At 49.2% G+C, this 1,153,433-nt stretch overlaps 6 protein-coding genes, 2 long non-coding RNA genes and 1 other non-coding gene across 14 annotated transcripts; 4 read left to right on the top strand and 5 right to left on the bottom strand.

The window, feature by feature from the left end:
- Window positions 1-11,495: 11,495 nt before the first annotated feature.
- EN2 (engrailed homeobox 2) lies at window positions 11,496-17,663 on the bottom strand. The gene is made up of 2 exons (XM_055589627.1): window positions 17,006-17,663; window positions 11,496-14,010 (listed from the first exon to the last, which is right to left on the bottom strand). Exons 1-2 carry the CDS (start codon window positions 17,661-17,663, stop codon window positions 13,694-13,696), a joined length of 975 nt encoding a protein of 324 aa, XP_055445602.1. The 3' UTR covers window positions 11,496-13,693.
- An 83,450-nt stretch (window positions 17,664-101,113) lies between these two features.
- Window positions 101,114-113,923, bottom strand: INSIG1 (insulin induced gene 1). Of its 2 annotated transcripts, XM_055591356.1 has the most exons (6): window positions 113,789-113,923; window positions 112,719-113,150; window positions 110,493-110,617; window positions 109,161-109,327; window positions 108,521-108,620; window positions 101,114-103,037 (listed from the first exon to the last, which is right to left on the bottom strand). In XM_055591356.1, exons 2-6 carry the CDS (start codon window positions 113,125-113,127, stop codon window positions 103,008-103,010), a joined length of 831 nt encoding a protein of 276 aa, XP_055447331.1. In that variant the 5' UTR covers window positions 113,128-113,150; window positions 113,789-113,923; the 3' UTR covers window positions 101,114-103,007. The 2 variants fall into 2 exon arrangements, with proteins under 2 accessions (XP_055447331.1, XP_055447330.1); XM_055591355.1 differs by lacking the exon at window positions 101,114-103,037 and having other exon boundaries at window positions 107,838-108,620.
- Window positions 113,924-128,514: 14,591 nt separating this feature from the next.
- Window positions 128,515-128,587, top strand: TRNAR-CCU (transfer RNA arginine (anticodon CCU)). The gene has a single exon. It is a non-coding gene; the product is annotated as a tRNA-Arg (tRNA).
- Window positions 128,588-213,055: 84,468 nt separating this feature from the next.
- Window positions 213,056-277,114, top strand: LOC129659699 (uncharacterized). Of its 2 annotated transcripts, none has more exons than XR_008718188.1 (4): window positions 213,056-213,159; window positions 274,035-274,174; window positions 276,200-276,232; window positions 277,004-277,114. It is a non-coding gene; the product is annotated as an uncharacterized LOC129659699 (long non-coding RNA). The 2 variants fall into 2 exon arrangements; XR_008718189.1 differs by lacking the exon at window positions 277,004-277,114 and adding an exon at window positions 276,626-276,760.
- On the bottom strand, window positions 244,086-259,260 carry HTR5A (5-hydroxytryptamine receptor 5A). The gene is made up of 2 exons (XM_055591353.1): window positions 258,517-259,260; window positions 244,086-244,596 (listed from the first exon to the last, which is right to left on the bottom strand). Exons 1-2 carry the CDS (start codon window positions 259,258-259,260, stop codon window positions 244,264-244,266), a joined length of 1,077 nt encoding a protein of 358 aa, XP_055447328.1. The 3' UTR covers window positions 244,086-244,263.
- An 11,256-nt stretch (window positions 277,115-288,370) lies between the features above and the next one.
- On the top strand, window positions 288,371-328,874 carry PAXIP1 (PAX interacting protein 1). 4 transcript variants are annotated; one of them, XM_055591350.1, is made up of 21 exons: window positions 288,526-288,741; window positions 291,090-291,224; window positions 296,565-296,608; window positions 298,124-298,187; window positions 304,598-304,711; window positions 307,401-308,039; window positions 313,049-313,514; window positions 313,980-314,074; window positions 316,731-316,826; window positions 317,426-317,563; window positions 318,288-318,409; window positions 319,240-319,424; window positions 320,398-320,441; window positions 321,521-321,591; window positions 322,879-322,981; window positions 323,970-324,138; window positions 326,532-326,632; window positions 327,539-327,673; window positions 327,757-327,832; window positions 327,915-327,979; window positions 328,435-328,874. In XM_055591350.1, exons 1-21 carry the CDS (start codon window positions 288,661-288,663, stop codon window positions 328,444-328,446), a joined length of 2,955 nt encoding a protein of 984 aa, XP_055447325.1. In that variant the 5' UTR covers window positions 288,526-288,660; the 3' UTR covers window positions 328,447-328,874. The 4 variants fall into 4 exon arrangements, 3 of the variants coding, with proteins under 3 accessions (XP_055447325.1, XP_055447326.1, XP_055447327.1); XM_055591351.1 differs by lacking the exons at window positions 296,565-296,608; window positions 298,124-298,187; XM_055591352.1 differs by lacking the exons at window positions 288,526-288,741; window positions 291,090-291,224; window positions 296,565-296,608; window positions 298,124-298,187 and adding an exon at window positions 302,109-302,217.
- A 13,728-nt stretch (window positions 328,875-342,602) lies between these two features.
- On the bottom strand, window positions 342,603-1,128,047 carry DPP6 (dipeptidyl peptidase like 6). The gene is made up of 26 exons (XM_055591348.1): window positions 1,127,811-1,128,047; window positions 710,431-710,545; window positions 684,897-684,995; window positions 623,360-623,454; window positions 607,327-607,401; window positions 540,822-540,874; window positions 506,328-506,409; window positions 463,877-463,997; window positions 436,910-437,064; window positions 435,360-435,457; window positions 416,127-416,250; window positions 414,422-414,460; window positions 409,411-409,518; window positions 407,535-407,626; window positions 406,824-406,871; window positions 405,084-405,202; window positions 376,954-377,001; window positions 368,788-368,886; window positions 362,927-362,996; window positions 360,746-360,940; window positions 353,096-353,150; window positions 348,159-348,270; window positions 347,167-347,225; window positions 346,433-346,505; window positions 346,271-346,344; window positions 342,603-344,593 (listed from the first exon to the last, which is right to left on the bottom strand). Exons 1-26 carry the CDS (start codon window positions 1,128,045-1,128,047, stop codon window positions 344,447-344,449), a joined length of 2,592 nt encoding a protein of 863 aa, XP_055447323.1. The 3' UTR covers window positions 342,603-344,446.
- Window positions 425,837-428,443, bottom strand: LOC129659695 (uncharacterized). Its single transcript, XR_008718186.1, has 2 exons — window positions 428,380-428,443; window positions 425,837-428,230 (listed from the first exon to the last, which is right to left on the bottom strand). It is a non-coding gene; the product is annotated as an uncharacterized LOC129659695 (long non-coding RNA).
- Window positions 1,098,124-1,099,104, top strand: LOC129659694 (S-phase kinase-associated protein 1-like). The gene has a single exon (XM_055591349.1). The coding sequence runs from the start codon at window positions 1,098,228-1,098,230 to the stop codon at window positions 1,098,717-1,098,719; it is 492 nt and encodes a 163-aa protein (XP_055447324.1). The 5' UTR covers window positions 1,098,124-1,098,227; the 3' UTR covers window positions 1,098,720-1,099,104.
- Window positions 1,128,048-1,153,433: the final 25,386 nt, after the last annotated feature.

The following is a 1,153,433-nucleotide window of genomic DNA, read 5'->3' as shown; positions in this document are numbered from 1 at the left end:
CTTGCCTTGTTTATGTTGAGATAAACTTAAGGTGCTGGCACTCCTGTCTTGACCTGCAGGGATGATGTTTCCTTTACCTCTTCTTTTTCTGAGATCTCCTAGACTTTTCTACCAGGGTGCCACTGCTGTTTGCGAAGATCAGAGAACATTTCCCCCACTGAGTAGAAGCCTTGATGAGTGGGTGGCACCTTTTTGCAATTTAGAAAAAGGCACCCCTTTCTTGAGGTGGATGCAGCTCTATGCTAGGACAGAGAGCTTGGCAAACAGAATACAGGTTGAGTTTTAACCCCACCACCTCAGAGTCTGTCCTTGTGCAGTGAGCAACCTACTCAACTGTACATGGCACCCTGTGTCTGTACCACTCTTCTAGCTCTGCGCTAGCAAATAACACGAAATTACACATGTAGGTCAATGGATGCCCTCTGAAGAACAAGAAGGAAATGACCCCCATTGCTTTCCATATTCAATAGGGTGTATACACTTTATATTTTGGAGTGGGGGGCTCCTACGAGTTCACTCAAACTTTCTCTTCCTGAGATAGTAGAGATAAGAATGCAAATTTACTTGAGTTGGACAGTGTGACCCAGAGTGATCACAAAAGAGGGTTGGGAATAGCAATATTGACATTAGCCTTGAATATTTACTATACGAAGATTATAAGAATAGTGCCAATATCAATACATCTAAACGGTGTTACATGAGAACGTCCGATGACAGGGAGTGTGGCGTGGCTCAGCAGCTTTGAACCTAGTAGTAGATAAGCCTCTGTACCAGAGACGTTACATCACAATATCTTTAGCCTCATTCTTAGCTTTGCCTTCTCAGCTCTCCAAGTAGATGTCCATGTGGGCCGTCCTGCCCTTTCAGATCCTCCAGGGGATTTTCCTAACCCAGGGATTGGACCCAGGTCTCCTGCATCGCAGGCGGATCTTTACAGCTTGAGCCACCAGGGAAGCCCAAACTGTAGCTATTAAACAGTTAAAATGATGGACACTCATCCTTTAGCATCCTAGGGGCTGTCAAGGTTTGCACTGAAAGGAGCGGGAAAGGGTGAGGACCCAGAGGTGAAGGGTCACAGGCAGGGGGGCCGCCCCTGTTCTCAGCACTGGCCAGCCCCAGGCTCGGGAAGGATGGGCTGCCATCGCTGATCAGACACACAGGGTCTCCGTTCGGCCGCTGGCCTGTGCTGCTCTGACAGATTAGCTGCATGCCTCACTGTCCTGTTGGCCTAACTCTCTGGGTCCAAGGTGAGTGGGTGGGCTGTGATCCACGGTCATTCAGGGGTCCAGGTGGATGTGGGCTCGCTGCCCTGTGAGCTCACTGTCTATCCTGAGGTATCGAGAGCTGCAGAGATGGGAAAGGAAGGATGGGGGGGTCACAAGCCTTGGACCTGAAGTCCAAGTGGGTCACTTTGCCCCAGGACCATTGGCCAGAGCTGCTCCACTGTCCCTGACCTGCCCTCCAAGAGGCTGGGAGATGCGTGGGTGTGCATGGAGTGTTTGGGGAGCCGTCGCCCCACAGCCCCACCCCTGATAATCGTTCTGTGCCCTGGTGCCAGGCATCCACCGCCAAGGCTCCCTCCTTGGGAGCAGCCAGCCGTGCCTCTGCCTGCCCGGGACCCGCCTTAAAAACGCGATCACTGCTGGACCCGAAGCCTCAGCTCTGCTGTTGCCAACATGGGGGCTTTGGGAGGGTGACCTATGCCCTCCAGGCCTCACGGATGCCTTGCCAGGAACAGGACTGTGCTCCCGGGGCTGTGGGACAGGACTGCAGAGAGCTCCCAGGAATGTTCGTGCTGAGATAGACGGGTGGTCAGGCTCAGGGCTTGGCAGGTCCCGGGGCGGCCAGAGGGTGGACCCGGGTGAGCCGTGCCCAGGGAGGGCGCTCTGCCTGCCTTCATGGCTTCTCGTTGCACGGCCAGTCCTCCAAGAAAGTGCAGGACAAGGGGCCTCCATCTAAAGCTTCCCCCAAGGGTTCCCATCAAACAGGCGTCTATTCTCCGCTGGAAGCAGAATCTAGAGCACAGGGTGCTGGGCTTGTCACGTGACAGCAATGTGCCCCCTCCTTTCCTGCCCAGTGCTGGCGTTCTGCAGCCTCACCAACAGTGCCCGTGCTTCCGGTTTGAGAAGCTCAGTCCTGACCCCGTGGACCCAGCGCAGTGAACTAGACTCGCTCCCCAGGAGTCAGCAAGATGGTAGAAACATCAGCCGTAATAACAGCTCCATGTTAACCGGGGTCCTGGGCACCCAGCTAGACTCAGTGCCCGTGGATGCCCAGCGGGACCCAACACCTCAGGGTCCCCTGCAGGACCCCCTTGACATCTCCATCAGGACCCTGCATGTCATGCCCTCGCTCCAGGCAGCATCCTGAAGGCCTCCCGGGGCGGCCCAGGGGGGCCTCCTGAGAGCCCATAGGCAGCTTCTCTGCTTCCTTCCCTCCAGGTTTCAGAGGAGGAGACGGAGGCTGAGAGGGGAAAGGAACACTCTCAGCAGGATAACTGCGTGCTACGCCCTGGAGAAGGGGATGGAAACTCACTCCTGTGTTCCTGCCTGGAGAATCCCCTGGGCAGAGCAGCCCACAGTCTGTGGGGTCGCAGAGAGTCAGACATGACTGGGTGACTCAACAGCAGCGTAGTACAGTGCCCACAGGGGACTGAGAACCTCTGCACGGATGGTTCTACAAGAGGGACAGCGTCTCGCTGGGTCACACAGATTCTAAAGTCGGGGGGCTATGTCACGGATGCCACAGGCCAGCAGAGAAAGCTGAGGACCAGTGACTGGAGTACGAGGGCTCACCCAGAGCCACCTCGCGCTCGCCGCCAGGGAGAGCTCCACGACTCAGTCTCCTGGCCCTTCCATGGTGGGAAAAACGGAGTCCACTGCAGGGGCTTTACCAGGAGATGGTTTAAGAGAATCCACGTTCCTTGTGGAGTACTGGCTGGACTGGGCTGAAGAGTGTCCCCCAGAGTCACGTCCGTTCATGAACCTGTGAACATGACCTTATTTGAAAGTAGCACCTTTGCAGATGGACGTGAAGTTGAAGTCATGCTGAATTCGGGTGGGCCCTCAATCTGATGTCACTGGTGTCTTTGTAAAAGGGGGATCTGGACGCAGACTGGCACGTGGGGAGAAGGCCGCATGAGCACAGGGGCTGGGGCGATGCGCCCACAAGCCAAGGACACCAGGGGCTGATGTACTAAGGCTGGCAGAGGTGAGGGACAGACCTTCCTGGAGCCCCAGGAGGGAGCAGCCCTGCTGGCACCTGCCACCGACTCCTGACTTCCATTCTCCGGGACTGAGACAAAAACCCCCAGTTTGCGATGCTTGGTTGGGCAGCCGCAGGAAGCCAGGCCCTGACAGGGACCTCAGTAAGCACAAGGGCTTCCCTGGTGGCTCAGACGGTAAAGAACCCGCCTGCAATGCGGGAGATCCGGGTTGAATCCCTGGGTTGGGAAGACCCCCTGGAGGAGGGCCCAGCAACCCACTCCAGTATTCTTGCCTTAAGAATTCCATGGACAGAGGAGCCTGGCAGGTTACAGTCCATGTGGTCGCAAGAGTTGGACATGACTGAGCGACTAACACTTTCTTTCCAGCAACACTAGGTCCAGTCGTGATTTAAGACAGAAGGACACGATGGGCCAAAAGTCTAGGTCACCTGTCTGCTGCGATAGGAAACCCTGAGGAAGAGCTGGGCTGTCTCCTAAGGAAGCCACCGGCCGAAGGATATGCACACAGGAGCTGAGAGAGCCGGGAGGGGAGGTGCTTGGCAGGGTCTCCCGGGGAGCCCTGGCTGCTGGCTGTACATGAGGTGCTCTTCCCACCACATGCCAGCTGTGGGCTCATAGTAGCTGCAGTGCGGGCCACTCGCCTCCTAACCTGAAGGGGCCTTGAGAGAATCACCGTGGAAAGGGACATTCCTTAGTCCTGGAAACCAGGGGGCAGTTTGGGGGGTGGAGGCTACCCTTCCCCCAGTCGGCAGCCAGCCGCCTCCGCTGGGGTCCGGAGGGCCGAGGAAGGTCTTCCAAATGCAGGGCTGCAAGGCCAGCTCTGAGGCAGAGGGGATTCTAACACACACTGGAGCAGAAAGACAGAGCCTTGCAGATGGCTGCCACGGGCAATACCTGGCAGGCAGACTCCTTGGGGGAGTTTAACGTTCTGCGACCTCGTGGTGGGTTCGCCGGCGAGCGCTCAAGCTCTGTCTGTCTCACGCACGCAGTCAGAGGCACAGATACGCCTGCAATCATCTCCAAGTTTTGCCAGGAGGGTTTTATTTGAGGCGGCCCTACAGGCTGACACCCCTCCTTCTCACCCCACCGAACATCTTACACACGCACGCCTGCACAGCTCAGACGTCGAGCAGAAACTGGAACTTAGGCAGTCAGGAACCTGCAGCCTTGCTGCTAACCAGGGCAGTAGCGAATGTACAGTTGGAGCTCGGCAAATAATTAATAGTAATGAAAACTGACGTTGTAAAAATTAAAGGGAGAGGGCTGATGGAAAGGAATTGGTTTGGTTGTCAGACCCCAGGCCTAAAGGGAAACACATTGCTTTGGAGAATCTTTTAATTAATTCCAGAGTCTCCCCGTTCCTTCTCCATCAAATGAGCTGAGTTCCTTTCCTGGGCAGGAGGCTCTGGTGTGGACGCAGGGAGGGATGGGAGAGAGCCGAATGGTTATCAGGGATCATCCCACCTCCATCCGGGACCCTCCGGAATTTCCCCACCATCCCGGCAAAGAAAGCTCAAGGTGGGGGTGACCACGCAGTCTCGCCCGAAGAGGGGTTCGTTTTGTAAATGTACTTTTTACTACCTATGAATAAACCAGGAGGTCTACCTCATTCATAGCTAAAATAAAAATGGATCTCTACAGTCTGACCAAGTTCAGCCACTGAGCTGCAGCATTAACTTGTATTCTAACAAGATTAAAATATATTTGTCCTGGGGATTAGCATACTTAAGTCCCCTTTCCCCTTTGGAGCGGTGGCAGGGCACTTTGATCTGCCTTGCGTGGCGAGAGCGCGGCTTGGGCCCAGCTATCCGACTGCCAAGTGTGAAATCGGCCTGATGTCATCCTCAGTCTTCATCTTTTACATCTTCCACCAGTTTAATTATATTTCCGCCACAAAGCTCCGGCGCCTCATTGCATATTCAAGTTTGACTAGGAAGCATTTAAAAAAAAAAAAAAAAAGGTGCAAATGAAACGCCCCTGTAGGGGGAAGGGAGGGAGCCGCACCTCATGGTGCGGAGGCAGCCACCCGGCCAGGCCCTGGGCTTGCCCCGGCACCCTCACCTGCATGGAAATGTGCATCCACCCAGCCAGCTCTGAGCTGGGCTGGGCGCCCTCGTGGGGTTCCAGGCACAAAAGCCATTGTTACACCCACGCGTGGTGTCCGGGGCTCCTGGCTTGTGACTCTGTGGGTCTGTATTACATTCATTCTCCCCAGCTGGTTCTGTTCCCCTGGGGCTCGAAATCCACCTGGGGCGCTCCCTTTGCTGTGTAAAAGCCGCCTTCTTCTCAGCGAGCTGACATGTCACCCAGGAATCGCCTACTTTGAGGCCCTGTGCAACCACCAAAAAAAAAAAAAAATTCGAGGGCACTCTCAGTGCCCCAAAGGGCTGTGTCTGGCTGACCTCTGACCACCTCGAAGGAATCAGAATTGAACTCTGCATGCAGATGCTGAGTTCTGGCCCTCCAGCCCTTGGCAAATTCCCCGGAACTGCGGGGAAGGCCAGCCTGACCGCAGGACAGGCCTCAGGCCCCAGGGGGGCACCTCCTAATACCTCCACTCCAGGGCCACCAGGGCCTCCCAGGAGGCTTGTGGGGGGGCGGGCCGGGGGAGGGGAGCCTGGCCAGGCCTCGGTCCTGGGGCACCCCTGCGGGCACTCGTGTTGGGAGAGGAAGTGAACCCCCAGCAGGCTTGGCTGGCTTTTGACCTTCACCCCAGGCTGCCAGGCTCTGTTGACACCCCGCTGGACAGTGTCTCGGGGACCCTGCACTCTCCGGGGTCGCCAGTCTTTGGGTGTTTCTTCCCCAAGCCAGCTGGACAGAATAGAAATGCAGATGGGCTTCCTGAGCCTTTGAGAGCAGATTGGCCCTGGGCCACCTCTCCTCCTTGGACAGCCCCCTTTGTCCGAGGTCTCCCAGGGCACCCCCCCCCCCCGCCCTGCCCCCGAGTGGGGGTGCACGCAGGTACAAACCATAGGTAGACAGAGTTGAAACTCACTTTCTCCATGTGCAGAAAACCAAGAGGCAACCCTGATACTTTTTTTTAAAGGTCCAAATTTAGGACCATCTTTATTTTAAATCATCAGTCTTGTTGAAATGGGAGGTTAACAACATATCACTTCTTCAACTGAATGATATAATTATAAAATTATCTCCACATAATTAGCTCAGGATTATGTTTCATTCTGGTTAGCATGTAATCAAAGCCTGTTATGCTTTTAGCTATAGGAACAGCAATTAATTTCAAAGGGGGTACTTAGATCCTTCACTATTTAGACAAAACAGCTCATTGCACCAGGAGCAGGCGGCTGGCTCTGGGAGGAAGAGTGGTGGTCGGGGTGGCTGTGATGTGAGGGTGGGGTGGGGTGCAGGGGGGACTCCCAGGCCTTCTCCCAGCCCCTGCCGTCTCACTGGGCACCCACCTCCTAGGCACTGAGTCCACCCGTGTCTCCTGGTGACTGAGGCTCACTGCTCCATGCGGTAATTATCGATTGGAATGGAGAAGGGAGTGGTGTGTGAAGTTGCTGAGCCTCCGTAGGAACCCAAGGCACAGTATCTTGCTCATTTTGTAGGGAAAGCCTGGGGGAAAGAGCCTGATACGAATGGGACTGCCTATGCTTTTGAGCCCTGTGATCACAAAGGGCACACCTGGCTGTGTTTGGAGGGAGAAGGGGCTCCTGATTCTAGAAAGTGCTGACGGGACTCCTGCGGCTCTCTGGTAGGAGTGCTCCCATCACTGTTCCGCTTTTCACAGCCACGTGAATATGTCATCATCTCCCCCTTCCCCTCAGCCGTTATGTAGAGGCCGCCTGGCATGGCAGAAGTGCCGGAGGCGTTACCAAAGTCAGGCCCAGGGAGCTGAGTACGAGTTTCCCCTAAAGGAGGAGAGTGTGACTGCCCACCTAGCAAGCGCTGTTCTGTGCCACAGGCTTCTGTTCTTTTCCTCATAAACACCCCCTTGCAGGGAGCCTGTTAGGTAGCAGTTCTTTCTGCCTGAGACATGAATGATTGGGCTTCAGGGCACAGGACTGCCTGTTCACAAAACTCAGCCCTTTCCTTACCCCAAGTTTCTTTCAGTGAGAAGTGCTGTTGTATAAGTATTTGCATGAAAAAATATGGAACTTCATATGCTGAGCCTGCACACGTCGGGAAACTCAGCCTAATGCTTTCTTAGCAGGCTTCAGTCTTATGCCAAACAAATTTGCTGTTGCTCAGTAGCTAAGTCGTGTCTGACTCTTTGCCACTCCGTGGACTGTAGCCCGCGAGGCTCCTCTGTCCCTGGGATTCTCCAGGCAAGAATACTGGAGTGGGCTGCCATTTCCTTCTCCAGGAGATCTTCCTGACCCAGGGATCAAACCTGTGTCTATTGTGACTTCTGCACTGGCAGGCAGATTCTTTACCACTGAGCCACCAGGGAAGCCCTAACAAACAGGTGTTTGGAAATCAACATGTCAGTCGTTCCTCCTAGAGACTGAAATCTGCCCAATTTAACCCAGATGGTTTGGCACTGGGGGCGGGGCACAATCTGAGACTTAAAACTGACAGCCTCTGAGTTACTTATCTGGGTACCTTTCTCACAGTAGCAGAGGCATGGAACCGGCCTCCACAGGAGGAAATTCTGCAAAAGGCTGCTGACCCTGCCGTGTCCCCCCACTGCCTGAATCCAAACAAACGCAGCTTTCCGGATTCACATTTTGTTGGGGGGAAGTGTGAATCAAAATCCTCCGGAGAAAGTTGTGGCCTAAAGGGGAAACTCGGACGGACCCACCCCGGCGGCTCCATGAGGCCGGAGAGCCGGGGCCGGAGTCCTGGCGAAGTTAGAGGCAGCCGCGAGGGGCGGCAGACCCCCGAACCGGGCAGCAACTCCTCGAGGCGCGCCTGGCAGCTGGAGCCTGTGATTACCCATCCAGAGAGGAGAGAAAAGCAGGGAGGGGGGAGAAAGGGCAGTTAGCGGAGGGGGTAGGGCCGGGGGAGGCGGAGGGCAAAGCCCGGCGCAGAGCCTGACAGTCCTCTCGCAGACAAAGGACTTGGCGGGAGGAGCGAACCCCGAACGCGCCGGCTGAAAGGCTCGGGCCGCGCGCTCGGACCGCGCGGCCAAGTTTCTCAGCGCGACAGATGGGGCCGCGCGCCCGCCCGGCCCAGCCCTCCAGACGGTCCGCGCCCGCGGTGACCCCCACCCGCCCTCGGCCCCACGGAGGACCCCCGGGCGGGGGCTGGGGCGGGCCATTCCCGGCCGCGCTCCCCACTCGGGCCCCCTCTGCGGACGCGGTCCACTGAGGCCCCGTGCTCTTCTTCTCTCCCCAGGTGTCTCCGGGGAGACTGGGCTGGGGGTGGGGGCTCTCTGGGACGCCTTCCAGCCCGAGGAGGCGAAAAGGCGGCCGAGGAGGCAGGTCTCCACCACTCTTTGTTCTGGGCAAAGCTCTAGGCTCGGCCCTGGAAGGAGGGGTGGGGAGGGACCGCCAATGGGGCGAGGCTGGGGCTCTGGTCCTAGCGTTCCCTGGGATGCGGGGCGCCTAGGGGGTCTGGGGACTCCCTCCCTCCGCCCAGAGGCGCTGCCGGGGCCTGGCAAGGGCTGGGGCCCTGCTCGGCAGGGCAGCAAGCTGGGCCACACCTGTTCCAGAGACTCTTGGGGCTCCCCACTGCCCCTGGGCTGGCCTAAGATGACGAGGTAGTCAGTCACCCCGATGGCTAAGCAGGAGACTAACAACAACAATAACAACAATAATAATAACGTGGTCCTCGTCAGCCTCAGCAGCCAGGCCAGGCGTGCAGCGGACCACTCGATTAAATCTCATAATGAGGAGTCACTTTAATGACTATTATTACATTTCAGGCGATTTCAAGAATGGCTTTTTATTTGCTCTGGGCGGGGAGCATAAACAGAATGAACTATCCAAGATTAATAATGAAAGAATGAATGGTCTACTCGGGCTTGTGCAACCCGGCTCCCGTCGTGCGCCCTGGAGCTCAAGGCGCAGGCACCAAGCGCGCGCGGGTCTCCCCCGCAAAGAGCGGCCCACGGGGTCGCGGGACTCAGCGCAGCGCTAGGCCTGCCTTTGGCCGCCCTTCGCCCACCACCCAGCCCACCCCGCCCGCCTGCTCTTGAAGCCAGAGGCCTCGCCCTCGGCCCTGATAGGAGAGAGAAGCGAGCAGAAATGGGGTTCCCACCCCGAGGCCCGGCGCGGGGCTGCAGTGGGTGCCTGGAGGCGGCGCGGGGTGCCGGTTGGGGATCAGTCTCCCCCGAGGCCTTGGGCGCCAGTCGCTATTAATCTCCCTGGGCATGGCAGCCCGGCCTGGCGAGCGGCAGGTTTCGGCAGAGCCGGGCCCTTCCTGGGGGCTCTTGGGGAGCTTCCCAGGGCCGGCAGAGACCGGAGAGGTCGGATATTAAACCAGCGGGAGACAGAATGACTTTTAGCTGAGACGGAGCGAGCAAACACGGCCTCGCAGCCGGCCCCGCGCGGCCGGCAGGCGTATTTGCATATATAGTGTGTGATGTTTGCCGTATGCGTCACATGCCAGGGCACTCTTGTGCCAAGCGGTCCATAAACCCCAGCAATTTGCCCTTTTCAACCAAGGGAAAACAGGAACGATGAACCTTCTCGGAGATCAGACTGGTGGCGCACACTTTTGCCCCCTAAAGAAAGCCCTTGGCAGTCCACTTCCTGCGACCTTCGCTGGGCGGGTGTTGACCCTCAGATTCTGACTCCATCCTGAGGGTGGAGGCTCACTTTTTCGACCCCACTGGGCAGCTGGAGGAGGGGCTGTCTAAACACCAAGGAATCCCGCTGGGTGTCTGGTCCTCCACCTTTGGGGGAGCATGTTCCACTGGCCTGGGGGGCTGCGACCGTCCATGCTCAGCTCTCAGGCCTCAGCCTAGTCTCTGCGCAGCTAAGGAGGCCTGGGGACACAGCCAACCGGAGGGTGGGGGCTGTGCAGCTGCAAGCCGCAAGGACTTCCTTCCTAAAGGAACCCCGCCTGCTGTGGGGGTGACAGTCTGGTGGGGTCCAGGTGGGACGTCACCGGTACTGCAGTCTGGATCCAGATCCGAGCTGGGCAGAGCTGTGGGGGCCCAGGTGGAACTCAGTGGTGGCTGGACTTCACAAAGGGGCATCGCCTGCCCTGCAGCCTGACGCTGGTCTCCACTGTCTGTGCTCAGTCGCTCTGTTGTGTCCAACTCTCTGCGACCCCACGGACTGTAGCCCGCCAGGCTCCTCTGTCCATGGGATTCTCCAGGCAAGAATACTGGAGTGGGTAGCCATTCCCTTCTCCACGGGATCTTCCCCACCCAGGGATGGAACCTGTGTCTCTTGTCCTGCATTGGCAGGCAGATTCTTTACCACTGTGCAACCAGGGAAGCCCAGCTCCTAGTGAAAGTGGCTGGTGTGCACCGAAGTGGCTCTCCATGAGTTATGAGAGAATTCAAAAACATGTAATAAACATAGGAGCAAAACCAGAATCTCAGCGTTTGGAAGGTCTAAGAGTTCCTTCAGTCCAATTTCTTACTTGAAGGGGGGAAAAAGCAAAAGCAAAACCTTATGCCGCTGTAGGCCTAGTGTCTGCTTGCACACCTCTGAGGATGGGGAGCTCATCACCTTACAAAACCATACATCGCCCCTTAACAGCGCTATGATTTGCCAGTGGGATGAAAGACAAAAACTAAAAATGATTGCTGCATGTGGCTATGTGACCTTTTTATTAAAAGGAAGGAGAGGCCAATCAGGTAATAGAAGTTGGGCTAGTGTGGTTTTGTCTTTAGGAACCCCCAGCTCTGCGTAGGGGCAGAGTGGTGGCTCAGGAAGACATGGTCCCGCCCCGTTAATGCTCCTGGGACCAGGCAGTGGGACCAGGCTCTGGAGCCTCTGCAGCAAGACCCCAGAACGTGTCTTTGCAGAACCCGGGAGCAGCTCAGTTCCTGCCCGGAGGCCCAGCGTCCTTCCCCTTGAGAAGCCGGTGTGGAACGGAAATGCCTAAAAGGTCAGTCGCCTTGGGAACAGACGACCCTCTCTAGTCTCTGAGCTCCTTCTACTGGGAGAAGAAAACTGTAGCCAAGAGAGTTTGGAAATAGAACAGTGGGGTTCACAGGGCCATGTCGGCTGTCCTCTGAGGCCAGGTGAGTTGCAGTTCCCGAGGTCAAAACTCCCATCCACTTCCGGTCCTTTCCCTGCATCCGCCTTGGGATGCCGTCAGTCCGTGCTCTGGGTAAAAGACAACAACCCAACGTAAAGGAGAAGAGCCTCTTTGCCGCAGGTCAAGTGAGAGCTCCTCTCCCCAGGGGCTGAGCGCCTCTGTCCGGGAGCAGCCAGGGCCGGAGACCTGTTGTGTTCTGCAGGATTTTAAATATCTATTCAAAGAAAAAGCACCGGACTTTGGAACACTTCCTTCTGGTAAAGAAATGTGTACTTAAATTCCTTTGGTTGTTCTGTACTCATACAGGAGACATCCAAAGTGTCTTCATTATTAAAAAAAAAAATTATGCCTCTGGCTACAAAGGTAGGCATGTGCACGCCTGCCGTGGAGGGAAAGATCTGAGCATCTGAGCACCACGGCAGGTCAGCTGGGCTCAGAAACACACTTAAAAAAAAAAGACCTACTCATTCCATCTTGGACAACTGATATTTTACAATAAAGTGGTTTTTTTTTTTATTTAATGTAACTTTCAAGAATTTCAACACACAAAAATGCGGGGGAAATGTTCACAATTTTGAGAACCACAGTCGTAAATAGAAACATTCATTTCTTATAAGATTATAAATATTTGCTACTGGGACTGTAAAATGCACATGTGTAATAAACTAAAAAATAAAAAAAAAAAAATAAAAACCCCAAAACTTTGCTTCCTGCTAAAAAGGCATATCATTTCATTGAGTTTCCTAAGCAGCAGATGGTTATTCACAGAATTTTAAATTACAACTTTTGCTTTTATAGGTTTTTTTTTCTTAAAAAAAAAAAAAAGGTTTATGCTAGTATGTACAAAGTGAAATTATTATCGCAGTGAAATAAAGAGGTTTAAGGCAAAGAGAGAAGTTCACCCTCAGTCCTCAGGGCAGGGCCCGGGGGACCCCCCCTAGGCTGTCCCGGCACAGACGGACATTTGGACACAATTCTTTTTCCATACAATAAACAGAAGACAGTGTGGAGCTACAGATAAAGATATAGATAATGTGTTCGTTTATATATATGTACTTGGTGGGGATATATTGAATATATTTCATTTACACTGTACCACACTTCAAAAAATAAAATGTATATTTAAAAAAAAAAACAAGAAAAGACAAAAAGAGATAAGAAATGATTATTTACACATTTTCTTCTTTCCTCTAGATCCTGGAGAATTCTGAGTTCCTTTAAAAGTCAAGGTAGCCACATGTTCTAGAACTGCGGACTCTTACACGTGGACTCTTACACGTCTGTTTGTGTGTATATGAGCACACACACAGATATATGTACACATGCACACATATTTACCATGAAAGAATGCTCTCTATAGCAGAAGCGGCCACTTTAAAAACAGAAAAAAAGAAAAGAAAGTGAAGAAAAAGAAAAAGGAAAGAGGGGAACCGCCAGCTCCTTCTTCAGGACTCCGCAGCCCCCCGAGGCAAACCCAGCAGACCTTGGCTGCGTTTCTGGGCCCCCTGGGCATTGCCTGGGCAGCTGATGGAGCCGCAGGAGAGCTTCTGGGCCCAGGTCTGGAGGGACAGGACGCCCCGAAGCCTGTGAGCCTCCAGCCACTGGCGCCCTGAGCCTCGGAGCGGTGCCAGAGGTGGGACACTCTGGCGCTGGAGGCGGGCAGCTGGACAGGGGACAACGACGCAGATGCAGACGGAAGGATGCAGGGAGGCAGGGGTCAGGCCTCAGCGAGGAGGAGACAGGGAGAGAAGGCAGGAAGAGGGGAGGAGGGGAGCTGGCGCGGCCCGGCCCAGGCAGCCCCGGGGAGCAGGGCACCGGACCGAGGCCCAGCCGCCTGGGCATGTGGACCCTCCTGCCGGCCTCATCAAGCCCACACAAACAAAGTGGAAGAACTCAGGACCAAGTAGGAGCTATTTATTCGGTTCACAGTCGTGTGAAATGCAGCAATAAAAATCTTTGGACTTCAGCAAGTTGTTTTAATTTTTTCTTCTTTTGAAAAAAAAAAAAAAAAGTGTCCGATGTCCCATAATGGAACTTAGGGGATTAAAAAAGATGAAACCCTAAGTAGCCCCCTTTGCAAAAAACAAAAACAAAACCCAACATAAAGTTAGCATAATCTCATACACTTAAAAAAACTCAAAAAATATTTTATAGTCAGATATTTTGGATTTTACACCTCCTGTAAATTATATATACATAGAATATTGCAGAACCATAGCTAATACACGATATCTTCACTATTAATGCTGGTATAATCTTTATACACTGGCCCTTGATTTCTGATTTTAAATTATTGCATCATTTAGCCAGGGCGGGCTGGGACGTGGCGCCCGCCCGCCCGCCCTACTCGCTGTCCGACTTGCCCTCCTTGGCTGTGGTGGAGTGGTTGTACAGGCCCTGCGCCATGAGGTGCACGGCCAGCGTGTTCTTGCTGCCCGTGGCCTTCTTGATCTTGGCGCGCTTGTTCTGGAACCAGATCTTGATCTGTGACTCGTTGAGGCTGAGCTCCTGCGCCAGGCTCTGGCGCCGCTGCTCCGTCAGGTACCTGTTGGTCTGGAACTCCGCTTTGAGGCGCTGCAGCTGCTCTGCCGTGAAGGCCGTGCGGGGCCGCTTGTCTTCTTTGTTGGGGTTCTTCTTCTTTGGTTTGCGAGATCTGGGACCTGGGGGGGGCACGGTGGACACACAGAGCGCGGGTTAGGAGGGCTCCGGCCGGCCTGCACGCTGCAGGTGGGGGGGTTGCCACCCCGCACAGGAGGCTGCTCCAGCCAGTGGCGGCTGGAGGAAAGCAGGGCTGGGTTTGGGGTGGGCCAGGGCGGAGCTCTCGTGGAGGGGGAGGGGAGGGGGGCCAGGAAGTCTGCAGGAGCGGTGGGCTTGGGGGTAAAGGGCAGGCTTAACGGAAAAGTCAGGACAGCAAAACCCCCAAAACTCTGTGGCCAGGCTTCTTCAAGTCTTCCCTGAGGTTCTGTCCACAAATGGGGACAGGATGGGGTGGTTGCAGGGAGAGAGATGAGGGGGACAGACTGGAGGAGGGGTTGGGGCAGTCAGAGTAGCGGGAAGAGCCCCGCGGGTGCAGGGGGGTCTCCCCACTGGCCCGGGGCCATGGGAGCGAGCCTCAGGTGGGTACTGAGAACAGGAGGGGCCTGCCTCCCCCAGCCGGCCCTGTGGGCCCACGTCTATCCTTTCCTTTAAGGCGAAAGAGCAGGAGCTTCCCACCCTTCACCCCACCAGGTCTCCCCCCAGCCCCCTGTCCAGGAGAGGGGACACGCTGCTGCCAGCCCAGAAGCTGAGGAGGCCACGGGGGACCCTGCTGACCTTGGGCAGAAGGTTCACATTTCTCACCGACACACTCTTCCCAGGGCGGCCGCCCCACAGGACGTGAGGTTGGTGCAGGACGGTGGCGCTGGGGATCCTAGGGCCCCGGCAACAGAAAGGGCCTGAGAAAGGCAACCAAGTGTTGCCTTTTTCTGGGTTTCCAAAGGTCAGATGGGGCAAGGGGGTCAGAGAGGGAAGAGGCCTTTGCAGGAGGGGGTGGTGGCTGCAGGTCTGGGGGTCTTAATCTGTGAAGTGTGTGAAGTCATGCTGGGGGCCGGCTCACGCTTCTTCCGAGGAGCCCTGGCTGAGAGGCTGGAGAAGCCTAGAGCACCCAGGTCCCCACCCCTCGCCCTACCGGACTCTTCGGGATGAAGCCCGGGGGAGGGGGAGGTGGGGGTTGGGTAGGGGGCACTCTGACCAGGAGGGTGGATCATCACCCAGGCCTTCCCTAGCTAGGGATCTGGGGCGGTCCGCAGACCCAGGAGGCCTGGGGAACCCCCTCCTCAGCCCACCGAGCCTTGCGCTGTCTCCAGGAGCCACGATGGGAAAAGGAGGGCAGAGCCCGGTGGAGAGGGGGCACCGGACTGTTCGGCTCAAGCCCCGAGCCTTCAAGATTGGAAGCACACTCAGGCACACATCACCCGGGCGCATCGCGCCCCCCGCCCCCCACCGCGCCCACACTCCCTCACACGCCGAGGTGGCCGGCTCCTCGCCTGCTGCAGCCTGGCTTTTTCCCAGAGGGTGCGGATTCGGGGCGGCTGCCCGCGTCCCGGGGGCGCCGCGCGAGGCGGGCAGAGGGCGGCCCTGCGAGGCCTCTCCAGGCCCGGCGGAGGCCCCCACCGCGGCCTCGCGCGGCGCAGCCCGCCCGTTGTTCCCACCCCCAAACTCCCCCGTCCCGGGGCGCTTGCACACGCCAATCAGCCCACAAAAGGCCCGGGCCACTTTATGGAAAGGAAATCTCCCTAAAATCAGAGATTTTAGTTCCTTTTCCTTCTTGATTTTCGTTCAAAACGCAAACACTTAAAGAGTCTCGGAAAGACCAAACCTCCGCAAACAAAACAAAACAAAACAAAACTCTGCGTCGCTGCTTTCGTAAACGCCCGGAAACACATATCTTATCTTACGGGGCTTTTTTTTCTAAAGTCCAGGAAAACCAGCCACTGAGCCAGGCCCGACTGCCGGGCTTCCCCCGGCCTCTGGGGCCTGGCGCGGCCGCGACTCCCGCGCCGCACAAAGCCGGGCCTCGGCTCCTCGCCGGCCGTACTGTGAGCCTATATGTTAATTAAATATTAACAAAGGAGAGAGGCGAGAACAATGGAGCAAATTTCAGATCTAGCTGGAGAAATTGGGGTTTCATCAGAGATGCACACAGACCGTTTCTGCGGGCAGGCGACCAGGGGGGTGACTTAGTTGCGCTGTGAACTGTGTAAACGACCCCCGCAAAACAGTTGAGGGTTCGGGGGAAAAGGGGGGTCCGGTCTGCGCGGCCGGCTCGGGGACAAACGGAGTCTGCGCTTAATGGCGGTTCGCAGCCGCAGACCCTCATTTACTGCGGCTCATGCTTCTATAGGGACGTGGACTCAGCTTTTAAAAATCCCGGGTCTATGAAAAAGACGCCCAGAAGCTCTGCACACCCTCACCAGCTCCCCCGCGCACTTCCTCTGAAATCTGCTCCTTTCCTACCCAGGAAAGCTCGGTAAAGGTCCAGTCTATCTGGGAACAGCAGGCCTTCCTCCTCCAAGCTGTGTGCGCACCTCTTGGCAAATAAAACGAGGCACAGGGCGAAGGGCTCCTCTGTCTGCCTTCCTTCCCTCTGCGGATCCCTCCACCAGCCCCTGCTCAACCTCAGCTGAGTACGACCAGCCGAGCCTCGCTTTCTTCCCCGGACACCTCTGGGAAACTGGGGCGGCAGGATGAGTCTAGGTATCGGGGCGGGCTGGGCGTGGGTCCGGGTCTGGACCGAGTTGGAAGAACAAGCGAGGGTGTGCGCTTCCGGGCTTGTTTTCCAGCCATCCCCGTTCCCACCAAATAAACTCCGGCCAGGGCAGGGATACGCTAGGGGCTAGGAGAGGCCCCCAAAAGCAAGGGAGAACGGAGGTCCTGGTATTTTTCGCCGTTCTAGGAAATCTGTAGCCCCGAGTGAATCAACCCTGCCCCTCTCTCCGCCTGGCCGTGGCCCGGGTCAGCGTCGGCCGCACACAATGTCGCTGTGTGCGCGTCTTTGTGTTGGGGGCGAGGGATGCTCGTGTCTTCTTCCTCCCGGTAAGTTCCCGCCCCAGCATTGCCCCCGCAACCCCGCGGGCCTCCCCACGGCGGGCCGGGGCACGGGTCCCCAGGGCTCACCTGAAGAAGGTCGATCCGAGTAGCGCGTGCAGTATACCCAAGCCGGCCAGAGCATGGGCTGCGCGCCCAGGTTGGCGCTGGCCTGCGAACTGTCCGAGTCTGAGCTCACCGACAGGTCGCCTCCGCCCAAGCCGCGGGCCTTGAGCGCCCCGTCTAGGGGACCCCCGGGGTCTCCGCCTTTCTTGGCGCCGCTGTGCAGTGAGAGCGCCTTGGAGCCGCCTTCGCCGTCACCCGGAGAGTCGCTACCGCCACCGCCGGGCAGCGGCCCGCCCGCCCCAGGCGCCCCGGGCGCGTTCTGCCGGGGCTCCCGGCCCGACCCCAGGAGCTGCTCCGCGCCGCCCGCGCCGCCGCCTCCCTCCACGCCGCCTTCGCCGCCTGCCCCGGCGCCTCTGCCTCCTCCGGTTCCGGGACAGCACGTCCCCGCGTCCTTTCTACGGCCAAACTCGGGCCGCAGGATGTTGTCGATGAAGAAGTTGGTGATGCGGTGTGGGTGCTGGTGGTTGCCCGGCGCCTGCAGGACCGCAGGCAGCATCAGAGCCCGCCGGCGGCCAGTGTCCGGGTCGCCCGGGCTGCCGGCGCCGCCGCTGGGGCTGGATTCCGGCGGCCGCTGCCCCTCCGCCGCCGCCGCCTCGCTGGGCTTGGGGTCATTCTCCTCCATGCTGCTCGCAACAAATCCCGAGTCGGTTCTCCGGGGAGACCAGTCAGCCTTCCGTTCCTCCGCTCCGCACGCGGAGACTCCCGAGGCCGGCCGGTGTCCCTTCCCCGCCGACTCTCCCGAGGGCGAGCGCGGCGGCCGCAGCCAGGGCTGAGGTCCTACACGTCTCCAGCCGCGCTCAGAGCCGAAGCCACGTTCCGATCCACGAGTTGAGTTAGAAAATACCAAGAGTCGCCCCGCGCCCAGACGCCGGGAGATTCAAAACAGTGCGGTCCGAGTCTTCGCAGCGCACCCAGGAGCTAGACGGTCACAAAGGTCCGGCGCGGACCCGGGGCGCCTCGGTGCTCCGCGTGCCTTTCCACGGCCGGCTGCCTCCGGCTCCGGCGCCGCCGCCGCCCGGCCGCCCGGGGCTGGAGCTCCGCGCATGCAGGCAGCGCGCTCGCCTGCGCTCACGCCGGCCGGGGCCCGCTCGGGCCAACGCTGCCGCCGCCGCCGCCGCCCGGCCGCCCCCGCCCGCGCGCCCCAGCCGGCCCTCTAGGGTGCGGGGCGCGAGCGGTCAGCGCGCCCGCCGCCGCCAGCACGCACATGGAGGCCCACGGGCCCGCGATGCGCTTGGCCGGCCTCCGGGCTCCTGCGCGCGGCCACCGCCCCGCCGCGGGCCGGGGCGCCCCCGCCGAGCCCCGCCGAGCCCCGCGGCCCGAGTCGCATGGGTGAGCGGCGGGCCGGGCCGGGCCGGGCCGGACCGGGCTGGGCCGCCCGCGTTCCCTCGCCGTCCGCGCGCCCTCGCGCCTCGGCCTCCGCGCGGCCAGGAAATTTCCAGGCCACTCGGCGCAACCCGAGACACTCGGACTCTGGATTTTTGTTCTTATTTTTAACCGAGCCCCCTCGAGTGACGTCGCGGGCCGGTCTCCTGGACACGTGCCTCGGGCCAATGGTCGTAGCGCCGCGCGCCCACGTGACCAGCTCGGTGACAGCGGCCTCCCGCCGCCCCGCCCCCCCTTAAAGGGGCCGCGTCCCTGCGCTCCGGGTGCAGAGCCTGGACCCGCGAGACCGCCGCCGCGTCCTCTGCGCGCGCGCGCGCTCGCGTTTTCCCCACGGCTTCTCGGCAATCTGAGAAACGCCCGCGACAGCCCCGCCGGGTCGCCCACACGAGGACGGGGACAAGAGCTAGAAGGGTGCTTTTTTTTTTTTTTAACATTTCCATGTTGTTTACCGTGGGGGGGGAAATCCCACAATTCCTTGCACAAAATGCATAAATAACATTAAATGAGCTGCCGAAATACAAAGAGACTTCTGGTAGTCCGCCTTGCTGGAGTGGGGAATTGTCACTTACATTTGACTTTGGTAACCCGGGCAGCTTCCCGTCTTTAACGCAGAGCTGACGCGCAGGCCCCTTTCTGCAGACACTCACTGTAAGTGTGCGCGTGCGTGTGTGCGCGCGTGTGCAAGGAGCCGCGTGCATGCGGTCGGATCCCACCCCGGCCACGGATCCTCCTGAAACGTGCATGCAGACCCGGAAGAGCTCAGGAACGCGATGTGGAACTCCGTGTTGGGGAAAGAGAATAAAGGAGCACTGCGCATTATAACCGAATCTTCTTTCTGGAAGGAGAAGGGAAGGGGATGGTTCAGCCAAGCCTTCAAAACCACGTGGAACAAACTACTCCGCAGCGGCTGCCTCCTCCCAAGTCCCCCCTCTCATCTCCCACCCCCAGTTTTTACCCCACCAAAGGTCCGAGGGACTACAGGACAGTCACTTCTTTTTCTCGTCTTAAAATCTTTTAAATTAGTTTTTCTGGAGGGCCCATATGAAAGGGAAATTAGAAATCAAATGGGGTGGGGCCCCAATTTGTTTCCCTTCTCCTCTCCCCTCCTTCCAAGATCCTTTCTAAGCTCCCTTTCCAGCTGCTGTCAGAAAGTCCAACTGGAATTTCTGTTTCCTCTTCTCCCACCTCCTGCTTGTGGCTCCTTCGTCTTCACTCCTCTGTCCCTGCCCCCAGCTGCAGACACCCCACCAAACACCCGTTGTGACCCGAGACACGCTTGTCCATCATTTACAAGGCACTTTCATGGAAATTTTTAAAGTTCGAGAAACATCCGAAAGGGCAACTCACAGGGTGCTGGAGCACTGGCATGACAAAAGTACATTGGAGGGGGTATGGGAAGGATGGGGAGAAAGGGAGAGCCCATGTGGCTTCAGGGTGCCCAGCAACAGAGGCCTGCTTTCGGTGACCCTGGGCCTGGGCAGCCAGCAGGAGGCTGTCAGGCTGGGAGGATGGAGCAGGTCTGGTCCAGCAGCCTTCATGGTAATGTGACCGCCAGGCCACCTCGAGGCTTGAAGGCTTGACTTGCTTAGCTTTTCCTTTGGTCCCCACGAGGGTCCCATTGTCTCTCTACCCCAAATCGGTCCACCCACTGCAGGCTCCAGGGTGAGGCCTGGGTTGAACTAGAAGCAACAGTTACAAGGTGCTTCTGGGGGAATTTAACCCACGGAGGAGAGGCATGAAGTGGGTAGAAAGAGGTACTAGGCTGGGTCACCTGGCCGTTAAATGCAGGTAGTGGCTGGGTGTGGGCAGGCTCTGGAGGCAGGTGGGGAGGTTCATTGGTCCCCAATGAGACTCCGTCAGGATGGGGAAACCCTTTCCACTGGGGTGACTCACCTCTCTCTCCCTCCCCAGATTCAGTGGAGGGATCTTCACCAAATTACCTGGCTAGGCACACTCCTGCCAGTGGCCCTCCCTGTGTCTCAAAAAATGAAATCCATAGTCTGCCTGCTCCTGGGAAGATGAGGCTGGTGAAGTTATGGCAACACTCTATTTACACACGTTTAGGGTTGCAGGGGAGTTTTCCTGCAACTCTGGGGACCCTTAATCATCAGGGAATGTCCAATTATTTGGGGTCTCCTGATCACAGAATGGGTAGGGGGAGGGCCCAGGGCTGGCTGGTTCCTGCAAAGCCACCCCAGGTTAATTTCTCCACCTGTTTCCTGAAAAGCACTTAGGCTGGCTCCTGAGAAAAACTCCCTAATGTCATGGGCACTTTTGCCTCTGAGTGCCGTGGCATTAACTGAGCGGTGGTCCAGATGAAAACTGCTGGCGGCAGCATGAACTGTGCAAAAGCAGCACCATCTCCAGTCTAACCCCACTTATTGGGGGGGTGTGGAGAGGGGGGCAGCAACCTGCGGACACTGGTCTCCAGGCCGCAGGTGAGGCTGGTCTGAGGAAGCAGGACAATTCCTGAGTGATGGCCTGCTGCCCTCCTCCAGTGATTAGAGGGGAGGCCTGCAGGAGACCGAAAGAGGAGGGAAGGGAGAAGTCATTAGAGGGTATTGGGCCACACAAAGCCAGCCCAAACCTCAACATAATTCCACAAAAGAGCTCCCCTCGAGGGTGGACACCATGCAAAGGTACAGGTGGAGGATGGGAGAATCTGGGTGGAAGCTGCATAAAGTTAATTTGCTCAGGGCGGAGGGAATCCTAAATCTTACAAAAACCGCACAAGCCGTTTCTGAAAGCTCTAAGACATGCTTGAAGCCGGACAGGCCCCGCAGGATGTGGGACAACACCCGCCTCCCACCTCTCGCCGGGGGGCGCCCAGGCGGGGCAGAGGGGGAAGGCACATTTCCAAGTGTCCGCTCCCCGAGGTGCGGGCCCTGGGCCCAGCCCGCAATGCCGCTCGGCTTCTCCACCCACACGGCGGCCGCCCAGCAGCGGGAAGCTTCTCCGCGTGACCAGGCGACCCGGCGCTGGACATCTGCTTCTCCCCAACCTGGTGAGGCCGCGATCGGCCCGGGATCCCCGATCCTATCTCCTCCAGCCAGACCGAGAAGACGGTCGGCAGCACCTCCGCACCGCCCCCCCCCTCCCCCGCCTCCACCCCCGCTTCCGGAGAACCGGCCCCCTGCCCTCCCCAGGCTCGCGGCACAAAGGCGGACCTCGGAGCACATCAAGGGGAGACGCGGCTCCCGACCCGGTGTGTCCCCAGCTCCGACGCAAGCCGGACGAAATCTGCGGCCGCAGCAGATCCTGGGGACGCTGGCTGCAGATCGGAGCCTCCCGGTTTTTTCTTGAAACGACGCCAGAGGAGGCTGACTTTTCTGGCCTCTGTCCTGTCCCCTCACTCCCCACACTTCTCTGGGTGGGCGTGGGGACACTGAAAAAATAAATAATAACCAATGTAATATGAGCGGCGTTGGTTCTCAGGGTCCCTGTCGCTCGGTTGGTAGAGGTGCCCAACAATTCCGGAGAGCGAAATCTCACCCCCTTGCAGAATCAGGCCGGGGAGCCGCGCACCCGTGGCCGAGAGCCAGCTCCGCGCGGCCGATCCTGGCGCCTGGCCGGGAATTAGGGCCGATCCGGGAGAAAGGGCTCGACCTGGCGGAGAGCCCCCTTCGGCCCTCGGCTCCTGCAGCTGCAGCCGAGACCCCGGCCTGCAGACAAAGGCCTAAATGATGGGGCAGGCGGAGGAGAGGGGGTGGTCGGGCGGGGCCGGGGGAGGGGGGCGCAGAGGAAGCGCGGGTGCTTACCTCCCAGCCACACGCAGGCCTGCAGACGCTTGGGGCGAACTTGGGGGCCTGGGTAGGGACCTCGCCGAGGAGCCCTGGAAAGGGTTAAGCGTATCAGCCAGAGGGCCTGGAAGGGGCCTGCAGAGTCGTGAGGGATGGGACGCACCCGCTCCTGCGCTCCGGCTCCGGCGCCTCTCCCTGCCTGGGGCGGCAAGCTCCCGAGAGAGCCTGGTGGGTGGGTCGGCGCCCGCGGAGGCTTGGCTCAGGAAGGGGGTGGGCAGCCAGCCGCACTCCTTGTCTGGACCCTGACGCCAGAGCCGGAGAAGAAGCTGCTTGGGCTTGGCTAAAGGGCCCTGGGAGCTGGGGGCGAGAAGTGGGTGCCCTCCTGTCCAGGTCACAGGGAGAGGGCCTACTTCGGATGCTTAGCCTGAGTGCCAGCCTGCGAGAGCTGGGGAGACGGGCAGAAGGCTGCAGCGATGGGCAGAGGGCTGGGAAGATGGGCAGAGGGCTGGGGAGATAGGCGGAGGGCTGGGGCCTTGGGCAGAGGACTGCGGCAATGCATGGAAGGCTGGAGAGATGGGCGGAGAGCTAGGGAGACAGGCGGAGGGTGGGCAGTTCTGAGCTGGAGACTAAGGTGCAGAAATCACCCCTAACCTGACTTCTCAGGAAAAAGAAAGGCTTCTAAAGGGAAATTGTAGGATCGCCCTACTTGTGCTAGGAAACCCACACCCCAACTCATTCCTCTGCCTTGGCACATCCTCCACTGGCTTTCTCTAGGGCCAGGCAACTCTTCTCTAAAGACCGGCACTAGGATTGCTTGGGAATCACCGTGCACTCCAGGGGCCCCTTTCACCACTGTTCTCCATCCCAGTAAAAGGCAGATGCCTCTGGAAGCTGGGCCCACTTCCACTCACTTCCCTCACCAAGCCGACGGAGTAGTCTGTGCAGGGTCATGGCTGGGAGTCATACAGACTGCTCCCTTGATCTCAGGCCTCCATGGTAAAGAAAATGTCCCCTTGGAATTGCGGCAACCCAGAAGAAAGTGACACAGTCCAAATAATCCAGAGGTGAATAAGTGGGCTTGGTTGGGATTCAGAGAGCTGGCTAAGCACACAAAAGCGAGAAGTAAAGACATATAAACGGATAATGAGTCGTGAAGATAATCAGCCACCCTCTCCAATCTTACAATTATGTACAAATAGTGGAAGAAATTATAGTATCTACCCACTGTCTTCCTTTTGATCTTTGCAAGGAAAACAAGACCTTCAGAAGGCACTCTGGGAATAGCTGCCTCCTTCACGGAGCGAGAGAGGTTTCTTTTCTTCTTGTTCTTACCCTAAAAGCCACAGAAAGTCACAGAGAGTGTAAACTCACAGATGCTGACTTCACACTATTTTTGGAAGCAGGATTTGAGTGGCTAGAGAGTTCCAGAATTTTAGACAAATTTAGGTTTAACTTAAATGACCTGGATCCGGTCCAGCCAACCTACCGACAACTAGGGACACAAATAACTCATTAGTCCAGGTCTTATATCAGCAAGAAAATATCTAAACCATCATCTCCAAATGTCAGCTATTGAATAGAGCTTCCGGGGGAACCCTCCATGTGGAGAGTTATACACATATTGAGGAGATAGGTCTTTTTAAACCTATGTTCAAGTTAGTCATGAAATTATTTTGTTTTCCTTTATCAAATAGAAATATTAAAATTTATAGCTTGATGTAAAAGACTGAAACTAAAGTGTGAATGAACTGAAAACATTCCCTATATTGGATTCAATTACTGATCAATTCCACTGAGTTGAGCAAAGCTGGTCATTTCTCCTCACGGGGCCTGGGTCTCGCAAGGCTCTGCAATTGGGGGCCTCAGTCATGAAGTGAAGGCTTTCACTTCAGCAGAAAGTGCTAGAGCATGGAAGGTGTGTCCCCTGTACATTCCAGGACAGGAGAACACTCTTGGGGGGTTGGTGGCCTTTGAGGAGCACCAGGGCGTGGCCACCACCTGGTGGGTGCTCGCTGGCTCCCTCCCGGCAGCTGCAACTGTTCCGGTCAGGACCCAGGGCCAGGGAACTGCCCTCCGCAGGACCCTCAGCCTTTGTTTCTGCTTCTGTGCCTCCTTCCAGCCCACCTTGCCCACTCAAGCCAAAGCCCACCAAAGCAATATTTCAAAGTCAAGACACAGTAAGGAAGTGCTCTTTCTCCTCCCTCCCAAAACTCTTCTCTCCTCAATCCCTCTTTAAAAATCTCCTAGTTTTCTGCAGGCAGCTCTTCGTTGCATTTTCTGTTACGGAGTTGTCAGGGTTTTGTGTGTCTCCTATCAGTTAATCCCCTAAGACACAGCAGCCTCTGTGAAGGCGGCAAAGTTCAGGAACTCAGTCCCAGCTGGAGCATAAACACAGGCTGGTCGGAGAGGCAGACGTGCAGGCGAATTTCCCATGTGTGTAGCTAATGCCCCTACATTCCTGGGGATTTTCACCTCCCAAGCTACTGGGAGCCCGAGAGGCGAGCTGTCCTAATTAACTACCGGGCTCAGCTCTCTCTTCGCAGGGCCAGGGCTAACTGTGGCGGCCAGGGGCAGCCTCTGGATTTCAGATGTTGGGGCCCCGGGGGCGAGGATCTGAGGGGCCGGCGGGTAAAGCGCGGGCCGCCCGGAACAAACGACACCTTTAGGGCGACGCTTTTCTTTATTTTGCAGATGCAAGTTCAGCTGCAGCTCGTGCAAAGCAGCCGGGCAAAGCTCAGCCTTGAAGGTAGAATGTGAAAGCAAGACTCGACCGCTAGGAAGCCTCGATTCGGGGACATTCTCCGAAGTCGGAGGCCAGAATGGATTTCGGATGGAGAAGCAACCCAGAGGCGAGCAGCTGCCAGGCTCCATGAGCCTAGGCCGAAGGCCGGCCCCAGCCTTTCCGCTACGGCGGAAATCTCCTATCCTCGGGGCAAACCAACTCCTAGAAAGCACGAAGTCGAGCCAAGAGAAAGCCGCACGCCCGTCACAGCCTGGGCGCGAGCAGAGCCCCCTCCCTGGGAACCCAGGCGCCGCGGTCATCCGGGCCACCTTGCTGGACCCCCGGGTGGCGGGGCAGGAGCGCCCCCAGCATCCGTTGCGGTCCTCGCTGCTCCCCAGAGCGGGCCAGGGGGAGGGGCTCCGCGCTCTCCGCCCCACCCGGTATCGCGTAGACGGGTCTCGGCCAGCACCCAGCTTCTCCGCCCAGGGGGCCGTGGTTCCCCTCGCAAGCACGCCGAACTTTTCCTTTCGGGGGCGGTAGTCTGCTGTGCGGATCGGGGGCCGGGTGTGGCCTTTGCTCGCTCGGGTGTGACACGGTCTCCGGCTTCCAGAACTGGCAGCCTCTGCTGGGGGCGCGGTTCCACTCGTCTCCAACTCGCTTCCCTGTCTCACAGCGCCTTCGGGTTGGGTGAGGGGATTCCTCGCTGGAGTTTGGAGTGCAAGAGCCCCCTGGGGGCCCTGAGGGCGGTTTCCTCAGAGGGTCTCCCTCCCCCTGTACATCTGAGTAAGCTGCGAACCCGCTTAGGTTTAGGAGTGATTCCTAGAGACCTGCCGGGTGCCCCGCTGCGCCCCAAGAGGGAGAGAGGGGGCGCTGTGGCTCCGGCGCCAGGCCTGCCCGGGGACCTGGGACGGTCTACACGCGCGCTCTCGGGCTCCGAGCGGGTCCCTGGGGATGGATGTCCCTGAGCCTGGCTCCAACCTTCTGGCCAGGAGGGGACCCCGGGCCAGTCGACAGTCTGGGCTCCACCACCCAGCATCGAGGTCCCAGGAGTCCGAGCCCGGGCCCACGAGGAAGATTTCTAGGCCACGAACTTTCCACCGAGGTGACAGCCTGTACCTCCAGACTCGCAATTTCGAGCCTTTCGAGACCCAGCGCACGCAAGGAGGCGAAGGGCGCGCGGCTGGAGCGCGGCCCCCTCCGCGGCGCCCAGCTCTCCCGCAGTTCCGGGCCCCGGGTTGGGGCACCCCGAGGGCCGGCCCGGCGCGGATTTGTGAATGAACCGCAGAGCGCTTCGCAGCTCACAGATCAGAGGGCTGCGGTCACCCCACCGACGTGGTCCAGTGAGCCGCTGCAATAGTGCCTAGCGACAAAGCCGGCACGGCCGGGACTCGGCAGTCCCGCGCTGCGCTCGGCGGGGACGCGGGAGGGGCGAGCCAGGCAGCGACTTCAAAGCCGCTCGTCCGGACTCAGTGAAAGGGTGGCGCTCCAGGGTGGCAGGGTCTGAAATTGCGTTTCCCCCAGCCCGCCCACCCCCGAGACGCTCACAGGCAGCCCTGACCCGGGTGACCCGAGCTTCCGGCCGTCTCCAGCCCTCCCCGCGCGCACCCTTCGCGTCCCCCGGGGCCCCTGGGCGTCGTCTCGTCCCCAAACGGCCTCGCAGGTTTAGCCACACCCGCTTCCCTAAGCAGCTGTGTGGTTCGAAAGGTTTCTTCACTGCCTTCTCCCATCCAAAGTCTTCGGATGCCTCCCTCCGGTTCCCGCTGTTGGGGGCTGGGGGGCACCCGCGCGCGCGCCAGTGCCCTGCGGAGGAGCCGGGTCTCTCCGCTCGCGGGTGGAGGCGCCGGGGGAGAGCCTCCCGGAGAGGAAGCGGGGGGTAAAGCCGCCCGCCCCCCCGCGCCCTTTCCCAGCCGGCGGGCCCCGCTGCTCCGGGTGCGCGCGCCTTAAGGACGCGACATCTCCGCGTGCGCTGCCTGCCTCGAGGGTCCCAAATATGCGCGCTCTTTTTTTCTGGAGAGCAGTGAAGGGGGAGGGGAGGCTGGGGCATGGGGTGGGGGTACCAGGGAAGTTTGCTTAAAGGGAGGGAAAGGTCAGAGGTTAGGAGGGATTAAGCCTTGTGGTCCCGCTCACCCTCGGCGCCCAGAGAGGGACTGGCGGAAGCAGGGGATCCAGACATCTAAAAAAACGGGATCGGGGAGGAGGGCGTGGTCGCAATGAAGACCGAAAGGTCCGAAAAGGAAACGCGCAGGGGAGCCGGGATGTCGGGGTGCACAGCCGAGCAGGAAGAGAACCAGGAGACAAGAGGGGAGGGCTCACTCTCATGACTGTGCACTCCCCGCCCCCCCCGCCCCCCCCCCCGCACCGTGACAAGGCCCTCTGGGGAGTCTCTCTGCGTAGGGGCAGAGGGCACGTTCTCTATGCACCATGTCGGCCCTCTCCGCTTCCACCCGGGGAATGCAAGCTCCTCTATCAGGCCTGCCCCCGCCTGGGCCCTCTCGGTTACCTGCCTGGCCCATCTTGGTTACCTGCTCAGGAGGACCTCCAGAAGGCCCCCCTCTGCTTCCACCTGCCTCCCCAGATTCCCCAGAACAAATTCGCCCTGGGGTGAACTGCCCCCAGCCAGCAGAGGACCTTGACGTTTGGGAACTTCCCAAAGCTACCAGAGCCAAGTGTAAAGGGATATTTCCTTCCGCACTTAAGGTAGCATCATTCCTCTCCAGCTCTGAGCAAGAGACCGGGCACCTGACTGCCCCCTGGTCGCCTCCACCCCAGGTCTAATTGGCATTTCTGACTCAACCGTCCCCTCTGGTCCTCAGCTCCCGTGCCCCCCAACAGTTACCCGCCTCCACCTCTCTCTCTCCCTCGGTGGCCGCTTCTGCCCCTCCTGGAGAGCTGGTTGGTCTTCCAACTTCCCTTGGCCCCTCAGTCTCTTCTCTCTTCACACTTCATCCACACCAGTGGTTGCCAAGAATGCTGAGAATTAGACTCGATCCTGAAACACACCTCAGGGCCCTGTGTGACCTGCCCTGGCCACCTCCGTCGCCTGAGGTGATAAGGCTGGCCTCACTTGGCAAGCTCAGGCACCCTGACTCTGCCTGCCGCCAAGCCCTTCCTACCTCGGGGGGGTCCCTGCCCCCCCCCACCCACGTCCTTGGTCTCCCTTCTGTGGAAGTCCTTCCCAGACCCTTGGATACAGATGTCCTTAGCATGAAACCACGTGTCTACAGTAGCTCCTCCCCCAGGTATATTTTCCACAGCACACATGGCTACTTCCGGTCATGAGACCTTAGGAGCTGTATGTATTTGGGATGTGCCTGTTGGTAACTGATTCACGTATAATGACAATAAAACCCACTTTATGTATACTCAAATCATATATTTTAATGACTGCTTACTAAATTTCCTCAATGACTCCCCGATAGCTCAGACAGTAAGGAATCTGCCTGCAACGCAGGAGACAGGGTTTGATCCCTGGGTTGGGAAGATTCTCTGGAGGAGGGCATGGCAACCCACTCCAGTATTCTTGCGTGGAGAATCCCATAGACAGAGGAGCCTGGTGGGCTACAGTCCATGGAGTCACAAAGAGTCAGACACAACTGAGCGATATTTCCTCAAACAAAGCAAAATTAATCAGAAGAGTCGTGTTTCACATTTTTACGTACTTCTTTAATCTCTGGCTTGAGGGTTAAAGGTGGCTGGACCCTCATTTCTGCCGTGCAGTCCATTATTTTGGTTCAAGTGTATGAAGAAAATGCTTCTCAGAGACATGTAGCTGGGAATGGAGAAATGTTTTATTACCCTTGTCATATGACTGTGGATCTTCTTCCTAAATATTAGACAAAATTCAACAGGTAGACATTTCTGGAAGGTTAGTTGCAATATGGAATCTGAAACCGTATCAACCATTGCTTCATACTCTGTTACATTAAAATCCGTGGAGCTATCTTACGTGTTGAATGGATCTTTTATCCACATCATTTTTTAAATAGTGCTTCTCGGGGTTATGCTGTTCTCCCAAGGGTTGACAGATTTTCTTAAACAATATCACAAAATCACATTTGTTAATATCACCTCTGAGCTCATCAGAAAGGTCTTTAAATACCGGGAAGTTGTCTGGCTTACAGTATCAGACACATGTTTTCCTTTTCACTTGAAAACTCAAACTTTATCCCCGGCCACAACTATTTGTTTCCTTGTAGTTGTGACAGGCTCACTTCATTTACTTTTGAGAAAACATCTGAACAGCTATGGCGTGTCTGCCAGGTGTGTTTTGAGTAGGACAGAATCCCACGGCAGAGGGCTGGTTGGTCACAGCTCACCCACAGGGGCTCCCCTTAGCTCCCACCCTTGCGGGTGCAGCGCTGTGGACACAAGCCCTCGGTTCCTTCCCCTGGAACATTCAAAGGATAGGTACTCAGGGGCCGAGCTTTAACAAAGCTCATACCGTCTATGCTTCTTCAGGGACATTGTTCAGTGATACAGCCCTCTTTTAAGCCCAGCTCTGCGTGCGTGGCTGCTGGGGCCGTGGCCTGCATCGGGGGCGGGGGGACTCAGCCTCGTGGGCGCCCGTGCTTGTGTACCTCACGCCAGTGTCTGGGGAGGGGGGTGACGAAGAAAAATGATAGCTCAGCACAACTGTACGTGGCTGTGTGTGGACCCTCTGCCCGGGTCTTGGGGATCTGCAGACAACACTCTGAGAACTGCTGTGTGCCCAGGGGGGTTTTGTGAATGAGTGCTTTCGACTGGGGCTTCCAGAGGTGGATATACCTGATCCTGATCCAGAGCTCCTTTGACTTCGGAAGCTGACAGGGCGTGCGCAGCGTGTGTGACCTAGCCCCGTGGGTGCTGACGACTCCCATACTCGGACACACAACTGTCTCCACGGTGAGAGCGTCGCAGGAGTCAGGGCCGTGGGAGAGCAGCCGTGAGAAACCGCACGTCCGTTCAGATCGTGTTTTGCCACCAAATAAGTTGCACAAGTGACTTTTGGTTCTGGTTTTGGAGTTGGTGACCTCTGTCACTCTCTCCACTCATTGCGGGGCAGCCGGCACACAGAGGTTGGCCTGGGGTCCCCTGGGGACGGAGGAGTGGTTCTCGGATGGAGGCGCGGCCCCCACGCAGGGCTCAGATCACGGGCATCCAGGCCGGGGGCACTCAAGCCCCCTCTCTGCCTGGCCCTGGGCCTCTCCCGCCCACTCAGGCTGCATGTGTCCCGCACATGCTGCCCTGCAGCCGCTCAGGGCACTCTGAACACTCCAGACACTTTCCAGCTTGCAGACTTGTCTTCTTGCAGCCTCACCCACGAGAATCCAAGTTCCTCTAGGTCCTTGGCAGTGGACGGGGTGGTCAAGGTGACGATGGGGATGGTGAGGGGTGGGAGCCAGTTAGGGGGCTGGGGGCTATCCCCACCCTCTCCTCGGGGTCTCTTCGCCCTGTGCTCCAGCCCCCTGGGACCTCCGAGTCCTCAACCACGCTTATGGTCTCACCTTTAGAGATACCCCCTTGGTGTCTGCGTTGGGCCCACAGACCCTGGTATGGTGGCAGGAGTGTGGACCATCTCAGGGAGACATCCCCAAGGAGACAGACCATGACAGCTTGTCCCTGGCACATGGCAGTGGGGACAGGTCACGACTGTGGAGCAATTGCTGGGTCCTTGGGACTGTTCTAGAACCTTCCGTGGAATGATCTGTTGAAATGCCCAGTAGCCCCTGGGCTTCTGTACCCATCAGCTTCTGTACCCATCTCCAAAGAGAACGCACTAAGATGCTGGTTTGCAGACTGAGGCTGCCACATCCAGGATTCAGGGGGCTGCTGCAGGCTGGACGCTCGGGTGCGAGCAGAGGCCATGGTCTTCAGCAAGGTTCCTTTTCCTCCAGGAGACCTCCACCTTTGCTCTTGAGGCCTTGAGCTGGCCAGGTGAGGCCCACCTGCGTTATGGAGGGTCATCTCCTTCACTTAACGTCACGTGATTGTAGGTGGTGATCACCTCTACAACATGCCCCACCGTGCCCCCCCGAGGGGGCTGGTGTTTTCAGCCCAGGTCCTGGAGCCTCACAAAGTGACCCCCAAAACCCAGCATTCAGGCTCAGGGTGGTGTGATCAGATCTGCAGGAAGGGAATTGAAATGCAGGCTCCCGGATCCCAGCCTGAGCCCAACTTTCTGGGCAAGAGACCTGGAAACCTTCTTTAACAACAACAACAAACTTATTTATTTACTTTTGGTCGTGCTGGGTTTCCATTGCTGTGAGGGATTTTTCTCTAGTTGTGGCGAGCAGGGACTACTCTCTAGCTGCAGTGTGCAGGCTTCTTGCAGCAGCTTCTCTCACTGGGGGGGTCCCAGGCTCTAGGGCCAGAGAAGGCAATGGCAACCCACTCCAGTACTCTTGCCTGTCAAATCCCATGGACAGAGGAGCCTGGTAGGCTGCAGTCCATGGTGTCGCTAGGAGTCGGACACGACTGAGCAACTTCACTTTCGCTTTTCACTTTCCTGCATTGGAGAAGGGAATGGCAACCCACTCGAGTGGTCTTGCCTGGAGAACCCCAGGGACGGGGGAGCCTGGTGGGCTGCCGTCTCTGGGGTCACACAGAGTCGGACACGACTGAAGCAACTTAGCAGCAGCAGGCTCTAGGGCATGCAGGCTTCATAGTTGGGGCTCCCAGGCTCTAGAATACCAGCTCAGTAGTTCTGGAGCATGGGCTCAGTGGCTCCATGGCGTGTAGGATCTTCCTGGAACAGCAACTCATGGTCCCCTGCCCTGGGAGGCAGATTCTTTACCTCTGAGCCACCAGGAAGGGCTGGAAACCTTCATTTCAACTAAGGTCCCTGATGACGGAGGCCCACCGAGGTCTGGCTCCTCTGGCGAGGGTGAAGCTCCGGAAGGGTGGGCTGGGCGGTCTCTCCCTTGCAGTAGCGCATCATTAGCCACGAGCCCTCTGGTGCGTGACACGGACTGTGGCCCCGCGGTGGGCAGAGGATGAACGGGAAGGAGAACCAGCCGGCGAGTCCTCCCGGGTGACCACATGGGTGTGTGACGAAGAAAACAAGCATGCCCTGTGCGGCCCAGACGGGGCGACCCAGCCTACCCACTGGGGTGCTGGCCCTACCCACCCGAGACGAAACGGGGTGTTAGCGTTCACACTGGGGGTGCACAGCCTGCCCCTCCAGTGCCCCGGCCCTGCCCTCAGGGCTCCAGGTCCCGTGGACACCTCCCTGCCCCTCTCATCCTGGGCTAAGACGGTCTCCACTTGGTCAATGCCTACCCACTCCCCCTGCCCCACGGGCCTCGCGATTTCGCAGGGGAAGAGTTAACAGCTCCACACAAAGGACTGACTCATAGACACGAGGGTCCTAGGAAGGGAGGGCAGCACGCGGCTTGTGAACCTGGGGACCTTGGAAGGGTCCCTCAGCTCTGTCCCCATCTGCCCGATGCCTGCTGCTCGTCCCTAAGTGGGCAGAGGGGCTGACCACCTAGGAGGCCGGGTCAGTGAACTGTCCAAAGTCCATCCTGGCCGCTGTAATAAAACATCGAACACAGAGCGGCTGAAGCACCGTTTATCCTTCAGTCTGGAGGCTGGGCGTGTGAGATCCAGGGCCCAGCAGATTTCGGGTCTGGTGGGAACTTGCTTTCGGGCTCACAGACGGCCACTTCTTGCCATGTCCTCACTTGGGAAAGCAGCAGGGAGTTTCTGGGGTCTCTTATGAGGGCGCTGATCCCAGCCTGAGGGCCCCACCTCCTGACACCAGCACCTTGGCGGTTAGATTCCAGGTGAATCTGGAGGTTGGCGGGACAAACATTCAGTCTGTGACTGTAACACGTTCTCAGCTCCCGGGGATTTGGGGTGGACATCTTAGGGGGCCGTGCTGTCTAACGCAGCCAGTCTGAGGGGTCCAGCAGGGGTGTTCCGAGAACCACACGTCCTACCACGCGTCAGAGTGACAGGTTAGTATCGGAGCCACTCTGACGTCCCTGGATATTAGACTGGATTCTCTCTGGACTGGGGGGAGGGGAGGTTCCTACAATGCAAGATCTCCTGGGAGGTTCTCCACTGAGCAGAGCCTTGGTCTCATCGCGTCCTCCTGAGTCAGAAGCAGCTCTCTGCAGTCCAGGCTGTGACTCTGGAAGCTGCATTTTCAACCAGCTGGGTGGCTCCTCCCACACTCACTAAGATTTGCCTGTCTCGATCCAGACCAAATGAGGCATGGACCTGTCAACCAGGGAGCAGCGATGCCCAGTCCTCCCCTCCCCTCTGCGTTTACCTCAGGGGCATCAGTGGGCACCCTGTTTCCCTGGCCTCACGTCCCGTGTGTGTCTGTCTGCCCAACTGGACCGTGGGTTTCAGGAGAGCAGGGTCTGTTCGCATTGCCGGCTGCCGCAGAACCTGCAGGTACCCAGTGGAGGAGCCCAAGCCCCTGGGTGCCCTCTGTAATGTTGATCAGCCAGGGGGCATCCTCAATGCCCACGGCCCACTCACCCGAAGGATTTAGAATACAAAAACTGACCGTGGTGCGTATTCAGAACCTCCCGAAGATCGGAGGCAAAGGAGAAGTCATTTTTCTCAAGCTGCGCTTCCTAATCGTACATACTCCACGTGTAAGCTCTTGGACCCTGTGCTTCCCGGGGACTAGGGTCTGTGGGCGCTAGAAGGGCTGCCACTCTGACCGCCAGTCAGTGACCGAGCACTCTGGGCAAATCCCCACACCCCTAGTGCTCCCGAGACGAGGTTTGGGGAGAGTCCCTCTGGCACCGTGGTTCCGCCTGAGACAGCTCCCCTCCACAGGTGGCTGGGCAGAAGGGATAGTTTCTAGGCTAATTGAGCATTGCCCCCAATTCCACTCTCTCCAAGAAAAAGGCTCTTGATTATTCACGTATGAGAATGTGGCTTTAAATAGCACCTCAATTTGCTTCCTCACCCATCCAGGGGTCTCTGTGGAGAGCGGGTGCCCAGGGGAATGGGTCTGCCTCCTAGAAGATCTGGAGCCGGGGTGGGGGGGTTGCCGTCTCCCCACCAGGGAGGATACCTGCTCCCATCTCATTTCCATGGGGTAGAGCTTCTCTCGCTATGACAATTAAAAAGATGGAGAAACCATTTGCATTTTTCCTGGGTGTTAATGACCTTCCAAACCAGTGTTCAATTGTCTAGTTTAAAACAGCACGGCTTACGTTGCATGAATAATTCAACTGCCGCTGCGTTCTCCCACGCACAGGGCAAAAACCTCATTTTTGACCTAGTTCCTAAAGTCGAATCCATTCACGTAATCTTTTACACACACTTGCTTTTCTTTCTTTCTTTTTTTTTTTAAGGTATATGTTATTTTACTCACATCCTAAGTAAACTTAGTGCCAAGTTTTGGGGCCTTACACTGGCGATGTGGAGACCTAATTTGTTTTATATAACCCGAAGCCTTGAATTTAATTAATTTTCAGTCTTAGGCACAGAGGCACCCTCCGCCTCGCTGAGAACTGGCTCAAGCAGGCACTGTAGGGTTGGAGACAGAGGGAGGCATGGGAAGACCCAGCATTCAGGGAGGCCTCAAGGTGGTCAAAGGTACTCGGGCCGAGGGCCGGGGTCCAGGCCGGGGGTCAGGTAGACTGAGACCAGGGTGAGGCCGCAGCTCGCACCGGGGGCACTGCCTCCCTCCCCAGGAGCCTTCCACCATAGAGGGTCCTCTCACAGCACACAGCCTGCCAGAGTGCTTCCCCCCAAAGCGGAACTAGGGTCCTGCCCTCACCCTGAAGCTAGGAAAGCCACATTTCTGGGCTGGGCCTCGGGTTTCAAAGTTGCTCCCTGACTGTTGTTCATAGCGTCCTGAGACTGCTGTAACAAGGGCCACAGCTTGCTGCTGCTGTTTACGTAGCTCAGTGGTGTCCAGTTCTCTGTGACCCTGTGGCTTGTAGCACACCAGGCTCCCCTGTCCTCTACTATCTCCCAGAGCTTTCTCAAACTCAGGTCCATTGAGTCGGTGATGCCATCCAACCATCTCATCCTCTGTCGCCCCCTTCTCTTCCCACCTTCAATCTTTCCCAGCATCAAGGTCTTTTCCAGTGAGTCAGTTCCTTGCATCAGGTGGCCAAAGTATATTGGAGTTTCAGCTTCAGCATCAGTCCTTCCAGTGCGTATTCAGGGTTGATTTCCTTTAGGATGGACTGGTTTGATCATCGGACTCTGTAGCTTAGAATAACAGGAATGCACTGTCTCACAGCTCTGAGGGCTGCAGCTCTGAGATCCACAGTGATGGAACAGTCATAATGGCTGTTCCAATGATGCTCACGGAGCATTTAGTTGTGCTAGACAACAGCACCATCTTATGTAAAATGTTTAAGCCTTAGGGCCACTCTGCTGGTGTCCTGGATTTACAGACAAGGAGACGTAAATGACTCAGCTACTGTTACACAACCAGGGTCGTGCTTAGTCGCTCAGTCATGTCTGACTCTGTGCGACTCCCTGGACTGTAGCCCGCCAGGCTCCTCCGTCCATGGGATTCTCCAGGCAAGAATACTGGAGCGGGTAGCCATGCCCTCCTCCAGGGACTCTTCCCAACCCAGGGATCAAACCCAGGTCTCCTGCATTAATTGCAGATTCTTACCACCTGAGCCACCAGGGAACCAGGGAGTAGAAGTCAATGCAGGTCCTTCTTGCTCTGGAGCTCTGGGTTCCCATCCCTCTGTCTATCTCAAAACCCCCTGAAGCCTGAACGTAGCACAGATTCCCCTGCATCAAGAGAAGCGCATCTGCCTCAGTCTTCATCCTGCACTTTCCAGTCTGACTCCATCCTGTGTCCTGAAGTGACCTGAGATGCTAGGGACACATGGTGGGCGGTGGATCGGAGAAGGTCTGGCTGAGAAATGTTAGGACAAACCCCCACAGGCCAGGTGGCTTCCACACAACACAAGTTTCTCTCTCACGGCTCTGGAGGCTGGAGGCATGAGAGCGGGGTGCCACACGGCGGGGTCGGGGGAGGACCCTCTTCAGGGCCTCTCACCTGGTGGGAGGGGCGAAGGATCAGGGTCCCTTTTACAGAAACAGGTTCAGTTCCTCTGGGCTCCACCCTGGTCACTTCCCTAAGGCCCCCTGGTCTAACACCATCACCCTGGGCGTTAGGCTTCCCAGCGAGAGTACTGGTTTGGAACATAGTCAGTACTGGGGACACAGCATCTCAAACCAGAGCCAATGGGCTCAGAGACCCACAGAGAGGAGGTGTGGAGAATGCTGTGCTTTCTAGGGTTGGCGGAGTCCTGGGCAGAATGGGGACGGGGACCAGGGGCAGAGTCCCCTGGTCTGGGCACGGCCTGGCGGCCCCCTGGCCTAGAAGAGGACTGGGGAGGAAGGCCCCCCGTCAGGGACCTGAGATGAGCCTGGGCCGCTTGCTGTGCTCAATGTGAGACACGCCCTGAGAACACGCCAGAGAGGCACACGCGGGGGGCTCTGTGTGACCATGGACGTCCCTGACCTCAGTGAGGACGCCAGCAGCCGGGGGTCCCTGTGATCAGGGGTCCGCAGGGGCCCGGGGGATTCTCCCCCTCCCCTGGGAAGCCTCCAGCCTCCTGCGCCTTCGCTGAAACTGGAGGCGCCCTCCATCCGTGATGCTTTGCTTCTAAACCCCTCCGTGGCCTGTCTTCCGGTGGCTAATTCTCCCAAGCCTCTCCCAGCTTCTCGGAGCTCCCGTCTGCCCCCAGGAGCCCCAGAGCCCAGCGCTGATAAATCCATCCATCAAGCTCTCACAGCCGGGATTTTGGCCCCTTCTCAGAGGAGTAGCAGGTCCGTCACAAAGCCCTCAGCCCTGAGCCTGCTGTGCTTAAGGTAAGCCCTGGATATGTATTAAACTGGAGGCCTTATAGGGAAAAAAAATGCCTTTAAAAAAAATACAGTAGCATTTGCTGCAAAACATCCCCTGTCCTGGTTTGCTGCACTCCTAGAGACCCTGCTAAGGCGGCCGAGGCTGTCAGTCCATCTCGGCTTTTGGACTCCCTGCCAACCCCAGGCGTGAACCCTGGTCTCTCTGGAAAGCATGTGTGTTGAGTTGCTTTGCTTGTTTGGGTCTTGAGGATCTGAGCGTGTGTGTGCCCGTGGGTGTGTATGTGTGTGCATGTGTGTGAGCATATATCCATGGACATAAGAGCGAAGGGCCCTCGTGAGCCCCCTTGAGATGGTGAGGGTGAGGATCGGCTCCTGCTGGTCTATCAGCCCCAGCGGGATTGGGAGATGCGTCTCCTGGGGGACCCCTAGGGCACAGACCAACTGCCCCCTCCAATGCTCACGGAGCCGAGGCTGGCCTTTCACCGGGACGGGCCTACGGGCAGCATCCAAGCAGGGACTGTGCATCCCAGAGCCCAAGCCCGCGGAGCCCCTGGGCGGGCCCAGGCTGCTGGTAGAGGGGCGGCCATGTCAGATGGCCCCAGGGCCTTACCCGCGTCTCTCCCAGGCACAGGACATCTGGGATGGTCCCGGGGGTGACTCAGGCTCTGGAAGACAAGCCTGTCCTCCTCCACCGCAGGCCAGATGGCAGTGACCCTCGAGGACCACTGAGCCAATGCTGCCTGTTCAGAGGAGGAGACCCCCAAATGCCAACAGGTCAGAGGACTGGCCCCGTGGCTCATGGGCTCACAGGCAGAGCATGGAGAACAAAGCCTCGAGCCATTAGGTACTGGTTTGTAACACAGAGCACGTTCAACCTAAAATTCAGAGAAGTGAAAGTGAAGTCGCTCAGTTGTGTCTGACTCTTTGCGACCCCATGGACTGTAGCCCACCAGGATCCTCCATCCATGGGATTTTCCAGGCAAGAGTACTGGAGTGGGTTTCCATTTCCTTCTCCAGGGGATGTTCCTGACCCAGGGATGGAACCTAGGTCTCCCGCACTGCGGGCAGACACTCTACCGTCTGAGCCACCAGGGAAGCCCGATTCAGAGCAGCTTGCAAATCCTAGTGAAGACGAGGCGCTTACTACACATCTTCCAGGGCGGGGCGGGAGGAGGCGCCTGCAGGCCTCGAAGGGCCCTTGGGCGCCCGCTGACTCACCTCCTCTAGGGTCAGCCTCACCGCTCGCTCTTCCCCAGGGGGCTGCTGGTGGCACCAAAGCCCACGTGTGCACCTCTCACAGGCCCCAGAATCCCCCGCGGCACGGCCAGGCTCAGGCAGGCTGTGTCCGAGCTCTGCCTCTCTGTCCACCCCCTTCCCCAGGCTGGACGCTAAGAAGTGTCCGGCGCTGTAAGCTTCATCTCCACGCAGCCAGGGGCTGGGGCCGGGGCTGTAAGGACGAGGTCAGAACGATAGGGGCGAGGACTGGGGGCTGAGTGCAAAGGCGGAGGGGAATACGCCCAGGGGTGGGGGGAAAGGGTGGTTCTCGGGAGCAGCGGGGGGTTGGGGGGCAAGTCAGGACTGTGGGCCCTGGGCAGACCGAGGCACTGATTTCTAAGCAGAGCAGTGACAAGCAGGGGCTGGGCTGGGGGTTAAGGGAGGCTCCCTGTGTGGCTCAGATGGTCAAGAGCCTGCCTTCAACGCAGGAGGCCTGAGTTCGATCCCTGGGTGGGGAAGATCCCCTGGAGAAGGGGATGGCTACAGTCTAGTATTCTTGCCTGGAGAATCCCACGGACACAGGAGCCTGGCGGGCTACAGGCTTTTGTGGTCATAAAGAGTCGGACACGACTGACAACACTTAAACGCTTCCCAGAGGCAGTGGGAGCAACTCTAACCCTGACCCCCGGCAGCAGAGAGGGGCCCCACTGCTGGGCGCCCACCAGCCTCCCGAGCGGACTTTCTGACTCTGAGAAAAGTGATGATACGCGGCTTTTGGCCCAGCAGACTGACTGGCATCAGCTGAGAAGAGCCATTCTACACTTGCTGGTAGGAAGGAACTCACCTGAGCTTGTTAGGCGTGATAACGGGATAGTGATGTTGCTGAGATGTCTTTGCCCATTAGATGCATATGGATGCATCTGGGTATGATGCCTTGATGACTGAAATTTGTTCTAAATGTATTCCAACCACAAACATGGCAGGGGAGATGGACAGAATACAACCAGTGAAGACTGGAGGGTTGTTCAAGTTTTGTTGTTTTTCAGTTGTCGAGTCATGTCTGACTCTTTGTGACCCCATGGACTGCAGCACGCCAGGCTCCCTGCCCTTCACCATCTCCCAGAGTTTGCCCAAGTTCATGTCCATTGAATCGGCGATGCCATCCAACCGTCTCATCCTCCGATGGCATGGCTCATAGCTTCATTGAGTTATGCAAGCCCCTTTGACATGACAAAGCAGCACTCCATGAGGGGGTCGTTAAAGCTGGGGTGGGGGATGAGCATATTTTGATTCATTGTTCTATTCTCTGGACTTTGCCGTGTGTTTGAGATTTTCCTTAATGAGAATTTAAAAAGGATGGGGCAGAACCTCAAGCATGTCTGATGAGAATGTGGGGACCGGGTTCTCTTGGACAGTTCAGGGCAGGTGACTTGAGGTTTGGGGTAAGCTATCTGGCACCTTTAACAATAGATGTGAAAACACGTGTACCCGTGGAGGCTGCTAAGCTGCTAAGTCACGTCAGTCGGGTCCGACTCTGTGTGACCCCATAGACGGCAGCCCACCAGGCTCCCCGTCCCTGGGATACTTCAGGCAAGAACAGTGGAGTGGGTTGCCATTTCCTTCTCCAATGCATGAAAGTGAAAAGCGAAAGTGAAGTCGCTCAGTCGTGTCCGACTCTTCGCGACCCCATGGACTGTAGCAGGTCACTTCTGCGTAAACAGGAGCCAGTGCCTGCCGGCTCGACCACAAGGAGCTGGGCCGGGTGCTGCGTCTTGAGGCCCATACCAGGGCGGACACGGGTGAACTTGTGGCAGGTGTGGGCTGGGGTCTGGCCAGAGACCCAGCTGCTGTGGCCCCAAGCCAGACGTCTGAGCCCCAGAACCTCAGAATGTGACTGTACTTGGAAGGAAGGCCTTTAAAGGCATAACGAAGTTACAGTGAGGTCTTTGGGATGGGCCCGCATCCACGACGACTAGTGTCTTTATGCAAGAGATGAGGGCGCAGGCAGGCACGGAGGGACGGTGGTGTGAGGGGATGGGGAGGACCACGTCCCCGGGTCGAGGACAGAAGCCTCAGGAGGACGCAGCCCTGCTCACACCGAGATCTTGGACTTCCAGCTCCCAAGCCTGGGAGACAGCCCAGTACCTTGCCAGCCCTAGCAAACTGATCCACTAACCCCAGTTTTATAAAAATAAACAACAGCAGGAGCCCCTCTACATGTGCGTGCTGGTGGAGAGGCCCCTCATGTTCTGGGCGGGGGGGGTCAGGGAAAGTCAGCTCGCTTTTGCATTTTTTGCATTTCCTCACACCAACCTAACCTTTGCTATTGAAAAAAATAACAGTTGTGTTGTCAGAGAATTAAAAAAAGAGAGAGAGAGAGCCATAGAGAAAAAAGGTTCTGAAACATGAATCAGGAGACTGGATTCAATTGAGATTGTGAATTTCCAGAAATTCTGCATAAAACTGCATTTTAAAAAAGCCAGTTTAGTTGGATATGGGAAGTAGAAATTTGGGGAAAAAGGTCAGACGTCCCATTTCTTTTGTTGATGCTTCCTTCAGACCGAGTAAATCTGTGTTCATCGCGCTAGGATGGTGACACTGTGTTATTTATAAGGTGGCCATAAAATTACCATATTTTGCATTTCAGTAAAGAAGGACACTTCCCGGCAAATCCTCAGAGAATCTCAAAGTCGCAGGCTTGAAAGGAAGGCCGTTCTCGCCCCAAACCCTGGGACAGTTCTCATCCCCTTGGCCTTGACGCCCCGTGGACGTCTGGCTTCCTCTCCCACTGGAGTGACCCCAACCGTCCGTCCAGCCTGTCCAGAGGCGGCCCCCAGCCAGGGCGGGGCTGGCCCCTCCCTCACGTGGAGGAGCGGCAGTGCCCAGGGCAGACACGCTGGCCGTCTGGACGCCTGCCCCTCCTTCTTTGCTCACACACTCTAACAGCACCCGGACTCTTCATTACAAAGAGCATAACTTTGGAGATCATTTTAGGGCAGTTAAAGGCCCAGACGCAGGGCTTAGCTGGTGGGCTCAGTGGTAGAAAATCTGCCTGCCAGTGCAAGAGACATGGGTTCGATCCCTGAGTCAGGAAGATCCCACATGACGCGGAACAAGTGGACCTGTGCACTACGGCTACTGAGCCTGTGCTCCAGAGCCCACGAGCCGCAACTACCGAAACCCACGTGCCCTGGAGCCCGTGGTCCACGAGAGAGGCCACCGCAGTGAGAAATCCACGCTTCACAACTGCAGAGTAGCCCCCGCTTGCGATAAAGAAACAAAGCCCGCTCCCAGCAATGAAGACCCAGCACAGCCGAAAATAAATACATAAGTGAGTTGTTAAAAGGTCTTTACACAATGTAGAACCACCACGCAGTAAACACTGAAGTTAATTAAAATTTGAATTAGTGAAATCCGAAATGTTTCCATGTCTTCAGAAACACAAAGATTTTAGGTAGAAGTGGGTAAAGGAGGGGCAGAGAGGCTACATTTTTATTTATTTTTAAGTGTTCATTCCTAGGTTTGGACTCAGCCTCACCTGTGATTGGTTGTACCCTTCAGAACTAAGCAGGTAGTTAAGTTGGTCCCAGGTTTTTCACATCCCGCCCAGGCACTGATGAACCCGTGGCTGGGGTGGACAGGCAATGCTAGGAGAAGGCCGGTCGTCATCACCCATCGTCATCAGAGGAGGTGAGCTCCACTGGACTTGTGTCTTGCTTGCTGCTGCGTTCACCGTGCCCAGGACAGAGGAGGCCCCAAGGGACACCCGCCATGCGGATAAGTGAATGGAGGATGCATGCCAAGTGTGCCCACAGGACTCAGCTCTCACCGAGGGTGGATGTCTGTCGCTCACTGGTTCCACCTGCGAGGGCAGGCTGCACCCTGGCACCCAGCTTGGCACTGGCACAGGCGGGCGCCCCCGGAGCATCTGTGGAATGAATGAACCTCGTAAGTCGAAGCCATGATCCCCGAGCTCAGCCAGCTCCTAACCCCGGGGGACGTCCCCTGCGTCCTGAGAAAGACAGAGGTTCGAGGTGCCCAGATCACGCCTGCTTGGAGGATGCAGAGTGCCCAGAGGGACAAGTAACTTGGTCAAGCCCCATCCAGACCCATCTAGGTCCCAGGTCCTTGCCAGGGCAGAGCCTCGCCCGCTACAGACAGAGGGAGATGTGACCTTGGGGGAAGGTCACAGCGAGGCAGCGCTGCTGGCTTTGAAGACAGAGGCAGGGTCATGGCGCTGCAGGGCGTGGGGCCCTGTGGTTGGTGTTCAGTCGCTCGGTCGTGTCCGACTCTGTGACCTCATGGACTGCAGCACGCCAGGCTTCCTTGTCCTTCACTCTGTCCCGGAACTTGCTCGAACTCATGTCTGTTGAGTCGGTGATGCCATCCAACCATCTCATTATCTGTCGACCCCTTCTCCTCCCGCCTTCAATCTTTCCCAGCATCAGGGTCATTTCCAGTGACTTGGCTTCTTCCCATCAAGTGGCCAGAGTAGTGGAGCTTTAACATCAGTGTTGGAAGAGGCAGGACTTGGCTTCTCCCCGGAGCCTTCAGGAGGAACAAGATGGGCCCCACTGACCACCAGCCCAGTGAGACCCATGTTGAACGTGACCTGCAGAACTGTAAGATGAGAAATAAGTTGCTTCAGGCCACAAAGTCTGTGATAAGTCATTTGTTAGAGCAGGAACGAATGCAACGCGGAACGGCCCATAAAGCCCAGAATCGCCTCCTTCCTTCCTGCTGGTGGCCGAGGCCTGGAGGAGGAGGGGCTGCGTCACTGCTGAGGGCAGTCGCGAGAGGATGCAGATCAGGTGAGAAATTTCACCTCTTCCCAGGCGATGCAGCTTAGCAAGTGACGAGCCCCCCTCCGGAACGCGGGCACCAGTGGGTGGGCTGCCCAGGTCAGTGGCTCCAACCTCGGTTCCAGGTACAGGTTCGAGGGGAGATGCTGGCTGAGCAATCTCATCTGCACGTGCCCTGCTGGGACTCCTTGGGCAGGTGATGGGGCAGGGGAGGGTTGGTGCTTGGGGCCTTCCAGCAGTTCTCCCTGGGCACCCAGAATGAGAAGCAGCATCCCGAGTTCACATGGCTGTAAGGAGGCCCCAGTGTGGCCGAGGGCAGCTGCTGGGCCCCAGAGTGCCACTGGGCGTGTAGGGTGGAGCTCGGACATCAAAGCCTCTCGTCTCCAAGGGCACCCGTGTGCAGTCAAGGCTGAACGGATGCAGGTGAGGGACGTCTGAAAGTGCGGCAAATCAAACGGGCCTCATCCAGGCTGAGATTTAGAGAGATTCGGGGTCCCGGAGACCAGCTGAGCAGAGCAAATCTCAGTGGCCAGTTTCTCAGAAAGACCAGCTCCTCAGTCCATCAGGCTTATGAGATTCACCTAGGGGACAGGAAATCCTTGTTAGAGGAGGCTGGTCTGCAAGGCAAGGACTCAGCCACAGGCAGACAGGCTCACGAGTGCTCCCATGCGCCCTGAAGCCATCTAGAACTGCCAGGCTGCTGGGACCCACGCTCAAGAGCTGTGTGCAAACAGCAGAGCTGGCCTGGGTTTCTTTCTTAATCTTTTCAAATCCAGTACCTGCATCTTTAGGACTCTGATTTCCCCAAGGCTCCTGGGACCCTGGGTCAGGTGTGAGCACACCCACCTGGGGCAGAGTCCAGGGCGAGGCTTGTGGGGGAGGAGAGACGGGATGCAACAGGCTGCACAAACCCACGTGCACAACCGCAGGGACTCTGCATTTGTTGCTGTTCGGTCGTCGTGTTTGACTCTGCGACCCCGTGGACTGCAGTGCACCAGGCTTCCCTGTCCTTCCCTATCTCCCCAAGTTTGCTCAAACTCATGCCCATTTAGCGGGTGAGGCCATCCAACCATCTCATCCTCTGTCACGCCCTTCTCCTCCTGCCCTGAGTCTTTCCCAGCATCAGGGGCTTTTCCGACGAGTCAGTGCTTCGCATCAAGGACTTTGCACACGAACGCGTTCAGACACCGTGGCCAAGAGGAGGTGTTCTCTAGCAGGACACGGGCCCCGCGGCCTTCCCGGTCATGCTGACCCAGTGCACCCAGGCCATTTGGGGCTTGGCTGTCCTCAGTCGCAGCCAGGAGCAGCCCACCCCGGGCTCCGAGGGTGAGGAGGTGGGAAAGTCCTTCTCCTGTGCCATTTCCTCCTCTGGTGCTCCAGGGCCTGGAGTTTGGCGGCTGGAGGCTCACTCCTTTGGGACGGGCTTTCCTCTGCTCCCAGGAGCTGCAGCTGGTCCACAGCACCTCTGCTGAGGGCTGAGGGCTTTGGGACCTTGAGGAGAGCTGGGTCCAGGCTGGGGGAAGGCAAGGGGTCTGAGAGGAGACTGGGAAGCCCAAAGTCAACAGTCCAGCTCCAGACCCACCACCCCCACCCTCATGGAGCAGACCCTGAGTCATTCCCCTCAGGCTAGTGAGATCTCTGCTCAAAAGCAAAACACAGGCATTGTGGTAACACGTTCCTGTACAGGTATTTACAGGTTAGTCGCTCAGTCGTGTCTACTCCATGTGACCCCAAGGACTGTAACCCTCCAGGCTCCTCTGTCCATAGAATTCTCCAGGCAAGAATACTGGAGTGGATTGTCATTTCCTTCTCCAGGGGATCTTCCCAACTCAGGGATCAAGCCCAGGCCTCCTGCATTGTGGGCAGATTCTTTACCCTCTGAGCCACCAGGGAAGCACAGTTAGAAATGTTTTTAAAAATGAAGAATTATTTCTGTAACAAAGAACATCAGGTTAAAATGAGAGATTCTGGATCCAGACGGCTTGGATTTTAATCCATCTCCACTGGCTTTCAGCTCTGTGACCTCAAGAGTCTTCACCTTCCTGTGCCTCGCTTTCAAACGGGGATGGTAATAGTACATGACTCTAGGGGTTATTGGGAGGAGTCAATAAAATGAGTTCAGTTCAGTCCAGTCAGGTCAGTTGCTCAGTCCTGTCCGACTCTTTTCGACCCCATGAATCGCAGCACGCCAGGCCTCCCTGTCCATCACCAACTCCCGAAGTTCACTCAGACTCATGTCCATCGAGTCAGTGATGCCATCCAGCCATCTCATCCTCTGGCGTCCTCTTCTCCTCCTGCCCCCAATCCCTCCCAGCATCAGAGTCTTTTCCAATGAGTCAACTCTTTGCATGACGTGGCCAAAGTATTGGAGTTTCAGCTTTAGCATCATTCCTTCCAAAGAAATCCCAGGGCTGATCTCCTTCAGAATGGACTGGTTGGATCTCCTTGCAGTCCAAGGGACTCTCAAGAGTCTTCTCCAACACCACAGTTCAAAAGCATCAATTCTTCGGCGCTCGGCTTTCTTCACAGTCCAACTCTCACATCCATATATGACCACAGGACAAACCATAGCCTTGACTAGACGGACCTTTGTTGGCAAAGTAATGTCTCTGCTTTTGAATATGCTATCTAGGTTGGTCATAACTTTCCTTCCAAGGAGTAAGCGTCTTTTAATTTCATGGCTGCAGTCACCATCTATAGTGATTTTGGAGCCCCAAAAAATAAAGTCTGACACTGTTTCCCCATCTATTTCCCATGAAGTGATGGGACCAGATGCCATGATCTTAGTTTTCTGAATCTTGAGTTTTAAGCCAACATTTTCCACTCTCCTCTTTCACCTTCATCAAGAGGCTCTTTAGTTCCTCTTCACTTTCTGCCATAAGGGTGGTGTCATCTGCATATCTGAGGTTATTGATATTTCTCCTGGCAATCTTGATCCCAGCTTGTGCTTCTTTCAGTCCAGCGTTTCTCATGATGTACTCTGCATATAAGTTAAATAAGCAGGGTGACAATATACAGCCTTGACATACTCCTTTTCCTATTTGGAACCAGTCTGTTGTTCCATGTCCAGTTCTAACTGTTGCTTCCTGACCTGCATACAAATTTCTCAAGAGGCAGGTCAGGTGGTCTGGTATTCCCATCTCTTTCAGAATTTTCCACAGTTTATTGTGATCCACACAGTCAAAGATTTTGGCATAGTCAATAAAGCAGAAATAGATGTTTTTCTGGAACTCTCTTGCTTTTTTGATGATCCAGCGGATGTTGGCAATTTGATCTCTTGTTCCTCTGCCTTTTCTAAAACAGCTTGAACAACTGGAAGTTCACAGTTCACGTATTGCTGAAGCCTGGCTTGGAGAATTTGGGCATTACTTTATTAGCATGTGAGATGAGTGCAATTGTGCGGTAGTTTGAGCATTCTTTGGCATTGCCTGCCTTTGGGATTGGAAAGAAAACTAACCTTTTCCAGTCCTGTGGCCACTGCTGGGTTTTCCAAATTTGCTGGCATATTGAGTGCAGCACTTTCACGGCACCATCTTTCAGGATTTGAAATAGCTCAACTGGAATTCCATCACCTCCACTAGCTTTGTTCGTAGTGATGCTTTCTAAGGCCCACTTGACTTCACATTCCAGGATGTCTGGCTCTAGGTCAGTGATCACACCATCGTGATTATCTGGGTCATGAAGATCTTTTTTGTACAGTTCTTCTGTGTATTCTTGCCACCTCTTCTTAATATCTTTTGCTTCTGTTAGGTCCATATCATTTCTGTCCTTTATCGAGCCCATTTTTGCATGAAATGTTCCCTTGGTATCTCTAATTTTCTTGAAGAGATCTCTAGTCTTTCCCATTCTGTTGTTTTCCTCTATTTCTTTGCATTGATCGCTGAAGAAGGCTTTCTTATCTCTTCTTGCTATTCTTTGGAACGCTGCATTCAGATGTTTATATCTTTACTTTTCTCCTTTGCTTTTCACTTCTCTTCTTTTCACAGCTATTTGTAAGGCCTCCCCAGACAGTCATTTTGCTCTTTTGCATTTCTTTTCCATGGAGATGGTCTTGATCCCTGTCTCCTGTACAATGTCACGAACCTCCATCCATAGTTCATCAGGCACTCTATCTATCAGATCTAGGCCCTTAAATCTATTTCTCACTTCCACTGTATAATCATAAGGGATTTGATTTAGATCATACCTGAATGGTCTAGTGGTTTTCCCTACTTTCTTCAATTTAAGTCTGAATTTGGCAATAAGGAGTTCATGGACTGAGCCACAGTCAGCTCCTGGTCTTGTTTTTGTTGACTGTATAGAGCTTCTCTATCTTTGGCTGCAAAGAATATAATCAATCTGCTTTTGGTGTTGACTATCCGGTGATGTCCATGTGTAGAGTCTTCTCTTGTGTTGTTGGAAGAGTGTGTTTGCTATGACCAGTGCATTTTCTTGACAAAACTCTATTAGTCTTTGCCCTGCTTCATTCCATATTCCAAGGTCAAATTTGCCTGTTACTCCTTACTTTTGCATTCCAGTCCCCTATAATGAAAAGGACATCTTTTTTGGGTGTTAGTTCTAAAAAGTCTTGTAGGTCTTCATAGAACCGTTCAACTTTAGCTTCTTCAGTGTTACTGGTTGGGGCATAGACTTGGATTACTGTGATATTAAATGGTTTGCCTTGGAAACAAACAGAGGTCATTCTGTTGTTTTTGAGATTGCATCCAAGTACTGCATTTCGAACTCTTTTGTTGACCATGATGGCTACTCCATTTCTTCTGAGGGATTCCTGCCTGCAGTAGTAGGTATAATGGTCATCTGAGTTAAATTCACCCATTCCAGTCCATTTCAGTTCGCTGATTCCTAGAATGTCTTTGTAAATCACCCATCATAGCGCCTGGCACATGGTAAATACTACATACATATTTGTTGAACAAGATAAAGTGATTGCCAGTATCTGGACATACTCAACCTGATGCATCACACCCTGATCTTTGTTTCCGGTTCTGCAAGTGAGAGGGGGTGGGAACGCCAGCCTGAGCCCAGTACCTGCGGAGGACAAAGCTGGGGAGTGGAGGGGACAGAGGTAGACCAGAGGGTGTGCGTGCTGGCAGACAGTGTGAACACCCGCGAATCACACAGCAGAGCCCTGGCAGGACGCGGGCTGTCACGGTGCTAGGGCACACACACACCTGGCCCAGCCTCCCCACCCTCAGTCCTGGGTTTACCCTGACGGGCGGCCCCTGGCCCCGCTCCCAGGATGGGCGGGAGCACAGCCATGCTCCGGGTCTGGCCCCTCCCTGGGGGAGTTCTGGGCCTGTCTTCTCAGCTGCCTTCTCCCTGGTGCTGGGGGAACCCCGGAGGAGCGGGATGCACTGACAGGTGATGGCGCTGCAGTGTCTCAGCTGACGCTGGGCGCCCTGGGGAGGGACGTGCCGGGTGAGCCCCCAGGCATCAGGCCTGTCGTCCCACAGGGCCCAGCACCCCCTAGCCCTCCCTGCTCCTCTCCCTCTTCCCGTCTGCTCCACTCTCTCCCCTCTCCCCTCCCCTCCGTCCTCCCCTCCCCTCCCTCCTCCTCTCCCTCCCCCCTGTTCTCCCCCCCTCTGCTCACTCTCCTCCCCTCCATCCTCCCCTCCCTCTTCCCGTCTGCTTCGCTCTCCTCCCCTCTCCCCTCCCCTCCCTCCTCCTCTCCCTCCTCCCTGTTCTCCCCCCCTCTGCTCACTCTCCTCCCCTCCATCCTCCCCTCCCTCTTCCTGTCTGCTCCACTCTCCTCCCCTCCCCCTCCCCTTCCTCCTCCCCTCTGCTCACCCTCCTCCCCTCTGCTCACTCTCCTCCCCTCTATCCTCCCCTCCCTCTTCCTGTCTGCTCCACTCTCCTCCCCTCCCCCTCCCCTTCCTCCTCCCCTCTGCTCACCCTCCTCCCCTCTGCTCACTCTCCTCCCCTCTATCCTCCCCCCCTCCTCCCCTCCCTCCTCCCCTCTGCTCATTCTCCTCCCCTCCCTCCTCCCCTCTGCTCACTCTCCTCCCTTTCGTCCTCCCCTCCCTCCTCTCCCTCCTCCCTGCTCTCCCCTCCCTCCTCCCCTCCTTCCTCCCCTCCCTCCTCCCTCCTCTCTCCCTCCCTCCTCCCCTCTGCTCACTCTCCTCCCTTCCGTCCTCCCCTCCCTCCTCCTCTCCCTCCTGGCCACCCCGCCTCCCCGTCCTCCTCCTCCATGGGCCCCGCGCTGCGGTCTCCGGGAACTGTATGAAGTTATGTGCTTGAGGAGCTGACAGCAGCCTCCGGGCTCACCTATTGATCCGCCAGGATGCTGACCTCTTCAAACCGGAGCGGGCTTCCGGCTTGCTGTTCGCTTAGCTGGTCGTGGCAGCTCTCCTGCAGGGGTGTGGCCAGGGCGTCAGGGCCGGGTGTGCGTGCGTGAGGGGCCAGGATGGGCTGTCCGGGGCAGGGAGGTTTGGGGGCCTCCGAAGGTGGAGACAGCCCCCCGCCCCTCCTCAGAGCTGCTCTTCCCCAGGCCCCTGCCTTGCTGGGGGCCAGAGACTTGGCCTCAGAACGGGGGCGCCTATGGGCACGAGCGATGCTCGGGGCTCCTTAGGGACCTGCGTGGCTGGAGAGGGCCAGGCCCGTCACTCTGGGCAGGCATCAGGGTGTGTCCGCGATCAGGGCTGTCTCCTGTGTCCCTGCTAGTCCAGAGGAGGACGAGGACAGCCTCCCGCAGTCTGCTCGTCTTCTGAGTGAGGAGGGAAGACCCGCGGGGACAGACGTCAAGGTCTAGGTGTGGGCAGGGCCGGTTCCTCCTGAGGCCTGTCTCCTCCCCGTGTCCTTACGTGACTGTCCCTCTGTGTGTCTGTCCTGACCTCCTTTTCTTATAAGGACACCAGTCACATTGGATCCAGGCTGACTTTAATGACCTCAGGTTACCTTAATCACCTCTTTAAAGGTTCACGCCACACACAAGCACAGCTTGAGGTGCTGGGACCACGGGTTTAACATAGGAACAGGGGGACACAGTTCAACCCCTAAGACATCTGTCTTAAGTGCTTTGTCCCACCTGTAAAGGGCTTCTCAGGTGACTCAGAGGTAAAGAATTCACCTGCCCATGCAGGAGATGCGGGTTTGATCCTTGGCTTAGGAAGATCCCCTGGAGGAAGAAATGGCAGCCCACTCCAGTATTTCTTGCCTGGAGAATCCCACAGACAGAGGGGCCTGGTGGGCTGCAGTCCATGGGGCTGCAAAGAGTTGGACACGACTGAGCAACTAAACAACCCACCTGTAAAGACGACTGGGTCACGTCCACGGCACAGGTCAGGAGGAGACACAGAGGTGACCGATGTGTGATCTTTCTCTTTCAGGGACTTGCAATCTATTAGACAATAATGTCCGCCAGAACACGGACAGGAAGCCCCAGGAGAGGTAACAGCAGTGCCGTCTTGGGCTATGCCTGGGGGAGGGAGCAGCAAGCTGGGCTTGTGGCTGTGGGAACAAAAGGGCTTCTCGGAAGCAGGGGCACTGTTCTGGACCCTGAAGGGAGCAGGTGGGGGCACGACAGGGGTGGGGGAGGATGTTGTGGCTAAAGGGCATCGCTCGTGTGAGGGCGCAAGGTTTGAATACCTTCAGGTTGAGGGCAGGGAGCTGAGGGCAATGAGAGCTGGGTGGGGGTGCGGATTTTAGAGGACTCTGGGTGCCAGAGCAGAACTGTATTTTTAGGCCACACAGAGAAACTCAGGATTTAGCCACTTGCCATGTTGGGGCCTCAATTGCAGATCTGGGTCACTTAGAGAACATGCGTGCTAAGTCGCTTCAGTTGTGTCCAACTCTTTTTGACCCCATGGACTGTAGCCCGTCAGGCTCCTCTGTCCGTGGGATTCTCCAGACAAGAATACTGGAGTGAGTTGCCACGCCCTCCTCCAGGGGATCTTCCCCATCCAGGGATGAAACCCGCATCTCTTATGTCTCCTGCATTGGCAGGCGGGTTCTTTACCACTAGCGCCACCTGGGAAGCCTTAGACAATGTGAAAGTGGAAGTGTTAGTTTGCGACCCTATGGACTGTAGCCTGCCAGGCTCCTCAGTTCGTGGAATTCTCCAGGCAACAATACTGGAGTTGGGTTGCCATTCCTTCTCTGGGGGAAATCTTCCCGATCCAGGGATTGAACCCGAGTCTTCTGCCCTGCAGGCAGATTCTTTGCCAGCTGAACCACCAGGGAGGCCCCAGTGATCAATTGTCCTTCAAGGACTCTCGCCAAGCCTGGGCTGCAGGCTGGTGTCCCTGCCTGTGGATGGGCCCCCGCTGAGGCCCCAGTGGCTGGCAGGGGGTAGAAACGGCACAGGAGCTGGCTTGGATGGACGTAGCCATCGCTGTCAGCTTTAAAAATGTTCTGTATTTGAGGAAGAAAAGAAGGATGGATCAAGCCGAGGTGTCTGGACCTGATTCCGCCTGCAAAGGGGAAGAGCCAAACTCTTCTGAGCAGGAGGCTGTATCACGAGATTGCAAGGGAACCACGCTGCAGGCCTGCAGGCTGGACAGGATATGGGGGGTGGGGGGCTGGGGAGGCTGGGGCAGGAAGCAAACAGAGGAAGAAACACACTGGCCGCAGATTTTATTTCTCTTAAATTCAGTTGCATCCCATTTCTCCAAAGAATTTCCCTCTCTGGTTTTAATACTGTGCTTAAATGCCAAGTTAAATAATCCTCCCGCCCCGCAAAGCTGTCATTTTCGTCCAGGAGGGGCTGGGGTCCTAGGGAAGGCTGCAGAACTCCCCTCCACGCCCCCCACCCCATCTTGGGGTACCTTAATCTGGCTACCAGAGTGGGGCTGGCTTTTGTCATCCCCGCCTCCTCTCCCTCCGGGGAAAGCGAGGCCGGGTTTAGACTTCTGAAGTCAGGCAAAGAATTTCTGAGTGCGGGAGGCTACTCCAGGCTGGATTAAAAGCCCACTTTCATGCCAGCTGGGTTTCTGACAGAAATGCCACAAGCTGGCACCTGGCAGCGTAACCGAGCTGGCAGCGTCGGGGAACTTTGATTTCTTGCAGCGCGCTCAGCAGCGCCTTCAGCATTTCAGCAGCCCTCCCCTGTGACTTGCATTTCTGAGCAGGGCTGCTGTGGAAGCCGGCTCCGAGGATGAGGAGCAGACCGGGGCGATGTGCATTTCCAGGGAGGTTTGAAGTGTGCATCGCTGCTCCTTCTAAAGGTCTCAGCTCAAGTCTGGTCGAATCAGGCTGGTTTTCTGTAAATCGGTGAGTCGTGGTTATGTTGATTCTTACGGACAAAGCAAAGTGGAGGGAGGCGGGAGCCAGGGGTTGGCGCGGGGCCTGGGTTCAAACCCTGACTCTGAGGGATGCAAATTATGTGACTGTGAACAGACACAGCACTCTGCAGTGAGACTCACCAGGAAAATGGGAGGCGCTCAGCCTCCCTGGCGTCTGTGAGCCAGACGTAAAGGCCATGCATCTGCTGATGAGATGACTCTAAATGGGAAATGGGAAGTCCCTAGGGTGGGGGCTTGACTGGTGGCTCAGACGGTAAAGCATCTGCCTACAATGCTGGAGACCCGGGTTCAATCCCTGGGTCAGGAAGATCCCCTCGAGAAGGAAATGGCAACCCACTCTAGTATTCTTGCCTGGAGAATCCCACGGACAGAGGGGCCTGGTGGGCTGCAGTCCATGGAGTCGCAAAGAGTCGGACACAATTGAGCGACTTCCCTTTCTTTTCTTTCTTTCATGGTGGGGGGCACACGGAACCCCACCCTCCCACTCCCCTCATCCTGCGTTGCCCCCAGCCCGAAGCTTGCTTGCTTTCCAAATGATGACTCTCCCACGCTGACACCGGGGCCAAGTCCACGGACCGTGCTCCAGCACCCAGTTTTGTCCTTTCGGTATCAGAAGCTTGCCAGCGAGCGTCTGCTGGCCAGCCAACTAGAGAGAGGCTGCGGCCGGGAGGCTGGGGAGGGGGCACTGGGCCGCGGGAGGGGCAGGCGCCGTCGCCTCCGGAGCTCGCCCTCACCGAGGCGGCACCTCAGCCAGGACCCCCCGTCCCCGTCCCCCCACCTGGAGGATGTGTGCCACCAGGTGTGGACGAGAAGCCAGCACGTGGCACTTGGAGCCACAGGGCAGACGGGGCCTGGACGGGCTGGGCACAGCTGCTGCTCCCGAGGGCCCCCTTCCCTGGGTGGGGGCGGCTGGGGGTGGGAGCGGGTGGGCCCCGCCGGGGTGCCCAGCCCTGGACAAGCCTATGTCCTCAGGGAGCCCCACTTGTCCTGCGTTTCCCTGCCCCGTGAGTGCATGGTGCCCTGTGCTTTTGACCTTCTAGGATCTTTGCAAACATTAACCCTCTCCCCGTCACAGCAGCTGTGAGGGCAGCACTATCGTCAGCCCCACACACGAGGCAACAGCCGGGAGCCCTGAGCACGAGGCTGATCTTCACAAAGCTTCCATGTGGACTCAGGCTCCTTGTGGGGTGAAAAGCTATGACCAACCTAGACAGCACGTTAAAAAGCAGACACATTAGTTTGCTAACAAAAGTCCATCTAGTCAAGGCTATGGTTTTTCCAGTGGTCATGTATGGATGTGAGAGTTGGACTATAAAGCTGAGCGCAGAAGAATTGATGCTTTTGAACTGTGGTGTTGGAGAAGATTCTTGAGAGTCCCTTGGACTGCAAGGAGATCCAACCAGTCCACCCTGAAGAAAATCAGTCCTGAATATTCATTGGAAGGACTGATGCTGAAGCTGAAACTCCAATACTTTGGCCACCTGATGCGAAGAGCTGACTCACTGGAAAAGACCCTGATGCTGGGAAAGACTGAGGGCAGGAGGAGAAGGGGACGCCAGAGGATGAGATGGCTGGATGGCATCACCAACTCAGTGGACATGAGTTTGAGCAGGTTCTGGGAGAAGGTGAAGGACAGGGAGGCCTGGTGAGCTGCAGTCCATGGGGTTGCAAAGAGTTGGACACAACTGAGCCACTGAACTGACTGTAGCGCCCCCTTCAGGCGGCCGGGCCGCTGGGTGTGGCCAGTGTCAGACCCGGGGGAACGTGTCCGGGGTGGGGGTGGACCGGGAATCTCTGAGGGAGAGGAAGGTGCTCGCCAGCCTTCGGGCGTGTGGGTGCCCCTCTGGGACTTCCACCTTAGGGTGTGTCTCAGCCCTTGGTCTCTCCCACCTGAGCCTTCTCTGGTGGCCGCCTGGGCTTTCCCGGGTCACAGGGAAAGTGTTGGATGTCAGCAGGCAGTTGAAATCCGGTGGACAGAGAATAGACTGGAGAGAACTGTGGGAGGAAGGCGGTCACAGCATGGAGAAAGCATCCCGTTTATTTCTCCTTCGAGAACCCTAGAGCCTTCGGACCCACCTGCAGGGGGGCAGAGGGCCCAGGGTTGCTGGGCCTGCAGAGTGGGGGGCAGGGAGGGAGGGACAGCTGGCACCTGGCAGGCTTCTCCAGGCCGGCGGTGCTTGGCTTCCTCGGCTCGTAGACGCACCGATCCAGTCTCTGCCTTCATCATCACGCGGCCTTCTCCCTGTGCATCAGGGCCCAGGTTTCCCTCTTTTGAAAAGCACACCCGTCATTTTGGATTAAGAGTCCACCACTGCCAGGATGACCTGCTCTTAATCTCTCCCACAATGACTGTTTCTAAACAAGGTCACATTCTTGGGTGCTGGTGGTTAGGGCTGCAGTGTATCTTTCGGAGACACAACTCGACTCGTAAGACTCAGTTTCCTCAAATCTAAGCTGAGAAAAATATCATCGGCCTCACAGGGTTTGAAGAGGATGGAACGGTCAGTGGGCGCGCAGTCCTCTGGCACAGGGCCCGTGCTCATGCTAAACGAACGCTGCCTATCGGTGCGTGCTAAGTCACTTCAGTCGTGTCCGACTCTTGGCGACCCCATGGACTGTAGCCCACCAGGCTCCTCTGTCCACGGGATTCTCCAGGCAAAAACACTGGAACAGGCTGCCATTTCCTCCTCCAGGAATCTTCGCAACCCAGGGATCGAACCTGGGTGTCCTGCACTGGCAGGCGGATTCTTTATTGCTGAGCCCCTGGGGAAGCCCAGATGTGCCTGTATTTATACATGTGTAACTGAGTCACTTTGCTGCCCACCTGAAACACAACACCGTAAATCAACTGCGCTCCAGGATGAACTAAAACATTTTTAATAAAAATAAATAAGTTAAAAAAGACAGAAGACTGAACAAGGAGTGACAGAGAGATGCAGAGAAGAGAGCATCACCTGTGGGGTACCTCCCTACCGCCTGCACCCGCCTGGTTCCTAGCCCTGCAGCAGAGGGCGCCGCGGCATCTGTGTCTAGCCCCTCCCGGTCTTGGGAGTCCACCAGAGGCTGCGGGTGTGGGTGGAAAGAACCGCCCAGGCAATTCTGATGCAGCTCCCTTCTCCCTCCTCAGGTGAGACCCCTGCTTGGGCCACAGCTCTGAGACACAGGGCCCGGGGCTGTGGGGACAGAAAAGACAGTATCCAGAGCTCCGTCCTGCTCAGGGGACCAGCCCCCGGCAGGTGGGGCAGGTGGTCACGAAGAGTCAAGTGAGAAGAGCCGAGAAGGGGCGGCTGGTCCAGCTCCGGAGCCGTGGCCGAGAGCCCCCATCCTCTCACCACCCACCCCCTTTAACACACCTCCCCGGCGGTTTCCATTGCTGCAGCTGGGGCTCCCATGACAGACTGCATCCACTGAGTAGAAACGACTTCTCCCAGCTCCCGCGAGAGCCTCTGAGCAGCCCCGGGATGACCCGTGTCCCTCTCGCAAGTGGACGTCACTGTTGCCCACAGCCAGGATGCCGGCTGCTTGTGGGCCAGGCGGGCCTGCGGGAGCCCTGGGCGGGGAGCGCTGGCGGAGGGGCTCTGCGTGTGCAGGGTGGAGCCGGACCCACGGCCAGTCCTGATGGAGGCCCCGCAGTGTCTCCAGGGACAGAGGAACGGGTCCCAGAGGGAGTGGGTTGAGACACATCCCCTATGCCATTTGCTTTCAAATCCTTGGAAGCAAACCTGGAGGATTCCACACAGCACTGGGCTGGGAGCAGGAAGCTGCCTTCTGCTTTCGGCCCTTCATCTTCACGACAGACTCCTGGACAGAGGGCTACATTTGTCCGAGCCTCAGCAGTCGCATCTGTAAAATGGGTATAGAACACCGACACCCAGCCGATCCCACAGGGCTGCTGAGATGTGTCCCAAGGCGCAGTCCTTGGGACACCCCTGACCCTAACAGAAGTAGAAGCACCGCCTTGGCTCCCGGAGCCCCCGCAGCCGGGCTGGCATCCTCCCCCCTCCCCTCCGCCCAGGCCTGCCCCTCCTCCCGGTCCTTCCCACCCTCTGGGTGATTTGGCCTCCACCTCCGGCCACGCAGACATTCCTGGTGGAATTACAGGAATCACAGCATCCTCAAACAAAATGCCAACTGCATCACTTCCCTGATGGGAAGCCTGTCTGGTGCCCAGCTGCTCACAGAGATCCGGCCATGGCCCCCATCCCACCCACCCGCCCAAGCCCTGCGCACCCTCTGACCTCCCAGCTAGTCCTCTGACCAAGCGCCCCTCCTCACTGTGTCCACGCCTCCAAGCTCGGCTCACCCCTAAACACATGGCTGGAAGGTCAGCTCCTCTCCAGCGCTCCCTCCCGCCTCACCTCCCCCTCGGCATCACTGGCTCAGCCAGCGCTGGTCACCCTGCCTTGTCACCTGCCTGTCCTGATGTCCCTCCCGGATCCGTGAGCTCCTCTGGGGAGGAGTTCTCCACACACGGCCGCCAGCACCTCACAGGTGCTCAGCAAAGATGCAGAAAGAAGCTGAAACTTGTTCCAGGGATGATCTGAGTGGGCAGCGGTAAAACCACATGTGCTGAGCATGACCGTGAACTTGAGGGAGAGCCAGCATTTCGTCTAATCGCTACCACCGACCCTTGGGTCTAGCCTGATGTCACAAATAAGGACGGGGAGCTCAGAAAGATTTAAGTTGCCTCTGTCACAGCCAGTAAGCAGAGGACCCAGACGCAGTCTGTCTGACGCGAAGCCCATGCATATTCATCTGTCCTGGGCTGGTTTCACCTTGCCCGTGGCTCTCCTAGACACTGCTGGGTCCCGCCGCAGAGCAGCCTCCCCGGCTCAGAGAAAGCCGAAGCATGAAGCATGTAAGAGCCCTCATCACAGCTGATGTCCCTGTCCCCAGCAGCAAGACTGACTGGATGCATCACGAGGAGGACAGTGGTGGGCGCGTGGTGTGGGAAGGGCCGCCTAAGGGGTCCATTCCTCCCCTGCTCCTGCACGGGGTAGTGTTGCTAAGAGGCCCAGCGAGGACGTCACTTGGGGAGGGGTGTGGAGATAACCACCCCCAACCCCGGGCCCTTTGGCAGCCGGACGGCCTGCAGCTGGGGATGAAGCCGAGGAAGCCTTCAGAGTGCAACCCCAACACTCTTTTTCCGTGTTAAGACATATATTAAAAGCATAACCGCATTACGGCGGATATTAAAAGCACAGCCGAGCGGGACTCCCTTCCAGGAGGGTTTTCATCAAGCACGTGGGCCCCCAGGACCGCGGGGACCCTGAGTGGCTGCCCCAGGCCCTCCGCCTGGCCGCAGTCACCCTGGGCCCCTTGCTGCTCAATTACTCCCATCATGAGCTGCTCCTCAAGCAGGGGTCATTCCTCTCGTCGAGCTAAAATCAAATATCGTACGTTTGAAACAGCAGTCAGAGGAGCAAAGTGTTCAGAGAGGCGGCCGTGCGGTGTCTGGGGAGAAAGGAGAGACCGGGTGAGCAGCTACGTCCTCGGCGGGGCTGTGGGTCAGTCCTTGTGGTCCACACCCATGGACAAGCGCTCCTCGGGGCTGGCGCTCAGGGGTGGGGAGCATCAAGCCCTCATGCCCCGATTCGCCAGAGCAAAACACTCGCGATAGGAAAGGACGTTGTTGGGGGCAACGCCCGCTCCAGAACCTTCCTGTCTCCCCAGACCCCCATCCCAGTCCGCCACCGTGCCTGGAAGACGACTTGAGAAGGGCCGCAGTGTGGGGACTGCGAGGGTGGGCTTCCAGGCTGCGGGCAGAAGCAGGCCCCGCTGGTCCGGATGCCCTGGGCCTCGGTGGTCGTGGCCAGGCTCCATCACCAGGGCGGGGAGAGCCAGGCCGCCCCCTCCAGTCCTGCCGGGGTGTCCAGGGTGGAAAGAGCCACCGGGGGCTCCTTCAGGGCCGCAGTCTCGGCTCAGCCTGAGATCTTCTGAAGGTGAAGCCTGGCCTTTCCAAAAGCCAGCCTGGAGCAGGCGTTTCAAACCCAGCCTGTACAAAACCGCGGTTCCCTCCTCCTCCCAGGCTGGCTGCCCCGGAGGCCGCTGGTAACACGTGGAGAAGGCGGCCTGGAACTCTCCGAGGGTGGTGCCTGGGTTTGTGAGCAAAGCAGTTACCTTAACACGGAAGGAAAACGCGCTCTGGCGCAGCTAGGGCGATGGGCTCAGAATGGAGATTCTAGAGACAGCATCACTCATTTAAAATCGGATTTTCATTTTTCTTCCAGCCAAAGTCCAGCCTAATTCCTGAAGCCCAGTTCCTGAAGCCAAACCAAACAAAACCAAAAAACCCAAAACTGTTTTTTTGTTTTCATTCTTTCCACAGAAAACAAACGCATCTATTCTCAGTGGTGGACCGCTATTATTTTTTAAACATTTGTTGACTTTTTTTGCATATTTTTACAACTTCTTTCCAACATTTAGGATGAAAATGCCCCAAACCTCAACGAATTCCGCAGCGCTCCCATTTCGTGTTTCCGCAGCCCGCGATGCAGCAGCATCCTGCTCTGAGGGTCTCTTCGCCCTCAGGACCCCTGTCCCCTCCATCCCCTGCAGGTCCCCTGGCCTCTGTCCCGTGTCTTCATCCTCACCACCCGGGGGCACGCCAACGACCACACGGAGAAAGTGCCCCCTTCCCCAGGGGATGGGGTCCCAGTGGGACCAACTCAGCCATGATCCAGGGAAGGGTTTGGAGATGGGCCCTGTGGGCTCCCAGACGTTTCAGTCCCACAGCCGTCTGCCCCGAAGATGTGGAGATGGAGGCGCAGGCGCGCAGACACCTGGGTGCCTGGGTGACTCGCAGATTCCTGTCCCATCTGGCCTGTAAACGCCGACCCCAGGGTGCAGGCAGGCTGCTTCCTTGGGCCTCACCGGCTGCTTTTCTCTGGACACTGTGGGCAGCCTTGGAACCTGTGCCTGTGAGGAGCGTGCATTATTAATCCCGCAGCATCCGTCTCGGGCCCTGCATACTGAAAGTGGTTCTCTGACATCCTAAAGGCTCCGGCGGCCGAGGGTCCTCCCTGGTGGGGACGGGGAGCTCGCGGCCCTGCCAGCCTGAAGGTCGGCCCTCTGCCCTCGCACACAGGGGCTGTCACAGCCATTTCTTTTTTTTAAAATAAAACTGCAAAATACCTGCTTTCCTCTTTTCAATTCTGCCATGTTTTCCGAGAGCCACCATCCTGTGAGTCTGTATGGGTAATGCTTTTCCCCACTCACACAGGCACAATTTGGGAAGAGACTCTCCCTGTTTGCAAGAAATAACATTGGGTGTGTTTTGGTTTGGAGTTCACTCCTGTGGAGACGGACCCCAGGCCCCACCGCCTTGGTGCTGGGTCCCAGAGTGGGCTCCTGACCCGAGTGAGGCAGCCTGGCGTCTGTTCGTTCGTCAATCCACCCATCCTCGGCCTCTCTGTCCACATCACAGAGCCGGTGACCGCCGAGCGCCATGGGCTCCAGGACCGGATTCCTGAGTGTAAGCCAAGCATGTCTGTACGAGTCCCCTTCTCGTTCCGCAGGAGAAACACTTGGAAGGAGTTTCCCACGCGGGATTGGAGTCCGGGTCTCCCCGGCTCAGCTCAGAGCATCGGGTCCCCTTGGAGGCTGATGGTGGCAGGTGGGGGGTGGTGACTTCAGCATGACGACCCTCAGACATGCGTGCTGCCCCCACCCCGAGGGCACAGCAACACACTGAGCTTACCTCGGAGCTTCCCTGGCGCTGGTGGCAGGTGCCAGGCAGGGGCCCACCAGCCTGCCTCTCCACCAGCACCGGGGTGACCAGGGGGAAGAGGACAGTACCACGCACAGGGAAAGGGAGGGGGCACGCGGGCGACAAGCCCCCTCAGCCACAGGGGGTCCGGTTCCGGACTATTATCTTCGCATGAGTCACGGAAGGTTTGGGTTTGCAGAACGGTCACTCCCACAGCCAGTAAGTAAGTGATCCAGGACTTTCCTCCCTTTCCATGATGGGGGCTGAGGTGTGCAAAGTCTTCCCCATCACAGGGGCAGGGGTCGGGGGGCTGAGCATCGCGGCTCTCCCTGCCCTGCCCTGCACCCTCGCCCTCCTCCACCTGCTCTCAGCCCGGGACGGACATTCTGGACAGCCAGTGAGCTCCTCGCCCTGGGGTCTAGGTGGGCTCGGGCAGAGAGAGGGCCGGAAGCCAGAGGTGGAGGAGAGTGAGAGGTGTCTGCAGGATCCCCGAGGGCCACTGCCTTTTCCCCGCCCCACCCTCGAGGTTCGGGCTGCTGGTGGTGACGGCCCCCTGGCACACCATCTATACTGTCACCTGGGCTCCCCACACTGAACCCACGACTCAACACTCTTCTCCGTTTCCCCCTTAGGAAGGGGCTGGCACTTCCTGCCATCTGATGATTAACTCAAAGTCGTTCACAGACGTGTTATCTTTGGGGTGAAGCCCACCCTTTCACAGCTTCCCAGGTGGCGCTAATGGTCAAGAACCTGCCTGCCAATGCAGGACATATAAGAGATGTGAGTTTGATCCTTGGGTTGGGAAGATCTCCTGGAGGCGGGCATGGCAACCCATTCCAGTCTTCTTGCCTGGAGAATTCCATGGACAGAGAAGCCTGGAGGGCTATAGTCCATGGGGTCGCAAAGAGTCGGGCACAACTCAGCGACTTGGCACCCACCCCCCTTTCACAGGCCCTCTCCATGGGCGCCTCCCAAGCCACTGGTCCACGCTGACTTCAGCCAGGGTGCACCACCTCCAGGAGCACCCGCAGGTCATGCCCACTTCCTCTTGGCCTCCCTGAGGCTGCTCCTTGGCCGGAACTGGCCCGTATCTGCCTGATCACCCTGGTAGCACCTTTAATGACCTCTCTCCTGGTTCTCTTGTCCCTTCCTGCCAGAATCCTTCCCTGATCTCAGACCAAGTACTAAGCCAAGTGTCATGCTCACATTCCTGGAAGCAGCCTCCTTTCCACCTCCCCCCCCCCCAGCACAGACAGCTCAAGGTCCCCCTGCTGGGCGGGGGGACAGAGCTGACTGGCCTCTGGACCCTCCTGCATATGGGGGCTGGCTCCTTCTACTCAGGAGAAGGGCGTCACCACGAGCCTCCTTTGCCGGGGGCTGCACGTGGACCGAAGGTTGACTCGGCAGAATCACAGGAGCGTTGACAGGCTTTGGCCTCAAGACATTGGACTGAAATTCTGCCTCCACGACTTGCTGGCTGGGCACCTCGACCAGGACCTGACCTTCAGGCCTGGGATTCCTTGCATTGCTTTGGAGGGTTGTAAGAACGACCACCACCCCGCTCTTGCCTGACCCAGGGAGGAGGCGGCCTGGCTTGAGGCCCCTGCACCGGCCCTGCGACCTGGGCAGTCTGAGGTATCATGGGACCACTCAGAACCTCGGTTTCTTCTTTGAGAAACTGTGGCTTTGGAGGAGTGTCTGACCTTTCATCAGAGGGAGCAGCCCCTGGGGCTGGACCTCATGTTCCCCTCCAGTCTGAATTTCTCCCTCCTGGAGCTAATCGTCCTTTTTATCTTGTTCTGACTCACAGTTCAGATTGCCTCCCCCCAACACTCCTTTGTCCAACGGTCCCGTGGCCCCAGGAATCTTAGGCCAAAGGCTTTTCCATGACCATGACTGCATCCCCAGTAAGAATGCACCACTGGGACTTCCCTGGTGGCCAGTGGTTAAGACCCCACGCTTCCAATGCAGGGGCGAGGGTTCGATTCCCGGTCAGGGAACTCAGATTTCCCCATGCGTTGCCGCAAAAAAAGAAAAGAAAAAAATGCATTGCTTTTTAGACACAGGGGAACTGAAGGAAAGAGAACAGATGAAATGGAGTTTAATTGACCACCTTTAGCACAACAGCCCCACGGCACTCACACTCTCATGAGGGTATATCCACAACCCCATCTCCAAATTAAAAACGGCAAACAGTTTTTCCTACAAGAGACCTTGTGCTGTGGGCTAAGTCGCTTCAGTTGTGTCCAACTCTTTGTGATCCCATGGACTATAGCCTGCTAGTCTCCTCTGTCCATGGGGATTCTCCAGGCAAGAATAGTGGAGTGGATTGCCATGCCCTCCTCCAGGGGATCTTCCCAATCCAGGGAGCAAACCCAAGTCTCTTATGTCTCTTGCATTGCCAGGTGGGTTCTTTACCACTGGTGCCACCTGGGAAGCCCAAAAGAGCCCTTAAAGTAAGCCCTTGGACAGGCCAGAAAACTCAAAAGGCTTCAACAGGCTGAAACCCAGCGGTGTGACCCACAGACCAGCTCTGTCTTCCCCGCGCCGGGATGGAAGGCTGAGCGCTCTGGTCCAAGAAACCAGAACCTCTGCCCCAGGTCGTCCGCTCTTGGCTGAGGACGCCTCCCAGATGATACGCCGTGACTACGGCAAATGGCTGCCTTTGGACACTGCTTAACACTCTTCAAAGTCCCTTCCATTTTCCCGTTGAGGCACCTCACAACCCACGGAGCTGGCTTTCATAGCCTCGTTCTGTGATGACAGAACAGCCTGCCTGAGAGACCGCGTGAAGAGAGGAAACGCCCCTTCCATACCTGGACTCAGGCAAAGCAGCCCAGCCCTGGCCCCTTCTGGCACACTCCCCGAGCTCTGCAGAACGCCCTGTGCTGACCAGGTGGATCCGCCTTGACCCACCCACTCTGTGCAGACACTCCACCAGAGGAACTCCAGTGTCTGGTCTCAGACACGTGAGGAGGGGGCCGGGGTGGCCACTGAGTCAAGCTGAGAGGTCCGTCCAGACATCAAAGCCTGGGCAGTGGCTTGTGATAACCGTTCACTCCCAGCAGCAGAGCTGATGCTCCTGTAGGCACTGGCCTGGTGCCGTTTAACCCCCACACACCTGCCTCCCGCTCTAGAAAGTGGGGAGTGATGAAAATGCCACTGCCACAGACTTGCCAGGAGGACCGTGTGAGCTGATCCACGGAGTGTGTGTGGGACAGCGCTGGTCCCCAGTACCTGCTGCCTGAGCATCCGAGTGATGGTGGCAGCATCTCAGCTCTGGACAAGCACTCACTCAGAATTCTGCTGTGCGGGGACAAGCCTCACTGTCCCTACAATTCCACCTGTGCGCAAGATCGGGAAACGAAGGGCTGGCAGGGAAGAGCATCTGCTTCCTCCGCAGGCTGGAGGAAGCAGCAGGCTCTTTGGGAGGTGAAGGTGCTCCATCTGAGACCAGAACACTTCCTCGGCCTGAGGCATCAACCCATAGTTGGGGGCTGAGTCTCACGTTCACTCCAGCCACCGACCTCGTGTGTCATTTACCAGGGGTGCAGAAGTCCTGGCTACCGAGCCACAACAGCCATCTGGTCTACCTGATTGCCCTCTGCGACACCAGCCTGCTCAGGCAGGGTATGAACTCCAGCACACGCAGGCTGGAACCCTGAATTTTCTGGGTTGGGGACCGCTTGTCCAGGTTTTAATCCACTTCATCTCTTTCCGTATGGCAACAAGACTTTTATTCCCCTATATACCAGAGCTTAGGGTAGAAAAAGAAATGTTTGAATTTATGCTACCATAAGTCCTGTCTTCTTGGGACACAATTTCCAGGCAAAGGGGCTTAAATTAGTAAAATGTGCCTTCTATTCCCATGGAGAAAGAGGTGGTAGAGATGCTTCTGAAAGTGAAAGTCGCTCATTTGTGTCCGACTCTTTGCGACCCCATGGACTATACAGTCTGTGGAATTCTCCAGGCCAGAGTACTGGAGTGGGTAGCCTTTTCCTTCTCCAGGGAATCTTCCCAACCCAGGGATCGAACCCAGGTATCCCACATTGCAGGCAGATTCTTTACCAGCTGAGCCATCTGGGAAGCCCAGAGATGCTTGTACTTGAATTAGACAGCTACACATGCTTGCCTGTGAAAGGCTCTACCTGGGGATACAGGAGGAGCGAGGTTCGGTGTCAGGACCGCCTGGGAAACAGTACCACTGCACCCCGGGGTGCACGCCGCGACAGACCGTGGTCCTGGCGCTGTGGAGGCCCAGGGCGGGGCCCTTCCCAGCCTGGATGGGGAGCCGGTTGGGGAACAGTACCCGGAGGAGGTCTTCTCGGGGAGGTGTCTAGCTTTGGTAGTTTATGATACAGATTCCGAGAATCTGAACTGAAAGAGACCTCTGTGCTCAGGACGTTTTGACAGTTAAAGAAAACAAAGACAGTCTCTCTGGAAGCGAGAGCTGTGGCTCACAGGCGGCTCGCCTGGCCTGGGCCCCCCAGCCTGGCCCCACCAGGCGCACTCCCGCTCCCAGGGCTTTGAGCGAAGGTGGCTACCCGGGTCCTCCTGCCAGGGACTAGCTAGCAGGGGCAGGCTTAGGGGGAAGAGACCCCAAAGGTAAGTCAGAGGGTCTCCACCTTGGCACTGCTTAGAATCACCGGAAGGGCTTTAACATGCTCCCTGGGGGCTCCGCACGCAGCCAGAAGGTGCTGGAATCCAGAGGCCTGAGCTCGGAGCACAAAACCGGATATCCTGTGTCCAGGTTTATTTTAGGTTTTAACACTTTTTTTTTAAATTGAAGTCTAGTTGATTTACGACATTGTGTTAATTTCTGCCCTACAGCCAGGATTCAGTGACGGTGTATACATATTCATTCGCTTTACATTCTTTTCCACCTTGGTTATCACAGGATACTGAACACAGTTCCCTGTGCGCCACAGGAAGGCCTTGCTGCTCACTCCGGGGTCTTGTTTGGTGTGCACAGCCTGCTGGGTGTGTGGGACAGAGGATGGCTTTTCCATTTCCAGGAGGAGGCCGACCTGTGGGGGCCAAGGGGCCTGTCAAACATCACAGATGTGACGAGAGGCGTGGAGTAGAGTCCACGAGCTCAGTGCCTGACCCCTGTCGGCCAGAGGTCCTGGCTGTGAGTCTCCGGACTCAGTGGAGCCGCTGCCGAGGGCACAGCTGTGAGTTCCCAAGGACCCCTTGCTTTCAAGGGGGCCACAGGGCCCCACATCTCCCCGGGATGAGCTGTTTCATCACAGATGCCTCGTGTGGGCTGCAAGCCTGGGCTGCCATGCGTAGTCCCGGCACCCCCGGATGCCAGCTCTCAAGGGACGAGGGGCTGGGGCGATGGCTCCAGGGACAAAGGTGGCTGGAGCATCCTGGGTCTCCTGGAGGACAGTTGGCCAAGGAGGAGGCCGGCCTGCTCCCCGGGAGCTGCGAGGACCCCCACTCTGTGCTGCCAGGGCCTCATGGCCTTCTAGGACTCACGGTCCTCTCTCGGGGCCCCCGGGGCCACCCTCAGGCCCGAGAGGAGCAGAGCACAGAGGAGAAATGATTCTCGGAGGCTCAGCAGGAGAAGGCAGCCAGTTTGGGGGTGCTGTACCCACAGGCCGAGCAGCACTGGGGCCAGCGGCCACCACCAGGCCCTGGAAGAGGCTCTCAGACACCCAGCTCCAGAACTTCTTGTCTGTGGTTTCAAGTCATCCGGTTCACGAGGCTTTGTCATGGTCGCCCCAGGAAGCTATCAGAGATGGGTAAAGTGCTGCTGGACAGAACTGTGGGGAGGCCAGGGAAGACTGTGCAGGCCAGGTCTAGAAACCCCAACACTTGCAAGGAGGCTGTGCAGGGAGATGGATGGAGACGGGGGACCTTTTAGAGGTCCATAACCCCATGTGACAGCCAGGCACAGCCCAGCAAGGGCACCAGGGTAGAGAGGGCTGAGGCCAGAGCCCCCACCTGGGGGTCCTTCCTGGGAAGCAGGGTGGGTGTGAGCCCCCAGAAGATGACCCTTGCCCTCTTGGCCTCCCTAGCCTCCAGTGGGTGTCTAGGACACAGAAGAGGCTCAGAACAAGCCGATGGCCGTTTGTTGCCCCTGGACTGGCCACCACCCACGTGACCCCCGGCCCCCTTCACATCCCAGCCTGGAAACACTGAAGCATGAGAGGTTTGAGAACAGTGCCGGGGTACTCCCTCCCGAAATGAAATCAGCCGCTCAGCCAGACAGTGAGAGGGCCTCAGCCTCCGGGGTGGGGACGGGAGGAGCTTGGGACAAAGTATATCTTTATTTTCATGCGGCTGTACAACTGGCAGGCCCCGTCCGGCCCAGCCAGGACCACTCCACCGAGGGGATGGCCCCAGGACCCTACACTGGCCCTCTTGCCTCCCCTCCAGCCTGCGCCCACTCTCCCTGATTTGTTTCACTTGGAGAAAGACTTCTGTTTTGATTTAGCTACACTCCCGTCATCTCTTACACATGCGAGCGCCTCCCCCACCCCAGGTCATGCTAGGAGGTCCATCCCCCACGTGGATATCTAAGGCCTCTGGGGACTTTCCGGGACTCCACCAACCCGGCAATGGGGTTTAAGCAAAATGTTTGCACTAGTCTTTCCTGGCGGGTTGACTTTGCACAGAAAACAAAAGACTCCCGCCAGAAGCAACTTGCCAAGTGGCCACGCACTCAGGGTTTTCCCGGATGAGACCTGCTCAAGGTCACACCAAGAGTCACAGGGTCACACTCAGGGTCACGCTCAGGTGGTTGGTGACAGCCGGGCACCCCCAGGAACGGGTCCCTCCTGCCTGCTCATCTGCCCCTTTCTTTCTCCAGCTCCTTCATGGCCACCCCTGCCCCCTCCCACCAAGTCCCCAGCCCATCCTCCCACCCGCCCCCACCTCCCGGGCAGCTGTGCCTCCGCTGCCACCTCCAGGAAGCCCGCAGGCCTCTCTTTCCAGACCTACTGAGGAGGCTTTGGGATGAGAGCCTGAATCCAAGTAGGGTTGCAGGTGGGGGCGGGTGGTCTCGCTCGATGCATCCAGCCCCCAGCTCATCACAAAAAACTCAAGGCCCTGGTGAAGGAAGAGGGAAGACGGCCAGGCCCTGCCTCCTTGCTGCCCTGAGTCTCCCGCCTGCGGTTCCCGGTTCCCGCCGGCTCACCCGCGCTCCTAGGCGCCGGCGTGGTGGGCTGCGGGCTCCGGGGCGCGTCCCTGTCGTGACCCCGGCCCGGGTCTGTCCCATACACCCGCCTCGGCGGCCTTGGACATCCGACCGCGAGCCGGGACCAAGCAGTGTCCGGCGGGTGGTCCCCGGGCACGCTCGGGGCTGGGGCAGGGTGTCGGCCCCCACCCACCGTCCGCCCGGATCCGCCAGCAGGCACGGCCGCGGGCCAGGGCCGGAAAAGGAGGGTCGCCCCACACTCACCGCAGGCGCTCCTTCTGGAACCGGGGGTCTTCCTTCCCCTCTGAGAGCCGGTGTCCGAGTCAGCCTTCCCCGGGCTCGCCTCCCGCCCCTTGCACACACGCACACGTGCACACACACGCGCGCAGACACACAGGCCCACTTGCACACACGCCCCGCGCATCGCACTGGCTCTCAGAGGCCGGGTCCGGGGGAGGGGGCGGACCGCAGGCACCGGCCCTTGGGGTGCAGAGGAAGGATCCAGAGGCCTCCCCGCGCAGGGCCCCGGGAAGGGAGGGGCCGCGGCCGCAGAGAGCTCTGCCGCTCCACCTCCAATCCCGCGAGCGGGCAGAAGCCAACCCCGGAGCCTCGGCAGGGGACGAGAAAAGCCGGTGCCCGCGGAGACGAGGGGTCGTAGGACTGACCGAGGCTGGCCTCCGCCCGCGGGCGCGGGGCGGGGGTGGGGGCGCTGGAGCCCGCGCGCCGACGCCCCCTCCCTGCCTTGCCCTGGGCAGCGCAGTCCTGTCCGCCCGGCTTTGCCCAGATCCCCTGGAGGCGGAAGATGGAAGCTGGCTTTTGTCTGACCTGGTCAGACAGCCGTTTTGTGGGATAAAGGCTTAACGCTCGGTGAACACGCAGAAAAAGCTCAGCGCTGGCCCTCTGACAATCCCATTGTTTGGGGCCTGAGCCCAGCGGTTTGGTCTGAAAGCGCCAAGTTCATGACATTTCAAAGAGAAACGATACTGGGAGTCGGGGGTAGGAAGGGGGAGGGCGGGGTGGGCAGAAGAGACAAAATCCTAAAAGGAGATAACAAAATTTGACTCCTTGGCCCCCGGTCTTCCTCGGAGGCCCCCTTCAGAGCCCTTCAGACCAAGTCCCTTTCTCAAGACACATCTGCACTGGGAACCGAGCTGATGGAGTCAGCGTCGCCAGGGGCTGCAAGGTGAAGGTGTGAAAAGATGCTCTAATAAGCACTGTGGAAGCTTCCAGGACTATTAGCAAAGCCCGAATTCATTAGCACAAGCTCCCATTGTCTGCACCGCCTGGCAAGAGGAGATTTTTGTCAAGGTCTACGTGACATTTGTTACTTTAGGTGACAAAATGAGTTTATTTTAAAGAGCTAGAGTGCTATTGTTTTCCTCTCATTTTTATTATTATTACTATATCCTTTTAAACACACACACACTTTTCTGAGCCAGGGAGCAAAGGCGCTTCCATTTTTAGTGTTTAATTTGTTTAATGTGCCTCTGTGAAAGCAAATAATTGGGAGAGAAAGCGGAGGAGTCAGGAAATTGAATGTGTTTTGTCTCCAGCCAAGTTTCCCTTGAGTGATTTCGTTTGCTTTCTGTCTCGCTGAGCAGGCTCCGCTTTCCTACGTCCAGCCGGCTGGGCCTCCGCGCGGCCCTCCGCCCTCTGTCCGGGGAAGCTGTCCTCTGGAAGAACAAAACAGGCCTTCCAGAATGATGCTAACGCGAGGAGAAAATAGGATTAGGCAAAAGTATCAGCAAGGTAAGTCGGATTAACAGCAAGGTTCAATACATTTTGGCGTTCCTGTTCAGTTTTTAATTCTACAAAGGTGTATGTTTCCCTTCCCTGGTTTTATTTAAAGAGGCTGTTTGTTTGTGCCCAAGAGGTAGACGATGAGCGATAAGGCTCTGTGTGGAATTGGAAACATATAACCTTGCAAAATGACATTTCGCCCTGTAGAGTGTGACACGCTCGGCAGATAAAGGCAGAGTGCCGACGCCGGCTCTTTGTTAACGCCTTTTGCCCCCTGGCGTCGCTTTGATGGAAGGACACCCCCCTCGTGCTGCAGCAGAGCGTCTGCCTGCCGGCTCCATCCCCGCAGGCAACCGGGGAGATGCCTCCTGGCCCTGCCGCTTTTTAAATACCCCAAGTTGGTGTTTAAACACTTATAAACAGGCACTGGCGATCGCGAAGCCAGGGGAGCAGAGAGTTTGATGGCAAAGACTGGTTGTCTGTACTGCTGGAAAGACGGAGATGGCCCTGCACTTCGTCACGTGCAGATTTAGTCTTCATTTGTTAATCAGGCTCCTCCGTCTGTCCTAAATTAATGCAATTCTTTGGGGCAAGGCAAGGGGGCATTAATCATTGTTTCAGTTTGCAGATCGTTTAGCAATAAACTTGGCAGGGGGCTGTGGTTCCCTGGGTAGTCCCCCCAAGGAAGTTGCTGCCTCTGCCACTGTCTGGGGCATTTCTGAATGTCCTTTCCAAGACGAACTGCAGACAGAGAGCAAGAGGGGAAAGAGTCCACCCCAAAGGCTTTCAGAGTTCTGTCTGAGAGGGAAACGTGTTTGAGAAAGCTTAAGGAAGGCCAAAGGAAAAGAAAGTTCTGCTTGGTGAGCGTTTCCCACTTTGGAGGAGGCCGGGACAGTCACAGGATTTCTGTCTCCATTTCAGACTTGTCGTAGGCGGTAGGGCATGGTTTGGAAACGTGAATCTCCAGAGACAGAGCAGGGTCCCCAAGAGAACTAGGCAGGGCCGGAACTCTGGGCTCCTATCAGCTCTACAGAAGCGATGGAGAAGTTTGTTCTGTCTGAGCGCTGGCTCTGACCTGCCTTGTTACCTGCGGGCTTCCTGCAGCAAAGCTGGAAAATTCCTGATTTTGTGTTTCTATAGTGTTCTGTAGGTGATGCATTTAGTAAACCCAAGAAGTCTATAATTCCGTTTTGATTAGTGAAAAGTGAGTCTGGGTTTGTTTTGTTGTTTTTAAAAATTTCTGCCTCTTTTGGGGGTTGAATGCAGATATGTGTGTATATGAGAAGGAATGAACTTTTGCAAAGCCAGATCTTGCTGATTCCTTGTTTTAATGGCCCGGTCTGCTGATTCACGCACGAATGGCTCTTTTACAACTGATCAATAATCTAGCTCATTGCGGAGGCCGCCGAGGTCCAGGACCTGTAATTCTCTCTTAGGTGGGAATAAGACTCACCACCTTTGGAGTTCAAACTCTGCTCTGGTTACCCAGTACCTACACTTTTAAAGTTATTTATTTCCATTCGACGGCAGACGGTTCTAAAGGCCTGGAGAGTCTGGACCTTTTTGCCTCCTCCTCTCTCTCGTTATCTTTATGCTGTAGCATCTTTCAAGGGCTTTCCTTTCCCAGAGCCCATACCTGTAATGGAGGTTTCCGTTTTCCCAGCTGTCAGCTCCAGTACCCAGCCCAGAGGCTGCGGGAGGAGGTGTGGTCCACTCCCCTCCCTCCTCCTTCTGCCTTGTGGTGCTGGAGCCTTGAGCTTGTGGTTCCCAGACTGGAACATGTTGCACAAATGTCCCCCTAGAAGAGAAGGACAGAAGGAGAGTTCTAGAGCTGTTGTGTGCTGATGGATATGCAGGAAGCATCAGCGTGCACACTCGCTCGCACACCCGTCTTTGAGCTTGGGATTCAGATCCCTCTGCTGTTTCTCGGTGTCACCGAGCTGGTTTGTAACCAGCGGATGTATTTATTAGGGGGATATTGTCCTCCTTCTACTAGCAGCATTGTTGCTTTACCTGAAAATTAAAAGCAAAGATGCAGCATCCTCCAGGGAGAAAGAGGACAGTCCAGACTCCCTTCAGGACCTCGGCCTGCACCCCCTGCCTCTCCATCTCCAGCCCACAGACACTGCAAATAATAACCCCACCACCACCACCGCCGGAGAGGTGGGCAGGCTCTTGGCCTTTGTGCCCTTGTTGGCCTTGGGACTGGCCACCTCCAGCTCACTCTGCTTCCGGGCTCTGGGGGCTTGCTGACTGCAGGGCTGGGGGTTTCCGGTGCTGTAGCGGCTCTCCTTGGCAAAGGCCCTCGAGGAGCATGGCTGCCCAAGCCACGGTTCAGGCCTGAGCCTGAGCTTGGAGGGGTTTTGTTTTTGTTCGGAGAGGGGTTTTGGAGACATGACATGCTTGCAAAGCCTAGGGGAAATACGAAGAGAATGCTGGCAAGAATCCAGCCCCAGCACCAAGGAGGTCAGCGAAGCCAGGTTTTAGGAAGCCCTGGTCAGGTTTGTGGGTGCTAGAGAGAGACCACGTTGGGTCTGCAGGGTTGACACTTTGGGGTGGACCCCCACATTAGGAATCCCCTTCCTTTGCAAACCTGGAGGATGGGCTTCTCGCTGCAGGCCCACTTAGAGGAAACAAGTCCTTGCATAACCACAGATCCCTGTATCAGGTGGGGAACCCCAATCTGAAAGGGAGAGATGGAGAGCTTTGGAAACCTGCCACTCCAGTGATGAGAGATGGGGAAAGCAAATTCATTTCCACTGGACTGCTGTACAGTAGGTTTGAAGAGAACAAAGCAAAAACTATTAATGTGTGTAAGTATATATACTTACTTCGTATTAGTCTTGTCTAAATATAGCTTCATTGGGTGTCTTCACCCCCTGAATTGAGCAGAGTCCAAAAGCTGTCTCTTGGCCAAGTTCACACACATCAGCTCTCTCCCTGGGCATCTCCATGCATCTTATTTACCCTAAAGTTTATTCAAACTTATTTTTGAAGGCAGTTTTATTTGGCTTGTAAAGACTTTAACTCATCGGGTATGCACTGTAAAAGTTTTGAAGTCAAATGCCAGCCCAAATTCCAAATCGAGACGTTAAATATTTGTTTTTAATTTTCTGGCTCAAACATGTTAACTAACAGAAATGATTCTTTCTGCTCTAATATGCATGCATAAATGGACTTGTTATTAGAACCCTCCCTTAAAACAGCATTTGCTTCCTGCCCTGACACATTGTGCTTGAAAACTCCATTCTTAGAAGAAATTTTAATATGTACAAATGAAGAGCAAGTGCTTGACCTCAGGGTACTTTGGTCCAGGAGGCAGGACACAGAGGACACAGCATTCATGTTATTATTTGAGTAGCTTGATTATAGAGCAGTTTTAGTAAAAGAATGTATTTTGTGGGAAATTGTAAAAGGGCTTACTTCCCAGAAAATATTGGCACCAAAGTCCTCTTAACAGTTGTCCTTTTCAATATTATAATAGAAGATTGGAGAAGTAAATTTGGAATTTTGTAAAGAATTTCAGGGTTTAATTTGCCAAATATTTTAGCTGTGTTGCATTTTTTTCATTTACCTATTTATACATGTCACTTTCTTGAATTAGCAAATCGCTCTTCACTGAGTGTAACTAACTGACAGAGAATATGAATAAGTTTGGAAATAACCTCACACCTGACCTGGACATCGTTGGGAATGGAACCACAGAGAACTGTCTTCTCTGCGGAGGGGTGTTTTCAGGCTAATCAAACTGCAGACAGTTTAAAAATCCTTCTCAAACTAACATCCATGTCTGATGAAAGAGGTGCCGTCTGACCGTAAACCAAGGCAGGACCTATCATTAAGAATCAGTGTTCCCACATCTTCATATCTGACTTTTTTTAAAGGGCCCTTTTGGGAAACATGCATCTAATGCTTAGGGAGATGAGTGTTAGGCACACACCAGTCACGTAGTAACAGCCTTGATCGGGGAGCTATTTACTTGGTCTCTGCTTTATCCTCCAATTCTTAAGGAAACAAAGATGCCGCCTGCCCACCTCTTCGAGGGGAAACTCGTTTTCCTTTCTTGTGGAACACACACTAAGGGCCCTCTCTTGCCCTAGACCAGGTTTTAACTCTCCTGATTAATGCCCGCTGCACCTCCTGGAGTGACCTGAACTGCCTACCTCTCTTTTCGGCCAAGCAGGGTTCACATGGAGTCTGCCCTTTACGGCATCCACGTGTCCCCTGCATGACACACAGGTGGAGAAGGTGGCCATGTATAACCAGAGCTACGTAGGTTCTAGCTGGTCTGTGGTCTCCTGGCAGCTTGAGTCCACGAAGCCCCCTCCACCCCAGAGCGGAAAGGAAAGGGAGACACGGCTTTCAGGTTTCCGAGGTGCACAGGGATGGCAGGGCTTCTAGGGGTCGTTTCTTTTCACCAAACTCAGGGATTTAGCAGGTCATCAGGTAATTCGTTCAAGAACGTACTCTGTAGCCAACACCATTTTAAATGTACCAAGAGAAGCTTCCCTCTCGCTGAGATCTAGGACCGCCTTGGGGGAGTCCTTGCTGGCACACAGCGAAGAAGGCAGACTTCCCCTTCCCGGGATCTTACGGGAGACTCATCGAGTGCTGTGCGCGCCCACTCCTGGCTCGCTCCTGTCCTGGTGGGGCTGGTGATGGAAAGGGGTGGCAAAGGAAGGGACAAGGGGCTATCTCCCTTTCACTTTTGCTTGATGCTGCCTGTTAAACACAGCAGGGCGGGGGTAGACAGAGAACTCCCCTATTAGCGCTCCATCCCCGCTGCCTTCGCCTCAGCTAAGAGCTGCCCCTCTACTGTAAAAAGCGACCCCGTTCCCTACACTGCTAGAAACGCGGCTGTGAGATTTGGCTGAATCAAGCTGCATTGGCTGCCAGCACGTGGGTCCGGGCGTGGGCGCGTTGTGCGTGCACGGGGACGCGTGTGCACGGGGACGCATGTGCACGGGCACCGTGCGAGGCGTCCGCGGTTCAGACCGGCTCCTCCAGGCGCAGCAGCCGCGGGCTGCGTTTGAAAGGCGGACGAGGGTGCAAGAGGTCGAAGGGGCAGCGGGTCCAGGGGAAAGAAGAGAGACAATTAGGACCTGTCGGGGTGCCTGCACTCTCCCGCCTTCTCTAAGTGACCTTTACGCCCGTGGCGGCGAGGAAGTAAACAATATTGATCAGGTTCTTCCTTGGGTTCCACGGGGCCGCGCTCCGCTGTGCAAAATGAACCATTAGCGGACGCTATTGACCGAGCGCGCTGGCGGCCTCTCTCCCATTCACCCGTCCTCGAGTAATGAATTCGTCCATTTAGAAACATTACAAGGAATATTGGAGATTGACTGCCAGAGGAAGTGACACTTGACCCTTGCATCCTGCGCCCTGGAGGGGACAGCAGCCCGGTTTCAAAATAGCAGTCCCCGAGCAGCGCCGCGCGGCGGTGACCGGCCGCCGCCCTCCGGAGCCTCTCCGGGTCCCCTCGCCCGCCCCTCCCGCCCGTCAACCCGCGTTCCCCGCTCGACGAACCTTCCCGCAGCCGCGTTTCAATCAAACTCACTGGGATGGCACCGAGCAGGCGCCAGGGACAAGAAACACCGCGCGGGGCTACAACGCGCGAACATGCCGAGCCGCGCGCTCCGGCGCCCTCGACCACGCGCGCTCCGCTCGCCGCGACCCCACCCGGCCCGCGCCGATCGCCGAAGGAGCTGGGGTCCGCGGGGTCGCCCCCTGCATCCCGGCCCCCGCTCCCGCGCCCCTCGCTTCAGTCTCCGTAGCGAACCCGGCGGGCACTTGCGCTTGGCGAGTCCCAGGCTGGGGTGCGGGGAGGGGGGGAAAGGGACGTCGCCCCCCAATAGCCGCGCTCCCAGTTCGCTTCCTGTGGGAACCCGCGGGAAGAACAGACCAAGACGCAGAGAGAAAGGAGAGAGAGAGAGGCGACGAGGGAGGGGAGAAGGGCCTTGGGGTGCGTCCCGCCCTTGGGCCTCCGCGCCCCAAACGCCCCGTGCTTCGGGGGGTTGGGGAGGCTCTGAGATCGCGGGGTTGCGGATTTGGGACGCGTAGGCTATTCACAAACACAATCGGGTGCCGAATTTGGATTCTTCGTTTCGAAGTCGGGGAGGACCGGTGTGGCTGGGAGCGCGCGAGCTCCGCGCTCCGAGCGCTCAGCTCTGTCTGCCGCAGGCCGCGCGGACCCGCCGAGGTTGCTCCGCCCGAAAGTCCGGCCGCGCCTTTTGTTGTGGCCGGTGGCCGTAATTTAACATAAAATGCCTATCAGAATTACTGCTGCTGCTACACGACTTTCCCCTTGTTTTGCCACCAACTAACAGGATTAGCCAACATGAGCGAGATTTCAAATTAACCATAAAAATTACAAATTGCAATTCATTTAGCTGTCCATTTACTACATTAAAAAAACATAAATAAATGAATCTGTGTTCGGAGGGTTGAAAGGGCTGCAAGGAAGCCTGAGCATCTGGACTCGGGCCTCGAGTCAGTTCTCCGCGCCGGGAGGCCGGCGGCGGAGAGATTTTCAGCGTCCTCCAAGACCAGACAGAGGCCATGTGCGCCCCAGGGTTCTTCCAGGGGACTTAGGACCCGGAAGGAGGCCCCTGAATGCAAGCATTCCGAGCAGAGTATTCCCTGGAAGGGCCTGGGGGGCGGGGGGGCGTGGGCACAGAGGAGAGGTCTAGGGGACAGGCTCTCCAGAAGAAACACCAGGGAATGCAGCAAACATGATTTGCAAAACTCGAGTGGTGGCAGCGATTCTCCTTTGCTGCCTGGAGTGTAAGGAGTGACACGATGGTGAAATCTTTGCTGCCTTGGGCTGTGGATGGGTCCCAGGCAAGTCACGCATTCCAGTCGGTTTGCTTGAGCAGCCCGGCCCTTTTTAGGGAGCAGGCCGTTGGTGTGGCCGAGGTTTGGAGGTGAGGTGGCCTTTGAAACCCAGCTTCTGCTTTCCAATTTATTGAAGTTTCACACTTCACAGATGCCCTGAGTCCTAAAGTCTTGTCTGAGCAGTAGACTGAGTGGGAGGCCTGCTTTATGGGGGACGCGATGGGTGAGGTGGGTCAGCACAAGAGGATTCCAGCTTTGCTGGGGGAGGTGGGCTGGGCAGGAGTTCTGTTCCCCCTGGCCAAACGTTTTCCCCGTGGCCCATCAACACTTAAGGGGAAACACTGGCTGTGCTTCACTCCCACCTGGTTGGTTTTTTGTTTTTCTTAGTTCAGGAGATTTTGTTCCAAAACTAAATAGTCTTTGGTAACAGATGCACTTTCCTCCTCTCTGCAGCTGGAATCAGGCCTCCCCAGGGCAGGTGGCGATGCCCCCACTGTGTGCGATCAGCCTCCAGCCCCACTGGTCACCCTTGGGGTAGGGAGCCTCCAGCTTCTCTCCCACAAGTTGGCCTGGTCTGGGGGTGGGGGTGCTTCTGCCAACCTCACGGGCACCTGGTGGGTCACTTCCCGTAGATTTGGGAGAGGGAGTGCTCACCCCAGTGGGGAAGGTGGGCTGGCTGGAGTAGTGGGCAGGACCTGGGAGTCGGCACCGAGCTGGTGATGCACGCGGGGCAGCGCAGCTCCCTCGCCCTGCTGTCCCAGGATGTGAAGAAAATGTGCTAGGCCTAGGGCCCCACCAAGACACGCACCGTGGATCTTTTTAGACACACATTCTGTGGCACTCACACATCCCTACCGCCACTCCTTACATAAACTCTCAGGCCAAATCTAGAGGAGGATCTGCGGCCTCTCTAGAATGCTTAGGAATAAATCCGAACCGAACAGCTAGCCCGATTCCCCGGAGCCTGGGCCTCCACGGTAAAGCAGGAGGAAGTCAGGTTGGGAGCGGGAGGAAGATGGGAGGCCGGGTACTCTGGGCACCCACGGGCTCCTGCGTGGCCTGGCGCCACTGTCCCACCCAGCCTGACCTTTCCTGTCCTCCTGAACCTGCTCAAAAGTTGGGCAGGCCCCCCAGAGAGGGCGCCTTCAGCTTGGGGAGGCCTGAACGCAGGCAGGGGCGCAGATTTTCCAGAACCTCGAGGGGGGAACCACGGAGCCTTTGACGAGGCCGTGGCGCCTTTGATGGCTCCCCGCAAAGGGTGGGCTGGGTGCCCAGGTGGCGCTCCCCGAACGTGGGGAGTGTCGCACCCCAGGTCCCCGGCTGAGACACCGGCTACCCCCGCCGCAGGCCTCGGTGGGTCAGGGGCGCGGACCGCGCGCGCAGCCCGCACTCGCGCAGTGCCTTCCGCGAATAAGCGGCGAGGGGAGGAGGGGGGTGGTTTTCCTGTTCTGCCGTCTCGCTCTATCATCCACGATCACGCAGCCAGAAGACGCCAAGGGGAGTTTGTTCAACTCTCCGCCAACAACCGCCGTTCGGGTTACGACTCATTTACTCCTCGCAACTCTGCGTTCCCGGGTGCACAGGAGCGGAGAAGCCTTTGTTCGTCTGACAAAGACCTGGACGCCCGCCTGCCAAGAGCGTCCAGGACGAGTGGAGTCCCCGCACCCCTCTGCAGGTTTAGGAGCTGCTGGGTTAGGGACACCTCCGCGGATCCCGACGTAGTTCGTTTGGGGCCCCAAACTGTTCTCTTGAGCCTGCCAGAGCCCTTGCAGAACCCTGGCAAAAAGAACCTGGCCTGCCCAAAACAGGGCCATCCGCGGTGCTTGGGGGTGTGCGCATTCTTCCGGGACTGTGGGGAAAGGGGAGCCGATTTATTTTATTAAAGTTTTCCAGACACTCACTGAGGTGGGTACTTGACTGTCTCTCCTGCACCTCTGAGGAACTCAGGCCGTGCAGCTAGGGGCTGAATTTGAGCAAGACTTGGCCTCCAGAATTGCTCCTCTGCTGACGCCCTCAGGGACCCCTCACATGCCGGCCTGGGACATGACGATGACCTGTCCACCCTGCTGACTTCATCGTGGAGTGAAGCCCAGACTCTGCAGAAGCAGAACCATCCTAGCCTATGAGGTTCGCCCGGGGTGGGTCAGACAGGATGTGGGTGAGTGCAGTGGTCCTGACCTTCCCCCTTGGAGCAGTGGGGGGCCCTCCCCAAGACAGCACTTTGCACCTTGATAGCTTTCAATTATTGACATCATCAGAGAATCTCCGTTGGGGAGTCTCAGAGCTGGGGTGGTTAGAGGGAGGGTGAGCTGGGGTCTTGTGGGCGAAGCCATCTGGACCCCCGGGTTTCTGGTGTCCGCGACCAATAGGTTTTATTAAGTTCCCGCCATGGGTCCAGTATTACACTTGGCACACTGCGGAGGGGGGTGCAGGGTGTTGGGGGGTGCAGGGTGATGGGGGAAGCCCCCATGCTTGTTCCAGCCTCTGTGTTCCCAGAGGAGGTGCCCCCCACCCCACGAGCCTCCTAGTCACAACTGGACATGAACAGCCCCCACAATCTATCCGGAACCGCCCTGACAGGCCTGCTTGCGTCTCGCATCTGCGGCTTCTTCTCACCTTCGTGTCTGGTCCGGGGAAGCGGCAGCTGTCCGGCTGCAGTGTTTCCTGCGCGTACCTGTGAGTGAGGGACTAGTAAGGGGCCAGTGTTTCTGGGAGATGTGCGAGCCGTGTGCACAGAGCAATCACTCTGCCGCCTTCCCGGGAACACAGACCCGGTCCATCCCCACGGGATCTGAGCTTAGCGCCACCCGGGATCTGAGCTTAGCGCCACCCGGAGCAGTCTCTCCAGGGAGTGAGTCCTGCCTCTCTAGGGAGAGAGCCCTAGGGCAGATTTACCTCCCCTCCCCCACCCACTCCGCAGAGAAGTCCTGACCCTTGGGGACTGCGTCCCTGGACCTGCAGAGCCTGTGTCGGGCCTGGGAGACAAGCGTGTCCCCACTCCCACCGCTCCAGGTACACAGGTGCGCCCTCCGTGGATGGAGAACGCCGGAGGTGGCCATGGAAAATCGGGCAGTGGAGTGGAGGTGGAGGTCCAGGGCTGCCAGGGCTTTGCCTTGGGCAGAAGCAAGGGTCCACCCATCTCCATCTTACAAATGGAGAGACGGGGTCCTGGAAAGAGGAAGTGAGCGACTCTTAGGAGGCCAGTGAGGGCCTGGAGGAGCGGAGCCCCACCATAACGCTGACTGGTGGCCGGATGGCTCCCTTATGCACCTCATCCTCCTTGCACTTATGGGTGCAGCCCCCAGCGAGCCCGGGAGAGAGGGCCTGTGCTCATTCTTCCCATTTTACAGGCAAGGAAAACGAGGCACCACCAGGTCTGTTGACTTGCCCCAGAGCCCCCCTGCCTGGTAAATGGTGGAACCTAGGTTTGTGCCCAGCTTGGCCCTGTGCAGGGTCACCTCTTGCCAGGTGACCCCTGTTCCCAGGAGGAGCTCCACCTCCATCGGTGAGCAGGGGCAGCAGAAGGGGGCAGGAGAAGTTAGGGGCACGCGCCCCTGGCCACCTGGAGCCAGCCTGTCACCCTCAGAGCCTCCCAATGCTGTCCAGGAGGGCGGATGCCTCGAGTCTTCCCAGACAAAGGGACACAGCTGGCCGCAAAGCCCGGTCACCCCTGCCGGGAGGGGTTCCATACGCCGACCCCGGCTCCCGCTCCCTCTCTTCCTCAGCTTTGATCTGATGAGTCTTAATCCCCGCTGATGACCTGGCCTCTGTCCATCTGTTTCCGTCCACTCTCCAGGGAGCAGCGCTGGCCTCTTTGGGATTCTCTGGCCCGAACACCTGTTCCCACCGGCAACTCTCGTTCCCCAAACCTCCCACCTTACCACCCTTCCACAGGGTGGCCCAGACCCCGCCTCCCCAAGTAAATGTCCCTTAAACTGTCAAGAAAAAGTCAAGCATATTTAATACACAGCAGAGAGGAGCCAGGCAGTGTGTTTAATAACAGATTGGATGATTTCCTCTGAAGTGAGTAAAATAATATTAAAAGTTAGGCGCTTTTTTATGAGACTCTTGGAGAAGGAAATGGCAACCCACTCCAGTATCCTTGCCTGGCAAATCCCGTGGACGGAGGGACCTGGCAGGCTCCATCCATAGGGTCACAAAGAGTCGGACACAACTGAGCGACTTCACTCACTCACTCACTCTAGAAAACTTAGGTCCCCGAGAAAACAAAGCGTTTTGCTCTAGTTCATTTCAAGGCTTTCAACCCCAAAGTTGAAAATACCAGTGAAGACTTAGGAGTCTTCCAGGACAGTGGCTCCCTGCATAGCTCTGGGGCCTGGCAGATGTGGTTTAGAGACCTGCCCTGCTACTCACTAGCTGTGTGGCCTTGCCTGAGTCTCTCACCCTCTTGAGTCTTATCTCAGCAGTTAAGTGGGGCAGAAGCAGTGATCAGGGGTTGCTGCGAAAGGCTTGGGGCTTGATGCCTGTCATCACCGCTTTCCTCTTGGCCACTCTTTAAAAAAAAAAAAAATAGTTTTTACTTATATTCGGCTGCACCAGGTCTTAGTGGAGGCATGTGGGATCTAGTTCCCTGACCAGGGATCGAACTCGGGACCCTGCCATGGGAGCACAGGGTCTCGGCTACTGGACCACCAGGGAAGCCCTCTGCCAGTCCTTGTGATCCAGCAGGCCCGGATGCCAGGGCCTGGCGCAGGCAGGGGAGGAGAGGCTGGAGGGAGAGGTGGGCCTGGGCGGAGCGGGGGCGGGCGGAGGACGCACGATGGGCCCCTTTACCTGCTGGCGGGACAGCTGCACCCCATTTGCCTGGAAAACAAAACCGCACTTCTATTCAGATTCCAGGTTTCAAAGTCAGAGGCTGCCCGAGATGGAAAGAACCTTGGTGAGTCCCGGGAAGAGGACCTATTGCTAGCGAGTTCTCCTTCAGCCCGCTCCACGAAGGTGGAGGAGCCCTCCTGTGTCTGAAACCGCCCGGCCGGAATCCGGACCTCTGATTGGAGGGGAATCTGGCCGGCTCCGATTTCCCCTTCGTGGCCTTTTTCTGGAAGCCCAGGAGGAGGCGCTGGTGAGCAGCACAGCATGTGGGGCGCAGCCGGCCGGGCGCGGGGGAGGGCCCAAGGAACAGCTCCCACGGCCCTGCTCCCGCCTCTGGAGCCTGTGTCTTCTCTTTCGTGTAAAAGAAATGAAAACCCTCGGTCACGTTCACCAAGCCTCCCACGACCTTTGCTGGAAAAAACAAACAAACCCTGAGGACAGCAACTGCACCCAGATGGGAAATAACAGTTAAATTAAAAGGGGCCCGGCTCTCGCTGTGCAGAGGAGGCTGTGCGGGGCTGGGGGTTGGGACGGGGTAGAGGGGGAGCCTTTGAAGTTGGGGGCTGAGCACTTGTGCACCTTGCAGGTGGACAAATGGATTGTCATTCAGACAAAATCAAATCCCTCGAGAGGGTGCCCAGCGTGAGAAGCTGGGCAGACACTGACGTCTGGCCGTCGGGGGCAGGAGGACTGCTTCCCAGGGGCAGTGTTGCCCCTGCCCCACGAACACAGCCTGAGCCCCGAAGTGCCCCGCCCCTCTGCCCTCTCCCCCACGGATGTCCCCGCAGCAGGAGCCCTCGGCACTGCTTCAGCATCCCACGAGGCTGTTGAAACCCAAACATGGTCTATTCACGCAGAGTGTCTCTTGAGGTCTCAGAGGGTGCCTGGGGGTCCCCACGGCACCTGGGAGGTTCCCACACGCAGCCGCCACACTTCCAACAATGCCTGGGAAATTGTGCTTCCTGAGGGCAGGGCCCCCCTCAGTCTTGTCCGACGATGGGCCGACAAGGCATGAAGCTCCTACGTCCCTGGAGAAGCACCGGTTTCCTGTCAGACCCGTGCCGTCTGCACGTGGAGTGCTTGTTTGTAACCGGTGGCGACAGCTCGGGTAGATGCAGTCTTAGCTGGAGACTCTCACGCCTTCTCTTGTTTCAGCATCTGGAGCTTCTGAAGGGCTGTGGGGGCGCATCTGCAGGACTCTCCTCGCCTACTGGAGACCTTGACAGTGAACACCCACGTCTGCTGATGTAGGTGCTGAATCCGTTCCAAGGCGCTCAGAGAAAATAGACCGTGAGGGTGAACCAAAAAGACCAGAAGAGAGACAGGCGGGGGAGAAATGGGTCATCTGCTGGCCTCCCTGGTTCCAGAAGCTGGTGGCCTCTTTCTCCTGCAATGCTGCTATGGGCGTAGGGGTGGGTGCTGCCGGCTGTGGGGTAATTCCATCCTGTCGGGAGTCCAGTGAGTGGACGCCAGGCAGCTTTGTCACAGTGTCCGTGAACAGTTGTGATCCAGTGGGGCCCTGGCCCCTGGAGGTTGGGAGGCACCGGGGGAGGACCACCAGACTCCCTGCAGTGGCTGGCTCACTCCCCTCCTGCTGTGTCTTCATTCTGCAAACACCTACCGGCTGGAGCTGAACTGCTGGCCACACCCAGAGACTAGAAATGCATCCGAGGTGGAGGATCACAGAGGAGGGATGAGCACTGGGAGGGGACCAGCTTGGGGTGCTGGGACGGGCTCGGGGTGCTGGGACGGGCTCGGGGCGCTGGGGATGGGCTTGGCGGTGCTGAGCATGGGCTTGGGGGTGCTGGTGACAGGCTCAGGGTGCTGGGACAGGCTCGGGGGTGCTGGGGACAGGCTCGGGGTGCTGGGGACGGGCTCGGGGTGCTGGGGACGGGATCAGGGTGCTGGGGACGGGCTTGGGGGTGCTGGGCACGGGCTTGGGGGTGCTGGTGACAGGCTCAGGGTGCTGGGACAAGCTCAGGGTGCTGGGGACGGGCTCGGGGTGCTGGGGACGGGCTTGGGGTGCTGAGGACAGGCTCGGGGGTGCTGGGACGGGCTAGGGGTGCTGGGACGGGCTCAGGGTGCTGGGACGGGCTCAGGGTGCTGGGGACAGGCTCGGGGGTGTTGGGATGGGCCCTGGGTGCTGGGACAGGCTCGGGGTTCTGGGGCAGGCTTGGGGTGCCAGGAGGGAAGGCAGCCCACACCATGAGCCTGCACTGGCCCAGGGCCAGGCGTGGGTTTTGCCCATGCCCTGGCACAGCCAACCTTATGAGTCCGGGCAGGCTGGCAGTTTCTGAGACCTGGCCGCCCGCCTCCCCTGGGTGGTGCCGTGGGAACCTGGGGCCTGAGGGAGTGGAGAGGTTCTCTCTCTCTGCAGCTTTCCCTTTTCTGGAAGCCCAAGGGGAGAGCGGCCCTGCTTTGCCCCACTCTGTGGCTTCTCACCATGCCTCCCAGGCAGGAGCCAGCGACGACTCCTGATGGGCTGGGGGGCTTGACCTGAACGTGCTTTTCCTGGGGTAAGTGGTATGTCCCCCCAGTCACGTCCTGCCCCGAACCTCAGAGGTGACCTCACTTGGAAGGAGAGCCTTTGCAGATGCCACTTGGTAGGTGCGCCCTAAATATACTAACTTGTGCCCTTACAAGAAGAAGAGAGGACCCAGGGAGACCCCCAGAGGACGCAGCCTCTGGGCACTGTGCGGGCAGAGACTGGGGCAGCTCATCCAAGCTGAGGAAGCCAACGACGTGGCACCCCCAGGAGCTGGATGAGGCCTGCAGGTTTCAGGGCATGTAGCCCTCCCACACCTTGGCCCTGCACTTCTAGCCTGCAGCCGTGGAGAGCACGTTATTGCTGTTTCAGGCGCCCAGCCTGTGGGGCTTTGCTACAGGAAACCCCGTGTGAGGCTGAAACGCCCTGCAGGAGAGGACGAGGTGGGTGGCTGGTGGGCGGCCGCGAGGCCAGGGGCTCGGGGTCCCTCTCACTGGCTGTGACGGCACTGTGGTCTGGTGCCCACTGATGCCCTGTGCGCCCGTGACGGGTGAGCCAGGCCCTCGGGGGAAAGCCCTCTGCCTTTTCCTTCGGGCCTCCCCCAGGCCCCAGCTGAAGCTCCCGCCCGGCCTGCCCTGGTGTCCCTGGCTATGTCGTGGTGTGGCAGAGCCCGCAGGAGACATGACATTGCTGCCCACTGCCCACCAGGCCCCAGCGTCCCATGGGCTTTTGCTTAGAGCAGGCAGGAGCTGGGGCCATGTGACCTTGAAAGGGGACACAGCTTTGTGACATGCCAGGCGCCCTTCTGGGGAGCAGGTGGGATCTGGCCGCACGTCTGTTAGGAAATATGTGGACAAGACCACGTAATGTCCAGGCAGAAAAGAGGGCCTGGTACCCCACTGCTGCGCTGCGGGGGTCGGGACACGAGGGCCAGGGGAAGGGTGGGCCTGTGTACAAGCCCAGGATACGTTCAGGATGGCCCACCGCTCCGGCCACGCCCCTCAGCCTCCTTCCTTCCTTCCTCCCCCGTGTCACGACTGGCTGCCTGCTTCCTTTTTTTCCCCGAAGCATGCACGTCTTTGTCTGCCGTGTGGCTCCGGGCCTGCAGCGTCTCCATCAAAATGATTGAAACTGTCACTCAGAGCCGATGTTCACTTAGGCCTCCCTGTGCCCAATTACCCTCGCAGTGAGGCGCCTCCTCGGGGTCCCTGGGAACTTCCTGCAGAGAACGGACTTCTGTGTCAGTGTTTCCCAAACAGTGTCCCTCGGAACACCAGTTTCTCCAGGGGTTGATGCTATTTGTCCTGAAGAAGGGAAGGGGGAGGTTTCTGAGGAAGAAGCAGTCAGGGTCTCCTCCTGTACGCATAGTAAAGGCTCTGAGAAGGCTGGAGGTGAACACGCCCGTGTGGTTTTATGTAAACAGACAGGCATCTTCCCCGGTATCCTTCCCCAGGGAGCAATACTGAAACCTCCGCGTCTGCAACTGTCTGGGAGAATCCTGTTTCACAACGTGGATGGGAAATGGTCTGAGCAAATCAGACGGGCATATCATCTCTGTTTTGTGACCTTGTAACCGAGCAGCTGTGCCCACCGGGAGGTTTGGAGGGCTGTCGTCTGGGCCGATCCCAGGGGAAATAATGGAGCAGAGTTGGTTTGTCTCCACTGCCTGTGGGCTTCACTCTTTGTCCACTTCTTCCCTGTCGGTGTCCGCACTCCTCGACCTGCTCATATCCCCTGTGTTGTGATTCTGCCCATCTTTCCGCTCTCTAAAATCACCTTTCATGACCAGAATGGAAAGCTTGTTTATACTAATGTGTAAATGACTAGCCCACTGATAGTGCTTAACTTTGGTGTGGGCAGGCGGCTTTGTGCACACCACCCACAGGCCCCGGGCTGTTTGCCTCGCAACAGAGGACCATCTCCTGTTTTCCCCTTCCCTGCCCCCCTGTGCCTTGGGGCCACCAAAGATTGTCCGGCCCAACCCAGCAGTACCACCTGGGTCTCAGCCACATGCCACAGCCGTTGGAGGAGGGGTGAGGGGGTGGGGCTCTAGTGTGTCCACCTACAAGCTTCCCTCCCTCTCCCCAGCTGCCCTTGGGGTCTCCAAGGCAGCTTCCCGAGCCCACTGTCTGGCGTTTGGGAGCAGGAAGGCCTTTCCTTCCTGAGTCACAAGTTCAAGTGCAGATGGGCCTTTGTCTTTCTTTCCTCAGCTGTTTCCCATGGTGTGGCAATCACCCAGCGGCCCGTGCACGTTCTTACTCGGTGTAGCGGAGACAGGGACTGTCTCCCTGCACACAGCCTCTCTCCCTTGGACGGTGGACTCGCTGTCCTGTTTGTCGGGGGCTCAGCTGCTCACAGGGCCCGGCTCTGGTCCCCCCTCAGGTGGGCGAGGGCAGGAGGCCGTGTGGCAGGTGGGCAGTAGGTATGCCCTACCCTCTTCCCACCCTCCTGTGGCTGGTGTGTGCCTTGTGCACTGGGGGTGGCGGTGACCCTAGGATGTAGCAGGGTGGCACCTGCTGTGGGCACCTCGAGGGGCAGAACCACCAGCCCCTCACCCCCGCGCCCCACCACCACACTTGGGAGACAAACAGTCTCCAGCTAAACCCTCAGGAGAGCATCCAGGGAATGCTCCCCTGAATCAGCGTGGCTGACATCCTGGTTATCTGTCCTGGGTGTCTGTCACACCTTGGTGGGGGGCTCAGGGTTGCCAGCTGGGGGCAAAATGAAGTGTAAACAGTGGTGTTTGCAGGGGGAGGGTGATGGTGCACGAAAGATGGGGGCAGGAGCGGTGCCTTCCGCAGGTGTCCCTAAATTCGGGTGGCGTGTCTTTGCGTCTGTGCCTCTGTGGCAGAAGATGGTGGATAAAGGGGGTGTCGGAGGCCTGCCTTCCCAGTAGGAGAGGAAGCTGGAGGGTGCCCTGGGTTCCAGCCTGGGCACCCAGACAGCAGCAAGTGACCCTCTGTGGTTCCTGCCCTTCTGTTCTGCTCTCGTTACCGACCCTCCTGAGCCGGTGCCCAGCCCAGGGTCTCCTGCCCGGTGTCATTAGAGCCAGGAGAACGAGACGGAGCTCAATCAGCAGCGGAGGAGAGCTCCGTCCTCTGATGGAAGGGCCGGAGGTGCCAGTCCGGCTCCAGGGCACTCACTCTCCCGCCAGGGAGCGGACAGGCGGCCTTATCGGGTCTGCTCAGGGCTCCCCTGGGGGCTCAGACGGTCAAGTATCTATGTGCTTGTAATGCAGCAGACCTGGGTTCAATCCCTGGGTCGGGAAGATGCCATGGAAAAGGGAGTAGCAACCCACTCCAGCATTCTTGCCTGGAGAATCCCGTGGACAGAGGACCCTGGTGGGCTACAGTCCGTGGAGTCGCAAAGCTGAGCGACTAACACTTTCACTTTCAGGGGCAGGGGGCGGGGCTCTCGGGGGCGGGGCTCTCGGGGCGGGGCTCTCGGGGGCGGGGCTCTCGGGGGCGGGGCTCTCGGGGCGGGGCTCTCGGGGGCGGGGCTCCTGCTCCAGATGGCAGCGCCGCGCCCAGCGCCTCTGCACACGGCCCTCTGCCGCCGCCATCTTGGGTCGTGGTGCCGTGTGCAGTGTCTGCACACGGCCCTGAGTGGGGTGCCCGACCGCAGCCATTTCTTAACAGAAACTCTCATCTGAAGGGTGGGGTGCGGGGCAAGGCCTCTGCATGCGGCCCGCTGTGAGCAAGTGGAATCACAGGAAACACCAGGAAGAAAATTGTGTTTATATATAAACACACATATATGTAAAAAAAAAAAAGATTTCTTTTTATTACCCAGATTCTATATTTATCTCTCAGGCATTGATAATGGGCTCTGCTGGTGAAGCAGCTGCAAGGGTGCAAGACGAAGCTTATGAGGGAGGCTGTGTGTACAGGCCTGTGTGTGTTCATGTGGGCACACGCGCGTGTGTGTACACGTGCATGTGTTCTGGCTGGGCCTTCCTGCATCAGCAGAGAGAAGCTTAGTTCCCCAAGAGAAGCTGTGGATTCGGCGGGGCTGCAAAGAGGCTCTCTTACAAAGTCTGGGTTGGTTTGTGGATGTTGGCAGAGCTGGGTGGGCGGGTGGACCGGGCCGGAGGGATGGGAGTAATTGGCCACATGAAAGACGCTAGTCATTGGCTCTCCCTGTGCGGAGCGGCCGCAAACGCCCTGTGGATTATTATATGGAGGGAATGAATTTTAAAAATTTATGCTTCCCGTGTTCTTCTCTTCATCACGTAGTCCTTTAAATATATCCTCAGCAGGCAATCTGAAATATTTAAGAGGATCATTCTTGATTAAAATCCAATAAAAGGTGGGGGTCGCCTTCCACATACAACAGGCACTGCCTCACCCGAGGCGGGAGTTGGGGGCTCCCACGTGGGCCTCCCTTGTGCTCCTCTCTTCGATGCAGCCCACCCCCCAGGTCCATCCCTTGAGTCAGGACTCCTGGCGTGCCCCTTCACTTGGGAGGTCTGTACTGGGCCCCAGGACAGGGTCCCGTTTCCCGGGATCCCCCTCTGTCTGCTCTGTGAGCGGCTGGCGCGATCAGGCCACCAGGCGGTTTGGGTGGTGGTCTCTGGGGTCCACTGTGCCCAGCCCGCCTGCGGTCTACTGCCTGGACCCAACGCACAGGCACCTTGGACGCCCGGGGCCCTTTCCGAAGGTCAGCACTCAGACCTGCACCTGGACACCCAGCATCTGTAGGCGAGACTGCCCATGTGCCAGGGAAAATCGTTTTTGTCGCTTCCTTTGAGACGGGACCTGCGTTTACATGAAGCACTCTTTTAAGTAACATCCTGTAGTGTCTTGTCCAGCGGCTGCACTGCGCTGACGTCTTGGTGGTGGGAGGCTCTGCTATTTTGCTGCTTTGAAATTGTGAAAAGCACTTGAACTGACTGGTACCTCCCAGGGCCCAGGAGAGCCCTTGCAGCCTGAAAAATGGAATAGAGACAAATTAAATGATAATATCGCACCTGCTCCGATCTGCAATTTAGACTCTTAATGAGAAAACAATGAATGGCTTCGCCTTTCTGCTGTGTTGGAAGCGCTCATTGCAGTTGTTCAGGTTAGAGGGAAAACCCCTCTCCTCCCCCAGCCTTTGCGGTGTGGGCCCAGCGTAGACAGTTCTCCCATCCCCAGGGTCAGGGCGCTCCTTGGGTCTGGCGGGGCATCTGAGTCCCTGCAGAGAACAGCAGAGGAGCCGCCTCCTGGAAATACTGGCCCAGAAGCTTGGTGTCCACCCGCGAGCCCCGGAGAGCTCTCAGCGTCCACTCCATGGCAGGCGATCTGGAGAGTGAGGCTGTCTGCAGTGTGCCCCAGGTGCAGCCCATGTTCTAGAAGATTCTAAGAGGAGGAAAGGCCTCTGGGGGCAGGGAGTGATCTCTGCCACAGCCCCTGAGGAGCTGCTACTGTCCAACAGCCGCTCCTGAGGGGACGTCCCCCCAGCTCAGTCACACCCCAACACCAGGCTTTGCTGAGCTTCCCTCGGACCAGGGTCCCATCGGAAAGGGCTGAAGGGAGCTTGTCCCTGCCCATGGGCAACCCTTTGCCGGAGAGGCACCCAGGACAGGTTCCTGGGGCCTGTAGACAGCGTTTGGGGACCCTGTGCCTTTCCCAGAGAGCTCTCTCTGTGTTCTCAGGGGCTTCCATGGACCCTAGTGGCTGAGAGCCACCGTTACCCGTCAGGCTTGGCCAGGTCCCGTCATCCCCCTGCTCCGGGTCTGTCCTTGGCTGCAAAGGGCAAAGCTGTGCAGTGACACGGCAGCGACGTGAGCAGAAAGCCAAGCTGGAGTCTGGGGGGACCGGCCAGGCATCATGAGCCCCTCCCCTCCGGCACTGCGGGAGCCCCTCCCCAGTCGTTGGTGTGCAGGAAGAATTCCCAGCCTTTTCTCTGTGTTTTCCCCTTACTAATATGATCTCCAGCTGTTTGCTTCCATGAACGAAAAACAAGTTCATTTTCCTTCATTAATGTGCCTGCTTCCAGAGCGACTCATTTAGGATTCATTCTGGCAGAGGCTGCAGCATCTGTTACCGTTTTTACCTGGGCCCCACGGGCAAAGGTTCTTACCTTGCCGGCTTCAGAGGGTCGTGCACAAGCGTCTACTCTCTCCTCCCCGGTTGTCGGCAGCAGGCAGGAGCCGCTGGGAATTAACGGAGGCCCCCTTCCCCCGCCAGGTCAAACAGCCAGATTTGGCAGCCCGAGACACCTGAAGGCAGGTGTGCCGGCCTGGCGGGGGCCCTGGTACCCCTTCCCTTCGTTACTGAATCCTGACGATGCCCACTGCACTGATTCCTCCCAACTGAGTCCTCAACGCGGGGCTTAGGTGAGAATCCGCTTTCCTCCTGGGACTTGGGGGTGCCCAGGCGCTCCTGCAGACCCTGGTAACCCATTGAAGGGAGTCAGTTTGCAGCATGGCTCGGCAGCTGGTTAAAACCAGGCAGGCTGTGAGGTGGCCCGATTGCAGTCTGGGTGGATCCGGTGTTTCTTTCCACTGCATAAAGAACTTGACTTTCTGCTGGTTTATGTTTTGGCCGCTGAAGTGTCATCCCTTTCTCAAACTCTCATTTTCAACAATCTGGCAAGCCAAGCTCCAGCCCCAGCCCCTGTAACCTCAGTGAATAAATTGCCAAGAGCTCCATCCAGGTTGTGTGCAGATTAAGACACAGAATGGGATACATACATTTTTTTTTTTTTAGCATCAAATTCCCGTTGAGATTTGCCTTTAAAAAAGTACCTCTAAGCCTCCAGTTGGTCTTTGATGAGGAGTGGGCTGGGTCGGGGGTGCGGGGATGCGGAGGAGAACGCAGGTGCCGCAGTGGCCACTAGGGGGCCCTGGCGCGGCTCAGCGGGAATCTCCACGTTATCCGGAATGAGCCCTGCGCCTCCACCCGGGGCCTTGCAGCCAGCGACCCGGGGTCAGCAGGGATCCTGGGGGATGTGTCTGTGGAGGTGACCGGGTTCCAGGCGGGGTGCAGGGGTGTGAAGTGATGGAGGCGGTCTTGGACAGGAACCCCTTTCTCCTCAAATGCAGCCCCCCAGGGGTCCGGGAAAGCCCACGCTCCACGGAGCTCGCTGACCACGGACAAAACAGGGTCACTCCTGGGGTCAGCCACGGGCAGGTCTGAGAAGCAGAGGCGGGCCCTGCCCAGACGGGCCTATAGCAGTGGGAAGTAATTTCCCGGGAGGTGGGTCCTGGGACATCAGAAATCTATGTTGGCTTGGTAGGAGACAGGGGGGAAGGGTGGATCTTTCTGGAACACGGGGTCTGAGGAAGCAGGGTCCCCTTCTCTTCCCCAGGTGTGTGCTGGGGGGCAGGCAGGGGGGTCCTAGGGTTCGGGCACTGGTGTGGGGTCGGCGCTGCCGGGCACACAGGTGGCGGATCTGTGCTTCCGTCCCTGAGGCTGTACCCCTGGGGACACTGGGCACATCTGGGGACATTCTTCATTGGAAAGGAGGAGCTAGGCAGAGGCCTGAGATGCTTGCCAATACCCTGCAGGGCCCAGGGCGGCCCACGGCTAACGGGTCCCTGGGGCCCCTGTCTAGTGCTGAGGCTGGGGAGCCCCGATCCAGGGGGGATGTCCTGACGTTGGGTCCCCAGGGCTGGGCGGGCACTGGGGCTGCGTTCCAGACACCTCTCGTCTGGGCAGGGGGCACAGTGCCCTCACCCTTCGGCTCTGGGCACTGGATTTGCCCCTTTAAGGCAATGGCACCCCACTCCAGTACTCTTGCCTGGAACATCCCATGGACAGAGGAGCCTGGTAGGCTGCAGTCCATGGGGTCGCTAAGAGTCGGACACGACTGAGCAACTTCACTTTCACTTTTCACTTTCATGCACTGGGGAAGGAAATGGCAACCCACTCCAGGGTTCTTGCCTGGAGAATCCCAGGGATAGGGGAGCCTGGTGGGCTACCGTCTATGGGGTGGCACAGAGTCAGACACGACTGAGGCGACTTAGCAGCAGCAGCAGCAGCACCACCTGGACCCCTCCCTGCCTTCGCCCCTCAGGTACCTATGGGCACCTGCTCTGTGCCAGGCTGGGCGAGAGGAGTGCCCACTGGGTCCTTGTCAGGAAACGAGGCATTCTACACAATTGGGCCGTTGGACACAGACCTCCGGAGGGAAGGTCCCTCCATCTCGGAGACCCTCTGGGTCTGTGATCCCGGGCCCTCATGCAGGACCTGGGACAAAGCTGGTCAAATGGATCAGCCGCAGGCCCCTCTGTGTGGCCGCCGGGCTGGGGGAGCTGGCCCGAGGCACCCTGGACGGGCGTCTCTGCCTCAGCACTCTCTGGGAAGTGAGCAGGGTTCCAAGTTGGAGCCTAAGAAGTAGGTTTGAGACAGGGTCTGGCTGAGCCTCTGTCCCCACGGCCTGGAAACGGGTCAGAACCTCGTGGTCACTGTGCCTGTCTCTCCCCTCGCCTTGCTCTGTCTCTCCACTGCACACCCCCTCACTAAGCCCTGTCTTGCCCTCCCCTGCAGCGGAAAGGGCTACAGGCTATTCCCTGTCTGGGGACGAGCACTCCCAGCAGACTCCACATCTTTGGGACAGCCCCCCTCTGGCCCACCATGTGGCCCCTGAACTGGTTGAAGTCATTGGGCCTAAAGCGAAGAACTAAAGAGCCTCTTGATGAAAGTGAAAGAGGAGAGTGAAAAAGTTGGCTTAAAGCTCAAAATTCAGAAAACTAAGATCATGGCATCCGGTGAGACTTCATGGCAAGCAGATGGGAAAACAGTGGAAACAGTGACAGACTATTATTTTGGGCTCCAAAATCACTGCAGATGGGACTGCAGCCATGAAATTAAAAGACACTTGCTCCTTGGAAGAAAAGTTATGACCAATCTAAACAGCATGTTAAAAAGCAGAGACGTTACTTTGCCAACAAAGGTCTGTCTAGTCAAAGCTATAGTTTTTCCAGTAGTCATGTGTGGATGTGATAGTTGGACTATAAAGAAAACTGAGCACAGAAAAATTGATGCTTTTGAACTGTGGTGTTGGAAAAGACTCTTGAGAGTCCCTTGGACTGCAAGGAGATCCAGCCAGTCCATCCTAAAAGAAATCAGTCCTGAATATTCATTGGAAGGACTGATACTGAAGCTGAAATTCCAATCCTTTGGCCACCTGATGCAAAGAACTGACTCATTTGAAAAGACCCTGATGCTGGGAAAGATTGAGGGCAGGGGGAGAAGGGGACGACAGAGGATGAGATGGCTGGATGGCATCACCGACTTCATGGACATGAGTTTGAGCAAGCTCCAGGAGCCAGTGATGGACAGGGAGGCCTGGCGTGCTGCAGTCCATGGGGTTGCAAAGAGTCGAGACACGACTGAGCGACTGAACTGAACTGAACTGCTGGTGCAGGGACCAGGGCCGAGGGGCTGCGTGTGAGCTGTAGGGCAGCGTTGGGAGCCTGGTTGTGTGGGTTCTCAGCTGTAGGTCCTGAACAGTGGGTGGGGCTCTCTTGAGCTGGGGCAGCCTGTCCCCAGAGGTCTGAGCGCTGATCACCCAGGCTGGCTGGCCCCACTGCTGGCCCTGCTCTGTGGGATGGAGCCCGGCCAGCGGCAGTGGGGGCTGGAGACAGCCCCCTGGGTCAGCGGGCAGAGGGGGGGTCTTGCTCTCCCTTTGGAAGAAGCCCCCCTTTCTCGGCCTGAAGCCCGTTGGAACCAACACATCTCCGCTGCTACAGGAGAGAGCGGTCCTCTGCCCTCCCAATGTGCTCGGCCCCTCCTCCCCTGCACTGGGGAGGCTGGGGCTCTCTCCAGAGGGTACCCCATAAAGCACGGTCCACTCAGGGGAGGACACAGAACTGGCTTCCTGGTCTACCTCTGTCACTATTTGTTGGAAAACCGTAATGAAAATTGCATGCAGAAATACAATCAAGGTGACTTTTTTCATTTAACTTATGTGGAGCGCAAACATCAGAGCGATTAATGACCAGGCTGGCACGAGTGATTTTCAGCGCTTGATCTGGATATTCCTGAATATGTCGGCTATCTCCCGCGTGGCATAACGTTGATTGTTCTCAATCAATGTCTTGATTTGGTTGCTATCAACTTCAGCTGGTTTACCCGCTCCTGGAGCATTGTCCAGCGAGACGTCTCCAGCACGAAGCTTTGCAAACCGCTTTTGACGTGTTCCACCAGTCACAGCGCCTTCTCCATACACTGCACAGAGCTGCTTTTTCTGCATTTCAGTTGCGTTTTTACCTTTAGTGAAATAATAAAGCATAATATGCTGAAAATGTTGCTTTTTTCCTTCCGTCTTTAAATTAAAATGGCCACACAAAAATTCACCACTTCTGATAGGTTTTTTAAATGCTGATACGGCAGCTGTCGCAATACAATCTAACAAAATTGTTTCGGACGAAGTTAAAGACAACCAAGGGCTGCTGGAGTCGCCTTACGGAAGAACCCAAATGAGCGTTTGGTCAACCCCAGTACCTTAAAAACAAACAAAGCAAAAAACCCCAAACCACGCCTGGGTATAATTCTGAATGAACCAACGATTATGGGGTTGACTTCAGTCACTGACTGTAGTCAAGTAGCTGGAAATACCAGCCCCCGCCCTGGACGGCCAGAGGGCACCACGTGAGCAGCTGACAGCGTGTGTTCCTGAGTCTCACACTTTTTCTCCCTTAATATAAGTGGTTAAGTTGGCCAGGCATTCGATCTTGATTACTGGTCCCTGAGCTCTAGGGCTTAAGGACTCCTTGACGTAGGTTGGCCTGGGTTCTGAAGACTGTTTTAAAGTTAATGTGACTGAGCAGATGCGGTCTGTAGAGGCGTTTCCATGAACCGGGCTGTGCGTCAGTCCTTTCAAGCTTGAAGTCCAGGTGCTCGCTGTGTTCTTCGTTCTGTCTGCTCTTGGCTCCCAGGTTTTCATCTACGCTCAGAATCTGTTGAGCTGCTCTCACTGCTCTCCTTTGGACCTGTGGTCACCACTTAGACTGTCGGGATTCTAACCCCGGCTCTGCCCTTTGCTGTGCTTCCTTAGGCAAGTTACCTGTCTGCCCCGTGCCCTGTTTCCTAATCTTGAAATGCGACCAGGCTCCACTTTATCAGGTGTGCTGTTCAGTCACTCAGGCATGTCCGATTCTTTGTGACCCCGTGGACTGCAGCACGCCAGGCTTCCCTGTCCTTCACCATCTCCCAGAGCTTGCTCACACTCATATCCAGTGAGTTGGTGATGCCATCCCACCATCTCATCCTCTGTCGTCCCCTTCTCCCCCTGCCCTCAATCTTTCCCAGCATCAGGGTTTTTTCTAATGAGTCGGCTCTTTGCATCCGGTGGCCAAAGGATTGGAGTTTCAGCCTCAGCATCAGTCCTTCCAATGTATATACAGGACTGATTTCCTCTAGGATGGACTGGTTGGATCTCCTTGCTGTCCAAGTTTCTCTCTAGAGTCTTCTCCAATGCCACAGTTCAAAAGCATCAGGTTATTGTGAGGGTTGAACGAGATGATACAGACTGAGTGCTAACAGTGACCGGCACACATCCAGGCCCCAGTAGATCCTCTATGAGTGTGCTGGTCATTATGACCTCTGTGCTGGCCACTCCATGGTCACTTGGAGTGACCCATGGCTTTAGGTGAGGGCTTCATCATCAGCATGAGTGTGCAGATCTGTCAGGCTCCAGAGCAAACACCCGTGTGTCCCTGGGTGCTCAGTGGTGAGGAGGCCCTGGCTCCCCACCCACCAAGCTTTTCATGCACTTTGTGGCTTCTCCGCTTTCTCTGAGATTGTTGATTGCATAACAGAGCGTGTGGCTGGTAGCATGGTCCCAGGCAGGTTCTGTTCTTCACAACGCTTAGGAGGAGGGGAGGTTAGAGGTGCTTCATTCTGCTTCGTCCAGAGCCCTTGGTTTAGATCTGATTTTTCTTTGGTCTGTTCCCACTGTTTGACTTTCAGCTAAAGAGGTAACAGAAACACCCTACTGCTTGATTCCTCCGTCCATTTGCTCATTGATTCTGCAGACGTAGACTGATTATCTATGCTAAGTAGTGTAATAGTGTATTATATTTATATCACTGAAGGGTCTGTCCTGGTGATTTTTCTTAAAACTAAGAGCTGCTCCAAAGAAGAACTGAAATGTTTACCTCCAGTGACAGACAGCTTCATCAGCTTATAGACAATCTACTGCGTATTAATACTCAGCCTTTGTACATAAGACTTGGGAACTCAGAGAGAGACATACAGAACTGGGACTCAGACACTTCAGGGCATGAAGGGAGAGATACTAGCAATTACGCTGAGAAAACAGGCAGGAGCTGGGACTGTCCCAGGAAGCCAGAACATACAGTCCCCTGAACAGAAAGACAGAGTGAGCATCTTAATACACAAGCAGGCCCTACAAGTGAGAAATAGTCACAACTAAAGAACACACGAAGATCCTCCGGAGGAGGGCAGGCAACCCACTCCAGTATTTTTGCCTGGAGAATCCCCAGGGACAGAGGAGCCTGGCGGGCTACAGTCCACGGGGTCGCAGCAGACGTGACTGAGTGAGCACAAAGATCAAACAACTGGGGAAAGCGGGTGGCACGGTGGTAAAGAACCCGCCTGCCCATGCAGGAGACCCAGGAGACTCGGGTTCAGTCCCTGGGTTGAGAAGGTCCCGGGGATCTTGGCTAGACAGGCTCGGCTTGCCCAGTCTCCTGTTGAGCAGTCACCTCCTCAGCTGTGATGAGGAAGTGGGGAAGGGGAGGGTGTGGGCGGTTCCTGAGATAATCCCCTCGACTGTGATCATGTGCCCAGTAATAAAAGAGCATTCCAGCCCTGTGTCCCCATGGTCGGGCGGAACGTCTGTGGGTCCCTGGGCAGCTGTGGGGCAGGAGGAGAGGGATTGGCTGCCAAGTCTGGACTGAGCCCGGGCTGAGGGCCCCCAGGGGAGGGAGCCCTGGCCTCTGTTTTCCCCATTTTACTTGTTCAAGTCAGCTGCCTAAGGACCAGTTGCACAGAGGAGATTAACTGAGCTTCTCAGCAGGAGAATTCAACCCTGGGTGTTGAAATCCTACCTGGTTAGTGCTGATTTTAATCTCAACCAATTAAGTTTTCAAAGCCCAGCAAACTCTTCCTTGTTGACTAAGTACAGCCTCTTAGTTCCACTTGGTTTACCGGGTGGCATTCTCCCACCTGGCTCTCTTCCCTCCCTGAGAAATAAAGTGGGCCCACACAAGAGAGACTTCCAAATAAGAAATCTGGCAGAGTCAACTCTGTGGCAAATACTTCTGCTGTGTTCAGCTGTCTGTAGTGCAGCCTGGATAGCCCACCTTAGGGCGGGGTGGATGGCTCGAATCAGATTTCAACATGGTGGGGGTTGGTGGTTTAGTCGCTCAGTCGTGTCCGACTCTTTGTGAACCTAAGGACCATAGCCCGCCAGGCTCCTCTGTCCATGGGATTCTCCAGGCAAGGATACTGGAATGCATTGCTATTTCCTTCTCCGGGGTATCTTCCTGACCCAGGATTGAACCCGTGTCTCCTGTATTGCAGGCGGATTCTTCACCGCTGAGCCACAAGAGACTCCCAGATTTCAACAAAGTGTACAGAAAAAGAAGCTCTCCAAGTTCAGTGAAATGATTGAATACATAGGACATCCATTTATGCCTCTGGAGAAGTAAGAGCTGTAGAAAACCAAAGAAAATGGCAGAGATTTGTTGTTTCCGGTTCTGGAGGCCGAGATCTCATGTCCAGGTGTAGGACCACCCTCCCTCTGAAGGCCCAGGGCTCCTGTGCTTGGGACAGCCTCCGGCGTTCCTCGGGGCCAATCCTTTGTCCTCAGAGGAGTCCTCCCTGCCCCCTCCACCTGGTCTGTGTCCACCGTCCCCAGCCAGGGCTTGACCCTGGGGCCCAGCCATGAAAGCGCCCAGTCCCAGCCGCTGGACCACCAGGGAAGTCCCCCACAGCTCCCCTCATCCCGCTGGGTCAGCTTAAATCCTCAAAGGCTCTTCCCAAGTAAGGTCCCATCCGAGGTTGGGGGTAGACCTCCCATGACACACAGGGTGAAGGATGGCAAGACCCTTGGAGTCTGTGAGGAAGCAGCCTTTGGGTTGAAAACAGGAGGCAACACTATTTCAAAAAAGAAAGCTTTTCCTGACTTTTCTTCTTGCTCAGTGGAGAGCCAAGGTCCTCCAATGCCTTTATCCAACAGCCATGTGCTAGGTCCAGATGCTGGATTTAAAACTTTGGGCTATTTTAAGTTAAAAGTTGGTTTCATGATGACCGGCAGCTGAGTGTTTGACACCCTACCTACCTACCGGCCTTCCTCCTTCCCAGATTCCTTTCACAAACCTGTTTCGGAGAAGGATTAGGGTTGCTAAGCAGAAACAGGGTCCCCAAAGATCTTTGTGTCTCTGGAAGCATAAACTGGGCCTCCTGGGTGAAGAGCTGGACCATGGCGTCAGGGCAGGAATCTGACCCGCCCCCAGCGCACACGCTGTACCTGGCTGGCGCACGTCGATCGAGGGTTCAGGAACATTTTATCTGTTTCTCGACGACCATTTAAAACGGGTGCAAAGAGCTGTCTGTGGATGTTGGGAAACAAGGGTTTCCTTTGTGAGAAGCCCCCGGACAGGGCTTCCCCGTGCACCCCAGGTTTCTGAGAGGACCCGAGGTCCGTTTCTGATCCCGTGAAGGCAGTGAAGTGCACACTCCCACCTCGGACCCAGGGAGCTTGGAAATGATCTTTCCAGGGGTCTGTTGGCATGTTGCCCTTCCATCGGTGGGCACCCCCTGCCGCGGAACCGGCCGACAGTTGGTCACCTGGTGGGCTGGAGGTCTGCCCGCACATGCTTTGGCTGCAGAGCAGATCGTTAGGGATAGGTTGGAGGGGCTCCTGTCAAGCCGCCCCCTCATCTCAGACTCCATCAGAGCTTATCTGCTCACGCCCACCCCACTGCCACTGCCCTGTCCTAGTTGGGTCCTTTTGCAACTAACAAGATTGAATTAGGGGAAAGGGTGATCCCAGCGGTTCCTACTGGCACGGTCACAGGGCCCCAGGCAGGAAGGAGGGTCACGATAGGCCTGGGAGCCGTCGGATGGCACATGAGACGCAGTCTGAAGGGCGGCAGGACGGCAGTTACGTGACCCAGCACACGAGGAGGACAGCAAGCAGCTGGGGCGCCCTGGGCCCAGGGACAGTCTCCACGCGCCCTTCACGGCCCTGGGCAACGTCACGACAATTCCTAAAGTAAACACGGAGCTTGAACCTCTTGACTTGCATGATTTCGTGGGGTTTTCTGGGTCAAGTGAATAGCGAACCGTTTTTAGAGGCCTCGAAATTAAAAGACGCTTGCTCCTTGGAAGAAAAGCTATGACCAACCTAGACAGCATATTAAAAAGCAGAGACATTACTTTGCGAACAAAGGTCCATCTAGTCAAGGCTATGGTTTTTCCAGTGGTCATGTATGGATGTGAGAGTTGGACTATAAAGAAAGTGGAGCACCAAAGAATTGATGCTTTTGAACTGTGGTGTTGGAGAAGACGCTTGAGAGACCCTTGGACTGCAAGGAGATCAAACCAGTCCATCCTAAAGGAAATCAGTGTTCATTGGAAGGACTGATGCTGAAGTTGAAACTCCAATCCTTTCACCACCTGATGTGAAAAACTGACTCATTTGAAAAGACCCTGATGCTGGGAAAGATCGAAGGCGGGAGGACAAGGGGACGACAGAGGGTAAGATGGTTGGATGGCATCACCCACTCAACGGACATGAATTTGAGTAAACTCCAGGAGTTTGTGATGGACAAGGAGGCCTGGTGTGCTGCAGTCCATGGGGTTGCAAAGAGTTGGACATGACTGAGCGACGGAACTGAACTGAGGCCACTTTCCACCAAAGCTAAACTCTGAGATTTTCAATAGAGAACCTACCTGAGAGAAGACAGAAAAAACACAAGGAGCTAGATTCTGATGAGAAAATTAGTGAACTTTCAACTTATCGCCCTTGACTGTCTTATACCCTGAACTGCAGGAGGCATATCACAGGGGACAACATGGTCTCTCTTATGTAGAGAATTCATTAGACGGAGCCGAAGCACTGGAAAAATGGTGGCTGATGAATGAAAATGTGGTAACTGCCTTTCACATGCCACCGTCTTTAAGTCACAGACCTAGGCAGGAACCCCCACACCCAGGACACCGTCTCAGCAGTCTGTTCTTCCCAGAGCCAGCAGCCTTGAGCCAGACACTCGGTGTTAAAATTGTTCGGGACGAGATTCTTCCCATTAGCGTCTCTGAAGATTTATACAGAAAACCGACAGAGGACCAAGCGGGTCCTATGACTTGGAGCGCATCTCGCGCATCCTTCTCTGCACAGTTTGGCTGTGTTCAGGGATCAATGTGCGATTCCCACTGTGGCCAGCTTGTTGTTAGTCTGCTGCCTCTTCAAGAGTCAGCAAGAAGTAACTGGGATCCAGTAAGTAGGTAACTGGGTAGTTGGCCAGCTTCTGTGTAAGATATGATGTATTAGAGTTGAGTTTGAGTATCTTTATTAATACTTTATGATATTGGCCACATGGTGCAAAGAGCCAGCCCATTGGAAAAGACCCAGCCCATTGAAAAAGACCTTGATGCTGGGAAAGATTGAGGGTAGGAGAAGAAGGGGGCAACAGAGTTTGAGATGGTTGGATGGCATCAGTGACTCAATGGATACGTATTTGAGCAAACTCTGGAGATAATGAAGGACAGGGAAGCCTGGCGTGCTGCAGTCTGGGTCACAGAGTTGGACATGACTTAGTGACTGAACAACAATATTAATACTTTTCAAAGGTATATTCCAACTCTAAGACTTTATCTGCTAGTTATAGTTTACAAAGAGATCATCTGAAACTCTCAGAAAGTGAATTTTCTTAGCAAAAGGTCTATTTTTAAACATGGAGTAGAGAAGGCAAGCTTAGATTTAAATTGGCTCCTTTCCCTCCTGCCTTTTCACCACCAAGATAAAGGCATTGTCTATAATCTACATGACTTGATTATGTCTAATCCTGTTCTTTAGATGAACTTCCAGAAGCACTCCCTGGGTAGGATCTCAGGAGACTCAGGAAACTGGCTAAACAAACACAATACCTGTATCCCCATCGTGAGCTCCTGTTTGCTCAGCCGTGCATCTGCAGCTGTAGAGACAGGACACGGAAATCCTTGCTGACTTTGGTGAACTGAGGTAATTCAACCACCTGCTCACAGACCAGAAATTCCAGAACATTTCACTCTCCAAACTTTACTCTGAAACACAGGGTTAGACTAGTTCAGAGCAGGCATCACAGAAAGTCCCCTACATACGAACCTTTAAGTGCAAATTTTCAAAGATGCGAACGCTCTTCTTGTTCACTTGACACCGGCTGCAGTACTGTCCGCGCACGCTGGCGCGTCAACCGTTTCCAAGTCTTTGCAACCCCATGGACCGTAGCCCAGCAGGCTCCTCTGTCCATGGGATTCTCCAGGCAAGAACACTGGAGGGGGTGGCTGTGCCGTCCTCCAGGGCATCTTCCCGACCCAGGGATTGAACTCGAGTCTCTTGCATCTCCTGCATTGGCAGGTGGCTTCTTTACCACCAGCGCTACCCGGGAAGCCCCCGATGGACTGTACTGGTAGAACTTTTCAAGGTATCGTAAGGTTTAAAATGTTTTACTTTTTGTTTTTTTTATGTCTTATTTGAGTGGAAAGCATTACAAACCTATTACAGTACTGCACAGTTGACCGTGTTAGCTGGGTACCTAGGCTAGCTCTGTTGGACTTCAGAACAAATTGGCCTTCACAAACTCGCTCTTGGAACACCACTTGCTGTTGGGTAGGGGGCTTGCTGTTCTGTGCTTGGAGTCTCACAGCGAAAGTGAAAGGGACCCGACTTGGTCGTTTCCATCACACCCACCTTCCTCCCCAGCCTGGCCCAGGGGTCTGTGTTTCTCACCCTGGGATGAGAGCCTGTGAGGCCAGTTCTGATTCTTGTCCAACCAGCACCCAGCCCTGGCAGCGTGGGTGTTCACACCAGGCGGTGTGTATGCACGCAGCACATCTGCGACAACTTCGTCACCTGGGGTGACCCCGTCCAGCGGGAGCCAGGGACAGCAGACCTCTGCCATGTGGGCCCTTGCTCGGGGCCCCTGGACACACTGGCTGTCAACAGCCTGGAGGCTCCCTCTGCCCTTTTCCTGGGTGCCCAGACACCCCGTGTCCTAGGACGAGGAGAAGGGCCCTCTCACTTCAAGACGGAGGACGGCATTCCTGGGGGCGGGCAGGCCGGAGAAGATGTCCCAATTCCCAGAATCAGTGGGTGGCACGGGAGGTTAAACACCTCTGTTTCCACCATGAGGAAAAAATATTTTTCCCAAGAGATTGTGTGGCAACTTAGTAAATTTTGGAAAGCTATAAAATATTCTTCCATTTCAAATGTGACTATCCTACAGAGGAAATTCCCCCTCCTCCCTTTAAAAGAAAAACCCATAAATCCAATGCTTGGTTTTGAACCTTTAATAAAAGTAAAAAAATGAATTCAAAAGAACACAATGCTGAAAACTTAGTATGAATGTGAATCTCACTAGATGTTCCAATCTGGTATAGTGCAAATTTTGCTCATACTATTTAACATTTTCACAAACTCAAATGACTTTGGTTCACATACTTGCTAGAAAATATTGGCAACGAAATTCTTCAGATTCACATCTTTTGGCTATACTGCTTCTAACAGACATAGATTTATTTCCAGTTTAAGAGAGAAAAATACTCATTGTGCATGATCAAGTATATTGGAAAGATTCAATGACTGCTTTCATCTAATAACTTCTGGTTTTTTCACAAAAACGCTGACATCTTCATTGAAAAATCTTTTCACATAGCTGATGGTTTTCGTTTTCAGAAAATGTCATAAGGGGGTCATTGCAAAGTTCAGAATGGTCCTATTTTCTTTTAAACAAAATTCCTCTAAAACAAAGTCGCTACAGTAACCTAAAATTTACTCCAGGATATCCTCCTTAAAACAAAAGCAAACTGAGACAGGGACCATCGGGTGGGAGGAGCCGGGGACTCGCAGAGTCCACCACTGCCAGCAGGGGCTCCCGTGTCCCCAGCCCCCCGACTGCCAGCTGCCAGAGGAATCTTTTTTTTTTTTTTTGCCAGAGGAATCTTAGCATCAAGCCACATTCACAGGATTCAAAACAACCGAAATGTTTTAAATTGCAAAATACAGAAAGGGTGAATTTGTAAGTAAAAATTACAAGTTTACTAAACCCCCAAAACTGGGAGTATTTCAAAGGACCGGGGCTCAGCGGGAGGGCACAACAAAGTAACTTCACAACTGAAAAGAAATTATTGCTGAATTTTGCCTCCATGCAGCACTGAAATGGAGAACCCTCTTTAACATCTCATACGTTTAAAAAAATAATAATAAATATTTAAAGAGAATACAAGGCTCAGATTGGTTTTCCTATACATTGCACTTGAAGTCGAAGGCCCAGGACCTGCACACCGGGCCCAACGTGGGCTGTGCCGTTGAGGGAGTACGCTGTGCTCACCGCGTCCTTTGAGGGTTTAGAGACACCGAATGTGTGATGCAGTGACATGCGCACTCTTCTTTTTACAAGGCAATCACAGATTGCAGATCCCATAGGGCTGTGGGGAAAAAGCCGTCTCTTCTTCCCGAGTATCAAAGAAAACGCAAGGTTTGGGCCAAGACGGAGACGTGTGGCCGACGGGCGCCCCATTCGAGATGGCGCGGATTCCAGGCAATCTCTGTGAACACTGGGGTGGAAAGTCCAACCCATCGCAGCGCAGAGCCACGACCTCCCACTCACTGCCTCCTCTGCAGGATTGTCTGCGCAGCGCCCTACACGGGCACCGAGGGCACGCTGTGCCCGCCTGCCCGGCACGGCCGCCCTGCACTTGCTGCCACCCCTGCCTTCTCTTTTTTCACAACACAGCCCTATTTTTAAAATCTTTTGGATGAGTGATATTCCTATCTCACCACACTTCATCTTTGTAAGCACCACCAAGCCGTCCCCGGGGCGCTGACACGGAACCAGAGCTGGCAGTCAGGCTGTAGTTCGAGGCTAGCAAATATGGCAACCTGGCATTTAATAACACGGGAAACTGAGTCCTCGGGGCCCGGTGCCCGGCCGGCCTGCTCGTGGTGCCCCCCGGGGGTCGCGGGCCGGGACCCCGTCCCACAAGGTGCCGTCCCAACGCCAGTGGCTCGGCTGCTCTGAAACAGGTGACGTGCTTTCCAGGAGTCACTGGCGCACTCAGCCCCCTCTGAAGAGATTACTGAGGAAAAGAGATCGTCTGCGTCACTACCCAGTATCACGGACTTTCTTCCCAAACCTTGCCACTCTTCAGGATCCGTGGGTCTGAGGATTCAATCACTGTGTGGCTTTTCGGGGACACCCTATGTGGAGAAAGAGAGAAAAAAAGGATGTTAGTGCTGGATGTGTGCGTGTTTTAGTTAGCCATTTAAGCGGACCCTACAAAGTGAGGGATGAAGAATCCCTTTGCGCCAGAGGCGAAGATGGAGACCAGAATCGCGGAGCAGCAGACAGGCTGCCCCGGCCCCACGGCGATGCCCTCGGGGCCCTGAGCTGGGAGCCGACGTCTCAGCAGACCCGGTCTGTCCCGCTCAGGCAGGGCGGGGGGCGTAGCAGGCAGGACAGGAGGTGGTACTGCTGCCCAGAAGCTGTGTCTACGCACGTCTCGTCGCCGAACAGCACAGACACCCAGGGAGGGCACCCCGCACTTGTGGCCGGTGTCTGGGCCCGGCCCAGTGGCCCTCAACCAAGGATGGACACTCCACTGGGGCAGCAGGTCCGAGACCAGAGGCTGACCTTCCTGAGGTCACGGGGCTGTGTGAGGAGAGCCCCCTGCCTCCTGCCAGAGCCGGGGTCCCTGCGTGTCCACCCTGACCCCTGCTGAGAGGCCGAGCGAGCCACAAGGGCCAGCCCGCTCTGCACCAGATGCCAGGCGCTCAGCCTCCTGGGCTCCGACCCCCATCTCCAAAGCGGGCTGGCAGTCCTGCCCCCATACTGCCACTGCAGGACTCGACCAGGTGCCAACGGACGTCAGCCCCTGACGACACCACGGCCATGACGGCCAGGAGCCGCCGCACCGCAGATGGGAGAGGCATGCTGGAGACGCGGCGTCCGTGGCCTGGGCTCTGGGAACAGGGCCACACGGCTCATGCGGCAGTGCGAAGCCTTACTTTTTCTGAGAAGAGACTTTCATTTGCAAACAACAGACATGAACTCGATAAAATGATGCTACAGACTCCCGTTTAAACCTACAGGCAGACGACACATACCATACAGAAAAAGCTACGTGAACCATTGAACACTCAAGCAAAGCCAGCCTGTGGCTCTGGGGCACGCCTGCCCGGGCCAGGAAGCACGTTTAAGGGCAGAACTGAGCAGACGGGAGGGGGCGGGCTGTAGGCACATCACACGGGACACTCTGGCCCCGAGCCGACTGATGGGCGCCCACCTCGGGTCGACGGTTGCAGCCCTTTGTCTTCGGCGCTCAAATCACGTTCCACTACAAAGCCTCACCGGGAGACGTTTCAAACCAGAAATTCATCCTGAAACGCTGCCGCTAGAATACGCCTCAGAAGTGTCCTCTGTCCGAGGGCCGCAGGGAGGCTGCTCTGAAAGCGAGGACAGTGGCCACGGACGTGCAAACAGGACCATCAGCCAGGTGCCAAGCGACCCCATTTCTAAGGCCCCGAGTCCTTTCCAATTCCAAGGGATGAGTAAGCTCACCTTCACATAGCAGCTGCTAGCTTTTTCCCTTTCTTCGAAGAAAGAAATTAAAAACCTGGCTAAAGTATTCGAACTCTTTCTTTAAAAAAAATGTTTAACTTGCTCAAGGGAGTCTAGCAAGGTGCCGCGCTGTCCAGGCTGAGCTCTGAGACCCCACAGAGACACAAACCCAAGCCATCAGGGTGCACACCCCAGAGTGCTGGGGGGCACGAGCCTCCGTGCCCGGCCCTGGGCACTTCTCCGGGGGACCGGGACTGGGTGGGTGGTCAGGCAGGAGCAGAGGGCAGAGGCCACGCCCCTACTCCAGCCCATCACAGCCATTGGCTGCTGGGTGGTGGGGAAGAGCAGAAGGTCCTTCCGGCAGGGACGGTCAAGTCATGGGTGGTTACGGGTTTCTAAGACAAACCTTATTATAAATATATTTTTCGTTCTTCAGCCCTGATGCAATTTGAAGCAAATATAACTTCCTACACTTCCAATTCTAGTCTCATGAAAAATACAATTTTGGCTTCACACACTTATCTTTTTGCTCCTGCAACAACAGCGCTTTGTGGAAAGGCGGCCTGCCATCCCACGGAGACGGCAGCAAAGGCTGAAGTGGATGGAGGGTTTGTGAAGAGGAGGGGTCAGTGTCAGGTTCAGAGGTCAACTGATACGCCGTGAAGGCTGTGTAATTCCTGCCGGACAAAGGGGGGCTTTTGAAGATTCCCTACTGCTTTCAGGAGAGAGTCATTTAAGAGGGGCTTCCCTCATAGCTCAGATGGTAAAGAATCAGCCTGCAATGCAGAAGACCCTGGTTCGATTCCTGGGTTGGGAAGATCCCTTGGAGAAGGGATAGGTTACCCACTCCAGTATTGTTGGGCTTCCCTTGTGGCTCAGCTGGTAAAGAATCCATCTGCAATGCGGAAGACCTGGGTTTGATCCCTGGCTTGGGAAGATCCCCTGGAGAAGGGAAAGGCAGCCCACTCCAGTATTCTGGCCTGGAGAATTCCATGGACCGTATGGTCCATGGGTTCACAAAGAGTTGGACATAACTGAGCAACGTTCATGTCACTTTATTTCATTTACGATGCCCTGAAGGATGGAAGAGACAAACAGAAAGGCAGGGACCAGGCAGGACAGACTGAAGGAGGGGAGGCCGGGGTGGGGATGAGGGTCTGGGGGCTTTGCAGGGGGGGGGACCGATTCTCTGCCTTCCTGTCACCCACAACCCAGGGCCAAGGCTCTGCTCCCAATGCACAGACAGCGCTGTGTGAGGGCAGAGGGCCACGGTCCTGCGGTGGCTGCGCCGTGGACGACCTCCGCGGGACACAGCGGACGGGCCTGCCGCCTCCCGACAGGTCTGCCCACTGTAGAGCCCACGGCCACGGGCTCCTGCACACACGCCACTGCTGCAGACACAAGTGCAGCTGCCCCGAACAAGGCTTCAAGAGCAAGGTGTCACTGAGGCGCATCTTTGAACACGGTCCCTAGTTGGCTGCATCCGTCAATACCGGATTCATCCAATACACTCAGGTTTTCAACTTCTAGGAGGGTTGGTGCCCCTAATCCACCTGTTCTTCAAGGGTCAACTGCAGAACAATGGTAAACTTTAAAACTGCAAAAGAGAAAAGAACAACCCCAACCACCTACTTGTCAGAAGTGGCCACTTCTTTCCTGCAGAGCGCTCCCCTGCCCGCCCCCACCAATACGGCTCCTTACTACTGCATGCCTCTGCAAGTCTGACTGGCTGACCCCTTAAGACCATCTGAACCCCGTGCCTCACTCTTGGGCCCCGAGTAGCTGTAACAGAAGCAACCCTCCCTCATCCTCTCCCCAACTCTGCCAGAAACACAGCTGTGACCCAAGCTGTGACCGCCCTGCCTGTGATCAAGCGGACCGTGTCCTCTGCTCGGGTCTGGGGACTCGGGCAAAGGGGCTTTGCTCTTGCCGTCCTTCGAGCGGCCGGCAGCAAAGGGGGCATCTGTAAAATCAGCTCTGACTGCCCCTCTGGCTTCACACGTCTGAGGAGTCTACCGGTCTCCCCGTCAGCAGCTCACCCTGCTGGGGCCGGGGTCCAGGCCCTGGTTGGGGACTAACATACACAAGCCGTGAGGCGTGGCCAAACACACACACAAATAAATGTGCATGGATGGAAAGACAGCGGGAGGGCTGGGCTCAGAGGCCGGGGCGGGGCTCTTTCCCTTTGATGACTGCAATGCTCGTCAGCCTCTTCCAGTTTCAAGACACAACAGTAACATCCAAAGATAAGACTGTCCCCAATTTTGAAGAGTAAAAAGGAAGCAACACCTTTAAGAAAGGGGAATTACAATTATGCCAGTTATCCTAAGTTCTGTTTAAAACTTTCACTCATCTTTTCAAAAAAAAATGAAAGTGTCTATGACAAACCAGTCCATCCTAAAGGAAATCTACCCTGGATATTAATTGGAAGGACTGATGCTGAAGCTGAGGCTCCTGATGCAAAGAGCCAACTCACTGGAGAAGACCCTGATGCTGGCAAAGACTGAAGGTAGCAGGAGAAGGGGGTGACAGAGGATGAGACGGTTGGATGGCATCACTGATTCAATGGACCTGAGTCTAAGCAAGCTCTGGGAGATGGTGAAGGACAGGGAAACCTGGTGTGCTGCAGTCCATGGGGTCGCAAAGAGTTGGACATGACTGAGCGACTGAACAGTAGCAGCAAGGTAAGAACGGAAAGACAGCTGCTAAAAGCACCTTCGCTTAGTGCTGCTGCCAAAGGCGTGGCCGTGCGGCTCCTGAGTCGTCTCCAACCATTCCTGGCGCTACAAGCCTGTGCCTGGCGTGCAGCGTCTACCTCTATGGAAAGGACGCTTCTTTACAAACTTTGTTCAGAAGGCCTTCATCATAAACGTATGACAGCATCCACCCCTCCTCCCGAAGTAATAACCAGTTGGCTGAATGGTGTCAACTTTAACTCCATGAAGAGTCATAGGAGCTGAAGACAACCTCATCTCAAAAGCCTTATTAAGAATCCTAACTAAATACTACCGAAATGAACATCTCAAGGCAGACAGCGAGCATGCAGCTGCCTCATTCTCCCCGGAATCACCCAGGGCCGGGGGGATCAGCACAGGGGTGTCGCGAGGCTGTGGTCACAGGGCAGGGCCGCGCGCATGCTCACAAGGGGTCCAGAGACAAACCGTAATCAGTTTTTGTTTTGGCGGCGGGTCCAGACCATCACAAGGGTCGGGGTGGGGGAAGGATGGCGTGGACTCAGGAGCCAGTGGGACACATCACAAATTCCCCTTTCTAAATTACTTCCATTCTTGTCAAACAGCCAAGCAGGTGGCTCCCAAGCCAGGCTCAGTGGGCACAAATAAATGTCCTCTTTTTAAAATAAAAGTATGAGGGACCAATACAAGTTTCTAAGGAAGTCCCAGAGTGTGTCTCTGAGAGAAATGGCCCTTACAAGACTCTAGTTTCCTTGTCTTTTTAAAATTCATTTTATTTAAGCCTTCGAGTTGAAGTCCATTCAAAACAGTTAAATGTCCATGTTGCACGCTCCTTCATCAAAGTGCTCAAGTGTCGCGATCTTTCACTCCCAAACAGAATTGCCAAGGTATCCTGACTGTGTCTGCCTTTCTGGGTCTTGGGAAACGGCTCTGTCTGGGACTCAGTATCTCTCCCTTTAGTCCTTAGACAAGGTCCAGGCCGGAGTCCACCCACCCAGGGACACTCAGCGGCCCCCCAGCCCCGCTCGCGCTCTCATGGGCCTGGCGTGGCTCCCTTCCCCTAGCACGGCGTTGTCTGTACACGCGCCGTGAAGCCAGGGAGGAAACTCATCATAAATCATTCAGTTAGCCATTTCTGTAACTCATCTCTGCCAGTTATTACAGGAGAAGCAGTTCAGAAAAGCCGCTGACAGCATCCGTCATGTGAGGGGAGCTCTGGTTCCTCAGCAGCTCTCATTGTGAGCTTACAAATCCCTGAACCTTTACAAGTTAGCAAAGAATGACCTGGGGATGTGCCTTTTTTAAAGTGTATGCTTATCTGAATAACTGTTGCCCGACTATACATTTATTGACACAAATGATAAGGTCCTAGGCAAACCAAGCTGATCCAGCTGAAAGCTAGCATCAGGCGCCCATGTGACTTTACGCACCATGGCCAGCTGTCGTCCTATGTTTCCCACGGTCACGCCTCCCGAGAAGAAGATGCAGGGCAGCCAGGAGCGGATGTAGAGGAAGTCTGGGGACGTGTACCTGCAGGGAGAGGGAGGCATGAGCCCTGCGTAGCGGGCAGGCACACAGCACACCAGCCACGCGAGCACGTGACACCCACGCTCGCCGCCCACCGTGTCCGCCTGGCGCGGAAAGCCAACGCTTTGGAAAAGACCCTGATGCTGGGAAAGACTGAGGGCATGAGGCAAAGGGGGCTGCAGAGGATGAGATGGCTGGATGGCATCAGCAACTTGACGCACATGAGTTTGAGCAAGCTCCGGGAGATGCTGGAGGACAAGGAAGCCTGGTGTGCTGCAGCCCAGCATGGGTCACAAGGACCTGGACACAGCTTAAGAGACTGAAGGACAATGCAAAGCTCTCCACCATGGCTTGGCTTTCCTTAAATTACAGATGGTGCATTTTTATGTGAATCAACAATAAGAAGTGCTTTTAAAGATTTCACGTCTAAGCTCATGCCGTGTAATTACAAACAGAACACGGCATCTCAGCTTCGTGGGTATTGTGAGTAAAACTGGAGAGACAGCTTCCGGGCAGAGGTGACACTTGAGAACACGTGCTTACTGATAGACTCCGTTGTACACCAGCAGCTGCGTGATCAGGGTGGCGAGGAAGGCGATGGTGATGCCCAGCCCCAGGCCACTTCTTGAACGGTCAAATGTCCACCAGAGGCCCAGAGACAGCGCTGCCAATGTCAAGGAGAGCTGAACGTTATTGGCAAAATCCAGTTTCTGGTGACGCCAAGTTAAGGAAAAGTGCAACAATTTCTAACACGGTCAAAGACACACAAGCGAGCCCCGGGGCCTACACGTGTGCACCACCTAATTCTCCAGCCACAGATGCTGCCCAGTGAGCTGCAGCGAGCATGTGCTGGATACAAGGCTACTTGATCAGGATAACCTGGGGCATCTCTGGGATCCCTGCGTCGAAAACTTGACTTTACCAGTCAATGTATTAAAAACTATGCATAAAACCTGGCTTGGATTCATTTCAACCACAAAACAACTATATTCTAGTAAGTCATCCACAGTCCCACTTTTATTTCCGTTCTTATTAGCAGTTTGAACTGAGCAAGCACAGTCTTTACTCTGTGTCTGCAAGGAGACACCTCATCGGAACGGCATTTAACACGACACGGTCATAGCTGATGGGGACACAGCTGGCCTCCTTCACAACACCACTTTACCAACTGGGGACAAAACAAATGTGTCAGAGCCAGGCTCTCTTGTAATACCTTTTCTTGACATTCTTATCATTAAAATCAGGGTAGAGCAGATTTAAGCAGCAGAAACTCTAAAAACAGCTTTCTCCAGAATTTAAAAATATAATCTCACTGTCAGAAAGAAACTATAAATGTCTTGACACCTGGTAAACTATGGCCTGTCTTCCTGAAAACTGCACTGTGTTTTGCCAGGCAGCCCACTGGTGGATGCCAGAACCTCAACTTGAACCCTATTCCTGAGGCCACCTCCTCTGATTAGCGCTGGGCCTTCCCTGGTCATGACCGGGGAGGGCGGAGAAGCAGACGGGCTCCTGCTCTGCCTTCTGGAAGGGTCGGCCAAGAAGAGTGAAGCTCCCACAGCGTCTCACTGCACCGCAGGAAGCAGGTCTGCGCTGTGGGAGGATGGGAGGCAGAAACGGACGGGGAATTCACCAAACCAACTCCGAGGATCCAACAGGTAGTGACCAAGAAAGGGACAGACTAAAGATATCCACTCGGTCCCCAGGGTCATTTTAACTGTCCCCTGAAATGAACTGAAAGGACTTTTCAGGACCATTTCGAAAGCTCTGCTGAGAGGAAACTGAGCAACGTGGTTTGAAATCATGCTTGTAAGAGGACGGCTCAACTGACCCAGGATGTGACAGACACCCGTTAACAGTAACGTCTTAGGATACAGCACTAGCGTGGTTGATGCCAACGAAGACGGCCACGCAGCGCATCACGCTGGCCCACTCCCGCTTGAACTTGTGCGGCTCTCCAAGGTGACTGTCGATGCAGGGGTACAGCAGGCCGACCACAGCTGCAGGGAAAGGACAAGACGGCAGGGTCTGAGCACACGCGACTGCTACGTGGGGATCATTAACGCGATATTCAAACCATTCCCTTTCCTAGATTTACCAGCCATCAGATATTTAAACTAACTTTACATCTTTTTATTTTTAAATTAATGTTACATCTTTGTTCTCCTTGAATACAAACCAAAAAATCCACGTCATTTTGTACAATTTTAAATAAAACTGCAGCTGTTTGGCTTGACCTACAGAAGGAATGGAGCAAGGGAGTTTAATTACCCACATGGGAAGCAGCCCCGCACTTCTGCTGGTGGGTGGCTGGGAGGCAGGCCAGGTGGAGCCAGCCAGGTACTGAGGCTCGAGAGTCATGCACGGCGCCCCTGGTGTCCCACGAGAAGGGCCCAGTTCAGGTCCCAAACAGAGGAACAAGCAACACACTCTCAGGCCAAGAGTCAATGAAATAGTTTCAATTTCATAATACATTTTATCCAGTTCTGATTTTGGACTTTTTTTTTGAGGTGGGTGGGGACCCACATGGCATAGCTTGTGGGATCTTAGTTCCCTGACCAGGGATTGAACCTGGACAACCACGGTGAAAGCATTGAATCCTAACCACTAGAGCGCGGGAATTCCCATAATTCTGGAGTCTTGAAAAATGGAACCCAAACAGTTCTATCACTTAAGTCACTATATCTTAATCTTAGCCTTTCAGATTCAAGGAGATGAAAATGTACTATGGAATTTTCCCTTTATGCTCCTGACTGATGGCTTAAAAAAAGCAGCTAGGGTACCAGACATCATGTATCAGATATCCCTGGAATTCCTTGAAGCTTCTGTTACAAATAAAGCCTAAACCAAATGGTTCGACGGTTTTGAGATCAACTGTTCCAGTCAAAAAAACTACTGTTATCACATGAGAATAAAAAGATGGAAGTGGGCACCCGAGTCTAGTGCCCAAAAGGGTATACTGACGGAGCTTAGAAAATAGAGCAGGAGCCTAACTTCCTGAGAATGAGGGGAGCCTTCTCCCCACAGCACCCCTCCCCTGAGGGTCCCCACTCCAGCCTGGGGCCTGCCCCTGCTCTAAGGGAGGCTGCTGACGAGGCGCCACGTTCCCAGTGCAGCCACACCCAGCTATGGACAGCAGGCCTGCCACTCGGCGTGGCCCCTTGTGGTTCCCACGGCTGTGAAATGGAGCTGCAGCAGAGTCTCGTAAGGACCAGGGGAAGCAAAGCATATCAAACAGTCCATAAACGCCAACCACGGAGCAGAGAGGAGCCGGCCTGGTCACCCAGGTCCACACCTGTCCTGCCCCCCAGCCCAGGACGCCCACCAGGGGCAGGCTGCTCACTGCACTTCAACCGCCGGCAGACCTTAGGCCACAGCGAACGCTGGGTGATCAGAGAAGTCCTAAGCGCCCTACTGGGCTGAGATCAATTCAGCATTTTTACCTAAAACCAGCCAGACGACCAAGAAATTTTACTCAGAGATATAGTCCATCTGTCTAGTCTGTTAAGACTGCAGACTGCGGGTCAGGTTTTGTGGCTGGCCAGGTACACTAAAAGCTAACCTCTGAATAAGACATTTGTTTTCCTTCATCCAGGGGCCCCGGCTTTTTTTGGGGGGGGCAGGGGAAAGGCCTGGCTTTGGCACGTTCACGGGGCCATCCTGAAAAAGGAAGTGCGAGAGGCCACTGGGCCAGCTCTGCCCACTCGCCCACGTGATGGTTTGTTTTCGGTTGCCCGGCGGGTAGCATGTTCCCAGGGCCAGCCAATCACGCGGCAGTTCCTCGGCTCACCAGTTCTGCCGGTGGCCAATGGCGCGGCTCGCTCGGGGTGACAGCTGTGGGCCCCTCAACACTGTCCTCAGGGCCAGATCAGAAAGAGGGAAGGACCTCGGTCAGCCTGGCACGGGCGAGGAACCGCCAATCACTGCCCCGCCTGGTCCCCATGACCGGCATCTGGGCTCCTGCCTCTCGCCCCTTCTCCTTTAGATACGCTCACTGGAGAGGCACACCGCCCCTCTGTGGATGGTTCCATTCTCAAATAAACAGTTCTCAGAGGCTGAACACACTTCCTAACCCAACAGACATCTCCTGTGTCTACTCACCCGCTGCTGTCCCGCAGCACGGAGGAACCCACCAGGCAGAGGAGAAGATGGTGGCGATGACCTCATCCGGGAACAGGGTGACGTTCCTCTGGACCTGCAGGAGGTTGAGCACCAAGGCCAGGACCACCCCCACTGAGAACAGCACCAGGCTCCTCTGCACCAAGTGGTGATGCCAGCTGTTGACGTGGCCGCTGCTGCCCTGGCCCCCCACACCAGCGCTCTGAGGCCCGTGAGCGGCATCAGTGCCCAGGGCGCCATGGGCTGCCAGCAGAGAGGGGCCTGACCCCGAGGAGTTGATCATCTCTCCCGCTTTGGCCACCAGCCCTCTGGCGCTGGCCCTCGGGTGGCTTCTGTGCTTCGTGCCGTTGGCACAGGGACCTCTCCAGAGGTGGTCGTCCAGTCTGGGCATGAGCCACCAGCCTGCAGGCTTTCCTAGAATGAAAAGGGGGCGTGGAGGTGGAACCCAGATCAAGTTCACTTCCAAAGGAGGTCAGGTCCAGGGAAGCCCACTCAAGGAGGGCTCTGCTCTGGTTCACCACAAGCAGGTCCAGGAAAACCCCCAAGGCCCTCCGGGACTTAGTCACACCGGGCAGGTGCCCTGGGGTGGGGAGCAGCTTCAAGGATCCTGCCCACAGCCCTGGCCAGGCAGATGCAGACTGCTTTCCGAGGCAGGCAGGTTAGGTGCATCTGAGCGTTGCGCTCCCGCCACGACGCCCCTCCACAGAAGCCCTGAAGTTCTGGCCCGTCCAGTCCAGAAGTTTTCCAGACCCCCGTCCGTCTGCAGGAGATGGACTCAGCCAGGCAGGACCTGGGGCAGGTTGTCCCAGGACAAGTTGCTGGGGTCCTCCCGATCCGGGAGGCGCACCGGCAGAGCGCACCTGGGGGTTGGGGGTGCTGGCCCCCCGCGCAGGGACCGGGGCTGGGGTCAGGGCTGGGGCCCAGGCCCGAGGGTCCCCCAAAGCAAGGCGGCCTAGAGGGGAGGCTCTGGAGTGGAGGGGTCGGCACCCGGACATCCCAGCCCGGCCCGCCCCGGAGCCCCAACCCCGCCGCCCTCGCCGCGCCCCGCGTACCTGGCCGAGGGGCGCCCGCCTGCGGGCTCGCCGAGGGAGGAGGGATGCGGAGGGGTGTACCGGCCCAGACCACCAGAAGTCGGGCCCGCGGCGGTCCGCGCGCCGCGCCGCTTATAAGGCGGGCGGCGGGGCCCCCGGGTCACGTGGCCGCGCCCGGCCGGCTGCCGGGCTCACCGCCCGGGGGCGTGGCCTCCGCGCGCTCCGCCCCGCCCGCGTGCCCGGCCGCTCGGGGTCTGGTGAGGCGGCCGCGGCCAATCGCGGGCAGGCGGCCCATATGACGTCATTACACGCCACCACCGCCCCGCGCCGGGCGCGCTGGCTCGGGAGCGCGGACGGACGGACGGCGGGCTGAGCGCGCCCGGGGGCCGGACGCTAGCTGGGGGCGGGGGTAGGGGATGACGGGGGTGACGTGGGACGGCCTGGCCGACCGGCTCGAGGGGAGGGGGCGGGCTGCCGACGGACAGAGCTGCGAGAGGACGGCAGGCGGGGGGACCTACGGACTGAGCAGAGGATGGAGCGGGGGAGGGGGGCTGGCTAACGGACGGCCCGCAGGACCGGCCGAGGGGAGGGAGCACTGACTGACTGACTGACGGACAGACGGGCCGATGGACCGGCCGAGGGGAGGGAGCACTGACTGGCGGACGGACCGATAGACCGGCCGAGGGGAAGGATCGCTGACTGACGGACGGACGGACGGACGGACGGGGTTGGCCTAGAGCGCCTGGGGCCTCGGGTGGACGGCGGCCGCGGGAGGGCGGTTTCCCAGCAGTTGGCAGCCGCGGGCCTGGCGTGGTGGTGGAAGACCTTAGTCTTCGGACTCTGTCCCAGGCATGACCCGTTCAAAAGCCTCCCCTCCAGATGGTCACTCTCTGCCCCGGCGTGTCACGTGGTGATGCTCTGACTTGCGTTCAGTGCCCTGCTGTCTGAGGCTCCTGACCGGCCACCACACCTGCTGATGTATATAAAGTGGGTTAGTGCCTGCAGTGACCACAAGCTGCTGGCACGTCTGAGGGCTCAGCCGTGTTTCCCAGGCACCAGAGTGGTTCAGAAAACTTTTCTGACACGAGCCCCTTTATGAAAAGGTAAAGGATGAAATCTTCACTCATAAAATAGTTTCTTGTAGTTTCTAACTGTCTCTCAGTGGAAAACAAACCATCAAAACCACTTGGGATAAAAATAAGATTATTTTATCTTGTTGATGTCATATATTTATATCCTGTTTGCCACATAAGTCTGGCCATCTAAACAGGAGGGCAGGCCCCATGCCAACTGAAAACCCACATCTCGTTGAGCAAGATTGTATTATTTAAGATGTCCTTGAACAACAGTAGAAAAACTCCGGCCTTTTCCCACTGTCTGCGGGTGAGCAGAGATTGAGAGGAAGTTTGTGCTCTAAATAGCAAATCCGCTCACAGCCAAGAGACCCTACAGGCTTAGGCAGTGTGAAATGCCATATTGTGTGATCTCTTCAACACTGGGGTTTCTGACTTAATGCCAGAAGATTAAAAAAGCCTTCCTGAGGCACCAACATTTCTCAAACTTCATTTTGGGGGTGGAGGTGAGGATGGGATTCACACGAACGATAATCCAGAGACTTCAGGGAAAAGTAATGCTTTCAGGGGGTGTGTTTACTCTCCTAGCCCATAAGGATGTTTCACTAGGTAACTTGAGAAGTGCTCAGTAGACATTTCCTGTTATCCCAGGGTCAGAACTGGTTTCTCTAAATCTCTTCCGCCTGACTGGCTAGACACAGCCTGGTTGTGTGGATGTCATACACCGCCACCTCCCCCCTTACTCCCCCCCCACCCCGGTCCAAGGTGCCAACCTGGCATGAACCTCACCTAATCTACTTCTATAAAAGCGTAAAAGACTGTTGACACTGGATTATAACCAAAACTGCTTTTGAATGCTTATGTTCAATCAAGACAGCATTTGCTAATAATGTGACTTATTTTCCATTGCTTGAGCCTGGCCCAGCCAAAGCACGAGTGTGTGCAGAAGAGTCTTCCATCTTCTGCTCTGCCTGTTGGGTGGGCAGGACAGGTTTTCCCCTCTCTGCCTTGGTCACCACTATGTACTTTGTTCCCAAAAGTTCAAAGCTTTTTTGACTTAAGGGAATTGGGGTCCTGGCCATTCTTTCCATTTCTTGCATAAGTCCATGGAGATATGTTTCTCTGTAGGTATATATACATATATTAATACATGTTTTATATATATATATGTATATATCAGTTCAGTTTGGTTCAGTTGCTCAGTCGTGTCTGACTCTTTGCGATCCCATGAATTGCAGCACGCCAGGCCTCCCTGTCCATCACCAACTCCTAGAGTTCACGCAAACTCAGGTCCATCAAGTTGGTGATGCCATCCAGCCATCTCATCCTCTGTCGTCCCCTTTTCCTCCTGCCCCCAATCCCTCCCAGCATCAGAGTCTTTTCCATCAGTCAACTCTTCGCAGGAGGTGGCCAAAGTACTGGAGCTTCAGCTTTAGCATCATTCCCTCCGAAGAACACCCAGGGCTGATCTCCTTCAGAATGGACTGGTTGGATCTCCTTGCAGTCCAAGGGACTCTCAGGAGTCTTTTCCAACACCACAGTTCAAAAGCATCAATTCTTTGGCACTCAGCTTTCTTCAAAGTCCAACTCTCACATCCATACATGACCACTGGAAAAACCATAGCCTTGACTAGACGGACCTTTGTTGGCAAAGTAACGTCTCTGCTTTTCGATATGCTGTCTAGGTTGGTCATAACTTTCCTTCCAAGGAGTAAGCGTCTTTTAATTTCATGGCTGCAGTCACCATCTGCAGTGATTTTGGAGCCTCAAAAAATAAAGTCTGACACTGTTTCCACTGTTAACTCATTTCCCATGAAGTGATGGGACCAGATGCCATGATCTTTGTTTTTTGAATGTTGAGCTTTAAGCCAACTTTTTCACTCTCCTCTTTCACTTTGATCAAGAGGCTTTTTAGTTCCTCTTCACTTTCTGCCATAAGGGTGGTGTCATCTGCATATCTGAGGTTATTGATATTTCTCCCAGCAATCTTGATTCCAGCTTGTGCTTCTTCCAGCCCAGCGTCTCATGATGTACTCTGCATAAAAGTTAAATAAGCAGGGTGACAATATACAGCCTTGATGTACTCCTTTTCCTATTTGGAACCAGTCTGTTGTTCCATGTCCAGTTCTAACTGTTGCTTCCTGACCTGCATATAGGTTTCTCAAGAGGCAGGTCAGGTGGTCTGGTATTCCCATCTCTTTCAGAATTTTCCAGTTTATTGTGATCCACACAGTCAAAGGCTTTGGCATAGTCAATAAAACAGAAATAGATGTTTTTCTGGAACTCTCTTGCTTTTTCCATGATCCAGCGGATGTTGGCAATTTGATCTCTGGTTCCTCTGCCTTTTCTAAAACCAGCTTGAACATCTGGAAGTTCATGGTTCACGTATTGCTGAAGCCTGGCTTGGAGAATTTTGAGCATTACTTTACTAATGTGTGAGATGAGTGCAATTGTGCGGTAGTTTGAGCATTCTTTGGCATTGCCTTTCTTTGGGATTGGAATGAAAACTGACCTTTTCCAGTCCTGTGGCCACTGCTGAGTTTTCCAAATTTGCTGGTGTATTGAGTGCAGCACTTTCACAGTATCATCTTTCAGGATTTGAAATAGCTCAACTGGAATTCCATCACCTCCACTAGCTTTGTTTGTAGTGATGCTTTCTAAGGCCCACTTCACATTCCAGGATGTCTGGCTCTAGGTGAGTGAGTGATCATACCATCGTGTATGCTCAGTCAGTTCAGTCATGTCTGACTCTTTGCGACACCATGGACTGTAGCCTGCCAGGCCCCTCAGTCATGGGATTCTCCAGGCAAGAATACTGAAGTGGGTTGCCATGCCTTCCTCCAGGGGGTCTTCCCAACCCAGGCATTGAACTTGTGTCTCCTGCGTTGAAGGAGGATTTTTTTACTGCTGAGCCACTACACACACATATAATATATATTATCATATGACAAATAGATGGGGGAAAAAGTGGAAACAGTGACAGATTTTATTTTCTTGGGCTCCAAAATCACTGTGGACAGTGACTGCAGGCATGAAATTAGAAGATGCTCCTTGGAACGGAAGCTATGACAAACGTAGACAGCATATTAAAAGGCAGAGACGTCACTTTGCCAATAAAGGGATGTATAGTCAAAGCTATGGTTTTTCCAGTAGTCATGTATGGATATGAGAATTGGACTATAGAGAAGACTGAGCGCCGAAGAACTGATGCTTTCGAACTGTGGTGCTGGAGCAGACTTTTGAGAGTCCCTTGGACTGCAAGGAGGTCAAACCAGTCAATCCTAAAGGAAATCAATCCTGAATATTCATTGGAAAGACTGATGCTGAAGCTCCAATACTTTAGCCACCTGATGCAAAGAGCTGACTCATTGGAAAAGACCCTGATGCTGGGGAAGATTGAAGGCAGGAGGAGGATGAGGTGACAGAGGATGAAGTGGTTGGATGGCATCACCGACTCAATGGGCATGAGTTTGACCAAGCTCTGGCAGATAGTGAAGAACAGAGAAGCCTGGCGTGCTACAGTCTATGTGGTTGCAAAGAGTCAGACACAACTTAGTGACTGAACAACAGTCAGTTGTTTTTCATAACAACAAGGATGTCTGTGGGCCTCCCAGGTGGCTCAGTGGTAAAGAATCCTCCTGCTAATGCAGGAGACTCAAGTTCGATCCCTGGATCAGGAAGATCCCCTGGAAAACGCAACAGCCACCTGCTTCAGTATTCTTGCCTGGGAAATCCCATGGACAGAGGATCCTGGTGGGCTACACCCCATGGGGTCACAAAGAGTACGTGTATATATACACACATATGCATGTAATATATATATGTATATATGCATGTAATATATATATATATATATATTTATACACATACACACACATACATACCATTACGGTAACATTGGGACCCACAAAGTTCCGAAAAGCTGGCCCAGTTATCAGCTGACGGGAACTGGCTCGATAAGTGATGGCACACTAATATGATGGGATGCTGTGTAACTGAGAGTCATTCCTTCTTCAACCATCAGAAGCCTATGCTGGTTTCCCCTACTCCACCGTCAGGCTCAAGTCCCATGCACATAGGTCAGGAAGCACTGATATAAATCAAGCTCTTAACCTCAGGGAGACGAGTGTGCCTCACGGCCATGACTCTGAAATGTAGGCGTGCCATGGATTCAACTGGGAAACCCCAGAAAATGCAGGAAGCTTCTCTTTCGCACGTCCGCTTTCAAAACCTGGGATTTTCAGATGTGTGAGGCTTAAGACAACGAGGCCACAGGTCAGTATTTAGCTACCGAGTTGCTGTTCACAGGCATCCCCGACAGCGCAGATTGCAGTGTACCTGTCTTTCGGGATCTGGGATTGTTTTCTTCATCTTGCTTCCCTCTGCCATTCTGCCTGGATCCCAGTATCTTTGTTTTAATACCAGTGCACGCCTTATAAACATGGTATGGGCGCCTGCACCGTCTGTCTGCCGTCTGGGAGAGTACTGTCACTTCTGCTAGGTAATTGGCGTATCAAGGTCTGTTCACTCAGTTGCCTTCCTCTCTCCACCCAAGCCGATGTTGATACAGCCCTTGCTCTGCCTTTCCATCCCCTCTCCCATGTGACACTCTGAACCAGGGTCCTCCTGGAGTCACACAGAGACCCTTCAGATATGGGAGAAGGCAGGAGGGATGCCCGTGGGCTGTGTTCTGCCAGATCTTGCTAGGGCTGTCCGGAGAAGGCAATGGCAACCCACTCCAGTACTCTTGCCTGGAAAATCCCGTGGATGGAGGAGCCTGGTAGGCTGTAGTCCGTGGGGTCGCTGAGAGTTGGACACGACTGAACGCCTTAGCAGCAGCAGCAGCAGCTAGGGCTGTCAGTGTGGCCTCGCCTTCACCTGGTATTCGTCACTGCACCCCCAGCTGTGTGGTTTGCCTAAATGCCTGTGGAGTCTGGGCCCATGAATGGAGAAGTCAGTCCAGGGAATGACAATGGAAGGAGCTGAGTTTACTGCCTTGGAGACTGGAGCCTCGCTACCAGAAACCATATCCAGGTATTTTGATGGTTTGAAATGCCGTCACCTGCATGAGGCTGTTACCGATGGAGTCTTTCTGTTGAGCATAATGGGATCTGTTCTCTCCAGCCCCAGCCAGTGACTCGGAGTTGAGTATCTGAGGAAATGTGCTCATGAGGGTACCAATTATTACAGTTCTCAATTACAGATGTGCTGTTACACAAGGGGAGTTTACCCTTGCTTACGAACTAAGCCCAGTGCTGTGCTGTCTCCCCAGATCAGCCACTGAGGGCATGATGCTGAGTAGGTCTTCTGGACACAGACAAATCGTGGGATCATGGGGGTGTGTACTGGGGGGGCAGGGGGACGTGTTCTAAGGACTTTGAGATGTTGTGTATGCAGTGAGCAATCTATGGACTTTAGTCTCTATTCGTGATATACTTTTGATAACATTAATAGCCATTTAAAAATAACCTATTTAAATAATCTATTTTTTAAAATAGGGTAGATGATTAAGTATAGTATTTTTCAATAGAGATTACGTGCCTATTATAAAACATACAGAAAGTAAATGAAAATATATATTTAAATCCATAATGCCATCACCTAGAGATACTCACTGTAACTTCTTGGGGGTATTTCCAGATATTTTTCCTATGCATGTATGTGTGTTTAAAACAAAACACAAGGAGAATAATACTTCATATAGAGTGGAATTCGTCCTTTGGAGCTTGTGAGTATCTTTGACTCGGCATTGACTACATCATCACTCTTTAACAGCTTTATTGAGATAAAATTCACAAACCATGTAATCCACCCATTTAAACTGTACAATTCAATAGCATTTAGTAAATCCACAGAATTGTGAAACCATCACCACAGTCAGTTTGAGAAGAAAGTGAAAGTCGTTCAGTTGTGTCCAGCTTTTTGTGACCTCATGGACTGTAGCCCACCAGACTCCTCTGTCCATGGGAGTCTCCAGGCAAGAATACTGGAGTGTGTAGCCATTCCCTTCTCCAGGGGATCTTCCTGACCCAGGGATCAAACCCGGTCTCTTGCATTGCAGGCAGATTCTTTACCATCTGAGCCACCAGGGAAACCCCAGTCAATTTGAGAACATTTCATCAACCCAAAAAGAAACTGCGCCTAGACATCATTCCCTTTATCCTTCTTCACCCCACCCTGCCAGCCTCCACTCCCCAGCCCTCAGTTCAGTTCAGTTCAGTCACTTGCGTCTGACTCTCTGTGACCCCATGGACTGCAGCACGCCAGACTTCCCTGTCCATCACCAGCTCCTGGAGCTTACCCAAACTCATATCCATCGAGTCAGTGATGCCATCCAGCCGTCTCATCCTCTGTCTTCCCCTTCTCCTCCTGCCTTCAGTCTTTCCAGCCTCAGGGACTTTTCCAGTGAGTCAGTGCTTCACATCAGGTGGCCAAAGTACTGGAGCCTCAGGTTCAGCATCAGTCCTTCCAATGAGTATTCAGGACTGATTTCCTTTAGGATGGACTGGTTGGATCTCCTTGCAGTCCAAGGGACTCTCAGGAGTCTTCTCCAACACCACAGTTCAAAAGCATCAATTCTTTGGCGCTCCGCTTTCTTTATAGTCCAGCTCTCACATCCATACTTTACTACTGGACAAACCATAGCTTTGACTAGATAGACCTTTATTGGTAAAGTAATATCTTTGCTTTTTAATATGTTGTCTAGGTTTGTCATAGCTTTTCTCCCAAGGAGCAAGCATCTTTTATTTTCATGGGTGCAGTCACCATCTGCAGTGATTTTTGGAGCCCAAGAAAAACCCATCCCCTGGGCTTGTCATGCCAACAATGTCACCCATATGGGTTATGGAGAAACATGTTTTGCAAGAAAGAAACATGTTTTTGGAGAAAAGAAAGAGTATCTTTTAGCCTTCTGACTCCCTTCTCTGGCTGGTCACCTTTTCCTCTCAGTCACTGTGTCCTCTGCTGTCCTGACTGGTACTCAACCCCCCCGTGTGTCCACTGGGCAGCCAGGGTCCATGCCAACAGTGAGCACAGCTCAGTTTCGGCAGTGGTGGGAGGGGGCCAGGGCTGCTGCTGTACGTCCAGGCAGGTCAGAGTCACTCAGAAAGGGAACAGAAGATTCAGGAGAGATGCCGGAAGCCCTTTACCTCAGACTGGGACTTGAACCCGTGAGCATGTGTGCTAAGTTGCTCAGTCGTGTCCGACTCTGCGATCCTATGGACAGTAGCCCACCAGGCTCCTCTGTCCATGGGATTCTCCAGGCAAGAATACTGGAGTGGGTTGCCATGCCCTCCTCCAGGGGATCTTCTGACCCAGGGTTGGAACCCGAGTCTCTTAGTCTCCTTCACTGGCAGGCTGGTTCTTTACCACTAGTGCCACCCGGGAAACCCTGAACCCATGTTCCAGGACTCAAGCTGAGCCAAAACTATGGCCTTCCGCCTGAGATCACAGACGTGGTCCAGGTTCTGGGTGTCTCATCTCAGAGAGAATTCAGCGAGAAACACAGTGAGAGGTAAGAAGTGGGTTTATTCGGAGAGAAACCCACTCCACAGACACAGTGTGAGCCATCACAGAGGGCGGGTACTTCTCAAAATGTGCTGTCGTTAGCTTTTATGGGCTGGGTGATTTCATAGGCTAATGAGCAGGAAGATTATTCCAACTATTAATAATTTGGGCATGGGGTCACAAAGAGTTGGACCTGACTTAGCAACTGAACAAGAGCAGCAATATTTTGGGAATGGGGTGGAGTTTTCCAGGAATTGGGCCACCACCCCCCTTTTGATCTCTGATGGTTGACCTTGGAACTGTCATGGCGTCCCTGGGTGTGTCGTTTAGCTTGCTGATGTGTTACAAGGAGCTTATACTGAGGATCAAGGTCTAGTCGACTTGTCTGCCATCTTGGACGGACTTGATTCTAATCAGTTTCTGTTGTGGCCTCGGACTGTGTCATTCCTTCAAAAGTTGTGCCCTGCCCCCTGCCTTCCTGTTTCAAATGGCTTTGATGTGGAAAGCTGTTGGTGAGTCTCACTGAGACCACTGCCTACGGTGACTGGAGCCACTGGCGAGGAGGGCCAAGGCAGAGCACGTGGGATGAAGGATGAACACACGACGGCCTGGGGGTGGAGAGGAGGCCAAGATGTGGCAGAGGGCAGTGGGGTGGAAGGTCCCACAGCAGGAAGAAAGGATGGTTGAGAAAGCCAGGGAGGCGCTCCCTTTGGCAGCATGCCCACTAACCTGGGAGGATGTAGAGATCAGCGCAGCCCCTGAGCAAGGATTACACGCTAACTTTATAGACATCTCTTCCATGTTAAAAAAAAAAAAAAAAAAAAGAAATCCAAGGAGGTGTGTTCCAGGAAGGGGAGTCAGCAGGGACAAAGGCTCGCTCCTGGCGAAATGATGCAGCGACGTGGGCTGGGGGCACGGCAAAGAGTCGCGCTGGTGCTTCATGAGGAGGCAGGTGTGGACGAGGAGGGGAGAACCAGGCTGGAGCAGACCGTGGTCTGGAGAGAGACAGGTTTTTCAGCGCTGATGGAAGATTCCAGTAGACAAAGGGAGAAAGAAAGAGGAGAAAGTGTGGGCAATTCCCCCAGGGAGCCTGCAGAGGCTGGACAGAGGTTGGGTGAGAATGTTTGCTGTCCCCAAGAGGGTGCCCTAAAGGGAGGCCTGGGGCCAGGTGGGTGGGCCACCGGGTGGGCCTGCCCGCCAGGGTTTCAGGCGTGTGGGAGGTGTTGGGGAGGAAGGAGGAGCTGCTGGACTGAGAGCGTCTGCGTTTCAGCCTGGGGGCCTCCTCAGCCTTTTAGGACGTGACTCCACAAGGTCTGCAGGGTGGTGAGGTGAGTCCATTGTGCCAGCATCCCAGGCTTGAGAAGCTGCGCTTTTCTGGGAGGAACAAAGGAAGAACCCCAGGGCTGGAAGGGTGGCACATTGAGGAGTGGTTCGTGGCGCTCTCAGAGTCCAAACAGGGCCAGGAGGAAGCTGAGAGTGGACTCGGGGAGGGACAGTGACCACCCCCCTGCCCTTCCAGGACGGGGGGTCAGGCAGAGAACTCGGTGTTCCCTCCTCCGTGCGGGGATCTGTGCTCTGTCCACTGGCATGACCCGGCCCCTACACACACGTTACTGGATAGAGAGTCTGGAGGAGGAGAGACTCCAGGCAGACAGGAAGATTCAGAGGGACAGCAGCTGCAGACGGTAACAAGTCACAGAGCGGCCCTGGGGTTGGGAGGCAGCCGTGGTGCAGAGGAGTCACCCGGACCACGGGGTCAGGGGTTAGAGAGGCGGAGGCCGGGCGGGTCGGCTCCTCTGAGATGGACTTGCTTAGGCCAGAGGGTCTGTGCAGGAGGCCTGGGCCCACCCTCGAGGCCCCGTGACTTGGGGGGTGGTGGGCTTGTAGCTGACACCCGGGCCAGAGTGTCCCCCCACATTCAGGTTCTTCCTGGGACCTCGGAAGACAAATACAGGGTTTCTTTGGAAACTGGGTCACTGCAGCTGTGATTAGTCATGATGAGGTCATCCCGGAGCAGGGCTGGCCCTTAACCCAGCACGATAGTGTCCTCATAAGAGGGGAAGAGCCACAGAGAGAGGAGATGCCTGGGAAGGCCAGGCCGTGATGGAAGAGAGCAGAGGGAGGGTGCGGCTGTGAGCCCAGGAAGCCGAGGGCGGCCTTGGGCCCCTGCAGCTGGAGGGGGCAAGACGGACCCTCCCCCAGGGCCTCCAGAGGGAGCACGATTTGATGCACCTCAAGTTCAGACTTCTGCCCTCCAGAACTGTGAGAGGATAGGTATCTGTTGCTGTTCAGTTGCTCAGTCGTGTCTGACTCTCTAACCCCATGGACTGCAGCACGCCAGGCTTCCCTGTCCTTCACCATCTCCCAGAGCTTGCTCAAACTCATGTCCATTGAGTGGGTGATGCCATCCCACCATCTCATCCTCTGTCGTCCCCTTCTCCTCCCGCCCTCAGTCTTTCCCAGCATCGGGTCTTTTCCAATGAGTCTGATCTTTGCATCATGTGGCCAAAGTATTGGAGCTTCAGCTTCACCATCATTCCTTCCAGTGAATATTCAGGACTGATCTCCTTTAGAATGGACTGGTTGGAAATCCTTGCAGTCCAAGGGACCCTCAAGGGGCTTCTCCAGCACCACAGTTCGGAAGCACCAATTCTTCGGCGCTCAGGTTTCTTTATAGTCCAACTCTCACATCCATACATGACTACTGGAAAAACCATACCTTTGACTATATAGACCTTTGTCAGAAAAGTGATGTCTCTGGTCTTTAATATGCTGTCTAGGTTTGTCTTTGCTCCAGAGGCCCCAGGAAACAACAGCAGACAGGCACACCTATAGGTTAGGGTTACCTATAAGCCACGCCAGGGCCTGAGGTGCTCTGGACTGGATACAACGAGTGGTGCCACTGCCATGCCCCTCACGGTGCTGTGCCCACGTGTGCCTGGACATGGCACTGCAGGTGTGGCCCGCACCTGACGGTCTGGCTGAGCAGAGGTGCCCCTGTCAACCTGTTTGGTAAATGTTAGCAGAAACGAATTTGTTTGGAGACACTTGCTGCAGCCCTAGGGTGCCTGCCACTCCAGAAGTGGGGTGTCCCGTGAGCTCGGGGCCGGGGTGGGGAGGTCACGCTCACATTGTCTGCTCCAGGAGACGATCAGACTGGAGACCTGGATGGGCCCAGACCAGGTGCAGCAGTAGCTGTGTGGGGAGACGAGCCACAGCACGGCGCTGGCTCACATGGTGGGGTGGAGGGGAGCCTGGGGCAGCATGTGGGGTTTGCTGTGTACTTCCTCCCCTCCAGGCCCCGGATCCCCGGGGTGCAGCTGGTCGAGGCTGTGGCCCGTCCGCGTGAGCCACCTGCTGGAAGGTCTCAGGGAGCATGGAGCCCATGACTCCTGCTACGTGGCCTTTCAGTCCATTGTCTGTGAGGGAGGAGGGGGCATCGTGTCTCATGTTTGGCCTCGGCCAGGAGACGAGGTGGGGCAGAGACCCCGGGCCTCAGGGCCAAAGATGCAAAGGCCTGAGCGGCAGTTATAGCCTGGGGACAGTGCCTCTAGTGTTTGGGCTTGCTTTGCTTGTTGCTTTTAATCCCTCATCACTTTCCGGCAACAAAATCTTTAAACAAAAAAAAGGGCATTCATATGTGCCCTTGTTCAAGATGAACAAGAAAGAGAAAAAAAGAAAAATTACCTCGTGTTTTCCAGCCAGGCTTGGGGTGAGCTGGGAGGACAGGAGACATGGAGCTCAGGGGACAAAGTGGGTGATGGTAGAAACGTGGGGAGGACAGAGGCTGCCCGGCGCCTAACTGGAAGGTTTCCTGGAATTTCCTGGGGACGCAAAGGCTCCCCGTGGGTCCGGGTGGCAGTGCCTCCATCCGGCTCGTGCCCCTGGATCCTGGAGAAGAAGGAGCTCAGGCTGTGGGGTAGGGGACGGGGAGAGGAGTGGGTTTATTGTCAAACATGAACGTCTAGGGGGCCGTGGGCAGTAAGGGGCTGACGGTGGGAAGGCAGTTGGATACGTGAGGTTCTGGACCCAAGCAGATTTCAACAGGATTGTGTATACAAGATGGAGGGAGCAAAGGAGACACACCATTGGCCAACGAGCCCACGAAAACAGGCTCAGCATCACTAATCACCAGGGAAGCACAAGTCAACCCCATCGTGACATGCCAGCTCACGCCCACGAGGTTGGCTATTATTAAAAACAACCACAGAGAACCGGTGTTGGCGAGGATGTGGAGACTTGGAACCCTGTGCCTTGGTGGTGGTAACGTACAGGGGTACCATCGTCATGGAAAACACAAGAGTGACTTGTCAAAAATTAAATACGGAATTACCATACAATTCAGCGATTCCACTTCCGGATTTATATCTGAAAAAGAGGGAAAGCAGGAGTTGGAACAGGTGTCTGCTCTCTGTGCTCATGGCAGCGCTCTTCACAATAGCAAGGGGTGGAAGCGACATCCGTGCCCATCGATGGATGAGATTCACTTATATGAGGTCCCAGGAGGAGTCACATTTGTGGAAAGCAGGTGGTGGTTGGGCTTCCCAGGGGCCTCAGTGGTAAATAATCTGTCTGCCAATGCAGGAGACACGGGTTCCATCCCTGGGTGGGGAAGCTCCCCTGGAGAAGGGCATGGCAACGTACTCCAGTGTTCTTGCCTGGGCAATGCCATGGACAGAGGAGCCTGGAGGGCTGCAGTCCGCAGGGTCACAGAGAGCCGGACACCACTGAGTGACTAAGCACACTTAAGATGGCGGTTACCAGGGGCTGGTGTTTAATGGAGACAGGGTTACAATTTAGGAAGGTTCTGGAGAGGGATGGTGGTGATGGTTACGGAACAACATAAATGTACTTCATACTGCTGAACAGTGCACTTAAAAGCGGTTGAAATGGTAAATTTTATATATGTTTGACCGCAATCGTTTAAATGTGGGCAAAAAGAAGAAGAAGGCACACCTGGCCGTGACCTGGTTTTCCGTTCTGTGTCTGGTGACTGCAGAGTCTGCCTGCCGGGGCCCCTGGTTACAGCGACGAGAGAGACCGAGGGGCCCTCCTCCCCGCTCCTCAGCTGCCGTGCTCAGCACCACCTGTGGGGCTGCAAGGCCCTTGCTACGAGTCATCTGCCCTTTAAGCTTCTTTTTCTTTCCTTCGTCCTCGATGACCTCTCTTCCTTGCTCTCCCGGTGCTTGACTTCTGAATATCAACGGTCTTTGCACACCAAACGCCAGCATTGGCCGAAAGGCCAGCTGGGTTACGAGAGTGCTCTTGGGTCCCTGGGGGTCGCCCCTGGCTGGGTCCTCTCGGGATGCTCCCCTGAGTCCCTCATCCCCAGCGCCGTCCACCTGCTCTCAGCCCGCAGATGGGTCTGCCCTGCAGGCTGCCTCTCCCTGAGCCCCCCGCCCTTGCTGGCTGCCTGGGGTGGGCTCTGGCCAGTGGGAGGTGCTGGCCAGAGATGGGAGGGTGGGCGGCATGAGGCTGGGGTGCCCTGTTCCTGCTCCCTTCTTGCCCATGACCATGCGTGCCCCCCGGTAGCCCCTCCAGCTCCACCAGCTCTGGGGTGGGAACGGCCACCCTCAACGGCTGGTCTGCGGACGCCCACCCTCCCCTGTTTGTTCTCTTCACCCTGGCCTCCCCTCCAGGGAGTATTTTCAGCAAAGCTTCTTTCTTTAAACGACCCAGGAGACCTGAGTCCTACTAGGTCTCTGTGGGACCACCACCACCTCTTCTCCCAGCAAGAGGCTTCCAGAAGTCTCTGCAAGACCGCTAGCCCTCGCCTCAGGTTACCAGCAAAGACACTGCCGCTTCTGAAAACCATCTTCAAGGCCCCACCAGGTGCTGTGGGGCTTCCAGCTTCCAGGAGAATGAGGGACACGGCCCCTTCTCCCAGATCCCGAGTTAGGGCGATTAGGATCACAGGAGGAGAGCTATCCCGTAATATCAGGAAAGCCCCAAGCAGGGTCAAATTTGTGCTTGTCTTTTCACTGGGCTTGGTTACTAGGTACAGTAAGGTTATGGAGAGTAGGTTATATTCCTGTAGGAAACTCAGAAGTAAAAACTGGAACACAGAAATCACCTATAATCCCCAAACCCAGGGATAGTCATGGATAGCATCTTATATGCACAAGTACACATGTAAGTTTACAGACAAGATCTTATAACTATGGTACTTCCCTGGTGGTCCAGTGGTTAAGACTCTGCACTCCTAATGGAGGGGGCCCTGGTTTGATCCCAGATCAGGGAGCTAGATCTCACATGCCGAACAGCATGGCCAAAAAGAAAAAGATTTTACTATTAGAACTCTACAGGATGTGATATTCTGTCTTGTTTCTCAACTTAGCCCCACCTCCAACAATCCAGGGTAAACATCATTCAGGGTAAGAAATACACATTTTTCAGCAACAAGTTTCCTGCTGCATAGATGTGTGTGTGTGTGATTTCTTATCATGTCTTATCACTGGACATTTATAGAGAGCCTCATACATTTTCGTATCATAAACAAAGCTTCAATAGTATCTTCATAGCAGTGGTGGTTTAGTCTCTAAGCCGTGTCCAACTCTTGCGACCCCATGCACTGTAGCCTGCCAGGCTCCTCCACCCATGGCATCTCCCCAGACAAGAATACCAGACTGGGTTGTCATTTCTTTCTCCAGGGGATCTTCCTGACCCAGGGGTTGAACCTGAGTCCCCTGCACTGCAGGCAAATTCTTTACTCACTGAGGCACCAGGGAGCCCAGTATCTCCATAGCTGAATACCTAGGTGCATCTTCATCCTTGTTTCCTCAGGATACATTCCAACACTTATCCATAAAATAATGGACCTGCACACCCTGCTGAATGTGTGCCATTCCTGGTCGCGTGTTGCCAGCCAGTCTGGTTTCTGAGCGTGGGATTGACATTCCTCCCGCTCTCCTCTCTGGTGCAGCGCTGCTGTGGCTTCTCAGGTGGAAGCAAAAAATAATGAGTGATAATCTCACCTCTCCTCTTCACCTTCCATCAGTCCCTCCCGGGACAAATGTTCTGCTTTTCATTCGCAGTGACTTCCTGGTTCCCTGTTATTCTTATTATTTTTTTAACCAGAGCTGAACTGTGGTTTAATAGGAACTCCTCCCACTGCTTACACTTTTAGACATTGGGTTGCTGTTTTAAAATGAGTGTATAGGACTTGTGGCTATCCATGAACAAGGCAGGCACACTTCACTGGGGCTAGATTTAGTTTGTTCTCGTTACATGTTTAATTTTGCTGGAAAGCAATTTAATCTGCTAGTGGACTTCTTCCCTTTGCAATAAGTCAAGTTTGAGTGAATGACTGAAAGTTGCTCAGTTGTGTCTGACTCTTTGCAACCCCATGGACTGTATAGTGGGTTGCCGTTCCCTTCTCTAAGGGATCTTCCCATCCCAGGGATCGAACCCAGGTCTCCTGAATTGCACGTGGATTCTTTATCAGCTGAGCCACCAGGGAAGCCCAAGAATACTGGAGTGTGTAGCCATTCCCTTCTGCAGGAGACCTTCCCAACCCAGGAATCAAACTGGGGTCTCCTGCATTGCAGGCAGATTCTTTACCAGTTGAGCTACCAGGGAATCCCAGGTAAAGTTTGGGGAAATTGTAATTCAGTGATTATCACTGAGTATTGGACTTGTTTCCTGGGTGTAAACTTTCTCTGTATTCCGAGCTGAGAAAAGAGGTGAGTCCCCGCCTTCCCACACTCAGGGGCATTGCTATGCTCTGATCAGAGGGTCGCCCCAAGCGGGACCAGCCAGGAGGAGTCCGGGTGTGTGGACGCCCTGTGACCTCACCTAGGGAACAGATGACCTCCACCTCAGAGGGAGATGGGACCACCTCCAGAGCGGCCCCCTGACACGCCCAGGGTCGGTGTCAGCTTACCTAGTCACCCATCAGCAGCTGGAAACAACATGCCTCTTGCAGCCAAACTCACCACCAAGAAGCCCCCTGCAGGCAGCGAGGAGCAGGGGACTCCCGGCTGCCCGCATTCACCTGATAGCGTCGGGAGCTCTCGGCTCCGGAGGGGAGGAGTTTTCTCTTGATCGGTAGGTGGTTTGTGCAGAGCGCGCCTGGGGCTGCTGGCCTGGGGCCTGTGTCTGTATGCTGACCCACACGCATGCAGGCTCCCTGGGCCTCTGTCCGCCTCTCCCTTCCGTCTGTCCAGTCTTGCCACATGTAGCTCGAAGCTCTGTTATGAAGCGCATACACCTTTGTGTCTGTTAGGACTTTGTGACAAATTGACCCTTTTGTTATCAGGAAATGCCCCTCTTTATTCCTGGGGACACTCTGTCTTCAGGTGTCTTTGATCTGATGTTGACATAGTTACTGACGGTACGTGCCTTTCCCCACCCTGTACTTTCAGCTTATCTGTGTATTAAAAGTACGTCTCTTATAAACAGCGTATCAACTAGGTCTCGCTTCTTAAAATGCACTCTGAATATCTCTGTCTTTTCTTTGGAGAGTCTGATCCTCTACGTTTATTGTAATTAGTGATGTGATATGATGTCCATCATTTTGCTATTTGTAGCCTGATTGTCCTTGTTTAAAAGGTGGTTGAGTTTTAGAATTCCCTTTAAATGTATCTATTATCCTTGCTTGCATTTTCTTAGTGGTTGCTTCGCTGGTAGCTCAGTGTTAAAAGAATCCACCTGCCAGTGTAGGAGACCCGGGTTCAATCTCTGATCCAGGAAGATCCCCTGGAGGAGGGCATGGCAACCCACTCCAGTATTCTTGCCTGGAGAATCCCATGGATAGAGGAGCCTGGTGGGCTACAGTCCATAGGGTCACAAAGAGTCACAAAGTGACTGAACAAGTGTTGCTTGAGGGGTTATAATGTACATTCCCTGGTGGTCCCTCTCTCTTTAGAGTTAATGTTGTATTATTTCACATAAATGTAAAAAATTGCAACTGTATAAAAAGGCTGCTTTCCCACCCTACTTACACACAGCTGGTGTATGTGTTGCATGTACACTGGTATAAACCCCACGATGTTGAGGTTGTTTATTTGCACACATGATAAAGAGGACGTGGCAGGATCGGGGAGCTGCACAAAGCCCTTTTCTGGGTCATGTCGGCTCCTGGCGCCGTGGTCTCCGGCCCCTCACATATTTACTCAGTAACGGGGGGCACAGTGGTAAAGAATCTTCCAGCCAGTGCGGGAAACGCAAGACACCCAGGTTTGATCCCTGGATCAGGAGATCCCTTGGAGGAGGAAATGGCAACCCACTCCAGTATTCTTGCCTGGGAAATCCCATGTGCAAAGGAGCCTGGAGGGCTACAGTCCATGGGGTCTCATAGAGTCGGACAAGACTTGGCAGGCACGCTCAGTCTTTGTAACGGGCACCCTGCGAGCATAGGCAGGGCTATGGGGTCTCTTACAGACCTGTGACAACCACATGGCTGAACACAGTCCAGAGCAGAGGGGGTCTGCTCCCTTCATGCCGCGTTGGTGAAACTTGTCTCCACAAGTCATGTGGTTGATCCAAACTGGCTCTGAGGGTGTGCGGTAAGAAAGGCACTTGAGATGGAGCCTTGTATATAAGGATTTTATTATATTCCTGCAGTCAGCATGTGTTACCCTTAAACCAGGGCTACACACGCCTTTGCTGGACCAGCAAGCTGCTGAGGGTGCGGCACACGTGTCCCAGGACTTCTGCCAGAAAACAGAACCCAACAACCCGCAAGCGAGCGCACAGATGAGACTATTAGAGGCACCCGAACAGCAGGCCAGGCCCCGGGAAGGTCGTCAATAATGCAGCAGATGGTGAGGGTGTTTTTCTCAACAAAGAGAATATCATAGCTGCGTTTACTCTGAGCGGGGAGCAACCTGCCCAGCAGAGGGTGCCCCCCTGGGTCGCTCAGCCGAGCTGCTTTGAGGCCCTGCTGCATAAAACATGGGTTTTCATCGCAGGGCAAAGCCGTCTGCTCTCCCAGCTCTCATCTCCAGGAGGCAGAGCAGTGCCGGGAGAAGCCTGCCCACGGAGGGCCTCTCTGCTTCCCTCAGCCCCACTGCTGGGCTGTGCCCCCGCCCGCGCCCTCCACCCTCAGCCTGGTAGAGTCTGTGGAATTAACGGCAGACTCTACCGTGACGGCAGCTGTGTCCCGTTTCCCGGGCAGATGAGCTCAGCCTCGACTTGATCTCATGGAGGCTGCCTGACATCCGGGCTGGCCTCAGTTTTCTTACTTCCCCACTCAGCTCTGTCCACACCCTTGTTCTATGCTCAGAGGCCCCCAGTCACCCCTCTCTCCCTGCTGCTTTCTAAATTTCAGATTTCCCTTAAATAAATTTGGTGTAGGCTTCTGTCTTCAAAACAGATGACAACCTGCTCCAGTATTCTTGCCTGGAAAATCCCATGGACAGAGGAGCCTTGCAGGCTACAGTCCATGGGGTCGCAAGGAGTCAGACATGACTGAACGACTTCACTTTCACTTCACTTTTCTGTCTTCAAGGGCTTCCCTGGTGACTCAGATAGTAAAGAATCTGCCTGCCAGGAGACCGGGGTTCAATCCCTGGGTCGGGAAGATCCCCTGGAGGAGGAAATGGCAACCCAATCCAGTATTCTTGCCTGGAGAATCCCATGGACAGAGGAGCCTGGTGGGCTACAGTCCTTGGGGTCACAAAGAGTTGAACAGAGTGAGCGACTCTGTCTGTCTTCAAGAGACTTTTCAAAATCTCCCTGTCATGGTGTAAAAAAGTGGCCAGTTGCTAGTTAATTTAAATCAGTCTATTTAGAAAGGGTGAGTCAAGTTCCTCTTTTGTTTTTAAATGCCCACTTATGAAGATCATGGCATCCGGTCCTATCACTTCATGGAAAATAGATGGGGAAACAGTGTCAGATTTTATTTTTTTGGGCTCCAAAATCATTGCAGATGGTGACTGCAGCCATGAAATTAAAAGACACTTACTCCTTGGAAGGAAAGTTATGACCAACCTAGATAGCATATTCAAAAGCAGAGACATTACTTTGCCAACAAATGTTCATCTAGTCAAGACTATGGTTTTTCTTGTGGTCATGTATGGATGTGAGAGTTGGACTGTGAAGAAGGCTGAGCGCCGAAGAATTGATGCTTTTGAACTGTGGTGTTGGAGAAGACTCTTGAGAGTCCCCTGGACTGCAAGGAGATCCAACCAGTCCATTCTGAAGGAGATCAGCCCTGGGATTTCTTTGGAAGGAATGATGCTAAAGCTGAAACTCCAGTCCTTTGACCACCTCATGCGAAGAGTTGACTCATTGGAAAAGACTCTGCTGCTGGGAGGGATTGGGGGCAGGAGGAGAAGGGGACGCCAGAGGATGAGATGGCTGGATGGCATCACTGACTCGATGGACCTGAGTCTGAGTGAACTTCGGGAGTTGGTGATGGACAGGGAGGCCTGGCGTGCTGTAATTCATGGGGTCGCAAAGAGTCGGACACGACTGAGCGACTGAACTGAACTGAACAGTGCCGTACTTACAGAAGGCATTTAAGAACTGCGCGATATTGCTGCTGTGGATATTGCTGCTGAGCCTCTTTTGACACAGTTGGCCTTTCATTGCACAAGAAGGTGAAGGACTAGGAAATCCAGCATGCCTCCAAGTACTTAACCACGTCTCATCGAATACATTGCTCTCGAGGTCTAATGTGAATGCAGATTCCTTGAGGATCCTGTTAAAATGCAGATTCTGGTGCCGGGGTGGTGGTGGGGCCTGAGACTCTGCATTCCTTGTAGACCCCAGGACATGTGGACCCAGGAGTACCTTGCTGCAACCTGGGGCCAGGCATCCAGTCACTGGAGCATTAAACCACTCCCTGTCTACTTGGGAACACAGAACTCTCCCAGTGTGTTTTGCTTGTTTGTTTCGTTTAGGGTTTGCTTATTTATTTTTGGCTGTGCTGGGTCTTCACTGCGTTGTGCGGGCTTCCTCTGGTTGTGGTGAGCAGGGCTTCTCTTCACTGCCGTGTGCAGGTTCCTCCTTGTGGTGAGTTCTTTTGTTGTGGAGCGCAGACTCTAGGTGTTCGGGCTTCAGTAGTTGTGGCTCGCTGGCTTAGCGACTCCGAGGCATGTGGGATCTTCCCAGACCAGGGATCGAACCCGTGTCCCCTGCACTGGCAGGCAAATTCTTAACACTGGGCCACCAGGGAAGGCCCACTGGTTTTTATTGTTGTTGTGTTTATTTGAGTCTTAATTTTCAGCTCTTGATTATGGAGTGAGGCAACATTTCATGACAGTTTTTGTTGTTTATTTCATTTTCAATACATAATTCTGATGCTAGCGGAGCATGTTAGTAGAAAATTATTTCTGGTTAATGTTGTTACTAACAATTCAACCACTGACCTGGGTAACAACGATCTTAACCAGAGAGAAGCCTGTGGTTTTCGTGGGAGTAAAAACAGTTGATTATAAACGCCAGTGAAAGGGCACCATCAGACCGCAGGGAACATGAATCGAAGTCTGGCGGAGCTGTGCCGTCTCAGACCCACCTTACACAGAAACCTCATCCTGTATCGGGCCAGACGTTCTCAAAGCCTGGAGCGGAACACTGACGGAGAAAGTGGGGGACTTGTGAAAATGCAGGTCTCTGGGTCCCTCTCACCCTCAACTAGTCCCATGGTAGGATGGGGCCCTGGCACTTGCATTTCTGTAAATCCCCGGAAGAAGCTGACATGCTCGCCTGGGACCTGGGACCTCACTTTGAGAACCAATCATTCAGGATGTTACTGTGCGTGGCACTTGGCAGGCATCCTCTGTAGTCTCCTGCCCTCGGCTGTATTTTCAACGGTAAGCATTGTTTTCTGGTTTTTATTGCTAGTTTATTTAAAATATTCCTATTTCCAAAGCATTTCTTGGAAAACTCTAAATAGTTTTGTTAATGGGCTTCAGACATCAGATTCTTGCCGAGGAAATAGAATAATGTTTAATTTAGACTACCTCTCCTTTGCCCCTTTACCAGAGAAGAACATAAGAAGGGCAACACTTCTCTCTGCTCAGTTCTTCCTGTGACTCTGTCCAAGAGTCATCTCTAGTGTGTGGTTTTTATTGCTAGAACTTTCTGTAGGTCCATAACTATGGATGTGTCTGTGTGGTGTGATGTGTGTAGTGTGTGTGTGTGTGATGTGTGTGCGTGTGTATGTGATGTGTGTGTGGTGTGTGTGTGTGTGTGATGTGTGTGTGGTGTGGTGTCTATGTGTGTGGTGTTTGTGTGTGTGGTGTGTGGGGTGTGTGTGTGTTTGGTATATGTGTGCGTGGTGTGTGTGTGTGGTGTGTGTGTGTGGTGTGTGGGGTGTGTGTGTGTTTGGTATATGTGTGCGTGGTGTGTGTGTGTGGTGTGTGGGGTGTGTGTGTGTTTGGTATATGTGTGTGTGTGGTATATGTGTGTGGTGTGCGCGGTGTGTGTATGTGTGTGTGTGGTGTGTATGTCGTGTGTGTGTGTGGTATATGTGTGTGGTGTGTGCGTGTGGTGTGTGTGTGGGGTGTGGGGTGTGTGTGTGTTTGGTATATGTGTGTGTGGTGTGTGTGTGGTGTGCGCCGTGTGTGTGTGTGTGCCGTGAGTGTGGGGGAAGTCCAGCCTGTGAATCAGAGACTCTGAGTTCTGACTCTGACTCAGCTACACACCATGTGATGCCCTGGAATGAGTTACAGACTTCTTTGAACTTCAGTTTCCTCAAACATCAGGAGATGACCCAGAAATCACCAGATGAGACTGGAGCCATTTCCAGCTCTAAGAGTCCATCCTTTAGGCTTTTTTTTTTTTAATAAACTCTCAGAAAGAAGAGAAGAATATGTGTGTGTGCGTTTATAATTAAAATACTGAAAGTTCTGAGCCGGGTTAGAAGCGCCCTTCTGCTGTGCTTGAGCGGCCAGCACCCGGCAGCCCCGAGCTGGGCCCGGCCCCGCGCCCCGCAGCCCCTCAGCCCCTCGCCGCCCCGCACCCTGGACGAATTCCTTTCACCCCGATACACAGACGCGCCTGCACCGCCTGGCTCCCACGCTGTCCGGCGCGTACCGTCTGGCGGCCACAACCTTCTCCTGAGAGCCCATCCCTAAGCAGTCCTGTGCCCACGGAGGGTGTTCAGAACATGCAGCTGCCGGGGGGTGCTGGTAACAGCTCAGGACACCCCGCAACCCCCTGCCAGCCTGCTGCCGCCCCCGCCCCGACTCTAGGGTCCCTCAGAGTAAAAACATGGCGGTAAAAACGAAAGCTCCTCTAATGCAACGAAGCAGTTTTACTATATGAAACGCGACTGGCTCTGGGGCACTCGGCGGTTTGAGAGAGACGGGAGGATGGGTGTCCCCTGGAGCGTGTCTGGCAGGCGGTTCGCTTCCTGGCCTCCCCAGCGATGACCTCCAGGGGTTATGTTGGAGCGTTCGTTTGGCTCAGCATTATGGATTGAACCTGCGGTGGCCCTTTCCCAAGCTGAGCGGTCTCGACACAGCACAGTCAAGGGAGGGTGCTGTCCAGGGAGTGGTCAGGAGGCCCCTTCCCGGTGAGCCCAGGGTGGTGTCCAGGGAGTGGTCAGGAGGCCCCTTCCCGGTGAGCCCAGTGTGGTGTCCAGGGAGTGGTCAGGAGGCCCCTTCCCGGTGAGCCCAGTGTGGTGTCCAGGGAGTGGTCAGGAGGCCCCTTCCCGGTGAGCCCAGTGTGGTGTCCAGGGAGTGGTCAGGAGGCCCCTCCCGGTGAGCCCAGTGTGGTGCTGGGGGATGAATGAAGAGAGGCCGCGGGTGTCTGCATTTGTCACAGTGGCTGCTTTTCTAAAACAGCGGGTTCTGATTTCAGGGTTCTTTCACATCGCCCGGGCACCTGTCAGCCTGCAGCGCTCACTGTGCAGGGCTGGGTGGGCTCAGCGCCTCCATCCTAAGCGAGTCCCAGTCAGCACTGCGGCTGGTGGTCCGTGGACCGCACTTTGAGGAGCAAGGCTTCGGGAGAAACTGATGATAATTCCTTGTGATTTCTTTTGCATTGTCTTCTGGTGTGTGAACTTGAGCACTCTTTTGGCAAGCATAAACTCCTGAATAAAAATATTCATCCAAAAATACACATTACGCTGTTCTCCCTCAGCCTTATCTTTTCCTGCAGTTTTTCCCCTTCAGATCCTAGCAAATCAAGTTGGGAGAGAATTAAAAAAAAAAAAATCCTTCTCTCTCATGTATTTCCTTGTGAATTAGGAAGTCAAGATTGCCCATGAGTTTCTATATTGCACGTAGCGCTTACATAATGAATGTCATCAGATAATCAATCAACAGTCTGTGGGGACCCCTTCCGGCTACATTCTGTGCTGGGTGTTGAGGCCCCACCCTTGGTGGGATCACAGTAGGAAGCGGATAGGTCTCACTCAGTGTTAACTATTAGGACACACATATACGCCCAGTTTGTTCCATGCTATAACATCTTACAAGGCAAAAACGAAGATTAATTTGTAATTATTGACGTTGTGTCCCAGAACTGGGAGAATGTTTCAAGGCTCCACTTGGCTTCCCACCGGGCCCCCCTTGGGAGGAGAGGATGCCCCTCCTCGCTGTCTGACCACACTGCTGAGTCTTAACCCCTTACTAATCAGTGCTGGTGGTGTGTGGGTGCTTTCTGTTAAACCATAAACCCTGTGAACCTGAGGTCTGTGTCTGAGCCTCTGTGGTTCCCCACAGTACTTGTCACAAAGAGATGTTCAGAAAGCCCCGTTGGATGGTGCCCATGCGCCCTGGAGCTTGGCGTTGCTCTGCTCTGGACCAGCGTTAGAGGGACCAGCTGGACCACAGGAAGGGGGAGAAGGCTTCCCTCCTTCCCTTTCCCTGTATTCGCAGACCCAGGGCTGTGGAACTAGAAAGACGCCTCCAAACTAAACGCCTCTTGGTGGAGAGGTCTGTGGCTTAGGGGGTGTGGCAGACGGGGGACGTGTTGGCCGATTCTCAGGGTGGAAACGTGTGGGGGCCGCTGGGTGACGTTTGATGTCAGTGGCTGAGTTGCAACACGGATGTTATTGACATCTGAAAGACGTGCACTGTGTCCCTAACCTTAATTGAGAAAAACAAAATATCGATTGCTTTCTGGAAGCTTTTGGCTGTTTCACCACACACTTGTTGGCACGGGGTCAGCTTCTGCAGTCCCGATTCAGCATGAACATCCACACACTTAAAAGCCTGTTTTCTCTTAGAAGAGAGGAGAGGAAACCAGAGGGAAAACACCCACTGTTAAACTTGAACGAAGCCCGTTAGGGAGGGAAATTTTTAAAAGTTTTCTCAAACTTCACAGTGCTTTTATCTCTTCTCCTTCTTCCAGTCGACTTGAGGCTTTTCCCAGGACCAAATCCATTCATTCCCCTGGAGAAATATCTTAACCAAGGGTTTTGACTTTTGTAAAAGTACATTTTGCAAACCTTCTTTTCAGTGAACTACTACACCATGCCTGTGATCCCAGGAACCCCAATATCCACAGCTTCTCCAGCCTGTGTCATCAATTTCCTTACTTGGCGAAATAACATAATAAATGCAGGGCCTTTAGGACAGCAGCGTTAAAGCATCCACCTGCCAACGCAGGAGACGCAGAAGACGTGGGTTCCATCCCTGGGTTGGGATGATCCTTTGGAAAAGAAAATGGCAGCCCACTCCAGTATTCTTTTTTTTTAAATAATTTTATTGACTTGTTTCCGAGCGTGCTGGGTCTTTGTTGCCGCGCGGGCTCTTCTCCCAGTTACGGTGAGTGGGGGCGACTCTCCAGCCATGGCGCGTGTTGGGATCTCACTGCGGTGGTGTCTCTTCTTGCAGACTGCGGGCTCTAGGTGCACGGGCTTCCCTAGTCGTGGCGCGTGGACTCAGTAGCTGTGGCTCCCCAGCTCCAGAGCACATGTTCAATAGCTGTGGCAGAGGGGCTTTGTCCCTCCAGGGCAGGTGGGATCCTCCTGGACCAGGGATCGAACCGATGTCCCCTGCATTGGCAGGCAGATTCTTTACCACTGAGCCACCAGGGAAGCCCCCCACTCCAGCATTCTTGCCTGAAGAATCCCATGGACAGAGGAGCCTGGTTGGCCACAGTCCACAGGGTCGCAAAGAGTCGGAACATGACTGAGCAGCCAAGTATCCTATGACGGCAGGAGGGGTGGCCTTTTACCAGGGTCCCTGCCCTGCATAATTCCGTCCCTACCCCAGGAAGCCACCCCTCTTCTAGGACCTCCCTGGCTGGGGCCTGTCACCTTAGCAGTGCCTGTCGCTGAGGCCCAAGCCATCTGGCTGTTGTCCCAGCACACATGCCCACCCTCCCCTCGTCGCCCCAGATGCCACCGACTGGGGCTGAGAGGGACCCGGCATCTTTCTGGAGGCTGACGGGGAAGCCGCCCACCTGCCAGCTTCATCTCCATGTGCACTCACGCGTGCAGGGCCGGCCCGCGGGGTCCCTCTGTTGAGACCCTCACATCTGGCCTCTCATCTCTGACAGTCCCCTCACCAGCATCCTCCATGCCCCCTGTTGTCCTCCTCTTTAGTAGACCGCCTATACAAAGAGCTTTACTTGCGTTTTCTCATAGTTTTAAAATTAATTAACTTGACCCCGCCAGGTCCGAGTTGTGGAATGCGCATCTTTAGTTGTGGTGTGTGGGGCCTAGTCCCCCAACCAGGGACTGAACCCAGGCCCCCTGTGTTGGGACCACGGAGTCTTAGCCACTGGACTGCCCGGAAAGTCCCCAAAATAGCCTTATTTCTTTTTTGCTCATTTTAATTAACTAAACCGACAGTGCTGGGTCTGAGCTGCGGTGTGTGGGATCTTCAGATGCGGCCTGCAGGGCTGACTTCCCTGACCCAGGGACCAACCCCGTGCTCCCCGCCTGGGGAGTGCAGCCTCAGCCACGCACAGCCAGGGAAATTCCCACAATAGCTTTATGGCTTGTAAATGTATCTCCACGCCCTGATAGGCTGTCCCCTTGGGAAGCCCATCTTATTATCCTGTTGGTGGATTAGCTGGGAGTGCGTTCAGTGGCAGGTGTGAGCAAACCACACTCGAGTGATCGAGATCACAACAGTTTGCTTGTTCATCCCGTGGCGTGAGGTCTGCGGGCAGATGGTGCGGGATCGGCCCAGGGCTCAGCAACACTGTGGGGGCCCAGCTCTATTCTTTCTGAGCTGCCCCCAGGGTCTCCACAAAAAAAAAAAATAATAAAAGAAAGCTAAAGAAGATGGCACTCTCAGTGGGCGAGGAGACTGAAACAAGGCCTGATCTCCTGCACAAAGGGTGGGAAGGGCTTGGGGAACCCATCACAGGTGCAGAAGCAGGCGTTCCTACCTCCAGCCTGGTGGGGAGAGGCAGGGGCTCTAAGCCGAACGTGGAGAGGTTTGCAGCTGTGGCAGCAACGACTGGAGGGCCGTTGGAAAGGAGCTGCAGCTTCCAGAAGAGGAACACAGCCAAGGGGCAGCAAGAAATTAACCTGGCTTTCTGCCCCCCTCCACTCTCCCAGGGGTGCCTCTCAACTTCCTCTTTGAATAACCCAACTGAAAGCCAGAGGGTAAGGAAGCCCTGAGCCGTCCAATACAAGCCAGCATCTTAGGGCGCTGCGCTGAGTGGAGGTGAGTGGACAGTGAGTCTGGAGGAGCAGTGGAGTACAGCCAGCCCTCTGCCATCCGTACAGTGTGAGCTTTCTGTCTGACACTTGTCGGTCACCTCATGGTTTCAAGAGGGCTGCAGAACTCCAGGCATCGTGCACATGTTCCAGCTGTGATAACTGGGAAAAGGAAGGAGTTGGAGGCTTACATGAACTGTGTTTGTCCCTTTGTGAAGATTCCCTGGAAGCCCCACCAGCAGACTTTCACTTGTATCTCAGGGGCCAGAGATGCATCCACAGTTTTCCACGTAAAGCTATAAATGAGAGGCCATCAGTTCCCAGAGAAGTTCCCTCCCCAGTGTCAGGCCACCCATCAAGGGCCTAAGAACTGGAAGATCCATCAAGCCTGCTTGGAGGAATAATTTATATTTAATAATGTATAAATAAATGATAAATCAATGAATACACACAAGAAACAGTGCTTGTGGTTACTGTATTAGATGCTGCAAAGATCTGCAAAGTGAAAGCAGAAGCAATTCATGATCTTTACCAATGGAGGCTGGATGATATTAAGAGGACATTGTAATACATCATCCTTATTATTCCATATAATCTGGAGGAAAGACCATTTGCATTCAGCATCTACTGAAAGGGCTATTTTAAAACATGTATTTATTTGACTGCACTGGCTTTTAGGCACTACACTCAGAATGTTGCTTGTGCTCTGAGATATCTTTAGTTGCAGCTTCTGGGATTTAGCTCCCTGCCCAGGGACAGGACCCAGGCCCCATCCATTGGGAGCTCAGAGTCTTAGCCATCCAACCACCAGGGAAATCACAAGGACCATTTTTATTGCCATATATTTTTCCAAAAGTACCATTTTTATTAAAGCAGGACTTCAGGTGGCCCCACGTGAAGGTTTCACTGTAGAGCAGGACTTGGAGCAGACCCCATGCGCAGCCTCTAGCTCTCCTTGGCGGCTGAGCCAGCGTGGTTTGTGCTGCGCGGGTGCCTCGGGGGAGGGCGGGAGCTCCCCCCTTGTGGGTCTGCAGCAGCCCGAGCCTATGCCTGAGTGTGCAGAGCCAGGGAGGGGTGGCGAGCTGTGCCCAGGGGTCCCTGAGCAGGAGTTGGGCAAAGAGAGCAGAGAGGGCACGGGCATTGAGGAGGACTCGGGGGCGATGGGACCGCAGCAGGGTGAATCGGCGGTGAGGGGACACCTGCCCATCACTGCGGTTCCTCAGTAGGATCTTCAACCACCTCTTCCTGGGTGACCACAGCCCTCCGGTCATGTGGCGGGTGTGGGGCGGTGGGGGTCTGATGTCTTGATTCCCCTCTCTGCCTCGTTTAAACGCATTGTCTTTCCCCCAGATGAGCTACTTCTCTGATGAAGCGACCACCTCGTGCATCTGCAGTGTGTCCTCAGGGCTGGGTGTGTGCACATGTAAGCGTGATTATGTGTGTCCACATAGGTTGTGAGTGTGTTTGCGTGTGTGTGCGTGTGCAGTGTACACGTGTGTTGGGTGTCTGCGTGTAAGTACACTGTGTTTGTGTAGGTGCCCACATCTGTGCATATATGGGTATGGGTGCCCACACGTATGTTGCGCGAGTATACACAGCGTGTGTTTGCGAGTTTACACATGTTCACACATGTGTGCATGTGTGTATGTATACATGCTCACAGATGCATAAGTCCATGCATATGCGTATAGTACGTCCACACGTAGATAAGTGTATACACACATCTGTGCATTGCACATGCATGCATATATGTGAGGGCATGAGTGTACATGTGAATACACACATACGGGACACATGTATATGTATGTGTGTGGGGGCGCAACATGCGTGTGAGTGTACATGTCCCTGGACCAAGGCTCTGGGTCAGGAATTTCACCTGAGCACTAGTGACTAGAAATGGTGATTTCTAGATTTCCACACTCCCCTGACCAGAACTGGCTCCATCCAGGGCAGCAGGCAGCCTCCCCTCGCTCCCCTGCACCCGGCACCACCGCTGTGTTGGAGGCGGCTTCTCTGTCTTCCCATCCTCACTGAGACCCGCCTCTTCCCCTGTTGCACAGTCCTCAGCCCCGGTGGCCAGGTCTCTCGAGGAAGATCAGGCAGTGCCTTTCTTGAGTCACTCAAGTGTACCAAGCACAGGGCTCAGCCCTTTGAGCCAGCTCTCCCAAACTCACACTGACCCTCGGAAAGACGCAGATCTAGCTGAAAAGGCGGGTACAGAAAGGTTGAGTGTCTTGCCCAGGGTCACACAGAGCGGCTTGCATGGAGATACTCTGGCTCCAGGTTCCAAGCTCCCTCCCTTCCAAGCTGCGAGTTCTGCTGACCTTGGTCCTGAGCGCGACGTTGGGAGAGCTTGGCTGCCTCCACGTGTGGTGAGGCAGGCCTGGCTCCGTCTGGAGCACAGCAAACGGAGGCCCGCAGAGGCCAGCTTCTGGCCCAAAGACCCCTCGTGCTCTGTGGTGGAACACTGAGCGTGGGCTGACGGTCATGCTTGGATAAAAGATGGTGATTTTGATTTGGGTTCTGGTCGAGAGGCCACATCCTTGGGATTTATCTTCTGCAGACACAGGCCTTTGAGATGCAGGATGGAAGGAGAATGGGAGGACGGACAGATGGCTGACATCTGGCCTCGGTGTGTGTATGTTGATTGGGAGAAGTGACCTTGTTGATGAGGAAGGGGCGGGGTGCTTCCGTCTCACATGACAACTCCTGGGGCTGTGGTCCAGGCTGCGGGCCGGGGCGTGGCCTGCCCAGTTTCCTCCCAGCCACCCGTCTGCCAGTTGAAATGCCAGGGTGCTCCACGGGGGCCATGCTGGGCCTTGGCTGCACCGCAGTCCCTGATGGGCAGGTCTGAGGTCCTAGGAGTTTGGGGGGACGACTCTCGGCCCCACTGGCCATGCCCTGAATCAGAGGGGAGCAGCTGCCAGCCCGCAGCATCACACGGAGGGCCACCGGCTCCCCCACCCCCACCCCTATGGCAGGAGCCATGGTCCATGATGATGCCTGGGTTGGTGAGGGCCTTGCTCTGAGAAGCAGGGACAAGTCCTTATTTCTGCCGCACAAGCATGGTCCTGATGCATACGCGAATGGCAGGGGTTTGGGCTGGAAGGATGAGGGGGAGAATTCGGGGGCCCAGAGTGGGCTGGGCCTTTGGACTGCTGGGTGGCTCCATTCAGCCTAAACATATTCAGTGCTACTTCCTTTATGTGGTCCCCCAGAGCCAGGGAAAGCTCGCGTGGGTGAGTCTCCAGTAGAACTGGGGTAGTTGGTTTTGACACAAGGAACCCAAACAAAGAGATGAAGGACAGAGGAGCCGCAGGCCTCACTGCCCATCCAGGCAATTCCAAAGGGCTCCAGGGGGCAGAACTCTTGGTTTCGCGCTCCAAGACTAGTGGCGTGGGAACAGATGCCACGTATCCCTGAGAAAAGATCGTCATCATACTCCTGAGGCCCAGGTCCATATGCATCACCACGTGAGAGCGCTGTCTGTTCTGTGTGTGTGTGTGCACACATGTGTGCATGTGTGTGTGCATGCATGTGTGTGCATGTGCGTGTGTGCACATGCGTGCACGTGTGTGTGCACGTGTGTGTGCACATGTGTGTGCACGTGTGTGTGTGTGGAGCGCTGCACACCTGCTGTCACCATGTGACCCCTTGGGCAACAGCAGGACATGTGTCCCCAGCTGTCCCCGCCCGTCCCTCTGTCTCCAGCACATGTATGAAGCTGCTCTGCATTGACGTAGGAAAGGAAAATCAAACGGTGACCTGGAAAATTAGAGCTTGGAATAGTTTCCTTATTGCAATTTGCATGCGTGTGTGCTAAGTTGCTTCAGTCCTGTCTGACTCTTTGCAACGCCAGGGACTGTAGCCCGCCAGGCTCCTCTGTCCATGGGATTCTCCAGGCAAGAATCCTGGAGCGGGTTGCCATGCCCTTCTCCAGGGGATCTTCCCAACCCAGGGATTGAACCCAGATCTCCTGCATTGCAAGCGGATTCTTTCCTGCTGAACCCCGGGGAAGCTCTATTGCAATTATACATTATATAGCTGTATATACCTCTGTCTCTATCTACGTGTGATCTGTAAATGTGTGCTAGAAGAGCTAGAAGAATGCTGATGTAAACTTAGGCTGTATTTCTTGAAGGTGATTTTTTTTCTTGGCTGTGCCCCTCAGGATGTGGGATCTTACAACCCTTGCTCCCTGCTTTGGAAGCTCAGAGTCTTAACCATTGGACCACCAAGGAAGTCCCTCTTAGAGGTGAATTTAAACAACACTTCCACAAAAAAGTTTTTGAACAATGCTACTGCATTACTTTTGTAACCAGTAAAAAGTAATTATGGTACAAACAGAAGTTTAAGGTAAAATAGTCCATGAAATTGACATGAATATTTCTCAACACGAATTATCCAAAGTGTTTACTCAACTGTACTCAAGGCAGGGCTAGTGTTAAACTGTGGCTTACGAGAACCCAAGGAGCCTCCTCATTCTAAGAGAGACCCTTCCGCTGGGCCTGTTGCATGTGTGAAACGCACAGCATTAGGGGCCACCCTCTGCATCAAAGAGTAGTGTCTCTGAAAGATCCCCATGAGAAAGCGTGACTCCTGCCTCCTGGGAAGGACGGCTCCTGAGGGGGTCTTTAGGGACACGCAGAGTGACGAGGTTGGACCCGGGGGGCGGGTGGAGCAGGAGAGAAGGCCTGGAGACAGCCCCGGAAGCCTCCAAAGGCCGTGCATCCTCAGACAGAGAGAGGATGCCTCCAAAGGAGACTTAGGAAGGAGGGGAGGAGGGGTAGCTGGACACACTCCCTGTGCTACAGGGGTCGGCCAGTCCCAGGGCGGTGAGCACGCGTTGGGTCACGGGGCTGGACCTCCGGGCCGAGTCTGTGCAGTTGCTGGATTGCTGCTGGATGGACCTTTGGGGGCAGGTGGTCCGTCCTGACCTGCTTTTCTTGAACAGCACTGTTCTGTGACTGTGCGGCCTCCAGAGACCTGGACTTTCTCCTCTAGCCTCACCCTGACCCTGTGGCCAGATTATTTTCCTATGGTTTAGCCTCCTGGCAGCGGTTCCTGGCCGGCTCTCAGATCAGAGCGGCTGTCCCTTGCTCCATAGTTGGCCATTTCTCCACGAGACCTTTCCCACTGTTCACAATGTTTTTTTTCTCTTCTAAACTTGCCCTTGTCTACTCTGTTCAGAGAGGCTTATGCACGCTTCCCCCAAAGATTCAGAGTCGGTTTAAGTCTTATCAGGGTGTTAGGGGTGAGCACGGTTGCACGTTTCACTCCAATGCCATTGCCAAGTTCACCATCTCCCGTGCCAGCTGCGAGTGTTAGATATTTCAGATTGTGCTTGGACTAATCCCAGTGTCCTATCCTTTTACCTAAGGACTTTTCCTGGTACCTTGACCTTGCCAGGCATTTCTAATCCTTTTGGCTAATCATTTTCTAACTTGTTTCTGGCTCTGAAGCATGGGGGTCCCTTCATGTGCCTTAACTTGACCCATAGGAGCCACCAGTATGGTGGCTGATAACTTGAGGCAATTTTTTTCTTTTCTTTCTTTAATTCTATAGATTTCCCTTTGTACTCTCAAAATCCTGACCCTGAGGAAGTTTGGGACTTTTCTGTCACTTCAGTTCAGTTCAGTCGCTCAGTCATGTCCGACTCTTTGTGACCCCATGAACCACAGCACGCCAGGCCTCCCTGTCCATCACCAACTCCAGGAGTTCACCCAAACCCATGTCCATCGAGTCGGTGATGCCATCCAACCATCTTGCCCTCTGTTATCCCCTTCTCCTCCTGCCTTCAATCTTTCCCAGCATCAGGGTCTTTTCCAGAGTTGGCTCTTCACATCACTGTATTGGAGTTTCAGGTTCAGCATGAATCCTTCCAACAAATATTCAGGGTTGATTTCCTTTAGGATGGACTGGTTGGATCTCTTAGGTCTCTTTGGTCACTGTGGTTAGAACTCAGCAATTTAAGCACGCTTCCAAGACCTTGCACCTTTATTTTTTTTCTTTATTCTTTTATGTTTTATCAGTAGGAAAAGGTAGCATATGAAAACACATGGAACAAACCAGCATGTGGACCCAGGCACAACTTGGAACAACCGGTAGAGAGAAGTCCCCCCAGTGCAGCCTCAGACACCAGGACAATCTTTGCCTTGGGTGTGGTTCTTGTTCGTGTCCGTAGCTGATCTTTCAACAGCAAACCCATCTGCCCTTCTAGGCTGTCAGCAGTGAGTAGCAGCAGAAGCATCGGGCTCCTGCTGCCTGATCCAGACATGATCATGTTCCTGTCTGGATTCACAGTTCTTGTTTCCATCTCTTAGTTACTCGTTTGTGGTTCTCTTGTTGCTTTCTCCCCAAACATGCAGTGGCTTAGACCATAAAACAAGTCATCGTAGTAAAATGGGGCAATTATCCTCCTGTCTGCTCCCTGAACAGCAAGCCTCATGAACTGAGAAGCTGGGACCCGTTCTCTGAGCAGCGGCTTCTGGTGCAGTATGTGTGTGGGGTGGGGGGTGCCGAGGCTCCAGGAGCCTCAGCCCAGCTCCCCATCACTCCTGCTGCTTTCTGTGCCATCGCTCCAGAGAGAGGCCTGTTTGACGAGCCAGTTGTGGGAGGTTTCGTCCCGTAGCTGCAGCACCTCAGTCTGCTCTGGCTGCCCTAGGAGAACAGCACAGGCTGGCTGGCTTAGGAAACACATGTCTGTTTCTCAAGGTTCTGGAGACTGGGAGCCCTAGATCAGGGTACCAGCCTAGTTGGGTTCTAGGGAGAACTTTCTTCCTGGCCTGCACGTGGCCACCTTCTCACTGGGTCCCTCCATGCGAGAGAGGGAGAGGCAGGGAGAGGACTCACGAGTGTCTCTGGCGTCTTTTCTAGTAAGGGTGGTAACCTCATTATGGTGCTCCACCCTCAGGACCCGTGCTAAACATCAGTGTAGCTTATGTGAGTTCGAAGGTGGGTTTGATCCCTGGAAAAAGGAAATGGCAACCCACTCCAGAATTCTTGCCTGGGAAATCCCAAGGACAGAGGAGCCTGGCAGGCGGTAGTCCATGGGGTCACAAACAGGCAGACAGGACTGGGCAACAAATTAACAATAACAGGGTTAGGGCTTCGACATGAGAATTTACAGAGACACAAACATTCAATCCATAACAGCCAATCCAAGAGACTAGAGACGCTTGTCTATTATGGCAGCCACGAGCCACAAGAGGCTCTGGGGCACTTGACATTTGCTAGTCAAAACTGTGATGGCTGGAGAGTGTAAAATACACCTTGGATGTGAAAAGCTTACATTAAGAAAAAAAGCTCAAAAGATCCTGTTATTGTCGCTGTTTGGTAGCTAAGTTGGGTCTGACTCTTTGCAACCTCATGGACTGCAGCACGCCAAGCTTCCCTGTCCTTCACCATCTCCCAGAGCTTGCTCAAACTCATGTTTATTGAGTCAGTGATGCCATTCAACCATCTCATCCTCTGCTGTCCTCTTCTCCTCTTGCCCTCAGTCTTTCCCAGCATTAGGATCTTTTCTAAAGAGCTGACTCTTAGCATCAGGTGGCCAAAGTGTTGGAGCTTCAGAGTACCCTGTGCATAATCCGCACATGTAATTTTTTATTACACGACGAGATAAAAATATTTTGGATGTATTGGGTTAAACAACACGTTATACTAAAATGGACTTCATGTTTCTTGGAAACATTTTACAGATGTCTAAGAGAAAACTGAGCCTCACACATGTGGGCTGGTCTGGGAAGGTGGAAGAGGGAAATGGATGCAGAGGAAGGGACCAGGGTGGGAGGTGTGGGCTCGCCCTGTGACCAGCTCTGGGGGCAGTGGTGGGCGCAGCGGGACCGGGAAGGGCAGGTGGGGTGCTGTGGGCCTGCTGCTGCTGCTCAGAAACACACACAGTCCTTTTAGGCACAGAATTCTCTGTCAATGAACAGAAGCTTCCTATATACACGGTACGGCGGAAACGCAGGAAAGGAGGTGGAAGTCAAAGTGACCAGTGTGACCAGCCCTGGATTTGTGCTCATGCTGTGGACTGCCAGACTCTCGTCCAGTGGTCTCCGAGCCTTCGCTGTGGCTGCCTTGTACACACAGGCTGCAGAAAATTCCACCCGGGTCAGGAGCCCGGGGCCCCAGGCAAGGAACTGGAACCTTGTCTGTCTGCCGAGCCAGTTTTGTCACCTTTGTATCAGCGGGAACGCAGAGGGTTCCAGAGCTCCTTGCTCCACCCTGCTCCGCCCTGCTCGGCCCTCTCCTCTTCCCCCACCTCCTCCGAGATGAAAGGTGAAGGTGACGTCGCTCTGTTGTGTCGGCGACCCCGTGGACTGCAGCCCACCAGGCTCCTCCATCCATGGGATTTTCCAGGCAAGAGTATTTCCTTCTCCAGGGGATCTTCCTGAACCAGGGGTCAAACCTGGGTCTCCTGCACTGCAGGCAGACGCTTTACCCTCTGAGCCACCAGGGAGAAGATCAGGAAGGTGAGAAAAGGAATAAAAAGTGGTTAGGCAGAGAGAAATTGCAACCCACTCCAGTGTGCTTGCCTGGAGAATCCCAGGGATGGGGGAGCCTGGTGGGCTGCCGTCTATGGGGTCACACAGAGTCAGACACGACTGAAGCGATTTAGCAGCAGCAGCAGGCAGAGAGAATTCCAAATAGAAATGAGATGGTATGGAAAACATTCTTACAATCCTTATTTCACCGTAAGCTCAGATTCAGTTTAATAAATGAGGCGGGGATAAAAACCATTTGAGGCATTATTTCTCATGGGTTGAATACAACAACAAAACACGAAACAAAACACATCCTTGGCCAGAGTTCTTCATCACCTGCCTTTGGAGTGGAAGGGGAACCCATGGGGCTGAGGACCTGCTGGGTGCAGCCAGTGTGGGGAGCTCGGGGCTGGGGCTCAGGCCGGGGATGGTTGCTGTCCTTAGGTCAGAAGGAGGAAAGCAGAGTGGGAGGACCCGCAGCCTGGGAGGACCCGCAGCCGGGTGAGGCCACACTGCTGCTGCGGGAGGGCAAGATTCCTCCCAACTCTGCCCCCTGTCCAGACCTCCACCTCCCCTGTCAGCTGCCTGGAAGCTGCTGTTTTGCTCTTGCGATGAGGTTGCAACATAATTGCAAGTAAACAGAAACGGAGGGGTAAATAAGCCAAACCCAAGCTGCAGGCCGCCCCCCTCCCCCCGAGGCCGAGAGAGACTCCCATTCCAGGTAGGTCTGTAGCCAGGACTGGGTGGGGCGGGTGAGGGGCCTCGGGATGGAGCAGCAGACAAGGCGCGGGCGGAAGCAGCAGGTGTGACCGGGGTCACGTGGAGGCTGCAGGGGCTGCTGCCAGGCAATCGGGGAGGTTTGCAGGACCTGGAGGCAGTGTGTAGGAGGCGGCGGAGAGCCCCCGAGGGTCTTGGGGATGGTGGTAAATGCGAACAGAGCAGACAGTTTGGAGATTAAGTCAGGATGCAGTGTGTGGACCCCAAGGATCATCTGACCGGACCCCCACAAGTCTCCAGCAGAGAAACCCAGAGGTGAAATGGTCGCTTGAGGTCACATGCCAGCAAGGGCTGAGGGTTGCAGGCTGCCCTGTTCCTAGAACAGGAGCATCTTTTTTGGCCCGGCGGGTGCGGTGGCCACAGCTACACATTAACTACATGAATTGCAAAGGACAATCCAACTCCCAAATCACCCTGGCCACACTTCAGCTGCTCGAGCCTCGTGTGGCCCGGGGCTGCCATGCTGGACCCCGTAGATCTAGAACATTCCCCATTATTTCCAGAAGATCCACTGGATGGGCCCCCCTCTCCTGGGGCTCCCCCCACCACCGGCGTGTGGCTCACTGTCTGCACGCAGCACTGGGCTCCCGGCCCCGTGTCCAGCTTGGGGACCACGTCCAGTGAACACTCTGGCTGGGCATCCTGGACAGAGGCCCTTCTAGGTCCGAGGCGGTTTCAGGTTCTCCTTGATTCCCTTCCTGTCTGTTCCCTGAGGTTTCCTGTGCCCTTAGCAACTGCCCCACCCCCAGTTCTGGCCAGAGATCACGGAGGCTGGCGGCTGGAGGAGGACTCAGACCTGAGCTGATGGTGGCGCCACTTGGCCTGGAATGTTCCTCCCGGTGGGGCCGGGACAACATGCAGACGGAGCCCGGAGCAGGCAGGAGTGGCCTTGTCTGGAATGACCGAAGTTGTTTCGTGGTGACTTGCCGGAGGCTCGGACCTCCTCGGAAGGGTCTGGGACGCTTGTCTCCGGCTTCCTCCTCCATTGTCCCAATAAGAGTGATGTTGCGAGCGTTTCGGATGCTGTCGGGAGGAGAGGCCACCCCTCCTGCTCACTTAGCTGTGTCCCGTCCCTTATTTGTCTGATTCTTTTTGCTCAGCCGTTTTGTCGTCGCCTGCATTTATTAATGGTGACACATTAATCACGCAAATTAGAATATTATTAATGAAGAGCAGTTCATGTCGTTCCTGTGTCTGGGTCTGCTACAACGGCTTAGCTAGCTGCCCGTAGCCTCTGCAGAGTGAAGGACTGCAATGGGGTAGAGGCTGGGGACATGGGAGGGGGCCCTTCCATTGCGGGGTTGGTGTGAAAAGAGTGCATTTATGTGAAAGGGCACGTTTTTAGGAGTTGCAAACCCCTGGCACCCCCCCGCCCCGTGTTAACATGTGTCATGGGTGGTGGGGGGATTGGCCGTATCTCGCTGTCTCCCACGGAATTCGAGCAGCAAATTCCAGCCCACGGACCTTGCAGGGTCCCCGAGTCCCAGCACCTTGTTTTCTGAACACCGTTTGCAGAGCTGGTGTGGTGACCCCTTCACTCCCTGCAAGTACCCTTCAGCCTCAGGATGCTTGACCCCGCCGGGCAGGTCCAGGTTCTGGCCGAGGGCGTTTGCCTTCGTGATGCTGGAGCCCCCGGAGAAGCCGAGGTGCCCGGTGCCCATTTCCCCTGGCCCCTGGTGTCTGCCCTGGTTTCCCACAGCGGCCTGTGTGCCAGGAGCCATCTGCGTGCCCCTATCTCCTCCCAGTTGTGCAAGCTTCCCTGGCCCGGCAGAGCCAAGTGTGGAAACTGTTCTTGGAAACTTGGCCGTCGTCCAGCGCGGCGGGGGTGGTGGTGCCAGTCCGGAGTACTTAGCGAGTCACGCCACCTTGGGTCATGAGACGTGGCCGGCTGGGGGCTGGAGACGGTTGGCTCTGCCCTCTCCCCACCCTGCCCTGCAATCCTGATTCCACGGTGAGCCCAGGACCCAGACCGGAGCGGGCGTGGCAGGGGAGGGGCCTTCTTGGAGCCCAGGTGTCAGCCGGCTGGGGCTGGCTGCCAGCCGCAGCACAGGATTACTGTGCCAGCTTCTCTGCGCCTCCCCGGGCACGTTCCCCGTGGCTCCGCCTGGAGGCCGCCGCTGCTCTGACTGCCCCTCTGCTGGCCGGGACACCGCCCTCTCCCCTGCCTGCACGCCTCGTCACCGCTGTTGCCGTCCTTCCCCTCAAGGTGTCCAGACCCTGGTCTTCACCTGGTGACATCCCACCTGTGTAGATTCTGACGATCCTTTCTGCCCCACCTGCCCAGCCTTCAAACCTAGACCCTAGTGGGGTGGGTGGTGGGGGGTGAGATTTCTCCAGCCTCTTTGATCTAATCACAAATGAGACCCCTGACCCCAGACCTGGGAAGCTTGACAAGGGAGCTGCACAGGTTGCTAGGGCCACTGAAACACGAAGTCCCGCAAAGGCGTGGCTTAAACCTGAAGCATGCTTGTCTCCCAGCCTTGGGGCTGGGGCGTGGCAGGGGCTCCTTCTGAAACTGAGCGGGGGAACCTCTCCCGGGCCTCCCTCTGGGCTCCTGGCGGCCTCGGGACACCATGGGGGTGCGTGGCTGGTGGGGGCCAGTTCCCTGCATCCCCCAGGCTGTCTTCCCTCTGTGCACACCTCCCTCTTCACAGGACAGTCTTTCTACAAGCAACGATCACAGTGGGCCAGGAGCCACCCTCCAGTATAACCTTGTCTTGACTAATCACATCTTCAGTGACTCTATTTCTGAGGTTCTGGGAGTTTGGACTTAACCATATGAATGCTGCAGAGGGGGACAGAATTCAACCCATAACTGGAGCAAAAACCACACTTGAGTGAGAAAAGCCTGCTGCTGGGAGCTCAGAGTCTAACCATGACTGTCCACGACCTAGCCCATAGCAGACAGCCTGGAAGCTGTGTAACAGCTTAGCTCAAAAGGCCTGAAGACATTTAGTCCACCTCTGGCCACAGCTGGTTGGCTAAGTTCCAGCTGGCCAGCTGGGAGAACCTCAAGTCAAGTCTAACCCCAACCCCTGGATATGGGTCATGTGCCCAGATCCCACGCTTCTCAAGACAACCCCGTTCCTGCTGGAGAACCTCATGGTCATCAGGGTCCTGGGAGACGTTGTAGGTAGGTCTCTGCCCTTCTGCAGCTTGGCTGACCTGGGCCAGGGGCAGCTTCGAGGAATGCCAGAGACCCTGAAGGGCGCGGAGAGATGTCACACCATGACGAAGAGTCATGCCACGGTCATTTCACTTACGGCTGGACTTGGGAGCCCTCCTTTGGCGTGAATAAAAGAAAAGTCAATGCAAATAATGTTGATAGGAGGGGTAATTCCGTGGAACAGTCGTGTGATTCCAGGAGATGAGGGGGACGGCCATCTTCCGGGGCCACGGGAGCTCCCCTCACCTGCGTCTCTGCCCCTGTCTACGTGTCGCCTTGTCTGGGCCGGGCCTCCCAGCTGCCTTCTCTACAGGGAGGAGACCTCTACAGGGAGGGCCGCTTCCCATCCCCGAGTCGCCACGACGGAGGGGCCCAGACTGGCTCTCAGAGTTCTGAGACTTGGGGCGGGGGCTGTCTTTGGTCCAGCTGTGTCCTGCCAACCCTGGACCAGTGACCTGTTCCTGGGGGTGAGGTTCTACAGCTGGCCAACTGGACCTGAGATGACGCTCAGCCTGGGCCAAGCAGCTTGGCAGAGGTGGACTGGGGGTCCTCGAGGTCTTTTGAGCCAAAAGCAGAGGCTGTGCTTCGGGAGAGGGGCCAGCACCCACCACTATGCACCCCCAGAGGAATGGGATGCCCCCAGCTTCCCTTTTGTCTTCTCCTTAGCGCCTTTCAAGGCTCTGAACCCAGGGAGCCAGGAGCACGTCACTGAGCAGGTTTGGGGTTTCTGCCAGGATGTGGTCTGTGGGTGCTGTGGGTTCGGCGGGGAGATGTGTCTTTGGGACTCCTGGATCGGTTACTTGTGGCCGTGGGAATCGGGGCATGGGAGAATTCGACGCCAGGGTTTCAGGGCAGATTAAAATGATTTAACACCTGTTGTGGGCAGAGTTGTGTCCACCCCCCGACTCACAGGGCTTCCTTTGTGGCTCAGCCGGTAAAGAATCCGCCTGCAATGCAGGAGACCTGGGTTCCATCCCTGGGTCGGAGAAATCCGCTGGAGAAGGGATAGGCTACCCACTCCAGTATTCTTGGACTTCTCTGTGACTCAGCTGATAAAGAATCCGCCTGCAATGCAGGAGACCTGGGTTCCATCCTTGGGTTGGGAAGATCCCTTGGAGAAGGGAAAGACTAACCACTCCAGTATTCTGGCCTGGAGAATTCCATGGACTGTATAGTCCATGGGGTCACGAAGAGTCGGACACAACTGAGCAACTTCCACTTTTGCGTCCCTGCTCACAAATTCACAGGCTGGAGTCCTAACCCCTAGGACCTCAGAATGGGACTGCATTTGGAGATGGGGGTCCTTAAGGAGGCAATTATGGTTAAATGAAGCCATAGGGGTGGGCCCTGATGCAGTCAGACTGGTGTCCTGAAAGGAACATGGGACACAGATACATAGAGAAAAGACCGGGAGAGGACACAGAGGGGAGGATGCTGTCTGGGGGCCAGGGAGAGAGGCCCCAGGGGAAAGCAGCCCCCCAGCACCTGGGCCTGGGACTCCCCGTCCCCAGGAAGGAGAGAAGGCGTCTGGGGCTCGAGGGGGCCGCCCCGGCGCCAGCGCAGAGCAGGAGCTCAGTGTGGGGCAGACCTGGGACTTGAGCCTGGGCCTCCAGCAGCGCCTGCTGGTGGACCGCCCACCTGCTCCCGCTCCGCCTCGGGGGAGCGTGTGTTCACACTCGCAGGTCTCAGTGTGCGTGTCTGTGTGACGCCACCTCTGACTTCTTTGAGTCAAACGCACAGGACCAGAGACTCTGAATGGGAAAGCGACAAGTCAGCCGTTTCCCTGGGTCAGTTAAGAAACTAAAGGGGTGCCTCGGTGGCCCCCGCTGAGCCAGGGCCGATCGCGAGCACAGCCTCAGCCCTTCACCGCTGGGCCTCCCCAGCTGCCCCCCGCCCCTCCATCCCAGTCCCGCTGAACCTCCCCGAGGGCAGTTTGCAGTCCTCCTGGCTCCGCCTGCGGTCAGTCTGCAGTCTCCTGGCACGCTTCGTCTCTCCTCCGCGGGTTAAAAACCTCAAGTGTGATTTTTGACCGGATCCAAACCCTGTTTCTCTGCGTTTCCAGCCACCTCGGCCCCCTCTTCCGCCCCTCGGCGCTGGCCCACCGTGACGACCCCAGGCCCTCTTCCGAGGCTGTGCACGCACCTCTCCGTCCTCTCTTCCTTGACCACCCGGCCAGTGGCTGGGCGCCCCTCACTGGAGCCCAGGGGGCTTCTGCCACTTCTCATGTGCCAGACGCAGTCCTGATTCCCCGGATCTGTGCCTTCCCTCAGTTTACACATCCGTCTCAGTGCCTCTGGAGCCCAGTTCTTTGCCCTGCTTCCAGGGTGACCTTTCCAAGCATGGGTCGGATCCTGACACTGGCCCTCCCTGAGCCCCTTGGCGTTCTGGAGGCAGGATGAGTCCAGAGCCTCTCAGACACCACCCGAGGGGGCTGGGGTGAGCTTCCTTCCTGCCCCCGGACGCAACGACCCGGATGCTGTTTAAGCGGCATCTCCGTACCCAGTCCCCCTCCGGCCTCTGGACCCATTTCTTCCCATTACTGCATCCTGGCTCAGACGTCTCTTCCTCCGAGAGGCTCCTCCCCCATCTCTACTCACTCACCTGGCTTTTTTTTTTTTTAAATGTTGATTTGTATTTATTTATTTATTTGGCTGTGCCCAGCCTTAGTTGCGACATTCGTTGCAGGATTTTTAGTTGCGGCATGCGAACTCTCAGTTGTGGCATTTAGAAGCTAGTTCCCTGACCAGGGATGGAACCTGGGCCCCCTGTGTTGGGAGCACGGTGTCTTAACCACTGGAACACCAGGGAAGCCCCCCTCACCTGGCTTTATCTTCCTTTCATGTCCCTGGTTACCACCTGCAAGTGTCCTGTGTGATTAACTACGCTCAAGGTAATTGTCTTCCTCCATGAATGCAAACTCTGGAAAAACAAGGGCACTGTCTCCACCGCCGTGTTTTCCCCGGTTCCTACAAGGGTGCTCGGGACATAGATGCACGCGGCGGACAATTGCAGAAGGAACGAGGGCCATCTCCCTTCACGGAGGCACCAGTAACCCCACGAGTCAGGAGGCTGCCCTCTGCGTTCTCAGCCCCTAGCACTGACCGTGGGCGTGGCAAGTGCTCGTTACATGCCGCGAACATGTCAGTAACGTCTTTCACATTTAAAGTTTCTCAAAAGAGCGCTACCCAGAGATCTTTTAAGTTAGATTCTTCTTGTCCCAGCTGCCACCTTTGGCTTTGTAAATAAATGTGCTTTCTTAACACTCATGATCAGGATTGCTTTTAAGTTTTAATAAGAGCACCCTGGGTCCCTGAAGCTAATAAATTTCTTTGGTGTCATCTGAGAAAGATCCATACTCCTGAGGAAGTGCCTGCACGGCCCCTCTGTGGCCCCGAGGTTTGCCATGCTGGTCTGGAACTCACCGAGCAGGAGGACAGGAAGGCTGGAGAGTGGCTGCCAGAACATCTGCACCCCCTCAGCACTTTAACCGGTGGGTGTTGTGTCCTTTCCAGGTGCTAGGAAGTTGACCGAGGAGGCCAGGACCTGGGCCAGACTGGCCTACTCACCTCGGGGAGGATGGTGGGGAGCTCTGGGGGTGCTTTGGGGACCGATGCTGAGCAGGTGCTGGATGTAGATGTGGGGGCAGCGAGGTGCCCTCAGGGTGCAGACAGCGGCGAATGGGCAGAGAAGCAGGAGGACTGGAAGCAGGAAATCACAGACGACTGTGCGGCAAACGGACCTAGGGAAGCCGCTCCGGAGAGTGGCTCGGAGGCTCCGAGTGGTCTGGGTGAGGGGAGACGCAGACCGCCTCACGGGTGGAGGGTGCGGCACCCGGGACCGGCTGGGTGTGGGTGAGGCTTGCATCCCCGACCCCTGGCTCGGGCGGGCAGGAGCGCAGTGGTGCCGTCCAGTGGGTCAGAAATGTAGGCAGGGAGCAAGGCTGGGGCAAGAGACGAGCTGAGGGTTTTGTTTTCAGTGGTGATAGGTTACACTCACACCTAGCATCTAGCAGCCCAGCCACTCCCAAGCGCAGGGCTCTGTGGTTTGACGTGCGGCCGCTCTGTTGTGGGATTCTCACCGCCGCTCGTGTCCAGACTTGGTCATTTTCCTCACCTGAAGCTGTCCCTGTGCGACTCTAACTCCTCCTCCCCCAGCCCTCGGCCCCCAGCATCTGTCTTCTGTCTCTGTGAATCTGACTGTGCTAGGGCCCTCGCATCCCTATTACTAATCACACAGTATTAGTCCTTTTATAACTGTCTTGTGTCACTAAGCGTCCTATCCTCTAAGTCCATCCATGCTGTGTGTGTGCGCGTGCGCGTGCTAAGTCGCTTCAGTCGTGTCTGACTTTGCAACCCCATGGAATTCCCGCCAGGCTCCTCTCTCCATGGGATTCTCCAGGCAAGAATAGTGGAGTGGTTTGCCATGCCCTCCTCCAGGGGATCTTTTCAACTCAGGGATCGAACCCAGGTCTCTTACATTTTTCTTCACTGGCAGGTGGTAGCAGGTGTCAGAATGTCCTTCCTTTCAAAGACTGCATGAGTATTCCACAGTCTGGATGGGCCACATTTCGCTTATCCATTTGTTCATCTGTGGACACTGGTTGTTTCCCTCTTTTGGCTGTTGTGAATAAAGAGTATGACTCACAGATATCTCCTTGAGACCCTGCTTTCAGTTCCTTTAGGAGTAAACCCAGACATGGGATGCTGGACCATAATTTTTTGAGGAACGCTACGCAGTGAGATGTCGGGGTGGAGGGGACTGAGCTGGGAGTTGGGATGGGGGCCACTGGGACGCGGGGCCGCAGGCCCACTGGGGCCTGTAAACAGGTTGCTCTGCGGAGGCAGAAGTCAGAGTTGATGACTTCAGGGGAGGGGCGGTTCATGGCGATGACGGGCCTGGGTGGACCACAGAAGCCAGGCCTGTCACAGACCCGGCTGCAGTCTGGCATCGCTGGAGGGGGCAGAAGTAGATGCTGGAGACTGTTGGCTTCACTAGTGAGGCCTCTCACGCTCCCCACAGTGGCGGGGTGATGCAGAAGCTGTGGGAGCCCCGTGAGGAGCACAGGCCGCTTTCTGGGCGCTGGGTTCCTCACCCATTGTGGGTTCAAAGCCACGGCCGCGTCCCCTGCAGAGAGCCACTGGAAGAATTGGATGAGAGATTTTGAAAAAGCTTTATGTTCATTAAGTGCTTTTGTCTCAAGTTATCACATTTATATTAAAGACACCTATTAAGTGTTGAATCAAGTCAAAAGGAAAAAAAGAAGGGATTCTGTGCAGATCGTCCCCCCTCACCACCCCTGTATGTCCCGGTATCCTCAGCATTACAGAACCTCAATTTTCAAGAATCTGCCTGCAATTTAGGGGCCTCGGGAGACATGGGTTCAATCCCTGGGTCAGAAAGATCCCCTGGAGGAGGGAATAGCAACCCACTCCTGTATTCTTCCCTGGGGAATCCCATGGACAGAGGAGCCTGGTGGGCTACAGTCCATGGGGTCACAAAGGCTGAAGCGACTTAGCACACCCCAACATTGATTGAGACAGGAGGAAAAAGGCAAAATTCTAAATCTGTTAGATTAGCTATGCAGTCACGTAAAGGAGAACGCCAACTAATAACAGCATGAACAAGATAGACGGTTCTCTCATAGTCAAGAAGCCGGAAGCATAGTGTCCATGGCTAGACGAGTGTCTCTCAGTTCAGGGAACTCCATTCCTTCTAAGCCTACTCTTCCAGTCCCAAGTTTACTCTATGGCCCAAGAGAGCTGCCAGAGCACCAGCTATCAGGTTCATGTTCCAGCCAGAAGGAAGAGAGGGCGAGGAAGGTGTTACCTTTAAGTACATTTCCTGGAAGATCTGCAGGGCAAGTCTATCTCCATCTCACTGACCTGACCTTGGACACGGACACAATTCACGCTTGAGAACCTGAGAGATGGACTCTTTCTTCTAAGTGGCCCCAGAGAGGGCCAAGAATCGGGTGTTCCCTTACGGAGGCAGACAGAATGCATACTGTGGCCCAAGAGAACTGGAAGAATGGTGTCTTAGAATGATAAGGGATGACTAAAATTTGCTGTTGCTTGAAATGCTTTTTGAAAACAGAGTGGGTGATAATAATAATAATAATAATAAAAAGATGCTGATGAACCTTGACCCTTGAAAGAATGAGTCTATCTGAGCCAGTACTGGAAAATAATTCCCAGGCGTGGGAAAGAAGGATGGCACTCTGATGTCCGGTCTGTGTTTCAATGCACGGCTGACCATAAACCCTGTTCTGATGTTTATGACGGGCATGAGTCAGAATCCTGACGGGGTGGCCAGCGCCGTTCCTCCAGTGACGCTCCAGAGAACGCGTCCCTGAGTGTGGGCTGCCTCCATGTGACCTCGCACCCCGCTGGCTCACCCCAGTCCCCGCATAAATTGCTCTCCCAGCGTGGTTACTAAGCACGGCACTTTTGCTCTCCAGAGAGTGCTGGTGTGGACAGTGACCACCTGCACCAGCAGCGTCTGGGAGTCTTACAGGAAATGAAGGTTTCTGGGTTCCAGCTCAGATCTAGGCTTCCCCGGTGGCTCAGCTGGTAAAGAATCTGCCTGCAGTGCAGGAGACCCGGGTTCAATCCCTGGGTTGGGAAGATCCCCTGCAGGAGGGAATGGCAACCCACTCCAGTGTTCTTGCCTGGAGAATCCCATGGACAGAGGAGCCTGGTGAGCCACAGTCCATGGGGTCGCCGAGAGTTGGACACGACTGAGCAACTACACAACAAAACCAACAGTGACTATAGCTCAGCTCCAACCAGCAGAACCTCTGGGTGCAGGGTCTGGAATGTCGTATTTGAAACAGGCAGGCAGTAAAGTCTGAGAAAGAACCATGTCCCACAGCCACATCTGCTGTAGACAGACAGGGATCTGATGACTGGAAGTGGAGTCCAGTGGTTGAGACCGAACTGATGCTCCCTGCCAGTTTCTCTAGGTTTCCTCCTCACACTTCCGCTGCTGGAAAGGTGCAGGGTTGAGCCCAGGTCCCTGGTCCACAGGTGCTCTCAGGTGGAACAGGGGGTGTCCACGCCACGGTGACCTCGGGGTCACTGCAGAAGTCAGACGAGGCGCCGGATGCCCAAGTCGGCGCTTTGCTAAGACGCAGTCCAGGCGAGGGCTCATTTCCCAGGGTTGTCATTTCAGTGTTTTGAGTGGGGCTGTGCTTCCTCCTGTCTGCATTTTCTTGGATGATCTAGTTTGCGACAAGGAGATAGTGAGGTGCCCTGGTGGGAGCGTGGGGGCACTGCGTTGGGCTGAACGTGCAATTCTCTAATGAGTAAGAGGTTGAGCATCTGACCCAGGCTGAGGCCTGGCACTCCAAGTAAACAACTGGTGGAGAGGTTACCGAGGCCGCCGAGAAACCAGTTCCCCCACACTCAGCCTTCCTGGCCTCATTCCTGGGAGGGTAGTTCCCTCCAGCTCCCTGTGACCCGGCACCGCCCATATTCCTTGAGGAAGCCCAGCCCGCACTGACAGGGCCTGCTGTTTGCTAAACTTCAGCTGGGGTTCTGCCTGTAGGCCCTGCCTTCCTTGCCTGACCCACGACCCTGGCTGACATCTCTATTTTCTTGGTCCTTGGTAAGAGCATATGAATACCATCAGCGGGTAAGTCGCTGGACGGCAATACCAGTGACAGGCCCCAGCAGAAGCCAACAAGCTAGGGGTTGACCAGTGTCAAGTCCAAAGTTACCTGAAGAAACCTTTTTTTTTTTATTTTTGCAATTGGTGAAATATCAGATAAGTGTTTGCTTAACAGGCTAAAACATTCTAGTAGGAAAGAACTTGCATTCAATTGCTGCAAAGTCCTTCAGGCCAGAACATCCCAGATAATTCTTCTGGAAACATGGCTGGAATGATCTTTATTACACTGGACCAGGTTCAGAATTTGTGATAATTCAGATACCAATACCTCTGGCTTCCCAGGTGGCCTAGTGGTACTGAGCCTACCTGCCAAGCAGGGGACGCTGGAGACATGGGTTCAATTCCTGGGTTGCGAAGATTCCTCTGGAGAAGGAAATAGCAACCCACCCCAGTATTCTTGCCTGGAAAATTCCATGGAGAGAAGAGCCTGGGGACTACTGTCCATGGGGTCGTAAAGAGTCAGACAGGATGGAAGTGACACAGGACGAGATGCCAGTTGGTCTGCAGGTGGCTTCATCACTGTCAATGGTCTAAGATTTGCCAGCAAATATCTGAATTATTCAGCAATGTGTTTTCAAGTCCTTTACAAGCAGTTTTTCAATGTCTGACCTGAAATGCTAGTTGATTAGAGGCCCAAGGCCATGGCTAAGGCACGACTAAGAGTGAGAATTGAGTCTGGGAGGTGTCTCTTGCTGGCCCTCTGCCCTTGATCCCTTGGAGCTGTTTACTCACCTGTCAGATGGGAGGGTAGCTACTTCAAAGGCGTTCTCAGCCCTGAACAGCATAAAGGCTCCGTAATAAACTTTTCAAGCTACCGCCTCTGCTTCGACTCCACCACCCAGAACACTGTTTGTCTACTTTGGGGAAACACGCAAAGAGCATTGGCAATTTCTGCTGTCAGTGATATTAATGGTGTTATTGTGCTGCGTTGATACAAAGCCAGCAAGAAACACACAGACGGCCAAGCGTAGGGATGAAGAGAAAACAGCCCAGCGTTAGGCAGGAAAGTGGGTCGGACCCACTGGGTACAGCCTCCTGCCCCTGCCATCACTTCTCTGCCCCTTAGTAACACGGTCCTGGGGTGAGCAAGGGGGCTCTGTGAGTTTTACTGCCTTAACAAATTATCACAAATCCCACGGCGTCAAACAACATAAACGAATTATCTCACAGTTCCGTCGTTCACAAGTCCAGCATGGTCTCGTCGGAGAGCTGGCTGCTGGTGGAAACTTTAGAGGAAAACTGCCTCCTGGCTTTCTTCAGCTTCTAGGGCCCGCCGCCCACATTCCTTGGCTCGTGGTGCCTTCCATGTTCAGAGCAGCGGCAGCTCCTGCCCCAGCTCCTGCCGCAGGGTCTCTCTCTGACTTTCCTTCTGCTTCCCTTCTCCCCTCCTCAGGGCCCTGGAGACTCTCCCTACTTAAGATCATCTGAATGGCACCATGAATTCATCTGCATCTTTAGTTTTCTTTTCCCATGCAACCTCAGATACAGGTTCTGGGGAGCAGGACAGGAACCCTTTGAGGGTCGTTATTCAGCCAACCATGGGGTGGACCAAACGGGTGATACTGTTTGGGTTTCTGCTGGTTAAGATGCAAAGACCACTTGGCTTTGCCAAAGCAGCCGCGGTGGCCAGCCAGGAACGACTGTGTCCACCCCTCACTTCTGGGCTTTGGCCAAGCAGTTAATTCCTCACTCTGGACTTGTCCCCATGACTTGCTGTGTGTTATGCTGTGCTCAGTTGCTCAGAGATGTCTGACTCTTTGATCCTATGGACTGTAGCCGGCTAGGCTCCTCTGTTCATGGAATTTTCTAGGCAAGAATATTGGAGCTGGTTGTCATTTTCTACTCCAGGGGAATCTTCCCGACCCAGGGATCAAACCTGCGTCTCCTGCACTGGCAGGCGGAGTCTTTACCACTGAGCCACCTGATAAGCGCTGTCCCCATGGCTTGCTTCTTGTTAAATCTTGAGGAATCCAGTGCTTTGCAGTGGCTGAGGCCCGTTCATCTTCACTCTGGCCTTCATCGGAGCCAATGCCCTCAGTCCCATGGTAGAGACCCAGAGCCAGGGTGTTGTTCCTCCAGAAGACAGATTCCGGGTGCAGAAACACATGCAGACGGAGTGGCATCCAGGCTGCAGCTGGGGGCATCCTGTTAAATCTTTGGCAGTGCCCTGCGGTGTGCACAGGCCCCAGCGACTGAATCCCCAGGGGTGCTGGGTTAACAGGCAAAGCCCTGCCCCCTGCCCGCCCCCAGCCCTGCAGAGTCAGGGCCGGTGCTCCATGAGGCTGGGAAGATGCAGCCTGCCACCTCTCTGTGTGATTCTTATGCACAAGGGGGTTTAGGAGCCTCAGCATATGGACAGAGCCCCCCGGCAAGGTAGCCAGGCGGACAGCACAGTTGAACATGAGCAGAGGAAGCCCAGGAGGCTGTACTGGGCCATGTCCTTCCAAAGAGACGTTCAACGTGCTGTTTTATCCACTTCTGCTAGCATAACAGGGGGCAGGGTGAGGGTTTTTCTCATGCAGTTGCTAAGTCGTGTCTGACTCTTTGTGACCCCACGGACTGCAGCACACCAGGCCTCCCTGTCCTTCACCATCTCTTGGAATTTGCTCAAACTCATGTCCATCAAGTCGGTGATGCCACCTAACCATCTCATCCTCTGTCATCCCCTTCTCCTGCCCTCAATCTTTCCCAGCATCAGGGTCTTTTCCAATGAGTTAGCTCTTCTCATCAGGTGGCCAAAGGGTTGGAGCTTCTGCTTCAACATCTGTCCTTCCAATGAATATTCAGTGTAGATTTCCTTTGGAATTGACTGTTTGGATCTCCTTGCTGTCCAAGGGACTCCCAGGAGTCTTCTCTAGTGCCACAGCTCGAAAGTATCAATTCTTCGGTGCTCAGCTTTCCTTCTAGTCCAACTCTCACACCCATACATGACTACTGGAAAAACCACAGCCTTGACTAGATGGCCTTTGTCAGGAAAGGGTGAGGGTGGCACGTCACGAGTTCCTGAGCCTTGGATGGAGGTTAATCTGGAGCCAGTTTAAGAAGCAAGGGTGTGTGGCGATCCATGGCGTGTTGCAGGAAATGGACCGTTCATGCGGTTTTATCATGAGGGTTTGGGGTGGAATTAGTCATTTTTGGAGTCATGAAGGAATTGGCCACATGCAAGAGCTTCCTCCAACCCGAATATTTTTGTGGTATCAATGTGTTTCTTTCTTTTGTTTGTAGAGACAATTTTTTCTAAGCTTTTTCACATTTAGATTTATGGGCATTGCCACGGCCACTAAAAACCCGCCCTGAACATAATTCATAAGGACTGCAGACTGTGCCACTGTATGAATGAGTCACCATTGGCCCAAACTGCCTTTTGTTAGGTCTTTAGTTGAGTGACATATTCTTCCTGACCAAGGCTTTTGCTGACACACGCGGACGTGACTGTTGGTGGTGGATCTTGCCGGCTTACCTAACAGGGGATCCGTCCCCTTTTGTCTAGACTGATGCTGTTTAAGGTATGTCATGCAGAATTGCCAAGATAACCAGAATTTAGACGTTTTCATGAACATCAATCACGTTGGCCCCACAAAGGATGCCTCTGTGGGTACAGGATCAGGCAGTTCATTGGCCAGACATCCCCCACCCCAGCCAATCACCACGCGGTGTGCTGGAGAAGTTGGTGAGTGGACATCAGTCCTGGGGAGGTGGCATTCCGGAGTCTGAAGCCGCACGGCAGGAGGTGGGGTGGGGGGACCAGATGGCCAGTATTTTAGGCTTTTCTCTGCTTTTTCATCTGACCGGGATCAGAGCTCAGAGCTGGCTGGCGCCTTGAGCTTCAGCCCCGCTTCACTTCCCCAGGAGATCAGTGTTTGAGTGTGTGATGCTCACTGTTCCTCTCCTTCTTCTTCAAATTAAAAAAATTTCAGTTTGAGATACACTTGACATACAAAGTTGTGTCCATCTCTAGTGTACAGGGTGAGTTGAGTTGAGATTTGTCTGTATTGTGAAATGATCACCAGGATAAGTCTAGTTGACACCATCTCCTCACAGATACAGATTCTGTTTTCCTTGTGATGAGGCCTTTAAGACCTACACTCTTCAGTTCAGTTCAGTCACTCAGTCATGTTTGACTCTTTGCAACCCCACGAACCGCGGCACGCCGGGCCTCCCTGTTCATCACCAACTCCTGGAGTCCACCCAAACCCATGTCCATCGAATTGGTGATGCCATCCAACAATTTCATCCTGTTGTCCCCTTCTCCTCCCGCCTTCAATCTTTCCCAGCATCAGGGTCTTTTCTAATGAGTCAGCTCTTCGCATGAGGTGGCCAAAGTATTGGAGTTTCAGCTTTAGCATCAGTCCTTCCAATGAATATTCAGGACTGATTTCCTTTAGGAGGGACTGGTTGGATCTCCTTGCAGTCCAAGGGACTCTCGAGAGTCTTCTCCAGCACCACAGTTCAAAAGCATCAATTCTTTGGCGCTCAGCTTTCTTTATAGTCCAATTCTCACATCCATACATGACTACTGGAAAAACCATAGCCTTGACTAGACAGACCTTTGTTGGTAAAATAATGGCTCTGCTTTTTAATATGCTGTCTAGGTTGTCCTACTCTCTTAGCAGCTTTTGAATATGCAGCTCCGTGTCTGAACTGTGGTTGCCATGCTGTACACACATCTCAGGATGTGTGCACCTCACAACTGGGACCTAGACCCCCTCCCCAGCTGTGTCCCTGCTGTTCTTGGTCACAGCATGTCTGGCACCAGGCCAGAGGCTCCTGGGGCCGAGGTGAGAGAGACACACACCCTGGCTCCCACTCGAGTGCCCCCCCTTCCCAGAGTCTTATCCCCCACACCCCCCACCCCCACACACAGAGTGCCCGCCGTGGCCGTGACCCTGACCTGCATCCACCCGCCTGTACCCAGAACGGGCCCCCTTCATCTCAACGCGAATGGTTTCTGCAGTTTGGCCCTTCACCTTGAACCGGGACCTTTGGCTAAAATGAAGCCACTCCCTTCCTGAGAGCTTGGGTGACTCCGTGCCAGGGAAAGGGCCTCAGGGACAGGGGTGGTAGGCACTGCCGTTCCCCAGGGGCCTGGGAACCACAGAAGCCGTAGCAGCCTCCACGCCCCTCAGTACCCAGCCCTCCCCTCCTCCTCTCCCTGCCTGGGTTCTCTCCTCGCCTCTGTCTCTCTCTCCCTGTCTCTCTGTCTCTGCTTCCCTCTGTTTCTCTGACTCCTTGGGCACTCTGCATGCCTGCTTCCTCTGGTCAGCAGCCCCCTGCCCCCTGGGGCTTCCCCATGGGGTCTTCACAGCCTGAACCTGCCCTGACCTTCCCCCTCCCCACCCCCCGGATGGTTTCCAAGAGGTGCCTGGCCTGCCCAGGTGTCCGCCCCGGGCCGCTCAGTGGCCTGGCTGGCGTGGCTCCTGGCACCCACTCAGCAGATGGCTGAGGTCACCCTCTGCGGCCCTTGGTGACGGTCAGAGCCCTCCCCTGCTTCTGTGTGCTGTGCCTTCCTCTCCGTCCCTGGGTCTGGCTGCTCGCAGGGCCTTAGTGGCTCATGCATTAAAAGGCGTGGAGATTCTCCAACCCTGTTCGCTTGCCCAGCGCTCACGCTCTCCTGTGCAGACAGGACCAGGGGGTCTTTGTAGCCCACCAGGCTCCCCTGTCTGTGAAATTTTCCAGGCAAGAATACTGGAGTGGGTTCCCATTTCCTACTCCAGGGGATTTTCCTGACTCAGGGATTGAATCTGCGTCTCTTGCCTCTCTGGCATTAGCAGAGAGGCAAAAAAAAAAAAAAGAGCAGACTTTTTACCGCCACCTGGGAAGCCCCTTATGTATATAAAACTCCGGATAAATACAGGGTGGGCCGCAGAGGCCCCTCTGCTGGTGCCTTCAGTTTATCGCTGCAGAAAAGCAGAAAGTAGCGCCTCTCACTGGATTCGGACAGCAGACCAGGTGTGTCGCTGGCTTTCAAGGGTTCACTCCTCCCCAGGTAGCATGTGCCCCACGACTTGGGCAAGGCACCACCAGGCAAGCAGGGGCTTCTGCTTCTCTCCCGGCTGGCCCTGCCCTCCCCGAGGCACTTCTGTGTTTGCCTTCCTGAACATCCTTCCAGAGGTGGGATGAGGGCGTCCAAACCCTCTCAGGTGATGTTTATTCATGGCACGCTCAATTCCCCCCGGGCTCTTCTCTGCAAACCTTTCCAGGGTTGTTACAGAGCATCTAAAAGGCTGCGGCCCTCAGCTTTGATCTGACTGCTTAATTGCCTTTACTAATCACACTGACATCAAGTAGATAAAAATAGCCTCCAGGGTCGGGGGTGAGCGAGTCACCCTCATGTGGGGTCGGGGGGCAGCCGTGCTGAGAGCTCACGTTCTCCTGGTGGCCAGCCTCCTGAAATCATGGCTCTGATTAAGTAAGCCAGCCATGACCGCTAGAGCTGTACTAACATCCTGACCTCAGGTTTTGAAGTATTTACTTATGGAGAAGCAGAGCAAAAGTGGGGAGGTGCTTCCTGGAAAAGATTTCTAGTTTATTTTCTTGGGTTCCAAAATCACTGCAGATGGTGACTGCCGCCATGAAATTAAAAGATGCATGCTCCTTGGAAGAAAAGTTACGACCAAACTAGAGAGCATATTAAAAAGCAAGCAGAGATGTTACTTTGCCAACAAAGGTCCATCTAGTCAAAGCTATGGTGTTTCCAGTAGTCATGTATGGATGTGAGAGGTGGACTATAAAGAAAGCTGAGCACAGAAGAACTGATGCTTTTGAACTGTGGTGTTGGAGAAGACTCTTGAGAGTCCCTTGGACTGCAAGGAGTTCTAACCAGTCCATCCTAAAGGAAATCAGTCCTGAATATTCATTGGAAGGACTGATGCTGAAGCTCCAATTATTTGTCCACCTGATGCAAAGAACTGACTCAATGGAAAAGACCCTGATGCTGGGAAAGATTGAAGGTGGGAAGAGAAGGGGGCGACAGAGGATGAGATGGTTGCATGGTATCGCTGATTCAGTGGACATGAGTTTGAGCAAACTCTGGGAGTTGGTGATGGACAGGGAGGCCTGGCGTGCTGCAGTCCAAGGGGTCGCAGAGTCGGACATGACTCAGCAACTGAACTGAACTGAACTTAATTTATGGAGAAGTAGAGTGAAAACCGGGATGTGCTTCCTGGAAAAGATTCCTAACTGGACGTGCTCCCTTCCCAAAGTGGAAAGGCCCGCTGGCCCCGCCCCCTGCCTCTCCCATCTCTGTCTTGTCTCTCTCCCTCCCACCTCCCCATTCCCAGGGCTTTCTCAGAGTTTTCTCTTAAAGCAAAACTTCTGAATCATGGGCTTCTGGTTTTGAGCCCAGGTCAGTGCTTCCTCTCACCTGGGGGTGTTCATCCCCGCCTCCTCATCTGAGCAGCGGCCCCTGCCTGTGGCTCTAACCAGCTAACCCAGAAAGTCTGCTGGCCACTTACAGATGACGCTGCAGAGGGAAAGATGCTGGACCAAGAAAGAGAGGCAAGTGCCCGGAGGCCAGCTGCTTCCCCAGGAGGCGAGGAAGGGCTCCGCCCACAAGGACAAGCATCTGACCGTCATCTGAGGCTTTCAATAAGGTGAGAATCTCACAGTCAGGTGTCGGGTGCCTCCAAGAGGTGATTAAGGTAAATGAGGTCTTATGGGTGGGTCCTGATCCGATCTCACCGGTGTCCTGATAAGAAGAGGACACCGTGTCACACGGAGGGACAGCCACTGGAGGACAGGGGAGGAGATGGCGTCTACGCAGCAAGGAGAGACACCTTGGGAGGAATCAGCTCTGCCCACACCTTGTTCTTGGACTTCTAACCTCTAGAAATGTGAGAAAACACATTTCTGTGAGTAAGCCAGTCAGTCATCTTGTGTTACAGAGCCCTAGCAAACTCACACACTCACATACACACATACACAGACACACACACATACACACAACCCCCCCACACTTACACACATACACACTCACATACACACAAACCCCACACACACTCTCACACACATACACACTCACATACACACATACACGCAAACCCCACACACACACTCACACACACTCACACACACTCACATACACACACATACACAAACCCCCACACACACTCACACACACACACTCACTCATACACACACACTCACACACACAAACCCCACACACTCACATACACACACACACATACTCACACACATACACACTCACTCACACATATACTCACACACACATACACACAAACCACACACACATACAAACAAATGACACACATATACACACACAAATTCCCACACACACACATACACACTCATACATACATACACACATACTCACAGACACACATAGACACATACACTCACTCAGACATACACATCATACTACACATACTCACACACACATACACACAAACCCCACACACACACTCTCACAGTCACACACACATACACACTCACACATACACACACACACTCACATACACACACACACACTCACACACACACACCCCACGCACACACTCACAGACACATACACACTTACACGTGCACACTCACACATACATACACTCACACACACACATACACATAAACCCCCCACATACTCACATACACACATAATTACTTACACACACACACACTCACACTCACACACATACACTCACACACACGTACCCCTCACTCACACACACACACACATACTTATTCATACTCACACACACACTCACATACACACAGACACACACTCACTCACACATGCTCACTCACACACACACACACACACACACATATGCCAGGCCTCTATAAGCCACGAGGACGGTAACGTCTGTGAGTGGAAGCCACTGGGCCAGGCCATCGCAGACTGTTCTTAAACGGCACGCGTGGCTCAGAGCAGATGTGGCCCGGGGGGGTCGCAGCACTCACTGTGGTCCTTTTGCTGTGCGAGCAGCACAGCCCGTAGGCTGAGCCTGGACTCTGCAGCCCCCCTGCCTGGATGGGACCCTGACCCCGTCCCTTGGCAGCTGCGTGCCAAGCAGCAAGTGTCCTGAACTCCTCTGTAAGCAGGGCTGATAACAATGCTGGCCTCTTGGCATTATGAAAAGTCAGTTAATATTTGCAAAGGACTTAGAAGAGCGCCTGGAGAGTGGGGAGCGGGGTGAGTGTACCTCCCTCGCCTCACCTGAGAGGCTCAGGTGACAGGGACACAGGATGCTGGTGTGCTGGGGGGTGCGCTGCGGAGCAGGGTCCTCAGCCCGGTCCTCAAGCGCCTGGTCTCGGGACGTCTTCACACTCAGAAGTGCCCGAGGGCCCCAGAGGGCACCCATGTATGTGAGTGGTATCCTGTGATATTTATCATATTAAAAACTACCAATCAGAGTTTCACCATATTACAAAATTAAACTGAGAACATTTTAAACATTTCTTCATTTATTTAAAAATAAAAATCATAAACCTTTTATATTTTAACATAAATATTTTATGACGAACAGCAACAGTTACAGTTTTGCAAATATCTTTCCCGTCTGGCTTTAATAGAAGAGGCTGGGCTCTTTCCTGCCTGCTTCTGCAGTCTGTCCGCCCTGATGTGTTGCTTTGGTTGGAGAAGGTGCAGATCTTGGCTGCGGACACCCACCGGGCTCGAGAAGGGCTGCGGGCCCCCGGGGTCAGGGTCGAGTTCCAAGGTGCTCCGCAGAGCCTGAGGGGTGAGGCCGCAGGGGGTGGGGCGGGGCAGGGAGGGGAGCGGGGGCAGGGGCGGGGGGGGGGGGGGTGGGGGGGGGTTGGTGGTGGGGAGCTCTCCGCCCTGCAGTCCAAACAGCTCCGTTGCTGGCAGGCTCCCCACTCAGTCTCCTGAGTCGTCTGATCGGGGGCATGGGGCTGTTCTGGGAGGTTCCACCAGGGAACCCACTGGGGCCCGGGGAGGGGAGGGCTAGAGGCCTCCAGGTGTGCGCAGGAGGGCAAGACAAGGCAGCTGTGTGTGCTGGCGGAGCGCTGCGCCACCTGGGGCGCCCCCACCGGACCTAGGGAAACACCACGGGCAGCCTCGCAGAGGACGGTGGGGCAGAGGTGGGGGCCACGGGCTGCTCCAGGGTGGCCCCAGAACCTCCGAGCACACCCTCCCCTGGCCCCCCATGTCCCCAGAGCACCCCCTCCCTGAGCCCCCATGTCTCCAGAGCACCCCCTCCCTGAGCCCCCACAGAGCTCACCCTCCCTGAGCCCCATGTCTGCAGAGCACCCCCTCCCCTGGGCCCCCGTGTCCCCAGAGCACCCACTCCCTGAGCCCCCCCAGAGCTCATCCTCCCTGAGCTCCCCCAGAACTCACCCTCCCCTGAGCCCCATGTCCCCAGAGCTCCCCCTCCCTGAGCCCCCTCAAGTTTCCCCTCCCTGGGCCCCCCCAGAGCTCCCCCTTGCTGAGCACCCCCAGAGCTCCCCCTCCCTGAGCCCCGTGTCCCCAGAGCACCCCCTCCCTGAGCCTCCACAGAGCTCACCCTCCCTGAGCCCCGTGTCCCCAGAGCTCCCCTTCTCTGAGCCCCCCCAGAGCTCCCCCTCCCGGTAGCTGGCCCCACAACAGGCTCCCAGCTGTCCAGAGCGAACAGTGATTCGGCCTGGTGACCTGACCCCACCCCTGGCTCCCCCCAGGCACCTCCCCATGGCAAGTCCCTCAGTGCCCCGGCAGCGGCAGCAGCGTGCTGAGACCCCACTGGCTTGTGCGAGCAGGGCCACAGGTGGGCCTGGCCTTCTTGCCGTGTCCAGGCCGGAGGCTCAGTCCGTGCTGAGGCTGAGAGCCCCTGTGTGAAGCCTGCTGTCCATGTGCGCTCCCCGGAGGTGGCCAGCGTCCCGGGGTCCCGGGCTCACGCTGACCGGCGCCTTCGGTGGCCAGGCGGTCATTGTCGCATCCTTGCCGAGCGGGGTCAGGAGGCCGTGGAAGCTGCGAGCTTCAGAGTGATGAGCCCAGCGGGGAGCCGGATCCTCCCTAGAGGACCAGTAGCAAAGATCAACGTGCAGGTTTATGCCTTCATGGTAAGGAACTGGCTCCCATGACTGCAGAGGCTGTGGGGTTCCCCCGATCGGCCGTCTGAGAGGGGCATGCGGGTGTGAGACACAGTGTGGGTGCAGAGGGGAACCCAGGTCCCCGCTGCAAATAGACGCAGGGAGGGGGGTCTCCCACCCCACTTTTGCTCTGTCCCGGCCTCCAGCAGTTTGGATGAGGCCTCCTCACAACATGGGGAGGACTGTCTGCGGCAGTCAGGCTACAGATTCAAGTGTTCACCCAGGAACACCCTCACCAACACACCCAGCATACCGTCCAAGTGTCTGGGGGCCCGTGGTCCAGTCGAGCTCAAGTGTGAATCAACCACCTCCCTCGGTGGAGGCGGCCCCGTCTCAGTCAGCGGCGGGGCCTGGGCCAGCCTGCCTGCCAGCCCCCTTCCCGACCCCGGGAGCAGGACGGCACTGCCCTGACCACTAACTGGCTCCTTCCGGCCAAGAGGCAGGCCCTCGCGCTCCGTTTGTACCACCTGTGGCAACCAGAATCCTCCCATCCACGTTCCCAGTTTCCAGGGCATCTGCTTCTTTTGGTAACTTCCCCCAGAAATTTGCTTCCAAGAAGCCCTAGCTGAAATCAGTGCAGACATCTCTATAGTCCATCCGAACGGAGAACCGGGCTTCCGTTTCCAGGCTTTGCCACTCACTCGGGAAACAGCCTACTAACTGCAACGAGGCACCCACATGCCAGGGGAAGAGCCCCCCACCAGCCACCAGGGGATGGGCCCGGAGAAGTGAAGGCAGAGGCCTGGTCTTTCCATCCAAGCCACCCCCCTCTCCCCACTGGCTGCTTGATGAAAGGTCGGGAAGCAGAACAAACTCTCAGCAGATATCATCGTCAATTGAGATAAGCATCAAGTTTATTGACCTAAGAGGTAGATATGACGGCGCTTAAATACCACATCAATCTTCACCTCTAGGGGCAACCCAGCCTGAAACTGCAGCTGGGCTTCTTGTGCTTAAACCCACCCAAAAATCCCCCACGTCCACAGCAGGCCTGCGGGCCATTCCCGCAGCCCCAGAAAACCTGAAAACGTGGTGCTGGTCCGTTTCTGGAGGCAGTAGACCCTAGTGCCTGCGGGAGCCCTAAGTCACGAGGGAGCACTGACTACTGACCCCTGCAGCCGGGGTCCGAGGCGACACACCCGGAGCAAAGCAGAGACCGACTGGCACGTTTTGGGAGAGGTTCACCCAAGAGGAGATGACGGTTCCCCGCAGAAACGCACCAAGGACCTGCCCGCCAGCCTGGCCCTGTGGCCGGCACCCGCGTGGCATGTCATCGCTGGGCATGCCCCCCTCTCCCAGCTTCTCAGCTCCGGGGGTGCATCCTCCGCTCCGGACAGGAGTGGTGTGGACTGTTGGCTTCTAAAGAGAAGCCGTGGCAGGTGTAGATGATTATGAAAAGATGATCCAGGAAAGAAGCCATGCGTTCAGGTTGGGTGACTCTACCTGTTAATGACCCCGCCCCCAGCTGTGCTTTGGGGGAAAGGTTGACATCGGTGCATTCTGAAGGGGGTGGTCCTGAGCCTGCCTGTCCACGCCGCCCGTCCTGGAAGTGTGTCTGCCCACCCAGCTCCATCCCCCCCCACCCTTGACCAGACAGAGAACCATCCAGAGGGCCAGAAGGTCCCTGTCTTCAAGGTCACAGTTTCCTGCTCCAAGCCCGGCAGGTTTTCACCCAGAGCTGCCACCCCCAGGCTACACATCTGCTGCTGACCACTTGCCACCAAGGCCCTCGTCCCAGGAGGGGCCCTGTCCCCCGAGATCTCGCCCCTCCTGAGGGCAGCCCGGTGCCGCTTGCCCACTGGAGGCCCTGGCTGGGTCCTTTTCCTTCCCGGGGCCCCCCAGCATCTGTCTGAGCCCAGGTTTCCTCATTGGTGAGTGAATTCTGGCACATTCTGCCTTTGAGAGTTCATTATAAAGAGGCAGAAAGTGAAAGTAAAGTCGCTCAGTCGTGTCCGACTCTATGTGACCCCAGGGACTGTAGCTCACCACGTTCCTCTGTCCATGGGATTCTCCAGGCAAGAATACTGGTGTGGGTTACCATGCTCTCCTCCAGGGGATCTTCCCGACATAGGGATCGAACCCAGGTCTCCCGCACTGTAGGCAGATGCTTTTACCGTCTGAGCCACCAGGGAAGTCAAAAGAGGTAGAAGACTCTGTATCAATAACTGAGGCATGAGGCTTGTTCAGAGCGGCTGCCCCGGAGACGAGTGGTGGAAGGTGTGGTCACTACGGCCATCCTGGCACGTCGGAGGCCTCCCCCAGGACCGGCTCGTGTCCCCAGGCCCCAGCTGTGCCCGGGGCTCGGGTGTGACTGCACAGCGGAGGCCCTTGGAGCTGCCGCGTCCAGACGCTAGGCCCCTGCCCACCGAGCCTGAGTCTCCAGCTGCAGCTCGGCTTCTGAGCCACCTGTGAGCGACGACTGTCAGGGCCCCAGGCGGGAGGCCCCCCGAGCTCCTGATGGCCGACCCCATGGCCCCAGGCTCCCTTCTGCTCTGTAAGGCCTCCCGCCTCCCCATGAGGCTCCTTCTGCTGACCAGCCCAGCCTCTCCAGGCTTCTTCTTCACCTCCATCCTCTTAATTTAAAAAGCCTGTGGAGTAAATGAACATATCTCACTGTACAAAAATTCGTAAAATACACTCAAGAAAAAATAAAAGCCCTTCTTCCATGCCTTCCGTCTGCTCTCCTCCCCAGCGTGGCCACCGTGAACGATGGCCAGTTTTCCCAGCAGACATTTTGCCGTGAAGACCTGCCTGTATCATTATAGCTAAATAAATCACCATTATGGTTTTTCTGATTTTATATAAATGGTGTCAGGCCATAGACAGGGGTCTATAGTTCAGTTGGATTCAGTCTCTCAGTCGTGTCTGACTTTGTGAACCCATGGACTGCAGCACGCCAGGCTTCCCTGTCCGTCACCAACTCCCGGAGTTTGCTCAAACTCATGTCCATCATGTCAGTGATGCCATCCAACCATCTTATCCTCTATTGTCCCCTTGTCCTCCTGCCTTCAATATTTCCCAGCATCAGGATCTTTTCCAGTGAGTCAGCTCTTCGCATGAGGTGGCCAAAGTACTGGAGCTTCAGCTTCAGCATCAGTCCTTCCAATGAATATTCAGTACCGATTTCCTTTAGGATGGACTGGTTGGATCTCCTTGCAGTCCAAGGGACTCTCAAGAGTCTTCTCCAGCACCACAGTTCAAAAGCATCAGTTTTTCGGTGCTCAGCTTTCTTCACAGTGCAACTCTCACATCCATACATGACCACTGGAAAAACCAGAGCTTTGACTAGAGGTCTGCAATCTCATCTCGTGTAATGGGATGACAGGAGAGCTTCCAGATTAATGAAGCAGAGCAATCTGCCCAATCTGCCCGTCGTTGCTGCAGAAGATTCCATGGCTGCACTTCTCAAACTTTTAGTCTCGGGACCTCGGGTCACCCTTAAACACCACTGAGGACCCCAGATAAATATAGTTGACGTGGATGACGCTGCTTTTATTTTTCATAATGGAAGCTAAAACTGGGAAACGAAAATACATTCATCCATTTAAAAATAAAATCAGACACATGACACATTCATGTAAATAACACATTTGTAGGAAAACGAACTGTATTCCAAAACAAACTCAGCAAGGCAAATGGTATTGTTTTATATTGCAAATCACCCTCGTGTCCGCGTTCTCGTATCTTCCCTGCGTTCCATCTGCCGGGACTTTGCACACTGTGGCGGTGCCGGGAAGCTCCACTGGACGCTCAGGAGCAAACGAGCATGGAGAGGACATGTAACATCTTTGTCTCACGACAGTGGCTTTGACCTCACGGGTCCCGAGGAGACCTGGAAGCCCCTGGGTCCCGACTGCACAGTAAGGATGTCCCAGGCATCGAGTGAGAATTCTCTGTATCAATTCTGTGTTGCTTGGCTCATAAGGAACCTACCTGACCCGCAATTTTGAGCTCCGACTTCATCCCTGGCATCAGGGCGCAGGGCTGACGGCAGTGTGCACCCAGAGCTTTCCTCTGGGAGTGGGTGACAAAGCGGACCCACAATGTGACTTCAGGAGGGGACAGAGCCGGTAGAGGATGACTCTGTCACAGCGACAGGAGAAAGGTTTCAATCAGCGGTGAGGAGGGGCTGCGTGGGGATGTCGGGAGGTCAGCTGTGGGAAGAGGCTGCGGGCAGCGGGGGGAACAGGGAGCAGGAATGAGCCAGCCAGCGTGAGGACCACAAGGACCATCCTGGAATACAGGATGGTGGTGTGACAGGAGCTGGGGAGGGGGGCTGCAGAACAGCCTGTGGATCCACTCCAGGTGAGACGGACACTGTCTCAGCTCAGGCCATGGAGCAAAATACCCCAGACTGGTGGTTTGAGGGCTTCCCCAGTGGTTCGGTCGATAAGGAATCCGTCTGCAGTGCAGGAGATCCAGGTTCGAGCCCTGGGCCGGGAAGATCCCCTGGAGAAGGGAATGGCAACCCACTCCAGTATTCTTGCCTGGAGAATCCCATGGACAGAAGAGCCTGGTGGGCTACAGTCCATGGGGTTGCAAAGAGTCAGACACGACTGAAGCGACTGAGCATGCCTGCACGGGCCATTTGAACAGTAGAAAAGTATCTTCTCCCAGTCCTGGAGTATGGAGTTCAAAATCGGGGTCCTGGCTGGTTCGGTTTCTGGTGAGGACCCTCCCCTTGGCTTGCAGATTGGCACCTTCTCACGTTTCCCATCTGCGGGCTCTGAAGGGCGGTCTGGAGCCTGTGCTGTGGAGTAGCACGCCAGGCTGGGGACTCCAAGTTCAGAAGGGGCGACTGAGCGGCATCACCGGCAATGGTGCTGGCTGCCTGCGGCGCAGCCTCCTGGGCCCCAGCGCACGCCTGCAGCCTGTGGCTCGCTGGCCTGTGGGGACCCCAGGGTCCTAGCCGAGCAGGGGACGTGATGCCTAAACGCTTGAGCTGTTTCCTCCTGTTGCGTTTTCGTGTCTTTGGGGACAGGGTGAGCTGAGCCATGTGAGTAGCCGAGGCTCACACACCTAGATGCTAATCTGGAAGCACAACCACCATGGAGACGCCCTAAGCCTGCAGCCCGCCAGGAGGACAGAAAGCCTCCCTGGGCAGTACAGACAGAGGTGGTCATCGGTTGCCAGAGCTCTGCGTAATCACCCCTGAAGAATGGGGGAAGATCCGGAGGCCGCTCTTGGGGACCACCCCACCGGATCTGGAGATGTAGGTCTCTCCAGGCTGCAGGGAGACCTGGGCGCAGTGCCCTGGAGGTTCTTGGCTCAGGGTGGGTTTCTGCAACCTCAACCCTCACAGCAGGCCTGTGGGGTCAGTGTTCTCATCTCATCCTGTTGCAGACTCGAGAAATCAAGCACCACACTTGGAGAGTTGGAGAGCTCAGGCTTATTAGGCCGGTGGGCCCAGAGGAGTTAACATGCCAAGCTCTGAGCCCCGAGTTTTTATTACATGGACAGGCATGATGAAGTGGGTTTGCAGGTTTGCAGGGGCTGGGTGATTGCAAGGAGCAGGACAAGGGTGAGTGAGATAAGTTCCAGGTCCTAGTATTGTGAGTCCCCGTTTTCTGAGACCAACGTGATGCAGACTTGGCAAGGATTAGGCTGAGTTGCAGAGGCCGAAGGAGCGGGAGGTGATGTAAAATTTTAGCTTTTCCTCTTCGATACTTGGTGGATGGGAAAACCGACACAGCTCTTCCCTTGAATGTTTGTTCATCCGTGCGAGCCCCCCTGGAGCCTGGGAATCTGAGCGTGTGGATGCACGGCCCCAGCCTCAGCACTGCTGCAAGTCTGCACCGGGTGGGTCTGTCCTGGGCCGCCTGCGCACAGCTGGGTGTGAACAGCTGGCCTCTCAACGCTGTTCATAGCAAACTGCCCTCCAGCAGTCACAACGTCCCCAGGATTGTGGAATGTCCCCGGGGGCACGTTCACCCCGGGTCAAGAAGTCTCCTCCTGGGAGCAGAGCAAGGCGTAAGGGTCAGGCAGCCATCTATAACTCCCCCGCCCCACACTGCCCTACCTGGAGACCCAGCCACGGCGGGGCTGAGGTCAAGGCCATTCCCGGTCCTGTAACAGCTTTTGGGGGAAGGCTGGGGGGGAGGGGGGAATCCCCAGGCTGCCGGGGCCGCGCTGGGAAAGGACTTGGTGGAGGCGGGCTTTGGGAAGAGAAGTGACTTCAGTTCGCGTCCACTGCCCTGCTCTGGGCACAGGTGGAACACGACCAGCTTCCCACACTCGTGAGAGGAGATAAACATGTAACTGGCACGTTCGGGGCAGCCTTATCTGACAAAAAGTTACCGGGTTCAGCCGGGAAAGATAACCTGGAAATAGTGATCTGAAGAAAAGCTATGGAGCAGAGAGCCACCGCCCAGCCAGCAGCGCCGTGCGTCCTGGTGTGGGCGAGGTGCCCCCACGTCCTCTTCTGCAAAGTGGGTGGGCTGATGGAGGCCCGCCTCTCTGTGTCTGCTGTCTTCCTGACGTCTTCCCTACGTCTTCCCCAGGGAGGGATGTGGGCCTGGAACCGCAGGGAGCTCTGAGTTAGAATCACCGTTGGCATTGAAGGGACTCTGAGGGGCTGGAAGGGCTGACAGTCAGGCTGACGACGCCCTGCCAGTCTCATCGGGTGACTGGCAACAAAGATCAAAGGGCATTCGTGTATTCGTTTTTTTCCCCTAACCCACAGTTTCCTCTTCTCTAGCTCAGTCCAGTAAGAGAAGAATGGAATACTGGGTATCATGTACTCCTTTTCAGCTTCCTTCTTGCAAACCACTTTTCTGCCTAAGAAAGAGGCAGGGGTTTGAGACCTTGAAAGATCAGTACCCGTCTTGCTCCTGCCGCTGTGAGCCCTCTCAGGGTAAAGTGGTCCAGTCCCAGAGGGAACTGCCGGGGTGATCTCACGGAGAGGCGGGGCCAACGCCAGAAAGGTCCGCATCCGCTCCTACGCCCAACCCATCGGCATCAGGACCAGGGCAGCATCAGGTGCCAGCCGGGGCGGGGTTCCGGCCCCACCCAGGCAGTCATGGGGCCTCGTAGGGCCTCAGGGTCTCACCCGTAAGTGGGATAAATACAGGAATCGAGATGCTAACAGCCGCTGTGCCGGGACTCTTGTAAGAGTCAGCGCAGTAACTGTGGCAAGCAAGCACTTAGAGCCCAGGGGTCATCCGACGTGTGTCCCTTTGTGGGTCTACTTTTTCTCCTTTTTTTCTTTGATTAGGAACTAACCAGCTTTTTACATTTATTCATAAATTCATCTGTTATTCTATAAATCATTTTTTTTTTCTGTTATCCTTACTGAGTCTTTTTCTACTTTGCTTCGGTGTATTTTATTCTTCTTCCAACTTTCTAAGTGAGATGATGGATTGACTCAAAAAGAAAGAGTACTTTCTTTTTACCAATGTGAATATTCAAGTCTATGAATATGCTCTATTTATGGTCCATACATTCCATCTAGTATTTTCATTGTTCTGTTTCCCAGAAATTCTGCAATTTCACTTCGCATTTCCCTCTGACACAAACATTGATTAATAGGGATTTTTAAAATTTCTGGGTGAAGGCTTGTTTTGGTTTTGTGATTTTTGTCAACCTCTAGTTTTATTTCACTAAAAAACATTTTCTGCACTATTTCTCCCTTTTGAAATTAATTAAAATTATATTGTGGCTTATAACTTTCCCAATTTTGTGAATAATAAAACCTGGGACACCATGATAGGCTCTTTCCCTCCTCTTAAATTGTTTAAAATGCGTGTGACTCTTGAAGGCAAGATTATGACATCTTCCGGGTTTATGAACTCGAGCCGGGATACACACGACAACCGAAACGTAGCGGGCGAGGGGAAAGGACACTGAAGGGTTGGGAGGCTTCTGCGGTTGACAGAGGTGATAAACATTACCCTTTCGGGTGTGAGATGTTAGGGAAGTGTATTGCAACTGCTGATAGAACAATGCAAAAAGAGGTAAGAAGACGTTAGAGCACCTAAAATGAAACACTAAAAAACAAATCGGAGAACTCAAAGGAAGCAGGCAAAGGGGAACACAGCCGGGAGAAACAAGCAAAAGCTGCTGCAAGTCCTGTTTCCGCCTATTTTCCTTGTGTCTTCGGCAATGGCTGCTCTTTAAAAGCTTTACAGTATTTAGGGTAAGAATATTCACAACTGCTATACCTTTATTATAAATCATGATGCTCACGGGCTCAAAGTGCCTTTGCTTGACCTCACTGCACGTGTTTTGGCTGAAAAACTACCTTGTCCCACATTAAGACTGAGGCTGCAGCCTTTTGGGTGGAGGCGGGGTATGCCTTTGCCTCAAGACCTGGGTGAACTTTGGGTGAATCTCTCGATGGCACCCGCAGAGGCGGGCCTGCTTCCTGACCCACCTGCACGGCCAGCCTCCGCCAGGGCTCCTAAGCCCCTAGGCCCGGCGGCCTTCCTCCCTTGTGGGATCCCCTCCTGCATTGGCCGGAGCTGCCCTGTGACCAGCAGATGGAGCTGCCCTGTGACCAGCAGATGGTGGTGGGGAGCGCGGGTGCAAACGGGGACATGCACTGAAGTGAGGAAGCCTGGCTTTCCTTCCCTTGTCTTCTGTCTGGATGTCTACAGCACTTTCCCTTGGCATGAAACCCCACAGGGCACATTATCCTCGCAGGCGCCAGCCTGGTCAGGGGGCAGCTCCTTCTAACCCCCAGCTGGGCATGTCCTGTTCCTCCTGGGACTCCAGCCAAAGCAAGAGGAATTTGGGATTTGGGGGAAAAAACACCTGGGGTTCCAACCCCAGCTCTGCTAGTACTGGGCAGTCAGGCAGCCTCTCTGAGCTGCATCTGTAGAGTGCGTTCAATAACATCTCTGCCTGCCTCGTCCACGGGTTTTAGGCTTGATCAGACTGGCTGGTGCAGGTGACACGTGGGGTAGAGCCCACACCATGTCAGAGAGCGTGGGTGCATTATACAGCTGTGCCTGCAGCCCCAGCTTGGCTTTCTGCTAAATTGGCCAGTTTATAGGTGAGGGGTCAGGAAAGTGACCCCAGGAGCTTTGTTGAGGCAAGTCTAGAGGGGTTCTGCACCCACACAGAGAACTCACGTTTGTCCCTGCACATCTCCACCTTCGGGGACTCCACCTGGTTGAGGCTTCTCTCCAAGCTTTGTTCAACTTGACAATTTCATTTACTTTGTTACCAAATCTTTGTCCAGCTTACAGATGAGATTCTGGCCACATCAGGGCCCCGGACAGAGTTCTGAGTGACAGGGCCTTCCATCTGGCCTGACAGCCGTCACTTACCTGAGCTGGTTATCCTACCTCTCCTGGGCTGCAAGGATCCACCCCATCGCGAGTGGCCTGGTCGACTCTGGTGCTGTCTGCACCGACCTGCTGGTCCGTCTTGCCGGTTGACTTCCACTAATGGGATGCTCTCTAAGCATGCGGCCAAGAGGTTGATTAAGGTCTGACTGTGCTGTCTGCTCCCAGGGGCGTGCGTGTGATCAGCTATGTTAACAGCAGGGGAGCACCCTGCAGCCGGCTTTCTCAGTGGACGTGCCTCCCCACCTGTCTTGTCGCTGAGCCCAGATCCTCAGTCATCTGGGGCTGCACCTGCATCTAACTTGCTCTGATGGTGGATCGGGGCCTCAGACTCTGTTACATGACTTGTTAAGTTGTGGATTTTTTAAATCAGTAGAGATGCAAATGATATCTATCTACCTATCTGTCTATCTAGAGAGGAAGAGATGGAGAAAGAGAGACAGTCACCAGAAAGTGCTCACCTGAAGCCTGAAGCAACCGGTGTTGGCTCTTGATTTCCTGGATGTCCAGGTGATATGATGGTGAATTCCATGTGTCAGCTTGGCTCAGCCACAGTGCCAGATAATTGGTTAAACACCAGTTCAGATGTTGCTGTGAAAGTGTATTTTAAATGTGGTTGTTGTTCAGTCTCTAAGTCATGTCTGACTCTTTTGAGATCCTGTGGACTATAGCCCACCAGGCTCCTGTCTCCAAGGGGTTCTCCAGGTAAGAATAATGGAGTGGGTTGCCATTTTCTTCCCTAGGGGATCTTCCCAACCCAGGGATCAAATCCACCCCTTCTGCACTGACAGGTGGATTCTTTACCACTGAGCCACCTGGGAAGCCCATTTTAGATGAGGTTAACATTTAAATCAGTAGATTTTTGAGTAAAGCAGCTTGCCGTCCATAATGTGGATGGGCCTCATCCAATCAGCTGAAGGTCTAAAAAGGAAAAGAATGAGGTTCCCTAAGAGGGGGAAGTTCTGCTTCCTGACAGCCTTTAGACTCGAGCTGCAGTATCAGCTCTTTCCTGGGTTTCCAGCCTCCAGATTTCAGAATTGCCAGCTCCACAATCGTGTGAGCCAATTCCTTAAGACAAATCTCTCTGCCTCTCTGTCTTTCCATCTCTCTCTGTATATATATATACACACATATATATGTACATATACGTGTGTGTGTATATATATATATATATATATATATAATCTATAGATATTTAGAGACAGGGTTGGGCAAAAAGTTCATTTGGGTTTTTCTAAAACATCTTACAGAATGTATGATTTCCCAGACAGGGCATATCACCCCAAGTTGAGTCTCCACCTGGGGATCGGGCTTTGCTGCCACCCACAGCCCGCTCCCCAGGGTCCCGGGCACCCCCAGGTCTGGCTCCCACAGAAATTCAGTGTGGGCTACACATATAATTTGAATGAGCTGGTAACCGTACGGAAGGAATCACAAGAAACAGGGGAAATAACCAACATTTTATGTAATCCAGGGCTTCCCTGTGGTTCAGTGGATAAAGAATCTGCCTGCAGTGCAGGACATCTGGGTTCGATCGCTGGATTGGGAAGATCCCCTGGAGGAGGAAATGGCAACCCAGTCCAGTATTCTTGCTTAGAGGATTTTATGGCCAGAGGAGACTGGCGGGCTCCTCTGTTCACAGGGTCGTGAAGAGTCGTACATGACTGAGCAGCTAACACTTTCACTTTCTTTCACTATGTAATCCAGTGTAACCAAATATCCTTTAGTCAATACAAAAATGAACCAACACGAGTTCACATATTTTGGGCCTTAAGTCTTCGTAATTGGTATGTGTTTTACGACTACAGCACATCTCAATTCCAATACTAAATTTTCAACCGTTAAAGAGAAATGCAGTCCCACCAGAACAATAGAGGTGCATTAAATAAAAAATAACTCGTGCTGTTTCCATCTTTCAAGCTGAGTTGATGAAAAGAAGAACCGGCTTCCGCCTTGCTGGCCTCGGTGCAGGCTGGCTCTCAGAGCGCGAGCCGCGTGTGGGGTGCCCCCCAGTGGCCACGCCTGGGATTGGACACCATCCTGAGCGCCTGCTGTGATTTTGCGGCTTGAATTCCTACGCACACACTTCTGAGAGTACGAGGGCGCGGGGTGTGTGGAGAAGTTTGAGGGAAAGTAGTGATGTGTGTCCATGGGACTTTCCAAGCCAGAATGCTGGTGTGGGTTGCCATTTCCACCTCCAGGGGATCTTCCTGGATCACTTCTGGTTCCCAGATCGCCATGGTGACTGCAGGCCACGTGTGCACTCTCATCCGTGTCCTTAAGCGCCTGCCGTGCTGACTGTGATGAGCTGAGCTCCTGGAAGGCGGTGAAGCTGTCCAAGCCGGAGAGCAGGGCTGCAGAGGTTGTGGCCCCTCAGTCAGCTCAGGTGGCCAGCACAAAGGACCTCAGACAGCTGCGAGGCTGGCAGCCCGAGACCAAGATGCCGTCAGGGGGGGTCCCGGTGAACCCTCTGTCTTGCATAGCATTTCCTCATGGTCTGTGCCCTCGGCCTTTCCTTTGCGAGCACTCAGAGAATGTTGCCTTTGTTTAATTACTATGTCGTGTCCGACTAGTTGTGACCCCGTGGACTGTAGCCCACCAGGCTCCTCTGTCCATGGAATGCTCAGGAGTGGGCTGCCATTTCCTTCTCCAGGCAAATCTTAGCAGTCCAGGGATCAAACCCCCGTCTCTTGCATCTCCTGCATTGATTGGCAGGAGGATCCGTTACCGCTGGCGCCACCTGGGAAGCCTCTTGCATTCAGAGAATGCTCTGGTGTTTGTTATTTCTTACCAGTGTCCCTCCTTTAACCCAAAGGCTTCATCTCCCAACACAGTCACACTGGAGGTTACAGCTTCCACACGGGGATTTTGGAGAACATAACAGTGGCCGTGCCCCACTTCAGAGCGGCCGAGGTCAAGACTGCTTGAGCTCACACAGAGCCAGGAATCGCCGGTTGTCTAGCTCCCACGCTCCCCTTCTCCATGAGTGTGATTGGCTTCTTTGCCTCTAACTCCATCCACAAAAGATAGATAAAAACAAAAATAACCAATGGTCAATCTAACAAAAAATGGAAAATTTTGTTAGCAGGAATCAAAGGCTTCTAGACCGGCTGTCCCACTGGTCTGCTCTGGTCCAGGGCATGGCTCCTCTTGTCATCTCTTCCATGCCTGGAGTTGGACGATCACAGTCACTGACCTTTTAGAATGATGTATTTGATCAATCGTTTTAGTCCCTCAGTCATGTCCGACTCTTTGCGACCCCATGGACTGTAACCCACCAGGCTCCTCTGTCCATGGGATTCTCCAGGCAAGAATACTGGAGTGAGTTGCCATTTCTTCCTTCAGGGGATCTTCCTAACCCAGGGATAGAACCTGGGTCTCCTGCATTGCAAGCAGATTCTTTATTGTCTGAGCTACCAGGGAAGTCCTTAAGTTGCCTAAACATTATTAATTCTACTTGAGGCTCAGTCACACATTTGGTAATGCAAGAAAGGTGAAACAGACAGACTACAAGTAACATAGCTAGTAACACTAATGAAGTCATGAATACCATTTAAGCTGAGAACCTCCATGAGGTGTGCCAGTGTCTCCCCAGGTCACCTGACCAGTCTGTTCTCTTTCAGGGAAGCGATGTATCGACTTTGCACATAAAGTTCACCAAAGCTGTCTGCATGTTCAAGGTGAGCGGTGGGTCATTATGACCCCTTACAGGACTGAGAAAGGAATGTTACCTTCTGGCACCAGAAGAAGATAACTTGGTCTTTACGGTTGGGCAGGTATTTCTGGTTAAAACATGAGGTAGATGCACAGTGCATCCTGGGGAAACTGGAGTGGGGAAAGGAGGCGCAGGCAGGCAGGCAGAAAAAAGGTTTGCATTCAAGTTTTCCTTGTCTTGTCCTAATATATGAATTTTTATTTCATCACCCCCACACGTGTTTCTCCGAATCAGTACCTGCCCCTCTCCTTTCAAGCTTGGGTTTCTTGTCCCTCAGATTAGGGAGCAGAACATCAAGTTCAATACTGGCTTTTTTTAAATGGGTATGCTATTATATTAACATTTAAATTTCACCGAGAGTGCAAGTATATGCTAGCCTCATATTTTTTATTTTTTTTCTTTGTGTTTTTCATTTTTGCAATGAAGATGAAATAGACAAACAGCTTTAAGGGTTCAATGTGTTTAACACTGCACACTATATTCACAGCTGGACAATCTAGGGGGTTGGGTAACTGTACACTTCGGAGTACAAGTGTGGGGCCAAGCTCTGGAACTGGGAGGAAAAAAAAGTCCACCATTCAGGACTGTGCAGAGGCCCTTGGTTGCTGATTGACTTCAGGCTTGAGATGAGCCGAGGGAGTCTGCCAGTGCACCAGAAACCCACTGAATTCAGGAGAAACAGCGACAGGTAGATTGGCCCACACCTGATTGGACTGTGGGGCCTAGACAGAAGCGAGCAGGTAGGCTGGAGGCTGGAACTGTTTCAGCGGAAATCACAGAATCTGTAGATGAGAGTGGCTATCTTCTAAAAATTCTACGATTTCCAAAAAAAGTCCCTAAGATGCTTTTTGCAAACAGGGCATTCATGACTTTTATTAGTCCTGCCTTTTACAAACCCAGTTTGTGTCCACAGTTAGATTATAGAGGAAGGCAACAGTAAGAGTAGAGAAGGCAATGGCACCCCACTCCAGTACTCCTGCCTGGAAAATCCCATGGATGGAGGAGCCTGGAAGGCTGCAGTCCATGGGGTCACTGAGGGTCGGACATGACTGAGTGACTTCCCTTTCACTTTTCACTTTCATGCATTGGAGAAGGAAATGGCAACCCACTCCAGTGTTCTTGCATGGAGAATCCCAAGACAGGGGAGCCTGGTGAGCTGCCGTCTATGGGGTCACACAGAGTTGGACACGACTGAAGTGACTTAGCAGCAGCAGCAACAGTAAGTGGCTTACATACCACTTCTAATTACCTGCCTTGAATGAATCCTAGAAGAGTCAGAGCAAAACTCATTCAAAATGCAAATATTCAGACTCCATCCACCCCAGAACTGCCAAGTCAGAACCTCGAGGCAGGGCAGTAATCATATCTGAACAAGCCTGACGGGGACTGACGCTGGGGAACACTCAAGTTTGCAACCTGGCTCCCCAGTGGTCAGACCTGTCCCTGCAGCTGAACTGCCCTGGGGTCTTGACCTTCACTGGGGCCTCTGGTGGGGAGGCGTAGCTGGAGGCTTAGGCATAGGTGAGGAAAGTCCTGTGGCCTCCTGTTTCAGGCTGCAGGGCTGCAAAGTCAGGACAGCATGGAACCAATGGGCGGGCCTCCTGGCAAGCCCTTGACTCCTTGGGAAACTGGTTAGACCTGGAGCATGGCGTGTCCAGAAATACGGGTAGTGGTGTGTCCCTAGACACAACTCACATCAGCCAAACATCGGCGACTGATGTATAAAACCAAATGCCAGTGGTTATATTATGTTAAAGTGAGAAACAAGTCTGTATAAAAACCAGCTGGCCCTAAAGGCAGGCCCCAACCATCATCAGAAAGTTGTCGACCGCAGCTGGAGTCAGAACTTGGGAGTTCTGAGAACTGAAGGTCTAGTGGCATCAAGCATTCGTGCTCAGGGTAGGGGCTCCCTCCCAGCAGGCGGAGGCTGGTGAGCAGAGACTCACCTGGCACAAGGGAGTGAGCGTCTCACTCAGGGTCACACAGCAGGCGGCAGGTCCAGGTCATACTCTGGCTGCCCCCCCAGAACTTGGGTTGTCAGCCACCATCCTGAACCCTGAGCTCAGGTCACGTGGAGCCCTGCTGTGGCGCACCTCTGTACTTCTCCTCTGCTTCCCATGTGTGTGTGTGTGCCTTTGCACCTGCTTGTGCTTTCGTGAGCCTCCCTGTCCCGCCCGCCTGGGCTTCAGCCCTCACTGTGCATCCCCTCCTAATGAGCGTTTCCAGCCTCTGAGCCCCTCCCCATCCCCCACGCCATCCCCCGAAGCAGAGACAGGGCCTTCTGTACCTTCCAAGCCCAGGCCTCTCAGTGCCCAGTACAAAGGAGAGAGAAGGAGGAAACCACCCCAGACCAGCAGGAAAACAGTTGCTTATGCTGTTAAATTGCTTAATGCTCGGTACCACACAGAGCTCTTTCTGGTTAACCTGCTAGAACAATCTGGTACCTTGCTGTTCATCCACGAACGCTCATCCCACCCCCTGGAGCACGTGACTGTCATCCTCATCTATCTGATTAAAAATCTACAGGCCCTGGAAGTGCTGAGACTTTACAGGCCTGTGGGGTTAGGTTACCCTGAACACACTGGTTAGTTGCCATTTCGTAGCTCTGGACAGAAGACAGCCACAGAGCATCCTTAGACCCTGCGGGATGTTACCCGGTCAGCCCCTCTGGAGCATCTCTCCAGGCATCCCTTTCTGGGATGACTGTGAATCTCTGGCCCTTAAGTACCACCTGGACCAGCTCTTCTGCCTTCCTGCTTATTCTCTCTTGACAGTGGGAAACTTTTTTTTTTTTGACTCATGCTAACAGAATTTATTTGAGAATTTTGAATTAATTGTTGTTTAGTCGCTAAGTTGTCTGACTGTTTGTGATCTGACTCTTTGCAACCCACAGACTGCAACACGCCAGGCTTCCTTGTCCATCACCAACTCCCAGAGCCTACTCAAACTTGTGCCCATTGAGTCAGTGATGCCATCCAACCATCTCATCCTCTGTTGTCCCCTTCTCCTCCAGCCTTCATTCTTTCCCAGCATCAGGATTTTTTCCAATGAGTCGGCTCTTCGCATTAGGTAGCCAAAGTATTGGAGCTTCACAGCAATCCTCTAATTCCTGTTTGTTAGATGTATGACTGAAACGTGAATGAATGTGTTCTTTTGGGTGGCTTGGTTATCATCAGCCTCCAGGAAAACCTAAAATAGTGATGAGGCCGCAGTGACTCATCACCAGAATGAGTCACTCTGTGATGTCCAAAGGGACATCTCTGTGCTGCAGAAAACTGTGATGGCCAGTTTCCTTCCTAAATCCTGGACAGAAGATGCAGCTGCTGAAAAGAGGGGTGACTGTCACGAGATGCCATGAACCCAGGCTTTCCAAGGCGACCCCTGTGTCCCTCAGCCCCGCCTGACACTGTGCTGGGGGGCGGGGCTTTGAGTGTGTCAGGCACAGGTAGGACCTCACCCCGTTCTCACATCGGCCTCCTCGGCAGATGCGGGACATTCAGGCCCTCTGCCTTCACCAGGGAGGCTAGTCTTGCATCAGGACTGCACATCCATGACCCCCAACTTGCTTCTTGGTCCCCGACTGACCCATCCTGGGGTTCCTCTCCCTAAGAGGGAAGGGAAGACTTATGGACGACACCTTCCCACCAGACACCCACTCCTGCCTGGCTCCTGGGGGATCACTGATTGAATACACACACACACGCCTCCCAAGAGCAAAGGATAAATTTCAGGGACAATGTGCTGTAAACGCAGTGTTTTTTGTTTTTTTTTTAAATAAAGAAACATTTTCCAGAAGGAAAGAAGCATTTTCCCAAATGAAACGGTCTTCAGAGACGTGAATAGGCCCATAGCACAGACTTGCATAGTTACAGAGCCGTTTTGGCAATTCCTTCATAGGAAATTTATTTCTGGAGGGAAAAAAAGATCAGTAAACTTGTTTTCCCAAATGAGACGTCTAGACACAAAGATAAAGACTCCATGTCTGGGTTGAAAAAAAAGTACTTGTACCTATGTAACATGGTGATATTCAACCGGCTCGCCCGCCGTCGTTAGCTGTCAACATGCCAGCGGCAGTTGCCGCCGGACCGGCCTCAGCCAGCCCACGACATGCAATAGCTTTAATGAACGTAATCCGTGTGTCTCCACCTCTGTTTGGGCGCTGAAAAGACACAGCCCTTTCCTTGGCAGAGCAAATACAAAACACAACAATTACAGTTAAGGGAGGGCCCAGCCTAGGAGGAGCTGGGTTCTCACAGCAGCACGTGAAGCAGAGATTACATGCATGTTAAAAAATTAAGATAAGAAAAGAAATAGAATCTGTAGCTCACTAAATGGTTAAAGGAAGCAGAGGAAATAAAGCAAGCATGGTTCTCCCCTCCCTCCTGTAAAAAAAGGGAAGGAAAAGAAAACCAGAAACATCCGCCCTGCCAAGGGGATGTCTGTGCCTCCCCAGAATCCATGTGCTGAAACGTTATGGCCAGCGTGATGGGGCTAGGAGGCGGGGCCTTTGGAAGGTGATGGGTCACGGGGGTGGAGCCCCCTGAGTGGAAGAGTGTCCGTGTGGAAGAGCCCCGACAGAGCTCCCGGGCACCTTCCGACCTGTGTTACTGTTGCTGTTGCTGTTCAGTCGCTCAGTCGTGTCCGACTCTTTGCAACCCCATGAATCTCAGCACGCCAGGCCTCCCTGTCCTTCACCATCTCCCAGAGTTTGCTCAAACCCATGTCCATCGAGTCGGTGATGCCATCCAACCATCTCATCCTCTGTCGTCCCCTTCTCCTCCTGCCCTCAATCTTTCCCAGCATCAGGGTCTTTTCCAACGAGTTGGTTTTTCTCATCAGGTGGTCAAAATACTGGAGCTTCAGCTTCAGCCTCAGTCCTCCCTGTGAATATTCAGGGTTGATTTTCTTTAGGGTTGACTAGGTTGATCTCCTTGCAGTCTGAGGAACTCTCAAGAGACTCTCACTCTGTCCTGTGAAGCTGGAGCAAAAGACAGCCATCTAGGAAGTGAGCTCTCATCAGATACGAAATCTGCCAGCACCTTATCTTGGGCGTCCCAACCTCCAGAAGAGTGAGAAAGAAATTCCTGTTGCTTATAGCCCACCAAGTCTCTGGTACTTCATGATAGCACCCTGCACAGACTATGACCCCCTAGAAAACTTGTCCCATCTTGTCCAAGAGGTGGAGTGTCTCCTTTAGGTCCACCCAAGCTGCGTTTACTGCCCTGCAGTGACCAGGGGGTATTTAAACAGCCCCTGCGGGTAAGTTTTGTTCTCAGAATTTAGCCAGGGTTTCCCTTAGGAGGGCCTGCACAGAAGAACTTTCGTGTGTTCTCCAGCCATTCCTACTAGAAAGCCAGCGCCACCTACGGAGAAGAGCCTCAGTTAGCAGAGCCTCCATTCACTGATGTGTGCAGATGGGGAGGTTCCCTGTGACTCAGTTTAATGGATCTGCTACAGGCCGGGACTTGAACATGCATTTTTAGCTCACCTACACCATTATTCTTCAGCTCCGAGGGCCCCGCTGGCCTGTGTGTGTGACGGGGGCCCAGCTTGTGTGACGACGGCGCTTTAGCAGAGTCTTCTGGTTCCCCCAGGTGACAGCTGGCACAGGTCCCCCGGGGCCAAGGCCTCTGAACCCCCGGCCGTGTGCGTGTCTCTGTGCCCATCCTCGGGTCTGAGGGCTGGCACCCTCCCCCAGGACTGGACTGGGGAATGGCGGCCCTCTGACCCTCCAACCCTGTCCCATCCTTCGTCCATCCCTGACGTCACCCTGCCACCACACCCGCCATGCAGCTGGGCCCCGAGGGGTGACAGAGAACCTTGTCGAGCGCATCTGGAGAAGGAGAGGATCCGGCATCGGTGCCAGCTGAGGGTGGTGGCACCCGGCAAGCGTCTGGTGGTCCTTCCCGGGGCCAGTGGTCCCTGAAGTCCCCTGACAGTGCGACCTGCAGCTGCTCTAACAAAGGACCACAAACTAGGGGGCGGGTGGGGGGGCTTCAAGCACAACGCTTACTCTCCCTCACTTCCAGATCCAGAAGTTCAGGGTCAAGGTGTCGGCAGGGCCGGGCCCCTCTGGAGGCTGGAGTGGCGGCAGGGAGTCTGTCTGGGCCCCTCTCCTGGCTTCTGATGGATCTGGCAGGCTTGGTGCTCACTGATCTGGAGACGCGCTGCCCAGGGCTCCGCCTCCACAGTCACAGGACTGTCCTTCCTGTGCGTGTGCCCTATTCTCTCCTCCGTCAGGACACCCCCTGCCCTCCACGCCAGGATGATCTCATCTCGAGAGCCTTAACTGAATTACATCTGCCAAGACCCTTTTTCCGATTAGGGTCCCATTTGTAGATTCCCAGCAGATGTGTATTCTGGGAGACAGCTCTCCACCCACAGCACCCGGTCAGCACAAGCGGTGGCACGGTGAACCTCTTGCCCGGGGCTACAGTGTCCTTAAACACCGTGCTGCAATGACAAAACTTAATTTTTCCTGCTTCCAGGCCTGCAGTTGGACTGGCCCCACAAGCCCTCCGGGCTGTGTGTTGGGCTCAGGTCTGCCCCACGTGATGGTGGATGGTTGGAGCTCAAGAGGTGAAGACAGAACACTCAGGCACATCTGAGGTCTCTGCTGCTATCCTGTCCCTCACACCTGCCACCTGGATGAGCCAGGGTGGACGGAGTGGGGTATGCACGCCTCCGCTTGATGGGGAGTGGTGAGGTGACAGGGTGTGAATATGCAATCCCACTGCAGGGGGAGAAACGGGACCAGGCGCCCTGCTTTCCAGAGGGTGCACTTAGGAGTGTCACGGCGGGGTCACAGGGCGTGCAGACCCCACTTGATCAAGCAATGCCAGGTGACCCCCAGTCCCGCGTCCACCAGGGCTGCAGGGGGCCCTACATTGCCATGGGCCAGCCGACGCTTGGCACCTCCAGATCTCCAGCTTGTGCCAATCAAATGGGTATGAGATGATATCACGATGTTTTAATTTGTGTTTATCTGATGAGCTGTGGCATGAACGTTTCCTTATTTGCTTAATGTCTCTTTGGATTTCCTTTATGTAATTAGCCTAAGACTCTTCATCCATCTTTCTGTTGTCATCTTTTCCTAGTTGGCGCAAGAATGCTTTTTTATTGTTTGTCTGTTTTGGACATTACACTGTCTTCCTCCAGCCCTGCTGTCTATTCCTCATAGTGTTTTTCTTTTTCTGGTATTTTATTTTAAATTTATATGTAATTTCCTTTTATCATGCCTCATAGTTCTTTATTTAGAAGTTTCATTTAAGAAGTCCTTCTCTACTTTCAAGGTCACAGAGACATTTATCTGAATTTTCTACCATGAACATTATAGTTTCATCTCTCAATTGAGGTTTTTCTTTTACCCAAGTCCATCTTCTTGTGTAGGGTCTTGTAGGGATCCAGTTTTAATTTTCTTTTCTCCAGGAGAATCAATTTTAATTCATGAAGTTACTTACACTTTAATTTCTCAATTTATTCCTAAGGAGAGTTTTTTTTCCCCTTCTAATAGATGCAGTTATCGTTTTTCTCCTGGAAAAAGACTGGTAAGATTTGTACAGAAAATCAGAGCTCTCATAGCTGGTAGCTACAATTTCTTGTGAAAATACAGAGTGTCTACTGGTGACCTAGCTGTGGCACCATAAATGAGTTTTAAAAATTGATTTCTAGCTTAGCAGTTGGAGGAATCATTAAACTTGACATTTTGTTTGAAGTTGGAGCCCTTATAAGAACTAAAAATAATTCCAATTTATCCTGTGTCCTGGAAGGGTGATTTCATGGCCTATATACTAAACATAATGAGAGTGAGGCATTTCCAACTCTAATTGCAAAAACTTAATTTCATCACAATAGTGACTGGGGATGTAGTCACTGCTTTCTTTTTGTGTCCTGGTTTTGTTGCTTTCAGTAAAAATGCTGATTTCTTATCCCCCACCCCCCGCCTTTCTCTGTTTTCTTTTGGATTCACACACCAACTTCCTCCTTTTTTCTCTTTTAATTTGTAGTTTATTAGGAAAATTAAGAAATGTGAGTAAGCAAATATCTGAGTAAATTCACCTTTCTCCTTTTTCTTTACTGACTTTAGTTGAAATATAACCATATACAGAAAAATGCACAAGCCATAAATTTCACAAAGTGAAATGAAAAGCTATGAATTTCACAAAGTGCACACATAACATAACCACCTGGATCAAGAAACAGAAATTACTGCTCAAGACCTGCCTTGGTGCTTTTCAGTAGTTACCCGCCCCCGCCAGGGGTGGCGCTGTTCTGACTTGTGCATGCGTGTGCGCGCGCGTGCGCGTGTGTGTGCGTGCGCGCGTGCGCGTGTGCACTCAGTCCTGTCTGACTCTGCAAACCCAAGGACTGTAGCCCACCAGGCTCCTCTATCCATGTGGAGTCTCCAGGCAAGAATACTGGAGTGGGTAGCTGTGCCCTCCTCCAGGGGATCTTCCCAACCCAGGGATTGAACCCAGGTCTCCTGCATTGGCAGGTAGGTTCTTTCCCACTAAGCCGCCTTCAGCAGAAAGATTTTGTGAAACTCACCCACATTGTGTTGCGGGTCAGGACGTCACCCATTTGCATTCCTGTGTGGTAGTCCATTGCTCAGATGTACCACAATTTATTTATCCACGTAATGCCTGCAATGTCTGCTACTGTTACCGACATTCATTTATTTCTGCTTGGGCTCGTGGGGGATGCTGCCGCTGTGACCGTTTTACTTGTGTCTTTTGGTGTAAGAGTGAGCTTCCCTGTTGGGTATATACTCTGGGAGTGAAACTTCTGGGAGACAGGATGTGTGTGTATATCCTGCCAGACAATTTTCTGAAGTGACTGTACCAGTTCACACCCACTAATGTGCGTGCGTGCATGCTAAGTCGCTTCAGTCATGTACGACTCTTTGCGACTCTGTCCATGGGATTCTCCAGGCAAAACTCCTGGACTGGGTCGCCATGAGTGCGTATTCTGAAGTCTTCATATCGGTGCTAACGCTTGTCCTGTCTTTTTCATTGTGTCCTCCTTTTGGGTGGGGATTTAATTGGTGTGGTTTTCATTTGTTCTTCTTTGATGACTAACAAAGTGGAGCACTTTTTCATGTATGTTGGCCATTCACCCTCTTTTGTAAAGTTCCTATTTTTCTATTATTTATTGGTTTGGCTGTCATTTCCTTATTGATTTATGAATTGCTAAAAAAATATGTTTTCATAATATCAGTTCTTTATGCATTACATACATCTCCCTCACTTTATGGCTTGCCTTTTTCTTCTCTCTTAATAGTATCTTTTTATGACTATTATAGAAGTTTCTAGTTATGATACAGTTCAGTTTGTTGTCTTTCTTCTTTATGATTAGTACTCTGTGGGTCTTGTTTAAGAAAAACATGCCTGTTTCAAAAGCTTGAAGGTATCCTCCTAGGTTTTCTTCTGAAAAACCTTATTTTTTTTTCATATTTTGATCCGCATCACTCCTGGAACTGATTTCTCCGAGTGAGTCGTTTGTAACATAGGTATCAAGATGCATTTTGCTTTGTATTTGGATATTTATCAATATTTAACTAGCATCATTTATTGAAAAGACTATCCTGGTTAGCATCAGTGACTCAATGGAAGTGAATTTGAGCAAACTCCACGAGACAGTGGAGAACAGAGGAGCCTGGTGTGCTGCCGTCCATGGGGTCACAAAGAGCCGGACACCACTTAACTACTGCACAATAACGACGATCCTTTCCCCTCTGTGTAGTGGGGTCGCTTTGGCTCAAAGAGGTGAGCACATCTGCATGTGCAATGGCAGACACTTCATCCAGCAAGAGGGGGAGCCTGTGTCCCTGCTTCCCACCCCTTGACTCCGAGCAGGCCTTGTGCCCCATCCTGACAAGAAAATATGGTGGGCCCAGCTGTGCCAGTTGTGGGCTCAGCCCCAAGACACCTGGCACATCTACCCTCATGCCTGGGGAGGCCAGCTGCTGTGTAAAGAGTCTGACTGCTGGAAGAGCGCTCAAGCGAGCCACTCGGAGACCACAGTGGGGGAATGGATGCCCATGGCCAAGGGTCAGAGCTCAGGCCTGGCTAGATGGCCATGGCCAGCTGTTCTGGCCAGTTCCATGGAGTCTGGGTTGCTCCAGCTGAGCCCTAGTCATTGTGGGGCAGAGTGAGCCGCTCGCTGTGCTCTGGCTAAAATTCCTGACAACGACCTCTGGGCAGCTTGCCACACAGTGACGGACCTATGAAGTAGCTCTGCGTCCTGGTCTGTGGGTCTAGTTTCCCCCTGTGACAGCACCTCAGCATCTTAGTTACTGCCATTCCACATCAGGCCTAGAATCTGCTTACATGGGTCCTCCAGCGTTCTTCTTCAAGACTGCCTCGGCCATTTCTGGTCTTCTACATTTTACAATATATTTTAGAATTAGTTTGTCAACGTCAAGAAACCCACTGCTAGGGTTTTATTGACACCTCGTTGAATTTCAATCCATATTGGGAGCTGTTTGTAATATTGAGTCTTCCATTCTATGAACATGAAGTGTGTCTCTAGTCATTAGGTCTTATTTCATTTCAGTGATGTCGGACAGTTTTCAGAGCAGATGGTTAGATTTATTCACAGGTATTTGAAGTTTCTGATGCGTGTGTGTGTGTGTTTTACATTTATTCACTACTTTTTGCTAGTATATAAAAATACAATTAAATTTTGTACATTAACCTTGTATTTAGTGACCTTGAAAATTTTGATTGTTGATTCTAATAGATGAGATTCTTTTGAGTCTTCTGCATATAAAATCATATTATTTGTGAATAATAATATTGTATTTCTTGTGCTCCATGTGTATGCTTTTTATTACGTCTTCTTGCCTATTGCTGGCAAGAACCTCCAGCAGAATGTTAATACGAATGGTGATGGCAAGCAGTGGATGTCTTTACCTAGTCTCTGATTTCTGAGGGAAAGCTCTCATACTTTTTCACAAGTATTTTGTAGCTATTCTTTATCAGATTAAGGACATTCTCTTTTTTTTCTAATTATAAGAGGTTTTATTTTTAATCATGAAAGGATATTGAATTGGACATTTTGCCATGTTCAAACAGCTTTTGATCAGGGTAAGTTTATACTAGAGAGATACAAGCCAGTAATTATCATTAAAGGTGGGTGTTGGGGACCAACAGGAAAGTTGGGGATCAGGAAAGCCCAACAGGCTGGGACTAACAGGATGTCCCACGATTTCAACAGGTGTGTTTCATTTACTCATCCCTTCAAAAAGTGTCATTGAAGGTCTACTGGTTGCTGGTTACTGGGATGGGCTTCCCTGGTGGCTCAATGGTAAAGAATCCACCTGCCAACGCAGGAGATACAAGAGACATGGGTTTGATTCCTGGGTCAGGAAGATCCCCTGGAAGAAGGCATGGTAACCCACTCCAGTATTCTTGCCTGGAGAATCCCATGGACAGAGGAGCCTGGCAGACTATGGTCTATGGGGTCACAAAAGAGTCAGACATGACTTAGTGGCTAAAAACCACAAAACAAGTTACTGGGGTATGATAGCGCATGGTAAGGAATTGACACTTGTCCAAAACAGGTCACTGGATTCCTGGTGGCTCAGTCAGGTCATTGCCCTTGGCACCTTGTGCAGGGGTCCAGCCCCGGCTGATCCAGGGTATTCGAAGCGGGGACGGTGTCAGCGAATACACTGGCTTTAATTAAATATTAATTAGAGATGTAAAGAGTAATAGCATGAGGATAGCTCAGTAGGAAAATTCAGTGGAGAAAAGAGGCTGAGTAGCTTGGTTTACGCGGGAGACCAATAAAACTTCAAGACAAGAAGTTTGCACCACTTACGTAGGCTGCAGGCGTCCTTCCGTTCTCCTGAAGGAGAGGAGACACTGAGGCTTCCCCGGTCGGATCTTAGAAGCCCAGGCAAAATTAGTAAGCTTGGTGGGTTCCGTGCTCCAGATGGAGACTCAGCCAGAGTTTGAGAGAGAGAGCGACATGGGGAGACCAGTCTTTCAAGGAACTGATCCCAATTCTTTATTTTCCAGAGTCTGTTTTTATACACTGAGATGTTATACAAAAGTCACGTGGGGACAGCAGTCCTGACTTTTGCTTCATACAAATGTATACAGAGGTCTTGGGGTGTTACATCATCTTCTCCAGGGGGGCCTGCTGACAATTTATGACCCTCTCCTTGTGACAGCGGTCAGTCAACCAGAACACTTTTTTCTCCAAGGGTGATTATTCTTAAAACAGACGCCACCCAAATAAAGTTAAATTCCTATAGGGTGAGGGTGTAGTGGGTTTTAGTTAAGGAAAGAATTTACTTAGCCTAAGATCTAACGTGATTTATATCAAAGGTTAATACTTATTTCTTCTATATATTCATTAATGTGTATAAGGGCAGGGGATGTGGAGACTTAGCAGTAAGCATTGGCTCAACAAATGAAAAACCCTTCACCAATACAATTTCTAATCAGCCCACTATAATTATACTAATAATTTTCTAACTTCTCTAAAGAACCTGTTTTTAGAAGGTTTAAAGCATCTCGTGCCTCTCACGGTTGGGAGGCTGTGAGCAATCACATGTGGCCGGACAAGACTGTCAGGCAGGCTAGAGAAACTTCAGAGGAGTTTGTAGGTTGAAACACTCCTATCACGCCCAGGAATTATTATTAACTGGAGCTCTAAGTTAACTCCTTCTCTGAAAGAGGTGGTGGGGGACAGCCCCCCGTAAAGTCAGAGGTGTAGGTGAGAGCACAAAGCAGTAAAGTAGGCAGGCTCTGGTTATGGGGGTAGATGCTTGAGGATTTCCAGGGGGACTCTTGAGGCTCGATCCCGCCTTTGCGTATGTCGAGCCTCCTTCCTCATGACCTTTGCCACAGGCAGAGTGTCTCACGCTGGCCCCCAACAGCCTGGGGTGTAGTCTCAGAGCCCCTAGAACGTCCTGCCTGCTAGGAGCACCTGTTTGCCTGGGACCTTGGTCACACTGGACAGTCTGACAACGTCCTTAGATGGGGGTTTGGCCGAGTAGAGGTGGTAGATCCCCACGGAGATTGGCGACTGAAATTAGCCATGTGGTCAATAAAGTCATCCACGTGGCTCAGTCAGTAAAGAATCCGCCTGCCAGTGCAAGAGATACAGCTTCAATCCCTGGGTGGGAAAGATCCCCTGGAGAAGGGAATGGCAACCCACTCCAGTATTCTTGTCTGGAGAATCCCATGGGCAGTAGAGACCCTGCCAGGCTACAGTCCATGGGGTCATAAGAGCTGGACACGACCTAGCGACTAATGCACCGCCATGTGACGGAGCCCCGTGAAAGCTCTGAAGCTGGGCATGGCTGGCTTCCCTGGTGGCTGTGTTCCATGAACTCTGCTGCCTGCTGATGCTGTGAGGGTCACCCTGTCCTGGCTTCACGGGGAGAGAACGGTGGATGCTCTGCGTTTGGGCCCCTCCTGGACTTTTCCTTGGTTGATTTTTATCTGCAGCTTCTCCCTGTAACACATGGTAACTGTGGGTATAACAGCTTTTATGAGTTCTCTGAGTCCTTCTAGCAAGTTATTACATTTGTGGGTGATTTGGGGAACCTCAAAGTTTACAACTGATGTCAGAAGCGAGGTGTCTTCTGTGGATTGTTCTAACTGATCAGTTGGCTAACTCTTCACCAACAGTGAGAGTATGCGAGTTCCTGCCCTCAGCAGTAGATGGTCTAGCGGGGACACTTATCCTTCAGGGTCACACTCCCCAAACTGTGTCCAGATGAGGGCCAACGAAACAAGATTCGAAGGTCAGGTAAATTAACACATCCCTCATCTTCCACTTGAAGAATCATACCAGTGGTTTCAAACCAAAGCCCCTGAAAAATAGGTGTTAGAGAAGCTGGTTGATATTTTTAGCTAGCTTTCCCAAACGTGTCTTTATCTCATGGCATTCTTTATCTTTCTTGATCTGATGCCTGGTAATTTATTGGGGAACAATGTGCTTTGGAAAATGCTGCCCCAGGAGACGATGACAGGTAGTGTGTACTGGGAGCTTCCCAGCTGGCTCAGTGGTAAAGCATCTGCCTGCAAATGTGGGAGACCCAGTTCCATCCCTGGGTTGGGAAGACTCCTGGAGGAGGGTATGGCAAGCCACTCCAGTATTCTTGCCTGGAGAATCCCATGGACAGAGGAGCCTGGCGGGCTGCAGTCCATGGGGTTGCAGAGAGTAAGACACAACTGAAGCGAGCAATCAGCAGCTGCAGCAGTGTGTATCAGAGCTCTTCCCGTGTGCTGCATGCCTTGCAGAATGACCTCATTTAATCTTTACTACATCCCTGAAAGCACGTTCCACCCCTGTTTGACAAATAAGGAAACCAAGCTGCAGCAAGAACAAATATTTCCTACAGAACCGCAGTTTGAAAGGTGGGGCTCAGGTTGGCCTGCCCCTGGAGCCCTCTCCTCCATACAGGAGGATGGCTGGCTCTCCAGGTGTCCTTGGGGTGGGGAGGAGGAGAGTTTTGTAGGTAGAGGGCCCACAGCTTTATGCAGACATCCTAAATCTTCCATCCTGAGAATCTTGTAAGATGGAAAGCTACAGCCATGAGGGTGTGAGGTGCACTTCTGCAAATGGACATTTTGCGATCGGGGGCAGTATTTTTCCGATTGATAGGATGCGTCCTTTTCAGGGACACTTCTAAAGAGGAGCCAGCACTTTTACTACCTTCCTTCCCCCTGAGCACAGAGCAAATGGTCAGCCTGTGCGACGTCCAGGGCTGAGCGGTGTGGACCCGGCCCCGGGCGTGGGAGGATGTGGAGGTCAGGGTTTGGGGTGGACAGTCCCCAAGGACTGTTCTTGTCAGCAAGGGCTCGGGAGGGGGAGCAGCGCAGGGGCGTTTGCACGGGCGGAGGCAGGGCGAGAAGCCTTGCGGGGGGTTTTCCGCGTGTCTGCTTCACACACAGCTTCCGGTGATTCAGTCCTTTGCCCCCAGGGGAGTCCACTCCAAGGGAGGACCCCTGAGCCCTGCAGCACACGTGGCTGCTATGGGACACACACCTTAAGCTCTTCTCTCATCCATCCTCTCAACCGCTTTCTGAAGAAAAAACTGCTGTTGCTAATATTTTCCAGGTGAAGACCTAGCCTCGGAGGGGACAAACGGCTTGCTCAAGGTCACCCGGACGGTGAGGGGACGTCTGGGGTTGGAAGCAGGCTGCCTCCGGTCTGCTGATGAACGAGCCGGAGGCCCTGGGGCCCCAGGAGGGTCGCGTCATTCTCTGGAATCCCTGGAGTCAGGTTCTGTTTCTCCTTTTTCCATCTGTTGGCTCCAGCAGCTTTGGCCATATGGTGACGTCAACTCCCGGGCAGGTTCATTTTCTTCTCAGGAAGGGGCGCTAAGATGCCGGGTGTTGCAAACCGCAGAGGCAAAGGGGAGGGAGACACCTGGGGCGATGCTGCGTCGACACAGAAGCTCAGAGGAGGGGCATGCTGGGCATCTTGGTGGGCACGTGGTGTGCCACAAAGAAGCGACATCCAAGCACTTCCCACATGGTCCAGTTGTTAAGACTCCACGTGTCCACTGCAGGGGCAAGCGTTCGATCCTGCATGCCACTGTGTGGCATGACCGAAAAAAGAGAACAAAACCCTGTCAATTCAGGGACATCTAGGATGAGATGGTGAAGCAGGACTCTGACCGAACTAAGGACCCAGGCTCACGAATCTTTATACAGAGTTCTTTTCACTAGACACTGGTGCGATCTGCAGGACCAGGACTCAGAGAACCCCAAGCACCTGTGTAGAGTGAGACCCCCTTCCCTGCAAAGGAGCAGCACACTCGTCAGCCATGCTCTTAATTTAATAGAAAACCGGAGCCCTTCTCGCTGCCCAGCGCCGGCAGCCCTAGGTCACCATCAGCCCGAGTACATTTTTCATACCTTTGAATCCACCTTCCAGGACTCTGGAGGCTGGGAGTCCAAAGGTGTGGGGTGTTCTTACTTGGAAAATTGCCATTTTTAATGATTTGTTTGAATCTTATGAAATGGCCGTTTTGTAGGTCAGCTTGGCCGCATGTCAAAACTTCACTCGGGTCCAGCGAATAATGAGAGCGTGAATGGTGGAAGGACCTCTGTGACGTGCAAGAGGGCTGGTGGAGAGTGGACGAGCAGGGGGCTGGAGGGGCAGCTGCTCTCCGCGGGCGGAGGGGCTGCTGGAGTGGGTGCTTCCAGGCACGGTGGGGAGCTGCGGAGCTGGCGCTGGGGCTTCAGATAGCGGGTGCCGGCCATGGAGGCCAGGGGGCCTGGCTGAGAGCGGCGGATCCCGGAGCAAGGGCGGCAGAGGTGGTCCTGGCTCTCAGGGCTGGGGCTCTGGTCGTTCTTAGACGGGCACGAGGCGGGCGCCGTCAGCACTCCCATCCTCCTGAGGCCAGAAGCGTTTACGGATATTTAAGGCACTTGTGTATGTGGACAAGTGCGTGTGTGTGCATGCTAAGTCGCTTCAGTCATTTCCGACTCTTTGCCATCCTATGGGCTGTAGCCCACCAGGCTCCTCTGTCCATGGGATTTTCCAGGCAAGAATACTGGAGTGGGTTGCCATGCCCTCCTCTAGGGGATCTTCCCGGCCCGGGGATGGAACCCGTATCTCTTGTGTCTCCTGCATTGGTGCTCGGGTTCTTTACCACTAGTGCCGCTTGGGAAGCCCGAGCATAAGCTAATGTTACTTTCAAACTGCTGTCAACAAGTCATTTCTACCTTTCCACATTCTATGTTTCCTTCACATTCTGACTCTTTCAACAAGACTCGACCCCTGAGGGTGCCCTGGCGCTGACCCTTCCTTGACTCGAACTGGAAACATTGAGGTAAATAGAGATACTTTCTATTGTCTGCTTCAGCCTCTCTCTAGGGTCGCTGGCTTGTTCTCGCCTGCTCATTTCCCACCATAGTCAGGGCAGGACTGAGCTCCCGCCAAGTGCAGCGTTAATCTAGGACATCACTGGCGCTGAGAACATGAGGCCAAGCTTGACCCAGAGGAACGAGCTAGATTCAGGCCACACTGGAGTCCACCCAGACCTCTGGGGTCCTGAGTAAAGACTGGAAGGAGCTAGGAGCATCCCAGCACAGAGAAAGTGATGCTGGAGGGCTCCTCAGACCTGCGTGCAATGGGGCACTGGTATCCACTGTGTGAATCCGAGAGAGGCTCTGTGTCTCTATTGGGCAGGGATGGGGCAGGGGAGGTACGGACTTGAAAAGAGACATCACCATCATCACTGATGGCTGCCTCCAGGCCGGCCGGCACGCCCCCTCCTGAGTCTCTGGTACGTGCTGAGCCTTTCAGGAGCCTTGGTTCTGAGGGACCTCAGCATTCCATGGGCATCAGGAGCTTTGGGGGGCAAGCGTGTGGGTCTCATGATGTTTTTACTTCAAGCCGCAGGTCGGGGAGCAGACAGGATGAGTTTAGGGAAAATGAAGCGTGGGAAGGTGGCAGCCTAAACTTGACTCCACCCCGGGAAAGGGGTCCTCGCAGGGACTCCCTCCTCCGTTTCCATGGCTACGCAGCATCCTGAAGGAGGCCCTTTCTCAGTAAAGAACTCTTGCTCAACAGTGTCATTTTGTGTAAAGATGTTCCAGAATGCCAGTTAGAAAGTCAGTTGCAAGAATCACACGGTCTGGGGTCCCAAGTAGTTTCCCTGACCTGCCGGTCACCCCTCCCAGGGACCCTCTGCCTCTGTGACGCATTGAGACGCTGTCCACACTGGTCCCACCTCCTCCCAGCGAACCCTGAACCGACCTTGGGGGGAATCTCAGCTCTGCATCACCTGGCTTCTCTGCAGAGGCTGCCACTCCTCCCAAAGTTCAGTTTTGCAAACTTGTAATGTATTTTACAGAATAATGGCTCTGGATCTCAAATTCTTCCTTTCTGTAACATAAAACATCATTTTGTTATACTTTGAGGATAAATGTTATGTTTATTCAACTGTTCGAAAAGATATGTATGTACATGTGTGTGCATGGGTGCTGAGTTGTCTCAATCATATCCGACTCTCTGTGACCCCATGGATTGTAGCCTGCCAGGCTCCTCTGTCCATGGGATCCTCCAGGCAAGAATACTGGAGTGGGTTGCCGTACCCTCCTCCAGGGGATCTTCCTGACCCAGGGATCAAACCCACGCCTCTTGCATCTCCTGCCTTGGCAGGCGGGTTCTTTATCATCGGTGCCACCTGGGAAACCCATGCATGTATACACTAAATATCAATGTAAGTTGCCATTAAATTATAAAAATCAGTGATTTATTTATCAGTTGCTCATTATATTTTGTAAAGAGAACATATTTAGAATCTTTAATAGCACTTTGTTACTGTTCATCTTTGAAATATCCATACATTTTTCACAATTTTGAAACTAAAATGGTACCAGCATAGATGCTGCAACTCACTCTCCTCCCTTCTCTACCTCCTCACCTCCCAGCCACTGCCAGTCCACTTATTTTTCCCTCTGGGTTTTCTTCATGAGTCTCCTTGGTGGGGACCTCCTTGTCTTTGTCAATAAAGCTTTATTGGAACACAGGTGGCCCACCTGTTCACATTTGTCCTGCAGTCCACAGAATTCCAGCCTCAGGCACCATCCGGCTGGCTGACTCCTTGCCTATATTAGTTTTGCTGGTGATTACCTTAGGTCTTTTGAAGCTGCTCTTGTTCATGTTTGTTTTATTCAACATTTTATTCATTTATTTTTGAGATTTTGTGGTTTTCTCAAGACTGTATTTTTAAACTTTTTCTTTTCTTTTTTTTTAATGACTGATGTGATTTGACCTCTGCTCTGCATTCTGCTATATGAACCGTTTAGGGGAAAGCATCTATCTTACTAAGGCAAGCAGGGATCGAGAGTCCTGCCTCGTGTGCCGTGAGGTCAGCCCACCTTTCTGGCTAACTGGCCGTTTGCAGCACCTTCTCTTACTTGGTCCTTCTGCGTGACAGCGGGTGTTGATTTTCCCTCCTCCCCCTGGCTACTTCTCACCTTTTCTGGGAATGACACAGTTTCTTGAGTGTATTTCCTGCTTAAACAGAAGGAAACAAGTAGACACTCATGCTTCATAAGCTGACAGATAAAATTAATAGAAGAGACAAAACATCCGAACAAGCAAATGTGTTCTGCTCACTAGTATCAATAAAGACTTACGACCTACACCCCAAGGTAGCACCGCTTCCGTTGCTCTGCACCACTTTGCCATGGGGTGCGTCTCTAAGTCACTATAGCTAACCCACATTTCTGTCCGTTGTCTTATTTACTATGTGCTTTCCCTGAGCTAGATGGCAGCTCACCCATCTCCCGCAGGCCAGGGGTGGTAAGTGGCACAGCACTGGGGTCTGTAAGTATTTCTCGCCCAAGTCAGTGAATGGGAGAGTCTCGGTGGGGTCCTGGGGAGGTCTAACTGTGTTCTAGGGAGCTTGCAGGCATAGGGGCGGAGCCTGGAGGTGCATGAACTTGGGAGCCTGGGGCGACGGCTCTCTTAGGTTCACAGGTTACCGGTGTGCCTTGGGACCTTCAGGACACCCTCGCCTAGGCCAGGCCCCAGACACAGAGCAAGGGGAGGATGGTCGTGACAAGTGAAGGCAAACGGGGATTGGGGGCAGGTCTCAGGCTGGGGAGGTGGCTCTCCTGCCACGTGGAAATTCTGAGTCCCTGAAACTGAGGGAAATGTGCACGACCCCCACCTCCCACCCCTGAAAGAGTGTTCAGGTTAAGGTCTACCGCGGCTCTGGCAAGCCAGGCTGGCTCTTCCCAACCTCTGCCCTCCCTTCTTCTGGGCTGAAGCCAGCCTGAGCCCTGCTGGGCCCCAAGGGCCTGGCTTCACCCTCAGCCGTGCCTGTTTCACCTGGGCCTGCCCGGGACTCTGGGACCGATGCCCAGGAGCCGGACCTCTGCTGTCTCCTCTGTGACATGCCTCTAGGGGAGTCCAGTGGGCACCTCTGCTTATAATCACCTGCCTTAATTACAGGGGGCCTCTACCTGTGCCGGCGGCTGCCGCGTGCGCAATGCACCAGAGTTGAAAGCACAGGGAAAGGAGAGGTCTTACAGGCGGGAGGGGAAGTCCAGACGGGGCTGCAAGCATCCGTCACCCACCCGTCGTCCACCCACCGCGGCTGCCTGGAAGTGGGTGTAATTATTGTGCATTAGATTATAACCTGCAGGGATTTGTGGGCAGTTCAGAGAGAGGCACCCCAAATGACACCCCGTCTAATCAATTCTTTTGAGTTTCTGTTATTTCAAATTGGGCTCTGGTTCCAAATCTTGATATGACCCACGGGCAGGAATTACAACTCCACACCCCTTCACGGCAGCCGAGCCCGATGTCAACACATAATTGCCTGCCTTTGGCCCATTATTTCCAACAGTCAGTCGAGGGCCCGTGGCTCTCCAGCCTGGATATGTTTTGATGATGTCAGGGCTGCCTGGGAGTTGATGACTTAATTTTCTCTGAAACTGCGACATCATCTGTCACTGCCCAAGACAATGAACATCACAGCGGGGGTGCAGTCACTTCTGATTTGGGGAAGGCGGGTGAGGATGGACACGTCCGGCTCGGTCTGGATCAGCGGAAGGGGAGGGGAGCTGTTTAACATCCTGGTGAAAATTCTCCTGGTTGGAACGTGGCAAAAAAACCCCACAGTAATTTCCCCGGGAGGAGCAAGAGCCCTGCTGGCCTTCTCGTGCTTTAGGAAGACAATGTTGATCCTTTCACGTCTATTTCTCTCCCTGAAACGCACACGCTGGAGAGCTGGGTCACAAAGGCTTGGGACCACGGAGGATGAATCCTCATAGGACTGCACTGCAGCCACTGAATCAGGAGGAGAAATCCCAGCAGACAGCGAGGCCTCGACCAGGAGAGCCGTGAGCCCCGCTCCCGTGGCGGTGATGGTGGGGCTGGCGTCCGGCAGGTGTGGGGACACACGCTTACATGATGTCACAGACACTTCTTGTCGTCTCTGGGCCCTCCTTGTCACAGCTTCATTCTCAGGTGGATGTGCTCCACAGGGCAGGAAAGCCGACCACCGGCAGAGCCAGTGGATTCCCACCAGGAGACACTTCGGAATCCCGCCAGGAGACAGTCCCTCTTCCTACGAGGAGCACGCCCAGACTGCAGGCAAGGCTCCGCTGGCCCTGGTGGGGTCGCTTGCTACCCGGAGCCAGTTACACAATGGGGGGTTGGTGGCGCCAGCCTGAGTCATGTGGGTAGAGGGCACCGTGATTGTGTTCTCCCAGGACCATCTTGAGTGGAAAAGCAGTGACACCCGTGTCCCTGAGGTCCCAGCTAGAGCAACAGCACAGAAGAAAATGTAACGCATGCACTCCACAAAAACAAGAGCCAAAGGGGAGGGTGAAATTCCCCTAGGATGGGCAACAGCAGGAAGCGGTTCCACCTGCAGGCCTCCAAGGGGATGGAGTGGTGTCCGAACTGCCCAGGATGGAGGCTGGCCCGGCCCAGCCCAGGCGCCAACAATGCCACCCGCTGACGGCCGCCCACAGCGACGCACAGGGGAAGCAGCCGATTGCCATCCACTCACTCGCTGTCGGGTACAGTCAGCCTCCCGGAGTCTCTGTGGTTTGGGGAGCAGAGGGCGGAGGATGGACTGGGGTAAGTGGAGACAGTCCACAGAGCACCCCAAGAGAGGCGGTGCTGGGAGGACGAGCTGTTCCCCGCAGCTGCAGAGAGGCCGTCTGCAAGGCTGCAGTCATCTCATCACACCTAGCTCCTCACTTGATCATCATCCCCATCTCATCTAATTAACAGGACGTGGATTGTGCCAAGATGACCCAATGAGTGTGAAAGACCCATGAAGACTGGGGAACTGCAAGAAAGGAGACGAGAGGGGCTTGCTCTGCAGCCCAGGGCAGTCCTAGTGGACAGAGAGTGGGAAATCCCGCATGAAGTCCAGGCGTCGGGGGTTCCTGCAGTGTCAGCCGCTCAGCAGCTGTCTGAACGCGGTTGTGGGGGTGTTCAGTCTCCCCCGCCGGCTGTCCCTGCAGCCAGCACAGCATCTCCATGGCCTCGCGTCACTGGTGACTAGCTGCCGTGTGCTCCTCGGACACCGTGTGCTCCGGCCTCGGCCTGACTGTATGTGCCCTTCCCTCCCACACTAACTGATTAGCAGAACTGAGCAGACCAAAGGACTGAACGGCAATCACATAAGAGCTTCCTGGAGGCGAGCAGTGGGCAGGAGGTTCTGGGTCCCTGGAGTAAAGCCTCCCCTCAGTTCCCCCCGCCCATCCCTCCCTCCTTGGGGCACACAGGGCCTTACTGCCTTAGCTGAGACAGACCTACATACAAGGATGCACGCTACCTGGGCCAAGCCTTTTACCTGTTTCCAGTTAACTTTCAATTTATCTGCTCCTTTCCTGGCACATTAGACCCCAAGAGAGGGCATGCTTCTGAGATGGCCCTGTACCCAGCCATTGTACAGTCAGATTTTTTAAATTAACACTGATTGAGCCCTTTGTACCAGGCTGTGGGCTAGGCATCTAGCATGAAGGTGAATGAAACACTGCTATGCCTCCAGGTGGGGACCCAGACGGATAAAGAGCAACTGCAACATCAGGGCACAGCTCTGCACAGGGGAACTGTGCATGTGTGACTGTGGACACATATGTGAGCAGGTGCAAGCATGTGCACATGCGTGAACAGGTGCAAGCCTGTACACGTTTGTGAGCGTGTGTGAGCAAGTGCATGTGTGTGAACAGGTGTGAGCATTTGCACATGTGAACAGGTGAAAGCGTGTCTATGTGTGTGAATGGGTGTGAGTGTGTGCATGTGTGAGTAGGTATAAGCATGCACATGTGTGAACAGGTGTGAGCATGTGCACTGTGTGAAGAGGCATGATCCTATACACGTTTGTGAGCGAGTGCACGTGTGTGTGAGCCAGAAGCCCACCCAGGGGGATTACGTCTGCACTGAGCTCTCAAGGAAAACTAAGGCTTACACGCAAAGGAAGGGGTATCACAGGGACAAGCAGAACGGCTATGAAGACCTGACGAGCGAAAGGAAACGGCGCTCTGGCGGGAGTCACCCTGCCGCTGCTGCTAAGTCGCTTCAGTCGTCTCCGACTCTGTGCAGACGGCAGCCCACCAGGCTCCCCCGTCCCTGGGATTCTCCAGGCAAGAACACTGGAGTGGGTTGCCATTTCCTTCTCTAATGCATGAAAATGAAAACTGAAAGTGAAGTCACTCAGTCGTGTCCGTAGTGAGAGAGTCATTTCCTAGGCAGGTTGATAGGAAATCTAGGGGTCCCCAAGGAGAGAGGGGTCTCCAAATGGAGGAAATAGCCTGCAAGTGTCAGACATTTTTATCTCTCTTAAGCGGCAGGAGGAAACAAACTAGCAATATTTTTTTCCTTCTCTATACAAATTTAAAGGGAGGTTTCTCTTAAAATACTGTGTTGCCATAATGACACCTGGTTTCGCCTGAAGTTAGCTATTCTTGAGCCTAGAGATAACCAATGCCTTTTTCTTATGGAAATGTTTGTCTTAAGCTATGCTAATGTACTATGCCTTTACCCCAAACTCTGTCTCCATGTCAGTTCTGCCTCTTGGCCCAGAACCTACTTGACAAACCAGTATGTTATACTCAGATATTGTTCCCCTAATCTATGTAAATGAAACTATTTGTATGGTGGTCTGCCCTTCTTTAAGATTCAAGTTAATCATTTTATGGCTCAGGATAAGCCATTTGGTGCCAAGATTATCCCAAAATGCATCTTATGGGTGAGGGGCCTGGTGCCATTCTGAATTTTAAGACATTCCTTTCTTTCCTTAACAGACTGCTAGTGACTATATAACATCCAGCTGAAGACTAGCAGGGGGGTACTCTTTCTGCCCCCTTCTGATGCCTATGTCAGAAGCTTTCTCTATCTCCTTTATACTTTAATAAAACTTTATTACACAAAAGCTCTGAGCGATCAAGCCTCGTCTCTGGCCCTGGATTGAATTCGTCTCCTCCGGGGGCCAAGAATCCCGGTGTATTCGCGTGATTCAACAACAACCTTTCATCTTGGGGGCTCATCCGGGATCCTTCAGGACAAGGTAAGGATGCTTGGAGCTTTAGTTCTTTGTTCTCTTAGCGAACACATTTTCTGCTGTGCTTTGCTAACTCTACTGTGTGCTTGTGTGAATGAATGGCATGCCCCGAGTGAAGCAAGTAAGGGGCCCTGCTCTGCGGTTTCACGGTGATCTCATACGGCTTATGGCAAAAACCTGTTGGGACTTTATACCGACCTGCCAATGCCAAGAGGCACCCAATCTCTCCTTCGGGAACCGACCAGAAATGGGCAAAGCGTGTGGACCGAACTCTCCTTTCTCGGTCAAACCTTTCGGTCTCTTTGACCATTTCATAACTCCTTGGGAATTAGAAGTACTAACCTAATCTATCGGATCATAGACTTTCAAGAGACTTGTGATCTATACTGTTACTGTGTACTGTGGCTTAGGTCCCAAACTTGGATTGGTAGTCAAGAAAGTGTCTAGCCTTGCTAGGAATCAAAAGTTCAGAAGCTAGATGGAGCTCTAGCTCCCAGAACATCTCTGAGGTTAAAGGTTACTCAGATTGGAACTGCAATGGGTTTTTTCCTTTGGTAATGCCGGCTCTTAGTGGATCAGAGGAGGCTGTTATACTGGTGTGGTGATGCTTGGAAAGAACATCTCAGTTTTATGTTTGCGTTGGTCTTATTGTGGTCAGGAAATACTCAGGGTCGTGCACAGGCACTCAGGTGACAAATGTTTCCCACAGCGGTCTTAGCTTGGGAGACATTCCGGAAGGTTACTCTGATTCACCCCGGGTGACATCAGAGGCAAGCAAGGTTGAGGGTGAAGAGCTGGACGTCAAGTAGGGATGCTACCAAGTCTACCCCTGGTACATCCCCACCCCATCTCGGTGGTAGAACCGGGAGGGACGAGTACGGTGCCTGCGTCGGTAAGGGACAGACTAAGTCCGACCAGGAAGGAAAAGCTTTTGGTGTAACGTCTGTCTATACCCCCATCTAGAGCAGGGAGGGACGCCTCCAGCAGAAAAAATGGCACTGGTCGCTTTTTTTTCTCATCTTACAGATGGGAGCTAACAATTCCAGCCTCACTCCTTTGAACTGTATCCTGAAAAACTGGGATAGATTTGATCCCCAGGGCTTAAAGAAGACACACCTGGTCTTCCTATGTGATACTGCATGGCCACGGTATCCATTGGAGGATGGCGAACAGTGGCCAGTTGGAGGGTCTTTTAAGTATAATACTGTTCTACAATTAGACCGGTTCTGTAAGGAACAAGGGAAATGGGTAGAAGTAGCATATGTGTTGCCCGTTTTCTCTCTGCGAAATATGCCAGACTTATGTCCTAAGGGTACAGATTTGGGCGTGAAATCTTTAGCTCCCTCCTGTCCTCTTACTTTGCCCCCGTACTGGGGACTCCAAACTGGGATTCAAACTGCCCACATGGAGGTCCAAACTACTCCTGTCTCAGTACGACTTCAGACTACTCTGGTTTCAGTAGAAACTCAGACCATCGAAGTAAGAGATGAGATGGAGGACAGGAGACAAAGAGAAGAGGAAAAACAGGTTTCTCCAATCTATCCCTGGGATCATATGCGCAGAGCAGCCAGAGAGACTGAGGAACAGCCACACAAGCTGTTGCCTCTTTATGAAACACCCACCGGGAGAAATAGTCTGTGAGAGTTAATAAGCCTTTTTCTTATCAAGAAATACAAAGAATCAAGGAGGATCTGGGAGACTATTTAGAGGACCCAGAAAAATATATTAGCGCTTTTAAAGGTGTTACTCTGCTTTATGACCTCACTTGGAAGGATGTGATGTATATCTTGGGACAAACGCTGACTCCTGAGTCAAAGACTCGAGTTTTGGGAAAAGCGGTTGCTTATGGAGATGAGTGGCTTGGTAATAAATCAGTAGGGAAGAGGGAGAACGAGATAGCGGCCCTCCCCACTGGGAATCAGGCGGTCCCAACTACAGAACCAGACTGGGACTACAACACAGCTAAAGGAAGATGGGATCAGAGTCATTTTGTTAGATGGATTCTTGAGGGACTTAGGCAGGCGTGTTCTAAGCCTTTAAACTATGGCAAATTGGCAGATATAGAACAGGAGGAGAAAGAAGCTCCTGGTAAATTCCTAGATAGACTGAGAGAAGGCCTTCGCAGATTCACTGAGATTGATCCCGAAAGTGAAGAGGGAAAAGTGATCTTAAAGGATAGATTTCTCACTCAGTCGGCTCCAGATATCCGCCGCAAGCTATTAAAACAGGCATATGGACCAAATCAGTCTTTAGATACTCTGTTACAACTGGCTCAGACAGTCTATTATGGTAGGGAATATGAGGAAAAGAAAGAAAGGCAAAAAAAAGACAAAGGAAAAGGCGGAAGCCTTCGCCATGGCTATGAAAGACGTTCTTAAACAGCCTGAGAAAAATGCCCAGAGGGGCCCAGGTGAAAAGGGATGGGATTGCTACTACCGTGGAAAGGAGGGGCACCTCAAGCGGGATTGCCCTCAGGCATCTAAGCCGCCCCCGGGTCCATGTCCGGTCTGCAAAGGACCACACTGGAAGAGAGACTGCCCCCAGAGGCGTAGGTCTCCCAGGTCGGACTCTCAAGACAATCAGGACTGAAGGTGCCCGGGGGTCCCCACACAAGCTCCTGTCCTAATTACACCTGAGAAACCCCGGGTATTAATAGTTGTGGGGGGCCAATCCGTCGATTTCCTTTTAGATACTGGGGCAACTTATTCTGTGCCTACTGAAGCCCCTGGCCCACTTTCTTCCCGATCCACTTCCGTAATGGGACTGTCTGGATGAGCCAAAAGGTATTATTTCAGTTATTCTTTATCTTGCAATTGGGATTCTGTGCTGTTTTCACACGAGTTTCTGATTGTGCCAGAATCTCCCTCACCCCTTTTGGGAAGAGATATACTGAACAAGGTCCATGCTTCTGTTTTCATGAATATGGAAACCTCCCTTTCTCTCCCTTTAGTTGAACAAAATGTAAATCCTAGAGTATGGGCTGATGGAAAATCTGTGGGTCGAGCACAAAATGCTATTCCTGTAGTTGTTAAGCTCAAAGACCCACACGTATTTCCACATAAGAAGCAGTATCCACTGAAACCTGAAGTTAAGGAAGGGTTAAAACCCATCATCAAAAAATTTAAAGGAGCAGGGACTATTAATTCCCTGTAACAGTCCTTGCAACACTCCTATTTTGGGTATAAAGAAATCGAATGGTAAATGGAGACTAGTTCAAGATTTACGAATAATAAATGAAACTATTTGTATGGTGGTCTGCCCTTCTTTAAGATTCAAGTTAATCATCTTATGGCCCAGGATAAACCATTTGGTGCCAAGATTATCCCAAAATGCATCTTATGGGTGAGGGGCCTGGTGCCATTCTGAATTTTAAGACATTCCTTTCTTTCCTTAACAGACTGCTAGTGACTATATAACATCCAGCTGAAGACTAGCAGGGGGGTACTCTTTCTGCCCCCTTCTGATGCCTACGTCAGAAGCTTTCTCTATCTCCTTTATACTTTAATAAAACTTTATTACACAAAAGCTCTGAGCGATCAAGCCTCGTCTCTGGCCCTGGATTGAATTCTTCTCCTCCGGGGGCCAAGAATCCCGGTGTACTCGCGTGATTCAACAACAACCTTTCAGTAGCAACCCCATGGACTGCAGCCCACCAGGCTCCTCCGTCCATGGGATTTTCCAGGCAAGAGTACTGGAGTGGGGTGCCATTGCCTTCTCCGGGGAGTCACCTGGAGCTCCGCAAATCTGGAGATTCACCTTGACACCAAGGGCAGCCCACTTACCCTGTGGACCTGGGACTTGCTTCAATACTGACCTGTAACCTGCCTTCACCCACCAAGCTCGCTTTAATTATCTTTACAAACACGTGCCTGCCCTCCAAGCCTTAAGAAGTCCAAACAGGTGGATGTCTGTCCCCGCCATTTCTCAGCACCTTAGGGTCAGCCGAGTGCACCATGAGTTCTGACTGGTTGAGACAGGTTGGGACCCCCATCCTCCCCTGACCCTCTCACTGGGCATGCGCGGTCCTGCCCCCTGACGTCACGGCCGGAAGTTCCGCTGGAAGGCCAGGGCGCCGCCATTTCCAAAGACCGCCTGCTAAGGACCTGGAGTTCGGGGTCGCCAGCAGAGAACGACGATTCGCTGGGTTCGTTCCTCTTTCCAGTCACATTTCGTGGCCCCACAGCCTCCCGCCACCCTGTTTGTCTGTCCCGAAAACATCCCGGCCCCTGCCGTTCCCCAGGAGGCCTATTCTCTGGGCTTCCTTCCTCGGGCAAACCTCGGTTTCAAAAGGGGTCCCGCAGTGTGTGGCGCAGAAGGGTTGGTCACCTCTGTGCTGTGCCGCCTGGGGACGCCCAGGTCCCTCCAGGTAGGGGGCCGGCCTGCCGCACGTAGACGGAGCTGCGAGTCCAGAGAGACGGAAGCTGAGGCCCTGGCGAGGTAGTGTTGTAGGGGAGGGCGACGCGCTGGGGTCCTGAGAGAAGGCGCGGGAGCAGGCGTGTGTGCGTGTGTGTGTGGTGGGGGTGGGGTGGGGGGAAGCTCGCCTGGACGCTCACGGGTGTGTGTGTGTGGGGGGAGACGCTCACCTGGACACTCACGTGTGTGTGTGTGTGGGGGGGGCGCTCGCCTGGATATTCACAGATGTGTGTGGAGGGGGGAGGAACGCTCATCTGGACACTCACGTATGTGGGGGGCGTCGCTTGCCTGGACACTCTCGTGTGTGTATGTGTGTGTACGCTCGCCTGGACATTCACAGGTGTGTGTGTGGCAGGAGGAACGCTCACCTGGACACTCACTGGTGTGTGTGTGTGTGTATGCTCGCCGGGACACTAATGGGTGTGGGTGTGGACACTCACAGGTATATGTTGGGGGGAGGAACGCTCACCTGGACGCTCACTGGTGTGTGTGTGTGTGTGTGTGTGTGTATGCTCGCCGGGACGCTAATGGGTGTGGGTGTGGACACTCGCCTGGACACTCACGGGTGTGGGTGTGGGTGTGGACACTCACCTGGACATTCACGGGTATGTGTGTGTAGGGGAACGCTCACCGGGACACTCATGGGTGTGGGTGTGAACGCTTGCCTGGACATTCACGGATGTGTGTGTGCAGGGCGGGATGCTCGCCTGGACACTCAACGTGTGTGTGTGTGGGGGCACTTGCCTTGACACTCGTGTGTGTGTGTGTGTACGCTCTCCTGGACACTCACAGGTGTGTGTGTGGGGGGAGGGGCGCTCACCTGGACACTCACGGCGTGGGGGTGGGGGGGGTGGTGTGTGTGTGTGTGTGGATGCTGGCCTGGACACTCATGGGTGTGGGTGTAGGGGGAGACACTTGCCTGGACATTCACGTGTGTGTGTGGGGGGGGGACTTGCATCGACACCCTCGTGTGTGTGTGTGTGTGGAGGGAGGGACGCTCACCTGGACCGTCACGAGTGTGTGTGTGGGTGGGTGGATGCTCCCCTGGGCACTCAACAGGTTGTGTGTGTGTGTGTGTGGACGCTCACCTGGACACTCACGGATGTGTGTGTGTGGGGTGTGAATGCTCGCCTGGACACTCACGGGTGTTGGTGGGGGGACGCTTGCCTGAACACTCACTGGTGTGTGGGTGGGGGATGCTCACCTGGATACTCATGGGTGTGTGTGGGTGTGGACACTCGCCTGGACATTCACGGGTGTGTGTGTGTGTGTAGGGGGGACGCTCGCCTGCACAGTCTCGTGTGTGTGTGGCGGCACTCGCTTTGACACTCACAGGTGTGTGTGTGTGGTGGGGACGCTTGCCTGGATACTCACAGGTGGGTGTGTGGGTGTGGGTGGGTGGATGCTTGCTTGGACACTCACAGGTGTGTGTTGGGGGGTGGACGCTTGCTTGGATACTCATGGGTGTGTGTGGGTGGGGGAAGCTCACCTGGACACTCATGGGTGTGTGTGTTTGGGTGGACGCTTGTCTGGACACTCAGAGGTGTGTGTGTATGTGGGTGGACACTCACCTGGACACCCACAGGTGTGTGTGTAGGGGGGACGCTGGCGTGCTGGTGTGTGTGTGTTTGTGTGTGTGTGTGGTGGGGACGCTCATGTGCTGGCCTGGACGTGGCGCGGTGGGAGGAGGAAAGGCCCAGGGGAAGTGAACCTCAGGGAAGCAGGAGGAGGGGTAGCGGTAAGGAGAGGGTGAAGGTGGGAGAGGAACCCGGAGCCACTCCTGCGGGAGCCCAGGACAGATTCCGAGCTCGGGGAGGCCCTCCCTGCCCCTGTCCCCACCATCTGCCGGTCCCTCAGCTTCCTCTCGTGCTCACCTGCGTCTCTGTCCTCTGCAGCTTCCCCTGCACTTGCTAGAAGGAGGCCGGATTCCTTTTGCCACTTAGCAGGACTTTTCTGTTGAAACGAGGTGTTCCTTTGTTCGTTCTCTCCTTGGCTGCGATCAGGCAGGGCTACCATCAAAATCATTTTGACCATTGGTGGGCACGTGGCCCAAATAGGCCAACAGGATGCTTATCGTGCAGTTTGCAGCGGGAACACAGTGAGAACAGAGTGACCGAAACACAGTTGGTGTTGATGTGTACACTGCAGCATGGAGACCCTGGGACACCTATTCACCCGCTGCGCCCGGGGGCGTTCCTCCTCCCCACCTGGCTCTCTAGAATTGCCCTCAATTCTGCATCCTCTCTAGGTGCTTCCCATAAGTGTCTTCCTGCCTAACGTGCCTGGTTTCACTGTTTTATTTTGTTGGCTTTGCTGTGAGGCTTGCAGGATTTTGTTCCCCAACCAGGCCTTGAACCCAGGCCAGGAACCCAGGCCACATCTGTGAAAGCCGGAGTCCTCACCACTAGATCTCTGGGGAACTCCCAGGGACCCACTGTTAATTGCTGAAGGGGCAACAGGAACCTTGACTGAGTCCTGACCAGTTTGGGAACACCTCCCCACCCCTTCCATCTCTTTCTCTTTGCTCCCCTTCACCTTGCATTTCTAACTGTAAACTTGTTCTGAAATGAAGAGAGTCCTCTGAGAGCAGGCCCAAGAGCTTGTTCTGGGTCATGTGGGGACCCCCTCCTCAAAGTGAGGGCTTGTCTCATTCCCCCAGCAGGAAGAGCTGCCCTAGAACAGACACTGGGCCATGCTTCAGGCCTGGGTGTGCAACTTTTATGAACCCTGACCCCAGGCGTTGGGGTGCCCCAAGCCTCTACCTCTAGGGCAGGCACCCCCAGCACCTGCTGCCTGGCATCTTGATGTGCTTCCCATGGACAGAGCAGCTTTCTCATGCTTGCCCCATGCAAAGGTCACCAGCAGGAGCAGTGCTCCTCTTCTGCCACTGGCACCCGACCTGGGTGGGGCCCAGCCCCACCCAGCACACCATTCTTGGGGAGCACATTGAAGGAGGAGGCCGTTGCTGACAGTCTTTGGTTTTCACTTTCCCAGTGAAGATTAATTTCTCACCCTATTCTGTGAGACACACTGGAGTCCACTCTGAAGCCCGAGGCTTCACTACCCTTGTTTTCAGATGCTGTTCCAGCATGGTTCTTGCTGTCCTTTGTCTTAAAAGTGTCTTGGTTTGGACGGTAAGTTACAGCCATTCCACTCAAAAGGGGCACAACACAGATGAGACAATGCCCTGCTGGAATTCCCTCATGGTTCCCAGTGCAAACGTGCTGCATTAAATCTCATCTATGTGCGCGAGTCCAGTGCTAACTTAACAGTTACCTCTAAAAATGTAACAGTGATAGCAGTTCTGTTGAGTTAGACATGTGAGAATGTCATTTCTAAAAAGTGCTGCCTGCCACCTGGACTTGAGCGTTTACAGAAGCAAAATCACCCTGCAGCATTTGCATCGTGGTAGAAGGCTAGGATTGTGATCGGGTGCCCCTGACCTTGTATGTTGAGGGTGGCAGTTTATCTCACTTCTTCCCACACCTACAAGCAGGGCAGGAATGGGGTGAATATTGTAGTTGTTTTTAAAGAGAACTAGGGATGCACTGAAGACTGCCCTCTACCGAAGGGCGAAGGGAACAGTCAACAGAGTGAAAATACAACCTGCGGAGTGGCAGAAAATATCTGTGCATCATATGTCTGTTAAGGGGTCACTTTCCAAAACATGAAAGGAACTCCTACAGCTCAACACTAGAGAAACTGACAGCCTGATTTTAAAAAGGAGAAGACTTGAGTAGACATTTCTCCAAAGAAGACATGAAAAAGGCCAACTGGTAATATGGAAAAGGGCAGGATGTCTCTAGGCATCAGAGAAGTGCAAATCAAAGCCATAATGAGATACCACCTCGTACCTGTCAGGATACCTGTTATCAAAAAAGTAAAAAGTGTCAGCAAGGATGTGGAGAAAATGAAACCATTAGACACTGTTGGTGGGAATGTAAAATGGTGCCACTACTATGAAAAACAGTATGGAGATTCCCCAAGAAGTTGAAAATGAAACTTCCATATGATGCAGCAGTTCCACTTCTGGGTATTCATCCAAAAGAATCAAAACCAGGATATCAAGAGACACTTGTACATTCGTGTTCATGGAGGCACCATTCCCAAGTGGAAGCACCCAAATATCATAGGGAATTTCTGCATCAGTGCAAACCAGTGAGTGAACACACTGCTGACCCAGGGGAATTCCCCATTGGTGCAGACCAGTGAGTGATCATGCTGCTGACCCAGCGGGATTCCCACATAGCGCAAACCAGCGAGTGAACACACTGCTGACCCAGGGCTCTTCTCCAGAGGGCACACTGAACACACTGACTTGCTAGGTAGATATCACTTGAAAACAAAGATTTCTGATCATTCCCTGTCCTAAGGGAAACATCGGCTAAACTCTGTGGGTAAAAAACACCATTCATGTTCATCAGTAGGTGCTGTTCAAACACCAGGTGGTCATAGCAGGTCTGTAAAAGCTGCAGCCTTGGAACTTCTCCAGTGTTAGTGATCATCTTTTGCTTCTTGGTGGAAGCACTTCATACCTTGAAAGTATATTCTGGCCTTTCTCACTAATCAAGGATTGAAGAAAGGATCAATGATGGTTGGCTGGGTTGGTGGATGTCCCCAGCATCTGTACCCTTTTCATGCAGCTGGGGCCTATCTATGAACCAGGAGTTACCTGCCACCTCCACAGAGATGGCTGAGGCCACATCTCCTTCCCTTCACCAGGAAGACCCCGTGCCTCAGTGGCAGAACCAGGCTTAGAACCTAGTTGTCAGGCCCCCTTTATTTCCTACATTGTGTTGTTTTGAGATGATCTCTGGTGCAGTGAATCAGAAGTCCTGAATTAAAAATCACTTATGGGTATCTTTGAGAAGATTTAGGGTAAGGCTAAAAAAAGCAGTAAAGCACAGTTCTGGATATATTTTCTAAGAAGTCATCAAGGGATGATTCTTTAACCTGACAAAAATAGGTTCATCTCAACCACAGAACCAGTATAAACTTGGTTATTATTTTAGGTTCTATAACTGAAAAATCCAAGACAAGAATCCAAGCCCCAAACCAAAAAACTTAATGAGAAATAAGCTTAAAGAATTGACAAAATCCATGCAAGGGGTGTTTTTAAATACTCCTGAGGGATACAAAAGACAGTTCAGCAGACTGAAAGTTGTGCCATGGTCTTGGGTAGAAAGACCCAATGTCTGTGTGCATCCAGCCCAGATCTCCCTCTCAGGACTAAGGCACTTACTTCTTGAGCTTCTAGGAGTGTTGTCCTCAGAAGCTGCCCTTGGCCTCACCCGAGAGTAGCTCTCTCCTTGAGGACAGCTGTCCTTGCCAGTGAGTGGCTGATCTCGGGTATAAGGGCTAAGCCATGCTTGCCTCATTCGAGCGTGTCTCTGAAGGGCTATCCCAGCTTCAGAGCTTGCCGTGGGATGGCTGAGCTCTCTGCAGCAGTTCAGCTGTCTTTGTGCAGTCTGTTCTATCTGTTGATCTGAGAGGAGTCCATCACTCTCTCAAAGATGCTGATCCAAAGAACAGAACAGTTCAGTCGCTCAGTTGTGTCCGACTCCCCACGACCCCATGAACCACAGCACGCCAGGCCTCCCTGTCCCTCACCAACTCCCAGATTTCACCCAAACTCATGTCCATCGAGTTGATGATACCATCCAGCCACCTCATCCTCTGTCGTCCCCTTCTCCTCCTGCCCCCAATCTCTCCCAGCATCAGGATCTTTTCCAATGAGTCAACTCTTCGCATGAAGTGGCCAAAGTATTGGAGTTTCAACTTCAACATAAGTCCTTCCAATGAACATCCAGGACTGATGTCCTTTAGGATGGACTGGTTGGATCTCCTTGCAGTCTAAGGGACTCAAGAGTCTTCTCCAACACCACAGTTCAAAAGCATCAATTCTTTGGCGCTCAGCTTTCTTCACAGTCCAACTCTCATATCCATACATGACCACTGGAAAAACCATAGCCTCGACTAGACGGACCTTTGTTGGCAAAGTAATGTCTCTGCTTTTCAATATGCTATCTAGGTTGGTCATAACTTTTCTTCCAAGGAGTAAGCATCTTTTAATTTCATGGCTGCAATCACCATCTGCAGTGATTTTGGAGCCCAAGTAAATAAAGTCTGTCACTGTTTCCATTGTTTCCCCACCTATTTGCCATGAAGTGATGGGACCAGATGCCATGATCTTCGTTTTCTGAATGTTGAGCTTTAAGCCAACTTTTTCACTCTCCTCTTTCACTGTCATCAAGAGGCTTTTTAGTTCCTCTTCACTTTCTGCCATAAGGGTGGTGTCATCTGCCTATCTGAGGTTATTGATATTTCTCCCTTCAAACTTGATTCCAGCTTTTGCTTCTTCCAGCCCAGTGTTTCTCATAACGTACTCTGCATATAAGTTAAATAAGCAGGGTGACAATATGCAGCTTTGGCATACTCCTTTTCCTGTTTGGAACCAGTCTGTTGCTCCATGTCCAGTTGTAACTGTTGCTTCCTGACCTGCATATAGGTTTCTCAAGAGGCAGGTCAGGTGGTCTGGTATTCCCCTCTCTTTCAGAATTTCCCACAGTTTATGGTGATCCACACAGTCAAAGGCTTTGGCATGGTCAATAAAGCAGAAATAGATGTTTTTCTGGAACTCTCTTGCTTTTTCCATGATCCAACAGATGTTGGCAATTTGATCTCTGGTTCCTCTGCCTTTTCTAAAACCAGCTTGAACATCTGGAAGTTCACGGTTCACATATTGCTGAAGCCTGTCTTGGAGAATTTTAAGCATTACTTTACTAGCGTGTGAGATGAGTGCAATTGTGCGGTAGTTTGAGCATTCTTTTGCATTGCCTTTCTGTGGGATTGGAATGAAAACTAACCTTTTCCAGTCCTGTGGCCACTGCTGTTTTCCAAATTTGCTGGCATATGGAGTGCAGCATTTTCACAGCATCATCTTTCAGGATTTGAAATAGCTCAACTGGAATTCCATCACCTCCACTACCCTGAAATTTTTTCCCATTCAGATCTTCATCTCAGAATGTTCCCTGGGGAAACTGGATTACACAATGTCGTCTGGTTTTATGTAATTTCTCCCTAACAATTTATAAAGTAATCACAGTAATCATAATTTTGAGATTAATGAAAGATGGTTGCAAGAAGTGTCCTATGCCAAACTTAAAGGTTATGCCAAACCCTTTTATGGTTAAATTAGACCAATGGAATCGATCAATAGAGCATAAGGGAAAATTCAGACTAGACCCACATTCATTCATATAGAAACTTAGTGTAAAAAAAATGCCATCTCAAATTAGCGGGGAGAGTAGATTGTTCAATAAATGGTGTGTTATATGTGTTAGCTTTCTGTTGCTGCAGAGCAGCTCATCCCTGAAGTTTGTGTCTTAAAACATCATGGTACATGGGCAGTAAGTATCTCGCATGAATTCTTGGGTCAAGAATTCGCTGGTGACTCAGCTGAGTGGTTCTGGCTTAATGTCTCCTCTGAGGCTCAGTGCAGCTCTTGGCTGGGGCTTCAACTGAAGGCTGGGGCTGGGACATTTGTTTCCATGGTGCTTGTCCACACGTGTGTGTGTTGAATGCTGGCCATCAACCGGAGACCTCAGTTCCTCCCCATGTGACTTCTCCACAAGGCTGCTTGAGTGTCCTCACAGCGTGGCATCTTGTGCCCCCAGAGCAATACCCAAGAGAGAGCTATGCAGAAGCTGCAGTCTCCTCCATGACCTGGTCTCAGAGGCCATAAACCTTCACTTCTGCCACATTATCTTACTTAAAAGTGAGTCTTTAAGTCTGACCTTCACTCAAGGTGAAAGAAATTAGCCTCACCCTTTGAAGGGAGGAGGGTCAAAGAATTTAAAACAACCACAGTGGCTGCAGCGGCGCACATAGCGTGGCCAAGAGGAGCTACCCACCGCCGCCCCGAGAGGAGCTACCCCCCCGCCAAGGCCAGGGGCGGCGGTCTGGAGGAGCTACTCCACGCCTGAGGCCAGGGGCGGCGGCCAGGAGGAGCTACCCCATGTCCAAGGAGCAGTGGCTGCGTGGGCGCAGGAGGGCCTAGAGGAGCTATTCCACATTCAAGGTCAGGAGGGGTGGTGGTGAGGAGCTAGCCCTCATCCAAGGTAAGGAGCAGCAGCTGCGCTTTGCTGGAGCAGCCGTGAAGAGATACCCCACGTCCAAGGTAAGAGAAACCCAAGTAAGACGGTAGGTGTTGCAAGAGGGCATCAGAGGGCAGACACACTGAAACCATACTCACAGAAAACTAGTTAATCTAATCACACTAGGACCACAGCCTTGTCTAATTCAATGAAACTAAGCCATGCCCGTGGGGCCACCTAAGACAGGCGGGTCATGGTGGAGAGGTCTGACAGAATGTGGTCCATTGGAGAAGGGAATGGCAAACCACTTCAGTATTCTTGCCTTGAGAACCCCATGAACAGTATGAAAAGGCAAAATGATAGCATATTGAAAGAGGAACTCCCCAGGTCAGTAGGTGTCCAATATGCTACTGGAGATCAGTGGAGAAATAACTCCAGAAAGAATGAAGGGATGGAGCCAAAGCAAAAACAATACCCAGTTGTGGATGTGACTGGTGATAGAAGCAAGGTCCAATGCTGTAAAGAGCAATATTGCATAGGAACCTGGAATGTCAGGTCCATGAATCAAGGCAAATTGGAAGTGGTCAAACAGAAGATGGCAAGAGTGAACATCGACCTTCTAGGAATCAGCGAACTAAAATGGACTGGAATGGGTGAATTTAACTCAGATGACCATTATATCTACTACTGCGGGCAGGAATCCCTTAGAAGAAATGGAGTAGCCATCATGGTCAACAAAAGAGTCCAAAATGCAGTACTTGGATGCAATCTCAAAAATGACAGAATGATCTCTGTTCATTTCCAAGACAAACCATTCAATATTACAGTAATCCAAGTCTGTTCCCCAACCAATAATGCTGAAGAAGCTGAAGTTGAACAGTTCTATGAAGACCTACAAGACCTTTTAGAACTAACACCCAAAAAAGATGTCCTTTTCATTATAGGGGACTAGAATGCAAAAGTAGGAAGTCAAGAAACACCTGGAGTAACAGGCAAATTTGACCTTGGAATACAGAATGAAGCAGGGCAAAGACTAATAGAGTTTTGTCAAGAAAATGCACTGGTCATAGCAAACACACTCTTCCAACAACACAAGAGAAGACTCTACACGTGGACATCGCCAGATGGTCAACACCGAAAGCAGATTGATTATATTCTTTGCAGCCAAAGATGGAGAAGCTCTATACAGTCAACAAAAACAAGACCAGGAGCTGACTGTGGCTCAGATCATGAACTCCTTATTGCCAAATTCAGACTTGAATTGAAGAAAGTAGGGAAAACCACTAGACCATTCAGGTATGACCTAAATCAAATCCCTTATGATTATACAGTGGAAGTGAGAAATAGATTTAAGGGACTAGATCTGATAGATAGAGTGCCTGATGAACTATGGAATGAGGTTCGTGACTGTATAGGAGACAGGGATCAAGACCATCCCCATGGAAAAGAAATGCAAAAACGCAAAATGTCTGGCTGAGGAGGGCTTACAAATAGTTGTGAGGAGAAGAGAAGTGAAAAGCAAGGGAGAAAAAGAAAGATATAAGCATCTGAATGCAGAGTTCCAAAGAATAGCAAGAAGAGATAAGAAAGCCTTCTTCAGTGATCAATGCACAGAAATAGAGGCAAACAACAGAATGGGAAAGACTAGAGATCTCTTCAAGAAAATTAGAGATACCAAGGGGACATTTCATGCAAAGATGGGCTCGATAAAGGACAGAAATGGTATGGACCTAACAGAAGCAGAAGATATTAAGAGGTGGCAGGAATACACAGAAGAACTGTACAAAAAAAGATCTTCATGACCCAGATAACCATGATGGTGTGATCACTCACCTAGAGCCAGACATCCTGGAATGTGAAGTTAAGTGGGGCTTAGAAAGCATCACTACGAACAAAGCTAGTGGAGGTGATCGAATTCCAGTTGAGCTATTTCAAATCCTGAAAGATGATGCTGTGAAAGTGCTGCACTCAATATGCCAGCAAATTTGGAAAACTCAGCAGTGGCCACAGGACTGGAAAAGGTTAGTTTTCTTTCCAATCCGAAAGGCAGGCAATGCCAAAGAATGCTCAAACTACCACACAATTGCACTCATCTCACACGCTAGTAAAGTAATGCTTAAAATTCTCCAAGACAGGCTTCAGCAATATGTGAACCGTGAACTTCCAGATGTTCAAGCTGGTTTTAGAAAAGGCAGAGGAACCAGAGATCAAATTGCCAACATCTGTTGGATCATGGAAAAAGCAAGAGAGTTCCAGAAAAACATCTATTTCTGCTTTATTGACCATGCCAAAGCCTTTGACTGTGTGGATCACCATAAACTGTGGGAAATTCTGAAAGAGAGGGGAATACCAGACCACCTGACCTGCCTCTTGAGAAACCTATATGCAGGTCAGGAAGCAACAGTTACAACTGGACATGGAGCAACAGACTGGTTCCAAACAGGAAAAGGAGTATGCCAAAGCTGCATATTGTCACCCTGCTTATTTAACTTATATGCAGAGTACATCATGAGAAACACTGGGCTGGAAGAAGCACAAGCTGGAATCAAGATTGCCGGGAGAAATATCAATAACCTCAGATATGCAGATGACACCACCCTTATGGCAGAAAGTAAAGAGGAATTAAAAAGCCTCTTGATGAAAGTGAAAGTGGAGAATGAAAAAGTTGGCTTAAAGCTCAACATTCAGAAAACGAAGATCATGGCATCTGGTCCCATCACTTCATGGCAAATAGGTGGGGAAACAACGGAAACAGTGTCAGACTTTATTTTTTGGGCTCCAAAATCACTGCAGATGGTGACTGCAGCTGTGAAATTAAAAGACGCTTACTCCTTGGAAAGTTATGACCAACCTAGACAGCATATTAAAAAGCAGAGACAATACTTTGTCAACAAAGATCCATCTAGTCAAGGCTATGGTTTTTCCAGTGGTCGTGTATAGATGTGAGAGTTGGACTGTGAAGAAGGCTGAGCGCCAAAGAATTGATGCTTTTGAACTGTGGTGTTGGATAAGACTCCTGAGAGTCCCTTGGACTGCAAGGAGATCCAACCAGTCCATTCTGAAGGAGATCAGCCCTGGGATTTCTTTGGAAGGAATGCTAAAGCTGAAACTCCAGTACTTTGGCCACCTCATGCGAAGAGTTGACTCATTGGAAAAGACTCTGATGCTGGGAGGGATTGGGGGCAGGGGCAGAAGGGTATGACAGAGGATGAGCTGGCTGGATGGCATCACTGACTCGATGGACGTGAGTTTGAGTGAACTCCGGGAGTTGGTGGTGGACAGGGAGGCCTGGCGTGCTGTGATTCATGGGGTCACAAATAGTCGGACACGACTGAGCAACTGAACTGAACTGACAGTGGGAAAATGGATCAATAGCTGTTGAACAATTGACACCAGGATAAATTCCAAATGGATTAGAAACCTAGAGGCAAGAATGATAGACCCCCTAAGTACCAGGAGAATCAGCGGGAGAGTTCTTTCCTGGTCTGAAGTTGCAAGGCCTAAGAACATAAAACATAGAAGCTGTGAAATTAATATGACCGCTTATGGTGCTTTTGCCATACAGAAATTTGTGTATTTGTATACAGTCAAAGTATCAGGTGGGAAGAGCACTTGGCTAATAACATCCCAGAAAAGGGGTTGATTTTCATAGTATATGAAGAGTGTCCACATGTCGCTGTAAAGACTCATGTCTCTACAGGAAAGTGAGAAAATGAGGAAATAAAGAAGGCTCATAAAATTGGAAAACATGCTCAACTTAAGACAGCAAATGCAAATAGAACTATTTTCTGATTCCATTTTTTACCCTCAATATTGGCACAGATTTGAATATTTGATAACATTGATTAAAGTAGGGAAAGAGGTGCCTGCTTGTCATCTGTAAATAGATACAGCTGTGGAGGTCAAGCTAGTAATGCTTATTAAAACTCATACTCCTTGACCAAATAATTCTCCTAGGAATTGTAGATGATTTATTGTATATATGGGCTTCCCTGGTGGCACAGGCAGTAGAGAACCTGCCTGCAATGTGGGAGACCTGGGTTCGATCTCTGGGTCAGGAAGATCCCCTGGAGAAGGAAATGGCAACCCACTCCAGTATTCTTGCCTGGAGAAGTCCATGGACTATACAGTCCATGGGGTCACAAAGAGTTGGACACGACTGAGTGACTTGCACTATTGTATAAATATCCACCAGAAGAATGAATGACATGTAATACAGAGCCCCTGCACCCCCCCTCCACCCCCAGTGCATGCATGTGTGCATTGCTCACACACACACACACAGATGGAATTCCTCTCATGCTGATGTGGAAAGAACACCACAATATATTAAAAAGGGGAGAAAGGTAGATGTCAGTATAAATTTACCATTTTTGTTGTGTATGTGTAAAGGATATTTTTACCTGCTAAGAGTGTGAAATTCTAGGTATGTGTTCACTTACCAAGTCAGCCTGATTATATTGAGACATATCCCTGTCCACTTCTCATGTGTAAATCACCATTCATATTCTGTGTCGCCTGTGTTTCTGGACAAGTAGATTGTCATAAGAATTGTTTAAGAGGCATTACCCCTCCCACTTGAGGCCCACAAAACTCACTTCAGGACAAAGATTTAATTAAGAAATGTGTTTTTATCTGTATCATTAATGTTCAGACGTTGCTACAGTGCCAGATGCAGCAGTGGGCTCCATAGAAGCCAGCTAGATGGTATTTAAAAAGAGCAGATGCTCCTGAACAGAGGAAAGGGCAGAAAATGAAAAAGCAGTGATGCAGGTGGCTCCTGAATTGTGCCTGGGGAGTTTGCATGAGCCATCGGGCAAAAAACAAAAGCCCCAGCAGGTGCTGCTGTCTGCCCAAGCTTGGGCTCCTGGAACCTGGACAGATGTGTGCAAACTTCACAGATGCTGGAACGGGAGCCATGATTCTCTCCCTCGTTTTCCTGGCAGGGCTAATATTCAGCCTCATGTCGTTATTGGACCCAGATAAAACATCTCTCGTCTGAACCCTGAGAACGGTGGCCCAGGCTCAGAACTGTCCTGAAAGTTGGGAAGAGGCATTTGCTCTGGAGCGTACCATTGGAGACTGATGTTGGTTAGTCCTGAAAAGCTGGCCTGGGGGCTTTCTCTCCCCTGTGTTGTGATGGAGCACAGGTTGACTCAGAGAAAGGCTGAGACTCAGTAGAGGCCAGCAGAGGATGAGGGGGGTCCCTGGTGCCACAGCTGGAGCTCTCTGGGGACAGACTCTGCGATGGAGGTGACCGTGCAGGGCAGTCCCTGGGATGTGCCCTTGGGTGCATCCTTGCAGGGGAGCAAGGGAAGCAGGGCTGGGCAGAGGGACAAGGGGACCTAAAGGCGGTCCCCACAGAGGTTCAGCAAAAAAAAAAAAAAGCCTTGCCCTGGAGTCGGTAGCGTTTCCACAGAGCTCACACTCATGAAGTTGGAGAATTGCCAGTGAAGTCTGTTGAGTTGAGCTACCGGAGCAGGTCCCGAGACATGTGCGTCCTCCTTGCCCTCACTGTGATGGAGGATGGCACCTTTCCTTAAGAGAAAGGGAGCTAGCTTTTGTCAGTTTTGCCAGCACCAGGAGGATGCCCCTCTGGAATTTTAATTGCTCCCTCAGGAGTGAGCAGCAGCTCCCAGAAATGTCACTGAGTCCTAAATGGCCACAGGAATAACTGATATTGTCAATTTCCCTTCCAGTGGTGAGAGAAGCCCTTTATTCTTTAGGAGAAAGCAAAAATAGACTGGTTTCACAGACTGAGCCCAGAGAGAAGGCACACCGAAGACTGAATAATTATAAATGCAGTCGTCAGTCCCTCACTAAACGTGGCACTGGATTAAGAATTTGTACCGTGAATCCAGAGCTCTGGTTACTGTGGTAGTATAAACACCAGCAGACTGGACGGGTTGATAGTCGCACTGAATTGGGCATCAGGTTGTGCATGATTAGAGGACGAGGTGGTCAGTGTGGAATCTCACAGCTACAAACAAACAGAACCTTCTAGACTGAGTCTCTGTATGCACGCAGAAATAAGGTGATCACTCCATGAAAAGGTCACAAAGATAACCCGAGGTACCAGGTGCTGCCCACCTGCCCCCTCCCCCACGCTGGTTTTGCAGGGCGCAGCTTCCTGGGTGTGGAGGTGTGCCCCTGCTCTTTCAGCCTGATGTCCAGGTGCTCACCTTCCTCCACGTCTAGCCGCTGCTTGGATCAGTGGCTCCTCTGGCTCCAGAGCTATTTCCCAGCTTCCTCTGCGTCTCCGCGGTCACAGAGCAGCAGCCCAGCCCAGATCTCCCATGCTCACTGCCCTGTTTCCTTTCTGCAGGGTGGAGCCAGATCCCACCACGCCTGCCTCATAATTCTGAAATGAGAGCCTGCAGGGGAACTGTAACGTATTTTGCAATTGTAAAGCAATGTTAATGTCATGTCATCGTCTTATAAATCAGTTCTTCGCAAATTCAGGCTGGGGACTTGGAACCTGGGCAGCGAACTCGTTTGTAGGGAATTGGAGGAAACCCATCTGGATGGCGCAACTCACATACTGTGACCAGAGAAAAGCATGTGACACGAGACAGTGGCCCAGGTCAGTAGCCTTGCCCTCAGGTCTAATGAAGGAGTTGTTCAGTGATGACAGCTTCAGAACCTGCAGGAGCCGCAGCCAAACCCATGCTCGTTGCCTCAAGGGAAAAATGTGTTTGTGCTGAAAGCAGACAGCGCCCCTGAGTCTTCCATGCTTGACTCCAGAGGCCTGATTCCACAGGCATTGGGCATGAACAGGTTGTCTTTGCCAGAACTTTAGCACGAAACTGTCCCACCCCAAGACTAGAAAAATTTTTCCATGATGGGGATGGGGTTGGGGGAGACTACAAATGTATGGGGTAGAAATGGAAGGAATTTACCTGTCAGGTTCCTGCTAAGCCCCGAGTGGGGGCACACAGCAGGCCTGTTAGTGGTCAGGGGTGCGTCCGTCTGGCTGCAAGCGAGAACTTCCTGGGAGCAGCTTTATAAGAGTGAGTATACAAGCTGTTGGACATACGCACATGATGGCATGTCCATATGCAAAAATAAGCTCAATGGTACCTCATATGATATAAAAAAACAACTAAAAATAGATCAAAAACCTAAATATAAGAGCTGGAATTATGAAAATCAGAATAAAATGGTTTTATCTTTATGACCTTAAATTTCTCGATGGATTCTTAGATATGACACAGAAGAACAAATGATGGAAGCAAAAATAGATAAATTGGACTTCATTAACATTAAAAGCTTTTGTGTAGCAAATGACGTTATCAAGGAAGTGAAAAGACAACCAGCAGATTGGGAGGAAATATTTGCAGATCATATGTCTGAAAAGGGTCAAGTGTATAGAATTTATAAACAACTGTTACATCTCACAATAAAAAGACCGTTTTCCCATTGAACAGACATTTCTCCAAAGAAGATGTGCAGGTGGCCAGTAAGCAAGTGGAAGGATGCCCCACGCCCTGAGGCATTAGAGAAATGTTAGTCAAAACCACAGTGGGTGTGAGGTTCCATTTTGCATCTACTGGGTTGGCAAGAATAACAAGAAACAAAACAGAAAGTACTGGTAAGGATGTGGAGAAACAGGAGCCCTTACATGTGGCTACTGAGACTGTAAACCAGTCCATCCTTATAGAAATGGTTTAGCTGTTTCTCAGGAAGTTAAACAAGATTACCATATGATTCAGCAGTTCCACTGCTGTGTATATACTCCAAAGAACTGGAAACGGGGACTCCAACAAATACCTGTTACTGGATGTTCAAAGCAACACTATTCCCAGTGCCCAAAAGATGGAAACAACCCAAGTGGCCATCAGCAGACAAATGGATGAACAAATTACGGTGTCCACAGACGCTGGAATATTATTCAGCCACACGAAGAATGAAGTATGGATACATGGTCCAACGGGGATGAACCTCAAAAACCTTATGCTGAAAGTGAAAGAAGCTAGGCAAAAGAGTCAAAGTCATATACTGTATAATTCCGTTTGTAAGGAATGTGCAGAACAGGTAAATCCATAGAAGCCAAAAGCAGGTTGGCTGCTGTGGGGAGGGAAAATGGCAGTTCACCACTTGATGAGTACAGGGTTTTATTTTGGGGAGATGAAAATGTTTTAAAATTATATGAGGGTGATTCTTACACTCGGTGTTGCTAAGTTGTTTGCTTTAGCTAATTTTGTGTTATGTGAATTTCATCTCAATAAAAACAAGTTCACCCTCAAGACCAGTTGAACTCAGAGGAACAGGGTCAGGCATCAGTATTTTTGTTTTTTTTTTAAGTTCTCCAGGCAACAAGAACTTGTAGTTGCGGCTGAGACCTGCAGATCTAGATGGAAACAAATGTTGCTGCCCACATTCCAGGGATGCCACCAGAGGGGGAAGGGCTGCTGCACTCCCAGGGCACGCTGTCTCACTGATCACCACGGGGAACCTGGCTGCAGCCACCCTGGCAGGCTCCTTCCCCTTCTTATGCGCTGGCTAAGATTCTAGAGTTGCACTGTAGCTTGGCAGTCGAAGGGCGCCACCCACCTAGAGGAAAAAGGAATTTAACTGCAATGAAAGTGATAATTTGAGCAAGCTCAAGTTTGTGGGTTGACCTTAAGTGCTGTATGTCCTTGTACGTTTTATTTCTACACACGCTTCCTTACACTGTAAGGTTCTGCAGGGTGTTGCAGAGGGGAATGGAAGTCAGCTGCCATTCAGTTAACATGTGTATTGAGCGTCTACTGAATACTGGACAGATACTGTTCCAAACACGAGTTAAAACAGCTCGCAGATGATCGCCTTTTTACACTCTAGTGGGCACGCGCCTGGGACCTTTGTCCGTATTCTGATTGCCTGCAGCCCATGTGACCACTGTGTGTTTAGTTGAAGGAGTCTCTGTCCTACCTTTGGTTTCCCTCTGGTAGATGAGATAACCTCAAGGTTACTGTTTAATTGCCCTGCCAGCCTTTAACCATCTTGTGACACTTTTGTGTAATAATCTCTAAAACAGCCCTCCAGAGTAAGGTTGGCAAACTTTTGCTAAAGAGCCAGATTAGTAAATATTAAAGCCTTCATGGATAGAGAGGCAAAACTGAGGGTATTGGGGTGGTACTTAGAGGATCCTGTAAAATGTGAACATTTACAAATGTAAAAGCCATTGTTGGCTCATAGCCCTGTGACAAGCAATGGGCTCTGGAGGGTCTTCTTGCCAGAAAGTGGATGTGGCAGCTTAAATAACAGCCTCCAGCCCTACTCTAACCTTTGTCTTAGAACAAGTTTGGGGTCCTTGTAGCGGGCCTGGCTGCCGCAGGAAAGCGGTTAGTAATTCTTTGCTGGGAAGGGTGGGGCTGCACGTGTTACCAGCCTCCCTGGACTCTGCCCACTAGATGTCAGTAGAGCGCCCCTTCCCCCACCAGCCCCCACTGTTAACAACAACCAGACCTGTCTCCAGGCACCCCACAAATTCCCTAGGGCAGAATTCCCTCATGGAGTCATAGAGATTCAGAGTGCAGGCTTCTGTAGGTTTTTTCCAGAAAGTATTACTCAGTAGTTCTTAAAACTTACTTGGTTGTAGATACGGAGCACATATGTTCACATAGTAGCTATTAACATCCCTTGGAATTAGCGTTTTATGAAACACCTTGAAAAGGGCTTCTTGGGCTTTCCTGGTGGCGCAGTTGGTAAAGAGTCTGCTTGCAATGCAGGAGACCCAAGTTCGATCCCTGCGTTGGGAAGATCCCCTGGAGAAGGAAATGGCAACCCACTCCAGTATTCTTGCCTGGAGAATCCCATGGACAGAGGAGCCTGGTGGGCTACAGTCCTTGGGGTCGCAGGAGTCGGACATGACTGAGCAACTAAACCTACCTACCTATCCCCATCCATAAGGGTTATGGCGGAGGGCCATATGGCTGGTGCACAATACTGCCAAGTGTTACTTGGAGAGAAGGCAGCAGAGGACTTTCCTGAAGCAGGTGCACTGAGGGGCATGGCTCATCTCCCCAAGCTTGCTTGCCTTCAGACCTGGGAATTCTCTACTCCTGCGGGTGAGTGTGAAAGAGTAGGTGTGTCCGGAGACTGGGCACGTTGATGTTGGGATGGTTTTCATTCTCTTCCCGAGGTGGAAGACTGTAGGAGGAAGTCCTGTCTGTGTCCTCCTGGGACCCCCATCCCCCATGCAGCACCCAGATGCTCTCCCCTAACCGCAAACCCCTTGGGAACACTTTTCTTTTCCTTTTTCTACTTCTGAGGCTTCAGCTGGTGTCTTAGAGGCCATATTTCACTGTAGAAAAATGTGGGGTGATTCCCCTTCCCATCCCAAATGCCAAGAACAGCCTCGAATCTGCTAAGCGGAACACGGCTGAAGGTGTTTGTTAGCAGCATCTTATCCCAGTGAAAGCCTGCACATGGACTCACATGCCCACGTGTCTCAGCTGGACTTCATGTGAAGTGTCAGAACCTGCTTTTCTGCTGTAGATCTTGGGCCCAGGCAGGAAGAGCTGTGGGGTTGACAAGTTGTTTTACTCCATACAAATGTACTGTTTCTGCCCTACACAGGGCATCAGAGAAACCAGATGTATCCCCTTGAATATTTATGGTCGCACAGCTTCTTCCATGAATAATTCATCCCGCACAGCACTGTCTACCCATCAGCAAGGCTGCCCAGGCGAGGAGCAGGAACAGAAAGGCTCACTCCTCCCCTCCCTGGAAGTCCCAACGCCCGAAGCAGACAGATGGGGAGCCACACGCCTTGCTTGGATCACCCTGTGACAGATAATAAAACACACTTTGTTGGAATTTTCTACAACAAGCCTTTATTACTTTAATAAATCACGGAGGGCAATCATCAGGAAAAGAGCTGTGCTTTTCCAGCCAGACTTCTAAGAGGAACATTTGGCTTCTTTTGTTACTATGGGGCCAAATATTGTTGCTAAATTAGTCTGTTTTGAATACTAAGGAAGCTTTCTCCCTCCTAGAAGTGAGCTCTGTCTCTGGCTGAAAAGCTCTCAAAATTACACCTTTGTTTTTAATTTGAATTATAATCACTGCTGGAGTGTTAGAAGATATTTTAAAAGTTAGGATAAAAAAGTCACTGGTAATCCTAACACCTGGAGGAAAAATATCCTTTATGTCTTGCTCTATGACTTTCTAGGATGTACAACCTTACATATATAAATGTGTACTTAAAAGTAGTGTTAATATTATATTGTTGATTCTTATAAATATCGTTCAGTAGAAATATATTGTCCTCACTTCCTGTAATTTACACAGACACAGTATAGGGACTCCATGGCCTTCCATTGTATATATTTTTCTGTGAGATTTTGTCAGATTCCCTGCTGATTAATAGTCATGTTGGTCCTAGTGTTTTCCTATTGTTAAAATGTTGCCATGTCTTGTGAGGACTTCCTTTCGTCCCCTACCCCATCGTGATAGGGGAATGTCTGTGTCCACAGATGTAACCTTGTCCCGCTTCACTCCAGTGAATGTGGACCAGCAGGTTATGGTGTTTTGATCACTACACCTGAATTTTGTAGTTTTCCCCCCACTGGGAGACCCAGAAGCAGAAGCAGTAAGAAGGACCACAGGATAACCAGGCCCAGGCCAACTCCCTGTGGGCTTGGTGTCCTGTTCAAAGAAGTGGTTGGGAAATTAGTCACATGATCACTCTGGGGAGCTCAGCCTCTGTGATGGGATTTTTTGAACTGCGGATGTGAGCACTTTGGATCCTAACCTACAAATACTGGATTTTGATGGTGTAATACGTTTTCCTGGTGTTGAGGGCTTTCCAGATTGTCTTCTTAATGACTTACAACGAAGAGTGTCAGAGCTTTCAGTAACAGACGTGAGTGGAACAGGGCCACAGGCCAGGAGAGGCCTCTGAGCGTGAACCCCACTGGCAGTCCCGCTGTCCTGACTGCTGCTTCCTGCTGCTGCTCTGCGTCCCCTGCTGCCCCCAGCGCGTGCTGACCTCCTGGGTGCCTCAAGGCCAAACCCCCTCCAGCGCGGGCTCATCAAGACTCTTGGAAGACACTGCTTCCCTCCAGTGTTACTGAACTCAGGTCCAGCTGCTTGCCACTCAGAAGCCCATGCTTGAGAGGCAAGTGCTAGTGGAAAGGAAAGGTTGCTTTATTTCAGAGGCTGGCAACTGGAGGAGAAGGCAGACTTGTGTCCGAAGACCAGCTCCCCACTTACAAGCAGTAGGCAAAAGCTGTTAAAAAAAAAAAAAAAAAAAAAAATATATATATATATATATATATATATATATAAAATTTGGCTGTGTCGAGTCTTAGTTGCAGCACCCGGATCTTTGGGCTTCTGTCTAGTTGTTGCATTTGGGCTCCAGCATGCACAGACTCGGAAGCCTTGTGGCATGTGGGATCTTAGTTCTGGGACCAGGGATCAAACCTGTGTCCCCTGCATTGGAAGGTGGAGTCCCAAGGGCAAAAACTTTTAAAGGGGAGTTTTAGGGGTGCGCAAGTGGAGGGATGGGGCTACATATGGAAACAGCACAGGCAGCTTTGATAGTCATCTTGAAATTGATCATAGTGGTTTGATCAATGTCATCTTGATTAAATAGTTAATCTTCATTTTCGGGTTGGTTGGTTCCCATTTCTTTGAGTCCATTTCTCAGGACTGTGGCAGCTTATGTCATGGCTATAGTCTGCTCATCATGTGGTTAGCCTCTCCCACTTTGAGGGGTTTCAGTATCTACCAAATAGCTCAGAAGATACAGCTCAGAATATTATGTATAGCCTTGAGGAGGAACTAAAGGTCCTTGACTGTGTTTAATGACCATTATTAGTTGGTCTTGTTTGACTGATTTCCTTTGTTTTTGTATTTTCCCATTTCTCTGCTTACGTTTATTTCTCAACTAAATCTTTTCTGCACTCAAAAGGCAGGCAGAGGACATGAGGATGTGAGAGAGGCCTCACAGCTCCAATTCACCAGTGTAATTCTCTTGAAAATTAGCTCACATCACTGCTTCTAGAGTGTGCTGGCAGTGTGCCTTCAGACGTGGGACTCCCGATGGAGACAAACCCCAACTTGTTTTCACACTTTAGAGGCTTGATCATAAAATAGGCATCTCAGTCAGCAAGTCTCGTCCACCCCTTCCATTCTTTCCCAAAGACTCAACCAAAGACTCTTTCCAGAGAAAATATCCCCTTCCCTAAGCAAAATTCATTTTCATTTTCCAGAAATACTGCAGACAAATGAAAGGGGAAACCAAGAAATAACTTCCTGAGGAGGTCAGTACTTCTGGGTCAGATTCTCAGCTGGACTTAAGAGCAGTTACTCAAGCACAAGCACCACTTTCTCTGAAATGTCTTCTTTTCGGAATAGAAAGCTTTTCATTGCTTCCTGGGAACTCATCTCCAATGTGGCAGTGGGAAGAACAAGTAGAATATACACATTTTCAAGCATTTCTTAAATATTCAAGCATTTGTTAAATAGAATATTCAAGCATTTGTTGAATAAAACCAAATGGACCTTCAAAAATACTGAGGCAATTTTTCACCCTCACCAACTGGGAATGAGGGTTCTTATAACCATCCCAGCACTGAGCATGGCTCAAAGATGTTACCATTCTTTCAACTTGCTGATTCTTTTATTGGAGTTTCTCTCGTGGCTCAGATGGTAAAGAATCTGCCTGCAGTGCAAGAGATCCGGGTTCGATCCCTGGGTCAGGAAGATCCCCTGGAGGAGGGCATGGCTAGAGACTCCAGTATTCTTACCTGAAGAATTCCATGGATGGAGTTTAGTATATTGAATACTATTTAACAATATGTTTACTATTTTTAGTATACAACATAGTATTGGTGATATGTACCTTTTTTGAGTTACCTCCTTATATTCTCAGCTCAGTTTTCTATTCCGATGTTTCTCTGGTATAAGACACTTAGCTAATGCAAAACCATGACTATCTAATGTCATTATATATATAATGTAATTATATATAATTAAATGAGAAGATAAGGTCAGTTCAGTTCAGTTCAGTCGCTCAGTCATGTCCGACTCTTTGCCACCCCATGAATCGCAGCATGCCAGGCCTCCCTGTCCATCACCAACTCCCAGAGTTCACCCAGACTCACGTCCATCAAATCAGTGATGCCATCCAGCCATCTCATCCTCTGTCGTCCCCTTCTGCTCCTGCCCCCAATCCCTCCCAGCATCAGAGTCTTTTCCAATGAGTCAACTCTTCGCATGAGGTGGCCAAAGGACTGGAGTTTCAGCTTCAGCATCATTCCCTCCAAAGAAATCCCAGGGCTGATCTCCTTCAGAATGGACTGGTTGGATCTCCTTGCAGTCCAAGGGACTCTCAAGAGTCTTCTCCAACACCACAGTTCAAAAGCATCAATTCTTTGGTGCTCAGCCTTCTTCACAGTCCAACTCTCACATCCATACATGACCACTGGAAAAACCATAGCCTTGACTAGATGAACCTTTGTTGGCAAAGTAATGCCTCTGCTTTTGAAAATGCTATCTAGGTTGGTCATAACTTTCCTTCCAAGGAGAAAGCGTCTTCTAATTTCATGGCTGCAGTCACCATCTGCAGTGATTTTGGAGCCCAGAAAAATAAAGTCTGACACTCTTTCCACTGTTTCCCCATCTATTTCCCATGAAGTGATGGGACCGGATGCCATGATCTTTGTTTTCTGAATGTTGAGCTTTAAGCCAACTTTTTCACTCTCTTCTTTCACTTTCATCAAGAGGCTTTTTAGTTTCTCTTCACTTTCTGCCATAAGGGTGGTGTCATCTGCATATCTGAGGTTATTGGTATTTCTCCTGGCAATCTTGATTCCAGCTTGTGTTTCTTCCAGTCCAGCATTTCTCATGATGTACTCTGCATATAAGTTAAATAAGCAGGTTGATAATATATAGCCTTGACGTACTCCTTTTCCTATTTGGGACCAGTCTGTTGTTCCGTGTCCAGTTCTAACTGTTGCTTCCTGACCTGCATACGGATTTCTCAAGAGGCAGGACAGGTGGTCTGGTATTCCATCTCTTTCAGAATTTCCCACAGTTAATTGTGATCCACACAGTCAAAGGCTTTGGCATAGTCACCATGAGTCAAAAACAAACTCAACAAAAGCATTAAGGCATGAAGTGAGCACTGATCAAACGCAGAAAAGCTACAGAAGAAAAAAACAAAATTCCAAAAGTGAATACTAAATTACAGAAATAAACAATGGAAATGATATAGAACCAAAAGCACAATAAGGAACATAATGGAGAAACATAAGAAATGCCAAGGAGAAAAAAATGATCAGAGAGTTCATGGTACTGAATACTAGCAAAGAGCATCCCACATACAAATGAGTTCCCTAGAAAAATAAAACAGTGGAAGACATTATTTAGAATTTAATTCAAGGAAGGTTTTCTGAGAAAAAAAAAAGGTGAACTGAATATACACATTGAAACGTCCTACTACTGTATAGCTGGGAAAATTGAAATATAACCTAGTGAAACATACGTTGAAGATGATCCCTAGGCCTCCTGGCCAAAAGGAGAATAAAGAAAATGAGTTTGGCATCAGACTCCCAACAGCAGCATACATAGGAAGGAAGAGTAGTGTAACATTTCTTGAAAGTTAAAGACAAAATGCAAGCTTTTATTCAAAGGTTACAATGGAACAATTGAGATGACTGTTCTTTGGGAAGCAAGACATTTAAAGACTTAAAAGATGAATAGTGTAGAAAGTTCATCTGTGGCCCAAATTTGTCACCTACTCTTGTGTGATACACTGGTTAACTGTTCTTTTTTTTTTTTTTTTAGCATGGTTGGAAAAATATGAAAATAATACTTTATGAAACTATATGAAATCCAGAGTCCAATGTCTGTAAGTCAAGTGTTGTTAGAACACGGCCGCTCTTACTGACCTCCGTGTAGTGTATGACTGCCCTGGTGCCACAGTGGCAGAGCTAATAGTTACGGCAGGGACTGCATGGTCTGCAGAGCCTGAAACGTGCGCTTTCTGGCTCTTTATAGAGAAAGTTTACCAGCACTTGATGTAGAATGATGACGGTTCAGTCTGAGTCCAGTGTTGCTCTGAGATTCCTCGCTGCACCGTCTTTCAGAAGGTCTGCAGAAGCTGAGGGCCATGGGCAGCGAGCTTGGACTCGCTGTTTGGAACCATTGTTGGGACGGCATGGACTTAGAGGATTAGGGAGGAGCGAGCTGCCTCACGGGTTGGGGCGCCATCTAGTCCTGTGCATGTTTTGCAGTGTGCGGTCCACTTAAACTTACGTGTCTTCCACAGTATATTGAGTACTTGTTTGGGTGACTCAGCCTCTTGAGATACATGTCCATGGTCTCAGCACATGTTCCTCTCACCCTCTACTCCACGAAACAAGGCATTCCTGGTGAGGGATGAGCTCACAGTCTAGGCTGTAGCGTCTGGATCCACAGTTGTGTTGGTTCTGAAATAGCTAGTCAGGCTTTCTTCCTGGATCATTGACCTCTGACTTGAGATGGTCCCATCTTTCCTCTCGAGATTACGTGCTGAAACCTGGCGCTAACCCTTGGGCCTGCCATCTCAGCCGTTTACCTCTTAGTTTATGACCCCCACCTGTGGCCTCTATCAGTTCATCATCTTTCTGGACACCTGTGTGTTGTCTCAAAACAGCACAACAGGCTGTCCCACCCATCCAGCCACGACTCGGTTACTCTTCACTAGTATCATTATGGAAGAGAATTCATGCATCACTTCTCTGTGGGCACCAAGTCTCTGTCACTCTGGCTCCACGTTGGACCTAAGGCTGAGCTCATACCTGATGCTCCAGTGCAAAGATACCAAGGACACTGCTTCCTCAGTCCCCCACATGTTAGCCAAATCTTTCTAAAGCATCTCAGAAAGGACTGAGAAGTGAGGGCTGTGGTGCTTCACCTCACTGCATTATGTCCAAGTCCACTCTTCATAATTCCTCCAGTGGGAAAGGCAGGGTTTACACTTTGACTTTCATTCAAAAAACATTTGAGAGCTTACTATTGTTCCAGCACTGATACATCACTAACATTGTTATGGAAGAGAATCCATAATAATGCATCTCTTCTCTGTGGGCACCAAGTCTCATACCTTAGCAGCTGTAGACAGGAGAGTTAGCCTCTGGGCTCATGAATTTTATGCAGCATTGGTTCCCTGATATTTGGCTAAATATTATTCTCAGTGTTTCTGAAGGTTTTTTTTTAATTAATTTTTTAAATTAATTTTTATTTGAGTATAGTTGATTTGCAATGTTGTATTAGTTTCTGCTGTATAGCAAACAATCAATTATATATATATACATACCACTCTTTTTTAGATTCTTTTCTCATATAGATTATTACAGAGTGTTGAATAGAGTCCCCTGTGTTATAAGCAGGTTCTTATCTGGTTTACATACAGTAGTGTGTGTATGTCAGCTCCAGTCTCCCAACTCATCCCTTTTACCTCCCTGGCTTGGTAGCCATAAGTTTGTTTTCTACATCAGTGACTCTATTTCTGTGTTGTAAATAAGTTCATTTCTACCATTTTTTCAGGTTCTACATACATGCCCTATCATATGATATTTGTCTTTCTCTGTCTGACTGACTTCCCTCAGTATGACAATCTAGGTCCATCTGTGTCACTCCAAATAGCCTTATTGCATTCTTTTTATGGCCAAGTAATATTTCATTATATGTATGTACCACACCTTCTTTATCCATTCATCCATCGATGGACATTTAGTTTGTTTTTGTGTCCTGGCTATTGTGCAGGTATTTTTTAAGAAGAGACAACATTTGAATCAGTAGACTTGGCATAAAACAGATTACCCTCCATAATATAGGTGGGCCTCATCCAGTCAGTTAAAGGCCTTAGGAGGGAAAGACTGAGATGCCCTGAGGTCAGAAGGCCCTTGGGTCCCAGCTGCAAATCAACTGTTTCCTGGGTCTCCAGCCTGCCAGCCGATGCTGTAGATTCTAGATTCTAGACTTGCCAGCCTCCACAATCACCTGAGCAATTCCTTAAACACCCTTTCTCTCCCTTCCTCTTCCTCCCTCTTCCTCTCTCTCTGTCACTACACATGTATACACCCTTCTGTGGATTTCGTTTCTCTGGAGAACCCTGACTAACATAAACTCTCTACACAAACCTAATTCTAATACCTAGAAAATCTGTTCCTCTCAGAGTTTTCAGGACCAATGTTGTCTTCTCAGAACGCCTATGCAAAGCTGGATGGATCTACCCAGTCCTTCTGTAACAGCTTTAATTTATAGTCCTGGTGGATTGGATACCTGTCATGACCAGGGAGAAGTCTTATTTGCCTAGAAATGTATGAGAACAAGGCATGTGAATATTTTCTTTAAAAAGTATACCAGTTCCTCCTGCATTTTCATTTTGAGCAAGTGACACTGGTGGAATTAGCTCAGGCTACCATAGCAAATACCATAGACTGAGTGGGTCATACAACAGAAATGTGTTTTCTCACAGTCCTGAAGGACTCCTGGGGAGGCCAAAGTCCAAGATCAGTGTTCCAGCCGATTGCGTGTCTGGTAAGAGCTCTCTTCCTGGCCTGCAGATGGTTGCCTTCCCACTGTGTTCACATGGTCTCTTCTTTGTGTGCATGGAGAGAGAGAGGGCAAGCTCTCTGGTGTGTCTTCTGATGAGGGCACTAATCCCATCATGGGGCCCCACCCTCGTGACCTCATCTAAACCTAATCACCTCCCATCTCCCAGTACCATCATGCTGGAGTCAGGGCTTCAGTGTTTGAATTTATGTGTGTGGGGGGGACATTCAGTCCGTAATGGGTTTGCACCTTAGGAGAAAAGTTTGAAAACAAAATTTGCATAGACTAGAAGTTTTAGATAATAGATGAAATCAAGGGAAGGGTTTAGTTGGGTGAAGTTTGATTCCGTCTTTCCTTGGCATCAGCTCCAGTGACCACTATGGAGACTGGTTTTCAATTTGTTGTTGAAATATCAGAGAGTGTTTCTTTTCCTTCACTTTTTGAAAAGTCCTTATTCCAAAGACCCATGTGCAAATGTGACTAGCTGAAAACAACAAGCCCATCATTTATAAAGCAAAGATTCTATGTGGCTGAGTCCCATTATTTCTGCAAGCTCTATGAATAGGGCCACTGGTAAGTGGTTTGTTCAAACAGGATCTGTAAACTGCATTCTGTCATTAGGGCCTCAGCTAGCAAGGGCGCCTTCCATTTTTGGAGACAGTTATCTAAGGTCCAGTGCTTTGGACATAAACCTGACTTAAAGTCTACTGATCGTTGCCCGTGGAGCTGCAGGAGGACCCTCAGAACACAGGAGAATCTGGCTCTGGTGACTCCCGAGGAGGAGGAGGTTAGCTCGTTTATCTACACCAGGGCTGGAGACTGCATCCGTCGTCACAAGGAATATAGAATTAGACATTAAGACCAAAATGAATGTCTCAGAGGCATTCACACCAGTGTGGGCTCAGTCTGGGTGCCAACATCTCCATGTTATTAACAATGTAAAGGGCAGCACCCACAAAATAACGAGGTCAGAGGGGTTTGGGCTGTGTATAGGGTTTGCTTTATGCCTCTAACTTTATTCTGTTTGTGTTTGGTGGGCTGGGGGTGAGTTATCAGGCTTCTTGGGATTTATGGAGAGAAGCAATTGAAGGTGAACTCTTTTTATACTTCCAGAAAACCAATTTCTCCCCGTTGGCATTCTGCTAAGTCTTCTGAAGAGCTTACAGGTTTTATTAGAACAATTATTTTATTGTCTGGTTTTATTATAAGCTGCCTCAGAATGTTCCAGGGACCAAGGAGGGAGATAGTGATTTTTTTTTTTTTGCTAACTTAACACTTCAATTAGAGCACAGAAGCATAGCTTGGAAGTGGTGAATGAAATATGTGTATTATTTATGTCATTGGTTTTCACCAGGGAGAAGATACTAGTTCAGGCTAGTTCTTCTCTTCCCAAGATGTTCATATCTGAAACCTACTTTATTGTGTATCTGGAGAGAGGAAATATGTGATTTTTAGAACCCCATCACCTCAGAGAGGTCTCCATTGGGATTTTAGCCACACAGACCAAAGAACAAGTGCAGTGTTAGTGAGGCAGTAACTGAATCAGCCTGCTGTGCAGCTCCTTGTCATCCGGTGAAGGGAGAAGGACGAAACTGCCTGAACCACACAGCATCTAGTTTCTTCTGTGAGGAGTCTCCCAGAGAATGCATGCACTTGATGAAAGGGTCCTGTTGCTAAATCAGCTTGAAAGCCGGTCACTTGAGCATCTCTGCCCCGCAGCATCACACAGAGCCATCTGGGAAATAAAAGCTACCTGCCCTGGGGTGGGAGCCCCCTGCCCCCTGATCCTCCCCTCCACATCTCACCCAGCCTGGGCTTTAAGGAAAGATGGGATGGAGCCCTGTGGTCAGAAAGAACTTAATTATAATCATCACTTCTTGCTCCTTTCTGACCATAGGGTACAACTGTAGAGGGTCTTCTTTTAAATGGCTTTTCCTTTCCATGTATGTAAACGGGCACCACTCTGCTCCCATTCCCAGCCTGAGCCTCTCTAAGCGTCAAGGCTCATGTATCTTCCAAGGCCGGGCTCCAGATGTTTTCCAGTGATCCCGCAAGAATGAAGTCTTGACACCCCTTGCTTCTCTTCCCCTGCCAGGGACTTCAGGCCCAGTCCCAGGCGGGGTCCCTGCAGCGTGGCCCTGATTGGTGGGGGCGGGGCATGCATAGGGTGGTGATGTGGATATCGTTACTCATGCGGTGGGAGATGCGACTCCCAGGCCTCCCCTACAGGAATTGCCCTCCTGATTTCTAAATAAATTCAGTCTGGGCCACGCGTCAATTCCTACTATCTACTGCTGCCGTGGAACTTGGTGCTGACTGAGGCGTCAGAGCCATCCTTGCAGTGAATGCAAAACCAAACTTCAAACCAAGACCACAAGTGCACATCAGTTCAGTCGCTCAGTCGTGTCTGACTCTTTGCGACCCCATGGACTGCAGCACACCAGGCCTCCCTGTCCTTCACCAACTCCCAGAGCTTACTCAAACTCATGTCCATTGAGGCGGTGATGCCATCCAGCCATCTCATCCTCTGTCGTCCCCTTCTCCTCCCACCTTCAATCTTTCCCAGCATCGGTGTTTTTTCTAGTGAGTCACTTCTTTGCATCAGGTGGCCAAAGTATTGGAGTTTCAGCTTCAGCATCAGTCCTTCCAATGAATAGTCAGGACTGATTTCTTTAGGACTGACTGGTTGGATCTCCTTGTAGTCCAAGGGACTCTCAAGAGTCTTCCCCAACACCACAGTTCAAAAGCATCAATTCTTCAGTGCTCAGCTTTCTTTATAATCCAGCTCTCACATCCATACATGACTACTGGAGAAACCATAGCCTTGACTAGAGGGACCTTTGTTGGCAAAGTAATGTCTGCTTTTTAATATGCTGTCTAGCTTGATCATAGCTTTCCTTCTAAGGAGCAAATGTTAAAACAAATGGACATAGATTTCCTATTTTTAATATGTTAATTAATATGATTTAGTATGTACAAAATAATACATATAACAATATATCTGTACTGTAATAATTCAGACATATAATTTTTAAATGCATGCATTCAGAGAATCAGGGACATAGCAAACCACAGGCTGTTTTATTGTCCAAGACCTTTTTAAAGTTTTGTTTGATCACATAAACACCACATCATGACTTAATTGTCTTGCCTCACCAGTTACATTGACGTGTTCACTAAAGTGTTACCACTTTTCTGCTTTCGTCGTTGCCAGTATCGGTCTCACAGTGGGTGTGTACATACCAGTGCACAGCAGCAGCTAACAGATCAATCACCCATCACCCTAAAGTGCCCCTGGTTGGTGAATAAGCCTTCATAGCCCTTAGTGATGAAACTATGTTTAAGAAGTCAACAATGTTGTGACAGTTTTGTTATTCTAAACTCATGATCCGAGGCTAGAAATCTTTGTTTGGCAACATTTGAATAAATTCTATACAAATGGAACCCATAGTAATAAGCAAATTTGACAGATTCTACGGAGCTAGTAGGTATCTCTGTGTTGTGGACAGTTGATTCAAAACGGAAGGCAGTATTTGATTTGACTTTCAGTTCCAGTTCCAAGCTCTTGGGTTGCATTTTAGAATAAAGTGGCCAGTGGGAACACTTGCCTCTTCCATAGGTTCGGTGTGCACGTGTGTGGGGCCATATTGACTGGTCTTGCAGATGTGCTTGTGTACTTTGATATGTTCAGAGAGAATGTTTCGTGAGCAAATATTGGGACATGGTAAGTACTAGGGTGAACTTTCTGGAACCACGGAATGGAGCCCTGGAAGTGGGGACTGTTCTGGGAAACTCGAAGTTGTGGTTTCCTTCCCCCTAGATGTCCCCGTTATGACTCCTTGCTCATCACTGCCTGTCTGTCCTCATCCTGCCTGGACTGATCTGTTTCCTCCCTCCCCTCTGGCTGGTTTGACTTTTCTGGGATGACGCTAAACCATGCTGCGGTGGACTTTGGAGAGGAAAGGGCACTTGGTGGGCCAAGTCCGTGGCTGTTCAGTGTGAAGTGAGGACAAGCAGATAAATGGGATAAAATGAGGTCCCGGGAACTGCCCGTGGAGACTCGCCTTCCTGCCGGGAGTGCGGCAGTGAGCCACTTGGCTCTGGGGGCCACCCTGGGGACCTCGAAGGCCTGTCTCTGGCAGGTGGTTGCCAGGTGGGGATGGGGAGATGGGCGAGTACCCCATGCCTTGCCAGCCTCACGCTCAGTGGTGCCTAGAGAAGAAGTTCTTGAAGGCGCTGTTGTAGTTCTTGTTGAAGGCCGTGTAGATGAGGGGGTTGAAGAAGGAGTTGGAGTAGCCAAGCCACAGGAAGACACTCTTCCAGGTGGCGGGGACATCGCAGGCGCACAGGGGCCTGAGGAGCTCGGCGGTGAAGAACGGGATCCAGCAGAGCACAAACACCCCGATGAGGATGCCCACCATGAGGGCGGCGCGCTGCTCCTTCTGCTCGCGCCACGTGTCCCCATCGGCCTGGAAGGTGACTGTGGCGCGGCGTGCGGCGAGGACCATCTCAGGCCGCTGAGCCGCGCCCTTCCCCTGGAGAAGGCAAACAGAAGCATCAGGAGGAGCCGCCCCCATCTCACGCCAGGGGCGGGCTGACCTGAGACACCGGTGGGCCTGGTTTCCCGCATGTGCATTTCAAGAGAAAGCTTTTACTTGTCCGTCGCAGGGACCCTCTAGGGTCCTCCCACCCCGGGGCCGACAGAGCTGGGTGTTTGCTCACATTTTGACATCTTACATCTTTGTGATCTCCTTCTGGTTTATCCCCTGCCCTGACTTTTATGGAAAACAAGAGGTGCTAAACTCAGATTCCCTCCACCTCAGCTTGCCCAAGTCCCCTCGAAGGCAGTTTCTCCAACTTCACTACCCTTCTCTAAGGAGGTGGAATTCCTAGGAAAGGAGGCTCTTTCCTCCATTCCAGCTTTTTAATTTTTTTTTTCTCCATATCTTTGGAGAACTGGAATAAGATGTGTCTGATGACGAGGCCCCTGAAACAGGAGGAAATGACGATGGGCTGATGTGCTAAATGAGCAAGTTAGTTGACCCCGTCACAATGTGGGGCAGTTTCTGGGCCGATCCATCATTCACTAGTGGAGAGACTACCCTGACATCAAACTCTGTGCTCTGCAACTCCAGCCTTCTGTGATCCCAGGACACTCGACCTGGAGAGGTACCCACTCACGCCCCAGGAGCGCACAACCTTCTAGGCAGTGGGCTAGGTCACAGGGTCTGTCCCTCTAACCCACGTAACCAGTTCATGGCTGCATCTACAAATTGTAGTCAAGAGGAACTATTTATAACTTATCATATAGAATAATGGAGCTGAAAATAGGAACACTGTAGTTAAGGGAATGTTAGTTCATGTGTGAATTACTAAATTTATACGATAACCTTCCTGTCATCTATTTGAAAGACAGCGAAACCCCAGCGTTATACAGTTAAACATGAGACTCATAAATATTGAAGCAAGTAGTTCACTATTCTTCAGCTCTTAGAAGCGTGTATGAAATAAGTGGCACTGCCACTTTGACCTGTGTCTTTCCAGAGCCGCACCCCTGGGTGGAGCCAGTCATCGTTCTTCTTTTATTAGTGTCGATCATGGGCTGCATTTCAGGAGCTAACTGATAGAAATGCAAGCACAGGATTCAGTTTCATTTTTCAGCATAAAGAAAATAGGAAAAGTCACTAATTCCCTTAGTAAAACTCAACCTCAGAATGTCATCAAGGAAGCCATTTCCCCCCATTTCCCCGAGGTGGCAATGAAACAGTAATTCCAGTCCTGACTCTTGAGTCCTTGAGAAGTTCTGTTTCCTTTCAGACTTTTTCATGGGCGACGCTGGCCACTCAGGGTTTTGAGGCCATTGTGACCAACCCTTAACTCTCTGTAGCACATTTAGTGTAAAGGTGGAGCGTGTAACCAGACTCCACGCTCTGGGGTAACGGCAGAAATGAATACAGCAACACACAGCTGGACACTGTAGCTTCTGAACCACGGCCCCCTCTCGGGAACCTCTGCACCCCCACCCCATCCCCACTCACTGCCTGCCTGCCCCGTGGTGGTCACTGCCGCCCCAGGTCAACTCCAGAAGACCATCTTAGCCCTTCAGATACTCAGATTCCAGTTGTGAGACGCTGTGAGCCCTACAGTAAGACTGCCTCCGTGAGGCCAGCCTTTGGTGAGGGATGAGATACACTCCCAGTGCTCTGCTTTTTATCTGTGGGAGTTTTCTACTGCATAATGGGAAGAGTTACACAGCTTCCATTCTGAGGACCCACCTTCTATCCTATTGACTGAGACTCTGCTGGGACATTCAGACCCAGTCCTGACCTGTATCCAAATGGAATCTGCATCAGAATACAACACAGTACTTCTTTGTTCATCTGAGAGACGAGGGATCACAGGGCTGTTTGTTGTCCAGGTGTGTGCCATACATTCAGGTGTAGGGTATGGGTATGTCTATAAAAGGTGAGCATCAGGGAAGGAGACCCAAGTGTCATAAGACAGTTTCATGGCAGCCCATCCCTTCAGGTCGTCGTCCTCATGGAGAAACATTAAATGCCACATACGGGCCTGCTTGCGCAGGTGTCTGGCAGTTGTACTACAAAACCCTGAATGTTCTGGCCACCGGATGCAAAGAGCCGACTCCTTAGCAAAGACCCTGGTGCTGGGAAAGATTGAGGCAGGAGGAGAAGGGGGCGACAGAGGATGAGGTGCTTGGATGGCATCATCAACTCAATGGACATAAGTTGAGCAAGCTCTGGGAGACGGTGAAGGACGGGGAAGCCTGGCGTGCTGCGGTCCATGCGGTCGCAAAGAGACACTACCGAGCAGCTGAACAACAACTATAAAGTCCTAGATTCTTCCAGCATACTGTACCTAGGTTCTTTTGAATTTGAACTGTTCCCATGCACAGCATATGTTCATTGAATTTGTGAGAATTCCCCACTGTATGAGAATTGATGTGCAAGTGTCTCTTAAAGGTTTCCCAGTTTTTTATTCCTAAGCTTGTCTTCAGGAGGGTTTCTCTTGTCACTAGGACCCACAGATCCATGCTCGCTTTCTCTGAGTTATTAGCATAGCAGGTGGGGAGCACATTCGTGGGGCCCCTTTACAGCAGAGAACCTAAATTCATTTTTAACAATTCTTTTCCTATTCCATGCAGTCTTCTCCCACTTCTTAGAATTCTAGTTTGAATTCAAGTTAAACTTTTTTTCCTAAATACATTGTTTTTATGGTTTGTTTTGAGTCGGAAATTTTTATAGGTTAGAGAACTCCTTGTTTCTGAGAAAAGCATGCTCTCTACGGCTTTGATGAGAGATGTGGATCATTTTGAGAGTCATTCAACACCAGCTCCCCTGGTGAGCATGCCATTGGTCTATAATGGCTCCGCTGGAGGAGGGGCTTTGCTGTTGGGGAGTTTCAGCTCCTGGTGTTAGCAGATGGTTGACTTGGTTGCTTACCCTGTGGCTTTCTGACTAAAGGACTCCTTAGCTCTGCTTGTCAATGATCGCAATAAAGTACTTAATCACGTCTGGTGTATAGACTCTATTGATTACTCTGTCAGTTACTCAGCATGGTTGTTAGTAGATTCACAGAAAGAGAGGTAATGGGGCAAAAATAAGTGAGTGCATTCGAGCCAAGCTTCACTTTCCCGTTTATCTTTGTGGTGTTGGATCATTTCTAAAGCACAAGCCTCACAAGTTAAAACTCCCATGGAAAAAATGTTCTAAGTGAACAGTTGGCCTTGTATCTCCAAACAAATGAATTATTCGGGGGACATGTGCCTATGATTTAGACTTCCCATTCTTCCAAAACGGTTATGTGTTCAACAGTGACCTCCTATATAGCACATGGGGCTCTGCTGAATGTTACGTGGCAGCCTGGATGTGTGTGTTGCGGGGAGATTTGGGGGGAGAATGGATACATGTATACGTGTATGACTGAGTCCCTTATTGTTCACCTGAACTATCGCAACATTGCTAATTGACTACACCCCAGTACAAAATTAAAAGTTTTTTAAAAACTGAAACTTAAAAAAAATGAAGATGGTTATGTGTTAAGATAACTTGTTGCTATCTAAACCAGTCAATCCTAAAGGAAATCAGTTCTGAATATTCAATGGAAGGATTGATGCTGAAGCTGAAACTCCAACCAACTCATTGGAAAAGATGCTGATGCTGGGAAAGATTGAATACAGGAGGAGAAGGGGATGACAGAGGATGAGATGGTTGGTTGGCATCACCGACTCGATGGACATGAGTTTGAGCAGGCTCTGGGAGTTGGTGATGGACAGGGAGGCCTGGCGTGCTGCAGACCACGGGGTCGAAAAGAGTTGGACACGACTGAGCGACTGAACTGAAGTTGTTGTTTAGTCACTAAGTTGTGTCCAACTCTGTTGCAACCCCAAGGACTGTAGCCTACCAGGCTCTTCTGTCCATGGGGTTTCCCAGGCTCAAATAATAAAGTAGGTTGTCATTTTCTTCTCCAGGGGATCTTTCTGACCCAGGGATCAAACCCTTATCTCCTGCATTGCAGGCGGATTCTTTACCACTGAGCCACCTGGGAAGCCTAGTTAAATAACAATTCACTAGTTAATCATAAATCTAGCGTGTCCTTTTACTTCCTCAAACTATTCTGCTTCACCTCCCTATTAATATCACAGATAATCAATAGAGTATCATCAATAGTGGGTATTGCAATTAAGGGATGAAGGCTCTCACCTGGGAAGTGTGGCTTCGGGTGATTGCAGGTGAGACCAGACCATTATCACATGCAGGATGTACCAGTGAGTCAGGATGTTTCATCTGGGAATGATCCTACCCATCTAGGGAGGGCTTTACAAGGGGCAGAATAAGAACATTTCCACAAGCTTAGGAAAAGACCGTCTGTCCTGTAGTTGTGGTAACACAGAGCCTTGCTGCTTGTTTAAACCCCTCCAGTGAACCCAGGATGGTCCAGCTCTGTGAACAGGCATTGGCAGACCAGCTGGTCAGTGTCGGCCCTCACATCTGACAGCCAGCTGGGGCGAGGTGGGCCCTAGTGCTGCGTCCCCGAGCAGCAGTGAACCAACAGTGGCCTCACTGAGTCACCCCCTGTGTGGGGGAAGTCTGCTCGGTGTCCCTCTCAACGCCCTCCCACCCCCGAGCTCAACACTGTCTCCATCGATGATGGGTGTTCTGCTCTGCTCCGGGAGATGGTGCCAGACAAGCGTAGCTTTCTCTCAATCTGTAGCAAACCGTGTTTTTATTTCAGGTGCTATGTGGTGGTTGTACCATCTTCGGGCCGTTCTAGAGGTTTCTTGGATATCGTTTTGAGGACCCTCGACAGGATACTTGGACTACAGGTGCATTCATAGAGCCCTGGACCCCAGCTGCCTTTGGATCTGCAGACGCACACCAGTCTCAATGAGCTGAGTGCCAGCCTGCTCCACTGGGCTCTTCTCACTCTGTTTTGTATCCAAGGCTTTGCAACCAAGTGTGTCTTTGAATGGGCTTCCCCGATGGCTGAGAGTGTAAAGAATCTGCCTGCGATGCAGGAGACACAGGTGATGCGGGTTCAATTCTTGGGTCAGGAAGATTCCCTGGAGAAGGGAATGGCAAGCCACTCCAGTATTCTTTCTAAAAAATCCCATGAACAGAGGAACCTGGCAGGCTACAGTCCATGGGCTCACAAAGAGTCAGACATGACCAAGTGACTAAGCATGCACGCACACATGTGTATTTGAATAAGTTCATTCAGCTTAGGTCTTCCTATCAAATAACTGGACCTTTGTTAGAAAGGTGCACCATCTGGAAGTTGACTTGCATCTTATAAAGCTGTTAGGTCTCTTGCTGGAGGTATACCATTGAGCAAAAATGTCATGCCATAACCTACTTATTATATTGCTGTTTTCTTTTTTTGGCTGTTGTTTGTCTAAATATGCAAACTCTTATTTTCATAGATTTTTTTGGTTTATTTTTTGTCCTGGAATACCTTTTATTTTTCTGTTGAATATAAAAAGGATTGTTCTATAAGGTGCTGGCTTTATAAGCTTCTAATCTTTTCCAAGCCAGACCTGAGGGCTAATGATTTGCAGACCATTAGACTTAATAACCAATTTGTCAGAAAGCAATTGATCAGACTTTGCTTCAAGTTTTTCACAAAACTTAAGTGAGGGCATTCCCTATCTTGTCAGTTTATGGAATAAATATCACCTTGTGTAGTTGGCATTCCAGCTCATTGATGATTGGGTTGGTCATCATATGGCCCCTTCTTGGCCTTTGGTCAAGGATCTGAGAAACCATTCACAAGCACAGACTGTTGGCCAACCCTGGCAGCCTTTTTCTTGTGTGTCGTGCTTTGTTTTAGAGTCTCAGCCTTATTCTTTGTGAACTTCTATTTTAAACTGCACTATAATCCTAACTCTCACTCTTTTCTTGATAAATGTGAAAAAAAGTTTTTCACGTAATAATCTCTGAAAGTCAAAATCAATAAATTAACATTTTTAAGTTAGAAGACAAACACTAAACAGTTGAGAATCAGCTTTTTTAGTTGTTCTGCTATGGCCTTAAAGTCTAACTCTGAGTTGGTCCTAAAGATTTTGTAACTTTCCAAAACCTCCCCTGGACAGGAGACTGTTGGATCCTACCAAAAAAAGATACCCCACATCCAAGGGCAAAGGAGAAGCCCCAACAAGATAGGTAGGAGGGGCAAAATTGTGTTTAGAATCAAACCCCTACCCATCTGAGATGCTTGGAGGGCTCAAACAAAACCTTGTGCACACCAGGACCCAGGGACCCCACAGAGACTGAGCCAGACCTGCCTTTGAATGTCTGAGTGTCTCCTGCAGAGGCTGGGTCAGTGGTGACCTGTGCGGGGACAGGAACTCTGGCTGCAGCAGACCTGGGAGGTGCGGCGTGTGGCATAAGCCCTCCTGGAGGAGGTCACCACTAGCCCTACCATAGAGCCACTGAGCAGATGACCCACAGACTGGAGAACAATTATACCAAAGACATTCTTGCACTGTTGCAAAAGTTCTAGGACCCACAACAGAATTCCCAACCTGGAGATCCGGCAAAGGGACTGAGAACCCAGGGAATTTGACTTTGAAGTCCAGTGGTATTTGCTACAGAACTTCCACAGAAAACGGGCACTTGGAGGGCACAAACAAAACCTTGTGCACACCAGGACCCAGGAGAAAGGGCAGGAACCCGAGAGACTGAGCCAGACTTGCCAGTGAGTGTTTGGGAGTCTGGTGGAGGTGTGGGTCGACAGTGGCCTGCCGCAGGGTCAGGGGCACTGGAGACAACAGTCCTGGCATGAGTCCTTTTGAGGGAGATGCCATTGCCCCTACCATATTTTGGCCTCAGGCCAAACTACGGGGAGGGAACATAGCCCCACCCAAAACCAGAAAATTGGATTAAAGATTCGCTGAGCATGGCCCCACCCATCAAAGCAAGACCCAGATTCCCCCACAGCCAGTCCTTCCCATCAGGAAGCTTCCACAAGCCTCTTATCCTCCATCAGAGGGCAGACAGATTGAAAGCCACAATCACAGAGAACTAACAAAACTGATCCCATGGACCACAGCCTTGTCTAACTCAGTGAAACTATGAGCCATGCTGTGTAGGGCCACCTGAGATAGACGGGTCATGGTGGAGAGTTCTGACAAAACGTGGCCCCCTGGAGAAGGGAACAGCAAACCACTTCAGTATTCTTGCCTTGAGAACCCCATGAACAGTCAGTTCAGTTGCTCAGTCATGTCCGACTCCTTGTACAGGGGGCGGTGATCAAAACCATCCCCAAGTAGAAGAAATACAAAAAGGCAAAATGGTTGTCTGAGGAGGCCTTACAAATAGCTGATAAAAGAAGAGAAGCTAAAGGCAAAGGAGAAAAGGAAAGATATACCCGTCTGAATACAGAGTTCCAAAGAAAAGCAAGGAAAGAAAAGAAAGCCTTCCTCAGTGATCAGTGCAAAGAAATAGAAGAAAACAGTAGAATGGGAAAGCCTAGACATCTCTTCAAGAAAATTAGAGATTCCAAGGGAACATTTCATGCAAAGATGAGCACAATAAAGGTCAGAAATGGTATGGGCCTAACAGAAGCAGAAGATATTAAGAAGAGGTGGCAAGAATACACAGAACTATACAAAAGAGATCTTAATGACCCAGATAACCACGATGGTGTGATCACTCACCTAGAGCCAGACATCCTGGAGTGCAAAGTCAGGTTGGCTTTAGGAAGCACTGAACAAAGCTAGTGGAGGTGGTGGAATTCCAGTTGAGCTATTTCAAGTCCTAAAAGATGATGCTGTTAAAGTGCTGCACTCAGTATGCCAGCAAATTTGGAAAACTCAGCAGTGGCCACAGGACTGGAAAAGGTCAGTTTTCATTTCAATCCCAAAGAAAGGCAAGGCCAAATAATGTTCAAATTACTGAACAATTGCACTCATCTCACACACTAGCAAGGTAATGCTCAAAATTCTCCAAGTGAGGCTTCAACAGTATGTGAACCGAGAACTTCCAGATGTGCAAGCTGGATTTAGAAAAGGCCGAGGAACCAGAGATCAAATTGCCAACATCCACTGGATCATAGAAAAAGCAAGAGAATTCCAGGAAAACATCTACTTCTACTTTATTGACTACACCAAAGCCTTTGACTGTGTGGATCAAAATTCAGTTCAGTTCAGTTGCTTAGTCGTGTCCGACTCTTTGCAACCCTATGGACTGCAGCACACCAGGCCTCCCTGTCCATCACCAAAATAAACCATGGAAAATTCTTAAAGAAATGGGAATACCAGACCACCTTACCTACCTCCTGAGAAATCTGTATGAAGGTCAAGAAGCAACAGTTAGAACCAGACATGGAACAATGGACTGGTTCCAAATCGAGAAAGGAGTATGTCAAGGCTGTATATTGTCACCCTGCTTACTTAACTTCTCTGCAGAGTACATCCTGTGAAATGTCAGGCTGGAGGAAGCACAGGCTGGAATCAAGATTGCCAGGAGAAATATCACAACCTCAGATGATGCCACCCTCATGGCAGAAAATGAAGAGGAACTAAAGAGCCTCTTGATGAAGGTGAAAGAGGAGAGTGAAAAAGCTGTCTTAAAACTCAGCATTCAAAACATGAAGACCATGGCATCTGGTCCCATCACTTCATGGCAAATAGATGAGGAAACAATGGAAACAGTGCCAGACTTTATTTTCTTGGGTTTCAAAGTCACTGCAGATGGTGACTGCAGACATGAAATTAAAAGACGCTTGCTCCTTGGAATAAAATCTATGACCAACCCAGACAACGTATTAAAAAGCAGACATTACTTTGCTGACAAAGGTCCATCTAGTCAAAGCTATGGTTTTTCCAGTAGTCATGTATAGATGTGAGAGTTGGGCCATAAAGAAAGCTGAGCACCAAAGAATTGATGCTTTTGAAGTGTGGTGTTAGAGAAGACTCTTGAGAGTCCCTTGGACTGCCAGGAGATCAAACCAGTCAATCCTAAAGGAAATCAACCCTGAATTTCCATTGGAAGGACTGATGCTGAAGCTGAAACTCCAATACTTTGGCCACCTGATGCTAAAAACTGACTCATTGGAAATGACCCTGATGCTGGGAAAGATTGAAGGCAGGAGGAGAAGGGGACAACAGAGGATGAGATGGTTGGATGGCATCACCGACTCAATGGGCATGAGTTTGAGCAAGCTCTGGGAGTTGCTGATGGAATGAAAAGCATGATGTGCTGCAGTCCATGGGGTCACAAAGAGTTGGACAAGACTGAGCGACTGAACTGACTGAAAACCTCCCACCTTACACATCCACACCCCCCATATTTCTACTCAGCTTTTCCTAACTTCCTAAATGAACTATCTTTTCTGCAGGGGGTTCCTCAGTAAAACAAAATCACATTGTAAAATTGCCAAGCAAGAAGTCAAACTTACAGAATGTCAGTTAAAACTTTGATCGAGAGCTGAGATACAGGCTATACGGAAGAATTTTTCTAAAGTGAAAGCCACTCAATCATGTCCGACTTTTTGTAATCCCATGGACTGTAGCCCGCAAGGCCCCTCTGTCCATGGGGATTCTCCAGGCAAGAATACTGGAGTGGGTAGCCATTCTCTTTTCCAAGGGATCTTTCCAACCCAGGTCTCGCACATTGCTGGTGGATTCTTTACCATCTGAGCCACCAGGGAGGCTGCTAAACTTCAGGGAGAAGGGCAAAAAACTGTTGTAGAATTTAGAATTTTTAAAGAGTACTGAACAAAATCCTTATTGTCCTAGACTGCAGATCAGCAGCACCTAGTGAAATTAATTAAAATTTCCCTTAGATGAGGAAAAATATTTATAACTAGAAGGATAGAAGAGAGAAGAGCTATATAACATGGCTATGCAAATTTAAAATGTAAACTAAAACAATTTCAGAAGCCATTTTTTTAGAGAAGATTGATTGAGGATTCAAAATTGTAAACTATATAGAAAATTTAAAAGCAGCATTCTGATATAAACCTAACAGCTGACGTATGGTCTTGTCCTAAATGGGCTCAAACCTGAATTAGGGAACTTAATAAGAAAAAAATAAATTTAAATATGAAATTGCCAATTTAGAAAATACCCAGTATGGGGCTAGACACTTCCAGAACGTAGATAATAAGGGGTCGGAGAGGGTGGGAGGTTGGAGAGAGGTTCAGGAGGGAGCGGACGTGTGTAAACCTATGGCTGATTCACGTTGATGCATGGTAGAAACCAACCCAACGTTGTAAAACAATTATCCTCAGCTAAAAATAAATTAAAAAAGAAAGTAGATAATTGATACAAGATATGGCTCTCTAGATAAAACATCAAGAAGCACGTCCGTTTTAAAAGATCTGGGTGCCTAGATAAGACTCACAGTAAATGTAAACAGCAGAAGTAACCTTGAAAGCAGCAATATCCCCTTTTGGCTAAAAAAACGACAACCATCTAAAATCTGCCCAGTGAAGTCATCCCAAGGGAGATATTATCACCCAACAACTTCCTGTCCTTCCAAACTTCTAGGGGGAATTGCCTTTAATTGTGGATGTACAACAGTACAGCTTTCTTGTTTATGGTGTGGCTATTGAAAAGGCTTGAGGGAAAAAACCTAAGTTAATGGAAGAATTCAGTGAGAATCTTGAATAATCCTGTGTGCCAACTTGTAGCTGGTATTTCAGGATCCTTATGAGAATCCTTTCATTTCGGTACCACAACTACACATTTACTAAGTAGAATGTGCCTCCAGATAAAATATACTGCTGTCCTTCAACATTCTCAGATTATAACCGGTCTGTTTGTGAGAGTATCTGCACTGTGCGTAATTCAGGACATCACTGGAGAAATAGCAGTGGTCCTAGGGTTCTTGCAGAGAAGAGACACCACAGACAGACTGATGAGAGCAGAACCGAGCATGAGACCTCCCTGGTTTGTCATGATTTTGCCACTTTGTCCCAATGTGAACGTGCTGGGGCACACTCCAGGTGGGCTAATCCAGCCACATGACACCTGTCTAAGAACTATTGCCTGTTGAAGCCCACCCCTCGATTCAGTGATCAAGGCTTTGCCTGTGTGCCTGGGAGATATTACTCGTATCAATTAAACTAGTCAACACATCTTCAGAAGGTTTTTTTTTTTTTTTTTAATTAAACCTTTAAACCTTATATTACCACGTGCAGTAAATCCCCATTGCTAACTGAGACCGCCCAGCATTTTTCTGCTGGTTGGTTAACCTGGTTTAGTGTCCGTCATCCAGAGCTTTGACTGCTGCTGCCCAGCGCTGTGCTGACAAGTGACTGAGCACATCGATCGATGTGCAGTCTGAACATCAGCTCTCCATGGATGAAACTTCAAGGAGAACCAGCAACAGAGCTGAGAAGCTGAGAAACGGTCTTTCTGGAGTGAGGACCAAGAACTGGAGGGTGAGAACCATGTGCTCCTCGAACTTGGGGCGAGTCCACGTGTTCTGAGGCCCGGAGCCAGCTTTCGATGTACTGTCAGTCAAGGACATTTCGTCTTGGTGGGCTCGGTTTTACAAGCCCTCCTGCCGTGTCAGCCCCTCACTTCTGGAAGTTAAGCAGCCAGGCCTGGATTCACTCCAGTAACGCCCGACCAGCAGAGCTGCTCATACAGCTGATGTCAACCCGCTGAGAACCCGGAAAGCCCCCCAGGCCCTTACAGGTGGGAAATCCAGCTGTGTCTTCACGTCAGAGCCTCAGTTGCGGTTTCATCAGACTGTGTCAAGGGCAAGGCCTCTCTCTCTCGTATGTTTCCGGCTTTCATCTCCGTGCCTGACAGCATTTAGGCTTTCAGTGCGCATCTGAGGCAAACTCAGAAGGTAAAGAAGCAGGGAAGAAGTGTTGTGTTTCCCTAGGCAACAGGGCTTGTTGGCGGTAGAACTGTATTTAGAAACTTCGGCACCTGCTACCACCAAGAAATCAGGAAGCCTGACTTTTAATCCACCCTCCACGGTAATGTGAGAACAAGGCCAGCTCCACATGGATTGCTTAGAGGCCTTGCAAAGCCATGGGACCCATTTTTGAAAGTTACCCGGCAGAGAAAGAACATGAAGTGGTGCTTTGCTTCTGCTGTCTCCAGACCTGAGTAGTGATAGCCCCTTTTCCTTCTGCTCCAAGCCCTCCAGGACACAAGGACAGTTGCTGTTCCCTTTTAAAGCCGTTTGGTATTGATCACAAATTGTGTTTACCTGGGTGAGCATCCTGGCAGAAGAGGATCCGTGTAAGGAGGGCTGTGGTAGGCCGTCTGCCAGGCCCCTTGTTCCTGACCTGGAACTGCGGGGGTGCACACACATGGACACTCCAGGTAGTTTGGAGGCACGCCTACTTGTCGGCATTCCTTGTCCAGTTTAGAAGTCTCATGGGCCAGGGTTTCCCAGATTTGTCCCTGTTGACATTAATTTGTCACTAATTGTTTGTTGTTCTGGCTGTGCTGTGCATCCCACCGCACTTGGCATCCCAGGCTCTGCATGCCAGGTGCAACAGCACCCTGTCCCACGTGTGGATAGTCAGAAACAGTATCAGATAACCAGATATTCCGAATGTTTCCTGGGGTAGGTGAGGGTCATTTGGGTGAGACTGTTGTTGTAGATAAAAGGACAGAGGGCCTCTCACCCCTTTTTCCTTCTTTCTTCTAGAATGATGCCCTTCCCCTTCTCCCCTGCCTTCACCTCTGGCTCCTGTAAGCTTGATTGACTGGTTATGCTTGGAATTAGCTGCTGACTCTTGAAAAACACAATCATATCACAGTGCTCACAACACATGCCTCTCTGCCTGTGTCAGACTCTTCCTAGGCAAAGATGATGTCTTTATCATCCTCTTACCTCCAGCAGCCAGCCCGTAGTACTCACTCAGTGTGCTCATTGAATTGATTTTGTTGTCCCAGAGCCGGTAACAGAGATGGGTGCTGCGTGGATTTCTGGTCTAACTTACACATGTGAATTAGGTTCAAAGGGTCACCCCTGGCAATAAGTGGGAGGGGTTGAACTCTGGTGGTTCCTGAATCTTGCATCACAGGGTCAGATTACTAAGAGTTAACAAAAAGCAGGAAAGTGTGAGTGGAGAGAAGATGGGGACTGAGCCCTCCCGGGTGCTGGAGCAGTTGCTGGGCCTTAAATGCTCCTTGCACGGAGCTGGGGAATTGTCTGCCTTAGGTTTTAATTTCCTCCCTCAGCTTTCCTCCTGTGCCAGGAGGGAAGCCAGTGGTCCCCAGCATGTGTGGTCTGACTGGGGATGGGGCTGAGGGTCTGAGGGGTAGCCCCAGAAAGCAGCACCATGGCCCATGGGAGCAGATCACAGATGCAGGCTCTGAGACAGGCGTGTGAGCAACATCTCTGATCTTGCATCAGGAGAGGAGGATGCTGAGAATGACGGTAATCCATGAGATACCACACTTTTGCAAAATTAATTGCTATAATTTGCAAAGAAAAAATTAGATGGGGTTGAAACACTAATGTGCTTTGCCTGGTATATTCCTGCCAAGTCTTCCTGCCAAGTCAGATTACCGCCCCCCTTCCCACCCTGTCAAACACCCCCTCTTAAGCACAGGAGTCTGCACGTTTATCATTTATCTGGTGCAGCCCTGGACACCAGCTTCTTCAGACATTCTAAAGGCGGTTACAGATCCACAGAATTTTCAAGCCTAGTGGAACCCTGTAGAAGTCTATAGTTCAGACCCTCATGCTGCTGCTGCTGCTAAGTCGCTTCAGTCGTGATATGAGGAAATTAATAATGCATGAGCGATGGCATGCTCTGTGAGCAGAGCAAGTCAGAGCAGAGTGGGTGATGCTTTCTCTCTCCCACTTGACCCCCTTCCCTCCCTCCCCTCCCTCCCCTCCCTTGCCCCAAAATACTAAAAATTTTCCACTTCCTACAAACGTGGGGGAAGGTGTGCCAGAGAAGAGGCCTGTGCAAATGCAAGCAAAGTGTTTTTTAAGGGTCCCTTTAACACCCACCTGCACGGTTTCGGATATGGGTGAGACGCTGTTGGTCTTCCGGGGGCCCACGCGGAGCTTTGCGGCCTTGTAGATCTTCCAGTACACAAAGAGCACCACGCCGAGCGGCAGGTAGAAGGCGCCCACGGTGGAGAACACGGTGTAGGAGGGCTCGCGGCTCACCTGGCACTCCTCGCTGCCCTCTGAGTAGGTCTCCCCCCAGCCGAAAAGCAGCGGGGCCAAGGAGATGACAGCGGAGAGCGCCCAGGTGAGCGCGATCATGACGTTGGAGACGCGCCTGCGGGCGCGGAGTGTGTATTCCAGGTGACGGGTGATGGACCAGTAGCGGTCCAGCGCGATGGCCGTCACGTTCCAGATGCTGGCGGTGCAGCAGAGCACATCGCACGCGATCCACAGCTGGCACAGCCGCCGGCCCAGCCGCCAGCGGCGCCCGGACAGCTCGTGCACCAGGCTCAGCGGCATGACCAGAGCGGCTACCAGCACGTCCGAGATGGCCATGGAGGCCATCAGATTGTGCGGAACGCGGTGAAACGTGCGCACGCGGAGAATGGTCGCCAGCACCAGCAGGTTCCAGGCGAATGTGGCCGCCACCAGGAAGCCCAGCAAGGTCAGGACAAGCACCCCGAAGACGGAGAGCAGGGGCAGTCTGGGGCGCGGGTCTGCTGCGTCGAAGCTGCTGCGGTTGGCCTCTCCAGGGGCGGGGGTGGAGAGGGTGAAGTAGCTGAGGTTCGCAGGCGGGTCCATCTCTGGGTCAGGAGGCCGGCTCCGTGGTGTGTAGGAAAGGGGCGCTCAGGAGAACGCACGGTGGCCACTGTGCTGGAAGCCACTCCCGAGGCTTGTCCCCTCTGGCCAGTGGCAGGGTTTCTGGGGAGCGATTATGAAACGGGCCGATCTCCTGCATCCGTGGGAGACGGTGTGGCAGAGGGGCGGGCGCTGGGCTGCAAGCCGGCGGCAGATCTGAAGTCCTCGGAGGCTGAGGGCTGCGTCTCTTAGCCAGGGCCCGCCTAAGGGTCGCACGCCCAAGGCGCTTCGCCTAGGCGGAGACACAGCAGTTTGTTTGCCTAGAGTCGAGCGTCCCCCAAGTGTCGGGGACAAGCTGCGCGGCCCCGGGGCGTGTGGCCGCCGAGAGGGCTGGTGCGTCAGCGCAGTAGTTCTCGCCGCGTGGCCTCCCCGCTCGCCCCTTTCTCTCCGCAGCGGCGGCGGGCTGCAGCCGCAACTCCGCGATGGGGGAAGCCCGGCAGGGACCTGCCTTCTGCTCGGTCCTGGCCCCTTCCCGCCCCGTGTGGGGCCGCGGCCCCGCAGAGCCAGGGCTGGCGCGCCCACCGGACCCGCCTTATCAAACTAGGGAGCCAGCCTACGTAAAGCATCAGCTGATGAGGCCGCCTCTCGGCCCTGAGCGCGCCGCGCTGGCGCTGTCCCGGGTGCTGCCGGCTGTCCCCTCCCCGGCCCGCGCGCGCGGAGCTTGCTGCTGTCCATGGTGCTGCCCCTTCTCCCCGAAATGAGCGCCCCTCGTGGAGTTTACCAAAGAACTTTCCTTGAAATATTCCCCTAAGCACTCCACACCCATGACCTTTCTAGGGGTGGTCTCGATACCTTGAAAGGGTTCTTCGCTTTCCACAGGTCTTACTTTTAATACCTGTCTTTCGAGTTAAGCTTCCGAGTAAAAAGCTTCCCTGGCGGCTCACACAGTAAAGCGTCTGCTTGCAATGCGGGAGACCCGGGTTCAATCCCTGGGTCGGGAAGATCCGCTGGAGAAGGAAATGGCAACCCACCCCAGTACTCTTACCTGGAAAATTGCATGGACAGGGGAACCTGGAGGGATGCAGTCCATGGGGTCGCAAGGAGTCCAACATGACTGAGCGACCTCACTTTCCGAGTTAAGGGTCTAATGTGATTTCACTGGCTTTTCGGCTCTGAGAGGTTTCAGTGCCTGATCGCATGCTTCTTACACAACACCTGGCACTTCCCTTAGAAGGTTGTTTTCCTTTAAGGAGGAAGAGCAGGAAAGCCGTTGGCTGCTGTCCTAGAGGTGCTGAGGGATTGGAGGTTGCATGTTTAGACCATTTTCTCCAAGTCATAGAGAAGTTGCACAGTCTCCAGTGAGCTCTACCACATTTGCTTCTTGTGAAGGGGAAAAACGGATGCAAGTTGTTATAAAAGCTCCATCTCACTCACAAAAAGGAAGAGGGCACTTTTAACTCTTTCCCCACACTCACATAGCCACACACACAAACCCACAGTGAGAAAATATCGAAGTTCCTATACAGAAGTCATGACTTAAAGCACTCACAGATAGATACATGATATAGCAAGATAAAATAACTTAAAATCAGGAAAGTGAGATGACAGAAAAGTAAGATGGCATGAAGCTTTCTGTTTTTATAAAGTGCATACAATGGGTGTCATTGAAACCTATTCATTCACAAGTGGTTGTCCACAAATGTGGTTGGAAACTTTTTAGCTATTTGAAAATGAGAAAAAGATAGGCTTCCCAGGTGGCACTACTGGTAAAGAACTTGCCTGCTAATGCAGGAGACATAAGAGACACAGTTTTGATCCCTGGGTGGGGAAGATCCCCTGGAGGAGGGTATGGCAACCCATTCCAGTATTCTTGCCTGGAGAATCCCATGGACAGAGGAGCCTGGCGGGCTACAGTCCATGGGGTTGCAGAGAGTCAGACATGACTGAAGTGACTGAGCACACACACACACACACCAGATTCTGCTTCTAAGGGAGTGAAACAAGTCCCAGGAGACTGCTCTGAGAAGAGAGAAGTCCCCTCTCCCCGTGAGCTCAGAGGAGAGGACACAGCTAGGGAATGCTGATGAGAATGTTGTTCATTAAATAAAGGTTATTTGCAGAGCTGCTTCCCCAAATGTCTCCTAGAAACAGCTGATGGTGGCTGCCTTGCGCACCGCTACTCTGCATGGCTCTAGTCATGGGGCAGACGTGGTTGTTTAGAGAACATCATGTTTTTGGAGTCACAGAGCTAGTTAGAAGGAGATGTAGACAGTCTCCTTCTTTGGAAAAAAAAAGTGCTCTGAACAGTTCTGCCTTCTGTTTCAGGGGTCCATGGCTGGGTGGAATGGCTGAGCTGTACTTATGGTTAAGGAAGGCCTGGATAATGATATCTGTCAGAATAGATGTGGAAGACATCATGTGTGCTCAGTCACGGCAGTCCTGTCTCTTTGTGACCCTATGGACTGTAGCCCAGCAGTCTCCTCTGTCCTTGGGATTCTCCAGGTAAGAATACTGGAGTGGGTTGTCATGCCCTCCTCCAGGGGATCTTCCCAACCTGTATCTCCTGTATTTACAGGCAGGTTCTTTAGCGTTAGTGCTACTGGGGAAGCTCTTGGAAGACATCACGGGCTTGAAATGATACCCCACCCCACCCCCACACCCCCCCAGTCCTGCCTGGCACAGCTGTCTGTACTGATCATTAAGTGAGCAGCTGTCCAATAAGGGACATTTTGTGCAAATGGAGCATCATAAACTTGAGAATTGATGAGAATGCTCTAAGAAAGAGGAGATCCAATGGAATATTTCCAGAGGAGCCAATTTCTGTTGAGAAATCCTGTTTTATTTTTTTACACAGACACAAAGGAAAGATCAGAACGTTTCAGCTTTTTAATCTTAAAGCATGGCCACAGGTTTAGCTTGAAAAAAATGCAAACAGGTGTAAAGCTCTCATCTGCCATAAAGCACATCAGAAATGCCAGTTTTGGGGAATAGAATTTTCTTGTTTACTGCATGTAGTCTGTATCTCCTCTCTCCTAAACCCTCATTTTGAAGTCCTGATCTCTAGTACCTCTGAATGTGACTGTATTTGGAAATAGGGTCTTGAGAGATAAGATTAAGTTAGAGTGGGGCTGTTAGAGTGGGCCCTCATTGAATCTGACTTGCATTCTTATAGGAAGAGGAAGCCAGACACACAGCACACCAGGGCTGCTGGCGTACCGAGGAAAGACAGCAAAGACCCAGCAAAGAGGAAGCCATGTAAAGCCCAGGTGAGGCCTCAGAGAAGCCACACCTGGTGATGCCTTGCTTTGGGGCTTCCAGCCTGCAGAACCGTAAAACATAAAGTAAATTCCTGTTTCTTAGGTTGCTGTGTGCTGTTTTGATACGGCCCTCTGGCAAATGGATACACCATCAACAAAAGCTACTTGCTGAAAAGATGCAACCAGATAACGAACTAGGGTGATAGGCTGTGTGGTGGTTTATAGACACATCAACCAATTGTAGGACAGCTACCAAAACATGTCTTTATAGAATGTAATTTGTGGCCATTCTAGCAATAATTAGATTGCAGGCTCAGTTGTCTATTGAAGTTGCTTACAGTTTGTGATTAAGCCAAAGAAGCATATAGAAGACTGCTCATTTCACATTTTCTTATTTTCTTAGTGGGAAAGTATGCATCTGTTTCATTCAAGTAGGAGCTGATTCTTAACTGAAAGTTTGAAAGTAAGAAAAATTTGGAAATGCAGAATAGAACCTAATTCTGCTCCACTTGCAAGGATCTGATGGGTAAGATTTTTTCCTACCCTCCATAAGTACCACAATTTTATGAAATCAATGATTCATTAACAGATAATCCTTCTTACAGAAAATCTGTATTATATATCAGACATTAAATGATATCCCCATGTGATCATACATCAGAAATTTCTATCGGGAATTCCCTCAATGGTTATTTCTCCAATTCCCAAGTGCATGATTGGAATACACTTAATGGCAGTGGGCAGACCCCCTGGTTCCTTGACCTGGGTGGGTAGAAGCTGTTGTAATAAGGAAGGCCAAGAGAAAGTCTCCAAAACATCTCCTCCGACCTGGCAGGCAAGACAGCAGAAAGAGCAGTACACGGCTGAGGGGAGTCCACGTGTGCTTTGGTCCTTGGTCCCGGCAGCCCCAGTGGGGTCCTGTTGGGAGACAAGGGTCAGACCTATGCTCGGTTGTGCAGGACTGCTGGACCGCATCTCAGCTAGCGTGGGTGGGCACAGCCTTCAGCGTCTGGTGGGCAGCCACTGATCCAGCTCCATTCCTATCACTCTGGAGAAACAGAGTGGCTCCGACTCCCTTGGAACAGCCAACGGCAACCAGGACGAAGTTCCTGCACCAGGGCGAGGTTAACTTTCCCTCCCACTGCCTTCAAATGGTCTGAAGGGCCCTGGGTCATCTAGACTGGTGGTTTTCAAAGTGTGGTTCCTAATCCCTTCCAGTGGGTCTGCAAGGTCCAAACTGTTTTCACAATAACAGAAAGATATCGTTGGCTTTTCTCATGGTGTTGACATTTCATCAAGGGCGTGGGTGGATGGGGAGGAGACCTGCCCAGCGCAGAGTGGCCGTGTGAAGCGGCAGCAGTCAGCACGGGCCTTCCTCGCTGCTGTGCTCTCACAGGAAAAGGGGACTCTACAGCATTCACTTATAGGTGTCCTAGGGAAGTGGAGACATTACTTTGCCAACAAAGATCCATCTAGTCAAAGCTATGGTTTTTCCAGTAGTCATGTACAGATGTGAGAGTTGGACTATAAAGAAGGCTGAGCACTGAAGAATTGATGCTTTTGAACTGTGGTGTTGGAGAAGACTCTCGAGAGTCCCTTGGACTGCAAGGAGATCCGAGCAGTCCATCCTAAAGGAAATCAGTCCTGAATATTCATTGGAAGGCCTGATACTGAAGCTGAAGCTCCAATACTTTGGTTACCTGATGCAAAGAGCTGACTCATTGGAAAAGACCCTGATGCTGGGAAAGATTGAAGGAGGGAGAAGAAGGGGACGACAGAGGATGAGATGGTTGGATGGCATCACTGACTCAATGGACATGGGTTTGGGTAAACTCCAGGAGTTGGCGATGGACAGGGAAGCCTGGTGTGCTGCAGTCCATGGGGTTGCAAAGAGGCGGACGTGACTGAGCGACTGAACAACAACATCAACGCTGTTAGCTACTCTCACAGGGCTTGGCGAGTGCAAACAGAAGCCCCGGAGAGCCAGGTTTCTGGAGAAGAAAGACCTTGGTACTTACTATCTTTTATTCTGCTGGCTGAAGTTACTCACTAGCCTAAAACAAATGAGCTATTGACGGTGATGAGACTTTTGAACTAGTGTATGCTAGAAGAAGAGGACAATTCTTACGTGTTTCAGCCTTGAAATGTCTTATGTTCTGAGGGGACTGAGCTTGAATGCTCAAATTACCGTTACATTGGTAAAGTTAAATTGCCACCTTGGGAGGGCTCTAATGCAATGAGTAACTTCACCTCCTGTAAATACGCAAGTGTACTTTACTTCTGGAACAGGTGCAGAGGCCACAGACATTCCTAGTGTGCCTCCCCCAGCCCCTGTTTTCTCCCTCAAGTGTCTGGATGAAAGGGAAAGAAAACAGGACCGCTCAGGGAGAGGGGGGATCAGGCGGCCTCCTGTCTCCGTGCCTGGAACAGGCGGTTTCCAGCTTCCCTGGCTGGCCAGGCATACTTCAGGAAGCTGTCATTTTCTCTGCTTGGCAGTGGGGCAAGCAGCAGCGACCACGGCATTTGGTGAGGTCAAGTCTGTTTTCAGTTACCGGAGTCGTCTGGCTCTTTGAAGAATGGCTGAGGGCACTGTTGGGGGAAATCTATGCCTCCTTTGCACATAGAAGGATGTCGGGACTTCCCTGGTGGTCCAGTGGTTGAGACTCTGCACTTCCAATGCAAGGGTTGTGGCTTCGATCCCTGGGCCGGGAACTAAGATCACAGGTGGTGAAGAACGTGGCCAAAAATATAAGAGAAGAAAAGAACATGGGTTCTTGAGAATCCATGAAGCCCAGAGCTCACAGACTGGCCCTTTCTCAAGCCAGTCTCTGAGTTGCCCACACCTCCCTCCCTGACGTGGGGTGGGGGCGGGGATTGCACAGATCTTGGCTTCTCCCTCGCTTCTCATCCTGGTTACGTCCTGGGTCAGGGAGTTGATGTGGATATTCTGCAGCCTGTAGGTTTTCTGCTCTGACTGAGCACTCAGGAACTGTCTGCATACTCACCGGACACCCCCCGCCCTTGCACTGGGGCTCAGAGTCTCTCATTTGGCCTCTGTAACCCTCTGGCTGGGGGACCACAATGGAACGCGGATGCCCGAGGATTCACATCAACAAGGATACAGTTTCTTATCTGAGTCGCTCCCCATCAAAGCTGAGATGGAGACCTGGGTAATTTGGGGGGAGTTGACCTCAGAGAGCAGGAGTGGAGGAGCAGGGAGAGGGGACAGGAAGCCAGGGAGAGTGGTGCAGAGCTCCTTACAGAGCTGACACCCCAGACATCCAGCTTCCAGTCACCTGGAGATGAGGCATGCCCTTAAAGCTGGACTCACCTTAGCATGGGAGTCAAACATTCGTCCATGGACTTCTCAGTGCGTTTTTGGAATTGCCCCAGGGCTGTCAGCCTCACCACTTTCCTCCTTCTGGACCAGCTATTGCGTGCAGGCCAGCTCAGTCCCCCAGCAGTAAAAAAGCCCCAGGACAGCATTGTCCAGCACACGGAGCTCCATTCAAGAGTGGCAGCCTGGATGAGGGAGGCGTTTGAGGGAGCATAGAGACCTGTATGTGTGTAGCTGAGTCCATTCGATGTTTCGCCTAAAAGCTACCACAGCGTTGCTCATCGCCTATACCCCAATACAAAACAAAAAGCTTAAAGTTTGAAAAAAAAAAAGGAAGAAAGCCCCTGGACAGGAGAGTGGGGAGCCCAAAGGAGCGTGCCATCAGCGTCCTTGTGTGCAGCTGTGTCCACCCGTCCACAGCTGAGGTCAGAGCGGACCCAGCCAGGCCAGCGCTTCCTGTAAAGTCACAGGCCCCTCTGAAGAGGCCTGAAGACAGTTTATAGAATACATGTGTGGCCACGCTGCAGAGATTCTCCACAGGGGCCCAGCCTGCTCCTTGGTCAGCAGGCACTGGTCTGTAATCAGACCTAGGTCTGGGAACTGGGTCAGGGAGCCTGCAGCGTCACCACGGAAGCTGGACCTGGATCTCTGCCTACCAGACCTGGACTTTTGTCTGACTAAAGTAGCCCCTCATTGGATTGAGCCTGTGGTTTACGCCATGCCTGGGTAGCTACCGTGTGGGATCCTGTGGGTCAGGAAACTTTGATGAGCTTTCTGTCCTCAAGGTCTGGTAGACAAATGTGGTCAACCGTGTCTCTGACAAATGTTTCCTTTCTGGGATCCCAATTTTTCAGTTTGAAACAGGGAGCTTATTTCAAGATGCCATTTTCCTTTTGTCCTCTCTCTCTTAGAACTTCCTGAAGATGTCTGTGCTTCCTTTAACAGTGTACTTCTGAAAACTTACTCTATTGTGAAAAGTTTCAATCATACATGAACCGGACTGAAGCGTTTAGAGTGACAACCTCCCGCACCCCCTCACTTAACTCCAGCACACAGTTCATGGCCAGTCTCGCTCCACCCTGGGTGCTTTCTCTCCTGAGCTGTTTTGAAGCAAACCTCATCATATTATTACATCCGTAATTATGTGAGCATATATCTCTACGACAGACTGTGTTAAACAACATAATCACGTGCATTATCACACATAAAAAGAGTAACACCAGTTCCTTAGTATCAAATCTCCAGGTGGTGTTCAAATTTGGAAACTTTTTAAAGTTGTTGAAATCAGGATCCAAACAGGGTCCACACTTTATATTTGGTGTATATGTCTGAAATCTTTTAAAGCTGTATCTCTTTAAACCTACCACCTTTTTAAAATTCTTACAATACATTTATTGAAAAGGCTTGACCATTTGTTGTGTACATCGGTGCATCTCAAAATTTAAAGTTTAGGCAAATCACCTAGGGATCTTTTGAAAACACAGTTTCTGGCCTTCCTTGGTGGCTCAGTGATAAAGAATCCACCTGCCAACGCAGGAGATGCGGGTTCAATCCCTGATCCAGAAGATCCCATGTGCCACAGAGCAGCTAAGCACGTGTGCTGTGCCAGAACTCCTGAGCCTGTGCTCTGGAGCCCGGGAGCCACAGCCAATGAGCCCTCGCACTGCACCTACCGAGGTCCACACACCCTAGAGCCTGAGCATCCCAACAGGAGAAGCCTCCACAAGCAGAAGCCCACACACCGCCACTAGAGAAAAGCCCACGCTGCAACGGAGACCCAGCACAGCCAAAAATATATGAAGACAATTCTAAAAATGCCGTTTCTGGTGGAGTAGGTCTGGCAGTGGACCTAAACATCAGCATTTCCAGCAAGCTCCCTTGGGATGTCCCGGCTACTAGTCCACTGATCAAACTTAAGTACTCCTTTTTTCCTGCAGTTTCAGTGACATGTAGTTAACAGGTTTAAAATGTACAGCATAATGACTTAACATATGTCATGGAATGGTGTCCTCAATAAGTTTAGTGACCATCCATCATCTCACATAGGTACCAAAGAGAAGAAAAAGAAAAAAACTTCTTTGCTTGTGATGAGAACTCTTAGGATTTACGTCAGGACTTTGATACGTAACACACAGCAGTGTTCGCTGCATTCATCACGTTGCACAGTACATTCCTAGGATGTACATACTTTGTAATGGGAGTTTATACCTTTTGACCTCTTCCAGACAGTTCCCTTCCCCCTGTGCCCACCTCTGATAACCACAAATATAATCTCTTTTTCTTTCCTTCTTTTTTTTTTTTTTTGCTGCACCATGAGGTGTGTGAGATCTTAGTTCCCCAACCAGGGATTGAACCCCAAGCCCACAGCAGTGAATGTGTCTAGTTCTAACCATTGGACTTCTAGGGAATTCCCTAATCTCTTTTTCTATGAGTTTGTTATTGAAGTATTATTGACCTACAACACTATGTTAGTTCCTGGTGTACAACATAGAGACTCAGGGTTTTCATAATTTCAAAGTGATCACCACAATAAGTCGTTTCCATCTATTACCATGTAGATATCTATATCTATCTATATCTATATCTATATACACACACATCACATCTTCTTTATCCATTGTCTATCAGTGGGCACTTCCACATTCTGGCTATTGTTAATAATGCTGCAGTGAACGTTGGAGTACATATATCTTTCTGAATTAGCATTTTCATTTTCTTCAAATAAATGCCCAGGAGCGGAGTTGCTGGGCCACACAGTAGTTCCTCTGTTCACTTTTTAAGGCTCCTCCACCTGTTTTCCACAGTGGCTGTACTAATCTACCCTCCCATCAGCGTGAAGGTTCTCTTTTCTCCACATCCCCGGTAATGCTTGTTGTTTGCTGGCTTTTTGATAATGCCTATTCTGGCTTGTGTGAGGCATTATCATGCTGTGGTTTTGAATTGCTTTCTCTGATGCTGAGTGATGTTTGTCTTCCCATGTACTTGTTGGCAGTCTGTTTGTCTTCTTTGAAAAATGTTTATTCAGGCCTTCTGCCCATTTTTTTAAAACTGTGTTGTTTATTTTTTGATGTTGAGTTGTATGAGTATGATATATACAAGTATATTCTTTGCGTATTAACCTGAATTGGACATATTATTTACAAATACCTTCTCTCATTCAGTAGGCAGCCTTTTTGTTTTGTCCATAGTTTCCTTCACCGTACAGAAGCTCTTCAGTTTGATGTAGAACTGTTTGTTAATTTTGTTCTTGCTTCCCTTGCCTGATGATACATATCCAAAAAAATTTACTAAGATCAATGTCAAAGGGCATACTGCCTGGTTCCCTTGTGCTGCAGTGGCTGAGATTCCGCACTTCCAATGCAGGCAGGCTGGGTTCAATCCCTGGCCAGGGAACTAGGTCTCACAAGCCGCAACTGAACAGTCTGCATGCTGCAACGTAGATCAAAAATCTTGTGTGCTGCAACTAAGACCCTGCTGCTGCTAAGTCGCTTCAGTCGTGTCCAACTCCGTACGAGCCCACCAGGCTCCCCCATCCCTGGGATTCTCCAGGCAAGAACACTGGAGTGGGTTGCCATTTCCTTCTCCAGTGCGTGAAAGTGAAAAGTGAAAGTGAAGTCGCTCAGTCGTGTCCGACTCTTAGCGACCCCATGGACTGCAGCCTACCAGGCTCCTCCATCCATGGGATTTTCCAGGCAAGAGTACTGGAGTGGGGTGCCATTGCCTTCTCCTAACTAAGACCCTGCAGAGCCAAAAAAAAAAAAAAAAAAAGAACATACGGCCTATGTTTTCTTCCAGAAGTTTTACGAGTTTTACATCTCAGTCTTTAATCCCTTTTGAATTTATTTTCGTTCGTGGTGTGAGAAAGTGGCCCCATCTGATTCTTTTGTGTGTTGCTGTCCAGCTTCCCCACCACTGTTTATTGAAGACACTGTCTTTTCCTCCTTGTGTATTCTTGCCTCTTTTGTCGTAGGGTAATTGCCCAGATAAGTGTAGGTTCATTTTTGGGCTCTCGACTCTGTTTCATTGGTCTATGATCCTGTTTTTGAGTCAGTACCATACGTTTCAATTACTGTAGATTTGAAATCAGAGAACATATCGAATACCTCCAGCATTTTTCTTCTTTCTTAAGGTTGTTTTGGCTATTCAGCATCTTTGGTGCCTTCTTACAAATTTTAGAATTATTTGATCTAGTTTTTTAAAAACTCTCATGATCTTTTGATAGAGATTGTATAGAATCTGTAGATTGTCTTAGGTGGTATGATCATTTTAACAATATTAATTCTTCCAGTCCATGAACTAGCTGTATCTTTCCCTCTGTGTCATCCTCTGTTTCTTGCATCAGTGTCTGCTATTTTACCGAGTACAGGCGTTTTACAGTCTTAGTTAGATTTATCCCTAGGTATTTTGTTCTTTTTGATGCAATCATAAATGGAGTTGTTTTCTTAATTTCTCTTTCTGATAGTTCATTGTTGTGTATAGAAATGCAACAGATTTCTGCCTATTGATTTGGTGTTCTGAACTTTACTGAATTCATTGATGAGCTCTAGTTTTTTGGTGGCATATGGAGGGATTTTTATGCATCATGTCATCTATAAATAATGACAGTTTTACTTCTTTCTTTCCAGTTTGAGCTCCTTTTACTTCTTTTTCCTGATTGCTGTGACTGGGACTGCCAATACTATGTTGAATAAAAGTGGCAAGAGTGGGCATTCACTTGTTCGTAATCTTAGAGGAAATGCTTTCACCTTTTCACTGTTGAGAATGATATTAGCTGTGGCCTGGTTGTATATCACCTTTATTGTGTTGAGGTATATTCCCTCTATGCCCACTTTGTTGAGAATTTTTCATAAATGGATATTAAATTTTGTCACAAGCTTTCTCTGCATCTATTGAGCTGAGCATAGGCTCTTTACTCTTAGATTTGTTAATGTGCTGTATCACATCCATTGATTTGTTGATATTGAACCATCCTTGCATCCCTGGGATAAATCCCATTTGATCACTCTCTTTTTTTCTCGATGAGGCTGGCTCAGAGTTTATCAATTTTTTTATAGCCTTTGGAAAACCAACTCTTAGTTTCATTGATCTCTTCTGTTGTTTTTTAAGCCTCTATTTATTTCTGCTCTGATCTTTATTATTTGTTTCCTTTTACTATTAATAGTTTGGGGTTTTTCTTGTTCTTTTTGTACTTCCTTTAGGTGTAAGGTTAGGTTGTTTGTGTGAGATTCTTCTCGTTTCCAGAGGTAGGCATGTATTGCTATAAACTTCCCTCTTGGGACTGTTTTTACTGTGTCCCATAGATTTTGAATCACTGTGTTTTTATCTTCATTTATCTCCAGATATTTTTAAAATTTATTCTTTGATATCTTCAGTGATTCATTGGTTGTTTAGTAGCATATTGTTTAGCCGACATGTATTTGTGGGGTTTTTGGTGAGAGTACTTTCTGGATCATGTTATAAGAGACACATAATAAATGGTGATAAGATTAATCAGGGTTCAGGTGAGGTCAAGCAGATCAATCCATTATAATGGTCCCCTTCAGCTTTTCACTTATCAGTTTTTTCCATTTATCTCACTTTAGGTTGCAACGTGGTGATATTCTGTAATTTCTTCTTCAATTAGTAGCTGGAATTTTTGTATAAAAAATGTTTATGAACGATTTATTTATTGAATGCCTTGACATCGGTAGAGTAAGTGATGTATTCTCCCTCTTTATTTCTGGCTGTTGAACACTTGAAGTGTGGCTAGCCCTAATTAGGATGTGCTACCAAGTGTAAAATGCACACCAGATTTCAGACTTACTGTGAAAAATGAATGCAAAATATCCCATTAATTATTTTTTATTCTGACTAGAAGTTGAAGTAATAGTATTTTGGATATATTAATTTAATTTCACCTCTGTCTTTGTACTTTTCTAAAAAAATGTAGCTACTAGAAAGACATTTTGATTCCACAGTGGCTTACTTTGGTGTTCACACACTATTTCAGTTGGACATCTTGGTGCCAGGGTAAGACAGGGAGTGTCCAGCGTCCCCGCCTCACTGATGCTGGCTGAGGGATCCAGGTCCAGGCGCCATTCCCCGTGGTTCTGAGTCCTGAGCCCCGGGACAGGACATCTGCATCAACAAAGTCACCCCAACCCACTCGTGGATTTTGTCTTTCTTAGTCTGGCGCCTGGAGTACATTTCCACAAATCTTGTCTTGAAAAGTGAAAGTTAAAGTCACTCAGTCATGTCCAACTTTTTGCGACCCCATGTACTGTACCCTGTCAGGCTCCTCTGTCCATGGAATTCTCCAGGCCATAGTACTGGAGTGGGTAGCCTTTCTCTTCTCCAGGGGATCTTCCCAACCCAGGGATTGAACCCAGGTTTCCTACATTGCAAGTGGATTCTTTACTGTCTGAGCCCCCAGGGAAGCCCAAGAATACTGGAATGGGTAGTCTAATCCCTTCTCCAGGGGATTTTCCTGACTCAGGAATCAAATTAGGGTCTCCTGCATTGCAGGTGGATTATTTACCAGCTGAGCTATGAGGGAATCTTGTCTTGGTTTCCACCAATTCAAATTATTTAGATCTTGAAATTCTTCCCCATAAAGGTGTTTTCTCCAAAAGCCAAACTGGAGTTCTATGTAAGACCTTGTTTTAAAAATAACTGAACCTCAGGGGACTTCCTTGGCAGTTCAGTGGTTAAGACTCCAAGCTTCCACTGAAGGGGCATGAGGTTGATCCCTGGTCTGGGAACTAAGATCCCTCATGCCACATGGTGTGGCAAAAAAAAAAAAAAAAAAGTATTAAAAAAAAGTAAAAAGAATTGAACACCATTTTCTTTGATCATCTCTTGGGTGCCTCCTGACTCAAAGTCCTCCAGTTCCTTTAAGTTCACCTCATTAGGGTCAACCATCCCACACCATGCTTGCTGGCAGGGGCCACAGTTGGTTGTTGTGCTGACAAGCTCAGGAAGATGGTTCTGCAAAACCGAAGACTGAGTCAAAGCCATGGGCACAGTTTTGCCGCACGTGCCAAATACAGGTGGTCCTAGGACTTGCTCTTTTGAATCGGTTGGAAAATCTAACTAAAACCAGAAAGAAAATACGCATAGTCCGTGTCGCGGCTGCCCCAGGCAATGTCTGAAATGTTCGCCCCGCCAGGACTTGGCCCACACGCAGGCAGGAGGGGCACTGGACCTCGTCTAGTGGAGGGTCTCTCGGCAGGTGACTCATACCCTTGTCTGATGAAAAGCCTCGGGTCCGTGTCTCTCGTCCTCATCTGGGTGCGCGTGCCTGCCGCCTTCCTCAGTAAACGGACGGTGGGGAGTTTCCGGCTCCCGTGGGGTCTGTGTTGAGTGATCGGATGTTAATTTTGCCTCTTTTAATCTTGCGCCATCTTCTCCCTGCCCCATGGAGGCTCCCACGCTCTGATTCAGAACAAGAACTGCACGCAGTCCCAATGCCCCCTTGTCTTCAGCCCCGCAAGGTCGCCCTTCCTTCCAGCTCTTGCGGGAGGAAGAGAGCTGTGAGCACGTTCTTTGAGGGGCTGATGCTCATCTGAGTAGAAAAGGAAGTGAAATCGTGAAAATGGGTCAAGATCTTACATGCTATGCATGCGCCTTACTAGAATTCCCCCAAGCTTAAGCTCAGACATTCCAAGAAAGGATCTATTGGTACAGCTGAGTAAATGGTGTGTATGTGTTGAATATATCCACATATATACATAGCGTGTGTAAATATGCATAAAATATTTAAGAAATTAGACTTTGAAGTGTTTGAGTTCAAATTCCCCAAAGCCTTCAAAACCAATGTATGTCTCGCTGACATTAGTATTCAAAAAAATCACTTTTTGCCGAGAAAACATTTGAGGTTTCCATAGTTCAGAATTTAATGTGTTCAGTACTTCACTTGGAAAAAAAAAATCTGTGTAAATCAAAGAGATGGTTCTAACCATTCAGAACATGATGTCTCAATATTTTCAGTTCCAAACGCTTTGTTTTTCTTACCAGTTTTATACTGCACTTAATTGTAAAAGGGGGAAATACTTTGCATAGAAAGTATAAATTTTCAACAAAACACTTATATTTGATCAGAAATCAGTAAAGAGAAACCTGAAACTAACTTTTAACAACTTTAACCAAAATGATGTGCTGGGGATAACAGTTCTGAAACAAGTACTGGTATATTTGCCTTCTAGGTAATTGAGGCTGAGCATCCCAGAGTCCCAGAGTGGACGGGGGCGTTCGGAGAAAGTCTGTCGGTCGTAGGAAGGATTCCGCAGAAGCTGGAGAGCCTGGGACTGCGGTGGCCACGGACGGGACTCCCAGGAAGTAGCAGGTTAGAAACGAGGGAGGACGGGTCTCACGCCTGCGCTCAGAAGCTGTAGGAGGGGGGAGTTTTACAACATGAGCAAGAATACAGCAGACACGGGGACTTCCCTGGTGGTCCAGTGGTAGTTAAAACTCCACGCTACAAATGCAGGAGGTCCGGAAACTAAGATGCTGCATGCCTTGTGGTGAGGGCAAAACGTTAAACACACACACACACACACACACACAGATACTTCATATGTGAAAATGGCCAAATGTCCGGTAAGAAAGTCCTCAACCTTATTAATCAAAGAAATGAAAACCATACTGCACCACCACCACTCACCCAGCAGGACGGCCAGAATGAAAGAGACAGCGCCACCTCTGGCAGGAATGAAACGGTGCAGCCACTTGGGAAAATGTTTTGGCAGTATCTGTTAAACCCTACGTACGCGGTTCCTCCAACCCGGCAATTCCACGGCCAGACTATGTGTATCCAGCATAACGCGTGCATCTATCCACCAAATGGCATGTGTGGAAATGCTCGTCGTGGCACGTTCGCAGTAACGAGAAGCTGAAAACTGCTCGAATGCCCAAGGATCGCTGTGTGGATAAACCACTGTAGAGCACTTGCCAGGGACTGCGGTACAGCAATATGGATGGAGAACCCGAAATGACGTGCAGGAATATGAATGGCTCTCACAGACTATAATTTTGAGCCAAAGACAAGACACAAAATATGTGAATCTATTTATATAGACTTAGTAACGGAAAAATGGCTCTAAGATATCAGAAGTCAGGACAGGAAGCTGTGGTTTGCAATGGAGTGTAATATAGGCAATACTGTGTCTCTAGCTGGTTACACAGGTGTATCCACCTCGTCAGGGTCTTTGAGCTCTCCGAGTAGGGCTTGTGCACATTATTGTATATATAGTAATGTAATATATATAATGTAATGTTATACATATATAATGTAATATTATATATGTATAATGCTTTATATTATGCTTTAATAAAAACTTTAACAGCAGGAGCAGCTCATATCTTCCAGTTTAAAATGGTCTGTTTCAGGTGAATTACCTGCCTCCAGTACTACTTCCTGCAGTAGGATGGAGCCCGTGTGACTGTCATGAACCCATTTACTTAAAACTATCATGAACCCATTTACTTAAAACTATCAAGAATGTTACACATTGCATTCTTCATAGCAATATGAAGCTTTATCCTACTTCACTAGTCATAATAACCAAATTTTAAAGTCATAATGCTGTGTGCCTATGACAACCGCCTGCCGCTTTGTATTATTTTGCAGTCATGTCTTAAAGCCACTGTAAAGAGCCAAGAGTGCCATTGGAGCACTAGACAGAGCCAAGGACAGAAGGATGGAGGAAGGGACATAAGGAGAACCTTCCCTGGCTTCCCTGGGGGCTTAGATGGTAAAGAATCCGCCTGCAATGTGGGGGACCCGGGCTCGATCCCTGGGTCAGGAAGCTCCCCTGGAGGAGGGCATGGCAACCCACTCCAGTATTCTTGCCTGGAGAATCCCATACAGAGTAGCCTGGTGGGCTACAGTCCATGCAGTCCCAAAGAGTCAGACGTGCCTGAGTGATTAACGCACAGAGAAAGGATTCATGAAGCTTCTTTCTCAGATTCTAATGAACATGTTGTAGATAAGTGGGATAAAATGCATCAGTCACAAAGCCCAAGATAAAATGGAAAGTTTCCATTTATGATCATACTATACACATATTCTCCAATACATTGAAATTTTTCTATAGGAGTGAAACACAGGACTCAATTCTACTTGCAAAACCCTCTGCTTTTTTTTTTTTAATATATGCGTTTATGCAAGTTCTCAGAGCTGCCAGACATAGGCAAATAGATTGAATAAATCCTCCCACTTAGAAATGTATTAGAATTATCCAGGACTCTTATTAAATCATTTAATCCTTGAAATGGCTGGCTGGGAAAAAGGTTGTAAATATAAATGGCTTTTGTGCTCAGTGAGGTGGTTCTTTCCTCTCCATAGTCTGATTTTTCTTTCTCCGCACAGGTTTGGAGCAGATTCTTTGTTCTACATGAGCAGGTGAGTAACAGAAGCAGAAGGATCACCAATATCCCTAACGTTCACCCCTTAGAATTTTCTTACATGATACCTGAACTAGAAGAGACTCTGACATCAGGGAGAACACTCTGGGGCTTCCTCTCCTCTGGTTTTCTGTTCAGCTCATCCTATGGCCTTCTGTCCCTGACCACTAACATCCTAAGCCTTGTCTTCATCTTTCTAAGGAATAGTTTGTTTTAAGTGAGGGAAATGACTGGTTTACAGCAGGAAGGAATTACTATGAGCCCAAGTCAGGAAATCGAATGTGGTATTAGAACTGCTGTGTAGCTGTGTTTTAATATCTCAAAAAATTATCTTCAGAGTTGGCTGGGAATTGAACGTTAATAAACAAAGAATGACACTTTTAATTCACAGCCCCTAAATTATATCAACCTCAGATATACAGATGATACCACACCCTAATGGCAGAAAATGAAGAGGAACTAAAGAGCTTCTTGATGCAAGTGAAAGAGGAGAGTGAAAAAGCTGGCTTGAAACTAAACATTCAAAACACTAAGCTCATGGCATCCAGTCCCGTTGCTTCATAGCAAACAGAAGGGGAAAATGTGGAAGCTGTGACAGATTTTATTTTCTTGGGCTTCAAAATCATCGCGGATGGTGACTGTAGCCGTGAAATTCAAAGATGCTTGCTCCTTGGAAGGAAAGCTATGACTAACCTAGACAGTGTATTAAAAAGTGAAGACATTACTTTGCTGACAAAGGTCTGTATAGTCAAAGCTATGGTTTTTCCAGCAGGTACGTACAGATGTGAGAATTGGACCATAAAGAAGGCTGAGCACCAAAGAACTGATGCTTTTGAATTATGCTGGAGAAGACTCTTGAGAGTCCCTTGGACTGCAAGGAGATCCAACCAGTCAATCTTAAAGGAAACCAACCTTGAATATTTATTGGAAGGACTGATCCTGAAGCTGAAACTCCAATACTTTGGCCACCTGATAAAGAAGAGCTGACTCATTGGAAAAGACCCTGATGCTGGGAAAGATTGAAGGCGGGAGGAGAAGGGGACGACAGAGGATAAGATGGTTAGCTAACATCACTAATTCAGTAGACATAAATTTGAGCAAACTCCAGGAGATGGTGAAGGACAGGGAAGCCTGGAGTTCCGCAATCCATGGGATCGGACACGACTTAGTGACTGAACAACAACAAAAATGTGTTACAAGCTTAAAGTTTAAGATTCTTGGTCTTGTTATTCTGTGATTGTTTTCTTTTTGTGAATAAATGTTCATAAGAATGGCTGTCTCATGTTGAAATGTCTGCCTTTATCGCAGTAAAATGATTTTTATTATCTTTGGACGATGTTCCTAAAACACCTGAATTTATCTTGATAGACACTGAAGTATCTTCATTTTAGATTCATGTAATTTCTTTTCCCCATGCACATCACTACACAGTAGGCATGTACACTGGGTACATTCTGAGTAAATTTCACTGTCTTTATTCATTTTCACCTGTGCTGTGCTAATAAGTCTCAAATTAAACAGCTCCATCAAGTCTCAGCAGCTGGCACTGTGCCCCGCTGTGGATCGCAGACTGAGAAAGGACTATTTGGGGAAGCTTCATAATTATCCTAAGATGAAAATGTTGGCAGCCAGGAGATACATATTTTTCAAGATTTGAGAGAAAATTTAATGAAAGTGCCACATGCATATTACTTAGGATGATCGTTTGCAGTTAATATGAGGCTGTTTCCTCTCCGGACTTCAAAGTTTGGACTAATTAATTAGCCCTAATTCCCCTGTCTTCCTGATGGTCAAGCACTCAGACAGACCTCCGGAGACCGCAGAGTTGGCGCAGCCAAGTAGAGGAAGTGCCGGCTGGGGCTCCAGGGACCTGCGAGTTAGTTCACACCTGTTGGGTGTTGTCTTTGGGATGGAGTCTGTGAGCCTGTGACCTTGGATGCCCCAGCCCACAGTCAGCAAGCCGAGGCCCACGGGCTCAAGCTGGCCGGCCGCCCACCTTCGAGGAAGGGGTGCCACTGAGCCAGCCCCGGCCATCGGCACATGTGTTCCTCTACAGCTGCCGTCTAGCTGCAGTGGCGGGGTTAAGGAGTCAGAACGGGTGTCCTGGACCACAATGCCCGCAGTGTCTTCTGTCTCGCCCATCACAGGACAGGCTGGCTGGCCCCTGGCCTAACCTCTCTGGACCTTGTCTCCCCATCTGTAAAGAAAAGCACAGGCGTCAGTGACAGTGGAGCAACTTCCAGTCGAAGAAGGAACTTTCAATTTTGCACAGCTCTGACTGTGTTTGGTGGTGCCTTAACACCAAGGTGGAAAACCCCCAGCAGTGATGTTAGCTCATTCGAAACGCACCCATCTACTCCCTCAGTATCTATCCATCATCCACTTGGCATCGGGCACCATCCTGAGAAGCTGGGGACATACTTGTTCAGAGCAGTAAAACCATTAGCAGTGGCAGGATTATGTGGGAGTTGGGTGGGGGTACTGTGTGAGATGGGCAAGTATTTTAAAATCAAGTCTTTTGGAATTTTAAATAGAAGCACTGGGAGGAAGGCAAGCGCCATTTTAGGTCCCCTGCCTTGAAAACAGATGCGTTGGGCAGCCATGCCACGGAGTGGAGATGAACTCTCTCACAACTTGGTTGGCTTTAGTCAGCCTTGATCCGTCCAGAGAACCCCCAGTTTATGACTTCTTTACCATCGGGAACAGAAGGGACCAAAGCAGTTCTGTCTCAAGGCATCAAAGATGTTTTGCGAAAGGGGACGTTTGTGCATGGACACAGCAGAGGTGTGGCCGGCTCAGCTGTGCATGTGTGCAGCCGTTTCAGGTCGGGGGGGGGTGCGGGGTCTGCACGAAGCCAGGGGGCAGGGGTGTGTGGTGGGTGTGTTTGAGGGGGTTTGAGCAGCCGGTTGGTGGGAAGAGGCATGTATGCAGTGGGGTGGAGGAGGCAGGCTGGGGTGCTGGGTTCTGGAGTGTGTAGTGGGCGTTTGGGGGAGGTCACAGGAGGTCATGGGGGCACAGCCGGCAGGCTGGTGGGACTGAACCTCCTCCGCCAGCCGTGGGAGCTGCTGGAGAGCTGGGCAAGGACAGGAAGCGCTGTCTGGCTGGTGCTGTTCTGAATGCTGCCCTGCCCCACACTGAACACGAGTAGGTATTTTCCAAATGGGAACAAATGAGAGACAGCGTCCTGTGCCTCCATTTCAGCCTCTACATTTGGGGATGAGGATCTGTAGTAGATTCCACGCTGTGAGCCACGTGGGCGGTATTCTGTCTTCCTGCATGGTTTCTCCCTGACGGCCTTCAGCCTACTTCTTTGTAGTGGCTCCCCTGCGACGTCCCCTGCTCCGGGGTCTGGCCTGGTCCTGCCGCCCCACGTTCCCTCCAGGCCCAGGCCTCTGCTCAGGCTGCTTCTCCAAGTGGCCGTTGGTCCCCTCCTTCCGTCATCCTTCAGAGCCCTCTCAAAACTCACCTCCTCCAAGAAGCCCTCCGTGTTCATCCCAGTCCCCATGGTAGCTCCCTGCTTTGAACTCCGTCACCTTTTACTACTCGTGTTGGCATGGAACACATTGTTTCTAGACCGGAGTTCAGGCCTCCCATGGGTGCATGTTGCTGGGCCTTGCTTCTTAAGCCAGGCCCATCTGCAATGCACCTAAAGTCCCTGTGCTTTCTCAGCTGAAGTGAACTTCCTAGAATCAGACTGCTTCACTTTACTACTACATTAGGTCTGAGTTCAAAACTGTGCCCCCGCCCAAGCCTTCTCGTGGGGTTCTCAGTGGAGCTGGGGAACAGTGGTGTTGAGGACCAGTGGGGGTACGCGGTGTGGTGCAGAGCCCGTGTGCCCAGTGGCTCAGACCCGCACCAGGAGTGCTTCTTGGTGGGAAAAAGAACAACTGAGATATATCGTGGATACAGCCTCATTTTCTCTAAAAAGCAGTTATTTCATCTTTTTTGGGGTATTGCTACATTAAAACATCAGTTCAGTTCAGTTCAGTTGCTCAGTCGTGTCTGACTCTTTGTGACCCCATGAATCGCAGCATGCCAGGCCTCCCTGTCCATCACCAGCTCCTGGAGTTCACTCAGACTCATGTCCATCGAGTCAGTGATGCCATCCAGCCATCTCATCCTCTGGCGTCCCCTTCTCCTCCTGCCCCCAATCCCTCCCAGCATCAGAGTCTTTTCCAATGAGTCAACTCTTTGCATGAGGTGGCCAAAGTACTGGAGTTTCAGCTTTGGCATCATTCCTTCCAAAGAAATCCCAGGGCTGATCTCCTTCAGAATGGACTGGTTGGATCTCCTTGCAGTCCAAGGGACGCTCAAGAGTCTTCTCCAACACCACAGTCCAAAAGCATCAATTCTTCGTTGCTCAGCCTTCTTCACAGTCCAACTCTCACATCCATACATGACCACTGGAAAAACCATAGCCTTGACTAGACGGACCTTTGTTGGCAAAGTAATGTCTCTGCTTTTAGTTATCCACAAATTGTTGATATTTCTACATATATAAACATGAAAGAACAAGGCCTATTTGATTTCCATGTCATGCAGTTTTAAGGCTTAAGATTTTACTGTGACCTACCAAAATGTTTTCCTTTCAGTCCACTGACAAGTCTGAGGAAAAACGATCTTTTAATATGCTGTTCAGAGAAGGCAATGGCACCCCACTCCAGTACTCTTGCCAGGAATATCCCATGGATGGAGGAGCCTGGTAGGCTGCAGTCCATGGGGTCGCTAAGAGTCAGACACGACTGAGCAACTTCACTTTCACTTTTCACTTTCATGCATTGGAGAAGGAAATGGCAACCCACTCCAGCGTTCTTGCCTGGAGAATCCCAGGGACGGGGAAGCCTGGTGGGCTGCCGTCTATAGGGTCGCAGAGTCGGACGCGACTGAAGTGACTTAGCAGTAGCAGCAGCAATATGCCGTTAGACCGGGTGGTAACTTCAGAGACTCTCCTTTTCATTAGCATTACTTAGCAGTATTCGGTGATTCATGGCTGTCTTATGTCTATAACTAAAATCACGTGGTTGGGCTATTTCTCACAACATCCTATGTTCTAGGATATTTTGACCTTACATAAAGGATATATCTGTTGAGTTTTAATTCAGCAGAAATTACTGAATCCCAGCTCATGTTTTCACCTGTACCGTGTTTCAGAACAAGTGGGAAGTATCTGGGAAGTTTGCAAGTATCTGGTATCTCGCCTAAAATTCCCTCCAATCTGGCCTGTCCTGCCACTGATCGTAAAGCAATAAGTGTAGAACTCGGCAGTATTCCCTCTTGCCACAGCTTTCCAATTATTGAAAATGAAGTAACTCCCTATAGAGGAGAAATCATTAAATATATAGTAAATAATGAGGTTAATTAATTTAACCCCTTCTAATTAGGAAACTAATTAAATCAGAAAATTAAAACTGACACAAGACATTATAAGAGGGAAATTCTGAACTTAGAGCTAACAATCATCTCTTCATCTTCAATCAATTCCAAGAGAGGACTGAATACGTATTAGCTGCAAAAATATAAATCAGTGGACTATTTTCAACTTCTATCAAGGTATACCTTCCACACCACTAATACTTTGTTTTTTTCTACTTCTATTATATTGAAATTAAATCGTTTGTTTTTTTAAAAGAATGAATTTGAGTAAATATAATATAAAAAGGTGGATTTAGCCCAAAATCTGCTAGCAATTCTCATCATCATCGAGTCACTTAAACTCTCTGAGCCTGTTTCCTCATCCTCAGGATATTCTATTAAAAAGTGAGGCTGACTCACAACATCTTGCAGACGGAAGCACATCTGAGATGGAAGTATATCTAAACAGAAGGATTGGGTCAGAAGCTCGAGTGGGAGAAGACTGTCAAATCCTTGTCAGTGTTTTATGATACGGAACCAGGTCCTAGTCTAGGATTTACTGGTGAACAATCTGAGATGAGACTAAGGATACATTTTCAAAGAAGCCCAACTCTGTCCATGACGGGAAACCATCACGCCCATCAGCGTTACCTCTGGGAATAGCTTCCAACGGCCAGGAAAAGCCTCAGAGCAACCACAGAACTAGACTAAGGTCGTGGTGCTCAGTGCCACTGGCCACGGTGTCTCTACGGTGAAGAGCGTCTGAGCAGGCCCTGCTAGATGCCTGTGGACCCTCTGTCCTCTTTACATTGTCTCATTCTCCATGCAGTTGACAAGCACATGGAGCACTGTGGTCCAGGGCCTTTCTGGGGGTCCCCTCTGGGCATGGTGGCGGGAGTGAGTCCATGTGGATGCCCCAAAGCCGTAACGAGTGTGTTCTAATTCCTGGCCATGTCAGTGCTACCGGGTGCTTCCCATCAGATGGCCGGTACAATTCATAATGACAATTTCTGTTTATGCACTTTACAGGCTGAAAATGAAGCAAGAGTTAATTCTATAGCCAGCCTGCCGCAAAGTAGTTCACCTTCAGTAGCTAGTAAGCTGTTTTTTTTTTCCTGTTAGGACAGCTACAGGTTTATTCTACACCTCAAATTCAACAGCCTGCTCTGGTGGGACTTCAGGACCTTCATATACTTGGCATTTATTTCGTATTATTGCCTATTTGCCCCTTGTATCAAATAACCAATTACTATCTAAAACGTCCAACTTTTCTGTTATCCGCTCCATCTGAGAAGTTTGTCCCATCGATCCTGGCACACAAGGAGCGCTTCTCTAAAGCTCTGCTGCATTTATTAATTCCACCACTGTCAGGCTTGTGTACCCAAGTATTTGTTAGCTTTTCGAGGGCAGGCATAACATTTATCTGGAAGAAAAGACTTCTCAATGTTCCATCAGGTCTCCATGTCTGTTATGTAACTCAGATCACGGCTGAAGCAGCCTACTCACATTAGCATCACCTGAGAACGCGGATTTATAAAGGGATGGCTACAAAGGTGGAGGCAGACGTGTGGGTGGCGGGGGAACCAAGGGTCAAAGGAATGAGGAAGGAAAGGAGAGCGGGGCCTCAGAGGAGGCAGCTGCATAGGTCACGTGACCTTGCCAGCTGCAGGCAGCCTGCCCAGAGGTCCAAGAAACAAACACAGCATCTCCCTCCTTCCTGCCCTCTCAGCTGTGCCGGCGCCTTGTTCAGCAGATTCAACTGGGAGCCTGTACGGTCACCCAGCGAGGTAGGCATCCTGGGTAGGGAACAAGGCCGCGGATGGGGTGCAGACCTGCGGGAGGAGGGGCGCTGGAGGCTGCTGCAGGCCTCCGACCAACGCCTGAGGCTAAGAGGACACCCACCGACCCCCCAACTCAGCATGTGTCTACCAAGTGGCTAGGTGCAAGCATGGCTTTTTAAAATTATCTTTAATAAATTTTTTAAATGTTTTATTGTATCCTATTAGTATGATCTTAGTTTGTTAGAACTGTTTTGAAACTAAAGATGGCAGAAATTGGCAGAGTGCCATCAATCCCATCTCCTTTTCCTGGATACCAGGAAGACTCCGTTTCCCAGCCTCCCCTGCAGGGTAGGCTGGGGTTACAAGACCTGGTTCTGGCCAGTGGAAGTGGGTGGACTGGGCGGTAGGCGGCTCTCTGCAGGCCTGGTGGCCAGGGAGCCTCCGGAGCGATGTTTTGCTTGCTTCCTCCCCTCTGGAGAGCAGGCAGGAAGTGGCTCCCACACAGCAGCCCCGAGGAACGCCAACTGAGCAAGCCCCCAAGCCGTGTCAGAAGCGTTCCGTGTCCTGATCGGGTGGAGGCTGCACGTACTGCCTGTCCTCCAGCTACGCCCCGACAGCGGCACCCTGGGCCCTGTGCACAGGGCGGTCGTTGTGTGGGCTGCCCTGGGCGTCCAGGCCTCTGTCCCTGGAGGCCAGCTATTCTCCTCCCCTCCAGCCAAGATGCCTCCAGGGGCACCACCGCCCGAGCCAGAACCAATGACAGAGTCCTGGTGATGAACACTCACTCTGTGCTCTGCACTCGGTCCTCGAGCAGGGAGGCGGGTGGCGCTAGTCCCTGACCTCGGAGCATGGAAGGAAGAGTGTAGGACCCTGCGCATGGGCTAACTGTGCGATGAGTTTACAGCCCTGAAACCGTCAAACTGGAAACAAAGGCATTCACAGAGTTGGTTATGTAAGTTATCAGATCAGATCAGATCAGTCGCTCAGTCGTGTCCGACTCTTTGCGACCCCATGAATCGCAGCACGCCAGGCCTCCCTGTCCATCACCAACTCCTGGAGTTCACCCAGACTCACATCCATTGAGTCAGTGATGCCATCCAGCCATCTCATCCTCTGGCGTCCCCTTCTCCTCCTGCCCCCAGTCCCTCCCAGCATCAGTCTTTTCCAATGAGTCAACTCTTTGCATGAGGTGGCCAAAGTACTGGAGTTTCAGCTTTGGCATCATTCCTTCCAAAGAAATCCCAGGGCTGATCTCCTTGCAGTCCAAGGGACTCTCAAGAGTCTTCTCCAACACCACAGTCCAAAAGCATCAATTCTTCGTTGCTCAGCCTTCTTCACAGTCCAACTCTCACATCCATACATGACCACAGGAAAAACCATAGCCTTGACTAGACGAACCTTTGTTGGCAAAGTAATGCCTCTGCTTTTGAAAATGCTATCTAGGTTGGTCATAACTTTCCTTCCAAGGAGCAAGGGTCTTCTAATTTCATGGCTGCAGTCACTATCTGCAGTGATTTTGGAGCCCAGAAAAATAAAGTCTGACACTGTTTCCACTGTTTCCCCATCTATTTCCCATGAAGTGATGGGACTGGATGCCATGATCTTCATTTTCTGAGTGTTGAGCTTTAAGCCAACCTTTTCACTCTCCTCTTTCACTTTCATCAAGAGGCTTTTGAGTTCCTCTTCACTTTCTGCCATAAGGGTGGTGTCATCTGCATATCTGAGGTTATTGATATTTCTCCCGGCAATCTTGATTCCAGCTTGTGTTTCTTACAGTCCAGCGTTTCTCATGATGTACTCTGCATATAAGTTAAATAAACAGGGTGACAATATACAGCCTTGACGTACTCCTTTTCCTATTTGGTATGTAAGTTAAGGTACATTTAAAAATGGAGCATTATGTATCCATTAAACGATGCAGATCTTTTATCTACTGACCTGGAAGGACCTTCTTGTTTCTGTTGTTTTTAGGCCAGCAACATAATTTTTTTTCAGGCAAAAATGTATTTGTGTGAGACAGTGTCTGGAAGGATTTCAGTAACACTGCTTCCAGGATAGGATTTGAGATAATTTACTTTTTTCCCTGACTCATGTTCCCTAGTTTTTCTACACTGAACACATGACTTTTGGTGGAAACTGTGCCCTGTGGGTCCGCTGACTGACCGCTCCCATAAAGAAACACATGTTTTTTGGCTCCCAGGTTCTCCTGTGAGAAAATGCTGGCTTGCTGATGCCTCTAACTTAAGTATTCCCTTTCATGAAAAGGTCAAATGTTGTAGTCTATAAACCCCAACTAGAGGTTTACTAAAAATTAATAGTACCTAACTTTAAGGGGTTTGTGACTAGCTGAACTGAACATGAGACCAAGACTGAGACTGCTGCATAGAATAGAAAGATATGCATTAAAAAAAATTTGTAAATACTTAAATAACGGCCTCAAGTTCCTGCCAGTAAGTACAATTTGAGTTAAATATTCTCTACTTTCCATTTCCTAATTTCACACTTTTTTCTGCTAGCTTCAAGATACCCAATTTTGCAAAATAAAACATGAGAAATGTGTATTACCCTATTTATCAAATTAGTATTAAACAGGCTGTTTGTTCTCTGAAGGTTGATTACTAACAAAATGATCATGCTTTGAACTTAGTTGGGAGAAGCTGTAAATATATTAATGCTCAATGTCGCATTTGGGGTCATACATGTACCGAAGTTAAAGAAGTACAAAGCTTTTGTTAAAAGCACTGATACTTCCTCAGAACATGCCTTATCCAGGTGAAGTCAGAATTCATCTAAAGAAGTTTCTTTTATAACTGGCAAAGCAGCAGTGTGCTACATACACCCTACTGAATGTTTTCTCTGTGGGCCACTGACCTGGACCCTCTTGATGTTGGTGAGATAAGGCCCAACGTGTACAACAGTGACCTTGCACAGTTTAATGTTTAACAATCTCTTGACAGGTTGATGAGATTTTAAATAACAGATTTCTTAGTTCCATAATTTGCCTTCTTGACTATCAGAAATCACAGTAGGGTAAAGTTGCCCTGCTGAATGTTACAAGTTCTTTTTTTAACTTACAAAATAAAATACCTGGCTGAGATATGCTTTAAGTCTTTTATTATAAAAATACATGCTTAGTTCCTGTTTAATGAAGGAAGAAAAAAGCTAGCAAGTTCTCTCACACAGGTCAATAAAAGGGGATGCCAATTTTGATTTGATATTTAGAACTAATTTATCCCTCCTACATTTTCTTAACAAAGAAGGTAAAATGTTACAATGCTGCTGCTAAGTCACTTCAGTCGTGCCAGACTCTGTGCGACCCCATAGAGGGCAGCCCACCAGGCTCCCTCGTCCCTGGGATTCTCCAGGCAAGAACACTGGAGTGGGTTGCCATTTCCTTCTCCAGTGCATGAAAGTGAAAAGTGAAAGGGAAGTCGCTCAGTCATGTCCGACCCTTCGCGACCCCATGGACCGCAGCCTACCAGGCTCCTCCGTCCATGGGATTTTCCAGGCAAAAGTACTGGAGTGGGTTGCCATTGCCTTCTCCGAAATGTTACAATGGCCAATATCAAACTTATGCTTGGGTAGTCAAAAGAACAGTATATTCTTACTCATTCAGGCAAGTACCCAATGTTTTTATTATTTGTGAAAACAAAAAAAGTTAGCATCAGAACAGCGTTGTTTCAGACTATTCAGAAGACAGATGAAAAAAGAGAAAACATCAAAATGATAAAACATAAGGATATTTAAAAGGCTTGGGCTTCCCAGGTGGCACAGCGGTGAAGACTCCGCCTGCCAATGCAGGAGACGCAGATTCCATCCCTGTGTCGGGAAGATCCTCTGGAGGAGGCATGGCAACCCACTCCAGTATTCTTGTCTGGAGAATTGCACGGACAGGGGAGCCTGGCGGGCTACAGTCCACGGGGTGGCAAAGAGGCGGACATGACTGAGCCATTAACACACAATGTGCTTACTTCCTGCCCATACAAAAACCACTTATTACACACATAACGAGTGCACAGACAATCAAAGGCGTGTCTGCTGATTAAACAGAGCCAGTGTCCTGGGTACTGCGTCCTGGTCAATGAACTAACCACAACTCACTTTCAGAACTTGTGTCTGATCGCAGACTAAAAAGTGATAGCCTCAGAAATGAGGCTGCCACAGTCATTCTGAAAAGTTTTTTTTTTTTTCCCCGACCAATTCCATTAACATTTACTTCACGATAGAGAACGAGATGGCTGGATGGCATCACCCACTCGATGGATATGAGTTTGAGTAAACTTCGGGAGTTGGTGATGGACAGGGAGGCCTGGCGTGCTGCGGTCCATGGGGTCGCAGGGTCGGACACGACTGAGCGACTGAACCGAACGGCTTTCCGCTTAGCAGGGAGCACCAGCGGGCCTCCCTCACGTGCCTTTCCACCCCCAGGCCCCGGCCGCGGCGTAAGCCCCGGGGGACGCGGGGGTCCCGCCGGCCGCCCCACTCCGCTCCCACCCTGCGCAGGTACGCCCGAGCGCTGCTCTCCGGGCGCCGCCCGATTACGTCACAGCGCGGGCGCGCGTCGCGCCAGGTGTCGTCAGCGGCGCCCGGAGTGAGGAGAGCGGGGCTGGTTCCGACCTCACAGGGTCCCCGGGCAGGAGCCGGCTCGGGCGATGGGGAGAAGCTCAGTGCCCGCGCCCGCGGGACCGGCGCGCCTCCAGCAGCCCGCTGCGCTCGGTCCCCGCCCTCCAGCCCGGGCCTCCCCCTCCCCCACCTCCACTCCGCTCCAGACCGTCACCTCAAGTCCCCGCTGGGCGGCCGCCGGCGGCGCTGCGCTCGCCCGGGCCCCGCCCCCGGCGCGCGCATGCGCAGCGCGTGCGGCCGCGCGGGCCGACGGGAGGGCCCGCCGCGCTGCCGTCCTCCCCGGGGCCGGCCCACTGCAACCCGCCGGGGGGGGCGCGTCTCCCCACGACCCCCGAGCTCCCCCAGGGGCTGCGGCCGCCCTGCGTCCTGCGCTCCGCGGCGGGTGGCCCGCCGCGCTGAGCGCCCCCCGACCCGGGGGCCGCGGCGGAGAGCTCCGGGCGGCGCCGGCCGAGCGGCCCCCGGCCCTCGGCTCCCCCTCGACGGCCGGCGGGATGGTGCGGCCCACGGGACGCGCGCGGCTCCCGCGCTCCAGCGGCGCCGAGGGCGGGGGCGCCGAGGGTCCGACTTGTAGTGCCGGAGCCGGAGCCGCGCGCCTGCTGCGCCGTTGGGGAGCGGGCCCCGCGGGGCCGGGCGGGAGCCGCCTCTGCGGAGCCTCGGGGCTGCCGCGACCATGTCGGGCCAGGTGCCCCGCGTCCCCGAGGAGATGTTCAAGGAGGTCAAGTACTACGCGGTGGGCGACCTCGACCCGCAGGTACTCCGCCTCCACCCCTCCGAGTCCCCGCGCCCCCCGCGCGCGCGTCCGAGTCCCGGGGAGCCCGCGAGTCCGGCTGTGCGGAGAGCAAGGCCGGAGGGGACGGAGCGGGCACCGGAGTCTGCAGCCCCCGCGGGAGGGCACCAGGGGCTTGGGGGGACCCCAGGAGGGGACGTGGGGCGCGTCTGCGGCGTCCCGCGGCGGGCGCTCGGTGGGGGGCCCGTGCCCAGACTCGGAGGAAAGTGGGCACGTGGATAGGTTCTTCGCGGAGAGCCCAGCGCCGGGTATCCCCGTCCCCTCTCCGTGGGGCGACCCCCCTGCCTGCGGTCGCGCGGCGCCTCGCCGGCTTCCCCCCACCCCACCCCCTCTCTCCGCTCCTTCGTGGGCGGAGTCCGGACTGGGACACCCTCCCGCGGCAGCCCGGGCTGACGGGTGGGTCCGGGGTGGGACCTTCGACAGGGTGAAGCCAGTAGGGGCGCGGGTCCCGGGGTGCTCAGGGGACAGTTAGCCGCCCCCGGGTGGCAGCCCCCCGCCCCTCAGCTCGCAGGTCTGCAGCTCGGTCCTCTCCTGTCCTCTCCTAAAGTATTGCATCTGTTTGAATGTCCGCATTTTATGCTTCCACTGTAGGAATGGACTGTAGTTGGGTCTCCAGGTGTTCTCTTCCCTAAAGTTGTGTCTGTACAGTTACATCGCCTGGGTGTCGCCTTGGCTGTGAGTGCTGAGCGTGGAGAACTGAGGCCTGGGCCTCCCGAGTAGAGAGGGGGACTTAATAGATAAACTGGAGGCAGAAGAGCTGCGGCAGGCTGATGGGTCTTGGCCTTCTTAGAGGCTTGTGAGTTGGTGTTCTAGTAACTAAATGCTTGGCAGCCCCCAAGGTGGATCCTTTCTCCCCTCTAACTCTGAAGTAGAGGCTTTGACTTGGATAAACAGGTGGTGAACTCAAAGAGGTGAAAGTAAGTGCCTGTAGCAGGGTGGAGGCTTCTCCCTTCCAGCTTGGGTGCTCTTTCCTCACTGCCTGCTGTCCCTCTCCCCTCTGCCGCCTATCCTCTGGTTCATTTTAAGACTGACCAGAACTGAAGCAAATATTACTTAAAACCTGGAGGAAGCTGAACTGGAGCCATGCTTACTCAACTGTGAATCAAGTCTAAGGGCTTAAAAATGTCCTTGCAACCACTGAGGTCTGAAACTGTTTTCTGAAAGATGGTTGATTCTCTGAATCTTAAAATGTGGATTCCAGGAGTTCACTTGTGTCAGATGAACTTCTAGTTCACGACCACACATGGGTGCTCTCACCACCTGGAGCTTGCGGTGTGCTGCTCAGACCTGACCAGCGGCCTCCACCTGCCCTCCAGCCTCTGCGCCCACCCGGCCTCCGTTTCCGCCCCCCTGTGCTCTGGGATCTTGCTGGCTCAGAGCTTTGCCCCCATCTCTGTCTACACAGATGGCTTTACTCGGGTGGGACCCTGCTGTCCTCGATGCGCTGTGTGTCCTCCTAAATCGTACAGTGGCACCAGAGGAAGCCGTGCCCTAAACTAAAACTTTCTTTCCCCCGTCAGCTCGTAGTGGTGCTTGGGAGCTGTGCTGTGGTGTCGCAGTTTCTTGCACACGCCCCCTCAGTCACCAAGTCTTGCCAATTCCCTTGCATCATTTTCCTGTCCAGTTCGGTAACCTGCCTCTTTCACCTGAGTTATCGCAGGTGCTTCTTAATGCCTGTCCTGCCTTCACTCCCGCAGTGTAGACCTGTCCTTCCACTGGCGGCGGTCTTCCTGTCGTGTCTGATCATGGTCTTCCCTGCTGACCGCCTGCCCCTCAGCCTCTCTTTCAGAAGACACTCTATTTTATTTTGGGGTAAAATACAAAGGCGCAGCATCTGTGCCACACTGTCAATGGTCTGGTCTGTGTTCTGCCCGGCGTGTCGCATGCCGCCCTCTCCGCACGCTGACTGTGTTTCTGCGTGGCCGACGCCTTTAAGCTCCTTGAGATGCGGCTCCTACAGCGCCTCTTGCGGAACTTCTCCATTTATCAGAACTGCCTGTCCCCGCGCCTTTCTGTTGAGACGCTGTGTGTCGGTTGTTCGCCCTTCGTGCTCACCTTGTCTGTCAGTCCTTCTGTCTTCAAGAGGGACACTGTCCACTACCTCGGTCACAGGAGCTCTGTGCTTCCCTGTCAGTGAGTCAAGACTTGCTGCGTTTTGTCGTCCCTGTAGGTTTCCTTGCAGATGACTTGGTGGCAGGTATTAATCCTCTGTGGAGAACGTGGTGGATGTTTATTAGGATTTTCATGGTTCATGATCACTGGTATGCATTGAAATGCGGCGTGTTCCATTGTAACTCGTGTGCTTTTTGTAGGTTATTCAGCTTCTGAAAGCCGGGAAAGCGAAGGAAGTGTCGTACAACGCGCTCGCTTCGCACATCATCTCGGAAGATGGGGACAATCCAGAGGTGGGAGAGGCCCGCGAGGTCTTTGACTTGCCTGTCGTCAAGGTGGGTGGTAAATCTGCCCCGTTTTACACCCTTGGTCGTGTGTCTTGAAAGCGGCGCGCTGAAGCTTCTGTGCGGCTCTTCTCAGGCTGTTGGCTCAGGCTCCCGTCTGGGTGGGGAGCACTTGCAGCACTTGGACGCCTCCGAGGCGTCAGCCGGCAGAAGGCCCGGGCCTCCTCGCTGCAGCTCGTGCAGCTGCTACCGTGAGCCCGTTTGCCATGGGCTGGAAGTTCTCTAAGTCAAGAGAGCATGTTGAAGGCAGTGGATGTGCTGTCTTGACGCAGATGACGCTGGTGAATTCTGCTCGGAAGCTGGATTGACTCCCCAAGACACACCTGGAGCAGGGCTCCCTCGCACCCACAGCGGCCAGGGGCCCTGGTGTCCAGGCAGGCAGGTCTGCTGTTCGCTGTTTTCCGACAAGGGTCACGGTGGCCACTGGTCTCATTGTCCCCCGGTAGCATCTGGTTGTTCCCTGTAGCTCTCGCTTCCACTGCCCAGCTTGAGAGCTGTGGGCCGTTCGCTCTAGAAAGCGGAGCGTGTGCCGGTGGCCGAAAGCTTGGAGCTTGTTGATCTGCGTCCTGTTGCTCTGTTGCTGCTGAGGGTCGAACCAACTGCTGTTAAATGTGGGTTTTTGAAATTTAGGTTCGTAATTTTGATCCTTCAGTTTCATATTAGGCATTTGTTTTGAAATGGTTTTATTCCACTTTTTTTGTTTTTCTCTTTTTCACGCTGTTGCATGTGTTATCTTAAAATCACTGCGGAGGTTGCTGTAGCTTAATACCGAGAGCCTGGCAGTTGGGGGCGAGTGCTGTGGCGGGCAGCCTGCAGGCCGGCTTGCGCTGCGGCCGTCTGCCTCACCAGCATGCAGGCCCTGAACGCTGCCTCGCAGGCGCAGAAGCCCGACTTGGGAGAGTGGGCCTGCAGGCAGGTCTGTCTCACAGGAGGGTCCTTGCCCGCCAGGCCCTCCCGCAGCTGCTGCGTGTCAGAACCACACGCGGTTGCTTTGCGGTGTTGAAGCACAGCAGTCGTTCTGGCTGGCCGCGTCTTTCTGCCTGGCCAGCGGGCTCACTCCACCTGGTCCTTCGTGAAGACTGATGTCACAGGTGTCTTGCCCGCTTCCCCTGTGCCGCCTTGGAATAGTGGACCTGCCTCCGGCACCAGGCGCCCTGGGGCCCTGCTCTGCGTCCATCCTTCCATGGCTGTGGGGACCGAACCTCATCTCCCCCATAGTAGCCTGCAGCCTGTTGTCAATGGTGGCTCCAGGTAGACTGTGTGGACTCTTCATGACCCTTCAAAGGGCAACCCCTTGGTAACAAATTTGGGGTGCCAGGGTCCTTTTCCCCAGCCCAGTTACAGCAGTGCTTAAGTCTGGCGACCCCATCAAGCCCCTTTTGTAGCAAATATTTTGTAGTACCCCGTTTATTACCCTGAAATGAAATTGTTATGTAAGATAATATGTATTGTAAATATACATATTATTATTTATATACAAACGGCCCAAACAGGAATGTAAACAAAAAAAGGGAGGCAGATGGCAGTAAGTCCGCATTTCAGCACAGAGACCCTGGGGGGTTGGGGGGTGGATCCTGGGGGACCTGGTCCTCTGTCCCGCCCACCAGCACCAGCTCTGAGGGGAGTGCGGGCTGGTGACTGGGCGCTGCTGAATTCCTGAGCCCATCAGCACATCCCTCCCGGAGGTCGCTTTCCCAGGAAGGGTGTCCACCACGCGGCTGCCCAGAAGTAGCCATCACGCAGTCGCAGCGCGGCCATCGTGTCCCAGTCGGCTGACCATGGCCCCGCGTCTCATCCCCTCTGCTGCCGGGCACGCTGCTCACTCTCCCTCTCAGTGCGCCAGCCTGCCTTTACCTCGTGGTGCACTGCGCTATCCAGGGCTGCAGTGTGGGGACAGGGTGGAGGAGTCTTCCAGAGCAGTGCAGTGGTCTGCGCTCACTCCAGGACAGCGCGGTAGGCTCAGTCCTCGTCTGACCCGCTTGGTGCGCTGCCAGGCTGCTGGCTGCACTCAGCTGAACGTGGGGCCTGGTGCCCGGGGCTCTAGAGCAGAGGCTCAGGAGTCGTGGCTCTGGGCTTAGTAATCATGGCTCTGAACTTTAGAGCAGAGGCTCAGTAGTCGTGGCTCTGGGCTCTGGAGCAGAGGTTCAGTAGTCGTGGCTCTGGGCTCTAGAACAGAGGCTTAGTAGCCGTGGCTTTGGGTTCAGTAGTCGTGGCTCTGGGCTCAGTAGTCGTGGCTCTTGAGCTTTAGAGCGGAGGCTCAGGAGCTGTGGCCCTGGGCTCTAGAGCGGAGGCTCGGTGGTTGTGGCTCTGGGCTCTAGAGCGGAGGCTCGGTGGTCGTGGCTCTGGGCTCTAGAGCGGAGGCTCGGTGGTCGTGGCTTTGGGCTCTAGAGCAGAGGCTCAGTAATCGTGGCCCTGGGCTCTAGAGCGGGGGGTTTGGTGGTTGTGGCTCTGGGCTCTGTAGAGCGGAGGCTCGGTGGTCATGGCTCTGGACTCTAGAACAGAGGCTCAGTAGTCGTGGCTCTGGAGCGGAGGCTCAGTGGTTGTGGCTCTGGGCTCTGGAGCAGAGGCTCAGTGGTTGTGGCTCTGGGCTCTGGAGCGGAGGCTCGGTGGTCATGGCTCTGGGCTCTGGAGTGGAAGCTTGGTGGTCGTGGCTCTGGGCTCTGGAGTGGAGGCTCGATGGTTGTGGCTCTTGGCTCTGGAGCAGAGGCTTAGTGGTCATGGCTCTGGGCTCAGTAGTCGTGGCTCTCGGCTCTGGAGCAGAGGCTTAGTGGTCATGGCTCTGGGCTCAGTAGTCGTGGCTCCTGGGCTCTAGAGCGGAGGCTCGGTGGTCGTGGCTCTGGAGCGGAGGCTCAGTAGTCATGGTTCTGGGCTCTGGAGTAGAGGTTCAGTAGTCATGGCTCTGGCTCAGTAGTCATGGCTCTGGGCTCTGGAGCGGAGGTTCAGTAGTCGTGGCTCTGGGCTTAGTAATCATGGCTCTGAACTTTAGAGCAGAGGCTCAGTAGTTGTGGCTCTGGGCTCTGGAGCGGAGGTTCAGTAGTCGTGGCTCTGGGCTCTAGAACAGAGGCTTAGTAGCTGTGGCTCTGGGTTCAGTAGTCGTGGCTCTGGGCTCAGTAGCCGTGGCTCCTGGGTTCTAGAACGGACGCTCAGTAGTCATGGCTCTTGGGCTTTAGAGCGGAGGCTCAGGAGCCTTGGCTCCTGGGCTCTAGAATGGAGCCTCAGCAGCCGTGGCTCTGGGCTCAGTAGTTGTGGCTCTGCTCAGTAGCCGTGGCTCCTGGGCTCTAAAGCGGAGTCTCAGTAGTCGTGGTGCAGAGCCTTAGGTGCTCTGCAACATGTGGGATTGTCCTGGACCAGGGATCGAACCCATGTTTCCTGTGTTGGCAGGCAGATGCTTCACCACTGAGCCACCAGGGAAGCCTGGCACCAAGAGTTTTTAAACCTTTTGTTTTGTGGAAATGCTTTCCCCAGTGGCCTTGGAGGCCTCGTTGGAAGCGTTAATTCTGCTGACTTGCAGTGGCTTTATTTTGTATATTGTTGCTTGCTTTGGGGATAAACAGCTCCCTGTTACTGTGCTTTTCTAGCTCCACTTGTGCTTTGGTACGAGTGTGTTCTCCTCCTTAGCTGCAGTGTCTTATCTAGACTTACCTGGATGAGGGGTTGGGGTGAGTCTGTTTATGATGACTTTGAAGCAGCCAGCCCAGCAGTTTTTCAGTGCACCTGTCCTTTCCCCTCCTGCAGCCGCCAGGGGCAGCTTTCGGTGTGACTGCTGCGGGCAGAGTGGTAAGGTGCCAGTCCCCGGTGCCAGCTCCTCTGGCCCGCCCATGTGAGTCACGTGTCAGGGTGTTGACCTGGTCTTCTGCCGTATCCTCCTGCTGTGGACCCAGGGCGGCTGGGGAACTGGTCTCAGGAAGGACACCTGGCGCACCACACGTGTTGGCTGCTGAGGGCTTTGGGGTCGCAGCTGAGATGCCGAATGGAGCGGGAGGCGGAGCCTTTTGGGGGTTCCTGGGAGGCCGGCTCCCTCCCATCACTGGAGTCTCCCCAGGACCAGAGTCACGGACGACGTTACACACCCCTTCCTGCTTGGTGGCTCAGCCACAGAGCCACAACTTTGGTGAAGTGGTGAAATCAGTGTGAAGTGACTCACATCACAGATGTCACACATATGTAGACTTATGCTGAGGAATTGCTGATGTTACCTGGCGTAGAAGGAGAGGGCACTCGGATTTCTGAGGTTCTCTCAAGGTGTCTGTGGTATATTAGACGTGAGTGTCGTACAAGCAGCTGAGGTTTCTGAAGTCAGCCGGCTGCTGTGTGTTTTTTCACAGTAATTCTGTGAAGCAGACCTACCAGAATAATGGTTAATGTGATTTTCAGAATTAAATGTCAAAGTAAGATGATTATTCAAAAATATAATTTACCCAAAAAGGTAGTAAGTAATGTGTTTTGTGGTTCATAGAAAGATCAGCAGACAGAAAGGCCTCATGTGATTTACAAACATTGTATCTCCTTGACCTCCTGAAGAAAAACCCCAAAACTCCCACCTTTAGACCAGCCAGGACTCCGGACTCCAGAGGAGACTTGGAGGGGCCATGTGTGCCTGGCACGTGGGTAGGGTAAGGCTCCAGTTGTGAAGACAGCTTCTAGCTGGACGAGAGGCTTACGCAGCAGCCCAGAGAGTCGGACACACCTGGAGCGACTGAGCAAGCGTGGAAGCCTGGAATAGAAGCTTCTGTATATATAAGCTTTTTTTTTTTTTTTTTAATTTTTTTTGCCATTTTATTTTTTATTTTTATTTTTTTAAATTTAATTTTATTTTTTAAACTTTACATAATTGTATTAGTTTTGCCAAATATCAAAATGAATCCGCCACAGGTATACATGTGTTCCCCATCCTGAACCCTCCTCCCTCCTCCCTCCCCACACCACACCAATACAGTATACTAACGCATATATATGGAATTTAGAAAGATGGTAACAATAACCCTGTGTACGAGACAGCAAAAGAGACACTGATGTATAGAACAGTCTTATGGACTCTGAGAGAGAGGGAGAGGGTGGGAAGATTTGGGAGAATGGCATTGAAACATGTAAAATATCATGTATATAAGCTTTTAAAGAGCCGGTAGCATTTCATTGCACAGGTGGGCTTTTCCCCTTGGGGACTAATAGCTAATATTTGACCCTGATGCTTGAGAGCTGGGACTGCAGTCTGGATGCTGTACCACTGGTGATAACACAGCCTTTCATTTCCAGGAGCAGCACTGGGCGCATGGTGCGTTTTGAATGGGAACCGGAACTGTGTTTTGATTTGCACTTTGTGTTCTTTTTCAGCCTTCTTGGGTGATCTTGTCCGTTCAGTGTGGAGCTCTTCTCCCGTATCCTTTTTGGGGAAGGAGGGAGGGAGGGGGTGACTCTGGGTCCAAGACTCAAGCGCGCCTCACTTCTGCGCTGACGTGTGAGTCGGGAGGTCGTGTGTGTCCTGCTCTGTCCCTCCTGTATCCAGGCGTCTGTTCGGATCCTTGTCGTTCCCCCTGGGGGCGGGGGGCCAGCTGTGTGGAGGCAGCTGTAGCCTGGGCCTGAGGCACAAGTTCTCGTCCCACAAATTGGCTTTAGGACCCAGGCAGTCTAGACCTCAGTTCTGTTGTCTTTGGAACAGCTGGCTTCTGTGGTGTCTGGTTAGATGGACTGTTGCTAAAATTCTCAGTCTCTATGAACCCAGTCACGAACTATTTGAAGAGTAGATGGGCAAAGCGAACATCAGGACAGCTTTAGTTTTATATCATGCGGTGTTGTTCTTTTTATTACGTTGGATGGAAGTATATTAATCCATTTCTACATTAATTCCACCCTTAATGTGGAGGGTCTGCTCGGGGCCTAGTTCTGCAGACAGGACTGCCAGGCCCGCGTTCCTGCCCCAGGGGGCTGCCCTGCACTGCGTGTTTCCCTAGTGTGACTGGAACACACACACGCCGCCTCCCACACGTGCACACACAGCAGGCAGAGGGTTGCCAGGACTGCATTTCTGCACCCAGGAAGCTGCCCCTGCGTTGCGCGCTGGCTCAGCACGCAGAAGTAACGCTGTAACCCATTCGAGGTCCAGACACTCCAGATTCCTTAAAAAGTCATGTTAGCTTTGAACAGACTGTGAAGTTCAGGCCCTGGAGGTCATGTCTGCTGACAGAGAGGCCTGTGCCCGGGGCTGCATGCTGTGAGCGCTCAAAGAATATGTTGATGGAGGGTTTTTTTTTTTAATATTTATTTATTTATTTGGCTGTGCTGGGTCTTTGTTCCAGCACACAGGATCTTTAGCTGTGGCGTGTGGGATCCAGTTCCCTGACCAGGGATCGAACCCGGGGCCCCCTGCATTGAGAATGCGGAGTCTCAGCCACTGGACCACCAGGGAAGTCCCAGTTGATGGAGTTTTAAGAGCCAGAGCTTCAGAATTGGGACAGACCTTGGGAATTACATACATATTCTAATCCTTGTTTTAGTGAAGGGAAAGCTGAAGCTCAGTTGTCTTGCCCAAGTTCACAGAGTATGATGGTGCTAAAACTAGACCTTGGGTTCCTCTGAAAGATTCTTCTAGGCAACAGGAGTAATCATGCTAAAATAGCTCAAGACTTCCAGCGTTCTTTTGGGATAATGCCGGGCCACATGTGGCTGTGTGTGTGTGTGTGTGTGTGTGTGTGTCTCTGTCTGTGTGTAGTTGGGTGCTTCTCCCGCCTGCCCTGCGCTCTTCTTCGGCCAGCTTAAGTCTGCCTCTTTGCTAACGGGATTGAGTGGGAAGCAGAAGGTGGGTGGTGTCCGCACGGGCAGGTCGGAGCTGTCTCTTGGTGGAGTAGAGGTTGCACTGGTGTCATTTCATTGGACTCTTAATATGTGTGCAACAGAGTAAATGGTTTTTCTCCAGAGTCGTGTCAGATTTTTTTTGGAATCACAGCCTGCCTCTCTCAGGTAAGTGTGGCACAGTTCCTCTTGTGTTATTTACGTAACAGTTCTGAATTTTTATATGATTGGACATATGTTGTATTTGTAAACCAGTGTTGCTTAACTAAACTCCATATTCAGTATGAGCTTACAACAATTATTTAAACATTCATACCCAGTCTTAAGATTCAAAGCTTTAATGGGTGAAAATGGTCTTTCTAATCTAAAGAATTACAGAGATTTAAAACTTGAGTATGAAAACATGTTAAAAGTGAAATTAAAAGGTGACAAGGAGACTCCATTCAGAAATAAAAGCAGAGTTTTTTCTCGTAAGAGGCTCATGCAGACCAGTGAAACGTTTCTATGAAGAGGAATTTCAGATAAGTACAGCAAAACATTTGATACACTTTGTGTGCCCGTTAATAGCACTGAGATAAGATTGTCTGCGTCGCAAATGTGTGACAGTGTATTCAGTGCTGGCCGAGCTGTAGCCAGGCTTCCCCGCCCCCCACAGGAGTGCAGATCGGTGAGCAGTTTTCTAGAAAAGTCAGGCCATGTCAGAGCCAGAGGAGACTCAGTTGTTTTCCTTGCAGGTCTCGTGTGTTTAGACGTTTATCCCAAATTGATAGAGATAACGGCAGATTGATGCATAAAGGCAGCATTATTTATGAGAGGGTAAAATTGGAAATAAGCAGATCATCCACGATTTGGAAATGTTTAAGAAACTATTCTGGTCCATTATTAATACATAATAATCCAGCTATCTAGCCAGTTTTGAATTTTGTTTTATAAACGTATGCAGACACATGGGTAATTTTTTAAATGGGGGACAAAGCAGGATATAACATAGTTATGTACAGTATTACATCAACCAAATAAAATATGTAAGAAATATCCGGGAAAAAAGAAACATCTGAAGGGGGACCAAGACGTTGGCATTGATGGATTTTGGAGCGGTGCACGTTCAGCGTCGTTCCGTCCCGGTCTGTCCTCTCAGTCCCCAGCCGGAAACCCTCAGTCTGTAAACAGCTTTTATGAAAGGTCAGGCTGGTGGTGGTCGAGCTTCCTTGGGGTCAGGCGCAGCCACTGGGCAGGAGGAGGCTTGGTTAGCCCGATCTGTTTCTGTAGCCTGAGGACCTCATTCCGTCTGAGGCTCTTATGTTGACACTTTGGGTCTCGCCATCTCTGAGGAGGTCTTCGAGAACAGGGTGTCCAGGATGTTAGGTGAGACTGAAAGGACTTTGGTTAGAATTGTGCCTTCTTACAGCTTTGTAACAGAAGCCTGTGGAGCCGGGCGGCATCAGTTTAGTGCGTTGATTGTCAGCCAGACCCAAGCTTTTGTACAGGTGGTGCCTCCACGGCCCCTTCTCTGCCCAGGCAGTATGTCGACTGATTCTGTGTTTTTTTGTAAATTCTGGAAGTTCTTTAAAATTATAAAATCCTCTCTTTTTTGTTTTTGCTATATCGATTTAATAGAGATCCTTGAAAAGTTGGCTTTTTTCCTTAAGAATAGAAAGTTTGTTGGTATTTGTGTTTTTCAGTGTTTTTCACATCTTTGTAATAAATGTAAATTTATATGATGATGATTTTTAAAATCGGCTAAAATGAAAACCTTTTTACAATGGGTACTGTGGTTGCATGCAGTTTTTATTGTTTTCTTTATACTTCTCTGTATGTTCCAAATTTATAACAAGCATCAGGAAAGTTTTTAAAATGAAAACATTTTATTACTGTTACTCCTCATGCGTAAACAAAATATACTGTGGCTAAAATGTAAAATTTGTATTTAATTATATTTGTACTGATTGGATCTCTGGGTTCATGATTCAGAGCCCACTGTCCAGACAAGAGAGGAAGAGGCCGAGGCAGGGAGTCCTGTGGCTGTTTTCAAGGGTCAAGGTCATAGTGACATGGTCTTTAGCAGACCTGACTTGGAAAAATAAATAAGATTATTCATTGATTAGAATATGAGCACTGTGAATATGAGGCGATGACAGGGTTTTAAATCAGGGATCTGAGTTTGACACTGGAGAGCCTTCTAGTCTTGGGGAAATAGAAACGCAGTTACGTTTGACAAAGGTTTTGGCATATGCAGCGGGTTATACGTAGTCAGTACACTCGGTGTGTGAGGGTCGGTGCACGTGGCTGGGCCGCAGGGGTCACCTGTGAGCTTAGAGAAGGCGGGGCCGTGTGGATGGCAGGGTCCGGACAGCCCGGGTGGATGTGGTGAGGTCTGCGAGGCCACGGCACAGTGGGTGGAGCAGGTGGAGCTGGAGGGGAGAGCAGAGGGGAGGTGGGGGCTCCGAGCACTGTGAGGGCGCCGGCCTCAGAGGCCTCAGAGCGGGGCTGCCTGCTGGGGTGGAGAGGAGAGCTCGGAGACACAGGGGGCGGAAACCTGGGTGCGGGAGGGAGCTCCATGAGGTGCCTGCTTCCCTCCTTAGTTTCTTACGTATTGAGTCTTGATTGCAGATGTTTACATGAGGACATTTGGAAAACACAGGAAGAAAGCAAACAAGTTAAAAATCACTTGCATTCCTGTAGGTGAAACTGATCTGAGAGCCCTGAGCAGGAACAGTGGGCGGGGTGGGGATGGGGTGAGACGGGCACTGGAACCCAGGTTAGCACCGTGTCCCTGAAGACAGCACAGACCTGAGGAGTGGGTGGACGGGAGTTGGAGGGTCTGCGTAAGGAAAGGTGGGGGCACAAAGGAAGAGGAGCCGATGCTCACAGTGGGCCTCTGGTGGGTGTTCCACAGAAGGGCACGGCCGGGTGACTTCCTTTCCCAAGTTAGGAGCATCGCTGGGCCTGGGCTGCAGAGGGGAAGAGATGAAGTCAGCCTGAAACCCAGTACTGTCCAAGCGCAGGGACCTGGGACTTGCGTGAAGGCTGAGAAGTGCATCCTTGCAGAGGAGGGTGGAGGGAGGCGCAGGCTCAGGAAGACACCCTTGAGTGGGGAGACAGGAGGCTTCAGAGTGAGCAGAGACACTAGCGGAGGCGGGCGGGCGGGCGGGGCAGCTCTAGGAGCCAGGGGGTCAGGCCCCGCATGGTTTCATCGCTGGGGCCAGTAGGGGGACACATGGAGTGTCAGCTTGAGTCCCTCTGCCCGGCTCAGTGCTGCGGGCAGGGGGCTGGCTGCGGCTGCATGCGGGCTTGGGGGTCTGTGTGCACCTCCAGCTCTGGGTTGAGAAAGCTACAGGTGAGGTCAGCATGGGGGAGACCGGGGACCCCAGGAAGAACCTGAGAGGCATCTGGGGTCGACGGGCGGGTGTCAGGGAGGTGGCCCGGCTGGGGGGCTTGTCCAGGTGTGCACTTCACTGTGGGGGGTGGCTGGGGCCCTGGTGGACAAAACAGCGGATTTAGCGAGATGGCTGACAAGGGTTTTATGGCCCTGAAGCAGATTGATCAGGTGTGCCGTTCAGACCCCAGACCCTTCGTGTGAGCGTCACTGTGATGGAGCTGGTTTTTGTGGGTCCATCGCTCGCTGCACTTACTCTCACCGTCCGCCATTTGTGGCCAAGGCAGCTGTGCTTCGTCGGAGTCGATGGCTCAGCCAAGAGTGAGGAAACTCAGAGCACGCTGGGGACGCTAACTCTGGCTGCTGACACTCGCTCACTCAGTTGTGAGATGGATAACACGTGTCTGTCCAGCGTGCAGCTGCAGGCCCCGCCCACCACGCCTGTGCGGGTGCTTTGTGAAGCGGGAGGCAGGTTCCCCTCAGGTGGGGGCGCAGGGTGTGGGTGGCACCGGGGATGGGGTCAGCACGGGTAACCTGCCCCGAGCAGCCTCTGCAGCACGGGCACACGCACACGCAGGCAGGCAGGCAGGCAGGCGGGGCTCCACCGCCGCGGAGGGACTGTTGTTGGCGGTTCTCAGTGACCTTCTGTCTTTTCCCGTCAGGGTGTTGAGACGCTGGAGCTCTTGTTGGAGTCTTCCAGAGCGCTCCAGGGAGAGGTAGGGAAGGGCGCTTGTGCCGGCAGAAGTTGGGAAGCACAGACATCACCCGCCTTCTCCCGAGCCAGTGTTGACGCAGGCTGCGGCCGCGGTTGTCGTGTGCTGGGTAGGTGGTGGGCAGGTCCCTGTGTGTGAGAGCCTGCCAGGGCCTGACTGCACTCTGGGAGGCCCTTTCCATCTGTATCTCAATCAACAAAGAATTTCTTGACTGCCTACCCTGTGCCTCGCACTGTACTAGGCCCCAGCCGAGGTTCTGAGGTCAGGACAGGCCTCGCACCCGAGGCGCTCCTCCCTGGTCGGCGGGCTGAGAGCTCGTGCGCAAGAGGGACGAAGAGGGGCTCATGGAGCTGCACCCCAGGAGTGTCTGGGCGGGAGACCTGGAGAGGGGGCCGTCCTGGTGCAGAGGGAGGCCCTTTCCCACGGGGGCGCGGCGAGGAGCACCCTCTGCTCAGGGTGGAGGGGGCTCAGTGCCCCTTGAGGGCAGCTTGCTGTGGGAGTGCAGGGGCCAGGGGTGCTGAGCTGAGAGAGTAGTGGCCCAGGGTCAGGGCCAGCCGCCTGGGCGGGGGCACAGTGAGGGGGCAGCCGTGCACAGGTCGGGGTGGAGGGGGGTTGCCCGAGACACTCTGGAAGCGCTCAGATCTGAGCCCGATGGGTCAAGGAGACGTCCAGGCTCTTTTAGCTGAGCTGATAGATTAGTTTAGGAAGATTGCTGTTTTAAAAAAGAAGAGCATTTTTTTCCCCAGTTATAAATGCTTTTGAAAATTTGGAAAATACAGAAAAGTATAAAAATGAAAATTAAAATGTCCCCATGACCCCGTCACCACCAGGTAGCTATTGTTAGCAGTTTCGTGTGGAAAGAGCATTCTCCATCACACTGTTAGAGATTCACTGGATGAGCTGGTGCAAATACGTTCAAGTCACTTAATGCAAACACAGGTTGATGAAGACTCTGATTCCAGGAAGTTTTCCAAGTGGATACAAGTTAGAGTTTGGGGGCTTGGTCCATGCAGGGCCTTGCCTCCCCCATGCAGTGTTCTTTCCACAGCAGCTTGCTATGCTCTGTTGAAACCCAGCCAGGGTCCAGGCCGTAGGGTGGAGGACTAGTCAGTGAACTAAAAATAATAAAGCCACGTCTAGATTGCGGTTTTTATTTCATTTGTAATAAAGATTACATAACGATTTATTAGAGTTGTATGTTTTATCATGTAATTAAATCTCACCACCAAATGCTGCAGGATATGTTTTTGTGGAAGTCACTATTAAAAATAACACCTTCTGATCAAGTCTCCTGAAATGTGTCACTGACTAAAGACATACAAAATAATGATTTTAAGGTGACTTTGTAAAATTAATGTGTTCTTGTTAGTATTCACAGAGTAGTATGGAATGCAAAATAATTTCTAGAAATATTTGTAAAATAGAGAGTAGATACAGGATGTTAGATTTTCGGCAATCTGAATAATGACAGTTAAAAAGAAAAATTTTGTTAAACTTAAAAAAAATTAGCTTGAGACAAAGTTCAGAATTCTTAACTATAATTCACAATTTATAGTAAGTTACCTAAAATTGACTTCAGTGATTATCTTAGAATTAACACCTTTGTTTTCCTTAAATGTTTCTTTTGACTTTCAGATGATAAAGTTTTATTTTTTAGAAATTGTTTTTAGTAGGACCTGCCCTTAGCGAAGCAGTCTAGAGCAGTGGGAAGCACAGTTTGGAGTCAGGCCTGGGCTTAGGCAGACCTAGGTTTTACAATGATCAGCTTTGACTTCTGTGAGTTCGTGCGTCCTCTGCTGGGTCGCAGGGACGAGGAGCCCCTGGCACAGTTCCTGGCACATAGTAGGCAGGCAATAAATGGAGCTGTTGGTTCTGGAGTGAAAGCCTCTGTCACAGCATAAGCCATCGCATCTGCGTCTCAGCTTCATCACTTGCGTGCGCAAGCATAGGAATTACGCCTTTTATGCTTGCCTCATTTTCTGTGTGCTTGGTAATTATGTTTTCCCCTGAGCTTATACGCCACTGTATTTTTGTCTTTTATTTTTAATTCATTTCATAATAAGCATTTATTTGTTATCCATTAATTCTTAAGGAATCCCTTGAATATGATCTTTATACTACTGTATTGAAACATTTTAAAAAATGACAGAGTTGGAAGATGGAGTGTGGGGTACTAGTTCTGTGTCCCTGTCATTTCGGTATGTAATGAAGTAATCCTCCACTCAGCCCCTAGAGTGTAGACGTAAGTATTTTTTAGTTTTACTTGGTGACAAGGCAAAAAAGGTGATGTTTATAAAACTTAAGATAGAAGTAAAAGTTTACTGTAACAAGCACATAGGTGAAAGCTCATCGCTTTTTCCCACTAATATGCTTAGGTTAATTTCATTTAAGAAGGAAAAAAGTAGATGAGCACAGTGGTTATGATGTCACATAGCGTGGGCAGGCAAGTCGGTGAGTGTGATGGAAGTATGATTTCTGGTTCCTGCCAGGTGTCGCCTGAGGACCGAAGCGCCCTGTGGGCGATGCTCACCTTCCACGGGGGCGGCTGCCAGCTGAACCTCAACAGGAAGTGCACGCACCTGGTTGTTCCCGAGCCAAAGGGGGTAAGCGACCCATGTACGTTCTCCTTTTAAATGTCTTCTAAGCATTTCCAGTCATCGCATGTCTTCTTTGAACTTCTTTTAAATTAACTGGATTCTGTTTGCAAAAGCTGATAATGTGAGTTTATGTCACTTGTAAAACAGCTTCATTCCACAAAGGATGGGAGATGACGAATTTTACTTTGAACCGGATGTAACTTTTAAATACAAAGATTGGACAGATTTTTTAATCTTTAGGTTTCCTTTCACATCGACTAAAACTTCAATTTTGTGAAAATGTGTGTTAGTGCTCTTTACAATTTTTACAAAGGGTCATACTGAGTATAATTATAAACATGCATTTGGAGCAGTTCTCAGTGTACTGTCCTTCTTAATAACCTGAAATATTTAAGCGGTGTTGATCTGCTCGAGCCCAGGGCTCTTCTCTAAGCACGGGTGGGGCTGTGGGGATTGAGGTTCCCAAGTGGGGTGCAGGTCAGCAGCGCAGCCCCGCAGGACGTGTTAGGGCTGCAGGCTGGCCTCCCGCGCGCCCCAGACCGAGTGAAACAGGACCTGCTGGGGTGGGGAACCCGGGGTTTCTGCCGCAGCCTCATGAGGTGCGAGCACCGCTCTCGCGTGGAGGCCGAGCTTTTCTCCTCCCATGGACAGTTATTTAGCACTTTGAGAATGAAGTATAGTGTGTTCATAGTAGGAAGGTCTTTTGACAAGTTACTGTTCCCGTGTCAGTCGTTACCTCCATATTTTTTATTGCCCTCAGTCTGAATCAACACCACGTGTGTCTTACCCGAGTGCACTAACTCACTGAGTGGGAGGTGGGCGTGCGGGTCTGGGGTGAGGGGGCGTGGAAGCAGAGAGACCCACCTGCCAGGAGGGTCCCTTTCCCTGGGCCCCGGGAAGCAGGGCAGCCCGTGGATGTGTACCGTTCAGAGTGCTCATTCTCTGACGAGAAAGTGAGCTGTGAGCTGGTGAGTGTGCTTTAACGTAGTAAGCCACATAATCCAAGGAGAAGCTCTGAAAATTTGGGGCTAATCTTAAAGTCTACTTAAGTAAAAAGTTGTATCTTATATGACAATTTAAGAGATAAGTAGTATGCTTTGATTAGAGTATAGGGTTTTTTTTATTTTCTATGAACTGGTTTATAGCTGAAAATAAATCCTTTGATTTTAGGTAGCTAGTTTAAGGGGAATGAAATGTTTATAAGTTTTAAAACTACGAGAGAATACTTGTAAAAGGTCACATTACAGTTGGAGGCAGTATATGAATCGAGTGGATTTGTCAGACCAGCTGAAAGTGAAAGTCGCTCAGTTGTGTCCATGGAATCCTCCAGGCCAGAATACTGGACTGGGTAGCCTTTCCCTTCTCCAGGGTATCTTCTCAACCCAGGGACCAAACCCAGGTCTCCTGCATTGCAGGTGGATTCTTTACCAGCTGAGCCACAAGGGAAGCGGAAGAATACTGGAGTGGGTAGCCTATGCATTCTCCAGGGGATCTTCCCGACCCAGGAATCGAACCGGGGTCTCCTGCATTGCAGGTGGATTCTTTACCAACTGAGCTAGCTGACTATATACACAAAACTAAATGGCACTTTTAATTTTTTTCATTTTTGATCAATTTATGGAGAAAATACATAAATGGCATGATGAAACTGTTTTCTGTATTCTTGGATTTTTAAAATGTATTAAATTGAGACAAATGGAGGAATTTAATAACGGCCAAAACACAGGGAATGTTGCTCAGTGTTCGGCGGAGGGAGCTGGTTTCCGGGTGTACATGCTCCACTCCACTGAAGGCGGAAGGCGGAGCTGGGGAGGGTCCTCGGGTCCTCCAGCCCGCCCCTGGCCCTGGCGTGCAGCCGGAAGTGGGTGTAGTTTATGGCCCCAAATAACGTGTTTTCCCGAGAATGGCTGTTAGCCGAGGCTTTAGCACAGGCGGGTCGGACTCGGTCGGTTCACCGAGCCACGTTTACGAACGGGTTCACTTAAAGCTGCTCTATCACATTGCTCTCGCGTAGCGTTTCCTTCGTCTCTCTTCCCTCGGGCGTGCCTTCCGCTTTGCCCTGTCCCCTAGGAGCGTCCTCCTGCCAGGCGCCCCCGCTCGCTGCCCACAGACCCCGCCGGGCCTCCCTGCCCGCGGCCCACGCGGCTTGGCGCTGGCTTCCGTCATAGTCCCGTCGCCTGTTTGACTTCTGTGCAGAGCTCAGTCGGAAGCCTCGTGGGGTCAGAATCATTGCGGCTTTGTGTTTATAGCGGAACGAGCTTGGTGCACGCCGGTGCCTGGTGGAGCGGTGTCCTCACGCCCCGTGACTGCCTGTGGTCCTGGGCGCTCTGCCCACCGCAGCACGGCTCCGAGCGGCTCTTGGTGATTACCACGCTGGACGGCAGACACGCCTTTCACTCTTGAGCGTCTCACGGGAGTCCTGGCGCTGCGTGTTGTCAGAAGTTGCGTTTGTAAACAAGAATTGAAGCACAGTCTTTTCAGACTGCTGTTGGCACATGCGACGGCGTCCTGTGACCCCTGATACGTGGTTCTTCTTGTCTCCTGTCTGAAGGGGTCTGAGTGGTTCCTGTGGGTGAAGTGGCCACAACAGGAGTTGACTTTTGTCTTCCTAGAGTTCTTGCTTTGCGTCCGTGATTCTAGGAGATCTGATAAACCCCGCAGCTTGTTTCTGTGTGTGTCTGTGCTTCACCCACAGGAGAAATACGAGTGTGCTTTGAGGAGAGCCAGTATTAAGATTGTGACCCCCGACTGGGTCCTGGATTGCATCTCCGAGAAGACCAGGAAGGACGAAGCCCTTTATCACCCCCGCCTCATCGTCTACGAGGAGGAGGAGGAGGAAGAGGAAGAGGAGGAAGGGGCGGGCAATGAGGAGCCGGACTCCCCGAACGAGGGCAGCACTGACGGGAAGTCCAGCCCGGCCAGCTCTCAGGAGGGCTCCCCCTCCGGCGAGCCGCCGTTCTCACCCAAGTCGAGCGCTGAGAAGTCCAAAGGGGAGCTGATGTTCGACGACTCCTCTGACTCCTCGCCGGAGAAGCAAGAGAGGAACTTAAACTGGACCCCAGCGGAGGTCCCCCAGCTGGCGGGGGTGAAGCGCCGGCTGCCCCCCGGCAAGGAGCCCGGGCTGATTAACCTGTGTGCCAACGTGCCACCTGTCCCTGGGGGCATCCTGCCGCCCGAGGTCCGTGGAAGCTTGCTGGCTCCGGGACAGAGCCTGCAGGGCCCCGAGAGGCCCGAGGTGATGGCCGCCTGGAGTCCGGCCATGCGGACGCTGAGGAACATCACGAACAACGCCGACATCCAGCAGATGTCCAGCCGCCCCTCCAACGTGGCGCACGTAAGTCACTCTTAGAGACAGAAATGTAAATGTCCGATTTCAGTCATCTTAGGATATCCGATTATTTTCTGCTTCTTCAGAACAGTTAACATACAAGCAGGGTTTCTTTGCCCGAGGGCGTGTTCTGCAGTCTTTGTGTCTGCACACGCGTGTGTTCAGTGTTGCGGACTCCCAACGAGAACAGTGACAGGCCCTGACCCCGCTGAGCGGCATATGCCCCGCGGCCAGGCTGCCCCGACGGTGGCACCAGAGGAAAGCCTGAGGCTGCCCGCTGTGCCTTGGTGTTTACCACGAGCTGTGGGTCAATAGAGGGCATGGCATGGTTTGCTCATTGATTGAAGAAGCCTCAGTTTTACTTGACAGTTTTGTGATGGGAGTCTGCTGTACAGAATGGACCTTAAACACTTTAGTAGCTGTTTTTCCATTCAGGACAAAAAGAAGGCAGTTGAGATGTATGTGTGTCCCTATGTGTGTGTATGGGGGTCCCTGTGTGTGTGTGTCCCTGTGTATGTGGGTCCCCCTGTGTGTGTGTGGGGGGGGGCGGTCCCTGTGTGTGGGGGGGTCCCTGTGTGTGTGGCGGGGGGGGGTCCCTGGAGAAAAGGTGGTGAGTGAGGACGAGGAGCCCAGCCCCTCTCAGGTGCAGAAGACAGGCAGGGCGAAGACAGGTCTGAGCAGAAGGGCTCCCCACGATGTGGGTGTCTGGACGGTGGTGCCAGGTCTTGTACCAGCCGCTGGCTGGGGAGGCTCCTTAGGTCAGGCACTTAACCCCAGGTGGCCCTGGCAGAGCTGAAAGCGAGTTCTGGGTGGGGGGCAGCCCTCAGACCCCGAGCAGACTGACTCGGCCGTGTCCTGAGGACTGGAGGGGCCTGGCAGGCGGGGCCTTGGCTTCTGTGGTGGGGAGGCCACGGGGGGATAGTTTGAGAGTCCTGTTGGTTAAAAGTGTGTAAGAAGTGTCCCTCCCTGCCTCCTTGTCTTGGGGTAAACAGTGACAAGTGGATAGTACCTGGTCCTTGAGACGCTGGAGGGGTGGCCCCGGCCAGGCTTAGGGGTAGTGTGGGGGGGACATGGGGTCAGGGACTTGGCCGAGTGTCCCGACATGGATGCGAGGTTCCGGACACGTGCTGGAGCTGGTTAGGAGCCAGGGTGAGGGGGCACCCTACCCTGGGGTGTTGGCAGAGTGTGCGCGGTGGGCGGTGGGGTGTGGCCCACGGTGAGGACCTGGAAATGCTCAGTTCATGGCGGGGCACACGTCTGCCTTCCCGCCAGTCGTCCTGCAGGTACGACCTCCAAGGAAGACAGTCTCGCTCCGCCCGCGGTGTGGGTGGGGTAGGGATCCATGCTCACCAGGGCAGGGCTGTGATACTGGCCGGAAGCCTTTGGAGACCTTCGCAGAGCTCTTAGTGTCGGAGCATTGGGACATCGCACTGCTAGATGTGGAGAAAAGGAATCTTTGAAAGTTAGAAGATTTAGTTTAAAATTAGATCAGGAGGTTGGGAAAGACAGCAGCCATCAGACTCCTGCTGAACTTGCGCGTTTCTGGTGGTTGGGAGCTGTGCGTGTGTATGTCAAATGTGGCGCTCAGCGTCAGGAACTTAAATAAGGACGGTGACAGCACAGAGCGGCGTCCAGACTTGGCGTGCCCCGAAAACTGCAGTCTGCAGTGCGGCACGCCACACGCTCGCTCAGGTGGACTCAGGCGGGTTTCCAGCCAGACGCAGATTGGAAAGCTGGACACAACGTCTGGTGGCCGGGGACGGCACTCCCGGGCCTCTCGGTGGCGGGCGGGCAGGTGCAGGCCCTCCGGGCGGCGCCCACCTCAGGCCGGCTGGGCCCTCGCCTGCCTCTCCGCCTGCCCCAGGCGCGCCGGCTCCTTCAGATGCCGCCCTCGGGAGCCCCTCGGGAGCCCTGTTGCTGACGGCAGACGGGCAGGCTGTCGGGTCCGCGCGGGCTGCTGCTGCTGAGGGGAAGCAATGCATGCACACAGGTTACATTCTAACGGTGGTGGTGGTGTAGTCGCTAACTCGTGCCTGACTCTTGCGACCCCGTGAACAGAAGAGCCTGGCAGGCTGCAGTCCATGGGATTCTCCAGGCAAGAATACCATAGTGGGTAGCCTATCCCTTCACCAGGGGATCTTCCTGACCCAGGAACCGAACCAGGGTCTCCTGCATTGCAGGCGGATTCTTTACTAACTGAGCTAGCTACAAGGGACGCCCATTCTAATGGTCCCCAAGGCTGTAAAGTGGTAATAACCTCCCTGAAGCCCCCCCTGCCCCCCAGGTACGGGACCAGCGTGTGTCCTCTGTGTGGGCTCCTGGCCCCCGCCCACTCCTGCCTGCTTCTCTGCAGGGTCAGCATCCCAAGTGCTTTTCTCTGCTCGGCTGGGTCTGTGGTGGGCTTCATTTCTGTCCCACTTGACTGGGTATTTTTTAATACTTGCGTAGAGAAAAGAGTTATCCTGTTACTTAAAAATGTATTTAAATCTGCTTTTTCTGCTCAGAGCTCAACTGCGAAGTTTTCAGAGTGCCCGGAGATTCTCCTCTTACCTGTAGGGTGATTTTTAAGACAGATGTACTCAAACTCTTGAGTTTAACTTATTTCAGTTTTAATTTGTTTCATCACTGAATCCAAGGCCTGTTACTCTTGCAAATTACATAATGTTTATGTTTTGGAGTCTGTTTAAGTGAAAGATGTATGTTAAAAACATATTTGAGATTTTTTTATAACTTTGGTTTATGTTAAAGTTGAATTTCCAGAGTTTTACTTAAATGACAGGGATACAAAAATAGGGATTGGTTGTATTGGTTGACTTTTCAGTTTAGTTCAGTCGCTCAGTCGTGTCCGACTCTTTGCAACCCCATGGTCTGCAGCACGCCAGGCTTCCCTGTCCATCACCTACTCCCGAAGCTAGCTCAAACTCATGTCCACTGAGTTAGTAATGCTACCTAACCATCTTATCCTCTGTTGTTCCCTTCTCCTTTTGCCCTCAATCTTTCCCAGCATCAGGGTGTTTCCCAGTGAGTCAGTTCTTCAGTCAGGTGGCCAAAGTATTGGAGCTTCAGCTTCAGCATCAGTCCTTCCAATGAATATTCAGTACCAATTTCCTTTAGGATGGACTGGTTGGATCGCCTTGCAGTCCAAGAGTCTTCTCCAACACCACAGTTCAAAAGCAACAGTTTTTTGGCCCTCACCTTTCTTTATAGTCCAACTTTTACAAACATACATGACTACTGGAAAAACCATAGCTTTGGCTATACGGGCCTTTGTCAGTAAAGTAGTTTCTCTGCTTTTTAATACACTGTCTAGGCTTTTTGTAGCTTTTCTTCCAAGGAGCAAGCATCTTTTGATTTCATGGCTGCAGTCACCATCTGCAGTGATTTTGGAGCCAAAAAAGTAGTCTGTCAGTGTTTCCACTGTTTCCCCATCTATTTCCCATGAAGTGATGGGACCGGATGCCATGATCTTCGTTTTCTGAATGTTGAGCTTTGAGCCAACTTTTTCACTCTCCTTCACTTTCATCAAGAGGCTTTTTAGTTCCTCTTCACTTTCTGCCATAAGGGTGGTGTCATCTGCATATCTGAGGTTATTGATATTTCTCCCGGCAATCTTGATTTCAGCTTGTGCTTCATCCAGCCCAGCGTTTCTCATGATGTACTCTGCATATAAGTTAAATAAGCAGGGTGCCAATATACAGCTTTGACATACTCCTTTTCCTATTTGGAACCAGTCTATTCTTCCATGTCCAGTTCTAACTGTTGCTTCCTGACCTGCATATAGGTTTCTCAGGAGGCAGGTCAGGTGGTCTGGTGTTCCCATCTCTTTAAGAATTTTCCAGTTTGTTGTGATCACACAGTCAGAGGTTTTGGCCTAGTCTATAAAGCAGAAGTAGATGTTTTTCTGGAATTCTCTTGCTTTTTCTATGATCCATCGGATGTTGGCAGTTTGATGTCTGGTTCTTCTGCCTTCAGCTTTAACATCTGGAAGTTCTCAGTTCATGTACTGTTGAAGCCTGGCTTGGAGAATTTTGAGCACTCTTTTGCTAGCGTGTGAGATGCGTGCAAGTGTGTGGTAGTTTGAACATTCTTTGGCATTGCCTTTTAGTAAAATCTGTTTGTTACTGTTTTTCTTGACCATAGGAAGTTGGCTTCCAATTTCTTTTGAGCATGTAGGGAAACTTCATTGTAAGACAGGTTTCTTTCGTCACGTCCGGCGCTGAGCAGGTAGTAAAGTAACATGGGATGTGACGCTCTGCGAGGTGATATCCCTGGTTCCTGAAGCTTGTTGGGTGCTTGTCGGGTGCTTGGCCGACGCCTGTCCTGAGGAGGGGGCGAGCCCAGGGGATGCTGTGGCCGGCGGGGGCTCCAGCCTGAGGCCTTCTGTCCAGTGTGTGTGCACGGGCTGTGAGCTGGGGAGGGCTGCCCGCATGCACACACCTGGGGCTGGGCCTCTCCTGTCCCTCGTGTGTGTGGCGGAGCAGGGCGGCCGCGGACGGGGCGGGCTGGCGGCTGCTGTCTGGGGCTGCAGCGTCCCATGCCTTCATGCAGGTGGGGTCTTGGTGTCCTCTGGACCCTTTGTTTGTTGGGAAACGGCAGCTGTGGGAGGGAGGCTTGGTCAGGCTGTGTGGCCCGGAGGAGGTGGGGTGTGGCGGGGTATCGTGCTCGCAGCAGGACTGTGGGGTCAGCGGGACAGAACAGCCCCCCACCAGCAGCCCCAGTCCTTCTGCTCTGGAGCGAGTCAGCCACTCTAGGGAGTGTATCTGCCCACATCCGTTCTGTAGCCTCTCCCGTTTTACTTACTCCGTTCCACGTTTTGGTGAAGAGGTCTCAAGTACGAGCATGTCCACCTCACTGAGCTGGCAGTGTGTATGCACGGGAGAGAGGCGGGTGAGTTTGAAGCCTCCTGCTGGTGGGGGTTAGCCCATGGCGTGTCGGGTGTGTGCTCCGCTCTCTGAGGGGCCTGTGAGGTGAGGGCAGCAGCTGTTGACGCGCCCTTGCCTGACCTCTGCTTCCAGATCCTGCAGTCCCTCTCGGCGCCGACGAAGACGCTGGAGCAGCAGGTGAACCACAGCCAGCAGGGCCCCGCGAGCGCGGTGCTGCTCGGCCAAGTGAAGGTGGCCCCGGAGCCGGCCCCGGCACCGCAGCCCATCCTGCACCTGCAGCCGCAGCAGCTCCTGCAGCTCCAGCAGCAGCATCTGGCGCAGCAGCCCTACCCCCCGCCCCCACCGCACCCGTTCCCTCCGCCACCGGCCCACCCGCACCAGTTCCCCCAGCAGCCCCTGCAGCGCCCCCAGCCACCCCTGCAGCAGCAGCAGCTCGCCCACCTGCAGCAGCAGCACCTCCAGCACCTGCAGCGCCTGCAGCAGATGCAGCCGACGCCGACGGCCCAGCCGCCCGGCCCGCCAGCCCAGGCCCTGCAGCCCCCGCCGCCCCAGGCGCAGGCGCAGCCCCCGCTGTTCGGACACGACCCGGCGGTGGAGAGTTAGTAACATGCATCCTTCTTTCCCTCTCCCGAAACCCTTGTGCCTGCTCTGAGAGCGTTTGAGGTCAGGCTAAGGATTCGCCTCGAGAAATAGTTAGAAAATGGGGACCATAGTTCGGAATTGTTAGGTTTCTCGGCTCTGGGCCTCCGTCCCCACCCTGAAGTGAACACTGGTGTCCTTGTAACAGCGGGCTGCCGCAAGGAGCGCTCGGTGCCCAGACGTACTCCGTGGTGGTGCCCGGGTTTGAGTCACGTGATGGGGGCGATCGAGTAGCTCCATTTGTAGCAGCTGCTGCTTTTGAGGGCCTTCTGCAGAGGTCCTCGACTGGTGGAGACGTCATGGGCAGGCGTGACTAACTTCATAGATTCACGTCGAGCTCTGCAGAGTGCGCCTTCTCATGTTCCATGCACACGTTCACAGCACGCAGGCTCTGATTCATTTTCCTTGTGTGATTCTGTTCTAGTCCCAGAAGAAGGCTTCCTACTGGGGTGTGTGTTTGCAATCGCAGATTATCCAGAACAGATGTCTGACAAGCAGCTGCTGGCCACCTGGAAAAGGGTGAGGTCACTGAGATACACACACCTGCGTGCGCACACACACACACACACACACACACACACGTGTACCTATGCCTATACTCACACTGGGTTGGCCAAGAAGGTTGTTGGTTTTTTCTGTAAGACGGCTCTAATAGCGCTTAACTGACTTGAAGTTCATGCAGAACAATTTTGTTAGATTGTTCTGTGACAGCTGTCTTATCAGCTTGTATTCTTTTAAAAAGTTATCAAAATTGGTGAATTTCTGTGTAGCCATTTTAATATTGAAGATGAAAGAAACAAAGGAATATTCTTCGCATATTATGCTTAATTATTTCAAGAAAGGTAAAAACACAACTGAAAAGGAATAAAAGAGAGCTTTGTACAGTGTATGGAGAAGGTGCAGTGACTGATCAAATGTGCCAGAAGTGGTTTGCAGAGTTTCCTGCTGGAGGTTTCTTGTGGACGGTGCCCCATGGCTGGGTAGACCAGTTGAAGTTGATAGTGAGCAAATTGAGACGTTAGCTGAGAGCAGTCAACGTTATACCACATGTGAGGCAGCCGGCACACTAAGGACATCCAGATCCAGCACTGAGAGAGTTGCACCAGCTTGCCTGTGTTCATTACTTTGATGTTTGGGTTCCACACAAGTGAAGCGAAAAAAGCCTTCTTGATCTTTTTTTCACATGCAGTTCTGTACTGAAATGTAACAAAAAACGTTTTGTTTTTAAAACAAACTGTGACCAGTGATGAAAAGATACTGTACAATAGTGAACAGAAGAGATTTGGGGGCAAGTGAAACGAACAACCACCAACCACACCAGAGAATGTGCTGTGTGTATGGAGGGGGTGGAAGGGAGTCCTCTGTTGTGGCTCCATCTGGAAGACCAAAGGGTTAATTCCAACAAGCACTCCTCCCGATTAGACCAGCCGAAAGCAGCACTGTGTGAAGAGCACCCGGAATTAATCAACAGAAAACTCAAACGCTTCCATCAAGATAACTCAGACCTCATGTTTCTCTGATGTGTGATGACCAGGCAAAAACTGTGAGAGCTTGTCTGGGATGTTCCGATTCATCCACCATATTCACCAAACATGGCACCTTCGAATTTCCATTTATTTCGGTCTTTACAAAATTCTCTTATTGGAAAAAAATTTTTCCTTTGAAGACTGTAAAAAGGCACCTGGAACAACAGTTCTTTGCTCAAAATGATAGAAAGTTTTGGGAACATGGAATTATGAAGCTGCCTGGAAAGTGGCAGCGGGTAGTGGGACAAAATGGTGAACACATTGTTCAGTCAAGCTCTTGGGCCGCATTAAAAATACGCCTTTTAGTTAAAAAAATCAAAGGAACTTTTTGGCCAACCCACGAAAGTTCTCGCCCTTTTGGTAACAGCCTTCCCCTCAGTGCCACACGACCATGCAACCATTGCGATTGGGATACAAGACAGTATGAAAAAATTCAGAAATTCAGAAACTAAATTTAACTTCGTGTTGCTTTGCTTTCTTTTTTTCTCTTTAGAATGAAGTTTCTTTTTTTTTTACTATATTTATTTTTTTTTAATTTTATTTTATTTTTAAACTTTACAATATTGTATTGGTTCTGCCATATATCGAAATGAATCTGCCACAGGCATACACGTGTTCCCCATCCTGAACCCTCCTCCCACCTCCCTCCCCATACCATCCCTCTGGGTCGTCCCAGTGCACCAGCCCCAAGCATCCAGTATCGTGCATCGAACCTGGACTGGTGACTTGTTTCATATATGATATTACACATATTTCAATGCCATTCTCCCAAATCATCTCACCCTCTCCCTCTCCCACAGAGTCCAAAAGACTGTTCTATACATCAGTGTCTCTTTTGCTGTCTCGTACACAGGGTTATTGTTACCATCTTTCTAAATTCCATATATATGCGTTAGTATACTGTATTGGTGTTTTTCTTTCTGGCTTACTTCACTCTGTATAATAGGCTCCAGTTTCATCTACCTCATTAGAACTGATTCAAATGTATTCTTTTTAATGGCTGAGTAATACTCCATCGTGTATATGTACCACAGCTTTCTTATGCATTCATCTGCTGATGGACATCTAGGTTGCTTCCATGTCCTGGCTATTATAAACAGTGCTGCGATGAACATTGGGGTACACGTGTCTCTTTCAGTTCTGGTTTCCTCAGTGTATATGCCCAGCAGTGGGATTGCTGGATCATAAGGCAGTTCTATTTCCAGTTTTTTAAGGAATCTCTACACTGTTCTTAAAGGCAGCGCTTCTGGCCCCAGGGACCAGTTGGCACTGTCTGAAACTTTTCTCGCTGTCCCAGAGAGGGAAGTGCCCTTGGCACCTGGGTTGGGGGTCGGGGTGCAGCCAGCCCCCTGAGACGTGGGATGCCCCACAATGCAGAACAGCTGGTTTATCTAAGACATCCACAGCACCCTGTCTTAGAAAGAGCATCTCACTCTTCCTCCGGAAGTTCAGATGAAACAGGGCTTAGAGTTCGTCTTTGCTGTGTAGTGCTGGCTGAGAAAGCCGGTGAAAAAACTGATGGTTAGTTCTCACTTTGGGAAATACACTGTGTGCATACGTCGTGGGTCTCGTGAACTCTCCCTTTGGAGATCGCAAGGCCCTTCCCCGGGTGCGGGAGCTGACTGACCATGGGTCTCATGTGTGTGCAGATCATCCAGGCGCACGGAGGAGCCGTGGACCCCACGTTCTCAAGCCGCTGCACCCACCTGCTCTGCGAGAGTCAGGTCAGCGGGCTGTTCACACAGGTGAGGGCTCGGCTCTGCTGGGATCAGGGGGGCTCTGAGTGGTGCTGGGACAGTCGTGCTTGGAGAGGACTTTCTCCCACCTCTGAAGACAGGACACTGCTGCTCGCTCATTTCCATCTGCCTTTGGCGTGTGGACACCTCTGTGGCCCCCGGCTTCTCTGCCCGTGAGGACCGGGGCGGAAAGGCAGTTTTCCCAGTGGGGGCGAGGTGGACACCGTCCGCCCCGGCAGGGCCCCATCCTGCGGTTAACTTCAGGAGCAGTTACGTTTTTGGAACTTGCTGTGGTCTCACGGGGGAATCTAATTCTGCTGATTGGGAGTGTCCTCTCCTTCTGTGACTGAATTAACTTCCTGGGCTGTCAGCTTTCCCCCCCGCGGTTGGCTCTTACTCCTGTGTAAACGGTAACCGTTTTGGGTTGTGTTCAAGTTAACCGGTGACGCTGTTGCAGTTTATTAGTGTAGTGCGTTGGGCGCTAAGCTCCTGAAACTCCTGTATTGATAGGACTTCCAGCAGAAGTGACCTTGTAGTTCACAGCCTCACAGCTGTGTGTCGCCTGCGGTAAAGCCCCCAGCGACCGGCCCGCACTGTTGTGTTTGCAGGCGATGAAGGAGAGGAAGAGGTGCATCACGGCACACTGGCTCAACACGGTCCTGAAGAAGAAGAAGCTGGTGCCGCCCCATCGGGCCCTGCACTTCCCCGTGGCCTTCCCCCCGGGGGGCAAGCCGTGCTCCCAGCACGTAAGGCTCCCCCCGCCTCCCTGGACGGAATAAGCATCTTGTTTCCTTCTCTGTCCCCTGTAACAGTCCCAGCTTCCTGACATTTAACGGGTTCTCCCGAGTCTCGGACACTGTTTAATAAATGCCTACTCCCTGGTGGCTCCGATGGTAAAGCGTCTGCCCACAATGCGGGAGACCCAGGTTCGATCCCTGGGTTGGGAAGATCCCCTGGAGAAGGAAATGGCAACCCACTCCAGTATTCTTTTCTGGAAAATCCCATGGACGGAGGAGCCTGGAGGGCTACAGTCTGTGGGGTCTCAAAGAGTCAGACACGACTGAGCAACTTCACTTTCACTTTACAATTAAGTGTGTTACACCAGGAGTGGCCACAGCCGGCCAGACGTGCTCTCCTATTGGTTCTCCTGGTCAGATGAGCCCAAAACCAGGGTCAGTAAGAAGAGCTGACCAGTATTCCTAGGTAGCTCTGTTACCGCGATCGGAAGAGTGTCGCGCTGACACAGGGAGGCGTTCCCCCTTTGGTGTGTTTGCTTTTCGTGCCCCCGGCTGGCTCGTGTGCAGCGTCGTCGCCAGTAACGGCGTTGTCAGAGGTGGTGTCCCGACATGCCCATCAGCGCTGGAGGAGGGACGGAAACACGTGTCTGCAGCACAACTAATGGAGAAGAGTCATATTAAGCGGGTTAAGTCGTCGTTCCGTCTTGACCTCACTGGGCCTTTTCCCCCTCAGATTATCTCTGTGACGGGGTTTGTCGACAATGACAGGGACGACCTGAAGCTGATGGCGTACCTGGCGGGTGCCAAGTACACGGGCTACCTGTGCCGTAGCAACACCGTCCTCATCTGCAGAGAGTAAGCGCAGCGCCACCACGGCCGTCCTCAGCCCGCCCGGTGCCGCCCGGGTTCCTCGGTCAGCCGGGGCTCCGTCTCTCCCCACATGGCCCTGCCCCGGGTCCCCCTGTGCAGCCGGGGCTCCGTCTCTCCCTGCATGCCCCACCCCGGGTCCCTCGGTCAGCCGGGGTTCCGTATCTCCCCGCATGTCCCGCCCTGGGTCCCTCGGTCAGCCGGGGCTCCGTCTGGGTCCACACGCCCCACCCCGGGTCCCTCTGTCAGCCGGGGCTCCGTCTCTCCCTGCCTGGCGCCGCCCAGGTCCCTCGGTCAGCCAGGGCTCTGTCTCTCCCCGCACGCTTCACCCTGGGTCCCTCTGTCAGCCGGGGCCCCGTCTCTCCCCGCACACCCCGCCCCGGGTCCCTCGATCTGCCGGGGCTCCGTCTGGGCCCGCACGCCCCGCCCCAGGTCCCTCTGTCAGCCGGGGCTCCGTCTCTCCCCGCACGCCCCGCCCGGGCCCCTCGGTCTGTCCGAGGTCTGGGGTGGACGTCAGAGTCTGTTGACAGAGCGGCAGTGACGGTGGTGGTGATGCTGGCAGTGGAATGAAACGGGATGATTAAGGGGCTGTGGCCAAACTAGGTGGCGGTGCTGAGCTGACCGCAGGCCGGGCGATGGCCTCACGTCACGGGGACACCTCCTCACAGCCCCGTCAGCTCTGCAGACCCGTCCCTGCCACTCCCGTGTGAGCAAGTGTCGCCTGGCTTGTGTTAACAGAAGTACAAGTGTGAACACCGGTAACGCTAATGAATGTGTTTTCTCTCCTCTCCTCCACGCCGCCCCCCACACCAAAAAAGACCGACTGGTTTAAAGTACGAGAAGGCCAAAGAGTGGCGGATCCCGTGCGTGAACGCCCAGTGGCTGGGGGACATCCTGCTGGGGAACTTCGAGGCCCTGCGGCAGACGCAGTACGGCCGCTACACCGCCTTCGGCCTGCAGGACCCCTTCGCCCCGACCCCGCAGCTGGTGTTGAACCTTCTGGGTAAGCGGGTGGCTCCCCGTGGTCGTGGGCTGGTGCTCCAGGCGCCACTCTTGGCTTCAGGGTGGTGTCGGTTTTTGTCTCATCTCCCGCTTCCCCTCGGTGCTGCCTTCTCTGCGCCGCCCTGACTGTGCTCCAGACGGCGCTCAGCCCGTTCACGCACCTGAGCGCCCCTCCAGGGAGTGGTCACTCCCAGCTGCTGGAACATGCGCTCCCGTGACGGAGCCCTTCCAGCTCTGGTCCTAATGGACTCAGTCGCAAGAAAGCCCTCCCTGGTTTTGATCCACCGTCTGCCTGCTTCCTGGGGACAGACCTGGGTGTGACGTCCGCTCTGAAGCCATGGTGCAGGCGCCAGGCCCTTCCTCGGTGACACTTGTCCTCGAGGGCCCGGCCAGGCCGCCGCCGCCACGCGCTGTGCTCCTTACAGACGGTTTCTCGGACGCCAGAGCACGGGGCTCCCAGGATTGTCCGGGGTGCAGCCCACGCGGGCGGGCGGTGCCTGCACTTGGCTGCGGGCGGGTGGTTTGCTTGGCTTTGTCTCACACAGAACCCTCGGCCCCTGCCAGGCTTCCCTGTGAACTCAGGAGTAGTCCTCACGGCTCACTTCCTGGAGGCTGTCACCCGAGCCTCTGCGTGTCCAGGATGACCCGCGCCTGGAGAGGCGTCTCATTTCTGTTGTTACTGATACACCTCTATTTTTAATTGTTTTTCTATTGAATATGGTTGATTTACAATGTTGTGCTAGATTCAAGGGTGCAGCAAAGTGAATCAGTCATATTTGTACATACATCTGTTTTTTTAGGTTCTTTTCCCATGCAGCTATTATAGAGTATTGATTCGAGTTCCCTGTGCTGTATGGCAGGTCCTTATTGTTAACTTGTTTTATATATAATAGTGTGTAGGGGTCCTGAAAAGGCTTTTATATTGATTACGGGTCCTTTACACAGTATTTCTGAAAAGTAACCTGTCTTTTCAGATGCTTGGAGAGTTCCGTTGAAAGTGTCATCAGAGTTGTTGATGGTATGTCAAATTAGTCACCGTGCTGTGGCGTTAACTGTGTTACGAAGAAGTAGGGGTGTGTCTGCATCTGTGCCCTTGTAGTAACCGGCTGTCATGGCAACTGAGGGCTGACTCCTCGCCTGGTGGAGCTGTTCAGTGCGCCCTTTTCCCTCTTTGTTGATGGTACTGGGAGTTCCTCATTCACACGACACCCGTTAGCCCCATGACTTCTTCAGAGGGCTGCGAAGGTCTGCAGAGCAGAAGAGAGGGAGGCCGAGTGTCTCTGTGGGGCTCGGGAGGCGGAGACTGGGGCACCAGTGTGTCAGCCCAGACCGCGGCTCCTCACTGTGGCGGTGGGCTTCTAGCCCGTGGGCTGGGGTCTCTGGTGGGCTGCCTTCGGGTGGGCCGTTCTGCACTGGAGTGCCAGGGGTTGGTTGGTAGGAATGAGTAGGGGCTGCCCTTCACTCGGGGCAGCGGGGTCACCGCCACCCTCACCTCCGGTGGAGAGGCGGTTGCTTCCGACAGTAGATAAATGAGTGTGGTGTGGGAGAAGGTCTGCGTTAGAGGCCAGGGTGAGGCTGGCTGTGGGCGCCTCAGGCACCGGCTCCCCTCTGGGCTCGGCATCTCCGCAGGTCAGGGCCTCCAGATGGCGTTAGGAGCGCGGGCACTGTGCCCGGGTCTTGGAGTGGCTGTCAGAGGCCTGCCCTCGTCTCCAGAGTGCTGTGACCCAACCGTCCTGCACCCTCAGAGGGGAACCTCCGTCTTTCTGGAGGGGTGTAATTGCAATCATTATGTTTTGCAAATTCCATTGGGACACAAAAAACAAAATGTTTGTAGTAAAAAGTGTTTTGAAAAGTTCAGGGTTGAGGATTAAATCTGTCACGGGCGCTGAGGGGGTGAAGACGCCTTAAAGCACCGTTGGGTCAGGTGAACAGGGAGGGTGGCCAGCGCCAGGGCCTCCCTGGGCAGCTCGCGGCCCGTGGTCTCTGCCGGTTGTGCAGTGGGGAGCATTTGTGTGTGAGGTGAGGTGGGTGGAAAGCGCTCAGAAACTGCTGTGTTATTGGGGAGGCTGACTAAGGTAAATCATCCTTTAATTACAGGGTGTAAGACTACCTCCCAAAGCGAAGCAGAATGAAGTGACTAATGTCCAGCCTTCTTCCAAAAGAGCCAGGTAGGAAGCGTCGCCTTGTTTTTTCATGGCTGATGATCTTGCACAGTATGGTCCAGGAAGTGGTGCAGTGGGGTTTTCCCTTGGAAGAGTTTCCCCGGTGACACGGGTGCTGGGGAAGCCGCCGCTGACGCAGCTGACAGAAGGGCTGGCTCAGTCCCTGGGTCGGAGGAGCCCCTGCAGGAGGGCGTGGCACACGCGCCAGTACTCCTGCCTGGAGACTCCCATGGGCACAGGAGTCTGGTGGGCTGCAGACCATGGGGTCACAGAGAGGCAGACACGACTGAGCAGCTGAACCACCAGGACTTGGAAGGATCTGCTGCTTGCTCGCATCGCAGCTGTATCGTGACAGCCTTGGATTCACTGCTGGAGACAAATGGGGAATAGCCAGTGTCTTTTCCTTTCTTATTTAAAAAAAAAAAACCAGTCCAATCTTTTTTTTATCTTTTTTCTATCTTACCGGAACCCCCGTTCTGTGAAATGAGCTGCTGTGGTGGGCCGGGCGGGGGCACTGGAGCCCAGCCCCAGGCTTCCTCGGCGTGGGCCTGGGAGCCCGCGTCGACCCCTGGCCCGGGTCGGGAGGGGGAGGAGCCCGTCTGTGGGGCTGGGGTGGGCTGTGCCCAGACTTGTCCTGGTCTCCTCTGCTGAAGCTAAGCCGGTGGTGTACCTAGAACCCAGAGACCCCTGGGCCATGTTGAGTGAGGGTCTTTGTCTCCTCAGTCCCCTCCTTGCAGTCCCCACAGCCACCCAGGCTGGGGATCGTTGGATTCTCTAATAAAAGCCTAATTATGTGACTATATCCATCGTTAAAATGCTACAGGTTTTTTAATTTAATAGATTGTCTCAAATATAACCTAAAAATAAGATTTGAAAAAATTTAAGGAAAGGGGAAAAACTTTAATATAAAGCGTGTGCTTGAGTCAACCAGCTTTGTCTTGCGTCAGAGCTTCTGGGGTGAGATGGGGCCTGTGGGAGACAGTAGGGAGCCGGGACCACAGGGACCCCTGGGAGCCCCCGCTCCCGCCCTCAAGACCCCCAGGGCCAGTGCAGGCTGGGGGTGGGGGTGGTGCCTGATGGGCCCCTCTCCTGGGGGTGCCAGGCGAGAGCCCTTTGGGGTGACTGTGTAAATGGTGGGGAAGAGCGAGCAGATGAGCTACGGCGCTTTCCCTTTACGGAAAGAGAACCACACAGGTACAGCTCTCAGAGCCTCTTAAAGCTGTTGAAACCCCTCGTTTGGTAAAGAACACATCAGGGAAGCAATAGCCGTTCTCTTCTCTGTGTGTTTCATAGAATCGAAGATATTCCACCTCCCACCAAGAAGTTAACCCCGGAACTGACCCCTTTTGTGCTTTTCACTGGATTTGAGCCTGTTCAAGTTCAGCAGTACATAAAGGTGAACTTTGCTTCTGTTTTGCGTAAGGACTTTTAGGAATGTCGCTTTCTGTGTATTTGCTTTAGGCTAGCCGTCTCTTTAAGGTAACGTAGTCAGGAACACCGTGCTGCAGCGGTGCTCACGGTGTGCGTTTACTGTCGCCGTGACACTGTCGCCTTCCCGCCTCGTCTTGCTGCGGCTTCCTCCTTAGACGCTTGCTTTCTTGTTAGGACGACTCAGGTGAGGAGGCCAAGAGCAGCCTGGTAATCACACATTAGCAAAGCCACGCAAATCCCATTTTCATAAGGACTTCAGCTTACGAGAGTAGCTGTGCTCCTCAGGTTTCCTGAATGAACCCACCATCTTCTCGAGACTTGTTCTCTTGAGTGTGGCGGGCCCAGGGCTCAGCGATGTATTTGTATTTATTTACATAAACGCACTTCTGGAAGTAAAACTGGGAGGGATTGTGGGCTTGTGTTTTGTTATGTGGCTGGGGAGGGGATGGTTAAAGTTAGTTGACCTGTATCACAGGGATTCAAACATTTCCCTTTATTTTTTTAAGGAAGAGAAACAATTATAAATGCTACTATAAAATTCTTTTACTTTTAAGATTCAGTGTAAAGAGATCAGCTCTTGTGTGTCTATGTCTTAGGTTGATTTTTGTGTCGTCACTTCTTAGAGACTGTGTCTTAATATGCCTTACCAACGCTCACGTGGGCGTAGGCAGCCTGGGGGGTCTGCAGAGCCTCCTGCTTCTTCCCAGGGGTGCCCTCCGGGTGTCGGGTGGAGGGCCCGCTTTCCTCTTGGCTTGTGCGGCACTGATGAGGGAAATGTTCGTTGCCACTCCCAGCTTCCACCTTGCTCGTGCGGTGGAGTACGTCTGGCTTCACCGCTTTCACCATTTTCCGCGGCCCAGAGCCCCATTCACGGTCTAGACAGGTCCCAGCTGCGGGTGGGCGGCTCTGCAGATAGGATGGTCTCACGTCTGCTCTGTGTTCCCGGCCTGCAGAAGCTGTACATCCTGGGCGGGGAGGTCGCCGAGTCAGCACAGAAGTGCACCCACCTCATCGCCAGCAAGGTCACGCGGACGGTCAAGTTCCTGACGGCCATTTCCGTGGTGAAGCACATCGTCACGCCTGAGTGGCTGGAGGAGTGCTTCAAGTGCCAGAAGTTCATCGGTGAGGGGCCGCGCCGCGCCTCGCGGACTGGGCACCCAGTTAGGAGGGGTTTGCCTTGAATCTGTCCCCGTTTTCATCCCAGCAAAGGCCGAGTTCATTTTTTAAGTCTGTGAATTTAAATGGATAAGTAACAGATTACCTCATGTCACAGCGTGTCATTTGGTGCCTCTGTATCTTGCTGTGAAATAGGAAGGCTGTGGTGATGGGGGAGGTGCCAGGGAAGAGCTCTGTGCCCCTGCCCTGCTGCTTCCTGATGGTTCGTCCTCTGCTGTGCTGGCTGTCGAGTGGGGTTCCAGGCATGGGACTGTGGACGGAGCAGGGCCAGGGTGCCCAGGAGTGTCCTGGGAACACGGGGCGGGTGGCCTGGGGGTCAGTGTGGGGCACCCACCCCAGGGCAGGCAGGGCATCTGCGGTGGGACCATCACTCCGCTGCTGTGTGCCCCCCGCCCCTCCCCCTCATGCCTCCTGCCGGGGGCTGCACAGGGCGGACCTGTGCTTGGGTGGTATCCACGGTGGTCCCCTCTCTGCCCCGCCTGCTCTCGAGTCATCTGTGGGGAGCACTTTGAAGTCTGCACTTGCCGCTGCCCCACAGCGTTTATCCTGTTTATCCCGTTTCCTCACGTCTCCTTGCCGTCTCCTTGCCGTTCCCACACCGCCTGCTGTGACCAGTGGCCGCTGGCCGGGCTGGCCTTGGTGCCCTCTCCGCTTTTGCTGCCAGTCGTGGCCTCCTGGTAGCTTTTGGCGAAACAGAGCATCCTGGGCTCGTCTTAGGCTCTTCTGCCCCGAGGCCAGTGCCAGCATGTCCCAGGGACCCCCACCACCCCCGGTTCCTCAGGGCAGACCGGGGAGCTGACGGCGCTCGGGCCCGTGGGCTCTGGCTACGCTGAGCCGACTCCCACGGTGCGCCTCATGCCCGTCCGTGCGGTGCAGGCCCGCAGCACAGGCCTCATGCACACCTCCCCCTCCCTGCGCCTGTGCTCCAGCAGCGAGGCGCCTGCGCCCCATGTCCTAAACTCACTCGCTCCCGGGACGAGTCCCCTGTGTGGAGGCAGCCCCTGATGGCCGCCCGTGCACCCCCAACCCTGCAGCACGGCCCCCGCCTGGGCTCTGACAGCTTTAACACTGGGCGCTTCCAGCCATGGGGGCAGGCGTTTTGACACTTTGTATTTGTGTTTACATAGTCTGAGACGCCAGTTGTGCAGGTTCTTTCTTTCTGGGGTGCACATGCCCTTTGCGCTGCTGTGGCAAGTTTGATTTTCAAGTCGACTCTTGCCACAACTCCGACCAAGTTAATGTCACTCAGCCGCTCCTCTTAGAAACCCAGGGTTGTCGTAGCCACTGTGTTCCTTTCAGAGTCCTCTCTCTCCTTACGCACGGACTGCTTCCTCTCCTCCGTCACAGCTCTTCAGCAGGCCCAGCAACCTTCATCCTGCTGTAGACACTAAGATTTCAGATAAATCCCTTCGTTCAAGTATATCACTTCATGCATGACAGTACTTCTTTGTTCATTTTTTAACTTCATTTTTAAGACATTCTTCTCTTCTTTCACTGAGTGTACTGCCTTTTTCTGCTGCTGGCTGGTGGACTTGCATTTCTAGCAGTTGTTAAATCTCAGTGTCTCCCGAGTGACGTGATGGAGTCAGCAACTGTGGTCTCTGAGCTGAGAACGGTTTCCTCATTTTTAAGGTGTTGTTTTAGGAAGAGAAGGGCGAGGGACAGACTCAGCATGTGGCCCGTCAGCCCTGCAGCGTGTCTTCTGACTCAGCCCAACCCTGGACTGTTTGGTTACGATGATGAAATGAAACGCTTTTCTGAATGAGATGTATTCATAAGATTAAAACATTTTGTGATCTTTTTTGACAGATTAGGTATTATTTAACAATTTTAGATTCTCAAGATCTGGTAAAACCATTTTTTGTAAATTGCTGTATGTGTTCGTGTATAAAAGGAGCTTGTTTCTGGTACACCTGTAAACTGTGACTATTGACTCTCAGCCGGAGTCCAGTGGCTCTGAACTCACTGATCCCTGCAAGCACACGCCGGCTGTGAAGCTGGTTCCCGGGCTGTCCCTCCGCACAGGCGCCCTTCACCTGGGTCTGGGTTGGGGCGCTGTGGCCCCCCAACAGTGTGAAGTTACAGCTGAGGGGGTGGGGAGCCGCCCATGGATGAGAGGAGGGTCCACGGCTTTCTGGACATTTGTTCCTAAAAGCTAAGAAACCCTGGTCCAGGAGGAAGAGTGTCTTTGGCCTGGCTGTTTTTGGGAGGAAAGGAACTGAAGTACAGTCAGGGAGACTTACTCATCCACAGGTTTCTCCTGGGGTGCCTGGAGCCGGTCGCCCGTGGTGCACCCCAGTGCCAGGCCCTTTCTGAGGCCGTGCTGTCTTCCTTTTCAGACGAGCAGAACTACCTCCTCCGAGACGCGGAGGCCGAAGTGCTTTTCTCCTTCAGTCTGGAGGAGTCCTTGAGGAGGGCCCACGCTTCTCCGCTCTTCAAGGTACGCCTGGACGGGAGCTCAGCTCAGCTGCTGCGGCCGCACGGCCACAACAGAGCGGGCGGCTTGCCCTGAGAGCCGGGCGCTCCCCTCTCCCCTGCGCGGTCGGGCCTCCTCCAGGGTGTGTTCCAGGGCTCAGAGAATTGATACGGAGAGAGATGCATTACACATAACCTGGGTTCAAAGAGTATGTTATGAATAATTTGTAAGAGATTAAAAACTTTTTTTTTGCTTTTAACAATTCTATTCTCATAAAACGTTTATTCAGCTGGAAAATGGAGACCATTCTTGAGAAAATATTAACTGAATATGTGTCTAATAATTCTAGACTATGGTGTTTAAATGTTTCTAAGATAGAACAGTTTGGAAAATTTTTTTTGTATCTAACAGTGGCTTAGTAGATTAATAAGGTAATCAGTTTTTTTTTTAACTCTTAAGGAGCCAACTTAGGAATCAAAAGAGATTTGTAGTATTGAGTTAAGAGTACATTACCTAAAATAGTCTGTTTTATGTTTGAGGAGTTTAAAACAAAATGGTACTTTTGGTACAGTTAAGAGTAAGGGTGTTAGAAAATTTTAACCATAAAAGTCATTTTGTACTCCATCTTAGCTTTAGAATTTGTGAAAAATGTTCTTATTCTTGCTCTTACCACAGAATACTTCATGTCTTATAGGAATTAAAGTCCCAGTCACTTTTTAATAATAGGTCACATGTAGCATATGAGGGTGCTTATTTCTGAAATGCCATGTCTGGGTTATGCCAGGCCCACTTCATGTGGGGCACTAAGGGGGCTCTAGGGCCATTTAGCTCCGTGAATTTAGGCATTTTTGTCAAAATTTTTAGGTAGAATGAGAAATTACGCACGCTGAGAATTCAGTTTGAAACCAGTACACGTATTTTCATTTTTAGGCGAAGTACTTTTACATCACTCCTGGGATCTGCCCGAGTCTGTCCACCATGAAAGCGATTGTGGAGTGTGCAGGAGGCAAAGTGTTGTCTAAACAGCCATCTTTCCGGAAACTCATGGAACATAAGCAGAATAAGGTACACTAAAGTGAAACCCTGTTGAGTGCATCAGTGTCGTGTGTGAGGCTCAGTAACCAAGAAGCTGCTCTTCTTTTCCTTAGAGTTTGTCAGAAATAGTTTTAATATCCTGTGAAAATGACCTTCACTTGTGTCGAGAGTATTTTGCCAGAGGAATAGGTACGTTCATTGCTCTGCTGTGTGTTGGCGAGGGTGCAGGCAGGTGCGTCTGTTTGATGGGTTTTGTCTTTGTTCCTGGCAGATGTTCACAACGCCGAGTTTGTTCTCACTGGAGTGCTCACTCAGACACTGGACTACGAGTCATATCCTTGGGAAGGCGGTGGGTGGGCCCCTCTCAGCGCTCAGGAGCCCCCCGGCTAGGGCACCCTGCCAGGGCTAGCGGTGGGGCCGCTGGGAGGCTCGCTGGATCCCGTGGGCTGTCCTGTAGAGTAGGCGCTCTCACATCCCTCCAGGCTCTCCCCCGTCTCCTCCATGTTTCCGTCCGAAAGTCCGTGCTGCGCTGCTGTTCCTTGCGGAAGGAAGACTCGGCGTAAAGCTCACCCGAGCCACCTGTGGGTGGCCCCTCGGGCCTCTCGGCGCCTGCAGCCTGAGAGCAGCTGCGTCCTGCTGCTGCAGGCGGGGGCCTGGGCTGCAGGGGAAGGTGGGGCCCGGTTTCCGGAAGCGGGGCTTACGGCATCCAGGGTTCTGTCTGCACGCGGCCGTGCTGGGTGTGGGCCTGGTCTGCACTGCTGTGGGTTGTTTTCCTTAACATGCCTACATATAAATTCAACTGACGCCCCTGTGCTGCAGCCAGGAGCCGCGGCCTGCCCCTGGCCGTGCCCGCAGACGCCCTTGTTTTCCAGCTGCTTTCTTCGGGACAAGCGTTTTTAAAGCAGGAAGACAAATATATTAAATATGTTGCATCTTATTTAAGATGTGTAATTTTATTCTGAGGAAACATAAATTATGTTTTGTATTATATGACTTTTAAGAGCCCACATTAGGTTTTATGATTCATTTGCTGGGTTTTTAAATGTTTTCACAACACTGTTAATGGAACTTTAGCTGCAAATAGAAATGATGTAAATAAAGATCTTGCTGTCTCTAAATTATGGATGTTAAAGATTTGAAATGTTTTGTACTTTTATTTTTATTTCTTATACTCTTTTCTTTTATATTGAAATCTTGCCCACATTTTAAATAAATGTACTTTTGAACTTTACTTAGAATTGAGTGATCCTTTCTTATGACACATTTTTTTGGTATAGTTTATAGGGTTTGCATGAAGGTGGATCACATTTTAAGTAATTTCAAGGCAAAGTATTTTCTGGTAGGATTTTCTCTCGTGGAAGTAATTTTCTGTCAAGGTGAGACACGAACTCCTGAGCAGAGGTGTGTTCACAGCATTAGCAGTTTCGACAGCACAGGCATCCACCGGCCAGACTCATTACCACCACAGGAGCCCACATCCCTCCTGCTTCTGTTCCAGATACGGTTCTAATACACTTCCTGTCGGGCTGGAGGTAGAAAAAGGCGAGTGGAGACCATCGTCTAACCAGCGACTACTGACGTTCGAGCGTGCTGAATATACTACAGGTATCCGTATGCTCCGGTCCAGCTGCCAGAGGCTCGGCCCTGCCCCCGTGTCACCGCCCATCCGCGTGCTCCTCAGATGCTGTGCTTGCCTCCACGGCAGTTGCTGAGGTGTCTTCCCAGGACGAGCTGGAATTGGCTCCAGTCTGTCCTCCTGTCGTGCAGTCCCTACTGTTTAATTCCCACAGTGGAGGGGAGCACGTGCATTCAGCACATCGGGACTTCCACGTCACAGGAGTGGTCAGCCCTGCTGCAAGGCTCGGGCGTTGCTGAGGACGTGGGACGTCCTCCCGGCTCTGCCGTGGAGCCACGTGGGGTCAGTCCTGCGCTTCACCACGCCGCGTCACAGTGAAGTGAGGCTCCACACCTGCGACCTGACCTGTGGCGACTTCACTGTGACCCGTCTCTTGCCGTGCGGGTACCGTTAAGTCTCTCAGCACTTGTGCGTGACACACCGATGGTCTACTGGAAACAGTAATATATCAAGCTCTTTGAAACACACCCCGTTGGCACTTGCATCTGTAACAGAGTATCTCACAGTGTGTGTCCATTGTGGTTCCTACTTTTGTACCTAAGCAAACAAACTTACTGTAGAACTGACTCTTCTCATGAGCCGCAGGTGGAACGAATGTTGATGTGAAAGAATGGAGAATCTGTAAGGTTCTGGAAGTACGGCAGGAGTTCCATGAGTTGGCACAAATGTTGATTGCTCGGTATTCAGAGTATGGGCCTGCTTCTTACACCCTTGAAGGAAAGTGAACGTGACCATGGCATAAAAGCCTCTGGGTAGAGTCTGTGCATCTGTTCAGTCTTCAGTGAAGACGGGGTTTGTTTAAGCAACTTGCAAGTCTGACTGATTTGATTAACCTTTCAATGAGTGTTTTTTCAAAAGCTGCCAAGAAATACTCCTTAAACACTCCAGGAGCTGTCTACAGCCAACTGGCCCGCACAGCTGCTGAGCGCTGACTTGGAGGCTCAGAGGAAATTACATATGAAGATTTAAGAAAAAGATAAATCAACTTATTCGGTTGATTGGGTTATAAAGTTATTTCTCATAAGAAAGGAAGTCTCTCACTCCTGTTGTTTGGTCTGACTCAAGATTTAGCAGAAGTATAATGTAGATCACATATGTAATTCTAAAGTTTCTAGTGGCCACAATAAAAAACCTTTTAGATTTTAGTTTCTACAGTTTAATATATCTGAAGTGTTACTTCATTTATAAGTAATATTTTTAAAATTTTTAAAAATACTTCAGATCTCAGACCACTTACAGTTCTAAAAGTAGATTTGCATACCCAAGTTACTCTAAGTGAAGGTTTTTTTAAAGTTAGTTAACGGTAAGATTGACAGTTGAGCCCTCCTCTCACACCAGGCATATGTCCAGTGCGTGGTGAGCTGGTGTGGTTGGTCTGCACCGTCTCACTTTGCAAATGGGTGGGAGAAACACAGATACGACTGAAGACGGCCCACTCGGTATCCGAACAAGCCTCCAGGGTTATCTCAAACCTCTGCGTAGACGAGTACATGACTTTGAATCCAGATGGCAGAACAGAAGGACGTGGACCTCACCTGCCACAAATACATCTACATACGGAACAGTTCTCCCATTACCTCCTGGCGGGAAAGCTCAGGCACCGAGGAGCACAGGAAAGATCTCCAGGTAACCCAGGGGGATGAAAGGCGGTGGTGGGGGGGGGAGGGAAGAAGAACCAGGCCTGCGCCCTGGGAGGAAGCTCTGATAGGGGGACAGGTTCCGGCCCCCAGAAAGGCCCTCACCCAAGGGGGGGACCAGCCGGGGCAGAGAGGGGGTCAGAGACTCAGAGGAGCACGTAGCAGGCAGGGCAGAGAGCCCGGCAGAGAGGCTCTGTGCTGCCTGCACGCAGCCGGCCTCCAGCGGAGAGCGTGCCAGCTGGTTTATGCAGGACGGGCCTGGGCCAGGACCACGGTTGGCTGCGTGAGCAGCCTGAGGGGTGCAGTGTGGCGCCGCTGCAACTGGGGTGGCATGGAAGATGCCCCAGCCATTGTGGAAGCAAAGCACCGATGTGAAGGAGCATGTGAAGGGCAGAGTGGGCCCCCAGCAGCCTCCACACTCCCCAGCGCAGCCCCCCACCACAAGCCCCAGGAGCACTCGAGGGACACCAGCGGGGCCCTCGCCTGCGGAGCCGTGGCCGAGCCATGGGCCGGTCTCTGGCTCTGTCCTCACGGCGCCTGCAGGGCACACGAGTGGACAGCGGCGGCTCCCTGGCTGGGGCAGGTTCAGCCCAGGCAGCCGTGGGTTTGTGGGTGCACCTGGTGGCCGGGCCAGGCCTGAGCTGCTCCGCAGCTCCCACTCCAGGCCTGGGTGCACAACTGCTGCTTCCAGAGGATCTGCACTGGTGGCTGTGAACGCAGCACCAAGGGCCGCCTGCCTGCACCCCAGAGGCTGGGGTCCCAAGCAGACCCACACCAAGACAGAGGGTCATGGAAATGTCAGAAGTGAAAGGGGTCTAAAGCAAGCATTCAGGTGCCTGAAGGATTCATTACAAAAGAACCCCCACAAGGCTGCCAGCGGACTCCTCCAGAAACACTGCAAGTTAGGAGGGCATGGCCAGGTAAGTTCAGAGGCCTGAAAGGGAAAACCGTGCCGCCTAGGATACTCTACCCAGGAGGACTGTCATTTAGCATGGAAGGAGAGGAAATTTCTCAGATGTGATGCCACAAGATGAGCCCCCCAGGTCAGAAGGTGTCCAATACGCCACTGGGGACGAGCAGAGGGCAATTATGAATAAATCCAGAAAAATGAAGCGACTGGGCCAAAGTGGAAATGATGCTCCATTAACGATGTGTCTGGTGGTGACAGTGAGGTCCGATGCTGTGGAGAACAGCCGTGCCTGGGATCCTGGAATGTCAGGTCCATGGCTCGAGGAAAATTAGAAGTGGTCAAGCACGAAGATGGCAAGAGTGAACATTGACATCTTAGGAATCAATGAACTAAAATGGACGGGAATGGGTGAAATTTAATTCAGATGACCATTATATCTACTGCTGTGGGCAAGAATTCCTTAGAAGAAATGGAGTAGCCATCATAGTCAACAAAAGAGTCCGAAATGTTGTAGTCTCAAAAATGATAGAATGATCTGTTTCCAAAGCAAACCATTCAATATCACAGTAGTCCAAGCGACCACTAATGCTGAAGAAGCTGAAGTTGAACGGTTCTATGAGAACCTACAAGACCTTCTAGAACTAACACCCAAAAAAGATGTCCTTTTCATCACAGGGGACTGGAATGCAAAAGTAGGAAGTCAAGATATCTGGAGTAACAGGTTGACCTTGGAGTACAAAATGAAGCAGGGCAAAGGCTAACAGTTTTGCCAAAAGAATGCACTGGTCATAGCAAACACCCTCTTCCAACAACACAAGAGATAACTCTACACGTGGACATCACCAGATGGTCAGTATCAAGATCAGATTGATTATATTCTTGGCAGCCGAAGATGGAGAGGCTCTATACAGTCGGCAAGAACAACTGTGGCTCATTTCATGAGCTCCTATTCCAAATTCCCACTTCAGTTGGAGAAAGTAGGGGAGAAGAACTAGACCATTCAGGTATGACCTAAATCAAATCCCTAACGATTATACAGTGGAAGTGACAAATAGATTCAAGGAATGAGATCTGATAGACAGAGTGCCTGATGAACTATGGATGGAGGTTCGTGACATTGTGCAGGAGGCAGTGACCAAAGTGATCCCCAAGGAAAAGGAATGTAAAAAGGTGAAATGGTTGTCTGAGGACGCCTTACAAATAGCTGAGAAAAGAGAAGCAAAAGGCTAAGGAGAAAAGGAAAGATAGACCCCTCTGAATGCAGAGTTCCAAAGAAAAGCAAAGAGAGGTAAGAAAGCCTTCCTTAGCGATCAATGCAAAGAAACAGAGGAAAATAATAGAATAGGAAAGACTAGAGATCTCTTCAAGAAAATTAGAGATACCAAGGGAACATTTCATGCAAATATGTGCTCAATAAAGGACAGAAATGGTATGGACCTAACAGAAGCAGAAGGTATTAAGAAGAGGGAGCAAAAATACACAGAAGAACTGTACAAAAAAGATCTTCATGACCCAGATAATCATGATGGTGTGATCACTCACCTAGAGCATCCTGCAATATGCAGTCAAGTGGACCTTAGGAAGCATCACTACAAAGGTAGTGGAGGTGATGGAATTCCAGCTGAGCTATTTCAAATCCTAAAAGATGATACTGTGAAAGTGCTGCACGCAATATGCCAGCAAATTTGGAAAACTCAGCAGTGGCCACAAGACCAGAAAAGGTCAGTTTTCATTCCAATCCCAAAGGCAGGCAATGCCAAAGAATGTTCAAACTACCACACAGTTGCACTCATCTCACACACTAGCAAAGGAATGCTCAAAATTCTCCAAGCCAGGCTTCAACAGTATGTGAACAACTTCCAGATGTTCAATCTGAATTTAGAAAAGGCAGAGGAACCAGTGATCAAATTGCCAACATCCACTGGGATCATAGAAAAAGCGAGAGAGTTCCAGAAAAACATCTGCTTCTGCTTCTTCATTGACTACACTAAAGCTTTTTGACTTTTGACTTTGACTGTGGATCACAACAAACTGTGGGAAATTCTTAAAGAGATGGGAATACCAGACCACCTAACCTGCCTCCTGAGAAATCTGTATGCATGTCAAGAAACAATAGTTAGACCTGAACATGTAAAAATGGACTGGTTCCAAATTGGAAAGGAGCACAACAAGGCTGTGTATTGTCACCCTGCTTATTTACCTTCTGTGCAGAGGACATCATGAGAAACGCTGGGCTGGAGGAAGCACAAGCTGGAATCAAGATTGCCGGGAGAAATATCAGTAACCTCAGATATGCAGATGACACCACCCTTATGGCAGAAAGTGAAGAGGAACTCAAAAGCCTCTTGATGAAAGTGAAAGAGGAGAGTGAAAAAGGTGTCTTAAAACTCAACATTCAGAAAACTAAGATCATGGCAGCTAGCCCCATCACTTCATGGCAAATAGATGGGGAAACAATGGAAACTGAGAAACTTTATTTTTTTAGGCTCCAAAATCACTGCAGATGGTGACTGCAGCCATGAAATTAAAAGACACTTGCTCCTTGGAAGAAAAGTTATGACCAACCTAGACAGCATATTAAAAAGCAGAGATGTTACTTTGCCAACAAAGGTCCATCTAGTCAAAGCTCTAGTTTTCCCAGTAGTCATGTATGGATGTGAGAGTTGGACTATAAAGAAAGCTGAGCACCAAAGAATTGATGCTTTTGAACTGGGGTGTTGGAGAAGACTCTTGAGAGTCCCTTGGACAGCAAGGAGATCCAACCAGTCCATCCTAAAGATCAGTCCTGAATGTTCATTGGAAGGACTGATGCTGAAGCTGAAACTCCAGTAATTTGGCCACCTGATGTGAAGAACTGACTCATTGGAAAAGACCCTGATGCTGAGAAAGATAAAAGGAGGAGAAGGGAATGACAAAGGATGAGATGGTTGGATGGCGTCACCAACTTGATGGACATGAGTTTGAGCAAGCTCTGGGAGCTGGTGATGGACAAGGAAGCCTGATGTGCTGCAGTCCATGTGGTCTCAAAGAGTAGGCCATGACTGAGCGACTGAAGTGATCTGACAATTGAAGTGCATGTGTGTGCTCAGTCGCTCAGTCGTGTCTATGACTCTGCAACCCCATGGACTGTAGCCCACCAGGCTCCTCTCTTCTGTTCATGGGATGTCCCAGGCAAGAATACTGGAGTGGGGTACCATTTCCTACTCCAGGGCATCTTCCTGACCCAGGGATCATACACATGTCTTGTCTCTCTTGCATTGGCAGGCGGATTCTTTACCACTGAACCACCTGGGAAGCCCAGAAGTGAAATAGAATCTGCAAATTAAAAAACAAAAGACTCCCTACAACAAACCAAAGTCCAGGACCTGATGACTTCACATGGGAATTCTACCAAACAAGCAAAGAACTTACACCGATTCTACTCAAACTCTTCCAAAAGACTGAAGTGGAGGGAACACTCCTAAAGACACTCTATGAAGCCACCGTCACCCTGATAGCAAAATCAGACACTGCAAAGAAAACTGTAGGCCAATATCTTTGATGAATACGTTGTTGTTTGATTCATCTTTGACAAATATAGATGCAAAAATTCTCAACAAATTAGCAAGCCAAATCCAACAAGACATAAAAAGGATCATACACAATGACCAAGTCAGATAAATCCCAGCACTGCGAGGATGGCTCAACATATGCAAAATTAATGTCGTACACCACAGCAACAAAAGCAAAGACAAAACCCAAGATCACATGATCCTCTCAGTCGATTCAAAAAACGCCTCTGCAAAAATTCAGCATCCATTCATGATTTTAAAAAAACTTGCGATATAGAGGGACTGTATCTCAACATAATAAAAACTATTTATGGCAAAACCACAGATAGTATAATACTCAACAGTGAAAAGCTGAAAGTCTTCCCCCTAAAATCTGTAACAAAGATAGAACTCACCACTTCTATTCGACATAGTATTGCAAGTCCTAGCCACAATAAAAAGACAAGAAATAAGGGTATTTAAATTGGAGGGAAGCGGTGAAACTGTCATGATATGCAGAGGACAGGATACTATACCGATATATAGAAAACCCCGCAGACTCCACAGAAAAACTCCTAGAATGGAGAAATGAGCTCAGTAAGGCAGCAGGATACAAGATTAACATACAGAAATTGGTTGCATTTCTTACATTAAAAATGAAATATCAAAAAGGGAATGTTTAAGAAAAAACAAACTCCCTTTTAAAATTGCATCCCCCACCCAAAATAAAGTACTTAGGAATAAACCTGATCAAGGAAGTGAAAGAATTACACACTGAGAATTAATATAAAACATTAATAAAGGATCCCTCTGTTTTTCACTTCAAACTATCACCAACATTGTTAATCAGCTATATCCCAATATAAAATAAAAGGTTTAAAACAATAAAAGGACTAAAAAATGTTAATAAAGGAAACTGAAGATGGCTGAAAGAAAGTGGGAAGATATCCCGTGCTCTTGGATTGAAAGAACGAATGTTAAAATGGCCATACCACTCAAAGCAACCTACAGATTGGATGCGGTCTGTAGCAAATTGCGCATGACATTTTTCGCAGCTAGATAATCCTAAGACCTATGTAGAAACATAAAGACCCAGAACTGCTAAAACCATCTTGAAGAAAAAGAACAAAGCGACTCACTCCAGTACTCCTGCCTGGGAAATCCCATGGATAGAGGAGCCTGATGGGCTACAGTCCATGGGGTTTGAAGGAATCAGACTCAACTCAGCAGCTAAACAACAAACTATCCTCTATAGATAACTTTCTTCGGAAAAGGACATTATTCTAAGAAGGATAAATACTACTGCCCGTAAGCCGAGGCTTGGGTCTCCTTCGTTTTAGCGTCTAACGGTACCAGGTGGTAGCGATGACAACCATCATAATTTCCCGCTGAAGACGGTTACAGCAGCGGGTCTCAGCACACGCCCGTCAACCGCTCAGGCGTCCAGGTGGCACAGTGGCAAAGAGTCCGCCTGCTAATCCAGGAGACGCGGGAGATGCGGGTCCCGTCCCTGTGTGGGGAAGATCCCCTGGAGAAGGAACTGGAACCCACTCCAGTACTCTTGCCTGGAGAATCCCATGGACAGAGGAGCCTGGCGGGCTACAGTCCACGGGTCACAAAGAGCCCGACATGACTTAATCGACCAAACAACAACAGTCCACTGCTCAGTTCACGGCCCTGGTCAGATTCCCGGAGAAGAAGCTCCTGTAAGAACACGGCCTGTCCACAAAGAAGAACCAGACACGCAGCAGGAACCAGGCGTGCCAAGGACCAGCTCGGAGCAGCGGTGAGGCCTGGGGGAGGACACAGCCCTCAGGAAGGGCTGCAGGGCCCCCCCCGGACGCCCCCAAGGCCTGGGAATGCAGGTGGCACTCACCGAGAAGCCCAAATGGGGCAGTTCTGCCTGAAGCCGACCTTACCTGGTGTCTCCAAAATGGCAAGCCTGTGGAGACAGCGGGAGTCAGTGGTCCTGAGTGCCGGGTCCCAGGGGAGGCTGTGCAGCCGGTCCCCAACCCGTTCCTCCTGGCGGCTGCTCAGCCGAATGCAGAGGCCCCAGAGCTTGCTCACAAGGCGGCCGAGCAGGAGACAGGAACAAATCAAGTCTGCCTCCCAGAAGGCCTGGGGCTGGGGCATTTACAGGATGAGGAATTAGGAAACCGCACGTGGGGAGCACGGGGAAAGGTGATTGGGAAAAGGTGTGGACTGGTCCTTTCACACGGGCTCACAGGGCCTCAGGCCGCCCCACGTGCCAAAGGCCCCGGGCACTCGTGCAGGCCCAGCTGGAAGGGCCCTGGTCCCATCTGGCCACAACCAGCTCAGCACCAACTGGGCACAGCTGACCCCCCAGTTCCTAGGAAACAGCCACACAAAGGCAAGCACATTCCTGTGGAGGCGCCAAGCTGCCTGCAGGATGCACGGGTCCCCACCGCCCTGAGGGGTGCAGGCAGGGGAAGGGGCTTCAGAGTCCAGTGCCTGAGCCACAGCGTCCCGGGGGCGGCCGTGCTGCGGCCTTGGGGGGCCTGGGCATCCCCCGCACACGAGGCCCGGGCCAGCCGCTGGTCCCCAGGGTTCTCCGGGACCCTGGGCGCTCCCCGGCCCGTCTGGACACGGACTGCAGGCACAGCTGCCCCGGGGCAGAGGGTGACGCTGCCCTGTTGGGGTTTCGAGTTCTCCTGCGTCCTTGGCTGCTTCCTCGCCCCAGCAAGCCTGTGACAGGGACCCGACCAGACAACCGGGGCACGCCGGGGGTCCCCGAGTGAGGCCTCTCCCGCCCCGGCCTCTGTGGGCTTCAGGCCACAGCGTCAGCTCCCCAGCAGGTGGGGGCGGTGAGTGGGTGTTCCCTGGGTGGGGGGCTCCCTTTGCTGGCTGCAGCTCTTGACTCAGGCCTGGTGGGGGGCCCTCCCCCAGGGCGCAGGCTCCGCCCGCCGCTCCCCCGGCCCGGTGTCTGCAAGGCCTGGGGCAGCCCCACTGTGACCCTGGCCCGTGGTCCCCCGCGGAGTACCGCCCCCCACTGCCCCACTTCTTGGACCCGTGCCCTGGGGGACCCTCAGCCCACCCAGCACTCCCCCACGGTCTAGAGCCCGCCCACCTCCTGCCCAGAAACCTGTTTCCTAGAGGTTCTTCAGGTTGCAGTTTTAAGAAACTCAGAATGCAAACTGTCAGAAATCCTTCCAGCTCTTTGGGTGAGACGAGGCTCCCAGGCATCCTGAATCACATGCCACCCACGTCCTCGTCCCCTCTGAGCTGGCCTCTGCTTCCTGAGGTGGGGCGGGGGCCCAGAGAGGCCAGGACACCTGCCCAGGACACACAGCAGCCGGCAGGCAGGTGGAGGGCGGCCCTCTGAGTGTGGAGCCTGCGGCCAGCAGGCTGCACCCCGCCTGTCTGCCCTCACGGCCTCTTGGGGAGGCCAGGGGACCGGACGCTGGTCGGGGGCCAGCCCATCCTTGCTGGGTGGGTTTATACCCCGCCTCTCGCTGACCGTCAGAAGGGCCTCTGTCCACTCCATCCTGGGAGATGGGATGGGGTGTCCCTACGGGGCAGCAAGCCCGCCCGACCCTCTCCCGGGTGTCTGCCTAGGAAATCTCCCCCTGCGCCTGGCGGGGTATTCTGGTAGAAACCACGATGCCAGGGGCAAAGATGGCTCCCTCAGGCCCAACTGCCGTGGGACCCGGGTTCCCAGGCCATGCCTGACGTCCAGTGAGGCCGAACAGAACCTGGAGCAGACAGAGGTTTCCGGCCGGGGCCAGGAAGGAGGGTGGGCGGGCGGCCCGCACTCAGGAAGCCCGAAGCCCTGGTGGGAAGGCATCTATAGGCAAGACTGGGGCGGGCAGGAGGGCTATACCTCCCGAGGGTCAGTAAGCTGCTTTGGGGATTTTCTAGAATTGAAAGGCCTTCAGTTGCCCGTGGGAAGCCCTGGCAGGCCCAGGAGCACGTGCCTGGGGTGGGGGGTCAGGCCCCTCAGTCCTGCTCCTGCGGGCCTTCCCGTGTGGGTGTGGCTGCGGGGCCCACAGCCTTTCCCTGAGCCGTGAGCTGCCGGCAGGGCTATGGATGGCTCCCGGCTCCACCGAGGTGCACATTGGGAGAATCCAGACGGGAGTCCGGAGGAAGTGGGGAGCCCTGCAGGGTCCAGGGAGCTGTGGCTGCCCCTTCCCAGAAGCGCACAGATCCCTCCAGGGGCAGCCTGTCTGCTGGAGTGGCCTCTCCCTGCAGGGGTCGAGGTGGGAGGACAGCCCGGCTCACGGACCCCCAGGCCTGCCGCCACCTCGGGTCCTGGTCACCCCTTCTTCCTCCACACCCAAGCTGTCCTTGGCAGGAAACCCTGCATTAGGGGCTCAGTTGTGTCACTGCCCCCAGCCCCCACCCCATAGTAATTTACCCGCAGGGCCTTTGAATGGATGGGACCTTCTCCAGGGGTCTTTGCTCCACCATCACAGATGAACAAGTGTAGATATGGCCGGCAGGGTGGCTCCTGACCATGGGAGAGGTATCCTCATGGAACAGGGAAACGTGGACACGGGCAGGCTAGGCAAGGCCGTCTGAAGGTCAGACGTCTTCCACCCCAAGGAAGGGACCCCCAGAAGCCGGGAGGGGGCCCACGCCCCAACACCTCTGTCAGGGGAAGCATGCTGACTGAAACCGCCCTCCCTGGCCAGGCACCATGGTAACCATTTTCATGAGTTGTTTTTAGGACAGGAGGTCCTGGTAAGGAACACGGTGGAGGCTGACGTGTGACCCACTCAGGGTGCTCTGCTTCCAAACCCTCAGGGGCTTCAGACCCTGGCCTGGGACACAGATACAGCGTCTACTGCTTCCTAGGCTGATCCACTGAGATCCCAGGAAAGAGGGCTGAACAGAAGGGGACTGGAGGCATCCATGGATCGGTCGTTTGCTCGGAACAGAGACCATGACACCCATTTCCAGAAAACCTGGCTCTGGACTGGGGGCTGGGCTTGCCTCCCACACACACCCAGAGAATTGTGCTAGACCCTGGAGGGGGGCCTGGGCATCACTCCTCAAGAAAGAAACGATGAATGTGCTGCCTTAGGGCTGCAGCTGCCTTGCTGTGTGACTTTGGGCAACTCCCTTGCCTTCTCTGGTCTTCTGATCCCCTATCTATGTAGTGAGTGACAGGATTCAGACGGTGGTTGGCTTCTTTGAGCCTGTGGTTTGCAGAAGGGAGCCCAGGTATCTCAGGGCCAGCGCCCGGTGGCCCGCCTGTCCTGATGCTCTGAGAAGCTCCCCTCGGGAGGCCGTGTCCTGGAGGCTGGTTCCTCCTCCAGCCCCAGGGTCCCTGCTTCTGCTCAGCAGCTCTCCTGAAACCTTTCTCTCAGGGATGCCAGGTGAAGATGAGAACCTTGGCTTTGGATGGAACGTACGTGTCTCCCTCCCGCCCCAACTTCACCTGTTGAAGCTCTAACGCTAACAGGATGGTTCTTGGAGACAGACCTTTGGGAGGTGGCTGGGTACAGATGAGGCCCCACGATGGGACTGGTGGTGGTGGTTTAGTTGCTAAGTCGTGTCTGACTCTTGTGACCCCCATGGACTGTGGCCCGCCAGGCTCCGCTGTCCATGGGGATTCTTCAGGCAAGAAAACTGGAGTGGATTGCCACTTCCTCCTCCAGTATGGTGGGGTTAGGGGCTTTATAAGACAAGGAAAGTCCTGAGCTCTCCCTGTCTCTCTTGGGTGCAGACACAGCCAGAGGATTCATCTGTGAACCAGGAAGAGGGTTCTCCCTGGGAACCTAACTTGCAGCACCCTGACTGTCAGCTTCCAGCCTCCAGAGCTCTGAGAACTCGGCTCCTATTGTCCAAGTCGCTAGCGGACTGATACCCACCCACAGCAGAGCCTGCAGAGGCGGCTTCCTCAGGGCTCCCAGAGCCGGGGGTCAGCTGCCCTTGCGTGTGCTCGGTGGATGCAAGAGGCAGGCGGGGAGCAGGACAGCTCTGTCGTGGGAGGGGGCTTAGGGGTGCCGTGGCGGGGGCTGGGGCAAGGCTGCAGGTGGGGCTCCCTGCCGAGGGACTGCCGAGGGGAACGTGTTAGGCTCTCCCCAGCCGGTCCTACGTTGGAAGTGGGGACAGATTTCGGCCTGTACACACGGCCTGGACGTCCTCAGCGTCCACACTGGGCGCTAACAGGCTTCCTGCTCTTTCCTCCTGTGACTGGCCCAGGAGCGCACAGCCAAGAGCTGCCGGAGGAGGGCCAAGGGCCTCCCTGAGAGGCCCCTGCAGCCTCTCCTGGGACCCTGAGGTTTCTAATGGGTTTGGGGGAGGTGACCGATCCTTCGTGAGATCATTTTTCTGGGACTACAGGTCAGGCAAGAGAGGAAGGGGCTTGCTTCCAGGCCAGGGGCACACATGGCCCCCTGCCCACCTCCATGGCACCTCTGTGAACGGGGCAGCCTCGCCCCAGGAGATGCCGTGGGGGAGAAGCGCCCCAGGGTCAGGGCTGTGCTCCCTGCGCAGGGCTCCGGAGCACCACAGCTCTGTGGTCGCACCCCAACATTTTAAAGCCAATTGAAACCTGAAATAAGCAGCCACTCAGGTGCGTCACACAAGCCGCCTCAAACACACAGGGCAGGCGCTGGGTCCAGGCCTCCTTTGAGGCCTTCTCCTCCCTCCCTGGGGGGAAGTCAAGGGCATTCGAGTGGAGCTGGGGTGGTCCCACCCGGGGGTCAAGGTCAGAGTCTGCTCTCAGGGCCCGTCTTATCACCCTACACCCAGTGTTTCCAAAAGAGGGGAACATGCGATCTTCTGCAAAACCATCAAGGCCCACCCGACAGGGAGGCGGTGTCCTTCCTGGGAAGGGGGCAGAGGCCGTGGGCACCAGGGTGAGCACGCCCGGCTGGGATGCGCCCAGCTGTGTCTCACCCCTTGGTTGGGAGGGGTGCTGGCATCCAGCGGGGGTGACCAGACGGGTGGCCGGTTTCTCTGGGGCAGCGGGGGCTCGATGGTTTGGACGGTTCAGTTAATCAAGCTCTCTGCTTCCAGGCTGGGCTACATCAGACTTACTGACTTAAAAACAATGACAAAGTGAATGAGTTTCTAGCAGATGCGGGTTTGCTGACGCCTTCTAGCGAGCAATGCGGGGGCCTCAACGGAGAGCCAGTTTTACTGCTAGTGCTGGGCAGGGGCTCTGTGTCTTCCCCTTGAAACTTAAGACACGAAACTCAAATTCACGTCCCTGGGTGATCTGGGACTTTGATGGACTTAACCGGTCCCGCCCTTTCTACCATCAGGGCTACTGCTGCTGTGGACACAGGTTTTAGGAGCTGCACGCAGGCCCCTGAGAACACATCAGACCTGGTCAGGGCCCAGCGAGGACCGCGAAGACTTCTTCAATGTCGGCACGCTTTTGGAGGTGAAGGGGGGTGGAGGATAAGCAAGAAAAGAGCTCTCGAGTGGTAAAATAATGTTTTATTCCATGGATGAACAAACACTACCATGCCACACTTCACTCCCTCCTGCCAGACCTCATGGCCAGAGCCGGCCTCCCCTTTCAGACTGAGTTGGCTGTGCAGTTGGTCAGGCCCCCTGACAAGACAAAAAGCACGGCCAGGTGGCACTCGGAACGGTCCTGCGGGCGGCACCTTCATCCTTTTCCCAAACGCTGATGTATCACCTGAAACAATCCCATGACGGAGATCTTCCAGCCGGACCAACTGCAACTGACATTCAAAGCTCGTGGAGATGAAACGCAAACCCCCGAACACCAAAGAGCGACACGGACCTGTCTTCTCTGCAGACAAGGATGTCAGGGACCCCCCGCTCCCCAGCGGGAGCGGGACCTGGAGACATCGGGACTGACGTTCAGGCTGTCAACAGGCTCCAGAGGCGATGACGATCTTCGGTGCATTTCGAACTGGCACTCGTAGAGACAGCAGCTTGGCCAGGCTGCGGGCATGCAGGCGAAACATGACGAGGGCTTGGCAGAGGGTGGGGGCAGCGGCGATGGCTGACCGCAGTCCTGTCTCTATATACAACGGAGTGAGATACACGCGGACGCTGGCTGTGCCTCTGAGCAGAGGACGCCTCACGAGGCCAGGCTGGAACGTCGCCGAGGCTGCTTGCGTGCAGGGGGTGGGGCGGGGGCGATGCTGGCGCGGCCCCCGCTTCCCTCACCCGAGCACACGTGACGGGCCTGGAGGTGGAGCCAACGCTTGGTCTTTTCATGTTCTTTAACCAAATGTCATCTGAAAAGACGACCTACCCAGGAGGAAAAGGATGGGCTTCAGGACGCGTGGAAACGGACGGTACGAATCTGAGCCAGACCCTAACGCACTTGGTGGGAGGTGGGTTTTTATTTACGACCCTTTAGTGAACAGTGCTGGATGTCGTTTGCAGTATTTTTGAAATGTCCCCACAGAGTCTAGAGATGACCTTGAGGAGAAAGCGTTACTTCTGATCTGGTTTTTTTTAATCCAAACAAGTGCAAAGCCTACATACTGACTGAACAAAACCAAGCAAAACAAAGCAAAGCAAAAAAACAAAAAAAAGCGCACAGCAAAACAACCCCGTGACCAGAGACAGTGTCAGGTAAAAACCATAGAAAAATACAAACAAATTCCAGAAGGTTAACCATTAGCATCAGCTACAGTGTCACTTTGTACAGCCCCTTAAAACGCGGGATCTCCTCATTACAGAAAGGAGCGGCCAATCGAGGGAGAGGTACTGAGAAAGTAATTGTGCTCTGGTTGGTCCATGGCGCGGTGACCGTCACGAGGGGGTGATGCTCCCGGGTGGGCACGGGACTCTGGGGGAGGCCGGGTCCCACGCTGCCGCTCGCCAGCTCCAGTTCCAGGGCCAGCTTCTGCTCTGCCGTCCAGGCTCCGCTTTGTTCCTTGGGGAGGGTCATGGGGAGGCCCAGGTCACGCTGTGGCGGGGAGGAGGTGGTGGTTCCAGGCTCCGAGGAAGCCCCTCATGAGCGGCGACGCACCTCCACCCGGCAAGGAGCTTGTTTCTGGAGCAGAAATGCCTTCGGACCCGAGACACACATGCGATGAAGGAGGCGCCCCCACCTCTGCGGGACAGGCCGCGGGGTGCCCGGGGCAGCGTGCCCTGTCCCAGGAGGGGCCAGGCGGTGCTTCGTGGGGCTCAGTCCTCCTCCTCCTCCTCTCTCGCTGTGACTGCGGGGAGCTTGTCCTGGATCCTGAAGCACTCCACAAAGAAGCCCAGGATGGAGCGGTACAGGTGCTGCTGGAGGGCGGCGCTGCTGAAGTAGTGACTCTCGTCCGGGTAGATCTGAAAGGGGCAGAGAACTCAGCCACACGGCCGCCCCCATGGCGGCCGGGTGCCCGGGAGACACGGAGACCCCCGACCGCCCGCGCGGCCAGACTCGTAGCTCCGACGGCACAGGGCATCCTCAGAGTATCAGGGAAGGAATCGGACGACACTCTGTTTAGTAGACTCGGCGCATCTGGCTCTGCTTGTTCGGATCCGCTACATGGATCCAGGCTCAGGGACCACAGAGGCCGTGGCTGGGCCTGCAGGGGTCAGGACTCCCAGAGAACTGGGGGGAACCGCGTCTCTGCGACCCCAGTGAGTGCAGGAAGCTCCCGGTTCACCAAGCACAGGGGCTTTCCTGGACCTCAGTGTCCAGAGGTGTCCAATGGAGACGAGCATCATCATCAGATCTAACTCATTAAGCTTGGTGAGGATTAAAAGACATAAAATTTCCGTGAAAGGCTCAGAACAAGGCCTGGGACACAAAATGTTGTGTTCAATCGTGTCTGATGGTTTGTGACCCTGTGGACTGTAGCCCACCAGGCTCCTCTGTCCATGGGATTCCCCAGACAAGAATACTGGAGTGGGTTGCCATTTCCTTCTCCAGAGGACCTTCCCGACCCAGGGATGGACCCCAGGTGTCTGGCATGGCAGGTGCCCTAGGATACCACGGGGCTGAAAAGATGGCAGCTGATCATCCCGTCCCCAAGTGTGATGACCCCAGGCACCCCGGGCACCACCTGGCTTCCCCATGAAGGGCCCGGTCCCAGCAGAGAGAGAGAGCCAAGTCTCACTGGCCCCAAAGCCTGCGGTCCGGCCAGGAATCCGGCCTGCCTCTTGCACATGCACCCCGTCCTTCTCCTGTGTCTTTGGCGCCTTTGTGACGCCCACCTTGGTCTCAAGCCCGTCCTTTTCCTGTGTCTTTGGCGCCTTTGTGACGCCTACCTTGGTCTCAGTATTTAGGAAGGTGGTCCTTAAGCTAGTGCCTGTGCCTTAAACCTCAAACAGCTCTGAGGGTGCAGAGCAGGAGGCACGTGTCCCCCTTGCTGGGTGCTGGGCCCTGGAGCCCTCAGCTGGCCCTGTCGCCGTTGCAGGCTTGAGCATGGCAGCCGCTCTGTACCTGCAGCAGCACCCGGGGCCGGGCCCCGCCTGTATCTGCGGCGTGCTCCACGCCGGCGCTCAGAGCTCGGCCGCTGGGCCTGCTGGGGCTGCGACGTGCACACGAGGCAGTTGGCCTTGTAGTGTGACCTGAGCGCGTTCAGCGGAGCTCAGATGGCTTGTGAACTACGCAGGACTCTGTCCTGCAGGGAAGCGCTCCCCCGGCGGTGTGGGGCGGGGGTAAGGGGTGTTCTAAAGGGGTCCGAACGCAGCCCCAGAAGAGAACCGAGCTGCCATCTGTTGCTGTTGTTCAGTCGCTCGGTCGCGTCCGGCTCTGCAGCCCCATGGACGGCAGCACTCCAGGTTTTCCTGCCCTTCACTATCTTCAGAGCTTGCGCAAACGAACAGCCCCGAGTCAGCGACACCATCCAACCATCTTGTCCCCCGTCGCCCCCTCAAGCCCTGCTCATCCCACCCGATGTGTCCCCAACCGCCTCCCAGGACCGGGCCCAGCAGCGTGTCCCTGCAGAGTGGCAAGACTGGGTGTGTGGCCCTCCTCCGTTGGGGGGCAGGGGGTGTCTCGGGCCAGCCCCGTACCTGTAAGCTGTAATTAGCCTTTCCCTTAATGAGCTGTGTGATGAGCTCTGCCGTGTGCTGGAAATGGATTTTTTCTGTTGAAAGGAAGAGGACAGGGTCTGTCAGAGCCCGTGGCAGCGCACAGGGCGACGATCCCCGCAGCCCCCAGGGTCAGGCGCTCACCATCCGCGGTTGCGTGGATGACCAGGAACTGCTGCCCTTCCAGTGCGGACACCCGGTGTGCCACCTTGGCCATCTGCAGGCGGGGAGGGGGGTCAGCATGAGGCCTGGCCGGGCAGTGCAGTGGGCGCTCTCTCCCTGCCCTGGTGGCCTCACCCGTTCAAGAAGAGGACGGGGCAGGAGATGAGGGGTGGGGGGGAAGGGGGGGGCAGGAGATGAGGGGTGGGGGGGAAGGGGGGGCAGGAGACAGGGTCCCCTCCCCTGCAGGAAGCCTGGGGCTGCCATCCCGCCGGAAGTGACACGCTAGCCAGAACAATGTCCGTGTGTGGCTTTCAGCCCCGAAGCCTCAGCGGCCTCCGGGGCCCCAGGTGAGGAGAGGCCTGGGTGACCTCCGCTCTCAGCTGCTGCGCAGGGACTTGGGGGGTCAGAGGCACGTCCTGCCCACTCCCTCTCATCCAGGGCTCACTCTTTCCCGGAGAAGAAGCAGCCTTGGGGGCAGAGCCCATGCATATGCCAGCCTATGGACCCCAAGACAGACTCCCCCACCCAAACCTTCCCCGCTTCCTCCTCTGCCCTCCGGCTCCAGACGGACAACCAGATGCACCTGGGAGAGGGCTCGGTCACCCATATCCTCAGGGGTGGGGCCGGGGGCTTTCTCAGAGCGAGCTGTGCTGGGACATGGGCCGGCAGGGGGCTAACAGGGGACCGTCCCAAGCAGCGGCCATGCCCAGACATACCTCGTATGCTCGGTTGTCAAGTCCGTGGAGGCCCAGGTACCTCTCGGAAAATGCGGACGCTGGACGGAAGCAGAGGGGAGAGTTAGCCCTCGGCCTCGGCCCCTTGGACTGTGAAATAGCTGGAGTAAAGCCCCCAGAGAGCCTTGCTGAATTTGAAAACACAGAGTATGTCGCATGTATTCCATGGGGGCGATCATTCTAGGCTATTAAAATCTGGAATTAGGCGAGTTCCTGTATGGTTTTCAGCTGAAATGTGCACGAATCACTTCCCAAAGATGAAAGCGTCAGCCGTGAGCCTCCAGGCCCCCAGCCCCTGCTGCTGTGTCCCTGTGTGCAGCTGGGGCTGATGGCCGAGCCTCCCTGCGGCCCTGACCCGAGTGCCGGCTCTCAGAGCCCGCAGAGAAGGCCTCTCCCACACTTAAACCAGCGGTGATGTCACAGAACCATTCGCATTCGGGGAAAAGAGGCTGGGTGACCAAAGGGTGGGGACGCCAGGAGCCTCGGGCCCGTATCAATGACCGGACAGCCAGGTCCAGGTGGGTGGGGGCTGGCCCCCACACCTGGGGTCGGACGGTGGAGGGGGGCCGCAGGTATGGGGAGCAGGGAGGGGCGGACCTCCGGGACCCTTGGCTGTGAACAGCCCCCAGGCTGAGAGAGACACGGCTCGGGCCCCGCTAGCCGACCCCAGGGCACAAGCTGGCACTGGGGGTGGCGTGCAGGGAGCCCCCTTCCCTCGGCTCCCACGATGCCCATGCTGCAGGTGGACCTCTTGTTGGGTTTCAGCTCCTGGTCTCACGTCGGGGAGGACGGTTCAGGGACGTGGGTGGGTCAACCCCTTTCAGAATAAGCAGCTTGGCACCCCCTCACCCCGCACTCCCAACCCAGGCTGTCTGCCAGGCGTCACCGCTGCCCACACCTCCCCAAGGGGTATCAGACGGGGCCCTGGGGGGCGGCGCGGGGAGGGCGTGTGCCCGCCTTCTCAGGACCCTCACCGTAGAGCTTGAAATCCGTGATGGGGGAGAGCGCGGAGCCGCAGCTGAAGACTGGAGCCTGGCCGTCGCCCTTGGCCGGGAGGAGGTAGGTGCTCAGGTACCCGCCGTAGTCCTGGGGGCGGGGCCAGACAGGGGGCGGGGCCAGACAGGGGGAGGGGCCAGACAGGGGCGGGGCCAGACAGGGGGCGGGGCTCAGCAGCGCTGCCACGTGGCCCTTTCTTACACCCGTGGCGGATTCATGTCAGGTCGATGTATGGCAAAGCCAATACAGTATTGTAAAGTAATTAGCCTCCGATTAAAATAAATAAATTTATATATAAAAAAAAGTCGACCTTAAACATCTCCAAGGGACGTAAAAAGAGGGAAAGCAAACACCTCTCAAGCTAAACGCACCGTGAGGCGAGCACCCTTCTGGGGCCTCGTGTTCACGCGCCATGAAGGCGGAGTCTGATGGTCACGTGGAGTGTGACCGTGCGCTAGAGAACCCTTGTGAGTGTGCACGACTGCCACGTCCGTTCAGTCCGGCGCCTCCAGCGTACCACTGCTTGCTGCCTTCCCTGTCTACAGAGAGTCCACCTATTTTCTCTGAATTTTTTTTGGCTATACCAGGTCTTAGCTGTGACCTGCGGGATCTAGTGCCCTGGCTACGGATCAAACCCGGGCCCCCTGCACTGGGAGTGTGGAGTCTTAGCCACTGGACCACCAGGGAAATCCCCATTTTCTGTGCTTCTGAGGAGGGGCCCACGAGGAGTCAACGTCAGAGGGCTCGGGCATGGGCCGCCACAACGCTCTGCTCAGGGCCCACTCAGGACAGATGTCCACATGTGTCCTGTACATGGCCAGTCCTCCGTATCCTGTGTGGCCCTCGTTCTGGGGTTGACATGGAAGACCACAGCGTGAGCCTCCCGGGGAGAGTGAGCATGACACCAGGCCTGCCGTGGGTGCGGCTTGGCCCAGAGGTCTTCCTGTTTCTCAGAAGGCCCAGAGGGAAGGGGGCACACAAAGGGGGGCAGGTGTCAAGGGTGTGGATGTGTGTGCAGGGGTGTGTGCTGGCGCGGGAGGGTGGTGTGACATCTATGCCAAGCTCACTGTAGAATTAACGGGTTTTGATGTAAGTTTAAGTGTGTTATAACAACACTCCTTCAGTAAAACAGGGCTATAAGAGTCTTTTCGGTTTCTTGCAAATAATATTCATGGTCAATGAAATCGCCAAGTCTTACAGGTCATTTTGCAGCTTTTTTTTTTTTTAAACGTTTACTGACCACACCAGAGGCTGGTGAGCACGCGCAGCACTGGAACTCTGCTGGGAACCCACTTGCTGCTGGTGGGGATGCCGAGTGTTACAGACTCTGTGGAAGACAGCGTGGTGGATTCCTTCAAAACTGAGCATTCCCTTATCATATGACCATACACTCCTTGGTATTTAAGAAGCTGAAAACTTAGATGTCCACAAAAACCTGCACAGGGATGACGTTTTATTCGTCACTGCCCTTCAGTAGGTGAGTGGATAAAGCATAGTGTATTCAGACAGTGATTGTTTGGTACTAGAAAGAAATGACCTGTGAAGCTAAAAAGAGACATGGAGGAAACTTGAATGCATATCGCCAAGTGAGAGAAGGCAATCTGACAAGGGCCCACACTGTACGATTCCAGTGCTATGACAAGCCGGAGAAAGCAAGCCGCTGTCCAGTTGGTCAGTCGTGTCTGACTGTTTGCGACCCCATGGACTGCAGCACGCCAGGCTTCCCTGTCCTTCACCATCTCCTGAAGCTTGCTCAAACTCATGTCCATTGAGTCGGTGATGCCATCCAACCATCTCATCCTCTGCTACCTCCTTCTCCTCCTGCCCTCAATCTTTCCCAGCGTCAGGGTCTTTTCCAATGAGTCAGCTCTTCCCATCTGGGGGCCAAAGCACTGGTTTCAACATCAGGCCTTCCAATGAACACTCAGAACTGATTTCCTTTAGGATGGACTGGTTGGATCTCCTTGCAGTCCAAGGGACTCTCAAGAGTCTTCTCCGACACCACAGTTCAAAAGCATCGATGCTTCTGTGCTCAGCCTTCTTTATGGTCCAACTCTCACATCTGTACATGACGACTGGAAAAACCATAGCTTTGACTAGACAGACTTTTGTTGGCAAAGTGATGTCTCTGCTTTTTAATACACTGGAGAAGGCAATGGCACCACACTCCAGTACTCTTGCCTGGGAAATCCCATGGACAGGGGAGCCCAGTGGGCTGCAGTCCATGGGGTTGCAAAGCGTCGGACACGACTGAGGGACTGAGCGCAGTACACAGTACAGCTTTATCACAGCTTCTCTTCCAAGGAGCAGGCATCAGGGAAGGGGAGAGGCGTGAGCAGGTGGAGCACAGGGACCCTGAGGGCAGTGAAGCTGCCTGGGCGGCCCTATGGTCATGGACACATGCCATCGTACGTGTGTCCGAACCTGCAGATGGTGCAGCCCTGGGAGTGAGCCCTGTGTGAACTGCGGGTTCTGGGTGATCGCGGTCCGTCAGTGCAGCTTCACCAAGTGTAAAAAGAAAGGTGCCAAATGGCGGCGATGGTGATGGCGGAGGAGCTGTGCAGCTTGCGAGGGAACCGCTCAAGTTTGCTGTGGACCTGAAACTGCTTTAAACAAAGTCTTTTGCGAAAAAAAAAAAGTGTGGAACACATCTTTCCCAGAGGACTTGGGGCCTTCTAGGATCTCAGCGAGCGTGTTCTGGGCCCCGGCACCACGCTGTCCTTGGGGGTGAGCTGCAGTCCACAGGCAGGGCTGCAGGACGCAGCCGGGCCGGATACCTGCAGCTCCGCCGGGCCCGGCCCGGCTCTGGGAGCTCCTGGGCTTCATGACAAGGGGGACATGGAGCCGGGGCAGGGCCCAGACTCACATAGGTGGGCCCGAGAAGGGAATCAAGGGACTTCCCTAGTGCGCCAGCAGGTACGAATTCGCCTTGCAAATGCAGGGGTCACGGGTTCCGTCAGCAGCCTTTAGTGGGTAACTAAGATCCTACATGCCCTGGAGCAGCTAAAGCCCAAACTGCAATTCCCGAGCCCTACAGCTGTAACTGGAGTCCATGGGCCGCGACACAAGGTCCCGCACGCTGCAACTAAGAGCTGATGCAGCCCAATTAAAAAAAATTATACAAAAAAGGAAGAAAGAGAGGAGCATGCCCACCAGCTACAGGGATCAACAGTCTGTTCCTCTGAAGAGACGCAGTCACTGAGTCCATGAGCCTCTGTCTGAGGCACTATTTAGGCCAGGGACCCACTGGGCACAGTGGCTGAGGAAGGCGCAGGGGCCGGGGCTGGGTCCAGGTGCCCGCCGTGGGGAGGGGCCAGGGGATGCAGGCCAGGCTTCCGGCAGCGGGGGGAATGCTGGGGGGAGATTCCCAGGCTGGACAGAGGCTGAGCCCAGCCCAGAGCCTGGCCTTGAGCTGAGGCCAGTCTGCTGGGCAGGAACGTCTCCGTGGGGGCGGTTGGTAGGGCCATCACGGCAAGGTCTGCTGTGGTTAATTCAGCCTCCTCGGAGCCTCACAGGCTGGGAGCGGGCTTCCACTAGGACGGACTGACCTGAGGACTCTGTCCAGACTGGGGTCTGGCCCTGAGGCGGGTCCTTTACCACCACACCTCCTGGGGCGCACAGCACGCATTCTGGGACCCTCCACGGGGCGGTGTTGCGTCTCTGATGTGTGAGGCTCCCGGGCAGTGCTGGGCTCAGAGGTGATGACCCAAGAGGTTGCCCTCTGGTTACCTGTTCAAACCCCCACCTGCTGTGAGGCCACCCCAGGCCCCTGCAGGGCTGTTCTCTCAGCGGGAGGACGGTTCTTCCTGTCCCTCTGTGCTCCTGCCGTGAACCCAAGAGCCCACGGTCCAGGCAGCCTAACCATGGCAGGGAGGGCACCACGGTGATAGGAGGTGGTCCTCTGGGGACCTGAGGCCCAGTCACGGGCCCCACACCCGGCTCCGGCCCGCAGATGTGGGGCACCCGTGGAAGCGTCTCTGGTTTGACAGCTCAGGGTGTGAGTCGCCCCACCCACTCCCTTCCATGTAAGGGAACCTAGTCAATGAGCATGAAAGAGGAAAAGTGAAAGTGACGTCACTCAGGTGTGTCTGACCCTTTGCGACCCCAGGGACTGTAGCCCGCCAGGCTCCTCTGTCCATGGACTCTGCCAGGCAAGGACACTGGAGTGGGGTGCCATTTCCTTCTCCAGGGGATCTTCCTGACTCAGGGATCGAACCCAGATCTCCCACACTGCAGATGAAACTCTTTACCGTCTGAGCCACCAGGGAAGCCCTTCCAAAATGAGCATGGCCCCTGCACATAAGGACTTCCCAGGGGGCAGTAGTGGTGAAGAATCTGCCTACTAACGCAGGAGACGCAAGAGACCTGGTTTGGTCCCTGGGTCAAGAAAATCCCCTGGAGGAGGGCATGGCAACCCACTCCAGTATTCCTGCTGGAGAATCCATGGACAGAGGGGCCTGGTGGGCTACAGTCCACGGGGTGGCAAAGAGTCGGACATGACTGAGCGCACACGCAGATTCAGTGCTGCACGCTGCAGGTGGATTCTTTCCCTGGCCGTCAGGGAAGCCAGTACTGCTCATCAACACAGAAAGAGAGACCCCCGCCTCCCCGTGTTCTGGGGCGCCACCCTGAAAACCCAGCAGGCTAGTCCTGAAAGCAGTCAGGAGCCTCACGGAGCACGCCCCAGGGATCTGCTTCTTACTGCCTTCCCTTCCAGATGATGTGAGAAGCTCCCGAGGCTGCTCAGATGAAGACCCCCCACCCCCTACCCCCGCACCAGGCTGAACATCCAAACTCTTTTTAAACAAGAACCGCTCGCCCGTGGCGGGACCAGGGACACACCCTACGCATCAGGGTTTGGCCGGGTGACGGGGCGGGCGGGGGCGGGGGGTGTGGACCCCAGCCGGCAGCTCACCTTCCCGAACACGGCCACGCGCGTCTTGTCGATGTACGACTCCTTCAGCATCACCCTGCAAGGCCAGGCAGAGAGGGAGGGGTCAGTGTGGCCTGGAACCCAACCTGGGGGCTGGAGCCGGGCTTTCCCACCTTTTTCAAAGATGAAAGCCCCCTCTTAGAGGAAGTACTGAGGCTCTAACTGTTGGCTGCGCTTACTCAGCGCACTGGACGCCCACGTGAAGCACTCGGGGCTCCCGTGCGTCACCGTGAGGTGGCCGGGCGTGCAGAGCTCGCAGGTTGAGAACCAGGGACTCACAGCAGCACAGGCCATGCTGGAGACTCGTGGGCCCGTCTCCACCATCGTCAACCCTCGCTTGGACCACGCAAGCCTCAGGCTCGAGGACGGAGCTCTGAGGTCCGCAGGGGTGACTTGGCTGTGAGTTGGGGCACCGGGCCCTCCACCTGGGCGCCCTTGCCCCCAGCTCCTGGGCGGGTCCGTCATGGGCCTGTTGGGGGCAGCATCTTCCTGCCTTGAGCCTCCTGGCAGGGCTCCGTCGGGACGTGCCCAGCTCGGCGCCGGGGGTTGCTGCCTGGGTCCTGCCTCGTCCTCTCACTGTGGTCCCTCAGGGCCCCTCATTTCCCCCACGAAGTGGCTGGAATTGTCCTGCTTTCTGGACCCTCGTTCAGCAGCAGGAGTCCCGCCAGGAGTCTATCTGCTGCTTCTGTGCCCTTGCCGCCACTGCGAGGCCTCCCTCCCCTGCTTCCCATCACCCCTTTCCGGGTATCGCCCAGCGGTCATTTTCTTGTCTGCTGGCTGGAGCTGCCCCATCACTTCTGACCGCCCTTCTCAGTCTGGGGGAGTCAAACTCCCGAGCCTGGGCCCCAAGAGTGTGCGGTCCTTCTCCAGTCGGCTCTCCAAGGGTCCCAAGCCCTGGACCCGGCCAGCCCTTCATGGTTAGAGCCGCGCTTCTACGGTGATGCCGGAGGCCCACGGACCCCCAGTTCCTGGGGCTGGGCGGGCCGGTCCAGAGGAGCAGCAACTGCTCTGACTTCTTGCCATGAAACAAATTCAGGCGGCTTCTGTGCCCTTGGTACAGTCAGCCCTCTGCACTCGTGGGTTTCACATGCACAGATTCAACCAAATGCTTATTGAAAATATTAAGGAAGAAACCCAGAGAGTTCCAAAAAGCAAAACTTGAATTTGCCACACTCTGACAACTATCTGTACAGCATTTACATTGTATTGAAAACCCCTCCCCCCAAAAAAAAACCCATAAAAATTCAGGAATCCAGAGGGAACAGAGATAACACAGTAAACAGAGGAAAACCGTCACTAACACATCTAGAAAGAAGAACTACTGAACCAACAAGACAAGAAGACCTTGCTCTTGGGTGAAGAGAGAAGGTTACAGATTTTGAAGTGTCATGCCTGCCAATAAACATTAAGAGAAAGGCTGGAAAATAGGAGATAAAGGGATGTTGAGAATAAACTCAGAAGCACCAAAACCAGCACAATAGAAGCTCCAGAAAGAAACAACAGAGAGGAGAAGTCAGTGGCGCTCTATGGTGAACTTTACGAGGATGAAGAACCGTTAGTCTCCGGGCTGAAAAGTCCACACCAAGGGCGGACGTCTCAGCATGCCAAGAGCGAAGAGGTCCTTCTCCCCTAAGGGAGCAATAGGCCGTCTACAAGGATTAAAATAGGAAGATCAGCAGATGCTTCTCACTAGCAACCCCGGAGGGTGGACGATTCCAGGGCCTTCTAAGACAGAGATTACTATCTGCAGATTTTACATTAGATAAGCAATAACCTCAAATGTGGGAATAGAATAAAGACATTTTGTAATGTTTTCTAGATTCACGAAGGACAAAGTAAATAAAAAGGGGGATATATATCCGTCATTCTTTGGCAAGAGACTCAGGGTGCGTGCAAAGCACATGACCTGGGGAAGGTGTGACAGGGCAACAAGGGTGACCCTGCAGACACCTGGTCCAGGTGGAGCAGGAGAAGGGGCTGCAGCTTGAGAGAAGAATGCGGGAATCAACACTATTAGCAGGCGTGGTGAACTGATGCTTTCAAACTGTGGTGCTGGAGAAGACTGAAACCAGTCAATCCTAAAGGAAATCAACCTTGAACATTCACTGGAAGGACAGATGCTGAAGCTCCAATACTCTGGCCACCTGATGCGAAGAGCTGACTCATTGGAAAAGACCCTGATGCCAGGAAAGATTGAAGGCAGGAGGAGAAGGGGACGACAGAGGATGAGATAGCTGGATGGCATCACTGACTCAATGGACATGAGTTTGGGTGAACTCCAGGAGATGGTGAAGGTATCCAAGTGAAAGACAAAGCTACAGTCCAGGAAAAATTAAATGATGTGGCAGAAAGTAGGGCATGAGAGCCCACGGGGTCTGCAGTCAGCACCATTTACGCAGTGATCCTGCACCTCCGACGGCTGATCTAACCAGGCAGCTGATGGTTACACTCCTGGGAGAATGATGGTACTGAACAGCTACTCCTCACCTGTAACGATCGGAAGTCAAGTGATGAGCAATCGTGACGGGATGACAGCCGTGTTCAGAAAGGTGGAAGCAAACGCTTGATGAAGGTGGTGAGGGGGTCGAGGGTGGCTGCCTCTGCGAAGCAGGGCTGGTGGGAGGGTCGGGTGAAGGGCAAGGGAACTGGTGTGGTTGATTTATGCATTTGTTATGGGTCGAATTCTGCAAAATATGTTGGATTTCTAACCCCGCAAAGCTCAGTGTGGGACCACACCTGTCAATAGGGCCCACTGCCGATGTAATGAGTAAGTTAGGATGAGGTCACACTAGAGTGGTGTCCTTCTAAGAGGAGAAGAGACACAGAGACCTCAGGAGGACACAGCCCGTGAAGACACAGGATCACAGGGATGGATCTACAAGCTGAAGATTGCCAGCCTCCACGGGAGCGGGAAGAGCAGGCGGGACCCTCCCCGGCAGGCGTTAGAGGGAACGCAGCCCTGCCCACACCCGATCCCAGTTTCCAGCCCTAGGAGACGCAACACTTAACACCTGGGCTTGTTTAAAACATGGTTCAGGTACCATAGGCAGCCTGGCAGACTTCAGGTCTCACACACACACACACACACAGCCTCGGTCGACCTGCAAAGCACGGTGGCCACGCCCACACAATGGAACCACTGAAGACACCTCTCCAAGTTTCTGAATTCTCTCCTCGTGACCCCAATCCCTGATACACTGACGGGGCTCGAGGACCGTCTGGTGAAAGGGCCCACCCGGTCCCAGCGGGGTTCTGCTGCACAGCCGGATGTCCAGACCGCAGGGGCTGGGACCGTGTCTGCGGAGACCACGGTGTCCACCCCAAGGGGCCTTGCTGCTGGGGTCTTGGCTCCACTCCAGTTCATAAACTATCTCGGACTTTTGCTCGAAGCCCTGTGTGCACATCCACAGGCAGCCTCTGATCTCTGGCAGCCGGCCCTGCAGCGGCTTTACCTGGAGGGTCACTTCCTAAGCTGGAACCACGCGTCACGGTCACGACCCTCACCTGTAAAGTGCTTGGGAAGCTTCTGGGGAAAACAGTGTTTTCCGATATCAAATATTTTTATGATCTTGCTGCTACGTGTGCTCAGTTGCTCAGTTGTGTCCGACTCTGCGACCCCATGGACTGTAGCCCGCCAGCCTCCTCCGACTGTGGGATTCTCCAGGCAAGAAAAGTGGAGTGGGCTGTCATTTCCTTCTCCAGGGGATCTTCCCCACCTGGGGATTGAACCTGTGTCTCTTGCGTCTTCTGCATTGGCAGGCAGATACTTGACCACTGCACCACGACTAGGTCCACTACCTACCAGGCAGTTCCACGTGCTGCCCTTTCCGGGGCAGCAGTGGAGCCTCCAGACGGGGGAGCGCGGTGTGGGCTCTGGGAGTGCGTCTCGCCTCCCGGACGCTCTCGGGTGCAGTACAGGGCAGGGCGTCCGTCTCGAGGGAGCAGGCGCAGCGCTCAGCTCCACCCTGGGGTCTGCAGAGGCCCCGTGTGAGCAGGGAGAGACTCTGGCCTCCAGAGCACGTCTGGGGGTGGCAGGCTGACACCCTGGAGCGGCAGTGCTCTCACCTTCCAGCCTTCCCTGTGCCGCGCCATCTCAGTGGCCGGGGTGGGGCCCCCGCTGGCCCCCGTCAGCCTGGCAGAGACGCTCAGGGTCCAGATGCCCCTGGAAGCCGATTCCTCCCTCTGTCTGTCCTTCCCCGAGTCAGACCCCCCGGTTGGAGGGCTCTGCCCCACTGTGCTCCAGCCTGTGTTCTGCACAAACACGCCTCCTGCACGTCCGAGCGTGTGCAGGCACCGCTTCCCGGGGACCCACGCTGACACAGGTGTCACGGATCACAGAGCTGCTCCCAGCACTTTTGGAGCTGGGGAACCTCACAGCCAGAGACTGGATGAGACATGAACGCGGGGCCGGCGGGAGAGAGGTGTCACTAAGATTGTCCTTCCCTGCATGTGTGTGTGGCAGCAGAACATTGGGAGGGACACAGGACGCATGGCCCAGCCCACTTCCCCTATGTGCCCATGTCTGTCTCCCTGTTCCTCATCATCTCGCAGAGTTTGCCCAAGTTCATGTCCATTGAATCGGTGATGCTATCTAACCATCTCATCCCCTGTCACTCCTTTCCCCTTTTGCCCTCAATTTTCCCAGCATCAGGGTTTGTGCCAATGAGTCGGCTCTTTGCGTCAAGTGGCCAAAATATTGGGGCTTCAGCTTCAGCATCAGTCCTTCCAATGGATATTTAGGACTGATCTCCTGTAGGATGGACTGGTTGGATCTCCTTGTAGTCCAAGGGACTCTCAAGAGCCTTCTGCAGCACCACAGTTTGAAAGCATCAATTACTCTAGCGCTCAGCCTTCTTTATGGTCCAACTCTCCTATCTGTACACGACTCCTGGAAAGACCATTTGACCTTTGTTGGCAAAATGATGTGTCTGCTTTTTAATATGCTGTCTGGGTTTGTCATGGCTTTCAGTTATTCCTCTCTCCTTAAAGCTCCCTGTTTGAATGTTTCCTGCCAAGACTCTCTCCCAGAAAACTCGCTACACTGCTACCAGGATCTTGGTTCCGAAGATGAAGGTGACTTTGCCACCTCCTGGCTGAAAACCCCCTGTGGGGATGCTGCTGCTTAGAGAGCAGGCAGCAGCTCGGAGGATGGGAGGGGAGGCGCCCAGTCCAGCCGCCCATCCCTCCCCGCGTCCCCAGCCTTCACGTGGCATGGTATTTACAGCTGGGGGGCCTGAGCTGCCTGCACCCCTGCATCACCGCAACCTTCACTCACGGTATTTTCCGTGTGGAACGTGCTCCTCTCATTTCCTGCAGACACATCCTTATTATTAATCCTTTGAGGTGAGCTCCTGGCCGGAAGCCATCTCCTTGCAGGAGCCCCTCCGGGCAAGGCTGTGCTTCCCCCCTGATGCCCCGAGTGCCTGGTCACATGCCCGGCTCCTCCTCCATCGAAGGGGAGACCCGCTGGGCTCCCAGACCAGGGCTGGGGAGCCCCGGGGAGTGAGAGTGGGGGGCTGGCCTCATGGTTTCTTAAACTGAGAAAACCGGGCTATGTCTTTCTAATGAGAATACAGACCCAGATCCTAAGAGAGCTGAGTAAAGTTTCCAAGGCTCCAGGCACGTGGGGAGCAGCCTCCCAAGGTCCGTGTGGCTGGCGTGGCTTGTGCTCCTGACCCCAGAAGCCTCAGTGGCTTAAGAGTTGGCCAATTTTTCTATTTTACTATTATTTTCCTGGAACTGGTTCTGTCCTGTTTTTGAACAGATGGCCAATCAATCCCTTATTTTTGGAAACACCATGGGTGTGAAACAGCCATGCACCCTCTGTCTGTGCTCAGAGAGGGGTGGCCAGCCTGGCCGGCGGGGTGCAGGAAGGACGCCGCGTCCTCCGCCGGGGCCTCTGGGCTTTGGGGGGGGTCAGACCAGGGAAGGTGAGGGTAGGGGGCAGTGGCAGGTGGGGAAGGACAAGAAAAGGGGGGCTTGGGGAGGGGGCTCCGCCGTCACCCGGTCACACCCTTCATCCCCCCGAGCCCCACCGGGGCCTCGCGCTTCTCCCCAGGAGAGGCTGCAGCACCGTGTTGACCGGGCGCCACCCGCTCCTCCTCCCCCTGCTGGCTGAGCTGTCACTCGCCCTCCCTTCTCTGCCCAGCCCTCCGGGTCTCGGGAATGGGGCGGGGGCTGCCCCACTGCTCTCGTGGGTGATTGGTTCTGGGCTCCTGGGGAGGCTCCTCCCTTCCCTTCTGAAGGCTTCTGTAAGTGGATCAAGGTGCTGAAGGCAGGTGCTCTGGCAGCCATCCTGTGAGCATGAGGAGCAGAGGCTCAGCGGTGCTCCGTGCTTGGCTGAGATGAGAGCTGGAGGGAGCCAGGCCTGAGGCAGACCCTCACAACTGGGTCTCCAGCTGACAGACCTGATGCCTGATGCCTGTGTGGACTCCAGAGCCAATACAGGGCCATGTCTGTAAAGCACCTTTGATGCTGCGTGTGTGTTTGTGTGTGCTGTTGAGTTTCAGGCAAAAGTATGGTGACGGATGCGCCTTCCCAGACTCTCGGGTCCTCGGCCGTCTCTCCCGCCCCTATTTTCTGCCTCTAGCATGTGTAGGTCTGGCCGCATGGCCTGTCTCTCCACCAGCTCACAACTCCCTTGAGGAGAGGGTGCCATTCACTCACTCACTCACGGTTTCACCCACTTAATACTTACTGAGCACATATCACATGTACGTGCACATCACATGTATGCACACGTCACGTGACATCAGTCTTTCTAAACACAAGAGAGAAAATGTTCTGAACAGTCAGTAGAGTGAAATCTCCTAAACCTCAGAGCACAGTCGTGATGCTCACGGGCTGGGACATCAGGCTGTCCTACGGCCCTTCAGTCAGCAAACACTGATCCACCTGGGCACTATATCACACTCTCCAAGGCCCAGGGTCCAGCACTGCACACCCGGATCTCAAGGAGGATGACCGCCGTGTCCACGCCATTCCCGTCCCTGCAGCACCTGAGTCCGTGCGTCTCACGCCTCTCCCACGTGAAGTCTGGCGTGTGTGCAGTAAACTGGGAAGACCCAACCTTATGTGCCCGCAGGCCAGTGAGCAGCATAGGTCCCTGAGGGCTCTCATTCTGGGGCGACGATAACATCCAGTCAACACCTTTGCTCCTCGGCCCCTTCTGTCCCTGGAGACTCTACTAGCCCTGCCTCTGTGAGCAGGATGTGGGAGAGCCATAAAACATGCGGAGTGGGGCTTCCAACCTGCCTGCTGCACTCCTTTCTCAGGAAGGAGGTGACTGGCTATGCGGCTCACCTTCTCTCTCCCTCTCCCTGCCCTCCCCCCATGATCAGTGGCCAAGGTCCGTGACCACAGCACCGGGAACCCACAAAGACCCATATCACGGTCTCTGCACCTTGTTGCAATCAGCAAAGCAGAAAGGCCACCAGCCGTGCGGTGACTAGGACCCTGGCCTTTGGGAGCATATGGCTAGCAGGAATTCACTGGGGAATCACCAGAGACTTCTGGGGGTGCCAGCAAAGCGCAGGCAGAACGTGTGCACCGCCAGGAAACAAGACCACGATGCAACCCGGGTAGAGATGCGACCCCCCAGCCCTGTTCCAACAGCGCCGCTGGGGTGCTCACCGCACGGCCTCCATCTGGTCCTTCTCCTCCAGGGAGCCCAGCCTCCGCCTCACCTCGTGCAGCAGCCTGGTGCCCTGAAAGCCGCTGCCGCGGCCATCACACTTAACCACCACGGCCCCGTGGCTGCTCACCATTACCGTCTCCCAGGTCACTGCAAACTTCTCGGCCACACTCTGGCTCCCTGGGGTGCCGTCCCTGGAAGAGACAGGCCAGGCCTGAGCATGCAGCCGCAGGGCATGGGGTGTGGTGACTTGTCCCGCAGACTCGGGAGCCTAGGAATGCTCTCCTGGGGCAGAGCCAGCCCCCATGCCCAGCTCCACACGTCCGCACCCCCCAGCAGGAGGGCGCTGAAGGGCCTGTTCTTGGGGAGAGACCCTGAACAGTCCTCCCCTTCCCCTCTTGCTTGGCTCCCCACTACGGCCCGCCTCTCCCATCCTTCCTGGGCGGGTTCCCAGGCTGCCCCCTCAGTGCCCATCATGGGAGTGACCACGCTGTAGTGCTCCTTCCGGTGGCCCCTGGTTTGAGGGAATCAGGGGGCTTCCCTGATGGCTCAGACAGTAATGGCGCCTACAATGCAGGAGACCTGGGTTCCATTCCTGGGTCGGGAAGATCCCCTGCAGGAGGGAATGGCAACCCACTCCAGGATTTTTGCCGGAGAATTCCATGTGTGTGCATGTGCTCTGTATGTATGTGCTATGTGTTCTGGTGTGTGTGTGTGAACATGTGGGTGTGTATGTGCTGTTGTGTGTTATGTCCATTTGATGGTGTGTACGTGTATCTGTGTGTATGTGTATTTCCGTATATATGCGTATGTGTGTGTCTGTGTATATGTGTATGTGTGTGTGTCTATATATATGTGTATGAGTCTGTATGTCCATATATATGTGTATGGCCGTGTATATGTGTACGTGTGTGTCTATGTGTATGTGTGTGCATATGTCCGTATACATGTGTATGTCTGTATGTCTGTAAACATGTGTATGTGTGTGTGTCTCCGTATATATGTGTATGTATATGTCTGTGTATATGTGTATGTGTGTGTGTGTCTGTGTATGTCTGTATATATGTGTATGTCTGTATGTCTGTATACACGTGTATGTGTGTGTATGTCCATATGTGTGTGTGTATATGTGTATGTGTGTGTGTCTGTGTACATGTATATGTCTGTATATACGTGTATGCGTGTATGTGTGTATATATGTGTCTCTGTGTGTGTCTATGTATGTATGTCTGTATATATGTGTCTGTGTATATGTGTATTTATGTCTGTATATATGTGTGTGTGTTTATGTGTATGTATGTGTATATGTGTCTGTGTATATGTGTATGTATGTCTGTATATATGTGTCTGTGTATATGTGTATGTATGTCTGTATATGTGTGTGTGTCCGTATACATGTGTATGTGTGTCTGCTTGCTGGTGAAGTGCCCAGACAGTGAGGAGAAGTGCCCAGTTAGTGACGAGCTGGGCAGGACTGTGTGTCCAGCTGGGCGTCTTCGGGTGCAGCCTTGTCACTGAGGGCCTGGCTGGGTGCCAGGGGTGATGCACAGAGCTGTCGGGCTCTGGGTGCCTTCCTGGGTGCTGACTTCCCCAGGGGCCCTGGGGCAGCCCCAGTGCAGGCCTCTGCCCTCCCCTGGCCCTTTCTTCCCAGAGTCTCCCTTGCCCCACGGCCCCGTGCACACCGGGGCAGGAGCCCGAGTCAGGACACAACACCGTGAGAGGTGCTCGCAAGGCTCTGCAAAGGGGTTCTCAAAATCCGAACCAGAGGCTTCCAGTTAGTGGGGGCAGATCTGAAACCGTCCTGTGGGGGACACTTGGTGTTCAAGGGTGCCTGGTGGTACAGGAAGGGCTGCTGGCCCCAGCGAGCCCCCTGCCAGGCCCACCTCGTTTTCTGGGGGCCCCAGGCCCTGCCCAGTGAGGTCAGACTCCCAGTCAGCTTTCCCGCTGTCCGGGGGCCGCTGAGCGGCCACGGCAGCAGGACTCATGGGACATGACTCAGCACCTGGGTTCAATGTTGAGAATCCCCCGAGGCTGACTGGGCCCTGCTTTCCTTTAACATCCGGGGTCACTGGTAGTTACAGACAAGGGGCTAAAATTGCTTTCTGATTTTAGTGTGCAGCGGGATTGGGCTCCCCTTCCCACCTTCTTGAGGGTTTGGTCCTTGCCCCTGGGATACTTACACCACCAGGAGCAGGGGGTAGTGGGCGGTGTCGGTGAAGGTCGCCGGCTTGAGGATCTGAACGGGCAGGTCTAGGTGGAAACGCAACACAGGGCCGCACGTTAGGGGCCAGGAAGCGTGGCCAGGAGGGGAGGGCGGGACGGGCCCCCAGGGGCCTGGGAGACGGGCCTCGGAGGGGCAAGGCCGGGCCTCCACACACAGGGTGACTCCAGCTCCTTCTGGACTTGGACAAAGCACCCCGTCAGTCTCCTTGAGGCTGAGTTTCTTCAACTGAGGGCTTCCCTGTGGCTCAGATGGTAAAAAAGAAAAACAAAAACCTGCCTGCAATGCAGGAGATCTGAGTTTGATCCCTGGGTGGGGAAGATCCCTTGGAGAAAAGAATGGCAACCCCCTCCAGTCTTCTTGCCTGGAGAATCCCACGGACAGAGGAGCCTGGTGGGCTACAGTCCGTGGGGTTGCAAAGAGTCAGACACGACTGAGCGACCAACACTTTTCTCCACCTGAGGCTTAAAGGAAATCTTGTGCAGAGGAATATGTGGACAGACAGGAATGCCTGGACCACCATGGGCTGAGCACTTGCTAACAGCAGAATTCCAGGCAGGGGGAAACGAGCCCCCGGGGAACGTGCACTCTGCCAACGACTGTCACGAGGAGGGACTCCTGCAACATACAGCTAAGTGGGGAGGGACACTGGGGAGCGGTGGGGACGCGGGGAGGCAGAGACTCAGTGGGGAGCGGGTGGTGAGGCGGGGCAGAGCCCAGACGGAGAGGCTGGAGCTGGGGAGCCCTCACTATTCATGGGCTGGAGCTGGGCAGGCCCAGTGCCCGGGAGCCAGCGGGAGGGAGCCGGTGCGGCTGTGGGTCCTGCGGCCAAGGCCCTTTGGACGTGGTCCCTGGCCACCAGGATGCGGTCAGGGAGGGAGAGAAGCGTGTCCCTTACCGCTGTCTCTGTCCTTCCCCCAAATGAAACTTCCTGCCTCAGTTAGAGATTGTTCACTGACGTTAACTACAGCCCAGATCGCAACTCAACTGGAATGGGCGTCTTTCCCTGTGCATAGTCACTATACCAATAGATACCCCCTAGGCTGGGGGATTGGCTCAGCAGCAGGCTCTGACCCAACTCTCATTACTGATTCCGGCTGAATGTTAATGGCTTGCAAATTAGATCAATGGCCCAGGGACCCTGGGACTTTATCTCTGAAATATCCATAAAACATGGTCTGGGCTGCTTTCTGCCACTGATAAGCCCACGGGCAGGCTTTGGCCACCAGCGGCGGAATACATTCGGAGAGCGATCCTGGAGGGAGGTGGGCGGCTTCCCCAAGGACAGCCTTAGCCTCCAGCAGCGTTCAATGACAGACAAAATAAAAATAGGCAGGCAGGGCGACGGTGCTCGGGTTTCTAGGACCCCCAGGGGTGATGTATGGACGCTGGCCTGCACACGCTGTATCCTCTCCTCTTGTCTTCATCCCTGGACACCTGCGAGTAAAAACCTCGCCCTGGGAGAAGTCTCGGGCGGCCAGCAGAGGAGGCGGGGGTCGGCTCTTTGTTTCTCAAGCCCCTTCTCTGCGTTTTTGGAGGAGGGGGTGGCAAGCACCACTCAGGGTTCCGGGGTGTGGGAACCATTCCTGTGGGAGCCCGCGAGCCCGCATGGATGGAGGAGGAGGAGGGCCTGGGCTAGGAGATCAGGGCTGGGGGGAGGGTCTAGACAAGGAATGAGATCTGGCGTCCAGGTAACAGACAGAGAAAACTGGCCGGGAGGGGGACGGGGCAGGGCAGGAGGCTGAGGTCTGAGCATGGAGGCGGCCGGCCTCAGAGGGCGCGACCTGTGAAGTCATGTGGGCCCCTGCGAGGCCCCAGCTGGACCACAAGCTCTGCCACCATCATAAGCCGCCTGTTTTCATCCCTCTCGGGCCCTGCACATGACGGCCTGCCTGAGGTCTGCACGGAGAGACAGAGGCGGCGGCTGGGGCAGGCCTGTGGAGGTCGCCTGCTGGCTTGTCATCCCCCGTTCCTCCCATCCTTGCCTCCAGCTCTCCATCCATCCCTCCATGAATCTAAAGGCATCCTGTGTGTTTGCCTTGGTTCTTCCTTACAAAAGCAAAGCAGGAAGACGAATACCCAGTTAACAAGAGGGCTCTTGTGAAGCTAGGTCTGTTCTGCGTGACAGGTGCTGCTCGACAGTTTGGACCAGTCACGGACACCCTCCCCGGGGGCAGCCTAGACTTCCCTCTGCCCCCTTCCTGGAGGTACGGGGGCTCCACCCTGGGCTGTCAGAGTCAGTTCTCTCTTTACAGCCCGGCAGGGCAGGGCAGGCAGACAGGACCTGCATACAGGCTTCGGGGGAGTGGGGGCAGGTTTTAGGCCCCGTCCAGGTGACCCGCGCACAGACCCCGTGGGGGCTGCCCACCTCTCTTCTGCCCCTCCTGTTAGAGCCGTGACTCCTGGGGTCTCAGGAGCCTTGTTTTCGGCCTGGACTCCCGCCCTTCCTGCCGCTCGCTTTCTGTTCTGTGGTTCCCCGCGCCCTGATGACGGCATCTGTTGGCCGACCCGCTCCCCCATCCTCTCTTTCTGACTGATGGCCCCTCTCCCGTTCGGGACTGGACGTGCCCTCTGGACACGCAAAGCTGCCCGCGCTTCCAGGCCCGAGCGCGTCCTGCCGGGATCCGTGAGCATTTCAGGGACATCGGGGAAATCCAGACCCGGAGAGACAGTGGGGTGGCCCTGGCCTGGTGGGCAGAGATGTCCCCGCCAGGCATGACCACAGCCTCCACTCACACTCCTCCTGGGCTGGTTTCTTCTCCATCGGCCTCCGACACACTGAGCACGCGTGGGGCCAGAGCGACCAGCCGTGCCCACGGGCCGGGGACAGGCCACCGCTGCAGCGCGGTCTCCCCCGCACCTCTCCCCACCCGCCCCGCACCTCTCCCCCTATCTCTCCCCCCGCACCTCTCCCCCTTGCATCTGCCCCCGCACCTCTCCCCACCACCCACACCTCTCCCCCGTCTCTCCCCCTGCACCTCTCCCCCTTGTATCTCTCCCCACACCTCTCCCCCTTGTATCTCCCCCCTGCACCTCTCCCCCTTGCATCTGCCCCTGCACCTCTCCCCACCACCCACACCTCTCCCCCTATCTCTCCCCCAGCACCTCTCCCCACCCGCCCCGCACCTCTCCCCCATCTCTCCCCCTGCACCTCTCCCCCTTGTATCTCCCCCCACACCTCTCCCCCTTGTATCTCCCCCCTGCACCTCTCCCCCTATCTCTCTCCCAGCACCTCTCCCCCTTGCATCTGCCCCCGCACCTCTCCCCACCACCCACACGTCTCCCCCTATCTCTCCCCCAGCACCTCTCCCCACCCGCCCCGCACCTCTCCCCCATCTCTCCCCCCGCACCTCTCCCCCTTGTATCTCCCCCAACACCTCTCCCCCTTGTATCTGCCCCCGCACCTCTCCCCACCACCCACACCTCTCCCCCGTCTCTCCCCCTGCACCTCTCCCCACCACCTACACCTCTCCCCCTATCTCTCCCCCTGCACCTCTCCCCACCACCCACACCTCTCCCCCGTCTCTCCCCCTGCACCTCTCCCCACCACCTACACCTCTCCCCCTATCTCTCCCCCCACACCTCTCCCCACCCGCCCCACACCTCTCCCCCGTCTCTCCCCGCGCACCTCTCTCCCTTGTATCTGCCCCCGCACCTCTCCCCCTTGTATCTCCCCCCTGCACCTCTCCCCACCACCCACACCTCTCCCCCATATCTCCCCCGCACCTCTCCCCCTATCTCTCCCCCCGCACCTCTCCCCCATCTCTCCCCCAGCACCTCTCCCCCAACACCTTTCCCCCTTGTATCTCCCCCCACATCTCTCCCCCTTGTATCTCCCCCCACGCCTTTCCCCCTTGTATCTCCCCCCACATCTCTCCCCCTTGTATCTCCCCCCACGCCTCTCCCCCTTGTATCTCCCCCCACACCTCTCCCCCTTGTATCTCCCCCCACACCTCTCCCCCTTGTATCTCCCCCCACATCTCTCCCCCTTGTATCTCCCCCCACATCTCTCCCCCTTGTATCTCCCCCCACGCCTCTCCCCCTTGTATCTCTCCCCACGTCTCTCCCCCTTGTATCTCCCCCCACGCCTCTCCCCCTTTTATCTCCCCCCACGCCTCTCCCCCTTGTATCTCCCCCCACACCTCTCCCCCTTGTGTGTCCCCCCACACCTCTCCCCCTTGTATCTCCCCTGTGCCTCTCCCCCTTGTATCTCCCCCCACACCTCTCCCCCTTGTGTGTCCCCCCACACCTCTCCCCTTTGTATCTCCCCCCACATCTCTCCCCCTTGTATCTCCCCCCACATCTCTCCCCCTTGTATCTCCCCCAGCACCTCTCCCCCTTGTATCTCCCCTGCGCCTCTCCCCCTTGTATCTCCCCCTATGCCTCTCCCCCTTTATCTCCCCCCGCACCTCCAGCAATGATTAGGACGCTTCCAGTACCATATGACTCCATGCGCCCAACAACAGGATGCAGGTGAAGGAGATGGGGGGTGAGGGCCCCACGTGGAATCACCCATCAGCCTCCTTACTCCGCCAAGAATCCTCCCTGGATGGATGCCCCCTTCTTTTCTGCCGACCGAAAGAGGCTCCAGGAGCCCCTTCAGAGCCCACATTGCTGGGAAGCTCCACGGGACCCCAGTCCTCTTTCCTGCTCTCCCTGGAGCCCCTGGGCCCTGCCTTCCTGCTCTGAAGGACTTGGCTTCATGGAATGTGGAGTCTTGGGTGGGGCGGGGGAGCTTTCTGGATTGTGCTCCGTGGGCAAAGCCTCGGATCCTGCCCTCAGCGGCTCACAGGCCGGCAGGTGGCCAGGTCCCATCTGACAGGGATGCTTAACAAGACTCCAGGGCTCACGGGCCCCAGTGACGAGCTGCTGCCCCACTGAAGGGAAAGGGCAGACGACGAGGAGCTCCCAGACGCTGTCTGGGGAGACAGACACAGGCTCTGGCCACCCTCCCTCCGCCACCCCAGGGCCTGCATTCAGGCATCACTCTTTCCCATCCATCCCTGGCGACCTTCCAAGTTAGCTCCCAAGACCTCAGAGATGATGAGCAGATGGTACCTGGATGGGTGACTCAAAAATGACTTCGAGGTTTGCGGTCTGAATGACCTGAAACCAGTCCGCACACTAAGGGTGTCATCCCCCACAGCAGGACAGTGCGGAGGGACACAGTGCTGCGGGGACTGAGGCCCCAGGGTGGACGCCCTGGGCCTGGGTAGCAGGGCGCCGTGTGCAGAGCTGCCGAAGCTGCCGGGACCCCCTTCCCGCCTGGAGCTCGGGTCCCATCCAGCCGGGCCCCGGGGCTCTCAGGGGTGCCTGCCGCAGGACAAGCTCATGGAAGCTCACTGAAGGGCTGAACAGACAGCTCAGAGGGAGAAGGACACAGGCCAAGGAAGGGCACTGATGATCTCCAGCCGCCCCGGCCACCAACCTTTCGCTGTGCGTCTCCAGCTGCGAGGACGCCCCCCAGCCCGTGAGCAACACGGAGAGGTGAGATGACAGGCAGTAAGGGCATCGGTGGCACAGAAAGGGAACGTCTGGGGGAAGCCTTTGCCCTGGGTGGTGTCCAGGCCTGCTCCCCGCCAAGGAGAGAATTTTCATCTGGGACCACGTCTAAACTGTTGGCCTCCGGGGGACAGAAATCACCGCTCCTGTTTATTTCTGTCTGGCACAGAGCGAGTGTCTTGCCTGTGAACACAGTCGGCTTCCCCTGGGTCCGCCTGGCTGGTGAGGGGGAGTTGGGGCCCTCGCTGGGGCCCCGCCGCGCCCCCACCCCCCGCTGGCATAGTGATCACGCAGGGCTGTTTCCCCTGAACCACTCACTGTAGTCGTCAGTCTCGATTTTCCTGTACTCCACTTTCGGCATCTGCCGGTCGCTGATGGCTTTCTGTACGTGCTCGTTGGTCTCTAGATCAAACATCTCTGAAACAGACAGACCAATGATGCGTTCAGATCCCTGCTCACGGACGCCCTGGGGTTTCACGTGCCTCCTGACTGCTACATCAGAGGACAGGATCACACATCCACGGCAGGAGCCAAGAGCCGCAGACGTTACATCCCTAGCCCGGTCACAGGACAGGGGCGAGTCCAGGTCAGCCTGGCTGCTCCGGGTGGGCGGTGGGTTCCTCCGCGGTGCCCAGCGCCCCTGCCCCTGACATGCTCCACGGCATTTCTCACACACGGGAATCATTTTGGGGGTGTGACTGGTCTCAGGACTGCTGGTTTTTTTGGGAACTGACATCATGTCTGTCAAGGCAAGTGGTTTCCAAATGGAGTGGCCACAATAACACATTGGAAGAGAGGACAGGAGCTGGAGGTGATCTTTGCCACTTTGTCCAGGAAGGTGGACTTGGCTTTCTTGCCTTAGCCATAGGTGGCCCGGCCCCGGAGACCTTCATTCGAGGTGGCCGCGTGGCCGTGTGAGTCCGGGTGCAGGGGGACTGGCCTGTCTCCCTCCAGGCCAGAGAGGTGGCCGCACACTTCCCTGCACCTCAGGAGCTGCTCTGAGACCCTTACGTTGCGCCAGCTCACGAAGGCCTTGGCAGGGACCCTGTCCCTGCAAAAGCCCCCTTCTTCCATGCCCTGCAGAACTGGCCCTCCCCTCAATGGCTCCATCTGACACGTGACTTCTTTCCTCCTCTCTCCCCCAACCTACCTGGGGACAACTCGTGGTTCCATCGAAAGAAAGTTTTATCTCCAAGGGGCTCGACCTTTGGGTAGACAAGTCACTTGGAAATGGGGGTGAACCTTTTAAAGAAGAACCTAATCTCACAAGCGAGCTGATAACTGCTTTTAAGAACAGGCCAGGCAGGTGAGCCAGCACTTAGGACCCCCAGCACTGAGTGTTCTGTCTGTGAGGCCATGGGGACCACCCTGAGCAGGACCCCCACACTTCCTTGGGGGCAGAGGCGACCAAAAGTTCCTAGGGCTGGTGACAAGCCAAGAAACAAGACAGAAGGCGCTTCACGAGTTTGCTGAGCACATATTTGGATATTTAGCTTTGGTGACACAGTGAGGGGAGAAATGGTGAAACTAGCTTTAAAAACGGTGAGGTTGGACCCCACCACCTGGCAAGCAAGAAGTCCAGTCCTTTGTAGAAAGTGAGAAAGGAAAGCTGTGTCCACAAGGGCTGTGTTGACACACGGAGGTCCAAACAGTGCATGTGTGCATGCTTAGTCCCTCAGTCGTGTCTGACTTGCGAGTCCACGAGCTGTAGCCCGCCAGGCTCCTCTGTAGAATCCCATGGGATTGTCCAGGCAAGAATACTGGAGAGGGATTTCCTCCTCCAGAGGACCTTCCCGACCCAGGCATCAAACCCACACCTCTAATGTCTCCTGCACTGGCAGTTGGGTTCTTTACCACGGGCACCGCCTGTGAAGCCCGGAGATCCCGGCAGACCTGACCTCAGCTCGGGACCTGGAGACCCAGCCCGGAGGTGGCACCCTCTCGACCTTGCGGTCTTACAGACACGCGAGGGAGGGGACCCTGACCTCAGTGTGGCAAGAGCGCCCCACGGTCCTAACAGAGCAGAGAGCAGTCGTTTTCCCTGAGTCCGAACAGCCTCGGCCCTTTAACACAGCCTCCCCGGCACACAGAGGGACCGGTTTGGGAGATATTAATTATTTCCTCTCCATGCTCTATCCACACTCTCAGGGCAGGACAATAGGGAGGGAGCCCCACCAGACGATGGAAATAACGTCATTTTCCATGTTCTCTGCTGTCTCTGCGCCTTCACACTTGCTGTTCTGTGTTCCCGGCTCCTCCCCTCCATCAGGTCAAAGGTCAGCTACTCCGAGAGAAGCCCCCACCGTCAATCTCGGGTCCCCCTCCAGGTCCACGCTACACCAGCTCTCAGAGACTCTGTCACCGGCCTGGCTGCCCCATCCCACGCCGGGCATCCCAGGGACAAAACATACCAGTTTCCAGTAGCAAGAGTCGACCTGTCTGTGGAAATCTGACTCATGCCTGGGACATGATGCATCTTCACAGAAGCCGAGCCTGGGTTTTGGCCCGAGTCTTTCTTTCTTCTCCCAAAACAAAAGCACATTTTAATCCACTGATTTAAAAGTTGGCAGTGCTTGAACACCCAAGTTACTATTTAATTTTGGGAATTTAGGAAATTCAGTGTTGTTGTCCAGTCACACAGCTGTGTCTGGTTCTTTGCAACCCCACGGATTACAGCATGTCAGGCTTCCCCGTCCTTCACCATCTCCCAGAGTTTGCTCAAACTCATGTCCGTTGTGTCAGTAACGCCATCCAACCATCTCATCCTCTGTCGTCTCCTTCTCCTCCTGCCTTCAATCTTTCCCAGCGTCAGGGTCTTTTCCAATGGGTCAGCTCTTCTCATCAGGTGGCCAAAGAATTGGAGCTTTAGCATCAGTCCTTCCAGTGAATATTCAGGGCTGATTTCCTTTAAAATTGACTGGTCTGATCTCCTTGCTGTCCAAGGAGCTCCAAGAGTCTCCTCCAGCACCGCACTTTGAAAGCATCAGTTCTTTGGCACTCAGCCTTCTTTGCGGTCCCACTGTCCCATCCGTACATGACTAGTGGAAAAACCATAGCTTTGACTATACGGACCTTTGTGGGCAAAGTGACGTCTCTGCTTTTTAATACGCTGTCTAGGTTTGTCACAGCTCTTCTTCCAAGGAACAAGCGTCTTCTAATTTCACTGATGCTACCCAAACCCAAGCTTATAGACCTCGGAGCGCGGACCTCACAGGGTCTTCTAGAAGCTTCAGCCCTCTAGCCTGTGATCTGGACCTCTGTGTCTGCTTAAGCGAAGCCCGGGAGGGAGGCAGCTAAGGGGCTCGGGGGCGTGGATGGGGCTGTGGGTCAGACCAGAGGGATGGAGACACACGAAGACAGGGGATCAGTGGGAACACAGAAGGAGCATCCTTAGGGACAAGAGCAGGGCTGGGTCCTTTGCTGTCAGAGAAGCAGCTCTGAGCTCCCACTTCTTGGGGCTAGATGGAGCTCCGGGGGGGTGGCAGGGGGGCGGCCTGGATGGGCAGACATCACCAGGCAGGAGACCTGGAGCAGCCACTCAAGGCTGGTCGTCACCCTCTCTCCGCGCATCTGCATGGGGATTTGACAGTGCTTACACCAGCCAAGCTTGAAGCAGCTTTGTGTGCAGGCTGACGCACAGCCTACGAGCGCGGCTCGCGTGGACCTAAGGAGAACACGGACTTGCCACCGGAACGTGGAGCTTCTGGTTGGTTCCTGGGCACGGGAGCCGTGGCTTCGCCAGGGAGCCCCCGGTGTTCTGACTGCACACGGCCTCGGCAGACGGCATGTGAATAGCTAGTCCCTCTGTATTAAAATCCCACCCTTCACAGAAAGGCACCATGGCAACAGACTATTAAATTTAGTTAAATATTAGATTTCTCATTTAATGATTGCCCACACAACCGGTTTTATCAGCAGAGAGCTGGCTGTCCCACCGGGGAGTTGAGTTAAGCCATTTTATTTGTTCCCATAATTGCATTCAAAGAGGGCAGGGGCTTGGCAGAGGAAATAAGAAAAGACGCGCTTGTTCCCCGAGGAGTCTCTTTTGACGTGGGGGCCGTGGGGACCTGCCTTCAGGAGCAGACAAATGGCCGCTCCTTAATTAAATGTGAGCCCCTCTAATATTTGACGGAATTAGCTATTATCAGATCTGGACATGGTGAGCCTGCAGGAAGCCGGGTGGCTCACGAGGGCTGCCTCCCAGCTGGGCCCCCGTGTGCAGGCGCTGTGTGGCCGTGGCTGTTCCGGGACCCAGTTGGCTCAGGTCTTTGGTGGAATCGCCACTTGGCTGCGTGCGGGGGCCTGAGTGACCAGCGTCGAATGGAAGCCAGCGAGCCGCTGGGCTGGAGGAGAGAAGAGCTGCCCTCCCCGTCTCGGGTTGCTGCTGGCGGCAGGAGGGCAGGGCTGGCACGGAGGTCGCTCGGTCTGGGCAGCGCCGCCCCGTCACTGGGGTCTGGCCACCCGCCTGGATTTCCAGGCCTCCTGCAGTCCGGGCCTTTCCTGGCGTGCTTCAGGCAGCTGTCCCTGTAGCGTCAGTGACCGCGGCATCCCAGAGGCGGCCCGCCCACCTGGGGATGCGCAGCTCAAGCCCAGTGTGGCACAGATGCAATTCTAAAGGTGGTCACACGGTCTGGGGGTCATTGTTCTGTTTGCCGTGTCTGTTTCTCTCCAGAAGGATTATAAGCAACTTGGAGGCAGAGTGATGGAGTGTGTTTATAATACTGGCACCAATGAGGGGCCACGTGTGGCCCCCACCCAGTCAACTCCATCTCACTCAGGAAGTGGTAGCGGTGGACATGGAGCCTCCAACTCACCGCCCTCCAGAGTCCTGTGGACAACTCTGGGCTTGATGGGGCCAGGTGCACTCGTGCTGATCCCTCCTTACATCTCCCCGACGGTCGTCCCAGCTCTTGACACGCCTGATGGTATAGCTGACGCCCCTGTGTGGTCACTCGGAGGAAGATGGGGAGGGCGGGGTGGCCACCAGGCAGAGGACCGAGAGAGCAAGTGGACTGGACCAGACAGCCGCTGGCTGGGACGGTCTCAAACAAGAGCTGCCATGCAAGCTGGTTTTGCTTCTTTGTAAAAAGCCGACTGAAGGGAGCAGGAGGCAGAGACGCTGGCCATGAGTTCTGGGGGAGGAGCTGCGCCGGGCAGCCCAGGAACTTGGTTCCGGGAGAAGCAGTCACGACGCTGTGGGCGCTGTTGGGGGCAGACCATGCTGTACCTGCCTGCAGGCGCTCTGGACCCGGGCTGGGCCATGCTGGGGGGACAGGGGAGCTGGCGGTCGTCTGCAGCTGGATCACACCCTCTCCCCGAGCTCACGCCCCTCACGCTCACCTCGAAGCGTCTATTTACTCGGCTGTGTCGGCTCTGCCACCCCAGGGCCTGAGCGGCCTGAACACCCAGCACCTAACGAGTGCACTCCGGCTCTGACCACAATTATGCTCTTCAGGAAACAGCTTCTAAATAATTCAGAGTCACATCTGTGACACCACAGGCTCTGTTTGTAAAGAAGATCTTCTGAAGGGAAAGAAATCAGATAGTCCCAGGGTGGCTCTGGGGTCAAGGGGCCGAGGAGGGGGAAGGCAAAGAATTCTGAAACAGTAATTTCAAGTTCCAGAGTGGGGCAGGAAGCCGGGAAACGGCTGCTGCCTTCAGAGATGGACGGGACCTTCCGGGGCCCTGCCTGCCATGGCCTATCTGCCTGGGGCTGTCGTACAATGCAGGCCACAGGCTGGTTGACCAGGCTCCCCAAGCGTCTCTGAAGGCCAATCCCCAGGGCCTGCTCGCCCTCAGGCTGCTGGGCTGCGGGCAGGTGGCCCCTGTCTCCCCATCTGCACACCGGTCGGAACCGCCTTCCAGACGAGTGGGGTGGCCCTGGGCTCTGCTTGGGGCTCAAAGACCAGTAGGGACTCGGTGCTGCGTCAGGTTAACTGGGGCGGCTTTTGGAGGGACCGTCGGGGAGGCTGTGGCTGTGAGCAGGTCACTCAGGTGGCAGCAGAACAAAGGCCTCAGCCCTCGGTGACCAGAGCGGGCCCCAAGGTCACGACCTCGTGCTTGGGCTCGCGTGAATAAGGTCTGGCCCTCACTGAGCTCACCTCGGGTGAGCTGCTGCGAGATGGGTGCCCAGGAATGTCCAGGAAGCCGCAGGGAGGCCAGCCCTTGATATTAGGTGGTCACTTGATTATGTAAAAAATGGTGAGCGTGGTCCCAACGGGGATTAAGCATTCAGGGTGCAGTTTAAGGGCTCAGTCCTGCTGACTGCAGAACCCTCCCCCAGAATCTGCCCCCTGCTCAGAGCTCCCCCCGCCCCGCCAACTGCACACTGAGGCTGAGCGGGGTTCACTGCAGGGCAAGGGTCTCTGGAGCAGGGAGAGGATGAGGCTGTGGTCGCCCAGCCGGCTCGGAGGTTGGGGTGTGCGGTGGGGGTGGGGGGCAGCCTGCCTGCCCTGGCCTGTCTTGGGGTGGATGCAGGACAGAGCCACTGGGGCTGAGCAGCCCCCTGGCCACACTGGCCGCAAGGCTGCGCTGGTCAGTGCCGTGCTCTGAGGTGGGGGCCGGGCTGAGCCCCTGCTGCCGGCTCGAGGCGGGACCAGTGCTCTCCGGCTGGGCGCACGACAGTTGTGCCCCTCTGCCTCGGGTCTCCTCGTCAATTCTGGGGTGATGGGAGCGCCTGCCTCCCGGGCGGCGAGGGAAGACGGGATAGAACACGCAGAGAATCTTCAGCAGTGGCTCCGGCTCGTGGCCGGCTCTGTGACGCCGGCCCGGGTCACTGTCTCCATCATCTCAACTCCTAAGGTCTCCGGGCTCCAGACCTGCCCTGGTTCTGGAAGATGGTCACGGTGCAGCCTTGGTGGGGCAGGCATACCATGTGGACTTTGGCAGAGGCGCCAGGAGGCTTTGATGGGCCTCCCAAGCACCTCCTCTGCATCTCGGTCCGGGAGAGGCTCGGGAACCAGGGCATCAGCCCCACCCCTGCCTGGGGGCAGCCCACCCAGCTCAACAGACAGACCCAAACCGGGGGGCACTGTGTTCTGTGCCGACGCAGCGAGTGACAAGACGGGACGGGAGGCTCCGGAGCTGACCTGAGACCCGTCAGGAGTTAGTTCAGTTCAGTTCAGATGCTCAGTCATGTCTGACTCTTTGTGACCCCATGGACTGCAGCACTCCAGGCCTTCCTGTCCATCACCAACTCCCAGAGTTTACTCAAACTCATGTCCCTCGAGTCAGTGATGCCATCCAGCCATCTCATCCTCTGTCATCCTCTTCTCCCGCCCTCAATCCTTCCCGGCATCAGGGTCTTTTCAAATGAGTCAGGAGTTAAACACTCAGGAAAACCCCCCGGCAGACTCCCCACCGCAGTGCTTGGAGGCTGAACTCCACGCTCCGGCTCTGATGCACCATTGGGAACTGCGACCTCCAGGTCTTATCTTCCAGGCGGCCCCCCCAGATATTCCTGTGGTGTCCGTGTCTGGCATGGAGCACACTAATGAATATATATAAGGAATAGACTCTGTATCCATCCACTCTCACATCCATTTTCTTGCTTTTTTTCCTTTTGTATTTAAATGATTTAATTATTTACTTTTGATTTCACTGTTATTGATCTTTAATTTTGGATTTCTGTCTAAATGTGCTGCTGGCCATCTCCTTTTTGAAACTTTCCCCCTAACCAACTCTCCCTGGTGCCTGAAACTCTGCCATTGAGACAGCAGCAGTCCCTTGCCGAGAGAATTAAAGGAACTGTGTGAGTTGGGGCTGTATGAGGGAGGGTGCTGAGCAGGGTCCCACCAGGGCTGGTGCAACGGGGGTGCTGGCGCCCAGGAAGGGGGGCAGATCGGGGGGAATGGAAGCTCAGAACTCCTGGGGGATTAGGGCAGAGGAGGGCCGAGGCAGGGAGCGACCAAGGTCGAGGGCTCCTGACTTCTGAGCTCTGCCTCCTCCCACCATTTCCACCTTTTGTGTGAACACACATGTGCACAGGTCACCCTAAGGTGTGTGGGTCCTTGAGAGTCTCTGGGAAGCTCCACTGCTGCAGCGGCCTGGAGGCGAAGACCCCTGTGCCAGGCAGGTGCCCCCAGACCACAGAGGAAGATGGGCTGGAGGTGTCCACGGAGCCTCAGCCCGCGGTGGGGGGCTCTCAGGGCCGGGAGGGCGCGGCAGGCCCGGCTGGAGAGCCCAGCACTGTCTGTGCACATCCCTGAGGCCCAGGGCTCTGCCTCCGGCGGGGCTCTGCCTATGGGGTCGCAGACAAGGACGGCTCACCCCAGTCTGCCTGTGGGCCTGCGCGCCCTCACTGGCTGGGAGATCTTCACATACATCGCACCCAACAGTACTGGGGACGCAGGTTCATCTGGAGCTGCTAGGACACGACCACGATGGTCTCCAAACAGAAACTGTGCCTGGATCATCTCTTAAAGCCTTTCTACTTCCCTGCCCCACATTGCAGGGAGATTTAAGACAAGACCAAAGAGCACTTACTTTTCTTATCGGTCGTGTTGTGCACGCTCACCGTGGGGACCCCAGGACCTGCAGTGGGTAGAGAGACAAGGAGGCCATGAGTTTAGCTGAGAACGAAGGAGAACCAAACCTTGGTTACCACGTGCTCCTCAGGGCTCTGGGCGCCCGGCCCCAATGGGGGGGGGGTGGTCATCAGCGTGGACGGCAGAGGCCAGGTCCCTGGGGGTTAAGGGCACGTCTTCCTAAGTTTGCATCCATGTCAGTTACAAGGAACCCAAGTAGAAGGGCATGATTTTAGAGGGTCGCAACGACATAAAACATCGATGCCCTTACACCTTCCCTGTGACCCTCCAGTCCTACAGCGTTTTCACCGAGTTCCGGTCAATCTGCTGCCTCTGTCTTGAGTCACCCATCGAGGCTGCCTTGCTGGTTCCTCCCGGGGGAAGTCCTCCCCTCCTCGTCTCCTGGAATGCCTGGTTAACACTTCTAGGGTAACACGATCACTGTGCAAGTGTTCAGCCGTGTTTCCCTGTTCCCTGATGCAGCTTTCAGCTCTTAGGTTGTCCCGAAGCTGCAGGCCTGGAGGGAGAAGAGGGCCTGGCCAGCTGTGGGTCGAGTCTGTAGGTCAACTTTGTTACCCCCTTTAGCAAAAGGAGAGTGCGGCAAGAGAAAAGCTTACTTTTCAGATATTCTGAAGGCATACTGAGAGGCAGGCGTGGATTTTTCCAGCCCCATCTCTGCGCCTTCTCTGCACACCCGTTCCACTCCTGTTCCAACTGGTAGTGTGGTGGGCGGTGGGGGGGGGGCCTTCCCGCGGGACGTGAGGGATGCCAGGCTTGCTCCCCACCCCCGCCCTAGCCTACTGTCCTCTCTGCCTGAAGTCTGCTCCCAGACACGGCTTTGTCTTCATTAAGTCTCTGCTCACACACCTCCTCCACGCCCCCAACTCCCGATGCAAGAGAAACTGCCACCCCCTCTGCCCAGCCCCCTCCCCCTCTTCTTTACAGAGCGCTGCCTCTTGCCATGACATCAGGACCCCAGAGTATGGATTTTCAGCATATGTGTTCACTGCTCACTTCAACTGCACTAGAACAGAAGCCCTAGAATTTGTATGAACAAATTCTGAAACTTGGTCTTATTTATTGCCGTTATCTCCAGCATCTAGAATGGTGTTTGGAATATACTTGGGGCTTGATCACATATCTGTGGATTGAACGCTGAGCAAAGGACCCCAGACCACACAGGAAGGAGCCAGGGGGGCTGCCCCTTGGCCCTGGTGGTCTGGGGAGACAGCAGGGAGAGAGGGCGTGAAGGCGGGTGGGTGGCAGTGGGCAGAGGGGGATGGATGTGTCCTGGGGGCTGGAAGGCCAGGGCTGCTGTTCCTCTGCCTCGGGCAGGAGACTCGGGGGTGCTCTGAGCTCATGGGGCGGCCGCATCTAACCTGGGGGTTCAGACTATTTGGGCAGTTTCCCCGGGATCACCATCAGAACTCCCTGCCCACTTCCAAGGGGCCCAGTGGAAAGGGGTTGAGTTGCGAGCGGGGGTCTGCGTGGGTCCCACCACCACAAAGCTCAGAGCCCTGGCCACGCTCAAAGACTGCAGAGCGGAATCCTAGTCCAGGGCCCGGAGAGGATGCGGAGAGAAGCCATGGGGTCCAAGGTGCTGTGAGAGGCACGAAGGGCTGCTCCAGCCGGGGGGGCACCCCCGGACCAGCAGGGCTGAGACAGACAGCGGCCATGGCAGCCATGGACTGCCTGTCCCCTGCCCGGGACTGGACCCAGACACAAAGTCCAGGAGGTCCGGGGCCTCGCCTGGCCCACCAGGTGCCCCTCCTCCATCTCCCCATAGGGAGGCCTGCCAAGATCAAATGCAGGTTATCCAGTTATATTTGAATTCCACATTAACAATACATATTTTCAGTATAAATAGGTCCCAGGTGGTACTGGGATTTACGACTAAAAATTCATTTGTTGTTTATCTGAAATCAAGTGGTACTGGGTGTCCTGCCTTTTTATTTGAGGAACCAGGCGCCTTTGACCCAGGGTGCGGAGGGAGCAGCAGGGTTGGGAGACTCTGTGCATTTAGCCCAAAGGGATGGCACCCACTGAAGGCGGGCTAAGCGCCGGCTGGTGGCGGGTTTCAATTGTTGAGTCAAACGAAGTTTTCGGGCTGGAAGATCCATTTCCCTACTGGGCACGCGTGTGGGAGAACAGAGCAGGTACTGAAAGATGGGCTGCGTGTCCTTCCTCCGCACATTTTGGGGAGGGTATGTTTGCAAACAGAGCGCATCCTCCATTCTTGTTAATAATGTAAACAGTGATTATTTATTTAGTGCCTACTATGTAAAAGGCACTCCGCTAGGTGTTTATATGAATAATTCCTAGTCCTCCCAGCGGCTCTGCAAAGCAGGTGCTTCCAACCATATTTTGCAGATGAGAAAACACAGGCTGTGAGAGCTTTAAGTCTTCTGTCCCAGCAGCACAGCAGGGAAGTTGCCGAGCTGGGATGGGGCCCTTCTTATTTTCAAATGCAGGAACTTGATGCGTGTGTGTGTGTGCCAAATTCCTTCAGCCGTGTCTGACTCTTCGCAACCCCATGGACTACAGCCCGCCAGGCTCCAACGTCCATGGGATTCTCCAGGCAAGAATACTGGAGTGGGTTGCCATGCCCTCCTCCAGGGGATCTTCCCAACCCAGGGATCAAACCCAAGTCTCTTATGTCTCCTGCACTGGCAGATGGTTTCTTTACCACTGAGCCCCCTGGGAAGCTTAGTGAACTTGGTACATGTTTCTGAAAAAATTCAAATACCACAGAAAGGAATAAAGTGACAGGTAAAAGGTCCTTCTCACCCCACTTCCAGAAGTAACCTAAATGATTCTAAAATGTCCTAAAATGTTTTCTGCATGTTGGGCTTCCCTGGTGGTTCAGCTGGTGAAGAATCCGCCTGCAGTGTGGGAGACCAGGGTTTGGTCCCTGGGTTGGGAAGATCCCCTGGAGAAGGGAATGGCTACCCACTCAAGTATTCTCTGCATGTAGGTGGTAAAATTTACAAATAAGCAATTATTTCAAACATAAAAAAACCTTTCATGTAAATATGCAGCTTTATCGAATCTTTAAGTTATAGCACATTGCCTCACTTTTTAAAGATAAAACCTAACACACAGATTTGAGGTCACCTGTGTCTCCTAATCTCAGTCTGCTCCCTTCCCAGAGGTTGATTTACCTTGGAGTTAGTATTTATCGTTTCCATGTGTATTTGAAAGACTAATAAAGTAATGCTCAAAATTCTCCAAGCCAGGCTTCAGCGATATGTGAACCGTGAACTTCCAGATGTTCAAGCTGGTTTTAGAAAAGGCAGAGGAACCACAGATCAAATTGTCAACATCTGCTGGATCATTGAAAAAGCAAGAGAGTTCCAGAAAAACATCTATTTTTGCTTTATTGACTATGCCAAAGCCTTTGACTGTGTGGATCACAATAAACTGTGGAAAATTCTTCAAGAGATGGGAATACCAGACCACCTGACCTGCCCCTTGAGAAACCTGTATGCAGGTCAGGAAGCAACAGTTAGAACTGGACATGGAGCAACAGACTGGCTCCAAATAGGAAAAGGAGTATGCCTGTCACCCTGCTTATTTAACGTATATGCAGAGTACATCATGAGAAACGCTGGGCTGGAAGAAGCACAAGCTGGAATCAAGATTGCCGGGAGAAATATCAATAAGCTCAGATATGCAGATGATACCACCCTTATGGCAGAAAGTGAAGAGGAACTCAAAAGCCTCTTGATGAAAGAGGAAAGTGAGAAAGTTGGCTTAAAGCTCAACGTTCAGAAAGCTAAGATCATGGCATCTAGTCCCATCACTTCACGGGAAATAGATGGGGAAACAGTGGAAACAGTGTCAGACTTTATTTTTGGGGGCTCCAAAATCAGTGCAGATGGTGACTGCAGCCATGAAATTAAAAGACGCTTACTCCTTGGAAGGAAAGTTATGACCAACCTAGATAGCATATTGAAAAGCAGAGACATTACTTTGCCAACAAAGGTCTGTCTAAGTCAAGGCTATGGTTTTTCCAGTGGTCATGTATGGATGTGAGAGTTGGACTGTGAAGAAGGCTGAGCACCAAAGAATTGATGCTTTTGAACTGTGGTGTTGGAGAAGACTCTTGAGAGTCCCTTGGACTGCAAGGAGATCAAGCCAGTCAATCCTAAAGGAAATCAGTCCTGAATACTCATTGGAGGGACTAATGCTGAAGCTGAAGCTCCAATACTTTGGCCACCTGATGCAAAGAACTGACTCACTGAAACAGACCCTGATGCTGGGAAAGATTGAAGGCAGGAGGAGAAGGGGACGACAGAGGATGAGATGGTTGGATGGTATCACTGACTCGATGGACATGAGTTTGAGCAAGCTCCGGGAGTTGGTGATGGACAGGGAAGCCTGGTGTGCTGCAGTCCTTGGGGTCACAAAGAGTCAGACATGACTGAGCAACTGAACAACAACAAAAATGTGTTAATAATAATACATACGCTGCATACGGAATAACACAGCACACCTCAGTGGTTTGAACTGCCTTGAAATCTAGTCTGACAAAAGCAGGATGACGAGGCCAAACGCCCAGCAGGTGAGTGGGCATAGCCACTGCGGGGGAAGACTCAGCCACAGTTGTGAAACCTGACGATGCCTGACCCATGACCAGAGGGTCCCAGCACTATGCCCCATGTCAGAGTGGGCCCTGTGCGTGGACACACGGAGGCATGGAGACAGCTCTTAACCGCCGCTGCATGTGAACAAGAGCTGCCCGGCTAGCCCTGGGCAGCGGAGGGACCCCATGAACGCAGTCTATCCACCCAGGGGAAGACCACAGAGTGCAGGAGATGAGTAGAGGACACCTGTGCACACGGGCAAATGTGGAAAATACTTCCCATACATACGATCGAGTTACACTCCAAGAGCATGTTTGTAAGTCCAGTTTGTAAGTCCTACAAAGTTAGCCAAGGCACCCAACTGACACAGTTGGGCTACATAATACTGTACTGTAATATGTTTATAATTCTTTTCACACAAATAATACGTTAAAAAAACACACAAAAATAAAGAAAATATGTTTAATCTCACAGGACAGCACCTGGGAAAGCACAGCGGTCCCGTACAATAGCTGGCACCCAGGGGCTGGCATCGGGGAACAGGCAGGAATGACTGGAGGGAGGGGAGGCGGGAGACGGGGGGGCCGAAGCATGGTCAGCGATGGGAGACGGAGGGCCAGCTGCAGGGTCACTCACGCCTGACGCTGGAGGAACGCACGTGTGCATCTTTGAAAGCTTGCAACTTGAAAGTTCGTATGTAGGGGACTTACTGTATCATGTTACATGGAAACATCAGGCTGCAGAATGCTAGATGCCGCGATACCATGATGACGGAAATGACTTCCACGAGTGGTAAGCCTGCACTTTAGACAGATGTACAGTGTTCTGTTGTGTGGACACATCACACGTCTTTGGTCCACCCCCTCCTGATGGGTGTTCACACTGTTTCCCTCTGGTTTTGTTGTTGTTGCTGAAAACGCTGTCACAGAAATCCTCTAACATGTGTCTTCACACACAGGTAAGACTGTGCTGGTTAAGCTCACTAGGCATTGCAATTGCTGTGTTAAAAAGACCGTACCGTCAGTCTTCACTAAACAAGCTCGTGGTTTCAAACACAAAACCCCCAAATCTAGGTGCTTTAATACAACAGGAGTTCAACCCTTGTGGGAACCGGTCAGCTGCGGCCGTGCTGGTCCTCCTCTGGGATCCAGGCTGAGGGCAGCCTTCATCTGGAAGCTACGCATCCATGGTTGCGGGAAACCAGAGGGAGCCCCAGAAAAATGCCTGGGGCTGTAGTTCACGCGCACTCCGGTGCCCTCGACGATGGAGCTGGAAAACCTCTCCAGAGGAGGGGCCGTGAACCACATGTGATGGGAGGGTGGTCTGGTAACAGCAGGGCGTGAACACACTGAGCAGAGACCGGGATGCCAGAGCACATGGTCTCGTCAGCCTATGGCTGACGGCGGACGGAGGTTGATGCCATAACTTAAAAAAGGCATGTGTGGGTTTTGTTTGTTTTTGTTTGCTTTCACCATCCTTACAGGCATGTATTTATCTTGGTGTTGCTTTGGTCTACCTTTTCCAAATCTTGAGTGGGTTGACCCTGGACAATTATCTGTGCAATTCATGTGTGTGGACTGCAAACTGCCCGTCTCATGCACGGTCCACTTCAGTCACATTGCTGCTTGCGATCGTTTAGTAATTAGTTCTATCTTATAGGAATATTCTCAGCAGCTTTACTTGTTACAGATGGACACTATAAACAACACAGACATCTACCAGCAAGGTGCATGGACTGGGGCGGCGTACAGAGCAGTGACACGCAGGCGCAGGGGAGCTGCTCTCCACCGAGCGGCTGCAGATCCTCCTCCTGCGTCCGTCCTGACGTGCGCCTCACAAGGCGCCCTCGGCACCAGCAGCAACCGTCACCGTGAAAGCCACTTTTGAAAGACATGACTGCTCCTACCAAGTTCCTACTACTACACACACACAATGAAACTGCTCCTACCAAGTTTCCACTACTACACACACATACACACACACACACACACACACACACACAGAGTCACACACACACACACACGAATCTTCGGGCCGGGGATCTGAGTCATCCCAGTACCTGTTCTGAATCTGGGACTCAATGTCGTGAACAAAACGTTTGCTGAGTGGGTTAGCAGCTCATGAAGGACGGCTTCCTAAGCTTATACTTGGCTGTCATGTATCAAGGCAGCAAATTTAAACTCAGCTAAAGAAGGACCCCCTAAGACCACCCTCTGGGTCCTGTGCTTTATTCAGGTCATGGTTTCCTTGCTGATACTCAGCAACCCCTCTGCCCCCAGCCCTTTTCTCTAAGCACCGAGGATAGCTATCTTTACTTACAGGGTCTGAATCGTATTCTCTTGTTTTCTGAGAGCCACATCACAACCATATCAGCTTTCCTGTCATTTTAATATCTAGTATTTTTTTTAGAATGGGCTCCCAGGTAGTGAAATAGTAAGGAATCTGCCTGCCAACACAGGAGATGCAAGAGACCCGGGTTTGATCCCTGGATTGGAAGAGCCCCTGGGGTAGGAAATGGCAACCCACTCCAGTATCCTTGCCTGGAGAATCCCACGGACAGGGGAGCCTGCTACAGCCCATGGTGTCACAAAGAGTCCGACAAGGCCGAGCACACACATCAGGTCACACTCTTTAGAATAGCCGAACAGAAACAACACAAGTAAAAACTACATTAAGGGAAAGTCGCTCAGTCATGTCCAGCTCTTTCTGACCCCACGGACTAGAAAATCCATGGAAATCGTCAAGCCTGAATACTGGAGTGGGTAGCCTTTCCCTTCTCCAGGGCATCTTCCCAACGCAGGGATTGAACCAGGGTCTTCCGCATTGTAGGTGGACACTGAAGTTAAAAAGCAGCCTTGTACGTATAATTTAAACGGATTAATTATAACCTAATCCTATTCAACTACCCATACCTCCTCTGTGAGGCCCCACCCCCGGCTCCACGGGCGTTGTGGTCAAGGTGCTGGGTCCTTCTCCTCCCATGCCATCACGCATGCTCCTTTGGCCCAGGTAGCCTCAACCCACGGCTCTGTGTGAATTTTAAGATCACCCATTGTTTTGAGATTTCTATGATGCTTGGGCTCCTGAAAATTTGCAGGTAATTTAGGAAAACACCTAACTCAAAACAAACTCACAAGAAATGGAGAAAAAGCAGGAGATTCCCAATTCGGAGTAAGATATTTGGGCTTTGTGATCCTTTGACCGGACCTGGGTTAGTGTTGCTGAGGATTTCTGTAAGAGGACAAGAAACATGCTGAACACAGCAGGCCCACACACATGACCCCAGGGAGCTTGCAGTGCTGAAAGGGGAGCCTGCCACACTCATTTTAAACAATTAAGGACACCTTTACTAAACAGCCTTCAGAGGGGCTTCACCACTGAAGTTTTAAGTTGGCTTTCCTTACTTGTCTTCCTCTTCCAAATGATCTCACTTGCATCCAGCCAACAGCTACCTGATTAAATGTGCTGTTTTGAATGGCAGCAAGCTTTCACGTGCTCGTCACTGCTGCCCGCAGTCCCTCCCTTCTGCCTGTCTCTGCACAGACTGCTGTGGCCCCAATCTCTCTAGACGGTCAGACTCCGACAGCACTCTGTTTACCTGCTATCCTTCCAACAGCTCCTGTTTGCAGTTTCTTCTTACTTTGCATGTGATTCAACCCGACAAACATACGTGGAGACTCTACTATGTTCAGGGAGCAGGGCCAGGTCCCAGGGATATGGGCAGAAGAAGGTGCGCCATCCCGAGGTCTGCACACAGACCCAGGAGGCAGGACGTGGTCCCCAGTCCTGTCTGGGTCAGCTCGGCCTCCAGCTACTTGTGGTTCCAGCCAAGGGGTGTTTCTCACCTGGATCCCAGCTGTGGAATACAGGGTGGCTAAGGTCTATTCTTAATAAGAGGAACAGCAAAAATGATGATGCCACCACTCTGGGTGCCTGTCAGGTGCCGGGCTGAGTGCTGCCTCACCTCACCGGCTCTGGGAGCCGAGGCAGCCTGTCTGCACAGGCGTTAGGATGCTGCGATCAACTGCAGCCTCCCTGTGAGATACAAACGCGGACCCTGGGGAGGGGAGATGCTCCACACCTGTGCCCAGAAGGAGGCGCTGCTCTCAGCCTGACGCAGAAGGCGGGGAGGGGCGGGAAGGGGACGATGGAGAAGCAGGACCACCTGTCTGCTCCCTCTTAGCATCCCTTCCCTGTCATCCCCTTTCGGCTTGTCCTAGGACACAGGACATGTTCCACTGTAAATGCCTCTGTCAATCAGGTCATTCATTAAACACTCGATTCTCCATGTGTTCACCTATGGACACACTCATGCACACACACCTAGACTCATGTGAGCAGCCACCTGTGAACACATGTGTGCAGTTACAAAAATATTTACTAATACTAGGAGCCTCCTTGCCCCTCCCTGAGATTTCTTGCGTCCTTGGTAGGTTAAGTGTGTCTCGGCTGCTGTCCCTTTGCTCAAACTGAAATTGTGCAAAAAGAGTTCTGTTTGCTCAGCCTTTGCTTACAAAGACACAACTGCCATGAAAACAACATTTGGTCTTTTAGAAACCCCGGGTAGTGACAGAGACTGTTTTGGCTCAAGTTAAAAAAAAAGAAATCTGAGTTCCAAGTTTATATTGTTTCCAAGCAGGAAAATAACCACACTGAAGCAAGCAAATTCACAACCAACCTGTAAGGTAGTTCTGGTCAATAAAGATCCTGCTGCCAGATGGGGAGAAATTCAAATTATAAACAGAAAAGCTTTGATGTACATCAGAGACTTGCAAACAGAAAATACTTATTTTTTTCTGTCTCTGGATTCCAGTCCTATTCATTTCAGAACATGAGTTTAGACCTGCTAGACTGGATGGAGAGACGCAACAATGACGGATGAGAATAAAGTGATGAAAAATGACACGGACCGGAAAAGAAAAAAGTCATCAGGCTAAAAGGAAACCACAGAGACAGCGCCTGTCCTCACTGCTCTCATCTGGGTCCTCAGAGGAATCTGTGTGACGGATAAGTCCCACCAGAAGCTACACTCACGGTATATGAACAACAGAGGCTCAGGCAGTCTGGTGATCACGGCCCGAATATCTCTTGAGCACTGATGAATGGTTCAAAGGCCAGCGGCCAGCTGGGTGAGTGCAGGAAGGCTCCAGCCAGCGCAGAATACGGGCCACGGCCCTGCTGGGCACAGCATCCGGATCTCTTTATTTGCCAGTTTGTGAATGATGTATGCTTGATGCACAAGGTTCATACGTTGAGATGATATTATCAGACTAATAAGGAGGGGGCTAGCCAGGCTTCACAGAACTATTGCAGAGAATGAAAATGTTTGTTTCCAAAGATGTGACTTCCTCCTCAACACTGCAGATGGATATTGTTGTGTTTGACTTTGAAACCTTGTCATAGCTGACATCGAGCGTGGGATTTGGGGGTTTCCCTGCCATGCCTCACAGCACTGAGTCCTGCTTCAATCCAGGCTCATGGGGCCACTTGAAAGTGACCATACGTCCCATGCGGCAGGGTAAGGAGCATCACTCAGAGGGCTTCATGGAGATCAGGGGTGGCTTCACGGAGATCAGGGGTGGTTTCACCTGCTCACAAATGGTGGTGAAAAGTGTCACATTACCCTTTCACAGTCACATGTGACCTCTTGCTCGAGAAATTACATGTCACATTTCAGGCACATCACAGGCAAAGTAAGAGAAACCACCCTAGTAATAAAATGGGAGGGACCTCTGTATGCTCCCCAAAGTCAGCTAGCATCTTTGGGAAATCGATCCACAGAAGTGTTAGGTTTTAGGAACTATCTGCCTTTTGTTGTTATTCAGTCACTCAGTTGTGTCCAACTCTTTGCAACCCCATGGACTGCAGCACTCCAGGCTTCCCTGTACTTCACCATCTTCCAGAGTTTGCTCAAACTCATTCATATTCGTTGAGTCAGTGATGCCATCCAACCATCTCATCCTCTGTCGACCCTTTCTCCTCTTACCTTCAATCTTTCCCAGCATCAGGGTCTTTTCAAATGACTCAGCTCTTCACATCAGGTGGCCAAAGTATTGGAGTTTCAGCTTCAGCATCATTCCTTCCAATGAACACTCAGGACTGATTTCCTTTAGGATGGACTGGTTGGATCTCCTTGATGTCCAAGGGACTCTCAAGAGTCTTCTCCAACATCATGGTTCAAAAGCATCAATTTTTTGGTGCTCAGCTTTTTTTAAAGTCCAACTCTCACATCCATACATGACTACTGGAAAAACCTAGCTTTGACTATATGTATCTTTGTCAGCAAAGTAACGTCTCTGCTTTTTATATGCTGTCTAGGTTTGTCATAACTTTTCTTCCAAGGAGCAAGTGTCTTTTAATTTTATGGCCACAGTCACCATTTGCAATGATTTTGGAGCCCAAGAAAATAAAATCTTTCACTGTTTCCATTGTTTCCCCATCTGTTTGCCATGAAGTGATGGGACTGGATGCCATGATCTTAGTTTTTTGAATGTTGAGCTTTAAGCCAACTTTCTCACTTTCCTCTTTCATCAAGAGGCTGTCTAGTTCCTCTTCGCTTTCTGCCATAAGGGTGGTGTCATCTGCATCTCTGAGGTTATTGATATTTCTCCTAGCAATCTTGATTCCAGCTTGTGTTTCATCTAGCCCAGCATTTCACATGATGTACCCTGCATATAAGTTAAATAAGCAGGGTGACAATATACACCCTTGATGTACTCCTTTCCCAATTTGGAACCAGTCTGTTGTTCCAGGTCCAGTTCTAATTGTTGCTTCCTGACCTGCATACAAATTTCTCAGGAGGCAGGTAAGGTGGTCTGGTATTCTCATCTCTTTAAGAATTTCCCATAGTTTGTTGTGATCCACACAGTCAAAGGCTTTATTGTAGTCAATGAAGCAGAAGTAGACGTTTTTCTGGAATTTTCTTACTTTTTCTATGAAAAATTTTCTGACAGATGTTGGCAATTTGATCTCTGGTTCCTCTGCCTTTTCTGAATCCAGCTTGAACATCTGAAAGTTCTTGGTTCATGTACTGTTCAAGACTGACTTGGAGAATTTTGAGCATGACCTTGCTAGAATGTGAAATGAGTGTAATTGTGCAGTAGTTTAGACATTCTTTGGCATTGCCTTGGGATTGGAATGAAAACTGATCTTTTCCAGTCCTGTGGCCACTGCTGAGTTTTCCAAATTTGCTGTCATATCGAATATAGCATTTTAACAGAATCATCTTTTAGGATTTGAAATAGCTCAACTGAAATTCCATCACCTCCACTAGCTTTGTTTGTAGTGATGTTTCCTAAGGGCCATTTGACTTGGCACTCTAGGATATCTGGCTTTAGATGAGTGATCACACCTTCATGGTTATCTGGGTCATTAAGATCTTTTTTGTCTAGTTATTCTGTGTATTCTTGCCACCTCTTCTTAATATCTTCTGTTTCTGTTAGGCTTAAACCATTTCTGTCCTTTATTGTGCTCATCTTTGCATGAAATGCTCCATTTATATCTGTAATTTTCTTGAAAAGATCTCTAGTCTTCCCCATTCTATTGTTTCCCTCTATTTCTTTGCATTATCCTCCTAGGAAGGCTTTCTTATTTCTCCTTATTCTTTGGAACTCTGCACTCAGATGGATATATCTTTCCTTTTCACCTTTGCCTTTCATTTCTCTTCTGCCTTTGAGCTACAGCAAAACTTCTATGCCCGATATGCATCACCCTGGGTGAAGTTCTTAGATGTTTAGCATAATTCACAGAATACAAAGTATGAATGCGAAGGAAGGAGCTTAGTTTGATCAGTTTTGTGAGGTTAGGCAAACTACAAGAGAAATAGTGAAACAGGCTGTTGCATCCATCCCTGTGCATGTTCGAGCTGGATCTGGACCAGGGTGGGGTCAAGGCTCTTATGAGTACACTTCCCACAGCTCCTGTATTGTCCTGTCTCTCACACTTGTGATAATACTTCTTATTATCTGGTGGTATCGTGATCTGATAGTTCTGGGACTAGTTCAGGACTAGACAGTTCTATGACTAGTGATGCCATCAGTGATGCCATCCAGCCATCTCATCCTCTGTCGTCCCCTTCTCCTCCTGCCCCCAATCCCTCCCAGCATCAGAGTCTTTTCCAATGAGTCAACTCTTCGCATGAGGTGGCCAAAGGACTGGAGTTTCAGCTTTAGCATCATTCCTTCCAAAGAAATCCCAGGGCTGATCTCCTTAAGAATGGACTGGTTGGATCTCCTTGCAGTCCAAGGGACTCTCAAGAGTCGTCTCCAACACCACAGTTCAACAGCATCGATTCTTCAGCGCTCAGCTTTCTTCACAGTCCAATTCTCACATCCATACATGACCACTGGATTAGGAACCCATTTTATACAACTCTGTATCCCACAAAAGAAAATGTACAGTGTCTTATTCACAGTAAGTAGTCAATGAATATTTGCTGAATAAATGAAGGACAAAGTATTCATGGACAGGATGTATGCCTTGGGAAATGGTGAGGCGCAGAGGCTGTGGCCTGTTCTCTTGAATAACCTCAAAGTTGCCCAATTACCTTTTTTAGATGTTAGCTCTGGTTTTTAAAAAGTGCAAAAGATCACTTAGAGCTAAATTATGTAACAAAGGATATTTTAAGTTTGATGATTACAGTAACTGTCAAAAACCAAGTCTATTATTAAGGGAAGAACTACAGATTCCTTGGGAGCCTGGTTCAAGAACGTCATACTGCAAGGGATATCCTAAATTCTTCTGAGGAATAGCCTCTTGTCAGAACAAGTTGTGCAGCTTCCTGAGAAGGATGATACTTATTTGGATGACAAATTACAGAATGCAAAGAAATGGGACTTTTATTATAATCCCAATGAGGACAGGCTACACTTTATCTTCTTTTTTTTTTTGAACTTGATCAAGTCTTGACTCAGACTGGAAGACTCTGGCCGGTGGGACTCTAATGTGCCCCTCGGTCTGCCCTCTTCTGCCCCTTGCTGACCACCAGTTTGTGTCTCTTCCCCTCACCGCTCATGGTCAGTCCACTGAATGTAAGCAGGAGTGACTCGCCAAGTGCTGGGTGTGCATCCTGAGGGCAGAGGCCTCAGTTCTTGGTGCAGGATCTGTGAGGTGGGGTGCCACCTGACTATGGGTATTGGGGTGACCAGGAGCTGATCCCCTATGGCTCCTGACACTTGGTGGATACAAAACTTCCTGCTTTTCCTTTTGGACTCAAGGATGGAGAACAAGGAGACCACTTCTTTTAAAGGTTGGTAAATCCACACTCAACTCTCTTACACTGCTATATCTGATTCCTCAGCGGTCTCCTTCTCCACACCTGCGGAGGCATCTCCCACCACCTCCCATTGCCATGGCAACACTTTCACCACTGCCCTCCTCACCTCTGCCCGAGGACTCCCACACAGTTTTGACCTCGGCACTCTTCTGATTAATACCCTCAAGTCGCTCTCCAATCCCTGCATGACAAAGTTGAAACCCTTGACATGAAATCAAAGACCTCCTCTGAACAATCAAAGATTGTTTCGACAATTTCCTATCACCCAACACACACCTCCCCAATGCCTTGTTCTTTAGAAGAGAAGCTGTGTTGTTTCACATCTTTGTGCCTGCTTACCCCACCTCTCCCTTGATGCCCTGCTCACCTAGTCTCCTCTAAACCTCTGCATTGCCTGCAAGGCCCAGTTCCAGTGTCTTCTCTGTGATACTTCCTCTGACTATTCCCTCTTTGGTAGTACCAGTGTGATGATAATAATAAGAATAAGAATAGCAACAACGTCATAATTACACCACGATCACCACATCAGGCACTGTTCTAAGTGTTTTACATGCAGTGACGTTAGTCACTTTAGTCTTTAAAATAACCCTGTGAAGTAGGCGCTGTATCCCCACTTCACAGACGAGTAACTGAGGTGCAGAATTGTCTGTGGTATTGCTAGGACCGACAGCAGGCACAGTCCATCCACGTGGCTGCTCACGAACATATATTTCTTAGTTATAAAGGGCAGTGAACCTCAGTGTTCATCTTTGCAGCTACACTGTCTAGCTGATTGGAGTTCAGAAGGTTACCTTTATTAGCTGGTCCTTGGCATCTTCCTCTTAAAGAGTTGTTCTGGAACCAAATGGTGATACGAACAAAACGGTAGAATATGCCACGTGCCTTGTACTTGGGGGATTCCCAGGTGGCGATAGTGGTAAAGAATCTGCCTGCAATGCAGGAGACTTAAGAAACATTGGTTCAATCCCTGGGTTGGGAAGATCCCCTGGAGGGGGGCATGGAAACCCACTCCAGTATTCTTGCCTGGAGAACTCCAGGGACAGAGGAGCCTGGTGGGCTACAGGCCATAGGGTCACAAAGAGTCGGATATGACTGAGCAACTGACACTTGAATTCATCCACGTTCCAGGCTCCACGAATGATGATCCTTTCTCCAGTTAACAGATGAGATTTTACCTCTTAGCCCTGGACATCACGATCCCATGTTCACAGCTTAGACAGGGGTTAGTTAGGAGTGGAGACTCAAGTCTTGTCAGAGCTCTCCCACCTACAGACAGGCGAACCTAGCTTCTGAAGGTCCAGACCCCAGCTCAGATCATCCACACCCACTTCAGCCAGTCCTGAAGGCCACTGGGACTGTTTATTTCACCCATGAAGTAAAGAAAAGTCCTTTTTCCACAGGTATGTTCAGTGATAACCTTTGGTCATTTGAGCCTATTTGTTGCTCAGCTCAGAAGCTTAACAGCCGTCAGTTAATGATCATTAACTGACTACCAGGTACACGGATGTTGCCAGTCACCAGAAGCCAGAGGGCAGGCAGCCCACCTCCAGCAGAGGTGCCTGACAAGCTGGTTCCCCTCCATGCTCCTTTGCCCCCTCGGCCAGCTGGTAATTTTGCAGACGCTGGGCTACTTGAGGGCAGCCTTTGCCTTGCTCACGTCTGCATGCCCAGCATTCAGCCCAAGTCTGAATGCTTGCAGGCACCAAAGAAAGACTTCCTGCCTGCAGTGGACTGGTCGGTCCCCTGTGGCCCACTGGGTGGTCTGACATATTCAGACGAGGCAGTTTGGACGCTGGTTTCAGCGGAGACACCGGGCTGAGCCCCGTGAATCACCAGAAACCTGACCCTGCAGCGGGTCTAGGAAGAGGCGCTAAACGCAGGGCTGCAGTGCCCTCTTGTGTCTGGGGCTTCGCCTGGGCTCAGTGCACTCAGGTCTGCAGAGGAGAGTCTCGTGAAAAGCAATCAGCAATGAGATGAGTTTTCCCCAGCGCATGAGAGATGACAAACACTCGTCACGGGCACCTGGACTTCGCGGGCACGGATGGAAGGCAGGCTCTGCTCCTGGCTCCACGGGCCACACGCCTGTGGGGGAAGGGGCTGGGTGTCTGGGCGTCCTCGGCTGTCACACGGGTGGTGGCTTTGCTGGTGGGAAGGAACAGGGTGACCGACTGACTTTTAGAGCAGCGTCCGGGTTCTGAATTCACACACTTTGGTCAGGGGAGCCTCCAGAGTCTGTAGCTTCCCCGAGGTCAGGGGCAGCGTCTCATTCCAGCGGTGGTTCCAGCGACGTCCCAGGCACAGAGTTGGGGAATCCCTCTGGCTTTTCCCGGCCCTGCGCACAGGGTGGTGCAGCTCTGACTCCGGGGGGACCTTTCCGTTCACTTGTCTTCCCACAGACATGAGTCCTGCAGGCGGGCACCCTCTCGTGTTCTTAGCATTCCTTGTAGCTGCTCTTAACTGAGCCGCGTGGACCCGTGAGGGGAAGGTTGGAACACGTCAGGGGGAGGGGCTCGCGGTGGGGCATGAGGGTGCCGTGACTCTCCTGGGAGGGAGACCAGCCAGGTTTTGCTTTTCCAGTCAGATGGTTTGCATTCTACTTTGTAAGGCCTCCTAATCAATTATTCCACATGAGTTTCATTTGTGATAAAGAAGAGACATAATGCGTTCTTACTTTTTGAAAAGAAATGCCAAAATCTCCTGCCAGCAGCTTACTCTGCACAGCTAAGACTCTGGAGCTGGAGGCAGGGGTCAGCTCCCTGAAGGCATCCGCAGAGGGTGAGGGGACCCAGCTGTAGGTTTGAACCTGCAGGGAAATGAGCTGCAGTGACAAGAGGCTCCAGTCTCTGCAAGCTCCCTTGTTGTGAAAAGGAAAACAGATAAAATGCGCCCACTTGCACCAAGTGGGAAAGTCTCAACTGAACTTGTGAGAAGCCTCATTTCAAGAGACTGTTTAGAAAGAGACATGTTTTGCAACTTTCTAAGCAACCGCCACCTGCTGAAATGAGGATATAAATTCAGCAGAGATTAGCACCGAAATGCAGAGACGACATTCAGGAGTTTTCCTAAACAGAACCAACAACCCTTCAGCAGGCTTTTTTTGTTGCTTTGTTCCTTTAAGAGAGATTTTTTTCCTTTTACAACGTCTACTCGGCTCTGCCTGTGTTCTCAGTGACTAAATCAGGGGTGTCTAGATTTCAGAGGCTTTATTCCAGAGCATCGAGGCCTGTATGTCAACCAGTGATTGAAGAAAGCTTCAAAGTTGTCCACAGAGAGCGCTCTGAGTCTCAGGACCCACTCTGGGCTGTGATGTGACGGCGTGTGATCCGGAACCTTCAGAAACATTCTCCTCAATGGATGGCACGGCTTCCTCTCCTTCTTTGCGTGTCCTTTTCTTTCTGGACGGAGAGTCGCGTGGTCCCTGCTGTACGGTGAGAGCCAGGGGCCGACAGCAAGGACGACGCAGGAGCGCTAACGGCCGGGAGGCCCCAGCAGGTCAGGGCGGGAGCCTTGGAAGGGAGGTCCTCCCGCACCCACCCTCCTACAGCGCCAGGAGCGGTGAGGCTGCTCACAAACGCGGGGCCTCCCGCCCCAGCCGGAACCGCAGGCCTCCTAGGTTCTCGGTGTGCACGTGCCTCCAACACGCGCATCCTGCAGACACGCGAGGACAGAGGCCTCGCCCGGGGCCGAGGAGAACTCAACGCGATGACGTGTGAGCGCAAAACCGCGTGGCTGAGTGCTGGCGAGGGGGCGGGGGCGGGGGCGCGCCTCCCTGTGGGCGGGAACGGACGTTGGTGCAGCCCCCGTGGAGAACCGAAAACAGTTGCCGCATGGATCCAGCAGCCCACTCCTGGCCTGTACCCAGAAAAAACTTTACTTTGAAAAGAGACACCCCTGTGTTCACAGCAGCACTCTTTACAACAGCCAAGACATGGAAGCAGTCCATCCACAGATGAATGGATAAGGTGTTACATACACACATACAATGAAATATGACTCATCCATAGAGATAATGAAATAATGCCATTTGCAGCGGCGTGGATGGACCTAGGGATTATCCCACTAAGTGAAGTAAGCCAGAAAGATAAACATCATATGATGTCACATATGTGGAAACTAAAACACCACACAAATGAACCTGTCTAGGAAACAGAGACAGACTCCGAGAACAGACTTGCAGTTGCCGAAGGAGAGAGGGTGGGGGAGGAAAGGGTTGGGAGGTTGGGATGAGCAGATGGATGCAAACTGTTACATACAGAATGGATAGACAACAAGGCCCTACCGTTACAGCACAGGGAGCTATGCACAGCATCCCACAATAAACCACAAAGAATATGAAAAATACTATATATGAGTGTAACTGAATCACTGCTCACCGAATAGCAGAAAGTAACACACTGTAAATCAACTATATTTCAATTTAAAAAATCACATGACCGGCTTTCCAAACTGGGACAGAGATTTCTGGAGTTGATGAGAAATAAGGACCCATGTAGATCAAGAATTTCTCTGTCTCTCTATTTTTGTCTGAGAAACCACCTGCTTGAGGTGAAACAAAAGATTACTTCTAACTTATTGGAGCACCTCAAAGCTTCTGCTGGGACTGTGAAGCTGTGTGTTGGCATAGCTAATGGGCCAGACAAGCATGAAGGTGCTCCCTGCGGGCTTTGGACATCGACATGGCTGTGGTCACTTGTCGAAGAACTAACCGGGGTGGTGCTGCACTTCACAGGCTCCGGGAGACGCTGCTGCTGCTGCTGCTGCTAAGTCGCTTCAGTCGTGTCCGACTCTGTGCGACCCCACAGACGGCAGCCCACCAGGCTCCCCCGTCCCAGGGGTTCTCCAGGCAACAACACTGGAGTGGGTTGCCATTTCCTTCTCCAATGCATGAAAGTGAAAAGTGAAAGTGAAGTCACTCAGTTACTTAAATGTAAACACAACCCAGAAAACAAGCCGTTTCACAGATGTGGAGCCCGAGGCTCAGAAAGGCCGGGTGCCGGGCTGTGGGGCGTGGCGCTGGAGCTGCCCTCACGCATGTGGCCCTGTCCTTACGCTGTGGCTCCAAGAACAGCCCGGGGGAGGGGGCACGTCCAGGTCCACCCTCACACACTCACATCCAGCTGCTCTCTCCCTGAGTCACGCACCTGCCAAGGCCACCTTGTGACTGGCTCCCTGATACACCAAGAGTGGACTTTCAGTTTCTCAGCATCGGGGCCCTGTTTAGAACAGAAGGTAACGCTGAACTCCCATGCGTCAAATAGCCAACAGCTGTATTTTGTTAGTATAAACTCACTTTCTAAATTTACAGTGTAGTTTATAACTTCCCAATATGAGGTCAGTCTATAAAAAAAATACTCTAAATGAATGAGAGAGTAGAGTTAAAGGAGAAGTTTTATTTCAGTCTCAGCACCATTTCTCTGTTTTCATTCGCACAGCTGGAGACTCTGTAAGCACCCCCCGCAGTCACATCACTGCAGCTGGATCACGGTTTCTCGCAGTGGCCTGGCCACCTCAGACCTGCCTCCGTTCACATGAGGCTTTCTCGCTAGATACATGTGGCCGCACACCAGAAACCTGCTTGGTATCTGACTTAAAATGTTTATGACACCATTACACATTCTGTTAAGTGAGTCATGCATGCATGCATGCTAACTCGCTTCAGTCGTATCCAACTCTTTGTGACCCCATGGACTGCAGCCCGCCAGGCTCCTCTGTCCATGAGATTCTCCAGGCAATAATACTGGAGTGGGTTGCCATTTCCTTCTCCAGGGGATCTTCCCAACCCAGGGATCAAACCTGGGTCTCCTGTGACTCCTGCATGCAGGTGAGTTTTTATTGCTGAGCCACCAGGGAAGCCCATTAAGTGAGTTATATGAGAAATGAAAGTCAGTGCAAACAACCTACCGGCTGATATCTAAATTCCTGAGCAGGGCGTGTAAGGTTCCGGAAACCTGGTCCCCCCCCCGTCCTGCCTGGTGGCACCCCCACCTTGTACGCTGTTCCCCCTCCTTGTATTTCTACAAACCTGTGAGTCCAATCCACGCTTCTGATTCTTGGTTAGACTCCTCCCTTTGTTGAGAGTGCTCTGCTTTTTCTCAAGACAAACTTCTTCTTCTTCAAGAAGCCAGCCTGTTGGTGAAGCTCTCCCACTAGACACTCTTCCAGGTGTGTGCTTGTGAAATTGTGTGATGTTATTCAGGGCTACCTTACACTGCAGCGTTTACATGGATCCATGGATCTGTTCCCCTCAATCTGTCTTTCACTTTCCACTATTCTCATTAGACCAATGCGAACTCCTCCGTCCCCTGCCCTCGTGGCCTGCTCTGCCCTGCTCACCCCTCTTCTCTGAGTCAGAGGCTTTCACCTCTGGGAGGAGGAGACCTCAGTGAGAGTGTCATGGGTGACCTTGTGGGGGAGGACGCAGGACGGGGCAGGGACTGAGTTGGTGTCAGAGTCAAGAAGCAGTCGGTGTCGATTTCCAAGATGGAAAAGAGAAAGGAGAGGGGGTTTCAGGCACAGCAGGAAGAGGGTTTTAAAAGAATCATCAAGAATATTAACAGTTGCTCATATATATGGAATTTAGAAAGATGGTAATGATAACCCTGTATGCGAGACAGCAAAAGAGACATAGATGTGTAGAACAGTCTTTTGGACTCTATGGAAGAGGGAGAGGGCGGGATGATTTGGGAGAATGGCATTGAAACATGTAAATTATCATATGTGAAACGAATTGCCAGTCCAGGTTCGATGCATGATACAGGGTGCTCGGGGCTGGTGCACTGGGATGACCCAGAGGGACGGGATGGGGATGGAGGTGGGAGGGGGGTTCAGGATGGTGAACACAGGTATACCAATGGCAGATTCAAGTCAATGTATGGCAAAACCAATACAATATTGTAAAGTTAAAAAAAAAAAACTGCTCAGAAAACTTCCACAGGGCTGGCTGGTGTGAATCAGAGCATCCTTCAGGGAAGGCATAGTGTGACAGCTTAGAAGATTGGGAAGGACCGTCCAGTGGCAAAGATGGGAGCAAGAACAGAACACAGATGAGGGAAGGGTCCAGGCAGCTTTAAAACCTGAGTTGCAAATGGGACATGCTCTGGGGTCTTTATAGAGAGTCACAGGTGATGCTCCTGGAAGGCGAGTCCAGATGCCACCTCAGGAGCAGAGACAGCATCAGCAGGGCGGGGGAGGGTTCTGGGCAGATGGAGCAAGCCTCTTGCCCATTCGAGTGCGGTGTGTGGCTCCTGCTAGAATCGCCAGGTAAACACAGCTCGGAGTTTCACCCGCTGCTGCTGATGCTCTCAGTGCGACGTCGGCCTGGCTCAGGACCGCAAGAATGGCTGGGGTTGCTGTCATGGCCTCTGAGCCCGTATTGCTCATGGCCCAGCTCCCAATGTGCTCAGGACCCAGTTGCTTTCCTGCCAATATCTCCCACTGCTTTTCCTACCATAGAGCTTGAGGCAAATATTAATATACTGGGTTGATCCATAAAGAAGGCTGAGAGCTGAAGAACTGATATTTTCAAACTGTGGTGTTGGAGAAGACTCTTGAGAGTCCTTTGGACAGCAAGGAGATCAAAACAGTCAATCCTAAAGGAAATAAATCTTGAATATCCACTGGAAGGACTGATGCTGAAGCTGAAGCTCCAGTACTCTGGCCACCTGATGTGAAGAGCTGACCCATTGGAAAAGACCCTGATGCTGGGAAAGATTGAGGGCAGGAGGAGATGGGGACGACAGGGGATGAGATGGTTGGATGGCATCACCAACTCAATGGACATGAGTTTGAGCAAACTCTGGGAGATGGTGAAGGACAGGGAAGCCTGGTGTCCTGTAGTCCATGGGGTCGAAAAGAGTTGGATATGACTGAGCAACTGACTAAATAAGACATTTAAACATAAATGTGAATGATAATTAGATATTTACAGATGAGAGTGCATTATTGGTGAGAAGACTGCTGACACCGATGGTAATGACTCAGAAGATGCTGATGCTGACTTGCTGTTCAGGGCTGTGTCATAGTTGAAAGTAGGGTTGGACAACCAAAAATAGAAAATCTGAGGTGCAGAGGTTGCTGAAAGTCGTCTTAGAAAGTGAAGTGTCAATGTGCCAGGATTTAGAGTTTATGACCATTTAAAATTTTTACGTAGATTTTTTTTTGTTGAAATAATGTTTGGACTATACTAAGTAAATTAAAATATAGTATTAACACTAATATTACAGTTTCTACTTTTAAAATATAAGCACTAGAAAACTTCCATTATCTATGTGGCTCATTTGTGTTTCTATTACATAGTGCTTGTCTAAAGTTTATGATCCTAAGCCTGATTTCAAAAGTTATTTTTCTGACTTCAAATGTACTATATAATATATATCAGAAAAAAAGCTCTTTTCTGGAAAAAATAAAATTTATAACCATTTAAAACTGAGGTATGGGACTTCCCTGGTGGTGCAGTGGATAAGAATCTGCCTGTCAATGCAGGGGACACTGGTTTGATTCCTGGTCCAGGAAGATTCCACATGCCGTGGAGCACCTAAACCCAGGTGTTACAACCACTGAGCCTGTGCTCTGGAGGCCATGAACTGTGACTCCTGAGCCCACGTGCTGTAACTATTGAAGCCTGCGTGCCTAGAGCCCGCACTCTGCAGTGAGAGAAGCCACCACAGCGGAGAGCAGCCCCCTCTCGCCACAACTAGAGAAAGCCTGTGCGAAGCAATGGAGATGCAGCGCAACCCAGAATAAAGAAATTTAAAAAACTAAAAAAGAAAAATTCTTAGAATGGATGTATAGGTAGCCTTTTCTCTGGAAGATGGGTTGGTTGGAGGTACACAGACACCTGTCTGGATCAAAGAAGGCAGGGGAGATGTGTTAGATTTTCTCCCTAAACCATAACTGTGATATTCTGGTGTAATCACATCATAAAGCACATATATGTTGATTATTGTGACACAGATGTACTTTATCTGCTCGGTGTTCAGCACATTCCATGAGAACGCATCAGAGAAGCAGGGGTCTTGATGGAGGGGTCGTGTAGACACTGGCTGCTCTTGTTGTTGTTTAGTGGCTCAGTCATGTCCAGCTCTTTGCGACCCCATGGACGGCAGCACACCAGGCGTCCCTGTCCTCCACTGTCTCCTGGAGTTTGCTCAAGTTCATGTCCATTGAGTCGGTGATGCCACCCAACCATCTCATCCTCTGTCCTCCCCTTCTCCTCCTGCCTTCAGTCTTTCCCAGCATCAGGGTCTTTTCCAATGAGTCAGTTCTTGACATCAGGTGGCCAAAGTATTGGAGCTTCAGTTCAGCATCAGTCTTTCCAATGAATATTCAGGACTGATTTCCTTTAGGATTGACCAGTTTGATCTCCATGCAGTCCAAGGGACTCTCAAGAGTCTTCTCTAGCACTGCAATTCGAAAGCATCGGTTCTTTGGTGCTCAGCCTGCTTTATGGTCCAACTCTGCAATCTGTACATGACTATTGGAAAAACCACAGCACTGACTATTGTGGACCTTTGTTGGCAAAATGACGTCTCTGCTTTTTAATATGTTGTCTCGGTTCATTGTAGTTTTCCTTCCAAGGAGCTAGAATCTTTCAATTCGATCCCTGGGTTGGGAAGATCCCCTAGAGAAGGGGATGGCTACCTACTCCAATATTCTTGTCTGGGAAATCCCATGGACAGAGGAGTCTGGCGGGACTACAGTCCATGGGGTCACAAAGAGTTGGACATGACTGAATGACTAACATTTTCAACACACCTGGCAGGGGATAAACATCAATTCTTGCCTGAGAGAAATCTTGGGGGGTGTACAGGAGGTCACTGGGCAGCCAGGCAAAAGTATGGGCATGTGGAACACTGAGCATAGGGCACTCTATGCAGATCTATTTGTGCTAAGAGTATAAATTACAAGGAGTCAGACCTGGGAATATGGGCATCGAGGATTAAACTATAGGAATGTACTTTTCAACATGTAAGAAGCTGGACACATACCGACTATTTCCATTACCTACCTCACAGGGTCATTGAGAAGACCAACTCAGCATGTAAACTGAGGCTTGCTGGTATATCTTAGAGTAGATCTGATCTCATTATAAGATGTTGTATCATAATACAACCATTTGGATGCAGCTGGCTTCATTGCCAGGCCCCAGAGATCTGGAAAGGAACCTAATCCCTACATTAAATATGCAAGTGAGTTTCCACAAAGTTCTACTGAACACGGTTTACACATGTGCCTCATGGAAGTATTAAGTGATTGCCTAAAGCCCACGCCATTTAGATATGAATGCTGACACTGATAGATGGGATCCAGCCAGGTGACGAGTGGATTACGCGTTGCAAACGTTTCCAAGTCTTTACTTACTTATATTCTATTTTAGCCTATGTTTAATCTAACAGTGTGCAAAGGTATAACAATAATGTACATATTTTAAACTGGTCACATAATAGAAATTAAAAATTATAAAGAAACATAAAAAGTGGCAATCTTTGAGAAACCACAGAGGAAATGTGAATGAACAATTAGAGGAGAAAGTACATGATGATGAGACGGGATGAAACGCTACAGTGAGGAAGATGGACAAAGTCTACCACAGCAGCAAGAAGATCAACCAGTCCATCCCAAGGGAAACCAACCCTGAATGCTCATTGCAAGGACTGATGCTGAAGCTCCAATACTTTGGCCACCTGATGCGAAGAACTAACTCACTGGAAAAGACCCTGATGCTGGGAAAGAGTGAAGGCGTGAGGAGAAGAGGGCAGCAGAGGATGAGAGGGTTGGATGGCACCACCAACTCAATGGGCATGAGTTTGAGTAAATTCTGGGAGACAGTGGAGGACAGAGGATTCTGGTGTGCTGCAGTCCATGGGGTCACAAAGAGCTGGACATGACTTAGCAGCTGAACAACACCAACAACAAGGAGAAGAACTATATGCCAGAGGACTAATTAGACAGAAGTTCCGACTGCAAGCTACTGATGAGCTGTGATCGGTCATGATGGGATTCCACCACTGGGCACTGCAGCATAAGTGAAGGTGACAGACCCACATCGGATAAGCTTACCAAAAACCATCATGATGGAAGGTCCATGAAAAGGAAGAAGAGCAGGTTCACATGGGGCTGCCACCGTTTCACGTGGCTATGACACCCAGCCCTTACGTACGGATGTGGGGGGAGCTTGCATCTGCTCTGACTGGGCCTCTATTTCAGTGGCTAGGGTGCACCTTGAACTAGTTAGTAAATCCTCTGACTGCAATCTTTAGCCGAGGTGAACATCCGTGGTTCCTGACATGATGGGCCGGACACTTCTGAGCCCGGGAGCACCCACAGACTTTCCTTTCCCAATTCACCCAAGAGAATCGTCCAGCTGCCCTTACATTTCCCCTCAGCCTTATAAGGAGAGATTGTAGTTGCTGTTCTGCTTACATCTGAGAAGCTAAGTTTACCTACATAGTAGAGTCCTGCAGCGGTGGGGGAGGAGCAGTTAAATGCTGCTCAGAGGTTTATGAAAGTGGTCCAGCGGTTAAGAGTCTGCCATGCAATGCAGGGGACGTAGGTTAGATCCCCGGTTGGGGAACTAAGATCCCACGCACCACGCGGAGCAACAGAGCCAGCACACCACAACTAGCATCTGCGCACCGCAACCAAAGGTCCCGCAGGACACAACGGAGACCCCAGGTGTCGCAACCAAGCCTCGATGCAGCCAAATAAATAGAAGTCTATCAGAGTGGCTTTGGAGTGTGGAAGAAGCAAACAGGAGAGGGCGTGGAGTTTAATAAACACTCCTGTGGGCTACACATTGGGATCTACTTTTATATCTACTGGGCTTCCCTGGTGGAACCTGCCTGCAATGCAGGAGACCTGGGTTCAATCCCTGGATCGGGAAGATCCCCTGGAGAAGGGAATGTCAACCCACTCCAGTATTCCTGCCTGGAGAATTCCATGGACAGAGGAGCCTGGGGGGCTACAGTCCATGGGGTCGCAAAGCATCAGACAAGACTGAATGACTAACACTACGTTTCAATGATTCAAAAAGTCCTGAGGTGACAAGTCCACGATCAGTTAAGAGTTAAGTTTCTTAATAAGATGCAGCAGGGGGTGGAGATCAGGTCACAGGGTCTCTGAGGTCTCCTCTCCTTCAAACTCTATGAATCAGTTGTCTGTGGTGGGTCCAGGCCTGTGTGTGGGGAGGGACGCCCGTGCTTCTGAAGCTGAGCTCACGGGGTCCTCAGGGGCCGAGTCATGTCTGTGACCTGGGATGGCCCTACTGGCTCTCTGCTTCTGTTTTCCTTCACAGTGGCCACTGAGGAGTCATTTCCTCACCCAGAATATCCACAGACCACCATACAGGCAGCTTTATAAAGAAAACAAGTCCCTGGACTGGCTGGAGCATAAACATAAAAAGAAATGTTATTCCCCACTTGGGACGGACGCCAGCAGGAGGACAGGAAATCTGCACACAAATGAATGTCCAGTGACCTCCACACGCTTCCAAGGGGCCTCCCAATGCGGGCGCCATGTTTACGTCCACCACCTGCACACGGGAGCTTCTGTGCCCAAACCCAGGGCCACAGACGTCCTGGGAGAGCCGTTCAGTTTCAGCCCTGGGTGGGGGTCCGCGGGATTGGAGAACGAGAGCCTGCCGTCCTCACATGAGGCCCTTCCCACTGAGCTCTGCTGTGAGAAGACCCTGCAGAACCAAGCAGGAGTGCACACTGGTGAACATTCAGTTCAGTTCACTTAGTTCAGTCGCTCAGTCGTCTCCGACTTTGCGACCCCATGGACCGCAGCACGCCAGGCTTCCTTGTCCATCACCAACTCCCGAAGCTTGCTCAAACTCCTGTCCGTTGAGTTGGAGATGCCATCCAACCATTTCATCCTCTGGGGAATGTTAGCAAGAACCCAAGAACGAGACCCAAACTATGACCACCTTGGCCAGGGACAACACAGAGCTTGAAGCCCCCAGCAGCTCACTGTCTGCCTCGAATTTACACCTATTTCTGGAAAATGACATCTGCCTTGTTTTCGAGACCTTCCTTGAGGGAGGCTCTGTCACCTTTCCCATCCAGTCAGTATTTCTGGGACTTCCTCTTTAGGACTTCCATTTCTCTTCTGTATTTCATCACGACCTTCCACACCATAAGGCCACATCCTCCCCTAGAGGTAAGGAGTCAGATCTCTGGTCCTGCAGCTTCCGTCCGGCCCCTGTCTCCCGCTCCTGGTGGGTCTGCTGACCACACTCCCCAGTCTCTGTGCTCTGTGCATCTCTGCATGTTCCCAACACCTAATTTCACAAAGGTCCTGCCCTGGGCAACAGGTCTTGATGGGAAAAGAGGAGTCTGGTAGGATGCTTCCAGGCGACTGGGGCCTAGAGTTGTAGCTCAGATTCCCCCAACCCCCACCCAACATGCCATTTCCTCCCATCACATCATCCAAGGACAGCGTCTGGGACTGCGCTCGGGTGATGAAGGGGCTGAGATTTCAGACGGTGACGCTGTTAAGAGAGGACGAGGTCCCGAGCTACTGAGTGGCCATCAAGGCTATCACAGCCTGAAGAAGGCTCTTCACGCCTCACCTGAGACCCTGGGATCGAATTGCTCCTGGTGTTGGTCTCTTCTTGCCCTCAGAGTAGTTTCCTCCAAGAGATGATCTCAGTAGATCAAGCTCTTCCTTGAGACATATTTTGTTACAACTGTATTTATTATCTCTTACCTTTCTGTGGGTTCCTATCGTATCTTTCCAAGACATGAGGACAAGATGCAAACATTTTTGTCCATGTTGGGACTTCGCCTGCTGTTTTGTGTATGCTGACTGGTGTGATCAAGAGCTTTTTGAAGTTTGGGATAAATTATCTATGCACTGGGTCCTAGGAAAAGAAATTTTTTTTCCGGGTTCTTTTATATCTCAATCTTTACACATACTTAATAATTTTTGAAATGTTGTATCACCTTTTTAGATGATCTGCATCCATCCATGTGTAAGATAAATATATATTTTTTTAAAGGAAAATGTAGGTGAATTTTAGGGTTAACCGGCATAGCATGTGGAGAAAACTCTGATAAACTGTAACCCTTTATAAGATGTAAAACATCAGCAATGCTCCAGACAGAGGTGATCCAGGAACATTGCTCCGTGAGCCGACGTCCTCGGCTGGCGGCCCTTCCTGTCCCAGGGGTCCCGGAGCTCCTCGCAGCGGCTAAGAACGACGCACGCCCCGTGGTGGCGGGAACTCACCTTCGCACTTGAGCAGGAAGAAGTCGGCGCCGGGGCTGAAGGAAGCGCTGAAGTAGGTGCAGTTGTCCACCAGGTCACAGGACAGACACTGCCGGTTGAAGCTGCCCACTGTGCTGGCGCTGCGGGGAGGGCGGGCGGTAGCGGTCACCGCGGGCAAGACCTTCAGTCCCAGCCCTGCGAGGGGCCCGCCAGCTTCCCCTACGGGGGAGGTCTGGGGGCGCTGTCTCCCTGCCGGTCTCCCTGCTGGGACCCCCTCGGTGCCAGGCTCGGCTGTCACAAGCTCTCCCTGCCCTGCCAAGGGCAGGGGCCCCCCGGGCACAGCTGCTTCTGGGGGTCACCCAGGCGGGGCGAGTCCTGGTGGGAGAGTGTGGGGTGCTGTCTCCAGCGCTGTGTCCCTCTGAGCAGGCGACCAGCGTTCTGGGAGCAGCATCTACGCGCTCTGGGGTCTTTCACTTCCATTGGAGCGCCTACCACCGGGTCAAGGCAAGGCAGGGGCTCCCGAAACTGCAGTGCTTGGGCTCCAGGCTCCCCCACGACCACTGAGCGGGCGGGAGGGGGCTGCTCACTCAGGGGCCGAGAACAGGAGCTGGTGACCCGCAGCTGTCACTCAGGGCCTTGCTGATCAAGCACGATTTCACGCCCCGAAGACTTAGCCAACAGGTGTTAATCAGAGACTACGAGACACCGAGATGCCTTCCAGAAGCCTGGAAGAAGTCCCGGTCTGAGCTGCTGGCACAGGAAGGGTCCGGACGTGAAAATCGTCCACCGGACGGAAGACCTTTTGGTGGGAAGGGGTCAGCGTCCTGACAGGACAAGTCAGAGGCAGGTGGGGGGCCAGTCTACATCCCCCTTTGCTAATTTGAGGCGGGACGGATGGGATTATCCGGGTGGACAAGCAGAGGTGACCCGTCCATGGAGAGAAGCGGGCCTGTGACGGCAGGGATGTGCCCAAGTTTTCTCCACCTCTGAAGGACGCCCTGTGCAGCCCTTACTCTGCGGCTGGAGGGGGCGGCAGTGCACCTGAAGGGGTCGGGGGGCAGGTACCATCCAGGCCACGGGGGCCTCACACCACGAGTCCCCTTAGGCGGCCCTGAGCCAGCGGCAGGAACCAGCCGCTGCCTCCTTCTGGAAAGCGTAGCGGGGGTGGTAACGGTGCCCCACGGTTGGGGCAGAGGGTGGGCGGGGTTGGGGAGAGAGAGCGGACAGGTGGGCGGGGTTGGGGCAGAGGGTGGGCGGGGTTGGGGGAGAGGGCGGGCGGGTGGGCGTGGTTGGGGAGAGGGCGGGCGGGTGGGCGTGGTTGGGAAGAGGCCGGGCGGGTGGGCGTGGTTGGGGAGAGGGCGGGCGGGTGGGCGTGGTTGGGGAGAGGGCGGGCGGGTGGGCGTGGTTGGGGAGAGGCCGGGCGGATGGGCGTGGTTGGGGAGAGGGCGGGCGGGTGGGCGTGGTTGGGGATAGGGCGGGCGGGTGGGCGTGGTTGGGAAGAGGCCGGGCGGATGGGCGTGGTTGGGGAGAGGGCGGGCGGGTGGGCGTGGTTGGGGAGAGGGCGGGCGGGTGGGCGTGGTTGGGAAGAGGCCGGGCGGGTGGGCGTGGTTGGGGAGAGGGCGGGCGGGTGGGCGGGCTTGGGGAGAGGGCGGGCGGGTGGGCGGGGTTGGGGCAGAGGGTGGGCGGGGTTGGGGAGAGGGCGGGCGGGTGGGCGGGGTTGGGGGGTCGGGGTGCGGAGTGGGGAGTAGGGTGAGGACGCACCTGTACAGCTGGCGCCGCCTTGGCAGGTCCTCCGTGCTTAGGAAGTAGCTGTGAAGACCAACGGGGGTACAGAGGTTAGCTGGCTTCGGGGCAGGTTGGTACTTGGCACGTCAGGCCCGCCCCCCGCCGCCCCCCAGGGGTCGTGCGCTGTTCAGGGCCCACAGCTGGCAACTTCCTGCCCGGGGCCAGCTCCCCGTGGGCGGCAGGGGACGGCCACACTCCCATGGGCTGAAGGCGCCGCTCCCGTGCAGACCTCCGCTGGCCCAGGTGTGCCCGCACCGCCCAGGGCTCGGCCGCAGGGTGCACAACTGGGTCTGGATGCGGGAATCCTTCACAGGGCGGGAGTCCAGACACGCAGCCCGACTCCACGACTCCTCGGCCCATGCCCGCCCGGGACCCCACGTGGGAACCCAGGCTCTGGTCTAGGAGCAGGCAGGGTGGCGGCGTCCCTCCTGCCTGAGTGGAGCCCCAGCTCCGGACGTTACCGGCCCGACCGTTTGGAGGAAGTCCCATAACTTCTTTCCGTCTTGGCCCTCTCTCTCAGAAGCGGGGAAGCAGTGAACGTGTGCTGGGGAGGCCCTTGGCTCCCCGACCCCACCCCCGAGAGCCAGCAGAGGCTCAGGGCCCCGCACAGCTGCAGGCCCGGCAGCGTCTGTCGCTAGGACCCGGCAACTCGGGACGTGGCGTGGTGGCAGGAGGCCGCTCACTCACATCTGACTCCGCTTCTCATCGTAGGACAGGATCTTGGTCACGTCCCAGTCCCCGGAGGTGATCGACTGGATGTTGTCGTTGCTGCTGTTGGGCTGCAACACAGGCGCGGGCGGGGGTGCGGGGTTGGGGAGGGGCTGGATCGCAGCCTCCCTTCTCAGCCCCGGGACCCTCAGACACGAGGTGGTGAGCAGGGCCTCCCTGGGGTGACCCCTCCTCCTGCCCCACCCTGGCCTCCTCTGCCCATCCCCGATTCTCTGAGTGCTGCTGTGACGGGCAGGACCCCTGGTCACCGCGCTCATCAGCCAGCGCGACTAGATCGCCAGCGACTCCTGCCGCGAGCTCTGCGTCTTAACCGCCAGTGTCTCATAGGCTGGGACAGTGTCCTTCACAGCTTGTGAATCTAGTTAGTGGCTCATCACTACAGGGGGACGAGGAGAGAGCAGAGAAACACGGGGAAGTGTTTCTTATGCCATACGACATGGCAGGGAAAGAAAGAATAAAGCCAGGAAGGGAGGGGGTGGAGGCGGCGAAGGCCACCCTGGCCTTGGTCCTCATGGCTGTTCGTCACAGGGACGGTCTGAAGGCATTCTCCTGCGTGTTGCACATTTGCACACACGGTCTGTCTCCAAGTGCCTCCCAGAGCAGAACAACTGTGACAGTTTAAACCATAACACATGGAGAAAGACGTGGCCGTCCCCACAGGGCCCGGGTGTGAGATGCGAGGCGTGAGCCATGGGTGCCCTGGGAGCGGGGACCCCAGGGGTGGTCTTGGGACAAGGGACAGCCAGTGGGGGCAGGGCCCATCGGGAGAAGCGGGGGCCAGGGGACCCACAGGGCAGTGGGGGCCGAGGGTCCCTGGGGAGGAGCTCTCCTGGGGGAACGTGCTTCCTGCTGGGTGACTAGCGGGCACCCAGCCCTGGAGCCTGCCCCATCAAGGCTACTCAATCTGGGGTATTCTTGGAACTTTTCCTTGGAGATTACCCTTGGGGTCATACCATGAATAGGAATCTACTTTACAGTCATGGGATATTTTTGAGAACTTTTTAAAAAACAATTTCATTCACATGTCCTGATCCTGAACAGCTCTGGACCTGCTTCAACGCGGACCCATCTGCCTAGGGCCGTGCAGGTGGAGGACAGCAGCCCTCGCCTCCCTCCTAAAAGCGGGTCCCTGAAGGGCAGCCCCCGGGAGCACCCTGTGGGGAGGGGGCAGGCCTCCGGGTGCCCCCCCTGCAGGGGGCGGACTTGCTGGCGGCCTGCTCTGTCTAAACGCACTGTATTCAGCTTCCCCGTTCCCCGATCAGTGACCCTCGGCCCTTTGCCCGAAGCTCCAGCGCAGGCAACGGCAGTGTCTCTGGCTGACGGTGGAGGTGGGACACGAGGGCACGGGGCCGGCCCCCAGGACCCAGAAGAGGGAGGCCAGGCTGACCGGGCAGACCAGCACACACAGTGGTCTGCGTGTCCTGAGCTCAGGCCCAGCAGAGTGCCCAGGGTCTCCCCTGACGTCACCAGCAGCATCACTCGTGTTGCGCTCCTGAGCGGAAACAGGAGGGGCGAACGCCACCTCCACGCTCAGCACGGCTGACTCAGCAGGGCCGTTTAGCCCCACAGGGGAGCCAGCTTCCAGTGTTGGGGCCCTGCTCCCCTCTGCACACCTTGAAGGTGACAAGTGCACTCAGCCCTGGCCCCCGGGGGGCCAATCCCACTTGCTGAGCAAAAACTGGGGAGGCTCACCTGGGAGGGGGTCACCCAATGGGGGCTTACCTGGGACGGGGCTCACCTGGGAGGGGGCTCACTCAATGGGGGCTCACCTGGGACAGGGCTCACCTAGGGAGAGGGCTCAGCTGGGAGGGGCTCACCTGACCGGGGGGCTCACCTGCGAGGAAGAGACGGTGATGTGGTAGAACTTCCCCTGCCCACCCTGCGGGATCGCTCGGACAAAGAAGAACTTCCGGCCGTCCTTGGAGAACACCGGCTCTTCATTCTGCGGACAGAAGCCATTGATTAAGTCTATAAACTGCTTCATTTGGTTTCAAGAGGGTTGAACCAGGATAAACACGTCTTGAGATACACTTCCTGTGTTATTTCCAACAGGGATGAAGTCTATGTGGGGCCTTTTCTGTCCTTGGGAATCACGTGTCAAACCTCCAGCTTCCTAAAAGAAACTGAGGACTTCAGAGATGACAGCTTAGCACTCGGGAAGTGCAGGGTCAGGCTCCCCGCTTATCTGGGGCCATGGAATCCAGGGTGCCCTGAAAAATTCTCCAGGGGTGTTTGCTAAACCATTTAAAAAACTGAAATAGAGTTGATTTACAATGTCGTGTTAGCTCCAGGGGTATAGAAGAGTGATCAGTTATGTATGTGTGTGTATCTGTACATATATATATATTTCAGATTCTACTCTACTGTAGGTTATTACAAGACAGTGAACACAGTAACTTGTGCCAGACAGTTCACTTCAGTTACTCAGGCCTGTCTGACTCTTTTCGACCCCATGGACTGCATGCAGCACGCCAGCCCTACCTGTTCATCACCAACTCCCAGAGTTTACTCAAACTCATGTCCATTGAGTCGGTGATGCCATCTAACCATTTCATCCTCTGTCATCCCCTTCTCCTCCTGCCCTCAATCTTTCCCAGCATCAGGGTCTTTTCCAATGAGTCAGCTCTTCGCATCAGGTGGTCAAAGTATTGGAGGTCTTTGTTATTTTATATATAGAAGGATGTATATGTTAATCCCAAACTCCTAACTTATCCCCGCCCCCTTTGATAAACATAAATTTGTTTTCTATGTCTGTGAGTCTATTTCTGTTTTGTAAAAAAGTTTGTTTCTATCATCCAAGGAGTTAACGATCATAATTCTGAAGAAGCACAAACCTGATCTTGCCTAAAAATGGATTCTATTCTTTCTACCCTTTGACCTTTTATCCAATAAAATCCACCTCATACTGAATAGCCCACCACGGAGACAAGAAAAAAGAAAGGAAAAAAGCCCAGCAAACAAGGACAGCCCCCGTGTGTGCTACGACGTGGGAGGGAGCACAGTGTTTTCTGGGCCTCACTGTGCTTCTCAGCCGCTGTCGAAGGAGCAGGGCGTTCCCCACGCCCATTCAGTAGGCGGCACACGTTTTCCTGGATCCTCTGTCACTGCTGGCTTCTCAGGGGGCTCGGAGGTATAGAATCTGCCTGCTAATTCAGGAGACTCAGTTTCCAGCCCTGGGTCGGGAAGAACCCCTGGAAGAGGGAATGGCAACCCACTCCAGTATTCCTGCCTGGGAAATTCCATGGGCAGAGGAGCCTGGAGGACCATAGTCTTTGGGGTTGCAAGTGATGGGACACAACTACGCCACGCACGCACTGTCTCCTTCCCCTGGAGACGAAAGCAGCATTCCCAGTTTTCCCTGGGGGAGAGAATTCCAGGCTGGACTCAAAGCCGGCGCCTGGAGCGTGTGCCTGCAGCTTGGTTTGCTCCCCACCCTAAAGGCTGAGGAGTCCCCCTCAGTGCCCAGCCGCACCCCCCTCAGGTTGGCGGTTGCCTGGACGGGCAGAAAGGGATTTTGCTTTGGGGGGCGATACCCCAGCCTCTGTGAAGCTGCAGCTTGAAGGTTTCCAATTAGTAGGCCACAACATACACTTTCTGATTCGAGGAGATCCACGCTAAGGCGGAGGGGAACAAATGGTAAATAAACCCCAGCTGGCAGGAGGAGAACTCATTTCCCCGCGGTGAATGAACACATGCAAATGTGATATGCCCAGAGAAATAAACCAAGATGTGATTAAAGTGACATTTAATCTTCATGAATATTTGCAGTAAAATGAAACCTCTAATCTGCAAATATTTATTTTTCTATTTAGAGTTGGAAGCATGGTATTTAAAAATAGAGGTGACGGAAAAACCCAGCAGTAAATCTGGCTTTTTACAGGCACTTTTATTTGCCAACTGCAGGACGGATACCACAATACTGCATCCGTTTTCTGAGGGGGAAATGTCTGCACTTTTGGCAGAGAAAAATACTATGAGTAAATGTAATAAATAATTAATCCTGGCCCAAAGCCTCGCTTTTACACTGAGAAGGCCCCACGCATCGCCATGTCATCTTCACATCCATCCTGGGAACATTCCTTGGCAGGAAGGGGGAAGACCAGCCTTTGAGCCTCGCTGCGACCTGGTTTCTCACGCAGCAGATGTGTCTTTAGTGGGAAAGTGCAATGACTTTTGACCAGGAGTGTGTGTGTGCGCTCAGTCGCTTCAGTCCGACTCTGCCACTCCAGGCACTGCAGCCCGCCAGGCCCCTCTGTCTGTGGGATTTCCCAGGTAAGAACACTGGAGTGGGTTGCCATTTCCTCCTCCAGGGGATCTTCCCGAGCCAGGGATTGAACTGGGAAGGCAGGGGTGAGAAGGGGACCCTCTGACCCTGGCTTCCCCACAGTGCTCTGCCCATGAGGAGACAAACTGCACCCCACTTCAGTTAAGTCCATCCCCCCTCCTCCGGCTCAGACATGAACTGCCCGTGGTGGGAGGCCTGGCCCCTCGCACACCCCACTCCCCACCTGCGATGGCCGAGCCCTTCCACGCCCCAGGCACAGAGTCTAGGACTCCACCACGTTCCCTGCTTTGGGACCCAGACACCCTCTCCCTGTCTGCACTAAGACATCCTGGAGATGGCTGCTCCAGCGGATTCATTCCTTACAAAGCCGAGGACGACACAAACGAAGACACGCTCATAAAAGCAAACCCTCCACAGCTTCGGGCACGTTCGTGATGTGGCACATGCCCTGGCGGGTTTCCATCTCCCTGAGGGGCACCCGGAATCCACTCGCTGCTCCTCCGCCTCCAGCTCGGCAGCCGCAGGAGCCCCCACGCAGCCTCCCGCTTCTTGGCTCGGTCATCCCGGGCATCTCAGGGACCTGGAGTCACATGGCGGGTGGCCCCGGTCACTCGGTGCTGTGCCCTCGGCAGCATGACTCGCACCAGCCGCAGGGCAGGAACCACCCAGATGCCGTCACCAAAGAGCAAAGCGTGCTTTGTCCACCCGGCGGCACGTTGTTCAGCCGTGAAGCAAGTGGAAGCGGTGGACGTGAGTTTTTGAGATCCACGAAGCGAGGTGTCTGGCATGATTCCCTATTAGTGGAACAGATGACTTTACGCAGATAATGAATTTTTTCCCTGACTCTTTCGCTTCAACCACTTGGGCATTTTGTGTGATTTTTAAGAGGCACGTCATAACATTACATCTGGTGCTTGCGCTCGCATCATTGGTCCAGGTGGCACTCAAGAACTCCTCAGCTCCCCAGCGAATACTTTATGACGCTCGAGCACAGTCTCATGATGGGTGTTTCCTAGCGGGGACCTGGCATTCAAAGTTGGACACAGGAAACAAGCAGCCACATGAGTGTTCCTCTTCTGCAGCAGGCGGGCCCAGGGCAGGACACAGATGGATCTAAAGAATCGCTCCTTTGGTGAGGCCGCAGCCCTCCCCTGAGATAACTGACGGAAGGTGAGGCCAGACCGCTGACTCCGCAGGTAACACGGGTGCGCACGGAGCTTCTAGGATGTCCTTGGAGAGCCACTGTGGACAGTCCAGCTTCAGTCATTCTCCACGAACAGACTCTATCCTGTCAGTAAAGAAGTGCACCTCTGCCGTCCCCACCATCATTCTGAAACTCAAATCCAGTTTGATTTTGCCCATAGAATTTTCAGACGATTTTCATCCCATTCAGTAGGACGAGAAGGAAGTGAGCTTCCAAAACCTTCCACGTGTGCTTTCTAACGTCAGGCTGTGCAATGAGAAAAAAATAACCGAAGAAAGAAAGTACCAGTGCGGAAGGTTTTATTTTTTGTGGGGAGTTGAACTTTTTTGTCGGGGTGATTGACTGCAGATCTCATCCGATCGCCTCCAGTTCCTCAGGCCTGCTTCACCTGCATCTCTTAGCCAAGTCGGGGACGGAAATCCAGGGAAGACTCAGCGGACCCGTCCAGAGTCCCCTCCTCAAAGGAGGCTTCCTCGAACCAGGACGAGAAAGTCAGGAACATCAGCCACGTTTCGTCTTCTTTCACCAAAGTGGGCCTCGCAGGTGGCTCAGCGGTAAAGAACCTGCCTGTCAGAGCAGGAGATGCAGGTTCGATCCCTGGGTCGGGAAGATCCCTTGAAGGAGGAGACGATATCCCACTCCCGGATGCTTGCCTGGAGAGTCCCAGGGACAGAGGAGCATGGTGAGGTACAGTCCATGGGGTCGCAAAGAGTTGGACGCGACTGCTGCTGCTGCTGCTACTGCTAAGTCGCTTCAGTCGTGTCCGACTCTGTGCGACCCCAGAGACGGCAGCCCACCAGGTTCCCCCATCCCTGGGATTCTCCAGGCAAGAACACTGGAGTGGGTTGCCATTTCCTTCTCCAGTGCATGAAAGTGAAAAGTGAAAGTGAAGTCGCTCAGTCGTGTCCGACTTTAGCGACCCCATGGACTACAGCCTACCAGGCTCCTCCATCCACGGAATTTTCCAGGCAAAAGTACTGGAGTGGGGTGTCATTGTCTTCTCCATGGACGCGACTGAGTACCTGTTAAATCCAGGCAACTCGTGTGGACTTGTCCCTGGTACACCAGAGGGACACCCCAAGACCTGAGAACACCGCACAACCCTGGGGCAGGCTCTTGCAGCCCCTCACACAGAGCCCATGGCTCTCCAGCCCTGCTGGGCCTCCTGGGGCGGGGGACGAGGGGGTGCTGAGTGGCCCTACCGCCCCACGGAACCTTGCATGTGTGTGTGTGTGTGTGTGTTCCTGGAGCTTCCTGTAGGATTTAAGGTGAAAAGCCGTGTTGTAAAACCTGGGGAAGGGGGACCTGGTGGCTGGTGGAGATGGCGAGTGTGGGATTTACACACGGAATAGTTACCTGTCTGTGCAGCCAGGCTTCACTTTCATCCTCATGTTTCTGAAACGAAATAAGAGTGTTAGAGGAAGGCGTCTGTACACATCTCAGGTTAGTGGTTAGATCGGTGGTGCAGAAGCAGTCCGGCTCCCTTCGCGGGGGCCGCACAGGCTTGCGGAGGAGGCTGGCTGCTCTCTGCCTTGTCTGGCGCCACGGCTCAGAGCTGAGCGCGCGTGTCCTCGAGCAGGGAAGACGTCACTCTCCCGGCCACGAGGAGACACCCGGGGTGAGAATCCTCTGCAGGACTGCCATGCAGTGGTCACCCCTGACCAGGCACGGGCTCATTAGACGGTCACCCCTGAACTGGCATGTGCTCATTTAAAGGCTGTGTGTGTGGACAGATTTCCAGTTCACAACTCTGAGTAACCCTCGGGACTTAGACCACAGGTGAACCATCTGAGAACTGTGTGGAAAAACACAGAAAGGGAGACGACCGAACCCACCGCACCGGGCGCAGCTGCTCAGCGGCACGCGCCGCGGCCGGTCCCGGGCCGCTCTGCTCTTCATCCGCGGACTCTGACCACGGGCAGGAGGACTGTCACCACGGACCCCACAGGGCCAGGGGCACAGACCCAAGGGCCCCGCGGCACGAGCCGCCCCAGCCTCCCAGCTGCGCCGCGCCTGCTCCTCCCTTCCTTCCCCTCAGGAAGCTCATCAGAACAACCGGAACCTGCTCCAGACCGCATCACAAAGTAAGTCACCGGCCCGCGGAGGACGCTGGTCCCAGCCACAGCGCCCTGGGACTGTCCTTGGACTGCGGGATCAGGCTGTTTGGGGGCATATCCCAAGTCACAACACGGCTGCTTTGCAAGCCCATTGCCTCCCCAGTGGGGAAAGAAAAATTTAGGGCCCCCCCAAAAAATAAAAATAAAAGTTTAGGACCTAAAAAGGGTTTCTGAGAGATGAGCCTGGGTTGAGTGGACGTTTCTCGGGGCTCAGGGAGCGTGGAGGACGCGGCCCAAGGCCAGGGAAGTCTGGCTGCGGGTCTCTCCTCGGTCCTCAGGGGAGCCGGCCTGCTTATTTACATTTTCATTCCTCCTCCGGCTCCTTCCTTCGCCTCCTCCAACCACCCACTGAGCCAGCCTGGGGCCGCCGGAACACAGCAGTGACTTGCAGACAGAAGGCTGACTGCCCAGGGGACTGGCTGGCTCTGGCCGGGATAGGGGCGCCGACGCTGAAAGAGCCAGGCCCGGCTGCAGCGCTGAGCCCTGGGAACGCAGGCCGGGCCACTCCCCCCTCCAGCACCAAGTGGAGGACGAGGAGCAGGCCCCTTTGTGGAGTGGCCGGGGGCGAGGCGAACGGAAGGTTCACTTCTGGGACCTGGTGGCCGTGCGGCTGAGCCCTGAGTCTGTAGCAGTTCTCAAGTCAGCCACCAGGCGGCAGCAAAACGGAGGCCCGCGAGCCTGGACCAGCCAGCGCTCAGCATGTGGGCATGTGTGTGTGTGTCTCTCCGTGTGTGCGTGTCTGTGTGTGTGTGTGTGTGTGTGTGTCTCTCCGTGTGTGCGTGTCTGTCTGTCTCAGTGTGTGTGTCTCTATGTGCGTCTCTCCCTCTCTGTGTGTGTCTCTGTGTGTGTGTGCGTCTCTCCCTCTCTGTGTCTCTGTCTCTCTCCCTCTCTCCCACGTGACCCTGACCCCCGGGAAGCGCCCCCCGCCCGCCCGGCCCCCCTACCTTGGTGCAGACCCCCGTGGTGGCGTCGCAGAGGGTGAGGATGGACACGTTCTGCGCCCGGCTCAGCCAGTTCACGGCGACCTTGGTGCTGGTGGCCCACTTGACCATGGTGATGTAGTACTCCCTGCAACAGAGGGCGCGCTGAGGGCCCCGGGGCTCTGGGCGGGCGTGCTGAGATGCGGGAGTGAGCCCCCGCGGCGGCGCCCGCAGCGAGGGAGCCGTGTGCTTCTCTCCGAGCTGCCCCCCACCCCCGAGCTGCGCTCCTGCACGGGCACCGCCCAGCCGCCCCCGCACCTGGGTTCTGTAAGTGGGCGGGCGGTGCTGCCTGCTGCCCGGCTTTCCTGCCACGGGGACACTCAGCGCCACGTGGGGAAAGCGGCCAGGACGTCTGAGCCGAGAAGGGCTCCGGGGGGGATACCTGTCCCCTCCTCTCCCCCCGGCCCCCGAGGGAGGGAGCCGCAGGGCTCCCGTCCCCAAGTCCCCAGGGCCATTCTCGCTCTAATTAGGGAAACGGGTACCGCGGCTCTGGGCAAGTGGTGGACTTGATCTGACATCTGAGCTGTCACGCACCTGCTTTTACCCAAACCTGAAAACCCCAGACTGTTCTGGGCCACTCTGTACTCAGCCCCTGGGTATTTAATTCAGTTACCCAGAGCCGCTCCCCCCACCCCACCAAATCAGGATTTTTACGAAAAATGTACATTGATGAGTTAGAAGGACATGACCAAAAAAAAAAAAAAAAAAAGAAACCAAATAAGCAACTTCACAAAAACACGTCCCTCCGCCCGCCCGACTCTATCTGTAATGAGATCTCGTGTTCAGAATGATGACTCCACGTCTGACAAGACCCCTTATCGCCAAGACGCTGCGTGTTTGCAGGAGGATGCCGGGCGACCTGGAAGGAGACCGGGTACGCTCAGTAATTACTGTCGGCAGAAGGATCTAAGCAACCCGGCGCGCTGACACAGCCTTCAGCTAGTCAGGGGATTAAATCGCTGGGTCCCCCACTTCTCACGACCATTAGTCACAGCTGTTAATTCAGCCAAAGCCGAGAGCACACGACGGACACGGCAGGGAGGCCTCTGAGCCAGGCCATCAGCTCCCGCGGGGCGGAGAACGGGCCCTGGAACCCCCGCACAGTCCCCGGAGGTTTGCTGCGGACACGGTGGAGAGTCGTTCAGCACAGCCCAGCTCATGCTTTTCCACCGTCTCGGGTTCTGTGAGTTTCTGAAATATGGCTGCTCCTGTCACCATCCGCTCCGCAAGCCCTCGGGCTCTAGGGACCTGGGCCTGCGTGTTTGTTCATGGGACCCACTTTCCCACTCCGCCTTTCGGTGGCTCCGGCTCTGAGAGTCACGTGTCCTTCTGGCAGCTTCCGCGGCTGTGGCTTTGCTGCCGTGTCACTGCCGCAAGGCTGGGAGCTGTGTTTGTAACGATAGGCTCTCACAGTCTGCCTGGATCTTTACAGCCAGGAAACATGTACTCAGCTTTGCTCCTTAAAAAGCCACTCAGGTCTGTGCCAGCCCGTGCTGCACACAGAACACTTTGAATTTCCAGTTACACCATAAATGAGCTCTGGTCCCTGTTGGACAGACACTGCGGTGAGCCGGGCGTCTGAAGGGCCTGGTTTTGGGACCTGTTTGATGCAGGCATTCCTGTTGAGGTGTGATGGAAGGTCACAGAGACAGGCTGCAGAGGTTTGCTATTTAGAAGTGCAACCAAAGAGGTGAGATGAGGAGACTGTAAAGAAACTGGAATTGAAAATGAGAAGATGAAAATAGAAGAAAATTTGGGAAGCTCCCCCAGAAGGCAGAGGAAGGGGTCCCGGCGGGGGAGAGATGGAAGACAGCAGATGGTCCTCACATCTGAGAATCTAAGTGCTTCTCCGATGAACTGGAGTGATGGGAAGAGAGGCAATCGCTGAAGGCACTGCAAGATGCCTACACAGCACAGACGTGAACGTGCAGATTAAAGGGCTTTCCAGTTCCAGGGAAATTAACAAAACGCCTAAAGATATTCTCATAGACTCTTAGAAGTCTACAGGAAAAGAAATGCCACAACAATTCAGTAACAAGGAAACAAGTTTTGAGAAAAGATACAGATTTATGCTGATCTCAGATTTCTCAGCTATTTTAAGTCTGTTCTTGTTGAGTTGCTCAGTCGTGTCCGACTCTTTGTGACCCCATGGACTGCAGCACGTCAGGCTTCCCTGTCCATCACCAACTTCCTGAGCTTGCTCAAACTCATGTCCAAGGAGTCGGTGATGCCATCCAACCATCTTATCCTCTGTCATCCCCTTCTCCTCCTGCTTTCAACCTTTCCCAGCATCAGGGCCTTCTCTAATGAGTTGGCTCTTCACACCAGGTGGCCAAAGTATTGGAGTTTCAGCTTCAGCATCAGGCCTTCCAATGAATATTCAGGACTGATTCAGGACTGATTTTCTTTAGGACGGACTGGTTGGATCCCCTTGTAGCCCAAGGGACTCTCACGAGTCTTCTCCAACACCACAGTTCAAAAGCATCAATTCTTCGGCTCTCAGCTTTCTTTATAGTCCAACTCTCACATCCATACATGACCATTGGAAAAACCATAGCTTTGACTAGATGGACCTTTGTTGGCAAAGTAAAGTCCCTGCTTTTTAATATGCTATCTAGGTTGCTCATTGGAGAAGGCAATGGCAACCCACTCCAGTACTCTTGCCTGGAAAATCCCATGGATGGAGGAGCCTGGTGGGCTGCAGTCCATGGGTCGCAAAGAGTTGGACACGACTGAGCGACTTAGCAGCAGCAGCAGCAGCAGCAGCAGGTTGCTCATAGCTTTTCTTCCAAGGGGCAAGCATCTTCTAATTTCATGGCTGCAGTCACCATCTGCATCTTTGACTGCATCTTTGACACATCTCTGACTGTGTGGATCACAACAAACTGTGCAAAATTCCTCAAGAGATGGGAATACCAGACCATCTTACCTGCCTCCTGAGAAATCTGTATGCAGGTAAAGAAGCAACAATTAGAACTGGACACAGAACAACAGACTGGTTCCAAATCGAGAAAGGAGTATGTTAATATTGTCACCCTGCTTATTTAACTTCTATGCAGAGTACATCATGAGAAATGCTGGGCTGGATGAAGCACAAGCTGGAATCAAGATTGCCAGGAGAAATATCAATAACCTCAGAAACGCAGATGACACCACCCTTAGGGCAGAAAGTGAAGAGGAACTAAAGAGCCTCTTGATGAAAGTGAAAGAGGAGAGTGAAAAAGCTGGCTTAAAAGTCAACATTCAAAAAGCGAAGATCATGGCATCCAGTCCCATCACTTCATGGCAAATAGATGGGGAAACAATGGAAGCAGTGACAGACTTTGTTTTCTTGGGCTCCAAAATCACTGCAGATGGTGACTGCAGTCATGAAATTAAAAGATGCTTGCTCCTTGGAAGAAAAGCTACGATAAACCTAGACAGGATATTAAAAAGCAAAGACATTACTTTGCTGACAAAGGTGCATATAGTCAAAGCTATGATTTTTCCAGTAGTCATGTATGGATGTAAGTGTTGGACCATAAAGAAGGCTACATGACAAAGAATTGATGCTTTTGACCTGTGGTGCTGGAGACAATTCTTGAGTCTCTTGGACAGCAAGGAGATCGAACCAGCCAATCCTAAAGGAAATCAGTCCTGAATATTCATTGGAAGGACTGATGCTGAAGCTGAAGCTCCAATACTTTGGCCACCTGATGCGAAGAACTGACTCAGGAAAAGACCCTGATGCTGGGAAAGATTGAAGGCAGGAGGAGAAGGGGAGGACAGAGGATGCGATGGTTGGATGGCATCACCGACTCAATGGACATGAGTTTGAGCAAGCTCTGGAAGTTGGTGAAGGACAGGGAAGCCTGGCGTACTGCAGTTCCATGGGGTCACAAAGTCGGACACAACTGAGTGACTGAACTGAACTGAACTCTCACATCTATATGTGACTACTGGAAAAACCATCTAGCTTTGACTAGATGGACCTTTGTCGGCAAAGGTGTTTTAAGCCTAATGGTATTTAATACCTCAATGAGCTTTTAATAACCCATATCTTTTTGTTTTGGAGAAGGCAATGGCAACCCACTCCAGTACTCTTGCCTGGAAAATCCCATGGACAGAGGAGCCTGGTAGGCTGCAGTCCATGGGGTCGCTAAGAGTCGGACACGACTGAGCGACTTCACTTTCACTTTTCACTTTCATGCACTGGAGAAGGAAATGGCAACCCACTCCAGTGTTCTTGCCTGGAGAATCCCAGGGACGGGGGAGCCTGGTAAGCTGCCATCTATGGGGTCGCACAGAGTCGGACACGACTGAAGCGACTTAGCAGCGGTAGCAGCATTGTCTTGTTTAAAGCATGTCTTCTACTTGAATATACCTTTTATTAAAAGCTATTCAAAATTAAAGGCTTAAAATGAAAAGCTTCACACGTAGGAAGATGATGTCTGATACCAATCCATTCACAGCCAGTCCTAAACTACTACCAATCTGATGATAAATTTGAATGCAAATATCGAAAGTAATTATTAAGTGATAAGATGATATAAAATAAACACTGGGTGACTATTTCATAGAATTATAAACATTTAGTAAATCTTTTAAAGAAAGATTAAAAACAAAGGCAGCATCCATCTCAGATGATGAATCTTGTATTTAAGACACAAACATGCTACCTCCCTGGAACAGGAAACTAAACATGAGAAACTTTCAAAATAATTATCAGTCTGGGGAGGCTTGAACTGATGGTATTCGAGCTCCATGAGGGCAGCGCTTCACCTATGGTCAATACTTAATGTTTTTTAAAGAAATGAATTTATTTCTAACTGAAAGACCAATGAACTTCTTTTTTTGAGAGGGGGCAGCTAATTAAATAATAGACACATGTACCCCAATGTTCATCGCAGCACTGTTTATAATAGCCAGGACATGGAAGCAACCTAGATGTCCATCAGCAGATGAATGCATAAGAAAGCTGTGGTACATATACACAATGGAGTATTACTCAGCCATTAAAAAGAATACATTTGAATCAGTTCTAATGAGGTGGATGAAATTGGAGCCTATTATACAGAGTGAAGTAAGCCAGAAAGAAAAACACCAATACAGTACACTAACCCATATATATGGAATTTAGAAAGATGGTAACAATAACCCTGTGTACGAGACAGCAAAAGAGACACTGATGTATAGAACAGTCTTATGGACTCTGTGGGACAGGGAGAGGGTGGGAAGATTTGGGAGAATGGCATTGAAACATGTATAATATCATGTATGAAATGAGTCGCCAATCCAGGTTCGATGCACGATACTGGATGCTTGGGGCTGGTGCACTGGGACGACCCAGAGGGATGGTATGGGGAGGGAGGAGGGAGGAGGGTTCAGGATGGGGAACACATGTATACCTGTGGTGGATTCATTTCGATATTTGGCAAAACCAATACAATATTGTAAAGTTTAGAAATAAAATAAAATTAAAAAAAAATAATACCAAAGTTTCTAACAGAAAGACCAATGAACTTCTTTTTTTGAGAGGGGGGAAGCTAATAAAATAATACTTAAAGTTCACATATAAGAAGAAGTGGATGAAAATGACAAGATAGTTTAAAGAGGAAGACTGATGAGAAGGGATTTATTGCTAATGATACAGAGTAGCTATAGACTTTGTAACTGATGTAACACTCAGTAGATCCATCATGATGGGCAGCCTTAAGTCACAAGGGTTTATATTAGAACAGAATAGTTTATCTAAGAATTTAATATTTAATAATATTAAAGTGTCATCCCAAATCAGTGGGGAAAGGAAGACTGATACAATAAATGGTGCTGGGAAAATGATTATTTTAAAAAACGAGCAAATAAAGGACAACTGTGCATTTCTAGATAAAAATATCAGGAAAATTTATCAAAATACTCGGAACAGTTACCTGTGTGTAGTGAGAGGGCAAGTGATTGTTATTGTCTATAATGCAGAGATGATTTTTTAAATAAGAAAAAGGTTATTAAGGATAACTGGAAGTTTCCAATTTAAGTTGATGGATCTATCACATTTATTTCTGTCTTCTCTCTCCAGAAACGCAATCCCGATGATAATGCAGGAATAAAGCAGGTGTGCACCCACGATGATAATGCAGGAATAAAGCAGGTGTGCACCCACGATGATAATGCAGGAATAAAGCAGGTGTGCACCCGCATAAAGACTACAGCAACAGTTTCACCACATTTCAGACATCAGAGCTTGAGGGATGAGGCTGGTTGAAGAAGCAACAGATTGAAACGCCTGCAGAGTCAACCCCAGAGAGAATTTTGGGGACCTGGAGGTTGAGGTGCAGCCAGTATGGGGTTGGAGAAAGCAATGGCAACCCACTCCAGTACTCTTGCCTGGAAAATCCCATGGACAGAGAAGCCTGGTAGGCTGCAGTCCATGGGGTCGCTAGGAGTCGGACACGACTGAGCGACTTCACTTTCACTTTTCACTTTCATGCATTGGAGAAGGAAATGGCAACCCACTCCAGTGTTCTTGCCTGGAGAATCCCAGGGACGGGGGAGCCTGGTAGGCTGCTGTCTCTGGGGTCGGACAGAGTCGGACACGACTGAAGCGACTTAGCAGACTTAGCAGCAGTATGCGGTTGGGAAATGTGGCTGAACAGGAGTGCCATCTGGGAGAGTCTGGATGAGGCAGATGGTGCAAGAGAAAGCAGAGAAACCTGACCCACATTTAGACATGTTAGTTCATCCAAATATCTTTTGGGGGGGAGGGGAAGACATAATCTGCAAGGAATGAGGGTCAGACTGACATCGGGTTTGTCATTGGCAACACCAGACACGAGATGGAATTATAGCCCCCAAAATGAGGGACAGTGGTTTTCAAGCTGCAATCCCACATACAACTAAGGTTTTCAACAGACGTGAGAGAGACATATTAAAATATTGCAGAACTCAGAAAGTTTACCTCCCACAGTTCTCAGGAAAGCATCTGGAGGGCGTACTCTAGATGAAAGTGGAAGTAAATCAAGAAAGAAGATGATGTGAGACCAACGCGGAGAGCAGCGAGGGGGTCTCCCCGGGTGGCACAGCACCGATGTGAAAAAGAACAGTGAGTCCGGACTAGAGTCGGGGCGGCGGAGCGGCCTTGCAGGGACGCAAGTGGGGAAGCAGGCAGAGCAACAGGGTACCTGCTGGAGTCTGGGGGGAAATGGTGAGGGTGTGATAAGATAAAATAAAATAAAATAGCTCAAATAAAAATAAAGGCAATTTAAAACTCGGGGGAAAAACAAAAAGCTGAACAAAAAAGAGACACAGTCATAGGATGCTACTTAGCGCTACCAAGACAGACAATTACTTATGGTAAAGTTACGCTGTTTATTGATTGTAGTCTTTCAGAATCAACCCACAGATAAATAAGGAAAGTTTGGGTTTGGGGAAGAACGGAAATGGCATCAACTTCAGGGATATAAAAATATTGAAAAGACAGAATTTTCTAGGTGGGAGGGGTAGAGAATGGACCTGTAGGAAAGGGCAGGACTTTCAGATCCATTTTACCAAGTGGGTTGTTAAAATTCTTGCCTGTAGTTAACATGATACGAGAGAAACTTGTAAGAGTACTGTTTCAGTTTATAAAGGTAACCAGTAGAGAAAAGAAAATGCATATATACATATATATATAGGGCTTCCCTGATAGCTCAGTTGGTAAAGAATCCGCTTGCAATGCAGGAGACACTGGTTTGATTCCTGGGTCGGGAAGATCCCCTGGGGAAGGGAAAGGCTACCCCTTCCAGTATTCTGGCCTGGAGAATTCCATGGACTGTATAGTCCAAGGGGTCGTAAAGAGTTGGACACAACTGAGTGACTTTCACTTTCACACATATATAGTCACCTACTCTCTCTCTCTCTCTCTCTCACACACACACACACACAGATGGGCTTCCACGTGGCTCAGTGGTAAAGAATCTGCCTGCAATGCAGGAGACGCAAGAGTCGCAGGTTTGATCCCTGGGTCGGGAAGATCCCCTGGAGGAGGAAATGGCAACCCACTCCGGTGTTCCTGCCTGGAGACCCCATGGGCGGAAGAGCCTGGCTGGATTCAGTCCGTGGGGTCACACAGAGTCGGGCACGACTGAGCGCGTGCGCACACACACTGCCACCTGCAAGGAGCGTGGGCGTGGGTGGAGATGGGGGCCGTCTCCCGGGCCCTGAGGGTGGTCTGGGCACACCTAGGCAGCAGGCACCTGCTGTTGCCACCTGCGCTCGGGCAGGCGGGGCCTGTCCAGAGACAGATGACCAGAGCGGAACTGCTGCCCCTGGGCCCTGGAGGAGAAACAGTGTCTGCCCCCCTCATTTAATGACCAGAGTCAGTGGTCCTCAGGTGGGGGCTGCCAGACCAGCAGCACCTGGGAAGTGCTGGAAACAAACTGATTCTGAGACTCTGGGCGTGGCTGAGGCACCTAACTGGTCTAACTGGTGCCCCAGTTTGGGAACCACCAAACTAAGTGAGCCAAGCGATTCTGGTGGGCAGACCATCTGGTGACACAGCCGTGTTCCATATGATCGTCTCTGCCTCCATTTCCGCTCTCCCTAGACGTTCTCTGACTTAATAAGTGAACTGGTAGGCAGATAAGGTTCTAAAGAATAAAGAGAAACCTGGTCACAGTTAAAGGAGAGGAAAAAATAGCATTTGAACTGTGGAAAATTCTTAAAGAGATGGGAATACCAGACCATCTGACCTGCCTCTTGAGAAACCTGTATGCAGGTCAGGAAGCAACAGTTAGAACTGGACATTGGACAACAGACTTCTTCCAAATTGGGAAAGGAGTACACCAAGGCTGCATATTGTCACCCTGCTTATTTAACTTATATGCAGAGAACATCATGTGAAACGCTGGGCTGGATGAAGCATAAGCTAGAATCAAGATTGCTGGGAGAAATATGAATAACCTCAGATATGCAGATGACATCACCCTTATGGCAGAAAGCAAAGAAGAACTAAAGAGCCTCTTGATGAAAGTGAAAGAGGAGAGTGAAAAAGTTGGCTTAAAACTCAACAATCAGAAAACTAAGATCATGGCATCTGGTCCCATCACTACATGGCAAATAGATGGGGAAACAGTGGAAACAGTGGCTGACTTTATTTTTCTGGGCTCCAAAATCACTGCAGATGGTGACTGCAGCCATGAAATTAAAAGACACTTGCTTCTTAGAAGAAAGGTTATGACAAACCTAGACAGCATATTAAAAAGCAGAGACATTACTTTGCCAACAAGGGTCTCTCTAGTCAAAGCTATGGTTTTTCCAGTAGTCTTGTATGGATGTGAGAGTTGGACCAGAAAGAAAGCTGAGCACCGAAGAATTGATGCTTTTGAACTGCGGTTGGAGAAGACTCCTGAGAGTTCCTTGGACTGCAAGGAGATCCAACCAGTCCATCCTAAAGGAAATCAGTCCTGAATATTCATTGGAAGGCCTGATGCTGAAGCTGAAACTCCAATACTTTGGCCACCTGATGGGAAGAACTGACTCACTGGAAAAGACCTTGATGTTGGGAAAGACTGAAGGTGGGAGGAGAAGGGGATGACAGAGTATGAGATGGTTGCATGGCATCACTGAGTCAATGGACATGAGTTTGAGCAAGCTCCGGGAGTTGGTGATGGACAGGGAGGCCTGGCATGCTGCAGTCCATGGGGTTGCAAATAGTTGGAGATGACTGAACGACTGAACTGAGCTGAACTGAATCTAAGAACGTGAGATGGAGCTGGGCTGTGAGAGACACCAGAGTTGATCCAATGTCGAGATGCAGTGAGACACAGAAGCATTTTGATAATCACAGAAAATAGAAAATCATGCTTTGAGGGCTGGACAAATTGTGTTTTAAAAAGAACGTGAAACGAAATGATTAACAGGATTCAAAGGTTCTTGGAAGAAATGCCACTGATTTTCTTTATTCTAAAGTGCTTTATCTGCCCATAAATACTGTCATTCATTCAAAGAGCATTTACTTAGTCAGGGCTCAGTGTGGACACGGTTCCAGATGCTGGCAGGCAGAGGCCCATAGTCTGGTTGTAGGGGAGCTCCCTGTTTGTGGGGAGACAGAGAACCCCCAAATTTCAGTACGGGGTGAGGAGTGCCCTGATAGGAGGAGCCATGTGGGAGCCGCAGTTGCTGAAACAGCACAGCTTGGCCGAGAAAATTCCACAGCCTCCTCACGAATCTCCAGCCAGACGGGCCTTCAAGTCAGAACACAGCGACCCCTCCTGCCGAGCAGTGTATGAATTTTTTATTAGCCCATTTGTTTCCCGTCAAATATTAATAGAGCAGCGTCTCCCGCGCAGGGACTAATGTGCCATGTCGCTTCTCGGTATTCCGAGTTCTGGCAGAGGTTCTGACAGTCACACAGCAGCGAAGGCCAGGGGGGGAGCAAGGCCTGCTGATCCAGCGAAATCAAGGGCCTGCAACTGATGCTGGCGTTTCCAGGGAGGGTCGGCCCCTGCGTGAGGCTGGAGCCAAAAATCCTTTGAGAGGACAGTTTTAAAACAAGGAAGATGGTAACAGAAAGCATCACTGAACAAACGGAAACAACATCAAATGACAAATGCTGCTGTGATCGAGTATACGCTCCACACCTGAGCCCTGGGAGCAGCCTCTTAATTGTACAAAAATATCTGCAGGCAGACTGCACTTTGCAAAATATAAGGAGCATGTGACGGTAAGATAAGTTACTATCTGATGTAGCGTTCCATAATTTCACTTTCTTTTTTTTTAATAAGTCTACTTATTTATTTTTGTCTGTGCTGAGTCTTGGCTGCTGCACGGCTTTCTTCAGTGGTCGCGCGTCGCGGCTACTTTTTGGTTGTGATACACGGGCTTCTCGCTGGGCGTCTTCTCTTGGTGCAGAGCACGGGCTCTGGGGACTTCGGGAGCCACAGCACACACGCTCAGTGTTGTGACCTGCAGGCTCTGGGGCACAGGCTCCATACTGTGGCTCTCATACGCAGGCTCTGATGCTCCCCGGCACGTGGGAGTGGGATCTTCCTGGACCAGGCATCGAACCTGTGTCCCCTGCACTGGCAGGCGGATTCTTTACCACAAAGCCACCAGGGAGGCCCCAGAATTTCGCTTTCAACATAGGAAGAGACCACGTGACCTTTCCTTTCCGTCTGAGGCGTTGGCCGCACTGCAGGGCTGGCTGCTACGATGAGGAGGAAAGCACGGGCTATTCTGCTGCTCTGCCCAAATGCCAAACACGGCTCAGGCCCTGCATATCTAGGGACAGGGTCTTCAGAATGATCTCGCTTCCCTTTAAACACAAACCAGAACCATGGAGAACACGTGTTCTTCACCAGAAGTTTATCTTTCTGGCATCCACGACCGGATTCCCAGGATTCTAAAGCATGAGACATTTTGATGGATGAGCATCTGGAAACCTGTGATCAGCAGTAACGTTGAGAACCCCCTTTCCAAAGCATGAGTAGAATAAAGAAGCGGCATTTCTCCAGACTGGACCTTCCATATCTCTGCAGTCACCATGCAGAGCTTCTTGCCCTCATGGATAACAAAACCACACCCCGATCTGACACCACAAACGCAACGGCTGTCCGGCTGCGCCAAGAGCCTTGAACGGCCCCCTGAGATGAAGTCATGTGAATGTTCTGGTGGCCAGTTCACTACTTGATACGTGAGGTAAACGGAGCGAGGGCTCACTCTGCGGGCATTAGACAGCATTGGGCATTTCTAATTCATCCCCCAAACACCTTCGAATAAAGTTGGAAATCAAGTTCAGATGAAACACATGTCTTCCCACAGTCATTCATATAAAGACAGAAGATTAGAAATATGGCAGGTTCAGGGATGGAGGTGGGGGGCAGCATCTTTGATTTGAAGACGACACAGGGCTTTCCTGGTAGCTCAGCGGTAAAGAATCCACTTGTAATGCAGGGGGCGCAGGTTCAACCCCAAGTCTGGGAAGATCCCCCGTGCCTCGGAGCAACTAAGCCCGGGTACTACGATTCCTGAGCCTGTGCTCCAGAGCCTGGGAACCGCAACTGCTGAGCTGACATGCCGCAACTCCCGAAGCCCCTGTGCCTAGAGCCCATGCTCTGCAACAAGAGAAGCCAGCACGATGAGAAGCCTGTGCGTCACAAATCGCAACAACTGGAGAAAGCCTGTGCAGCAATGAAGACCCACCACGGCCAAAATAAAGAAATGAAATTACTAAAAAAAAAAAAAAAAAGAAAATGACACGGACCTTCCTTTCCAGGCCTCAAGAAGGGCTTTCCTGCCTTGCTCACACTTCCGAATCACCTGAGGAGGTTTAAAAGCCCCCAAACCCAGGCCACACCCCCACTGGAAAAAACCAGGAAGGGGAGAGTTACAGAAATGGTCCTGTGTGCCACCTGAGAGGTCAGGCACCAAGTGAAACACGGCAGATGTGAGAGCTCTGGAACAAGGACACGCGCGGCGGTCAGGTGTCAGGAATCTTGTGTTGGAGCCTCGCTTCTACCCCTAATTAAAAAAGCAACAATCGGCAAGTCAGGTGGTGGTGATGACGGTGGTGGAGGAGGTGGTTGGTGCTGGTGGTGAAAGTGCAGGTGCTGGTGGAGGCGATCCAGGTGGTGATGATGAGGCAGAGGCAGAGGTCCTGCTGGGGGTGTTGATGGTGGGGGTGGGGGGTGAAAATAGAAAGAAAAGTGAAAGCCGCTCAGTCGGGTGCCACTCTTTCTGACCCCATGGACGATGCAGTCCCTGGAATTCTCCACGCCAGAATACTGGAGTGGGTAGCCTTTCCCTTCTCCAGGGGAATCTTCCCAACCCAGGGATCGAACCCAGGTCTCCCGCATTGCAGGCGGATTCTTTGCCAGCTGAGCCACCAGGGAGGAGGTGGCGCTCAGATCCTCAGGAACAAAGGCCCTGTTTTTCTGTGATGTTTCCGTTGCTCTGATGACCTCTGATCCTTATAAAGGCTTGCTCTAGATCCAGTGTGCCAGTCTCCCAGGGAGCCCGCACTTCCTACTGACCCGGCAGAAGGAAGCCGCATTTCCTCTCGAGGTTGGAAGCGGGGGCGGGTGAAGAGGGTGCAGGAGGAGCCTGGAGGCAGCAGGTGAGGGGGGGTGCCCTGACAGTGCCAGCCTCCGGGAACGTGCACAGCTGGAAGCAGTGAGCCGCACACACACCCGTGTGCTAGATCTTTACCGAGTCCCGAGAGGAAAAAGAGGCGGCAGGAGCCCACGCAGGCAACACACGTCTGCACGTGCGCGTCTGTATCCATATCCCAGCGCCATGTATGTAAGGCAAGCACGCACACCGCCGTACGTTTTACCAGCACTGACGGGGGAGAGGCTGCTCAAAGCACATTTTCAGCATTTTAAAGGCCTAAGGGGTGGGGGCCAGGCAGGGGGAGAATGAGAGTGAAATGGACAAGGACAAGTAAACGAGAGCTCCTGCACTTGACCGAGGATGGCTAGCCCTGCACCAGGCATTTCTGTCTTGGTGCTGGACCGTAAGGTGAATAAACGGAGGAGAAACAACAGAAGTGAGAGGTGGGGGGCGGGGAGAGCCCGCCTGGCCCAGGACCCTCGGGCACGGGGCACTAGCCTCCCTTCTCAGGCTCTGTGATCAGCCCCGCGGCCAACAGATGCAGGACGGGCACCCTGGCCACTGGCTGGATGGCATCTGACAGAGTGTTTGCAGGAGGAGACAAAAACACACACACACCAGCGCAGTCCGACGCCAGTTCAAAATGACCCTGTTGGGGATCTGGTACGTCTTCATTCAACACCCAGCTCAACGGACCCACAAGGAAACCAGCAAAAGGCAGCTGCGCTTGTTTCATCAGCGCAGCCGGGCTTCCCTGTGAAGTTGCGGAAACCGCAGGCCCTGCCACAGGTGCACTTCCTGGAGAGGCGGGGATCACTGTGCCCCGAGTAACAAGGGCGTGCCCCATCCCTGGGCCCCGTGCCCACCCCCATTCCCGGTTCTCTGTGGGGAACCCTTTCCCATGGAGGCCCTGGCTCTGCTCTGGCTGTGAGTGCAGGTCTACCTTGCCCTCCGCGGCACTCATCACCTGTTCCCCCGGCTGCCACCCTGCACGTGGCTACTGAATTGGCGCTGCCTTGGCGCCTGGACCCTGTCACCTGATAGAGGGGCCGTCATGGGCCCACCAGAGCGCCTGGCACATGTGGAAGGCAGTAGGTTTTGCCAGGGCAAGGACTGGGGAGCCCGGAAGTCAGCCCCCCCAGAACCCTGCAGGGGACTGGGGCTGGCTGAGGAGCCACAGCAGAGGGTGGGGAGTGTGCGGGATGAAGGGGAGACGGCTGACACGGGAAACGTTTGCTTCCTCCCCTTGAAGGGCCCTGACCCATCTGCAGGAAGTGGCCCCTGGCCTTTCGGGGCTCTCCGCATTTCCCTGTGGAGGCTGCGTGGAGGGACGGGTGGTCCTGCCTGGCTTGAGTCCCAGGGCACATTTCAGGCTGTGTGTGGAGTCAGCTGTGTGCTCAGTCGTGTCCGACTCTTTGCGACCCCATGGGCTGCAGCCCGCCAGACTCCTCTGCCCATGGGATTCTCCAGACAAGAATCCTGCAGTGGGTACCATTTCCTTCTCCAGGGGATCCCCGACCCAGGGATGGAACCTGCGTCTCCTGCATGGGCAGGCAGATTCTTTGCCACTAGCACCAGCTGCAGGGAAGCTGCAGACCCTGTCCGTAACCTCTGGGTTCTCGGCCCTGCCTCTGTGGAACAGCAGAGGGGGACTCATGGCGGGGCTGTGTGAGGCCCCAGGGGACCCAGCCACGTCTGTGAGACACACACCCTGGCTCCTGAGAGAAGGGCAGAGGGAAGGACAAGCGTGGAACTAACACGCAACCAGACTGGGCCACACCTGACCCAGGAGCCGCCCTGCACGCTCTTCCTGGGTCCAGATGATCTCTTCTGTGTCCCCAAGTGGCCAAATCCTGCCTGTTTCCACCCCTCTTCCTCCCCGGATTTCTCAGTCTTTTAGCAAAATTCTGAACAGAACTGATGCCTATCTTGCGGTACTTAACTTTTGACTATCCTTGCCTAGATTGTTGAGGGCATTACGTAGGTTTCCTTCCTTTTTCCAACCCTCCGCAAAGTAAGTGTCTTCCTTTTACCTTCTTTAGATTTAGTGCCTCTAGTGTTGAAAGAAACCAGACTAGGTCACCCCAAAATATGCCTTTTTGACAAGACAATTATTTTGAGCTGAAGGCAATTAGGAGGGAGCAAACTCAGCAAAGCCCCCCTGTTTCTGCCTCAAGGCAGGAAATAGTTTCCTCTTCCTGGAGGCAGACTCTCACTGGCCCAGAGATGCACCAGGGAGCCTGAGGGCCCATCTTCCGCACGGGGCCCTCTGGTTTATGTACCACCCGCAGCTGCTGCCCTGGGAGCCCTGAACCTGCTTCCTCGTCCTGGTAACTCTCTGCGAGTTTACTGCTCCTGGTGGACGATGCTATAAATGCTGCACTGTGAGTCGATGCTTTGAGCGGCTTCGGGTTGAGATGTTTTCCCACGCTGTGTGCAGGGCACGTGTGAATAAACTGTGCTTCCCTCTTGTTCATCTGTCTTGCTGTGAGGGTCCCCGCTGCAAGCCCAGGACGGGTAAATGGTGGTCTCTACAGCGTCCTGTACTGAGAAGGCAGAACGTCAGCAAGGGCCAAGCATCTGTCAAGTTTTGCTTCCAGGACAGCCAAAGAAATCCATATCTACAAGGATCCTATTGAAACAGGACTTTATCGGCTAATTTTAAACTTAATTTGCCCATTCAGCAAACCCAGCTCGCACCACGTGCCGGGCCCAGCCCAGAACTGGAGCTTCAGCTTCACACGTGTATGCATGGTCAGTCATTTCAGTCGTGTCTGACTCTTTGTGACCCCCTGGACTGTACCCCACCAGGCTCCTCTGTCCATGGGGATTCTCCAGGCAAGAATACTGGAGTGGGTTGCCATGCCCTCCTCCAGGGGATCTTCCTGACTCAGGGATTGAATCTGCGTCTCCTCCATTGGCAGGTAGATTCTTCTCTTCTGGGCCACCAGGAAAGCCCAGTTTAGGATATCATTTAGAGATAGATAGAGGATTTATCTGAGACCTGCAAAGAGCAAGTGAGGCCGCTGAGTATCTTCCTGTGCAATGCCCGGCTTGCCTTGCGATGGCCCGGGCAGCCCTGCTGGGGTGGACATCTCACATGGATTTCTGTCTGGTGGGTTAGAGAGCCCCAAGGTTACAGTCAGGGCCCTGGAGGATCTGTAACCCTCAAGCTTGACCTTATATTTCTTGTCAGACTGTCCACACACACCGAGCTTCTCAACTGTCTCTGGACTGGTTCTAATGCCCCACTGGTTAATAAGTGAGTTAAATAAAACCTCTGACACCTGCTCATTTACCTTCTCTGAGAATCACAACCTGACCAGTTGAAGGGGAGATGTTGGACCGGCAGTCAGAAATGGCCCTGAAGTTCTGAGGGCAGGGCGGAGGGCCAGTGGCCAGCAGGCACGACTCACGGCACGAGACGGGAGAGCCAGCCTGTGCCGTGTGCTCTGTCTAGTCCTCACGACACCCACAGGAGTGAATCCTCGATTCTTAACATGCATCCCCGTCTTGCAAATGAGGAACCAGAACGAGGCAGGAACTCGCCCCGGAGCATGGAACTGGGATCTGGACCCGGGCGGCAACATGTGAACTTCCACTCGGAACCAGTGGTTCTCAGTCTTGTCTTGGGGCGTCTTCGATGGTCATGCTGGCATCCAGTGGTGAGGGGCGGGGATATGCCTGAAGTCTCTGTGATGCAGAAGGCAGCCCCCACTGCAAAGGGTCCCCAGGCGCTGAATGCCGGAGAGAGAAAGCCTCAGACCTGGCAGGGGGCGGCGGGGGGGGCGCCTCATCCAGGCCCTGCTCTCACACAGCTCCTCTCACGCCTGCAGTCCTCACTTGCTTTCAACGCTTCCTTCAAGGCCAATCCCTCCTCTGCATAATAACCTCCATATTTCATTCACGCTAAATTCTCAGCCTAATGGACGCAAATAATAAATGCTTGCTAAATGGCTGCTCACATTTACTGCGTGATTTCTGACAGATCCGCGCTCACTTTGAAAAATCCCAAGACTGTTGTGATGGGGAAGGAGACGAGAAAGCGCGACATGAACACACCGCAGGTTACAGGGCGCTGGGAAAGCATCGCCGCGTTGAGCTCGGGAAGCTGCAGAGCAGAGGCCCCGAGGCCCGCATCCCAGCAGCCCTGATGGAGGCTAATTTTTCACTGTCCTTGAAGCTAATCAAGCCTGCGGAAACAGCATCACCAAATGGACTAAACGAGATTTTCAATTAACTCAAACAGATGGCTTAAATTTTCCAGGTGACTTTCCATATTAATTCAGAGAGAGTGCTGGACCAGGCCCCAGGCGGCCTGACAGGGATGGCGCTGCAGGAAGACAGCAAAGCACACGGATCTCGGGAGAGAAGACGAAGCAACAATCGCAGTGTTTCTCCTATCCCGGCAAGAATGCATGCGCGTGCGCTAAGCCGCTTCAGTCGTGCCCGACTCTCTGTGACCCCATGGACTGTAGCCCGCCAGGCTCCTCTGTACAGAGGCTTCTCCAGGCAAGAATACCCGAGTGGGTCCTGGCAAGAATAGCATCGCCCAGGTTGATTCCACTCCAGGACACACTGAGAGCCCCATCTCCCTGGAGGGGCCGTCCGAGACTGAGGCCTTGGGACCTGCTGCACGAGTAGGGCGGCCACTCCAGGGCTAGGACGGACAGACAGCTGAGAGGGACAGGCAGAGGGGAGCCCTGGGCTGGGTCTGTCCTCCTGAGGACCAGTGATTTTACACACCCCTGGAGATGGGAGAGCCGAAAGAACCTCAGTGTGTCCTGCAGTGGCCGTGGGCAGATGGGTTCTACCAGGGACAGCAATGAAGCCTCCGTGGGAGACACCCGCATCGTTACAAACCAGCAGCTCCAAGCGTCCGTGTGTCCAGCCCTGAGCTGGGCCTGCGCAGGAGCCAGAGTGGCTGAGGCCACTGCACCCGCCCTTCTGGAAGCTGCCAGGAGCTACTAGTAATGCAGAACTCCGTAAGTGAATAGGGAAGACCCAGGCTACCGTTATGGCAAAATGTGGGCTGGGTATTTGCTGAGCCTCCGGATGGATCATTCTCGGCTTAACTGGGCCCGTGGACAGGCCTGCAGCATCGATGAGGGAGTGGAAGCTGGGGCCAGCCCAGTCCCCTTCCCTTTCTGCGTCTCCCATCAATACTTTCAACAGAGTGGGGTTTAACATCGCTATTAGTAAACTCTGGAAGTATAACCAGTCCCCAGGCCACTTGGACTCTGGGACAAGATGAAACTGAAATCCAGACCCCTTCAGTCAGACTCTACTCAGCTTTCTTGATTGGAATATAAAATGCACCTGAGCCAGTCGTTACTCTCAACAGGATGGTTGCCATTGTCAATATGTCCCACCAACTGCGTGGTTGCTATGCCCACTGGGAGCTTTGGCTTCGCTGCAGCATGACTTCCCGCTTGGTCCGCAGGCCTGGCAAAGGGCGGCCGCGCTCCAGTGCAGCGCTCCCTGACCTTTCTTGGCACCAGGGCCAGGGTTGCAGTAGACAGGTTTTCCCCGGACCGAGTGCAGGGATGGTTTTGGAATGATTCAAGGGCATTACATTTACCGAGTTCACTGGGGAGGCAGAGCTCGGGCGGCGCTGTGATGGTGAGCGGCTGTAAACGTAGACAGAGGTTCTCCCAATCGCCCACCACTCACCTCCCGCGGTGCATCCCGGTTCCTAACAGGAACAGGACGGCTCTGTGGCCTGGGGGCTGGGGACCCCTGCTCTAAAGTGAGGCTCTGAAAATGGGGTCCCATGCACAGTAGGTCTGATTACCTGGACTTTCTTGGAAAGGTGCATCTGTTCATCTGAGGGGTGAACCCCAAAGTCCTCCGTGTGCAGGCCAGGTGCCCCCACTGGACACGTCCCCTCTGCCCCCCTGAGGCCCAGCCTCTGGGGGGCAGGATCTGAGTCTGACATGAGGTAAGACATCACAGCGGCTTTGACAGGTGTTCCTCTCTCAGAACACCAAGCCATAAAGCAGCCAGGAAAATGGTACAAAACGTGCCTTTTCCTTGGATGTTTAAATTGGCAGTCTGAGCCCACAGAGACCACATAAGCAGACATGGATCTCACGGTTATTGTCATCGTGTAATTGAAGGAAGGATGCAAACCTCATCCTCGGGTCATCGGGCGGCGTCATCTCCAGGTCGTGTGTGGGTCCGTTCAGGCCAATGACGTGCAGGGAGATGCTGGGGTTTTCACAGCCGGCCTGGGAGGAAAGGGGATAGAGGTGTGAGAGCCACCTCCCACCTGGACTGGCCTGGGTGCTGAGTCTGGGAGACACGAGAGGCTCAGTGTGGGGAGGACAAAGCCCTTCAGGGGGAGTGTCAGTAGATGGGGCGGGGACGGGGAGAGGCCACTGTCCTCTGTCCTCTCCCTGCACGAGTGCTGGCCGGCAGGGCAGAAGACTAGGCTGCTGGTCTGACTCTGGCTCCTCCACCCCTGCAGACGGGGTGTCAGGGTGAGGGGGAAAGCGGACCCACACAGGGCGGGGCTCAGATGGGTCAGCAGCTCGTGGCTCCAATCTGAGTTCTGTTGGTCAGAACATGCTGACTTTCTACTAAAACAGGAAACCCCAGTCCCGAGCCACATGGAGTGTCATAATTCCAATCACAGACCTGTCCCAGAGCTCACGGTAAAGTCAGGGGGTTGCAGTTTTCTAGGTTTCAGGTCATTGCATCACTCCTAGGTTGGGGGGACTCCCATGAATGGGTTCACCAGGGAAAGTGTTCACTTTCTAAGCAATCTCTGGCTCCCAGCCTCCTGAACTGTGAGACACACACATCCGCTGTTTAAGCTGCACGGTCTGCGGTGCTTGTTACGGAGCCCGAGCTGACTGATACACCTGGCGCTTCCTTCCTCTGGCCTGGGACCCTGGGACCCTTGCTTGGGCACCATTGCCCCCTCGCTGCAAACTGCAGGCCGAGGGTCCTGTATCTCTAGACGGCAGGAGGCGTCAGCTCCCAGAGCCCTCCGGTGGCTGGAGAGCCGGGGCCAGGGCTGGTCGGCAGAGGCTGGACGGGTCCTTCTGGGGCAGCCCTGGGGGGACCCGGGGACCCTGTCACCAGAGGGGCAGGTGGGGCCCCGGCCTCTCTCTAGCTGAGTGGGCGGCAGGCCGTGCCCCCACACTGGCACGATGCGGTTTACTAACAAAGCCAGGTGTGACCATCCGTGCCTCCCTGCCTTCACCCCCTGCTGCCCACCTGCAGCCTTGCTGTTCTGCTGGCTTTTGTGGCAACACATGGGTCTGGGGAGCAATTCGAAACAGCACAGGTCAGCACACGGCCAGGCGCAGAGTGGCCCAGAGCCAAGGGGACCCTCTGACCCCCCAGAACCTGCAAAAGGAGCTAGAGGACAGAGTGCCCCAGTGTGAGCAGTGTGAGTTTCTGTCACCACGGAGTCACAAGGGAGGTGATGTATATCGGTTGGGATTGAAGCTTGCACAAATGACTAACGGTAGTTCCGTCATTTTAAAAAAAGTAAACCTGCTGACAAATTCAGCTCCGCAAAGATGGGAATTTAATGCAGTGTAATGGGACATAATCAATCCCGCCTCTGTTTACTGCCTTGCTCACAGCATGGGGGAGAGCCATGGCTCCACGAGGGGGTGGGGAGCCGATGAACGTATGCAGAGGCTGTCCCGGCGTGGCTTCCCACCTACCTTGGGGTAGTGGTAGGGCTTCGCGGTGGGGTAGATGGAGCCCGTGTAGGTGGGCAGCTCCATGACCGGCACGCGTGAGTCGTTGATGGTGGCGTAGGCGAGCCGCGTACCGTCCGGAGACCACCAGTGGGCGATGTGGGTCTTCAGGATCTCCTCTAAGGAAACAGACAAAGCAGAGATGTGTGAAGGCACAGGGGAGGGCACCCGGGAGCCCCCCGGGGACAAATGCCTCCTCACAGCCTCTGAGGAGGCCTCCCCGTGCCCGGGTGCACCGTCATTCCGGACGTACCTGGGCCGACCACCGAACCCCAGCACAGCAAACCCAGTCAATCAAGGCCTGACCGAGCAGAGGCGAACCATCTAACAACCACTCTTTTTTTTGCACAATTTGAGCACGACGAGCCTATGAGGTCCTTTCTGAGTTGACTTACTATTGCTGTGTGTGGGTTATTACTTTAAGGGGATCAGAAAACCAAAACGAGAGGAGATCCATTCATCTCAAGCAGGGAGCCCCCACAGGACCAAGTGAGGACATAACTGTTTGGAGCTTGAATCCCAGGAAATCAACGAGCAGGAGACTCCTAGGGCTCAGGCCCGCACTGAGGCCCCAGGCACACAGCTGTGTGGGGGCGATGCTCAGAGCCCGGCGGGCCCCTCACCCTGATGGAAGCAAGCGATCACATTCCCTGCGGCAGAGACCCAGAATGGCCCCCTCTTCAGGGAGACCGAGATGGAAACAGCGATGGGCCCAGCCTCCACCGGGCGCTCCCTGGCTCCTCCCCGTCACGGAGTCTGGGTTAACTAGTGAGCTCACTGGGGAGGAGTCCCATAGGGTCTGACGTCTGTTCTGGAAAGAATGATCCCACCTTGCCTTCTGAACAAGCCGAGAGAGGGCACCTCCCAGGGGCCACTCATCAGAGCGCTGGGGTTGGAGAAGCACCTCAGGGCTAAACAGCTCTGAGGCTGGGGTCCTCCTTGGACACTGTGTGTGCGTTTTATTAATGAATTCCCCCAGATTTGTTTTTAAAATAATGGTCAGCACAGCTCTACAACCCCCCACCATGATTCCCATTCCCCGGTCATTATTTGGGGTAGACCACAAACTGGCTCTGAGAGCCCGCAGGGACAGAAAGGCAGTCGGAACAGCTGAAGTCACACGGAGGAAGCAGAATGAGGGACTCAGACACCGGGGGATGGCTAGAGTGAGAATAAGGGCGAGGGAGGTGGCGCTGGAGGCGGGGCCACAGGGGATCCGGCGGTGCGGTGCGGGGCCGGGGACCCGCCGACTGCAGGACGGAGGCAGGGGTGGGCTAGGGGGTCAGGGCCCTGCTGCAGGGACCACAAGGGCGTCCCGCAGCGCAGTTTAGGGGCCCTGCAGCTCCTGCTCCCCCCAGGGGGCTGGCCGATGGGCAGTCTGTCCCTCCATCATGGGCTCCACCAGCCTGGGGGCTCAGTGGGAGGAACCACAACGTCCTGCTGGACCTGCCTCAGCAGAGCTAGAAGGGACTCCCTTCATGAAGCGCCGGCCTCCCTGAAATAACTCTTCCTGTGCCCCCGACCCCCCACCCCGGGGGCTTCCCTCCTGGTCTCCAGCAGCCTGCAGAGACCCTGACCCCTGTGACCCAGGAGCAGCGCCAGACAGCAGCGTCTTGTTTCCCAGGAAGTACCCGGCACGTCTGAGTCCCATCACCAGATGCACCCCAGGCCTGTGGTGCGGCGGGTACGTGAAGGATGCCTAAGGGGCCCCGGTCCTGGGCTCTGCACCCATCCTGCCATCCACCGGGGGGTCCCCGAATGAGCTCCCCACTGTCAGCCGAGGGGCACAGCAGCTGCCTCTAACACCCCGACCCTGCCGGCACTCTGACCTTGCGGCACCCCAAGAAATGACTCAGAAGCATTGCCAGAGCCGATAAAAAACCCAAAGGTCTGCTGAGGCAAAAAAAAAAAAAAAAAAAAAAAAAAAATGCAGCCAGCGAGCTCTCCAGGGCTTGTAATTTTCCAGTGTCTTCAGCAGCCGGCAAAGTGACTTTCAGGTGTGGGTTTGGGAGGAGGTGACGCAGAGATGACTCTCTGAAGAACCACCTGACTTGTCTGGCTGGTGTGATGGACTCCAGCAGACGGGCTGCTGGGGAAAACGGGCCCACTTGCAGTGGTTTGTGGGAGACCCTGCTCCACCACACTTGAGCTGGGGGCTGGGGAGGTGAGCACGTCAGGGAGGGACAAGGGAGTACAGGGGAGTCAGCGGGAGCAAGCAGAGAGCATGGGGCAGGGGGTGGGAACAGGCAAGCATCATCCACCTGAAATCAGGGGCTCGAGCCTGACCGCAGCGCTCACAGCCTGTTCCTCCAGAAAATCCCAGCGGAACAGCGGCGGGTGCAAGTAAGGCACCTGGATAGAAGCGTCACCCAGGAGCAGACCAGCAGCACAGCCCCGCAGACATGCAACTTGACCGAGGCTTCTCTGACCCGGAGCGGCTCCCTGAGAGGGAAGGGACAGAATCAGCAGCCTGCGGGTTCCGGCCCCCCTTCACCCCCAGACGGGCCCGGGGCTTGGTGAGGGGCACGGAGTGCGGGAGGGCACACTGCTAGCTTCTCATCCATCCGTCATGCGTCCACCTCGTTTCCAGAACTTGCCTTTGGACACAAAGGAAACACTGCTGCTGCGGTCTGGCCAGCACAGGGCAGGGGTTCCCACGTGCGGGGACGAGAGCCAGATCGGGGAGAAAGGAGCCCCCAGGCTGGGCTGCGAAGCACTATTCTTGCCCTGTCCATTAGCAGATGCCGAGTCTGTCACTGAGCTCAATGCACTGCTCAGAGCACACGATGCAGAGGACCACAGGCTTCAGAGGAGAAATGTGCTGGTCAGAGGGCAGCTCAGAAACCAGAGTGCTCAGGAGTGACAAGGGCCTGCTGTCTATGTTGGCAAATGCTCAACATCCCACAGCGAGACGATTGCTAACGAAAGAGAAATGCCTCCATGCCAAAGGCAGGCCATACACAAAGGGCAGCTTCGATTTATTCTCTCCAAACGCTCTTAAACACATTGTTCCTGGGTATTTTTATTTTCCTGTGAGTTAGTTGCTTCTTAAAGAGATAATTAAGTATAATGAACTACGGGGAAAAGGACCAGGCAGATGAAACTGTGACATTTCCCCGTTCATTATGAACGTCCCCATTCTGCAAATGTTTTCTTCAGGCTTCTAGCTTAATGATGCAGTTGGTTTAAATGCCATGAACCAAAAGTAGTCTATGGGCAGAGTTTTGCAGGGGGAAAAAAAAAACTAGTTCATCAACTAAATTACTTGCATGAGCCTTTGCCTTGGAACAACAGGAGAAACTGCCTTCTGAAGTACAGATAACTCGTGAGAATGAGAGGGTACAGTTTTCCTTCACTGCCCTTGACCTGTCCCGGGACCTTCTTGGAATCAAGCAAGAAGGATGCATCTCGGGACATTCACTTGAAGAGGAAGAAATTTCCATCCATGCAGCTTCAGCTCACAGCTTCATCTGGGCCCACTCCCCTAGGTCTTGTCACCACATCTTAAAGAAGCGAACATTGTCACTCAGGTTGCACATATATGGGCAGGTCCAAGAGGACAAAGTCCCTTTGGGGCTCAAGGTGATAAAGGCCAGTCCCTCCAAGATGAGGAATTCTCCAATTTTCCAGATTGTTTTTCAGATGGAGGAAAAGGAGGGGCCACCACGGTCATTGCATAATTCTTGCTGGGTGTGCTTTCGAACTGTGATGCTGGAGAAGATTCTTCAGAGTCTCTCGGACCAGTCAATCCTAAAGGAAATCAGTCCTGAATATTCATGGGAAGGACTGATGCTGAAGCTCCAACCCTATGGTCACCTGATGCAAAGAGCTGACTCACTGGAAAAGACTCTGAAGCTGGGAAAGATGGAGGGAGGAGGTTGAAGGCAAAAGGAGAAGGGGACGACAGAGCATGAGATGGTTGGATGGCACCAGCGACTCAATAGACATGAGTTTGAGCAGCTCCAGGAGTTGGTGAGGGACAGCGAAGCCCGGGGTGCTGCAGTCCATGGGCTCGCAAAGAGTCGGACATGACTGAGCGAATGAACAGCAACAACAATCCCTTAAGGTGGTGCTCAGGGAAGCATGTGGGAATAGCGTGTGCTTTTGTTACAGACGCCTGGGTCCCACTCCCGGGAGAATAGTCATGGTTTAGTGGGGTGGGGGAAGGGCACGAACCCCTCTTCTGCACAAGCTCACAGGCTAGTTGATCCTGACATCTGATCAAACAGGCCCTGCATTATGGAGATGCATGTCTGTGGTCTGTGGCAAAAAATGTCACCCGCCATGGCAATAAACAGAGGATGCTGCAGCTGTGAAGCCAGCAGCAGGGCTGCTGGCCTGATGGTGCAGCCCGAGGGAGTCCAGGGTGGAGGAGGACAGGATGCTGGCCCTAGGCAGTGATGATGCCTGTCTGGGAATGACTTCAGTGAGCCCAGACTCCCGCATCGTCCACAGGGAGACGCACAACTATCACCATCTCGAGAGGTCTGGTCTTGGCGATGAACAGTACTCTTCTGACGCTTGATTACATTATTTTCCAGCAAAAACTCCTACATATCCTGGCTTCTTCCTTCCCTCCTTGGAACAGTCCCTCGGAGCCACTGAGAGGCTGTCTCCCAGGCTGTCGTCCTCAGTAAGGTCCCTGAATGAGACAGCTGGTGGTGCAGCGTTAAAGAACCTGCCTGCCAATGCAGGACACTCGGGTTTGATCCGTGGTTTGGGAAGATCCCCTGGAGGAGGAAACCCACTCCAGTACTCTGGCCTGGGACATGCCATGGACAGAGCAGCCTGGTGGGCTAGAGTCCATGGCGCGGCAGAGGGTCAGACACGACTCAGCACTGAGCACAACCCAGGCATCTTTTAGGCTGTGCACTTTTTTAGTTGACGGGTCCATCAGTACATTAGAAATAGGCTTCCAAATTATTTGCGGGGAGCATGCCATTTTGAACAGAATAGTAGGTTCCACTTAAAGGTGTGTTGTGGGTGAAACTGTCCCCTAAAAATAATGACATCCTGACCCCTGGTACCTGTCAAGGTGACCTTGTTCGGAAACAGGGTCACTGCAGATGTAAGTAAGATGCACATTAAGACGGGCTCACACTGGAGGAGGGTGGGGGCCCCAATCCAACACGACTGGCACCTCCTAAGGACAAGTAAAGAGACAGAGAGTCAGAGCAGGCCGGCGCCCTCTGGGGGCAAAGGCAGAGCCTGGAGTGATGCGTCTACAAGTGGAGGATCAGCAAGGATGCCCCTTCAGAAGCTGGAAGAGACACCTCGGCTTCAGACTTGCAGCGCCTAGAGCTGGAACAATAAATCCCTGCGGTTTAAAGCCGTGCTGTTTGTTGTCTTCTGTTACGGCAGCTGCAGGAATCTGCACAAGGTCATGACTATGCTGGGTCATGACCCCCAGAGAGCCAGCTCCTCACCGGGTGGATGATGTAGGAGAGAGTCAGCCGAATTCTGCCCTGAAACTCAGCGGGGTGACCTTCCAAGCCAGACCGGACCAGGAAGGGGCTGCGCTCTGGCCTCAGCCCTAAGAACAAGCTGGGCTGGACCCAGCGCCCCCCTCCCTGGTGCTCACACATGCACACACGTGCTCACATGCGCACACACACACATGATGCTGAGTCTGCCCGGCTGCATCCCCAGGCCCCGACCTGCAACGTTCCAGCCTCCACTAGGCCTGGATCAAGTTGGCTGCCTCAACTTCCACCCAACATGCTGGGGACCTGCTCTGCCTGGGACCCTTGCTGAACCCCGGTCAGATTCAGGTACGTCTTTTGGTCGAACAAATATTTAACATGCACCAGACACCATTCAGCATGCTTTCCAGGTAATAACTCATTTACTACTCCTGACGGCCCTCACGACTGAGTGGCTAACGCGACTTCTAAAATAATTTGTGTTGCGTTCATCACGACAGCACCTGCATGGACCGCACCAGCGTTTAGGTGGACGTTGACACATGGTTTGGTCCACGTGTGACGAGTCGTGGGCATGGGTTTGCAGACGTCCTGATGTTGCTCCACAGCCTGTTCCCACGCCCTGGCTTAGATGTGGACCAGCTTCCTTTGAGCAGGTTCCAGGACGTCCACCGCCAGAGCCAACACAGCCCTGTTTCCTGAGTTCCTGGCAAAGTACCCACCAGCCGTGAGCAGAGGGTTGCCAAGGCAACATCTGCCAGAAAACGGTGAGCTTGGACCAGCCTGGCCGCAGCGGGCACACTCGAGGTGGCGGGAGGCACAGAGCGCAGCAGGTGCCCAGGGAGGACACGTGTTCAGGCCCTTCCTCCTGGGCTCGCGGCCTCTCTGAGCATCTCCTGACCTTCCTCCTGACCCACCCGCAAGGTCCTGGAGGCGGCCTTGGAACGACCCACGGCCTCTGGTGAGCTCTGCAGCCCCCAATGCGCTGGCGTCAGCGAGTGCGGTCATGGGCCCTTGTTCGAGGTCGACATTCCCGGCTGTGTGCCCAGGACCTTCCCCAGGAGACCACCCTGAGCAGCAGCTACTCAGGCACTGGGGTGCACGCTCTGGGGGCAGAAGAGGCTTGGGAGGTTGGCTTCTGCCTTGAGGATCTCACACAAGAGGGGAAACCCGACCAGGGACCAGGAAAAATGTGCCCTGAACACAAGCGTCTGGTCTCCCTCAGCCTTGGGGCAGGCTGCCAAGGGAAGGGGGGCTCTCACTGCAGGATCTCGGCCTGCATTTAAATATCATTCAAGGGACTTCCCTGATGGTCCAGTGGTTAAGAATCTGCACGCCAATGCGGGGAACGTGGGTCTGACCCCTGCTCCAGGAAGACCCCACATTCCAACAGAGCGACTGAGTCATGTACTGAAACGACTGAGCCCACGTTGTGGAGCCTGCGAGCTGCAACTACTGAAGTCCACGTGCCCCAGAGCCCGTGGTCTGCAACACGAGAAGCCAGAGCACTGCAACTAGAGAGGAGCTTGCACAGCAGCAATGAGGACTCCGTGCTACCAAAAAATATCATTCAAGACCCCAAGCCTGTCAGTCCAGTGTCAGCTGGGCAGTCTTTGGGTGTGGAGGGCGGGGGTGCAGGAGAGAAGGGGGAGCCCGTGGGAACCGGGCAGGGCCTTCTGCTGACACCAGGGGCATCCCCGCTGGCAGTTCCCTTCCCAGTTGTTGGGGGTCAGGGAGGGGAAAGGCTGCCTCCAAGCCTTGGAGGGACCACAGGTGGATGCATAGGACGGGGCTGCCCAAGGTGCCAGACCTCGTTCTCCTCTGCTCTGATGTTCTCAGTGCAGCAGGTGTGCGGAGTCAGTTATCACACGGGGCTGACCCCCCGGGTGGAGGTGGGAACGGGAGAGCCACCCTGCTCACCCTAGAAGGCGTCCTGGAGAGGGACCTGGAAGGAACGGTGTGCACAGCACACATCCTGCCCTACAGACGTGAGATGCTAAGGAGGAGGGACCCCCGAGCCAGCCTCTCCAGGGCCACTTGCCGACCGTGTGACCGTGGGGAAGTCCCTGCCTCGGGTTTCTCGTCTGCAAAATCCGTCTCTACCTCGTGGGTTGTTGTAACAGTGATGTTAGTTCTTATACATAAACGCGCTGGCAAGCCTGCCGCAGCATCTGCTACGACCACGTAACGCGTGTCAGCCTGGGCCGCTGCAGTCAGGGACCCACTGAAGGAGCAGAAGCAGCTCAGAGGGAAGATGAGCTCGGACCGGACTGATGTGACCGCCAAGCATGGGCCACTGCGGCAATGGGCACCTGGGGACAGAGCCACTAAGCCATCGGGGAACCCTCACTGTTGAACACCCTTGCTGTGGCTCCTGGTAACTGGAGGAGAGAAAAAGCAAATGGCTCAGGCTTCCCAGAGGCCCTGGCAGATTGTCTCTGCCCCGTCAGGAACAGCAAGCACAGCAGACACGCCGGACGCGCAGGGCAAGGAGGGTGGCTGCTTCTCCAGTGCTCATTTTGTAAAGCGCCTGCAGAGCTGACCCTGCCTGCCACAGAACAACCCTCAGACCACCCACATGCAAGTCCTCCCTCTTCTCTTTTTTGTAATTAACAAGACCCCAGCGAGGATAGTAAGCTAGGAAGGCAGGGCTGATCCAGGCAAAATGGAGAGTAAAGCAGAGGTTACCTTGTCTGGCAGCCCAGACACAGAAAGCACTTCACTGTGACCCTTAACCCCCCGTCTGGGTCAATCATCCTTCTTTCCTTTTTCCCATCAAAACGTACAGGCCAGACGTTCACGCATGTGTGCATGTGTGTATATGTGCACATGTTTGTGCACGTGTGTGCATGTGCATGCACATATGCATGTGTGCACACACGTGTGTATGCATGTGAACGCACACATATATGCATGTATGTACATGTGTGCATGTATGTGTGTGTTTCAGTAAGTGTTCACTTACTCCTCCAAACAACCACTTTGAGTAGGTGTTCCTATCTTTACCTTTCTCTTAAGGAAATTAAAAGGATAAAAGTGTAGATAACCGGCCCACATCACAGAGTGAAGCCCTGAGAAGAGCGTGTCTGTGGGAAGCGCTGAGAGACGAGCTGACGTCGTCTCTGCCAGCTTTCCATCTCCTTCAGCTCCATCTCTCCCCGAACTGGGTTCTGGATGGGGTCTGAGCCACTGATCGGGCTTCACAGGTGGCGCCAGTGGTAAAGAACCTGGCTGCTGATGCCGGAGATGCAAGAGATAAGAGTTCAATCTCTGGGTCAGGAAGATCCCCTGAAGGAGGAAATGGGAACCCACTCCAGTATTCTTGCTTGGAGAATCCTATAGACGGAGGAGCCTGGGGGGCTATAGTCCATGGGGTCACAGAGAGTCGAGATTTCGGACACTGTCTGAGCCACTGAAGGTGAGATGAATGAGCTGGGCCAGTGGGGGCTTCGGGCAGATCTCAGACCTCCCCCAACCCCGTGCCACTGCACCTGCCAAGCAGGCAGGCAGCCCTGCAGACAGTCTGCCATCTGTGCCCAGGTGATGACCAAAAATGGTTTTAAATTCAGCTCCTAAAACTGTTCCATTTAAAAGAGAATGTTTTGCCATAATACTCTTTGATATTAACTTAATAATCTATAATAGTGACTGGAGGTAGAATGTTATCACCCAACTCTACAATGATTTTTAATGCTCTTAGACGGTTTTATTTTTCTTCCTGATATTTTGCTGAAGCTGATCACCTTGTTAATAATATTCACAAGGAAGTTAAAAATGATTGAGATTCTGAAATTGGAATTTTAATGACAGTGACTTAACTACCAACCACTACAACCAAAACTGTTTGTATTTATGAAGCGTTTCTTAAAAGTGCTGACTCGATGGTGTCCTCTTCTGAAAGTTAGAATTTTTCATCGCAAAGCAAAATTATTGCCTTAAAATTATATGTAACATTTCTTCTATATACTGGCTTTAGCTTTAAAATTAGATGACAGGAATGTTTTCTTGTAGGATGCACTGCACAAAAGCTCATTATAATACATATTTTCAAAGAAAATTCTAACAGAGCAACAGTTACCTTAATCAGTCTGAGATAGTCTGCATAATTATTTCTTAGTATCAGTGGAAACATATTTTAAAAATAATGGATATCAAAAACAACGTGTATCAAGAAATTAGGTCTCAAGTTTTTGTACTTCTTTTTGAAGAGGAAGGTTAATTAACTGTGAATTATAAACAGCACTCAGAACAGTTTCCATACCCAACTGCATCGAATTATTAAATATTCTTGGTTCTACTGTTCAAAGAACAAGAGTCTGCCTTTCAACTTGTACAAATAGATCCTGACTCTGGAGACATAGCTCAGGGGTTCAGTGTGATTGAGGGGAGGGAAATCCTGGTCACCATGGGTACAGACATCACAGGTAGGGTCACCATGGGTACAGACATCACAGGTAGGGTCACCATGGGTCCAGTTGCAGGTGCTGCGGTGATGCCTTCAGGGTGGACAGGAGACAGCAGAGCCACAGCCCCCAGCCCATCCCTGTCCCCACCTGATCTCACCCCCAGGATGTCCCAGGACCACGTGTGGCCTCGACCTGAAGCTGCCCAGGGGCATCCTGAGGCTGGGAGTCTTGGACACGGGTCCATCCACCCAGGGGGCCGGCCAGTGGGCCTGGACCAAGCCCTTCCGGTCCTGCTCCCCTCTCCTCACCTGGGAAACGGGAGAGCTCAGCGCGGCCCCACTGTGAGCCATGTGAGGAGGGAGAGTGTCCCCGGTCCAGGACCCCTCCCCGCCCCCAGGCACAGCGGCTCCAGGAGCGCTCACTGCTGAGAATGTCGGGGACAGTCCCCTCCAGGCCCTGGCCCCAAGGAGCATGCTGTGGGCAGGACAGGCGGGGACACTGAGGAGGCAGGAGGGGGCTCTGGGCTGCGCCTGCCCTGGGACCCCCCCTTGCCTGTGCTTCACGTGAGTCACGGGCTCCCCACCACCCACTTCCATGGCTTTTCACGCCTGCCGACACCTCCAGAAAGTGGAAGGAGGGGGCTTTGGGTTCCAGGTGCCTCCCCTTCTCAGAAGACCCCTTAGGCCAGCAAACAACTGTCAATTGAGGGCCCCCGTGCCTGTTCACACTCATCGTGACACTGGACTGACGATGGGGGGTGTCGGGCAGCACCGACCGGAGACGAGCGCCAGCATCAGCCCTGCCTGCAGCCATGAGGCCTCCCCACAGGGTGTGCAGACTCACCAGGGTGACAGCTGCCCCGGCCCCCACCCCTGGGCCTTGAGCGCCCTGGCCCCTTCCGTGACGGCCGTGCTAACAGGCCTGCTTCTGGGAGGGTCTTGGACACCCAGTGTCAGAGAGGTGAAATGGAAACCCTTTTCTTTGTTACAGGTCTGGCATTTTCCGGGAGCCAGGGGATGAGTACCAACAGCCGTAACTCAGCCAGAGCCTGACCCATGCCTGGGAGCTGGTGCTGCACGCTTACCCTGCTCTTTGCCGCAGTTACCTCCCTGAGGAGGCCGCTGAGGCTCCTGCATGGGGTTAACTTGCTCCAGCTCGGGCAGCGGCTAACTGGGGGAGGCAGTCTTCCCACGACACCGGTCCCACTGGACGGCTGGCTCCACCTCGACAACTGCAGGTCTGCAGCCTTCGGAGAGCCTGTGATTTTAGGGCCAACTGATGGGGTGAAATGCAAATACCCGTGCTGTAAGGCAGACAGCCCCGGAAGGCAAACGGAGATGAAGTGACTCGAGGCCAATTAAAGAGCAGCTCTTCCGCAGGCTGAGGTTGGCATCGGGCTCCCCAGGGTCCCTTGGCCAGGCGGGTGATGCGGACAACAAGCGCCTGCTCCGGGTGAGGTGGCGATGGCTCCAGGGCACCCTGCCCGCTGCCTTCTTCCAGTGTGCTTGTCCCCGGCCAACCTCCTGCACGGCTCTAAATGCAGCAGGAAACACGAGGTGCCGTGGGCCATGGGAATAATCGGAGTTAGGAGACAGAACTCCAGTGACGAGGCACTTCCCCCCGAGTCAGAGAAGTGCTCCCAAGGGAGACCCCATCCTCCAACGGGGTGCTCTTCTGAGATACGGTATATCTTAGTCCTGTTTTGTAGGGTCAGTGGTTCTTCGAATGAATCTTTTCAAACTTGCTCAGTAGCTCGCAAAAAATGTCAGCTTCTCTTTAGAGTGAAAAGCAAGTCACCATGAGTTAATTCTCCCTTTGCCAAAATCCAAACAGTATACGGAAGTCAAAAATCAAGTGAATTCTGCTTTATTTTCCCTAATCGTCTTTGGCCAAGTGTGGTCCAAAGCAAAGGACTGCCAGAATCTCTCTGTGGATAAAATGACCCCGGGGAGAAGTTTCCAGAAGCCTGAGAGGTGTGTGCTAGTACTTCTGGGGTTGGGAGGATCTCACACAGGAGAGGTTTTGTCAACAAGCCCCCACTGGACGGGCGGTCAAATGACATGAAGAGAAGGCAGAATCCACCAGGGCTGCATCCTTACTGCACACATGGGGCTCCCCTTTCTCCCAGGGGTTGGGGGGGCTTCTCTCCTGGTTGAGGGACAGGGCCTCGGGCTTCCCAACCCTACAGAGTGGCTCGCCTCCAGGTGCCTTCCCCATGCGGTGCCCTTGGCGCCTGGAGGGGAGGTGCCTCCCCGTGAAGAGAGGTCCCAGCTCCGCATGTCGCCCTAGTCCTCAGGTTCCGACCTGCCTAAGGTTCCCCGCGTCTCACGTCTGCGCTCACGTGGGTCTGAACTCACTATCTTCCAGTCGGCCGCGGCTTCTGGCCTGGATGAATGCCGCAGGAAGGACTACATTCACAACCAGTCAGCACCCGGGCTCTGGGGCTAACGGGCCTGTGTGTGCTGAGCCGTGACCTGGCGGGATGGGCAAGGCAGGTATGTCGTCTGTCCTGCTAGGAACCCAACACTCACCATGACCACCCTGCCAAGCTTGCAACCATGCTTCTGTGACTCCACTTCACGGAGGAGAAAGCTGAGACCCACAGGCAGGGGCGGCTCACCCAAAGCGCCTGCCAGAGCCTTGAGTGGATTCTGGTCTTGGGGTGTGTGGAGGGGGCACTGCTGTGAGAAGTAGACGGGGCTGTTTCACAGGCTCACAAAAGGGCAGAGGGTGGGGCTGGCTCTGGTCCTGATTCCTGGTCCACAGCTCATCCCAATGCCACCGGCGCCCCGCCAACCCGGCGCTGAGCCTCCGGCCCGTCTCCCCTGCCCGCCCCGTGCTGTCCGGCAGCTAGAGCGGTCTCTGCCTTGAAGGCTCCATCTGCCTGAGTCGTGTCAGCATTACGGCTGTCACCTCTGGATGGGATGACAGGAAGCAGATCAAAGCGGTGCAGGCAGTTGAGACAGGCTTTGGGATCGCTCCTAACACAGGCCCCGTGTGCTCTCACTGTTAATAAGTGCCCCCGCCTGCACCCCTACTGCTGTGTCGACTGGGAAAAAAAGCGTCTGGAGAAATCTGGGTCCTGGAAAATTGCAAAAGACATAAATAACATGCCTGATAGATCTGCACTTGGAAATAAATGGCCTCGTTCTAAATACGGGCAATCTTATTTATTCCCGCCTGCATCTGCAGCCTTTTTCCTGCCACTAAATATTTTATCCGACGTGCCGAGAGTGGAATTAAATGGGGGGGTTAAACAAGAAACGGCCAACGTCAAGCCAGGAGGCAGAAGGAGCTTTTCCCTTTCCTCCCGCAGCCTCCCTGGCTAACCAGCGCCCTGTGACTTGCATATTACTCACTGCAGACACCTCATCACCATCCCGGTGGTCTGACAACCCCCACAATTCAGCACTTGAGCCCGGGGACAGCGGACCCGCCGTGCCTGCGCTGGCCACCAGGGGGCAGCGTCCACCCCCACGTCCTCACGTCTGAGACAGTCAGGAGTCTGGACTTGATTTTTATTCCCCCGCTGCGATCGCTCAGATGTTCATTATAACCTTGCTGGCTGCTAATTTGCAGCTTCTCCAAACACTGATAGATTGTCTCAGTTCTCCTGTCCTCCTTTTTTCATTCCAGAGGAAAACAGACATCGAATGCATTTCCAGGGCCTGGAGACTTTTGAGGAAGAAACTGTCAAGAAGCTGCTCCCGTGGGGTGGACACCCAAGGCCCCTGATGGGCCCCGTGATGACCAGCTGCAAACCCGCCTGTCGCATTGAAGCACCCCAGCGGATCCCCTTGTCACTGTCCCGTGTGAAGGGCAGTGTTTCAGGACTCCAGCTGTGCCGAAATGAGACAGACACAAGAGGGCAAGGAAAGTCCTTCAACTTTTGTTAAATCTCTTTTTTTTCTTTTGGTAAAGTCTCTCTCTCTCATGAGTTTGAACAAGCTCCAGGAGTTTGTGATGGTCAGGGAAGCCTGGCGTGCTGCAGTCCACAGGGTCGCAAAGAGTCAGACACGACAGAGCGACCGAACTTAACTGAAAGTCTCTGTCTGCTTCGCTCTGTCTGTCTCTTGAGTTTCTCTCTTTGTCTATGCCTCTCTCCTCTCTCACACACACTCTACATCTCTGGCTGAGCCTCATCTGTTTTAGCATCCTCTGCTTTGGGAGATCACAGTGTGGGAGTAATGAGTTCCTCTTCCCTGTTCCTAAAACATCAGAGTCAATAAAGGCCCATTACCCCAGAAGGCCGTCTCCCCCGCAGCCTAAAAGGTCTCTTTTACATAGTTTTCCATTCCTCCTTCAGCTTTATGTCCCCTTAATGATGACTTTCCAGTCTCAGTTAAATGTTGCAATGAAACAAAATTACTTACATAAAGCTCGAGTGCATAGAAAGAGACGTGCGTGGCTCAGCCTGAGTGGAGAGCAGCTGGACATCACAGCAGGTGGTAAGCACCCCTGCCCCACCTGGTCTTCCGCAAACCTCAGCTGTGACCACTCAGAACTGGTTCTCATTTCAGGCTTTCATCCTTTTGACCTACATGGCCACCAAGGCACAGTGTTTTGTGGTCCCTGAAGAGTCTGCTGAACCTTCCATCGGCCCAGGGACATGGGGGGCCGTCTGGGGGCTTCCAGAAGAGTATTCAGGCATTGAGGTCTGTGCCTCTGTCCTTCAGTTCTGGGGCTTTGACCCCAACACCTTAGGGCCCAGAGCCTCCTCCATGCGAGGCAGGTGGAGAGGCCAGAGGCTGGAAGCGCTGAATGTCTGAGTGGAAGTGGCCACGGTGCCCGCACGGGAGGGCACTGCCTGCCCCGCCCGCCATCCGTGCCCGGCTCAGGGGAGCAAGCACTGCCCTCGCCAGAGCTGGGAGGAAGGCCCCAGAACGTCTCCCGACTTTACCAGCTGGTGTCATGATGTGGAGGGGCGGCTGTGGATTTTCTAATCAGCGTTCCCCAGCTATTTCAAAAATCTCCCCCTCAGGACAAGCTTATGCGGGCTCACATCTCGCAGGATCTCAAGTCAGCAGTAGATCGCAAAAGGCAGAAACTGGAAAAAAGACTGGGGACCAGGCACTGATAACGTCCTGAGAGAAGGCAGCTGGGACAAATGTTTAAGGACTCAGCTCTGGATTCCATAAATCAGTTAATGGGTTAGCGATTGCTTGGTTTTCTGATTTTCATGGGTCTGTGGTCTTCAACCAGAACGGGTCACTCTGCCAGTGTCTGAATGGCGCTGGAGACAAGCACCCCATGGTGAGGGTGTGATTCAACTCCATCCTGAAGGCAAGCCTGGGGCACAGTGCAGCCTAGTCCCACGGGGGCCTGTGAAGCCTGGAGCAGAATGCACGGGTGTGTCCCTGGAGCCCGCTTCACATGGTGCGTCCTGGCTTCCCGGTGGGGCCGCTCCGTGCTGGCTCCCGAGGGAGGGCCCACGTCTGCCCCGTCACACTGCGGGTCACCAGCCCCGGGTTCCCTGGAGACCGATAAGTTCTGGGCCCACAGGAGAGGTGGGGCTTACGTTCTAGAACCAGTGGGGTGGGCGGGCCAGGCTAGGTGTCCATGAAGCCTCCGTGTGGAATGAATTTTGTTACCTTCAGATTCTTCATACGCCTCACACCTGGGGAGGCACACGGGCACAGGGACTGGGGGAGAGATTCAACCCTCAACAGAAGCTGTGCGATGGGGAAGTCATTCGGACGCTTAGAAGAACCGAAAACATAATGTGTTGTGCGGATCTAGAACCTTGTGGCCCTGTGGTTTGGTCCCGAGGGCCGGGCAGACGTGACCCCGTGACCTCCAGGAAGGCTGGGCCCCTTCCTGGGAACATCTATTTAAAATCCCAACACTTCCTGGGCTCGTGTCCCCACGGCTGTTGGTTTTTCTATTAATAAAGCAAGTACCATATGCTCAAACTCCTGCGGCAAGAACAAGGTACTGGACGGGAGTTCTCCATTAAGGCCTGCATGGTCATCTGCTCTTTGGGGATGGCTGGCACCTGGTGGTTCCCAGGCCTGGGGCCCATTTTCCGTGAATGGACAAGCTGTGACCTTGGGAGGAAGGCATCGTGTCCTGGGGAGGGGCCCACCCAGCCACAGAAGCCTGGGGTGGGGCCGACGCTGGGGACGCCGGGCCCCGGGCTCCGCCGGGACTTGCTTGGGGGCTTGGAGACATAAGTGCATGTGCTACAGACACGGGCCTGCGTGTCTGGCCTCTGGCCAGTGCAGGGCTCACTTTGGGGCACCCTGACCCCACGACGGCGACGGAGAGACGGCCTCTCCCTCTGCTGGGAGACCGGGTAGGAAGGTGCGACTGACCTGAGACCTACGGCCTGGATCTCCTTCCAGGCACCGGCCTTCATTCATAGGATCTGTGACAAGGACATGGCAACCCGCTCCAGTACTCTTGCCTGGAGAATCCCATGGACAGAGGAGCCTGGTGGGCTGCAGTCCATGGGGTCGCAGAGGCTCGGACACGACCGAGCGACTTAGCAGCAGCAGTGACAAGGGCGCGTCTCCACGTCCAGGGGGCTCTGACGTGGAGAAGCTGAGCTGCCATCTCACCCCCACCCTGCCCCCCAAACCTCCCCAAACCCAGCCCTGGGCAAAGAGAAAAATTACACTGAAAACGCAGGTTGTATAGAAAGAAAGGAAAAGGAGGTCCCACGAAGGGAGGACCAGGGGCAGGGAGAAACAGATGAGAACCCCTGACGAATTCCCAGCACACGCGTGTCCTGCGGGGGGTCAGGGGGGCAGAATGGGGTGGAGGAGGGGGGCACCCTGTGCTGGGCCCCCCACCCTGCTATAATCGGGGCGTTTTCCTCCTGACACCCACCCAGGAAAGCCAAGGACAGGTAGACAGCCCGTCGCAAAGTCACCTCCTATGTGTACAGACTTCACGCCGTCACACTGAGCGCTCCCCCTGACATTCAAGTACGAAAACACAGCTGAGGGAGGTGGGCAGCGCTATCCGGTCCATCCCATGATGCTTGCAGAGCAGAGAAAAAGAACTAAGTGCAAAGAGGTCAGGATGTGGGTTCGATGGGAAAGGGCAGGGGCAGGACCCCGGCCTCTGGGCCCAGATGACGTCTCGAGCACAGGCAAGCTCGGACCTCACATGTTTTCCTTCAAGCATCTGCAGCCTGCCTTTCGGTGGAACACTAACATCAACAAGACTCTCGACATTGGGGCAAAGGGTCTCAAGTCCTTACGAGATTTTAGGAAACAAAAAAGACTAAAAGAAACTGGGGTGTCCGGGAGCGTCAAGATTTCAGCCAGCGATACCCGAGTTTCATTAAAACTCCACAACCAAAAGATGGAGATGTGTCGGTCCTAATCCCACAGTCGATGCATAATTAAAGAGCTTTAAAAGCCTAACCACTGAGCATCGTGTATTATTTATCAGTCTCTCAGGATCAGGTAATTAATTGTGAGAAACATTTCTCAAGACCAGCGGGAATTCTTCCCACACGTGGAGAGAACGTTTTCCCCTCAGAGTTCTCCTTTTCCTGATTTTTGTTTCAGGATGAATTAGAACAATCAGGGACCCACAGGGCCCAGGCAGGACTATCAAGGGCAGACTCGGCTTCTGACTCTGTGAGCTGGGGCTTGCAGTAAACCGATGGTGTCACACGACGGCCGGCTCCACGGGGCCCACCCATCCTGGGGTCTCTCCCCTGCCGTCGGGGGCTGCTCATTGGGCAACACAGCCGTTAATTTAAAGGACTCCAAGGAGACGTGGAGAAGAGCGCTGATCACAGGCACGCGAGTCACTGATCAACCTTTCATGGGAGACGGAGACCTACCAGCTAGCGATTTGGCTGAGGCCCCTCGGCTATCAGCCGTGAAGTGTGAAATAAGGTGAGTTTGCTTCCCAGGTGGCGCTAGCGGTAAAGAACCTGCACGCCAAGGCAGGAGACGCAGGAGATGACGGTTCGATCCCCAGGTTGGGAGGACTCCTTGGAGGAGGAAATGGCCACCCACTCCAGTATTCTTGCCTGGAGAATCCCATGGACGGAGGAGTCTACAGTTCACAGGGTTGCAAAAAGTTGGACACGACTGAAGCGGGTGACCACGCATGCAAGGTGAGTTTGCAACGACAAAAAGTTACACCCCTAGCTGTCTCTTGAGTGGTCCAACGAGGGGGACAGGGCACCGCTACCTGCAGCGACTCACTAATGTCTTCGAGAGTGCTCGGGCAGGCCGAGCCGCCCTCACCGAGTCCACCCCCCCTAACGCCCCCACGCCTGGCGTCTGGGGGATGGCAGCCGCAGCGGTCTCGCAACCACTACCCGCACCCCCCGGGGGCCCCTAAACCTGTTGCTCAGTTCTTCTTACTGACCCTCAGGGCGCCCCCGGCCCTGCAGGAGTTCCTCTCCTGCTGATTCCAGATCTGGGGTCTGCGGCCCCGCCGTGGGAATCTGCAGGGCAGGGTCTCCACTGTGCAGGCCTCTCCCGCATCTGGCGGCCAGCGCTGTGTCCTGAGCCCTGGTCCTGTCGACCCAGTGGTGAGCACGGCCGCCCAGCAGAGTCACTTCCTGTCCGAGCACAGCGCCTCCGTCTCCACCCACTCTGGGCTGGGCGGGGCCTGTTGCCAGGCGGGAGGGCGGGGCCCGCAGCCTGTGCCCCTGCGTGAGCTCTGGGAGCAGACCCGCCCACCTCTGCCCTATGCGGGGCATGAGCGATTCTCCTGCTGTGAATCCTGGAGGGGGTGTCTGGTTTGCTTTGCTGACTTGTTTTCTGGTTTTTTAAAATTATTACTTGTTTGCCACACCACATGGCCTGAAGGATCTTAGTTCCCTGACCAGGGATTGGACCTGGATCTGCTGCAGTGGACACGTGACATCTTCACTGCCGGACCCCCGAGGAAGTCCCTGTGGGTTTGTTTTAGAGTTTCCCAGCCTGACCTCGGCATCCTCTCCCGCTTCTCTGACTGGGTTTATTTCAGTACAGGGAGGATGCTGGGCTGCAAAGCACAGGTCAGGGCCCTGCCCTCAGCGTTGAACTTGGGGGAAATTCCCTATCGGGAGTTCCAGCATTTGCTGTTTTTGTCGCTGGGCCCTGGCCCCTGCCCCGGCCTCCCGGGCCTGACGTCCTGGACAGAATGTCGCTTCTTCCTTGGCTGATGCTGCAGTCTCGCCCCAGCTCGGGCCACGGGCACCTTTCCAGTGGAGAGCCACCAGGGCATCCCCAGAGATCCCCCAGGCTTACGCCCCATCCTCATGACTGGATGGTCCGTTCATCACACAGTTTCCATGGAAACTCTTGCCTGCATGCTCCTGGGAGGCAGGAAGATACAAGAGTGACTATGGACCACAGCTATGGTCACCCTGGCACTCAGAGGGTGGGCGACCCAAGGAGAAAGACAAGGGAGATGATGGGCAAGGACATCTCTGTGGGCTTCTCTTGGGAGAAATCCAGACCCTTCCCCTGCACTCAGCTGGGTGCTCTGGGGGTGCCACGCTCTGGGGGGCTCAGGCCTGACCTTCGCCTTACAAACACCTCTGCCTCTCTGTGGAAGACACTCGTCCGGCCCTGGGCAAACGGCCGTCTGAGACCCTGCCACGTCTGCCAGCAGCCGGCGGGAGGTGGATTCTCACGGGACATTTCACAGCCCCGAGATGACACGTCATGATGACACGTCCTGCCACGCCCACGTGGTTCCGCGTTCGCTGTTATCCAGCCTCACGCTAAATCTTTGGGGAAGATATCTGAGCTCTTCGTTTTCAGACGATGAACCTGAAGGTCAGACGAGGTACGTGACTGCCTCAGGGTCACCGGTGGCAGCGTGGCCGCTCAGGGACGCGCCCGCGGGTCCTGGGGCCCTCACACCCATGCTGAGAAGCGCCTGGCGCAGAGCTGGGGGTGTCGGAGGTGCGAGCAGACCTTGCTGAGGTGATGGGTGGCCCGCTCACCCCTCGGGAACCCATCAGGCCTATTTTTAATCTGCAAGAAGTTCATGCAGCTTTTTATACATGATGGGCATGTAGTGAGGAGGCCAAGTTGGAAACACTTACTGGCTGTGTGACCGCAGAGAAGTCACGCAACGCTTCTGAGCCCAAGTTTCTGCAGCTGCGGCAGGAAGTTCGTTCCTGTTTAGTCATGTCAGGCGAGCCGTGGAAGAGGCAGTGGGTGAGAGTGAGCACACCTGCCGCGGGCCAGCCCCGCCTGGCGGTGTTATTAGCAGGCGGTCTGGAGTGACGCCCCCACCTCGCCCCTCGGTCCTGAGTAAGGGGACTGTCTTCATTCCCAACACCTCTCCTGCCTCCTTTGGGGATAAAAAGAGTGAAGCTCATCATTACGGTGAGATTAACCATTCCTGGGCTCTTCAGTGATCAGCCTGCTATTTTTGCTGAAGGAAGGATGCGGAAGCTCTGATGGTAGTGGGAAAAAGGAGGCCAGCTAAGCTCCCTCAGGGGGAGTCTGGGACCCTGCACCTGAACCCTGGAGCCGGGGCTGCACCGCGAGGATGGGGGAGTGTGGCCGTGTGTAGGGACCATCCCGGTGGGGAGGTGTGCGGGCAGGGGTGGGTGTGACTGGACTCGAAGGCGGAGAAGGAAGTGGAGGATCCAGATGAGGCTGGACCAGCCCCGGGGGCGAGGAGAGCCTTGGGGGCCAGCTGGATGCGGCCTGGCCGGCAGCTTCTCCCCAGGGGCCTGACAGTCTCACTCCCGGCCTTGGACCACTGTCCTTGTGCTGATGTTTACAGGGAAACAGGAGGACATCTCGCCGGGGGTCAGAGAGAGCACAGAAGCAACGAGCCAACACCGAGACATCTCGTCCCGTCCCATGCCAGACCCGAGAGGGTCCCCACTCAACAGCTGCGGCCTCTTCTGTGTCTTTCTACAAGGTAAGACCCCTTGCTGCCTGAGTCAAGGTCACCGCTACTTCATGGAGCTGGAGACGGGGCTACCCAGGAAGAATGCTCATTTCACTTCAAACCCCGAAAGCGCTGACTTACTGGACTAGAGGTCTGCCGCCTGCCACCCGGCGCTGCTGCTGGTCCAGGCAGCACCTCCTGGGTCGGGGACTCCCCTGGAGGCTGATTAAATTCCAGTATTCTCATCATCACCTTTATGCCCGTGTCCCTCTTTAGAAGCGAATTGCAATATGAATTTTTAACTATGTAATGTCTACAAACCACCCCGAAGCACACTCTTTACCAAGTGACATGACCATGGTGCTCAAGGGTGAATGGCTGTCAGGTGAGGGGGGCACGCCTCCAGCTCGGGGACGCTGATGTAGAGAGAAGGTTCCAGGGTGACGCTTGTATCTGCACAGACATCCTCTCCAGGGGGAGCAGGAAGCCTGCACTTCCTACATAGACATATGGAGACAATAACTCAAGAGTGAACAGCTCAGTGGTTCTCAACACTGGTGCTGGAGGAGAATGGACCACACGTTCACGCTTCTGGTGCTGACGATGCCAGACGAGAGAGGTGTGTACCTGCTATGTGACCAGTTTTGGAAAAGTTCAAGTGTCAGTTGCTCAGCCGTGTCTGAGTCTCTGCAACCCCATGGATTGTAGCCCGCCAGGCTCCTTTGTCCATGGGATTTTCCAGGCCAGAATACTGGAGTGAGTTGCCTTCTCCAGGGGATCTTTCCGACCCAGAGATCAAACCTGAGTCTCCTGCATTGCAGGCGGATTCTTTACCATCTGAGCCAGCAGGGAAGCCACTGGTTTTTTAAAATTCCAAGATAAAGAATAACAGTAGCTTCAACGGCAACAGCTGCGGTCCACCTGTCCCAGGGGCTGTTCTAAGAATTGTAAGCGCGTCAGTCCATTTAATTTCCAAGATGACCTGAGGAAACCTAGATGGTCTTCACGCTTGTCTTGCAGATAAGAAAACAGACCCAAAGAGTTCAGATCTCATTCTGGTTCACGGTGCTTTTACGTGGTGAAGCTATGATTCAAAGGCAGGCACGGTGGCTGCAAAGACCCTGCCCTTCCCCTCCCAGCTTTGCCGCTCGCACATGAGAGGGCTTTGTAAAGCCCACCACAAGCTGCAGGCAATTTTCTGGGAGATTTCCTGGTCTGACCAAGATTTCCCATCAGGTAAATCGGAGAAGTAACCAACAACCACATCCAAAGAGCTACAAATCCATGGTCTGAATAAGCATGCAGAAGTGAACATGACTCTCAGTCTCCTGAACTCCAGGAGTCTCTAAATCTATCAGTCCAGCCAGAATGAGGCTCCACGGGCGTGTCTACCACCAGGATGCAGCCTGCTAATGACTGAAGTACCGGATCCAGGTACTTCAGAGATGTTAGCATTTGAAGAGCTCAATCAAGAATGGACACTCAGAGGGGCTCCATGAGCTTTGCAAAATATTAGGATCAAAATGTGTATATGGGGGGGTGGTTTAATAACAGTGTGAGAGGCATCAGAAATACTTTCTCGCTGATAAAAACCTGGTGTGCATGTCCTCTACCTGCATCTGACAGTCCTGTATGAGGGCTGTCCGCTGGAACCTGTGGCCACAGTGGACCCCGCAGGCTTGATCCACTGATGACAAGTACAGAGCTTGGGCAGGGGACATGGGAGCCTAGGTATACAGGTCAGCACACACACACCGCTCGCCAAGCATGGAGTAAACCACAAGTTTAGTCAAAGACAAAGGCACATTCCATGGGAACTATGACTTAGAATTTCACTTTAGGGAATCTGGCAAGATTGGGGTGACCAGGATGATTTGGGAAGAATTCTTTACGGGAACATATTTCCCGTGGAAAGTACACATTTTCAAAACCACCCCAGGGAGCTCCACAATTTGGTCATGACAACATTACTTCCCACGTGAGCCATTTCCCCAGTCAACTCCCTGTCTCCTTGAGAATCCACCTGCCAATGCAGGAGATGTAGGAGGCATGGGTTCGACCCCTGGGTTGGGAAGATCCACTGGAGGAAGGCATGGCAAGCCATTCCGGTATTCTTGTCTGGGAAATCCCATGGACACAGAAGCCTGGTGGGCTATAGTCCATGGGGTCGCTAAGAGATACGATTGAGCAACTAAACAACACACACACACACACACACACACACACACACGCATCTGACTGCCTCGGCATCGGAGGTACGGATGTCTCATAAGACAGCAAAACAGGTAATGACTTAAAGTTTCATTATTGAAAAGTTATTGGCCAAAACCTCTGTGCTGTACCACTATGGTAGAAGCAGTGTTGGTCGCTCAGTCGTGTCTGACCTTTGCGACCCCATGGACTGGAGCCCTCCAGCCTCCTCCGTCCATGGGATTCTCCAGGCAAGAATACTGGAGTGGGTTGCCATTTCCTCCTCCAGGGGATCCTCCTGACTCGGGGATCAGACCCACGTCTCTTACATCTTCTGCTTTGGCAGACAGGTTCTTTACCACTAGTACCACCCGGGAAGCCCACCACACCTCGTGTATATGATGGCAATGATCAAAATGGAACTACTGTAAACAGTATTGACTGGAAAATACAACCATCTCTGTAACACTGGAAACCATGAACCTTTCATAAAAATTTGGACAATCCAGCCCTTTGCTCATAAGCTTACATATTAGGAGCTTTGCAAAATCACTAAGACTTGCAGGAAAGTACAAATTCCTAACAGAATCTCCCTTTCTGAGTTCTCAAAAACTGAATATACCTTTAGTTTCTGGGTAACCAACTTTGAAGTGAAAGTGAAAGTGTTAGTTGTTCAGTCACGTCCAACTCTTTGCAAACTCGTGGACTGTAGCCCACCAGGCTCCTCTGTCCATGGAATTCTCCAGGCAAGAATACTGGAGTGGGTTGCCATTCCCTTCTCCAGGGGGTCTTCCTGACCCAGGGATCAAACCCAGGTCTCCCCCATGGCAGGCAGATTCTTTACCACCTGAACCACCAGGGAAGCCCAACTTGATCTTAGTAAACCTTGAAAGAGTTGTGGGACACTTTTAAGTCATCTTTAACCTCATATTAAAATCAAAATGCTATGTAACTGCATGACATTTGCCCAGAAGAATAAAATATGCACTTTACTCATCAAGATAAGTGTGTGGCCGCTGTGAGGGCAGGAATCTGCAGAGTCAGTGAGGCTCGTGGTCTGATGTCACAGACGGCCTTGAGGGCACTTTTCTCAGTGTGGGGGCTGCTTCAGTGAGTTAGGGGGTTTCCTATGGAGTGCATGTAAACCTCGGCTCGAGGGATGGGGGCTCCTGGAACTCCCCTGCATCTCCTCCTCCTCTTCCTCAGCCCTTGATATTCTGAAACATTCAACATGTTCAAAAGATCCTTTCTGGGAAACAAAACAAATCAATGTGGCATCTGACTGCCAACAAACCTATGGGCCGTGGAGTAGCTCAGAATTTACGTAAGCTCTGCTTCTCAGAACTAACATCTCTGAGTGAGTCAGGCACCCTGCAAACGCTTTCAGGGTATTTTTTCCTCTAATCTTGCCCCTTACTGTTTTTTAAAAGGAGCATTTGGAGGTGAAGCAGTTAAGTCACAGATGAGAAAAAAGCAGGCTTCAGAGTTTACCTTCCCATTACTAAAAAGGAGCTGAGATTCCTTGCAGGCTCCAGGAGTCTAAGCATCAGTGTATATAACCTTCCAGGGAACAGCACTCAGCAGACTGAGCTGTACATCAACCATGATTGATTTAGAATATTGGGGCCCTGTTATCACACCAACACAATTCCCTGTAAATGCCCTAAAGAAACATTTCTTTTCAACCAGTCTGCTCAAGCAGAAGCTTACCTTGAATTGCAAGGCAATGAGTTTTTTTTTTTTGTTTTTTTTGTTTTTTTTTTAGGAAGATACTAAAAAAGATATTCTCAATTTCCTGGTGATGGAGTTTTAAAGAAGATTATTCCTAGAGCGGGTCGAGGCTCTTCCTGCTGGGACCCCAGTGCCCCCCTGCTCTGGGGGCCATGGGGTTGTTGCCCTGACCCCTCTGCCACCTGTAGGCTGTCTGTCGCAGGACAGCAGAAGTGTGGTGGACCCTGTCCGTTTCGTCCCGTGATACCCTCGGGCGAGCCCAGTGAAACCTCAAGGTCGATTCTCCTGGGGCCTGGAATGCAGCTCAGAACCAGACCCGTGGATGCTCTGAGCAGTGGTGACCACGATGGAATAAACATGAGGCTTCCGGGGAGACCACAGGGAGGGGGACCGCTGTGATGAGCGCTCCAGCGTTCAGCCAGGAAGCCAGCTGCACAGAATCAGGACCGTGGTGGCCTCTGGGAAGGGGCTTGGTGGAGGGAGGGCCTTCTGAGATGAGGGAGTGTTCTGTGTCTTTTGAAGGATTTATTTCCTTTCAGAAATTATTTTATTATTCTTATTGTTTATTTTTATTTTTTGGCTGTGCCACGTGGCATGTGGGATCTCAGTTCTCCAACCAGGGACTGAACCTGCACCCCCAGCAGGGCAGAGTGGACCCTTAACCACTGGACTGCCAGGGAAGTCCCACATTCTACGCCTTGATGGGGTTGCACAGAGCATGTTAGTAAGCCCATCGAACCGTGGCCTTGGAACTGTGCATTTAACTGTCAAAGACTTCCATCTCAATTAAAAAAAATGGAAACCCAGTCACAGAACCTTGAGCCTCAGTGGCTTCAGTGAGATTCCAGTGGGAAGTGGGACTCAGCATATATGTTTCTGTGCTTTATTCTTCAGGATATAAAAAAGCTGCTGCAATGCAGAACCCAGATTAAGGGATGCACCACACCAACGAAACATGAGATCTTCCAGGCTTGTCACGCCCAGGCATCCCAGAGCCCCCAGTCCAGCCCTGCACGGTGGACTCCTGCTGTGATCATGGGTTCTCAGGCGGGAAGGTCGAGACGGGTACCAGCTGTCTATCAGCCTGGCGCCCGTCCATACCTGCATGTCCAGGAAGGGCAGTCCTGCAGCTGAACAGTGACACCCCCCAAGAGCATCTCCCCTGACCTCATGCCAACTCGGGCAGATGACCTGCCCTCACCACTGCCTCTGCGGTAAAACGTCTGTGACACGCTCATCTAAGGATGCGCTCTCGACGGCGCCATGGACGGGGTGTCTGTGGCCTCACAAAATTCACGTGGAACCGAATCCCCGCGGTGATGGTGTCTGGAGGCGGGGCCTTTGGAGCCTCCATGATGGGATGAGTGGCCCACCAGCGAGATGAAGGGGCCAGAGCTTGCTCCTCCCCTCCTTCTCCCCCCCGCACCCCCATCCTGTGAGGACACAGGGAGAAGGCGGCCATCTGCAAGCCAGGAAGAGAGCCCTCACCAGACATCAGCGCTGCCGGAGCCCTGATCTTGGACCATGTGAAAGAGACAGAAGGTGCTCAGGCAGCCCAGACTGTGGTCTATTGGTATCACAGCAGCCTGGACTACGGCAGGCGACATGAGGTGCTAACAGGCACCAAAGCACTTAGCATGGTGCCTGGCAGCTAGCAGCATTCAATACACGACCATTACCATCACAGCAAAGTTCTCATCAGCACGGAAAGTGAAAGTGAAAGTGAAGTTGTGTCTGACTCTTTGCAACCCCATGGACTGTAGCCTAACAGGCTTCTGTGTCCATGGGATTTTCCAGGCAAGAATACTGGAGTGGGCTGCCATTTCCTTCTCCAGGAGATCGTCCCAACCCAGGGATTGAACCCGGGTCTCCCACATTGTAGGCAGATGCTTGCTTCAGAAAAGAGCTGCTCACTCAGATTTCAGAGGTTCAGTAACGCCCACCGCCGGAGTCCTCTGGCATCCCAGTGGCAGGAAACATCCAGTGAGGTGGATGGATGCACGCAGGCCAGCACGTCACCCTGCCCCGTGGGGGTTTACCCTCTGACGTCTTCCCCAGGCAGTACCAGGTGCTCTGCCTCTCGGAAAGGGAGCAGGGGACCTTGGAGTCTGGACCCTGCCTTTCCAGAGTGACCCCCAGCATGGCACAGGCTGGCGGGTGCCCAGCACACCTGGCCACCAAGTGAGAGACCGACACTGCAGGCCCCCGCCGGCCGCCTGCTGCTCCCTGGGGCTCCACACGCCCTCTGGAATTTAGCTGAAGCTCCAGAAACCAGAGCTTAATCGACAGAGTCCACATCACCACCACGAACCGCCGTGAAGCAGTGGCAGCCGCGCCCACAGGACGGCGCCCCGCCCCCCGCGTACCTTCGTACAGCCAGTCGCTGAGGCCGTTGTAAATCACACCTTCCTTCCCAGTGGAGACCACGCGGATGGCCTGCTTCCCGACGTGCGCACAGTAGTAGATATTGTTTTCAAAGATAAATATCTAATTGGAAAGAGAAAAAAAGCACAGCATTAATCAAGGAAGCAGTTCCAAACAGGATGTTCTTAAAACCCCAAAGCCAGCCATTTGGTAGGCATTTTCCTGGTGCATTTATTGGACAGAACAAGGGTCTCAAGATCCCTTGGGGCTCATCTGCCTCCAACACCATCTACACTGAGGGTCAGTCAGAGCCTCAAACTACACGCAGTTCACCCAATGCCGTCATTTACCACCTGCACAACTGATCTGAAACCCGTGGGGGTGTTAACATCAAGTTGCCTTGACTGTGTTAGCAACTGTATTTTCCCTAGAAGTTATGAAGGGGGGGCTGGGAAACTGGAAACCTGAGACTTATTCAGTCAACATTTACTAAAAACTACGTAGTGGACTTCCCTGGTAGCTCAATCGGTAAAGAATCTGCCTGCAGTACAGGAGGCCCGGGTTCAGTCCCTGGGTTGGGAAGATCCCCTGGAGAAGGAAATGGCAACCCACTCCAGTATTCTTGCCTGGAGAATCCCACGGATGGAGGAGCCTGGTGGGCTGCAGTCCATGGGGTTGCAAAGAGTCAGACATGACTGAGTGACCAACACTTAGTGGGGAGAAGTGGGCAGCAGAGGATGACACGGTTAGCTGGCATCATGGACTCAATGGGCATGCATCTGAGCATTAAGTTCATATCTCCCACTAACTCTGGGAGATAGTGAAGGACAGGGAAGCCTGATGTGCTGCAGTCCACGGGGCTGCAAAGAGTCGGACATGACTGAGTGACTGAACACTACCATCACTTGGTGGGCACCTGCTCTGTGCCAATCCTGATACAGCACATTGATGGACGAGGTGGGACATATCATGCACTTTTATCCTACTTACAGTCTGGAAAAGAAGACAAACTTTAACAGGAGAATGCTCTGATGGGGACAAGTGGAGACGTGGGGACATGTGACGGTACCGCTAACTTAGGACAAAGGACAGGCCTGAGAAAGTGACTGAAAAGTATATATTTTTTTAATTGTGGTAAAACATGCTTGACATGAAACCTGCCACCCTGGCTACTTTTCAGCGCATAGTCTGGTAGCATTAAATGCACTCACACTGTCCTCCAACCGTCCCCACCGCCATCTCCTGGACTCCTGGCATCCTGCAGAATTAAAGCCCCGCCCCCATAAAACACTAACTGCAGTCCCTGCCCGCAGCATCCTCCGTTCTACTTTCTGCGTCTTAGGCACCTGACGACTCCAGAGAGCTCATAGACTAGAAAAGTGCAGTGTGGGTGCTTCTGTGTCTGGCTCAGCTCACAGAGCAGGACGTCCTCAAGGTTCACCTGGGTTGGAGCAAGGGTCAGCGCTCGAGAAAGTGGGTTTTCGGTTGCGATCCGGACAGGGAGCAGGACGAGGAAAGGGGGCAGAGAAATGAGATGACACGGGGCAAACAGCTTTCGAGAAACCAGAGGCAGGGCTTGGGGGCTGGGGGAACTGGGCACATACTCCCAGTGATCAGAATCCTGCCAGGCACAGGACCCCAGGGGCAGCGGGAAGCCTTGGCTGAGGCTTGAGGAGGGAGCACCAGGGTTGGGGTGAGTCTTCTGCAGGTGAGCCCCGGGCCGTGAAGATGGATGCAGGGAGGACAGGCAGGCGTCAGCCTGTCACCGCAGGAGTGAGGATGGAAGCGGACTGGCAGGGACGGGGGGAGGATGCCCTGATTGTGGCCAGTGCAGTCGTGGAGGAGGCAGAGAGGGCCTCCATCTGCTGGCCGGGTGACCCGTGTTCAGCACTGGGGTGCCCTGGGGGATATTACAGCTCTGACCTTGGGTCAACCCCAAATTCTCTGGGGCTGGGGAGGAGTGCGGTCTAGGTCAGCAGCTCTCAAACTCGGCTGTGTATTAGAATGATCTGAGAAGCTCTGAAAACCCTACTGCCAGGTCCAGGAGCCCAGCCCAAGGATCAGAATCTAGGGGTGGGACCCTGGCATCTGTATTTTAAAGAAACACTCCAGGTGATTCCAGTTCAGTTCAGTTGCTCAGTCGTGTCCGACTCTTTGCGACCCCGTGAACTGCAGCACGCCAGGCCTCCCTGTCCATCACCATCTCCCCGAGTTCACCCAAACTCATGTCCATCGAGTCGGTGATGCCATCCAGCCATTTCATCCTCTGTCGTCCCCTTCTCCTCCTGCCCCCAATCCCTCCCAGCATCAGGGTCTTTTCCAATGAGTCAACTCTTCACATGAGGTGGCCAAAGTATTGGAGTTTCAGCTTTAGCATCAGTCCTTCCAATGAACACCCAGGACTGATCTCTTTTAGCATGGACTGGTTGGATCTCCTTGCAGTCCAAGGGACTCTCAAGAGTTTTCTCCAACACCACAGTTCAAAAGCATCAGTTCTTCGGTGCTCAGCTTTCTTCACAATCCAGCTCTCACATCCATCCATGACTACTGGAAAAACCTTAGCCTTGACTAGACAGACCTTTGTCGGCAAAATAACGTCTCTGCTTTTGAATATGCTGTCTCGGTTGGTCATGTGCAGCCAAATCTACGAAACAGCAGCCCAGGGAAAAAATCCAGCGTCTCCTGGGGCTCTTAAAGTATGGATAAGCCTGTTCACAAGGCCCTGGTCAGTTCTGCGTGTTTTCTGTGTCTAAATGCTCTGCCTTCCACCCCCAGGGGGAAGCAAATCTCCAGCGTCTATAGAAGCGGAGCTACGTGGACCAAGAACAGGACTCAATCTTTTTTTTTTTTTAAGTAATTCTAAAAAATATATTGTCAGTGTCATTGACGAGGCCAGTGAGAGGGTGTTTTGCAAGCATAGGAAACAGCGCAAATATTGACATTTTAAACAGAATTATGCCGAAAGGGCAGTTCCCACAGACGGTTCTCATGAAAGGATGGAGCTGAAAACACGTCAAGTATCAGCTTCCTGCTCAGGCCTCCTGCCTCTTAAACATTCACTTCAACCAGAAATGAGCTGGAAAACTTCCAGACACAAGTACACATCCTCGTTTAATTTCTGCAGCTGTTCTTACGAGTTTGCCGAAGGGTAAAGATGTATTATGAAATTTTAACTTCTTTTTATGAGTTCTAAGCCTAACAATGCATTTTTGAATCAAGTCAGACCATAGCCAATTAATATTCTGAATAAGTAAAATTTGCTATGATAGATATTAAATCCATTTTCACGCTGGCTGCATTTTTAATGGAAGGAAAACAAAAGGGAACAAGTTGTAGGGAACAACACATTTTGCTTTGAAGATGTTCACGTTTACAATGGGAGTCTGGGTTCTACAGAGCTTCAGTCCCCTCCAGGCCCCACAAGGGTGTCTACACCCCGTGCTCCGGGAGCACCACAGACCTGCTGCGGGACTGGGCCAGGGCTGGACTCCCAGAGGTCCCTTTATCTGTCACTGGAGATAAAGGCATGGGCTTCCTGGGTGGCTCAGTGGTAAGGAATCCATGTGCCAATGCAGGACACACAGGTTCAATCCCTGGGTCGGGATGATGCCCTGGAAGAGGACATGGGAACCCACTCCAGTCTTCTTGCCCGGGAAATTCCATGCACGGAGGAGCCTGGCAGGCTACTGTCCATGGGGTTGCAAAAGAGTTGGGTATGACTGAAGCAACAAAACAATAATGAGATAAATGCAGAGCCCAGTCTTACGGTGGGCATGAGGCTGAGTGAGCTGACAATGTCAAAGCACTGAGGACAGTGCCCAGCAGTCAGGGCTCAATAACACACCCGCTAGTCTTTCTGTGGTTAGTCTCATCAGGACAAAGTTTTATTCTGCCTGGAGGCGTTAGGAGAGGATTCCTGGGGGAAGTGACCAGGAAGAACACCCACGTGTTCCCAGGGTGGTTACAAGAAAGCCCAGAGACACATGGATCCCAAAGGGGAGCTTGTCATCTCAGGACGCCAGGGATGGGACAGTCACCACGATGGCACAACAACGGCACGATAGCCGTTGGTTCTGGAAAATCAAGGCCCAAAGGGAGCTATACTGCCCAGCTCAGGGCTTGACTGAAAGGCAGCAGCACAGCTCCAGTGGATGATAAAACAGAAGGGACGCTGGACTTGAAATAGAAACCTGAATTCGAGCTGAGACTGCTAGACATCCAGTTCTGAGTCCATTGCTCAACCTTGTCCTTGAGCTTGTCCTTGTAACTTAATCTCATGTAACTTAATCTCCAAAACACGAGGTTGACTGGATGATCCCTAAGATTTCCTCCATATTTAAGCCCGTTGAGTCCAAAGGTATCTGACATCTGGAGAAGACGTTCAGCAAATTAGTGATCCCACTACCACACTCATAATCGAAAGGAGACTATCCTGAAGGGGAAAGTCAACATTCACAGTGAACCCAACACATTACTATTCAGGGGGAAACAGTTCTCTGGATTCCAGGTAAAACCCCCAAATATCACTCATCCCGGGTTTCAAAATTGACATGGCACAGCAACTGCCCCTCTCGAGAACACATTCCTGGAGTGGTCACTATCCCCCTTGTTTCTTGCTTCTTCTCTTGAGTTCCCCTGCTTCCTGACTGAGCACAATTTTACTAACATTTCCACAATAAGGGAGGATGAAAGATCCTGTTACACAGGACATTAGTTTACTTTATAGGGCGAGATGGAATGGTTCGGGTGGTCAAGGAGCACCCACTGGTTCAGCAGTGACGATACGCTGTATTCCTACGGCAAACGGGATCGTCCCTGTTGTGTTCACTCTGTTCCCACTGGAAACTCTACACAGTTGACCCATGCCACTGGAACACTGCACACGGATGAAACACGTCACCAGAACATGGAAATTCTGCCTCTAGACCTTGAAACCTGGCCAACGCATTCTTCAGCAGACTGTGCAGGAGAAGCAAATGGCTGACGGAGAGGCCAGCTGACCTGGGGAGGCTGGTGCCCATCAGGTTCCTGTGTCCACCTGGCCTTAGCTTCTGCGTGTATTACAGACGTCACCTCGGGTCCCCTGAAGGGCTTCGTCCACGGGCCACAGAGCAGCAAGTCAGAAGCACCAACTGTGACAGAGGGACTGGACACCCCTCCTGCGTTCGGAGCTGCATGGCCTCTGCACAGAACTCGACCTTCTGGTTAACTTGCTGCTTACTGTCTGGACACTGGTCAGGGCGGGTGCGGCTGCAAGGGGCGCACACCACTGCTGACACGGCGCAGTTGGCCGAGGAGAACGGCACCCACCGGGAGGAGCCGTCGCCATGGCCTCTCCGGGTGCGCGGCTCCAGTCCCCAGGCGCATCCCTCTGGGCACCTGGCGGCTCGGGAGGGGAATAAGGAGGGATTCTACGCCCATCCACGGGGGTCCTGGGTCCTGCGCTGTCACCTGGCAGTGGGGATGCGGAGGGGAACCCCCAGGGCCGCGAGGAGTCCCGGGGGGGCTACACCCAGGAGAAGCTGCTGACGAACGGCCCCTGTCCACACCCTGCTGAGCTGAGCTGGTGCCAGGCTGGTGCCAGGTGTGTGAGTCGACCTTTCTGCTTGGCAGATACAAGAGTCCCTGTGGGTGTTTCTGAGCAGCCATCAGGCTCCTGGAACAGCCCATGTTGCCTGAGTTCAGGTCAGGAGACAGCGCTGACTGGGTCTCCACTGGAGTGAAGTTGTTACGCAACAGTGACAAGAAGGATGTTCACCAACACCCACGGGAGGGTGAATACAACGCCGCTGGGATTATCTTTTTGAAAAGCAAACCGGCTGGTGGGAAATCACACATGAGTTTGGCCGACCATGAGGTTGAAACCGGGACAACAAATGCCGCCGACCTCTGACTGTCCACAGTCAGCATTTCTGTAGCGTATATGGGAAAAGTTAAAGCTCACAACCCTGCAATCACACCGATACATGGCACAGGACTATTTTTGATAAAATAGACTGTCTGGTATTTTATTCCCTTCTAGATGAGAGACAACGTGAGAGGGTTGGTGGGTGGGGTATAAAATTTACTTTTAATAAAGCTAAAGTTACATAACATATGGTTTTGCACACTGTTTGAGAATCTATATCAGAAGTGCTTTTCCACATCATTAAGCATGCTCTGAGATGTGCCTTTTAGGAGATACACCGTAGCTTATTTCATTATGTCCCTGCTGTTTGACATATATTCTGGTTTTTATCACAATGAAAATGCTCTCGTGTGCGTCTTAGGACTTGGCGGGGTCTCTGCCATTTCCCAAGGAGAAATTCCCATGAGTAGAAACCATGCCTCCTGCTCCTTGATCAATTAAAAAAAAATGGGTGGAGGAGACGAACAGGTGGGCCAGAGAACCGCATGAAGTACTGACCATACAGAAGTGTTCATACCAAGAACAAAAGGAAATCTGGTAACAATGCGAATATCTCGTTTATCAGATTTTCAGACTGAACAGCAACACCCAAAGTTGCTCGGGAGGCCCTGTGCTCTCCTGGTGGGGGCAGAGGCTGGCTGCACCCACAGTCAGAAAACCACGTCGAGAGGGACTTTTCTTGGGTAGATTATGTGAGAAAGATGCTGGACAGAACATATAGCCTTCTCAAACCGTGTCTACAGAACCTGACGCCAGTGGGAAGCTGCAGCCTCTGATCTAAAGGGGAACAACAGATGCATATGTGTGCAGACGCATGCTGTCTCCTAGGTCAGCACGCCAAGGTGCTGAGAATCGCTCTCCGATTGCTCAAGCTCATTTCGGGAACTGAGCAATTCTTTCCTTACTCTGCTCTCCGAGCCCCTGCTTTGGCCATTCTACTGCTCGGCTGGGCAAGGAAGTGGCCGTCTGTGCCTCTAGTTGGTGTCTGAGTCTGGAAATGCACTGATGCTGGGGGTGGCGGCGGCAATGCTGTTGAATCACTGAGGGTTTTCCAGACTCTTAGTGGCTCCTGTCCAATTCGGGAGCATCACCATCAACGCCACAGACGCGCGTGTGAGCACCTCCAAAGAGCCGGGCAGGGCGCTGGGCGCTGGCTCTGCGGTGCTGGAGCCACAACTATGCTGTGTGAGCAGCTCACGTTCCCCGTCCACCCACTGCCCCAGATTCAGCACACGTGGCTCTCAGGTTGGTTCCTGCCCAGGCGGCGGTGGGACCTGGCAAAATTCACACAATTGTTCTGCCTTTGGACTTTTGCACCCGTGAAATACAGATAATCATACCTGCTGTGTCTGCCTCGTGGTGCTATCAGGAGGATACAAAGGGAGACAGTTGTGCTGCAGAAATGCTGCAGAAGAACTTGAGGGTTTTAAAGCACATTTAAAGGAAATGCACTATTAGCATAATAACTATCATCAGCCCATCCAGTCCTTGCTGCTAGGATACCGATCAAATAACGGAGTCCTTTCAGCTTCCCACGCCGGCACTGCCCATCCCAGCCTTTCCTCCAGAAGTCAGCGCAACACAGCGCGTCACGTTTCGCCGCAGCAAAATAACACGGGATTTAACGCCAAAGAGCAGAGTTCAGTGCCGAGAAAGAGAAAGTCTTGCACACTATCTAAAACCATCCTTCTTACTACAAAGTACTCACATTGCTCGTCCTTTCAAATGTCAGCCACAATCTAGGAGAAGCATCTGAAACATCACCATACAGACCCTCCCCTCAGTGCAAATGGTGGAGGAAAAGCGTGCTTTTCAGAGTGGGGCCCTCAGGAACTCTCCCACTGCTGAACTCGCACTCTAATCTGCAGAGCTCAGAGGTGCTGTTTTTCCAAAGCTGAGGGAAAAGCCTCAAAATGAAATAATGTTCCGGTGCAGCTGATGGTTGTGCTCAGTCCCCTGGGACATGGGAGCTGAGCGAATTCACAGCGACCACGGGGACAAGGCTCGGGGCGGGGGAACCTGCCTAGCCCCCTCTCCTCCCCGTGGGCCTCTGAGTCGTGCGCCTGCCCGTGGACAGCCTGGTCAGCCTCCCGAAACACCAGGCTGGGGAGTGCTGGGAGGAAGTGTGTGAAGGCACTTCCTGCACCAGGGTCAGGGCACCTGGGCGCAGGGTCGCGCAGGGCTTCCGAGCCAGGACGTGGAGGGCAGGCAGCAGCTCGTCAACCCCGAAGGTGCCAAGCCTGCCATGGGATCCGCCTCTGCAGGCCTCCTACCCTCTGCTGCCTGTGGCCCTCAGCTCAGCCCCTGCCAGAGAGCTGGTGCTATCCATGGCCGCGCCTGGACAGGGCCACCCCGTCCCTGGGGCACCCCCGTTCCCGGCTCATGGGGGCGGGAACTCTCGGTACCCCCGGGAAAGGCCCCTGGAATCACTCGCTGTCTGGGGTCAGAGTCTACCACTGAGCAAGTCGCCTTTCTTTAGAGGATTTGGGCAGGAGGGACCTTCACAGCCACATGGGGGCCTCTCTCAGGGGCTTCGGGGCCGCTGGCAGCTCCTGGAGGGGCCCCACCCTCCCTGGGGGCACCACCTCCTGGGCTGAGCTGCGCGCCCCTCAGCGGCGCTGTGGTCACCGCCAGGAGTGTGGCTGCCCCGCGGCCACGGCTCATCCTTCCAACAAAAGGAGGGTTTCCCGGGTCACCAGGCTTGGGAGAGTATTTGCCTCTTTGTATTGAGAGGGTAACAGGCAGGGAGGCCAGGGGTCTCCAAACGAGGAAATAGCCTGCAAGTGTCAGACATTTTTATCTCTCTTAAGCGGCAGGAGGAAACAAACTAGCAATATTTTTTCCTTCTCTATACAAATTTAAAAGGAGGTTTCTCTTAAAACACTGTGTTGCCATAATGACACTTGGTTTCACCTGAAGTTAACTATTCTCAAACCTAGAGATAACCAATGCCTTTTTCTTATGGAGATGTTTGTCTTAAGCTATGTTAATGTGCTATGCATTTACCCCAGACTCTGTCTTCAAGTCGGTTCCGCCTCTTGGCTCAGAACCTACTTGACAAACCAGTATGTTATACTCAGATATTGTTCCCCTAATCTATGTAAATGAAACTATTTGTATGGTGGTCTGCCCTTCTTCAAGATTCAAGTTAATCATTTTATGGCCCAGGCTAAACCATTTGGTGCCAAGATTATCCCAAAATGCATCTTATGGGTGAGGGGCCTGGTGCCATTCTGAATTTTAAGACATTCCTTTCTTTCATTAACAGACTGCTAGTGACTATATAACATCCAGCTGAAGACTAGCAGGGGGGCAGTCTTTCTGCCCCCTTCTGATGCCTATGTCAGAAGCTTTCTCTATCTCCTTTATACTTTAATAAAACTTTATCACACAAAAGCTCTGAGCGATCAAGCCTCGTCTCTGGCCCCGGATTGAATTCTTCTCCTCTGGGGGCCAAGAATCTCAGTGTCTTTGTGTGATTCAACAACAACCTTTCAGTATAGAGGAAGAGCAGTATTTGTCAGTCCTTTGTGGTGGGGACATATATAAAGATGCGCACTTAACTTTTTCAAATCTAGTATGCACAAATTATTCACATTTCAATCTCACCAAAATTCAAACGTATTAAAACTGATGGTGTGTCAACGCTAAAATTGTAGCATATTTTGCTTTTTTGGAGGTAAGTGAAAAAGCGTTGATCTTACAGTAGATATTCATTTATATTTGATGAATTTGGGGGAGCAGCATTTGATATGTCATTCTACGCACTGTTCAAAGTGCTTTATATATATTAACTTTTTTGAGGGAATTATTTTGGTGGTAACCCCTCTCCTTCCTGGGTAGGGAAGATCCCCTGGAGAAGGGATAGGCCACCCACTCCAGTATTCTTGGGCTTCCCTTGTGGCTCAGCTGGTAAAGAATCTGCCTGCAATGCGGGAGACCTGGGTTCGATCCCAGGGTTGGATAGATCCCCTGGAGAAGGGAAAGGTACCCACTCCAGTATTCTGGCCTGGAGAATTCCATGGACTGTATAGTCCAGGGGGTCGCAAAGAGTCGGACATGAATGAGTGACTGCACTTCACACCTCTCCTTCCAGCATTTTTTAAAATTTATTTTTAATTGGAGGGAATACTTGCTTTTGTCTTACTCCAGGATGCTCTGGCTGAGCACTTGGCAGAGATCTCCATGCTCCGCTGGCCCAGGTTGAAGCCGTCCCTCCCCCATGATCTGCGGCTCTGGCCTGCCCGTGAGCACCACCTTCTGCCCTGGACACCAGCTCGGACATGCGGTGCGCGCCTGTGTGCCCTGAGAGCCTTCCCTCCCACCCCTCCCTGGCCTTGGTGACGCCCGGTGTGGGTTCGGTCCAGGTCATCCCTCAGCGTCTCCCTGACAGAGTTACGAAGTTAATGGTTTCCTGCCACTGGGTTCTGGCGCTGGAAGGCCCAGGGATTACTGATCTACCTGGTCCCATAGAATATGTCTTTTCACAGTGAGAGAGAGTGAAACAAACACCCAGAGGGAAGTGGAGCTAAAGAGAAGTGAAGGCAAAGGGAATGCAGAAAGGGAAGGTACGGGGAAGCATGCACGCTCCGAGGATTTACTCTGGCACCTGGTATAGCTGTGCCTGGTCCCCAGCCTGTGTCTGCCCGTCCTGCGCAAGTAAGAGTCTCTTCTTTGTTTATTCCATTTTAAGTGTGAATTCTGTCCCTTGTAACTGAAAAACCCCAGTGAATGTACACTCTTCTGTCACCAGTTACCGTGTTTCTGTGGTCTGCCTTCTCCCTCTGAGCTCTCTCCTGTGCCAGGTGTTACGAATAATGATGAGGTCTTTGCCCCCAAATAGCTCCAGGTTCAGGCACATCCTCATCTACGCTTAAAAAGAGATGCACAAAATTACGGCAGATAATGAACACTAGTTCCTACGCTGCACCCAGGGATCAGAGCTTTGGTTTCTGGAGGAGATCTCATCCTTACATTTTCCAAGTGATAGCTCCAAGAGAGTAATTTTTTCTGGCTCACTGAAGGAGACGGCTGATGCAATCCAGAGATCCACAGACCTCTCAGAGGCTGGCAGGCATAGAGATGAGGATGAATCAACAGAAGCAAAGATGAGAGGGCGGGTGGTCCGGGGTGGATAGAGCAGTGATGTGGTCATCAGAGGTCGCTCCGGACACTCCCCACACAGCCTGCCTCAGGCTGGAGTCCAGACTGGGTCACACCCACCTGGGTAAGTGATGAAGTGCATGCTGCTCTCAAATTCCCAAAACGCCCGCCGAAAAAAACAGCAACTGCCACAACCAAGGCATGTGGGAAACTCAAGGGGAACCAGACTGGGTGGCACCGGACTGTGCCCAGGGATAGGCCGGGACTCCAAGCCGACCAGGGCACCAGACTCAGCCTCTGGTTAGCAGCACTGGGGCCCCTCTGCTGGTGGGAGGCAGGAGGAAAGAGGTTGGAAGCCCACCCCATGGACAAACCTGCAGAGTCAGATAGGAAGAAGACGCTTGGAAGTGGGCCTGACTCAGTGGCTTGCAATGCAAGTGAATTCACCCAGCCCGGAGATCGCTTAGAGGATGAGACGACTGTGCTGAGAAGGAAGAGCCAGCACCACCAGGTCACGTGGGGAGGGGGAGGCCAACGCACACGGGTGGGGAGGTTTCCGGGTGGGGAGGTTTCCGAGGACAGGTGATGCTGGATGGCGGGGGCGAGGGTAAAGGGTCAAGGACGCATCTGAGCACCTGGGTAGGGGCAGGACCTGCTCCTACCCTCCAGTGGGGGGTGGCCCCTGAACACCTGTTCACCTGGAGAACCCGAGCGGGCCAAGGGGACGTGAAGATGTGGTCGGGCGCCCGCCTGCCCCAAGGAAGCGGCCTCACTCGTCCTGCTCGAGGGCAGCGTGTCTACAAGTCAATGCGGAATCATCCCCTTGAGGTTTCACTTCGAGAACTGAACTGTGCTTTGGAACTGGCCTTTGAACAAGCCTGCATCAGCCCAAGCCATCCACACACAACCACCAGGATCCCCCAAAGCATCATGCTTTCTTTTGCTGTCGGCCTCAAGAATGCTTGGCTCAGTCTGGGTCTCAGACTCTGACACCCCTTCTGGTCACTCTGAAGCACGTGGTGCTTTCCTTCAGAAAGATGATGCTGGCCCATCACTCTCTGAGCGGTGTGTGGAGCGTTTATCAAAACTCCCGTTACTAAATTCATCTTATGCTGTCTCCCCACACAATTAAAATCTCCAAGAAGATGGAGACTCTGCTTGTGCTCGCTTTGATGCCCACATCAATGCCTGCAGAGACCTGATGCTAAGTATGTGCTGATTAATGATTCAAAAAATACCCACTGCTACTAGCTGAGGGCTCCCTGTGTGCTTGGCACTGACAGACATTCACCCACATTTGGTTTATTTCATACTTGCCAACAAAGGTCTGTACAGTCAAAGTTTTGGTTTTTCCAGTAGTCATGTATGGATGGATGTTGGACCACAAAGAAGGCTGAGCGCTGAAGAATTGATGCTTTTAAACTGTGGTGCTGGACAAGACTCTTGAGAGTCCCATGGACTGCAAGGAGATCAAACCAGTCAATCCTAAAGGAAATCAACCTTAAATATTCATTGGAAAGATTGATGCTGAAGCTGAAGCTCCAATACTTTGACCACCTGATGCAAAGAACTGACTGAGAACTGGAAAAGACCTTGATGCTGGGAAAGATTGAAGGCAAAAGGAGAAGAGGGCAGCAGAGGATGAGATGCTTGGATGGCATCACCGACTCAATGAACACAAACCCTTGGGGAAGCTCCGGGAGATACTGAAGGACAGGGAAGGCTGGTGTGCTGCAGTCCATGGGGTCACAGAGTCGGACATGACTGAAAGACTGAACAACACAGAGCCCGCTCATGTCCTCATGTGGCCTCTTATTGTCCACTTGGCAAGGAAGATGTTATTCCAGTTTTTTAGAAATGAGATGCAGGCTCAGAGAGGCTAAGCTTTGACCCGAGGTCACAGTGCTCATGATAGAGTTAGAAACGGACTGCTTGACCGCATGCCTGTGACTCTGGGGGCGGCGGCGCCAGCAGCCTGCACAACCAGCTGGAACCGCGAATTCTCAGGCGCCTCCCCTGGCCAGCTGGGTGGTAGCGGGCTCTCCGGATGGTGACTGATATCAGTGGAAAATCCTAAACGATTTCCAGCAGCTGTGCTGGTGAGGATGGCTGAACCCCTTCATGGGAGGGGTCTGAACGAAAACACAAAGCCTGAGAACTGAAAACTCTCTGTAAGCACTGGGAGAGATGACAGGCGTACTGACTGGTGGAAAGCAGGCACTCTCTCCATCTTTTCATGCTGCAGTTAAGTTCAAGCCTCATCGGCTGCCCAACGCAGGCTTCTGACTCTGAAGAAGTGAAAGGATTCTGCAGCACTTTCCTAAGGGGATGGAAAAGGCCACTTGTTTTTCTTGGTAAGTTTCCAGGCCTATTTCTGTACAGGCCAAACATGAGGCCGGCAATGCTGCCCCTGAAACGTCATTCAGACCTTGCTGGTGGGATCACCTGGGTGGGAGCAGGTGTGTGAGGTGTGCAGGGTCCGCTCTGAGGGGACGCCGAGGCCTCTACCACCACCCCAGACATGCCAGCTCACCCTGCTCGGACATGAACTCTCTGATTCCCGGGGTGACAGGTCTTAGAACTTTATTCTTCTCCAAGGCAATGAGATAAACAGCCAGCCTTCTCTTCAGCCGCTAGGGGCTCATTATCTGGTCTGTAGATTCCTAGAGGTCTTTGCAGCTCTTCTTTTCTCTGGCTGTTCACCTCCTAGCCTGTTACTGCTCATCAGATCGAGGGGGATCAGGGTCTGGCTCAGAAGCCCACCATCCTCGGCACTGATTCTCAGAGGCATTCTGCTGGGACCAGCTCAGGCTATACTGTTAAGTGCTGACTTCTGGGACCTGTGGAGCTCTCATCAGTGACCTTTTCTATTATTTACACACCAAGGCAATAAAAGATAAATGGACCCAGAATCAAACCAGAAAATTCACAAGAAAGATGCCATGGGTATTAATTTACAGAAAATAATCAATCAACTACTAAATACATACTAACTTATCAACTATGGTATATAAATACATACATGCTGATTTAAGTAGGTATGCAATTGAATTGTATTAGCAAAGATTTTTGAAAATTCATAGATTCAACAGTGTTTTTAATGATAAAGCCTGCTGCTTTATGCAGTAAATATATGATTGATTAAGCACACAGTAAACAATTTGTAAATATGTATCAAGAGCCTTAAAAAAGCATGTAATACTTCAGTTAGAAAAATCAATAGGCAAAAAACCCCCACAAAACGCTCATTGTTTTGAGTCAGTAATTCCTCATTAGGAACATTAGGCCTAAAGATATTCCACTGTATCAACTGTAACATTATGTTACATTATGACTACATTATAACTAAGCTCTGCTGTGCTTAGTGCTCAGTCACGTCCGACTCTCTGCGACCCCATGGACTGTAGCCCGCCAGGCTCCTCTGTCCATGGGATTCTCCAGGCAGGAATACTGGAGTGGGTAGCCTATCCCTTCTCCATCAGATCTTCCCGACCCAGGGGTTGACCCAGGGTCTCCTGCATTGCAGGTGGATTCTTTATGAGCTGAGCTCCCAGGGAAACCCTTTGTGTAATACTATATATATTGTAAATAGTCTAGATGTCCACAGGGAAATGATTTAATTTTTGTAAATGCATTCTATGAACTGTTATGTAACTATTGAAAATTATGTTTAGGACAAGTATTTAATTGTATAAAATGCTTACTGAATCATACTAGGCACAAGTTGAGATTTATACAACTAATTATTATAGCTATAAAATAATAATTATTATTATAACTATATTATTATTAGAACTATAAGGTTTCTACTCTGGGAAACAAGATTAAGAAAACACTAAAATATTAATAGTAACTGTCTATGGATACTGGATCTGCTGGTCCTTCTATAAGACTTTTTCCCTCTGCTTTCCACATTTTTTTACTTTCTATATTTTGTATTATTTTAACAACAGGGAAATAATAAAAATTAATCAACTACCTAACATGGTCTGGGCACCAGTCCTGGGAAGTGGGGACGAAACACTGGACATGAAGCATCCCAACCGCCACAGGGTGTTACATGGTTGCTGTTCAGTCGCTCAGGAGTGTCCGACTGTGCGACCCCACGGACCGCAGCACGCCAGGCTTCCCTGTCCATCACCGACTCCGGGAGCTTGCTCAAACTCATGTCCATCAAGCTGGTGATGCTATCTAACGGTCTCATTCTCTGCATCATATATGATAGGAAAGGGTCTGGAAACAAGCGTTCAGCACACGAAGTGGGTACCGGCAGATTTGGGGAGTAGCGGGGAGCCAGTGGGGCGTGGAATCCTAGCCTGGGGTCCAAGGATACCAGAGAGGACCCCTGCTCACCTCAACCCTCCCTGTGTCTTTCACGGCTGCCTGTCTGAAAAGAGCCCCTGTGTCCACGGACAACTTGCACACTAGAGACGCAGTGAGCCCTCCAGCCCTGGGCGTGGGCTCTGCCTTCCAGGCCCAGAGTGAACCTGGTGCCTGGGTCACTGCTGCCCGAGAGACTCGGTGTCTTCCCACCCCCATGGCAGGCTGGCTCATCCTGACTGTGGGCTCCGTCCCACAACGACCCAGGCTGAGGCTGGAGGGGCCAGACGGGGTGGCCCTGAGTCTGTGCTGGGCAGTCCGGCCTGCCCTTCGTGGTGGACGCAGCTCCGGTGCAGACTCTGACCACTGGAGGCCACGGGCATCTCTGCAGGCACCTGGCTTGGGGGAGGCCAGGCCAGGGCCGTGGAGGGCGGCAAGCTCCTGGGGGCACATGGAGGTGTTTGGAGCAGGGGGTGCGGGGGTAGTTACAGCTCTCGAGGGGGGCAGCCTGGACGCAGAGCTGCCTCGCTGCCCGCTGGGCACTCAGCCTCGGGTGACCCACCAGACGTCCCCAGACTAACTTTCTTGCCCGTCAGATGACCTTGGGTGCCTGGGGGGGTCCTCGGCTCACGGTGGACAGCCGTGTTCACATCCCCTCTGGTTCCTGAATACTGGGCTCAAAGCCCTTGGTGGGGCTGCTCATTCCAGCACCATGTGAGACCTGGCAACCAGAGCAGGACTCGGGGACCTTCTGGAAGCCAGCACCATGTTCCCTGCCCTCCCTCCATCAGGGCAGGGCTCTGCCGTCCTGATGGGGCCTGCAGTTCAGCCTCGGCCCGTCCCCCCGCCCTCTGCCCCCCTCAGCCTCCCCACAGCTCTTCCAGGAAACAAATACCACTGCAGAGGCACAGAGACTTGCAGTTACATCCTCCCGTAAGCCATGGGCAGACGTGGCTTCCATCCCCAGCTGGAGGAAGATGAGATGCAGGGAGGTGAAGGAGTCGGCCCGACGTGGCAGGCGGGGTGGCCGAGCTGAGGTCCAGCCCAGCCTGTGGCTCCAGGACCCGCCTCTCTGCCCTCTCTGCTCCGGGCCACCCGCTCCGACACTCACGGGGCAATCCTCCGTAATCGGTGTTAAAGACGTGTGTGCAGGCGCTCATCCACCAAGGCCACACGTCCCAGGCCAGTGGCATAGAGCCAGGCCAATGACCTTGTGCCCGGAGACGCCCCATCCACTCAGTGCCCCACTGATAATACCCTGTGTCAGGCCGCTCCCGCCTCCTCCTCACGAAGGCCTGTCTCAGTGGCTCCGGCAGCCATAACAGAACAGCACATTCGGGGCCACTTAACCGGCAAGCGTAGAGCTCACAGTTCTAGACGCCGGAAGTAGAAGATCAGGCTGCTGTCGGGGTCGGGTTCTACTGAAAACCTTCCTCTTGGTTCACAGATGATGGCCTGGGCTGTGTCCTCACACGGCCCAGAGAGACCATCTCTCACATCTCTTCTTATAAAGGCACTAATCCCGTTTGTGGGGGCTCCACCCTCATGACCTAGTCACCCCAATGCCTGCTCCCCCTCCTGACACCATCCCACTGGAGATAAGGGTTTGCATGCATGAATTTGGGGGACACAAGCCTTCAGTCCCATAGCAGTGCTTTCCAGCTCTGCTCTGCAAAGCCTGAGTCTGTTCTGCCTCTTTCAGGAAGCCTTCCATGACTACCTCCATCTCCCTCCCTCTAATACATGAGCACCAGTCACCGTTATGTGATAAAGGGCATCATTCAATCTCTGAACTGCAGCGATCACCCAGCACAGTTCCCTGTCTTAAAAAAACAGGGGAGTTGAGACTCTTTAGCTTCTCAAAGTCTGTAATAACTTTCCTAGATTATGTTGTGTGTGTGTCTCTTGTCCAAATATTCATCTCCTTCAGGCCATGCTTTTCCCTTTATCTCATACAAACACTGACACAGCTCTGGGCAAACACAGGGCTTACGCTCTGAGTCTGAGCCATCAGAGTTCTCTGCTCCTGGCCTGGGGTCCCAGCAGCCCCCTCAGCTCCTGGAGAACTAGCAGCAGGCTCTGCACTAGGGTTGAGCCTCACACAGCCTTGACTAATCCCCTCACGGGACACCAGCATCTCAGGACCACGGCGCCACGGTGGGGTGGGGGGGGCAACGTTGGTGTCTGTCCCCTCATCTCTGTCACTCACCAGCCATAGCTTCAGGGAGCATTTTAATGACAAACAGAAGCTGTCTTTTGAAATATTGTCTCAGGAGGCAAATCTCACTTTTCCAGGCATACTAGGAACAGGTGGGGAATAGCGAATTAGTACTAACTGGCCTGATCGGTGAGGTGAGGTCACTGGACAGGATCTTGTGCAGGCAGGGGCTTGGGGAAAGGGAGGAGGAGATGAGCTGGGGGCTGAGGAGGAGAGGGTGGGCTACGGACGCCCCCTGGGGGTTGCGAGCAGGTGGGCGGCCGCCTGTGCATCTGGGACTGTCCCGTGTTAACACTGAACACTCAGAAAAACTGGGGTGGCTTGTCGCCCCAGTTGAGGTGACTTGTAGATGGTGGGGAGGGCTCAGCTGGTCTTCATTATCTGTATCATGGGTTGAAAATTCCCTGGACGATCAATGAGAAAAATTACGAAAATAAAACCCCACCTCCTATGTCTTCCTATACGGTTATACACGTCCATACATGAGCTTTCATGCGTGTCTGTGTCCACCTATTGCAATGACACTAGGGAGGGTGTTTTAGGGCGTCTCTAAGAGACGGGTTCGATCCCTGGGTTGGGAAGATCCCCTGGAGGAGGGCGTGGCAGCCCACTCCAGTATCCTTGCCTGGAGAATCCCATGGACAGAGGAGACTGGCGGGCTTCGTCCAGTCCACAGGGTCACAAGGAGTCAGACACGACTGAAGAGACTTCACACACACGCTCTGTTCCTGCTCAGACTCAGCCAGAACCTCCCAGGGCCTCCTAGACCCATCAGGGGCCGCAGGACCATGACATGTTGCCCGACGGGCGCTAAGCCTGCACCTAAGAGTGGGGAAGGGCGGCAGAGAGGCTCCGGCTCTCCCATGTCACAGGCAGGTTTGGCACCCTAAGACACACTTGTCTTAAAGACAGACGTGGCCACGGCTTTGGGAGCCAGCCTAAGGCACTCAGAGCTCTGCCTGGTTCAGACAGGGCTGCACCAGCCAAGGCCTCCTACCCGTCTGGGGAAGCTGGCTCTGCTGAATCAGGACATGACTGAGCCCTGCAGGGAGTGTGTGGTGGGACAGTTTAATATGCAGCCAGTCTTCTGTGCTGAGCTTGGTAATTAGCACTTCTGGAAAATCAGTGCACTCTACAATGTTAGCAAAATGAAACTGCTAATTAATAAAGCAAAATTTCAAGCTCCTTAGAATTTCAGGAGACATTTAAGCTGCAAACTCTCACTTGGAATTATGGAGATGTGACTTGGAGAAGACTCAAGGGAACCGTCGTCAGGAGGGTCCTCCCTGAGGGTGCTCCACCCTTGCTTGGCCTTGATGGGAACTGGAGCGCCATCGTAAGCACGAGGGGACCGCGGTGCAGACAGCCCCCGACTCACGACGCTGTGCCTGCAGTAGCCGCTGGCCTTGGAGTTGAAACCTGCTCTTTTCTGGGCAGGGCTGTGTGGCCTGATCCTCTCTCGTGATGCTGGGCAGGGCTGCTCCTGGTCAGCCTCGTGACCACGGGGGAAACCATGATACACAGATGACCATTCGGGACCCAGACGGCCATTCTGCTCTTTACCTCCAGTACAGTGTCCAGTAAATTATACGAGACATTCAACTCTTGATTATAAAACAGGCTTGGTGCTACAAGACTTTGCCCAAACCACCAAAGGCAGTTCCAAATGAGGAAGGGAAGCAGCGGTCATCCCCTAACCTGGACCACAACGGCAGCCCTCATCTAGTGCCTGCTGCACGCCCCGTGTGGTTACCACTATGTGATTTGAGTATCTAGATTACCCCAGGTTCTCCCAGTAAACATGCAAATTAGGCATCCTAATCACCCTCATTTTATGGATGAGGAAACTGACTCAGAAGGTTCAAGGTCAAAAAAGCTAACAGGGTCGCCTGGCTCCAGAGTCTACATTTTTCCATTTTGTAATTTTCTCATCATTTGGGCAAAAATTATATCTTTGGCTCAGATTCAAGATACTATTAGGTTCCTCCTTCCACAACAGTGGCCAAGAACGGGGACTAACACTGACCATATCCAAGAAGGCTGCTCACGAGCTGCTCCAATAGCCTTCACAGCACACCTGGAGGTCTTTCCACGCTGTTTACAGGTAAGGAAACTGCGGCTCTGAGGGGGCATTAAAGTCATGGCGGGGCTGGGTTTCAATCCAGCTCAGTTTTTGCTGTTATTGGGTTGCTAGGTCACGTCTGACTTTTTTTGCGACCCCATGGACTGCAGCGTGCCAGGCCTCCCTGTCCCTCACTGTCTCCTGGAGTTTGCCCAAGCTCATGTCAATCCAGTTCAGGCTGCTTCTAAACTCTATTCTTCCCACCGGGGGAGTGCTTCCCAAAGTTTGGTTCACCACCAACCACCCCCATGATGCTTTTGGATTTTGATTAGAGTAGTACTTAGTGTGATTATTTGGGGCTTCCCAGGTGGCTCAGTGGTAAAGAATCCGCCTGCCAACCAGGAGGTGTGGGTTTGATCCCTGGGTCAGAAAGATCCCCTGGAGGAGGAAATGGCAATCCACTCCAGTATTTTTGCCTGGAGAATTCCTTGGACAGAGAAGCCTGGTGGGCTACAGTCGATGGGGTCACAAAGTGTCAGACATGACTGAGCAACTCAGCACAGTACTGTTATTTACTAGTTATTTTTCAATAATTTCCCTTTCAATGTAAGCAAGTTTCATTTAAAAGGGATATTTTGCCTCACTACTGTGAAGGGAACACGGTATTCTCAGGAGTGAAGAGGTGGTAGGCATAAACAAACACCAACAAAACCAAACATTATTTCTAATTCTGTCCAGGTCTACCTAAAGACCTGTTTGTTTAAGATCTACTTAGAGGTCTCTTTGTTAAAGAGCAGTGTTAGCAGGCATCAGGCCCTGCCAAAGACTTTCTCCTGATCTATATGCCAAAGTCTGGAAGAGAACTGAACATGGGAGAATTTCCTTACTATGTACTGCCCCTTTCTTAGCTCTCCACGCCGCACCTCGAGTCTGGCCCCAGACCATCCACCACACACTTGCAACTTTGCTCCATAACATTAAGGAACTCCATCTGGGAGTGTGGAGGAAAACAACCTCCGGAAAATGTCTGGGTTGTATCAAAACACTTTGAAGCTGCTTCTCACGGGTTGTTCCCGCCTAAGATGGTGTAGGAAGCAGAACTCTGAAAGATGCTCCCGGCTTTATCAGCCTTGTGTAAATAAATACCGGCCTCTTTGGTATGAACAGGACGGTGGACCATCAGGGAACACACAGCAGCTGGTGGTCCTTAAGGCTGTGGGATTCCTGGCAAACAGAAGGCGCTCAAACACTGTTGAATGAACAGGCCTTACAACCATTATCATGAGAGAAAAGAGATGAGAGCAAATGAAACCAGGGTTGTTTCTTTCCTGTCCTCGACATTTTCACTTACTGCAGATCACGTTAGCATGAGAATACAGGCAGCTGTAAGGGGAGTCACCAGTGGCCTGTCTGTAAGGGACATGCTGGAGCTGGTGGGGAGGAGCTATCCCCTTCTGGTGTCTTGGGATGGGAGATGGGCCCGGCAGAAGTAACTGGTCCCGGTGGGCTGGACCATTTCTTCTCTCCCCTTAGGCTGAGATGGCTGCATGTGGAAAGAGCATGGTGGGTTGACGGACGCAGCTCACTTTTCTTTGCCGTTCATGATGGAGAAGCTACTGAAAGTCAGTGTGAAAGCTGTGGTGTCTACATGCCAGGTCTTGGAGGAGGCCCCACCCCACCCAGGGTACAGGATTCATCTACAACCCTGCCCACTGTTCAGGGAGGTGCCATTCCTGTGTTGACCTGTGCTGTTTCCAGCAGAACGCAATCTAGGGATGGTGGTTCCTTCTGGATGGAGTGGCAATAACCTAGGAATTTGAGCTCACAGATGCTTTTAAAGGACTTCTAAGCTTCACATGTTCATTTTGGGCTTCTCAATGTGGTGCAGTGGTAAAGAATCCACTTGCCAATGTAGGAGGTGCAAGAGATGTGGGTTTGATCCCTGGGTGGGGAAGAGTCCCTGGAGTAGGAAGTGGAAACCCACTCCAGTATTCCTGTCTGGAAAATTCCATGGACAGCAGAGCCTGGTGGGTTACAGTCCATGGGGTCGCAAAGAACTGGACATGACCAAGCACACAAACACACGCCATGCTCGTTTTGATGAGAATCTCAACAAAATTAACCTGACATATTCTAGACCTCCAAGATGACTGATAACCAAGCCCTATCATGTAATTTTCGTTCCTGACTTAATGTTCACAAGCACAAAAGTGCCCGTGACACTACCAGAGTTGTTGTGAGCCAATGAGAAAAGAATAAAATGAATTTGACGTGTAAATAACACATCTCTGATGAGCAAAGCAAAAATAACATCCTGCTCTATTGTTCCAAAGGAGTTTTCTCAGCAGGTCAAATAAAGAAAGTCAAAGTGTTAGTTGCAGTCGTGTCTGACTCTCTGCAACCCGAAGCCCATCAGGCTCCTCTGTCCATGGGATTCTCCAGGCAAGAATACTAGAATGGGTAGCCTATCCCTTCTCCAGGGGATCTTCCCAACCCAGGGACTGAACCTGCGTCTCCCCCATTGCAGATAGATTCTTTACCATTTGAGGCACCAGGGAAGTGCCAAATAAAGAAAAGTCGTGGGAAACTGAGTCACAACATGACGAGCGCAGGCATGACAGAGGAAAGGCAGGAGCAGCCAGCTCTATGGTCACCAGGCACTGCTGCTTTTAGATTTGTTGGTTTTGTAGATTTGTTGAGGCTCATTGGTAAATTATATTTGGCTTTATAAGTTATGAAAGTATATACTGAGCTTGGTGTTTGTACCCAAGTAGCATTTTAATAAAGTGATTTAAGTGTAATTCAATAACATATCTACCACATTAGCAGACAATGTTACTCATGAACATAGATGCAAAAACCGTAGACAAACTACTAGTTTAAAAAACCAACAAAATATGTATGCATATAAGAAAAAATCTAGATTTCTCTAATTGGATTTATCCTAGTCACTACTAGTTCACTCTGATTAGACTCTTCAGTAAGGCTGGTTTTCTATTGATCAATATGATATCACACTGACAAATTAAGGCAGAAATGCCACACGGATCATCTCAGTATATGACAAAAGCACATTCCAAAATTTCAAAACACAATTTAAGATAATGAATCACAGAACACAAACAACAGGAGCAACAACAAAAATAAAGCAAATAAAACCACAGAGCAAACCGGAAATGGAAATGACCTTAACCTGGTCGAGGGCATCTACCTAATAAGCCCGCAGCAACTTCACACTGAAAGGTGAAAACTTGAAAGCATCTCCTTTATGATCAGATACAAGGCAAGGATTGAACCTCACAGTCACCCCTCTGTCCCACGTGGAAGTGATGGCCTTAGACAGCACAGCAAGACGGAAAAAGGAAGAAATAAATTCATCACCATCTGGAGAGGCCAGGATTGCCTAAATCCCTAACCCAAACAAGCCATAGATAAAGTATTGGAGTTAAGTGAGTTTAGCAAGGCTGAGGGATAAGAAATCAACATAAAAAGTCACTTGCAGTTCTATTCACCAGCATATATAAATTAGGAAAATTATATTTAAAAAACTAAATATATGCAATAGTTCCAAAATATTCTAATACCTAGGAATGATTTTAAGCCAAATATTTGCAAGAAATTTATGGAGAAAATAAAGACTTTAGTGGAAGACATTTTTTTAGAAAAGTAAATAAACTGGCAACTATGCCATGTATTAGAAAGTTCAATGTGCTTGTGTCGCTTCAGTCGTGTCTGACTCTTTGTGACCCCGTGGACTGTAGCCCGCCAGGCTCCTCTGTCCATGGGATTCTCCAGGCAAGAATACTGAAGTGGACTGCCATGCCCTCCTCCAGGGCATCTTCCTGACCCAGAGATAGAACCCACGCCTCCTGTGTCTCCTGCTTTGCAGGCAGTTTTTTTTTTTTTAATCGCTAGCGCCACTGGGAAAGTTCAATAGCTGAAGTTTATAAATTCTCTCACAATGGTGTGTAAATTCAGTGCAACTCCCATTAATCTCCCAAATGTGTTTTTAAAAGAACACACAAACACGGTACCCACGGTAGCCAAGAACAACATGAACATCTAGTAAAATAGATATAATAATGCCTATTGTTAATGGTTATGCTGCCATACCGATTATAAAGCTACGGTAATTAAGAACATGCGGTTCCATCACAATGACAGACAAAAGACCCGTAGGACACAGCAGGGAGTCAGAAACCAAACCTACACATACACAAAAGTTGATAAATGGCAGAGGCAGTCATAGAGATCAGGGAGGAAAGGAAGGTTTGTTTTTTTTTTTTCAATAAATAACCTGGTACAATGATTATTCCTATGGAAAATAATTGTAAGTCTTCTTCACATTCTACACTCAAATCAATTTTAAGTGGATTAAAGACCTGTTTTGAAAGATGAAATGACAAAAACTGTTACAAGATACAAGATAGGAGGGTATGATCTCAGGGTAGGAAACACTTCTTTAAAAAGACATAAAAAATGCAAACCATAAATGAATAAATAAACTTGATTTCACTTAAGTTAATATCTTTTCCTATTAAAAATATCAAAATGAAAGTGAAAAGACAAGCTATAAGATGCAAGGAAATATAGACAATAATAAAATGGGCAAATAATTACGATTTGGAATGTATAAGGGCAAGCATGCACAGGGACCTACATTCGATATCCTGTGATAAACCAAAATGTAAGATAATCTGAAAAAGAATATACATATGTGTAACTGAATCACTTGCCGTACAGAAGAAATTAACACAACATTGTAAATCAACCATACTTCAATAAAAAAGAAATGCACCAGATTTCTGTATATTAGTTTTGTTTAAAAGAAGACTGTACAAATAAGTTGTACATAATAATATCAATAGAAAGGGACACACTACCCAAAAGAAAAACAAGGCATAAATAAGCATTTTTACAGAAGATGTAATATGAATAATTATGCCTGTGAAAAAGTTCAACCTCATTAGTAATCAATTATATGCAAATTAAAATCCACCGAAACTTTGACACATTCGTACAAGGAAATGAGTGACATGTACTTAACACTGAAAATATTTTAAACTAACTAGAAAAGGACCTGCTTATAAATGGACAGGAGACTGAATAAACTCCTTGGGACCTACTTGTACAATGGACGACAACACAGCGTTGAAAAATGTTCTATTAAAGCTACACCTATCACAAATACCCACAAATATCACAAACAGTGTTGAGTGCAGAAAGCGAGGAACAAGAGCACTTATAAGATTTCAGAAACAGTTAAGGGCTTCCCTGGTGGCTCAGTCAGTAAGAGAATCTGTCTGCCAATGCAGGAGACACTGGTTTGATCCCTGGGTCAGGAATATACCCTGGAGAAGGGAATGGCAACCCAATCTAGTATTCTTGCATGAGAAATTCCATGGACAGAGGAGCCTGGCAGGCCACAGTCCATGGGGTCACAAAGAGTTGGACATGACTGAGCACACATGTACACTTCATATATATTTTTTTGTTTTTATAATGCATTTCATTAAGATATAAATATGCATCTGAAACACAAAATAGTTAAAGGTAGAAAACTAAAACAAAAGTGTTATTCCTACCCCCTGCCACCGGGAAGGGAACACTCAGGGTTTTCTTTGTTTAACCCTCTACAAAGGCTTTCTGAGAGGACGTCATATGGGGTGATGATCCGTTTCTTATGGGAGGGACATTTTATTCCAGGTGGGTCTCATTGCTTGCTCTGGGGCCCTGGCAGCTCATTTATGGAAGCTGCAGAGATTTCAGATGAAAATATCACAGTTAGGTCAATGTTTCATTTCCTTTAAGGAGCGAGGCGGGAGAAAGATAAGGGTGTTAGATTAATTACGCCAGAGGCTGTATCAGGAGACAGACAGCTTCTTGATACTGCATAAATGGTTCACATGGGTGGCCTTGAATACAAATGCCATCACTCACGGTAATAATAACAGTTTGCACTTCCGGGCATTTAGGAGATTTTCAAAGACTTTTCACAGACATGAACTCATTTGTTCTCAAGATAACTCCTTCTGGTTTTTCAGCTGAGATGCTGAGTCCAGATGTATAGTTTGGTGCATAGGATGAAGCAGCCCCCAGGTTTCTGTTCTGATACCATCATGAATACATGGTCTTGGACAAATATCTTACGTTTTCTGAACTTCAACTTTCTTACAGCTAAATGGAGATACAGTGAACAAAAAAGGCCATCTATGTGCAATGCCTGTCTTGCAGACTGGGGTCTTTGCAGCCCTAAATAGATGGGATACTGGAGTGGGCAGCCATTCCCTTCTCCAGGAGAAGACCCAGGGATCAAACCAGGGTCTCCTGCATTGCAGGCAATTCTTCACTATCTGAGCCACCAGGGAAGCCCTTGCTTTACATTATCAGCTATTATGTCCCAAACTGAGCAGCCATGTGGTTACAACTTGCTGTCTGCATGGCTGTCTTTTTAGTAGACATTTTTTGTTCATAGATCTGATTAGAGAAAATCCCCCCAAAATTATTAACACTGAATAGAAGATCTAGCAATGTGGGCGATGACTCCTCACCCAAGGTTAGAAGAAAAAGAAAACACAATACTTTTGAAACATCCTGATCTAAACTTTGAACTGAACTGATTGACCAAGGTAACCTGCAGGGCAGGCAGCATCTGCCTGGACGTGCCCATGGGCCTGACCAGGGACCACTGCCTTCGGGAAGTGACAATTATTTGACCAGGAATGTTCTGGGTGGCGATTTTATATGCAACATACTCCTTTGCTACCGGCCTGGTGATTAAAAACATAATCTCATAGATTCTTTGCTTCTTCATGACGTGAGAGTGGTGTTCACGAGGCTTCAGAGTTTATTAAAGAGGCCAGGCAGTCCCCATCCTGCCTGCTGGCATCTGAGCCCACGATGATCAAATTTGGCTGCATGTGAGAAGCTCCTGGGAGCTTTAACACAGTGCTTAGTGGTGCCCGAGCCGTATCTGGTCTAAATACACCAGAATCCCTGGGCATGGAGCCCAGCCACTGGTCTTTATAAATGTCAATGTGTAGCTCAGAACCACTAGCTCAAGCAAACACCGACCGCCATACCCTTTGTTTTCACTACATGTGTAGTGAGCTGTTGAACTCTTGGCGAATAAAATTCTAGGGTTGTTGGAAGGAAGGATGTACAGACTCTGAACTGGGAAATCACAAAAACACTGACACATTTCCTCACAACACAGGAGGCGAAAGGCAGGTCTACCGGCCCGCTGCCCGACAGGCTGCCTTGTTATGACACTGAGTCACTGTTCAGATGCACGTCAACAGAGCCGTGGGGTGACGGCCGAGGCACAGAACAGCGAGGCGTGCTGCAGCGACGTTCTGTTATGCTCCATCAGCCAGACACGAGAGTTTACTTTTCCACTGACTGATGAATTTACACTTTTATTATTCTGTGTTTTTTGACAGAAAGATTGTGGAGTCAGTTAATCTCATAAGGCAGTAACACAGGAAATTTAAAAGACAGAATTCATTAAGCAAGTCCACTGTGAACCTTGTCCTGGGGTGATCAGATCCATAGGAAATATTTAATAGAGAGCAGTGATTTCAGAGCACATTTCAATGACTCAGATTCCATTAAACATTCTGAAATTCCATTAAATGTTCACATTTTCAGTGAACTTAAAAAAATATGAGCTTGTATGGCCATGGAGAAAATTAGTTTAATTAAATAAATATGTGTATATGCAATTAAAATTCTTTTTAATCTGGAAACTTCCTGGAATTTCACTGAGTTCAAGCTTCAACTTCATATCAGGGGTAACTATAACTCATCTGGAGGCTGAAAAGGTTAAGATTTAAGGGAGGTGTGTCACAAGTGATGGCCTAAGACAGAAGGCCAGCTGCAGTAGGTGAAAATAAAGAAAAATAGGAAAAATGCACCTTGGGTTTATGCTTATATCAGTAAAGGTTGTGCCTGATTCTTTACGACCCCATGAACTGGGAAGGCCCTGGTGGGTTCCCTGGTGGCTCAGATGGTAAAGAGTCTGCCTGCAGTGTGGGAGAGTCTGCCTGCAGTGGGTTCCATCCCTGGGTCCGGAAGATCCCTTGGAGAAGGAAATGGTGACCCACTCCAGTATTCTTGCCTGGAAAATCCCATGGATGGAGGAGCCTGGTGGGCTACTTGGGATAGGCAGACAATTCATGGGGCTTCGAAGAGTCAGATACGACTGAATGACTTCATTCTCTCACTCTCAGAAAAGGTAGTTGACTTTTACCTTGGGTAAACAATATGCCTTAATTACCAAAAATAAACAAATAAGACCTAATCCAAAGAAACCATAAACAAAAACCAAAAGACAACCCACAGACTGGGGAGAAAATATTTGCAAATGATGCAACCCATAAGAACTTAATTTCCAAATACACAAACAGTTCATACAACCCAATAACAAAAAACCAAATAATCAAATCAAGAAATAAGTTTAGACATTTCTCCAAAAAAGACATACAGATGGGTGAGAGGCACATGAAAAGATGCTCAACGTGGCTAATTTATCAGAGAAATGCAAATCAAAATTGTTATGAGGTACCATCTCACAGTCAGAATGGCCATCATCAAAAAGTCTACAAATAATAAATGCTAGAGAAGATGTGGGGAAAAGGAAATCTTCCTACCCTGTTGGTGGGACTGTAGATTGGGGAAGCCACTGTGGAATACAGTCTGGAGGTTTCCTAAGAAACTAAAAATAGAGTTACCATGTGACCCAACAATTCTACTCCTGGGCATATATCCAGAAAAGGTGAAAACTATAATTCAAAAAGATACATGCAGCCCTATTTTCACAGCAGCACTACTCACAACAGCCAAGACCTGGACGCAACCTAAGTGTCCATTGACAGATGAATGGATAAAGAAGACGTGGTACCTATATACAATGGAATATTACTCAGCTATAAAAAGAAAGAATGGAATAATGCCATTTGCAGCAACATGGATGCAACAAGAGATTATCATACTAAATGAAGTAAATCAGAAAGATCATTTGATATCACTTATATGTGGGATCTAAAATATGACACAAATGAACTTATTTATGAAATAGACTCAGACGCAGAAAACAAACTTACGGTTCCCAAAGGGGAAAAGGGTGAGGGAGAGATAAATTAGGACTTTGGGATTAACACATACACACTACCATATGGTAAACAGATAAACAAGGACCCGCTGTATAGCACAGGGAGCTGTATTCAATGAAAGAAAGAAAAGTGAAAGTGAAGTCGTTCAGTCGTGTCCTACTCTTTGCGACCCCATGGACTGTAGCCTACCAGGCTTCTCCATCCATGGAATTCTCCAGGCAAGAATACTGGAGTGGGTTGCCATTTCCTTCTTCAGAGGATCTTCCTGACCCAGGGATTGAACCCAGGTCTCCCAAATTGCAGGCAGACGCTTTACCATCTGAGCCACCAGGGAAGCCCTATCCTATGGTAAACCATCATGGAGAAGAATATGAAAGTGCGGCTTCCCAGGTGACGCGAGTGGAAAAGAACCTGCCTGCTAATGCAGGAGACCTAAGAGATGCTGGCTTGATCCCTGGCTCAGGAAGATCCCCTGGAGTAGGAAACGGCAACCCAAACCAGTATTATTGCCTGGGAAATCTCATGGACAGAGGAGCCTGGCTACAGTCCATGGGGTCACAAAGAGTCGGGCATGACTGAGTGCATACACACATACAAACACACACACACGTGTTATATACCATACATACACTGTACAGCAGAAACTAACACACTGGTATAAATCAGCTACACTTTAATTAAAAAAATGCTTTAATGGATCACGTCCTTCATTTAGCCTCTGAATACTCACTGCGTGTTTACGAACTGTCACGTCTGTATTTCAGGGCTGGGCACACATTAGGGAACAGGAGAAGGCTCTCATTCTTAAGGGCTCACGGTGGACTGGGTCCTGACACACGGCTGCTGAGCGTGGGAGGCAGCGGTGCAGGGGACGGGGAGTGAGCGGAGGGTCTCCAGCCCAGCCGTGGCTGTGGCTGTGGATCTGGGGAGGCTTCCTGAGGGCAGGAGGTGGCGTTAGCGGGGCACACGAGGTGGGGTAGGGCCTTTGTCCTGGATGCTGGGGACTCAGGTGCAGAGGGGAGAGGCTCTGGGACGGCCGGGCAGTCGCAGAGCCTTCATCAGGGCAGATGCTCAGCCTGGGGGTGGGGGGACCAGCGTCGGGGGCGGCAGGGTTATGGGGTCAGGGTCGGGCTTCCCTTACCAGTGATGCAGCCGGGGGCAGGATCGACACGGGAGGCGACACAGCCCCTCCGTTCCGGAAGGTTCTGGAGCAGGGCAGACTTGGGCTGGGAGGCCACACCAGCGACTCTCACAGGGCCCAGTGGGCGGTGATGGTGGGAACACGAAGGACGGGATGGGGTCCAACAGTATCAGGAAAGCAGGAGGCGCAGGACCTGTTGCTGGATGGGTCAGGGCAGGGATGAGGGGGACCGTGGAATCTGGGATGCCAAATTTCTGACCTGGGCAGTGGAAGAGATGTGATCCCTTCACTGAGGGGCAGTTACTGCAAGAGGAGCACAGAAGGTCTGGGTCCAAGTTCTGAGTCTGGGTCAGTTCACGGCAGGCACGGCTCACGTGGGCAAGGACCACAGTGAGACCTGGGTCGGGGAGACGGCAAATTCAAGTATACCCTGGACTTGGCTTATCAACGTGAGTGACCTACACTCATTAAATCAGGCCCAGCTGAGGACGTGAAAACATAATTCCAGCTGTTACTGGCCATCAGAGCCATTATGGTAAAAATAAACCATTCAGACAAATGATGAGGTTTCCAAATTGAAGAACAAATAGGAAAATCGATTCACAAATTTGCTAATTGTCCTTTATAAGTGGAAAGAACTGAACTGAAATGGATTTTAGCCATGATATACACAAAATAAACACAGTGTAAAGTACATAGAACTGAGTCTGGTTTTTTTTTTTCTTAACTGACTCATGGATTAATTGTGCTCACTCGCATCTTTGTTCTGTCGTAAGGAGATGCCTGCATCCCCTAGGTGTCAGATGAGTGAAACAAAACCTCATGGATTGTGGGAATAACTATGTCATAGGGCAGAAAGAAGACACTGGTATCAAGACAAGTTCTTTAGAAAAGTGAAGTATTGTCACTTTTCAGAATTTATAGTTGATTTCAATAATCAATAAGGGCTGACATGATGTTATAAAGGAGTCCTGGGAACTCGGTTTTGAAGACAAGGTGGGAAGAATCAATTATTTGCACACAGTTGATAGAGATGTTGCTAAATTGTCTCCAAACATCTTAGAGGCATCTTGTTTCACGCGAGCTGTTTTCTGCCTGGCGCCCTGCCCTCTCTGTGTTGTTCACCAACCCAGACGCAGCACCCAGAGGACCAGTGAGGACACGCGGCACGGAGGCCCGATGTCCCCTCTGACACTGAACGGAAGGACGACGCCTGCGCCTGGCGGGACGAGAAGAGGGTGCTTCTGTCGTCCGACGTGACTGGGGAGACCCACCGGGTCCCACCCGTTGGCCAGGACGCTCAGGCCGGCCTGTCCTTCCTGACCTTGTTTTCAATAGTGAAATTCACTGCTTTGTATTGAGATCTTTCATAGCATCACAACCTATTAGGAGTTTCCCAGGTGGCTCCACAGTAAAGAACCTGCCTGCCAATGCAGGGGATGTGGGTTCAATCCCTGGTCAGGAAGACCCCCTGGAAGTAACAACCCACTCCAGTATTCTTGCCTGGAGTATTCCATGGACAGAGGAGCCTGGCGGGCTACGTTCCAGCGGGTCGCAAAGAGTTGGACACGATTTATGGACTAAACAACAACAACAACAACATAGCATAACAACGATTTTAAGAAAAAAAATAGGACTCAAAAATCCAGAATTCCTTCCAAGTGTTGCTCACGGTCTGAACCACTCAGGTAATGAGGCAACAAACTTGTTAAATCCTAAATTGTTTTAGTTTGTAACATAAAGCTTTTCTAGTTTCCATGAATCCTGGACCACGCGCCTGTACTCCTGACATTTAGTTTTACTTTCCCTTCTGGATCCCATTCATTTACCAGGTATTTGGCGACAACCCGACTCTGCTCGGTTGCAGCCGTGGGCCGGGGAAAATCAAAGTGAGATGAAAAACACTCTGTCCTTGAACAGCTTATGTTTGGTCTGGGAAATAAAGTTACTCAAAAGTGAAACAGATGAACAATGAAAGGAGGAAGCTGATTAACTGCTACGCTAAGTGGGGCTGACAATATCACAGTGGTTTAGAGAAAGAAAAAGTCATGGTTATTCCATGGAGATGGGAAGATGGAACCATTACCTTGATATGTTCCAATTGTGAAACATTTTAGGAATTATGATAAAGAGGTGTTCCTTCCACCCAAGTGGGAGATGTCCACAAAATAGCCTATAAAAGCCCATTACGGACACTAAAGAGAATTCTTAGCAGCACAAATACTGTAGATCACTCCCAAGGCCGCTGAAAAAGAAATCTCCAAATGTCCAGAGCCGGATCTGCGCATAATGGGGACTGATGGGTTTGCCCATGGCTGCAACTGCAACCATACCCTCCAGCCTCACATCCTAATGTTTAAAAAGGTTATTTTAATTTATAACTGCCTTGTTACATTATCTGAGGAATCTATCACTAAATGCACTCTTTCTTAATGCAGAACTCTGGTCCTGCTTCTAAATTCTATTTGATAGATCATCCTGAACTTCTCTAACCTAATATTCCCAAGGCTGATGTGGGCACCCTTCGAAATGAGATTCTTCATAAAAAATAATACACTGCTTCCATCACAATTGCATTAGGGAAGCTGTGATGAGGAAGAGAACATGGTTTATCTCCACAGACCTAAGTGCACAACTAGGTCAGGCCGGTTTTCAACCCCAAATCCACCTTCTTCTTAACTGCTCTGGCTTACAAGTAAATTCTGGGCAATCTCTTCTGAGGGTTTGCAGCTGAGCCCCGGAGAAATGGCGTGTGCACAGTGCTTGGAAACCAGAGGGGCGGGGGGCACCATCGTCCTGAGGGCCAGCTTATCCTCACATATGCCCGCAAAGAGCGCCACACTGGACTTCTCCTGGGCTGGAACACACGTCTACTGAATGGAATTCCTAAGCCTTGCATTTGACATTCTCTTTTCAATTTTTAATGAATATGTAATGAGGCTTATCCTACGAACTTTTGGAAGTGGGTAAAATGCCCATTGCCTGGTCAGGTTCAAACATTTATCCTTCCCCATATACATGTCCAACAGGGTATTTTTAGTCATAATCTTATTTAATAGACGGTGTATTTCCCATGTTCCTGTACAGTCTACCTACTATTTTTGATGGCTGTATAATTGCTCTTCCTGTCAATGGACCATACCTCACCAAATTGCTCTTCTATTGATACTGATTTTCCAGCCTTTAAAGCTATCATTATAGGTAACAGCATTATGAATGCCTGTTTGTGATGCAGCTTTTGGCGTCCCTTTAAAGGGGCTTTGTGTTCAGCTGGTAAAGAATCTGCCTGCAATGTGGGAGACCCGGGTTCAATCCCTGGGTTGGGAAGACCCCCTGGAGAAGGGAAAGGCTACCCACTCTAGTATTCTGGCCTGGAGAATTTCATGGACTGTATAGTCCACAGGGTCACAAAGAGTTGGACACGACTGAGCCACTTTCACTTTCATTTTATTTGCTAAAGGGCAGGAATGTCTTTATGACTCTACTACAATATTTTCATATTGTTTGGGAATGAATTTTCTCTTATGAGCGCCCCCCCTTCATACAGCATGATGAAAGTTAAAAAGAAATCTGCACCGAATGATAATTCACTAATATGAAATGTAGTATTTCCTGCCTTATCAGTAAACAAGGATGTCACAAAACCATCAATGATTTCCAGCCTCCAAACGTAAACTTCTGAGCCGGGAGGGTGCCCAACAGGGAGAAGAACAAAGCCTGGGATTTGCAGGTGTCAGCTGTCGCCGCTCCCGAAGATGACCGAGGAACGAAGGATGCAGTGAAATCAAGCAGCAGTATGCTGGCCCCAGACAGGTGAGGTGGAATGAAGAAACGATTTCACTGAGCCCAGACTCTTGCAACTTCCCGCATTTAGAAGAGTGCTGCTGCTGCGTCGCTTCAGTCGTGTCCGACTCTGTGCGACCCCATAGACGGCAGCCCACCAGGCTCCCCCGTCCCTGGGATTCTCCAGGCAAGGACACTGGAGTGGGTTGCCATTTCCTTCTCCAATGCATGAAAGTGAAAAGTGAAAGTGAAGTCGCTCATGTCCGACTCTTTGAGACCCCATGGACTGTAGCCCACCAGACTCCTCCGTCCATGGGATTCTCCAGGCAAGAATACTGGAGTAGGGTGCCATTGCCTTCTCCATAGAAGAGCGCTACATTCCTTAATTTGAGATATCAGGTTTTCCCTAATTAACAATAATCTTTGATATCCTGACTGCCTCTCCCCTCTTTATTACAGACTTCTATTTACCCTGCCTCTCCACGCCCCCTCCTCGGAGGCGTTCTATCCGGGCTACTGGAGACGCAGCCTCCCAGGCCTGAATAAGCAGAACTCTCAACTTTCAGGTTGCGTGTTTTTTTTTCAGTAGGCACTAATTACACTGCTCTCCTCACTTTCTCTATAATCCTACGGCAACAAAGTTGCCTTTATGTTTTCTTTTTTTTTAATTTTTAATTGGAGGATAACTGCTTTAAATATGGTGTTGGTTTCCCCCATAGATCAACATGAAGCAGCCACAGGCACACGTATGTCCCCTCCCTCTTGGACCCAGCTCCCACCCCACCCCACCCTGATCCCTCTAGGCTGTCCCAGAGCACCGGTTTGAGCTCCCTGCGTCACACAGCGAATTCCCACTTCTCTCTGTTTTACATACGGTCGTGTATGTTTCCATGCCACTTTCTCCATTTTTCCTCCCCCTCCCTCCTGGTCCACAAGTCTGTTCTCTCCGTTGCCCTGCGAACAGGTTCATCAGTACCATCTTGATACAACCATGGTGGAGAACAGCATGGAGAGTCCGTACAAACGAGGAATTGAACTGCCATATGACCGAGCAATCCCACTGCTGGGGTATACCATATACCACACCTTTGTGTTCAGAAATCCCATGCGTTCAGGGACCCTGCCGGTCAAAGGGAAAAGCCATGGAGCCACTTTCTAACCATCTCTTTCATCGACGGTGACCACTGGGGAGCTCTGCTTACGCGCCATCCATTCGGGTTAATTGCCGGAAACAGCTTATTTACTTGAGTGCAAGTGACTATTAAAGTGACGGAGTCCCTCAGAGCCGTGAAGTGATAACATATTGCGTTAAATCTGAAGGGTACCCTTGGTGGAGCTGGTAAATCACTCACTAAACTGGCTCCATCCATTATCTGAGGACACGTCAGGTGATTTCCCTCCCCGTGAATTAATTTCTTGGCTACTGTCATGGACTTCAATGCCCATGATGAATGTTTTTACAATGAATACCAAATTAACCCAAACTGATTAGAGGCTTTTATGTTATTAATGGGATGTCACTCTGGCCTGGTCCTCTCCACATCTACGACAGTTTCATTAAGTAATCTCCACTTGCTGGAAAGATCAGTCTTTCTCCCCTCGTGGGACTTGTCAAACGCTCCCTGCCTCCTTGGTTCCCAGAGCAGTGATGCCCTTGGGGGCTGTGACCTGGGGATGATGCCCTTGGGGGCTGTGACCTGGGGATGATGCCCCTGGGGGCTGTGACCTGGGGATGATGCCCCTGGGGGCTGTGACCTGGGGATGATGCCCTTCGGGGCTGTGACCTGAGGATGATGCCCTTGGCGGCTATGACCTGGGGAGGGAGCTGCCCTTTTTCGCTCAGTTTCTGGGTATGGTTAGGGTAGGGAACAGTCAACCAGCTGGAGGTCCCAGGGCGGGGGCTCTGTTTTACCAAAGGGAGGAGGAGGCAGGAAGTCTCACCCGCTTTTTAGCGTTCAAGTTTTTTTTTTTAATTCCCCCGCCCTGCTTTACTGAGACGTAATTGACACATGGACTGTCCAAGTCTCAGGTGTGCAGCGTGTGGATCTGACACACCTCTCTACTGCAAAACAATCTCCACCAGAGCGTTGTGGGCACCTCCACGTCCATCTAGTCACTTAGCCTTTCCCAAGTCAGACAGACAAATGGCGTGTGACCTCACTTGTGGGATCTGAAATCTGAACTTATGGAAACTGAGAGCAGAAAGGTGGCCACCAGGGGCTGGAGGGTCGGGCGGGGGGAGATGACGGTCAAAAGGAACAAGCTTCCAGGTAGAGGATGAGCACGCTGGGGAACCACTGCCTGGGGTTCCTGTAAGGAATGTATCCTCTCTGTCTCTCCAGGGATCACCCTGGTGGGGCATCAGGGCAGGGGAACCGTCCCTGGGAATGGTCTTCTCTAAAGACACAGACATCTGAAAACCTAGGTGGAGTCAAAGGCCGAGGGAGGTGATGGCGTGTCTTGTGAACAGCAGCCCTTCCCCGAGAAGAGTCGGAGGAGTGTCGGGGAGGAGACAGCCTTAGCCATGCAACGGGACTCTCGGTTATAGCCAGCATCTCTCTAGTCTATCAAATGCAGCCTCACTCACCTTCCCGCACAGACCAGACCCTCAGCTGATGGTATTCTTATTTTTTTCCCATTCTCTACATTTTGGTTAAGCCAAGTAATAATCCTAATAACCACAGCAACAGGAAAGCCGTCACTCAATGAACACTTTCCACACGAGGTTCCACGCCACGTGCTTTAAACGGATTAACTTAACCCACATGGTGACCCCTACAAGATACACACTGTTGTCCCCACTTTACAGATAAGGAAAACTGAGGCTTTGAGAGGTTAAGCATTTTAATCCAGATCGCGGCTTTAAAGTGTCAGAAGCAAGGTCTGAACGAGACCCTGTGACGCCAGTGTTTTTATTATGACTGGTCCTTGATAACCAGAATAAACTGAAGAAAACTTTCTGAGGTCTAAGATGAGGACCTTCAGATTCTGAGATGGATGAGGTGGTTGTGACGCTAGATCAGGGCTTCCAGGTTCCAATCGGGGTTGGGTCCTGGGCTCCCTGCCCGCACTGCCCACAGTCTGAGCTCACAGCCGCAGGGTGAGCCCCTGCCACTGGCCCTTCTGTCTGCACCTGGCCGCCACCCTGAGAGCTGAGGGTCCCCCCGAGGCGGCCAAGCTCTCTGCAGGTGCCCACCCCTGCGAGGCGCGCTCCACTCCTCAGTCTGGTCTTCATTCATCTCCATTCATCTCTCTGCCCTTCATTCCACGTGATCACATGCTTACCAGAACAATCTCTTCTTCGAGCCTCTTCTGTTGAATTACTGACATTTTGGTAGCATGAATTTTTACAATGTTAATGAATTGTTTAAAAAAAAACCCACTTTCTTTAAACTGAAAACTCGAATGATCCAGCGTGAGTGCAAATGCCTTCAGCTCAGATTTTCCTGAACCCTTCACTAACTCTCAGAAACGTGTCAAGATGCTGTCCTGCGGGAGGAGGCATGAGCCAGCGCCAATGAATGGGAGAGGTAAGACCCTTGCTTTTCCTTTCTTTTTTTGGGGCTGTTAACATTTTAGAAAGAAAAATAACCTGTTGATAAAGCAGTGTTGTTAAGTAGGTAGGAAAACAGCACTGAGACAGAAGGGCTCCTAAGAAGTGGATTTTTTTAAAGGCTTAGTTTCCTTAGAAGGGACTTCAGACTCACAGCTGTTACACTGCTAACAGGCACAGTCATGACTGAGGTGGAGGGCGGCCCAGGGCTCTGCAAAGCGGTCCTCACGAGGTAACCAGGACAACACGGGTGCACACGTGTCCACAAAGGAAGGCTGCGGGGAGTCGGGGAGGGAAGCCCGATGGACGTGCGGGGCTAGAGGGGCTCAACACTGGCAGCAGGTGACGGCGTTCACCCCAGGAGGAGGCCCGGACCTCAGGGTCCCAGCAGGGCCCGTGCTGAGAGCTGAACCGGACAGCAGGTGATGGCGTTCACCCCAGGAGGAGGCCCGGACCTCAGGGTCTCAGCAGGGCCCGTGCTGAGAGCTGAACCAGACAGCAGGTGATGGCGTTCACCCCAGGAGGAGGCCCGGACCTCAGGGTCCCAGAAGGGCCCGTGCTGCGAGCTGAACCTGACAGCAGGTGACGGCATTCACCCCAGGAGGAGGCCCGGACTTCAGGGTCTCAGAAGGGCCCATGCTGAGAGCTGAACCGGTCTGATGAGTGCCACACCCAGAAAGCAGGGAGAGACCCGAGGGGCAATGGGCCCGTTGGGAGAGCTTTGTTCCAGGGGAATCATTTTATCCAGACTGGAGGGTCCAAGAGGCCCAGGCAGTTACTCATCTCCTGCAGCTCCTGCTGGGGCCAGAACACCAAGTCTGGGTGGAGTGGTCGGAAACAGGGTGCTCTGTGCTTAGTTGCTCAGTTGTGTCCGACTCTTTGTGACCCCATGGTCTGTAGCCCGGCAGGCTCCTCTGTCCGTGGGATTCTCCAGCAAGAATACCTGACAGGGTTGCCATATCCTCCTCCAGGGGATCTTCACAACCCAGATCGAACCCATGTCTCCTGCATCTCCTGCATTGCAGGCAGATTCTTTACCTCTGAGCCACCAGGGAAGCACCAAAACTAGCTAGTAAAAGCATGAGTCGCTCGGTCGTGTCCGACTCTGCGACCCCATGGACCATAATCACTGTTGTGAGGACCACAGCCTCACGCCCTGGGAGGTGATGGCTAAGTCGACACCCTCTGCTGAGTGGGGACGCGGAGCCGTGAGCACGCCTTAGTTTCCTGCCGCCGGGGTATCACATCCCAGCCCCGGCTGCTCCCCAAGGACAGCGCTAGCCCCTCCGCCCCAGGTCCCCTCACCACCCTTCTGCCTGCTCTTCACTGCACAGTTCTGAAGACGGACACAGCATCCCTTTCAAAGCTGTGCACCTGTCCCCATCACGGGAGCAGACCACGCAAAGAGACACCCAGCTCTTGGTCTTTGATCCACAGAGTGGACCTGCACAGACCCCGGCCCCAAATCACTGATGTGGTCTGCTGCCCTGCAGTCAGTTACAGAAGTTTCCATGTCGCTTGGTTCTGAAAGAAAACACTGCTATGCAGCAAACCCACCAAGTTCCCTGCGCTCTCGAGCCAGCCCACTGCGGGGCCCTCAGAGGCCTGAACCCCGAGTGTGCCATCAGCCGTAAGCGCAAAGCAGGCCACTGCGGCTGCCCTTGGCGTCTGTGTGATTTTGTTAGACGTTTCTTGCAGAGATGACATACAGGGAAATGAAAGGATAATTTAATCATATTCTAGATCAGCAGAGACAAAACCTCACATAAACAGACGAACATGCAGGGAGGGGTGGGCAGGACGTCATGAAATGATCAAAGAAAATGGGAAGTCTCCATTAGGCAGACATTCATCTGCTAGAGGATAAATGGAGAAAGATACAGTTTGGAGAGAGATTCTGATATAGTTTATGTTTCAGTGTAAATCACTACATAGACTGACTGAAAAAGACAGAGGAGGGACTTCCCTGGTAGTCCAGTGGTTAAGAATCTGCCTTGCAATGCAGGGGACTCAGGTTCGATCCCTGGTCAGGGAACCATGATCCCACGTACCATGGAGCAACAGAGCTTGCATGCCACCGCTCTGGGCTTCCGCTACTAGAGAATTGCGCGCTGCACTAAAAGATCCCTTGTGCTGCAATAAGACTTGATGCAGCCAGGTAAACAAGGAAATAAACATGCATGTTACAATTTTATTTATTTTTTAATTGAAGGATAATGGCTTTACAGAATTTTGTTGTTTTCTGTCAAACCTAAACAAACATTTAAAAAAGAAGAATGGGAGGAAGAGGAAGCCAGGAGGCAGCTGTTCAGCGTTGAGCGTCTTTTCCCACTTAATCCCGCTTAACCCAGCCAAATCCATTTTCCCATCTCGAGGCTTTCAGCAGATAATGCCGAGTTCTGGGAACCACCCGGTTACCCCTCAGGAAGAACACAGACCACAGGCCGGCACTGCTTCAGCAGCGACTTTCTGGCAGAATGGACGCCTCCCCGAGGTCAAGTTTCTCCCTGTCCTCTCTCAGCGCAGGGGCCGGTCAGGCCGTGCTCACCTCCTATGATGCGATCTGAAGGTCAAATGAAATTTACCCTAAAGGCAAGAACCAGTAATTGAAGGCCATGTGGAGGCGCGGGAGAAGATGCCTTTCAGCCCCTCCTGGTGGCCCGGGTCACTCTCCTGTGGTTCAGGGGGTCCCCAGCCCAGAGGCATCGTGGGGATCTGGCCACACGGGGAGGAGGCGGTGCCCGGAAGGGCCTTGCTGAACTTTAACTGCAGCTGTGTTCTCTGCTCCCAGAGGAGAAGTACTCATTTCACTCTGACTCATTATAATTAGAGTCGATTTCCTTTGGGGAGCAATATTTACTTTTAAAAATAAAACAGCAATGAGAGATCTGTGAGTGTTTGCAAGGCCTGCTTGTGGGTTTCGAAATGTCTTTGCCAAGAGCACCCACTGGGAGCACCTGGCCCCGGGGGTCAGGCTTTCCCAGCTGAGCACAGCCAAGAGGGCATTGGGTCCCGTAAACATTCATGAACTGGTGCCTTTCAGGGAAAGGCTGCTGACTCCTGCTCCAACATATAGGATGTTTTCTCAGCGCAGAGACATATTGCCTTCTAGACTCAGTACAAGAAAAACAGCAAAGTTAAAAAAGTTTCAAGTCTCAGATTCCAGGAGCACACGAGTAGTCCTGGTACTAAGGCCAAGTAGCAGCAACCGTACTTGACTGAACCTTCATTTCCCTGAAGCAGAAAGGAAGCTGAACTTCCTTCACTGTCAGTCATACCCTAAATATACATGAAGGTGTAGATGCATGGTGCTTCCCTGGTGGCTCAGTGATAAAGAATCTGTTTGCAATGCAGGAGACCCGGGTTTGAGCCCTGTGTTGGGAAGATCACCTAGAGGAGGAAATGGCAACTCACTCCACTATTCTTGCTTGGAGAATCCCATGGACAGAGAAGCCTGGTGGGCTACAGTCCATGGGGTCGAGAAAAGTCAGCCACGATAGAGTGACTACACTTGATTTTCTTTCACACATAGATGCTAGCTATTTGCCTCCATCCAATTGTTTTACATGTAAGTGGTTGAGAACCACAAGAATATATCAGCTGATTATTCATCTGTCCATTCATGCATTCACTTTAGACCTCAACAGTTATTTCCCACGTGCCAGGCATGGAGCTAGATGCTCAGAATCCACAGATGGAAAACACTCGGGGCTTAGACCAAGGGCCACCCCCCGGGGAGAGATGTGTGGGCAGGAACTCGTGTGTGAAAGGAGTTTGTGTGGTGACACTGGGGTGCCCAGAGGGGGCCTGGCCACGTGGGCAGAGGGCCAGAGCAGCTTTCTCAAGGAAGCGGACCCTAGTTCTGCCACTGGTTACTCTTTAGGAGGTGAAGGTAATAACGTCCATAATCACCTAACCCAGCCCTGACCACGGTGCAACCTGGCCTGAGTCTTAAGCACTTCAGTCTTCTACAACCTCCTATGGAACTGTGGTTTTTTTCCTTGCGCAAGCATCAGCGGCTTTGAGCAAAGACGACTCTTCTCTCCTGGCTGTGACTGACTGGTGGATGGGCGTCATTCTGCGAGTCAGCTCGTGGCTCCCTCCTGCCCTCTTGTCACTGGTTTAGATCCATTAAATGTGCCTTTTGAAACCTCCGCTCAGTGTGTGCGTAGCACAGGGAACACTCGGGCAGCAGCTAACACAGCCGGGTGGCCTACACCCTCCTGCTTCTTCAAATCAATTCGAGGCAATGGAATTAACACACAACTGAGAAAAAATAATTGTACTATTGGGGAAAGTAAGAAAATTTTAATTCCTAAGACAGTAGGCAGCCTGTTCAACAGAATCTCACCCCAAGGTTTTTAACATGGTCATTTTCTGCGCTATTTTAGGAAGAGTTTTAAAAAGGCAGCTTTATTAATCGGCTCAAAGATGTAGAAGAAAATGGTCCGCCGCCATGCCACCTGATCTTCAGGCTGCAGGCGCTTTCCGGAAGGGGTGACGTGACCTTGTCACCAGGACTGACGAGTATCACCCGGTTTTAGACAGAAGCAACACTAGGGATGAACCCGAGTGCTCACCTCACCCAGATCTTTCACGTAGGAGCTGGGCTGGCCGAAGGCAGCCTGGCATCTAGTTCGTGAACTCCCAGGGTTAGAACCCACATCTTTTAGCTACTTGTTCAGACCCCTTTTTGCTACACTGTCTTGGCCATTGGGTATCTTGAAACGTCTTAGTTTTGCCAATTTGAGTGGGAATCCGTGGAGCTTTCTGGCATAAAGCGGAGATGGCCCCAACAGTTCTGGGCGTTCTGCAGATGCTGCACGCTGGGAGCCCAGGTCCACAGCAACTGCAAATCTACTTTTCTCATGAAACCCTCCCAAGGAAAGAACCAGAGTCCCATGAGCAGAACCAAAGAGCATTTCGTGACTCCACCATTCTGACCATTCCCATCGGCTGTCCTCTGATGAGGTCCATCTCAGATTCATGGTTAAGTCGACAGTCAACACACGTGGCCCAGTCGGGGACTGCTTTAAGGAAAGCAGGTACCAGAACCAAGGCATATGCTCTTCCAATTTCAACAGAGTTCTCTAGCAAAAGAGATGGCCATTTACATATGCAGATGTCCTGGTGTACTTTTCCAAAACATAATTCACACAGACACAGATTCTGAGCCTAGTGAGATACATTCAGTCTGTAAAACATTAACTTCATCAACGCAGACACTTGGTCACTGAAAGCAACGTGCTTACCAGCTGCTGACCCTTGGGGCCCCATCCCGCATACTGAAGTTTTGCGTTGCTGACTTCCGGTGGATCCAGGCTCTGAGGGTCCCTGAAAGAAAAAAGCAAAGAAAAAGGTGGGAAATAAGAAGGTAAGATGATGTAATATTATCTTCTACCTGTAGCTCACTCATGTTTCCTCCACCACATCATTTTCAGAGCTTGTGTCATTCAATTAAAACATCTCATTCAGCCTCCACTAGGTTTCTTCAGATATATATATATATATATATCTTACATGAAACTGAAATAGGCTGGTCATTGCTTACCTTCCATAGTAAATACTCATCAAGAGAGAACATGCAGAGAGGTGTGTAGACCAATTTCTAAAATATCCCTAATAGTCAAAATTAAAAACGGAAGTGCGCAGCTCTGCAGGGATAACTCCCCACAACTTCCATCTCCATCTTTGGCTTTCCCCTGAGCTGGCTCATTCTGACCTTCCCAAACAGCAGCCTCAGGACAGAGTCCACCCTTTAGTTTGTGCTGATACACAAGAAGGGTGGGGTGGGGGAAGAAAGAAGTGGCGAAGAAGGGAGGGAGGAAGAGAGGGACAGAGACCTGAGGAGAGAACGGGGGCAAGCACAGGAGGAGGATTTTTTTTTTCTTTTAAGCATCACATTTTTCATTCTTAATTTATTAATATGCAAAATGCCACACTTAAAAAAAAATTCTATGTATTTAAACAAAGGTCCTAGTGAATAAGTCACAGTAATAAAAGGAAAAAACCTAACACTTTTATAAATATTAACTATTTCAGTGTATGTTGTAGCTACCACTGTGTACTCATGTAGGAAAGACTGGACTTCGACTTTCTTTCAGACATGTCTGCCGCACATGCCAGGGTCTGCAGGGGAGCACCTGTCACTGGAATATAGTGCTTTTTGTGCAGAAGGCACAGCTGTGAAGGTGCCCATTTGTCTAGAGAGACCAGGGTTGAGCGGTCTTAGGAAAAGACAGATGCTGGGTTTTAGGAGCTGCCTGAACCAAGGTGAAGTAAGAAGGGAAGGGAGGTGAGTGAGATGGGCAAGAATGTGCTGATTCAGAGCTTCGATCAGTAGAAAATTCTAAAGTATTAATAAATGCTCAACAGCACTATAAGGACGAAACAGAGTACACTGCAGACTAAACAGTGTTAAGGGAGACAGGATAGTCTGTAAAGCCCCCGGGTTCAGGCATTGCGGAGACGGGTCTGGAGAAACCGCGGAAGCCTGAAGGTGGATGCTGAGGAGTAAGCAAGACTGCCAAGGACAACAGTGGTCGCCGGAAGGCGGACACCCAGGCAGGAGGGCCTCTTCAGTCCAGCTTCCAGATGACTTGTGACCAACTCTACCTCTGTACGCGTTAACATTTCAAAGCATTTTCATAAACCTAAGTGTTTAACTCTCTAACATGCTGTAGGGAAAGGCTTTCTAAGGCTGACTCAAAACCCAGCAGTGATCAAAGTGAGGTAAATTTACATAACAGCACCTGTTCTGCATGACAAAAACCACAAACAAAAGATAACTGGCAAACTGGGAGAAAATATTCATAACAAATGAATGGCTAATATCACTATTATATAAAGAACTCTAAACTATCAAGGTTATAAAAGAACAAACAAAAAGAAACACAAGAAAAAACATGAAAAGATAGTTCACAAAAATACAGAAAAATGTATTAAAAAGGACTCAAATGCATTCAAAATTAGAGAAATATAAACTGAAACTACACTGATATCATTTCTCACCTACACACACACACACACATACAGATAGATCCAAAATCCAGATATGTGTGTATCTACTGGTTGGTACACATAGCTACATGCCCTTGCTCTATTCATGGAGAAGCTTAGACCCAGTGACACCCAGGAGAAAACAAGCCCACCCTGTACCCTCATCCTGGTCTCTGAGCACCATCTTCCAATTAAAAAAGAATAGGGCTCCCAGGAGGAGAAACCACAAACAGGCTAGAACAGCAAAAATGCAGGATGAGTCTGGAACATCTCATGGACCAGAAAGTAAGGAAAGACTCAAAAAAGATAGAGCTTGCTAACAGAAGGCAGAAGCTAAAGCTCGCACGGCCAAAGGTAGAATAATCTGAGCAACAGAATCATGAACAATAATATTGACTTGACCCAGAGAATAAATATTCATGAGCCTTACTAATATAAAGAATCAAATACATAACTAGGTGGGGGAGGGGAGAGCAGCTCTTCCTCATAACAGAATTCCAATCAATAAATGCAGAAGAAGGAAAGAGCATCCCCCTTGGGGGAACAGCAGAGCGATGACTGCTGCAGACAAGATCCATGACGGATGCTCGTTAGCAGGGAAAGTCTGAAGAGAAATGATTTGCATAGTCTCCAAGTATCTCCTGCAAGATACTTATCACCCCAAAGGAGAAGATAGCAACTTCCCAAGGAGAAACCTGGCAGACAGCAACTTAACCAAAAGATCAAGGTCAGCATCACCAGAAGTAAAACATGTCAACATCAGGACCGCCCACCAAGATGCACTGAGAAAAACAAAACATCATATATATGGTATTGTCAACTGGCGAAAGTGAAAATCGCTCCGTCATGTCCGACTCAGGCCAGAATACTGGAGTGGGTAGCCCTTCCCTTCTCCACGGGATCTTCCCAACCCAGGGATCGAACCCAGGTCTCCTGCATTGCAGGTGGATTCTCTACCAGCTGAGCCACCAAGGAAGCCCAAGAATACTGGAGTGGTAGCCCATCCCCTCGCCAGCGGATCTTCCCAACCCAGGAATCGAACCAGGGTCTCCTGTCTTGCAGGCCGATTCTTTACCAGCTGAGCTATCAGGGAAGCTCATTACTGGCAAAACCCATTATCAATTTCCAGGGAATAAACATAGAATCTGGGTAAAAAAAGAAATCTAACCTTTTTTCCCCCTTGTGCTTCATGTAATCCCACTTGCTCACAGGGGACCAGGTGCAGGGCCTCGCCCCTGGCCCTTCAGACCACCCGAGTTTCTGGTGTGAAATTGCTGCTCCGGCACCCCACCTCAGGGGCGTGTGCAGAGACGCGGCACACGTCTCTGTGATTCAAGATGGCGGCACCCGTAGGCCGTGCGCAAAGGCGCGGAGTCGGGCACTGCGATCCGGAGCGAGAGCCCCGCCCCTCCTGGAGCCCCGCCCCTCGAGCCCCGCCCCCTGCCCCTGACCACACTTGAAAAAGCAGACCTGCCAGAAGAGCATGTGTTCTGAAGGCCGACCTCCCACCTCAGCGTCCTTCCAGTCCTTACACCAGAGGACAAAGCTCCCCTCTGCTGCTGAGCTCAGACCCTTCTCCTTCTACTGGCTCCACACACGGCAGGAGGGCCGCTGTTGGGAACCAACTGGGGTGGGTCGGTAAGAGCATCTTTGCTAAGAATGCATAGCCTCTCTCCAATCATGAATAAACTTCAGACAAACCCGGATGGAGGCGCTCAGCCAAACAGCTGACCGATGATCTTCAAAACTGACCTTTCTTCCCACAAAAGGGAAGGGAAGACGGAGGACATGCCACAGCCTGGAGGGGGCTGAGGGGAATTACTACCTGCAAGAACATGGGATTCTGATACAGGGAAAAAAACATTGACGGAAAAGCTGGTCAAGGGCAAATGAGGTCTGCCATTGAGTGAATAACATTGTACCAGCGTTAATATTCTGTTCCTGATAATAACACCATAGGTATGAAACACTGATACATTAACAGCAGGAGAAGGGGAGTGAGGCATAGAGGAGAACTCTGTACTATTTTTGCAACTTTCGTTCATCTAAAATTACTTCAAAATAAAAAGCTAAAACTATTCTGAAGAATCTTAGTAGCTTATAGCTCGTGGGTTATAAAAATTATTATAGTACGTAATGAAAAGTTGGAGAATTTCCCCAACCCTGACATACTGTGATACTGATTCAATAATTGAAAAACCATGACTTCTGTATCTAACACAGCATCAGCACTCAATACACACATTTGAATAAACAAACAAGATGGATGGACTACAGATGGATGGATGGCACTAAGGGAAATAACTTTAGCAGGTTTAAAGGTCTAATGAATTCACCTGTCCTGGGTTTATAGAATTTTCGAAGCACAGACGACAGGGTAGGAGATCAGAAAGAAGTAGCCTTGCTTATTACTGAAAATTAGTTTGTTCGATTATGATACCCTAGGATATCATAGAATACATCTAGGATCCTCACAATAGCTGATGAACTTCTCTCCGATCTAACAACTGTAAATTCCTGTAAAAATTTCCATAAGTGCTGCCCGGAAATCATACCTCCAGTAGATAAATGTCTCAGAAGGCTGGGTGAGCGCCAGGCCAATGTGCCCGCCCACGCACACGCGTCCAGCCTCATTACCTCCGCTCCCCTGTGCTCAGGAGACCCTTTCTCCTTCTCTAGAGACAACAGACAAGTGTCCACAGCCTGGAGGCAGCAAAGTTATAGGAAGAACCTCAGGCTAGCGATCAGAAGTCTAGCGCCCAGGTTCCAGCTTCCTGATGCACACATCATGTGTCTGGGCTGATCACACGTGACCACAGATCCCGTGATTCAACAGGATAGGATATTGTATATACTGATGGCAGGCAACACAGCACTTGAAAGTCGAAGTGTTTCTTGCTCGGTCGTGTCTGATTCTCTGTGACCCCATGGACTGTAGCCCGCCAGGCTCCTCTGTCCGTGGAATCCTCCAGGCAAGAATACTGGAGTGGGTTGCCATTGCCTTCTCCAGGGGATCTTCCCAACCCAGAGATTGAACCTGCGTCTCCTGCATTGCAGGCAAATTCTTTACCACTGAGCCACCAGGGAAGCCCATTATCTAGTACATACTTGATAAATGCCCATTTACTCACTGGTAAACTGGTGAATCCCCTGGAGTAGGAAATGGCAATCCACTCTGGTATTCTTGCCTGGAAAATTCCATGGGCAGAGGAGCCTGGAGGGCTACAGTCCATGCGGTTGCAAAGAATTGGACACAACTAAGAACTGAGTGCACAGAGACACACACACACATGCACACACACACAAACTGGTAAATATTCAAGTCGACTATGCACCACAAATTCTATGTAATTTTAACAAAAGGTCCAATCACTTATCAGCTGTAAGGACAAATTTACAGAACTCAGCAACCCAACACGTGACCTATATTCCTGTATTAGACTGGAGCTTGGTACAGAAAAGTTAGCTCTCAACCATACCCTCCCCATCTATTTCTGTAAAATAAACCTGTATTTTTGCATCTGCACGTGATTGTGTCAGATTCTTTTGCTTTCACGTTAAAAGTGCATCTCTTCCAGCCACCCCCTTCCCCTCCTCCTGACACACCCAGACTCCTGGAACCAGCAGAGAAAAGCACGGAGCCAACCAGAGTCTCTCCCCTCACTGGGACTAACCCACCTGTCGCTGTCCTTACAACTAGGGCTTGGGTGCTTGCCACCCTCTCGACACCAACTCCAATCTTTCCTCTCTCTTCACGTCCCCTTTTATCTGCTGCCCCCTTCCTCCTCTGCTCTGAGCAGAGGCCCACCTGTGGGGCAGACGGGAAGGGGACTGGTTCTGGTCACCTTCCAGGAGGAACCTGCTGCTTCTGAAGGAAACGGCAGCCCACTCCAGTATTCTTACCTGAGAAATCCCATGGACAGAGGAGCCTGGAGGGCTACAGTCCATGGGGTCGCAGAGAGTCAGACACGACTGAGCACACACGCACACACACACACACACACACATGAAGTTGATTTACAGTGCTGTGTTAACATCTGCTGTACAGCAAAGATTAAGGTACACAAATAAATACATTTTTCCATATTCTTCCCCATTATGGTTTATTACAGGATGCTGAACATAGTTCCCTGGGCTGCACAAGAAGACCTGTTTACTCATTCGTTATGTGATAGCTTGCATCTGTTAATTCCAAACTCCCAATGCATCCCCCCCAGCCCCTTCCCTCTGGCAATCACAGGTCTGTTCTCTACATCTCTGAATCTGTTTGGCAGGTAAGTCCATTTGTGTCATATTTTGGATTTCACATAGAAGAGACATATATGGTATTATTCTTTTTCTGTCTGACTTACTTCACTTAGTATGATAGTATAATCTCTAGGTCCATCCATGTTGCTGCAAATGGCATTATTTCAGTCCTTTTATGGCCAAGTACTATTCCACTGTATATGTACATACACCACACACATTGTGCTTTCTCCTTCGTCTGTTGATGCACACTTAGCTTACTGCCATGTCGTAGCTGCTGTACGTAGTGCTGCTATGAACATAGAGGTTGATGTATCTTTTTGAATTAGGGTACTTTCCCATCTACATACGAGACAAGCCTACCAAAGGACCAAAGAAAACACCATTTCATTCATTTATGGTTCACCCCTTGTCTTTTCTTCAGAACCTCAAGAAGCAGATCACATGCAGGGGTCATTTTCTGACCTTCCACCCTTTCTCAACCTAGTGGAGTGTGGCTTCCATCCCACTGTGGAGCTGGGCTGCTCCTAAGGTCTCCCATCACGACTGAGCTGCCAAACTCTCCTTCTGTGGGCTCTTCTTCTGCCTCCTCCTCGAAACTGAGTGTCCTGGGCTCCACTGGCCCACCTGCTCCTCCCACTGCACTCCCACCCTGGTGATCTCCTTATGGTCATTTTTGTTGTTGTTCAGCTGTTCAGTCATGTCCGACTCTCTGCGACCCCATGGACTGCAGCATGCCAGGCTTCCCTGTCCATCACCAACTCCCCATGCTTGCTCAAACTCATGGACATTGAGTTGGTGATTCCATACAACCATCTCATCCTCTGTTATTCCTTTCTCCTCTTGCCCTCAATCTTTCCCAGCATCAGGGTCTTTTCTAATGAGTTGGATCTTTGCATCAGGTAGCCAAAGTAGTGGAGCTTCAGCATCTGTCCTTCCAATGAATATTCGGGGCTGATTTTTGTTTAGAATTGACTGGTTTGACCTCCTTCCTGTCCAAGGGACTCTCAAGAGTCCTCTCCAACACCACAGTTCGAAAACATCTATTCTTTGGTGCTTAGCTTTCTTTATAGTCCAACTCTCATGTCTGTACATGAATACTGAGGAAAAACCATAGCTTTGACTAGATGGACCTTTGTCAGCAAAGTAATGTCTCTGCTTTTTAATATGTTGTCTCGGTTTGTCATAGCTTTTCTTCGAAGGAGCAAGTGTCTTTTAATTTCATGGCTGCCGTCACATCCCCAGTGATTTTGGAGCCCAAGAAAAATGGTCTCTCACTGTTTCCATTGTTTCCCCACCTATGTGCCATGATCTTCAGTTTTTGAACGTTGAGTTTTGAGCCAGGCTTTTTCACTCTCCTCTTTCACTTTCATCAAGAGGCTCCTTAGTTCCTCTTTGCTTTCTGCCGTAAGAGTGGTGTCTTCTGCATATCTGAGGTTATTGATATTTCTCCCAGCAGTCTTGATTCCAGCTTGTGCTTCATCCAGCCTGGTATTCTGCATGATGTACTCCGCATAGAAGTTAAATAAGCAGGGTGACAATATACAGCCTTGACATACTCCTTTCCCTATTTGAAACAACCAGTTCATTGTTTCACATCTGGTTCTAACTGTTGCTTCTTGAGCTACATACAGATTTCTCAGTAGGCAGGTAAGGTGGTCTGGTATTCCCATCTCTGGAAGAATTTCCCAGTTTGCTGTGGTCCACACAATCAAAGGCTTTAGTGTAGTCAATGAAGCAGAAGTAGATGTTTTTCTGGAATTCTCTTGCTTTTTCTGTGATCCAACTGATGCTGGCAATTTGATTTCCGGTTCCTCTACCTTTTCTAAATCCATCTTGAACATCTGGAAGTTCTCGGTTCACATACTTTTGAAACCTAACTTGGAGGATTTTCAGCATGACCTTGATAGAGTGTGAGGTGAGTGCAATTGTGCGGTAGTTTGAACATTCACAGTCATGGTCAATCTCAATTCCTACTCTGAAGAGCACCAAGATCACATCCCAGCCCAAGTCTCCCTGATACCTCAGATGGCATACAGGGCATCTCCACTGGGCCATCCCCTAGTCCTCAGCACTGACACGAGTGAACTGAGCCCTTTCTGCCTCTGCCTGGTCATGCAAGCTGGGAACCTGCTGCAGGCATCTTAGAGGTCAAGCAGCCAAAGCTATGAGTTGTGGGTCAAATTCTGTCCCCCCAGAGGAGATGCTGAGTCCTGACCTTATTTTTAAATAGGCTCCTGGCTGACATCATCAGATTAAAATAAGGTCATTCTGGAAAAGGAGAGAGGCTGATGGAAATCTAGTGGCTGGAGTCTTCATAAGAAGATGTGATGCACAGAACAGACACAGAGGGAGAAGGGCACATGACGATGGAGGCAGGGATCGGAGCGAGGTGCCCACAAGCCAAGGCGTGCCAGGGCCCGAGTGCATCCTCCAGAGGCCGGAGGAGGCAAGAAAGGGTCCCCCCCGAGAAGTGTCAGAGGGAGTGCGATCTCGCTGACACCCCGATTTCAGACCACTGACTTTCAGCACTGGGAGAGAATAAATTTCCATTGCTTTAAGCCACTCGGTTTGTGGTAACTTGTTACTGCAGCCCCAAGAAACTTCATTTCTCAGAGCAACTGAAGCCCTGAGTAGTAAGTGATTTGCTCAAGGACACATAGCTGATTAACTTTTGTTTGAAGATTAATCTCCTGCTTTGGTCAAAGGGAAAAAAAAAGTCTCAAATTGACGGAAGAACAAAGCAGGAAGCCGCTCAGAGAGGAGACCAGGGAAGCTTTGTCTGCTGACTTCTCGCTGTGCTTTCATATGGCTTCACGTGGAGGAGGCTTCTCCATCACAGAGGCCCGGATGCCAGCTCCACACGGCTCCTCCAGCTGCGGGGACCACTTGCAGATCTCTCTGCCTTGAGCCCAAGACTGGTTCCCTGTCATCAAATGATTTTCCATCATGGGCTAGGTTAGTCTCAAGGGTGAGTGTGTGTGTGTATGTGTGAGAGAGAGAGAGAGAGAGTGAGAGATACACACAGAGAGAGAATAAGAAAGAAAATGCAGGAAGCTATGGATTTATTTGGGGATTGGTTGGTGCCTTCTACCCTTTTGCTATCTTCCTTTCTATTTACTATTTATTTTAAAGAATCCATGGTAAGCTCTGTGATGAATCATCTCCAGGATAGAGATGAATTGGTTAAAAAATGATTAAGGAAGAATAAAATTATCTGGACTTCCTATATCTCAAAATAATCATGCCATCCGTTCTTATTTTGCTTATTTGAGCAATAAACAAAATGGGGCATAAATCATGTTGAATTTTGAAAAGTAAATTAATGTAGCCAAGTTTACTCATTTATCTTCCAGTGCGAGTTTAGGGGATTGAAAAGCTTCCCAACAAAAATGGCATTTGGCAAAGAAAAGCAAAAAAACTGCTTATTTGGTTCCTAAACTTTTACGGTGAAAGACATCAAAAAATAGCATTATCAGTGTGGAATGAAGTATGTACTTTGCATGGTGGGTAATATAAAAATAAAAGATACAGTCCTAGTCGTAGCATAGGGTCTGACACATTGTAGATGTCTATGTATACTGACTAAATAATGAACAAATGGATGGGTGGATGGATGAAAAAATAGGCTCTAGTCTAGGGTTTGTGATGTCTTAAGCCAATTCAGAGCTTAAAGATTTGTGTTATCATTTTTATGTACATCTTAAGTTACACAATTTAATCCTTTAGGGCAGGCATCCTTCTAGGCACAAGCCCTTCCTGAATGGCCAGCACTTGAGTACATGTCTTACCATTCATTTTAAGATGCTTCTATATCTATGATCTACGGGAAGTTCCTTTCCTTGTGAAAGATCTGGACATTGAAGTTTCCAGGCAGAGAAGCTCTACTCACTGAGAGAGTGACTAGCGGAGGCTTGTTCTGAAATGTTTGTAACATTGCCACCCACCCCATCTACAGGGACACTCTGATGTGTGAGTGTGCACTCAGTCACTCAGTCGTGTCTGACTCTCTATGACCCCATGGACTGTAGCCCCCCAGGCTCCTCTGTCCATGGGGATTCTCCAGGCAGGAATACTGGAGTGGGTAGCCATTCCCTTCTCCAGGGGATCTTCCCAGCCCAGGGATCGAACCCGAGTCTCCATGTCTCCTGTATTGGCAGGCAGGTTCTTTACCACTGAGCGATCTCAGAAGTCCCATACTCTAATATAAATGATGACAAACACAAGTATTAAATAAAACCACACAGGAAGATTAGTTTTAAATACAAGGAGAGGAGAGGGAGGAGGAAGGGGAGGAGGCAGGGAGGAGGAAGGGGAGGAGGAGCCCTCCCTCACTGCGGCTGCTCCAGGCATCAAGCCTCACCGGCAAAGCCTAGGTTCAAGGTGACCTCTGCTCTGCTCATGACCTGGTGTCAAGCCTTCACGCTCTTACTGCCTCCCCAGGATGCACTCCCAGTATCAGAATTCCCATGCTTCCCCCTGGAAAGGGTGGACAGTCTCAGAGGGGATGACAGCAGGCAGCAAACCCGAGCTCCCCGCTGCCCCTCTGGAGGGAGGGGGCGGCATCTGCATGGGGAGGGAGCCCACCCCTGTCCTTTTCCCCACCACACCCAGGGGCCAGTGTGGGCTGTGTGAGCCAAACTGAAGGGGCCCAGCCTGGTCAGGGTGCAGTCCACGTGCCTCTCAGCCTGGCCCCCACACCCTCCAGAAGGTCTGATGCTCAGAGAAGGCCCAGGCACGCCCCACAGTGCCACGCAGGGCTGCCACTCTGCAGGGCCTGTGGGACCTGACCTTTCCATGCTCTTCTCCCCACATCACCACGTGCCTCTCCTTGCTCCCGCTCCTCCAGGCCCTGGTCTCTAGGAGCACATGTCGTGTACTCGCGGGTGTCGTGTACTCGCGGGTGTCGTGTACTCGCGGGTGTCGTGCACTTGCGGGTGAAATCACAGCGGCAGCAATGGCCTTCTGAGTAGGAGGGAACGTGCCTTCGGATCAGACACGGGTGAAATGCCAAGAGCCCCACGCCCAGGCTGGGTCGCCTTCGGGTGAGACGCTCAACCTTTCTGAGCTCTTCCACTTTCTTCTCTGTGAGATGGGGTCGTTCCTCAGGGGACTAAGGCAAGGTGTAGGTGAGCAGACCCAGCAATGGTCCCGGAAACCAGGGCAGAGGTGTTACCGCTGTGACGTTTCTGCTGATGACAGTGGAGGAGCTGGGGGCGGGGGAGGGGGCACGATTCACTCGTTCAGGGCTTTTCCAAAGTAAGACGGTCCCTGTGGCCTAAGGCTCTCGGACTCTCAGGCACCTTCCGTTCAGGGGATGCTCTGCAGGTGGGATGGCAGTGTGGACGCCCTCTGTGTTCACAGCGAGTGTGCCAGTCTGGGCGTCTGAGTGAACTCCTCCTTTAGAATAAACACATTTGTTTACCTTCTCGGAGGTTCCACCTTACACCATGCAGCAGTAAAAACAAGTTTTTGACAGCATGGTATTGGCATGAAAACAGACATGTGGATCAATGGAACAAAACAGAGAGTCCAGAAATAAACCAACACACCTATGGTCAATTAACCTTTGACAAAGGAGGCAAGAATATACAGGGGACAAAAGACAGTCTCTTCAGCAAGTGGGGTGAGGCTGGACAGCCACACGTAAGTCAATGAACTTAGAACACCAAACACAAAAATAAATCCAAAATGGCCTGAAGACTTAAATAGAAGACACGATACCATAAAACGCCTACAAGAGAACAAAGGTAAAACTCTGACAGAAATTGTACCGGTGTTTTTGTAGGTCAGTAAACAGCTTTCCCTGGTGGCTAAGCTGGTAAAGAATCCGCCTGCAATGCATGAGACCTGGGTTCAACCCCTGGGTTGGGAAGATCCCTCTGGAGAATGGAATGGAACCCACTCTACTATTCTGGCCTGGAGAATTTCATAGACTGTATAGTCCATGCGGTCACAAAGAGTCGGACACAACTGAGCAACTTTCACTTTCATTTCTCCCAAGACAAGAGAAATAAGAGCAAAAATAAATAAATGGGACCTAACCAAACTTACAAACTTTTACACAGCAAAGGAAACCATTAACAAAACAAAAAGACAACACACAGACTGGGAGAAAATATTTGCAAATGATGTGACCAACAAGAGCTTAGTATCCAAAATACACAAACAATTCAACAACAGAAAAACAACCCAACAACAGAAAAACCACCCAATCAAAAAATGGACAGAAGACTAAAAGGACATTTCTCCAAAGCAGACCTACAGAGGGCCAAAAGGCACATGACAACATGCTCATCATTGCTATTTATTCAGTTCAGTTCAGTCGCTCAGTCGTGTCCGACTCTTTACGACCCCATGAATCGCAGCAAGCCAGGCCTCCCTGTCCATCACCATCTCCTGGAGTTCACTCAGATTCACGTCCATCGAGTCAGTGATGCCATCCAGCCATCTCATCCTCTGTCATCCCCTTCTCCTCCTGACCCTAATCCCTCCCAGCATCAGAGTCTTTTCCAATGAGTCAACTCTTCACATGAGGTGGCCAAAGTATTGGAGTTTCAGCTTTAGCATCAATCCTTCCAAAGAACACCCAGGGCTGATCTCCTTTAGGATGGACTGGTTGGATCTCCTTGCAGTCCAAGGGACTCTTAAGAGTCTTCTCCAACACCACAGTTCAAAAGCATCAATTCTTCGGCGCTCAGCTTTCTTCCCAGTCCAACTCTTGCATCCATACATGACCACTGGAAAAACCATAGCCTTGACTAAACGGACCTTTGTTGGCAAAGTAATGTCTCTGCTATTTATTAGAGAGATGCAAATCGAAGCTACAATGAGGTGCCACCTCATGCCTGTCTGCATGACCATCATTAAAAAGTCTACAAATAATAACTGCTGGAGAGGATGTGGAGAGAAGGGAGCCCACCTGCACTGTTGGTGGGACTGTAAGTTGGTGCAGCCACTATGGAAAACAGTATGGAGATTCCTTCAAACACTAGAGTTGCCATTTGATCCAGAAAAAACTCCAACTTGAAAAGATACACACATCTGTATGTTAATAGCTGCACGACTCACAACAGCCAAGACACAGAAGCAACCTAAATGTCCATCAACAGACAAATGGATAACGATGTGGTCCATACACACAGTGGAGTATTACTCAGCCACAAAAAGAATGAAATCACGCCATTTGCAGTTAGGTGGATGGACCCGGGGATTATCATACTAAGCGAAGGAAGTCAGAAAAAGACAAATCCCGAACGGCAGCACTTATATGCGAAATCTAACATGTGACCTAAACGAACGTACCTACCAAACAGAAACAGACTCACAGACACAGGAGACAGACTAGCGGCCGCCAGGGGTGGGGTGGGAGGGGGTGGGGAAGCGCTGGGAGTTTGGGGTCAGCAGATGGAAACTATTCATGCAGAGTGGATAAACAACAAGGTCTTGCTGTATAGCACAGGGAACTATATTCAGCATCATACAATAAACCATAATGGAAAAGAACATGGAAAAGAATATATATGTATAACTGAATCACTTTGCTGTACAGCAGAAATTAACACAATACTGTAAATCAGCTACATTTCAATAAAATTGAAAAAAAACAAGTGTTTGATCATTTCAAGCGCTCTTTTGTTCCTGCTTCTAGTAAAATTCCAGGACAGAACAAAAGAATAGAAGAAGGATGCCATAGAACGCATGCTTACAGGAAGCCAGTGATTCCTTCTTGGCTTGCGTCTGGAGTGAAATGAGCTCCCAGCCGTGGAGACTGGGGAGAACGGGAGTTTTGAGGAGACAAGCCCTTTGAGGAAGTGCATGGAATGAGCAGCCAGCTCGGAACGGTGCTCTGGACCCCTCCCCCTCAGAGGGTTTGCACCTCCTCCCCGTCCCTTCCTGCCACTTCTCACCCTCTCTGCCTGCTCACAGGCATCGGTTCTGAGTCTGGGGAAATGTGCGATTATGGGCTCAGAGAACACATTGCTCAAAACCCTTTTATCTCAGGTGTGGTTTCAGCGAACACAAATGGTGTAAAAGACAGGTACTCCAAACCTGGAAACTCCAGAGCTATTTGAGAGCTTTCTTCTGTGATTTAGAAGCAAGATTGGCACTTGTACAAATAGCTGATGAACAAACATCGGTCACACACAGGGCAGCAAGGTAGCGAGTGATGGAGACACAGGGGGACCTTGTCACCACTGCCTCAGTGTCTCTGGGTGGGTACGGGAGCAGGGTGGTCCACATCCCTTTATCAGCTGGCAGCATTTGAGGATGAAACACACGTCATGAGTGGAATTTCTCTCAAGAGCATGCAGTACTGGCATAAGATGGTATTCATTAATAACAAGGTCCCTTCAAATTTCTGGCATCAAACAATTGCTGAAACATTAGCTAGACTGAAAAACTGCCAACGTGTCAAGAGAATAAACAATCGGATGAGCAGATTAGAGTGTTAAAAGTTGGGGACTCTGGAAGTTACCGCTTCATTATGAATTCTCACGAACCACAGTGTCCCAAACACTTTGTTATCACTAGGAAGTATCATCATAGATATGGCGGGAAGGTCGTCTTTTCCTGTTCCTACACTTAAGACATTTGCTTCTACTATTTCTTAAAGGCTTTCCAAAAAATTTATATTTTTCTATTCAAGCATCTCTTCCAAGAAGAGATGGGATATTCAGTAGAAATGTTAGACAGTTTGGAGATTTGCTGGGAGAAGTCATACTATTTAAATATGGACTGTACATATCTGGATGGGAGGCTATGCATCTTACTTATTAAGGAAATTCTAATACTTCTTACATCAAAGCCTGCAGAAAGCTGGGATAAGGAAGGCTACCTTTCACACAATGAGAGCAGGGCTGTTACATAATGCACTCTGCCCACAGCCTTCAAGTAAGTCCAGATCTGAATTTCAGGACAGATTGTGTGGATGGAGTTTAAAAATGCGTATCTGATATATACTTATATATTTAAAATATAAACAATAGAGAGAAAACCCAGCAAATCTTTTCAGCCTGCGTGGCAAATGAGGTTTCCCCAACATGGCCACAGCAGTATTCCTGGTCCCAAACGCTTTTTCAAAAATCTAGGTGCTTTTCATCCAAAGATGGAGTTTATATCCTTGAAGCTGGGTGGGGCTTTCAGTGGCATCAGAGTCAAATGCAGCAGAAGTGAGATTCCTGGAGCTGAGTCACAGGAATTAACAACCCCGGAAGGTTGGGTGACCAAGGCGTCTCCACGGAGCCCCGAGGACCTGCCCACACACACGTCCTACATGCGTGTAGGGGCACGGCCCCCCGCTCCATGTGCGTGGACATCAATGGACCAGGCTCCTTCTGAACAAGAGCTGGGTATGTTATCTTAAGACACTGATGAGGCCCTTCACAGAATTATTTTAAGCCAATTTAACTGTATATTTGGGCTTCCCTTGTGGCTCAGCTGGTAATGAATCTGCCTGCAATGCGGGAGACCCGGGTTTGATCCCTGGGTTGGGAAGATCCCCTGGAGAAGGGAAAGGTTACCCACTCTAGTATTCTGGCCTGGAGAATTCCATGGACTATACAGTCGCAAAGAGTAGCAGAGTTGGACACAACTGAGTGACTTTCACTTTCACTTTCAACGTGTTCAGGCTTCCCAGGTGGCACTCGTGGTAAGGCACCCGCCTGCCAGTGCAGGAGACCTAAGAGACCTGGGTTCAATCCCCGGGCTGGGAAGATCCCCCGCAGGAGGGCATGGCTACCCACTCCAGCATGCTTGCCTGGAGAATCCCATGGTCAGAGGAGCCTGGCTACAGTCTATAGGGTCGCAAAGAGTCAGACACACTGAAGCGACTGAGGGCACACACAACTGTGTACACTGATAATAAAAAAGCACAACCAGAGAAGCCAGACATCATTAAATCTCAACAGCGCGGGTGGGCAATGAAAACCAGCAAGTTAGAAAGCAGAGCACCAGCAAATGCTACAGAGGGAAAACAATCTTTGGAACAGAAACGACTCAGATTCTCTAGCTAATTAAGGGCCCAGGAAGACGGCAAGTGCCCGTTACCCTGCGTCTCCCTCCCCAGCAACCCCGAGCTCGACAGAATTGCCAGCCCATGTGTTTGAAGCTGGAGAGAGATCTCTTCTCGTTCTGAGAGCCCACTGCTGATCTGAGGACTCATCTCCTCTTCTGCTGATCACAGATTCACCCCTCAATCTGCTCTGCCATCCTCCTCATGTTGGAAGGCATAACTCAGACATCTTAATTAATCTGGGGGCTTCTTTTTAGAGCCATGCCTGAAATAATCTTATTATTCCAAGGTGTGTTTTGCATGAGGGGGGCTCTGGGTGGAGGTTTCAACTCTCAGACAGTCGTCCAGCCCCCCTGGAGCTTCAGGGCAGAACAAAGTCAGAGGAAGCCTTTACGGGTAATCCTGGTCCAAGACCATGGTCCACGGTCTGGGCCGGGCCAGCCCCTCCGTCCCTCCCGGTGCCCTTGGGCTGCCCATCCAGAGACTGCAAAGGCCAAGTCCAGAGGCATGCTGAGGGCGATTCCCGGCACTGAGCTATTGGAGCGAAGACCCAGCCCTCCTAGAAACGGATCCAGCAGCCTGTCCATAGACAGGCCGCCTGGGCGGCTCCCAATACAATGAGGGCCCTGCGGGCAGCCTGGGTTCTTCCTGCCTGCTAGGCCCTGGCCTGGGCTCTGTGCTCTGTGGTTAATAGCCAGCTGGGCGGCTCCCAATACAATGAGGGCCCTGCGGGCAGCCTGGGTTCTTCCTGCCTGCTAGGCCCTGGCCTGGGCTCTGTGCTCTGTGGTTAATAGCCAGCAGGGCTCTGGGATGTGTTTAGCCATGGCAGGGAGAATTCCACGGACAGAGGACCCTGGCAGGCTACAGTCCATGGGGTCGCAAAGAGTTGGACACGACTGAGCGACTGATACATACCGGGTGGCGTGAGACGTGACGTGTGGACAAAGAGTGAGCTTCACCGGGGGGAAAGTGGGCGAGATTCTCATGTGCGGTGGATACAGGGGCTTAAAGACGGTGCTTATTTATTTTTAGAATTTCACTGAAGTGTAATTGATTCACAGTCTGTGTAAGTTTCCGGTGTACAGCAGAGGGATTCGGTTACACACATACACATATATACCCTTCTTTAAGTTATCTCCCATTAGACGCTGTTACAAGGTACTGAGTGGAGTTCCCTGTGCTGTGCAGTAGGATCTTATTGTTTATTTTATATGCAGCAGTGTGCATGTTAATCCCAAACTCCTAATTTATCCCTCCTCTGGTTTTTTTTTAATCGCTCCCCTTTGGTAATTATAAGTTTGTTTTCTATGTCTGTGGGTCTGTTTCTGTTTTGTAAGTAATCTCATCTGTATCATTAAAAATTATATTTAGCTAACTCCTATATGTGCTTGTACATTTCTCAGCTGGGCCTCTAAGTTATCCGCGTGTCTTTTCTCTGTATCTCATCCTTCCTTCCCACTTTTCATATCTTTTTGTCTCTGTTGCATCCTCAGGAAAATGTCTTCACCATTGTCTTTAAACCTTTCTACTGAGTTTTCATTTCTACTGTCTTTTTCATTTCTAAGAGTCTGGTGCTTTGAGATTGAAAAACGGTATGCGTTGTTCTGTTTTGTCTCCTGAGGGTAACAAGTCATCTGAGGATTTAAGAAGAGGCTTTGGTCCTAATGCTGGCTTCTCCTCTTGTGATCACTGTTTTCTCCACAGTGCCGCTACCGTTTGCTTTGGTTTCTGTCTGTCAGACGGGAAGACGTCTGCGGTCAGATGGTGGTTCTCCCCGAGGCCCCCACATTGAGGAAGCTGGGACCGAGGAGCTGATGGGGAGTCCTGCAGAGCCCGGGAGGGCCTGCCTGGTCCCCCTGGGCCCTCCTGCTGACTCCTTCTGGACCCTGCTCTACCAGCATCTCTTGGGAAGGATCCTTCGGTCCCCAGCCTGGTGGGTGAGGCGTGGCTGCCACGTGTCAGGGATGATGAAAGAGCAGGAAGTCTCTCCACACCCTGCAAGCGTCCCTTTGTCCCTGTTCAGACTGCACCCTGTCCTGATGTTCCTCCATCCAAGGGCCTCTGCTCACCCTCACCAGGAAACATACCTCTGGACTTCAGGGGAGTCAGCAAGGGGAAGCTGGGGTTCTGACAGCTACTTAATTTTCAAACCATCCTTGTTTTTTCTCCCATAGCTCCTCTCACTGACCTTCCAAAAGCATCCTGAGGGCCCAGGCCTAAGCCTTCGTCTCATCAGAGGTGATATTCTAAAGGGTTGACTCAGCAGAGAGCAGACCACAGCCAACCAGGAGCCATCCCACTCGGGCTAGCCTGAGCGCTGTCCACGCCTGGGGTGCTGAGGACCGCCCTGGGGGTGGGGAGGGGTTAGGAGAAACCAGCTCAGTTCCTGGGCTGCGACTCAGCCGTCTTATGCTTGAGCATCATGATTTTCCCGTCTTCCTTTGGTTTACAACCTGCCCAGTTCTGCTGTTTTCTCTTCGCTCCTGTGGGTGACGTGCTCAGCTCTATTTTCTGTTGTGTCGATGGGGGCTTGAGAACACTTGAACACAGAGAAAGCTGGGGAGAACAGAGGTCAAGATGCAGACAGGAGAAACTGGTGCGGCAGGAACCGGGTGTATCCTGCCCTGCCAGGGACTAGCTGTGCCAGCGCACCTGCCATGCCTGGGTGTGAATGCGTAAGAGCGGCTAATAGCAGCCTCCACATCATAGGTATTCTCCAGGCATTCAATGAGGGGTACACGTGAAGCTCTAGGAAGACTATCTGACCTAGAAAGTACTGCATCAGGGCGGGCCTTTTGTTGCTGTTGTTAGAACTGAATAGAATATCTGGGGTCAAGAAATAACTATTTGAAAACACGGCTCTTTAAATAAGGTTCAACGCTTTGGTAGAAAAGAAGAGAAACATATTGAGGATGACCTGGACAAGTCTTCACAGCAGGCTTCCTAACCATCTCCCCTGTGCAGCCTGCGGGCCACTTCTGAGGACCTGTAGGAAGCGGGCCGAGTTCACGGGTTTCCCGAGCAGGACCTGTGGGGATAATACTCTCTGCAGATCTATTCTTGCATCTCTGGCTGATTTCATCCAGTGAGGAATCCTTGAAGTTGGATGGAAAAGAACCTTTTGCCGTTTCTTTGTGGAAATATTTCACGTAGCGTGCTGCTGTTAGAGATGACTACATCAGGAAAAATGGCTTCTATTTTCAAAGAAGTCTTTCCTCAGATCTGGGTCTCAGGACAAATTGCATAACTTAAAATTATTTTCAGATTGTGTGTGCGTGCGTGCTAAGTCGGTTCAGTCGTGTCGGACTTTTTACGACCCTGTGGACTGTAGCCCGCCAGGCTCCTGTCCCTGGGATTCTCCAGGCAGGAATACTGGAGTGGGTTGCCATCTCTTCCTCCGGGGATCTTCCTGACCCAGGGATCAAACCCACGTCTCCTGCATCTCCTGCAATTGGGAGGCGGGCTCTTTACCACTAGTGCCCCTTTACTTGGGGGGAAAAAAAAGCAATGGATTTAAATTAGTAATTTTTTTTTTTAAATAAGCATTCTCCCTCTCTTCTTCCTCCTCCTCCACACACACACAGATCATTTTTCTCCATGGACTGGGAAAACATTCTTTATCCAAGACTGAATTCTCTGCTTTGTGGCAAAAAAAATTTCTTCTATTCTAATGCCACTTAGTGTCTGGGATTAATTTGGTAACAAACCAGCAATAGACAATTTGACAAAACTAAAGTCAGGGTTTTGATCCATGTCAAGATAATAAGGGCTCTTGGGAACACAAGATAATAAGATCACTTTCACAGAGGACCTTTCTCTCCATGAGTTTAAAAATCATGCCCCCAGGAGCAGTAGATGAACAAAGGCCAAGCAGCCTGGGCTAATGTCGGGCTGCTGATAGGGTGTGCGCCTTGTCTGCAGGAGTTGAAAGCAGCAGAGGGCACCCCATCTGTGAAAATAAACATTCCCATGACTGGAGCTGCATAGTTCATTGCCTACAAAACCCAGGGATCTGAAGGTGAAAGTCAAACCAAGACCAACCACAATACCACCATCATCAACAGTGAGACATGTGCTTAGCCACTGCCACTGAAGGCTAAGAGCCAATTTTCTTAAAGGGTACATATTTCTTTACATTTTTAACTGACTTTGATTATATGAATTGTTACAGCCACATTTTTACACATATTTCAACATCCTAAGAATCTGTACATAACCGAGAAAAGTGGTCTATTTTTTTTTAATGAGAAACCCAACAGGTCAGCTGGCCAGGCTCATGTGAGTGAATCACTTAAGCTCAGCTGACATCAGAGGTGCCCGGGGAGCCAGACAGACTGAGGGATGAGCCCTGGGGTTCAGGCGGGGACACGGCCTCTGCCGGTTGAGGACAGCTCTCCTCTGCCAGTGTGGAGATGCTGCCCATTTCTTCAGCTCCAGGCTTCTCTGATCTGCCTGCTGACCTTCATGCTCACGTGGTCTTTCTTCAAAAGGGTTCCATACAGCAGGTTGGATTTCTACTCCCTACAAAGCAAGCATGCCTGAGCTCCCTCCCAAGGCCAGCAGGTGGTCCAGCCACATAATTTCAGATGACTATCTGGACTGTGCTCACCGGGACCCTGGCAATCAGCACCGTCAGATTTCCTCAGCTCTCAGAAGGCAAGCTTCCCCCTTCTCTCGGGGTTTCTGGAGGAGCTGGGGGAAGGGGCTGGCATTTTGAGGTTCATGTTTGCTTAATGCAAGGAAGAAGGGATTTTATTTTATTTTTGTAATAACTTTAATTGGAGGCTAATTCCTTTACAATATTGTGGTGGCTTCTGGCACACATTCGCATGAGTCAGCCATGGGTGTACATGTGTCCCCATCCTGACCCTCCCTCCCGGAAGAAGGGATTTTAATGCCAAACCAAGAAAACACGGCGACGTCTTTCCAAAGCCGTATGAGGCTCTGACCCAGTCTTTGGAACATCTGGAGCAGTTGCCTTTAGTTCCATTTTAGGAACGAGGAGACAAAGGGCTGAGGTTACACAGGAGAAGCCCAGCTCTGGGACCTTCAGCCCAGGTGTGTGAGGTCACTTCTACTGAGGCGCACGCTCGCCACTTTCTGGCAGGACAGAAACTCTCAGGGGTATCTTTTTGCCCAGAAGACGACCACTGCACTGCTTCCAAGCCCCGGAGCCCCTCCCGCAGGTGGCAGCGCTGTCCTGGGAGCCCACAGAGGGGACCGTGTACAAGGGCCTGGTGCGGGGCTCGCCTGCAGCCGTGGTCCCTGGCAGGTGGCCCGAGGCTGCTACACATAGGGCTGTGGGGTCTCCTCCCGCCTGGCCTCTCAGCAATTCTGTGCCTAAAACGCGATGCTCTGTGGTTTTATTTTGGTAGGGATGCCTTATTTGCTTCAGATACCAGTTTGTCAAGTCCAAACAGAAGGACAGCATCAGAGTCACTGTTACTCTCTGATATCAAACAGAACGCAAACCGTAGCTCGAGGCCGTGTAGGCACCCAGGCTGAGTAGAGGTACCAATTAAATCTACCTCCAATGACCAGTAACGCCGGTCACCAGGCCATCCCCCAACCTCTCACCTTATCAACACCACCCCTACTATGCGCTGCAGACGGCCCTCAGCCTGAGGAGGACGAGTTACTTCTGTAAGATGAAGGGTGTGGCACCCAGTTCAGAGGTTGCCTAGCAGCTCTTGTTGGACTGAAGTGCAGAGCAGAGCGATGTCGCTGGGACCCGGAAGTGCCGACAGGAATCCTGGCCAACCACAAGCTATACTTGGAGCTGCTGCTGCTAAGTTGCTTCGGTTGTGTTCGACTCTGTGCAATCCCATAGATGGCAGCCCACCAGGCTCCACCATTCCTGGGATTCTCCAGGCAAGAACACTGAGTGGGTTGCCATTTCCTTCTCCAATGCATGAAAGTGAAAAGTGAAAGTGAGCTGGGAGCAAGTTACTCCAACTGCAAGCCTCAGGGTGCTCATCTCTGAAGTGGGCTGTGATTTACACCCCATCATTGTTATGACTACAAAATACGTCATGATATGTTCAAGTCCCAATATCAGACGCTTAATAAGTTACTCACTAAATGTCTATAAACGCAGTTAAAGGTTCACTCATTCATTTATAAATGAAATAAAGCGACATGGGAGCAGAAACGAATATGCTAGAGATTGCACGGTATGGTTTAAAGACACGCATTAACTGTGGTTATGTGCGATCTTTCCTCGTGGCTCAGACGGTAAAGCGTCTGCCTATAATGCGGGTAGACCCAGGTTCAATCCCTGGGGCAGGAAGATTCCCTGTATAAGGAAGTGGCAACCCACTCCAGTGCTCTTGCCTGGAACACCCCATGGACAGAGGAGCCTGGCGGGCTACAGTCCATGGGGTCCCAAAGAGTCACACATGACTGAGCAACTTCAGTTAACCTTACAAACTGTGGTGTTGGAGAAGACTCTTGAGAGTCCCTTGGACTGCAAAGAGATCCAACCAGTCCATCCTAAAGGAAATTGGTCCTGAATATTCATTGGAAGGACTGATGCTGAAGCTGAAGCTCCAATACTTTGGCCACCTGCTGCGAAGAACTGACGCATTGGAAAAGGCCCTGATGCTGAAAAAGACTGAAGGCAGGAGGAGAAGGGGACAACAGAGGATGAGATGGTTGGATGGCATCATGGACCCAGTGGACATGAGTTTGAGCAAACTCTGGGAGATAGTGAAGAACAGGGAAGCCTACCGTGCTCAGGTCCGTGGGGTTGCAAAGAGTCAGATACGACTTAGCAACTGAACAACAGCCACCAAATAGAGGAACAAGGAGAGGATTTCATTCCAGGGACCAAGGGGACAAAAACAGAAAGTGGCATGAAGGCGACTCCTGCGTGGAGCGAGAGAGGGCCTGGGAAGGGGCCTTTGGATGAGGTGGTGCGTAGCTGAGTGGACAGAGCCCGGGAGCCAGACGGCGTTCAGATGTGCTGAGGTCAGCGGAGGGAACTGGAGGGAGAGAAGCAGAGGACAGACCCTGAGGGCTAACCTGCGGACATAGGGAGGGGCCAGACCAGGGGCCGGCAGCGCCCTCGGGGGCCATGCTCACGGGTGTCAGCGGATGCCTGCCCTGAGCTTCAGTCCTGGCTCAGGAATCCTAGCTCCGATAGCACCGATGATGACACGCGAGCCTCAGGTCAGCCCTGAGGTTTAGATCTTGCTCTCTCCTTGGCCTCGACGTTGGCCTGGCTGTGAAGGGGGCTGCAGAGGAAGCCGTGCTTGTTAGTGCTGCCCTGGAAGCCCCTCTAAATAAACACTTAGAAGGCTGATAGAAACGTGTGTGAGGGCCGTCATGCAATGAATCAAAGACATGCAGAGAGATGGTAAAACCCCGACGTTCTGTTCATACTTGGGCTCCGACTGTCCACAGCTCTGCGTTCACGGAGCAGGCGGACGTGACAGGCCCTGGGCCCCGGTGCTCACCCTGAAGTGTGGGAACGTCCATTGTCTTGCTGGATGGAGGAGACAGAGCTCCAGGGGATGCTGCTAACTTCCAGCCCAGACAGGCAGAAGCCTGAGCGGCTTCTTCATCTGGGAGCCTCAGCCCCAACAGGGCATCGACCTCGCCGCTGAGTGTCCAGTGGCCTGGCAGGCAGAGCAGTGGGCCAAGCTAAGTCCTGGGAGGGGAAAGCCTCACATGAGCAAAGAGTTGTGTCATCTCCACGGAAGGCTGTGCTATTCAGGTCTGGGAACCAGAGCTTCTTGATGAGGAAACGCCACAGCTTTCGTTCTTTTATCCTTTGCCAGCAGCTCCAGAAATACGTATTGGTCCATACACAGTCTGGCTGAGCCGGACTGTGCAAAGTCATTGCCTCCTGGGAGGGCTAACGCAGCCTGCTGTCTCCTTCACACTGCTGCAGTCAAAAATACAGCAAGAGAGCAGACAGGAATGCCTGAGAAGGCCCATGATCCCCTTTGCCGGCCCAGCCGGGAACCCCAAGGTCAGAGGCATCCTTAAGGATGCTGGGTGCTGGGCGTGCAGCTCTGCTTTTCCTCTCAGCCAGGAAGCAGCAGGTGACCCCAGGGCAGGCCTGTGCTCCTGGACCTGGTCCTTCCTCCAGGACAGGTGACTCTCAGAAAGAAAACTCCTCCTCCTAGATCTGTCTAGAAACGAGCGATGATGCTCGGGGTGGAGCCCTCTTAACTGCTCATGACGCTTGTGCCGGGCGCCCGTGAACAGCCTCTTCAGGAAGTTTCCACCCTCCCTGCCCCTGACTTTCCCCGAGGACTTGTCATTACACAGCACTGCAGAGGGGATGATCGTGGGGAGCAGCCTGCGAGGTCCCCGAGTGCCTGCATTCGGGCAGGAGAGGAGGCCTGACACTCTGTCCCGGGCAGGAACCCGAGCAGAGAAGTCAGCTGGCCTCTCTCGGGCACCAGGTGGAGGGTAGGGGGGTTGAAACCCCCAGCCTGACGGGTGCGGGGGCGCGTCTAAACAGTACAGCCATGTTGGATAACGACCTGGCAGTCTCTCGCCTACTGAAACATTCGTTTACTGCACGACCCAGTGATTCTACCTCTAGCTATTTACCCAAGAGAAATGGAAACATGTGCCTATAGAAAATTCTGTATGCAAACGCTCAGTTTTATTCATAACAGCCTCAAGCTGGAAACCACTCAAATGTCACATGCAAAACGCATATGCAAATGACTGTCTCTCCACTCACTGGGCCACTTCTCAGCAATAAAAGGGATGACCTACACGCATCGGCAGCAACGCGGGGGAAACTCAAAAGCAATTATGCTGACGAAGAATCCCGTCACCCAGGATTATGTAAGTGTGACTCGATCCACAAGGAAGTCTAGAAAAGGCAAAGCTAGAGGGGTGGACGCCAGGGTAACCACGGGGGCTGGAGGACAGGTGCATGGGCTATTTCGGGGAGACAGAAATCTTCCCTGTCTCGGTCGGGGAGGTGCTTCTGTGATTGCAGCCATCAGTCAAAACTTAAGGAAAATTTCTCACTGGGTTTTACGATGAGCAAGTTATGCTGCAGTGAGTGGTATCTGCTTGTCTCTCCAGGGTCTGGATGACCACCTGTGCTGCTGTCCTTGAGGCCTGCTTTTCTGGACGAGGCTACTACCCTGGGTGTTTAACCTCTGCCAATGTCAGCAGCGTAAGTAAGACAGGGAGCATTGAGTCCAGCCCCCAGTGGGGACAGCCTGAAGTGCAGAGAAGGTGGTGTGAAGACAAAGCAGAGGAGACGATGCAGCAGGTGGCTCATGTGGCCTGCCCGCTGTGCATCCTGGGCTAGAACAGACTGGCTCGTGGGGGCACAGCAGAGTGGAATGGACACCCTGCTGCAAACACCAGGGGTTGGCCTCCAGGAGATTCTTCGGGAAGAGGTCTGTGGGCAGGAGCAGTGCTGACCTCAGGGACACAGACAGGTGGCTGGCTCTCAGGCCCGGCGGAAAGCGTTCCCATGCTCACCTCTAACTCTGCGTGACTGAGAACGTGGCCTGTGACTCTTCAGAAGGGACAGAGCGGCAGAGCTCGGTCAGTCCGTTCAGTCAGTTCAGTCGCTCAGTCACGTCCGACTTTGCGGCCCCACGGACTGCAGCATGCCAGGCCTCCCTGTCCATCACCAGCTCCCGGAGTTTACTCAAACCCATGTCCATTGAATCGGTAATGCCATCCAACCATCTCATCGTCTGTCGTCCCCTTCTCCTCCAGTCCCCAATCCCTTCCAGCATCAGGGTCTTCTCCAGTGAGTCCGTTCTTCGCACCAGGTAGCCAAAGTATTGGAGTTTCGGCTTCAACATCAGTCCTTTCAATGAACATTCAGGACTGATGTCCTTTAGGATGGACTGGTTGGCTCTCCTTGCAGTCCAAGGGACTCAAGAGTCTTCTCCAACCCCACAGCTCAAAAGCATCAGTTCTTCGGCTCCAGAATGCATCCATGGGAACAGCGACTCCAGGCTGACACACCAGGTGGCGCTCACGTCAAGCTGCAGCCCAGACGCAGGCTCCATCTCGTCGCCCTGCTGCAGATGTTAGTGCTACACGCCTTTACTGCATGTCACTAACTAAATCTCCAAGGACACTGTCAGCCGGAGACCTGCCTGTATCTCTCTGCTGAGAGGACAAGGAAATTCACGTTTGTCGCTTCTTTCCAGAAACAGAAACAGAAGTTTCTCAGCTTCAAAGAGAATCCTGGGGTCACGTGGTGCTGACAGCTAGTGAAGGACCAGCTGACACCAGATACTTGAACTAGAAACTGAGTCACTTAAGAATGCTCTCTTGAGGTCCCATCCTCCGAGACTCTGGTCTGAGTGATTTGGGGGTGGGGCCCAGACCTGCTTCTCCTTATACTCGACAATCTCATTTAATTCATGAATTCCCTCCACCTGTTTCAGTCAGCATCGATGCATCCCCTCCCACGCTGGGAAGAGTTCAAGGACGGGAACAGGCAAGCTTAGGTTCCCCAAGGCGCCTGAGGAAATGCCGCATCCCCCATCTTTTCACCTCATTTCCAAACGGGTTTGCTTGTTTGAAAGTCTTTAGACATGGAGGGCGGTTTTTTAAGGGCAGAAAAGGACTTAATGGAAAGGATTGGTTGAAACAGGCCCCCTTTGACTATGGCTGACGCTTTGTCTCCCGACAGCTCAGACCTGCAGGGGCAGCCTCTCTGGCGGTTATTCTTGGGCATCCCTCTTCTCACACCCAGGCCACAGATACCCGGGACACGGCCAAGCCCCTCCCAGCAAACCCTGCTCTCTGACACGTAAGAATTCAGGAGAGAAACGGGTTGGGCAGTAAATGCACATTAAAACATTTCTAAACACGCTGTCCAGAAAAAATTATATATTGACAACAAAAGAGCAATTTAAAGCAAGGATACATTTCAGCCTGAAATGGGAAGCAATCTGACTCCAGGAGCTCGGGAAGGCTGGAGGCAGTTTTAGAGGAGAGGGTTGTGATGTCAGGGCTTGAAGGATCGGAAGGATTTGGACACAGACGCACGGTCAGTGGCACCTACGTTTCTGGCGTGCTGTGGGGATGGGGTAAAGGATAGAGTGAGCGAAGACGGGACCACCTTCTGTCTGTGTGCAGTGACAGCGTATCACTGGGTGCTTCAGGGAAGACTGCGTCCTGCACCTGGAAGGCACCACGTGCATCTTTCTCCCAGCCCACCCCCCTCACTGCGGGGGACTCATGGATCACAGCATCCTCCCCCAAAGAGCACAGGCACAGCTTTAAACTCAGAGCTCCAGGAAGCCATTAGAATTGATCAGAGCTGGCACAGAGTATGAAATTTACTTTCTGTCCAGAGGCAGGGAAATTGTGGGGAGAGTGATTAATTAGATTTGGCTGCATAATGGGAGGCCTTGGTTCCCCCACGAAGGAAGCCTGTAGGACTTTCTGCACACCAAAACAGGCACTTACTCGCACCATTTCAATATCCTACAGAACTCCATAACCTTTCCATGAACCCCATGAGTCAGGCATTTTATTTCCATTATATAGACAGAGTAATAGTGCCCAGAGAAGCAAAGTAACTCTTCCATGATTACACAGGTAAAGAGGCTGACGGGGGATTTATTCCCACATCGATTTGATTCTAAAGCTCATTCTTTTGATAGTGCTTGCTAACTGCTTGTAATTCAGGGGGAAAAGGGAGAGAAGCAGGGAGACCTCGCGGGGAGGGAGCAGGAGAAGCAGCTTAACTAAGATCCAGCCCCGCAGGCCTCGGAGCTGTCCGCAGTGCTGACACGCTGGGCCCGCCAGTAACGGTAGGATCCTGCCCTTTCGGAGAGAGTGTTTAGTCTCTAAGTCGTGTCTGACTCTTCCATGACCCCATGGACTGTAATCTACCAAGCTCCTCTGTCCATGGGATATACCAGGCAAGAATACTGGAATGGGTAGCCATTTCCTTCTCCAGGGGATCTTCCTGACCCAGGGATCGAACTTGCATCTCCTGCATTGGCAGGCAGATGCTTTACCACGGGGCCACCTGGGAAGTCTTGCAGGCCTTGCTAGAGGCATGTAGAATGCCACTCTAAGGACTCTCTTTCTCTTATATTTCAGCCTCATGTTGGCCCTTCCTAAAGATATACAGACAGTCCTGTTCACGCAACTCCTGGCAGCTCTGCAGAGTGAATGTGTCCAGCGGCAGCGTCCTGGAGAAGGAAGTGTTGGGCCACTGACACGGCTGGGGATTCTCACCGCCGCCCTCACAAACTCGCTGCCTTCAATCTCCTCACGCATCAGGCTCAACTCACAACAGGCACAGGCGCCCGAAGGTTTAATCTGAGGGGCATGGAACATAAACTCTTGAAACCCGTCTTCACGTTCTGAGCGGAGGCCAGACGCCCACCATCACAGTCGGGTGGTTTCTCCACTGAGCCCTCCCTCACTGCAGGCCTGCCCTGCTCCCCGCCAGGCTCCCTAACTGACTCCAAGCCCTACTCGCCCCTTCCCTGCCCTCCGCTCTACACACACGCACAAAACTAACCTAAGCCTGCCGTCTGCACCGTGTCTCTCTTAGGCTTGGTGTTCAGCGTGTTCTTCCTGTAAAGACCCATGGCACTCAGCTGGGAATTAGGTCTTCCACACCCCAGGCTCACCCCAGACCCACCCAATCCCGTCTTTCCCCATGCAGAGTCCCAGGAGAACAGCCCTGCTCCGGCCTGGCCTGGCAGCCCACTCATTCCAGGAAGACGCTGGCTCACTGGAAAGTCAAGCTCGTTTAATGATTCACCCGACCTGGAGTATCTCCTCTCAGTCTCCATCTATTAAACCAAACAAAATAAAACTTACTCGACTATAAGGCTCTGCTCAAGCCAGACTTCCTTTTTGAGATTCTTTATGGCGTCTCTTCTTTTGTGTTCATTGTTTAAAATACCCATTTGAGGCATTTAATTTTATATTGTTATCCATCCTAAAGGAAATCAGTACTGAATATTCATTGGAAGGACTGATGCTGAAGCTGAAACTCCAATACTTTGACCACCTGATGCAAAAAACTGACTCATTGGAAAAGACCCTAACGCTGGAAAAGATTGAAGGTGGAAGAAGAAGGGGACGACAGAGGATGAGATGGTTGGAGGGCATCACCAACTCAATGGACATGAGTCTGAGTAAACGCCAGGAGTTGGTGATAGACAGGGAGGCCTGGTGTGCTGCAGTCCATGGGGTCGCAAAGAGTCAGACATGACTGAGCAACTGAACTGAACTCAACTGATATGTCTGAGTCCTTCCTTTTCAAGAAGATTTTGAACTCCTTAAGGATAGGAACCATGCTTTGTTGCTCAATATAGCACTTCACTGTTGACTTATCTTTTCTGCTTCCACTGGAAGCAAAACAAGAAAGCCTTAGAAATTAATTGCAGCAAGTCATGTTGAGATGAGATTAAAAAAAGAACTTATTGAGCACTGAGAATTGTAGATCATTGAGGCTACAGACATTACTTTTAAGAGAGAAATTAAAATCACATGGGCATTTTTATCACCTGAGTGTCATGGAACAGGTCTTAGCTTTGAAAAATTTTTAAAGGGAATTTTATTATGGTAGGGGTTATATCATTCCTCTCCTTGTAACAGAAAGGATTTGAACTGGCTAGAAATTACAGTCTGATAAAATTTAATTATGAGACTACAAATACATATTGGGGACACATTACAATATGAAGAAATAGCATTCGCAGGCAGTCTCTCAGAGCACAATTCCCTGCAGCGCACACGTATTCCCCTCAATTCTTAGCGGTGCCTACGAAGCGCGCACTGTCGTCAACATCCTTGTGAGAGTGTGGACGTGAAGCTCCGTAGAAGTACAGCAGCTCTCGAGGTCACACAGCCAAGAGTCAGCTGCCAACTGGGACTCGTCTTCAGGTCCACGTGACCCCAGGGCTTCAGTCTGCAACTCCCGCGTCATGAGGTCTGGCAAGGCGCTGGGCACTGTGGTGTGTTCTCAACCTAGGTATCTATTTTCTAAATAAAGAGAATGCTCTTCTATGTCCCAGCCTGTAAAGTTAGAGAGTAACCCTGGGCAGAAGGAATCTCTACGTCTCAGTTCATCATTTTCACAGATGCGACTTCATAAGTCAACCAGAATTCCAAAGGAATACAATTTTGTACGGTTTGTTTGGTAAAGGTAAATAAGCAAGGTTAGGGCGACAATATCTACAGAAGGCCACCTAACGTGTACACGAGGATAGCTTCTCATACGTCTCAGTTTCTGTCGTATTACTGCTCTGTTTGCCAAACTCCAAAATGCCAATGCTATCTAATTACGGGGTATGTCCAATTTTCCTTAAAATTGATGTCTGTTATGGAAGGGTGAGTTTCTCCAGCCCATATGATTTCCAGAATGATCCTAATAGATATGAAAAACTGCAAATTACATAGAAATATAAATTTTTACAGAAAAGCACTCAAGTCAAAGGGAAAACTAACCCAAGAAAAAACTCATGTCAGGAAAACTCCAAGAAACAGCAAATCTACCAAAAACTGCTACGAAAACACGCGATGGACCCTTAACAGAGAACATTTAGCTGGCTCGCATTTCTATCAGTCTCTGTCATCAAGTGTTGCTTTACTTTGCTGCAGTTCCGATATAAACACTTAGTAAAACACTCTATGTTAAAAATTAACTAGCTTTAATTCTGGCTTACTAAACAAATCTGTGTAGAAGACACATGTCCTTTGAGGACACAACTTTTGAAAATTTAGTATGTGAAAGTCAAACAGCCCTACCATGAGGCTCCAGATCTTTGAACAGACGAAAATTCAGCTGGCTCGGGGTTCTCATTATGACTCGAGCCACGGCATGTGCCCTGGGGTCTACCCCAGGCTCCAGCTGCGGAGGTCAGAGCTGGAGATGGAGGGGGTTAAACAGGGGTCAGGGAGGCCTCCTTCTCCCTCGTGAGAGAGACAGAAGAGAGGGTTCACCCACCCCAGATTATTCCATCACTGGCAAAAAGGAAGGAAGCCAGAGTTTAGAGGGCGCTGAAAAATTAATTCAGTTCATCTCTGTGATTGTTCGGAAAGCCTGAAGCCAAGGGAGAAAATCTAAGTTATAAATGCCAAGTAATCCCATCCTGCAGATCGAATGGCCTCGGGCTGGAAGTGAGGGACTGCAGGGAGAGAGGGATGAGAGGAGAGGTGATAAAAAGGGAGAAAAAGATACACATCTGTGTCTCCAGAAATATCAAGAGGAGCTCTCATATGTTCTGCCCTATGAGTAAATGCTAATTTAAATGTTTTCATATAGACGTTTCTATTTAAAGAGACAACTGTGCTTTCCTCACCACCCCAAGCCCACCTACAGGGCTGCGCTCTTGCCCAGCCACCAGGCAGGGCCCTGGTACAACTGACTGAGCTCAACAAGCCTCTCTCAGACACTGAAGCTGCATAAGCTCAAGGTCTAAAGGCTTACCCAGTTTGGAAATCCACTGTCTCATTAATACAAAGAAGACTTTGATGATACTCGAAACTCATTCATTTATTGTTCATAAATGACCAGTCAATCCTAAAGGAAATCAACCCTGAATATTCACTGGAAGGACTGATGCTGAAGCCGAAGCTCCAATACTTTGGCCACCTGATGGGAAGAACTGATTGATTGGAAAATACACTGATGCTAGGAAAGATTGAAGGCAGGAAGAGAAGGGGACGACGGCGGGTGAGATGGTTGGATGGCATCACCGACTCGACAGACATGAGTTTGCGCAAGCTCCGGGAGATGGTAAAGGACAGGGAAGTCTGGTGTCCTGCAGTCCATGGGGTCACAAAGAGGCAAAGAGTGGGACACGACTTAGTGACTAAACAACAACAAAATGATCTTATGATAAAGAGGAGGAGTTGGGTGGTCAAACAGTGAACGCCATTTTCGGAGATGCTTCAGTTTACGTGAAGATGAGATGAATCATAGACGTCCTCACCCACCAGAGGCTGTTTCCCTTAAGTGCAGCAAGCATTCTGTTACATCTTTCAATCCTACGAAAGCCCTTATGTAACTGAGCAGGGCCCTATGGGGCCTTCCTGGAGGAGAACCCTCCCTAACCCACGTTCTCCACCTGCCTCTTGTCTGTAGAAAAACTGTAGCCTACCTAGGTTTCCCTCAAGTTCCCAAGAGGAAATTTAATCAGAGAACTGAGAAGATGCAAAAAGAAAGGAAAAAAGCCAAACATGGCAACATAATAATAGTTTAGCCATTAACCAAAGTCAAGGACCTTTAGCTCCTCCTCCAGGGCTACCGATGGTATTCTGAGCCACATCCTCTGGGCTGTCTTGCAGATAATGATGCCCCCACCAGCTGGGAGAAGTTAACTGTAAGCTGCACACAAGCGTGGAGACCCGAGACCAGTTGGAACCAAAAGGACACGTTGACGCTTACTTACCTCACCACCAGTCAGTCAGAAGGCTGTCCATGAGCTGGTCGCATAACCCATGACCCCCCTCCCTCACCCTGTCTTTAGAAACCTTTTCTTGGCGCCTTCAGGGAATCTGGGCCTTTTAAGCACCAGCTGTCTGAACTCCTTGCTTGGCGCCTGCAATCAATGTGCACTTTCCTTCACCACAACCTGGTGTCAGTAGATCGGCTTTACTGCACTCGGGCAAGCAAGTCCACGTTTGGTTCAGTAACACTTAGGAAAGCAATACATCAGAACCGTTAAAAGTCTGATTTTACAGCTGCAGTGTAACACCCAAGGGGACTGTTTGAGGCGGACAGTGAGCCCAGGCTGTGTTGGAGTCCAGGTCTCCTGGACACCAGCCATGAGAAGGCAGGACGGAGGAGAAGGACGATTTCCTCGCAAGAGCGACGTGCTACGGTGAACACGCATGAGACTCAACCAACACGCGAAGGCAGTGTTGATTACCTCGACTGTTTAAAAACACGGAAAGCAGCTCACTCTGCTGACACCCGCTACGGGGGATTATCACCCTCATCCTGAGCACTGAAACCAAGCCTTCAGCACAGACCACCTTGCCCTCAGGTTTTCAGTCCGTTTGGCAAACTCATGCCAGGAGACCATATTTCTCCTAAATGCTAACTGATGCAATAAAATGTGTACACCATGTGTCAAGCACAAAATGCTTTTAGGGTTTGGAGTTTTACAAATTTATCCTTCATCTAGGATAAATTCTATTGCTCCCAGAAGGGATAGATAAATCTCAAGGCATAATTATACCCCTGCTGGCCGTGACCTTTGAAGGTGCATATCTGCTTGAAAAATAATAGAATACTCCCTCCTCTGTGAAAGACATTTGAGTTTTTATCTGAACTATGCTTTAAATAAAACATGCCCATGGATACTTTATTTTCACGACAGGGGGTCATCTTTAGTTTCTTGGGGCTTGAGTTTTCTAACAGTCTAACAGAAGCGATTAATCACATTTTGCCACATATTTACACGCATCCTTCATTTATCTGAAGTCCAAAATGAAGTTATTTTCTCCATGCTTGTCTTCCAAGGATATGCCCATATTCTACCCAACTTAGTTGTGAAACATCCATTCTGTGATCAATGCTCTCCTACAGAACAATATTTTTTTAATTAACTCCTGCTGTTTGTCTGCATTTGCTTAGGAAAATTCGGATGCCTCCCCCTAAGTCATCCCGGGAAACCACACAATATTGCCAGCAGCACAACCCAATGTCTTTGAACATTTCCTGAGCACCTCACCTTGTCAAAAAAAAAGTGAGAGAAACTGTGGAAGGCAGAGATGAGGACCAGAAGGAGGGCGGCGTGGGGGTGTGGGGAGGGGGACTGTAGTGGGTGGAGGAGGGGAGGGAGGAGGGGGAGGAGCGGGGAGAAAGAAAAAACAGAAACGGAAGCAAGGAAATGCCATCCTTGCCTCACTCTCCTTGTTCTGCAACTGGTCTTCCATGCCCCAATTCAACAAATGGCTTCATCCAACTTTAACCTCGAGTCAACACCTCTGGATTCCAAAGATGAGCCCCTGACAACACACTCCGCTGTGTATACCCAGAGCTGAAAACTCTGCCAAATCACGCTCTCACGTCTTTTCCCTCCCACTCACACTTCTGGGTCCCAAGTCTTCCCGTTTTGAGAAACAAGATGCGCTCAGGGTGCTGCCCTTTTCACTGTGTATATAAACCGGGAATCCTCCTGGGAGTCAGAAGGTGAATCGCCATGCCCTGGGGGGACTGCAGGCGATTACAAATCACAGGGCTGGGGGCTGGTGATCGGGGGCCGGGGCAGCACCTTACCCTGCAGGACCTGGAACCTGGGCACCAGAGCAGGAGGTGGCGCAGCTGCTCTGGGAACGGGGCTTCACTAACGGGCGAGGAGCTGGACTCACTGACACCCCCACCCCCACCCCGGGGCCTGGGGGCACCCCAGAGGTTCCCACAGCATCAGGACACTTCACTGTCAAAAGCTAAGGTACCGTATTTCCTGCCCTAGGAATTAAGCAACTAGTCAGCGCTCCACCCCACTCTGTTCTGCAGATTTCTCATTAGAAGAAAATGAAAGAACCATCTTACCCATGAGGGATTTTGCTCAGGACATAATATCCAGTATAGGAGTGTTGATATATCTGAAACAGACACACAAAAAAACAAGAAACAAAAAAAACAAGCATTGAGATCATGGTTGTGATTATATTTTTCAAATCACTGTGAATCCTAATAAGCCTGGACCAAAAAGCATGTAGTCAGGAGACCAGGCAGCCAAGTCTTTTATTTACTCAGGAAGTAAATTTGCATATCATGTCAGTCTTATTTCCACCATTTGCATGTGGTTTACTGGGTAGCCAGAGGCTTGGTGTCATTTCCAGGACTACCTGGTTTGAGATTAAATCAGGGCAGAGATTTCCAGCTCAACTAATGTAGCACAGAACTAACGTGGACGTGCTCATCAGAGGCTTCCTGAAAGCCAGCTGGACCAGAGATGGGGAGACCCAGGCCCGGCGGGAGGTCCCTGAAATCTCCGGCAGAGTCCACTCTGTACCCTCGGTGAGCTCTAATACCAGAGCCAGCCAAGACGGGCTTACCTGGGCAAACTCCTGTCCCCTGGACAACTTGATGTGCATGTTTTAGTTTCAGAGAGTGGCCAATAAATTAAGAGCTCATTGCAAGGGGAGCGTGGCATTTCCAAACTCCTGTAACCCTCAGGTCTCAGATGTCCCTCTTCAATTCTTGAGCCAGGAGATTACGCCCCAACCCATAAATGCAGTGACTAGAATGCAAGGGTCACCCCCAAAGAAGGGAGAACGTGGCCTCTGTCCTCTCTAGCTTTCTGGAGAGAGACCCTCTGGGGGTGTGGAATGTGATGTGTTGGTTACCCTGCAAGGATGAAGTGAGAACCGTATTTCACTTCCCTTGCTCTGGAAACTTCTGAGGGTTGGTGCCCTGTGTGGGCCAGCGCTCGCTGACTAGCATTTTAAAACCAGCTTTCTAAAGATAACGGGTGAGGGACATGCAGCCAAGGAAGACAGAGCTACCGTAGGGCGTGTGCAATATGGACACGCTTGGTGCTGATGACGGACGTGAGCCTGCAAAGGAAAACGGGGGAGGGTCTGCTAACACCCCCGACTCCACGCCTAGTCTGGGCCCCCGCATTAACCTCGAGGGGATCACAGTTATTTGGCGAAAAAAGGACCCAGATATAAAAATAAAAAACAGTGCTTAATTTCTAAAGAAATTTCGCTTCCAGTGACCCCAGGACTCCTGCACTAGACCCCCAGGCCCTGGGATGGTGTGCTCAAGGGCAGGAGATGGTCATCCAGCTGGGGGTCTAGTTGAAACTCTGGTCCAGGTGTGAAGAAACAGCTTTGGAGGAGCAAAATCGTGACGAACACCACGCACTCCCGTAGCAATCTGAGCAGGACTCCTCCCACCTCCCCGCCCCAGGACTGAGCTGCGGTTCTGAAGTGCTGCAGCGCTGCTCCCCCAGGAGAAGAAGGCAGGGCCGGGGTCCCAGCCCCTGTGTCCTGAGCAGACTGACGCTCAGAGAGCCCCTTGGAGGTCCGGGAGCTTTGACAGAGGGTGCCTCTGGGAACAGAGACGGGAGTGGAAGCTGGGTGGCCCTGTTTCTCTATGGCCACAGCGTCTGCGCTGGGCTGTTCCGTCTCTCCAATGGTGCCCTTTCACGCTACGTGGCTCACCCCAGTTTCACGGTGACTCCAGGCGGCACCTCTGTTTGCTGAGATGGGAAAGTGAGGCCCTGCAAGGGCCGTGGAGGATGGAACAGTGATGGAGGCATGAGGAGAGGAGGAGGGCTGGGTCCTAACTCAGTGACCCCAACGGGGTCAGAAATGATGGCCCGATGCTTCTGCACAGGCTGTAAACGGTACTGAGGCCTCCCAGCTCCTTCTCGGGGCGTTTGCTCTGCAGGATGATGGCTGTCAGATTGTGAAGACACTCGAGTGACTGTAAGGGGACGAGCCAAGGTTCTCCCCCATGAGATGACCACGAGCCAGCAAGGCACAGGGAAGCTTGGAAATTGATTCTTCACCCCCCAGTCAGGCCTGCAGATGACACGGCCCTGACTAACAACCTCACAAGAGAATGTGAGCTGGGGCCACTCAGATCTAAGATGGTCCTGAGTTACTGACCCACAGTAACCATGAGACAGGAAGTATTGGTTGTCTTAAGCCACTAAGTTTCGGATAGCTTCTCACACAGCAGTTGGTAAATAATACATCTAGTTTAAATCCAGATGATAAAGATTAACTATTAAATCAGAAGTGGACAGACTTTTGAGTTTCTGGATTCCCTCCCTATAACCTTTCAGCAACTTCTAAAACAAATAGACAAATTACCTATCAAAGAGTCCGTACCGAAGAGGTGAGGGGTGGGGGGCATTATGGACCAAAGCATTTGGAAAAAGCCTTTGAGGTTCCCGTAGAGAACAGTCCAGAGCACAGGGGATGAGGTGGTCGTGACGCTGCTGGGAGAGTGGGGAGCATTTCTGGAGCACGTTCTACGCACTGGCACTATGCCAGCTCCTCAGCATCGGTGAGTGCGCTCAATCTGCATGGGCTAGGTATTATTATCCTATCTTTTGGATAGGAAGACTGAATCAAACCCGTAATACTTGAGATCTGTTTCTCTCCAAGCACATACTGGAAATTGCCTGAACAAAGGGTACAGCTCTTAATTCTCAAGTTATAAGTCCAAGTTGGTTGTTGTCAACTGAAAAATCCAGGATACCAAGAGCTGTAATACATATGCAAAGTAAGGACACGCACTGTCTTGCTTGGTCGAAGCCCTATTTATTTGGCCCATCTGGAAATAGTGATTTCAGTTCATTCTCTGGATATGACGTTCCCAAACCCCTAGACTTACATCTTTACACCTCTTTAAATATGCCTGCAAATGACCCTGAAATTCAACTCTGTGGATATCTTCTGAGTGGGACCAAAGAGAAAAAGGAAGACAAAACTAAAATAACCTAATAAGGATAATAGAATAAAACGATGAGAGAGCTATCCATTTACAATTCTGCCTCTGTTCTGTCAGGCAGGAAGAAAAAAAAACAAGCCTATAGGGATGGGAAATGTAACAGAATATCTAGAAAATGAAACCACTAATTAGAAAGATTCAAACAAGATGAAAGAGAGTCAAGAAGTAGAGACAGATAAAACCTGAGGTGCTGGAGTACCTATGTGCCAAGTACGTACGTAAAAGAAGCATTCCAGGGTAAACCGTGGATGCAGATGAAGAGCCTTCAGCATGAAACTGCAATTATGACTCAAAAGCTACTCTTAAAAAACGGGGAAGTAGGAGGAAGATGAAGTGATTTTCTCAACGCTCCAAGATGAAACAATCAAATACCATTCTCCTCTGCAAAATGTTCCCTCAACCTGGAGCCAAAAGAACCACAAAGAAGACTTTGAAAGAGGACAAATTTCAAGTGTTTTCATTTGCACAATGCCTTATCTTGAAAGACATTAAAAAAAAAAAAAAGTTACATCTCCCTGAAAGAATTTGAGATAAAAGCCTTCTGTGTGTGTGTGTGTGTGTGTGTGTGTGTGTGTATGTGGATTCTCTCTCTTGAATTTATGCATCTTTCTTTAAAACAGACTCTAAATACTTCTGATCATAGAAAAAAGTACAAAGAGCTGGAAGTTAGTAAGACTGCATTGTTATTTTTTTGTGAGTGAACTTTTAAAAATTCACGAATATAAGGTTTCTTCCCATACCATCAAATTTCTCTTGGAAAGTAAATGCATGAAAATCTGTTACCCAAAATACCATTCACAAGATGGAAAAGCAATTTCATCATACTGTTTCTTTTTTTTTTTAATGTATCATACAATATAGCTGACATAGGCATTCAATAATTTGGAAAAATAACCCAATTTTGTCTTGGGCTAGGTTCATATTTGGCCTGCATCTGATATCTGAGGGCTTCCCTGGTGGCTCAGCTGGTAAAGAATTCACCTACAATGTGGGAGACACAGGTTCGATGCCTGGGTTGGGGAGATCCCCCGGAGAAGGGGAGAACGACCCACTCCAGTATTCTGGCCTGGAGAATCCCATGGACTGTATAGTCCATGGGGTCGTAAAGAGCTGTACATGACTGAGTGACTCTCACTTTCACTTTAATATTTGTGAAGCATCACTCTGTGCACAGCCTGCTTTCTTATCCTCTCCCACATCACTCTCTGAGAGACACTGACTTTGACTTCCCTCTGGTCTTTCCCACTGCAGCCTCACCAGGTGCACTGAGACGGGCTCACTTTATGCCCTCTTCCTCTATGAAGTCTCCCACTCTTGTAGTCTTAAACCATGGTTACCTGAATATTAATTTCATGGACCTGTTTCCTCAACGGTAGGCCAGTGTATCAGACTCCCCCACTGACTGCTTTCTCTACCTTAGGTTCACAGGCACCCCAGACTCAATATTCTCCGAAAGAAACTCTTCAACAACCCTTAAAACCTAGTTTTCCTTTTGTATTTCCTATCCTGGTTGGTGGCTCCCTCATCCCCTCAGTAAACTGAGCTGAAAACCGAGTTTTTCTTAACTCCATTCTTTGTCTCCTTCCTCCTCTGGCTCAATTCAATATATCCCCAAATGGTGCTGAAATACTTTCTCAAGTCCTTCTCAAATCCATCACCCAACCATCATCCCTAATGCAAGTGCCCTGCCTCAGACCCCTGTCCATCCTGCCTCTCCTACAGGAGAAGCTACCGTGTTCTTCTCTAAGACTAACTTCTGAGACCTTGACCCCATTCCCTTCTGCTTCCTGTTGAACTTGATTATCAACTCTTCTACCACAAATTACCCCGCCTTATATTTTTCATCAGGCTTCCCAGGTGGCTCTAATGGTAAAGAACCCGCCTGCCAATGCAGGAAATGCAAGAGACATGGGTTTGATCCCTGGGTTGGGAAGATCCCCTGCAGGAGGGTATGGCAACCCACTCCAGTATTCTTGCCTGGAGAATCCCAAGGACAGAGGAGCCTGGCGGGTACAGTCCACAGGGTTGCAGAGAGTTGGTCACAACTGAGTGCACGTGCGCACACACACACACACACACACACACACAGAGCACATATTTTTCATCACTCCCTCTCCATGGTTTTGTCTCTCTGATCTGTTGAATTAAAATCTCCCACATGAAAAAAATCCTTGACCATTTCCCTCCTCCCCCAAATTCCTTCTCTTTAACTAGCACGGTACTTTACAAGGGAAGTCTGCACTGCATCACTTTCCACCACTGCATCATCCTCCCGACGTTCTCAAAGTGCCACTTCTGCGTGTCTGTCCCGCTGCCGTGCACAACAGCATCTAATTTTCCAGCCTGCTGGCTCACTCTGCAGTGCATGACAAAGGCCACAGGAATCCTTCTCCCCTCTTCGTTCCCAGACAGGTCACTGGCCTCGGTCTCCTCCCTCCCTGTCCTTTCTGCTCTGCAGACCCCTTGAACGGATGCAGGCACCAACCTGCTACCCACGCAAGTTCCCCTCGTTGGTCTGCACTCTTGGTCTGGAAGGACATTGCTTCCTTATGTGACGTCTTCCTGAGTTCATATTTTCATGCTTGATCTACTTGCTGACTTCTAAGCTCATATTTTGGCTTATGTTGGGCCTTTCAGCATGTTTTTGCTCCAAACTGTCATACCACATTCAATATTTTGAAAACCAAATAAATTCTTCTCCTCCTAAAAATTCTCTCTCTTTTTTTCTTTGGCTGCACTGTGCAGCATGTGGATCTTAGTTCCCCCTCCAGGGATCGGACCTGCGCCTCCTGCACTGGAAGTGTGGAGTCTTAGCCACTGGACTGCCAGGGAAGTCCCCTAGAGAATTCCCTTTTATGTTCTTGCATGCATCTAGTTTCTCGGTACAAGCATCTTGGAATCAGCTCCAACCACTCCTATTCCTTCCTCCTTTCCTACTGTCCAGGTACAACTGGTTTTCAAATTTCACTGGACTGTGACTTTGGAATGAACCTTAAATTCACAGCACAATTTCCACCCTCAGTAACACTGCCCTAGTTTGATGCCTGAGTTATCACAATGACCTTCCAGGTGACCTTCCAGCCTCTGGCCAGAACTCCCCTCCTCCCCAAGGCCTGGAGAAGTCCTTTTTCACACACAGGGGTTGGGAGCTGTGTGTGGCTGTGCTGGTTTGGAATAGTTTGGGAGTAGGATGCAGGCACTCCTGTGTATCCACTATAATTACAACTCAGTTTTATACTAAGACATATGTTCAATTCCCAGCCTGCACATCATTTGATGGGTGAACTCAGACAAATTACTTGACCTCTGAGCCTGAGAAGTAAGAGCTGTGAGTATTTGCATAGGAAATATAAGCCATGAGAAAGGAATCAAGAATGCTCATGTTTAAATTAAGACCTATATAGTCTAGCTACTAGCACTGTACCAAATCCACAAAATTCTCTTTTTGTCCACTCTTTTGGGCTGTAAAAAAACAGGAATTCCACAGAGAGAATGGCAAGGTTGGAGCTGACCTCTTCCAAGGGTGGGAGAGACAGGAAAACAACTGAGATTGTTGCCCTCTGGACTGGCTGCTGGTCAGCACCACCTCTCCATTCAGACTGAAGGCAGGAGAAGAAGGGGATGACAGAGGATGAGATGGCTGGATGGCATCACGGACTCAGTGGACATGAATTTGAGCAAACTCCGGGTGACATGAAGGACAGGGAAGCCTGGTGTGCTGCAGTCCATGGGGTCACAAAGAGTCGGATATGACTTAGTGACTGAACAACAAGTGTTCCAATAATGAGGTGGATGGTCCCTTGAAGGGGTGAGCTCCCCAGCACTGATGGGATTCAGGCAGAGGCTGGAGAGCTGCTGTGAGGGACGCCCTGGAATGGGTGTGTGCATTCTTAGGCAGATGGCTCCAGTGGACATGACTCCCCTTTCTTGTCTGATCCTACATTCTATTCATTTATGGGCTTCGCTACTAGCTCAGCTGGTAAAGAATCTGCCTGCAATGCAGGAGACTCATGTTAGATCCCTGGGTTGGGAAGATCCCCTGGAGGAGGAAATGGCAACTCACTCCAGTATTCCTGCCTGGAGAATCCCACAGACAGAGGAGCCTGGTGGGCTACAGTCCACTGTGTCAAAAAGAGTTGGACACGACGGAGGGACGAATATTTTCACTTTTCCTTCTATTTATCGAGGAAATTAAACATATCAGAGGGTACAGATGAGCTTGGAGTAAGATTCTCCCAAGCTAGAACCAAGGACACCACGGATGGAATGATACACGGCTAAAGACATAAGATATAGGACTGTGAAGTGAACGGATGCTAAAGGTGCCAGGGAAGATTAACACAGGAAAAAGTCAGACTGAGCAGGGAAAGAACATGAGATGTGGAAACCAGACGGTAAAAAAAAGAAGAAGGAAAACTATCCATACAAGATGCATGCTGATGAGTGAAAAAAATAGAAATCTGAAGGGAAAAGATAAAAACTCTAAAAAGAGTAGCTGGCAAAGTTAAGATTTCTTGGTTTTAAAATTGGAGAAAATAAGCATTTATCCAGAAGGTCTATCTCCTCACAGTTTTGAAGGTTCTGTTACCAAAAAAGAAGGAATTTCATTGGCTTCCAGCTGCAATACCAGTTCCCCTGAGAATTAACACACAGCCAGCCCCAGGAGAAAGCAAGCAACCTGCCTCCCAAGCCCAGGCCAACGTTCCCTGGGCCATGACGGATCCTCGCACACTGTTCATGATCCTTCTGTGACGTTCTATAGATGTTCCCTCAAAACCTTTTTGAGAGCAGCTTTATGGAGGAGTAATTGACACATCAAATACTGCACGTAGGTGACTTCCCTGGTCATTCAGTGGTTAAGAATCCTCCTTGGAGCGCAGGGGACTGGGGTTTGATCCCTGGTCGGGGAACTAAGATCACACACGCCTTCCAGCAACTAAGCCCAAGCACCATAAGTACTGATCGCAAGCACCATAACTACTGAGCCCAAGCACCACAACTACGGAGTGCAAGCACCAGAACTAAGCCCAAGCACCACAACTACTGAGCGCAAGAACAACTACTGAGCCCAAGCACCACAACTACTGAGCCCATGCCACGACTAGAGAGTCTGTGTCCTGCAATGAAACGATCCCACATGATGCAGCTGAGACCCGATGAAGCCACATGAATTAATTAATTTTAAAAGTTAATGTCCCTGGCCTCGTATGTTCGGCACCTCCTAGTCTTTTGTGAGTACTTGTGGAAAGAAAGAGTTCGATGCATATTGTGTCCAAGGACGATTACGAACTGGGCTATTGTCTTCCTTTCGTCTTTTGAAGTAAAGCAATTGGATATATATCTGTTTTATCTATTTATTTTTTTAATCAGTTTTATTTTGCTCATTTTTAAGTTTTGTTTTGGAAAGCAATAAATAGCATTCTATTAAAAGCATACCTAAAAAAAAAAAAAAAAAGTTACAAAAAAGGCACTGCACGTATGTGATTTGTTCGAGTTGATGAGTCTAGACACTTGTGACAATCAGGGCCTAGGCACCAGACACACCCAGCACCTTCCACGGCTGCCTTGTGTCCCTGACAACCTTTCAGGAAAGCAGCAAAGACCAGATAATTAAGCCTGAAGCCCTGGTGCCCCCTCGGTCAGTGGGGAGAAGTGAGGCGAGGAAACCTATCCTCTGTTTTTTCAAAACCACGTTACGAGTCTCCACACTCACGTGGTGTGTTCCTAAGACTCGGTCCTCACACGTTCTGCTGAGCAACCTGCCCTCCTGGTTGTGGATGCCCTCCGTCCACATGGCTAGACCAGGGTCAGGGTCAACCTCACACAGCAGCTGCCATTCCTCCAGGAAGCCTCAACACCCGCTCTGAGGATGGCTAATGACCCAAAGGGGGCTTCAGGGTCTGCCAAAGGCTCCCCGAATAGTCCATCCAGATCCTTCTCTGAGTAATGAGAACAAGCGAGCGCATCTCTAATATCTGATGAGATAAGAGCTAACCAGTTCGTAGGGTCTTACTGGGAAGAAATGAATATCCTGCCCGGAAACCCTTTCACTTAGTGGAGAAACGGGCCCAGTGGAGGGTTCTCGGTCTTTTGAGGAGTGAGATCCATGGACGGAAATGCTCTAGAGAAGATGCCCAGGTCAGCAGGAGTCTGGACAGAAAGCCGGGTGAGAGACACCCAGGTCAGGTGGTCTGCCCAGAAGAGAGAAGCCCGAGGGCAGCCAGAGGGCTGATTCTTGGTTTCAAACAGCCCCGGGAGTAAGTGCCAACAGGCCTGTTCTCATTTCCTCCCTGCGGGAGGACAGTGTTGACAAGTTCACGTGACATGGAACTCATCTCAGCCCAATGATGCTGACTGCTGGTGACAAAAGCTAGACTGGCAAGGCTTCCAGGCCCCTGGCAGTAAGAGTGTGGATGCAGAGTGTGCAGGGGCGTGCAGAACGCCATGGCGACACTGAGCCCGGGGACTCTACATCCTCCCCTGTTCATAGAGCCCCTCGGGTCCCAGGGGGGACTGCACCCCTGCGCTCCCCACCTCTGTCCTGTCTCGTGCCTATGTTTAACCATGCAGGCGCTGAAGCCTGGATCTGGGCGCTCAAGCCTCAGGGCGTCACGTCTGATAAGCCGCTGACGGTGACTCCATTGGTGATGTCCCCCTGCACACAGAGTCCACACTGCTTCCTCTCCTAGATTCTGGAGAAATCCCATCTCGTGACAGAGTTGGTCTCTGCTCTACTGTTAATCTCCTGTTTCATTCCTGTCTTTTATTGGGCTCTACCCCCAATGACTCAGCATCGTGCCAGAACATCTGGCCTGGTCTCTGTGAATCTCAAGTCCTGATGTAGAGGTTGATGATGACGAAAAGGTTCCTGAAGAGCCCAGTCCTCCCAGAGAAGCTGCTCCTTCTGCCAAGCACAAGGTCATGGTCACCTCTGGGGTCTAGCGACTGCACTTGGTATACATCTCCTCATACTCGGCTGACTTATTTGATTTTGTCTCATGAAGAATTTGGCAACCCATTCCAGTACTCTTGCCTGGAAAATCCCATGGACGGAGAAGCCTGGTAGGCTGCAGTCTATGGGGCTGCACAGAGTCAGACACAATGGAAGCGACTTAGCAGCAGCAGCAGCAGCAGCATGAAGAATTGATGCTTTTGAACTGTGGTGTTGGAGAAGACTCTTCAGAGTCCCTTGGACTGCAAGGAGATCCAACCAGTCCATCCTAAAGGAGATCAGTCCTGGGTGTTCATTGGAAGGACAGATGCTGAAGCTGAAACTCCAATATTTTGGCCACCTGATGCAAAGAGCTGACTCACTGGAAAAGACCCTGATGCTGGGAAAGATTGAAGGCGGGAGGAGAAGGGGACGACAGAGGATGAGATGGTTCGATGGCATCACTGACTCAATGGACATGAGTTTGGGTAAAGTCTGGGAGGTGGTGATGGACAACGAGGCCTGGCATCTTTGGTCCATGGGGTTGAAAAGAGTCGGATGCAACTGAACATCTGAACTGATCCACTGACTGATCATGAAGTCAAACTTCATGCTATATTGATTTAAAAGGAAACATTTTCTAGAGGGCCTCCACTAACTAGAAATAGATTGAAATATTTAGTAAAAGAAAGAAAAAGATGCTTAGGTGCTCTGATGTAAGATAAATGTTAGGAAATGACTCTGCATAAACAAAATGTCCGTTGTCCTCCAGGTTGCGTATGCTGTTTCCGTGTAACCATCGGCAAAAGTAACACAGAGCAGACAGCTGCGACCACAAAAGCAATGAAAAGACCTCAGTATTCAGTACTTGTATCTCAACTCCTTTCCTCCAGGAATCACTGTTTTTCCACCAGACTTTCTAAATTTAAGAGAGTATGCTCAGTCATGCAGGCGTGTCCAACCCTTTTGCAACCCTATGGACTGTACCCCACCATGTTCCTCTGTCCGTTGGATTCTGGAGGCAAGAATACTGGAGTGGGTTGCCATTTTCTTCTCCAGGGAATGTTTCCCACCCAGGGGTAGAACTTGGGTCTCCTGCATTGCAGGCCCATTCTTTACCTCTGAACCATCAGGGAAGTCCATAAAATTCAAGAGAGTAGATTTCCTCTCGAACCTGTAGTCTCTCCAAACATCTAGTTCTGCTCTTGGTGTTACATCCAGCCCCAAGAACCTCTAATGCATTGTTTTTTGACCAACCCCATTCATCAAACTTCTTAACAGAGAATGTCTCATCCTCTGGGTCCTTCACCCACAAAGCTCTCCAGAGATCAGTGACTCTGAGAACATCTGAGCCTGAAAACAACAGGATTAAAGCTGAGGATGCCTCTAAATAAAGCTCTTAAGTTTCCGAGATGAACAGCACAACTTTCAGCTGTGATTCGGGTCACGTTCCCAAATACCCAAAGCAGGAACACCTCTGACATCCAGGAATAGCTGAGTAATTTTCTTCTAGTCATTTCCTGTGTCTCCACTCAGACACTGCAATTCAAGGAGCGTGTCCATGTGTCTTAGGGTCATCTTCTGGAGACAAATGATATGTCGTAGGGTGCGGGGAAGACATTCGAAGGAAGCGGTTCGCGAGGCTTTCCCTCCTTCCTAACTGATCTTCAAGGACACACGCCCACGTGCCCTGACCTCTCCCCGGCTCCATCACTGCCTGTCCTCAGTGTGGCGGCCACTAAGAGATGACGCCCTACGTCCCCACTCTTCCAGGCTGCCGACTTCTCCTCCGCCCTCTCTGTGCTGCCGACTCTTTCCTGACCTCACTTGAGGACACGGCGTTTTCTTTTCCCTTGCTCGCCTTTGTGTCTCTTCTCGCCTGCATACACTGCCTGTAGGATCAGCCTCGTGGAGATGCAAGGTAAAAATAAATAAAACCTCCTGACATCGTGGATGTCTTCAGAATTTATAAACCATTTTCTATATCCTTTACGTGACCCTCACAACACCTGCTCCCATGACTGGGCTAAGTTTCTCTTTGATTCTTCTTTTAAATAAAGAGACAGAGGCTCAGAGACACAAACGGGTCGGTCCAAGGTCACATAATGTCAAAGAAACAGACGTGGGAAGTCAGGGTCTTTTTTCCCACATGGCTTCACGTTGTTGCCACTGTAACATGCTGGTCAGAAAGCTTCTCCCACCCTAAGCCACCTCTTCTTTAGCAGCCAGAAAGGATACTGATAGATCCACACTCAAGAGAGCAATATTAAGAAGAAAAGAACTAAGAAGGTCTATGCCAGAGTCACAACTAGCTCCCACCCTGCACAAGACCGGCTGTCAGCCAACGCCATCAAGGCTTTGGGGAACCGCACAGAACCCCAGTGGTCCTGGGGACACAGCAGGACGTGGAGAGGAAGGAGGTCACCGAGGGGGTCACCGGGGGGAAGGTTGCTCACTTTCAGCTACACAGGCTGAGCTTCTTCTGCACCACTTCCTTGTACAGCAGCTCACCAGCTTCTCTGCCGCCTCTCTGAATGTATCTCAGGACCCTGAGCCTTGGTTCCTCGTGGCAGCGAACAGTGAGTGCACGAGACTCACTTCAAGGACAGGGCAGGGAGATGGAGCATAAATGTCTGGTTCTCTCCTCCGGGGAAGGGCGGATGGAGGGCTCACTTGGAGCTTTATCAGCACAACGTAAGGACCAGCAGCGGCCTGTCCCGGCTTTATGAGAGGGTGCACCCGGGGCCCGGCTGTGTCCGCCCCTCCAGGCCTCTGCCGAAGGGCAGGGCTGAGAAGTCCAGGCGGTCCCTCCTCTCCCTTCCCGGCTTTAACTAGTTAAGTGGCTATAGCGTGTGTCACGTGATGCTAAATGGATGATTGATGTTCGGCAGGTCCGTCTCCCCCACCCACGCTCACGTGACGTTTCCAGTCCTCTGCTTTCCGTCTCCTGCTCACCATCACCCCATGGCTACTCTGCCCCGCTGATCCGAGTCTAAGGCGACCACTCATCACCTGTCGTCCCAGTGCCTCCTGACTCGCTACCCTGCAGCAGGAACCCTCCGCGCTCACACGCGGGAGGGAGGTCTGGACCCGGGGCCGTTTCTCTCACTCTCTTCCTCCTAGTCCCTCTGAACCTGATCCAAGCCCCCCCGCCCCCCAACTCCGTCAGGATCTGTCTAACACGTTGCCGTCTGCCCAGCGCATCCTGACACAGCCCTTCCCTCACCTCCACTTGCACTCCAGCGGTTCCCTTCGCCTCTCGAGTCTGCCTGCTCAGGCTCTCTGACAAGGCGTCAAAAACCGCCCCTCCCCACGCTCGGAAGTCGGCCTCAGTCCGCTGCGGCCGGATGAGAAGTAAGGGCTGTGGCTTCCCCGGAGGTGGGCACAGAGCCGCAGCTCCGTGAAGACAGGACCAGGGCACAGCGGTCCACGGGGAGGCTTAGCGCCGCCGGAACTGAGCGCCGGAGGACGAATCGCCGGGTCCCGGGGGTGCTCCTCCCAGTCACACGCGATCGAGGCTTCTCTACGCCTGACAGCCGCGCTCCCACCTCCGAAATCCAGCATGCTGCATCCAAGGCGGACTCAGCTTCACGCCGACAGCTCTGAACCCACAGGGTCCCTTGAAACAAAGCCTTTGTAGGTAAGAAAGTCGGTAAACCAGGCCGCTGGTGACCGGAGGAGATTCTGGAATCCAGTGGGTAGAAATGGGCTGAGCGCCCTCTCGCCCTGCGGCCCCAGCCGACATGCCATCTGCACTGGCATGCTTCGTGCGGTACTTCCTACCCCCCGAAGCTTGGCTCCAGTACGGTCTGCTCTCTCATTTTCATGACCATCTTTGAAGGTTTCATTCTCACTCACATTACTGTTTCCCATGCACATCTTACTAGGCTCTGTGGGAGGTTGCCTCTGTGCCTCCCCCCGACCCTCCCATTCCACTTCTGAGATGGCTGGTATTTCTGTTTCTTGAGACCCTCCCCTCAGCCATTCTCAGCCTCTCCTTTGCTTATTCTCAGAGGCCTTTGCTTTCATTTTTCAGTTGCAAAGGAGACAGTCAACGCCTCAGACACACAGGCAGCCCCTGGCCACGTGGACACTGAGGGTAGGAAGGGGGGATTCTGGCAGAGGCTGCATATCCTGCTCTCACTCCAGCTTGTTTTCCGTCCCCTTGGCTGCCTCTTTCTGGAAGATTCATCCTGGGTGAGCAATAGGCTGGGGCTTGCATCACAGCCCTGGGAGTGCCTCCAGAGAACCCAGCGGGTTGGGTTCAGCTGGACACCACACACACATACACACACATACACACACATTCACACACACACCAGGGGTACTCGGGCACCACCACGGTCCTCCCCATGCTTCCAGATAACAAGGTCTGGAAGATCATCCTCCTCACCAGCCTCTCTGATGTCTTCTCGATCCAGAATTGACATCACACCACTGTGACCATATAATTTGCCACCCAAACGGGCACAGAGAAAGTGGAGTGATCGGTAATCACGTTGGAGAGACAGGCACAGACTGCTTGTCTGGAACCGTCTGTTCAAGACAAACCAGGATACATGGTTTCCCTCGTTACTGTTGCCTCATGAGCAATCCTACTGACGGGAGAACGAGAAATTACATCCTCAGTTTAACCAGGGGAAGGTGTGAGAAATCCACCGAGGACCTGGGAAGGAGTCTGAAAGCAGACAGGGGAGGGGGAGGGAGAATGTGTTGAGCATGTCTCCAAGAAGGACTCACGAAGCAACTAGGCTGCTGAGGCACCATCTGTGCGCCTCAGCTCCCACAGCACACGGCGCCTGCCTCTTCCCCAGCCTCAGGGTGACATCACACGCCACAGTCAGACGGTGCTGTTTGTTGGCAGGTGCTGCGTGTCCAGCTTAAGGGCAGTGGAGAGGGTGCTGGGGCTGAGCAGGGCCATGACTCGTAGGTTCAGTGAACACAGGGCAGGAGGAGAAAACTGGAGGCCAAGAGGCTGGAAAGACCGTTTCCCATGAAGTCAGAAGAGGTAGAATAAAGGCTTACAAAGCGCATACTGAAACAAATGTTGAACAAGCCCTGTAATCACTGGTTTTATATATGTGCGGCTACCTGAACTTCTAATGACCTAGAAATGTCTCAATAATCCCACGAACATATTAGGGACCCATTCTCAGTCTCCCAAATCAGGCCATAGTTACTAGGGTATAGCTTCCCAGATTAGGGGGTAAAGTAGATGCAAACAACAAAAAATTCAGTATCCTGAACTCAATTGTACACAAATTTGTATCCTTGAGACAAAAAGAACTCTTGAAAATGATGGGGTGGTGCTTCAATTTTCAGATCCAAGAACAGATTTTATTATCATCTATGAATGTCACGAGAATTCTCAGTTTTAAAAGATTTAAAAATGTAGGGCATCCTTAAAGAAAAGTACAGGTGATCCTAAAACGACATTTATTTGATTTATTTATTTTTTTAAATTTTATTTTATTTTTAAACTTTACATAATTGTATTAGTTTTGCCAAATATCAAAATGAATCCGCCACAGGTATACATGTGTTCCCCACCCTGAACCCTCCTCCCTAAATGACATTTATTTGATTTAATGTGAGTTTATTTGTCACGGTGGATGGGAGGAATCCACTGGAATGAGACGGGAACGTATTGTCTGCAGGCAAGGACAAAACCGTGTCCATGAAGGCAGGGACCTCGGTGCACGGGGATGGAGAAGGGTGTTCTCTCTGGCTGCTGACGGGCCAAGGGTGATAGGTTGCCAAAGATTCTGTGGGCAGCGTCGAAAGGAGAAAAACTCCTTGAGGACAAAGGCAGCCTTGAGGCTGTCCTGGTAATTCAGAGGGAAAAGCTGCCGGCCGCATGCGTCATCGTGACGGTTCCTGCCTGCTTGGCAGTTCTGCGTCTACTGAAATTCTGTGCTCTTTGCAAGACGGCTCTAAATATATCTCCTGGTTTGACAATCCTGAAGACACATGAGGAATCCCAGGATCCTGTGCCTTCGATACAAGTCTTAAAGCGGGGCTAGGAGCAAAGGCAGAGGCATGTTAATGCACGGCACTCAGATGCCACATGGAGTCGATGGGGCTGACGTCGAAAACTCCTCAGTCGACACTGACTGTGCATTTGCCATATGTTCAGGGTCCTCTAATGAGCAGTTATGGAAGAATCATTCCTTGTTTGGACTGGGCTGCTGAGTTCTGCAGAGCTGTTCCCTGAGCTAAAAATACTGGAGCTAATTAGCTCGCTCCGCTCCTCGGGACTCTCCAGATGGCAACTCGAGGCTGCTCTCAGAGCTCGCTGCCGTGGCAGAGCATCTCACAGTGTGGTCCATGGGCCACATACGTGCATCGGAATCATCCAGCGTGTCTGCCAAAGATGCAGATTCCTGGGTCTGGGTCCACCCGGTAGCATGATCGAGTGTGTGGGGCTTCGCATCTGCCTCTTGACAAAACCACCCAGACATGTTAACAAGCGTTCCCTAGGCGAGCACGCTGACATTTGAGAACCTCTGTTCCAAGGTGCCTGGTTTGCAAACCTGGCTCCACTCAGAGTTACCAGGGACCTTTTAAAGCTCAAGTCCCACCACCAGAGAGCCCGATTTGCTACGTGGCTGTCTGGTGATTGTAATGTAGGAGCAGGCACACACGACCAGGACCTCTAAGCACACCCCTGGGTGTCACCGAACACCCACACATCTACAAACAAACACAGCAAGAGAGGACTGAGCCCTGGAGCACGTGGGCTCCCTGCTGTCAACTTCATCGCTGAAGGTTCTCAGAGCTTGTTCATGAGTCTCCAGCACAGTGCTGCAAACTGATCACTTCCTCGTCGACCAAAAATCCAGATGTTCCCTCCAGCCAGTACAGCCAGTTTCCGTGGGCGTGTTCACATACCCCTGGTGGCAGGTGAGCTATGAGCAAACATCCTTTCCCTGACCCCAGCTCTCAGTGTCATGCATACTCAGAGGGTAGAAGCAGCACCTCTGACTTGGATTTCATTGAAGTTACTGCACAGGACAAAGTGGCGATAGGTGCTGGTGTTAGGCTGAGGTGGTGGGTGACGTGTTTGGACCATGAACATGAACTCAAATGCCTCGGGGATGAGAAAGACTGGGGACAATCCAGGCCAGGGACAGCCTCTCAGCTGTCACTCATGCCTGTACAAACACACATGCTCTAGCCTGGGTCTCTTCCTCTATGAAGTGGAGATGACATCAGTACTCACATGATTAAAGTTGAAGTCAGAGAGCATATCTGAGGCATTTTTAGGGACGGGGCCGTGCTGGCTTCTCAGGACATGAGGTCACCATGGAGACCACCCCCACTGGGATGTCTGGAGGCAGGGCTGCAGCCTTGCCTTTCAGGGATGGCGTGGCTCTGAGCGTGTCATAAACTCTGGGTTTTGGTTTTCATGTTGGCAAAATACAGTGCTTCTGAGAGCCAAGCTAGTTTGACGGCAAGAGCTCCCTCTGTACCGTGATTTTGAAATTCTAAAGGAATCAGTGGTGTCATAGCATAAAAGGGAGAAGGGTGCATGAGAAAGGGACATCAGGAGTTGACAGGAAGGATGCAGGACTCAGGTCCCTGCAAGGAGGCCAGTCTCCCTGGGGTCTCGGTCTGAATATCTGCCTTCAGCCCCATAATGAAGTCTTGCTTCATTTCTTAGAATCTCTGCTGAGCGCCCTCAGGGATGGGAAAGGGCACCCGGCCCTGGGAAAGCCCACTGGGTTTGTTTTCTGTTCCAAACACAAAACACAAAGTGTTGGGTCCTCGGCACAAGTCCCCAGGCTGGGTCAGAGGGCACTTCATGTCGTGGGATAAGTCAGTGAGTCTTCCTCCAAACCAGGCCAAACACGTTCCATCGGAGACACATAACACACACGCGGTGCTGCGCGTGGTGGTGTGACAGCGGCGGGCACTTGGAGACGCTTCTGAGGACCATTCCACGACCTCCAACTTGGAGTTGGTTTTTTCTTGGATAAAAGGTATTGACTTTGCACTCGATGAAATAATATTCTTTGGAAGGTAAAATTCGGGAATCTATGTGTTTGCTTCCTTCTAACGAAATGCAATCTTTAATTGTGTCTGTTCCAGAGTGTTCTCTGTTGCCATGGTTACCACAAGGCGGCCGATTACTACTGCTCAGGTTGGTGGAGTTAGACTTTTCTCTGAACTCATTTTCTTCTCCTGCTTGTATTTACTCTGTTTACTTAACGGAACCCAGTTCTGGATCAAAGAACCGTCTTACATTTGGAGGGAGTGGCTCTCTGGTGCCCACGGTGAGGGTCACTCATGCCCAAGGTCACAAACCAGATTTTGTCCACCCCCATCATGCTGTCTCCTCCCTTCCAAACCCTCAACTCTGCATGTTAGCCTTTTCAGAGTCCATGTAAGGACACTGGACCCCATCCTTCAGTTCAAAAATAAAGGGAGACTTTGGGACTGTCCTAAACTCAGTTTGAGACAGTCGGGAGCTGTTTACACCAGGCGGTATTCACTTTCATAAAGATACTCAGAGTGTAAGTCAGTTGTTTGGAAGGCAGACCTCCCGGTCTCACGCCAGACCTGCCCAGAGTGTCTCTGGGCAGAGCCGAGGATCAACTTCTCCATTGGCCATCTGGGACATTTTTGATGCTACTAAACATTTACAGCCACAGGCTGCTGGGAGGCCAAGTCCAGCGGACTACCCAGAGGGTTTGTTCAGAGATACTTGGTAGAAACCCAAGGCCTCCAGACAGAGCTACTCCTGCAATGGGCCAGCTGGTTGACCTGGTACATGGGCAAGGCTCCCCAGAGCTCAGGGTCAGCTTGGCTTGTCAACCTGGGACACAGGCTAGGCTCCCCAGAGCTCTGGGTCAGCTGGTCGACCCGGTACATGGGCAAGGCTCCCCAGAGCTCAGGGTCAGCTTGCAGTGTGACTGGCCCTGAGAGAGCCACACCCAGGGTCTCTGGGTGGGGTCGTCCCTAAAGCAACCCTGGGGCTGGCAGCCTACTCCTCTCCTTATGAATCTCCTTGGGGAGTAGGTTCTCTTAGAACTGGAGGGGGTACACTATGCTTAGGTGAATTAAGCCAGACACAGGAGGATGGGCAGTGAGTGACTCTTTTATACGAAGTACTTACAACAGGCAGATTCATGGAGACTGAGAGCAGGACAGATGCTACCAGGTCCTGGAGAATGGGGACGGAGGGGTTACTATTTAATGGGAAGGGTAGGGGTGGTGGGGAAGCAACACTGTCAGTGTGCTTAATGTCACTGAATTGTTTACTTACGGACGGTTAAAATGATATCTATTCACCACAATCACAAAAACCTGGAGAGAGAAAATGGATATTAAGAAATCTGAAAAATCATTGTGTAATCAACAATAGTCACTGACAAAGAAACACATTTCTTCAATCAATCAACTATTATTGATTACACAATGCAATCCTTAATGAATCATGAATCTAAGAAAAAAAGGTATGTTATCACTTTCAGGAGTATTTATAGGTAGCATAATTTCTTAGGCTCTGAAGTTCTGTTTTTTTTTTACAGTTATCCAGTGCACATTTATTGGACATTCACAGAATATGTGTAACTGCTAAAATCATGGTGCTAGGACGGTCATCAAGGATTATCTGCCCTCTCTTCTTATTTTATAGGTGAGGAAGCTAGTCTCTGTTCCAGAAATCTACTAATGGGTCAGCGACTGGCTGTCCTGATGATGCCAAGGCAGTGTGCCTCGCCCCTCCCGCCGCAAACCCTCCTTACGGGAAGCCGAAAGGCCCTGAGGACATGCACACCGGGCAGTCTCCCATCCGCCATCCCGGGGACCTCCAGCTGAGGGTGCCACCAGAGACAGGTCCCACTGCGCGAGCCTCGCACCCACAGGCAGCACCTGTGCTTGTCCGGGTGACCTCCGGACAGCCCACCAGGAGAGTCAGTTCTTTTCCCCACTTTACAGACAAGGAACCTGGTCCTCAGCGGTCTGGCCTGCACATGGAGATGGGGCCTGGCTGACGACAATGTGGGACACACGTCACCCAGCCTGTGATTTCCGGCCAGGGACACGCCCCCAGTAACAGCCGCACAGAAATGACTTACGGCCCTCGAGGTCCTCTCCCTCTCTGCTCCCCCGGCTTTGTGAGCGAATAAAAGTGCTCGAGGCTGTTAATGCTGATACCTCAGGACGCTTCAATTAAATGAAACATTAACATTTTACGTGCGCTCCCTGGAGAATTTAACTGGAAGTGTCTACCGATTGCTCTGCTGCTGACATTAATTTAAGTATACACAGTAAAGGAACCCCCAAATAGTCCAGAATGACATGTGTTTCAAGGGAACGTAGGGCAACTTTGTCAGAGAAAAGAAAACAGAGCTATAAAACCCAATAAACCATTCCAAACAAGGCACAGCGATCTGTCTAGAGAGCAAGTGTGCTTCACTCCCATCCAGGCTCTGCCTGGAGAGAAGCCCCATCAACACCAGCTGGAGGAGAACGCGCACAGACTCCACGCCCTTCAACGCCACAGGCTGCTCATTATTAGATTATGAAGACTCAGTCTCCAACTCTTTCCATAATTAAGCCCTCTCAAAAAATATGAACGTTAGAAACGGAACACAACCAGTTAAAGAAGCTGAACAGCACAAGCCAAACCCGTGTCACTGCATTTACTTGCGGGAAGAAAGAGGGGAGCATCCGTGAGGACAGTAAAGACCAGGAGGCCACACAGAGGTGCTGGACCAGCAGATGGGAGCGATGCCAGGAGAGCAGTACGGAGGGCCTAAGAAACGAGACACAGAGCGACCATATGGCCAGCAATCCCACTCCTGGGCGCGTCCCGGGAGAAAACCATAATTCCAAAGGGTACACATGCCTCAGTGCTCATTGTGCACTATTTACAACAGCCAGGACATGGAAGCAGCTCAAATGTCCACCAACGGAGGAGTGGATGTAGAAGGTGTGGTGCGTATACACAGTGGAATATTACTCAGCCATAAAAAGGCAGGAGACTGTCAGTTGCAGAGACAGAGCTGGACCCAGAGACAGTCATACAGAATGAAGTAAATAAGAAAAACAAATATTGTATATTAACACGTATCAGTTCAGTTCAGTTGCTCAGTGTGTCTGACTCTTTGCGACCCCCTATGGACTGCATATATGTGAGATCTAAAAAATGGTATAGATGGTCTTTTTGCAAAGCAGAAATAGAGACACAGATGTAGAGAACAAACATGTGACACCAAGGGGGGAGGGGTGGGAAGGATGAAATGGGAGATTGGGATTGACTTATAGACCCTACTGTGGGGAAAACAGATAACAATGAGAACCTACTGTTAGCACAGAGGACTCGACTCAATGCTCTGCAGTGACCTAAACAGCAAGGAAATCCAAAAGAGAGGGGACATGCACCTATATACCTGTGGTTAGTTCACTTTGCTGCACAGCAGAAACTAACACGACACTGAGAAGCAACTATACTCCAAGTAAAACTAATTTTTTAAAAAGGAAGAGCGAAGGGAGAAGAAGAGGAAAGCAGTGAAGATGGAGATGTGGGGGCTGGGCGGAGGATGCAGAAGTGGGGGATGGACAGGGTGTGATGGGGAGGGAGGCAGAAAAGGTGTCTGCAGCTGGGGAATGGCTTGGGAGAATTCACAGTAAAAAGAAGACTGTGAAAATAACAGTAATGTTTTGCCACCAAGTCCACTATCCTATCACTTCATGGCAAATAGATGGGGAAACAGTGGACACAGTGGCTGACTTTACTCTTTTGGGCTCCCAAATCACTGCAGATGGTGATTGCAGCCATGAAATTAAAAGATGCTTACTCCTTGGAAGGAAAGTTATGACCAACCTAGACAGCATATTAAAAAGCAGAGACATTACTTTGCCAACAAAGGTCCATCTAGTCAAGGCTATGGTTTTTCCAGCGGTCATGCACGGATGTGAGAGTTGGACTATAAGGAAAGCTGAGAGCTGAAGAATTGATGTTTTTGAACTGCGGTATCGAGAAGACTCTTGAGAGTCCCTTGGATTGCAAGGAGATCCAACCAGTCCATCCTAAAGGAGATCAGTCCTGGTGTTCATTGAAAGGACTGATGTTGAAGCTGAAACTCCAATCACTTGGCCACCTGATGCAAAGAGCTGACTCATTGGAAAAGACCCTGATGCTGGGAAAGATTGAGGGCAAGAGGAGAAGGAGACAACAAAGGATGAGATGGTTGGATGGCATCACCAACTCAATAGACATGAGTTTGGGTGGACTCCGGGAGTTGGTGATGGACAGGGAGGCCTGGTGTGCTGCAGTCCATGGGGTCGCAAAGAGTTGGACACAACTGAGCAACTGAACTGAACTGAAGCACTGTGCTTGGGGCTGGATACGGGGGTGACTGGCCCTGCTCCTTTTGCTCTGCCAATGGATATCCTGCAGCCTCAGCCTGCATCTGACGTTCTAGATTAAGGCAGAAAGTTTGGGGGAGGGCCTGCCCAGTCTTCACACTTTTAGGAATAAGCTTTTATGATCAATTAGAAGCTCCCAAATTAGGGAGGAAGAGCATACAGCAATGAGTCAGGAATATAAGGTTCTAGACACTTCTATCATGCTTAGCCCTTTGACCTTAAATAAGCCTCTGGTCATCAGAGCCACTTGTCTCACCCACCAAATATAGTTAACAACTACAATCCTGTCCTTGTCCAGCTTCAAGCTTGTCAGAGAAGAGATGTGTGTGTGAGAAGAAGCATCATTTATCTGAGTTAACACATGTCTTCGATCAGGAAGATTCCACCTTATCTAACCACGGTGCAGGTAGAACCGTTCATTGTGACGATATTTACAGGACACATGTGAGTCAGAGGTCAAGAAGTAACAGATAGTTACTCTGCATTAGCCCTCTGCACAGTTAACTGCCTGAGACTAGCTATAATGTGATAATGAATACAAATTCAGCTCAGGCAAGTGACCAACCAGGCTGCGTCACTGTACATGAGTTAAACCGGCAGCCAGCTCAGGTGTAAAACACGATTCAGGTTCAGAGTTTGAAAGGACTGAAGAAAAGATGATTCAGCATCAGGTTCTTACAAGGTTGAGAGGCTGGAAGTTGGAAAGGACAATCCAATGCAAAAAGCTCAGCATCGTACACACTGCTGGGGTCTAAACTAAGAATGGAAATGTCAGATGGTGAGTCAGAGTGAACCCTGGGAACAATTTTCCAGAGAAGAGTTGCAAATGGAAGCACACACATCACACAACATCACATACATGCAAATGATATAAAAACAGAAACTGGAATAGATTTTACCTGGGTTTCAACATAAAACTTGATGTAACGCTAACACAAGCTCTTAATATCAAAGATCAAATGTTGCCTCTAGAAGCAATATGTCATTGCAGAACTCCGAGAAGAGACTTTCAGTTAAATAGGAGACATTTGCTGCAACAAACGACAGATGCATTGCCAGACGTTGGCACCTCCACATGGCAGGGGTTTGACCCTCGGCCCAACTTCCCCAGCGCTCCTCCATGAGGCTGTCCTTTCTGCAGACTCGCATATCAGTGGTCATCTTATCACCTGAGTTCTTATTCATTTCCTCCTCCTCATCTGAAATGCCTTCCCATCTAAACTGCTGGACTGGATAAATTCTCCTCTTTGTCAAGACTCAGTTTTGAGTTTGTTAGGCCAAGCCCTTTGGAATCACACCAACCTACAGTGCTTTCTATTGCCTCTGGAGCAAGCCATTCATATTGGCAAGTCTTCATCTCACATGCATTTAATTCATAGAAATCTCCTCAGTCAGATCACGTGCCAAGGAAAGCTAGGACAGTGCCTGCTCTCTCTTCCTGGGTGAAAAGATTGACCATTGGTTCATGAGTCAATCCCCTGCAACTCACACTCCACCCACAGCACGGCCAGGGCTCAGTAGATAACTATCTATCAAGCAAAGGGATACAGGAGTGAACACATGGCCTTGTGTTCTGTGTGTCTGTATCTGATGGGGGAAGACAAAGGTCAAGATAAATGCTTTCGTTTTCCAAAGAGAATGCAGAAAGCTGTAATACTTTCTTGGAATAATGCCAAAGTGAAAAGGAACCCATGGCTCTATTGAAAGTAAAGATTGATTCCAGAGTGGGAATATGTAAATTCCAACAATTTCCATGAAGGTCTTATGAGATGGACCATTAAGGTCAAGTTGGAACTACTTGGGAAGACAGTAAGACCAGTAAGGCCCTGGGCACATGGTTTAGGAAGCTGAGGAGGTTTGTTCTATGCTGACTTTGAACTGATCACTGCGCCGTGTTGAAGTGTGTGTGAGCATGTGTGTGAATGTGTAGTGAGTGATATAGAAACACTAGAAGGCTTACCAAAGGCACTTGAGAACACAGGAGAACACATCCTATCGGAAGGACAGGAGAGAAGACAGAGACACTTGTACAAGCAAACAGATCCCCAACTTTAGATCCAACCCAGCGTGGCTACAAAGTGAATCTCTCAGTGAACAGACTTGTCCGCCTGCATCCCAGACATGATGCCTCTCTTGAGGAAATGCTCTGTGCAAACGTGTGAGAGACACCAAGTCACAAGGGAGTGGGGGTGGTTACAGGGATGGTTCAGAGATTCAACCATTCAAGATGGTTCAGAGATTCAAGATTCAAGATCCTGCAGTGTGGTAGCTAAAGTGGACAGAGAACACCTCCCATTAAACACAGACATAGATACACATCATGGAACTTTCTGAAAATACATAAAGCTTGAAATGAGGGAAATTTCTAGATGCCAGAAATGGAGACAAAATGTGTGGGGAGAACACAGAATTACAGCTTGGGTCTGGGCAGCTGATGGGGGTCTCAGGTATGAATCCAGGCTTAGGGTCGGGGTCTGAGGTTTTAATGCGCCCATGGGGACAGGACGCTGTGGGCCTTGATGTGGTCATGTGCTGAAACTGCTGCTGTTGTAGTTCAGTCGCTAAGTTATGTCCCGCTCTCTGCGGCCCCAGGGAGTGCAGCACAGCAGGCTTCTCTGTCCTTCACTATCTCCTGGAGTTTGCACAAACTCATGTCCATTGAGTCAGTGATGCCATCCAACCATCTCATCCTCTGTCCTCCTGCCCTCAATCTTTCCCAACATTAGGGTTTTTTCCAGTGAGTCAGTTCTTTGCATCAGGTGGCCAAACTACTGAAGCTTCAGCTTCAGCATCAGTCCTTCCAATGAATATTCAGTGTTGATTTTCTTTAGGATTTACTGGTTTGACCTGTCCAAGGGACTCTCAGGAGTCTTCTCCAGCACCACAGTTTGAAAGCATCAATTCTTTGGCACTCAGCCTTCCTTATGGTCCAACTCTCCCATCTGTACATAACTACTGGAAAAACCATAGCTTTGACTATATGGACCTTTGCTGGCAAAGTGATGTTGCTGCTTTTTAATATGATGTCTGGGTTGGTCATAGCTTTTCTTCCAAGGACCAAGCATCTTTTAATTTTGTGGACTGATATTGTGGACCCCTAAATTGTGGACCCCTTAATAAAGCTGAAACTGTGGACCTCCTTAATAAAGCCACTACCCACACATCGATTAACTGTCTTTGAAAATGGGACTAGAAAGTTCTATCCATCAGCCTTGAAGAGGGAAATATAGTTTTCTGTCAAGTAAGGGCTCTGAGTGGGGTGGGGTGGGGGGTTTGAATTGAGGGTTTCCCTTGATAATTTGAAGCCATGAGTCATTGCCCTGAGCATGGACGGAGTCTATATTTGTGCCATCTGGTGGTCAGGGAGTCTCCAGGGAGAAATGAACATAAACACAGTCCAAGGAAGTTAAAAGTCCTGTAGCACCAGCAACACTTTACAGGGTCCCTTTGACAATGAAGGCCACATAGTCATCACTCTCACTGAAGAAGAGCTCCGGATGAAAAATTACAAATCATAGAAACAAACCATCCTGAAGGGGAGACGAGTAAATGAAAGAATCTGCACTCTCCACCTAAAAAGTTATGAAAGCAGCAGCAGTATTTCTAGGTATTACAAAACAAACATCCACTGAAATAAAAAAATTTAATGGGCCCATTATGCAACAGATTAAACATAACTGAAGTGAAATTAATGGCTGGAATGTAGCTTAAAACAAAGTGTGCACATATAGCACAGAGAGATAATGAGTCAGGAATAAACACTAAAAGACACATAAAATAAGAAGGGCCCATACACACAGAACACTCTAGAAAGAAAGAAAAGAACACAAGAGAGGTATTTTCTATGAATACGGTGAGGCTTTGTTCCGACTTAAAAACATGGTTCCTTAAAGCAAATAAGTACAACCAGTCAGGAGCAGAATAAATAAAAATAAATCACCACATACATAAATCACAGTGAAAATACAAGAAGCCCATTCAAGCAATCAGAGAAAAAAATTTCCTATGGAAGAGCACCCATTGGATTGCGCCCAGAATTACTCCCAGCAACAGAGAAGCTGAAAGAAAATGGATTATGGTTTTTAAAAAATGGAAGAAAAAAGACCTTAAGATTTTAGCTGAACTATTATCCAGGTGATGGCCAGACAAACAGCCAAGGTAGTTTATCACCGAGGTGCCACGTGAGGAGCCTGAACCCGGAAGAAGGAGATGACACTCTCCCTGGCAAGCAAAAAATGGGCTAAATACACAGGTCAAGCCAAGGAGGCTGTGGAAATAGTCACTGATGATTACTCTGGCCCCTGGAGGAGGGTTAAGTGAGGTGCAGAGAGTATGAAATAGCAATAAGGAGAAGGGTGACAAGGTGATGGGAGAGAAGCAGAAAAGAACGCTGTAAATCCTAAAAAATGCAATAAAGGGGAACAAAGAAAAGGCATGATAACTAGAAATACTTTTTTTTTTTTTGGCTCCAAAATCACTGCAGATGATGACTGCAGCCATGAAATTAAAAGATGCTTCCTCCTTGGAAGAAAAGTTATGTCCAACCTAAACAGCTTATTAAAAAGCAGAGACATTATTTTGCCAACAAAGGTCCGTCTAGTCAAGGCTATGGCTTTTCCAGTGGTGGTCTACAGATGTGAGAGCTGGACCATCAAGAAGGCTGGGCGCCAAAGGACTGGTGCTTCTGAACTGTGGTGTGGAGAAGACTCTTGAGAGTCCCTTGGACTGCAAGGAGATCCAACCAGTCCAGCCTAAAGGAGATCAGTCCTGACTATTCATTGGAAGGACTGAGGCTGAAGCTGAAGCTCCAATACTTTGGCCACCTGATGTGAAGAACTGACTCACTGGAAAAGACCCTGATGCTGGGAAAGATTGAAGGCAGGAGGAGAAGGGGACGACAGAGGATGAGATGGTTGGATGGCATCACCGACTCGATGGACATGAGTTTGAGTAAACTCTGGGAGTTGGTGATGGACAGGGAGGTCTGGCATGCTGCAGTCCATGGGGCCACAAAGAGTCACATACAACTCAGTGACTGAACTAGAAAAACAAAACACCATTTTTGGAATGATAACGTTTATCAGTTGTCAGAGTAATTGTGGCTTCTCCGATGGCTCAGCAGGTAAGAGTATGCCTGCAATGCAGGAGACACAGGAGATGCGGGTTCAATCCCAGGGTCACGAAGATCCCTTGGAGAAGGAAATGGCAATCCACTCCAGTATTCTTGCCTGGAAAACTCCTCGGACAGAGGAGCCTGGCAGGCTACAGTCCATGGGGTGGCAAAGAGTTGGACAAGACTGAGCACACACACACAGTAACTGAGCTGGTGAACAATTTTAGAACCCTATGTCAATAGTCAGAAATTCTCCATTGTTATGAAACTGCATCATGCAGGAGACCTAGTCTCAAGTGTATTCCTAAAATGCATTTCAAGCAGAGTTCATTCTGTGTGCAGTAAATTAGGAGTCTATTACAGAAAGCTAAGGGAAAAACAAGCATATGTTTGGAAGCTAAATAATGTATGAATGAAAAATTATAACATAAAATATGAAATATTTAGAATGGAATGGCATAAAACACTCCATATCAAGAATTGTGGATGCCCCTAAAGTAACAGAGGAAAATGTACACCTCAGTTCAGTTCAGTCGCTCAGTCGTGTCCGACTCTTTGTGACCCCATGAACCGCACGCAGCACGCCAGGCCTCCCTGTCCATCACCAACTTCCAAAGTCCACCCAAGCTCATGTCCATTGAATCAGTGATGCCATCCAACCATCTCATCCTCTGTCGTCCCCTTCTCCTCCTGCCCTCAATCTTTCCCAGCATCAGGGTCTTTTCAAATGAGTCAGCTCTTCACATCAGGTGGCCAAAGTATTGGCGTTTCAGCTTCAATATCAGTCCTACCAATGAACACCCAGGACTGATCTCCTTTAGGATGGACTGGTTGGATCTCCTTGCAGTCCAAGGGACTCTCAAGAGTCTTCTCCAACACCACAGTTCAAAAGCATCAATTCTTCGGCGCTCACCTCTCTTTATGGTCCAACTCTCACATCCATACATGACCACTGGAAAAACCATAGCTTTGACTAGACGGACCTTTGTTGGCCATTACTGCAGTATAAACTACCAGGACGTGACTCCCAGAAATAGCTTAATGAATATTGATGAAACAACTGACTATTCATGTAAGAGAAATATGTTAGATCCTTTCTCCACAATACAAATAAAGATAACAACACATTACAAAAAGATTATAGACATAAAATGCATACCTTTTAGCAGGATACACTGGAATTTTTACTTTATACATAAAATGTTAAACCGAAGAATAACACATTCAGAAGAAGTACAAATCATGTGTACAGTTCAATGGGCTGTTGCAGTGAACCATGAAAATCAAGAACTGGAATTTTACCAGACACGACACAGTCCCCTGAGTAACTCTCTAGCACTTACATTCTTACCCTGAGGTCACCACTCCCCTGCTGCCACTTAATCTCTATAGAGTAGTCTCAGTGGCTTTTTTTAAACCTTGTATAAGTGGAATCATTATGGTATTACCCTTCTGTGCCTGTTTTTTGGTTCTGCTGGGCCTCTGTTGCTGTGCGGGCTTTCTCTGTTTGCAGACGCGGGGGCTCCTCCCTGGTTGCGGTGGGCACCTCTCTGTGGTGCTTCTCCTGCCGTGGAGCATGGGCTCCCGGGTGCACGGGCTTCAGCAGCTGCCCTGCAGCATGTGGGATCTTTCGGGACCAGGGACAACACCCGGGTCCCCTGCACAGGCAGGTGGAGTTTTAACCACTAGAGCACCAGGGAAGCCCAGTCCTTGGCTTTTATTCCTTAACATTATTTTTATGAGGAAAAATAAAAGCAGAACAGAGCATCCAGAGCTCTGGAAGAGATGGGAGATGGGGAAACAGTGGAAACAGTGTCAGACTTTATTTTTGGGGGCTCCAAAATCACTGCAGATGGTGACTGCAGCCATGAAAGTAAAAGATGCTTACTCCTTGGAAGGAAAGTTATGATCAACCTAGACAGCATACTCAAAAGCAGAGACATTACTTTGCCAACAGAGGTCTGTCTAGTCAAGGCTATGGTTTTGCCAGTGGTCATGTATGGATGTGAGAGTTGGACTGTGAAGAAAGCTGAGTGCCGAAGAATTGATGTTTTTGAACTGTGGTGTTGGAGAAGACTCTTGAGCATTCCTTGGACTGCAAGGAGATCCAACCAGTCCATTCTGAAGGAGATCAGCCCTGGGATTTCTTTGAAAGGAATGATGCTAAAGCTGAAACTCCAGTACTTTGGCCACCTCATGCTAAGAGTTGACTCATTGGAAAAGACTCTGATGCTGGGAGGGATTGGGGGCAGGAGGAGAAGGGGACGACAGAGGACGGGGTGGCTGGATGGCATCACTGACTCGATGGACGTGAGTCTGAGTGAACTCCGGGAGTTGGTGATGCACAGGGAGGCCTGGCGTGCTGCGATTCATGGGGTCGCAAAGAGTCGGACACGACTGAGTGACTGAACTGAACTGACCCATGTGTGCGTGCCATTCCAGAAAGAGGGCAAAAAGACAAGGGACAGAAGAAACATGGGAAGAGGTAAGGGCTGACTGAAAGACATCTAAGGACAGATCCACACAGTTCACAGAAGCCCAAACGGGTCAAGTACAAACGCAGTTACATCTGTGTACAGCATATGCAGACTGCTCAAAGTCAGATGTAAAGATAAAATCCTAAACGCACCCCGAGAACAAAGAAACATACATACAACCAAGGCAAGGAACTTCATAGACACAGTGCAAGCCTGAAGATGCTGAGATGCTGTATTTAAGCACTAAAAAGAAACAAACAACTTCAACCTCTTTATGCAGAAAAAAAATGTTCTTAAAAAACAAAAGCGAAATTAAGATTTCTTTAGATAAACAAAAGCTGAGCAAACATTGCCTGAAGAGCAGCATCATGATATTAAAAGAAGTTATTTAGGCAGAAAGAAATGATGCCAGGGCAAGTCTGTATCTATTGGGGAGACTAAAGGATTAATGAAGAGGTGGGAAAATCTAAAGCTGTTTTCCTATTTTACTCATTTTAAGACTAGTAGATATCCTAAATGAAAAATGATAATGCATTGGTGAGGTTTATGACAAGTAGAAAGACAAAGTGTGAGAAAATATCACAGAAATGTGCAATGAAAATGGAAGAATACTGCTTTAAGGCTTTCCCACTTTATGTACAGTGCGAAATATCATTTGAAGATAAGCTGTAATAAGTGAAAGATGTTAATTGTAAACCCTAGGGCAACCATGAAAAAGCAAAGGGAAAAGCTTTAGTTTATAATCCAATACTGGAGATAAAGTGGAATAAGAAAAAAAAAAAAAAAAAAAACAGCCTAAGTAGCTAAAAGAGGACAGGAAAGACTGAAGCAAAAACCAGGCAGGATACATTAAAGCAAAAATCAAATAATAAGATGACAGATTTAAACCAAATCATGTTGATAATTACATTAAATGTAAAGGTCTAAAAGTGAAAACAAAAATGTTAGTCGTTCAGTCGTGTCCGACTCTTTGGGACCCCATGGCCTATAGCCCACCAGGCTCCTTTATCCGTAAAATTCTCCAGGCAAGAATACTGGAGTGGGTTGCAGGGCCTAAATGTATTTTCTCAAAACAGACACCCTGATGCTGGGAAAGACTGAAGGCAAGAGGAGAAGGAGGTGACAGGATGAGATGGTTGGATGGCATCACCGACTCAGGTGACATGAGTTTGCGCGAGCTCCGGGAGATAGTGAAAGTCAGGAAATCGGGCATGCTATAGTCCATGGGGTCTCAAAGGGTCTGACACAACCTAGTGACTGAACAATAACAAATACATGCTTTAGGTCTGCAGGTAATGCAGTGTCCGTTGCAACTACTTTTGCAGTACAAAAACTTAGACAATATGGAAACAAATGCCCATGTCTGTTTTCCAATAAAACTTTATTTACAAAAACAGACAATGGTATTTTGTCTAAACATTCTGCTTAAAAGGTGGAGACTGTTAAACTGAAAACAAAGGAAAAAAGAGCAAAAAAGCAAGACCTAACTATATGTTGTCTACAAGAAACACATTTTAAATGTAAAGATATAGAAAAGTTAAATGGAAAAGAATGGGAAAAGTCAGATCATGCAAATACTAATTGAAAGAAAGCTGTACTAGCTGTGTTAATATATTAATATCAAACAAAAGAGACTGTAGAACAAGGAATATTAACAAAGATAAGGGAATACTACCAGGGATGTTTCATAAAGATGAACGGATCGGTACATCAAGAAGACACAAAAGTCCTAAAGGTGTATGTATCCTAGTAAGAAGGCATCAATATTTATTAAGCAAAACCTGACAGACTTGAAAAGAGAATTAGACAAACCTAACAAATACAGTTTTTCCAGTAGTAATGTGTGGATGTGAGAGTTGGACCATAAAAGAAGGCTGAGCGCCGAAGAATTGATGCCTTCGAATTGTGGTGCTGGAGAAGACTCTTAAGAGTTCCCTGGATAGCAAAGAGATCAAACCAGTCCATCCTAAAGGAAATTAACCCTGAATATTCACTGGAGGTACTGATGCTCCAATACTGTGGCCGCCTGATGCAAAGAGCATTGCATCATTGGAAAAGACCCTGATGCTGGGAAAGATTGAGGGCAGGAGGCGAAGGGGGCGACAGAGGAAGGAATGGTTGGTTGGCATCACTGAGATAGTGATCTAGGGGCATCACTAGTAAAGATAGTGAAGGACAGGAAAGCCTGGTGTGCTGCAGTCCATGGGGCTGCAAAGAGCTGGACACACTCAGTGACTGCTGGAGATCTCAATACAGTTGGAGATGTCAATCCTCCTCACTTAGTATTTAGCTGAAAAGGTAGGCTGTATTCATCAGAAATGAACAGAAGCTCTGAACCATGATACCAACTAACTGAACGTAACTGGCATATTTTAAACAGGCCGTAAATCACCAACACCATCAGATCACATCTTCTTCAAGAGCCCAGGAGGGTGCCACCCAGACAGACCACTCTGATGAATCTGCACATTTTGGATGTGGGTGTCTATCAGTATTGCTGTCTGTACTTTTCTGCACCCTGGAGATATTTCATGTTTAAACAACAAACCAGATGTTTGATTACCTTAAAAAAGTATAAGTTTTCAAAACAGAGAGACCTGGGTCTGTGACTCAGTTTCCCAAAGACCAGCTGAGCACCTGGATGTCACACTGACTTTCTCTTATTGACCTTGCTTCCATCATCTCGAAAAGGAGATAACTGGTAAGGGCTGCCATGGAGGCTTCTTGGAGATTAAATCGGATCATGTTCATAATGTTTTAACACAGTGCCTGGCACATATGAAGCACAGCAAAGCACTAATTATCATTAATTTATGGAGCTATCTTTGGAACAGGATAAGCAAATGAACCAAAAGGGAGTATGATTCTAAAAGTTCACATTTTCCCCAAAGAGCTGGCAGATTGGAGGGAGCTGCAGGTGGCAGGACAGCTTTAGCTGGGTCAAGAGCTCCTGCACGACACAGCTGGGCAAAGAAAACCGTTGACCTGCAGAGAAGAGGAGGGCAGAGACGCTGTCACAGCGAGGGGCAGCAGGGAGCGTATCTGAGGCCAGGGGCCGTCCTCTGACTCGGGAAGGATGTGCTCAGAGGCAGGACACCCTGGGATCCAGCAGAGTCCCTGCTCCAGGGCGGAGGGTGGCTGGAAAGGATGGTAAGGCTCCTGCCGCAGCTCTGTGCCAGCCTTTACTTACCGTGGAGCCGCCCCTTCCCCCCCGCCCATGCCTACCTCCCACCGGCCCTCCCTCCTTTCTTTCCTCCTTCCCTCTTTCTTCTGGAAATAGATTTACTTTACTTTTTACATAAGATATAGGTTCACAGCGAAACAGTGGAAAACACAGATATTTCCCATGCACATTCTGGCCCCAGCCCGGGTACTGTTCACCCTCCATCGAGACCCCTACCCAGGTACCGCTCACCTTCCATGGAGACCCCCACCCAGGTACCGCTCACCCTTCATGGAGACCCCCACCCACATACCCCTCACCCTCCATGGAGACCCCCACCCAGGTACCGCTCACCCTCCATGGAGACCCCCACCCACGTACCGCTCACCCTCCATGGAGACCCCCACCCAGGTACCACTCACCCTCCATGGAGACCCCCACCCACGTACCCCTCACCCTCCATGGAGACCCCCACCCAGGTACCGCTCACCCTCCATGGAGACCCCCACCCACATACTGCTCATCCTCCATGGAGACCCCTACCCAGGTTCCCCTCACCCTCCATGGAGACCCCCACCCAGGTACCCCTCACCCTCCATGGAGACCCCCCACCCAGGTACCCCTCACCCTCCATGGAGACCCCCACCCAGGTTCCCCTCACCCTCCATGGAGACCCCCACCCAGGTACCCCTCACCCTCCATTGAGACCCCCTCACCCACATACCGCTCACTCTCCACTGAGACCCCCACCCACGTACTGCTCACTCTCCATGGAGACCCCTACCCAGGTTCCCCTCACCCTCCATGGAGACCCCCACCCATGTACCACTCACCCTCCATGGAGACCACCACCCAGGTACCCCTCACCCTCCATTAAGACCCCCACCCAGGTACCGCTCACCCTCCATTGAGACCCCCTCACCCACGTACCGCTCACTCTCCACTGAGACCCCCACCCACGTACTGCTCACCCTCCATGGAGACCCCCACCCACGTACCCCTCACCCTCCATGGAGACCCCCACCCACGTACCACTCACCCTCCATGGAGACCACCACCCAGGTACCCCTCACCCTCCATGGAGACCCCCACCCCCATACCACTCACCCTCCATGGAGACCCCCACCCACGTACCACTCACCCTCCATGGAGACCACCACCCAGGTACCCCTCACCCTCCATGGAGACCCCCACCAGCATTCGCACATACATTTGTTACAGCTGATGAACCTACACTGCTGCTGCTAAGTCGCTTCAGTCGTGTCCGACTCTGTGCGACCCCAGAGACGGCAGCCCACCAGGCTCCCCCGTCCCTGGGATTCTCCAGGCAAGAACACTGGAGTGGGTTGCCATTTCCTTCTCCAATGCATGAAAGTGAAAAGTGAAAGTGAAGTCGCTCAGTCTTGTCCGACCCTCAGCGACCCCATGGACTGCAGCCCACCAGGCTCCTCCATCCATGGGATTTTCCAGGCAAGAGTACTGGAGTGGGGTGCCATTGCCTTCTCCTACACTGACACGTGCTAATCTCCCAGAGCCCATAGTGTATATTAGGATCCCCATGTACATTCTATGGATTTAGATTCATAACGACACGTATCCATCACTATCATATCACAGAGAGTACTTTCAGTGCCTGGAACCCTCTGTGCTCTGCCTGTTCATCCCTCACTCACCCTGCCCCTGGTAACCACTGGCCTTTGTATTGTCTCCATTATTTCGCCTTTTTCAGAATGTCAGACAATTGGAATCATACAGCACGTAGACTTTTCTGATTAGCTCCTTTCACTTGGTAATAGTATGCACCTAAGCTTCCTCTGTGTCTTCGCACGGCTTAATATAGCTCATTTCTTTCTAAGGTTCAGCAACATCCCATTGTCTGGATGTACCCACATTCTCTTCACATACAAAATGAGGATAACATCAACCTTGTCAACTGCATGTGGGTATTTTGTGCAACTAAAAGAGGAAACTAATATGACGGTACTTTGTAACTTCAAGCAGTAGGATGGTCCTGCGACAGACCTAGCAATTGTACACACCGTGGGGTCTTCCTGCCCCCGGTTTTATAGCACGGAGCGTGCAAAGAGCTGAGTTCTCCACCAGGCATCGCTGTGCTCTTTCCCTGATTTGCAGGTTTGCGTCCAACAGCAAAGACATCAGCAGCAAAATGAACACAGGCACGTTCCTGGTGGTTGCCATCACCCCTAGAATAAAGTGCAGCTACAGCCAGCTCAAACCAGTCCATCCTAAAGGAAATCAACCCTGGATACTCATTGGAAGGACTGATGCTGAAGCTGAAGCTCAAGCTCCAATACTCTGGCCACCTGATGTGAAGAGCCGACTCACTGGAAAAGACCCTGATGCTGGGAAAAGACTGAGGGCAGGGGGAGAAGGGGACGACAGAGGACGAGATGGTTAGATAGCATCACCGACTTGATGCACGTGAGTGTGAGCAAACTCCGGGAGATGGTGGAGGACAAGGAAGCCTGGCGTGCCGCAGTCCATGGGGTCACAAAGACTCGGACACGACTGAGTGACTGAACGAAACAACAATGGCCAGCTCTGCCACGGCTGCAGGGTCTCCTCTGAAAGAGACCAGTTCACAGAACATCGACACCACCGGGTCCTCTATTCCAGGGTCCACGGTGACACTAAGTTCCCAGGAGGTGGGTTCATGGTGAAGGGCCTAAAGACTGATCCATCAGACGGCGCTTTATACAATTAAGATGAACGGTGACACCCAGCACTAGAAAAATAGAGACTCTGTGGAACTCTCCAAGCATCCTTGTCCCTTCAAGACGCGCAGGGATGGTGCCAGTCTATTCTCGGTTACAGCACGGAGTCAAGTTCCAGAACATAAAAAAGGAAGCCTCGCATCTGATGTGCTGTCGGCTTCCTCCCCTGAATGACAGAGGGATTTGGCAAGGCTTTACTCGAATTGTGTTCTACTGTTTCCAAGGGGTAACGGCAGCCCTTGTCTGTCAGAGTTGCTGTAATCTATTTATAATGCTGTTAATTTCATGCACCAGTGTTCTGCTGTTGGAATCAGTGACACCGAAAATGCACTAACTCGGGCAGCCTGTTGGAAACTGAGCGATCGTCTGCGGGCCTTGTCACCGTGTCCAGGATCTGAAGAGGGTGTGAATAAATATTAATAACACCGGCTGAAAAACGTTGGCTCTGTGTAGCTTACATCTAGAAGTATGACACTCGGTTGTTCCAATCAGCACATTTCTTTATCTCCTAAAGTGGTTTTTACCTTATGAAGTGCTGACTAAACTGTGTTTCCTGGTATAAAATTCGAGACTTGAAATTTAAGCATACTTGCGAAATTGTCTAGTAATAGATAATGTTCACCTGTAATTTGGTCCTGGGCTTCCCACGTGATGCTAGTGGTAAAGAATTCACCTACCAATGCAGGAGACACGGCTTCGATACCCGAGTCAGGAAGATCCCCTGGAGGAGGGCATGGCAATCCACTCCAGTATTCTTGCCTGGAGAAGCCCCATGGACAAAGGAGCCTGGTCGGCTACAGTCCATGGGGTCACAAAGAGTAGGACACGACTGAAGTGACTTACCAGCTGATTTTGGTAAAGAAACATCTCGCTGTTTTAGTATAATTCTAAAAAGAAGATAATTCCCAACTCTGATGTTTTTTCCTCCGTGTGGGCTATGGGTTGAATTGTGTCCGCGCCCCCCCACCCCCCAAAAAAAGATGTGCTGCAGCCCTGGCCCCCAGGACCCCAGAACGTGACTTTATTTGGAGACAAGGACTTAACAGAAGTAATCAAGCTAAATGGAGATCATTAAAGTGGGCCCTAAAACCATCTGACTGGCGTCCCTGTGGAAGAGGGTATTTGGGCCAGAGATCTGGGACACAGGAGAGCATCATGTGAGGAGGAAGGCGGAGGTGAGGGTGATGCTTCTAGAAGCCAGAGTGCACCGAAGACGGCTGGACACCAGAATCAGGAAGAGGCCTGGGACAGCTTGTCTCCCACGCCCCCCACCCCTGCCCTCGTGGGCACCAGCCCTGCCGACACCATAACCTTGGACCTTCCTTGGCCCTCCAGCCTCCAGAGGCACGGGGCCGTCCGCTCCTGGGCTTGGATGCCCAGGCTGTCGCAGCGGGCCCCGGGTGAGCCCCGGCACACAGACCCCCTGCTCAGATGGCAGCGGGCCCCAGGTGAGCCGTGGGCCAGGGCAGCTCTGTTCTGCATGCCGCCTCCTCTCTCACTGCTCTCATCACACAGGTGCTCAGCACCTCCCTTGGGCCCTGCCGTCCTGCTGGGGCAGCACCTCTGTCTCAGAGTACTCTCAGCTGTCTCTTCACTACTTAAAAATTTTTTGGGGGGCCCCACCACTTGGCATGTGGGATCTTAGTTCCCTGACCTGGGATCAAACCTGCACCCCCTGCTTTGAAAGCGTGGAGTCTTAACCACTGGACTGCCAGGGAAGTCCCTTCTCTACTTTTAGAACTTAATAGTAGTGAGCAGTGCAGAGGATCATCGCCTTCTAGAGACAGTAGCCAACTATTAGCTCAGAACATCATGAACATTTCATTCATAGCTTTTTCCTACCTCATAGTTTTAGTTATCCTAAAATAAAACAGATGGACCAATAGAAATAACTTCCCATGCTTTTACAAGTCCATAGAAATGGATTTTATCTTAAATAAAGCTGGAAGCTATTATTTTCCTTAATAACAACAACCTCAGATATGCAGCTGATACCACTCTAATGGCAGAAAGTAAAGAACTAAAGAGCCTCTTGATGAGGGTGAAAGAGAAGAATGAAAAAGCTGGCTTGAAACTCAACATTCAAAAAGATAATGGCATCTAGTCCCATCATTTCACAGCAAATAAAGGGGAAAAAGTGGAAACAGTTACAAACTTTATTTTCTTGGGCTCCAAAATCACTGCAGATGGTAACTGCAACCATGAAATTAAAAGATGTTTGCCCCTTGGAAGAAAAGCTATGACAAACCTAGATAGCATATTAAAAAGCAGAGACATCACTTTGCCAACAAAGGTCCACATAGTCAAAGCTATGGTTTTCCAGTAGTCATGTATGGATGTGAGAGTTGGACCATAAAGAAGGCTTGGCACCAAGGAACTGCTGCTTTCAAAATGGTGCTGGAAAAGACTCTTGAGAGTCCCTTGGACTGCAAGGAGATCTAACCAGTTAATCCAAAGGAAATCAGTCCTGAATATTCATTGGAAGGACTGATGCTGAAGCTGAAGCTCCAATACTTTGGCCACCTGATGCGAAGAGCCGACTCATTAGAAAAGACCCTGATACTGAGAAAGACAGAGGGCAGGAGGAGAAGGGGTGACAGAGGACGAGATGGCTGGATGACATCATCATCTCAGTGACATGAGTTTGCACAAACTCCAGGAGATAGCGAAGGCCAGGGAAGCCTGGTGTGCTGCAGTCCATGGGGCTGCACAGTCGGACACAACTGAGAGACTGAACAACAACTTTGAGTTATCCTGAAATAAAACAGATGGGCCAACAGAAATAACTTCTCGTGCTTTCAAAAATCCAGGGAAATGGATGCTATTATTTTTCTAAAGTCATACTGGCCTCATTTACCTAATTGTGAAGGCTCACCTGTAGACACCATTAGGCTGTTTTACAAAATAGCTAATTCCTAAGTACGGATGCTATTTCTTCAATGTTGTGGCCTTTGTCTCCTCAACTCTTACTTCGAGGACCACCTTAATAGCCCCTTTCCTTCTAGAAGTTTCTGGCATACCAATTTACATCATGCCAGGCTTTCTCTCGCTTTCCTTAACCCCTTTACACACACCACGGACATCCTTCAAGACTTTCTCAGGAGCTTGCACATTGCAACAGTCGTTAGCCCTGATGCAGCCAGACCCTGCAGGGGTCCATGCCGCTGGCTAGAATGCAAATTCTCTGCAGACAGGATTACCTGCCCCCTCCCCACCCCCGGCTCAGCACTCAGTAAGCTGGAGGTGCTCAAGGCGGTCCTCACCGACAGCATGAAGGAAAAATGGAACGGTTTCACTCCAGTGGTTCTTCTAATTTGGGTCAAATTCCATGACTAAAATGAATACCTGATCCGGGGAAAAGTAAGTCCTGCCTCATTCTGAATGGGAGATAGGGTTTTTATGTATCAAGAAAAGTGCTCCAAAGTGCAAACTCCACTCGGACGTCAGAACACATTAAGCGTAATAAGGTAAAGAAAAGTGCAGAGCAGCCTCCTTTGCAAATAACCACCATTCTCCTCTTTGCTGTCTCTCCTTCCCCTTTGCTGAGGGAACTGAGAGAAGAGCTTTTTTATTTAGCGAATGAGCAGTATTGTTTCCCAGCTCCCCTGCACCATTATGGAAAGTGCCACCTAGCAGACATTTTCGAAAACACACTGTAACGGTGGAAAAAAGGTATCTTTAGCCGGCGCCATAACTACCGTGGTTCACTTTCGTGAAAACCATGTATAAATGATAACCCTAGAATGGGTGTCTTTAATAAATCATCTAGTTCACTCTCCTTGCAGGCGAATTAGGGTGGGAAGGCGGCAGGAATTTCTCAAATGAGAAAGCAGCTGTGCTGAGGGGTGGGGAGGCACCTGGTTTGGGGGTTCAGCACCCTGTCCTACAGCACAGTTGGGTTCCAGAATGCCAGGAAGGAAGTAGGAGAGAAGAAAGGCAAGTGGCGTGTAGGCAATGGAAGGAAGGGGACAGGCAGAGCAGGCTGGGAGGGGAGAGGCAGTGGGGGAGCTGGTGAAGCTAGGGCCAGGGATAGCGTGCGGCGCCCCGCACGTGCTCTCCCCCGTGCTGCTACAACACGCCGAGTCCCACAGCCGCTTCAAAATTCACCAACACTAAGCAAAGAACATCCATGCCCGAGGAATCAAGTTATACCACTGCTGCTGCTGCTGCTGCTGCTGCGTCACTTCAGTCGCGTCCGACTCTGTGGGACCCCAGAGACGATAGCCCACCAGGCTCCCCCGTTCCTGGGATTCTCCAGGCAAGAACACTGGAGTGGGTTGCCATTTCCTTCTCCAAATTATACCACTGGGGGGCTGAAGACACAGAGCTCAACAAAGCACACACGCTGCTCCCTCAGAAGGGCGTCCTGCCTCAGACCTGGGTCTGGAGCCCAGTCTGGGAAACCCACAGAGGGCTGGGTCTCTTATTCATGCTGGCTTCCGGGCTTGGGGGAAAGACCTGAAGTCCAGGCAGGGTCTTGGTCTGCTCGACGTGAGACGTGGAATCCCATCTGAAACCCAAAGGGCCATCTCACCTGACTTCCTTAGTCTGAAACATACCAGCGGTGGTATCCTGTATGTTCAGTATCGTGGTCGGCGCTGTGGGGTGAGGGCAGAGGGGGCAGCCAGGACAATACCTCCTATTCCTCTCTGATACTTCAAGTTGGGGGTCACAGGAGCATCTTAAGGAAGTCAGACAAATGGGAATCACGACACGTCAAAGAATCACAGGCAGCAGACCCTGTAGGGATTCAGTGTCACAAACAGCATTGGCCTGAGATGACCCAGTGTGAGAAGAACGATCGTTGCTACCCAAGGGCAACTTCTCACCAACTTCTTTTCACCTATCGATTCATTCAGTATTTACTTCACTTGCACAGTGGGGCAGGAGGCCAAGGATGCAATGATGAATAAGATATACTGCCTACTTTCAATCCTGAATCTAGCAAGGGATACAGATAGACACATGTACAGAGGAACCCATCATGTGGTTCTAGAAACGGCATTAGCAGGTGGGCGTATTACAGAGGGCTTCCCTGGTGGCTCAGACTGTGAAGAGCTCAGTTCAGTTCAGTTCAGTTCAGTTGCTCAGTCGTGCCCAACTCTTTGCGACCCCCATGAACTGCAGCACACCAGGCCTCCCTGTCCATCACCAACTTCTGGAGTCCACCCAAATCCATGCCCATTGAGTTGGTGATGCCATCCAACCATCTCATCCTCTGTTGTCCCCTTCTCCTCCTGCCCTCAATCTTTCTCAGCATCAGGGTCTTTTCAAATGAGTCAGCTCTTCGCATCAGGTGGCCAAAGTATTGGAGTTTCAGCTTCAGCATCAGTCTTTCCAATGAACACCAAGGACTGATCTCCTTTAGGATGGACTGGTTGGATCTCCTTGCAGTCCAAGGGACTCACAAGAGTCTTCTCCAACACCACAGTTCAAAAGCATCCATTCTTCGGCACTCAGCTTTCTTTATAGTCTAACTCTCACGTCTATACATGACCACTGGAAAAACCATAGCCTTGATTAGACGAACCTTTGTTGACAAAGTAACATCTCTGCTTTTTAATATGCTGTCTAGCTTGGTCATAACTTTCCTTCCAAGGAGTAAGCGTCTTTTAATTTCATGGCTGCAATCACCATCTGCAGTGATTTTGGAGCCCAGAAAAATAAAGTTAGCCACTGTTTCCCATCTATTTGCCATGAAGTGATGGGACCGGATGCCATGATCTTAGTTTTCTGAATGTTGAGCTTTAAGCCACCTTTTTCACTCTCCTCTTTCACTTTCATCAAGAGGCTCTTTAGTTCTTCTTCACTTTCTGCCATAAGGGTGGTGTCATCTGCATATCTGAGGTTACTGATATTTCTCCTGGTGAAGAATTTGCTTGCAATGCAGGAGACCTGAGTTTGACCCCTGGGTTGGGAACAACCCTTGGAGAAGGGAATGGCAATCCACTCCAGTATTCTTGCCTGGAGAATCCCGTGGACAGAGGAGCCTGGTGGGCTACAGTCCATGGGATCACAAAGAGTCGGACACGACTGAAGTGACTGACACTTTCATTATGTTACAGAAGGTCGAGGTTTGAGGCAGTGCTTTTATAGCATGAAAATTTCCATCCGTAATCCCCCGAGCTATCTTTACTGATGCATGGTTTTCCACCCAAAAGGACCCCCTAGACCAGGGAACCTGAGGGAGCAAATATGTATATTTGCTCCAGAGTCCTGGAATCACCCTTTGGTTAAAATAAGAAACAGAATCTGCTGCCTTTGAAAGATTGAGGGTCCATCATCACCCCTGCGTTTTCCCCAGGTGCCTGACCAAGGAGCACGTGTTCTTGCTGAGAGTGCCTTGGTTCTCCTGCCTACATGGAGGCAGCTTTAGGACCGCAGATCATACCTCCCTTACATTAGGATGCTGCTAGCTCCTAACAGCTCTCAGTGCAACCCTCGCACAGGATACAGCAGTGAACACGGCTGCCTAACCCATTAGCCTAATCACTGCATGGGGGACTGCAGTCCATGATTAAAGGGCAGTGGGGGGGTTGCTTTTCCTCTGCATTCTGAGGCCCCAGCCTCCCTGGACCTAGAACAGAGCTGCACACGCTGAGGGCACCTGGGTTCTGGTTGCCTGACTCCATATTTTATTTTCCACGTACACACACCCCAGTGGCCACCTGTGTCCCCAAAGTGATGTGGGATTTTTCTTTAATGTTCATGCCCTAAGACTCTGAACAAATAGCTTGCTAGAGCTAATGATCACCTGTCCAACAGCTAAAAGAGATCAATTTGTAATGCTAACAGCCCAGTGAATGAGCACAATCTAATTTTTAAAGTAAAACCTCATATATTTGAGTTTTCAAGAATTCATAGAAAAGAAAATACATGCTGTGATCTCAGGAAGGTAGCTGTCACGCACCAAGAATTATTCATAAGGCAAAGTGCATCATTATTCAATCAAGATTTGTGCTGTTCTACCAAGGAAACCAGAGTCTAGCCGGATGGGAGCTGCTCACAGCTTATGCTCACAGCGCATGTGCCACACTCACACCTGATGTGAACACAGCCCTGGGCAGAGGGGTGGGGACTAACCTGCAGAGTCTCTAAACCTGTCATGTGCCCCCAAAACCATCACCCTGCAGACAGAGCATCACACAATTAACCCAGAGGACTGGAGAAGCTGCCTCTGCATTGCTTCCCCCGTGGCTCTTTTCCAGTCTCACCTCTCCCCAAGCCGCATCCCCCAGACCCTGCAGAGCATCTGTAGGTGAGAGGGACCCCTTTCCTCTAGTATTTTAGCACCTGCTCTGCCGATCAGCACCCAGTCCAAAGGCACTGACCAGGCACCTTCCAGCCCCGGAGAGTGAATGGTTTCCTGTCCTCTTTTGCTCATTTCGTGAAGCTGGGTTTAGGGTGGTTTATGGGATAAAGATCCGCTGGGGAGGCAGTAGTTATTAATGGACCATTTCTTCCCGTAGGATGTAAGACTCACGGGAGCAGGGGCTCAGCCTGTTTTGTTCATTGCTGTATTTATTCCCAGTGTCTAAAAACTGCCTGGGACATATCCCGGGCTTAATAAAGGGAATAAGGGAATAGGTGCTGAGGAGGATTAGAAGTAAATCAAGTGGGTTAACAAATTATTTTGCACTGTGTTACTTCTGGTAATGGTGTAAATGGTTTTTTTTTTTTTCCTGCTTCTTCTTCCATTCTCTTCCTGCTCACCAAGTCACAGCAACGGTGTTTTCAGCAGAATGGGTGCACAGGTTTCTGGGGTCTCTACCCCACTTCTGCTGCACCCCAGTTGTGTGATGAGGAGCATGGACTGGGCCGTCTGCCCCAGGAAGGCTGCTGACTGGGGCTCCCCTCATCCAGAAAGTGGTGAAATAACGCAGATCCTGTTCTCAGGTCGGCGGGTCAGTCTGCAGGTGGGGCTGCAGGAACACAGAGCCAGGCCCCTCAGGAGAAATCAGGCCACCTAGGCTAGAACTCCAGCCTCCCCTGGTACAGAGGTGCCACTATCTGCAATCTTGTCAGGACCTTCCTGGACCAGCAAAAAGCACAGACGTGGGCGTCAGGGCACTGTGGTTTCTTCTGAGTCCTCCAGGCTCGCTCTGAGACTCTGAACACAGGGCGCTGGTCTCCTCTTCCCAGAACTGAGAATTCCATCTTCGGGCTCACACCTTCTGGTTTTGTTCATCGCAGGACAGTCTTTTCTCCCCCAAAGAAACTCAGCCAACCAGGGCCTGCAGCTGGTGATGGATTCGACAGCTGTGATCGCCTCCGCTGGATGGGGCTGAGGCTGTTTATATTTAGAGAGTGGAAATGCCGTTGAAACAGCAAAGCCCTTAATCTCCGCAGTTTCGCTCCCGGCATGCAGCAGGGCGGACAGTGTGGCTTGCCCACTGCCTGTTAGCGTTCCCTCCGATCGATCCCCATCTCCTTCCAGACTTCTCATTTTCACCAACTCTCTTCCCAAAGAAGGGCCCCTGAGAAAGGACGACACTAAGTTGTCCTCTGATCTTTATCATTATCACTATCATAATTATCCTGGACACGGGCACCACTGTGATGAGCAGCTGTCACCATCGTCCTTGTTGATGCTGTCTTTGTCACCATCATCACCACCACGACCACCATCATCACCGTCACCACCACCATCATCATCACCACTATGATCATCACTATCATCATTACCACCATCACCACCACCACCATCATCATCACCACTATGATCATCACTATCATCATTACCACCATCACCACCACCACCATCATTACCATCATCACCACCACCACGACCATCATCACCACCACTATGATCATCACTATCATCATTACCACCACCTTCACCATCACCACCATCATTACCATCATCACCACCACCATGACCATCATCATCACCACTGCCACAGCCATCATCAGCTGCCATCACTATGGTGATACCCATGATCCCACTATAAGTCTCAACCTTCATCTGCAGCAATAGCTCCTTTCCTGCAAGTTAAGAACGCATCCTGAGCATCCATGATGGTGAATAAGAGGCAGAATTGAAGCCACCTTTCAGGCTCTGCTCCTGGCCCCTGCTCTCCTTCCACACTGGTCTTTCAGGCAAAGGTATCTTTGTACCTCTGAGCTATCACCTCAATGCCAACAAATGCCAAGATGCTCAGTGAAAGGCACAACTAACTACATTTCAGCTCTGCTTCCCCGTCTAAGCTCATATCCTCCCTGGGGTATCCCAGGGCCAGCATGTTCCATGCGAACCTCTCTTGCATCACCAAGGCCACCCCTGTTTTCTAACAGGTGACACAGGTTACGATTATCTTCCTCTTTGTGGGGGCTGTCATGATGGCCCAGGACATGGCAATGGTCAATAAACACTTATTAATAGAATGGATTTTTTTTTTTTTGGTTTGAGTAGAAAAAAGATTGTGTCTGACTCATTAGTAAAATAAAGGCAGATTTGCTAAACTTGGCTTTTCCATTTCACATGAAAACAGATTATGGAATATACTCTTTTTATTTACCATAAATGTGAATGCTATGATACTGATAGGTTCTAAAAAGACACTAGAAAATGGTATTCAAGCTTGCATGGGATGTAAAAACACAGATGGAGAAAGCTTTAGATGAAGACAAGGATGTAATTTTTGATCCATAAAAATAGAACCAAATCAGGAATTCTCAGGCTCACACTTTTGGGAACCTGTTTATTGCAGGTCCATTTGTTACATGCTGAATTTGCAACATCTTTACCCCATGTGCCTCCTCAGAAGAGGAACTGTGGGAGGACAATATGGACCATTTTGCTAGACAAGCGACCACCCCAGGCACCACTGCAGGACTATCTGCATTGCTTTGCGTCTTACCTGGATAAGCCCATGGTTACTGAGAGCTGAAAAGGCTGTATTGTACCCAACTGTGGGGGAGGGGGAGCTGAAGGAAACATGACCCTCCTCGATTCTGTCTCCCTCCTCTGCACACCCCTCCCACCCATGGTCACAAAACCAAAAACCTCAGTTTATATAAGAGGATGAGATGATTAGTTAGGAAGAGGCTTACCTCCAGAATGAAAACCCACTTATTTGCTCACTAATTTACTCAACTATTGCAATCATTAATCTGGGTATTTTACAGGGTGAACTAGGATGCCTAAGCTGTTAAGAGTCTGGACACTTGTTCAGCAAAGGAAAGGCTAAGGATGTATGAAGTGAAGTGAAGTCACTCAGTCGTGTCCTACTCTTTGCGACCCTGTGGACTGTAGTCTGCCAGGCTCCTCTGTCCATGGGATTCTCCAGGCAAGAATACTGGAGTGGGTTACCATTTCCTTCTCCAGAGGATCTTCCCGACTCAGGGATCGAACACGGGTCTCCCACATTAGAGGCAGATGCTTTAACCTCTGAGCCACCAGGGAAGCCCCAAGGATGTATGAAAGGTGCCTTTAAATACTTGAAGGTCATCAAGTGACAGTGGAGAAGAAATTGTATTTAGTGTTGCTCTGAAGCTGGAGTGTCTAAGGGTAGCAACTATCTGTTGCTATGCACTTAATTACAGTTACGTAAAGTCATAAACAGGCTTCCCCTGCTGGCTCAGACGGTTAAGAGTCTGCCTGCAATGTGGGAGACCTGGCTTCGATCCCTGAGTCAGGAAGATCCTTTGAAGATGGAAAAGGCAACCCACTCCACTATTCTTGCCTGGAGAATTCCATGGACAGAGGAGCCTGCTGGGCTGCAGTCCATGGGGTCACAAAGAGTTGGACACGACCGAGTGACTAACACAAAGTCATAAATGCAGCCCCTCTGTCACACCAGCCACATTTCATGGTTTCCATGGCCATGTGTGGGCAGTGGCTACCACAGTGGAGAGGGCAGATATAGAGCATTTCCATCACTGGGGATGGTCCTGATGTGTCCAAGGTGGAAAAAGTTCCAGCAGATGGGAACTTCTCCAGAGTAGATTTAAATCAGTCTATAGAAGAATTCGGGATTCCCAGGTGGCGCTAGTGGTGAAGAACTTGCCTGCCAATGCAGGAGATTTAAGAGATGTGGGTTCAATCCCTGGGTTGGGAAGATCCTCTGGAGAAGGAAATGGCAACCCAGTCCAGTACTCTTGCTTCAACAGAGTACTGGACATGAGAATACCATGGACAGAGGAGCCTGGCAGGCTACAGTCCATGGGGTTGCAGAGTTGGACACGACTGAAGTCACTTAGCGCATATGCACAGAAGAACTCTCCCCAAACCAGACCTGTCCAGTCTGGGGCGAGGAGGTCTACAAGGAAGAACTAAGCCATGAGAGCCCAGACAGAAGTTTCCAGAAAAGTTACAGTGACTGTGGACTGTGACCACAGCAGGACCATGACCCAACAACACCCCTTCAGCCTCAAACCCTAGGATGCTGTGAACCATGAATTATATTCCAATCAGCACAAGAAGAACTACACATTCATGTTGAGGAAAGTAAAGGAAGGGAGAGGATGAAGGCACCTGTATAGCAGGCATCAGTTGATAATCATAAATCCAAGCAGAGGAAATCTAGGAACTAATCAGATTTCTTCAGTGAAATTCCAAACAAGAAAAGCTGATCTTGTCACCCCAGCCAACTCCACCAGTCGATGAAAATAAAATAGACGAAATAAAAATAACCAATACCCCCAGGAACAAGCACACTCAGGTGACAGATAAAGATTTGAGTAAATGAATACATATGGGCAGAGGTTTGCACTGGATCCAGCTTCTGTTTTCCTTTGATAAATGGCGTTGTGAGAACAGACTAATCCATTACAGTTTAACAAGCCTGTTTCTCCTTAATGGAGAAGATGTTCGTCCACGAAGCTTCCAGGTAACTGAGCGTCTGTCAGGTCTACAGGACTAAAAATAAGGGGTGATTACTAGCTGTAGACACAGAGCAAAAGTCTGTGTGATTATTTTAATAATTACAATTTGATTTAATTTGTGAAACCACTTTTTAGGAATATGTGTATGTGCGTGTGTGTGCTCAGTCGTTCTGTCATGTCCGACTCTTCGTGACCCCATGATTGTAGTCCGCCAGGCTCCTCTGTCAAAGGAATTCTCCAGGCAAGAATACTGGAGTGGGTGCCATTTCCTTCTCCAGGGGATTTTTCCCACCCAGGGACTGAGCCTGGGTCTCCTGCATTGCAGGCAGATTCTTTACCATCTGAGACACTAGAGAAACCCTTTTAGGAATGTATGTATTACTAATTCCGTGAGGCCCATGGATATTTTTGTTTTAACAGAAATGCTAGCTGTTTCATTTAGTTGAAGATCGTTAAAAATCTGTGAGTCTAATGTAGACACTCAGGAGTAGCCTGTTGGGATGAGGTCCTAGAATAAGTCACAAGCTAATAAAAAGGCAAGAAAAGTCTCAGTAATGAAAAACCCAGGGTGAGAATTATTCTCACTGTTAACAGTGAGGAAAAAAGTTAATTTGTGGGCAGTGGCGATCTCAGGTGTCTATTACATGTTAAAGTAACATCGCCTACCCCCTCGGAAGAATCATGAACCAGTCTCCGTCCTGTGATTAGGGGTGAAAATATCCACAGGAACTCCACTGCCAGCAGCTTTTGGAGAAGAGCCATTTATTTTATTTTCTTCATTTTATGGAAGAACAATTGACTTATAATGTCGCTAATTTTTGGTGTCCAGCAAAGTTACTCAGTTATACACACACACACACACACTCACATTCTTTTACATATTCTTTTTCCATTATGGTTTGTCACAGAATACTGAATACAGTTCGCTGTGCTGTACCCAGGGCCTCGCGGTTTATCCATCCAACGTATCATGGTGTGCATCTGCTGAGCCCAACGCCCAGCCTGTCCCTCCTCCTCCCTGCCCTCTTGGCAACCGTGAGTCTGTTCTCTGTGCCTGTGAGTCTGTTTTGTAAACACGCTCATTTGTGTTGCAATGTAGAGTCCACATAGAGGGGACATCGTATGGTGTCCGTTTTCAGAGGAGAGCCATTTTAACCAGGGAAAGACGCCTCCCTCCCTCCTCGAGGGACCCTTCTGGGCACGCCAGCAACCAGGGTCGGGTGAAGACAGGCAGCATCCACAAGCCCGACGAGGCCGCCCAGCTCCTCCACCGCTGTTTACGCAGAAGCAGGAGCTGGGAGGGCGCTGGCCGCGAGAGTCCCTGGCCCGAGATCTGCCGGCCGCTGCTCCGCCCTACCATCTGGGGGACCAGACGGGAGGAAACGACCGACCAGGCCTTGTCCCCACACACCACGGCCAGAGGGACTGCCCGGGGCGGCAGCTGTGGGCCCTCAAGGCCTGATGCCGTCTGCCTGCGATCCTGTCTCCTTGGACCTTGCTCAGGGCTCTGCCCAGGTCCTTGCGTGGGGACTGAAACAGATCAGTTTCTGCCAGTGCAATCAGCCCACCTCTGTCAGCTCCACAGAGCAGCGGGAGAGGTGATGGAACAGAAAAGACAAGCCGGGGCAGGAAGACGGCTCCCGCCCCACTGCACTATGCCGAGCCCCCTGCCGCGGGGCCAGGCGACTCCAGGCCTCTCCCGCGAGGTGGGGAATGGGCGGGACGCTCTTAGAATGGTCCATTTCGGCTCTGTGACCCCATGGGGCCTTTCTGGCTGAGGGGGTGGGATGCTGGGGAGAGAGACATAAAATCCAGCCCCCGCCCCCACGGCGGAGCATCACCACCCACAGGTAGGCTGTTCTGCACCAAGCAGGGTGGTGATCAGAGCCCAGCTGGGTGACGTACCCGACAGCCCGCGGGGCACGTGGGTGGGGGAGTGGAAGGGAGCAGGAGCCAGTGGGGGTCCTGACCCGGGAGGAGGGAGAGGAACAGGGTCCAGGTGAGCAGAGCCACTCAGGCAATTCAGTTCAGTTCAGGCACGGAGCGGCCACACAGCCCACTGGCCAGATGAGACCCCAGAGCCCATGGTCTGGGACTTGCAGGGAGAGGCCGCCTGCCCATGCCCATCAGGAACATCTCACTCTGAGCATCTGCTCCTGGGGTTCCCTTTGGGAATGCCTCTTCCCCCTCTCATTCCTTCACCCGACAACTTGGGTCAGACCCCTGCTTCAGCCCCCTGTGCTCAGCACAGCTTCCCCTAGAAAACCACCCCCCTCAAAGGACAGCCCCCCACCCAACCCCTTGGAATCCTTGCCCAGAGACAAAGTCATGACTCTGCTCAGCTTTGTCTTGTCTGCTCTGTGGAATTCTCTTCTCACCCTCATCGAAATTTCCACAGGAAGACACCCCACCCCGTGCAGAGGGTACAGCCTAGAAAGGCTTGTTGGATTTTCAGCATCAAAGTGAAGAACAAGGTAGGTACCACATCTTTCACAGCTGAACTTGGAGTCACGTGTCTCACCAAACAGCAAATAAGTTCTTTCAGCTAATACACTGCACACTTCCAGACGGTGTTGTTGTTCTGTTGCTAAGTCATGTCCGACTCTTTGCGACCCCATGAACTGCAGCATGCCAGGCTTCTCTGTCAGTAAATCTCCTGGAGTTTGCTCAAACTCATGTCCATTGAGTCAGTGATGCCATCCAACCACTTCATCCTCCTGCTCTCAATCTTTCCCAGCATCAGGGTCTTTTCCTGAGTCAGTTCTTCACATCAGGTGGCCAAAATATTGGAGCTTCAGCTTCAGCATCAGTCCTTCCAGTGAATGTTCAGAGTTGATTTCCTTTAGGATGGACTGGTTAGATCTCCTTGCTGTCCAAGGGTCTCTCAAGAGTTTTCTCCAGCATCACAGTTCAAAAGCATCAGTTCTTCAGTGCTTAGCCTTCTTTATGGTCCAACTCTCACATCTGAACATGACTACCGGAAAAACCAGTAGCTTTGACTAGACGGTGAAGGTAATAATATTCCAAAGAAGCCTCAGATATTCTCCATATTTGGACATCGAAACATACTCTCCACTTTAAAGCTGCTCTGGAAAGGTTAAATGCTGTTTATTGCCATTTGTATGACATTCTAGAAAAGGTCAAATCATTGGGACAGAAGACAGATCCGTGGTTGCCAGAGGCCAGGGTGGAGAAGGGCCAGACAGCAAAGGGGCTTCGAGAGGAGGTTTTCCGGGGGTGGAGCAGTTGAGCACCCTGATCTACAAGGGTGGTTACACCAGCTTCAAAACACAGGGAGCTGTACACCCCCAGCAGCTACAAACAACAAAAATGAGAAAGAAGGACCTTCCCTGATGGTGCAGTGGATAAGAGTCCACCTGCCAATGCAGGGGACATGGGTTTGATCCCTGGTCTGGGAAGATCCCACATCCCGTGGGACAACTAAGCCCATGTGCCACAGCCACTGAGCCTGTGCTCGAGAGCCTGGGAGCTGCAGCTACTGAGCCCGAGAACCTCAGAGCCCAGGCTCTTCCCGTAGGAGAAGCCACCACAACTCGAAGCGTGCAGGCCACAATGAAGGGCAGCCCGCGCTCGCCGCAGCTGGAGAAAGCCCTCACAAAGCGATGAAGGCTCAGCACGGACAAAATAAACAAATCAACAAAAAAATGTTTTAAATTAGAAAGAAAAACCAATTTTTCCATCATGTTCCATGTAAACTGAAATCCAGGAGATACTGCAGGTGGGCTGAGAAGCATCCAGACCAGAGTCCTCCCAAGGCAGCGGTTCTGCGTGCGTTCTGAGTTGAATAATTACAGAGTCAGCTGTGAAGGGTTCTTGAATATTTCTGACATTAAAAGCCGCCTGAGCATGAGAGGCTTTAGAAGATATTTCAGCAGAACAGGTCTGGTACACACATGGCTTAACAAAAGTGCATTTGCTTCAGGAAGCTGGAATCGGGGGGGCTGATGTTGGTTAGTGCCATGACTGGCTTCCTCGGTGGCGTGGTTTGCCTCACGCATTCGCAGCCCAGGAGGCCTGAGTGATCACAAGCTTCAGTGTGGGGGCCGAGAGGGGCTCTTCCTTTTGTGAACTGAGTCACAGTGAGGGATTCATATGGGACAGCCAGGCTGCAAGGCTCCCTGTGAGGGTCTTCAAGTCCAGTGAGGGTTAGACCGGTCAGCCAGCGTGTGACTGGAGAAGTGTAAAGTGCTGTGGACCCTGTGGTCTGTGCAAGGCTCACTAACACCCTCTTGCACACCCTTCCTAAGGGAGGAATCAGGGGGGCGTGGAGGAGCTCTGGGGTGATGGGGAGTGGTTTTGCTGGCAGGGACAGCGAAGGCCAAAGGCAAGACGGAGGTCCGGTCACTAAGGTGCTGAAACAGGTCTGGGTGTCACAGGTGGAGATGTGTCCAACCAAAAAGGACCCCTTCCTGAAGGCGCCACCGAGGCTGTGAGCAGGAAGTGAGAGGGGGACCCAAAGGCTGTAAAGTGGAGGCTGGGATAAGCTGACTGGTACCTAGGGCAGCCTGCAGGACAGGTTAAAGCTGCGTGCAGCAGGAGGGAGGCCTGAGACAAGACGCCCTTTGGGAGGGGACCTCAGTTCTTAGGACGCAAATGAAGATTCGCCGCAGGGAGCAGCAGTGGAGGAAGACTGCAGTGGACATGCCTGGTGGGGGGGAGAGGAGATGCAAGGTCTGCACCCGCGGCCCTGGACCTAGGCGCTGGGGGTGCTCGGCCCAACCCACTGACATGCAGGACACAGAAAGTGAAGCCAGTTTGGGGGTGCAGTTAATGAAATCAGTTTGCGCACGCTGGGTCCGAGGTCCCCAGGAGGCAGCAGGACATACGATCCTGAGACCAGGTGAGGACCTGGGACAGACGTGACTGGGAGGCACTGCTGTGTAGAGCAGCATGTCTCAAACTCCAACAGCACACATACGGGTCACGTCCGTGTCTCCTGAAAGTGCAGGTTCCCGGTCATGAAGGTGTGAGCAGGGGCCCGAGATCCAGGATCTCTAACAAGCTTCCTGGTGATACTTCTGCGGCTAGTCTGAGGATCACATTTTGGGGGGTGCCGACAGCCTGCACAGCAATTGCGGTTTCAGACAAAGCTGCCCAGGGTGAGGACGCTGCCTGAGCAGGAAGAGGAGAATCAGCTACGTCTGTGCCCCGGACACGCCCTAACTGGGCAGGCCTGGAGAAGCACCCAAGGAGGCCTCGGGAATTCAGGACCAGGAGAGTCCACAGAGGAGAGAGCCGTGAGTAACCTCTGGGTCAGCTAAGAGGGTCAGCCAGGGAGGCCAGAGGAGGGTGGCCTTTGGGGCTGAACGTCTAGGTCCCCAACAAGCTCATATACCAAAACCCCAACCCCCAATGTGATTGCATTTATAGATGGGCCTTTTAGGATGCAATTAAGGTTAAATGGGGTCACAGGGGAGGCCCCTGATTTGATAAGACTGGTGTGCTCATGAGAAAAGGCACCAGTGAGTTTGCACACGCACATACCCAAGAAAGGTCTGCAGCAAGATGGTGGCAGCCTGCAAACAGGAAAGAGAGCCCGCGTCAGAAATCACATCTGCCAGGACCTTGGCCTTCCAGCCTCTAAAACTGAGATTAACCTTTGTCGTTTGAGCCATTCAGTCTGCAGTTTTTGGTCCTACCAGCCTGAGCTGATTAGCACGGATGTGGGCCCTACGAAGTGGGTGCTGCCGTAACCAGTCCCTAAAAATGTGGAAGCAGCTTTGGAACTTGGCGACAGAGTGAGACTGGAGAGTTCTCAGGTGCCTGCCAGGAACAGGCTGCATTGCAGGGAGACCGGTGGTGGAAATGTGGACGGGAAGGCCATTCTGACGAGGTCTTAGATGCTATTGGAAACGAGAAGAAAAGCAACTCTTGTTATAAAGCGGCAACTAATTTTGATTGCATTGTGTTCCAGTCTTTGGTGGAAGATGGAGCTTGTGAGCCATGAAATTGGAAACGCAGCTGACGAGGCTGAATGTTGACGTGGCAGCCCGGGTCCTCCTGGTGCCCCTAGTGAAATGTGAAAGGCGCAAGATGAACTGAGGAAGGCAAGGTCGAGAAAAAAGGAAGCGGAACCGAAAGGCTTGGAAAATTCCCAGCCTGTCCCCACCATGAAAAGTGAGAAGGTTCGTTCTCGCCCCCAGGTTTATGAAGACCCACTGATAAGGGGCTGGTGTGGGTGGGGACCACCAGTGCGATCAGCCACTTGTTAGCAAAAACTCAGGGCTGGGGCCACCTCTCCAGTGTGCATGGCCGGAACGCCCCGCCGAGGGTTTCGGGGGTAGGACCTCCCCTTGCCGAGAGCCATGAGGGTGACGCTGATGCCCCACCAGGCCCAGGAGGCAGTACATGGACCCGGATAAGATGATCCTCAAGCCCTAAGACACAAAGGAGCTTTCTCTGCTAGGTTCTGGGCACCCCTGGAGCCTGTGACCCCTTTCTTCTCTCTGCCTTCTCTCACTCGGAATAGGAGTGTCTATCCCATGTCTGTCCTAGTCCTACTGTGGTATTTTGGAAACACACAACCTGTCTGGTTTCACGAGTTCACAGCTGGGGAGGAATTCAGCCTCGGGTGAATCATGCTTGGAGTCTCACCACATCTGATGGAGATGATGTTGACAAGCGCCTCTGGACCGAGATTTACAGCTGATGATGAGATGAGTTAAGACTCTGGGGGCTCTGTGGACTGGACGAATGTATTTTGAACTTGAGAAGAATATGAATTTGGGGAAACCAGGGGTTCAATGACACGGAATAAGCTGTGGCCCCTCAAAATTCATAGGTTGAAGTCCTAATCCAATGTGACTCTTTATTAAGGCAGTACCGATACTTCGAATTTGAGAAACTTAGCATCTGATAATGGGGCTCATCCCTGGGAAATTTCCTCTCGCCTAAGGGTCTTGTTCCAGGACACAGAGGGAGTTTGTCCTCCTTACCCAGGGTGCCCCAGGGGGCCTTAGTGGTAAAGCACCCGCTTGCCAACGCAGGAGACATAAGAATCGCAGGCTCAGGTTCCATTCCTGGGTCAGGAAGATCCCCTGGAGGAGAGAACGGCAACCCATTCCAGTATTCTTGCCTGGAGAATCCCAGGGACAGAGGGGCCTGGCGGGCTATAGTCCATGGGGTCACAAAGAGTCAGACACGACTGAAGTGACTTAGGACTCACGCATGCATCCGGGTCATGCTGCTGACTCGCTCTCGTTGCTGTGTCTGCCTCTCTCTGCTCCTGCCACTGTGCACACAGGGACACTGTGATTCAGAGCATCTCCCAGGCTGTAGCCCTCCTAACCCTTCATGGGCGATCACTCACAATCCTCTTTCCCTTGGGGGTTCCAAGGGGACGTGCATTTAAATACTTGTGTATGGGCTGGCTCCAGGACCTGTCTCCTCCCTTCCTGTTGGGTCCTCTGGCTGGACCCACACGCCTCATTCCCTGGGGCTCGCTGGTGGTAGTCACTCTCGAGGTTGCCGAAGCTGTTGGTTAATTCAGGCCAAGGGCAATCCAGTAAAAATGAAAGTTGTGACATGATGCAGATTAGACTGCTGGTTGCTTTCACTAATCCTTTCTTATTGCCTCATCCAAGGACTTATATAATCAGAGCTAAGTATCTACCAAATCTACTCATGGATTTCAGTCTCGTTACATTTTCTCATTCCCATGTTATAAGCAAAGGTTTTCCTTCTTTGGATGATTAATAAACTTTGGTAGCTTGTGGAGGCAAAAAAAAAAAATAAGAGAACCTTTCAAAGCTCTGGATGCGTAGGTCAGGTGGAGAGCTAGATTACAGAGAGATACTGGCTAGGTCATGTTCCTTCTGCCTAACAGGATGACTCTCTCCAGTGTGTAATTGCCTAATTATACAGCAGATTGCAGTTCTGATGCAAGAACAACACTGCACACTCCCCGTCTCTTCTCACCTTTAGTGAAAATTATTCACCCCTTCACACGCAGGTACACACAAGCACACATGATGCACACATGGCAAATCCCGCAAACATCAACACTTTTTGCCTGTTAACTTGTCACCGCCATACGGTGGAGCCAAGGCACTGAAAATGCCCACGGCAGCACCCAGTTAGGGTCATTCAAGCAATGCCTTTTCACGCGGTTCATGGTTTCTCGAGGCAAGAACACTGGTGTGGTTTGCCATTCCCTCCTCCAGTGGACCACGCTGTGTCATTGGAAAAGACCCTGATGCTGGGAAAGATTGAGGGCAGGAGGAGAAGGGGGCGACAGAGGATGAGATGGTTGGGTGGCATCACCAGCTCAAGGGACATGAGTTTGAGCAAACCCCGGGAGGTGGTGGACAGGGGAGCCTGGCGTGCTGCAGTTCATGGGTCGTAAAGAATCCGGCATGACTTAGCGAGAACAACAACAACAACACAAAAGCAACACACTGTTTCTGCTCGTTAATTTCTACAGATTCAAAACCCGCCGTTACTGACTTGGCTGGGAGCCCCCTCACGGCAGGTATATCAGTAACACCCGCCAAGTCCAGGCGTTGGTGTTCACTACCACACCACAGAGTGAGCCTGAAGACTCCCTGACGTGCTTTTGGGATTTCTGTGACAATACCATTCAGGAGTAAGCGACATGCTAAGATGGGAAAAGTCTATAGAAAATTAAAACCTACTGTTTAGTAAAACTCCAAATTCCCAGGGTACTTGCTGTATCATCCACAGAGCCCATCACGGAGTTTTTCCAACCATACAGCCTACTCATTGCAGAAAACACGAAGGGAGAAGTGGAACCCAATAAACGCTTGAAAATGACATTCAAGAAAGTCTATTATTATAAAAATAATAAGTTTAGTTGCCCAGAAGAAAAGCAAGAGCACGTCCTAACCTGCTTCTAGAAATGGGCTGTCTGATTCTGCCGCTGAGCAAAAATTTCCAATGGCATGTGCTATTGGAAATACTACCAACAGTACCTTCATACCATTCTGTTAAATCATTTTCTCTGATGGCAGCTGGAGCCGAAAACCACAATTGGAACTGGTCCTAACTTATAACAAGGATGAATTCCTTCAGTTTTTAGTAACATAAAAACGCTCTAACCACCAAGGAGAGATAATGAGTCTCTGAGTCCTAGCTGTCGCTGGGAAGGCCCAGTGGCTCGGTCCACAGTAATCTCTGCATACAATTGCTGTCCATTTTAATCAGCTCCGAGTCTCTGCATACAGTTGCTGTTACGCAGCTCACCCACAGTGATGGGCTATTAAGCTGGAACTGAAGAACAGCTCTTTACCAAGAATTTGAGGCCTTTTCCCCCTCCGTGCATCACAATGACGGCCACTCACAATAAGAGCAATTAAGTGTTCCCGGTTTCACCCCGCCCCGTGCAAACCTGCTCTTCTCATTTACATTCCTTCATTTCTTTTATTACTAACGACACAACTTCGCTGGTTAATTGAGATGACTCAGAGACCCTCCTCCAGCGCGTGGTCTTTGGTGACCTCTGGATGAGGTCACCGCCTCCGGAAGTGAGGCGGCCCCCTCCCAATGCCCTCTCCTGCAGATAGATGCTCAGCATCCTCTGGCACCACCAAACCCTGGCCCGTGTCCAGCTTTTCAAACCCTCCCCGGGTCCTCGGAGACACTGGTCCTTTGACTGGTGGGCTCTTCCTGAAGCTGTCCCTCCCCGCTCCTGCCCTCACTGACGCCGGAGACTGACAGATCACAGCACCCTCTCTTCCGTGGAGTGTCTCTTCATCTCTTCATTTCACCCTAACCTTCCCGGTTACCAGAGGGCTGGAAGATGCAGGAGAAAAGTCCTTCCCCTCGACCAGTAAATCCACCCTCCTGTCCCAGGTCACACCCCCACCCTCCAGCACGTCTTTGCCACACTGGTAGCGCCCTGAGCCCCGCACCTGTCTTCTCTTTCTTCCACGGGCTTAGCCATCCTGAGACACCACCTGCAGCGTCTCACATGCGCTTTCTGATGTCCACACTGCATCCATCCGCTGCCTTTGCCCCGACTTCCTCCCCTCCAGATTTCTGATCAAACACTCCTCCACTTTCTACCTGTGGCGCCTCTGGGCTTCACTTCCCGCCGTGAACAGGTGAGCGTCCACAGTCCCTCACCATAATCACTCCTTTGAAAACAGCCTTAACTCCCAATTTCACTCACCTGCCGAATTCCAGCCGCAGAGGGAGCTGGACCGAGTGCCCCAGGGAGAGGCACCACCTGGAGGCCCGCTTTCCCCCCACTCTCATCCGCATAAGCCCTGCAGCCTGCCCACCCCCAGCCCCTCGAAGGCAAGAGGCCAGCGGGCCCTTCTGCTCTCTTTCAACGCCCTGCTCCTCTGCCATCACGCTCGAGCATTATTGGGAAAAAGAAAAGGATGCGTCAAGAGACACTCAACGGCCCCGCTGCCTCTTCGCCTACAGACAAGCTTCTTCCTTCACCTGGAGGAGGTGTCCCTTCCCTGTGGGCAGAAAGTCCCTGAGACAGTGGGAGAGGGCGGACTGGCTTCAAAGGCCCTGAGGTCAGAGGGGGAGGCGGACAGAGACAGGGCTGCCAATAGCACGTGGAGGAGTCGGGGGCCTCCCTGCAGAGCAGCAGGCCATAGTCTAAGGCGAAAGGCAGGGAGAGACCTACGTGATCTTGGTACACGTCTGCAGGTTATCTGGCTGGAGAAGGGCCAGAGAAGAAGCACAGAGACCAATCAATGCCTGTTCTTAATCGCAGGCATGCCAGGTCAAAGGGTTGGTCTGGGACACCATGGGTCAGAGGGCATGCCACAGGTCAGAGAGCATGCCACGGGTTAGAGAGCATGCGACGGGTCAGAGGGCATGCCAGAGGTCAGAGGTCAGAGGTCACCGCATACAGGCTGTCACTTGTTACAGTCACTCAAGCTGTACACCCAGAGCTGCATGCGTGGCCTCATTAGACTTTCCTGCTGCCTACAGATACGCCCAGAAAGCCTCTTTTTGTAACACTCCATGATACAAATGAATATTTCAAGCACCTACAGAAGCTATTCTCCAAAACATTAATCAGTCCTTTCGGCCCCAGAGTGCCGCAGGTGAGTTCAACCCTGTTTCTCCCCTCTGGAGCATCACTGCTCTCTCTCTCTCACACACCCAATCACCTCAACAATGTTTGCATTTTGTGGAGAAAAGGACCATTGTGAGGTCCACATTTTCCCGTGTTCAATTCTGAGCTTTTAAATCTAGCTCTGAAACCGGAATAGAAAGACAAAAAGGACAACAAAACAAAAAACCCGAGATTCTGTGCGTGTGCATTTCGAACCAGTTTTGTGTCAAGACAACACCACAATAACAATCCCCCGAAATGCTAAGCAGCTTTAACTTCAGAAACAAACAAAAGTCATTTAACTTCAAAAACAAACAAAACGCATCAACCACGACCGAACTTCTGGCACAGGAAGGGTCTACTCCCTCCAGAGACAGACAGCGGACCTGAGACATCGGCTCGGCCTGGAGCAGAGGCTCCTGAAAACTCTGACCAGCAGCTGGACATCCAGGGCTCCGTACAACCACACACAGCACTTGACGAGCTCTGTGACAGCGCCCAGCACAGAAGTCATGGGACGGTTTCCAAGGACGCAGCAGAGGAAGAGCCCCAGACAACCCGGCCTTCAACAGACAAAGAGCAACACACCAGGATACTAACAAATCACGGTGAGCAGTTGCCCTTGTAAATTCTGCTGCTGGAGGGAAGGTGGTTGGAATTGAGACCCCGGGTTTAATCACAGAACAAAGGGGCTCCTGAGAACTGCTGGTGGGGGGTTGGTGCCCTTCCCGGGGTTCTGGGGCAGCGTCCACACTGGAGGCAATGAGTCCCACTGGGACCATCCCCACGGCTGCAGAAATGCCAGTGACCACAGCCCTGCTCCTCACAGTTGGATCTGTGGACAGCCGCAGATGGAGACAGATACCTCCCTGCAATGCTGACCTCAGCCTTCATGCATGGAAACGCGTAAGGGACTCATCTGGCAAGAACCCCTGGGACCAGCTGGCTCCCTGAGGAAGGCCCAGAAAAGGCTTGCAGACAATGCAGAAAGGTCTAGTTCAACAGCTGAACAGATAAAAATTCCTTTCCCTTAGTCACTACGGGGCAAAGATTTTATCAGTTCTTCTAATGAAGAAGGACGGGCTGGCGGGTCGATACCAGAAGCACACAGCAGTAATTACAGAGGTTGCAAACAGGAACGCATGCACTCAGAGTTACATTAACTGAGTTGCGGTCGGGCTGTTGAGTCAGTCCATAAGTTTGATTTCAATACTTTATAGCCAATCCCTTGTGAGTATAAAGTCTCGAGTTATTTGTTTTTAATTAATTTTAATTGGAGGCTAATTACTCTACAGTATTGTAGTGGTTTCCACCATACATCGACACGCATCAGCCACGGGTGTACATGTGTGCCTCATCCCGAACCCCCCTCCCACCTCCCTCCCCATCCCATCCCTCTGGGTCATCTCAGCGTACCGGCTCTGAGTGCCGTTTCATGCATCAAACTTGGACTGGTCATCTATTTCACATATGGTAATGTACATGTTTCAATGCTTTTCTCTCAAATCATCCCACACTCGCCCTCTCCCACAGAGTCCAAAAGACTGTTCTTTACATCTGTGTCTCTTTTGCTATCCCCCGTATAGGGTTGTTGTTACCATCTTTCTAAATTCCATATATATGTGTTAGTATACTGTATTGGTGTTTTTCTTTCTGACTTACTTTATTCTGTAAAATAGGCTCCATTTTCATCCACCTCATTAGACTGATTCAAATGTATTGTTTTTAATGGCTGAGTAATACTCCATTGTGTGTATGTACCACAGCTTTCTTATCCATTTGTCTGCTGATGGACATCTAGGTTGCTTCCACGTCCTGGCTATTATAAACAGTGCTGAGATGAACACTGGGGTACCCGTGTCTCTTTCAATTCTGGTTTCCTCAGTGTATATGCCCGGCAGTGGGATTGCTGGATCATAAGGCAGTTCTATTTCCAGATTTTTAAGGAATCTCCACACTGTTCTCCATAGTTGCTGTACCAGTTTGCATTCCTACCAACAGTGTAAGAGGGTTCCTTTTTCTCGACACCCTCTCCAGCATTTATTGTTTGTGGACTTTTTGATATGGCAGAAGCCAAAGAAATATTGTAAAGCAATTATCCTTCAATTAAAAATAAATTAAAAAAATTAACTCTCATAGACATAGGTATTGGAGATTCCAGAATTCTGCTGAGGTTCACCTTAAACCAGATAGGTTCAACCAGATCTAAGCATGTTTGGCTGTTTTTCAGATTTCATGTGAATTATAAAGTTCATGGTCCCTTAGATGGCAAAATGGGCTGCATAAACTTACCACAAGGGCAGGAAAAGGGTAGCAATTTATTAGGTCTGAAAATGGCTTCAAATACCTGCAAGAAGCTCGGCATGAAACCACCTTATCTCAGGTCTGAGCAGGATGCCTGTCGGGGGAGGGGGTGGGAATCAAGAATCTCGGGGCTGAGCACCCCTCTCCCCACCACTGAGGACGAAAGATGCTAGAAGCCAAGGGACCAGACATTCTTGTATCACCAGCACCTCCCGTCGTCCGCCTTTGAGAAAAGCAGAGAGAGTAGGTCTGCGACTTGGCTCAAAGCTTTAAGTGCTAGACACCTAAAAAGGGCAAGGAAACTGCCACTTTCTGCCTCTGTAGGAAGCAAAGGTGCCCGAGGCCAATCAAGACACACGTGGACCTCCAGACCCTCTGTGCCGCAGAGCACAGGCAGGGCTGGCCGGGGATGCTGGGAGATGCAAAACTGGACAAAGTGGGTGAGGGGATGGGAGGGAGGCAGTGGGAGTGTGGGATTAGCAGGTGTAAACTATGATAGACAGGATGGATAAACAAGGCCCTACTTCATACAGGAACTATGCTCAGTAACCTGTGATAAACCATAATGGAGAAGAATAGAAAAAAGAATATACACATATATACACACACACATATATGTGCATGCTTATTTGCTCAGTCATGTCCGACTCTTGCAATGCTATGGACTGTAGCCTGCCAGGTTCTTCTGTCCGTGGGATTTTCCAGGGAAGAATACTGGAGTGGGTTGTCATTTCCTATATATATATATATCTCACACATATATATATATATCTCACATATATATATATAATATATATATCATATTTATATATCTCACCTAAATATATATATATCTCAGCTAAAGACTTCGCTGTGCAGCAGAAATTAACACAAGATTATAAATCAACTCTAGTTTAATAAAATAAATTTTTAAAAAACGTGACAGGGATGACAGCTGGGTCTGGATGGAAGCACGCTGCCTCCACAAACCAGCATCCGTGTTTAGAATAACAAAGGATTCGAGTAACTTCCCCAACTAAGTGGCATCATCTTTAACTGCTAATACACAATCCTTCGAAGACAGAAGGAACATAACAGTAGTTTCTGTACACTCTGCTTTTCTAGCACAAAACTTTAAAAAGCTCTTTAAGATGTATACCAGTATAGCAAGAGACATATATCCACGTTTAATGGCCTAATAATTTACCGCTGTATTCTAATTTTATTGCTAAATTTGAGATTCCAGAAGTAGTTAGTACTAAAAAAAAAAAGAGTAAGCTTTCACTTGGGTGCCCAAGAGAATGGCAGCAATACTGTACTTCCCTGGATTTACGTAGTATCTTTATTCCACCAATCTTGAAAGTATCATAATAAAAACAAAAAATCATAGCAAGAAGTTATATAGATAGAACCCATGATGTTCGAGATCTGGATTAGGCATCTTCTTATATCATGAACTTAAACTACATAGTAACCCAGACAGCTCAGTGATCCTCCATGTGGGTTTCACAGCATCCCTAAGTCAGTAATGGACAGGACAGCAACTCCACTTCTCCAGGTCTGGGCCACCTGAGGTCATCACAAGGTCGCTTGCAGAGGACCGGTGAGAACTCATTTTCCTGCCCCAACACAGCCCTCTATAGAGGCTATCATCACAGCTCTTGGGCCATCTGATTGGGAAGCCACATAAGGAAGGAAGGAACTCATTATATTCCTTCAGCAGATGTGTTCTGTGCATAAGAGAAGTGGGGTTCAGTCCCTGGGTGGGGAAGATCCCCTGGAGGAGGGCATGGCAACCCACTTCACTATTCTTGCCTGAAGAATCCCATGGACAGAGGAGCCTGGAGGGCTACAGTCCGTGGGGTCACACAGAGACAGACACGACTGAGTGACTAAGCACAGCACAGCATCTCCTTTAAACACTGCAGCCAGAACTTCCACAAATATTCACTGGCTCTTTTAGAAAATCATTGCTAAGAAAGAATATTTTCCAGATAAAATTTCTCTTTCCTCTTTGAAAGTCACAAAATGTATTAATATTTTTAAATGATCTAAGATATCAAGGTTTAAAAATTTTCCCCTCCTCCCCTAAGAGTTTTAGAAACTTTTCACATTTGCCAAATATACTTCAATATGAAGGAACATGGTTGCTCTAATTAGATAACTTTAAGGGAATTTACTCCTCTTAGTATAGTTTAGTTACTATAGTTAAATAGCTTTCAAATTAAAATAAAAAATTACTATCCCCCAATGTCTAGCTTAGTTTCAAGAGAACCCTTTAGAAGTGATACACTGAGAAATGTTATGAAGTTCTACAAGTAAAACAAAGAAAATAACAGAAATACTGGCTCTTTGTGGGCAGGGTGGTCTTTTGAGCAGAAGTGAGAGGGTGTAAACAAAGGTCCGTCTAGTCAAGGCTATGGTTTTTCCTGTGGTCATGGATGGATGCGAGAGCTGGACTGTGAAGAAGGCTGAGCGCCGAAGAATTGATGCTTTTGAACTGTGGTGTTGGAGAAGACTCTTGAGAGTCCCTTGGACTGCAAGGAGATCCAACCAGTCCATTCTGAAGGAGATCAGCCCTGGGATTTCTTTGGAAGGAATGATGCTAAAGCTGAAACTCCAGTACTTTGGCCACCTCATGCGAAGAGTTGACTCATTGGAAAAGACTCTGATGCTGGGAGGGATTGGGGGCAGGAGGAGAAGGGGACGACAGAGGATGAGATGGCTGGATGGCATCACTGACTCGATGGACGTGAGTCTGAGTGAATTCCGGGAGTTGGTGATGGACAGGGAGGCCTGGCGTGCTGTGGTTCATGGGGTTGCAGGGAGTTGGACACGACTGAATCAAACTGAACTGAGAGCGTGTAAGTAAACATATTTTGCAAACTGCAGGACTGGTACACACAAATAAAAACATAATATTGTTTATTACTTTTCAATTCTAGAGACATTTATGGATCTATAGGTATCTAAGGCCTGGAAAAATCAGAAAACCGGGCTTGGGTTTATTTCTCAAATCTAATTGCTAACTTTATATTTTTTTAAAAGGGTAATTTTGAAACCATTTAAAAAGCGTATGGTTGACACAGTTAAAAATTAGCTAATTTGTGGATGCTCAAGGCTGTTAGTTAAGCTATAAGTTTAATAATATTAAAAGAGTTTAGTAGGAAAAAAGATATGCTAATTAGCAAGATCCCTCCATTTCCAGAATAAATGTGGAATGTTACTAAAATGTTTCACAAATGAGGGTCTTTTTTTTTCATGACATAATTTTTTTTTCCTTTTTGTGTATTTAATTCAAGGACTTAAAAAAAGTCACTTTGAATCTCGCTCCAGAGCTAAGGAGTTCAGAGAGAAGATAATGGCACAAACATATCTGTTCAGCACCAAAAATACACATGTGGTTCTGGGCCACATCCCAAGGGGATGGACAGGACATAAAGGGCCTCCTGCTCTATGAAGAGCTGACGACATTAAAAACAGGCAAATGAAACCAGCTGACGACAAACAACTGGGAACTGACGTGACGCTGCGACTAGTCTGAATGACCGGGAGGAAGAAATACACAGTTCAGGCAGGTTGCTTGGACAGTCACATGTTCAGTAACGGCTCAGCACTTAGAAACCATCAAGGGATACTTCTTTGATTCAGGTTAAAAATATCCAGTTCTACAGATTTTTTAAAATACAGCACACATTTTTGATACTTTGATCATTTTTACAGTTGAAAATATAGCTAAATCAGTACAATTTTTTTTTTTTTACATTTTCTCTCAATTGAGAAATCAAACTGAATACACGTCTACTCCAAAGGCCAACGGATGCTGTGCAGGGAGAAAGCATTAGCTCAAGGTGTCTATTTACAGCCTGTGTTCTACATGAGGGAGACTCGGGTTTAGCAAAATATTCTCTCCCAAAATGGCATCAGCTGCAATGTGATCCGCAGGCACTGATCCCGAGGAGCACTGGGAGGAAGGAGGGGGATGGTGGAGAACTCCATGATGGACAGAACCACAGGGTCCCAGGCACTCCCAGTGAGCAGGTAGGAGAATCTCCTCTAAAAGATTCTGAAGAACAAATACAAACTTTGTTTCGAAGTTTTGAGGAGCGGGACGCTCATTACCAAACACTGCAACTCTTCCCACTATTGAGCTCCTCCTATCATTAAAAGACTGTCGAGTAAGATGACCTGAAACCTTTCTTTTGATGCTTTTCTCACTTGGGCGTTGGTTTTGTCTCCTTGGAGCAACTCAGCGTTCATTTCCCCATTCCTACAAAAGTCCTTCAAATATCTACTGGGATTCTTCTCTTATTCAAGGGTGAAGGTTACATTTTTGGCAGCTTCCAAGGGTGGTGAAAGGGGCTGGAATACTGTAAGCCGTGACCATCCCGCTCAGAGGTGTGTAGGGTTGGGTGTAGGATGCGTGGAGTCCCAAAGCTAGTACATCAAGTTCACTGACTTCCCTAATCAAATAGATAGATGACCAATTGTTCCAAAGGATTCAGATGGAGAAAATGAAAACTTTTACATAATGGACATTTTCAAAACGAGTAAATTGAAAACTGAAGATGGAGAATTTAAAAAGATCCACTTTTGGAGGAATAAATCTCCAATTGAAGTTTTAATTGAGACTGAAATCCAGTTGTCAAGAAATAAAAAACCAGCTGTCAAGTTACTTTGAAAAGAAATTCTACAATGTCTAGAATCGGAGTTGCTTCTCCATGCAAACCCCAGCTTCCTCGCTGGTGTGTAACTCAGCAAGCTTGCCCGGCTAGTGCCGGGGGAAGATTCTCTCAAACTCACCAAGGAGCTACTCAGACATGAATGATGATGCAAGTACCATTACATCTCACAGAAGCTTCACGAAACTCCAATTAGAATAGTCTCAAAAGAGCTAGAAAGCAGCAGAATTCTACATTTTATCTGCCAGAGAAAAAAGTTTCACTGATGCATATTTCTAAAGCTGCTAATCTCTTGGAAGCCAAACATCTGTTTCACTTAAATACATTGTACCCTCTCGCTCATTTTAAAGAGCCAAAATGAATTCTAATATATTAGTACATTAAAAAGAAGAGAGACCCAGTTTTAGAGTGCTACCAAAGACCAGGATGAGATTTCATAAAAAATTCTAGTGAAATTTTATGGGAGATTGATATAGGAAGTGCTAGAAACAAGGGTTTATACAAAGAAAGTGACAATTCAAGTCTTTTCTAGAATACTGGGATGCCAGGAGATAATTAACACTTGATTTTAATTTAGGGAGAATCTGGAGGTCATTTTTTGTTCTTAGGATAAAATGTATGGCGTGATTGACAAAATGGCAAGAAAAATAATTTACAAAAGGGTAAAATAAATCTATAAAAGGACAATTTTTTGTTACCAAGGAAATCCTATGAAATAGGCCTTTAAAGGAGTGTTTTTTTTTTCCTCTGCTAAAAAGATTTTCATACCTTTCCTCTCTCCTAGGTGGCAGTGTGGCATAAAAGGAGACTATCCCAGAATCCATTAACTATTACAGGATTCAAAGATCAGTAAGAATAGAGATTCAAGGGAAGATACTTAATACGGTATCAAAATAAAGAAACACATTTCTATAAACAGGAAAGATGAGTACTCACTGGTTCCACGTTATATGAAAAAAGAGCGTACTCTCTATCTGGAGATATTTCATATCTGATGGCTCTTAATGATTCCTAAAAGAAAAAAAACAACAACAAAGTTTTAAAACATATACATATAACTCAAACCCTTGCACTGAGACTGTGCCTGATGGTACCATCTTCAAAATTTATCAATAAAATTCCTTTGCAGCAAACTTGCTAAAGTCTGTTACACATGGCTATGTCCTTTTTTTTGTCTAATGGGATAATGTTCAGTTACATCATGTTCTGTTACACCTTATTTGTTGTTTTTCAAATTTCAAAAAAACATATTGTATCTATTGAGACAAGTTGATGTAAATAAACATAAAACAATTCTTTTCCCACAAGATTCCCAACCTCTCTGTATCTTTAAACATGGGCTTCCCTAGTAGCTCAGACGCTAAAGTTTACGCCTGAAATGCAGGAGACCCAGGTTGGGAAGCTCCCCTGGAAAAGGTCATGGCAACCCACTCCAGTATCTTTGCCTGGAGAATCCCATGGACAGAGGGGCCTGGCGGACTACAGTCTATGGGGTCGCAAAGAGTCGGACACTACCGAGCAACTGACACACATCTTAAATGTACATTCCTTTGCTCATTGTTATACTTAGAAGCTTATATTAAGCAGATTTGTTCCTAAAATAGAATCGCATTCCACACCTGATCTGGCAACCTGCCTTTGCACCTCCATGGACACTGAGTCACAAGTCAGTGGATAGAGGACTCATGTTTTCTTTCAAATTTCTTCACAGCACACAGGTGATTTTACATAAGTGAAATAATCAAAATGCTGTGTTTCCCTTCAACTTGTGTGTCTTCTCTGAAGCACTCACACTGCCGTACAGACCCTCACACCCAGTAAGAGAGCCCAATATTGTCAGCTTGGCCTGCACCACTCTACACATGATGCTATGACCACATGCAGACGTTAGATGTTTCAGTTCAGGTCAGTCGCTCAGTTGTGGCTGACTCTTTGCGACCCCATGAACCACAGCACGCCAGGCCTCCCTGTCCATCACCAACTCCCAGAGCTTACTCAAACCCATGTCCATTGAGTCGGTGATGTCATCCAGCCATCTCATCCTCTGTCGTCCCCTTCTCCTGCTTTCAATTTTTACCAACATCAGGGTCTTTTCAAATGAGTCAGCTCTTCTCATCAGGTGGCCAAATACTGGAGTTTCAGCTTCAGCATCAGTCCTTCCAATGAACACCCAGGACTGATCTCCTTTAGGATGGACTGGTTGGACGTCCTTGCAGTCCAAGGGACTCTTAAGAGTCTTCTCCAACACCACAATTCAAAAGCATCAATTCTTTGGCACTCAGCTTTCTTTATAATCGAACTCTCACATCCATACATGACTACTGGAAAAACCATACCCTTGCCTAGATGGACATTTGTTGACAAAGTAATGTCTCTGCTTTTTAATATGCTGTCTAGGTTGGTCATAACTTTCCTTCCAAGGAGTAAGCATCTTTTAATTTCATGGTTGCAATCACCATCTGCAGTGATTTTGGAGCCCCCCAAAATAAAGTCTGACACTGTTTCCCCATCTATTTGCCATGAAGTGATGGGACTGGATGCAATGATCTTAGTTTTGTGAATGCTGAGCTTTAAGCCAACTTTTTCACTCTCCTCTTTCACTTTCATCAAGAGGCTCTTTAGTTCTTCTTCACTTTCTGCCATAAGGGTGGTGTCATCTGCATATCTGAGGTTATTGATATTTCTCCCGGCAATCTTGATTCCAGCTTGTGCTTCATCGGGCCCAGCGTTTCTCATGATGTACTCTGCATATAAGTTAAATAAGCAGGGTGACAATATACAGCCTTGACATACTCCTTTTCCTATTTGGAACCAGTGTATTGTTCCATGTCCAGTTCTGACTGTTGCTTCCTTACCCGCATACAGGTTTCTCAAGAGGCAGGTCAGGTGGTCTAAAAATCACGTCACCCTGAACAATTTTCATCTCTGTTTTCTCATGCAACAATAAAGGAAGGAAATGACTATAAAGCAATTGGTTTCACCTGAATTAGTGATCTGTACTGTGACCAAGACTCTCAGGAACCTACTCCTGTATATCCCCTAGGAACAGTGTTTGTGGAGATTTTCTGAAACATAGCTGCCATGAGTAATAGGAATCTGCTGTAAGTACCCTTAGTAAGGACTGAGTGAGTGAGGATAAATCCACACAGTAGAACAGCATGCAAGATTTTAGTCAGTCCGGCCACTCATTTGTGTTAGACTCTCCAACCATCTCATCCTCTGTCATCCCCTTTGCCTCCTGCCTTCAATCTTTCCCAGCATCAGGGTCTTTTCCAATGAGTCAGTTCTTCACATCAGGTGGCCAAAGTATTGGAGTTTCAGCTTCAACATCAGTCCTTCCAATGAACACCCAGGACTGATCTCCTTTAGGATGGACTGGTTGGATCTCCTTGCAGTCCAAGGGACTCTCAAGAGTCTTCTCCAACACCACGGTTCAAAAGCATCAGTTCTTCGGTGCTCAGCTTTCTTTATGGTCCAACTCTCACATATGTACATGACCACTGGAAACACCATAACTTTGACTGTACTACGTATGTTGACTAAAATATTTTATCAAATGTTCAGCATTAATTGTTTCAAAGTTCTAATTAGGATTCTGTTAAAGTTTTATATCAATTTTAAGAGAATTAACTTTTTAAACTGTATTCTCGCCTAAGATTACATTGCTGTTGTTACTGTTCAGTTGTCCAGTCATGTCTGACTCTTTGCAACCCCATGGACTGCAGCACGCCAGGCTTCCCTGTCCCTCACCATCTCCTGGAACTTACTCAAACTCATGTCCATGGAAAGCATATGAAAGATGAGATCAACCATCTCATCCTCTGTCAACCCCTTCTCCTCCTGCCTTCAATCTTTCCCAGCATCCTGATCTTTTCTAATGAGTCAGCTCTTCGCATCAGGTGGCCAAAGTATTCTAGCTTCAGTTTCAGCATCAGTCCTTCCAATGAAAATTCAGAGTTGATTTCCTTTAGGATGGACTGGTTTGATCTCCTTGCAGCCCAATGGACTTTCAAGCATCTTCTTCAATACCATAGTTCGAAAGCATCAATACTTTGGCATTCAGCCTTCTTTATGGTCCAAATCTAAATCCCTACATGACTACTGGAAAAACCACAGCTTTGAGTACAGATGTTTGTCAGCAAAGTAATGTCTCTGCTTTTTAGTACTTGTAAGATTACATTGTATCTTTTTTTCAAATTTTCAACAAGATTTTATAGTTTGCTTTACTCTAACTCTTAGTACTTTCCTTAGATTTATCCTAGGTCTTTGTACCGTTTGTGTGCTATAAATGGAATATTTTCTCCATTTCTATTTCTAGATATTCATGTTAAGGAATAGAGAAGGTATGATTTGTTTATGTATTAAAGCTATATTAATAAATTTTCTTATTAATTACAGTAGTTTTTAAAAAACTGTTTGAAACATGTAAAATATCATGTATGAAACGAGTTGCCAGTCCAGGTTCGATGCACGATACTGGAGGCTTGGGGCTAGTGCACTGGGATGACCCAGAGGGATGGTATGGGGAGGGAGGAGGGAGGAGGGTTCAGGATGGGGAACACATGTATACCTGTGGTGGATTCATTTTGATATTTGGCAAGACTAATACAATTTTGTAAAGTTTAAAAATTAAAAAAAAAAACTGTCTTTTAGGTTTTCTTAAGTAGAATTATATTATCAGAAAAGAGATATATTTTCCTGTACTCAGCATGTAGTTTGCTTGTATACTGCATTTCCCACCATTCAAGAACATACTAAATATTAATGGTGATGTTGAGTATTCCTTCCTGACTATAATTGAAATGGTTTTATTGTTTGCCATTTAGAATGATTTTCTTTGCTCATTGGTCCATGATAAATAGTCTTTATGCTATTTAAGCTGTTTTTACTGTTATCTTACCTGGAATTTTTGTCAGGAGTGGTTGATAAATTTATCAGATGCCTTTCAGCATCTCCTGGCAAATTATAGGTATTTTCCTGTTATTGTGAGGCTGCAGCGAGCTTTGTTGCGTTGTTATTGTGTGGCTGCAGCGAGCTTTGTTGTGTTGTTATTGTGTGGCTGCAGCGAGCTTTGTTGTGTTGTTGTTGTGTGGCTGCAGCGAGCTTTGTTGTGTTGTTGTTGTGAGGCTGCAGCGAGCTTTGTTGTGTTGTTGTTGTGTGGCTGCAGCGAGCTTTGTTGTGTTGTTGTTGTGAGGCTGCAGCGAGCTTTGTTGTGTTGTTGTTGTGAGGCTGCAGTGAGCTTTGCTGGTTGGTTTCCTGACACCTGAATACTGTTGCCATGACCACACCTTACGGTTCAGAGAGCACTATTATTCGCATACATGCCTGAACTCTACTTGCCGATATTTTATCTATAATTTTTGCATTTACGCTCGCTAGTGAGATCAGTGTGTAGTTTACACTTTTCATTATTTGGGGCTATTTAGTTATCAATGACAGAATGTTTTAACAACACTATTCTAACTTTAAAAAATACTGGGTCTATAAAGATGATGTGTATATGTATATCTATATATGTAATATACATATACATATATATATGTGTATATATATATGGGGGGGCATGTTTCTGGTGAGATGCGCATCAAAACGGTTCTGCCTGTTTTCTTGTACTAGATACACAGGTGTGTGATTATGAGTGCAGAGAAGGAGAGGGGGCCATGCGGGAGAGAAAGAAATAAAATGTAGGATGCTCCAAATTACCAAGTAATAGAAGGGAAATGAAGAGCAGAAAGCATCAATATATCACAGGCTCTTTTGTGAAAACAATCTCCTCATAAAAGGAAAAAAAGAATACACACGTAAAATGCACAAGATTAGCAATGATGACACAAAAGCCAAACAGTGACCAGGTTAAGTGAGCTCCACGAGGACGCTGCCGGACACGACCGAGGGCCTGAGCACACAGACGGAGGGCACGGTGGACTCCGCGGAAGCCCGCGCCAAGCGACACATGGAGGACTGTGACTGCGCCCTCCCTAGGCAGCGAGGAAGAAGGGAACTCACGGGCCAGGCGGTACGGCCTGTACCTGGGCCCCTCCTTCCCCCGGAAACCACTTTATCTGGGATCACACAGCCCCGGGTGCTGCTCCCAGCACTGCCTGTGACAGCCAGAGAAGACCCGAAAGCGCAGTCGCTAGAGAACAGGCTGCGAGGACGATAAAGCTCGATCGCCAAGAAACGTCTCCCGGTGGCTTCCCAAGCCGACTTCCCTCTAACCCTGGAAACGGACCGTTCTGTGCACTTATTGCATCATCGATTTTTGCATTATGCTAAGCTGATGCACTATTTTGCATCTGTAGTCTTTATTTTAGTCAATACGAGGTGGCCTCCAGGAGCAATCCTGTGACATGCCACGGGGGACCACAGGTATGAAAATGCATCTGAAGCTGGGCCCCCTTCTCAGTCTCGAGGTGATGGATCCCTGTGGGTGCAGACGCTGTGGCTGCATCCCTTACACAATTTAAAAATAACTTTGTTTGGAATTAGGCAAAGCTGAGTTCAGCTCTTGGGAGTCCCAGTTAACAGCTATGTTACTCTGAAAAAATTATTTTAACCTTCATAAACTTCAGCCTTCTTATTGATAAATAGTAAATGTTCCCACTCATAAGATTCCTAAGGATTTCAGTTAAATAAGATAATATATATATACCATGTTTTACTTCTTGTCGCGCTGTGAGCACTCAATCATAAGTTGATTTATCCTGTGTAAACCTTGCACATCCTCTTCCTCAGAGTTTCCCTGGCCGTCTGCCCACCTGGGCTGACGTCTCCTGACCGAGATCTCCGACTTCCCTGAGATGGCCCACTCTTCCACCAACAAGGCTCAAATCCCCCGAACGACCCAGACCTCTGCTTCAGCTCTCAGCTGCCTGCACACACAGCGTCTCCAAGTCTTCCCGGTTCTCCCTCCACAACATGACGTAAACCCATCCCATCTCTGCTTTTCTCCCTCCATTCAGGGTGTCGTTTCTCTTCATCTGGACCTGAAGCAGCCCCTGGGGGCTCCTGACCTAGAGTCTTTCTCCTCTCCAAATACCCTTTTATACTGGAGTCTAGACTTTCCTAAAACACACAGGTGTCCTTGAAAATCCCATCCGTTCCAATCTCCCACAGAGTAAAGAGGACCCACAAAGTACCACACATGTGACTTACTCTTTTCCAGGACTTTTAAGCCACAGCCTCCCAGGCCCCTCCTGGACAAGCTCACCAGGTCACGACTTCTCCTCATGGTCTGTCCAGAACCCTCCTGACTCCATCTGTTCATGCTGTAAGGATGCCACTTCCCACTGGTCTGCAGACCACAGTTGCCTTCCAGGGGTGGCTGGAACGCTCCCTCTTCAAGACCTCATCTATTGTCAGGGCCAACACCCTTTCCTCCTTCCTTCCTTATTCCCGTCCCACATGGGACTACAACTTGGAACGTATTTCAATCAGATGCTGCCTTCTTTTATACCTGGGCTAAAAGCTTCCCAGAAGTAGATACTGTGTTTTATGAATCTGGTATCCCGCCACCCACCTCCTCATGCAGCTCAGGGTCTCACTCAGAGAAGACTCCTCCTTAAGGTCGAATGATGCCGTGCAGCGGTGAACGCAAAGCAGCATCAGCCCAGCCTCCCCTACAGAGGAACAGGTCTGGGGCAGAAACACGGAGCTGCGCCTGGATGTCTTCTCAGGTCTTTTAAAAACACAAGTATTGATATAACATATTCTACTCACCTACGTTAAAATTAAAAGCAGGAGAGGGAAGGATTGGGAGTTTGGGATATATACATATATATATATATACACACACACACACACACACACACAAACATATACACACGCACATTCCATGGGGCTGCAGAGTTGGACACGACTGAGCACACAGAGAGACAGATGCACGTGTATATATATGAAAGTGAAAGTGTTAATTGCTCAGCTGTGTCTGACTTTGTGACCCCCACGGACTGTAGCCCACCAAGCTCCTCTGTTCATGGGATTTCCCAGGGAAGGGAGGGGGTTGCCATTCCTTTGTCTAGGGGATCTTCCTGACCTAGGGATTGAATCTGGGTCTCCTGCATTGTAGGCAGATTCTTTACCATCTGGGCCACCAGGGAAGCCTATATATATGTATATTTACATATATATATATATATAACTGAATCGCTTTGAGGTACAGCAGAAACTGGCAACATTGTAAATCAACTACATTTCAATAAAAAAAATTTAAATATAAACAAAGAAAATAAACATTGGAAAATAGTTTAAAGAGTTAAATTATACAATTTATAAAGTTGAATATATACAATTATATGCAATTTAAAAGGTTAAAAACAGAATGAAAATGAGAATTAAAATAAGTAAAAAACACTTCTGTCTTTTGTTCTGTCTTGTCATATGAGAGGCAGACAAAGAAAGGGAAGGAAGAGAAGGAGAAAAAGTAAAAGAAACCATCAGGAATACAAAGGAAGGGGTCATCTGAGACCCCAGAGGAAAAAGGAAAAACACAGAAGGACAGAAAGGATGTGCTGAGCCACGCAGACACGGGAAGGAACACAGAATACACAGAGACGTGGACCACAGCCGTCTACAGCATTCCCGCAAAGGATGCTGACTTTTCAGGCCGCCCCTTTGTCTGTAGACTCAAAGTCTGGCACCCCGAGGCCGGTCTGGTCAGATGCCAGGCCTTGTGGTCACTCTGAGGACGGGCCAGCTGCCCCGGCCCCACCAGCCAGATCTGCTATCTGTGAGAATAGTATGTCTTGCTGCTGCCAAATCTTACAATTTTTAAAGCAAAGCCAGAAATGTGGACACTGAGTTTGTACAAAGCTACTCTGTGGGCCAAAGAAAACTTTTCCCTGGACACCGTTGGTGCCAGTGCTGACTGTCTGAATTACGGGCAAAACAAGGCTATTCCTCTGTCACAGCCCTGACTTGGGGCCCAGTTTAGTCATACTACTGATGGCTAGACACTTAGTCAGCTTGGGGCAGAAATGCGTGCCGGGATGGCCGCCCACCACAGACGCGTCCTAGCTGGGGGTCTGGTGGCACGGGTGCAGGGAAGAACCTTCTGGATTTCCTCGGCCATTTCTCTCCTGGAGTCTGGAACGGCTCTAAGAACACTCGTAACTATGTCCCTCCCTGTGGGGAGTTAGAATTCATTCATTTTTAGAGAGTGAGATAAAAATTCAAATTCTACTGTCTCATGATGATATAAAATCAAAGAGAGAAAGAAATGAGAGAAACAAAAAGGCTTTTCATTTAAATGCTAATCCAGCAATTTAAATAAGTAATTAAAACAAGTAGATCAGTAATTAAACAAGTAAAGACATAAAAGTTGAGAAAGTCTGATATAAGCGTAACAACAGGATATTTTTTCTATTTGCTTGTTTTTCTCTTCCAAGTGTTTCCAGGAACCATCTATAGCTCTTACATATTCATCAATGGAAGAAATCTAATGTCTTTGGAATGTGAGGTTGAATTTTTTAAAATCTGATTAAAATTACTGAGTGAATGGCATTGAAACAGCAATTATGGAAATCATCACACTGCAAAATAATGTACAAAATTTCACCACCCAATGAGACGAGCTACCGTCAGAACTCGGTGTTGACTTCCAGCCTTCTGAGGGCACAGATGATGCTGACAGGTGTTAACTGAAGTGTATTATATTGAATTCTTCCGTGTTTATTTAGTAAAACATCATAAACATTTTTGCATTATTTAATACTCTGTAGCCTTCATAACTATTATTTTAACAGCAACATCATGTTTAATTAATTAATCAATTAGGCTGCCTTGGGTCTTAGTTGGGTCTTTGCCACGGCATGAGGACTCTCTAGTCATGGTGTGTGGGTTCGGCAGTTGTGGCATGCCGGCTTAGTTTCTCCGACGTATGTGGGATCTTAGTTCCCCAGCCAGGGATTTGAGCCCACGTCCGCTGCATTGCAAGGTGGATTCTTAACCACTGGACCATCCAGGGAAGTCCCTTTAATTTACTCTTACTTACCAACTGAGCTACGAGGGAAGCCTATTTTTACTTACTTACTTATCTCATTTCTCAAGTGTCACGCCTTTTCACTATTGTAAGAAACGTTTTAGAAAATCTACTTAGGACAAATTCCCTGGAATGAGTCAGAAGACGTAAATATTTTTATTAACCTTGGACACATTGCTAAGTTGCTTCCCAAACATCTGGAACAGTGTAAAGAGTACACTGAATGACTGAACCCACCGTACCACTCCTGGCTTACCAATGGTATTGTAAGTGCAGAGAGCGTAAAAGGATGGGTACCACAGCTGACACAGTGGCTTATGCTGAACCAGACTGCTGGATCCACAGCTCATGAAGTGGAGGTCAAGTCACGGTTGTCTGTGGACCATCTTGGTTTCCTCACGGAAGAAAGGAAGGGTTTGAATGACACAATCTGCAAAGGCTATTTCTGCTTTAGATACTGAAATCTCAAGCAGAGGCCAACACTGCATCCGGTGGAGAATTTATGCACTATTATGTTTCAGAAGAATTGGAGAGATGGTGGTGAGTTTCTGTAAGAATTTCAGCCCCTGTGAAATTTATGTTATTAAGCCCATTTTAAATGCACTTGTACTGGAGAAAGAGAATCAGTGGGATGACTGTGGAAATTTCTTGAAATAACACAGCAATGAAGTTTGCCCATTGATTAACTGCTCCCTTCATGAACAATTTCTCTGTAGCACGCAGTGCTGTTTGAAAGTGCTTTTCCCACAGTAGAATGTCTTTCAAAACTGGAGTCAGTGCTCTCAAACCTACTGCTCCTGCTTCATCAGTAAGTTGAGGGAACACACTAAACTCTTTGTTGTTATGTCAACCATGTTCACAGCATCTTCTGAGGAGTAGACTTCATCTCAAGAAACCACTCACTTTGTTCATCCATAAGAGCAACTCCTCATCCATTCAAATTTTATCATGAGATTGCAGCCATTTAGGTGCATTCTCAGGCTCCACTTCTAATTCTAGTTTTCCTGCTGTTCCGCATCTGCCATTACTTCCTCCACTGAAGTCTCGAACCCCTCAGAGTTATCCATGAGGGTTAGACTCAACTTCTCCCAATCTCCTGTTAACATTGGTGCTTTGACCTCTTCCCATGAATCATGAATGTTTTTAACATCTAGAATGGTGAGTCCTTTCCAGAAGGTTTTCGATTGACTTTGCCCAGATCATCAGAGGAATCACTATCTATGGCAGCTATAGTCTAATGAAATATTTCCTTATGGGCTTAAAAATCAAAATTACTCTTAGATCCATGAGCTACAGAATGGTTGTGTTTGCAGGCACGAGAATGTTAATCTTGTTGTACATCTCCATCGGAGCTTCTGGGGACCAGGTGCATTGTCAATGAGCAGTAATATTTTGAAAGGCATCTTCTTTTCTGAGCAGTAGGTCTCAACAGTGGGTTTAAAATATTCAGCAGACCATGTGGTAAACGGATGAGCCATCATCCAGGCTTTGTTGTTCTGTTTATAGAACACAGGGCAGAGTAGATTTAGCCCAATTCTTAAGGGCCCTAGGACTTTTGGAAAGGTAAATGAGTACTGGCTTCAAGTGAAAGTCATCAGTTGCATTAACCCTCAGTGAGAGTCAGCCTGTCCCTTGAAGCTCTGAAGCCACGTATTGACTTCTCTCTCGCTATGAAAGTCTTTGATGCTGTCTTCTTCCAACATAAGACTGTTTCATCTATCGGGCTGGCCAAAAAGTTCATCTGGTCCGTCTGCTGAGATTCTGGCCAACCCAATAAATTGAAGCTGTGTGGCTTACTGTCGCCACCTTCACTGATTATCTTACCTAGGTCTTCTGGATGACCCACAGCTCCTACATCAGCACTTGCCGGCTTCACCCTGCACTTGATGCTAGAGAGACGGTTTCCTTGTGCAGACTTCACGAACCAGCCTCTGCCAGCTTCAGACTTTTCTCCTGCGGCTTCCTCACCTGTCTCAGGCTTCAGAGAACTGAAGAGTTAGGGCCTTGCCTGGATTAGACTTTGGCTTAAGGCAATGCGGTGGCTGTTCAGATCTTCTGTCCAGAACATTAAAACTTTCTCCACGACACCAATGAGGTTATTCTGCTTTATCATTCGTGTGGTCGCTGGAGGATCACTTTTCACCTCCTTCAACAACTCTTCCTTTGCGTTCACAACGTGGGTAAATGGCCAGAGGCTTAGCTTTCGGCCTGTTGTGGCTTTCGGGGACCTCCCTCACTACGCTTCACCACTTCTGACTTTTGATTTAAAGTGAGAGGCCTGGCTTGTGACTCTTCCTTTCACTTGAATACTTAGAGGACCTTGTAGGGCCATTAACTGGCCCAATTTCAATACTGTTGAGTCTCAGGGAACAGAGAGACTGAGAAGATGGAGTCAGGGGAATGGCTGGGAGTGGGGAGCAGTCAGAACACACACATTTTCAATTAAGTTTGATGTCTTATACGGGTGCTCCCCAGGGTGCCCCGCAAACAATTACAGTAGCAACATCAAAAATCACCGATCACAGTTCCCCATAACAAACAGAGTGAAAAGTCTGAGGCATGGTGAGAACTGCCAGAATGCAACAGAGACACACAGCGGGCACATGCTGTTGGAAAAATGGCACCAGAAGACTTGTTTGACGTATGTGGCCACAAACCTTCAATTTGTGGAAAAAACACAGTATCTGCAAAACTCAGTAAAATGAGCACTGCGTGCACAGAATCCACGTGAAAGCTGGCTTAGACTTTATTTTTAGAAATTGGGGGGAAGGCACCCGCCTCATTTTGGGACACAGCCTAGACCCAAGTCCTACAGGGAAGGGGCTCAAAGCCAAGGATGCTAATCCTCCATCCACCACTGCTGACCTAGTCACCCTGGGTATCTCTAGAGCCGCCACTGGCTCATCCTGCCGGAGCCTTGATCCGCCGGGCTCTCCCACAATCCTGAGCCGCGTTAACTGACACTCACACCCCAGTCTGCCACGTCTGTCTTCTCATGTCGTCCAGAAAACGCTCCTGGGAGGCGGGAGAGGATGCACAGAGCTTGCACAGCTGCCTGAAGGCCTGCCGCTCCGAGCAGACAGCAACGCCAGCGTGGGGAGGAGCTGGGTCAGGAACCGCCCCATCCTCGCCGCACTGATGCTCCGGGGGACCGACAGCTCACTCCTGTTTTGTGACCTTTTACATTCATTCACATGATACACAGTCATGGACCACCTACTGTGTGCAGGTCACAGTGCCAAGCACCGTGGGAGAGACAAAACTAAACCAGGCCGGACCTGCCTCCCATGAGCTTTGCAGCTGAGCAGCGCAGGTCCCCGGCCCAGACAATGTGCTTGTGATTTCATTCCCATAGAAATCTAAAAGGAACGCCTCAAAAGTATTAAAAAAATCAGAAAGTGAACCAAGATTATTTTTAAAGATTTTTTTCAGAAGTGGACTAATTTTTTAAGTTTCTACTGATTTGTTACATTGTTTCTGCTTTCTGGTTTTTTGGGGGGGGAGGGCTGCAAGGCATGCGGGATCTTAGCTTCCCAACCAGGGATCAAACCTGCACTCCCTGCATTGGAAGGCAAAGTCTTCACCACCAGGGAAGTCCCCTGGCCAAGATCTTTTGGTAAATGCTTCCTAAATCAATTACCATGTCACACCAAATATGATACACTACCAAATAATAAGCATCTGAAAATACCCATCACAAAATAACATAAAACCCCAAAGAATGCAAGTAACAGTGCAAACCAGGATGGAGTTACCACAGGATGCTAAGTGTCTCCGTGTGCTCACAGCTTAAACTATTTGTGGAGTTCTGAAATATTTCATGATCTGACTTCTACCATTTGAAGGTGTGAGAAGGGACAAATGACCTCCTTTTTGTTAAAGGAAATTGTTTGGGGAGCAAGTGAGACCCCTCCAGGTAAGCCCAGCACAGCACAAGCTCTCGTTTGCATAATCATCAATGATCTATAAAGCCCTTCTGCTGGATTGGCTAGTGTGAGTGGCATTCAGTCTCATTCCCTTCCATTGATCCATCCCGGGAAAGAGCCAGTCACAGAAGCCAAGGAGCCAGGACGATGCTCAAGGCCAGTGGGCTGGGGTACCCACCCTATGGGACCTTGCTTGTGAGGCTGGGGAAGGAGAATGAGGTTAGGGGTCAGACGGCAGGTTAATAGTCTAAACTCCTGACCCAGGCAGTCACTGCTTCATGTTCATGTCGCCACTAGTTCTGGGTCATTTTAAGATAAACCTGAAGATTACTGGTAGCCTCACAGGTAGCACAGTTCTCTGTCTCCGCTTACCTTTATCACTGAAACAATCTCAAGCTTCTGAATTCCGAATAAGGAGAGACTGCTTGGTGAGCCATCATAGCAAAGGGAAGAGGGCAGATCAGACGAGAGCCACTGCCCTGTGTTCCTGCTCTCTGCAGCCCACGCACCCTCCCGGGAGCAGAGGGTCCTTGACCCCAACCCCTCAGAGCGCTGTGCTTCCCTTTCTTCATGTTTGCTCATGAAAACACACAGGGCAGACAGCCATCTCAAGGCTGGATCGCTTCATCGGCTTTAACTTGCAGACGGAGGCGCTGAAGAACAAGAAGTTTAACTGGCTCAAAAGAACTTAAATCCAGAGCTTCTATGTTCTAAATGATGATGCAGGCCGCCAGGGACATTTCCTCTTAAAGTCCGTCTAGTCAAAGCTGTGGTTTTTCCAGTAGTCATGTATGGATGTGAGAGTTGGACTATAAAGAAAGCTGAGCACTGAAGAATTGATGCTTTTGAACTGTGGTGTTGGAGAAGACTCTTAAAAGAGTCCCTTGGACTGCAAGGAAATCCAACCAGTCCATCCTAAAGGAAATCAGTCCTGAATATTCATTGGAAGGACTGATGCTGAAGCTGAAACTCCAATACTTTGGCCACCTGATGCGAAGAACTGACTCATTTGAAAATACCCTGATGCTGGGAAAGATTGAAGGTGGGAGGAGAAGGGGCGACAGAGGATGAGATGGTTGGATGGCATCACGGACTCAACGGACATGAGTTTGAGTAAGTTCCGGGAGTTGGTGGTGGACAGGAAGGCCTGGGGTGCTGCAGTCCACGGGGTCACAAAGAGTCGGACAAGACTGAGCGACTGAACCGAACTGAATTTATCTGAGGTCTGTTTATAGGAGTCTTTACGTGCAGCTTTGAGCCAGGAATAAACTGGATTGATCATGAACAGTATTAATCAGAATGTATGTACACCTTTGGCGGTCAACAAATGTTTCTGATGTGAGTGGATAAATGACATATTAAGAAGAAATTTCATTATACAGGATACGCCTTCCGATTTTCAAGAAGAGTTCTTCCTTTTTTCTCTACCTAAGGTGTTTTCCAAAGTTGCTTTATTACTCGGCTAAAACAACTTCAGTTACAATACTCTATCTGTCACAGGTATTGATCTGAGAAAGAGAAGGCTGTTCCTAGTCTTACGCAGCTGTATGCATAGCACCTGCTGCCAGAAAACCGATGTCCTCACAGGAAGTGTGGGCGCTATCCTGACACTAACACGCACTTACCCTCAGCAACAGTCCCATTACTTTCTCCTCTCGATTATTAGAAAACCATTTCTGCAGCTCCTGTATGTTTAAGTGAGTTGAATCAGCTTTTCTAAGGGCAGTCATTCTATCACAGATGGTTTTTTTAACACAAAAAAATGCAGGCACATTCATTCTTTCTGGGTCAGGTCCTACTTTGCCAGAATACTATTGAATTCAATAAACCTGTCGTTTTGGGAATTATACCATCATACAGCTATTCCAGGCCTCCCTCACATCCGCAAACAGTCTCTGTAAAGGGCGGGATCCATTTCTTTCTAAACACCACTAAAATGCTTACTTTTAAAGAACAAGGTGTCGCTACACTGAAAAGAAATGAAGAGTGTTCAAAAGGCAAGCTTCGTGTTCTGGAGAAGGTGGGGCAGCATTTGTGTGGGTGGCGGGTGGGGTAGCACAGAGATGGAGTGGTCCTCTCATCCTTTCTTGTCTGGGATGGAGGCTCCAGGGACCAGCCTGAGTCCTCACCCAGGGTCCTCAAGCTCACTCCCTTACTGGGCTCAGGATCCTTAGCTGTAAATCCAGGCAGCTCTTCCCCCGCCCCCACCCCCACCTGCCACCGTGGGCTCTAATCCCCAGATCCCAGAATTCCTTGTGTTTCTCATTCACACCAGATGCTTCTTATGACCATTCTGACTGCAAATTCTTGGTCTGTGTCAAGTCTCTCTTTTAACAGACTTGCCTTAGTTTCTTCCCGTGACTTCCTTTCAGCATATTGTACAAGAAAAGGATAGACTCCCTAAAGCTGAAGATTGATTCCTTCTAAAAATGAGCATGAACATATGTGAAAAAAAAAAAAAAGAGTTGATGCTCTTTAAATTGATTTCTGGTACATAACTTCAGTCAATTCTTCAATAAGTACCATTAACTGTACAAGAGCTCCAAATCTTAATGCCATTATCTCTGGGAAAACAGGTATTCCCAATGATGAAGTACTGGCATTCATATCGACTCCGTCCTTGTTCCAAAGCATAAACATCACTTAATGTCATTATAGACTAAGTACTGTCAGTGCCTAAATTAATATTCCCTGTGCATGTGAGGATGCGATTTTTAAAAAATGAGATCGAGCAAGCCATCCTGAAGTATTCTCTGCATTACCCCCAATTGTTCTGTAAATGTGCAAAGCCTTAGGACTCGTCTTTCAATTATAAGTGATATGCAACACTTGTTTCCAACACCTGCAGAGAAACTTTCTGTACACTTGGAGAAACCATGCTTTCATCTTATTAAATTAGTGTGGTTTCAGTTTCACATTATCTTTAGCTGCTCAGTCTGTAGTATTACAAATTTATTGCTTCTGCTTGGCTATACTAAAAGTTGAAACCTAAAGTCATTTTCTGCTTTACTGACTCGAAGGTGGGAAAACTGAAATTATCCTGGTCATTAAAGGGAGTACTTACAATTTTTTTGCCTTCTATTAACACCGTAGAAGTATTTGTTTCAACATTCCGCAGTATCACACTTCCTTTCTGCTCTCTGTAGATGAATTCTTTATCTACAAGAGAGGAGATAAAAAAGAAACATGAAACACCAAGGAACTCAGTAGCTCTTGATAGACATTTAGGTAAAATGAACTGACCAGCTCCAACAAAAATATATCCTGTGTTTTGTTGAAGGATCCATTAAATATGGTGAAATATATTCAGTTCCTTTCCATATAACCGCACATGAAGCTTCTCTCTGAAAAATATCTCCTTAAAAAGGGAACTGATGAACTGATTTGCAGGGCAGGGATAGAGACACATAGAGAACAGACTTTGGACCCAGTGGGGGAAGGAGCGGGTGGGATGAATCGAGAGGGCAGCACTGACATATATACGGCCATGTGTGAAACAGCCAGCCAGCGGGAAGCTGCTACACGGGCACAAGGAACTCAGCCTGGTGCTCTGTGGCTCCCCGGAGGAGTGGGATGGGATGGGGGGTGGGGGAGGCTCCGGAGGGAGGGGTCATGGGTGTACTCGCGGCTGATTTCATTGCTGTGTGGCAGAAGTCAACACAATATTGCAAGGCAATTCTCCTCCAATTAAATATTAAAAAAATAAAAAAACTAATAGAGCAATTCCACTGAATCTTACGCATGTGGAGGTGTGTGTGTGAGTGTATAGGCATGTGGGCATGAGTGACTGTGTGTGTGTGCTGTGTATACATACTATAAATGAAAGGGTGCAACCAGTCCATCCTAAAGGAAATCAGTCCTGAAGATTCACTGGAAGGACTGATGTTGAAGCTGAAACTCCAGTACTTTGGCCACCTGATGCAAAGAGCTGACTCATTGGAAAAGACCCTGATGCTGGGCAAGATTGAGGGCATGAGGAAAAGGGGACGACAGAGGATGAGATGGTTGGATGGCATCACCAACTCGATGGACATGAGTTTGAGTAAACTCCGGGAGTTGGTGATGGACAGGGAGGCCTGGTGTGCTGCAGTCCATGGGGTTGCAAAGAGTCAGACACGACTGAACTGAACTGAAAGTTTCTGAAAGGACAGTAGGTAGACAGGAGGCAAAGCGCACAATGGGAAGAAGAAATAATAATTGGGAGGTTGGGATTGATGTATGTGCACTCTATACATAACATTAAGATAACTAATAAGGACCTACTCCACTGCACACGGAACTCGACTCAATACTTCGTAATAACCTAAGCGGGAAAAGAACCGGAAAAAGAGTGGAGATATCTGTATGTGCATGACTGATTCACTTTTCTGCACACCTGACGCTAACAATACTGTAAACTAACTATACTCAATAAAATTTTTTTAAAAAGAAATAATACTACCTTTCTGAGTGCAGGGGCTGACACTGAGCCAGTATGAAGGTGAAGGTATTTCACACGGCAATTGGTTGATGAATGGGAAGCACTGTGTGGACAGGCCTGATTCCAGCAGGGTTATCATTTCTATGCCTTTAAAATTCTGCTCCGCAGAATTACATTCTTTTCTTTTTTATTCCTTTATTCTATTTGCTCTGCCTTTAGTTTTCTCTTCTTCTTCTAGTCTGTTAAGATGGAAGCTTAGAATTTTGGTTTCATTTTCTTTCCTTTTAGTAAGACTATTAAAGCTAAAACTTCTCCTTTATGCATGGTATTACCTACATCTCACAAATTTTGGTATGCTGAATTATGTTATTATTCAGTTCAAATTACTTCTAATTTTCCCTGTAAAATCTGCTTGACCCAATGATTATTGAGAAATATGTTAATTTCCAAATATGTAAAGTTATTCTGGTCTTCTTATTTTTTACAGATTTTTAGTTTCAATTCAGTGAATCAAAGAATATTCAGTACATGATTTTAGCCTTTTAAAGCTCATTAAGACATTTTTGTGGCCCCAGATGTGGTCTATCCTGGTGAATGTACCGGATGCACATTTAATGAAATTATTATGACTGACTTTGGTCTGTAATCTCTTTGGGGGGTGCGTGTGTTTTCTACTTTTCTCCTTTACTTCTTGTTTCCCTCTTTCTTGTTTCCTGATTTTCACTTTATTGTTTGAATAATTTTTACAATTTTAATTTCCCTATTTTTAGCTGTATTTCTTTGCTTTTGTTTTTTTTTAGTGGTTGTCCTAGAGATTTTAATATGTACTCAACTTAGCAGCATCTACAAAGAGTTAACCACGTGCCACTTCTCATAAAAGACACGGTTGAGACCTTTCAGGTTTCAGGTCCATATACAGTCTCATCCTGTGGTAACTGCTATGTGTGTTACATCAATACTTTATACTTTCCACAAGACAATGCTATAATTATTGTTTATAACAGTATCATAGCGTATAAAGACATTAAGAAGAAAAAGCAAAAAAACAAAACAAAACACTGTCTTTCGCATTTATCCATTTACCATTACTGATGGTAATAATTTTATCAAAAATATGAGTTTCCATCAGATATCATTTTCCTACTTCTTAAAGAATTTTCTTTAGGATTTCTGATTATATGAATTGCTGGCAACCAATTCTTTTAACTTTGTCTAAAAGTCTTTTCCTTTAGCCTTCATTCTTGAAAAGTATTTCTTATAACACAGGTTTCTAGGTTAGTTTTTTTTTTCCTTTTAGTGGAAGTTCTGTTCCCTGTCTTCTGGTCACCATGGTTTCTAATGAGAAGCCAACTATGCACTGAATTATTTCCCTGCATGTCATTTCTGGGCACGTTTGCTGCTTTCCAGGTTTACTTGCTGTCTGTGGTTTTCAGCGGTTTGATGACGATGCACTTTCGAGGGGGCCTGCTTCCTGTTTGTTTGATGTTTAATGAGCGTCTTGTATCTGCAAATTTATATCTTCACCAGATCTTTAGCTGCTTATTTTCCAGATAAACTTTCTACTCCTTTATCTGTCTCCTCTCCTTCTGGTATTCCAATTTCCCATATATTGGGCACCCTGATGTTATCTAACAGCCTTGGATGCTCTGATCATTAAAGAATTTTTTTTCTCTCTGTTCACCTTGAATCATTTCTATTGAAATCATTTTTATTGATCTATCATCAAAGTCACTTTGTCTTTTCTCTGTCACAATTATTGGACTATCAAATCCACACAGTGAATTTAAAAAATTTTAGAATCTGTGATCTTCTGTTTAGGAATGTCCATTCAGTTCTTTTTATTATTCCTATTTTTCTGCTGAGGCTTTCCTTTGGGATTTTCATTTATTAAAAACATGATCATGTTAACTCATTGAGGACAATTAAAGAATCTTATAAAATCCTTATCTCTCAGTTCCAAAATAAGGTTCATTTCATGATCAGATTCAATTACTTTTATGTTGAGATTGTCTTCCATTCTTTCTTGGTTCTTTGTATGTAAGGTAATTTTTTCATTATTTCCAGGACATCATGGATTAATTTCTGGACACTCTGGGTTTTGTTGTTGTTGTTCAGTCACTAAGTCGTGTCCAGCTCTTTGTGACCCCACGGACTGAAACACGCCAGGCCTCCCTATGCATCACCAACTCCCGGAGCTTACTCTTACTCATGTCCATTGAGTCAGTGATGCCATCCAACCATCTCATCCTCTGTCGCCCCTTCTCCTCTTGCCCTCAATCTTTCCCAGCATCGGGGTCTTATCCAATGAGTCAGCTCTTCGCATCAGGTGGACAAAGGATTGGAGTTTCAGCTTCATCAGCAGTCCTTCCAATGAATATTCAGGGTTGATTTCCTTTAGGAATGACTGGCTTGATCTTCTTGCAGTCCAAGGGACTCAAGACTTTTCTCCAGCACCATAGGTTGAAAGCATCAATTCTTTGGTGCTCAGCTTTCCTTAGAGTCCAACTTTTACTGGGTTTTGTTAATATTCTCCAGTGACTGCTGTCTCCTTTGCTATAGCAGGTAATTTCTTTGCTAAACCTGGATGGTCAACTTTGTCTTTCTGGAGAGCAGCTCCACTCTCAGTTCAGATATTTTATCTTCAGTTGATCTGCTGGGCTTCTCATCATGCATGTGTGGCTCACGGGTCAGATGGAGAAAATACTGTACCTATACTTTCAATTTCATTACTTCCAGTTCTATCTTATCTCATCCTTCTCCTTTTCTTAACTTTTAGGTTTGACATTGAGCTTGTTAATTTCAGCATTTCTTCTTTTCTAATATAATCACAACTGTGTTATCAGTTCTGTTCAGTTCAGTTCAGTTGCTCAGTCGTGTACAACTCTTTGCAACCCCATGAAACGCAGCATGCCAGGCCTCCCTGTCCATCACCAACTCCTGGAGTTCACCCAGACTCAAGTCCATCGAGTCAGTGATGCCATCTAGCCATCTCATCCTCTGTCGTCCCCTTCTCCTCCTGCCCCCAATCCCTCCCAGCATCAGAGTCTTTTCCAATGAGTCAACTCTTCACATGAGGTGGCCAAAGTTAATATAAACATTCTTAATTATTTCTTTGAGTTTGTAAGTTTTAATGAGTAGAATAGTATTTTCACTACTGCTTAGTATTATGCATTTTCAGTTTCTGTCACAATTTCTTCTCAACCTGTTATTGATAATTTTAATCTGCAAATGTATGAAAAACACTGTTTTTTACTACCAGTTGTCAGAAAAATCTGTATTATTAATTCTTTGAAATTTGTTGAGACTGGTTTACGGACTGACACATGGCCCATTTTTGGAAGAGTTTCTTGAGAGAACACATTATTCTCTAATTGTAAATGCAGAGTTATATATGTGGTCATAAATTAAGCATGTCCCTTGTCTCATTAAATTGACTTTCACTTAGCTAATTTTTTGTGTGCTCGGTCTTTCCTTGACTATTGAAATTTTCTAGTAGAATGATGTTTTGAGTAATTCTCTCCTGGAGATCTCCCAAAGAGTGTTTTATACAATTTTTGACTATTTTATTAAATTAATGCAAGTGTAGAAATTTCCTATCTTCCTGGAGACTTACAACTTTATTTTTTAACTGCATTTTTCTCTCCCTAACAATGCTTTTTAAAGATAACTTCTCTTTTGCATGATAGGATAGATGAAATAACAGTATGCACCTTCTATTGCTCACATGGAGTCAATGAGACGATACACGTAGAACACACAATGTGTTTTATAAACAACGCCAGGCTCAAGGTAAGCCCTTGGTGTATGTCAGCTGTCAACAATATTTGAGAAAAGGATTTGGAGTCACCTGTATCTCCTTTATTAAAAAAATTTTCCCTGAGAGAACGGTTTACATTCCATTAATAAATGTTTTTATTGGAATTTTAAATTTTTATTATTTATCAGTAATTACCTTAAACGTAAATGGGTTGAATGCCCCAACCAAAAGACAATGACTGGCTGAATGGATACAAAAACAAGACCCCTACATATGTTGTCTACAAGAGACCCACCTCAAAACAGGGGACACATACAGACTGAAAGTGAAGGGCTGGAAAAAGATTTTCCATGCAAATAGGGACCAAAAGAAAGCAGGAGTAGCAATACTCATATCAGATAAAATAGACTTTAAAACAAAGGCTGTGAAAAGAGACAAAGAAGGTCACTACATAATGATCAAAGGATCAATCCAAGAAGAAGATATAACAATTATAAATATATATGCACCCAACACAGGAGCACCGCAGTATGTAAGACAAATGCTAACAAGTATGAAAGGAGAAATTAACAATAACACAATAATAGTGGGAGACTTTAATACCCCACTCACACCTATGGATAGATCAACTAAACAGAAAATTAACAAGGAAACACAAACTTTAAACGATACAATAGACCAGTTAGACCTAATTGATATCTATAGGACATTTCATCCCAAAACAATGAATTTCACCTTTTTCTCAAGCGCACATGGAACCTTCTCCAGGATAGATCACATCCTGGGCCATAAAGTTAGCCTTGGTAAATTCAAAAAAATAGAAATCATTCCAAGCATCTTTTCTGACCACATTGCAGTAAGATTAGATCTCAATTACAGGAGAAAAACTATTAAAAATTCCAACATATGGAGGCTGAACAACACGCTGCTGAATAACCAACAAATCACAGAAGAAATCAAAAAAGAAATCAAAATTTGCATAGAAACGAATGAAAATGAAAACACAACAACCCAAAACCTGTGGGACACGGTAAAAGCAGTCCTAAGGGGAAAATTCATAGCAATACAGGCACACCTCAAGAAACAAGAAAAAAGTCAAATAAATAACCTAACTCTACACCTAAAGCAACTAGAAAAGGAAGAAATGAAGAACCCCAGGGTTAGTAGAAGGAAAGAAATCTTAAAACTTAGAGCAGAAATAAATGCAAAAGAAACAAAAGAGATCATAGCAAAAATCAACAAAACCAAAAGCTGGTTTTTTGAAAGGATAAATAAAATTGACAAACCATTAGCCAGACTCATCAAGAAACAAAGGGAGAAAAATCAAATCAATAAAATTAGAAATGAAAATGGAGAGATCACAACAGACAACATAGAAATACAAAGGATCATAACAGACTACTATCAACAATTATATGCCAATAAAATGGACAACGTGGAAGAAATGGACAAATTCTTAGAAAAGTACAACTTTCCAAAACTCGATCAGGAAGAAATAGAAAATCTTAACAGACCCATCACAAGCACGGAAATTGAAACTGTAATAAAAAATCTTCCAGCAAACAAAAGCCCAGGTCCAGACGGCTTCACAGCTGAATTCTACCAAAAATTTAGAGAAGAGCTAACACCTATCCTGCTCAAACTCTTCCAGAAAATTGCAGAGGAAGGTAAACTTCCAAACTCATTCTATGAGGCCACCATCACCCTAATACCAAAACCTGACAAAGATGCCACAACAAGAGAAAACTACAGGCCAATATCACTGATGAACACAGATGCAAAAATCCTTAACAAAATTCTAGCAATCAGAATCCAACAACACATATTATTTTAAAAATTTTATACAATTTTAAAGGTTACATTCCATTTACAGTTACTATGAAGGATCAACTGTATTCCCGGTGTTGTACAATATTAATTGTATATTATCACCCTGCTTATTTAACTTATATGCAGAGTACATCATGAGAAACGCTGGGCTGGAAGAAGCACAAGCTGGAATCAAGATTGCCGGGAGAAATACCAATAACCTCAGATATGCAGATGACACCACCCTTATGGCAGAAAGTGAAGAGGAACTAAAAAGCCTCTTGAAAGTGAAAGTGGAGAGTGAAAAAGTTGGCTTCAAGCTCAACATTCAGAAAACGAAGATCATGGCATCTGGTGCCATCACTTCATGGGAAATAGTTGGGGAAACAGTGGAAACAGTGTCAGACTTTATTTTTCTGGGCTCCAAAATCACTATAGATGGTGACTGCAGCCATGAAATTAAAAGACGCTTACTCCTTGGAAGGAAAGTTATGACCAACCTAGATAGCATATTCAAAAGCAGAGACATTACTTTGCCAACAAAGGTCCGTCTAGTCAAGGCTATGGTTTTTCCAGTAGTCATCTTTGGATGTGAGAGTTGGACTGTGAAGAAGGCTGAGCGCCAAAGAATTGATGCTTTTGAACTGTGGTATTGGAGAAGACTCTTGAGAGTCCCTTGGACTGCAAGGAGATCCAACCAGTCCATTCTGAAGATCAGCCCTGGGGTTTCTTTGGAAGGAATGATGCCAAAGCTGAAACTCCAGTACTTTGGCCACCTCATGCGAAGAGTTGACTCATTGGAAAAGACTCTGATGCTGGGAGGGATTGGGGACAGGAGGAGAAGGGGACGACAGAGGATAAGATGGCTGGATGGCATCACTGACTCGATGGACGTGAGTCTGAGTGAACTCCAGGAGTTGGTGATGCACAGGGAGGCCTGGCGTGCTGTGATTCATGGGGTTGCAAAGAGTCGTACACGACTGAGCGACTGAACTGAACTGAACAATATTAATAGATCCCTAAGCCCATCTTAAACCCAATAGTCCTTACTTCCCACTCCTAGGTCGCCGCTCCCCAGCCTGTGACTCCTGTTTGTCCCTCACCCCCAGCGCTCTGGGCTTCCCTGGTGGCTCAGATAATAAAGAATCCGCCGGCAATGCAGGAGACGTGGGTTCAATCCCTGGGTCAGGAAGATTCCCCAGGGAAGGAAATGGCAACCCACTCCAGAGAATGCCTGGAGAATCCCATGGACAGAGGAGCCATGGGGTTGCAAAGAACTGGACATGACTGAGCAACAAACACTTTCACTCTCCCAACTCTCTCCCCGTCTCCTGCTCACCCTGCCCCTCTCCCGCGTCACTTCCGATGGTCCTGCCCAGGGCTGGGTGGCCGTCACCCCCACCTGCACTGCTGCAGGGCCTCCAGTGGGCCCTCCATCCCATTTGGACCAGGTCACATTTGCTTTTCAAAACTTTTTCCCCTGGCCACTTGGCCAACACTACTTTGGCCAAACTTCTTAGTCTGACACTCGAAGCCCTTCATATCCTGGCCTGGGTTTCTCTTCTCAAGTTTCCCACCATCCCCCATTAAGCATCTGAACAAGTCCTGCCTGCCACTCCTCTCTGAGGCTTCCTGCCGCCGCCTTGGCCGCAGTGCCCTTCGCCCGGCCCTGCCCCTTCGGGAAGTTTCTTGTGCCTCTGCCGGGCAGAAAGCCGTCCCTCTCTGCTGGCCCTCACCTCGTTCATCCTGCTCTGTGCTCACCGCAGCACACTGCTTATTTGCTACTAACACTCGTCTCTCCCACCAGAGTCATAATTCTCAAGGGCAGAGCCCACACCTATTTGATTTTCCTAATTCTTAGCATAATGACTGTTATGAAAGTAGGTGCTAAAAAATGTGTGATGCACTTAACAGATCCATCCCATCATGAGTCTGAGTCACCAGGCATCGAAGTTGCTTGCGGAGGAACAGGCAGGACTCCTGGAACAAGAGGGAGCGCTCTGGGCCGAAGGAAAGATGGCTGCGGTATGTGGTCGTTTTTTCGACTTATACCTTTTGTGCCTCTTTGTGAGATTCTGTTACAGCTATTTTATTCCCAGCTCTGTTACAGGAGGAGTTACATCTTACATCCAGGTACAAGGAGTTACATGTTACAGAAGGAATGCATCTGAATGCCTTGAGGATAGGGAGGGAAAACAAAAAGCCATGCTCAACAGGGATGCCAAGAAACACGCTGAGGTTCTTAGCAAAAGGCTTCCCAAAGAAAATCTCACACATGACCACCCACTGGCTAGTTACTTCTTCACATGCTAACTATCCAGTGCTTTGCACTTACAGTAAGTACATCAGTAATTTAGTTGTTCTGTGTGCTTTAGGAATTCTTCAAAGCTAAAAAAGTTAAAGAAATAAAGTTGCATTGGTAGCTAGCAGAAGATGGTTATTTTTTGTTTCCCCAAATTGTGATACAAAAATATATAGCAATGCAACAAATTATTTTATGTACTCTGCCAAAAATAAGATAAAATTCAGTCCTTCACTTTGAATATAATGCGTGTGTGTTAATTGCTCAGTCATGTCCGACTCTTTGTGACCCCACAAATTGTAGCCTGCTAGGTTCCTCTGTCCATGGGATTCTCCAGGCAAGAATGCTGGAGTGGGTTGCCATTCCCTTCTCCAGGGGATCTTCCTGACGCAGGGATTGAACCCTGGTTTCCTGCATCGCAAGCAGATTCTTTAGTGTTTGAGCTACAGTATAATACATAAGCTAATTTTATGTTTTGCTTACTTTTGCCTAACAATACTACCTTATTAGCAGTTTTTGAAAGTCTTACCCATGGTGAAAATGTCAAAAATGTATGGCATTTTACGGTGCACTAGATTTCTTAAAAACTGAGATAATTTAGTTGTCTTTGCCAAGTACAATTTGTACATGCTGATTGGATTTGAGGAGCATATTAATCCTGATTATATCAATATCACAAAGAAGCAATGCATAGAAATAGCTTTTAATTACGGAAACAAATAGTGTACATAATAAATGTAGTAGATTTGATTTTTCTCATGATTATCTTCTTTCAATTTTAAACAATACTGATAGAAACAATGTCCTTTCCATTTATTGCCTTTTATCTCAGATATAATTCATTTCTATTCACGTATATTCAAATTATACACAGCATGTTGTTGCGCTAAGTCGTTTCAGTCATGTGCGACTCTATGACCCCACAGACTATAGCCTGCCAGGCTCCTCTGTCCACGATATTCTCCAGGCAAGAATACTGGACTGGGTTGCCTTGCCCTCCTTCAGGGGAATCTTTCTTACCCAGGGATCAAACCCAAGTCTCTTATGTCTCTTGCATTGGTAGGCAGGTTCTTTACCACCTGTGCCAACTGGGAAGCCCATGGAAACCAAGGAAGTTGTCAGGGAAGCTATCAAATTCTGTTAGGACCATGACAAATGGCTCAGAAACCAACTTGAAAAGGCTCTGTTTGGGAAATTAAATAAATAGTCTTGTTCAGGCTTCAGAGACAAAGAAGAACAGCCCTCTGACCTTGCTTCTAACCTGCCTGGACGCGGCTGCCCTGACTCTGAGTGACTGTGAGTGACTGCCTGCTGCGAGTACAAGACTTGCAAGCCCACAGATAAGGTGGAGGCTGAATCTTGAGATCCCTGAGCCCCTGGAGGGGACCTGGCCAACCGAGTCCCAGGCTTAACAGGCCAAGTTTTACACAACAAACAGCAGTAACGTGAACCCAGGGCAGCGATCTGTTCACAGGTGGATGATGATGTGAGTTTGCATCCTGGGATTGATTATAAGCAGGAACCATGAATTCCAATCTCTGAAATCTCATACGAGGCGCAGACGCGCTGCCTGGGACCTTTTCCTAATTGGGACTCCAGATGTGCTGTGGCATGGGACTTCCCAGGTCTGTTTAAACCTGGATGTTGGTCAAAACCCAATTTGGTGATGTGTCCTCTGCTCTTTCTATTTCTCTTTCCTTCCAATTGAGAGGGTAACAGGCAGGAAGGCCAGGGGTCTCCAAACAGAGGAAATAGCCTGCAAGTGTCAGACATTTTTATCTCTCTTAAGCGGCAGGAGGAAACAAACTAGCGATATTTTTTTCTTCTCTGCTGCTGCTGCTAAGTCACTTCAGTCGTGTCCGACTCTGTGCGACCCCAGAGATGGAGGCCCATCAGGCTCCCCCGTCCCTGGGATTCTCCAGGCAAGAACACTGGAGAGGGTTACCATTTCGTTCTCCAATGCATAAAAGTGGAAAGTGAAAGTGCAGTCGTGTCCAACTCTTAGCGACCCCATGGACTGCAGTCCACCAGGCTCTTCCGCCCATGGGATTTTCTTCTCTATACACATTTAAAAAGACGTTTCTCTTAAAACACAGTGTTGCCATAATGACACCTGGTTTCACCTGAAGTTAAGTATTCTCAAACCTTGAGTTAACCAATGCCGTTTTCTTATGGAAATGTTTATTTTAAGCTATGCTAATGTACTACGCATTTACCCCAAACTCTGTCTTCAAGTTGGTTCCGCCTCTTGGCTCAGAACCTACTTGACAAACCAGTATGTTATACTCAGATATTGTTATTCTAATCTATGTAAACGAAACTATTTGTATGGTGGTCTGCCCTTCTTCAAGATTCAAGTTAATCATTTTATGGCCCAGGATGAACCATTTGGTGCCAAGATTATCCCAAAATGTATCTTATGGGTGAGGGGCCTGGTGCCATTCTGAGTTTTAAGACATTCCTTTCTTTTATTAACAGACTGCTAGTGACTATATAACATCCAGCTGAAGACTAGCAGGGGGGTTCTCTTTCTGCCCCCTTCTGATGCCTATGTCAGATGCTTTCTCTATCTCCTTTCAGTTCAGTTCAGTCGCTCAGTCGTGTCCAACACTTTGCGACCCCATGAATCGCAGCATGCCAGGCCGCCCTGTCCATCACCAACTCCCAGAGTTCACTCAGACTCACGTCCATCGAGTCTGTGATGCCATCCAGCCATCTCATCCTCTGTCGTCCCCTTCTCCTCCTGCCCCCAATCCCTCCCAGCATCAGGGTCTTTTCCAATGAGTCAACTCTTCGCATGAGGTGGCCAAAGTACTGGAGTTTCAGCTTCAGCATCATTCCCTCCAAAGAAATCCCAGGGCTGATCTCCTCCAGAATGGACTGGTTGGATCTCCTTGCAGTCCAAGTGTCTTCTCCAACACCAAAGTTCAAAAGCAGCACTTCGGCGCTCAGCTTTCTTCACAGTCCAACTCTCATATCCATATATGACCACTGAAAAAACCATAGCCTTGACTAGACAGACCTTTGTTGGCAAAGTAATGTCTCTGCTTTTGAATATGCTATCTAGGTTGGTCATAACTTTTCTTCCAAGGAGTAAGCATCTTTTAATTTCATGGCTGCAGTCACCATCTGCAGTGATCTCCTTTATACTTTAATAAAACTTTATTACACAAAAGCTCTGAGCGATCAAGCCTCATCTCTGGGCCGGGATTAAATTCTTCTCATCCAGGGGCCAAGAATCCCGGTGTCTTTGCATGAGTCAACAACAACCTTTCACGATGTTAATGTATTGAAAGTAAGCTAGATAATTCTCTAATAAGTATCTGTACTATCTATTTGTATAAAACAAACTGCTTATTTTGTTAACAAATCCTTTGAACCTAAGACAAAAGTGAAAACTTTCGGCAAAACGGGCTCCCATCAGCTAAGAGCGTACTGCACCAGACTGAAGCTCATTAACTCTGCATACATGCATGAACTTAGAATGATATTTCAAAAAGAAACAGCTAATGCAAGTGGTCATCATTAGAAGATGCTTATAAATCAACAGACTATTGAAAAACTGGTAAAGAAAAAAGAAAGCATCGAGAAAATTTCCCTTCTTTCTTATAGCAGCTGTATCGTTGGGCAACCGAATTATAGATTAGGGGAAGTTTCATGCTGTGGAAGTATTCCAGCTATTAGGTGGAAAAGGCTGATGGAACTGGACTGTCAGCATTGTGCAGCTCCTAATGAGCTAAGGTAGCGCTCAGCTGGGGCTGCTACCACATGAGAGCAACCAGCAGCAACTAACTGCCTCGTTGAGGAAGAATACAGCACTGAGTGCTGCCAAACCAAAACCAAAACCAAGCAGGCTACTCTAATCAAAACAGTGATCCCCAAGGATCCACGGTACAGCCCAGGCAACGCTGCCCAACAGTCTGCAATAACTTAATGGGGAAAGACTTTGAAGAAGCACAGCTATATGTGGAACCCTAACCCTAAAAAAAAAACAGCAAAGTATATGCTTCAGTCACGTCTGACTCTGCCGGGAGCCACCACGGGAGATCCCACCCATGACAAAGGTCATGTGGAAGAAACCTGACAGGCAACGGCAGATCAGGCCTCCAGGGACCCCCTGAATCTGCTCAAGCATCTACCCCAAAACCAGAATCTGTCTGTCTTACTATTTTGTGTCTTTCACCAACTCTTCTGACAATAACAGGGGGCTATACCCGACCACCTTTCTCTAGAAAAAATCAACTTAGGGCTTTAGTTAATGGGCATGATAGGAGTATTTCAATTCAGACCCCTCTGTTGGCATTCTAGCTTGCCTGACAGGTTTATCCATACTCTTGCAATTAACACACATGATTGTTCACGACTCCCCAACCTTGAAAGGCACAGGAAGCCTAAACAATCTAAAAGTCCTAATGAGCATAGAGTCCTTTAAGGGATGAAAAATTATTAGAATACAGAGTACTGGTAAAGGGCTTCATTATTGGGCCAATACTTGCTGCGAGGTTCCCATATCCCTTATCCATTGTGCACCTGGGAGTGCATTGGTTAACATACTTGGAATGTAAGAAAAACAAGTACTTGGAATTAACCACATCAGACCTTTGAGCTAATTGGCTCTTTCTTTGTTGTGACCCACTGCACCTTTGCTCTGTGAGAATGTAACTCTGTTTAGTACTTTCTGAGGCTGGGAGAAATCAAGAAGAAACACTTTAAGGGAAAACAAGTTTTCTGGCTGATCAGCCTTTATCAAAAAAGGGTCATAAAATGTCCACAGGCCTCCAAGGCCAGAAGATATTGTACACAATATTATTTGTGGGAAAAAAAATATTTGTGCAGAAAAAATCCTGGTTTTGATAAAGACAAAACAGATGTAATGTTTGGGCTGACTCTGTATGACTTTGCATCTTTCATTTCCCTCTATGTACAAGTCAAGGTATAAAAGTTCCTTTTGATAATAAAGGTATGGGCCTCGCTCACCGAAGCTTGGTCTCCCTGTGTCGTTCTTTTTTTCCTTTTCCTTCCTTTTCTCTCTGTTCTTCTTTCAGGATGACTCCTTGGAACACAGGAGCTTTATTGGCTTTCTGTGTTTATCAAGGAAGATCAAGTCCTGCTCTCCGCTTTGCTATCCTTATCGCCTAGGCCATCATCCTGAGGGTACCCCTGGATGCTGCTGGGGCTGGACCCCGGTACAACTCTTTGTGACTCCATGACTCCATGGACTGTAGCCCGCCAGGGTTCTCTGTCCATGGAATTCTCCAAGTGAGACTACTGGAGTGGGCAGTCATTCGCTTCTCCAGGGGATGTTCCCAACCCAGGGATTGAACCCATGTCTCCTGCATTGTGGGCAGGTTCTTTATCACTGAGCCACCAGGGGCCAGATGACTTAGGGTTAGGGCATTGTGAAAGTGAAAGTCGCTCAGTTGTGTCCAACTCTGCAACCCCATAGGCTGTATAGTCTGTGGAATTCTCCAGGCCAGAATACCAGAGTGGGTAGCCTTTCCCGTCTCCAGGGGATCTTCCCAACTCAGGGATCGAACCCAGGTCTCCTGCATTGCAGGCGGATTTTTTACCAACTGAGCCACAAGGGAAGCCCAAGAATACTGGAGTGGGTGGCCTATCCCTTCTCCAGCGGATCTTCCTGACCCAGGAATCGACCCGGGGTCTCCTGCATTGCAGGCAGATTCTTGAGGGCATTGTAGGCAAATTCTTTACAGTCTGAGCCACCAGGGAAGCCCCTGGTGGCTCAGACAGTAAAGAATCTGCCTCTATTATCCTAACCCTAACTCTAACCCTAGGTCATCTGTCCAGAAGCTCTGGGGGAGGGCTGCTGTTTAACTTGTGCGTTTAGGTCTGAAGTAGCCAAAGGGCTCTAAAAAATTGAAAAAAAAAATTTTTTTTTTGTATTCTGGGTTTTCTTTTTTCTGGTTTATATCACAAAAATGTCACAGGGAGGCAATGTGGGCTCAAAATTGTCTTTTAAGAGAGCGAGCGTTTCTAAATCTACTCCTTAAATGCCAACAGCAGTCACGGTCCCCACCAGCAAGTACACAACCCAGACAGCACAAGGCTGAGGCTCTGGGACTTGACCCTGCGGTCTGGGGCAGGCCCAGCTTCATCCACAGCACGAAGTGAGGTGTAGACTCTAGAGTCGCTGGCTGGATACCTGTTCCCTCTGGCTCAAGGGCTCACACAGCCCTCCTGATTCAAACCTGCAGCTCCCCGTCTGTGGCAGGACAGCCTGGCCGCTTCCTGCAGGATCCTGAGAATAAACCAGGACTGCAGGCCATGCTTCCCTTCCCCCTTTCAAGAATGAACCTGGGATCTGTGTTCTTTACACTGGAGGGTATTAGGAGGCATTTGCTTTGGAAAATCTAAAACCTTGGAAACAAAGAACTGGGTTGTCTGGGGGAGGAGATGGGGAAGTGAATGGATGCAGAACAGTGGGTGATTAAATTCTGTGGACTTCAAATTATGATGAAATGACACCGCAAGACCCGCTTTTACAGCTTGGGTAATTACATCGACAAGTACCTTCCAACAAATAATGGTCTCAACTTGGAAATTACTTGGAAAGGATCTACATTTCAAAGATGACATGAGTGGCTTTAAATTTCACTTAGTTTTCATCAGAGGATCTGAGATTGCCCAATTTTGTCTTTGATTAATGGATGGCCCAGATAGCTTCTAAAAATCTTTTAAATTTTCATTCCTCTTATGGGGAACAATTTGTATGTGTCTCCACAGCATCATGTTTAGACTTTTAAACAGCTTATTATATGGAAATCTTACCAAAAAGCAAAAAGCACTTCTTTCTGTATTTAACGCTGTCAAATATCTTCCAGCAAATTCATCTCAGTACTGTGATGGGCTACATACTTTTTTTTTTTTTTTTAACCCTTCTCTTCAGATCTCATTGGTTCTCACCTTAATTTGTGAGCTAAACAAAGTCTTTGACAGATGTTTATTTTATATTAACATAAAATCATGAGCCTTATGATTTTTATCTTTAAAATACTCTTCTTCAATAAAGTTCTTTATTTGCAAGATATGGACAACATTTCACAGATAGGCTATGAAAAGAAAATCACTGAAATACTTGAAACGTAATTTTGGCTATCAACTTGTTTAGAAATAAGCGAACTTACAGATTAAATATGACTATTTTTTAGAATATTAAATTGTACCAAAATAAGATATCTTCAAAAGTCCTGAACCATTAACGGATTATGACATTCAGTGGTCAGTGAAACATGCTGTTTATGTCATTCCAACGCCATAGCTTAGTAGTAAATCAGCGATTACTTCTGAAAAGCGCGGTATTATTCACAGTTTTGTGGGCTATCTATCACTTTAGTCGCAATGGTGAGAGCTGAATCAATGTTGAATTGTCTGCATACTTTCATCAACAGAGATTTGATGACAATAGCTATTTTCCAGTACAAGTATAGAAGACATTTGTTGAATAACCTAATTGTCAGCAGACTTTATGTTAAGGAAGAAGACTATTGCAGAAAGTAAACTCAGGTTCACCCTAAATGACTATTATGGAACAAATCAGTGAATAAAAGTACCTACAGGTTGAACTGAAATGACCACCTTTCCAGGCATCCATGAGAAAAATCACCTTCTACTGACAAAGACTAAAGAATGGCTGAAACACAGAAATTTGAGTGTCTTTCTTCAAAAAAAAAAATCTGATGAAAATGCCAAGGGCAGCAGACAGACTGTTGGGAAAAGCTTGGAATAGGAGCCTGGAAATCTGGCTTCTATTTCAGGCTCTGCCACAGACTGGTATGCCATAAATACAGAGTGAAAGTCGTGAAGCAGTGTCCTTGAGGAAATACAGCATGCTGTACTCTCCTCTCCTTTTTCACACCTGCCAGCAGGAAGGCTTTTACAATGGCTGGAGCTACAGCAGCCATCCTGGACCTTCTGTGATCCTGGAAATGGAATATAAGACCAAAACAGGCAGAACACAGATCGTCCCTCTTGACTTTGATGTGAGAGAAAAGCGAATTTAACAGACAAATAAATTTCTATCTTGTTTAAACCAGCACTGTTTTCATTTTCCTGTTGCTCTGAGATGAATCTAATCGTGATAAAGCCCATATCCAATTTCTGGGTTTAGGGACAGAAGACTGGTCCTAGCTGCACATCTGTGTTCTCCTGAGTCAGGCTACTTTATCCCCCAATCTTTCATTTTCAATATTAAAATGCCTTATTCTTCAGAAAGGGCAGCTGCTAATAAAAATTGAGATTTGTCATATGAAGATATTTTGAAAGTAAGAAAAAAATGAAAGAATAACTCGAATAAATATAAGATGCTATTTCCACCTGCAACAGTCATATCTTTGAGAAGGAGAAAGGGTTGTCTTCCTACTTAACATTTGCAACGTTATTTTATTTGTAAAGAAATGTTATGAATGACATTCCAGGAGAACTGGGGGTAGAATCCTATTTTAAGAAGCTTGTCTCTGCATAACTCTTGTCCTTCTGATTTTGAGCAAAAAAATAAAAAATAAAAATATAAGGTGCAGGCAGGGATACCTATACAGAATGAAGAAAATCGTTTCAGACTCTGTCTGTTCACTGGGGTGGAAAAGCAAGGTAACAAATGATTAGCGGTTCTTTCAGTCTCACGGGGAGAGGAGGCAGGTACCTTTGAAGGAATCACTCACTCCGTCTGACCTGCTCATTTGCGACTGTCAAGCCTCAAAATGCCTGATTACACAGTGGGCACCAGTGGGCTGTTTCTTTCAGGCAGACGTGGCGTGTGTGACAGATCCAATCTCTCAGTGGCAGGTCTCTCTCCAGGCTGAGTGGTCGCCTGGGTCTGTCTGCTCAGGTGGACTGGGAAGCCTAATTAGATGCTCGAGGGGCTGTTGTGTTGAGGAGGTTTAGCCCAGATGCCCAGGTTTTCTTCTAAGAGCGTGCGAGCTTGCATGCTGAGTTGCTTCAGTAGTGTCCGACTCTCTGCGACTCTATGGACTATAGCCTGTGAGGCTCCTCTGTCCATGGGATTCTCCAGGCAAGAACACTGGAGTGGGTTGCCATGCCCTCCTTCAAGGAAGGAGTCTTCCCCACCCAAGGATCAAATCCAGGTCTCCTGTGGCAGATTCTTTACCACTGAGCCACCGGGGAAGCCTCCTCCTCCAAGAAAGGGGCCCCCCAAGAATCCCAAATGACATCATTGTTATAAATGCACCTCTTTCTTCTGACACTGCTCTGACCAAAGACCCTCTCCCTTCCAGCTCTGAACTGCAGAGACTTTGCTGGGATGGTTAGAGAAGATCCAGCCAGTTGGAGCCAGAACCAGTCCATCTGAAAGCTGGGGGTGCCTGGGTTATGCCCCTGAGCTCCATCGGTACAGCAGCTGGGGCAGACCAGTCATTAACGTGTCCTGGTGATTACCAGCGAGGAAGTCCCTGCATTCATCGCAGGGAAGTGAGAACACATCTCTGACAGCAGATAGTTAACCTGAAGTGCTGGAAAACTCCCACCTTTACTAGCAATTAACTGTGCAACCTTACACAGATTATCGGGCTTTTTGTGCTTCAACAGTCTCATCTGAGGGACGTCCCTGGAGGCCCAACATCTAAGACTCCAAGTTTCCAATGCAGGGGCCAGGGTTGACCTCTGGTCAGGGAACTAGAATCCACATGCCACAGCTAAAGATGCTGCCTGTTGCAACCAAGACTCAGCCCAGCCAAATACAGAAATATTAAAAAAAGATGAACACGGGTATGAATACCATCTTTCTTACACGACATTAGGGTAATGTCCACGTTTAACTATTAAATACTACCGAGTTCTACTAACAGTACTGCACTGTGTGCTAAGTCGCTCAGTCCTGTCTGACTCTTTGCAACCCCATGGACTGTATCCTGCCAGGCTCCTCTGTCCATGGAATTTTTCAGGCAAGAATACTGGAGTGGGTTGCCATTTTTCTCCTGCAGGGGATCTTCCTGACCCAGGGATCGAACCTGTGTCTCTTGCGCGTCCTGCATTGGCAGGAAGGTTCTTTACTGTCAGCGCCGCCTGACTGCAAACAACCAACATCTGTGTAGTCCAGTGAACATTCCTAGGACTTCATAGGAATGCTTTACATGTGGGACCTGATGTAACTCTAACCTGAAAGTTAAGGACTGCTATAGCCCTTCTATTTCACTTATCCCCAGTATGACTGTGCGCTTTTTCATCTAAACCAGGACCCTTGAAAGTGCAAGGTGGGTGGTAGTTTAACAATCATATCAGGCCAAGTGACATAGCCTGGTATATGAGCACTGGCTTATCTCAACTTCAGCAGAGTTAAGGTGTTCATGAATTAATAAGCTTAGTGTTGGCAGAAACAAAACTTCATACTTACCAAAAGTTTTTAAAAATAACAATCCTGACTTAATTTAAGGGATAAAAGCTCCACTCTAGTGCATCTGAAATAAGAAGATAACTAAACTTGAATCATCAGGATTGTAAATCCAATGATTCTATTCCATGGATGCCGCCAATAAAGATGACAATTTAAGAGGCAGCCAGTCAACTTGCTCAAAAGATTGATTGCACTATAATTTAACAAACAGAAAAAGTCTCAACTAATCTTTAGGTTGAGGTATCATAGCCATCCACAAAATCAATGAATAGTGTTTCAAGTCTTCTGTGGTGAAAAACATCGTGTTTATGAGTGGCAAAGTAGCATTTGTTTTAAAGGTATGCATCTCAGTCACAGACAATGCAGCAAGCTTTGGTCAGTAATGAGTCCTGTCCTCTGAGCTGATGGGCACTTTCAGCTCAGTTTATAGCTATGGGTAGAGCAGACATGGGGTCGCAGAGTCGGACAAGACTTAGCGACCGAACAACAGGAGCAGACAAAGGTCATTGCTGCAATCTCATTGATTAGAGCTGCCTTTCTGAAGAGCAGAAGTGAATGAAGTGAAGTGAAAGTCTCAGTCGTGTCTGACTCTTTGCGACCCCATGGACTATAAAGTCCATGGAATTCTCCAGGCCAGAACACTGGAGTGGGTAGCCTTTCCCTTCTCCAGGGGATCTTCCCAACCCAGGGATCGAACCCAGGTCTCCTGCATTGCAGGTGGATTCTTTACCCTTCAAGCCACCAGGGAAGCCCCTGAAGAGCAGAGGTGCAGGGTAAATGATATTGAAAATTGTGACTTGCAGTAGAGTATCTGTTTACTCTGTTAGGGAATGGATTTTTTAAAGTTCTACCACTTTCCCCTTTTCCTGTTTCGTTTGTTCGCGTTTGCTTTCAGCAATGCAGTTACGATTTACACGTGTACACTATCGAGTATTAAACAGGTGTGGAGCAGCGATCGGCTAGGTGTGACTAAGTGGGCAAAGCTTTCTTCCCCTACTCTCAACAGGACAATATCATAAAGTAAAATTTCCTCCCCTAAACAATATTTTAAAAAATTTCTATTGGAGCATATTTGCTTTACAACGTTACGTTACTTTCTGCTGTGCAGCAAAGTGAATCAGCTATATGTATACATATATCCCCTCTTTTTTGGATTTCCTTCCCATTTAGGTCACCACAGAGCACTGAGTAGAGTTCCCTGGGCTGTAGAGTTAGGTTCTCATCAGTCATCTATTTTATGTGTAGTATCGATAGCATATATGTGTCAATCCTAGTCTCCCAACTCATCCCACCCCCCTTCCCTCTTGGTAGCTATACATTTGTTCTCTACATCTGTGTCTCTATTTCTGTTTTGCAAACAAGATCATCTGTACCATTTTTCTAGGTTCCACATATATGCATTAACATACAATATTTGCTTATACCCTATTTATTCTATGTAATGAAATACTGCCAACTAGATCGACATTAGTAACTTTCATGTGATTTGCACACATACACACACACCTATCCAACTAGCGCCAAAGCATCTGATTTTACGAACGGTGGCTAGCCTTCCAAACCCCGTCGTGGGTTTACTTCCTCTATTTGGTTCATTCACCGAGTCCTTCCAAGGCGCTCCATGTCCTAGACCCTTCGCAAGTGCTAGTCTCTGACTGTGTGCTCGGCCCTCCCCACAGCAGCTGGGTTGAACATGTGATTCCAACTCAGAACATCAAATAGTTATTGACTATGGGCGAGCTTCCTTGAATTAAACGTTGCCGAAAACAGACAGTGACCTTAGTCCCCACTTTCTCTACTACTCTCAGTTCATGTTAATCCTTCCACAATGCCTATATCTTTCTCCTCTGAGGGGAGAAACCAGGTTATATTATGTTTTGATGTATTCTTGCATAGCCAATGCATAGTGGATATTTCAAAGGGAAAACAAAAAAATATATTGTGATACAGAAAAGACTGAAAGCATGTAGAAAGAAAGTGAAAGTGAAGTCATTCAGTCATGTCCGGCTCTTTGTGACCCCGTGGACTGTAGCCCACCAGGCTCTGCCGTCCATGGGATTCTCCAGGCAAGAATACTGGAGTGGGTTGCTATTTCCTTCTCTAGGAGATCTTCCCAACCCAGGGATCGAACCCAGGTCTCCTGCATCACAGGCAGACACTTTATCCTTTGAGCCACCAGGAAAGCCTGAAAGCGTGTAAGTGGAACTTAAAATTAGGTGACAATTTGGTGCTCTGGAACAACCAAACACATTTTGTCATAACACAAAAATCACCAAAGTGCTAAAATGAACTACACCACAGAGCCATCTGGGCCCCATGTCCTTTAGAAATGCCACCGATTATTGCTCAAATTGGAGAGTCAATTCTGCAAATCTGACGATTTGATTTCTGCTTGGGTTTCTATTTTATTTTCCATTTACTCAAACCATTGACAAATATTTCCATTTTACTTTTGAATTTCATGTGTGCTATATTTCTTATAATAGTCTGGGTTGTAATCATCACCCCATGTGCTACAACAAAGTATAGCATCTTGTCAAGCAAATAAATAACTGCTCTTCTCCAAAGAGATTAGCCCGGTTACTTCTCTGGCTTATAGGAATCATACTGTTCATGACATATCCACTTAATGACTGTAAGCCGTATTTTCCTGAATCAGTGTATGTGGTCCATTTCTCCTAGGAGACCATAAACACCTTCCCTGGCCCTTTAATTCATTGTTTTCCTTTTGATACCATTTTCTCACTGCTTCTCAGGTTGATAAACAGAGTCTGATCTCAAGTCTTTTGGATTCTGAGCATCACGGATGTTCTCATGTTTCTGTCTGAACCAACCACCACCAGAGCTCTGTGTAGGCGTTCAAGAAGCACTTCTGGAAAAGTCTTATGAAGAAACATTAAGTAAAACTGGTGCCACAACAGATTTCACTGGAGAATCACCTGACCTGAGAAAGAGTCAGAGAAAGGAAAATGGAAAAGCTAGTAGGTTTAATGTGTGTCACGGGCCAACTTTGGTAAAATCCCCTGAGCACCAGGGATGGTGTGGGGACATCTGCATTGGTGAACTTTAGAGCCAGAGGAGACACTGGCACTATGTTCGCACATTTATCTTGTTTGAGGAATAGGGCCTGGCTCTCCTGCTACTATCGTACACCATCTCGTCTCTGGGTGTCCTAGTGTGGTCTGATGGTTGTGCAATGTAAGGAGGGAGGGCAGGACAGAAACTTCCGCCACATCCCCAGGGCATTCCTGGGGATAGCAGCTAACCTCTTGAAGTGCCACACAAGATTTCCCAAATGTAAATTTTATGCCAGATCATTCTTAAAAGACTTTCTAAATTAGGTCATCTCTCCAGCCACTTCTGCATGATGTAGTCATAGTCCACCAACCAGAAGCAATTCTATTTGAAGAAAGAGAATTGTGTATGATTTGCTGTTTCATACCTATATTTTTTTCTTTAGGTTTAATTGCCTGGGTGGGTGCTGTCAAAATGGCATTAACACAGCCCTGTGTCCTTAGGTCATCCACTATTTTCAGTGATTTCTGGAAATATTAAGAATTCCTGAGACACACATGGTGATATCTTAAAACTCCAAACACAGAATTACCACTCGTTCTGGCAGTTTCACTTCAGGACACGCCCACAGACGTGAAAGGAGAGGCTCACACGTCACGTGTACACTTGTGTTCACAGCAGCAAGGCCAATACACTCACAGCAGCCAAAAGGCAGAAGCGACCCAGGTGTCTATTGACAGATGAATAGATTAACAAAATGGGAGACGCATACGCACACTCAATGGAAACTTATTCAGCCTTAAAAAGGATGCAAATTCTGACATATGCTACAACATGGATGAAACTGGAGGACACAGTGCCAAGTAAAATAAACCAGGTGCAAAGGGACAAATACTACACAAACCCACTTATATGAAGACCTAAAACAGTTACAGTCATAGAGGCAGAAAGTAGGGTGGTGGGTTCGGGGGTCAGGGAGGGAGGGAGGGGAGTGGGTTCAATGGGGACACAGTTGGGAAGATGAACAAGTCCTGGAGTCTATGGAGGTGATGGTTGCACAACAATGTGAATGTACGGAACGCTTCTCTACTGTACACTGAAAAACGGGGAAAATTATCTATTTTATAACAATTAGAAAAAAAGAATCCCTGGGACAGAAAACTGGGTTTGATGTAGAGTATGGGAAAAAGAAAGAGGGGCTGAAAAAGTGTATAGCTGTGTATTTCATCTCTTCTTACTTTCAGTCCCAAGGCTATGGCTTTGGAAAGCAAGGGTTCTGAAGCAAAAAATCAGCATGAAGTTACGTGAGCTGATTTAAGACAAATCTGTGGGTCAGGCAAGTATCTATCTGACCCACATACCAGCTCCCTGAAGCTCGCTGCTCTGAGGTCATACACCTCATACACCATCATACACCTCATACACCATCATATACCATCATAACACTGTCATACACCATCATACACCATCTCGTCTGGCGTGCGGGTGGCAGAGACTCAGTGCAGTCACTGGTTCTTGGATGACCCCGAGGCACAGACAGAAAGGAAACTGTCAGGACCAACCAGGATGGTGGGGTAAGAGGCCGTGGAGCTTACCTCCCACCACAAACACATCAAAAAACAACTACAGGTGGAACAGCTCTTACGGCAAACGAGCTGGAGACTGGCGGGAGGACCCCTTACAACCAAGACTGTAAGAAGACCCACCCAGAATCGGGGAGGAGGCAAGAGAGGCTTTCAGGCTGGGACCTGCGGCCCTGGGAGAGGACGCGGAGGAAAGGGGAACTTTTATGGGTGGGGAGATCTGTCCTGGGGAGTGAGTGGTTTGAGCCCCAGACTGGGTGCCCAATCCTGGGATCCTCTGCGGGGGAGACCAGCCCCCAGGCGGGTCGGCGGGTCACTGGGAGGAAGAGAAGGGAGGTGGGAAGCCTGGACTCTGCCCGCGGAGAGCGTGCATGTGCTGGCCCAGCACAGGGTGGAGAGGGGCTGCCTCAGTGGGTGCTGGGCTTCCTGCAAACACCTGGCTGTGCACCCGCGCCTCGAGCTCACTCAACCCCACAGCTTGGTGCGGACAGAGGGAGGCAGCTACTGCCAGGGGCTGACTCAACCGTGGGGCGCCAAGGCGACTGCGCATCAGTCAGTAACAAAGAGCGGAAGTGTGGATTAAAGTTCAGCAGCATGGAAGAGAAGGCACGAAAATAATTCTATTTACATCAGACGTGGGGCTAGAGGACACTTCAAGGAACTCTGTCGTTAGATGGATATAGGACCTTCAGGCTGAAGAGAAAGAGAAAATGATAAACGATCACTTCTTCGTGCTCAGTTCTAGGGGGGTTAACACGTTCGAGAGCTGGAAGGATGCTCTCAGGATACTTCTCTTAAAACCTAGCGTATTTCTGTGCTGGCTATTTACGTAGAGTGACCCACACTGCAGAGCAGACAGTGTTTTTCCCTGTTCCTACAGGTTGCAAATTCATCGCCCGTTCTATGTCTCACACAGCCGCCAATGTATGTCTCCTCATGGAAAATCTAATGACCGATGTCTCAGTCGATGACCGTTTTTGTCCTCACGAAGTTCATCCATCAAGAGATGAGTCTGTTCAATCAACAGTAGGAAAACCGCCGGGCGTTCAGCGTGAGTCATTTGTTCGCAGTGAGAAGCTGTCATTGCCAAAGACGATGACCTCAGCTCGCCGCCCCTGGTACACTGGGCTCTCAGCTCCCCGCCCCCCATACACGATTTCTGTTCTGTAATACAACAGCAGAGCTCTTGTTTGTTAGACAGGCTGACTGGGGGCTTAAGGTCTGAGAGTGACCATCTCCTATAGAAAGACTCATCATCTCCATCATCTTCTCCAGAAAGACGTTCCTCCTCCACCAACGGGAATAACTCATGGCAGCGTAAACGAGAGGAGGGTTAAAATGTCTTTTAGCTTATAATTCTCTTTTCTTCACCTGAAAGCAAGGAGCTTTAGCATTAAAAGCTTTAAGTGATGTGGCATCATGCTTCACAAATGTGAAGAAAAAATCACTATTAGAATTATACCCTTCCATGATTCTGTCGTGAAAAATAGCACTGATATAACATCTTTAGGGTACGTTATGTAACAGGACACTTTGGATACCAGGAATACAGAGAAAAACAAAGTCATTCCTGTGATAGGATTATCTGTAAGCCAATATAGATACCATAACGCTATTATGAAGATCTGTCTCACAGACATAAAGCTTTTTCCTTTAACTGATCAATCAAAGTGAAAACACAATTACAGCTTAAAGTATACACAATTTAGAGAAAAATGTATAATGTTTATGAATTGGGTACCATAATTTTAGATTAAAAAATAACAAGTTTCTGTCAATGACCTCAATGACTTGTATCATTAATCACTGGATGAATTTTGTGTAAGTAGATTCCAGTTCTATGAAGAATTGCGGGACTGACTATGTGACAGTTAAGTCAAGCATTCATCTAGCATACATCTAGGGGATTGTGTTGCGTTAATAATTTAAATGTTTTAGCAAACTGTATTAGGATCATTTACAGCATGAGGAAAATCGCATTACCAATGAATATTTGAATAAATCATTCAATAAATTCATTCAAAAAATGTAAAAACTATTAAAACAACACTACTGTAGGATCCAAATAGATTCTCTGTAAAATGTTAGGAAAGTGGAATATTCAGGTAGCCTACAATTCTGTTACATCAGGATACAATATACTTTTATAAGATACTCCAGACGTTTGCTAGTCTGTTCTAGGATTTTGCTAAATTTTAGATTTTTGACAATATAATGACTTGTTTTCTGCTTAGTCTTTTAGCTCCTCTCTCATTTGCTCATACATTTTTACAGATTATTTACAACGATTCTGTAATTTCCCTGACAAGTTGGTTGATGTAGGTTAGGAAAAGCATATTTGACTGCTGAAGAAAGCATCAGCAATGCAAATCAGACATTCCTTTAGCTGCTCTGAATTCTCAAATGCGTGGTTTGGCCTTTCTACTCAGCCTCCAGCACCAGAAAGAGATGTATTCAAACTGGCTTTGAACCTGACCATATGGATGATACCGAATAAGTTAATTAGTGTCTCTGAATGGGCGGTAACAGGATTCCCTACTTCACTGGGCCATTACAACAGTTCTTATGTGCTCTGCAGACAAGTTCATTACCAAGTTTGTGATTCGCAAACATTTTTTCTCATGCTATAGGCTGCCTTTCACTTTCTTGATGGCATACTTTAGAGCACAAAAGCTCTCGATTTTGATTAAATTCAATCTATTTTTTTCTTTTCTTGATCATACTTCAGCACTGTATTTAAGAATCCTTTGTCAAATCCAATGTCATGAAGACTTACTCCTCCGTTTTCTCCCAAGTTAATAGTTTTAACACTTACATTCAGGTCTTTGATCCATTTTGATATAGTATTTGTATATGGTGTGAGGTAAGGGTTCAAGGCCATTCTAGTGTATATGGTAGTCTAGTTGTCTCAGAATCATGTTAAAAAGAAACTTCCACTCATTTTCACGCTACTTTACCATATTTTAAGCATTTTCACAGATGTGACATTTTGTAATTTTACTCTGTAACACAGAAAATTAATACAATCACCTACCTCTAAGGTTGACAGGCTCAGAAAGTATAATGACTGCCTTTCCTCCCAAGCCTTCATCCAGCCTACACTTACCGGAGTTCTTTGAAATCAGGTGGGGCTCTGTGCCTGATTTCCATCACATCTGAGGCAGAAGTGACATACATGACCTTGTTTCACCCGGCTTGGCCTTCTTTTACCTGGTCACCCGACTACACTAAATTTCTCAGCCTTTGTGGCTGTTAGATGGGGGTCACGTGACTGACTCCCAACCAATGGGAAATGCAGGTAGGAGGGATGTATACCTCTTGCAGGCCCAGCCCCTAAAAACCTCCTGTAAGAAACTCTCCATTCTAGGGACCTCCCTGGTGGTCCAGTGGTTACAAATCTGCCTTGCAGTGCAGGGGGTGCAGGTTTGATCCCTGGTCGGGGAACTAAGACCCCACATGCCGCAACTTCACCCTTGTGCTGCAGCTACTGAGCCCCCATGCTCTGGGGCCTGATGTCACAGCTATGAGACCATGTGCTCCACAATGAAAGATTCCACGTGATGCCAAGTTACAGAGCATCTGGGGGAGGAATCTGAGCTGTTACAGACTCTGCAGCCACTAGGAAAGGACCCTCAGTCCCTGAAAGATCACATGGAGTAACCCACAGGCCAGACCAACCCACAGTCCCCGCACTGTGAGAAAGAAAAACCCATCAAAGTGCTCAGAGATGAGGGATTCAGGTGCAAGACAACAAGACAGAGCAGGACTCCTGCAAGACAAGGGAGTCACACAGTGGGTGCTCATGGAGGAATGTCCCGGGCTGGGAGGCGAGAGCTGGAGTTGGTTTTCACAGAGCTGAGTCCTGGGACGGGGGGAACAGACAGATGGACACTGATCACACAGAGCAGCAGCCCAGACAGCCTGACTGTCCTTTCCTTACAAAACTAACAGATAATAGATAAGCACAGGACACTCTCTCTTCAGATGTGTAATCTGAGGCTAAGTTGAGTCGGGGTATGTGTGTGTGTGTGTGAGTATAGAGGGAGATAACTCTCCAGTATTTGAAGAGCTGTCAAAAATTAGATTGATTCTGAGTTTCCTCAAAAGCAATAATTAGAGCTAAGGATAGATAATTCTAGGGATAAATTTTAGATTAATACTATGAGGAACTATCTACCAGTCACTGCTGGCTTCCTTGGTAGGAGCACTCAACCACACTGAATGGGTGCGTTCAGACTCAGCTTGATGGATCGCAGGCCAGAGCTTGTAGAGAGATTTCTTTATTCTGTTTACCACTGATGACATGAAATTAAACCCCTTCCAGTCCTGCTTCTGCATGCTGTCCCCACACTTGGTTGACTGATGTCCTCAGCACAGTCCTGGTTCAGAATGCGCAAAGATGCTAAACATATGCTCATAAATTCCCTTCAGATCTGACTTAAGAATCACTTTCTCCATGAACCCCTGGAAGACTGACAGTTCTCTGTACGTGCCACCTTCACTTCGAGTTTAAAATGTATTTTTCTTCTGAACCTCTTCATCTGATTATACAGTCTAAATATATTCCGGGTATACAGAGGTTCATTTTTTAAAAAACTTCCCTGTTATTCCATAAATACCAAGGGCCTTTAATAACCCAACCCAAAGTGTTATTTCTTATGAAGGGCATACAGTTGGTACTTAATATACTGAATGGTCATCCAGGGAAAAAATGCCTTGGGAAATTAGCTATTTTGTACACCAGAAAGTCGATTTCTGTATCTGCTACAGACTTTGGCAAACTCAAAGTGGTCTAGGCCTACAAAAGTATGGCATGAAATTTCCAGGCTGTCAGAGCAACCTTCAAGGGATACTGTCCTCATCTCTGTGAACCAGTTACTACTAGAAAGGGAAAATGTATCAGTACACAGTAATTCTCTTCCTAACTGAAAGTATAGAAAGAAATGCTTGATAATCCTTCTCCATATTAAGCCCATGACTGCATCAAGCAGTGTTCGGGTCAGAGGAACTTAGTTCTTTTATCCTAAATATGGATCTTAATTTCAAGAGAGAAAAGAAAAAGATTTTTCTCTTTCAGGTATTATGGTTTATCATCTGTTATATGCTTTTAGCATTCTATACAGAGAAGAATGAAAGAAAAATTGCTTTTAAGGATGTTATTTGGAAGAATATAGCTAAATACTGAGTGTCACATTAAATAAGAAAACAAGCCCACGTGTGCTTTATTCTTCAAAGGATAGTCTCTCTCAGAGCATGAGTCATTACAGCACCGAAGAGTAAACGTGTAAATGTGATTCTTTTTCAGATAATTGTACCGTTTAAGATATATTCTTAAACACTAAAAATGTCAGAAATATAGGTTTCAATCTATTCAATTCTTACTCCCACAGAAACACACTGCTCCTAGTAGCATAGAAAACTGCTAATATTTTAGTCTGTCCTGAAAACTCTCGAAAGCATTGATGGGGAACAAAGCATCCTTTTGAGCATCATCCAATATTACATGTATCAAATATGAGAATCAGGTCATTTTCAACACAAAGAAGAAAAGGATTACATACAAAATCCGTTAGAAGGAGGAGCCACTTCCAGAATGGGAAATTAAGGACCTTTTGAAAATCTGCTCCTTTATTATAAAAGCAATGAGATTGCAAAAGCAATTTTCCAAAAGTTTGGCAATTAACCAGTAGTTTCCAACACTCTGAGATCCATTTATTCAAGAAAAAAAATGGCTGAATTTTGGTCAGAATACTGAGTTTTGTAGCCTTTTAACTTGCTCTATTCTCTTGATGAAAGTAAAAGAGGAGAGTGAAAAAGCTGGCTTAAAGCTCAACATTCAGAAAACTAAGATCATGGCATCTGGTCCCATCACTTCACGGGAAATAGATGGGGAAACAGTGGAAACAGTGTCAGACTTTATTTTTTGGGGCTCCAAAATCACTGCAGATGGTGATTGCAGCCATGAAATTAAAAGATGCTTACTCCTTGGAAGGAAAGTTATGAGCAACCTAGACAGCATGTTAAAAAGCAGAGACATTACTTTGCCAACAAAGGTCTGTTTAGTCAAGGCTATGGTTTTTCCACTGGTCATGTGGAACCAACCAGTCCATTCTAAAGGAGATCAGTCCTGGGTGTTCTTTGGAAGGACTGATGCTGAAGCTGAAACTCCAATTTTGTGGCCACCTTATGCGAAGAGTTGATCCATTGGAAAAGACTCTGATGCTGGGAGGGATTGGAGGCAGGAGGAGAAAGGGATGACAGAGGATGAGATGGCTGGATGGCATCACCGACTCGATGGACATGAGTTTGGGTAAACTCCGGAAGTTGGTGATGGGAGGCCTAGTGTGTTGTGATTCATGGGGTCGCAAAGAGTCAGACATGACTGAGCGACTGAACTGAACTGATTCTCATATTCCTCTCCCCATCTACATGGTAGTCTTGAAAACCAGCACCTTCATAATCAGAGTTGCCACTAAAAAAATCAGCTTAAAAACTGCTGGAGGGGGAAGAACAGCTTTATAAAACCCTCCAAAAGCCCCATTCCCAGAAGATGGTCATTATTTCATCTGTCTGGCTGTTTCTTAGAAACCTGCCCTTGTAGTGTTTGCTTTTATTTGATCTCACTTAGCTTGCTCACAGCAAAAGTTTTTTCCCTTGGGGCATTTGTCAGAAACAATCAGTCACAACTGTTTAACACAGTAGCTGCCTGAGGTGATGATGCTAGCTGGAGTAATGAGAAGCTGACCAAAAAACCTAGAAGGAAAAGCTAGGGAATGAGATGCCCAGGAGTGCCTTGAAACACTCTAACACACGGTTGGGAATCTAGAAGGCTGCTTTTATGTGCAGGACTATATGCATGCCTGGGAAATATCTAAGGATGCCCTAAGCCCTCACCTCTGGCTGACCTTGAGACTGTGAGAAAGCAGGATTAAAGACTGTGACACGGCTGTAAATTGTCTGACTGAGGACTGAACGTGTGTCCTAAGCCCCGCCACACACACAGATGTGTTAGTAAAAACTGGGAGATTTATTGTTCAAGGTATTTACGGAAATCTCTGTCCAATCATTACCTGAACACTAAGCTAATGTAGCAGAGACTTTAGTAGCCACGCATGAAAAGAATGCAGACTCCAGTGTATTAGTTCAGGAAAGTCATTAAATACAGGAACATCATAGATGACAAGAAATATCAATCAATAAGACCTGGGAAGAGGGGTAATTTGATTTCCAGAGTTGCCACACTATATTATCTAAAATGTCTATTATTTAACAAAAAAAAAAAAAAATCATGAGACAAAGAAATAGGAAAATATGGCCCCTACACAGGGAAAAACAGCAGTTAATAAAAACTGTATTTGAGGAAGACTGGGCATTAGAGACACTAAAAAAAAAAAAAATTAAAAGTAAACTGCTGAATTAGCCATTATAAATATGTTCAATGAACCGAAGGAAATCATGTCTGAAGAACTATAGAAAAAAATGAGAACTATGCGTCTCATCAAATAGGCAATATAAATAGACAGAAATTATCTAAAATGAATCAAATAGAGACTCTGGAGTTGAAAAGTACAAATAACTGAAATAGGAACATTCACTAGAAGGATGTAAAATAATATTTCATCTGACAGAATAAAGAAACAGTAAACTTGATGATAATTGAGATTACTTAGTCTGGGGAACAAAAAAGAAAAAAGAATGTAGAAAAATCAACGTTTCAGAAACTTGTGGGATATCATTAAGTGCTTCAATATACACAAAATGGGAGCCTACAAGGAGATGTTGAAAGAGAAAGAGCAGAAATAATATTTGAAGAAACAATGGCAAAAAAAAGGAGAGAAGAAAACCCTTTTCAGCTCATTCTATGAGGCCACCAATACCTTGAAACAACAACAAAAAGAGACATCGCAGGAAAATTACAGACCAATATCTCTGATGGACACAGATGTGAAACCCTCAACAGATACTCGCCAGCCAAATCTAGCAACCTAAAGAGAAGTACACACTGTGAGAAAGCGGAATTCACTCCCAAGATACAAGGCTGGTTCAACATAGGAAATCGATGTGATGCAGCACATGAGTAGAAAGACCAAAAACTGTGTGGTCACTGCAAGACATACAGAAACAGTATCTGACAAAACCCATCACCCTTACATCATAGAAACACAGAGCACACCAGGAACAAAAGGGAGCTTCCTCAGCCTCACAAAGAGCACCTCTGAAACACCTACGATAGGATCACAAGGATTGGTGAAGGGTTAGCAGCTCAGGAGCAAGACAGGGACGGCCACTCTGACTCCTTCTGTTTAACGCTGTACTGGAGGTGCTCGCCAGGGCAAAGGGACAAGAAAAGGAATAAAAGTAAGCCAGGTTGGAGAAGAGGAGAGGCGTGTCTAACGGTGCCCAACAATGACCAAAATCCACGGATCTATATACTTTACAAAAGACCAGTTCCAACAAATATCTTGTACAGCAACGCTCACAGCATCATTATTCACAATAGCCAAGCAGCGGAAACCGCCAACTCTCCCATCACCCGGGAATGGATACACAAAGGCGATATACACAGAATGGGATAACACTCAACCATAAAAGGAATGAAGCTCTGACACAAGCCACAACATGGATGAGTCTTGGAAATATTATACGAAGTTGAATAAGCCAGACACGGAAGGACAAATACTGTTCAATTCCATAAGGCGCCTAAAATAGCCCAAGAACAGAGAGTGGGAAGGAGATGGCCGGAGGCTGGGGGAGGGGAACAGGGGGTTAGCATTCTAATGGGGACAGAGTTTCCGTTTGGGATGGTAAATAAGAAGTGACGTCTGCACAAGACTTTGAATATATGTAATACCACTGAACTGTACATCAAAAACAGGTAAACTGGTAAACTTATGTGTATCTTGTTGTTGTTTAGTCACTAAGTCATATCCGACACTAGCAACCCCATGAACTGCAGCCCTCTGTCCATGGGATTTTCCAGAGGAGAACACTGGAGTGGGCTGCCACTTCCTTCTCCAGGGGATCTTCCCGACCCAGGGATCGAAGTCAGGTCTCCTACATTGGCAGGTGGATTCTTTACCACTGAACCATCTGGGAAGCCCCTTTGTATATCTTACCACAATACGAAAGTATCTAATAAAATATCATCTTCAACAACAAACTTTTAAAAGTGCAAAAACATTGGGGATAAATGTCAAAATAAGAGTTTTTAAAAAATGAAAATTAGAGGGAAGGCTAATGACAGACCAACTGTACATGAACACTATACTCAGATGATGGGTAAAGTAGCTTCTCACTGGGGTGCAGCTTAGCAGTTCTGAAACTTCTACACATACATGCCGGGGTTGAAAAAGTCAAGCAGTGGGTGGTAGATGGTGGAAGTCAAATTTTTACTGTGAATAAGGGAAATGACAGAGAAGCAGCAAGGGGTAACTAGAACATTCCACGCAGAGACCTCAATATGAACTCAGGTTAGCTTAATACAGATACAGATGGAGATGGCAGATGCATACACAGGAGAGACAAGGTATGTAGATGGATAGACAGACATGGATAGAAAGACAGGCTAGATACAGACAGACATGATGGATAGGATAGATAGACGGACAGGCATAGACAGCCAGGGTAGACATTAATAGACAGACATGATAGACAGACAGGATGGATAGACATGACAGACAGATAAACAGACATGTGGATACACACAGGTTAGTATACACACATATATCTCCTCATATTGTCAGACGCCCTGGTACCAACGATCATGATCTTGTTTCTAACACCATTATTCAATGAAAGGAACCAGGCCTCCTTGGAGAAATTACTAATTCTAGGGCTGGGGAGGGAAAATACAAGTCTGGAACATCTTGTAATATCAGACAGTAAGAAAGAAAGAAAAAAAGGAAGGAAGGAAGAAAGGAAAGGATAAAATCCACAATAATGAAATGGCACATGAGTCGAATTGAAAGGGTACCCAATGGACAAAGCTGGAACTATTTGAGAAAAAAAAGGCAGTGTTGAACAATAACATAAAATATAAAACAAATCTGTGAGTTGATATTAATATAGACAAGTGATTCAATAAGTAAATAAATGGCAGAGAATAGACAAATCTGTCATGCAGAAGAATTACAAAGAATTGATACAGATACTCTGCTCTCAGTTGGGTAGGACACGGCCTTCCACTCCTATGAACAGTTGCCTCCTTCCAAAACCTACAGTATGAAAAGAGGGGAAAAAGAAAAACTTCCCAGATGCCCGGCAAACACTGCCCCAGTCAGATGATCAAGAGTACCACTGACGGTCATCAGTCATGCTGACAACACGCACTCTTGACATGACGTGGTCAGAACAGCATTTTTACTTCTGTCTTCTTCTGCTCAAAACCCTGTAACCCAGCCATGATGAAAAATCCAGAAACACTGCCATTTAAGAACACACTACAAGAGACTTGACAAATATTCCTCGAAGTACCTAACTCTGACATTTAGACTTTTCAGATGCTATAATCCAGAATATGGTGAAAAGAATACACTCCTGGTAGAAAAAAATCCTCCAGCTCTAATCCAGCAAAGACAAAGTGGAACAGTTTCTCTGAGTTCAGTTCACCAAATATTCACGGTTCTTAATTCCCCAAACCAAAAGTCTCGTTCAATATGGTGATTTTGCATAGTTCCAGATACACATGTCCATGCCCCAGATAATGCATGATGGAGAATTTAAAACCACAAACTAGTTTCAAAAACTCATCTGATTTTAATCAACTTCCACAGCAAAAGAAGAAATTGATATTGTATATTTTCCATCTACTGCTTTGTCTTTCTAACCAAAAAGCTGCCTACATTTCTATAAGATAAACTTGGATATTTTTAGCAAAGAAAGCCTATTTTTAGAGGCAGTATTTAATTTTCATTCTCAGAAATATGGTAGTGAGGTTTTGGGTTGTAATGATCTGTTAGATAGGAAAGAAGGATGAGACAAGAGTAATATTTCACAAAAATTAGGTCCCATACATTGATCCTTTGACTTATCTATTCCTGGACTCATATCTCATCCAAATCACACCTAACCACGTTTTAGGAAATAATTACTGGGGCTCTTGGCTTTGGCATAAAGCAGTGCGATTGCTCAAATGATCAACTGTCACATCGCTAATATTATAAACGACAGGCTGCTAAATTTATACTCAAGGTAACGCTGTATATTAATAGGAGAATTAATAGGTCAGTGATCAAAAAATCATACACCCAGTTAACAAGCCAGATAGCATCTGTCTTCATGCTTATTTGCTACACGTGTGCAATGCATGCGTCTGCGGCACGACGATAAATCTCTTTAAATGCCAGCCTAACAATCCATTCTCTGGCTAGACTAAAAATAGCGCCAGTACTGTGACTGCCATGTGTGTCCTCAGCCACTGGGGGGCACTGCTTCACAAAATGCTTTAAACACTGTTTGGTTTTTAGAATTCTGATTAAAAAGAACAGTATAGTGAGAATGAAGGCATGTCTGAATTCTTCAATGCTGGTAAGCTGCAACAATTCAGAACAGAACAATTAATATTCTACTGTTCATGATATTTATCTGTGTTCATCTGGATCACTGGGTTTTAATCCCAGTCCACCTGTAATTTGCTTTTCTGGTGGCTCAGACGGTAAAGAGTCTGCCTGCAGTGTGGGAAACCTGGGTTCTATCCCTGGGTTGGGAAGATCCCCTGGAGAAGGCAATGGCAACCCACTCCAGTATTCTTGCCTGGAGAATCCCATGGACTGAGGAGTCTGGTGGGCTACAGCCCATGGGGTCACAAAGAGTCGGACGCAACTGAGTGACCTCATTTCACTTCACTTCCACCTGTAAACTCAGCAAGTCTCAAAAATCTGCAAGCCTGTTTTCTTAGCCCCAAATCAGACGTCTGTGGAAACCTTTCATAACACATTTGGAATGTTTTCACAAAACACCTGATTCTGATCTTTAAATGTTGCTGCTGTGAGTCTCATGGGGTCCTCTATCGAGAATTTTTGAAATGCTCCTCTATCGAGAATTTTTTGTTGCTGGATTTGACCAATTTAGCTGAAGTTGAACAGTCACATCATCTTTGGTAACAGCCAAGGCTGTGTGTTCACTGAGTACACTCAGGTGAGTGGTCTGCAAAAGGGGCAGGACTCTACCGTTCTTCCCCGCTCCCCTTCCCCCACCACGGCCTCCTCCTTTTACGTGTAGAAAAACTGTAGTTGAACAGTAAGTTTAGACAGAGAAATGAGAAAATGCAGATGCAAAGGAAAGAGTCAAACAAGACCAAATAATAGCAGTCTAGTCAGTAAGCATGGGGTCGCTAAGAGTTGGGCACGACTGAGCGACTCTGAGCGACTTCACTTTCACTTTTCACTTTCATGCATTGGAGAAGGAAATGACAACCCACTCCAGTGTTCTTGCCTGGAGAATCCCAGGGACAGAGGAGCCTAGTGGGCTGCTGTCTATGGGGCTGCACAGAGTTGGACACAACTGAAGTGACTTAACAGCAGCAGCAGTCAGTAAGCAAAGCCAAGGACCTTCAGTTCCTCCTCAAGAGCTGCAGATAATATTCTGAGACAACTCCTGTGAGCTACTGAAACCCCCACGAGGTGGGGGAAGTTAAGTATTGATACGTGATGAACGGGCTTCCCAAGTGGCGCTAGTGGTAAAGAACTGCCTGTCAATGCAGGAGACGTAAGAGATGCGGGCTTGATCCCTGGGTCGGGGAGATCCCCTGGAGGAGGAAATGGCAACCCACTCCAGTATGCTTGCTGGAGACTCCCACAGACAGAGCTATAGTCCACAGGGTCACCAAGACTCGGATACTACTGAAGCAACACAGCGTGTGCGTGTTGACGGGACTGTAGGCATGACATAAGCTGCCACAATTCCAAGAACTGGTCTTAAGGAAATGGGAAACTGACCTGGAACTGAAGATCAACTGTCCTTAAAACAATCGAGATGATGATGGTCAGACCACTGATGACCGATTTCAAGATGACCGTCAGAGTTGCTTGTGCTTTTTCTACACGGGGCCCCCTCCTAGCCTCTAAAAGCGGTTGGTCAGTGACTGTCAAGGGGTCGGGGGAGTCGGCCTTTGGACAGGTATCTTCTCCTTCCCCTCCAGCTGCTGGCAGCCAAAGTAAAGCCAACTTCTTCCACCAACCTGGTCTCTTTACTCTTGAGTGGTGAGCAGCCAGACCCCACCTTTGGTTACAGTTTCAGCTTGTTGCAAACAATCACCTGAGGAAAGGATTATTATGGGTACATTTAATAGATGAAGAAACAGATGATGAAAAAGCTGGGGTATTGAGTATGGACCCAGGGGTCTCCTGACTTCCGAGCAGGAACTCGCTCTATCTTCCTGTGGTGCGTGTTTCCTCATCATCACAGGTCCTGAAGGTGCTCGGTGAGCGTCTGCTGAATAAACACATATATGCTTCCCTGGTGGCTCAGACTGTAAAGAATCCGCCGGCAACGCAGGAGACGCAGGAGACGGAGGTTTGATCCCTGGGTCAGGAAGATCCCCTGGAGGAGGAAATGGCAACCCAGCCCAGAATTTCTGCCTGGAGGATCTCATGGACAGAGGAGCCTGGCGGGCTATAGTCCAAAGAGTCTCAGACGCGACTCACCACGCACGCGTGTAAGGGAAACACACGAAGGATACACGTGGAACCTGCCTGCTTGGCTGAGGCAACGTTGCAATAAGAAAGATACTTCTAGCTCACCAACGGATTCTCAGTCTTCCCTGTTGGAGGAGAAATAGAGGAAGCAAGAATAAATGACATTCCCAGGGGGTCTGGAGTCACACCGAGGTAGGATGAGCCATGGTAACAGCCCTTCTGCGGCCGACCAAGCAGAAACCTCAAAAGACAGGTTCTGGTTTCCTGTTGTGAGCCCTGAAGCCTCAGAGATGCTCACAACTGAAAAGACTCTAATGAAAACGTTACACAACCTGTGCCTTGGCGTGCCCATTGGTGTTTTTTTTCCCCTCTCCTGCTGCAAAGGCGGAGTCCTCAACTGTGGTCCTGACGCCATGGTTCCCAAGCTCAGTCGGCCTTGAGCACCGCCAGCTGCTCCCAGAATGACACCCCAGGTCCTGAGTGCCCTGGGTAGGGCCTTCCATGCTCAGAGCACACCCTGTGTGCAAGAGTGAAGCCCTGCCCTTTCCCCACTTGGGGCCTCGCTGAGTCACGCAGGGGGTGACCTGGACACAGCTCCTCCTCCCGCCCAAGCCTTTGTCTGGAGCATCCTTCTCTTCTCTCTGCCTACTTCCCCCCATCTCTCACTTAAGCTCCAGTCCCAGTGCAAAATCATCCCAAATCTTCTGTAGTCCAAAGGTCCTCGGAGCCCCTTTCCCGAGTCACTGTCTCTGGCACTGGGCCTGCACTGGGGTCACGCCTGCGCTCACACCAGGGCACACTCAGGGTCCAGAATACCCCAGAGAGACGACCGTGCCCTTACGTTGGACATCAGGCACAGAACCTTTTACAAGGGAGCTCGGCCTATTTAAGTATCTCTGAGTTTATTGTTAGTTTGTCTTCTTAAGTAACATCACCTTCAGAATGAATCCCACAGCCCTTGCTGCTGGGGGACGGTGGGTGTGGTTACAATGAGATTTGTGGGAAGTGTCCCTGGAGGACACCCCTGTGGCATATGGCATGAGGGCAGACCGGCATTTGCATTCTATTTTGCTTAGTTTTTGGTCTGTTTTTACTATTTCGTACGTTTCAAGCTTGGAGAGTTAAAAAGGGTCAGGATGCTACAGGTATGTGGTTTTCCATCGTTGGAAGAAAGACCCCAAGGGGCACAGGCTGGGAAGAGGCCGGCTCCATCTCTGGACCCCCATCCAGCTTCTTCCACTGTGGGCAGAAGTGTTCCTTTTCCCAAACCTTGTTTACGGGGTGGGGCAGGGGGCAGAAAGCGGTGTTCCCACGAAGGCTGTTACAGCTTAGGAAAACCCTGAGTGAGAAGAGGGTGCGTCTACAGCTGGGTTACCCTCGCCTGCGATTCTGGGGCGATGAGGCAGTTACCACCCACACGACGGGTGTCCTCGGGGGCTCTCGAGTCCAGCTTGTGCTCCTGGGGAAGCTCCTGATGGGTGTCTTTACCTCCAGATTCCCGCCCTTCCAGCACCATCCTACTTCAGGGCGCTCACCAGTCAGCAGGGCTTGCCCTCAGCAGAATCTCCCGAGGATGGTCTTTCTGGGAGTCACAAGACAGAATTCAGTCTCCTGACCTGACACTCAATATAATACACCTGGGTCCCCAAGTCAACTCAGACAGTTTATCTCCCTCGATTCTGATTCCTCCTTACAGAAATGGTGCCAGGTGAGATTCTGTTTGAAGGCAAAATTTATATAACAAAAGTCAGCAATGTAACCATTTTAAAGTCTACAATTCAGTGCTTTGGGGGCATATTCACGTAGCTGTTCAGCTGTCACCGCTGTCTAAACCCAGAACATTTTCGTCCCGTTGGTGAGAAGCCTTGTCTGCGCCTAAGCCACTGAAGACTGTGCTTCTGCTGAATGCCTGCTGTCCCTCTGGAGTCTGGGATTTGGGGCCATGCTGGGCACCTGACCCAGGTCTCGTGTGACCAGCCTGGACAAAGCCCGGGGGCATCGAGTCTCTAAAGGGGTTGCTCAGTTCAGCCAATTCAGTCCCTCAGTCGTGTCCGACTCCTTGCGACCCCATGGACTGCAGCGCTCCAGGCCTCCCTATCCATCACCAGCTCCCGGAGTTTATGCAAACTCACGTCCATTGAGTTGGTGATGCCATCCAACCATCTCATCCTCTGTCATCCCCTTCTCCTCCTACCCTCAATCTTTCCCAGCATCAGGGTCTTTTCAAATGAGTCAACTCTTCACATCAGGTGGCCAAAGGATTAGAGTTTCCGCTTCAGCATCAGTCCTTCCAATGAACACCCAGGATTGATTTCCTTTGGGATGGACTGGTTGGATTTCCTTGCAGTCCAAGGGACTCATGAGAGTCTTCTCCAACACCACAGTTCAAAAGTATCAGTGCTTTGGCGCTCAGCTTTTTTTATAGACCAACTCTCACATCCATACACGACTACTGGAAAAACCATAGCTTTGACTAGACAGACCTCTGTTGGAAAAGTAATGTCTCTGCTTTTTAATATGCTGTATAGGTTGGACATTTCTTCCAAGGAGCAAGCGTCTTTTAATTTCATGGCTATAGTCACCATCTGCAGTGATTTTGGAGCCCAGAAAAATAAAGTCTGACACTGTTTCCACTGTTTCCCCATCTATTTGCCATGAAGTGATGGAACCAGATGCCATGATGTTAGTTTTCTGAATGTTGAGTTTTAAGCCAACTTTTTCACTCTCCTCTTTCACTTTCATCAAGAGGCCCTTTAGTTCTTCTGGGACGTGATATTTCACCCATGTTGCCACAGTCTGTTTTGGGGGAATTAAACGTTCCCTGAGTGACCCCACTGGGTGAGGACTCTCAGAAGCTGGGGTCCCCTGCACTTGGCCCCACCTGCCTTTCCCCTCAGGTGACTTTGCTTTGCATCCTGTTGATGTCATAGCTGTAACTTTTAACTCTCGGCTCAGTCCTAGGAGCCCTCCTGGAGGATCACCAAACCCTAGGGTGATCTTGGGTCCTCAGATACGCATATTAATACATTTGCAGATGGAAAGCTATGGTATATGAGACATCTTTCAAAATAGGTGAGGGATTCACCCAGGATCCACTTTGCTTCCTCTTCTCTACTACAGTGATCTCAGTCTTATCTGGGATTCAGTATATCCAGTTAAAAATACTCCCCTCCCATGAGGGGTGGTGAAGGGATGGACTGGGAGTTTGGGATTAAGAGATGCAAACTGTTAATATGGAGAAACAATAAGGTCCTACTGTGCAGCACAGGGAACTATATTCAGTATCCTGTGATAAACTGTAATGGAAAAGAAAATGAAAAAGAATATATATATATATGCATAACTGAATCACTGCTGTACAGCAGAAATTAATACAACATTATAAATCAACTATACTTCAATAAAATAAAATAAAAAAAATACTCCCCTCCTGCACGTCCATGCAAGAAGACAGGGCAGTCACACCGCCAAGTTCAGGACAGAAGGCCACTGCAAATTTTGTAAAGTGCTTTGTTTTTGGTGTCTAGTCGCTAAGTCGTGTCCAACTCTTTCATGACCCTATGCACTGTGGCCCACCAGGCTCCTCCGTCCGTGGGATTCTCCAAGCAAGAATACTGGAGTGGGTAGCCATTTCCTTCTCCAAGAGATCTTTCCAACCCAGGGATCGAACACGGGTCTCCTGCTTGGCAGACAGATTCTTTACCACTGAGCCACTGGGGAAGCCCTATAAAGTGGTTACCTGCCTACAGACTTAACCACCTGCTTTTCTTTTTTAAAGCCTCTAAAGATATCAGCCACTTGTCACAGAAATAGTGGTCCTCAAAGTGGGTGAGCAGGGGTGACTCTACCCCCCAGAGGCAGGTCTGGAGGCATTTTTGGCCGCTATGCTGCAGGTGGGGAGCTGCTGGCGTCTGGTGGATGGAGGCCAGGCTTGCAGTGGAATACCCTACAGCACAAGGGACGGCCCCACCCCAAGAATCACCTGGCACCAAGGCTGAGACGCCCCGCTCTGAAAGAAGCCGGGACTCTTGAAGACACAGGGACACAGCCACACGTCATCCATCTCTGGAGTCCTACTGTGTGAGGGCAAGGAGTCAGCGGGTTAGGCCACTCAGTTGGGATTCTTTCACCTTCAGCCTAAACCAGTGATTCACTCTCCTTTATTCTTTCTGAGTTCTCAGCTCCTCCTGACCTGGAAAATTTTCAGGGGGCTCTGTTCTGACGTTGTATCTCATGGAGTCACTCGTCAGTTCTGAGGTTTTCTGCAACTCTGTGTAGAGACACTGACACTATTCTCTGCCAGCTTCCGTTTCACGTCTTTCTCTGACCTCAGGATGCACCTTCTGTTTCTCTTGTTACCATGAGAGACACAATGCACCCTTGCCCCATTGCCCTGCTGAGCAGGAAGACCATATGACCTCAAGGGACCGGCTCACTGGTTGGCCAGGTGACCTCAAGGGGCAGGCTGGCTGGTTGGCAGGGTAACCTCAAAGGACAGGCTCGCTGGTTGACCATGTGACCTCAAGGGGTGACCGGCTGGTTTCCAGTGTAAAATAAGACAGGGGTGTGTCCAGTGGTCAGGGGTGATCTAAGGAGATAAGTCATGAAAGGAAAAAAGCCCCCATAAGCCTAATCCCAGGAGATGTAAATTGCTGACAGTTTGTTTTACTCACTTCCAGATTTTTCTCTCTTAAGTATTTGTAGGAAATGTAGAGGCTTTTTGAGAAAAATGGACATACTTTATGTTTTTCTTCCTTTTTTTGGTTCAATGCCATATTGCACATGTCTCTCTGTGGGTGATGATCTTATGTAGACAGTTCTCCTTCCCTTCCTGTTCTGAGGATGGAACTCCTGACCTGTCCTTCCTGGCTCAACCCTGGGTTACAAAGTCCCTCAGCAGATCCAGCTCAGACTAGGAGATCTGCCACCTGGACAGGGCATCCTAGAGTTCTTAGCTGTTTAATCTGTAAAAGGAGAGGCCGGGCTTCAAGGGCACGAAGGACGGTTCTTCTACAGGATGCCAGGCTTTGAGCTCCGAGAAAGATCCCGAGGGAGGGACCTAGCTTCCCCTTCACCCCGGGTGCCTAGAACAGTACCTGACACACAGTAGGTCCTCATCACACTGTTGGTTGAGTGAACAAATGCCCGAATGCACCCAAATGCGGCTTCCCTGAAGATGGGGGACACGTTTTCTTTCCAAGTCATTCAGGCTGAGCAATAGAAACAGATGCCACATTCTTCAGCCCTTATCATGGAGGAGCGAGCTACACAGGACTTGGAAGGAGTATCTGGGGCAGGTTTCTCGTCTTTGATGTGACGTGGAGGCAGACTCCTAATCTCCTCCCAGCTGGCCCCCCGAGTTCCTCCTGACCAGCAGCACTGCCTGCCTGCTGATGACGGCTCAGGTCTAGGGAACCCTCCCCGCTTCCTGTGGGAGAGGGCCCCCCTTCCTGTGGGAAAGGCCCCACTACAAAGAGTATAACCGAGTCCAAGCTCCCTGCCTGCTGTGGACACAAGGGAGCCTGACTCTCCTCGTCTCTCCACATGCGAGTCTCCGTCTCAGTGCTCAGTGAACATTTCCCAGTAGAAATGCTGGAAATGATGGGATAAATGGATGATACCTGGTAATGGGATATTCTCATCTAGTAAAAACCTTAAATCTCTGGGCTCCCAGATGCCCCTTTTGGGTCAAGTTAATTATATTAAGTGAATCCTCAAAGCTTTAATGTTCATAACATCTTCATGCTGCTTTTCAGAAATTAATTCATTCCTTCTAGACAGGAAATTTGCAGGCTCAGGCTCTGAGAAAAAGGATTATATTTAATGCATTTAAGAGGTCCGCTTACATCTGTATTTCTCCTGAAATAAGCTGTTTGCCAGTGTTTGTTCTAGAGAGAGAAAAAAAAAATCTTAAAATACAGTATGGCCAAGTCATTAAAAATTAAGATATACACTATTTGTGAAATCCTCAAATCTTAAGAGATTCTTTCTTATGAAAATGCAAGACTCTGCTCCGTGAACTGGCTCTTACAAGCACGTGCTGTGGCTTGGGTATTCCCTGTTGTTGAGTTATGGTGGAGGAGGTGGGGGAGATGTGCTTGACTCGGCAGGAATTTACTTAATGGTCATTAACCAGGGCCCACAGACGTCAGCCCCGGTGACCGCTTGCTGAACGCACTGCCGGCCCTGTCCTCAGTGACCTGCTCTCCCCTCCCGCTCCCAGCGCCCAGGTACACACCCAGCACCACCCCTGTCAGACTCCGAGCTTATTAAGGCTTATTAAGGAGGCAGGGGGCGGCCACCCTCCTGTCCCCGTGTACCCTGTGAAGGATTCTGAATGCAGAAAGTGATTTATAAAAGCATACACATTCTCCGTCCTTTTCCTAGCCTACCCCTACACTCTGCCCTCTGACCCAGGCAGTGAAACAGGGCTGATGTCACCCCCAGTGGCCACCGCGGTCCCTCCGCTCAAGGACCAGGCTGCAGAGAGGCCTCCGTGGCCTGACCCCTCCCATACTTTACCCCTCAGCTCCCACCAGTCCAGACAGTGTTCTCAGATCAGCTCTCCACACGAATATCTCTTTTCATATCCCTTTCGTTCCTGCAATATTAACAAAACTCCCTCCTCTCAGCTATATGCTACTAAGCATTTTTACTTGACAAAGTCCTAGTAATGTTCAAATGTTCCTTGGGTTCAAGTGCCATGGTAAGAAGTTTCTGTGTTCTATGTCCTTTCTATGGACTTCACTCCCTTCTGTGTCTTGGGAAGCAATTGTGGTTCCTTATGTCACTTAACTATTTCTCTCAATGTTCCCTGATCTGCCTGAGAGCAGGACTTGTCATTGTTTGTTTAGCTGCCAAGTCATGTCTGATTCTTTTGCAACCCCCTGGACTGTAGCCCACCAGGCTCCCCTGTCCATGGGATTCTCCAGGCAAGAATGCTGCAGCGGGGTACTATTTTCTCCTCCAGGGGATCTTTTCGCCCTAGGGATCAAACCCGCATCTCCTGCATTGCAGGTGGATTCTTTACCATCTGAGCCACCAGGATTAGCTCGTTATTTTTCTCCATACCACCAATGAATGAATGAAGTGAAATCAACTGATCTGGAGGAAGCAGAATGATGGGAAAACCCTGCACTAGGAACCACAAGGCCTGAGTATACACTGGGGGCATCGTCCAGCCTCCACGGCCTGACTCCTCACACTGATGGTAGCAGGAGTCTGTGGGATGGAGCTCCTTGTCTCAGGGCGCACTCTGCGGCTTCTTGGAGACACCAGCAGCTCTGTGTCAGAGGGGACCTGAGGATGCCAGGCGATGTCTGAGGACTCACCGTGTCTCTCCCTGGCACAGAAAACAACTCCTTGCTTAGACACTTAGTAATCACTGTATGACCCACGTGCAATTCCAGAAACGGGACTTTTTGCCCCGAATTTGCTTAAAAATTAAAAATCATTACAATAGTTCAAGAAAGGCAATTGAGTGTAAGTGAACTACTCCAGGCATTTTTATTTCTTAAAACTAGTAAGATTGTACATCATCAAGTAGCGTTTTCATTTACGTAAGATGACTGCCATCACACTGTAACTATCTTCATCTCTTTAGTAGTGTTAGTCGCTCAGTCGTGTCCGACTCTTCGTGACCCCATGGACTGTAGCCCACTAGACTCCTCTGTCTATGGGATTCTCCAGGCAAAAATACTGGGGTGGGTAGCCATTCCCTCCTCCAGGGGATTTTCCTGACACAGATCAAACCCGAGTCTCCTATGTCTCCTGCCTTGACAGGCAGGTTCTTTACCACTAGCTCCACCTGAGAGGCCCAAAATGATGCTCACCGAACTGTAATTCATTTTAAGTCTCACCTTCCCTGGTGGCTCAGATGGTAAAGAATCTGCCTACAGTGCAGGAGACCTGAGTTTGATCCCTGGGTTGGGAAGATGCTCTGTGGAGGAGGGCATGGCAACCCACTCCAGTTTTCTTGCCTGGGAAATCCCATGGACAGAGGAGCCTGGTAGGTTACAGTCCATGGGGTCACAAAGAGTTGGACGTGACTGAGCAACTAACAATAACAAAGTGTCATGGGTACCAAGACACCATGAAAGCGTGAGAAATTCCTGAAACTGAGCCTCAAAAACATCTGGTTCTACTCCAGATGTTGGCTCTGTGGTAAAGAATCCACTTTCCAATGACGGGGGTTTGATCCCCAGGTTGGGAACATCCCCTGGAGAACGGAATGGCAATCCACTCCAGCATTCTTGCCTGGAGTATTCCACGGACAGAGGAGCCTAGTGGGCGACAGTCCGTGGAGTCGCAGAGTGGGACACGACTGAGTGACTGGGCACACACTTACACACTACCTCAGATGTGGCCCCGGGCTCAACAGCCCTGGGGGTTGCTGTTCTCAGATAGGGTTGCTGTTCTTAGATGGGACGGCTTCTCTGTAAGATCCCATATTAAACTGCACTGATTGTTCCCACAAACCCCGGCCATAAAAGAAACACTGTTCCAGGTGACCTACAAATTGGGGTTACTGGGCCTTGGTGAGCAAACAGACAGGAAGCTGCGTGGATTCTAACCAGCTGCTGGAAGGCCGTTTTCTGACCCTAGGCCATTTCTTACTGGACAGTCTGCACCAAGTGTCGCTCCTGTGAGGGTTTCAGAGCTGGTCTTCTGACAAAGCCTCCGATGTAGAAGGAAAGGGGGCGGTGAGAACAAGATCCCCGTCGTGCTTGGAGGACCAGCTCCCTGTGGCGAGGCGTAGGGTCCACATCGAAGGTTTTGGAAAGAGATGAACCTGTGGTCATCTCCTTTGCTGTGACAACTGGCTGCACAACTGAAAGATGATTGATTAACCTCTCTGAGGCCCAGTTTCCTCATATGTAAAATGGAGACACCAGCAGCCACAAAGAGTTGCTGTGGACATCACGGGAGCTGAGGCACACGTGACGCCTGGGCAGCGTCTGCCAGACTGGCACCGGGCGGAGGAGGGACAAGCCCGAGAGTGAGGGCAGAGGTGGAGGCCAGGAGGAGGCCCCCTCCGGATGCCTCGCTCCGCAGAGCACATTCCTTGGAAATTCCTACAAAATCATCTCATCTTTCCCGTTATTTCCCTCTTTGTGGTCATCGCTGGGCTCTTACATTGCCACCTGAGGTTTGCACTGACCTCCTCCCAATCTTTTCTGGAACAAAACCCTGTGAATTCATTTATTTCACTCTACGCGTTCATTTAACTAACACTTCCTGGGCACCACACGAGGTGCAGGGGAGATACAGCCCTGATAATCAAGCAAATAAAAATAACCGATGCTTCATTAGTTAACATTTACACCGTGTCTTATGTTCTACACACAAGGGACAAACCACACCTGCTGTCTCTTTATGACCCCGAGTCATCTAACTAACCAGAGCTCCAGGCATCGGGCAGACACTTCATAACATTGATAAAGTGAATGGCGATGCTTTAAGCATGCTGCTTTTTTTTTTCTAATGGGGTATAGTTGTTATAACACCGTGTCAGTTTCTGCTGTACAGAAAAGTGAATCAGCTATACCAATACATACATCAGCCACGTATCCTCTTTTTCGGATTTCTTTTCCATTTAGGTCACCACAGAGCACTGAGTAGAGCTCCCTGTGCTGTAGAGCGGGTTCTCCTCAGTCACCTATTTCATACAAACTCTCAGTAGTGTGTGTATGTCAACCGCAGTCCCCTAATCCATCCCACGCCTCCGCGGTATCCATACGTTTGTTCTCTAAGTCTGTGTCTCTATTTCTACTCTGCAGATAAGTTCGTCTAAGCCATTTTCTTTCTAGATTCCACCTATATGCATTAATATACAATATTTGCTTTCCATGGCTACCTACTCCAGTATTCTTGCCTGGAGAATCCCATGGACTGAGGAGCCTGGTGGGCTACGGGTGCAAATAGTCGGACAGGACTGAAGCAACTTAGCACACACATATGTATGCCAGTCTCTAGGTCCATCCACGTCTCTGCAAACGGCAGTTTGGTTCCACTGTATGGCTGAGTAACAGCCAAGGATGCTGCCTTACCTGTTCACATTGCTTTATGATCCCTGGAGACTTAGTCTCTGTTGGGTGCTATGATGGAGCCCTTGAGCTAGTACAGTTGGGAATAAATCACTTCCAGAGATTAAGTTACTACCCGGAAGGAAAGCTGTGAAAAGACACAGATTAGCAGAAGATCTGCTAAGACCGTGAACAAGCAGAGAAAGGAAGCTTGCCATATTTTGCTTGGAAGCCCCAAGTTGCAACCCCCTTGCCTACGACTGGGGCATTCCACAGTACCTGGAATAAATATCCAACGGTCAGCGGTGTTACTTTAAAACTCAAGTGCTCATATAAAAATTAGAGAATGACCTTGCTCCCTGGTCCTATTCATTTTCCCTGATCATCAAGTAGACGAGGCAGCTGGAGGGGAAGGGGGAAAGCAGAGGAGTCCTTGTTCTTTCTCTAAACTCTGTCGAGCACTAATTCAAAGGAGGGAGGAGTCAAAGATGCTGGGTGAATCTGAAGCTCTAACAGCAGAGGAAGATGACGCGAAGAGTAAAGGAGACCCTGGGTTGGCTTGAGAGTCAAGCTGAAATGGAAAGTTCCTTTTAGCCTTTAATACATTGCATCCTCTCTTAGGCACTTAAGGACTTATTCTAGCCCTGTCCATGCGGTTCGGGCATCAGGAAGAAAGGCTTTTATTAGCTTACAGAAGAGCTCAGAGAGGCATTGATGTGGTCATTGTTTCTCATGTCCATTAGCTGATGAATGAGCAGACTCTAATTTGCAATCCATTTGTTTGTTTAACCTGACTTATTTGGGGCTCTTAACGCCAAATTAAGTTTTAAAAACCCAATAATTTGGTTTAAGGATGAACACCAACCTAGGCATTTTGTGTTTAGTTAAAACCTATTTTCCTGTGAGGAGTCACGGAGAAGAAAGTTGGAAAAGAAAACATCCCATGAAAGGCTGGTAAAAAAAAAAAAATTACATTATGTTGACATTTATCCCCCAGATTTCACGAAAAAGGTGCCTTCTCACAAGCTGGCCACAGCATCTCCTCTGCATGTTGCTTGTATTTACTCACAGGAAGGTTGCCTGGGTCTCATTTCTGAGGCAATTTGAACAAGGTACCAAATGGCTAAAATGACTACTAAGATGCACTTCTGATCTCCAGCTATCGCTCTACAATCCACGTGACCAGAGGGGAGACTGGGACAGCGAATGGCAGGGTCTGTATACATTTGCCCTTTAAAAATTCCTGATGTGGGACCTATCAACCCCCAAATAGACAGCCTGGACTCACTGCACATTTACCAGTAAACTGCCAGATTAAAAACAAAACTCTGGAACTTGTGGGGGGTTCAGGATGGGGAACACGTGTATACCTGTGGCGGATTCATGTTGATGTATGGCAAAACCAATACAATACTGTAAAGTAATTAACCTCCAATTAAAATAAAGAAATTTATATTAAAACAAAACAAAACAAAACTCTGTCCTAAAAATAATCATCCAGCAACACTATTCTTGTGAGGTTTACCTGTTTGTTTTGTAGGCATTTGCCTGTGCAGATCACAGCTATCTTAAGGCAAGTATCTGGTGCCAAGAGGTGCTTGAGCTGAGGCTGAGAAGCCAACAGAGAAAACAAGTCCAACGGCAAAAGGAAGCAAATTACCTGGTGGAGGAAGCAGAGCTCACAGGCTGCCTGGCCGCCCCGTGGAGCCTGGGGCGGGGTGTGTGGACTGCTGACCACCCCCACCTTACCTGATACCTGGCACTTCTGCTGTGACCCTCAGGCTCACACGAGACCAGCAGTGAGAGGTGAGGGTGTTGGAGCTTAGGGAACACACTGGAGCTTCACAGACATGTCCAGACTTGCACTGTCCATAAGGATTCAGCCTCACAGTGACTCAATTAATGCCCTCGCATTTAACGAACACCCTTTCCACTGAATTCGGGGCATGTTCTCAGAAGGCATTTTCAGTGTTAAGTCAGACAGAACCCTTAAAAAGACCAGCTCTGTCACGCGTACGCTGTGTGGCCCAGGACAAGTGACTGGACCTCTCTGATCCCAGGAAGCTTTACCTGCCACCCTGGCGTTATTAGGAAGCATTCTGCTACTGCGTCATTTCTGAGGTTTGTTCTACTTCCCTCATATATTTGGAGGGGGTGAAAGCCCCATCCAAGGACCTCATCTGGGAAAAACTAACAAAGCTAAGTTGCTTGGCTGTTCCTTGCTTTGCAAAGGGCAGGGGTCCTAGAAATGTGTCTTTTCTTTGGAAAAACTCCTTAGTTTGACTTTCTAGCTGTTGTTGAGAAAGGCTGCCTGGCACCCGAGGCGGGACCTAGGAAAGGAGGGGTGCCTAGCAGGCCAAAGTCTTCTGCATAATGACCCTGAGTAAACCAGTTGTTTGTTGTTTCCTCTGGGAGAGGGGACTGTGCAGGAGCCCAGGATGCTCAGAGAACTAAAGGGCCTGAACACAGAAGAGACGCCTATGACCCAAGAGACGGCCCCGCGGGGAGCGATGGTCTGAACACAGAAGAGACGCCATGACCCAAGAAACGGCCCCGCCGGGAGCAATGGGGGTCAGTCTGAGAATAAGCCAGAAAACAAAGCACTGCAAAGGCCCCCAGACTGCTCATAGGACCTGAGTTCACATACATGCTTCTGGGTGACTCCACGCAGCTGAAAGACTTCCCGTGGAGCTGGTGACACCCCATGGCCCCTCATGGGGTGGCTTTGAGTGACTCGTGGAAACGGAACATATTAAGGACTTAGCACATTTTGCATGTAATTAATAAATGACAAGGACAGAAATTATGTCGTCATTGTTGTTCAGTCACTAAGTCAAGTCTGACTCTCTGCAACCCCATGGACTGCAGCGTGCCCTTCCCTGCCCTTCACCATTTCCTGGAATTTGCTCAGACTCATGTCTATTAAGTCGGTGATGTCATTCAACCGTCTCATCCTCTGTCACCCCCTTCTCCCCCTGCCCTCAATCTTTCCCAGCAACATAAGCGAGGTGAACAAATCTAGAATCAGGAGCTTCTTTACCATCTATTAGATTCTCCCTATTAAAGCAGGAAAATAGAAACACCTACGTCATTATCATCATACACATACATGTGATTTCTTTCAATGGCAAGAGTTACCACAGATAAAGAACCTGGTTATCATTCCATCAACCAGAAGTTCATTTACCCAGAGTCCTGGGCCATGAATGCTTGACTTGCCCAACCGCTGAGTCATCATTCAGTCAAGTCATATTCACAGAAACTCTGTCACATGCCAGACGCTCTGCTCCATGAGGGAAACAGGACAAGCACAGCAACACACTCACAGCCCCAAGAAGTGTGCTTTCCAGGGTGAGGCAGCGCTTGTGCTGAGTCGCTCAGTCGTGCCCGACTCTTTGCGACCCCGTGGACTGCGGCCCGCCAGGCTGCTCTGTCCTTGGGGACTCTCCAGAAAAGGATACTGGAGTGGGCTGCCATGCCCTCTTCCAGCAGAATCTTCCCGACCCAGGACTCGAGCCCAAGGTAAGGCAGAGATGGAAGCAAACAGCTGAATGCAAATTAGATGCACCGTGGGCCCAGGGTTGAAGGGCCACTGGAGAGTACACTCAGTCATGGACCAGATCAACTGATTCACTCCACTGGAGAGTACACTCAGTCATGGACCAGATCAACTGATTCATTTTATATTAATTAAGAAGGAGATCAATGTTTGAAAAGATGTCAGTGATAATTAATTAGCCTCTAGTAGACTGATGAGGGTAAGGACTTGGGATAATTTAATTGAGACAATAAATGATAACGTCAGTGCTGGTATGAGGGTCACTGCATTTCAAGGATGTAGAATTGCTAATTAATAGAACTTTCCGGTTTGCTTTAAAAAGACCTTTCTAGACTCAGAGGAATATCACCCCTGGGCTCAACAGCTGCAGTAAAGTGGGGCTTACGGAACTTCACAGGCCGCTTAATTTGCATGAAAGTAAAATGAAACAAGGCTGGTTAGTCCCGGTGTGTGGGCCGTGGGGCTGAAAGTACCCTCGACATCCCACTACCGGCAGACCACCTGCCCTGCACCATGGGCTGGTTTACAGGCGGGCCTTCAGCAGCGACACGCGGTGCCTCAGGGCACGCCCTGAGTGATGGGGACGGGGGGAGATGTTCAGGAGAAGCCCCCTAGTCAGGCCTGGAGCCCTGGAACAGCCACAGAACATTCTGAAAACTGTCTTTCCACCTCACTGAGGATGCAACATAACATGTAACTCTCACTTGAGATCTCTTTTCTCAAGACAAAAACGTGCATGCCCGTGTGTGTGTGTGTGTGTGTGTGTGCACGCGCGTGCGTGTGTGTTTTCATATATCCAAATAAAGCCTGTCTCTCTGTGATGCAAAGAAACAAAGTTGAAATAGGATTTCACTCTTTGCTTCTGCCAAGGGTCTTCATTCAATTCAACGAAACAGAGGCTGGATCTAAATTTCCCAGGGAAGAGGCACTTGCCAACTAAAAAGTGAGGAAAAGATTCAGAAGGCGCCTCTCTCTGCTGGGAGCGTGTTGGCCTGCCTAAGCCTGAAGAGATGCAACTCCTCAAAGCAGGAATTACTGCCAGCAGAAGGGCCCCCCTCAGACAGAGGACCAAAAGCAATAAGCATGATGTCCACATAGCATTCAGGGCCTCCAAAGGGAGGAACCAGGCTTGTTTCCCTCTCTGCCCCAATCACTCCTTTAGCTGCTAGTGAAGCAGGTCCAGCCTTGCAGAGTGGGGACCCCAAGACTGGGGACCCCAAGACGATAATCCAGGTGATGCTCGGATGGAACTTTGAGTTCAGCAAAGAGGAACTCCTTCTCCTTGGGAAAAGCCAGAGAGAATTTATTTTGGATCAAGCCATAAGGAGTGAATAAGGATTTCTGAAGCACAGAAGTATTGAATAAAAGCACTTTCATATGCACAGAGACAGAGAAAAACAGAGAAAAAAACTAAGTTACTGAATGTAGCTGTTGTTCTCATTTATTGCTATTATTGCTTCTACTGCCCTGGGCACTGACTGCTACGGCCTTTGGAATGCTTCCTGCAGGTGTTCATAACTCCAAAGGACGGTAGGCAGATAATCATTTTAGCTCTCACACTGGAAGTGTGGGCGTTGCATTAAGAAGGCAGGATGATGCAGACAGGGGGCTGCTGAAAGCACCTCGATCTGAGGATACATCCGGGAGCACTGGTGGGAACAAGCTTCACTGCGCTGAGAGTCTGTGGCATAGCTGGCCTCATGCCAGACAACTGGGTTTCTCTTCCCCTGAGCAAGGGGAGATCTCGAAAACTGTTCAATAATTGGGGCTTTACCCAAACGTGTACTCTAATCGTATTTCATCTGTTTCTCATGGGCTTTAATCAGGCACAGTGATGCTCTTCGACGTGCATTCTATGTAATGACTTAAAATGATAACTATATACTTCTCTCCACCAGTACCGAGCCATGAAAGAACATTTCACTTTTGAGACCTGACCTCTCTGGGCATTCCTCTGCAGTGACTGCTGGCTGACGGGTACAGGTGGCACCAAACAATCCTTAGGGGAACTTTTTGACTCTGCAATTCTAAAGACTTAATAGTTTCCATTGAAAAATGTAGCTTTTGAAAAGCAGCGGAAATACCCAAACCTTTATAAACTGGAATCCCTCCTTCATCCCCCCCACCCCATGAGCTTTAGAAAAAGAAATCCATCTGGTCTTTCAGAATAACAATAGAGAAGAGGAGAAAGTAAATATGGAAATCAGGCTGCTTTGAGCTTTGTGAACTATCTCAATTTTATCTTCTAAAACATATACTTTCCCAGGATCAACCAGCCAGCTGATATTTCCCGACACTCAAAGGAAGTAATTTTCTCCAATTTTACAGTCTCTCTCGTATCGCATCTGAGAGACAGGGCGGGCTCGTCCCTCACAGCGCCTGGATGAATGGAAACGAGAAGCAACAAACAGCGGAGGGGCTCCGGAGCCAGCGGCCACCTCGGGCTTTCGCCACGTCCCACTCAAGTCCAGAGAGCGGGTGGACTGGGAGGCCAGGCCTTGCCTGGAGCTCGCAGACAAGCCGATCCAGCCCCGGCAGCAGCTTCTGCCAACCAGCCCCGGGCCCGGCTGCGTCCTGAAGACGCTGGGCAGGGAGAGCGGGTCCCCTGACGGGTGCGGGTGCCTCGGCTTGCTCAGGCCATAGGCTGCAGGCTCGTCAGCCGGCTGCCAAGGTTCAGCCCAGGCCGCCTTCCTAAGAGGGAATCTGCAACAGCAAATATGCTTCCTGAGAAGGTGTGTCATCCAGGAGTCCCTCGGGGTGCTGTGGCTTCAGGCTACCTGTGCAGAGCGGCCGACCCCACGAATACAGAGGGAGACTGTTTTCCTGTTGCTGGCAAGTGTGATGAACAGAAAGAAAAAGCCATCTGCATCACCGACTCGATGGACATGAATTTGAGCAAACTCTGGGAAACAGTGAGGGCAGAGGAGCCTGGTGTGCTACAGTCCACGGGGTTGCAAAGGGTCGGACACGACTTAATGACTGGATAGCAGCAGCAAATACAAATATCACCCCCTGTTTTGGGAATCAGCCTTCCCCCCATTACAGTCTGAAACAGGGTTAGTAACCTCAGATGTGCAGATGACATGACCCTATGGCAGAAAGCGGAGAGGAACTAAAGAGCCTCTTGATGAAAGTGAAAGAGGAGACTGAAAAAGTTGGCTTAAAACTCAACATTCAGAAAACAAGATCGTGGCATCCAGTCCCATCACTTCATGGCAAACAGATGGGGAAACAACGGAAACAGTGAGAGACTTTATTTTTTTTGGCAGGGGGGCTTCAAAATCACTGCAGATGGTGACTTCAGCCATGAAATTAAAAGACCCTTGCTCCTTGGAAGAAAGCTATGACAAACCTAGGTATATTAAAAAGCAGAGACATTACTTTACCAACAAAGGTCTGTCTAGTCAAAGCTATGGTTTTTCCAGTAATCATGTATGGATGTGAGAGTTGGACTATAAAGAAAGCTGAGCGCCGAAGAATCGATGCTTTTGAACTGCGGTGTTGGAGAAAACTCTTGAGAGTCCCTTGAAGTGCAAGGAGATCCAACCAGTCCATCCTAAAGGAAATCAGTCCTGAATATTCATTGGAAGGACTGATGCTGAAGCTGAAACTCTGATACTTTGGCCACCTGATGTGAAGAACTGACTCATTGGAAAAGACCCTGATGCTGGGAAAGATTGAAGGCAGGAGGAGAAGGGGATGACAGAGGATGAGATGGTTGGATGGCATCACCAACTCAATGGACATGAGTTTGAGCAAGCTCCAAGAGTTGGTGATGGACAGGGAGGCCTGGTGTGCTGCAGTCCATGGGGTTGCAAAGAGTCTGACACGACTGAGTGACTGAACTGAACTGAACTGATCTGCCACATAAAGCAGTCTGATGAAGGGCAACAAAATCCAACCCATTGTATGAGAGACTTGCAGGAAATGTACTCCTGGGGCAAGCGTGGGTATGCGGCCGCCGAGGGACCGTTTCTCACTGCTGTGCCCTCCACCTGCCATCGCAAAGTCGGCCGAGCACCAGCTCTTCTTCTCCCAGGTCTTCTCTGGTGCCGCCTCCTCGGGCAGGAGCGTGAGCAGCTCCCATGTGATGCGCACTTCCCACGTCTCCAAGTGGCTCCCACTCCTTACGGAGCTTCACGCCCTGTTCTCAGCACTTAAAGCACATTCCACAGAGTTCTCGCTCATCAGCTTCTGCTCTGCACTCCTCATCTAACCACAGGAGCTGACTCCAGCTAGGCAGAGACTGCGCTCGCTAACCAAGGCCCACCTCAAGGCATCCCGTGCCTATTTTCCCACTCCCACGTCTGCGCACCAGAACATCTTATTCATGCACAGTTCACCATGGCTTTTGACATCTGTCGTTCTGTCTCCACTCACAGCTGAAACTTCCACTTTCTGTAGACTGACTGAATTAAGTCACCTTATATTCACTGGAAGGACTGATGCTGAAGCTGAAACTCCAGTATTTTGGTCACCTGATTCGAAGAGGTGACTCATTGGAAAAGACCTTGATGCTGGGAAAGATTGAAGGCGGGAGGAGAAGGGGTCGACAGAGGATGAGATGGTTGGATAGCATCCCCGACTCGATGGACATGAGTTTGAGCAAGCTCCGGGAGTTGGTGATGGACAAGGAGGCCTAGTGTGCTGCAGTCCATGGGGTTGCAGAGTCAGACACAACTGAGCGACTGAACTGAACTGATGTAGTGAGAGCCTATTGAGACATTAACACGATCATGGAAATAGACATTTATTTACATTGAAATATGTTTATGATAATGTGTTATAAACTTTCCCCCATGTAATGAACATGGTCAGCACTGTCCCACCAATTATATCTGAGAGGATAAATATGGAAATGTAATTTTATTACAGGGGATTTATTTTTATCCTTTAAAATAGCATTCTCTGTTTTCTACTTTAGTACAATAAGTATGTAATTCAGGTATAATAAAAATTTTGATACAACACACACCTAAGCTTTCATGGTGCATTTTCACTACTCTCTACCCTTCAGTTTCAACAGATCACACTCGGCCCCTCTGTTTCTCTGAATGGAACCCTTTCTCACTGGCCACCATCCTCTCCCAAGAGCCTGCATCACCTGGTCCGACGTTGTCCCGCTCTGGGCTCCTGGATGGTCTTCCCTGTGGCTGCACAGTGTTGATGGGGTATCCCAGGTAGGGTTCTGCCCCGGGGCCTCTGTGGCTGCGGCTCCACGTGGGACATGTGGGACCCTCTCCCCCAGAGAGCTTATTCGAAGGGTTCGCACAGTCAGATGTCTGCTTAAACCAACTTCATCAGAAAGAACTTCCAACCATTCCACGTAAAGTGCCAGATCCATAAGTTTTCTTATCTTTAAAAATCAGTTGTTTAAGTCGCAAACAGGAAAATGTTCCAGAAGGGCCAGCAGATGGCCACAGACTGGGTACTTTACTAAAGATTCCAGACACGGAAAGGTAGAAACAAAAGCAGTGCACCTAGCCATGTAGTGATTCCCTCCTTGAACCAGAGCCCTGGCCTGAGGGGCCACTGAGGAGCATGGCGCCTGGTCCGCCTTGAACCAGAGCCCTGGGGCCACTGAGGAGCATGGTGCCTGGTCCGCCTTGAACCACAGCCCTGGCCTGAGGGGCCACTGAGGAGCATGGCGCCTGGTCCTGCCTGCTGCCACGCCTGTCTCCAGTCCTGCATCCTTTACATGAACTGAGACAAAAAGGCCGATGTCAGCCAGGAGTGTCTGAGGATAAGATGGACACTGCGTATCCTGAAGGCAGAGCTGGCAGAAGTTCTTGATGGATTAGATATGAAGTACAAGAAAAAGAGTGGAGACAACGACGACTCCAAGTCTTTCAGCCTGTTCTGCCAGAAGAACAAATTTCTCATCAACTGATTTGGGAGTGGCTGTGGATGGGACTTCCCAGGTGGCGCTAGGAGTAAAGAAGCTGGCTGCCAATGTAGGAGACATAAGAGATGGGGGTTCCATCCCTGGGTTGGGAAGATCCTCTGGAGGAGGAAATGGCAACCCACTCCAGTATTCTTACCTGGAGACAGACAGAGGAGCCTGGTGGGCTACAGTCCATGGGGCTGCACAGAGTCGGACAGGACTGAAGCAACTTAGCACATGGATGGTGTGGCCACTTTTTTTTGGCGAGGAGGGGGTGAACTCATATTTGGTGATATTAAAGTTAGGATTGTATGTCTGTGAGACATCTGAGAACTTCAGGGGAGAGGTCTGGTCTGGAGAATAAGTTAGGGGTCATCAGTAGGCAGAGAATATTTTAAGTCATGAGACTAGATGAAAACTCGGAGGGGGTGAGTATAGACACCGAAAGAGAAGGGGAAGACTGAGACCCAGGCCCACCAACATCAGAAGTCAGAAACAGCAGCTCAGGAGGTAGAGACTAAACCAAGAGAACGTGACGACATGGAGGTCAAGTGGGAAAGCTGGTGCAGGCGGAGGGAGGGGTGGATTGTGTCAAATGCTGCTGACGGGCAGACTGAGCAGAGGTCTGGGATGCGATGATGGAATTTAGCAACCTGGAGGTTCCTGGTGACCTCGACAAGAGAAGGGTCAGGGAGTCCTACGGGTGAAAGCCTAACCTGGGTGGGCTTAGCAAGAGCTGGAGAAGTACCTGGAGACGATACAGGGGCACCCATTTCCAGCTACGAAGAGGAACAAGAAATTGGGCAGTGCCTGGCGGGGAAGGTGGAGCCCAGCTGAGCCTTCTGCGTGTTTTTGGAGACCCAAGCAGCAGCATATCTGCTTGATGATGTGAATAATCTAACACAGAGATGAAACACTGACATTGAGAGAAGAAAGGAGATATGTGCTGCAGTTATTCCTCAAGTAAGTGAGGCACATTCACCCCTAACTTCTGGAGGCTGAGCACAGACAGGTCACACTGCGGTTTCAGGCTGGGGGAGGCGCAGAGTGCATGGCAGGTGCAGACGCTGGCGGGTAAGGAGATGAGATGGTGGGAGTGTTCTTTTTCTTTCTCCTGGTAGGTTTGGATGGGAACTAGAATGGGAAGAAGGTTTGGAGGGGTAAGGAAAGAGAAGAAGGTCTGAAACGATTTATCATCTAGGAGCTGGAAAGAATGAGTAGACAAGGAGAGCCCAGGAAGATGGATCCATGGAGGTAAACAGACTTAAGCGTCTGAAGTAACCTAAGAGCGCATCACAGAGGCCACCTCATATCACAGCATCCCAGCACAGCACAGTAAGAGGTACAAACGGCTGAGAAGTCCAATGTGGTCACTTACAAAAGACAGAAGAGTTTATTCAACTAAGCAAATGTGTGAGACCACACCCTGGGTAATTTCAGGAAACACAGGCCTCTTCCTTTACAGGTGGGAGTTTGAGTGAACTCAGATGTTGCCAGCTATACTGTTCTATACATCTCAATGGGCTGCTGATGCTAAGTCACTTCCGTTGTGTCTGACTCTGTGCGACCCCATAGACGGAAGCCCACCAGGCTCCCCCGTCCCTGGGATTCTCCAGGCAAGAACACTGGAGTGGGTTGCCATTTCCTTCTCCAATGCATGAAAGTGCAAAGTGAAAGTGAAGTCGCTCAATCGTGTCTGACTCTTTGCGACCCCATGGACTGCAGCCCACCAGGCTCCGCCAACCATGGGATTTTCCAGGCGAGGGTACTGCAGTGGGGTGCCATTGCCTTCTCTGTGTAGACACTCAATAAACACTAATTAAATGAATTAATGTTCTGATCATTTCTAAAGCTCATCTCAGCTCCACGACAATCAACAATCCTATAAAATGTAGGATTCTTTCCCTGGGTTTTCACATTTAGACTTGTAAGGTTAAAAAATGAAAGCATTCTTTATGGCATTTGTAAAACTTGCAGTGTAAGGCATAGTTAGTCACCGCAAAGTCACTTCATTCACCTTAAGCTACTGCATCTTCAAGGAGCAGGAAGAAAGGGACTGATCAGGAAGAGGAATCAGTGAAAGGAGGAGGGGGCGGCTAGAAAATAGGGTTGGGGGAGGAAACAGTTATGTTCCCTTGGATTTCTCATGGTGCCTGGTCTCTGGGGAGACCTGACCACTTGGTTACCCCACAACAAAACTTCACACTGTGTCTACAATTACAAAGAAAGACTCCTCTTACAAAAGCTCCTGGACATAAAAGCCATGTTTCTTTGAACCACAGGTCATCTTATGAGTAGATTTAACCTGCTGGGTACTTTCTGCCGGGCACAAGGCCACTTCCTGACTGCTTGTATGAACTCCCAACTTTGCGGATAGAATGAAATTCTGGCCACATCTGGTCACATCTGAGGACCAGCTCCATGCCTCTGCAGCATAAATTAGTTCATGAAAGACCAATGCCTTATAACAGCAACCACCGCGGGTTCCTATAGAAACTTGGGTGCCCTTGAGTCTCCAGATCTCTGCCTACACTTTTTACATTGTCTGCATAGGGAATGCTGAGGCGGACCGAGCTGGAGGCCGTGGACACTCTATTCTAAAGGCTTACCTATATTATTTGAGCACTCATGGGGTCTTTGCAGGCCCCCCTCCGACTTCCTCTGAACCCTGTACCTTTGAGACTGAATGTAAGCACCATCTTTGAAACTCCTTCTCGGGAAGAACGAGGAAATCACATCCTTCCTGCACATTGTGTCATGACTGCCATTGGTCGCTCTGTTTGTCTCCCGAATGATGCTGTGCTCCTTAAGACAGTCATCATCTTTTATTCCCAAGATCTGGCCCAGAGCATGCGACCAGCGCTCAACCCTTCCTCTGCGATGGGTATACACAAACAGGAAGCCGATGCCAAGTCCCCTCAGCACCAAAGGTAAAAGTATTTCCTCCAACAACAAAGACCTTGGCTCTATCAATGATTTGGATTTCCGTGTGTGCCTCCCACTGGTATTCACAGCACACTGCTCTCATTTTTTCCCAATTGCCTCTTATAAAATACATTCCCTCTGAGATTCAGCCACTCCTTTCATTTTTAAATAAGCAAATCTAAGAACCAGAAATTAATACGGAAGCCGCAGTGAAGGACAAAGGAGAAGCTACTGCCCAGTGGGAGACGGAAGGCAAAGAGTCATTGCTGGTTGCTTTTCGACAGTTTGAGAAACGTAAATGGCATTTCAGAGGAGCTTGACAGCGAGATAATATGACACAGTGTCATTCAACAAAGTATCGGTGGAAAGAGCACAAAATGGGGAGGAAGTTAGGAGACAGGCTTCCAGCTTCAGCTATGTCACTAACTGGCTCTATGACCTCAGAGAGGTCACTCAACTTCTCTCGGCCTCAGTTACCAAAAAAGCCAGGCTGTGAACTAGACCTCTAGTATTCCACTACAAAGGTTCTCTGCCCCAAGGATCAGTTTTCAAGTGCATCCCATGGAGGCTAAGATGAAATGAAAACAGTATCTGTGGAGATAACTGGAGAGGTTCTAGGACCAGACTGTGCAAGAGGGATGCAGAGAAGCCTGCAGAGGATGGGGGAGCAGTCACTTACATCTTTTTTCCCCAGGACAGCAGTCTAGAATTATTTCAGACCCAACTAAGGGAAATAGACTATTTTGAACCAACAAATGTATTGTAAACAAACTGCCTTTCACCTCCAGGTCTATACTGCTTTGTGGTTTAAAAAAAAAAATCCCCCAAACAAGAAAACAAGATTTCATCTAGACTAAAACTCGAGAGGAATATTAAGTTACCCACATGTGGGCACTGGACTCCACTGTTCCCTTCACTAGGCAGCATTCTAGAAGAATCCTTTCAGTTTCTTTTGGTGCCTGGACCTAGCCGGGAGTGAAAGCGAAAGGAGCACAAAAGGGAATAAAGAAATGCAGAGGAGAAGGGAGGAAGGCTCAGCTGTGTCTCTCCCTGTCCTGTTGCTTAGCAACATCTCAGCTCTGGGTCTGAGAAGCACGGATTCACGGAGATGACACTGAAGACCCATTTCTCATGAAGGAGCAGCCTGATTTGACCAGATACACATTTTCTTAGAATGATGATGAGATGACGACCAGGGCAAGAGCTCTGTGGGCCCACTTCTACAGCCAGAGAGAGACGGTGAAAGGCAGATGACAGAACCCAGGCTCTCAAAGAGGGGCAGAGAGTAGGATCGTGAGTCCCCAGATGCACTCAGGACTCACCACTTATCCACTTAGCCTCGGGGTCGTGGATTTTGAAATCTTCACTGAAGAGGTCTTCCACAGTCACCTTCTTCTTTTGAGACAGACTGTTATCTTCCGCTAGAAAAGAGCAAGGCGCAGAGACAAAAAATTTTATTCCTTGGTTAAAAAAGAGAGGACCATAAAACATTCTGATTGCCACCCCGAAATAGTATACAGGGTTAAACATAATTTCTATACATAGTGCTGAACAAAAGCCAGGCATGCTTTTTGCTTTTATCAATACCAGGTGGCTCAGTGGTAAAAAAAAAATCCGCCTGCCAATGCGGGAGACGCCAGTTTGATCCCCAGAAGGAAATGGCAACCCACTCCGGTATTCTTGCCTGAGAAATCCCACAGACAGAGGAGCCTGGTGGGTGGGCTACAGACCACGGGGTCACAAAAGAATCGGACGTGTCTGCGGGACTAAACAATCACAACAAAGCTATCAAAAGCTATGGTAAGGGGACTCAGTACAGTAAAATGGCATCACTATGCCCTCTCAACCTGTAAAACACAAATAACCGTATTTCTTAGACATGAAGGTAAATAACTGTTGAAAAACTGACTGATGAGCAATAAGCTGGAAATAGTTAAAAAAAAAAGAAGGGATCACAACTGTATTATGTTATCAGTCATTCATTAAGCATTCATAATGGCAACAGCAAACACCACGCTGGGTGCCTGAAATCCAAAAACAAGTAGCACGTTCCTTAGGTATTTATTCCCCATATGCCTCATTCCTGGCTGCCTTCAGGTTGGGGATTAGTCCTCCAGATAAGGACATACCCCAAATTCTGTGTGCAAACTACCAGATTCTGACCTCCCCACCTCCCCTGGATCAGCAGGCTTGGGAGTAAGCACCCGGAATAAGACTTGACCATCCATCCAAAGAGGAGGTATTCAGGTAATGACACCGGCTGGGAGACTTTAGGAACCTGGCAGCTTTTATCCTACTTCCTAAGGCTGAAGTTTCTGGGGATTTAGATCTGCCTCAGAGAGGTTCTCTCATTACAGGCACAAAAATTCATTCATCTACTTTGACAAGACAATAGGCTGTCCACCTTCTGACCTGTGAGTCTGAGCAGCTTAAAGCCGGGCAGGAACAGAGAGGCAAACACAGGGAACAGAGGGTGTGGAAGTGGCGGGGGCAGGAGATGGGATGACCAGGAGGCTGGGACTGACACAGCCATACTACTGTGCACAGACCGCGAGTGGGAAGCTGCGTGTTAAGCAAGGAGCTTGGCTTGGGGAGGCCATCTCTCTGCAGATACAGAGGGGTGGGCTGGGGGAGGTGGGCGGGAGGCTCAGGAGCGAGGGGCCGTGTGCACGCTTACAGCTGAGTCACGCTGCTGAACAGCAGAAACTAACGGCACATTGTAAAGCAAGTATACCTCTCCCCCCGAAACGCCCACTGGACAGGACATCAAACCACCCTTGCTGCTGTTATACTAACGAGACATTCTTTATCTTAACTTTGATGTCCATCATTTACGTAGAATGTTTATTTACGACCCTGCTCTGTGAAATAAAAGATGCCTCCTTTGCTGCCCTTTTCCTGTAGATTCAGGCCCTCATTTCTTCTGGTTTTGTGCTGGGCTGCTGCGTGGGGTTATCATGACTGTTAATTAGGGTGTGTAGGTCTGTGCATCCTGCGTGAGGTGGTTTCAGCTCACCGCGTTTTCACACGGGGATGTTTGGTTGTTATGTCTGTTTCTCTCCAGCTCTGGCTGTTGAGCCAGCCTTCACTTCTTGGGATGTCATAGTGCTTGCCCTCAACAGTACCCTTTGCCTCTTTCAGCTTTCTGTTTCAAAGTCTGTGGCAGGTTGCGGAAACAAAAGTTTTATATTACAGAATGAAAAAATGATAATCTCTGAATGAAATCCTCAAAGGTTCTAGGATTCTAGCATATAGACTTTGTTACATCTCCTATGGTTTCTTTTTTGTGGCCTCCCTGGGCATGAAAGATTAGTGAAATTCTCAGAAACGTTGCACACTGCCTTGTATCTTGCATATCAAATAGGATTAGTGCACGTAAAAGTCTTTTGAAATGTACAGGATGATGACGCTTGAGGTGGCCTTCCTGCTAGACCTGATGGTATGTGGAGCTCTCCTAGGCGCTAATAAAAGCATGTTAAAACCAATCCTAGTTCTTCCCTCTAGGACTTTCTTATCTGCCTCTGAAGCAGTCTCGAAAAAAGATACACTGCTTCAAGCACAATGCATTTCAGTATAGAAAACAGACAATAAATGAAAAATTTAAAGATTACTAGACATCGATCTAATAAAGTTATACTGTGAACTAGTAATTAAGAAGTATATTTGCAACTAGTTGATAAATAAGTCCTGGAGCTCTCATGCACATTTAGTGATTAGAGGCAACAAAACTGTACTATAAACATCAAACTCGGTAAGAGACTAGATCTTAATTTTTCCCACTCTAAAAAAGAACATAATCATGTGGCCTTACAGAGGGTGTTAGCTAATCCTACAAAGGCAATCATATTGCCATATATAAATGCATCAAATCAACAAGCTGTACACCTTAAACCTCTGTGTTAGTCACTCAGTCGTGTCCGACTCTTTTCGACCCCGTGGACTGTAGCCTGAAAGGCTCCTCTGTCCACAGGATTCTGCAGGCAAGAATACTGGAGCGGGCTGCCACGTCCTCCTTCTGCGGATCTTCCCGACCCAGGGATCGAGCCCGCCTCTTTCACGTCTCCTGCACTGGCAGGCGTGTTCTTTACCCCTAGTGCCACCTGGGAAGCCCTAAACTTACACAGTGTCAAATATATTTCAATTAAAATACAATAAATAAAGCAAGAACAAGAGTAAATATGTCAGACACTCAAATACATGGTCAGAAAATAACTAATCATATTAAAGCTTAAATTTTATCTAAGTAAACACTTCTATGCAGGGATGGTTCTAGCTCCACATTTTGGTATCCATAGGAAGCCCAACAAGAATGGAAGACTGCCATTTAAACAAACTCTGGGTCAAATGTGAAAAGCCGATTCTATTCACTTTCTGAGCAATTTTTCTCTTCACAAACGACTGTTCTATTCATCAAAAGAAAAAGTTGATTTTTTTTTTTTTTTTGCCACACTGCATGGCATGCAGAACTTCCCTGACCAGGCATTGAACTCATGCCCCCTGCATTGGAAGCGTGGAGGCTTAACCACTGGACCACCAAAAATGTGTTTTATTTTTAAAAAACTACTACTTCCTTGGGTTTTTTTTTTTAATACTTTAAAATCTTCTATGACTTAAGGAGGGAGAGCCTCCAGTGGCAGCATTGCTGCTGCTGCTGCTGCTAAGTCGCTTCAGTCGTGTCCGACTCTGCGACCCCATAGACGGCAGCCCACCCGGCTCCTCCATCCCTGGGATTCTCCAGGCACGAGTACTGGAGTGGGGTGCCATCGCCTTCTCCGGTGGCAGCATTACTGCACGCTATTACTGTACTATTACTGTATACTACAGCATTACTATAGAAAGTGCTCCATTCAAGCCAGGACAGGTGCTTCTGTCAATAGTCAGCCCTCCCTCCTCAAGACACTCTCCACTGGCCCCTCCGGAGCCTGACGGCTTGTTCACACGGTCAGGCGCTGTCTAAGCTACTGACTTACAGCCTGATGCATTCCAAAATCCTCTGAGGAGGGGACAAGCACAAGGGAGTGCCATGTTCAGAAGTCAGGCTGAGCCCCAACGAATCACAAACAAAAGACCTTGTAAGCGACTCTGACTCTCAGAATCGCACAGAGAAATGGAGCCAGCGTGGAGAGAATGGCCCCACTGCGAGGGTGACAGGGCTGAGGGCGCCGCGCCTGGTGTGCAGGAGGCTGCAGAGCAAAAAGCAGGGGGAACTGAGAAAAGACCCTGCCAGCCAAGATAACATAACGGAGGAACATTCAAGCTGGGAGGACTGCAAGGCCGTGAAGCCATTGATGCCTGCAGTGTTTTCAGGAGACTGAGAGGGTTGGCCTTGGTGCAGCAGAAAGTGTGTGCTGAAAATGTCCAGCGAGGAAGATATAGTCTCCCATATTTGATATTCTGAAATTCCATTAGAAAAATATCCAGTTGTGGCTTTTCTTTAAATATCCTGCTCACCAGTCAGTACTCTTTACAGTCTAAGACCTGCCTTTCTCTGCATCAGGAATGTTATCAGTAACTGTCCAATTCAATGCTGCTTCTCCGTCATTCCAGACCCCACTGGACCTCATCAGGAACCTCTAGGTCTCCTGCATTTTTATGTCTGTGGGAGGATTTGCATTATTTCTTCGGCTCAATTTTTATCTCCGGTGTGTCAAGCTCTTTATTTTGCTGTTTTAAATTTCTAAATAATTAATTTTAATTCCTAAGATTCCTAATTAGCTTTATCAAGATCATCTGCTCTTAGGTTACAAGCTCTTTTATCAAATTGATAATTTTGAAAACAACTTTTCAGTCATTTTCTGCTGTGCCTAATAGATTTCTATTTCTTCGGAGTCAAGGTCTCACGTGTGTTAAGCTGGTGTCCTGCTTTGAGGGGCTGGTTTCTTTGGGCCCTTGTGACAAGTCTAAAACGTTTCGCCGTGCTTGGAGGACTCTGAGAGTTATTACCTCTCAATCCTGCAAGGAGGAGGAAGGAAAGCCGTTTTATGGAAAGTGGACCTGAGCTCCTGAGAGGTTAAGTGGCTTCTCTAAAGGTGTGCAGGAGGACAGTAAAGCCAGCACTAACCATATTTGCAGGAGAATTTAAATACTGACATTATTCACAGAATCTGGCTTGCTCATAACATATTCCAGAGCCAGGAAGCTAATAAAATCACAAAACACAGGTAACGTTTATGATGATCCTGACAGAACACTGCTCTCCAGGTGAAAATGTTTTCTGTAATAAAGAAAAAATTGGGAAAAACTTTTCAAGGCATACATTTCCTTAACTGGAAAAAACTTGGCCATCAAATCAGATCACAATGAATGCACCCTACAATGACTAGCACACAGCAAGTGGTCACTCCGCTATGAACAGTATGGGTGATGTCAAGCACCACGTGCTTTCAAAACCCGAGAGGAAAAGGACAGTGGTGGGCATGTCAGATGTACATCCACAGGGAGACAGACCCCAGCCTGAGACACAGAGCAAAACCACTGTAATGCTCAGAATCAGTCACTGGGAAACTCGTGTGTTATGTCCACAGAAGTTGATAATCTGTGTGCGTTTCCATACAGACACCTATGGAAGAACACGTGGAAATCAATTTTTTATTTTTCAGCGTCTGCACTGTTAAGTCACAAGTTCCAATGACAGAGTTTGCTGAGAAGCAAGTCGCTGCAGCCTTTTCCATTAATAAGCATCCTAACACAGCTGTGCAGAAAAGGAAACAGCTCAGTGAACACAGAGGGAACACGTCCCTTCACTGTGCCTGCATGTCAGTGCTAAATGAGCGCTCTGTGCCAGATACGGTTACAGGTTGGGTCCAATAATTCCAATTAGATTTCTTTTCTCTTCTCTTCTAATAGAAAAAGTGCAATAAATAATGATGTCTGCTGTACATACTACTCATATTTCTTCAGTAGATTCTTGTCCTAATGAAAGAATAAATTTAGTTATGCTTCACTATCAATGGCTTAGGAACAATGACATTTAAACCAGGTAACATATCAACCACCTCAGATATGCAGATGATGCCATTCTAATGGCAGAAGGTGAAGAGGAACTAAAGAGCCTCTTGATGAGGTTGCAAGAGGAGAGTGAAAAAAACTGGCTTGAAACTCAACATTCAAAAAACTAAGATCATGGCATCCAGTCCCATCACTTCTTGGCAAACAGAAGGGGTGAAGTGAAAGCAGTGATAAATTGTATTTTCTTGGGCTCCAAAATCACGAGAACAGTGACTGCAGCCATTAAATTAAAAGACGCTTGCTCCTTGGAAGAAAAGCTATGACAAATCCAGACAGTGTAGTCAAAAGCAGAGACATCACTTTGCTGACAAAGGTGCACACAGTCAAAGCTTTGGTTTTTTTCAGCAGAGTTGGCCCATAACAAAGGCTGAGCGCTGAAGAACTGAGGCTTTTGAATTGTGCTGGAGAAGACTCTTGAGAGTCCCTTGGACTGCAAGGAGATCAAACCAATCAGTCCTAAGGGAAATCAGTCCTGAATATTCATTGGAAGGACTGATGCTGAAGCTAAAGCTCCAATACTTTGACTACCTGATGCGAAGAGCCGACTTATTGGAAAAGACCCTGATGCTGGGAAAGACTGAAGGCAGGAGGAGAAGGGGAGGACAGAGGAGGAGATGGTTGGATGGCATCACCGACTCGATGGACATGAGTTTGAACAAACTCCAGGAGACAGTGGAGGAGAGGGAAGCCTGGTGTGCCGCTGTTCACGGGGTCGCAAAGAGTCGGACACGAGTGAGCAACTGAACAACAGCAACAACGCTATGATCTAAGTTTAGAAGATTTTCATTATTCCTCTCTAAAATTCCATCACCATTAGCAGTCACTCCCCATGTCCACCCACTTCTTCCCAATCCTAAGCAATGAAAAATTTGTTTTCTGTATCTATACATTTGGTTAGTATGAGTAATTCATATGGAATCATACAATATCTTATCTTTTTTTATTGGTAATTTCATTTTCAAGTTTCTTCCATGTGATAATATGTAATAACATGTACCAGCACTTTATTCCTTTTTATGAGTGAATAATGTTTCAAACCTAATAGTGTTGAGCATCTTTTCATGTGCTTATTGGCTATTTCTGTATTTCCTTTGGAGAATTATCTCCCCTTATCCAGACTGTAAAACATGCGGAAGTTGAGAAATTCACTTCACTAGATGTGGCTTAACATACTTTTGCCAATATGACAGCAAGATCAGAATCTCAGGGTGTTCAGTCACATAAAAATCTCATTGAAGAGCCTAACTGTGTAACTCATAATCATCTCAGCCATCTCAGCAGAAGCCAAACACAGAGATGGGAGTATCTTGCTAACCCCTATGGGGGGGTCTCTGGTCTAATGGAATGAATGCCCATGACACACATAGGAAACCCACAGGTTCTTAAGAATTGTATATCTGCAGAAGCTCTGCCAGCTTGGACTGAAAAGGACAGAGAGACTATGAAATAAAAGAAGGCTGGCAGACCTCCAGCCTCCTCAGAGAAGAAATACGCTGATAAACCTACTCAGCTACAAACTCATGCTGCCTTTCATGAAGAAGAAACATGCCCCCAGAGGACAGAGTTACAATCTGCAGACCATTATTCCCAGGACTTTAAACACACAGGAGTATGCCCAAGTGAATTTAGAAGTGCTTTGGAACTGGTAACCCCTTTTTTCCTTCAAATTTCTCCTTTTTGGAACAGAAATACTTATAACTGTTACCCTATGCCTGTCTCACCATCACTTTCAGGAGAAGACACCACTTATTTCTTTAGTTCCACAGGTTCACAATAGTGATGAATTCTGCCCCGGGATAGAGTATACCTAGAGTCTTACTCATAACTCATTGATGATGGTATTTGGGACTGCTGAGTTGATGAAATTTTGGACTTTGAATTGATTCTGGAATAGTTTGAAACTTCTGGGGTCTCAGAATGGAGTGGATATACTTTGTATGTGGGATGGATGTAAATCTTTGAAGGCCAGAGGTTAGATTGTGTAGGCAAAATAATACACAGCAAAGATGTCCATGTTGCTCAGTCATGTCTGACTTTTTGTGACCCCATGGACTGCAGCAGAGCAACCAACTCCCGGAGTTAGGTCAAACCCATGTCCATTGAGTTGGTGATGCCATCCCACCATCTCATCCTCTGTCGTCCCCTTCTCCTGCCCTCAATCTTTCCCAGGATCAGGGTCTTTCCAATGAGTCAGTTCTTCGCATCAGATGTCCATATGTACTGGTGTTATGGACTGAACCGACTCCTCTCTCCCCAATTCACATGTGGAAGCCTGAATCTGCATGTGACTGTATCTGGCGACAGAGCCTTGAAGGAGGCAGTAAAATAAGATTGTAAACGTGAGGCTCTGGTCCAGTAGCTCTGGTCTCCTTGTAAGGAGACAGGACAAGAGACAGAGCGATCTCTCTCTCCCCCTGCAAATTCAAGCAGAGAAAAAGCAATGTGAGACCCAGTGACCAGGTCCATCTGCAGCCAGGAGGAGAGGCCACACTAGAAACCAACCCTGCTGGCCCTTCACCTGGGGCTTAAAGACTCAAGAACCGTGAGAAAATACATTTCTGTTGTTTGAACCCACTCTGTGGCTTCATTAGGTCAGCCCAGGCAAGTAATACAACTACCATTTTCAAAATTTCAATTTCCAAAGTTTTGCTGCTAGTGCCTAAGAAATACAATTAATATTTGAATATAGACCTCGTATTCCATGTTCTTTCTACAACTACCCCTAAATGTATTAGCATTATCTACACAATTTTTTCATTTTGTCTGCAATGAAGATAGTTTTACTTTTTAATTTCAAATAGAAGCAATCCATTAGGATTGCTAAGAAAACGGGTCTGTTTACTAAAGTCAAGGTCCAGATAAGAATAAAATAGCTGCGGCTATCGGAGAGTCTATTTGATCTGAATGCCTCTAGACAAGCTGCTTAGTGACAAAGTACTACAATTTCTCTCTCTCTGGCTTTGTCTGCATTGTCAAATTTTAAAGAGAAAATACATGTCTAAGCAAAACATTGTCAATGTTTTAAATAAATTATCCATTTAAAAATTTACTTATCTATTTATTTGGAGTAACTTATCTTTTTAATTTTTCACAGATTTTTAGGTGATTATCCATAGACTTTTGGAGAAGGAAATGGCAACCCACTCCAGTATTCTTGCCTGGAGAATCCCAGGGACAGAGGAGCCTGGTGGACTTCTGTCTACGGGGTCACACAGAGTCGGACACGACTGATGCGACTTGGCGGCAGCAGCAGCATCCATAGACTTTGTAGTAAATGGTAAAGCTGCAACCCATTCTTGATACTTAGATGAATTCATTGTTTTCAATACAGAAGCAAAATGCTTTTGCTTTTATTTTAAAGATCTGTGTTCTTTTTTGTAAGGACAGTTGATTTACAGGGTTGTGTTAGAATTTTCCATTTTAAAATCAACCGTTTGGTGGGAGATTTTATTAAGTGGGACAGTGCACACGTCACCAATGAGAGCTGGGAGAAAGAGCTGGAGGGACCATGCAGGATGGAGCAGAAGACCATGTGGGCACTAACTTCTCCCTCTTGTCTGGTGAGAAGCCAGGAGACTCCACTGAAGATCAGCAGAACAAGAAATGCATTTGCAAAGACATTTTCATAGGAACTTATGAAAGAGATCTCAAGAGCAGCGGTGCCCAACCTTTTTGGCCTCAGGGGTGGGTTTCATGGAAGGCAATTATTCCACACATGGGGGAGGGCAGGGTGCGGGAGGATGGTTTAGGGATGATTCACATCCAGCACGTTTGCTGTGCACTTTATTTCTAAGCTAATGCTGCCGCTGATGTGACAGGAGGTACCGGCCCATGGCCTGGACGTTGGGCACCCCTGTCTAGAGGAACTAAAAATAACCTGATAGTTTCTCCAACCCAGAGTGGAGAAAAGGAAGCAGGAGGAAATGTGAGTTAAATGTTCTACTTGGATGGGAGGCAATCTGTGAATATTGATATATGAACGTAATATTACAATGACACAAATAAACACTGGAAGAATTAAAATCAGAAATGGTCCAGAGTAATGATACCGAGGGACTGGTTGGAGCACGGATAGTATGGGAAAAGTATTATTTTTATTTTAATTGTGACTGTTAATACCTTTTTCACTGTTTGTTTTCCTCTTTATTCATATTATTTGGGCAATAAACATTAATAAAGTTATATTCTGATCATAAAAATAAACTCATGTCCAAATTAACTGCCTGAATGAGCGTGCGTCTTCATGAGCGCCAACGCCAAGCAGCTAATTTGGTTTCCCGGAAGCACAGGGGTCTCTGTGAACAAGGAGTGAGGCTCGCAGCAGAGAGACGGTGGGCAGGGCAACGCTTCACCAGTGAGGCAAGAGCCGGCATGTCCAGTGCAACGTCCAGCCCGAAACATCGGTGTTGCAACAGCAAACACCCAAACACGTTTATGGGTGATTTAGTTTCGGGAACCTCATCTTCTGCCACACAAAATGACTGTTTCTTAATTTGAAATTTATTGACTTTATTGATTGACCTGTATTTATTTTAATTTGGTTCTTGCTCTTAAGTTTATATGAATTGTTAAGTAGAGTCTGTATGTGTTTAATGAATGTTTTTCTTGGGTTCCAAAATCACTGCAGACGGTGACTGCAGCCATGAAATTAAAAGACGCTCGGTCCTTGGAAGGAAAGCTATGACAAACCTAGACAGCATGTCTAAAAGCAGAGACATCACTTTGTCAGCAACTGTGTGCACAGTCAAAAGTATGTTTTTTCCAGTCATCATGTATGGATGCGAGAGCTGGATGATAAAGAAGGCTGAGCACTGTGGAGCTGGAGAAGACTCCTGAGAGTCCCTTGGACAGCAAGACCAAACCAGTCAATCCTAAAGGAAATCAACCCTGAATATTCATTGGAAAGACTGATGCTAAGGCTGAAGCTCCAGTACTTTGGCCACTTGATGTGAAGAGCCAACTCACTAGAAAAGACCCCGATGCTGGGAAAGATTGAGGGCAGGAGGAGAAGGGGATGGCAGAGGATGAGATGGTTGGATGGTATCACTGACTCAATGGACACGAGTTTGAGAAAACTCCAGGAGATAGTGAAGGACAGGAAAGTCTGGCATGCTGCAATCCATGGGGTCGCAAAGAGTAGGACACGACTGAACAGCAAAAATAATAAAAAGAAATATGTCCGTGTGGGAGGCAGACACTGTCTTTTCCTCTCCAATTTTTAAAAAGGCAAGTGTATACCTTAATGTGAATGAATTTCAGTTCCTTTCCTGGTGGTCGAGATGATAAAGAATCACATTTTGAAGCTGAGAGGAGTCTCCTGGGGAGGGGAGAGGAGCCAGTGTGGGTGCTCAGTGGGAGAGGCCAGGGAAGCAGAGGTGGGCCTCATGGTGAGGCTGTCACTGGGGCCACGGTTTCTGAAGTGTCCAGTGCCTCTCTCTAGTTCTGCGGGCTCCGGGATCCACTTACATGCCTGCCTTCAAGATGTGGCCACCGTAAAATCACAGAAGGCATTTAGTGATATTTCCCTTTGTTATCAGTTGCTTTGGACTGTTTTAACACGTTGCCACAGATCTGATCATTTAAAAGAGAAATTTATTCTCCCATGGTTTTTGGAGCCCAGAAATCTAAAATAAGTTTCAACGGGCCAAAATCAAGGTAGGCTCCTTGGTAGCTTTAGGGGACAATCTTTTCTATTTTAAAAATGCTTTAATTGGAGGAGAATTGCTTTACAGTTATGTTGGTTTCTGCCACACAATGTGAATCGGCCATAAGCATGTACACGTGTGTGTGTCTGTGTGTGTGTGTGTATCTGTGTGTGTCTGTGTCTGTGTGTGTATCTGTGTGTCTGTGTGTGTCTGTGTGTGTGTGTGTCTCTGTGTGTGTGTGTGTGTGTGTCTGTGTGTGTGTCTATGTGTGTGTTATCTGTGTATGTGTCTATGTCTGTGTTATCTGCGTGTGTCTCTCTGTGTGTGCCTGTGTGTGTGTCTGTGCGTCTGTGTGTGTGTGTGTGTGTGTGTCTCCACCCTCTGGAGCCTCCCCCCCAGCTTTTCTTTGTCTCTTCCAGCTTCCACTGCTCTGGGTGCTCCATGACTTGGGGCCGAATCACTCCAGCCTCTGACTTGTGGTCGCATGGCCTTCTCTCCTGTGTCTCTGTCACATTTCCCTCTGCCTCCACTCACAAAGGCACAAATAATTTCGTTTATGACCCGCTGGATAGCCCAAGAAAACCCCGCATCTCAAGCCACTCAACGTAACCGCATCTGCAAGGAAGCACACCCCTAGGATGCCGTTCCAGGCGTCAGGACGTGGGCATCTCCTGGGACCTGCCTTTCTCCTGCCTCATCCCTCTCAACCTTTGCTCCCATTTCCAACTAACCCACCACTTGATAAGGCAGCCTCTGAAAATGCAACAGTCATACATTTCCTGAACGTTTAAAAGGATATTGAAAAAAAAAAAGAATCTGGATAAAGGAAAGTGAAGGGGAAAAAAAGACTGATTAGATCTGAGGTTCTATAAATTATTGCTTAACCTATTTTCTGTGATTTTAGTACCTCACCTAAAAGCACAGGTAATCAGGGATTTGGGGAATATGAAACATCTGCCCAAGAAAGTGCATATATCTATTATTCCTCCTTAAGCGATCAATGTTGCTGAACCAGTGTTTAAGGTGAGAGTTATGTCTCAAAGAGAAGGCAGGTGATTTAACTTCCTCCTCTTCAGTTCCCCGAGCTGCCTAGTTCATTGTGGACAACTTCTCTCTAGTTCTCTGGTTTTATTATTTCATCGATTTCTGCGCTCTGACCTATTCGAGGAAACTCAGCTTAGACTCCTGAATTGCTACCTTTGGGTCCTGACCAGTCAGAGTCTTCCTTAAAATAGCACCTCCTGGATCAGCTAGCCCCTTGTAACACATGGTCTCAAAGGCTCCCAAAATCCACGTGAAATTTACCAACAGGCTCTCCTCTAAGCCAAGCAGTAGACTCCAGAGAAAACCAGAGTGCCAGGATAAGACACACTCCTTTTCAGGGCTTACAGGCAACTGTGCCTTTAAAGTAGAATGCATAATGTAGCAACACTTTGAAAAGTGCCCCTTTATGGATAAATATGTAGGCACACCTGCCTTAACTTAGAGTCTTCATGCAAGTATGAATAATAAGCATCTACCATCATCCTTGCGATAAATGGCTCTTTAATGTAAGGATTCAATAAATAAGCAAGATTCACCTAACAATCCTTCTAGAACTAATGATGAAAAGTCAGAGGAGAGACTGTTAAGATTCTCCTAGGGACCCACTTCTCAAGACTTTGGAAGCTTGCAACTAACTGTAAGGTTAGTAGCAGTATAAATTAATTCTTTCTTTCATGAGAATCTGTCAGAACTCCCTCTTTTCAGATTTGTTTCAATTTAAAGAATGGTGCAAACTCACCGTTCAAGTTCAAGGAATGCAGACCTCATTCCTCAAGTATTTCATAAATCGAGGAGTCTCATTACTTATTGTGGCAGGCACTAGGCTGCCTCCCCAAGAGCCACAGCCCTCTGTCAATTCAGCAGAGGTGAATTTCCATGAAATACATGCTCTCTCAACCCTTACAGCTAAGGGTGTTCATCTAATATCGTTATATGAACAAACTGCCTCCTGGCTAGTTTTGGAAAAAGACAGAAATACATTAGGCAGGTTCCAATTTTCCCTTCCTTTCTGTGAGGGTATGAGATGAGATGCATGGTGCCACTGCAGCTACTTTGTCAACATGAAGACGATAGCAGAAGAGAAACATGGTCTTTGAGCCACTGAATCATCCTGGGATGGCTAGGTCTGGACTTCTTGTTTGGGAAAACATGATAAACACCTACCATTTGAATTACAGTATTTTAGTTAGGTATTTTGTTCTGTATGGATAAAAGTACTCTAATGGATACCTACTAACATCTGAGCTTGGATAATTGCTCAAGATGATTCTAAGGTGGTTAATGGACTGACTAGATTCATGAGCTTCCCGAAATGTATCCACATTTTTATGAGCCTCTTCCACTTCCAATGGCAAGACCAACTGTTGTTCAGTGTCTAAGTCATGTCAGACTCTTGTGACCCCATGGACTGCAGCACTCCAGGCTTCCCTGTTCATCACTATCTCCCTGAGTGTGCTCAAACTCATGTCCAAAGAGTCAGTGATGCCATCCAACCATCTCATCCTCTGTTGCTCCCTTCTCCTGCTCTCAATCTTTCCCAGCATCAGGGGAAATGATAAAATCATCTGTGGGTTTATCACAATAAAAGCAGTTAGGACGTATAAGTTGCTCCAGATTGTAGGAGCCATTAGAGTACAATCTGGAAGTCAGTCCCTCAGACCCTCCTAACACCCATCACACCCTGCCAGTGCTCCCAGGCCAGACATCTGCTGTCCAGCAAACACGCCAGGCTCATTATGGTTCACGGTGACCTTCCTTCTTGGATTTCCTCCCATTAACACAGGTATGTCTTTCAAAGTCTTCATCCTCCAAAATATCTTCCACCCATGCTTCCTGTCCTCAGCGATTTCTCCCATATTCTGGATTGTCATAACAGATACTATCTGTACCACCCATTTATAGCACTCGGTCTTCCTTAGCACTGACACATTAACTGTAATCAGAAACAGCAGCAAGAAGAGGAGCAAAAATAGAGACACACTCTTTACTCAGTGCATCAGCTGGCTGGTGGGTGTGCACAGAATCTACAGACACAACCACAGATGCCCTAGTGCAAATGAACACCAGAGACCTAAAAAGTACCCCGCATGTCCCATGACAGGACACCTGGTCATAGTCATTGATAATAGATGGATGATGGCAGGCCTGGGACGTGGGGGTGAGTTTAACGTAGGAAGGAGAACAGAGAGAAAATGCCTATAAAAAATGGGCAGGAAACAGTATTTCTACAAGAAAAACCCCAAGAGGAAATAGTAAGGCAGATATCACTTGTTATGAAATGAACAAAAGTTATTAAATTACTGGTATTGTGCAATTTCCATAGGGATGATATGAGACCTCATGAAGAGAGAATCCATCATCAGTTGAAAACTGGGTACAAACAGGACTTAAAATATAACATTAAAACACATGTATGGCAAAACCGATACAATATTGTAAAGGAATTAGCCTCCAATTAAAATAAATAAATTTAAATTAAAAAAAAAAAGGTAGTATCAATGAGGAAAAAAAATAAAACACATGGACACACTAAACAAAAGAACCAGGTATAAAAAATACACATTACACAATTACATGAATAATGTAAATGTAAAATATATGATATTATGCAAAATTATTTTATGATGTTAGAAATTAGGCTACCTTTGGGGAGATGAATGGTGAGAATGGACATGGGGTAGCTTTGGGGATACTGGCTGCATTCCGGTATTTTTGGATTTGGGTGCAGGCTATGTAGTCTGTTCAGTTTGAAAATTCATTAAACATTAGAATATTATATGCAAATACATAATGTTTTTAAAACGTCTGTCCCAGAATTTTAAAAAGATAGGCTTGAAACACTGGGTTACTACTTCACGCCAATTAGAAGGACCAATCAGAAAATCTGAGACGCTGACAACACCAAACGCTGGTGAGCGTGTGGAGCACCGGGAACTCTCATTCACTGCTGGTGGGGATCACCGTGCTGCACGTCCTCGGGAAGACGGCTTGGTGGTTTCCCACAGGACTACACACACTCATCAGACAGTCCAGTGATCATGCTCCTTGGTAACCACCAAAGGAACTAAAAATTTACGTCCCACCCAGAACCTTCACGCAAATGTTCACAGCAGCTTTATTCATAACCATCAACACTTGGAAGCAATCAAGATGTTTTTCAGTGGGTAAATGAATCGAGAAACTTAGGTACAGCCAGACAGTGGGATATTATTTAGTGCTGAAAAAGAAATAAGGCTTCCCTGCTGGCACAGTGGTAAAGAATCTGTCAGCCAATGCAGGAGAACAGGCTTGATCCCTAGTCCAGGAAGATCCCCTGGAGAAGGAAATGGCAACCCACTCCAATATTGTTGCCTGGAAAAACTCATGGACAGAGGCGCCTGGCGGACTACTGCCCATGGGGACGGGGGTCTCAAGAGAGTAGGACACAACTTAGCAACTGAAAAACAGCAACAAGAAAAGAAATAAACTATCAAACAATGACAGTTCCTCCAGGAAGGAACCTTAAGTGTACACTGCTAAGTGAAAAGACGCCGATCTGAAAAGGGTACATACTGTATGATCCAACTAGATGACATTCTGGAAAAGACAAAACTACGGGGATGGTATCTTCTGTAGTTTTGGAAGGAACCTACTTGTCAATGCAGGAGACATAAGAGATGTGGGTTCAATCCTTGGGTGGGAAGATGCCCTGGAGGAGGAAATGGCAACCCACTCCAGTATTATTGTCTGGAGAATCCCATGGACAAACGAGCCTGGCAGGCTACAGTACACAGGGTTGCAAAGAGTCAGACATGACTGAAGTGACTTAGCAGGCACACAGGGAAACAGTAACAACGACAAAAGTAAGTGGTTTCCAGGCATTATAGGGGAAGGGAGAATGAACAGACAGGGCACAGAGGACTTTCAGGGCAGTGAAACTGCCCCATATGATACAGTAAAGGCCGATGCGTGTAATTATACATTTGTCCAAGGCCACAGACCGTGCACACTGAGGTGAACCTCACCATCAAGCATGGACTTTGAGTGACGACGACGTGTCAATGCAGGTTCATAAACCGTCAGAGGCACCACCTGGGGAGGGATGTTCGTGATGGGCGCACCATGCATGTCTGGGCATGCAGAGGCTATCCCCTGGGTAACTCTACCTTCCTCCCAATGTTGCTGGAACCTAAAACTGCTTTTAAAAAGCCAAGTCTATTAAAATAATCCGTGGAAATTTTGTTACAGAACTTAGACAACTAGCAGTAGCAATTATTAAGTGGAAGGATTCTCTTATATGTAATTTTAACATACAATTTTCCCATATAAACCCATCTCCTCTTATTTTGACTGTGGTGCAATTTCAGAATGCTTGATGGTTTCTGACTTGGATGCCCTTACATTCTCTTATAGCAGAATCTAATTTATGAGCTGTATGCCAATTTGCTAGATTTCTCTCCCTCTCAATAAAGCCTATTGGGTCCAATTGAACATTTTTTTAAAAAGATAAGCTGAGAGCTAGCAATGCAGTTATAGACATTAGATATAAATCAGATAGTTACGAAATTTCCATTCTGTAAAAATCATCTCTACATTTTGTTCCCACCCAAAAGATTAATGAGTCTTACATTCTGATAACCTCTGCTTAGCCTTAAAAGTTTACCTGCAATAAGACTTCCAAATACCCAAGGCTTTTCATTTTTTATATCACCTAAAGTATCCTAATGTTTTCCGTCACAAACCACTGTCCATCTTCTCTACAGAGAAAATCCATAAAAGTCAAATGTCAGGGATATTTTAATGCAAATATGATCCTGGTGGGTTTTTAAGCTCCTACAACCATAATTGTGGTACTAAAGATTATCAGAGTCCTTTTCATCAGAATTCCAGGAATTATAGCTGCAAAAAAAAAAAAAAAAGGCATATGCTGTGTGTGACCTATCACAGACATATATTTAATATCTGAAAATAAAAAAGGTAACTTTGAGTCTATTATTCCAAAGAGAAATTAAGAAAAGAGCAGAGACTAGCAAGGGAGAAATGAATGGCAGACTGAAAAGGACACATTCTCATCTGGTTAATCCCTTGGGAACTCAGATTGCCTTAAACACTTTTAATTTGAGTTTTAAAACATAAATTGTGCATAACTGGTGATAATTAGGCTGCAGTACAGAACAAAGGTACTTCTCTCGCTCAGAAGTAAGGTATCGCCAGGAGGTCCTTTGAGAGCCTGAGGCACCAAAGGCGCACTCCATCACGACTCTTCCCAAGGATACTTCCCAAGTAGGAAAGGGACCCACACATACTCAGAAATGTTTTCGCCAAAAGACTGAATCCAAGGAGTTTGGAATGGATTTGAGGGTTAAGTAGAAAGTGGATACTGCACTCTGAGTTTCAACAACCAAAAGACAAGACTGAAAAGAGGTAGCACTTGAAAAGATAATGGTTTAAATACATGATATGAGTTTCAAGTCAGTCTAGGAAGCAGCAGCAAGTCTGGAAGGGGTGCACTCAAGACTGTGCATATAAGTCCAGGGCGTTATCACTCCTAGGAGTCTCTACTCTTCAAACCTAAACTTCCTCCCTCATAGGGGGAAAGCCACTCCTGCTGTGGCTTGTGGAGACACCAGTAAGATAAAGGGGGGTGTGTGGGCACTTTGGGGACTGTAGACAAGGTGATGGCCATGCTGTGTTCTAGGTCAAAGATTCAGTAATTCACAACACTACAGGCCTTTAACCAAAAATGAAAGTGAAAGTTTCTCACTTGTATCTGACTCTTTGTGACCCCATGGACTACAGCCCACCAGGCTCCTCTGTCCATGAAATTCTCCAGGCAAGAATACTGGAGTGTATAGCCATTCCCTTCTCCAGGGGATCTTCCTGATCCAGGGATTGAACTCGAGTCTCCTGCAATGCAGGCAGATTCTTCACCATCTGAGCTACTGGGGAAGCCCCCAAGCCTCACCTGTAACTTCTATTTTATTTTTGCCTAATGATTATTCAGTCACTCAGGCACATCCAACTCTTTCTGACCCCATGGACTGTAGCACATCAGGCTTCCCTGTCCTTCACCATCTCCTGGAGCTTGCTCAAACTCATGTCCATCGAGTTGGTAATGCCACCTAGCTATCTTGTTCTCTGTCGTCCCCTTCTCCTCCTGCCTTCAATCTTTCCCAACATCAGGGTTTTTTCCAATGAGTTAGTTCTTTACATCAGGTGGCCAAAGTATTGGCGCTTCAGCATCAGTCCTTCCAATGAATATTGAGGGTTGATTTTCTTTAGGATTGACTGGTTTGATCTCTTTGCAGTCCAAGGGACTCTCAAGAGTCTTCTCCAATACCACAGTTTAAAAGCATCAAATCTTTGGTGCTCAGCCTTCTTCATGGTCCAACTCTCACATCCCTACATGACTACAGTTAAAACCATAGCTTTGATTATATGGATCTTTGTTAGCAAAGTAATGTCTCTGCTTTTTAATATGCTATCTAGGTTTGTCATAGCTTTTCTTCAAAGGAACAAGCATCTTTTAATTTCATGGTTGCAGTCACTGTCCGCAGTTATTTTGGAGCCCAAGAAAATAGAGTCTCTCACTGTTTCCATTGTTTCCCCATCTATTTACCATGAAGTACTGGGACCAGGTGTCATGATCTGAGTTTTCTGAATGTTGAGTTTTAAGCCAGCTTTTTCACTCTCTTCTTTCACCTTCTTTAAGAAGCTCTTTAGTTCTTTGCTTTCTGCCATAAGGGTGGTGTCATCTGCATATCTGAGGTTATTGATATTTCTCCTGGCAGTCTTGATTCCAGCTTGTGCTTCATCCAGCCTGGCATTTCAGATGATGTACTCTGCATGTAAGTTAAATAAGCAGGGTGACAATAAACAGCCTTGATGTACTCCTTTCCCAATTTGGGACCAGTGTGTTGTTCCATGTCTGGCTCTAACTGTTGCCCCTTGACCTGCATCCAGGTCTCGTAGGAGGCAGGTCAGGTGGTCTGGTATGCCCATCTCTGTCATGGTGGGAAATTCTCCGTGTGCACTTTCTGTCTTTCTCGGTGGATCTGCACTGTCGTGGGGAATATGCGCATCTTCTCTGCCCACAGCGCAGCAGCACTTAGCTCGATGCCCTCAGCCCCTCACAGGGATCCTTCATGTTTGATCAATGGAGAGGCACTATTAGTCAATGTGATGGTCTGCAATAGGTGATTTTGAGAAGGCTCTGAATGATGTGACATCCTCGTGTCTGGCGGAATGTTGGTGCTGTAACAAAAGCCACCGCTGCATCCAGGGAGAGTGATGCAGAAGCCAGTGATGGGAGGCACTCGCTATCGAACCAGCCCGTCCGACCATCCTAAACCCAGGACACACAGCCCTCCAGCAGCACAGCCCGGAGCGGGAAACACTACCCATGAAAGTCCAACAGGACCAAAGGGTGAGGCGGGCTCAGCCACCTGAGCCACTTTATTTTAACAGGCGGATAAAAGAAATCCCACTCAAAGCCTTTCCTGGAACTCAGGGATTCTCTAGAGCCTCCCCCTCGTTGTGGTTGCCCCTGGCAACTGGCCATCAGCATTCAAACAGAGAACAGTATGGCGTGTTCTGTGCTCTCTTATTTACTGCAGAAGAGATGCTGCTGTGATGGTTCCAGCTGCACGAGAACTGAATGTAAAAAGCTTTCAGGATTAGCAGCTGCATTTGAGAGAAGAGAGACTGAGGCATGGCTCCTTGTACAGCTGCGAAGACCCAGGGACGGCTCTCTGCCTGATGCTGAGTGGGGCATCTGGAAGGGAACGTCCGGGGACTGACTTCATGTCCCGGCCATGAACTTGTTCAGTCTCAGACATGTCCCACCCAGCCTGGTTGCCCTGGACCGCAGGTGTGCGGGGAGCCTCCAGCAGCCCTCTCACCTCCCTTCGAAGTGATGGATGCATGAGCCCTCGGATCCTGGGTGACAGGAATGCTCACGCACCTTGGGGAGCGGGGGGAATGGGAGTAACTGCAAACCACCCAAACCATTGCTGTTCCCTAACTCCCAAAGTGAGCGATGGACAATCAGACCTTCAGACCTTCAATGGTCGTTGTATACACTACACTTGTGCTCAAAGAAAAGCAAAGGTAGGAACACATGCTTCACAATTTCTGAAGGAGATCTCATTTCCTTTTTATTAATTAAAAATTGTTGCAAAAGTCCCCAATTTTTATGAATTAATTTTTAATTAATATAAAATATCAGCAAAATTATAAAATAGAAGAGTATATGTCTTTACCAATTCCCTTCCCCAATCCCTCTCAAATCTACTCGTTCAGACTTCAACAGCTGAATGGATGTTTTCCTGTTCAGTCAGATGCTCTGTTTTGAATCGTGAGTCCAGGTGATCCAGGAGCTCTGATCTCATCATAAACCTCACTCACAGAGCAAGCGACTCTTTTCACAGCTGCCACTGAAACCTCTTCACCGTTGGGCAAGTGTTGTTGAAACTTCAGTATATAAACGGCCAGAATGGACCACTTTTAAAACAACTTTCCCACCACTGTTTAAACTAATACCCTAATTGAGATAAAATTCACGTATCATGAACTTTACCTTTTTAATGTATTCAGTTCAGTAATTTTTTAATGAGTTAAAGAACTGTGCACTCATCACCACTACTGAATTCCAGAGTATCTGCATCACCTCAAAAAGAAATCTCATTATGATGCATGGATGTAGGTTCATCAGTTGTATCAAATGCCCCACTATGGGAGGGGATGTAGATAATGGGTGACCCGTGCATGTGCTGGGGCAGGACATATATGGGGAATCTCTGTACCATAGCTTCAATTTTGCTGTGAATTTAAAACTGCTCTAGAAATATAATGTCTATAAAAGAAGCAATCTCATACCTATTAGCAGAGTCAGCAGACCCTTCCTACTCTCCCCATTTCCGGTAAACACTAATCTACTTTTTATCTCTATGGATCTGCCTGTTGTGGAATCACACAATATGTGGCCCTTTATGTCTAACTAATTATGAGTGAGTCTGTGGCTCAGAGGTTAAAGCGTCTGCCTGCAATGCAGGAGACCTGGGTTTGATCCCTGGGTCAGGAAGATCCCCTGGAGAAGGAAATGGCAACCAACTCCAGTATTCTTGCCTAGAGAATCCCATGGATGGAGGAGCCTGGTGGGCTACAGTCCATGGGGTCTCAAAGAGTTGGACACAACTGAGCGACTTAACTGTATTAACTGTTAACTATGTCTAACTACTTTCACTTCTGCTCAAGTTTTAGCTATGCTGTAAGATGCATATGTATTTAATTTTTTTAGCTGAATAATACTCCGCTATATGGATATACCACACTGTTTATCTCTTCACCTGGTGAGGGACATTTGGGTCACTTTTGGCTATTAGGAATGTCTCTATGGACATCTGTCCCTGGACAAGGAAATGGCAACCCACTCCAGTATTGTTGCCTGGAAAATCCCATGGACAGAGAAGCCTGGTGGAATACAATCCATGGAGTCCCAAAGAGTCGGACAAAGCAACTTTCACCACTTCACCTTGTTCAAAGAGGCTACACTATTTTACATTCCTACTAGTACTGTATGAGGTTCTAGTTTTTCCACATCCTCACCAATATTTGCTATTTCCCATTAAAATATATACATTATCTTGGATTTGAATTGAAGGGTATTATGCTAAGAAAGGCAATGCCAAAGAATGCTCAAACTACCACACAATTGCACTCATCTCACATAGTAAAGTAATGCTCAAAATTCTCCAAGCCAGGCTTCAGCAATACGTGAACCGTGAACTTCCTGATGTTCAAGCTGGTTTTAGAAAAGGCAGAGGAACCAGAGATCAAATTGCCAACATCTGCTGGATCATGGAAAAAGCAAGAGAGTTCCAGAAAAACATCTATTTCTGCTTTATTGACTATGCCAAAGCCTTTGACTGTGTGGATCACAATAAACTGTGGAAAATTCTGAAAGAGATGGGAATACCAGACCACCTGATCTGCCTCTTGAGAAATCTGTATGCAGGTCAGGAAGCAACAGTTAGAACTGGACATGGAACAACAGACTGGTTCCAAATAGGAAAAGGAGTACGTCAAGACTGTATATTGTCACCCTGCTTATTTAACTTATACTCAGAGTACATCATGAAAAACGCTGGACTGGAAGAAGCACAAGCTGGAATCAAGATTGCCGGGAGAAATATCAATAAGCTCAGATATGCAGATGACACCACCCTTATGGCAGAAAGTGAAGAGGAACTAAAGAGCCTCTTGATGAAAGTGAAAGAGGAGAGTGAAAAAGTTGGCTTCAAGCTCAACATTCAGAAAACGAAGATCATGGCATCCAGTCCCATCACTTCATGGCAAATAGCTGGGGAAACAGTGGAAACAGTATCAGACTTTATTTTTTTGGGCTCCAAAATCAGTGCAGATGGTGACTGCAGCCATGAAATTAAAAGACGCTTACTCCTTGGAAGGAAAGTTATGACCAACCTAGATAGCATATTCAAAAGCAGAGACATTACTTTGCCAACAAAGGTCCGTCTAGTCGCCTTGACTATGGCTTTCCCAGTGGTCATGTATGGATGGTGAGAGTTGGACTATGAAGAAAGCTGTGCGCTAAAGAATTGATGCTTTTGAACTGTGGTGTTGGAGAAGACTCTTGAGAGACCCTTGGACTGCAAGGAGATCCAACCAGTCCATCCTAAAGGAAATCAACCCTGAATGTTCATCAGAAGGACTGAAGCTGAAGCTCCAATACTTCGGCCACCTGATGCGAAGAGCCGACTCATCAGAAAAGACCCTGATGCTGGGAAAGATTGAGGGCAGGAAGAAAAGGGGACGACAGAGGATGAGATGGTTGGATGGCATCACCGACTCAATGGACATGAGTTTGAGCAAGCTCTGGGAGATGGTGAACAACAGGGAAGCCTGGAGAGCTTCAGTCCATGGGGTCACAAAGAGTCAGACATGACCGAGTGACTGAATAACAACAAGGATAGTATCATAGTACTTTTACTGTAGTTTTAGGGTAAATTTTAATATAGATATAAGTGCTTTAACTATTCTTTTTCAAGATTGTTTTGGCTGGTCTGAGAGCCTTGCATTTTCCTATGAAGTTTAGAATTGGCCTGTCAATTTTTGAAAAAAAAAAAAAAAAAAAAAAAAGCCAGTTGGGATTCTGACATGGAGCACATTGAATCTATGGATGATTCTGGGAAGTACTGCATGTTAACAATAGTAGATCCTCTAATCCATGAACATGGGATATCTTTCCATTTGTGAAGATCTTTAGTTCCTTTCAATTACATTTCATGGTTTTTCAGTGCACAAGTCTTACATTTTTATTATTAAATTGATTCCTTCCCTTTGAAAGTAATGTAAGTGGAATCATTTCTAAATTTCATTTTGAATTGCTTATTACTAGTGTATAGGAATATAAATAATTTTTGTACAATTTTGCATCTTCCAATGTGGCTGAACTCATTTATTAGTTATGTTTTTGTGTGTTTGTGGACTGTAAGATTTTCTATACACCAGTTCATGCCATCTATGAATAGAGATAGTTTTACTTCTTTCTAACCTGGATGTCTTTTCTTCCTCTTGTCAAGGATAACCTGATATTTAGCAGGATCACTGCTAACCATTTCAGTGTGAAGTATAATGTTAGCTGTAGGTTTTTTATAGATGCTCTTTTTCAGGTTAGGAAAGTTTCTTTCTACTCTTCATTTGTTCAGTGTTTATATAGAGAGGGGATTTTGAATTTTGTCAAATGCTTATTCTGTGCCTATTGAGATGATTATGTTGTGTTTTTTTTTTTCTCTTTATTTTATAAATCTGAGTGTACTACGCTGATTTTTCATATGCTAAACCAAATTTTATTTCCTGGGATAAATCCCATTTGGTCATGGTATATAATCCTTTTTTGGTTTGGTAATTTGGTTCAATTTGTTAGTATTTTGTTATGATTTCTGCATCTACATTCATAAGAGATATTGGTCTGTAGCTTTCTTGTGGTATCTTTATTGAGTCCTGATTTCATGGTATTTGTTATTGTTCAGTTGCTCAGTTGTGTCTGACTCTTTGTGACCCCATGGACTGCAGCATACCAGGCTTCCCTGTCCTTGACAATCTCTTAGAGCTTGCTCAAACTTAGTCAGTAAGGAAACAGCAACTCACTCCAGTATTCTTGCCTGGAAAATCTCATGGATAGAGGAGCTTGGCGTGATATGGGGTTACAAAAAGTTGGACATGACTGAGTGACTAAAGAATAAGAGCAACAATAAATTAGAGTTAAACATACCTGAAAATTTGCCTGCAATTTTTGTACCTGTCAAAAAATGCATTTTTTCCATCATAAAGTCTAATACCTGTATAATCTATTTATTGAGGACTGGAACATCTTTTTGTCCACACAAGTTGACACTTAATAAAACAGAGGAGAATGGATAGTCACACACAATTTATATATGGCAATAATGTTTTCCTATCATGACCCCGTACATTTAGCTTACGGGCAAAGGCTTTCTTCTTGTCCTAATCTCTCCACTCTCCTGCTACTAAGTTCTCACCTCTCCACGGAAGCCCAACTTCACACATGACTTTCTCCGTGAACTTTCTCATGAAGCGTTTTATCTCTTTCTTCTCACCTTCTATACAACTTATATTTGAAACTTGCAATAATCCATGCCTATATATGTTTTTTTTTTTCTGTAGACTTTTGCTGACAATTTTTGTGAGTTTTTCTTCCCTGAGAGATTTCTGTTTCATGCTTCCTTTATTTCATCAGTAGTATCTAATAATTAGTTTATCCTTAGCTCACACTTAGTATATGTTGTTTTAATAACTTTAATTCATCCCTGATAGAATACCCAAGAATACCATGAGACATATCAAATCATTATATTTATAAGGGCAAAGTCTTTGTTTAAGCTGATCAAATATAAATAAATATTTGTGAATTTTAATACATGCCAAGAATTTACCCTAGTCAGGAATTATCTAAACAAATTCATAGCATGTACAATGGATCTTTGTCATTGAATGCATATAACATCATTTTACCATATGGCGCAATGAGAATTAGAATCGAGGGAACATAAATTACAGTTACTTAGAAAAAAATCGCCAAGTAAAATCATGCCCTCTCTCCATTACAGCAACTTGCTTTTCCAGGAATAAATGTAAGTACCTGGTGTCAGCAGTATCACCGAGGTGACGATCAAGGAGCAGATGACCAGGATGACAAGGAGCGCGATGGCTATTCCTTTCCAGTTTCTTTGTGGAGGGTTACTCCCCACGAGCTCCTGAAACGACAGCACAAAAGAGAAAATCTGTGAGTCAAATAAGGAACGAAAATAATCCAAGTAACCACGCTTGAGTCAAATCAAGATCTCGGTGTAGGCTTCCATGGTGGCTTGGTGGTAAAGAATCTGCCTGCGAAGGCAGGAGACGCAAGGGACGTGGGTTGGATCCCTGCTCTGGGAAGATCCCACATGCCTCGGAGCAACTAAGCCCCTGCAACACAGCTACTGAGCCTGTGCTCCAGGGCCCGGGAGCCACGACCACTGAGCCCACGCGCCGCGACTCCTGCAGTCTCACCCCTAGAGAGTCCATCCTCTGCACTAGGGTGGCCGCCGCGGAGGAACACGTGTACTGAAACTGGGGAGCGGTCCTCACTCTCGGCACCTAGAGAAAGGCCCGCGCAGCAAGGAGGACGCGACACGGGAAATAAATGAAGAGCTCTAGGGCACTCTCATCCACGAAGCGGCCATCAATGCCTTTCTCTTCCTTCTGCCTCAGGGTCCAGAGGACCCAGGCTCCTTCCCTCATCTTATGGCAAAGCTTTATCTCAAGAAGAATGTGACATTATGTTATGTTTACAGCCTTTTCTGTAACTTAACGCTTCACCACCCAATACACTTGGGTCCACATTACCTGGTGACTATGGAGTTTCTCATTGCAGTCAACCTATTAAATGCCATCAAATCAAACCCAGGTATGATAAAATTTCCAGCCTCAACCTCTCTCATCTTTCTCTTCATTGACACCCACACTGTGAACTTCTATTTCAGCTGTGAAACTCAAACATTTATTTAGCACATACTAAGTGCCAATATATGTGTATGTGCCAATGTTCAAATTGCCAAATTCAGACTTAAATTGAAGAAAGTAGGGAAAACCACTAGACCATTCAGGTATGACCTAAATCAAATCCCTTATGATTATACAGCGGAAGTGAGAAATAGATTTAAGGGACTAGATCTGATAGATAGAGTGCCTGATGAACTATGGACGGAGGTTCCTGACATTGTACAGGAGACAGGGATCAAGACCATCCCCATGGAAAAGAAATGAAAAAAAGAAAAATGGCTTCCTGAGGAGGCCTTACAAATAGCTATGAAAAGAAGAGAAGCGAAAAGCAAAGGAGAAAAGGAAAGATATAAGCATCTGAATGCAGAGTTCCAAAGAACAGCAAGAAGAGATAAGAAAGCCTCCCTCAGGGATCAATGCAAAGAAGTAGAGGAAAACAACAGAATGGGAAAGACTAGAGATCTCTTCAAGAAAATTAGAGATACCAAGGGAACATTTCATGCAAAGATGGGCTCGATAAAGGACAGAAATGGTACGGACCTAATAGAAGCAGAAGATATTAAGAAGAGGTGGCAAGAATACACAGAAGAACTGTACAAAAAAGATCTTCACGACCCAGATAATCCTGATGGTGTGATCACTCACACTCACCTGAGCCAGACATCCTGGAATGTGAACTCAAGTGGGCCTTAGGAAGGATCACTATGAACAAAGGTAGTGGAGGTGATGGAATTCCAGTTGAGCTATTTCAACTCCTGAAAGATGATGCTGTGAAAGTGCTGCACTCAATATGCCAGCACATTTGGAAAACTCAGCAGTGGCCACAGGACTGGAAAACGTCAGTTTTCGTTCCAATCCCTAAGAAAGGCAATGCCAAAGAATGCTCAACTACTGCACAACTGCACTCATCTCACACGCTAGTAAAGTAATGCTCAAAATTCTCCAAGCCAGGCTTCAGCAACATGTGAACCGTGAACTTCTAGATGTTCAAGCTGGATTTAGAAAAGGCAAAGGAACCAGAGATCAAATTGCCAGCATCTGCTGGATCATCAAAAAAGCAAGAGAGTTCCAGAAAAACATCTATTTCTGCTTTATTGACTATGCCAAAGCCTTTGACTGTGTGGCAATCACAATAAACTGTGGAAAATTCTTCAAGAGATGGGAATAGCAGACCACCTGACCTGCCTCTTGAGAAACTTATATGCAGGTCAGGAAGCAACAGTTAGAACTGGACATGGAACAACAGACTGGTTCCAAATAGGAAAAGGAGTACATCAAGGCTGGATATTGTCACCCTGCTTATTTAACTTATATGCAGAGTACATCATGAGAAACACTGGGCTGCAAGAAGCACAAGCTGGAATGAAGATTGCTGGGAGAAATATCAATAAGCTCAGATATGCAGATGACACCACCCTTATGGCAGAAAGTGAAGAGGAACTAAAAAGCCTCTTGATGAAGGTGAAAGAGGAGAGTGAAAAAGTTGGCTTCAAGCTCAACATTCAGAAAACAAAGATCATGGCATCTGGTCCCATCACATCATGGGAAATAGATGGGAAAACAGTGGAAACACTGTCAGACTTTATATTTTGGGGGGACTCCAAAATCAGTGCAGATGGTGACTGCAGCCATAAATTGAAAGATGCTTACTCCTTGGAAGGAAAGTTATGACCAACCTAGATAGCATATTCAAAAGCAGAGATATTACTTTGCCAACAAAGGTCTGTCTAGTCAAGGCTATGGTTTTTCCAGTAGTCATGTATGGATGTTAGAGTTGGACTATAAAGAAAATTGAGCACTGAAGAATTGATGCTTTTGAACTGTGATGTTGGAGAAGACTTTTGAGAGTCCCTTGGACTGCAAGGAGATCCAACCAGTTCATCCTAAAGGAGATCAGTCCTGGGTGTTCATTGGAAGGACTGATGTTGAAGCTGAAACTCCAATCCTTTGGCCACCTGATGCGAAGAGCTGACTCATTTGAAAAGACCCTGATGCTGGGAAAGATTGAGGGCAGGAGGATAAGGGGATGAAAGAAGATGAGATGGTTGGATGGCATCACCGCCTCGATGGACATGGGTTTGGGTGGATTCTGGGAGTTGGTGATGGACAGGGAGGCCTGGTGTGCTGCGGTTCATGGGTTTGCAAAGAGTTGGACACGACTGAGCGACTGAACCGAACTGAACTGAATGACAAAAAGATATACTGAGTCAATCTCCTTTCCTACTGGATAGAGTTTTCTATGTGAGGAAATCACTGGCCAATGACAAGAAGTGATCAGATCTCACCGATTGAGTAGCTTTTCATTTCACCTGAGTTAACAGAGGAAATAAGCGTATATCTTGTAGTCGTACATTCCTTACACTATCAAATGTGTATGATCTCTCACAGACCCAAAGTGGACATTTCTCAAATACTGTTCAGATTAAATTCAGAGTCAACATCCAAAACTAGAACAATTCCATACTCAAGATCAATCTTTCTCAAGACAGAGAATAATTAAATTAGTGGTATTGTCTTCATCAGCTCAAACAATGGATATCTTTAAAATCTTGTTTATAATAAAAATAATCTCAGATTTGAAATTTTGCTTTATTTAGAAGTTTATATGAAAAAAAAAAAACAACTAAAATAGTGTACAGAGACTTAAAAAAAACAACTAAGACTTTTAGTTTGCATCAATTTTTTTTTGCATCAACTTCTTGAGTGGCCAGGAGCATAACTAATTTACTTGCAAAAATGCAATTGAATGAATTGTAGTGATGTTCAGTAGTAGAAGAGTGATGTCCAGTAGACCTTTCCCTGGCTCAAGCACACTCACAGTATGGTGTCCAAGTCTGGGCTGAATATCGTTAGAGATAATGATGGACAGAGTACGCCATAAAGAGGACCAAAGACAGACGCTGCAAAACGTCATATGAAGCAAGGCTAAGGGAAGAGTTCAGCCTCAAAAATCAAATACTTAGAGTCTCTGTCTATTTGAAGTATCACATACAAGAGAGAGAAGACTTCTGCAGAGCTCCAGAAGGCAGAGTTGTAATCAAAAGGGAATTTCACCCAGACAAAATTATGTCAAACAAACAAACAAACTTAACTTCAGAATTTCTAACCATTTGCATTGCTTCATGACAGAACAGACTATTTCACCAGAAAGTGAGGAGGGTGGATGAAGAGCTCACAGGATGCAGGAGGGCCAGCCCAGGAAGGAAGGTGGAGAGGAGAGATCTTGAAAACTTCGAACACGGGGTACCTTCAATGGACACACAGGGCATGGGAAAGAAAGATGCTGAGACGGCTCGGCAGTGGGAAAATGAAAGATGGTCAGGACAGTTCAGAAAAAGGACAAAGGCTCTGCTCCTTCATGCTCACTGGGCTAAGAAAAGATTTTGCAGAGAAAACCAATTCCGTATATATTATTAGATGGAAGAATGCACAATAATATAACCAAACAGGTGTTCATAGCAGAGTCTACTTAAGTGAAGTGATTCTGGATCATTGATGCCATTTCTTAAGTACAGATGCATCACACTTTCAGGCAACACTCTTACATTTAAAAAGCAGTGTCATTTCACCCTCAGAAAAGCAGACCATCCTTCAGTTCAGTTCAGTCACTCAGTCATGTCCGACTCTTTGCAACTCCATAAATCGCAGCACGCCAGGCCTCCCTGTCCATCACCAACGCCCGGAGTTCACTCAAACGTCCATCGAGTTGGTGATGCCATCCAGCCATCTCATCCTCTGTCGTCCTCTTTTCCTCTTCCCCCCAATCCCTCCCAGCATCAGAGTCTTTTCCAATGAGTCAAATTGGAAAAGTTGGCCACCTCGCACAAGGTGGTCAAAGTACTTGAGCATCAGCTTTAGCATCATTCCCTCCAGGCTGATCTCCTTCAGAATGGACTGGTTGGATCTCCTTGCAGTCCAAGGGACTCTTAGGAGTCTTCTCCAACATCACAGTTCAAAAGCATCAATTCTTCAGCGCTCAACTTTCTTCACAGTCCAACCCTCACATCCATTCATGACCACTGGAAAAACCATAGCCTTGACTGGACGGACCTTTGTTGGCAAAGTAATGTCTCTGCTTTTCAATATGTTATCTAGGTTGGTCATAACTTTTCTTCCAAGGAGTAAGTGTCTTTTAATTTCATGGCTGCAGTCACCATCTGCAGTGATTTTGGAGCCCCAAAAAATAAAGTCAGACACTGTTTCCCCATCTATTTCCCATGAAGACCGTCCTTACTAAATTCCAAATTTTATTGTCAAAAGTAACTTTTTAAACTACACAAACAATATCACTACAATAACCATAGGGAACAAAGAGGAAAAACACACGAACAACTTGCTAGCCCAAAAGAACGAAAGTTTCCATTTTTCCGTCTTCCTCTCCAGTACTGATGTATGTGCATATTTAACTCTTACACGGATACTTAATAATAACCAGAACATAGATCTTGTTTTTGAGTTAGAATGCAGATTAACAGTGAACATCCAACCTGAGCATCTGATTTGGCATCCCAAATTCAGACTTCCTCATCTTAACTTGTAGGAAGTGAATTATCAAAAATTTGAGGAAAATTGTTCCCGTTTCTCAAGAAGGGCAACTTTCCCCTGCTATGTTGAGCTTCAGCAGTGCATTTCTCAACATCATTGCGTAATTTTTGCTAGAATGATGAAAATGAGGCTGTTATGTATTCCCTGTTCTGCTTGGTACCACATGCATACCTTGGAGATTCAATAAAATTTAATTTACAATTAAACACTGGCCTGAGAAGGTGAACAAATCTCCCATCCATCCATCCATCCATCCAAGGCTTACTCTGCTAAGCCCTGTTCTGTGAACCTGTTATGCATTGTTAGCCACCCAAGTCCAACAGCCTTCATTTTTTTCCATATTCCTTCCTTGTATATTAGTGTAGGGACGGGGAACAAACAATAAACAGAGGAACACACCAAGAAAGCTGCCTCCCCTCTGTCTTCACCTGCAGACGTGGAGGAAAGGCCATATGAGAACAGAGAGAAGGCAGCTGTCTGCAACCCAAGGAGACGGCCCTCACCAGAGCCAGCAGCTGGCACCCTGACCCTGGACTTCCGGTCCCTGGAACTGTGAGAGAGAAATCTGTGTTTAAGCCACCCGGTCTGTGGCGGTGTTATAGCTGCTCCAGACAGAGTCAGACACAGGCTGACACCTGAGGGCAAGCAATTCAGGGAGAGGAAGAGGCAAGTGTGCGCTCTGGAGTGGAGGGCGGCAGAGAGACAGCAGCTGGGGGGGCCACGGAGATGTGAGTGGGGTGACCACGCTGAGCAAGGAGGGTGGGCGTGGGCAGCCAGGAAAGCAGTGTCTGGATGCCACAGCACAGGTTTTGGCTTTTCCTCTAAGGCCAAGGAATGTGAGCACCGCAGGGCGTGACCCAGACTCCCACAAGAAGACCCCCAGCGGAGCTGCTACACAGAGGGCAAAGAACAAGGAAACAAGGAGGTGTGATGGGACCCACTAGGAGGGGTGATGGAGGTTTGTGCCAGGCAGCAGTGGCGGAGATTGTGAGAAGGGGTTAACCCTGGGCACGTGATAGAAAACGCCAGTCAACAGTGCTATTTGGAGCAGAGGATACGCAACGGGGACACATTTATATGCCCCTCCTACACTTGGAGCCCTCTCTGAGGAGCCTGGCTTCTGTGCTCAAGTGATGTGCCTCACTACAAAGACAGCCCCCTCTTCTTCCCTTCACCTCTGAGCTAAGCCTCCCACTCTCTGCTCACAACTTACTGCTCCTGGAGCCACCTCCTGCCCTGTCCCCATCCCCACCCCACCCACACCCTCTGCAGCTTTGCACACATGGTTGATTTCCGTTTCCTGACATTCCTCTCCAGCCTCATTTCAACAGGCAAATCCCTTCACATTCTTAAGTTGTCAGCTAAAATATCATCTCTGACATTTCAGGAAGCTTTGCCTGGTTTCACTGGCAGAGTCCATTATTCTTTTCAATTGGACACAAATGCAACACTTTGTAAATGCTCTTCTGTAACATTACCGCACTACTAAATGGTGCATTCCATGCCTGTGTCATCTGCAGGCTGCAAGCCACTTAAGGAAGTTATCCTGATGTTCACAGTCACGATGCCTGGTACAGAGCCTAGGACACCACAGCACCCGGGGACTGCGGGTGGAATGGATGAGTGAATCTACAGATGCCTTTATGAGAAGGAACTTTGTTATTTGCCTGCACATCTGTCAGAGACGCAACTGTTGACTGATGCAGAAAGTAAAGCATTAATATAAGTCTGAGTGCATGAACTATGCCATAAATAGCAACTGGCCCTAAAAGACTAATGCAAACTGACATCTAAGGCTGCCAATTCCCTTGTACCTAGTGACGTAACTATTGGTCATACTTATTTTTAGCTCAGACAGAAAGAAAACAAAGAACTAAAACCAAACTAAACCCTTTCCTGGGTCATTTGGTTGTTTTAAATATAAAATTCATCTTTCCAGAGTGCTATTATCTTAGCACTCTGGATAATCAGAGCTATTATCTTAGCACTCTTGGATAATCAGAGCTTGATATTTTCTTTGCCAAGGTCACACCATTAGTTACAGACCCCACGATGTCCTGTGAACTGATTCAGAAAAGGCTCTGTTGGAAGCTGACTCCCCTGCAGGGACCACCTGTGCACTTGCAGCAGGTCTCCTAGAGAGGCCCTCTCCTCTGTCTGCGAAAATCTGACATCTCTGTATTTTACTTATTTTGACCGTGCTGAGCAGCATGTGGAATCTTAGAGACCTGACCAGGGATTGAAGCTGCGCCCTCTGCTTTGGGACGGCAGAGTCTTAAACCACTGGATGGCCAGGGAAGTCCCAATCTGCAGCGTCTTATCTCGTCCTGAGCTCCACGTACCTTCATCACACCTCACGCCTTCTGATGAGGAGTAGAGAATCAAATGAAAACTCAGGGGTGATTATTTAAAAAAGAGACACTGAGACTGCAAAAGCGGAGAAAAGAAAGGAACGCTGGGGATGAGGAATCTAGAGGATAAATGCACACGTGTCTGAAAGCCTGTTACTGTTTACAGACACTACAGAAACCTGAATCACCATTGTGTTACTATTGACTTGATCCAAACAATCTCTGGGCAACACGTGACATGTGATACTGGGAAACTCAAAAGCTCACAAAACTTCCTGTCCTGGATGAAGAAGGTAAAGGGTGCAGAGACCACATTTCCTTCATCCGCTCTCTTCACACCGGAAGCTCCAATGAGGGGAAATGAGCACTTTAACTTCTGTTGGGTCCCCGGAGTAGGGCGGTGTAGGTTGCAGCTGAGAGATTCCACCACAGTGATGCAGCAATAACCACCTCGCCTCAGGTACTGCGTGCACTGTGGCTAAAGGGACACAGGGACGGCCAGCAGGAGACTGGAAGGACTTCCCTGGTGGCCCAGAGCTTAAGACTTCACCTTCCCGTGCAGGGGCCGTGGGTTCAGTCCCTGGTCAGGGACTGAGATCCCACATGCCTGCCAGCCAGAAAACCAAAACATGAAACAGAAGCAATCCTGTAACAAAACTCAATAAAGACTTTAGAAATGGAAAGAAAAAAAAAAGGTCCATATTAAAAAAATATTTAAAAAACAAGAGATGAGGCTGGAGGGTGACTTCTGCAGGACACTAGGGCTTGTCCTAAAGAAGCTCCCTATCCCAGGAGACGAGAGAACAGGAGATGCAAGTGCAGGAGCGACGGGGCTGGTGGGAGGAGGGCAGGGTCCACAGCGACTGCCGGGGTCCAGGCCTCGCCGGCTGCGACGGGGACAGCTGGCCGTTGCACGTTTTATTTCCCTTTGCTGAAGGCAGAGAGGTCAACCAGATGGCCCTCTCACCAGGGCAGCAGGAGGTGAATTCAATTATTTTTCTCAGAATAATCCATCTTTGAGCTAATCAATCTCGTCTTCTATCATCAAGCAGCTTTCAGAAGAAAACTAAGGCTAGGAGACTGGTTCTGGCTCTCAAAATGGAAATCAAAACTGGGATATCACTAGATCCAGGTTTAGGTCACTGACAGTTTCAATGCCCCCAGAGGATAGATGTGAATGGGCAGCCCCATGGAGACCGGGCATCCTTCACAAGGGGAACTCTCCACTCCCTGGAACACCCTCTCCCGTGACAGCTCGCGTGAGTCCTCTGAGTACTCTGGGTGTTCTTGCTAGTTGTGAGTGTGAGGGAGGGGTGAGTGCTGTGGCCACGAGACACTGATTAACGCTGAGGTCACTAGTGACTCTCAACTGACTACAGGGCTGGAGGGGGCTGGCGGCCATTCCTGAAAGACAGAAACATCCAATGATGTGTGAGCAGCGGGCAGGGCTCGTGTTGGTGGGCGGAGTCTCACCCTTCCAAAGGCTTCTGCTGACCTCACTAAGTTGAGGTTACATTTGGTTGACGGGCCCTTCTTCCTAGGACTGATGGTTCCTCATGAATCGTCATCGTCTTAGTGACAGAGAAGAGCAGTCATGCCCCCGCTATCGGACCCACACCCAGGTGGCCCCCTTCCCCTGGACGCTATCTCTTCACCGTCTTCCTCTGGACTCACAGACACCCCAATCCTTCAGTTGTTCTGCGTCCTCCACCACGTTCTTTGCCAGCCTTACTGACTGAGCTGGGATCCACTCTCCTTTCCTCCTATGAACCTGGAAATTCTGAAGTGGACTATTTGACTTAACGTGACTTTAACATAACATCGCTGTCTGAGGGCCCAGCCCTTTAAAATCAAATCCGCCACTATTACCAGCTGTCACCCTCTGCCTGGGCTTCCCTGGTGGCTCAGTCGGTAAAGAATCCACCTGCAATGCGGGAGACCTGGGTTTGATCCCTGGGCTGGGAAGATCCCCTGGAGGAGGGCATGGCAACCCACTCCAGTATTCTTGCCTGAGAATCCCATGGACAGAGGAGCCTGAGGGGCTACAGTCTGTGGGGTCACAAAAAGTCGGACACAACTGAGCGACGAAGCGTGCATGCACACGGCTGCACCTGCTACGTGCAGCTCAGCAGCACCGTTTGCAGAGCAAGCCCCTGTCCTCTAAGTTCTCCCAGACGAAGAAGAAAAAACAGGCAAAATATTGACTCTAATTATCTGTCTTTAAAAATTTCTTCTTCATTATTTTTACCCACAAATTCAACAACAGAGCTGAAATAATTTTATGCTCTTTAGTTTAACTGACAGTGTCTGACAGCTTCTTTATGAAATTAATTCAAAACGTTAAGTTATTCCTGTTGCAGTGAAAAGGAAAAAAAAAGAGGACTGAGTTTTTCTTTTTCTGTTCTCTGAGAACAAAGACAAAGAAAACAGTGAGCAGGCCTGAACATCCCTAGTTTTTAAAGCCTCGTGGACCATAGCCCACCAGGCTCCTCTGTCCATGGGATTCTCCAGGCAAGAATACTGGAGTGGGTTGCCATTCCCTTCTCCAGAGGATCTTCCCAACCTAGGGATCAAACCCAGGTCTATTGCATTGCAGGAGGCTTCTTTGCCATCTGCGCCACCAGGGAAGTCCTTTTTTTTTTTTTTAAACTTTAATTGCTCCTAATTCTGCATGTCTGTAACTAAATCTGCTTTCCTGGCCCCCAACTCTGCAGGAGCTACAATTCACATTTTTCCTTTAACTCTATGCTAAATACATCCTCTATCTGGTGTTTACCCTGACGACACGCTTCCCCTTGTGGTTACACACGAGAAAGAAGGTCGCAGAGCCACCAAACTAGCAGACTCTAAGACGGGGATACTGATGCCAGTGTATGACTGTCTTTGAAACAAGGCAAGAGGAAGAAATCAAGGTCCTACCACCTTTGTTCCTCATCACCGACTCCTGACTAGGAGCCCTTGCCGTATACAAGCCCCTAGGTTCCTCATGGGGTGGGGGCACAGTTCTTGAGACATAAGCCCACTGAGCTCCCCTCTCAGCCGCTGAGAGTAAAAGCCACCTTTCTATTTCCTCCAAACTCTCTCTCCGTTTTTTTCATTCGGCTTTGGTGGGCAGAGAAGGCTGAGATTTTGGCTGGCAACTTTCCAAATGTCACAGCTTAGTCTGACTTGGACCTGTTTTGATAGACTGTTTTAAAGGCATCATGTTGCTCCATAAATCACAAAAGTAAGTGCACTATGATCCGATCAAGGTCAGAAGAAATTTCGCAATATATCATGCCCAAGAGAAACCTCTTTCAGTAAAAAATATGGCTATGAAATTAAGTTGCAGAATTTAAAATTGAGCATTTGTATCTCACATTGCTGTGTATGATAATGATGTCTCAAAAGCATCTTTAGATAATGTCTGCCTTTGCCCTGACTCACTGAAACCCACAGGCAATTTTGAGACAAGTTTCCTACACTGGGCAGCCTTTAAGCAAACTCAACACCTCACATCCTGATGTCAAAAATTCCTGCAGGCCTTCATTCACTTTTAAATAACAAACAAGTCTCAAAGACAAGAATCACCAGCAGTTTAATGACAGAGATTAAAATAATTTAGCTTAATTTTTCAAAAGGGCTTGCCCCCCATACAGTCTTCTATCAAGGTACATGGACTCCTTTTGAGAAATTATCCCAACTGCCCTCCTCCCCCACCCATGGTGCTCCCTCAGCCACTCTGTACCCCCCGCCATGCCCCACCCCAGCCTCAAGTGACTGGCCCAACCTGGGTCAGAATTCTGCTGCAGGATTTTAGGGATGGACTTAAAGTACTGCAACAGGGAAGAATCTCTGCATTCTCTTACAAGTTCATCACTAAAAGGATGTTGCCTATAAGCTTGCTGCTGCTGCTGAGTCACTTCAGTCGTGTCCGACTCTGTGTGACCCCATAGACGGCAGCCCACAAGGCTCCCCCGTCCCTGGGATTCTCCAGGCAAGGACACTGGAGTGGGTTGCCATTTCCTTCTCCAATACATGAAAGTGAAAAGTGAAAGTGAAGTTGCTCAGTTGTGTCCGACCCTCAGCGACCCCATGGAATGTAGCCTACCAGGCTCCTGTGTCCATGGGATTTTCCAGGCAAGAGTACTGGAGTGGGGTGCCATTGCCTTCTCCGGTCTATAAGCTTAAATTCTACATAATGGCCCATCTCTGGGAACCTTGCCTTGCAGGTAATGAGCAAGATGCTCAAATACCTCTGTTTAGCTCACAGGAAACACCCTTACCAGCCCACCTGTGGATGACCACAGAAAGGAAGAGATTAACACATCCCCTCAGGAGGCTGACCAGAACCAGGAAATGTCTGACTTTACTCCCTCCCCTTTCAGTGTAGAAGAATCCTGAATTCTGTCTCAGGCATGGTGGTTCTTTGGAACACTAGTTCCCCATCTTCTTGATCAACTGGTTTTCCAAATAAAGTCGGAATCCGCCTGCCATGTAGGAGACCCCGGTTCAATTCCTGGGTAGGGAAAATCCGATGGAGAAGGGATAGGCCACCCACTCCAGTATTCTTGGGTTCCCCTTACGACTCAGCTGGTAAAGAATCCGCCTGCAATGAGGGAGACCTGGGTTCGATCCCTGGGTTGGGAAGATCCCCTGGAGAAGGGAAAGGCTACCCACTCCCGTATTCTGGCCTGGAGAATTCCATGGACTGTATAGTCCATGGGGTTGCAAAGAGTCAGACATGACTGAGCGACTTTCACTTTCACGCCTTTCCCCAGCAACTGGCTTCCCAAATTACTGACCTCTCCTGCGGCAAGCACTATGAGCTTGGACTCTGTAACAATATTCCAATTTATTCTTGCCTTTGTCATGAAACACAAGAACGGAGGAGGCATGGGGGTGGCGAGTGCCTACTCCCATTTGGCATATGGACTCTGAAGGAAACAGAAGCAGGCTGGCAGAACACGAGGAATGCATTAGACCAAGACAAAGAGACAAGGAACCAAGAGAGAGAGTAGTCCCTACCAGTTTTCAATTTCTTGACCTAATTTTTCTCCTGAGGCCTGAATAAATTTTTCCCTTAGACTTATCAGTACACTCCTATTTCTCCATGAAATATTTTATTTCCTATTTTACTTATGTAGCCTGAGCTGATTCCTGAAACTTGGGGACAAAGAAGCTGACACGTGTCATGTAGAGACACCCGGCCCAGCAGCCCACCATCCCGTCGGCACTGCGTTTTCAGAAAATATTCTGTGCTTGTGACCCGAGTCACAGCTCGTCTGTGTGGAGCATCTTATGGCCAAACCCACACTTGAAAATGAGGTGAAAATTTGAACTACATGCTTGATGTATAATATCAAAACATCAAATTTGCTAATTGGATGTGTAACTTTCTTTGAAAAGACCAGCTCTTCCATAAGTATGCATAGTTATTTTTTCCAGGGAAATGCTGAGTGAAATTCAGCAATTACCTTCACAGATCCCCAAGAACCCACACTTGTTATTATCAGTGCTGGAGTGTGCCCTCTCCGAGACACGAGGTGAGTAATTCAAGTTGAAGCAAATGCAGCCAAGACAGCTGGCACGGCAGTGATCCTGAGTGTCTTGGGAGGGTGGGCTTTCCCAGGTATTCACTATCCTGTTGTTGTGAACAGCCAACTCATTGGAAAGGATGCTCATGCTGGGAAAGGCTGAAGGCAAGAGAAGCAGGGGGCAAGAGAGGATGAGACAGTTAGATGTTATCACTGGCTCAATGGACATGAACTTGGGCACACTCCAGGAGACAGTGGAGGTCAGGGAAGCCTGGTGTGCTGCAGTCCATGGGGCTGCAAAGAGTAGCACACAGTTTAAAGACTGAACACCAACGACTGGCTTAGAACGGCTCTTTCCAGTAGCTCCATGTGTAACAGCTCTTTTTATAATCAAGAGTGGTCTATAAATTACAGATGCATAAAACAAACTTATGGTTACCAAGGGTAAGAGGAGGGAGGGATAAATTGGCAGACTGGGATTGATATACACATCCTCCTCTACATAAAATAGGTAACTAATAAGGACCCAATGTATAGAACAGGGAACTCTATCCACCCAATACTTTGTAGGATTGGGGAAAACACCTAAAAAAGAGTAGATATATGTCTGTGCAAAACTGATTCACTTGGCTGTTCACCTGAAAACTAGCACAACATTATAAATCAACTGTACTTCACTTAAGAAAAAGAGAATGGTCTATGCCAACACTGTCATGTAATTCAGTCTAACAGAAAGGCATACAGCATCAGAGAAGTTATCAACCACAGGAATACAACCGATAAACCATGTAATTCCATCTGCCCCCTTCATCATCTTTGCAGTGAAACTAACGTGTCTACGGGTCTGTGCGTTTGGGATGAGGACACCTCTGGGGTGGGGGAGATGATTATTTTGCCAACCACGGGGTGTACTCCATGTAATGAAATGTTATACCTCAATGGAAATACCAAGCTTCTACTACACGCAGTGTCCTAAGGAAGATCACAAATAGAGCTGGGAGTGAAACGGAAAAGACACCAAGGAATATACACTGAATAATTTCATCCCCTCGTGGCTCAGCACTGAATAATCTGCCTGCCACTAAGGGAGATGCAGGTTTGGTCTCTGGGTCGGGGGACCCCCTGGAGTAGGAAATGGCAACCCACTCCAGTATTCTTGCCTGGGAAATCCATGGACAGAGGAGCCTGGTGGGCTACAGTCCGTGGGGTCGCAAAGAGTCAGACACGACTGAGTATTGTTCACTCTCTCAGTCCTGCCCAACTCTCTGCGACCCCATGGACTGCAGCAAGCCAGGCTTCCCTGTCCTTCACCATCTCCTGGAGCTTGCTCAAACTCACATCTACTGAGTTGGTGATGCCATCGAACCATCTTGTCCTCTGTTGTCTCCTTCTCCTGCCATCAGTCTTTCCCAGCATCAGGGTCTTTTCTAATGAGTCAGTTCTTCACATCAGGTGGCCAAAGTACTGGAGCTTCAGCTTCAGCATCAGTCCTTCCAATGAATATTTAGGATTGACTTCCTTTAGGATTGACTGGTTTGATCTCCCTGCAGTCCAAGGGACTCTCAAGAGTCTTCTCCAGCAACACAGTTCAAAAGCATCAATGGGATTGCAAAGAGTCAGACACAACTTAGCAAGTCCATAACAAAAACAGTTCAATATTGGGCAAAACTGTACCCCAAGCATAGCGTGCACACTAGAGTCTACAAGGACAACCAAGCAAGGAATTTCCATAAAACTGAGGATGCTGGATAATTCAGCGGCGAGAGCGGAGTCACAGTTGGAGAGGGGAAGATGAAAGGCAGCAGTTTTGGGAGGCCTGGCAGGACTCTCTTCTGACCCAGGTGGAGGTTATAGGGCTGTTTCAGGGGACACTTGTCTGTCCACCTATATGCTTCATGTTACCCAGTTTTACTTTACACTATTTCACAGTGCAACGGTGAGCTGTGCACAGAGCGCAACAGCCTTGGCACTGGCCGCGTGAAGTAAGGAGATACTTCCCGGAGCTCACACCTGGTAGGAAGGGACATCAGGCCAAGGAAATGACCCTGGGGACACAGACGATGGACAGAAAGCCAAGGGCTACGAGGGGCCTAATGATGGGAGGCAGGGCCAGGCGGCGGGCAAGGGCTCCCCGAGGAAGAGACATTTGAGAGCTGAAGGATGTGCAGGGAGGAGCCAGGTGGGCACCTGGGCAGGTTCCCACGCGGGGAAGGCTCAGCGCGGAGTGTGGGCCTGTGCTCCTTGTGGCTCAGCTGCCAGCCGCGCGGCGTCCAGGACGAAGCTGAAGGGAACGTGAGGACAAAACGTGGCCTGCTTTGCAGACGCCACCGTGTATTTGGGTTGGATGCAAAATGCAACGAGAAGTCAGAGAAGGATTCTATAAGCCACTTGTGATAACTTCTGGGGTTCCCTGGTGGAAAAGAATCCGCCTGCAATGCGGGAGACCTGAGTTCGATCCCTGGGTGGGGAAGATCCCTTGGAGAAGGGAAAGGCTACCCACTCCAGTATTCTGGCCTGGAGAATTCCATGGACTGTATAGAAGAAGTAGAAGAATAATTTAGAAGAATAATAGAACTATAGAAGAATAACTTCTGGAAGAAGGTAGGCATTAATTACTTATTCGATTTATTGACATCAGAAATAGTACACCAAGAAGGACCAGGCCTGGTTACTTCCATGGTGCCTTAAAACATATCAAATACCAGGCCAAGCTGGAAACCAATACCCCCAAAAGGGAAATACCCACATAACAACTATTACATTATTGAGAGAAAATAAACCACACAAATGCGACCGTGGGACCTCTCATTACAGGGCTCCAGTCTATTGTCTAAATGTATTTTCTTTCTAATATTTATTCACCATGAACACCACTGCCATAAATTTTCTTTTATGGACCATGGACCATTTACTACAAGTAGAAGGTAGCAACGCATTACAGAATCAGCAGGGCATGCATCTCAGGATGGTAAGAACAGCTTTCTAATCCTTGCATTTTTCACATTCGGGAGGACAACAAACAACTTTTAAGATGGCCAGAACATGTTTTAAATAACATCTAGTGACTGACACACGTCCATCAATACCCATCACATCAGCCTGTTGCAGGCACTCCCCTATTTCTGCTCGGCTGGCTCATTTCCTTACACTTCGATCTCGGTGAGTTCTTCATAAACAACACAACAAAGGCAATAAGTGGCCAATAACTGCCCAAGGAACCTGAGTGGACCAAAGCAGAGAGCACTGCTCTGCGTGGTCCTAGGTCACCGAGCTGGAGACGGGGCTCAGAACAGAAATCCCCAGCAGTGAAGTTAGTGGAGCAGGGGCTGCCCTCCACAGTCCACGGGAGGGAGTCCAGGATCCCTCAGGGGGTGGCGGGACCCCTCCTCTTCCCGCCTCTGCTCCTCCCACAAGGCCCCCCACCACCTCCCTCACACAGTCAAGGCCCCCTGAATCCAGCATGGATTGAGTGATTGATTTTTTTTGTTTCTCCAAAAAAATTTAACAGTTTATTCAAACGGAAAGGGCATTGAAAGTTCTTCAAATACTTCTACATAAAAAGTGTATCATCTATTGACACATACTTTAGTAGATGTGACTCTTTTTTCCACTCAGATGCTAATCTTATTTTGTCCAAACTTTGAACTTGTTGTTTTGAATTGGAGTATAGCCCATTATCAATGCCGTGGTGGTTTCAGGCGAACAGCGACGGGACTCAGCCACACACACACATGCATCCACTTCCCCCCAGGGGCCTCCCTGGTGGCTCAGACGGTCAAGGATGCACCTGCAACGTGGGAGACCTGGGTTCAATCCCTGGGTCAGGAGGATCCCCTGGAGGAGGGCATGGCAACCCACTCCAGGATTCTTGCCTGGAGAATCATCCACGGACAGAGGAGCCTGGCGGGCTGCAGTCCATGTGGTTGCCGAGTCGGATTGAACTGAGGGACTGAGCACAAAACTCACCCAGGCCCCCCTTCCACCCAGCCTGCCACACAACACTGAGCCACGTGCCATGCGCTGTACAGTAGGCCCTTGAAAATGGTCAGAAGACCTGACCGGACAGTTCTCCAAACAGGACATTCAGAAGGCCAACAGCCATATGAAAAGATGTTCAACATTGCTAGTTATTAGAGAAATGCAAATCAAAATACGAGATATCACATCAGTCAGAATGGCTAACATCAAAAAAATCCACAAACAACAAATGATGACGAGGGCATGGAGAGAAGGGAACCCTCCTACACTCTTGGTGGGAATGTAAATTGGTACAGCCACTCTGGCCAACGGTAAGGGAATTCCTTGAAAGACTAAAAACAGAGCTACCATAGGACCCTGCAACCCCACTCCTGGGCCTATATCCAGAGGAAAACATGCTACAGAAGGATATACGCACTCCCCCGTTCACAGCAGTGCTGTTCACAATAGTCAGGACGTGGAAACAGCCTCTGGCCATTGACAGAGGAATGGATAGACAAGGTGTATGGCATCCCTCATATGTGGAATCTAAAAAGAAATTAAGCAAATAAACTTACTTACAAAACAGAAAGAGACTCACAGACTTAGACAGTAAACTTATGTTTACCAGGAGGGAAGGGACAGTTAGGGACTTTGGGAAGGCCAGGTACACACTGCTATATTTAGAATGATTTTCCTTTCTATAATTGAAGTATAGCTGACGTACAATATTCTGTTAGTTTCAGACGTACAGCAGAGTGATTCAGTTATACACACACATATAGCCCTGCTTTTTCAGTCTTTTTCCCTCATGCTGCTGCTTAGTCACTCAGTTATGCCTGACTCTTTGCAAGCCAATGGACTGCAGCCCACCAGGCCCCTCTGTCTGTGGGGATTCACCAGGCAAGAATACTGGAGTGGCTTGCCATTCCCTCCTCCAGGGGATCTTCCCGACCCAGGGATCGAACCCAGGTGGAGTCTTTACCATCTGAGCCACCAGGGAAGCCAGAGAATACTGGAGTGGGTAGCCTATCCCTTCACCAGGGTATCTTCCCAACCCAGGAATGGAACCTGGGTCTCCTGCATTGCAGGCGGATTCTTTACTAGCTGAGCTACCAGGGAAACTCTTTTCCCCCTCATAGGTTATTGCAAAATATTGAGCATAGATCCCTGTGCTGTACAGTAGGACCTTGTTGGTTACCTAGTAGCATGTATTCAGTAGTCCTGAATATTCATTGGAAGGACTGACACTGAAGCTGAAGCTCCAATACTTTAGCCACCTGATGTGAAGAACTGACTCATCGGAAAAGACCCCGATCCTGGGAAAATTGAAGGCGGGAGGAGAAGGGGATGACAGAGGATGAGATGGTTGCCTGGCATCACTGACTCAATGGACATGAGTTTGAGCAAGCTCTGGGAGTTGGTGATGGACAGGAAAGCCTGGTGTGCTGCGGTCCATGGGGTTGCAAAGAGTTGAACACGACTGAGCGACTGAACTGAATAGAACTGAGTGTGAATCTGTTAATCCCAAACTCCTAATTTGTCCCTCCTGCCTTCCCCTTTGGTGACCATAAATTTGTTTTCTTGTCTATGGGTCTCTTTCTGTTTTGTAAGTAAGTCTATTTGCACTGAACCCAGGATTTCAGTGGCATTCTCTGCCTCTGGCACAGCCATGAGCACAAAAGCAACCAACAAAAAGATTCAGAGTCCAAGAAGCACAGTTCAGACGTGCTGGAGAGAAGCAGACACCCAGAGGGGATCCACTGGGCTCGCAGAGCAGATGAAGCGCCGTGATTAGAAAACAGGAATCGTCTCAGTAACACTCACCCCAGCACAGGGAGCAGCTCAAGCAAAAGGTCAAGAATAAATACGAAGCAAAACACTTAAAATGCACTGAAGAGAAAAACAGAAGAAAACCTCAGGCCCTGGGAGGGGGAGAAGCACCTGGCGACACAGATGGAAGAACCAGCTGGAAGGGGCCAGCCTGGATCCCTGGGTGGGGCAAACGGGAGACGCATCCAGCGACCCGTGGATGCCCCTGCCTCTGGGTGCAAAATCATGCCTCTGCAAGAGTAACACAGAGGGAGACCCAGGTTATGGTGGTTGTTTCTGTTTGCTGGTTTTTTGTTTGTTTGCTTTTAATGAATAGGAAAAGTTAAAATTTTACATCACCTCCTGCTCCTTCTGCCACATCTGTAACTCAGCTTGCCCCTTGCAAGAAGGTCTGGATCATGTAGGTCACACAGTCTCAGAAAGTGAGGACTTACAATACTAGGAACTGGAGCTTATCTCACTCACCCTTGTCCTGCTCTTTGCAATCGCCCAGCCCCTGGAAACCTGCTTAATCATGCCTGTCCAGGTAAAGGTCAGGCATCCCCTCCCCATCTTGACCACTGTTCCCTTCGTGGCCGCAAAACCCCTTAGTTTAAACCAGCCTATTGGCAGCTAGTGTTACCTATAAGGTCTATGAAAACCCTTTGTTCGGGCTTAGAGCTCACAGTGTTGATGTCTCTGGCACCCCTGGCGTAAGAAACGTGAGTTCTCCAGCCCTCTGAGTGTGGCGCTTGGTTTCTCAATGACTGCTTTCTGCAACATTTCAGCAGCTGTTTACATGCTGCATTCCCAAATAATTTCTACCTGAAAATATTAAAACAAATTCTACACTTGAAGTGACAAAATTTTAGAAACCTCAAGCTACACGCATCAAGAACAACCCAGGTGAGCTTATAATTTAAACCAAATTCACATTGTTCATTTTTACTTTAATTTGATCAATCCATTTCAAGTCATTTTTTTATGAATCCATTTTTTTTTAAAGACTGTGCTTAAACGTTAAGGATACCATTATTGTTGTTATAGGTAAAACTGGTTTTTTCAAAAATAACCACAATTTCTGACATATTCAGGAGACCCACAAGGCCTGGGTTTAACCATGACATATACAACGTGAAAGGAAAGCCAGAAATATTTGTTTTACTTTGGATGTTATGTAACAGATGAAGAGACCTTTCGGGGAGCTTACAGGGAAACAAACAGTGAATGTTTTGCTGGAAAATTGGATCCACAAGGAAATGTCAAGATAATTAGTCTACTTATCTGAAGAAAAACTGGCCCAGGCCAGAACTTAATTAGTCTCCAAATATAGCCACCCAAAGATGTTTGGACAAAAGAAATAATAATGATTTAGTCTGGAGGACAGAAACAAGTTGACATGATGAGAAAGACTATTTGAAGCAACTGGGTGTGTTTCTCAAAGTGCTGCTGCAGAACTGCTTAGCGGCCCTGGACTGATGTCAATACACAGATTCCTGGACCCTCTGAACCCTCTTGAACCGGAAGTTTCTGGGGGTTGGAGCAGAGAGCAGTTGTTTTACTATCCACACAGGTGATGTTTATAATGACAAAGGTATGAGAACCAGTATTCACAAGAGCTTCACATCATATGAATTGGTTTAGCAAGGTAAACTGGTTTAGCAAGTTTTCCCAAAACTGATCTAAGAATTCCTCAAAATTGGTATAAGAAAATTGGTTCAGGCTGCTGTCAGGAGATAGGGAGCAGATTTTTAACCGTTCAGCTCAGGGTCTCCAGTCCCACTGGAGGCAAGGCTACTTCATCTCCAATGTGCTTTATTCTTCTTGCCTTCCAAAGGAAGAGTTCAAGCGCCCTTTGGTCCCTTCCCAACTTCATTCTGCCCCCTTCTGCACCCTGCTCCGTGTCTTGGGAGGCTGCCCTCCAGCCCTGCAAGCTTCATCCCTGCCCATCTTTGCTCATGGCTTCAGATTCATTAACAGATTAAAAAAGAATGAAATAACGCCACTTGCACCAATACGGATGGACCTGGAGATCATTATACTAAATGAAGTCAGATAAAGACAAATTTTTCCATGTGAAATAATTATGTGAAATCATTTATTACAAATCCTTTATATGTACTGCTGCTGCTGGTAAGTCACTTCAGTTGTGTCCGACTCTGTGTGACAACATAGACGGCAGCCCACCAGGCTCCCCGTCCCTGGGATTCTCCAGGCAAGAACACTGGAGTGGGTTGCCATTTCCTTCTCCAATGCATGAAAGCGAAAAGTCAAAGTGAAGTTGCTCAGTCGTGTCCGACCCTCAGCGACCCCATGGAGTGCGGCCTTCCAGGCTCCTCCGTCCATGGGATTTTCCAGGCAAAAGACTACCGGAGTGGGTTTCCATTGCCTTTTCCCTTTATATGTGAAATCTTTTTAAAAATGATAAAAATGAACTTATTTATGAAATAGAAGTAGACTCACAGACATAGAAAAGAAACATATGACCAAAGGTGGAAGGGGAAGAGGCATAAATCAGGAGTTTGAGATGAATGTATACGTACCACTATACGTAAAACAGATAACCAACAAAGGCGTACAGGGAACTATACTCGACATTTGGTGATAACCTATCATGGAAAAGAATCTGAAAAGGAGTATGTATATAACTGAACCACTCTGCTGTACACCTGAAACTAACATAGCACTGTAAATCAACTATACTTACACAGAAACAAAACCAAATCGGCCAGGGGCTACCTGTCTGATCTCTCCCTGCTACACCCAGGTTGCCTGGCAGGTGTAGTCCTCTAGTGATTACATCCCATGGGGGCCCACCCTTTGCCTCTCAGGCTTAGTTGAGGGTAGGTAGCAGTTTCAGGGGCTGCTCTTCCCTAGAGCTCACCTCTCTGATTGCTCCCTTAACGCAGCCCATGCCTCTGCAGAGCCCCGAACCAGTGAGCTATTCGAGATTTCCTGAGTGACCCTGAACACCCTAGAAGTTGACCCCAGCCACAGCGAGAGGAGGCGGTGTTTCTTTCTTGCTGCACTCAGCGAGCTCTCAGCCTCATCCTGGACTGAGTGGCCTCTTTTCCATTAAATGTGAACTTCCTCCAGGGAATGCTGGCCACAGTCCCCCATCCAGTGTTTTCTATACATCCTAAGTGAATATCTGCCTTCCAGATGGATTAGCCAGCTTCCCTGATTGGCTATTCCCTCCTTTGAGTGATCGGGGCAATAGGAACTACTTTATGGAGAGCACCTGTCTATTCTCACCTGTTTCTGTCCAGGGAAGGGTGGGGAGGCCAAGGGTGTGGGCTGGATGAGTCCTGCTTTCCAGCCCGGACAGAGATCAGGTCACGGTCGCCCTGGGCCCAGCCTGCACCTGCAGGGCACAGGGCTGAGGGGGCTGGAGGCAGCCCTGGACCCCACTGGGCAGGCTCTGGGAGACATGGAGGGTCCTGCCCTCGGGGGCTGTGTGTCTTCACCTCTCACGTGGTCACTGTTGCACGAGGCACGTGTGTCTTCTCCTCTACTGAGCACTCCTGGAATCAGCCCCTTGGGGACAGGGCCTCATCAGGACCCGTCATCGCAGGATACAGGCCTAGTGACGGTGATGTTCAACACAGAAAACTTATTTCCTGGATAGGAAAGACTTAACTCCACTTGGGAAAGAAGCATTCAAATGACCCTGGTGGGCCTTGGAAATGCAGACACGGCTGGACTCGGCTCCGCCTCTGCTAGCTGAGTGACTGTCTCAGTTGGCTAAGGTTGCTGTAACAAAGCAGCACAGGCTGGGTGGCTTACACAACAGAAATGCATTCCCCATGGCTGGAGGCTGAAGTCCCGTATCAGGTGCCACCCGGCCGGGTTCTGGTCAAGGCCCCCTTCCTCCTGTCCGCAGGCAGGCATCTTCTCGCTGTGTTCTCACATGGCCAGAAGGGAGCTGGCCAGCACCCTGGCCTCTTCCTGCAAGTCACTAACTCCCCGCCAAAGGCCCTTTCTCCAGATGCCGTCACTTGGGGTTAGATTTCAACATCCCCAGACAGCCCGCTCCTAACAGGGACCATGCATGGAGCTGGTGTTCAGCATGATCAGTGGTAGGTTGGGGCCGACACACACCTTGGGACATTGAAGTGTGGGTGACTGCAACGTGTCCAGGAAGAGGCCTAGGGTGAAGCAGACCCCGAGAACAGCACCTGTTACCACGTGAACGCAACACTAACACCCCCTCGTGTGGCAACCTTGTGGAAGAGACAGTGACCATTCAGCCGGCGTTTCCACAGCCCTGGAGCCTCCTAGCTGACCTGCAGCACCAAGCTGGCCCCGGCCAGAGTGCTGTCTGTTCCCGAGAAACACATCAAGTCTGAGGTCCGCAGCCGAGCCTGGCCTGCAGGAGAGGGGTGCAGCTCGCTGCCCTGAGCCTGACCACCACCCCGGGAAAAGAAACTTGCAGCATCCAAGCAGGTAGGAAGGAAGACGGAAGCCAGTGTCTGTTTGGTGATGGATGGTGGCTGAAGGTGCCTCCGCTCCGGAGCTGTCAGAAAGGGCGGCCTGTGCTCCAGAAGCCAGAGAGACAGCACTGTGCTGGACTCCCTTCTGTGCTGGGGCGGGGAGGGGTACAGTGACATGCCAGGTCAGCTGTCACAACCCACATCCCAGCTGAACTGTCGAAAGCAGGCCCTGCTGCGGTAAGACTGGAGGAAGGCTCACACACACCTTCTCCAAAGGGCAGGAGCCTTGCTACACGGATGTCGATGCCCCTGTGCTCCCAGGGGCTGAGGGCTAGCTGCCTAGACAAATGATACTTATGATAATACAGGTTAAGAACCCCAAGCTCAGACAGGTTAAGGAACTTGCCCAAGGTCACACAGAGGTCGAGCAGCAGAATAGGACCCGAGGTCAGGTCCTCAATCTCAAGCTTTTCCAAAACTACTTCATGAATACAAAACAATACCAAATGCACTTATCCCTAAATTTAAGGACATTAATATAAAGACATTTAATGAACATATGTGACTCTACACACTCCATTTAGGGGAAGGAGGTGGGAAAAAAAAAACAGCAAGTGAAAATGGATTATAACATAAAATTGCCTACAACATTAAATAGTAATGATCTTGAATGATCTTTTTATGTGCACATTTATTTTCAACAAAATAATATCTGATTAAAATAGAGTGTTGGACTATGAATAAGGAGTGTTACTAGCGGAAGTGGTAATTTTGGGGTCAGAAAATGTCACATGTTATTTTCTTCACAAACATATTCAGCTCCTCGTGTAGCAAACAAATGATTCTCTTAGAGTTTTGTGTTCAATGATCTATTCATATAAACTTTTTTTTTGAGTATTTAATGGCTCTATTTAAAAAAACTTAATAACCCACTGGCTGATATTTTCCCAAGAGTCACTTCTCAGTGGTTTTACGGGTCATTTCAGCACTTCCTCATGATGACCACGAAGCCAGAGCAGCGAGTCCTCATCGTATGACACTTGCTTTGTCTGCAGTGATGGCTGTCAGGGGCCCCACGCTGCAGAAGCCTTCCAACCACATGTCCTGACCTTCCTTCTCCAGGAGACCTTCCTGACTCAGGGATCGAACCCATATCTCCTGCACTGCAGGCGGGTTCTTTACCACTGGGCCACCAGGGAAGCCCCAAAATACTTACACACACGGGTCCACAACTGTGGTGTTGGAGAAGATCTTGAGAGGCCCTTGGACCACAAACAGATCCAACCAGTCCCTCCTAAAGGAAACCAACCCTGAATATTCACTGGAAGGACTGATGCTGAAGCTGAAACTCCAATACTTTGGCCACCTGATGCAAAGAACTGACTCATTGGAAAAGACCCTGATGCTGGGAAAGATTGAAGGCAGGAGGAGAAGGGGGTGACAGAGGATGAGATGGTTGGATGGCATCACCAACTCAAGGGACACCAATTTGAGCAAACTCCTGGAGATAGTGGAGGACAGAGGAGCCGGGCGTGCTGCAGTCCTTGGGGTCACAAAGAGTTAGACAAGATTTAGCAACTGAACAACAACCCCATCAGTGGGAAAATGGGTGATTGTTTTCTTCCCATAAAAAGGACACTGAAAACAGAAGACCATTAAGCAAACTCCATAAAGTCTCTATGGCCTCGGGCTAAGACATCATTCACCACATTTCTTCTACACTGCTATTTCCTCGATATAACTCTTATTTTTAATTTTTTTCTATCAGTGCAGGTAGTTTTGTGAAACGGGAATCTTTCATCAGCAGCTTTGAATAACCTGACTAATTCGGTTCCCGGATTTTGGAAGAGAAAATAAACCCACATGCAGCAGTTCTTTGCATTCTTGACTTTAAATAATATAACCAAAACCCTCAGCTGGGTTGCAAAATGCCACTAATTTAAAAGACTGATTAAGGTCGAGGGGTGCTTTCACAATTTTCCATTTCATGAATCATTACTCAGATGCACTTCGCCAATAAAACTGTTCTCTGACAACACAGTTCTGTTGCGGTCGTTTTCCCTGTAGTCTCTATTCAGGTATTCAGAGATACCTACGTGCTGTACCGATACAGAATGACAGGCGACGAAGACCTCCCCTCAACCAGTCAGTAGGCAGGACCCTCTTCTCCACCTGCCCTCATCCTCGGTCTACAAGTCCATGGGATTTTCCAGGCAAGAATACTGGAGTGGGTAGCCATTTCCTTCTCCAGGGGATCTTCCCAACCCAGGGATCCAGGGGGTCGAACCTGGGTCTCCTGCAGTGCAAGCAGATTCTTCACCATCTGAGCCACCAGGGAAGCCACTACAGAGGCGTGAGCAATCACTAAGAGAGCTTCTGACAGCTCAAGGTCACGTCACGAGGCTGACCCCAGTCCACACTGACATGGACATTGTAAGGGGCATACCCTACAGTCCACTTTGCTCCTTTCTCTCCCTGCTCTTCGCCCCAGAAGCCTGATCTCGAGGGCCAGCCTGGACCTGGTTCCCTTGTGCTCTGGGTTTTACTTGGGTCTGGCCAGTGGGAAGCTCTGTTGGGAGATCAGAATGTCAGGAGGAGAGGTCAGGGTATTTATGGGCACAGTTCGTGCCCAGCGGGCAGCCTTCTCGTGGGCCCACCAACTTGCCGGGGTCCAGCAGCTACTCACTGGGCCAAAGGGTGACTGTGTCCTTCCACCCTTCCAGCCCCAGAATGTTTCACCATCTTCCGCTGCTTTCTCCTAGTCCTGCCCGCTGCTGTCTAACTTGTCACTTCGTTTATCTCTTCACATGGGCCATCTGATCATGCCCTCTATTTCCTGGAGCTGTGACTCACACAACTAGTTACTTCAAATCATTAAATAAATGTTTCCTGAGTGCCTACTATACACCCTGGGCACTGGGGCCACTGTAATTGACAAGATACACACCAGCGCTGTAATTAAATGGTTGGTTTCATTTCCTCTCTAATGGTTTGTTTGATTGAACCAAATGCATTGGCCCAAAGCTTTGGGCACCGTTTGAATGTGCTGGTTGACAGCGCATACAGAACAAAGTCTTTAGACAACTTGATGAGTAGATAATTCAGTTCAATTCCCTCTTTTTACAAAGGTAGAAACTGACATTCAAAGACAGGAAATGATGTGTGAAGCTAAGAGAGATACACAGCCCAGAGTGTCATCAGCTGCATGAGCTGTGAGGTTCTGTTCCTGCAGAGAACTGGTTCCCAGGCTGCAATTCTTCCAGTCCTGCTGAAAATCAGATCTTGTTATGTCCAGCTTCCCAGGTGGCTCAGTAGTAAAGAATTTGCCTGCAATGCAGGAGATCCATGTGGGATCTCTGGGTGCGGACGATCCCCTAGAGAAGGAAATGACAACCCACTCCATTATTCTTGCCTAGGAAAATCAAAGGACAGAGGAGCCTGGAGGGCTAAAGTCCATGGGGTCACAAAGAGTTGAACGTGACTTAGAAATAACAAAAATGTCCACCTACAGACGTGGAAACTGAGGGTGAGAGACGTCAGGTAAGGTGCCTGACATTACACGCTAAGTAACTGGGAGAGTCATTCTTCAAACACTGGGTGGTCTAGTTTCAGATGTCCTGAACTTTTACACAAACTGCTTCAGAATTCTGAGGCTCTATCTATACTTAAATAAAACATGTGTATTTTTCACAGACTGTGGTTGTCTTTCTGCTTCTGGTTCTAACGACTTCCAAGAGAAGAAAAGGAAAGGAATACAAGCCCAGAGCAGCACCAGTGTGGGGGGGTTGGGGAGACCACCAGCAGTACCTGCTCCACCTGAGACCCTACGTGCAACTCTGGAAGCGGCAAGAACAATCTGGAAGCGGCAAGAACAATTCTCAGCTAGGACTCGGTTTTACCCCAGGCCACCTACTGAGCTGCCAAGAGATGCGTGAAAAATGCAAACACATCAGAATGAAGCTGGGAGCTATATATTTTTTTAAAAAGTGAATCAAGCGTGAATGTAAGTCCTAGAAGGGTAACTATGTGTAAATAAAGAACATCCACTGTCTGAAATATAAATCTCAACCTTTCATTTAATACCAGCATATAGTCATTCTCACATGAATGGTGAGCAGGCATTTTGCAAAGGTTAACCTTCCAATCTATCGATCTAGACGAGCCCAACATCCCTTCAAGGAAACACTGACAAGGCACTGCATCTCATTTTTTTTTAATACTATCAGGACAAAAGTCTCTGGCTGGAAGCCATAAGCTTTTCTGAAGATTATTTTTTAATTTGTTGAAACTTCTATTCTCACGTTCCATTCCAGTAGTCACTGTTGCTTAATCGCTCAGTCATGTCTGACTCTACGATCCCATGGACTAGAGCCCCCAGGCTCCTCTGTTTGTGGGATTCTCCAGGCAAGAATACTGGAGCGCGTTGCTATTTCCTTCTCCAGGGGATCTTCCCGACCCAGGGATCGAACCCGCATTTCCTGTGTCTCCTACATTCCAGCGTCGCTGTTACAACTATGCTAAAGCCTGATGAATGTTCGTTGTTGCCTCCAACTACTGATGTAATTTTCATTAACTTACAACAACATGCCTAAAACACAGCAGACATGCCGACCTCAAGGAGCTGAATTCAGAGGCTCCGCCATGGTGTACCTCCCTGGTCAGAGGTGTTTGGACATCCTTGGCTTCAAACATTAGACACTCACTTTTCTAGTGCTTGCTTGTTAATACACTGATAGAAAGCTGTGTGTCTTACTGATTCTCAAGCTCACATTCCTATGGGAGCTGTCTCTCAGTTATAAAGGCAATTAAAAATCACAGAAAAAAATAATCTTTAATATAAAATTTCCCAAGAGAGGGAGGTAGAAGTGCTATAAGCAGGTGGTAACGCATGAGAAGCAAGCAGCAGGGACAGGTGTGGTTTCCTTATGAAGTCATGGTTGTTTCTTAAATGCTATTGACAACTTCGAGATAAAAGTGCTTCAGGCCTGCCTGACACCATCTCTCCCAGCTTTCCCTCTTGGTACCATTTATTATTTCATCAGGTAGTGCTCTTTAATCCTTTCCATGCTCCTTTCACAAAATCTACTTTCTAAAAGGATCCAAGAAACCCATTCATTGAATTCATAAATGGGTTAAACATTTATTAAGCACCTGTTGTAAACAGGCTCCAATGCTAGCTGATTTAGGAGACAAGAAGATGAATAAAACACAGTCTTTGTCAACCTAAATTTACAATCCAGCAAAAAGAACTCAGCAAACAACAGCAACAGCAGTGGAAGTCCTCCAAACGCTCGACGTTACCGCAGGCGAGCAAGGGCTGCCTGTTCTGACCTGGATCTCCACTGGTGGCGCGGCTGGGAAGCCTTCGTGCAAACAGTGGGAATTTGGGCAGGGAGCTGGGAGGCAAGCAGATTTCTGCAGACTTTGCCATGGCATCCTAGCGAGGGAGACTGTCACTGCTGCTGGCAAAGGCGCGCCCTGTTCACAACAGAGCGCATGTTCTGGAATGACTGCGATGGTGGCCGTAATTGGCGACCAAACAGGCTTCATGAACAAGGCTTCTGGTCATGGGGACTCCTGAAATCAGGAGTCTAAGGACGGGGGCTGATACTATTCCATCAGTGTGCTGTTAACAGCCCCCAGGCAGAGGGTGAGGAGTGAAGGACAAAGGCAGAGATAGCTTTCGTGCTGGCTGGAAGAGCTCGGGTGAGAGGTGATGAGGGTTCTATCCCCGGGTTGGAAAGATCCCCTGGAGAAGGGAATGGCTGCCCACTCCAGTAGCCTTACCTGGAGAATTCCATGGACAGAACAGCCTGGCAGGCTACAGTCCATGGGGTCGCAAAGAGTCAGACACAGCTGAGCATCTAACACTTTCACTTTCAAAGAGTTTATAAAGATGATTAGGTAGAGGAAGGCTTTGATTGATTCAAACTACATATCTTATAAAGAAAAGTTACCATTTTATTTTTAATCAAAGAAAAAGTTTCCTTCTTGTTTTTAATCAAATTATACCACATAACCAGCCAAGGAAAGGCTTTCCTTTCCTGGGAAAGGAAACTCAAAAAAGGTTGAAAATCCTTTCTTTCTGAGAGAAGAGTTCTTTCTTCTGTTTTTTTTTCAGGTGTAGCTGAATTCTGTTAGTCTGAATAGTACCATTCCTGAGTGAAGTAGATATTAGCCCGAATTACTGACTTAAAAGACAGAAGCCAGTATTAATCATGGCAAATCAAATGGCAAAGTTTCAAAACAGCTCTCTGGCCAGTCGTGAGATGCCGTACCACCACGGAGTCTGAAGAGCTCACGTCTCAAAATCATTCTGCTCTCAATGAAAATGATGGACACGATGGCTTAAACATCTAGGCACTTTACAAATTGCATGCTTCACTGTTCTCACTGGTATCTTCTTAAGCAATTCTATACTACAGTAATACTGAAAGAACACGTCTGCTGAGCATTGTGTGATGTTTAGATCATTACTTTTTCATGAGAAAGCAGGTTTTTATTTGGCTCACTAGCATGCATTCTTGGTGGGGGAAAAAGAAAACTTGCTTTCTACTCGTTTTGATTTTCACTTAATTTTCAATTATTTTAAATAATTGGTTATTGAATTTCTCAAGCAGTTGCAAGGAAAGCATTTGACTCACATAACCTTATTCATACTGCTGAAGTCCAATGATAAACAATGAAAAAATACTAAACAGAGAAGGGATTGCTTTCTGAAGCCCTTATTTATAAAACCCATGTGTATTTAACACAAAATGAATGCCCAGAACTAGAACTACTTGAAATGCGGCTTCAGGTGAATGGATTAAAATCATATCCTTTACTTTTTCTATAGAAAATCAAAATGGATTATGAATAAAGGGTGGAGATGGTGAACAAAAATTACCATAAACCACTGACTATTAGCTACCTCACCGTCTTTGAATTTCAACCTCGCGACTCACCACATATTTCCTTACCATCAAAAAGAGTCCTGCAATATGCAACAGGCTCCATAGAAACATATCTGTGATCTCTGAATACCTGAATAAAAATGAGGAGGTACAGAAACATTAGATACACTGTTTAGGGAAATGCACTCCCCGAGGAGAAGATGGTGCGGCTAGGTTTACTCAAACCACGAAGAGGCTGGAGGGGAATATACCGATAGCTCGGGTGGCTGGATGAGGGGTGGGTAGCTGTTTTATTTATACCAAAGGCCAGTCTAGAGCACTGTTTCTCAAAATCATATTTTCATGAGGCATATTAATATTCACAAGGAACATCTGTATTAATATTAACGAGGAATATTAATATTCGGGAGTCTGGGTGGGGTCAGAGAGTCTGAATTTAGACTCTCGGGTGATACTGATGTTTCTCAGACTCCAGCTGGAATGTTCTAAAGCAGCGACCAGAAACTCAGATTGGGAAGGTGTTTGTCCTGAGGATTTGTGAGACCCTGGACCAAGTGACATAGGGTTTTGGGGCAAGCACATCAGGACCACCGAGTGGGCTGCCCCTGTGAGCGTGCAGGATGCTTCCTTGGCTCGGACAAGCACCTTGGGCAGGGCAGAAACCAGGAGAGCTTCAGGGAAAGCTGCAAGTGGGGAAGTCAGGTCATCCTGAGTAGGCGGCACTGAGCAAATGCAACTCAGAGATGCAGAGCTTCACAGATGTCTTATGTGAAAACTGCCTGGAGCTGCTGGAAGCTGAGAGAGAAGGATGTACCGAGGTAACTGAAAATCCACAATGGGGGACTGAATTGTGTCCCCTGGACCCATGTTGAAGCCCTAGCCCCCCGGGTGACTGACTTCAAAGATACGGACTTTAGGGGTGTTAGTACATGTCCATCTTCATGACATTTCTGCTGAACATCGAGTGTTCTCTTTATAAAGGTTATCTAGAAGTGGCTTCACAAAAGGTAGAGGACCGTTCAAGGATCTATCCAGTCCTAGAAGTGTCTGACTTGATAGGAATTTTCCCCAGGGTTGAGGCAGGAGACTTTCTCAGGTCAAAAGTACTTCAGGCAATTCTTGTAGATACGTATTTCTTAAATCCTAAGACCTAACTATAAAAGCTCATATTTTCTAAGGGAATCAAATGTGCACTTATTTCTTAATAAAAAGAACTGTGACGGTGGGCTTTCACTGTTTAAACAACGTTTGTGAATACTTTCTAGGCTAGCAACTGAATCAGGCTCTAAGGAAAAACACCAAAATTAATTTTTCTTAAGGAAAGCAACAAAATATCTCACACTAAGGGACTTTAATGCTTATTAGCAGTAAAAATAAAAAATCCAAAGCAGTGATAATGCAGAATCCATTCTGCTGTTAAATCCGTTGATTAAAGACCCTTAAGTGAAAAGCAACATTTGGTTGTTTAATTACAGCCAGAACTGCCTCTTAAACCTCTCTCTCCAGAGATCAACATACTAGGAAGACATAATATTAATATCTTGCAATATTGATTAACCAAAGATAAGTACCATCAAACAAATGTTCACAGAACAAAAAGAACTTAAGATTGTGTATGCTTCAGTGATGGAGGGAAAGCCTTTATATCCAATGAAATACTGAATCTGAAACATTGTAATCCAAATAGACATTTAAGCACCCCACTCCAGTACTCTTGCCTGGAAAATCCCATGGACACAGGAGCCTGGTAGGCTGCAGTCCATGGAGTTGCTAAGAGTCAGACACGACTGAGCAACTTCACTTTGACTTTTCACTTTCATGCATTGGAGAAGGAAATGGCAACCCACTCCAGTGTTCTTGCCTGGAGAATCCCAGGGACAGGGGAGCCTGGTGGGCTGCCCTCTATGGGGTCGCACAGAGTCGGACATGACTGAAGCGACTTAGCAGCAGCAGCAGCAGCAGCTGCAGCTGTTTATTAGCAGAGTTAGAGGAAAATTCTGTAAATCTCATTATTGCTTTCTCCAGAATCCACTAGTCTTATCTGTCAGGAAGCGCACACATCTCAACTCAACCCTCCAAGCCGCAGCTTAAGCACATTTCCCCCCGAGCTGCCATCACTAAGACGTGGTGTTAGGCAAATCTGAAATCGTGTGATCTTTGTTCACACATAACATTTCGGACAGTGCTTTATTATATTTTCTCTTTAAAGAGGCTCTCTCATCCTTATCAAGGGATGGATTTGCAGAGAGACAGGTCCTACTCATTAAATTCTAAAATTTTGAATTTATTTCACCTGAGTGATATAGCTTCCTGCCTTTGTTAGCATCACAAATGTGAACATCACAAATGAGGGTAGCTATGCTGAAATGTGATATTCTTACATGTTTTTCCTCTCTTCCCCAGCACAAGAAGAGCCTTTCATGATCAGTACCTTGGAGAGTGACATGCTTCCAACCCAGAGAAACAGTTTGTCGGGCATGAGTCAAGGTTATTAGAGGATGCTGTTAGAGAACCAGCTGGTGCCACAGGTCAAGAACCGAAACGTGGTACCATAGACCTTGGTTTCTAGATGTCATTTTAAAATAAAAGTAAGCTGCATTCTTTGGGGAAGTGGCTGATTGTAGGCACAGTGCAAGGGAAATACACGATGAGCCTGGATTATCTCAAATCACCTGAATAGAAATAAGTGCCCAAATGTCAAAAGTATGAGACACACCCAAGGAACACAGGGACCAAGATGAAAAAGCTCCCAGAGGCAAAGCTTGGACACTCTGAGCATCAACATAAACAACAACACTGAACTAGATTTCAATGAAAAGGATAAAATAAGCTGATATGAGTCCACATGGCGCTAGTTCTCTAAGGCTGCCATGACAAACGCCACAAACCGAGCGACCTGAATACCGGAAATTCACTTCCTCAGAGTTCCGGAGGCTGGAAGCCAAAGATCAAGGTGTCGGCGGGGTGGTTCCTTCTGAAGATTCTCTCCTTGGCTTATAGATGGCTGTCTTCACGTGGCTATCCCTCTATGCATATCTGTGTCCCAATCTCTTCTGATAGGTTGGATTAAGCGCCCCAACATATGACCTCCAATGGCTTTCCTGGTGGCTCAGCAAAGAATCTGCCTGCAATGCAGGAGACCCGGGTTCGATCCCTGGGCTGGAAAGATCCCCTGGAGAAGCAAATGGCAACCCACTCCAGTATTCCCGCCTGCAGAATCCCATGGACAGAGGAGCCTGGCAGGCTATAGTCCATGGGGTCACAAAGAGTTGGACACGACTAAGTGACTAACCCATATGACATTATTTGAACTTAATCACCTCTTTAAAGAGCCTGTCTCCAAATACAGTCATATGCTGAGGTCCAGGGTTAGGACCCCAATCTATAAATATGGGAGGCACAATTCCACCTGTAACAGTATTGATATAAATCAATGAGTCAAGGTCAGGAAAAACAGGAAAGAAGTGGAAGCGGCCATGGATCACAGGACACCGGGGAGACATCACCTGGAACAGAGAGAGGGCACCAGTGGAAAAGCTGAAGCCCAAGGACAGTCTGGAGTTGGGTTAACAGTTACCAATCTCACTTCTTCATTTTTGACTTAACGTGCATAGAAGAGTAAGCTGTTACCAATGTGGACAGCGGGGGATAGTATACAAGAACTCTCCATACCAGGTCTGCAAAGTTTCTGAAAACCTAAAATTATACCCAAATGAAAAAAAGAAATTATAATAAAAAAGATCAAACAAACCCAAGGCTGGCTGCAGCTCAGCGGTTCCTTCGACCGAATCACGGTTCAAGCACCCTTTCCAGGGTGGTTCAACACCCACGGGCACTCCCCAGTCCTTTCAAAAAAAAAAAAATCCAAACCACACAAACGGAGTACTAGGATTTGGCTCAAGGAAGTAAGAAACTGACCTCCTTTTCTAGCCTAAATGCAACAAAGCGGGTAGCTGGTGAAACTGCCTTCTAGCCCTCTTTACACTGAATAGTATACCTTGCATTAAATGTACAGGAAAATTTTTCACTTAAAAAAAAAATGTGCTGTGTCTCATTTTTATTGAAAGATGGAACAAAGAATATGACTTTCTTGACCCATCTTTTGTTAGAAGAGAAACACCGGTCAATGCTGCTACTATTTCTGCGGTCACTACTGGCCCTAAGAACAAGGACAATAACATCAAACACTTCTTGAGCACTCGCTATGTGTCAGGCTTATTTGAAGCACTTTAAATACATGTACACATTGGATCTTCATGACCTGTGAGCTGGGTACCACTAATATCCCCAGTTCACAGAAGGGAATCAGAGACAGAAGTTAGGTATCTTGTGCCAGGTTGCTCAGACACAGCGAGTAAGGTGCCCAGCCAGCAGCAGATGCCAGACATTCCTTAAAGAGACCTGTCTCCAGCCTAGACAGTCACTGGTGTGCCTGTGATGCCTCGCAGGTACTCACGGCCCCGCTGGACATAGTTCACAAGTAAAGACTCCACATCTTCTTCCATCTCAAAGCCATAAATGTCACGTTCACAGGAAATTTCTCAATTTTTAAATCGAAGTTCAAAAAAAGAAAACCAACCATGAAGCACCAGAGCAAAACATCTCCCATGAGCCGCCTGACCATGGCCTCTAGTTAGAGAAGCTGTTCCAAGAAAATGTGGAAAGGGGAGAGTGACCACAAGTGAATACACTAAGCACAACCTGGAAAAGTCATGGCAAGGAAATGCTAACTGCACGGACGGGGCATCAAGGTAAACACCATCAGTGATTACCAGTAGACACTTGGCCCGACATTGAAACGACACAAAATGATACAAAGACACATTTAATATGGGTCTTCTCCGTGAAACTTTTTTTGATCAGAGGCAGTCAAGACATAACGTGCATAAAATGATTCTCTAAAAAAAAATGATAAGAAGACGACCAAATAAAAAGCAGTAGAAAAGAAGAGTCAGATGCCATTTGAAACAGAGAACCCTCGGGGGAATCTCAGAGGACCTTAAATTGGAAATTTAAATGTGGGGAGAAATTCCAGTTGGAGGAGAAACCGTAACAACCACAGGCCTGAGGTGGTGTCTGCTATACAGTCTATCATCTGCTTGGAGTGAGTAGAGAAAATTAATAGTACGTGTAATTCCAGATAAAGACCCGGGATTTGGGTTTCTCTCAAAGATGAAGGGCTGGGCTGGGAAGAGCTGGTTTGTACCAAGACCAGGAAAGGCACTGCCGGCTGGCGCTGTGAGCGCACGGTCGTGACACCGAGGAGCACAGCATGGAGGCATTCGCTGCTGTTCAGTCGCTCAGCCGTGTCTGACTCTTTGGAACTCCATGGACTGCAGCGTGCCGGGCTTCCCTGTCCTTCACCGTCTCCCAGAGCTTGCTCAAACTCATGTCCATGGAGTCGGTGATGCCATCCAACCATCTCGTCCTCTGTCATCCCCTTCTCCTCCTGCCCTCAATCTTTCCCAGCATCAGGGTCTTTCCTAATGAGTCTGCTCTTCCCTTCAGGTGGCCAAAGTACTGGAGTGTCAGTTTCAGCATCAGTGCTTCCAATGAATATTCAGGGTTGATTTCCTTTAGAATTGACTGGTTGGATCTCCTTGCAGTCCAAGGGACTCTCAACAGCCTTCTCCAGCACCACAGTTCAAAAGCATCAATTCTTCAGTGTTCAGCCTTCTTTATGGTCCAACTCTCCATCCAAACATGACTACTGGAAAAACCATAGCTTTGACTAGATGGACCTTTGTTGGTAAAGTAATGTCTCTGCTTTCCAATATGCATGGAGGCAGTAATGTCTCTGCTTTTTAAAACGCACGGAGGCAGTAATGTCTCTGCTTTTTAATATGCATGGAGACATCATGTTTGCACAGTTCCTTCTTTTTCCAAAGAACAGATTTGTTCTCATCAACACTGACATCCATCTTGCTCTTTCTCTGACTGCCCTGAGCTCAACAGAACCAACTTGTGAAAGAGCAGCAGGGGAAGACAGTCCCCTGACTGACCCACAGATCTGGGGTGGGACCTGAGAAATCACCGTTATAACAGATCCCAGGAGACGCTGATGGTGCTGGTCAGAAACCTACGCTGTGGAGACCAGGGGCCCAGAGGTCTAAGGCCGATCCATGACCCTCACGGAGCTGTCTGGTAGAACAGCTAGTGATCAATATCAAGCTAAAATGTGTGCGTGAGTCTGTGTGTGTCGTGTGTGTGTATGTGTGTGTATATGTGTGCGTGTGTCTGTGAGTCTGTGTGTCTGTTGAGTGTCTGTGTGTATGTCTATGTATGTGTATGAGTCTATATATATTTATACGTCTCTGTGTGTGTCTTTGTGTGTACATGTATGTCTGTGTGTGAACTGCTGTGTGTCTGAGTTTGAGTCTGTGCATATGTCTGTGTGTGTGAGTGTGTGTGTGTGTATGAGTTTGTGTCTCTCTGTGTGTGTGCGTGTCTCTGTGTGTATGTGTTCATCTATGTGTGTGTCTGTATGAGTTTGTATCTATGCATATGTCTATGTATGTGTGTGTGTGAATCTCTGTGTGTCTGAGTTTGTATCTGTGCATATGTCTGTGTGTGTGTGAGTCTGTGTGTGTGTGAGTTTGTGTCTATGTGTCTGTGTGTGTGCATGTCTCTGTGTGTGTCTGTATGAGTTTGTATCCACCCATATGTCTCTGTGTGTGTGTGAGTCTGTGTGTGTGTGAGTTCGTCAGTGTCTGTGTGTGTCTGTGTGTCTGTCAACAGTCCACTCTTCTTCCTCCCCACAGGTTCAGGGGCAGCAGCCAGCTCTCAGAGTTGTGAAACTGAAACAGCTGAAGAAAAGACTGGCCCACAACCACGACAGAACTGGAAAGCGTGTTTAATAAAAGAAAATGTTTCTCTGCCTTTAAGACCTTGTGGAAATGACACTGTAGATGTACCTTTTCAAAATGTAAACATAAAGTATGACCGGTGAGCTTCTGGTTTCCTATTTCAGAAGTGGAGAACACTTAAGTCTAACCGTGTGACACTCAGCCAGAATCTTCTCCAAGGACTTCCCTGTGCTCTGCATACTTCACAGCAGACGCTCTGATTTTCCCTCTAGTCAGCATTAATATAAGATTCACTGCACCTGTTTCTTAGAAAACTCAATGTACCAGTAGCCAAGTTAATTTCACATCATGTATCATATTGCAAATATGTCTTCCTTCTACATAGCAGTCTTCACCAAAGGCTTCCTTAATCTACTGAGTTCCTTTGCTCCAGGAATGTGAGTCCACTCACCCAGCACACATCTTCACATGACTTTCCAGAAGTTCTCCAGTAGGTAAAGGGAAAACATTTTCATTTTAGAAAGCAGCAAAGGTGAAGTGAGTCATGCAAAGCCTGGGTGTGGATCCCGGGGCCACTCTGTGTCCCCTGTGTCCTGCCTCCCGGAGCCTGTTCAGGCTCCCTGCTCCGTCCACTCTCAGCCTGCCCAGCTCGACTTAGACTTCACGTGGTTAAAACAAGCCTGTAAAACCCAAGGGGGACCACATCCGCCTCACATCGCCTGACCCCTTTCTCAGCTTAGAAAACGCTTCTGTGTTTTAAGAGATGAAAAACAAGGGGGAAAGGCATCTCCTAAAAGAGTAGCTTAAAGCTCAACATTCAGAAAACTAAGATCATGGCATCTGGTCCCATCACTTCATGGGAAGTGGAAACAGTGTCAGACTTTATTTTTCTGGGCTCCAAAATCACTGCAGATGGTGACTGCAGCCATGAAATTAAAAGACGCTTACTCCTTGGAAGGAAAGTTATGACCAACCTAGATAGCATATTCAAAAGCAGAGATATTACTTTGCCAACAAAGGTCCGTCTAGTCAAGGCTATGGTTTTTCCAGTAGTCATGTCTGGATGTGAGAGTTGGACTGTGAAGAAAGCTGAGCACCGAAGAATTGATGATTTTGAACTGTGGTGTTGGAGAAGACTCTTGAAAGTCCCTTGGACTGCAAGGAGATCCAACCAGTCCATTCTGAAGGAGATCAGCCCTGGGATTTCTTTGGAAGGAATGATGCTAATGCTGAAACCCCAGTACTTTGGCCACCTCGTGCGAAGAGCTGACTCATTGGAAAAGACTCTGATGCTGGGAGGGATTGGGGGCAGGAGGAGAAGGGGACGACAGAGGATGAGATGGCTGGATGGCATCACTGACTCTATGCACATGAGTTTGGGTGAACTCCGAGAGTTGGTGATGGACAAGGAGGCTTGGTGTGCTGCAGTTCATGGGGTAGCAAAGAGTCAGACATGACTGAGTGACTGAACTGAACTGAAAAGAGTAGATACTACTTTTGTATTAACAAAGAAAACATCTTCATTTTCATTTGTAGTCAGAAGCCAAAAAAGCAAGCAAGAACCTGTCACATCTGTTTCACAAGTGTTATTTAAAACAGAAAATCCTGGGACTTCCCTGGTGGTCGGTTGTTTGGGAGTCTGCCTTCCAATGCAGGGGACACAGGTTTGATCCCTGGTTGGGGAACTGGGATCCTACATGCCATGGGGCAACGAAGCCCACACCTCAACTACTGAGCACCTTGCCCCCCACCGCAGGCTCTAGAGCCCGCACCCTGCAATGGAGAGCCCACGTGCACAACTAAGACCTCACACAGACAAATAAGTAAATATTAAGACAAAAATGAAAACCTTACCAAGCCAAGGAACCACGTTTCCAAAAGCAAGTTATGGGGGCTTCTCCTTAACATTGTCCACTTTTTCAGTGCAGCTTGGGTGAGACTGTGTATTTCAACGTGTATGTGACTTTGGGTGACCTACTGAGTTCTCCAATTCAGTCTCTGTGTCTATAAACTGGAGAACAATCGTTCCTACTGTATACAGTTGGTTCTGAAAATTAAATGAGAACCTGTCTCACACACACACACACACACACACACACGCACACACATGCACACACACACATATATAAATACAGCTGACCCCTGAAGAACACATGGGGGTTGGGGATGCCAACCCTCCCCCAGCCAAAAGTCCAAGTGCAACAGTAAGTCAGTTCTCCATATCCACACATTCAATCAAGTTTGGATCAGAAAGTACTCCTGTACGTATTTGGTGGAAAAAATTCACATAAGTGGACCCATGCAGTTCAAACTCCTGTTGTTCAAGGGTCCACTTACAAATTCATGCATGCATACACACACACACGTACACACACACACACACACATTTAAACACACAGACACAGTGCCTGGCACCTAAGTGCAAAATAAACATCTGCCGTTACTATTAAACTTATTTTTAAATATAATTTTAATGGATTTCCTTTTGAGTTTTTATTATCTAAAAAGTGCTATTATCTAAAAACTCTACTGGTGCATAGTTTTACCCTACATAATATTATTATCTACTTGGGATAAATTTCTGGATGTGGAATTTCTGGGTCTGGAATTTCTGAGCCTTTTTAAGGCAGTCTCCTGTCTGGAACATGTCCATCCGATCTGCACCCCCACCGAGTGCTGAGAGAAGGTGCCTGTTTTACTTCTATTGCATCAGTACTCAAATTGGAAATCATCTGTTTTTAAAACATTTACTAACTTTATAAGCCCAATATCGCCTTTCCACCTCTATCTGAATTTCCTTGATTACCGGTGTACTAACACTTCGGACTAACCGTTCGCCACATTTTCTCTTTCGTCTGTTCATCTGTTTGTGTCCAGGCTCTATATATTTGGCTTTTGTAATTTTCTTCTTATTGATTTTTCTTCTTATGAGCAAGCCTGTGGCTCAAAGACATGATCCTTTTTCCTATTTGCTGTTAACATTTCCCACAGCCTTGCTCTTTCTTTTCTGATTTCCTACGTGGAACATGACAAAGTTCAAGCTTCTGCCTTTATGCAACAGGTATGGTCTTTGCCTTACAATTCCCTCCATTGATTTGAGCAGAGAGTCCCCCAACTGAGTGTGCATGGCTTCTGGCCATCATTTATACGATATGATATGCACCATTAATATCGCCCATGTTACATCTTTGATTTCCTGTCTTGTGAGCATCAGTTACTGCCTTCTGGAGGGGAAGAGTGGAACTACCATTGGAAGTGACTTTAATTCCAGTTTCTGTCTGGATCCAGTGAGAGAACCACTCATCAGTTCCCAGTGCAGTGAACTATGCTATGGATGAATGTTGTCATGACGACAAAGAAAACACAAGTTCACTTTAAGAGGCTCTTACTTAAGGCACAGACAGTACAAGGTGCTTTCAGCTGTGTATCTGACGCAACGTTATAAACTCTGACAGCTGGCCATCAGGGTCCCTGTTTTAGACCTAGTAAAACTCCAGAACTCTGCGACTATGGGCAATCCCTAAACCCGCCGAACCGAAGAACCAGCGTTGTTATCTGAACAAGATTTACACGTCTCTAAAATTTCTGTTCTTTCCACGTCTGTCCTCTCAAGCTGCTCACTGAGCTTTGAGATAATCTGTTAGGCAGCAATGGGTGACACGCACAGTGGAGAACGTTTCCAGCATCTCATCAAATGGAGACTTTCAGTTTACAACTGTCTTTTCTGGAAAAACAGTACATTTTAGATTTCAACTCATCAGCCAAGGACAATTTAGGGATTAAATGTGAAGACCTCAAGGCCAGCTACTTTAATGAACCAAATGTACAGTTGCCTTGCGACAGTCTCACCGTATATGAATATGATGTGCCGTTGTTGTTCAGTCGCTGAGTCATGTCTGATACTTTGTGACCCCATGGACTGCAGCACGCCAGGCTTCCCTGTCCTCACCATCTCCTGGAGTTTGCCTAAACTCACCTCCATTGAGTCAGCGATGCCATCCAACCATTTCATCCTCCGCCCAATACTAATTTTCAGTCTCATAATAATAGGGTTTTTTGAGGGGGAGGGGATTGGTGTTTGTTTCTGTATTTTAAGTGATAGGTTGGGAATTAGTTGTGTATTTCTTTAGCATTCCAGCTTAATCTGCCTCTTTGTCTGTGAATACTAACAAAGAATAGTCTTTACCAGGCTGCTTACATAAAAGCCCTCAGGGTGTTGGCAAGTAATGATTACTAAACATACATTAAGACTCTCAGAATATTAAAAAAGAGAATGCATGTATCCAGTCCATCCTAAAGGAGCTCAGTCCTGAATATTCATTGGAAGGACGGATGCTGAAGCTGAAACTCCAATACTTTGGCCACCTGATGCAAAGATTTGACTCATTTGAAAAGACCCTGATGCTGGGAAAGATTGGAGGCAGGAGGAGAAGGGGACGACAGAGGATGGGATGGTTGAATGGCATCACTGACTTGATGGACATGAGTGTGAATAAGTTCTAGAAGTTGGTAATGGACAGGGAAGCTCAGCGTGCTGCAGTCCATGAGGTCGCAAACGACTGAGTGACTGATCTGAACTGAATATAACTGAATCACTGCTGTACAGGAGCAATTAATGAAACACTGTAAAGATTTTTCTTTCTGGATGTGGCCATTTTTTTTAAAGTCTTTATTGAATTTGATGGGTATCCTGGTGGCTTACAATACTGCTTATGTTTTATGGGGTTTTTGGTTTTTTGGGCCACAAGGCATGTGGGATCCTAGCTCCCCAAAGAGGGATTAAACCCACAGCCCCTGCAATAGAAGGTGAAGTCTTAACCACGGAACCACCAGGGAAGTCCCAACACTATAAATCAACTGTACTTCAATTAAAAATATTGATAAATTAAGGCTCTCAGACTGTGCTGAGAGCTTTATCCCTTTGCCACCTTCCCTCACCTGGGGGGCTGTGTGCCCTCCCCTGAGCACACTGTCTTGAGTTCACAGGAACTCAGAGCTGGCAGTCACTCCCCTCTCTGAGTTGCTTCCTGACCTTTAAATTGAACATGTGTGCCAGATGACATGTAGGTCTAAAATCCTTTCCAGCGCCAAGAGCCTACAAGTTGGTGAAACCTGCTTTCTGCAGATGCCTGCAATTAAGGCATCCTCATTCTTTAGAGGAGTTTGGTGAGGGGAGGAATTCTCCTAGTGATGCATTCTTGGAGGACTCACAGATAAGCCCACAAAGAGTGAAGGCCTTCAGAGAAGCCTCTTCCCTACTTTGATTTTCTAAAACAGAGTCTACAGGATGTAAACTGAATATTTATGGGGCCACACAGTTAAATCAATTAACACAAAGTAAAGCCCTGCTTTCTCCTACCACTTACCCAGCACTGGTCTCAGTTTCCATGCACCGGGCCTATTGAGGCCCACAGCAAGCCCACTCGGTGGACTTGCCAACCCTCAGCTCTCCACCTCTGCTGCCCACATCCTCAAACACGCAGTCCCAGGCACGGGCTGCTTATCAGCTCGGGAGGGCATCTCCTTCCAGCAGAGTTCTGTCAATACGTAAGAGCCAAGAGTTCAGGGAGCACTTTGCCATGAAGAAATGCTCAGGAGGGTACAGGAGGAAATAAATGAAGCTGGAAGAAATGGGAGGAATCAAAATCGAACCTCATCTCTGGAGCATCACACCTCACAGCAAATGCATCTCGATCAAACCGAAGCCCTGAGCTCCTACCTGTGAAATCTGAGGAGCTTTACTTTTATGACTGTCCCTGCACCTCGGGGCTGAAATGCTCACCTGCCCTGGAAGCGGGTTTGGCTGGACCGTTTCCCTGTCCCTGGCTGGCTCTGACCGGCTCTGACCGTTTGTTTTCAGCCCTCTTCTCTTTCAAAGTTCTTTCCCTACGGGATCTCATTCAGGCCCATGACTTCAGCAGTTGCAACAATCATTGGCCCAGCACGCTCCAAATTCATTCCAAACACACTCCCAAAGCTTGAATTTGCTCTTCAGCATCTATTCCAAGTGGCTTCCTTGCTTGTGCTTATCAACGCACTGCCTGGAGCCTTGCCCTCTTTCAAGACTCTTTCCCTCCACCTCCAGCAAGATGCTCAGCCATCAGAGCTGTGCCTCGATACTTCTCTTCATCAACCGCCCTCACCTTGCCTCAGCTGTGGAGACCCAGGGAGACCCAGATGGCGTCTTCCCCAGCGAGGGCAGTGGGCTTTGATTCTTCCAGGGCAAGAACAGCAGGATCAGAAGTGCTCCCTGCACAGCCATGCCACTTGCTGGCCTCGTCTCCTGCCCATGACTTCCAGATAAATTTCAGCATCACTCTCAACTCCCTGCAAGCCCCCCGCCCTTGATGTCTTTTGCTGGCAAGACCCTACACTGCTGCTGTATACACACCCTACACTCTCCCAAGCTGGACACCTGGGCCCTGTCCAAACATGTCCATGCTTCTCTGTGTGTTTGGCCTTGGCATTCTCTCTTTCCTGAAGAAACTTTCTTCTATATTTTTTAATATTATAATGTGCATGCATACACATGTGTTCAGTCACTTTACTCGTGTCTGACTCTTTGCGACCCCACAGACTGTAGCCTGCAGGCTCCTCAGTCCATGGGATTCTCCGGGCAAGAATACTGGAGTGGGTTGCCATGCCCTCCTCCAGGGGATCTTCCTGACCCAGAATTCAAACCTGCATCTCCTATGTCTCCTGCATTGCAGGTGGATTCTTTAATCACTGAGCCACTGCAGAAGCCCCAATATTATGACATACATATATGCAATGTTACTAAATTATATCTAACATCCAAGGGTGCATTAAAATTCCATCTCTTCCATGAAGACCCCCACCCTCCACCTGGATAGAAGCTACATCCTTCTTTACAGCTTTGACAGCACTCACCCCGAAGTCTGGCAGAACAGAAGGCAGGCAGGACCCGGTGATGCCCACCCTCCACCCCCTGGGCCTCCAAGAGCGTCGGCCTGGCCCTCAGCACCTGTCACATGCCGCTGGGTTGTGTGTGTGTGCAAAGACAGACTCACGTCCTCATTTTCTATGACAGGATGAACACTGTTGTCTGCCCAGAGGAAGCCCTCCACTGAGACACTTGGAAGGATCACTGCAGTATTTCGACTGCAACAAAAGTATCAACAAGCCGACACCTGGCACTGAGTCTGAGCCGTTCTGAGCTCTGATACGTGAACAGTTTCATTTCATTTTTCTGACAACTCTGGGAAGTTAATACGGAAGGTCTGATTATTCCCATTTTACAGAAATGATAGTGGAGACTTGAAAAACTACTTGACAATCAGTAGAAATGTAACAAAATAAGGAGAGTGACAGAGAAATAACTGTGTGTCCCAGGTGACACAGCGGTAAAGAATTTGTCTGCTAATGCAGGAGATGCAAGAGGCATGGGTTCGATCCCTGGGTTGGGAAGATCCTCTGGAGTATGAAATGACAAGTTGTTCCAGGATTCTTGCCTGGGAAATCCCATGGACAGAGGAGAATGGGGGGCCACAGTCCATGGGGTTGAAGACAGTTAGGACTGAGCGACTAAGCACTCACACAGAAAAATAAATGAGGTGTCTCTCTCCACTTCTGTCCTACCACACAGTTGCATCTGAATAAGAACACTGTGTTTAAACTCAATCAGTGACACAAAGAAAGCACAATGGGCTTTGGTGCCTGAGAAGCAAACTTCCCTTAGGAGAGAGGAGTCTTCTTCCTATTCCTATAAAAAGAAAGGTGGTGATTCCATAGAGATTGCACGGCTGCTCTTGAATTTCCAGAATCGAAAGATTGATCGTCACTGGAGTCTTGTTCTCAGCCACCAACCACACGTCTGAAAGCAAGGCCACTGGCTGCGGTTTAAATATTTTGTTCACCGTTAATTCCTGAAGCTGCTACTGTTCTGTTAACAAAGCCCTCAATTCAGGGTTGTTGGGAGACAAGACCTCTCCAGGATCTGGCTGAAAACTTTCACTCTGTGGAAACTATACCTTCCCTTCTAAAGAGAGTGTTTTTAAGTTTCTTTCCCTAAGCAATCAAGTGTGCCGTATAAAAATGACCTTCAGAGTCCCCACGTCTTACTGTTTTCAGAAAGGAAAACTTAGGAGACAGAAGTGACGAATGAACAAGGTCTTTAAGATGCAGCTCCCCCTTGAAAGAAAAAGTTAAGCCTCTGTGACACCCGAATTTGATGCCCCAGTAGACACGTGACACATGGATGCACTGAGTCACCTAACTCTCTGCCTACTGGGGGTGCGTCAGTCTGCAAAGCAGAAGCAGCATAACCAGAATTGGGAGAGAATGAGAAAAGCAAGCTGCCCATTTACTTGAGATGGAGAAAAAATTGTAATCATAGAATGGAAAAAGAAATACGATGGAGAGAGATACTTTCTCTGCAGGGTCATTTTGGCACCTGCATACGAGGGCGATTAGACGGGCCATGAAGGCACTTGGAGTGCAAATCAAAACCAGGAGGTGCCACCCTGCCATCAACACACAAAGGCACCTCCAGGAGCGGGCTGGCAGTGCGATGGTCTAGCGTGCCAGTTCCAGAGTCAGATCCACCGGGAACTGAATCTGGGCTCTGCTACTAATTAGTTCAAAGATCTTAGGCAAACTGTTTAAATGACACGCATCTCAGTTTTAAAACTGAGATAATAATGATTACTTTATGGAGGAATTGGGAAGATTAGTAAGTTACACACAAAACGTGACTTGTGCCTTGCCTGGCAGGTCACAGGCACACAACACCAGTCTTGATGTTGTTGTGCAGTTGCTCAGTCGTGTCCAACTCTTTGTGACCCCATGGACTGCAGCTTACCTTGCTCAAACTCATGTCCATTGAGTCGGTGATGCTATCCAGCCACCTTATCCTCTGTCATCTCCTTGTCCTCCTGCCCTTAATCTTTCCCAGCATTAAGGTCTTTTCAAGGTTTTTTCCAGATCAGAGTCTGGATACATGGTCCTTATCACTCTTACACCTTACACACATCTACAGAGATGCACCAGTTGTTACTAACAATGCTGCCGTGCCCAGAATTACCATCTGTTTCATAGCATCGCAACTGTTGGATATAAATCCAGAAATGTACATTCAGGGAAAGAGTAAGTTGAAATGAATACTGCTCACCCCCTCCAAATGTTCTATATCGAAAAACTGGCCCTAAAGCCCAAAGGCACCAAGAGCCGGAAACGTTTGGGGACCTGGCAGGAGAAAGAGGGCTGTTTATTAGAAAAGATGCCTTCACCGCCTTCCTCCCCCCACACACAGCACAAAGAGGATGAACATATTGTACACCTGCCACCTAGCTTTTTCATCTGCATCTCAGGAGTGCTGGAAAGTAAACAAATATATTAGAACTCATCCCAAACCCAGCACCATAAACATTTCCATCGAATGTGAGCAGCCTCCCCATCAGAAGAGAATTAATCTTGGTATTAGCAGCCTGCGGCCGTGGCATATGATTCATTACAGGTCATCTGCTGATAATTCCTCCTATGGAAATCACATCGCACACAACAGCGGTAATATTTTATCCAAGAATGCAGGTGCAGCTTCGTGACAAAGACATTCCTTTTTAGGGGGGAAAAAACCATTATTTTCCATCAGTTTGTGGATTCTAGAATTCTCTCTCCTTTTTCAATGAAGTTTATGAATGAGGAATTAAACCTGAAATGTGGTTTTCATTCCTTTCTCAGCAGCCTGCCCTCCCCATCACCATGTCCGTAAGACAAAGGCTGTGCTTGCCAGCTGCACGTGTTGGGGACCACTGTACCACTGCTCAGTTGATGCCCACTGCTAGACAGACACGGAAAAAAAAGAAGGAGCTTCATTTTGTTCTAAAATAACTAGATTCTGAAAGCAGGCCCCTATCTCCTGCACATGTCGTCGTTTATGATAACATCCTGCCTCTACCAACAACTGGAACCTGTGTCATGATGGCAAATCAAGGTGCTGTGTGCTCCAGGCTCTCTGTTAGACGTCAGTTATTCGTCACTACAGTCCGTCAAAGACTTTTTTTATCCTGCCTTTTTTTAATGCATTTTTATCTCTGCTCCAATATAAGCATCAGACAGCCTCCCTTTGTGCCCAGGCAGGTGCAAGCTGGTCAACTTTTCTTCCTGAAGTTAGAGGGAAAACAGGAACATTCACATTCCTTTTCTCTCTCTCTCTTTCTCCCTTGCAGAACCTCCCTGGAGCGTCTGGGACAAGGCTCTCTTCCACGGCCCTAGCACAGTGGTCGCCACAGCAAGCTGGGGACGGCAGCTTAATTTCATGGCTGCAGTCACTGTCCGCAGTGATTTTGGAACCCAAAGAAAGAAAATTTGTCTCTGTTTCCACTTTCCCCCCGATATTTGCCACGAAGTGATGGGGCCGAATGCCATGATCTTAGCTTTCTGAATGTTGGGATGGCTGAATCCCAACTCTGCCCTTGCTGGCCTGCCGCCTTGAGCACGTTACTGAGCCTCTCTCAGTTCCTCGCTTGTAGAGGTGGGGATACTAGTAACTCCCACACAGAAGGTGTTCTGAGTATTAAGACTAATGCATGTGGACGGTTTAGCAGGGTGCCATGCATACAGTAAACCACTATACTTTTATTTGTGCTATTATTTCAGTGGCTGGAGAGTCAAATCAAGTCAATTTTCTAAAAATTCAGGGAAGTGTATCCTCATTTAAAGGTTATGAGACTTTTAAATAAGCAATCAGTGTACAACCTAAAGTTACTGGGTCCAAAAGGAGAAACAAAAATGTGTGTGGGCCAATTCCATGGCTTGCCCACAGCCAGCTTCCCACCCCTAGCCCCAGGGACAAAAATTATAAAAGGCTGGATGACAATTACCAGCAACTCTTTATTGAATAAACATTCCCCCTGACTAACCTATAAGAGATTTTATTGAATCATAAACAGTACTTAGTCCACATATCCATCTCAGTTTTCATTAAAATCTTCCAAGGCAAGGGTCATTATGCAAACTCTGCTTCCACCATAGGCTTTAAGCCCCAGCATGGATCATTTACTGACTATGCTAAAGCCTTTGACTGTGTGGATCACAACAAACAGCGGAAAATTCTTAAAGTGATGGGAATACCAGACCACCTGACCTGCCTCCTGAGAAACCTGTATGCAGGTCAAGAAAAAACAGTTAAAACAAACACAGAATAGACTGGTTCAAAATTGGGAAAGGAGTATGCCAAGGCTGTATATTGTCACCCTGTTTATTTAAGTTCTATGCAGAATACATCATGCAAAATGCTATGCTGGATAAATCAGAAATTGGAATCAAGATTGCTGGGAGAAATATCAACTTCAGATATACAGATGTTACCACTGTAGTAGCAGAAAGCAAAGAAGAACTAAAGTACCTCTTGATGGGGGTGGAAGAGGGGAGTGAAAAAGCTGGCTTAAAACTCAACATTCAGAAAGCTAAGATCATGGCATTTGGTCCCATCACTTCATGGCAAATATTGTGGAAAAAGTGGAAACAGAGACAAATTTTCTTTCTTTGGGTTCCAAAATCACTGCGGACAATGACTGCAGCCATGAAATTAAAAGATGCTTGATCCTTGGAAGGAAAGCTATGACAAACCTAGACAGTGTATTAAAAAGCAGAGACATCGCTTTGCCAACAAAGGTATGTTTAGTTAAAGCTATGGTTTTTCCAGTGGTCACATACGGATGGGAGAGTGGGACCACAAAGAAGGCTGAGGGCTGAAGAACTGATGCTTTTGAATTATGGTGCTGGACAAGACTCTTGACAGCCCCTTGGACTACAAGGAGACCAAACCAGTCAATCTTAAAGGAAATCAACCCTGAACATTCATTGGAAGGACTGATGCTGAAGCTGAAGCTCCAATACTTTGGCCCCCTGATGTGAAGAGCCAACTCATTGGAAAAGACCATGATGCTGGGAAAGACTGACGGCAAGAGGAGAAGGGGACACAGATGGTTGGATGGCCTCACCGACTCAATGGACATGAGTTTGAGCAAACTCTGGGAGACAGTGAAAGACGGGGAACCTGGCATGCTGCAGTCCATGGAGTCATAAAGAGTCAGATACAACTTAGTGACTTAACAACAACGTGGATCATTCAGATTGCAATTTGTTTCCTGGTAAAGGTTCTCTCATTGGGACATTTAAAACTTTATATCAAGACTGAAAATGTCCCATCTAGATCCCTCAGCTGTTTAGTCTTTTGGCTCCTCAAGAGTCTAGACTGTTCTCCACTTTGTGTATTTCTAAACAAATCCAGTCTACATACTAGGAGACTATTCAAGATGACCCATATTTGAGAGAAGAAAAACATTTGCATTTTAAATGCAAATTGAAAGTATTTAAATGATTCTAACTTAGAGTTAGCACTTCAGATTTATTTTCTTCTGATGAAGAGTGCAAGGCAACACCTTCACCTCCTTTAAATAGCTCTGGACTCACAGCGGGCATGTCCTGAGGATTCAGACTCCGGCCCCAGGTCCCCCAAAGCAATGTCTGGGCCACGGGACTGCCGCCTTGCAACTTTGCAAACTCTCTGCAGTTCCTTCTTCCTTCCATCCTCTAATTTTACACAATTATATCTCTGTGCCTCCTGGGATCTTCTCTAACCCAAATACAGTAACACATCAATTAACCAGAAAGCTCTGGGAATGAGGGTTGTGATTAATTTAATTTTCTAATTAACTGAGGACTAACAGGAAACACTAATTTCAACTCTCCATTGAAAGTTCCCTAGATATACTCATCCAATCTTTACCTTAGTGAAGTCAAACATGCAAAACCCATCCTGGATGACAGAGGACCCCTCCGCCTCCCTGGAGCCCTCACAGAAATGGAGTCTAGCCAGAGAGAAGTGAGGAAGGGCGTGAATCCACTCTCCACCCACACAAAATAGCTCACAGGAGCTGCTTTATTGTCACATGCTGCTTCTTAGAAGCGGAGTTAATAAAGGAAAGAAAAGTTAATCAATGGAGGCCTTTGCTCAGCTAAATTACTTACAGATATTACTTCTTAGATGGATATCTACTGAAAAAGTACCTTTATTGATACAGCACCTCGGGGGCTTTAACAAACAACCAGGCTTCCTTCCGTGGATACTGTAACAGAGAACAGATCTGACTCCATGCTGGATCTGTTATACTGCCTGTGCTGAGTCATGCCAGCTAGCACTTTTATAAAAGCGTGTTGCCTGCAGCCTGAAATGGGCTTCCCTGGTGGCTCAGATGGTAAAGAATCCGCCTGCAATGTGGGAGATCTGGGTTTGATCCCTGGGTCGGGAAGATCCCCTGGAGGAGGGCATGGCAACCCACTCCAGTATTCTTGCCTGGAGAATCCCCATGGACAGAGGAGCCTGGCGGGCTGCAGTCCACAGGGTTGCAAAGAGTCAGACAGGACTGAGCAACTAAGCACAGCACGGCCTGAAATACACAGGATAGTCCATTCTCAGGACACTCACAGGTAAGAGTTCATTCATAAAGAGATAAAAAGTTGCAGAACAGAGAATAACACTTGTCTTGTTGGAGGTTTACAGGAACATGGTGAGCTGACGGAAGTGTGTAGGTATAAGATCAAAGGATTTTGACATCAAGAAGTTTACACCAACCAGCCACACCCCTTCCTTCACTGTACCTTTAAAAGTTGTGCTGAAAGCCTCTGGGGAGCTCTGGGGTCTGTGGGGCACAAGCCACAAGTCTTCTCGTATGGCCCTGCAATAAACTTTCTTGGCTCCAAACATCAGTCTGTTTAGCCCCACTGTGTGCTGGGCACAGGAACTTGCATTCGTAACAGTTAAGGAGGAACACTGTCACGGGGAGTTGCGGGGGACACTGCTGGGTCCTCGGGCCACTGAGACTGGTCACAGCAAGGTGACCGGTGTGCTTCACGCAGAGAACCCCTAAATCAAGTCACTGACCTGCCCTCAGCACACCCACCCTTCACCCTCACCATTTTGAAGGACTACCATCTTTGCTCGTAAATACTCCCTGGCCGAGGTGTGCAAGAGGGGTGGGCAGTGAGTACCTCTAGGCTGGCTCAGGGGCTGATGAGTCTGTCCAGGCGGGACAACCAGGAAAGTCTGAGGGAAAGGGAAGAATTTACAAAGCCCTCTTGACTGACTGACAGAGATTAATAGAGGCTGTGCTCTCAGAACGACTAATTCAGGAGAAATGGGCATTTAGAGGAGGCAGGTTTGAGATGCACTAAATTTGAGTCTGGGAAGACACACATCCAGGGAAGTGTCTGCAGATAATGAGAAATACTCAGTAGGGGTGCGGAAGAGACTGGACCAGGGCCATCATCCGGCAGGCGTGACTCTGAGGCTGTGCAGGCTGGAGGGCTCACGGTGGGGAAAGCGGGGTGGCAGGGGAGATGGATGGTGATCTCCTATGGATGTCACACTTTAACCCTATACCTTATTTTTCTTTATATCTCTACTTGATATTATACATTCACTCACTTATTATCTTCCCAGCATGGATCTAAACAACTAGAGTGAAAGTCACTCAGTCATGTCCAATTCTGTGACCCCATGAATCGCAGCATGCCAGGCCTCCCTGTCCATCACCAACTCCCAGAGTTTACCCAAACTCACGTCCGTCGAGTCGGTGATGCCATCCAGCCATCTCATCCTCTGTCGTCCCCTTCTCCTCCTGCCCCCAATCCCTCCCAGCGTCAGGGTCTTTTCCAATGGTAAACTTACATATTTGCAATAAAAGCCACTCTTATGAGGTTACTTATGTTACTGTCACTGGCTTGAAATTAGGTCAAATTGTATTAATTTAGCTTTTATAATAATCACTCATCCAGCTTCAAAGCTGAGATGTTTAATCCTTTCAGAGAAAATTCATTTGCTGCATATGAAAGTTACCATGAGAATTTTAATTAAATGGATTGTGTCTAAGAATGAACTTGCCAATTATATTTTGGGGAATGCCAGAATGCAACGAAAAGCAATATGTTATGTCCGATATCTTCAAGATATTATCCAGCTCAAAATTCTGAAAATAAATCCCCTGCGATTCTCTGAGTTTTCTAAATATATAGGCACTGAAATAAGTCATCATACAAATTCTATAAAACACATTATTGTCTGACACTAATTCCAGGACACAGAAGGCTAATTGCCCACTGCAAAGAGACAATGAAATAATCAAAGGGTACATTATGAAATTACTAGAACACTGATCTCTGCAGTGAAACAGAATTTAAGTAAAACATTCTAGAAATCATAAGCCAATCCTGGGTAGATGAAATCACCTCTGTTTTATTAAGTTCTAACCAACTGCTTTCACCCTGAAATGAAGCATCTAAATCTCAAGGCATGATCACTGTGGAATCACGTAGCATCCATTCAGCCTCCTCGTCTCATCCCTGAGTGAGCAGCCATCATCGCCCTGGACTTTCACAATCCTCCCTCCGCCTTCCCCCAGTTGCTCTGGAACTGCCAAAATCAGCAAAAATGCCCTCCTAAATAATCTACTGACATTTCTACATAAATCAGATGCTTCAGGTGAGGGTACCATGAACTCCATGAGGCTGAGTACTCACTACGGGGACAACGATCCATCAACGTGAAGACAGTTTAGCAGTCAGTGCTGAGGACTGACCTGAGCTCCTGGGATGGCACTTGTGCGTTTGAGCAGGAAACCCGTCACCAAGAAATAAGAGGAAAGTCTTTAATAAATAGAAATCTGTACTAAATTATCCTGGTCTTAGGCTTCCCTGGTAGCTCAGGTGGTAAAGAATCTGCCTGCAATGCAGGAGACACGAGTCCAATCCCTTGGTCAGGAAGATCCTCTGCAGAAGGGAATGGCAACCCACTCCAGTATTCCTGCCTGGAGAATTCCACAGACAGAGGAGCCTGGTGGGCTACAGTCCATGGGACTGCAAAGAGTCAGACATGACTGAACGACCAACACACACACACACACACATCTAGGTCTTAATGATCTTGGTGGTGATTTAGTTGCTAAATGATGTCCGACTCCTGAGACCCCATAGACTATAGCCCGCCAAGCTCCTCTGTCCGTGGGATTCTCCAGGCAAGAATACTGGAGTGGGTTGCCATTCCCTTCTCCAGGGGATCTTCCCAACCCAGGGATTGAACCGGGGTCTCCTGCACTGCAGGCCGATTCTTTACCGACTGAGACACCAGGGAAGAGTTAGTGAGGAGCTACGATCTTAATTCTGCTTAAACGGCACTGGATGCACTTTCTTCACTGGGAATCAACTTCCCAATGTTACTATGAGTCTTAAGTCTCCTTTCCCTCAGGAGCCTGCTTAACCTCACCCTCAGTCACCTCTTGGCAGGGAGACTCTCTCCAGGCCCGTGTTAGAGGCAGACCAGACTGCAGAGAAGGGAACTGGCTGCTGTGAGGGAAGGTGTTTTGTGTCTTTGAGCCTCCTATTTCCCTTGTGAAAAGGGGACGATGGACTCTGCAGTTCCCAAGCCTGGACCATCATCTGAATCGAAAACCGAAACAGCCTGGGTCCCACCTCCCGGAGAAATAACTCTCCTGGGGGAGACCCAGACATGTTTAAGGGCTCTGAGAAATCTGAACGATCATCTGAATGAAATTATTCAATGAAACTGGTGAATCTGAAGATGCCACCGTCTTCACAGGCTCAGAAGAACTATCCTGAGAACATGAATATAGTAAGACAAGGTTTAGGGGGTAATCGAGCCATCCTTACAATTACGTGCTCAGTAGCTTAGTTGGGTCTGACTCTTTTGAGATTCCATGGACTGTAGCCTGCCAGGCTCCTCTGGCCATGGAATTCTCCTAGGCAAGAATTCTGGAGTGGGTTTCCATTTCCTCCTGCAGGGAATCTTCCGGACCCAGAATTGAACCCGTGTCTCTGTCTCCTGCATCCCCTGCATTGCATGCGAATTCCGCTGAGCCATAAGGGAAGCCCTTATTCCAATTCACTCATTTTCAGTGAATATATTTTGAGTGCCTGCTGCCTGCCCTGCCCTCTTCTAAAGTGCTGAGTACAGATCAGTTGATATAAACGGTTCCTGCCCTGATGAACGGAGAAGGCGATGGCACCCCACTCCAGTACTCTTGCCTGGAAAATCCCATGGATGAAGGAGCCTGGTGGGCTGCAGTCCATGGGGTCGCTAAGAGTCGGACACGACTCAGCGACTTCACTCTCATTTTTCACTTTCCTGCATTGGAGAAGGAAATGGCAACCCACTCCAGTGTTCTTGCCTGGAGAATCCCAGGGACGGGGGAGCCTTGTGGGCTGCCGTCTATGGCGTCACACAGAGTTGGACGCGACTGAAGTGACTTAGCAGCAGCAGCAGCAGCCCTGATGAATCATTTCCGCTGGTGTCAGACGGTGAAGAGGGTAATGAACAAAACAGTGACAAAGACAGGAACGGAGTCCTGCAGTAGACGACAGGTGGTTAGTCCTAGGCCCCTGACCGGAAGGTCCCAACGCAGAGGGCCGTCTCCCCAGCACTGCGGTGTGGGTGCTGGTGGGGAGTGGAGGAGTGAGCCTGAAGGATACATCTCCCCCTGCTGCCATGACGACAGGGGCCACAAAGGAGCTGCCCAGCGCTTGTGACAAAGCAGAGGGGAGGAAGCGGGGACACGTCTGTGCTCCCAACAAGTGTCAGCCCTGAGTGCTGGGTTAACCCCACGTCTGCCCAAGACGCTGTTTCCACGGGCCTAGCCCCCTCAGACGACTTGCTGATCCCCCCCGGGGTTAGATGTCCAGGCTCTAGGAAGTCGTCACACCTTCTCTCAGGGCTCGGTTAAAAGCATCCCTGGATGTTTGCGGCAATGTCCTCACCGTGGGGCCGCTGGGAGGACTTAGAATCCAGGCATCTCGACTCCCTTCCCTCCGAGGCTCGCGGCTCCCCGAGGGCCGAGCTGTGTTCCTGAGGGCTGCCGGGAACCAATGGTCAGCGGACGGCCGTTAGCACTGGACCGTTCGTGCAAGACCGGAAGTGGGGTATGCAGAGGCCGTCTCAGCAGCGCTCAGCCTGGCGGCTCTCTTGAGGCCGGGAGGGCGGTGAGAGCAGAATAGGGCCTCTCCCCGGGACGGTAACTTGGGCCTGCGGGTGAGCTGGGAGCCCCGGGCCAGGCTTGTCCTGCAGGCTCCACTGTCCTCGCCATGGCCCGTGCCGGACCCCAGCCTTGAGGCAGGGGTGAACCTCTCCCCCACCTCTGCCTTCGTGGGTCACAAGGGAGCCTGAGGGTCGGCTGGGTCCTGGGCACCATGCTCCCTCAGTGATGATGGCTGGGCGGGTCCGGGTGCCTGATGCTGAGGACTCTGCCTGCTGAGATCTGCCTCTTGATCAGCACCAGGAGAGGATCCAGCCTGGATGCTAGATGAATGCTCCAGGGCTGGGTAACCAACCCCGTGGGAACCCCCTCCTCTTAGCCACGACCTGGACCTTGGAGGGTGAAAGCTGAGCTTTCAGACCTTACCCTTACTTGTCAGAACAGAGAATAATATTTGTTTTAGCGGAGAGTTACAGGAACCTTTGCTACCTGACCGTGACCTGACCTCAAGGACAAAGGCTCTAACACCAAGAAGTTTGCAACGACTGACCATGCCCCTCCCTCACCTTTACTAGGAAAGGGCTTTGCTGAAAGCTTTGGGGAGCTCAGGGCTATATCTGGGCAGGAGCCACTGGTCTCGCTTCACGGCCCTGCAACCTTTCTCTGTTCCAATGTCTGAGTGTGAGGGTTATTGGACCTTACCTGGCCTGCGTGTGGCACCAGCACACGCCCAGTCACCCACAGACGTTCGCTGACATGAAGGATGCCTTCTCCTGCCTCTTGATGAATGATTCGGCCGCTTTCAGAAGTTGCCCAGGCTTCAAAGACCAATAACGTCCTACTTCTAGAGCTAAGATGCTGCGCTTGAAGTTTTTCTAGGTTAATTTTCTCTTTTCTTCTCACACTTTCATCCTCTGACCATGGCCTTTCCCACATCCACATCCTGTCCTCCTGTCCCCTCAGTCTAACAAGGCCATTTCTCACCACTCTGGTTTCTGCATTCTGAATACTCGCTCACTCTGCCCAAACCCCCATTATTTTTTTTTAATTAAAAATTAAAAAGATTCTGGCTGTGCCACATGACACTTAGGATCTTAGTTCCCCGACCAGAGATGGAGCCCCTGCATTGGCAGTGTAGAGTCTTAACCCCTAGACTGCCAGGGAGTCCTCAAACCCCATTCTTGTCTCCTCTGTTTGGTCATCTGCCCCATCCTCTGCCCTGTAATTTCCAGGGCTGGCTCACAGGAAAGGAGCTGCTGCTTTCCTCTCGGGGGTGGTTTCAGTCCTGCCCCAGCTCCAGGAATGCTCCAATGAACAGCACGTTTCAACTTTGATTCTCCCCTGCTTTCTCTAATTAGGTGAGGTTTTTTTGCATCTCTTCTCCTAAATTAAGCTGCTGCTTATACATTAAGAGCATGTAGAGAGAAGGCAATGGCACCCCACTCCAGTACTCTTGCCTGGAAAATCCCATGGGCGGAGGAGCCTGGTAGGCTGCAGTCCATGGGGTCGCTAAGAGTTGGACACAACTGAGTGACTTCATTTTCACTTTCTACATTAAACAAAGCGACCTGGTGAAAATCTGGAGTCCTCTTTGTTTTAGAAAAGTTCCCTCCTACTTGACCTTGGCTGTCTTGGTAGGTTCACGTAACTCCCACATGCATCTATGCAAAGTCTAAAGCCTGAAGTAATGCCATTACTGCCATAACGCCCAGTGAGGTGTGGATCTGGTGGCACCAAAGGGCAAGTGTTTCCAGGAGAAGACAGACGACCGTGATGGGGAAGCACAGTAGACTGCAAACGTAACCTGTGACAGAAATGCTTCCAGGCAATGTGGGGCTTCAGAAGCACAAGGGGATCGTGGATTGTTGCAATGAAAGAAATCTTATATATATAAACACAGACTCTCAGAAAATCGACCATAGAGATTAGAAGGTGATAAGCGACCCTCCCTGCCACATCAGGGAAGACATGGCAGAGACACCAACAAGATCAATCAAGGTTTGTGAGTCGATCCAGTCCATCTCTTTAAAAATATCTCAGAAGGACACAGAGACTGAAAGACACTAGTAACACTTTTCACAAATATACCCAGTAATTCTGCAAGAAGGGAAGAATGATTGTCATGAAGACCAGCCCACGATCATGGGGAAAAAAGAAATGTGATTCTGTAGTACTTCCTGCTTTCCGCCCGAAAGTATCCGGCGAGCTCATCAAAGCTGCTGGTGTTCACAGGTTGGGAGAGACCACCCTTCTGCCTGTGTAGCACCCCAACTCCCCCCACGCTGAGCCTCATTTATTGGGTAATTAAACACCACCCTTTTAGTTTTCTCCATGAATGATCCCCGACACCAGTTTCTGTGTAAGATTCTCTTACTGTTCTGAAGAATCCATCTGTACACAGGGTGCCACTGATCGGGAATGAACCCCTATTGATGAATCACAGCTGAGCAGAGTCATAATTCTGGGCATGTCACAGCCTGTGCAGCAAGGATCTCACCGTAACTTCACAGCAACCCAGGACATAATGCTTAGCATCTCCACTGACAGAGGAGGGAATTAGATGACTTTCTCAGCAATTGGGGGCAGAACTGACCTGGGGCCTGAGTCCCACCCTCATCAGCCTTGCCTCCCTCTCCCATGGAAGCTGGTAAACATGGACCGATGGATGGGGTGGAGGGGAAGCAGAGTGATGCAAACCATGCCTCCTGTGTGGAGTGGGGTCTTCATGGTAGAAGGCATGGAGCTACATGATTGATGAAAAATACCTCATCTAAAAAGTAACAACTTCATTTCTTGGAAATAAAACAATAATTTCATCTGATTCTCACTGCTGGTTTTCCCTAAAAATGGATGATAATTTGGAGCAAGAAAGTGGGTTGACATGATGTACAGTTGACCTTTGAACAACTTGAAGGGGTTAATTGTGTAATTTAGAGTCAAACCCTGGCATTTGTGCTTCCCCGGAATCCTTGAATTTAACCAATCATGGACTGTGCAGTCCTGTATGTAGTATTTACTACTGAAAAATATCTGTGTGTGAATGGACTCATGCAGTTCAAACCTGTGCTGTTCAGGGGGTCAACTGTACTGTGAGAAGGCATGTGCATATACAGTCCCCGCCCCTCGCCCAAATCCCCTCCAGCATTTGGGGTCTGCCCATGCTGAGACTCCTCTGCAAGTCTTTCCTGAATGCTTCCGGAACCCCGGGACCTGCTCCCCGCAGAGGTACATGTCTGCCTTAGGTGCTATTTCTGTTAGGGAGCCTGAAGTTGTCCTCTGCTGTTGACGCCGTCAGGCCTCATTTTCTGACAGTTACAACCTTCCCAAACACCAGGGGATGCTACGACCGCCATCCTCAGACAGCACAGTCTCTGCCTTTACAAAGCCCTGCACTGGAGTCCTAGTAACACATACCGATGCCCATGTTCAGCTCTCTGGCCTCAACTATCAAATGAAGATAATCACACCACACACGGGACGATCCACAAGCAAAGACCCCAGCTGAACATCTATGTAAAACAGCTGCTCAGCACTCATGGGTTGAGAATGACTAAGCTCATTACTCGGGGATGTTGGGTGGTCCTAGGCCCTTGCCAAGGAGGTTTAAGAATCCTTTCATGACTCTAAGAGATTGGTATTATTTTAAATAATTCACTAACATTTTTTAAGCTGTTGAGTCATGAATCAGCTACAGACAAAACACTCCACTATATTTTTCATATAGTTATCAACAGTGCATGTAACTTCCATATATTAAAATGTTTTGCACGTAGGAATAATCAGCATGCCCTAGAAAGCAATCCACAGGAAACATTTTAGTACCAAATAATGTTGAAAAATAGACACAAAGATGTGAGTGTTTCTATTAATGGGAGGATCTAAAAGAAAACTGGGGAGTGAGGGGCTACAAAGGGAGGGGTGGGAAATTCGGGTGTTTTATGAGCCTATAAGGGCTTCCCAGATGGTGATAGTGGTGAAGAACCTACCTGCCAACGCAGGAAACAAGAGATGCAGGCTCGAGCCCTGTCAGGAAGATGCCCTGGAGGAGGGCACGGCAGCCCACTCCAGTACTCTTGCCTGGAGAATCCCATGGACAGAGGAGCCTGGCGGGCTATAGTCCATTGGGTTGCAGAGTCGGGCACGACCGGATCAACTTACCTCACACGCACAAATAAGCCTATAAGTATTCAGGTCAGAAAGGCAAGAGGACAGTTTGAAGACGCAACATAGGAACTCCAAGCATAGGCTCATTTACTTTTTCAACTTCAGCCTGAGAATGGATGAACAGTTTCCTGATTGTTCACTCAGGGCCTTGCCAGAGACAGTCACATGTTAATACCGGGTGTAGTCTGTGAATGACATTCCATTTTGTCACCTGGTTTGTTTTGATGTACTGAATCTGATGAGCTAGCAATTCTCCCACTGATACTGGTTGGCGGGTTTGAGTTTTTCCAAGATGGAACAGTGAACTATATGCCATCCACCCATGTGGAAAAGAAGGGGATGATGAAAGCTACAGACTACTGGGTTTACTGTCTATGAATGAAAATATAAGGGCGCTTCCCCCACTGGTTCAGTGGTAAAGAATCCACCTGCAATGTGAGAGCTGCAGGAGATGTGGGTTTGATCCCTGGGTCCAGAAGGTCCCCTGGAGGAGGGCATGGCAACCCACTCCAGTATTCTTGCCTGGAGTATCCCATGGACAGAGGAGCCTGGTGGGCCGTAGTCCATGGGGTTGCAGAGTCGGACACGGCTGAAGCTACTGAGCATGCACACATGCAATGAATAAAGGAAAAAATACACAAAAGCACTTAACACTGAGTTGAGCTCATAGTAGGGCTTCCCAGATGGTGCTAGTGGTAAAGAAAGAGCCAGCCTGCCAATTCTGGAGCCGTTAAGTGACCTGGGTTCGATCCCTGGGTCAAGAAGATCCCCTAGAGGAGGGCACAGCAACCCACTGCAGTATTCTTTCCTGAAGAATCCCATGAACAATGGAGCCTGGCAGGCTTCAGTCCAGAAGGGTAAAAAACAGTCAGACAGGACTGAAGCAACTTAGCATGCGCACGCACACACACACACACAGAGACACGAGCTTCTATTAAGAGTTTGTTAATTGTTATTATTGCTGCTTTTATTCTTATTACTGCTACTGCTATTCTACTCATTGGAAAATTGAACAGGACAAACCCTTGAACTTGGGAGAATGACAAGTTCTACCAAAGCAGGCACATCTGCTAGGATGCCTCGACAGTAATTAGAGTTCTGATGGCATCTTGACCATAACATCGCAGACAGTGACCCTCAATTCCAAAGTATGAAACTAGAAACACAGGCTGGCCGTCCTTGGCCCACGGACGCCCTGCCGCACAAACCAGACCCAGACCCAGAGCATCCCTGGCCGCAGCGCAGGCTTGGGGGAGAGCCACCAGTGAGCACGTCTGTGGCCCTGCACGCCTCACACCTGCACACGCTGCTGCTCGTTCAGCAAGATTAGCGTGAGCTCAGCCCCTCAGTCATGCCCGACTCTTCACGGCCCCGTGGACTGTAGCCTGCCCCGCTCCTCTGTCCACGGGATTTCAGAGCATGACCAATTCTAAAGCAGAGCCCTTCATGGGACATAAAAACCGGGTCTGCTTGTAGTTTCACGGGGATGCGTACTGTCCTCCAGGTTCCCTTCCTGGCTCACCGCACAGCCACCCCGCCCTGGGCTGTAATCACATGACTTTAGGAAAGAGAAAGCCAACGCTCAGGCCCCAAGGACAACACGCCCATGGCTCTGACAGGGCCTCACCCTGAAGGAGGAGAGAAAGGAGTACCAAGGACCGCAGGCCGGTGGCTACCGGGCATTCACTGCAAACACAAATGCAGATGTACACACAGGCGGGGACACTCCCGAGCAGACCCACACGCAGAAAGACACGCAAATACACATGTGCACACGTCTAATGAAACACACGCAGTACATAGACGGAACTTCAGAGCCCTGGTCCACTGCTTATTGCATTTTTTTATGTCATTCACATTACTTAATCCGTTTTTTAATCTGTAAGTTGTGAAATCAATATAGGAGGCACCAACCAGCAACATCTCTTTAAAGAAGGGAGCATATTAAATATTAATAAACATCTAAGAATAAGTGTAAGGTTTGTTTGATAAAACTTTTGTATCATATATTTTGAGATACATACACATAAACCTATACACACACATCTACAGGTCCTCTGGCATACAGAGAAATATGTGTATGTATACATGTACACACACACACACACACTCATACAAACCCACACACATGCATGCTGTTTATACAGAAACATATTTGTTGTCTGGGTTTACTGTCAAAATTTTGAGATACAACACCAACTGTTAGCTCCCTCCTGCTTTAAAACACCTATTCCTGCAAAGGGAGAAGAGGTGGGAGGAGAGACAGGCTGGGGACAGGGTGCCGGATGCCTCTGGGTGGTGTCTGAGACACAGCGTGGAAGTGTTGCCTTGTGAAAGTAACACGCAAACCCGGCAAGAAACGTCCACGCACCTGTGCCCAGGAGCACCTTGCACACATCATCCATGACACACCCACAGCGTCACTGCTCCTCTCCCAGGACCCCCTCGGGCAGACAGGTGTGGGAGAGGCTGGACACCGTGATGAGCAGGTGGAGACCACACTGCCGTCGACCCTGAATGGCGTGCGTTTTCTGGTCCCCTTTGCCCTCTCTGACCATCTCCGCCTCTGGAAGGTGCTGACCACAGCACCTTCCCCACCCTCCCACCTGGGGAGAAAGCAAAGATAAAACACACTCTCCTAGAAAACACACGGCCAGGTGTGCCCAGAAGTTAGAGATGCTGGCACCAGGCAGGGACTGACCCAGGGCGACAGCCCCAGGCCTGTGCCCTGTGCAGGACGCAACCTGAGAAGGCGCTACAGAAATAGCCCGCCACCCCCTGCCAAACGCCCCCTCTGACCACTGGGGATTTATAGCTCAGAAAAAGGAAATCCCAAACTGATGCTCCCTCTGCACCCCCAAAAGCAATGAAACACAGCCCTCACTCAAGAAGAGGGTGCTCTAGAGGAGAAGGTGATCTTACCAGGACCCAGCCTGACATTTTCCCCACAGTGGGCCATACCTGCTGGGCAGAGACATCACCTCCTCCCACCTGCCCCAACCCGTCTCCCTTTGAAGAATCATGAAGCCAGGGGAAAACGTGAAAAAACAGTGCAATGAACATCTGCATAGACTTCACGGAGACATCACAGTTGTTCACGCACTATTGCATTGACCCTCTCCTGCTCTCTCTCTATACACATACATCTATCTGTATACATACATGTGTGGGTATATACATACACAGACTTTCCCTGCTAAACCATCTGAAAGCCACTTACAAACAACACCCACCAAGTACTTCAGCATGAATTTCCTAATAAGGGCATTCTCCTACACCATGACAACCAACACAAACACCTCTGAGTTATAACACCTAAAGTATCTCACAATAATACTGTGCCTTATTTAGAGTCCCTAGTTTTTCTAAAATGCCTTTTATATCTATTTCTTTTTATCAAGTAACAAATCATGGCGTGATGTTTTGCACTTGTTTTTTCTAGTTTATCTCTTTTAATTTAATACATCCATCCCCTCTACCTCGCCAATTTTTACTTTGTTTTGTTTTCCATGATGACATTGTTTTCTGTTTAGTTTAGTTTTGTTTTCATGGATCCAGGCTCGTTGTCATGGATCCAGGCTTGTTGTCTTCTAGAAAGTCCCACAATCTGGACTCATCTGATTATTTTCTCATGATTAGATTCACTTGAACATTCTTGGCAATAATATTACATAAGGAATGCTGTGGGCTGCTGACTGCACCATCCCAAGAAGCACATATTTAGTTCCAACGTTTTCATTACTGAGTTTGATCATTTGGTTAAGTGATGTTAATTAGAAAGGTGGTTTCATTTTTCCATTCTCCATTAATAAGAATCTATGGAATGACACTTTAAGACTTCATGGCTATCTAAGTCCCCAGACTGCCACTGAATGATTTTAGCATTCATTGACAATTTTTGCCTGGATCAACTATGGCATTGGGAATTACAAAATCATAATTTTCTAAGTTCATAATGCTTTCTGTATTTATTAGAGAATATTCATCTGAAGAAGTTTTTATCCTCTTTACACTCCTCACTTTTTTAAAGGTCAACTCTTAAGGAAAAATTTTAGGTCTAAACATTCACTGCTGCACCCCCTGGAGCTCTCTGTTCTGGGGGTCTGCATGACCTTTGACTGGGGCACTGCTTGGAGCCAGGCTGTCACGTCAACATGCTTTTCACTAGGGCCTTAAATTCATCTCTTATTTTTTGATGGTAGTTTGATAGTATATCTATTTTTACATAACTACTTCCCATTTCTTTACTTCTCCCTCAGAAATGATACATCAGCTTATTCTACTTTGCCGCTGTCACATGCTGAATAAAACGTATGGAGAGAGATGACTGGCAATAGGCAGAAAATGGTGTATAAAATCCTGCAGCTTTGAAAAATGCCTAACATTCACTCAAAAATACTTGAGTGGCATCATCATTTTGCTGGGTCCTGGGAAGGAAAAAGTAGAGAAGACAGAGTTTCTACCCTCAAAAATACCTCACCACGTCCCATTTCTGCTTTCCTGGTGGTTCAGGGGTAAAGAACTGGCCTGCCAATGAAGGAGACACAGATTCAGTCCCTGGGTTGGGCAGATCCCCAGGAGAAGGAAATAGCAACCCACTCTACTATTCTTGCCTGGGAAATCTCATGGACAGAGGAGCCTGGCAGGCTACAGTCCATGGGGTCACAAAGAATTGGATACGACTTAGGGATCAAACAATAATGATGCCCTATTTCTATACACTAATACAAAGTTTATCCAAAATTATTAAAGAGCATTTCTATTATGTCCAGAAGACACGCCTCAAGATTCCAACCTGGAATTAAGATGAAGTACCCCCTTGTACAACAACCAACACGGGCTTGATCTCTGCACCCAGACTCTCACAGCTGCTCTGCCTCACCTAGAAATTCAGCGCAGGTGCCCAAGTGGCTCAGACGGTCAGGTCTACAGGTGACTCATTCAAATACATGTCCCAGAAGCTACACTAAATGGTGATTTAGAATGGACTGTTTGGCTTTAGTCTCAGTTCTGTCACTAACTGCTCAAATGAAACTCAACCACTCAGGGTCTCCAATCTTCAAATGCAACATGTGGGTAAGAAAACATGTCCCATAAGGTTGTTATGGAATTTTGAGTTAATACAATGAAAGTGCTTATAACTTTCCTTAGCACATGATGGCCCTCCCTGGTGGCTCAGATGGTGAAGAATCCGCCTGCAATGCAGGAGACTCAGGTTTGATTCCTGGATCGGGACGAGGCCCTGGAGAAGGGAATGGCAACCCACCCCGGTATTCTTGCCTGGAGAATCCCATGGACAGAGGAGCCTGGCGGGTTATAGTCCGTGGGGTCTCAGAGTCGGACACGACTGAGTGACTACCACGAGCGTATGATACATATTCAGTAACTATTAGTAGTTCCAAAGGTGATTATAATTATTCCTATTCATTTGATGTCTTTGTCTAAAAGAAGGTTTGCTATCAACAGATTAAGACTTCCAATACCATTGAGAAGTTCCCTCCCCCCTCCCCCCCACCGCCAGATGAGGAATACAATAGAAAATCCCTGACTTTCTCAAAAAGCAAACTGCAGGAAAACAATTACATCTGTGCCACACAGAGAGGAGAAAATCCTCCAGCTGGGCGCCAGATTACAACATCTTAATACCAGGGATTACAGCCTATTGTATGGGCTTGAGTTCTCTGCATTCATGAGGCCCAAGCTGCAAGCTATTAAGCAGAGAGATTAGCTTTATGGGCCAATGGGCGGCAGACCAGCTCCAGCGAGAGCCAGGATGTTGGAAGCAGGTGGGACCACCGCGTGCAAGCCTGAAGCTACCTGTGCTGTCAGTCAACCCCGAGGACTCACGGTATGCAAACAGAGCCAACTGAAGTTTCTGCCACTGGATGCAGAAGTATTTCTTACAGCTTCACATATTCACGAGTGTTGCTACACTCAATTAAAGCAAAATTATGCAAAATTTTAAGTCTCGTAGTGTTTAGTGTTTATCCACTGAGAAGTAAACCCATCTCACTTTTAGCTGCATGATGATTAATGAGAGATGATGTATATCTGAGTATTAGACATAGTTGTTAAAACCCAGGGGTGGTGAGACAGCATTTATGGACAGTCTGATATTTTATAGACTATTGCTGCCTTGTCCATTTAAAGCCTCGTCCATTTAATCACTTTCCACTAAAAATATTTTTTAAGTAGGGCCGAAGGACAGAACAACCATCAATGGCCTCAGCCCTTCCAGCTCAATTAAGCTTGGTCACACATTGGCATCAGTAATGACCACCATCTGCTCAAGTCCACGGCCCAGCAGCCCTCCCTGTGCATGGAAATCACCACGTGCCCAGCAAATTGCCTGATGCTGGCAGAGGCCCAAGAGCACCACGTGAGCAAAGAAGCTGCCTGACGTGAGCCTCCGGTGGAGTGCAAATGCACACGCTTCGGGAGACTGGGGGCCCAGCAGTTCTGGTCAGAAGGCACCGGGAAGGGGCAGGTCATACCTGGGACCCACCTGGCTCCTCCTTAAGCGGACAGGCAGGTGAGCATGCCTGTCCAGGTGTGGGAAGGTATTTGACTCTTCCTCACTTGAATGCAGCATCCATTTATCAAAAGGCAGGCATCTGTTTAAAAAGCTGATGGCAATCAGAAAAAATGTGGGCCTTGGGATGTGAGCTGAGTGATTCAGGGAACAGAAGGCTTTCCTGGGCAGCTCAGATGCCTGTGACAAACACACAGGCTGGCGGCTTAAACATCAGACATTACTTCTCACGACTCTGGAGGCTGGAAGTCTAAGGTCACGGTGCTGGGAGATGGGGTTCCAGGGAAAGCTCTCCTCCTGGTGTGCAGACAGTGCCCAGGGAGAGACCTCTCATCCATGGACACTAATCCCCTGCTGGGGCCCCACCCTCATGACCTCACCTGACCCCACCTCCAAATCATCACATGGGGATGAGGGCTTCAGCACAGGAATCTGGGGGGAGGTGGGGAGGACACTAACAAGAATCATAATAAAATGGAGTAAATAAAGCTCAATAGAGAGAAATGCACAGCCCATAAAGCCTTCCCTTTGGGTCTGCTCTCCCTGTGACTCGGAGCCCATCCCCCAGGGCTCTTCATAATATGCCCCCCGATTTCACACCAGCCCCTGCTCAAACATCACCTCCAAGCAGCACTTCTCGGATGTCCATCTGACCCTGCACCCTCTTATTCCTGATACTCGTACTGTGCTTGAATTTTCTCTAAAGCCCCCTGCCCCCACCCTGCTACCTAAACACAGGTTTATTGTTCCCACGTCCATTCCCTTCCACACTCACTCAGGGCCAGGTCCCTGTCGGTCATGGCTGCGTCCACAGGGCCCTCAGAGTAGCTGGCGTGTAACAAGGACTTAATACACGCTAGTGGACAGAATTATCTAAAACTGTCATGCCGGCCCCTCTCTCACAATATGAAGTGAGAAGACAAAAGACCAGTTTACCCTGTTTAGAACAGGGGACATGAAGCCCTTGCATGGTCTCCAAGTGGCGACACATTCGTGTGGCAACTGCCGTAAAAATGTTAATAAGGAACACCCACAATTTTCTTAAAATGACCCCCAAACAGTAGCAGTGACGACCAGCTACCACAAGGACGGCCAATACTCTAAAGCCAAGATAAGTACTTTACAAACCTCAGCTCACGAGGGCCCCGTGACACTATGAAGCAGTTACTATTATTAGCCTGATTTTATAAGCTTGAGACTAAAGAGGTCAAGCGACTTCTGCAAGGTCACGCAGCTAGTCATCACGGGGCCAGGGTTCCGGCTAGAGTCGCTCTGACTCCGAAACCTCTGGCTTCTTCGTGTGTCCTCATCGGGACTGCGACAGATTCGGCCACATTTCCGGATGCTCAGAGAATTTCCTGCAAGAAAATAAGCTGGTGTCCAGAGTTTCTGCTTATACGTCAATCAGTTAAAAATAGGCAATTACAGCTTTAAAAAGGAAGGAGATTCTCACACTCACTACAGCCTGGATGGACCTTGAAGACTTCATGAAATGACGAGTCACAAAAGGAGGAACGCTGACATCAACATATACGAGAGGCGTGGAGGATTCAGATTCACAGACACAAAGTAGCTGGTGAGACCAGGGGCAGGGGGCCAGGACAGGGAGTCAGCGTTTACTGACGACACAGTTTCCCTTTTGCAGGAAGAAGAGCTATGGACGTGGATGTTGGGAACGGCTGTGCGACAGTGAGGCTGTCCTTCACACCCCCAGAACTGTACCCTAAATCATGGTTATGATGGTATATTTCATGTTATGTACGTTTCATCACAGTAAACATTTTTTTTTTTAATTGAGCACATACAGAAATACGGTTCGAACATTTTCAATCTACCTCCTGATCCCCCATGGCTCTCAGTGAAGCACACACTCTGTCCCTTTACAATGACGAGCGGATGATGGAGGAGGACCGGCCTTGGTGAGGCGCACGTGGCGGCCAGCTGCCCGTCTTCATCTGACCCCTCGGAACGGCCTACACAGCGTGACCCTCCTCCTCTTTGTACGAAGACACGGGGACCTGTCTTAGTAACTGCCCATCAGACACAAGCAATCAAATCAAAGTGTCACTTTTATGTTTCCTGGAAGGCTGGCGGCGCTGCGGGAGAGGCAGTGTACAGACACAGGTCTTCTGCTTCCAGCTCTCAAGTTCCCTCCCTAAAGAAGACTCTTGTTAATTTCAGAAATCACATTAATGATCATTTCTTCTGCTCATCCTTAGAAGCCAGCACAGTGGAAGATGGAGGAGGAGGGAGAAAAGGAGAGAGGGAAGGGTTAGGGTGCAGGCAAAGGAGATGAACAGAAGCAGGTGAGATGCGACCGCGGCAAGCATCAGCCGACACGGCCTGGCCGATCTGGCGCGTCTGGCCCCGTCTGGGGCAACAGGGGAGGGGATCTATCACCATGTGGGGAGCATTCCTATTAGGAACCCATCTCCAAAGGGTGCATGCCCACGGCGGTGGCCTCCGACTCACGTGTGCCTGAGCTCCACATCCACGGTCACCTAGCAACGCCTCACCTAAGGGGATTCATGGGCGCTCTCAGCCCTCGCCTTCCTCCTGTAATTACTCCCTTTCTAGGCTCAGCCATCTCCTTTGGCTCTTCTCTGTAAATTAAATTTGGACCACTTCAACTAATGCATTAATAACAACGCCGTTTTCTTCCCAGGAAGTAATTTTTTAAAAAGCACCTTTGGACCTCCGAGGCATCCTGGCTCCCTGCCCCAGTAGGTAGAATCCGCAGGGCTGGCACTGTGTCTGCCCCACCCCCCCACGTCAGGAAAACGGGTTGGAAATTGAATGTGTGGGCACTGCCACGCACAGGTCAGCCCGCTATGCTCAGGGCCGCTCCCTGGGGGAGCAGCCAGCGCTGGACAAGAGACAGGTGCTGGCCTTCCCTTCTCAGAAGGCTGTTCTCTATAACGATCTCACCTGCAGTGAGACAGCCCGAGGTTCCTTTCCAAGACACCCCAGGAAGTCGTCTCTAATGGGTCTCTGTTAGGCTTTCAGGCACGTCCATGGTGGTGGGGGTGTGGGGGTGGGGGGAGATGCCAGCTTTCAAAGTCGGGACACTTGAAATGATTTCTGCCCGAAGAATACGATCAGGCTGCATAAAAGCAAACAGGAGTCTCCCCGCCGGCTGACCCTGGGCCAGTCTCCAGTAAGAGGCTTTCTTTCTCGTTCACCCACACGCTCCCCAACAGCTCTCCCTGCCTGGCACGTGGGTCCTCACTTGGGCTCAGGCGTCCATTACTCTGGGGTGTGCCCATCTTTCCCCCTCTACACCGTGCCCCACATGATGTCAAAGCCTGTTTCTGCGAGGAGCGTGATAAGCGCATCCACACCCCAAGCCAGCCATGAGGCACCCCAGCACCTCTGGCTCCTGGCGGGCCAAGTGCCTTCTCCCCAGACCACCAGGACACTCACAGGATGCAGTGGCCACCAGTGGGCTCTCAGCTGCTCCTGGGAAAGCTCTTGATTTGGAGGATTTGTTTTGGCTCCTTTGTTTTTCTGTCCCCTTGAAGTCAGGACCTGAGTTTGAGTAAATGGACATGACTCAACGGACTTGAGTTTGAGTAAACTCCGGGAATTGGTGATGGACAGGGAGGCCTGGCATGCTGCAGTCCATGGAGTCGCAAAGAGAGATGACTAAGCAACTGAACTGAAGTCAGGTGGCACAGGTGTCTGCCCAGGAGTACCCCTGGCAGACCACAGGTCCTTAAATCCCACTCACAGACCCCATTCTCAGGGACCCCCGGAGGGAATCTGCTCGGGGCCTCCTCTAACTCACAGGCCTGTCTACCCAGGACGCCGGGACCGCCCACCCGCACCCCACCCTGCGGCCGAGGACTTGAACATCCGTCCCCACCTTCTCTTGGAAGCCCGAGCCCACCCCGGAGAACCGGCAGAAACACCGCTTCCGTCACAGGATGAGGTGACCCCTTTCCATTTCGGCGTTTCCTGTGAAGTTAAAAGAGGATTCCTTCTGGCAGATGGTTGAAACATCCCCTGAGTTGGAAGCAGACCTCTGGCTCCGACAAGCAGAGAATCTGAAAGTGCCCGGGGAGAACTGTGGCCCACTCAGGTGAGCTCATTCAAGCTGCTTCATTATTCAAGTTTGAAAGACGCTTCGGCCCTTAGCGGGAGAAGAAACGAGTCGTGCTGAAGTAATCAGATTTCTGCACTCAATTTCTTAAAGAACCACTTCCAGTGAGCTGTGTTTACCGACATTAAGAATAGATGAAGCGCTGTCAGAAAAATTCGGCCAGTGCTCTATCTGGCTCTGAGGTGAGACTACTTGAAAGAACTGATGTCTAATATTTCCGCAAAGAAACAGACGAGTTCGGGGTCACATTCAAAAGTTTAAACGCTTCTTGCTGAGCTCTCTCCAATTTTAATTACTTGATAAAGTTGCTGTGCTAACATTTTTCAAGAGATGAGGGGCACAAGAACAGGAACTCGTACGAAGGCAGACAGACAAAGGGGCTGAATTCAGCAGAGGACTGTAACGTTCCACGCCAGAGCTGACCGCTGGCTCCTCCTTGGACAAAAGCTGACCCAGCCCGAGGCCCAGCAGAGCAGGCAATTATCTGCGTGGGGTGATCTGACAAGCATTGAGAGCACTTCGTCCTCCCCCCCAGCTCCCCATCCCCTCCAAAGAAAACAAAATCCCTCCCATTAGCCTGCCCCTGCGTCTAAAATTGCTGGCATGTGCCTCCAGGCAAGACCGACACTCAGACTGCAGATACCTGTTTCATTAGGGACACTCTGCCGGGCGGATGGACTGAATTATAGAAGCTGGGCACCAGGCTGCGTATCAGGCATTTTTCAGAAGAGTCAGACAGAGTGGAGGGTCCGTGAAAGGCAGAGGCACCCTGGGGGCTCAGGGCTGGGCTGAGAGCAGAGAGGCTGAGCTGCAAACTGGGGGAAGCAGGCCAGCATCAGTTCAGAGCTTGCCAGTGCCGCTGAGGCTGCTTCAAGGGATCGCTAGCACAAAATCGATGACAAGGGTCGACATGTATACACTGTTGATCCTGTGTATGAAATAGACGATTAATGAGATACTCAATGCTCTGGGGTGACCCAACTGGGAAGGAAATCCCAAAGGGAGGGGACAGATGCAGCTGATGGCTGATTCTCTTTGCTGCACAGCAGAAACTAACACAACACTGTAAAGCAACTGTGTGTGTGTCCGTGTGTGTGTGTGTCTGTGTGCATGTCCGTGTGTGTGTGTGTCTGTGTGTGTGTGTGTGTGTGAGAAAGACGCGCAGTCTTGTCCGACCCTTTGCGACCCCATGGACTACACAGTCCATGGAATTCTCTAGGCCAGAATACTGGAGTGGGTAGCCTTCCCCTTCTCCAGGGGATCTTCCCAACTCAGGGATCAAACCCAGGTCTCCCACATTGCAGGCAAATTCTTTACAATATACTCCAATAAAAATCTTTTAAAAATTAGCTACTAAAACAAAAAGAAAAAGCCTTACTCCACTGAAATAATGATTAATTTGTAGGCTTAGGTGTCTATTGATACCGTGTAGCTGCGGATCTTCCGTAAGGGGTGAGGGACCATCTGTACACCTGTCTGGCCACGTGTTCCCGTCCCCCTGCAGCCAGGGATCAGGAGAGCATCGCCTGGACGGCTTGTGAAAACATCGTCTGCAAAGCCCCACACCCTGAGTTTCCGATGCAGTAGATCTGGGACAGCACCTCTGAGAACTGGCTCTTCCAGCAGGTTTCCAAGTGACGCTGATGCTGCCGGTCCGGGGACCGCACTTTGAGAACCACGGGTCCAGCTGCTTGACACAAACTGAGACGCAGTTAGGCTGCCCTTCCTTCCTCCTGACCCCTGTGTTTCTCTGAACATACGAGGGAGTTGACTGACTTGATGTCTGTGGTTTGGGCAGGGAGATTATTTGAACTAATACCATGATCCAATAGCATTCCTAAATTTTTTCATGTACCATAATAAAAACTTTACTTGATAGCCTAATTACATACACACACAGCTGGGGCTTCCCTGGTGGCTTAGTCAGTAAAGAGTCTGCCTGTGATGCAGGAGACTTGGGTTCAATCCTTGAGTTTGAAAGATCCCCTGGAGAAGGAAATGGCAACTCACTCCAGTATGCTTGCCTGGGAAATCCCATGGACAGAGGGACCTGGTTGTCTACAGTCCATGAGGTCAAAAGAGTGGGATACGACTGAGCAACTAAGCCTACCTACCTCCAATTGGAGAAAAGGCTTCCTCACGCAATATTCACCCTTACTCCTGTTATATAAGCTGGTATTCTCTATTTTCTATTTTCCCCTCTTGTACTCAATTTCATTAAAATAAAATGCTGAACATGCTTCTCTTTAACTGGACTGCTAGCAATAATTTTGGAGGAAAGTCAAGAAAACAAAACTCTACCATAAAAATAAACGTGTCATTTTTAGATCCTAGGAGAAATGAGTATTTAAGAGGCACATAATCGTGCAACCCCAGTTGGTACTTATTTTTAAAAGTTCATGGCTTTTCAAACTGTTAGAAGCAATCCAATTAGAAATGTTGGGAATGAGAATGCAGAGATAATTTGTCAGAGTCACTTGAGAAAGCTTGACTAACAGACTTGAGATATGCAAGGAAGGATTTTCCAGCATGGTAAATTACACACTCCCATGTTACACTAACGACGAACACGGTATATTTCTCTTCTCATGCCGTGGCTCAGTGTTGCGGCAATAAAGCCTGCATGCTGGGGCGCTGGCTGGCGCTGGGGCCCTGAGACGTGCTGTGCACACCTGCAGTGGAGAGCCCAGGCCCCTGCCCACCGACGTCACTGCCTGTCACCAGGCAGTGACCCTGGGCACCACTGCTGGGCTCCGTGGCGTGATGCTGTGCATTCGTGCCTCTCAGTTAGTTCCATGGACCTTGGGAAACCTCATCCTTCAGGTGACATGTCCTCCCAGGAAAGGAAGAGTCCTCTCCAGGAACAGGACAACATTGATAACGTCCTCATATTACAGAAGCATGTCTCAAAGGCAAAACAACAAAATCAGCAGGTTTTCCACGCACGCCCACACTCCCTTCTTGTCCATTAATCTGACAATCTCATCAGACAACTCTTACTAAAGACAGTTTGGAGGCATTTTTTAAGGCTTTGCAGGGAATAACTTAATTATTAAAAGACTTGGCAAAACTGAGTATCTTGATGATTAGGAAGTAATATCTGCATTTAGCCCTTTCAACATTACTTTTTATCCTTTTAATTATTTCTACTGGGTTCTACCCCATCCACTTCCTCAACCTCATACTCATGAAACTTGTTGACTTAAAAAGTCCTGATGAGGTTCTCACCCTAAGGCAAATGTCATATGATAATCACTTACATGTAGAATCTAAAAAAATGATACAAATGAACTCGTATACAAAACAGAAGTAGAATGCAAAGAAAACAAACTTAGGTTCCCAGTGGGGAAGAGGGTGGGAGACGGATAACTTAGGAGACTGCCATCAACAGATACACAGCGCTAGATGTAGAACAGACAAGCAACCAGGCCCTCCTGTCCCGCACAGGGAACCACACTCTTTTGTCGTAACCCATAAGAGAAATGCTCAAACTACCACACAATTGCACTCATCTCACATGCTAGTAAAGTAATGCTCAAAATTCTCCAAGCCAGGCCTCAGCAATATGTGAACCGTGAACTTCCTGATGTCCAAGCTGGTTTTAGAAAAGGCAGAGGAACCAGAGATCAAATTGCCAACATCCGCTGGATCATCGAAAAAGCAAGAGAGTTCCAGAAAAATATCTATTTCTGCTTTATTGACTATGCCAAAGCCTTTGACTGTGTGGATCACAATAAACTGTGGAATATTCTGAAAGAGATGGGAATACCAGACAACCTGACCTGCCTCTTGAGAAACCTATATGCAGGTCAGGAAACAACAGTTAGAACTGGACATGGAACAACAGACTGGTTCCAAATAGGAAAAGGAGTACGTCGAGGCTGTATATTGTCAGCCTGCTTATTTAACTTCTATGCAGACTACATCATGAGAAATGCTGGGCTGGAAGAAGCAGAAGCTGGAATCAAGATTGTTGGGAGAAATATCAATAACCACAGATATGCAGACGACACCACCCTTATGGCAGAAAGTGAAGAGGAACTCAAAAGCCTCTTGATGAAAGTGAAAGAGGAGAGTGAAAAAGTTGGCTTAAAGCTCAACATTCACAAAGTGAAGATCATGGCATCTGGTCCCATCACTTCATGGCAAATAACAACAGTATCAGACCTTATCTTTTGGGGCTCCAAAATCATTGCAGATGGTGACTGCAGCCATGAAATTAAAAGACACTTACTCCTTGGAAGGAAAGTTATGACCAACCTAGACAGCATATTCAAAATCAGAGACATTACTTTGCCAACAAAGGTCCATCTAGTCAAGGCTATGGTTTTTCCAGTGGTCATGTATGGATGTGAGAGTTGGAAAGCTGTGAAGAAAGCTGAGCGCTGAAGAACTGATGCTTTTGAACTGTGGTGTTGGAGAAGACTCTTGAGAGTCCCTTGGACTGCAAGGAGATCCAACCAGTCCATTCTAAAGGTGATCCGTCCTGGGTGTTCTTTGGAAGGACTGATGCTAAAGCTGAAACTCCAGTACTTTGGCCACCTCATGTGAAGAGTTGACTCATTGGAAAAGACCCTGATGCTGGGAGGGATTGGGGGCAGGAGGAGAAGGGGACAACAGAGGATGAGATGGCTGGATGGCATCACTGACTCGATGGACATGAGTTTAAGTAAACTCCGGGAGTTGGTGATGGACAGGGAGGCCTGGCGTGCTGTAATTCATGGGGTCGCAACTCAATGGACGTGAGTTTGAGTGAACTCCAGGAGTCGGTGATGGACAGGAAAGTGTGCTGTGATTCATGGGGTTGCAAATAGTCCGACACGACTGAGCAACTGAACTGAACTGATAAGAGAAAAGAATCTGAAAAACAAATATACGTGTATAACTGAATCACTTTGCTGTACCCGGAAACTATAATAAAATATTCTGAAGAGGTCATTCCCACGAAGACTGCAGCCCCCATCTTGGCCGTACATTAAAATCACCAGGGGGAGTAAGTGACCAATGACCAATCCTGCCCCAGGCCACATGAGTGCCAATCTTTGCTGATGGGGACCGATGGGGCCCAACACCTGTGTTTTGGGGAGCTCTTCCCATGACTGTACCGTGCATGCAAAGTTGACAGCCCTGGCTGTGTCTGGGATGGAATCCCCACCCCTGTTGTAAGAGATGTTAATGAAAAATCGAAGGCACAGAGTCAACCTCCAGTTGCAGAAGCTGTTTCCCCCCAAGGAAGAGACGAGAGAGGTACACGTCCGGGGGTGCAGAGTATCGTTTCCGGTATCCCCGCGTCTTGTTCACCTGCACAGCTGGGTCACGAGCTGGCCTACAGCTCTTGCCCACCTTGCACTTTCCTATTCTCTTCCTACTTGGTGGTCCCCTCAATGGGGGATACACTCACGCCCTGAGCAGCATCACTGTTCTCCCGTCTCAGCCACGTGGCTCAGAGCCAGGCCCTGTTCAGCCCAGGAGCTGAGACAGGACAGCAGCCCCTGGAGCTAGAACTGGGCCGACAACACCTGTCGGGGGCCCAGGGCTGCAAGCTTCCCCGGAAGACAGAGCAAAGGCTCCCACTTCAAAAGGGGCAGCAAGATGAACAGTGGGGCCGGGCCAGCAATTAGGGGATCTGCGTCGTGAATTCCAGGTGAGTCAGAAACTCCCGAGTGTTAAGTGGGCCGAGCTCTGCTCGAGTTTGATCTGAACCTCACAGTTACACTCGCCCATCCCATCAGACCCAGTTACACACAAAGGGGATTCATCTCCCCAGAAAATACTGCACAGCAGAGGGGACCCTCGGGGTTCTGATTCTTAGCTTTCATCAAACGCACGTGGATCACACTTTGCCCTGTGAATTTTACATTCTCTGCTAAATCTATGATCGTCATTCTGTTCTTTAACATCAGTTCTGGCCCTGCAATGGAGAAGGAAAGGGCAACCCACTCCAGTATTCCTGCCTGGAGAATCCCATGGACAGAGGAGCCTGGTGGGCTACAGTTCCTGGGATCACAAGAGTCAGACATGACTGACTGACTGCACCACCACCACGGGTCCTGCAAAGTTTATTTTTGTTTTGTTCCTGTTTTCCTTTTGGGGGGAGCCTTGCTTGGCAAAATACAATAATGTTCTGGCCTTGGCATGCCCTCTGACTCCCAGAGGCTGGACTAGATTCCACGGTGTCATGAATTCCTGGATTAACCCTTTTCATGAAAGAACGGTGAGTCATGCTGCTCTCTCTCAGGATGCCCCTGTGCCGAGTAGACAGGAGGTTGCTTAGTCCAGGCGAAGCAGTTTGGGACGGTCAGCCCAGCAGGACTCACCGACAGACACCCCGTGTCTGTCCTTGGGAGTGGATGGTACAGGAAGCCCCCAAACACGGCCCCTGAGTGAGGATGCCTTGCTGGGGGAGAAACGCAATAGACAGAGGCCTGTCTGGTCACCTCCTCGGTCCTTTTAGAAGCAGGAATGACAGCTGATCTTCACCCTCAGCGGAAGAAGGGAGGGAGCCTACGCAAGGGTCTTCCAGCGCAGACTATCCCACCACACATTGCCTGGAGGGCATTGAGCAGCTTTATGGGGTATAGACCACACATTTCAGATCTTGTTTCTCTTGTGCTGATAAATACATTGGGTCACAAGAAAAAATGAGTTGATGCTGGGCTGGCAGGTCAGCGTCTACACTGGGGCTGAAACACTGTTTCTCCACTTGGACATTAGTGCACTCTGCCCTTCACGTGAGTCTCTGCCTGTGTGTCCTGTCCTGAAGAGACTGTCAGAGAAATGGGGACATTTCTCTGTCCTAAATATGAGGATGTGAAAATGAAAAATGGAAAGAGGAGCCCGCCAAGCCCCTCTGTCTGTGGGATTCTCCAGACAAGAATACTGGAGTGGGTTGCCATTTCCTCCTCCAGGGGATCTGGAGTCTCCTGCACTGGCAGGTGGATTCTTTACCACTGGCACTGCCTGGGAAGCCCATTGAAGAAGCAGTCATTCATATTTAATGTGAAAGGGAACGGAGGCTAGGAGATTTGCACCCAGACCCCACAGAAGTAACCAAAGGCCTGGCTCAACCCAGTTACCCAACACCAAATCTGCTACATGCCATTGCCTCTGCGACTCAAAGTGAAATGTCACAGGTGTCCAAGGGAGGTATGTGCCGCCTGTTATTCTTTCCTGCTGGGGAATCAGAAACGATTCCCTGGAGGTATTTGATGTGAGCCTTGAAGGACGGCAGAGTTTGACAAGGCATGACGGTCAGAGGAAATTATAAACTACAGGAGCTCATTCAAAGAGAGCAGAAGGTAAGAGGGCAGGAACAAGGGGACACTGAAGGAATGGTAAGTGGCTCATCTGAGGCTGAAGCTCCAAGACTGTGGCCACCTGATGGGGAGAGATGACTTACTGGAACAGACCCTGATGCTGGAAAAGACTGCAGGCAAAAGGAGAGGACGGTGGCAGAGAATGAGATGGTTAGATACCATCATGGACTCGATGGATGTGAATTTCAACAAACTCTGGGAGATAGAGAAGGACAGCGAAGCCTGGCGTGCTGCAGCCCGTGGGGTCCCAAAGAGTCGGACATGACTTAAGCGACTGAACAACGACAGCAAACATGGTTCATTCAGCTGGAGGACAAGTCATGCAAAGGACAGCGTGGAAGTGAGACTGGGGATTTGGGTTTGAATCAGGTCATGGAGGGCTTCGAATGCCTTGTAAGTGAATCAACTCCGTCTTGGGAGTTTAGCACCTAATGGAATGAAATGGCCATAAAAACTCCATAAACTGGAAACCTGCGACTCCTCCTGAACCCTGAACATGTTTCCTAAGCAAACACCTTTCTTCTCCAACTAAACCACTTGCACAAGGCTAAACGGAGCCCAGAGAATCAGCCCAAAGTCATGCCTTAGCAGGGCTGAGTGCTGTGGCCTACTGCTATGGCCTGAGGACAGCTTTGCAAATTGGGTCACAGCATAGAACCACCTGGAGAGCTCGGAACACCCTTGAGGCCAAGGGCTCACCCCAGTGCAATGCAGAAGGAGGCAGGCCCAGACCTCAGCCTTCTGAAAGCTCCCCGGGGTCTCTAACATGCAGCCATGCTTGGCACGCTCATCTGAGGCCATGGCATCAAATGTGACGTGCGCCCTGAGGACTCATAAACATCCAGCGCTGACCAGGGGACCGCCTGCCTTCCGAAGGGGCTCTGAATCCTGCTGCTGCTGCTGCCGGGCAGGCTCCCCTCAGAGCGGACCGACCTCCACGGCGGTGGCTCTGACCCCCAGGGCGGAGGAGTCAGTCCGCAGGCAGTAGCCTCTTCTTTTCATCTTAATGCCAACCATCTCAGGGTTTCCTGACGCAGGACACACCCCCCACCTCGGGGCTCCTGCAAGGTGATGGGTGGCTTCCTCCTGAGCTGAGCCTCTGGGGCTGTCTGGAGGTCCCTCAGCCTACATCTCTCAAATTGCTCTGCCCGGGACCAGATATGATGTTAGCCCTTCCCACTGGGGCAAGGGAGAACTCTGTTGAGTCGGTCTCCATAATTTAAAAAGGCCATCATTGGGATTTCCCTGGAGGTCTAGCGGTGAAGAATCCACCTGGCAATGCAGGGGACACAGGTTCAATCCCTGGTCTGGGAAGTAAGATCCCACGTGCCAGGTCCATGCTCTAGAGCCTGAGAGTGGCAACAACGGAAGCCCCGGAGCTCTAGACCCCCTGCTCTGCCACAAGAGGAGCCACGGCAGCGAGAAACCCGTGCACCGCACCTAGAGGAGCCCCCGTCTAACAACAGAGACCCAGCACAGCAGTAAATAAATAATTTAAAAATCAGTTCAGTTCACTCGCTCAGTCGTGTCTGACTCTTTGCCACCCCGTGGACTGCAGCATGCCAGGCCTCCCTGTCCATCACCAACTCCCAGAGTTTACTCACACTCATGTCCATTGAGTTGGTGATGCCATCCAACCATCTCATCCTCTGTTGTCCCCTTCTCCTCTGGCCTTCAATCTTTCCCTGTATCATGGTCCTTTCCAATGAGTCAGTTCTTTGCATCAGGTGGCCAAAGTATTGGAGTTTCAGCTCCAACATGAGTCCTTCCAGTGAACACTCAGGACTGATCTCCTTTAGGATGGACTAGTTGAATCTTCTTGCAGTCCAAGGGACTCTCAAGAGTCTTCTCACACACCACCACAGTTCAAAATTTTAAAAATAGTTTGTTAAAAAAAGAAAGGCCGTCATACCACTTCTATGACTCTGCCCTCATCCCCCCTGACGAGGACCGCTGTGGATCCAGTGGGTTCCCCACCAGGTGACACGCTGCCAGGGTTGAGCCCACACCCCAGAGGTGGGGCCGTGGCTGCAGAGGACCTCGCATGGGGAACCCTGGAGACGAACTGGGTTCCAGATCCAACACCGTAGGACGCGGCAAGTTACCTGACGCCTCTGAGTTTTCTCATCTGTGAGGCAGGATTAATAGAGCATCTACTTCAGAGGGTATATGTGTGAATTAAGTGAGTCAACGCTATAAGCACCTGTCTAGGACCTGCCACAGAGCGGTCAGTTAATCATCAATAATAATAGCTTCTTAGGCAAATACTTAATAGTAATTAATAATTAAAAATACCTATTTACTGCCACGTCCGCCGCATTGTCTCAGATGGGGCCCACGTGCAGCATGAAGTCAGCTCAGAGTCCAGGCGTTGGGCTTTGCTCTGCCGGCAAACACGCTTGGGATCTCTCTGCTCAGGTGTTCTCCAAATTGCTTTCATTTTTTTAACTGACATGAAAGACTACATTTATTCCCGGGGGGTTTTTCCCTGCTGATTTGGATTTCCAGTCCACACCCACGTGATAATACAAAGCAACAAGGTTTCATAACGTCCTCACAAACACGGGCAGGAAGAAACCTCAAAAGTCCTTTCGGCTCCCTCTGACTTTCAGGGTGAGTCAGTCTAGAAAGAGTGTGGACCAAATACACGTCCTGTGGGGTCTTGGAGTAGAGAAGGCAATGGCACCCCACTCCAGTACTCTTGCCTGGAAAATCCCATGGACAGAGGAGCCTGGTAGGCTGCAGTCCATGGGGTCGCTGAGAGTTGGACAGGACTGAGTGACTTCACTTTCACTTTTCACTTTCATGCATTGGAGAAGGAAATGGCAACCCACTCCAGTGTTCTTGCCTGGAGAATCTCAGAGACGGGGGAGCCTGGTGGGCTGCCGTCTATGGGGTTGCACAGAGTTGGACACGACTGAAGCGACTTAGCAGCAGCAGCAGCAGCAGCGGGTCTTGGAGCACAGGGTGACTCAGCTGGTTATCACTATTAAAAATAAATCTTGGAGCCTCAGTGGCAGCTTGCATGCCATCAGATAACTCTGGACAAGAGGCACAAAGGTCCTCCATCAGCCACCAGCTCATGGCGTCCAGCATCTCATACACAGATACTTGTCAAGCTCAATAAGAATTGCATGCACAAGAGAAGGGAGACCTAGCCCAGGCCATCAGGGATGGATTCTCGCTGGGAGAAGACAGTAACTGCACAGCTTCCTGTTATTTGTGGAGCCCATATCAACTCTCTACTTATTTATGCCATATAATTTAATTTTTCTGGCATACAGTCATAAATCACATGGGCTGGTCACTTGGAAAACAGCTCATTGTTATGCCTAGCGAACTTTAAACAAGGTAATCATTCTCTCTCGATTTCAGCTTCTCTTCACAAGGCTGAAGCAAGTGACATGTCATAAAGAGACTTCTGCTGCAAAGCACTGAATCCAGGCGTTTTCAGAGGAATCAACACCTGGTGTGCGGTATTTTATTCAGATCCATTTGGGGTTATTTTTCTGGTCTCAAGCGTCTCTGTCTTTGGCAAATCAAGTTACAGTGGTTCGGGGCAGCTGCTCGCTGCTGAAAATAGAGAGAGAGGGAAACCCTGAGCCTGCAAGAGGCGACCTGGAAAGAAACAAAGGGAGTCACTTAGGGTTTTGTGTCAAAGTCAGAGACTTGAGAGGTGAAGGGAGTGTGGACTCAGGGTCTGGACATGGCCTCATTTCCCCCAGGGAATCGCATGACCGGGGGTCCCCTGAAGGCTCCCTATCTGGGTACCCAGATAATATTCCAAGAACAAGTGAAGTCAGCGTACTCCACTGTGCCACCTGCTAAACGGCAGCTCGCAGCAGATTCACGCCAGCTTCCCTGCTTAAGGAAATAGGAAAAAGAGATCACTACTGACACAGAAAAACGAGCCAGGAAGAGTCCAACGTCTAAACCTTCCAAGTCAGAGCCAAGCCACAGTCACGGGTAAAAACAATCCATCTTCCTCCATGCACAGCCCTTCTGCATCCAGCCGTCGGGTCATTTCCACCTGCCCCCAGAAAACCCTCCTACCCTCTGCATCTCCCACAGCTGTCCTGACGTTCCCTGTTCAAGGCTGACATCTATTTCTCCAGGAAGGCTTCCTTCATTAATGGGAACGTTTAGCTCCCAGGGGTACTTTACTGCCTATTTTGGGGGTGGACTTATTTGTCAAGGTAGGCTTCCCTGATAGCTCAGTTGGTAAAGAATCCGCCTGCAATGCAGGAGACCCGGGTTCAATTCCTGGGTCAGGAAAATCCCCTGGAGAAGGAATAGGCTACCCACTCCAGTATTCTTGGGCTTCCCTTTTGGTTTAGCTGATAAAGAATCCACCTGCAATGCAGGAGACCTGGGTTCTATCCCTGGGTTGGAAAGATCCCCTGGAGAAGGGAAAGGCTACCCACTCCAGTATTCTGGCCTGGAGAATTCCATGGACTATATAGTCCATGGGGTCACAAAGAGTCAGACACGACTGAGCGACTTTCACTTAACACTTAAACTTAAAGATCTATTTGTCAAGGTGGGGATTCAGGCTCTGAAATCAGATTCCCCAGGATCAAGCCTGGGCTCTCCACTTACTAGTTATTATCTCTGGGTTGTGTGTGTGCGTGTTAAGTCGCTTCAGTCATGTCCAATTCTGTGCAATGCTATGGACTGTACCAGCTTCTCTGTCCATGGGATTCTCCAGGCAAGAATACTGGAGTGGGTTGCTGTGCCCTCCTCCAGGGGATCTTTCTGACCCGGGGATTGAACCCACGTCTCTTAAGTCTACCTGCACTGGCAGGTGGGCTCCTTACCACTAGTGCCACCCAGGAAGCCCATCTTTGGGTTCCCCTTCTGCAAAAGAGTTCCTAAAAAAATGTGCTCCCTAAATGGTGCCTGCCATCATCATGACCAACAACCAAAGCAGTAGAGTCTATACATGAAAAAATATGTTGGTGATTTTGGGAAACATTTCATGGTTGTGAGAATGTGGGATGAAACCACACAGAAGGTAGAGACACCCTGGGTGACACATTCCTGCAGGAAAAGGCACCATTTGTTCTACGTCTGTCATCTGCCCTGGAGAAGGCAATGGCACTCCAGTACTCTTGCCTGGAAAATTCCATGGACGGAGGAGCCTGGTGGGCCACAGTCCATGGGGTCGCAAAGAGTCGGACATGACTGGGCGACTTCACTTTCTTTCTTTAGTCATCTCAGTCTATCGCAGTTATTTGGCATCATCTTTTGGAAACTTTCTTTGAATCTACCCCAGCCCACCTCTCAACAATGCCTCTGTTTACACCTCTGTATTAGTATCTCATGTAGCTATTTATTCACGAGTTCATTCCATTCCCTCAACAAACCCTGAGGAGGGCTTACTATCCAGGCCTGTTCTAGGCACCTCGGGCAACAGAAAAGAACAAAATTTCCTCCTGCTCTCAGGAGTGTGTGGGTTAGCACAGGAGATGGTGCACAGAGCTGTCAAATGGGTTAGAAGGCAAGAGAGCTCTGACGATCCTGGGGAGGACGGAGGCAGGGCGAGGAGCAGGGGGAGGAGGGGTAGGAGGAGGGGAGGACTCAGTAGTGAGGACCCACTCCCCACGGCTCCCCCTGCCACCCTCACGGGGCTGCGAGCTCTCGGGGCTCTGGCCTTTCTCTGCGTCTCCAGCACGGACTGCCAGTGCCAACGGCCTCAGCAAACAGGACGTGGTAACTGGATGAAACCCAGTCCAGGCTGACACTGTTTCCGTTGCACGCTGAGATGGGCCCTCCAGCCCCCAGCATCACGCCAGGGCTCCTCCTGGGAGGCACCTACCACCTCGTCTGCCCCCTCCCTGCCAGCCTGCCTTCCATGTCATCCGCGGTCCTCTGACCATGTCTACCAGGACGGATGGCACCCTTCCTGAATTCACTGGCCGCCAAAGTTCGTTCTGCTCAGCTCTGCACTCAGAAACATACGGCTTCCTGAACTGCAGGATCAATACATCACATGCCAACACGCTTTAATCGTAACTTATGTGGAGACAAAGAAGAGAAAAAGGCCACCGCATTCTTCCCAGAGCCCCAGGTGACCCCCCAACACACCTGGTCCCCCTCCTGGGTCACCCCCTCCAGCCCCTGCCTTTGCCCCCTTCCATCTGCCTCTTGTCGTCTGTGTTTCTGGCTTTCCTTGTCACGTGCCTCACATATTACACACATGTGCCACTATCACACACAGACACACACACACACACACACACACTGTTGGTTTACAAACTGAGGCAATGAGAAAGATACACACATTGAACACACACTGAGAGAAGAAATTTACTTAAGGTTTATTTGATCAAGTCCCAAGAGCTATGTCAGATGTTCAGAATGCACGAGACCCCCGTGAGATGCTGACTCCCCAGGGTCTAGGTCCCTTCTTCTTCATCCCGGGGACCAGGCTGCCCGGCTCTCCGTGCTAGCCACTGGTACACCTCACATGGCGAAAAGAGTGGAGCCGACTTGCAAACGTGTACTGTTTGTGGCAAAGGAGGTAGGGGAAAGGATCGCATGGTCCAGGCTGACTGTCCCCAGAAGTCGAAGTCCATCGTCTACACTGAGCGCCCACCTGCGGGATGCCACCGTCACGCGAGGAATGAGGACAGTGCCTAAAGAAAGCATCCTTTCTAAAGCTGCCTTGGTGACCCTGAGCCCTCCGACCATTCTTTAAAAATGGAACGACTTCAAATCAGGTAATAAAAGTCCTGATCAGGTGGCAGTCCTTCTGCTATGAGTTGCCCTAAGCCTGAATGCATTACAGAGAAAAGAAGCTTATTTTCTGCCATTTTCAAGAGAAGATATAAAAAGGCAACATTTATTGACCTTACCGAAGGCTTTTGTGCAATTAACAGCAATTTGGCTCGAATAAAACTGCATGCAATTGACCTTACTTCATTAGTTTGAAGATTATTTTACAAATGGAGAGCAAAGAGCTGTGATTTAACAGATGAACTACTGGAGCTGATTAAATGAATCTTACTTCAATTCTGACAAACCTGGACTCTTCTCTAAAGATAATGCATTAATGAAAGAAGCGCTGTACTTGTTTGGTATAAGATCAAAGGGAATTAACGTGCTTTTTGAATTTTAATTTTAGATGAACTTCTTTTTATATTAGCCTCATGCTTTACGTATTAAAGTCAAGATATTCACTGTTCATTTAAAATACATCATATGAGGATGGTAAATGCAGGATGAGGATTTTTTTTTTCATTTTAGCAATGATTCTTCCATTAAATCACTGGTTTGAAAGAAACTTTTGTACAAGACTTTTATTTTTTTTTAACTCTTAAAATACAAGGTAATACCATCTATAGGGTAAAACCTGGGGCTTCATGAAATTTGCCTGCTAATGTAGCAAATATCAAATTTCAATAGAATTTTCTAATCATCTTCCAATTTTTTATCTTTTCTGCTTTTTTAAAAATTTTATTCCTTTTGTTCTTTATTTGATACACTCTCAATCTTACAGGACCCCATGGTTCTTCAACCCCCACCCTACACCACCAAGTCTTCCTCCTGCCTCTTGTCTGTAAAAAGTGAAAGTGAAAGTCACTCAGGCATGTCCAGCTCTTTGCGACCCATTGGACTATATGGTCCATGGAACCCTCCAGGCCAGAATACTGGAGTGGGTAGCCTTTCCCTTCTCTAGGGGATCTTCCCAACCCAGGGATTGAACGTAGGTCTCCCACACTGCAGGTGGATTCTTTGCCAGCTGAGCCACAAGCCACAAGCTTTAGCCAAGGAATAAGTATAAACAGAGAAATGACGAAATGCAGAAGCAAAGGAAAGAGTCAAACAAGACCAAATAGTCGAGTCAGATAAGCAAAGTCAAGGACCTTTATTTCCTCCTCAAGGGCTATGATAATATTCTGAGCTGTGTCCTGTGAGCTGCTTTGTAGACACTGAAACCCCTCAAGTGGAAGAAGCTAACTGCATGATGACCCGACTGCAACCACGACACAGGCTGCCACAATCCCAAGAACTGGATTCAAAGAAATGAAAAACAAATGGACCTGGAACTGAAGACTGACTGTATGTAAAACAACCAAGATGGTGCTGATCAGACCACCGATGACCAACCACAAGATGACCGTCAGAGCCGAGTGTGCTGTTCTGCGTGTGGCCCTCCCTTGGCCTACACACCCCGAAAGTCCCCCTTTAAAGCTCTTCCCACTATCAGTCGGGAGTTTGCCTTTGAGCAGGAGTCCACCCTCCCTCCAGCTGCAAGCCTCCAAAATAAAGCAGACTTTCCTTTCCACCAACCTTGCCTCTCGAGCACTGGCTTTTGAGCAACGAGCAGCCAGCTCCCACATTCAGTAACAAAATAATCTTTAGCAAGATGAGATTCAGTACAGAGCCGTCTGCAGGAATACGTGCATATCTGACTTAAGAGGAGGTTATTTATTTTAAAAACTGTAATTTACAAGATTATTGAATGCCCACAAAATTTAGTTCCATTAAACTTATTAGATTTAGCTAAAACAGTCAGACCACTAAAGAATTAGTCTGAAATGTTATCACTTTTAGAGTAACCAGAAAAGACTAAAGTTCTTTCACAAATCATCAATCAACAAGTAATGAAATATTTATTTGGTAAATATTCAGTTATGCACTGTGAGTATAAGGAATAAAAAATCCAAAATGTTCTCTTGCCATAATCAAAAATAAAATTATAAAACTGTATAAATAAAACATTGTTTTAAATGACTCAGAAATGCAAAGTCAATATAATATTAGCCTTACTTGTATTACCATTTTATCAATATAAACAAATAAAAATGAAAGAGAAAAACACAGAAAAGAAAAAGAAAAGGATAAAAATATTTATATTAGCATCAATAACCCCCAAATATACGTAGGACTCAATCTCATAAAAGTGTGTAAGACGTCAACACAGAAAACTTGGAAGATGATATTAAGAGTAACTAAAGATCTAAATTAAACAGAGGGGTATATCACATTTATGGTTTGGAAAATTTAATATTGTAAGTATGTAACTCCTCATCAATTTCATCTCTCAACCCACAATGCTGTGCATACCCACGTGCACATGACCGTGTGTGCAATCTGACAAGCTGATCTGAGAATTGTTATGAAAATGTAAAGGGCAGAGACTGGTAAGGACAAGCTAGTAAAGATCACCTTGATGTCTGAAGCAGGTAAACCATCCGTGCGTGGGCATGCATGCTAGGTCGCTCCAGCTGTGTCTGACTCTTTGCAATCCTATGGACCACAGTCCGCCAGGCTTCTCTGTCCATGGGATTCTCCAGGCAAGAATACTGGAGTGGGGTGCCTTGCCCTCCTCCAGGGGAATCTTCCCAACCTGGGGATTGAACCTCTGTGTCCGGTATTGGCAGGTGGGCCCTTTACCACTAGCGCCACCTGGGAAGCCCCAAACCATCAGTAACAAGACTTATTTCAAGGTACAGTAACTCCGATAATGTGATTTTGGTCTAAAAGGATAAATAAGTCAACCAGCAGAACAGATCGACTGTTCAGAAATTGAGCCACATGTCACCTAACTTTTAATAACAGTGTCATAGCTCGAGTGTGATGCAAAGATGGTGTTTTTACAAAATGGTGATGAAGTAATTCAATATCAACATGGAAATAATTAATAACGACCCCCCACACCTCACACCACATTAAAAAATACATTCTAGATCAATCACAGACTGAAGGTTCAAAGTAAAATAATAAAGCTTGTAGACAATAACAAAGGAAAACTCTTCATGTCCTTGAACAGGGCAAAAATGTCATTAGATGACAACAGAAGGAGAGCATGAGACAGAAAGCAAAGGCTAACAAACGAGGCTTCACCAGAATTTTAAATCCTGTCTTTCAGGACATTATTGTGAAAACCCCTGTGTGAGAAGAAAAGCTGTAAGGAAAGAGGATGTCTGTCATAATCTGTCGGATGGTCTCATATCCAGAATATATAAATAGCTTTTCCAAATCAACAAGTGGGAGGGGAGTCAGGTAACCCAGTACAATAAAAAAGAGATCAAAATCCCTGACTAGGCACTTCAGGAAAGCTATCCAAAATGGACAGCAAGCATGTGAGAAGGTGCTCAAGCTCATCAGCCATCAGAGAAATGGAAATTAAAACAACCGGGAGACCCCATCATACGCTCACCGGAATGTCAAAAAACAACCACGCCTGTACCCTAGCACAGCCTGGGCCATACTGAAAGCTAGCGAGGACAGACAGTGGCCTCTGCACTGCTGCTGGGCATATAAATTTAGAACGACTGCTTTGGAAGTTTGCAGCAAAATCACTTGCAGTCCTCCATATGAACGCATGCATTCATGTCCTGAAATTACATGGGATGACCACTGTGCAGAAGAGTCAAATCAGAAAACAACACACATGTCCAAAGACAGAAGAAGGAATAATATGGTGCTGCTTCAATCCCTGGTTCAGGAAGATCCCCCGGAGGAGGAAATGGCAGGCCACTGTATTCTCGCCTTGAGAATCCTATGGACAGAGGAGCCTGGCGGGCTACGGTCCATGGGGTCGCAAAGAGTTGGACATGACTTAGCAATTGCGGACATGTTCACACAATGAAATACTTTACAGAAACGCAAGAGAGAACTTCCACTGTGTGCCAGAAGACCCTTTCAGACACGATTTTAAGCAAATTAAATGTGACACCAAAGAATACGTGCTGCATGATTCCATTCATACAAAGCTCAAAAGCAAGCAAAGCACATGGACCTGAGAGATGTCAGAAGAGCATTTGCCTTTGGGAGGAGAGGAGACGCCTGGTGCACCAGTGACTTAGGAATATTCCACAGAGTCGATCTGTAAGGTGTGCTGGGAAGGAGCACCCTGGGATGGGGAAGGAACATTCGCCAACAGCCGCAGTGGTGCTGGGCGGAGGGCATCTGGATGGCGGAGGGGACAGCGCCCTGATCACACATCACAGGGCTGCGGTTACCAGTAACGGCGACACGCGCGTAAAACACCTACAGTGCCTGTCACGGGACAGTCAAGCCTGTCAACCGTCACCATCATCGTTATTTCCATGCCGGGACCCGTGGAAAGGAAAAGGCAGTGCCAGCTACGGATTGGCGCTTGCCGTCTACCCCCGACAAGGATAAGGACACGAAGTACTGCAGCCGCTGACCTTCAGACGCCCCTGAAAGGAGTCCAGGGTGGAGATCAGGAATGAGGTGGTCCGTGCTCCGGGAAAACTGGCGGAACAGGTCTTCAGACGGTTAGGGCTTTTCAGGAGGCTTTAGGAACCCAGTTCTTGCATCTTCTCATATCTAGAAAAGTTCTAGAATCATCAACAGTAACATCTGCTCCCTGTGACTAGCAGAAACCTTCTGCCAGAGTGTGCTCTTGACTGTATGTACCCAGCGCCCCGTTAAAGTCACGTCTATACTGACCTCCCCCGGCCTTTGTGGAGCAGTTTCTCGGAGCTGTCTGAAGGGCTGTCTCCTGGGCTGCAGTCCTCACTTTGCCTCAAATAAACCGTAACTCACAATTCTCACGTTGTTTTTTTTTTTTTTTTTCCAGTAAACAGAAAGAACAATGTGGGAAGATGTTTTGATAGAAATGCAGACGTGAATGGATACAGAAGACGGTGGGGGTGTTGGCAGCCGGGATACATAGGGGAGGAAATGACCACAGACACGGACCTGGCAGCTGATCTGCTCCTGCTTTACTGCCTTCAGGGAGCCAGGGTGGGTGCACACAGATACACCACCGGGACTCACTCGCTGCTTCTAAGCCCTGGGTCCCTCACCGTGCTGGACACGGGGCTAAGGCTCAATAAATACACGATGATGGGATAATCTCCACCCTCAGGGTCTTCAATGGGAAGTCCCCTTGGACACTGGCAGGAAGAATAAAACAGGAAAGAAAACTTGACACTGGAATTTATTTGCTGAAGTTTTTCTCTTTGGAACGGCCTTGCCACAGAAGTATATTATGCTTGCTGTGTGAACCCCAGAGACTTGTCTGTCATTTTCATATAAAACTAGCCGTCCTCCAGCTTAATTGTAACTGTGGGCTTCCTGCCCCCAAATCATTGTGAGGTCAGGGACGGCTTTTGCGTGCAGGTTTATGGTACTTGCAGCAGATAATCATCTCTTACTTGACCAGAGCTCAAATCTAATAGGTTAGATGTCTGGTATGCTTTTGTCTTTTACATTAAAGACCCTGTAATCAGGGTTCATTAAAATGCCTGTTCATTTGCCAGAAGAAACACAGGAAAAAATTTTAAATTCCTCCATCACTCAATTGTCACAGAGAATTCCCCAGTCAGATTCGAATAGTGGGCTACAATTCCCCTTGATGCAGGAGATAAACTCAGTGTGTTTAAGCCTCCAAATGTCCCGATGTTTCCCAGAGGGACATTATTCTGGCTCCTGATTCACTGGCACACCTACCGGAATGTAGGTGTATCTTTCTTTCTACACCAAGTAAAAAAATTCAGAATTGGCCCAAGCTCTGGTTGCAAAGTCACTTCCCTCGTGTCTGACTCTTTGCAACCCTATGGACAGTAGCCCATCAGGCTCTTCTGTCCATGGGATTCTCCAGGCAAGAATACTGGAGTGGGTTTCCATTTCCTTCTCCAGGGGATCTTCCTGACCCAGGAATCAAACACGTTTCTCTTAAGTCTCTCTCACTGGCAGGTGGGTTCTTCAAAGCACCACCTGTTAAGTGAAAGTTGCTCACGAAAGACTCTTTGAGACCCCATGCACTATACACAGTTTATGGAATTCTCCAGGCCTGCATACTGGAGTGGATAGCCTTTCTCTTCTCCAGGGGATCTTCAGAATATAAATGTAGTTCAACCAGAAAGAAAACAGAAACGTTATTAAAAGGTTCACCAAGTGTATACCATCGGGCAAATCCGCTCCTGTTTTCTTTCAGCAGGGCATCTCAAGGTGGATCAAGACCACCTGGGATGCTGTTAAAACACAGATCCTGGCTCAGTAGATTGGGGTGGTGGGAGGGGCTGAGACCCTGCAAGTCTGAGCACCCCCAATGACGCTGTTGCAAATGGGCCAGGGACCAGGGCAAGGGCGCCCGTGCCAACACCTCTTTCCAGGCCTCATGTCGCTGATACATACTTGTAATTTATATTTTTCTAAGGAGCAATGAGTAGAGGAAGGAGGAGACAGTTTAGTCCTCTGGTTATCGAAACACAAACAGAAGCACTACAAGTAGTTAAATCCTTTGTCAGCCCATAAACATCCAAGTTTTTAAGGACAAATGAGGCTCGCTCACAGCAGCTTCTCTGGGAACGTTTATTTCTCCTCCACCTGAGGTCTGAGGGGTCAGACTGCAAGGGCAGCTCCCCGGGGCGGCGGGCAGTGCATCAGCCAGGGGGACGGGCAGGGAGCAGGCAGCTTGACAGCTGTCCCGCAGGCCACGTGCCCAGGCGTCTGCCACTCACTGCCTGCGTCCAGCAGGTCTGGCCAGACAGGTGGGACCCAGGCGCCCTGCCAGGTCCCAGGTGAGCAGGGGTCCCCCAGCAACCTCAGTGCCTGAGATAACCACGCTCGGCAGTTGCAAAGACAGTGGGTGGGGGGCCTGTGGGAAAGCACACCCGATTCTGCAGTCTCGCTGGGTTCACATCCCAGTGCTTCCATGTAATGCCTGCAGGGGCCAAGTAGCCTCTTTCCTGAGCTTGCCATCCTTCCCGTGCCCTGTTACCGTGGTCACCCCACAGCCTGGCATGGCACAGAGCACAGGCCCAGGGCTCCCCTGCCTGGACGCTGTTCCTGTCCAGGCTGTGGAGGGTGGGCAGGTGCCTCCAGGTGCAGGAGGGGTGGACCCATGATCATCACCATCATTACTCCAATCCTCTGTTTTTCTGACGTGAGCAGAGCTCTGCTGATGCACATTCATATCCAGGTGCTGATCAACAGGGGGCTTCTCCCGGGCTCTGAGCTGGAGGCCAGGCCCCCAGAGGGGAGGGGCTGCAAATGACCCACTTCTCTGTGACAACACTTGCTAAAAGCCTTAATCCCCCTCTTAAGTGCAGGGCCGGTCCCCGAGAGCAGATTTCCCCCGTGAGGGCCCTGGCTGACAGCTCAGAGACCTTGGAGATGCAGGTGAAGGAAGGGAGGCACGGTCCCACCCCCATGGGGTCTCGGCTACTGGATCCCACTGCCAACTATTCACAAACTGGCACTTGCCGTCTCCTTTTGAGCTGTGGTGCTGGAGAAGACTCTAGAGAGTCCCTTTGACTGCAAGGAGACCAAACCAGTCAATCCTAAAGGAAACCAACCCTGAATATTTGTTGGAAGGACTGATACTGAAGCTAAGGCTCTAATACTTGGGGCACCTGATGTGAAGAGCTTACTCATTGGAAAAGACCCTGATGCTGGGAAAGACTGAAGGCTTAAAAGGAGAAGGGGTTGGCAGAGGATGAGATGGTTGGATGGAATCACTGACTCAACGGACATGGGTTTGAGCAAGCTCCAGGAGATGGTGAAGGACAGGGAGGCCTGGCGTGCTGCAGTCCATGGGGGTCACGAAGAGTCAGACACGACTGAGCAACCGAACAGTAACAATCTGCCTCCACAAAGACTAAGTCACAAGGACTAAGTCACAAGCTGTGGCAACCTCTCACCTTCGACATCTCCTGAAATGAGTTTAGGGTGGAGATCAGGAATGAGGCACCCTGTGCTCTGGGAAAAAAATGGGCAGAAAGGTCTTCAGACAGATACTTTCGGGAGATTTTATGCACCAGAGTCTTACATCTCCTCACATCTAGAAAAGCACTGAAATCTTTAATGGAGACACTTGCTTTTTGTGATGAGTGGTAACCTTCAGCCGAAAGGAGTACTTGGCTGCATACACCCCCTTCACCAAAGTCCATATACACTGACCTCCCCCTACCTCTCTGAGGCAGGTCTCTCAGAGCTGTCTGAGGTGCTGTCTCCCAGGCTACTGTCCTCATTGTGGCCCCAAATAAAAGTTGACTCACAATGCTCATGCTGTGTGTGAGCTAAGTCCCTTCAGTCCTGTCTGACTCTTTCTGACCCCATGGACTGTAGGCCACCAGGCTCCTCTGTCCATGGGATTTCTCAGGCAAGAATACAGGAGTGGGCTGCTATGCCCTCCTCCAGGGGATCTTCCCGACCCAGGGATCAAACTCACGGCTCTTATGTCTCCTGCATTGGCAGGCAGGTTCTTTACCACGAGCGCCACCTGGGAAGTCATGCACCTGTTTTTTCCAGTGGAGACCACTCTCTGTAGCCCGATATGCACTGGGGTGCCCCTGCTTGGGCCTGGATCCCCCAAACTGAAGAGCAGTGACCCCCCCAACTCTGAATGACTGGGGGAGCCTGCTCTGGATTCTCTAGGGCAAGTCACCAGGGTCTCCTCTGGAGCCTCACTTTTTTTTTTTTTTAAACAAAGAGTTCTTTTTAGCATTCAAAATTTTTTTTATTATTTTCTTGATGGCACTACACAGCATGCGGGATCTTGGTTCTCCAACCAGGGATGGAACCCGCACCTCTTGCATTGGAAGCTCGGAATGCTAACCACTGGACTGCCAGGGAAGACCCCCCGCCTCACATTTCACTTACCCCCCCGCCCACCAGATCTGCGTGTCCCAGCACCCACAGCTCAGGGTTTTATTTCTGGTAAGTATTCAATATTTACTTGTCAAGTGGAACTCATCAGTCCCCTGACTCCAAGGACTGGCCCCCCACACACACAAAAATTCTATACAATGAGTCTTCAAACATTTTTTTAACCCTACTTCAGGATAAATGGCTGAAATTCTAGTTCTGACCTTTCTTATGCACATGCTTTTTTTTCAGCACTTGTGCTGTGAGAGGGGGACCCTTGGCAAAGGCCTCACAACTGTTACAGCCTTATAAGGCATCATTCGGCCGGGCACTCCGTACCCAACACAGCTCCAAGTCACACATGCTGAACACATTAGGAGAGGTTTATTACTGCCTAAAACCTGTATTTTTCCTAACAATCGCCTGGAGACGATCCATAAACACAATTCCATGTTTAGAGCACTGACAACTCACAGCTTAGCGTACGAAGCCCTTATGAAGGCAAGTGCGTCCCCAAATCCAGCACTCGTGGGCTGAGCTGAAAACTTCAGCCTGTCCCTCCTTAACATCAAAAAGGGAGCAAACATTAAACCTAAGCCCTTATGAAGGCAAGTGCATCCCCGAATCCAGCACTCGTGCGCTGAGCGGAAAACTTCAGCCTGTCCCTCCTTAACATCAAAAAGGGAGCAAACATTAAACCTAAGCCCTTATGAAGGCAGGTGAGTCCCCGAATCCAGCACTCGTGTGCTGAGCGGAAAACTTCAGCCTCTCCCTCCTTAACATCAAAAAGGGAGCAAACATTAAACCTAAGCCCTTATGAAGGCAGGTGCGTCCCCGAATCCAGCACTCGTGGGCTGAGCTGAAAACTTCAGCCTGTCCCTCCTTAACATCAAAAAGGGAGCAAACATTAAACCTAAGCCCTTATGAAGGCAGGTGCGTCCCCGAATCCAGCACTCATGGGCTGAGCTGAAAACTTCAGCCTGTCCCTCCTTAACATCAAAAAGGGAGCAAACATTAAACCTTTGTGGCCGGGGTTTCATGACATGCTTTCCAGAAGCTTCCGCTGGTTGTTCATGGCTTCTGTTCTCCCATCCTCTGTCAACTTGGAGGGTAGCAGTACTCCTCAGGTGTGTACTCTTATGCTGACAACCTGATTGAAACAACTAACGCTCTTAACATCATCGAGACAGGCTGGGACCTGGGCCTGGGACCTTCTGCTGCAGAGCCTGCACCTGGACAAATGTCTCCTTGAGCAACTAAATACAAAGAAACTAAAAGGGACTAAAAATAAACACATGCATGCACAGCTGGGGCTAATTATGGACAATATGATACAGAAAGACCAAAAAACCCCACCGCAGCTTCCACATGACGCTGCACATAACATCACCAAAGGGGAGGACTCCCTCCAGCCCAGCCCATGAAGCGACTCCCACCCTCACGACCCTCCTTCAGTGAGCGAGCAGGGGAAGCTGTCACTTGCTCTCATTCCTTCCTGCTGCGGCAGGGGCCCCAGTAAAGCCTTGCTTGACTTTCTTGTCTGCTCTCTGAGCAACTTCTATTGATTAAGAAGGCCAAGAACCCTGGTCGGCAGCACCAAAACCTATCTTTCCCTGCTGCTGCGTCGCTTTAGTCGTGTCCGACTCTGCGCGACCCCATAGACGGAAGCCCACCAGGCTCCCCCGTCCCTGGGATTCTCCAGGCAAGAACACTGGAGTGGGTTGCCATTTCCTTCTCCAATGCATGAAAGTGAAAAGTCAAAGTGAAGTCGCTCAGTCGTGTCCAACTCTAGCGACCCCATGGACTGCAGCCTACCAGGCTCCTCCATCCATGGGATTCTCTAGGCAAAAGTACTGGAGTGGGGTGCCATTGCCTAGACAATGACATCTTCCTAAAACCCTGGAGAGTACTGCAGAGAACGGGTCACCTGTGTGGTCAGTAGCATCCCAAGAACTAGTGGCATCTGCTAACTTTATCATAATCCCTTTACCCGGGGCAACCATAGGGCCACCCAGTTCACTAGCGAAATAAACAAGAGAGGATTCCAAGAAATACCACTTAACTCCTAGAGAAGAAGGAAGAGAGATGGGCCAGGTCACAGGCAAAGGGGAATGCTTCCAGAAACTGCGATTGCAATCTTCAACAAATCATTAAGAATCTCTCTCCTCTTCAAGTCTCCATTCTGCAATTTTTAGAAGTATTGTCAGAAGTAGTCGTTTTGGAGAACATCCAATTATGGCAGACAATTCTGCATCGGAGAAGAACGGGCATAATGAAATGAAGGGGTCCTGGCACCAAAGTCTTCGTGAAAGGAAGGCTCTGAGCAAGCCTCTTTCATCTTCTCCATTCTGTGAGTCTAAAATGATTTTTCATTTGCTTTGGGTTTGTTTCAATGATACTATCCTTTAAATAATTGGCTATTTCACCACTTACATCCTGCTTTCATCGCAGAGGATGTACAGAGAAGATGAAAAATAAAATTAGAAACCTCAGGCCTAGGAAAGAGCTTTTCAGATTTAATTAAGACTTTCATTTCTTGAGGGATTTTGATTAAAACCTGCAGTGCTTTTTAAAAATAATATTTTAGTCCAATTATTTATACACACAGAACTGAACTATTGGGAGGTCTGCCACTTAAATAAGGAAAAGCTCTCAAGTTCAAGAGTAGCATGCCATGACTTTCTGATCACTTTAAAAAATTAATACGAACTTCCTTCACAATAGCGGCTCACAAAGGGAGATGACTGCATTATACCGCTCTGGGTGTGCTACATATCCTCCTGTTCAAAGAGCATCTGCCAGGAGAACGCAGAGGCATCGGAACATGTGGGCGAGAATTGAGACACCGCCTCCTCCCTGGGCTGTAATTACTGCATGGTTCTTCACACCCTGAAAAGGCAACACCCCCAAATACCACACAGCCATGAAATTAAAAGACGCTGCTCCCTGGAAGAAGCGCTATGACGAACCTAGACAGCTTATTAAAAAGCAGAGACGTTACTTTGCCAGCAAAGATCCATATAGTCAAAGCTGCGGTTTTTCCAGTAGTCATGTATGGATATGAGGGTTGGACCATAAAGAAAGCTGAGCGCCGAAGAACTAATGCTTTTGAACTGTGGTGTTGGAGAAGACTCTTGAGAGTCCCTTGGACTGCAAGGAGATCCAACTAGTCCAGCCTAAAGGAAATCAGTCCCAAATATTCACTGGAAGGACTGATGCTGAAGCTGAAACTCCAATACTTTGGTCACCTGATGTGAAGAACTGACTCATTAGAAAGACCCTGATGCTGGGAAAGATTGAAGGCAGGGGGAGAAGGGGACGACAGAGGATGAGATGGTTGGATGGCATCACTGACGCGATGGACATGAGTTTGAGCAAATTCTGGGAGTTGGCGATGGACAGGGAAGCCTGGCGTGCTGCAGTCCATGGGGTCACAAAGAGTCAGACATGACTGAGCGACTGAACTGAACTGAACTGATTTGAAGAGCCAACTCATTGGAAAAGACCCTGATGTCTGGAAAGACTGAAGGCAAAAGGAGAAAAGGATGGCAGAGGGTGAGAGGGTTAGATAGCATCACTGACTCGATTTTGGACGTGAGTTTGAGCAAACCCTGGGATACAGTGAAGGACAGGGACGTCTGATACTGTAGTCCATGGGGTTGCAGAGAGCCGGACACGATTTAGCAGCTGAACAACAACGAACAAGCGATGCTGAAGCTAAAAGGGGCCTCAGAGGCTATCAGAGCCCATCTGCCGCGGGGGCTTGGCCATCTGCGCAAATCGCCACGACCCGGCCAGGAGTTACTGGCTGGGGTGGTTCACCCACAAGTTGGCTCTCCTCTGCTGACAACTGAAGGATGAGCCAGTGGGGAAAAAGAAAAGGACTTAGTCATAAATACCCTATTCTCCTGCTAACAGGCTCTTCTCTATCAGGCTCATAATCTATAAACACCTGTTACCATTGTCAGTAAAAGACCCATTCTTCTCATGTTGTTCTCGGTTTGGCAACATTTGAAAGGGACAAAATAAAAATGGTAATTTATTTCCAGCAATGTTCCTGTAGAAGAGGAGATGGGCATATTTACATGTATACAGACAAAACACCAAAACACTAATTAAGTAAATTCAGTTTTCCCTTTAATCAGACTTCCAGGTAATTAGCCGTCAGTGAAGATAAATTACAGTTTATTCCATTTTTAGACCATGCTTTGGTCAAATAAAGATTATGCTTTAATGGCCAGATTTAGTTGCTAATTTTCCATGCCTATGAAAGGATTTTCAAATATTAGCAGTGGAATCTTTTAGTGTTCCAAAAACTAATTTCTGCCTAAAACATCACTCTTTAAACAAATAATTTTATCCAAGGCTAGGGATTATCTGTTGGATCTTTTTGATTTCACATATAACTGTTCAGATTTTTTTTAAACCCCAGATCAAGAGTTTATAGCATCTGTGAATATGTCCTCAACCCAAGTCAAGTCTGGAAGGATAACCTTAAATACATCTTCTGCGCTCTATGGTTTGAACAGGAGAAATAATTCAGGTCCACCGGGTTTGGTCAAAGGCAACAGTCTGACACAGACTATCACTGCAAGGGTTCCTGCTTTTTCAAGGATGCATATGGTGGTTTAGGTGGGCTGGGCTTCAGTGGAGGGTGCTTCCTGCATTCTCTCTCTCTATCAATCTCAAGAAGAGCTACAGGGAAGGAGAAATGAGTGGAAAACCTTTTACAGGAGGTGAAAGTTCAGAGATTACTGGATTTTCAGTTACTCTAAACCCAGAGTTAATATTGAACATGCTATTACTCAACTGTATCCCCAAGACATGAGTTGTTTTGCATTTAAGGAAATGACCATGAGGCCCAGTGGTACATTTAAAGCCGTCATAGTGACTTTCCCCGAAAACCTGAGCGTGAACTCAGCACTCCAAGTGGGGTGAGTCATGACACTCAGGACCCCTCGGGGCACAGGGGGTTCCGTCTGAGAAGAAAACCTGCAGAGTAGGTTTTCACATACTTGAAAAGTCCTTTTTTTTGGTCTTCACTCAGTGCATAAAGATACAACTTCCTTTATCCTGGGAATCTTGGTGAATGCCTGGGAAGGAGTGAAGTATTCTGTGCTTGCGAATAATCTCACCTTTGGGAAATCAGAGGGGCTGGAAAGTAGAAAATGCCTGGAATTCCGATTCTAAAGGGGTGCTCTTTTCAAGGTACTGGACAGTGGGGAGGAAGGTTTTTATCTCTTTGGGGAGATGCCTTGCTCGCAGACAATGGAAGGCCAGCTCTGCCTGATCCTTGATCAAAATATCTCCATCAGAAATAAAAAGTACGTCTATTGTAAGGGCTTAATTTCCAGAATGGACAAATAGTTCATACAACTCAATATAAAAAAAAAAAAACACATAAACAACTCCATGCAAAATGGGCAGGAAATCTAAATAAATCTGAAATCTCCAAAGAAGATATACAGATGGTCAACAGGCCCACGAAAAGAGGCTCAACATCACTAATTATTAGAGAAATGCAAATCAAAACCACAAGGAGGTATGACTTCACAGCAATCAAAAGGGCCTTCAGCAAAAATCCTACAAATAATACATGCAGGAGAGGATGTGGAGAAAGGAAGCCTCCTGCACCGTGGGTGGGAGTGCAAGCTGGTGCAATCACAGCGACAACGTATGGAGGGGCCTCAGGAAACTAAAAATAGGGTCAGTATATGATCCGGCAGTCCCACTCCCGGGCCAATCCCCGGACAAAACTCTCATTCAGAAAGACACATGCACCCTACATCCGCAGTAGCACCAGCTGCAATCACCAAGCCACAGAAGCGACCCGAGTGTCCGTCAACAGGTGAGCGGACCAAGAAGCTGTGGTACACACACACAGCAAAGTGTCCCTCAGCCATAAAAGAGATTGAGGTGATGCCGTTTGCAGCCACGGATAGACCTAGAGATGATCATTGCAGCCATGGATAGACCTAGAGAAGATCACACTAAGGGACGTAAGCCACAGAGAGACAAACATCACATCATATCACTTATTTTTGGACTCTTAAAAAAAAAAAGATACAAATGAACTTATTTCCAAAACAGGAACAGACTCCCAGACACAGAAAACAATCTGATGGTTACCAAAGCGGGCAAAGGGGGCAGGAGTAAATTAAGACCTTGGGATTAACAGATTCACACGACTACAAAACCGGCAACCAAAGAGGACCTCCTGTAGAGCACAGGGAAATACTTAATATCTTGTAATAACCTATAATGGAAAAGAACCAAAAATTATATGCATAAATACATGTATTATACTGACTCAGTTTGTTGCACACTAGAAAGTAACACAACATGGTAAATCAACTATACCTCAACAGCAACAAAAGCTTTTTGAAAGAAGTATGTCTATTTTAACTCACGGAAATGGTGTCATCCAGATGGCACTTTGTGTACAAAGGAATGATGTCTAGAAAAGGGGGCAGTAGGTCATCCTGGCAACCAGAGCATCCTTTCTCCCTGCACAGAGACTGCAGGAAGAGGATGCAGGGCAGGACACAGGACCCTTGACTGGGGAACCACGGCTGATGGACCCACTGATGGGCTTCCCTGGACGCACACTGCGGGGCCCACACGGCTCTGCAGGGACAGCCGGTGAAAGAAACACCTCCAGGGGAAAAAGAAGGAACAGCCCAGTCCGAGCAAGCGGGAAATGGTGACAATTCCCAGGACATGTCTGGGGGGATCCAGCCCTCTCAGGGCAAGTAAAGTGACATCATCCCAAAAGCACAACTTGCCCAGCCCTGCTTCACAAGATTTCTCATGTATGTTTCTCTGGGTGCCAAGTATTAAACACTTGAACCATAGCTTCTACTCAGTCCCTCCAGCAGCCCTTCGGGGCTATTGTTCACCCTTACAAATGAGGACAAAGTGACTCTGGGGCGACAGTACTCAGCTAGCAGCCACTGGGGTGCAAAGGTGGGTGTGACCTCACTGCCCCTGCCTGACTCGCAAGCCCTTTATCCCTATCCCACACTGGTCTAGCTGCCAGCAGGACTCACTGGAGATTGCGCTTTGCTACTCAGTCGTGTCCAACTCTTTTGCAACCCCATGGACTGTAGCCTGCCAGACTCCTCCGTTTATGGGATTTCACAGGCAAGAATACTGGAGTGGGTTGCCATGCCCTCTTCCAGGGGATCTTCCCGACCCAAGGATGGAACCCAGAGTCTGTCTGCGATGCGGGAGACCTGTGTTCCATCCCTGGGTCAGGAAGATACCCTGGAGGAGGAAAAAGCAATCCACTCCAGTATTCTTGCCTGGGGAATCCCATGAACAGAGGCGTCTGGCGGGCTACAGTCCAAGGGGTCGCAAGAGTGGGACATGACTTCTCGACTGAGCACACACACTGGAGACTGTTGCTGTTGTTAGCCACTCAGTCCTGTCTGACTCTTTGTGATCCCATGGACTGTAGCCTGGCAGGCTCCTCTGCCCATGGGATTCTCCAGGCAAGAATACTGGAGGCATTTCCCCGTTCCATGTGTTACTGAGAGAAAGCAGGTCAAAGGTGGGAGTTAGAACACTGACCTGGGGGCGGGGAGCTTGAGGAAGGAAACTGCGGGCGTGGGACCTGCAAGCGAGGTCACTTGACTGTGAATACCATGTCTTGGGGAAGAAGAGAAGATGCAATCAGGGCAAAGGAGCATCCTCCCACCGCCTTCCCTCAGTCCTGTCTCTTGTGAGGCTGAGTGACTTATTTATAACACCTTCTTCCCCTCGGGGGACAGGAGATAAAACCTCACACGTACCGCGGTGTGACTTCAGACGTGAGGCTGAGTTACAGAGCCGGCTGAGCGGTGCGTCGTCTCAAGATCAAGGTGCGATGGGCCGTCAGTCTCAGGGCTGAGGACGCAAGACGCCTGTGCTGGAGACGCGCAGCCTTTGTTTGCCACTCAGCTCCTCTACTTATCGGCTCCGTGCCCTTGTGGAAGCTGCATGCTCTGTCTGATGTGACCAAGGGCACATCGGGGTACAGACCTAAGGAAGCGAGGACACGCGGCCTTGCACTCAGGCAGCGCGGGAGCCGCGGCTCTGTCCCTCTTTCCAGGGCAAACCTGTGTGATTGTAACAACTGTCCTTCCCTCTGCTTCATGCAAACACGCCTCAAGTCACTTTCGGGCTGCCCCACAAGGCAGCTGGGTCTCTGTGAGCAGCAAAGTGAGTTTTGAACACTCCAAGTAAACCCCCTCCAATATTGTCCATTCAATGCCCTCCACTGCCCCACTCCTAAACGGATTATTGGCTGTTCTACTAGAAAGCACACTGATCATTTCAATGCCCAGCTTACCTAAGACTCCCATAGAGATTGGTTTGCTATTTCCACACTATACGACTGAGCGTCTTCACTTTCACTTTTCACTTGCATGGAAAGGAAGGAAATGGCAACCCACTCCAGTGTTTTTTCCTGAAGAATCCCAGGGACAGGGGAGCCTGGTGGGCTGCCATCTGTGGGGTCACACAGAGTCGGACACGACTGAAGTGACTTAGCAGCAGCAGCAGCAACACCACTAAGGGCTTCCCAGGTGGTAAAGAATCCACCTGCCAGTGAAGGAGACTTATGAGACATGGGTTCAATCCCTGGAATCCCTGGGTTGTGAAGATCCCCTGGAGGAGGGCCTGGCAACCCACTCCAGTATTCTTGCCTGGAGAATGCCATGGACAGAGGAGCCTGGCGGTCTGCAGTCCATGGGGTCACAAAGAGTCGGATGTGCCTGAAACGACTCAGCACACGTGCACACACACAGTATCACTAAAGCTTACTGCCCTCAACACTTAACAGCCATTGTGCTGTCAGCTGGGTCTCACGTGTGGAAGGAAAGAAGTGGTCTAATTCACTTATGTTTCCCTTAAATCAGCACGGCCACAGGTGGTTCTTGACTGAAAGGTCCAGAGGCCATCAGGTGTTTACATCAATTTCTGGATAAGAAACATCGACTGGCCTGTCAACTCGTGTGCCTCCAGGAAAACATTCCTTAGAGTGATGAATCTTTCAGCGGCTCCCGAAGCCCCTCCCGCGAGGATATCCGCCAAGGGTCAGGGTCCACTTCATCCCACTTCAGCGCAGACAAGAGAGAGCTTCAGGAAGACACTGTGATGGGGCTTTTGCAACCTGGCTACTCTGCCGATGGACAGAGCCTGGAGAACACACAGGGCAGATGGACGCCACTGACTCTATGTGCTCCCTCCTGGGTCCCCTGAACGTATGGAGGCCCCCCTTCTGCTAGTCCATCCGGCCCCAGCCCAGGCTCAAACCCTGGGGTGTGCTCCCCTGCCCCCTCTCCCGCTGCATCACAGGGTTTGTGAAGTCATGGGCTCAGCTGCCTCCCTCTCCACACCTCCTCTATACACCATCACCCTTCAGGTGCCCTGGGGTTGCCAAACCCAACTGCCCAGCAAACTCGGTCAACCGATCACCGGGCCCTGCTGTTTGATGGACAGCCTCGCCTGTCTCCCCCTGAAGAATCTCCTGTAATGCCTTGTCTTCATCAGTTTGAATGACTAACCAACAATCAGCTATGGGTTTCTAGGTGATCAGAACTACCGAGGACTCAGAATCTGAGTTGATTCCAACTCCAAAGGACCCAAGCATCACCTCCGGCTCAGACACCCCAGTGCAGGTCAGCGGGCCCTGTGTTCCACCCAACACCCCGGCTCGTGAGTGCTGCGCCCTGCACTGAGATGCTGTCCATAGTTGGTTCTAAAGTTGTTGCCCTTTTTTACTTCAAACACTGGTCTCGTATATCTGTATTTTATGTTCAGTCGGTCGGTAGGGTCCAACTCTTTGGTGACCCCATGGACTGTAGGCTGCCAGGCTCCTGTGTCCTTGGGATTTCCCAGGGAAGAATACTGGAGTGGGTTGTCATTTCCTCCACCAGGGGATCTTCCTGACCTAGGGATGTCTCATAAGACCATATCTCTTATGTCTCTTGCATGGGCAGGTGGATTTTCTTTTCACTGAGCCACCTGGGAAGCCCATCTGTACTACAGGAGAAGGTAACTAACTGAGGAATAGCCAGTCACTCTAGCAAGACGTATGATGCCTGGAATATGAAAATTCATGCAATTACGTGTCTTCAAGGGGAAAAGTGAAACACACACACCTCAAGACTAAACATGAGGGACAAGAAAGGGAATGAGAAACGAGGCGTTTTGCTGTTTCAGAGGGATGATGCTGCTTCCAGGGAAGGAGGAAGAGCTCGCATCTTCTGTGGCAGAAGGGAAGAAGGCGAGAAGGGACTGCTCACCCTGGGTGAGCGGTCTCTTTCTGTTCAGCCCGCCGCTGGCTTTGTGAAATCAGATCTGTGAAAGAGACGGTGTGACAAAGGCACGTGCAAGTGTGGGTTTCATTTCGGCAAGCTGAAGGGGCGGAGGCGCAGAATGAGCGTTTCCCTGAATCCTACAGCACCACCCCTCCTCCGTCTGGACCGCGGCCCCCACAAGTGAGGACGGAGCAGGGCAGCATCTCCTGAACCAGTGCGTGCGTCCTGCCCCAAAGGAGGAGCTGCACAGACACCTCCCACCTCGGACACCTTCACTGTGGAACCCCATCATTTAAAAACTGTGTGACCTATTTTATAAACGTGTTTTTGTGTTTTCCAAATACCAAAAGGAAGATGGAGCAATTTATTAGTATTAGATTGAATGGTATTTAAGTGTGATTTATTACTCATAACAAAATCACTGAAAAATCTGGTGTCTACACTAAGAACTGTTAACTCACTCGTTAGGCAATGTGATCTATAGGTTTATATAACAACAAAATGGAAAGAAGGAGAAATGTTAGAAGGAAAAGAGGCATCAAGGAAAGTGTTCTTTGAAAAATTATACACATACCCTCGGCCACGAAGTGCAGAACCACCTCCTTGCAACAGAGATGGGCTTTGCAGTTGCATTTCAGGTCTGCTTAAGCATCACTTTTTCCAAGGGTGAAGTGGGTATAATAATAGGAGTGATGAAGATGAATCTTGCATTAATTGAGATAATACAGGTAGGAACTTTGAGAGCTAATTGGCATCTACCATGTGTGTGTGTGTATGTGTATGTGTGTGTGTGTTTAGTTGCTCAGCCTGCCAGGCTCCACTGTCCACGAGATTCTCCAGGCAAGAACACTGGAGTGGGTTGCCATTTCCTTCTTCAGGGGATCTTCCTGACCCAGGGATCGAACCTGTATCTCCTGCACTGCAGGCAGATTCTTTACTGTCTGAGCCACCAGGAAAGCTCATGTGGTATATTCATGTCAGCTATTGCTGCTATGATCAATTCTACTCCATTCAACACCTTGAAAATTAAAGGAAACATTTTTAAAGCACAGGTTTAAACAAAGAGATCACATGACCCACGTTTTGGGTCTTCGGTTCGAATAAACGCAAGAAAATATAAAAGTCACTTTTAAAAACACAAGAAAATATAGAAGGAATTAAAGTCCGAGGCATAAATTATTCACCGTAGCCCATGAACTGGGGAACCTGGATGAAGGTCGAGAGAATTGAGGACATTTCTGCAAGTTGGCTCTGTGATGGCTCGTCAAAAGATGAGGAAAGGAGTAAACTAAAGAGACCCAACAGGCATTTGAGGGCCTAGCTGAGCGGGAAGTGATTCGGGGACTCCTGATCTAGTTCATTGTCACATGGCTCATTCATTACAATTGTTCACAGAATATAAACAGCATTCGTGACTACACAGTATCAACTGCTGTCCAATCAAAGCACTAAGCCTTCCCTGCAACTCTCTAAGACAGACTGATGAGTGACCACACGCTCTGTGGAATCTAAAGAAGTGACACAGACAAACTAGCAAAACAAAAATGGACTCATGGACATAGACAACAAATTCATGGTCACCAAAGGCCAAGTGGGGGAGACAAGTTAGGAGGCTGGGGTTAACAGACACACACTACTACATACAAAACAAACAGCAAGGACCTACTGCACACACGAGGAACTACACTCAGTATCTTACTATATAATAACTTATAACGGGAAAGAATCTGAAAACGAACGTACTCGTGACACTGAACTGCTGTACCCCTGAAACCAATACAGCATTGTGAATCAATCAGATGTCAGGAAAAAATGAACTTAAAAAGAAATCTGTAGTTTGTCTTCTTAAAAGCACCAACTCTAGCATTTGATCTTTGTGTATCAATCCTGATCAGCTAAGATGGCTCTAAGCTAACTTGATGTTTGCTTATAATGGTCAACACACTGCTGGCCACCTGACAGCAAGGTAGTTGTAACAGGCACGTCCCCAGGAATCTAAACCATTCCTCCTCTGCAGAAAAGACTGGCTACATCTACTGTGACTTACTAGACGCACACTGGGCTTCCCAGGTGGCCCAGTGGTACAGAATCTGCCTGCCAGTGTAGGAGATGCGTGAGACACGGGTGCACCCCCCGGGTCGGGAAGGTCCCCTGCAGGAGGAAATGGCAACCTGCTCCAGTATTCTTGCCTGGAGAATCCCAGGGACAGAGGAGCCTGGCAGGCTACAGTCCCTGGGGTCACAAAGAGGAGTCAGACACGACTGCGTGACCAGCACACACAGAGAGATGCACACTTCCTAATCTACCGCGGTGAAAAACGCACACAAAGCATGGCATGTCAAGGCAACCCCTCACTGGACAGGGGCTAGATTTTAGAGGACTATTTTAGATATTCTCCTCATATTAATTGCTCGACAGATTACCGCTGAATTCAAAAGGACTGTTAGGCAGAACATGCCCACTAAGTGCAAGCAGCTTCCTGGGGAACGCGTGGGAAGCAAGGTCTTCCTATTCTGTGGGCTCTTTAAGAAAAGCCACTGAGTAAACCTCAGTTCCACCGAGAGAGCTGCAAAGCCCCCTCCTCCTGGACAGGCAGCCAGCCATCGGCTCTTCCCCAATCCTCGTCCCCACCAACCAAACGACTGTATTAAAAATAAACCCGCCTGAACCCCCTGCTCGCCTGTCCCGTGATCCTGTCTGTGCTTTTTCCTTTCCCAGTAAACTCCAAATGAGTAGCGTTTTCAATGCACAACACGTGCTGCTAACACCTCTTAAAGAAGAAAAAAGCAGCAGCACGCTGGATGAAATAGCATCTTCATGCACAGCCTAGACGAGTTTGCTACGCTGGCAGTGACCACTGAGGACCGACCCCACAGCCCAACAAGCAAGTGCTTTATTTAAAAGGAAACAAATAATCTGGCCCATTTGCATCCAGTCTGGGGCAAGTTTAGAAATCTGGGGTTGAAATAGCAATTCGGGAGGCTTAATAACCTCGGAGGGAGGGGAACTGGCATCGGGCCTTGCCTGGAGCAGGGTGGCCAGGCTCAGGAAGAGAGAGGAATGGATGGACGCTGGAGGAGGGCGGAGGGCTGTGCCGCTGTGGTGAAAGGGGCCGAGGTGTTTGCTTTCAGATCAGGTTCAGAAGAAGAAAGAGGCAGTGAAAGAGAGGGCGAGGAGCAGCCTTAGGGAGCATGAAAGAGAGCATTGTGTCGGGCGTGGCGGCTCCCACAGATTCAATGGCGCGTCTGTCCCTTCGAGGGCGCGGACATTGGCAAGATGGGGATGCTGGAACCACGGCCCCGCTTGCTGAGGCTCAAGGGAGAAGCCACACCAGGAGCCCGAGCACTCACCCAAAAGGTGCTGTTGACCGGACATCAGCAGCGGCCCTGAGGGAGACACCCCAGGCCTCACAGCTCATCTCTTCCTCTTAACTCCTTTTCTCCTTTTGCTTTTTGGCTTGAATCGTTCGATACTGCACGGGTCGGCCGTATTCAGTCCTTTGGTGTATGTTCCAGATGTTAAATTTCTCAGAATCACGGCTTTTGGGAGTTCTTTTTTCCTGAGCCCACAGACATCTGCCTTCATAAAAGGAAGCCTCTCAGGCCACAGCGTCTTTTGCATGTTCAGAAAAGGCCTTTCAGACAGACTCACAGACTTAGAAAATGAACTCATGGCTGCTGGGGAAGGTGGGGGAGGGACAGTTAGGGAGTTTGGGATGGACATGCACACACTGCTGTATTTAAAACAGATAACCATCAGGGGCTTACTGTACAGCACAGGGAACTCCACTCAATGTTGCGTGGCAGCCTGGATGGGAGCGGGTCTGGTGGAGAATGGATCATGTATATGTCTGGCTGAGTCCTTTCGCCCTTCATCTGAAACTCACAGTGTTGTTAACCAGCTATACCCCAATACAAGATAAGTTTTTTTAAACAGGCCTTTCAGGTTATATACCAGAGGGTTTTTGGGGACACCAAGGTTCTCGGAAACAGGCTTCTCAGGCCAGGTGGAGAGTCAGGTTTGGGATGACGGTTCCCTTGGAATAAAACCATGCTTCTAGAGCCCTTTAGAAAAAAACGTAAGCAACTTCTAACTTTGTCATCCACCTTTCTCTGTCACATCTTGGCGAACAATCTCATCTTCTGGAGGAAACGATCTGAATCCAGGCTAAAAATAAGCAAAATGCCATATGGAAAATATCTGCCGGAAGGCAAGACAAGTACACGCTTACTTAGAAACGTTGTCAAGGAGGAACCACCCTGACGCCCCCACCACGGCCAGCCTGACACCCAGTACCCAGAAGAGAGAGGGCTGCGTTCAGAGAGGCACCATCTCAGGGGCACCAGGCAGGAGTCCCCAGCCAGCACATCGCTCCAGGGCCCCCAAAGAGCAGCCCCATGGCAGGCACTGCACATTCTGCTCCATCTGCCTCCTCCCTGGGCATGGCCCCGGCCCTGCTGAAATACAAGCATTGCTCGCAAGGCTGACTCTGTCCATCCTTTACCTCTGGAGGGTGGTTCCACTGAACTGCTTCCCCAGCACACGGTTTGATGAGACCTGCCTGGGAAAGAAATCTGGCTGGTCCTGGGTGTCTGCCTGGGTAGGAGGCACCAAGAGGGCACCCTGAGCCCCATCAAGGCTCAGGAATGCTGAGTTCCTTCAGAATTGGACCCCAACCTATTTCATCATTAGCCACGGAGCCTGGCAGGGATGTATCTGCTGTGCAGACACCACCCTGCCAAGGATGCCAGATTTCAGACAACGTTTTCTGAGCGCTCCGATTCTGGGCATAGGCCGTTATCATTCAAGAAGTGCCACTTTCTTCCCTCTTCTTAGGGTACTGAAAATTACTAAGTGGTCTGACAGTAAAACTTCTGGACTTATTTTAACTCTGTGTGAGCAACTGGTGGCTCGGTGGTAAGGACCCGCGCCCCCAGTTCAGGAGCTGCAGAAGACACGAGTTTTGATCCCTGGGTTGGGAAGATCCCCTGGAAAGGGAAATGGCACCCCACTCCAGTATTCTTGCCTGGAGCATCGCATGGACAGAGGGGCCTGGCAGGCTGCAGTCCATGGGGTTGCAAAGAGTCGAACATGACTGAGCATGCACATGTTATGTTCACAGAAAGAACAGGAATTCTTTTGGAGAGGACTAAGGAAATGATGTGCAGACACGTGAAAATGACCTGAATGGACCAGGATCCCGTTTATGGGAGATGGGAGACCCGGCGACTGGGTGCCCAGCGACGTCACCTACAGTCCAGTCTTCCTCCTCTTCCCCAGCTCCGCACGAGTTCACGCAGGTTCAACTTTGAAATGCGGAGAAGTGAAGAACCAGATATAGAGACTGACTTATCTTTTTATGCCTGGGATATTCTGAAATGACCTTTGAGGCTCTCTGACATTTAAACAGCGCTTCTTTTTTACCCCAGCTCCTCTGGCCCTGACTTCATAGTGAACACCATCAGGCGCCCCTGGGGAACTCCCAGCCCTTTGATGCCCTTTCCAGCTGGTGACCTGCCTGGTGGAGGAAGCTACAGAGCAGCCCTCAGCTCAGGGGGGCAGAGCACGTCTGGCCCTCCATGGGGTGGTCCTGCCTGCGGGTACCCACGCTCCCAGCCTCCTACTGCTTTCTGCAGTCTCCAGCAGAGGTCCTCCCACCTCTTCTTCCATCCATCACAATCCCACACGGGCTGTCAGATGCCTCGCGTCCCTGCCTGATCCCGCCCACGAGGTTTCGTCTTTTCCACCATGATCTTGGTTTGTTGGTGAGAGAGACTGAACTAGAGGGTGGGCAAGGGAGCTGGCGATCTCATCCTCATCAGGAAAATGGTATGGGTCCACTGTGGGCTCTGCCCCAGACAGCCGACTGCTGAGATGGAGACCACGGGTCCCTCCAGCTGGGGACTCCGAATTTAGTTTGAATCACATTTTGGAACTAACTCCCTAACTCTACCTCGGAGAAGGCAATGGCAACCCACTCCAGTACTCTTGCCTGGCAAATCCCATGGACGGAGGAGCCTGGTAGGCTGCAGTCCATGGGGTTACTAGGAGTCAGACACAACTGAGCGACTTCACTTTCACTTTTCACTTTCACGCATTGGAGAAGGAAATGGCAACCCACTCCAGTGTTCTTGCCTGGAGGATCCCAGGGACGGGGGAGCCTGGTGGGCTGCCGTCTATGGGGTCGCACAGAGTCGGACACGACTGAAGCGACTTAGCAGCAGCAGCAGCAGCATACACTCTACCTTGAACTGTACTCCAAAGCGTGGGGTAGGTGTTATGTTCAACAGCCCCTGGGGGTCCCCGGTGCCCAGATAAGCCTGTGTTTGGGGGGCAGTGTGGCTGAGCTTGAGAAGCCTGGAGGCTCAGCATCGCCACCAGGATGAGGAGCGGCATCTTCAGCCGCCTCCTGCCTCTGGGTGGCCCTGTCACCTGTCACCTTCCCCTCCCCGCTACTTGTCACTGAAGCAACACGGGCAAGAGCTCGTCAGGCAGACCTGGAGAGGCATCTGGTCCCGGCTGTGCTGCTCTGTCTTCTGAGCCCAGTCACTTCACTTCCTCCAGATGCAATTCCTACTCCTATCAGCTAAGGGGGCTGGGCTGTAGGTCATTTCAAGTTCCCACACTACTGCAGGGAAGCCTGGCGTGCTGCGGTCCACGGGTCACAGGGAGTTAGACGCGACTTCGGGACTGAACAGCAACACGCTCCTGCAGGGTTTCCTAACGTTGTCTCTCTTTCATGTGGACACACAGTATGGGCCTTCTGTCTGAGCCATGTGAGAAAAGAAAAACCTGCAAGATGGGTTATCACATCCCGCAGAGTGCCTAACTAAAAGCCATCAACGCCGTGCACTGAGTACATTTTATTAACATATTGATTGGGACTTTGCCACAAATACCCATACAACTGCAAATCAGAATACAGAACAGGGACACAGCTCCAGGAAGGCCGCACTCCTGAACAGCTGGCAACCTTTCAGTGTGGCCAAAGCACCGGGGCCGCTGCAGCCGCTGCCAGCCTGTGCTCGGGTCACAGTGTGTCGGGCACAGGCGTCCCCGACTCTTGGCGACCCCGTGGATGGCAGCCCGCCAGGCTCCTCTGTCCATGCAATTCTCCAGGCAAGAATACTGGAGTGGGTTGCCATGCCCTTCTCCAGGCAATCCTCTCAACCCAGGGATTGAACCAGGGTCTTTCAAGATTCTTTACTGTCTGAGCCACCAGGGAAGCCAATTCAGGAGCCTCTTGAATTGATTCTGTATTCTTAATCTACTACAATCACTGTCTATTAAACATGTGGAACTTTTCCCACAACGGGTATAGCTTGGATTCCTACTATCATGATTTACAGGATATATCTGCAAGTCCCATGGACACCAAGGAGATCAAACCAGTCAATCCTAGAGGAAATCAACCCTAAATATTCATTGGAAGCACTAATGCTGAAGCTGAAGCTCCAGTACTCTAGCCACCTGATGCGAAGAGCTGACTCACTGGAAAAGACCCTGACGCTGGCAAAGACCAAGGGCAGGAGGAGAAGGGGGTAACAGAGGATGAGATGGTTGGATGGCATCACCAAAGTGATGGACACGAGTTCGAGCAAACTCCGGGAGGTAGTGAAGGACTGGGAGGCCTGGCGTGCTGCAGTCCATGGGGTCACAAAGAGTTAGACATGACTGAGCGACTGCCTGACTCCACAGCCAGTCCGTGGGGTCTGGAGTCTGAACAACCACCGCCTCTGCATATTGTTTATAGATTAACAATGTGTGCTCTGCCCACAAATCACCTCAATGGTCATCTATACAACCCGTAAGTGGCTTAGGTGGAAGGATAACTACTCACAACTCAGGTGAGTGGCGTGCAGACGTTTTTCTAAGAAATACTCCAAAATCACTGCAGATGGTGATTGCAGCCATGAAATTAAAAGACACTTACTCCTTGGAAGGAAAGTTATGGCCAACATAGACAGCATATTAAAAAGCAGAGACATTGCCAACAAAGGTCCATCTAGTCAAGGCTATGGTCTTCCAGTGGTCATGTATGGATATGAGAGTTGGACTATAAAGAAAGCTGAGTGCAGAAGAATTGATGCTTTTGAACTGTGGTGTTGGAGAAGACTCTTGAGAGTCCCCTGGACTGCAAGGAGATCTAACCAGTCCATTCTGAAAGAGATCAGCCCTGGGATTTCTTTGCAAGGAATGATGCTAAAGCTGAAACTCCAGTACTTTGGCCACCTCATGCGAAGAGTTGACTCACTGGAAATAGACCCTGGTGCTGGGAAAGATTGAGAGTAGGAGGAAAAGGGGACGACAGAGGATAAGATGGTTGGATGGCATCACCGACTCAATAGACATGAGTTTGGGTAAACTCCAGGAGTTGGTGATGGACAGGGAGGCCTGGTGTGCTGCAGTCCATGGGGTTGCAAAGAGTCGGACACAACTGAGCGACTGAACTGACTGACTCTCATTTGATACGCCGAGCCGACAGTGCAGGAGACAGGAGAAGCACGTGTCTTGCACCTGCGTCCACGGGAAACGCCTCAACATAAGTGTGATAATTCACACCTGTTGCTTCTTAGCCATGTGATGAAACTGGCCATGCAACCAGCCAGTGTGTGGAGTCTTCGTTCAGCTTCACTAATTTCCCTTGAGGAGGTTTTCATTCTTCCCTTATGCATCACAGATTCTTACATAATTTCTACATTTAAGTCTTGAAAAAAAAATGAAAAATCATCATTCAATCTCAAGAACAGGATTTCCTCTCATTGGAAACCTGAAGTAACAAACACACTTTGGAGCAGAAATAAGCTTAGAGTTGAATGTAAGGACTACATACAACGATAGCTGTGATTCTGCAGGGTGTCGCTGATTTCCTACAGGCATTTGTTGAGCAGCTAACTAGACTATAGACATCTCAGCTTTTCCCTCAACCCGTGAGCATCCAAGCTGGGATTCAAGTCCTGCTCCGAATATATCATCTACAATCTTTCCATTGTGCACTTTGATGAGTTGGAGGTTTCAGATGACAGACACAAGGCTTCTGTTTGAAATCCAGGGGCCAGGATTAGTACCCATCCCCCAAAAAAGATTCCTACAAAAAGCTGCAGAAGCGGTAACTTCATAAACAGGGTCTTAATGTACAGCACAGAGAACTATATTCGGTATCCTATGATAAAATCATATGGAAAAGAATATTTTACAAAAGAACATACATATTTTCCTACAACTGAATCACTTTGCTGAACAGCAGAAATTAACACAATATGGTAAATCAACTATAATTTTAAAAGTCATTTTAAAAAGCTGAAAATCATTGTCTTAAAAATAGAAGAGGTAATTTCACTCTCCACCAGACCTCAACATCAGTTCCTAAATCCTGTGTCCTCCAAATATTTTCTAAGTCAAAGGGGTAGAGAATGACCCATGGCTTCTGTCTGCATGAGCTTCCTCCTCTCTCCCTTGCTCCACAATGGGGACAAGTTTCTCAGGTTTACATGATGATAAAACATTCTTAACTGAGTAGTTTAACTCATGTGGCTTCATTTATTCCTCCTGCAGCAGGCACTGACTGGTTTACTTCTCTGAGACACCGCCCTGTGAGATGCTATGAAGTACAGAAGGGAGGCTCCCATCCCTCACATCACTTAGGGTCCAGTGGGAAAAACACAGAGCAGACACGTGGGGACAACAGACAAGGAGGTATGTGTGCATGCAGGAAACCCATGAGGATGTAGGAACAATGCCTTCTGGATGGTCCCAAAGCGTCTTGTCCAGACATTTGTGAGCAAAAGATTGTGACCCATTCTGATGGACGGTTTCTTCTCCCCAGACACTGACCAGTAGCTCATTGGTTTTTATTTCAAGATACCAACCTATTTTCTTGATCAAACCATCTGCTTTGGGCTGAGGATTACAAAGTCAGACTTCCCTCCCTCCTTGAAAGTGCAAGGAGCAATTCCACCTTCGCTGGGTAGCAGTTATATGATGCAGTGTGTTCCGCCATTCCAGGCTCGAGGGAGAATCCAGGAAGGACAATGAAGGTGCATCAAAGACAACCTCTAACCCTCTTTCCTGGACTCACTGCTCCATGTTTCCATGAATCACGAGAAGGCCAGACTGGGCCAGAGGATGCTGTGGGGCATGGCTTATGTTGACAAATGTAAACTGAGACTTTCACACTTCGTAAGATCCTGTCTGCAAATGTTCTATCCAAGTTTATGAACCCAGAGACAGTAACAGTATGCATAAAAAAAGCAGCATAGGGTCAAGGCCTCTTCCTCCTTGGGAAAAATTACTTAGTTGTCCCCCATTTCGGAAATACCTATTTGGAAAGGAAGGAAAAACTCAAAAGAAAAATTAGATAAATACCATTTAACATCTAGAGACAAAAACAATAAAGATGGACATATCTTTCCAGCCTTTACTGTGTATGCTGTGTGTATGCTGCTGCTGCTGCTGCTAAGTCGCTTCAGTCGTGTCCGACTCTGTGCGACCCCATAGACGGCAGCCCACCAGGCTCCCCCGTCCCTGGGATTCTCCAGCTGTGTATGCATTGCGTTAATTTAGTAAAATAATAGGTGAGGCCACCTCCCTTTTTGGACAAAGTCAAGCTGGAGTTCGCCCCCTGGATCAAGGTCACACTGACTGCCATGCCACCTGCTCCGTTTTTCACGGTCCCTTCTGGCTCAAAGCCCCTGCCACCACAAGCCCATTGACCATAGCTGGTTACTGCCTTCAAACATAAGACAGAACACTGACCCTCGCCTATGCCGCACGTTGGGCGCCACCTGCCGGGGACCAGCCCCGGCTGATCCAGGGTATTCGAAGGAGAGACGGCATAGGCGAGGGTCAGGAAACAACTGCTTAATTACACTTTAATTAAGGATACAAAGAGTAATAGAATAAGGATAGCTCAGTGAGGAAATTCAGTGGAGAAAAGCGGCTGAAATAAGGATAGCTCAGTAGGAAAATTCAGTGGAGAAAAGAGGCTGAGTAGCTTGGTTTACGCGGGAGACCAATAAAACTTCAAGACAAGAAGTTTGCACCACTTACGTAGGCCACAGGCGTCCTTCCGTTCTCCCGAAGGAGAGGAGACACTGAGGCCTCCCCGGTCGGATCTTAGAAGCCCAGGCATAATTAGCAAGCATGGCGGGTTCCGCGCTCCAGATGGAGACTCAGCCGGAAGTTGAAAGAGAGAGCGACATGGGGAGACCAAGTTTTGGTGAACAAGGCCCGCAGTTTATTTTCCAAAGTAGTTTTTATACCTTAAGTTATGCATAGAGGATAATGGGGGAAGGGGTGGAGTCATGCAAGGACAGCAGTTCCTGGTCCTAATCTAAGCCAGGCTTTCAAACTTATCATATGCAAAAGTTCAGGTGATTGACATCATCTTCTGGCCCGGAGGCCTGTTAACATTTTAAGAAACTTATTTTTCTCTAAAGGTGATTATTCCAAAGTCAGGCACCAGCCTTCCAAAAAGCATTGGACAAAGCTGCATTTTACATTTCTATACACCCATTATATCAATCAATACACTGCCAAGGACACAGTAGGTAAGGAGTATGGAGACTTAGCAGCAAACATTGGCCCAACAAGTGAAAAACCCTTCACCAATACAATTTCTAATCAATCTCTTAACTACTCAAAGGAATCTGTGTTTAGGCAGTTTAGAACATCTCCTGCCTCTCACAGTTGGGAGGCTCTGAACAATCACATGTGGCCGGAAAAACCCATTCAGGCAGGCTAGAGGATTTCCAAAGGAGTTTGTAGGTTGAAACACTGTCACATCCAAGAATTATTAACTGGAGCTGTAAGCTAACTCTTTTTTCAGAGAGAGGTAGTGGGAGACAGCCCCCCGTAAAGTCAGAGGTGTAGGTGAAAGCACAAAGCAGAAAGTAGGCAGACTCTGGTTTTGGGGGTAGATGCTCGAGAATTTCCAGGGGGACTCCTGAGGCTCGATCCCGCCTTTGCGTATGCCGAGCCTCCTTCCTCATGACCTTTGTCATGGGCGGAGTGCCTCACGCTGGCTCCCGGCAGTGATAGAATTCCAGTTGAGCTATTACAGATCCTCACTCAATATGCAATATGCCGGCTCCCGGCAGAACACTGCCCTTTTCCTTGACTTCCCCAAAATTATTCAACAAGGCCAACGGGGAGACAGCATGTTTCATCAAACGCTCAGGTCCTGGACAGGTTTATCCTGAAGACACAGACTTCTTCACATCAGTCAGCCGTTTGCTTAAAAGGTTTTGGCTCTCTCTGCCCACTGGGAATCTCTCCTGGATCATGTCTCTAGTTTCTTATCACTGTTGCTTCTCATATACTCAATAACTTCTTCTCTCCTCCAATCTTCGAACTAATACTTTTGGACGTTCTCAGAAACCCAACTTGCCTTACCTTATTGTCCAGAGAAATCTCACTCCCAAACCTGCCCAGCCCCTGGCCCAGCCTGCGTTTCCATTCTGCAGGGCTCCCCTTTAACAGCTCGGAGCCCTGCCCTGCCCCCTGTAAGCGAAAGGCAGTGACACAAGAATTGGGGCCATATTAAGAGTTATGCCACTGAACTCCCTTTTCCACTCATACTACAAACCTAACCCCAGCAGATGCAGGACAGTCGGCTTAATTTTTCATTTTATTTTCAGCCCATTACACACACACACACACAGACGCATGCACACACATGCGCACACAATTTGCACACTACCGTCTGTATTTTTTGTAGTATTTTCTTAATATAGAGGAAGTATTTCCATATATCCCTAAATACCTTTTTTTAGACATAATATGTCATGGTTGCCCAGGATATGCTACAGTCTATTTTAATCATGTTTAATTCTTAAACCTTTATGTAACCTCCACCATGGATGTTCACTTTGTTCAAACAAAGGTAAATGTTGCCCCTTCTACAGGTTCTTTATACATGTAAATAATGCTTTGATGAATACTCTTGCTTATGCATAAAAACTTGGTACACATGTGATTAATTCCAAAGCGTACATAACTAGAAACGGAATTACTGGTCAATGGAACCTTAATGTTGACAGCAACAATAAGAAGTCAACTCATGCATAGATAGGTTCTGGATTGGGCTTCCCTGCTGGTTCAGTTGATAAAGAATCCACCTGCAATGCAGAAGATGCAGATTCGATCCTTCGATCAGGAGGATCCCCTGGAGAAGGAAATGGTAACCCACTCCAGTGTTCTTGCCTGGGAAATCCCAAGGACAGAGGAGCCTGGCGGGCTACAGTCCATGGCATCACCAAGAGTCGGACATGACTTAGTGACTGAGCACGCACGCAGGATCAATTTTTGGACTTCTTTTAAGGACACAGAGTCACCTAGCAAGGTCTACCTTTACCATTAGATAAAAACAGTTGAGATGAAGATTGAGAAAACATTCCCCAGTTCAGTAATATTTTACTCCAAGCTTAAGAAGACAGGTTGAAAATCATGTTAGCTAGTTATACAGAAATGAAACTACGGAGTCTCAGAAAACAAAGCTCAAGTCATGGCGTTCATCAAAGACCAAACTCTCATTCAGCATTTTTATGACTTACAAATTATGTGTGAAAAGACCAAGGGAAACAGCAAAGATACAATCTCCGTTGTCATTATCAACGTAGTATCTGGATTTGAACACGGGCTATTTTGATAATACTCTGAATTACCTTAAGTGGTTTTCAAAGATTTCTCCCCTTTCCATTTGGACTTAATGCCAATCTGCATCTCAGGATGTGTCTACACTCAGGGGCCCCTCAAACATGGGTGAGGCCGCATCATGCTCACAGTGAAGAGGGGATTCACTCTCACCTCTCACAGGTCCTGCTTCCCGGACTTCCCAACGATGCCCCACCTCACTCACCACCTGCCCAGAGAGAAGTCTGGCCTTTGTCTTTAGATCCTGGGATACAATCTCCAAGCCCTTGGAAGGTCCTGCCCCATAACAACGTCTTTGTTTACCTGGTGATCTTGGGCTGCCAGACGGTGTAGGCTAACACCATTCAGAGTGGGCATTTGGGCCATGTGGTATCAGCTTGAGCTCTGGAGGGGCTGGGAGGCCAAGGTCAGCACCTGGGTGGTCAACTGTGTCTACACGACCACGTTCCCAACAAGAGCTCTGACACCAAGGCTCAGGTGAGCCTCCTGGTTGGCAACGCTCCTTGTGTGTTGTTGCTGGGAGCAGCTGGCATTGCCCACGACCCCACACGGAGAGGGCGGCTGACAGCCCCGTGTCTAGAATTCTCCTGGACTTACGCACGCGTCTCTTTCTTTCACTGACTTTAATCTACATCCTCTTGCTGTAATAAAACACAACCATGAGTTTAAGGCTCTCTGAGTTCTGAAAGTCTTCCTGATGCCTTATGGAACCTCGAACCTGCAGCTGATGGCAGAAGGCAGGTGGTCTTGGGGACCTCTAAATGCTGCAGTCTGGAATCTGGTGTGTTGGTTCCTGCATCACCATGAGAGAGGAACAGGTGACAGCCCCTATCATGGGCACTGACACATCACACCTCCTTTCCACCTTGCACCCCACAGCTTGCCTTGAACTGATCCATTCTAGCGGGGGTGGTATGATGAAACATCCCTGGAAGGGGAATCAGAATACAAAGGTTTGGGAAAAGCTAGCGCACACAAGAGGATCTCTGATAAGGTTTTTCTTTCCTTCCATCCTCCCTTTTAAACTAAGTGCTGTATGTATACTGTTGATATTATGTATAAAATAGATAACTCCTGAGAACCTACTGTATAGCACCGGGAATTCTACTCAGTGCTCTGTGGTGGCCTAAATGGGAAGGAAATTCAAACAAGAGGGGATATCTGTGTATGTCTGGCTGATTCAGGGCTTCCCTGGTGGCTCAAACAGTAAAGAATCTGCCTGCAATGCAGGAGACCTGGGTTTCATCCCTGGATAGGGAAAACTGCCTGGAGAAGAGAATAGTGGCTATCCACTCTAGTATTCTTGCCTGGAAAATCCCACGGACAGAGGAGCCCGGTGGGCTACAGTCCATGGGGTCACAAAGAGTTGGAGACCACTGAGCAACTGACATTTCACATTTTATGCGGATTCACTTTGTTGCACGGCAGAAACTAACACATCATTGTAAAGCAACTATACTCAAAAACAATTTTAATCAAAAACAAAAGATCCCACATGCCACGCTGCACAGTCAGAAAAAAAAATTTTTTAATTAAAAAAAAAAGTAACAAAATATAAACTATATACCAATTCAGTCAGTGCATATGTAGAATTCTCTCTGCAGATGAGGTATCAATATTATGCCTGTGATCAGAATAATTTAAATAAGTACATTATAGAATGACAAGCTGAAAGTCCTCCTTCTCACTAAAGTTAGTTCATACTTATTAAGTTATAAAAATGATTTGGGACTACATTATGGAAACAGTCTACTAAAATCTTATTTCTAATTACAAAGGATGATATTAAGGAATTTGAATCCAGTTACTTCCTCCTCCTGTCTCTGTTTGCCCCCAAGGGTAAGCATTTTTAAAAGCCTTGATAGAAATCATTACAGAATATAATCTAATTTTAATGACTGACCTTACTAATCAGAATTATGTAAAATTGGATGTTGAATAAAACAGCCAAATATCAAACTGACTGTTGTTTTGAATCTTACATTCTTGAGCTAATGAGGAAGTTTTATTTTTCTAATTTTCACCATGATTTAAAGCATTCTTCATACCCCTGGTGCATCTTATAATAAAGAAAAACAATATGTTTCACCAACATTCTCTACTGCAAGCAACATACTAGCTAAAAAGATTAACCAGCTTTCCTATATTTGGGGCGTCCAATATCTTAAGAGCTGTCAGAGGAAAATCAATGCTCCGAACCTTCTAACTGTAGCATGGGAGCTCAGCTCTGAAAGTGCATAAAGCATTAATCTATATCGCTAGCTGCTCACGCTTCAAGCACGAGAATTACAGAAGAGGAGCTACTTGGCTGCACTGGCAAGGCCAGCCTAGAGGCTTTAAAATCAGGAACATTTTCCAGGAACTGGTAGAAAATAAATGTTTGTCTTTCACACTAAAGACTGCCTAGAAATCCAATGTCAAAGTGAAAATGAAAGTGTTAGTCACTCAGTCGTGTCCGACTCTGCGACCCCATGGACTATAACCCACCAGACTCCTCTGTTGAGGAAATTCTCTGGGCAAGAACACTGGAGTGGATTGCTATGCCCTCCTCCAGGGGATCTTCCGGGCCCAGGGATCAAACCTGAGCGAGTCTCCTGCATTACAGCAAAGATCAATGTCTAAAACAAAACAAAACAAAACAAAACACCTGAGAAATATGTGTATTTCATCACAGAATCAGACCCGTCATCTCTCTCCAAACGGGTTATACAGTATAAGATAGAATTTTTTCTCAAAGACACTACAAAATAAGGGAAAACAAATATGCCTGAAGCAGAGATATTAAAACAGCCCAAAGGGGTCATATGCAATCATCGTGTCGAGGCACCAGGCTCCCTTCTCTAAGAGGACAGGGGCTGGCTGCAGAAGCATCCATCCTGGGCTTTCACTGCAGGCACTTCCTCCTGCAGGGACACAGCAGCGTTTCTGGGATGCGTAGCCTGCCTCCAGCCCCTCCTGCAATTCTCCAGCGCCCGAGACCCAGACAAGCATCTCACTGCCAAGGCCAGAGTTTCCTGTTTCCAACTATGGCACTGCCAATGTGCTGTCCGGGGCATTGAGGGCAACTTAAGCGGGAAAGTGCCAGACACACACTCTCAAAAATGTATTTGAGGTAAATAGATTACTCGTAGACCTTGATAATGGAAGACTTCATTTGGCCTCTCTTTGGAAGAAGCCGGAAACACCCAAATGCGTGTGCACACTCGAAACCTGGATCCACGGATAAACACCTTCACTGACTTAGTTCTCAGATTCCACTGGTCCTTGAGCTTCAGACTCTTAAGTGATGAGTGAGTGACAGTCTCTCAGTCGTGTCCGACTCTTAGAGACCCCATGGGCTGTAGCCTGCCAGGCTCCTCTGTCCATGGAATTCCCCAGGCAAGACTTAAGAGGCTTCTACCTAAAATCGGACATACATACAAAGACCCAAAGGCTTATCCACAGGACAGCAGCAACCTCACCATGGGAAATTTTGCTAGCTATGCAGACTCTCAGGACATGTGCCAAACCCACTGAATCAGAATCTGCACTGTGATGGAATCTCCAGGAGATCTGTCTGCACACGAGAGTCTGAGAGGTGAAGATGTAATGGAAACACAGAGCTGCCATATCACCCAGAGATCCCACTCCTGAGCAAACACCCAGAGAAAACTATAATTCAAAAAGATACATGCACCCCTATGTTTGTGGCAGCGCTATTGACAAGAGCCAAGACATGGAAGCAAGCTAAATGACCAGCCATGGTCTAAATGACCACAGAGGAAGGGATAAAGAAGACACAGTACACAAATACAATGGGATATCACTCAGTCGTAAAAAAGAACAGAATAAATGCCATTTGCAGCAATATGGATGGACCTAAAGATCACTTTGGCCACCTCATGCGAAGAGTTGACTCATTGGAAAAGACTCTGATGCTGGGAGGGATTGGGGGCAGGAGGAGAAGGGGACAACAGAGGATGAGATGGCTGGATGGCATCACCGACTCGATGCACGTGAGTCTGAGTGAACTCCGGGAGTTGGTGATGGACAGGGAGGCCTGGCGTGCTGCGATTCATGGGGTTGCAGAGTCAGACACGACTGAGCGACTGAACTGAACTGAACTGAAAGATCATCACACTAAGCAAAGTAAGTCAGAAAGAGAAAGACAAATGTCATATGGCAAAACTTATATGTGGAATCTAAAAAAAAAAAAAGAGAGAGAGAGATGAACTTATTTTCAAAACAGAAACCGATTCTACGGTTACCAAAAGAGAAAGAGGGGAGAAGGATAAATTGGGAGTTTGGGATTAACAGATACACACTGCTGCTGCTGCTAAGTCGATTCAGTCATGTCCAACTCTGTGTGACCCCATAGATGGCAGCCCACGAGGCTTCCCCGCCCCTGGGATTCTCCAGGCAAGAACACTGGAGTGGGTTGCCATTTCCTTCTCCAATGCATGAAAGTGAAAAGTGAAAGTGAAGTTGCTCAGTCATGTCCGACTCTTAGCGACCCCATGGACTGCAGCCCACCAGGCTCCCCCGCCCCTGGGATTTTCCAGGCAAGAGTACTGGAGTGGGTCTCCAGTGACATATACACACTACGGTATGCAGAATAGATAAGCAACAAGGACCTACTGTATAGCACAGGGAATTCTACTCAGTCCTCAGTAACAGCCTGAAGGACAGCAGCATGCGCATGCGTAACTGAGTCACTGTGCTGTGCACCTGAAACTAACACGCTGTAAATGAACCACACCCCGATATAAAATAAAATTTAAGACATAATAATCAAATTTAAAAAGACACAATGAAGAACACCCTGGTGGCTCAGAAGGTCAAGAATCTGCCTATAACGTCAAGTTTGATCCCTGGGTCAGGAAGATCCCCTGCAGAAGGACAACCCACTGCAGTACTCTTGCCTGGGAAATCCCACGGACAGAGGAGCCTGGTGGGCTAGAGTCCCTGGGGTCGTAGCACAAAACGGAGACATTTTTGGTCTCTTCACGGGTTACTTTCTGTGATCCTTGGCCACAGAGCCCATCACAGGTGAAAACAGGAAGGGTATGGATGGTTTAGCCCACTTCCAGATCAGCATACGTGCAGGTATGGGTACTTAGTATATACACCATCATAAAGGGTCCTGGACTTTACTAGGCACGAGTATAGTGACCCTATTGACGGAAACGTGGAGAGTGTTTCTATGGACTCTGAGGATGTGGCTCTATTTTCAGTAGGCCGCTAATTTCACACCAGAACTCTATATTTAACCACCTCAGCTTAGTGAATGATCCCATCACGTGTGATACTCTGTCCCCTCTGAGATAACAGGTACAGAATGCTCTGGGTGTGCGGCTGATTGGGAGGGCTGGAATGGCAAAATCGACAGGCATTCTCCCCCACAGACATCTTCTAAAGCTGGGTCCTCATCACCCACCAGCAACGCCCTCCTGCTCCATCCGGCATCAAATCCTCTTCCCTGCAGATCAGTGCAACCATCATGGATGAAGAGAGCACTCACGGGCCTCCTAATGAAAGGCCCGAGAGATTCATTTACAAAAGGGAGCTCTCTTCTCATCCCTGCACTTTTGGTCAACCAGTTATCCATCTGCCTATTAGCCGCAGCTCAAGTGGGATTCCCTCAGGGCTTAGCAGAGGCCTTTTGTACCTCACCAGCAGGTAGGTCATGAAAAAACAGTGAATGTTCCACTCTTCTCAGAAGCCACACTGACAGTCCCTGTGTACTGCGTACTGCCAACTGAGGTAATGACAGACGAACGCTCCCCCAAATCACAGCTCTGGCTGCCACCTCCAAACACCACTCGTGTACTCTTTGCACAGGCTCCAGAGAGCACGCTCATCTCTGGGATGAGAGTGCCTGGAAGGGGAGGAAACGACGCAGCTTCAGAGCACGCCCTCTAAGCACTGAAATGCGATGCGATGTGAGCTGGAAGAGATGAGCCAGCAACAACCACTGCGGCAGCGTGTTCAACCCAGAGGCATCTCCTGAGCTAAACACCCTACAGCTTCAGATGACGCCAGAGAAGGCCATCACAGGGACTTGTGGGTGCAGGAGAGAGCAAATTATACTGAAGCTAATGATTACTGGAGCTGGGAGGAGGCCCCAAACTGCTTATTGGGCCTCCAGCTCTGAGTGCTGACCCCTCCTCCGTAAGAGGAGTCTAAGGTCCACGCAGCAGTTGGTCTGTCTGAAGTCATACACGTGTCATGGTGGAACAGGGGCTAACAGTGCAGAAGACGGTGGGCTGGGTTCTTAGCAGAAGCATGTGCTAGTTCGCCTCCCCACAGAGGGAGGGAAATATATACGTATATGTGTGTGTCTGTGCATGCTCAGTTGTTCAGTTATGTCCCACTCTTTTGAGACCTCATGGACTGTAGTCTGCCAGGTTCCTCTGTCCGTGGGATTTTCCAGGCAAAAATACTGCACTGGGTTCCATTTCCTCTTCCATGGGATTTTCCCGACCCAGGGATCGAACCCAACTCTGTTGCAACCCCTGCATTGGCAGACAGATTCTTTACCACTGAACCAGCTGGGAAGTCCCATATATATGTATGCTGCTGCTAAGTTGCTTCAGTCGCGTCCGACTCTGTGTGACCCCATAGACGGCAGCCCACCAGGCTCGCCCGTCCCTGGGATTCTCCAGGCAAGAACACTGGAGTGGGTTGCCATTTCCTTCTCCAATGCATGAAAGTGAAAAGTGAAAGTGAAGTCGCTCAGTCGTGTCGGACTCTTCGCGACCCCATGGACTGCAGCCCACCAGGCTCCTTCGTCCATGGGATTTTCCAGGCAAGAGTACTGGAGTGGGGTGCCACTGCCTTCTCCATATATATGTATAGGTGTGTATATATATATATAGAGAGAGAGAGAAACAGAGACAGAGAGACAGAAGGAATTTCCAGTAATGGGGAAACGTGCACAATTTAACAGTGATGTGAGAGAGCAGAGGGTTCAGAATCACAAGATTCACTCTGGGTCCTCTGCTCCCCGCACACTACGAGCTCGTACCTGTCTCCACCATTGCTGAATATCCCCTCCTCTTTTCATTAGTCTCTGGTGCCTGGAGTAGACCCCGCTTGTCCATCAAGATTCAAACACCAGATCTCCTCTGACACCTCCCTGACGTCCCCACCCCAAGGAGGCGCGGCTCCCCTCTCTCCGCTCCCTGTACCAGAACGCGGACCCCTGTCTGGGAGGACTGTTTACCCGGCTTTCCCCGCCGCCAGCACGCAGGGCTGCCGGTGCCTTGCGGTCTAGTGACAGCGGTCTAGCACTGCGCTGGGCAGTGATACAACAGGCACTAGCCACACGCACCGATTTCCATCTTACATAGTTAGAATTAAAATGAAGATTTCTCAGTCACGGAAACCACGCTTTCAGAAACCTGCAACATGCACCAGTGGCTACCATATGGGACAAGGCAGGTACAGAACACTTCTAAGTTTCAGCAAACCATGCTCTTCTAGAAAATACTGTGTCTGGTGCACAGGAAAGATGTGTTGACATCAGGAATAAAACAAAAGTGAAAGTCGCTCAGTCGTGTCCAACTCGTTGCGACCCCATGGACTATAGAGTCCATGGAATTCTCCAGGCCAGAATACTGGAGTGGATAGCCTTCCCCTTCTCCAGGGGATCTTCCCAACCCACGGATTGATCCCAGGTATCCCACATTGCAAATGGATTCTTTACCAGCTCAGCCACAAAGGAGTATGCCAAAACTTTGATGGGCAAGATTTAAGCTAATTCAAAAACAAACCATTAGCATTCTAACATCCACGCTTGCCTAAAAGGTACCCACCTTACCTGCCTCCTGAGAAATCTGTATGCAGGTCAAGAAGCAACAGTTAGAACTGGACATGGAACAACAGACTGGTTCCAAATCGGGAAAGAGGTATGCCAAGGCTGTATATTGTCACTCCGCTCATTTAACTTATATGCAGAGTACATCACACAAAATGCTGGGCTGGATAAAACACAACTGGAATCAAGACTGCCAAGAGAAATATCAATAACCTCAGATATACAGATGACACCACCCTTATGGCAGAAAGCAAAGGACAACTAAAGAGCCTCTTGATGAAAGTGAAAGAGGACAGTGAAAAAGTTGGCTTAAAGCTCAACATTCAGAAAATGAAGATCATGGCATCCGGTTCCATCACTTCATGGCAAATAGAAGGGAAACAATGGAAACAGTAACAGACTTTATTTTCTTGGGCTCCAAAATCATTGCAGATGGTGACTGCAGCCATGAAATTAAAAGACACTTACTCCTTTTAAAAAAAGATGTCATCAACCTAGACAGCATATTAAAAAGCAGTGACATTACTTTGCTGACAAAGGTCCGTGGCTCCTGCCACTAACGAGCAAATACACTCAGGAGTTATGGAAATGCTATTCCTCTGCAGGCTTGACTTTTTCTCACTCCAGGATGCATATTATGGTCACCAAGGCTCCTTTCATACTTCATGGTTTCCTGACACTAGACAGAAATCAATAGGATTCCCAAGGCCTCCCCTGCTGTTTTGACCACACCAGGCAGATCAGCAAAGAGAATTTTCAGGGCCACATGCATATCAGGTTAATTGTTTCCTATCTCTGTTCTCCCTGCATTCAACTTCATCAATTAAATCTATCTTGAAAAGCACTTCAGTGAACGGTCCCTAATTGAACAGGAGCCTCTGCCATTCTCTGCACTGCCCTCAGACTTACTGCTACTTTGGGACGTAGCATCATGAAGACTTGGGTACCAGTTCTCTGAGTGCCTTATACTGCCCTGTTCCTGCCTCTCATCACCTGACTTGGCTGCATCAGCCCTACGGCCTATCTCTCTGAGACCTCATGTTCTCTGAAAGCAACCTGGTCCCACAGATCGCTTTCTGACCTTGAGCATATGTACTACTCTGAGTGAGAGCAAAGGGACATGGAGACTGAGCAAACGGCCTTTTCACTTCAGTCTCTGATGACTGGCACTGGTGTCTCCTTGAGCTCATGGAGCTCATGAAGGCTGCTCCACTGAATACAAATAATAGCGCCTCTGTCAGAGAGGTCCCAGGAAACACTCAAACAGCAGTCCTGTTCCAAAAGCATTGGTGCTGGGCACTCCTCACAGCAGTGGGCATTCCTCACAGCAGCACCAAAGGTGGGACAGCAACGTAACAGCCCAGGCAAATGAGATTTCTTGGGCAGATTATCACAAGGCTTATAATACCTGTGTCTTTTTCTTTGCTGTCCTGGAAAGCCAAATCACATAACCAGTGTGGGTGGTGGATCTGGAGTAGAAGAGTTGGTCACATGAGTCGCAAAGAGTTGGACACGACTGAGCTACTAAACTTCCACCATATGGAGTGGAAATTAGTACAAAAGTATATATTTCTTTGCCTTTTTCCATTTCCCCCACTAAATATGCCAGCAAATCTGGAAAACTCAGCAGTGGCCACAGGACTGGAAAACGTCAGTTTTCATTCCAATCCCAAAGAAAAGCAGTGCCAAAGAGTGCTCAAACTACCACACAATGGCACTCATCTCACACTAGTGTGTTAGGTTAGGGTTTCTCCAAGTCAGGCTTCAACAGTATGTGAACAATGAACTTCCAGATGTTCAAGCTGGTTTTAGAAAAGGCAGAGGAACCAGAGATCAAATTGCCAACATCCACTGGATCATGGAAAAAGCAAGAGCATTTCATAAAAGCATCTATTTCTGCTTTATTGACTATGCCAAAGCCTTTGACTGTGTGGATCACAATACACTGTGGAATATTCTTAAAGAGATGGGAATATCAGACCAACTGACCTGCCTCCTGAGAAATCTGTATGCAGGTCAAGAAGCAACAGTTAGAACTAGACATGGAACAACAGACTAGTTCCAAATTGGGAAAGGAGTACATCAAAGCTATATATTGTCACCCTGCTTATTTAACTTATAGGCAGAGTACATCATGAGAAATGCTGGGCTGGAGGAAGCACAAGCTGGAATCAAGATTGCCGGGAGAAATATCGATAACCTCAGATACACAGATGATACCACCCTTATAGCAGAAGGCAAAAAGGAACTAAAGAGCCTCTTGATGAAAATGAAAGAGGAGAGTGAAAAAGCTGGCTTAAAGCTCAACATTCAAAAGACAAAGATCATGGCATCCGGTCCCATCACTTCATGGCAAATAGATGGGGAAATAATGGAAATAGTGACAAACTTTATTTTGGGGGGCTCCAGAATCACTGCAGATGGTGATTGCAGCCATGAAATTAAAAGACACTTGCTCCTTGGAAGAAAAGCTATAACCAACCTAGAAAGCATATTAAAAAGCAGAGACATTACTTTGTCAACAAAGATCCATCTAGTCAAAGCTACGGTTTGTCCAGTAGTCATGTATGGATGTGAGAGTTGGTCTATAAAGAAAGCTGAGCGCAGAAGAATTGATGCTTTTGAACTGTAGTGTTGGAGAAGATTCTTGAGACTCCCTTGGACTGCAAGGAGATCCAACCAGTCCATCCTAAAGGAGATCAGTTCTGGGTGTTCATTGGAAGGACTGATGCTGAAGCTGAAACTCCAATACTTTGGCTACCTGATGAGAAGAACTGACTCATCTGAAAATACCCTGATGCTGGGAAAGATTGAAGGCGGGAAGAGAAGGGGACGACAGAGGATGAGATGGCTGGATGGCATCACCAACGTGATGGACATGAGTTTGAGTAAACTCTGGGAGTTGGTGATGGACAGGGAGGCCTGGTGTGCTGCAGTCCATGGGGTCACAAAGAGTTGGACACGACTGAGCTACTGAACTTCTACCATATGGAGTGGAAATTAGTACAGGCAATGAAGTTTCTAAGTTCTGAATTCCAGTCCCAACTTAGATAATTTTGCAACACCCTGAGAAAAGTTTTGTTATTTTTTTATCTTCACTTTTCTTCTAAGAAATATAGTCAACACCAGTACTCATATAAAAATAGAAGCTGACATAAATATCAGATGGTGGTACAGCAAAGTGTGTGTGTGTGTGTGTGTGTGTGCGCGCGCGCGCACCCTCATGTCTGACTCTTTGCGACCTCATGGACTGCAGTACACCAGGATTCCCTCTCTGTCCATGGAATTTCCCAGGCAAGTATACTGGAGAGGGTTGCCATTTTCTACTCCAGGGGATCTTCCTGATCCAGGGATCAAACCTCATCTCTTGCATCTCCTGCATTGGCAGGCAGATTCTTTAGCAGTGAGTCACCTGGGTATAGTAAAAGGAGACCTCAAAAATCAATTTCACCGAAGTCTTCATTTCCAATCTGTTGCTCTTTTCAAATACAAAGTATTTGATGAGGAAACATGTATTCCTCATCAATACATATGTTGCCCATGTAACACTGCCCAAAGAAGGACACCACTGGGGATAAAAGGGAATACCTTTAAAACTCAACCCAGGACACTGGCATAAACCAGGAGTGTCCTAAGCACACTGGGAGATACGGGCACCTTATGTACAAAGCACTTTTTTAAACCCATAAATGGTTTTTCACCCTCATAATGCTAATGACTACTGATTCTTCTATTTTCTCATCATCCCGATATTCTGCCTTTAATTCTCTCAACATTGCGCAGAGGCCAAATTATTTTTTTCCAGAAGCAACTATCTTCATACAGACACCAGTGATGACAGGTGGTAACCAGACCTCAAGCAAAATACTAAGACTGAAACAGAGACCTGGATCCAGGAACTTATTATTTCTCTAAAAACACTGTGAACTCCTTGAGAGCAGGAACTCTGGCACACGTGCTCTACATGCCCTTCCAGGACTCGCTGGATAATGTCTGCAGACCAAGGACCAGTCACCTCCCTGTCTTCACACCTTCTTCATGGGAAATCAGATTATTTTATTCACCGTCTGTCCCAGGAAAACGTATAAATCAGTGCTAAACCACTAGCTCTCCAGAGAAAAACAAGATAGGAAAACAAAGTGATATTATTTCTATGCAGCAACTACACAAATTATATGGTGCTGATTATAGCAAATGCTGTAGAGTATTTCTATACTTAGAGGCTAAAATTAACCATAGAATATAATGCCAGAATTATGCATTCTTCATAAACAAGTCACACTGTGCACGCATGAGCCACTCTAGATCTGGACAAAGTCTGCTAGCATGACAAGAGGTGCCACTGGTATCCACGGCTATCAGGGGGAGTTTTGAGGCTTTTACATTCTGTTTCTAGGGTCAGAGGTTCAGTGTTTATCACAATTATATGTGCATTCTTGTTTCATCAAAATACAGATTATGAGCCCTGACAACTTTCCTCCAGGGATAAAAGAGTTGGACGCGCCTGCATGAGCGCACACACACACACACACACACACACTGTCTCCCACGTATCGTGTGTTGTTGCCGTGTAGTCGCCAAGTTGTGTCCAGCTCTTTTGCAACCCCATGAACTGTAGCCCACCTGGCTCCTCCATCCATGGGATTTCCCAGGCAAGAATACTGGAGTGGGTTGCCATTTCGTTCTCCAATGAGTCTTCCCAAACCAGGGATTGAACCTGCGTCTCCTGCATCTTCTACATTGGTAGGCAGATGCTTTACCAGTAAGCCACCTGGGAAGCCCCCTCCCATGAATTACAAACCACCAGATATGACCACATCATGTTTCTGAACAGGGACCAGAGCCACACAAGGGTTACCCCACTGTGAACAGAACCCAAGTCTCGGATGCCCAGATTATCGCTGGTCCAGAGATGGTATTTTGATGAGCCAAACTGGACACAAATCATTATCCTTCATTCCCTACAGCCCTTTCATGATAGATTTCTGCAGAGTTAATTGATCAATTTTTGCCAAACCTCAAGGATATGAGACAGCGAGGTTTTATTTTTTCCTTGGAACATGGAGGTAAGGTTATCCATATTTGAGAGAGATTTCACCAATAAAGCATAGATTTAGCAGCCTGTATGCATGAAAAACAACTTGAAATCCACTTTTTTCAATAAAAATGTCAGACCTAAGGTTCAATTAAAATGATGCATGCAAGTAATTTGGCAGTTCCTGACAATAAAACCTCCAAACAGGTAAGATATTCAGGTAACAGAGGCACAATTTATATTTGTTATTTGAATCCATTAAAAACGTGCCCTTGGCCTAAACATTTAGAGGTGTGTGTATGACAGAAAATATAAGTGTCTTTCTTCTGATTATTAATAATATTTATTGAATTCCGCCAATCTCTCTACAGTTCTAAATACATCATGAAAACACCATCCAAATCTTTAATTTATAATGAAAATAAAGCAAACAGGACCAGCTGAGTCTCTTTCTGAATCATTAGAACAGATATCTAATTAAGAAATATTGCTCTGTTTCTTTGGGAATGGAGGTCCCATCACGGAAGAGAGACTCCAGCTGAACTCATGTCGATGTTAAAAGTGATTCTGAGGGCAACGAGCAGAGATCAGCTGCAACGGGGAATCACGAGAACCCAGTGTGCATCTGAAATGGAGCTGGAAAGCAGTCCTAGATGCTTAGGTGGGGCTGTGGAGGCTCAAGGCAATCCAAGTCAGGCATGAAGTTTTTTGTTGTCGTCGGGAAGAAGTCGGAAAAGGCTATTTGCTGGACAGACCGTCAGTCCCTCCTAAGTGGGCGGGACACAGAACCAGGGGCCCAGTCTGAGCACGCCTCCACGAGCACCAGCCACGTGGCCTCAGGCATGTTTTCACTGAGTTTCCGTCTCCTCCTGTGGCAAATGGGGACGGTAGATCCCATCCCGAGAGCTTGGGAGGACCAACCCAACAGCTGCCCTTGAGAGGGGAGAAGACTGTCAAGATCCCGTGATGTCACTTAGCAGCACAGGGTCTGCATCTGTTAACACTCAGAACACTCATAAAAGATCCTGATACCATCACCACCTGGGGGAACAAAGTGCTCTTGAACCAGAAAAGATTCACAAAGCTGATGTGAAGGAGGGGGCCCTGGGCAGTGATCACGACGCCGGGGTGACTAAGACGGGAAGAAGGGGACAAACAAACTCTCCTGGCAGAGCCTGGAAGGGAAGACCGCACTCCAGGATAGCTGTGGTGGGGAAAAGACAAAGTCAAGCTTACTTCTGACCGGGACCAGCAAAAAAGCACAGGAGGGGCTTCCCTGGCGGTCCAATGGTTAAGAATCCACCTGCCAATGCAGGGGACATGGGTTCAACCCAGGAGGATTCCACATGCAGCAGGGCAACTAAGCCCACAGGCCAGAATGACTGAATCCACGCCCCTAGAGCCTGTGCTCCAAACAAGAGAAAAGCCCGCACAGCAGCAGAGACCCAGCACAGCCAAAAACAAAGAAATAAACAGCATAAAAATACGTTTTAAAAAACGAAAGGGAAAAGACAAATGGAAATACAGCCAGTATTGAGCTGAATGGGCAAAAATGAGAGAACAATTCATTAGCAAACACAATTTGGTGACTGCAGCCATGAAATTAAAAGACGCTTACTCCTTGGAAGGAAAGTTATGACCAACCTAGATAGCATATTCAAAAGCAGAGACATTACTTTGCCAACAAAAGTTCATCTAGTCAAGGCTATGGTTTTTCCTGTGGTCATGTATGGATGTGAGAGTTGGACTGTGAAGAAGGCTGAGCACCGAAGAATTGATGCTTTTCAACTGTGGTGTTGGAGAAGACTCTTGAGAGTTCCTTGGACTGCAAGGAGATCCAACCAGTCCATTCTAAAGGAGGTCAGCCCTGGGATTTCTTTGGAAGGAATGATGCTAAAGCTGAAACTCTAGTACTTTGGCCAACTCATGCGAAGAGTTGACTCATTGGAAAAGACTCTGATGCTGGGAGGGATTGGGGGCAGGAGGAGAAGGGGACGACAGAGGATGAGATGGCTGGATGGCATCACTGACTCGATGGACGTGAGTCTGGGTGAACTCCAGGAGTTGGTGATGGACAGGGAGGCCTGGCATGCTGCAATTCATGGGGTCACAGAGTCGGACACAACTGAGCGACTGATCTGATCTGATCTGACAGCTCATTTACAATGTTACATTATTTTCAGGTGTATAACAGTCATTCAAAAATTTTAGGTTATACTCCATTTAAAGTTATTATAAAGTATTGACTGTATTACCCATTCTGTCCAATATATCCTCATAGCTTATTTGTTTTACACACAGTAGTTTGTAGCCTGAATTCTCTACCCCAGCTAGCCCCTCCCCACCTTTCTTTCTCCCCACTGGTAACTACTAGTCTGTTCTCTGTATCTGTGAGTCTGTTTCTGCTTTGCTATATTGATTCAAATGTTTTATTTTTATTTTTTTAGATTCACCATATTACTGGTAACATCTGGTATCTGTCTTTGTCTGTCTGATATTTCACAAGGCATAACAGCCACCAGGTCCATTCGTGTTCTTGCAAATGGTAAAATATCATTCTTTTTATGGCTGACTAGTATTCCATGAAAATAGAATATTTTCTCACACTATATACAAAAAGTAACTCAAAATGGATTAAAGACCTAAATGTAAGACCAAAAACCATAAAACTCTTAGGAAAAAAAACATAGGCAGAACACTCTTTGATATAAATGGCAGCAATAATTTTTTCCTAAGGCAAAGGAAAGAAAGGCAAAGACAAACAACTGTAACCTAATTAAACTGGAAAGCTTCTGCACAGCAAAGGAAGCCATAAACAAAATGGAAAGATAACCTACCGAATGGCAGAAAATGTTTGCAAACGATATGACCGTGACAGGGGTTAGTGTTCAAAATATACAAACAGCTCATACAAGTCAATATCAAAAAACAAACAGCCCTATTGAAAATGGGCAGAAAACCTGAACTGACATTTTTTCCAGAGAAGACATACAGATGGTCAACAGACGCATGAAAAGATGCTCAACACTGCTAGTCATCAGAGAAAGGCAACTCAAAACCAAAATGAGTTACCACTTCACATTGTCACTATAATCAAAAACCCACAAATAACAATGCTGGAGAGGGTGTGGGGAAGAGAGAACCCTCATACACTGTCAGTGGGCATGCAAATGGATACAGCCACTCTGGAAAACTGTAGAGCGGCTCTCCAAAAACTAAAAACAGAACCACGGTACGATCCAGCAATTCTACTCTTAGGCATAAATCTGAAGAAGACAAAAACACCCATTTGGAAAGCTACTTGCACCCCTACGTTCATGGCAGTGCTATTTACAATAGCCAAGAAATGGGGTGCAACCTAAGTGTCCCTCAGCAGATGAATGGATAAAGAAGATGTGAAACATATACACGGTGGAATATCACTCAGCCATATAAAAGAACGGAATAATGCCATTTGCAGCAACATGGATGCATACACAGAGATAGATACACACACAGGAGCAAATGTAATTTTCATAAAGTATTTAAACATAGTTAAACCAGACAAGGACTGAGATGTTTAGGCTGGGAATAGTTTCCCAAGTCACCTGGGAAGTGGAAGGTAGCTGTGACTGGGAAATCAGCAGGAGTTATTAGAGTAAGCCTAACTTAATTAATTTCTAGGCCATCTCCAAACAGGAAAGAACACATCCTTTTTTCTCATGGAACCCCGCCTGCTTAACCCCGCATTCAAGACTCTGTCCTGAATGAAGAAATGCACGTGGTGCTTAGCTTTCCCTCCTGTCCCCATCCTCCTCTTAACTGTAAATGGAAAATATGAGGACACGTGTATATGTGATGAGCACTTGTTATCCTAGGGTTTTTGTGAACTTTTCACCTGTGGTTAATTATCTCACTTGTACTTCTCCATAGCCTTCATGGATGGCAAACTCATCAAACTTTTGCTACAATGAACTCAAGTTGGTTTAATCTATTTCAAACCTCAACCAGCTCAGACCCAAATACTACTCATTCATAGGTGGCAGCTAAAAAAGGAAATTCTAGAACGATTATGGAAAGACTACCAAAACTGAAGACAGCAGGCCTCACATGCTGATGTGGTTAGGCCCATGGAAACCGAGGCGGGGGCGAGCACTGAGACCTGTAAAAACGGCAGGCTCAGACACGCGAGGGAGAGCGCATGGTTACTCTTGGAGTGTTCCCGTCAAGAAAGACGATTCCATCCACTTACACGAGACGTGGCAAATGGGTCAATAAAATTTCACGGTTGGGGGACCAAAGGCAGCAAGTGCCAGAGACGAGTCAGTTGCTGATGAAAATGGACGTGGACCTTCTGTTGTAGAGCTTGACGAAACCATCCTTCACCAAGATCAGCGCTTGTCCCAGACACGGGCCAAATGCCAAATGCCAGCTGGATCCCACACACGTGCAGTTGGCCCACCAAACCCTGTCCTCGTGGAGCCCTCGTTTCTACAGGTTTTGTGCAGAAGCGCTTCCTCCCTTTCTTTCCTTTCAAAGACAAACTCTAGAGATCTTGCTCGAGGCTAACACTGCCAGTTGAAAGAACTGTACATAAACTCCAAGAGGTCTTTAATGTTCGAGCCATCTTGGAAAAGTGGAGTCTTGGAAAGGAAGCAATATCCTTCGAGTTTATTGTCATGCTTACAATAACCCTCCACGCTTAAACTACTTTATACCCTTCTTCAGGAAGTGTATGGAATGGCGTTTTATTCAGCTTTGAATTTTCTTCATTATTCCATTTATTTTCCCTAAACAGGGCCAACGTGCCCATCCTTTTCTGCAAGCAGGCTGGCTTCCACAAAGAACTACGAACCAGAAGGTACGAGCACAGTAATACCATCGCAGTTTGTACGGTGTGAACTCTTACACACATTATCTGGTTTGATTTTTGCACGGCATTTGACAGCAGGTTAATAACTTCACAGAAATGTGACATAAATACATGCATCTGAAGTAAGCATATTTAGCTAATGTGAGTGTGTTGTATGTTTCAAACATCTTCTCCGTAGCCTTCACTAATGGCAAACTCATCAAACTTTTGCTATAAGAAATTCAAGTTCGCCTTATCTATTTCAAACCTTAACCAGCTCAGATCCAAATATTACTCATTTATAGGTAGCAGCTAAAAAGGAAATTTTATAACTGTTATGGAAATACTACAAAGGCCATAATGTTTATTGCCTAAGAAGATCCCTCTCAGTATTTGATACTGAATATTTCATAATAGTTACCCAATAAATGCTGCTGTCTTCCTGAGCACACCTGGAATTCGGAAGTCTGTTAGAGTCTAAGAAGTCTTCTGTTCTACCCTACATACTATGGTTTCCTGAATCTACTTGAATTTTCCTGCCACAGAAAACGGAAGGTAAAGGTTAGGGTTCACGTTGTTTGCAGTCTTCCACGTTGCCCAACGCAGCTGAGGAATGAATGAATAAGCATGGCACAGAATGTCGCACGTACAACGTTTTAGAACAAGTGACGATTGTCTTCCTTCTGTTGCTGACCTTTCTGCTTCTACAGTTTATCGTTACCGTGCCAGAGACGCTGAGGCTGTGGGTTAGAAACGCAAAATATTATCTGATTGTGCTGCTTCTGCCCAAAGAAGAAGCGCTGAGGGGAAAACCAACCGTTGTGCTCTCTGCATCTCCAATGCTTTTCGCTCCGTAGACACAGCATCGTAGGCGCAGCGTCATAACATCCTAGCATCTGGAGTCTACTTCAACCAAGTAGAAGGGAACGATGGATGGATGACAGGACAAAGGTACATGCAGATACTCCCAGCTCCCACATCAGGGGCCGTAACTGCCAACAGAGAGAAGAGAACGTCTCTCTGGAATGATCGATGGCACTCAAGCCATCAGTTTTTTTTCTCTAACGTATATGCCCTTCCTGTGGCTGGAAACAATCGATGCTGGATTGTTACTTAACCAGTCCAAGACGAAGCAAAATAATATCTCCTGATGAACAAAGAGACAGACACATGTCTCCATCTCCAGGTGCAGGTATTACTTCTCTGCCAGTGGTTTCTGCTTTTGCTGCAATGGGCTTCAGCTGGGGCCACCTCGACCTGCTCAACAAAACCCAACCAAGCGATTTATCTTTCCAGTAAGTTTTATCAGCACACAAGAGCCGTCAGTGAGGAGAACCCTAGCTTTTTGGTCTAGGAGTCAGAGCTGTGTGTGCTGGCAGGGGTGTAAAAAGTACAGGAGAGCATGTGGTTGATATGATATGTATGTAACTGATTCAGGGCTTAATAATTCCCCCAAAATCTCTCTCATTATCCTTAAATTCACTACACCTCTTTACAGGATCATATAAGAAGACAACGGACATTTCCAAACGTGGAAAGAGTATGCAAAAGAAGGGTAAATATTGAGTCCTGCATCATTAAAAATCCCCTTGCACATTTCTAAATAAAATGATGTAACACACCACCTCTGTGAATATTTTCAAATCCAACAAATATGTGATTTGAGGCCAAAACTGAGGATCCTCCAGCAAAAGCAAAGTCGTAAAATTTTTTTCTGTGTGCTCATGAAATTCCAGACATCGGGTCAGCTCAGAAGCTCCTACAGAATTAAAAGGTATTCTAAGTGTCTTTCACAAAATTAAGATCTGAGTGAAAAAACACACATAATTTAGTGTTTCCTTTCTTTTGTATTCATTTGAGGAGAACGTTTTCGGCAAGCCTCACAAAAGGCACAAGCCAGCGTTCCGGTGACAGTGATCTTCATATTCTTTAGCGTTTTGCTTGAATTCAATTACTGCCTTGTTACTTTAACTACAGCTTCCTCATTCAAGCAATGATAACACAATTACATAAATCTAAAATTTTCAACAGGGATATTACAGCATAGACAAAAACTAATAGAAAATTCTAATCATACATCTGTGCATTACAAAGACCACAATTCTTCAGGAAACCAAGCTCGGTAATCTTGTAAGAACTTAGTAACTTTAAAATACAGAGTCTACTTTGCACGCAAAGCTGCATACCGGAGCTGCTAACATCTCCACGTTCATGGCAATATCACTACTGAACTAAGTTGGACAAGCCACTAAGCTGCAAATACATTTCTGATAACTAATAAACTACAACTAAGCTTCAAGTACCCTAATGTAAGTAACCAAGCCACAAGCCTGAGTGAAACTACAACTAAGCTTCAAGTACCCTAATGTAAGTAACCAAGCCACAAGCCTGAGTGAAACTACAACTAAGCTTCAAGTACCCTAATGTAAGTAACCAAGCCACAAGCCTGAGTGAAACTACAACTAAGCTTCAAGTACCCTAAAGTAACCAAGCCACAAGCCTGAGTGAATTTAATTGAGTCAAAGACTGCAGACTGATTGCATCAAGTGCAGTGTGTTATCTCTGCAGCTTTGAGCACAGCGGCAGTTAAGGGAAAGTAAGCGACCTCATTCAATGCAACAAACATGCATCCATTCGGCGACTTTGTACTACAGCCAGACTGCTGGGGCCTTGCAGACAGGAAACCCTTTGACCCAACTCACATCAGGTCATTATGTTTCTACTCCTTTATGAAAGTCACAGGGACCCTGGCCTCCCTACCAAGGCCTACCTGACCATTAGCTCTTTCATTTACAAGGTATCATAACCACTGCCCTGACAATATTTATAGCTATTATCTACTGAGCTCAGTGTAGAAACTGAGGTCATCCAAAGAGTCCAGCACTGCCGAGCTGCTAAGTGACGGGGCTGGAATTTACACTCCGGCCTGTTGGAACCCAAAGCTGCTACTTCTTCTCCTACACAACCCCCTACCTCACCAGCTCTTGGCTCTGTAAACCAAAGCTTCGCTGTTTGGGCTTCCCAGGTGGCTCAGTGTTAAAGAATCCGTGTGCCAATGCAGGAGATGTAGGAGATGTGGGTTCAATTCCTGGGTGGGGAAGATCCCCTGGAGAAGGAAACAGCAACCCACTCCAATATTCTTGCCTGGAGAATCCCATGGACAGAGAAGCCTGGAAGGCTACAGTCCACGGGGTCACAGGGTCAGACATGACTGACTGCACAATACTCACTCACTGTTTCATTTCTTTCTTCTTAAGAAAGCACAGTATGCTGTTACCCATCCTGGGAATCACGCGTGCACCCATGCTGCCTTGAGACAAAGCCTAAGAAAGTTGGCCATCCCACCTAGCAGAGGGCAAGCAGGATGAATGCTCCAGACCAACTCATCCTTGATATCTTGATCCACTTGCTTCCTGTTTCTCTGAAAGCACTCCTCCCACCTGAGTCTGAGAGAACCAGCTCAAACTGGTCCTCCAAGTCAACTCTCTCTACACATAGGGGAAGGTGGTGCAATCTGGATCTTACCATCTTTTCATTTCAGGGCGTCACTTTCGTGGAGGAGAAAGACCTGGTGCTTTTGCTTCAGCAACAACGGAAAAGGGCTTTGGGAACACACACTGTCCATTTGCCCACATTTTCTCATCAACTGGCTTTCTTGTTTGTGAGTTGGGAAATGAGAGAACGTTCACTTATGTTACAGACATGAGTCAGAGCAACACTGGATGGCCATGCCTGGGCTGTAGCTGGGCAAAGAGTTGATGCTTTCGTGGTGGGGAAAGGCTTCAGGCGAGTCAGGCGGGGGTGGGGTTTGGGGAAAGGAAAAGTGGCAGTGGCACGTCAAGCATCAGAGACAGCAGGGGGAGCCCAGGCTTCGGGAGGCTGGATTTCATCTTCCTCCAAAAATTTAATCCATTTGCTGAATGAATCAAACCACAGACCCCCGAGCTCTGTGAGACACTCACTGGAGGGGTTTTAGAGAGGACGACGTGCTTCACCCCGTCACTGATTTCTTTGCACATAGACTCATGGGCAGGCACGGTGCACGCTGCTGGAGATACAGAAGGAACAGGGCCTGTCTGTGTCTATCAGAGGCTCATAGCTGTGTGTCAGGGAAGGGCTTTAAGTAGAAGAAGTCCTTTGTCACACTTGCCCCTATTGGAGGCCGATGGGCATCCTGTTGTCCTGGTGATGAGAAGATGACCAGCAAGTCAGCTGTGACCTACAGAGCACGTGCTGACCCTCAGCTAAAGCTGCCATCCAGGGATCCATAGACCCCTAAATCCACAGATCCCTAGTTTTGCCTTGCAGAGTAACCCAGGAAATCAAAAGATCAAAATCCTACACTTCTACTACAATTTATAGCAGTAGATCTTCCCAACCCAGGGATTGAACCCAGGTCTCCCGCATTGCAGGCAGATTCTTCACCAGCTGAGCCACAAGGGAAGCCCAAGAAGACTGGAGTGGGTAGCCTATCCCTTCTTCTGGGGATCTTCCCAACCCTGGGATCGAACCCAGGTCTCCCGCATTGCAGGCAGATTCTTCACCAGCTGAGCCACAAGGGAAGCCCAAGAAGACTGGAGTGGGTAGCCTATCCCTTCTCCAGCGGATCTTCCCAATCCAGGAATCGAACTGGGGTCTCTTGCATTGCAGGCAGATTCTTTACCAGCTGAGCTAATCTAGGGAAGCCCTAGAGGTGATGTAAATTACCCAAGTCACACAGCTGACAAATTCAGGACACAAACCACACAAAGGGAACAGAGAGACGCTCAGCTTGGAGTCCACGGATGGACGTGAGAGCTTCTGTGAGCCTCACCCGATCAGGAGGTTATGAGACTTTTTCTTTTTGTTGTTTACTTTTACAGTTTAAAAGTTTTTTTTTTTAATTATGAAAGTATGATAACACATTCACAGGAGACTTGAAAAATACAGAATAAAGTTACATATAGCTCCGCTATATATTACAATTATGTTTTTAGGTAGATTAAGATTTTTAGTTGGCATTTCACTACCAAACTCTCCAAAATTAATAGAATGAACAGATAGAAAAGTAGGATATAGGAGATCTGAAAAGCACTATGAACCAGTTCAGCATAACTGATATTTATAACGCTACATGAGGATACAAATTCTATTCACGTTCCCATAGACTACAAACCAGGAGACACTGGAACATATCCAGGGACATAAAACAAAGGTGCAAAATTATCATGATAGGGGACACTTTTCTGGTAGGCAGATCCACAGCTTTTATCAGGCCCTCAAAGGGGATCTGTAATCCCAGGGCAGTGATCAACAGATCATCAGTTCAGTCTAAGCTTATGAACGGGTAACATTTCCAGTGTTTTGACGTTGGCCTTCCTGCTGGGCCAATTATCCAGCGTGTCCAGGCGTTTGTCTGGGAATCCTGTGTCTCTTGACTCTGATCTTCCTACACCTGTCGTATAACTACTACCTTTGAAGCTATTCAAGTGTAAGAGGAAATTGAAAATTACCCACTGCCTACTTCCGAAGCAGGCAGAATTTATTAATTGTTGCTTATTTTTGAAATTTGGGGAGAAAAACATTTGTTATATCCTAATTTTTTCCCCCCTTGTTTCAAAAGCAATTCATTAAGTAACTAATGAAATAGAAGTTGCTCTGAAAACCCTAATGCCTCCACGGATGGTGCTGTAAAAAGAAGAAACATCTCTGTCTCTCCACAGACAGGAAGACAAGGAACTGCAGGAAACCCCGGCTGCCCTCAGCACATACCCTTTCTCAGCTGGTCTGCACACAAGGGTTTTTATTGCATCTATAACACTAAATTCTTTTATTTCCGTTTCAGTTTCCAGTTCATATCAGTTTGGGGGTTAACCTTCTTAGTATATTATTTATATCAGGTCTCACCCAGGAGTGCTTGGTTTGAAGCAAAAACTAAGAAACTGTCTTAAATCTGCCAAGTGCTGGCTGTGTGATTTTGGTAACTGATGTAACTACTCCGAGCCCTATTTCCTCCTGCACAAAATCCTTCTACTGAATCAGGCATCTGGCCTGTTGCTCTGGGGCTCTGATGGCTTTTCCTGGGGTCACGAGGGCAGTGCTCTTGACTCTTTTACATGTTGGATTTGTCTTTTCTTTATGGAATAGGTTTCTGTTACTAAAACAGAGGTCCAAAAATCACACTGGGCAGGATGGTCTATCAAGTGCCTAAAAGTCAAAATTCTATGATTTCCTAGAACACCACCTCTTGGAATGGACACAAACCCTCACCAAATGCTGAAAATCAGAAGAGCCACTCAAATATCATCGTTAATGCCAACATGCACAGTAAGGACTCATTCAACGGCAGATTGAAATCTTCATTCTAAGAATAGTGTTCTGTGCTTAAAAAATGTTTTCCTCATAGCAATGGTGTGACTGGCATTATCTCCAAATGTGGAATTGAACCAGATTTGCTCAAGATCGCTCAGCTACAAGGGGGAAGGGCTGGGATGTGAAGTCAGAAGCATCCATGTGTTCTCCCAACTGCCAGCAAAGAGGGCTACTGGCAATGACTATTCACAGTCAAAGTGAAGCAGCCACCCCCGGGCCCCCATCGGAGCTTCGAGGTATGAGCTTTGAAGTATGAAGGCTTTATGATTTGTAATGGCCGAAGAATCGATGCTTTTGAACTGTGGTGTTGGAGAAGACTTTTGAGAGTCCCTTGGACTGCAAGGAGATCCAACCAGTTCATCCTAAAGGAAATCAACCCTGAAAATTCACTGGAAGGACTGACGCTGAAGCTGAAACTCTGATCCTTTGGCCACCTGATGCAAAGACCCTGATGCTGGGAAAGATTGAAGGTGGGAGGAGAAGGGAGTGACAGAGGATGAGATGGTTGGATGGCATCACCGACTCGATGGACATGAGTTGATGGATAAGTTCCGGGAGTTGGCAATGGACAGGGAAGCCTGGCGTGCTGCAGTCCGTGGGGTCACAAAGAGTCGGACACGACTGAGTGACTGAACTGAAGTGAACTGATTTGTAATGGCACAACAGCTTTTACCTATCAAAACTCTCTCACTGGTAATTGCATTCTCTGATGGTGTATCATATGACTTGGTACTGGGAGAGTGGAGGGTTTATTTGTTTTTTCAAAATCAGAGCCGGAAATTCTAATCATCCCAAGTCTTAAATGTTTTACAGATTATTTCAAGAAATAGGATGTGCATATATCTATATCCCTATCTATCTACTCGTGTGCATGCATATATCATACGGCCTTAAAACACCCTGTTGCTTGTGAACTTGAGTTTTATTTGGGATATCACACACTCCTTTTCAGTTCTCTGAAAACTAGAATCCTACAGAGCCCTTTCCAGTCCCTCAAAGTCACACCCAGATGACGTAACTCCCTCACAAACTAATTTTATGTCCAAGTCGCTCTTCCAGTTTCATATATTCCCCTCAAATCCTGTTCTTTTATGCAGGATTCTGTCATGTGAAGTTCAGTTTTCTTCTTTCTTTGAGAATATGACTAACCCTCTGCTGCTTCCCATCCTTCCCAGGCCATCACAGCACTGTAACTCTCTCAAGTGGGCGCCGAAGAATTGATGCTTTTGAACCATGGTGCAGGAAAAGACTCTTGAGAGTCCCTTGAACAGCAAGGAGATCAGACCAGTCAATCCTAAAGGAAATCAGTCCTGAATATTCATGGGAAGGACTGATGCTGAAGCTGAAGCTCCAATACTTTGGTCACCTGATGCGAAGAAGAGAGTCATTGGAAAAGACCCTGATGCTGGGAAAGATTGAAGGCCGGAGGAGAAGGGGACGACAGAGGATGAGACAGCTGGATGGCATCACCGACTCAATGGACTTGAGTTTGAGCAAAGTGGGAGTTGGTGATGGACAGGGAAGCCTGGCCTGCTTCAGTCTACGGGGTCGCAAAGAGTCAGACACGACTTAGCGACTGAACAACAACATGTAAGCAGGTCCTGTTTTGCCAAATTGCCTCCAAGCCCCATAGAACACTCCACCTCCCCAGGTGGACCACTCCACCCCACCTAGCCCCTCCCCTGCCCCTTAGAATGCAGACTGCACAGCTGGGAATTCCTCTCCTGTCCTGACCTCCAGCTGGTATGTCCAGCTCTCCTTTCCTCTACTCTGCCTCTTGACTCTGACTATAGGGATGATCATACTAAATGACATAAGTCAGAAAGAGAAAGGCAAATACCCATGGTATCACTTATATGTGGAATCTAAAATGCAACATAAACGAACGTATCTATGAAACAGAGACTCACAGACATAGAGGACGGACATCATGCCCAAGGCGGGTGATGGATTGGGAGGGTGGGATTAGCAGACGCAAACTGTATAAACACAGTGGATAAACAACAAGGTCCTACTGTATCGCACAGGGAACTATGTCCAGCATCCTGTGATTAACCATAATAGAAAAGCATACTTTTAAAAGCGTATATCACTCAATCACTTTGCTGTACAGCAGAAATGAACACAATGCTGTAAAGCAACAATACTTTAATTAAAAAAATTAAAAACAAATAAAAACCTTCCTCCAATCCAACAGCTGTCTAATAAGTGGATGGGGTATTAGGCAGCTATTAAAATTTAAAAGATGTTTACCTGACTCTCCTATCCAGGGATCCAACTTGAGATACATAGTTAGTGTCATAATTTTAGAACTTCCAGTGGGAACACTATAACAACCTCAAGCATTCTAACAAGAAGAATACAAATCTTGTGCTCAAAATAGAGAAGGAAAGTTCCTTCCTTCATTTTTACACCTACATCACCACCATTCAAGGACATCTCTATTGAATATTTCCAAGAGACAAAAATGGGCATGCATTTCAGATTTTGTGGTTTGATGACCACCTTTCTCTGGGCAAACCTACTACTTATGGGGTGGAATCTAGCCTTCCACAGACATGGACACCCACTATTGTCAAGAGGAATCACATGAGCGCGTCAGAAGACAGACCTTGGAGAATGTTCTGAAAGAGCTCCCTGCCCACCTTGGTTTCCCATTTTAATCACCAGACCCTGCTGGTGCTTTTTAGTCCACCATCTCCACCTCCACAGGGGCGTCAGACACAAATGTTTGAAAAGCCCGTGTTCCTAATTCACGGCTTAGCAGTTTGAGAAAATGCTCAGCGTCTTGTGCAGTTTCTGAGAAGAAAGCAGTTTTTCTCAAAATCTAGTAGGAGAAGCTAAAGCTGTCTAGACATTGATCAGATGCTAGGAAGGGAAGCTACACACCTCTACAAATTGATCAGATACGATTCCCAGGTCGGGAAGATCCCCTGGAGAAGGAAATGGCAACTCACTCCAGTATTCTCGCCTGGAGAATCCCATGGACAGAGGAGCGTGGCGGGCTGCAGTCCAGGGGGTTGCAGGAGTCGGTCAGCACTTAGCGACTAAAGCACCACCCCAGTAAGGAAATATAATACACTCTGCCATGGAAAACCCTACCATCGAGACTGTTCTATCACTGGCACGGTTTGTGCAGTTGCTGGTGGAGGCTGCGTTCCAGATCCTACGGCATCCGAGCCACCGGTGCTGAAAGTAGCCGGCGGCCACCATGGAAGCGGGCCCAGGACAGTGACTCCATGTCCGTGCTTATGGCCGTTTTTCTCAAGAAGGGATTCACAGCAAATTTTGACTCCACGGCCATAAGCTCAACCTGGAACCGGAAGCTGAACCCAGCAACAGTATCTGCTATTTGGTCCTTGACTGATGCAGCGCCTGCTCCAGTGAAAACACAGAATTCACAGCCCTGATAAGACACACACAGTCCATCAGGGGTTGAAGGGGCGCCAAGACAGGCCTCACAGTGACCTCTCCCTGCTTTTCACGAACAACTGTGACTAACTCTGACCATATTTTGTCTTGTAGCAACTCTGCCATAACTTTGTACCAGAAATTTCAACCATTAATACTTCAATTTGGTCTGTTCACCAACAGTTATTGTTAAGTTTTTGTTTTATTTTTATTTTACGTCGGTATATACTTGATTATGGCTTCCCAGGTGGCGCAAACAGTAAAGAACCACCTGCCAATGCAGGAGACCTAAGAGATATGGGTTCAGTCCCTGAGCTGGGAAGATCTGGAGGAGGGCATGGCAAGCCACTCCAGTATCCTTGCCTGGAGAATCCCATGGACAGAGGAGCCTGACGGGCCACAGTCCATGGGGCTGCAAGGAGTCAGACACGCCTGAAGCAATGACGCTCACACGCCTGATGAACGATGCTGCGTTAGTTCCAGGTGTACAGCAAAGTGATTCGGTCATACACGCACATGCATCCATTCTTTTCCAGATTCTTCTCCCATTTAGGTTATTACAGAGTACTGAGCAGAGTTCTTCGTGCTACACAGTAGGTCCTGGTTGATTATCTGTTTTAAATATACACACTGCTATTGCTAAAGTTATGGATGTTCCGAAGGAGGGTGAGACATTATACCAACTTTACACGTTTGTCAGTAATTGGATTTGTCTCAATCTCTTAGCAAAGCCAGGTGAAATATAGCACATAAAAAAAGAGTTTGATAAGAAGAACCAGCTATGAACAAATACCGGTCCTTTACAGGTACTGGGGGTGACTAAAGGCCTATCTGGGACATGACATAAAGAGTTCCAGAGAGTATAAGGCAGACGGGGAAGAGCACGGAGAAGAAACTTCCTGGACTTAACCACGTTCCTTGGGCTATTTAAAAAAATCCTTTCCACCCTCCTCTCTTTCATTTATTTCCCCACATTAAGGAACACAAGATGCCCAAGTCAGGAAGGAAATGTCAGTCTTGTGAAGAATTACAGCAAGTGGGATTTAGGCTGAAATTTCACCCAAACGTGTGGTTATCTTCTTGTGGCTTTAAGGCCACAAGGCATCCAGATGCAAATTTGAAAAAGACATTTCAGTTCATTTCGTGTTTCCAAAGGATGTCTGAAAGAAGAATACACACCCCACACCTGTCTGATATTTTTAAAGCAAGGACTTCAAGCCACCATTAACCTCTAAAATCTTTTAGAGAATTGCTTCTTTACCCAGTTAAATTCTTGTCCTCAATTTTCAGGACTCAATCATCGGACTTATGCAGTCTTGTCTTTCTCCACAAGAGAGGGTGAAAGATGTCTATTACAAAACCAAATCAGTTAATGCCAAAGACAGGCATGGCTCATTTCCATAAAAAATAATAAAGCTACAATTCCTGATGAGCCAGAAACATGGTGATTGTTCATTACTGTAAGTGGTGAGCATCTTTGCATTTTTGGCAGCCATGTTGGAGCTGAAGACGTTTCAGTGAAGGTGAACAGAAAGCATTTTCCAACCCTTTACGTCCCCTAGCTTTTCTCCGTGGAGCACTAGGAAGTCCTGGCGAAGCTTTCCACGGCAACTCCACTACTCAAGAGGAAGCACGGGACCAAGTTTAATGTGACGCTTGCTGATAAAGTGTAACACAGCGGACTGTGCTCCATGCAGAGAGTATTTTCCAGAAAGGAAAGTCAGCTGGTTCCCATCTGTTTTGCATTTGGGCTGTGGATACAGCCGATCTGGGGCGGAGGGGGGGGGGGGTGTGGGTTTTCATGTAGTAGATTAAGTGAGCAGAATGCTACCAGAGCTCATCATCAGTTCTGGTGAAGTTCACAGGATACAAAATTAATACAATCCCATTTATCATTGCATTTCTATACCGTAGCAATGAAAATTCAGAAAGAGAAATTAAGCAAACAATCCCATTTATCATTGCATCAAGAAGAGCAGAATGCCTTTTCCTTCCTCAGGTAGGAAGGAAAGTTTTGAAAGAAAAGACTTGTACTCTCAAAACTGTAACGTACTGATGAAAGAAATTGAAGACGATACAGAAAGATACACCATGCTCCTGGATTGGAAGAATCAACATTGTTAAGATGAATATATTACCCAAGCCAATCTACAGATTCAATGCAATCCCTATCAAATCATCAAGGGCACTTTTCACAGAACTAGGACCAAGAAAAGGTTTTATATTTATATGGAAACACAAAAGACCCTGAATAGTCAAAGCAATCTTGAGAAAGACAAAGGAAGCTGGAGGAACCAGGCTCCCTGACTTCAGAATATATTATAAACCTACATTGATCAAAACAGTATGGTATGGTACTAAAAACAGCAGCAAAAGCTCAGAAATAAACATATGCACCTAAGGCTAGTTAATTTATGACAAAGGCGGCAAGAATATACAATGGAGAAAAGACAGTCTCCTCAGTAAGTGGTGCTGGAAAAACTGGACACCTACATGAAAAAGAATGAAATTAGAACATCCTGTAACATCATGTGCAAAAATAAACTCAAAGTGGATGAAAGGCCTGAATGTAAAACTGGATACCGTGAAACTCCTTGGGGAAACCATAGGCAAGAACACTCTCTGACATGCATTGCAGCAATATCTTTTTAGACTTCTTTTAATACAGCACGTGACTTACATCCCAGAAGACTGGGAATTATCTGTGGACACCAGGACACACAGATTAGAGCTTTGCACTGGTGTTCGCTTCATTGCTACGTTGGTCTCTCCAGTAATGAGACTATACATCCTTCCTCAGAGAAGAGCATCACCCAACGCCCCTTCCTCTCCTCAAAAACGTCACACTGCTGTCCCTTTGCTCCCTCAGCTCCAGGACCCACCCTGGCAACTGCAGGCCCTGAGCTCTTCTGAGCCTGCTCTTGCTTGGACACCCATGACTTCTGAATTCGCCCCCTCACATCCTTCACACATCAACCTGTTTTGCAGTGAAAGTGATTCTCTCTCTCTCTCTCGCTGCCCTGGAAGCTCACAAATCCTACAGGTGTTTCCAGATAAACTTAAGAGCCTGGCATCCCTATCCTTCACCAGTTCCTTCGAGTTTCCTTTTCATCCAGGGAGTCTTAGATAAGTTAGTCCACGGGCAGAATGGCTTATTTAAAAACAGAGACATCACTTTGTCGACAAAGGTCCATCTAGTCAGAGCTATGGTTTTTCCAGTAGTCATGTATGGATGTGAGAGTTGAACCATAAATAAAGTTCAGCACCAAAGAATTGATGCTTTTGAACTGTGGTGTTGGAGAACTCTTGAGAGTCCCTTGGACTGCACGGAGATCCAACCAGTCCATTCTAAAGGAATCAGTCCTGGATATTCATTGGAAGGACTAAAGGACTAAAGCTGAAGCTCCAATCCTTTGCTCACCTGTTGTGAAGAGCTGACTCATTGGAAAAGACCCTGATGCTAGGAAAGACTGAGGACAGGAGGAGAAGGGGGCAGCAGAAGATGCGATGGCTAGATAGCATCACCGACTCAATGGACATAAATTTGAGCCAACTCTGGGAGTCACTGAAGGACAGAGGAGCCTGGTGTGCTGCAGTCCATGGGGTTGCAAAGGGTTGGAGGCAACTCAGTGACTGAACAACAACAGCAACATGGGCAGAACAGAATTTGACTTATACTAGTACAATTCCTGCCATCGCGGACACCTTCTGAGTCATGAAAGAACCATCTCTGCTACTAAGAATCTCTTAAGTAAGTCATGTTTGCACTTCTGATACTGAACCTCGATTTTCTGGTTCTTCTTCCCCCTCTTTCCCCCTCCCGCTCCTCTTCTTTCTCTTCCTCTTCTCCTTCCTCCTCTTTTTAATCCTACATTTGCCTTCACAGCAATCGCCTCACATTGCCTCTTCTTTTAAGACAGTTACGCAAAAAATTTAACTGTCGTGATGGTCAAAGCGAGATCCTCTGTTTAAGTATCTCGTTCAACCACTGAGAGAGGCAGAAGGCCGCATACAAACAGTGCGAGCCGGGGCAGGTCAAGTCGTCAGCTGCGTGTCCCTGGGCAGGCTCGCCCTCTCAAAATCCCCGGCTCCGTGCACTGTGTTTCATTTATCCTTCATAAGTTTGTCTATTTGGCTGCACTGGGTCCTAGCTGCAGCACAGGAGCTCTTCAGTCTTGTTGAGGCATGCAGGATCTGGCTCCCTGACCAGGGGTTGAACCCGGGCCCCCTTCATTGGGAGTGTGGAGTCTTAGCCACTGGACCACCTGGAAGTCCCGCCATGCCTGTTAATGCTCACTTTATGGTTGTTTGTAAAATTCTCTTCACTTCAGAAAACACTTCCATAGTGCCATTATCATTACAAACAATTAGATAATTTTTTTTTAGGTTTAGTCTTTTAAAATTGTGTATTGAGCTGAAATTCACTGAACACGGAATGAACTATTTTGACAAGTAGACGTGGGCGGTATTTAGCACACTCACAAAGCTGTCGACCATCACCTTTAAGACTGTCATCACCACCAAAGAAAATTCCAGTTGCATTAGCGGTCACTCTCCATTCCCAGCAGCCCCTAGTAACATCCCCAATCTAATCTAACCCATCAGTCCACATCAGGTCCCAGGCCCCATCATTCACTAGGAGAAGAGACACATGGGGCCCACATATTAGGACTTGTGCAGCTCAGAAAAACTGAGAAGCAACAAAAATAACCGTCAGCGGCTTCCCTGGGGGCTCAGACGGTAAAGAGTCCGCCTGCAGTGCAAGAGACCCGGGTTTGATCCCTGGCTCAGGAAGATCCCCTGGAGGAGGAAACGGCAACCCACTCACCTCTGGTAGGACTATCAGAGCTACCGGTTTTCAGATCAAGGGACGTTATGGAGGTGGTGACTGAACTTAACAAAGAGCAAAAGATTCAGGCTTGTGCACAGAACACAGAGTATTTCCATATGAAAAGAGATTTTGCTGAAGACCTTTAAAGAAAAGGGATATTTGCCTTTATCTGTGAGATTCCTCAGCCAAAGAAGGTGGAAGGGATCACAGGATGCACTCTTCCAGCTCTGGGATTCTGTGGTGCATGAGGCCTGCTGGTGTGTGTGCGTGTGCGCGCGTGTGTGCGTGTGGGTACGTATCCACACACAGACAAATACAGAGTCCTCATCCCTGCTCACTGTGTGAGAAACAGGCTGTCCCGGTGGACTGGACTCATGGAGACCAAAGCCTGCTGTCTCCTCTGTCTCAGCAGCACCTGAGATGAGCACTTTCCAACTCTAAGTCATTTGACGCGAGGATAGTACAGTTTAAAAAGGGAGAGAAAGCACCTTAATTTAGTTCTCAAAGGTAGGATCTAGTTTGTGAGAATATGCTAAATCAAATTAGCCTCTGATTTTTCTACTTCACTTACTAGGCTAACCTCTGGGTACATGTGAAGCAAGGGTGCTGGCCAGGATGGATTCTGTTTTCACCAACAAGCCTCCGTAACACCTGACTGGCTTCAGAGTCAAAGGGTAGATTTAATTCCTTCAGCTTAAAAGATGTATTGTTTCCAAGCATCTCTGGGGTTTTTTATACTTCATTTAAAAATAACTTTTAGCATCTTCAGAGAGAAGGGAAAATAGTTTTCTAGAAGTCTATTTCCCATTTCACTCTAATAGGAGCATCATGGGTGCTCAGTCAGTCATGTCCAACTCTTGGCGACCCCATAGACTGTAGCCCACCAGGCTCCTCTATCCATGGGATTTCCCAGGCAAGAATACTGGAGCAGGTTGCCATTTCTTCCTCCAGGGGATCTTTCCGACCCAGGAATCGAACTTGTGTCTCCTGCATTGGCAGGTGGGTACTCTACTGCTGAGCCACCTGGGAAGCCTAAAGTACATCATACAGTTTCCTTAAAAAAAAAAAAAAAAACTCCTCCCACATATTCATCATTTTATAGTGCATATTTGAGAAAACAAATTGGAAAAACTCAGCAATCTCTAATTAACAGGTAAAATCAATTGGTTACATGCTATTTCTTGGATTTTTTTTTCATTAATCTGCAGTAATCCTCAACATAAAAAAGGTAATTCCAGCTGCCACCCATGTGCCTGGCTCCCAACTACCAAGGCAGGTAAGAAACCGTAATACGTCTGTTAGTGTGCTGAGAAGAAAGTGGTCGTCTATTGCAACAGCCAAAAATATGTAAGCATCATGCCACATTAAATCCACATCCTTGGTAATGCTAAGCGTTTCAACCAGGAAGCAATGCTTGGTGATTTGAAGGCCGTCATGAAGTTAGTACAATACAACACAATCAAAAGACCTCCAACCCAGCAATCAAACCACAAACCGGCATCTATCTCTTTCTCTCTCCTAAAATATATTGGATCGTATTTCTCCCAGCCTGGGTAAGGGGCCATCCCCAAAGCATCATGAGTGAAAAAGAAGAAAATGATATGAAGGAGTGGAGGAATCATTAAGAGCTCGGCAGTCAAAGCACAGAAACAGCTTAAATGTCTTCTGAAAACTGACAGATAATAGAGGAATAAGAAACAGTCTTCATGAACTAAGTATTTCATCTTCCTCTTTGTTTCTGGACTAGCAGTTAAGATTTTAACCAATGTCCCCTAAAGGTATATTTATTGCATTTCACTTAAAAAAAATTCTTTTTAATGTGGGCCATTTTAGAAGTCTTTTAGTGAATTTCCTACAATATTGCTTCAGTTTCATGTTTTGGTTTTTTGGCTACGAGGCATGTGAGATCTTAGTTCCCTGACCAGGGTTCGAACCCATGCTCCCTGCACTGGAAGTCTTAACCACTGGTCCACCCGGGAAGCTCGTGATGTATTTATTTTAGATGCAGTATCTCCATCCTCCATCCTCATTTTGCTTCTCCCCTAACTCTGCTGCTGACCTTTTGTTTATTGGACTGTGGGCTCTGGGAATTCATCAGGGTCAAGGTGACACCACTCTGAGAAGAGTGGAAAGGGCCCTCCCTACTGCCTGGGGTCAGACAGACTCTTCTGGACGTCCCAGAAGCCAGGTCATGCCAGCTGAAGTCTTCCAGAATTACAGCATGTTCAATTATAAGGGATTTCCCAAGATAAAAAGTATAACATCAAACAAGGGCTTATCCGTCCTCGCAAACCCACACCCTAATGAGACATTTCCAGGATTCTGGCACGTGAGGGTATCAAGCAGAGTGAGGACAAAACTGAACAGGAGCCACAGACCTTCTTTTACGTAACAGCCTGGGCTTCTGGGGGCCCGCCCTTGGTTTAGACCCATGAAGAGCAATGCTCTGTCCCCTGGTCCGAGATGCTACCCCGGTCCTTGCTAGAAGCTGGAAGCCGGGGGCAGGTTTATTTTACAGCTAGTGAGGAGGAGCTCGGTAGTAAGAGGAAGCCCCATCAGTCACTGGAGGTTGATTCAGGGTGGACATGCTACTTTATTGAACAGATACCCCCGAGGAAGGCTTCATTTGCCTCGTGTGAACCTGCGTCCATGCTATTTGAGCATTAACCCTCACACAAGCTCGCCGACTGCACAGAAGGTTTCCGAGATTTCCATAATGACAAAATCTTCTTCCCAGAAGAAATGAAACTGCACTTAAAGTTCTGTAGATGACGATGATACAGCCAATAAGATGGTCTCATTTTTAATGGAAAACTGGGATTTGAGGAAATGACCAACATGCAGTCTGCACTACACACTGAATAGATTCAAAGTTGCCTGCGGAAGGTTTCTTAAGAGCTGACGATGGGCCTGTCACACAGTGTCCCCCAGAGAGGCTCTTTGCCTTTCTGAACTCTAAAGGGGTCCCCTTTCTTTGCCCCAACCCTAGCAAGTGACAGCGAACAACACCCCTAACACACACAGGGAGACTCAGTTGGTGCTGTGGATTCACCAAGCCTGAGCGAGCTGCTCAGCCAAGCTAAGGGTGTCTCCCAGGATCTACTTTAACGATCTGCCCAACAAGAACTAAGTACTGATTAAAAGATAAGAACCCTCAAGATCTTCTGAGAAGAGAATTACTCTATAAGAGCTTGCGGGCTCCCCTTTATTCCTTGAGCTTCTGCAGACACTGGGCCTCCTCCGGGCAGGGTGAGCGGCTGTCCCCTGCCACCTGGGGACACCAATGCAGTCCGGGCCCTCCCTGCCAGCCCTTTAACAACTGCCACTTCTTAGCCGGGGCCCCTCTGGTTTTAACAGGAGCATCCTCTGACTTTTCCAGCTGGGAGAGTCTGCACTCTCTAAATGCCAGGATGAATAGCAGCGATCTGCTAGTACCTTCCAAAATACTAGGGAGGGGGAGAGCAGGAAAAGAGGACACAGGTATCCAAAAAAAAGTCCTTTAAGCAGATCTGGCATGCTTTCTCGTGATTTGTATTAGAACCAAAGCAAAGTCCTGTTGGAGAGTCATGAGCAACTGAATTTGGGGAGAGGGCTGTGCTAGCCACTTCCTGCAGCCCCCCTCCACCCCACTTCCCCAGATTACAAAGTAGCCGGCACCCTTCACAACTGACAGGCTACATTTGGCAGCTCTGAGAGAGGCCTTTGTCAGCGGTCCCCAAACATCAAGTTTACCTCTCCAGATGCTCCCTGAGCCCATGCATTATGGATGGACTAGGGATCCTATAAAAATAGAAGCGGGGTGGGGAGGACAAAGGCAGTCCCTGCCGGCACCGTAGGGGCTCTTGATCTCATGGCCAGCCCGGGGGCTCAGGTGGCTACAGTCGTGCAAACACACAATCATTCAAGAGACATAGCACCCCACCAACCACCACCACCACCTCTCTCCGCCTCGCGGTCACACGCACCTCTAGCCCAGCCTTACCTGCTCCTGCTGTTGCACGGATTTCCCCGAAGCGTTGGGCTCCTTGGCTGTGGTCATGGTCCCCTACTTCAGGGTGCACGCCGGCTCAGCGGCAGGTGCGGTCTGAGCGGGAGGACTTCGGGGCCCTCAGAGTCCAGCCGGCTGGAGGACTGGGGCTTAGTCCATACTTCCCAGAGCCCACGGCTGCTGGAGAGGGGGTGGCGGGAGGGAGGGCGAGTGGGTACGGCCGCCTAGTTCTCTCTTTTAAATGCACAGAGCAGAAGCGGGGCGATGCTGCGGCTTCGCGGGGCTTCTGCAATTAGCAACAGCCTCTGCAATCGCCACAGAAACAACGACCACTGCTTAGCAACCGGGCAAGTGGCGGCGCGGTGCAGGAAGGGGACCCGAGTGATGCGCGCCGCTCCCGCCCGCCTCCCGCGGCGCACGGCGCATGCTCGGGCCGGCGGCGGGGCGGGGAGGGGGCTGGGGAGGGGGCGCCGGCGGGAAAGAACAGGAGGCGGGGGCGGGGGTTGGGGAGGGGAGAGGGGAGGGGCCGCCGGCTCCGGGTCTTGCTGCCAACCTGTGCAGGTGGCCAGACCTGCGCCCCCGGGGCACCGCTGCGGGCAGGTCACACCCGGGCGTGGGGCGCGCGAAGGGGCCACGCCGCGAGGGGCTTTGTTTGTCCCTCTGCCAAGCGCAGGGCCTCTTAAGGAGCAAAGATGCCCGCGGGCATCAAAGAACAGCTTCTTTTCTGTTCGCCTGGTGGGTTTTTTCCCGCCGCTCCCCGCCCCGCTCCCCCAACTCCGCCCCCACCAAGACCACTAGTATGGCAAGCTTGGCCTTTATTTTCCTTAAAATTCAGAAAACTTAACTATGGTCTGTCTTTTTAATTCAGAATCGTCTGTTTCCCTGTGAAAATCAACCAGGACCTCAAGGGTGTCTGATGGTTAAAAGAAGAAAAAAAAAAAAGGAAAGAAGCCGGTGGTGACCTTATAGGAACTCAAGGGCTCCCTGCTCTGTCCTGAGCTCAAGGAGAGAGATGGGCAGGGGTGGCCGGCCTGCTCTTGGGCCTCATGTCCTTGAGCTTGGTCCTGACCCTGGGCACATGGCACCCGCTCGGCCGCTGCCCCTGGGCGGACCGAGTGGCTGGTGGAGGAGAAACGCCCAGTGGGGACTCTGATGGAGCTGAGCTGGTGGCCTGCAGGTAGGGACACCTGTGCTTTCCAGCACCCTGGGCCTCGCCGACGCCCAGAGGTTTCTGCTGCCCCGTGTGTGACTGGCCCGCCTCCCAGCCTGGAGCCTCTGCTGCCAAAGGGCTTCAGGCCTTGGACATCACTGGCCTGGGGGAGCATGGCCCTCACCCCCAGCCCTGAGGAAGCGCTTCCCCTGGGCTCCAGGTGGGCCTGCCTTTGCCCCTGTGAAGCCAGTGCAGCCTCTTGCAAAGAGAAGGCAGAGAAGAGCCGTATCCAGTTGAAGGTGTTAATAGAAGACTTCCTTTGTTCCGCTCCTTCCGTGACCCCCTGACCCCCATCCTTCTATAGCGACAGACACACCAGCACGATCCAAGGCCCCGTTCCCTTTCCTGGAGTGGACGGTCAAGTCCTGCTCCTGCGGGGTTGCGGGGCCCCCCCAACCACAGCCTGAAATTCGGCTCTAAGCGTTTACTTGGCACGGATTCCAGAAGGTCAGGATGGGCAGCTGGGAGCTTGGCTGGCTCGGCCGAGAGTACAAAAATGGAAAAGCCACATGTGAGAGCCTTGTCCCACAGTCCAGCTTCGGTTCGTGTTGTGTTTGTCTTTTATTTAGACATCCCTGCAGGGAGGGGGGTTTCCTCCAGCAGTGGTGTGTTCCCGGTGGGCCACACCCAGCGGGTCCGGAACCCAGGGTATCGCTGGTATGGGCTGTGGGCAGTGTGCCAGGCCACACAGACACTCAGGGGAGTGGTCGCTCTGGAGGGGAAGGGGCGGTCACTGTGGTGTGAAGACCCCAAGCCAACCGGCCATCACGGCAGCAGCAGCCAAGACTCAGGAAGGAGGCATGGGGGGCGGGGTGAGCAGCACCCCCTCCCCTAACACAGCTGGACCCCGGCAGCCCCGGGGGCACCCCAGTGATGGGAAAGACCAGCAGCCCTTGCGGCAAAATGGTTCATCCCTGAGCATGTCAGAACTGGTCTGTTCTCCCAGGTTTCCTCTTATGTCGGAACCCCTAGGGTGGGTCACGTCTTACAACCACCATCAGTTCACGTCTCTGAGAGCATCCACTGCTGACTCGGGGGGCCATGAACACCACCCAGCACTGCTGTCCAAGGACGGGTCGCGAGCTGGGGGAGGAGAAGGCAGAAGGAGGTTCCCAGGGCCCTGGGCCTAACCAAGTGGGTGGTACCCCAAGCTGCTCAGCTGTGTCTGCTGGGGAAGGGCGTAACACCCTCAGGGCACTTCTATTTTACTTCTCAGTAAAGACCGTAAATGTGACTTTATATCTAAAGTGAATATGGATATCATGCAAAGTTCACACACACTTGCTAGATTATACCTGATCCTTCAAAGGAGTCTCCTGCTGGCCCCACAGCATCAGGTCTCTTGGAGCTCCCCCCAACACACACACACCCCTTCTGCAACTCCTTTGTCTTCACGAGCCATTGATTGGGAGGAAAAGCTCGCAAATGGCTGCTGGATGGACAGGCCAGGTGGTGCCGCTCGGAACCTTTCCGTGGGCTTTTCTGACAGCAGGTGCCCAGAGCCCAACTTTTCTGCATCCTTGACTTGGACCTCTTTTAAAAGAGAAAGGGCAGGACTTCCAGCTGAGCCAGACAACACGGATGAACCCGGAGGACATTTCATTGAGTGAAGTAAGCCAGTCACAGAAGGACAAATACTGCCTGACTCCACGGCTATAGAGGAATCTAAATTAGATTCATAGAAGCAGACGGTGGAATGGTTCTGCCAGGGGTGGGGAGTGGGGGGCGGCAGAAGCAGGGAGTGGCCGTGCAAGGTTTACAAAACTTCTGCCAGATGCAAAGGTTCTAGGGCTGCTGTAAACACCTGCTTCTGGTTAGCAACCATGAGTCGTATTTAACAACCATGCATCCTATACCGACAAATCTGTTACCTGAAATACGTCAGAGAAAAACAAGTACCGTATCATTTCGTCATACGTGGAGGACAGCACACAAACAAAAATAAATCAACACAAAAACACGTAGTGACCAAGGACAGAGGAGTGGTTCCCAGAGGGGAAGGGGCCGGGGGGAGATGGATTCAAGAGGATCGAGTGGACGGATGGAGACAGTTTCTGGTGGTGAGCACACTGCAGGGGGCACAGAAGTCCAAACGTGTTGTCCACATGAAACATACCATGTTATAAGCCCACGTTACTGTACCTCAGTAAAAATATATCTGTTGGGATTAACAGTACCAGACACACAGTACTATATTTAAAGTAGATAACCAACAAGGACCTACGGGACAGCACAGGGAACTCTACCTAATCTTTTGTAATAATCTATAAGGGAAAAGATGGCATCACCGACTTGATGGACATGAGTTTGAGCAAGCTCCGGGAGTTGGTGATGGACGGGGAGGCCTGGTGTGGTGATGGACAGGGAGGCCTGGCGTGGTGCAGTCCATGGGGTCCCAAAGAGTCGGACACGACTGAGCGACTGAACTGAACTGAACTGAACTGAGCAACTGAGCTGAAGTGAAGTGATAATGGAAAAGACTGAAAAGATAGATATAGATGTATGTATGACTGAAACACTGCTGTACACCTGAAACTAACACATTGTAAATCCACCGTGGGTTTCCCTAGTGGTTCAGTGGTGAAGAATCCACCTGCCAATCAGGAGATGCGGGTTTGAATCCTGGGTTGGGGAGATCCCCTGGAGAAGGAAAGGGCTATACACTCCAGTATTCTTGCCTGGGAAATTTCATGGACAGAGGACTCTGGCAGGCTATAGTCCGTGGGGTCACAGAGAGTCAGATGTGACTTAGTGACTAAACAACAACAACAAAAATCAACTATACTCCCCAAAACCATCACAATATTGCAATATTGTAAACTAATTATCCTCTAATTATTAAAAAAAAGAAGTCATGGCAAAACCCATCACAATATTGCAATTATCCTCTAATTTAAAAAAAATCAACTATATTCCAATTAAAAAGATAACAACAAAAATATATCTAAAAAATGTCTGTTCAAAGGGTAGATCTCTTTAAGAGAGAGAAAGGGCTGCGTCTGATCCATGTTTTAAAATTAATCAGTATCCTTCTAGAACAAAAGCAGCATGCCCAAGTTTATCCTTCAAGCTAAAGTGTGTCCTGCACACTTCTTTCGGAGCCTTGGTGCCTGCCTCAGTGAACATTAAGCTTCTAGCGTCCATCCTTAGCAAAGGGACAACGTCAAGGCTTTCTTGCCTCACAGTACTTGCGGTGACAAGGGCCGCCTGGGGCTGCCCTGTGCTGGGCACCCAAGCCCAGCGTGTCTGTGAGGCCGGCCCTGAAATTGCCCCATTTATGAAAGGAAATTGACATTTTGAGAATTTAAATATTATTCTCATCGTTAGCCAGCAAGTGCCCGACCTAAACTTGGGCAGGCCAGGGCTGGGGCTACTGTACTGCGCTGGCTGAAAATGCCTGCAGAGCAGAAGACGGAAGATATTTAAGTAGTCTGTGCCAGGAAGTACAGTGCGCACTGGCCACCCCTTCCCTTAATTGATCCTTAAAAACCTCGCAGACACACATGGCATTAGCTCGCTAGGGCAGCCACAACAGAGCATCACGAGAAGCCCATGATCACAGTGCTGGTGTCTTCTGAGGCCCCTGTCTTTGGTGGTCCTTCTGTGTGCCCGACCTGCTCTTCATACAGGACACCAGTCATGTGGGATTAGGGTCCCGCCCAGTGACCTCACTTTATGTTAATCAGCCTTTTAAAGACCATGTCTTCAGACACAGTCCCATTCTGAGGTCCTGGGGTTGCAACTTCAATGTGTAAATGAGGTACACAGTTCAGCCCCTAATGTTCATTGTGAGCCCATTTCAGTGATGAGGAAACTGAGGCTTGAAACGTTTCCGCAGACTTTCCAAAACCCACACAGTCAGTAATAAGCAGCAGAGTTACTCCAAACAAGAGTAAGGCGTCTGAACAGCCCTCTGGTATCTGAAAAGCAGCAGGCAGCTCAAGAGTTTGCCCTGATGGCCCACTCTGGGCAAGTCCCTGCTGGGGGTCCCGGGAGGATCCCAGCGCAGTACAGACTAGCCCTTCCCAGGTGAGTGTTCCCGGTGCCAAGGGAGGATCAGAGAGCAGAGCCTCCTCCTGCAACACACAGCAGAGGCCATAGCTACACCTGCTCCTCACCCCGCGGGCTCTTCCCTGCGCTCGCTGGACACAGGCAGCTGAGCCTGGCGGAGCGCGGCAGCCCGCTGGCCAAGGAGGCCGCCGCCAGCTGCTCGCCCTGCAGTGTTACCACCTCCCTTTCCCACTGGGCCCATCGCCTAGCACTACCAGAAACCTCTGAGATCCCTCAGGCAGTCTCCCTGCGTGGACCCGAAGCCCCACAGTCCCGAGCAGGTGCACGGGGCTGGAGGCTTGGTCACGTGGGCGCCGTGCAGCCTGCAGCCTCTTCTCGCGTCCAGTATGTCCCAGACCGGCGGCTGGCACCGGCTCAGCTGATTGGATCTGCGTGCGCATGTGCGGCCCCTGGGTCCTGCTGCAGCCCCAGGCCGTTCTCGCTCCGCTGATCTGTGCTCACTTTGCCCCGAGCAGCCAACCGGCTGAAACAGCTTTGCCTCACGACTGACTCCATCAGCCCGTCTTTAAGCACCTAGTATGTGCCAACGGCAACACCACCGACAAGAAGCAGGCACATTAGCTGCCTTGTTGCTGTAAGGGATCAAAATGGCCTTAGAGTAGGATCCCTGAAGATCTTGGGGGTTTTTTAGCATTAACCATCAGCAAGAGAAACCAATTCTAACTTACAGTTCCCTGAAAATAAAAGTGAATATGGGCAGCAAGGGAAGATTCCCTGGAGAGTCCCGTCAGGATCCAAAGAAGGAAGTTTAGAAAAAGAGCTTATAGAGATACATGAAAATTACCACTAGGGAGGAGACGTGGGTAAGTTTCCTGAAGACTGGATTTCTCCAGAGAAACAGAACCAATAGGGGGTGTGTGTGTGTGTGTGTGGGTGTGTACATAAAGAAAGAAGAAACTAAAGTCGCTCAGTCGTGTCCAACTCTTTGCGACCCCATGGACTATAGCCTACCAGGCTCCTCCATCCATGAGATTTTCCAGGCAAGAGTTCTGGAGTGGGTTGCCATTTCCTTCTCCAGAGGATCTTCTGGACCCAGGGATTGAACCCGGGTCTCCCACATTGTAGGCAGATGCTTTACCATCTGAGCCACCAGAGACAGAATCCGAACGTGTGTATACATATACATATACATATACTATACATATACATATACCGAGAGAGAGATTGGTTACTTTTTTTTGGCTGTGTTGGGTCTTAGTTTTGGCATGCAGACTTAATTGCCCCCATGGCATGTGGGATCTTAGTTCTCTAACCAGGGATTGAACCCATGTCCGTTGAATTAGAAGACAGATTCTTAACTACTGGACAATATGAGAAGTCCCAAGATTGGTTATTTTTAGGAATTTAGGGAGTTGGCTCATTTGCTTGTGGGGGCTTGCTAATCTGAAATCTGCAGGGTAGGATTGTGCGGGCCAGCAGGCTGGAAACCCAGGGAAAAGGCCATCTGGAGGTAGAATTCCATCTTCCTTTGGGGAGGTTGGTCTCTTTTCTCTTAAAGCCTTCAACTGATTAGACAAAGCCCACCCACACTAAGGGAAGGTAATATGCTTTACTCATAAGTCTACTGACTTAAATGTTAATCACATTAAAAAGCACCAGTCCTTCCCAGCAACATCTAGGAGACCAAACGCTGGTACCATGGGCCAGCTGCATTGCCACAAAATCAACCATGACAGGCGATAGAGGTGACTGGTAAAGCATTCGGTGAGGTGAATATTCTTAATTTACTAATACCACTCTCCTCCTCTCCCCTTTTCCCATCTTTCCACCTGAAATGTTTGCTACAATTTTGAATCATGAAATCCAGACCATTCATGGGAGAAAACAGAAAAGCCATCAGATTCCTGAGCTTCTTACCTCCAAATGTTTTATACGGAAAACAGACAGAGACTTCTCTCTTACGTAAGCCACCATGACTTGGGTTTTCTGTCACGCACAACCAAGATGAACTCAAGTGAACACAGGACAAATTCCTCTTCTGTCTTCTCTTTTTATTACTCCTAACAGTTTTGCTAGGAGCATCCACCTAAAACTGCAGCCAATTAGGAAGAAACAGGAGCTGATCTTACCTATTTACTTATTTGGCCATGTGTGCGGCTTGTGGGATTCCTGACCAGGGATCAAATCCGCATCCCCTCAAGTGGAAGCATGGATTCTTAACCCCTGGGCTGCCAGGGAAGTCTCTGATCCATCTTAAGAGACCTGATAAATGTATGTTGATTTCCAGATATAGCAAATAAGCGAGCTTCCAAGTCAGGTCCCCCTGAGTCAAACCTGATCCACTTCTTATTTCATAAATAAAGTTTTACTGGAACACAGCTGAGCCCATTCACTCACACGTTGTCTAATGAATGCTTTTGTACTATAGTGGCAGAGTTGAATTTGTGACAAAGGCCATGTGACCTGTAAGGTATAACATTATTATCTGATGCTTTGCAGAAAAAAGCTTGCAGACCCCACGTCTAGAGTGACCCTGTTACTTGTCAATTACAGTTATGTGCCCTCACTCAGCATCACAGAATCAATAGAAAAAAAAAAAAGCTGTATCCAAGTAGACCATTCCTCTGATTCCCTAAAAGGAAAGACCATGGGAAAAAAATCCTAACAGTTTTTTGCCATCAGCCTCCTGTCTTCACAGAAGACAAAGTTTCCACACAGTTCTCCTCTCACACTGCTGTCAGAGTGTCTCATTTCTCGTAGGGAGACTGGGACTTGACCTGTGACCCGCCACTCACCCTCGCCTGTGTACATCCTGACAGCGTCCTCTCCAAAGGCCACAGCAGACCCATGGAATGGAGTTCATTGCCCTGGAAGCAGGAATCTCCTGTGGATCTGGGAATACCGAAAGCATTCAAATGGTTTGCAAAATCCATACCTCCGTCACCTAGAGTAAATGTTTGATACTGCTTGTTTGGACAAATGAATATGGTGTATTCAAAGGAATTCAATGACAAGCTTCATTTGAGTGATTTTCATCTTTCCCTAAAAGATGCTTCCTGCACTGATCATAAACCTTTACAAGGTAAGGTAATGCTACCCACTGTCCCTCGAGATGAGGCCACAGGACACCTGGCCTGAGCCAGTGTGTCCAGCTGTTGGAGAAGCCTCCGGCCCTGTGTTTACAGATGCTACTCTGTGCTAAGTGCTTTCCATGTAAGTCAGGAAATCTGCTCCCATAGCCTCAGAGCCTAATAGGAGTTGCAAACTTGTAGCAAATGCATGTCTTCTGGTCCTGCCTTAGGAAGCACTCCCTGGTGGCTCCGACGGTAAAGAGCCAGCCTGCAGTGCCGGAGACCCGGGTTCCATCCCTGGGTTGGAAGATCCCCTGGAGAAGGAAATGGCAACCCACTCCAGTATTCTGGCCTGGAGAATTCCATGGACAGAGGAGCCTGGTGGACTACAGTCTGTGGGGTTGCAAAGAATTGGACACGACTAAGTGACTGACACTTTCACTTCCTTTCTCTTAGGAAGCACAAGGAGAAAGAGGAGGTGGTGGAGGTAGCAAGGGGGTTTGGAAGCAACCTGGGTGCCCATCCTCATGGAGGGCCGTGTAGGATGCTCTGGACACATGCCAGTCAATACTAAGCAGTGATGAGCAGCAAGGTCATGTGCATACAGACCAGCATGGATGGATTACAAACCCAGTGCTCAGGGCAAAAGCTAAGAAATAGAAATGCATACTGACACACGTACACATATATGTATAAATACATTTACATAAATAATGTACACAAAACGCATACGCATATATCCATAAACCTTTTAACAAATGAAAAATGCATTCATACAAAGATACGTGTTTGGCAAAAACACAAACTGAAAGCTACCCAGCAGATGTGATATAATGTTTGCTGGTGGTGGGAGGGAAAGGGGGCTAGATTCTGAACTGGGAGGGAGGAGCAGGGAGGGAGGAAGAGAGGCAGGGAGGAGCGTGAGGCAAAGGAAGGAGGAAGGCAGAGGGGGGCTTTGCTTGGACCACGGATGATCATGTGATGTCAGCTCTACCTCTGCAAACCTCAGCTTCCTCTCCTGCAAGTTGGGTGGAGAAAAGTCCAAATAAAATGAATGGAGAGGGATTTGCCTGGTGGTCCAGTGGGTAAGAATCGTCTGCCAGTGCAGGAGACGTGGATTTGATCCCTGGTCCGGGAAGATCCCATGTGCCCCGCAACAACTCAGCCCCTGCGCCACAGCTACTGAGCCCGTGCTCTGCAGCAAGACAGTGACTCCTGCTCGCTGCAACTCGAGAAAGCCCGAGAACAGCACCAAAGTCCCAGCGCAGTCCTAGATAAATTAATATTGAAAAAAAAAAAAGGGAACGGGTTGCTATTCCCTTCTTCAGGGGATCTTCCCAACCCAGGGATGGAACCCGGGTCTCCCGCACCGCAGGCTGACTCTTTATCATTTGAGCCACCAGAGAATGCTAAGGCAGGACCAAAAGACATGCATTGAGAGCCCTCGGGAGCCCTGTGCGGTCACTTGTACCATCTTAATTAACCCTCCCAACAGTCCTAGGAAATAACTAATTCTTAATTTATAGATAAGGAAAAGGGGGATTCTGAGAGACCGGACCACTTGCCCGAGATCACATAGGCAATGGTTTGAAGGATGGGCCTGGCATGGGTCCATGTGTAAGTCCAACTCTCCACTCTGTGTAGACCCATCACACTCCCTGAATTAGGTGTCCCCTGGTATGAATACCTTCCAGCTGGGAAATTCTACTGGGTGAGTCCAGGTAAATATCCCAAGGCAGATAATCAAATCTGTGAAAATTGCCACTGTGCAAAAAAAGTCTGAAACCGTCTCCCCCACACCTGGTCACACTCCAGGCTGTTCAATAACAGCCTCATCTCAACCGTCAGGGGGACCAGATGCATTACGAACTGTGTGGCATTTTGAAAACCTCATTTAAAACTGTGTTTGTTCCATGCCGAAGTAGCTTAATTCCACTCCATTGCTGTCTTTTGCATCTCCCCCTGACCCTTTTCATATCTTGAAACCTGGCTGAAGAGCATGGGCAATGTGGCACCCAGGCAGGTGGGCCACCTGAGCTGGCCGGTCACGGCTGGGCACTGCCCGCTTCTCCCCGGGCGCCTCACACTGCCGGGATGACCTTGGCAACAGCAGCCCAACAGATGTCTTGGTGACGGTCTCTAATGGCCCCGGGTTGAACTTTCCAGGGCTGTTCGCAAGGCCCATGGTGAACGAGCTCTCATGCTAGTTGGGTAACAGCAGGTGTGGTGGAGAGTCAGGTCTCCCCGCTGTCACACTGTGGTCAGTGGTGCCTCTGGATGGACATCCTCAAAGGAGCCCCTGGGCCATGCTCCGGGCATGCGCATCACCTCCTCTCTGGGTTCCCAGGATCTCCGCTCAGCCCCTGCCGTCTGGCCCACGTGTGGTTACCTAGCACCAGAACCAGGGTCAGAAAGAGCTCTCATACCCACGTAGGAAGGTACATCTTATATAACAAGTTCCTCCAAGCCTCTGAATTCTCCTGCTTTGTTTTCAACACCAAATAAATAAGTAAACAGACTCCCGCAGACAGTCCCCAGAGGAGGATCCATCTAAAACCACTGTTGTCCAGCTTTGCAGAACACACTCGACTTGGCTTTGGGGATGAGTTTAAGTGACAGTGTGAATGACCCCCAAATGGGCCACGTCACACTGGAGATGCACATAAGCCACGGCGATTACGCTTGGCAACTCCTCTTGGAAGCTAATACAGAAGCAAGGACAGGAACAGAGGAAGCACAAAGAAAGCATGTTGTCCACCAAAGGAGGAGCACTAGTATCTCCCCCAACCCTCCAATCCGATGAGCTCCCACTAATCCTTCAGTGCCCAGTTCAAATGCCACCTCCCCCCTCCTCCCTAGATTTCATCTCTTGCCTGACTGCTCTCCCATCACAGCTTTTATGTCCCATGCTCGTGTGAAGTCTTGTTCATTGCGGCATCACGGCCCACTTCCCCATCTGGTCTCCTTGCCCCATTGTGGGTTTCTCCAGGGCAAAGCCTGGGAAGAATGAAGTGCTACATATCAGTTAGAGGAATGAGCTTTAAGGTCAGAATAATTTCTTATGTGCAAATCCCAGGTCTGTTTCTCTTGCTGGCCATATGTAAGCCACCGATTCCAGGTTTCGGCTGTTAAATGAACACACAGTAGACGGCTCACAGCACATGGCCAGGACTAAATGAGCTCAACTATTAAACCAGCGGACAGAGCAGGGGCTCCATCAGAGGCTCTCCTCATTGCTGGACTGAGGTCACCTTAAGGACATGTCTGCTTCTTCGTATGCCCAGTGCTCAGCACACAGAAAACAACAGAAACATGGGTATTTCAGGGAGAGAACTTCAGGAAAACTTGAGAGTCACTGCCACTGAAATTCAGAGGACGTCTTTTTTCACATGAGCACCAGGAGAGTTCGGAACCTGATCATTCATTTGAGGCAACTTGTTCCCAGCAAGGACATTCAGACAGAATCACAATACACAGAACTCCTCCTGGAGCCTTATGGGCTAGTGTGATCACAGTGAGTGGATCACTGAGAGGTGGAAACACGGATGCGGGCAGCCCTGGGAGGATGGAGCAGCATCCACGGGAGGAGACATGGGTTGGGACGGTGCCAAGGTGATGAGGGTGAAGCCAAGGCTTCCTGAGACCTTGGGGCTCCAGCCCACCTACCCTCATTTCAGCATCCAGCCAGGACCCTGGCCCCATGATGGGAGCTGCATATCATTGAAACAAAGGCTCCCTGGCTTAAGACAGAGGATCCACCAAGTCCCTCACTGCAGATGAACACTTTGTAAAGGAGAAAGATGAAAAGGGGAAGACAATGACTACTAAAGAGAAAAAAGAAATCTTGCATTTTAGAAATCAACAATAAAACACACAAGGAAGATATATTTCCTCAATTCATCAGACAAGCATGTGCCTTATTATGTCTTTTTAAGTTTCTTTTGCTGAGCATTAAAAGTAAAAGTCCTTAAGAATTGGAGCTCTGCCTATCAAATAATAAGAGCTGCCGTTGAGTACTGAATGTGAGTCTGACTCTCCACCAGCCCCCACAGGAAACAGGAAAGATGATTACTTGTTGGGGAACACAGAAACAGCCACATGAAGACGAGACAGAAACACAGAAAAAACCACATGCAAGGTTTGTGCAATGAAATTAATTCTATCACTTACTGTGTCAATCAGCATTCAAAGAGAAAGACCAATAAAACAGAGAATACAAGTGCAGACAGTTCTTAGGACGGGTATTATTTTGTGCAACTTTTGTGAAATGGGGTCAATGGTGAAATATGAAGAAACCACTCTTCTAAGATCTCTAAGAGAAACTGTCCTTGTGCGTGGGCCTGTTTTCCCTTATTCCAAAGCTTTCTCTCCCTTTCCCAGAATTCTCGAACCCGTAACTTCTCCTGGAAGCTCTCAGGAGCACACCAGATTCAGCTCCTTAAGCAGGCTCAGGTTGCAACACTAGGAACTTCCCCTTTCCAACATCAGTTCAGTTCAGTTCAGTCTCTCAGTTGTGTCTAACTCTTTGTGACCCCATGGACTGCAGCACGCCAGGCCTCCCTGTCCATCACCAACTCCACGAGCTTACCCAAACTCATGTCCATCAAGTTGGTGATGCCATCCAACCATCTCATCCTCTGTTGTCCCCTTCTCTTCCCACCTTCAATCTATCCACTTATAAAATGTGCCACTACGTCAAAGCAACTGAAGGACCTGCATGCGATGGAGAAAAAGCTTGCCTGAATGAATTAATGATGTCTCCTACATCTGAGATGCTCAGGTGAACTCTGGTATAGAAAGATCACCCTTGGGATGAATGTAGAATGCCAGGAAACTAGCTGAGTTTGAGCCACATCTCAGAGAGGACGGAAGACTGAAACCTACAAGACGATGGGTGATTTCTCACAGCCCATTCTGAGTAGGATGACAGGTGGGAAACAGCACAGCTGATACAGTAACATTCATAGGAGACCAGAAAGGCTTCAGTTTTAAAGTATTTTCCTCATCAAGACTTCAAAATCACAACTGTGCTTTTATCTTTTATGGTTGCTATCATTCATAAGCCTATTGATAACAGAGTCAGCTGACACAGATGAAAGACACCCCATTTCTCTATATCAACTATAATTGAGAATCTGTCAATGGATCAAATGAACAGATCCACTCCCCTCAGAATTACTAACTTGAAGAAACCCAGGAAGATCATTTCTAGATTCAGGCTACATTCTTCCCTGACTCTTTTCATCAGCTTTCAGAAACTGTCCTCATCCTTCAAATGAAATAAGTTCTTCTGATGAGCACAGACTCTTGCCATACCTCTAAAAGGGAATGGAGCCAACATGCTCACTGATTCAGGAGAATTAAGGATGGAGCGTGCTTTCCTTCTCTTGGGGTTTTATGGTTTAATAGAAAAGACTTGTATGTCCATGTCCATCACTGGGCTCATTCTGGATACAACTTTCCCTTTAAGCATCCTGCTTAAGATGAGACAGGAATCCAAGGCATGGGTGACTGGCCCAGGGTCTGTGGCCTGACCCAAGGATACCAATCTATAGCCATGTAACCCATGTTACATGTTGCAAGCCAATCTGATTCTCCTTCTCAGGAACTTGAATTCATGCAAACTCAGACGCCTCCTTTTCAAGCCCAGGTTGGTTTCCAATTTAGCATTTGGTGATAGTGATGAGCAAGGCGAAGACTCCCAGTACAGACTAATACCTAAGGATGCCCCAGGCTAGTCAACACCCCAGGGACCCTCCCCTCCTGGGGCTCAGATGGAATTCACACAGGATGTTTTTTAGAGGAGGAACAACTGCAAATGGGTTCAGGTTCCCAAAGCCCAACATCATTTTTCAACTTGCTGAGAGCTTTTATTCCATTCCACACAAGAGATTATTACTGGAAAATCCTGACTGGTCACCATTTTTTGTCTCTCTCATTTAATTTCTATACATCTATTAAGCATCTACGATATACCAGGTCTTATTGAGCTACACTACTGGAGAAGACTCTTGAGAGTCCCTGGGACTGCGAGGAGATCAAACCAGTCAATCCTAAAGGAGATCAACCCCGAATATTCATTGGAAGGACCGATGCTGAAGCTGAAGCTCCAATACTTTGGCCACTTGATGTGAAGAGCCAACTCATTGGAAAAGACTCTGATGCTGGCAAAGATTGAGGGCAAGAGGAGAAAGGGGCGACAGAGGATGGAGATGGTTGGGTGGCATCACTGACTCAATGGATTTGAGTTTGAGCAGACTCCAGGAGATAGTGAAGGACAGGGAAGCCTACAGGAGTTCACGCCGCAGCCCAGAGGAATACAAAGACTCAGACATAGCTTAGCGACTAAACAACACCAACAAAGGGAGATACTGGGGAAACACAGGTACAGAAAACACAACCTCGGCTTCTAAGGTCACCCAGTCTGGTGGGAAGGCAGACAAACAAGCCGTATCTCCAGATGAACATGAAGGCATGTGTGTGCAGGGCTAAAGCAAAGGACCTGTGGTTCTCAAAGGCTTTTCTTATAGGACATCCTGCTGGAATGATAGGGGGCCAGGTGGATTAGTGTAGACAGGACTGAGCCGTGGGCTGCCAGGAAAGTTGAATGGTGACGATGTGCAAGAAGGTCCTTCGAGGGGCTGCAGGAGATCTAGAGCGCTGGGGTGAGGTGTGGGTGAGGAGGGGGGTGAGGCTCGGATTATGAGGATCCTGTTTATTAAGGGGACAAGCTCTCCCCTGCAGACAATGAAAAAAAGTGTAGGCAATAAAATGCCATGAGCATATTTGCCATTTAGAAAGGTCTCTTCAGCATGTGGAAAATGAACTGGGACAGCAGTTTAGGAGGTTTTTGGAGTCATCCACGTGAGAAAGAAGTGCCTGAAGTAAAGTGGTGGGATGGATACAAAAGAGAAATTAAAATGGGTATCAGCATCAACTTGAAAGAGCACATTGAGCGATTAAGAGCGAATCCATTTCCTTTGGATAAATTCAGGTGCAACAACACAAATAATCTTCTGCAAGGCCCAGCACAAGGCATCGTCCACGTGAGAAACAGTCACCACTCATGCTCACCTTTTATCCGTACTTTTCCCTGGCGCTGCCCTGTGCCCACGTGGAACTTCCAAATAAGCAAGTCTGCAATGATGGGGATACATCGTGATGATCACACCTCATTTATTTTTCAACATCCCCTCCATCTGGTCATTCTACCAAGCGCTGGATTTTACCCAACCATTGTATTTCAACCTGAGGGCTCCTTGGTCCCTTATTTTGATTAATCTGGTCAGGGTGGCTGAAGGAACAAGAAAAGCTCATATGCATAGGATGGACACTTGTGTCCCCCGCAAATTCACACTGTTAACACCTAAGTCCCACACGGAAACTCACATTACCATATGTAACATAGATAGCCAACGGGAATTTGCTGTCTGGCTCCGGAAACTCAAACAGGGGCTCTGTATCAACCTAGAGGAGTGGGGTGGGCAGGGGGATGGGAGGGAGGTTCAAAACGGAGGGGATATATGTATACCTGTGGCTGATTCATGTCGAGGTTTATCAGAAAACAACAAAATTCTGTAAAGCAATTATCCTTCAATAAAAAATAAATAAATTTAAAAAACAGGGATAAAACAAAACAAAGCAAAGAAAAACCCTAAGTCCGACATGCTAGCATTTGGAGGTGGGGCCTTTTGGAGGTGATGAGGTCATGAGGGTGGAGCCTCATGAGTGGGATTAGTGCCGTCTTACAAGACTTCCTGGGGCCCCTTCCATCACCTGAGGACACGGCGAGAAACCTCCATCTAGGAACCTCCGGGAAGCTGGCCCCCACCAGACAAAGAATCTGCCAGAGCCTTGATTGGGACTTCCCATTTCCAGAACTGTGAGAAGTACATTTCTCTTGTTTATTCATTACCCAGTCCATGGTATTTTTGTTACAGCGGTCTGAATGGACTGAGTACACAATTCACCCTGTGTTCTATGAACTCTGGACGAGAAGGGATTACTGGGAAAAATAAAGACCTACAATCTCAATGTCAAGGATGCTCTCTGGAGTCACATAAGACAGGGGTCCCCAACTTCCAAGCTGCAGACCGGTACCTCTGGTCAGATCAGCGGTGGTGTTAGATTGAAGTGGACGATAAGTGCCATGTGCTTAAATCATCCTGAAACCATCCCCCCATCCCTGGTCCATAGAAAAATTGCCTTCCATGAAATTGGTCCCTGGGTTGGGGGACTAAAAGGTTGGGGACCACTGGCTTAGGAATATGGTATCCACTGTGTCGGCGTAGAGTCTGCTCTCTGCACAGCTGTGTGTGTCTGGGTGAGGCACGGCCACCTTCCGGCCACGGCACCCCAGCCTGGGCGCCAGGGGACAGGGGGCTGCTCGCCTTGCTCATTGCCACACCCAGTACAAGCATACAGTAGGCACTCCCTAAATGTCGTGGCCCTTGAGACAGTGAGAGGACTGAGCCAGCTCGAGGGGGTGCAGCGCCTCTGACTTGCACTGTGAAGCAGGTACGGTTGGTGTCCTGCGAGCCACTGGTCCACAGATGGAACCCAGACTACAGGAAGGACTCTGTCATCGGCTTGGTGACCTTTCGCCTGTATTTACAACACGTTCCACATAGAGAGCTTCATCCCACAGGAGCCGGGAGCTGGGAGTCAGTGTCTAGATGATTTATGAAGTCTATGAAATATTTTCCGGCCTCGGTCAATGACAGCATTTTATTTGTCACCGGATATTCTTACTGTAACCCATCTCGCCCTGCTTCTTCGTCACCAGGCTCCGCTTTCCCACGTGGTGTGTTTTCTTCCTCCTTCTATCAGCTTCCATTTAGCATCATCTTCTTCCCTGAAATGCCTTTTTTTTTTTTCCTGCCACTCGACAAGCCTCCCTCTTCAGATGGGTCTGCGCTCTTGACACTGTGTATTCATTGAATTCCACAAGTACAAAGAGAGATAGACAAGAGCTTGTCAGTCTCAAAGAGGCAGAGCCTGGGACACTGTGCTAATTTTAAAAATCAATCTTTCCTGAAACTTGCATCTGTATCACTCGCTCGCCCATGATTTTCATGTTTCATAACTCTCCCTGTCATTTCACTCTACCTGCAACCAGATTTCTTCGAGTGTCCATTAGAATGCCAACTCAAAAAGGGCATTAAGTTGAAATCTGCTTTATTCAGCGACACCTTACAAGTGCTTCAGTGTTGGCCACATAGCATGTGCTCGATAAATGCCTGTTGGAACATTCACTGTTACAGAGGCTTTCTTCCCTGCGATTTGCAGGGAGTAAAACTTGGAGGGATTCATCATATAGATGAAATGGCTTTTGACAAATCATGCCTTCCATGCAGAGGACAACTTATACCTTTACACAGGATCTCATCACCATTCAAATCTGCCTTAAGAAGTGGTCAAGGCATACACCGTCTCCTCCCTAGAGAGGAAGAGCTGCTGAAGGCTGCATGTGCCCAGGGAGGTGGCATGCCAGGTCTCAGGTCCCTCAGTGAGGTTGAGCCACCCCCGTGTGGCTCTGAGTCCTCTGCATGTGGCTGTGATCCCTACAATGGAAACACGGCTGGTGCATCTTGGTAGGGGGTGGATGCGGAATCACTGGCTTCGCCCAGCCAGGTGGGCAGAGCGGCACCAAGTCCCACATCCAGTTCACCTGCCCTGCATGTTGTGTCTTCCCAGGTCTTGCCCCCTGCCTGCCCGCTACCCCAGCCTACCCCCCTTCCTCACCTCTGGGTGGAAGGTTCACACAGCAAAGCTCGGTTGCCGGACTGCACAGAGTAAGAGCAATGGATGCACCACACCCTTGATAAGTCTCCGGATGCAGCAAACTTATCCCGGCTCCAAAGACCACGAGCTGGAGGAGGGGGGGCGGGGAGGGCGCATGGCCAGGAGGAGGACCAGCTCTTCTCAGATGCACAGTGGCCGAGGGCATCTAGTGAAGCCCGTCACGTTCCTATGGATGACCGTGGCTTTGCCCATTTTACCAGACTCATTTTCTAGAGGAGAAAGTCTCTATTAGGTCGGGGGCCAAGTCCTCTAAAACTATTCCAATTCCTTCGAGATGGATCCCACACCTTCACCTTTAATATTCTTGGTCTTCTGGAAATAGAAAGAGCAGGAACGGCTCTGGACAAGCTTCCTTACAGAATGCAGGGCCTGACCCACCTTTCCTGTTCACCATGCAGTTGGCTTTTCCTGCTCTGCCAGATGCTGCCGTTTAATTAGGGAGGGCGGCAAGTGACAAGAGACCCTTCTGCCAGCCCTTCAGGGGGTCTGGTTCCAGAAGCGTGGCCGGGCCGCTGGTCTGAGCCAGCCACACAGATGGACCCGGGGGGGAAGCAGATGATGCTCAGGGTCCCTCTGCTCCTGCCAGCTCCTGTCTCCTCCTCAGTCCCCTGCTTATTCTTTTGTCTTCCCTTGCGGACGGAATTCTTGGAGAATAAGTGCTGACAGCAGAGGATAGGTCCCCAGGATATGCGTCCAGTGTCATAACAAAATCACACTGACCTAAAACAGATGACATAAACCATTAACTCGGGAGGCCTTTTATACTAAGTAGGATCAAACCAGTCCATCCGAAAGGAAATCAACCCTGAATGTTCACTGGAAGGACTGATGTTGAAGCTGAAGCTCCAATCCTCTGGCCACCTAAGGTGAAGAGCCAACTCACTGGAAAAGATCCTGATGCTGGGAAAGATTGAAGGCGGGAGGAGAAGGGGACGACAGAGGGTGAGATGGTGAGATGGCATCACCGACTCAATGGACATGAGTTTGAGCAGGGTCCAGGAGATAGTGATGGACAGGGAGGCCTGGCGTGCTGCAGTGCATGGGGTCACAAAGAGTTGGACACCATTGAGTGACTGAACAGCAACAAGACAACAGATCCAGCCATCAGTGAGAGCTAGCAGACAGTGGCCTCAGAGAGGCCAGGGGGCATCAGGAGAGGAGAGCTGCCTCCGGACGGTCCCCAAGGCCACAGCAACTTTCCACCAGGAAGGCACAGATGGCCTTGGGGGAGGGACAGTGCCATGAGAGGGCTGGGCTTGAAGGCGACCTGGTGGCTGACCCTGGATATTTGGGGAGCCTTGCCTTAAAATTCAGGTCTTGTCCGTAACTTCCTTGCCTGGAAGAGAACGCACTTTTCCAAGTCACTTGATAGATAGAGGCCATCTCCTTGCAAGGCCATCGGACGACCTGTTGCCTACCTCTATTGCAGCGTCTAGCCTACCTTCCGTAATGGTCCGAGGCACGCGTGACCGGCACGGTCCCAAGGACCCCGAGGCTCAGTCTCTGTCCCGAATATGCAGCCAAGGGATTAAGCATCATAAACCATTTTACTCATGGCTGCTTCGAGGCATGAAGGATAAAATTGGCCCAGACTGTTGATGAAGCTGGAGACAGCCTGGAGACCTGGGCCGGGGACCCCTTCCTCTTTTCCTCATCACTAGACAAAACTGTCTCCCGTCTCAGTGACTCTTCCTGCCCTTTCTGTAAAATGTAAGGACTCTTTTCAGTTCCACGGTCTTGGAAAATTGAATCCTTTCTTTTCTAACCTGCGGCATACAACCTATGAAATATTTAGCACACTGATCAAGAGCAGATATATTTGAAAACCATATGGAGGAATTAGCTATATTTTCTTCGAGGTGTATTTCTGTATGACAGGGAATAACCGGTGACAAATGGCTCTTGAGAATGGAAGGATAAAAGGTTTACGAAAGTAGACCCCACATCTTTCTTCTCACCCATCTGTCAGAATGAAAAACATGCCAGAGTTTTCCTGCAAAAAGCTAAATCGTTATCTCCTTACACACTTTGCCTTTTCTATATTCTAAACACACCAGTGCTCTGCATATGTTTCATAAACACACGGCAGGAATAATCAGGCTTAAAATGAAACGAAGAGCACCGCGGCATTGTGATGCCAAGGCTTTTTCTCATGAAAAATAGAAGAACCTACGAGGTGTCTCAAAAATCATAATATTCACTGTGGTGCCATCTCTTCGCTTTTTAAAAGCGCTTCCTCACCAAGAGTTACTACAGCTGTGTTTTAAACACACAGACACACATATACACGGACATACCTTGGAGATACTGTGCGTGTGGTACCAGACTACCACAATAGTGTGAATATCGCAGTAAAGCAAGCTCTGTGAAACTGTTGGTTTCCCAGCGCACATAAAAGTTCTGTTTACGCTCTACTGTGGTCTAATAAGTGTGCAGCAGAGGGTGTCTCAGGCGGCACAGTAGTAAAGAATCCACATGCCAACGCAGGAGACGCAAAAGATGGGGTTCGATCCCTGGGTTGGGAAGATCCCCTGGAGGAGGAAATGGCACCCCACGCCACAGAGGAGCCTGGCGGGCTGCAGTCCATGGGGTCACAAAGAGCTGGGCATGGCTAAGCGACTGAGCACACACACACACATTGTATGCAACAGCATTATATCTAAATAAACAACACACATGCCTTAATTTTAAAATGCTTTATTGCTAATTTTCTGGTGGTGTCTTTGGGATTTTCTATGTACAGTATCATGTCTTCTGCAAACAGTGAGAATTTTACTTATTTTTTCACTTTTATTCCTTTTCCTTATTTTTCTTGTCTGATTGTTGTGGCTAGAACTTCCAATACTAAGTCGAACAAAAGTGGTGAGAGTGGGCGTCCTTATTTGTTCCTGATCTTAGAGGAAATGCTTTCAGCTTTTCACCACTGAGCATGTTGTTTGCTGTGGTTCTGTCATGCATGGCCTTTATTATGTTGAGATATATTCCCTCTATGCCCACATTTTGGAGAGTTTTATCATAAACGATGTTGAATTTTGTCAAAAGCTTTTTGTGCATCTGTTGAGATGATTATATGGTTTGTATTCTTCAATTTGTTGATGTGGCATATCACATTAATTTACGGATACTGAGAAACATCTTTGCATCCTTGGGATAAATCCCACTTGATCATGGTGTATGATTCTTTTAATGCATTGTCAGATTCATTTTGCTAATATTTTGTTGAGGTTTTTGCATCTAATGTTTATCAGTGATACTGACTTGTAATTTTCTTTTTCTGTGATATCTTTGGTTTTGGTATCAAGGTGATGTTGGTCTCATAGAATTAGTTTCGAAGTATATGTTCCTTCCTCTGAAATTTCTTGGAATAGTTTGAGAAGGACAGATGTTAATGCTTCTCTAAATATTTGACAGAATTCACCTGTGAAGCCATCTGATCCTGGACTTCTGTTTGTTGGGAATTTCTAAATTACTGATTCAATTTCAGTACTGGTGATTGACCTGTTCATGTTATCTCTTTCTTCCTGGTTCAGTCACAGGAGAGTGTACCTTTTCTAAGAATTTGTCCATTTCTTCTACGTTGTCCATTTTATTGGCATACAGCTGTTCATGTGTGCTGTGCGAAGCTGCTTCAGCCATGTCTGACTCTGTGTGCCCTATGGACTGGCCTGTCCATGGGATTCGCCAAGCAAGAATACTGGAGAGGGTTGCCATGCCCTCCTCCAGGGCATCTTCCCAACCCAGGGCTTGAACCTGTGTCTCTCATATCCCCTGCACTGGCAGGCAGGATTTTTTTTTTACCACTAGCGCCAGTTGTCCATAGGAGTCTCTTTTTGTCTTCGGTATATTTGTGGGGCTGGCCGTAACTTCTTTTTTCACTTCTGATTTTATTCATTTGGCTAACCACCATCTGAGCCTTCAGTGAGCTGAAACCTTTTTGCTGGTGGAGGGCTTGAAATATTGTGGGATTTACCAAAAAGTGACACAGAAAAACTAAGTGAGCCGAGGCTGTTAGAAAAATGCGCCAACAGACTTGCTCAATGAAGGGTTGCTACAAGCCTTCAATTTGCTGAAAAAAAAAAAAAAAGCAATATCTGTGAAGCACACTAAAATGAGGTCTGCCTCTGTGTGTACAGACACAGATACTTATATATAAAATACAAAATGTCCCGGTTTAACCAGTCTTAAGCACGTAAACCAGTGGCAGTGAGGACATTCGCAAGGCTGTACAACCACCACTACTCTCTGTGCTCAAGCTTCTCAGCATTGCAACATGAAAATCCCTAACCCTAAATAATAAGTCCCTTTCCCTCTCCTGACAGCCCCTGGTAACCTCTAACACTTTCTCTCTCGATGAATTTGCCTCTTCTAGATATTTCAGATAAGCAGAATCATAGAGGATCTGTCCTTTTTGCCTGGCCTGTTTCACTTGGTATAATTTTTCAAGTTGATCCACGTTGCAGGATGTATCAGAACCTCACTGTTTTTCGTGTGTGAGTGGCATCCCTTTACATGAGTAGGCCATGTTTTATTTACCCAATAAACAGCTGATGGACACCCAAGCTGCTTCCACCTTTTGGCTGCGAGTCCTGCTGCAGTGAACACCGTGCTCACCATCTGATGGGCCACGCTCAGTACCCAAGGCCTTGTTTTTAATACTTTGGGATACTTCGACTGTTTTTAATTTCAGAAATACAATTAATTGGCTGAAATCTGCATGAGTTATCCACTTCTTATGTCCTGCAAATCACCTCACAGTTCTTCCAGAATTCAGTAACAATTACCCCACTGGTCTATAAATCAGCTAAGAGCCACCTATAACAGGTTCCTCTGAACTCCATAGACCACAGGGGTTCTGGGACTCAGCCCTCATTCTCCAGTGACCATGATCAGGTGTCTTCTAGTGACTCAGTCCCCATTTGTCTAACAGGGCAAATAATACTTGCCTTGTGTATCTAATGTGATTGTCATGAGGATCAAACGAGGTAATGTTTAGGAAACCTTTGAAATGCAGAAAAGCTCTATGTAGCACAATGTATTATTTTTGAATTCGAAAACAGCTGTTTTCATGCATCTGCAAAGAGGGCTGAAATGATGTGGGTCCAGAAACACCTGTTCCCTTGTCTTCGTGATGTCAGAATAACAAGCCAGCAGGCTTCCCTGGAGGCTCAGTGGTAAAGAAGCTGCCTGCCAGCGCAGAAGACACGGTTCCCATCTGGGAAGATCCATGCCACGGAGCAACTAAGGCCGTGAGCCACAACTACTGAGCCTGGGTTCTAGAGCCCGGGAGCCACGACTGAAGCCCGCATGCCCTAGGGGCTGGGCACGACGAGAGAAACCACCACAAAAAGAAGCCTGCCTCCTGGAACTAGAGAGCAGCCCCCGATCGCCACAACTAGAGAAAACTTGAGCAGCAGTGAAGACCCAGCACAGCCATAAATAAATGAATGAAACTGTGGGTACACGCACACACACATGCACACGCACACGCACACACACACGCGCGCACACACACACACGCACACACACACGCCAGCAACAAACAGCACGAGGCCCTGTTTAGCCCATGTAGATGGCGGGCATCTGATATCTGCCCATCATGCCCACATATACCCAGGGTTGCCTGGAGCTTCCTCTGAGTCCTTCCTGCTAGACCATCTGACCTTCTATCTGGAAAGATACCAGGAGCATCAAGGATGCTCCAGGTCTGTCTGTGGAGGCCTGCCTTCTGGGCATCCCCTGTGTTCTTGGAATTCCCACGGTACCCTGTGCTACATAAGCTTCATAACAGAGATTATCTGTTTCCTGTTATTATTACGATTCCTCTTTGCCCGGAAAGGAGAGTGAGTTCCTTGAGTAAAGGAGCCACGTCTACCCCGTTGCCGTATACCCACACCTGCTGCTTTGCCTCTCAGTCCTCATTAAGTCCGGCTGGTGATGACGCAGTGTTGTTGATGACGATGATGACAATGGCAATGGCGGACGCTCGCCAGCAAATACCGAGTCCCCAGCCGTCGTACAATTCCTGGGCATTAGCTCGATTATCCTTAAATGAGCCCGATGAAGCAGATCATTTCTATCCTCATCTTACAGATGGTAAGCCTAGGCAGAGAAAGTTGGAATCATTTGCTCCAGATGACGGGCACAACTGTGTCAAGTCCAGGATTCAAAGCAGGCGTCTCTTGCAGATTTCAAGCACGGAACGTCTACTCCCACCTCCTTTTGGATGAGTGCTCTAGGGCGATGCAGGAGGGATCTAGGGTTCAGAAGGTGAGCAGACCACATTAGTGGGGCCAATGGGGCAGGTGGGAATGAGTCCAGTCCCAATCCAGAGAGGGTTATGGTGAACATCACTGCCTGCCTCCTGACAGAGGGGAGCTGGAGACTGGACGTGGGTCTCCCGACCTTCAGGTATGTGCAGGTATTGCCCCTGAGGCCACAGTGAGATTTCCAGTGCGAACTGGCTCTGAGCAGTCTACAGACACCTGAGCAGGGTGTCCCGGCAGGTTCTGGCATTTGAGGGGGAGGGGGGCAAGAGTCATCACCTCTAATTTGATCACCTATTATATGAACCCTGGGCTTCCCTGGTGGCTCAGAAGGTAAAGAAACTACCTGAAATGCGGGAGACCCAGGTTCAATCCCTGGTTGGGAAGATCCCCTGGAGAAGGGAATGGCAACCCACTCCAGTATTCTTGCCTGGAGAGTCCCTTGGACAGAGGAGCCTGGTGGGCTACAGTCCATGGGGTTGCAAAGAGTCAGACATGACTGAAGTGACTTAGCAGGCATGCACAGAATGCAGACCACTGCGTCAAAGGTCAAATTCCTCAACATGCGGCATGACTGTAAACAAGAGGCCACTGATATAAACACCTTCTGGTGCTAAAATCCATCTGTGTGGCCAGGTACAAAGCAGGTCCTATCCAAACTGCATGATTATTCCAGAGATCTTACATGCATGTCTGCTAAGTCACCTCAGTTGTGTCTGACTCTTTGTGACCCCATGGACTGTAGCCCGCCAGGCTCCTCTGTCCAAGGGATTCTCCAGGCAAGAATACTGGAGTGGGTTGCCATTCCCTCCTCCAGGGGATTCTCCTGACCCAGGGATCGAACCTGCGCCGCATATGTCTCCTGCATTGGCAGGCTGGTTCTTTACCACTATTCCACCTGGGAAGTTCAAGAGGTCTTTCACCCAGGCGCAAAATGCATTTGAAATACCACTTAGCCTGATATCCTAAGATCTCCTGGATACACAATATGGTACATCTTTGGACTGTGTGACTCCTTTGATTTTTCAAAAGTTTCATGACAAGCTATGTGATTTACAATGAACAATGCTTGTGTCAAGTCAGATAACTCCATTTGGATGTATCATTCAGTTATGACAGTGAAGACAGAGATCCAAGACTGACTCATATGATTCAGAACACAGTTCCCTGGGGAAGGAGAGCCTGCCACATGCCAGATGTGGTGCCAGATGCAGCATCTTATCTAGAATATAAACCCTGACCTTTAAAACTGCATTCTTATCACATAACAGTTACCTTTCTCCCATTGACCGGCTGTGTTGTCTTTAGTCCAGTTTCTTACCTTCGTCAGCTTCCTCCCTATAAAAATGAAGTGCTGACTGTCCCAAACTCACAGGATAGATGATATGTTAATACGTACAAAGCAGCTAAAACAGGGCTGGATGCAGAGTGAATGGTCACCTTAGGTCAGCTCTTACATTGCATTATCAGAAGGAGATGTAAGGAAATAGAAAAGTGTCAACGCCGGGATTTTCCTAGGAATGATTTTTAACCTACATATACAGTAAGTCTAGAGAATCCCAGGGACGGGGGAGCCTACTGGGCTGCCGTCTATGGGGTCACACAGAGTCGGACACGACTGAAGCGACTTAGCAGCAGCAGCACAGTAAGTCTCCCACACATGAATGCATTCCATTCTGAGAGTGCGTTTGTAAGTCCAGTTTGTTCATAAATCCAACAAAGTTAGCTTAGGCACCCAACTCACACACTTGGCTATATATAGTGCTGTACTGTAATACATTTGCAATACTTTTCATGTAAATAATACATAAAGACAAACAGCAGAAAAAAATAAAGCATTTTTAATCTCACAGGACAGTACCTTGAAGAGCACAGTAGTCCAGCCCAACAGCTGGCACACAGGGGCTGGCATCGAGGGAACGGGCAGGAATGACTGGAGGGAGGAGGGGTGGGAGATGATGGAGCCGGAGGATGGCCAGCGATGGGAGACGGAGGACCAGCTGCAGGGTCACTCACGCCTGATGCTGATGGATGCACGTTTGCATCTTTGAAAGTTCGCAGCTTGAAGGTTCGTACGTAGGGAGCTTCCTGTATGTGGTTATTGGAGTGATAACGAACTCACTGGTTACCATTATTAATTAAATCCCAACATCAGTTGAATTAGGAACTAATTGACAAATAGGCATAACCATGGCGATCATTTACTGAACCGCTCCAGGAGTGCATGCCCTGTGCTGGGTGCATCGTGCCCTCCCCACAGCACCCTGCCCTGCTGACAGTGCTTCCTTCATGAAGGAACCAAGAGACTCGGCGAGGATGTGCGGTGGCTGAGGTCACAGACGGATCAAGTGGAGAGCGGCTCCAGCCCGGGGCCTGCCGTCCCCAGAGCCAGGGGCTTCCTGAACTCATGCCACAGGCATGGGTGTGCCTCAAAATGGGGTGGGCTTTAGAGATGCTTCCCCAGAAAAAGTCCCTTAATGAAGTCTTAGCTCAAGTTCATGAAGCTCAAAGGGATACATTTATAATGCTCATTTGCATTCTGTCTAACCCTTATGAGCTCCACAATGCAAACTTTAAAAAAAACCATTAATATGAAAGTAAAAGTTTTCTTGGGCTCCAAAATCACTGTGAGTGGTGACTGCAGCTATGAAATTAAAAGACACTTGCTCCTTGGAAGGAAAGCTATGACAAACCTAGATAGCATATTAAAAAGCAGAGAGAACGCTTTGCCGACAAAGGTCCACATAGTCAAAGCTATGGCTTTTCCAGTGGTTCTGTATGGATTTGAGAGTTGGACCATTAAGAAGGCTGAGCACTGAAGAATTGGTGCTTTCAAACTGTGGTGCTGGAGAAGACCCTTGAGGGTCCCCTGGACTGCAAGGAGATCAAACTAGTCAATCCTAAAGGAAATCAACCCTGAATACTCATTGAAAGGACTGAGACTGAAGCTGAAGCTCCAATACTTTGGCCACCTGATGCAAAGAGCCGACTCACTGGCAAAGCCCCTGATGCTGGGTAAGATTGAGGGCAGAGAGGAGAAGGGGAGGACAGAGGATGAGATGGTTGGATGGAATCACTGACTCAATGGACATGAGTTTGAGGAAGCTGCGGGAGACAGTGAAGGACAGGGATGCCCGGCGTGCTGCAGTCCACGGGGAGTCGAACACGACTGAGCAACTGAACTACAGCAACAAGAGGCTCCACTGTGTCACTTCCAGTAATGACAGGCCAGCCACACTTCCATGGCTTCAGAGCTATTTCTCCCACTGTTGGCCCATTGGCATGCAGTCATGGGGGATAAACAATTATTTTACTTTTCTCTATGCTAAATGCAATTTTTCTTTCAAAATATCCTGCTGGTTATTCTCAACATCTATTGAGAGTTATAAAATTGTTCTAGGCTTTGAATAGGACCTGTGCATCATTATTCTAAACAATGGCCTAATATGCTTATTATCTCACTAGGAAAAAGTAGGGTATCTCCCAGAGGTCTTTAGAACTGTTTTTGTTTTTTTGTTTTTTAAGGATCATCTGCTGTGCAGGGAGTGCATGAGGCTTTTTAATCTAAAGTTAAATACATCTGCAGACAAATGGTCTAAGAGTCAAACCAAACCCTAGGAATAGCCAACACGTTCCTCAACAAACAATACCCTTAAGTAGATGATCTGACCCCTGTCCAGGCTTCCCACGTGGCTGGGCAGGTAAAGAATCTGCCTGAAGTGCAGGAAACCTGGGTTCATCCCTGGGTCGGGAAGAGCCCCTGGAGGAGCGTGTGGCAATGCACTCCAGTATTCTTGCTGGAGAATCCCATGGACAGTGGAGCCTGGTGGGCTATAGTCCATGGGGTCACAAAGAATCCAACTCAACTGAGTGACTAATGCATGTCTCACCCCCAATGTAATTAAATGTTATGTTTCATTCAGTTCTTCACCATCCTTAGTGGATATATGAATACCCTTTTCTAAGAGTTTATCTGGATTCAAAAATCAGACCAATGAGACTCTGCAATCTAAACACAGTTATCGTCAGTACCACAGTAAAAAAGGTTCACGTGAACACAACACTGTTTTTGTTTTTAAATCCACACACAGGCATGGCACATTACTCTAAATATTACTGTATTTACACGTCTGTCCCAATAAGTAATAACCCTTCAAAGCTGCCACCTCAGAAAGCCACAGTCTCATCCCCATGACCCTACCATTAACAGTAACCTAGGAACATCCTGACCAGGGTGAGTCTGGGGACCACAGATGAAAATCAGTCACAAAATTTCATGACCATTTTTTAACTCTACATAAAAGAAACTTTTGAACTGTGGTGTTGGAGGAGACTCTTGAGAGTCCCCTGGACTGCAAGGAGATCCAACCAGTCCATCCTAAAGGAGATCAGTCCTGAATATTCACTGGAAGGACTGATGCTGAAGCTGAAACTCTAGTACTTTGGCCACCTGATGTGAAGAACTGACTCATTGGAAAAGACCCTGATACAGGGAAAGATTGAAGGCAGGAGGAGAAGGTGAGGACAGAGGATGGGATGGTTGGATGTCATCACCAACTTGACGGACATGAGTTTGAGTAAACTCCAGGAGACAGTGAAGGACAGAGGAGTCTGGCATGCTGGGGTCCGTGGGGTCACAAAGAGTTGGACACGACTGAGCGGCTGAACTGAACTGAACTGAACTGAACTGAAAAGCATCTAGACTGATCAACCAGGGTATTGTCTGTACTTGCCTTTGAATGATTAGATCTACACACGCAAATCTCATATATGTACTTGATACACACACCACACACATACCACAAATACACACTCACACACACCACATACATACACACTGGACATATACACACAGATACACACACACACACACACACACACACAGGGGCACTCACACGTCTTTCCCTAAATGTCTATGATTTAATGCCATCATCAAACATTTTCAAAAAATGTGGTGAAGATGTTCAAACACTTCCACATATGCGTGGAACAAGAACACCCTTCATCAAACAAGCCTCTGACTTCACAGGGGCCGCTCTGGATGGATACATTTAAAAAAAATTAATTATTTTAATTGGAGGCTAATTACTGTGCAGCATTGTAGTGGTTTCTGCCATACAACGACACGAATCAGCCATGGGTGTACATGTGTCCCCCATCCTGAACCCCACTCCCCACTCCCTCCCCATCCCATCCCTCTGGGTCATCTCAGCACACCGGCTTTGAGTGCCTTGTTTCATGCATCAAATTTGGACTGATAATCTATTTCACATATGGTAATACGTTTTCTATGCTATTCTCTCAAATTATCCCACCCTCGCTTTCGCGCACAGAGTCCAAAAGTCTGTTCTTTACATCTGTGTCTCTTTTGCTGTCTCCCTTATAGGGTCATCATTACCATCTTTCTAAATTGGATGATACATTTTGTCACGACCGCTCTGAAGTCATAGCTGAACAACACACATGAGAAGACTGTGTACCGTTCAGTTAATGAAGATGTTGGGACCCGAGGTTCACAGGAACCGACCTGTGTCTCCACCAGGAGCCAGGGTTCGGTGTTCTCGGTGACTTCACAGAAGGGAAGCACCACGGACATGAGACGAGGCTGTGTCCAGAGCTCCTCAGGTCCACCTTCCTCTTCACCTGAAGCCGAGTGGGGCTTCCCCTGCACCCCAGCCGTCTCTACCCCAAGATCAGAACACCCTCACATCCAATTTAATTCTTGACCTCATCCACACTGTTTCCTAATCAGTACTTTCCTGGCTGTGGGAAGGGGCATTTCCGTCTTTCCTCAACCTGGCCCACACATCCCACTGTGACTCTAAAGCACACGGCATTAATGAGAGGCCTTAGGGACAGGGACATCAGCTGGAACCAAATGGGAATGATTTGAGGGACCTTAGGAAAAAAATCAGTTAGCAGTTCTGAGCCAAAGCCGCCTTGTTTCTGAAATGGGAATAGTAACTACCCATAGGGCTTTGGTCTGTGTTTCTAAGACAATGCCCATAGGTTTGGGGGGAAAACATGACCGACAATAGGCTATCAATAGGGAGTGGTCAGCTTATTCCTCCTTGTCTGTTGCATGTGTGTTAGTTGCTCAGGCTCCTTGAGTCAGAAAGTGTCTGACTCTTTGTGACCCCACGGACTGTACCTGCCAGGCTCCTCTGTCCATGGGATTCCCCACGCAAGAATACTGGAGTGGGTTGCCATGCCCTCCTCCTCCCAACTCAGGGACTGAAACTGAATTTCCTATGTCTCTTGCATTGGCAGGCGGGTTCTATACCGCTAGGGCCACCTGGGAAACCCTCTCTAACCCTGTGCTGTGCTCAGCTGTGTCCAACTCTTTGCAATCCCATGGACTGTAGCCCACCAGAGCCCTCTGTCCATGGGATTCTCCAGGCAAGAGTACTGGAGTGGGTTGCCATTCTCTTTTCCAGGTGATCTTCCCAACTAGGGATTGAATCCGTGTCTCCTGAATTGTAGGCAGATTCTTTGCCATCTGAGCCACCAGGGAAGCTCCTATTTGTGCATTCTGGGATAAACAGAGATGTCCTAGACACCAGCAGAGTCTGATAAATCTCAACTATCAGAGCTCCAGGAGAAGTGTCTGGATTCCTAGGAGTTTTCACACCAAGCTCTGAATTCAGAGCCATTAGCTGTGGACAGCTTGGGTGGGGATGGGTAGATGGAGAGGGTGAAGGGCCCTGATCACAGACTGAGTCCTTCACAAAAGGCAGGGCAGCAGCCTATGGGGCTCGGTCATTCTTAACAATTTTAACATTTACTATGATTACAGTGTTCAGTTCAGTTCAGTTCAGTCGCTCAGTCATGTCTGACTTTTTTCGACCCCATGAATTGCAGCATGCCAGGCCTCCCTGTCCATCACCAACTCCCAGAGTTCACCCAAACTCATGTCCATCGAGTCGATGATGCCATCCAGCCATCTCATCCTCTGTCGTCCCCTTCTCCTCCTGCCCCCAATCCCTCCCAGCATCAGGGTCTTTTCCAATGAGTCAACTCTTTGCATGAGATGGCCAAAGTATTGGAGTTTTAGCTTTAGCATCAGTCCTTCCAATGAACACCCAGGACTGATCTCCTTTAGAATGGACTGGATGGATCTCCTTGCAGTCCAAGGGACTCTCAAGAGTCTTCTCCAACACCACAGTTCAAAAGCATCAATTCTTCAGTGCTCAGCTGTCTTTATAGTCCAACTCTCACATCCATACATGATCACTGGAAAAACCATAGCCTTGACTAGATGGACCTTTGTTGGCAAAGTAATGTCTCTGCTTTTTAATATGCTATCTAGGTTGTTCATAAGTTTCCTTCCAAGGAGTAAGCCTCTTTTAATTTTATGGCTGCAATCACCATCTGCGCTGATTTTGGAGCCCAGAAAAATAAAGTCTGACACTGTTCCCACTCTTTCCCCATCTATCTGACATGAAGTGATGGAACTGGATGCCGTGATGTTAGTTTTCTGAATGTTGAGCTTTAAGCCAACTTTTTCACTCTCCTCTTTCACTTTCATCAAGAGGCTCTTTAGTTCCTCTTCACTTTCTGCCGTAAGGGTGGTGTCATCTGCATATCTGAGGTTATTGATATTTCTCCCACCAATCTTGATTCCAGCTTGCGCTTCCTCCAGCCCAACAACTTACAGTTACAACTTACAGTGTAACGAGTCCCAAAACAACTGACTTAGGACAGAAGGGCCCACATCAACAGGCTTTCTATAAAATAAACCAAGTGATTCACCCATGTAAGAAGCACAGAAGCACATGACCTCTGAGATGTCCACGTCTGGAGACAGAGCTGCTGGCCTTGGTCATGAGTACACCCCTGGGGCAGGTGTGCCTGGGAAAGGTCAAGGGAAGACCTGCAGGAGAGAGGTCAGCGTCTGCCTCTGTCTCTGACGTCAACCTTGGTGGCTCAGATGTTAAAGAATCTGCCTGCAGTGCAGGAGACCTGGGTTCAATGCCTGGGTCGGGAAGATCCCCTGCAGAAGGGAATGGCAACTCACTCCAGTATTCTTGCCTAGAGACTATACAGAGCGACTGACACTTTCACACACACTTGGATGATCACGTTTGCCAGAAATGTGGTTCAGTGGCCTGGGACTATGCTAATGCATGTAACAGTGATGGAGACAGAGGATGGTGTGTTTAAAAAGGTCACTTTTCATTGAAAAAATTATTCCTAACATTTTGAAATAAAATACACAAGAAAAGTTCTTTATGACAGTCTCTAGGTCCATCCACATCTCAATAGTCCATTGTATATATGTACCACATCTGCTGCTGCTGCTGCTGCTAGGTCACTTCAGTCGTGTCCAACTCTGTGCGACCCTATAGATGGCAGCCCACCAGGCTCCCCTGTCCCTGGGATTCTCCAAGCAGGAACACTGGAGTGGCTTGCCATTTCCTTCTCCAATGCATGAAAGTGAAAAGTGAACGTGAAGTCGGAAGTGAACTAAATCAAAGAGAAAAACAAATATCATATATTAATGCACATATGTGGAATCTGGAAAAAAACTGGTGTAGACGATCTTATTTACAAAGCAGAAATAGAGACACAGACGTAGAGAACAAATGAATGGACACCAAAGGGGGACAGGGGAGTGGATGGATTGGGAGACTGGGACTGACATGTATATATACACTATTGATACTATGGATAAAATAGATAACTCATGAGAACCTTCTGCACAGCGCACGGAACTCTATGCTCTGTGGTGACCTAAATGGGAAGGAAATCTAAAACAAGAGCAGATCTATGTTCACTTTGCCGTACAGTAGAAACTCACACAACACTAAAACAGCTATACTCCCAAACATATTAAACAACAAAATGAATTGTCAAAAAATATAAGAAAAGCAGTGACTTCAGATCTGGATTGTTGTTGTTTAGTCACTGCTGCTAAGTCACTTCAGTCGTGTCCGACTCTTTGTGACCCTGTGGACTGTAGCCCGCCAGGCTCCTCTGTTCCTGGGATTCTCCAGGCAAGAACACTGGAGAGGGTTGCCATTTCCTTCTCCATCAGAGCTCGCTAGGTTTAAAATTATAGTCATGGTTTGTCAGAGCCAGCTTTGGAATCTGATGTACATGGCACTGCAATGCTTTTACAATGAAAGTAAATGAAAAATCCAGACAGACTTGCAGATTTTAGAAACGAGTGTCTGAGCAAAGAAAATCTTAGTTGGCATGTCTGCATTTGACTCATTGAAGACTTAGACCATCTTCTTTCGCGTACAGAAGAATCCCAGTTCAGTACACACTGCAGTTCAGGGCTTCATGCTTCTGGACGTCGAGAGGTCAAGGCCTCCTCTTGGCTGCAGGCTGGCGCTGTGCACGGCCGCACAGATGGTCAGGAGCTGAGCAGATGCATCTCCACTCGTAGAGCGGCTGCCCGCGCACGAGACCGGCTCTGCTTGGACACGGCTCCTGTAGCCCTGCTTGGGGAGCTGGCTGCCCTGCTTGGGTGTGATCTTACTGGTGCTGCCAGGACTGGAACAGGGGTTCCTGTCTGAGGAACCAGAGAATCCCACGGAAACGCTGATCGGAACTCAGGAACCTGGCAATGAGGCTTCCATCTCACAAAGGGGACTTTGGGTGGAGGGAAGGGCCAGGGCCAGGAATGCAGGATTCTGTGGCTGTAAAGATCCTGGCAGATCATAAAGCAGCCTGTCCGATTCCTGCTGGGACCCTGAGTTCTCAGGGCTTTGGGGCATCAGGAGGGAACCAGCACCTTGGCTGAGATGCTCTCCAACAGCATGTGGCATTGCTCACCCTTAAAAACCCTCTGGTTATCCAGCGCCCTCACTTTCTGAAATAGGAGGAATAAAGGCAGGGAGAGGCATTCACAGAGAATCACCTGGAGTCGTTCCATGGGGAGTGCTGTTTCTCCTGACTGTTGGTGCTGCTATGACGATGTCTTTCTACTTGTGCCAACCTGACTCTGCGGTCCTGGTTGCATCCTGAGGGAAATCCTTCCAAAGAACCCGCCCCTCCCCCCAGTCTCTTCTACATAAAAAAGCCCAGAGTTTATACTTTACTTCTTAATTGCAGTTTAAAACATGCAGCTCATCAATGAAAGTGAGTGTAATCACAGATCCCACGAAAAGTGAAGACAATAATTTTTTCTCTGTTTTTTTTATAATCTTCTGTAACAAAATGCATGGTTGCACAGATCATTATCCACTGATAAGGCTGTATTTTGCTTCCATATAAAAGGTGCATTGCCCTTGGGTGTGGGTAAACGGCCTCTTCACAATTGTAAAGTTAATGGTCATCATAGTGGGGAGTGGTCTTCCTAGGTGGCTCAGTGGTAGAGAATCCACCTGCCAATGAAGGAGACACAGGAAATGCTGGTTTGACCCCTGGGTTGGGAAGATCCCCTGGAGAAGGAAATGGCAACTCACTTCACTATTCTTGCCTGTAAAATTGCATGGACAGAGGAGCCTGGTGGGCTACAGTCCATGGGGGTAACAAAACAACTTGCCATGCCTGAGCAATGGAGCTCACATGCATCGTAAGGGGCAGAGCAGGCCTTGCCCGGCAGCACGGCCTGGCAGAGACACAAGCTGCGTCTCGTCATTAACTGCTTCGGTCTTGTGGGTGGCGGGTGGCTCCTCTGGTCGTGGTCCTCCGCCTGCAGCTGTTCCCCACACGTCCGGAGCCCCCCTTTCTGTGCTCTGCTTCCTTCATTCTGTTGTTGAACATCACACAGCTAGTGGCAGAGAGGCTGAGCTGAACACGGAGGACACTCCAGTCCTGGCAATTTCAAGTCAACGTGACTCAAAACAAGAAAGACCAAAAGGTCCTTGGGACAAAGGATGAGTCAGAGAAACGGCATCAGACCTCTGCTGTGTCCACTGATGGGTGGAACCCTTCTATCCTAGAAAAGTGAGGTTATATACATGTAAAGTCCTTGGGGAGAGAAATGGTAACAGAGGCTCTGGTGGGAACACTATCAAAACGGCGCATTTGCCTGTTGAGCTTATCACCTCACACTGGGGTCAGAATGTCCATCATCAAAAAGACTATAAACAAAAGTGCGGGAGAGGATGTGGAGAAAGAGGAGGCTCTTGCACTGTTGGTGGGAACGTAAATTGCTGCAGGCAGTATGGAGAGCAGTATGGAGAGTCCTTAAAAACTACAAATAGGTTTACCAATGATCCTGCAATCCCACTCCTGGGCATATATCCAGAGAAAACCATAATCCCTATGTTCACAGCGGCTCTATTTGTAATAGCCACGACATGGAAGCAACCTAAGCATCCACCACCGGAGAAACAGATGAATAAGATGTGGTACATATATACAATGGAATATTACTCAGCTATACAAATGAGTGAAATAGTGCCTTTTGCAGCAACATGGATGGACCAAGAGATTATCATACTAAGTGAGTTAAATTAGAGAAAGACAATTACCATATGTATCACTCATACAACAACAACAAATCAACCTAATTAAAAAAAAAAAGATACAAATGAACATTACAGACAGGGAAGACACACTTGTGGCTAAAAGGGGAAACCGGGTGGGGAAGGATACATCAAGGGCTTGGGACTGACACATACAGACTGCTGCTGCTGCTGCTGCTAAGTCACTTCAGTTGTGTCCGACTCTCTGCGACCCCATAGACGGCAGCCCACCAGGCTCCCCCGTCCCTGGGATTCTCCAGGCAAGAACACTGGTGTGGGTTGCCATTTCCTTCTCCAATGCGTGAAAGTGAAAAGTGAAAGTGAAGTTGCTCAGTTGTGTCCGACTCTTCGAGACCCCATGGACTGCAGCCCACCAGGCTCCTCATCCATGGAATTTGCCAGGCAAGAGTACACACTACTACATGCAAAATAGATAACCAACAAGGACCTGCTTACGGTATAGCACTGGGAATTCTACTCAATATTCAACGATAAGTTATGTGAGAAAAGGATCTAAAAAAGAATGAATACATATATAACTGAATCACTTCATTGTACACCAGAAACTAACTCAAGATTGTAAATCAACTATACTCCAATAAATTAAAAAAAAATTTTTTTTAAAGAATAGCCCCCCACAAAAAGAAAAGGGTGCATTTTCTTGGGAGCATGTGACACTTCAGGTTTGGAGAGAGAGGTCCTGCAAAGCAGAGGTCCTGGGGGCTCCAGGGACAGAAATCTTCACAGACCTGAAAGCGGGTGCGTCTCAGGACCAGGTGTGGGGCCAACAGACGCGTGTGATGGGAACAGCTCAGTGCAGCATCAGGACAGCAGGGCAACACCCACTAGTTCCTCATTCTTTAGCAGCAGGGGTCCAGGGGAGGTCACTCTTAAGGTCACTTCTACCCCTCTGCAGCGCTTTCTCCCACCCTCTTGCCTGAGCACTTGGTTGTTTTTTTAAAGAGTTTTTTTTTTTTTTTTTATGTAGACCATTTTTAAAGTCTTTATTGAATTTGTTACACTATTATTTCTGTTTAATGGTTTGCTTTTTCCAATGGAAGCATGTGGGATCTCTGCTTCCTGACCAGGCATAGAAGCCCCACCCCCTGCATGGGAAGGTGGAGTCTTAACCACTGGACCACCGGGAAGTCCCTCTAGTGCACTTTAAACGCCTCTGTATGTTTCCCCTCAATAACACTCCCCATGCCCCCCTCCGTCTGCACTGCTCACCTGCAGTTGGAGTTTTGAAATGAACTTCAGTGAAACTCTGGAGACCCCCAAATGTCTCAGACCCAATTCCAAATAAGGCAAACGTGGCCAAGCATTCAGCCACGACTCTTTAGGTGTGACTGAAGCAGCCAGCGCACAGCTGGGCAGACCCCCGCCACGGAGTTTTCACCCAGGCAGTGTTCTAAATGCTTCCCCTTGGATTAATGTCCATTTCAATTACACTAATAAAGTATATGGAACTAAAGCCCCAGCTGTCCCAAAAGGGCCGTAAGGAGTAACAGAGGTGTGTCCTCTGTGGTCCGAGGGAATGCACCAAGTGAAGCATGCTTTTCACTTTGATGAACATTCCATTTAATTAAAAGTAAATATTAGGAGAGAGCCTGTCCAAAATGGACGGACCATGCAGGGCTAATTCAGCAGAGGATAGGGAACACTCAGGTAGAGCTCTAGTTCAGTTCAAGGCCCTGTGCTTGCAGCTGGGGACCCGCAGGTGAATAAATCAGCGTCTTCTTGTCCAGAAGCTACTCATCTCTCCAGGGACAGAGACACACAGAATACATCAAGACGTAGAGGGATTCTCAAGACCGTCCTACTTCAAGCCAGGAAACTTACTGTTGAAGGTGGTCCCTCACTATCACCCAAGGGCTTTATTACAGACCTTGTGCAGAGCATCATGTTTGTGGAGCCCTATACCAAAAGCAGAGACATTACTTTGTCAACAGTCCATCTAGTCAAGGCTATGGTTTTTCCAGAGGTCATGCATGGATGTGAGAGTTGGACTATAAAGAAAGCTGAGTGCCAAAGAATTGATGCTTTTGAACTGTGGTGTTGGAGAAAACTCTTGCGAGTCCCTTGCGCTGCAAGGAGATCCAACCAGTCCATCCTAAAGGAGTCCTGCGTGTTCACTGGAAGGACTGATGTTGAACCTGAAACTCCAATACTTTGGCCACCTGATGAAACGAGCTGACTCATTTGAAAAGACCCTGATGCTGGGAAAAATTGAGGGCAGGAGGAGAAGGGGACGACAGAGGAGGAGATGGCTAGATGGCATCACCGACTCAATGGACGTGAGTTTGAGTGAACTCTGGGAGTTGGTGATGGACAGGGAGGCTTGGCGTGCTGCAGTCCATGGGGTCACAAAGAGTCAGACATGACTGAGCAACTGAACTGAACTGAACTGATACCAAGGTCACAGGTGTAAAGCCTTATGCCAAGGCCAAAGATGTGGAGCCCTGCTACCAAGGTCATCTCCAGAACTGAGCAAGCCCCATAGCAACCATTGGCATGAACCCCTCTGACTTAAACCAGCAGGCTCCCTGACCCCACATTAGGTAAAAAATACCCACTCAATAGCACCCTAACCAATCACATAATGCCACTCTTCCAGGGGAGTTTCCTCTGTCTCGAGGCCACTAAGCCCACAAAAGACATCAGCTCTCCCTTTGCTGGCCTGCTGTCCTAACATCATCTCCTGCTCTAACAAACTCTATTCTCCTCTCATTCTGCCTCAAGTCTGGAAATTCTTTTCCAGCCTGTGCCCAGGTCACAATGTCCATCTTTCAGGAAGGCAAGGCTACGCAGTGATCCTGGACACAGATACGTCCCCAGGCCCCACTGGGGCCTGCCTTCAACTGGCTCTGCTCTTAACAGGGAAGGCTGACATTACTTTCAGGTCCAACGTCTGAGCCATTTTTGTGTTATTTTATGGAACGGCAGACTGACACCCACTGCTGGCCCTCGGGCTTTCGTTGGGACCCTCTTATAATTGCCAAGGAAGGGAGGCTCCCTTTCGCAGGGTTGGCTGTGGCAATCGTTGGCCCCGCTGAGCTGGCGTGTCCCCTGAAAACAGGAGCATCTGTCTGATGGGTCCCCAGCACCCAAGTGAGTAGAGGAAGCAAGACTGTGTAAACGAGCAGGGTCCCCTGTCCACCAGGGCCTCCTCTCGAGGCCTCCTGGTCTCCGCTGGCCTCCTGCGTCCTGCTTCTTGCTCTCCTAGCTTGCTCTGCATCCTGACTCCAGGGAACCCCACTCCAACCCCCGCTCACTCCAGCTTCACATTTCCTGCTTGTCATGATCAACAGCGTCATTCCCAGTCTGTGACCCTAGAAAGAGGCAGCCCCGGGCCCTCCCTCACTGGATTGACAAATAAGTGGGGTGTCACTCAGTCCTGAAACTCAGTAGGCACCAAATAGATGGACAGGAGGTTTCCATTTCCTTCTCCAGGGGATCTTCCCAATCCAGGGATCGAACCCGTGTCTCTCATGTCTCCTACACTGGCGGACAGGTTCTTTACCTCTGAACCCCCTGGGAAGCCTCCGTGTACAGAGACTGGTGCTTAAGACTTTGAGTCCCATGTCTCCCCTCTGATGGGCAGAGACACACCTTCTGAGTTGGAAACAGAAACAGACATCCTGGGGCCCCAGAATCTCCCCAGGGAAGTGCTTACAAGTTTGAACATGGACACACTCCTTAATCACAATTCATTGTTACTACAATATACCTTGTCCTTTTCCTTTTCATTACAGGGGACTGGAATGCAAAAGTAGGAAGTCAAGAGTTACCTGGAGTAACAGGCAAATTTGGCCTTGGAGTACAAAATGAAGCAGGGCAAAGCCTAACAGTTTTGCCAAGAGAATGCACTGGTCATAGCAAACATCCTCTTCCAACAACACAAGACAAGACTCTACACATGGACATCACCAGATGGTCAACACCGAAATCAGATTGATTATATTCTTTGCAGCCAAAGATGGAGAAGCTCTATACAGTCAGCAAACAAGACCAGGAGCTGACTGTGGCTCAGATCATGAACTCCTTATTGCCAAATTCAGACTGAAATTGAAGAAAGCAGGGAAAACCACTAGACCATTCAGATATGACCTAAATCAAATCTGTTACAATTATACAGTAGAATTGACAAATAGATTTAAGGGGTTAGATCTGACAGAGAGAGTGCCTGAAGAACTATGGACAAAGGTTTGTGACATTATATATGAGGCAAAGATCAAGACCATCCCCAAGAAAAAGAAAAGCAAAAAGGCAAAATAGTTGTCTGAGGAGGCCTTACAAATAGCTGAGAAAAGAAAAGGTGCAAAAGGCAAAGGAGAAAAGAAAAGATATACCCATCTGAATGAAGAGTTTCAAAGAACAGCAAGGAGGGATAAGAAAACCTTCTTTAGTGATAAAGAAATAAAGGAAAATAATAGAATGGGAAAGACTATAGATCCCTTCAAGAAAATTAGAGATGCAAACATGGGCTCAATAAAGGACAGAAATGGTATGGACCTAACAGAAGCAGAAGATATTAAGAAGAGGTGGCAAGAATACACAGAAGAACTGTACAAAAAAGATCTTCATGACCCAGATAATCACGATGGTATGATCACTCACCTAGAGCCAGACATCCTGGAATGTAAAGTCAAGTGGGCCTTAGGAAGCATCACTACAAACAAAGCTAGTGGAGGTGACGGAATTCCAGTTGAGCTATTTCAAATCCTTAAAAGATGATGCTGTGAAAGTGCTGCACTCAATATGTCAGCAAATTTGGAAAACTCAGCATTGGCCACAGAACTGGAAAAGATCAGTTTTCATTCCAATACCAAAGAAAGGCAATGCCAGAGAATGTTCAAATTACCACACAGTTGCACTCATTTCACACGCTAGTAAAGTAATGCTCAAAATTCTCCAAGCCAGGCTACAACAGTATGTGAACCTTGAACTTCCAGATGTTCACACTGGATTTAGAAAAGGCCAAGGAACCAGAGATCAAATTGCCGACATCCCCTGGATCATCAAAAAAGCTAGAGATTTTCAGAAAAACATCTACTTCTGCTTTATTGACTACACCAAAGCCTTTGACTGTGTGGATCACTACAAACTGTGGAAGATTTTTCAAGAGATGGGAGTACCAGACCACCTGACCTGCCTCCTGAAAAATCTATATGCAGGTCAGGAAGCAACAGTTAGAACTGGACATGGAACAACAGACTGGTTCCCAATTGGGAAAGGAGTACGTCAAGGCTGCATATTGTCACCCTGCTTATTTAACTTATATGCAGAGTACATCATGTGAAATGCTGGGCTGGATGAAGCACAAGCTGGAATCAAGATTGCCCGGATAAATATCAATAACCTCAGATATGCAGATGACACCACACTTATGACAGAAAGTGAAGAACTAAAGAGCCTCTTGATGAAAGTGAAAGAGGAGAGTGAAAAAGCTGGCTTAAAGCTCAACATTTAGAAAACGAAAATCATGGCATCCGGTCCCATCACTTCATGGGAAATAGATGGGTAACAGTGGAAATAGTGTCAGACTTTATTTTTTGGGCTCCAAAATCACAGCAGATAGTGACTGCAGCCATGACATTAAAAGATGCTTACTCCTTGGAAGAAAAGTTATGACCAACCTAGACTCTAGTACTCTTGCCTGGAAAATCCCATGGATGGAGGAGCCTGGTGAGCTGCAGTCCATGGGGTCGCAAGGAGTTGGACACGACTGAGGGACTTCACTTTTACTTTTCACTTTCATGCATTGGAGAAGGAAATGACAACCCACTCCAGTGTTCTTGCCTGGAGAATCCCAGGGACCGGAGCCGTGTGGGCTGCTGTCTATGGGGTCGCACAGAGTCGGACAGGACTGAAGTGACTTAGCAGCAGCAGCAGCAGACAGCATATTAAAAAGCAGAGACGTTACTTTGCCAAAAAAGGTCCGTCTAGTCAAACTATGGTGCTCCCAGTTGTCATGTACAGCCACGAGAGTTGGACTATGAAGAAAGCTGAGTGCCGAAGAATTGATGCTTTTGAACTGTGGTATTGGAGAAGACTCTTGAGAGTCCCTTGGACTGCAAGGAGATCTAACAGTCAATTCTAATTTGATGTATAGAACAGTCTTATGGACTCTGTGAGAGAGGGAGAGGGTGGGAAGATTTGGGAGAATGGCATTGAAACATGTAAAATATCATGTATGAAACGAGTTGCCAGTCCAGGTTCGATGCACGATACTGGATGATTGGGGCTGGTGCACTGGGACAACCCAGAGGGATGGTATGGGGAGGGAGGAGGGAGGAGGGTTCAGGATGGGGAACACATGTATACCTGTGGCGGATTCATTTTGATATTTGGCAAAATACAATTATGTAAAGTTTAAAAATAAAATAAAATTAAAAAAAAATAAAGGAAATCAGTCCTGAATATTCATTGGAAGGCCTGATGCTGAAGCTGAAACTCCAATTCTTTGGCCACCTGATGGAAAGAGCCAACTCATTGGAAAAGACCTTGATGCTGGGAAAGATTGAAGTCAGGAGGAGAAGGGGATGACAGAGGATGAGATGGTTGGATGGCATCACCGACTTGATGGACAGGAGTTTGAGCAAGCTCTGGGAGTTGGTGATGGACAGGGAGGCCTGGCGTGCTGCAGTCCATGGGGTCACAAAGTGTCAGACAGGACTGAGTAACTGAACTGAAGTGAACTGATATCTTGTCCATTTTATAAACCCCTTTCCTTTGGAAATGGAGGTTTTCGATAAAAGGAAAGTTGGTCCGGAGGAGTGGGGTGGTGCTGAGGGTGAAAAAGGAAGCCCACATGCACACACCCTCTCGTGGGCTGTGTGCATCGGGACTGGGGCTGAGCTCTGGAGCCAGGGTGGACTTACTCAACCGGTGCACTGAGTGGCGATACCAGCACCCTTGTTTCCACGGAGGCAAAAGCACCCCCGGGCTTCCCTGGTCGCTCAGCAGTAAAGAATCTGCCTGTTAGTACAGGAGACACTGGTTCAGTCCCTGGGTGGGGAAGTTCCCCTGGAGAAGGAAATGGAAACCCACTCCAGTTTTCTTGCCCAGAGAATCCCAAGGACAGAGGAGCCTGGCAGGCTACAGTCCGTGGGGTTGCAAAAGAGTCCGTCACAACTTAGCAACTAAACAACAGCAACAAAAACCACCCCTTTCCCAGCCTCAGCACACCTTGACTCAACAGCTCTTTGGGTGTCTTACTGTAAACTTTGCCACATCAAGGCTGGGTCTCAGCTTCTACTCCCAGGAGAAACCTCATGAGCCTCTGGCCCTGAACGCACTGGACATTCCAGTCTAACCTGTGAGGGGTGGGAGTTGGGGGGTGGAGGGGTGGGCCAGCCATGCCCTTCCCCTCCAGGCCCTTGGGAGACAGGCACGGGAGGCACTCAGGCCTCCCCAGGCTTCCAGATTCCCTGCTTCTGGGTCTTACTCCAGTGTCTATATATACGCTGCATTTCCCTTTTCTTTAGGAAAGTGATTTTTTTATTTCCATCCATTCAAAAGGGTTCTCCTGTATTATCAGTTCAAAAACAGTAATGATCAGATGTTCTAATTGGCAGAAAGTATCATTTCTGCATAGAAACCTGGCCTGTGCGGATGGACAAAAACAGCACCGGCCGCAAAGCTGGATGACAACGCTTTGTCCTTAACTCAGTAACAACACGACGAAACACATTTAATGCTTACATAACATGGTGAATACAGAACACAGACAATGTAAGAGCAAAATCATGTTCCTCTTTCAGCAAGAATTTAATCTTCCCTCTTTCATTTGAAGGGAAGATGACAATTAGATAATCATGAAAAGAAGCATGAAATGAAAAGTCTTTGTGGTTAGCCCAGAGATGAAAACATACCCAAATAAAGGCTGTTAGGAAAGTCATTCTTTCTGTTTACTAATAGGAAACATATTTCCTTTGCATTTTTCTCATTATTTAGGATTTGACACAAGAAGAAGGAAATCATTTTTATAGCATCAATTTTTTTTTCTCTCAAATGCCAGGAATTGTGAAAGAGCAGATACATCTTACTGCTTTTCTTACACATCACCTTCCCTTAATTGCAACGCAGGTTTCTCATTTTACCTCTGGGATTTGGAGAATGCATTCAAATACTGCTGCTGCTGCTAAGTCACTTCAGTCGTGTCCGACTCTGTGCGATCCCATAGATGGCAGCCCACCAGGCTCCTCTGTCCCAAGGATTCTCCAGGCAAGAATACTGGAGTGGGTTGCCATTTCCTTCTCCACTAAAATACCATTATTTCTGGGAACTTCTAAGTTTGTTTAAAAACACTGCACAATAGTACAATATAGACTTCTCTAGATGGTATAGATCTGAATAGATCTTAAAGTAAGCTTGTTCAAATTCATACTTGAAAAGAAAATCAAAGCCTGGAGACATGAAGGAAGTTGTCCCTGACCTGACCACAGGATGCTGCAGCTTCATCAGCAAACATGCATGCAGCAGTGCCAAGAGCTAGACCCCACTGCATCCACACCAGCCTGGTCTCCTGGGTTCTACGTGGCTAAATGTACTCAGTGGTACCATGTAAGTCTACAGAGCGGTGTGACCCCGGAGCAGGGCAGGGCGTGGGGAACTAAGGCTGACTGAGCACCTTGGAAACCACACACAAGCCCCTGGGCCCCAGTCCTTCGAAGGATAAGCTTGTTGCTTTAGTCTTCCATGCCTTCCTGAGTCTTAAAAGGCTGATTCAGTAAACAATGAAGAATGTGGAGATGTAGAGACAAAGCACAGCTGTTGGGCTGGAGAACTGGTAGGTGTTTAGAGTATAACCAGCCACAAAGCAGAATCATTGAACTCACAGTTCCCTGAAATACATGGATAAAGGACCAAGACACATTCCTAGGTTGTTTTTACAGGAAGCAGAGCCCCAGCAGACGAAAACCGCTGATGGCAGAAACATAGACCCTAGACTGGCGGAAACCCCAGAAGGTTAAAGATGCTTGAAATGTTACCCTGATGCTGATCCATCTGAGGATTCTGCAAGAGCTGGCCATGCCCCAGCAGCCCCTCCTCCCCCTACCTTTAAAGCCCCTCCCCTGAAAGCCATGGGGGAGTGTGGGTCTCCTGAGCGTGAGCTGCCCATTCTCCTTGCTTGGTGTCTGTAATATAAATGCTGCACTCTCCTTCACTGCAGCCCGCTCTCAGTTGCTTGGCCTTTCTGTGTGTGGGCCAGTGGACCCAAGTTAGGATCTGTAACACCCACTGTGAGCTTGGCATTGTGTTGGGCTCTTTGCAAGGTTTGCTGTATCCAATTATCCCAAGAGCTCTCAAAGGTGACCATTAGAATGAGTTCAATGTAAGGAAGAAAATCACAAGTTTTAGGATCAAAGGGCTTAGACTGAAATGCGAGCCTGTCCACTTACCAATTGTGTGGTTTTAGCCTTTAGTTCTCTAATCTTCGCATTCCCCATCTGTAGGATGAGGGTCACAGTGTTGCCTTAGTGGAGTGTTTTTGAGAATTAAATCAGTAACTCACACAAAGTATCTTTTAGAGCGAAAGGAATATTGTAGGGGATTTTAAAATAGCAGTTATCATCCCCAAATTATAGATTTTTTTAAAAAAAGTTTCATGGAATAGAAGACTTGCTGAGAAACCTGTAGATAGAAGAGGTTGAGTCAGCTGTGACCCCAGGTCTGACTGCCTCCAAGGCTCACTCTTTCACCTGCTAATCTGCCTAATCTAGTGTTCTGACCCAGTCTTCTGTCAAAATAATCAACAAACAAGGCAATTTTAGAAGTTCTAATAGAGCTGGTTCAAGTCACCAGGTCCAGCATTTGAATTTACATAAGACTGAAAGTGAAAGTCACTCAGTCGTGTCCAACTCTTTGCAACCCCATCCTCCTGGCCAGAATACTGGAGTGGGTAGCCTTTCCCTTCTCCAAGGGATCTTCCCAACCCAGGGATCGAAGCCAGGTCTCCCACACAGCAGGCAGATTCTTTACCAGCTGAGCCACCAGGGACACCCTACATAAAATTATTGAGATACTAATTGGCATCAGTAGAAAGTCTCTTAATAAAATACAGGTGTAGTCTGTGGAACACACACTGTTCAGAGCATGGTGTGTCATCAGAGAGAACCATTCAGATAAAGGGAGAAGCCTCTCTCCCCACCCTCTGCTGGTGGTTCCCTTAGTCAGAACCACACAATTCAGTCCTTGATGCTGGACTAAGTCCAGCACCTTTGTATGGACAGTCACCTCCCTAACAGTGTCAAGGCAGCACCAAGGGCAGAGACAGTACCTTCACTCCTCATAGACCACACGACGGGCTGGGCATTTTTTAGAACCAAAAACTTTCAGGCTAGAAAAGGGTTATAGATAAAGGTTGAGGGGTGGGGGATGAATTAGGAGGTTGGGATTAACATATACACACTACTATATATAAAATAACTAACAAGGACCTACTGTATAGCACAAGGAACTCTATTTAATATTCTGTAATAAGTTATATGGGGAAAGAATCTGAAAAAGAATGGATATACATATGTGTACGGCTGAATCACTGTGCTAGACATCTGAAACGAAGACAACATTGCAAATCAGGTATACCTCAATATAAAATAAAACATACTTTAAAAACAAATCAAAACCTTTCAGCTGGAAAAGTAGTATAGAGTTAATAATCTAATCCAGTGGTTTTCAAAACATTTTCTTCTCAGTACCTTTTTACACTTTTAGGAGTTACTGAGAACTTTGAAGAGCTTTAGTTTCTGTGTTTATATTCTATTTTTTTAAATTAAAATTTGTGTGTGTGTTTATATTCTATTTGTATATATACTCTCTCTCTCTCTCTCTCTCTCTCTCTCTCTCTCTATATATATATATATGTGTGTGTGTGTGTGTATATGTATGTATATATATTATATTATTTTATTTATATATATATATATATAAATGGGCTTCCCTGGTGGCTCAGTGGTAAAGGATATGCCTGCCAATTCAGGAGACAAGCTGTGGGTTCAGTCCCTGGGTCAGGAAGATCCTATCCCTTGGAGAAGGAAATGGCAACCCACTCCAGTATTCTTGCCTAGGAAATCTTATGGACAGCAGAGCCTAGTGGGCTACCGTCCACAGGGTTGCAAAAGAATCAGACATGACTTAGGACTAAAACAATTATATACATATTAAATTAAAAATTAAATTATCTTTATTTATTTAAAATGAAAACCTATTATGTGTTAATATAATTTAAATATTTTATGAAAGATAACTATATCTTCCAAGACCAAAAATATTAATAGAATGGTATTGTTTTAAACTTTTGCAAAACTCAATTAATATCTGCCTTTATTAAAAAAAACAGTCTGGATTCTGACACCTGCTTTTGCCTTTAATTTGTTATAATGTATTATTTTGGTTTAGGTATATGAAGGGAATCTGGCTTCATGCATATATACATTGTTACAAATGTGAACCATATTTTAACTGCCTTTTCCAATAATTGCAGACACTTTTCTTTGATACTACATCAAAATTTGACAACAGTGTTTCCAATGTTGACTCAAAAATTAAATTGGTGGATTTTTCATATGCATGAAAGAATGAAAGTGTAAAAGTCAGACAAAATCTTGGTATTATTACAAAAGTATATTTGGTATTCCAGACCTCCTTAAAAAGGTCAGGGGTGCCCACAGGGTCCTGAGGAACACTTCGAGGACTTTTGGTTGAATTCACTCATTCAACATATGTGAAATCATTCAGACACCCTGAGTGACTTCTGCAGACTCTCAGGGGGACTTAATTCTGAATATAAAACCTAGTAAAAACTGTTGATTACCCAATGGTCTTGCACAAAGACAACTCTGGTCAGGAGTACAGAAAGGACAAAGAATCTTCCCTGCTGCTTCTTTCAGAGCCTGGGCCTTGGGGAACAAGGCCTTGACTGGTTCAGGCTCCTTCAAAGGACAGATCAAGGTCAAGGACCTCTCCACACTGAAGGCACCCCCGTGACTGTCTGTGGTTCTTTTATGCCTTCATTCCTGCAAGCAGCCTGCATGGGGCTCCAGGCCAGGTGTGCAGCACTCACACATGCCCAAAGACGGCCACAACTATCATGTCTCCTACAGGCTCAGCCCAGCTGGCTCCCTGCAGGCACGGGGTGGGCAAGGGCACAGGTCTGTGGCTCCTCTTCATGGTTTGGCCATTAGCAAAGACATACCTCGTATGTGGCCACCCAGGTTAGCTCTAGACCACGCCACTGGGTACGCTGCCCTTTTAGGGAACAGGCTTTGCTTTTGCCCTTTATCTTTCCTCATCTCTTGTTAAACATAGAATCAAACGAAGACCAAACAAAGTCATGATGAGAAGCTTGAGTGAAAAAATTTTAGCCTTGGGAGAATATTCGCTTGAATATATTTCTAAAAAGAAATACACACAAGAAAAAAAAACTCTAAAGAATACACTATAATAAAATTGAATATTTTTCTTATCTTCCTTTTCTGATCCAAGAAAATTTCCTGGGCAAAGCACTAATTTTAAGTTTATTTTCTGTAAGTGGGCTACATTATTGCTTAAGGTTTTGTTGATCTTGCTAATACAGTCTATGGTACAGTAGTAATGAATATTATGATTGAACAAATTTACTAAAAGTTATAACACAATTGTCTTCATCTCAATTTCTTGGCCTTATGTAAAAGAATATGAGATGGTGCATTTCTGTAAAATGAATTTAAGTAATTTCTCTTCCTTATTAGAAAGCAAACCAAGAACAAGCCACAGCAGGGGCATGTCCTAAGAGGGCCTTCTATTTGCCCAATATATTGGCAGGTATATTTCATTTCAGAGAAACTTCATTAAGTTAAACATGCTCATAAGCTGCTGAAGCTGAAGCTCCAATACTCTGGCGAAGAACTGACTCATTGGAAAAGACCCTGATTCTGGGAAAGATTGAAGGTGGGAAGAGAAGGTGACAACAGAGGATGAGATGGTTGGATGGCATCACTGACTCGATGGGAATGGGTTTGAGTGAGCTCTGGGAGTTGGTGATGGACAAGGAAGCCTGCTGCAGTCCAGGGGGTCGCAAAGAGTTGGACACGACTGAGTGACTGAACTGAACTGAAGATCGTAAGCACCATTATCAACACCATCTTCATCAGCTTCATCGTTGTCACGATCATCATCACAACCATCATCATAGTCGTCAGCATCATGTCAGCATAATTAACATCACATCATCTTATGGTTATTATTTCCATCATTATCACCACCACCCCATAACCTGCAACATCATCAGTCTCATCACAACATCTTTATCATCATCACCACGATCATCTTCATCAATCTCACATAATCATCAACGCCACCCTTATCTCATTATTGTCGCTGTCTTTGTATCATCGTTACATTATCATCCACATAACCACCATCATCACATCCCTTCATCACCACCAGCATCATAACCCTAATCAGGTCAGCACCATCGTATCACCACACTCCTCATCACTGTCCTCACAGAATTTTCCTCATTTTCACCACCACCCGTAACCTCCACCATCATCATCTTTCATCATGACCACCAGCATCACCACCAGCATATCAGAGACCAGTTTGGACCCTCTCCACTCTGTGCTGGGAAGCATGCTGAGCTTTTCATAATACAGCTTGCATCTTCACAATAACCCTACTAGACAAATCTGGTTATTTTCCACTTTTCAAATGAAAATAGGGAGATAGATAACATGTCCAAAGGAACAGCTAATGAGAGGTTGGATAAGGATTAAACCCAGATTTTTATGACTTTGAGGGTGATCTTCTTAACCACCATATGACACCAAAGAACTCTGTGTTCTGACTTAAAGGGGCCTTCTCTGCCCAACCACAAAGTAAGATTTCAGAGTGTGAAATCTGTGTTATAAATCTTTATGCACGGCCTGTTTTGACCTCTGCATTGGTAAATACATTATACATCATGAGACTTTGGGATACCAGTACTCCATGCAAATACAGGTACAGGCAGACCACATTTTCTTGTGCTTTGCTTTCTTGCATTTCACAGATGCTGCATTTTCCCCCCACAAATTAAAGATTTGTGGCAACCTGTGTCGAGCAAGTCTATTAGTGCCACTTCCCCCAACATTTCCCCACCTCACGTGTCTGTGTCACATTTTGGTCTTTCTTGGAATATTTCAAGCTTTTTAATTATTGTTATACTTGTTATGGGGATCTGTGATCAGTGATCTTTGATGTTGCTGTTATGACTCACTGAAGGCTCCGCTGATGGTTAGCATTTTTAACACTACATATTAATATTTTAAAATACATATATTGCTTTTTCAGACATATATTATACACTTACCAGACTTACAAGACACTGTAAACATAATTTTTATATGCACTGAGAAACAACAACAAGAACAAAAGTCCACGTGACTAGTGTTTTTTGTGAAACTCTCTTTATTGGGGTGGTCTGGAACCAAACCTGCAGTATCTCTGGGATGTATGCACATCTCACAATCCTTGAAGAGGCCACTCTTCAGCACGACACAACCTCAGGGAGACTTAATTGTGACAAAGAGGAGGGCCTCTTGGGAGCTCTAGTCCATCACGCAAGTTATTCTCTTTATTTGTATAGCACTCGGTCCCCACAGACCTCCACAAACAGAACATAACAGGGATGGTTGGGAAAGCCCTAAGTACCTGCTCTGAGGCCAGCACAGGGGAGGCACGGTAGGAGAGGGGCAGAGACACCTGTGTAGACAGGAATTAATGACGCCCACACTTGCAGTGGAAACCTGCAGTTCAAGTGTCCGATGACCTCACATCTCAGGGTCCGTTTCCTTTCAGACCACCTTCCAAAGCTGCAGGCATGTGGAAGTTGACCTAGCTTCTATCATTAGATGACCATTACTCAAATTCTTTCCCCAACAGCTATGGAATTAAACACTACTCATGTATAAGAAGAATGGAATCTGTTCTAGCAGCTTCCTAATCTGATCTTGAAGGTGTCAACTTTATCCTGGTAAGTGGAACACGTGCTGATTGACTCCCGAGTTGACCTGCTTCATTCCCTGGAGTTGACCCCCTCTGTCACATGACCGTGCATATGGAGCCCTTTTCCTCTTGTTCTTCCAGGCATGGTTCTTCTTCACTTACCTTTCTCCTGTAACAGACAGTAACTGACTGAAAGGCAGAGGGGCAGGATTCTTATCCTAGACTCTCCACTGGTTGTCAACAGTGGGACTCTTTTCCTTAAATAGGTTTCTGGGTTTTCCTGACTCCTTCCCCGACTGGAAAGAGACCTTACAGGATTGAAGTGCAGTGGGGTCAACAAGATTATAGTTTCCAGCTGTGCTTTCTTGCTGAGGAAGCAGGTTCTTGGACCAGACTCTTCAAGAGCGAATTTTTCCCACCGTTGTAACCGAACAAGGCAGAAACTTTCATAATTCTCTATTTCGCTTTTGCTACACTGACCTTGGTCTGGATCAACAGGTGAAAAACACAGTTAAGCCACAAGGATATACTGAGAAGTTAAGCAGGGCTCCAAGAAAATAACTGAATATATTTAGTCTCAAGTCAGAGAAACTGCATTCTTGCCTACAAATATGACTTTTGATCCCCAATAAAATGACTTGCTCTGATTATGTCTTATGTCAGCTTAATTCCCTGATGGTTCAGTGGTAAAAAATCTGCTTGCGAATGCAGGAGATATGGGTTCGATCTCTGGGTCGGAAAGATCCCCTGGTGAAGGAAATGGCAACCCACCCCAGTATCGTTGCCTGGAGAATCCCATGGATGGAGGAGCCTGGCAGGCTACATACAGTCCATGGGGTCTCAAAGAGTTGGACATGCCTTATTGACTGAACCAAAATAAACAACAGCTTTACCTGTAGTTTATTTTTTTCTTTTCACTTCACTTGTTACTCTTTTAACATATTTAAAACAGAGCCCTGAACTTCCCTCTTCTTGTCCCCAAAGCACTGTTACTTTGCTCAGGCTGCTATGGAAACTTACCTCAGACTGGCTGGCTGAAGCAAAATAAATTTCTTTTGCCATGGCTATTGGAGGTGGAAGTCCAAGACCAAAGTGCTGGAAGATTTGGTTTCTCCTGAGGCTCCTCTCCCCACCTTGCAGGCAGCCACCTCCTCACTGGCCTTCACACGGTCTTTTCTATGTATGTGTGCATTCCTGGGGTCTCAGTGGGTGTATAATTTCTTCTCTGTATAAGACCATCATTCTCATTGGATTACGGCCCACTTCAATGGCCTTATTTTACCTGAGTGCTTAGTTACTTCAGTCGTGTCTGACTGTTTGCAAACCCATGGACTGTAGCCCACCAGGCTCCTCTGTGCATGGGATTCTCCAGGCAAGAATACTGGAGTGGGTTGCCATGTCCTTCTCCAGGGGATCTTCCTAACTCAGGAATCAAAACTGCTTCTCCTGCATCTACTGCACTGCAGGCAGATTCTTTACCACTGAGCCACTGGGGAAGCCCTGGTTTACCTGGATCACCTCATTAAAGGTTTTATCCGCAAAACAGTCTCATTCTGAGATATTGGGGGTTCGGGCTTCAGTTCTGAGGGGATACAACCGAGCCTGTAACACCATTTCTCTCACAGTCACTGACATCGAAGGAAACTGGACTCCATGCACTTAGTCGCTAGAGGGAGAGGGAGTTTAAGTGATCCTCAATTTACACTCTGTTCGTATTTCACATTCAGTCTGTGGTACACTCTGCGTGCATGCTAAGTTGCTTCAGTCATGCCTGACTCTTTGAGACCCCATGGACTGTAGCCCGCTAGGCTCCTTTGGCCATGGGGTGCTCCAGGAAAGAATTCTGGCATCCATAGCCATTGCTGTCTCCAGGGGATCTTCCCAACCCAGGAATCAAACATGTGTCTCTTATGCATCCTGCACTGGAGGTGGGTTCTTTACCACTAGCGCCATCTGGGAAATGAGTATATTCTGAAGGCTTTCATTTCAAAATATCCCCTGATTTCAACTCTACTTCCCTCCTTCCCTGCTCCCTCCTTAGCCTCACTTATATCTACTTTCCTGGTCCCATCACCTCGCCACTACTTGCTCCTTGTGATTCCAGTTTTAACCCCTGGAGACTGTTCTCCACATGCAACAAAATGGCCTTTCAAAAATATGAATCCGATTCTGACCAACTCCCCCTTAAAAGGATCCATGAAACTTAGAATGAACCCTAAGCCCTTCCCATGAACTTCAGTCCCCTCCAGGGCGTGGCCGCAACCTCTCCAACAACCTCTTGTCCTGTTTCCGACCCCGTCCCCCACCCCACTCCACTGTCTGTCCCCAGCGTCTCAGGATCCTTGCTTCTGAGGTTTCCTCTGCCCATTCCAACGTGTCCAGACCTGTTCCCCTCTTCACCAGGGCCACATCACTACTCAAATGTCTATTCCTTAGAGACGAGGTCTCTGGCCATCGACTGTGAAACAGTCACCTGCCCGTGCAGACCATCATTCCCCTCACCTTGCTCACTTCCCTGACTTGCAGGCCCTTATTTCTACTGGATGTTATGTTGTTTATTTCCTTGCTTTGTGTTGCTTTTCTCCTCCACCCGCATCTAAGCTCCTTAGGGCAGGTGTTTTGATTTTCATGTTCACAACTGTGTCCTCAGCTGTGAACAGTGTCTGGCACTTAGCAGGAACCCACCAAATATTGTTGAATGAGAGAGGAACAGGATGGGCTGGCAGAGGCAGAGTGATGGCATGAATCCTGCAAATGCGTGTGCCCTCAGTCTGTGTGGCACGGCCACATCCTTAAGCCTACCTCCTTTGTCACACGGCTCCTGCGGGTCGCCGTGGCCATGCCAGCTCCGCCCAGATCTACAGCTCTGACCTCATTCCCAGTTTGTCCCCAGCAGGTCTCTCTTCTGACCCTCCCTCTTCCCCCATGGCATTTATGTCCATTCCTATGGCTGCTCAGAGCATTTATTCAAGCACAGACTCCCGCAAGAAAACTACCCGGACGGATCCTTTCCTGGTCCCTCCCTGGCTGAGACGCCTGTGCTGATCAGCTTGGAACTTTGTAATTCAGCCTTTTTTCTTTATCCACCTTTTATTCTGAACAGGATCATAAAATCCTCAGAGGGAGGACCTAACTGCAATCAGTTCTGTTAGAAAGTTTGTTTTGAAAACGTGACTTTGTTTCAGCGCAGTTGAAGTATTAAGGGGACAACCTGTGGGTAACGCTAATTTCTTGTTTGCATACGTGTCCTTCGTTTTTGAGAGACACTAGGTGATCGTGAACACTGCATGGAGGCTGCAGGAATGCACAGAATGCACGCACACTCCCAAACAGTGCTCACCCCAGCCAGCTGCCTGGTGGAGCCACACCCACCGTGACCTGCGTCTCCCTTTCCCTTGGATTTCAGATGATCCTCTCCCATCTCCACCATGACTCCCGAGCTACCCTCTTCCAGTGCCACTTCCCCAAACAAGCTCCTGGTCCTTCTCAAGGTCAAATACCATATAGACTACAGTCTGCATGTCCTTCTTAACCATTTAACATGGGTAAACTGTGCTCCTACTTTTACTAGGTTCTTGTCTCTATATGTTACTGGCAGAATATTTGAATGTTTGGTCCACAACCCCATTTTCCCCATAAACCCTGTGGATTTTATGATGTAATTTTGCATAAGGCACTGATTTCTAAGAATTGTTGCTAGAGAAGACTCTTCAGAGCTCCTTGGACAGCCAGGAGATCAAACCAGTCCACCCTAAAGGAAATCAGTCCTGAATATACATTGGAACGACTGATGATGAAGCTGAAGCTCTACTACTTTGGCCATCTGATGTGAAGAGCCAACTCATTGGAAAAGACCCTGATGCGGGAAAAGATTGAGGGCAGGAGGAGAAGGAGGCGACAGAGGATAAGAGGTTGGATGGCATCACTGACTTAATGGACATGAGTTTGAGTAAATTCTGGGAATAGTGAAGGACAGGGAAGCCTGGCATGCTGCAGTCCACGGAGTAACAAAGAGTTGGACACAAGTAGCGAATGAACAACATTATTATTTGCTACAGCAAAACATTTGCACATTCTATGTACTTTGGGAGAATGGGTATCATCAAACACTTATTGAGCATTTGACACAAATGAAAGAGAAACAAACTTACAGACAGAAACAGACTTGAGGTTGCCAAGGGGGAGGTGGGGAGGGGAGGGACGGACTGGGAGCTGGGATCAGCAGATGCTGACTGTTATATATGAGATGGGTAAACGAAAGAGTCCTATGATAGAGCACAGGGAACTGTATTCAATATCTTGGGATAAACCATCATGGGAAACAATGTGAAAAAGAATATGTATATACATGTATAACTAAATCACTTGGCTGTAAAGCAGAAACTAACACAACATTGTAAGTCAACTCTATTTCAGTTAAATATATTTAAAAGAAAGTAACTGGAAAACATACACTTGATAATTCTAATTGTTTGCATTGTCTTATGGCATATATTTGTAAAGCATGATACAATACAACTTGAGGTAATAGGCAAAATGCACAGAGTCCTATAAGCAAACCTCCCTTATCAGTTCTCTTTCTGCTGGGCCTCAGTTACCATTCAAGTTCTATGATGACTCAAGTTTTTTCAGTGATTTTTTCATGGGCAGCATAAATCGTGCTCAGTCTCTTGCTCTCTCACGGGAATAATAAAACAGAAACTGGGTTGTTAGAAAAGTAAAACACGATATATATTAAATGATTTACCATCTAATTTATTGTTTCATTGCATTTCCCTACAACACAATCAGAGTTTACTTCGAAGCTGGAGAAGTCATCTGGATAGATGCCAAGAGTGAGGCAGTTCTTGACCACAATTTACCCTTGCTCTTTACCTCTTTCCAACCTGTTCTTGTTCTAAGTTCCATTTCTGTCCAATAATGTGTGTAATTTCCACTGATGTTTCGGCTTCTCAGCCTTTAAAGCGGCCACATTAGGAAATGACAGCCAGACACACTGTCAAGTGGTTTGCCCTTTTGTATTTGTTCTCGGGAACAAAGGGAGAAAAAAGCTAAGATTCAAGAAAACAAATGGATTGGGTTGATGTCAAACGTCTCTTCTCACGAAGGGCAGCCAAACAAGGTCATTACAGCTCTGCCATCCATTCCTTTAAACTCCGCAAGCCATTCACCCATGCCTGACTCCCTGACTCGAAGCATAGAAACGACGACCTTGCACCTGATTTGACTTCTTCCCCACTTGTGCTTGGTGTTGAACTTGAGTGTTCTGTATGGGAGATCTGCCTTCTGAGGACACAGGGAGTGCAAGCCAGAACAGGCAGGTAACCCTGGACCAAGGGAAAAGGGCTACTGGGGAGAGTGTGGCCAGAGGTGGTGATCTGGCCAAACACCAGTACAGAAGATTCATGAGCAAGGCTGAGAATATCTTCAGGTATCTTCAGTCAAAGAAATAAGAGGAATACTTCATACTCTCACTCTGAAGCCTGAAGTGAAGTGAAGTGAAGTTGGTCAGTCGTGTCCGACTCTGTGACCCCATGGACTGTAGCCTACCAGGCTTCTCCGTCCATGGGATTCTCCAGGCAAGAATACTGGAGAGGGTTGCCTTTTCCTTCTCCAGGAGATCTTCCCAACCCAGGGATCGAACCGTGGTCTTCTGCCTTGTAGGCAGACGCTTTTACTGTGTGAGCCACCAGGGAAGTTCTGAAGCCTGGTATTGTCTAAAAACACTTGCCCTCCCTAAAGTGAGGCTGAGAAGGAAATACAGTGGCAATTCTAGGCTGGTACCCTTCCTAACCTCCCAGCAGAACCCCACAAGACCTTGTGACATGAAAGGATTGATTGGGGTGAGCAGGTGCTAATCAAGCGTAACCCAATGAGAACCTAGATTCTAATTTTCTTTTCTTTCCACAGTGATGATACCAACAATGGTCTTACCACCATGCAATAGACTCAGCTTCCTTGCTGTTAATTGGAAATGGCCGGAACAGATAGCTCAGGCGGTACAGGATCTGCCTGCAATGCAGGACCACCCAGGTTCAATCCCTGGGTTGGGAAGATCCCCTGGAGAAGGGAATGGCTACCCACTCCAGTATTCTTGCCTGGAGAATTCCATGGAAAGAGGAGCCTGGTGGGCTACAGTCTATGGGGTCGCAAAGAGTCAGACACTTTCTGACTCTTTAGAGTTAGAGTGATTGACACTTTCACTGAACTAATAGAAAAGTAAATGCAGGAGCAAGAAAAGACAAAGTCCCCAGGACCAAACTCAACCCTGTACTGACTGGCTCTGCAATCTGGAAGCTTTAGATACGTGGGTGAGTCTGGTTCAAGAGGCTTTTGAGATCTTGGGAGGAAACATGTCTTCAAATGTCACACTTCACTTCCCTGCAACAAGTCCTGCAGACTGATCATCTTCCATCATAAACCCCATCTCCATTCATCCCAAGACTGTCATGTAACACATCCGGCAGAGGAGCCACTCTCTGTAGAATGAAGGATGCCTCGCTTGTGTTGAGCAGCCAGCTCAGGGCCCTTCGGGAGCAGATCAGTGTTTTGCATGCTATAGTTTGTGAAAACTTTAGTTAATCAAGATAAGTGATTACCATTATTGGATTTTTTTACAAAAACTAGTCCAATAATTTATTCTATAAATTTGGTTTTGAAATTCATCAGGAGGTGGTTTTTCTTCTCCTAGTCAGACTTTAATTATATGATGTTAGAGTCCACTGCAGAATACATTTTTCCTTTATCAATCTGTAGATCTCAGACACAATTACAGTTTTGCCTGAGACCTATGAAAGTAACACCATAGGTTATAAAGCATTTCATGCTTTTCACAATGTATTTTCATGTATTTATCTCACCATGCCTTAGGGAAACTGCTAAAGAGAGCAGATAATACCATTTGGATTTTGTAGATTGGTATTTGTGATTTTGCCAAACATGGATAAATTAAGAGGAATAAAATAATACTGCAAGCTTTCGTCAGGTATAGCAACCAGTTGTTCTAATTCATAGGACAATACCTTTTATGTATTGTTTTAAGTGTTTATTTATGTTAAGTGTTAAGTGGGAACACATTGTTAAACCAAGAATTTTCAAGCACTCCACTGGAAAAATTCTGGAAACATCTAGTTTCTGTTCTGGAGACTATGATGGGACTGAACAAGCACACTCTGGTCAGTGAGGGCAGGCAAAAGAGGAAAAGAAAGGAAGGGTGAGTGGGCCAGAGTTTTCCCTGAAAGACAACAGAAGGTAGGAGGATCCCCCACCCCTACCTGACTCAGGGTGCAGGGCTGTCCCCAGCACCCGAACTGCTCTGTCTTCTGCTGGGGAGTGGCTCCTACCTTCCGAATTTGCATTTCACTGCCTCTTTCTCTCCTCACATCTGGGAGAGAATTCATCTAAGCCTGCAGACTGCTCAACCTTCAAATATTGCTGATTTTCTAACTACCTGCTCTGGAATACTCACAAGACCTTTCAGTATTTCACACGCCCCTGCCCTCCCCCCACCCGCCCCCTGAAAATGGATTTCATTTCTGGTCTGATGTGGAGGCAGGAGGTCACCTGGGCCCCAGCTGCAACTCAGGTCCCCCTGCCCTGATCTCCAGTCTCTTCTCACTCTTGCTCAGAACAGAGCGGTTGCCCTGGGCAAATGGCGTGATTAGATCTTCACTGGAATTTCATACATCCTTTACTTCATTAAGAATTTTCATACATCTTTCTGTCTGAGGTCCATATGGCTCTCTGAATCACTCTTAATGCATTCCTCCCACACGTATCCCTCTGCCATTAGCTTTCAACATGCTCGTTTTCCTACCTTTGAATCTTTTTGTACAACCTCAGACCCTCTCTAGCCCTCACACTCAAAAAAACATGTGATTTGCACAGGGAACTCTGCTCAGTGTTATGTGGCATCCTAGATGGGAGGAGAGTTTAGTGTGTGAGTGGGGGGCGGGGATGGATACATGTGCAAGTACGGCTGAGTGCCTTTGCTGACAACCTGAAAGTATTACAGCATTGCTAATTGGCTGCACTCCAATATGAAATAAAGCTTTTAAAAAAATAAAGAAATGAAAATAAATAATAAAATAAAACGTGTGATTTATGTGCTTTCATTCCTCAAAGCTTTAGTTGTGTGTGTGTGTTTTGAGCGAGTATCTTTCCTCTATTTTCATGGCTTATCTCTAACCTTTATTCCAATAACAAATGGGTCCTCCCATTCCCTTCACGACTTCCCCAGTGGCTCAGACAGTAAACGTGTCTGCCTACAATGTGGGAGACCCGGGTTCGATCCCTGGGTTGGGAAGATCCCCTGGAGCAGGAAATAGCACCCCACTCCAGTACTCTTGCCTGGAAAATCCCATGGACGGAGGAGCCTGGTAGGCTACAGACCATGGGGTCGCAAAGAGTCCGACACGACTGAGCAACTTCACTCTCACTTTCATTCCCTTCACAGAAGAGTTACGTTCTTCTGCAGTGGCTCAAGCATTTGGTATTTTAGGTGTAATAGTTGTATTTTAATTCCTACCCAGTGAAAACATGACGACTATTCCCCTCCTCCCCACTGTTCTTAGGTCTCCTAATCACACCCTTAGTACTAACATCCCTCAAGGCAAGCCCTGTGTCCGTCCTTCGACTCATTCATTAAACTTGGAGCGTGCCCCTACCCTCACACACATGGCCAAGGGAGCAGCACCTGCATTAAGACAGTGCATCGGCATCCACAGGACTCATGCCTCTCTCCCAGATTTTTATTAGAACCTCAGTGTGCTGTGCTGAGCTTAGTCGCTGAGTCGTGTCCGACTCTTTGTGACCCCATGGACTGTAGCCCACCAGGCTCCTCTGTCCATGGGGATTCTCCAGGCAAGAATCCTGGAGTGGGTTGCCATGCCCTTCTCCAGGGGATCTTCTTGACCCAGCGATCGAACCCAGGTCTCCTGCATTGCAGGCAGATTCTTTACCATCTGAGCCACCAGGGAAGCCCAAGAATACTGGAGTGGTTAGCCTATCCCTTCTCTAGAGGATCTTCCCAACCCAGGAATCGAACCGGGGTCTCCTGCATTGCAGGTGCATTCTTAACCCATGGAGCTACCAGGGAAGCCCGAAGCTCAGTGTAGCTGGTTTATTCCAGCAAAGTTCATGATGGGCTGTGACAGCTGCCATAATGCCACAAATGGCAACTTGTAAACAAAACCTATAAATAAACGCACAAAATAAACCCACCTTCAGTCACACCTAAACAACCAATAGCTGTGCTGAGATTCTTTAGATTTGGGTCTGTGACGGGCAAAAAGCAAACAAAAATTTCAGAGAAATCTTCAACTTCAGGAGAGCTCAGGGAACAGACATGGCCAAGAGGGCACAAGGGTTAGACTGGGCTGAGCTAAGGATAAAAACATTGTCCTCTCGGGCTACTTCCTCAACCTCTCCAGACCAGAGGAGGAGGATAATAATAGCTCCCGTGAAGCACTGCTGCAAGGAATAAATTAGATGATATATGAACGTGCCTGGAACACTGCTCCTCTTACCAAGAGAGCACCATCATCGCTGTCACCCTCATCGCTTTTATTGTCAGAAAGGCTCATAGTGTCTATGTCAGTCATATGAATAATATTTTTTCAAACAATGATAGGCATCAAATCATGTTTTCAAATGATGATAAACATAAAATCATTTCTACATTTAAAACAGTGTGAAAGAAGTGAAAGTGAAAGTTGCTCAGTCGTGTCCGACTCTTTGCGACCACATGGACTATACAGTCCATGGAATTCTCCAGGCCAGAATACTGAAGTGGGTACCTTTCCCAGGAGATCTTCCCAACCCAGGGATGGAACCCAGGTCTCCTGCATTGCAGGCAGATTCTTTACCAGCTGAGCCACCAGGGAGGCTAAAGAATACTGGAGTGGGTAGCCTATCTCTTCTGCAGCAGATCTTTCGGACAAGGAATCGAACTGGGGTCTCCTGCATTGCAGGCAGATTCTTCACCAGCTGAGCCACCAGGAAAGCCCTAAAACAGTGTACTAAGGCAAGATTTAACTCAAATTACCATTTCAGGGTAGGTTGTAGGTAGACAGCATTAAGCGTTATTTAATCAGCTCACATCACCTTCTTGCTTCCTGGTTTCTCCTCACTTGCTCTCCCCTGAAGGTGGGAAGTGCCCTCCTGCTGATCAAAACCACCTCCACTCACTTGTGTGTATTTTGGTTCACTCAGTTATCAGAGTGGAGGCCTGAGTTCATGGATCACCATCCACCCCCCAGACACTTTCTCCAAGGAAACCCTGATATGCTGCTTTCCTTTCTCTTCACAGTCAACTAGCTGATCTGCAAAGAAAAACCAGATTAGTACTTTTCTTCTTGGCAGAGAGTGGTTGTTCTGAAAGTACACTGGTCCCTTTCTGCCACTCTCATCTTCCCTGAAATGGACGGGTGGGTTCACTTTGCACAAAATGCTTGAGATTATTTATCAAGTGCTCCTGGAAGCCCCTTCACCCCATGTCTCCCCACTCCCCACCCTGGCTTTCTCTGCATCATCTTTCAATCTGGCTTCTTGCCAGAGACTTTCTAAATATTTATTTTATTGTCATGTTCTTTTGATTCTGGCAAACTAAAATCTGACCAAAAGGGAAACTTTTGAATGAGCTTTGAGTGGCCTTTCCCCAGCAGTTAAGGTCTTATGACTACGTCTGGGGGCTGACAGGTTTCAGGAGAAGCTTTGACGGTAGCAGCTGTTGACTCTGCCCTACCTATCCATGCAGTCAGCAGAGTGATCACTCTGCTTTCAGACGGGTTAGTCTGACCTTTCCAACTAGTTTGGATATTCTCAGGGCATACATCTAAACTTTTCTTTCATGTAATTTTGCTTTTTTGAAATCTTTTCTAATCCCTCAATGCTAAAAAAAAATCATCTCCTGCTTTGATGAGACAGCAACAGTTGGTCAGGAGAAGTTTCAGTGAAATTTGCTCATATGCCATTCACAAGAACTGTGGTGTGTGTGTGTGAAAGAGAGACAGTGTGTGTGAATGTGTGTGAGCATGTGTGTGTGTCAGTGTGTGTGTGTGAGAGAGAAAGTGTGTGTGAGTATGTGTGTGTGAGTATGTGAGACAGAGAAAGTGTGTGTGAGTGTGTGTGTGAGAGAGAGAGAGGCTGTGTGTGTATGACAGTGTATGTGTGAGTGTGTGAGAGAGAGAGAGACAGTGTGTGTATGAGTGTGTATGAGAGAGAGACAGTGTGTGTGTGTGAGCATGTGTGTGTGAGTGTGTTTGTGAGAGAGATAGACTGTGTGTGAGTGTGAGTGTGTATGTGAGAGTATGTGTCTGTGAGAGTGTGTGTGAGCATGTGTGTGAGAGAGAGACTGTGTGAATTTGTGTGTGTGAGAGAGTATATGTGTGAGTGTGTGCGAGAGAGAGAGAGTGTGTGTGAATGTGTGTGAGAGAGAAAGTGTGTGTGTTACTGTGTTTGACAGAGAGAGTGTGAGTGTGAGTGAGAGAGACTGTGTGAGCATGTGTGTGAGAGAGACACAGTGTGTGATTATGTGTGTGAGTGTGTGTGTGAGAGAGAGACTGTGTGAGTGTGTGAGTGTGTGTGTGAAAGAGAGTGTGTGAGTGTGTGTAAGAGTGTGTGTGAGAGAGAGTGTGTGTGTGAGTGTGTGAGAGAGAGACTATGTGAGCATGTGTGTGAGAGAGACTGTGTGAGCATGTGCGTGAGCATGGGTGTGTGAGAGAGAGACTGTGTGAGCATGTGTGTGTGAGAGAGACTGTGTGAGTGTGTGTATGAGTGTGTGTGTGTGAGTGAATGTGTGAGAGACTGTGTGAGTGTGTGAGTGTGTGTGAGTGTGTGTGTGTGAGAGAGAGACTGAGTGTGTGTGAGCATGTGTGTGAGAGACTGTGTGAGAGTGTGTGAGCGTGTGTGTGAGCATGTGTGTGAGAGACACTGTGAGCGTGTGTGTGAGCATTTGTGTGAGAGAGAGACTGTGTGTGTGTGTGAGCATGTGTGTGAGAGAGAGACTGTGTGAGCATGTGTGTGAGCATGTGCGTGTGTGAGAGAGAGACTGTGTGAGAGTATGTGTGAGTGTGTGTGAGAGAGAGACTGTGTGTGTGAGTGTGTGCTGGCGGTCAGTAGGGTGGGATCTGGGAGAAAGCAGTCTGACAGGTACAGGAAGTCAGAAAGCACTGTCTGCAGATGAACTTGCCTGCGAAACAGAAATAGACTCACAGACAGAGAACAGACTTGTGGCTGTAAGCGGGTGTAATCACAGACCCCCAAAAGGTGAAGACAACATTTTTTCTGTTCTTTTTACAATCTTCTGTAACAAAAGGCACTGTTACACAGATCCTTATCCACAGATAAGACTGCATTTTGCTTCTGTATAAAAGGTGCACTGCCCTTGGGTGTGGGTAAATGGCCTCTTCACAATTGTAAAGCTAGCGGTCATCATAGTGGAGTGGTCTTCCCTGGTGGCTCCGTGGTCAAGAATCCACCTGCCAATGCAGGAGATGCAGGAGATGCTGGTTTGACCTCTGGGTCGGGAAGATCCCCTGGAGAAGAAGGAAATGGCAACCCACTCCAGTACTCTTGCCTGGGAAATCCCATGGACAGAGGAGTCTGGCGGGCTACAGTCCATGGGGCTGCAAAGGCTTAGTGACTAAAAAACAACAACAATAATATGGATGTATAACTGAATCACTTTACTGTATAGCAGAAATTACATGATGCTGTAAGTCAACAGTAAAAGTTTTAAAAGGTGCATTGTTGCATTGTCTTTAGAGAATTTAAAGCTTAACAGATCTGACTAATAAGCGTTGGTAGTATTTGTTTAAGACCAGAAACCAGCGTGAGGGCTCGGACACCCCTCCCTGCCTGGACAGAAGACTCTTCTCCTTTCTGACCTCAGTCCTGCTTTACTGCTAAATGGAAGGAATTTTATCAAAACTTAACTTGATCTCAAACATCCTTATTGTATTTCCAACACACACGCACATACACGAATGTGAAATACAAGGGCCTTGATTTTCAATTTAACTGAAGTAGATAAATCTTCTCACCCAGTTATGAATATAGATATAGATCCAAGCTCTATTAGCCCACATTTCCATTTTTACCCAAATCCCTCTGAAGAGCCACTGTGGTGATGGGTGCGTGCCAGGCTGAACACAGCAAGCCTAGACAATAAATGTGTGACTTTGGAAGCATTCTTGTTCCTATTCAGGCCACTACCTCCACCTCGTGTTCTTAGGAAACCTGAAGACATCCCACCTGATGGGTGATCAGGTCTGTAAGCCTCAGGCCTTGCTCTTCCCTCGCCTGCCTTCTCTTCCACCCTTCCCAAGGCATCAGCTTCCAACCACCTGCAGATTCCCCTGTGAAATACCCAGCTCTTTTGGAACAGCCATCTGCTAATTGGGGCAGAAACTTCTCTTTTCTCTGGGTCTTTCTCCTCTGCTGCCACGAGGTTTTCTGAGGTTCAACTTGATCTTAAACTGAGAGACACTAACAAGTAGCAGCCTTTCTGCAGTCAGCCAGAGTCTCGGGAGTATTTTCACATGGACTTTGATCAACACTCGGTGTAGGGCTTCCCTGGTGGTCCAGTGGTTAAGAAGCCGCCTGCCAATGCAGGGAACACAGGTTCGATCCCTGATGTGGGAAGCGCCCACACGCTGCAGAGTAACTAACCCCCATTCCACAAGTGCTGAACCCCCACACCTGACAACCTGGGCTCTACAGAGAACCAACGCAATGAGCTCCCATACACCGCAGCTAGACAGCAGCCCAGCCCTCTGTCTCTGCAGCAAAGAAAAGCCCGCGTGGCAACAAAGGCCCAGCACAGCTAAAAATAATAAACGAATAAAGAAAAACTCAAAAAAGAACACTGAGAAATTAAAAAAAAAAAAAACCCTCATGTAATTAACCTACAAATGGGGAAACTGAGGCTCAGACAGCTAGCGGGCATCCATGAATCCACCCAGCTTGTGAGTTTCCTCTTTTTGAGTCTCCGCCTCTCCCACGTGGCCGCTGAGCACTCCAAGAGAGAGCTCTTCCAAGTCCCAGCTTCAAGTTTCCAGGATCCGTGTGCCGACAGTTGGAGCCCCAGGCAAAACCCGCCTGTGGTGCAGGCTGCGTGTCCCTGTACCTCCCCTCCTTCCCCTTCCTCCCTCTTGACAAAGACCTCTTTCAGGCAAGAGACTAATTTTTCTTTTCGCCAGGTAGAAGCCACCAGGGAAGACTGCATTTCGAGGCAGACATTTTCCCCATTAAATAAAGCTTTCTGAATTCATCTTTGGGAAAGGCCTTTCTTTCTAACTAGCTGGAGACACCCGTTTTTCTTTAGCTCCCACACAGGCTCAGAACGAGGGGAGAAAGCCATTTGTCTCCTGCTCGAATTCACAGGCAGAGATTGAAGAGAGCTTTTTTCAAAGGCTGGTGAGATAACCTCTGTAGACAAACCCCGTGAGCCTGCCCGACGCTGAGCCGTGGCGCACACCCACGCATCCTCCCCAACGGAGACCCTCACCCCGGATGCCAGCGAGGTAGCCGGGCGGGGTTTCTTAGAGGCAACTGTATGAGAAATGAGAAGAAGGGCTCTTCCACCAGACTACAGCAAACCCCTCCGGATACCAGATACATTTCTGGGTATCCACAAGCCTTCTGAAACCACACACAACAGTGGCCAGCACCTTGACATTCATGGAGCTGCGACCCAGACGGACTCTGAAGCAGAGATCCAGTGTTTGGACCACACAGACGCTTCCCCTCGTCCACGGCTAAGACAAACACACAGCAGAATCCTTGAACCGCAGGCACACCATCTTCTACAAGCGGAAAGAAATACTCGGAAGAATCAGCATTCTCTGATGTTTAAAATTTTCCAAATATCTCAGAGGGAGCGGAGGAACACCGGATTCTGGCAGAAGGAATTATTTGTGCGGTTTCTCTGGGTCAGGCAATCTTTTCAGATGCGATTTGATGACCTCCCTGGCTAATAGTTTCTCTGGGCTAATTAATAGGTTAATTGATATTTTCCATTCTCTATCCACGGAATGCTGCTGTCCTAAAGAAAGTCTGATGTGGTTTTCAAAATGAACAGCATGCTTGTCTCTGACACACAAAATCAGAAAGTGGCCTCTTTTAATGTGTTTGAAGAAAGCAAGCCTCCTTTCTCATTAAGCTATGGATCGGTGCTCACGTGCTGATCCAGCTGGACACCAACACTGTATGTAAGAATCCAAAGATAGCAACCAACAGCAGCTAACGATCACGAGGACCACGGGTCTTCAACATCCACGGGCACCCCATGAATCTCAGGGTGACCCTATGGTAGCTATGCCCTAGGACCTGAGAACCCCAGTCTGATCACTGATGTGCCTGAATAACAGAGGAACATATTATCAAGACAGGTCTCCTTCAAAATTCCCTGGTGGTCCAGTGGTTGGGATTCCGTGCTTCCACTGCAGGGGACAAGGGTTGGATTCCTGGTCAGGGAACTAACATCCCATAAGCCTTGCGGCCAAAAAAAAGCATGCTCTTTTTTTTTTTTTTTTTTTTTTTGAGATTAAAAATTAGATGCACACAGATCCAAAGTATCCATTGCATTGGTTTTGACAAATGCATGTACAGTCAATGAATATGATCAAATCAAGATGGAGGGCATTCCACCCAGAATCTCCTACAGGCAACCCCTGTTTTGATTCCTTTCACTGTTCCTGAGTTTTTATACACGGAACTATGAGCATGTTATCTTTTTGTCTGGCTTCCTCCAGGCCAGATATGAAGTTTATGTTGAGATTCACCCTCAACGCAGTATGCATTGAATGCTGCTCACAAATAGTTCAGTATATGAGTGCAGCACAATTTCTTTTTCCATTATCTGCTTGAAGGATATTTGGGTCTTTTCCAGTTTGGGTATACTATGAATAAGACTTGTTATGAACATTACAAGTTTTTTTCAAGGACTCACGTTTTCTCTACTGTTGCAGAAACACCTAGAAGTGTAATAGATTTCAGTTGGGAGTTACACATTTAGCTTTATAAGAAACTTTCAAACGGTTCCCCAAAGTGGTCATATGTGCTGTACACTCTCCTCAATAGCGTTAGGGATTTATGTCACTTCACATTCCTGTTAACATGTGTTGTTGTTGCTGGGTTCAGAAATGGCATCTCAACACGGTTTTGACTGCCGTTTCCTTACGACTGACAATATGGAGCACCATTTCATGTGCAACCATTTATACACCTTCTTTTGTATAGCACCTATTCAAATATCTTGTCCATTTTAAATTATTGATGTGTAGGCATTTATATATTAGAGATGCAAGTCCATTTGTCAGATATATGGAATTGAATAATTTTTCCAATTTATGACTGGACTATTCATTTTCTTAACATCATCTTCAGCTGAGCAGAAAATTTTACTTTGGTGAAATCCAACTGATTGATTTTTTATCATTTTTTTTAATCCCTACCTATGAGGTTTTGGTGGGCCTTCCTGGTGGCTCAGATGGTAAAGGGTCTGCCTGCAATGCGGGAGACCCGGGTTCGATCCCTGGGTTGGGAAGATCCCCTGGAGAAGGAAATGGCAACCCACTCCAGAATTCATGCCTGGAAAATCCCATGGACCGAGGAGCCTGGTGGGCTACAGTCCATGGGGTCGCAAAGAGTCGGACATGACTGAGTGACTTCTGTTCACTTCTCTTCATGAGGTTTTCAGGGGCTTGCCAGGTGGCTCAATGGTAAAGAATCTGCCTGCCAAGCAGGAGACATGGATTCGATCCCTGGGTAAGGAAGATCCCCTGGAGAAGGAAATGGCAACCCACTCCAGTATTTTTGCCTGGAAAATCCCATGGACAGGAGAGCTTGGCAGGCTACAGTCCACAGGATCACAAAGAGTTGGACACAACTGAGAGACTAAACAACAACATGAAGCCTTTACTAACTCCAGAGTTAGGGTATTTCTCATGACTATTAATATATGCATCGTCATTTTAGATTTTATGGTTAGGCATATGATCCACCTAAAATTGACTAGTATTTATGATGAGAGGTAGGGTTTAAATTTCCTCTTTCCCCATAACTTCATCCAGATCTTTCCACCTTATCAAAAATTTATTGGTTGTGTATGTTTATGTCTAATTCTGGATTCTTCACAGATAAGTTCCATTGATTATTCATCTTTCCTTATGCCAATATTAGTACCACAAAGGCCTGTATAGTCAAAGCTGTGGTTTTTCCAGTAGTCATGTATAGATGTGAGAGTTAGACCATAAAGAAGGCTGAGCATGGGAGAATTAATGCTTTTGAACTGTGGTGTTGGAGAAGACTCTTGAGAGTCCCTTGGACTGCAAGGAGATCAAACCAGTCAATTCTAAAGGAAATCAACCCTGAATATTCATTGGAAATACTGATGCTAAAGCTGAAGCTACAATCTTTTGGCCACCTAATGCAAAGAGCCGACTCACGGAAAAGACCCTGATGCTGGGAAAGACTGAGGGCAAGAGGAGAAAGCGGCGCCAGAGGATGAGATGGTTAGATAGCATCACTGACTCAACGGACATGAATTTGAGCAAACTTTGGGAGATAGTAAAGGACAAGGAAGCCTGGCGTGGGGTTGCAAAGAATTGGATGTGATTTAGCGACTGAACGACCACAACTAATACTAATCTTAAAAACAGGTAATAGGGATTCTTAAAACACGTACTTCCTTTTCAAATTTATTTTAGCTGTTCTAAGTCCTTAGAATTCTTATGCTTGTCAATTTCTACTATCTATTTGAAATTTTCATTGAGCTTTTACTAAACCCATAGGTCAATCTGGGATCATTGACATTTAATATTACTGAATCTTCTCGTTTATGTAACTTGTCTCTATTATCTGTCAGTTTTCTATTTTATTATTTTTTCCTGTATAATTTCCAACTTTTACTTACTTGAGGTTCATTTTCTTTCTTTTTTTTTGATTCAGATTATTGATTTTTATTCTCTTTTTTCCCTAATATAAACCTTTAAAGCTACAAATTTCCTACCAAGCATTACTTTAGATACATACCACAGCTTTGATATGTATTTTTTTATTGTCATTTAGCTTAAAATATTTATTAACTAGTTTTTATCTCACTTGGGATTTCTTGAACCTCTTAGATACTTGTTTTTGTTTGTTTCCACAAAATATTGCAAATTTAAGTCATTATTTTTAAAACTTTTTTTTCTTCTATGTATTTTTGAGACTCAAATTACATGTGTTTATGACTGCTTGGATGTTGTTCTACTAATCACTGAGAAATATCTTATTATACTTTCCCATGTCTATCTCTTCTTCAAGTTGGATAACGCTGTTGAACTACCTTCAAATTGATTAGCTCCTCTGTTGTTCTCAATGCATTATTAAGTCTGCCCAATGAATTTTTATTTCACATACTATATTTTCAGTTCTAGAAATGTTTTTCTACTTTTATTTTCTCTGTTGCAATTCTCCTTTTGATCCCTCATTATGACCATGTTTTCCTCTAATTTCTTGACTATATTTACAATACCTGTGGTAACGTCCTTGTCTGAAAGATGCAACATCAAGGTTCACTTCCATTGACTTCTATTATCCTTGATCATGGGTCACCTATTTGTATTTCTCTACAAACCTAGTAATTGTTTAAAATTTTTTACACTATTTGCAGGGCAGCAATGTCTCCATTGTCTCCACTAACATAGCAAACAGACTTATGGACACGGGAGGTGTTGCAGAGGGAGAGGGTGGGGCAAGCGGAGGGAGTAGCTTGGGAACATATTCCCTACCACATGCGAAATAGAAAGTCATGGAAATTTGCTATGACTCAGGGAACTCAAACCAGAGGTCTGTAACAACCTGGGTGTGTGGGAAGGGGTGGGAGGTTGGAGGAAGGTTCAAGAGGGAGGGGATATATGTGTGCCTATGACTGACCCACGTTGAAGAATGGCAGAAACCAATGCAATATTGTAAAACAATTATCCTTCAATTAAAAATAAGTAAAGTAATATATTTTACACTAGATACTACAGATGACATATTTCAGGAATTGTAGATAGTGTCTAGAATTATAAGTTTGTTGCGTTTTCTTTTGACAGTGGAAAAATTACCAATCACTGCAGATGGTGACTGCAGCCATGAAATTAAAAGATGCTTGCTCCTTGGAAGAAGAGCTATGACCAACCTAGACAGCATACTAAAAAGTAGAGACATTACTTTGCCAACAAAGGTCCATCTAGTCAAGGCTATGGTTTTTTCCAGTAGTTATGTATGGATGTGAAAGCTAGACCATAAAGAAAGCTGAGTGCCAGAGATTTGATGCTTTTGAACTGCGGTGTAGGAGAAAACTCTTGGGAGTCCCTTGGACTGAAAGGAGATCCAACCAATCTATCCTAAAGAAAATGAGTTTTGAATATTCATTGGAAGGCCTGATGCTGAAGCTGAAGCTCCAATACTTTGGCCATCTGATGCAAAGAACTGACTCATTGAAAAAGACCCTGATGCTGGGAAAGATTTAAGGCAGGAGGAGAAGGGGACGACAGAGGACGAGATGGTTGGATGGCATCACCGACTCGATGGACATGACTTTGAGCAAGCTCCAGGAGTTGGTGATGGACAGGGAAGCTTGGCATGCTGCAGTGCATGGGGTCACAAAGAGGTGGACACAACTGAGCGACTGAACTAAATTGAGCTATTTTGGTCATATCAGGTTTATTAATCTTTTTTAGACATGAACCTAGTCCATGGGAAGGCCTTTATTCTATAAGGCATAACTTTTACTTTTAAGTCATAGACTTCCTGTGGCTTCAGCTGAAGTCCAAGATGCTCAGTGAGGGCTCCTCACCGAGGCTGGGCTACAGGTCCAACATCCCCAGCAGTGTGTGACCTCTTCCACCTTCACTCACGCTCCCAGTTCTGCAGCAGCTAATCACTGCCGGGTCATGTGCATATGCATCCCAGCTGCAGCCAAGAGCCTGTGGTCAGTCCCCACCACCCTGGCAACCCCTGGGGAAAGTGGCCCAGACAGACAGCTCAGGCAGCCGTCGGTCTCCCCACCAGTTCCTTTTTCTCAAGGGCTGTGACTCTGTGATGCTGTGTACAATTCCTTAGAACAGTTGCCCCACACATTTTATGAGTCTGAAAGTTACTTGTGCCAGGAAAGACGGTTTGGCGTGAGTTACTCCATCGTAGCTAGAAATAAAGTTCATTGGCGGCTTTTATGCAATAGCCCAAGTCAACACGCAAAGGCACACATGCTTCTTGAAGCCAGTGCCATCAGAGCTTAAGACCTACAGAGTCGGTAGTCAGCTTGGTCTCTGCCTCACACCATTGGTTATTTATGAAGCACCACGGAGGCGCGTAGAACTTCACGAAGCCAGAGTGATATCAAGATGCCTGCTCCAGGGTGCTTACGTGCGGATGTCACACCAGTCAGAAAGAAGAGGTGGCAAGACTGGATGCTATTTCAAAGGTTTCAGTGTGGGGAGACGCAGAAAGAACAGACCCCTTTGTTAATGCCGAGAACTTCTCCAAGAGGGAGATGGTAGCGGATTCTAAGGGATGAAACACAGATACCTAAAAGTCAAGACCGACCTCTAAGTCTCTGAGTAGCTCTTTCCTTTGTTCAAGGACTGCCTAACCCCTTTCAAGATAAAAAGCTAAGGAATCAAGCACAAAGAATTTAATGAATATCTATCAGAAACTCTGTTCTCTGTACATTCTGGAAGATAAACAGAGTGGAATGTGTGGGGAGGCGGGCGGTCAGGGGATTGTCCACTGCCATGTTACAGCAAAATGGGACAAATGGCTCCTTTCTTTAGTTCTGAGATAGAACTTCAGATTTTTAAAAAATCAGATTTTTAAAAAACTTAGAGATGACCTGTTGGTCTGAGGTTGAATTGGCTAAATTCACAGCTTTTTACCCAAAGGTGTATTGGTCCAGGCCAAATACAACACAGAAATACCAAATGTACGACATCATTTCAAATTAACTGGCTGAACAACCCAATCAAAAAATGGGCAGAAGACCTAAACAGACACTTCTCCAAAGAAGACATACAGACGGCCACTAGGCACGTGAAAAGACGCCCAACATCACTAACTATTGGAGAAATGCAAATCAAAACTGCCGTGAGGTTATCACTTCACACCGGTCAGAAGAGCCATCATTAAAAAGTCTATAAATAACAGAAGCTGGAGAGGGTGTGCAGAAAAGGGAAGCCTCCTACACTGTCAGTGGAAATGCAAGTTGGTGGATCCACAATGGAAAACAGCATGAAGCTTCCTAAGAAAACTGAAACTAGAGTTCCATATGATCCGGAAGTCCCACTCCTTGCTTATTCTCAGTCAAAACTATAATTCAAAAAGATACACGGACCTCTGCGTTCATCGCAGACTCTTTACAACAGTCAAGACATGGAAACAAGCTAAATGTCCACTGACAAATGAATGGACAAAAAGATGTGGCAGATGCACATGCAGGGGCATCCCATTGTGCAACACACACACACACACACACACTGGAACACTGCTCAGTCACGAAAAAGAGCAAAGTAATGCCACTTCAGCAACATGGATGCAACTAGAGATGATCATACTGAAAGAAGTAAGTCAGAAAGAGAAAAACAAATAAATATCATATGATGTAACTTATATGTGGAGCCTAAAATATGGCCAAAAAATGAACTTACTCTACAAAACAGAAACAGGCTCACAGACATAGGGAAGAGACGTGTGGCTGCTGGCGGGGGTGGGGAGCGTGGAGGGGGAGTTTGGGATTGGCAGATGCAAAGTACTATGTGCGAGATGGACAAACAGCAAAGTCCTGCTGCAGAGCACAGGGGACTATACCCAGTCCCCTAGGATAAACCACAACGGAAAAGAGTATAAAAATTGTGTGTGTGTGTGTGTGTGTGTGTGTGTATAACTGAGTCATTTTGTTGTATGGCAGAAATTAGCACAACATTGAGAATTAACTATACTTCAATAAAAAAATAAATTGAATCAAGTAAATTGAATGTCTGAAACACTGTCCATCATGCATAAAATCCATTGGCAGCAATTAAACAACTGTCACTGTTGATTTGTTAATAAGAAAATATTGGAATAATCATTAGCCAAATTAGAAGCACTTGATGAAATAGAGTTAGTCCCTCAAGAAATCAGGTGGAAAATTGAACATGAATGTAAGGTCAGACACTTTGCCCATGCGGCTATAGCATAAATCTTGGAACAAACAGGAAATATTCACAGGGAACTACATCAACCAATAATCTGTAGAGAACACAGGATCTGACCACCTCTAACTGATGGAGAACTTACATTCTCCTTTTTTCCCTTTTTTACAGGAGATGGAAGCTTCTGGTATTCTAGTGTGCATTTCCTTCTCTGCCATCTTGCCTTGGGGGAGCATGGAAAGGACACAGGACTGCTCACGGTCGTTTCCTATTCCTGTTCTCAGCAGAGAGGGAAAGCTCAGCCAAAGGCAGATGTCTAAGGATTGTATGCAGATGAAATCAGCAGGCAGCATCAGCAGGTCTGCCCAATTCAAGGAAGTGCAGGTTATCTCACCCTCGGTCCTTGATGTATGGAGTAACGGCCTTCTAAAACATGGCATTCAGTGATAATAATGAGAATCTATACAGGGGGTGTCTTAAAATATTACTAGAATTACATCACTGGCCATAAACTTAGCTAAATATAGAGATAAAAACATCACAGTTGATCTTTTTTCTTTTAAAATCTATGAAATAAATTAATACTAAATGGAGTTCTGGAATATTTTTCTCTATAGCAGAAGATATAACTATATTCTAGTTAGATATAAATAGTCCTAATTATATATATTCCATATATAACTAGGTTATATATATTCCATATATGACTAACTATATTCCTAGTTGTACAGATTCCATATATAACCAGGAAATTAAGAGCTATAACACTAGAAATGCCGGAGTGGGGGTGGCTTTGTCATTTCTCTTGAAAATACAGAGTCCCAGTTCCATCTGGGGCATCAGATACTCTCTAGGAGGATAGAATTGCTCTTTGGGAACACAGCTCAAACTCAATGCCATGAGAGGATGTCTGAGCATCCTTCTTGGAAACGGGTAGAGAAATGGGTTCCAGTGAGTCCTCCCCACACCCCTCCTCCCACTAAGAAATTCAACTGGAACATTCACCCAGAACCTGTAACAGAGACCTGGCTAGACGTCCAGCACGTCTGCCCTTCATCAGTCCCGTCACCCAGAGAAATGCACAGCTTATCTTATCTTCTAATCGTAACCAGACAATGGTAATAATTTTGCGTTGCTCAAATCACAGAGACACAGCAGTTTGAGTGAGTTAATCCGCTGTTAACTACAAGATGGCATTGGCGAAATCCTTGACTATCTCTGGGCCTCAGGTTTTTAACTTGCAAGATGGAGATAATAATATTTGTTCTGTGCATGTCAAGGGGTTCTTGTAAAAATCAAGGGAAAGAGAATAAAAGCCAATGTGTGAAATGCTGGAGACACTGAAAGCATAATAATAAAAGTGTCTATTCACGGACTCCAGGCTGTAGAGTGGTTTGCCATTTTTCTTCCTTCCGGGATCGAACCCAAGTTTCCTGAGTCTCCTGAATTGGCAGGCAGATTTTTTTTTTTTAACCACTGAGCCACCTGGGAAGCCCCTGCTCAAATGTGAAGTCAAAGAAGGTGTTAGTCATTCAGTCGTGCCCAGTTCTTTGTGATCCCCGTGGACTGTAGCCCACCAGGCTCCTCTGTCCATGGGATTCTCCAGGCAAGAATACTGGAGTGGGTAGCCATTTCCTTCTCCAAGTTACCTTCCTGAGCCAGGGAATGAATTGGGTCTCTGCATTGCGGGCAGATTCTTAGCTGTCTGAGCCAGCAGGGATAAATGTCAGCCAGTGTTGCTATGGTCAACTCATAGTTTTCTCTGTATAATTCAAAAAGGAATTTAATTTAAAAATTCTTCTGTTTAATATGCAGATGACACTACCCTTATGGCAGAAAGCAAAGAAAAACTAAAGAGCCTTCTGATGAAAGTGAAAGAGGAGAGTGAAAAAGCTGTCTTAAAACTCAACATTCAAAAAACTAAGATCAGGGCATCCGGTCCCATCACTTCATGTCTAATAGATGGGGAAACAGTGGAAACAGTGACAGACTTTATTTTCTTGGACTCCAAAATCACTGCAGATGGTGACTGAAGCCATGAAATTAAGACACTTGCTCCTTGGAAGAAAAGCTATGGCAAACCTAGACAGCACATTAAGAAGCAGAGACATTACTTTACCAACAAAGGTCCATCTAGTTAAAGCTATGGTTTTCCCAGTAGTCATGTATGGATGTGAGAGTTGGACTATAAGGAAGGCTTAGGGCTGAAGAATTGATACCTTTGAACTGTGGTGTTGATGAAGACTCTTGAGAAACTCTTGGACTGAAAGAAAATTAAACAAGTCAATTCTAAAGGAAATCAACCCTGAATATTAATTGGAGGGTCTGATGCTGAAGCTGAAGCTCCAATACTTTGGCCACCTGATGCGATGTGCTGATTCATTGGAAAAGACCCTGATGCTGGTAAAGATTGAGGGCAGGAGGAGAAAGGGATGACAGAGGAAGAGATGGTCAGATGGCATCACCTACTCAATGGATCGGAGAAGGCAATGGCATCCCACTTCAGTACTCTTGCCTGGAAAATCCCATGGATGGAAGAGCCTGGTAGGCTGCAGTCCATGGGGTCGCTAGGAGTTGGACACGACTGAGCGACTTCACTTTCACTTTTCAGTTTCATGCATTGGAGAAGGAAATGGCAACCCTCTCCAGTGTTCTTGCTTGGAGAATCCCAGAGACAGGGGAGCCTGGTGGGCTGCCGTCTCTGGGGTCGCACAGAGTCGGACACGACTGAAGGAACTTAGCAGCAGCAGCAGCACTCAATGGATGAGTGTGAGCAAGTTCTGGGAGTTGGTGATGGACAGGGAAGCCTAGCATGCTGCAGTGGATAGGGTCGCAAAGAGTTGGACATGACTGAGTGACTGAACTGAACTAAATTCAAAAAGAAAAACTTGACATTACGTTTGAATTGTTAAGGTTTCCTAGTAAATCACTCCCTCTAACACACATCAATAGTATTTCAGGCTTCAGACTTCAAGAAAAGCACACATCGTCATATTTGATAAGAAATGATATTCCTGGGCTCCGCCATCAGACACAACCTGAACGCGATAATGCAGCAAATGAAAATGTTATTTATAATCCCAAATATCAACCTGCTTCCCGAAGTGACAAGATCAATTCTGCAACTAGAGCTTCCCCCTCGGTGACAGATGGTGCTATTAAAAATGACCAACTAGCACATCTCTTCAGCGAGGAAAAGCTGCCTTAGACTGCGAAAGGGACCTTGTGAAGTCTGCTCTTCTGCTTAGAGGGGAAAGGTCCTCGGGAGGGCCCTGGGATTCTCAGACAGGAGCTTCTCAAGGGGCGGTGGCCCTGGGCCTTCACTCCCCAGCCCCCCAGCAGAGGACCTCAGACAAGCCCCTTCTCTGTCTCTGCAGCTCCACCTCTGACAAGCTCCCCCACTTTCCCGAGCCTTGACAGGACACATTCTGCTGCAAAGTCCTCAGCCTTGGACCCAGTGCTTCTCTCTCTCTCGAGATTCCTTCCTGGGAGCTCAGAGCCTTGAGCTGGGTCAGGACCACACTGATCCCTGTTGTATAGGAGAGGTTTGTCCGGAGCCACTCAGTGTCCAGAAGAAAGAACTAAGCAAAGAAGGATGAAAGTGGGGTGTCACGAGCACTGACCCCGAACCCCCTCCCCATTTGGATAGTGGCTTACTGAGAAAAAAGGCTGTACCTCCCCCCAGACTCCTCTGATCTTTTAAAAGAAGAAAGTGAGTCTTTTATTGAAGACGAAGAAATTATTCTAGGAATTGAAATTACCTAGAAGTCATTGGTACAAATCTCAATTGTTCTGCACAAAATTATGAGTGAGATTGTTTATTTCCTCGTAATCCAAATAGCTATTTGGATTTATAGTACATTGAAATATATCAGGGGCCTTGAGGGGACCCCCATGCTGCCTTAGGGAAGGTCAGTTGGTCCACAGGGACCTCAGATTCCTTGTCTGTAAAACAAAGAGATGGATTAAATATTCTCCAGAGTGCTGTGAGGTTCCAAATGACTGGTTTCTCTAGGCTTAAGTGTGTCATTTAGTTTGACTCTAGCAGGCTTCTGAAATGATCTTCTCAATAAACTGTTTATAATTTCATCCTCCAGAAAATGAAGGAGGAAAGCTGATGCTGTCTTTAATTGCTCCCAGGGAAGGACAGTTCTCCAGAGAACTGACCTTTTGCACGTGGCAGGGGAATGGAGGTGGAATTGAAGATTTGTCCATTTAAGTGATATCATTTGAACCCCTCAAGAGCACGCCCAGAGGTGGGGTCAGGAAGAAAGGTCCTGAGAGATGGCCTGGCTGCTGGACCAGAAGGACACGCTGGCCTGGCTGTTCTGGAGCAAGTGCCCAGGAGTCAAACACAGAAAGAGGTTACAGGTCAACACTGTCAGGGACACTTCCTGTGAAGCACCCAGCTCAGCACCGGACTTCTTCTTTTTTCACATGATAGCAATTTCACCAACACGGAGATCCGACTCCCTCCCGTACCAAATTCTGCAAGAGGCGGCTGCCCAGGAGGTCCCATCTAGCAAGTGGCCGGAGCACCCAAGTGACCTTCCTAGGATGTGGAGTTTGGGGGGGCTCCTTTCCAGATCCTCACCTTCGTTCTTGCTGTTCCCTCTGTCTGGATGCTGTTCCCTCTGTCTGAGGGCTGTTCCCTCTGTCTGGGTGCTGTTCCCTCTGTCTGAGGGCTGTTCCCTCTGTCTGGGTGCTGTTCCCTCTGTCTGAGGGCTGTTCCCTCTGTCTGGGTGTTGTTCCCTCTGTCTGGGTGCTGTTCCCTCTGTCTGAGGGCTGTTCCCTCTGTCTGGATGCCGTTCCCTCTGTCTGGGTGCTGTTCCCTCTGTCTGGATGCTGTTCCCTCTGTCTGAGGGCTGTTTCCTCTGTCTGGGTGCTGTTCCCTCTGTCTGAGGGCTGTTCCCTCTGTCTGAGGGCTGTTCCCTCTGTCTGGGTGCTGTTCCCTCTGTCTGAAAGCTCCTTATGTTGAGAGGCTACAGCTCTGCGTGTCCAAGCCTGATTCACTGTTCCATCGCCTGTCTGGGAACCAGCACCGCCCCCACCTGAACTAGGCTCTGACGGAGACTAAGTGGCCTCCCCAGTGGCTGAGCGGCAAAGGATCTGCCTGCGATGCAGGAGATGCAGGTTCGATCCCTGGGTTGGGAAGCTCCCCTGGAGGAGGAAACGGCAGCCCACTCCAGTATTCTTGCCTGGAGAATCCCATGGACAGGGGAGCTTGTTGGGCTACAGTCCACGTGGTTGCAAAGAGTTGAACACGACTGAGCGACTGAGCACATGCACGCATATGCATAACTAATAAGTGCTGAAAGAATTTCTCCCTTTTTCTTGCTTTAATCCTCCCAGACGCATCCCACACGCTCTTAAAAATTCAGTTCACTTTTTCTAGGAGGCTTTTCAGAGTATTCCCGAGCCACCACCTTCCTCACTCTTTAGGTTTATGAATATTGTACCGTTTGTTCTCTACACAGTTTCTGCTTTGCGCTGCTTTTTTCAGTTTTTCTCAAGCACTGACTTAGTTTTCTTTTTACATCCGTTGTAACAAAGGACCACACACTGGGTGCTTTAAACAACAGGAAGCGATTGTCTTAGTTCTGGAGAGGGGAAGTCCCAAATCAAGGAGTCAGCAGGGGCGGGCCCCTCTGAGGCTGGGGGAGAGCGGGTCTCAGGCCTCCCTTCCAGGGTTGGGTGGTTCTCTGGCTGTCTTTAGTGTATCCTTGGCTCATCAACACATCGCCCTGGTCTCTGCCCTCATCTTCACATGATGATGGGCCTCCCTACATGTATCGGGGCTCGAATTTCTTCCCGTTTATAAGGTTGACAAACTAAAAGGTTGCTGCCATCTCAGTAAACAAAGGATGTTGCAGTCATCAAGCCATCACATTATAGCCAACCAGACGCTGAGCCCCGAGGGAGCTCAGGACGGAGCCAGAGGGCTGCCCGCTGTCAAACCCATCGAGCCCCCAGCCTCCCCGTAAGGGACACCCCAAAGACATTCGGGGTGAGAAAGCAGAGGATGCTGGCCCCAGAGAGCCGAGGTGTGCATCAAAGGAAGGATTTCAGTGCGCCCAGACTCCTGTATCTCCCATACATAGAAAAGCCCTGAATTCCTTAACTTGAGATGTCTGGTTTTCTTTTATTAACAGTAACCGTTGGATGTTCCAACTACCGGAGCTTCCGTGGCAAAAACTCCTTTATATCCTGACTTCTCCCTTGCCCCCTCTGAACAGTTTTCTCAGCGTCATCTGAGATGTGGTGTTCTGCGCTTGAAATCTGCAGAAAGCCTGCCGAATAAAACATAACTCATAACTTTTTAGGTTGTGTATTTTTTTTCAGTCAGCGACATAAAAGTCCTATAGGTTCAGGGGCCGCATGTCCTCCAGGGTGACCTCATCTTAACCAAGTATGTCTGCAATGACCCTCTTCTCAAATAAGGCCAAACTCAGATACTGGGGGCTTAGGACGCCAACCTATGAATTTTCAGGGGACATAGTTCACCCATTCAACAAGAATGCTGAACGTTTCATCAGCATAGAAGCTCCTTAGCCACACAGGTGCTAAGTTATCTAAATATTTTGTATCACCGCTGTGATGAATAAATTATCATTGAATCAACAAACAAATTGACGTTAGCAGAAGCCTCCTCTCCCCAACTACCTATAATTCATAACTACATCCCACTGGTATGCTTGCCAGCAAAACGGTTTCCCTCTCTAGCCCAGCTTTTCTCCAGAAAATAATTTCTGAATTCAAGCTCTGAGAGATTATTCCAATTCACACAGCTAGGATCCATTCTCTAGACAGATTCACTCCCTGTATTCAACAGTTTCATTATTGGGCGTCTACGTGGAGCCATTTTAACCACGTTTCTTTCTTTGGAACACATAAAGCAGCAGTGACTTATTTTTGACACCCGCAGGAAACTTGGTAATCTGAAACCTAAACAGTGGGACGAGTCGGACAGCGTTCTTGCAGATTTTAGCACTTCGTGGGCTCCGCTTCTCAAACCTTTCTGCTACCTCTTTCCATCTGCCTTCCTCCTGCGTTGCGTCTAATTCATCTCAGCTGTTTTCTGCTGACTTCTGGCTTCTCCCTGCCTGCCCTACTCTTGGCAGATCAAGATACAAACACAGATAGAGTTGGAGAAGCAGATATAAATACCCTGATCTGAGCTGGGCAGGGACACCCACTGAAGACTGTTACATGACTGGACAAAAGGATTTTTACTAAATATGAAAGCAGTAATGATCATCGAGTCCCCATTAACACTGGTCCCACCTGGACACAACGTGCCAGCCCTGATTCTGCGCATCTGCCTCCCGGGGACTGGGACCCCGACCCCAAGCCCCTGCCCTGAGTCTGGGGCGTTGCTGCCGGTGGATGATCCGTATCAGGACACAGCCGGCCTGAACGCCCAGGCATGTCAGCGCAGAGTCTGCGTTCTGCGCTCTGGCATTTTTGCCAGTTCCTCTCGATTGCTAGGCCTCCCAGGTGGTGCTGGTGGTAAAGAACCCGCCTGCCAGTGCAGGAAGACGTAAGAAACATGGGTTTCATCCCTGAGTCTGGAAGACCCCCTGGAGGAGGCCATGGAAACCCACGTCAGGGTTCTTGCCTGGAGAATCCCATGGACAGAGGAGCCTGGTGAGTTGGACACGACTGAAGCGACTTAACACAACAACAGCAGCAACCCTTGGTAGCTGGCTTTCTGCATGCCCTTGACTGCATATATTCTGACCCAGTGAAAGCACCCGTCCTGGGTGCTTAATTTCAGTACCTGCTCCTCCTCAATTCACTTGACCCCACCCACCCCATCATCCTATCCTACCTGTCGGGTCCTTTCCAGCTCCTGAGCATTTCCACTGGTCCCAAGGTAAGTGCTTGCCCTGGGACGCCATATTCTGAAAGACCACACTGTTTAGGTAATTCTAATCGTGAAGCAAGCCTGTGGATTCATCTATCTTTGTAAGATAAATGGAAATCATGACGCTGGTCTCTGCCATGTTCCTTGCTGGTGGGCAGAACAGGAGGATGGCTGTATTCAAGGATGTCCATGGACCTCTAAGGCCATGAGTCTGCACCAATAATCAAAATTCCTAAAAGGTTACTGACAACCTTTCAGCAGGGGAAGACATGTCACCCTCAGTAAGCGTGATTTTTAGGTACCTTTTAGGTCGTGATGAGTCACAGATACATTATCTTGCATCAGTGGCTGGAAACTGATCTGGGAGACATGGGAGCAGGTAAAGGAGAGAGCATCGGGGAGGTACAGAAGGGAACCTGGGGTAGACGTGGGATGGGGAGGACCAGGCAGTCAGCCCGGAGTAGGGGAACAGGGGCTCATCATGTTGCGGGCAGGAGTTGAGGAGGCCACCAGATTCAGAAGGGCCACTGGCATCGTTCTCTTGGAAAGTCACTTATCACATGTCAGCATCTGGCCTTGTCCCCCCACACCCTGCTGTAAAGAGGCACAGACTGAGTCCACCTGGTTCCCTGCCCCTCACCCAGCAGATCTCAGCCCATCTCCTTCCTAAAGCTTGTTCTTGCTTTTTGCATGGAGGCTGAAGTCACCTCTTTCAAGGTCATAAGTGGCTCCTGTAGACTTTTTTGGTTCATGGCATGGCCTGTACTTCTAGAGGACTAAGTTCAAACTTTACAGAAGCTGAAGCAAAGTAACTAATATATGAACCATTCAGGAAAATCAATGTAAAATCTCATTGTCTATTAACACAAGACAAAGCATGAACTTTCCCTCAGGCACCTATTAACAACAGTGACGATACTTCTGGATCACAGAGAGCAAGCCCTTGGTCTTGGGGGAGGCTCCATGCAGAAAGGGGTCAGTGGGTAGGTGGGAGGCAAACGGACTTCTTGAGGTTATAGAGCCATTCCTCTCGTGGGTACAGGAATGGAGCAGGAGGGCCCAGTGAGAGAAAAGGGGAAGTAACTCAGGAGAACCACTGGACCCGGGACGTCTCTGCATCCTTCCTCTCCTAGTGCTATGAACTTAGGCGTTTCCCCTGAGCCTCAGTTTACTCATCTGTAAAATGGGTATCCTGCAGGTATACTATGAGGCTGAAGGCAATAACGCACAGGAAGGGCTCTGTGCAGAGAAGGTTTTCAGTGAATGTTTGTTAAAGAAAAGTTTCATTCCAGTTGGGATGCTGGCAGGGCGGCAAAACAGCCCAGCATGTTACTGGAGTGGTCAGAAATGACCCAGTAAATCTGAATTATCCAGAAAGATCTGGAAGCACTCTCTTCCTCCCAACTCCCACGGAACACTGTCCACCCGCTATGGAGAAACCCTCCATGAACAGCTCTGTTACAGGAAGGCTAATAGATGTAACTTGGTCGTGTAAGGAAAAGGAATCTTCTTTACACACATGTACGCATAGTTGCTTCAGTCCTGTCCGACACTGTGCGACCCCAGGGACTGTAGCCTGCCAGGCTTCCCTGTCCACAGCAAAGCCCTAAGTGTACAATACTTCATGATAATTAACTCATTAGTAAACTCTGTCCTGCCTTTTACGCTCTTCAGAGCACCAAGAACCCACCCTTGGAGACCCACCCATGATAATGCAAAGTCGTGTCGTCGTGTCTGACTCTTAGCAACCCCATGCACTGTAGCCCACCAGGCTCCTCCACCCATGGGATTTTCCAGGCAGGAGTACTGGAGTAGGATGCCACTGCCTTCTCCGAATACAAAGTTACAGTTAGCAGGGACCTAAGCACCTGAAGAATTTGATGGAGTCTTGTTACATGCACAATCTTGTTTTGAGATCTCCATGAGCCGGCGATACCATCAGGGTCAAATCCTACTTGCTCCAGTCCCTTGTGAACCAAGAACGATATCTGAGGGTCTTTAAATTAAGGGAAATAGATCCTCTTCTAATTTCCACCTCTCTCTCTCTTTTTTTCAACCTGCTGAACTATCTTCTGGCACTATTTACACCAAGGAGACATCTCTGCCATTTAGTTTCAACATAAAGGAACGGCTTATTTGAAACAGAAGTTGTGACTTCTCCTTTTATCCCTGACTTAAGTGGAGGACATAGCATCTTTTTACATGTCTTTGTAGTGGAAATTATATAAATATGTACTCAGTGTGATTTGATGGGTTGAGGACCCCTGTGAAATGCAGAAAAAGAATCCACTCTGAAGGCTTGTACATTGCCTCTTCAGTCAGGGTTTAAACTATCAATTTTTTTAAACTCTCAATTTGGCATCTTTCATAGGTGTAAAAGCCACTCCAACTTGTTTTTTAAAATAAGACTGTCAGATTCAGTCTGAAGGATTCACTGGGAACTACTAGACTACACAGAACAATTTGAGAATTATTGATCTGAAGATCCCACTTGATTATCAATTCTATTAAGCTTGGGTATTGAGTTTATAATGATATCTTTTAAATTTGCTGTTACTAGTGGGATAAGGAAAAAGAATCCCTAGTGATATTTCTGAATGGGACATTGTTCATTCTTATTGATTTCTCATCCACTTATTATCTTCCTGAAATTTCTAAGCAGGTTAAATATCATAGCTACAGTGAGTGAGACTCTTGAGAGTCCCTTGGACAGCAAGGAGATCAGCCAGTTAATTATAAAGAAAATCAACCCTGAATATTCAGTGGAAGGACTGATGCTGAAGCTCCAATACTTTGGCCACCTGACGCGAAGAGATGAGTCATTGGAAAAGACCCTGATGCTGGGAAAGACTGAAGGCAGGAGGAGAAGGGACAACGGAGGATGAGATGGTTGGATGGCATCACCGACTCGATGGACATGAGTTTGAGCAAGCTCTGGGAGATAGTGAAGCACAGGGAAGCCTGGTGTGCTGCAGACCATGGCTTTGCAGAGTTGAACACAACTGAGCGATTGAACAGCAGCAACAGTGAATAAGAGAAAGCAGGAAACATGGGCTAAAAGCCAGATGTTGAACAATACTCAGGACATCCTAGTTTTGTGTGATGGTCCATTCAGATATACGATGCCACCATGGTGACGGCGCCTGGCACTTATTCCTGATGTGGCTTTGAATGACAACCCCACCCACACTCAGCCCCACAGATTGTAGACCTCTCCTAGGATGGTGAGTTGAGAAAAACCCCAGAGGACGCTGAGCCGTGTGGGGAGCACAGTGGGATAAAGGGGTCGGTGAAGAGGAAGGTTGCCTCTTAGGTCCATCTGGGATGGCGCTTTAAATGTTTTTATTATGGTAAAAGCAGATAACATTAGAGCTACCTTTAACAGTTCCAAGTGCTCAGTACAATTTGCTAGCTTTAAGCACAGACTTCTAAAAAGTATTCACCATGCAGGGATAAAGAACAAAGTCCTACTGGACAGCACAGGGAACTAAGTCAATATCCCATGATAACATAATGGGAAAGTAAATGAAAGAGAATGTATGTATGTGTCTAACTGAGTCACCCTGCTGTATAGCAGAGATTGGCACAGCATTGTAAACCAATGGTATTCTTCAATAAAAATAGTAAAATTCAAAATAAAATAAACCCACCATAGATAACCAACAAGGACCTACTCTATAGAAAACAGGGAACTACACTTAATATTTTGTAATAACCTGTAAGGGAAAAGAATTTGAAATATGTATATATACATTTGTATAATTGAAGCTGAAACTAACACGAAATTGTCAATCAATTACACATCAATAAAGAATAAAAATGAGGGACTTCCCTGGCAGTCCAGTGGTTAAGACTCTGTGCTTCCACTACACTGGATGTAGGTTTGATACCTGATCGGGGAAATAAGATCCTGCATGCTGTGCAACTTGGCCAAGAAAAAGTTAAAAAAAGAAAACGTACCCAACTTGCTAAGCGAAGCTTTACACCCACTGAACGGCAGCCCTCATTCCCCTCTCTCAGTCCCCGACAACCACCATTCTACTTTCTAATTCAACCAGTTTGCCTGTTTTAGATCCCTCATATAAACTGTCCTGTGATTGACTTATTTCACGATGTCCTCCAGGTTCCTCCACATTGTAGCATAATCAGAATTCCTTCCATGTTTTAAGGCTGAAGAGTATTCCGCTGTCTGGAGGGACCGCATTCTCTTTATCCATTCTTCCAGCAAGGGACACTCAGCAGCTTCCGTCTCTCGGCCACTGTGCATAACGCTGCCACGAGCATGAGCGTAAATATCTCTTTGTGATCCTGTCTCCAATTCTTTGGGATAAACCCTCAGAGAAACAGGATGGCTGAATCGTGTGGCAGATCTATTTTTCATTTTCAAAGGAGGCTCCATGTTGCTCTGCACAGCAGTGACGCCATTACCTTCTGATCTAATGGTACCCAAGTGTTTGCTTTTCCATCTCTCATCTTTCGGGGCCTTGAAATTGGCTGAAGGGCATTGTTACCTCATCCTTCGGATGCCAAAGGGAGACCCAGGGAGATGGAGTGACCTTCTAAAAGTCAAGGGCAGATTGTGGACAGCTGACAGTTAAAACCAAGTCTTAAACATCCTTTGGCTCCGGAGATCACACACTACGACGAATAAACAAAGGAGCCCAGCTGTTGTTCCTGTCTACAAATGGTCTCACGTGCCTTATACATGATTAAACAGCATTAACTATGGATTTTTCTGAGCAGAAAAATTTTTCTCAGCAGAGGCTCCTGAGGATGTCCATGTAAGATCCATCCCATGACAAATTGGAAATAGAAACCTGCATTTACTGGTGTATACTGCATTTTACTGGGAACTAAGCCAGGTCTCTATGCCCCATGGGGTGAAACACGTGAGAGATGCTTAAGTTTTCAACACCTGTGAAGTCATTGGAACACCCCTGCAGCCAGATCCCTGTGTCTCTGCAGTAAGTAATCAGCAGAACGAACACAGCAGTCCCTCCCTCGCTGGTGTCTTTCTCCTGTGAACTGAGATGCACCTTCCCTTTCTCCGTCTTCTATGATCATCTGCAACCCCGATGCTTAATCCTTGGATCATCATTGTGTATCCCTCAACTCAGGTTCTCCATAAGACAGAATTTCTCATTTCAATATTTCAAATAACTTCTAGTTTCACCAGCAAGACACCTTTGGGTCTTAGGAGAGCTTCTCAAAGAGCATCTCGCGGCACAGAATGCAGTTTGGTACCAGGTCCTGTCTCCCCGACCGGCCCTTCTCCTGCCCCTGACACCAGGCAGCCCATGGCTCCTGCTGCTCCTCCCCCTGAATTCCGTGTTGTCCCACCTCCAGGGCAAGTCTCGGGTGCAGTCTTGTGCAACTGGGAAATACTCCGAATAGAAGACATGGTTCCAGGCGTGTTTATGCGCCGCAACAGCTGTGGCTTGATCATTTCACTTGCTTATTCATGAGAGGTGGATATTAACAACTGTCTTCCAAATCTAAGGGCTAATGGGACCAAAATTGAAAGGTTGCTTACAAACATTGCTTGCTAATCAAAGTCGAAGTATGACTGGCTCCCCTGAGAGAGGGTGGATGAGGTCTGCTGGGAAATGAGGAAATCCAACGGCCTGGGGAAAGAGATTTGTCTCTGCAGGCAGATGAACCTGTGTTTAAATCCTGACGTGGGTAACATCAGAGGAGTGAATAAATATCTTTGTTCCTTGAATATCAGTGTATTATTCATAGACTGGGTAAAATGAAACCTTCCATAGAGAGATGGTACAGATGCTATGATTACTAATGAGAGTTTTACATCAAGTGACACTCACACATACACACACTCACACACATAAACACACACACTCACACACATAAACACACACACTCACACACACACTCACACACATAAACACACACATTCACACACATAAACACACACTCACACACATAAACACACACACTCACATAAACACACACACTCACACACATAAACACACATTCACACACATAAACACACACACTCACACACATAAACACACACACTCACACACACTCACACACATAAACACACACACTCACACACATAAACACACACACTCACACACACACTCACACACACTCACACACATAAACACACACATTCACACACACTCACACACACACTCACACACATAAACACATTCACACACATAAACACACACATTCACACACATAAACACACACACTCACACACATAAACACACACACTCATGCACACACACACACACACACAACCTGTAGTAACTCTAAACCAGTAAGAATTTCCTTTCCTTCCCCAGCTTGTCTTAGAGTAAAGGGGAAAATGTCAATCAACATTTTTCTATTTTATCGCTGGTTAGAAGCAATGACATTTAAAAAGTGGAATTAAAAAATCTGAAAGGCTGAAGAAAATTTAGATGTTCCATCATGAAAGAAGGTGAGGTTGAGAGGCCATGTGATTGCTCAGAATCAGATACCTAACATGCATGCATATATATATATATATATATAATATGAACATTATCTATATAGATGTATAATATATGTTGTATATATTCTCTGGAAGGAAACTCTTATTTTCTTAATTTTTTGCAGATTCTTTTCAGAAAACTACACATACGAAAGCATTTTTCTAAAAACCAGAAAAAGGATGAAAGGTTTGAGTCATTTCTTGTCCATGATACACTTATTCTGAAATCAAATTCTTTGTAAAGATGCTAACAATTAAGGAGCTGATCAGACATTGCAAAAGGCCTCTTATGTCATCAAACTGTTAGGCTGATGTTAATTTCCTCTGGCTATTGCTAGGAATCTTTTTTGTAGTTGATTAATTTTGGTAAATGCTGAAATCTAACTCAGTACACTGGGGACAGCTGAGATTTCCACTTGCAGAAAGAGAACTATTAAAGTTGTCAGAGTTAAACAAGGAATCTGGGAACGTACTGATAATGTTCAACGCACAAAGTAAAATTTAAAAGTTAGGTCTTAATTTAACGTCATGTTTTATGGAAGATGAAGCTTTGCAGTCGATTGGAGTAGCCTGGGGACCAATTCAGGAACATTTGAAGTACACAGTTTCATCAAAGTTTGGTTATATTGTTACCTGGGGGCACAGAACTCAGCAGTCACCCTGGATGCCCCGCTTTTTCTAACTCGCAGCGCCTTGTTGCGTGAATGTGACACCTCAGTACCTCTTAGTACCGCCTGCTTCTCCCCACCTTAACCATCAGCATCGTGGTCCAAGCTGTCCCCAGCCTGGGCACTGAGGTGACTGCTGAGCTCCTCCATCACCTCCACGCCGTCCCTCCTCACTGTTCTCCACTCCCCAGAGAAAGCATCTTTTCCTACTTGCAGCCCTGACATCGCCCCACCCGACTATTCTCCCAAGGCCTTGTCGCAGGTTCCCACTGCTCTTAGGTCTGTAACGTGGCCCATGGGACCTGGCCTCTGGACACCCTCTCCCCTTCCGACATGAGATCCCACCCCACGCAGGGCTTTACAGCTTCTTTCTGCCTAGAACATTCCTCCCACCCCGTTCCCCTATCTCAGTCACCCTTTAGGTCCCTGTTTTAGCTTGGCTCCTCAGGGAAGCCAGGTTAAACTTGTGATCACAGGGCCCTACCCACGTCTCACAGCTCTCAGGACACTGGTCACGGTTACAGTTTTATCAATACGTTTGTCTGTGTAGTCACAGTCCACTTACGTCTCTCTGACATCACTGGTTCTATTTGTGCTCTGGTGCTTAGCACGAGTGGAGGCAGTGCGCGAATGGATGAACGGATGCCAGGACACGCATCTGTTTATCATCTACAGTTGGGCACGGTGCCCTGGTGAACTGTGCTTCTGCTTGTCCTCTCATGGACCAAAAGAAGTATCTCTTTGATGCTTAGCTTGAGGCTGGAGTTTTCTGATGGGAGGAGGAGCAGACTCTGATTATGCAAATATGTAAAAAGCCTACAGGAGGGGAAACCAGAACTCTTCTCATCAGTACTCAACTCTGTTGTTGCTCAGTCACTCAGTTGTGTCTGAATTTTTGCGACCCCATGGACTGCAGCATGCCAGGCTTCCCTGTCCTTCACCATCACCCGGAATTTGCTCACACTCATGTCCATCGAGTCGGTGATGCCATCCAACCATCTCGTCCTGTGTCATCCACTTCTCCTCCTGCCCTCAATCTTTCAAAGCATCAGGGTCAATTCTAGCTCTCCAGTTTTCACCATGGGCGCCACAGCCTCGCCTAATTACTTCCAATTTTCTCACGGATTATCATTTGATGAATAATTGTACAGTATGATTTTGTATTTACAGAAGGGATATAAAGTCCCAGATGATGAAAAACAACAATACACAAAACCTTTCCCAAGATCTGCAAGGTCAGGACGTTGTGGCTCATGTCAAACAAGCCATCGAAGGTTCCTGTTGAGCCCATCCATGTCTTTAACCCTAGCCTAGATCTTGTCAACAAGCAGCCAGAGGTGCGTGAGGCAGATGATGACGTGGCAGATTTAAAAAGCAGGACTTGGGACCTCCCTGGGGGCCCAGCGGCTAAGATTTCATGCCCCCCGTGCAGGGGGCTCAGGTTCAATCCTTGGTTAGGGAACCAGATCCCACATGACGCAACTAAGCATTCGTATGCTGCAAATGAAGATCCTGACACAGAAGTGAAGGCTGAAGATCTGGTGTGCAGGAACGGACCCAGCACAGCCAAGCAAATGAATAATTTTTTTTAAGTGGGAAACGGTCATCCTGATGGGGTGAAATCCACTGAAATCCGCTGAAAGATTCCCCTCTACTGCAGGGTGGTGCTCAGTCGCTCAGTCGTGTCTGACTCTTTGCGACCCCAAGAACCGTAGCCCGCCAGGCTCCTCTGTCCATGAGATTTCCCAGGCAGGAATATTGGAGTGGATTGCAATTCCCTTCTCCAGGGGCTCTTCCCAGCCCAGGGCTCGAACCTGCGTCTCCCGCGTTGGCAGGTGGCTTCTCTACCACTGAGCCACCTGGGAAGACCCCATTGCAGGGTACATTGTTGCATGTTATTTTGAGTCTTTCCATCCTTCTCTGCCCAACTCAGCTGTGAACAGCTGTGAACCACAGGGGGCAGGATGGATGTTGGCCTGTAAGCAGGAGAAGGTGGGGTTTGAGTTGTCCTCTGGAAATGAGCACGATTTGGTTTGTGGGAGGAAGAGATGGGTCCACAGTCATAGGTCAGGAGCGGGGACTGAGAGATGAAAATGCATAGAGAGCACACACTTATCTGAGAAAAGGCCAAGCTGTGCAAATGCTGGGGTTGGGATTCAAGGAGACAAGGAGGAGGGGTCACGTGACATGTGGTAGAGCCTCTCCCACAAAGATTTTCTGTCCCGTGGGTACCTCATCAAGCATAGTAAAGATGCTTCCTTTTTTTTTTCTAACTCATTTATGGAAAATTAAATTAAATTCTCAGTTTATCATGAATTCATATGCCTTTTATTTTAATAATACAAACTACGGATGCTATAATATGACCATTATCTCTGAAAAGGGCTTGGCCAGCTTCCAACCTTCTTCATCCACCTCTATTTCTAATTCTGCGGAGGTTAACAGCAATCCACAGATGTCTTTGCATGGCCAGCTCCCCCGGAATGAACAGAGGATCTGGAAATCTCAGAGAGTAATGAAGTCATTATCATAACGATTTTAATAAAATTTTCAATAGTTAAGCCACCTTTCTGTGATTTACTGCTCAAAAAAAGCTAAGCCACTGAGTCAGAGGCTTAAAAAGGTCGGGGAACAGGCTGTTGAACAAAAGTAATAAAGCAAGAAAGAGCAGATGAGAGAAGAAGGCTGGGGTGATAGCAGGAGCTGTTGTGTCCATGCTGGGCATCTAGCCAATGCTCTTCAAAGCCAAGTTTCAATGGAGACCTGCACGTGCCGTCTATACCTGAGATCCTCCAGACCCGGAGACCACGAATGCAAGGCCAACCACTGTAAGGACAGATGACCCGTCCCGCCCCAGGAGAGAGTCCCTGGGGTCTCAAGGAGCCAAGGTAAGACTTGTGCATGGAAGCCTTCACACTAGACTCTGTAAGGACTTGGGCACCTTTTTTTTTTTTTAGGACTTACCAGCTCTGACTGTATAAATCAAGCCTGGCAAACTAGGGCTTGAAACATATCCTCTAGAAGACCCAGATATAAGGCCAGGTGAGTTTCAACACAGGTACCTGACAACCTACAGTAAGACCCACATAATACTTCCCAGCAGAACCAAGGAAGGAAACAGGTCTGTGTTGGATGCCCTTTGCTTAAGAAAGTAGGCAAGAAAATAATAGTAAATAATAGTTTCAAAAGACTCCAGTAAAACAGCTGAAATGTTGAACAAAGGCTCTTCAATGGGTAAACATCAGTTACCTTAAAAGCTCTCCCATCCTTGAGAGTGCCAGATAAAGGAAGTGCTCACATGCGTGTGTGTATGAGCAAGTTGACGTGTGATCCACAGTCTCAGTGAAATCAGATGACACCAAAGTTGCAGGGAGTGGGGTGCCATGATCAGCTCTGTTTGCTGAGCAAAGAAGTAGCTGCTGGTGAGCATCCTTCTGAAATGCCTAATTCCCATTCCTTAGTAGTGAGCGGGTTTGGTGAACTGAGTTTTATCTTTGTTAGAGATGAAGAGTGCTTCCGAGTCTGGGGGCATCCTTCTGAAGCAGTGGCTTCACTATCCTGGGGAGGAGGCTCAAGGAGACGAACAACAACTGGCATGACAGCCCAACTAAGATTAGAATTTAAGCAGGTTTTTTTCTGCCATTCCACTGCCTTCTAACACTGCCTGAGTGGCAAATCTTAGGAAGTCAAGTTTCAAAACAATAAAGATTCAATGTACCAAGAATTCTGCAAAGGACACATCCCCAAATATAGACCCAGCTGGGATTCACATGTGCAGCTCTTCAAATACATGTTGCTGCAGTCACTAAGTCCTGTCTGGCTCTTCTGTGACCCCATGGACGCAGTTTGCCATGCTCCTCTATCAGTGGGGTTCCCCAGGCAAGAACTCTGGAGTGGGCTGCAATTTCCCTCTCCAGGGGATCGTCCAGACCCAGGGACTGAACCTCCATCTCCTGCATTGGCAGGTGGATTCTTTACGGCTGAGCCACCAGGGAAGCCCTTCACAATGTATGAAAGTGAAAGTGAAGTCACTCAGTCGTGTCCGACTCTTTGAGACCCCATGGGCTGTAGTCTACCAGGCTCCTCTGTTCATGGGATTTTCCAGGCAAGAGTACTGGAATGGGTTGCCATTTCTTTCTCCAAGGGATCTTCCCAACCCAGGGATCGAACCCAGGTCTCCCGCACTGCAGGCAGACACTTCTACTGGCTGAGCTACCGGGAAAACCCCTCAGTATGTGTATAGAGATGCAAATTCCTGATGCCCTTAAGTCAAAGAATTCATTCACTCAATTCTGGCACCTCTTTTGGGGGGACAATCCTCTAGTTTTGGCTCATCCGCTGGGAATTAGAGATGGCTATCTATATTTAAAGTACATATGTTTGCATTTTTGGCCCTGCTGTTTAATAGAAAAGTGATTTATAGCAGCGGATTGGCAGTGACAGATTCTGTGGCGGTGCCGGGGACTGCTTCCAGATGAGTTGAAAGATGGTTTCTGAGCATGAATTATATTTCCGCATGTAAACAGGAAGACAAGGAAGATGATGAATCATCTCCTACCAACTCTTAGTGCAGAACTGCAGACTATATAATTTAAAATTTACTGCCAGCAATACCCGTATAATGTGCTCAGGCACAGAGAACCTACCAGATATTAATACATTAGGAAACAAAACCTGTATTAAGGTTTCCTGTAACTGAGAGAAAGCCCGTGAGTAATCCCCACTTCCATGCATTAGGTCACCTAGAGGTGAACACGTATGCTCTGGCCTCAACCCTCAAGGAAACCAATGAATTAGCTGAAAAATCTGGTTTAATATTAATATGATATGTCAATTACTTTGGAAGATAAAGTTGACCTGTCATAGCTCTTTGAAGGTAATCTCTAAGTCTGGGCAGTTTAGCTGTGATGGTAATGGTACTGTTTGCCTTGGGTGGGTCCTCGGGGAGGGCACTCAGTGTGTGAATTAGGAAAGTAGCGTACTTGGGATAATGGTGCTTTCTGCATCTCTTCTGTTTCCTTTGATAAAAGCGAGTGGCTGGCCTGCCCAGGATCCCAACTGACCCTCCACCCAAAGGTAGTAAAAATGCAAAATCCATCTCAGCACACAGCCTGGGGTAATTTGTTTTCTGTTGATCAGACGAGAAAACCAACGATGGATGGATCCTAAATGTGAAGTGCTTCACCATTCCTTGATTTATTTTGCTTCTTTTTTTTTTTTTAAATATTAATTACATTCTGGGTGCTCAGAGAAATAAACTTGAATACCCAGTAAGCTGCAACAGAGAATGTGCAATGAATCACAACGAATTCCTTTCCACCAGGCCTCACCCCGTTCCCTCTGAACCCTCGTGCCTTCTGTTCTTCAGCCCCGGACCCTGAGACTGAAGATCCAGTGGGCAGTTTGTGGATAGTCTGTGCCCTCGATCCTGTCTGCTTCCTCTGTGGTCACATGGGTGCTCTTTAGCGTCTTCTCCCAAGCTGGCAGGAGACAGTGTAAGCCATGAAGGACTTCTTTGGCCTTATGGTCCATGCAAGAGAGAGACGAGGTGGGAACTCAGCCCCTTGAAGGTCTGGGCATCCAGCACCTCTGAGTTTCCCTAAAAGACCTTTCTCAGCACGTGCAAACCTCGGGGAGTACAGATTGGTTATAGATACACTCGTTTTGGGGGCTTCCCCGCTTGTTCAAGTGGTAAAGAATTTGCCTGCAATGCAGGGGACAGGAGTTCAATTGTGGGGTCAGCAAGATCCCCTAGAGAGGAAATGGCAACCCACTCCAGTATTCTTGCCTGGAAAACCTCATGGACAGAGTAGCCTGGCGGGCTGTAGTCCATGGGGTCGCAAAGAGTCAGACAGGACTTAGTCGCTAAAAACAACAACACTCGTTTTTAAGAACTATGTATCTGTTTACAGCTTATAGGCTTTTATTTCTTTTCAGAAAATGCAACCTTCTGAAAGTAATTTCCTAAACAAAATGAGGGTAATTCTGGTGGTCAAAATGGAATCTGATTGGCCCATGTATACATTAATATTTCAGAGAGATTGCTTGTGGTTGGCAAAAGATCTTAACACTTTAAATTTGAGCTTCTCTTCCAGCCAGTTCTACCCTTTTTATGTAAATGAGGGTCAAATAATTTCAGTTCCAAGAAAACCAACATTTGGAAGCTCCCAGGACCCAGCTCACTTAAATGTGCTGACATGGTTTTAGAGCCTGAAATTGTTTATTGGATGGAGTAACTCAGAAGTCAAGGGCTGATGCGAATGGCTGCAAACCTCCAACAGTTATTCCTGGGGACATCACAACCTCCTTAATCTGTTTATGTCTGTGCTTTTGCCAAAAGGAATCTACCTGGAATACTGATCAAATGATAATTTGAGAGCTTCTTTTTTAAAAAAAAAATTCAATTTCCTTAAGGTGAGGCTGGTGTTCCAGTCTTTACAAGGTAAGGGTTTTTATTCCCATTTTCTGGGAAGGGAGACTTCCTAAATACGGAACATGGATCAGAATTAGTACAGGTCTCATGGGCTTTCTTTGTGGCTCAGATGGTAAAGAATCTGCCTACAAGGCAGGAGACCTGGGTTCGATCCCTGGGTTGGGAAGATCCCCTAGAGAAGGGAATGACAACCCACTCCAGTATTCCTGTCTGGAGAATCCCAGGGACAGAGGAGCCTGGAGGGCTCCAGTCCATGGGGTCACAAAGAGCTGGACATGACTGAGTGACTAACACATTCATCTGTTTCCAAATATTTCCTTGGGCCTTTTTTCTGTTTCTCTTTCTGAGAGGGTTTTCGCTTCCACGGTTAAATCACTAAGTCAGATTGAATTTAGCTGAAGTGTGAAGTCTTAACATGTGAAGTCTGTAATTTGGCAAAAAAACAACAATGTCACAAAAGCTTGAACTCTGCTGAAACATCATCATAGTCACGTGATGCAGGGAGATGACAGGGTGTACGGGGGCCGTTCTTGAGAGTGAGGACGCGCTTCTCCCGGCAGGCGTGCCCCTGGGGGCTGGCTGGCGGAGGAGAGAACGGCCCTCACTAGTTCATAATGTAAAAAGGACCCTCCTTTCAGAAAAGGAGTCATGATAGCCCTTCCTCCGGATGAAGACACATAGGTCAGACTCCCCGGGCCTTTGACACAGGTTCCCCTCACCCTTCCCTGAGGTCAAGGGCTTCTGCAGCTCCTCCCTGGACCCAAGTGTGATCTCCGTCCCCAGAAGCTGGCCCTTCCAAATACCCCAGACCTTCCAAACACCATCTTAGGATCTTCACGTGGCAACAGATTTGAATTTGCGTTCTCGAGTGAGAGTCACAATCCATTGTGAGTGTGTGTGTGTGTTCAGTCACTTAGTTGTGTCTAACATTTTTGTGACCCCTTGGACTGCAGCCCACTAGGCTCCTCTGTCCATGGGATTTTCCAGGCAAGAACATTAGCATGGGTTGCCATTGCTTCTCCAGGAGGTCTTCCCAACCCAGGGATTGATCCTGGGTCTCCTGCATTGGCAGGTGGATCCTTTACCTGTGTGCCACCTGGGAAGCCCGTTACTTTCCCAGGAAGAGAGATTTTGTGGAATACCCAGTGAGAAGGGTGGTGGTCAAGAGCTGTGGGCAGAGAGGGTCCAGCGGCCCACGTGGAGGATGAATCCTAGAGGCTCACCTGCCCCATCAGGCCCCAGAGCTTGTATAGTTTGGTGCTCCCTCCTCTCAATGTCTCCAGGTTCCCCATGGCTCCCATGAGGCTTCTGGTGCCAAGCAACATTGTGTTCTCCTGTCCAGATGTGCATAGTTGCTCAGCGGTGTTCAACTGTTTGCGACCCCGTCGACTATAGCCTGCCAGGCTCCTCTGTCCGTGGGATTCTCCAGGCAGGAATACTGGAGTGGGTTGCCATTGCCTTCTCCAGGGGATCTTCCCGACCCAGGGAACGGACCTGAGTCTCCTGTGTCTCCTGCATTGGCAGGCAAGTTCTTTACCACCATGCCGCCTGAGAAGCTGTTCGGATGCTCAGAGATGAACTGGCTGCCGAGTGGACATGTCCCGATAGGCACTTGGCACTGTGAGCATTTCCAGCAGGAAGAGGGAAACAGGGGGACTGGGCATGCGCACCTGTCTACGGGACCCAGGACCAGATCTGCCGTCGCCCCCTTATATTAAAAGCAGTAGGTGCCATGAGTGTAAGGTGGATCTGCCCGGTTGTTTTATTGGAAGTTTGAACGCTTCAGCCTCATGTTCAGAAAACTCTCCAGAACCGCCCGCCCTCATCACATGGCTCGGCTATAATCAATCAAGGCACTCAGGAAACCAGAGCAGGCTGAAGTGTGCCGGCCAGCATCTCCTTTCAACGTGTGAATGAATCACCTGGGGTCTCGTTAAATGCAGATCCAGAGTCAGCCTGCCTGGGGTTGGAGCTGGACGTGGCACTTCTAAAAGGCTCTCAGGTGATGCCCAGACGCTGGCCCATGGGGCTCTTGGCAAAAGCAGTGGGGCTGCTGCCCTCCTGCCAAGACAAACCGATGGGGAGACAGGACCTTGACGTGAAGAGCAGACCTCAACTGGCTTCCCAGAAAGGAGCTCTGGCTAAGTGGCTAAGGGGCTAAGTCACTTTAGTCGTGTCCGACTCTGTGCGGCCCCATAGATGGCAGCCCACGAAGCTCTGCTGTCCCTGGGATTCTCCAGGCAAGAACACTGGAGTGGGTTGCCATTTTCCTTCTCCAATGCATGAAAGTGGAAAGTGAAAGGGAAGTTGCTCAGTCGTGTCGAAATCTTCGTGATCCCATGGACTGCAGCCCACCAGGCTCCTCCGTCCATGGGATTTGCCAGGCAAGAGTACTGGAGTGGGGTGCCATCGCCTTCTCCGGAAAGGAGCTCTGGTTACGACTATTCTTTATTCTTTTTTTTTAATTGAAGTATAGTTGATTTACAAGGTCCTGTTAGTTTCTGTTGTACAGCACAATGACTCAGATTCTTTTTCCTTATAAGTTACTATAAAACATTGAGTATAGTCAGTCCCCTGTGCTACATAGGAGGTCCTTGTTAGTTTTCTACTTTATGTGGGTGTGTGCTCAGTCCTCAGTCATGTCAGACTCTTTGAGGCTCCATGGGCTGTACCCCGCCAGGCTCTTCTGTCCTTGGGATTTTCCAGGCGAGAATACTGGAGTGGGTTGCCATTTCCTTCTCTAGGAGATCTTCCCGACCCAGGGATCGAACCAGAGTCTCCTGCATTGGCCGGTGGATTCTTTACCATGGACCCACCCGGGAAGCCCCAATCTGTAAATCCCATATTCCTAATTTGTCCCTCAACCTTTGGGAACTATATGTTTGTTTTCTATGTCTGTGGGTCTATTTCTGTTTTCTCAATAAGTTCATTTGCATCTTTTTTTTCAGATTCCACATATAAGTGATATCACGTATTTGTTACTCCTCTGACTTATTTCACTTAGCCTGATAGTCTTTAGTTCAAACTATGTTGCTAATTCAAGTAGATACATGCACTCCAATGTTCATAGCAGCACTGTGTACAATAGCCAACGTATGGCAGCAACATCAACAGATGTAAGAGTCCACCGACCGACGAATGGAAAAGGAAGATGTGGTACATATACACACAATGGAATAGCACTCAGCTGTTCTACTGTAGGGGCATCCACACACCAAACCGTCTCATCTCTACAAGTCTCCTTAAAACTACCCGAGTCTCCTTGCCCCCACTTCAAACGTAAAAGTACTGACAGGGCTGATGCTTATTAAACTGCCCCACACACCAGCAAAGAGCTCATCTGAGCCTCATCACAACACTCGCTGTTGATGATGTTTAGTCGCCAACTCATCTCCAACTCTTTTGTGACCCCACGGACTGTAGCTCCCCAGGCTCCTCCGTCCAGGGGATTCTCCAGGCAAGAATACTGGAGTAGGTTGTCATTTCTTCCTCCAGGGGATCTTCCAGATCCAGGGATCAAAGCTGAGTTTCCTATGTTGGAAGGCTGATTCTTTGCCACCGAGCCACCAGGGAAGCCCCATAAGAACAGTACAAGATACATACTTTGTCCTGAGCTAATAAAGGAGACAGAGCCTCTGGATTTAAGTAACCCGCTAACAAAGTCAGAAGTGGACATGGCATTTGAACCAGGGTGGGGCATCTGACTCAAAGGCTTGCACTCTTTCCTCTGCCCATCAAAGGGGCCACTTATCTATTCTAGGGTGCAATTTTTTTTTTCCAGCCGCATGTCTAGTGAGTACCTGCGATGTGCCAGGCATGGACTAAGGCTGGTTAATACTCTACAGACAGGTCATAAGGATCCTCGAGCACAGAAAGTCTTTTTCTGGAGGCCCTCCAGCAAAAGCACACTTCTTAAATCTCCATTTCAAACACTCTGATGTAAAAGAGCTGCTGGCTCAAGGCTTTGGAGGATAAATTGGGTTGCTGGGATTTTCAGAAAGGCTTTGGTCTTGAAATCCCTGTCCTTTAGAACCTAAACACTTACTTGAAATGTGTCAAGGGTGCCGACAGCTTCTGGGGCCATGACACCGTTTCAAATAAGCGGTGACTTTGCTCCTCATTAGCGGCGGTGCCTGCAAAGCTTAGAGTGTTTGCAGCCACCTGTCCTCAGGGGCTTGGTTACCAGCTGCCCCTTAGAGGCACAATTTAGTTGCAGCGAAAGGAAGAAGTCAATGACCCTCAAAGACCATCCTCAAGGAAGAGAGCTGCTTCTACCTGGAAATGCAGAGAATTCCCTGGAAAGAATTCGGTCTGCCTCTTGGGTTTTGCAGAGGGACTTCACCTGGGCTGGTGGTCACATTGACAGTGTATTCGAGGACCCATGGCCTTGGCTTCATCAGAGGGTCTGGAAGGGGCCCGGAAGCCATGCCGATGACTCGACATATCCACCGGACTGGAGAGGAGGACGTGGACCCAGACACTAGTGCAGCACTGGGAGTGTAGCGTCAGTCGCTCAGTCGTGTCCGACTCTTTGCGACCCCATGGACGGCAGCCCGCCAGGCTCCTCTGTCCATGGGATTCTCCAGGCCAGAACACTGGAGTGGGTTGCCATGCCCTCCTCCAGGGGATCTTCCTGACCCAAGGATCGCACCCACGTCTCCTGCACTGCAGGCAGCTTCTTTACTGTCTGAGCCACCAGGGAAGCTGGATATGAGCAGAGGGAGTTTCAGGTCCTAACTTCTGACAGTGCCTCGTGGAACATGGCTGATGGAGACAGAGTGGTCGCCCCTGGTGGGCAGGGCGGTCAACGGCAGGCAGCCACCTCCCTCGAGTTTTGGCAGGAGTCCCTGCGTTCGCAGGCTGGTCGCGCTGTCTTATTCCTCTCTGCCTGCGAGCTGGACACAGTCCTGAGGGAGAGACACTAGGGTCTCACAACTGGGAAAGGAGGACAGCCTCAGGCAGGTGGCACTGAGCGTCAGGAAACCTGAAGCCAGAGGGCAGGGGCTCTGGGGTTCCTTCCAGCCCTTCTTGGGGTGTCTTGGTGGCACATTTCCAGGGTCTCGGGGGGGAAGCCGGGTTGTGGGATTCCTCTGTGTCCCCATTGCACATGGCCCCATCACTTCCTGCAGAAATTCCTCACCAATACTGACATCGGAGACAGAAGCGGAAAAGGAGGGGCATGGACTTGGAGACACAGGCTGGGCTCCGGTGGGCAGCCATCATTGCCAGAGACACCTCCAGGAATTCTGTGGTTCCACCCAGCCCGTCCTCTTCCAGCCTTCAGACCCCCTCACCCCATCCCCTCCGCAGATGTGTTTCCCCAAAGCCACAGTCCAGAAACTTAGAGGCACAAGTCCCTGGGAGCTGTTTTTGGCTGTGTTTTCCAGTTGTTAGACTGGGCTTCCCTTGTGGCTCAGCTGGTAGAGAATCCGCCTGCCATGCGGGAGACCTGGGCTCGATCCCTGCGTTGGGAAGATCCCCTGGAGCAGGGAAAAGCTACCCACTCCAGTATTCTGGCCTGGAGAATTCCACAGACTGTATAGTCCATGGGGTTGCAAACAGTCGGACGCAAATGAGCGCCTTCCACTTTCTAGTTGTTAGGGCGCTGAGGTCATTTGGTAAAAATAGCTAGTTGCACTGCGTGCGTACAGCAGCTCAGGCAGCACATCAGGGTCTTGGCGCGAATGCACACCAGCCTCTCGGCACCATCGTGAGGCAGGCACTGCTGTTGCCACTGCTGCACACTTGCCTCTAAGTCACTGGGTTATATTCAACATTGCTAACTGTTAGATAAATGCAAATCGAAACTACAGCCAGTCCCCACCTCACACCGGTCAGAATGGCCATGATTAAAAGTCTGCAAACAGTCAGGGCTGGAGAGGATGTGGAGAAAAGAGAGCCCTGTCCGGCAGTGCCGGCGGGAACGTAAGCTGGGGCAGCAACTACGGAAAACAGTGTGGACGCTCCTTTAAAAAGTAAAAACAGAGCTACCGTCTGCTCCAGCAAGCCCACTCCTGTGCACATGTCTGAAGAAAACTGTAATTCTAAAAGATACATGTGCTCCTATGTTTATTGCAGCACTATTTACAATAGCCAAGACGGGGGCAGCCTAAATGCCCAACATAGATGAATAAAAAGATGTGGTCCATATATACAACGGAATATGACTCAGCCATAAAAAAGAATGAAATAATGTCATGTGCAAGCAACCTGGATGGACCTAGAGATTGTCATACTAAGTGAAGTCAGAAAGACAAAGACAAACATCGTATGACATCACTTACACGTGGAATCTAAAATACGACACAAATGAACCTATTTATGAAACAGAAACCAACCCACAGGCCTAGACAGCAGAACTGTGGTTTCCATGGGGGAGCGGAGCCCGGGAAGGGGTGTAGTGGGAGTCTGGGGCGAGCAGAAGCAGACTATAATATGTAGGGTGGATAGACAATGAGGTTCCACTGCATAGCACAGGGCACTATATTCAGTGTCCTGTGATAAACCATCATGGAAAAGAATATGAAGATGAGGACTGAGCTCTGCAGCCTCATCCAGGGCTCAAGCTCTTCACCAGTGGTGACGGGTGACAGGTGTTCAGGCACCTTGGCAGGCCATGGACAGAGGAAGATTTGCTCAGGGAAGACCCCTGCAGCACCCCAGGACATGATGTCCACTGCAGTTACCCTTAGGCCCCATCTTGGATGACAGGACATCCATGTGGACATGGAAGGCTTGAGGGAGGGCAGGGTCTTGAGCAGCCAGGCTAGCCAATGAGGCATTTGCTAATGAGGCATTTGCTAATTTGTTAAAAGATAGACTTGAACCTTCTCCAGTCTATCTCCCTGTTACGATGACCTTTCTTCCAGCCCGTGGGGAGTTGGAGGGTTATAGGAAAAGAGAATGAAAGGTCACTATTAATCTCTTCAATTACTCTTCACCACCATTTGGTTCAAAAATTGGGAACAAATTTCTTGCTGTGAGGCTTTCTCAACCCAACCAAAGAGAGTAAAATCTGAAACTATGGATATTTTCCAGGCAGAATTCTTTAGCTCCTTAAAAAGTCCCGTTGCATTAGAGATGTGTATGCTGAGTCTAAATGTACATCCTATAATATCTGCAATCAATAGCCAAAGGTCAATACCATCTACTGTCCAGCTCCACCCTTTGACAAGAAAGAAATGAGAAGTACAATCTTAATGTTTCCACCCCGGAACCAACAGCAACCATTAGCATCTCAACAGCACCTGATGCTTCTGGTGGAGTCCCGAGCTGGCTTTCACAGCGAGCTAGAGGCAAAGATCCCTTTCTGTACTTACAGTGAGAAGCTAGGGGCTTAATTCACGGTGGCTTCTACTGGGCTTCTCTATACTCTCTATCTGCGTGCCTGTGTGCTCAGTCACTTCAGCTGTGTCCAACTCTTTGCAACCCTAAGGACTGTAGCCTGCCAGGCTCCTTCATCCATGGGATTCTCCAGGCAAGAATACTAGAGCGGGTGGCCATGCTCTCCTCCAGGGAATCTTCCCTACCCAGAGATCAAACCCAAGTCTCTTATGTCTCCTGCATTGGCAGGTGGGTTCTTTACCACTAGTGCCTCCTGGGAAGCCCTATACTTTCTATCTATGAGGATAGAAAACTAAGTCCAGTTTGTATCACTGGATCCTTTTCAACTAGATATGAAGAAAGGCTTTCTGGTTTCAAAGCACTCCCGATATTTGGGAATTACTAGGGGAGTTGAATTTCACACCAGAGACACCACTACTCATTTTGTAAACTGGCCGATGGAGATCAGAGACAAAAAAGAAAGACACAGAAAGTCACATCCACTGGGACTTCCCTGGTGGTCCAGTGGTTAAGACTTCAGCTTCCACTGCAGAGGCCCTGGGTTCCATCCCTGGTTGGGGAGTTAAGATCCTGTGTGCCTCGTGGCCAAAAAAACAAAACATAAATCAAAAGCAATATTGTAGCAAATTCAATAAAGACTTTAAAAATGGTTCACATTAAAAAAAATATTGAAAAAAAAGTCATGCCCACTGAGGTTGAATTCTGCAGATAAGAAGGGCCTTGATGGAACCCCAGGCAACCTTTGGTAAAGGTAGGCACTAGTGGAGAGATGCTGCCTTCCCAGGTGGGGCAGTTAATAAAGAACCCACCTGCCGATGCAGGAGATGCAGGCTCGATCCCTGGGTTGGGATGATCCCCTGGAGGAGGGATAAAGAGGATGAACATTCCAGAGGTAGTACCCTGGCTGGAGTTCACTACTGGGGCCACCTCTGCCAGAAATGGAGCAAGCCTCCCAAATCTGACAGTTCTTTTGGGGAACCAGATTTTTCAAGGACTGTTTCCCATTGCTCGAAGCTCACAATTCATCTTTCACTGGAACACATGTCTGACTCTTCGAAACCCTATGAACTGCAGCCCTCCAAGCTCCTCTGCCCGTGGGATTTTCTAGGCAAGAATAAAGGGTTGCCATTTCCTTCTCCAGGGGATCTTTCCGACCCAGAGATCAAACCCATGTCTCTTTATATCTCCTGCATGCAGGTGGGTTCTTCACCACTGAGCCACCTGGGAAGCCTCATCATTTACTTTCTATTTGAGGGGATGCAACAGTCTTAATTTCTTGCTAGGAATTCTCTTAATATTTGGGGGAAGTCTCTGTTACAAAATGCTCTCAGTCCAAATTAGTTTCATAAGGCTTTGCTAGATTTCCATTTCCTTCAACTTAAATGGTATATACCCAACATAACCAAGATCATGTATGTGTGTGTGTGTGTATTTCTCTAAAATTTAACAATTCACTAGATTTGCATAAATTATTTAGGCAAGGAAAAAATCTTTAAAATCTGCATACTTCACAGGTTCTAAATTTTGAGTTAGGAGGTAAAGTGTAGGAGGGAGAAAATTACATTCTGGTGAGGCACTTATCCAGACTGAGGCTGTCCCATTTTTTTTCACTCCAGTTCCAGGAGCTGATTTTTTAATGGCCAAAAATGAAAACTTATTTCCCTGACTGTGCTATCTGGACCGTCCCCTCCAACTGTAATCGCTTTACAATAGGTTTCTAATGCACAATTGCCAATTAAACTGTACGTTTAACCTTTGCACAAAGCACTCCATTTTCTTTTGTTAGGGAATCAAGCTTTTAAGTCAGCCGATCAATTCTGCAAATTATGTAAGTACATAGCGCTTGCTTAATATTTATTATGTTGGGCAGAGTGGAGTATGACTACATCAGGGACAAATAGCCCCTCACACATTCCAGATGGGATGAATCAGCTGGGGTGATCTGAATACTGCAGGGTGTGGGACATCTTTGGTTTTCTGGGGCTCTTCAAATACTGGGGAGAGACATAAACATGCAGTGGGACCTCGGTGACTCTAAGGGGCAGAGCTCAGCTGTATTTTTGTCCAGGGAATGTTTCACTTTCTCTGGCCAACTCTGACCTCAGAAGAAGCTTTCCGCCTCCATGTCTGGGTCCCTGTAAATGCCACGAGGAGTTCCAGTAGCACATGGTTCTGATGCTCTGAGCACACAAGTACCTGAGGCCTCTTTTCTTTCTAAGTCACCTCCGGAAACAGCGGCGTGATTAGATACACTTCTGTTGTTGCATAGGCGATCAGTCGTGTCCGACTCTTCTCGACCTCATGGACTGCAGCACGCCAGGCTTCCCTGTCCTTCACTATCTCCCGGAGTGTGCTCAAACTCATCTTCATTGAGTTGGTGATGTTATCTAACCATGTCATCCTCTGTCACCCCCTTCTCCTTTGGCCTTCATTCTCTCCCAGCATCAGGGTCTTTTCCAATGAATGAGGCAACTCTTCACATCAGATGGCCAAAGTATTGGAGTTTCAGATTCAGCATCAGTCCTTCCAATGAATATTCTGGGTTGATTTCCTTTAGGGTGACTGGTTTGATCTCCTTGCTGTCCAAGGGGCTCTCAGATACACTGTTAGTAACCACTTTTGGAGGTGAATGCTTTATTATTCTTTCCATTTTAAAATGAGAAACTATTCACCCATGCCTATTTTCTGTGTCATGAAAGTGAATGAAAGTGTTGATTGCTTAGTTGTTTCTGACTCTTTGGGACCCATAGACTGTAGCCCACCAGGCTCCTCTGTCCATGGGATTTCCCAGGCAAGAATACTAGAGTGGGTTGCCATTTCCTTCTCTAGGAGATCTTCCTGATCCAGGGATCAAACCCAGATCTCTTGCATTACAGGTGGATTTTTACCATCTGAGCCACCAGAGAAGCCCTTTCCATGTCATACCACTGGATAAAAAAGATCAAAATGATTTATAACTAGAAGAATTCAATTCCATGTAAAAATCAGAATACAAAGGCTTTTCAAAATAGATGATACTTTTATTTTTTTTGTCTTCCTCACAGTGATGTTTATTCTTTATAAAATACAAGTAGAACACAGTTTGTGAAGTCCTAGTCAAAAGAAGATTCTCTGGGTTCTGCTTCTTTACTTATAAACTGAGAGGCTGAACTGAAAGGCAGGTTCTGAGTCTTACTCTATACTTGGCTCTGAGTTTGTTTAAAACCAAACTTGTTTCATAGTGTGAAATAAAATTCCTATTTTCATGGCAAGACAAGACAAATTTAAACAAAAACTATCTTCTGCCCTTTGGCAAAAGAATTGATGCTTTTAAACTATGGTGTTGGAGAAGACTCTTGAGAGTCCCTTGGACTACAAGGAGATCCAACCAGTCAATCCTAAAGGAGATCAGTCCTGAATATTCATTGGAAGGACTGATGCTGAAGTTGAAACTCCAATACTTTGGCCACCTGATGTGAAGAACTGACTCATTGGAAAAGACCCTGATGCTGGGAAAGATTGAGGGCAGGAGGAGAAGGGGACGACAGAGGATGAGGTGGTTGGATGGCATCACTGACTCAATGGACATGAGTTTGGGTGGACTCCGGGAAGTGGTGATGGACAGGGAAGCCTGGCCTGCTGTGGATCATGAGGTCGCAAAGAGTCGGATACGACTGAGCGACTGAACTGAACTGAACTTTGGCCTTCTTTCCCTCCGCTATGCACATGTATCGCACGTCACGTACGGTCATGTAAGGACCACACCTCCCCCATCGGCAGGAATGCCTGCTCAGCCATCAACAGCAACCTTCTCCCAGCATCAGCAAGACAAATCCTGAAAGATAACATTTCTCCTTGATCTTATAAGGGGTCCCATGATGCTGCCTAGATCTGGATTATGTAAACTGTCGGTAACACATCATTTGATGCACGGGCCTCTGTCTCAAAGAACTTACATAACTGCCTGAATTTAATGGGCAGAACAGGTTCTCAGAGCTTTCTGAGACACTCTCCCACAGGTGATAACCTCATATCCGGCTTGAATAAAAATTTCCATTTCTTTCTCGGATTGATCGATTAATTTTTTTTGTCGACGGTGGTTGGAAATCATCTTACTCCACAGTCACACCTGATTAACTGCAAATTACAAATCACTGTGATCTTGAGTTTCAGGCTTCTGCTCTTCGGAGGGGCCTTCTGATCCTAACGTGTCTGGATTCAACTGTGAACAGGGAGTGGAGAGCGGAGCAGGAAACCCATCGGACTCAGCAGCTTTGGCATAATTGCATTTGTGTATATTTGGTGCTAATGTTATACATGGCTTTTTCAAAATCATGCAAATTGATAAACACGCTATAGAAAAATCTAAAAGTGAAATGTACATCCTCCCAAACACTGTATCTCTTTCTACTGCACAGAAGCAAATGACATTACACTTGCAGATTCAGAAGGCCAGGAAATGCGCATGATTAGGTGTTGTTCACGGTTAGAATGATTAACTGGAGCCGCTCGTATCGACATTAAGCCCCGGATCTTAAAGGGCAGATCGTCACTGGCATGTTTCACACGTGCGCCCTGCGGGTGTGTTAATGCTCCTTTGCCGACACCATACCTCACACTTTCATCTTGGCATTTTCCCACAAAATGCTTCCAATCTGAACACACAAAGGCCCCATCTCCAACTCTTTAATCTTATGCCATTTTAAGGAGCTAACACTGAAAAGCATCTTTGAGTCCCGTCCTCCTTTCTCACTCTCCGGCTCCCCTTATTTTTGCTTGAATATATTCAAGAATGTTCTATCTACTCCCCTGTAGATACGAGGAGTGTTTGTCTACTGAGGGAAGACTGGGAACTTCACCTCTGAAGAGACATCATATACATTTAAAAGAATAATTGACCCAAGCGAAATTCTTGTATCATAAAGTCAACCATTTTAAAGTAAGCAATTTAGTGGAATTCAGTACATTCACACGTCGTACAAAGACCACCTCTTTCTAAAAGATTTCCATCACCCTCAAATAAAACCCTTATCACAAATATTATCGAGGACATTTCAATGTTTTCTGACACAAGGAAGAGAAAAGAATGAATTGGACTAACAGTCTTATAAATGTTCCCTACTATTGCTTGGACAGATTGATTGGTGGGGTTACAGGGTGTATGAGGATTGTGGCTAAGAAAGAGGTCAATGGACTTTGTCACCTGAGTTTAAACACCTTAGGAATGTTTCCAATGTATATTAAAAGGTAGCTTTGTTATATGTTAATCCCAAATATATAATTTACCCTCTCCCTTTCCTCCTTGAGTGACGTCGCTCAGCCATGTCCAACTCTTTGTGACCCCATGGACTGTAGCCCATCATGCTCCTTTGTCCATGGGATTTTACAGGCAAGAATACTGGAGTGGGTTGCCATTTCCTTCTCCAGAGGATCTTCCCAACCCAGGGATTGAACCTGGGTCTTCCACATTGCAGGCAGACGCTTTACCATCTGAGCCACCAGGGAGTCCCTTTTTCTCCTTGGTAACAAGTATGTTTTCTGTGTCTGTGGGTCTATTTCTGTTTTGTATATAAGTTCATCTAACCCTAACAAATACACATCATTATATATAAAATAGGGCTTCCCAGGTGGAGCTAGAGGTAAAGAATCTGCCTGCCAATGCAGGAGACATAGGAGATGCAGGTTTGATTCCTGGGTCGGGAGGATCCCCTGGAGGAGGGCATAGCAACCCACTCCAGTATTCTTGCCTGGAGAATCCCATGGGCAGAGGAGCCTGGCGGGCTACAGTCCATGGGGTCGTAGAGTAGGAGACTCAACTGAGTGCTCACACACCCCCCGGTATTCTTGCTTAAGGGGTTGCAAAGAGTCAGACGTGACTGAGTACACACACATGTATATAAAATAGAGAACCAACAAGGACCTACCGTATAGCACAGAGAACTAAACTCTATTTTGTAATAACCTATAAAGGAGAAGATATATATATGTGTGTCACTGAATCACTTTGCAGTATACCTGAAACTAGTACAGCATCATAAGTCAACTATACTTCAACTAAAAAGTCAATAAATAAATTTATTTATTTTTAAAAAGATGACTTTGTGAGCTGTTAAGACCTCCAAATTAGCAATGTATCTGGGACAGGAAGACACTCAAGGATACGGATTCACGGCTTCTCCCTCCCCACCCTTTCTCTGGCAGAGCTCAACCTCTGTGCTGCCTTGGCTACCAGACCAGGGGCAGGGGTGCAGAGGTAGCAGACAGGCTGGGGGGCCAGGGAAGGCTGAGGATTCCAATCGGAAAGAGCCCACAGGTGCTCAGAGAACAGTGGAGAGAGATGGGGGTGGTGAGAGGCCCCCCACCTGTTTTTTTAAACCAGCAAAATTCAGGAAGAGCAACATTCCTAAACTGCAATTCAGGATATGCAGGCTCTGGAGAATGACATGCAATTCTGGAGAACAAAGGAGAACTCCTCTTTCATACAGGAGACTAGGGAGCTGGGGGAACAGCTCCTGATGCTATCAACAGTTCAGCAGAGGAAACTAGGAGCTCAGAGGGTAAGGCTTTTCAATGGATGAGGCGTGACAGACTGGGTGGTTGCTAGGCAAGAAGAAGGCCGTCCCTCCTCCTGCTAAGTTTGTCCCCCTGGGAAATGTAAAGGTCCCCTTTTTCCTATAGGGCTGCAGTAAACATGGAGCGATAGGGGTTAAGAGGTCCCCAGTGCAAGGCCTTGGGGGTCCTGGTCTGAAATGGCCAAGGAACAGAATGTTCCTGGAGAGGAAAGCAGAAAGCAAGGCAAGAGGTGGAACAACCCTCTGGGGGAGAGAGAAGACTTTAGCCGGAGGAAAGGCAAGGAAGACATCTTGATCTTGTGGAAGGTCACACCTGTTTCCGGCTTCTTTAAGGACCTTCCTTCCATCCGAAGCATTTTTAAATCAAACTTGACGAAGCATTACAGGAGATGCATTTCTTTTGATGCACCAGAAGCCACGGCCATGCTGGGGACCAGGAAGGTGGGTGGTCAAGAACCCCCAGTGAAGGAGCAGTAAGGGGGCTTCGTCTCACAATCCCAGTTTTGGCAAAAGTCAAGAGCTTTGCACTCAGCTGTGAATAATCTCTCCTTGACAGACGGCCTCTCTGAGCCTCTGTCACTTGGGGGTGGGAGGCGGGTAGGGGGTGAGATGTCCTATGGCTCTGGGGTCCTTGGATCCTAACTCTAGGATTTCAGACTCGGGATTCTTTCAAGATGATGCCACATGAGTGGATGGATATAAATCATCTCCAGAGAAATACACTGAGTGGAAAAAGGCACCCCCTAACTTGAGCTATTTCAAATCCTGAAAGATGATGCTGTGAAAGTGCTGCACTCAATATGCCAGCAAATTTGGAAAACTCAGCAGTGGCCACAGGACTGGAAAAGGTCAGTTTTTATTCCAATCCCAAAGAAAGGCAATGCCAAAGAATGCTCAAACTACCGCACAATTGCACTCATCTCACACGCTAGTAAAGTAATGCTCAGAATTCTCCAAGCCAGGCTTCAGCAATATGTGAACCATGAACTTCCTGATGTTCAAGCTGGTTTTAGAAAAGGCAGAGGAACCAGAGATCAAATTGCCAACATCCGCTAGATCATCGAAAAAGCAAGAGAGTTCCAGAAAAACATCTATTTCTGCTTTATTGACTATGCCAAAGCCTTTGACTGTGTGGACCACAATAAACTGTGGAAAATTCTTCAAGCGATGGGAATACCAGACCACCTGACCTGCCTCTTGAGAAACCTATATGCAGGTCAGGAAGCAACAGTTAGAACTGGACATGGAACAACAGACTGGTTCCAAATAGGAAAAGGAGTATGTCAAGGCTGTATATTGTCACCCTGCTTATTTAACTTATATGCAGAGTACATCATGAGAAACACTGGGCTGCAAGAAGCACAAGCTGGAATCAAGATTGCTGGGAGAAATATCAATAACCTCAGATATGCAGATGACACCACCCTTATGGCAGAAAGTGAAGAGGAACTAAAAAGCCTCTTGATGAAAGTGAAAGTGGAGAGTGAAAAAGTTGGCTTAAAGCTCAACATTCAGAACACGAAGATCATGGCATGTGGTCCTATCACTTCATGGGAAATAGATGGGGAACAGTGGAAACAGTGTCAGACTTCATTTTTTTGGGCTCCAAAATCACTGCAGATGGTGACTGCAGCCATGAAATTAAAAGACGCTTACTCCTTGGAAGAAAACTTATGACCAACCTAGATAGCATATTCAAAAGCAGATACATTACTTTGCCAACAAAGGTCCATCTAGTCAAGGCTATGGTTTTTCTAGTGGTCATGTATGGATGTGAGAGTTGGACTGTGAAGAAGGCTGAGCGCCCAAGAATTGATGCTTTTGAACTGTGGTGTTGGAGAAGACTCTTGAGAGTCCCTTGGACTGCAAGGAGATCCAACCAGTCCATTCTAAAGGAGATCAGTCCTGGGTGTTCATTGGAAGGACTGATGCTAAAGCTGAAACTCCAATACTTTGGCCACCTCATGCAAAGAGTTGATTCATTGGAAAAGACTCTGATGCTGGGAGGGATTGGGGGTAGGAGGAGAAGGGGACAACAGAGGATGAGATGGCTGGATGGCATCACTGAGTCGATGGACGTGAGTCTGAGTGAACTCCAGGAGTTGGTGATGGACAGGGAGGCCTGGCGTGCTGTAATTCATGGGCTTGCAAAGAGTCGGACACAACTGAGCAACTGAACTGAACTGAACTGAACTGAAGGTTACATAGTGTGTAGTGAAAGTGAAGTCGCTCAGTCGTGTCCGACTCTTTGTGACCCCTTGGACTGTAGCCCACCAGGCTCCTCCGTCTATGGGGTTCTCCAGGCAAGAATACTGGAGTGGGTTCCTATTTTCTTCTCCAGGGGACCTTCCCGACCCAGGGATGGAAGCTGTGTCTCCCGCATTGCAGGCAGACGGTTCACTGTCTGAGCCACCAGGGAGGTCACTACCACATACTGTGTGGTTCCGTTTATATCACAGCTGGGGCTTCCCTGGTGGCTCAGCTGGTAAAGAATCCACCTGCAATGCGGAAGACCTGGGTTCAATCCCTGGGTTAGGAAGATCCCCTGGAGAAGGGAAAGGCTACCCACTCTAGTATTCTTGCCTGGAGAATTCCATGGACTATACAGTCCATGGGCTCACAAACAGTTGGACATGACTGAGCGACTTTCACTTTCACTGGAAATGAAAAAGTTACCAAGCTAGAGAACAGATGAGTGGATGCCGGGGTTAAGGAGGGGAGGGGGCGGCAGGGTGCAGAACCAGCCAGAAAAGGGGCCTGGGGGGGCCCTGGTGGGGACAGAATGCCCTACGTCCTGTCTGCACCAGGATCTGTGTCCTGGTGTGGGGTTTGCCTCGGGTCCTTGCAGCGGGGTACCACGTAGTGGGTGGGGCGGGGGGGCTGGCTGAAGGGCACTCGAGGTCATGCTGTGTTATTTCGTATACACGCACACGAATCTACAATTTCTTCAAAATAAAAAGCTTAATTAAGAGGACAAAGCCAGTGAGCACTGACGTTGTTCTTCATAAAGGAAAGGAAACACCTGGAGAAAATAAAAGTATCAGTGATGATTAATGAAGGTCGTGTGCTGTGTCAAGGAGGCGTTGCAAAGGAGCGCTTATTAAAACATATTAGAACAGGCACCTGACCTATCATCTGATGCCTGCGGCAGAGAACGTGGGCTCAGCACAGGAGAGAGTGAGTCAAATTCAGTGTGTGACAGAACACTGTTTACATAAACATGCATGCATATTCTTTATATATATTCATTCCATATATATGTGTGTATGTGTGTATCTACATATTAAAGAATTCCAGGGAATGAATGTGCTCAGTCGCTTCAGGTGTGTACGACTCTTTGTGACCCCATGGACTGCAGCTGGCCAGGCTCCTCTGTCCATGGAATTTTACAGGTGAAAATACTGGAGTGGGTTGCCGTTTCCTTCTTCAGGGGATCTTCCTGACTCAGGGATTGAAGCTGCCTCTCTTTTGCAGGCAGATTCTTTGCCACTAGCATCATCTGAGAATGAATGAATATATTCAAACGCACACCAACACACACACACCCATGCATATGCGTGTGCAAGGTCACTAACCCACTTAGTAACAGAAGTAAAACCACAGACCTGGGTTACTGCTGCTTCTAGACAAAGCTCTCCTATACAATCAATCTGGCCACAGAAAACAAACACACTTCTCCCTACTTAGCCTTGACAGTGACCTGCCACGAGGGTGTCCTGAGCCCTGTGATCTCGGGTCGCCCTGCGAGATCAGAACCTGCACGTGTGAGGATCCAGGTGCAAGTGTAAGCCACACTTTCAAATGGGGCTCATCAGGGTCTATCATTCGTCCCCATGGGGAAGGGGAAAGCTAACGATGCAATTACCTCGCCTTCGTTTAAAGTGCCCGGAGGTCATTGGCGAGTCTGTCCTCTCAATGACACCCTGGGCAGGCCCAGAGCCTGCCCGTGCTGTCGCAGGCTGGATGGAGAAGCCAGGATCTCGAGTGAAAAACAGGATACAAGTTCCCAGGACTCGCTCAGGGGCATCCCATCAAGGAGCTGCCCGCCCCCATGAAGCAGTTTAGCTCCTGGGTGATGCATGTTTGGGCTTCCCAGTGGCACCAGTGATAAAGAACCTGCCTGCCAGTGCAGGAGACGCAGGTTTCATCCTTTCATCCCTGTGTTGGGGAGATCCCCTGCAGAAGGTGATGGAAACCCACTCCAATATTCTTGCCTGGGAAACCCCATAGACAGAGGAGCCTGGCGGGCTACAGTTGATAGGGTGCAGAGTCGGACATGACTGAAGTGATGCATGTTTGGCCCATAGAAGGCAGTCTCTCTGAACTGGGCTACAGAAGGGTGATGACGGCCACGCCTCTCCATGCTGCTCCTGGAGATCCAGGTGGAGATCCCCTGTGGGGCCGTCAGATGGGAACTGCACACAAGAGGGCCCACAGCTCTACTGTGAGAGAAGAGAGGATCATTAGATGAAGGAAGCATCACTCTAGGGCTCACTTTGGGGATACAGGCTCCATAATCGATCACTTCCCTTGGACACACTCACAGCCCCTCTACAGCTGCTAACCACAGTCAGAGCAACCATTCAACCAGCACTTCTGTTTAACAGGCCCTTCGCATATTGTTGAAGAGCACACTCAGGTGACTATGATGACCTCTATTTCCTTGTGATACAGGAAACTGAGCCGCTCATGGAGGGGCCACATGGGCACAGGTGTGGGGCAGCAGCTTGAGCAGAGGCTGGTCTTCCTGCCTCTGGGCAGGTGCTTCTATCACAGCACGAACCTGATGGCTCAGAAGGCAGGGGGTCTATCTGCACCCTTCTCATGTCTTCTCAGCTCTTTCCTCCTGGCGCCCCCTGAACACCAGCATTTACACTGCACACATACACCTGGGCTTGTCATTGTTCACGACTCACCCAGCTGCCTCTGTCCATGTTATACCTTGTTCCTGCTGTGGTTTTTGCAAACCCCCCAGAGGAGGCGATGTTTTTGTGACAGATACACAGAGCCCAGGCCATGTGCACCAGCAAGCTTCTGACCAGGGGTCAGGAAGTCAAGGAAGGACGTCTGATGGCCAGGCCACCCCGAACCACTGAAAATGGTCTCAGCCCTGGGCAGTGGTCCTGCCAATGGTGTGTAGAGAAACGTATTTCTTCAGGGCTGGGGTTTGGGCCCTATCTTATCCTGATAATTATTGCCATATTCCACTATCTACATGTATTTGTACAACTTCAATGCCAAAACAGCAGCCAAAACATATTGTCTAAATGCTAAGTGCAAATTTTATATACTAGGCATGAGCTAACATTATCTCATTTCCGTATTTGATGCTCTCAATAAATATTGTGAATATATACTATTTTTAAGGAGAAAGAAAAACATTTTAAATAATTTAGTCAAATTTTTCAGCTAATAAATGATAAAATCAGAACCTAAAGCCAGGTTTATTGAACTTGAATGTCCTTATTGCCAATCTATATGCTCTACTGTCAAAAGTAAAAATCCTGCCCTGAGTCCACAGCAATCAAGAAAGAAATTGTGGCTTGTGTGTCTGTGTGTATTAGTTGATGTTTCTGGATGGTTCAGAAGACTGATAAAGGGTTCTGAGCTACGTTCAGGAGTCCAGAGGTAAAATCAGACCTGTTACCTGTTTCCAGGGAGCTCACTGCACAGAAGGGGGAAATGTTTAAAAAACAAAACAAAAACACCTCTGTGGGATGGGGCAGTCTATGATGGAGGAAGATTGCAGGGATCAGAGAGAGGGGGCTGGGGGCTGCAACACGAGAGTCTATCTGAAGATGGAACCACGACGGTGAACTCAGAGGGTGACGGCTTCCCGGATGGACCAGCACGGGGACTGTCGGGGACGGGAAACGAGGGGGCACCGGTTTGGGGTGTGAGGGTCAAGGGTAGGGTAGGTAGGAGGTGGAGGAGGGGAGCTAGGAGTGATCAGAGCATGGAGAATAAAATGCTGGGAGAAAACACACACACACACACGGAAATAGGTGAATGTGTTCACAGTAATTTTCAGAGTTCCAATAAAGCTCACATGCAGCTGTTTTTTCTATATCCCCACATCATCGCTTTAATTAAATTTTTCCCTAACTTTATTGAAATATATTTGACAACACTGTGTAAGTTTAAGGTGTATATGATGATTTGATATCAGTTCAGTTCAGTTCAATCACTTAGTCATGTCCAGCTCTTTGCGACCCCATGGACTGCAGCACGCCAGGCTTCCCTGTCCATCACCAATTCCTGGAGCTTGCTCAAACTCAAGTCCGTTGAGTCGGTGATGCCATCCAACCACCTCATCCTCTGTCGTTCCCTTCTCCTCCCGCCTTCAATCTTTCCCAGCATCACGATTTGATATATGTATATATATGTGTGTGTGTGTGTGTATATATATGATGAGATGATTACCACAACACAGTCACTTAGCACAGCGACACCTCACATAGCTCTGTGTGTTTGTGTGTGCATGCGCACATTAGTTCCGTGTGTGTGTGTGTGTGTGTGTGCACATGCTGAGACCATGCTGCCCTCTCACTTATGCAGTTAAATGTTTTCCCTTTAATAGAACCGTTATACATGGATTTACTAATTCCTATTCCTAAAGTCACCATAAGCAACAGACTCATCTACAGTATATCTTACCCAGAGTCTAGAGAGGCAGAAATGATGAATAATTGTTGCATGGATCCAGCCTCAAAGTTCCCCATTGTGACCTGCTGGTGCCTTCCTATTTATACAAGTATCCCTGAAAAGCATCTGAAGGATTTCAGAATCTCAACATGGATGAGGTCCTCACGGCAATACACGTGTTCAATAGGCATATGCCTACACCATTACAGACTTTGACTGCCTGGAAAAACCCATTTTTAAAATGGAAATCCTCTCCTTACTACCTGAAACTATGACTCAAGTTTCTCTTTTTACTGCTGATTGTGAAAGCGGAACACATCAGAAGATCCAGCTAGAGCTGTGGGGCCATATCGATAGGGGTTCCCTCACTAATCTCAGAGGGATATTCTTTGTTGGGGAAGGGAAGCTCGCAAAATCTGAAAAGGAAGCCAATTCTCAGAAGATCCCACTAATGTCCTACTGGGACTGTCCAAATGAGACACCAAGTTTCCTGCCTTGAACAGCACTTGTTCAATTAACGCAGAGCTTCGCAGTCTGTGCCAAAGTAGGACTAATGTTTCAAGCAATAAAAATCTGCACCCTTGCATTCTCCAGCTACTGAAGTTATAATAGCACTGTTTTGATTTTCTTTTAATCTATCACCACTCTTCTGAAGAAAACTCAGGAGGAAAAATGATACTTGCAACCTACCTCAGGAGATGGTGAGTTTCTCTTAAGAGTTCTTACAGGGGGCAGAAACCACTAGGCTTTACTTGTCTTAAAATTTTCTGAGATGAAAATGCTCCAGAATGACCTCAATAGTTTCGGACCCTGACCTTTAGCACTGGCATTATCAAACTTTTTTCTCAGTGGCTCAAGAGATTTTTAAAGACCGAGGTGTCTTACAAGCTTCACCCCACTAGTTCTCATCCCTGGCCGCACATCAGAACCAGCTGAAAAGTGAAAGTGTCAGTCACTTAGTCATGTCTGACTCTTTGCAACACCATGGACTGTAGCCCACCAGGATCCTCTGTCCATGGGATTCCAGGCAAGAACATTGGAGTGGGTTGCAATTTCCTTCTTCAGGGGATCTTCCCAACCCAGGGATTGAACCTGTGTCTCATTATATCTCCTGTACTGGCAGGCAGATTCTTTATCATGTGAGCCACCAAAGAAGACCCCTGGGGGACCTTTCTTAAAACCATCGCCCCAAAGTGATTAAATCAGAACCCTGGCATGTGACCTGTAAGACAATTCCTATTTGGAAAGGCCCGCCCCCCAGAGCAGCCCAGGTGGGGAAGACAGTCCAACAGTCTGAGGCATGCCAGGTATTACAGATGGGGCCCTTCACGATCAGGACAGTTCCTCAAAAACTGCTGCTGAGGGCAGAGATGCCCCACGATTTGTCTTTCCATCACTGACACAGTGTTAGGCTCACAGGCAAAGTCTTCATAGACAACTAGTAAAGGGATAAACAAGTGAATGAAACAGGTAATTCTAACTCAGCTACCACTTAGCTTTGTCCAATATCTATTGTTCATCCAAAAAAAAAAATGTCCTGCCTAATTAATAAAGGATGCTGGAAAGGTTACAAATAATCAACAAGCCTTCTCTAAATGCAGCTGGACATTCGAAACCACTAAGAAGTCAGAATGTGGGGGGCAGGGGATGGTAGAGGGAGGGAGAGGAGGTTGTGACTTAGGAGACAGCAAGCAGCTTCAGATGCACCCCAGCTGCCGTCTCCAGCCAGGCCTCCCAACATGGGGCAAACCCTGTAAAACTCCCCTGTGCGTTAGTGGCCCAGGCGAGTAGTTGTGACAAGGATCTGGCAGGACCATGATGATGACCGACAGAAAGTGAGGTTGTGCTCACCAGGGGCTTTATCAGGGAAAGTCAGGAAAGAAGGAGATGTATTCAGAAGCACAGGAAAACAACAAACGCCAGGTCTCAGCAACTCACTCCTTCCTCATCAGACCCTCATCTAACGCCAAGACTCACTCCTGAACTTAGAGGCTGAAGGACCAGTTATACAACAGAGGACAGAAGAGAGGGGCTTGGAACCTTCTGATGCCCTACGCACTGTGATGCCTAATTTTACATCAAGGTGGCTGGGCCATGGGGCATGTAGATACTTGGTCCGACATTGTCCTGGGTGTGTCTGTGAGGGTGCTTCTGGATGAGGCTAACATTTGAATCCTTACACCGAGGAAAGCAGATTGCTCTTCCTGATGTGGGTGGGCCTCATTCAATCAGTTGATGAATAGGCCAAAAAAGGTGACTGCTCCCTAAATAAGTGGGAACTCATCCTGGCTAACTGCTTTTAGCTGGGACATCAGTCTTTTCTGATCTTTGGACAAGAACTTATATCATCAGTGTTCCTGCTTCTCAGGCCTTTGGATTCAGACTGGAGCCACCCGTCAGCTCTCTCAGGTCCCCAGCCTGCCAACTCATCTGCAGATCTTGGGATTTGAAAGTTTCCATAAACATGTAAGCCAACTGCTCATAATAAATACACATATATGTCCTATATATGTTCTATTGCTTTTGTTCCTGTGAAGCATCCTGCCTAATGCACATTTACAGGTGAAGTCCTTAAGATCTGCAACCATTTGGATATAGACTTATCTTTGTTACAGAATCAAAGTTGTATAATGCTTAGACTGCTGGAGTAATTTTAAAACACACAAAGTGAAAATTACATTGAAAGCCCATTTATCCACTTCCTCACTCTCTGCATGAGTCAGAGAGAACAAGCAAAAGATGGCCTTAGACCTCAACACAACCCTGTCTATGTAAGGAAAAAGGGAGCGTCCAAAAAGAATGACAGTGTAGGGCTTCCCTGAGGGCCCCGTGGTTAAGAACCTGCTTTGCAATGCAGGGGACACACGTTCAATCCCTGGCCAGGGAACGAAGATCCCCCACGGGGCAGAGCAACGGAGCCCACGTGCTGCTACTACCGAAGTCCGAGTGCCACGACGCCAAAGCCTGGGCTCCATGACTAGAGAGTCCCTGTGTCTCACGCAACACCCCACCCGACACAGTGCAGGTCCCACAAACCACAACTAAGACCCAACGCAGCCAAATAAAGCAAGAAACACTTGACCAATTAAATAAGGAGTTGACAGTGCAATATGCAGACACGAGGGGTAGCCCCCATTACACGGGTGAGTGCTGACTCCAGCTCTAAAAACCCAGATGACTCTGCTCTCTGCCCAGGGTGCCGAGGAAGGCATCAGAGAGAATGATTCATCTCTCTAGTGCCCCTGGGGAGGGAGGCCAAAGGCAGGGTGCACTGCTCCCGCTGGAGTGCAATTCTAGGTCTGGGAGGAAGAGAGGTTAGTTTCTCTGCCCTTTTCCGTGCCAGTGGCATGGCCTTCTAGGCAGATGTCATCAGGCTCAGTTAGGTCAGGATACAAGCTGCAAAGCAATGACACTCTAAATTAACTGCTTGGTGACGTAATCTATAATGTTAACTGAACGTTATTGATTCTTATCCAGAACAAATGGGCAGCGGGGCACAGACACACTGGGATGTCAGAAGGGTCTCAGCGTCCACAGATGAAGCTGGCTGAACTGGGTCAGTGGGTACTGCTACCATGGTCCTTGGTCATGACGTCACTGAGCCAAGTGTGGGGAGTAAGAGGCAGATTTCAGACGATGCCATCGGGCAGGCAGCACACAAAGGTGTGTGAATGCTTTTTGTCCAAAGGGAAGCTATGGTCTGATTATTCCTCGTGGATTCTCTTATTGCTTCCAATAACTCATCACTCCCTATAGTGCTTCCCTGATGTCTCAGACAGTAAAGGATCCATCTGCAAAGAGGGAGACCTGGGTTTGATCCCTGGGTTGGGAAAATCCCCTGGAGAAGGGAACAGCTACCCACTCCTGTATCCTTGCCTGGAGAATCCCACGGACAGAGGAGCCTGGTGGGCTACAGTCCATGGGATCGCGAAGAGTCGGACACGACTGGGAGACTGTCACTTTCACTCTAGAGTCACAGCTCTACCTCTGTTGTGCTTGCTGACCCTCCATAAACTCTATCCTCAGACCCGAGTCCACCACCATCACACTATCAAGGAAGAAGAGTTGCCGTGCACCGTGTTAGACTCTGCCGGGCGTTACGGAAGGATGCACCATCGACTCAGACTGCCAAGCTTGCTAACAACACCAAGCAGGGTCTGGTTAGATGCTGAACCAGCAGCATAGGCTATAAATAAGTTCAGAATGGGGGACCTCATGGAGGAGGAGACTCAAACAGGGCCCCCAAACATAGCAACAGAGGAGAGAGAGGAAAATTGAGGTTTTCCTTGAATCTCATGGAATTTCCAGGCAAGACAAGGAGGCAGGAAGCTCCAGGATTATTTGGGGAGCAAGCTGGATTTCAGTGGAGGGCTGGGGTCCACTAGATGGCGGGACAGGAGACCACTGTGAGAGGACACTTGAAGCCTGCCAGGAAGGTGGGCCAGGTCCCGACAGAGCCAGCATCCTGCTGCTTTCTGATGGGCTGAGGCATGGTGAAAGCCACGTTGTCAGATGAATCCAAGTCAGAGGCCTTGGGTAGGCTTGGCACTTGGCCATAAAGCCCAGGTGCTCCTTGAAAGCACGCAGCTGAAAGGTAATTATCTTCCTGAAAACCGACATTCAACAGAGACGCAAAGGTGCTCCAAGAAATTCAGATGAGTCTCAATAACACAGAAATGTGCTAACTTCACGTATTCATTCATTAAATGAACATGAAGAAGGAACACGAGGATACGCTGAGGGGTGACAGTCTGTTCATTTTACATCTTGATTGCAGGGTCGGTTTCTGGATGTAAACACATGCCAAAGCTTATTAAATTACACACCGCAAAGGTGTGCAGTGGATTGTATGTCCTTTAGGTCAATAAAGCTGTTCAAAAACATCATCAGAGTTATATGCATATGATCCATGGCTTTCCAGCTTAATTTTTATTATAATTCCCTTTTATTTTGCCCTCTTCTGACATCTTCATTTCCCCGACTCTTTACCTCGTACCTACAAGAACTCATAAGCTGCCTCTATCATAAGAAAACGATACACTGGTTTTTTCTAACTCTAGCACTGAAAGCACCTGGAAATGGGATGGCTTTCTACGTGTCATAATAAAAAACGCTTAAGAAAAATGGATCTCATCAAGGGAGAAGATACACTGAGGCTACAGACAGCCTCTCTCTGCAGCTCATCAGCTTCTCTGATGAGTAACCCTTTGTTCTAAACTCCATCAGAGTGAACTCAACCTCCGCCCCCGGGGCTGGGTCCTTTTCCAGGGGAAGTTGCTGTTTGACATATTGACAGTAACCACACTTCAGAGGCTGGAAGGCTTCTGTTTGTCTTTTGCCCTGGAGCCGGGTTCTGCCCTCTGTGGTGCCTCCCGACTCAGCAGGGTGAGCTGGGAGGCTGCAATTTCCCTAGCCCTCCTAGCAGGGAGAAAGAAATAGCTCTGCTTTCCTCCTATGATAATACTTCTGCTTGAATGTGAGGATGTGACTTCAGTGAAGTGCCTCTCTCGCCCTTCTTTCACAGGTTAACCCTGCCAGCTACCAACTGGCACTTGCCATCTGCCTCTAGAAAGATGGAGTCACAAGCTGATGTGACCTCTGACTTTCAATACCAAATGACAAATGTACAAAAACGGTATGAAAATTAGGGGTCTATTTATCACACATATGAATGCTAATTTTCCCGTTTCTTAAATCACCCCTAAGATTTTTAGCACATGCAGGTCATACTCAATAGCAGACCTGAATGGAATCTCAAAGTAACACATATTTTTTTATTTATAGGAAAATCATTCTAATATTTTCACTCTATAATATGGAAATTTGCATATAAATAGCATGGCAGCCCACTCCAGTGTTTTTGCCTAGAGAATCTCATGGACAGGGGTGCCTGGCGGGCTACACTCCATGGGGTCACAAAGAGTCAGACTCGACTGAGCAACTTAGCACAGCCACAAATAACAAACCCTGCAATCCATCTGCAGAGCTGGTTAGCTGTTCCACAGAAAGAAAAGGTAAAAATGCCTTCAGTTCAGTTGAGTTGCTCAGTCATGTCCGACTCTTTGCAACCCCATGGACTGCAGCATGGAAGTCTTCCCTGCCCATCACCAACTCCCAGAGCTTGCTGAAACTCATGTCCATCGAGTTGGTGATGCCATCCAACCACCTCATCCTCTGTCATCCCCCTTCTCCTCCTGCCTTTAATCTTTCCCAGTATCAGGATCTTTTCTAAGGAGTCAGTTCTTCCTATCATGTGGCCAAAGGATTGGAGCTTCAGCTTCAGCATCAGTCATTCCAATGAATATTCAGGACTGATTTCCTTTAGGATTGACTGGTTGGATCTCCTTGCAGTCCAAGGGACTCTCAAGAGTTTTCTCCAACACCACAATTCAAAAGCATCAATTCTTCGGTGCTCAGCCTTCTTCACAGTCCAACTTTCACATCCATACATGACTACTGGAAAAACCATAGCTTTGACTAGATGGACCTTTGTTGGCAAAGTAATGTCTCTGCTTTTTAATATGCTGTCTAGGTTGGTCATAGCTTTTCTTCCAAGGAGCAAGCATCTTTTAATTTCATGGCTGCAGTCACTATCTGCAGTGATTTTGGAGCCCTCCAAAATAAAGTCTGTCACTGTTTCCATTGTTTCCCCATCTGTTTGCCATGAAGTGATGGGACCAGATGCCAAGATCTTAGTTTTCTGAATATTTTTTTCACTCTCCTCTTTCACTTTCATCAGGAGGCTCTTTAGTTATTCTTCACTTTCTGCCATAATGGTGGTGTTATCTGCATATCTGAGGTTATTGGTATTTCTCCTGGCAATCTTGATTCCAGCTTGTGCTTCATCTAGCCTGGCATTTCACATGATGTACTCTGCATATAAGTTAAATAAATAGGGTGACAGTATACAGCCTTGACATATTCCTTTCCTGATTTGGAACCAGTCCATTGTTTCATGTCCAGTTCTAACTGTTGCTTCTTGACCTGCATACAGATTTCTCAGGAGGTAGGTCAGGTGGTCTGGTATTCCCAACTCTTTAAGAATTTTCCACAGTTTGTTGTGATCCACATGGTCAAAGGCTTTGGCATAGTCAATGAAGCAGAAGTAGATGTTTTTCTGGAACTCTCTTGCTTTTTCAATGATCTAATGGATGTTGGCAAATTGATCTCTGGTTTGATTACTTTGCTCACCTAAATATATATATATAGGAAGAATTGTCTCCAAGCGTTATTCACTGGACACTCAGAAACGAAAATGCATTAACTTCTATTTACTACTATTTACTACTAACTAATTTACTATTTGAAGTAATGCCTGGGCCTCAGCTCAGTGAGTCTCCACTTCCACAGGCCACCTCATTCAGATGTGTCCCTACCTGGTCCCAGGTCAGCTCAGTCACCCCTGCTCCCCAGTTCCCACTGTAGACACCTGCCTCACTAGTCAGAAGGGAACAGTCTTGTCTGCATGTGTCCTTAGTCACTCAGTCATGTACAATTCTCCTGTGACTCCATGGACTGTACCCCACCAGACTCTGCTACCCAAGGGATTTCCCAAGTGAGAATCCTGGAGTGGGTCACTGTTCCCTTCTCCGGGGGACTTCCCCACCCAGGGATCGAGCCTGCGTCTCCTGCGTTGCAGGCAGGTTCTTTCCTCACTGAGCCCCCTGGGAAGCCCTGGTGTTTGCGTAAGTTTCCATAAAGGTCCGTGGTTCCAGGCCTCGGATCACACTGTCTTCTCTGCTTGGACTCCATTTGGTCCATATGGGAATTTTTTCTTTCCTTATTTTTTTTTTAATTTTATTTTATTTTTAACCTTTACATAATTGTATTAGTTTTGCCAAATGGTTGAAATATCTCCTCTCTGTGGTCTTCCTCCAAGCTCCCTGCTTCCAAATCAAACGAATTGTCCTGTTTGCCTGTTTCAAGGGCACTTTATTCCTGCCTCTCTCTGGCACGTCTAACTCTCTGTGTTCTTATGCTAAATTTCTGAATTCGCCCTGTAGAGCTGACATGATGCCTCCATACCTAGAAAAAGTCAAGGAATTGAAATGTGTATCCGACTAATTAACAGGTAACTAGGTATTAGCTAACTTTTACAGAAATCAAATTTGGGCATCTTATAGGCAGGAGAAGTTTGTTGTCTGTAGGTGAGGTCCTCAAATAAGAATTGAGTTGTAATGAAGGAACAGATGATGCTATTAACCAGTTCAACAAAAAGAGGGGAAAAAAATTCAACGTTAAAAAGAAATTCGATGCTTACTGCCTGCTCAGTTGAAGACTTTATTTTTAAAATCTTTGCAGGACTTTCCTGGTGGTGCCATGGTTAAGAAATTGCCTTCTAATTCAGGGGACGTGTGTTCAGTCCCTGGTCAGGGAATTAAGATCCCACCCGCCCAGGGGCAACTAAGGCTGTATGGTGCAGCTACCAAGCCCACATGCCCCAGCTGGAGAGACGCCTGCATGCAAGGAAGAGCCCCACATGCCGCGAGCAAGAGCCAGCACAGCCAAGAATAAATCAAGTATTTAAAAGTAAAATCTCTGCAAAGACAAGGACTCGTGATCTAAAAGGCTGCTCCTTTCAATGTGTCTTTACCTCCCCTCTCATCATTCCTGCAGCTCAAAACAGAAGAGGATACTCAAGCATAGAAAGAAATCCACCAACATTTGCCCCCAAAAGGCTTAGGTTAAATGGTTAGGGCTTTTCCTGCATCCTTTTCCTAACTAATAAACACAGAGTAGAAAACACTCTACTTCCTAAAGCAAAGGGCTACTTAAATTGAATGGTGAACACAGAACAATGCAAGGATAATGTCTTTGGATAAAGGCCAATAGCCAAACTACCTAATAATGTTAATAATTCTAAAGAAGGGCCAGGCAAGAACGAAAATAACAGAGAAAAGGAATCTTTTCTGGTGTTTTCAGATCATATGGTAATGTTAATATCAGCATTATGGCTGAAGTGCATGCTAACTGATTAAAAATAGACTTGATGAATTCCCAGGTGACTCATACTAAATCATAGATTTTTATGTAGACATAAATTGGATGTAAGCTAGTTCCATCCATCCATCCATTCACTCATCCATCCATCCACCCATCCATTGATCCATTCTTCCTTCCTTCCTTCCATTCAAGGATACTCACTCAGTACCCCCACCCTCAGCCTATGAGCTGTGGTTAAAGATTAAACAAGAGGTTGTGTGCACAGGAGGAAAAGAGAAACTAGCACTTGTTAATGAGACAGCTCCCAAGGTCGCTCATGATGTAGGTGATCTCATGAATTTCTCACAGAATCTTACAGGATTTTTCCAGTGGTCATGTATGGATGTGAGAGTTGGACTGTGAAGAAGAATTCTTCTGTGAGCACCGAAGAATTGATGCTTTTGAACTGTGGTGTTGGAGAAGACTCTTGAGAGTCCCTTGGACTGCAAGGAGATCCAACCAGTCCATTCTGAAGGAGATCAGCCCTGGGGTTTCTTTGGAAGGAATGATGCTAAAGCTGAAACTCCAGTACTTTGGCCACCTCATGCAAAGAGTTGACTCATTGGAAAAGACTCTGATGCTGGGAGGAATTGGGGGCAGGAGGAGAAGGGGACGACAGAGGATGAGATGGCTGGATGGCATCACTGACTCGATGGACGTGAGTCTGAGTGAACTCTGGGAGTTGGTGATGGACAGGGAGGCCTGGCATGCTTCAATTCATGGTGTCACAAAGAGTCGGACATGACTGAGCAACTGAACTGAACTGAATCTGATTATATTTTACCAATAAGGCAACTGAGGGAAAATGTTTAAGGAACCGTTCAATTTACCCTAAATAAGTCCATTTGCCTCCTAAAGTGGGTTCTTCTACATACTCATTGTCAAGGATAATTATTCAGATCAGATCAGTTCAGTCCTTCAGTTGTGTCCAACTCTTTGCGACCCCATGAATCACAGCACGCCAGGCCTCCCTGTCCATCACCAACTCCCAGAGTTCACTCAGACTCACGTCCATCGAGTCAGCGATGCCATCCAGCCATCTCATCCTCTGTCGTCCCCTTCTCCTCTTGCCCCCAATCCCTCCCAGCATCAGAGTCTTTTCCAATAAGTCAACTCATCGCATGAGGTGGCCAAAGTACTGGAGTTTCAGCTTTAGCATCATTCCTTCCAAAGAAATCCCAGGGCTGATCTCCTTCAGAATGGACTGGTTGGATCTCCTTGCAGTCCAAGGGACTCTCAAGAGTCTTAAAATGCTGGTAATCACGTTTACATGGTAACACTTTAAAATCTTACAAGTATTGTGTGTATTTCTGGTGGCTCAGATGGTAGAGAATCTGCCTGCAATGCAGGAGACCTGGGTTCAAATCCTGGGTCTGAAAGATCCCCTGGAGAAGGGAATAGCTACCCATTCCAGCATTCTTGCCTGGAGAATTCCACGGAGAGAAGAGCCTGGTGGGCTACAGTCCTTTGGGTCACAAAGAGCTGGACACGACTGAGAGACTAGCACTAATAGATGTGTATCTCATATACTCATCTTTACAATCAGTAACTTGCCTCAGATGTGTGCAGAAAATACCATCAATGGTCAGAGCACAGAGTCTCCATCAAGCAAATTACTGCCTAAAAATGAAACATCAACAGACTCTCCAGTCCCCAAGATTGTTTGCTGGGTTTCTCTGCAACCATATCATTTGCTTTTGGTTATTAACTATCAAACAAATTATCTGACAATTGACATCTTATACATGAACTCCCCCATTGCAAATATTCAGCATACTTCATTTCAAAAACATCTGAAAATAGGAACTTTCTAGATTCCTACATGAGCACAAGGCAGTGTAGGCTTCTTAAAGATTTCATTGGTTAGGAATAGTTCTTTGAACGACCATTCCGTGAAAAAACTATCTGATGCTCTTTTTTCCTTCACAAAGTAACAGCTCTTTCCAGGACACAAGGTGAATGTGTGGGCTTTTTAGAGCTTTGGGGGAAAAAATTGGCCCTATTACGAACAAAGCTAGTGGAGGTGATGGAATTCCAGTTGAGCTATTCCAAATCCTGAAAGATGATGCTGTGAAAGTGCTGCACTCAGTATGCCAGCAAATTTGGAAAACTCAGGAGTGGCCACAGGACTGGAAAAGGTCAATTTTCATTCCAATCCCAAAGAAAGGCAATGCCAAAGAATGCTCAAACTACTGCACAATTGCACTCATCTCACACGCTAGTAAAGTAATGCTCAAAATTCTCCAAGCCAGGCTTCAGCAATATGTGAACCGTGAACTTCCTGATGTTCAAGCTGGTTTTAGAAAAGGCAGAGGAACCAGAGATCAAATTGCCAACATCTGCTGGATCATCGAAAAAGCAAGAGAGTTCCAGAAAAACATCTATTTCTGCTTTATTGACTATGCCAAAGCCTTTGACTGTGTGGATCACAATAAACTGTGGAAAATTCTGAAAGAGATGGGAATACCAGACCACCTGATTTGCCTCTTGAGAAATTTGTATGCAGGTCAAGAAGCAACAGTTAGAACTGGACATGGAACAACAGACTGGTCCCAAATAGGAAAAGGAGTTTGTCAAGGCTGTATATTGTCACCTTGTTTATTTAACTTATATGCAGAGTACATCATGAGAAACGCTGGACTGGAAGAAACACAAACTGGAATCAAGATTGCTGGGAGAAATATCAATAACCTCAGATATGCAGATGACACCACCCTTATGGCAGAAAGTGAAGAGGAACTAAAAAGCCTCTTGATGAAAGTGAAAGAGGAGAGTGAAAAAGTTGGCTTAAAGCTCAACATTCAGAAAACGAAGATCATGGCATCCGGTCCCACCACTTCATGGGAAATAGATGGGGAAACAGTGGAAACAGTGTCAGACTTTATTTTTCTGGGCTCCAAAATCACTACAGATGGTGACTGCAGCCATGAAATTAAAAGACGCTTACTCCTTGGAAGGAAAGTTATGACCAACCTAGATAGCATATTCAAAAGAAGAGACGTTACTTTGCCAACAAAGGTCCGTCTAGTCAAGGCTATGGTTTTTCCTGTGGTCATGTATGGATGTGAGAGTTGGACTGTGAAGAAGGCTGAGTACTGAAGAATTGATGCTTTTGAACTGTGGTGTTGGAGAAGACTCTTGAGAGTCCCTTGGACTGCAAGGAGACCCAACCAGTCCATTCTGAAGGAGATCAGCCCTGGGATTTCTTTGGAAGGAATGATGCTAAAGCTGAAACTCCAGTACTTTGGCCACCTCATGCGAAGAGTTGACTCATTGGAAAAGACTCTGATGCTGGGAGGGATTGGGGGCAGGAGGAGAAGGGGACGACAGAGGATGAGATGGCTGGATGGCATCAGTGACATGATGGACGTGAGTCTGAGTGAACTCCGGGAGTTGGTGATGGACAGGGAGGCCTGGCGTGCTGCGATTCATGGGGTCGCAAAGAGTCGGACACGATGAGTGACTGATCTGATCTGATCCTAGTTGCAGTCCTTTGGACTATCAGAAAGGTCCACCCATCTGTTTATAGCAAATGCAAAGACTCTGTTCTGGTTCACTAGGGGTAGGGAGAAATGTCTTTAAAGAAAACCAACACCTCAGCTGAGTTCCTGAGCACATTTGCAGAAGAAATGACCCACTATGAATTAAGTGTATACTTAAGCCCTTCTTACACGAGCAATGAATACAAAGGTAGAAAGAATTGCCTGTTTATTATTTCAAGATTAGCATCTGATTTGCAAAAATACATTCTAACCCAGGAATCCATCACCTTTTGAGAAGGAAGTTTCAATGTATTTCTTTGAAATTGTGACATTACGGGATTAACTGAGGCTGCTGCTATCAACTCTATCAGCCTCCCGTGGGAATTCCAGCCACCTTCACCTGGAGGAGTAGGCAGAGGTGTGACACTGTAACTGCCCAGAGACTCCCAGGGGCCACGCCGGGATTTCAGGCAGCACGGTTCCGCAGACCTCCTGCTCCAGCCAGCATTAGTAGGTGAGAGAAAGCCCGCTTTGCATTGATTTTGCAAGTTCAGGAAAGAGGAGGTCTTTTTCCTGCCCTCCATTCTTTATCCCTCAATATCAATCAGATATGCATTTTAGCTTCAGGATCATAAAATATTTATTAACTTCCAGCTTTTAATGTTCAGGAATAAAGAGCCAAATTAATAATTTTTGAGTGTTGGTTAACAAGAAGCAAAGAACTTTCTATAAAGGGACAGGATTTGAGGCCAATGAAGAACCGTGATTGGGTCTACCTGATGTCCAAATGCCTGACTGCACAACCTCAGTAGTGAGTGGAACCCTAGAGACTCTGAGAAGTAGAACTGTTCAAGTGTGTTCTAGCTTGCTTTCCTTCAAGAGCTGAGAGCAGTTGCTCTGGTCTGCAAGGAAAGGACAGACTAAAATAAAAGGCAGGCCACAAAGAGAAATTCAAATACAGGGAGAGTCTCATAGGTCTCAACACAGAGATACATGAAAGGGGGGAGAGGGGAAGTGGCTGATGGAAGCCTGTGTCACGACATCACTTACTCCACACTCTTGGGGGGCCTGGAGGTATTGGGCTGGACAAGAAGTTTGTTTGGGTTTTCCCATAAGATCTTATAGAAAACAAACTTTTTGGCCAAACCAATCGTATTTTCCTTCTTCAACATGTCTGCAACCCTAGGACCTCTGCTGTGACCTGGAGCAAACATCCCGTTGGGATGAGTGCAGTCAGCCTCCCTAAACAAGTGAGGGTGTCCTGGACATCACTAACTGAGCACCCACCATGTTCTAGTACTTTCAAAGATGCTGTATCATGTTCAGTCGCTCAGTTGTGTCCAATTCTGGCACCCCATGGACTGTAGCCTGCCAGGCTCCTCTGTCCATGGGATTTCCCAGGCAAGAATACTGGGGTGAGTTGCCATTTCCTCCTCCAGGGGATCTTTCTGACCCAGGGATCGAACCCATGTCTCCTGCATCTATTTGCATTGGAAGGTGGATTCTTTACCACTGAGCCACCTGGGAAGCTCCATAGATACTGTGTGTGTGTGTGTGTGTGAAGATTAAATTACAATTTAATCTTCACCCCCAAATATTTAGAGTATAACTAATATTACCAGCTTTATCTTACATATGAGGAAATTTGGGTTCAGAGAGCTCAACACCCGCCTCCTCTCACCCAGAGAGGTGATGGGAGAATCTGGATTCAAATTCTGATTTGTCTGCAATGCCGTTGCCTTTTCAACTACATTACCCAGGTGGGTTGGTAGATTGGTTAGTTTTTGGAGGAGAAGGAATCGCTATCCTGTCTGACTTCCTCTTTGGATGACCAGCTTTAAAATAGTCTTTCTGACTTCCTAACAACCTGAAGAAAATGGTTTGGAGGTAGAATCACAGGACATTAGACGATCTACGGAAACCTGGTCTAACCTCATCCCATCACAAACAAGACGCAAAGGTTCACAGAGCAGAAAGGGCTTCCCCTACTAAATGCAACTCCCGGGGGCAAAGACACAATTAGATTCCAAGGACTCAGACTATTTTTTCCCTGAGACCCGAAGAAAGCTTGACTGAGAGTCAGACACGGAGCCGACCGGGCACAGGAAGACTCAATATCATGTCCCAGGAGCTGCCCTGAAGGGTCCAGGGGAAGAGCCAAACGTTAGCGAGGGCTTTAAATTGCTTTTCACGTTTGTGCCATGACTTAGGCAATATCCCGCTGTGGTTTGTTTGCTTCTTCTTTTTTTTTTTTGGCCACATGCTTACAGGATCTTAGTTCCTGGATCAGGGTTCAAACCTGGGTACCGAGCAGTCAAAGTACAGAGTACTAACCACTGGACTGCCAGGGAAGTCCCCATATTTTCTCTTATTGAAATGCATAAATGTGGGATTGCATATTTAAATGCATTAATGTTAGTTTAACATCAGTATAAATGCTTTGGGCTTTCAGAGTATCTATGAGTATAGGTGTAGGAGTATGCATGCTTATTAGACATCTTTTTGTCCCAAAGAAATGTGGACAGATGAATGAAATGTTTACTCCGCAAACTCAACTACCTTTAAATGTGCAAAAGATAGCGGTAGGGCTCGTCTGTCTAGTTCTGAACGCATCAGCCAAGTTTTTGAGACTGGAAAATTGCACAAACAATATCAGATTTAGATACCCCGAAGCCACAATCCACTATTTCTTTTTCTCTCACCTCTACTGGATTATCAATTAATTAAAGCAAGGACTGTGTCTTCTTAATTTTTGTATACCTAACACTCTCTTAGACCTCAGTGACAAGAAAGACAAGCCTGTATTTGAGAGAAAGTATATTATTTTCACTGGTTTTATTCCCTTGAAACTAGAGTTCACTGCTCTTAGGACCGAAAATATCCCATAAGGGAATTAAAAATTCAGATGGCCATTAGATGCTTTGTCCACACTGAGGATATTCGAAGTCTTCAGCCTGAAACGCCACTTTGGGGGATTGAAGGCCTTCATAAGTTTCACTGTACCACTTTCAACTCATCCTCTCTTGAAATGAACAGAATATTAAGAACCACCCGAACCACAATACAAACTGCGTAGTGCTCTCACCTTGAGAAATAACCATTAGAATCTTAGTGTATAGAATGTGAGAGCTCGGGAAGGACCTTCAGATGGTACAGTTGTTCTTGATTCTGGTTGCCCATTAGAATGATGGAGAAGGCGATGGCACCCCACTCCAGCACTCTTGCCTGGAAAATCCCATGGACGGAGGGGCCTGGTAGGCTGCAGTCCATGGGGTCGCTAGTCGGACACGACTGAGCGACTTTACTTTCACTTTTATGCACTGGAGAAGGAAATGGCAACGCACTCCAGTGTTCTTGCCTGGAGAATCCCAGGGACGGGGGAGCCTGGTGGGCTGGGGTCACACAGAGTTGGACACGACTGAAGCGACTTAGCAGCAGCAGCAGCAGTGTTAGAATAAGCTGGGGAGCTTAGAAAAAAATATGTTGACGTCAGAGGCTTCACCTGCAGTGACTGTGAGTTAAGTGGAGTCGGGCAGAGCCTGGGCACAGTTGGAAAAAAAAAAGCTTTCTGGGAGATTATCTTCTACTACCCAGACAGAGAATCACGCTAATTTGATCTACACTCTTCTTCGCAGTTTTACAGGTGAGAAAACCAATACTCAGGGAGGTAAAATGACCCTTTTGGACAAAACCCTGGGAAAGACGGGCTTGCGGCAGAATCCCTGCACCCTGCCCACTGCTCCAGGAGAGGGCAGGGCCTCTCGGGAGCGTGGCTATGCCGCAGCGCTCGGGGAGGGCCTGTTTCCTGTCACTGTCTGCAGTAATAGAGAGTCCAGGGGGACTAAACAACCTGTTTTGCCACCTCGGGTAAACTGGACCAGCTTTTCCGGTGCACAGATGTCTGTCATTAAACATGTGTTGTATCAGATGCCTTTGGTTGGCATTCGATAACTGGATTCACAGATTTTCTGGTGAAAACAAACCATCACTTGGCCACGGCATGCATGCAGTCTAAACAGCAGGGCCATTTAAAGCAGCCATTCCAAAAGTGTTCTATTTCTGACTATTGCAGGTGGACCAGTCCTGGGTTTGTTGAAACAACCCCAACCCTTCTCTTATTTCCCCTTGCTACCAATACCCAGTCAGCCCTAAAGGAAATCAACCCTGAATATTCATTGGAAGGACTGACGCTAAAGCTAAAGCTCCAATATTTCGGCCACTAGATGCGAAGAGCCGACTCACTGGCAAAGATCCTGATGCTGGGAAAGACTGAGGGCAGGAGGAGAAGGGGAAGACAGAGGATGAGATGGTTGGATGGCATCCCTGACTCCACGGACAGGAGTTTGAGAAGCTCCAGGAGGTCGTGAGGGACATGGAAGCCTGGAGTGCTGCCGTCCATGGGGTCGCAAAGAGTTGGACACAACTTAGTGACTGAACGACCACCACCAATAACAAAATATAAAATTACAGAAGTAGTCATGAGTGGACTGCCATTGATCCTGACTGCAGACTACCAGGACACATTCCCTTCAAAATTGCCAGGATCCTTGGAGGAGTTTTCACTGGAGTATGTGCTGGCACCGGGCTGGGGGAGATGGGAGGGGGTCCATCCAGCCCACCTTGAGAGGCTGGCAAACTGGAGGGAACTGGACAATTAGCCTTGCCGTTTGCCTGTGATGCTACAAGGCTGCTCACCATTCAGGGTCTTCTCCATCCTTTCTCTGAAACTGTTTTCGAATCTATCTCTGATTTTTAAAAATTTTATTAACAATAGGCTGAGCTATTAGCATAAAATGACCATGAAAAGGGGGATGAATAATTCAGAATTGAGACTACAGAGTAATTACATCACCCATTTAAATCCCATCTCTAAATAATGAAGGAAGTCCTCAGATTATTTAGAATGTGCTTCCTCATCTGCACTGTGCTGTTGGCTCGTGAAACCCTGAATGTCTTTTTACATTGATCCGAGGCCTCCTTCCAGTGAAGAGGGCCAATGTACTGCCGTTAGTTCGTGAGTCTGTGTGCATCAGATGATGCTAAGGGGCCCCGGGGTCTCCCTTTCAGATGCAGCTTCCTGAGGGGTTCATCTGAAGCTCTGGGGTGTCAGATACAATGTTTTTAGATCACTGGAGGTGTTAATAGCTAAAATGAAACAGTCTGTGAAAGAGGAAAGGACACTCCACCATGAACCTTTCTGAGAAAAAATCCAGACAGATATTGGGTGAATCGGGGGCAGAGAGTAATCTGTCTTCCATGTGCTGAGATTAACTCCCAGGGCTGGAAGGAAGCACTCCCTCTTCAGATGGGAAATGAAGGGCCTTAAGCACTTTTGCCCAAGATCAAGAGACTAATCCCAGAAAACAGTTGGACCTTCAGCCCAGGACTATGCAGGGAGCATATAGTGCTTCTCTAGTTTCATCACTGAAATATTTTCAACACGCTCTTCTTTGTTCAGATGAAATACCTGCACACACACACACACACACGTATGCATGCACATATATACATTACATATTACACATATTCTTCCATTTGAGGAGGAATTGTTTTGGCTTCACCCAGGTGAATGTAGATTCTGGTTTAAGAAGTAATTTCACAACTCCTGGAAAACTCACATTATCCGATCATTCCAAGTTCAGATAGATATCCTGACTTGTTGAGTGATTGGCTAAGCACATCTATCACATCAGGCCCTTCCCCAGTGACCCAGAGCATCACACAGGACAGAGAGCAGTTCACCTACAGTCCGAGATGCGTTCCATGCATGACTCCCTGTTGCTTATTCATCTAAGGAAGTGGTTTCTATCAGGGCACTGGTACACACTCAAAAACCAGAGTCAAATAACGTCAGGCAAGATGGAAACTCACCCACGTTTTCTGCATTTCATATTAAGGACTGAAAATCACCTTCAGGGTCATTTGTTCTTTCCCAGGTGCTAAACACTCGAGGGTTTTAACTGATTGCTGGAAGGCGTGGACATTCCCCACCTCCCGAATCCCACCTTAACTACAAAGGAAGGAACACTTGTTTCTCTGAATCCAGATTCTGACACCCGAAAAAGAGCCATGATCACCAGAGATGCTTCGTCCTTCCGTGAGGAGGGGCGAAAGCTGAAATTCCAGGAGCCGGCTGTTATGAGGCTGGCTTGACACCAATCCCCTCGTGACAGAGGATTATGGTAACCATCTACAGTACATATCTCACGTTTGAAGCTTGGTGATTACAATTGCCTTTGACTCTCTAATGCTTTAATAGCGCCACACAAAGCTTGAACATTCTTTGGCTTTTTCCCTTCTAGTCACTCAGGGCTTCTGATAAATTCTATAGTTGGGAAGAAAACACACAGAGACCTCACTTCCACAGGACTTTATCTGTCAGCCATCACTTTCAGCACTCTGCCCAGAGGCTAAGACCAGAACACGCCGGCTGATACCTGGGGGCAGGGGCAGTAAATATACTCCGCCAAGAGGCAGCAGCTCAGATTCTAGACTGCTGTTTCTAGAAAACTTTTGCTGGGAGTAAACACCCCAAGCTGAACTGACTGCTGATTGCATCTGCTGCAGATTAGCTAAAATTAAATTCGGAACCTTGCACAAGACATCAAGTACTCACAGTGGAACCCCCCCACGTGAGCTTTGGAAGATAATGCAAATACCTCACAGCACACTCCCCCGAGCAGCTTAGCTTTTTAATTTTCCTTTCAGGAATTAAACTCCCTCTCCCCTCCAGTAAGTTGATTTGTGTCCTTTTACTCACCCTCCAAAACTGCTTTAATCTGCTCACTCTGGGCAGTCTGGACATGCTCATCTCTGTGTATTGCCGGTCGGAGGTGCATTGGCCAGGAAGATGGAGGGACTCCCTGGGCTGACGTGAAGTGGAGTGAGGGCTGATGCCCGGGGAGTCTGGCAAGCAGAGACACTCCTTGGCTTTTAATACCGCTTTCCAACAACCACAGAGTCCTCCGCTCAGCACAAAACAACCAATAGCTGCGCAGGACAGTCTCAGCCTCTGAGGATCACAGCGGAGTGGAGAGACCCCTCAACCGGCCGATGGGGGGCAGAGGGAAGGCCTGGGTGTTGGCAGATACCCCAGAGCAGCCTTCCCTGGTGCAGAACAGGAGGTGTTCTTCCCATGGCCCTATTTTCTGCTTCTTACTTCACCTGGGCTAAATCAGAGATCACATTCTGCTCTGGGAAAGCCAGACACTAATGATCGTCTCAGCTTAAAATGCTCAGCCTGCCTGAGGCAGAGGGTTCCCATGCTGGCCCCGCTGGCCCTGCCTTCTTGTTCTGGGTTCTGACCAGGGGCAGGTGCAGAATACCGGCCCTAATTCCTGATAAAGGGTAAATGCTGATGCTAGGTTGGCTCCATCTACTCAGGAAAAGAGAGATTTGGTCCTTCTCCACTTGATTGTATGCAGAGAGAACAGGTATTTCAGAGCTGTACTAAGTGGTGTTCTGGATATGGAAGAATGTATCTACAGAAGTCTCCCACCCCTACATCTCAGGGCCCCCAGCAGAGAGGAGCCATAGGCAGAGGGACAGACCCAGAGTTCATTGTGCTCACTTCTACTCCCGTCCTGTAACAGATTCATCCCAGACATGTTCTGTGCACGCCAGCTCCACGCTGGGCACTCCCGTGTGAGCACACAGAAGCCAGCTCTATGACTGCGATGTTTGCAGTCAGTCTGGCGTTGCAGCAATTTAATGACCTGCCATTCTCTCCTGAACAGACCAGCCCACCTCTGAGACCAAGAGCTTCTCAGGGGCAGAGGCTGGACCACGGTCTCTTAGCATCCCACCCAGCACCCAGCTCAGCGTGGGGACCCTGAGAACAGTCAGTGATGGAGGCAAGGAGGAGGTGGGGCCAGGGAGGAATGTACATCAGGGAGCCCCAAGACTGTCTGGGCTGCACTCAGGTGTCCCCATCATCAACCTGGAAGAGAGACTTCTCCGAGGTGATTCTACCTTTACAGAAATTTAGCCTGAAGGACTGAACACTGTTAGATAATTCACACCCAGATGCCTTTTCCAAGGTGAGGAGCCTCATCTACACAGTCGCTTCCACTCCCCACCACCACCTCTTGTCTTTCATCATCAGGTAGGACACAGTGAACTCATTTCTGGGGGATTCTCTTGTTATAGGAAATTAGTACTGTGAAACTAACACATTTAGAGGGTAGTTTAGAGCCTGGGATAAAAGGAATGAGCCAAAGATCTTGAGAAAATCAGCTTCACTAAACCACAAAGGGCAAGGGAAGGGAGGAGGAAGAAGAGTGAAGAGTGAGAAAGGCCAGGAGAAATCGGAGACTGGGGATTCCAGTGGGCAGATGGACTCATGCTCACACAGGGCGTAAGCGTCTGTGCTGGAGAAGTGAATTCCACCACTGGGTGCATCGGTCTTTAGACCAGTCTCACCTTGACCCCAAAGAGCAACTGCCAGGAAGAACACCATCTCTGGACTCAAGATAAGTGCCCGAGGGCACAGAAGGAAAGAGCAGTGAGGAAGGAAGATTCTGGAGGCAGAGGAATCGAATAGGAAGCCTGCTTCCAAGATAACACCATTAGACCAGGCTGCAAGGGCAGGAGAAAGCGAGGAATGGCTGCATCTGTGCTCTTCCTCCTCATCCCTCAGCTGCTGGATGAGGACCTATCCTCACGGAGAGGCAGCACTGGGTTGGTAACATGGGAAATACGCTGGATCAGACAGCACCGGGAGACACGGGCTGAAACCTCCTTGTCATCACAGAGTACCAGGAGTGGCTCCTTTCTGGAAGCTGCCTGAAGATTTGTCTCCCCTTTAAACATTATACGATGATCCACTGTGTGGATAGTGCTGGTTGCCGAATATTTTTGGCTCAGCATCCCTGGGCACACATTACGGGATCATTCCTGGTCCCTTTTGATCGGCGGGAAGCATGTGACAGGTCTGGTCGGTGAGCTCTGGAAAGAAGCAACGTGCCACTTCCACATCAGGCCTGACACTGCCAGCGTAAAACACTCTCACTCTGATATGGCGATGGGCCGAGGAGGTGGAGACCTGCGACGGACATGTGGCTTTTCTTCCTTGAGCCTTGGAGCTCCTGGGTGTGTGTGTTACTGAAGCGCAACCTAGCCTCCACCGACTGTGAGGACTTGTCCATCATTTCCTTAGTTTGTCTTCTCCCAAAGCCATCGGCAATTATCCCAGAACGAGACGGTTGAGGTTTTGATGTGTGCTGGTACTCTGCAGTTTTTAAAGTCAGAAGATCAGGTTGTTCACCCTCCTGAACCCAGGCAGGATCACCCCTCAACAGCCAGACTGAGAGCCACAAGGCCGACCCCAGAGATCACGATCAGACACTCCGTGAATGCACCACCCCTCAAGAAAAGGATGTGATATTGCCCCCTGCAGCAACATGGATGGTCATAGCAAGTGAAGTAAGTCAGAGAAAGACAAACACCTTAAGATATCACTTACATGTGGGATCTAAGAAAAGGATACAAATCAATGACTCACGAAATAGAAAGGGACTCACAGTCACAGACAACACACTTACAGTTACCACGAGGGAAGGGAGGAGGGATAAATTAGGAGTTTGGGATTAACAGATATATACTAGTGTATATAAAATAGAAAACCAACAAGGACTTGCTGTATAGCACAGGGAACTATAGAAGGAAATGGCAACCCACTCCACTATTCTTGCCTAGAGAATCCCGTGGACAGAGGAGCCTGGTGGGCTGCTGTCCACAGGGTCGCACAGGGTCGGACACGACTGAATCGACTTAGCATGCATGCACAGGGAACTATACTCAGTATCTTGTAATAATCTATAAAGGAAAAAAATTTTTGAAAAAGGATACACACACACATATATATAGTTGTTTAGTTCCTAAGTCGTGTCCGACTCTTTGGCGACCCCACTGACTGTAGCTTGCCAGGCTCCTCTAACCACAGGATTTCCCTGGCAAGAATATTGGAGTGGGTAGCCATTCCCTTCTCCAGGGGATCTTTCCAACCCAGGTATTGAACTCATGTCTCCTGCATTAGCAGGTGGATTCTTTACCACTGAGTTACCAGGAAAGCTTTTATATATATATATATATATATATATATATATATATATATATATATATCACTTTATTGTATACCTGAAACTAACACAATACTTTAAATCAACTATACTTCAATAAAAAAAAAAAAAAATGGCAAGAGGCACAATTTAAGTCCATATACAGAAGGGATCCAAGTGAGGGTTTATAAGCTAATAGTCAAGCACCTTCATTGGAAAAGACCCTGAGCTGGGAAAGATTGAAGGCAGGAGGAGAAGGGGACGACAGAGGATGAAATGGTTGGATGGCATCACCGACTTGATGGCCCATGTGCTGCAGTCCATGGGATTGCAAAGAGCTGGACACAACTGAGTGACTGAACTGGTAGCACCTTCTATACTGGATATATTTGTAAACAAAGCTGTACATTGTCTGCCACTTGTGTCCAGGAGAAGCCTACTGTGGTGAGCTTGGCCTCTTCCCCACCATTGGATGGAGGGAGAGAGGGCTCAGGATATTAACTTTCAGCTGCCACTGATGGGCCAGTGATATTTAGGTCATTCATATTCAAGACCCTGATGTTTCACTCAAAACCAACACTGGGAAATTCCTGGCACCAGAGCAGGCGAGGGCAAAGAGTTACCGTTGGGATGTAGAGGGGTGGGGAGACTTTGAATGCCTCTCAAATTATGCCCAGTCACCACTGTCTGGACAGCAGTATTCTCTTCCTATTTGAAGCGCAGTAGGACATTATTTCCGGGAAGGCAACGGCATCCAACTCCAGTACTCTTGCCTGGAAAATCCCATGGACGGAGGAGCCTGGTAGGCTGTAGTCCATGGGGTCGCTAAGAGTTGGACTCGACTGGGCGACTTCACTTTCACTTTTCAGTTTTCTGCATTGGAGAAGGAAATGGCAACCCACTCCAGTGTTCTTGCCTGGAGAATCCCAGGGACGGGGGAGCCTGGTGGGCTGCCGTCTATGGGGTCGCACAGAGTCGGACACGACTGAAGTGACTTAGCAGCAGCAGCAGCAAGACATTATTTTAATTGGAGAAAAAAAAACGGAGATAAAGAAGTGGTCATAATCTTACAAGTGTAAAGATGTTACTGGAATTTGAAAGCTCTCACAAGCCATTTTCAAGGACTGTGGCCTGTATTCGGGAGTCGAAATGCATCGGGTCTGTACGTCATTTATACATCATGTCAATATGGAAACAGAGCAAGTTAATACATTCAGGGCTCTTCAACATTCCATTTAAGTCATAAGTTAAGCAACACAGAGAGCTACAGGAACCGATACTGCTGACAAAATGATTCCGAGCCAGGGGACGTGACTTCTAGTATTTCCCCTTTAAAAAGTCTTTGAAGTAAGACCTGTGGGCTAAGCACCAAGAAAAGCTGATTAATATTTAATTCCTGGCTGATAAAAATAACGTGAGCTTGAGTTTATATGATTTTGGAAAGGTAGGTATGATGGATCTATAACCCTGGAAACAGACCATGGAGAACCTTCCCATCAGAACTTTAAGTCACTGGAAAATCTGGGGAAGAAAACATAGGTCTTATTCTTCACCATATAAAGCTTTACAAAATGATATTCTGCCATGGTTATCATACATTTTTCAAGTCATTTGTAGTTTTGTGATCCGGGTGACTTCTAAGAAAAGGATATAAAACTCACATATTTTGTTAATAAGCCATATTTTCAAGAGTACCTTAGACTTCCCTATATTTCTACAAAGAAAGGGTTTTTCAATGTTTTAAATCAGAATCGGCTTGTGGGATTCCAAGTCTCTGTGACATTGCAGGCAAACCAAGAATTGCAACGTCATTTTTCGCTTAAATGTTCTCAAACATAACATGAATAATTTAATGATTTTTAAATAAGTGAGTCTATCTTCACTTAAATTTTCACCTTATTAAAATGGTCTAAAGTGAATAGGCTCAAAGCGATCACAAAATACTGTGCAATCCTGCTGAATGAGAGATGACACAGAAGATTAACAACTAAGAATGTTGTTTTACATTTTCAAAAGATGTACATGACATAAAATCAGGTCAGCTTCCCAGGGAAAGCCAGTGATTACTAGCATGCATAAGACACAATAAACCTTACAACCAAAGTAGGGTTTTGATTTTTGGGGGAAAAGGAGGTGACAGCCATGACTGATTCTGGTTTGATGGGAGAGGGAGCTGGAGGTCATGGTTAACAAAAGCTGTATAGTCGCCCCTGAGTTATAGATAATTATAGATTACTTATTATTTGATTTTCAGAACAATCATGAAGTAATCACTTGTATTCAGAATGACTGGATTTTAGGTAGCCAAGAATTTCCCTCCAGAATATCAACACCCAGATCTATGGCGTCCAAACCAACGTAAATAACCATTCCAAGACACGCACTGTCGAATCTGACTCCACTGGCCACTTAAATGTTCTTCACTCAAGCTTTACATGAACACACTGCACCACCATCTTGAACCTTCATTTTAGCCTCTCTTTGCTCTGCAGTAATCTACAAATTCAGGTGTGCAAGAATACCTAATCCTTATTTTCCTTATAATATCTGATGTTCTGTCTGACAGAATGAGAGGCAGCTCAGTCTTGCTCACCACTAGGGATCCCCCCAGGACTGGTCCAGGTCTGCGGGTTTCTGCAGTGCTAAAGCCCAGGGAGGGGCCTTCAGGCCATTTGTCATGGGTTACAGGATGTTATGTCATTCTGCATCATTCCTTTAAGTGTGGTAATCCTGCTGCTTTGGGGCTGCCTGGGGACACAGAACACTTCGGAGGGGCTAGGCGCCAAGCAGCCCAGGACTCGGTCTCCAAAAGGGCACCATCAAGCCTTCCCCTCGGGGTCTTGCCGCTTCCCTTGGGCTGCATCTTGAATCAACACACAGACGCTGCTCCAGGCAGTCATGCCAACTTCTCTTCTCTTTTTGGTCTGGGGCGATTTCTTCTCTTACTGCTTCCAAAGGCTCTCCAACCTCCCCGCCCAGAATGGGACCCTTAGACGTAAACTGAAAAGGGCTGTCACAGAATGAGACAGGGGTCTTTTCATGGCATCAGTATTTACAATAGCCAAGAAACAGACACAACCTAAATGTCCATTGACAGATAAATGGGTAAAGAAGACATCGTACATAATATAATAGAATACTACTTCACCACAAAAAAGAACAGAATTTGGTTATTTGCAGAGATGTGGACGGACCTAGAGACTGTCATACAGAATGAAGTAAGTCAGAAAGAGAAAGACCAACGTGTTATTATACAACACATATATGTGGAATCTGAAAAAAATTGTATAGATAATCTTATTTACAAAGCAGAAATAGAGACCCAGATGTAGACATCAAACACATGGGTTTCAAGGAGGAAAATGGTGGTGGGATGAACTGGGAGACTGAGACTGACTATATTGACTATATACCCACTAGTGTGTATAAAATAGATAACAGGGAACTCTGCCCAGTGCTCTGTGGTGACAAAGAGGGAATATATGTATATGTGTGTGGCTGCTTCACTTTGATTTACAGCAGAAACTAACCCAACATTGAAAGAAACTATACTCCAATAATTTGTTTTACTTGTGGAATTCTATATGAATGTTAGCTATACCTTGCAGGACAGGGTCATAGCTGCTGACTTTCTTCTCATCTACAGAGACCTGTGATTGAGGTCCTGCCTTTAGAAGCGCACTGAAACACAGGCTTTACCTAGAGTCAGTGTCTTCCGGAGAGTTCTTTCTGTAAGTAGCCCTGACTTATTAAAACTACAACATGTCCTCGAGGGATGGGTAGAGAAAGTCCATTTGTTGTACTTCCCTGCCTTCCTGTGGCTTTTGGCTTTGTGGTCAGAGACTGAAGAGGTGAGCCAAAGAAAACAATAATATGATGATGGTCAGCATGAAAGCACTTTAAAAGGGGCGTGGGGATCCTTGAGGCCTCGGGTATTTCAGAGTTCACTCAACAACGACTTCTTTGCTTCCTGATCAAACGGTGAAGGTTAACCTCCGGGTAGTAATTGCAGGATGCTGTCTCTGCAAAGGTTTTGTCTCCAAATTGGCAGTGACCTTTTGTTCTTCAAAGCTCATTGACCAGAAGTGTGCAAATTCTCCCTTCTGTGGGCATGAAGTCTCACCAAGACTTGAAATTGACTCTCACGATCTGGGCGTGCTCACCTCTTGGTGTTCTGGGAGGGGCCCTGGCTGGTCGGAGGGCTGGATGCTCGGATGCAGGCGGTGTGGTTCCCTGGAAAGGGCCCCGGACGGGGAGTCAGGGCCTTGGTGCTTCTGCCTCAGCTCTCACAGTTATGATTATGGTGTGTTCACCTTTCCTCTCTGAGCCTCATTTTTCTTTACTGCCAAAGATACTACTTTCTGTGTGTCCATGTGTTATTCCAGGCACTACAGATACTTTACAGAGTACCTGAGCACCATTGATATCACCACCTTGGCTGGCAAGGCAGGCAAGTTTGGGTAAAGGAAGAGCTCTTCATTTCAAAGTGGTGTCTCAGTCGTGTCTGACTCTTAGTGACCCCATGGACTGTAGCCCACCAGGCTCTTCTGTCCGTGGGATTCTCCAGGCAAGAATACTGGAGCGGGTAGCCACGCCCTTCTCCAAGGGATCTCCCAGACCTAGGGATCAAATTCAGGTCTCCTGCATTGCAGACAGATTCTTTACCGTCTGAGCCACCAGGGAAGCACTTCTCTTTAAAACCAATCTCAATTATTCATACCAGAGATGATTCTTTAAAAAATATAAACAGAGACTTCCTTGGTGATCCAGTGGTTAAGACTTGGCTTTCCAGTGCAGGGGGTGCAAATTCGATCCCCAATCGGGGGACTAAGATCCCACATGCAGCAGAGTATGGCCAAAAAGTTCAAAGAAACAAATGTCCCCCTTTCTAGGGAAAATCATCAGTAAATGCACCCAGTGACTCCAAACCATGCTCACTCGTGGGCAGGGTCCTTGGTAAGGGTTTAGACACATCTGCAAATACCCTTCAGCTCTAGTCCCACTCATCCTTTTTATTCCTTTATCACCACTACTAGTTTTTAAAACTACATGGGGCCTCTCTGGTGGTCCAATGGTTAAGGATCCTCCTGCCAATCCTGGGGACACAGGTTTGATCCCTGGTCCAGGAAGATCCCACATGGAGTGGGGTGACTAAGCCCACATGCCATTAACTATTGAGTCTGTGCTCTTGAGCTGGGCGGCTGCAACCACTGAAGCCCACGTGCCCAGGGCCCATGCTCTGCAAGGAGAGACACCACTGCAATGAGAGGCCCTTGCACCTCAGTGCAGAGCAGCGCCCCGCTCACCGCAACTAGAGAAAGTCTGCCCGCAGCAACAAAGACCCAACACTGCCAAAAATCAATCAATCAATCAGTCTTTAAAAAAACCCCAAAACACTACATAGGCATTCTGGCTTTCCTCATTGCCTTTCTCTGAAACCTATATTGAAGACAGCATATCACTTTAACGCCCATTGTTTAAGCTTCCTTTCTCACCATGTCTCACTGTTGAAGATAATACTGAAGACACTTTCCTTACCCGGCATGATTGCTCTGCATCATTCACTACCTTATCCTATAAGCAAGACATCCATTTCTATACATCTACAGCCAGCTTCCTCTATTTCGTACGTATTTATCTCTGGGAATTGCTCAAAGGAACTTTATTCTCTGCTGAACACAGTGAATGTTCCCCATGTCACACTGAACAGGTCCCCAGATGGAAGGAAGCATGTCCCTGAGACTCTCTTCGGTGGCTGGTGAGGTCTCCTCTGGGCCCTGTCTGCGCCACTGTTTACAGCGTCGCCTGGTAACCGGCACTCCAGGCAAGCAGACAGGAAGTATGTGTAGAGGAGTCCCAGTTGATCGGAGAGTACCAGACAAAGGTTTGAAATTCACAGGGTCAGATTAGAGCAGTGTTTCTCAAATATCTATGATCTTTGTCATCATTTTACATGGTGATCGTGTATGCACACCTGTGAAAATGCGCATGCACACACACACACACACACACAAACAAGACTTTCACTAAACATACTTATCTTTTCCATTTGCTTCTATTTTTTTTTTTTTTTTTTTTTTTGGAAAACACCACACTCCCTGCCCATATCTGTGGAGATTCTGAGTCAATAAATGTGAGGTGATCCATAGAACTCCACACTTTTCACTTATTTCCTGAAAATGCAGTTGGTTTCCAGAAACTCTTTTGCTGGTAGCACTGAATTAAAACTTACATTTTCACTCAGTTCACTCGGTGAGGGCAGATTTCTAAGACGGAACTCTGCCATATATTCCTGAAATGTCAATTAACTTCATTTTATTCCATGGAAATCGAATACATATTTCCCTCTTAGCTCAGCTGGTAAAGAATCCACCTGCAATGCAGGAGACCACGGTTTGATTCTTGTGTTGGGAAAATCCGCTGGAGAAAGGATAGGCTACCCACTTCAGTTTTCTTGGGCTTCCCTTGTGGCTCAGCTGGTACAGAATCCGCCTGCAATGCGGGAGACCTGGGTTCCATCCCTGGCTTGGGAAGATCCCCTAGAGAAGGGAAAGGCTACCCACTCGAGTATTCTGCCTGGAGAATTCCATGGCCTGAATAGTCCATGGGGTTGCAAAGAGTCAGACACAACTGAGTGACCTTCACTTTCACTTTCACTTTTTAGCTAGGGACTCTGTCCCATGTTGGTCAGAAAGAGGGCGAGGCAAAAACTTGTGATGAGATCAAAACAGCACAACTATAAGCTAATGACCTGACAGTGAATAGGGGTGTATTAGGCTTCTGTTGCTGTAACCAGTTGCCACAGACTTAGTGGTTTAAAGCTGAACTCACTTATCATCAGATAGTTCTGTAGGGCAGAAGCCCAGCACAGTGTGGCTAGATTCTCTGCTTAGAGTCTGACAAGATGGAAACCTGATTCAAAGAGCTGACTCACTGGAAAAGACCTTGATGCTGGGAAAGACTGAGGGCAGGAGGAGAAGGGGACGACAGAGGATGAGATGGGTGGATGGCATCACCGACTCAAAGGACATGAGCTTGAGTGAGCTCTGAAGTTGGTGATGGACAGGGAGGCCTGGCGTGTTGCAGTCCATGGGATCGCAAAGAGTCAGACAGGACTAAGAAACTGAACAAGGTAGAAATCAAAATATCAGCAGGACCAGGTTTCTTTCGGGGGCCCTGGGGAAGAATGTGCTCCCAAGCTCATTCTGTTGGCAGGATCCGCTTTTGTTTTAAAGAGCTCATGTGATTACACTGTGCCCACCCAGATAATTCAAGATAACTCCCTGTCTTAAGGTCCACTGGCTAGTGAACTGAATTCCACCTGCAAAGTCCCTTTGCCGTGCACTCTAACACAACCATGGGTGTGACACCAGAGGACAGACATCATGGGAACCAAAATTCTGGCTACTATAGTGGGCCAGTAACATCATTGTTTTGTGTGGCGGGCAGTGTTAAATATTAAGAATTAATCAAGCATAAGAAATTATAACTGGGAAATAACTCCATATGGTGTGATATTTAAAATAAATTAAAAATTTAACACTAAAATAAATAAAAATCAAATTAAAGAGGTTTTGCCCTATTGAACATCAGTTCATCCAGAAGTCTTTCCACGGGCAAATAAGTGATTCAAACACAGTGGTTAAAGTTTCAGTGGTTGGGAGCCAGCAATATTATTCTTGAATGATATTATTTCCATAGTTTGTTTTTCCAATGCGCAGCTCAGAGAGGTAGCTATGTAGATAATAACACTCCTTGGCCATGCATGCCAACTTCCTTTGTTGCTCAGTTACCACTGCTATGCATCCTCCCGGGATTTGCCATGGCTTGATACTGGCTTTGCTTGAAAACCAAGTTCTGAACATGTCCAACTGGCCAAATCACTATCAATTCCAACCTTACTGAATTAAACATGAAGCAGTGGGTTGAAGAGGGCAGGAGGAGAAAAGGGCAACAGAGAATAAGATGGGTGGATAGTATCACCGACTCAACGGACATGAGTTTGAGCAAACTCTGGGAGATAGCAAAGGACAGGGAAGCCTGGTGTGCTGCAGTCCATGGAGCCACCGAGTCAGACATGACCTAGTGACTGAACAAGAGTGGGTTCAAGAAGGGACTCTAGAAGAAATAAGAGGAGAAAGGAGGAGAGAGAAGAAAAAACACATGAGAGAAATGAAGGGAAGAAGTTACAATGAGATAATAGAGATAGGAGGAGGGAAGAGGGGAAGAATGAGAGGTGGAGGGGAAGGATGCGAAGGGGAAGACAGATCTTGAGAAGCTGAAAATTAACAACCTGTATTCATCATAGAGAACCAAATCTCCAACTAAATATATACAAGTAAGTTATATAAACCTGGGGGTATTGATTTATCTACAAAGAGCCAGGTTTATGGTAATCAAGAAATGATGATAAAAGCAAATTCTAAGCAAAACAAAACATTCCTAGGGAGGTCTGTGAACATGGTAGGCAAAATCTGAGATGCTAACATGTCTTGGTCTTAATATCATCATTAGTGATAGGAGACTGTTTCTCAACACGTCTAAATACCGAAGGTTAATTTCTAACATTTGTCATTCAGTCACTCAGTCATGTCTGACTCTTTGTGACCCCATGGGCTGCAGCATGCCTGGCTCCCCTCCCGCCCTCAGTCTTTCTAACATAGGCATCTGCATTATAAAAATATACAATGCCCCAGAGATCTGCTTCATGACAATGTGAATATACTCAACACTACTGAGTCGCAGGTACACTTAAAATGGCTAAGACAGCTCATGTTGCCTGCCGTTTACCACTATTTTGAAAAAAGATGCCATTCCCTATAAATGGATCAACTCACCTAATTCTCCCCAACCATATAAGACTGGTACTCTTACTATTTCCTTTTTCTAGAGGGAAAACTAAAACTTTAGGGAAGGAAGAGACTTGTCCAAACTCATGCAGCTTATGGGAGTGGAACTGGCATTCAAAACAAAACAGTGTGATCCAAGTCCCTTGGTGTTAATCATTTTACTCTTCTCTCACTCAAAAACCAATTTAAATAAAGAAGGAAAATAAATATGTATTTAAAAAATAATCTATGACTAGAAGGATGATAGAGAGGCATGTGCAGCAAATAGCATTTTAGGCAACAAACCCGCATCCCTAGGAAAACAAAAAAGTAGTAGGCCATCATATAAATGGATGAGTATCCGGAGTTTTAAAAGTGAGATTTGCACAAGATACATAGAACAGGGGTTTCCCAGGCTAGTGGAAAAGAACCTGCCTGCCAATACAGTGAGACATAAGAAACATGGATTCGATCCCTAGGTGGTCGGGAAAGTCCTCTGGTAGAGGGAATGGAAACCCACTCCAGTATTCTTGCCTGGAGGAGTCCATGGACAGAGGAGCCTGGCTGCCTAGAGTCCGTGGGGTCTCAAAGAGTTGGACACGACTGAGGCAACTTGGCAAGCACGCACGTAGAACAACGTTTTACAGCTGATGTAGGTGGAAGAGCCCTTACACCCCGAAGCTGCCTCACCCGACCTGGGCGGGCATACCTCAGTGAGCCCAGAGGAAGAGTGAGCCTGCATTCACTAAAATGCAGATGCTGTTCTTTCCCCTCCAAGAATGTAGACATAAAAATCGAAGCACAAAATTCCCGTCTGCCTATTTCACTTAGAATTTTCACTCATTCTTCTAAACCTTCACTCTGCGAAACTAATCATGACGGCTGTCATTTCATCCACGCTGGCGCAGCCAGAAGCAATTTTTGTTATGCAAATACTGATAATGTCACTGTTGTTGGTATAAATTAACCAGGACTTCAGTTAGGCCAAGAAACAAACTCTATTTACCAAAATTCCTCGGAAAGAAATGAAAGTAGTTAGGATTTAAGATTCATTCTCACATAACCCACCAGGAAATCTATTTACTCCAAACACTTTTTTAAATGCAAAAATAGCCTGTTATTTGCTACCATTTCTCTCCCATTATGGATTTTTAACAAATAAAATAGATTTTTGATGAAGACACACTTGTAAATAACATTCTTTCTTAAAGCCTCCAACAACCATGGTTTCAAAACTTGGGAAAGCCAATCATAGTTGTTTATGCTAACTTTCTAAGCTGTGGTCTAAGGCACTTTAAGGCAAGAAGGTCAAGAGTGAGAGTTATGGTTAAATACTCTGGTGTGCAGATCTGTGAAGCTGATAACAATATGCAAAGATTCATGCAGTACAATTCTGTCTACCTGGAATCTTCTTTATCTATTTCTTTACATAATAAGCTGCGTAAAAAAACACTTGTTTCATTAATCTCCCTCTCATGAGATCATTTGCAATATCACCATTAAAATTTTTTTAATCAGGGTTCTTACCACTCCTTGATATTTTATTATTTATGTTATTTGTTTATTTACTCTTTCCTTATATTACTTCCAAAATACTCCAGAGTCCTTGGCACATGTTTGAAAGTGAAAGTGATGGTTGCTCAGTTGTGTCCACTCTTTGCAACCACATGAACTATAGCCCGCCGGGCTCTTCTGTCCATGGAATTTTCCAGGCAAGAAAACTGGAGTGGGGAGCCATTCCCTTCTCCAGGGGATGTTCCTGACTCAGGGATCGAACCTGGGTCTCCTGCCTCGTGGGCGGATTCTTTGCTGTCTGAGCCACCACAGAAGCCTGGGTACATATGGGGCGCTCATTAAATGTCTGTGGCATAAATGAGTGAAGGAAAGGAGGGACGAAGGAAGAAGCACGGTGCCACAGAGTCTGTGTACAATATTGGAATGTGGCTCATTCAGAGGGAGGCATGTTCTTTTTAATGGGAGACAGAAACCAAAGCAGACTAGACCTTGGGCTCTCTTTGGGTAATAGAACCTTTCTGAATCCACTGTGTGCATTTATCAAACGGGAATAATATTGCTCACCCAGTTTCATTCATTATACTAGTGAGGAAAACAGAAAATAATTTATCAATGTAAGGGGAAAAAAACTACCATCCCAGAGGCTCTGCATTTTAAGTACCCAGGGACAATGTTTCCTTTCAATTCTCTCTATATGAATATATAGTCAGAGCATGATCGGAAGTAGAGGGAACAGCAGAGTTGTTCTGAGTGTCACAGGTTCCGGTGGGGACAGTTGGACTCTACTGGGGGATTATGAAGGTCAAAGTGACACTGGAAAATGTTCCACTTGGCCCTGGGCTGTGGCGCAGTTCTCAGCAGAGGCCTGCCTTTGTTCTGCTTGCATCTTATGTGCCCCTAGGACTGGGGATGGAGTGGGATGGAATTGGAAGATGATAACAAGCTTGCCAACAAAGGTCGTCTAGTCAGAGTTAGGGTTTTTCCACTAGTCACGTACGGATGGTGACAGATGCTGGGAAAGATTGAGGGCAGGAGGAGAAGTGGACGACAGAGGATGAGATGGTTGGATGGTATCTCTGACTCAATGGACAAGAGTTTGCATAAACTCTGGGAGATGGTAAAGGACAGGGGAGTCTGGTATGCTTTGCAACCCAGTCCATGGGTTGCAAAGAGACGGACATGACTGAGCGACTGAATTGAACTGAAGTAACAATGAGGGCTTCCCAGGTGGCTCTGGTGGTAAAGAACCCACCTGCCGATGCAGAAGATGCAAGAGAGGCGGGTTTGATCCCTGGGTCAGGAAGATCCCCTGGAGAAAGAAATGGCAACCCACTTCAGTATTCTTGCTTGGAGAATCCCATGGATGGAGGAGCCTGGCGGGCCACAGCCCATGGGCTCACAGAGTCGGACACGACTGAGTGAGTTAGCACGAGCACAGCATCAGTGACGAGGAAGATGATGACGATGATGAGATGATGATGATACTACCTGACATTAACAACGATATACTTTGTACTAGTCACTGCTCTGATGCACTAATTCACTTAAGTCATCCAATAACCCAGAGGCTTCCCTGGTGGTTCAATGGTAAATAATATGCCTGCCAATGTAGAAGACACAAGGATTGATCCCTGAGGCAGGAAGATCCCCTGGAGTAGGAAACCCACCCCCCATGGACAGAGGAGGCTGGCGGCTACAGTCCGTGTGGGGTCGCTAAAGAGTAGTGTGGGACTTAGCGATTAAATAAGCAAAAATAACAGATAATCCTGTGAGGTAGATGTTGTCCTCATCATTTTTAAGGTCACTGAGACACAGAGAAAAAACTACAATCTTTCTACAGCCACATAGCTAAAAGGTACCAGGACTTGAACTTGGGTGCCCTGAATCAGGCTTAACAACTGCTCAGTTCCGTCTCACGCAGAAGTGCGGACCAGAGTGGCAGTCTGATTCCCACCAGCTCCCTCTGCGGTCATGTGCCCCATCTTCTCTCTTCGGGAGACAGATTGCACCCCTGCTTCAGTGTGGTCCGGTCACTCGGGACGCATCCAGTACTTCACTGACTTACTATAGGACTGTATCAGGCGTGGGCGTAGGATCTATGCCAGGCCAATAGGATGCTTGCCTGAGAACTCCAAACTGACGCTGGAGAAAAGAAGCCTTCTTTCCTCTTCACACAGAGACCGAGGAGGAGACTCTGGGATAGTCGGTGGTCACTTCCTCTCATTCCCTAAGAGGAGAAGCCAGCAGATGAAGCAGAGGGTGAATGGAGGGAGTCTTAGCTGCACCTGAGGCCTGGTTCAGCCAACCCCAACCAGCCCCACTCTTGCCCAAGCTACAGCTTCTTATTTTTCTCAAGTTGAGATGCATTATTTGCTACAGAAATATACCTCCACTCAATGTATCTAAGGGGCTTCCCTGGTGGCTCAGATGGTAAAGAATCTGCCTGCAGTGTGGGAAACCTGGCTTCAATCCCTGGGTTGAGAAGATCCTCTGGAGGAGGAAATGGCAGCCCACACTAGTATTCTTGTCTGGGAAGTCCCATGGATAGAGGATCCTGGAGGGCTACAGTCCATGGGGTCACAAAGGGCTTCACTATCAGGGCTTCCTTGGTGGCTCAGATGGTAAAGAATCTGTGTGCAATGCAGGAGACCTGGGTTCAATCCCTGGGTCAGGAAGATCCTGGAGAATGGAATGGCAGCCCACTCCAGTATTCTTGTCTGGGAAGTCCCGTAGACACAGGAGCTTGGCGGACTACAGTCCATGGGGTTGCAAAGAGTCAGACGTTTATTTTTAGAGAAAGACATGTCACATTCCTCCACAAGTCACTATAGACCCTGAGTATCTGGCCAGCCCTGATGTCAATGGAATACGAATTGAGTTAGATTCAGTGATTAAGAGACCACTGACTCTGAAGACCTGCATAAAGGTCCGTGTCAAATGTCAAATGTCTTGTTTTGGAAGTCAGAGCTTCAGCCTTGGCCTGGAGGCCTGCCGTCTGCTGGAGATCCACTGGCCTTAGTTCCAATTGCTGCCTCCTCCTGGGTCGAGAAGGACGGGCCGCAGTGCACACAGCTCTGCCTCAGAGCCAAGCAGGCAGAGGGTGGTCCAGAACTATACTCGGTGTATTTTCTTCACCGCCCACATTTTCCACAGGGTGGACCAGCAGGTTCTACCAGGGTGATCAATATGTTTACGTGTCCCTGGATCAGAATGGCTGGCCTGGATAAAACAGCTCATTTATTTTATTGATCTTGTGTATCTACCTAGAGTGGGAGTAATAGGGCCTTCTGGGCTCTTCCGTCTCCCCTCTGTCTGGGCTGCCACCGTCTCAGACCCTGAGCTGATGTTCTGTGGACTCCACAACCTCGAGGGAGAGCGAGAGTTTTAATTGTACTGGCTCTCTCCTTCCTTGGAAGCTGGTGTTATCTTCAGCCGTCCGTCTGTCTCCAGTGCCTGCCTGCCTCTGCCTCAACTGAATCCAATAGAAAGAAACAGATTTGCTCACTGATAAAGGCTCCAAATGAGATTGGATGGGGGCCCAGAAAGCAGTAGCATCAGGAGGAAAGTTGCCTGACAGGTGCGAGACGGGCCAGTCTGTCCTGGGGAAGAACAGCAGCAACGGGTCCAAGTGGACCCTGAGCCTTCAGCCCTGGGAGACTGACGGGCTTAGGAAAGTCAAGGTTGCCTACCACGGGCACTGGTCCATCTATTCTGCTTCCAGGCTCTCTGACTTCAAGCCTCACATTTCATCTCACTTAAACCTCGCTTACTCCCCTAAAAATAGGGATACTAATAACTGTCCTCCAGGCATTTTGCAGAGATTCAAGGCCACCACTTGTGGTGAGCAGTTCACAAACAGGAGTGCTGTTCAGCAAAATGACAAAGTCATCAAATCCACGGAAAGATCTGAATCCTTGCTGAATCAAAACAGAGCTGGATGTGGTAGGACCCGGAGCTCAAATGCCCCTTGAAAATAGCTACCAGAGACTTCCCTGGCAGTCCAGTGGTTAAGACTCTGAGCTTCCAGTGCAGGGGTCGCAGGTTCGATCCCTGGTCGGGGAACTAAATTCCCATATGTCGTGAGGCATGGCCAAAAAAGAGAAAAAGAAAACATTTACTAACTGTCCTGGGATTCCTAGCCTCAGAAAGGGTCTGCAATTAATGGAAGGTACAGATCCAGTTAAGAGAGCCAGCCTGGGAAGCACCAAGCTCCATGAGCTCGTGTGGCCCTTCTGGACAGCAGTTCGTGTTGGAAGCTGTAAAATGTTTATGCAAAGGAGTTTAGCTCCTCCAATCTCAAGATGTGGCTGAAAATATGAAAGCCTTTCCAAGGGATCATTCACCTTGGGGAAAATGCATTGCCTCAGCAAGGGAGCTCATGCTCAGAAGTGGAAATGTCAGCTGAAAATATTCTCAACATGGCTTTGCTCAGCACTCACCTGCATTCATGCAGGAGTTTGACGTTCATCTGAGAAGCTCCCTAGAAAATGCCAGTCACTAAGCATTAGTTTTTCTAAGCAGCTCAGCCCTGAGGATGTGGGTGATTTCTTCTCTAGTACTTACTTTTAATTTAACTGAACCCTCTCCCCTCAATGTCTTATACACTGCTCCTGTTCCCATCAAACGACTGTGTGGCTTCTGACTGATCAGAAGGGAATACTGCCACAAGATAAACTGGGGGCAAAGGGTGGTCTCCCAGCGGTGGTTTTACTGACGACCACACCCACAGTTTGGATAGATGCACGGGTGCAGAGGAAGAGATTACCCAGCACAAATCTGCACATGGGCATTCATACGCTTGCCATTTACTTTTAATCTTTTGCATGAAGAATACATCCCTCTCTGCTTCTATGCCCCAAGCATCCAGAACAGGGCTAGATTTTTTTTCCACCATGCTCTGTGTGGCATGTGGGGTGCTGGCTCCCCAACCAGGGGTTGAACCCATGCCCCCTGCACTGGAAGTTCAGAGTCCCAACCACTGGACCACCAGGGAAGTCCCTGGGTTGGATTTTGAGCAGATACTTATTAGATCCTTGCTGACCAGTGGAGAAAAAGGAAAGGCTGTCTTTGAAGACAAACAGGTGAGTAACTCACTCTCAATTAGTAAATAAAGAAGTATCCATTTTATCTTATGCAAGTCTGGGGACTTGAGAATGTAGACATCAGTCTCATGTGTTTGCATTTATTCGCATGCGTGTCCTGACCAGCTGACCTGGTGGGAGTGAATCTAGAGAAATATCACAGGCTCTCCACTGACTGTACCCCTTCCAGAAGCCCAGTGTCCTTCCCCTAAGGCCCATGTGTTAGAATCAACAGCAGCATGACCTGGCCATGCTCCTTGTACTCGGTATCTGAGAGAATCTTGGATTTCAATGGCTCCTAGCAGGGGAAGAAGTGATGCTGAAAAAAAGACTCAGGACGCGCCTCTTCCTGGAGACTAGAAATGCATCACCATCTTTACAGTGGCCAGAGTTACATGCTCGCCTGCGGAGCACCTTCCAGCTTTCTCCAAGCATAATGACACACAGGTTACTTCCGGCTTATATATTTTTTTCTTTGGAAGCCATCCATTGTTAGTCCTACTCAAGATGATAGGGAGAAACATGGGAGAAAGGAGGCAAGACACGTAGGATGCACAGGAACCGATAAATGGAAAGAGCTAGACAGGCTGAGGAACCAGAAAGGCAGCGTTAAAGAAAAGCTGGCAAGAGAAAAAGGAAGGAAGAGAGAAATCAGAAAGGCAAAGCTCTCAGTAATCCAGGAAACGCCTGCACTTTGTTCAAATCCACACGGGAAATACGAGCCTTTGCTGGGGAAGCTGGTAGATGACCCTTCCTTTAGACACACATGGCACTCTGTGTGCCACGTGTGACAGCAGAGTAAACAAGGGAAGAGCAGAACGCGTATCTCCGTCTCCAGCAGACCGTGGGCGCACTGAGGGGGTCAGGCATAGCTGGGACCCAATACAGCGCCCGGCAAATGGCTGCTGTACATAGCGGCCCATGTACGTTGGCTTGTTGAGTAAATGGAGGAATAAACTGGACACGAAAGAGGAAGATGTAGGGAAGAAATGGGAGGACGCTCAGGATTCGGTTTCAGAACAATCCTTCACGTGCAAGCTCACAGCCAAACCTTCACACCAAGACTTCTTGATGCTGGACCTCCAGACAGTCCTTCCCCTCCCATAAGCACCTACAGAACTCAACTTGTGTCCTGTCCTTGGACACTTTCCTTGAATAGCCTCATGTCTCTAACTGGTATGTGCTCTTCTCCCACCAACAAGACTGCGCGCAATGGGAGGACAGGTACTAACTGCCAAAATGCTTGCTCTTTTTCACATAACACCTCATCTTTGACTCATGGAGGGGTGGACTTGCCAAGGCTTGTGTCAACTGGTAGATTCTTAACCTGCAGACTCAGGTTCCTAAACAGTGCCCACTGTTAAGAACAGAGGCTCCCAGTCAACCCTGGCAACCTGCAAAGCTTCTCATAAACCCACATCGCTATGATCCGCCATCAAGACTCTGGACTCTTTAGATCAAGGAAGGGGTCCTGTGTCTGCTCTCTCAAAAGTTCTTCTGATGGGGACTGGTGCTACCTTGCATTCCTTGGTATACCAGAGCTCCCTGCCACTTGCATGTGTTTAACTGCTTCTCTTCCTCCCTAGGATCCCTGGATGCTCCCTTCTAGTTCCCAAGCTCCGACTCCACTCTCCTGGCTCCCTGCCCTGCTAATCCTCTTGTGATGCCATCTGGGGGCGGCCCCTCCCAGGGGACCTTGCACACACCCCTCCCACCCCAGCACACTGAGAGTCCTAGGGAAGATGTGAGGGGCGATGCAATGATTCAGATCCAGCTTTGCATTTCCGTCAGCCCCTAGCGGGGCCTCTGCACACAGCTGCAGCTTAGCGGAGCTCCTCTGACAAACCCAAAACCTATAATGCAAAAATCTCCAACTGTAGGAGTTTAATAAAGCTGTAGACATAAGCTGTAATTAAAAGTGGGAAGCAGGGACCAAGTTCCAGTTAGGAAACAAAGCTTCTTTAAAATCTTGTAGAATCTATGGCTCTGGGGATGCCAAGGGCAGGAGAGATTCAAGACACAAAAAATAAACTGAACAAAAAAGAAAGAAATCAAAAAATTAGAGGGAAGGCATCAGTTAGAGAAAAAGCAAGTATCTTGGAATGGCTTATTCTGAGTGTTTGATGCCTGAAGGAGGTGGCGCCAATATTTTCAAACACAATTTAGTTTCAGAATGTAAAAAAGTTCTCTCCTGGAGGAATAAAATGCATAACTTCATTAAAAATATAAAAATGGTTAATTAAGCATCACCCAGTCTAAGAAAGAGCCTGAAAAATTGTGTTCCCTGGTTACTGGCTGAGTAGATGAATGAACGAGATGGACAAGAAGAAAGAAGATAGACAGGAAATAGGATGCTTCACAGAATCTTTAATAGAGAGAACAGTCCTTCAAGCGCAAGTTCAGTGTCCACCTCTCTAACCAAGACGTCTTGATTTCTGGATCTCCAGACTGCCCATTATAAAATGTAACAGTCATGTCCTCATAAAGCCTTGTACACACTTACTCATGGCAGCCTTATTCATAATGGACAAAATATGGAAACCACCCAAACATCCACCAAATGATGAGTGGATACACAAAATGCGTTATATCCATACAATAGCATACATTTCAGCCACAAAGAGGAATGAAGTTCTGATATGCATGACAGCATGGATGAATCTTTATGAAACATTATCCTCAGTGCAAGAAACCATATATACCAGTGAATGTTATATAATTCCATTTATATGACATGACCAGAATAGGCAAATACAGACCAAAAAATAATAATGATAATTAGAGGTCACTGCAAGCTGGGCCAGGGACGGATGAGAAATGGCTGCTAATGGATAGACGGTGTCTCTTTTGGGTGATGAAAATGCTGTAAAATTGGATTAACATGATTGCTGCACAATTCCGTGAATATACTAAAAACCACTGAATTGTACTCTTTAAAGGGTAGATTTTATGGTATGTAAATGATGCCTCAGTGAAGCTGTAAAACAAATGTCATGGTCCATGCAAAGTAGCATGTTTAAGTCAAACACAATGGTGATGTTTTAAACAGGATGGTGGAGATAACTGCACGGTCATTTGTTGGGTTTCTGGCTGTTTTAGGAAAATCACGGATGTGAAATAGAATGTCGATGGTATTAATTTCTAGAGGAAAAGAGAGAATATCTTAAAAGCCTTTATATTAGAAAACAGTCAGGAAAACCTAGGGACCTAGAACTTGTGCTGGAAAGGGAACTCCATGGATGGTGCCAGCCCATCCATCTGAATGGTGATAGAGGCCAGGAAGATGCTGGACTCAGCCAGCGAGAATACGATGCTGAGCGGTGGGAGCCAAGCCAGGCAGGTGGGTCAGAAGAGCGATGAGAAACCTTGGGGCCATTCCCAGTTGGAAGTCCAGAGAAGCGTCAGCTCCAAGCCCCAGGCTGGAGCCCGGGAAGACAGCTGTCTCCGAGGACAGCTGGCAGGAGGGAGAAACCAGCAGAAGCTGGGTGGGGGCCAGGGAACTGGCTTCCTCACCACTTCTGTGGTCAGCTGCCTCACACCTGCACACCCTGAAGCTCCACTGAGTCCTCTGAAACCCACAGTTCCTCTCAGTAGCTGATAAACCTTTCTGACCACAGCTCTCATTACACAAATTACTTCCCAGCCCACGTACTACCCAGTCTCATTGGAGAAAGTTCAGTTCAGTTGCTCAGTCATGTCCAACTCTTTGTGACCCCATGGACTGCAGCACTCCAGGCCTCCCTGTCCATCACCAACTCCCGGAATTCACTCACACTGATGTCCATGGAGTCGGTGATGCCATCCAGCCATCTCATCCTCTGTCGTCCCCTTCTCCTCCAGCCTTCAATCTTTCCCAGCGGGTTCACCAAAATCAGAAAGCCTCACTGTTCTAGCACATCTGGCGATCTCACGAATACATCCTGAGGATTTACACTGGAACTACAGGGCAGACAAGTCTTGTGAATTAGTTTCGGGAAAACTAAAAATTTAAAGCATTTTGGGAACCGATCTGGATCTCTAAAACATGTTGTGGGTTATTTGGTTCAGCCAAAGAGAGAAAGGGTGATTTCAAATGGAAATGAAACAAAGATAAAAGCAAAAATAACTGCAACAAAAATCCAACCGGCTCAAAACATTGGCAGCACAGGAAGCCAAGCTGTCGAGCCTGACTCCCCTGGTGGGAGGGGAGCAGAAGCCCTGTGGCCTCTCCAGGCACTCAGTGGGAGGCAGGCTTGGCAGACCGGAGATGGGTCCTTGGCGAACTGCAGCAGCCCGCTAAATTTAGCCTACATACTGGAGTTCAGTTGCCTGTAACAACTCACTTAGTTACACTTATGCATGCGCTTAGATGCTCAGTCTTACCCAGCTCTTTGTGAGCCATTGGACTGTAGCCCTCCAGGCTCCTCTGTTCATGGGGCTTTTCAAGCAAGAATATAAAGTGGTTGTCCTTTCCTTCTCCAGGGAATCTTTCCGACACAGGGATCAAACCAGCATTTCCTGTGTTCCTAAACTGCAGGCTAATTCTTTACCCGTGGAGCCACTGGGCAAGCCCCTTTAGTTACTCTTACATGTGTGTAAAAGTAAGTCTATGGACTTGAAGTTCATTCATTCCATAAAGACCAAAGAGAGGGACCTTATCTTTGGTTGAACTTGTCACCCATCCACAGGACACTCAAGAGTCGCCAGGCAGACTGAGGACCCTATTTTGTGAATCTCCCCTCTTGACCAAACGCTCGGTGTACACCAGTGAGGCCCAGCCAACCCAGGACTCGCACCTTTTTCGCACTTGACAACGTTGGCTCTGAGTTTTGAGGTTAATCCCAGTATATTTTCGGAAGAGATAAGAGAACAAAAACAAATCTGTATTTATAATTAAATGAAACCTTCTTGAGAGTATATTTTAAATCAGAGCACATTTGCTAACACCCAGGATAAATATGCAGAGATAAAATCAACCACTTTTAGTTTTCAGATTATTTTGTCAGCTGAGATTTGAATGCATTTGTTCAGTTCTCTCTTCTCAGGGACCAACCTGTAGTCTCTGATAACTCTGTTCTTCGGCTTTTCAGAGGTGACCCAGAGAGCGGACAACTTTCCCATCACCCAAGTTCTCTGGGAAAGTTTGTGTCAACTCTGGCTGTGGCTCTGGACTAGAAAATCAAGGAAAATGTGCCACTCTTAGGAAAAAGGAAGTCTGAAGCCTAAAGATTTGGCCTCTATTTCTACCTCTCCCTGTAGCAAAACGTGTGACTGGGAGCTTCTGGGTCCCCAGCCCCTCAGTGTTACATGGAGAGGGGGTGCTCTTTCCAAACCCACCGATGTGGGCCATGTGTGCATTTGTGTGTGTGTGTGTGTGGATGAGGTGTGCTCTACAAGCATGCTGTATTCCTTTCAGCAGCAATGATTTTTAACCTAAACATTAACAACCAACACTAAAGCAACAGAATAAACTCAAGAAGGATGTGGCTTTATCTACTGCTTTTGTTTATCTCCTTTGAGCTTTTAGGGTGTGCCTATTATAATAAAAAAATAGTCCTTCCAGGAGAAAAATAAACATTATGGAGATTCTAGTTAGCAGTAGGGCTGGTATCATCTGTGTCCTCTAGGGCTCACAGTCGCAGGCCACAGTCACCAGAGGCCTGCTGACAGGGGACTCTCAGCACCGTCGGATTCCCACTCAGGGAAGAAGGCTCTGCATTTGCTGGGCAGCGGTTTCAAATACATTTATATTAAAAAATAAATAAAACTAAGAAGAGCAATCAAATGCGCCTTGTTTTCTGGTGAATAAGAATGTGCTTTTTGTGAAATTTAAAAAGAAATGATACATATGAACTTACAAACAGAAAGAGACTTGCAGACAGAGAACTTATGGTTGCCAGGGGAGAAAGGATAGCTAGGGAGTTTGGGATGGATATATGTACACGCTGCTATATTTAAAATAGATAGACGACAAGAACCGCTGTATAGCACAGGGCACTCTGCTGAATGCTATGTGGCAGCCTTGATGAAAGGCGGGTTTGGGGGAGACTGGATACATGGATGTGTATGGCTGAGTCCCTTTGCTGTCCCCCAGAAACTGTCACTACGTTGTCAATCAGTTGTACCCCAATACAAAATAAATTAAAAAAAAAAAGAACATGCTTTTTAGAGTTCAGAGGAAACCACCTCGTGGGCAGTTATATCATTTTATCTGTTTTTAGAAAGAGAGGTAAAGGAAATGGGGCCCCGGAGCTGGCTGGCTGACTCAACGCTTTCTGAGTCCCGGGCTGGCTCTGAGCAAACGCCACCATCAGGACCACGGCTGTCCCCAGGGAAGCCCTGCTGTGAAGTACACCAGCGACAGGATCTCCCTCTGTTGGGACGTGAGCGCCTCCCTTTCTTCACTCAGGCTCCCGTTTCCCAAGAACCTGCCCTCTGTGATTTATCCTTGGACTGTAACTGATAGAACTGGGGGAGACGTGGGAGCAGAGACTGTAAACCCCAGCTTGGTCGCCTCTTCCAGGTACTCAGAGAGCACAGCACACCCAGACAGCCTGGGAAGGGGAGGTGGAGGGCCCTAGATGGCAGAGTCAAGTACGTAAGCAAAGGCATCTTCTAGAAAAACCAAGATCGCATACTACGTAAAGAACAAAGAACACCAAGGCCTGGACAGAAAGGAAAACTCCAGTTACAGGATCACCCAAAGAAGCCTTGATCTCAAAAAGGCCGAGAAAAGAAACAGGAGGAACGGCTGATCCACTGAAAGATATGGTACAAATGGAAGAAACTCTAAGCAAGGTGAAAAGACAGCCTTCAGAATGAGAGAAAATAATAGCAAATGAAACAACTGACCAAGAACTAATCTCAAAAATATACAAGCAGCTCCTGCAGCTCAATTCCAGAAAAATAAATGACCCAATCAAAAAATGGGCCAAAGAACTAAACAGACATTTCTCCAAAGAAGACATACAGATGGCTAACAAACACATGAAAAGATGCTCAACATCACTCATTATCAGAGAAATGTGAATCAAAACTACAATGAGGTACCATCTCATGCCGGTCAGAATGGCTGCTATCAAAAAGTCTACAAACAAGAAATGCTGGAGAGGGTTCGGAGAAAAGGGAACCCTCTTACACTGCTGGTGGGAATGTAAACTAGTACAGCCACTATGGAGAACAGTGTGGAGATTCGTTAAAAAACTGGAAATAGAACTGCCATACAACCCAGCAATCCCATTCCTGGGCATACACACCGAGGAAACCAGAATTGAAAGACCCCAGTATTCATTACAGCACTTTTTACAATAGCCAGGACATGGAAGCAACCTAGATGTCCATCAGCAGATGAATGGATAAGAAAGCTGTGGTACATACACACAATGGAGTATTCAGTTCAGTTCAGTTGCTCAGTTGTGTCCGACTCTCTGCCACCCCATGACTCGCAGCACGCCAGGCCTCCCTGTCCATCACCAACTCCCGGAGTTGACCCAGACTCATGTCCATCGAGTCAGTGATGCCATCCAGCCATCTCATCCTCTGCCGTCCCCTTCTCCTCCTGCCCCCAATCCCTCCCAGCATCAGAGTCTTTTCCAATGAGTCAACTCTTTGCATGAGGTGGCCAAAGTACTGGAGTTTCAGCTTTAGCATCATTCCCTCCAAAGAAATCCCAGGGCTGATCTCCTTCAGAATGGACTGGTTGGATCTCCTTGCAGTCCAAGGGACTCGCACGAGTCTTCTCCAACACCACAGTTCAAAGGCATCAATTCTTCGGCGCTCAGCCTTCTTCACAGTCCAACTCTCACAGCCATACATGACCACAGGAAAAACCATAGCCTTGACTAGATGAACCTTTGTTGGCAAAGTAATGTCTCTGCTTTTCAGCCATTAAAAAGAATACATTTGAATCGGTTCTAATGAGGTGGATGAAACTGGAGCCTATTATACGGAGTGAAGTAAGTCAGAAAGTAAAACACCAATACTGTACATTAACGCATATATATGGAATTTAGAAAGATGGTAACAATGACCCTATATATGAGACAGCAAAAGAGACACAGATGTAAAGAACAGACTTTTGGACTCTGTGGGAGAAGATGAGGGTGGGATGATTTGAAAGAATAGCATTGAAACATGTATATCATCATATGTGAAACAGATCCCCAGTCCAGGTTCAATGCAGGATACAGGGTGCTCAGGGCTGGTGCACTGGGATGACCCTGACGGATGGGGTGGGGAGGGAGGTGGGAGGGGGTTCAGGATGGGGAACACATGTACACCCATGGCTGATTCATGTCAATGTATGGCAAAACCACTACAATATTGTAAAGAAATTAGCCTCCAATTAAAATAAATAAATAAATTTAAAAAAAAAAAGAAAGATATGGTGTAGTGCTGGGCTCTGGCATTTATAGGTGGCTCTTGACTGTCCCCTGGCAGATTGGTCATTGATTTTAAAGCAATAAATATTTAGTTTTGGGAATTGTAGGTACTTAACTATTTATGATTATTTTCAAAAGAACAGGAACTTCTTGAGGTCAGATGACTCACATGTTCTCGCCTATCCCCTGCCCCCGCTGGCTGGGACTAAGTAGAGTATTAGCATGTTCTCTACTGAACTGTATTAGGACAGTAATTTCATTGCTAAGGTACTAAAGAGAGGTGGGCTTAGGATTAATTAACTATCTGCCTTGAAGCTATTTTCCAGTGATCTCTCTCTACCTTCTGGAAATCAGTCTAACTCATCCACATTAGAAATGCCAGTGCCTCGATTAGCACCAAAGTTCCGTGTACACTGTATTTGGAGGAAGAGTTCCACACATGTTCCCGAATTCTCCATCACCATCCTTCAGGGAGAGCAAGCCCAGAGATGGATGGCTTGTCTAGAAGACAGGTCCAGTCTTGGCTCTTTGTCCTCCCAATAACCCAAGGCATCTGCTAAGGTGATGTTTCCAGGACAGCATATACAGCGGAGATCAGAGGAGCGCCTTACTTCTTTAAAGACAGGTTGTCAGAGGAAAATCAATGACTTTTCACTCTGAATTTCGAAAGCCTAAAATAGGGAAAAGCCTATAGAAATAGGTTGCCTGTTTTAGCATAACAGAAGAAGGCACTAAAGAACACTAAAATGGCCTAAAAGAAGTTAAAGTATGTCACTGAGGACGTGGCATCATTTATCACTAATCAAAAAATAGGTGGTTCATTCAGCTTCTGACACAGGATGGATTAAAGCACAGAGAACGCGGAGTGAGACGATCCAGGCAGAAGACCTATTTTGTTATGCAGATCTCTGGACTGGGGAACCTCTTAACCTCGCCACACACAGTCGCTCAGTCGTGTCCGACCCTGCGACCCCGTGGACCGCAGCACGCCAGGCCTCCCTGTCCATCACCAACTCCCAGAATCTGCTCAAACTCAGGCCCATCAAGTCTGTGATGCCATCCAACCATCTCATCCTCTGTTGTCCCCTTCTCCTCCTGCTTTCAATCTTGCCCAGCATCAGGGTCTCTCCTAATGAGTCAGTTCTTCGCATCAGGTGGTCAAAGTATTGGAGTTTCAGTTTCAGCATCAATCCTTCCAATGAATATTCAAGACTGATTTCCTTTAGGGTTGATTAAAGGAATTTACCATCTGATGAACCAAGTAACAGTGTGGCTGTGAACATGAGTATAAGAAGTCTGTGCAGAGTGCCCAGTATTCGTAGTATTTTGCCCATTTTTTTGCCCGGGTAGAGCTGATTCAGTGGCAGTGCGGTGCATATTCTCATCCTGACTTCTGTGTGGCCAAGTTCATGTTTGTTAGTGAACTGAATAAGGTAAGGAGGAGAGGTTTTGTTTTTGTTGGGGGAAAGGGTAGGTCTTAGTATCTCATAAATATTGCCTTTTGATTTAAGTCGTTTTATTCATTTGATCTGAAAAAGCAGAAAGAATCAAAGACTGCCACAGAAATATTCTGGATTTTGTTTCTGACACAGGAAATAGGCAAAGATACACCCAGGTCGATGGCAAGGATGATGCCCCAGCTAGAACCCACGCACCTGGCTCACAGAGCAAGAGTAGGCTTGGGATTATAGACAGAAGGCTCCAGGGACCTTGTCTCCAGGAGGAAAATCGATCTATTTAAATACTGAGAACGCAGGGGGGAAAGTTACATAAAAAAGACATGTAGGACACCACTGAGTGACTCAACAACAACAACAACAAAAGTAGTATTATACCTCTTGTTCAGCAACAATACAGTCATCAAATAATGGTTTTACGAAAAGGGTGGAATGACTAAACGGGAATATGGTGAAAGGTGAAATCTGGTGAAAAGAATACAGAAGAGTTGATCTTCACCTGTTTTAATAGGAAAGTAACAGATAATGCCTAAATGAATAAGTACAAATACTTAAGTGCATTGTTGAAAAATATTAAAGTAGAGGCTGGAAAAACAGCAAAAAGAAAATGTTAGCCATTAGGGATCCAGACTTGGAATGAGGACGAGGAGCAGAGAACTGTGTTTTCAGTCAATATGAGCCTCAATGTGTTCACTACACAGCTTTACAAACTCCGTGTGCAAATCACTTTGAAAAAGATAAAAAAGAAAAGTGGTTTTAAAAGCAGAACAAATACAGAGCAGAAAGCAATTAAAGAATCAATTCCCATTCACAGACAGCTTCTCCTCTCAGATGTTTTCAGTCTCTCTTAGGCTTTGTAGAAAGAGGAACTAGAAATTCTGCATACTGGCTCTAAAGTCATCCAAGCTTTCTCTCACAAGCTGGGTAGAGAGAATGCATGTCAGCTTAAATCACTGAGTTAGCATTTTCTGAATCCTTCTAATCTTTAGGCTCAGAAAATTCCGATGAGGGTATTTCATATACATAAAAAAAAAAATCTATGCCCTGAAGTTTTGCAGCTCTGTGTGTATTAAGTAAAAATATTCAGAATAATCAAAATATGAATACCTAAAAGAGGTCTTCTTCTACCCAAGAAACAGAGAGAACCACACATATCAAGGCTTAATTATCCCAATGAAGGTATAATCTTAAATGTCTCTCTAGATATTACAAAGATAACTTGTTCTTTGCCAAGAGTAAAACAACAGAGAGCTATATAAAGATCAGTACCAATGCACAGCTCCCCCCCTCCACCGTGCTTTTAGAAAGAGTGTTCCCTTTAAGAACAAATTTATGAGGTCACTTTGGCGTCTTCTGGCGAAGTTTGATACAGATAGACCTCTTTGATATTCAAAGGTCATCTGTATCTTTAAGCCCTATTAAGTTCAAGGTCTAAGTTTCATCAAGAAACCAAACTATGCATGGTTTTGTCAACTTCCTAAAAGATCCTTATCAGGAAGGAGGTTTTATTAAACAAGAGAGAAACTGTATGTGAGTTTCCAGTGAAATCTATGTGTATATATATATATATTTGTGAAATTTACTTTCAATAAAGATCACCCTGTAGCCTCTGCCTCAATTTCTGTTCTTACTCAGTACCACCAAAGAGGGTCAGCTCTATCCAACAAAGACCAACAGTCCTCTGACTTGTCTAAAACTCTAGTACCGATGATTTCTCAACACCACTGAGAACAGTGCGTTGTTGCTGCTCAATTGCTAGGTCATATCTGACTCTTTGCAACCCCATGGACTGCATGTAGCACATCTGGCTTCCATGTCCTTCACTATCTCCCGGAGTTTGCTCAAACTCAAGTCCAAAGAGTTGGTGATGCCATCCAACCATCTCATCCTCTGTCACCTTCTTTTCCTCCTGTCCTCAATGTTTCCCAGCATCAGGGTCTTTTTCCATCAGGTGGCCAAAGTATTAGAGCTTCAGCTTCAGCATCTGTCCTTCCAATGAATATTCAGGGTTTCTTTCCTTTAGGATTAACTGGTTTGATCTCCTTGAACTCCCCTAGGACACTTGGGAATACTGGCCCATCAGTTTAAAAAGAAATAGCTTTTCCACTTCTCTATAATATTTTTCTGTTTCTTCCCCCATCTGTTTCCTTCCAAATGCCTGAAGCACCTTCCAGGTGAAATTAAGCCTTTTTTATAATCCTGTTCTGTATGAGGCTAAAACGTTCCCCCTGGTGCCTCCAAGAAGAGTAGCTGAAGATCTGCTGTCGTGTTTGTAAACCATCAGCCCTGCCGAATGCTACATCCCAAGGTCTCATTCATCACTCCACATACGTGCTCCTGGTGGTGGAGGACCACCTCCAGATGTTCCATCAGATGGAGCTTCGGAGGCTTGAACCTCACTGCGACTCCCCATCCAGCAGCCAGAAGGCAGGGGAGGCTTGTGAGGGCTGGCATCACACCAAGCTGCCAGGTGGGCTTCTGCGAGGGTCCCCTAGCAGCCCCCAAGAGCAGGGCTGGACGCTCTGCATGGGGCCAGGAGGGCTGCAGGCAGTGCTGGGATCTGCAGGGTTCTAGACAGAACTGACAGCAGAATTCACGTTGGCTTACTATTAAAGGCACAACAAATGATCTACTGAGACAGTCCTCCTGCCCTGGCTGGTTTTCAGGCAGCAGACAATGGCTGGGGAGGGACTGGAAGCCAGTGGAACTCTGGCGAGGGCCATCGAGCCATCAGCCTGCCATTGGACATCATTGTGGCTTTTCTGCTCGCTGGACTGCTGGAGGAGATGTTCCATGTCCTCTGTAGCTCGCTTTCCAAATTCATGTTGCAACGCTTCTGGCTTTCCAGCTAACCCCCCATCCTGTGGCTGCTCTCTGTTTCCTCACAGCAATTTGATGTCCACGTGAGCACGCACAGAGGCTGGGATAACCGTGCAAGCCCAGGGCATCACAGACAGAACCATGATGGACTTCCTGATCTTGTCCCACCTGCAGTTCTGCTCCTCTGGAGTTCAGAGCAGGTCAGGGGGACCCAGAGTCAGCAGGGGACTCTGTGGGCAGAGTCTCAGAAAGTCCTGAGAGCCACCAGCCCACACTCTGGATACAGAGGAGGAGGGGGAGGTATGTTGGAAGCATTTAAAATGCATGTCATAAAAATAGCATGTCTCTGGCATTTGTGATTTCAAAATAAATTAAATATCATGGCTTCAAAAACTTAAAGCTGTTATAGTGATAAGCGAGCATTTACCATCATCAGTGACTGATACACTGAAGCCTGAACAGCATCTGCTATAGGAACCAGTGCATGTGAGTCTAACTGTTTTAATGCACTGAATTCTCATCACTTCTAAGGTTGCTAATATGCTGCTGCACTTTCAAGATGTGTCTGGTAAGGAGAGAGCCTGGCCCCAAAACCTAGTGCTTAAGGCCAGGGCACTATTCCCTCACATCCCTCTCCCCATTGCCTCCTGAGGACAGTCTGCCTTCCCACCCCTGCAGCACTCGCCAGTCCAGGACACTGGCTAGGGGCACTATGCTCAGCAGACATCAACAGCGAAATAGAAGTGAGTCCCTCAGTCCCGTCTAAGTGAGTAAGTCGCTGCTGGTGGCCAGAGTCGGGGCACCCCCAGAGGGCAGGGTGTCATGGACTGAACGTGCATGTCCCTCCAAAACACACATAGTGAAGCCCTAATCCCCAAAGGGATCGGACCTGGAGACAGGCCTTTGGGGAATAACTAGGTTTAGATGAGGTCATGAGGGTGGGGCCCCCAGGTTGGGATTAGTGTCAAGGGGAGAAGGTGGCCATCTGCCAACTAGGAGGAGGGTCATCCCCAGACACCAGATCTTCTGGAATTCCCCAATGTTATGAGAAGCAAGTTCCTGATGTTGAAGCCATTCAGACTGTGGTCCTCGGTCTTAGCAGTGCCGAAAGGACCAAGACACAGGAGGAAGTCAGGCAGCGGACCTGCCACTGTTCACCAGAGTTCATCTACTGCTATGTGAAGGCGCTTTCTGCTCAGCCCTGTATGGAATGGCCAGAGGACTCGGGCTGTCAGGACAGCTCTAGGACCTTTTCTGGCTCATAGGAAACTTGGGGAGCTAGTCTCAAGTATGGTCTATGGGGGAAGAGAGTCCAATGTGGGAGGAGGCATAATAACTCTGAGGCGTGGGTTCATTTAGGAAAGAGGAGCCTGAGGTACAGACAACACTGCACTTGTCCTTCCTTTTAAAGAAAATGATATGGGAGAATGGCATTGAAACACATAAAATATCATATGTGAAACGAATTGCCAGTCCAGCTTCAATGCATGATACAGGGTGCTTGGGGCTGGTGCACTGGGATGACCCAGAGGGATGGGATGGGGAGGGAGGTGGGAGGGGGCTTCAGGATGGGAACACATGTACACTCATGGCGGATTCAAGTCAATGTATGGCAAAACCAATACAATATTGTAAAGTAAAATAACTAAATTAATTAATTAAAAAATTAAGAGAATTTCATGTTTGTTGTGAAAAATCAAATATAGAAATTAATAAAGTAAAAAACCCACATATGTATGGCTGACTGCCTTTGCTGCTCACCTGAAACTATCACAACTTTGCTAATTGGTTAAATACCCCAATACAAAATGTTTCTGGTATTAAATAAAAATAAAAATTGTTTAAATGCATTTAGAAAAAAATCAAAGCTCTCACACCCAATGTACAGTTAAGTAGAAGAGCAACAGTTTGACAGATTTCTGTCCAAACTTTTGCTTTATTCTTATGCTGATGAGTGTTTAGAAAAGAAAAGTGTGAGGAAGAGGGAGGGAGGGAGAGACAGATGGATGAGAGATCCCTTTGGGTTACTCCTCATGTTATGCATTTTCTGGCTATGTGAGACACTCGCCGGGCTTCCCAGGTGGCACTAGGGGTAAAGATGCAGGAGATGTAAGACACGCAGTTTCATCCCTGGGTAGGGAAGATCCCCTGGAGGAGGGCATGGCAACCCACTCCAGTATTCTTGCCTGGGGAATCCCATGGACAGAGGGGCCTGGCGGGCTACAGTCCATAGGGTCTCAAAGAGTCGGACACGACTGAAGCGAGTTAAGAGACTGACAGTCACCAATTTAACCAATCTTTCTCCGATACAAGCCCATGTGACCAGTCTACCCAGCATATTTATATGAATAATGGGGGCCAGATAGAGAGGTGGTATGAAATACTTAGATATGGGTATTCAGTTATGACCATGGATTTCCACAAACCATACTGAGTACCTCCTGTGCTAAAGCCAGCCCCAGCAGGTGGTGTGAGTATGCAGAGTGGACAAGTAAGGTGTGAGCTTCTTTGGGGGCTGGGAGCACTCTGCCAGGCTCACTAGTAGTGGGCAGAGCTCATCTCCTGTGGTTTTAGGACTGAGGTCACCAGGACAGCTCTTCGGGCCTTAGGGGCACCCACATTTCCTGACCATGCGGCCCCCATGGGCAGCTCATGACAAGGATATGTGCTTTCTTCAGGCCACACAGATCATCGAACTCGTCTTCTGCAGCGAGTCAGAGGAAACTCTGCTTTTAAAGGGCTCGTGTATTACATCAGCCTACCCGGATGATCTCCCTGTGTGAGGGTGACTGGGGACCTTAATTCCATCAGCAAATCCCTTCACAGCAGCACATAAATTAGTGCTTCCCTGAACCACTGGGAGAGCAGGTGGGTGCAACAGGGGCCAGAAGCCAGAGCTGGGGGTTGTCTTGGAATTCCACTTTCAACAATTGGCACTGCATCACTGGATGGGACTCAACTTTGCTTCCTTCTAAAATATCTCACTTTTGAATATCAAAAGAATCTGTACCCATATTTCACTGACTCTTTCCGCAAATGAAATCATCATGGATTTAGGAGGGGCAATGTCAAACCCATCGCTGTGTTTTAGCTTAGGTATCCTGGTAAACAAGTGAATTCACAAAGCTTCCAAATATTTAAGGTTAGGAATCATAATGCAAAAGAATGGTGAATTTGGCAACATAAAAATAAAAACTTTTTTAATGTTGTAAAATATAAATACAATTAAAGACATATAATAAACTAAAGATAGGGGTGGGATGTAACTTCTATGTCTGTGAAAAAAAGATACACCACAGTAGATAAACAAGTACACAAACAAATACATAAATGGCAGAGAAAAAGGGAAAAAAATCACATCCAATTGCAGGAATAATGACATAAAGAGGCAAGGAAAAACAATGGCCAATAAACATGAGGAAATTCAACCTTACTTACTAATCAATAAAATGCAAATTAATAGTCACCACCTATCAGACTGGCAACAATTAAGAAGAATAACACCTTGTGTTGAAGAGGGTCAGATTACAAATGCTCTTTCATATATAGCTGGTGAGAATATAAATCAAAGACACTTTTCCAAAAGAAAAATTTCCAGCACATATCAAATGTATTAAAAGAATAACTCTGACCTACCAGTTCCACTTCCAAAAATCTTTTCCTAAAGAAACTAGTGCATAAGCGTGCAGAGACGTGTGAACTAGAAGGCCATGCACACTGCAGCTAACAGGAGGAAACTGCAGGGAGCTGAAATCTACCAAGGTCTGGCCCAAGACACGACGGCTAAGCAGCCTTTAAAAATGACAGATGTTTCCCTAGTGACATGAAAGGATGCTCCTAATTAGTTCTATACAGACAGAGAGGTGACAGAACAAACTGATACCACTTTTGTAAAGTAAACGTATTTATATGCATGAATAGCGGTAGTATAGATTGACGTAGATCTAAACAGAACCATAGATGCCTAGAAAATCCTAGAAGGAATATTTGCCAAACTGTTTACAGTGATGTCTTTGAGTGATTAGATTATGGGTCACTTTCATATTTCTTTTCCAACTTGTATTTAACTTACTTGATATGACAAACCCACAGCTAAGATTATAGTCAACAGTGAAAAGCTGAAATCATTCCCTCTAAGATCAAGAACAAGACAAGTATTTGTCTTGTTCAGCGTATTTTTGGAAGTCCTAGCCACAGCAATCAGAGAAGAAAAAGGAATCCAAATTGGAAAAGAAGAAGTATAATTGTCAATGTCTGCAGATGACATGATGATATACATAGAAAACCCTTTCTTTGATGATATACAAAGACACCACCAGAAAACTACTAGAGCTCATCAATGAATTCAGTAAAGTTGCAGGATATAAAATTAATACACAGAAATCTCTTGCATATCTGTACAATAACAATGAAATATCAGAAACAAAAATTAAGGAAATAACCACACTTATCATCACATCAAAAAGAACAAAATACCTAAGAATAAACACACCTAAGGAAGCAAAAGATCTGTACTCAGAAAACTGTAAGACTCTAATGAAAGAAATTAAAAATGACACAGCTGGAAAGATATACTGCCGGGAGCCGGCGAGAGACATTCCACTCGTGACAAAGGTCATGAGGAAGGAGGCTCGGCATACGCAAAGGCGGGATCGAGCCTCGGGAGTGCCCCCGGATATTCTCGAGCATCTACCCCCAAAAAACCAGAGTCTGCCTACTTTATTGCTTTGTGCTCTCACCTCTGACTTTACTGGGGGCTGTCCCCCACCACCATCTCGCTCTCTCTGTCAAAGAGTTAACTTACAGCTCCAATTAATAAAGTTCCTGGGCAATTAGGAGTTTTTAAATCCAAACCCCTCAGATGGCTCTCTAACTTGCCTGACAAGTTTACCCGGACACCTAAACCATTTGTATACGATAAATTTGCAGGAAAGAAACCCTGGTTTTTGATAAGCATCAAAGACTGCTGACTTTGCATCCCCTATTATCCTCTATGTGTAACTTAGGGTATATAAGCCCCTGTTGAAAATAAAGCTATGGGCCTTGCTCACCAACGCTTGGTCTCCCCATGTCATTCTTCCCTTTAACTTCCAGCTGAGTGTCCATCTGGAGCGCGGATATCCTCTGCGACCATTTATTTGCCTGGGCTTTTAAGACCCACTCGAGAAGGTGTCTAAGGTGGGGCACCTTCCGCTATTCGAGAGGGCGCCTGCAGCCTCCGTGGTCAGAGCTAACCTGGTGTCACGGGTTATATTGATTTTCCGTGTAAACCAAGCCACTCAGCTTCTTTTCTCCACTGAATTTTCCTACTGAGCTGTCCTCATTCTATTACTCTTTATTATCTCTAATTAACATATAAATAGTCGCCTAGGCCGTCTCTCCTTCGAATACCCTGGATCAGCCGGGGCTGGACCTCGGCAATATACTGGGTTCATGGATTGGAAGAACTGATATTGTTGAAATGACCGTACTACCCAAGGCAGTCTACATATTCAATGCAATCCTACCAAATCACCAATGGCATTTTTCACAGAACTAGGTCAAAAATTGTGATTTGCTTATTTTTCTTTCTTAAACAAATATTGCATATCAAAAAAAAAAGGTTAAACTCCTTTGAAGCTTATTTGAAATCTAACGTTATCTTCCCCAGTTACATCAAAGACTGTGAAATCTGCTGTGCATGCATGCTAAGTTGCTTCAGTCACGTGCAACTCTTTGCCACCCTGTGGAGCCCGCCAGGCTCCTCTGTCCATGGGATTTTCCAGGCAAGAATAATGGAGTGGGTTGCCATACCCTCCACCAGGGGATCATCCGGACCCAGGGATCGAACCTGGGTCTTTTACATCTCCTGCATCGGCAGACAGCTTCTTTACCACTAGCGCCGCCTGGGAAATCTACTAAGAGCACTGCGATTTGTATTGATTCAACGTGTTACATCATCTCTAAGATGTACTACCAAGGAGTCTTGATTTAGAACTTTCAGCAGTTGTGATCAACAGGGGAAGATGCCCCCCGGGACCCACAACACATTCTGAACCGCGTGCCCGTTCATTTCCGGGTGTAGCTGACCCTGCTCCTTCTGGCCCCTTTCCTGAGCACAGCACAGAGTTCTACACACACAAAGCAGCTGTGACCACTCTGCAACCGTCACGGCCTACAGACGTCGCGGCGCAGATGACCGTGAAATCCCAGGCTACTTTCCACAGCTTTCGTACACTCTTGGGTGTCTGACTACTGCTATTTAGCATAGGATACTAGAAAAGAATACACTTTGTAGGGTTATTTGACCTTGGAACAATCTGCTCTCTGAGCCTTATGTGCTGGCATATGGAAGGCTGTTTAGGTGTCAATTTGGAACTGTGTTCACTGCTGGGAAATTAACATTTGCTGTGATGCTGTTTGCCTGCGAGCAGGTCAGTTTTGGCATAATTTATGTTTTTTTCTCCCCCACATAAATGTTTGCGTGATTTTTATTTTCACATTTTGCTCTTTGTTTTGTAAAAATGAGTAGAAAATGCAAAAATCATAGTGATGAGTCCCATGATATGTGGCTCAGATCATATTAACTTAATTTCCATAGTTTTCTCAATTATACAAATAGAATTTCTCACAACGAAAGTTGAACCAGATTCTGTTAACTGTATAAAGAATAAAACTAAATAATGTGTAAATACTACAAATATATATTTTATCTTAAAGATGAGATGCAATGAGGGATATTTTAATACTTTGTAGCTTTCAAAACTACCCCCAATCTCATAACATAGAGCGTTATTATTTATCATTTCCACATGCCACTTTTGTACAGATTTTGGGGAACGCTATAAATAATAAACGTGACTGTCTTTATATCTGTGTTCACTGTTTACCTGCCCATTGATTTATGCATTCAGTTTATAAACCCAAATATAAAACCAAGTAAATTATCTAGTGCCAACCAAATAACTATTTCTTATCCTTTACTCAGTACAGTGTGTTAATCTCACTTAAACTCAAATATTCTACGAACATGCTTATAAATAACAACCTCTATCACTATTTAAACCACTTAACTGAGAATATGTAGGGAATTAAGGATGAGGTCATTATCAATTTATCTTGTGGTAACCTCTGTAACTTTCTCAGGAGTATGGTATCTTTCAGTTCTAAGCCACAAATAAGAGTACACTGAATACGTGGTGCTTAATTAATTGTGTGTACTTTGGCGAATGTCTCTTTCTGAGTCTTAGCTTTAGGTCTTTTGGATTTATTCTGTGGCAAGCAGGCTTCCCTGGTGGCTCAGTGGTAAAGAATCCACCTCCCAAGCAGGAGACTCATGTTTGATCCCTGAGTTGGGAAGATCCCCTGGAGAAGGAAATGGCAACCCACTCTAGTATTCTTGCTTGGGAAATCCCAGACAAGAACATGCACCAAATTTATTCATTCGTTTACTTATGGACAGAGGAGCTTGGTGGGCTATAGTTCATCAGGCCACAAAGCGCTGGGTATGACTTAGTGACTAAACAACTGCTGTGATCAAGCAGTTGGCATCACCTGCAGGGCGACATCTGACATCCAAATCCATTTTCAACATGAGCCCATTGATAAGTCAAACCCTCGGTTACTAATGTCTCTGATCCCTTCCTCATCTCTTTTCTCAGGATTGCCAGGACATCCCATCTATTGCTTATTCTGGGACCACTGAGAAATATTTTCTTGAGGGTTTCTTTTTATAAAGGAAAGGCAAGCACATTACACAAGCTAGTTTGGTGCTAGTTTGGTGCAAATGCAATTGTTCTCAGGGCCTGAGAGGAGCTATGAAGGTCATTCTGGCCATCAGGTTTACAAAGAAGCAGAAGCAACAGAGGGTTGCAAAACACACCCAGGACTCAGAAAGGGGCTCAGGAACACGCACCAATTCATTCATTCGTCTACTTATTCATTCATTCATTTAAATAATATCCAGGGAGTAGCTACTGCCTCCAAAGCACAGTGGATGGTCAAAAAATTCTGACGTTTCCAGAAACTCAGGTAAGCAAGGTAGAACTCTCTGTGTCTACACCTGTAAAACCACTGGGGGTTCACGTGGAAGGTCAAGGGAAAGAAGAGTCACAGAACACGTTTAATGCCTCTACCTTCTTCAGTAGAGAAAGAAAATAAACTATCAGTGACAGCTTTCTAAAATTGAGTATCACTGTCTCCACACACAAGAGTTGTAGCCAACAACAGTCCACACATCCATACTCCCCCAAATCGGAGGGTTTGTCTGTGGATGACCCCAGAGCCCTTTAACACTAGGACATGAACTTGGCAGGAGAGTGGACTCTACTTTGGCAAAAGACTGTCAACAAAGTCAAAAGCCAAATGGCCTTCAACTTAATCTGGGATTCACAGAAAACCCATAGAATTCTACATTCAGGGAACTTCAGGGATAACTTAGTGAGCTTTATTTCTAACATGATAGATGGAAACCTGAGAATCGGAAGGTCACAAAGCTTCAGACATCTTATTTATGTACCAGGTAATTTATTTATACTCTGCCTACTTCCAAAAAGGTTTTGAGGCAATTCTCCGCTCACTGTGGTTAATCACTGTGCTATTATTAGACGTGTAGCTCCAATACTCAGGCCACCTGATGTGAAGAGCCAACTCATTAGAAAAGACCCTGATGCTGGGAATGATTGAGGGCAGGAGGAGAAGGGGGTGACAGAGGATGAGATGGTTGGATGGCATCACTGACTCGATGGACATGGGTTTGAGCAAACTCTGGGAAACAGTCGAGGATAGAGGAGCCTGGCATCCTGCAGTCCATGAGGTCACAGAGTTGGACATGACTTAGCGACTGAACAAAATTATTAGAAGTGACTCTTTATTTTAAACTATATTTCTAAAACTCCATGGATTTAGATAGTGCTAGGTAAATAATTCAGATTATCGTGTATATGCTGGCATTTTAATAAATATGCTAACAAGCTGAATCCTCTTGGTATTTCAAAGGATTCCTAAAATCAGCTCTTTGGGCTTGTACAGGGCAAGTGGCGTGAATTATAAAACAGTGAAGCACTACCCACATTTACGTGATTATCTTATGAAATTTACAAAGCAAACTTGGTGTGAATAAGATTAACCTCTTTGGGATATTTGGCCTCTCTTTCTGTAATATGCAGATTCATATGTGCTAACAGTGTTGGTGGTTTAATCAGATCTGGACTTTTCCTTAAAAATGCATATAAATGAGATCTCTGATTGGAGTACATAAAGCGTAAATGTGAACTCTGGAGTGGGCTCCTTGCGTACAAGTGTTTAAGATTAAAGAAGAGAGGTGCAGGAGACAGGATAAGAAGCATCATGTGCAAGATGGGGCAGCGAGTCGCCGGACCCCTCCCAGCGGCCCTCTGATGGGCACCTTCCCAAGAGATAGTTGTGGCATTTTCACTCAGCAGGGCTCTGTCACTGCTCACTTTCAGGATTCAAGAACACCTGGAACCAGCAGCAGAAACCGGAAGCCAAGTCAGGTGCATTGGGTGAACCTGGTCTGCACGCAGAGATAGGACTGGCCCTTGAAGTTCATGTAGATAGGAGAGCAATGGAGCACTTTGACCTCTTTTGTGCCCAATGTGCTAAATTGCTTCAGTCGTGTCCGACTTTTTGTGACCCAATGGACCATAGCCCACCAGGCTCCTCTGTCCATGGGATTCTCCAGGTAAGAATACAGAAGTGGGTTGCCATGCCCTCCTCCAGCAGATCTTCCCAACCCAGGGATCAAACCCACATCTCTTATGTCTCCTGCATTGGCAGGCGGGTTCTTTACCACTAGCACCACCTGGGAAGCCCCCTTGTGCCCAAGGGCAATGGCATTTCTATCTCTCAGGCCACTGGCTGCAGGCATTGCCTAGAGCATCATGGACTGGAGGCAAGAGGGGATGCAAAGGAGACCTCTGGGTGGCTGTGGTCCAGCATAAAGTATGGACGGAATGAGGGGAGGAAGTGGGGAAGGCTGATGGGCCGTCGATGGAACAGCTGCGTCTCTCTGGACCCCTTACGACACGCGAGGCCCGTGAATCACCCGCCCTATCCACTGCCTGAGAACCTCCTCTGAGGCTGGCAGGCCCGCATCCTCGGCTCTTAGGAGAAAGGAGGGGCTCTTTCTGTTACACGTGGATGGGATGGGGGCCACAGGAATTCAGGCTGCCCCTGCTGTGGCAGAAGGTGTTTTGGGCTCGGGTGTTTCTCGGGTCACTAATGTGTTCTCTTGTGGGAACTGCTAAGGCATTTATCTGTTAGGCGATGCTGTTCATTCACTTCAGTCCCTTGACAGGCCTGGATGCTCCTTCAATGGCGGCTCTGCTCAATTAATATTAAAAAAAAAAAAACAACCAATCAGTTTAGAAAAATAGTCGCTCAGACTCAGTGGCTGCAGTTGTTACCTTCTCCAAACCAAGCATGTGGCGGCATTTTTGGCATTTTTTTCTTTCCGGCCTTTGTTATTTTATCTGTGCGGCCACAGGCCTAGGATGTGACAATATGGGTTTCATAGCTGATCCAGTAGGAGAAGGCAACGGCACCCCACTCCAGTACTCTTGCCTGGAAAATCCTATGGACGGAGGAGCCTGGTAGGCTGCAGTCCATGGGGTCGCTAAGAGTTGGACATGACTGAACGACTTCACTTTCACTTTTTCACTTTCATGCATTGGAGAAGAAAATGGCAACCCACTCCAGTGTTCTTGCCTGGAGAATCCCAGGGGCAGGAGAGCCTGGTGGGCTGCCATCTATGGGGTCACACAGAGTCGGACACGACTGAAGTGACTTAGCAGCAGCAGCAGCAGCAGCTGATCCAGTATCATGCCTGATCCTGTTGTTCATGGTGGCAATTAAGGTCCACGGTTGACAAGCTCAAGGGATTTGCTTCATGTCTCACCTGTGGATCTGGACCTTGCAGGTGAGCCAGGCGGATACAGGATGAGTGTCTCTATCTGTGTCTATTATAGGGAGTTACCTATGTGATCCAAGCTTCTCACCAAGTATCTTGTGCTGTGCTGTGCTTAGTTGCTCACTCGTGTCCGACTCTTTGCGACCCCATGGACTGTAGTCCATCAGGCCCCATGGACTGTAGCCCGCCAGGCTCCTCTGTCCATGGGGATTCTTCAGGCAAGAATACTAGAGTGGAATGTCAGGCCCTCCTCCAGGGGAATCTTCCCAAACCAGGGATCAAACCCAGGTCTCCTGCATTACAGGCAGATTCTTTATCAGCCAGACCCTCCTCCAGGGGAATCTTCCCAAATCAGGGATCAAACCCAGGTCTCCTGCACTACAGGCAGATTCTTTATCAGCTGAGCCACCAAGTATCTTGAAGTTTGCCACATATCTTCCTCCCAGAAAAGCACCTTCAAAGCCACAGTCCAGCACTGTCTAATTTGCTATTTGATGAGAGTGAAAAAGGTGGCTTAAAACTCAACATTCAAAAACTAAGATCATGGTATCTGATCCCATCACTTTATGGCAAAGAGATGGGGAGAAAGTGGAAACAGTGACAAATTTTATTTCCTTTGGTTCCAAAATCACTGTGGATGTTGACTGCAGCCACAAAATAATGAGACACTTGCTCCTTGGAAGAAAAGCTATGGCAAACTCAGACGGTATATTAAAAAGCAGGGACATTACTTTACAGACAAGGTCCATTTAGTCAAAGCTATGGTTTTTCCAGTAGTCATGTATGGATGTGAGAGCTGGACCAAAAAGAAGGCTGAGCACCAAAGAATTGATGCTTTTGATTTGTGATGCTGGAGAAGGCTCTTGAGAGTCCCTTGAATAGCAAGAAGATCAAACCAGTCAACCCGAAAGAAAATCTACCTTGAATATATATTGAGAGGACTGAATTTTCAGCTGAAGCTGAAACTCCAATACTTTGGCCACCTGCTGTGAAGAGCCAACTCATTGGAAAAGACCCTGATGCTGGGAAAGACTGAAGGCAAGAGAAGGGGAGGACAGAGGATGAGATGGTTGGATGGCATCACCGAGTCGATGTAGGATAGAGGAACCTGGCAGGCTATAGTCCACAGGATTGCAAAGAGTCAGACATGACTGAGTGACTGAACGACAATTCACTTGAACTAAGTGTCTTCTTTACATAAACAGTACCAGTGCCTTCTGTGAGGAGTGTGTTTATTGGCACCCTACACACGAAACATCTTGACTATGTCTCATAAAAACCTGTGACTGGCATGTAGGCAAGCTTTTAATGAACTTCCGAGCAAGTAAGCCAAGCAGTAAAGTCCACACATTTTCTGTTCATAAAAACACCTCGTTTGCAAAGGAGGGGTACAGGTTCCCAGGAAACAGGGAACAGAAGCCAGGCTGGCAATTTATAGAAATTGACCTCTTTCTTTTCTTCCAGAGACCCTGGGCTTGGACAGACTAATCCTGGGCACTGGAAATTACATCAACTAAAGCTTGAGGGGACAACACAGGCCACAGTGCATTCTAAATGGGGGCAGGGAGGCAGAAAAGGCCCAGGCCTTCTGGAGGTAGAAGCTGCATGGGTCACACCCCTGCGGACTGCAGTCACTTTCAATTTCAATCACGGAAGACATTTCCCATGGTGTGTGTTGGCTCTGTGCCCAGGGAGAGGGGAAATGAAGGTCACGGCACTCCTTGAGCACCTTCTTCAACAGGGAAGGTGTGTGTCAGTCCAAGGGGCTTGGGCTCTTTCCAACACAATAAATACATCCCACCTACCCACCCTGCAGCTGCCCTTCCCTGGCACTAGGCTCCTGGGTGCAAAGCACCACGGCCCCTTGGCAGAGATGCTGATGCCAGCCAACCGGTTCTTCCCTGCTCTGTGAGCTAAGACTTTTCTCTGTAACGTCACCCTTCAGAGGCTTCACTATGTAGAAATACCATATTTCATCAATGGAATGAGTTCTGAAGGAGCTGTTGACTGGACGCCCACATCCCTGGGATCCCTCCCTGGTCTCCTTTTGTGTGATGGATGCAGAACAGGGGACTCGGAGGGGCTGAGTGCGCTGGAAAGAGGAGGGCTGCAGAGGCCGTGAGACAGACAGGTTCCGATGGGCAGAGCGCTGGTTTCCAGCATGGACTTCACTCCTCCAAGGACTATTCAGAGGGAGGCGATGAGAGAAGCCCTAAACTGGACAGGCCAGAGGCCGATGCAGCTGAGTTCAGAGTCGGCCTGAAAGAAGGCTTCAGAAGTATCCTACGTAGACACAGAACAAACGTATGGACACCGAGCGGGGAAGCGGGTGGGAGGCTGGGAGGCTGGGGCTGACATGTATACACTGCTGCTGCTGCTGCTTAGTCGCTCAGTCGCTCCCGACTCTTTTGCAACCCCATAGGCTGAAGCCTACCAGGCTCCTCCATCCATGGGATTTCCCAGGCAAGAGTTCTGGAGTGGGCTGCCATTACCTTCTCCAGGGGATCTTCTCAACCCCAGGGATCGAACCCGGGTGTCCTGCATTGCAGGCAGGTTCTTTACTGCTAAGTCACCATTGGGTACCTATTAGCAGTGTTTTTTCAAAGTCCTGCCTAAATGATCATCTCCTTTTCATCAGGGTCCTCGGTTTTGGTGATAACATTTTACCTTTCTCAAGAATACTGTCTCAGAGGAATTATGAGTCGAGATTTCTAAAAGCCATCTTTCAGGACTCCAGTGAGGGACAAGGTGTTGAAGAGCTCATGAGAGCATTTTAGGAGTCGGAAGATTCACAAGTGATGTGTGTCAGAAAATGTATCTCAAAAAGGGCACACATACTGCCACTCGTTTAAATGAAACTCAGTGAAGCCTCAGTTCAGTTCAGTTCAGTCTCTCAGTTGTGTCCAACTCTTTGTGACCCCAGGGACTGCAGCACGCCAGGCCTCCCTGTCCATCACCAACTCCTGGAGTTTACCTAAACTCATGTTCATTGAGTTGGTGATGCCATCCAACCATCACATCCTCTGTCTTTTCCTTCTCTTTCCACCTTCAATCTTTCCCAGCATCAGGGTCTTTTCAAATGAGTCAGCTCTTCCCATTAGGTGGCCAAAGTGTTGGAGTTTCAGCCTCAGCATCAGTCCTTCCAATGAATATTTAGGACTGATTTCCTTTAGGATGGACTGGTTGGATCTCTTTGCAGTCCAAGGGACTCTCAAGAGTCTTCTCCAACACCACAGTTCAAAAGCATTAATTCTTCAGTGCTCAGCTTTCTTTATGGTCCAACTGTCACATCCATACATGACTACTACTCTCCACCTTTCCAAAAACCTGGAATAAAGATTCTGTAACCTGCTTAGGAGTGTGTCAGATTGCAGAGAAATCAATGAGTTTGGTGTGTTAATACAAACTTCCCTTGTATAAGATATACCCTAAAATAACCCAAGACAATGATATAAATTTAATTATGCCTCCTAAGAAGAGAAATCCCAGCTATAATATATCCATTCAGATAAGAAACATTTGGTGAAGTCAGGAATTGCTGACCCTGGAGATTCTGCAAAGAACAATGCCGACTTAGTTCTGTCATCCTGGAATTGTAGTTCCAGCCAGGGGTAATGTCAACTGTCATTAAATAATGATCCCTCTCAATAAATATCACCAAGAAAAAAATGCAGGTCTCAACAAAAGCACACAGGGGGACCAACAATACTTAATGAGAGAGATGGAGGAGGAACTGGCATTGGGAGAGGTGCACGTCTGGGAGAGCAATGTGTCCCAAGGAGGGAAAGGGATCCTGTGTGTCTGGAGTGAGTGTGCAGTAAGTGTGCACACAGGAAGAGCAAACAAAAGCCACACTCACAGGAAGTGTGTGCACACAGGAAATGAAGTGAACATGTGCTCCCAGGTAGGGGAAGCTGGTGACACCAGCAGGGATCAGACGACACGAGACAACCGGGGGAAGAGAAACGGCCTCAGACTCATGCATCACTTGGGTTCTGTATTAACTGACCCCATGAAGTGTGGGTGAGCCCGAGATGGAACGCGAGCAGGACCACAAGGAAGGGAGCCCGTGGGAACCAGCAGATATGGGGACCCGGCCATTTCCTCACAGCATCTCGTTCCTTCTCCCCAGACCACATGCGGGGCTCCCTGCACCCTCACCTCTCCATGAAAGCATCTGCAGACGAAGGTAATAACCTCATTATCAAGAAGAGAAGGCAGTGGGCAAGAGCTCAGAGTTCCAGAGACTTCCATCCCACAATTGTGACTCCTCCCTGGGGTTCTCTGCCAGAAAGACTATCTCAGCCCCAAGGGGAGGAGACACACAGTCAGGGAAGAACTCGCCTTGTTGACTGCATCCCTGAGCTTCCCCTGGGCGATACTGGAAACTACACGTCTCAGGATTCGGAGCCAAACTTCATCTGCAGGGAGGAAACGTGTCCAAGTCAAAGAGCGACTGAGTTGCAGCCCTGCTTAACTCCAAGCCCTGCTCAAGTCCATGAGGACCCTGAATTAGACTTCTGGGGCTTCCGGGCATGAGTTCTCACCACTCTGGTTCTGGAAGCTGTCCAGCCTGGGGTGTGTCTCATCTCATCCCATCAACCGGCTCCCAAGTGGGGTGTGGACCTGATCTGCAGAGGCCGAGGGAGGTGGATGGAGCCTGAGAGAGGCTTGCAGGGTCCTGTGGGTGCCACTGAGTTAGTTCTCTGCCTCCAGGGATGAGGCCAAGTCAGTGCCACGAGGACAAGTCACGGCTTACAGAAGCGAGCAGTCAGGTGCATCTCCTCAATTCAAAAGCCACCATTGAAAAGACCTTTGGTCCCAGATATGGCAGGGAACCTCCCGCCCCAGACTTAGAACAGCCCCCCTTCTTATCATTTTCCCCCTTGAAGACTCACACTTCTCTCGCTTGATCTCTTCTTCAGTGGACCCCAGACTGTATCAAAGCTGTGAAGTTAGGAAGTTGGAGGAGGAGAACTTACCGTGTTTCTCCAGCAACACCACGCTGCATGCTAGGCTGCTGTCATCGTGCTGCTTCTAAAGATCTTCCTCGCTGGTCTCCTCTCTCTGGCTTGGGAGCCCCCTGAGGATGAGCACCCCGTTGGCCTCTTCCTTGGAGCCCCCCCCCGTCCTGACAGAGGGCACTGCTCCCGACAGAAGGCTCTGATGAGCTGTGTCACAGTTGTGCCCGTGGCCCTGTGAAGGATGGGGCTGACCATGAGGGCAGGCTCTCTGTCCTTCACCCATCAGCAGACTTTATCATAAAGGCCATCGAAGTCCACTGAAGACATGAAAACTCCTTTTTCTTTTCTGAAAAGTACCAAATGCATTGGCAGAAGGAGTAGGCAGATGCGTCTCACAAGATTATGGAAATGGAGAGAGGGGATGAGGTAGAGGTGAGTGAATGTGTGTGTGTGTGTGTGTGTGTGTGTGTTAGTTGCTCAGTCATGTCTGACTCTGAGAGTCCATGGACTATAGCTCACCAGGCTACCCTGTCTATGGAATTTTCCAGGCAAGAAGACTGGAGTGGGTTGTCATTCCCTTCTCCAGGGGATCTTCCCAGCCCATGGATTGAACCCAGGTCTCCTGCATTGCAGGCAGATTCTTTATGATCTGAGCCACCAGGGAAGAGGTGTGGCCACAGAAAGGAGGAAGAAGAATGGGATGAATGGGGGTTCTGTGGAGGTGGGGATGGTGGGAGGGCAGACCCGTGGAAAGGAGGGAAAGCAGAGGTTGGGGCACGTCACCAGCCTGTAGTCTGAGAGGTGGAGAGGTTGGGGACCCTCCGCCGTATCTCCTCAGCGGGCTAAGCCCAGAGTACTGGATCTCAGGCAATAACTATAGTCTCATCTCCTTTGAAGACATCAAACACCTGACTTGCTGGAAGAGGAATACTTACAACAATGATGAGCCAACAGTATGACCAGCAAATCAATCAACTGCCTGACTCATATCTATGATAAGTAGAATTTATATAAAGTTTGATAAGATGGTTTATTCTTTTCTCCTTGAGTATCTCTCCATTAGCCATACCCAAGCCAGAATCCAAAGGGCATCTTTTCTAAGTATTTTCTCCCTTAAGTTACCTTCATTTACATAATGAACAAATCTTCCCTTTTTATTCCCACAGACAGCATTAGTTCTTCTCCATGTAATTAGTACAAGAAAAGTCCCCTACCATTCCAAATATTGATTTAATCAAACATTCTGTTAAACCAATATTCTCTAAATAGGTTGTGATAACTTTCCTGATGCACATTATAATTACAGAACAAAAGACAGAAAGAAGCTGAAGATGACCTATTTCCAAAATGGGCCTTTCTCATCGCACAGAGCTGTGCTTGAGATAGCAATATGGACCCTTGAATTGAAATTCTCATTTCAACTTCTCTATGCAGCCATAGCCAGAGAACATCATAAGGAAAAAACCCTTCCAGATCATCCATTCCGTTTTCCCAGCATGGTCTGGATGTCATCAGTTACAGCGGATACTCCTTGGAAAACGAATGTTGAGGCCATTAAGTCCGAGCTGTGGGCTTCCCAGGCTTCCCTGGTGGCTCAGACTGTAAAGAATCCGCCTGCAGTGCAGGAGACCCAGGTTTGATCCCTGGGTCAGGAAGATCCCCTGGAGGAGGGAATAGCAACCCATTCCAGTATTCTTGCCTGGAGAATCCCATGGACAGAGGAGTCTGGGGGCTTTAGCCCATGGGGTCGCAAAGAGTCAGACACGACTGAGCGACTAACACTTCCACCTTTCACCTGAGCTTCCCAGGTGGCACCAGTGGTAAAGAATAGACCTGCCAATGCAGGAGACTCAAAGAGACACAGAGTCAATCCCTGGCTAAAGTCCAAAGCATCAGACACAACTTAGCGTGCACACACGCACGTGCACACACACCCACACACACATATGCTGCATGCTGCCCTCCCTTCTAGGAGCTCCACAGCAGCCTAAAATAGGTTCAGTCTTACCATAAGGAAGTAAATGTCATTGCATACAATCTAGAACGCCTATGTGATCATCTTCTCCCTTCATAACACATTTGACCATCCTGCAGAATTGAAAGTAAATGCAGATCTCACCCACACCTCCCCCAAGTGCAAAGACGAGACCCAGGAATTGAGTTGTTTGCCCAAGCTCCCTCAGTTAAGACAGCGGTTCCTGGTTCTGAATCTGACACCAGCTGACTCCCGGCTCCTTCGTCTGTTTATTAAAGCATCCCACGTCATTTACGTTCATGTTGATTCTCGCTGCACCTGACAGAAAAATCATTTCTCTGCTGGCAAGGCACGTCAGAAAGGCCCGAGAACACCCGTCCAGGTTTCCACGGTGACCTGCCCAGCAGCTGTCGTTGCCACATCTCGGATAGCCGATTCTAGCTTTATCTCTGTATCTTATTTAATATCTACACTTATATTTATACTGACACATAACCTTATCCTTACATTAATATAGGCAGACCTTGGAGATATTATGGGCTTCCCTGGTGGCCCAGCTGGTAAAGAATCCGCCTTCAATGCAGATTCCTGGGTTGGGAAGATCCCCTGGAGAAGGGAACGGCTACCCACCCCAGTATTCTGGCCTGGAGAATTCCATGGACTGTATACATAGTCCTTGGGGTTGCAAAGAGTTGGACACGACTGAGTGACTTTTACTCACTCACTCAGCGGAGATATTATGGGTTCAATTCTAGATCACTGCAATAAAGTAAATATTGCAATCAAGTGAGTCACAAAAATTTTTAAGTTCTTCAGTGCATATAAAGGGCTTCCCTGGTGGCTCAGATGGTAAAGAATCTGCCTGCAACACAGGGGACCCTGGTTCAATCTCTAGGGTGGGAAGATCCCCTAGAGAACGGAATGGCAATCCTCTCCAGTATTCTTGCCTGGAAAATTCCACAGACAAAGGAGCCTGATGGGCTACAGTCCATGGGGTCACAAAGAGTAGGACACAACCGAGAGACTAACAGTTAGTGCATATAAAAGCAATGTTTACATTCTACTGTAGTCTATTAAGTGTGCAATAACATTATGTCTAAGAAAACAATATGCATAATCTTAATTTAAAAAATACGTTATTGCTGGACTTCCCTTTTGGTACAGTGGATGGGAATCTACCTGCCAATGCAGAGGACGTGGGTTCAGTCACTGGTCCAGGAAGATTTCAAACGCCACAGAGCGACTACGCCTGTGCTCCACAATTGCTGAGCCTGCGCCCTGGAGCCCATGAGCCGCAACCGCTAAGCCCAGGCGCTGCGACTGCTGCGGCCCCTGTGCCTGGGCCTGTGCTCCACCAGAGCAGCCACCACGGGGAGAAGGCCACGCACTGCAGCAGAGGGCAGCCCCTGCCCGTGCAGCCAGAGAAAGCCCATGCGCAGCAAGCAAGACCCAGCGCCACCAAAGACAAATAAATAGATAGATATATTTTTTTTAAAGATGTAGAACATTTAAAAACATTTGCTTGTGCTTAGTCGTTCAGTTGTGTCCGACTCTTTGCAACTCCATGGACTGTAGCCTGCCAGGCTCCTCTGTTCATGGAGATTCTCCAGGCAAGCATACTGGAGTGGGTAGCCATGCCCTCCTCCAGGGGATCTTCCCAACCCAGGGATCAAACCCAGGTCTCCCTCATTGCAGGCGGATTCTTTACCAACTGAGCTCCCAGGGAAGCATTAAAAAGAAATTGCTAAAAAATGCTAGCCATCAACCTAGAGGGGTGGGTTGGGGATGGAGATGGGAGGGAGGTTCCAAAGGGAGGGGATATATCAATACCTATGGCTGATTCATGTTGAGGTTTGACAGAAAACAGCAAAATTCTGTAAAGCAATTATTCTTCAATTAAAAAAATAATTTTAAAAAATGCTAGCCATCATCTGAGCCTTCAGTGAGTTGTAGCAGTAGCGTCAAAGAGCACAGTTCACCATTACAGATGGTGAAGTGCGTCCTGGCCTCCCCCGAGGCTGACCAAGGCGATGTCTGTTGCTTGATATAAAAGCTAAGAGCTCCCCTTCCCCGTCTCTGACTGAGCTTCCCCATCTGGATGATAAATGGCATGGTCCCCTTCCTTATAGGTCAATTTCCCGATTATATCAATTCAGCTTAACTATTTCACTGTTGGATATTCAGTCAACTAAAAGGTAAATTCTGTTTACACGTTTGTAAATTGACAGTTTCTAGATTTATTACCTCTCCTGGAGCCAAAAAGAATTCCAAAGAAGTTGCAAATTCCTAGCTAACTGACTTAATACCTCCCCTTCAAGTTCAATAACTCTTGCACCAAGTATTTATGTAGATTACAAAATAGCCCTTTCTCTAACATAGTCCTGCTTTGTTTTCCAAGGAGGTAGGCCACTTAATGTGAACAGTTAATGAAAAATGGATTCAAGGATCAGAAAGCGTGTGCTGTCTCCATATAAAAATCACAATTTGGCTCTTCCAGGCAGAAAGTTGCCTTGAATTCCTGGAGCGACTACATAACTAACCAGACCCTAACAATCAAGTCCCACAAGCCAGTGGGCACTTGTATCAAAGTGGAAAAGAAATATGCAGGAAGACAATTTATGATTCTGCTAAGGAGTCTTGAGGATGATTTCTTGGTGGCCTGTTAATTCTTGGCTCTTTCCAACAGAATACAGATCACCTCTGTTTTCATCTCTGTACCGTGAGCTCATTATCCTCACCCTGGTCTCTAGCCCTGGGCATCGCTCCTGGACCCAGGGAGCTGCCACACCTGACAGGTACCAGCAGAAGGACGTATAACATGAAACCTCATTTTTGTCCACTGGCAAAATAACCACAGTATGCACCCTCCTGATGGTGGGTCAGAATGATCACATTACTGTGGAGGCCATGCTACCTGCATGGATTGCATTCACACTTATTTTCTTCTCTAGACCCGCCAGTGTGTTTCACGCATCCACACCAGGGCACGCTGCCCTTTCACAGTCATACTAGGGTTACTGCACATCGCTGCATCAGGCATCACAGCCATGTTCTTTATAACGGGACTATATCTTAACAGAAGTAAAGCTAAGATATTAACAGAATTCCACACCTTTGTTTTTTGCTTTGCTGTACAATTTTTAGAAATGCAGACACTACATAAAGCGAAGCAAGTAGAATTCTGAAAGGACTTCAGAGAATCTGAGTTCACGCCTTCACCCAGTCCTGGTAAAGCCTCTGCCTCATTCCGGGCTCGGAGTCACGTCTACCCTACATTGTCTCTCCTCCTCACCTCCCATTCGCCCTTCGACGACCTCCAATCTGGCTTTGACTTCCACCACTCCTGGTGAACTGTCAGCAAACTGTGCCTCTCAGTGTCTCCAAAGACCTCTGCGCTGAGTGACCAAAGGGCACATTTCTGTCCTCATGCTAGCTTTTGTAACATAACATTTTTTTTCCTCTGTCCTCCAACCTCACCTGAATACCTTCTCAGCCTCTAACTAAGATCATGGCATCCAGTCCCATCACGTCATGGCAAATAGATGGGGAAACAATGGAAACAGTGTCAGACATTATTTTGGGGGGCTCCAAAATCAGTGCAGATGGTGACTGAAGCCATGAAATTAAAAGATGCTTACTCCTTGGAAGGAAAGTTATGACCAACTTAGACAGCATATTAAAAAGCAGAGACATTACTTTGCCAACAAAGGTCTGTCTAGTCAAGGCTATGGTTTTTTTCCAGTAGTCATGTATGGATGTGAGAGTTGGACTATAAAGAAAGCTGAGCACCAAAGAATTGATGCTTTTGAACTGTGGTGTTGGAGAACTCTTGAGAATCCCCTGGACTGCAAGGAGATCCAACCTGTCCATCCTAAAGGAGATCAGTCCTGGGTGTTCATTGGAAGCACTGATGCTGAGGCTGAAACTCCAATACTTTGGCCACCTGATGTGAAGAGCTGACTCATTTGAAAAGACCCTGGTGCTGGGAAAGATTGAGGGCAGGAGGAGAGGGGGATGATAGAGGATGAGATGGTTGGATGGCATCACTGACTCGATGGACATGAGTTTGGGTGGACTCCAGCAGTTGGTTATGGATAGGGAGGCCTGGCGTGCTGCAGTTCATGAGGTCGCAAAGAGTCAGACACGACTGAGCGATTGAACTGAACTGGACTGAACTGAACTCTCTTTTTGTCTGCCTTTTCTTTCTAGTTGTGATCAGTCACTACTTGGCTCCACGTCCTATCTGTTGCTAACTACTCCCACACTTTATTTCTGCCTGATCTTTTCCCCGAGGAAAAGAGAGTGGACATTACTACCTGGGCATCTCAGAGGTGTCCCAGCTCCATGATCACTGGTCTCCTGCACCAAGGAAACTGTCCCTGTCTTCGTCTTCTCAGTTGGAGAAAAGGGTGTCAATATTAAACTGATTGCTTGAAAAAGGAAAAAAAAAAACAACAAAAAAAACCACAGATGGCATCATAGTTTTTCCCACCCCTCTCCCTGCAAGTCAAATCCATTAGCAGCCTGTGTGTTTATTTTTGTGTGTTCTCAGTATGTTTGTGAGCTATCTACTCCTCCCTGCCTGCCCAGCCAGCACCCTTGCAAGTCACAGGAGAGCACTAACCCCTTGCCTGCTCTGGATCTGGTCCCCTCTTCAGCGTGTCACTGTCGTCTGCCCCTCCTCCTGCTCTGGCCACCTGGCCTTCTCGTGTGTTCCCTCACCAGCCGTGCACCAGTCCACCCCAGGCTCCTGCAAACTCACTTTGAAGGAAGAAGCCGCTCTGGCTGTGGTGGGGTGGGAGCAACCAGGGGCAGGCAGAAGTTTGTTGATGCAATTCCTTGATGTGAGTCAAACACAGAACGCTTCGGGGAGGGCTGACGGCAGTTCGGTCCATGGGGTTTCATGTTCTTTGTTAACAATTGGTTTCCCCCAGAGACTTCCTTTCCTTGTAATAAGCAACCCCAGTGTGTCTGTCAGCTCAACTGCAGACACTTGGATGCAGCGCTGATTGTTTCCAAAAACAGCCCAAGGATCTGCCCCTGAGAGCTGCGGGCTGCATGCTTCAGACTCACGCGATGGCTGCTGGGGGGAACAAGCAAAGGGGGCCTGCTGGTCAGAAGGAAAAGGGTCTGCTGGTCAGCGGAGGGGAGGACCCGAGGGTCAGAGGAAGGAAGACCTGAGGGTCAGAGGGAGGAGAGTCTGATGATCAGAGGGAAGAGGGTCTGGTGGTCAGAGGGAGGAGGACCCAAGGGTCAGAGGAAGGAGGACCTGAGGGTCAGAGGGAGGAGGGTCCACTGGTCAGAGGGAAGAGGGTCTGATGGTCAGAGGGAGGAGGAACAGATGGTCAGAGGGAGGAAAGTCTGATGGCCAGATATTTAAGATATTGCTGCTAATGATTACAGCAAATCACTTGAGTGGGTGTAACTACCCCTGTTACTGCATAGATGAAGGCACAAGGCTCCTAGAGTCTAATAAACATGCCTGACATCATTCAGCTAGAACTTTAATCCCATATCTCTTTCCAACAACCTACATTTATTTCATATAATACACGGGGAGGCATATATGTTAAAGGAGGTATTTCGAGATCACATCACACGTATGCTGGTCATCTCTTGATTTATCTTCCTTGGTTTTATGTGGCTTCTGATGCAGTTTGCACTTTAATAGGCTCTGGATCTTAGGTTCATAGAGTGTTTCATGTTTTCACACCATGCTCCCATTCTCCACACCCCACCACCCGGGTCAGTAGACAAACATGCAAATGTGAGCCACTCTCAGCACTTCAGGGATGGTGTGCCAAAGGGCCCTGGGATGGGACTAATCATTCCTAATCATTATATTATATCTCTGGGTTCCCAGAATTTATTTACCTATGAGTCAATATACACAGACATCCTGAGAGAACGGAGTCCAGTGTTTTCCGCAGCTGTGTCCTTCCTTAGTTTTATGTGCAAATTTATAAAGTGTATTACATGGAAAATAAGGCAAAATGATATTTCCGGTGAAGGGAATACTATTTTCAGAAACTACTAGACTTGTGAGAAATACAATTGAATGGTCTCTGGGACAACTGATCATTTTAGATAGAGACAGCCCAAAGAATACATGTTTATATTTAAACTGGGAAGCGACAATGTGGTTTTACAGACAGAAAAATAACTGAAAAAAAAGAAACAAAATAAAAAGAGGAATTGACTTCTGCGTGTGTGTTGTGTTGAGTTGGCAGCACTGGCATGTCCTGCTTGGAAAGCTGTGTTAGAAATCGAGGTACATGATGATTTATTATACACTTCTATAGAGCTCGCCACCCAACAGCAGCAGAACACACATTCCCCTCCAGTGCCCAGGGAACGGGATCCAGGACAGACCATATGTTAGGCCACAAAACAAGTCTTAAGTTTTAATACAGGAAAAACATACGAAGTAACTTTTCTGCCCACAATGGGATGAATCTAGAAACCAATAACAGATGAAAAATTGGAAAATTCATACAAACATGTGGAAATTAAACAACACACTCAGAAGCAACCAGTGGATTAGAGAAGAAACCACAAGAGAAATTTAAAAAATACTCTGAGCTGAATTAAAATGAAAACACAACATACCAAAACTTATGGGATGCAGTGAGAGCAGAGCTTGGAGGGAAAATCATGGCTGTAAAGTATATTAAGAAAAAGTTTCTCAGTCAGTACCCTAACATTCCACCTTAAAAAGCTCACGAAGGAAGAGCAAACTAAATCCAAAGCAAGCAGAAGGAAAAAAAGAACAGAACAGAATAAATTAAATAGAGAACTGAAAAATAATAAATTAATGAAGTCAAGTGAATTCTTTGAAAATCAACCAAGTGACAAACGTTTAGATAGATGTATCATTATGAACTATTCAGGGTGAATGTTTAATGCCAGATGACTTCCTATAACCTCCCATCAAGTTAGTATTTCTCATGCATATTGATTCTAATCAACAATAGTTCAGAAATCTATTTTGTAAGGAGTTATTTCTGTTATTCTTGTAGCACACAAGTCTTTCAATAGATGATGATTTTCCACCATTACAACCGACTCTTCAATTTTCAGTTCAAGGCATAAGTTTTAGGAAAATTCCCTTAAAAATGAACATGTAGGGAGGAGGGTTCGGGATGGGGAACACATGTATACCTGTGGTGGATTCATTTCAATATTTGGCAAAGCCAATACAATATTGTAAAGTTTAAAAATAAAATAAAATTAAAAAAAATAAAAATAAAATAAAAATTTTTTAAAAAAGAACATGTATAATGTTCAAGAAAAGATGTTTTAAAAAAGGAGGAATTGTAACACAGTAGAATGCAATGACAGAATGGAAAAGAACAAAAGTTTATGTAGCATAAAAACAGCACTTCTTTTTTAAATAATTTATTTATTTTAATTGGAGGTTAATTACTTTACAATATTGTATTGGTTTTGCCATACATCAACATGAATCTGCCACGGGTGTACATGTGCCCCCCATCCTGAACCCCCCTCCCACCTCCCTCACAGTACCATCCCTCTGGGTCGTCCCAGTGCACCAGCCCCAAGCATCCTGTATTCTGCATCGAACCTGAACTGGTAATTTGTTTCTTATATGATATTATACATGGTTAAATGCCGTTCTCCCAAATCATCCCACCCTCTCCGTCTCCCAGAGAATCCAAAAGACTGTTCTATACATCTGTGTCTCTTTTGCTGTCTAGCATACAGGGTTATCGTTACCATCTTTCTAAATTCCATATATATGCGTTAGTATACTGTATTGGTGTTTTTCTTTCTGGCTTACTTCACTCTGTATAATAGGCTCCAGTTTCATCCACCTCATTAAAACTGATTCAAATGTATTCTTTTTAATGGCTGAGTAATACTGCATTGTATATATGTACCACAGCTTTCTTATCCATTCATCTGCCGATGGATATCTAGGTTGCTTCCATGTCCTGGCTATTATAAAACAGCACTTCTAACCTGGTTGGCCATAGGTAAATATATCAGTCAGAATTCAAGTTTGGGAGTGAAATTCTGAGTATTAGAGAGTAATATCTATTACAGGAATTAGACCTTACACGTTTGTGGGGCAGACAGGGAAGCAAGGTCTGTAGGATGGACTTGCAAGCCTCTGGTGGGGACCCTGGGATCTGGCAATTGGGAAAGAGAGCTGGGCACCAGATAGCAGAGAGCAGACAAACCAAAGCCTTCTGCTAGTTCCTTATCGGCATCTCGAACCACTGCTTCACTTTACCCCCCAAAGTTCTCACAACTTCATTTTTGGCCAACTCTAACTCAGAACCATATACATACGGAAAGAGATCTGGGAAATTCCCAACATTGTAGGTTGATGCTAGAACAATTACCTAATATTTCTGCCTTTCCATGTCCTCCCCTGTTAAAAGGCTACAAATCTATCTCACAGCTCTGCTGTGTCACAGGAGATAATATAAAACTGTATGTGTTCACAGCTGGTTTTTATTTTCGAGGGGCTAAATCAGAACCCGTGCGTGTATGTGTGGTGATGGATGTGTTATAAGATCAGAGGAGGAACTGAGCAGACCCGACTCTGCGCTGCGCTCCTGCCTGATGTGGGATTTTTCTGAGACGCACACATTGCACACACCTTGGAGAGCTCTGTCTTCCTTGCTAGCCTATGAAAGCCCCTCCCACCAGGCCTCTCTATCAGTGACCCACACGTGTGAATATCACTGGAGGGGACCAAGTCTTGGCTGGCTGGCCACTACTCACTCTGATGACCACTAACAGAGGTCTCTCCCTCCACCCTTCAGGTCAGGCATTCATGGTGTGTCCATGTATCTATTAAATTCTCAAAGGCACAGGACCCCTTTCCACAAAAGGTTCACAACCTGCACCAGTTTATTGCTCCTCCCCATTACTGCGGACTGCTAACCTTTAGGAAAGCATTCATGTTTTATAAAAATGCCAGTGATCCTCTGGAAACAAGACACCCAGATTTCACAGCGTTTCTGGAGACTGTCCATCCTCTGCCAAAAATCAATGCATTGTCATCTTCCTGCCGTCTCAGATGTGGAGTTGAAGACAGTTCATAGAGATGCCATCTCAGTTGTGAAGAAAGAGATTTACAGCTGCTTGAATAAACTACCCATATTTCCTTGTTGCTTATTCTGAACCTGCTGAATCTTGAAGAAGAGCTGTGTATCTGTGACATGGCTGACACTAGACTCATTCATCTTATAATCACTTGCAGGTTTTGTTTTGTTTTTTTTTTTTCTTCCTGCCTCTCAGCTTTCATACAACACAACTTGACATTTAGACACAAGCATCTCCTCTTTTGTCCCATTATCTGTGCCAACTTCAGTTTCATCCAGACTGCTAAGTTGTCTTCCATATGCATGACTGCAGCAGGCTTAGCTCCTACAGTAGACTAGCAGAGCTATGGATGTCACCTGCAGGTCTCAGTCTCAGAACCCAGTGCTGGGCTCTACTAGGATGGCAAACGCTCCACCAGGGGAGCTTCTGGGCCACACCGTGTTCCATGCTTGGAAACACCGCTTGTGGCTCTGCTAGTTGGGTGTCTGCTCACCTGTGCCTCCTCCATCTCATCCAGCCTTCTCCCGTCCCATTGGGCAGATCAGATTTAACAAACGCTCAGTTAAGTTAAGCTCATTAGCAGCAGATTCTAGTACGAATCCCTCCTAAGCTCAAGGCACTTGCCATTCATTTGGCAAAAGTCACTATGTCTCAGTGTAGTGAGCCAGCAACTTCCAAGTTACAGTGAACAACGAAAAAAAGAAACGTTTGCAAGAGAAGCGAGAGGAAGGACCAAAAGCAATCTGAGTCTCCTTTTCAGGACCGTCCTTGAAAGAAACTAGCACTGAGGGACTTCCCTGGTGGTCCAGTGGTTAAGAGTCTCCCCTCCCAGTGCAGGGGGCCCAGGTTCAACCCCTGGTCAAGGAGCTGGATCTTAAATGTTGCAACGAAGAGTGCTCAGGCTGCAGCTAAGCATGTGCATGCCACAGCTAAAGATCCTGCAGACTGCACGGAAGACTGGAGATCCTGCATGCTGGAACTAAGACCCAGCACAGCAAAATAAATAAATAAATGTTAAATTAATAAAAAAAAAAAAACAAAACACTAGCATTGCAGTAACAAAGGTTTTTGTCCTACTTTAGTCCAAAACCTAGATTTCCTTCTCCTAAAGGATAGACAAAGACACCAAGGTGTTGAGTGAGAAGAAAAAGACAAGAGCTATATGGTACTTAGTCCTAGAGAAGCAAATGGCAACCCACTCCAGTGTTCTTGCCTGGAGAATCCCGTGGACAGGGGAGCCTGGCGGGCTAGTTTGTGAGGTCACAAGGGTCGGACATGACTTAGTGACTAAACCACCATAGTACTTAGTCCTTAAAAAGTATATATTAAAAAATAGGTAAAAGATAATTCCTTCAAGGCAATATACATACCTCAGAGGTAAAAAGCAGGGTACATAATACATAGATTAGTCCAATAAATTATTTTGAGTGACTACTTTGCAACTCTCATGTGAAATGGTAATATTTATAAATTTGTTATCTTTTATGGAATAACAGACTTCTGAATAGATCTAGTAGATAAAGTACTTGGGAAATGAGTAGGACAAATTAAATTTCTGACAGTCTAAGCAAGCACTCCCTTTAATGTATGTTTTGGGTTGTTGCTGCTGCTGCTAAGTCGCTTCAGTCGTGTCCAACTCTGTGCGGCCCCATAGACGGCAGCCCACCAGGTTCCCCTGTCCCTAGGATTCTCCAGGCAAGAACATGCATTAATTTTCATGGGTCCACCTCACTGCTGCAGAATGCAAACATTCATGAAAAGAGGTCTTTTGATGCCTTACGAAGCCTTGAGGTCCTCATCCTGAGAAAGTCACTTCACCAACTTAAACTGAGCTGAAGAAGAACAGGATTGCATTTGCCCTGGGCTCAATCAGAGTCTGGGATTTGCTTATATATATATGTATATATATATATATATATTTTTTTTTTTTTTCAAATCCTACTATCTTATTTTCATAGAATGCTCTCCAAGTTCACCTTGGAGAGAAAAGGTAGGTCTTGAATAATTGTGATACCTGGTTAAACAAAAGTTTGGCTGGATTAATAAGTAAAGAAAAGGTTGAGAGAGATGGATGAGAAATGAGAAAACCAGCACTTTATAAAGGTGGCTCGCCCAACAGTTCAAGGGAGGCTGAGATAAAGGAATGTTTGAAACTCAAACAGACCCTGAGAAGATAATTCTCAGACATCTGCTTAATAACAAATGTCTCAGGTTTTGTTTTATTGGGCAAAGTACAAGTTGAATCAGTCACTTCTTAGTGACTTTTTGGAGAAGTATCAAATCTAACCATAAATGAATTGCTTCAGGTCAAATTTACCTTAGAAGCCCTTGTGGAACAGCAGAGACCAAAACATAGATGCTTACTGCCCCTTTGACAAGGAGATATTCGAGAGGAACCCTGATTTCTAAAGGAAAACCAGAAATAAGAAGTTTGAATCAAGTATTTTATGTATTCTTTTGCAGAGAAAGATGAATAGAAAGGTTTTATTCAGGAGAGTAAATATCTATCCATTCCTCTGTCCATCTATCCACCCATCCCTCCATCCACCCACCTATCCTTCTAACCACCCATCTATCCACCCATCCATCCAACTACCCATCTATCCATCCACCCACCCATCCATCCACCCACCTATCCATCCATCCATCCATCCATCCATCCATCCACCCACCCATCCACCCACCCATCTATCTATCCACCTATCCATCCATCCACCCACCTATCCATCCATCCACCCACCCATCCATCCATCCACACATCTACCCATCCACCCACCCAGCCACCCATCCATCCACCCATCCATCCAGCCACCCATCCATCCATCCATCCATCCACCTACCCATCCATCCATCCACCCATCCACCCACCCATCTATCCACCCATCCATCCACACATCTATCCACCCACCCACCCATCCATCTACCCACCCATCTACCCACCCATCTATCTATCCATCTACCCACCCATCCACCCACCCATCCATCCATCCATCCACCCACCCACCCACCCATTCATCCACACAACCATCCATCCACCCACCCTTTCATCCATCCAGGCATCCATTCCTTCAACCATTATTTATTCAATTCTTATTTGATCAGAAAATTTTTAACTATAGTTGATTTTCAATATCATGTTAGTTTCAGAAGTACAGCTTCAGATTATTTTCCACTAAAGGTTATCACAAGATACTAAATAGAGTTCCCTGTGCTATACAGTAAATCCTTGTTGTTTATATATTTTATATACAGAGGTATGTATCTGTTAATCCCATACTCCTAATTAATCCCTCCCCTTTCCCTTTCTCCATTGGTAACCGTAAGTTTGTTTTCCTGTCTGGGAGTCTGTTTTATAAATAAGCTGATTTGCATCTCTTTTTAAAAATTCTACATGGAAGTGATATCATATTAATATTTGTCTGACTTAATTCACTTAGTATGATCATCTCTGGGTCCAGCCATGTTGCTGCAAATGGCATTATTTCATTCTCTTTTAAACTGAGTAGTATTCCACCGGATATATGTACCGCATCTTCTTTATCCATTCATCTGTCAGTGGACATTAGGTTGCTTCCATGTCCTGGCTGTTGTCAACAGTGCTATGAACGTAGGGGTGCATGTATCTTTCTGAATTGTCACTTTGTCTGGATATATGCCCAGGAGTGGGACTGCTGGGTTATATGGCAGATCTATTTTTAGTTTTTTGAGGAACCTCCATATTATTTTCCACAGTGGCCGCACCAACTTACATCCCCATCAACCATGTAGGAGGGTTCCCTCTTCTGGAGGAAAAAAATTAAATGAAGCAAAAGACAGTTCCAGATTTTAAAAGTTTATTATCTACCTGAGTAACTAACTAAAGTAAGTCTTAGCTAGCACACCAGCACATGCCTGTAAGAGTGGATGTGAGGAATGATGACCACTGAATGTTTTGTGAAAGGTAAGAATTTGACCATTTATCACATAAACACACATTCAGCTTTATATCTGACTTTATCACCAAGTTGCTAATGACTGGAGTGAGATCCTTTCCTTCTGCTTAGAATCTGAACTCTCACATAAAGTCACCTTTGCCTGGAGGACCGAATCCTGGCTTGCACCTCATCCTAAATCATCTCGGCACACCTGTGAGCCCTGGGTGGCGGAGGGGGCAGCCACAGTACAGGACCAGGAGTGAGGAATAATTTCTCTCCTCTCTCTCCACCAACCACACCTTCCTCAGCCCTCGTATTTCCAAGCAAGCCCGGGTCAGGATCAGACCCGGGGCTGCAGAATAGCACTCAGCACAAACCTAAACTCCTAGCATCACAGGAAGTGTGTGGAGCTCAGGGCAGACATTCCGGTAGCAGCAGATGGCAGAAGCCTCCTGGGCACAGGTGGAAACATCAGAAGTTGAAGTCTGGGGGAGGGTTCACTGAGGTGAAAGAGTAATTGTATCATTAATATTGAGAGTACCGTCCCCGACTTGCCTCCATTTCTGCCGCGGGTGCCTGGGACTTCAGCAGTGAAATTGAATGTGTCTTGGCCCTCTGAATGCCCTGGGAGGGGGTGTGAGACACTGCCATTACCGTCCTCTTGCTTAGGAAGATCAAACTCGTGGACAATTTTTAAAGCTCACTGGGAAATAACCTCTAGGCTATGGTCCTCCATGTTTTCCTCCGTCATCAACCTCAATAACTGAATAAAAGTTAACCTTTATTATTATGCTTCAGACTCTTGATCTCATTTGATCTTCCTAATACCCCGGTGGCATAGGTACTGTTATCCCCATTTTGCAGCTAACTAAACTGAGGCTCAAAGTTTAAGTAGCTCGCTCAGGGGGGCTCAGCTGGTACCTGACAGGGTCAGGATCATCTAAAGGGATGATCCTGTCACGGATAACTGAGACTTTGCCACGGAAGTGGAAACGGTATGGCATTTGTCGAGACCTGGTCGTGTATCCAGGGCTGTGCTAAATGAGGCCCCAGGAGGAGCACCTCATTACTGCCCAGAGAGAGAGAGAGAGATGATCCAAGCTTCTCTCCCAGGAACTCAAATCTTGCAAAATATTCTTGTAAAATATTCTGTGAAGATCAGAAAGTTTACAGCAACTTTCCCCAATACTTACTAAAGAATTCATCTACTGTCAATGCATTGCTTGCTAAACAGCTTCATAGATTTCTTCATTCTTCCTTTGTCAACAATGTCATATTTGATTTAAATTCACCAGCTGGTTGGTCTCTCTTTGACAGCAAGTTCCTTGGTGTCTGATAGGAATCGTGACGCAGATGTTTGTGACCATTTCTTCAAGACACTTGAGAGGTGCCTACTGTCCACATCGTGTGCAACCCACGTGCTTTCTAGTTCACGGATGAGGGACATTTCCAATTATCCCATCTTTGAGCAGCCTCTGTGATGCATTATGGCCAATATGCAAGGAAAATTTTTAGGAGCAGAGGAGGGTAAATTGGAAAATATGGGTTCTTTCACGCAATTCCTGCCTATTTGGTCCTTAATGAAATTTTTTTTTAAATTTAGAGATACGTGTGCTTCCCCATTTTTCTGTTAAGGAAAAGGATCCTGACTTAATGTTTAAACATATTTTAATGATGTGGGAAAATAACCCTTAATTACACAGTCGGCCTCCCACCAACACCATACCTGTGTAGGGTTGGTCACATGCTCTCATCTTCACACCCCTGGAGAGTTTCTTTAGTTATTAACATATTTGGTGGCTCAGATGGTAAAGAATCCTCCTGCCAGTGCAGAAGACCCAGGTTCAATCACTGGGTTGCAGAGATACCCTGGAAAGGAAATAGCAACCCACTCCAGTATTCTTGCCTGTGAAATGCCATGGACAGAGGAGCCTGGTGGGCTACTGTCCATCGGTCACAAAGAGTCAGACACGACTTAGCGACTGAAACAACAGCAACCAGGTGAAATGTCATGGTGCAGTGTGAGGACAAAGAAAAACAGATCAGAAGAGACCTCTAATTTCACCAACTAAATCATGCTTGCAAACAAAGAAGAAAAATACCTGCTTGTTTTTATTTTTATTGCCCCCTCTGGCATTACATGGACAAGAAAATAACTGAAATAAGTATTTTCCATTAGCCTCTGGCATAAATCATGATTCAGTCTGGCAGGTGCCTCAGCAGCATAGGCACCTCTGATGACGGTCACGGCTGGTGTTTCTTGAGTGGGTGTTGTGTGCCAGGCACAGTTAGAATAGCCTGGGGTGGGTTCTCTTGTTTGGGGCTCACACCGTGGTTACGAGGCAGACACAGCTCCTAGCCTGTGTCACAGGTGAGGACTCCACGTCACAGCAGTGACCTCGCCTTCTACTCAGTCAATTCCCCTGGTTCCGGGGATGGCTCACTGCTCCCCAGAGCCCTGCAAGTCTGATGGGAGAGCCCTGCTCAAAAAATACACTCAGGCCCCACTAGGGGCAGAGTTGAGGATAATCATACATCACAACAAACGCAAGTGTCTGGCCCTCCAACCAACCTAGCGCATTGTCCAATCCGGTCTTCTGAACCTATTAGATTTCTGTTTTTATACTTGAACTGGAACCCCCAAATAGGAGGGGTAAATGGCCCCTCCTATTTACCCCTCCTTTCCTTTCTCTCCTTACCCTTTATCCTAAAATTGTTTTCACCAAGCCCTCCAGACCCCAGGGATCTCCAGTTTCTCCTCTATCTGGACCATCAGATGCGCCAGATCCTGAAAGCTTTTCTAACTTTGAATTAGAAAGCAATTTCCAAATCCTGGAGCCGAGGTCTGCTCCACAACCTGCAGACTATGGAGATCTCCCTATTCTTTCCTTCGGGTGGGTTGAGATCAAAAGTGGAGCCTTCTAAGAAACCCTTACATACAAGTCAAGGCCGGTTCTTCCTGCGGAAGATCCACTCAACACCACCAAAGCCCCCCACTCTTCGTCCCATCCTATTTCTGACAGGCACACACCGTCTTTCCTCTCTCTGCTCTCACCCCATATATTGTGAACGCACATCACCTCTCTCCCATCAGGCTGTGCACATGGATGACAAAGGCCTGATTTCCCTTTGCGGTTTCCTCTCCCCTGTCTGTCCTTGTCTGTCTGCTCAGCTCTGGCTATTACTGTACATGCACTGGGTAACCAACACCAGATTCAGGGGACGGCAGAGGTTCTCCCCTGACTGTGAAGAGATTCACCCATAGAGCTTTCCATCTCAGGAAACTCAACCCCTTAGTGAAATATGAGGAAGGCACCACATGTCCCTGCTTCCTGCAGCCACACGGGACGCGCTGAGCTGGCACCCAGGAGCCAAACCCCTTGAGTTGGCTTGAACTGAACAAACTCACTGAACTGAATATTTCTTCATCGGAAACCCCAACAGGAGAGGCACCAGGGTCAGATCTGGTCTCCTCCCACACACAGCTCCCCCTCATCTGTTGCCTGAAAACCACACTTGATAAATAAATGGTTAGAAAGTTAGCAAAACATGGCTTGCATCTCTCCCACTTCGAGTTCTCTGATTACCTCTATACTCCTCTTTAGAGCCATGCCAAATGTGCTGGTCAATTACTTGAAAAGTATCGATCAACATGAAGTCAACCCATTAAGTGCTGTGTTCTACCTCTTTTAGCTCCCCTTCTCCTCCCCATTACAGCGTCAGTTCACTCTCTCACTCCCCTCGGTGTGGACTCTCCACATATCAGAGGCGACTGGTCTTGCAGACCCCCCAACCCCCATTCCCATGAGGACCCTGAGCTCTGAAGGGTCCCCTCTCCGTGTTCTGCCATCAAAACAAGGCCATCAGGGCTTCCTCTGTCAGGGTTCAGTGTCCTGATGGGTGACAATGGGTGTTTAATGGATTGTTAATCGAATCAATTAATTCCCACCATCTTTACCCCTGAAGAAGAATAACATCCTACCAGAGAACATGCACACACCAGCCATTCATATTTGCAGGCAACTTTAAAATAATTAAGTCAGTTAGAAACATTGAGAAAAGCAGACAGCACAGAAGAGTAGAGTGAATTTTCCTATTCCCACCAGCCAGATTCTGACCCTTGTTCCCCATTTTGTACATTTACTCTTCATCTTCTTTAAAAATTACTTCAAGCGAACACAAACATTAAGACATTTTTTTCCTGTAAACAATTTAGTATGCATCTTTAAAAAACCTGTGTGGGCCAGCTCTGAAAAACGGAGACCCCATTCCCTAGATATTCTCCTATGTAACTACTGATCATTTAAAACATTTTGCCATTGCTCTTTAGTCACTAAGTCATGGATAACTGCTTGCAACCCTGTGGACTGTGGCCCACCAGGCTCCTCTGTCCATGGGATTTCCCAAACAAGAATATTGCAGTGGGTTGCCATTCTCTTCTCCAGAGGTTCTCCCTGACCCAGGGATCAAACCCATGTGTCCTGCATTGGCAGATAGATTCTTTACCACTGGGCCATCAAGAAATTTTGTTTTACACTTTTTTTTTTTTAAAGGGACTTCCCTGGTGGTCTAGTGGTTAAGGCTCTGTACTTCTAATGCAGGACGTGTGGGTTCGATTCCTGGTTTGGGAACTAAGATCCTGCATGTCCCACTGTGTCATCAAAATAAATAATTTTTTTAAAGTTTAAAAAAATGTTCAGGATGGGGGACATATGCTCACCCATGGCTGATTCATGTCAATGTATGGCAAAAACCATTACAATATTGTAAAGTAATTAGCTGCCAATTAAAATAAATCATTTTTAAAAAATGAATAGAATTTCTGAAAGTCATCTAGCTCTCATCCAAGAACTTCCCTAATTATTCAAGAATGGCTTATGGAGCTGGTTTGTATCTATAAGGATTTATCCAAGGCTCCCATGTTGCCCTTGGGGGCTGTGGGGCTGTCGAAAAGAACGGGCCAGTAGCTACTACTACTGGGTCTCCTTCTCTTTGTCTGCTCCTGGCGTCCATACCGATACTCCACATCTGTATCTCCTGAGAACTGAAAGTGAGACCTAAAAGCTTGGTTCAGTTCAGTTCAGTTCAGTTGCTCAGTCATGTCCGACTCTTGGCGACCCCATGAATCACAGCACGCCAGGCCTCCCTGTCCATCACCAACTCCCGGAGTTCACCCAAACTCATGTCCATCGAGTCGGTGATGCCATCCAGCCATCTCATCCTCTGTCGTCCCCTTCTCCTCCTGCCCCCAATCCCTCCCAGCATCAGGGTCTTTTCCAATGAGTCAACTCTTCGCATAAGGTGGCCAAAGTATTGGAGTTTCAGCTTCAGCATCAGTCCTTCCAAAGAACACTCAGGACTGATCTCTCCTTTAGAATGGATTGGTTGGATCTCCTTGCAGTCCAAGGGACTCTCAAGAGTCTTCTCCAACACCACAGTTCAAAAGCATCAGTTCTTCAGTGCTCAGCTTTCTTCACAGTCCAACTTTCACATCTATACATGACCACTGGAAAAACCATAGCCTTGACTAGACGGACCTTTGTTGGCAAAGTAATGTCTCTGCTTTTTAATATGCTATCTAGGTTAGTCATAACTTTCCTTTCAAGGAGTAAGCATCTTTTAATTTCATGGCTGCAATCACCATCTACAGTGATTTTGGAGCCCCCGAAAATAAAGTCTGACACTGTTTCCACTGTTTCCCTATCTATTTCCCATGAAGTGATGGGACCGGATGCCATGATCTTCGTTTTCTGAATGTTGAGCTTTAAGCCAACTTTTTCACTCTCCTCTTTCACTTTTAACATTCAGCTTAAACTCGGTCACTTCTTGGCATGTGAAGCTGGCCCCTCATCCTGCATCATGGGATATGTTTTTTCCTGCTGTTGGGGATGTGAAGACTGATAACTGGGTTAAGGTGGTGACGGTCAGCCCTCTCCAGTATAAAGGCACCTTTCTGACCCTGCAACCAGCCAGTGATCCCTTAGGTGGGTGCTACAGCACCATGTAAATACCCTGATCTAATCTTTCTAACCACACATTATCCTTGTTGTTCAGCCTTCTTTGGTGGTTCGGACGGTAAAGAGTCTGCCTGTAATACGGGAGACCCAGGTTCGACCCCTGGGTCGGGAAGATCCCCTGGAGAAGGAAATGGCAACCCACTCCAGTCTTCTTGCCTGGATAATCCCGTGTTGCTGTTCACTCGCTCAGTTGTGTTCGACTCTCTATGACCCCATGGACTGCAACGCATCAGGCTTCCCTGTCCATCACCATCTCCTGGAGCTTACTCAAACTCATGTCCATTGGGTCAGTGATGCCATCCAACCATCTCATCCTCTGCCATCCCCTTCTCCCTCTGCCCTCAATCTTTCCCAGCATCAGGGTCTTTTTTGAAGAGGCAGCTCTTCCCATCAGGTGGCATACATAACATTCGTCTACACTGATTGTTTTGGTAAGGGCTCCAATGTGGCACGTCCAAGGAAAGAAGCACTCCAAGAGGACTGTTGGGCCACTTGGAGAACTGGTGGCTGGGAGCAGGGTGGGGGGGGGGCAGGTGGGGAGGGAGAAACACAAACCCATCTTTGGCTCTGTGCTGGGCCCCCAGAAGCCCTGTAGGGTCTGTTCTAAGAGTCCTGCAGGGGTGCAGGCACCTCCTGGGGGTCTCAGCATCTGCCTAGAAGCAAGCTGGCCGACCGATCACAGAGCTAGGGCTGAGGTACAAGGTGCCCTTTTATATGTTTGGGTGAATACATTGCTTTATTTTCCTTTTCCTTTCATTCCCCAGCCCTCATGAATTATTTATTTGTTATTAAATTCAACCGAATGAGATTTCAAAGGCAAGGAAAACTGCTGAAGTTCAAATGAAATCAAATTATCACAATGAGCTCAGCAATGGCAATGGGCAGGGGGCGGATGGCACAGAGAAACTCAACCTGCTCTTGTGAAGGGCCTTCAGGTGGGTTTTCTGGGAGCTCTGGGATGTCACCAGGCCTGGAAGGTCCCCCGTCAGTGTTGGTGTCAGAGAGCCCCGAGCCAGAGCGTCTCCTGATCCAGGCACTAGGTCATCCTGGCCCTACGTCAGGCTACCTGCAGCCAGGCCTGAGTGCCACCTGGAGAGCACAGCCCTGAATTCTTCATACATGCTGTCAAGGGGACTGTCCCTAATTTCTACTTCGGTTCTTGCAGGAGGTCCGCCTTCAGGGCTCCCCTTGCTTGGTCTGTGCTCACAGACTCTCCCCTCCAGGCCCCTCGGCCCCTTCACCCGCACCCTATCCTACACGCACTCCACCCAGCCACACTAGCCTCATATCCCTGCCATTAGGGATCCAGTGGTCCAGGGTCCTTCCACTAGGAGGTAAAGCACTCCCGTCTCCCCAGGGGGCCGGCTGGTTCCAGCTTACCCTCTGGTCTCAGCTCATGGTGAATCTTCTCATAGAACAGACCTCCCAAGCTCCCCACCCAAGAAGTCACTCTTCACATGCCTCCTAAGAGTCACCATCACCTGAGTACTGTCTGTTTCTCATTCATCAACCACCTCTTACCTCCACTCGAACACAAACTGAATGAACGATGAAGAAATCGCCAGCACCCAGCCCAGTACAGGGAGCGTGGCAGGACCCCTCCATGATTGTATGTTGTATAAAAAAAATGCAAAGCAAAGGACCCTGCAGAGCATGCAGAGCTCCACGTCAGTGGCCTCAACACCACTCAGGGCTTGATGTTCAAGACCAACACTTTGAGGTGGGCAGAGCAAGCATTCACGATGCCAGGGTTCTGTTTCTCCCTTTGCAACAATGACTACAATGTGTAATATGTTTCATGGTCTTTATTTGATCCTTTGGCCAGAATATAAATCACTCCTGTTCTGCTCACCCCTGAAAAGGCACCACCGAGCTGCACACGGAGGAGGCGCTGCCTCTCGGGCCCTCGGAAGCGACTTGAGACAGACAGAGTAGACCCATCTTCTGTCCCTATTCTGAAGGCATCGAGCCCCCAGTAGGGAAGACGGACTAGCACGAAAACCTGACCTTTACAACAGAAACAGCTTCGATGGTGATGCTCTGGGAGCAAAGGAGGAAGTGAGTGATTGAGCCTGGGTTGCTCATGATGTTTTCGAAATGAAATTATCTCTGCCTGAGTCCCAAGGATGGCCAGACATGCTTCTCTCTCCTTCATGGTGCAGCAGAAATGGAACAAGCAGAGGCGCAGACCTGTGGCAGCTTTGTGTGTTTGGGGATTTATGCGACTGATGTGCTATAGGTGGATCTCAAGGTGCCTGTGGGGGGTGGGGGATGGGAGACCTGGAAAGGGCATGGTTCACGTGCCAAAGAGCCACTAACTGGTGATGAGCAATGAGGACTCATCCTGAAGATTTGGGCACTGGAAACCTTGAGTTCAAAGGACAGAAACCTGAACGCTTCCGGTTTCCTTGATGGCTCAGTGGTAAAGAATCTGCCTGCCAAGGCAGGAGATGTGGGCTTGATCCTTGGGTCAGGAAGATCCCCTGGAGAAGGAAATGGCAGCCTGCTCCAGTATTCTCCCCATGGACAGAGGAACCTGGTGGGCTACAGGCCATGGGGTTGCAAAGAGTCGGACATGACTGAGCGACTAAATAACAAACAACAACATGAACAGGGCTGAGTGCTGCTCAGAGCCACACCTCTGTCGTGCTGAATCAGAGCTGAGGTTTGGCTATGCATGGACTGGCCAGGACTAGGAAGCCCAGAGGTAGATGCTCTTTTGATTAACTCTTTGATTTGATCACCTCTCACTTTGGAGATTCAGGCCAACGTTCTCCATATTAATGATCAAATAAGGAGGGAGCAGTAACCCATCGCCTGGGCCTCACCCCCCACTCACTTGGCTTCTTTTATAAGAGCATTTCTGATTATTCGTCAGAGAAGCAAGGTGGACTAGCATTTGATCTTCCTTTGAGTATTTATCCCTATTCTGGTTCTATCTGGGGATGTATTATTGTATGCAAGCTCGGTCATGTCCAACCCTTTGTGACCCCAGGGACTGTAGCCCACCAGGTCCTCTGTCCATGGGATTCTCTAGGCAAGAATACCTTTGGGTTGCCATTTCCTCCAGGGAATCTTTCCAACCCAGGGATCGAACCTATGTCTCCTGCATTGCAGGCAGTTTCTTTACCATCTGAGCCACCAGGGAAGCCATGCACCTGGGATGCATTATTCATATGCTAAAAGCTACAACATGGAGAAGCAGATAAATGACCAGCAGAAGAAACCCAGAGGTGTCTGTAACAGCAGAAGGATTCCTGAAGACAGTCCCAAATGGGTCCCCTGTCCAGGCTGTCAAATAAATTCATGGTTGCAGGCTGTTTCAGAAGTCACAGGAGCTTGGAAATATGAATAGCTTGCCTTCTGAGTCATCAGAATACATGCGCTGGTGTCACTAAGCAGGTTCCACTCCAGGCACCACACCTGGCTTTGACAGAGTGTAGAAGGAAGAGCTCATTAGTCCTCCCTGCTCATTCATCATGCGTGTCCAATTTTCCAGCCACTGACAAACGATCTTCATAAAATATGACTAAATAGTCCACGAAGCAACATTTCTCAAGGTCTAGCCAACAAATATCAAGAAATCACAGCACCCCTATATTACCCTTTCAGCCAGGTGCCTTTCTGAACCATCATCCACCAGCTGGAGTGATGGGTCAACGTGAGGAGGGGCGGACCCAGGACAAGGAGACTGGGATTCCAGGAAGGCAAGGCAACATGGGACCCCTCAGGCCATGTGGTCATTAAAGGACCAACTGAGGGACAACCAGGATGGTCAATGCCCTGCGTAATGAACGTCCCGAAACTCAGAGATGAAGGAGCTGGGGCAGCGGGTCTGCAAACCCAAGGATTGAGGGCGTCTCCTGCATTAGCAGGCAGATTCTTTACCACTGGTGCTACCTGAAAAGTCCTGAGGACTGGGGGCAAGATGTTTGAACCCCTGGCATCATAAACGCTTTCCCCAAATGGTCAATTAGGTCCTCCTGCAGATGTTTACTGAGTAAATAAGGGGAGGGACAAATGAATGAATAGGAGCAAGGTGAAAACCAAAAGCATTCAAATTCTGTGCACACGGCTCCCAAGCAGTGTTCCAATTATGAGCTCTAATGACATTCTGACCACATGTTTTGGCTTTTGCAATACAGTAACCATCGCTCATCACCATCTTATCTGCTTTGCCTTCCCCTCCCTTCTAAGCATCTCACTGTGTTTAATTCTGCTCCTTTCCTTGTTTCCCTGGTGGCTCAGACAGTAAAGAATCCACCTGTAATGTGAGAGACCCAGGTTTGATTCCTGGGTCAGGATTATCCCCTGGAGAAGGGCATGGCAACCCACTCCAGTGTTCTTGCCTGGAGAATCCCATGGACAGAGAAGCCTGGTGGGCTACAGTCCATGGGGTCTCAAAGAGTCAGGTAAGACTGAGCGCCTATCATTTTTCATTGTTTGGGATTATAGCTATGTGTGTTGAAAGAAATAAGAAGGAAAGAAGGAAGGAAGGGAGGGTGGCAGAGGGGGAAGAGGGAAGAAGAAAAAGGGTGAAATCACTACTATCTACTGAAAGGATTCCCAGATGGCTCAGTGGTAACAGAACCCGCCTGCCAATGCAGGAGCCACAGGAGACACAGGTTCAACCCCTGGGCTGGGAAGATCCTCTGGGAGAGGAAATGGCAACTCACTCAAGTACTCGTGCCTGGAGAACTCCATGGACAGAGGAGCCTGGTGGGCTATAGGCCACAGGGTCGCAAAGAGTCGGACACGACTCAGTGACTGGGCACAGAGTATTCACCGAGCTCCAGCTGGTGTGAACATAACAATAAGGCAGTTAATTCTCACTGGGTCTTTCTGGACTACGTAGGAAGCTGCAGACAAGTCTTGATACAGAGTTATGCCTTGTGGTAGAAAGAAGCGCAGGATGGTAATGGAGCTCACAGAAGGAGCAATTAATCTGAATTCAGAGTGTCAGAGGGAGTTTTTCAGAAAAGTATATCCTGAGGGGTCGGCAGGATAAGCCTGAGACGGGGGACACGGGGGAGGATTCAGCAGTCAGGGGGAACAAAGACCCAGCAACACAAGGTGGCTGAAGGTGTGCAAGGCAGAAGGATGTAAGCACACAGGCCACCACAACACAGCCGGACAGACTCTCACAAGGATGAACGCAGTGCTGCGGAACCGCACAGCGCAGACCCGCTGTGGGTCCTGATGGAAGGTCAGGCACCAGGCGGAAAGGGACTTAGGGCGTGGTGGGCTTCCAGGAGATTGGAGAACGTGTGTCTTGAGGATTCAGCAGGCTTTTTGTTAACCAGCGACAGCAGGGAAGCTCTGTGTCAGTGAAAGCAGATCATCATCAGAAAGAAACAAAGCCTAGTCTTGCCTACTCTGCCTTGGGGTCCCTCTGAGCAGCTCTCGGGTTAACTGCTGGGCGTGGTGAGTGATGAGCCATAGAAGGCACATTGGGCCCAGAGAATGAGCACCAAACCACTCTAGGGAACGGAAGGCCATTCCGTCAAGGAGCCACCTCTAAAAGTCTAGTCTAATTTAGTTTAAAAGTTCCCCTGAGATCTGCAGACTCATCTGCTGACAAGAACACTCAAGAGTATCTCAGACTTTACAATCGGAAATGTACCCCCAAAGATGGCTCTCCTACAGTGTCCCCACCTCAAACAACAGTGGCAAGTCCACACTTGCCAGTCTGCGGCTGAAACCTTGCTTTTGTCTTCTCCTGGATTCCCCCGTGGACTCTGTCAGCAAATCCTGGCAAGTTCACTTACAGAATTTATCCTTAGTATGTCCACTGCCAGAACCCTGGCAAGGTCACCACCAAATCTTGCCTGGATTCCTTCTCCCTGGGGACCAGAGAGATCCTAGGGACACTTGGCAGATGACATGCCTCTTCCCTCCCACCCTCCAACAGCTGCCGGTTCACTCTGGTTAAAGCCAAGTTCCTTAAGTAATGGCCAATAAGACATGACCTGATCAGGCTCCTCATCGGGCCCCTGGCCTTCCTAAAAGTATGATGGCCTCCTTGGTGTCTTTGTAACAGAACAGCCCCTCCCACCTCAGGGCCTTTGCACTTGCTCTGCTCTGTTCTTACTACCGGGAGCCCATGGTTCACTCCCCTGCTTTATTCTGCTCTTTGGGCAAATGTCAGCTTCTCATGTGCAACCTCTTTGGCTACACATTTTATAATTTTAAGCCATTTCTTCCAACTTCCCAATATGTTCCTTGTTCTTTTTTCCTTATAATTCATCACTAGATAGTATATAATAATTTTTACTGATTTGTTTTTTTTTTTTGGGGGGGGGGGGTTTCTACCCATTAGACTGTAAGTCCAGGAAGGAGATTAAACCAGTCAATCCTAAAGGAAATCAACCCTGAATATTTATTGGTAGGACTGTTGCTGAAGTTGAAGTTTCAACACTTTGGCCACATGGTGAGAACAGCAAACTCACTGGAAAAGACCCTGATGCTGGGAAAGATTGAAGGCAGGAGGAGAAGGGGATGACAGAAGATGAGATGGTTGGATGGCATCACTGACTTAACGGACATGAGTTTGAGCAAACTCCTGGAGATATTGAAAGACAGGGAAGCCTGGTGTGCTGCATGCAGTCCATGGGGCTGCAAACAGTCGGATACGACTTAGCGACTGGACAACAACCACCAGTGAAAGACACGGTTTTTGACTGCTCTCTGCTGTACCTAAAGTGGTTAATGCTGTGTCTGAAGCTGGGCACATATCTGGGACTCAGTGTTCACTGATGCACGAATGGCTTATTTTATGTCTAACATAAGTTGGTGTTGCCAGAGTTCACTGAAAGGCAGGGTAATGGAGTAATCTACTCCATTGCCCTCTGAGTCAAATGAGCTCCTTCCTGTCATTGAACAAACTTCTACTTTACGTCACTGGATTACACCTTTATTCTATGCAAAATAAGTGTTTCTGTTTTGCCATTCTCCCTAATCACCGTAGGCCTTTCATCTAGATCAGTACATTAGAGCAAATGTTGATGTGATGGTTTGCAAAGCGAACCTACAGTTTGTCTGCACAAGCAGCCTGGCATGACTTACTTTCCAGGTACAGAAGTTCCATGGGGCAAGAAGGACTTTAGGGGCTTGTTTTGTTTACACACGTGTTGAGAAGTGGAAGTTTGCTGGTGCAAGTGTTGTTACGGATTCTCTGCGAGGAGAAGCTAAGGAACTCTTAGCTCAACAGCTTAACTCTTAACATCACAGACCAACGACGAGGCCTAGCAGTGGTTCCCCTAACAGGGACAACCTGCTCCTTCTCGAGCTGGATGGCGAGATGCAGGTGGACAATGGATGTCTGCGGTCCTTCTACCCTCAGCATCACAGAGGCGGGAAGTACCTGCTGTGGCAAATTGAGCCAAAGCTTCCGGAGCCAAAACCCTGAGCAAGAGCAGAAGCGTCCCCGAGAAGTCCATCTCCAGATCTCGGTGCTTTAACAAGGTCCTGCCTGTGTTACTGCTCAGAACTCCACCAGGTACCAGCAGCTCTGACTTGAGGATGACCCCAGGCGTAACCAGTAAAGGCGGCTACCAGCAGCATCTTGAGTCAGCCAGGGCTCCGCCTGCCTGAACTCACCCTAACGCTAACCTGGGAATCAGTGGACGGGTCCGGGGATGCGCTGCTGGGGTCACTCACTCACCGACACTCCCAGTCTCCCTTGTAAATCTGCGTCCATGTGCTGCTATGTAACCACCTCTTCTCTGCTGCTCAGCACAGACCTGCCACTACAGCAGGCTTTTCAGCTGGAGCCACACACAGCCCGAGCAAAACAGCATCAGGACCGCACCTCATCCGAGGGGCTTGGGGACAGCTGAGGACTGCCTTCCAGGAAAACACTTTCTGACTGGTCGAGAGAGGCGAGAGAGTGCTCTCTGAGGGAGGAGGGATGCCCTATGAACAGAGAAGATTCCCGTGGGTCCTCACCGCACACACGTGAGGGCACCCTCAGGGTCCTGCCACCCACATACTCTCAACCACGAGGCCACCTACAAGAAGGCCATGGGCTTGCTCACGTGGCACCTCCCCGCCTGGTAGCTCGGCTGGTGTGCGTGTCAGATCAACCACACAGGGACACTGCTGACCCGAGAAGATGCCCCTGACGGAGACCCACCCACAAAGCTCGTCTGTGTCTCCCAGGGGACGGTGAGGCCCCAGGATTTCCCACGCCCTCCAGCTCTGCGAAGTCCTTTCAGCCGCCGCCTCCTCCATTCCTCTGAGACCATTACAAAAGTTAATTCACAGCATAGAGCCCAAGCCCTTATTTCCGGAGATCATGAGTGGAAGTGCTTGGTTTTCCTGGGAACCGCGCTGAGCACCCCTTGACTGTGCAACATGACAGCAAGTTAGAGGAAATCACACAGCAGCAGAAAACTCTGCGGGGGCTGGTGGCTCCTCCAGAAGCCGCCTGCCCGTGTGGCCACCGTGGGGCCAGCTGCAGATGGATGGGGGTGCCCCTCCCCCACCGGAAATCAACGTTTATGGGCATATATTCTAAAGCATCCCAGGAAAAGGCTGGAGAAGGATCAGGCCTCTTTTAGGATGCAAATGGCTCATTCCTCAAGGAGGACTCCTCTAAGGGGATTAGGAAAAGGCAACCCACTCCAGTATTCTTGCCTGGAGAATCCCATGGGCAGAGAAGCCTGATGGGCTACAGTCCATGGGGTTGCAGAGAGTCAGACAGCACTGAAGCAACTTAGCACAGCACAGCACACATACAAAATACAGACATCTTTATTATCTGATATCATATATGGATTATATAATATCTACATAAATGATCTCATATACAGATTTATGTAATATTTATTATAAGTAATATCATATACAGATTTATATAATAGCCCATGGACAGAGGAGCCTGGCAGGCTTCAGCCCATAGTGTCACAAAGACTTGGACACGACTGAGTGACTAACTTTCACTTTCATTAGTATATTCATCCCTGGAATCTTAGTTTCCAGACTTAGAAATTGCTTGGGAAAAACTCATTCTTTCATGCCAGGAAGGATTAAAGAAAATGACCTTGGCCAAAGCATGAAACACAATGGAATGGGGAAAACTGAGCTAGAAGTTAGGAGGGTCTCATGCTACCCAGATGTGTTGAACATAGGCAAATGGCATAAACAATCTGAGTGACAATTTCCTCGTTTCTGAAATAAAGGAGATTAAAACTTTCTTCCTCAGTTTCTCCATGTGTAAAACAGGAATAGCTGTACCTAATTCATAGGGTTGTCATTAAAGTCTGAGTAATCCATACAGAGACCCTAGAACAACACTTGCTGTTGTTGTAAGTAATGTCCAACTCTTGTGTGATCCCATGGACTGTAGCCTGCCAGGCTCCTCCGTCCATGGGATTTCTCAGGCAAGAATCAAGTGGGTTGCCATTTCATTCTCCAGGGGATCTTCCTGACCAGGGACTGAACCCACATCTCCTGCATTGGCAGGCACATTCTTTACCACTCAGCCACCAGCCAGGCCCTGAACAATCCTTGAAACTGTAAAAACTCAGTTAACAGAATCCTCAGTTAAGGTGGGGAGATCAGTAGGGGGCAGGCTCACATCCTTTGATACCCAGTCAGTCAGTTCAGTCACTCAATCCTGTCTGACTCTTTGTGACCCCATCGACTGCAGCACACCAGGACTCCCTGTGCATCACCAACTCCCGGAGTCCACCCAAACCCATGTCCATCGAGTCAGTGATGCCATCCAACCATCTCATCCTCTGCCGTTCCTTCTCCTCCTGCCCCCAATCCCTCCCAGCATCAGGATCTTTTCCAATGAGTCAACTCTTCGTGTGAGGTGGCCAAAGTACTGGAGTTTCAGCTTCAGCATCAGTCCTTCCCATGAACACCCAGGACTGATCTCCTTTAGTATGGACTGGTTGGATCTCGTTGCAGTCCAAGGGACTCTCAAGAGTCTTCTCCAACACCACAGTTCAAAAGCATCAATTCTGTGGCACTCAGCTTTCTTCACAGTCCAACTCTCACATCCATACATGACTACTGGAAAAACCATAGCCTTCAATACTAGCAGAGCCCAAATGGAGCGAAGACTGGAGAGGACTCAGCCAATAAGAAGCCATGGACTCTTTGGTTACTGCATCCTCCCCACTTCCTCTTCCCTTGTATAAAAGCATCCTCCTTCCCCTGCACTGCAAGGACTTGCATGTGACTCACCATGCAAGACCCCAAACTGCAATTCTCTGATGATCCTGAATAAACCCATTTTTGCTGGAGAAATACCTGCAATCTGTCGATTTCAGGTCAGCAGCAGCAAGCTGTGAATAATCATGAAGAAGAGGATGACGACCGCAAGTCTGCTGTGGCTGCTGTGAAATATACTGAGAGTGATGTCACTTGTGTATTAAGAGAAAGACAGTCCTTCCCAGGTGGTGCCAGTGCTCAAGAATCCACCTGTCAATGCAGGGGATGTGAGAGGCGAGAGTTCGATCCCTGGGTCAGGAAGATCCCCTGGAATAGGAAATCCAACCCACTCCAGTATTCTTGCCTGGAGAATCCCATCTCGGGACACTGAGCCTGGTAGGCTACAGTCCATGGAGCCACAAAGGGTCGGATACGACTGAGTGACTGAGCACAAAGACCCACGTTTGGCAAAACTGCAAGAGCAAGCCCCACGTCCCCCTTTCCACACTCCTAACTGTGCTCTGCATGACCACCCCCACACCAACCCGCCTGGGAGTTAACCAGAGTGGGATCAGAGGAGGAAACCAGTATCTGCTGAGCTCATTCATTCTATCCTATGAGTCCAAGAGAGAGAGAGAATGTGACCCCTAACGTGCAAGCTGAAACACCAGGAACAGGACTTTCTTTCCAGCACTAGCATCAGTGTGGTGCCCTCCATCTCAACAAAAGAATCATCGCACTCTTTACTGATCCTGAGTAAGGGGTTTGAAAATACTGCCTGTATTCTGAAGGGACAGAGAGAGCGGTTCCTCTGAAATCAAGTGGGAAGCCCTGTGTGTGCTTCTAGAAGAGTCTGTCAGGAGCCACGGTCACAGCTGAGATTTCATGAAGCTAAGAAGCAGGATCCACACCAGCATCAGGATAGAATGAGCCACTGCTGTGTACAGAGTGGGCAGCCAGCCTGCTAAGTGTTTTCAGCAGAAACTGAGTGACTATAATATGAGCAAGCAAATCAAACCAGTCAATCTTAAAGGAAATCTACCTTGAATACTCATTGGAAGGACGGATGCTGAAGCGGAAGCTCCAATAGTTTGGCCACCTGAAGTGAAGAGCTGACTCACAGGAGAAGATTCTGATGCTGGGAGAGATTGAAGGCAGGAGGAGAAGGGGGTGACAGAGGATGAGGTGGTTGGATGGCATCACTGATGCAACGCACATGAACGTGGACGAGCTCCGGGAGATGGTGAGGGACAGGGAAGCCTGGCGTGCTGCAGTCCATGGGGTGCCGAAGAATCGGACACAACTGGGTGACTGAACAACAGATGAGAAGAGATGGGCAGGAGCAGGAGACGCTGCAGCACACACACCCCACGGAGGGCCTCCATCCCCACTGAGGAGACTCTCTGGCCAAAGTTCTCATTACGAGGAGACATGAGGCAAATCCCACTGACAGGCATGCTGCAGAAAAACTCAAAACGTGAAGGTCATGAAGGAAAGACAGATGGAGGAAATGCTCCATGTGAACAGAGATGAGAGAGACAGAACAACTAAATGCACCAGTGACTCTGGACTGGATCCAGGAGCGGGGGCACCATAGTGACCAGTAAGGGCACCACCACTGGGCCAGCTGAAATTAGCACACTGATGCTGGATTAGATATCACTGTATTGATTGTAAACATCCTCAATGGAGGAGCTGCACTGTGTCCCTGTGGCTTTTCTGATGGGATTTACAGCTGAACACCCTGCTCTCAGTTAAGTCCCCAGCGACCACACACATGGAACCTTAGGCACATACAGCGTCTGGAAGCCCTGTTATGCCTCCAGCCTGGACAGGCATGGGATCCGTGCTGCATGGAGGTTCTCAGCTTCTGGGTGACAGGATTTGATAACTGTGCAGAGCCCTGTGAGTAATCTCCTACAAATGAAGATTAAAGTCTTCGAATGGTTTATTTAAAAAAACACACCAGAAAGGATTAAGGGTTTTCCCTGTAATGCTTGTAATAACGTCACCCTCATTTCCTTCCATTTCCATTCCATTCCGTGAGTGGGGTGGACTTCCACGAAGCAGACGACAGTGTGTCTGTACAGGGCAGCCAGGACCAACTGATGGGGGTGGACAACAGGCAGCATGAACTGACCGCTCACCATGGGTCACCCCCTGCCCTTGAGGCTCTATATTTGTTGTTTTTTTCTAATATTAATATTTTTTGATGTGGACCATTTTTAAAATCTTTACTGAATTCATTACAATATTGCCTCTGTCTTACATTTTGGTTTTTTGGCTGCAAGGCAGGTGGGATCTCAGTTCCCTGACTGGACACCGAACCCACATCCCCTGCATTGGAAGGCGAAGTCTCAACCATTGAACCTCCAGGGGAGTTCTGATGCTCTATATCTGCTGTCTCACTGAATATCCCCAAATGGCATTTGAAGACAATTATCATCTTGAAATATCATCTTATCATATTACACATCTGGAGTGGGTTGCCGTTTCCTTCTCCAGGGGATCTTCCCAACCCAGGAATCGAACCCGGGTCTCCTGTACTGCAGGCAGATTCTTTACCGACTGAACTACAAGGGAAGCCCTCATATTATACAAGTCTCTCTTAAAAACGAGGCCTCCTAGAACTGGACACAGCGCTCCAGATGGGGTGGGCAGTTGCTATATTTTACCCAGTCAGATGTGGCCGTGTCACCAGATGGCTTGTCTTGCACCGAGTGTCAACTAAATCCTGTAAGGCAGCATGAAGTCCAATCAACTAAATCCTGTAAGACAGCATGAAGTCCAGTCATCTCTCCCACTCTTACTGGGCTTGCCCAGACAGCATCTTCAGGGCTTCCAAACAGGTTGTGGATGAAGGAAGTGTGCAGGCCTGGGAGGGAGTTGCCTGAATTCTATGGACCTGGCTGACTTAACCTCAGTGAGCAGGGAAGGGGATGACCACACCTCCCACTGTTTAAGCCAATAATCCTTGAAGGAAGGAGTCTGCTGAGCAGTAGTTCCGGGAATTGTCTCAGAAGAAATGGCAGGTGACATGTCAGGGGAGACAGCATCCATCACGGCGGCATCACAGGCAACGGGTCAGGATGCGTCGCAGCGGCCGCCGCCGGGGCCAAGGAGCAAGTACTCTGGAGCGGCAGAGGGGGCGGTGGGAAGGCGGTGGCACAGGCTTCCCGGGGCGAAGGCCTGAGACAGAGCCAGGAGCTCTGCTGAGCCAGGCCAGCGGCTGCTTCGGGTTCGGCCAATGGGGCTGGGCAAGCGCTGTGTTACCCTCGACGTGCGGTCACAGGGCTGGCCAAGAGGGCAGGTCCCAGCAGAGGGGACAGGGCACTGACTGGGCACAGCAACCTGAGAAGACTAACGGGGCAGGGGCCAGGCTGCCCAGCAGGCCTGGGCGGTTGTGACCAGCGGTGAATCCTCCAACACTGCGCTGAGTGAACTAGAAGATCCCTGTTCTCGGGTAGGGCTGTTAACTCAGCCACATTATGTGTGTGTGTGTGCATGTGTGTTCAGTTGCTAAGATGCGTCTGACTCTTTGCGAGCCCATTGCTACAGTCCTTCAGGCTTCCCTGTCCTTCACCATCTCTCAGAGCTTGCTCAAACGCATGTCCATTGAGTCAGTGACGCCATCCCACCATCTCATCCTCTGTTGCCCCTTCGCCTCCTGCCTTCAATCTTTCCCAGCATCAGGGTCTTTTCCGATGAATTGGATCTTCGAATCAGGTGTCCAAAGTATTGGAGCTTTAGCTTCAGTATCAGTCCTTCCAGGAGTATTAATATGGTTGATTTCCTTTAGGATTGACTGGTTTAGCAATCCCCAAATGCAGTATTTTTGAGTCATAGACACCATCAATCTTTTTGGTTAACGATTTATACTTAAACCACCGAGTTCCCAAATTCCCTGACTGCCAACACGTTATGTTCAGAAAACCAACACCTGGTGAGAAAAGCAAGAACGGCAGCAGAAGCCCGAGGAGCCTCGCAAACTAAAGAGCTGCCCTGCTCTGGGCCTGCCTTCAGGCTGGCCAGCAGAGAGATGCTAAAGACAGATGACCATTCGCTGTGAAGAAGGCCACTGGGCGCCATCTGCGGTCAGAAGCCTCGCTCCTCTGCCCTCCTCTGCCCACGTCTCTCCCTGTTCACTCCCTAGTTTTACCCTTGCTCTCACATGTACAACAGTCCTCTTTCATAAGGGAGACAGTAGCCAGATTCATCTCGTAAGAGCACATTTCCAATCTTTCCTGTTTAAACTCCTCTGCATGTGTGAAAATACTAAGTCACTTCAGTCGTGTCCGACTGTTTGCGATCCCGTGGACCGTAGCCCGCCAGGCTCCTCAGTCCATGGGATTCTCCAGGCAAGAATACTGGAGTGAGTTGCCATCTCCTTCTCCAGGGGATCTTCCTGACCCAGGGATCGAACTCACGTCTCTTATATCTCCTGCACTGGCAAGCGGGTTCTTTACCACCAGCGCCACCTGGGAAGCCCTAACTTATGTAACTAAACAATATCATTAAATCTCATTAAAAAACATACTCCAGAGAACAGGAAGTACATCACATTAGTACCCTATTTATTCAGCAAAATCTCAAAGCTTGCTTAGGAGGCAGCATAGGATAAAAATAATAGAAATTAAAAGAGGATGTAAAATGTTTACTGTTTAGTTGGCAAGACATACTGAAGATTAATCATTATGTAGGAGATGCCATGAAGGTCATTTAGGTCAAGCAGACAAGGGAACTCTGGGCTCCGAAGAAGTGAACCTTCTGAAATGTCTGGGAAGGCTCAGGGTGAGGCCTGGGAATGCTTGGGGAAGGGAAAGAATGTTCAAATTTGGATAAATGAAATATAAAAGAACCTTCCAGATGGAGAAATATTATCAACCCAGTGTGAACTGAGTCAGTGACTCCTAAATACCTGTCCCTGGATAACCGATCCTTAATGATGATGTCTCAATTGCTGGTAAATTTTTTTTTAAATGGAGAGATATAATGAGGGTTTTGTAAAGGTCGTCGTCATGAAGTCACTCAGTCGTTTCCAAGTCTTTGTGACCCCATGGACTGTAGCCCACCAGGCTCCTCCATCCATAGAATTTTCTAGGCAAGAGTACTGGAGTGGGTAAGGTTTTTAAAAAACCATGGTATTTATTCAGAAAAATATGTTCTCCCTGCATGTTAAAATGTCCTTTCTTTAGGGCTTCCCTGGTGGCTCAGACAGTAAAGAATCTGCCTGCAATGTGGAGACCTGGGTTCCATCCTTGAGTCAGGAAGATCCCCTGGAGAAGGGAAAGGCTACCCACTCCAGTATTCTTGTTTGGGAAATGGGCAGAAGAGCCTGGCAGGCTATAGTCCACGGGGTCACAAAGAGTCAGACATGACTGGGCATGCACGCACATGTCCTTTCTTTTAAAAATTACTGTGATAACAGAAAGCAATTTAGTTTCAAGTCAGCTCACTAGGAACAAGCTGGCAATGTCAAGTGAGGTCTGCTCCCCCATGGAGTCTGGAAGGCAGTCCAGAAGCCCCATGGCCGGGGGTGAAGGGCATTCGTGGAGCTAGATCTTCAGACGAGCAAGCTGGAAAGGCAGAGTGGGAGGAAGCCGGGCGCCACATCTGAACAGCTGGACCAACACTTCCCTTCACTCTGGGCTTATAGACATGCTCCTGAGAAGGCGGTCACATGATGGAAACAGAGTCCAGGAGGAGCGCACCATCTCCCTGGAAGACGTCACTTTCATTTAAATCTTGGTGACGACCCGTGTAACTTAAACCAATAGCCTGTGTTTTGTCTGCTCTGTGTCAACTTTACCATTTTCCTCCTGTGAAATGGAAACCAGCCTCACTCTTCAGCCTCATCAAAGGACCAAACACAAGCTCTTTCTCCTTTTGGCAGATCCCCAGATGCTTCAAAGAGCCTTGACCTTTGTTACAAGGTTAAAGATTCAACTCCACATGTGTGTTAGCTACACAGATAAGATGCGGTTCCTCCAGCTTCAAACAGGAGAGAATCAGATGATGCACCTTTTTATAAGGCAGAGAAGCACATGATGAACTAACTCTAATGCAGCCTGTTAATTACAGCATTTCTCTTCCACAGAACTCAGGGGTCCAGGGAAACTGCACAGCACATGAGAGTCACGTCTCCCAACTCCTCCCCATCCCTGCAAACCTTTGACTAAAGAATGTCACAGAAATACCCAGGCCAGTCTGCATGGAGGAAGCTAACTGCCCCATGAAAGGAAAGGCAGAAGGGGGTGGCCTGGCACCTGGATGGTCAGCGGCAGAAAGATGCTTGTGTGGCTGGAGAGAAAAGACCAGGCACATTCCATCCATCCTTCGCCAAAAACTTCCCAAACCAAATCCTTGGGATGTTCCAAATCCATCGATACCTCGATCTTAGAAAATGTAAAGACAATCAGTGCTTAGAATTTTGAGCTGTAGCTTCGAGTATTAGAAATAAAGCAAAAGCAAGGAAGAGGGGGTGATGAAGGCCTGGGTGATTGACGCCAAAGACTAAGGGGCTGGGAACAGTGTCTCCTCCAGGCATCGGGTGTTACAGGCCTCAGTCTCCATTTCCTGAAAGCTAAAGAGAGAGGAACAGGAGGGAGTGGTTCTCCAGAGCTGGCCCACCTGAGTGGCTGGGCTGCATCTCCTGCAGGGAGGGCATCCTGGGCCCATCGCTCAGAGCAGGCGATGAGTCAGACCAACGCATCAGGGGAGGACACGGGGGAAGCACGGAGCTGGCCGGCCCTTTGCTGCTGAAACGAGCCTGTCATGATACCCACACACACACACACACGGCAGAGTCCTAGGCGGACAGGGGTTTTCATTCACTGCTCATCCTCCCCAGGTTTGCAGGTGCTAATTCTCATGAAACAGGGCTTCAGATGGCAGCAAGCCTGGGCCCGAGCAAGTTGGCTTAGATCAGCCTTTGCTGGTGAGCTGATGTGGGGGCGGGAAGAACCTTGAGTAACCTGGGTGGGCCAAGGGACATCCTACCCTTCTCGCCACCTGAAGGGGCAGAGCAAGTTATCATTCCATCCCCCAGATGACTGCTACTGAGATCCTGAGCTTCCCAACTCTCCTCTCTGGAATAACCAGGATTTGAACCTCCGGCTGGATGACCCCAACAACCACCTCTCTATCCCAAGAAACTGGGATGCAACATGGGACCAATTGCCCAAACTTCCTGGGATTCAGTTTTCTCCTCTATCAATTTGGAAGTACCGGGAATATCAAAACTAGCCCTGCAATAAAACAACAGTGGAGATGAAGCGATAAAACGGAACTGCTGGAAGAGTTCTACAGTCCAAGTCATGCCATGCTCAGTAGCTCAGCTGTGTCCAGCGTTTTGCGATCCATGGACTGTAGCCTGCCAGACTCCTTCATCCAGGGGATTCTCCAGGCATGAATACTGGAGCAGGTTGCCATTTCCTCCTCCAGGGCATCTTTCTGACCCAGGCATCAAACCTGCGTCTCCTGCATCTCATGCATTAGCAGGTGGATTCTAGTCTCATTACCACTAAACCAACTGGCAAGCCCACAATCCAAGCAGGTGCTAAGGTTTGTTCACTCATCAGCTAAGCTTTGTTCATTCACGCATTCATTCAGTAGAGTCCGGAGCCAGAGGCTATGGAGCTAGTTGGGGATTTGGGTTCCCATCCTGACCAGCACCCTCCCCCGGAGACAATCAGTTATTATCTGTGCTGCTCTGTCTACACCTGCAGAGGAAGCTCTGTGCTGTGTGGACAGGCTCCAAGGGGCAGAAGCTGCTGGAACTCCCTGGACATGAGGGACTGTCTCTAATGTGTTTCATGGAAAGGCCATAGCTCAAGCTGATTTCTCACAGGAAGCAGTGGAGAGACCTGTCCAGGAAAGGTGACCCCAGGAAGCCTTCAGGAACCATCTTGAAAGCAAACATCCATTTTGTATTGAATTACTGCAGGATACGAGACACACAAGCTTATTTGCTCACATCCAGAGCTGTCAGTCTCTACCGCAAACCGGAGCCACAGAAATTTGCATACTTCATTCCTTCCGATAATTAGCAAGTACTAAAAGGTGCTTACTGAAGGTTTGGGGGTGACTTTCAACTTAGCAGCTCTGTTTGCTTCTCTCCAGGTAGGAGGAAGTTAGTATTTGCTCCGGGCACAGCCGGATTTTCACTCTTGCTCACCAAATCTGACCACTCATGATGCCAAAGCGCACCTTTTCTAGAAGCTTCTCTGGCCAGCTTATGGCTGCCACGTTGACCATGCCCTCTTCCAGCTTCTGCCAGCACACATGGTAGGGATGCTGTGAGTGTGGGAGGGGGAGGCAGGCAGAGGTCAGGATGACCCAACGTGCCCACCTGGTTCATAAGTCGAGCTTATGCCAGTTGTTCTGGTATAAGGGTTAACTGCCCCACTCAGGACAAGTCACACCACTTTCCTGGGCACCGGGCGAGGGCTGTGAGCAAAGGTTCAGAACTGCTCATCCACCCTCAAAATCGCCCCACTCAGGACAAGTCACACCGCTTTCCTGGGCACCGGGTGAGGGCTGTGAGCAAAGGTTCAGGCCTTTGCAGACGTGTGTGCGCTGTTGTCCTGCGTAGGCAAAGAGAGGGACGACGAGCTGGCCGCCAGCTTCCGTGGGTCCCCGGTGTGGGGTCACTAGACGACAGTCACGGGTCCTCCCGCTCCCAGCCCCAGAGGCTGGTGCCGGTGGGCCGCACCTACCGCCCACCTCACGGCCCGGCTTCCACAGGAGGCCATGTGACGTGACGGGAGCTGAGGGCTGCAGGCAGGAGACTGACAAGGAAGATGCTCCTGCCCCGGCCCCTCCCTGCAGCCCCCCCCACACCCGGCAGTCTGCATCCCTTCTCCTTCCCTGGGCCCTGATGGCAGCCCCCTCCCTGCTCCCGTCCACCTGGGGTGGCAGCAGACCCAGGCCCTGCACCCTCCTGTGGCTCCCTGCTCCCTCCTCCCTCTCTGGGCCTTTAATGGTCCTACTGCGGGTGCCCTGTCTGTTTCCCCAGCACCCTGACTGATGCACCCCATCACAGCGGTTCCCTGCACCTGGCACTTTCTCCAGATCTTAAGTCAGGGGCACAACCGTCAGCTCCCAGGAAGCAAGGTGCCTCGATCGACACCGGCTGCGACTGTGGTCTCGAGCTGGGGGGAGTGCCAGGTGCGGGGGGCAGGGCGGCAGCACGGGATGGTTGCCGTCACAGGAGCCAGCTTACAGGGACTGGGTGCTCCTGACAACGCCTCCTCGGAGCTGCAGCACTGATCCCTGGAGCCAGTCTCCAGCTCCTGAGATCTCGCGTCTCACCCTCGAGTATCTGCCCACGTTTTCCTGGTTCCCATGCTCCAGCCCTCCTCCTCCTCCAGCCCACAGGGGCCCTGCCCATGCCTCTCACTGGGTGCAACCCTGGCCCCTTCCTGGAATCACCCAGGCTACCTTTTCCACGATCCCGTCAATGGAGAATTCACCTCCACCAGCCTCCACCTCCCCTCCTCACTGAGCCTTCTTTTCTAAGCCACATCCTTTCTGCCTTGAATAACTCCTACTCTCCACTTGCTGAGTACTTGAATTTTCTCCAAGGTCTCCCAAGGCTGTCGATGTGTAGCCAACTGGACAGTAACTCCTGGAAAGCAAGGCCACGTGATGTATCTGGTTTAAAAGCAACTGCTGACTAGATAACAACTGCTTAATGAAAATCTGCTAGTTGGCCTTTAAGGGCAGCTACCAGGTGGTATTAGCAGTAAAGAACCCCCTGCCAGTGAAGGAGATGGAGGAGACGTGGGTTTGATCCCTGCATCAGGAGATCCCCTGGAGGAGGGCACGGCAACCCTCGGCAGGATTCTTGCCTGGAGAATCCCATGGACAGAGGAGCCCAGCAGGCTACAGGCCATGGGGTCACAGAGAGTCGGACACGACTGAAGCGACTCAGCCCACACGCACCATCAGAACAGCTCCAGGGTCAACCTCGTGGTGCGGTGGGGGCCGGCTTCCTGGGAGGTGTGGAGGGAAGGCAGGGCGCTTTGAGATGTAAACAAAGTGCCTTCACTTCCTTTGGATTTCCAGTTTGTATTCTGAATTTTAAAGGAGAAAGAAAATTCTTTCCCCCACCCCTCCATAATCGTGTTGAAAGGAAAAATAGTTTGTTTTATAAATCATTTTGAGTGAATTTCTTCCTCCAAAATTGAAGAAGAAAACCAGGTGGCTTCCTTTGATTCCAATCCTTTTCATGTTCTTCCATGTGCCATGCGAAAGCACGGTTGCTATGGCAACCACTCATTATTCTTCAGGAGTTGGCTAGATATTTTAACAACAACCCCCCAAAAAAGCCCCAAATCTTTCTAGCCTCCAGATAGTCTTAATTTATATCCTACACGGGTTTCTAATTTTTACAATTCCTTAACTAAGCACTTGCTGCAGCTTTAACAAGCCTAACCAACCTACAACTTTGTCACTAAATGAGCTTTGGGGAATAATTCAACAGCTTGATTTTCCCCCTATATTGCTTAGAATCTAAGAGAATTTTAAATATTTCTTACATTCTGGAGTCTTGCTCCGTCTTCAGGGTAGAAGATGTATGTAGGTTTAATGAAGCCTAAAAAGTCTGGAGTGTGTGTGTCTCTGTGTGTGTGCGCATCTACAACTACCCTTCAGTTGGAGAGAACTGGAATGTAATTAAGGAAGAAAGAATTTCTTCTTGAATCATCCTATCTACATACTCTTTTTCAGAGCATTTATCTTCTCTCAGCACGGTGTTAGAATCTCTCAAGGCTTCAGAGAAGCAGGTGACATCATTCTTATCTGCAGCATAATTAATATCTGGCTGGAAAAGGATATCAAGATATTCCTTCACAATGGAGAGAGGGGAGGTAGACAGTAAGACCAGGAACTATTCATGTGTAAATTACAGAAGGAGCAGCGATAACTAAGGAAGGAAGTGATTGCTGTCAGGGTCTGGAAAGGAGTTAACAGGAGGAGATCTGTGGTCTATCCAGGGCCTCATGGGGGGCAGTCTACACCCTCAGCAAATGTTTCCTGAGCCCCTGCTCTCTACTGGGCAGGTGCTTTCAAAGGAGATACAGCACGTGACCTTTGCTCTCACCTGGTTGCTGCCCAGATTTAGATGAAATCTAAACGACTCCTGGAGAGAAATTAAATCCTCAGCAAAGGAAAAAGCCTTTTGGAAATGCTCTGCATTTCCAGTGATCCCAAGGAGGACAAGACTCAGCTTGGCATTTCAAGTGGAGCCCCAGAGGCTGCTGCCCCCTGCACGGTGAGAGCCATGGGGCTCCTGAGGTCAGCCCACGGAAGGATAAATCAGCGGGACCTCAGTGCGTAATGATGCTGAGAGATTTTACAAGAGAATAAGCAAAGGGCCCAGGAACCAAACACGCTGGTTATGGAGACAGAAGCTGGTTTCCTGGCCCCGTGCACCCTGTCTGGTTAGTACATTCCTTAGTGGCAGATCCCACTACAGAACGGGGTGGCTTCAGCTCAGAGATCCGGTTAGCACGCAGTGAAACCATCCTCAGGGATTTAAAATCGCGTTGGTTACCTGTGAACATCCTTAGACCCAAACATTACCGTCAACAGAAGCACATGCAATGTAGAGGCCTCAATACATTTTGTGAAGAAGGTTGTTTAAAAATATTTGATCGTGTTTCCCACACGTTTGAAAACTACAGCACAATGATACATTTACTTTGTAAACATTACATATGGACATTATTTCTTGTAGAGGGCAAGATGGCTCTTGTTTTCCAGTCTTTCTCTGTTAGGGTCCACTGGGCTGATCACATGACTTCTCTGATTCTTTTTCCAATCCATGCTGTGTTCCCCAGTGAGTAGCAAAGGATGCTGTCTCCAAGGCCTTATTAAGTACCACAGACAGAATGTATGCCCCGACAGGGGGTGGAATCCCAAGGAGACAGCGTTCTCACCCATCCATGCCATATCCACAGAAGACACGGGTTTGACACCACACTGAAAAAAAAGATGTGATCAGAACATCCCTGGTGGTTCAGTGGCTCAGACTCTTGAGTTCCCAGTGCAGGGGCCAGGTTCTACCTCTACTCAGGGAACGAGATTCCACACGCTGCAACTGAGAGTTCACCTGCCGCAACTAAGACCGGCACAGTCAAATAAACAAATTAAAAAAAAAGACATGATCCTGGCTGACTTTCCCAGGCCCCACTTTCTCTGATGACTTGTAACCCGTATTGGGGTGCAGCCCTTACTTCAACAGACGAGGTTCTTCTTTCTCATTCCACATGCAAACAAGTCTATCATTCCTTATCCTGACACTTTTTAAATTCTAGGGTTCATCTGTCCCATCTTCTCTTTTCTTTCCCCAATTCCTGATGATTTCCAATCTTCTTCTTTCTTTTCAACCCACACTGATTATTTCTTCAATATTTATTTTTAATCGATGGGTGATTGCTCTACAATAGTGGTTTGATTTCTGCCATATATCAATATGAATTAGCCACAGGGATACATACGTCTCCTCCCTCTTGAATCTCCCTCCTACCTCCCACCCATTCCCAGCCCTCTAGGTTGTTACAGAGCCCCAGTTCGAGTTCCCCGAGTCACACAGCACATTCCCGTGGGCTGTTTACATAAGTCAGTGGCTGTGCTTCCAGGCTGCGGCCCCCGTTCATCCCGACGAGCAGCGGTGGCTTCCTCGCACGGCCATTAGTGCCCTTAGCAGGGCACTGCCCGCATCCGGTGCCTGTACACTTACACGCTGAAGCACGTATCACTGATAGTTCACTATAAATTATTTTATTTCATCTATATTAAATTTTTTAAAAATTGTGTATTCACACAAGCTTTATTGTAGATGCACTTAATTTTAGCTAGGAAAAGGGCATTAAAATATTTCCCATAGCAAGGGGAGTATGGGCTCATTCTAACACAAGCATCTCTAGGTTTGCCTTTTTTTTTTTCCCAAAAAATTTGACCTATTTGCTCAAGGCCACTCTCTACTAATAGAAAGAGGGGGAAACAGCCCAGGTTCCTAGCTCTCAATCTTCCCCTCCCTGCTTGGCTGCTTTCTTTTAAGCATTAGGCCCTTAGGGGAGCCCCTATATGAGGTCCTGATACATACAACAAGCTTGTCCCCCAATACCAAAAGAGGGAAATGATGCACTGGCAGACTGCCAGAACTGAGGGGTCTGGTCAGAGTTTCAAGCGCTGAAGCTGGTTCAGGAAGGCCCCTGCTGGTCAAGCGTATCCCCCTCACAACGCATCCACTCTTGGCATACACCACCCTGCTCAAGGGATGCTTCCCTCTTCCCACTGAAGCCAACAGTGTCTAACATGAACATTACTATATTTCTTTTAAAATTCGTCCTCGCGCTTTAAAATTATGAAATAGAAAATCATATTTCCTACATGTAACAATATGACACACACGTGCTTTAACCTGCTATAACCTGGCTGCAGTAACAATAACATTTTATTAAAATAAAACTGGATGAAACAGTTGAAGCTCAGTACCAGAGCCACAGTGCCCGTCCCTTGTCCCTCCCCAGCAACCTGGAGCCTGGAGCTGCTGGGCGTATTTCTCCCTCCCCAGCAACCTGGAGGCTGGAGCTGCTGGGCGTATCTCCATCCTGTGTTTTTACACTTTACTTTCACACGTCAGCGACAATAAACAGTAACTGTTTCGCATGAGTCAGGCCTGACCTAGACGGTATCACACCATACCTGGAATCTTTATTGTAACGCGAAGGGCTGTCCCTCAGATTTCTCGAAATACCTAGAGCATTCATCTGATTGCTGCGTTGCATTCCGTTTTGTGAGCATACTACTGTGCCTTACACATTCCACATTTACAAACATCAAATTGTTTTGCCTCCTATTACTGCAAATGAATATCTCTACGCACAATTCTTGCTTGTACGTGTCAGTTTACTCTAGGGATTATATTCAGGGAGAACTGCCCGATGTAGCGATAACCAACTCCAACACTTATTAGATAGAGGTCTACTTGGAGAGAATTGTAAGTTGCTTTCAAGAGTAGCTGCACCCACGTCTTCCGAAACCACCAATATGCGTAAATTCATTTTTCTCCCTATTATCAAAATTTGAGATGCTTTACATTTTTGAAATACCATCTGTGCCTCATTATTTTTTATTAGCATTTTTTTTTCTGACTGCCAGTGAGACTGAGGCTCTTTTGGGAAGTTTATTGGCCGTTCTGCTTCCCAAATCTGGAGTGTGCTCGCTGACAGCCTTCCCTTGTCCTATTAGGTAATTATCTATTATATATTGATCCCTAGGAATTTACATATTATGAATGGAATTCTGTATCAGTTATATGCACAGCTATAGTTTCATCTGGTCTGGGGTTTGTATTATTAATCTTCTGCCCACAACAAAATATTCATTTTTTCCCCTTTATTATTTGTTCATTTGTACATTAAGAAATGGGCTTCCCCATTGGCTCAGCAGTAAAGAATCTGCCTGCAGTGCAGGAGACACAGGAGACACGGGTTCAGTCCCTGGGTTTGGAAGATCCCCTGGAGGAGGACAGGGCAGCCCATTGCAGTATTCTAGCCTAGAGAATCCCATGGACAGAGAAGCGGGGGGTTACAGACCAAAGGGTCACACACGACTGAAGTGACTGAGCACGCACGTGTTAATACTTTCAGGCCCCAGTTCTATCAAGATGGTCCATATTTTCTCATTAAGTTAAAAAAAAATCGCCTTTAATCCCTATGAACTGTTTTCTAGTATAGAATGAGGAAGGGAAGTAATTATATATTTTTCTATATTGATAATAATTTATATTTATTAAATAACAAGTTTTCCTGCCAATATACAACTACTCCCGTTGTCAATCACTCACATGGAAGTCGGCCTTTTAACCTTTCTTTGCCTAGCTTTCCTAGAGCATTCCCGGGTGGTTGTAAGGATTAAGTGAATTTATGTTTGAAAGTTGTTTAAAATAGTTCTTGGCACATACATAGTTAAGACCCAGCTGTGTTGCCGTTTGTGTCCTGTCCATGGATCTGGGAACCTGTCCCCACATCACAATGACTTTGTTGTTGGTGTTTGGTCACTACGTCATGTCCAGCTCGTTGTGACCCCATGAGCCATAGCACGCCAGTTTCCCTGTCCTTCTCTAGCTCTGGGAGTTTGCTCAAACTCATTTCCGCTAACTCACAGTGACTAAGGCCTTAGAGTAAGTGTAGGCATCGAGTTAGACAGAAACATCCTTCCTGATTGTCTTGCTAAGTCTGGGGTTTTTTAAATCATCCACAGCGTTTGCTCTTATTTCACTCATTTGTTAATATGTGCAAAAACTCACAGCTCACACAGTACAGATCATAAAAAATATAATCTTCATCCTTCTCATCCTATTTCCCTGAAGTTTACCACTGGTTGCTGTTATGTCTATTTATATGCATTTTTATCAAAATATAAGCACATATATGCCTTTCCTGTTTACTTGTATAATTTGCCCCTCTCCAGCCGAGGACTTGCTACTTTGATTTAGAATCAGCTGCAGCTCTGTGAGAAAAAAATACCAACTGAAATTTTTATTGAGAAAATTTAACTTGGTCAAATTGGCATGGAACTCACATAGTTTTTAAAAAACATATTTTAATAAATTAAATAATAACACATTTTCCCATCTGTTTCTCCTTAGGATCCTTGTCTAATACACAGAACACAGATCTAACAGATGTTGGGAAATTTGAAGCCAAGAGGTAAAGGTCTCACTCCTCATACTGGGCTTCCCATGTCAGGGCCTCCACTGAAGCCCACTCATTTATTCATCATGAGGCGCGCTGGGCACCAGTTCTGTGCAAAAATAAATAGGAAACAGTTCTCATCCTTGAAATTCTAAAGGGCTGGTGTGCATGGCTGGTGTTGAAGAAAATAGTTGTCCACACACCAAAAGGTTATCAAGAAACAACCCAGAGACTGTGAGACAAGAGAGGAGGCAGAGGCTCTGAAAATATTTTTAGGGTATCCAGATTTGGGGGAACAGGACATGGGCCAGCTGGAGTTCACAAAGGGAAGGGGGTCAGGAAACAGGGAGATGCAGGAACACGGCTGTGAGCCTGGAGCATCAGGAAGAATATACTGGCGATGCTTAATCCTTCCACATTCGAGTTCTTCCTTGCATGGAACTGAGGGGCTGGGCAGAGAGCAGGAAGGCGAGGGGCAGCCATGCCACGGTCTCAGCAGATGCAGGCCAGACATGGTCACAAGGTGTAGACAGGAGGGTTATCAGGAGGGAGGCAGACACTACACGTGTCCTCGTGGTCATCAGGCCTGTCCCGGCGGGGCTGTGTGAGCGAGGGGGCCTGGGGCTCTTCCCTCCAAACCTAGGGTCCACTGAGATCGTCACTGAACACAGCGCAGACCAGAGTCAGAGCTGGTCTGGCTTCAGACAGATGTGCTTATCCGTCTGCACTGATCAGCCACCAGGGGATCAGAGCCCTGCCCTTGAGCTCATGAGCCTGGCATTGGGGCAAGTCCCCTGGTAAGAAAGTGCAGGCGACAAGCCATGCCTCTTTACAGTGGACTCAGTACAGCCTCACAACCCGAGGTGGACAGTGGAAACAAAATGCTACACCTGTCAGCAAGAGCCTCTGATAACCAACAACACGGGGCTAGGCCACCACCTGCCCGCTTCCAATGCTCGCTGTTAGATCAAGAACGTTTTGGAACTAAGAACCCACCTCTGCGATGGAAGCCTGGAAGCAGGGCAGACCCGCACATCACAAACGCACAGCCACAACATTCTCAGGACCTAACAGAGTCAAATCCTGCCTGTTATCCATGACTTTTCTGGCAAGTCTGCAACGAAGCCTGAGGGATTTCTCCAAGTACCTCGCTCATCTCAGCGAAGCACCCACCCCAGCCCCCTGATGCTGTGAGCACAGTCAGGGGCCAGGCCTCTAGACAGGGTTTTTTGTTTATAATGAAATAAACAACCCCCAGTGAGAAGCATTTAATTCTCTAAAGAAGAGCCCCTCTCATGAAAACCCTGAAATGATGTACAAAATTTAAGGGGAGCTAACAGAAATACAACCTGTGATGAGCCCTACCACTTTCCAGCTTTCCCTGACGTCATAATGTCTTTCTCTTGGCCTAGGGAACAATTTCTGATACATGGTTGCTTCTCCTTCTCAAGGCTCCTGGCACTATTGAAACAGAATCTAATCAGTAAACTCTGCCCTCTGCTGTCCACACTTACAAGTACACACACAACCTTATTCACTTACAAGTTCACACACAACCTTATTTTGTTCCTTTAACATTAGCTTGCATATCATGCAAATGGGAAGCTACCCTGGGGATTACCTGTGTTTCCTTAACACTGCTCATTTTTCTGTTTTCAAGGAATTGAGATTTTTAGGCTGATTTCACTGGCTGGATTTTTCCTTGCAATGTGCCATGCTTAGTCACTCAGTCGTGTCTGACTCTTTGCGACCCCATGGACTGTAGCCCACCAGGTTCCTCTGTCCATGGGACTCTCCAGGCAAGAATGCTGGAGCGGGTTGCCATTCCCTTCTCCAGGGGATCTACCAGACCCTGGGATCAAAGCCTAGGGAAGTTGAAGAAAGAGGACTCCACCCTCTATCATCCACCCACCCCTTTCCTTCATAATCTGTTTTTCATTAACATGAAGACGTTCCAGAACATAGTTTGTGTCAAGGCTTCGCATAAGCGGGGACACAAGCAGGACCAGAGTCGTCGCTGTAATAAAACTTTTTCAGTGGAAACTACACGATATCTTGGATTTGCCTTGAGATATTCATGGTAGTGAAATGGATGAAGCACAACTGACCAAGCATTGCTCGTTAGAAAGCTGGATAATGAACGTGATGAGTTTATTATATTGAAGTGAACTGAAGTTGCTCAGTCGTGTCCGACTCTTTGTGACCCCATGGACCGTAGCCTGCCAGGCTCCTCCATCCATGGAATTTTCCAGGCAAGGATACTGGAGTGGGTTGCCATTTCCTTCTGCAGGGGATCTTCCTGACCCAGGGATCGAACCCGGGTCTCCTGCGTTGCAGGCAGACGCTTTACCATATGAGCCACTACGTTTGCGAGCTTCGTGCCCCCGTCTTACTTTTAAAAACGTTTTTAAATTTTTTGTCTGCATGTGGAATCTAGTTCCCCAAGAAAGAAAGTGAAAGTGAAGTTGCTCAGTTGTGTCTGACTCTTTGCGACCCCATGGACTGCAGCCTACCAGGCTCCTCCATCCATGGGATTTTCCAGGCAAGAGCACTGGAGTGGGGTGCCATTTAGTTCCCCAACCAGGGATCAAACCTGCACTCCTGCAGAGTCTGAACCACTGGACCACCAGGGAAGTCCCACCCCATCTTACTTTGAAGAAGACTCAGCAGCTGGACTGACGGATGAAGATGTGACAGCCTGATGTAGGAACCAGGGAGGTGGGAGAAACATGGGTTTTAAAATCCGAAAGTTCTGGGTTCTCATTGTGCTTCTGCCTTTTGCTGACTGAGAGGCCTTAAGCAGGTCACTTAATCCAAGATTCAGTCTCCATATTTGTAAAATGAGAGCAATAAGCCCTACCACACGGGGTTATTATGAGCACAGAGCAAGAGAATGTATTAAACTACAGTTCACTCACCAACTTCTAGAGACCGGTCCATGGATAACCCTCTTCATTAGAAATGGTTTGAGTGGACATTACAAACACACTTTTCCATACCCTCAATTAACCAAACCATTTGAAGAATATATCATGCTACCAATGTTAATATTCTATTAAACAGAGAGCCATTCTTTTTTTAAATGAATTTCAACGAAGAAAATTGACCTGGTTATTTTCTGTAACAGTTTTGCATGACCTCAATAATTAAATATGTCATTCAAGAAAAATGTTAGAGAGGCAAAGGTAAAAGTTGAAGGAAAAATTGAAACCATGTGTATTAGACCTAAGACCTCTACCTGCCAGGACGTCACAGACCTGATCACATGAAACGCTGGAAGGTCTCCTGGTCAGTCGCCCAAGACAATCGAAGTTAAAGCAAGAATAAACAAATGGGACCTAATCAAACTTACAGACTTTTGCACAGCGAAGGAAACCATAGACAAAATGACAATCAGTTCAGTTCAGTTCAGTTGCTCAGTTGTGTCCCACTCTTTGTGACCCCATGGACTGCAGCACACCAGGCTTCCATGTCCATCACCAATTCCCAGAGCTTGCTCAAATTCATGTCCATTGAGTCGGTGATGCCATCCAACCATCTCATCCTCTGTCATCTCCTTCTCGTCCTGCCTTCAATCTTTCCCAGCATCAGGGTCTTTTCCAATGAGTCAGTTCTTTGCATCAGCTGGCCAAAGTACTGGAGTTTCAGCTTCAACATCAGTCCTTCCAATGAATATCTAAGACTGATTTCCTTTAGGATTGACTGGTTTGATCTCTTGCAGTCCAAGGGGCTCTCAAGAGTCTTCTCCAACACCACACTTCAAAAGCATCCAACCTACTGAATGCAAGCCATGCAACTGACAAGGACTTAGTTTCCAATATATTCAAACAGCTCATACAACTCAACAAAAGACAAACAATCCAATCAAAAAATGGGCAGAAGAATCATACAGACCTTTCTCCAAAGAAGACATACAAATGGCCCACAGGCACGTGAAAAGATGCTCAACATCGCTAATTATTAGCGAAAAGCAAATTAAAACTACAATGAGGGACCACCTCACACCTGTCAGAATGGCCAGCATTGAAAAGCCTATAAATAACAAATGCTGGAGAGGGTGTGGAGAAAAGGAAGCCCTCCTATACTGTTGGTGGGAATGTAAATTGGTGCAGACATGATGGAGAACAGTATGGAGGGTCTTGTTTTTTAAGTTTAAGAAAACTTAAAAAAAATAGACTTTCCATGTAATCCAGCAATACCACTCCTGGGCATATACCCAGACTAAAATATAACTGAAAAAGATACATGTACCCACTATGTTCACAGCAGCACTATTACAGCGGCCCAGACACAGGCGCAACCTAAAGGCTCATTGGCAGATGAACCGATAAAGAAGACGTGGCGCACACATACAGGATGCAATATCACTCAGTCACAAGGAGGAAATAACGCCATTTGCAGCAACACGATGCAACCAGACATGAGCCTACTAAGGGAAGGAAGCCAGAAAGACAAGTATTATATGATATCCCTTAAATGTGAAATCTAAGATGTGACACGTGTGAACTTATCTACAAAACAGACATGGACTCACGGCACAGACCTGTGGTTGCCAAGGGGGAGCGGGTGGTGGAGGGAAGGATGGGGAGTTTGGGGTTAGTAGATGCAAACTATTCTGTAAATGGATAAACATCAAGATCCTACTGTACAGCACAGGGAACTATATTCAATATCCCACGATAAACCATCATGGAAAAGAATATAAAAAAATAATGCATGTATATGTATCACTGAATCACTTTGCTGTACAGCAGGAATTAACACAACACTGTACATCAACTATGCTTCCATAAAAATAATAATAAAAGTACATTTTGAAAAAGAGAAAGCTCATAAATTAATAGATATATCACGACTTTCCTCTGAGGAATGCATATGTTTAACTATGTTAGGGCTTCCCTGGGTGCTCAGACAGTAAAGAATCCCCCTGCTTGTGCGGGAGACCCAGGGTTGATCCCTGGCTCGTGAAGATCCCCTGGAGCAGGAAATGGCAACCACTCCAGTATTCCTGCCTGGGAAATCCCATGGACGGAGGAGGCTGGCAAGGCTACAGATCATGGAGTCCCAAAGAGTCGGACTAATCTCATTTTATAAGTGAAATGAGGCGTAAAGACTTTCTTCCTTACAATAAATTAGTAGTACAGCCAGAGTCTGAACCTGGGACTGGCCCTGTCTGACCAGCTCTCTTCCTCCCTCACCTGTTGACCCGTGCAGAGTGACAAGCCTGATGGGCATGGGGTGCTGGGGGCACTTTTTCTTCATTTTTGCTTCCTCACTTAAATTCCTGATATCAGCATACTTAAGTATTATTGGAACGTACAGATGAACCGCATTTGAAAAAAACCAAGTATTTTTTTTAAGCCCTCCAAATGATTAGGCATTTTGCGAAGCTATGTTCCTTTTTCTGAAAGGCCTCTTTAAGGAAGAAGGAAGTAAATGCTGACTTGATTAATTCATTTGAATCTACTAAACATAGGGCAATTTGCATATTAATAAATAAAATATTATTCAAAGAAAAGAAAATAACCAGGGGTCTGTGAACATTCAGCTGTCAACCAGGTTTAAATGATTTAAAAACAAAATACTACCCTGAGTTCCTAGTAAGTATTTAACATATAAACAATGGGCTGATTACTTTCATGAATACCATTTGAGTGTGTCCAGAAACTGTACTTCTTCCCTCAGACTCTGGGGTCTTAATAATTAACCCTTAAAAAGTGTCCTAACAGAGAAAAACCCAAGTGGGTTAGTCCTTTGAGTTCTCTGTTTGTATAGTTTTATTTCTGTTTCAAGATATGTCATAAATAAACTACACATGTTTTCAATGGAGAATATTCTAGAAATAATCTAGAATTGGATTTTAGGTAACCTTCTTGTAAATACGGCCCCTACCTTTCACTATTTTGCAATCTGATTCTTCACTCTGGCACATAGACCATTGCCCAGAGCCTTGCTCACAAAATTCTTTGTTATTTGACAATTCTCATTGGTTAATTTTCAATAAAAAGACTGCAAAGTGGTGAACTGTGGTGTTGGAGAAGACTCTCGAGAGTCCCTTGGATGGCAAGAGATCAAACCAGTCAATCCTAAAGGAAATCAACCCTGAATATTCACTGGAAGGACTGATGCCAACGCTGAAGCTCTAATACTTTGGGCACCTGATGTGAAGAGCCGATACATTGGAAAAGATCCTGATGCTGGGAAAGATTGAGGGCAAGAGGAGAAGTGGGTGGCAGAAGATGGGACAGTCAGATAGCATCACTGACTCAATGGACACGAATTTGAGCGAACCCTGGGAGATGGTGAAGGACAGGGAAGCCTGGCATGCTGTAGTTCGTGGGGTCTAAAAGAGTCGGACACAGGCGCTGTAGTGGCCTTGTTCTCCGCTGTTCAGTGTTGCTGTTTGACGACGTTGCCCTGCTCACTTCAGCCTCCGGCCCGCCATCTCCTTGAGACCTAACACCATGCCTTCAATTAAATTGCAGAGTTCTGATGGAGAGATATTCGAAGTTGATGTTGAAATTGCAAAACAATCTGTGACCATCAAGACTATGTTGGAAGATTTGGGAATGGATGATGAAGGAGATGATGATCCAGTCCCCTTGCCAAATGTTAATGCAGCAATATTGAAAAAGGTCATTCAGTGGTGCACCCACCACAAGGATGATCCTCCTCCTCCTGAGGATGATGAGAACAAAGAAAAAGGAACAGATGATATACCTGTTTGGGATCAAGAATTCCTGAAAGTTGACCAAGGGACACTCTTTGAACTTATATTGGCAGCAGACTACTTAGACATCAAAGGTTTGCTTGATGTTACCTGCAAGACTGTTGCTAATATGATCAAGGGCAAAACTCCTGAGGAGATTCGAAAGACATTCAATATCAAAAATGATTTTACTGAAGAAGAGGAAGCCCAGGTACGCAAAGAGAACCAGTGGTGTGAGGAGAAGTGAAATTTCGTGTCTAACGCTGTAACACTGTAAGGATTATTCCAAATACTAGTTGCACTGCTTTGTTTATAATTGTTAATATTAGAAAAAGAATCAACAAATGCAGCAGCAAGTCAATTGTATCAGCAGAATGTTGTCCTCATTGCATGTGTAGTTTCAGTACAGTTCCCAAACTTAAGGCCCAGTTTCTTCTAGTGTGATTGAAAGTTTCTTTTCTTTGCTCTGAATAAAATTGAACTGTGGGTTCCCTATAGAAAGTGGCATTTTGGGCTTTCCCTTTTTGTAAAGCAATTTCTGCCTAGTTTATTGTCCAGTTAATTTTAGTTCAGTGACTTTTAAAGTTGGCGTTGTAAATAAAGCAACTTGCAAAAAACCTTCTGAAATAGAATTTAACAACGTATTATGTTTATTCAACTGGAAACTGGATAAAGGCTACTTGAGGTAAATGGTTTGAGTGGGGTTATCAGAGTGTCTTTAATCTTCCTGGAGGAGTAAGTACCCCTGGTATTCATTAGCCTGTATGTAGCAGGGCTTCCTTAATTGGGTCTGAGGGCTTATTTTTGCATTTTTAATCCTCTCAGCTTTGAAGGCTCAGTTACTACTCAGTTAGTGGTTTGGGAGGAGATATAATAATTAGTTTGCTAGCTTTTCAGTTAAAAAAGATAGCCTATATGGTGTGTCATCTTTTTATAATCAGTGATCCCATGTGGGGAAAACTATTCATACTACTTGCATGTAGAAAATAATTTAACCTTTAATGTTAAAATGTGTGGCATAACCCAGAAAGCATCCGTCATGAATGCAAGATACTTTCAATAAAGTTACCTAGTAGGTAGTAAAAAAAAAAAAAAAAAAAAAAAAAAAAATAAAAGAGTCGGACACAACTTAGTGACTGGACGACAACAAAAAAGGGGTATAAGCCTCTGGTGACCTAATTTGCTAAATTTCCAACTGTCAAAAGTCTCATCTCAGAGTGTATCCCTCGGACCAAGGAGGTCCTCTGCGCCACCCAGGTGAATCCCCAAGGCCTGCCTTTATTAGTGCCATCTTCCTGGCTTCTGCAGGCGCTCACCAGGAGCTGCTGTTGGTGCATCTGCACAGCCCTTGCACTTTATGGCCAGAAACTCCAGAGTGCAAGCCCATCTCTCCAGCTTTGGTTCACCCCACACCTCAGGTTTTTATCAATACCCTCCATTTTCTGGAGGGTGCTGTCCCCTCCTGGACACTTCCCCACCCCCATGCTCCTAAAACCAGTCTGGTGGATGACGGATGACAGCCATATGCTGAATCCGCTGGGCATGTCCTCTTTCATGGGACTCGCTTGGAAAGGAGCCACCTTCTCTAGGAAGCTCTTCCCCACTGGGCTCCATGACAACAGCCGCTCCTTCCTTCCTCCTCAGCTGGTCCTGCTCAACACCCTTCAACACCTTCTAACATCCCTAGCTGGTCATCTGCCATCTTTTGTACCCACTTCCCCTGGGCAGTGCGCTCAAGCCCCACAGCTTCAGACACCCACAAGAGAGAAATGACTTCAAAATGCAAACTTCCCAGGGAACTCTACTCAGTTCTCTGTAATGACCTGTATGGGAAGAGAATCGGAAGAAAAAAGGATGGATACATGCAGATGCACGACTGAAACACTTTGCTGTACTCCTGAAACACAACACTGGAAATCAACTATGCTCCAGTAAAAATCTTAGAAAAAGAGTAGTCCCTTCCCTGGGCAACGTTATAAAAGATAAAGAGGCCTTGCCTAATTATCACAAATAATATTTTGATGCTAAGGACAAGTGAGCAAACGGACAAATGGTAGCTCTTACAGAATACTGCTTTAACAAGGACCATTTCCAATCAGCTACTGGGCTTCCTGAGTTGCTCAGATGGTAAAGCTTATGCCTGAAATGCAGGAGACCCAAGCTCAATCCCTGGGTTGGGAAGAGCCCCTGGAGAAGGAAATGGCAACCCACTCCAGTATCTTCACCTGGAAAATCCCATGGACAGAGGAGCCTGGTAGGCTACAGTCCATGGGGTCGCAAAGAGTCAGACACAACTGAGCAACTAACACACATTTCCAATCAAGTGTGTTATATATTACATCCAAACCAATTTTTTTTACAGAATATAAGAATATTAAAAATTCTGATACCATTTTTTTAATGCAAACTTTACCATGTCAGGTCTCACGTGTCATCAGGCTTGTTATATTCCAAGCCCATTCCTCTTGTCTCTTCCATGGGCTCTGCCCCACAACCTCTCCTCCAGCACAGATGTCATGCCCCTGAAGCCACTCTGTGTGTGTGTCAGTCACTCAGTCATGTCTGACTCTTTGAGACCCCATGGACTGTAGCCCAACAGGTTCCTCTCTTCATGGAATTCTCCAGGCAAGAATACTGGAGTGGGTAGCCTTTCCCTTCTCCAGAGGATCTTCCCAACCCAGGGATCGAACCAAGGTCTCCTGTATTGTAGGCAGATTCTTAACCAGCTGAGCCACCAGGGAAGCCCAAGAATACTGGCGTGGGTAGCCTTTCCTTTCTCCAGGGGATCTTTCCAACCCAGGGATTGAACCCAGGTCTCCTGCGTTGCAAGCAGATTCTTTACCATCTGAGCCACCAGGAAAACCACCATACCTACTCCCTTTTCCTGACTGTATTAGTACACTGCGGGTGCTACAACAAACCACCACAGGCTGGGCAGCTTCAGCAGCAGAGATTCATCTTCCCACAGCTCTAGAGGCTGAAGTCCAAGATCAGGGTGCGCAGGGTTGGGTTTGTGGCTGGAAGAAGGCCCCCTTCATGCTATTTCCTCACGAGACAGGAACACAAGCTCCCTGGTGTCTCCTCTTTTGAGGACGCTAATCTCATCCCAGGGGCCTCACCCTCATAGCCTCATCTGACCCTGCTCTTCTCCCAAGGGCTCATCTCCAGACACCATCACGTGGAGGGGGGCAGGGTTTCCACGTATGAGTTTGGGGGGAAGCACACATTCAGTCCTTAACACTGATCCACCTCCCCTCCACACCTAACCTATCGCCAAATTCCGTCTGTTCTACTCATCCTCTTAGAAATCTCTTACACTTGCCCCTCTGCTTTCCAGGGTTACTCCTGCTGTTTGGAAAATACTGAAATGGAAACAGGAAAACAGAAACCCACACAGCATCACAAGCACAGGTAAGCCACGCGTGTAGTACATGTCACACCCTTCACCTGCTACAGTTTTGTAGGTGGTGACCATAGCCATCTTAGTGATATCTCCTGGCCAACTCTCCCAAAACTTCCTCTCTCCCTCAACCAAACACCCCTGGTCCATTCTCCAGGCTGAACTCAGAATGTTTGTTTTTTTAAAAAAAACCTCAAGAGGACTTAGCCACATGTCTACTTCCAATTTCCCCATAGCTTCCCATCACCTTGTTGTTCAGTAGCTAAGTCACGTCCAACTCTTTGCGACATCATGGACTGGAGCACACACCAGCCTTCCCTGTCCTTCACCATCTCCCAGAGTTTGTTCAAACCCATGTCCATTGAGTCGGTGATGGAATCCAACCATCTCATCCTCTGTCCCCCTCTTCTCCTCCCGCCTTCAATCTTTCCCAGCATCAGGGTCTTTTCTAATGAGTTGGCTCTTCGCATCAGGTGGCCAAAGGATTGGACCTTCAGCTTCAGCATCAGTCCTTCCAATGAATATTCAGGACTGATTTCACTTAGGATGGACTGGTTGGATCTCACTGCAGTCCAAGAGACTCGCAAGAGTCTTCTCCAACACCACAGTTCAAAAGCATCGATTCTTCAGCACTCAGCCTTCTTTATTGTCCAACTCCCACATCTGTACCTGACTACTGGGAAAACCACAGCTTTGACTAGACAGACCTTTGTCCCATCACCTTGAGAAAGGTCATCTAAGGTCTGAACTCCATGCAGGAGCCCCGTGACTCCTACCCACCCCTGGGCTCACTTCCTGTCACTGTGCCTCGTAGGCATTGTCCTTCAGACTGACTGAGGTACCGGGATGCTCTGAGCTCTCTTTCATGCCTTTGGGTCTTTGAAGGGGCTGTCACCTTACCTGGAATATCTGTCTCTTTCCCACATTATCTCCTATTAATCTGTCAAGAATCATCACGAGCACTCATCTCTCCCAGGAAACTCTGCCTGACACCCCGGAGAGGAAGCTAAGTGCCTCTCCTCTGTTCCCATAGGGCCTCTGCCTACTCTATCGGAGCATAATAAGGCGATGTGTTCAACTTGAGGGCAAAGGACTGTTTTATTGATGAAATGCCACGTACTGAACTACTTGTACTGGTAAAGAGATTAATATAGGGGATTTCAGGCAAATGAATAAATCAACACACCTTCTATTACTTGAATACAAATTTCTCACCTTGATCCCTCAGGCCTGTGCTTTCCAAAATGGTAGACCTTACCACGGGGCTGTTGAAATGTAAGTAGGTTAAGATTCAATAAAACTTAAGACTCAGTGGCCCAAGCCACATCCCTGGTGCTCCACAGCCATGGCTGGCTTTCAGCTGTGGGACTTGGGGGCACAGATGTTGACCATCTCCATCATCACGGAGAGTTCTATCAGTGAGGGGAAGATGCTGTTAGGACACAGCATTCAGGGAGCTGGTAAGGTCTGAGAATCGTCTGTCCTGATGGAGCCCCCTATACAGCATAGAGTTATGATACATGCTTGACAATGTGACCGACCCCCATGGGCGCTGTGGCACGTGATCCATGTTGAGTCCATCAGAAACCCGAAAAGAGATTTCACCTGTGGCCATCAAGAAAGAGGGCTGCCCAGGTGGCTCAGCAGTAAAGAATCTGCCTGCCAATGCAGGAGACAAGAGTTCAATCCCCTGGAGAAGGGAATGGCAACCCACTCCAGTATTCTTGCCTCGAGAATCCCATGGACAGAGGAGCCCGGCGGGCTATAGTCCATGGGGTTGCAAAGAGTCAGACACGACTGAGTAACTAACACTTTATGGGCTTCCCTGGTGACTGAGTTCGTAAAGAATCTGCCTGCAGTGCAGGAGACCCGGGTTCAGTCCCCAGGTCGGGAAGATCCCCTGGAGAAGGAAATGGCAACCTACTCCAGTATTCTTGCCTGGAGAATCCCATGGACTGAGGAACGGGGCAGGTTGCAGCCCATGGGATTGCAAAGAGTCAGACTCCACTGTGCAACTTTTCACTTTCACTTTTGGTGGCTCAAATGGTAAAGAATCCGCCCACAATACAGCAGACGTGGGTTCGATCCCTGGGTCTGGAAGGTCCCCTGGAGAATGGAATGGCAGCCCACTCCAGTATTCTTGCCTGGGAAATCCCATGGACAGGGGAGTCTGGCAGGCTCCAGTCCATGGGGTCACAAAGACTCAGACAGGACTGCACGCATCAGGAGAGAGCAAAGGTTTCTCAGTCCCTGGACTAGTCTGATCATCTGGACGTCAGTTTTCTCTAGATCTCTCCCAGTTCTACTGATGATTTCCTACTTCAGAAAACAGAGGGGTGCTGACATTTTAGAAATTATGCTAAGAAAGCTGTATCTTTCACCAGGTCACACGTGCTGCCAGACACGAATCTGGTTCATGCTCTGCGTCAAGTGCTAGGTATTCCAGAACGAAGACAGGTGCTTGCCTTTACGGAGCTGGCAACTCGTGGCTACGCTCAGTGCATGCAGGGATGCTCTCAGTGGGGAGACTCCTGTTCTGCACTCTGTATGGAGTGGGGTGCTGGGGGTAGCCAGAGGGGGCCTCTGCCTGTCCCACCTCCACACACAGCGGAGCAGGTGACCCCCATGCCGTCCTGAAGGATGTCAGGGCTTTGTCTAGAGATGGATGGGGAGCAGGCAGCCGTGGATGAGCCCGCAAACCGAGGCACAGAGCCGACACAGAGCCTCTGTGGGCTGCTGGACGTCAAAGCAGGTGTCAGGTGTCGGGCAGGTGAGAGGCACACCCAGAGCGGGAGGCATCAGGCCAGAGGCTGCAAGGCAGAGGGGCTGAGCTGGGAGTCAGGGCACAGAGACGGACTCCTGTCCCCACTGAGGGCAGGAATGGGTCATTCTGGACAGGACGCTTGCGGCAGCGAAACACCCCTCAAGGTGGACCCTGAGTCACTCGACAGACAGCCCAGAAAGGGCAGCAGGGGCCGCTTTTAATAGCTTGTGACATTTGCGCAGCTTTCTTTCCAGCCAAACCCTCCCTTTCATCACACATCCCAGGGAAGGATTTCAGCCACTGCCTGGGGAGGAGCTGGGAACCCCAAGCGAGAGGCAGGAGCTGTTGCTTTTTTCGGAAAGGACACATCTGAAAATATGACCTCCTTTCTTTCTGGTTGGGCACAGCATGTGAGGAGGTGTCCGGGAAGGAGAGAATGAATAATGGAGAAATGTCAGCGGCGGGGGGCCGGGACCCAGCTGCCACCAAACATCCCGCTGCCGCCTCTGCTTCTGCCACGTCCCGAGCAGCCCGGGAATCTGTCTCTTCTTAGGTTCCTCATTTCCAAGCCTGGACGGTTCTGATGAACGTACAGCCTGACAGGCAGCACAGATGACATACATTCCGAGTCCATGACATCGCCAGCCCAGGGCCGGTCCCTGGAGGGCCTGGGACGCGGGGGCACGCTCCCTGACCCCCCAGAAGCTCAGATTCCAGAGGAAAAGAAAGGAAAAAAAAAAAGAAAAAGGGGCAACTTCCTGTGTGGTGTGACATGTGCTCCCACCGCTGCGTGCAGGAAGACCTTCTGGGAGGCTGTCACGGTGACTCAGACTGGGACCAGGAGGACTTTGGAGGAAGATGGACTGTAAAGTGGGAATCCCTTTGCTACAGAGTCTAGCAGAGCAAAGTGGCAGCTGTAACCCAGTGAGCGAGGGGAGGGGGGCAAAGTGTCCTCACTGCCCATGTATCTGCAGCACCAGGAACTCTGTGGACCGGCTGTTGCTCACACAGGATCAGCAAGGACGTATAGCCAGGCCCATGGAGAGAGGAGAGGGTGGAAGCAAACAGAAACTTTTCCCTGTAACCCTAAGGACCCTTCCTTTCCATGGTTCTAACTGGAGCTCCCAGTGCTTCAGCCCTGACCCTAAACATGACCCTGACCCTGACCCTAAGCCTGACCTTATAAAAAGTGTTAGCCGCTCAGTCATGTCTGACTCTTTGCAGCCCCACGGACTGTAGCCTACCAGGCTCCTCTGTCCATGGGATTCTCCAGGCAAGAATAGTGGAGTGAGTAGCTAGTCCCTTCTCCAGGAGATCTTCCCGACTCAGGGTCAAATCTGAGTCTCCTGTATTGGCAGGTAGGTTTTCCCCCATCTGAGCCAACAGGGAAACTCTAACTCTGACCCTGACCCTGACCCTAACCCCACATGGCATCACCAGTCACTTGTCTGAATGTACGTTGGAACAGCTAGGTTAAGAATGGCTTCCTAGGAACCTCCACTGCTCACGTGACTGCTCGGGACACACCTGTCTCCTGCCCTCCCCTGATCCAGGGAGCCTGTGCCCCGGGAGGGGCAGGGGGAGAAATAATGAGGCCAAAGCCTTGGCCCCCAAGGATGCCCACCCTGGTTCTAGGCATCGATAGGGTGTCTGTATACCTTCAGAGCACCGGGTTCTACACATCTTCCTGTTCTGACAGCACAGAACACACCTAGGTTTTCTACCTGCAATCTGGCCACTCTCTTATTTTCTAATTTCTCCACTACTTGTGTGCATAGTCTATCGGGGGAAGGGAGAAAGAAATAAGGAAAACAAATAAAGCCATGTGTCCTCCACCAATAATGACCCTGCCAGAGGCTGGCTTGTCCGTTTTTGGAACAGAACTACTGAAACAGGTGTGTACATCCAGGGGCTGCACTGTCACATAATTGGCTGCCCCTCGGTTCCCATGCCAACAGGACATTGCAGCACCCTAGAAGAGGACCAATCAGGAGTCCTTGTGGAGTGACATCCTAGAAAAGGACCAATCAGAAGTCCTCATGGAGTGACATCCTAGAAGAAGACCAATCAGGAGACTTTGTGGAGTGACATCCTAGAAGAGGACCAATCAGGAGACTTTGTGGAATGACATCCTAGAAGAGGACCAATCAGAAGTCCTCGTGGAGTGACATCCTAGAAGAAGACCAATCAGGAGACTTTGTGGAGTGACATCCTAGAAGAGGACCAATCAGGAGTCCTTGTGGAGTGACATCCTAGAAGAGGACCAATCAGAAGTCCTCGTGGAGTGACATCCTAGAAGATGATCAATCAGGAGACTTTGTGGAATGACATCCTAGAAGAGGACCAATCAGAAGTCTTTGTGGAGTGAGTGGTCTGCAGAAGACAGGATGGTTTCCACACTTCTGGGCATGGCCCTTCCCTGGAGTCCAGTGACTCTCACCTTCCCATGACAGTCCCTTTCCTGTGTAATTCACCCAGCTCAAAACACAATGCACGACACTGCAGTATCTTATCATTTTGGCCTTCCTAACTATTCACATCAGAATCTGCTGCCTCCTTTCCTCTCTGAATTGTTTTCCCCAAGGGAAAAGTCCCCAGGGACAGCAAGCACCAATAAACTGGCAACAATGATTGAATGATGGAGCCACTACACAAAGCAGTGAGTCAAACTTAGTGACAATATATTGTTCCTTAAAATTCCAGCAACATAGGCAATAACCCTCCAAATGCTCTAAAATAACCAAAAAGCTATGTGCTTCCAGAAAATCATCAGGAAGTCAGTGTGAAGAGTTGAACTGGGTTCTCCCCAAAAGATATGCTGTCCTAACCCCAGCATCTCACACTGTGACTCTATTTAAAAACCGGATGATTGCAGATATAATTAGTTAAGACAAGGTCACACGGGGGTAGGGTTGTTCTTCATCCAATATAAATGAAGTCCTTAGGAGAAGAAGGGACACAGAGAGAAGAGGGTCATGAGACAACCAGATAGAGAGGAAAGTGACGCAGCCACCAACCAAGGAACTCCTGGGCCGCCAGCAGCTGGAAGAGATCAGGAAGGACCCAGCCACGTCAGTTTCAGAGGAGGGGGGCCCTGCCGACACCTTGATTTTGAACTTCTGCCTCCAGAACTGTGGTTCAATGTGTCTCTGTTGGTCTGAGCCACCTGATTGGAGGTGTTTTGTCACATCAGCCCTGGGAAACGAACAGGATCAGAGATAAGCTGTGATAAAGGAACAAGCAGAGTCTGAAGGAGATTTCCTCCCCCTGCTGAAGAGCAGGGAGATGTGAGACCTGCCCCTCAAATACTGCCATTCCACAAACTGGTGAAAAGCGGGAGAGATCCTGCCATAAATGCATCTACTTCACATGCTCTTGGAAGCAAAATTATGATCAACCTAGATAGCATATTGAAAAGCAGAGATATTACCTTGTCAACAAAGGTCTATCTAGTCAAGCCTATGGTTTTTCCAGTGGTCATGTATGGATGTGAGAGTTGGACTGTGAAGAAAGCTGAGCACCGAAGAATTGATGCTTTTGAACTGTGGTGTGGGAGAAGACTCTTGAGAGTCCCTTGGACTGCAAGGAGATCCAACCAGTCCATCGTAAAGATCAGTCCTGGGTGTTCATTGGAAGGACTGATGCTAAAGCTGAAACTCCAATACTTTGGCCACCTCATGCGAAGAGTTGACTCATTGGAAAAGACCCTGATGCTGGGAGGGATTGGGGGCAGGAGGAGAAGGGGACGACAGAGGATGAGATGGCTGGATGGCATCACCGACTCAATGGACATGAGTTTGAGTGAACTCCGGGAGTTGGTGATGGACAGGGAGGCCTGGCGTGCTGCGATTCATGGGGTTGCAGAGTCGGACACGACTGAGCAACTGAACTGAACTGAAAGAGTCTACAAATAACAAATGCTGGGGAGGATGTGGAGAAAAGGGAACCTCCTACACTGCTGGTGGGAATGTAATTTGTTGCAGCTACTATGGAAAATAGTATGGAGGGTCCTCACAAAAAAACAACAGAGCTACCATATGATCCAGGAATCCCAGTCCTGGGAATATATCCAGAGAAAACTCGAATTTGGAAAGATACACGTACCCCTAGTAGTCATGTGAGATGACTATCATGTGAGATGTGAGACTTGGACCATAAAGAAGGCAGAGCACCATAGAACTGATGCTTTCGAACTCTACTACTGGAGAAGACTCTTGAGAGTCCCTTGGACTGCAAGGAGATCCTATCAGTCCATCCTCAAGGAGATCAGTCCTGGGTGTTCATTGGAAGGACTGATGCTGAAGCTGAAACTCCAATACTTTGGCCAGCTGATGCAAAGAGCTGACTCACTGGAAAGACCCTGATGCTGGGAAAGATTGAAGGCAGGAGGAGAGAAGGGGATGACAGAGGACGAGACGGTTGGATGGCATCACTGATTCAATGGACATGAACTTGGGAAAACTCTGGGAGATGCTGAGGGACAGGGAGGACTTGCATGCTGCAGTCCATGGGGGTCACAAGAGTCAAACACAACTTGGCAACTGAACACACACACACACACACACGCACACGCACACGCACACACACACCCCTATGTTTACAGCAGCACTAATTTCAGCGGTCAAGAGATGCAAGCAGGCTGCATGTCTGCAGCCATATCGGTAGACAGAGAAGATGCGGTGTAGATATACGCAATGGAGTACTACTCGGCCAGAAACAGAATGAAATACTGCCATGCAGCAACATGGATGAACCTAGAGATCATCGTACTAAGTGAGATATGTTAGACAATTATTATATGCAATCACTTATAGGTGGAACAAAAAACACAAAAGAACTTATTTACAAAACAGAAACAGACTCATAGAGAACAATCTTATGGTTATCAAAGAGGAAAGTGGGGTAGGGATAAACTAGGAGTTTGGGATTAACAGATACACACTCAGTCAGTTCAGTTGCTCAGTTGTGTCCGACTCTTTGTGACCCCATGGACTGCAGCACGCCAGGGCCCCTGTCCATCACCAACCCCCAGAGCTTGCTCAAACTCATGTCCATCGAGGCAGTGATGCCATCCAACCATCTCATCCTCTGTTGTCCCCTTCTCCTCCTGCCTTCAATCTTTCCCAGCATCAGGGTCTTTTCCAATGAGTCAGCTTTTCGCATTAGGTGGCCAAAGTATATTGGAGTTTCAGCTTCAGTATCAGTCCTTCCAATGAATATTCAGGAATGATTTCCTTTAGGATGGATTGGTTGGATCTCCTTGCAGTCCAAGGGACTCTCAAGAGTCTCAAGAACCACAGTTCAAAAGCATCAATTCTTCTGTGCTCAGCTTTCTTTATAGTCCAACTTTCACATCCATACATGACTACTGAAAAACCATAGCTTTGACTAGACAGACCTTTGTCGGCAAATAGATAAATGACAATGACCTACTGTATAGCACGAGGAACCATATTCAGTATCTTGTAATCAACCATAATGGGAAAGAATCTGAAAAGAATATATAGATATATATACATAACTGAATCACTTTGCTGCACACCTGAAACTAACATAATGCTATAAATCAACTATACTCCAATAAAAAATTTGAAATAAATTTAAAAAAAGAAGTCAATGCTTCCCAAACTTTTTGACGAAAACCTCTTTTCCCCACAAGCAGACATTTAAAAAGGGAAGCATGGATAATGCCTTGCACAGGTTCCCCTAGCTCTGTAACAACAGCCCAATCTTATTTCAAAGGAACTGCAAAGCTGACAGTTTTATACACACTTACTGATGTGAAAAGAATTAGATTAAATTAGGTTCTTCATAATTGTCTTTTTAAGCGAAATTTTATATTTTACTAGTCAACAGATTTTATGTGAACTCAATGAATGTGAGTGCCGGCCAGTCTTGGAGCCATAAAAACCAGGAAGAATGCCAAGGGATGTGGATTATTCAGAACAAGCAACGTGGTCCCACTTTTCAACACTGAACTAGAATCATGTCATAAAAAAATATGGAATATGCTCTCCCCCAAAGGCATTCAGAGTTATTGGGAACTTTTCCAAAATTGGACACAGATTTTTCCCTTCTCATTCTGGCCTGGCTTCGCTGAAATCTGCATCTTGCTTCCCAGCTGAGCTGGGCTAATTATAGACATTTCCTTCTGCATTTCCCTAGTCGTGTTTCTGCTTTTCAAGTGCCTCCTTGGGAAGACCTTTCTTTGGAAACATTAGCACTGGGAAGGCAATGAGTTTTGAGAAACACTGACCCAGACAGCAAGTCAGGTGCCCAGAGATGTTACCAGCTCCTCCTGACTTTCTAGGTTACAGCTATTGCATGCTGACCCCTGTAAGATGTACACGGTCGTGGAACCACTGATGCCCGCAAGGCAACCTCAAGATGTTTTAACTATCAGGTACTTCAGATACATGATATCTTTCCAAGGCTTTCAATGATTCACTGAGTCTATTTTGTTTTTTCTTTCATCTTGAAGGCTTTTGAGTTTGTAGAAAACGCTCCAAGGTCTCCTTGAACACAACACTGGCTCTGTTTCATTTTGGGAAAACCTTATATCCTCCCCACCCTTCTCTCCCCACTGTCCACACTGATGTTGCATTTTCTGGCTCATCTCCTGATGAGCTCGCTGAGATCAGCCAGCTCACAGGGACTGCTGCCCACGTCCAAGAGAGACTCAGCACCTTGACATTCAGTGCGCAGTCTGTCTTCACACTATGGGCTGAGTCCTGGGAAATCAGGCAGGGATCCTGTGCTCTGGGCCACAGCGAGGACCAATCAGAGTCTGGGTGAATAGACAGAGCCTCCCGCACCTCTGAGAAGAGCACTTCAGATGAAGGTCTTCACAAGCCCTGGTTTAGATGGAAACACATCTACTGCTTTGGGTTAGTCACTGCGGTGGGCGTTCCTCTGTGCACTTGTCGTGTGTGTGTGTCTGTGTGTGTGCGTGCGCATGTGTGTGAGAGAGACAAAGAGAGAAACAGAGAGAGACCGAGACAGGAAACCTGAAATTGACTACATAAGCCCAACGTGGTGGAAGAAATGCATTGACTTCCTTGGTTGGTTCCTGGGAAGAAACGTCATCATAGTACCACTGGCTGTCTAAACCCCCTTCCAGCTGCTCATGGTGTGATGCTCGCCCTGCTGGGGGTGATGGAGATGCTTCTCCAAGCACAGAAAGCTGCAGAAACCACTTCAAAGGCGGGAACGATGGTACAGCCAGGTTCCCATCCACCCGCTCCTGGAGCTGGAGTGAGGAAACTTCTGGAAGGTTTAAAATGAAACTCTCCTGGCTAAATTGCTAATAGAGAGGCAGCTAAAAGGCAGGGGTTATGTTAAAGTGAAATTTTATGAGGATCAGGAAGAGAAGTGCGTTCAGTATTTTTGTTTACAGTTAGAACACTTTTAAAATTTCAATTGTTATAGTCAAATCCATATCTGGCCAGTTTTCCATTGTTTTTCTATAGCTCCACTGAGTCCATACGTTTTTTTTTCACTCTGTTTTACATGGCCACATTTGCCAGCTGGCTCTTTTCTAGTAAATCCTCAAGCTGAATCCCGTGTGGATGCTCTCCTTCCCCAGCAGGCACTGCCTCCGCAGTATTTCCCGTGTCTTCTCGTTGGACCTATTCTGACCACTGCTGGGGAAACATTATTTACTGAGCACTGACCGTGCATAATATTTCAAATTCTCCATCACAGGATGGACTCCGATAGAAGCCATGTTTTCCAGCCACTGTTTACTCATTTAGTTTTGAGGTCTCAGCCTCCAGAGGGTCTCCATGAACATCCTCGGCAGGTGTCTGGTCTTTGTGGAGATGACAGGGTCCTGGGAGTTAATCTGGGGTCAGCCTGCACTTCCTCGTTTGTCCTCCTCTCAGGAGGGGAGCTTGGCCTTGAACCTATGGCTCCAGTCACCACATTTCCTTCACGAAAGTTGGGGCAGGGTGGGGAGGGCACAAACCCACCCCGAGGGGGATCCTGATTAACCCTGATGACCCCTGACATCACCAGCCCTTCTTAAAACCATGGAACCCAGCGGTCCAGCCCTCTTATAACCAACCACTCAACCTGTATATTGGGATAATGGTTAAGTTACAAATGCAAGGGATTGCGATTCAATAATCGGTGCCTATGTGATCACAGGGGGTTTATCACATTCCCTTCCTTTCCACAGTTCTAACCCCAAGACACTTTGCTGAAGGGCACACCAGAGTCCTCCACCCTTCCTTTCCAAAACAATTAGATCATGTAATAAGGAGTTTATGATAAGACTGCAGTTATTTATGGCATGTAGGATCCTATTCTAAGTGCTTGACATGCATGGACTCGAACTGGCCTTCCTTGGTGGCTCAGATGGTAAAGAACCCGCCTGCAATGCGGGAGACCTGGGTTCGATCCCTGGCTTGGGAAGATCCCCTGGAGAAGTGAATGGTTACCCACTCCAGTACTCTTGCATGGAGAATTCTATGGACAGAGGAGCCTTGCAGGCCCCAGTCCATGGAGTCAAAAAGAGTCAGACACGACTGAGTGACTTTCACTTTCACAATACACCAATAAGAAAAATACCATAGATTTCTTCCTTAATTTTACAAATGAGGAAACTAAAGTCCAAAAAGAGTTAAGCGACTTTTTAAGGCTACACGATGACTAAATGGTGAGCAGTTGGCCCTCATGCTCAGGTAGTCTGAGTCCAGGGCGCACGTCACCCACTGTGGCACCCTGCCCACACCACGAACCATCAAACAACTGCCCAGCCCTGTGTCCGGCGATCACGCTTCGAGGTGGACCCAAGATCGATTCTATGTGCAGCGCTTTCATAAACCTCGGCAGGAAGAGATCATGGCAAAATCCTGCCAGTGTCTGAGTTTATTGGATAACTGGGCTTTTACTCAAGATCTCAGTAATACCCACTTTTCCTGTGAAACCGTACGTACGAGTAAAATATTTTAAAAGCTCAGCTGCTTTAGGGAGGAGATGAAGTTCTGCTGGCTCTGTCCCCGCCCCTCTTTGGTGCCTGCCATCACAAGCCCAGAACTCGGGGAAGCAGAGACTGAAAACCCCAACAAATCCAAGCTGAAGCCTGGGGTCTGGCTGTTCTGACCCAGTGAAGGCGGATGCTCCCTGGCTGACACACTGAAATGATGCTCTTCCATGGAGACCTCTGACCTTCCTGGGTGCACCCCATTCGCCCCAGGTTCCCAGAACCCCAGGTCTGCAGGCAGGGCTGGGTTCCACTCTCTCCTCTGAGGCTTCCCCCCGTAGACTGGTGCCTACCTGCCCAGCGGCCTCTTTTCTCCTCGGTGGGCACTGCTGTGTTCCGGACTAGCAGCTGTGACTGTGCCCTGACAGGGAAGGGCTGGCGTGCTGGGTCCAGGACCATCCCCGGCCCCTGCCCTTGCCCACCTGATGCCCTGAGAGAGAAAGGGAGGGCGTGGACCTGCAGGGTGGAGCTGCTGCCTCAGTTGCTCTGTGGGGTGTGGGGGTCAGGGTGCCTGCAGGGGGCCAGGGTCCTTGGGTCCTCTCTCAGGTGCAGAGAGTTGGATGCAGTGTGTGTGAGGTGGCTTTTCACACGCACCATGGCGGTATAGAATCCACCTGCAATGCAGGAGCCGCAGATTTGATCCCTGGGTCAGGAAGAGCCCTCGGAGGAGGAAACGGCAACCCACTCCAGTATCCTTGCCTGGAGACTCCCATGGACGGAGGAGCCTGATGGGCTACAGTCCAGGGGGTCTCAAAGTGTTGGACACGACCGAGCGAGCAGCAGGCACACATCTCTCTCCCTCTCTCCCTGGACCTGCACCAGGGTGCTGAGCCGGGAAACGGTGTCACGTTAACGCACATTCTTTTCCCTTATGTAACAATGGCAGGAACCATGTTTCCGTGTGTCTTTGGGCCTTAAGTGTTCGGAGGCACTTGGACTACTTAAGTCCAGTGGTCAGAGAGCTGACTGTCCAGCCATGCATCTCCTTATTATCTGCTGCACTGTAATGCCTGCACTCTGGCAGCACGTGACAAATCAGGAAACACACACGCTTATTATTAGCACGTCTTCAGAGGAAGGACCGGGACTATCTTCAGGTCCCTGATCACCCGATCAGAGTGCTGCCCGTCCCACAGACCGTGTGCTAAACGGAGGGTCTGGTGTGATTCCTTGATGCTGTTAAACAGCTCAGCGCAGGCTGATGTGGGTACAAGAGCCCTCATCATGGAATACATTTGCATTCCAACCCTGTCTGGCCACAGCAAACGCAACTGCAAATCTTGATTTCGCACCATCGAGACTTAAGTCTTGAATCAAAGTCCTGCTGCAGCCTCAAGACAGCCTCTAGGGTCCGGCGGTGCCAGGCCAGGCTGGAGGTGGGCAGAAAAGTCAGGGTCACACCTGCAGACTTCTCTTCTTGTTCCAGCTCCATCCAAAGCGCCAGGTAGCTCTGACTGTATCATCATAAAAATGGACACTGCAGGTAGCGAATGTGCCTCAGGCAGTTTTGAATAGATTACAGAATCCAGGAAGAGTTTTTTGCGTGTGTGTGAGAATCTGTGCATTTTGGTTTGGGGACTTTAGTTTCCCTCTAATGACATAGAGTTCAAAAACACTCTGATTTGACTTTCTACCTGCCAGATGAAATGAGGATCACAGGACCACAGAAAAAGAAGCTGTGATCTTCTTCTCTCATTTAAATTGAGAATTAGGTAATGCAAATTTCTAATCAAGCAACAACTTATTGCAATGCTGTATTTATAGGAATCTCCTCTTCTTAAAGGTTTGCATTTCCCTAATGGGACTCCCTCCTCTGATAACCACAAAAAGAGAGGAAAAAAGTCAGCAGAAGCAGTTATATATAGAAAATGTATCTCGTACATTTTTACTGAATGAAAGATTCTTTAAATTCTGCAGTGCTTTACAATTTTCAAGTTTCATACACACGATTTCACATGATCCCGTAATAACCCCTTTCTAAAGTCCCCTCCTCTCTTTTCTCTCCCGAGTGGGTAACCACTGGTTGTTCTCTGTATCTGTGAGTCGGCTTTTGTTTTTGTATTCACTGGTTTGTTGTATTTTTTAGATTGCACGTGTAAGTGATAACATGCAGTATTTGTTTCTGTCTGATTTACCCTTTGTGGTGTTGTAAGTCGTGTCTGACTCTTCAACCCCATGGACTGCAGCACGCCAGGCTCCTGCGTCCTTCACTAGCTCCCTGGGGTTTGCTCAAATTCACGTCTGGTGAGTCAGTATTGTGATCGAACCATCTCATCCTCTGCTGCCCCCTTCTCCTTTTGCCTTCCATCTTTCCCAGCATCAGGGTTTTTCCTAATGAGTCAACTCTTCCCCTCAGGTGGCCAAAGAATTAGACTTCTTTTTAACTCACACTTATTTTTAAACCCAAAGTATTACTAATGTGAACTATCACACATCTTAAGCAGGTCTAACAAAAGTAATTCCTACTGTTTCCCTAATAACTGTTTTGTCTTCTCAGCTGTGGTCTTAAGTCGGGCCATCAGGCAGAAACTGCTCAGAATCAAACGACAGATGAAAATCTGGAGAGAAAACAATCCCTTTGTAGCCACTTATAAGCAGCCACATAGGCAGTTCAGAGTTCTAATTTCAGAACTCCTTTAATTTCAAAACAAAGGTCTGGAGAACTGGGTTACGAGCACTGTGCTTATCCAAATAGAAGTGAGCAGAGATAGGGTCAGGCAGGATGCCAGTCCTTCACACATTCCTGCAACAAAGACATGTTGAGCACACTGGCCATGACAGATACTACACCGGGCACCTGGACACGCCAGAGAATAAGACAGCAAGAGACCCTGACACTAGTCAGCTGATATTCTAAGTGTGTGTGTGGGGAAGGGGGGGGGAGACAAAAATAAAACAGGCATGATAAGAAAATTATAAAAACATATTCAGTTCAGTTCAGTCGCTCAGTCGTGTCTGACTCTTTGTGACCCCATGAATTGCAGCATGCCAGGCCTCCCTGTCCATCACCAACTCCCAGAGTTCACTCAAACTCACGTCCGTCGAGTCAGTGGTGCCATCCAGCCATCTCATCCTCTGTCATCCCCTTCTCCTCCTGCCCCCAATCCCTCCCAGCATCAGAGTCTTTTCCAATGAGTCAACTGTTTGCATGAGGTGGCCAGGTGATAAATGCCATGGGAAAAGAAGAGCAAAGCAGGGCAGGGTGGGGAAGAGCAGGAGGGCTGGGTGGGGGAGCTGCAACTTTAAGTAGGATGCCCAGTGTGGACCCCTGAGGAAGTGATGGGGAAGCAGAGATGTGAAGGGCAGGCAGGAAGGATGCTCAGGCAGAGGGAACAGACAATGCATGCCTTCCGGCCATGACAGGGACCTTGACTTTTACCGAGGGAAGTTCGGAGCCACACAGGCAGCTCTGACCTGGGGCAGGGTCACCCCAGCGGAGCGATGTTCTGCAGTGAGTTCAGCATACAGGGAAATGGACTGTCCGTGCAATCAGGATGGATCTGAGAGGTGCAAGAGGAAGGGAAACTTGGAGGATGGTGTGAAAACTTCCGAGAGTCCATCCAAGCAGGAAAGTGACTCTCAAGTGTGTGTAAGAGGGAGTGACAGATACCGGAGGGGCCAGAAACGACCCCTCAAGTCCGCCTCTATTTCAGAGACACTGTGATGAACCCCAGAAGTCGAGAACAAGACTGTTTTCCCTATGGCTATGATGAAATAAAAGATACGCTGGAACAGGAGAAGCAGGATCAAAGATCATAGGGAGACAGGATATTAGGATTCTGCTCAGGTGCACTCCAGGCACCTGGGGAGACAAAAGGCTTCCGGTTGATATGATCTCCTCGGCACTGCAGGACAGCCGTGAGGAAGGGTATCAATGATTGTGTGTCCAGTAAGGCCGGCGCCCGGCAAGGAAACCAGACATCCCCGCTCATCACAGCCAGCTCCTGTTTCCATAGAAACAGTGCCCTGTCTTTGACAGCATCTCCCCTCTCCCTGTAACAGATAACCAGTCATTTAGGGGCTGACTTTTCTGTCCATTCAGAGGAACAAAAAATCTAGGAAAAAGGAAGAGACACTGGTGACACCTTTCTACACGTAAAATAAAGAACTGGCCCGGACAGGCACTGGGGGAGAAAGAGCATCTGCTAGATCTGGGCGAGTCTGATGACATCGCCTATTGTTTAGATGAAGACATATACTCTTCCCTGGTGGCTCAGGTAGTCAAGAACCTGCCTGCAATGCAGGAGATGCAGGTTCAATTCCTGGGTTGGGAAGAGCCCCTAGAGAAGGACATGGCAACCCACTCCAGTATTCTAGCCTGGGACATCCCATGGACTAAGGAGCCTGGTGGGCTACAGTCCATGGGGTTGCGAAGAGTGGAAAAAACTGAGTGACTTACACTACACACACACGTCCTCTTTAATCCTACACTGTAAATATAGATTCCGTGTAAAACAGATTCCAAAATCCATGTGACATGAAGAGCACGACACTTGGTGTAAGGACACAGACTCGAAGCATCCAGGCTTCCCTGTGAGAACCTCAGAGTCTCTTCATTCTGACTTGGAAGGTCAAAAGCCCAGGAGGCTCATGTCTAAGGCTGAGCCTTTGCAACATCTGGGAGGCTGTTTGCTTCCATCATTACTATCTAGGAACCTGTATGTCCACTCCTGTTTCCCAGTCTCTCCTTGCCCCCTCCCATGAACACCCACACTTGTCTCTTCTCACCCTTTCCTCCTCACCCAACAAGCATGCTCCCCAAAGACAGGAAATTAGGGAACTGGTTAAAACTCATCACCCCAACATCGGTTGCCCTCCCAGGGAAATTTCCATTTCCATCTCTTTGGGAACTGGAAAGTCTTAAGCACGATGCAGGAATGTAGAATGAAGCTTCCCATGGAGGTTGAGAAAGTGCCGGATTTGCCCACAGACAAGGAAGCAATCAAGGTCCAGAAACAGTGCACAGTGGCTGATCCACAGGAACACGTATCCCGCTGTGTCCGTCAGCTCAGGCCAGGTGACACTGTCCGGATGTAATCTAGGTGGTTTACAAACCTAACCTTCTATCTTTCCCTCTGATACACTGCCAGCATCCATATCAGAAGGAAGGAGAGCAGGGCAAACCACGGGCTGGCTCACAAAGCGTCCACTTAGGAGAGCTATTCTCACTTCCAGTCCATTCCACCTGCCAAGGTCAACCATGTGACCACACATGATGCTAAGAGGGAGGGCACAAGCCCACGGGTGCCCGTGAGACCCACAGGTGCCTGTGAGACCCACAATAACGTGCAGAGCGGCAGTGACCCTGCGCCAAACCATGGCAACACTCAACGTGAGGTCCAGTTTGGAAATTCAGCCCAACTTGACTTCCGGCTCCGTTTCTCGCATGCCACGCCCACGCATCCCTCTAGCGAACTAACCACGGTCCCCATGTAGGTTTCAGTGGAGCCTCTGTCCCCTCTAAGCGCTATTCTCAGCAGCAATGCACTCTGGGGTGGACTTGCAAACAGATGGGTTCACTCTGGACTCAAAGAGTTTCACCTGCAGCACACTGCCTTCAAACCTGGCATGGAGAACACACATTTGCAAGTCGGAAAAGATGGAATGGACATAACAACAAAGAAGACCTAGGAGTTCGCCTGGGAAAGAAGCTAGGTATTCTATTAATATAATATTCCAGGAAACGGCAACCGTCCCCTCTGTGAATATTCCCAAGACGATGTGGCAAGGTAGGCAGGGATGAAAGCCTAATCTCAGGGCAGCCTGAGGACTAAGAGGGCAGAGCGCAGGCCCACTTGTCTCCATTGGCTTCAGATGCCAGAAGACAGCGGTCCGTCCACAGGGTGGGGGAGATGCTGAGGAGGGATGCGCAAAAGCCACAAAGAGCCCAGAACCAGCCACGCATGTTCAGGGCTTGGAGCCATTCACACAAGGCTGGCGGGGTTTCACTACCTCGTGGGGTTGCAACCAGCTTGCAACTCTAAGAGCTTTCACAAACTGATGAGATAATGTCATCTCTCAGGACTTTCAAAGAGATTTCTTATTTTTGCTTTAGATTTTTAAATTGCTGGATGGCATATTGCATGAAGCATAGGAAGGATCTGAACACAGTTTAGGAAATTAAATATTTTTGGGGAAATGGTTAGGGAGCCTGGAGGCCTGTGACCTTCTCATGCATTTCTCAACCTCTAGTTTCTGCTTTATCCACCCCCTCTTCATGTGTATTGCATAAAACCTCTTTTATTCCTGTTCCTATTCTTCAATGCTCCCTTCTTCCAGTCCTGGTCCACTTCTGGCTGATGCCATCTTAAAACATACTAGGTGCCCAATATATAAAATAGAAGGGATATAAACAATCATATAAATATATTACAGATGATATAACAAAGAGACCGTTGCTGTATGAAACAGCTGTATTAATTCCAGTAGTTCTGTCTTTAAACTAAATCTTCACAAACAGTAAACAATAGGAGACAGAAGGATTCACTGGTCTTCTGAATTCCAAACTGGGGAACGTGCCAGGAAAACCTGCTCCACATTTTTTTTTTTCAAACAGAGGCATATCAAAACTGACCCCAAATCATCTAAGGTAAAAGCTGATAGCAAATAAAATTGAACATTAGAGAAAGTTAAGATTTTATTTTGACAATGACTGTGATACCCTGGAAAATCTTGAAGTTCCTTTCTAATTAAAAGCTAGGTGGAGGCATCTTTTGTTTTGGTTTGTTTTTAACGTCCATTGGGCACGGTACTAGTACGATTTTACTGCATTCTAAATGCCTTCAAGCTGTTTATCTACATACCACAGGAGTGAGTCAAAGTTAGGTTTGTTTATTTTAAAGGGAATGACTGTTCCAGGACCTGAGAACCATTCCATTTGTAGCAACAGGAGTCCCCCTCTTTCCTGCATTCAGGCAAGACTCCAGTCCCTGCCAGGTGCCGGGCTACGGTGCCCACTGCTGTCGACCGAGATGTTCTGACTCTGGGAAGCAGGATGCTCACCGCCTGGAAGTCTACCATCTGGACCTCATGGGCCATCCTGGCTTCAGACTCCCTGTAAAGGTACCCATATATGTTTCCAGAACATTTCCTGTGCTTCTGGTGGATCTGGATGCTGTTAGGAAACACAGAAAGCATTGTATGGAGGAAAAAAGAGTAAAACCATTGGGGAAACCCATTCAGGGCAAAAGTCTCCTGCTACCATGGTGAAATTGTTATTTCCTTTGGCAATTAGCATATCCATTTAGAATCAAAATAATTTAGACTGCTAAGATTTCATAACGTTCATATGTTTGAAATCCAGTGATATAATTAAGTTAATTCTGCCACTCAATTACAGTACCATAGAGGATACTGAGAAGAACACAAGAGAGAAGGGAAGACTGAGTTTCTCTGAGGTCCAGAGAACACAAGTGATTTACAGAATATTATTCACATAACTATCTACAGTCTTCTCATTTGTAAGATGAGATGTTATCCAGTTTTTAAATATTTTATTTCAGATAATTTCAAGATGCAGATCCTTCTAAAGATAAGTGTTCCAAAAGTCATTAACCAGAAAGGCTGAGTGCTTTTCTTTTTGTACTTGTACAGAAAATCAAATGGATGTGTTTAAAATGAAGCAAAGCACAGCACGGCACATGGGTACTGACTGCCCTTAACACTATATTTATTAGGCAGAATTTAATTTTGAAAGGATTACTGTACGTATTATTTTATAGGCAACACTCCATGAAAGGGATCACTACTGTATATTGCAGAGAAGCATTCCATATGCACGATAAATGCACTGTTTTCATCAGAGTAATTAAAAGGAACAGGGTCATATACAATCAGCTTGTACATCTTACTCAGCAACTCCTGCCGGTTGCTTCCAAAAATTAAACTCATTAATCATTCTGATTCCAAAGGAGAAAAAGCTTGAAGTATGAAATAAAAAGCTCTATTTTTATGAAGAAAAAATGTCCAAAGTCAACATCCAGAGCAGTTCCTGTCTACATAGTGATAGTGGAATATTAATCTCATGTGGGAAAACCAGCTGATTCCACTGTCAAAAATATAAATTGATACTATGTTATCTAATACCCCAGACCTCCTCATATCTACAGGTAACATATATAAGTAAATTACTTAAAAGTGTGCACTAGCAGGAATAAAAGGAAGCATGCCATATGAAGTAGGCTGCCGTGCCCACTTCAAAAGATCTTACTGCTACACAGAAGTCAATTCCACCAAGAAGGCAGAATGCTCATTTTTCACAAAAGATTCGGCCTTAAGCAAAGACGTACTTTTTTGGCTGACTCCACAGAGCAAAGGCTTGTTAACGTGTTGAAATTTATTTGCAATAATTCACAGTGGACAATTGACTCATCCAAATGAAAAAAATCAGGCTCACCCTGACTACTTTTTCAAGCCAACAGATTGACTCTTTGTTACGGTTCTCCCCAGGCCAAGGTAACAAGGAGGGTGGAATGAGATATAGCCAGTGGTGCTTTAAAAACACAACGTGCAGTGAGAGGCAAGGCACTTGTGATGCTATATTTGGCTTCACCCATCAGTCAGCTAGCACTGAATCTTTGTTTATATCACTGTTCGTACTTCCTTGTAACAGACAATTTCCCGTGATGACTCTGCTCAGCATTGAGACAATAGGCAAAATTGTGTATAATTTTGTGATAGCGACTTTACCAAAACATTCACAGAGAGACTGTTTTAGATAGTAAACACATGAAATTAAAAGATGCTTGCTCCTTGGAAGAAAAGTTGTGACCAAACTAGACAGCATATTCAAAAGCAGAGACATTACTTTGCCAACAAAAGTCCGTCTAGTCAAGGCTATGGTTTTTCCAGTGGTCATGTATGGATGTGAGAGTTGGACTATAAAGAAAGCTGAGTGCTGAAGAACTGATGCTTTTGAACTGTGGTGCTGGAGAAGACTCTTGAGAGTCCCTTGGACTGCAGGGAGATCCGATCAGTCCATCCTAAAGGAGATCAGTCCTGAATATTCATTGGAAGGACTGATGTTGAAGCTGAAACTCCAATACTTTGGCCACCTGGTGTGAAGAACTGACTCATTAGAAAAGACCCTGAGGCTGGAGAAGATTGAAGGCGGGAGGAGAAGGAGATGACAGAGGATGAGATGGCTGGATGGCATCACCAACTCAATGGACATGAGTTTGAGTAAGCTCCGGCAGTTGGTGATAGACAAGGAGGCCTGGTGTGCTGCAGATGGGGTTGCAAGGAGTCGGACACAACTGAGACCGAACTGAACTGACTGACTTGTGTGTTTAACATTGTTCTGAAATGCAGAAAACAGACTTTGCAGGAGGACAACTGTTGTAGGGCACTATGATACAGTGTTACACAGCATCAAACCCATAAGGGCACCTCAAAGCTCATCTAGTGAAATACTTTATATTACAAGAAAGAAATCAAGACATTGAGAGAAATGTAACTGTACAAGCTTATGTATACTGTATGCCACGCTCAGGGGTGGAAGAAATAGTAGTACTAGAAGTAGAAATAAAGAGGTTAGGCAGAGAGTCATTTAGAATAACAAGATGTAAAGAGAGGAAAGTGGTGGCTTAGCAGTAAAGAATCTGCCTGCCAGTGAAGGAGACATGGAGATGTGAGTTCCATCCCTGGGTTGGGAAGATCCCCTGGAAAAGGAAATGGTGACCCGCTCCAGTAATCTTCCCCATAAAATCTCACGGATGGACTGGAGGAGCCTGGGGGCTACAATCCATGGGGTCGCAAAAGAGGTGGACATGACTGAGCTACTAAACAGCCACACGAAGAAGAGAGGGAAGTGACAAAGTCAGGGATATGGTTTATGTGGATGTCTTGTCACGACTACCGAAACTGATCTGTGGAACAAAAGGTGGGAGAAGAGATCAACGTGGGGACCTCCAAGGTCCTTCCAATCCTGCAGTTCTCCAATTCTGCAAAATAGAAAAGCAAATACTCTTCAGAAGAGATGCTAGGAGGTGTATACCAGAGGAATTAAGCTACTTCGGCCAACTGCTACAGAAGCTGTGAAATATACTCAGCTCCCTTTATCTTCATTTTAATTTTCCCAATATTTAGTGTATCTTAAGAAGAAAACATGGCAGGGAAAGAATAGAATAGTGGAGACCAAAACCTTGGAGTACAGGTTCTCCCAACCCCCTACATGAGGGAGAGGAGGGGGGAAAAAAGGACTTACTGAAGAATACAAAGGTCAGAGAGAGATAGGACATGAATTCATGTGGCATCATGAAAGACACATGATACAGAAGTCTGAAGTGTAGGGTGCGGTGATCAGGAGCAAAAGAGGTGACAACAAGAACGAAGGCCATTGTATCAAGTAATTAAGAGGACACTGAAGACATTTTCTGTGCAGTTTTCTGCAGTGAGGACAGTAAGAATGTGAGTGTGCCACCAACCTAAATAAGGAAAAAGGAATTCTTGTAATGAATTAGTGAATCCACTTTAGATCACCTGATTGAGAATTTGAAAGCTCCAAGTAACCCTGTGACATCCCATAACTCTTCTATAGACGAGTTACACTAAGCATTATCGAATTCGACATGAAAATAATGAGATCAAGCTGGTGGCTGAAACTTTTAACCTTTTCCTCAATATGTTAGGAAGATAATATGAGATTGTAAATACATTTGAAATTGCAGAAGAAAGTCAGAAGGTATACAAATATTTCTGTGGAGTCATGCTGCTTCAAAAGTTAAAGTTGATAAACTCCAAGGAGAAATTAACAGGATGTTGACAGCATATGAGTGAAAAGTCAAGGTGGAGAGGAAGAAGGGCTGGAGGTTGCAGACAAACAGGAAGATGAAATACATCAGAAGCATGACATCATAAGCTAGACAGCAGTGACATCATAAGACAGACTGAGTAAGCAATGATTTTTGCTCAATCTCTGTTTTGGCCAAATTGCTGTTTTAAAATCCTGTCATCATATTTGTACTGTTAGGAAATCATGTGTCATCAAAAATGAAGAATACAGGAACATGCTGATGTGGCCCCAACAAGCCTACTTCCCATGGCCTTCAAAGTCCTTTAAGAAATCAAAAGGAAGTGCTCAAGCCAGGGCACAACAAGGTTCAATATTTTTAAATTAATTGAAGTTAATTCCTATCAGAAGTTACTAAATCCCATTAAAAGTCACTTCCAGCAGCAGTCCCTTTAAGAGTCAACTTATTTTTAGCCTATGAAGTGAATTTTAAATCAAAATAGCTATTGATTCCTCAGAGGGGTCTCCCAAGTCATTGACTTTAAATAAGTATAAGATTGATGAGGAAACTCGGGTAGAAAAGCACTCTGCTTTCTTTCTTCTTCAAAGTTAAACTTCACACCTTAAAACTGGCCCACCACAGACAGACTTTTACACAGTGGAGAGGTCCCTACACGTAGTTGGTTGGTCCAGACAGGAAATGCACTCTGCAGCATTTGACTTCTTTCTTCCAGACCTGGTAACTACCTTCAACTTTATTTTGTAAAGAACTGTTCATTCTCAGTCGTATTCAGACATGTGTGCATACACACAGAGACAGATCGAAAACTACATTTCATTTTCTCATTTCTAGATGGCAGGACAATGAGACACAGAGTTCGTTGGATTTTAAAGGTAACGCTGTTTACCATCATGTGAGTGACCAAGGTGGGAAGGCTGTTTCTGTTCCATGGAACAGACAAGTCACAGAAGAGCAATGACACCATCAGCCTTAGTGCTGGGACTGCAGACGAAGGTGCTGAAGATTTCCTAGGTGCTAATAGAGAGGATGCTTCAGAACCTTGGACAGCAACCAGCATGCCCTGGGGATGCCCAAGACACACAGAGTAATATGCAATGTATTCTTAATCAGTTGTACATCTTAAGGGTTAAATGTAGGTAGCAGGGTGATTACTCAAGATTCTTTAACCCTAACAAGGGCTAATATCAGAAAAGTAGCTTTTGTACCTACTTTCTTTAACTAGTACTAACTCACAGCAAATGGCATTCCCTGTGACTGGAGGGAAACGAATCTGTTTAATGTGTACACCTACGTAGTATATTTTTAGACATAATTTTTCCAATCCTGAATATTTTTTCTGAGAAAAGCACATAAAAGTTTACAGGAAATTGATGCTAAATTTACTCATGTGTCATTTTTTAATAATACATTTTAAACATGATATATATATTTCATAAGGATACTGCATACACTATATTTATACCTACTTTTACACACACAGACATACACACACCCTTTGTTTTTCATTTTCCATGAAATAAAAAACATTAATATCAGGAGTTACTGAATTTAAAGTAGATATACTCTTCAGAGTCATCTCAGCAAAAACCATTTGCAAATGTTAAATTAATAATTTGCTCCTCAGTTCAACCCTTTTGCTTATCTGAGGAACACTTCTAGACATATGTCAAAATGAAAGGAGGAATACATGCTCAAAGCTAAGATGGGATGGGGTGGGGGGGGAATGGGCGGAGACCTTCTACAACAAAATTCAGAAACTCTCCATTCCCCTAGCGACACCTAGAGCCTGTTAAGAGGAAATTGCTCATGGCTCTCACTTAAAGCATAACAAATCCCAACAGTTTTAAGTCAAAAGATTTAAGGCAAAAAGTGCATCATTTTTGTCTGCATTGCAGCTCGGTGGTCTTCCCCAAGATCTCTGGAGTTTAATCCTCCATAATTTTTCAACTGTCCCAATGAAACCCCTCCTCAAAGATTCTGGTTCCTTGAATCTGAGAATTCATGCATTTCCCTTAGGACCTGACCCACTGGAGTGAGGGCCATCTCTCTGATAGGTCTTTGTGTAACCAGGGGGGGTCTGGAAATAAACCAAAATAAGAAAATCTCATGCAAGCTCTAATACAGGGGGTGTGTGTGTGTGTGTGTGTGACCACATCTCCCACAAACTTTTGCGACCTCTCCAGATCCTCCATTCACAAAACAAAACAACCAGTGACCCAAGTCAGGGCATGTTGAATGACCACCTCCTGCTCAGGGCAGAGACAGGAACTGCCCTGGGTCTGTCAGGGGAGGCCATCTGCGAGGCTTCTGAGAGGACCTGTGTGCAGGTACCCACCCCCCGCTACCCCCGGGTGGGGACACTCAAAGCTACACACACTAAACTCTTGGACCCAACACACCCAGCCGGGCTGGACCAGTTGAGCCAGTCCTGTCTGCCTGTCTGAGAGCTTGTCTGGGATTTTTTTTCTCTGTTTTTTTTTTTGTTTGTTTGTTTTGTTTTTGTTTTTTTCTGGGAACACAAGGTATCAGAAGCATCACTTGGCCCTCCCTGGCCCTCTGAATAGCTGGAAGAGATCAACAGAGGTGGTTGAACTCATCCACCTTGGGCAGCCTGCGGGTGTCCTGCCTGAGTCATCGGTTACTAAGGTGATATGCAAATCCAACCTTTGAAACTCCCAGCTACCAGCCCGGAGAAGAGTAGAAAACGTGCTCCTGGAGAAGTTTTCCCACTAACACAGTCCAAGGTCGTGGCTAGTCCAAGGCTAAGTGTGGGGACAGGCAGGGCCTGACTCGCACCAGCACAAACTGTGCTAGGCCTGGGTCAGAGGGCTGGGCCTCGGAGGCAAGCGCTTTTATTTTATGGTTCGGAAGAGGATCACCATCAGCCCCACCACCAGTGGGGGAGGGGGTTAGGGGAGGGGTTGGAGAGTGGAGAAGTGAGAGAAGTGACAGCCTGGGAGGTAAGGACTCCAGTGACAGGTGGGAGGGGGCGAAAAGGAGCCTGGGACAGCCTCTTCCTAGAGTCTTAAAGCAGACAAAAGAAAACGGAAAGAAAGAACAAACCAACTCGTAAGCACACACAGATCGAATTCTCTCCTTAGGATCCATAGCAGCGTGCGGGTAACAGCAGGCGTCCCCGGGGCCGCCGTGAACCCTCAGCCAATTCCACACCCCAGCAGCGCAGCTCCGCCAACGCTGCCCTCAAAGCCACCAACTCTTGGCCCGCCGCCGCTGCAGACCGGGACCCGCTCCAGGACGGCGGTGACCGAGATCCGCGCAAGGAGTGGTTTTGTGGGCGCGCTTCCGGGAGCAGTGGGGGATGGGAGGGCGCCCCGAGACCCTCGCAGGCGCGGCGCGGGCGCGTCTCCCCCGGGCTTGCCTGGAGCCCCGCGTTTCCCCCAACCCCACCCCCCACCCCACCCCCAAGATGCCCTTACGTCCTCGTCGTCACAGTCGCTCCGCGCCTGGTACTGGAACCGGGGCCGGCCGCCCGCGCCACCGCCGCCGCCGCGCTCCCGGGGCGCCGCCGCGGGCGCCTGGGCTCCGAGGGGCTTGGGCCCCGCGCCGTCCTCCTCCGGCCCCTGGCCGCCCAGGAGGCGGCTCGCCTCCGGGGGCGCCGGGAAGGACCGCGAGGTGTTGATCTTGCCAGTGAATCTCTGGTACAGCGAAGCCATCGGTCTCCGCGCGCTCTCGCTGGCTGTCTTTGGGGCGTTTCTGTATCGGCTTTCTCCCTCTGGGGCTCCCGCTCCCCACGCCCTCCGGGGGGAAAAGGGGAGGAAGAAGAAGAGGAGGCGGCGGCAGAGGAAAGGACGGCGGCAGCGCGCCGCTCCTCCCGCGCGCCACTCTCGAGTCGCCGCCGAGCGACCGCCTGGCTCAGCCTCCTCCGCCCCCTCCCCGGCGGCTGGGCCGAGCCAGGGTCTGGCGGTGTGTTCTCGTTCCCTTTGCTTTTCTGTTTTCAACTCCTCCGCACGGCCGCGTACGGCCTAATCAAAGCCATTGAAGGGAAGAAAAACAACAGAAAACCATAAAGGGAGGGAAAATGCCTAGGCCCCGGAATTTGGCACCACCTAGAGCCCGGCGAGCATTCGGAGCGCATCTCCTCGCTCCCCCCGCCCTGGGTCCCCGCGCAGCTCCTCCTCCCCGCCGTCTCCCCACGCGGCCCTTCACCCCCGGGAACGGCGCCCGGGGGTCCCGGGGCTGGCCGCGAGGAAGCCGCGGGGTCACGCAGCTCGTGGGTGCAGGGGCGCGCTTGGGGGCTCCGGGCCACCGGGAGAGCGCACCCCGCCGTCTTCCGGGAGAGCGCAGCGGGAGAAGAGGTCCGCGACGGGGAGGGGGCGTCGGGGGAACGGAGGCAGGGGGCGGCACCCCCAGATGCAGGTCCTCGGTTCCGCGCGGGGCTGTGCTCCGCGTCCACGCGTTCGCATCGCTCGCGGCTGCAATCCCGGCGCCCTGCGGGGCTCTCTCCCTCGTGTTTCCCTCGCAGCTTTTCCTGCCTAACGTGAAACTACAACAGCCGAGACCCCTGGAGGTCGGGGGTGCGCACGGGGGGTGATGGAGTGCAAACCGTGGGGATGCAAGGGAGGGGGCGGGGGGTCGCGGCCTCCGATGGGCCCCCTTCCTTCCCAAACCAAGCTCTGCTCCAAAAACAGGTCTCCAGAAAAAGAGAAGGAAAAGGTCACGGAAAGCAGGCAAGGGCCGACCTGGGTGCGGTGGGGTGCGGTGCGGGGAGGGGTGCTTTCCGAGCAACTCAGTTCAGCGCTCCTCCCGGCACACCCCCACTTATTTGTGTGTATCGCGAACTTAATTTTCGTTTTCGATAAATGCGTAAATGCCAACGGAGGCTACAGCATTTGGTGATGCCTGCAACTTTTCCGAAGCCTGCTCCGCGCCCGCCCCCAGCCCCTGCACTGAGAGGAAGTGGGGAGCCCCGGGTGTGTGGGGGGGCGACACCTACTGGGGCGCTCGGGTCTGGGTGCACATTCGCTCTTCCTCTGCAGTAAAACGTGCTCCAGCGCCCCTGTGTGGAAAGACACCCACTGCGCCTGGGCGCTGGGCTCCGGCTCAGACCGCAGGCTGGCGTCTGGTTTGTCCCCTGCCTTTCGGGGTGGATTCCTCCCTCCTGTCCTGCTGAAGTCCATCGTCCCGCTTGAGGGTCTAGGCCTCTCCCTGCTGATCTCGCCCCCCTCCCCCAACCCCAGATCTTCCACGCGCAGTCCTTTCCCCCTTGTTGGCAGCCCTTGGGCTGGGATGGATCGTCCTGTCTTGAGCGGACTAGGACCCCACACTCCAGACCAGCTCGCACCTGCTCCGGCGCTTCCCCGGTCCTTCCACTCCACGTGGATGTGGGCATCTTCACCTTCACCTTCCAGCGGGACTCCCGCTCAGCCATGGTTTCCGTGACCACTTGAGAAAATGGCCCCCACCGCAGGCTGCCAGCGCTTGTTGGGTCTGAGTCCAAGGCCAGCTCCTGGCACCATTGTCCAAACGCAGAAATCCCAGAGGGAGAGACCTTGCCGTCCCTTGTCCTAAAAAACTGCTGCCTCCTGAGGTGACCCGAGGATGAAAAAGCAGATAAAACCAAGGAGGGTCTTTGAATGCAGGAATGGAAAAAGCAGACCCTTATCGTCCTTCCCTCCCTTATAACTATTAATGGAACAGTATAACTGTCTCCCCTCCTACCCCATAGGGAGGAGGCATTTGCCCTACTCTCCCCCCCCACCCCAGTATACATGCCTCATCCAACCAGCAAATGACTCGCAAGACCCCTATCCCACTCCTTGTACCCTGGGTATCAAAGTGGACTAAGGACCGCTGTTTAAGGTCAATTCTCCCTTGAGCTGGCCCGCTGTTCTAACAGCGTCTCCCTCTCTCATAAACTTTATTTCCCTCTCATTCTGTCTCATGTCTGGAAATTCTTTTCCAACCCAAGCCTGGACCAGGACACCTCCTTCAGGGTCCTTAACTTGGGTGGAGACACTGGAAGTCCGCTGGGAGAGGACCCCTTCAGATCCCTCCCAAGCTCTCAACCTAGCAAGTAGTCTTGTTTTAATTAAAATGTATACCACAGCTATCCTCTGTTTAATCCGCTATGGTTTCCTTCCACTAAGAAACAGAAGTGCATCTTAACATAGTTCAAAACATGCTTCCTTTCCAGAAATCATAAAAACAAGTAGAATCAGAATCTGGACAGCTGGGGGCCCCCCGCACCACCAAAAGGCAGATATGCCTCCCGCTGATCTGGGGGTGCCAGAGCATCCTGCCCCACTTGATGTTGAAGACAGAGGCCACAATTACAAGAACCATCCAGCTAAAACTTAAGAGTCATCACATTCAGATAAATAGGAAATCTTGCTTTCATCCCCACTCCCCCGCCCAGCTGTGCTTTCAGATCCATGAAACTGCTTTCCCAAACCCACTTGAAAGCCCGCCACTGCTGCTCACAGTGGCATCTAGATCTGACACCTCACTAAATATAGAGGCTGTGAGGGTCCCACTGATGTAATACATATGCATATATATATTTATGAAATGTCCATGTATATATTTACATGAATTATAAGAAGCATGATGAATATTTCTTGTAGCAATATAGTTCATACAAGATATTTATATGGAAATAGTTTAGCTATCACACATTTTATAGATGTGTGTGTATCAAGGAGAGTAGATTGAAAGGGAGATAAAGAAGACATGCAGGGTCTCTCACACTTGAAATTATATTTTCAAGCGAGCATGTAGGTCTTCAAATTACACTTTGGCCAAAGTGACAGAGGATGGGATGGTTGAATGGCATCACCAACTCAATGGACATGAGTCTGAACAAACTCCAGGACACCATGAAGGACAGGGCAGCCTGGTGTACTGCAGTCCGTGGGGTCACAAAGAGTCAGACACAACTTAGTGACTGAACAGCAGGCAACAACAAAAATCTCAACTAAAGGATTCAGATGAAATGATAGGACCATTCTAATTTACAGTTATTTGTAAAGTGAAAAAAGCTATAAAGCCCATAAACAACTGGGGGAAGAGTTGAGTACAGATGGGTGTCAAAAGAAGTATATCTGAAAATTAAACAGGACAAATGGAAGGCAAGGATCTGTTGCAATGAGCAGAGGCCAGGGTGGTGGGAGCAGACAGAATACTAATGCGGAAACATCACAAGCTGCAAAGCTTCCTGGGCGCCATCTAGATCCGGGGCCCATCAACCAACTTCAAAAGCATTGGGCTACCTTCCTCCACCCACACACTGAATACGACTCATTCTAAAGCATGTCCTAGACTTTGAATGTGAGTCTATGCACACATGTTGGCAAGCGTGTATGCACTCACACATCCAAGTCTGCCTGAAACACTGATACGCACACTGCAGGGTCTCTCTGGATAGACTGTCAGAATGCTGAAGTCCCAAATGCAAAGAGGAAACTGATGAATGAAGTCACGCAACTGCAGAGAATTGCAAGTGCTGGCACTTCATGATGCATAATTCATTCACTTACTGCCTTCAATAACCTTTGCAGAACCAACCTTTAAATAAGGAAAAAGATTCTGAAGAGTAGCAAAACTTCCCAGTGAGTGTGTAAATAGACGGGCAGCGCTGCAGAAGGAAACTTGTCTGTAACGGCCTCCACTCAACACTGAACGTCTTGGCTACGCAGTCTAGAAAAGTAGATCTCCATTCCTGCTCGTTGGCTAAGTATGGGAATCTATTTTCAAAAATGTTCTGTGGATTAGCTCACATCAAAATTTTAATTCTTCATTATGGCTTAAAACTCTGATCACCAACCCATTTTTTCCATCTAGTTTCACATGATTATTTCTTCCCTGTTTATTAAAAGGTGGGAGTGTGTGTTTATTTTCCCTGGAACCAAATTACAAAACAAATATGGTAAATCATTGGAATGAGGCAGATGCTGCAAAATAGGATGGGCAGTTATTTTTTTTAGTGACAATAAAGGGAACTTTCTGGTCTATATGCAAGCTAAGCATTGTAAAAATACCAAAAGTGTATTGAGTCCAGCAGCCTAGGCATGCTTTTTATTACCTAAGAGGTTTTCTTACTTCTAGGAGAGAATTCTGTCCTATAGTTTACTTCCCCCTTCTTTTGGAGGAGAACGAGGAGGACATAACCTTGCTTAAGATTTTTATTCTTTTCCAAACACTGATATTTCAGAAAAAGAAATGGCCAACTTAGCACACTCTGACAGAAAGGCTTCCCTAAAACACTGGACATCAGTGTTTTTAAAATATTATCACATTGTATTCCTACAAATGGAAAGAAATAAAACAAGTATTTTGGTAGTTTGAGAAAATACAGTACCAACTACATAAATACAGAGCACCCATTCTCTCTTGTACTCTCTCTTTAAAATAATTATTTCTTTGCAAGATGACTATCGAGTGGGATCCGGATGGTAAGATGGTAAGATGTCCTTTTCAAACTTTACAAATAGGAAAAGTCCAGCACTAGAAAAAGAGAAGATCACTACTAGCTTTGGGCTTCCCTGTTGGCTCCGTGGTAAAGAACCTGCCTGCCAATGTGGGAGACTTGGGTTGGATCCCTGGGTCAGGAAGATCCCCTGGAGAAGGAAATGGCAACCCACCCCAGTATTCTTGCCTGGGAAATCCCACGGACAGAAGAGCCTGGTGAGCTACAGTCCATGGGGTCGCAAAGATTCAGACACAACTGAGCAACTGAACAACAGCAAAAACAACTCCTGGCTTTAACACAAAGTTAAAGTACGAGCTGAATTAACCTTGAGCTTTTTGAATTGATACTTCAAGATTCATATGTTTTAAAGGAAAACATTTCTTTTAAGCCTGGCGGGCTACAGTCCGTGGGGTCTCAAAGAGTTGGACATGATTGAGTGACTCGCACTTTCATTTCACTTTCAACCGAAAGGCTTATGCTAAAATCAATGTGGTTAAACGTTAGTTTCCAGCAGCACATGTCCCTGCATTTTAGTACTGACTCTGCACTTGCCTGGTTTTCTCATGCAGTCTGAAATATACATACAACTCTCTGCCCCGGGCAGCACCTGCTCACCTGGACGTGGTTACTAATACACGTGGTAACGCTGATCACCAAGTAAGTAAAACAATCACTGACTCAACTAAGCCTGTATTTTCCTCTGAGTCTGGTGGGGCTGTGGGAGCCCACCCTCCCTGCCTTTAGGGGTCCTTGAGGGGTCCACTCTCTTCTGTCACCCACACCCATGGACACTGGACCATGGCCTTCTTCCTCTTTCCTCCCATCTTTCACCCTCCTATCTTCCCACCCTCTTTCTGCTCCATGGTCCCTGCTCTGGATCAATATCAGTAAACTGCATTTTTTTTTTCCTTTAAAAATTCCTTGCTGCACTCTGAATACTTATAAGAATTTGCCTTTCACTAGCAATGCTGCCTCAGAAAGTATCTGAATAACCACATTAGCCCCTAGGGGAGGCACCAACCTCTGTGTGCTCCCATTTTCTGATGATTCAGTGAGAGCTCCACCATGCTTCCCAAGGCTCCTAAGATTTCTAGAGCATGGGATCCAGAAAAAAGCCCATTGTTTCTGTCTGTCCCTGGCGATCGCTGGAGAGCAGCCGTGTTGTCGTCTAAAATGTCTTCATTCATACCCCTTCCACCATTAGATTGAAAAGGAAGGCGACTTCTGCTCTGAAATGCCCCCAAAGCTCCTTGCCTTTCAAACCATGCACTTCCCGGGTCCAGTGAATTAAGCTGAATCAGCTTCCCTTCAATGTTAAAGTGACATTAACGAGCCTCTGCAATTCAGTGCTTCCCTTTTTAAACCAACAGAGGTGATGGTTGAGTTCTGGAAGGAGAAAAAGCTTTTATCTGCTCTCTCTTGTGACCAATGGCTGGCATTTCAAAGGACCAAGTCTGGTTTGGCTCTAACGGGAAATGTGAAACCCGCTTGAAAGGACAGGGCTCAGACCCTCACTGAGGGTTATTCTTCATCATGTCACCCAAAGGGATTTTTAGGTTTTCACTGGAAAGGAGCAACGGAATAGAAAAGAAGAGATAGAAACAGGATCATTCAAAAGCTGAGTCTTCTTCAGATAGTAGAAAACAGGGCTAGTATTGATTCATTCATCTTGCCATGTAAATTCCACTCAACTGCAGGCCAGTGGAACTGCAGAATATGGAAAATCATCTACTGGGGGCTTCCCATATCTTAAGTTCTCAGCTAAGTGCTCTGCACACATTAAATCATTTAATTCTCACAATTATAATTTTTCACTTGGACGTCCCAGGTGGCGCTACTGGTAAAGAAGCCACCTGCCAATGAAGGAGACATAAGAGATGCGAGTTCCATCCCTGGGTCAGGAAGATCCCCTGGAGGAGGGCATGGTAATCAGTTCCAGTATGCTTGCCTGGAGAATCCCATGGACGGAGGAGCCTGGCGGGTTACAGTCCATGGAGTCACAAAGAATCAGACCCAACTGAGCAACTAAGCACGCATACATAAGGATGGGAGGGAATATGATGTAGTTCTTAAATGTGTTGCAGAGCTAAATTATAGGGAAGCCTAGGTGTGAGGCTGATGTAGTATACCAGCTGGAAATAGCATAAGAAGGTGAGTTAAGCCCAGGGAACCGGCATCCAGGTGCAGGCGATGCGTGTTTCATGCATCCTGGTATCTGCCTTCCAGACACCGAGAGGGAGAAGAAGGGGCTTCCTCTGATTGGAGAACAGTGACAATGAGGGGCCTTAGAGAGTCAGGGCCAGAAGCCATCCCTGAGGCTGACCACGGATGCGGCGGGCCACCTGCTTCCCGGACATCCATCTGGTTGAATGTGAGCCTGCAGAAGTCGCTTTAAAGTCCCTGTCCTGTCCATCTTACCCTGCCTCAGACACTGCCAGAATTAAGACCATACCCTTGAGTTTAGGCATTGTCTGGAACAGCATCAAGAAAAACTCGTTGGACATAACTGAGGTCTTACGGTACGGCACAGGGGACGCGGCTCAGTGTTCTGTGGCAGCCTGGAGGCGAGGGGGTGGAGGGAGAATGGGTTCGTGTATGTGTGTGCTGAGTCTGAAACCATCACTCTCAGGTTAATCGGCCATGCTCCGACACAAAATAAAAGGTTCAGAAGAAAGGAACTGGCAATACAAGCTAGCTAGCATTTAGAAAAATGAATAAACCACACAAGTGTCACCCATTTAAAAGAAAAAAAGAATGCGGTCTGAGTGAAAAGAAAAACAAACAAGCCTCGGTTAATGGCACACGCACCAGAAGACACACCAGCCTTTCCAGTGTGTGACGGGGCTCTCCCGGCAACATCGGCCCTTTCCCGGGGCAGAGCTTCCCAGCCATGAGTTTCTGGGTCCTGATGATTCATCTTCAGGGTAAGCCATTGCTTCCCCATTCATAACTGTGATGGACTGGAATGTTGTTCGGAAAACACCCACCGACCCTGGACGCCTTTGCAGCTCTACTTCCAGCAGGACCCTACGGCTTGTTCTGGTCAATGGACTGTGAATGGACCCGATGCAGGCAGAGACCTTCGAGGCATTTCCATAACGTGAACGACCTCTTGCACCCTGGTGGCCCACCCTCTAAGAACACAGCCTGGATAGTTGTAGCCACTTCAGCTTGGCCTCCACAACTAACCACACTTGGGAGAGACTTGAATCCAACCCCTGGTTTGGAGTTGAGCTCAGGGATCAGGGAACACAACGCAGAGCCTCCCAGCTGAGCCCAGGGCAGACCCGCTGCATCACGACTGACCAGCAGAAATGGGTACCTTGATCTTAAGTAAGCCATGCCATTTGGGATGATTTCTCATACTTGCATCATGCTATATGTCACGTTCTAGCTCACTAAAACTAAAATCAAATCCATGCATGAAAAATGGAACAGCTAATGTCGGTGCTTATTGTAAGCATTTAACTTCCTTATCCAGTAGCTATCTAAATGTCCACCATGTCCCGGTCATCACTCTATTCTATGTTCTAGGGAAGAGGTGAATGACTGACATGAACACAGTTCTTGCCTTCATGCAGATTATAGTCAGCCCTCCTCTCAGTGGAGATGGACTGGTGCTCTAAACTACAAGGCTGGATTGACAAGGCCATCCTTTCATGAAAAGATGTAACTTTCTCTATTTATTCTTCCTTTTGGTACATTTACAGCCCTGGCAGTTTTATTAGAAAAAGACTGTTAGAAACATAGACCACAAATGTGTTCCTAATAATGGTCTAGTTATTGACTGTAGAAGCAGGAAAACCATCGGTTCAGTTCAGTCACTCAGTGGCGTCCGACTCTTTGCGATCCCATAGACTGCAGCACGCCGGGCCTCCCTGTCCATCACGAAGAGTGTGTTCAGCCCCGAATCACAGAGGCTCTCAAAGAATCACACCTGGACCAGGCACGAAAGGAACATGTAGAAATCTGTGAGGATGTGAATTCTGGGTCCCATCCCAAACCTACTGAATCCGAAATTCAGGCTGGGCCCGGTCCTCTGTAATTGTAACAAGCCACCAGGTAGTTCTGGTGAGCAATCGAGTGTGAAAAACAAGCCATACCAGAATAATCCCTAGAGCGTGTTTCTAAACGGCACCCAGGTGAGCCGAGCCAGTCTCAGAATGTTTGTTGATTTTCGGGAAATGGCTTACCCATTTAAAACTCAGAACAGGCATTCTCCGGAGGGTAAGAATTTTTCCAGAATGAACAAAGGCCCGTCTTTCTCACTCAAAGAGGGATTATCTTGACAGTTCCTTCAAAGCCAAAATATGCAGTTGGCCAAAAACTGTCTCTGTGGCCAAAAGCAGACACCGACCACATTGTCAAAGCTAAGGTACATTCCCGTTGGGGCTCATCTCAGAGAGACTTTGATTCTGTACCTGAGCCGACAGCCTCGCCCATCTTGCCAGAATATATGCAGTTTGGCAGACAAGCTCTGCAGAATTTCAAGAAACAAAACACCTTACTTTCAAAAATTGATTTCATTAAAAATCCTCAGTGCCTCTGGTTTAGACTCATTGCTTGTTTAATGCAATAAAAAAAAATCTTGAATTAAAAATCAATGGAGTTAATAAACATGTTCAGGTTGAAAACCAACTTTTTATGAACTTAATTTTCCTGAATTTACTCCTTTAGGACACATTAAAGTGTTCAATATAAAACCCATTTTTTTCACCATCACTTAAATTTCCTCCAAATTTCCATGCAACATACTTAAAATTTTAAAATAGGCTAATGCAACTTTAGGTGGTTTGTTTTTGTTAAACTGTAATACATTCTCTGACCCATGTGCACATGGTTAATATTTATGGCTAATCATTAATGTACACACACAATAGATCCTATGAAGTATGGGAGCTAACCTGGAGGAAGAAAATAAACTTCAAGCCTGGTGCTGTGTATCTTCACAGGGCCTTGAGCAAATACAAGAGATATCAATGCAAAACCCTGGTTCCTGCATATATGATATGTCAGATATGAGTGCAGAGGACACTCATTAATGAAAACAGATTATATTAGGGCAATAAAACTAAAATAAAGCCACTCATTTGCTTCGCATGGGTAATTCGATCACTGTGCAGTGTAACTCCATCAACTCCGCTATACCCATCTCGGACCAATTTCCTTCTCATAAAAGGGAGAAATAGGCTTGTCTATACTACTAATTGCATTTCAGATCATTTTAATTTGGTCAAAAACAGTAATTCTCCTAACAATCGCTTATATTTATATTCTGCTTGACAGGTAAACAGAAATTGCCTGCTGGCTAAATAAATCCATGAGTCACAAAAGCCTGCAATTTGAACAGATTTTTCCTCACTCACAGCAAAACCAATGTTGACTCTGTGCTCTAAATAGCATGAGGTGGGTCCTCCTCATTCCTAGATTGAGCTTGGAGTCTCTGGCGGGTCTCATTACCTCATCGTCCAGGTTGCACCCATAATCCCCACCACGACTTTCTTTGTAAGTCAGCAATATCCAGATTGCATCATCGGCACGGGACATTTTCAGTCTTCATGAGAAAGGATGATAAATGGATGCTTTCAAGGGACTCTGCTTCTGAGCTGTCTTATGGGAAAGAAGCTACCCATAGAGCAGGATGAGGCTATATGGATATCTGTGTGCTAGCCTTCCTTTATTCCTCTCTAAGACCTCTAACATACACAACCTCAGCTCAACTCTAAATGAGATGTAAATGGTTGGTTGCGATCTAAATGAATTCTGAGTTTCCAAATTGAGCTATTCAAATTCATAAGAGAAATATCTTCCTTGAGTACTTAATAGCCTCAAAGAAAAATATTTTATGATTATTAAATCCAAATATATGGTGGTGGAATAGAATACAAAATTCGTGACTGTGCTAAGACAGAGAGTAAGACTTTAAGTAAGTTAACGACTTACATCAGACCCTCAAGGTGGGATCCCTGTGGCATGATGGGCACTCTCATGGAAAACCTTGGACCAAGAACTGGTCTAACCTTATACCCACTGATTACATCTGCATTTTATTGTTTTCCAATCAAATAACATGAACAACTTCACAGACAGCCACTGATTCCCTGGAAAAGCAGGCGGTCTGTTTGGATTTCTGCACATGAAAAAAATAGTCCCTTGACCTGATGGCGCTTCAGAGCACAGACCAACTCAGTGGACAAGCTGCTAGCCCGTGGTCTCCGTACACGCATGCGTGCGTGCTCAGTCGCTCAGTCATGTCTGACTCTTTGTGACCCCATGGACCGTAGTCCACCAGGCTCCTCTGTCCATGGGACTTCCCAGGTAAGGATACTGGAATGGGTTGCATTTCCTCCTCCAGGGGATCTTCCTGACCCAAGGATCCAACCTGCATCTCCTGCCTTGCAGGTGAATTCTTTACCACTGAGCCACCAGGGAAGCCCTCCCTGCCTTTGGTCTCCACTTCTGATTAAAGTGGAAAGATGGTGATTTCCTAGGCCAACTGGAAACAGCTCCAGGAAGAGAATGGAAGCAAGTGATCCACAGATTCTGCCATCACCCTTTGATGCCATTGATCTTTGTAGGAAAAAAATCATAATCACTAAGACAAATGCAATTCTGGTTTTATAGTTCCTGGACCATATCTTATCGTTTCCCTGTATGATACTGGCCACATTAAAGAGTTCTCTGAAGATACATCTCATTATTTATTTACTTAAAAGAACCCTTAGATTTGTATTACACTTTATACTGGAAAAGGCTGGATATTATTCATTACACTAGTGCTTTGGAGAAAGAAAGAGCTTTGTTTATTTTCCAGAGGAAATTACGGAAAAGTTACACTCCCATTCTTTCTCACTTTCTGATCATCTCCTCTTAATTTGAAGAATTTCTGTCCTAAAATTAAGGGTCCCTACTTGGCTAAAGATATATAAAAAACTTTCTGAGTGGCATTGGAAAGAGCTTTTCCCCTCCTGGATAGAGGACAGTGGCGTGAGGAAGGACCTCTTCCTTCTCCCCCCAGCATTGTCCCTCTAGTTTATTCTCTCTGGACACAGTTGTATGAGGCCTGAAAGGCAAGGAGCTGCGGCAGCTTCTTTGTGGCCATGAGGAAAGAGTCAACTGCTTGCACTGATGTAAACAAAGAAACCCAACAGAGTGGAGCTGGTAAACTAAACCCAGAACAGCCCCCCAATTAGAAACCCCTGTTTTACCCCCTTTCAGTAAGAATAGCTACTCAGCCCAAAGTGCTGCTAACGGACACAATCAGACCCCGACTCATCCTCAGTGGCTCGTTGAATGAGGAGAATTCACTAAGCATTGGTTTTCTCATCTACAGCATGAAGATGATAAGAGAGGCTACTCCTATCAGCTTTATCTACAACACAGGGCTCCTGAGTGGTTCCAATCCATTGCTTTTATAAGAGAAAACAAAAACTTCTTATATATACCTAACCTTTGGGAGAACAGGGGCTGCCTATAGTTCACACTGGGCAAGACACATCACTGAGCTTTTTCATCTGATTCTTTCTTGTTGTTGTCCATGACTCTGCATTTGGACTTTTTGTTGATTTTGACAGCTTCTTCCACCTAGAGTACTTGATGGAAAATATTTTTCAATTATCAAAAGCCTGAGTGAGCTTCCTTGGTTAGCAACTCTGTGTATTATCACATATATGCTTGATGCTTCCTCATTCCACAAGGAGAGGACAACAGAGGATGTGTGATTGGAATCCTCCTAGAGTTTGCTCTATGAGCCTCTGTCTGTGAAAGAAAGTGAAAAGTGTTAATCGCTTGAGTCATGATTCTCCAGGCAAGAATACTGGGGTGGGTAGCCATTCCCTTCTCCAGGGGATCTTCCTGACCCAGGGATCGAACCTAGGTCTCCTGCCTTGAGGCAGATTCTTTACCATCTGAGCCACCAGGGAAGCCCAACAAGAGAAGGAGCTATTGTGTTTTTCTTTTTTCCTTTTCTTTTAGCTGCACTGCACAGCATGTGGGATCTTAGTTCCCCAACTAGGAATCAAACTTGCCACCACGGCAATGGAAGCTCAGAGTCTTAATCACTGGACCGACAGGGAAGTGCAGTGAAGAAAAGCTATGACTGACCTAGGACAGCCCAGTAAAAAGCAGAGACATTACTTTGCTAACAAAGGTCCATCTAGTCAAAGTGATGGTTTTTTCAGTACTCATGTATGGATGTGAAAGTTGGACTGTAAATAAAGCTGAGCACCAAAGAATTGATGCTTTTGAATCACGGTGTCAAAAGACTCTTGAGAGTCCCTTGGACAACAAGGAGATCCAACCAGTCCATCCTAAAGGAAATAAGTCCTGAATATTCATTGGAAGGACTGATGCTGAAGCTGAAACTCCAATACTTTGGCCACCCGATGCGAAGAACTGACTTATTGGAAAAGACCCTAATGCTGGGAAAGATTGAAGGTGGGAGGAGAAGGGAACGACAGAGAATGAGATGTTTGGATGTCAACACTGACTCAATGGACATGAATTTGAGCAAGCTCTGGGAGATGGTGAAGGACAGAGAGGCTTGGCATGCTGCAGTCCATGGGGTTGCAGAGGTGGACATGACTGAGCAACTGAACTGATTAAAAGCCTTTCATTCACATGGCGTGAAGAAACATATTCTGTGAGATATTCTCCATCTAGGGTTGATAAAGCCAGAGAGAAGTAGTGTGGATCCAAAGCAGGGAGGGGAGAAGAGAGGGAAGAGTCATTGCCTTACCAAATGAAATCAAAATATTATAATTTTTGTGTAGATCAGCACACTATACTCAAAATATGCTCCAATAGGCAGTTTTTTTTGCCTCAAAGAGGCTCCTAAGAAGCAAACTTTGACTTGGCATCAGAAGAAGCCATTTAGAACCCATGCAACCAGGACTGCTGTAAGCTGAAAAATGGTGGGCTTGGAATCCTCTAGCCCACAGGAGGAGGAGGACGGGCTGTGCCCCGTGCAGGCAGGGCATGTGTTCTGGGCACTAGGAACCAGTGAAAGGTAAAGTGCAAGTCGCTCAGTCATGTCTGACTCGTTGCAACCCCATGGACTATACAGTCCATGGAATTCTCCAGGTCAGAATATTGGAGTGGGTAGCCTTTCCCTTCTCCAGGGTACTAGGAACCAGAGTAATGGTCAAGAATACAAGGAAAGATATTCCAGCTCCAATGGACATATAGAACTTTGCATTCAGAATATCTGGGAAGAAACTTATTTTAGTACATATACATGTTTTTAATACTTTACAAAATTAAGCTCTGGAGTTGCCTTTTGGAATAGCACATGGGAGGGGCAATGCCTTCGCATCTTAATCAATCCTACAGAGGCAGTGCTAAAAGGGAGTGGACTATACATTTTGCTCCAGGTTGATCAGCCTCCTGTTTATCAAAGGCAAGGACCAGTAATATTTCAGATAATTTTTTTTTTTTTTTACAGAACTTGGAGTTGAGGGAAGAAAGCCAGAAAAACAGGTTCATAAAGTGCACTCGTTCCCTTTATCTTGCAGCCTGTTTTGATTGTTTGGATCTTGTGCATTGTTTGTTCTGTGTTTCGATCCCGGGGACGGAAAGAACACAAGGAAAATAAATACATTTCTCACAGTCTCATGGGTCTCTCTTTTATTTTCATTTCCTCTCACAGCTTCTCCTCCCAGTCCTTCCACACCAAAAGCACCCTCATGACAGCATCCTTACCATTTCAAAACAACTCGGCACATCCTGTTCACCTACAGCTGTTTATTTCGATAACCCTTTGATGAATTCAATCAACTGCAAAAATGAAAGCAACACAACAAACAACAGAAAAGACAAAGCAAAACAAGACAGGCTTGTGATCGTGCTGATTTTGAGCACACAGCTCCGAGCTTGACGCTGCCGCTTGAGGGCGCTATGGGAGTTCAGAAAGGCAAGCTGTGCTCAGCCCTGGGTGGCTAGGGCAGCCCTTCATGCCGATCACACCATTTCTGCATTCAACTGATCACACAGGAAACGAGGCAGCCTCTTAGAAGACTTTTGTTTCCTAGGAAAAGGAAGACTGCTGTTCTGTTTTCATGCTTTAAATGTGTTAAAAGCTTTCAGAAAACTAAAATTGGGTCAAAATGAACCACGACTCCATCTTTATTTGTTGAAGATTCAGATATTCTGGGGAGGGGACGGTGGGCACAATAATGAGCTGAATTCCCATATATCATGGAGGACAGACAGACTGATGGGTTTGTGTGCCAAGAAGTTCATGGCTCAGGAGGGGTCCTGGATCCCCTGTGGTCTTTTTTATCCACTAGACCCTCAGTATATGGAATATGGAATCGGCATGAGTGATGTCAGAACAGCACTGGAGCTATTGAGAGGCAGTGATGGACTGGACTATAAACAAGCATTATTGGGCCTAGATTGGCTTATTCCATCTATCACTTTCTCCTTCTCCCCTCCTCCTCCCTCCTCCCTCCAGATAAAAAGAAACCCAGAGAGCAGAAGCTATGCTGTGATAGCTGACATCCTTTCCAAAAAAATATGTGAAATAAATTCAGCACCTTGAAGAGCAGCCTGGCAACCGTTAGGTCTGTACAAGTCTTTGTGGAAATATGAATGTTATGATCTTTGAAAAATTATTCATTAATTTAGAAAATACTGCTTTACAATTTACTTTAAGTCAGCTTTTAAAACATGCATGTCTTCATACACACAAGGGATCTCAGAAGCTAGGACATCAGTAGGTCCATTGATACCTGCAAATGAACTCAATTTATTTGTAAACTTTCCATCCTTAAAGAGTTTTGTTTATGAATGATAATAGAGTCAATTGAGGGCAATCTTTATTATAACTGTATGTTTTACATGCGTCATAGTGTTTAATAATTTTATAAGTCCTGTGATGTGGCTATTACCAAGATGGGATTCCAACTGAGGGGGACACTCTACAGGAGCATCCCCACTATGTGTCTGTCCACTTCTGTCATTTTGATGAGTCGTGCACTAAAGCACATCTCAGGAAGATGTCAAACTGAATTTCCAGGTGGCATAATCATAACCTGACTTCAAAGTCCAGCTCAACAGTCCATCCAGTGATTTTTCAGAAGTTACTAATTGTCCTGCTGGATCGTCATGACATCTCCAAGTACTTGCCTTACAAAGTACATCACGCTCTATCTTGTGCTATTCATTCATTTATTCACCCAACACACATTACAGAGCCTTAACATGGCTGACCATGTCTTATCTCCCCCATCAGATGTTCCTTAAGACATGCGTCTAACTGAGGTTCAAGCGGGGAACTCTGTTGTATACAGAGAAGGTGCTCAAATTAGAGGAAAGTCCATTTAAGCCCCAGAGGTGGTCTTCTGGAAGATACTGTGTTGGGGTTGATTGGGAGATGCTCTGATTGGTGGCTGCTGACACCCCAGTGATACAAAGACGCTATATTGTTCACAATAGCACCTTTCAGAAATGACGGACCATAATCCACAGGCAGGCCATGCTAGCTATGAAATCAGCATATGATTTTAAAGAAGAATGTGAAAACCTCCCGCTCTGTGTGTCCTCTTCCTGCAGGCATGCTGGGCTCCTCCCAGGGTTGGGTACCTGCCTTGAGTCTCCTGCCCCAGAGTACAAGCTCCTTGAGAGGAGAAACTGCTTCCATTTCCTTTACTGTTCACACCAGTGTCTATTGCAGTGCTTGGAACACTGGACATGAGCGATGAGCATTGGTCAAAGGAATGAAAAGGTCTAAAACAACTACAATAAAGGCGTGGCAGACAAGTCTTGGTTGCCTATCATATCAAAGATCCACTGAAGCAAGTGTAGATAGAGTTTCCCTGAATTTATCAATATGTCCTGGGGGATGGCTTCCAACACCCTAGTTTCCCAAGGCAAATAGAGAAAGACAAATAATTTGATATGAAAAAGCAAGAGAATACTGAAAAACATCTACTTTTGCTTTATTATTTGTGCCAAAGCCTTTGACTGTGTAGATCATAACAAACTGTGGAAAATTCTTAAAGAGGTGGGAATACCAGATCACCTGACCTGCCTCCTGAGAAATCTGTATGCAGGTCAAGAAGCAACAGTTAGAACCGGACATGGAATGACTGGTTCCAAATTGGGAAAGGAGTATGTCAAGGTTGTATATTGTCACCCTGCTTATTTAACTTATATGTAGAGTACATCATGCAAAATGCTGGGCTGGATGAAGCATAAGCTGGAATCAAGATTGCCGGGAGAAATATCAATAAACTCAGATATGCAGATGACACCACCCTTACAGCAGAAAGCGAAAAAAAAACTAAAGAGCCTCTTGATGAAAGTGAAAAAGGAGAATGAAAAAGCTGGCTTAAAACTCAACATTCAAAAACTAAGATCATGGCATCCAGTCCCATCAATTCATGGCAAATAGATGGGGAAACAATGGAAACAGTGAGAAACTTTATTTGGGGGGGTCTCCAAAATTACTGCAGATGGTGACTGCAGTCACGAAATTAAAAGATGCTTGCTCCTTGGAAGACAAGCTATGACAAACATAGCTGCTGCTGCTGCTGCTAAGTTGCTTCAGTCGTGACCGACTCTGGGCAATCCCAGAGACACCAGCCCACCGGGCTCCTCTATCCCTGGGATTCTCCAGGCAAGAATACTGGAGTGGGTTGCCATTTCCTTCTCCAACGCATGCATGCATGACAAACATAGGCAGCATATTAAAAGGCAGAGACATAACTTTGCTGACAAAGATCTGTCTAGTCAAAGCTTTGTTTTTTCCAGTAGCCATGTATAGATGTGAGAGTTGAACTGTAAAGAAAGCTAAGCGCCAAAGAATTGATGTTTTTGAATTGTAGTATTGGAGAAGACTGTTGAGAGTCCATTGGACTGCAAGAAGATCCAACCAGTCAATCCTAAAAGAAATCAGTCCTGAATACTCACTAGAAGGGCTGATGCTGAAACTGAAACTCCAATACTTTGGCCACCTTATGCAAAGAACTGACTTATTGGAAAAGACCCTGATGCTGGGAAAGATTGAAGGCAGAAGGGGACAACAGAGGATGAGATGGTTGGATGGCATCACTGACTTGATGGACATGAGTTTGAGCAAGCTCCAGGAGTTGGTGATGGACAGGGAAGCCTGGCATGCTGCAGTCCATGGGGTCACAAAGAGTCAGACAAGACTAAGTGACTGAACTGAACTGAACTGAAGCAAAACATCTGGGCATGCCTGTTATCAAGGTAGGTCTTCTCATAATTCAAGGAAATGCATTCATTGCTCCAGGGCTGGGTAGTCACTTTACCTTCTGGTTGTTGTTTGGTCACTCAATTGTGTCCAACTCTTTGTAACCCCATGGACTGTCCCATCAGGCTTCTCTGTCCATGGGATTTCCCAGGCAAGAATACTGGAGTGGGTTACCTCTGAATAGTCTTCATAGTCTTCAGGAATGAACACATCTTTCATACAGAGGAGGTTTAATAGCGTGAAGAGGGAAAAGCCTTTCCTTTGAGATTTTTGTTTGTTTTAGTGGCAAATAATTAATCTTTAATGGCTAATGAAAATGTATCCTAGAGAAACTAATATTGCACAATGCCACTTAAACCAGGTATTATATTATATAAATCTCTCCAGTGTGGTTTATCTATCCAAAATGGAATTAATACCATTGATAAGCCAATGTAATATTTCCATATTATGAAATTAACTGATTTCTTATATATACTAGCAGTGTCAAATGTCTAGTTATTCACTTACATATTCATCTATTGTTGTTTACTCCCTAAGTCGTGTCTGACTCTTTGTGACCACATGGACTGCAGCATACCAGGCTGCCCTGCCCTGTCTTTCACCATGTCCTGGAGTTTGCTCAAATTTATGTCCGTTGTATCAGTGATGCCATCCAACCATCTCATCCTCTGTCATCCCCTTCTTCTCCTGCCCTCAATTTTTCCCAGCATCAGGGTCTTTTCAAATAAGTCAGTTCTTTGCCTCAGGTGGCCAAAGTATTAGGGCTTCAGCGTCAGCATCAGTCATTAAGTCATTTTAAAAGATTAAATGTTGATAGTTATAGCAACAGTGATGCGTTTTTGAAAGTTCAATAAAGATTTGCTGGAAGGGCTCCCTGTGAGCCTTGGAGAAATACATGCGGCTCCAGGCCAGTGCCTCTGGATGAGCCTGCTCTGTGGTCCTGGGAGACTCTGACTATTGGTCTCAAACAACGATTCTGTCTCAGTGAACACTTGAGCACACTCGCAGGGAAAATAAATTTGTAGAATGTAAACCGACTGAAATCTTTCCTCCAAAGAACCTGTCAGGGTCAATATTGGTCACAGTCAGCTACCTCTCTCCTCTCTGGTGCCTGTCATCCCAAAACTTCAAAGGGGCTCAAACACAGTTCACTCCTGATATTTTCATTAACATGATTTTTCACTGAGCCTAGAGAGCTCCAATGTTTGCATTAAGATGCACAGATCTAAATCAACCTTGAACTGGAAAGACTAAGAAAGGTGCAACAAATAACACTACAGTTTTGAAAAGTTAGTCACTCAGTTGTGTCCAACTCTTCACGATCCTATGGACTGTAGCCCGCCAGGCTCCTCTGTCCATGGAATTCTCCAGGCAAGAATACTGGAGTGAGTTGCCATTTCCTTCTCCAGGGGATCTTCCCCACCCAGGGATTGAACCTGGGTCTCCTGTATTGCAGGCAGGTTCTTTACCATTTGAGACACCAGGGAAGCTTAATAGTTTTAAATGTTATTCTCAAATCGATTGCTTCTTGCCTTCCATTTGCATTGGGATATCATTTCTACTGAGATTTCTGATGACCGGATATGTTCACCAAAGACATGCCTGTTGGGTTTCTAGATCCTGAGGAATGTCCCCTCCTCACTGGAGCACACATCGTGGATGAATGGTGCCAACAGTGGTCCAGAGCTGGCCACGTCTTTCAGCATCCGCTGTGCACGGCGAGCCTTCCACGTCTTTCACCATGCCATCTCACTGCACACGGTGAGTCTTCCACGTCTTTCACCATGCCATCTCACTGCACACGGTGAGTCTTCCATGAACACTGAAGTGCAGCAAGGGACAAACAGAAATTTTAAAATTTGGAAAAATACCTCCTTGCTTGAATGAGTAGAATGCTTGCCATATAGGGAAGTCGGGTGTGTCTGTAGCCCTGCTTCCTGAGGAGGTGTAAAAATGGGGTACAATGGGGCTCTTTCCACATCTCATCGGCCCATGAATAATGGGAGCCCCCACCAGATGGCTCCACAAATGTCAGGAAAACAAACCCAGCTCAGGGTCTCCAGTGTGGTTTCTCACTGGAGAAAGGAGAGATTAACAGGTTTTTCAGGGATTACTAAAGCTGTTAAGTAAACTTCTTATATGATGTTTAACACACACACACTCACACACACACACACTCACACACACACAGACACTCACACACACACACTCACACACTCTCACACACACACACACACACACACACACGGGTTTTCACTGTTCTCCCTAGTGCTATACCATGACTATCCTTTCACTGGGTGGTTCAGCCAATGGGTTCACATTTATAAAACAGTCTATTCATTTTTTTTAAAAGACTTAATGTTTGCCAAGGTCTCCAACATCAAGGAGAGCTGCTCTCCTATTTTCATCAATATAGCTAATAAATATATTGTACCGAGGATGTAAAAAAGGGCAAATGGTGCCAAGACGATGTATGGGAATCATCTTTGTGGATATCGGTGGATGAGACAAGATTAAAAAACATTCAGTCTGTGCCTCTGCTATAATCTTGAGCTTCTTGATGCTTTTACGTCTTCCATATAGCCTTCCTAGGTGTGTTTAAGTTGATAAATGTCTCTCTGGATAGAAACATCATGCTAGAATATCAGTGCCTACAGATGGAATTTGTATATCATAAGCTGGGTGCCTCAATCCTCTGGCTTACTACCACCATCGCAAGTAATTCCTACAAGAAAAATAAAATATTTCCTGTACTTGGATGAGGGGCAGAAAGGAAATAAAATACATTAGTATTGTACTGAGACATCACTTCAGGCTTGCATTACTCGTTCATTATCCGTAATGAATGAAATGATTCACATAATTTAACATTGAAAGCCTAAGTGATTACTATTATTGTATCACTGCTACATCCGGAAGGCGATGAATTCTCGAGTGTACCTTATTCACTTTGCTTACTCAAGTCTTAAAGTAAATCTGTTACTGGACCACACCATGGTTCTTTTCTGATGGAGCCTCTTCACTCTGTCACTCAAAGATGGCTTAGAAGAGGACAGTGTCCACTGAAGATAAGCAATGGGCTAGTCAGCAATTGCTCCACAAAGGAAGGGCAGAGCACAAAGGGTTTTCTGGTCCAAGAGCCTCAGGATTAGGTGGGAAGGGTACTCTTGAAGGAAACCAAGACACAGAAATAAGCCAAGCAGAAGCTGTGGACTCTGGCCATTTTGTCTGTTTCAGCTTCAGAGAAGTTTCAATTTGAATTGGGTGGGTGTGGGACTTTGAATTCAATCGGTGAATAGAACTGACCAAATAAATTGATGGCTTAATCTTGTCAATTTTCTATTGGTTGAGTTTTTATGAGACAAACGTAGCCTTCAAATAACTCGGTGAGAAGAGAGAAGGGGGAATAAAAACAGAAGTGAAACTGAAGTGAACCACAAATGCCAAGATGAGTGAAGGGAGACGCAAACAATGCCCAGACACTTGCAAGGATAACTTATGTGTCCTTGGCTGGTTTCACACCTTTAGACCATTGGAAGATATCACTACATGTACTGATGACTGCTGTAAGGATGGATTCATAATCTATTAATAAAAAGGGAAGAGAGGTATTGGATAGTTGAGTGATGCATATCAAGCACACACACAAAATGTGTCTTAAGTCAAAAGCAGTAAAACAAGAACCATTCATCTCAACACATGTATAAGGAAGGAAGGAGGGAGGGAAGGAGAGAGAGAAGAAGGAGGGAAGACCCATAAATCTGGGGACCTTGGCCATGGAGAAGGGCCTCGCGGCAGCAGCAGCAGTGTGCAGAAGTGGCAAAAAGGCACGGTGGGGTCTGGAGTGGTAAGTGTGGTAGACGCTCCATGTCCCCATCTGCGTGACCTCAGACATGTCACATGTGTTTCCCAGAATCTCAATTGCCTCAACCAGAAGTGCACGAGGTTAGAACAAGGGCATTCTTGTTCTTTCATGCTCTAAGCTTTATATAATACACTATTAGCAGCAGAAATACCTTTCTTGCTTTAAAAGGATCTGGGCAGACTTCTGTTTTTAGATAAAAGAATAGATTGTATAGTTTCTGGGGAGAAATAAAAGTTATACAGGAAAAACTGGTGGCATTTAGTTGGGCCCACACTTACTAGTCATATTTTGGATATAGCTATTAACACTGATACTACTGCCATAGAATTCACATCATTCATAGTAACGAGGTCACCTCAATGACCCCTCTACCAATATTACTGTGCAGAAACCGGCCCCTGAGGCTGTCTATAAATGTGCTAATATTGGACAGAGAAAGACAAATATCATAAGATATCACTTATATGTGGAATCTAAAAAATGATACAGATGAAGCTACTTATCAATACAAAACAGACTCACAGAAAATAAACTGATGGTTACCAAAGAGAATAAAACTTATGGCTACCAAAGAGAATAACCATAAGTTTATTTTCTGTGTCTGTGAGTCTGTTTGTTTTGTATTGATAAGTAGGTGGGGGACACATGTGACCTGTGGCTGATTCATGTCGATGTATGGCAAAAACCACCACAATATTGTAAAGGAATTATCCTCCAATTAAAATAAATTTATTTTAAAAAAGAATAGCAGGAGTGGGGGAGAGATAAATCAGGAGTTTGGGATTAACAGATACACACTACCGTATATAAAACAGGTAAACAAGGGCCTCCTGTGTAGCACAAGGATTCACTTTCAATGGCTTGTGGTGGCCTGTAGTAGAAAATAATTTGAAAAAAGAATGTACGTACACATGCATATATATGTATAACTGAATCATTTTGCTGTACACTTGAAACTAACACAACACTGTAAATTAACTATACTTTAATAAAAATAGAAAAGCAATACACTTGTGTGTATAAATGAACTCCAATTAATCAGTTACATTCCAATTGCAAAGGGGTCTAGAAAAAATAGCTTACTAGAGTATATTGAAAACACAGCCATTTGTAATAAATATTGCTTGCTCTTGTTTTCACAGAAAAGGGCTCCAAGTAAAAAGTGGGACTGTGAACCTATGTGTAGAATATATGTTAAAATCCTGTTGGTTTCCAAAAAACAACCATGATCATGAATGGGCTTTCATTTTTTCCCCTAGAAAATTAATCAACCAGGATCCATGGCAACTGCTGGTTTAGCTTATGGAATCACTCACGGTGACAAATTCAACTGCACCAAACGCATATGGAGATGAAGGAGCTGTAGGTACAAGGTCACCTCTTTGTGGGAAAGATTTAGAGCCTTGCAGGAAATCCCCTGACCCTGTGGTCAGTATAAAGAGCCATCACTCCTCAACCAGCTGTGAGCCCACTGCAGTCAGGAGTCCTTTCTCACAGTGAAGTTAAATAGGCATCATGGTGCTGGAAGGGACTTCGGAGATGACTCAGGTTGACCTTCTTTGTTTGGACACAGGGAAACCACCTCAGAATGAAAGAGACTTCTCTGCAGAGTCAAACGTCATTGCAGAGGGACAAATAGGAAAAGAAAGAAACAGTGAGGACTTCCCTGGTGGTCCACTGATTAAGAATCCGCCTGCCAACGCAGGGGACATGGGTTCAGTCCCTGGTCGGGGAAGATCCCACACGCCATGGAGCAGCTAAGCCCGTGAGCCGCAACTGCTGAAGCCCGCACACCCTAGAGCACAACTCTGCTACTAGAGAAGCCGCGGCATGAGAAGCCCATACATGGCGATGAAGACCAGCCGCTGCTCACCTCAGCGAGAGAAAGCCCACACGCCGCAACGAGACCCAGTGCAGCCAAAAATGAAAAAAATTAAATGAAACACACTAAAACCTTAAAACAACATAGTTTTTAAAAAATAAACAGAGAAAGAGAAAGGAGAGAGAGGTAAAGAGAAAACAATTTCTCTTTTTCTTCACTAAGGATGTGCATGTATTCTAAGGACAGAGCGGGAGGCAGACAACTCTGCTCTGTTATTTACTCTGAAAGATAATCGAATGAGTCCACAGCATACAACACAAAAAACCAAACTCCCCAGACTCCTAGCCCAGAATCCCTAGATCCAGATACTGTCTCCCTCACTCACAGAGTCTCAGGAGAGTGACTTGGGGAGATAACCCAGGGGAGTCACTTCCCCACAGGAACCCTCGCCAGGCAGCTGTGATCAGCACTATTATTGGTTAGCCTGCGGCAGCTCCAGAGATACAGAAGTTGCATATGGCAAAAAAAGAAGTAATTGTTCCACCCAGGAAAGTAACCATTTGGCAAGATGTTGGTGATAAATTTTGAGGACAAAAGGGATTGAGGCCCTACATACACCTTGAGGAAACCACAACTGAAAAGACACGTGTACTCCAATGCTCATCACAGCACTATTTACATTAGCTAGGATATGGAAGCAACCTAGATGCCCATCAACAGATGAATGCATAAAGAAGACGTGCTATTAACACATATAGACAATGGAATATTACTCAGCCATAAAAAGGAATGCATTTGGGTCAGTTCTAATGAGGTGGATGAACCTAGAGCCTATTATAGTGAAGTAAGTGAGAAAGAAAAAGACAAATACAGTATATTAACACATATATATGGCTTTCCTGATAGCTCAGCTGGTAAAGAATCTGCCTGCAATGCAGGAGACCTGGGTTCAATCCCTGGGTTGGGAAGATCCTCTGGAGGAGGGCATGGCAAACCATTCCAGTATTCTTTCCTGGAGAATCCCCATGGACAAAGGAGCCTGGCGGGCTACAGTGCATGGCGTCGCAAAGAGTCGGACACGGCTGAGTGACTAAGCACTGATTTAATGGAATCTAGAAGACGGTCCTGATGAACCTATTAGCAATGGAGACGCAGACATATAGAACAGACTATGGATACAGAGGGGGAAGGAGAATGTGGGACTAATGGAGAGAGTAGCGTATGTAGAGTTCATAGCCAGTGGGAATTTGCTGTATGATGCAGGGGTCTCAGACAGGTACTCTTAGAGGGTGGGATGGGGTGAGAGGGAGGTTCAGAAGGGAAGGGACGTATGTATACCTGTGGCCGATTCATGTTGATATATGGCAGGAACCAATACAATGTTGTAAAGCAATTATCCTCCAATTGAAATAAATAAATTTTTAAAAAAGGGATTGAGGCCCTAAAATTTGGTGAAGAGAAAAGATAAGGAAAGTGCCTCTTTAGCACAAAGATTCTAGATCTTTTGTCTCTTTAAACGTAAATGAGACCAAAAAGTGAATCCCTAGGACAATGTGGTAAGGCTTCTTACAATGTTTCTTTTCTCAGAATCTAATATTTTTAAATACATAAAATAAACTATATCAAGTCCCAGAGAAAACACATTATTTGGAGACACAGTTTTAAAAATAAAAAATAAAATGCACTTATTCTGGTTTATTAATGAGTCACGACATAATACGTGAAA

Source organism: Bubalus kerabau, chromosome 8 (genome assembly GCF_029407905.1).
Source record: "Bubalus kerabau isolate K-KA32 ecotype Philippines breed swamp buffalo chromosome 8, PCC_UOA_SB_1v2, whole genome shotgun sequence".
Lineage (NCBI taxonomy): Eukaryota > Metazoa > Chordata > Mammalia > Artiodactyla > Bovidae > Bubalus > Bubalus kerabau.
The sequence above is the reverse complement of the archived record's forward strand: the minus strand, read 5'-3'. Positions and strand labels throughout refer to the sequence as shown.

Excerpts from the sequence above, each read along its gene's own strand:
- EN2 (XM_055589627.1), bottom strand. The coding sequence starts at position 17,663 with ATGGAGGAGAATGACCCCAAGCCCAGCGAGGCGGCGGCGGCGGAGGGG. Across the intron at positions 14,011-17,005 it reads CTCGGATCGACCTTCTTCAG|GTCCCAGATCTCGCAAACCA; the intron begins GTGAGCCCTGGG and ends TGCCCCCCCCAG.
- INSIG1 (XM_055591355.1), bottom strand. The coding sequence starts at position 113,127 with ATGCCCAGACTGGACGACCACCTCTGGAGAGGTCCCTGTGCCAACGGC. Across the intron at positions 110,618-112,718 it reads GTGCTGCGGGACAGCAGCGG|CTGTGGTCGGCCTGCTGTAC; the intron begins GTGAGTAGACAC and ends CTTTCCCTGCAG. Across the intron at positions 109,328-110,492 it reads GCATCAACCACGCTAGTGCT|AAACTGGATTTTGCCAATAA; the intron begins GTATCCTAAGAC and ends TGGCGTCACCAG.
- HTR5A (XM_055591353.1), bottom strand. The coding sequence starts at position 259,260 with ATGGACCCGCCTGCGAACCTCAGCTACTTCACCCTCTCCACCCCCGCC. Across the intron at positions 244,597-258,516 it reads CCATATCCGAAACCGTGCAG|GGGAAGGGCGCGGCTCAGCG; the intron begins GTGGGTGTTAAA and ends TGCCTTCTCCAG.
- PAXIP1 (XM_055591350.1), top strand. The coding sequence starts at position 288,661 with ATGTCGGGCCAGGTGCCCCGCGTCCCCGAGGAGATGTTCAAGGAGGTC. Across the intron at positions 291,225-296,564 it reads TTGACTTGCCTGTCGTCAAG|CCTTCTTGGGTGATCTTGTC; the intron begins GTGGGTGGTAAA and ends GTTCTTTTTCAG. Across the intron at positions 327,833-327,914 it reads GTATTTTGCCAGAGGAATAG|ATGTTCACAACGCCGAGTTT; the intron begins GTACGTTCATTG and ends TGTTCCTGGCAG.
- LOC129659694 (XM_055591349.1), top strand. The coding sequence starts at position 1,098,228 with ATGCCTTCAATTAAATTGCAGAGTTCTGATGGAGAGATATTCGAAGTT.
- DPP6 (XM_055591348.1), bottom strand. The coding sequence starts at position 1,128,047 with ATGGCTTCGCTGTACCAGAGATTCACTGGCAAGATCAACACCTCGCGG. Across the intron at positions 506,410-540,821 it reads CTGAGCAAAATCCCTCATGG|GGACCCTCAGAGCCTGGATC; the intron begins GTAAGATGGTTC and ends TTTTTCTTTCAG. Across the intron at positions 416,251-435,359 it reads CCCGATGACCCGAGGATGAG|GGAGTACTACATCACCATGG; the intron begins GTTTGCATCCTT and ends CCTCTGTTGCAG.